The sequence below is a fragment of the Leopardus geoffroyi genome, chromosome B3 (assembly GCF_018350155.1).
Source record: "Leopardus geoffroyi isolate Oge1 chromosome B3, O.geoffroyi_Oge1_pat1.0, whole genome shotgun sequence".
Lineage (NCBI taxonomy): Eukaryota > Metazoa > Chordata > Mammalia > Carnivora > Felidae > Leopardus > Leopardus geoffroyi.
Genome location: NC_059337.1, coordinates 37,694,622 through 38,827,477, shown reverse-complemented (window position 1 = coordinate 38,827,477; position 1,132,856 = coordinate 37,694,622). Strand labels below are relative to the sequence as shown.

General features: G+C 45.5%; 7 protein-coding genes and 10 long non-coding RNA genes across 50 annotated transcripts; 10 read left to right on the top strand and 7 right to left on the bottom strand.

Moving 5' to 3' along the window:
* Nucleotides 1–82,797: 82,797 nt before the first annotated feature.
* LOC123582847 lies at nucleotides 82,798–103,230 on the top strand. 4 transcript variants are annotated; one of them, XR_006704613.1, is made up of 5 exons: nucleotides 82,798–82,974; nucleotides 88,023–88,174; nucleotides 97,551–97,649; nucleotides 98,210–98,565; nucleotides 100,022–103,230. It is a non-coding gene; the product is annotated as an uncharacterized LOC123582847 (long non-coding RNA). The 4 variants fall into 4 exon arrangements; XR_006704614.1 differs by having other exon boundaries at nucleotides 97,551–97,775; XR_006704612.1 differs by having other exon boundaries at nucleotides 97,551–98,565.
* A 13,274-nt stretch (nucleotides 103,231–116,504) lies between these two features.
* Nucleotides 116,505–194,036, top strand: SMAD6 (SMAD family member 6). The gene is made up of 4 exons (XM_045449342.1): nucleotides 116,505–119,119; nucleotides 126,717–126,773; nucleotides 130,448–130,525; nucleotides 192,249–194,036. The coding sequence occupies exons 1-4, from the start codon at nucleotides 118,306–118,308 to the stop codon at nucleotides 192,788–192,790; spliced, it is 1,491 nt and encodes a 496-aa protein (XP_045305298.1). The 5' UTR covers nucleotides 116,505–118,305; the 3' UTR covers nucleotides 192,791–194,036.
* A 16,807-nt stretch (nucleotides 194,037–210,843) lies between these two features.
* On the top strand, nucleotides 210,844–215,042 carry LOC123582844. Its single transcript, XR_006704611.1, has 4 exons — nucleotides 210,844–211,701; nucleotides 212,297–212,393; nucleotides 214,465–214,605; nucleotides 214,856–215,042. It is a non-coding gene; the product is annotated as an uncharacterized LOC123582844 (long non-coding RNA).
* Nucleotides 215,043–226,745: 11,703 nt separating this feature from the next.
* Nucleotides 226,746–234,546, top strand: LOC123582843. 2 transcript variants are annotated; one of them, XR_006704610.1, is made up of 4 exons: nucleotides 226,746–227,362; nucleotides 227,820–228,049; nucleotides 233,485–233,608; nucleotides 234,166–234,546. It is a non-coding gene; the product is annotated as an uncharacterized LOC123582843 (long non-coding RNA). The 2 variants fall into 2 exon arrangements; XR_006704609.1 differs by having other exon boundaries at nucleotides 233,485–234,546.
* A 6,441-nt stretch (nucleotides 234,547–240,987) lies between these two features.
* On the bottom strand, nucleotides 240,988–244,433 carry LOC123582842. The gene is made up of 2 exons (XR_006704608.1): nucleotides 243,264–244,433; nucleotides 240,988–242,172 (listed from the first exon to the last, which is right to left on the bottom strand). It is a non-coding gene; the product is annotated as an uncharacterized LOC123582842 (long non-coding RNA).
* Nucleotides 244,434–255,877: 11,444 nt separating this feature from the next.
* On the top strand, nucleotides 255,878–296,512 carry LOC123582841. The gene is made up of 3 exons (XR_006704607.1): nucleotides 255,878–256,073; nucleotides 296,162–296,266; nucleotides 296,424–296,512. It is a non-coding gene; the product is annotated as an uncharacterized LOC123582841 (long non-coding RNA).
* Nucleotides 296,513–302,458: 5,946 nt separating this feature from the next.
* On the top strand, nucleotides 302,459–351,283 carry LOC123582839. The gene is made up of 3 exons (XR_006704604.1): nucleotides 302,459–302,689; nucleotides 306,124–306,217; nucleotides 348,259–351,283. It is a non-coding gene; the product is annotated as an uncharacterized LOC123582839 (long non-coding RNA).
* Nucleotides 312,190–315,878, bottom strand: LOC123582840. The gene is made up of 2 exons (XR_006704606.1): nucleotides 312,598–315,878; nucleotides 312,190–312,381 (listed from the first exon to the last, which is right to left on the bottom strand). It is a non-coding gene; the product is annotated as an uncharacterized LOC123582840 (long non-coding RNA).
* Nucleotides 351,284–420,580: 69,297 nt separating the features above from the next.
* SMAD3 (SMAD family member 3) lies at nucleotides 420,581–539,292 on the top strand. Of its 5 annotated transcripts, XR_006704602.1 has the most exons (10): nucleotides 420,581–420,788; nucleotides 512,649–512,842; nucleotides 513,019–513,150; nucleotides 514,499–514,573; nucleotides 517,347–517,397; nucleotides 526,876–527,088; nucleotides 529,317–529,454; nucleotides 532,315–532,459; nucleotides 534,899–537,112; nucleotides 537,259–539,292. XR_006704602.1 is itself a non-coding variant. In XM_045449338.1 (9 exons), exons 1-9 carry the CDS (start codon nucleotides 420,583–420,585, stop codon nucleotides 535,020–535,022), a joined length of 1,278 nt encoding a protein of 425 aa, XP_045305294.1. In that variant the 5' UTR covers nucleotides 420,581–420,582; the 3' UTR covers nucleotides 535,023–539,292. The 5 variants fall into 5 exon arrangements, 4 of the variants coding, with proteins under 4 accessions (XP_045305294.1, XP_045305295.1, XP_045305296.1 ...); XM_045449338.1 differs by having other exon boundaries at nucleotides 534,899–539,292; XM_045449339.1 differs by lacking the exon at nucleotides 420,581–420,788 and adding an exon at nucleotides 487,699–487,823 and having other exon boundaries at nucleotides 534,899–539,292.
* On the bottom strand, nucleotides 538,449–544,272 carry LOC123582838. The gene is made up of 2 exons (XR_006704603.1): nucleotides 542,273–544,272; nucleotides 538,449–539,647 (listed from the first exon to the last, which is right to left on the bottom strand). It is a non-coding gene; the product is annotated as an uncharacterized LOC123582838 (long non-coding RNA).
* A 398-nt stretch (nucleotides 544,273–544,670) lies between these two features.
* On the bottom strand, nucleotides 544,671–660,577 carry AAGAB (alpha and gamma adaptin binding protein). 5 transcript variants are annotated; one of them, XM_045449337.1, is made up of 12 exons: nucleotides 660,321–660,577; nucleotides 659,666–659,839; nucleotides 609,539–609,660; nucleotides 579,145–579,335; nucleotides 578,907–579,003; nucleotides 578,269–578,358; nucleotides 575,291–575,374; nucleotides 553,333–553,415; nucleotides 552,369–552,465; nucleotides 547,613–547,717; nucleotides 547,097–547,146; nucleotides 544,671–546,425 (listed from the first exon to the last, which is right to left on the bottom strand). In XM_045449337.1, the coding sequence occupies exons 5-12, from the start codon at nucleotides 578,938–578,940 to the stop codon at nucleotides 546,348–546,350; spliced, it is 621 nt and encodes a 206-aa protein (XP_045305293.1). In that variant the 5' UTR covers nucleotides 578,941–579,003; nucleotides 579,145–579,335; nucleotides 609,539–609,660; nucleotides 659,666–659,839; nucleotides 660,321–660,577; the 3' UTR covers nucleotides 544,671–546,347. The 5 variants fall into 5 exon arrangements, with proteins under 5 accessions (XP_045305293.1, XP_045305290.1, XP_045305291.1 ...); XM_045449334.1 differs by lacking the exons at nucleotides 609,539–609,660; nucleotides 659,666–659,839; nucleotides 660,321–660,577 and adding an exon at nucleotides 600,966–601,113; XM_045449335.1 differs by lacking the exons at nucleotides 609,539–609,660; nucleotides 659,666–659,839; nucleotides 660,321–660,577 and adding an exon at nucleotides 600,549–600,567.
* IQCH (IQ motif containing H) lies at nucleotides 601,196–812,739 on the top strand. 8 transcript variants are annotated; one of them, XM_045449325.1, is made up of 22 exons: nucleotides 601,196–601,357; nucleotides 610,388–610,510; nucleotides 611,660–611,754; nucleotides 622,745–622,862; nucleotides 638,747–638,863; nucleotides 666,768–666,888; nucleotides 674,229–674,357; nucleotides 695,211–695,290; nucleotides 697,351–697,389; nucleotides 710,947–711,498; nucleotides 712,204–712,270; nucleotides 724,331–724,414; nucleotides 728,527–728,702; nucleotides 735,214–735,486; nucleotides 739,677–739,868; nucleotides 756,616–756,736; nucleotides 760,944–761,230; nucleotides 786,050–786,220; nucleotides 795,724–795,846; nucleotides 802,636–802,697; nucleotides 807,693–807,801; nucleotides 812,186–812,739. In XM_045449325.1, the coding sequence occupies exons 1-22, from the start codon at nucleotides 601,307–601,309 to the stop codon at nucleotides 812,300–812,302; spliced, it is 3,207 nt and encodes a 1,068-aa protein (XP_045305281.1). In that variant the 5' UTR covers nucleotides 601,196–601,306; the 3' UTR covers nucleotides 812,303–812,739. The 8 variants fall into 8 exon arrangements, with proteins under 8 accessions (XP_045305281.1, XP_045305283.1, XP_045305282.1 ...); XM_045449327.1 differs by lacking the exon at nucleotides 638,747–638,863; XM_045449326.1 differs by lacking the exon at nucleotides 697,351–697,389.
* Nucleotides 702,553–711,318, bottom strand: LOC123582835. Of its 2 annotated transcripts, XR_006704601.1 has the most exons (3): nucleotides 711,207–711,318; nucleotides 707,838–708,318; nucleotides 702,553–702,722 (listed from the first exon to the last, which is right to left on the bottom strand). It is a non-coding gene; the product is annotated as an uncharacterized LOC123582835 (long non-coding RNA). The 2 variants fall into 2 exon arrangements; XR_006704600.1 differs by lacking the exon at nucleotides 702,553–702,722 and having other exon boundaries at nucleotides 706,106–708,318.
* On the bottom strand, nucleotides 711,340–828,711 carry LOC123582834. 4 transcript variants are annotated; one of them, XR_006704599.1, is made up of 5 exons: nucleotides 828,555–828,696; nucleotides 735,241–735,571; nucleotides 730,360–730,566; nucleotides 729,837–729,923; nucleotides 722,310–724,166 (listed from the first exon to the last, which is right to left on the bottom strand). It is a non-coding gene; the product is annotated as an uncharacterized LOC123582834 (long non-coding RNA). The 4 variants fall into 4 exon arrangements; XR_006704596.1 differs by having other exon boundaries at nucleotides 730,449–730,566; XR_006704595.1 differs by lacking the exon at nucleotides 722,310–724,166 and adding an exon at nucleotides 711,340–711,447 and having other exon boundaries at nucleotides 729,837–730,566.
* A 3,192-nt stretch (nucleotides 828,712–831,903) lies between these two features.
* On the top strand, nucleotides 831,904–836,891 carry CB3H15orf61 (chromosome B3 C15orf61 homolog). The gene is made up of 2 exons (XM_045449324.1): nucleotides 831,904–832,291; nucleotides 836,667–836,891. Exons 1-2 carry the CDS (start codon nucleotides 831,946–831,948, stop codon nucleotides 836,792–836,794), a joined length of 474 nt encoding a protein of 157 aa, XP_045305280.1. The 5' UTR covers nucleotides 831,904–831,945; the 3' UTR covers nucleotides 836,795–836,891.
* Nucleotides 836,892–845,005: 8,114 nt separating this feature from the next.
* On the bottom strand, nucleotides 845,006–850,109 carry LOC123583625 (RNA-binding motif protein, X chromosome-like). Its single transcript, XM_045450793.1, has 3 exons — nucleotides 850,067–850,109; nucleotides 849,170–849,903; nucleotides 845,006–845,766 (listed from the first exon to the last, which is right to left on the bottom strand). Exons 1-2 carry the CDS (start codon nucleotides 850,107–850,109, stop codon nucleotides 849,395–849,397), a joined length of 552 nt encoding a protein of 183 aa, XP_045306749.1. The 3' UTR covers nucleotides 845,006–845,766; nucleotides 849,170–849,394.
* MAP2K5 (mitogen-activated protein kinase kinase 5) lies at nucleotides 849,625–1,126,680 on the top strand. Of its 11 annotated transcripts, XM_045449313.1 has the most exons (22): nucleotides 849,645–850,372; nucleotides 857,488–857,536; nucleotides 872,510–872,577; nucleotides 888,709–888,778; nucleotides 893,758–893,798; nucleotides 894,770–894,837; nucleotides 901,500–901,548; nucleotides 909,311–909,375; nucleotides 940,003–940,042; nucleotides 950,676–950,744; nucleotides 950,860–950,941; nucleotides 970,403–970,464; nucleotides 977,475–977,523; nucleotides 1,007,468–1,007,541; nucleotides 1,008,506–1,008,556; nucleotides 1,018,571–1,018,642; nucleotides 1,040,793–1,040,822; nucleotides 1,061,738–1,061,764; nucleotides 1,062,077–1,062,109; nucleotides 1,086,033–1,086,094; nucleotides 1,089,009–1,089,054; nucleotides 1,126,240–1,126,680. In XM_045449313.1, the coding sequence occupies exons 1-22, from the start codon at nucleotides 850,238–850,240 to the stop codon at nucleotides 1,126,342–1,126,344; spliced, it is 1,347 nt and encodes a 448-aa protein (XP_045305269.1). In that variant the 5' UTR covers nucleotides 849,645–850,237; the 3' UTR covers nucleotides 1,126,345–1,126,680. The 11 variants fall into 11 exon arrangements, with proteins under 11 accessions (XP_045305271.1, XP_045305269.1, XP_045305270.1 ...); XM_045449315.1 differs by lacking the exon at nucleotides 1,040,793–1,040,822 and having other exon boundaries at nucleotides 849,625–850,372; XM_045449314.1 differs by lacking the exon at nucleotides 1,061,738–1,061,764.
* Nucleotides 1,126,681–1,132,856: the final 6,176 nt, after the last annotated feature.

The window sequence follows — 1,132,856 nt, the reverse complement described above, 5'->3', positions numbered from 1 at the left end:
GCCTCTTGTTTTCTTTCTTTTACTTTTTCTTTTTTTTTTTACTTTTGAGAGAGAGAGAGAGAGAGAGAGAGAGAGCACAGGGGGGGGGGGGGCAGAGGGAGAGGGAGAGAGAGAATCCCAAGCAGGTTCCGAGCTGTCAGCGCAGAGCCCAACACGGGGATCAGTCTCACAAACCGTGAGATCGTGACCTGAGCTGAAATCAAGAGTCGGACGCTTAACCAACAGAGTCACCCAGGCGTCCCGACCTGCCTGTTATTTTTCGATCCTGAAGTGTATACAGCTCTACAAACTGGTTCTCAAATCCTTTTTTTGGAACAAGACCAAAGGAGCGCTGCATAAATAATCATGTTGGAGTCTTCAGGATATTTCAATGGTTTGTGGTGTCCAAATATGTGAAATTGGGGCTGTTCCAGTACATCTGGAATGAGTTGACACCTTATCCACAGAGCACAGACCTATGTGTATGGTGTGCATCTGTACACACACACACACACACACACACACACACACACACAAGAATGCTTTTCTTGGTCCAGACACTGGCACGAGCTGTGAACCCATCAATGCTAAACTCAAAGAACCCACTCAGCAGCGACCTTGCAGCCCAGGCCCCTTGCCGGACAGAAGTTGGGGAGGGGATGGCCTTGGATGGCTGGTGGCCAGCGCCCGCGACCAGCACCGATGATGGCGACTGTCCTGGAATCAGCCTGCCCCGGTGGCCAGCGCTTCCCCACTGGAGCTCTTTGGTCCGAGCTCATCTGCTGGCCACTTCCAGGGTCCTGCCTTGCATTTTCTCCTTCATCTCCGCTGGTGAGAAGCACTCCCAGGTCAGCCGCTGAAGACCCCAGCCAAGCAGGTTCCAGTTCATGGAGGGTGGAAAAGGCGAGGACCGGGGTGGGGAGAGGCGAAGGCTCTCGGCGAAAATGGGAGAAAAGCCTCCCTAACTTTTCTTTCTTCTGAACGTTGTCTGGGTCTGTCTTCCAGAGCATCCGTGACAGGTCCCATCTCATGTTTACTTAGGAGGCTATTTGATTAGAGTCTCTCTTCACTGGACTCCAATCTCATCTGTTTTTATTCACGACTGAATGCTGTTTGTTTAAGGAGTAAATGCAAGAAGGTTTCGTTTGGTTTTTGCCTTCCTCCCTGCACAGAGGGTGTGAGAACAAGCTCAAGGGATCACCCCCGGGCTGGGGCTAGGCCCGGGGTGGGGGCTGGTGTCCTCGTCAGACCGACCTCAGGGCTGCATAGAGTGCCTCATTACTGGGAAGAGGTGCCACCTTGGAAGAGGGAGCCTGGGTCCTTCTGCAGAGAGGATTTCAAGGAACCATGCTGATGACTCCCTCCTAAGGGGCCATGAGGCCCAATGATGATCTCAGAAAGTCTCAGAAACGATAGCCAGGGATCCAAAATTTTAATGATAGTGAAAGATTCTAAGTCACATGTGTGTGTGTTTATAGGTGTATATATAGTATAAAAATTGTATGTAAAAAAAAAAATATATGTAAATTTTAAGTTTAAAAAATTACACAGGGGCACCTGAATGGCTCAGTTTAGCGTCCGACTCTTGATCTCGGCTCATGTCATGATCTCACACTTCCTGGGTTCAAGCCCCGCATTGAACTCTGTGCTGAAAGTGTGGAGCCTGCTTGGGAGTCTCTCTCTCTCCCTCTCTCTCTGCCCCTGCTCATGCTCTCTCTTTCTCAAAACAAATAACTTAAAAAAATTACACAGCAAATACATGGATATATTCCATGTATAATAATATACAACGGTATATAAAGCAACGGTAACCATCCCTGAAGTAAATGAAACAAAAAGGGGTAAGTTCCCTTCTCTTTGTCCCCTTCTCCCACCTTCCCTCCCTGAGGTGACCACTTTGGACAACGACCCACATCCCTCCCTGCATTTCCTCTGTGTTTTCATAAAAATTAGGTACATATAGGTAGTTTTGATTTTTTATGTCAGTGGAGGTAGATAGGTAATATTGTTAGGCAACTTGCTTTTTTCTTTTTCTAGCATATGTTGGAGATCAATGCACCCAAAGCCACCTCATTTGTTTTAATGCCTTCACAGCGTTCCATTGTATGGATGTTCCATAACTGATCTAACCAGTCCCCTGTGGTTGGGCGTTTTTTCCCACAGTGCTTTGCTCTCACGCAGAACACTGCAGTGAAGATGCCTGTACGTGTCATTTCATCCCTGTGTGTATACATCTGTTCCGAAAATGGAGTTGCTGAGTCCATTGTGATTTTGATGGATGTTACCAAATCATCCTTCGTTAGAGGTAACCTCATTCTTTTTTTTTTTTTTTTTTAATTTTTTTTTTTTTCAACGTGTATTTATTTTTTTTGGGACAGAGAGAGACAGAGCATGAACGGGGGAGGGGCAGTGAGAGAGGGAGACACAGAATCAGAAACAGGCTCCAGGCTCTGAGCCATCAGCCCAGAGCCCGACGCGGGGCTCGAACTCGCGGACCGCGAGATCGTGACCTGGCTGAAGTCGGACGCTTAACCGACTGCGCCACCCAGGCGCCCCTAACCTCATTCTTTTTAACCAAAGCATATTCGGTGTCAACATTTAACCATTGCAACTGGAGAGAAATAAGAAAGAGGGAGCCAACGAGGCCTGAGGCTGGAGGCTGGGGAAGGGTTTGGCCCCTGTGGGGAGCTCAGAGGCAAGACAGGGGTGTATTTGCTCTCGCTAATCCCTGAAGAAACCATCACTGCTCCAGGGCTTTACGGTTTATAGAGTGTATTTCTGTGTGTGATCAATCTCTCGTAAGCCTATGGAGTGAGGAAGGTCAGTATTACCTATTTTCATACCACTCTGTGGATGAGGAAACTGAGGCTTGAAAGAATCGCATTCAAATGACCAACATGCTCAGGGTCTGAGACTCCAACTGGCAGATATTTTTCCACTGTGTCCAGCTGCTCTCCCCTTTCTCTCTGGGTCACTTTCTGTGTCTCCACTCCTCACCACCCCCTCCACACCAAATCCTCCCCAAATAATCTGCTCTGAGGATGACCCCCCAAGCCAACTCCTCAGGCCCCAGTAAACCCAGGAATATGTCATGAGATTAGAGGTGGTCAGGATTTGCCTGAAATACCCCCGCCCTGAGGCTGTCCCAGTGTGGGAATTTATAGATTCTTATTGCTGGGACAGGCTCAAGGACAGATGGTAGAAACAAGACTCCTTCTACCCAGCCCCTTCACCCCCAGTGCCAGAAATTTTGTTACTTAAGTTTGAAGAATGAATAATTGGGGTGGGGGGGGGGAGGTACATAAATTAACACGTGTGTAGAAAAGCAAAAAACCTAATTTATTTTTTAAATAATTTTTCTAAGTTTATTTCTTAATTTTGAGAGAGACTGAGAGAGCTCAAGCAGAGGAGGGGCAGAGAGAGAGAGAGAGGGAATCCTAAGCAGGCTCTGTAGGGTCAGTGCAGAGCCTGATGTGGGGCTCGAACTCACAAAACTATGAGATCATGACCTGAGCCAAAACCAAGAGTCGGATGCTTAATAGACTGAGCCACAAGGCGCCTCAAGCAAAAGACCTAATTTATTCATTTAAAAAAATCTTTAAATGTTTATTTACTTGTGAGAAAGAGACAGCGTGAGTGGGGGAGGGGCAAAGATACAGGGAGAGACAGAATCCAAAGCAGGTTCCAGTCTCTGAGCTGTCAGCACAGAGCCCAATGTGGGACTTGAACCCACAATCTGTGAGATCATGACCTTAGCCAAAGTCCAACGCTTAACCAACTGAGCCACCCAGGTTCTTCATAAGAGACCTAACTTCTACAGGTACTTTATCAAGCAGACCCCATTTGTTTTTTTGGTGCATACAGCTGACCCATGAACAGCATGAGGGTTAGGGACACTGACCCCCCCTCCCCAACAGTTGAACATCCATGTATAACTTTTGACTCAACCAAAACTTAATAGCCTACTGTTGACTGGAAGCCTTACCAATAACATTAATAGTCAATCAACCCGTATCTTGTATGTTACATGTATTATATATACTCCATTCTTACAATAAAATAAGCTAGAGGGAAAAAAATGTTATTAGGAAAATCATACAGAAGGGAAAATACATTTGAGTGCTATACTGTACTTACTGATACTGCAAATTAATGTCATTTGTTTACAAGATGAATCACCTGTCAGTACCCACATCAACATTGTCTTACATGATACAAAGCACTGTAGATGTTCCACATATTAATAACACTAGGTGTTAAAAGTGAAAAGATAGAGGCTGAGTGGCTTAGTTGGTGAAGCGTCCGACTTTAGCTCAGGTCACAATCTCACCGTTCGTGAGTTCAAACCCCACGTCAGGCTCTGTGCTGACAGCTCAGATCCTGGAGCCTGCTTCAGATTCTGTGTCTCCCTCTCTCTCTGCCTTTCCCCTGCTCATGCTCTGTCTCTTTCTGTCAAAAACAAATAAACATTAAAAATTTTTTTTAATTAAGAAAAAGTGCAAAGATCATGTATGATCTATGTTTGTGTGTGTAAGTTTTAATAAATCTTAACTTCATAACAGATTCATGTGCATTCTATCGTGGACTAGCACCCACATCTGCTTTATGCATTCAGGACATACCTAATTTTTCTTAATTTTTTTGTTATTTCTAGGCTACCCGGTTCATCTGAGTTTTTCTCAAATTGCCACAAACCTCCAAAAACTTGCCAATATATTTAATTGAAAAAAAAGCTGTGTAAAAGTGCACCCACGCAGTTCAAACCCATGTTGTTCAAGGGTCAGCTGCAAATGTGTTTTTAACAAATTTCTTCCCATCCTTTTTCCCTGTTGTATTCTCACTCAGATGTGTTGGCGTCGTGTATCCGGTTTCGAATTCTGTTGTCTTCATCTCACTTAAGATCATAAACATGTCACATATGCTCTGTGGTAGGCAGCTTCCAAGATGGCACCCAGTGATCTTGATGGGGTTCTGGACACGCTAGCCCAAAATATGGCACCTTGGCATATTGAATATTTTAAGCTGAAAGAGTCTGAGGAAATAGGAGAAGCAGGAAGGTCACTCTGACCTTTCCTCTGCCTTTCTCTCCTGAAACAAGTCATAAACCCTCATGAGAGAGGTACTTTTCCTGTCCTGGCAGAAAGGACTACCAACTATCCCTGAAGAGAGACACCAAGAAGAATCTGAACAAACAGGCCTTGCTACGTTTCCCCCAGTTTCCTACACCTACCTCACATTCTCGGACCTGTCGTATTTTCACACGACTGCCCACTCTTCATCAAACTTAGCATAGAAATACTCAGGTCTGTTTTTCCTGGTTTTCATTTTCTTAGGAAGGCTCCTGTGTCACGCAAAACTTATATTAAATAAATTTATATGCTTTTCTTCTGTTAATCTTTGTCGGTTTAATATTCAGACCCAGTCAAGGACCCTGAGGGTCGAGGAAAACTTTTCCCTTCCCTACAGTCCCTATCTCCTGGAATTCACATGCCAGTGTAACCCTCTCTCCTTGAAATTGGACTAGACCTAGAGATTCATTCTTTTTTTTTTTAAGTTTGTTTGTTTGTTTATTTATTTATTTAGAGGCGTGGGAGGGGCGGGGAGAGAGAGAATCCCAAGCAGACTCCACACTGTCAGCACAGAGCCTGAAGCGGGACTTGAACCCATGAACTGTGAGATCGTGACCTGAGCTGAAACCAAGAGTTGGACACTTAACCGGCTGAACCACCCAGGTGCCCTGAGACTCATTTCTAATAAATAGAATACAGCAGAAATGACAGGAGGTCACTTCCAAGATCACGTTACAGAGGACCGTGCCTTCTGGGTCGCTCACTTGCTCTAAGGGAAGCCAGCCGCCATAGTGTGGGCTGTCCTATGGAGGGGCTGATGTCTTAAGAGCCAACAAGGACCTGAGTGCCAACAGCCATGTGAGTGAACTTGGAAGTGGATCCTCTTCTAGTCAAGCTTTGAGATGACTACCTCCTCCTGAGACACCTTGACCCAGAGGCTCCCAGCCAAGCCATGCCTGGATTCTTGAGCCAAAGAAACTCAGAGATAATAAATGTCTGTTAGTTAAGCCACTAAGTTTGAGGGTAATTTGTTACTCAGAAATAGGTAACTAGTACCCATTCTACGGTCTACATTTTCCTATTGCTGGATGTCTGGGCTGTTTAACTTCTCATTAATATAAAATTTATTAATATAAAATTCACTTTAGTGAATATTTTCCCGTCCAACAAGCCTGTTCTGAATGTAAGATTATTTCCAGAGGGTGACTCCATCAGGGAGATGATGAAGGTCCAGATTAAGACACGTAAAATTTTTCATCAACATCCCCAAATTGCTGTCCTCCAAGGAAAGGGGAACCAAGTTGGGTCCTCAGGAGCGTCCACGTCGCCATTTCCACATGGCCCTGGCCAGCACCTTTCTTAGTCTTCCCGTTGATCAATGTTTCCAACAGCAATCAGGTAACGATGGTACCTTCCCTGCCTACCTCTCAGGGTTATTGTCCAACATGCACACGGAACCAAACATGCACATGGAACCATAGGTCTCTCCTGCAGCCCCTCAGGACCCAGAAAATCCATACATTTCGAGAAAAGCTGGCCCCAAATCCTTCCTCCCTTTACTGACCTGGTTATCGAACAAACCACCCTCATTTGCACCCACGGAGTCCAGTAACTACCCCTTGTGGCTCTGCCCGGCTCACTTCTCCTGCCTCTCAAGGCAGACTGGCCCCTCAGCTCTAGCCTCCTCCTCTCTCCAGGCCCCTCTCTTAGGCCATGAACCCCAGCCCGGTTGTTTCCATCCCCCTCTCGTTGTGGCCAAGAAAACAGGAAGCGTCTGAGTCACCCGTTGTCCCCTGGGCTTTGGTTATCTGGGCCCGAGTTCTGGAGTCAGGGAAGGACAAGGAGGGAAGAAGCTGGCTTCACGGAAGCCTGCTGTCTTGTAGAGCCCACGTTTCCAGCACTGCCTTCCAGCTTGGGGGACCCTAAATAGCAAGTGTGCCTGGATCCTCCCCAGTTCTCTCGGGATAAAGAAAGAGCATTACCTCAAGATCTGGAATTTTAGAGTTGGCTCTGCTCCCCACTGGCCCTGGGCCCTTGGGCTTGTCCAGTGGTTCTCAGTCTTGATTATTTATTAAAATCACCTGGAGTGCTTTAAAAACTACCGTCCCCTGGGTTCCACCCCCAGAGATTCGGGTTTAATTTTTAAAAGCTCCCCCGATGATTCCAAAGTGCAGCCAGGCTTAGGGAACCGCTCCCTAAGCCTCAGTTTCTCGCCCATCAGGGCTAATGATGCCGACTTTCCACAGCTGCCGAGGAGCAAGATCTCCCGGGTGCATTCGGGCACATGGAAAATGTAAACACTGGTATGATAAGTCTTCATGTGTCTGCCTGTGGGAGGGCTTAGGCAGAGGTGGGGTACCCCAAGGGTTCCCTTGGCCTTTAGAACCCAGGTCAAGATGACAGCGTCAGGACATTGACAAGTGTGCTAAAGAACATAAGCAACCCTGTCTCCTGTCCCTCTGTGATCGTGCTCCCAAGTGCCAATCACCTGAGCAGAGGAAATTTAAGGGGAAAACAGCAGGTATCACTCCTGGCCCGGGCCCCAATGAGTTCTTGGTCCAGTGGAGGAGAAAAGCAGGAATGCAATGGCCCAAAATACAAGTCAGAGGGATAAAAGGGTTCCAAGAGAGGAGGGTAAAAGCAGAGAATGAGATGCGTTCTCACTGGAGGGAGTAAGGAAGTCTTCCTGTAGGAGATGCCATCTACCCCAGGGGGCTCCAGTAGGGTCTGGGAACTCCAGACTGAGTTCCTGAAAAGCAGGAACAAAGGCAGAAAGGTAGGAGGGAAAGTGCATTCAAGACTTCCCATGGCCGCCTGGGGGTCAGAGTGAGCATGGAGGGGACAGGACAGGCAGGAGGCCAGCTCTTCCCCCTTGGGAACATACAAGTATATACTGTGGGACTCCATGTATGAACAAAACATGCACATTTGTTTTACACTGGGATCTCATCACTCCATATTTCAAGGATTTGTTTTTGATGTCTTTTGTTTCAGCTGGTCTGTGACTATGTTGTCACCTGTGTGCCTGGTTACCTATCTATCTATCTATCTGTTATCTATCTATCTGTTATCTATCTATCTATCGTTTATTTATAAATTTCCTCAAGTTTTTGTGCCTGGTTATCTTTGATTATAGGTTGAACATTTCTTTAGAACATTACCTTTGGAAATTACTTGTTGCCTAAAGTAGTTCCCAGTTCTCTGCCCTAAGTTCTGTTCCTTGACCCCCTCCTGGCTCTCAGGGGCTTTACCCCACTTCCTGGCCGCTTCTTCCAGATCGGCAGACTCCACTGTGGCAAAAATGCCTCCCGATGCTGGACTCACTGACCAGGCGATTTCTTGATACCTTGCTAGCTCTTTGATGCTTTTAAGGTTATTTAAACTTAGGGTCGCCTGGGTGTCTTGATCAGTTGAGTGTCTGACTTCAGCCCAGGTCATGATCTCACGATCTGTGAGTTTGAGCGCTGCATCGGGCTCTCTGCTGTCAGTGCAGAGCCCGCTTCAGATCCTCTGTCTCCCTCTCTCTCTGCCTCTCTCCAGTTCATGCATACGCACGCTCTCTCAAAAATGAAGAAATGTTAAAAAAATAAAAATAAAAAAGATTATTTCAGCACACAGACTGAAACTGCACCTGGCCAGGCTGGGAAATATGAACGAAGGGTTGCCATGCCTGGGAGCCCTTGGTGGGGAAGTGAGGAGACCCAGGCTGGAGCTGGGAGGGATCCCTCTGGAGCCTAGTCCTTCCGTCAGCTTGGTTTTAGTCCCAGCCCTGTCTTGTTCCTCAGTTTCTTCATCTGAACAGTGTTATTCATGCTCGAACCTTCCTCTCCACAGGGAGGCAGGAGGCCACTGGGAGGGCAGGCAGGAAGATAAGTCCAGGAAGCTTCCATCCAAGAAGATAAGTCAGGCTCCAGCCGGTGCAGCCACTGGGAATCTGAGCCCACCTACCTTGGAGGGAATCCCTTGCCTGCTCCCCGCTCCGCCAAGCCCATGCCCAGGCCTTCACTTGCACCGATGATAAAATTGGCAACAGACCCAGTAAGGGGTGTGTGAGACTCCAGACTACACCGAATGCACCAGAATCTGGAGGGGGTGGGGGTTGCAGTTCTGGGAATCTGATCACCAGGGGACCCTGGAGTGTCACTCGAATTTAGAACTGCTGGGTCCAGGCTCAGGACTAAAGTCTGGGTCTACACGGACTGCCCCTGACCCACCCCCTTTCACTGACAGGCTCACGCCTCAGGCCTGGCGTGCTTATATTATAGTGACATTCTCTAGGTCCACCTTCCCACGGTGTCTTTGGGGTTTGTGCAGAATGCCCAGTTAAATTTTAATTCCAGACGAGCAACTTATACTTTTTTTTGGTAAAAGTATGTTCAAAGATGTGCATGGGACATACTTATACTAAACACATTACTTGTCGTTATTCTGAAGTCTAAATGACCCAGGCATCCTATAGGTCACCTGATAACCCTGCCGCCTAGGCCTGAGGCCTGAGGCATCTTCCTAGTTGTTCAGACATACTCATGCCCCCGGTGGATACGCCGATGCTGTAAGCTCTGTGAATTGGGCCTCTCCGCCTCTGCCCAGGAGATTTCCCACCTGGGCCCAGCATCGCTGGCTGAAGTATCCAGGGAAGCCTTGCAAGAGGTGACCGCCTTGAGGATCGAGTGGTCAAATGAAGCCTGGAAGGTGTCCCCATAAAGGGGACCAGGCTGAGAGAGGTTTGCTTCTAGGTTCTGACTCCCTTTAGGCCTCCAAGGAAGGGGGAGAGGGTACGTTCCACCCCTGCTCCCCCGGCACTTCCCTACCCCTCTACCCAGGTGCCCAGGACGGTGGGAGGGCTCAGAATCAGTGGCAGTGAATCTAGATGGAGTTCTGGAAACAGACGTGGCAAGATAAGGATCCCTCCAGATGGCTCTGTCTTTGACTGGATCATCTAATTCGGGGCTTCCTTTGGGCCTGTTTCCTGGGGAGAGGGGCTGATGGCCTACAGAGGGCGCCCGCCCCCACAGGTCCCACAGGTCCCCATCTTCCCCTTGGTGCTGGCGGTGGTGGAGAGTGACGAGAGGAGTTTGGGAGACAGGTCAGACCCATGAGGAGGGAACTCACCCAGGTCAGAGGTTCCTAATCTGTCAGAGCCCCCACTTCCTATATAAAATATTGAGGACACCCTTTTCACCATCCTGCAATGAAATTCACAGATATTATAGCCAATCCAGAGACACAAATGAACAACAAATGTACGGCTTTGATTGTAATAGAAAGGAGAAATAAAAAGAAAGCAATTGAGAATCAAATAAAATGTATTTCGGTCTGTAAATGTTTAAGCATCTCTACACTAGGGAGGACTTCAATGTTTAATTACCTCTGGCTTTTAGCTGTAAACAGAAGCCCTGAATGTGACGGTAAAATGTAGGTACTTACAGGGCAGTTGTTCTGGTGGGTCAAATATCTGCCGTGATTTTCTGAAAAGGGAATATTTCTTTTTTTAAAAAAACGTTTATGTATTTAATTAATTTTTTTATTTGAGAGAGAGAGAGAGCGCGTGAGCGTGCCAGGGAGAGGGGCAGAAGGAAAGAGAGAGGCTCCATGCTCAGTGCTGAGCCCAACTTGGCGCTTGAACCCACGATCCCAGGATCATGACCTGAGCTGAAAACAAGTAGGATGCTCAACCGACTGAGCCACCCTGGTGCCCCTATTTAGTTATTTTTAAGTAATCTCTACACCCAACATAGAGCTCAAACTCACAACCCCGAGATCAAGAATTGCATGTTCTGGGGCGCCTGGGTGGCTCAGTCGGTTGAGTGTCCGACTTCGGCTCAGGTCACGATCTCGCGGTCTGTGAGTTCGAGCCCTGCGTCGGGCTCTGTGCTGACAGCTCGGAGCCTGGAGCCTGCTTCGGATTCTGTGTTTCCCTTTCTCTCTGCCCCTCCCCCACTCGTGCTCTGTCTCTCTCTCAAAAAATAAAACATTAAACAAAAAGAGAGAGATTTAGTATGAGGGCCTGGTTCATGCGCTTGTGGAGACCGTATAGTCCCAGGCCCAGGAAAGCCGGTGGCAGAGCTCCAGTCTGCAGCCAAGGGCCCGAGAAGCAGGAGCGCAGTGGCATCAGCACTGGCCTGAGTCTGAAGGCCCAAGAACCAGGCGTGCTGACGTCCGAGGACAGGAGCAGGTGGATGTCCCAGCTCGAGCAGAGAGCACATTCGCCTTCCCTCTGCCATTTTGTTCTATTCAGACCCTCGGACTGGAGGACGCCCACCCACAGTGGTGAGGGCGATCTTCTTCATTCCGCCTATGGATTCAAATGCCAATCTCTTCTGGAAACACCCTCATAATCACACCCTGAAATACTGTTTCCCCAGCTATCTGGACACCCTTTAGCTCAATCAAGTCCACGCATAAAATTAACTATCTCAGCCCTCCTGGAGGAGACGGGATTTGGGCCATTTTGAAGGACAGATAGGACTTTAAGAATCTGAGATTGGGGGGCACCCGGTTGGCTCAGTCGGTTAAGTGTCTGACTTTGACTCAGGTCATGATCTCATGGGTCATGAGTTTGAGCCCCACCTCGGGCTCTGTACCGACAGTGTGGGGCCTGTTTGAGATTCTCTCTTTCTCTCTCTCTCTCTGCCTTGCCCCTCACTTACACGTCCTCTCTCTCAAAATAAATAAATAAACTTAACAAAAAAAAAAGAATCTGAGATTGGAAGATAAGAAGGGCATTTCAGTTGATCACTCTCAACATCATAGCTGATGATGTGGCCCTTGTGGTGGGAACACATTTCACAGAAGCAGGGAGGCCTGTGGGGAGGAATGGTGAGGCGTGGGGCACCTCTGAGGCTCTGAGGGGCTCTGATGGGAGAGAAGGCTGGATTGAATGGGAACGTAGGCTTTATCTGGAAGGCAAAGGGTAGCTTCAGAACAGGGAGGGTCGGCATTTTCAGAAAGGTCTCTGTGGTACAAACGCACGATGCATGGAGAGTTTGAGGCTTTTGCTGAGGTCTGAGTGAGATCCCGCGGGTCCTGCCCAGAGCAGTGGCCGTGGGGATGCACGTAGGAGGTGGCTGCGTGAGGGGTGAAGGATGGCCCCCAGGCCGGCCCCAGCCCAGAGCTGAGCATGTGAAGGATGGTCACTGGACAGATGTGGGTGGCTGCAGGGGACTCTATAGCTTTCCTCAGTCTGGGGAAGAGGTGAGATCCCCCCTGTCCGGGGTCTGCTGGGGACCCATCAGACGTGATGGGTTGGCCTGAGGGGGAGGGCCAGGAGAACAGGGGCTGGTATATCATGGTAACATTAGCTAATGGAACATTGAACACCTGTACTCCCAACACACGCACACGCGTTTCAGTGCCTTAACCCAATACGGTGTTCACCCTCATAACACCCTAATGCAGGTGTTCCTGGTTGGCAGGTGACTCTTCTTCATGGTGACCAAGGCTCTCTACCTTGTGGCTCTATGAGGGCCTTAGTGTGCCCTGTACTGTAGTCAACATCCCTGAGAGCGTATACAATGGCCCCGGTGCAGAAGAAGATTCTGTCGAGCCAAGAGAGAGCAGTGATTCCGTTAGGGATAGTGAAAGTCGTCCTACACAATAACCCTCCTCTCGTCTCCCTTACACCACCCACGAAGGTTTTCAAAGGCAAGTGCAGATCAATTTGTTTATTTTTCTTTGTATTTTGTATTTTCTTTATTATTTTGATTATATTACAATCTCATAGTCATTTTTATACGATTATTTTTGGGTTGGGGAACAAATCATCTGAGTTTCCATTATTTTTGATGGGGAAATTCACTTTGATACACAGTGCTTTGGATTATAAGCATGTTTCCAGAATGAATTATGCTCGCAAACCAAGGTTTTACTGTATTAGTTTTCTGTTGCTGCGCAACAAACGATCACGCATTTAGCAGCTTAGAGCAACATGCGTTGATTAGCTACAAGTCCAGGTGGGGATGGTTGGGTTCTTTCCTTAGAGGCCTCAAGGCCCAAATTGAGGTGTGGGTGGGCCGGGCTCTTATCTGGAGGCTCCACGGAGGGTGTGCTCACTGAGGTTGTTGGCGGAATTCAGTTCCTTGCAATTGTAGGACTGAGTGCCTGTTTCCTTGCTGGCCGTCGGCTGGGGGTTGCTCTCAGCTCTAGAAACCACTTCCTGGTCCATGCGTGTGGCCCCTCACACGCATGCGATGTGTCGAATCAGAGCTCTCTGATGTCCCCTTCTGCCACCAGCTGAAGAAAACTCGGCTTTTAAAGGGCTCGTGTGAGTAGACTAAGCCCACCCAGATAATCTCCCCTTTGTCTCATGCCACAACCACAGGAGTGAGATTTCACCGGGTTTGTAAGTACCACGCACACTCGAGGGGAGGGGATCCTACAAGGCCAAGGGTCAGTGGGGATCATTCTTAGAATTCTGCCTCCCACAAGGGCTGGGGCTGGGTGACTTTGATCCTAGCTCCCTCCTCTACAAAGTGCAGATCATTTCATCACGTGGGAATTAAAATTATTAATCCATATACATTAGCAAACGTTTGCCAAGCACCTTCTCTGTGCAGGGGGCAGCTCCGGGCACCAGGGCTACAGCTGCAAACGTGATAGGCCAAGGTGAGGTGCGTGGAGGGTCAGCAAGACCACTGCCACTCAGCCTGTGCTTGGGTGGCGGTCCCAGAGTCGCTGGCTGTGGGCTGACATTTCAGGCCTTCGTCTCCCTTGGTCTCCTGGCCTCCCCCATCCCTCTCCCCCTGCAGCCTGGAACTCCTTATGCCCTCCCCAGGCCCAGGAACAGACATGTCCCTGTCGCTGGGAGGACAAACCACCTCCCCTGAGCTCAGGCATGTAGAGCGGTGGCCTCAGCAGCATCTCTGTCCATCAGCTCCACCCAAGTATCCAGAGAATTCGTCCAAATGTCTCCTGGGACATTTGAGGTGACTAAGATAGGGCGCCTGGGTGGCTCAGTCGGTTGAGTGTCTGACTCTTGATTTTGGCTCAGGTCATGATCTCGCGGTTCGTGGGTTCGAGCCCCACATCGGGCTCTGTGCTGACAGTGCAGAGCCTGCTTGGGATTCTCCCTCTCTGTCCCTCCCCCACTCGTATGCTCTCTCTCTCTCTCTCTCTCTCTCTCCCTCTCAAAATAAATAAACATTAAAAAAAATAAAACGATTAAGACAAATACCTAATGACTGCTTCCTCCAGGCTGCCCTCCTGGACTGCCCATAGCAGGGCATGTTCCCTCTTGGGCGACCGTATTCCAGGCTGCTCCTCTCCTGCGGCACTGTGAGCCATTGTCCCACTCCACTGGGGGTCCATATCTTACCTCCATTCCTGGTCTCTGGCTGGAGGGCTGCCAAAGAAAGTTGTCTGAGGAGGCAACTGACTGAAGTCCTGTAAATTCCAGCCTGGGCTCCTGTACCCCCAGCTCTAGAGAAAACAGAGGCCCAAATAGAGGCTCTTGCTTTTGAGTGGCGGCTCTAAAGGCCTAAGCTCTTACCTTCCTCTCCTTACAAGTCCCAGTTAAAGGACTCCTTCCCTCCCCTCAGGTCTCCTTCTTGCCTGAATCTTCATTTCCAATCCTGTCTCACTGCCGGCTGCCACCCAAATTCAAAGACACTCACCATTTCCCCGGTCCTAAAAAGTCCTCCCTCCACCCTGCCTCACAGATGTTTGATGAGTGAATAATTGATGGTGGCTGATGAGCAGAGTGGGAAGAGGGCCGCCTTCAGTCCTGGCTCTTCCTCAGGGATTTGTTGGGGAAGGCTCTGTTCATCATGGTGGGTGCCCCCCGAGTGATCTGGTGCTGTATTGTGGCTCAGACACTCTGGAGTGGAGAGCTGGGTGGGGGGCACCGGGGGTTACTGGCATAGGCATCGGAGAACAGAGAAGGTTCCTGGACAGCAGTCAGGCTGAGGGACGTGGCCTAGGACAAACTTGGCTCTCAGAGGGGAGGGGTCACTTAGGCACAACGGGGTTGTGTTGGGTTGTCCCTGGGGAAGGGGATTTCTTGGTTCTGACCAAGAGGGGCCGTGGCAGAAGAACATTTTTTAGAAGGGCGGAAAACTCCTGCTTATTACCTATTCTTTCCTGTGAGATCATGAGCTATGCTTTGGGAGCCTTAAAACGTAGGAGAACTTGGCAGGGGATTTTACAGGTGGTCTTGGCAGGTGGGGACCACAGCCTGGGAAACACGGCTGGGCTGGTTGTGCACAGATCCGAGCGCTGAATGACATGGCGCATGCCTCCTTTCCCGAGAGCGGGGGCTGCGTCTAGCCCGTAGAGGACACACACGGTCATAGATACATAGAGGTACCTATGTACTGCAGGTGAGTGCTAGTCGTCTTTCTGGAGGCTCTCTGCCGCTTTTCCTTCAGTCCAGGTAGCAGAGAGCTGGGCTCAGTGGAATGGACCATTGAGAAGGTGCGGGTTCCCTGTGATGGCCCAGAGCGAGAGGCTGCTGACCTCAGGGGGGAGGAATGCAGGTGATGATGGACAGAAGGGAGAAGGCTGCATTCTTTCCTAGCAGAGATCTGCCAGGTATGAGCACACGTGTGTGTGTGTGTGTGTGTGTGTGTGTGTGTGTGTGTGTAACAGGAACCCCGGAGAATGCCATTTCAACGGCTGAGCTCCAAGCCAGCTCCCAGGAAAATTTCAAACCAAAAGACACTTTTTGGTCTTGCTTCCTGCTGTGTTCCCAGTGCCCTCAGGAATGGCTGGCTGGCTCTCAGGGGCTGACGCTAGGCGGGCAGGGCTGCTGGTGTGCCCAGCCAGGGCTCCTGTTTGAGGTGTCCCTGCCAGGTGTCCCGTTCTCTGCCCAGAGGCCTCCCGAGGCTCCTACTGCTCTGTGGTTCCGCCATCTTCAATGCCCAGCTCCATCCCGAGGTCTACACTGAGTGTTGGCCGTGTCCCAGCGGTCGGAAGGGTAGACGGGGGGTGGAAGGTGTGCTCTGATTCAAGGGCAGACAGAAACTGGGCCTGTCACCAGGGCTCATGCCCAGGAAGCCAGAGTGCAGTCACAGGCCCCCACCTAGCCACAAGCAGGCTGGCGACGGTGTCCGGCTACAATGCGGGGGTTCTGCTGTTAAAGGAAGAAGGCGGGAGCGGGTATTGGAGAACAGTTAGCGTTTTGTCCCCAGAGCAAGAGATATGGAGAGTGTGGAGGCAGGGAGACCAGGTAAGAGGCTATCGTAGTAATCTGAGTGAGAAGTTATGGTGGCCTGGATTAGCAGGTGGCAGCTGGGGTAAGACACGTGGAAGGATTCGAGAAATAGTTAGGAGGCAGAAGCAACAGCACTTGGTATTAATTAAATATCGAGGGTGAAGGAGTAGCAGGGGTCAGGGACAATTTCTGTATATCTGGCGTGAAACTTGAGCACATGTATTCAGCAAACATTTACGGACTCGATCCCACATGGCAGATACCATGCTCGGAGATGAGTGGCATTATGTCTGTCCTCATGGGGCGTTGGAGGAGAGAGAATAACGCCCTAGAAACAGTGGGGCAAGCTGTCAGATGCTTGGAAACCAGTCAGGATGGACAGGGGGTGAACAGGATTTCAGGGGAAGCAGAATTTACCTGAAGGCGTTAGGGGTATTTGGTGGGACTGAACTCTCCTAGAGAAGAGGCAAGCATTCCAGAGTAAGCAGGAGGACCCAAGATGTGGAAGTAGCCCAGATGATCAGAAAAGAACTTTCTAGTGATGGTAGCAATCACCATGGTGCAGAATGAGCCCTCGCTTTTGGGACCATATGGATGCGAATTCAAATCCTGCCTCTGTGTTCACATGTTGCTGGTGGAATGATAAACTGGATCGATCTCTATTGTAGACTATTTGGCATTGTCTATAGAAACTACGAACACACATATCTCTCAACCTAGCAATCTACCTCTCTCTCTCTCAAAATAAAGAAATAAACTTAAAAAACCATCTGCCAACCCCAAAGTTACTGATTGTGAGGACCTGCTGTAGATCTGGGTCCCAGGTTCTGATCAGACCTGGGTTGGAATCCAGCCCCCCAGGAATTTATCCTACAGATAAAACCCAAGCGTGTGTGAAGCAACACATGTATATAAAGCTATTTATCGTAGCGTTATTTTTTTGTGATTGCAATAAGATTAGAAATAACCCAAATGCCCATCAATATAGGATTGAGTACATAAATTATCTATTTATGCCCTGGAATATTCTGTGAAAAAGAATGAAGTTTACTCTCTATGCACTAATAGGGAAAGTTCTCTAAGGTACATCGCGAGTGATAAAAACCCAAGTCAGTGGGTTGAGCATCTGGCTCTTGATTTTGGCTCAGGTCATGATCTCACGGTTCATGCAATCGAGCCTCACATTGGGCTCCGAGCTGACAGGGCAGAGCCCGCTTGGGATTCTCTCTCTCCCTCCCTCTCTCTGCCCCTCCCCTGTGTGTGTGCTCTCTCTCTCTCAAAATAAATCAACACGTTTAAAAAAGCAAGACACAGATCAGTGTGTATAGTTCACTACCATCTGGGTAAAGAAAAAAGTGGGGAGGGATGTCTGTGTATTTTTTTAATGATTTGCTTGTATATACATGGCATATCTTTGGAAGGGGCACACAAAGTCAGTTGCCTTCAGGACAGAGAACTAAGTGGCTGGGAGGCCCGGTTAGCAGGCAGACTTTTTACTGCACTCTTTTGCATGTTTGGAATTTCAAATTATGTGAATGTGTTATATATATCCCAGCCCTGCCGTTTGATCGCTGTGTGACTTTAGGCAAGTCGCCTGGCTTCTCTGAGCCCTGGTTTTCTCTTCTGTAAAATGTTGATAACACCATCGGCCCTTGTAAGGATCATCAGGGTCGCCTGGCAAAAGGGCAATGCCACACACACCCCTCCCTCCTTCATCCTTTCTTCACCATCCAGTTGCTAAGCCTCGTTGGCTCAACCTACTGCCAGGTATGAGCCACCCCAGGCCTAGCAGTGTTTGGGAATCAGGGTGAGCTATGAATTGGGGATTCCTTTGAATCCCCAATCAACCAAGATGGGGGGCTCAGGAGAAGGAGCAGGTTTGGGGGTGCAAAGCGTGAGTCCAGTTCTGGTCAGGCCGAGGGCAGCGTATTCTGGTAGAGCTCAACATCTGGGCTGGCGATAGGGATTTGCGTGTCTTCAAACCCTTCCACTTAAAAGGAATAATAATTATAAGAACAATAATTGCTAACATGTATCGGGCACGTATGAGCACCAGCTCACTTAAATCTCTTAGTGATGCTTCAAGGTGAATGCTGTTATTATCTCCAAAGTAACGCAGTTATGAAATGGGGGGGCTGGATTCCAAACCAGGTCTGATCAAAACCTGGGACCCAGATCTATAGCAGGTCCTTGAAATCAGTAAGTTTGGGGTTGGCAGATTTTTTTTAAGTTTATTTATTTATTTTGAGAGAGAGAGAGAGAGAGAGAGAGAGAGAGAGTGAGAGCAGGCACACCAGCAGGGGAGGGGCAGAGAGAGAGGGAGAGAGAATCCCCAGCAGGCTCTGCACTGTGTAGAGCCCAACTCGGCATTTGAACTCAAAAACCATGAGATCGTGACCTCAGCCGACGTCAAGAGAGTCGGATGCTTAACCAACTGAACCACGCAGGTGCCTGGGCAGATGTTTTCTATAAAGGGCCCGATAGTAAATATTTTAGGCTTTGCAGGCCACTTGTCATCTGTCATAATTGCTCAATTCTGCCGTTGTATTGTGAATGCAGCCATAGATAATCTGTAAACAGTCGCGTGTGGCTGCGTCCCAATGAAACTTTATTTGGGGACACAGGAATCTGGACGTGATGTAATTTTCATGTGTTGTGACATTTTATTCCTGTTTTGATTTTTCCCCCCAACGATTTAAAAATGTAAAACCATTCTTTTTTTTGAAAATTTTTAAATGTTTATTTATTTTTGAGAGAGAGAGAGAGAGAGCACGCACGAGTTGGGGACAGGCAGAGAGTGAGGGAGAAGCAGAATCGGAAGCAGGTTTCAGAGTCTGAACTGTCAGCACAGAGCCCGATGCGGGTCTCGAACCCACGAACCGTGAGATCATGACCTGAGCCCAAGTCAGACGCTCAACTGACTGAGCCACCCAGGTGCCCCTAAAAATTTAAAACCATTCTTAGCTCATAGGCTGTACAAACACAGGTGTTATGGGCCTGGAACTGTAGTTGACTGACACTCCCCGTCCACAAATTATCTGATAACCAGAAAAGGCACCACTGGCCTTCCTCAGGGTGGGGTTTTGTCCCCCAGAAAGCAGAGGCCACAATGCTAATATCTGCCCTTCACTGTCTGGATGCTTGTCTCTAGAATAGAGGAGGAAGAGGCGGGGCCTGGGCCTTTCCCTGATGAGTCCTGGCCCTCTGAAGACCTGGTTTGTTTTTGAATGAGAAACAGGCCTTCTGAAGGGCCTGACCTTTCCAAGTCAGTCGGTTGAGCGTCCGACTTCAGCTCAGGTCACGATCTCGCGGTCCGTGAGTTCGAGCCCCGCGTCGGGTTCTGGGCTGATGGCTCAGAGCCTGGAGCCTGCTTCTGATTCTGTGTCTCCCTCTCTCTCTGGCCCTCCCCCGTTCATGCTGTGTCTCTCTGTGTCTCAAAAATAAATAAATGTTAAAAAAAAAAATCAAAGGAACTTCCTTCAATGATAGCTACTCTTTTCTCCTCTCTGTTCCCAAATTTTGCCTGGTCCCCTCTTCCCAGCCCTCTTCTTCCTCTTCACTCTTGACCTCTCTTTGTTTCCTTCGCCCTGGCCCCTCCCAACGTGGCCTGAGTACTGCTGCTGAGCCTGTGGCCAGACAGCTCCTTCCTCCTGGGAGTCCCCCTCTCCCACCTGGAGGTACTTTCCTTTCAGATAGATGTCAGCTGTGCGGCTGGGAACATATCATCCTGGGTGACGGTTGGCCATCTGGGAGCCACAGCCCAGGTTCAATGCTCCCAGTGTTCAGAGGGCAACTCCAGACACCCCCGCTTGACGTTTGAGGCCTTTCATGATTTGTCTCAGGCTTTGTTCCCACCCCCGCTGCCCTTACAGCCTGATAGAAGAGGGAATATACTAACCCATTGCTGTGCAATAGAAATACGATGTGAGCCACAAGTGTAATTTTAATTGTTTTAGTAGTCACATTAAAAGAGTAAAAAGAAGGGTGCCTGGGTGGCTCAGTCCGACTTCGGCTCAGGTCACGATCTCACCGTTCGTGGGTTCGAGTCCTGCATCAGGCTCTGTGCTGACAGCTTAGAGCCTGGAGCCTGCTTTGGATTCTGTGTCTCCTCCTCTCTCTGCTCATCCCCTGCTTTCGTTCTGTTGTCTCTCTCTCAAAAATAAGTAAACATTAAAAAAAAAAAGTAAAAAGAAACGGGTGCAATTAATAATATGTTTTATTTAACCCATCACGTCTAAAACGTTATCATTTTGGGGCACCTGGGTGGCTCAGTTGGTTGAGCATCCGAGTTTGGCTCAGGTCATGATCTCGAGGTCTGTGAGTTCGAGCCCCAAGTCGGGCTCTGTGCTGACAGCTCAGAGTCTGGAGCCTGTTTCAGATTCTGTGTCTCCCTCTCTCTCTGCCCTTCCCCGCTCATGCTCTGTCTCTCTCTCTGTCAAAAAATAAACGTCAAAAAAAAAATGTTATCATTTCAACATGTAATCAATATAATAAGTATTGAGATGCTCTATTGTTTTAAATGTTTATTTGAGAGAGAGAGAGAGAGAGAGAGAGAGAGAGAGAGAGAGAGAGAAAGAGAGAGAGAGTATGTGAGCAGGAGAGGGGCAGAGAGCAGGGGAGAGAGAGAATCCCAAGCAGGCTCTGTGCAGAGCCCGGTGCGGGGCTTGAACCCACGAACTGTGAGATCATGACCTGAGCTAAAATCAAGAGTTGGATGCTTAATCGACTGAACTACCCAGGTGCCCCAAGATACTTCATATTCTTTTTTGTCTACCGAATCTTTGAGTGTTCACGTGCACTTTATGCTACCAGCGCCTCCCAGCTCAGACTGGCCACATTTCAGGTTCTCTGTGGCCACATGCGGCAGGTGGTTCCCAGATTGGACAGCTCAGGTCTAACCTAGCCTCACCCCTAAAAACTGCATGAGTAACTACCACGTAAGTACAAGGCCCCGCTGGAGATTACACGTGGAGTTTTCTTTTTGTTTTGACTTCTCAGGAAAAGGTAAGTGGGGCCTTGGCCAAGGACATCACACCTGTTGGAAACTCCATAGGGGACGACGGAGTCTGGCCCAGGAAGCGGGGAATGGGCTGCCCTTTTTGTGTGAGTCAAAAAGGAGACGCTGTGATGCGGGTGCCTGGAGGAAAGCGGGTGGGTGCCCTGGGGGTGTGGGGCGGTTGCCGTGGGTGTCGATCCTCAGGAGGACAGGGCAGTGGGCTCTGGTCCGTGGCAAGCTTTGAACCAAGGTCTGCAACCGCGCGTGGAGTCCCGGCTGGGGGCAGCCACTTCCTGTTACGGGCAGCAGGGAATGTCGCCAGAGGAGGGCTGTGTCTGAGCCCCTCTTCTTTTGGTATCTCGGTCCATCTTTCTCTCTCATGCCCCCTTCCTCTCCCTGCCCTAGAGCTAGTGAGCTGAGCGCCCCCACTGAACAGGCCCCCACTGAACAGACATCTACCGGTTTCTCCCTTGAACGCCCAGGCTCCAGTCGACTCCAGGGGAGCATTCTGGGAGAGGTGGCCAGCAGAGGCCGGATCCTGGCCACCTGGAGGCCTGATCACACCAGCAGGCGGCCCCTCCCCCACCTACGCCCGGCCCAGCTGTCTGTGGCTTCAAACACTAGCCCCTTCCGCTCAGACTCCCTCATAAGTTACGTGTGAGTATCCGAAGGAGACTCGGGGCTGAGGGAGGGGTAGGGCTGTCCGGGCGCAGGGTGGGCGGCCGGGGTCTCTGGCACTGGTCTGGTATAAAGGGACCTTTCATTCATTCCTGACAGGTGTGTGCTAGGCCTAGGCCTGGCCAGGGCCACCCGGAGCTTTCAGCAGGATGTAATCAGGGCTGAGATGAGCCCCTCCCTCCTGAGACCTGGAGTCAGGCTCTGGCAGAAGGTCATTGTTTCATGCCGGAACCCTATGTGGGGAGCGGAAAGCCCACCTGAGCCAACTGACCGAAGAGCCGTGTCACTTGGGTGACCAGCTGGTGCAGCCTGCTCATGGTACAGATGGACAAACTGAGGTCCCAGGTGCAACGAAGGAATGAATACCGATGCACGCCCATGGGGCTTATATCCCTATTTTACAGATGGAAAAATCAAGGTTCGGAAGCTCTATGAGCCTGGAAGAGGCTCATGGCAGGTAAGTGGCAGAGCAGGCGTTCCAACCCCAGCACAGTGACACAACTGTGCCTTTTGTCGGGGATTCTCTTTCCCTTGGCTTCTCTAGCCTTCCTTTGGGGCTTTGCCTGACTGAGTTTTGGGACAGGGAGGGGGATTTCAGGGAGCGAACTGAGCAGTGTAGCAGGTGCGTCTCAGGCCAGCAATTGAGATGAGCAAGAAATAAACATTTATTTTTCTGTTCTCTTTACTGTCCATTTCAAGCCCCCTTTGGGGAGTGGGAGAGCAGAAGGGGGTCGTGGTGCAAACGTAACCTCAGGCAGTGTGGGTTCTTCCCCAAGGGGTGGTTTCAACTTGACCAGCAGGCAGCTTGCTTCTGACTTCAGGGCCACCGTCGGGGGCCTGAGAATCATTCTGTGGTTCTGAGGCCTTGCTGGGACCCAGAAGCCTCGGAGAGGTGCTGACAGAACTTTCTGTCTAGACATGCTCCCCTAGAAATTCCCCTTCTTTAAAAAAATTTTTTTTTTAGTTTATTTTGAGGGAGACAGAGAGAGAGAGCAAGCATGTGCCAGGGGGGCGGGGGATACAGAGAGGGGGGAGAAAGAGAATCCCAAGCAGGCTCCGCTCTATCAGTGCAGAGCCTGACATGGGGCTTGAGCTCATGAACCGAGAGAGCCAAAATCAAGAGTTGGATGCTTAACCAACAGAGCCACCCAGGCGCCCCCAGGAATTCCTCGTCTAAGGGGGGGCTCCCCTTCATGCCAGGGACCTCAGATGTGGCCCAGGGCTTCCCGGGATAGCTCAGATTTCATCAATGGGTTCCATCATCTCTCTTCCCTGCAGCCCAGGGGCTTGGTGGGCAGTGAGGGATGTGGAGACGTTGTCCTCTGCACTCCTGGGGAGTGACCACTAGGGTGTGCTGCTTGGCCGATGGCAGCCAGGTAATGTGTAAAGCCAGGTCCCTTAGGGGGGAGGTGGCCTTCCACTCTCTTTCTCGGGAGCGTGTCACATCATTATTCAACCGTGAGTCCCCGGGGCGGTGGGGGCTATCATGGCCCAGCTGGGTTCTGGTTTCCTGATCAAGCTCAAGGACCAGAGGCGGGCTAGTTTCCCTGAAGGAGAGGGGTGGTCTTGGTTTGCCAAGAATTGGGGAGGGGGTGTCCCCAGGGCGAAAGACTTTCAGTTCTAAAACTAGGCTAGTCCCAGGCAAACCAAGATGAGCCGACACCCTGCCTTTTTCCCTCCCTCTCTTGTTCTCCCTCCTTCAGCCAAGTGTGGCTGGACTGGGGAGGGGTGGACTGGACTGGGCAGGGTCCAGGGACCTTCATTTCTGTATTCTATGCTTGGGACAGGTTTCCAGGCAGATGGGGGGGGGGGAGGGTGGGGCGGGGAATAGGACTCCTTGTTGATTCTGGCCCCAGCCCTCCCCACTGGCCCCAGTCCCAATAAAGGAGTAAGGTTTGTTTCTGGTGCTCTCTGTCCTCCTGTTGAAGGTGGTCCTAGGGACTTATGGATCCATAGGGCCAGGAAGCAGAGCCCCTGGGCCCATCCTGCCTCACTCTGTGACCTTGGGCAGGTCACTCCAATCCCCAGTCTCCCTAACTGTGAAATGGAGGGTTGGATTTAGAAGGTCTGTTGAGCTCCCTGTAGTGTTGTTTTGAGGCCACACAGAGGCGAACCATGACTCTGCTCCCCCTATTTAGCCCTGGAAAAATCTAGCAGGACTTGTGCTGTTAGGCTTTGGGAAGACCAGGCCAAGGACGAAGTCCTGGGGGTCTGGACAAAGGAAGTAAATTAGTCCTGAGCCAAGAGGCCAGTGGTTAGATCTAGGGCCCCCTAGGACTTTGACTCGTCCGGTGAGCCCAGCCCTCCTCCCTGCTGGAAGCAAACTGAGGTCCAGAGAGGGAAACCGAATTGCCCAAAGAAACACAGCAAGCAGGTCACCAAGTAGGCACTAGATGCCCGGTCTCCTGGTTCCTCCCCAGGGCTGCCTTGGCCCCTTCTCAGGACCGCTAATATTAAGAAGCGTGCCCTCCACGGAGCGTCCCCTCCTGCAGGCACACCCATGCCTCAGTCTCCTAAACCTGAGGCACTCAGACCCTCAGCTCTGGCAGGACTCCACGTTCCTGGAACACTTGGCTGGGCTGCCTCCAGGGGGCACTCACACCCCATCTGGGCGGCCCGTCTGGCCGGAGATCCTCCGGACGCGTGCAGGCTCCTCGAGTAGAGATTCTCGGGAGGGTCAGGAGATTCTCTGCAGAAGTAGGGCACCAAACTTTCAGCTCCATGGTATGGCTCCTCTCCTCATTAGGAGGGGCTCCCCCAGAGAGGTGCAATGATGGGCTTCAGGGAATCTGTGGGCAAAATGATGTGAAGGGGACCCATGGGGTCTTTCTAGGGAGGGAATCTGAGGTTTTCATTTCACGAAAGGCTGATATCCCAGCAGCCCAGGACAGGGGTGCTAACCATGGCTGGTCACTTTGGCATCACCCCGGCAGGGCAGGCAGTGTTAACTTCTCTAAGCACCCAGAGAAAAAGCCGACAGAGGCCCCCCCCCAACTCTCCTCTCCAAAAGGGGGACCCTTGCAGAAAACTCCCTACCCATCCTGCCCCAGCTTGAGCCACGCCTGAGGGCAGGAGGAAGCCTCGTGGGTTCACCGTCTGGGCCTTAGTTTCCACCCATGTAAAATGGGGAAATAAATACCTGCTTCGTAGGGTGTTCTCAGAGTCAAAGCTAATTCTCACGGGCTGGGGTCCGTTACCCCTGCAGAGCTGGGTATTGGGGAACTTCTAGACCATTCTTGGCTGATGCTCCTTTTCCAGAGTCCAGGCTGTCTGTCCTGAAGAGCAGAGACATGAGCAGAGCGAATTTTTGCTAGCCAGGCCTTCTTGGTGGCAACAGGAAACACGCGTAGCATGCACCCCTCTTAACAGGCAGATGGTGTCATTAAGCTAGAATGTAAGCTCCCCTAGGTAGCAGTCAGTCTGTTTTGTTCTCTGCTGTGTCCTCTGGGCCTAGAACATTACCCAACACAGAGAGGGGTGCTCAACAAGTATTTGTTGAATAACGGATGGGGCCAGGGGGGAGGGGTAGCCAGACCTAGCCAGAAACAAGGAGGGGGGCGGGGAGGGGCTGTGACATTTTTGTGTCCAAAGGCCCAGGTTTCTGGGTGACCGTGGGCATCCTTCTCCTCTCCGGGCCTGTTTTCCGGTCTATAAAATGAAGGGATTGTCCCAGGGGGTCTCCAGGCTCTATCCAGGCCCTGAGCGTTGGTGGGAAACACAGCCACACTGTCTTGAGAGCATGATTTGATAGAGGGAAGAGGGGAAGGCATGAGAGGTCCAGGTGGTCTGAGGGGACAGGGCAAGTGGGAACACTGTGGTGAGACCCAGACCCCGACCTTGGCAGCTGGGGACTGCGGCAGCTTTCTGCTGCCACCCACAGAAGTGTTCCCTCCCCGGCCCCCAGCCCTTCACCTGCTCAGCAGAGGGCGCTAGCAGGTGCAAGCTCCTGCATTTGCACTTTGCAAATCAAACAAATGCCAACATCTGTCCCGCTGGAAGCCCCAAAGAAAGGAGGTCCTGTCTCTACCTGGGACCCTGCTCCACCCTCGGACCTGGGTTGAAATGGCCTTCACAGCTCCCCGGACCCTGGGGAGACAGCGTTAACGTGATAGAAACTTCCGTTCACTTTGTGCTATTTTTTAAGCCCCGCTGCTCTCCTTTCTCTGTCTTCTTCTGAGTTACTTCTGGGACTGAGCAGACAAACACTTGTATCCTACAATCTGCTATAAAAGCCCATCTGGGAGGGGAGCTTGGGTGGCTCAGTGTGTTAAGCATTCAATTTTGGCTCAGGTCATGATCTCATGGTTCGTGAGTTTGAGCCCTGTGTGGGCTCTGTGCTGACAGTTCAGAGCCTGGAGCCTGCTTCAGATTCTCTTCTCTCTCTCTCTCTCTCTCTCTCAAATATAAATAAACATAAAACATTTTTTTAAAAGCCTATCTGGGAATATAATTAGACCTATTTTGCTGTTTAATTTAAACAATGGATTTCATCAGCAATAGAGCATGTATTTCATAGTACCAGTGACCCATGACTATTAAAATGAGATTGCCATCAGTCCTTCTGAGAAAGTTCTAGCATGTGACCCACTCCCCACCCCAACCAGCACTGTCTCTGCCAACCACTGAAATAGTGGTAAATACAACCCAATTGCATTAAAAATTACTTGTAACAAAAGTAGTAGGTGCTTTGGGGTGAACACGGCAGAATTAGATGAGATTTTTTAAAAAATGAAAACTCTCCCTTCCCCTCCATCTAATATGAACAGTTTAGTGTATCATGCCAGAAGTTTCCATGCACACATGAACTATGCACACATTTATGTAATTTTGTACAAACAAAATCGTAAGTTACGTATTCTTCTACAATGTATATACCGTTCAAGTCTGAACATGCGAATCTCCCCTGTTGTTTGCATGACCTCATTAATGGGCATTTGGGTTGTTTCCAGCTTTCCGTTATTGCAAAAGGCGCTGATATGACACTTTGCACCTAACCTTCGGGCACTTGTATGAATTTATCTGCAAGACAACTTTCTAGAAGAGGAATTACCGAGTCCAAGAATATATCAATTTAAAATCTTCATAGAGGGGCGCCTAGCTGGCTCAGTCAGTGGAGCGTATGACTCTTGATCTCAGGGTTGTGAGTTTGAGGCCCACGCTGAGTGTGGAGATTACATAAAAATAAAATCTTAAAAAAAAATTCATAGCTCTCACCAAACTGCCAAAATCAAAGTTTTGTTTGTTTATATGTTGATAGCGTGCAGTTGTCTAATTCACCACATCATGACCAGGCCATCTTTCCGATCTTTATCTGATGGGTGAAGGTTGTATCTCAGTGTTTTAATTTTCATGTCTTCAACTGAAAGTAACATGGAACACTTCTTATATTTATAATTTTCCTGATATCTGTTGCCCCACTTTTTTTAAAAAATTTTTTTTTTCAACGTTTATTTATTTTTGGGACAGAGAGAGACAGAGCATGAACGGGGGAAGGGCAGAGAGAGAGGGAGACACAGAATCGGAAACAGGCTCCAGGCTCTGAGCCATCAGCCCAGAGCCTGACGCGGGGCTCCAACTCACGGACCGCGAGATCGTGACCTGGCTGAAGTCGGACGCTTAACCGACTGTGCCACCTAGGCGCCCCTGTTGCCCCACTTTTAAGTGGTCTGTTTCTTATTGATTATAAAAGCACATTACAGGGGCGCCTGGGTGGCGCAGTCGGTTAAGCGTCCGGCTTCAGCCAGGTCACGATCTCGCGGTCCGTGAGTTCGAGCCCCGCGTCAGGCTCTGGGCTGATGGCTCAGAGCCTGGAGCCTGTTTCCGATTCTGTGTCTCCCTCTCTCTCTGCCCCTCCCCCGTTCATGCTCTGTCTCTCTCTGTCCCAAAAATAAATAAATGTTGAAAAAAAAATTTAAAAAAAAAAAAATAAAAGCACATTACATATGAAGGACATTGTCAAATTAAGCTTTGGCTTGTCATAATTACTGGCAAATATTTTTTCTGAATTTGTTTGATTGATTTATGTTTCATTCCCAAAATCTATGTAGTAACGGCTCTCAGAATTTTCTTTACAAAGTCCTGGCTTCTTTGCTGAGTTGCATTTTTAATACTACCACCCCTGTGACTGGGATGGTCCTCAATCCACACACTGAGATTGAGGGGAGGAAGCGTTTTGCCATTTGCAGCTGAAAAGCGAGCGGTGCAGAGGGCCTGCAGATATCTGGGGCAGCCAAGAGACCGCATGGTGTGGTGGAGAAAAGTCTAGACCTTAGTGCTCCTCCCGGCTGCCCTGTCCCCCTTTGGTGCTAGTTTTTCCAAATGCAAAGTGACGGGGATAAGAGGATTGAGCGCCAAGCTCACTTCCTGTGTTAGCATTCAATGAGTCTGTTCACACAGGGCGTGCCCTCGCACAGGTTGCTTCCCATCTTGGGCATTATTTCTTGTCCTCCATGAAAGGTAGAAGTAGAACCGGGTGAAGGTCACGTCCTTTCCAGCTCTGATGTGACTCCACAGCTGAGTTTCCCAGCATTCCTGTCTCAGAGGCGCCCAGGGAGCAGTGAAGAATACCAATACCTGGTCTCCCCCCCGCCCCCGCCTTCCAGAACAATTAGATTGGAGCCTCTGGAGGTTGGGTCTCAGTAGGTCTTAATGCTCTCAGCTCACTGATGCTCCCTGTGTCTGGGGTGAGCCTGACCAGCAAGCTCCAGGAGACCCTGATGCCGATGCTGCAGGTTCAGGACTGCACTTACAGGAGGAGGTTGGCAACACCAGCATCCCTGGGCAGCTCCTGAGAAACGTCGTCTCACGTCGACCCCCCAATCTGGCTTCCACCGTGCTTCTGTGCTGCTTGGGTAAACATACTTACCTTCAGATGCAGGGCTTTGGAAATTACACTGTTGTATTTGCTTTCTGACAATCCATCAAGTCGTGCACTGATGATCTTGCCAGGGAGAAAGGGACAGGTTACCCTAGACCCCGGAAAGGATGGGGAGTCCTGATTCAAGTGCACTTTGTGGTACAGGCCAGGCACACAGGGGCGGTGTTTGGGAGTCTGGGGGATGATGACGGTGCGTGCTTTTTTGTTCTATCTCTAACACGGAAGGGAGAAGGGAGTGAAGGGATCCAGCTCAGCTACCAAAGAGTTCCCTGGGCTTATGCATATTTGAAATGGATCTTGGGTGAGCCTCAGTTTCCTCATCTGTACAGTGGGGCTAGTGATGCCTCCTCCTCTAAGCTATTCAGTTTTGGGTTGAAAGCATTCAAGCAAAGCAGCTAACCTAGCACATCGTAGGTGCTCAAATCAGTCCAGTCCAGCCTTCGGTGGGGGCTTACCATGAAACAGGTTATGGCCGGGTCTTGGTGCTGGGGACACGCGTTGTGCCTGGTGAGGTCAGACAGACCTGGCTTCCCCTCGCTAGCGATCATTTCATCCCCGTGCACCTCAGCCGGCTTGTGTGTTCAACGCGGAGAGTCCAACCACTTTGGCAGCGTTATCATAAGGATTAAATGGGGCCACGTGTGTGAAGTGTGGAGGCCAGCGCCAGGCCCAGAGCCAGCAGCTCTGTCTACCCTGGGGGGAGCCCTGGCTTCAGAGAACAGAGTCCCCTTTGACTCTGCTGGCCACCGCGGTCATTCCTGCACAATCACCGAGCGCTGGAGAGCAAATATCCTCGCCCCACCTTTTCCTTGGCTGCAGCCCCTCCGGCCAGCCAGGTTTGGGTTGGCGGGCAGGGCGAGTGGCTCGGCTTTGATGTGAGCCGTGTTGAAGCTGGGAGATGGAGGTGCGGGGCTCCCGGCCTGCCTCGGTAGCTCAGGGCCAGCTCCTGCTCTTAACCCCCAGAGCCTGGCACGGCCCCGCTGCCTTGGGCCGGTGGAGGGAGGTGACTTGGCACCAGAAGTTCCTCATACCATCCCTAAGACATGGGCATGGTTGTTATTCCCATTTTATAGATGAGGAAACTGGGAGGATTGCTCCCCAGCTCTGGGGACCACCAAGGCGCACAGGAAGGCAAAAGTGCCTCCTGATTTACCGTGAGTCTGAAAGTCCGAAGCATTCTCTGGAAGGCACTTTGTCTCCGGAAGCCCGTGATTTAAATGGGCACATCAGACCCCAGAAGGGCTAACACATGCCCGCACAGGTGTCCCCGGCATCTGGCCCCGCACCCATGCCAAGGGAGCAGGGAGGATGAATCAGACATAGCCTCTGCACGGGCATGGGTTCAAATCCCAGCTCTGCCTCTGGCTGGCTACAGGGAGAGTTCCTCTGGACCTCAGTTTCCCCATCTGTCAAACGGGATGTAGGGAAAGTTAAATAAAGTATTGTGTGTGAAAGTGATTTTTAAAATTGTACTTGGCTTATGCAAGTGAGGCATTATTAACACTCCCAGCTAAAATCCAAGTCTCTGTCACTGAAGCATAAAAAGCACAGGAGAGAGTGCGAGAGGGGCTTTGACGACTCACACAGGAGACGGCATGGGATGGGACAGGGAGGATTACTTCTAGTCAGAAGGCTGGTTGGCTTGCCTCTCCTGCTGATTTTTCAGAGGAGGAGAAAGAAGACCAGAGCAGGGTTGTGCCCAAAGAGTGGAGAAGCAGGAATCTCCCTGGCTCTCTGCAGGACTCCTGTACAATCTGGGAAGCTGCTTTAACCTCTCTGAGCCTCAGTTTCTCCTTCTGTCGGTCACACAGAGACGTGCCAGACGTGTTTCTGAGGCACGAGTACATCTCATGGAATGAATGACCCAAGGGTCCATCAAGGGGGCCCCCCAGAACCAGGCTTAGACTGAATCAGACCACCAAAGAAGGGGTCAAGTTGGGGAGCCCCTCCTGGTGGGGTCCTAGGAACTTGTAAGGGAGGAGATGGCCTTGGAGAGGATAATGGCTTTGTCTCCTCTGACTCTGCGGTGCACAAGGTGGTCCTGAGTCCTGAGGAGGTGAGGAGGGAGGTGAGGATGCCAGGGGACCCACCGGCGTTCCAATCGCAGGGTGGGACCTGATTCTAGGACAGAAGTCGGCCTGGGGGGCCAGGCCTGGGGGCCGGAGGGGAGGAGGAAGAGGAGGAGGCAGGAGACTGTTGCCAGCCAGGAAATGTCTGCTGGCTGGCGTCAGGCATTCGTGAGCTCGCATGCTTCCTGTAAGCAGGGCACGCGAGCCCGGTGACCTCACCCCTCAGACATTCCGGGACAGCCCCCCATTCCAAATGGGCCGTCCCGTTGTCCCCTGGGACCACAAAGGGGCGGCAGTGCGGACCTTTCCGCATTTAAACAACACCCATTCATCCAGCACTGTTTACCCAGCACCCACTTTGCGCGGGCACCGTGCCAGGCACCAGCTCGCAGAAGGAAACTTTGGAGCTCGGGGGCTGATGGGTCTACCTTCTTCCAGCCAGTCCTCTGCACCTGGAACTGGCGTGAATCTCCTGTGTGCTCTTGTGGTTGGGACAGTGAGGTCATCACTGTTGGGGAAGATTCCCTAGAACGGGTAAGCCCAGAGAGGCGGGTCTAGGGATGGCCGGCGAACATGGATTTGGCCCCACTCGTGCCAAGTGCTGCGTTGGGGGTCTGCATCTCTTGTCTCGTTTAAGTCCCCAACAACCAATAGGGCGTCATCCTCCTCATTTATAGAGACACAGTCTCAGGTGAGCGAACTTGCTCCGGGTCACACGGTTTGTGCAAGTCTGTGACGGGACACGGACCTGGGTCTTTCCCGACCACGAAGACCTCAGATACTGAAACCAGTACAACCGAGCCCCTGGCCCCCCACCTACTAGCCTCAGTTTTCCCATCTGTCAACTGGGGCTCGTGGTTTCTCATCCATAGGATTGCTGTGAAGGTTGAGTGGGTGTAAAATGGATGAAAAAAAACGCCTGGCCACTGGCTGAGGCAAGAGGCCTCAGGAGACCTCGTTCAGAGGGTTCCACCTCCCAGAATTCCCCAGCCACACGGGACCTGGAGAAGTCCTGAGCCTGTCTCTCCACCTCCGAGTCTAACCAGGTTATTGGCAAGATTTGGCAGAGTATACGCCATCTTGCTAGGCATCTGGGCAGGGCCAAATGAAGAAATGAGGGGAGAGGAAGGTACACCTTAAGAGCAAGACTCAGTACCCTGTCACCCTTCCGCTCCTCCTTCAGGTACTGGACGATGTTGGGGGTGAGGAAGGACCATCCCATGCGAACTAAGGAGACCAAGGCAGACCGCCATAATGACCACCTCTTTGTTCACACTTTGCTTCACGAAGATACTATCTGCCTTAGCTCATTTCATCCCAGACAGTTCTGTGAATTGCTAACATTATCCTTATTTTGCAGATGAGCAGATGAGGAAAATAACCCTTGGACAGATCTACCTGAGGCCCCTGAGCTAATGAGCGTGTGGGATTTAAGTCTTTGGCTCCCCTGGGGAGGCTTCCAGAACCAGGCAGTGGAGGGGGCAGGTTCCCACTAGAGAAAAGGAGAAAAGGCCTCGCTTTTGACAGCTGTGCAGAAGTCTTGCAAAAGCTTGAAGGCGGGTGAAATGGAAGTCATTGCAATAAAACACCCTTCAGAAGTTTCCTCTCTCCTGCGCCCTCCATTATAAGAAAGTTCTGTATCACGTCTACCCTAAAACCCTATGGCTGCAGTTTCCACAGGCTTGCCTGGGCTGACAGGCTGCCTTTCCCATGGGACTACACCAACCTCAGGCTGTCTAGACGGTGCTGGGGACCTGGTAGGGGTTCTGGCTGCCATGGCAACATCTTCAAGCTTCAGTTTTGCCATCTGTTCAGTGGGGATATTGGTAAACGGAGTGACGAGAAGCTTGTATGGGGCACAGCCTGGAACGGTTGGCCCAGCAAGTTTTCAAGCTGACTTCCACTCTTCCCTCCTCCAAACTCTCCCCCTGCCTGCTTGCAGATGGTGCCAGAGAAAGGGGAGGCCATTCAACTCCGTGTGAAGAATTTTGGGCATGGGCTGCAGAGAGCTGAGCTCAAAATCCAACTCTCTCTCGTACCAGCCTTGCTCAAATCTGTCACTTCCCTGACCTGCGGTTTTCTCATTTATAAAACGAATGCCCACCCCCAGAATGGACTGCCTGCATTCAGCTTCAGGCGCTACCTACCCCCCCCCCACCCCCCGAGGGGAGATTCACAGTCAGTATGGAGAGGGTAATGTTCAACCCAGAGGAATGCCTCAACGTTGGTGACATCTCAGGGCAGTGGGGAAAAGGCTTCAGGGTGAAGTTCAGGGGAGGGTTTCCAGCACCTCCTAAAAATCAAATCACCTACATTATTAGTTACTCAGATAAAAACCTGGCTCAGTTACTCCTAAAGGCAAACCAAGTTGATCCAGGAAGGGACATAGCTCCTGGGAGACAGAATACCCAGGATGGAGACAAAGGCCCTGAGTGGGAGTAGGCTGGACCCCGGGCTCCTTCTGTTGGCCTGCTGCAGTTGAATCCAGGCCAACGCAACAGAAACTTTTCGAGCTTTTACTGTGTGCGGGTACCATGCCAGGCGCTTTGTAGGATCAGGTGAATTATGGATCAGACATTAACTCTGCCCTTAAGAAGCTTACAGTTGAGTGAAAAGAATTAATGATAACATGAATAGGATCTCCCTATGCACCCCTGCCTCAAAGGCACTTAGCACAGAACCCGGTACATAATAGGTGCTCAGTATATTCTGACGGAACGTCACCTACGAACTGGACCAGGAGGCAGACCGGGGTGGGTCATTTATAGAGGGCTTTGACGGCTGCTTACGAGCCCTCTGCTCTTCTATTTGTCCGCTGATTCTTCGTCCAGACTGATGAAGACCGTAGTAGGGCAAAACCCCAGCTTCTCCGCACTCCTGCCCCCAGCCCTCATCTGAACTCTGAGGAGTCTCCGGATGTGAGGAGGAAGTGGCCAGGCTGAGGAAGGCAGGCTCATTTCCAGTGCGGGGCCGGACCGCCAGCCCCGGGTCCTGTTTACACCGCAAGGCGGACGGGCCGACAGGACTTGGCGGCAAAAGTGCTTCTGCCTCTGAGAACAGAAGAGGCTGGCAGAGCCCGGCCAGGCCCGGCGCGGGAGGCCTGTGCCAAGGGGAAAGTCAAATGTAAAGAGTGTTTCCTCCCGGCCAGGCAGCCCCAGACTTTTGTCTCCAGTCTGCGGGCAGTTCCTCCAGTGATTCATAATCAGCAGGAACTTATAAATAAACCCCACCTCGGCCTCACACCACAGCCTGGCCTGGGCCTGGGGGGGCCTGGGAAACAGGGAGGCTGAGGAGAGGCCCTGAGAAGGCTTGGGGCACCTGGGGGGGTGGTTGGCTGCTGGGGCAGGGGCCCCTCTGGCTGGGCTCAGGCGTTGTAGCGCCGTTAGCCAGCCGTCCCGTTTTCCACTAGAGGACTTGGAAATTAGGCCACTGGTCTGGGGCAAGGAACTCTGCAAGGCCTGGGTTTTCATCTGCTCCCCTGGAATGTGGTGGATGAAACCAGGTAGAGTTTTGAAACAGCCAGACTTTAGGATGTATTTTGGATATAATTTCGCATTGATGGAAAAAGTTGCAAAAAACATAGAACAGAGAACCCCTGCATAGCGTGTAACCAGATGCATCAATTGTTTACAGTCTGTCCTATGTTCCTCCTTCATCTTCTTTCTCTCCAGAACCACCTAGAAGTAGGCTTCCAGCATCGCCCCTCTATGGCCCCTACGCCTTCAGCGTGCTTTTCTTGAAACAGCCAGTGCTCGAATTCCTGACTGACCACTTAGTAAGTATATTCCAGGGCAAGCTGTTCAAGTCCCACATCCCCCTCTGTGAAGTGGTGCTATGAGGGCCCCTCACTGTGGAGAGCATGAGAAGTAACTGGAAACATCTGCTGAAATAATAATAATAAGCACAGCTCATTATCATGTGCAAAGCAACTTGCACATCTTATGTCATTCGGCCCACACAATATCCCTCCTTTTCTAATGAAGAAACAGCCTCAGAGATGGTGTATAATTTGTCACACAGCCAGCTAGGCTTTTCTGCCACGAACACTGAATCCTGGGCCTATCTATCTATCTATCTATCTATCATCTATCTATATGCGATTTATTGCAACCAAGGCCTGGGTTTCTAGTGCCTCAGTCTCCCTGTTGTGCTGTGGACACAGGGATCTCTGGGATAGGATGTGAGATGCTTCTGCAGCAACCTAGCACTCCCGGCCCCTGGAGACCAGGTAGGAAGGAGCCCTTCCTGTGTCGGGGCCGGAGTGGAAGCTTCCTCTGAATTCTTCTGGCCTCCTTGTGATCGGGGCTCAAAACTCTCTTGCAGATTGTCTCTGGAAACTCTGGGAAATCTGACCAGAAGACCCTGAGCCTTCCGGCCTCTGCAGAGGTCCCGCAGTGATGAGGGCTGGCCACCAGATGGCCCTACACAGGCCACAGAGCTCTTGAGGAAGAGGAGACCTTCCTCTGTCCAGTGTTTTAGAGCGGCCGCTCTCCTCCAGGTATGTTCACACTGCCATCCCGTTAGCCTCTGGTGCAGCCAAGGAAACTGAGGCCACAAGGGGCAGTGACCTGCCTTACTTGGCTCACACGTTGTGCTTCCCAGGGGTCATCACCTTGGTTGAGCAAGGCCCCAGGGACTCTGACAGAGCTGTTGGATTTCTCTGGACCTCAGTTTCCACATGTGCAGAAAAGTAGGAGTCATTTCTGCCTGCCTTTCTTCAAGGGTCCTGGATGTCAGGTCAAACACCGAGCCTCAGTTTCCTTGTCTGTGAAACTGGTATAATGGTAGAGGCTGTTATGGGTCGCGGTGGGTCTGAATAGCTGCCCACATCTGAAGTTCTCTGAGGCTTTAAGGCTGCAGGCCAGAGTCTAGCCACCTACGGGTGAGATCTGCACCGGCCTTCAGCTCGCTCCCAGAGCAACCTCATTTATAAACGGCAGTACAGGACTTTAGAGTGTGAGGGCGCCCTGGGGCTCGTGTTACGGGTACCTTCCATCCCGCAGTTTGAGGAACGTCCAGAGGGGGCCAGTGATTTGCTCAAAGTCTCACAGGCCCTCCTGACCATGCCACAACGCAGATCCACTAACCCTGGGGACAGCTGTTATTAACTCTTCTCTCTGCCTAGAGAGAGACCCAGCAAAGAAGTCCATGTCGGGGAAGGCTGGTACAGCTGGGGCAGGAACGGGCATTTAGGGGGCCACCCGGAGGCCAGGCTGCAAAAGGGCTCAGCTCAGAGCCCTCCCTCACCCCAAAGTCTTCCATGGAAAACCCCCTCGGGGCTCGCCTGTCCAGACCCCGGGGCGTGGGGGTGGGGAGAGTTTTTAAAGTTTAAACACTCTCCAGGAACATGCTACATTTCTGTTCATACAGTGTATCTATGATTTTATTTATGAAATAAGGCTTCTGTTCTCTGTTAATTAGTGGGCTCATGCGGACCCTCTCCTCTAGCTCAGGATGTGGGGCACAGGGGGAAAACCAATAAAAATATAAAAATATGAAATTCCAGATGCACTGGGCGGGACCAGCCTTCCTGCCTGGGGAGAGGGAGGGGCACATTACCCCAAATTAGTAACTGTCCAGAACCCCAGTCCGATAACATGCCTATCTGGGGAAGAACATGCTAGTAACTTGAACTCATTCATACTTAATTGTAACTGACTGATGGAGCGGCTTTTCCTTGAACAAGTTTGGATGGGGGAGGAGAGAGAGAGCAGGACCCTGAGAGCCCAGGAGCGGGACGGGGAGGAGCAGGCCAGAGGGTTGGGGGCCCCAGACATTGCCAGTACTGCCCACATATCAGAAGGAAATGGGAGATCTGTTTTCAGGGGAGGCTTGCCTGGGTTGCAGAGGGCACAGTCAACTCAGGAGTCAGAGTTTGTAACCTGGGGGAGAAAACCTGTGACCTAGAATTTCCCGGTCAGGAGGGATTGGCCAATAGATGCAACCTTATCCATCTCTCTGCAGAACACTCCACCCCCCCACACCCCCCAACTGGCCTGGGAAGCAGGAACTGTCATCTCCACTTCTCTCCCAGTAGGCGGAGGCCCAGAGAAAGAGAGGGATTTGCCCCATAGTGGTGACATCGAGTTAGCGTCAGCACGCCTTAGAAGAAAATCAAGGTGTCCTACTCAGTTGCTTTTTACTCACATTCGGCCTGAATATGGAGTTAGGCCGAACCGATTTCTGGCTCTGTGACCCTGGACAAGTTAATGAACCTCTCCAAGCTCAGTTTTCCACATCCATAAAATGGGAGTGTTATCTCCTATCTCCCGCTGTTGTTGACGGGATTTGATACGGTATGAAAGGGCCTAGCACACAGGAGGCCTGCAATGAACAGTTTTTAGGGCAGCTTAATGCATCAATCAATCAATCAATCAATCAATCAATCAATCTCCTTGAAAATCCTTTGCAAAGGTACCATGAAGACTTAAATTCTTTTGGAGGGTTAGGTAGGGGAGAAAGAGGAAGGCTTTAGGGTTGCCCAGGAGCCAGGAGGGTGAGGGAGGCATTGTGGCAGGCGAAATGTATCCAGTGGAAGGGGTGTTCTGGAGGCCTGGGGGGTCCAGGAGGGTAGTGTCAGGATGGGCATGGCCTTGAACGCCGGGTGGAGAAGTCGGGCGGCTTGCTGTGGTCTGGAGATGTTTGATTTGGGCCAACGGGGTGATTAAAGGGAGGGTGTGCGTGTGTGCGTGAGTGAATTTCCATCCACTCCCAAAGTTGTTTCTCTGTCGGAGAGCCGCCCGGTTATGGCTCCTGGCTGCCCCGTGTGCGGCCTCCCCCAGCCTCCTCCTCCCTGGCTGTCTGGCAGCCAGCTGAATTTTCTGTGGGGAATTTGTGGAATTTGAAAAGGCAGAATGCAAATGCCACTGGTGGGGATTTCCTCGTCAGCCTCCAAGGGGGAAAAGCCCCTGTTGGTGGGGCAGTGGAAGACAAGTGCGCAGCTCTGGGTCCCGGGCCCTGCGTGCCCCACGCGCAGGTGGCCGGGGCAAGTGCCGCAGGCCCCCATCTGTGAAAGGGGGGCCGCGTCACCACCGCTCTCGAGCTGCGGGAGAGCCAGGCTCGGAACGGAGAGCCGGCCTTGCGCCCTAAGAGCCTGTCACACGCCCCGCATGGGAGGTTGCTAAGGATTCCTCGGTGCCCTCGGCTCACCGGGGAGGGAACGAAGTCCAAGGGAAGAGTTCTGTTTGGGGCCACGGGGGCAGACCTGGGCCGGGGCCAGGAGCCCAGCGCGGCTGGGGGTGGGGGGCGGCCCCGAACCCCGCGCCGCCCCGGGCCCCTCGGGGCCGCCCCGTCGCCCCCGGGCCGGCCCGCTGCGGGCGCCAGAGCCGGGAGCCGGGAGCCGCGCCCGGCCGGGGCGCCTCTATCTCCCGCGGCCGCGGCGTCTCCGAGTCTCGGCCGCCCGAGCGCCGGGCGTTATCTGCTCTCGCCCGGCCGGGCCCCTTCCCGCCTTCCCGCCGCGCCGCTCCCGCCTTATCGGCCGCCCCCGCGAGCGAGCAGGGGCCCGCGGGCGCCGGGGATGCGCAGAGCCGGGGGTAGGCTCCCCTCGCCCTCACCCAGCCCCCCCCTCCCCAAGCCGCCCCTGCCCGACGCGCCCCCTCCCCAGGATGCCCCCTCCTTGACAAGTGCCCTCCCCGCTGTGCGCCCTCCCCAAGGTGCTCCTTCTGCGACTCGTCCTCTCGGCCTCTCGGCAGAATGCCCCCTCCCAGACATTCGCTTCCCCGACAGGCCCCCTCCCCGACCAGCCTCCTCCCCAAGATTTCCCCTCCCCGACTTGACTTGCCTCCTCCCCAAGTTGTCCTCTTCCAGACAAGCCCCCTTCCCAACAATCCTACTCGGGCGGCGAGGTACCCCCTCCCAGACATGCCTCTTCCCTGCCTGCTTTGCCCCCTCTCTAACAAGCCTCTCTCCCCAAGGTGCCTCCTCTAGGCCAAGCTGCTGGGAGTCCTTTCCCCAAGGGGCGCTGCATCAGAAAAGGTTTCTGGTTTTTTGTTTTTTGTCAAATGTGGCCTTCCCTTAAAAGTCAAGCCTAACTATGCTTAATCCCATGTTAGTCACGTTTTAAAGGATTTCACAAAAGAGACAAAGTTATGCAGAGCAAAACAGAACACAGAAGCACCCAACTTCTAAACCCACTAGACGTGAGGGCTGTCCTGGGAAAGGGGAGTGCTCATCCACCAGATCTTCCTAAAATGCTTTCGCTCAGGGCTCATTGTGTTAAACGGGGCACCCCTTGGAAGCTTAGTTTGCCCACCGGAATGTTTGATACTGTAGCACATGAAGCTCCCCATGGTGCCGGTGCAGAGAATGTGGGTGCAGACCTTTGTAATAACAATTTGGCAGTAGAGATGGAAAGCCATAAAAGTATTCATACCCTTTGACTCAGTAATCTCTTTCTGGGAACGTATCCCAAGGAAACAGTTCAGCAGCAGCAAAAGAAAAGAAAAAAAAAAAAAAAAAAGCTATGGGTTCATCAATGTGTTATTTGTAAAGCTGGTAAGCATATCTTCCCAAGTGAAAATACAAGTCGCTTGGAACTGGGTTGGAACCCACCAGGGTCACCCACAAACCTTAAGCGAATGTCCTAACCTCACTGCAGTTCCGTTTTTGTGCCCGGAAAGTGGATAATCCCACCACTCAGAGGACTTTTGTAAGAATTCCAGGAGACAACCTGTGAAACATCTAGTTCAGGGTCTGGGTAGAGGAAGAAAAGAAAACATGTTTATTTTCCTCCTTTCTCCATCCTTAACAGAAGTGAAGGTCGGGGATATTTCAAGTCACATTTGTAAATACTGAAGAACAGGCACCTGGTGGTTAAGAGTTTGGGATTTTTGAGTCCCTTGGTGTTGGATTAGATCAGAACCCTAGCTTCCCCACTTATTTCCTAGCTGTGTGACCTTGACAAGAGAATGAAAGATACAACAGAACAGTCCTACCCCATAACTGTTGTGAGAGTTAAAGGACGTAATATATCAACGTGTTTATGTCTGAGCCTGGCATGTAATAAGCACTCAATAACTGATAGCTATTATTATTATTATTATTATTATTATTATTATTAGTCTTTAAAACTGGAAATAACTTCAATACCCTAAATACCACAAGTTAAATAAGCCAGCGAATCATTCAGTGGAATATGATGCAGTTTATTTAAAAAGAGTAAGATAGGGGCGCCTGGGTGGCTCAGTTGGTTAAGCGTCCAACTTTGGCTCAGGTCGTGATCTCACGGTTCGTGAGTTCAAGCCCCACGTCGGGCTCTGTGCTGACAGCTCAGAGCCTGGAGCCTGCTTCCGATTCTGTCTCTCTCTTTCTCTCTCTCTCTCTCTGCCCCTCCCCTGCTCGCACTCTGTCTCTCTGTCCCTCAAAATAAATAAACATTAAAAAAATTAAACAATAATAAAAAGAGTAAAATAATCAGTATAAACTAATGAGGAAGGATGCACAGGAAAATGCAGAAAGAACTTTGCATCCTTATGGATAAATGACCTAAATATGAAAAATCAGAAGTAAAACTATGAGATGAATGTTCTAGGAAAAGTCTTGTATAATCTGGGGGGTAGGGAGAATCTTCTCAAGAAGCCGGGAGCCCATGAGCATGTAGGAAAAGACAGATTAGACCAGATAAGATGTTTAAATGTCTACATGGTAAGAGACTCCACAAACAAGTCTAGAGACAGTAGTAGATGGGGAGAAATATTTGGTGTGTATAAAATAGATAAAGGGTTCGTGTCCTTCATATCCCTTTTGATCCCTCATATGGAATCCCTACAAATTAATTGGAAGGAGTCAAACAATAGAAAAGTGTACAACATCACTTCCCAGAAGAGGAAACGCAAACATGAGAAAGGCAGACAACCCTCCCAGTTGCTGGGGAAATGCAAATAAAAATATAAACTAAATACCACTTTTCACCAAGCACTAACTGTTGAAGTACAAGTGGGCATGCCTTTTGCCCCACCAATCCCACTTTCAGAACATTATCCATATTATCTATCCATAAATAAAATATTTTCACTATAGTGTTCTTTGTGGCGATAGTCTCAGTGTCTGCCTCTAGGGCATCGGTGGATGAATTTGGTTATATCCAAATGGGGGATCACTGTGGACTGGGAACGAGCTCGTTGAAGAAACAAGTGTTGGCGAGGATGTGGAGGAAAAGGCGCTCTCATGCACGGTTGATGGGAATGCAAACTGGTGCAGCCACTGTGGGAGACAGTATGGAGGTTCTTCGAACAATTAAAAATAGAATTACCATATGATCCAGTAATTCCGCTACTGGGTATTTACCCCCAAAACACAAAAACCCTGGGGCACCTCAATTGGTTAAGCATCTCTGTCTCTCTCTTTTTTAAATGTTTATTCATTTTTGAGAGAGAGAAAGAGAGAGAGAGGAGGGGCAGAGAGAGAGAGGGAGACATGGAATCAGAAGCAGGATCCGAGCTCTGAGCTGTCAGTACAGACCCCGATGCAGGGCTCCAACTCATGAGCCGTGAGATCATGAGTTGGAGCCAAAGTTGGACGCTGGGCACCCCAAGCATCTGATTCTTGATATCGGTGTAGGTCATGATCTCACTGTTAGTGGGTTTGAACCCCACATCGGGCTCTGTGCTGACAGTGCAGAGCCTGCTTGGGATTCCCTCTCTCTCCCCCTCTCTCTCTCTCCCTCCCTCTCTCTTTCCCCCGCTCATGCTCTCTCTCTCTCTCTCTCTCACTCAAAATAAATAAATATTTGTAAATATTTTTGTAAAACATATTTTGTAAAAAATAAATAAATATTTGTAAAGTTTTTGTAAAAAAAAGAATACAAAAACTCTAATCCAAAAAGATAAATGCACCCCTATGTTTATGGCAGCATTATTTACAATAGCTAAAATATGGCAACAACCCAAGTGTCCACTGATAGATGAATGGATAAAGAAGATGTGGTATATATATATATATATATATATATATATATATATATATATACATACATACATACAGTGGACTAGTACACAGCCATAAAAAATGTAATCTAGCCATTTGCAACAACATGGATAGATCTAGAGAGTGTAATGCTAAGTGAAATAAGTCAGAGGAAGACAATTACCATGTGATTTCACTCATGTGGAATCTAAGAAACAAAACAAATGAACAAAGGAAAAAAGAGACAAGCCCCAAAACAGACTCTAAACTCTAGAGAACAAACTGATGGTTACCAGAGAGGAGGCAGGTGGAGGGATGGGTGAAAAAGGTGAAGGGGATTAAGAGGACACTTAACATGATGAGCAGTGAGTAATGTAGAGAACTGGTGAATCACAATATTGTACACCTGAAGCTAATAGAACACCATGTGAAATATACTGAAATTTTTAAAAAAGGAATAAGTTTGTTGAATCCATATGCAGTGACTTGTGGGGCTGTCTGTGATACTGTTAGGCAAGAAAGGGCAATTGTGCAGTAGTATGTAAAGTATGATCCCATTTTGTGTTTAAAAAAAAAGTGTGTGTGGGGGGTGCCTGGGTGGCTCAGTCGGTGAAGCGTCCAACTTCAGCTCAGGTCATGATCTCACAGTTCGCGAGTTCGAGCCCCGTGTTGGGCTCTATCTGACAGCTCACAGCTTGAAGCCTGTTTAGGATTCTGTGTCTGCCTCTCTCTCTGCCCCTCCACTGCTTGTGCTCTGTCTCTCTCAAAAATAAATAAACTTAAAAAAAAAAGGGTGTGTGTGTGCATGTGTGAGATAGGAGCAAGCTTCCAAGCCTTGACCAGGGTAAATATTTGGTTATGTTTGAGCCTAAGGAAAAATGTGAAAGAAAGCAGTAAGTGGTTTTGCCCATTTTTCTTTTTTTCCCCAGTTGAGATATAATTGACATATTGTATGTTTCAGGTGTACAACATAGTGAATTGGTGTGTGTGTGTGTGTGTGTATGTATATATACATATACATATATGTATACATACACACACACACGTATATATGATCACCACTATAACTTTAACCACAGTAAGTTAACAGACAGTTGAACAGCTGTCACTTCACATAGTTACAATTTTTTTTTCTTGCCAGAACTTTTAAGATCTACTCTCGTAGCAACTTTGAAGTATACAATACAGTGTTGCTTAGAGTCACCATGCTTAGAGTCACAGCATAGAGTCACCATGCTGTACATTGGATCCCCAGGACTTATCTTATAGCTGGAAGTTTGTGCCTTTTGACCCCCATCACTCTTCTCCCCCACCTGCCTCTGGTAACTACCGGTCTGTTTGCCCATTTTTCTATGGTTTGCCATTTCCATTTCATTTGTAGGAATTCTGCATATGAGGGGTATGAACCCTTCCTCTCCTATATATGAGTCTGAGGAAAGATTCCTGCTAGCCTATTCTGGATTGTTCTGTAAAGATGTGGCATTTCCTTGGTCTCTGTCTGCGACTTTAGGCTTCTGGCAGCAGCATGTGCTATCGTAGTTTGGAAAATTTGCAGTTAAACACATTTGATCACACACAACTAAAGAGGTGGCAAGGCAGCGTGTACCCTGTGGTTCAGTTTTTGTGAAAAGGACCAGCCTGTGTTTGTAACTATGTAGCAGAAGGGCTGGAAAGTGACATGGCTGACTGTGGAAGATCACTTCTGAGCAGTGGGGTGTACAGAAGGGTTTTTTTTAGTTTTGCACATTATGCAATGAGCGTTGTTACTTTTGCAGTAATAAAACAATAGTGTGTTTTCCCCCCTGAAGTATAGAGTGGTATTTGTGTATTGTGATGGCAAGTAGGAAATGTGAACAAGAACCAGAAATTGGGGGGCACCTGGGTGGCTCAGTCGGTGTCTGACTTCGGCTCAGGTCATGATCTCGCGGTCTGAGTTCGAGCCCCGCATTGGGCTCTGTGCTGACAGCTTAGAGGCTGGAGCCTGCTTCGGATTCTGTGTCTCCCTCTCTCTCTATACCTCCCCCACTCATTCTCTCTCTCTCTCTCTCTCTCTCAAAAATAAATAAACATTAAAAAAATTAAAGATGGAGATGGGGCCTTTGGGTGGTGATTAGGCCATGACAGTGGACTGGGATTCCTGTCCTTTTAAGAAGAGCGCAGAACCCTAGCTAACTCTCCACTCTTTGCTGTGTGACCATATGAGAAGTTGGCAGTGTGTAACCCAGAAGAGGGGCCTCAACAGAACCTGACCGTGCTGGCACCCTGATCTTTTTTCCCCCCTTATTTATTTATTTATTTATTTATTTATTTATTTATTTATTTATAATTTATTGTCAAGTTGGCTCACATACAGCATATACAGTGTGCTCTTGGTTTTGGAGGTGGATTCCAGGGATTCATTGCTTACGTACAACACCCAGTGCTCATCCCAACAAGTGCCCTCCTCAATGCCCATCACCCATTTTCCCTTCTCCCCCCATCATCCATCCCTCAGTCTGTTCTCTGTATTTCAGAGTCTCTTAGGTTTGCTTCCCTCCTCTCTGTTTGTAACTGTTTTTTCCCTCTTCCCCTCCCCCATGGTCTTCTGTTACGTTTCTCAAGTTCCACATATGAGTGAAAACATATGATATGTGTCTTTCTCTGCCTGACTTATTTCACGTAGCATCATACCCTCCAGTTCCATCCATGTTGCTGCGAATGGCCAGATTGCATTCTTTCTCATTGCCACGTAGTATTCCGTTGTGTATATAAACCACAATTTCTTTATCCATTCGTCAGTTGATGGACATGTGGGCTCTTTCCATAATTTGGCTATTGTTGAGAGTGCGGCTATAAACATTGGGGTACAAGTGCCCCTATGCATCAGTACTCCTGTATCCCTTGGGTAAATTCCTAGCAGTGCTGTTGCTGGGTCATAGGGTAGATCTATTTTTAATTTTTTGAGGAACCTCCACCCTGTTTTCCAGAGCAACTGCACCAGTTGCTTTCCGACCAACAGACTGGCACCCTAATCTTGAACCCCAGACTCCAGAATTGTGAGGAATAAATCTCTGTTGTTTATAAGACACGTAATCTATGGTATTTTGTTACAGCAGCCCAAATGGACTAAGATATATACCAAGAGTTGCTGGAACATATAGTAAATCAATTTTTACATTTTTGAGGAATTGCCATATTGTTTTCCAAGTGGTGTATCATTTTATAGTTCTGCCAACAAAGTTCCAACTTCTCCACATCCTTGCCAGCACTTGTTATTTGCTGGGGTTATTTTGGTGTGTGTGTGTGTGTGTGTGTGTGTGTGTGTAGGATAGTGACCATCCTAATGAGTGTGAGGTGATACTTGCTTTGCGTTTCTCTGATGATGAATGACGTTGAGCATCTTTTCATGTGCTTGCTGGCCATTTGTATGTCTTTTTTTTTTTTGGAGAAATGTCTATTCAAATGCTTTGCTCATTTTTATTTTTATTTATTTATGTATTTATTTTTAAATGTTTATGTTTATTCATTTTTGAGAGAGACAGAGACAGAGCACAAGCAGGGGAGGGGCAGAGAGAGAGGGAGACACAGAATCCGAAGCAGGCTCCAGGCTCTGAGCTGTCAGCACAGAGCCAGATGCAGGGTTTGAATTCATGAACCATGAGATCATGACCTGAGCCACCCAGGTGCCCCTCCTTTGCCCATTTTTAAATTGGGTTATTTGGGTTGTTTTTTTGTTTGCTTGTTTGTTTTGCTATGGAGTTACAGGAGTTATTTATATATTCTGGATATTAACCCCTTATCACGTATATGATTTGCAAATATTTTCTTGCCTTCAACAGGTGGCCTTTTTGCTGTGTTGATTGTTTCCGCTCTAGTTTGGTGTATTCCCATGTGTCTGTTTTTGTTTCGTGGCCTGTGCTTTTGTGCCCTAAGAAACACTGCCAACTCCAGTGTTATAAAGCTTCTGCCCCATGTTTTCTCCTGGCAATTTTGTAGTTTCAGGTCTTACACTTAGGTCTTTGATCCACTTTGAGTTGATTTAAAAAAAATTTTTTTTAATTAATTTTTGAGGTGGGACACCTGGGTGGCTCAGGTGGTTGGGCGTCCGACTTCGGCTCAGGTCATGATCTCACAGTTTGTGGGTTCGAGCCCCGCTTCGGGCTCTGTGCTGACAGCTCGGAGCCTGGAGCCTGCTTCTGATTCTGTCTCTCTCTCTCTCTCTCTGCCCCTCCCCTGCTCACTCTGTCTCTCTCTGTCTCTCAAAAATAAATAAGTGTAAAAAAGGTAAGTAAAAATTAATTTTTGAGAGAGAGAGAGTGAGCGAGCGAGCATGAGCTGGGGGTGGGAGCAGAGAGAGAGGGAGACACAGAATCCGAAGCAGGCTCCAGGCTCTGAGCTGTCAGCACAGAGCCCAACAGATGCCTCAGACCCATGACTGTGAGATCATGACCTGAGCCGAAGTCGGAAGCTCAACCGACTGAGCCACCCAGGTGCCCTGAGTTGATTTTTATATATAGAGTAAGATAAGGATCTAACTTAGTTGTTTTTTTTTTTTTTTTTTTTTTTTTTTTTTTTTGCACGTGGATGTCCAGCTTTCCCAGGACCATTTGTTGAAGAGATTAGCCTTTCCCCATTATATAGCCTTGGCATTCTTGTTGGACCATATACAGGAGGGTTTGTTTCTGGGCTGTCTATTTGGCTCCATTGGTCTGTATGTCTGTTTTTTATGCCAGTGCCATATTGTTTGAGTATCATAGCTTTGTAATATGTTTAAGATCAGGAAGTGTGAGGCTTCCAATTCTGTTCAACTTTCTCCCCTATATTTTAGTGTGGCTGATGTCTAGCAAGTACATTTTGAACTGTTATCCCTGAGAAGGCTAAGAAGATCCAGAGAATTGGATTCCCACCTGGGGAAGCTACTGTTTGTGCCGGCTGTTAGCGCGTGACTTTGGGTGCCCACCCAGCCCTCCGCCATTCTCTCTCTTGGTCTGCTCAGCCTGCAACCGTCCCACGTTGGCTGGCTGGCGGTGGTGATGTTACTTTCTCTGTTTCTTCTTTCACTTCCTCCTTTTCTTTCCATCTCCCTCCCCGCTCCCCCCTCCCATCCTTCCTTCTCTCTTTCTTCTTCCTTCCTTCTTTCTTTCCCTCTCTCCTCCCTTTCCCCTTCTAGCCTAGCTGCACTGGGTGACCTGCCTGAAGTAACCTAGGAGTGGCGCAAGGCCCAGTCCTCCTGACCTTCGTCCCTCTCCTCAGGGAAGAGAGGAAGGGACATAGGGAAGTGACATGTCTCTAATGCCCACCATTGTCCAGGCTCCAGGCTAAGTACGTTGCTCTAAATTTAGGTTTTCTGCCTCCACTTCCTTATCTGTAGGCCTACAGATGAGGAAACTGATGCTTAGCAGCTAGGTCGAGGGCTGAGATTACACCTGCTGCAAAGTCCTAGGGAAGTGTCTCATGTGGATTCTCTAAATGTCTCTTCCCAGCAGCACTCTGAGGACAGTGATTGTTCCCCCATTTTCCAGATTAAGGAACAGGAGGCTCCGAGCCCTGGGTCACACAGTTAGCTAATAAAGGAGCTGGGGTCCAAACCCAGACCATCAGGCTTGGAGCTTCTGCCCCTAATCGCCACACACTGCCCCCGGCCCTGGTCAGCCCCGTCCCCGACAAACCTCCGGTCAGAAGCCACTCCGGTCTCCCAATGGCCTTTTTATTGTAACTGATCAGGTTACATTTTGATAGTGTTACTTGTCATCCTTTTACAAATGATAGATGGAGGCGATAGCTTCCAAGGTGCAGAGTGTCCCCTGATCTCAGACACACAGGGGCAGGTGTGAGTCCCAGGGGCAGGAAAGCCTTGATGGGTGTCAGATTTGTGGGGAAGGGCACTGTAGGAAGATGGAACAACATCAGCCAACCCTTACCTAACGATTGCTCTGCATCGCGACTCTTCTATTAATTCACTGAATTCACAAATAGACTTTGAGGTGGGTACTATTATTATGTCCACTCACAGACGAGGAAAGAGGCTCAGAGAGCCTCAGGACACACAGCTAGAGTGAGGAGGGGCTGAGCCAGGGCTGAGGTCCCAAGATGGCATGTTGGAGGGAAGCTGTGTGTTTAGGAAAGGCTTTTTTTAATTTTTAAAGCCAAAGCCTGGGTGGGGAGGGGGGGGGGCTCCTCTGTTGAAGGGACAGCTACGTAGAGCGCTTAGGCCTACAGAAGCTAGGTCATTAATCTTCTGTAAGCGCCCCTGTGTAATGGGACCACAATTATCTCTCCCCGCATTTCCCTTTCCAAGCCCGCTCTGCCAACAGGAGAGAGAATTCTCAACTTTGCAGCAAAACTCTGGGGCCCCAGGGGCCCTGTTCCCAAAAGGGCTCCCACTCCAGCAGTGCTGGGGCTAAAGCGGGTCTCTCCTCGGGCCCCCGCCAGCCTTGTGTCCCTGGCTGTCCTGCAGGGCTGTGGGGGCCCGGGGGCTTCTTCCTGCCCCGCTCTGCCTCTGGAGACCCAGGAACAGCCGTGCACCCAGAATGTCCTGGATAAAGACCCTTGAATCCTGGCTCCACCCACCTTCTCTGTGTGACCTTGGGCAAGTGTCTTAACATCCTGGAGCTTTCAGTGGGTTGCTGTGAAACTCAGAGGAGTTTCTGTGTGTGGGAGGCCCAGAATACCGCCTGGCACAGAGCGATAACTACATAAGTGGTGCTTTTATTTTCATGATTCAGCAAGTACTTAGGGAGCCACTGAGGGCCGGGCACTGGGCTGGGAGACTGGGATGGATGGGGCAGAACCCTCCAGGCCCTCACAGGGCTCAGTGTCTGCTAGGGTGACCAGCTGTTCTGATTTGCCTGGGGTGAGGGCTTTCCCAGGACCTGGGCTTATCAGTGCCCAAACTGGGAACATCTGTGGCAAACTGGGACCGGTTGGTCACCGGACAGTCTAGTGGGCGCACAGATCATGACACAGGTCATCCCAGATAGTCCTGGTAAAGAAGTTTGGACACTGGGCAGGGGAGGGCTGAAGCCTGGAGATCAGGGAGGGCTTCCAGAGGGAGGGCGCTTAAACTGAGGCCTGGAGAATGAAGAAGAATGAGCAAACAAGGAAAGGAGGGTGTGTGTGTGTGTGGGTGGGGGGGGGGGCGAAGGGAATGGCCTGTGGGCACAGCTGGGGGTCCTGGTGGGAATGTGGCACATGCAGATGAAGGTGTGCCCAGAAACGCAGGCACACGCACCCAGGAACCCCCCTCCCCCACCCCCGCACCCGGGTGCTGGGGGAAGGGCGCCCAGGGCAGTTTGTAAGCCCGCACATCTTACAATAGTGGCTGCCTCTGGGGACAGTCCTGGGGGAGCAGATGCTGTAGATAAGGATAGAAACCCTATGGAGCTTTTGAACTGAGAGAATATAATACCTACACTAAAGATAAAATAATTTAAACCAACAACCGTGCATACGTGCATGTGGCTGCTCGCCTAAGCCCAGCTCATTCCAGCCAGGGGCCTGGAGGCAGTAGCTGCAAGACCCCCCTGGCAAGGGCCTTCTCAGCCTTGGGGGACCAAGCTGGCCCAGGAAGGGGAAGAGGCCGCAGCCATACTGTCTGCCTCCGGGGCCTCCCCCCAGGCCTGAAGCAGACAGAACTAAACAGGCCGGCTTATCAGCTGTCGCCACTGTGTGTCCGACCCAGCTGAGCTGGGCTCGCTGCTGGGAAAGCAGCCCCCAGCCTTTTGCCAGGGACAGCACTGGCCCAGGGTGGGGAACCAGTGGGGCTGTTGTCCCAGGGGTCAGTCTGGGGAAGGGGTGTCTGGTGAGTGTGTATGAGCCAGGCCTGGAGCCTGGGAGTTGGTCTGCGGCAGATTGGCTCGTGGGGGTTTGAAGAATGGCTCCGGGATATTATTTGAAAATTCTACAAGTGATCCCCAAACGTATCCTCCTTATAAAATAGGTGATCCTTCAGCATGTGAATCAATTCCCTCTCTCTGGAAACAGGCCTGTTGGGTGCTGTACTTGGTGACATACTCGCTCTCGTTCAGTCCTCGCAGCCCACGGGGAGGCAGGCACCGAGCCCGACTGGGGTGAAGGTTGTCCTAGACCCCAGGGCAGGGGGGGCAGCAGAGGTGTCTCTGAGACACCTTCCTCCTTTCTTCCGGGAGCCCCTCAGCTGCTCCTCCCTGAGAGGTGGAAACCGTGATGTCAGAGGGGAGCATGATCAGAAAAGCGTCATCTGGCCTCTCTGGGCCTCAGTGTTCGCATCTCAGCAATGGGTCAGAGATTTCAGCCCTGCTTTCAGGGTGGGCGTGAGGGTGGGCCAGGCACTGTGTGTGCCTGCGTGCTCAGGGATGAAGGGGCGAGGAGTTCCTCCCAGGTCCACCTCTGTTCTCTGTATCCCAGGGGTCCTAGCGGGGGGTGATGGGGGCGTTGCCTCCAACCACTGCCTTTGTCACACAAGGCCTGTCGACCCCCCCGAGTGTGGTCCCCAGACACAACACACCTGGCGTCCCGACTGCCCCCTGGCTTCTTGCTCAGGGAGACCGGACTATGGCCGTCTAGCCTGCCTGGGCCAAACCTGCATCTCTGGGGGTGAGGAACAGAGCTGGGAGGGGGAAGGAAGGAGAGAGGGAGGAGGGCGCTTCAAAGCCCCCGTGGCTGTGGGACAGTTTGGACAGACTGATGGGGGCCGGAGGTAGGAGGTGGAGGATAGAGACAGGGCAGGCTGGGCCCCAATACTGCAGGGGGTCACACACCTGACTCACCACCGCTCCCCCAACCTGCCCCAGCTTGTGGGGACTGGAGGGTGTACCATCTACCGGGACTCAGGCTGGAATCTGGGTGTCCTGCTGGCTCCTTACTCCCCAGGGACTGCCAGTTACCGAGTTCTAGGGCACCGGTTCCTCAGTATCTCCCTAGCCTGGGCCCGCTCACCCCACCCCTGTGGGGCTCAGGCCTCTTTTCCGCCTATCAGGTTCCCCTTGACTCTGGTTCCCCAATAGGCCTCCTGTGCCTCAGCCTTGCCCATGTCCACCATCCCTACATACACAGTCTCTCTCACTTACACACACAGTCTACTTCTCTCCAGAACTCCCCAAGTCCCAGCTCCAAAATGCAAATCTGACCCCTTTACAATCCTGCTTGTAACCCTTTAACAGCTCCCCACTGCCTGGAGAGATGGTCTAAATGTTTTAGCATGGCTTTGAGATGCCCCTGTCCACCCCGCTCCCAGCCCTGCTCTCTGACCTCAGGGTGCCCCTTCAGACCCCTCGCCTTTGCCCCTGCTGTCCCCTCCCCTGGGACCCCTCCTTTCCCCCCTTGTCTCCCTCCCAGGCATTGGTTGCTCCCCTGTGGCTCTGACACATAAGCTTATGTCACCAGGCATCGAGGAGGGCTCTGACCGAAAGGAAAATGTCTGTCTCCACCACGGGGCTGGGTGTTCCTTGAGGGCAGGCCCAGGTCTCTCGCCTTCTATTCCCAGCATCCAGCTCACGCTTGGGCAACAGCCAGGAGCTCAGTAAATGTCTGTGGAATGGGTGGACAAGAGCGAGGATGGACAGACAGAGCCAGGTGCTGAGGACAGGGAAGTTGGGGGCACGGGGGTCCTCTCTTCAGGGAGCTCCCAGTGGTCTGGGTCCGGGAGCATCTGTTCTGGTAGAGAAGGCAGGAATATGTTCCTAGAGAGGCCTCGGCAAACCCCAGCCCAGAGCACCTCTCAGGGCGGGCCCAGCCAGGACCTTCTCTAGCAGGCAGCACTCCTGGCCTCTATCGCCTGTCCCTGGGTGGCATCACCTTCCTGAAGCTGTTCCCAGTTACTCCCACGGGGTGCCCCCCTGGCTTGTCCCTCCCCGGCATTTTGCAGCCTACCGCAGGAGGTCGCTCGCTGTGGCCAGCCCCCCAGGCCTCCCCAAGCCCCTGTCTCAGCCCTGGCTTCCTCTACTCCTCGGCTCACAGCCCGGGCTCTGACCACCAACCCACAGAAAAGGACTAGCTGCTCTCCGGGAGCAGCCTGCTTCTTCCCAGCCTTGGTTGGTCCTATGAGCTCTGCCTGAGGTTTCTCCCCACTCCTCCTCCTCCTTCACCTTCCAAGCCTTGCCCCCATCCAGGCCCCAAATGTAACCTCCTCAGGGCCACTTCCCGGACCCCTTTGCTTGCTGACCACAGCTCTTATCTTCCTCTGTCTGACATTGGAGTTGTTTTTTCTGGTCTCATGTCTCCGTGAGCCTGGAAGAAACTCCTTGACCCCAATCTTGGCACCTGAACTTTCTCTGCTTTTTCTGTAGACTGGGGACATAGCCCCACTCTACCCAGGTGGTATCTCCATCACTGCTGCAGAAGCCTGTCGTCCCCTCCCAGGCTCAGAGTTGGTCAGCGCTGAGTCTGAATGTGACCCACTCCCTCCTGGCTGTGAGGCCTTGGACAACCACCTTGGACTCTCTGAGCGTTGATTCCCCCTTCTGGAGATAATGGCTGAATCCAGCTATGGTAGTTCCTTGGATCTGGCACTTGCTCTGGACAAGTCCCTCTTGAGTGAATAGCCCAAAAGGCCAGAAGGAAGTGTCCACCTGGAGCCTACACACCCCCTTTCTTCTCATCTATGGGGAAGGCTGGGGTGGGGGCCCCCAGTTCCAGGTAGGGACTCTGAGGTATGGAGAAATCTAAGTGTGTGGGGTGCCTGGGTGGCTCAGTTGGTTAAGTGGCTGACTCTTGATTTCGGCTCAGGTCATGATCTCACGGTTCATGAGTTCAAGCCCCGTATCAGGCTCTGTGCTGATAGTGTGGAACCTGCTTGTGATTCTCTCTCTCTCTCTCTCTCTCTCTCTCTCTCTCTCTCTCTCCCTCCCTCTCCCTCTCCCTCTCCCTCTCCCTCTCCCTCTCCCTCTCCCTCTCTCTGCCCCTTCCATGCACTCTCTCAAAATAAATAAGTAAACCTAAAAAAAGAAAATCTGAACGTGAGACTATCCTTCCCAGTGATTCTGAAGGTAGCTTTGCTAATGTGTCAAGCCTGGTGGGTGGGACATTTAACTGATTATTGATTTGACTTATAACTTAAATATTTAGACATAGGGTGAGTGGGCCTGGGGCGCTGCAAGTGTTAGGGGGGCCTGGGCACCTGGAAGACAGTTGCAGGGACCAAAGGAAATGGTTCCTGCCTGCTTCCGGGAACACTGCAAGGACAGGTAAAGCTAGTTACTATCACTGAAGACAGAAAAGACTGAACAGGAGTCGGGGGTGGGGAGCGTGGCTGCCTTTGGATGAGGCACAGGGAGGAGCGGGGCGGCCCCTGCCTTTGGAGCTCTCTGGCTGAACTCCCTACTGTGTTCAGGGGGCGCACCCTGGCTCAGGCTTGCTCCGCGGCTGCTGGTGGCACGGCCCCCTGTCTCCTTTCTCTGTGAGCTCTCAGCTCCGTGGGTCATCAGGGGGGCCTCACTGAGGACGTGACGTCTGCACTGGCCCAGGAGAGACCTGGCCATGTTGCAGTGGGGCCATTCACGGTGAGAGAGAAGAACTTTGTGCCCTGGAGTAAGAATCAAAGCTAGTGAGTACTTCCATTGATTTTAGATCTTTGAAAACTCAGTAGTATTATTTTTTGCCACACAGCAATATACAGCCAAGTCATCGTCACAATGGTAGCATGTAGAGAAGCGAAACAAACAAAAAGCCCGCCACACCCAACACTGGCTGTCCTCCACAGCTACCAAGCCACCATGAACATTTTACTGGGGTTTCCTTACACCCAAAGGACTGAGCCTATACATTTATTCATTCATTCATTCATTCATTCATTCATTCATTCATTCATTCATTTATAGAGTGTGTGTGCGAGCAGCGAAGAGGGAGAGAGAGAGAAAAAACCCAAGCAGGCTCCAAGCTCAGTCTCGAGACCCACGCAGGGCTCGATCCCACGACCCCAGGATCATGACCTGACCCGATATCAAGAGAGGGACGCTCAACCAACTGAGCCACCAAGGCGCCCCATGAACCTCTACTGCTCTGACGAAGCTCTCTGTGCTGGGACGGCAAAGCAGAATTCTAGCAAACTGTATCCCTTGGCCTGTCCTCCCCCTGTCCTCCAGGATACCCTTGACCCCACATCCCGGTCTGCTCCGCCTTCCCTGGCCAGCCTCCCCTTTTGCCTGAATCGCCTGACTTAGTCCAGCACCCAAAACTTTGCTAAGGAAGTGAGTCAAAGGATCAGGCTGGGCGATCATCCGAGCTGACCCTGTTTTTTTGTGGGGGAGTTTTCTTGCCCAAGAATACGTGGCAACTTGGTGACACAGCCGGGTCAAGAGCTCAACTCTTCTGACTCTCATTCTGGTGCCTTTCTCTGTGACCACCATTTGTGACCGTCCCCTGCTTGCCCTCTGTGGGTCTGGCTCTGCCCCATCCATCAAACCTTCTGCCTCCTCTAGGGAGCCTCCCTGATTGCTACCCAGGAAGCCTTCTCCCCCTCCCACAGCTTGCTGATAGGAACTAAGAGAGTGAACATTTTCTGTGTGCTAGGTACAATCCTAAAAACCACAGAATGAGCCCGTTATCCCATTTTACAGAAAAGGAGCCTGAGACTTTGAGACATGAAGTGAATTCCCCAAGGGAACCAAGAGCTGGCAGTGGGAGCCCCAGTCCAGGCCCCTGGCTTTAGAGCCCTTGTCCTTGGCTCCTTTTTTTTTTTTTTTTTTTTAGTTTGTTTATTTATTTATTTATTTATTTATTTATTTATTTATTTATTGTCCTTGGCTGCTTTTTTTTTTTTAGTTTATTTATTTATTTATTTATTTATTTATTTATTTATTTAGAGAGAACGTGTGAGCAGGGGAGGGACAGAGAGAGAGAGAGAGGGAGAGAGAGAATCCCGAGCAGCCTCCACACTCTCAGCACAGAGCCTAGCTTGGGGTTCGAACTCACAAACCATGAGATCGTGACCTGAGCTGAAATCAAGAGTCAAACGCTTGACTGAGCCACCCAGGCGTGCCCCTAGGATGGTAAGTCTTGACTGCAAAGTCCTTCTAGGCAGGTGGGCACAGCAGAAAGGGCACTGGACTTAGGGTCTAAGTCAACTGACTTCAGGTTCCAGCTCTGGGGCCACTGCCCAGCTGTGGCCGTTTGGGGAGCTCCACCCAGCCCTCTGAAAACCGGCATCGCCCTGTCTGTCCTGCCCCCTCCACAGGCCTGTGTGAATACCAGTGGGCGGGGGAAGGTCAGACTGATGGAAGAGTTTGTTCCCCAAATGTGAGATACCCCTGAACTCCCAATGGCACTCCACACACAGCTCTGCACAGAAAAGGGGCTCAATCCATAGAGGTGGGGGAGGGGGTTCTGTTTGCTGAGGGACCTTTTTAAAGACTGAAAAGAAGGGAAAGAGGGCCTGTTCTTCCCCCAGAGTGGGGTGGGGAGAGGGCCTATCCTGCGAGTCAGGAGAACCGGGCCCCCCATCTGGCCCTAAAGAGTACGTGGCCTTGACCTCTCTTTTCTCTGGCTTCCAGGTGAGGAAGGGTCTGGGTTGTGGTTCTGCTCCCACATACTGTGTTCCAGGTTCTGAGCCCAGCCCTTTGAATGGGCCCATCCCTCCCACTTGTAGGAGGCTGGTCTTGAACACTGGGGCTTGGGCTCTGCCCTCTGGAGGGATTTTTCTGTGTGGTTTGGGAAGGACAAAGAACGCCTTTTGTCAATAGGGCAGAAATTATATGGTGGGTATTCCTGGCAGGCACATGGGAGCGTGATTCTAGCCCTAGGTCTGGTGTGGGCACCCCCGAGCCATGGAAATGTGCTTCTAATTACAGTGTGCATGTGGCCGGCTGGACCCAAGCATTTTACAGGGTCGTAGTGAAAAGAACACTAACCAGTTTCTCCCGTGGGGGTTGGTCAGGGCCACACTGGGAGATCAGTCCAGGAGAGGACGGTGAGAGACACAGGTGGTGATGTGATGTGGGGTGATGTGATGTGGAGGACAGGAGGGGAGGGAGTCACCTCGGGGAGAGCCCTGCTGTGGGAGGCAGGTGACTTCTCAGCTGCATGAACTTGGGCAGGTCCCTTAGCCTTGCAGCTTCTCAGCCTCATCTTCAGAACTAAGACGATGGTCTCTTTCTTGCAGGGATATTGTGAAGGCCATAGATGATGTGCATAAAAGTGTTTGGCATAGAGCCTTTACACAGGGGGTGTAAAGAAAGAAAACCTTTGTGCCTTGGGGGTAAGAATCAAAGCTTGGACTTCTGTGAAGTTTATAATTTTGAAAATTTTTTTTCATGCCGTGAAGAAATATATATGATCATTGTCAAATTATTAGTATATAGATGGTCCCTGACTTACCATGGTTGGACTTAGGTTTTTCAACTTTATAATGGCATGAGAGGGGTACACGGTCAGTAGAAACTGTACTTCGAATTATGAATTTGGATCTTTTCCCGGGCTAGCGATGTGTGGTGCGATCCTTTCTGGTGACACCAGGCAGGGGCAGGGGCCCGCAGCTCCCAGGCAGCCGCGCCATCATGAGGGCAAACCACCAGTGCATTTACAACCATCCCATACTCGGACATCCCTTCTAGACCTTTCACTTTCAGGACAGGATTCAACAAGTTACATGAGGTACTCAGCACTTTCTTGTAAAATAGGCTTTGTGTTAGAGGATTCTGCCCAAGTATATAGGCTAATGTAAGTGTTCTGAGCAAGTGTAAGGCAGGCTAGGCTGAGCTCTGATGTCCGGTAGGTTAGGTATATTGAATGCATTTTCAACTTATTATATATATATATATATATATATATATATATATATGTATATATATATGTATATATACATATGCATATATATATACATATATATATAAAAGTACGACTCTTTTTAAAACGTTTTTAAAATGTTTATTTATTTATTTTGGGAGAGAGTGCAAACAGGAGAGGAGCAGAGAGAGGGAGAGAGTGAGAATCCCAAGCATGCTCTGCAACGCCAGCACAGAGCCCCATGTTGGGCTCGAACCCACAAACTGTGAGAACATGACCTGAGCCAAAACCAAGAGTCGGCTGGTTAACCAACTGAGCCACCCAGGTGCTCCTCGACTTGGGATATTTTTTACCTCATGATGAGTTTATCAGGCGTTTATTATATATATATATACATATTGATTTATATATATTGATTTATTGATATATATATTTATTGATTGATTATTATATATTGATTTATATATATTGATTTCTAATTTTATATATATATATATATATATATATATATATATATATATATATAATAAACTCCATCACAAATGAGGAAGATCTGTTAGAGGTAAGGAAAAAAAAGCCATTGGTAATCTCTTCACCAATTATCATGTATTATTTTATTTATTATTAATTATTAAGTGTCAATGGTGGGATTTAGGGCATAGGAGGTGGGCTGATGGCCTAATATTCAGAGTGCCTCAAATTATTCTGCTTAGGCTGAATGCCCAAAGGAGGGCAGCCTTGGGGGGTGACTGACCCTTGGTTTGGTAGGAAAGGAGGCACCTGGGTGGCTCAGTCATTGAGCGTCTGACTTTTTTTTGTGTGTGTCTGATTCTTGATTTCGGCTCAAGTCATGATCTCACAGTTCATGAGATCGAGCCTCATACTGGGCTCTGTACTGACAGTGCAGAGCCTGCTTGGGATTCTCTCCCCCCCTCTCTCTGCCCCTCCTGGGCTCTCTCTCCAAAATAAATAAATAGATTTTGTAAAAACGTTTAAAAAATATAAAGGAAAGTATAAGGATGAAACTACCCAGAGGCGGCTGTGGTTAACTCTAGGGAGCATCCTTCCATCGTGTCTCTGGGTGGACAGATGTGGGCATCCAAATGATGGATGCCATGTGAACAGTGTGTCACTGGCCTAATTCACCCTCGCAAAGCCACCTGTAGAAAGGTCAAGTGGAGACAGCATCGCTGCAGCAGGGGACCATTGCGGGGGTCAACAGCGGGGTGCCACTCTTGTGTTCCTAACGCGTCTCCTCCCCATCCCGCTACCCCGTCTGTTGTGTTCCAGTCAACGTGTGCAGGGAGAGAAGGAGCGGTAGGAAGCCTCGCAGCTGAGACAGGGATGGCAGGTGTCACGTATCCTGGACCCTTCTGGGAGGCAGTGCAACCCAGTGGTGGTTAAGGAGAGTCAATGCTGGTGCCAGGCTGCCCGGGGTCAAGTCCCCACTCTGCCACTTGCTAGCTCCCTCGCTTTGGGTGTGTTATTTGATCTCCCTGTGCCTCGGTTTCCCCATCTGCAAGCCAGGGGATAGTAATAGAACCTCCCTCCCAGACTTGCCTGAAGTTTAAATGAGTTAATTCAAATAAAGCACTGACCGATCCCGGCACGAGGTGAGTCCTTCGTAAATGCTGGTTGTTACTGATGCATCGTTATTATTCAGCGGCCACAATGCTCAGTCTGTGGAGCCAGAGGTCAGCTCCACGGGAGCCAAACCGGCCTGCCCCTCCATCCTTGAAACTTTCCCTCTTTGGATCCGGTTCCCTGGAAGCACCTACCCTTGAGCAAGATCTTGAGAAGCGGTGATCACATTGGGTATTTGGGAATACGGTATCGTCTGTCAAGTCTTGGGCCCATATCAGCCCGCTGTTGTCCTTGGCTACTGCTGGCTTTCCACCCACCCATCCCCCAGGCCAGAAGTAGAGCCCGAGGAACCGTTGTGCTTGTAGTGGTTGTTTTTATAAAAACAGGCCATTGGGGCGCCTGGGTGGCGCAGTCGGTTAAGCGTCCTACTTCAGCCAGGTCACGATCTCGCGGTCCGTGAGTTCGAGCCCCGCGTCAGGCTCTGGGCTGATGGCTCAGAGCCTGGAGCCTGTTTCCGATTCTGTGTCTCCCTCTCTCTCTGCCCCTCCCCCGTTCATGCTCTGTCTCTGTCTGTCCCCCCCCCCCAAAAAAAAAAAAAAAAAACAGGCCGTGTGGAGTCCTCTCAGCTGCCCTGCCATCGTACACGGAGGAAACCCAAGGCCCAGAGAAGTAAATACCATCCCCTCCTGTTAAGTGGCAAGCTGTGCCTCCAAGTGCAGAGCACGAGATCTTTTCCGGACGCTGGGCAGCAATCAGCCCGAGACCGGCGCCCGTGTCTACAGGACAGCCTCACTGCTGCTGGGACTCTCCTGGGTGTCCCTTAGCATAGTTCTGTGCTCACTTCATGCTTGTTCTTCAAGGACCATAGGGACACATCCTCCACCCTCTTGTTATGCAGAGGAGGAAGCTGAGGCCCGGAGAGCTTCCTGGGGTGCTCTGGGCCACACGGGGCACCAGGACGTGGGGCCCGGAGCCCAAGCCTCCTGGTGCCTGGGCCCACGCTGTGCCCACTGCTCTTCCACCAGTCCTCCCAGTCGGTGCCCTTGCTGAGGCCTCCACGAAGCAGCCAGGAGCCAGAGGGGAGTGTGTGGGACCAAAAGAGGGCAAGGGAGGATGGCACGCAGGGCCAGGCCTGAGGCATAGGGCACAGAACAGGATGTGGCTCAGGCCCAGACCGCTTTCCAGGAGGGAGTCCCTCCATCGGTCCGTTCACCTTAGGATGGAGGGGTGGAGGGGTAAAGGCCAGCCTTGTTCCTCCTGTATTTGAGAACTGCTTGTTCTTGTGCAGTTGGGGAAACTGAGGCAGAGAGCTTCAGGGCAAGATAGTGATTCATTTGGGTCCAGAAGAGTCCAAACCAAAGGCTTCTGCTCTCAGCCCTTGACTTCCAAAGCTCTGGTGCAGGTACCCTAAGTCCGTGAGGGCACCCCCAGACCCAAGAGATCTAGAGGCAGGGGAGAAGCCCACTCTGCCTCGCACTTGCAAGATGGCCCAAACAGGTCGTAGCCCTTCTCTGGGCCTCATTTCCTCCTGCACAAGGCATTAAAGGCAGTCACTGGCCTCCCTCATCCCCTGAGGACTGATACAATGGATCTGATGTTTCTTGGAAAATTACAGAGCGAAGGGCATGTGTGAGGTTCATGAAGAGAACTCAGAAACAGTAGAAGGCTAGACTTGGGGGGCATGTTACAGTCACCCCAGGAGAGAGGCTATTAGGGGAGGTATCCAAACTCTGTATGTGTTTAACATGACTCCATTTTTCATATTTGCTTATGATTAGTCTTTTTATGGCTCTCAAAACAGACTATACCTCAAGTGTAAGGAAACAGAAGCAGAAAAAAAAGGAAAGAAGGAAGGAAGGAAGGGAGGAAGGAAGGAAGGAAGGGAGGGAGGAAGGAAGGAAAGAAGGAAGGAAAGATGGAAGGAAGGAAGGGAGGGAGGAAGGAAGGAAGAGAGAAGGAAGGAAGGAGAGAAGGAAGGAAGAAAGGAGGAAGGAAGAAAGGAGGAAGGAAGGAAGGAAGGAAGGAAGGAAGGAAGGAAGGAAGGGAGGGAGGAAGGGAGGGAGGGAGGAAGGAAGGAAAGAAGGAAGGAAAGATGGAAGGAAGGAAGGGAGGGAGGAAGGAAGGAAGAGAGAAGGAAGGAAGAAAGGAGGAAGGAAGAAAGGAGGAAGGAAGAAAGGAGGAAGGAAGGAAGGGACTCCACGGTGTCAACTTCCAGGGAAGCCACTGTTAATATTTTGGCTGAGCTCCTTTTTTTTTTTTTTATGCCTGTGTATTAAAATATCTTTATGTATATGTACATTGAAGACTATAGAATAATATTCTACATATTGTTACATTTTTTCACTTACCAATATTTCAGTAACATTTCACCTTGTCAGCAAATGCCTAGCTACAGCACCCTACAGCTGTGGACATTCGTGGCTGGGTAACTGCGGTTTGGTGAGCCAGCCACTACGGGTCCAAGTGGTTTAAGTGACAGACCCCGTAACATCCTGAGATTGCTCCCTCCAGGCCTCTGCCCTGGGCTGGGGGTGGGGGGTGAGGCTGGGAGTGGAGGAGGTGGAGGAGGCCTTCCAGAGGGGAGGTCTGTCCCCGGGGGGGCTCTGGCAGGGAGGGGACTAGGGCAGTGGCTTGGGAGGGAGAAGGGTCACGTTCCCAGGAGCCAGGCACAGATCTGCCCGCACCCACGCCCGCCTCTGCCTGCTTGTGGGGCCTCCTGTAGAGCTGGGATGGCTTCCCCAAAATAGACTTTACTACTTTTGCTTAGCTAGCAAGTGCGGCCCCTCCAGCCAGCGCCACCCCAGTGTGGGCAGGGCAGCAGCGGGGCACGGAGGCACATGTGTGTGGCCCAGGGCTTGCTTCCTTCCCTGCTCCGCCCTCCAGACCCTGGCTCCCCAGGAGGCGACTCTGTTCCATGGCACTGAGGCCAGAGGCTGTTCTTTTGGACCCGTGGAAGGCTTTGCAAAGGCGAGGGACAGGGGGAGCTCGGACTGGACTCGAAGGTCATCTGATCTTACCTGTCCTATGGCAGGTGGAGACACTGAGGTCCAAGGCCCCCACAGCAAGTGATGGACGTGCCGGGCTGCCTGGCCAGTCTGGGGTTGGTCCATGGCAGCTCATGTGCAGTAAAGCGTTGCTGACGAGATCACGGTCCTTGGAGCCAGTGACTCTGGGATTGAATCCTGGCACCTCCACGCACACTCCTGTTGTCAGATGAATGACAACGGGCAAGTCACTTAACTCCTCTGTGCCCGTTTCCCCTTTCCTAAAGTGGTTCTAAGAATTGTCACGGGGCACCGGGTGGCTCAGTCGGCTAAGCATCCGACGCTCGGTTTCGGTTTGGGTCATGATGTCACAACTCATGGGTTCGAGCCCCGCGTCAGGCTCTGTGCTGACAGTGGGGAGCCTGCTTGGGATTCTCTCTCTCCCCCTCTCTCTGCCCCTCCCTTGCTTGCACCGTCTCTGTTTCTCACAAAACAAATAGAGAAAACTTAAAACAAGAATTGTCGCATACATCACAGGATTGCTGTGAGGCTTAAGTAGGTTAATACAGGCTCGGTGTTTTTGAACAGGGCCCCCACGTGGTAAGTGCTCAGTAACGCTAGCTGTTTTCTGGCTGGCGCTCAGAAAACAGTGTAAGCCGACTTGAGTCCCCCTCGCTGCCCTCACTGGGGTCTTCAGTCCCAAAGTTTTCTGAGCTGGCAGAACACAGACATGAGGCCTCAGCTGAGGGACTCAAGATGGTCCTCTTTGTACCATCAGCAACTCTGGATTCCGGGAGCCTGGAGTCAATGGATCTTTTTCTTTGTTGTGTCATCTGGGATAATCACCCACCCTCTCTTGAAAACCAGGAATTGGACTTCAGGATGGTTCTAGCTCCTTCCAGTACCAAAGAGGAGGATTCTGGGTTGGAGCCCCAAACGGGGCTGCTTGGCAGATGGGGACTTGGTGGGTGCTATGGGCTCAGTTTTGTCCCACCAGAATGTATAGGTTGAAGCCCTAACTCTCAGTACCTCAGGATGTGACTGGATTTGGAGATAAGATCTTTAAAGGGGTCCTTAGGGGGACACCTGGGGGGCTCAGTCGGTTAAGCATCTGACTTCGGCTCAGGTCATGATGTCACGGTTCGTGAGTTCAAGCCCCACATAGGACTCTATGCTGACAGTTCGGAGCCTGGAACCTGCTCTGGATTCTGTCTCTCTCTCTCTCTCTCTCAAGAATAAATAGACCTTTTTTAAAAATAAAGAGGTACTTAGGTTAAAATGAGGGCATTAGGGTGGGCCCTAATCCAATATGACTGGTGTCCTTATGAGGAGAGGAGATCAGGACAGACTCACATGGAGGGAAAACTACGTGAAGACAGAGGAAAGGGCCATCTGCACACCAAGGAGAGAAGCCTCAGAAGCAACCAACCCTACTGGCCCCTTGGTTCTGGACTCCTAGACTCCAGAATTGTGAGAACCTATATTTCTGTTCTTTAAGTCACTTAGTCTGTGGTTCTTTGTTATGGGAGCCTCGTAAACTAACAGGTTAGAGGTTGTCTTGTCCCATAAGGACTGTCTTTGGTTTACCAGGCTGCCAGAACCCGTTGAGGACAAAGAACCGGTGTGGCCTGATGCTTCCAGAGGAGGAAAGAGTCCTTCATCATTGGGCCTGTGGACCCTGAGGTCTCTAGGATGATAAAAATTAGCCCTACAACATACCGGCCCCGGCCATTCCTGTCCCCCTTAGTCATCGATACAGGTTGAGGTAGGGATTCTTCGTCATGTTTTTCAAAGGCAGAAACAAGGCTCAGAAAGTCACCTGGCCAAGGATTCCATCAAGCCTTGGTCTGCCTGGCCCTCACCTGTGCTCTTTCCCTCATACCCTGGTGCCCTCCAAGAAGAAGGCCTCCCAGAGTGCCCCGGTGGGCCTGGGCCCTGTTGCTGTGTAGCAGAGGGAGCCGTGGCACTCCAGCATCCTGGGGCTAAGGGGAATCCGAGGCTCTGGGCAGGAGCGCCCTCCCCCAGCCTTCTTCAGCTCTTTTTCTGTTGTTTCTCTGCTCAGCCGGGCCCTGTTATCTTCCGCTGAGTCTGACGCCTAGTTCTTCCTGTTTAAAATTCAGACTCTAGACTTTTCCTTTGGAGGCAGTTATGTGTTTGTTTTGTGTTTTGGATCCTCCACCCCCAAGGCCCCCACCACAGCCCCTGTCTCTGGCATTTAGGCCCCTCAGGCTCAGCACTAACCCTGTGTTTAGTACCTCAGTGCCCCCGTGAGTGAGGGGCCCGCTGCCCCATGCCCTGCCTGGGGGCACTTTGGTAGCAGGAGAGCAGGGATGAGTCTGTCGCTTCGTCCCTGGTGTAATGTCCAGGCTCTATTAGCCCTGCCATGCTGCCTCCTTGTCACCCCCGGCCCCTCCCCTCCCCCAGCCCAAGCTGAGGGTCTCTAGGCTCCCAGGAGCACTCTGCTTTGAGCCCAGAACACTCCAGGAAGGAGATACAGCCATAGAGCAAGAAAAAATGGTTTGGGATGAGAGTCCTCTGGTGAGCTCTACTCTTGAGAGTGGAGACGGGGCTCTAGAGAACCTAGCTAGGGCTCCCTGCATGGGAGAGCGCTAGACCCGAAGCCAGGAGACCTGGGCTCCCAGCTTGGCTTTCCACCCTGTGCTGTGTGAGCTTGGGCACATCACACCCGTCTCTAGGCCTCCGCTCTGTCACCGGAGGGTGGCTGAGGAGTTGAGCCAGCCGCCTCCTGAGGGCCTTCTAGCCTGAGGAGCTGTCGTTTAAAATGACCTAAAGGTCTTTCACGAGATGCTCTTGGGGACTCCAGGTAGGGTGACTATGGGAAGACACAGGGGACAGAGCAGGCAGGGGCGAGGTGGGGTGTTGCACGTGGCCTCTGAGAGGCAGACCTAGCCTCCCTTCTCTCTGGCCCTCCGTGCTTCCCGCCTCCATAACAAACACCGGGAAGGCCGCAGGCTTGAAGGGAGACTTTGGCAAAGTTCTTAAGCCTTTCTGAGCCTCAGTGTGCTCCGCCATCAGATGGAGGTAACATCCATCCTACAGGGCTGCTGACAGCGCCTCACGACAGGAGGTGCTGAGCGCATGTGGTTCCGGTTGTCATTGTCTCCTGGTGGGAGAACTTCTGTGAGGGCTCCTCACTCGCTAAAGGGCAGGTGTTGGGTCTGGCCCATCTTTGGGCACCGCTGGCCCAGGGAACGTTGATTGAGAAGGGGCGGACGCCTCAGTGGGACACAGTGTCGGGCACCTCTGGACCCCCACCTCATACCCTCACGGCTCACCTTTGTACCCCAGCTCTTGTCAAGGCAGCTAGCTCTGCACGGGTGTAGAGTGATGGCCCCTTGCCTCACCACCCGGCTCATGCTTACTTCCTGCCCCAGGCGATCAGAACCAGTGGGTTATGTCCCCTTCCAACCTGCAGGGGACTGACTCTGAGCCCATTCTATGCAGTTCCTCCGAGGGTCCCAGCAGGATGGACTCCCAGTTGCCCACAGCAGTGACCAGCCCACTCACACCCCTCAGACTGGCTCTCCTTCCTCCCCTATTTCACTCATCCCAGCCCCTCACTTCTGACTTTGGGGGGCATCCGAAGTGGAGGGTCCCCAGGGATTGCGGTCAGTGTGTGAGCTGCATCCTTATGCCTGAACCCCTTCAGGCTGAGCCCATGGAGAGGCTGGGGGCTCAAGACGGAGCCCAACCCTGTGGACAGCTTCTGCCTAGATTCTCCCTGCTCCTCTCTCAGGCCCGGTGAGTTGGGGATGCTTTGCCCTGTCTTGTGGATGGAACACCTGGACAGAAGTGGTAGACCTGGGCACTGAATGGTCACCTGCCGATACCCAGTCCACACGGGTGCCATTTGTCCCACGGGGGCCCCAGGGAAGGGCCAGACCCCAACCAGGCTTCACTCTCCCCCCACTCCCCCGCTCTGGTAGGTTTTAGAATGTCTCTGCTCGTTACTGATATTAGAAAAATAGTCTAACTGTTTTTCCCCATCCCTTGGCTCTTCCCCTTTGAGCCCTCAGGGAAGGCCCCATAGTTCAGGGACAGGGGCCCCAGAGGCCCCCCCACCTCCCCCAACTTCCATCAGGCTCCTCAGGCTTTGCAGACTTGGTGAGGTATGGGGTGGGTGAGAGCTGGAGTTTGGGGCCGGAGAACGAGGTCCTAGCCTGGCTGTGCCAGTGACTTGCTGGGAGCCTTTGGCCCAGAGGGTCCAAGACACCGCTTGTACAATGAGGGTAATCGAGAGGAGGCTCCGCTGAGACGGAGGGCTGGTGTGCTGGGGCCTGTCCCGGCTGGCCTGGTCCCAGTCCCCACCCCAGCCAGCTTGGGCATTAGGACAGGCAGGCACCGTGATCACGGGCAGCCGGCTCCCAGCCTCCTGCCGCCAGCTCCCCAGGCCGCCGTCTGCACGTCCTGCCCTGCCCAGCCCGCCAGGGTGGCTGAGGGCTTGGAGCCGATGGAATCAGCGTGCCCTTCCCTCCTTTGTCTGCTGGTGCTTCCTTCCCTTCTCAGCGTGCTTTCTTTTTTCTGGTTTATCAGGCCCTGGGGAAAGCGAGAGGGCCAGCCAGACTCCCAGCCGAGCACCCCTGGGAGGCCGCCAGCCGGGAGCAGACGTCTGCATCTCTGGGGCCAGAGGCTTAGCATCCCCTCCCTCCACCTGACCCCAGCAGCTCCAGCCTGGCGACAGGGTTCTCTCCCAGCATGGGGGAGGCCACCCAGTGTCCCTGGGACCCAAAGCCTCCTTTCAGAGGCTCAAAGCCTAGGGGACGCTTACGATACACCGAGGCCCTTTTCCTCACTTTGGGAGAAGAGAAACTGAGGCCCAGAAGCGGGAATTGCCTGGAAGGGTTGGACTCTCAGCTTAGGGCTCCTGCCCTAACAGCATGCAGCTGCCAGTTGTCTCCCTCAAGGTGACTGGCAAGTCAAGGGATCTGTGTTCTGAAAGTCCCTCTTATGCACCCTAGCCCCGTCACCCACCAGCCGGGCAAGTTAACCCTGTGCCTCAGTTTCTAAGTCTGAACGATGGGGACATTGGTGCCTGCCTCACAAGCTGGGTGGAAGGCTAGAGGAGATGATGTGCATGGCTGTCCACGCTGGAGAAAGCATTCTCGGGGTGGGGGCAATATTGCCTCCCCCCTCCTCCACGGGAGGCAAAAATTGGTTCTGAGAGGAGGTAGGAGAAAATCTAGAAGGTTTTCAATCATGGATAAACATATGGTGCTTAAACAGGTATACAGTATAGCTGGGGTATTAGAATGTCGTAGTGCAGAGTGATTAAAAAAAAGTGTCTCTAAAGTCTCTTTGGCGGAGGGGATGAGAGAAGGGTTGAAAACCACTGCCGTTGAGTTAGAGCTCAGTTCATCTGTCTGCACAGCCTTGTCTCTGCTCTGGCTGGTCCCACCCAGCACAGCCTTTACAGTAAGATCAGGAACCAGGTTACGCTCATCTTTTCAAAAACTCATTGGGACACCTGATTGGCTCAGTCGGTTAAATGTCCAACTTCAGTTCAGGTCATGATCTCACAGTTTGAGAGTTTGAGCCCCGCGTCGGGCTCTGTGCTGGCGGCTCAGAGCCTGGAGCCTGCTTCAAATTCTATGTCTCCCTCTCTCTCTGCTGCTCCCCCACTCATGCTCTGTCTCTCTCTCCTTCAAAAATAAATAAAAACATTAAAAAAAAATTTAAAAACTCATGAGAATGGGCAGGGGGACATTGAAAAACTCACCCATTTGTTCATTCATCCATTTGACATTTGCCCAAGGTCACAAACCTACTGTGCAAGGTGGGCAAAGACAGCCCTGGTCCCAGCTCTCTAATAAATAGCCAGGACAGATGGTGGAGAAAGGTGATAAGTCTGTACTGGAGATGAGACCAAAGCCTTGTGGGCAGGCTTGGCGTGCTGGCAAGTTTGTCCAGCTCAGAGAAGAGGGGACATTTGGGATGGGCTTTGATGGATGGGTAGGAGTTTCTCAGGTAGAAAAGAGCAGAAGGAAATGCCGGGTAGGGGAAAGAACCTGAGCAAAGATACAAAGGCATGCTTGGGGGTCATGAGTGGGACAGGAGGTGGGGGTGGGCGTGGGGAACCACTGCACCTAGTTAGACTTCAGGGGGCAGCCTTGTTCATAAATCCTCTTTGGTCCTCTTTCTCCCATATTATTTAACATCCTTTTTATATACAGCAAATATGTGTCCTTTGTAGAAAGGTTGGAAAGCCTGGAGGGATGAGCGGAAGCTCCAATCTTTTGGAGGCAAGTTTTGTAGGAGTTTCTGTCTTTTTTTTTTAATTTTATTTTTTTAAGTTTATTTTTATTTATTTTTGAGAGAGAGATAGAGAGCAAGCGGGGGAGGAACAGAGAAAGCGGGAGACAGAATCCCAAGCAGGCTCTGTGCTGACAGCACGGAGCCCAATGTGGGGCTCGAACTCACAAACCATGACATCATGACCTGAGTCGAAGTCAAGAGTGGGACACTTAAGCGACTGAGCCACCCAGTTGCCCCAGGAGTTTCTGTCTTTTTTCTATGTGTCTTTTCACTATCTCTGATGAACCTGCTTTTTAGGGGGAGGGAAGGATACACACACATATCCTCTGCCTCTCTCTGCCCAGCACTGGTGCTTTACATGCATTAATCAATTTCCTGCCGCACCCTGTGGGAAGAGTGGCCTTTCCCTCCTTTCCACAGTGGGGAAACTGGGGCCCAGAGCAACTCGAGGTCACACAGCTGGCGAATGGTAGGACCTGCATCAGAACTTAGGCCTGGCAGTCTTCTGAGCCTCCCATCACCACACCAGGGTCCATAGACGGCCTCGGGGGCTCCAGGAACCGCCGAAGCTGTGCATGGGATCTAGACAGGTGGAGAGTTCTTCTGGGGGCAGGTTCAAGTCTTTATGAGACTCCCAGATGGCTCCCTGTCCCAGACCAGAACCGCTGTGGGTTTCGCCCCCAGAGCTTAGGGCCCTTCTCACGAGAATCAAAGACACACGGGTCCTTTGGGGTTACTGGGTGGGCACCACTGTGGGATGGGAGAGGGAACTCAGAGCAGAGAGAGAACTAGGTCCTGTGGGGTCTCTTTTTTGGCCTTAGTTCCTATGCCTGGCTTGGTCCACCCTCAGAAAGTTCTTCCTCACATCTACCCTAGTGCTCTTCTGCAGAAGCTAAAGCAGACTTAATCCTGCCGTTTGTGCTACCTAAAAGTAGGAATACCTCCAGGGAGTAGAAAAAGCCCCAAGGTCCTGCGTGCTTATACTAGTAAAGATAAATAACCAAATAAAGGTGGGCAATAAATACACACCCACATCTGCAACACCCCCCACCCGACTCCTTTAGACGGCTGAGCCTGGTGACTCACGTCGTCTGTAGCAAAGTTTTCAGGTCCGTCTGCCAACTGCACGTGGGTTCTGCCCAGGCCCCCATCTCCCCATCTGTAACACGAGGAGGGGGGACAGGTTGATCTACTGGCTTTTCCAGTACTCACTCCGTGATTTCAATGAGCGGTCACCAGTCACAGCCTTTGTTCGTGCTGTACTCTCTGCCAGGGATGTCTTACCTCTCTTTTCTGTCTGACCTGCTCCTACCCACTCTTCAAGGCCTGCTTCAAAGGCCACTGTCTCTGGGAAGTCTTCCCTAATTTTGCAAACAGGAAGTGGCTCTTGCTTTATTCTGGATCTCACCTCACAGAGCTTGTAGCTTGACAGGACCTCTGGGAATTATGTCATTGCCAGCCCGGGAACAACCTGAAAGCTGAGGCTGTTTTGTTCAGTCTGATTCCCCAGCACCAGAGCACAATGCCTGACGTGTAGACAATGCTCTATGAGTTTATTGAATGAATGAACCAATGAATGGGTTGAGTGAGTGCGTCAACGAGGGGATGAATCTCTATGCACCTCTTGCCCCAGCCCCTAAGGGTCAGTGGCCTGGAAAACCTCCTTATGGCCTATGTCTCAGCATTTTGGTGTCATTGGCCTACAGTTGGTATTTCATGTGGCTCAGCTGGGAAAGCTGGGTAAAGTGCATGTACCCGTTTATTTGTCTTGGCTGGCCTGCCATGGTGGACAAGGCCGCCTTAGTCTGGAGGGGCTCCCAGGGGCCCTGGGGAAGTGGAGGGGAAAGGCTTGCGATGGTCTAGAGATTCTGTCGGCACCCAGCTGCCCAGGTCACCAGGCCCTTGGGCCAGCCTCCTGGCCATCTGGCACATCTCCAGGGGTCAGGGTGCAGAAATGGTTTGGCTGGTTCTGGAGCCCACCAGGCCTGGTCAACAGCCAGAAATGACTCCTGAGAGCAACTGCTGCAAGTCTGGGCCAGGAATAGTCAGGGAAACTGAGGCCTGAAGGCAAGGAGTTTGCTGCCCCAGAACCCATCATCCATGTGCTATATCATCAATGTGCTAGAATCATAGAAACTGAGTGGGGTGGAAACCAACGGTTACTTGGTCCAATTCTATGAATTCTTTTTCTCTACATTTTTCTTGAAAAATGGGGGATGGTGTCTGAAAGGCCACACCCCATTTGGTAAATGTCACCAGAACTGCCTTTTGTCTTGTGGCTGTTGCATGTCAGACATGAGGCTACGTGCTCCACTTCTAGAATAGTGTCCATTTATAAAGGAGAGAACTGGCTCAGAGAAGTTAAGCAAGCTGCTGAAGGTCACACAGCTGCTAAGTGATACAGGCAAGACTGAGCTCAGGTCTCAGCAGATACTTGGGCTTGCACTCCTGACCCCCTGGTAGTAATGCCCCTTTGTCAGTTGTGGGGGACTGCAGATGGGTTAGATTGCTTGGTTTTTGTTTATATGTATTCTCTCATTTTTCGCCAATGACCATGGAATACTTACTTGTATTATAAAATCAGCTAAATGGAAACAGCCGTTGTATATGAGTCTGTGTGTGTAAGTGTCTGTTTTAGTGATTTTAAACTAGGAAGGGGGGGATCTCTGAAGCTCTAAGTGTCTCTAGGCATCTCTGTACTCCCACCTCTGAGCTGTGTCATTCTTTTTTTTTTTTTTAATTATTTTTTAATGTTTATTTATTTTTGAGAGAACAAGAGAGACAGACAGGCAGAGCGCGAGCAGGGGAGGGGCAGAGAGAGAGGGAGACACAGAATCCCAAGCAGACTCCAGGCTCTGAGCTGTCAGCACAGAGCCGGAGGCGGGGCTTGAACTCACAAACAGTGAGATCATGACCTGAGCCAAAGTTGGATGCTTACCCAACTGAGCCAGCCAGGTGCCCCAGCCATGTCATTCTTTAAACAGCAGCACCCCCCACCACCAAATATTAAAGAGAGGCCCCTCAATCTAACCTCCCCACAACTTAACCAACTGCAAAGTCACTGGTGCCTTTTGAAAACACAGCCCCCACTTAATTTGCAATATTTCCATGCCCAGATGCCAAGGCAACAGGGAGACCACACTGGCCTGGGAATCTGGGAGCCTGAGGTCTGGCCTGGTGCCCTGCTCTCTAGCCCGGTGCACACCCCTGCCCCAAATCTAGGCCTCAGTTTCCCCATCTGCCAATGAAGGTTGCACTGGGTGAGTTCTGAGGAGCCGTCCTGCCCTCATGGCCCTGTTTGTGGAGTATTCTGTCAACTGCAGGGTTATGGTAGAGTGAAGGTGCCTCAGATTATCTCAGGTCTCTATGATAGTCTGAATTGCAAATAACTTTACCCACCAAGCTATCAGCAGGGCAAAGCAGGCCACCCTCTCTGGGTAACAGCCCTCTGGGTAATCCCTCCAATGTGTGTTTGTGAACACAGAGTTCATGGGTTCCTGCTCTGTGTACGCAGAGTATTGAAATGTAAATAGCCCCCTGCAATACAGCCCTAGACTGCCAGCCGGCTTATCGGGCTTGGGTGCTACATGTTGGGGGTTGATGCCTAAGGGGGAGTCTAGCACGAAGTGGCTGTTCAACATCTATATCCTTTCTTGGAGAGTTTGCAACTGATCAGGGAAGATGGGGAGACAGTGCTTATCAGAAAGGAGTAGGCATCTAAGATTTTCAGGATGGGAGATGGGCAGTGCGAGAGGTCTTCTGGAGGCCTCCGGCAGCACCTCCGTGTAAGCCGGTCCAGCTGGCATGAATGGTTCTGGGCCAGCGGGGATGTCCCCATTTTTAAACAGGCTCCCGCTGCAATCATCCTTCTGGTCCAACCTGGAGCCTTGCTACTTACTCTCTGTCCATCCCTGATGGCCCATCTGTCTGTGGCCGTGACTCCCTGGAGCCGGGTCCGTTTGGCCAGACCCCATCCCCGTGGTAGTCCTGACTTCCCCATCCATTACCAGCACCTTCAGAGAAATACCGGGAGCAGGCAGAGCCAGGAGTCTGGGGAGGCTTCCTGGAGCAAGCAAGGTGCCTCTGGGCAGAGTCTGCAGATCACCAGGCAGAAGAAATAGCTGGTGGGAAATTGTGTCTAGAGAATGGCAGGTGATGAGAGTGGAAATCTTGGACTGTGGGAGGCCACGGACGCTGTGCCAGGGAACCTGGGCTTCGGTTCTGAGGCTGATGTGGAACCAGAGAACCAGCATGGAGAGGGGCACTGGGGACGGATCTATGTTTTAGAAGAGCGATTTCTGAGGGGAGGGAGAGCAGCTGAGGAGTCTGAGATATGAGGGACAACGGGGGGAGGGGGGTGGTGTGAGGGGGTCAGGGAGAGTCAGATGTGGGTGAGAGAGAGAGTGGGAGGGGTCAAGGAGGACTCAAGGTTTCTGGCTGGGGAAATGCAAAGGAACCTAAATGTCCTTTGGAGCAGGATGCTTTGAGGGATCCCCAGGAAAGCCAGGTGGGGTGTCCGGTTGGACAAAGGCATCTTGAGTCGGGGGCGGAGCAGGTGTTTGAGAGTCATCTGTGTCCAGGTGGTAGCTGGATCTGTAAGCATGGGTGAGGCTCTCTTGAGAGAGTAGGGAGAGGGGAGGGGAGCCTGAAGCTGGTGTGTCCCAACATTAGGGGTGGGGTGGAGGGACAGGATCCCCTTCAGGAGCCTGAGCAGAAGCAGTTAGAAGGGGAGGGGCAGGGGAGTGGAGGGCACCGGCGCTAGAATGCCACAGACAGGGGCGGTTCTGGAAGAGAATAGCCAGCAGGTCCCCAAAGCACAGAGGGGTCACGTGGATGTGGCTCCATGCAGAAGTCACCAATGCACCTGTCAAAAGCTGTTCAGTGGAGGGATGAGGCAGAAGCCAGATGGTCCGACTGAGGCTAAGCCCCTGCTATGTCTTTCTTGGGCACCCGCCACAGCCTCCTGCCTGTCTCTCTGCTCTGTCCTCACCCCTGGAGTCCGTTCACCACACAGTGGCCAGAGGACTCCTAAAGTCATCCCCAGGTCAAGGTGCTCCCGCGTTCCTAATGCTCTCTGCCTTCCCACCACCATCCTTACCGTGGACCACCTTGACCAGTCTGGAAGCTTTCTGCCTCTGCCTCCTCCCCGTTTGTCTTTTGGAGTTCCTCTCTGAACAAGGGGCCTGCTTCCAGCTTCACCCTGCAGGACTCCCCACCGGCGTCAGCACCTCCACACAGGGGACCCCCAAGGCCCACACCCTTGCTCCCCTTCCCCTGGGTCTACCCAGCAGTCAGATCTCTGCCTTCCTTCTAAAGGAAGCATCGCTGAACCGCCCCCCCCCCGCCCACCACTCCAAAGTAAGGCCTTCTGTTTTGTACACACTGTACCCCTTGTGAAATACTCCTCAGGCTGTAATTAAGTTTTTTTTTTTTTTATTTTTTTTTTTCAACGTTTATTTATTTTTGGGACAGAGAGAGACAGAGCATGAACGGGGGAGGGGCAGAGAGAGAGAGGGAGACACAGAATCGGAAACAGGCTCCAGGCTCTGAGGCATCAGCCCAGAGCCCGACGCGGGGCTCGAACTCCCGGACCGCGAGATCGTGACCTGGCTGAAGTCGGACGCTTAACCAACTGCGCCACCCAGGCGCCCCTGTAATTAAGTTTTTAACTGTGCTGCTTACGCGTCTTTCTCTTTAGAATGTGCGGTGCTGTGAGGGGCAGGGGCCGGTTCTGCTGTGCCCTCCACACATTGCAACAGCGGGCTGGGTGCCTGGCCGGCAGTTCAGTGCCTGGTAGATTTGAATGAGTGAGTATTAATGAATGAAAACACGGATACAAAAGGATTAAAGGAAAACACAAGTACAAAAGGATAAAAGGAAGTAGATTGAACAACTTCAGTTGGAGAAGTTGTAGGAGGGACTGAGATCCTTGGAGGGGCGGCGGGGGGGGGGGGGGGGGAAGGAGGGGGGGGCCTGGGCCAAGCCGGGGCAGTCTCTCGGTCTTTTCCATTTTTAAAGGGCAGTAATGAAGGGCGCCTGGGTGGCGCAGTCGGTTGACCGTCCGAATTCAGCCAGGTCACGATCTCGTGGTCCGTGAGTTCGAGCCCCGCGTCAGGCTCTGGGCTGATGGCTCAGAGCCTGGAGCCTGTTTCCGATTCTGTGTCTCCCTCTCTCTCTCTGCCCCTCCCCCGTTCATTCTCTGTCTCTCTCTGTCCCAAAAATAAATAAACGTTAAAGGGCAGTAATGATCCTAGCTGTTGGGCACACACAGTATGCGGTGGGTAACGAGGCGGGCACTGTCTCCTGGGGATGACAATCCCCCAGGACAGGAGGAGCCCCCCCCCCCCCCCACCGTGGGACTGCTCCCTGGGACCCAGCACCCCCAGCTGAGGAGAGCCTGCGGGCAGTGGGACCTTGGAGCTCTCGCGCCCCAGTTCCCGGGCCCCACGGCCCCCAAGCGTGAGACCCGGGCGGGGGTGGGGGGCGCGGGGAACCCTCGTCCAGCCCTGCCCGGGCAGGGGAGCAGCAGCGCGGCCCCAGCCCCAGCCCCCGGGCAGGAGGGAGCCCCGTACCCCCGCCCGCCGCCCTCCCCGCGCCGCCGGATGTTTGAGGGCGGCTTTTGTCATCCCGCCGGCCGAGGAGGGGCAGCCCGCGGGCCGCCGCCTTATCGCGCCCTGTCTCCGCGCTGTCTCCCGCCGCCCGGCCTCCAGGCTGGTCGGCCTCTCCCCCCTCCTCCCGGCTCCACGCTGGCGGGCTGCTCCCCGCGGGCTCCCCGGGGGCGACGCCGAGGTGGGGGCGGCCCGCCGCGCAGGGCCCCCGGGGCCTGGGAGAGTGTGCGCCAGGGCAGGGGGGAGGCGGGGCTGCCTGCGGTGGCGCCCCGAAGGCCCTCGCCACCCCCCTTGGCAGCCGCTGTGGGAGGAACTGGCCAACTTGGAGCCCGGAGGGCCTTTTTGGGAGACTGCCCCATCCCCATTTTATAGAAGAGACACCGGGGCCCCCGGAAGCACACGACTGGCCAAAGCCACCCCCGCTCCCACCCCACCCAAGATCGTCCTCATCCTGGGTCTAGAAAAGCTTTCCTTTCCCAGTGCCTGGGTGCCAGGGGCGGAGGGGCAGGGCCAGCGGGGCCCCAGAATGTGCCAACTTCCAGCGAGGCCTGTGGGGGCCCAGGCCCTGACACAGCAAAAATGGTGGGGTTCCTTCAGCAGTGGGGATGGAGGCAGACGGCCGAGTCCCCTTTCCTCACAGGGTCTCTCTGTTCTCCCACATGGGCCACCTTTGCCCTGTTTGCTCCCTCTGTTTAGAATGTCCTCAGCTTGAAGGAATCTTCCTGGTCTAAGGTGCCACCCAAATACCAACTTCAGCCCCAGAGTGATGGGGGCGGGGCTAGAACCTCAGGCAGGAGCCAAGGACTGCATGGCACCTGTCTGCCCCCCATCCCCCTGCTGCAGGCAGTCAGAAGTAACCCAGGACATCGCAGGTGAACACACTTGGCATGGAGGGAGGTGGCATAACCCGTTCTCTGAGACTCTAAGGGAGGTAGGTCGGCCCTGCAGGGGATACCTGCCCAGACTTCACGCAGCCACTCAACAGCCCCCTTGTCTGCCGTCATTGACACACATCAGCCCCGGGGGATGCTGAGCTGAGGGGCAGCGAGGAGCTGGGGCAGGGAAGGGGCAGGCATTGTGGAGGCCTGGCGAGAAGCCAGGGAACACTGGGGTAGGGATGTTTGAGCTGGTCTGGGGTAGTTAAAGGGAAGAAGGTTGAGAGGAGGAAGGCAGAGAGCCCAGCTCAGGCAAAGGCCTGGAGGCCCATGTGAGGCATCTGGGGAGAGGGCAGAAAGGTGTAGGGGTGGCCGGAGAGGTGGAGATGAAAAGGTAAACGGGGGCCGGATTAAAAAGGCTCTTACACCGCAAGGTAAGAAGAAAAGAGCAGGTTTCCTATCATATGACCGTTACTTTACCACATTTTTAAATTGATAAATAATTATAATAAGTGTTATACCCATCTTACAGACAAGCCAACCTTGGCTCAGGCAAAGGCAGTGGCCAAGATACTGGCATTCGAACCCAGATCGTGCTGAGCAAAAGCCCAGGCTGCTGCCTCCCTGTCACAGCCTCTAGGGAATGAAATTGTGGAGAGGGCTTTGGTTGCATTTGCTCCACTTTCCTCCCACCCAATTTTGTTTTGTTTTGTTTTGTTTTGAGAGAGAGAGCATGAGCAGGGGAGGGGCAGAGACAGAGAAGCCTGAGCAGGCTCTATGCCCAGCACAGAGCCTGATGCAGGGCTGGATCTCACGATCCCTGAGATCATGACCTGAGCCAAGATCAAGAGTCAGACGCTTAACAGACTGAGCCTCCCAGGCGCCCTGTCCTCCCACCCTATTTTTCGGGATGAAGATACCCAGGGCCCAAGAGGGCCAGGCAGGCGTGGCCCCATTTTCCTTCTTCCCAACTGGACATCCCTGTTATCCTCCTGGTGTTCGCAGGCCAGGAGCTGGTTAACAACAGAGATTTTCATCCCCTTGTTTAGCCTCCTGCCCTCCCACTTACGAGTTCAGGGCAGGGCCTGGGAATCTGTATTTTTGGCAAGCATTTGGTGATTCTGGGTCTGCCCCTTGTCCTCAGGCATTTGGGACCCATAAACTTTTCCTGCAAACCTCTCACTGAGCCTCCTCTCTGCTGGCTTCCCCCTTCCCCTTCAGCTTGCCCCCCAAGGGCACACATTCTCCCCATTCCCCTCCACTCGTGTGCACCCCAGGCCCTTTCTCTTCAGGCTCCCCTCTCTCAGAAAAGTGAAAACACATGGTTTCCTAGGCAACCGCATCCCTCCTTCCAGCTTGCCCTGAGACCTCCCAGCGTCTCTCAACCGTTCAGAAGAATATTTCAAATACCAGCCTCATCAGGCGGGGCCTGACAAAGGCTGAGTTCTCCTCAAAGCCTTCTCTTTGACGGGCAAGAGCTCTGCTCCCCTCTAACCTGGAGGCCTCAGGGGCAAGTTCCGGGCCATCGCCTTGGTTACCACCTAGGCCCACTCTGCTCACCAGCTCTCAGCCAAGAGCTATGTGGCCTTAGAGATCCCTTGAATGGGGAGGCCAGAGTCTAGAGAGGGAAGAGACTTTCCGAGGTCACCCATCAAAACTGATCTCAGTAAGGGACGGGGGGGGGGGGGGGGAGAAGGAGGTAGCACGGGTGAGTACCTGCTACCTGCCAGGCACACTGCTTGATGCTCCAGAGACATTAACATGTTACCCGCCCCCCCAGCCTTGTGAGGTCAAATTCATTCCCATTTTATAGTTGAGAACACTGAGGCTCAGAGACATGAAGTACCTTGCTGTAGGTCCTGCAGCAAGTGAATGACAGAGACAAGTTTCAGGAAGCCTGATCTGTATTCCCAATAAGGCCATGGTCTTTGCACTTAGACTGTGCTGTTCTCAAGGCTGGGCGGTGGTTGGGGGAATTATGGGGCTCTGTGAATTCCTTCCTGATTATTATTTTTACATTTCCTCATTAGAAGATTTGGCTGAAGTTCTTTGGGGGCTGGGCTCCAGATGAGTTCCTCTCTCTCCCTTTCTCTCAGCTCTGACCTTCCCCCCCCCCCACCCCCCGCCGTCAATATTTCTCATCCCAAGATGCCATTAATTGGGTGAGTCAGGATACAGAGGTGCCCATCTGTGCAATTCACACCTTCTCTCTGGGCCTCAGTTTCTCCAGTGGTATTGCCCGGGGGGTTGGAATGGAAGACTTTGAAGATCTGTCCTAGCTCAGATATCCTTGGATTCTCACATCAAGTGTATGTGTGTACGATTGTGTGTGCAGTTGAAGGCAGTTAGGTGTGTGTATGATTGGGCGTGTGATTGTATGTGTGGGCTGGTGAGTATGTGGGTGTAACTGTGTGTGTGGGAGCACATGCGAGTGGACTATGTGTGGGTGGTAGAACGTGTGTGTGTGATTGTATATGTGTATGGAGAAGGGGGACTATGCATGTATCTATGTGTGTTTGGGTGAGTGTGAGTATGTGTACAATTGTGTGTGTGTGTATGTGGGTTGTGTTATGTGAGTCTTGTGCAGTATGGGCAGTCTGTGAGTACGTTAGTGTGAGAGATTATGTGTGTGTGCGTGTGTAGGGGGTGGCGATTTGGAGTGACTGTGTGTATGTGTGTCATTGCGTGTTGGAGGGCCATGAAGCCCCTTCTCAGCCTGGTTGATCGGGACCTGGCATGGGCAGGCCAGGCAGAGGAGGGGACCCCAGCCGCCCATGATGCCAGCAGGGCAGCGAAGCATGTCCCTTTGGTAATCAGCTCCAGACACAGCTGCGTCGCCTCCCTCTGACAGGAGGATGCTGGAAACGCGTTCTGGCCCCAGCCAGGTCTCTTTGGGGGAAAAAATTAAAGGGGGAGGAAAAATTCCCAAAAGGCAGATCGTTATTGAAGCATTTCGTGACACGCACACCAACTAATTGATTTCCTTATTAGTAGCAGATTTTTCTCCCGGCCTTTTCTCCTGCCTGAACTTATAAAAATGAAGGGTGGAGAGCCAGCTCGGTACAGACCCTGGGCCAAGTTTCTCCGGGATCCTCCCATGGCCAGGGAGACAGCAAAGGCACGATGTTTGTTTGCTTTTCCAGGTCTGACTACAGGTAGAGAGGGCCTGGGCACCTGTGGGATCAGGTTTCAAAAGCCTGGGGAAGCCCCCTTGCCGTCCCTCCATTTTTCCTTCCACCCCTTTGGCCTGAAATCCCATTTACTGGGCTTTCTTTGGGTCAAAATGCAAATGCACATGGGCAGGAGCTCTGGGGAACCTTAATCATTTCTAGGTAGTTCATGCTGTGGGACTCTTGGAGCCTCTGTTTTCTCATCTGTGCAATGGGAGGCTCCTGTTGCTGATGTAACAGGATGCTTGTGAAAATTAAGATGAGGCTTGTGACTCCCAAAGCCCTTTGTAAATGTAAGTTGTTCCCGTTATGATGATAGTGAATGGCACAGTTCAAGGCCTGGGCGTTCACAAGGCGGAGGGGGGTGGGTGGGGGGGTGGGTGGTGGATGCGCCTTCCATTTAACAGAGTAGGGATGTGTTGTGCAGTGGCCAAGTTCAGGTGTGGCCTCTCAGGAGATCCTTCACTCTACAGCCAGAAAGCCAAGGCTACCTCTGTGTCTGGGCCTGTGGCAGGAGTGGCTCAAGCTTTATCCAAGGGTTAGTGAAAAGAGAGGGAAAGACACTTCACCCAGATGCTTCAGGCCACCATCGTTAACCCCACTTGTGGGAGGAGGAAACCGAGGCAAAAGGCGATTTACAAACATCCCAAAGAGCATGTAACTATGAGAGGAGAGGCAGGGATTTGAATCCGGGCCTGAGTGGCTCTGAACCTACATGATGCTTTTTATTCATTAAAAAAAATAAAAAATGTGGCCCCTTCCATGGAGGTAGAGATAGAAAAGACACTCTGAGCCTTTCTCCCCAGAAGCTCTCAAGGGACAGACAGATAAGGGAATGGGTATTGGGGATCATGGTGTGACAAGTGCTGTGATGGGAGTAAGCATGGCCACTAGAAAGGGTACCAATACTGAGTGGTAGGATCAGGGAGGGCTTCCGGGAAGGGGTGACACCTGAGTGGGCAGAGGAGCCTGAGCCTGCCTGGCTGGCTGACCTCCAGCTGGCATGCATGGGCCTGTTGGTACCAGTGGTTAAAATATTGACGCACTTAGATATGTGCTGTAAATAACCGATGCCGACGTCCCCTCCCAGCTCTAATGCTCAGGCTCCCTGACCCCTCGCCCAGACCCCTGGACCTCTCCATATCCAGAACCTTTAATGACACATCCAGGTCCCTGCAAAAATAGTGAGGGAACATTCTGACTTATGAAGGTGCAGAAGGGGTCCCAAGGCCAGGATGATCTTGTTATCACCCCCTGACAAGGAGAGCGAGGGACTGTGGCTGGGAGCTGGAATCTGGGCTGGGCAGATAGGCCTGCTGCTTGACGTGTCCCCTTCCATTCCACGTGAACTTCCTAGGAATGACTGGGGGCCTCTGTGCAGTTCCTGTTCCCAGCGGCTCGCCGTCGCCAGGCCCAGGGAGACAAAATGTCCCTGAATGTGGTGGGGCAGGGAACAATATGGGGCGGGTGGAGGAGGGCCACAGGAAGCACAGCGGGGACAGCCTGGGAGCTGGCCGCAGGGCTGGGGGTGACTCAGGAACTTGTGACTTGATAAGGTAAGATGACTCCAAAGGAAAACAGCCAGAGTCCAGGGGGTGGTGAAATGGCTGACAGGACGGGATTTCTGGCACCTGTTCAGACATTAGTTCTGGAGCCCTCACATGTCTCCACGCGGCAAAGGACCTTACACACCGTCCAACCAAACGTGTTCTAGTCATTGACCGTGTCAGGGAGGTAGGTACTACCACCCCAACTTCACAGAAGAAGAAGGGAGGTGAGAGAGCCTGCCCAAGTTCACGCAGGAATGGCCGGGAGCCGAGGCACGCACAGACAGCTTGACTCCAGGGCTTACGTGCCAAACTAGGCTTCAAGACAGCACTACCCCTGGGAACCAGGCATGCCTGTATTTGACTGGGTCTTCACATCCCTGCCCGCAAAGCCAGGACCCCTCAAAAGAGCCCCAATAGGGCCACTTTGCCATTAGAACTCAGAGCTTAAAATCTTTGAAACTGGGACACTGCAAATGAAATGAATAAACGGTAAAAATCGTATTCATTATAGGATCTGTGGGCTTAATACGCCTCATATTGAGTAGGGCAGGATCTCCAAAATAAGAATGCTCAGGGCTGAGAAAAGCCTGACACTGGCCCTGCCAAGCACGGTCGTCCTGCCTGCGTGTGAGCAACACCCGCAGAGGCCCGCTAAGGCTGGGGGTGCCGTCCGCTACGACCCTTGGGGCGGCCATGTCACCTTGCTCCCTCCATCGTCCCTGGTAAATGGGACCATGAAAGCCAGCCCGCTCCAGGGCGATGGGAGGGTTAAATGCAGTCCTGTGTGCGGATCGCCTGGCCCCATGGTCGGGCTCTGCTATTGTTCTTGCCTCCTCAGGCCCTGACCAATTTCAGGAAGTCTTTTTTGGCTGGAAAGTTCTTAGGATGAAAGAACGTTGGAGAGAGAAGGCTGTTAGAGATAAGGCAGAGCCACCTCTCACGTGGGAGGGTGACTTTGGGAACTCTGAAGGCTCAAGCCTGCAGCCCTGTTCCCACCCTCGCTCTGGGCCTAAACTCTGCTCCTCCAGCTTCTCCCGTCCGGCCTCAGGCTCTGAGTAGGTCCTCCTCCTCCCCGCAAGGGTTCTAGAAGCAGAGTCCAGGTCAGACTGATCTCTGGGTTTCTTTCTCTCGTGTTTAAAAACAGCTCTGTTGAGATGCAGTTGACATACAATAAATTGCACGTACTTACAGTGTACAATGTGATAAGCTTTGACATGTGTTTACATTCATGAAACCATCACCGTAATCAAGAAAATGAACATGTCCATCACTGCCAAAAGTTTCCTCATGCCACTTTATAATCCTTCCCTCTCTCCTTCTCTCCCCACCTCCCTCTCAGTCCCCAGGCCACCACTGAGCTGCTTAGGTCGCCATGAGTTAGTTTGCATTTTCAAGAACTCGGTATAAATGGAGTCAGACAGCATATATGTTCTTGGGTATAAGGCTTCTTTCACTCAGGGCAGTTATTTTGAGACTCATCCATACTGTGTATATATCAACCTTTTTTTTTTTTTTAAAGTTTATTTATTTTGAGAGGGAGAGAGAGAGCGAGCGAGAGCAGGGGAAGGGGCAGGGAGAGAGGGAAAGAGAGAGAGAATTCCAAGCAGGTTGTCAGTGCAAAGCCAGACACGGTGCTCAAACTCATAAACTGTGAGATCGTGACCTGGGCTGAAATCCGGAGTCGGGGGTGTTCAACTGACTGAGCCACCCAGGCGCCCCTATACATCAACCTTTTATTCCTTTTTATTGTTGGGTGGCATGCCATTGAATGGATATCCCATAATTTGTTTATCTATTCACCTGTTGAAGGGCATTTTGGGATGTTTCCAGTTTCTTCCTATTGTAAATAAAGCTGCTATGAAAATTCACGTACAGGGGCACCTGGGTGGCTCAGTCGGTTGAATGTCTGACTCTTGCTTTTGGCTCAGGTCATGATCTGACCAGAGTCGTGGGATCCAGCCCAGCCTTGGGCTCCATGCTGAGTATGGAGGCTGCTTGGGATTCTCTCTCCCTCGTTCAAATAAAAATACTACTAATAAAAAAAGACAATTCACATATAAGCTTTGTATGAACATAAGCTTTCATTACTCTTGGGTAAATACCTAGCTAGGCATGGGACGCTGGGTCACACGGTAGATGTATCTTTAACTTTTTAAAGAAACTGCTGAACTGTATTTCAACATGGTTGGATCATTTCATTTCAACCATCAGTAGAAAAAAAAAATCCCAGTTGTTCCATATCAACACTTGACATAATTAGTCTTTTTCATTTGATTAGATTTTCTTAATGTTTATTTAATTTGGTTTTATTTTGGGGGGGGTACAAGTGAGTGAGGGACAGAAAGAGAAAGAGAGGGGAGAGAGAGAGAAGTGGGGCTCACCGGAAGCAGGGCTTGAGCTCACCAGTGTGGGACTCAAAGTCACCAAACATGAGATCATGATCTGAACCGAAGTCAGACGCTTAACGACCGAGCCACCCAGGCGCCCCAGTCTTTTTGATTTTAGACATTCTAACAGGTGTGTAGTAATATCTTATTGCGGTTTCATTTACATTTCTCTAATGACTAATGACATGGAGTGTTTTTTTTCATGTGCTTAGTTGCCATCCGTGTAGTGTATCTTCTTTGGTGAAGTGTCTGTTCAAGTCATTTGCCTGTTATCATTATAATTATTATCATTACTTTAATTTGCCCAGTTTTTTTATTAAAAAATTTTTTTTTAATGTTTATTTATTTTTGGTGGAGAGGGAGGGAGAGAGAAGACAGAGCGCAAGCAGGGGAGGGACAAAGAGAAAGGGAGACACAGAATCTGAAGCAGGCTCCACATTCTGAGCTGTCAGCACAGAGCCCGACAGGGGGCTCGAACCCACAAAATGGGGGATCCTGACCTGAGCCGAAGTCAGACGCTCAACCAACTGAGCCACCCAGGCACCCCTAATTTGCTCGGTTTTAAATGGGTCATTTATTTTCTCATTATTGAGTTTTGAGAGTTCTCTGTATGTCCTAGATACAAATCCTTTATCAGATATCTGATTTGCAAGGATTTTCTTCCAGTCTGTGGCTTATCTGTTTATTCTCTTACCACTGCCTTTCAAAGAGCAGAAGTTCTTATGTTGCTCAAGTCCAATTTGTCATTTTTTTTTCCTTGTATCAATCGTGTTTGGTGCCTATCTAAGAAATCTTTGCCTAACCCAAGGTCACAAAGATTTTCTCCTATGTTTTCTTCTAAGGCTTTATCATTTTAGGTTTTACATTTAAGTCTATGATCCATTTTGAGTTAATTTTTATATTTGGTACAAAGTTTGGATAACAGGTTTTGTTTTGTGTTTTGTTTTGTTTTGTTTGGCACGCAGATATCCAATTGTCCCGGCACCACTTGTTGAAAAGACTCTTGTTCCTCCACTGAATTATCTTGGAACATTTGTCAAAAATCAATCGACTGTTTACATGTGGGCCTATTTCTGGACTCTCTTCTGTTTTGCTATTTGCCCGTCTCGAGGGTGATGCCACACTGCCCTGGTTCCTGTAGCTTTGTGGTAAGTCTTGAAAGCAGGAGGTAATGTTAAGTCCTCCAGCTTTTGCTTATTTGTTTGTGTTCAAAACCGTTTGGGCTGTTTTAGGTCCTTTGGACTTCCCTGTAGGTTTGAGAATCGACTTGTCCATTTCAACCAAAAATCTCCTGCTGGGGTTTCGGCTGGGATTACATTGGATCTATATGTCAGTTGGGACGGAACTGACATCTTAGCAATACTGAGTCTTTTGATACACAAAGATGGTGTATCTTTCCATTTATTTACGTATGCTTTAATTTCCTCTTAGCACTATTTTGTAGTTTTCACTGCACAGCTCTTGCATATTTTCTGTCAGATTTATCTGCATTGAATATTTTTAAAGACGTACATTTTTTTTCTGATTTATTTATGTACATAATCTCTACACCAGCATTCATGACCTCAGAATCAAGAGTCACATGCTCTTCCAACTGAGCCGGCCAGGCGCCCCTGTATTTATTATTTTTAGATGCTATTTTAACTAGTACTTTTTTTGTTTTTGTTTGTTTTTTTTTTTTATTTTTTACTACTAGTACTTTTTTTTGTTTAAATTTGTTTATTTATTGAGAGAGAGAGAGAGAGAATTGAGCGGGGGAGAGGCAGAGAGAGAGAGAGGGAGAGAGAGGATCCCAAGCAGGCTCTGCACGAGCAGCACAGAGCCCGAGGCGGGGCTCGAACTCAAGAAACATGAGATCATGTCCTGAGCTGAAATCAAGAGTCGGACGCTTAACCAACTGAGCCACCCGGGCACCCCTTTTTTTGTTTTAAATGTCAAATTCTGATTACTGACACTTTCACTTTCGGGAGCAGGGACTGGATTTGCCTGGCCACCTGAAAACAAGGGAACAATCAGGCAAGATACAAGAAACAATGTCAAGATGTTGGATATCAGGCAGTGGAGGACAGTACAGCAAACAAATGAGATGAGCTACGAATGCCCCGGATTGCTGCCTGGAGAGCATTTCCAGGCCACAGCAAAGGGACAGTGACCCAGGCAGAGCCCAGCAGTCACCTTGAGTTGAGAAGTTGGATCTGGAAGTCTAAGGAAGCCAAGGTAGCTAGAATTCACAGGGAAGGGACCAGAGAAGAGGGAGCCACACAAGGAAAGTCAGAGTTCCCTCTCGTGTTTAATTGAATATTGATCAGCACATGTGTGTGAGACGACTGCCCAAGGCTGGGAAAGAGCCCCTAAAGACTAGAAAGAAAAGTACCTAGCTCTACAGGGCTCAAAATAGTGCCTGTGCCAAAAACCAGGGTATAAAACATCATAACTCACGGGGCATATGAAAGCTCTCGTCTCAGTAGCAGGGAGACTTATCCTACACCAAATGTGACTCTTGTCCTGCCTAATGAAGCTTAAAATCAAGACCTCAAACAAAGTCTTTCCAAGTAACTTAACCATGTCCCAAAACTCATCTGAAGAATAATTTTAGGAATCCAAAAGGATTTTACCCAACAAGTCACAATGCTTAGCATCCAAGCAAAATGACCAGGCGTGCCAAGAAGGAAAATACAACATACAGTGAGGAGAGAGTCCATGCAGACTGAAGAAAGGGTATTAAGGCACCTATTATATTACATTGTATTCCATAAGTTCAAGTGGCTAAAAGAAACATTGAACATGTTAAGTAGAGACATAAAACATAAAAAAGATCCAAATCAAACTAAAGATGAAAACCCCAGTGTCTGAGGGGGGCGCCTGGGTGGCTCAGTCCGTTGAGCGTCCAACTCTTGTTTTCAGCTCAGGTCATGATGTCACAGTTTGTGAGATCGAGCCCCGAGTCAGGTTCTGCACTGACAGCATGGATCCTGCTTGGGATTCTCTCTCCTAGTCTCTCTCTCTGCTCCTTTCCCCCTGACGTGTGCACATGCAGGTGCTCTGTCTCTTTCTCAAAATAAACCTTAAAAAGTCAACGTCATTCACCTTATTGACACCCTAAAAGTGAAAAACCATATAATTATTTCGGTAAGTGCAAAAAAAGAACATTTGACAAAATCTAACATTCATTCCTAATGAAAATGCTCAATAAATTAGGAAGAGAAAGGAACTTCTCAACCTGATTAAGGACATCTGTAAAAATCCACCGCTGGGGCGCCTGGGTGGCCCCAGCGGTTGAATGTTCGACTCTTTGTTTTAGGCTTGGGTCATGATCTCATGGTTTGTGGGCTTGAGCCCCACATCCGGCTCGGTGCTGACCACACAGAGCCTGCTTGGGATTCTCTGTCTCCCTCTCTCTCTGTCCCTCCCCTGCTTTCTCTCTTTTTCTCTCTTTCTTTTTAAAAAACAATTTTAAAAAAAATTTTTTTTTTCAACGTTTATTTATTTTTGGGACAGAGAGACAGAGCATGAACGGGGGAGGGGCAGAGAGAGAGGGAGACACAGAATCGGAAACAGGCTCCAGGCTCTGAGCCATCAGCCCAGAGCCTGACGCGGGGCTCGAACTCACGGACCGCGAGATCGTGACCTAGCTGAAGTCGGACGCTTAACCGACTGCGCCACCCAGGCGCCCCAAAAAACAATTTTTTTTAATGCTTATTTATTTTTTGAGAGAGAGAGAGACAGAGTGAGAGTGAGGGAGGGGCAGACAGAATCTGAAGCAGGCTCCAGGCTCTGAGCTGTCAGCCCAGAGCCCGACGCGGGGCTCGAACTCACAAACTGTGAGATCAGACCTGAGCTGAAGTCGGACCCCTAACCGACCTAGCCACCCAGGCGCCCTTCTTTTTCTCTCTTTCAAAATAAAAAAACTTAAAAAAAAAATTCCACAGCTAACATCTTAATGGTGAAAGACTGAAGGCTTTCCTCCCAAGATCAGAGACAGGACAAGGCTGTCCACTCTCACCATTGCTAGTCAACATCGTGCTAGAGTTTGTAGCTAGCGCAGTCAGGCAAGAAAAGGAAATAAAAACATCCAGACTGGAAATGAAGAGTCCAGTCGGCCGCGCCTGGACCGCAGGCTTTTCTGGCCCTCTAGGGGGAATGTCAGTTTGTGTGCGCACACACATGCATATCTGTGCGTGCAGTATTGTATTGGTGCGTGTGGCACCTTGTTCCTTGGAAATGTGCCTCGGAACTGGGGAATGGAGAAAGGTACCTCCACGATTTGGCAGACGTGACCCGTGCGACCCCTATGGTTTCTCCTAGGTCTCAGGGTTTCTCTTAAAGTTTCAGGTGGTTTTTTGCACTTTATAATATTTGTGCTATTTTAATAAGGAAGCAGGATTTTAGGTGGCTTATGTCCAACCAGACATTACAGTGGGGGCAAGGAGGGTCACGTTTATCTGAATTCCAGGACCCCGGCCACCTGGATGGTGCAAATACCTTCTTGGGAGGCGCGGGCTTGCAGGGAGAATGAGCCCACAATTCACAGCACGTGCGCGTAGGCTACGAGCAAGCGAGCAAGCAAGACATTGGGCACTGACCTCATTTCTCCAATCCTCACTTTGCCGCCCTTTAAAGGAGGGATAAGAATCTCTTCGTGGCCTCCGGCTCAGGATTGGTGAGGTATTGGTAACAGGTGAAAGTGCTCTGAGGGTCCACTTTCTTCTTGCCCAGAGGCGGACTGCGAGGCCTTGGCCGGCCCCCGTGTGTTCTGTTCCTTGCAGGTAGTGAGGGGCTTCTCTGAGGGAGGCCCGTGCCTCCTACCCGCCCCAGCACTGGAGGCCTCAAGGGCACTGAGGCCCAGGCTGTCCCACCATCAGGTCTTTGGAGATGCTCCAGTGATTCCACAGATATTTAGGGATGGCAGTTTTGAGGAACAATCTGAGAAACATCTGTGCGGTAAGCGGAACCAAGCCGCCCCCCCCCCGCACCCTCCCCCAAACGTCCGCGTCCTAATCCCCAGAACCTGTGAATTGTTAGCTTACATGGAGGTGGGGAATTCAAGCTGCCGATGGAATTAAGGTTACTATCAGCTGATCTTAAGATGGAAAGATTATTTTCAATTAGCTGGATGGGCCCAATGTGATCACAAGAGTCTTTAAACATGGGAGAGGGAGGCAGGAGCAGAGAGGGAGAGAGGTCTGAGGAAGGAAGCAGAGTCAGGGCGGAGCAGTCTAAGGACTTGATCTGCTGTTGTTGGCTTTGAAGATGCTGGAAGAGACCCCGAGCCAGGGAGTGCAGGCGCTAGCTGCTAGAAAAGGCAGGGAAATGAATTCTCCCCTAGGGTGCCCAGAAGGAACACCGCCTTGTTGACACCTTGAGTTTAGGGACCCAGGTCAGACTTCTGACCTCTGGAACTGCAGGTAAGACATCTGTGTTACTAAGTTTGTGGCCATTTGCTACAGCAGCAGCAGGAAAACGAATATATTCCAGAAGCTACTGCCCTGCCAGCTCTCTGCCTGTACTGGAAACGCCAGCAGATTCACGGGCCCGGACTCCATCTGTTGGGCTTCAAGTGCATCGATGCACTTGAGAGTGGCCCTGAGGCCCTGCGGGCCTGTGGGTAATCAGGAAGAGGTGCTGGCCGGCCTGCGAGGAGGCCAGACCTCCAGCCGGGTCCCAGACTCACCCGGAGCCCCAGGAGGGAGCAGGCCTGCCACCTGCGTTGGGAAAAAGGCACTGACTGGACGGCCTGAATCTAAACCCTGGATCTGCCCTTTGTTGGGTGTATGATTGTGGGCAAGATCCTTAGCTTCCCTCTTTCTCTGTTTTCTTACCTGTGAAATGGGGGATAACAGTACATACCTCACAATATTGTTAGATGAAGTGAGTTCATGCAGAAAGTTTGGAACGATGCCTGACGCATAAAGCTCAAAAAAAAAAATGTGTTAATTAGTGTTATTTGTATTATGATGACATGAAAGGGCTGGTGTCTTTAGGTGATGAACGGTCTAGTGGGGAGACCCACGTGTGTCAGGGGGCGGGATGGGGAGCACGAAGCAGGAGGGAGGGATTCTTTCTCTGGGGGTCGGGGGCTCAGGAAAGGATGGATAGAGGTTCCATGACGCTTGAGCTGAGCTTCCCCGTTGCACAGAAACATTTCTGTTCCTTTAGTCATTCAACAAACCTTGATTGAGCCCCTGCTTTGTGCCAGGCACTGCGCTGGGAGCTAGGAATACGGCTGTGAACCAGACAAAGTCCTGCCTGCATGGAGCTTACAATGTGATGGGCGGCTCTGGCGACAGGGACCAACAAAGAAATGCAAAAGATCAGGGGGCCTAAGTGCTCTGATGGAAACCACAGTGGGTAAGAGGGGCGAGGTGTGTGTGTGTGTGTGGGGGGGCACTTTATACTGGATGGTGGAGGGAGCGGTGAGCCATTCTAATGGGGTAAGAGTGAATCCCGGAATTTCACATACCAGCACCGCCACCGCTGGGAGGCCTTGAACAAGTCACTTGTCTCTGTGCCTCAGTTTGCTCATCTGCAGTGTCAGGATCATAATAGTATCTACCTGCCACAACCGTAGGGCTGTGGAGCGGAGTAAATGAATTAATACAGGTGAAGTGCTTAGACAGTGCCTGGCACGTGGGTAAGTGCTCCAAGCGTCTGCTTCTTCCGCTTCCAGTTTTCTGGCAAATGGAACAGCCAGGGTGAAAGTCACGAGGTGGGAAAGGGCTTAGAATGTTGGAGGAGGAACAAGAAGGTCAGGAGCGGACAAGGGGAGTGTGGCGAAGGATGACGTTAGGAAGGCAGGGGTCTGGGTAGCTACCCCTCCATGGCCAGTCATTATCCAGGGTCAGCTTGGCCCTCTTACTGCTCAGGAGCCTGCCATGGCTCCCTACTGCCTAGTCATGGAATTTCCACCTCCCGGTGTGTTTTTCAAGGATCTCCATGTTTCAGCCTCTTCTCTCTCCTCCAGCGTGATTTGCCTGCCTCCCAATCCCCCATCTGCCCTGCTCACTTGGAGCCTCGGATCTTCTTCTGGAAGTGCTTGGTGTCTGCTCACCCAGGCTCTTCCTTTCACCGGGAAGCCTGGAGCCCAGAGAGGGGTGTGACTAATCTAAGGCCACGCAGCAGAGTAGGGGGCCAAGTCTGGAGCCCAGGTTTTCATAACGGAACCACAGTTGATAGTTTCCTGGGTGGGTCATTTTAACAGATGTTGTGTGTATCACAGTGTGATTTGAGTTGAGGAAAGGGCGAGAGGCAGGGAATGAGGAAGGTGGAATCCACTAATGGAAATTCTCCTCAAAAACATTTGTGTCTGGGCGCCTTTCATGCTCAGCGCACTGTTCCTCAGAAACAGAAGCCATTTGTGAGGCTGGGACACAGGGAGTAGACCACATTGTCTGCCTTTGCTTGTGTCTATCCATTCCTTCCCTGGGAGAGCCGGAGATCCCCATCTGCTAATGGGCTGTTGTCCAGGCTCCAGGGTCACGCTTAGGGAGCAATGGCAGAGCCTGTCACAGTGGCCTGAAGAGGAGTGAGATTTAGAAATGGGGGACTTCTGGGCACCTGGGTGGCTCAGTTGGTTAAGCGTCTGACTTCGGCTCGGGTCACGATATCGCAGTCTGCGAGTTCGAGCCCCACGTTGGGCTCTGTGCTGACAGCTCAGAGCCTGGAGCCTGCTTCAGATTCTGTGTCTCCCTCTCTCTCTGCCCCTCCCCTGCTCATGTTCTGTCTCTCTCTGTCTCAAAAATTTAAAAAAAAAAATTTTTTTAAGTACACTATAGAAAGGAGGGACTCTTCAAGGAAAATGCCACTAACCACTTGAAAATCTGTATTAGTTTATTGGGGCTGCCATAACAAAATACCACAGACTGGGGGCTTAAACAGTAGAAATTAATCTTCTCACAGTTTGGGAGGCTGGAAGTCCAAGATCAAGGTGCCACAGGGTAGGGTTTCCTCTGTGGCTCCTCTCCGTGGTTTGTAGATGGCCTCCCTCTTGCCGCCTCTCACATGGTCCTTTCTCGGTGGGCACATATCCCCTATATCTCTTGGTATGTCCAAATTTCCTCTTTTGTAAGGATACCAATCAGATTGGATTAGGGACCACAGTGACCGCCTCTTTTTAACGGAATCACTTATTAAAAGCCCTATCTTCAGGGCACCTGGCTGGCTCAGTCCATAGAGCATGAGACTCTTGATCTCAGTGTCATAAGTTCGAGCCCCATGTTGGGCGTGGAGCCTACTTAAAAAAAAAAAAAAAAAAAAAAAAAGCCCTATTTTCAAATAGACTGACATTCTGAGATACAGGGTGGGGGTTGGGATTCAACATTTAAGTTTTGGGGGGACACAGTTTAGCCCATACCAAAACCAAACGCCAATCAATACTCAACCCTGGGCAGGACTGCAAGGACTGAGGACTCCCAGGAGGGGGGCATCAAGAGTTGGGCATTCTGGGAAAGTTGCCTGGAAGAGAGAAACTTGAAGTTTTGGTCAAAGGGAAGAAGGCATTAACAAGGGCCTGGAAATACATGCATGATGTGTCCCTGGGGTCTCGGGGCTGGTGGTTGTTCCAAAGGGTGAAAGCAAGGGGGAGTTAAGCTGTGAAGGGCCAGGGAGGGCAGGAGAAGGGCTTGGGCTTGATTGTATGGGGCCACTGATGATATTTGGAGCACAAGAAAGATGGTGGCTGTGCTTTAGGCCAGAATCAGGGAAATGACAGATTCATGGTTCTCAAATTTGAGCACGCATCAGAATCACCCGGAGGGCTGGTGAAACCAGATTGCTGGACTCATCCTTCAGGGCTCCTGATTCAGTGGGTCTGGGATGGGGCTTGAGAATTTGCATTTCTGACAAGTTCTCAGGGGATCCCCTAGTGCTGTCTGTGTATCACCTTGTGAGGACCCCTGAGAGCTTTGCTAGAGGACAAGAGTGGCGGTGGGGAGTGGGCAGACAGGGGTATATTTCATCTCCCAAAGCGTCCGAGGCACAAGCAGTGGGAAGTCTCGCCCCCACCGACGACTGCCATGCTTCACCGACAGGGAAACTGAAGCCTCGAAGGTGATGGCTTTAGTAGTGGGTATTTCTAGGCCCTGAGCCTGGAACCTCGGGCGCCTCGAACCTGGCATCTGGCACCTCATGCAGGAGGGCTCGCTGGGGCACCTGCTTCTGGGTATACTGAGCTAGGGGAAAACAGGTCCCAAAGAGCTGGGTTTCTCTGAGTGTGCGACAGACAGCTGGCTAGGGAGCCGGAGCAGAACTAGCAGGAGGCGGAGCTTTCCTGCTGCTCTGGGGGCCAGGCGCGCCGTGGTCCCGCCCCGCCCCCCCAGACTCCGCCCAGTCTGGCCCCGCCCCTTGCAGGCCCCGCCTCCCCGCTGGGTAGTGTCCTCACCGCGGTGCGTTGAATGTGGCCGCCTGCCTGGCTCCGCTGGTCTGGCTGAGTCAGGCTCCGGCTGCCAGCATAGTGACCCCGGGACAGCTGAGAATGGGGACTGGCGACAGACAGGAGAGAGAGGAAGGGGTGTGGCCAGGTTGGGGAAGGAGTGCTGGACCAGGAGCCAACCGACCAGTCCCATGGGGGTCTCATCTTGAAGGACCATATGACCTAAAAGAACTTGTTGAACCTCTCTGCGCTGCATTCACTCGATGAAAACACAGTAGACTCAGCGTGTGCCAGGTGCTGGGATGTGGTGGTGAACAGGACCCACGTGGTTTACAAGCTCTGGTTAAGGGCGTGACCACTGAATCCCAGCTTTCCACCCTACTAACTGGGCGACCTTGGGCAAGATAATCAACTTCTCTGTACTTCATTATCCCCTCATCTGTAATTTGGGAGTAATACCTACCTCCTAGGGCTGTGGGGGTTAAAAAAAATGTGCACTTGTAAAATCCTAGGAGTCGTGTCTATTAAGTACTATTATTAAGTGCATAAGAATCTTCATTATTAGCTAATGCTATCTTCAAGCTCCCTCCTGGAGCTTGTATTAGCTGACTTTAATTTAAAATTTCTGGGGCCCCTGGGTGGCTCAGTTGGTTGAGCGTCTGACTTCAGCTCAGGTAATGATCTCACGGTTCATGAGTTCGAGTCCCACACCGGGCTTGTTGCCGTCAGCCTGTCAGCACAGAGCCCACCTTGGATCCTCTGTCCCCCTCTCTCTCAAAAAAATAAATAAAACATTAACATTTGCTAGGGAGCCTGGGTGGCTCAGTCAGTTAAGCATCTGGCTCTTGATTTTGGCTCAGGTTGCGATTTCACAGTGAGATTGAGCCCTGCATCAGGCTCTGCACTGACAGTGTGGAGCCTGCTTGGAATTTTCTCTCTCTCCTTCTCTCTCTCTGTCTGCCCTCCCCCACTCTCGCTCTCTCAAAGTGAATAAACTTTAAAAATTATTAAAAATAATAAAATTTCTTTATCATTATGAACCTATAAAGAAAGAACATAAACAGTATGTCCCCATCACCCTATTTTAGGAATTAAGCATTATAAATACATTCCTTCTAGTCTAACTTTAGTCACAGCTTCATATCCCTTGCCCCTGAAGCCTCTAGAATCTCCTGCCTCCAACCCATCCTCTACAGGGCTCCTAGTCTTTGAGAGATCCGGATAGGAACCAAATTGGACCCTGCCATGACTCTGCTTGAAAATTTCCACCTATAAGATAGAAAACCCCCCTTGACATCCAGACCCTTCACTTCTCATCCTCACTGACTCTTCCTGTTCGGTCTTTGCCACCCAAGACCAAAGTTCCTCTTTCCCCCCCCTTTTTTTTTTTTTACTGGGGATTTATTTTTGAGAGAAAGAGAGTGCAAGCAGGGTAGGAGCAGAGAGAGGGAAACACAGAATCCGAAGCAGGCTCCAGGCTCCGAGCCGTCAGCTCAGAGCCTGACACAGGACTCGAACTTACAAACTGTGAGATCATGACCTGAGGCGAAGTCAGACGCTTAACCGACTGAGCCACCCAGGCGCCCTTCTCTTACCATTTCTTAAGCATCCCTGTTCATTGTATGTGTTGGCCCCTCTGCCTGAGGGTCCTGTGCATCCCTTCTCTCTCTTTCACTCATTCTAGGAGGAGCATCATCTTTTGATTCCCACCACCCCCCCCCCCCCAGGCTCCTAAGCAGGGTCCCCTTGGTGTGGGTGTGTGTCCGTGTGTCCATCCTCCCCTAGACTGTAAGCTCCTGGCAGCAGGCCCTCTGCTGACTCATTTTCATCTCCTCCTAGTAAAGGAAAGGCACGCACCACACTACATCGTTGGAGTTGACTGTATGGGGCACTGTGTGAGGGTATGGTAGGTGTGGTCACGCAGCGACTCCAACGCCATCATTTTCACGGGGAATTACAGTCCACCAGCAGTGAAACCGCTGAGGAAGCACACAGAGGTCATTAAATGGAGTCCCCGTTTTAAAGGCATTCCAGCACAGTGTGATTTCCCACCGTGCCCCGTCCCCGTCCCCAGCCCGTTGCTACTCCATCCCTGTCTCCTCTCTCTGAGGACACTGGGTTCCTCATGATGAGTGGACATTCCCCAGGGACTAAGATGTAGGACGTGCAGTGACTATGTGGCAGATCCAAGAGGCTTGTGGTTTTGTGGAAACCAAGTGGATGCCAAGCCGGGCCCCAGAAAGCCTAGGTTCTAGAAGCAAAGAAGAGATGCTTCCGGAGCAAGGGCTCCCAGCCTGTGTCCATCCTGTCAGCTATATTTGTGAAGCCGAACCTCTTCACAGAAAGAGGGGAGCCTAAGTCCCCGTTTAAGTACTTTTGAAATAAACCAGTAAGTGCCTCAGACTCCAGGGAGGGAGCTGGGTACCTGGGGGAGGAGAAGAGGGACACTTCTGTGCCTCTATGGCCATTTTGAGTTTTGTACTGTAGTCACATCTGATCTATTTAAAAAAAAAATGAAATCATATGTTGGCTGGTAATCAGAAGAGTCAGGTTCTAGTACTGCAAATACCAATTACTGGTCTGCTCACCTTGGTCTCTCTGAGCCTCACTTTAATAACCACCCAGTTCTCAGCTCAAAGAGTAGGCACAAGGAAGACCTTTGTAAACTCAGTGGGGCTGGGCGCACTTAATTATTATTTACTCTTCATGCAGTTCGTCCCAGCTGACAATAACCGAGCCCTTCTCCTCTATGGCCACAGTATATGGGTCTCTCCATACAAGTGTGGGTGTGTATGTCTGGGCCTGAGCGGGTAGGTCTGGGTGTGTGCACTTCCGGACATGTCAGGGTAGTGTGGGGGATGACTGTGACGTTGGCCATTAGGGGTCCCTGCCCCAAGGATGGCTCCTGATGCAGCAGGACAGGTGACCAAATGAACCACGTCCTCTAACACTTTTCACCTCTGTCAAAGGCCAAATAGAGGGATGCAAAATGTGGGTGCACAGAGGAGGGGACATAAATTCAAACAGGGGGCTTTGCACTGGCTGTTCCTCCTGCTTGGAATGCTCTTCCCCCAGGACCCTCAAGGCCCACCCCCTTGCCTCCTTCAACTCTTTGAGGAGATGTAACCTTCTCAAGGAGGCCCACTTGACCACCCCATTTAAGTAGCAACTCGACCCAGCCCTCCCCGAACTCATCTCCGCTTTACGTTTAGCCAAAGCTCTTACTTCCGATAGCAAAGTTACTTACAATAAAACTAACTTAAAATACTGTATGTTTCACTCGTTTCACTGGTCTTTTTCCGTCCTTAGAATGAAAGCTCCATGACGGAAGGGACAATATCTGTTTTGCTCACTGCTGTGTACCACCCCACCCCACCCCCGCTGGGCCTAGAATAGTACCTGGCATAGAGTAAGACTGTACATATTTGGGAATATGCTGGTGACAGGGAGGTGCTCAGGGGCGGATGGCAGAGAGGCCAGGGCCAGGCCTGGGGAGGTAGCACGAGGTCTGAGACTGCAGCAGGGGAATAAAGGAGCACCTGTGATGTGGGGATCTGATGGGGAGGTGGATGGTGGAGGTGGGAACATTCCAGCGGACACGGGGAGGAACACACGGCCTGGAGCGGGGTGTCTGGGTGGTTCAGTCGGTTAAGCATCTGACTCTTGATTTCGGCTCAGGATATGATCTCGCAGTTTGTGGAATCAAGCCCCGTGTTGGGCTCTGAGCTGATGGCTCAGAACCTGCTTGGAATTCTCTTCCTTTCTCTCTGCCCTTCCCCCAGCTCATGCTCTCTCTCGCAGGCGCGTGCTTTCTGTCTCTCTCTATGTCTTTCGATAAAATAAACATAAACAAACAAAAAAGACATGGGCTGGAGAAAACCTGAGACATTTGGGGGGCCGTTCTCCAAATTCTAGCTCAGTGCCCATCCATTCCCTCTGCTACTATGAGAATCTAAAACTGTTAATATGGGGAAGGAGAGATTCAGGGGCCCTTCTGGTTTGGGGAAGGTGATGGTGGACACATTTGCGAAGACCAAAGGCCACCATCAGGTTCCTTGCCTAGGAGAGAATACCTGGGGTGGGGGGGTTGGGGGCGGGAGTTGAGACGTGTTTACAGGGGAGGAGGCACCAGGAGTCCCTGTGATGTTGGTGGCTGGATTATAGACTCGGTGAGAGCAGAGATGTTTCTATGAACATGAAGAACAGAGCGCAAAGCCCAGGTAGAGGGCGCTCTTGGGACCAGAGGCCAGAGAAGAAATGGACCAGACACTGAGGCCAGGATGGGAAGGGCCTCACAGGGCAGGTCAAGGAGTCAGGAGAGAATCCTGGGGGTCCGGAGAACACAGGAGTCCCTGGAACTGAGAGTAGGAGGTGGCAAACAAAGGAAGGAAGCTATATTTGGGAAGAATCGCTTCTCAGGGGTCTTTACCAGTCTTTCCTGAAGGGGAGGGGGGGGGGCGGGGGGAAGCATGCTCTCTAAGGCTTATAGACAGAGGAGGGGGGCAGAGTAGCCATTTCACTTTCGTGGCCCGTTCATTTACTTTATCACACACTTAATGTTTCTGGACTCTAGGCTGGGGTCTGGGGGATGCCATGAGGAATCAGTACTGAACTTTGACCCCATGCAAGGGAGAGGGTACCCTGGGAGAGATGTGACGGCCCTAGAGAGGCTGTGGTTACGCCCAGCTGGGCAACCAGGGAGGACTGCCTGGATAGGAGGCATCTGAGCTGGGCGCTGAATAATGGTCAGGGGTTTGAAAGTCGGCTGATCCGTAAGAGAGGCCATTTGACTCAGGCACTCCAAAGCCGGGGATTTTGATGTGCGCTATTTCATGTAATTCACCTAGCAACTCTCAGAAGAGGTTGCTCTTGGGACCAAATCCAGAGAGGGTAAGTGCCCGGCCCTAGGTCACCAGCCTGAAAATAGCAGTTGATTGGAACCCAGGGCTGTTGGACTCCCGGCCAAGTGCTCACCCTGCGAGTCCACAGCCGCCCCTGGTTATTTGGAGTTCTTTTCACTGCTGCTTTCCAAGCTGCTACGGAGGAGTTGCTGGCTAATCTCCAACCCCCAGGATCTTGATCTGCCTCTGCCTGACCCCGGAGAGGATCCAGGACACAGGCCGATGAGCCGATCTCGGCTCCTCAGTGGTTGGCCAAGGGCAGGTAGTGGCCAGGACGGAAAAAGTTTGTCAGACTTTGAGTCTGAGGGCTTGTGGCCGGTTCCGGCTGTGCCATTAATGTCCTGGCTGTACAGTCTTCAAAGCACTTGACCTATCTGGGCCCTTCAAGTCTCCTTCACTGTCAAATGCGGGCGCGGTTCACCCCAGTATCCCCCGCCTTCAGGGAGTCAAGAAACTGAGGACAGAGGGGGCACGGCCGTCCCAGAGAAGAATTCACTGTTATTATTTGGAGGGACTGGGGGTTGCCTGCACCGCTAGAGTGATTAAGGGAATGTTACCAGACTGCCTCCTGCAAAACCGACCTTCTCGGAACCCTTACCAGGCTCGGAGCTAAGTGCTTTCCGCACCGTAATTCATTGAGTGGCGCATGGATTGGAAAACACTGGAAGGAGCGCTATCATCAATACGTATGGTCTGTGAAGATGATGATGATAAAGCCGTCTCGCAAAGCATTGTAATTAATGGACTCAGAAGTCTTTGAGAGCAACTGAGAGCTTTGCAGACTGTGTGTCCTAGCCCGTTGGCACAGCCCTGGTCCTTCCCTTCCTTCATCTGAGTGACCGACGTTCTCAGTGTAAAGGCAGCCAGCTCCCCACCCTCGGCCCCCCACCCCTGGATGAGGTATTTCGGCCCCAAGCCAGGCCAGCTCTGAGATTCCTATTCCTGGGCAGTGTGGCTACGGCCCCAGGAGGACAGCCAACAAGGGGCCCAGCAGCTTATCGCTCTGCGGAGACTCTCCAGCGGGCAGACTGTCTCCACTGCTGCTGAGCCAAGCTGATAATGAGGACAGACCCTTGTGTTTACTGTGGCTGGGAGAGTGGGGCCTCCTGGGGGCGGTCCCGGCTCCTCTGGGAACAGACTGTCTGTTTGCTGAGATACCATCGCATTCCTGCAGCCTTGGCCACCCCAGGATGGATGGGGCGGGGGTGGAGGGTGGGGGGAGTTGGGGTGGGGTGTGGAGATGGGAGAGGAGGAGGAAATATGACAGCTGCCGGCCCTGTGTCCCCCTGGGGCCCATGCTGGGGAGGCTGCCTTTGCACTGGATCCTCCGGGGGTCTATGGTTTTCTGGCCTGATCGTTAAGCCCTTCATACAGGTCATTAATAGCCAACACAGGCCCACTTCACTCTATAGTTTACAAAGTATTTTCTCAACAATGATCTATTTTGTTCTTCCAGGGAACCTTCCATGCAGGTAGTCTGGGGCGATGGAATGTCACAGAAGAGAGATGCCCAGCAAGGCCGGACCAGAGGCCCACGGCACGGCCAGACACTGGGGTAGGCGTTGAATGAGCCCCAGCTGACCAGGCAAACCCACGAAAACACTAACACGGAGAGTGCTTTCTGTAGTAGTGACTGTCAAGAGATTTTAGTCCGCTTAATCCTCACGACAGATCGTATGAGGTCGGTGCTGTCATTGTATCCATCTTACAGCTCAGGAAACTGAGGCAGACGCAGGCAGAAACCAGGAGGGCTGAGACTGGAACCCTGGCAGTATTTCTCCAGAATCTCCCATTTAACCACTGAGCTACACACCCAGCCAGCGTAAAGCCAGCTAATGATAGACAGGGTCCCACCTGGCTTACGAAGGCAGTTGGCATTTACAAGTGCACAGGTGGCCTAGCGGAGGCAAGAACGGGCTTCGGAATTAGGCCTGGATTCCACTCCCCGCACTGACACCAATGAACCCTGAGGCTGACCCTCCCCGGAGTCTGCATTTCCTTCACTGGGAAGTGGAAGGAACACCTGCCTTAGCAGTGGGTGTGAGAAATGTTGGGTGAGAAGGTTCTGGCGTATGGCAGATTTTCATTAAACGATTACTTTTATTACTTTGACAGATGAGCTGGGGAGGTGGCCTGCTCAAAACTGAGACTTGAGAAGACTCTCTCTTAAAAGAGAGGCCCAATCTTCCTCGGCTCTGGGGGCGCAGAGGAGGGGTGACAGCTAGCTGAAGGGGTCTGGTGGCTTCAGAGGACACAGCACGAGCAAGTGGTTGGGACTCTGGCTTCAGAGCTCAGCAGACTCGGGTTCAAGTTCCGGTATCCAGCACGTGCTCACCGGGTCTCCTTGGGGAGTCGCTTAACTTCTTGGAGTCTGTGAAATGAGGACTCCGAGAGTACCTTCCTCGTAGGGGTGAGAAGAATGGGTGGAATCATTCAGGGAAAGGAGTGCTGGGCACACCGGCTGACACATAGTAAGTACTCAACAAAATGCTGCCATCAGTGGGAGTGGGGGTGGGAGTGGGGTGGTAGACAGAGGAATGGCCCCAGCAAAGGGGTCCATGTGCTCGAACCTGGAACCTGAGAATATGTTACATTACGTGGAAAGGGGGATTGTGGATGCTGGTAGACTGGAGGTAGACCGCTGACCTTGAGCTGGGGAGATTATCCTGGCTTGTCAATGTGGACCCACTATAGGCACCAGGGTCCTTACGAGTGGAAGCAGGAGGGAGAGAGAGAATTAGTGTCAGAGTGATATGAGGAGAAACTTCCCCGGCCATTCTTGGCGCTGAAGACGGGTGAAGGGGACGTGAGCCAAGGAACACGGGCTGCCTCTAGAAGCTGGAAACGCTCCCTCCAGCCCCTGGAAAGGTGTGTGGCCCTTCCAACGCTCTGATTTTAGCCCAGTGACACCCGTTTTGGACTTCAGACTTCCCAAACCAGAAGGCAATAAAATTTGAGTTGTCCTAAGCCACTAAGTTTGCGATCATTTGTTATAGCAGCAAAAGGAGACTAATACAGGCTGTGAGTTGGTCCTTGGAGACTGGCCGGATGGTAACAGGCAGAGGTGGGCTTCAGACACACAAGAAGAAGAAGCTGTGCCCTACGGCCGTTAGGCGAGAAAGCACAAAGCATTTTTGAGGCCCGGTGGGAAAAGTCTGTTGGCCTCTTTGCAAAAATGGACACAGTTCTCCATCCTTGCCCATATCCTCTTTGCAGTGAGACTAGGCAGCTCTCCTCATCAAGACATGGAGTCTGCTTCTCCCACACCTCGAATCTACACTTGGATCTATGGCTCGCATAGACAAGTTCTGAGCCTGGGCTTCAAGAGGTTTTATGCGCTTCTGCACGCCCTCTTGCGGTTTTTGAAACCCTGCCTCCAGTCTATGACCGAGGTCAGGTGTGCCAGGCAGCTCTAAAATGACTCCCAATGGGGTGCCTGGGTGGCTCGGTCGGTTAAGCGTCCGACTTCGGCTCAGGTCACGATCTCACGCTCCGTGAGTTCGAGCCCCGCGTCGGGCTCTGTGCTGACAGCTCGGAGCCTGGAGCCTGTTTCAGGTTCTGTGTCTCCCTCTCTCTCTGCCCCTCCCCTGTTCATGCTCTGTCTCTCTCTGTCTCAAAAATAAATAAACATTAAAAAAAATGTTTTTTTTTTAAATAAATAAATAAATAAATAAATAAATAAATAAATAAATAAAATGGTTCCCAATAATCCCCACCTCCTGAGATTAATGCTCTGTGTCACCTGCTCCCATTGAGTGTTGGCTGGGCCTGGTGCCTCGCTTCTCACAAATAGAAGGCCGCAAAAGACATGAGTCGGCCCTTCTGAGATCAGCTTACACAAAGAAAGACTGGGTGGGTTCCATCTTGCTTTCCCTTTCTTGTTCTCTTGCTGGCTTGTTTTGAGGGAATCCGGCTTCTGTGCTGCAGGTGTCTATGGAGGACTCCACGTGGCAAGGAAATGATGCCTCTGGCCGAGGGCTAGCAAGGACCCGAGACCTGCCAAAATCCACGTGAGTAAGTTTAAAAGCAGATCCGCCGCTGGAGCCTCGAGGTGACCAAAGCCCTAGTCGATGCCTTGACTCTAGCCCTGTGAGAGTCTTCGAGCCGAAGACACCCCCGCGAGGGGCATTAGGCTTCCTGACCCCCAGAGACCGTGTTTGTGGTTTTTAGCTGTGTAACTTGTTACGCAGCTATGGATAACTAATACACCATCAGATGAGTCTGCTGGATGATGAGTGACACGTGGCCCGGTCACTTCCTTTCACCCAGCCAGACAACCGCTGGATGTGAGAGTGAGGCCATCCCAGACCAACTAGCCCTTAGTCAACCTGTCAGCTGCTTGCAGACGTGGGGTTGGGCCAAGCCAGGATCAGCTGTGCCTGGCCCAGAGCAGCAGAAGTCCTGCCTGAACTTGGACCCAGCCGCAATGATATACATTGTTGTCTTAAGTTACTAAGCCTTGGGATGATTTTGTACCCAGCAGTAGCTGACTGATACAGCCTGTGTAGCCGGGGCTGTGTGCACACAGTAGGAAATGGGGCTGGGAAGCTGTGCAGGGACCTAATGTGGAGGGCTTTGCTGCCAGGTTAAGGCATCTGGAATCTAATTTGCGGGCAGTCGGGGCAGGTTTCGAGCAGGAGAAGAAGGTCATGATCAGAGCTGTGGTTGAAGACATTTCTTGTGGCAGTGGCATGAATTGGAGGCAGCGGGATCATTTAGGGGGCCGCTGTGTCATGAGGCCGATGGGCAGTGACGGAGGCTTGAAATTAGGAAACGGTGAGGAATGGGAGAGAACAGTGGAGGTGGAATCAGTGAAAACCGTTCTGGACTGGGTTGAGGGCCTGGCATTGGGAGAGTGGAAGTCGACACCCAGGTTTTGTTCCTGGGAGCCTGAATGGTCGGTGGTGCTGTTGACAAAGACGGGGAGATCAGCACGGCGGATAGGGAGATGGGAGGGGCGATTTGGGGTGGACTGAGCGTTCAGTGCTAAAGAGGCCTGGGAAGAGGCTTAGGAGACAGTGACTCAAGACTGCAAAGGGAGCTTTATCCCCTGTCTAGCGTACTGTCAGGTCTCAGATTGGGCAACTGAGAGAGCGTGAGCAAAGGCCTATTTACAAGGGTGTGCGAAGAGTTTGCGCATTGCACAGGGGCAGTGAGTTAGCCTGGGCTACCAATGGTGAATTAGCCTAGGGCTACCCATGGGCTACGAACAGCAGCTGTTATCACCCCCTAGGACCGAGAAGTCCTCAAGGACAGGAGCAGGAGCCAGAACCAGGAGGGGATGTGGTGTGGAGAGGGCTGCCTTCCAGGGGCTGTGGCCTTTGGTAGAAGATGCAGATGACCCATGGCAGCCCAGCAAGGAGGACACAGGGGAGTGAGTAGCCTGACCACTCCTTATTCCTGCCTGGGAGCACTTGGTGTCCCTCGTTGGCTGAGTCCACCCTGAAGGCAAGGGCAAGGTGGCCCATTGATGGAGTCCCTGCACAGCAGCCTCAAAGGATGCAGAGGGGCCAGAGTAGAGGAGGGTGAGTAGAAGATACCTGGCCAGATGAAATTTCTGTAGCTTAAGTCAATCGGTGACCCCGGTTCTGGCAAAGGAGATTTGAGGGGATCTCTGCTAGAGAGGGTCTGGGAAAAGGTTCTTGACTGTTAGGAAGGAGACGGCAGGAGAGCTGTTCTTTGTTGTGTCTGATGTGATGGCTGGAACTGCGACAGCCCTTTTGTCACCGTGGGGGAAGCCAGCCAAAGTCAGAACCAACCCACTGAGGACAGAGAAGCGAAGAGATGGAAAGATGGGTCTCTTTGAGGAACTGCTCTGAGACCGTGTTCTGCCTCTGAGGTTCCTTTTTTTTTTTTTTTTTTTTTCCCCATGAGATAATAAAGGTTCTTATTGTTAGAACCATTTTGAGCTGGGTTTCCCATTACGTGCAGCTCTAAGTTTCCTAATGGCCAGAGTTGCCATCCGCCATCTCCAGGCCCGTGTGCGAGCCCTCATGCCTCCCACAGCCTGCAGGCCAAGCTGCCCGCGGGGTTCACTACTGGCTGCAGCAGATTCAGTGCAGAATCGCAAATGCTTTTTCGGTCTGTGACAAAAGAAAGAGTCAGAAGTGGGAGATAGGCTCTTATCTGCAAATACTACCCTGTAGCTACAGATGACTTCTGACCACGGAAGACAGATGTCCACAGAGGCCGGTGATACAGGGCGGTTGGGGGCCACAGGCCTTGCAGGCTGTCATGACCCTGCTGCAAGTCTACGTCTGCTGCCTTCTAACTGTGTGACTTTGGGGAAGTTAGTGAACCTCCCGGAGCCTTGGTTTTCTCCCTGGGGGTGGTGAGGGTTGCATCAGATAGAAGAAGGAAAAAACCAAGAGCTCTCACAGGAATCCCAGACCTGAGAGGCTGCCTTCAAAAGACTTCCTCCCCGCTCTCTCCCTCTTTCTTTCCATTGCTGGGTCGGATGTGAGGGAGGTTGGGAAGGGCCCAAAGGGATATGGGCAAGACAAACCACCCAGACAAAGGGAGGATGTGGGCTCCCAGATAGCAGTGACTTGACTTACTGCCCACAAGGGCCCCCACGTGTCTGATGTACGAATGTACGAACGAGTGAAAGAATAAATGGGAAAAAAAGAATAAGGTTAGAAAGATGGGGAATTTCACCCACGGAAAGAAAGGCGGGTGGAGGGCTTTGTAAAATTCTAACAACCAATACCCAGGACACAGATGGCGGATCGGTCAGGAGAGGCTGGGTAACGCGGTGGTAACAAAAATTCCCGAATCCCAGTGGCTTTATAACAACTATGTTTGCTTCCTGTTGAGGCACTGCATGGTGGGTTATTCGAAGTCACTCAGAGATTTAGCCGAGGGAAGCTCCATGTTGACGTGCTTCTATAATGACAGCAGCAGGGTACAAAGAAGGTGGCAAAAGCTCCACGCCGGAGCTGAGATCACCTGCCCGGCAGTGTTTCACATCACACCTGCTCATACTTCATTGGCCAAAGCCAATCACATGGCCATACTTGAGTCAAGTCGGTGGAGAAGCTCGAGCCTATGTTCCCAGAAAAGAGAACTGGCAGTTTGTCAGCATTCCTAACCCCCACCATCCGTGGTACTGGTCAGAGGGGTGCTTGGGCTGAATGCAGCTCAGACCTGGCTGGTTTGGCCTGTTTGGTACTTTAATTTTTTTTTTATAATACTTTTTTTTTATAATTTAATGAAAAAAAAATGTTTTCATGTTCACTTTTATTTTTGAGAGAGAGACAGAGTGCGAGCAGGGGAGGGGCAGAGACAGAGGGAGACACAGAATCCGAAGCAGGCTCTGGGCTCTGAGCTGTCGGCACAGGGCCCGACGTGGGGCTCGAACCCACGAACCGTGAGATCATGACCTGAGCCGAAGTCGGACGTTTAACTGACTGAGCCACCCAGGTGCCCTTATACTTTAATATTTTTTTATGGGGTTTCCAATATATATGACCTCAAGATATGTCATATACAAATCCGTATAAGCCTGGCTAAATTTGAAAAATCGGACTCTGTGGTAACAGTGAGTCCAGTTGTATTAATTAGGATTAAGTTGGATAGATTATAACAGAAAAACTCAAAATAACAGAAGCTTAAGTAGGATAGCTGTCTCTTATACGAAAGAAGACTGGAGATACTCTGGGCCAGAGAAGGAAAGGTTGAAGGCAAAAAAGGGTGCCTCCCAGTTGAGTTGGCTCTCTTTCTACTGCCTTCCCAGAATTCCTGCACAAAGCTTCTACTCACATCTTATTGGCCAGAAATAGTCATATGACTATACCCAGTGCAAGGGACGCTAGAGATAGTCATGGGACTATGCTAGTTTCTTTCTCCAGGATACAATTTGCCCAGCTGAAACTAAATCCTTATTCTGCTATTCAAGAGGAAGAGGGAGAAATGAGGTTGCCGTAGGTACCTGAGTCTTGCCAGGGGGTTGCGGTCCTGATTGTCTGGAGCGGAATAACAGATGCTTCACTTACACTGGGTCTGAGCTCACCAATTTGCCACAGACTCCACCACTCCCTACTGTCTCCCGACCACTCAGTGTCAGTTACGATTTATCGTCGGGCTTGTGCTGGCTTTGGCTTTCTTTGTGGAATTAATAGGAAAAAGAAATATTTCCCATGTCTCTGTTAAAAATCAGAAGAGTAAAAGACATACCAACAGAGACATGTGTTTCCAGAAAGACAAGCATGGAAGCATATTTCTTTGGGGAAGAGAAAAATATTCCTAGCTGTGTATCATGCAAACAAGGTGTATTGAAAAAAAAAATGCAATTGAACACACTATTATGAAACAGCCGAGTTGCTTTTACTCACCGCTCTGGCCTGGCAGGCATTTTACTGGTTGCACAGCTCCCTGGGAAGACAGTGGGCCTCAGATCTTCCTGGTTCTACACGGCTCACCCCTCTCCTGGGAGGAGAACAGCCCCATTTTGTCCAACCCCTCTCGCCCCTCATTTGGAATGATGTCTCCCTTCTTTGTATTCAGGGCTTATTTTGAGCAAGTTCAAAACCGTCTTGCAAAGTTCAAGATCATTATGGCAGGCAAAAATGCAGTGAAATAGCACACCACTGTCAGTTAATTACTAAAAATCCTTTAATAGCTGACATTATTATAAATTATATACCCATTATGACAGGGACAATTGGGCTCTCTGTTTTTCTTGCCCTGCATTGGAACCCCAAACAATGCTGTCTTGTTGGGGAGAATGACCTGGGTGCACTTGGAGGCAAGTTGGGAGTTTACACGGGCTACCTATGCTGACCACAGCAGCCTGTGGGCCTCTGAGGACACCCTGTCCCTGGGTAGGGGTGAGGCAGCTGCCTGACAAGGCCTCAGAACCAACCCCGTCTCCATTCCTACCTGTCTCCCCCACTGCTGTGGTTACAAGAGTCTCTTCCCATGGCCTTCCCAACTCCCTCTGCCTTGTTCCCTGCTCCTCTCCACGTGTAGGCCTAGCTCAAAGAACCCCTCCTCCAGGCAGCTTCCCCTGATTCCCCTTCCAAAGCTCAAGACACGCGGTTGGGTCTCTTTTGTTTTTGTTTAGAGTCAGGTGCACGTTAAGAGTCAACCTCAGTGATTTTTCACAGATGTGCACACTATGTGGCCCCCCTCCTGAATCAAGATGTAGAACTAACTCAAAAATGTCCATGTTGCATGGATATCCCCTCGGAAGCATGTAAAAAATGCAGCTTCTGACCTAGACCCAAGATGCTGATTCGGTGGCCTGGAAGGGCTGGTTAATTGCACCAGATCTTCAGGTGGAAGGGGACCCACAGCCGACCCTTGGAGAAACCCACTCAGTGCTTGCTGGTGAAGTCCCTATTTCTTAGTTACTTTGCTGTTAGGCGGGAGGTATGCTCTGGGCCCTTCATGTCTGTGTGTCTGCCCAGCAAGGTTCTGGGCCAGGAGTGGCACCCACGGGGTGAATCCAGGCTGGGTGCAGTCTGAAGCTACATGATTTGGGGAGTCTATCCTTTTACTTTGAAGTGTTTATTATTTTTGTGAGAGAGAGAGAGGGAGCATGTGTGCACGTGCTTGCAAGTGGGGGAGGGGCAGAGAGAGGGGGAGACAGATCTGCAATGACAGCAGGGAGCCCGACACGGGGCTTGAACTCATGAACTGTGAAATCATGACCTGAGTCGAAGTCGCATGCTTAGCCAACTGAGTCACCCAGGCGCCCCGGGGAGGCTATCTTTAGGATAAGTGCAGGGCCTTGGAAGGGCCCTCTACAAGGGACGTGTGCCCTACTTTGAATCTGCCTCTGGCAGCCACTAAGGGTTCATGGTCTTAGATGTCAGGGTGAGATGTCATCTACTGGGCAAATCAGAGCATCTCCCCTCACCCCGCTCACTCCTTCCCTCTGCAGGAATATCTGTGCGATGCTCAGACCTGACCCCTGTTAGAATCACCTAGGGGAGCTTGAAACAAACCCAAGCCCTGACCTCACATCAGATATTTTGATTTAATTGCCCTGGGGTGGAAAGCAGGTTCTAATAGTTTTTTAAGCTCCCGGGTGATTCTAATGTGTCGTCAATGCTGAGAACCCCTGAGCAGGAGGCCTGACTTGGAATTTTAAGCTGTTTTTATCTGCTCCAGACTCATACAAAGAGAAGGTCCCCTGCCACCCTCTTCCTTTTGCCTCTCCCTCTGAAGGGGCCAGCCCCCCGGCTGTGGTCAGTGTCCTCGACGCCCACCTCCAGAGGTCTCCCTCTACTGGGGACAATCCACCGATAATACTGGGCGATTATCCAGGGCCAATGTCATCCTTTGGGCTCAGCAGACGCACTGCCCCGGGCCCAAAATAATTTTAGGGAACCTATGAAATTTTTTTAAATTAATTAATTTATTTTGAGAGAGAGAAAGAGAGAGCACAAGCAGGGGAGAGACCAGGAGAGAGAAAGAGACAGAGAGAGAATCCCAAAGCAGCCGGACTTGGGGCTTGATCTCATAAACCGTAAGATCATGACCCAAGAGAAAAAAAATGACTGACAATAAATAGATAACAACGAATCTAGCCCACAGAGCATGGCTAGTACTAGCGGGACTGAGGCCAGAAATGCTTACCACACACAGCCTGCGTAGCCCTGGGGAGGAAACGAGAGCATAAAGGGTGTCCTGGTCGGGGTAGGAAGAGAAGATACACACACAGGAAACCAAGGGCGAGACGAGACGGATGCTCTCTCTGACGGTAGTCAGGTCTTACTTGTATCTCTTCTTATTTTTGTCACTTCCTTCGTCACTGGGTCACGTCCTCTTTGCTTTGGTTATTGAATTGTTTCATGTATCAATTCTTCAACCAACTATTCTTTTGTTGATTTATTCCTTTTTTCAGCCAGGGGTTGCTATCTTTTTTTTTTTTTTTTTAATTTTTTTTTTTCAACGTTTATTTATTTTTGGGACAGAGAGAGACAGAGCATGAACGGGGGAGGGGCAGAGAGAGAGGGAGACACAGAATCGGAAACAGGCTCCAGGCTCCGAGCCATCAGCCCAGAGCCCGACGCGGGGCTCGAACTCACGGACCGCGAGATCGTGACCTGGCTGAAGTCGGACGCTTAACCGACTGCGCCACCCAGGCGCCCCAGGGGTTGCTATCTTAATAATTCAGCTGTTTTTCTAAAAAAAGAATATGTATTGGATTTAATTATTTTTGAGTGGTAATTCTGCCCATGCTGCAAAGATTCAGAAGGTACCAAAGAGGGCAAGCCAAGAGGACTGGAGGCAGGAGAAAGGGAGGCTTCTTTTGGGCTGAACCTTTGGCCTTGTTTAGATTTTGTGCCGTGTGTGAGCATTACCTATTTAATAGAATGACATAATAGAATTTAATAGAATAACATAAGCAAGCAAGCACACAAAGTAACCAGTTATTGGTTGAAAAATAATCTCCCTCTCAGCTGGCTTCCACCCCCAGACAACCTCTCCGACCCCACGGACAACCATCTTGACCAGCTTACCCTGTGTCTTTCCAAAGACGTTTTATGAATATGCGAACATGATAGTTAAAAAAAAAAAAAATTGTGCACATTGTAGCATACTGCCGACATTGTTGTTAGTCATTTAATATCTTTTTTCATTAAAATTTATTTATTTATTTTGAGAGAGAGAGAGAGAGAGAGAGAGTATGTGTGTGTGTGAGCAGGGGAGAGGCAGAGAGAAAGGAGAGAGAGAGAATCGCAAGCAGGCTCTGCACTGTCAGCACAGAGCCCCATGTGGGGCTTGATTTCATGAACCGTGAGATCACGACCTGAGCTGAAATCAAGACTTGGACACCGGGGTGCGTGGGTGGCTCAGTTGGTTAAGCGTCTGACTCTTGGTTTCAGCTCAGGTCATGATCTCATGGTTTCATGAGCTCCAGCCCTGCATCAGACTCTCGCTGGCACCACGGAGCTTCCTTGGGATTCTCTCTCTCTCTCTATCCCTCCCCTACTTGTGCTGTCTCTGTCTCTCTCAAAATATATACATAAACTTAAAAAAAAAAAAAAAAAAGAGTTGGGCACTTAACTGACGGAGTCCCCGGGTGCCCCAGTCATTTAACACCTTGATCTTTTCATACTGAAAGTTGCCTTGCTCTTTTCCTTAAAAAAAAATTTTTTTTAAGTTTATTTAATATTTTTCAGAGAGAGACAGAGTGTGAGCAGGGGAGGAGCAGAGAGAGAGGGAGACACAGAATCGGAAGCAGGCTCCAGGCGCTGAGATGTCAGCACAGAGCCTGACGCGGGGCTCGAACTCTGGAACTGTGAGATCATGACCTGGGCCGAAGTCGGACGCTTAACCGACTGAGCCACGCAGGTGTCCCAAGCCTCTCTCTTTTTCAACCACTGGATGATATTCCATCATTTATTTAATGAGACCCTCTGTTGACAAAGTTAAGATTGTTTACAATCTCTTTATAATAAAGTGACCTTGTAGAGCATAACCCCCCACTCTTTATGCATTATGTAACTACATGTGTACCTCCTTTCACTCGTGTGCAAGCACATCTGAATGATGTTTGTATAAAGCGGAATCATACTGTCAACAGGCGCGGGCACTGCTACAGGGAGGGGAAGAGGGACAGCTTCTATGAGAGAGGCCAATTTGGCTGTATCTATCAAAAATGAAATCTCTAGGGGCGCCTGGGTGGCTCAGTCGGTTGAGCATTCGACTTCGGTTCAGGTCATGATCTCACGGTTCGTGAGTTTGAGCCCTGTGTCGGGCTCTGTGCTGACAGCTGGGAGCCTGGAGGCTGCTTTGGGTTCTGTGTCTCCTTCTCTTTCTGCCCCTCCCCTGCTCATGCTCTGTCTCTCTCTCTGTCAAAAATAAAATAAATATTAAAAAAAAATGAAATCCCTACTCTCCAATTTCTAGCACCTCCTGGTTCTAGGCTAAGGGTAGGGAGATGAACTCAGGCTGAGCTCTTGAGGGGCTCTCAGATGTGGACAAATTATTTCCAGCCCCGGGAAAGGAGGCACATAAGAATGCCAGGACAACGCAAGGAAAATAGCCTTGGGCCTGTCACTGGGGCGAGAGAGAAAGTGTTTGTTCAGAGGAAGAGAAGGAAGGGCATTGCAGGCAGAAAGGTCAGCATGTGTGAAGACTAGATGTCAGAGAGCGGGACACAGGGGAGCTTTGGGGCATCCTGAGGAGCAGGCCTTCTCCTGTTCAGGGTCCACGTGGCGGGAGGGGAGAGGAGGTAAGTAAGACCTGCCCCTGGTGGGGTTGGGAAGCTACTTATGAATGCATGGGCCACGGGGACCCATTGAAGGTTCTCACTGTGGGAACCTCAGGGTCAGAGAGAAATGCTAGAAGGTTCTTTCTGGCCACGGTGGTATAGAGGAATGATTGAATACAGACATTTCTTCGGAAAAACTCCCAGTCCCCGAGGGAGGGTTCCTTGCCCAAGTGCCTTTGGCCTCTAGCAAGTGTCCAGCAGAAACCTGTTGTTGAGACATAAAGGGGCCACATCCCTGGGCATTGTCTCTTCACTCGGGGTCCCCGTGAAGGCTGAAGGAGTGAGCCTCCTCAAGGAGGCCCCCCGGGGTCAGCCTAGGGCGGGGTTCTCATGCTGTTCAAGCTGCCATTCTTTGCAAGTCTCCCTTCTCTGCCAGAAGCTCACAGGAAACTTGCATACTATTTCTTGATACATCTGGGTTAGCTTTATTTACTTACTGTTTAAATTTATTTATTTTAAGAGAGAGAAGGTGCAAATAGGGGAGGAGCAAAGAGAGAGAGAGAGAGAGAGAGAGAGAGAGAGAAAGAATCCCAAGCAGGCTCCGCATGCTCAGTGCAGAGCCCGCGTGGGGCTCGAACCCATGAACCATGAGATCATGACCTGAGCCAAAGTCAGACACTTAACCGACTGAGCCACCCAGGTGCCCCTGGGTTAGCTTTAATATTAAACATGGACTGTATTACGATATATAAAAATAAAGTTCTCCACCATCCTTGAGTCAAGCGAAGTCTCCGGAAAAATTCTTTGAGCCCTCCCCGCCCTATCGCCCCTGCCCAGCCAGAGAAGGACGTGAGTTACGGAGGGGGTACAGGTAACCCAGCCGCACTGCGGCAAATCCACAGTCCTGACCTCCGTGCAACTGCTTCCAGCCCTCTTAACAATCATGAGATTCATTCATTCAATCATTCATTCACTCATTCCGTATTTCTGAAAGCTGGTAACGTACAGGGCGCTGCCCTCTCCTGGGGCATCCACACAGAGCAGAATAAGAATAACAGCTCTAAATGCTTTGCATAATAATCCCAGTCAATAATCACAGTGACCCCAGGGAGGTGGGTACTATTACTACTAAGCCTATTTTCGGGAGGGGGAGCTGACCTTTAGCGAGGATAGGTGAAGTGACCAAGGTGACTCTGTTAGGGGTGGAACCAGAATGAGAACCCAAGCAGTGACCCCAGGGCCTGCCCTCCTACTTCCTGCACTGCATCCTCAGCGCACTTGGGGTGAGAAGTAGCACTGGGAAAAGGGGCAAGGAGCCCTGCATGTCAGAAAAACGTCCACTTGATTCCTGCCCTCCTGCAATTGGCCCTGGGATCTTGGGCGAGTCACCCTCCTTACCTGGTACTACGTAATCTCCCCAGGCACCCCCATCCTGCCCCCTTCGGCTCTGCACTTGTGAAAGACTGTTTAGAGTGGAAAACAGGTGCAGCCCAAGGGATGTGATCGGTAGCCCTGGAAAGGGAAGTTTCTTTTGGTCCCTTCCACAGCCAACCTTCCTTCTCCAGGCCACTTCTCACGGTGAGCTGCTGAGTCCTTCCGTGTGGTGGAACCTAACTCATCCCACTCCCACCTTGGGCAAGTAGGTCCAAGATGAGGAAACTGACATCAGTTTTGACAACCCTGTTTACCCAGGCTTAACCTGGTAAAGACTGACTCCACGCTCATTTCACTAATAATAGCCACTATTTACTGAGCACTTACTAGGCGCCAGACACGGTGCTAAGCATTTTATTTTTATTTTTTATTTATTAAAAAAAATTATTTTTAATGTTTATTTTTGCGAGAGGGAGAGACAACGCAAGCAGGGGAGGGGCAGAGAGAGAGGCAGAATCCGAAGCAGGCTCCAGGCTCCAAGCTGTCAGCACAGAGCCTGATGCGGGGCTCAAACTCACCAACTGCGAGATCCATGACCTGGGCCGAAGTCAGACGCTTGACTGACTGAGCCACCCAGGCGCCCATGTGCTAAGCATTTTAATCTTCAAACGATCTCCCAATATTATTATTAGCAGTTAAGTCTCAGGCTCCCCATCTGGAATCTATAACCTACAAGTAAGATAGCACCTGGTTGTAGGAGCTATCATAGGAGGTAAAGGAAGTTGCCCAAGGCCACATAGCTAAGAGGTGGCTGAACAGCATTTGAACCGAGGTCTGCTGGATTTAACAAAGTAATGGTTAAGAACCACTCTCTGGGGCGCCTGGGTGGCTCGGTCGGTTGAGCGTCCGACTTCGGCTCAGGTCACAATCTCACGGTCCGTGAGTTCGAGCCCCGCGTCGGGCTCTGGGCTGATGGCTCAGAGCCTGGAGCCTGCTTCTGATTCTGTGTCTCCCTCTCTCTCTGTCCCTCCCCCGTTCATGCTCTGTCTCTCTCTGTCTCGAAAATAAATTAAAAAAAAACATTAAAAAAAAAAATTTAAAAAAAAGAACCACTCTCTGTACTGCCCAAGCAGAGGTTGCCTGGAGGGCCAAGAATAAAACCAGCATTCACTTCATAGGGGCTGTGGTAATGGGTCCCATAATTATAGACAGGACCAGGGGGAAAAAAAAATCATTCTTTCTGGGAGAAAGTAGTAAGAAAACAATCAAATAAACAAACCAAAAAGCCTGAAAGTAGGTGAGATTAGCAACTGGTTAAATTAGTGTTCTCAGCACTGCATGTATCCAGGTGGTCCCGGGGCTAATTTTATTTGGTGATGTGCAAAACTATTTTATGTATTTGCTTTAAACTGATAAATATAACTAGCACATTTGTGACTCTGTGGATATTGTTGCTTATGACAAGGCTAAATAAGAGTAAACAGATTTTGTTTTGTTTTAAGTAGGCTCCACACCCAGTGTGGGGCTTGAACTCACAACCTTGAGCTCAAGAGTCACATGCTCCACTGACAGAGCCAGCCCGGTGCCCTAAGTGAATTGATGTTAAAAGTCAAGTAAATAACTGTTAATAACATGTGTACACTGTTCAGATGTTCTCTCACACTCCCAGATATGTGACAGCAAATCATGCTGTTTCTGTCTTCAAATGTGTCCAGGATCCAACCGCCTGTCCCCAAGCTAGGCATGGCCTTGCCTGGGCCTCTGCAACCATCCCCCGCCAGGCCTTCGCTCCCAGCTCTGTCCCCTGGAGTCTATTCTCCACATGGCCGCTAGAGGGAGCCAGTTAAAACAAGGCAGAACTTAATCCCTCCTCTTCTAGAACCTCCAGGGGTGCTCAGCTCACCCAGAGGACAAGCCAAAGACCCCACAACAGCCTGTGTGACCCTTCAATCTGTCCCCCAGCATTTCTCACAGAGCATCACCTCTTTGATGGTCCCAAAACGTGCCAGGCACGTTCCCACCTCTGGAACCTTGTACCTGCTCTTCTCAGTGCCTGGAACATTCTTTCGCCACTATCAGTCGTTCCCCCACCATCAAGACTTTGTTCCAGGTGGCTGGGTGGCTCAGTCTGTTAAGGGTCTGATTTCTGCTCAGGTCATGATCTCACGGCTCGGCTCGTGAGTTAGAGCCCTGCATTGGGCTCTGTGCTGTCAGTGCAGAGCCTGCTTTGGTTCTTCTGTCTCCTCTCTCTGCCCCTCCCCAGCTCGTTCTCTCACTCTCTCTGTCAAAATTGAAATAATATATATATATATTTTTAAAAAGAACATGTTTGTTTGTTTTTTTAAAAGACTTTATTCAAATGACACCTTCCCAGGGAAGCATTTCCTGCCACTTTCTCCGAACCATACCTACCCTCTCCTGGCATTCCTCTCTCCTCTTCGTTGCTCTATTTTTGACCTTGGCACCTTTACCTTCCAATATGCTATATACCTGATTATTTTGTTTCTGGTCTGTCCTCCCACTAGACTCCTTGAACTTAGGAATTTTTGTGTTTTGTTTACTGCGGGATCCCTAGAACTTATAACATGGCTCAGCACCCCATGGGAGCTCAGTAGGTATGTGTTGCATGAATGAACACAAGGTTCCATTGATGCACGTGTGCATGTTTTCAAGAGACAGGGGGTACAAAGCATTCACCAAAACCTCAGAAGTGTTGTCTGCCACCTCTGGGGGCCCTGACTCCCCTATTTAGGGCCAAGTAGATTTACCTTCCAAAAGGCCAGATGATACTACTTAGGCCAGTTAGGCCTACAGTTGTTCTCTATGAGAGTTAATACGTGTGGCCTTGGTTTATCCATCAGGCTCCTGTGAACTGGGTTAGGATGAATCATTCACCTTGCCAATCCATCTGACCACAGCAAGATGTTGCCCAGACTTCTGTGGTGCTTCTGTTTATAAGCAGGGGTCCCTAGAGATTGCCCCTTCCCACCACCAAGAAGGAAGTGCTCCCTTGTATGATTTCTGTTGTTTCATGCCCGTGTCTTCCCAGCTAACGTGGAAACTCCCAAGGGCAAAGGACCATGTTTTCTTATCCAGGACCAGGCGTTGAGAAGTTAAGCCTCAGGGCAAGCAGCCCTGGGTTCAAGTCCCAACTCTGCCATCTGTTGGCAATGTGACCAGAGACAAATTACTTATGCTCTGTTTCCTTCTCTAGAAAACAGGTCTAGTAAGAATGTTAAATTCTTCATTGTGCCGATTGGGGGGGGGGGTGGATTTGATTAGGTAGTTCGTATAAATGTTTGATACAGGATGATGATGAGCACGAAGCTTGGTGAAGTGAGAGATTTGAATTCAACCACCTCGAAGATACTGGGTGCCCATGACACGACAGGCGTTGTGCTAGGGACTGCAGAGAGGAATGGGCAACGTGGTCTCGTGTGATGGCACAGGGTGGTCTCCAATGGCCTGTTTCTGACTCTACTCCCTCAGCACTGCTGTGGGTGGCGGGGTGGGGGGGCGGCTGATAGCTCACCATTTCTCCCCGTGTGGGGCTTACATTCCAGAGGCAGAGGAGAATAGACATGGAATCGTACGGTTATGTATGGGGAGAAGCAGTGCAAAGAGAAAGCACCAGATTCTTAGGGAAAATACTGGAATAATGGGGAGGGAGCAGTTTTGAATCTGAGGGGTTAGGATCACTTCTTTGTGAGTTACTTTGTGAGTAATGTGGCTGCGGGGGTCTGCGGAACATCAGCTGGCATAGCACTTTCCTCTTCTTCTATACCCCCAGGGAACTGGAGCTTGTTTTCTGGAGGGCAGTCCAGGAGGGTACCCTTAGGCTGTGGCTCCTAGGCCCTGCCCTGCTGGGCTCTCACACACCCTCTAGTGGTCGCAGTGCGGGCCAGTGCTGGGCTGGATGGGCCCTGAGAATCCAAGGACAGTGGACCGAACTATCAGTGCCCTTCCCTTCCTGATGCTATCTCCACTCAGAGGCATCTTCCTGTAATGAGGGATGACTCTGGGTCCTCGTGTCATTTAATTTTGGTAACCGCCTGGAGCATGACCCCAATTCCCATTTTACAGATGAGAACCCAGAGGCTTATAAAGCTGAGGGAAGTTTAGGAAGGTCACTACTGAACTTAGGCCTACCAGACTCTGGCTTCCGTGCTCCTCAGATGGCATCCAGCAGGCACCTAATGGCACCTCGCCCCTAATGTTGCATCTCTGCATGAATGAGAACAGAAGCCAAACTATGAGTTACTGCCCAGGGAAGAAGGTAACCCATCTCCAGCCTGCTGCCCCATTCCATACCTTCATCCCTGCACCTACCCCGCTCAGCTGGCTGGGTTCAAATCCCGCCTCTGCAACTAACTGAAAGCTTATGCAGGTTAAAGCCTCTGTGCCACAGTGTCCTTATCTGTAAAATAGTGGTAACAACCATACCTACCCCCAAGTGTTTGGGGCCTCATCCCATAATACTTTGATTCAGCAGGTCCAATGGACCACATTTTGAAAATCACTGCCCTGGAAGGTATGCTCTGGAAACACAGACCCACACACCGTTAGCTTGTGGGGTGAGCATACATACTGGTTTATGCCTATCTGGTTTTAGCATTTTAGCACTCTCAAGACTATCTGGTCAGTGGCGAATTGAATGGCAAGTTCCTGTGCCTCAGTTTCCTCATCTGTAAAGGGGAAATAATAACACTACCTATGAGGGTTGTTGGGAGAATTCAGTGACTGAATCCTTATGATGCCTGGAACGTGGCCTTGCCCGCAGTAAGGAGTCAATAAGCTCCGACTTATTTATTATTATTGCAATCCACAGCCAAACCAGCGAATACCCCGATAAAAGAAAACACTTGACACTGAGTTATTCTTCGTATTTTTCCTCCAGGGGCGAGAAATGACCGAAAGGACCACGAGATGGGCTTCTGGGTGCTGGTTAGTTACATAAGTGTTGCATTCACTTGCGAAAATTCATCTCGCTGTTCACTTGCGATTTGTGCGCTTAAAATGCACACTCTCTAAAGGATCCTCACGGTCCTGTGAGGAGCGCAGGGTAGGCACCGTCACCCTCGTTTTTCAAACAGGACACTGACAGCTATTTTGATTTGGCCAAAGCAGTAGCGGATGGGGGTGAGGAGGCTTCTCGACCCCGTCTTCCCTTCGAAAGAAAAACCACGTCTCCCGGAGAGCGCGGCGCGAACAGTACCTGGCTCCAGGTACAGCTCAGCAAATGGCTCGGAGTCCTTCCTGAATGCACCGCCCTTCCCCCAGCGCTCACACAGACTCCGAGCCCCGCGGGGTACTCGCCCCGCCGCACACTCAAAGGGCCAGCCCCACACGTGGGCACCCCCGGGGGAGAGCCGCGCGCCGGCGCCCCCGCGGCCCCCGCGGGGGAATGGCGCCCAGCCCCGGGCCAATGAGAGTAGCGGAATTTCTTTCATTCAGTGCGGGGCCAGGCTCCTGCCCGGAAAGGGGCGGGGTGCCGCGCCGGGGGCGGGGCCGCCGCGCGCCGCGGAGAGGGCGGTGCCCGCCCCACGGCCCGGCCAATCGGCGCCGCGCCCGGGGGGGGAGGGGGGAACCAGGCCTTTTTTCCCTCCGCGCGGGACCAATCCCGACTTTACAAGCTTGAACTTTTGCCACCCTCGGACGAGCGAGCGCGCCCGAGGAGGTACCCCGCCGCGCCGGCTCCAGGGGCAGGAGCGGCCTTAACCCTTCCCGCGCCGGGCGGCCCGCTGCTGCCGCCGCGGCCCCTAGCCAGTCCCGGACCCAGTGGGCCGGGACCCTGCCCCCAACCAATCCCCATTTCCTTGGTGAAACGTCGCAGGGGAGAGCAAGACCCCTACCCACATCCCTCTCGGTAGTGCAGAGAATCACTTGGGGAAAGGGGAGGAGGAAGCACCCGGCCCCGAGGGGGCCCGGGACTGCTGGCCTCCCGCCTAGCTCCGAGGGAGAGCCGTGGCGACCGTGAGGAGCCGGAGAGGAGACACTCCCCGCCCCTACCCCACCCTCTGCAACTCGCTACCTCGGGCAAGCCTGGAGCCCCCTTGCGCCAAGCGTCCCAGGTCCCTCATTTGGCCCCGCAGAGAGACCCCTCACTGCGGCAGGGGGTGTGGAGACCTTGTGCCATCAAGATCCCGCTACCGTAACAAATCGGCCGCCCCCTGCTCCCAAGAGACTCAGGCCAGGAAGGCACACACGCACACCCATTTTTATTAGCCTTCCCTGGGATGGGGGTTTGGCCCAACTCTAAAGTGCAATGTGTGTTTGTAAGTTTGTGCACAAGCCAGGGAGAGGCAAAGCGCCCCGTTTGCATCCAAGTCTCAGTGTGTCCACCGAGCCTTCGCGCCGCTCGCCCGTGGTTTGTGTAACTCGCGTGTGTGTGCGCGCGCGCGAGGGGGTGTGCTCGCTCGCATCCGTGCCCGCGGCGCGACGCGGGCTTGAAAGCGGGCCGTGGGCGCTGTCAGGCTCGGGGCGGGGGTGCCGGGGCGAGCGTGGGGCGGGAGCCCGAGCTCGGCCCGCCCCGGGAGCCGGCCCTTCGGAGCCTCGGGCCCTGCAATGGGACGTGTTCTCCTTTAAGAGTTAAGAAACTTGAAACCTTGTTTGCGCAACAATCAGCGCCGCGGAGCCGCCAAAGTGTCTAGACTGGCATATGATGGGAGGCAGCCAATGACTCCGCGGCGCTCCTCCGGGGGCCCTCAGTGTGCGTTTGAGGAGAACAAAAAAGAGAGAGAGCCGAGCGGGGGAGCGAGCGAGGGAGCCGAGCCGAGAGAAAGAGCCGCCGGGCGCTGCCTCGCCAGACCTCGCAGGGACCGCGGGGCCACCGGGAGGCACTTTTTGTGGAGGGGGGAGGGGGACGACCTCTGCAGCCGCGGCGCCCCGGGCGTCCGAGCGCAGCGTGGGGCGGGCTGCGACCTCTGCCTCGGTGGATTGCATTTTTAATTAAGGATTCCCAACAGCTCTTTGGGATTTTTACAGTTTCCACTCATGTGTTGACACCCGCGTTCAGGAGAAACTTGCTCCAAGTGCATCTAGCGCCTGGGACCTGAGACGGAGTTGGCTTTTCGTGCATGCAATTCCAGGATTTTGGTTTTGTTTGGGCTTTCTTTTTCTTTCTTTCCTCCCCCCCCCCCCTTCTTTTGCAGGGAGTAAGAAGGAAGCTGAAGGTATCAACAAGCCGGCCTTTCGGATCCTGCAGGAAAAGCCCATGTAGTTAAGCGTTTGGGTTTTTTAAAGGCAGGGCTGCCCGGACACATCTGGGGGGTTCAGCGGGAGCGCTTTGTGCTCATGGACCAGTCGCGCAACTTTTGAAGGCTCGCCCGCCCATGCGGGGTCTTTCTGGCGGAGGGCAGCCTGCAGTCCCCCTCCAGCGCCGGGGCTGGAGTTGCTGAGTAGCCCGGCCGCCGGGGTCCATGTAGCCGCTGGCCCGGCGCGGACTGCGGCTCGGCGCGCGCGTGTTCCCCGCCGTCCCGGCCCGGCGAGCTCCCTCATGTTGCAGCCCTGCGGCGCCCCTTCGACGACAGGCTGTGCGCGACCTGCACGGCGCCCGGCGGCGGAGCTTCATGTGGGGCTGCGGCCCGCGCAGCCGGCGCCTCGCTGACGGAACGGACCCCCGGTAACCGGAGACTGCCTCCCCCCCACCCCCGGCGCCAAAGGATATCGTATGTTCAGGTCCAAACGCTCGGGGCTGGTGCGGCGACTTTGGCGAAGTCGTGTGGTCCCCGACCGGGAGGAAGGAGGCGGCGGCGGCGGCGGCGGCGACGAGGATGGGAGCTTGGGCAGCCGAGCTGAGCCGGCCCCGCGGGCACGAGAAGGCGGAGGCTGCGGCCGCTCCGAAGTCCGCCCGGTAGCCCCGCGGCGGCCCCGGGACGCGGTGGGACAGCGAGGCGCCCAGGGCGCGGGGAGGCGCCGGCGCGCAGGGGGCCCCCCGAGGCCCATGTCGGAGCTGGGGGCCGGCGCTGGGGGCTCCCCGCTGGACGTGGCGGAGCCGGGAGGCCCGGGCTGGCTGCCCGAAAGTGACTGCGAGACTGTGACTTGCTGTCTCTTCTCGGAGCGGGACGCCGCGGGCGCGCCGCGGGACGCCGGCGACCCCCTGGCCGGGGCGGCCCTGGAGGCGGCGGGCGGCGGGCGGAGTCGCGAAGCCCGCTCGCGGCTGCTGCTGCTCGAGCAGGAACTCAAGACGGTCACGTACTCGCTGCTGAAGCGGCTCAAGGAGCGTTCGCTGGACACGCTGCTGGAGGCGGTGGAGTCCCGCGGCGGCGTGCCGGGCGGCTGCGTGCTGGTGCCGCGCGCCGACCTCCGCCTGGGCGGCCAGCCTGCGCCGCCGCAGCTGCTGCTCGGCCGCCTCTTCCGCTGGCCCGACCTGCAGCACGCCGTGGAGCTGAAGCCCCTGTGCGGCTGCCACAGCTTCGCCGCCGCCGCCGACGGCCCCACCGTGTGCTGCAACCCCTACCACTTCAGCCGGCTCTGCGGGCCAGGTGAGCGCGCGCGCCGGCCGGGAGCGTTGGGGGGGGGGGTTCCCCTCCCCGCCCCCTTCCGCGGCCCTTCGGTCCGCGACGCCGCGGGCGGGGGGAGCTGGGGCTGCAACCCCGGGTGCCCCTGGTGCGTGGGAGCCCGCGGTGGAAGCTCCTCACCCTGGCGGGACGGCCGGGAAGTGGGTATCGGGGCACACGTGTCAAATGGCACCTTCTTCTTACGGCTCCGGCAGACTTAAAAGGCTGTGCATTGGAGTTTTCTCAGTGCAGCCTCAGGGACCTAACTTACGCTGTAGCTTCATAGACAGTGAAAGAGAAGGGCAGGCCTGACGGAAGCCCAACACAGAGTCGTTCGCCCCCCTCCCGGTTTATCCCAGTCTATTTATACCTAAAGCGATACTTTCCTATATCCAGGTGGATACAAGTTGTGAAATGGGGTGTAGAGATCATTCACGGCCAGAGTCACCGGTGTTCATAAATTGTCACACTTGTCCCTTTGTATACTCTGGAGCAAAGCTCCTCTCTCAAAGTGGAGACCACCTTCTTGCCTGACTGTTCCCAGCATCCCTTGGGTGTCAAATATCAGGGCCCCCGTCATGGTCATCATTGTCAATTCTATGTCCAGTTTTTCTAGAGGGTCCTGGAGGTGTCTGGAGGAGGAGGCGAGAAGGCCAGATATTTTATTTACCTCTGAGAACTGCCTCACTTCTTTGTTCTCTTCCTGGGATTTCCCACACACACCCACCCCCAGCACTGCTTACCTGAGCAGGCCCTGGGTTCTGGAACAGAGGTGAGGACAGGTGGAGGCTTCTGGCAGGCCAGAAGCTTGCAGTTCCCCTGTTCTGACCTCTGCTCTGCAGGGCTTGCACATTTCTGCCTGTAGCATCTTAGGGGCATATGCATCTTAGGTGGCTTTGGGGGGCCTGTGGGGGTGAGACCTGCTGGAAGAATAAAGGCTCTTGGGCCTGGAAGGGCTCTGAGCTCCTCCAGTCTGTCCCCTCTGGAGAGTCTGCACCCAGCCTGGGGGCACATAGAGGGTCTGATACCTAGTGTGGAAGGGGAGGGTGGGCCCAGGATTTGTCCCAGATGTCTTGTTCGGTGCAGTGTAGTGGCTGGAGGGGAAAGGAATGTGCTTCAGTGGTGGTTCCTGAAGACAGCACTGATGGGGGTTAGGTGGGGAGAGGCAGCATTCATCTGGTCACCCTGGTCCCCACATGGTCACTCCAGGCCTGATTCAAGGGCTTTGGGCAGTCCCTGACCTGTGACCTGTGGTAGGCTCGCTGTGTCCCTTGTTCCTCTTCCAGACAGCTTCTCCTGGAAGTGGCTTCCTCCCCTCTGCCACCCTGTCTCCTCCCTAACTCTGGGGCCCAGGTCCCCATTTGTGGTTACCCTGTCCCTCATCATTTTTATTTAGTGGGAGATAATTGGTGGGGCTCACTGTGTGCTTTTTAGCAGGCTCTGGCAGGTATTTTCTCTCTTACCAGGTCAGTTTGCCAGTGACTATTTGTTGAGCACTTGCTCTGTGCCAGGCACCGTACTGGGTGCTAGAGTGGGGAAAGCGGAAATAGGAGTACGACCCATGCCCTTAAGAAACAATCTGGGCAGGGAGATGGGGCAGAGATGGGGGAAGAAAGGCCAGGTCAGTGGGTCTGAACTATCAGAGCGCTGTGGGGTGTGCAGGTAACAGGATCCCCTCCAGGAGCTCCATGGCTCTGTTTAGAGACCACCTTGGAGGATGGGTTGGGGAGGTGGGCATGGAGCAGGAGGGGAGGGCCAGCTGAGAGTCAAGGTGCCAGGCAAGCTCAGGTGTGTGAGCCGGAAGGGATGGCATGGAAATGTTGGAGCAACAGACAGGCCCCCTCCCCCCACCCTGTTTCTACACCTTGGATTAGAAGTCACCTTAGGGGGTGGTTTGAGCCTCACAGACTGCCAGGTACAGGTTGGGGGGCAGTTTTTCCCCTGCAGTGGAAGTTCTTCACCACAGACCTGGTCCTAGGCTCTCTAGTAAGGATAGTTTGACCTTGGGTGAATAACCTCGCCTCACAGTCTCCTTGTGAGTGGAATGGGGGTGGCTCTAGAACACTCTACATCTCATTCTAGACTGAGCATTGTTGGCACTTGACTCCCTTTCTCCCTTTCTCCTCCCAAAAGGAGGCACTGGTGCAGGGGCTGTGTCTCCTGCCTGTTTGCCAGCCCTCCCCCTCCTTCCCCCATTCAAGCCACCCTGGGGGCAGTTGGGGGGACCCATGGTCTGGGAAGAGTGTTCAGTAGGCGCCAGGTTGACCCTGTTGCCTCATCCCCTGCCTGGTGGCTTGGGCCGCTGGGACCGAGAACTGGGGAGCCCTTTGCTGCCCACCCCACCCCTGCTGCCTGGCCGCCAGCCTGGCTCCTGAAGCTGGGCGGGTGCATAGCTGGAGCTCAGCCGTGCGCATCCTGATAAGGAGACTGCTCCTTCCAGGGCTCTGGGGGAAGAGGGCTGGGGCACTGGGGCAGACAAGACAGACACACTCATGGATAGCAGGCACATAGCTGGAGAGTATACCGGAATACCCAGCAGGCCAACTGAGGGGCACCAGTGCCCACCTGATCCCCACAGGGAGCCCAAGTGACAGGAGGCCCCTTTCTGGGCAGTGCTGACCCCTGCTGCTCAGGGCAAACCCTGCTCCCATCCATCAACTTGCTTTGGGACATTGGGGCCAGTTCCCCTTCCCATGGGTAAAGTGAGGAGGTGGACAGAATCCCTAGGGTCTGATATGGGTGGATTCCAGGTGACACAGGCCTGCCTCCTCTGCCCTGCCCTCTCCCCCATGCTTGTCTCAGAAAGTGGGGGTCTTTCCTCTGTGTCCGGCCCTGCCCTGCACCTTCGACCCCTTGGGAGTCAGACCCCAGCTCTCCTTCCCTCTTGTGTGTCTTTCTGTCCCGGGAAAAGCCAGTTCGCTGAGCTTGGTGCCTATGTGGACGGAAATGTGGAGAAATACTTTAATCACAGTTTAACCTGTGTTTATACAGCTCCTTTCTCCTGAAAGTATCCATTAACTTTGGAATAAATCTCCTGCTCTTTGCTTCACTACTTTTTTTTTTTTTTTCTGTAATTATATTCAGTAAATTACTATTATCCAAATTGCGCCAGGGAAAGAGACAGAGCGAGAGAGAACTTCTAAACGACTGGAGGAGGCCGCCTAGGAAAACACAGGGTTCCCAGGCCAGGACTATAGGAATTAGAATGGGCTAAAAAGTTTTCCTTTTATTTGGCCTGGCATTATCCCTTTGAAATGAGATCAATTTCAAGTTGGGCTTCCAAGCCCCTGCCCCGCCCCTCTGGCGGCCCCTCGGCCCGCCCGCCCTGCTCCTCGGAGCTCCTCCTTGGAGGTGAGGAAGGGGTGATAATGTGCAGTTTGCCTCTTGCTGGCGCCAGCCGGCCGCGCTGTTTATCTGGCTGCCGGGGGAATCTGGGCAATTAGGCTCAGCCGGCCTTAAAGCGCCAGGAGCTCCTTTTCTGAGGCTCCCGTCCGGGGCTTGAGGTTGAGCCTTCAGGTTCTGGGGGTGGAGGGGAGGGCACTTGGGAGGCCCCCTCCCCACCCACAGCCACCCCCTGCGGAAGGTGGCAACCGGGAGGCCCAGGGAGGCAAGTGGATCCTTTCCTAAGGGAGATGATGGGCTCAAAGGGGGTGGGGGGTGGGGGTGGAAGGCATTATCCCAAACTGAAACCTTACCAGGCACTGGGAGAGGCTGGGAGCTCTTCTGGCTTTAGAATTAGGGTCCAGATCCCGAAAGGCTAAGTATCACCCCCCTCCACCCACTAGGGGGCTAACCAGAGGCACGTTTGGGCCGAGCTGAGCTGAGCACTAACCTTCTGGTACACTTGGCCCCTGGCTGACTGCTCTTACTTCTGAAGGAAGTTGGAGGAGATTCCTGAAGTTGATGCCTGAGGCTGGATGTCTGAGGGGGCTGGAGTGTCTGATGTCTGTCTGTCTGTCTGTCTGTCTCTCTCATGTCCATTGCTTTCAGAGGAGCCTGCAGGGCTCTGGGGGGGGGGGGGGCTCTCCCCTTCAGGTTTAGAGCATCTAAGTTTATTACCGAAAAATCAACACAACTTTGGCACTCACTCATCAGGTAGCTTCTCGGAGGGGAGCAGAGAGAGGGCCTGGAGGCAGCCCACACTTTTCTGTCCTTTTGTCTCGGGTACTGAGTAGTCCACCTGAGTTAATGACCTAGGGCTCCACTCTCCCAGATCCGTGGGGCCTGGAAGTGTGGGAGTGAAGCAGAGGGGCCAGTTAAAGGTTACCCAGTACTGTTCATAGCAGCATTATTCCTAAAAGTCAGAAAACAGAAATAGCCCTAATGTCTATCAGCTGATGAATGGGTAACCAAATGTGGTATATCCATCCAATGGAGTATCATTCGGCCATAAAGAAGAATGCAGCTATTGAACGGATGAGCCTTAAAAGCATTATGCTGGGTGAAAGAAGCCCCCCACAAAGAGCCTCCTACTATGTGAGCCTGTGTGAAATGTCCAGAATAGGCAAACCCACGGGGACTGAGAGTAGATTTGTGGTTGCCCACGGGTTGAGGGCATAGGGACCGACTGCTAACGGGACAGGGCTTCTTTGGGGTGATGAAAATGTCCAGTAATTGTATTGTGGTGGTGGTCTCACAACTCTGAATATACTAAAAAGCACTGAATTCAACACTTTCAAAGAATGAATCTTAGGGTAGGTGAGCAGAAGAACTCAGGTGTTCAAAAAAGGTAACCGGGTGTTGGTTCCCACCTGGCCTGGCCCTTTGTTGAGCTGAAGTAAAATAACATCTTGTGCCTTCCTCTGTGGCCTACCTGGCCGGACCTCGGGTGCCCCATCTGTTGAAAGCAGCAGTTGACCTGGGTGACCGCCTGACATTATAAATCCCTGTGTCTCGTGGCGGAGTCTGTGGGCCTTCATACTTTTGAACTTGCCCAGGATGGAATGTAGCGTTCAGCTTCCAGCCTCTAAAGTTGTTAAACAGTTCTGTGCGAACTGTTCTGCTGGAGCACGTGGGGGCCTGGTCAGGTCCCTCCCCAAAGCTTTGCAGTGCTTCCCTCGCTGGTGAGATGGACGTTCCAAGTTTGTAGATTCGCTTTGTGCCTCATTCACATCAGGACACACCCAGCCTGCGTGTGGCCATGGGTGGTGGCTGTCTCAGGCAGCTCCTTCAAGAGGGGACTTCAGTAGCCCTTCTCCCCTGTATTTTCAGCTTTGGGCTCCAGGTAAGCAGCCCCTGGGTGAAATCCTGGGGTTGATTACAGTGGCTTGACTCCAGCCTCCACGGCCCATTGCTGGCAGCTTTCACTTTCGGGGGACAGATCTGGGAGGGCAGCTGTCCGGAGCACCCCCCCACCTCCCCACCATGTGTGGCCTGAGCCTTAGCCGATCAGATTTTTGTAAAAGGAGCCCTGACCCAGGAATTGCAGGCCTTCTGATAAGTTGAGTGGGGTGGTGGGAAGGGCATGAGCCTGGGGATCAGGAGACCTGGCTTCTGGTCTTGACTTTGGCTCTACGACCAGTTCAGTGTGTGGCACTGAGGGAGCCTCTCCCACTGTCCAGGCCTCAGTGGTCACTGTACAGTGGGAGCGCCAGCCTCAACTGTCTTTCTTGGTAAAGCTCTAGCCCTGCTTGCGTACTGCTTCGTGTCCTGAAGCAAGGCTGGTCCTCGCTGAGTCTGGTCTCCAGCCCCTCCAAGGCCTGCGCCAGTGGGTGTGACGTGGGTCCTACTGAAGGCAGATAGTTCCCTTCCTCGAGTCTGGCTTGGCATCTCCTTGGGGTCACCCCTTTGGCCTTCTAGGTCCTCTTTCTCCACACCTTTGTCTACACGGCCCGAACTTTGCCACTATCCTCGTCACCATCATGAGGATAATGACTTTAGGTGTTTACTGAGCCCTCTCTGTGCCCGTGACGTGCTGGACCTCGCTGGGGTGAGGCGGTGTGATACGGGGTGCCTCTTGTTGCTGCCTGTGTCATTGGGATGTAGAGCCAAGTCGGGCCCGGGCCCAAATTCCAGTTCCATCATGATTGGCTGGGGGACACTGGGCAAGTCAGTCTTCACATCTGTAAAATGGGAATAATAATGGCCATCTTATTTACTTTGGAGAAAGGACAAAATAAGAATAGGTACCCATGAGCATGATTAACCGCTCTGTACCTAAGACCCGGAAGAATGAAACACAATAAACGAAATAGAAAATGCCCTGCATAGAGGAAGAAACAGGGTAGGCATTCAGCGCATGTTTGCTTCTGTCCCCAGTGGCTATTCTGTGATTCACTTTTCCTTCTCTCAAACTCCTGTCCACAAAAGATTCCCTGTTTCTAGACCTCAGAGCCCTCACTTTGTTGAAGTAATTTCAGGCTGGAAATGCTGGGGTGGGGAAGAAGTCAAGCTGCATTGGGTGTACAGAGCAAAAAACAAATGCTCCTGCAGCTAATTGTGCCTTATTATCATTGCGAAAAACACTTATTACCCCTTGTGTCATTACTGATACCTGCCTAATAATAGTTATTACCACTTTACTACCACCGAGAGTTTGTTTTAGTTTGCGATTTGATGGTGTTTAGTTTCATTTAGGGAAAATGAAGGGTCATTTCATTCATGCAAATTGTTACTTAGTTTAGCAAATTGTTACTTCCCCTAAAGCAAGAGGCTGAGGAATTCTTCTGAAGACAAAATATATGTTTTCAAGGAGGAGTATTTTGGGCAAATGAAAGGAAACCCAAAGAAAAATACCGTAGACGATAAGGAATCACAGAGGGTCTGAGATGGGAGGCCACGGAGAACTTGTGGGCCACCCCTTCTCTTTACAAAGGGGGAGACTGAGGCTGAGAGCTAGCTGGAAGTGACTGGCTTAAGGTCTCTCATCTAGGTAGCTGGGTTGACTTCCTGGGATCTAGCCAATCTTACCTTCCACCCTGCCCCCAAGAATGTCGGTTGTAATGCAGCTGATCTGGAAGGAGCTTCTGTGTCTCTCATGCTCGGTGCTGATTAGAGTTGCCAAATTTAGCAAATAAAACTAAAGAATGCCTAGTTGAATTTGAGTTTCTGACAGACGGCACGTAATTTTTTAGTGTAAGTATGTCCCAAATCTTGCAAGGGATATACTTATGCTAAAAATTACACCACGTGTGTCCAAACTTCAAATTTAACAGAGCTTCCTGTGTTTTATCAGGGAACCGTAGCTCTGACTTGTTACAGTAACAGTTACTGTTTGTGCATGTATTTTTCCAGAATACCAAGAACTGTTTGACATAGTCTTCTTTTGCCCTCTTGGCACACCTGGAAGGTCTTTGTGATTATTGTCCTTATTTTAGAGCTGAGGAAATAAGCTCAGAGAGGTGAAGCAACTTGCCTGAGGTCACACGGCCAAAGGTGGCAGAGGAGGGATTGAGTCCAGCCAGGTCTGTATGCCACGCCTGTGGCCTCACCTGTGGGGCAGCAGAGGTGGTGGGAAAAGAGGAGAGTTTCCTGGGGGCTGGATTTATTATTTGAGGAAACCGATGATCAAAAGCAGGTCCACCCCCCCCAGGTGTGAACTCCCCCCCACCCCAGCAGTGACATGTTGTCTCCTGTCTTTCAGAATCACCACCGCCCCCCTATTCTCGGCTGTCTCCTCACGACGAGTACAAGCCACTGGGTAAGTGTGTCCTCCTTCCCACCGGCTCCCTTTCAGTCCAGGGCCCAGCCTCAGCGCTCAGGGGTGTGGAGGGGAGGGGGGAAAGCAGGCCTGGTTGCCTTTGAGATGGGGCGAAGTTTTACAAACACACCTCCGGTCGGGCCAAAGCAGACCCAGGCTCTGCAGCCGGCTATTTACGTCTTGAAATTCCTCGGCTCATCATTAACCTCTCTGTGACCTTTAAACATGGGCCTGTGGGAGATGAATGGGTTTTGACTTAAGCACCTCATTGGAGATGGGTTTGGTATTTCCCTCTTTTCCTCTCTCCCTCCCCCAGCCTTTGGTTGTTCTCCTTTGACTTGTGTTAATTAGCACTATGACAGATAGGTAGAGCATATGAAGTCCCCTTTGAGAGGGGTGGTGTTTTTCCCCCCATTTTAAGCCAGGAAGTTCACCTGGGCAGAAACAACCGTCAGACTGTGCAGAAAATCCGTGTATTGGTGCAGAAAGCCCCTGGTGTGGTCCGACCCCGGGGTGTGCTCCGTGGAGGTGGTAATGTCATTGTAGGCAGGTCCCACTCAGAGTCAGAAGTGTTCTCTGGAAACGCTTGGGGCTCGATGAGCAGCTCGTATTCTGGAGTAGCTGCATGTGGTTTTACAAGTAGCGGTGGCTTGTTTTCTGGCCCTGCTGGGTCCCCCAGAGGAGGATACCAGGGATGGGGTGAGTTCGTTTGGCTCTACTAGTACCAAGAGAGAAACTTTGCGACCCAGGCAGTTCCCGTGGGAGTCAAGCTTCCAAAGTCCGATAGCACAGCAGTGATGCTCACACATTCCACCAAGTGACCACAAGAAGTGGGTTTTGTTTTGTTTTTGGTAAAGGCCTCTTCCCAGTAGCCTGTGTCAGCATCATCTGGGAGGTCACTTCTAAGTGTCGCAGACGCTCAGGCATCCAGGCCAGTTTTCTTTCCAGGCCACCCCCACCCCCCCCCTCCCCCCCCCCCCCCCCCCCACCCCCCGCCTTGTGCAGTCAGAAATGCCCACCGGGTCCCTTCAGGAGTTTGACCTCTTCAGCCTAGGAGGACAGAGCCTGTCCCATGACGGTGTGTGAGTCAGTGGTTTAATGATGGCAACTTCCTCATTGTTTTTCCCCACGGATGGTCATCCCGTGCATGGAGGAGCTTTATTTAGTTTTCTGGGGGAACTGAAGAGGTCATCTGGTGGGACCCTGTCACTTCATAGATGAGGAATCTGGCTGAGGGCTGGAGCGGGCCCTGCAGCTAATGAGCAGCAAGGCTGAGGCAGAAACCCCATTCAGCTCGGCGGTTCCCCATCCCTCCCTCACAGGCCTGTCTCAGCATTTCCCAAGTCAACATAATTGCTCTGGTCGCTTAGAAGATCTGTAGATCCATTAGAGGGGGGGAAAACCCTCAAAGGTTCTTAGTAAATGTAGCCCCTCAGTTCGAATGTCGAGGATCATTGCCCCGAGGAATTGCAGGTCAGCCTGTGATAAAGCAGCAAAAATCAGGACACCGCCTGGCCCTGCAGAATGACCATTTGGAAATCAACAGGTGTCCCGGTTATTTTACAAACGGGACAACTGAGGCCCAGAAAAGAGGAAATGACACTTGCTAGTAGTCACATAGCTCAGGAATCTGTAGACTATGGCCTGCCATCTGTTTTTTGTATGTTTCGTGAGCTAAGGATGTTTTGCACTTTTTTCGATGGTTAAAAAAAAAAAATCAAAAGAGTAATATTTCCCGACATGTGAAAATTACATGAAATTCAAAGTTTAGCATCCGTGAAGAAAAATCCCGCTGGAATATCACCGTGTTTGCCTGTTTCCATGTTGTCTGTAGCTGCTTCTATGCTGTAGTGACACAGTTGAGTAGCTGTAACAGAGATCGTGTGGCTCACAAGGCTTGAAAATGCTATTTGCTCTGGGGCCTTTTGCAGACAAAGTTGGTGAGCCCTGATTTTTATGACTGATGGTGGAGGTTGGACTCAAACCTGGGGCTCCAGCTTCAAAGCAGGGTCCCTCTCTGGGGGTCAAGCAGTGATCAAAGTTGGGAGTGTTCTTTTTCTCCATCAGCCACTGCAGGGTATCAGATGTCAGGGCCTCGCTCGAAGCAATAAATGGGAGGGTTTGGAAGGATGCAGGATAGGGACTTACTAGCTGTGAAAGGTGGGAACCGTTCCCATGCCTGGGACCCTCACAGAGCTGCCCACGTTGGCTCTATAGCAGCTCCCGCAAGGAATAGGGTCCAGCCTGCGATGTTGCACTTTGGGAACATTAGATCCGAAAAGCAAAACGCTTTTAAGAAGTTCCCACTTGGGCATTGGGGTTATTATTTTTGTTTCCAAGAGATTTTCCATGTGTCCGTAGTTTCCTCCTAACACATTTTAGCAGCAGATAACTTTTTCGTGTCCTGATAAATAGTCCGGGCTATTTTTTGTATTATTTTCTTTTCCTTGCATTGTTGCTTTTTCATAAACAAAAAGTCAGTTCACTTCTAAGCCTCTGTGATCACATGAGACCAAAAAGCAAAATAAAACCCAGAACACCCAGTCAGCATCTGGCAATTGGGAAACAACAACAAAAAAACCCCAAACCACCCCCCCACTCCCTAGAATTGGTTAATGTTTCATCTTCCCGCTCCCCAAACCATGTGGTAAAAGGGGAAAAAAAAAATCCTACAGGATCGAATGGAATTCTAGCTAGCCAGGGCCTTGGCTAACGGTTTTGGTCCCAGGAATCCCCAGGTTGGTCAGGTGGGACCCACTGAGCCAGACCCGGGTTGAGCTGGGTAAGAAGGTGATGAGCTGTCAACCTCACAGAACGTACCTTTTGACGCCTTCACATGGACAACGCCCCATAGCTGGTCGCAGAGGAAAAAATTTGCCAGTCTGCCTGCCCCCAAAAGGCATCGGCTTGTCAAGGTGGTAGCTTAGTGTCCAAGAGAAAACGTGCCAAAGATTTTCTTTTCCTCGTCTCACCGCACTGCAGACAGGGAAAAACAAATAATGCATGCCATACGAAGTACTTAAAACTACTTTAAAAAAAAAAAAAAAGAATGCCTTAAAAAAACCAGTCCAGGCATTGAAAGTTGCTCCGTGAGCAGGTTTGGATGTTAAAGAGTGGAGGAGGGAAGAGCGAGAAAAAAAGTTAATCTGGGAGCAAATGCTTGAGCCCTTAATTAGAGGGGTGTAAGCGGGACAGAGTGAGGATGGCTGGTAACTTGTTAAAACAGAGCTTCCCGAGCTCCAGCGGGAGGAAGGAAGGAAGCAAGGAAGGAAGGAAGCAAGAAGGAACAACTTTAAGAATTTTAATGGTTGTAATTAAGCACAGCAACTATGAATTGTTTAGGGGCTTAATTTAACCTTACCCACAGAGGCTCCAAGTTGCTACTTGCTCAGTCCCCTGAACTTGGGTTATTTCTGTGGTCAGGGCAGTTGAAACTTTTTCAGGTGTGAGGGCTGCAGCAGTCAGCATTTTCCAGGGAAGTTCCAGGGCCGTCTGGTCTGGTCTCGCGTGATCGCGGGACGAAGTTACAGAGTGGCATCAGGAAGCTGAGAGAGACACGTCGCCCTTTGCAAGCACTTGCGTGTGCACATGCACACGTACACACACAGATGCGTGAGAAGAAAAGAGAGGAGCGCCCCGCAGCCAACTGAGTTGTCTTTTTGTTTCTTCCGTAGATCTATCTGATTCCACATTGTCTTACACTGAAACGGAGGCCACCAACTCCCTCATCACCGCCCCGGGTGAATTCTCAGGTTGGCATTTCTGTCCTTGCACGTCGCTGTTGTGTTGAACTTCACAGAAGGGGGACAGGTTGGGGGTGGGGGCTTGATGGAGGCCTTTTTGATTTCCTTCCTCCTTTTCTTTTCCCCTTTCCTCCCACCTCTTGGATAGGAAGACTGTCCCTGTCTTCATCCTTGGCGTCCTTGGGGTTAACGACAATCTGTACGAATGAGATCTAAAGATGGTCACTTTGAAAGTGCCTGTTGGTCCACGTGTTCACCAGTGGACTCCTCCTTGTCTCATGGAAACAGGGAAAGCCCAGCATGACCCTCTATCCCTCATTTTAGCAGGGGAACCTCTTTTCCCAGCTGCCAAGAGGCCCCAGAGTGGATGTGTTTGTATATATTTATCTTTGTGGGTTTCTCCTCCTGTCCACACCTCTGGGGAAGGACAGACGTGGAGGGTCAGAAGAGTGGAAGTCGAGTGGGTAGAATGAGCTTGGACAGAGGGTCTGGCAAACGAGGAGTTTGCCAAAGGTTGGTAGCTTCCATGTCTCTCCCTGAGCAGTGGATGCTGGGCTAGGAAGCAGAGAGAACCCCAGTTTGGAGTCTCCCAATCCCCTGCAATTAAGAGTTGGCCACAGGGAGCCTCACATTCCTGGGCCTACCTAAACCAACCCTTCCTTAGGAGATCAGAGGTTGGTGGTGCCCGGGGGGCATCGAGGGCCAGGAGGGACTCTGGTGCTGAGGTCTGTGGGACCCTTTGGGAACATGATGGATGGGTGTGCCGTGAAGACAGCTGGGGCTTGTGGCCTGGATCTGTGCTGTGTGGTGTGACAGCCACTCAGGCTGGAGCTACCTCCTAAGTGGGCATGGCTGGGTCTCCACGTGAAGGCCTCTGTCTGTCTGCATCGCAGCTGCCCTTCCCCTGCCCCACGCCCATGTCATGATAGCAATAGCCGCGACCATAGCTGTTTAATGTTTCCTCTGCACGGGCCCCTTTTTCATGCATCAGCTCAGAACAGCAGTAAAGGACTCGCTCAGGGTCACATAGTAGCAGAACCACTCGCCACTGTGCTTATAACCACTGCTCTGTCCCCCCTTTCCTGCAAGGGCTGACTGTATCCCCAATGCCTCCATTCCTTCACATGAAGATCTGTCTGTCATTCTTGCCACCCCCTCCCCATGACTCTAAGGGTGACACGATGCTGGCTGTGCATGGCTGCCTGGCCATTTCCCATGTCTGAGCCCCTCTTCATTCCGTATTCCATCACAACCATGGAGGTCGCAAGAGTATGTCTGTTTCAAAGATAGGAAAACTAGAAGCTGGAGCAAGAAGTGACTTGCCCCGGGGTCACATAGTGGGGCTCAGCTGGTACTGAGGTCCAGGGCTTCGGGGTCCTCCCTGCCTTCTGGTCTCTGGTGGCCCCCTCTAATCGGGGGTTTCCTCTGTGCCTTTTGGCCCCTACTTGGTTGCAGTGTTTTTCCCTGAAAGACCTTACCGGACGAATGTAAGAAAGTTAATATTTCACTGCATTCTTTTTTCTCCTTTGCCTATGTAGAAGGAAGCCACGTATAATTTTGAAGCAAGAGGCTTAACGGTATTTCTGAATGCATGATTCTGTGCCTTTGCCAGCCCTCAGGATGTGTTTAATTTAGGTGATTGCATTGGGGTAGGTTGGATGGATGGGTAATTTTTCGACATCCCCCCAACCCCCATCCCCCCAGTTAATGGTGGAAATTCTCATTTGCGGGGGTGCTGTAGAGTTCTGCAGTACGTTTGCAGATATAGTCTCTCTTTTTTTTTTAAAAAATTTTTTTAATGTTTATTTAGTTTTGAGATAGAGAGAAAAAAATGAATGAGTGGGGGAGGGGCAGAGAGAGAGGGAGACATAGAATCCGAAGCAGGCTCCAGGCTCTGAGCTGTCGGCACAGAGCCCGATGTGGGACTTAAACCCATGAGCCGTGAGATCATGACCTGAGCTGAAGTCGGACGCTTAACCGACTGAGCCACCCAGGCACCCCAATCTGTTTTGATCTCTGTCATCCCGGAGCTGATCTGGTGTGTGGCTCAGGCAGGAGGGAGCAGACCCCAGAGCACTTAGGGAAACCAGGAGAGAGCGCCCTCTGGAGGGACATCTCTGGGAACCCTGGGGTCGATAGGTTTGGCTGCCTCTAGGGCCCAGGGGCCCTGTGTTTGGGATTACTGCCCAGTCATCCCAGAGCGGTGTGTGGTAATGGCCAGTGAGGAGGCCCCTGCTGTTCTTAACTGTGGACGAGGACTACTTGGTTCTCATGAGAAAATCGGGGGGCGGGGGGGAGGCATCCAGTGACTTGGAATTCTGAAGGGCTAGGGGAGCTGGGGAGGAAGTTTGGGATTGGCACTGAGGGGATCAAATGGGATCTGGCGGGCTTTGGTCTGAGATCTGGGTTGTCTCAGCAGGCAAGTGGAACCTTCCGCACGTGGTCACCCAGGCCCCTTCCAGGGACTTAATGCGTCTCCTCCCACACCGCGGGCTCCCTCTTCAGCTTTTCCAGCTTACTCGTGCTCTGGGAATCTGAGGACCAACGGGCAGTACGTTGGCACTGCCCCTGCCTCCTGGGAGCTCACAGGCTTGGGGCTGGAGTAGCTGTCACACTGGAGGACAGGCTCTGGGAGGGAGGCCCCGCAGGGTGAGGAGAAGGCCCAGAGGGGTGACAGGTCTCAGTGGATGAAGGTAGGAGTCGTCCATCTGGCTAGGATGTAATGCAGGGTTGTGCCTGGCAGGGTGGGAAGTGAGGTCAGAAAGATGATGGGCAGAATGTGTTGGGCCAGGCCAGGGTGTTTGTTGGTCAAGGACAGATAATCATGCCGCCGCTGTCGTTGTCAACAGTTGACAGCTCTTGACACTCACTACTGAGCACTTTGCGAAGAGCTGGTCATTCTCCATCTCGTTGACTCCTTACCACGAGCCAGTGAGACAGATGTGATTCCCCCTGCTTTATGGGTGAGGAAACTGAGGCTCATTGCTGGGCAGGCTGCCCAAATTCCTGAATTGTGAGTGGCAGGCTTGGACTGGGACTGCCCAGCCCTCCAGCCCCGAGGGTCCTGCCTGGCATTCCGCAGCTAGCGTTCCCATCCCCTTCCCTGAGACACACCCTGGTGGGGGCTGGGGACAGGGTAAAGCCTTGGGACGGTCCATCCCTGTTTAAGGACTGAGGATGGGGGTGCGGGGCTGGCAAGAGGTGTAGGGCTTTGTGCTTATCCTTGTCACCACTGGGCAAACCCTGCAGACCACCCAGAGGCCACACCGGCCAGCCGCCTCAGCCCCCTCTGCCTCCCGGAGTCCTGAGGGGCAGCTGTTCCTGAGAGCCTGGCCCCTTTCTTGAGCAGGGTCTGCAGCCCTGCTTGTCGGCCTTGTTCAGTGTCAATCCCAGCGCCTAGCTTGGAGCATTCTATTTTGATCCAGCTCCAAGGTCTCAGCTTCACTTTCCTGTTCTGTGGTTGAGGCCACTTTAGGGGGATGGTGGGCATTTTGAGGCGCAGTCATAGCCGGGGCAGGCAAGGGCATGTGGGTGGCCGGGCGGGGGCGCGGGCAGCAGGACAGGAGGCTGTCTTGTGTCAGCTCTCTGCTGAGTGGTTGACAGGACACCCTCATCTGATCTGTTTATCAGCTCCACGTTTAGATGCATGATCCCTGCTACACAGATGAGAAACCTGAAGCTCAGGAGGGACAGTGACTCCACCAAGATTACTCAGTGAGGGGCAGAATGCACAGCTTCCACTAGATCTAAAGACCCTGACACCCAGAGTCTTGACAACCTAGGAATTCCTTTTGGGGTGCCTTCAAAAGCTTGATGCTCTGGATTCCTTCCCTAACTCAGAGCCTGGGACACTGTCCCCTGACTATCTAAAGCTCCCTCAGGCCATCCTTTTCCCCTCCATGACACCTCTACCTTTCTCCCATTCCCTTGATTTCAGTTTAGTTTAGGGAGGAAAACAAGATTAGCTAGTTAAATTCACACTAAAGTGTGAGTGGCTGGTGGGCAACCCTTCTTGGCAACTTGAAAGTAGAATATGCTATAATTCAAAGAATTGTAGGATGAAGGGCCACCTAGGCATGGTCATTCTGAGGAGGGATGAGTGAGGAGGGCAGGATTCTCTTAGCTCTTGGCTGCCCTAGGCTAGAAGAACAGAAAGAGCATAACACAAGGAGCATTATGCCCTGGGTGGGAAAGAGCAGCCAGATCAGGCTCCGTGCTGGGTGCAGAGTGAGCTTTGGGCCAAACCTTTAATGACGGCCTGAAGCGATGTGTTGCTTTAGAAGCCAGGCCTGCCCCATTCCAATGCTGTGGGGCTGGGGGGGTGCAGCCCTGGGCCAGCTTCAGGAACCAGTGACTCCCCTCTGGTAGCCTATTCTAGTGCCTATCAGATAGCTATTCAAGTGCCTTTAGTAAGTACCTATGGTATACAAGGTGTGCTATAAGCTGCCAGTCACAGGGCTGTCCCATTTCCTGACTTTGGATGTGTGTGTGGTCAGTCCTCAGAGCATGCTGTTTCTTTAGAGCTGTGTCGGTGAGGGCGAGCCCCTCACTTTAAACAGGGAAAAGCCCAGGGAAGGAAGGGAGCTACACAGGACCACGTGTTGGGGGGGGGGGGGTGGGAGCTCAGCTGCATGTATCTTTCCTCCATCAACCAGACCGTAAGCTTCTCGAGGGCACAATTCATTCTCTAGGATTCTTGCATTCTGTAGATTGACAGAGTTTGGGAACAGAGGCTCAGAGAGGTTAGGAGAGTGGCTGAGGGCCACACAGCGAGCATAAGCAAGTAGAGCCAGGTTACAACCTAGGGGGGTCCATGCTGCCCAAACACCTGCCTCCTTTCCTCTCAGTGGTCTCTGAAGAGGTACCCTCTGGGGTTGGCGCTGTCTGATGTTCATCATCGGTGGCTCCGGAAGCTGGGAGAGGAGCATGTTGGTGCGGTATTGTTTCCTGCTGCTTCCTGATTCTACGTTCCAAGATGCTCTCCTCAGACACCCCCATCCACCACAGACCCTAGAGCTCCTTGTTCTCCAGGGTCCTCAGTTCAGTTCACTCCATGTGTGGTGAGCTTCTCTAGCAAAGTGGCTGAAGAGCACGGGCTGTGCACCGTTGGACCCTGGGTTCCAGTCCCAGCTGTGCCCTTTCCTAGTTGTGGGGCTTTGGGACAGCCCCTTAGCCACTATGAGATGATGCCTGTGAATCAGCCAAGGCTTGGCACACAGCATATGGTAGGTGTGGCCATTACAGCGTGGCAGGCACTGTGGTTAAGGCTGGGAGCTCAGAAGATAAAAATTACATTATCTCTATCCTCATGGTACTCACAGTCAGGGGAAGATGCAGTAATAATAAGGAGGGGTGTAACAGGCCGTCCAGAGGAAGAAGAGATTAGGGATGGACGCTTGGTGTGGTGAGAAGGCAGCCCAGGAAGACTTCCTGGAAGAGGTGATGTCCAAGTTGGGTTTTATGGGATGAATAGGAGCCTACAAAAGAGACAAGTTTGGGGGGTGGGTAGATGCGTTCCAGGTAGAAGACATAGCAGGTGCCAAGGTCTGGAGGTGAGAAAACAGCGTGATGCTGAAAAAGCAAAGGGATTTAGAGGGGCTAGCAAGCAAAGCACCTGGTGTTGGCAGGAGATGAGGCAGGGGGAAGCCAAGTCCTGTTAAAAACTTTTTACTGTAATACACAGAGTGCACAGGTAAGTGTCCGGCCCAGCCAGTTTGTATAAACTGATCGCATCCGGGTGACAGGCAGAGCCCGGAAAACATTGCAGGCACATGACAGTGTTCGTTGCCTGTAGGTCTAGGTGCTGTGTGCCGAGTGGTTTAGGAGGAAGCGCTGGAGGGAGCGGGGTAAAGTTTTAGCTGCAAAAGGGCTTTCACTTGGCTTTGGAGAGCAGGAAGGAAGTCTTACCTGGAGTTCAAGGCAGACGGTGCCTTGACACATTTAGACTTGAACACAGATTGGTGCCCACGAGTTAAGAGCTGGCTTTTGGGGGTGGTCCACCCTTGCTCTGTCCATCCCCCTGGGTCAGGCTCTGGCCTGGTGGTGGTGGACCTGGATGGCTGCTGGGTTCCTGGGCCAGGACCAGCTTGTCATCTCCAATTCAAGACAGCCCCAGACTCCTTGACTTCTCTCAGGACAGCAGTTGAGGAGAAGGACCAGTTGCCTCTGGTTCCAACATTGGCAGCATTTGGAACTTGCATCAAGCATGTTTGACTGTTTTTTTCAGTTTTGACCAACCAGAGCAGGGGAAAAGCCTTTTTGTCTCCTTAAAAACTCCTGGGATGTCACACAAGGACCCATTCTTCCTAGACTGGTTGTCTGAGGCTGGAATGGAGATAGTGAGGGGTGAAAGGCAGCAGTGACAGAGGTGTTCTGTTCACCAAGAAGACACCAGGGTGTAGACAGCATCCTGGGAGGACCAGGTGTTTGTGGAGGGGTCTGGTCATCCTGGCTTGGCAGGAAGCACTGTAGGATGGAGGGCAGCACACTGGAGTGGCTTCCGGGCTTGGTTTTGGCCTTTACCCTGTGGCATGACTTCAGGCAAGCACCTTACCTCTCCAGTCTCAGTTTGTTCAGCTGTATATTGGGCCATTAGGCCACTGATCTCAGGGGCTCCTCGGTAATGGTGTGTTACAGGCAGAGGGTACCAGATCCTGGCCCTCAAGGGGTTGTGCAGGGAGCTGGGGCTTCTGGCCTGGTAGGATCTTAGCTTCTCATCATTGTCCCAAAGCAGAACTATGCCTGGGACAAGGCCATGCGGAGGGAGGGGATCGGTGTCCTGTATCCCTCACCCCCTGGAGCACTAAAGCTTGGAGTGGGGGTACACTTGACTGATGAAGAATCCAAGGCCCAGAGAGGGCAACTGAGTCACCGGAAATCACACAGCTTTTGTACTCATTGGGGTCCCTGACAAAGGACCCCAGGGCCGGTGTGTTTCCTGATGGTAGGCTTTGGGATGACGTCAGTGTCTTGAACATTTATTAGGAACCTACTGCATGCCAGTGGCAGGTGATATAAAGTGAAGAAAGCCTGGCCCTTCCCCTTTAGGAGCTAATGGTCTAGAAGGAGAGATGGACCGCAAGCAAAGAATGGTGAATGATTGCTTGTGCTAAGTGCTGGGGAAATATGGGCAAGGCTTAGCACCAGCACAGAGACAAGAGCTGGGGACTCTGTTGGGGTGGGAATGGGGTATCAGGGAAAGCTTCAAGGAGAAAGTGATTCTGGGTTGGGTTTTGTAGGATGACTAGGAGTTCACCAAGAAGACAACAGGGTATAGACAGCATGTTGGAAACGAGGGACAGCTTGTGCAGGAGCAGGGAGGTGTGTAATAGCACCATGTGTTCTGAGTTTGTTTGTGGCCAGAAGGTTAATATGTGTGAGATGGGGGAATAGGGAAAGATGAATCCATCGAGATTGTCCTGAATCTGGAGGAACGGATTAGAGCAGAAGGCTTGTGGTCACTGAGGCCAGAGGAACTCTGGAATATACTTGGTCCCGAAGGGGCTCTGGACCTTGTCTGGCATCCAGCACAGGGACTAGCCCATAGCTGGAGGTCGCTGTGGGATGGATGAAGGGATGAATGGACGATTTTTTCTTGCCCAGGACCAAGAGACCCAGAGTGAGAGAGAACACATAAGATCGTAGCACATATTCAAGAATCACAGGTAATCCCGAGGTCTGTGCCAGGCACCTTGTATTCACTCATGGAATCCTCCCGACAGCTCTGTGAGGTAGCTACTTTTATTAGCCAGAAATAACTGAGGCTCAGAGAGGTTAAGAAACCTACCCAAGGTCACCCAGCTAGAAAACTAGAACTGGGATCAGAACCCAGGCAGTCTGGCCCCTGTCGGGTTCCCCAGTCTCTGGCACAGGGCCCTTCCTGCCCCCTGAAAGATACAGGACTGACATGGTTGTTCCTCTGGCGCTTCTGTGGCCCTGGGTACCCCCCAGATTTGACAGGAACAACTGTCACCAGGCCCCAGAGAGGAGCTCTGCTCATCAGATGGTTGCTGGATGAGTAAATGAACGACCACTGGGATGGCAGGTGGGCAGGTTTCCGAGAGGGGGTTGCTGGGCCCAGGCGGCGTCCTGTTCCTGCCCAGGGTGCTTTGGCTCGAGACAGAGGCAGCCACTGCCTACCCCTCACTACACCTCAGGCGGCCGACATCTCCGGGAGAACCAGCAGGTTTTCCGAGGAGACCTGAAATTCCAGAAAATGCAGTTGGTTGCTTCCAGCCTAATCACAACCATCTGTCTGCCGGGCTCGGTGGCTCGCCCTCCTCCTGTCCTCGCTGGCATGCTTTCCCTGGGCGTCTGTAACAATCGGGAGCCGCACTCGAAAGTTTCCTTGTCAGGGTAGAGCGGCTGTTGCCAAGAGCTCCTTCTTTGATGCAGAAAATATATCCTGAAGGTACTTTGTCAGATGTTTTTATATTAAACATTCTCCCTCTGTGCCCCTTGGCCGCCAAGGGAAGCAGAGATACATCACTTTTCCAGTTGCCCTTTGTGGAAAGAATTCCTGGTGTTTATGGGCCCTTTCCCCTCGCCACCCCTGGCAGGGCCGGGCACCCCTCGGCCAGAGAGGGGAAGGCCTTGGGGGGTGTCACCCCTGCACAGCAGGGGTGCCCTGGCCTGAGGGAGGGACACTACCCTTATCCTGTGGTAGAAGCTTCTGGGTTGGGAAAAACAGAGGTCTCATGTCTGGAGCAGACATCAAAGCCACTGCCCCAGACTGCAAGGTGAATCATTGCCAGGACTTTAATTGATCTTTAAAAAGAGAGGTAGGAGCTCAGAGATAGGAGCCTGGAAACCATTTTAATCACTCCGAGTTGTCCAGGGTTGTGCCAGCACGGGACAGAGCTGGGAGAAACTGGGCTGTTAGGCCTTCTGTGCCAGGTGGGGGAGAAGGTGGGGAGGCAGGCTCCGGCACCCAGCCTAGAATGGGGGGTGTGGGCAGCGAGGGGCAGAGTGCACCTTCTGGCTCTGGCCCCCTCCTCTCGGGCTGAATGGGCTGAAATATGGCACCAGAGGCACCTCTGGAGACAGGCTGGCTGCATCTGCCCATCAGGATGTGTGTGCCCCGGGAAGTCCCAGGCTATGTCTCTCCCCACCCCTCTGCCTGTCTCTGCTCCCCTCCCTGGGTCCTCTCATCCTCTGCCTTATATCCGACACTGAGGGGATATGCTCCCCAGGTGCCCTGTGGGCTCCCAGCCTTGCACTCGGCAGCTGTGTGGTCTTCTGCAAACCACACATTCTCTCTGGGCCTCGGGTCCTGCCCTGCTGGGCTGAGGGATGGGGGGAACGGGTCATGGGTCACTCCCACCTGCCGCCACAGCTGCAGGAGAAGAGAGGACACTTTACAAAACAAGGACTCCAGGTTGCTCTCAGGGGGCAGATGCTGGGAATGGGGTTTGGGGGGCAGGGCCTGGGTCTTCCCCACCTAGTGCCCAGCTCAGGGCCCAGAGTGCGGTAGATACTGGCATGGTGTCTGTGATTCACAGAAGGCCCCCCCGCCCCCCCCCCCCCCCCAGAGGGCTTAAAACAGAACAGCTTTCACAGGGATGCCATGCTCTCTCCACACCCCTGGACTCTCTCAGCTCATGTGGTCTGTCTCAGGCTCAAGGAAACCCTGGTTTGGACTGGGGGAGCCCTGCCTCTGGAGCCTCCATTGCTGTTTGACCAGAGAGAGGAACCAAGAATGGCAGAGAGGGCCCATCTCCTCCTACCTGGCTGCCCAGCTGTGTCTTAGCTGTCTTCCCTCTTCCTCACAGGACAAAGGCCAGAGAGAGCCCCAAGGGCTTCCTTGGAGTCTAATAGTAGTGCTGAATCTGGCCTGGGGGCCAGGAGACACCCCGGTCCCAGTTCTGGCTTTGTCCCACCTGTCTTGGTCTCAAACTGCTTCCATTCAGCCTTTCCCTCTGTAAAATGGGCCAGTAGGTCTAACCCATTGGTTCTCAGTTCTCTTTGCACATTAGACTTCCCTCTTCCCTGAAGAGTTTTTAAAAAGCTCAGACCCCATTCCGGAAATGGTTGGGGAGGGACTGGGCATCAGGATTTTTAAAAATTCCCCAGGCGATTCTAATATGCAGCCAGGGCTAAGAACCCAGATCTGGCCATCTCCTCCTCAAGGCGGAGCCTTTTCTGTAGTGGGGGCCCCCAGCCTGTGCTTGATCACTTCTGGGGATTGGGTGCACATGGCATCTCAAAACTGCCTTAAAACAGGTGTCATAACTTCCAGTTTTCAAGGGAGAAAACTGAGTGTGGGAGGTGGTTAAACTTGACTTGCTCAAAGCCACTCAGCTAAAGGTGAGCGTCTGATCAGCAACTCCCTGAGGTTGGTGTAGTTTTCGTTTTCTGCAGCGAGGTGGGTTGTCTGATGGCTCAAGAAAGTCGCTGCCCCCCTTGTGGCCCGGACGCCTCCCTGGATCTAAATAGCCTTACCAAAAAGTGAAATGAGACAGTCAGCTCTGCCCAGGCCTGCTTCTGGACCTTGAGGTATGGTGTGGAGTGAGGCGTATAGATGACAGGATGCTCAGGGACCCAGCAGGGCAGGGGCGGAAAGCCCAGGCTTGGGGGCCAGACAGACCTCCCTCTTGCAGCCTTACTTCACTTCTGACAAGTGGGTTTGGCAACATCTCATGGATGCCCTGGAGATGCCATACGTATGGTGCCTGGTGTGCATTTGATTTTCTGTGAATGTGAGGAAGTGAATTGGTGACCAAGTATTAGCATGCTGGGTGGGATTGCATGAAGGAGAAGGTACCCAAGGCAGGGCCTTCTCAGGAAACTTAGAATCTAATTAGAAAGATTGGGGGGAAAAATCACTTCCTAGAGAAGCAGGGTAAATGCTGTTTCCCAAGGAAAGAGTGTGGGCTGGGAGACAGCAGCTACCCAGGGAGGCTGCAGGGGATGCGGGGAGCAGAGCTGGGGCCAAGGTCAGATGGAGGGTTTCACCAGGCCACAGGGGAAAGGGCACCCCAGGCCCTGGGAGCTGCTGGGCAAAGGCAAGGCGATGTGAAGATGCTTCTCTGAGAATGGGCATAATCCTGGCAGGGCAGAAGGAAGTGAGGTCCATGGGAAGGCCTTGAATGCCACTTCAGGGACGGCCGGACTTTGCTCTGTGGTGGGTGCTCCAGAAATACTTTTGACTGATGGACGGATCAACCGTATCCTTAGAGGATGGGTTTGTATGGCTCAAGAGTGTAGGGTTTTGTTTGTTTAATGTAATCTTTTTATTGCTGTGTACTATGTGTGTAGAAAAAGCACACATATCCCAAGTGAACGGTTTTTCCAAACTGAGCATATTTGTTATTTGTGTTACTGTTGCCCCGATCAAGAAACATAATGTGACCTCAAAAGCTCTCTCTCGCGTGCGTTTCCCACCGCCTCCCGCCCCCCTCTCTGCATGGGTAGCTGAGCTCTGTTCTGACTTGGAAAACCGGAGGCTAGTTTTCCTGTTTCTGAAGCTGGCACGAATGGAAAACCTATACTGTGAGCTCTTCTCTTTTTCTTTTCTTTTCTTTTATTTTTTTTTTAAATGGAGATACAGTTGACATGCAATATTGTATTCGTTTTAGGTGTACAGCATAATGATTTGACGTATGTATAGATTACAAAACTAGTGAGGCCTAAGTTCGGTAAATGTCCGTAACCACATAGTGACGTTTTGTTTTTTCTCGTGATGGTTACTTTTAAGGTCTATTCCCTTAGCAACTCTCAAATGTACAAGATAGCCCTGTTAACAGTAGTCACCCCGTTACACATTACACCCCCAGGAATGTTTATCTTGTGACTGGAATTTTGTTCTCTTTGACCACCAGTCACCCATTTCCTCCACCAGTCCTGTGGGCTCTCTAATGCCGCAGAATGTGCAGGAGGCTCACCTGTCCTGTTGTGAACACCTGTGAGCGCTCACTCACTGCTGGAGAGGATTCCATGGGTACCCACCATGGTTCCCCTAGGCTAACGTACCCATCTGACTACTGATGGCCACTTGGGCACAGCTCCCAGTTGGGGGCTCCTACCCGGGAGGTGACAGTAAGTATTCTTGGATAGGTCTTTCTGTGGACGTAAGGACATCTAGCCGGGAGTTGAGTCGCTGGGCCGCGCATTAAATGTGTGGTCAGCTTTATTCCAGGCCCTGCCAGGCTCTTGTCCTGAGACCACAGTGTTCAGTCAGAAATGCTTCTGGGATGAGCTCTTGGTTCATCCCACCCATTTTGCAGATGAGACCGGAGGAGGGCAGTGCCCGTCCTTGGCCCCACGGCTCCCAAGTGGTCACCCAGCCCGCCTCCCTGCTTCACCCCCGAGGTAGGATTTTAGCCCCATGTCCTTTCTGAAGGCCCTGGGCAGTGCACGCTGGGAAAAACAAAAAGGAGAAAAGAGCGAAAGGAAACCAAACATTGGAAAAGAAGTGTGTTTCCAATAAACTGGGCCTTTCACCGGTAGCCAAACTATTACATTCCTGTACCCTGGGAGCAGCCGACCGGGTTTGCCGCTCTGGGCTGTAAATCTTGCTGGGCGTTGGGCTGGGACTCTCGCGTCGCTCCCGGGGACACACAGACAGGCAGTGTCCTTCGGGGCCTTGGATCCGAGGACGCCGGGGTGACATGTGGTTGTTTGGGCGGGCTGGCTCTGCCCCAGTGGGGCCCCTGACAACAGGGCAGCCTGGCCCTTCTGAGGGAGCAGTGTGTGAGTTACCGTAAGAGATTTTCTCTGCCCGCCCGCCCCCTCCCTTTCTTGGGTGCTTTGATGGGTTTGAGGTGTTTATAGGCTTGATTCATGACCGAGTTACCAGGGTTTTCCACGGAAATAACTTATTAAAGGGGCCGTGCACACAGCGACATTGAAGTCTGGAGAGGGGCGCGCATCAAAGGCGGCCCTGGAGAGCCAGGCAGTTTCACTGGCCGCTGCTCAGACGCGGCCCAGGAGGGGCGGGAGGGGGCGGGCCTGGGCTGCAGGAAAAACACTTGGGCTTAAGAAAACACTCCCCAGACAAACCCAAATTCAGGTCCACGGAAAAAAAAAAAAAAGAAAAAAAAAAAAGGAGAAAGTGAAAGCCTAGTATTCGGGGCCAGCCCTCCGCCGGACCCTCCTGCCCAGATGCGGGGACACATGTGGGTACCCGGCTGACGCATGGTGCCCGGACGTTCTGCTGTCATGCCTGCACCTCCCCTTGGCCCAAAGCTGTTGCTTAGAAGGCAGTGCCTAGGCTGCGGGCTGCCTGCTGCTTTTTGCCAGGGATGGGTGGGGGAGACGTTAGGGGTGGAGGGATTTTTTGGTTCGCCCCTTCCTGAGAGCTCCTTTCCTTTGATTGAATTACATCTGGTTTGTCTTTTGAGGCCGACTAGAAGCCTTCCTTTTCCAGGAAGCCTTCAGGGATTGGGCAGCCCATAGCGGCTTCTCTTTGCTCCCCCAACTTTCAGTGGTTTTCCCTTGCAGTGAGTTGACTTTGCTTTGAGTTTAACCCCTGTCCCCAACCAGACTATGAATGCCTTCTGGGCAGGACCTGGGTCTGCCTCTGTCCCTCAGGGATGTAACCGGGAAACTGGTGGTGCTGCTGCCTGGCATAGCCCACCTCATGCAGGAAGACATGGTTTGGAGTCATTCCCTGACACTCAGTCCTGGCTTTTGCACAAAAATAACAATTGCAGTAGAAGTAGTACTAATAATGGCCAAAATTTGAGGACAAAACATGTGGCAGACACTGCACATGTTTCTTGCTCCTTAACCCCTTTCAGGTAAGGCGGGTTCTATTACTATGTATCCCAGTTTATTTTACTTCACTGGGGAGAAGTAATTAGCCCAGGGGCAACACGAGGATTAGTGGCAGAGGTGGGGTTTGAACCCAGAGCTGCCTGACTCCAGAGCTTGTGTCCTTGGACAAGGCGCTACACCCCTCTGGGCTGCAACCTCATTCTGTCGGTGAGTTCACAGACTGGTCGGAGAAGCAAGACAGGCCCTTATGAGGCTGCATAGGATTTGTTGTTGGCTTTGGTTTATTAAGGTACGCTCTGTATACGGTAAAACTTCATGGAAGTGTACTGTGAATTTTGACAGTTATGTAACTACTGTCACACGGTTAAGATAGAACATTTCCATCACTCCAAAAAGTTCCTTGGTGTCCCCTTGTGGCCAGCCCTTACCCCACCCCCAGCTGCTGGAAACCCCTGATCTGATTTCTCTCTCTGTAGTTTTGCCTTTTCCAGAATATTCTACAAATTCAGTAATACGGCGAGTAGCCTTTTGTACCTTTTCCTTTAACCCAGAAAAATGCTCTGAGATTCATCCACGTTGCCTCATGGATGGATGGACATTTGGGTTATTTCCAGTGTTTTTGTCGATGAACATGTGTGTTCAGGGTTTTGCGTGAACATAAGCTTTCAGTGAACATGGGTAAATACCCAGGAGTAGGATTACTGGGTGTATATTTAAAGGAGTATTTGCTACACTGTTTTCCTAAGTGGTTGTACCTTTTTGCCATCTCACTAGCAGGGTATGAATGTTTCAGTTCCTCTGTGTCCTCAATGGTGCTTTGTATGCTCAGTTGATTTTTGTGTGAGTTATTCTGATAGAAGTGTAAGTGGTAACCTGCTGCCGTATTAATTCACATTTTTTCTAATGACTAATGATGTTGAACATCTTTTCATGTACTTTATTTAAAAAAGTCTTTTTTTTTATAATGTGTGTTTGTTTTTGAGAGAGAGAGGGAGACAGAGCATGAGTGGGGGAGAGGCAGAGAGAGAGGGAGACACAGAATCTGAAGCAGCCTCCAGGCTCTAGACTGTCAGCATAGAGCCTGATGCAGGGCTCAAACTCACGGGCTGTGAGATCATGACCTGAGCCGAAGTTGGACGCCCAACCGACTGAGCCACCCAGGCGCCCCTCATGTATTTATTTTCAATCTTTATATCTTTGGTGAAGTGTCTGTTCAGACGTTTGAACATTTTTTTCTATCGGCTTGATTGCTTTCTTATTGAGTTTTCAGAGTTCTTTATATATTCTGCTATCAGAATATATAAGATAGGTGTTTTGTAAGTATTTTCTCCTAGTCTGTGGCTTGTCTTTCATTTCATAATGGTGGCTTTTGAAGAACAGAAGTTTCTCATTGTTCTGAAGTCCAGTTTATTAATCGTTTCTTTTCATGCTTTTTGTGTTGTATAAAGAACTCTGCCAAACCTGAGGTCACAAAGATTTTCTCCTCTGTTTTCTTCTAGAAGCTTTACGGTTTTAGGTTTTATATTTACGTTTATAATCTATGTCAAGTTAATTTTTATATAAGGTGTGAGATAAGAATCTGTGTTCTTTTGAGGTGTGAGATAAGAATCTGTGTGTGTGTGTGTGTGTGTGTGTGTGTGTGTTTGTGTGTGTAAATCTGTTTGTTCTCTTTGTATTTGTTGAAAAGACTACACTTTCTCTTTTGAGTTATGTTGGCCCCTTTGTCAAAAATCAGTTGATCTTATGTGTGTTCCCTTTCTGGACCCTGTTGTGTTTCATTGTCTATGTGTCTTTCCTTTCACCAAAATCACACTGTCTTGATTACTGTGGCTTCACAGTAAGTTTTGAAATCGGGTAGCATGAGTCCTCTTGACTTCGTTCTTTTTCCGGGTCGTTTTGTCTAGTCTAAGCATTCACATTTTTATATTAATTGTACAATCAGCTGTTGATTTCTACAAAAAGGCCTGCTGGGATTTTGATTGGGATTGCATTGAATCTGTAAATCAGTTTGGGCAGAATCGACATCTTGACAATGTTGAGCCTTCCTATCAATGTATATGGTATACTTCTCCATATATTTAGGTCTTTGATTTCTCTCATCAGAGAATACAGATCTTGCACGTTACTGTTAAATTTTTACCAATGTAGTTCACGTTTCTTGGTACTGTTGTAAATTGTAAAACATTTTCCAGTTACTAATACATAGAAAGACAGTTATTTTTTTATTTTTTATTTTAATGCTTGTTTGTTTCTGAGAGGGAGCGAGAGCGAGCACACGAGGGAAGGGCAGAGAGAGAGGGAGACAGACGATCTGAGGCAGGCTTCGTGCCGACAGCAGAGCGTCCGATATGGGGCTCGAACTCACGAACAAACAAGATCAAGACGTGAGCCGAAGTCAGATGCCTAAACGACTGCGCCACCCAGGCACCCTGACAATTAGTTTTTAAATAGTGATTACGTAAGCATAGGATTTTAATGGCTTGGGTGCTTGGTATTGGGTGTTATGTTTCAGAGGAAGAGTTGCAGAATGGAGATTTTTGTTTTTCTTGTTGGACTCTCAAGAATATCACCTCTGCCCCATGACATTCCCTAAGATGGTCAAGTGTGAATGTCTTCTACTGAGACAGATGTGGCATCTTGGGTGAGTTGCCTCAGCCTTTGGGTGTCAGTTTCCTGCCTGTGAAGCGGAAAGCAGTGGACAGAACTGGATCAGATGACCCTGTGAGGGCTCTTCTAGCCCGGAGTTTGATGTTCACACAGGCCGCAGAGTGGGAGCTTCGGAAGGGCCCTGCGTCCTGGTCTTAAGGAACCCTCTCCTTATTTCACAGAACAGAGAGGGGAGGGCATTTGCCCCGGGTCGCACAGTCGCTGACAGTGAAGAGAAGACAGGTCTCTTGTTCCCCAATCCAGCCCCTCACCCCTGATTCGATGGGGAAAGACAGCCCAGCGGGAGGTGACTCCACAGCTGGGAGGGAGAGACTGGGGAGGCGGCCATCGGTGCTGGCAGCCACGAGGCTGGCTGCCGGGAGCTGTGACCCTCAGAAGTGGCCAGTTCACGTTTGGGCTGTTTTCAAAGTATAAAAGCACCGTGCTTGGAAATGCGGGTTTTGGCTGACCTCACCCCGAGTGTGGAGTTTAAAGGCCTTTGTAACTCTTTGGTTTGGAACCGGGTCTGGGCATGGCTGGGGAAAACACTGGAACCCATTAGTGCGCGTTCCAATTGCTCTGCCTCTGGGAGAGGGAAGCAGCCTCCTCTCTCCTTAGTCACCGCAGACAGCCCAGGAACCTGAAGGGTACGAGCAGGGAGGAGAGGGCAGGGGAGAGGAGGTGAGTCCTCGGCCACAGAGGCCCCAGCCTGGCCCTTGGTTGATGGTGCCAGGAGCAGCCCAGCATTTCATGCCTATTTGCTTTGATTTTCATGGCACCTCTCTGAGTTACCCCATTTCACAGATAAGAAACTGAGGCTCAGAGAGGTTTCACTTCCTTGCCAGAGCCACACAGGGAGCAAGTGAAGGAGATTTGACTGGGACCCGAGTTTTCTCTGAAGTCAGAAGCTGTTGGGACAGGGACAAGCTGCCGATGGGCACAGGGTTTCCATTGGGGTGAGAAAAATGTCCTGGAATTAGATAGTGATGGTGGCCGCACATCGTTGTGTGTGTACTCAGTGTCACTGAACTGTATGTTTAAAAATGGCTAAATGGTTAATGTCCTATCACGTGTGTTTTACCACAATTAAAAAAAAAAAAAAAAGCTGGTGTGCCCTTTCGCCCGTCAGTGCTGCCTCCCTCCACAGCAGGCTCCTTGGCATGGGGGAGTATGGGCCGTGGCACCTGGCCCTCCTGGTCGGTGGAGCTGCCCAGGGTCCAGGCAGAAGGGCGGGCAGGGGCTTTGGCCAATGGATAGCCACAGCCAGGTTGGCTTTTGCACGCCATTCCCCTCTTTAAGGATAGAGAGAAACTTAGACCCTGGCAGCATCCCCAAGAGGATGCTGGGACACTGTCCCAGAGCTCTTGATCCACACAAAAGAGGTGGGACCTCGGGTGACCATGGCCTGCTGGCCACTAAAGCCATGCCATAGTCCAGGGCTGGGCTGGAGCCAGAGTGGCTGCCCTGGTGCCCGCCCGGTTGGCCTCTGGTCTCTGTCCCTTGGTACTGCTGGACGTGAAGACTCTTCCCCCACCAGAGCATTCCCCTTTGGGAGGGAAATCAGGGAAGGAAGTCAAAACCTAATTGCCCGTATTTTTTAGAGATGCATAATGAAGGATGCGGGGGGAAATGAAATGAGGGACTTCAGCCAAAACAAACAAGCAAATAACTAAATAAAAGGGACGTAAATGAAGCAATCTTGATAATTGTTGAATCTGAGTGAGCGTTAGCTCAGGTTGGGTTCTTAGAAGCAGAACCCAAGGTGGGGATGTGGACAGATGCGGCTTACCCGGGGGCACGTTCTCAGGAGAAGGGGGGTGAGGGAGGCGGGATGGGGCAGCGAGGATGTGGTCTCAGCTGGAGTCCAGCCTCAGCCTGACCCTTTGGGGAGCTCTCCCCGGAGCAGGAATTGCAACTCAGAGCTGGTCACACCTCACACCGGGAGGCAAGGGATTAGCCTTTGTTCCCCGTCAGTTAGTCACTGGCTGTCAGCGTATGCATGTGTGTAAACACACACACACACACACACACAGACACACACAGACACACACAGACACACACACACACACAGGTTGGGGGGGGGCTATAAATGCCTGACCAGGACGATTCTCCCAATAAGGGGCATCTGTGAGCCATTAGCAGCCCCGACGTCCCAGTAGCCAGGCATAGAGGGGACTTGGGTGGGGTATGTAACAGCACCCACTACATGGATATATGGGAGTCTCTTGTTACTATTCTTTCTACTTTTGGTGTCTGGTTGAACACTTCCTTAATGAGAAACAAGACATCTCTGCTGAAACAGGGTTCTGAGAAGGAAGGAAGAAAAAGGGAACTCCCGCCCCTTGAGTGCTGGCTTTGTGCCAAAGCACCTCACCGTCCTCTTTCACCTGGGTTCTTTCCCTGACACGAATGGGGTATTTGAGACTCAGAGAAGTTAAGAAACCAGTCCTAGGCCTACAGTTGCCAGATTCAGCCAATACAGGATATCCAGTTATATTTGAATTTCAGATGAACGGCAGCAACGGATTTTATTTTTATTATTTTTTTAATGTTTATTATTTTTGAGAGAGAGAGACAGAGACAGAGAGCAAGCAGGGAAGGGGCAGAGAGAGAGAGGGAGGCACAGAATCTGAAGTAGCCTCCAGGCTCTGAGCCGTCAGCACAGAACCCAGTGTGGGGCTCGAACTCACAGACTGTGAGATCATGACCTGAGCCGTAGTCGGCTGCCCAACCAACTGAGCCACCCAGGTGCCCCAGCAACAACAGATCTTAGGATAAGTATGTCCCCCATAGTTTTTGGGGCAAACGTATACTGAAAAGTTATTTGGTGTGTACTTGAAATTCACATTCTCACTGGGCGTCTTGCCTTTGACCTGAGAGCCCTGTCTAGGCCACGTATCTTATAAGGGGTGGAGCTAAGAGTTACACTCCAGTGGGCTGATGCTAAAGCTTGTGTTTTTCAACCCTGTCGGGTTTAGCACTAACAAAAGGCTTTTGGAGGCAGTATCTTGCCAGGGCCTCATACGGCCTGATAGCAGAGCCCATTGGAATCACGTGGTCAGCTTTGAAAAATTCTGATGCCTGGGCCCGGCTCCAGACCAATGCAGTCAGTCTCTTTTGGACACCTCCACCTCCAGAACTTTTTTAAAGCACCACCGGTGAATGAATCTAGCATGCAGTCAGGGCCAAGAATCACTGGCCAGGGCCCCCAGCTCTCCATGTTCGTGAACGTGGAAAGGAATATACCAGAGACCAAGAGGGTCGCTGGTGCCTGGAAAATACCCCAGAGTCCCTGCGCCGTTTCTTGGGCCCAGGAATGTGTTTGGGAGAGGCAGGGAGCCCGGCCCTGTTTGTTCGTCATCTTCCCTAATTCAGCATCCTCCCACGGCCCGCTGCCACCAGCAGGCGGAAGTGCAGCCTGGCACACAGGCCCTGCCCCAAACTGCCGGCACGCTGGGCTCTCTCATGGCCCCCTAGCTTTGCTGTTCCCTCTACTTGGAATGCCCTGCCGGTCTGTTTTTGTCCACCTGGCCCGCTCCTCCTGTTCCTTTCAAAGGGCCAGCTCACAGGTCACCTCCTCTCTGGAGCCTGCCCTGGCCCCCACAGCAGAGCCGGTCACCCCCATCCTCCAGCAACTCATGGCAAAGACTCCGCGATGGCAGTTCGCTCCTTTGCGGGGATGAGCAAGGCGTCTGCTTGCTTCTCTCACTGCCGGCTTGGTATTGGTCCGTGTCTGATGGTGGCACTTGGCACCGCAAGGCCTTTGGTAAATGGGTATGGAATTAGAGGGGGAAGGAAGGATTTGGTTGAGGGAGTGGGGTCCCGTCTTCCCACGCCATCGTCCCCAGAAAGGTCCCCTCTTTCCTGCTGCTCCTCTTTTTGGCTAACACTTAAGATCATTTGCCTGGAGCCTAGGCCCCGTGCAGCCCAAAGGTAAATAGGTTTATAATGACTTGAGGGAAAAAAAGAAGCAAGTGAGCCAGGAAGTCGGGCATTGCCAGCTGTGGGCCTGGGGAGGTGGAAAAAGGCCCCTGTGGCAAGCCCTGAGCCTTGGAGCTGGGCCTCAGTGGCCTGGGCTGAGCCTCTGCTTCCCAGAAATCCTCTGGATAAACACGGAAGGAAGTGAGGGGTGCAGTCTCCCCCCCCCCCCTTTGAAACGGGCCGTGGCCCAGAAGGAGGCTGAGTGGCTGGGGAAGGGGGGGGCGGCCAGGACCCCACTTCGGAGAGGCCTAGGACGCCTGCTCTTCTGGTGTTAAAAGAATGACTTAAAAAAAACTGTGGTAAAATACACATAACACAAAACTTACCGTTTTAACCATTTTTAGGTAAATAGTTCAGCACCATCAAGTGCATTCACATTGTTGTGCAACCATCACCACCTTCCCTCCGCAGAACTCTCTTCTTCTTGCAAAGGGAGGATGGATGCCTTTTTCAAGCCTCGTATTAGATTCTGTTGAAAATACAACTGAGGGGCTATTTGTACATCACTGGCTGGGGGCATGGATAAATAAAGCAGCCCCCTGCCCTTAGGGAGTTCTCATTTTTGTCCATCAGGTAGGTCCAAGGAGCCGGGAGGGTTAGATAAGAGAGATTGGCGAGGACACAGCTGAACTTGGGCAGCAGGGGGACCTGGCCGGTGTCAGGCTCCAAGCAGGGCACCGGGTGATGGGACACAGGCCACTCATATAAATATATCTGTTTGTGTAATCCCCATGAAAATTGGCAGGTGGTGGTGCACGGAACGAGTATCACGATAAGCCAGGCAGTTCAGAAATAGAAACACACCTGCCCACTACACAGCCACCTTGCTCAGCTTCCTCTCTGGCCTTGAGTGTCTTGTTTTGTATGGGTGTTTTCACACCATTGTGATGCGGTGGCAGAGAAGGTAACATTTTCTTTGCTGTCTTCCTCAAGTAACGTCAGAATCGCTTTTTCATGTTGCACCCCCATGCTTCCAGATGTTTCCCAACAGCCCTGCCTTGCCCAGGGAGCGGTTCTGCCGTTAACCCTGCTAGGGGGTGAGGTGGGTGTGGGGCTTTGGCTGCATGTGGGGCTGGAGGACAGGTAATGTCCCCTGATAAGGGGCTGAAATGTGGAAGGAGCAGGCCCTTCCTTTTGAGCAGGGTCATGGATGGTGGCTGCCGGGCACGTTTATGTGGCATCTTTGAGGCCATGCAGGTGCATCCCCGGGCACCCCTCTTGTGGTCCTGTGTCACCTGTGGGGAGCTAAGACTCTCACTTGGCTACAGATGGAACCCAAGTGTGGGTCACTCAACCTGGCGGCCTTGAGGACCCTAGAGGTGGCCCGTGAATGTCTGGCATTGGGTGTCCATCTTCCTAGGGCCTCAGATTGCCCCTTGCAGGGCCTCCTGCAGAGCGAGCCTCACCCAGACTGTCTGGTGGACCTCACGGAGGCAGGTGGGGCTGTGCAGGGACGCCAGTGTGCGGGGCCTCGAGGGCCCTTGGTGAGGGAGGGGGCCGGGGAAGGCTGCCAGCGGCGGCATTTTGGTTAGCTTAAAACACACCTCGTGGCTTTTGTTTTCCAGAGAAACATATGGCCCATTATGGAAAATTTGGAAAGTGTAGAAAAGTGCAAAGAGATGCAGGGAAGGGACCACAGTCCTACCCTCCAGAGATAACCACTGTTAACATTTGGCTTGTTCTGTTTAAATTGTTTTTTTCTGTTAGAAAATACAATTTTGTATCCTGCCTCTCCCCCTTAGCATTATATAAATATTTTCTCGTGTCATTAACTCTTCGTAAACATTGTTTTTCACGGCTGCGTTTTATTCCAGCCTAGGGATCCACCAGCGCTGACTTAGCAGCTGGTAAGTCGGACACCTGGCCCCCCCAGGTGGGAAGATGAGCCCCAGCTGTGAGGAGGGCCCTGCCTGTGGGGGTGGGTGCTGTGGCTCTTGTTCCTTGCGTTCTCTCCTGCCCCTCCTCCGGGCTGCGTTGCTCCCTGCCCGGGCCTGGCCCCAGGGAGGTGGATGTCCCGCGTGGGTGGCATTAATCACCGTCTCCTTTGAGCTCCAGAAGCCCTGGGCAGGGATGGTGTGGCTCTTCCAGGAAGGCTTCTCCGGTCTCCCCAGCCTGGGGTGGCAAGTTTGCGCTTCTCCCTGAACTCCCAGTAAGCAGGAGCCTTTGCACACACTGCCCCGATTGTGTGGGTTTACAGGGTGAGCGTCGCCCCTGCCATACTCGGCCTCTTCTTGCCTCACAGAGCACTGGCTTTAGAGCAGGCCTTGCCATTCCCTGACTGTGTGACTTTGGGCCAGTTCCATAACCTCTCTGAGTTCTTGCTTGGATTCTTTGTCTGCAAAGCGGGCGTGATATTGCCCTGTTTGCTTGGTTGTTGTGTAAATGAAAAGAGATCATGTATCCCAGGTGCCTGGCACTGTCCGAGGGAACACGGCGGGTGCCTGCTAAGGGGTGAGGGTTATTCTGAGTGTGAACGGCAAGACTGTACTGTCGTGTCGTCTCCCCTATTCACCCGCAGGAATGAGCGGCCCTGTGGGGAATGGCTGACCTGAACTGCATTTGACTTAGCTAGAGTTGAATGAACTATCTTTGCTCCCTTTTCTTCTGCCCACACTTTGGTTGGGGAAACTGAGGCCACCCTGAAGTTCCGCCTACACTCCGTGACTCTTGGCAGATCCCTTGAGGGTGGCTTAGGAAAGGTCTGTGGGGATTCAGGAACACACTGGATACATCAGTTGGTGAGCCAGGGAAATTAGCAGTAACGAGCTCATTTCGATAGCAATGAGCTGAGTCTCCCTCCAGCTGCCAGACATTTATGAGGCTGGCTGGGTGCCGGCGGCCGGAGGCCTCCAGTGGCCCTCATCCCTCTGCCTTCCGGCTGGAAATAATTCGTATTTAAAAAATAACAATAATAAAAAAAAATCTCCATCTTCTCTGGCTTTCTGAGTCCTTCAGGCCCAGGTGGGGAGGTGGTGGATGTCTTTGCTCTGTGAACTCTGTGTGGAGCAGTCGGACAGGAAAGGTCCCCCAGCTTCCCCTCCCTCATCTGCCAAAAGGTCCGGCCGCTGCACCCTTTTGAGCAGACTTGCCCGGGGACTTTGCCTCGCAGGGCCCCTCTGCAGCAGACCCCGCTCTTGGCGAGGGGAGGGTGGTTAGGATTTCAGTAGGATCCTGCAAGAGCTTTGGGTCTTTTTTCCTGCTCAGGGCCTCAGTTTCCCCATTTGTAAAGCGAAGGAAGAGATAGGCAGCACGCCGTTTAAGTTTCAGACCCAGAATTCTATGGAAAATGGGGGTCCTGCGGTTGAGAGTTTCCAGTACTGTCCGGGAACCAGAATTACCTGCGGCATGTGTTAGATGCAGCTTCCCAGGCCTGGTGAGTCAGAATCTCCAGGGTAGGGCCCAGCAGTGTACATTTCTGGGGCAATTTTTAAAACTGATGCTAAATTCAATTAACCTAATGCACAATTCACCATGTTCAAGCGTGCCATTCATTGGTTCTTGGTATATTTTCAGTGTTAGGCAACATCGCCACTGTGGAAGAGAATGTACATTTTGCATAAGTGCCCCAAGAGATGCTGATGCCACCCATCCCTCTGGGGACCTCTGCCAGCGAGTGTCCCTGAGGTGTTGATTTGGACCCTTGGGTACCAGGCAGTGAGGCCGCTCCTTGCTCTAGTTCCCTGCGGAAGGAATCCGGTGTCCGGGATCTCTGAAGTGAGATGAGGGGTATCCTGGAAGAGAAGGCCAGGTTGCGGGAGAGGGAGTCCTGTTTCCCCACAACTTTTGAGGGGAGCAGAGGCTCCTCCCCCATCACTGTCCAGGGCACCCCATACCTTACAAGCCAGTGAGCACTCACTCACTCGGATCTGATGACCCTTTAAACTCCCAGCTTGGGATTCTGAGGGTGGCCTGGGCTGCTTTGGGCTCACAGCCAGGATGTTTGCACAGTGGTGGCCCACGAGGCTCCTTCCACCCTCAGGGACACCCTTCTCCTCTTTCTCAGCCCACCTCTGCAGGTGTCGGCATCCCTTTACCGCCCTGACCACGCACCCCAGCTCCAGGCACTAGGGGCTGAGGCATTGGTCCTTGTGAACCACGCATGCCACATCCTCTGTGAATTCTCCTCCAAGCAGTTTGGGGCATTTGGGAACTTTGCCCCCGAGCAGACAGGCCTTTGAGAGGGCCCCAGAGTCTGGGGCGGGGGGTGGGGGGGTTGGGGCAAGTGACCGTAATACCCACCTTGTCAGTGAAGGGGACAAGTTCTCTCCCTGTGTGCCCTCGGCTTCCTGTCCATAGCCGAAGCGTCTGCCCTGAGGGTGTGTCTGGCAGACTTGGGCAGGCCACGCCCCCTCAGGCAGTGAGACCCTGCACAAGGTCCTCTGCGGCCCTGTTATTTGTGGCCTTGAGGCTCCCTGGGGTGTCCAGCCGAGACAGTAATTGGTATTCCCAAGAATGGGACTCAGCCCATAGCACTCTTGCTCATTGACCCTTCCTCTGGGAAAGGGGTGGCTGGACGGCTCTGTGTCCCCTGCCTGATGCAGCTCCTGGCTCTCAGGGTCACCATTGGTATTTCTGACCCTGTCCACAGTCAGCACCTCCTCCTGAGCCCCCAGCCTTCCTTAAGGAAGCCCCGTGGATCAGTAGACACGGCTTTTGCCTCTGACTGACCGCTGGGCTCTTTGGCCCGAGACCTGGCTTTGCTTCTGGGCTTGGGTGCTTTTACTGAGTTCTTGCCTAAATCGCCTGCTCTGAAATTCTTTTCTTGGGAGCTCTGGCGGGTCTGGCAGTCCCGAGTGGCTGCCCCTCCGTGGTTAGCATGTGGTGGGCCACGCTCCTGTGTGACCTTTCCCTCAGTGCGCCTCAGTTTCTACATAGGACGTAACTGTTCCTTTCTGGCCCTGCCCTGCCATGAGTCACCCCTGCCCTGGATGTGGCAGCTACCCAGGGAAGGCTGAGTGAATGGATGGATGCACTCGCCAGCCAGAGACCCTGCCGTGCCTTATTCCTGTGGGATTCTGAGAGTCCCTTGCAGTTTGCAGTGAGAACGTAGCAGCCGAGAGTTCACTTTCTTAGAAGGGTTGGTGGCTCTGTAGTGGGGCAGTTTTTTCCAAGGTCCCACCCAACGCCCCACTCCCAGCCAAGCCCACAAGGTTGACTTGGGTGGCATTCTCTTGGGGTGGCTGATGGTAGGGCTTGGATGGTGAGCAGAGGCTTCTGGGCTGGCACGGAGTCAGTTTCTGCATCTGACAGTGGGTATCTACCTGCAAGGGCTTTTGTGAGTGTGAAACAAGATGATGTTGCTACCACCTGAGCAGATATTGTCTTCCTAGCCATCCATGTCACCGGTGTCCTTGTTAAGCAGATGAGCGAAGAGGAGGCTCCCAAAGATGTCCAGTGGCTTGGTCATACAGCTGGTTAGTGAAGGGACCAGGCACAAGTTCTGCCCGATGCAAAGCACATCCTCTTTCTTGCCTTTTTTTTTTTTTTTTAAAGTAACACGTACTTAACGCAGAACGTTTAGAAAACAAGAAAAGCACAAAGGAAAAACAAATTACCCTTAACTCTACCACCCTGAAAGGAAATTATTACTATTTTTTAATTAGCTTGGAATATTATTTTTCTTGTGGTTCTCTTTCTTAACAAAAATACGGGGCAGCGGAAATCTGCCATGTACGTATTTATTGCCAAATGAGAGGAAGATAGCTACACAGACTATATCTAGCTGTACATCTAGCAACACTGAGAACATTTCCTTAGTTCAGCAAATATTCTGTGTGATTAAAAAACATTTTTTTTAATGTTTATTTGTTTTTGAGAGACAGAGAGCTAGCAAGCATAAGCCAGGGAAGGGCAGAGAGAGAGGGAGACACAATCCGAAGCAGGCTGCAGGCTCTTAGCTGTCAGCACAGAGCCCGACGCGGGGCTCGAACTCATGAACCGTGAGATAATGACCTGAGCCGAAGTTGGATGCTTAACTAATTAAGCCACCCAGATGCCCCTCCCCCTTAAATAATTTTTTTAATGTTTATTTACTTATTCTGTGTGATTTTTAATGGGTGCTTAATATTCCAGCTCATGGATGTGCTGTATTTTCTCACCAATACCCCGGGCCTAGACATGTAGGTTGTTGCTGCATTGTTTCTTTTTTTTTTCCTTCTAACTATCATAAATACTGCAGCTTGGCGAGCGTCCTTTTGCATATATCTTTATGTGCATCGCTGGTTACTTCCTTAGGATAATTCCTAGAAGTGGGACTACTAGGTCAAAGGCCACGCACATTTAAGGTCAGAGTGCCCTCCGGAAAGGCCGTATCCGTTTTCTCCCCCAGCAGCCGTGGAAGAGAGGGCCCGGATCTTGTAACTCACAACCTTTTGCTATTTCCAAACTGTGAGCCCAGAAAGAGTTGGAAAAAAAAAAAAAAAAAAAAAAAAAAAAACCCACTGTGCTGGGAGCGACTTCCTGCCAGAGGAAGGGAGGCATTTGGTAAATAGTCCACTCCCAGTTTTTGAGTGGATGCTCTGCGGCCTGCCTTCAGGCCAGGCCACTTGGGAACATACAGAAAAGCGGAGACCTGGTCCGGGTCCCATCCACCGGGATGGGAAAGATGACGACCACCTGAAAGGCCACAGGAGTGAACCCCAGGACGGAGGACAAGTTCCTGCTAAGGGCAGGGCCATGGCCGCCTGGGCCACCTCCATCCCCAGCATCTGGTTCAGTGCTCGGAAGGACTAGGCGTGTGGTGAATATTTGTCAAATAACAAAAAGCAGCTTGTTACCAACAGAAGCTGCTGTGAGCTCTTTGAAGTAGCATTTGAGTCTTGTTCACAGCTGGCTGCACCCCGAGCCTAGAACAGTGTCCGTTCTCCATAAATACTGTCTGGGCGAACGAAGGCTTCATGGGACAAACAACTGCAAGGAAAAGATGAAGGGGCGGTCCACATTCCGGAAGAAAATGGAATGAGCCGCTCACACCCCCCTGCCTCCCTTTGTCGGTGCTGGAGAGCACTGGCTGGGAGTCTGGGTGCTGATTTTGTGCCCCTGCTCCTGTGTGACTAGGGGAGTTGCCCCACTGTCTGAGACTTAGTTTTCTTAAGGGATTGGACTTTGTTCTCAGGGCCCCCTCTGGCTCTCAGGCCAAGAATCTGAGTGTCTGTGGACAGGATGGAAGGCCAGACTTTAGCCCCATACATTCAGTAAGATGGGGGCCCCACAGGTGACCCCTGGCCCAAGAGCAGCTGCTGTCCAAGCCTGGTCCTTGCCGCTGCCCCCCATCGCCAGCCCTCAGCAGGGCTCTCTCAGGTGGCTGGTGGCTGTCCCCGAAGGAGGGGATATGGAAATGAGGTGATCCAGCCGTTCCCCAGCCTCGTCCTTCTGTTTTGAATAAGGTTGTAGATTGTTTGTTTGAGAGAGGAGAGGCCCCAGCTAAACATCCTGCTTTTAAAGTCCTGAGCGCCAGCCGCTCCACCCCCCACCCAGGAGGCTCCTCTGGCAGCCCCAGGGCTGGCATCCCTCTGCCTCTCAGCTTGACTCCCCCACTGCTACCCTACCCAACTCCCATCCTGGACCCCACGATAAAACTGCTCTTGGTGGCCCCTTCTGCCTTCTGTTCCCCTCCACTTCATTCCCTACACTTCCCCTCTGCTTAGGCTAAGAGAAGCTCTTCCTACTGGAGGAAGGCTCTTTTACTTGGGCAAAGTGCTTTGCCATCTTGGACTTGTAGCCTCAAGATCTGAGTGTTGAGTCCATTTCATTGGTGAGGACACTAAGTGCCAGAAAAGCGAAATTTCTTGCTCAGAGTCCATGGTGCAGCAGTGGCCAAGCACAGGACAGAGAATCAGCCTGGGGAAAGCTGGGGCTCCAGCCCAGCCTCTGCCTCCAGCTGGCTGGGTGACCTTGGACAAGTCTCATTCCCTCTCTGGGCCTCAGCTTGCTCATCCACAGAGTGAGCGGGTGCGTGGTACATGATCTCTTGAGCTCCTTTCCACCTCTGCTGCTCTGTCTCGATGTGAGGATCATGCGGCATCAGGTGGGAGGCCCCTTGCAGTGTCCCTGGGCCCGGTGGCACCCCACCCCTCCCTTGCGCCCCACTTCCTGCAGCCAGTTTGGAGCCAGAGACAAAGGCCTGCCCTGGGTGGAAGGTGCGGCCAGTGGGGATGTGTGCTGGTGCCTGGCTGGCGGGTCCTGATAAGAGGCCGGGGCTCCCCGTGAATCAGCGGGAGGTGCTGTGAGCGAGCGAGGGGAAGATGGGGTGCCCTGGCGCCTGTCTCACCAGCCTCTGCCCACCTGCTCAGGGACCTCCCCCAGCCCCCTTGCCCAGTGAGAGGTTTCATGGCAAATGCTGGACCCGCAGAGAGAAAGGGACACAGCAGCTGTGCAGCTTTGGTGACGCCTGTGCTATTACGTGTTGGCAAGGCTGGGGGCCTTCTGGCCCCAGCAAACCTGACATTCAAAAGGCCACGTGATCCTGGGGTTCTCTCCTGGCTCATGGGACAATGTGTAGGATGGGACGTGTGTGCTTTCTGGAAGTTAAAGTTCACCCTTCCCGGCGACCTGTTTGTTCCACATCCTCAAGGACCCTGACTTCACCCTATTGTTCGTGCTGCTGACACAGAGGTTCCGAGCTCCTCTCTGAGACTGCGCTGGGATGGGGGGTTCCCGCTGGTGGCAGTGGGGGGCTGGGGGTTGGGATCCGCGCGTGCCTGCTTGTGAAAAGGGATCTGCTCATTCAGGGAAGATGTCGTGTCGGGACACCCACGGGCTGCCCAGGGAGGCTGAGATAGCTACCGCCCGGGCTTTTGTATCTTGAGTTTTGTCAAACTGAGGCCCAGCCATTTCTGGCTGTGGCTGACTTCCTGCCCTTGGTGGTTATGGTGATGAAACTGCTCAGGTGGCCCGTCAAGGATGGGCTTCAGTCTCACAGTAGCCGATGGAGGACGTGCAGGGGGGCCTTGCCTCCAGACGTGAACCATTATGATGACCCCACTGGTGAATCCAGTGTCTCCTCACTGAGGATTCATGAGACAGTTGAGTCAGAGTTAAGTGTAAAGAATTGGATTCCTTGGAGTCGGCGGGGCGATCCCAGAATTTGAAGGCCCTGGCTCTGAAGGGGTTAATCTTGTTTCATAAATAAGGGAAGAGTATAGTCAAGCTACTTTCTGGGAGATGCAAATGCATTTGGACGTTTGGTACGTCAGTTACTGTTTTGACAGTAATAATACGCAAAATTCCTCTGGCCTGATTTTCAGTTTACAGAGAACAATTCAATGACCCAATTGATCTTCTACAAGAGGATCCGGCCAGGAAGACAAAATTCTTAGCTCCACTCAGCAAGTGGGGCGACTGAGGCTTGGCAGAGGGTACATGGTTTGCTGAGGTCGTACAGCCAGCCAGTGGGGTGTGGTTGGGCCTTGGGCCTCTGGTTTCCAAGGCCTGGCCCCTTGCTGCCACACCTGTCCTTCACCAGAGAGCCTCATCAGCCCCCTTGGTTAGCAGGAAGCTCTGACCAGACTCCTTAGCAACCCCGTGGAGAGCCCAGCCTGCCCATCCCAGCTGGTCTTTGAGGGTCCCTGGAGTATTGCCCAGTGGGTGGAGGGACTTCAGGGCCAGGGGGCTGGAGATGCGGTTTACAGAGCCCACTGGGCCACTGGCAACTTCCCCATCTGTCTACTAGCATTGCTTTTTCACCTGAAGATTATTCACAGAAGGTTCTTAATTCCACGTGCCCCTGGTTTTCCCCTTAGTCATATATACTTGTTAAAAAGTTGAAAAGTGAGTGGCGTAAATGTGATAGAGGTTGAACAAAACACCCCACCTTGCAATGGCAGGGCAAGTGCAGGTGACCTGAGGATCATCAGACGGGGGTGGGGTGGGGGTGGTTATCCCTGGTGGTCACTTCTGCTCCAGCCACCATTTCCTCAGAGGGTTGACTGCAGCCATCTGTCACCATTTTCACCCCAGCAGACACGGCCTGAAGTTTTCCCCAAGAGCCTTTTGGATTCCCCCCTCACGTTTGCCCCAGCATTAGGCTGCGTTTGGAGGGCACACACAGCCACCCCCATATCCTAACTTGCTCCACTGCATCCAGACCCCTCCCCAAATCATGAATCCTGCCTGGGCTCCATAAATCACCCTAAGAGCACATTCCTTGGGGGATTTGTAAAATAATCAAAATATTTGGGGAAAAGACCTTAAGATTACTTATGGCTATTAGTGGGATCCATATATGTTGGCACCAAGCATAGCTTAATTGAAAAAATATGTGTGCTCGGTGATTTCTTTCTTTCCTTTGTTTTTTTATTTTTTTATTTTTTTATAAGGAGTAAGCCCAGAGAGAAGGGTGGTTAGGAAAAAAAAACCAGGGAGGAATTGAATATCAAAAGGGTTTGTGTCGAGGAGCTGTTTACAGAATTGTGGAAAATATAATGCTAAATGGAAAGTAAGCCCTGCCTATATAGTCCGGGATTATTAATAGAACTGAATTACCACGCACATAATGAACCTTTTAAGAGACCTGGGACAGCTTTCCCCGTTGCAAAACTAGTTTCCTTCGAATAGCACCATTCACGCCGCTAAGGGCATTGGGTTACAACAATAAATAAAAATGAACAGTGCCCTGAGAAATTGAAGGAATGCACAAACGCTTCAGTGATTTAGGATGAGAAAACACTACTTAAAACATTTAATTGAAACGCGTACTTTCATCTTTAAAACATGAGCGTTTGAACTGCCACCTGAATCTTTCTCTTCGCTTCATTAGATTGCCAGGCTCCTGGGGGGAGGGGGAGGGGTCGAGCTCCTGTCCCTCCCCAGGTTTTTCCCCTTCTGCTCTGCGTCCAAACTCATTTTTTTGCCCGAGATCATCAGGAAAAGGAGGCTGGACAGGGAGTTTCCTTGCAAAGCTGTAGAGAGAGGCCTGTTAGGAGACAGGCTTTTCCAAATGCCATGACTCGGTGTTAGCTTTGGAAGCCTGGGTCAGTCACCACCCCTCCCTGAGACTCAGTTTCTCCTCTATTAAAGGAGGGGCTTGGATTGGAGCCTCTGGATCTTTGTCACAGGACACAAGCCTGGTGCCAAGGTTCCCCATGTGCCAGTGTACCTTCCTGGTTAAAAATGATTGGAGTAGGAGGACCTGGAGGCCTTCCTGGGTCTAGGTAACCGGAGGGCAGGGACACAGCGACCACTGGGCATCTCCTGTGGCTGGGCCGTGTGCTTAGTGCTTGCTACAAGTTGTCTCCTTGAATCCCCTTGGGTCTAGGGACTTCATGATTCTAATCCCAGGAGGTGCCCTGGGCTGATACCTGCCAAAGGAGGTATGCCATGACCCTGGGACGAGTCTGTGTGTATACACAGTGGTTCCAAGTTGCCTGGACAGTGGAGCGGGCAAGCTCCACTGAGATTGGGCTCAGCATCTAAGAGAGAAAGGGAAGATCATGAGTCTGCAGCACATGTTTCAAACTTGGCTAGGTGCTGTCCTTTGAGGTTAATGTGTACAAATGAGAAGCATGCATAAGCTCTCCTTTGAATGCTCACTGCACCCGGGGCTGCGGGTATTTCCTCAAAGATTAACCAGAGGCCCTTACTGAGTGCCTGCCACATCTGGGGCACGCTATGAGCTGCGGTGGGGGACACAGAGAGGCTCTGCTCAACCCTGTCCCTGAGAAGCTTCTTGTAGTCTGTGTTCACAATAAGACAGGAGAGCTGTGTGACCTTGGGCAAATCATCTCTCAGTAAGACTCCTAACATTTATCTAGACACCTGGGAAACCACTTGGTATGAAATACCTATTTTTTTGTGAGTATCTTCATGAACTGTTTATGTCTTATCTCCCAGCTAGAGTGGGGGTTCCTCAGGACAAGGATGAATGTTCCATGTGGCCATTGACTGGTCAGTTGAATGAGCCATTTCACATTCATTTCGTTCTATTTATGGGCACCACTCAGGAGCCCGGCCTGTGCCTGGTCCAGGGGTGCAGAGCAGAGAAGACACAGCCCCTGTTCTCGTGGTCCTTTCTGTCTGTGTAGGAGCTTCGGCTTGGAAACGGCTAGTGCAAGCTACGATTTGGTGCCGAGGCAAGGTTTTCTTAACTTGGCTCTTCCCAGAAGCAGACCCTGAGACAAAAATTCGATTGCACAGTTCATTGGAGCAAGGGGTTGACCCAGGAAACAGCAGTGGGAGAGTGGGGAGGGGCAGGGGACAAGGCCAGTGCATGGAGCATTAGGAAGCCGGGTATGTCTGTGGGCACTCGGAGCTGAGTCCCGTTGGGAACTCGGCAGACAGTATCCAGCTCACCTCAGCGTGTGATCCGCGCCACCCCCCCCCCCCCCCAGCCCCCGAGAGGCGAGAGAGCTGGGGCATGAATCCTCCAGTCCCAAGGCAGTCATTTCTAGCACTTCCCAGCAGTCAGGCAGAGCAGGCCCCCAGGGTCTAGGGAGTGTCTTTGGACAGAAGCAAAGCCATGCACTGACTCGGTGAGGGCTGAGGGGATATGGGCCGAGCCCCAACAGAAGTTCAGCTCATTCAACCAGTGTTTATTGAGCACAGGCTATGTGGTGGCATATGAGATGGGGTCTGTCACTGCCTTTCACGAGAGAACTGAAGTTCTTAGAAACTAAGGTTGAAACCAGGTCTCCCAAGGCCCTGGGCCACACTGCCTTCCTGGCATGACAGCTGTGTGTCAAGGTCAAAGCAGATTGCAAAGCCAGCCTGGGGGCAGGGGAGAAGGGGAAGGTCTACCAGGTGGAGATGGGCCGGCCATATTCTCTGGCTGTGACATTCACCTGTCTAGGCAGGTGGCTGCACCAAGATACTTAGCATGCTCAGGGTCTCCTGCACTAAACTCGAGCTCCTGATTTGTGCACTCTGTATCTTCAGTGCCTAGTCCACGCTGGTCATGGAGCGGGAGAGCAGTGCTGGAGGGGCTTTGGCCGCCAGCCAGCCCAAACCTTTGTTTTGGTGAGAAGAGGAAACGGTCCCAGAGACACCAGTGACTTCCCCCAAGTCACACAGTGACTTATTGACAACAAGAAGTGCAGCCAGGCCCTGGATGGCCAGCTTGCTTTTCTTCCTACTCCTTCCGTAGGAAGCTGCTATGTAAAGTATGTTTTATTATAGTTGATCATAAACAATAAAAATTTCTTACATTTAATGGTGCCTTTTTTTTTTTTTGGTGCCTTTTTTAAAAAGCAGTTTATAACCCAGCTTTTCACTTGCTCCTTAGGAAAACTTGAGGGGCAAACCAGCTGTGCCCATTTTCAAGCTGGAGTCATTGAGGCCCAGGAAGCTTGCCTGGGTCTTGGGACCTCCAGGGCAGTGATCTGTCTGCCATACACGGGACTGGAGTGGGTTAGGTTGGCCAGGGTCGTTGCCAGAAGCCTTTTCTGGGAGGTGCCCTCCCTGCTTTGGGACAGACCACAGACATTGTTACACAGAGGCTTCTGGGGGGAAAGCCCTGGGCCGGTGCTCAGAACACGGGGGATCAAGGCTGCTGCTGGCCCCGGCTTGTGGTGTCACTATCAGGAGTCACATCACCTCTGTGCTTTGAGTTCTTTCCCTAGGATAGATGGCCTCCCACCACTCCCTTTTCCCTGCCGTGGTTCTAGCTTCTTCTCACAAAATGCTCACAGTTAATGGAAACAGATACCTAGTTAAAAATTGCATGCAGAAATCTGTAATAAAGACCTGAACAGATTGCTGTGGGATCCCAGCCGGGATTGCCTAGGCGAGTGTGGGAGGGCTTCATGGAAGAGGTGACGTTTAGCCCTGGGCAGGGGGCAAGTGAGGAGCAGTCCAGGGAAAAGGTACAGGGAGAGGACAGTCGCATTTGCCAAACATGTAGCACATGTGCTGTGCATGACATATGTTGTCTTACAGAATTCCCTACAACAGAAAACCCTGGGAAGTGTGTTCAGTTATTCCCGTCTTGCAGATGAGGTCAGTGGGCCCCAGAGAGGGGAGATAGCTGGTGTCCACAGTCTCACGGACCAGGTTCTAAAGCCCCCTTGTCTCCTTCGTACCTCTCCTCAGCCTACCAGGCCACTGCCACAAAGGCCCCGGGGCCTGATCAGACTTCCTGGCACTTTTAGGATCTGAGATCTACAAGAGGTGCTGGGGCTGCTTGCGGTCCTCTAAGAGGGCATGCCCATGGTGGGAAGGGATGGTCGTAGTGCCCACCTTGGTACCAGCCACCTCGTCCCCCAGCCTGACCTGTGTCATCCCAGCCGTGGGATCTGGACAGAGTTGGGCCTTCTGTGAGCTGAGCGTCTCCAAGGAGCCCCAGGGGCTCCTTCTCGCTCCCAGAACCCTCAGCACCGCCACTTGGGTACCATCCTTCTGCCTTCCCTACTCCTCCTTCCTTGGCTCCCTTGGGAACTGCTGACGTAAGCCAGGGGCAAGCAGGTGTGGCCAGGGTGGCCTGGGCATGCCCATTCCTCTCCCAAATCCCTGGGCAGCCTTTTCTAAGGGTCTTGCTTCATGGGTCTGATAGCTCAGACATCACTCCACTCAAGATTTCATTCCACAGATGGGATACCTGAGGCCCAAAAGGGGACGTGACTTGTCCAGAGTCCCACTGTATTAGGGACTGGGCTGGAACTCCCGGTGCTCCCTGGCTCGGAGCAACCGTGGTGGACCTCCAGCCCCCCGCCGTGGTAGGATGGTTAGTGGGATTCGGTACTTGCCTCCCGCTTTGCACAGCTCAGACACCCCCACCCCAGAGGTCCTCACAGACTCGGGGAGGAAACTTTCAAAAATGCTTTTCTCCTCTTCCTGCAAGGGCTTCATCACTCTTTTGGAGATCTGTGGGGACGGGGTTTTGCTGAGGGAAAGAGCCCCCGCTGGGTGATGCAAGGCTTCATCTCCTTCCCCAGCTTCCTAGCACTGCCTGCCTTCATCAACAGGGGTCCCAAAAGGCAACATGTGGGGTTCCTGGGAGCTCATGCTCTGGGGTCAGATGTCAGCCTTGCCACTCCCCATGGTGGGGGAGGGGTCACACGCTCATTTGTTCTCCTATAAAGTAGGGATAATGGTAGTCTGACCTCAGGGGAACGAGTTAATACACACATGTACAGTAAATGCTGCATAAAATGGGTGGTATTGTTGTCTGGTCCCCAGAGACACCCTCGTCTCTCTCCATCTGGCTCTGTTGTGTCCTCCGGACTCCCTCAGCACTGCCACTCTTACTGAGGGGGCTGGTCTCTTGCTTGTGCAATCCTAAAATGAAAGGCAGGGGTAGAGCTTAAACTCATACTTGCAAGAAGGTCAGAGTTTGCTTAGGCTCCCGGTGACACTACCTGGGAATGGGCAGGCGCTCGCTGCTCTGCACAAAGACTTAGCTGCAGCTTGCAATAGATGGGGGTTCACGCTTACTTCTTCCCTGACCACCTTGCGCACACACACGCACACACACACACACATACACGGACACACACATACAGTGCACCCAGATTCCTCATGTGAAGTATATCCAGCGGAACTTGGTAGGAGCTCAGCAAATGCATGTGCCCACTTTATTTTCTGTCCCTCAGCCATGATGTTACCAGGTGGGTGCCTTCTGTGCCAGGCATTGTAGGGTTATGCAGAGTAAGGGTCTACTAGCTGTTGAGCACAGAGTTGGACATTTTACGTAGGGTGTCTCCCTTAATCCTTACAACCATGGGTTGGGGGGAAGGAGTGGAGTTTATTATAATCCCCATTTTATAGGTGAGTTCACTGAGGTTCAGAGAAAAGGCACACGCCCACTTGAGGTAACAGTGCAAGGGTTAAACAAAGGTCTGTATAAGACAACAGTGCAGAGGACAGGATGGGGCCCTGAAGAGGCAGCAGTGAAGAGTTGGGGTGGTTTGGAGGTACAGAGGTAAGACTTGGGGCTAGGGATGGGCTGCTTGGTTCTTATCCCTAATCCCCCCTCCCCTTTACCACTCAACATGCTGTGTGACCTCAGGCAAGCCCCTTTCCCTTTCTGGGCCTACAAGGATTACATACTCATTAGGTCCGTCTTTGGATTTTCTGAAAATTCCAGCAGCTGATGGATTGTGCACAGGAAAGAACTCTTTATTGGCTCCAGGGCTGTCCTTACTCTTCAAAAGCTCCTTAGGGGTGTGGGGGTCATGGCCCAGCTCTGAGGGTCACTTTCATGTTGAGCAGTCACCACCATCAGGCTGGGGATCCGGCAGAAATTCCTGTTTGCTCACAGGGAGGGGCCAGGCAGGCCCTCATGGATTCCCAGGCTCTGTCAGCGTGAGTGCAGGGCCACGCCTGCCCTGAAACCAACAAACCACGGTCATTCTCCATTGCTAGGCCTCGGTTTCCCCTTTCACACCAGGAGAGGAGAGGTGACAACCTGGATCTGTGGTTTTCAAGCGTGTGAGTGCTGCTACAAAGCGTGAGGGGTGGGGTAGCTGTACTTTTTTTTTTTTTTTTTTTACCTACCTTAGGTCCTGGGCTTAGCAGGGAGGTTCTGTACGGGGGAGAAGGGGTGGGCAGTATTCTGCTGCTAAGTAAGAAAACACATTTGAAGAACTGAGTAGATCATCCATCCCTTCCCGATCCAGCCTCTTTCATGATAAGGATAGTATTTTGCTAAGGTCATCCTTGGATGACGCCCCGGGAAACCCTAGAGCAGGAGGATGGGGTGCTGGGTGGAGGACGTAGGGCAGGAGTCCGAGTGTCACGGGCTGTATCCCCGATTGCGTGCCAGTCTGTGAGATGGCCACGGCAGCCATCTGCCAACCTGCAGAAGTGGCCCTCGGGGCTCCAGGTGGGGGAGCCCACGGCGCATCCCTGGGCTTTACGGCTGCTCCGTGTTTCACCAGCTGCTCACCACTGACCTTCCAGCACCGGCCTGGGCCAGGAGCCACCGTTCCCCCCACCCGCCCTTTTAGGGATGAGGAACTGAGGCCCAGGGGCAGGAGGAGCCCTGCGCCAGGTGAGGGGCTGGGTGGGTGGCAGGGCAATGGCAGCGCAGGAGGGGAAACCCCTCCTCCCTGGGTACGCCGGGCTCGGCCCCCACCTCCGTATGGGGCTTCAAGCCAAGGGAACCCACAGTGGGGTTAAACAGAAAGGCCTCCTGAAGGAAGGAAAAGATTCCCAGAGTTCTGTGCTTCAAGCCATTTTGGTAAAAAAAAAAAACCTAATTAGAGGTGACAATGGTGACTTTGTCTGTGTGCTCACTTTTTCCTCCCTCTTCCCTACACCTCCCCCTCCTCTCTGTCCCTCATTTGTTACATCCATGGGAAAACTAGGTAACGTTATAATTACTGAAAATATTGTGGGTCCGTGGAAGCTAGGGGGAGGGGTGTGCCTGGGAGTGCAGGAGGCCCTTTTTAAAAAAAAAAAAAAAAATTTTTTTTTTTTAGGTTTTATTTTATTTTTTTCCTTTTGTTTGGAAACGGAGCCCTTTGCAGTCATGCTGTCACAGTTAAAATAAGGTTTAAATTACAGGCCAGCCCGTGGCTTTTCCCCTTTCTTTCAGAATTTTTGCCAACTTGCAATTTACTTAATGAAATCCTGCTATTCCGTTTAACGGGGATATTTTTTGCAGATGTTGATTTAACTTAGCTTTGCAAAATATGTGAACTGTACCGTTTCTTTTCCTATTTTTAACGGTTTCAGGATTCTAGTTCAGCAACTCCATGGGCCCTGCCATGCCAACAGCGGTGTTTACTCCCATCCCTTGAAAATATTTGTTTTCCATTGCTCTGTCTGCCCTCCCCTCCGGCCCACATATCCACCAAGGGGAGGGGTCCCATACCATGGCAGAATCTTCCAGTGGAGACTCAATCACGTTTAGGAATGGGTGGAATTGGAGTGATGGAGCTGGAATGAACATCAGAGTATCTCATAGTCCAAACCTCTTGTTGTGAGGAAATGGACACTCAGAGTGGGGAAGTGACTTGCCTAAAGTCACACAGCAGATTAGGAGCAGAGCGGCTTGAGGCATAAGCTGGCTCCTCTGGACAGAGGTGAGAGTGGGGGGCTGGGAGTTCTTGCCTTGTGGTTATTTTGGCTGTTTCTTCTCCCTGGGGAGTGACTTTTCTCCTTCTCCAGGGGGCGCTTTGAGCCTGACCCTCTTGTGTTGGGAGGGAAGTTCTACTTCATGTCTATCGAGGCAGCTATGTGTAGTGGAAAAATCCCCCACCAAGAGTCCTGAGACTCTTGGGGTTTGGGGCAGGGCTTCTGCTGTCAACTAGCTTCTGTGACCTGGAAAAATTGTTTAATCTCTCAGAGCTTCATTTTCCCCATCTGTACAGTGTGGGTGATGTAGTCCTTGTCTCCCAGACTGTTGAGATAATCTAATGGAGGAGGAGCCTGTGAGAAGTTCCCCCATAAAGCACAGCAGGTGTCTAGGGAATGCTTCTAAAAAATCCTCACCAACTGCCAACTTCGATGCTCAGAGAAGGACACGGGAGGAGAGGTGTCTTTGGGTGCCCAGCATCTGTGTCAGACATGGCAGGAAACGCCCCTTCCCCTTCCATTGGGGACCTCCTCCAGCCACCCTTTCCTTAATGAGGAGTCCCCCAGAGGGACAGGGGCCCATGTGGAGTCAGGAGAGACTGGACACATTGTTTCGCATCATGGGGCAGAGGTCCAGAGAAGGCCCAGTGTGAACCCAGGGCATCCCTCCTGATGGCTCCTACCAGTGGGTCTTAGGAGGGGGCTGCCCCTGACACCGGGCTGGGGGCCGGTCCATCTTGAGTCTGACCCCTCTCGGGGCCTCGCCCACAGCCTCCTGGAGGCCTTGCGTGGCCCCTGCTTCTGGAGGTGGGGCTGGCAGGAGAGCAGGGGCCGCAGTTCAGAGCTGGGGGCGCCGGGCTGGGCCTGCCCTGAGCACGCATTCCGCACACACGCCCTGGATGCCGGAATGTCCGCTGAGCTGAAGGAAGTGCTGGCAAGACAACAGAGCCGCAGGGAGCGCAGTGGGCCGGGCACCGGGGACCGGGCCCTCTGGAAACGTGGAGATGGCCTGGCCGGGGCCAGCGGGGGAGGGAGGGACGGCCGCCTCGGCCGCGTGTGACCTCAGGGAGCAGTTTCCCAGTTTCTGGTCAGTCTGACGGAGAGGGCCGGGACCCTCCCTGAAGCAAACTGTGCATTATATAAACTCCATTTATATAAAGTTGTTGTTGTCTTTGTGTCTGCGGGTGGAGGCGGTGGGAAGGAAAGTGTGACTGGAACTCTTGTTGACTGAAGAATTCATCATCCGGATCCTTGTGTGTTCATGACTCTTGGTTCCCTCAAACCCCTTTTTGTTATTAAATATAATGGGGGCGCCCGGGTGGCTCAGTCAGGCGAGCGTCCGACTCTTGCTTTCGGCTCAGGTCATGATCCCAGGGTCGTAGGATCGAGTCCTGCATTGGGCTCCATGCTGAGCATGGAGCCTGCTTGAGGTTCTCTCTCTCTCCCTCTCTGCCCCTCTCCCTGCTCATGTAACTCACTCTCCTCTCTCTCTCTCTCTCAAATAAAATAAGATAAAAAATAAAATGATGTGTTACTGCACGAGTAATAAAGTTATATTCTCTTTCTATAAAATTCAAAATACACTGATAGCAGAAGTCTTCCTTTCTTCCCTGCGCACCCCCCCCCCCCCCCGCCCCGCTTTCCTCCTGGGAGTTAACTGCTCTAAACAACAAAACATGATAGATTTAAAAAAAACAAAAACAAACAAAAAAAAAACCCAATCACTCCAGATAATAATATGGCAAGTCCAAACACTAGTGACAACAAATGTGACAAAAGCTCCCAGCTATATGCTGGGTTTCCAGAAGGGACACACCTCAACAAAACTATAGGGGAAGGTTGCAACTACCAGAATGGAAAAGAAAAGATACACACAAAGAAACACGAAGAAAGCAAGTGTAACAATATTAGTATGAGATGATAGGATTCTAGGCAAGGAGCATTGAAAGGAACAAAAGGCAACATTTTGTAAGGATCCAGGGTTGGCAGACTTTTCTGTAAAGGACCAGATAATAAACATTTTCAGCTTTGCAGGCTACGCAGTGCCCTGCTGCTCCACTCTGCCATCGTGACTTCCACAGACAGCACACAAAGCAACGAGCGTGGCTGTATTCCAGTAGAACTTTTTTTTTAATCAGGACGAGTGGTAGGCCAAATTTAGTTTTTTGCTGGTCCCTGACTTAGATCAAAGCTAAAATGGTCAGTACCCTATATAATAATCAAGAACCTTTATACACCTAACAGCATAGTTTTGAAATATCTAAATCGAAGATAGAAATTAAAAGAGAATATGACAAACCCTCAGAAGAAGAGGACCCTATGAAACAAGTGCTTTCGGAAGTTGACAGATCCAGTGGATAGAGACCCAGAGAATTATGAACAACACTGTACACTTGTTGATATGTACACACACACACACACACATACACACACACGTGTATAGACATACATACGTATACATACATACACACATGTGTATATATACACATATACACACATATGCATACATACATATGTATACGTGTAAGTAAACACATATACACACACATACATACACATATATACATACATATATATACACACATGTACATACATATATACACACATACACATACATACACATGTACATGCATAAATATATAGACACACATGTATATATACATACATACGTATATATGTATATATATACACATATACACACATATATACATATACATATATATGTACATATATACACACATATATATACATACATAAATGTATATAGACACACACACACACAGATGCTTGTCCCATTGTGCTATATTAGGTCTTCACTCACCCCTTAGATTTTTAAAACCAGAGTAGTCTCTAAATAGGCTTGACAAAGACCAGGGAAAAAAGCTCTGTATTTTCAGCGCTGGGAGCTTTGTACAGTCCTAGAATTCCCACTTATGAAGTCTACCTGTCTCCTCTTATTAATCGCACCCAGTTGTAGCCAAGGTTCCTGCTCTTGATGAGCCAGTGGTCTTTTGAGGTGCGGGGTGTGCACCCATGAAACAGTGCGGAACTGTCAGGGCCCTCACCCTCCTTGCCCACCACCTTTCCGTGGCTCCCTCTGTCCACACCACAAGTGCTCAGTTGGATTTTCAAGGTCTTGTGTGGTCTGGCCCTAGCCAACCTCTGTATGCTGGGGTGTTTTTGTTTGTGTGTTTTGTTTTTTCCTCCACACGCCCTTCCGTGTTGTGTGATCTGGCCGCAGGAGACTGTTGCCTTGTCTTCTTCTGCCTGAGTGCCGTGGCCCCAGCCGTACCTCGCCCCTGGAGCAGTGCTTTCTTTCCCCATCCCTTACACCCCCTCCCACTCGGCCGTCATTCTCCCCTAGATGGATTTCGGAGTCCGCCCTTCTTTGCCTCATGCCCCTAATTTATGAATGAGCATTACAGTGCCCTTTGGTAGCCGTGTTCTCTCTTCCCTCGACGCGGAGCTCTGAGGGCAGAGGTGCGTCTGGTCTCCTGACACCCCAGGAGTCAGCGTAGGTTCCAGGCAGTGCCTGTGGGAGGTGTCTGTGGAGAGCTTCTCCGCCTGCCGCACACCACTGGGAGCAGAGCGGTGGGAATGAATATTTATGAATCCCGGCATCCCCTTGGATTGGCTAGGAGGCCTCAGTTTCTTCCTTGTCTGTAAAATGGGGCACTTCCTCACATCACCTCCTAAGGTTGTTACGGGAACTGGGTGTGCCTGGCACATGGGGAGCTTGCAGGACATGTCAGCTGTTAGTGCGGAAGTCTCCATCCAATGACTGTCTGTTGTGGGTGCTCTTGATCCCGTTTCACAGGTGGGGGAACCCGAGGCCTAGAGAGGCTAAGGCCATTCGTTGCACACAGCTAGGCAGTGACAGAGCTGGGATTTTGAACCGACGTCCTTGATTCCAAGTCTCACATGGAGGTGCACACTGACCCGAGGCTATGTCCTCAAACACACCCAGACGCACTGAGTCAGGGCCATCCGCGGTGGCTCCAGAGTGTCGCCTTCCCTGCCGGTCCCCCGGCCTGGCGCTGGGACTGCCACGTCCGTCTAATGCTAGGAAGTCCATTCGGTTTGGTCTCCTTCCTGTCCCTGTCATTCCTCCCTCAAAGAAGCCAGCTCTCTCCCTACCATGCCAGGCTGTTGAGCCCTCCACTCGTGGGATCATAACCTATCAGCCAGAAAGGGGGCCTCTTAAATCTTGTTGAAAACATAGATTCCCTGGGGCTCCACCCAGGACCCATGAATCAGAATCTCCAGGGGCGGGGCCTGGGAATCTGGGCACAAGGGCCCAAAGTAGGAGAAATGCTTTTAACCCTTTTAGTTTTCAGGTTAGGAAGCTGGGCCTCAGAGTGGGGTCTGCGCTGCAGGGAGGTCCAGGGAGCCTGGGCGACTGGGAAGCCGCTTCTCTCTGGACCCTTACCTGGCAGTGACTCCTACCCCTTCCCAGCCCTGTCCCCACACCTCCTCCCCCATCTCCCAGACTCGAATCTCTAGAAACCATGTACAATGGAAGTGGTTGCGAATGGGTGTGCAGAGACCTTTCTGGAAACGCAGGCTCTGCTCACAGACTTCCTGTGTCTTACAATGTTATCTTCAGAATAGGAAACTTTGCCCCATTTTTGCAACGCACATCCTTTGCCTGAGAGTCTGTGGTGGTGCCGGCCAGCCGGGGCGGGTCGCTTCTCAGGCAGAGGCGGGGGTTGCTCTGACAGCAGAGCGAGGAAGGACTCTCTCCCTGTTACCCACAAGAACAAACAAACAGACCCCTTTGCAAAAATAATTCGTGTTGGCCAGACGCGTCAGGATTATTTGTTCCTTGAGCCCCGGTCGTATTGAGGACCAAGTCTTTCCTCGGAGACAGGGAGCCCTCACTGTGAGGCCCGGCCCTGCTGCCTCACTTCTGGCAAGTGATTTCTGTTCTCTGAGCCCCAGTTTCCCCTTCTGTAGAGGGAAGGTGTTGGGCTGAATGGGCTGTAGCAGTGACATTTAGCAGTGCCCCAAGAAGTCTTTGATTTCCCCTAACTTCCTCCAAGTTGCTCTTTGAAATAGCATGATGTTGCTGTTAGCATGTTCCATGGCACTCTAATTTTCAGAGTTTCTACCGATCCAAGAGTGGCATACCCCCCCCCCCCCATAAACTTCCAGACGTTCACAGGACCCATTCAGGTGGTGGGTGGCTTCCCCAGGTGAGAGGATCCATTTGAATGGGGCAGCAGGGACTTGATCCTCAGAACTCACAGTGGGTGGGGCTTTGCACAGGCTTGCAGTTAGTTACAGGCCCAGGCTGGTGCTCTCCTCCTATAGGCCAGCTGCAAAGAATGTTTATGCTGTTTCTTTTACTCCCCTCAGACTGGAAGTTTTAGGGAGGGCTATTTTGGTTTGAGGGAAAAAAAATATGTGTGTAGAGCCCACTAAATAACTTGGAACTGACCAGAAGGAATGATGTTTACAAAAACAAGAGTCTCTCTGATTTCCTTTGACATCTCCGTCATTTGCTCCCCACTTGGACCTCCAGCACTTGCCTCGCCCCAGAAGGACCGGTTCCTCCAGGGAGCCCGTGTTGTTGCGCCCTCGCACACAGTAGGCGTTCAGTGAGCGCCAGGGAGAAACCCAGCCTCCTCAGCAAGGGCGCTTCTCGCATCTCCGTGGTACTTCTGTTGGCTGGACCCCAAAGCCACAATGAGTGGTTCCTGAAAACATCCGACCCACTCTTTCCCCTCAGGGAATTTGCTTTCAGGGTTGCAGGGTGGAGCTCCACATGTTGGGGGGGGGGCCTGGGCAGGGCAGCTCTGGTGGCTGGGTGGGAGCAGTCGGGAGGGGGGGCGCGTTGGGAAGGTAAGAGATGCTCAGGCTGGCAGGAATGACCTGCTGGGATGTGGTTCTTGGTGAGTCTTTGGAAGTAAGTGGGTCCACCTGCTGGTTTGACGGTAAAAGGCCAAGAGGAAGGCAAGGGTTGAACCAAGTCATGCTGAGATTCCAAATGTATGCATGGAGATCCTTCTGAACAAACTGTGGGTCAGTTACAGAGCCCATGGCATCCGTGGCAGAATGTCCTTCTGGTGGCAGGATGCATGCATGTGTAAGCCTCTTGCCTCAGTGTTTTCGTTGGTCTTAACTGATAGCAACTGTTGAAGCCCAGGAGGGAGGTGTGGAGGAGTTGGAACATCAGAGAAAAAGCATCCACCAGTATGCCTGGCTTCCCTGCCCCACGGGACACAGCAGAGAGGCCCCCGCTAGCCTTGGGAGTCCCTCCGAGGCTGATTCCATCACCCGGTGGATGCTGTCAGGGTCTTGGTGATCCAGGAGGTGTCTGAAATGCTTACAAGGCCAGTAGCAGCAGGCCTCACATGGGCAGTGGTCTCAGGGGCTCGGCTGGGCCCCCCCTCCAGAGCTAGGAGACAGAAGGTGGAGAGAGAAGAAAAATCTTCTGGCCTGGAGGCTGGGCCTGACTCCCTGCCCAAGGTCAGTGCCACTCGGAGGGGCTCCACATTCCTCAGGGGTCCTTAGGCTGGCGGGCCACAGGGTAGCGTCAGGACAGAGGCACCCCAGGGAGACTGGCGGCTCTGGGTCTCCCTGGCACGGCTCTAGCCCCCACGTGCCCGGAGACACAGGCGGTTGCTCCTGACTCGGTGGCCTTGGGGACCCGCCCGGCCGGAACCTGCCATTCCCCCGTCAGTGCCGCCTCCCCGACTTGGCAGGGCCGTCGGCTTGAGCTGGAGCAGCCCTCGGTATTTCCAGCTTGGCCCACTGCCCGCCTCTCTGGGGCCTTGCAGTCTGGCCCTCGCGGGCCAGGACCAACACACCCTCTCAGCTTGACGGCTCCCCAACCTCGCCCGGGGCCTCTTCCTGTCACCCCATGCTCCCTGTGCTTATCTGCGGGCCCCTCACCTTGCCTGCTCCCCAGAAAACAGTATTGATGCCCTGGAGTTGAAAATGCAGCTGCCTCCCAGGGAGAGAAAACATGGAGCCTGGCTTATTCGTAAATCACCCAGGAGGCCGTGACCGGCCTCGGTTCACCTACTGCAGTTGACGCCTGAGGGGTTTCTACGTGGGGCGGGGCCGCTCCTCACCTGCTCTCACGTGCAAATGCCCCAGTTGGCTGGGTCCCCTGGCCCAACGCCCTAGGAAGCGCTGCTGCTTTAAGATGGGTACGGAGATAACTGGGTGGCAACTTGGCGTGCCAGAGCCGAGGACTACACTGCCTCCTGGGTGGCTGCTGGAGGACCCTGGGGTCCTGTGGGGGTTCAGCCGTCCAAGTGGCTTCTTTCCAGATACACAGAAAGGGAACAGTGACAACTCAGGGACTCCTCACCAGTGCAGGCAGATTGGGTGGTGGGTGATTGGAAAGGCTGCTGTCTAAGAAACCCGAGTTTTGTGATTTTCAAATACCACGGACTGTGATGCTAACCGGGTAATGTTTCCTATTGGAGGTCATTTGGAGATGTGCTTGAGTGAACAGATAAGAGCGATTTGTAATTGGTATGCTAGTTGTTTATATAGTCCTAGTAGGATAAACAGTTCTCCTGAACCTTATTTATATTTTGCATTTGTTTATCAAAACTCTTTTTTTTTTTTTTAACTTCAACCCAGCTGCTTTCGGAATTATTACAAACTCTGGATTTATGAGTCCTAATTAATGGTACTTTATTGTACGTGCACAATAATTTATCTTGGCAGCATGCATGCTTTATCCAAAAGCCTCAGTGCTTAGGGTAAGGGAAGCCAAAAGTGTCCCTTCCTCCCCAGAGTGTCAACGCTATGTGAAGACTCCGGGGGAAAAAAATCATTTGTCTTATCAGATCAAAAGCAGACAAGTTATGGAGTAGATAAAGCATGAGATTCCAGAGGTCTTTCCTAGGCTGTACCCGCTGGTGTTGTCCCCAGAGCTTGACTGGCCTGTGGACACTCTGGGTAAAGTTGACAGATTGTGGGGTGTGGATGGGGCCAGTGGAGGAAGGAGAAGAGGAGGAAAATGATGCTTGATGACAGTTTCCGGCAACAACAAATATGTGTTTATCCTTTTTTATCATCTGAAGTGTGTTGCCTCTACCATTTTTGTCCTTCACTGGTCTCACCGCCGGCCAGCACTGGCATGAGTCTTTCAGCATTACTTCTAATTAGGAATTAAAGATCCTACTTGGGGGCGCCTGGGTGGCTCAGCCGGTTAAGCGTCTGACTCTTGATTTTGGCTCAGGTCATGATCTCACAGTTCGTGAGTTTGAGCCCTGCATCGGGCTCTGCGCTATCCGTTAAGTAAGGAGCCTGCTTGGGATTCTCTCTCTCCTTTTCTCTCTCCCTCTCTTCTCTCAAAAACAAATAAATAAACATTAAAAAAAAAAAAAAAAAAGATCCTACTTGGTCCAAGGATGCAGCATGGTCTTAGGAGACCTGTTTCCCGGCTGGGGGGCGCCTGGGTGGCGCAGTCGGTTAAGCGTCCGACTTCAGCCAGGTCACGATCTCGCGGTCCGTGGGTTCGAGCCCCGCGTCAGGCTCTGGGCTGATGGCTCAGAGCCTGGAGCCTGTTTCCGATTCTGTGTCTCCCTCTCTCTCTGCCCCTCCCCCGTTCATGCTCTGTCTCTCTCTGTCCCAAAATAAATAAACGTTGATTTCCCGGCTGGATCCCACTATCACAGGGGGCTATACCTTCACGCCAAGGGTGGTCACCTTGTTCTGCTGACCCTCAGATTTCTGGGGGTGTTTGCTCATGCAAAGACCTCCCAAAGACTTGACCCAAAGAGGGGCCCACCCTCTTCGTCCCCATCTCTGCAGGCACCTGAATGACTAATAAACCTGAGCTCTATGTCTCCTGCCTGTCACTTGCCTTAATCCAGTCAGGATAAAGCAAGATGGAATTAGAGGCAGCACCCTGCCCAGCCCAGCCTCAGATGGCCTCTCAGCTCTAAGTCTTGGTGTCTCCCTTTCTGGCTCGTGAGAATTTTCAGGGGAGGGCTCACCAGGTACCCCTTTCTGCACATGCACACACAGATAGTAAGTAGCCTTGAGTGTCGGGGGAACGTCTCCCCATTGCACAGACGAGAAACCGAGGCATGGCATGGTACTATGGTGATGGTGGCACCCAGCTGGGGATGGAGCTGGAAAAGGAGACTTCTGTGTGTTTGGGTTTTCTGCTGTTATTTTTAACTCTGGTTTTAAGCGTCTGTTCTTGCAGCTACGGCCACAAGATAGGGCTGGGATGTTGTGCGACGCGTGATACAACTAAAGGGGCCTGGCCTGCGAGCTCCCCTACCGACGGAGGAGGAAGTGGTTAGGTGGCCAGGAATGCAACCTGCGCCTCCCAGATTAATTAATAATTGAGGGCTGGCCCCCAGCCAGGCGGAGGCCCCCAGCCACTGCAGAGATACAGTGAACAAAGAGTGGTTAACTGCAGTGGGGGAAGGAAAAGTTTGACTTTGCCTGTGGCTAAAAGGGAAATTCACAATGGCCATGATTTATGGGCCGAATTACTTGGGATCCTCCTTAGTGGGCCCAACTTGGGCATGTGCTCCAGGAATGCAGACGCTGGCGGCCTGCAGGGCCATTTGTGCCCCCTGGAAGGGGGGAGGTTGGGGGGGGGTGCAGCGTGGCCGGCGCCAGCCCCGGTGGAGGAGGTACGAGTCACAACCCGTGGGAGATGGCAGGGAGGGCGACCGCCCCGACCGCCCGGTGGAGCTGGGTCTAGGCTAGAAGCCGAGTGCCCACTGGGACACACTCTTTGAGGAGGAATGGAAGGAACAGTGGGTGTGGAGTCTGGCTGCCCTGGGTTCAGATTCACACTAATTGGCTGTGTGACTCCGGGCAGGGGGCTTAAACTTCCCTGAGCCTCCATTTGCTCCTCTGTAAGACTACACCTGGGATTGTTCTCGGGGTTAAATGAGATGCTGCATGTTAGACAGTAGGTGCTTAGTAGCAGCTGGACCCCCCCCCCCCCCCCCTCGAGGTGACTGGAGACGAGGCCTCAGGAACAACCCAGCGATGGCAAAGGGTGCAGGCAGCAACTGTAAGCAGGGTCGTTGCTTAGCAAAGCTCTGCCAGTGTGTGCTAGGCCCACACGTGCCAGGCATGAGTAGACTGCTGCTAGAGTAGACACAATTATTCGGGCTCCTTCCCCAAGAGCCCCCTTCGTGCCTGCCCATGATTCAGGAAAGGCACTCCTTTCTCCCACTATCACTCAGGTCCCTATGGCTGCAAACAGCCCTCCGTAGGGGGAGGCAGTTCTAGAAGGCACTTGGGCACTGCCATCAGTTGGGTCCAGCCCAGATGTCTCCCTGGGCTTCTCGTCTTTTCTAGAAGAAATCAAGGGTTATGCACTGGATCCTGGAAAACAAGCCATGTGCCCCTCTCTTAGCTGAAAAGTTAGCCATGGGAGACCAGGTGGAATCACAGCTGACCATTGTGACCATCACCCTCATGTTATTGACGCATTACCGACTGGAGTCCTGCAGCATGTGCCCGTGTGTATTCAGACACAGGCTGAGGAATTGTGTTAAGAAATACAAAACTGTTACTGAGGTGATGTCTCACCTTCCCAAGGTGCCTGGTGGGAGGCAGTGACAGAAGACAGGGACAGGCCCTGATCCTGTGCCCTTGTTAACCCTTGAGGACCACAGGACAGTCACCCCACCTCTCTGAGCTTCAGAATCTGTAACCTAAAACGGGGTCACATACGAATGAATGGGCTTGGAGAATTGGAAAACCCTCCATGGTTAAAAACAGCATCCCACCATCACCACTGATGGGGGGGACAGAGCCACGTTCTTGGCTTGGGCTGTAGGGGCTGCGGGAACCAAGCCTGGCCTCCTGCTGCTTCGGGAACCAGTGTTGGACTTAGGGTTGAAGCATGGGGCCAGGTCTTGTGGGACTGTGTCCACCTGCTAGCCTGACGGGATGCACAGACTGACTGGCTCCCTCCCCTGCACCTCCTGCCCCAGATCAAACAAGCCAGCCCTTTACAGGCAGCTTGGAGTTTGGGCAGGGACACACCGAGAAGCTTCAACTGCTTTAAGCTGCACACAGTAGCCCAGCCACAAACAGGAGACCTGGTCGCAAGGGTGAGCTTTTGCCAAGCCGGTGGGTCATTTTGCAACGTTTTTGCAGGGAACATTTAAATCTCATGTTACTGCATTCTTTACAGCAAATATTAGTATTTAATTGTGGCTTAATGATCTCTCCAGTCAATATTAGTCTTTTGCCTATTACAAAGCACTCCTGTTTGTTCTAGAAATATACAAGAATGATTCGGGCAACCCTCACTTTAAGAAAACCCAGTAGTTGGATTCTGCATTCACTCAAGAGGCATGGATTATGCACTTTGTGTTACCAAAAGATATTTTAAAGAAAAGGATTTAATGGGAGGATTATTTTTGAGCCAAATGCCCCTGCCCCTGGTGCTTTAATTTTGGGGTGTTTATCCTAAACAAATGAGGCAGGTGTGTTTGACCTGCAAAGGTCAAACTGTCTTGTTGGTAAACATTAACAGGCTGGTGTTAGACGAGGCTTATTTTTGAGAGCTCTGCAAATAAGAAAACCAGCCTCCCACCCTGTTCTTTGGCTCTTCCGTTCAGAGCCATGCCCTCTGTTCCCTTCACCCTGGTAGACTCCGCAAGCCAGAGAAGCTAAATCCACCCCCCGCTGCCAGACAGATGACTGTAGGCTGTAGGCGATTTTTTTTTTTTTTTTTTTTTTTTAGCCGCTAAAACAGCTTGCACCTAGTGAGCTCATCTGGAATTCCATTGGCCAGGCTGCATCATGAGGATCAGCAGGTGGGAGCGACGCCCCTTCCTGCCTGGGGTCCTGGCTTCCGAGCATTGAGCATCAGCATCGGTATTATCACCTGTTAGATGGGAAGGATGCTGCTGCTCACCTTTTTCAAACCCAGGGAGAATCCGTAGATTTCCCAACTGCCCTCTCAGCTCTAGGATGTTAAATCCATTAGGCACCCCATTGTTGAGAGCACCCTGTCAGGTTCACAGTGCCAAGTCCCAGGGGAAGAGGGGTCTCAGGGAAGCCTGCATGCAGGTGCACAGGGCAGAGACACATGCCCTCTTGACAGCATCAGATAGAATGTGGTCACACCCCGGGACTGAGGAAGGCTCTCCGTGGGAGGTGACATCGGGGTCTTGACGGTTGAGCAGGAGGCTGACCAGCGGCAGGGATGGGAGGAGGACACTGTTGTTAGGCCCTTCACTAACTCCCTTCGAGCGAGATACTCTGCAAGGAGAAACCAGCACTCCGGCAGGGCCACTTTGTGGGTGTGTGACTTGTGCCTCACTCAGGACCCTCACTCAGAAGGGGCCTCTGCTCACTTTGATGCTCTGCCTTCACCACTGAAACCCTGAATACTTTTTGAACAAGGAATCCTGCACTTTCATTTGGTGTTGAGTTCCCAAATCGTGTAGCCGGTCCTGGCACTGAGAGATGGAGACACTCGGATGGAGCTGCCTGGATTTGCAATAGTTCACCTTGCCACGGCCTGTGGTGTCGGGAGCCTGCCAGATCAGGCGAGAGTAGGGTGCACAAAGTACACATGGAGTGGGGTGTTCGAGGGACAGGGAGCTAAGAGACCTCCATGGCAGGAGATGGTGAGTCCAGGGATTCAAGGGGGTGAGGCTGTGGGGGCCCCTCCTGATGATCCCTTGGGATGTTTCTGTACCAGGATGGGTTCCTGCCCCTGAGAGCGGAGACAGGCTGATTGAGGGCAGTTTTGAGGTACTTTGCTTTCATGGCTTTACACTGGGTCCAAGTAGAAGTCTTGGGCAGGAGGCTTGCCAGCAAAACTCCAGTTGTATTTGGGAAGTAAAAGAAAAGTAGAGGTACCCCCAGTTGTCCCAGCTCTGGGAGGCTGCAGGGCAGGAATGTGCCTAGAGATGGGCTTCCCCAAAGCACACCGCCATCTGCCACGAGCCAGCATCCCTGCCCCTCTGCCGCATGCCCAGGCTGTCCCCATCCACACCTCCAACTGGCCGATTTTGTTCTCTGTCAAGGGAAGTCAAGGTTGGAGTGAGTCAGCGAATGTTGGCACCTTAAGATGAAAACCCAGGCTCAGCCGACCAAGAACCCTGAAGGCCAGTGAGGGGCCTGGTTGGGTATGAATTTGGGGATTTGGCCGTCAGCAGTGGCCACCTGCAGCAGGCAGGGAGGATTTGGGGACTCCTTCCCTTCTCAAAACTGCCACCTCTTTTCTGGGGACCAAGGTACCCAGCTTTATTATCTTGCATAAATAGTGTTCTTTTAGAATCTTTCCAGGGGCAACATGAAAAGCAAGGCTTTCCCACCCTGGCAGGTCTCTGGGTAAGAAAACAAACAAACGTATTCCGAGTCTGACTTTGTGATAAGACAAAAGGGGACTTGGAATGGGAGCAAAGTTCAGAGGCTTTTGTTGCAGAAACTGGTTCCCTCTCGAAAATGTGGGCTGGTTTTATAAGCCGCTTATCGCTGTCTCTGCCCCGGCGGGACACTTGTCCACAGAATTCTCCCACCCGGACTCGGGCCCTCCCCTGCTCCCTTGGGGTCTTCATCTCTGGCTTAAGCGGTCGGGTTTCCTGTAGGAGGGCCAGGCTGGTCCAGGCGGGTACACCAGTGTTACTGGTGCAGAGCCTGGTCCCCCAGTCTGATGGCAGCCTTGGGGTGCCTCTCAGAGCCTAGAGCTGCCCGCAGAGTGTTTGTAAGAAGAGCACCGAGGCCCAGGGAGAAAAGCCACTGTTCCCTGAGTGCAGGGAGCCCGGAACAGTCTTGTTGGGGCGGCAGGGCCAGATGGATCTGCTGGCAGCGGGGCCCCGGATGTCCTCCTCTGGTGGGTCTCCCTGTCTCCCCTGAGGCCATAGGTCCTGGGGAGACCGGAGGGGACGCCGAGCAGGCGTGGGTATCAGGGCCCAGGTGGGAGCTTGCTTTCTGTCGGGGTTGGGGGGGGGGCACTCGGAGTTCACTTTGCAGGACTTGTTTGGAAACCGCACAAGATGAAAGGAGTGGAAACCTTACCCACCTCAGCCCAGGCCGCCACTTTGTTCCACTGGAGATGTGGGGCCGAGCAGACCAGGGTCAGGGCGCCTTCTGCAGGACCCTGCAGGCCTCTCCCTAGAGAAGGCCGGTTACAGCCCATGGCCACTGACTGTCCTTACACCCCCCATCCCTCCTCAACCCATCCAGGGCGGGCGCTCCGAGAACCACCCCAAAGAGCAGAGGGAGCAGACGAGGCAGCATGAAGGGCCAGCAGAGAGTGTTGTCAGGCCAGCCAGACAGGATTCCCACGCTGCAGTGCTGTGTGGCTCCTCCACCTTGGGGTCTGTTCACCCCCAGGAGGGGATGATTCTACCTCCTGGACTTGGGGGTTTCTAAAGACAGAATGGATGCAGGGCCCAGAGCGCCCGGCTCCTCCCCACACCTCCAGGGTCCCAGTCAGGGTTAGCAGCCCTTTCCCAAGATCACCCACCATTTCTTACTGCAGCATGTAAAAAATGCTCACAGAGGGGTGGGGGCACGCCTGGGTGGCTCAGTAGGTTAGGTGTCCGACTTCAGCCTAGGTCATGATCTCATCGTTCTGGAGTTCGAGCCCCGTGTCGGGCTCTGTGCTGACAGCTCAGAGCCTGAAGCCTGCTTCAGATTCTGTGTCTCCCTCTCTCTCTGCCCCTCCTCCACTCACACTCTGTCTTTCTCTTTCAAAAATAAATAAACATTAAAAAGAGTTAAAAAAAAAAAAAAAAAAAAGAAAGAAGAAATGCTCACCGGCTTTTGGAGGGGTGGTATGGGAGAAACTATCCTTGGAAACCAAGAAAGTGTATGAGTTTGCGGGACTTCATGGGGGGCCATCAGTAGCTGTGATAAGGCACGCTCTCTGAAAACGCCACTGCCCTCCTGGTAATGGTAAGGTGGGCAGCAGGTGGTGGGGAGGTGGCCCCCACATTGCCACATCCAAGGACCCCTTTTACCGTCCAGTCTTTATAAAGCCTTCCTGCGCCAGCTTGGAGTGGACCTGGCTGGGCTGTTGTAGCACAGGGCCTGTGCCATCACCCTGCAGACCTCCTCCCCGTCTCTAAGCCTAGATAGTCGAGAAGCTCAAGTCCCAGCTCTGTCACTTCCTAGCTCAGGGCGGTGGACATGTTAACCTGACCTTTGGACCTCGGTTCCTTCATCTTAAAATGGGAACGACTGAGGATCGACAGTATGTGGAAATAGCGCATTTAAAGTGCTTCATATTCTGCCTGACTCTCGGTCATTAAATGTTGGCTGGTATATTATTGATTATTACTATTATTGGCTGGCTTATTTTATTACTGCTATTACTACTACAACTACCGCCGTTTCCCCTTGATTCTTAACTCCCTTGGCATATCTTATCTTTGTAGATATTATTACCTAATGTGAACACCTTTATGAATTATATAGCCGACTCAATCCGTTAAACAATTTCTATAAATGATATAGAGGGGATAAGACTGTACAGTGGTAATATTAGTAGAAATAATAATAGCTATTTATGGAGTTATTTTGATTTTCTTTTTTTTCTTTATTTTTTTAATGTTTATTTTGAGAGAGAGAGAAACAGAGGGGCGAGTGGGGGAGGGGCAGAGAGCGAGGGAGACACAGAATCTGAAGCAGGCTCCAGGCTCCCAGCTGACAGCACAGGGCCCGACGTGGGGTTGGAACTCACGGACCGTGAGATCGTGACCTGAGCTGCAGTCAGACGCTTAACCGACTGAGCCACCCAGGCGCCCCTGGAGTGCTTATTTTGAACCAGGCATTATTTGATGCTCTTGAAATGAATCCCAACAGCCTGATGAAGTAAGCAATGATTGCATCCCCATTTTACAGCTTAGGAAGCTGAGGTCCAGGGAGGTAAAGTCACTTGCCCAGGATTTCACAGCTGATGAGTGGCAAAAGCTGATAGTCACATGCAGGAAGCTGTGCTCCTGAGCCTGTATTCTTAACGCAGCCCTGTGCAGGAGACCTGATGAGACCTTGCTCTATGGCTAATTTCCACTGTGACCTTGGGCAGTCACTTTACTTGTTTGGGACTCAGTTTTTCCACCTGCAAAATCATGAATTTTGGACTGTGTGTTTCGTGGCCTCCCTCTTTCCCTGCTGTCATTCCCCCCTGGCTCTCCCATCTCATCCCTGTCTTGGGGGTAAAAATCCACAACCCAGCAGAGCAGCTGGCTGGCCCACTGTCTGAAGGTGGCGGTAAGCGCGGTCCTCAGCCCCAGAGACCAGCAGCTGAAAGGCCCCTGAGGTGGACCCTGTGCAGGCGGCAGCGGTGGCCAGACCGCCCGTGATGTAATGACCGATTAGGAACTTCCTCTTGGAAGCCTGGCTTCCTCTAGGAGCCAAAGGTGCTGGAGCTGAGGTGGGGGGTGGGGAGGGGCGAGTGGGAGCGAATAAGAGGAAACTCCTGTCAGCTGGGCCCTGCTTTTGGAAAGAGTTCAGCAGAGAGGCTCGTTCTAAGCTGTTGACCATTAACATGGCCCCGTGCACATTCCTTCTCTGCTTTTACTGCCAGAGCCCAGTGGATAAAGGACGGGTCTCCCCCTCCCTTAACAAAGGAAAAAAAAAAAAAAGAGCCTCTAATTAATGCCGCATCTCTGGATTCGCTGCAAAACCTGAAGCCATTTCTGCAGCTTAAAATGACAAAGGAAGGTTAAGTGGAAACTCCTTTTCCCCCCTTAAGTTTGATAACAAAAACTACTTATCTAATGGGCAAACAAGGCTTTTAAAGGGGTGTTAGGTTAACCAGATGCAGGGCCACGTAATTACTCCCAGGCCTGGGAGCCGTGGATGAAAAAGCTGCCGGTTGGACGGGAACTTGAAGCCACAGGCATGACATGGGACAGAAGAAAGGAGCTTTCCAGGAGGGCAGGAGGCCCCAGAGTGGCCCGTGACAAGGGGATTGGAAAAACCAGCCTCTGGGCTCTTCTCCGGCTCTGCCACCAACTTAGTGGGTGACCCTGGGCGAGTCACTTCACCTCTCTGGGACTCTGAGTCTCCCTTCCCGGCTCTCAGTGGGGTCTGGGTCTGTCTGCCCTTGCTTTGCGCTCATTTGAGGTGTGGCTGGGTCTGTCCTTTCTGTCCAGCCCCGGGAGAGGCAGCGAGGCTGCTGTGGCCCCACGCGGGTGTGAAGCAGTAGCAGCAGCTTTGAACATGGAGGAGAATGGGCGGCCCAGCCAGGCCTCTGGAGACCACGAGGACTCGGGGCCCAGCCTGCACATGCTCTGAGCCTTCCCCGTCTAGCTCTCTTCGAGTCTAAGGGACCAGAGGCTTGAATCTGGGCACATCTCTGGTTCCCTTCACAGGATGGCTAGGTCCAAGGCAGTTTGGCCAAAGGGAAGGGGGGGGATCACGAGGAAAACAAGCTGCACTGCGTGTGCTCAGGCTCTTGGACCGCGCAGCCCACGGGGGAGCACACAGGAACGCTCCTGCCCTGTGTTTTGACAGAATACTGCTGATTCGAAGAAGCTAAAGGCTTTTCTTGGGATTGCAGCTCTCCCCGCCTCCCCCAGGCTGCAGTCGGCGCTCCTGGTGCCCCAGCACCCCCACAAAATTACACGTTGGGCTCGCAGCACACTCACGGGGCACAGAGGCCAAGGAGAAGGAATGCCAACCATTGGAGGGACTGGCTCCTGCGCAGGGGAGAGGGCCTGTGGCTGGCCGGCTCCTCCTGCCCACCACAGGCGGCCACCACCCTCTGGTGGCAGGAATGTAGGCACCGCTGAGGCTGGGCCGCCCCTGCCCGGTCTGGAAACACAGGGGCTGTCCCCTGGGCCACCACAGAGCCCTGCTGAGGCTGCTCCAGGACAGCCACAGAGAGCTGGCTGAGCAGCGCGTTGCCACTCCCTGCCTTTTCTTTCAAGGCGTCATACCTACCACGAAATGCACAACTCTTCAGTGTACAGGCGATGACTTTTGACAGTGAGTACAGCCGAGTTCCCGTTGGACCGATCGAGATATAAAACATTTCCGTCATCCCAGAATGTTCCCCCATGCCCCTTCCCTGTCCTGGAGGTAAATCCCTGTTCTGATTTCTATCACCAGAGGTTAGTTGTCTACTCAAGAATGTTATATAAATAGAAACAAACAGCAGATCTTCTGTGTCTGGCTTCTCTCACTTAGCACAATACGCTTGAGATCCATCTACCGTGTTGTATGTTTCAGTAGTTTGTTCCTTTTGATTGGTGAGTCGTGTTCCATTGTATGGGTGTACCTTATTTTTGTGTATCCCTTATCCTAGTCTGTTTGGGCTGCTGTAACAGAAATCCCACAGCCTGAGTGGCTTGAACCACACACGTGTATTTTTTACGGGTCCTGAGGCCGGGGAGTCCAAGATCAAGGCACTGGTAGTTTTGGAGTCTACTGAGGGCCCAAGTCCTGGTTCACAGATGGACGTATTCTCGCTGTGTCCTCAGAAGGGCAAAAGGGGTGAGGGAGCTCTCCTGGGTCTCTCTTGTGAGGGCACTAATCCCATTTATTCATGAGGGCTCTACCCTCATGACCTAATCACCCCCCAAAGGCCCCGCCTTCAAACACCATCACACTGGGGGTTAGGATTTCAATACATGAATTTGGGGGTTCACAAATATTCAGCCCATGACATCCATTCTCCTGTTGATGGACAACTGAGCTATTCGCCAAGTTTGGATGACTACAAGTAGAATTGCTGTGAACATTCACTAAATTGCAGCAATTTTCATCGAGCTCATCGTTCAGATGGGAAGCCTGAGGCCAGGAGAAGGAAGATGAGCTGCCTGATACAGGCCTGAAGCCTGGACCCTGACACGCTCCCCCCACAGCCTGGGGCCACTCTGCCAGGTCTGCCCCAGACATAGCGCCAGACCCAGACCGTGTCCCTCCTCTCCTCCTCCCCTGAGAGCCCTCCCAGCCGGGACCCAGAGTCTGGCTGGGAACTAGGCCAGGCCCCGAGCAGGGGGTAGCGAGCAGGAGTTTCGGTCAGAGCGCGGTCATCTTTGATGTTGTTCACTCGGGTCTGACTCCCTGGTATTTATTTGCAATTAAGGAGCTGGTTCCTAATTAGGTTGATGGCGGGACCACAGCCTTGGAGCCACGAGGAGAAAAAGATCTTCTGCAAAAGACTGTCCCCTTGCGCCCTGAGTGGCAGCCCTACGGAGGATGAGAAGCGTGGCGGTGGGGTGGGGCCCCATCACTGTGGGAAGGGCAGAGGTTTGGGGGGCCTGGCGTCTTGCTGGCAGAGAACACGTCAGCTCGTGTCGATCCCGCTGCATGAGACCCGAATCCGTGTGTGTGTGTGTGTGTGTGTGTGTGTGTGTGTGTGTGTACAGAGCCATAGCGGCACTCGCCTTTGTTCTAGACATTCAGCCATTCCTTGCTCCATTTGTCATTCCTCTGCATATGAGGCACCTCTCTTTACCCTTGGGTTCTAGGCTGGGAGCTAAACCTTCACACCAGTACAGTGCTCTACACTCTGTGAGGGGCATTGCCGTCTGCTCTCCTATCATAACCTCCTGTGGTGGTGACCCGGGGTCATGACCCCTGGCACCCCTAAGGAGCCCTGGCCTTTGAAGGGTTAGCACCAGTGCTGGGGCCAATAAACAGACAGCGACTTCTTTCTGCACCCACCCAATTGATCTGCTGCTGGAGTTTCCAGAAAAGTCCAAAGATGGACTTATGGGTTATGAAGAAGCCCATTTTACAAGTGGGGAGACTGAGGCTTGGGGACACAGCACCTTGTCCATGGCCACAGTCAGTGGTAAGAGCCTTAGGTCTGTCTCACTTTGAAACCCTTTGGCTCATGGGACAAGCATGAGATTAGAATTCTGGAGTCTCAGGTTTGGGTCCCAGTTCTGCTACCTGCTGCTGTGTGTGTGTGTGTGTGTGTGTGTGTGTGTGTGTGCGCGTGTGTGTGTGTGGATGAGTCACCCTGTACCCCCCGGGGTGCCATCTTTGGGGCACAAGGACATTCAGTTCAATTAGTGGTTCCCAGAAGCCAGTCTTAGGACTACATTTTCATTGGTCCATGATGCAAGAAATAAGAAAATTTCTTACACTCTAATCATATTAACTTTTACATTTCTGATTTAGGTCCTATCTATTTTATCAGTATCAAATTATACTTTCTTTTGTGCTAGTGATAGTAGATGGTCTTGGGGTAAGTTTATTTATTTATTTTGAGAGAGACATAGACAGCACGAGTAGGGGAGGGGCAAAAAAGAGAGGGAGAGAGAGAATCAGTGGGCACCGCAGTGTCAGCACAGAGCCTGATGTGGGGCTCGAACTCACAAAATCGTGAGGTCATGACCTGAGCCGAAACCAAGAGTCGGACACTTAGCTGACTGAGCCACCCAGCCACCCTAGTCTTGAGGTTTTTAATAAGTCTGCACATGACAAAATAAAACAGTAGGAACCCTGTACATTCACAATCCCTCTGTTAAGCAATGTATCGACTTGTGAAAGTCTAGACCAGCCAGGGGCCCTGACCAACAGCACAGACACCTGCTCAGGCATAGGGAGTGGCTGCATTGAAGACTGTAGGTACATGGGAGGGAGAGATCAGAGAGGGCTTCTTGGAGGCAGCAGTCCATCTCCTGGAACTTGGAAAACTTGGCCAGGAGGCCAGGTGTGATAAGTGTTACCCAGCCTGCACAACAAGAGAGACTGCCGGAGGTGAGGCCCGACCCAGGCACTGTCCCTGAGCCAGACGGTTGGGGCAGGCCAGGGCCTAGGGCAGCTCTGTGGGGTTCATCCCCCAAGCACAGGATCCTATCCCCCTGAGGAGTGCTGGAGCAAGGCTGGGTATTGATGAGGTGGGGGTAAATGATGAGGGGCATTTGGCTTGGCTGGGGTGGGAGGAGCTGAGAAAGGGGGCAGGAAATGCTCCCCCCACCCAGTTCCATTATTCTCAATCTCCCCCCTCAACATACACACACACACACACACACACACACACACACACACACACAGACATGTACACACGCACACACACACACACACACACACACACACATTCTGACTGCTCCCTTGCCTGTTACAATGGGGTGGCTACACCCTGGGGCAGAGCCGCCACTTTATGACTGGGTGGCCTCTGAGCCTTATCTGTAAAGGTGGGGGGGAAAGCAGTAACCCTCACTCAGTGAGGTGTTTCATTTGTGGGCCGGGGAGTGACTCACCAGCTAAACACCTCCAAGACTCAGACCATGAGAGCAGCCTGGTTACAAACAGGGAAACTAAGGCTTAGAAAAGGGAAGGGACTTGTTTTGTGCATGGGTTTCAGTGGGGAGTCTGCCCGGAGCGTGGCCCGGCACGGATGCTGGCTCTGGCACTCACTTGTGTGTATTCTTGACCAGTTAACGGCACCTCTCTGGGCCTCAGTTTCCTCGCCTGTGAAATGGGGTGGGACCAGGAGTGAACCGAGGCTGTTGTGAAGAGGGCGCCTAGCTCATGAAAGGCCTTTGGTGATGTGTGTTGCTCGTCCTGTCACCCGACACTCCCCAGGCACAGAGCCTTTGCTCCTCCACCTCTGTGTCCAGTGCACCCCAGGCGCTGTCATTGGTCGTGAGAAGGCCGGTGCTGGGGTTTCGTGGCCAGGCTGGGACAGCACTGCTTTCCTGGCTCTTGGGAACTCCCCAGACCTGTGCCAGATGGATGGGCAGAGAGATGGTCCGTGGCTTGGAGTGTTCCTGACTGTCCACCTGCTGGGACTGGCCTAGTGCCTGCCCTGTGGCACCACAGGCTAGAGCTGTTTCTCTACCTGCTGGCCAAGGGGTAAATCACTTGAGGGCAAGGATCAGGGTCTCTTCTCCCCCCACCCCACCTCCCATCAGCCTGCAAAAACCAGGAAGGGCCTGGATGGAGACTATGAGGCAAATCAATACATTCTCAGGGAGTGGCCTGGGGACCCATGTCTGGGACCTTAACACCAGGCAGAGGGTGAGGGGCACGCCCTTTGGGGCTCTGCCTAGCTCACGGCCTCAGCAGAGTTGGCAGCCTGCAGGAGGCCTCTCGGGTAGACAGCTTCCTGCTAGGTGGCTAGGCGGGCCTCCCAGCGCATAAGAGGTTGTGAGGGGCCCTGTCACCCTGCTGCTCTGGGGCTTCTAGGCGGGGCTGAGCCGAAGGCAGACAGAGCTGACCTCACCCCGGCTCCTGAATGAAGTTGTTAGCAGTGTTTTCTTCCTCGGCTTTGGTTGGACTTTGATCAGTTTCTCGTGGAGGAGCCATGCCATAAAGCACCTTGCTGCGTTCCCGTCACATTCTCAGGAGAACTTTCTCCCCTCTGTGCATAAGCCCCATCCAAGGGGTATGTGGGAACATGTCGCATCACGGGTCAGTCATGGATGCCCACCTGCTACTCAGAGCTCTGAGCTCAAAGGAAAGACCAGATGTCAAAAGACTTCGGAATCTGAGAAGCTGGCCACACACAGCAGCAAAGACAGGGCTGCCCTTCAAGACGGGCCCTGGCCTCTGGGTGGTCTTAGGTCTGGTATCAGGAAATTGCTCATCCAGACATGCAGAAATGCTTCAAGCTGCAGGGGAAAGGGATCCCAGTCACCCAGGCCACCCTTTGCTGTCCATGGGGAAACTGAGGCCCAGAGAGGAGCAGCACACATCTTCAAGAGCTGGCGAACTCTGGAGCCCTTGTGGGGCAATTTTCTTTAATACTTAGAGACCTCAGCTTCTCTTTCTCACAGAAGGGGCTGCAGTTCTGGTGAAAATCTGCACTTCCTGCCAAGAGAGCCACCTCGAGGGGTGGGGGATAGGAGTGACTGGGAGACTAGGCATCATGCTCAAGACCAAGGCTGGGAACATTCTGGGGGTTGGAAGGGATTCTGGGGGCCCACTCCCCTACCCCATCGTGCCTTGCTATGCCTGAGTCCCCTTCAAGCGGGGAAATGTCCCCTGATGACTTAACCCCACTCTTTTCAGGTTGGGGCTTACACTGGCCGGGTTCAGATCCTGGCTGGGCCACTCACTAGCTCTGTGGCCTTTGGGCAGGCAGCTGGTGTCTTGGATCCTCATCCGTAAAATGAGGAGAAGGTGGTTTCCTCACAGAGTGATTAGGACCCAGTGAGGTCAGACAGGGTCAGAAAGGCAGCACCTGGAACATTGTAGGTGCTCCGTGTTCAAGCCCTTCCTTTGGGTGTGGGAGGACTGTCCGTCTCCTGCTAGCTGGAGCTTGGAAAAGTCTACAGGGCAGGGGCCGAGTGTGGTTCATGTTTGTGTAGCCTTAGCACCGAGCACACAGTAGGCGCCTTGCCCTCTGCGTAGGCTCGTAACCTTTGTTTTCCCCCTTTGCGCCTGTAGGGGGCCGTTCTGCTGTGAGTTACGTTTCTTGAGGACAAGTTGGCAGGCGGTCGGTGCCCGCATGTCTGTTGAATGCTGCAACCCCCCCCCCCCCCGACCCCCACGGTCCAGGCAGCAGTGCTGCGTCCCCCTCCCCCCTCCTTAATGCTCCCCCTGCCCTGTGCTTGCCCCGCAGACGCCAGCATGTCTCCGGATGCCACCAAGCCCAGCCACTGGTGTAGCGTGGCCTACTGGGAGCACCGGACGCGTGTGGGCCGCCTCTACGCGGTGTACGACCAGGCCGTGAGCATCTTCTACGACCTACCTCAGGGCAGCGGCTTCTGCCTGGGCCAGCTCAACCTGGAGCAGCGCAGCGAGTCGGTGCGGCGCACGCGCAGCAAGATCGGCTTCGGCATCCTGCTCAGCAAGGAGCCCGACGGCGTGTGGGCCTACAACCGCGGCGAGCACCCCATCTTCGTCAACTCCCCCACGCTCGACGCGCCCGGCGGCCGCGCCCTCGTGGTGCGCAAGGTGCCGCCCGGCTACTCCATCAAGGTGTTCGACTTCGAGCGCTCGGGCCTGCTCCAGCAGGGGCCCGAGCCCGACGCCGCCGACGGCCCCTACGACCCCAACAGCGTCCGCATCAGCTTCGCCAAGGGCTGGGGGCCCTGCTACTCGCGGCAGTTCATCACCTCCTGCCCCTGCTGGCTGGAGGTCCTCCTCAACAACCACAGATAGCGGCGGCCGCCTGCCCCGCCGCCCAGAGACACAACCCGCCCCCCTACAGCCGACCACGGTCGAGACCCCCCCCAATATCATCTACCTAGATTTAATATAAAGTTTTATATATTATATGGAAATATATATTATACTTGTAATTATGGAGTCATTTTTACAATGTAATTATTTATGTATGGTGCAATGTGTGTATATGGACAAAACAAGAAAGACGCACTTTGGCTTATAATTCTTTCAATACAAATATATTTTCTTTCTTTCCTCCTTCCTCCTCTTCTTTATTATTTTATTTTATTTTTTAAGAAAATGATACAGCAGAGCTAGGTGGAGAAGCCTGGGTTTGGCGTATGGTTTTTGAAATATTAATGCCCAGACAAAAAGCTAATACCAGTCACTCGTTGATAATAAAGTATTCACATTATAGTGTTTTTTTTTTTTTGTTTTTTTTTTTTTAATGTTTTCTTTCTAACAGCGAGGGACATGCAGGGCTTCAGTGGGTTTCTGGCCCATCCAGCGCACTGAAACTTGATTTCAGTCTTTTACCAGATAAAGAGTAGAGGAGCTAAATTGACAAGGGAGGAGGGGCATATGTTTACTGTTAAGGCCAGAGAAGGTTCTGGTGTTCCCTCCTGCCCGTGGCTTCGGTGTGTCCACAGGATGGGGGGAAGGGAGGGTACATGGCCGTCCATCCTGGATAAACTCTCCCAGTCTGATGGAGGAGGCTCAGGTCCATGCCTCCCATCTCTGAACTGTGCACAAGCTAGAAGACACTGATTCTCAGCACTGTGGGGAAGTGGCCTGAGGAAGAAAGACAGACAGTGGGCCTCAGGCCCACCTACCACCTTGGGAAACCCACCTGAGCCCCAGGGTGAAGCTCCTTTTAGGACCTCCCACCCCTCACCAAAGAGCTCAGAGCTAGGCCATCTGGGGTTGTATTTATGATTTATGCAAAGGCAGGTTGTTTCTGTCTGCTCTCTAAAAGGGAAAAGTTGAGGTTCGGGAAGGGCAAATGACTAGCTCATGACAGATCAGGGTTAAAAGTCACATTTAATTGTAGGACCAGAGCCATATTAAATCCGTTTTCTCTCTTGAGAAAACTCAAGAAAAGAAGGCTTCCTTGGCCAGATAACTAAGGGGAATGTTACATTGTATATCTTCTTTCTTGGAGATTTACATTAGCATATTAAATGCTCTGAGAAGTCGTGTGTATTATCCATTGCTGCGTAATAAATTATCCTAAAACGTAGCAGCTTGAAACTAACGTTTCTTATCTCTCGCAGTTTCTGTGTTTCAAGAATGCAGGAGCGACTCAGCTGGGTGGTTCTGGTTCAGGGTCTCGTGAGGTTGTAGTCAAGCTGTCGGCCAGGGCTGCAGTCATCTGAGGCTTGTCTGGAGCGGGCCGACCCACTTCCAAGCTCACTCACGTGGCTGTTGGCTGCAGGCCTCGGTTCCTCACCACACAGGCCTCTCCACCGGGCTACTCGTGACGTGGCTTCCCCCATAGCAAAGGATCCAGATGAGGGAGAGAACATGCGAGAAGCTCTCATCCTTGCTCACCTTATCTCAGAAGTGATCTGCAATCACTTCGCCTCGTTCTACGGATCACACGAACCATTCTTGCTAACGACGTGGGAGGGACGGCATGAGAATCTGGATGTCAGGAGGTGGGGATCATGGCCACCATATCCTCTAAGAAATAGACCATTGTGCTTTGTTTCCCAAAGTTATTTACCAATGGACTCTCCCCACCCCTGCTAATCCTGTCCCTGTAGCAGGGCATACTGGCACCATTGTCAGGTGCTGGACACACCAGGGCACCCCACCCTGAAGCCCTGCCCTGAAGATGCCCATCGGGATGCTGGTCTTACTGGGTATTGGTGTGGGGTCAGTGTGGGGGTCACTTTGGGCTCAGGCAGTTAGCAGAGTGCCAGATGGAATAAGGAGCCACTTTTGTGGGCATGTTATGGCTCTGGTCCTCACAGGCAAGCCACAGGCTAGGGGTGGTGGAGGGGACAGGAGCAAAGGGGAGACACCATGGGAGTGGCAGAAACCAAGAGGCATCCGTTGCATGGAACCCCTAGAAGTCAGCAGAAGGGTACCCTTCAGACCCTCGTGCTCTGCAGCCAGGGTGCCTGAGTTCAAATTCTGTGTCTGCCATTACAGGATACACCAGAGACTTCTCAATGTGCCCTGGTATTATTACCATAAGGTGGTATGAGATGGGGATAAAAATTGTTCCTACCTGAGAAGTAGGTTTGGGAGAAATCAGGACATCACACAGTTCCTGGTCCATCATCAGTGCGTAACTGATGACCATCAGCTATTGGTAACACAGGGCCGGGCCTGGGAAGGGAGGCTGAGGCCCTCAGATGTCAGGATGAGGAGCTGGGGTGGCTTTTGCGGGGCGGGGGAAGGAGCTGGTTTCTGAGTGGGCCAGGGAGGTGATCGGTGCAGGCCTTCAGGAAGCTCTTTGTAGGGACTTCCCAGCGGGAGGAATGCGCGGGCTGCAGGCAGGAACGAGAGGGCCGAGCCCTGGCTCCCTAGCTCCTTGTGTTCACCAAAGCCAGTCTCTCAGGAGGGGCTCTTTGCTCTCAGAGGAAGCAGCCAGTCACCCCGCAGTGCCTGGGGGTGGAAGTTATGATCACAGTCCCCCTTCATCAGGGAGCAGGAGGCACAGGGGACCGACACTCCTTTTTCATAGATGAGGAAACTGAGGCCCAGAGCAGGGAAGTGTTTACCTCAGTCCTATATAACCATGGGTGTTTGGATATGACCTGGGTCGCCTACTTCCCCCCACAGGGTGTATTCTGTGCGGACCGGCAAGGGACATCCTTTTGCCATCTTCCAGATTCTCGGGGTCCCCGTGGAGGCAGATGGCATCAATTCTGGAGTTGAGCCTCATAGGCTGTGCTTTCTCCTGGTCCCCCTCCAGCCCAGGTCCTTTCATTCCCTGTTGCCACTCTCGGGCCTGCGCCCACGTCCCCCTGCCGCCCTGTACCATCCAGGCGTTGGTCCTCCTCTCGAGCATTTTCAAGCAGTCACTGTTTGCCAGCCCTTGCTACACGCAAAGAATTGTTTACACACCTCGAGTCCTGGAGAACCCCTGCAGCGATGGTCTCAACTGTTGCCCCTTTTCAGATGGAGAAACCAGGCTTACACCCGTGTGCCCCTTTGTCCGAGGTCCCTGGGGGAAGGAACAAGCCCTCTGTGTTGGATGCCAGCTGGGGGCTCCCCCTGGGTGCCGGTTGTGATTGGCTTTGTGGAGGTGGGCCTGTCCCTCGGGGATAGTCTGCCAGCATGAGGGGCTGAGTCCTGGGGCCCCGGGGCGTCAACCCTACAGCTGTCTTGCTCCCAGGCCTGCCCCCCTCCTGAGGTTCTTGGGTGGCTTCGAGTGTCAGGAAGAGGCCCTGTAGCGGCCGTTCTTCATGGGGGTCTGAGACTCCTGTGCCAGCCCCTCGGTTCACAGGTGGGGAAACCGAGTCCCAGACAGAAGAGACTGAGTGGCCGAGGTCACGAAGTGGCAGCAGGACCTGCCACCCTCCCCCCTCTCCCAGTCACGGTACTCAGGACTCGCAATAACTCTGCGGTTTCCCCCAGACCACCCAGGGATCCAGTGACTCAGGCTCCAAAGGAGACACTTTCTAAACAAGGCCGGGTCTCTGGAGAGTGTGGTGGGAGCCCGGTCCCTGCAGGCCCTGGGAAACAAGGTGGGTGGGGCTCACTGCCTCCCAACCCAAGCTCAGGCCTGGAAGGGGGTGGGGGTGGGGATTTCCTGCAATGACTAGGCTTTTGGAGGAGGGTGGGTCCCTCCACTGCCCCCTCCCCCCATCTCCAGTCCCACCCCTGCCTTAGCCTCTAGGAGTGTCTGGGGGTGTGGCGGTGTGGGGGTGGAGGGGTTGATCTAGGAGTGAGAGAAGCAGAACTGGGAGAGAGTGGGGCCGGGCCTGGAGATCTTGTTACACGCTTCAGGTGACAAAACCCAAGGCCCAGAGAAGGGTGTGAGTCGTCTGAGGTCACACAGCAAATTCAGGGCAGAGCTGACCCTACACCTCCAGTTTCAGGACTCCTGGTCTAACTGCTCCCTCTGAGTTCAGGCAGATTCCGTCAATGCTCTGGAGAGCATTGACACACTTCTGCTCCCCTCTGAGAACTCATGCCCTCTTACCCCTGTCCCGGGAGCTCCTGTTCCCTGCCCCCCACCCCCGTAGTTCAGGAGGCTTAGTGGCTGTAGCTGTCTTGCTATAATCCTGACTCTGCCGCTGACCAGTTATGTGCTCTGAGGCAAGTTACTTAACCTCCCAGTGCCTCAGTTTCCCCATCTGAATACTAATGAGTATTCATCTCCTAGAGCCGTTGGGAGGATATAGGAATGAGTGCATGTTGGGCACTCAGAACTGACGGGTATTAAGCTCTTGGCAGGTATACTCACAAACTATACTCACTAGTATAATTCGCGGGCTGGAAGGTAGTTCAGGTTGGTAAGAAAAGCTTTGGTTGGGGACTGAGCAAGTGTTAAGAACTCAAATCCAGAGTCCTTAACTTGCTGTTGGCGTTGAGCAATCAGTCACCTGACCTGTGTGAACCTCTGTTTCTTCAGTGAGAAAGGAAATCCATGATCCGCTGGGACGTTTGTAGTCGGGGCCACCAGGGTGTCCCCTGGCCAGCTGCTGTGGCCTCTTAACTGGGCGTCCAACCTACTCTCTACCCAGAGTGATGCTGTGAACCCGAATCTGGCAGTGCCCCCCCCCCTCCTCCGCAGGACGGTGACCCCTCTGATGACTCCCTGTACCCTCAGGACAGAGAATTCCCTCTTCGAGTGGCCTGGGAGGCCTTGAGGCAATCTGCCCTCCCCCCACCTCTACCTGGCCAGCCCCTTCAAACAGCACACTCCAGACCTCTCTCTTTCTCCTGGGCCTTCGCCCAAGCTGTCTCCTCCTCCTGACCATGACCCAGTCTGCCCAGTCCAAGCTCTGGCCGCACGGCTGCCCCTTTTCTCTTTCCCAGAGTCTCCTGGAAGCCAGAGATCTCATTTCCCATTTGCCCCCATGGCCCTGAGTCAGCCCAATGCCGGGCACAGAGGACAGATGGACTCCCCGGGTGTTTGTGGAATAAAACGGTCACAGAGGTAATGGATGTGGGCGTGTTTTATAAACTCCAAAGGACCAAGTGGGCATCCAGAGGGGTGTGTGTTTATTATTATCACGTGTCTCCATGACAACTCCAGCTGGCTTCTCCTTACAGGCCCCTGAGAACCCTCACTCCCTCCCTTATCCTGAGGCCCCAGGTTCTGGGGGCTAATGTCCTGCAGCCTTATTCTACCCTCTCAAGGGTGTGGTATAAAATTCCTGGTTTGGGGGGCAACCCTTTGATGGCTTAGAATGTAGACTCAAAGAACATCTAAGCTGGAAAGGCCCTTCGAGTGCATCTAGTTCCATCACTATTACAGAATTGAGACCCAGAGAGGTGCAGGGCGCTAACCAGGGTCACACCGCAAGACCGTGGCCGACGGGGGCCAAAACCCCTGACTTGGAGCTCCTTCCAGAGCTGGCCCCTCTGCGATGCTGCAGTTGAGAGGCAAGAACGGTAGAGGTACAGATCGGGGGTTTTGTTGTTGTTTTTTTTAATTTTTTAATGTTTATTTATTTTTGAGAGAGAGACAGACAGAGTGCAAGCAGGGGAAGGGCAGAGAGAGAAGGAGACACAGAATCCGAAGCAGGCTTCAGGCTCCGAGCTGTCAGCCCAGAGCCCGACGCGGGGCTCGAAACCATGAACCGTGAGATCATGACCTGAGCCAGAGTCAGACGCTTAACAGACCCAGCCACCAGGCGCCCCGGGGTTTTATTTGTTTTTGATTGTGGAAAAATATAGATAGCATAAAACTGACTAGTTTAACCGTTTTTAAGTATACGGTTCAGTGGCATTAGGTACATTTGCATTATTGTACCACTATCCCCACCATCCATTTCTAAAACGTTTTCATCTTCTCCATGCTCTTTTTTTAAGTTATTGTAGTAAAGTAAGCATAACATAAAATTTGCCATTTTAATCATTTTTAAGCGTTCAGCGCTGCGGCATTGAGTGTATTCTCATCGAGGTGTTCCCTATGCTTTTTAATAAAAGGCAAATGAAGACTAAGTTTTAAAATTCTGCACCCTGGGATTTTGAGGCCTTTGCTGGCTTCTGGCAGACAGATTACCCAGAGGAAGCTGTGTATCACCTTGGCCCAGTCCGGGGAGTCTGCCGAAGGAAGGTGCTGGGGAAGGAGCTGTGCAGTCTAGGCTGACCGTCACCAGGGATATTGACTAGAATTGCCTCGCCAGCCTTGCTGTTTCCAGAGCAGCTCATGGTGAAGTTAGTGGAGTGTAGATAAAAGCCTTAGAATTTCTGAATGTGAGACCAGGAGCCCATGGGCTAAGCGGAGGAGATAGATTTCTTTTTTAATTCTTTTTAATGTTTACTTATTTTTGAGAGAGACAGAGCGTGAGCAGAGGAGGGGCAGAGAGAGAGGGAGACACAGAATCCGAAGCAGGCTCCAGTCTCTGAGCTGTCCGCACAGAGCCCGACGAGGGCTCGAACTCACGAACCTGAGCCGAAGTCAGTCGCTTAACGGACTAAGCCACCCAGGTGTCCCAATAGATGTTTTTTTTTTTTAATTTTTTTTTAACGTTTATTTATTTTTGAGACAGAGAGAGACAGAGCATGAACGGGGGAGGGGCAGAGAGAGAGAGAGAGAGAGAGAGAGAGAAAGAGAGAGACAGAATTGGAAGCAGGCTCCAGGCTCTGAGCGGTCAGCACAGAGCCCGACGCGGGGCTCGAACTCACGGACCGCGAGATCATGACCTGAGCTGAAGTCGGACACTTAACCGACTGAGCCACCCAGGTGTCCCAATAGATGGTTTTTAATGTGACCTCCCTGGACTGGAGGAGACCTGGCTAAGTGATACTGTGAGGGGCCCCCTTTCTCTTTGGGCCTCAGTTTCCCTTCAAAAAGCAAAGGTCTAAACTAGATGGCTTGATGGTGCTTCCAGAGAGCTCCTTCTGCTCACCCCCCAAAATCTTATGTCCCAAGAGAGGCAGTTGGGGCGGACTTTCAGACTGGACCCGCTAAAAGGAGCGGGGACGGTCGCTAGTAACAGAACAATTATTTTGTTTGGTAACAGTGACAATAATTTTATTATTTACCGAGAGATATGCTATGTACTATGCACTTTGTATCATCTCATCCAGTCCTTATCCTTATTTTATAGATGAGGCTCAGAGAAGTTAAGTAAGTTGCCCAAGGTCACACAGCTAGTAAGAATCAGAGCTAGGATTCCCACCTTGATCTCTCTGGTTCCGGAGCTGGTGTTCCTACCCCTGGCCCTGCTGGTGGCACAACTTCTGAACTTGACTTCCCACAGATGCAGGCTTTCAAGGCAACTGCTGGGGCTCCAGGCCGAGCTCTGCCTCCAGCTGAGTGACCTCGGGCAAGGCACTCAAAGTCTCTGAGCCTGTTTCTTCATTTCTTAGAATGGACCTAAGAATAGTACCCACCTTACAGGTTAGGGAGATTGAAAAATAAGTTTATATTTGTGAAGCAGTTAGAACAGGGCCTGCTTGTTGTGACATTTAGCATTTGTTGGATGTTTAAAACGTTACGTTTGTCGCCAGCTTTTTGTGTGTGTGTGTGTGTCAGTTTTGTCCGAACCAGCAAATTGGAAATGTTTATTTTTCAGGCTTTCGCTATTTCTCATCATCAAGCAAGGAACAAAATGTAGCTTTAGGATTGCCTAGAAAACACACGTGCGAGCTCAACACTGCGTGTGTGCCCACAGCCCGATATACACTTTCCTTATTGTTTTAGCAAAAACACGTCTATGCATGATCTTCTGTAGAGGAGAGAAAACAAGGCTCTTCCATGGGTCGTTCAGTGTTGGCCAAGTTCCTTACATTGTCTCAAATGGGCAGGATTTGGGTGTTTTCTAAGTACGTGTGTAGGACGTGGACCCTTTGGAAATGGTGACCCCACCTCACTCCTTGTTTCCTTTCCTTCTCTACCCATGGAGCCGGGACCATTCCATTCCCGGCCCTAACAGCAGCTGTTTTGACTCGTTAAGAATCCTCTGCTTTGTGCTGCCCCAAACATAATGTCAGCTTACATCAAAAACCACATCAGATCCCCAGAAAGCCAAGCGACTCCGGGTCTGCCTTGGTGACAGGCCTTGGCTGGCTCCTAGGCTCTCCTCACTCTGGGGCTCTAGGGGGCTGAGGTCTGACCCCTGGGGCCACTTGGCCTCATCTGGGCCCAGAGTCCAGGATCTCTGCCATGTCCCAGCCATGCTAAAAAGTGTCCCTGCCATGGCTTGCAGGGAAGAAGAACCAGCTTGAGCCACACAGGGTTTTAAGTTGAGGACTTGTCAGCTCGCATGTTTGGAATCCCATTCTGTCTGAGCCTGGGCCTGGAGAGTCCCAGGGGTGCTCCGCTAGGGGAGGGCTGTGGCTGGCCTGGCTCCAGTCCGAGCAGGCAGTGTCAGTAGACATCTTCTGACAGTTTCTAGGCCTTGGGGGTGGGCTCCCAAGTGACCAGAAGAAGCCACAGGCCTTTGAAGTAAGGCTGCTCTTGAATTTGCCAAGTTGGGGAAGGAGGAGAGGCTTGGGATCCGAGGCCCACAGAGCCACCGAAGACCGTCTTTAAACATAGACATTTCGCCACCTTCGCCATCAAGCCTTACGCCAGAGGTGCTGCTGTTGAGGATGGAGGGCCAGCTTCGGGGAGATGTGAAAGCCTCTTGACAGAAGTTTGAATCTGCGTCCACCATCCTCCAATCTCTGTGAACTTGGGCGTTTCGCGTGTTTCCTCTGGGCTTTGGTTTTCTTATACGTGAAATGCAGACGGCATCCTCTACCACGTGGGGACCCAAACAGGAAGCGCGTAGTGTTGCGAGACAGGTCTCCATGGGACTCTCCGAGAACCGTGCGCGCAAAGGCACCGACGGCCTTTGTTCTAGATTATCTCCTCAAGGACGTACGTTAGGCAACAGCCTTACACGATGCCCCTTTGTGCAAAGGGCAGGCATGTTGACTGCCCACTGTAATAAAAGTTCAGGGTTCCCGAAGCTCGGGGTTCCTCCCCAGAAAGCACCCCACTGAGCTTGCGGGCGTCACCTTCTCTCTTTGCACAAGGAAACCAAGGCATGATGTGCCATGAGTAATAGCAGCCCGTAGTCTCTGACTCCGGAATCTTGGGTCCTCTGCCGGCATCCAGGAAATGGGGCAAGCCAACACGTTAGGTGGCGCAGAGGGTAAAATCTTAGATCCTCACGGTTCTTGACAGTGATGATGGGGGTGGGGGGTGCTGGAAGAGGAAAGATGGGGACTTCGCAAGACACTTCATGGGATTCTGAGACAAGTCCATGAAAATCGCGAGCAAATACGTTGACCAGACTGTATGGCCAAGTGGGCAATAAATGACCCTCTATTTTACTGCCTTTTGATGAGGAGGAATTGGGGGCGTTTGCAGGCTGAGCACTGGGAAGAGGTGCAGAGAGTGGCCCAGACCGTGCCCTGGATGCGGCCGACTCTTCTCTGGCTGGTGGGACCTCCTTACGAGTCACTGGCCAGTCTCACTTCCCCCCATGGGAACAGCCAGGGTGGTTGGGGGTGGGGGGTGGAGAGGAGCTGCTGTCTTTCAGATGGTGGTTCCGGATGGGCATTTCACACCGGGCGCAGGTGGGGGGACGTCCACGACGGCTGTGAGCAGAAACCACAGGGATTCTTAGAACTTTGGCTGGCTCACTTGGAGACAAGAGGGTGGGCACGTCACGCTGGCTAAGGGAACATGAGATTCGGCCCCTCCCGCGTTCCGTCGTGCCCACTGCAGATCCATTCAGACAACAACAAAAGGTCGTCCTGCTGCCTTAACGGGATTTTGACCTTGGGGAAATGGCCCCAAGACAAACGCCCAGAGGAAACCAAAGGTGAAGAATGGACTTGTATTAGGGCTCCGAGGCTGGGTTTGTCCAGGTGGGGTCCACTGTAGAACCTTGGTGCCAGCTCTGCAGAATGCAAAATGGGCACTGTCCCCCTGCCCAGTGGGCGGAAGTCAAGACGGTTCTCGAAGCTCCAGCCCTGACAGGCTGGTAGATTGAAGACACCCTCCGTGGGGTCACAAACTGTGGGAGCTACTGATGGAGCCCTGTGGGTCACTCCTGTAGATGCCTACGGTGAGGGCATGTTTTCTGCTGCCACTGACCCTGTGCCTGCCCTGTCCAGACTGCCCCCCACTGCTGCCTGGACCGATCATCCTACAACGTGTGGCTAGACTCCTACCCCCCGAGACCTGTACAAGTAAGGGACTCTTTTTTCCTTTCTTTTTTAACTTTTGACCGTTCTAGTATTTATTTTCGAGAGAGACAGAGTGCAAGCCGGGGAGGGTCAGAGAAAGAGGGAGACACAGAATCCGAAGCAGGCTCCAGGCTCCGAGCTGTCAGCACAGAGCCTGATGTGGGGCTCGAACTCACGAACCGTGAGATCACGATCTGAGCCGAAGTCAGACACTGAGCCACCCAGGCGCCCCGCTCTGTGTTTCTACGCCGCACACCAAGCCTGGAACGCTCGCCAAAAGCTGACCAGACTGTCTCAGGATGGGCACGGCTCCTGCCTGCTTGAGGCGGATTCCCCGCCTTGAACCTTTGACCCCGTCTTAGGGCTGTGGGTGGGCATCTCCTTACTGTTGACACTTGTCCAGGTTATGGTGGTGGTGTTCCAGTCTGATTGGTCAGCCAGTTCCAGCCACAACATGGTGGCCCTTGAAACCAATCGTGTCACATTTGCAGCTTTCTGGGCCCTTTACGGGGTGACAACAGTGTGCCTTCTACCCCAGCAGGCACGCCACAAAGTGCCGACAGACATGGTGCTCGATGACCTTTCCTGCTCCCTGCCATTCACAGGGACGGTCTTGGCGAGTCAAAGTTCCTAAGTCAATTTCCCTCACCTTCAAACTCCTGACTCAAGCGGTTTGGTCATTGATGGTGGCCGTCCCCAGAAGGGGACCATCTACTCAGCCGCCTCCTGGGGAATGAGAAGGGTAGGGAGTTACAGAGAGACCTTTTCTGAGAATTTGCCATTCGGCCCACGCCATTCTCGGGCATGCTATTTCTTACGCTCCCCGAGCGGCCACCTTAGTTAGCGCAGCCCGTGTTTGGTCGTCTGGCCAAAAGGGGATCTAAACTGAATTCTGGCTCAATTTTATAAAAATGCCCTGTCACTGTTGCACCGGGTCCTTCTGGGGCAAAGGTCTGGGCACAAATAGGGATGACTGGGAACAGGTGGAGTGAAAACACTGGAGTAGAGCTCACTGGCCGTGGAGGAAGACCAACAAGCCAGCACCTGGGAAGGGAGCACCTTAGACGTCAGGACCTTCCTCACAGGGGACGGAGCCCTGAGCAGGCCTCCCGCCCCCACCCCGGTGCCAGTGCATTCGGTTCACTGACTGCTGTGTTAGCCACACCCGGCCAGGCAGCTCTGACCGTGATCTGATAGACGTTTTCCTTAACCTTCCTCCCAAACCGAGAAGTTATGAGAAAACAGCGTAAGATGGTCCCAACTCCAGCTCCTCCAGGAGTCTGCCCCAGCCCACCCCTGTCACTCCGACATCCCGTGGGGCTGATGAGTGCCACCTGGCACCCGGTGTTGACGGACAGGACACATCACGCTGACTAGCCTTGGGAGGTCGTCTCTCTAAAAGCAAGGTAATTAGTTACGCAGCAGTAAGAAGCGAAGGCACCATAGCTTCTCGCGTTTCACGCTCACAGACATGGTTCGGCATCTGCGGGATGCTGCCTGCCTTGCGGATGAGAAGCAAAAGTGCAGAGAAGTCAAGCCATTGCCTAAGGTCACACAGCCAAGTGGTGGTTGTGACCAGGTCTGCGTGACCCTTATTCCCGTGCTTTCCAAGTTCCACCTCACTAGCTTTCCCTCATCTGAGGTGCCGGGGTTTTTTCCCCGTGCCTCACAGACCCTGGTCTGTAGAATTTCCTACCCCCCCTCGGCTTGTGTCCACGGACACCGTGGTCGGGAGGTTTAGCAAGCTGGGGAAGCATGTGGAGCAGGCAGTGGGCTCCCTACTACGGCCTCCCCATGGGGGGGGGGGCCGGTCTCAGTTTCTTCATCTGTGAAATGGGTCGAAGATCTGCTTCAGCAGACTGGTTGCAAAGAACAAATGAACTCAGGAGCAGGGCTCTGGGAAGTACTGATGTGAATATTGATGTGGTCTGAGACATGGCCCAGGAGGAGGGAATGAAGGGCTTGGTAGAAGGCCTGGGATGGGAAGAAAGCAGAAAGGGCCACTCAGACACAGGACCTGGGCCAGGGTTCCCTTATGAGCTGTTGTTTGTCATCTCTGATGCTACCTACCTTCCTGTGCCTGAAATCCTGGGCATTCCTCCTCTGGGGTAAGCGGTGCCTTTTCTAAACTCTCCCTTTACCACACTCATTCCCTGTACAGCAGTGGTATGGTGCTTACATAGCCCGAGCCCTTCCCACGTGTGGGCAACTTGCATACATTATCTAAGGGAATATTCCCACTGCACGCTCGCTAACCCTCTTTACAGGTCTATCTTCCCCATTGTACAGATCCGGGAAAAATGGGACTCAGAGAAGCTCAGTAATTTGTCTAAGGTCTCACGGAGACTGAGCCAGGGTTTGGACTGAGATCGCTCTTGATTCAGAGTCTGGTTGCCTTTGGGCTCCTTGGTTTTTTTATACTCTTGGCTTTCACCCCCAGAGAAGCCAAGCACTCTGAGACTGGGGCCTGGACGGAGGGGGGCCCAGAATCCTCCCCTGTGGGTGGGATTCCAAAGTGACTCGTGGCCAGGTGCCCACAGGCTGAACTTATCTTCAAGGAGAGGCTGGACGGGGCAGTCCCAGACCACAACAGCTCTGGGCACATCATAATCTTTCATCGCCACAGCTGTCTCATGATGGGTCCCTCCACAGGCTTCTAGAAGCTCCTTCTGTTCCCCTCTAGACAGCAGCCGGACCGATCTTCTTAGCATACAGCCCCGGCCAAGTCATTCCCCTACGTAAAGCTGTCTGTTGACTATCCACAAAAGTCCAGCTCCTTATGGGACATATAAGGCCCTCCTTGGTCTGCAGCCCCCCCATTCTCTCTAGCCTGAACCTGTTCCCTAAATCAGAATGTTCCCTAAATAAGTTGGACCGATTTGTGACTCCAAGCCTTTGCTTATGCTGTTCCCTCTTCCTGGATGCCCTTCACCCACGCCAGCACTTTAATTGTCAAACTCCTTTCTATTCATTTTAAGTAGTAATCCTTAGGAATATTTCGTGTTTTTATAGGAGTTACATGCACGTGGCATATACAAAATGGCATATAGTGAGAATTGTCTCCTCCCACCCAGGCCCCACCCACCCAGAGCCCTTTGGGTTACCTGTCTGTTGGGTGCCTTCTTACTCTTTAATATCTTCACCCCCTCCATGCTTCAGCTCACCTGTCCTTTCCTCTGAGACCCATCTTCTACCAGCTATCCTCTCACCCAGCCCAGGTAAACCGTGACAGCTGAGTCTCACACAGCACCCAGACGTCCCTCCCATTCAAGCCTTTCGCACATTTTATGGCGCTTGTCTATTGACTGGCTGTCTTGGGAGCTGCTTGAGGGTGGCAACTGTGTTGTGTCAGTTTCTGTGTCCCCAGTGGGAGGCAGAGGGCCCTGGTGCATGGGGAGTATAAGCCGAAGGTATTTCACAAGCGTGTGTCTTCAGGGGGTGATGGTACAATGCCTGAGGCTGCTGCCCTTCACAGGGTCCCCCAGAAAGGAAGGTTGGCTCAAAAAAAATGGTGCTGGGGAAACAGGAAATGGTGGGGGGTGGGGGCAGACTTCTTCACCTTGCACTATGGAGCAGAACAAATTCCAGACGGATGAGACCATAAAATGTGAAAACAATGAAACCATGAAACGACTAGAATAAAATGTGCATGATTTTGATCTCTGGACGGGATGGGCCTCTCTAAGCACAGCAGTAAAGAAGAAATTATCATGGAAAAGATGTATATATCCGCCAAACTTGAACTGGGAACTTCTGTACATCCAAACATATCATAAATAGAATGAAAATAAAAATGCATACGTAAAGAGCACTTGCAAATCAAAAAGAAAAAAAACTTAAAAACCTCAATAGAAAAAACAATTAGGCAGTGGACCTGAAAAGAAAACTAACAAGAGGGGAAAGTGTAAGTGACTAAGTTTATGTTTGTTTAAAAGTAAGTTACTAAGGGGGTGCCTGGCTGGCTCATTTGGTAGAGCATCTGACTTTTGATCTCAGGGTTGTGAGTTCAAGCCCCACACTGGGGGTGGAACCTACTTAAAAAAATATTTAAAAGTAGGTAACTAAGGGGGCACCTGGGTGGCTCAGTCGGTTAAGCGTCCAACTCTTGATTTCAGCTCAGGTCATGACCTTGGGGTTCATGAGTTTGAACCCCACTCAGGATTTTCTCTCTCCCTCTCTCTCTGCCCCTCCCCCTCCCTCAAAATAAATAAACTTCTTTTTTTTTTTAGTATGAATATGTGTGACCTCATTAGGAAACAAAAGATTCAGTTGAAATAGGGAGATGGTATTTTTTACTTACCACTTTACCCCAACTATTTATATATAATACATAACGCTCGGTGGGGCTGAGATAAAGTGAGATGGGCAAGACCACTGTTCTTCTGTGCAGATGACACTCTAAACAGGGCGGCGTTCAGGAAATCAGTTTCTCAATATGGATCAAAAGCCTTAAAAATGTTTATGCCCTTTGTTCCAGCAATTCTGCCTCTGGGGATCTTTCCTGAGAAATATTCTTTTTTTTTATGTAACAGCAAGAACTCTAAAACAGTCTAAATATCCGATAACATGGAATTACAGAAATGATGGCACATCTGTGTGACAAAATATTATGGAGCCTTTAAAATCCACGCTTAATGGGGCGCCTGGGTGACTCAGTTAAGCGTCCGACTTTGGCTCTGTCATGATCTCACGGTTCATGGGTTCGAACCCCACGTCGGGCTCTATGCTAACAGCTCAGAGCCTGGAACCTGCTTTGGATTCTGTGTCTCCTACTCTCTCTGCCCCTCCCCCGCTTGCAGTCTCTCTCTCTCTCTCTCTCTCTCTCTCTCTCTCTCAAAAAAAAAAAAAAAAAAAAAAAAACATTAAAAATAAATAAATAAATAAATAATAAAATCCATGCTTAACTGCTAATGGCAATTGCACCCGGGAGGATGGGAGGGGAGGTCAGGGTACAACTGAAGTTTGTTTTCCTTCCACTTTCTATTTTTCTGGACTGTTTACCTTACCATAAGTGTGCGTTATTTTTATAAAGGAAAAGATCATGTTTGAGAATATTAATTTTTTTTTTAAAGTTTATTTGTTTTTGAGAGAGAGAGAGAGAGTGCTTGAGTGTGGAGAAGGGGCAGAGAGAGAAGGAGAGAGAGAATCCCAAGCAGGCTCCGTGCTGTCAGCACAGAGCCCAATACGGGGCTCGAACTCACAAACTGTGAGATCATGACCTGAGCTGAAACCGAGAGTCGGACGCTTCACTGACTGAGCCTCCCAGGCGGCCCTAGAATATGTTTAGTTATTTGGGGAAGTTTTCATGTGATGAGGCCAAATGGAAAAAAAAGCAGGTACTAACCCTACATATAGCTACTATGATTCTTCATTTACTTATATACATGGATAGAGCAGAGAGCACTGAATTCAGTCCCTGGCACGTACAAAGCACTGAATGTCTGCACCCATATTGCTGTTATGATATTGATGCAGATATAGATAAGCTATAACTCTGACCACTTCCGGGTTGTGTCGTTAGGGGTGATTTTCACATCCTGTTTTATACTTGCCCGTAGTTTTCAAATTTTCTACAATGAGTGTGTGTTAGCTTTATTATGTCACATTCAACTTTGTTATAAATCATACAATCACACAAACAGATTCTCCACAGTAAATGTTGAACCAAAAGGGATTCGGGACTGAGTCTAAATTAAACATTTCTAGCTGCCAGTGTTTGGCTTAATTGAAATTGGACTGTGTGAAACGACGGTAAGTGGTCCCTCCCATGTGCGTCGTCTAATGGCGTGCTTCCACACATGACTGCCTCCCTTGGCCCTTGTGCACCCTGCAAGGCACTGAGATTAAGGGAACTCAACAAAATACAATGGGAAAAAAACGTACACACACACACACACACACACACACACTGGCTGGACCTTGAGCAAAGTCACGGTCCTGCAGGATTCCAATCCTTTCTACGCCCCATCCCAGGGCACAGCGTGGCTCCCTAACTGGGCTTCCTGGCCTCCCCGTGGCCCAGGAGGCAGCAGTGGGAGTTGGCAAGGCAGGAGGGGAGGAGAGGAGAATGGCCACTGTGCACAGGGGGTGATGGGGTGCATCTCCCCCTCGTTTGGCTCTCAGAGAAGACCCCACCCTGCCTGATGAGGCCCCTGCCCTTCCAGGTGCCCCACAGACCCGCCTGTGTCCAGCCCAGTAGTGGGTTTGGCAGACAGGTGACCTTTTCTAGAAAGAACAGAAGATCATGCCCTGCGGATGCTTCTAGGGTAACTGCTTTCCATTCTTTCCATCTTTGGATTCGTATGTGATTTGTTTTGGGGTTCTTGGGATACAGAGAATTCTCTGAGCCTCAGCACAGAAACTCCAGTTCACAGACAGACTAAGAAATCCTTGGAGGCCAGAGGAGAATAGCACTACGCTAGACAGATTGGTCGTATCCGCTGGCGGTCAGGCCGTGGAATAGAGTTTAGAAAGAGAATGATAATGATGATAATAAATAATAAAACAACTATCGTTTATTGAGCACTTATTATACATGCCATCTATTATCTCATTACATTATCCCATCATCCTTATGGAGTAGGTAGTGTTCTGCCCATTTTTTAGGTGGTGAGACTAAGGCTCAGGTGAAATAACCTGTCCAGATTCCCGCAAAGCAACTGGCAGAGCTGGGATTCAAATCCAGATGGTTCTCTCTCCCAAACTGATGTCCAGAACGTACCTGGCATATGGCATTCTCAGTGCGAGTTGTTCGAAACAGATGGATTTAATGAGCATCTACTGAGTGCCAAGCCCTGGCTTAAATGCTCTTGCGTGGTATCTCACTCCCTCTCCAGAACAGCCTCTGCGGGGTATGTGTACTTACTGTCATTTTACAAATGGGAAAACTGGGACTCAGAGGTTTGCCCAACATTACTCTGAGCCAAATAAAGGCCTTTTAATGGCAGCTTCATGGGGAGAATGAGTCAGGAGCAACCGGGTCCCAGGATCGGAGCCACCAGAGCAGGGCAAGATGGGGGGATGGGCGGGGCTGCTGGTGGGGCACCGTCTCCACCTACAGGAGGCAGCAGAAGGTCCAGGGGCAACTATGGCTTTGGATGAGCCACTGCCCCCGGTCACGACTGCCTACCGTATAGTGTTGTCGTGAGGGTTAAGTGAGGAAATGCACAGGACATGCTTAGGGTGATTACCAGCTTCACAGGAGACACCTGACAAATGTGAGGTCCCGCTACTCCTACCCACCTTCCCTCCCCTACTGGTCTCTGTCAGTTGGTCGACGCTCCTGACGGGCTGTAAGACAGCCAGCCAAGCCGCTCCCTGGCTATTTGACCTTGTGCGGCTCACGGGCCCTCTCTGGGCCCGGGCTGGGGTCAGGGGGTGCTGACTGGACTCTCTCTGGGAGCCTCACCATATCTGAGTGAGCCCCCCCTCCCACCCCCAGCCTGTACTTGCCTTCATGCTGAGCCTGGCGACAGCCGGCCTTCACACAGAGGCTCTGGGGGCGAAGGCAGCCGCCCACTATCCCAGGGACTGCCCCTGAAGGCTTTTCCAGAGGGACACCCCCCAAACACATTCCAGGTGACATACCATTTTGCTTTCTCCCACAGCCCCTGGCAGGGGCCCGCCCACTCCGGCAGGGGACAGGAAAGTGACTCAGCTCCCCAGCCCCCTCCTCAGACTCACACACTCACAGCCTTGCTTTGGAAAAAGAGTGGTTTTCATTTCTTTCCTTTTTTTTTTTTTTTTTTTTTTTCCTTCAAGCACTCTTACTTGTCTCTTTCTCCCACGGGCCTCCCCGGTCTGGGCCAGGAGTCTGTGGCCAACCCTTCTCCATCCTCTCCTGGTGGAGGGTCCCGCCATCAGGGAGGGCGGTGTGGCCCTACTGTGCGTGGTGGGAAAGAGGGGGACTCTGGAGGCCCCAGCTGGCCTCCTATTATATTGGCTTCTATTAAATTGAAACACATAGCACATCTATTACACAATAAACCACAGCTATTTCATGGATCAAATTAAGTTTTATTTGGGCAAATTACAACCTTTCCTACAGTCGTGCCTTTGTGAGGCCATTCCTTTTTAATAAAAGCAAGCATTTCTGGGGCTGGCCCTGCTGGACCAAAGCTCCGTGGTGGGTTAGGGGCTCAGGCCAGGGCTGGCAAGAGGGTGGGAGTGTGTGTGTGTGTGTGTGTGTGTGTGTGAGACTCTGTGTGTGTGTGTGTGTGTGTGTGTGTGTGTGTAGGAGAGAAAGAGAGGGAGCGAGAGAGAGAGAGAGAGAGAGATGGGAATTCTTGGGTCCCCTCTGGGGAATGGATTTGTCCATCTTTTCCCCTGCCTCCCCATCCTGAAGTTTCCATGGAAGTCTGCAATGAAGTTCTCATTTAACAAGAAAAAGGCGGCAGCAGCAGGGAAGCATTTCCCGGAATCCAGGAGGAAGCATGAGTCACTGGCCTGCTAAGTGAGCCCTGCGTGGCCACTACGGCACCAGCCCAGGAGGCCTGGAGCACAGGGCCAGCCTCCAGGACTGCGCCAGGCTGCCCGCATAGACATGCCCACTGCCCAGGCTGACGCAGGCTCCGGGAATGCAAACAAAGGTGGGTGAAGGGGCCTTCTGAGGGCTGTGGCGCTGGGCCAGACGAGAGGGGGCAGGCTTGGAGGAGAGGCCTGCGGAGGGGCCTCCGGTCTCAGAAGAGCCCCTCGCTGGTGTCCCTGGAGCTCCTACCTCCTGGTGTGACCCGGCCTAGCCCTGCCAGCTCTGGCTTCCAGGCTCCTCCTCATCGGGCAGGGGCAGGCATTCCCCCAGAGCAGTTCCCCCCAGTTCTCGACATCGGCCCCTGGAGCGACAGCATCAGCATCACCTGGGAACCGGTCATAAATGCAGATTCTCAGGTCCCCCCTGAGACCTACTAAATCAGAAGTTCCGGGGGTAGGGTCCAGAGACCCGTGTTTTAACAAACCCCACGGGCGATTCTGACGCACAGTCAAGTTTGTGGGCTACTGTGCTTAATGATCTGTAAGTGACCTTCAGACCCACCTCTGCTGGTTATTCGTTCGAAAAAATTAGAGGCTGCTCAAGTGGTGCTTATTCGGTGCCAGTTACCCGGCTGCCTTCTTTACACTGCCAACACATTCGATTCCCCCCGCCAACTCCGTGAGGGCAGGCTCTGTGATCATGTCTCCATTCTACAGGTGACATAAGTGCTGCTTTGGAGCCAGAAGCCAGCGTTCTGGGATCTAGAGGTGATGGAAGGTGCTGGGCCCAACGTGCACGCTTGGCCCGTGCTGGGTAACTGGTTTATGTGGCTGACCCTTCCCCGGGTAGCTGGGTAGCTTTTCTGGAGTGCGCTTCAGAGGCTGCCCTGCCACCTAGGAAGTGGCATGGGGAGAACTCTCATTCCAGAGCCAGCGATACAGAAGGAACCAGGCAGGTGGAGTGAGAGAAGCAAGAAGCGACAGAAGGAAGCTGGGCTGGAGACATGTGGGGCTTCTAGAATCTTGTTTGTCCAAGGGTGGTCCTTAGACCAGCAGCGGCAACATCCCCCAGGAGGCTGTTAGGCATTCGGAATCTTGAGCCCCACCCCAAACCTACTAAATCCGAAGCTACATTTTTTTTTTTTCTTTTTTTTTTTTTTTAATTTTTTTTTTTTTCAACGTTTATTTATTTTGGGGACAGAGAGAGACAGAGCATGAACGGGGGAGGGGCAGAGAGAGAGGGAGACACAGAATCGGAAACAGGCTCCAGGCTCTGAGCCATCAGCCCAGAGCCCGACGCGGGGCTCGAACTCCCGGACCGCGAGATCGTGACCTGGCTGAAGTCGGCCGCTTAACCGACTGCGCCACCCAGGCGCCCCCCGAAGCTACATTTTAACAAGATCCTTGAGGGGGTTCCTGTGCTTATTCAAGCTTGAGAAGCAGCAGAAGCACGAGGAAAGCCCTGGGTGGGGCACAGGGGCACATCCCCAAGCCCCTTCCTGTCTCACAGGGTTGGCCCAGCTCCCTCGGGGCTCCCAATCCCCCATTAGCACTAACATCCCCTCAGTGAACCCTGGAGCCCGAAGGCCCTGGAGGAAGACTTGAGTCCTTAAACTACACAACTAAACCCAGTGTAGTGCGAGGGACTCGACCTCTGCCTAGCGTCCTCCTCCCAAGGTCAGGGATCTTTACTTCCTCTACCCTCTCTTCCCGGGTTCAAGCCCAGGCTCTGCCATTTACTGGCTATGATTCTTGCTGTGATTCTCGGTACTTCTATCGGTACCGGTAAAATGAGAATGCCGGTATTTCCTAGATCATACATTTTGCGTGTGTGTAGATCAAATCAGCGGATCCACATCAAGTACTTAGAGTAGTGCTTGGCATGTAACTCTATTAGCACTGTTACTTGCTTTCAGACTTCCTTCGTTCCATCCTCTGGGTAGCCCTCGGGCTGGGCGGGGGATGGCGGAAAGGCGGTGCCGACCGGGGAACACTCAGCGCCAAGGCAGGGCTACCGGATTGGATTCCGGAGGTGACAGGGGCTCCTGGGGGGAAAGAAGGAAATGTGTTTGTGGGATACCTGTGATATGCCAGGCTCAGTGCCAAGCACTTCCGTCGTCTCCGCAGTTGGAAAGTACTGTTCCTTTCGAAGCTTACAAAGGATTGAAGCCGGAGAAGGCCAGCCGGTGAAAGGCGGAGCTTGTGCTTGGTGGGCCTGCCTGGCTAGCCTGACCTCAGTCTCACCCCCATTTCACACGACCCCTTGCTTCTACCTCTAGTATAGCCTGGTCTGGCCCCTGGAGGAGATAGAGGGATTCAGAAGGCTAGAGCCGGCAGAGGAATGGGGAGGCTGATGGGCCCTTGGGACATGGTTCATGGCTCTTTCCCTAGGGCCTCAGTTTCCCCAGGGTGGTGCCTCCTCCTTGCAGGGAGCAGGGCAGGTTTGCTGAGTGGACCGGTAGTGGGTTGAGCTGCTCCCGGATCTACTCTGCCAACATAGCCTGTCCCTCTGTCCCACGATGGGAGGGCGGGCCTTTGGCAGATGTGTTAAAATGTCAGCCAACGGGGTGACTTCTGGTTTCAGCTCGGATGCGTGAAGAGCTGGGAACTTGCCACTCCCATCCTCACAACAAGAGAAAGCTGAACAAGCTAAAAGTCAACACCTTTTATTTATTTATTTTTTAAAGTTTATTTTTAAGAGAGAGAGGAAGCGTGAGGGGGGGGGAGGGCAGAGAGAGAGGGAAAGAGAGAGAACCCCAAGCGGGCTCTGCACTGTCAGTGCAGAGCCCGACGCGGGGCTCAAACGCATGGACTGTGAGGTCATGACCTGGACCGAAGTCGGACGCTTGACGCCACCCAGGTGCCCCAAAGTCCACAACTTTTAGGTCCAGCAGAGAAGGAGGGCCAATGGGCAAACTGCCAACCTGAAACCTGGAGAGAAGGGGGAATATGCAGAAACACAACCACGATCAGCTCATCGGGGGCAGAAGCCACCAGAACCAGTAACTCTTAGGATTACTTAAATGGTAATTTCTATACCCTCCCACCGCCCCCCGCCACCCCGCGCCGTGGTAGTCCTAAAAACACATTTTTAAGGTGTGATTGACATACAGTAGGCTGTAGATATTTAGCGTATACGACTTGACGAGTGTGTACGTAAGCGTGCATCTGTGAAACCATCAGCATCGACTACGCCATGAACATCCCCGTTATCTCCAAAGGTTTTCTCCTGTTCTCTTTATTAATGCATTATTATTATTGTGTTGTTGCTATTAGATGGTGATTGTGAGGACCTGATGGAAGCTGGGTGTGGACTGGATTGCAAGTTACAAACTTGCTCCCCTCCTAGGGACGCCCGGACTTTTATGGGCTTCACCCCCAGGAGCCCTACCCAGTTCATACGATGAAGATCAGAGAAAAACCCCTTATGTTTGGAGCAGAAAAAATAAACACTTTGCAATATGCCCAGAGCTTTTTCCGTAACAAAGACCTACCCTTCAGAAGAAACTGCTTTCCCAGAGCCTTGCCTGGCTGGGGGAAGGACAGTTAGACACTTCTGACCCTTTCTAGCCTTCCCATCTCATTTAAGGGGAGCAAAAGAAGGCCGAGATGTGCTTCTGAAGGTCACAGCCCAGGGGGTCAGGCCAACGAAAAAATCGGAGATTTAATGATAAAAGAGTACAGGATGCTTTCCCTCCCCAACATCTTACCACCAGTGCAGCCGGTCTCCCGTATACTAAGGGTGGTTTACAACCCAAAGAGCTACAAGACTCAGACTCTCTTTCAGAAGGAGTTCTTAGGGAAACCCAAAGACAACAGGGCAGGAAGCAAACAAACAAGGAAATTCTAAAAATGAAACATAAGGAGATAAAGGCATGGGGGGAGAAAAGAAAAGAAACAGAATATCCAAGAACCGTGGGACAATGGCAACAGGTGTAACCTGTGTGTGTTGGGAACACCCCGTCACCAAAATCAATGACATCTGCCACTGGTAGGCCTGCCTTCCAAGCAATGTTAAAAGAAGTTGTTTGGAGAGAAGGAAAATATGTGGGTCAGAAACTCGGATCTACATAAAGAAAGGAAGAGTATCAGAGAAGAGATAATGAAGATCAAATAAAATATTTTATTTTTCTTAATCTTAATCTAATGGATAACTGCTAGAAGCAAAAATAATAGCAAAAAAAAAGTATTGGGTGATTATAGGCTTTGAATTAGTGAAATGAATGCTGGCAATGTCACGAGGGATGGGAGGGAGGGACTGGGGGCACGCTGGTATCGGGTGCCATGAAGCGGTATCGTGCTGTTGAAGGTGAACCTTGATTCATTGTAAAGATATATTGCAAGCACTAGGGCAACAACTAAAAAAAAGAAAAAAAAATTTTTAAGAGAGACAGAGCATGAGTGGGGGAGGGACAGAGAGAGAGAGAAGGAGAGAGAGAATCCCAAGCAGGCTCTACACAGTCAGTACAAGGGCCCAACACAGGGCTCGAACCCACGAAACTGTGAAATCATGACCTGAGCTGAAATCAAGAGTCAGACGCTTAACCGACTGAGCCATCCAGGTGCCCCTAAATTTTTTTTAAAGAAATTTAACTGGGGGCGCCTGGGTGGCTCAGTCGGTTGAGCGTCCGACTTCGGTTCAGGTCATGATCTCACAGTCTGTGGGTTCGAGCCCCGCGTCAGGCTCTGTGCTGACAGCTCAGAGCCTGGAGCCTGTTTCAGATTCTGTGTCTCCCTCTTTCTCTGACCCTCCCCTGTTCATGCTCTCTCTCTGTCTCAAAAATAAATAAATGTTAAAAAAAATTAAAAAAAAAAAAGAAATTTAACTGATATATTAAGAGGGGGGAGAAAATGGAAGCACATAAAACCAGGTAAGGCAGAAATAGATGGGAAGATTAAGAAAAGAAACAAGTTCGATAGACAGAAAACAGTTATAAGCATGGTCAATATTAATCCAACTTTATTAGTATCACCCGAAATATGAATGGTGTAAATACACCAGTTAAAAAACAGAGACTTGGGGCGCCTGGGTGGCGCAGTCGGTTAAGCGTCCGACTTCAGCCAGGTCACGATCTCGCGGTCCGTGAGTTCGAGCCCCGCGTCAGGCTCTGGGCTGATGGCTCAGAGCCTGGAGCCTGTTTCTGATTCTGTGTCTCCCTCTCTCTCTGCCCCTCCCCCCGTTCATGCTCTGTCTCTCTCTGTCCCAAAAAAATAAATAAAAAAAAAAGTTGAAAAAAAAAAAAAAAAAAAAAACAGAGACTGTCAGAGGGATAAAAAAAAAAAAAAAAACAACAACAACAAAAAACAAGACTCAACTATCTGTTGTCTACAAGAAGCCTGCTCTAAAAATAAAGACACAGATAAGTGAAAAGGAAGGGAATGGAAAAAGATATACCATGCTAACACTGATCAGAGAAAGCTGGAATAGCTACAGTAATTCACACAAAGCAGGCTTCAAAACAAGAAAAACAATCAGGGATAAAATGGGCATTGCATAATGATAAAGAGACGAATTCTTCAAGGAGATATAATAATCCTTAACGTGTACGCACCTAGGAAGGGAACATCACGAGGACAAACACTGAAAAAGCTGCAAGGAGAAATAGACAAACCACTCTTGTCGTTGGGGACTTCACACCCCTCCATCAGCAATGGTCAGATCCAGCGGGAAGGACATCAGTAAGGACTGATCAGTTGGACTAAACAGCACCATCAATCAACTGGATTTAATGTATAGAATATGTCATCCAACAACGGCAGAATACACATTCTTCTCAAGTTCGCACGGAACGTTCACCAAGATAGATCACGTACTGGGCCACATAACCCACCTTAAACGGAAAAGAACAACATCTGGGTAAAGTCTAAGGGGTGGGCATTTGGTTCTCTTTCCTAAGACACCAAGTTATTGTTTAGGGAACAAGGCCTCTGGGGTCCGACAGGCACGGGGTGTGTTTCTGGCTCCATCATTCACCTTCCTTGTGACCTTGGGCCAGTCGCTTCATCTCTCTGAGCCCCAGGTCCTTCATCTGTAGGGTGGGGATGATAACAATAACTACCTCATGGGTAGGACGTTACAAGGATGAAATAAGACATTCCATGGAAGGTGATTTAAGCCTTCTTCAGCTCAAGGTAAGGCCTCAATAAATATTCCCTGATCCCTCATGGTGTTAGTAAGAAGGAAGGAACATGGTACCAGAGCCCTTGCTGTGCACTGCCCCCTGCTGGTCACCGGGGGACTCAGCCCTCAAACACGGGCTCCCCTCCAGGGCTCACACCTGCTCCCAGGACTTGAGTGTGAGGCAGGTGGAGCTCAGCTGAATTCGAGAGCAGAATGGGAAGGGTTTCCGACATGGAGCCTTTGAGGTAGCCTCCAAAACACGGGTGTCCCGTTCCAAACTGAGAACACGGCCAGAGCAAGCGGAAACAGGGGGTGTTCCAGAACAGGTGAGCAATCTGGTATGCATCATGGACCCCAGAAAGGCTCGTGGCTGAAAAGTTCAGGGTACAGAGGGTCCTTGGCCCAAACTTCTCATTTTGGAGATGAGGAAGCTGAGGCCCAGGGAGGGCTGAAGAGACCCTCCAGTTGTTATGCTGCTAGATGTGTTTTCACCTGGGACCTTAGAGAATGAGAGTTTTGATTAGGGAGAAGGATAGTTTAGTGATGACTGATATTTATGACAGATTAATATGTGTCGGGCACTATAGGAGGTATGGGATTTTACCCTCAAAAGTAACCCTGTAAGGCAGAAACTATTATTCCCATTTTATAGTTGAGGAAACCGAGGCACAGAGAGGGTAAGTAATGACTCCCCAGTGCGTTCGGGATTTTACCAGACAGTGCTGGATGCCTCTTCCACATCCACTCTTGAACTTCTCCCTTGCTGGCACAGCAGCAACGCTGTTCTCTGTCTCCTTTTCCCCCACAACTGGAGCTCCCCGGGGGAGGCTCTTCATGGGTCTCAGCCAAGCATGGCGGTCCTCGCCTCTTTCAAGAAATGGGTGCAAGGGCAGGTATGGGATGCCTGCTGGCCTGTCATAGGTGGAGGGAAGCTAGGGGAATTCTGGAAGGAATTTGATGGGTTGAGAGAGGGAAGGGGGGTGAGTGGGAGCAGCGTGGAGCCCCTCTGGACCCTGTGGCGTCTGCGTGCGATGTTGGAACGAAGGCAGCCACCTTAGTGCGTGAGGGGACAAGTCTCAGGATAGTCTGACACACTGAAGGTGGCAGCGCGGAGGCAGGAATTGATGGGGTCCTTGAAGATGCGGTTGAGCTGCTTGGCTGAACTAAACCCAGATGCCATTCCTCTCATCTCCTTGACACATGAGCTCTTATATCGCTTTTTTGCTAAGCCGGTTGCATCAGAGTGTTCTGCTCTTTGCCACTGAAAGCCTTCTTGTTGGTGTAAGGATGGGCCCCAGATCTTTCCCATGTCATGCCAGGCTCAGACCCCCGCAGCCGTGTTCCTTGTTAATATCCACTGTCCTAGTCAGAGTTGGAAACTTGCTAATCCCAGGACGGGCCATGTTCTCTGGGGCCTCCGGGCCTTTGCACATGCTTTGTCCTCTGCCTGAAATGCCCTCCCAGGTGTTTTACACACCCACCCTCTTCTTTTGTGAGCTGGCTGCTCCATCAACTTCTGTGCAGAGCCTCACAGCATCCATCTGTATGGCCGCCATCGCTGTCGTCACCGGGGTTCTCACTTGCCAGTGTATTTATCTGCCCCCTTTCCCGGACTGAGCTCTGGACTGAGGACAAGACCTAGTCACGTTCATTTCTGTGCCCTTGTCACCCAGCATAGGGCCTGGCCTACAGCACACACTGTCTAAGTGGCTATGGAATGAATAAATGCCTGGGGGCCCTCTGGGTCCCCTGGCACTCAGGGGGCCTGGGGAGGCAGCACCTAGCTCATCGGCAGTAGTAAGAGCAACCATCACAGAGCCACACACTTACGGCCAGACGCTCCCCACACATTATCTCCTGTGCTCTGCACGGTAGCGCTGATTGCCTCCTTTTATAGATGAAGAAACCTGGGTGCAGGGGGCTGAAGTGGCTTGGCCAGAGCTGGGATTTAAATGCAGGTCTAGGGGCGCCCGGGTGGCGCAGTCGGTTAGGCGTCCGACTTCAGCCAGGTCACGATCTCGCGGTCCGTGAGTTCGAGCCCCGCGTCGGGCTCTGGGCTGACGGCTCAGAGCCTGGAGCCTGCTTCCGGTTCTGTGTCTCCCTCTCTCTCTGCCCCTCCCCCGTTCGTGCTCTGTCTCTCTCTGTCTCAAAAATAAGTAAACGTTAAAAAAAAAAAAAATTGAAAAAAGAAAAAAGAAATGCAGGTCTATTGGGACACCTGGGTGGCTCAGTCAGTTAAGCATCTGACTTAGGCTCAGGCCATGAGCTCACGGTTCGTGAGTTCGAGCCCCACATTGGGCTTTCCGCTGTCGGCACGGAGCCCTCTTCGGACCCTCTATCCCTCTCTGTCTCCCTGCCCTCTGCATGCTCTCTCTCAAATTAAACAAGCATTAAAAAAAAAAAACAAATAACAAATGCAGGCCTGTTGGTCTTTTATAAAGGGAAAAAAGGAATGTACTGAATTGTGTATATGCATATGTATATGCTAGGGCGCACATGTGTGTATATTTGCACTATGATGGCAGGAATATTGGCACTTTGCTGATTTTCTCGATATTTCTAGTTTCGTTTCAGAAGTGTAATGGGGAAAAATTAAAAACTATGTAGCCAATGGTTTAGAGAATTAATGTCAGACCGGGCTCTGTGCCCTGAATCTTCACTTAAAGATTCTTTGGTGCAGCAGGGAGGCCACATGATTCTGTACTCCCAGGATGGAATCTGAAGGGCACAATGTCGACATTTCCTGATGCCCTTGTTTTCTAATCTGTGCTTTCCTGAGTTTGGAGACGTTTTCATTTTTATTCTCCTCCCTCCCTCCCTCCCTTCCTCCTTTTTTCTTCCTTCCCTCTTTTCTTCCTCTCTCTCTCTCTCTCTCTCTCACTTTCTTTCTTCTCACCAGACAGTGAGGATAAAGAGCGAGCATTGTTTACATTTTTCCAGCACTATTTAAACTTATTGTACTTAAAAAAAAGATTAAATCATTAGGCTGTTGGGGTGTGGATGGGGAGGTGTGAGAAAACTCAGCTCCAAAAACACCCCCCCCCCCCCCCCCGCCGTCTTTCTTACTTATATAAAACTTTGTTCTGAAGGCTTCTTCGGGGCCAAAGAACAAGCACACAAACAAAATCAGGTCATAACCATCCTGCTCTCTGCCCCTTGCTCAGCTGGACCCTGGGTGGAGCCCCCAGGACAAAGGTCTGGGGAGCACCCAGAAGCAGAGCCAGCACACCCAGGAGGGGGGCCCACGTGCCCCAGCTCAGGCTCCCAAGTGGAGACAAGCAACTGGAGGGAGTGGCCAGACTCCTCCCACCCCAACATAGTGTCCGTGCTCAGAGAGGGGAGCCCCCAGTTTCCTCCTCTTCGAAATGGGGCCACTGGGAGAACCCGCCGGGACACCCGTGGGCCCGGTGGGAGGGAGGACCGGGTTGGGCCAGGCGCTCCGGCAGTGCGGGCTGAACCCGGTCTGTGGAGATGGGGCTGGGGTGTGGAGAAGCTTTTGCAGGTCAAAAAGCATGTGTTTGGAGAAACCCTTGCTCTGTTCTTGGCTTGGGAGCCTCACGCCTTCTGCCTTCTGTGAATCACTTCTTCTTACAGCATTGCTGTTTTCCCCACCTCGTGTTGAAGTCATGTGAACCCCCCGTGCCAGTTTCTGCCTCCTCTTGGGCTGGCCGCCAACAGCCGCCTGCCCGTCCGTGCTGTTTTGAGGCAGTGTAAGGGACAGACACAGAGGCCGAGGGTGCCCCTCCGGGGACAAGGCCCTGCCCTGGACTTGCCAGGTTTCAGGCATCTGGCGTGAGGCGGTGGAAGGAGCTCTTGACTGGTGTCGGGAGCCCCGGATGCTTCACGGACCTGCCACGCAACTGCCTGTGCCAACCCCGGATTCAGCTACCGCCCTGAGAAATGGGACATCTGGCCTGAATGTCACAAAGGGCCTTCTCGGCTTCGGGGTCCTCAGGGAAGGGCTGGAGCTGAGCTCTCTCCTGCCAGGCCCTCCCTCGTGGTCTCCCCCATATCCGGCCCTGCTCCCTGACAGGGTTCGAGGCACCGGCAGCTACTGGTTAACGCAGACCAGATGCAACCCTTTCCCGGGACATGCTCGGCGGCCTTCCTCCGCGGAGGCCTTGGGGATATTTGAAACGCCATGGAGTTTGGCTTTGGAGCCCAGAGTGGAAACCACAGCTCCATTACGCGAGCACATCTGATCTCCCTGGGAGGAGAGAGGCGACTGGCCTCAGAGAAAGAGAGACAAGTTGGAGGCCGCTGGCTCTCTGGGGAACAGTTTTGCTTCCCTGCTTATAGGATGGGGTCTGGGAGCCCCAGGGAGGGCAAGTCCGCCATGCTGATCTTGGAGATGCTGGGTTCCCTAATCTCTGAGGATGGCGGCAAAGGCCAGGGGCCTCTAGAGAGGAACTTGAGTCCCCTACGAGGACCGGACATCCACCCAGGAACCATTCTGCCTCGTGCCACCCCCGCCGTGAGAGCGCATATATTGAAAGCTTTCATGTTTGCCAGACCCCTCGTCAAAGAAGAAAAATTCCATGGAGAGGGAATGGCCGCCTCTCCCTCCTCCTCCCTGGGACGGACCAAGCAACTGGATTTGCACAAACGAGTGGGAAATGATTCCAAAGTCACTGCCTGTTAAGACACCCCAGCTTCGATCACTGCCTAGTTGGCTCACTTTGGGCCAATATCTTACTATCTCCAGCCCCAGACTCCCATTTGCCCTGTGGAAATAATAAGCCTCACCTTGGAGATGGGGGCTATAGGATGTGCATAAAGGAGCCTCACAGAGGCTCAGTGGAGGTGAGTCACTGTTACTCCCAAATGACCTGGATTAATCCTCCTCTCCTGTTTCTAAATATTCCAAGACCATCGTCACTGCCCATCAGCACTGTGGTTGGCAGAAGTAACAGAGACACCCCCAGGGGTGGCTGCGGTCGGAGCCGAGGTGGCCAGTCAGCTGGGCTTCATGAGGGTAGCATCTCCGGGCTGGAGTGCTGGGGCAGGCACTTTGAAACTGCCCACACGCGGCCCCATCGTGACTCTTAAGGGCAGGACCCGGGGCTGAGGCCATCTCCGTCAGCCCTTCCAGCCTGAGGCTCTTTCTCCCCAGGAGTGAAGGTTCAGGCAGGGCAGTGGATCCTCGAGCTTCTGCTCAGTGCCCACTCACCTGGGTGCTCTGGGCTGCTTCCTTGGCCATTTCTGCGGGGCGCAGGACTGAATTGCTTGGTCACTCAGCAAGTGAAACGGGGACAGCAGCCAGCCATGTTAGCTCCCTGGTGTGTGTGTGGGGGGGGACGATGTTATGAGGGTAGGGAGAGTGGTCAGTGGTTTAGTCATATGATCCTTCCTACTGTCGTGGGGAGAGACCTCAGGCTCAGGGCATCAACCAGGGGTGGGGTCTAAGAGTGTGGGTGCAGCAGTTTCCCTGTAAACTTAAGATTTGTGGAAGGAAAGAGATTGCACTTGGTAACAGACCTTGAGATCGGCATAACGAAGCCTTTTCCAGTCTTGCCAAACCCTCCAATGTGTCTCCATCCATGCCCCCCACCCTCCCTCTCATTCATTCATGCATTCGTGCAGCCACTCACTCCATGAATACTCCACGAGCACCCTCTTTGTTTCTGGCGCTGGGGATACCACTCTGAGTATAATGCCTGCCCTCATGGAGCTTTTGGTCTAGGTGGGGAGAAAGACCTTAAACAATGAGTCGTACACATCGGTACAAAATTCACACTTAACAGGTGCCGGGAAGGAAAAGAACGGGGTGTCGGGAGAGCACCTAACAAGGGCCCCCTCCTCCCAAAGGTCAGTCCTTGCTGTGTGTCTGGCAGTGACCTAAGTCCTTGATGTGGACTCGCTGGATCCTTGCCACGTCCCTGTGTGCCACTGTCATCACCATCCGACGGGTGAGGAAACCGGGCGGACCCAAGATCTCAGTCATTTATCCTAATTCTGTGCCGTGGGAGGGCAGCCCTCCCTCTTCCCTTTTTCACAACTGAAGAAACCAAGACTTTAGCTGAAGTCAAATGTTTTTCTCAAGGTCACAGAGCTGGAATGGCTGAGTTCCCTGGCTCATCTCCTCCAACCAACTTGGGACAGAATTTTTCCCCCAGTGGAGATAAATCAGCCACTTACAACTGGAAGCTCAATTGTATTTATGGCCTCACATTTTTTCACCCCTCCCTGTATTCACATGCTTTGCTCAGTAAATCTGCAGTGCTCTCTTACCCAGGGTAGAATGTTCTGCAGGCCCTGGCTCTGGGCTCAGTCCTGTGATTTGCTGTGGCTGATGGGATATTAGCAGACTTGTTGCAAGCCGAGGCTCCACAAAGCACTTGCGCATTTCCCCTCCTACGTTTCTTCTCTGCCACTGTCACGAGAACGTGCCGACTGGCTTGCCGAATGAGTAGGCCTGTGGCCCTGAACCGAGGTACCCCTGGCATCCCAGCCCAGGCCATCGTAGGTTAGACCTCCACGTGAGAGGCCCCAGCCAAGATCGGCTGGACCCCACACACTCGTGAGCTAAACGAATGTTTGCCCCTGGGGTTTGGCTCGTTTGTTACGCAGCATGATGGCAATTGTTGACGGATACTGATGTGTATGAAGTCAATGTGACTGTAGATTGCAGATGATGAGCAAGGCTGGAGGTCGCTACACAGCAGGGGAGGGAGGAAGATTTCTGAGCTGAGAGGTCAGGGAACGAGCCATCGAACAGTGACACGGAGCTGAATCTTGAAGGAGGAAAAAACAGGTGTCCCAGCAGATGACACAGACACAGGCATGGAGGTGCGCCCTTGCACTTGTCCAAGGAACGGCAAGTCACCCAGTAGGGCTGCTACATGGAGGCAATGTGGGAGTGAGACTGGACTCCCTGAAAGGCAGCTGCCACCGATTTCTCCTTGCCTGAGCGTATATGGTGCTCCTCCCAGAAAGAGGAGGGCCTGTGTCCCCTCCCCTTGAATCTCGACTGGCTTTGTGACTTTCTTTGATGAACAGAAATGGCAGAAGTGACTCTGTGCCCGTTCCAGGCCTAGCCTTAAATGGCCTGGGGCCCTCTGTGTTCCCTCTCTCTTTTGGAAGTCAGCCGCCATGGAAAGAAACTCGGGCACACAAGACAGGGATGACCATGCGGAAGGCAAGGTCACATGGAGGAGAGCTGGAAACCCCAGCACAGGTGTGTGGAGGAGGCTTCTTGGACATTCTGGGCCAGCTGAGCCCCTGGCTGGACACAGCCACGCCGATCCCACGTGGAGCCTGGGATCTGCCCAGCTGACCTGCAGAGCTCTGAGCGGGGAGTAACCCAGTGTGATTTCAAGCACTGAATGTGGGGTGTTTTGTTACCCAGCAGAGATCACTGAGACAGGTGGCCTGGCAGATGCTAGTTTCTGGGAGTCTCTGGGACGTCTAACCTCCGCGAGAGCCCTGAGCTCTGTTCGCAGACAACTGGAGCGGGCTTTTCTCCTGTTTCCTTCCTGCTAGGGAGGGTGAGGGGAGTTGTGTGGTTTCCCCACATCCCATTTTGAAGGCGCTCCTATGACAAGCTAAAGGAACTCCTAGATAAGAATGACAAGCTATGAGCTTGGACTCTGGGGTCAGACTCCCGGGATTTAAGTCCCAGCTCTGCCAATTTCTAGCTGTGCGACTGACCTTGGGCAATTTACATAACCGCTCTGTGCCTCAGTTTCTTTATCTGTAAAATGAGGCATTAGATTCCTATGTGGATTAAATAAGGTAATATATCCAAGCTCTTAAAATAGTGCCTGACTCATCATAAGCCCTCGATAAATATCATCTACTGTTTTATTGCTACTATTGAGGTTGCTGCTACTAGTAATAGGAGGAGGAGGTTCCAGGGCTTCTGAGCTGGATATTTCAGTGTTCTTGATCTGAAGGAGCCTACAGTCTCACCGACTCCAAGTAGAGCTGACGCCTCAACAGGTAAGTTACAATACAAAGGGGTGAAAATAAAAACAAGAGAATGATCGAGTCTGGGAGTGGTTTATTGTACCTGGGAATTAAGAAGACTTCCTAAGGGAGGTAACCATCGAGCTGGGTTTTGATGACCGAACCCAGTTTGCTGGCTTTATCAGTTCAGTTTACGCTTGGCTCTGAGTCAAAGCGACCACCACCACCACTGCCAAACAAAAACGGAAACACAAAAATAACAGTAGCTTCAACAAGACAGAAGTTTCTGTCTGACTCCAGTAGAAATCTGGTGGCGGAAGGCCCAGGGCCCCTAGGGTGTCCATTGCTCTCCTCCTGGTGCAAGGTGGCTGCAAGAGCTCTGGCAGTCGGGCTCTTTAAGAACATTCCTAGATTTTGTACACCACATTTACAAGCTGTTGGCAAGGCTTCATCCAACGGCCAACCTAATTGCAAGGGAGACTGAGAACATATTCTTTATTCTGGGTGGCCTGTGGCCAGCTGGCTAAGAACTGGGTACCCCGTTACTGAGGAGGACTTGCGGAGCAGACACTGGAGGTCTAGGTTCCCACTAGAAAGAATGGCACATGCAAAGGCCTGTGTACTTGGAGCACACGGCTGGTTCTGTCTTCACAGGGCCTTCAAGGATCCTCACTCCTTCTCTGCTGAGACGTTCACTGGTTCATCACAGGCCGGCCTGTGGACTTGCACTTAGATCAGTGTCCTGCCAGCCAGGCACACCCACTCCCCGCTCTCCTGTTGCTCTGGAAGCTCCCTCCCACCCAGTGCATCATGGGAGACACCGAGATGCCCTTAAGGAGCTTGCGTTCACTGAGGAGACAGAGCTGCTGAGTGGAGGGGCCGCAGAGAGAAGGGCCAGAGCCCCCATCAGACCTCTGACCTAGGCCTGGACAGCCAGACTAAGTGGCTGAGAGGGCCCCCTGGGCCAGGGGAATGCTGAAAAGAAAGGCCAGGAGGCAGCTCTTAGGGCTCCTAGGTGACCCTTGAGGAGAGCTGTCCTGCTAGTTCTGGAGGTCTGAGGCCTCAAAGGCCACATGCTTGAGGGATGAGAGTCCTTGTCCCTACAGATGACATCACATGTATGCTGGTCGTGGCAGGTTGGGACCAGGGAGCCAGCGCTGTTGGAGAAGAAAGGGAGCCACAGAGGATGGCGTCTTGGAGCAAGCACTAGGAAGCACAGCCCCCACTCAGGGCCAGGAGGCAGGAGAGCGGGAGATTCACACGGCCAAGGTGTCGGCATGGAACTCTAGTTCTGCCTCGGACACGCTGGGTGACGTGAAGCCTCAATTTTCCCATCTGTAAAGTGGGAGTCCACTTAAGGGCATAATGAGGGCTCCAGATGATGGGTGGAAAAGGCCTTGGCAAGAGCTCACGTGCCCTGCAGACACACGTGTTAGTGCAGAGACCTCTGAAGGAAGCCTCCCCCAGGGCAGCCTCTCTTCCACACTTTCACAGGCGCAGGGCTTTCAACAGACAGTACTGCCCGCCTACTGCCTACGAGGCCCGGCCGGCCCGAGCTTCTCAGGGATCCACCCACCCCCACCCTGCACTTGCGCACCCCGTCCTCACCTCCCAGCCTCTCACATCCCCTCGGTCAGCGCTCTGGGTGCAGCCAGCAGCCCGGCCCCGGGGCGGCAGGCCGGGATGCCATGCACCTGGGACGAAAGCAGAGGTGGCCTGGAGAGCCTGCGAGCCCAAGCGCCGGTCCTACTCAGGTAGGACTCGTCGCTCGCACGCCCACAGGGACCAGGCAGGCAGCCAGTGTGGACAGCGGGTCAGAGGGTGGCGGCCTCCGGGCGTGTGGCCTGTGCCAAGCCGGGAAGCATGTGCCCACCCGGTTCAAACGCAGGGTCTTTATACACGGTCCTCAACGCACCGCACTGGAAAGCAGAACCGCAAATCGGAGGCTTCGTGATGGACTTTCCCGAGCGCAGTGTCTGCTGCGTACGCGTTCGCGGGGAGGGAGGGTCTGTTTTTCCCCCGAACCGGCGACATCAGTCGGTCTGGGAGAAGTGGCCACCTGCTTTGCTTCTGGGGGTGGAAGGCGGGTGGGGGCCCAGGGTCTGATTGGGTGGATAGAACGTGGAGCCTACAAGACTTTCTTTCTTTCTTGTTTTCTTTTTCTTTGCCTGGTGTTGCCCCTTTGCTGGCACTGCTCCGCGTCATCATCAGCCACACGTTTCCAGCGGGATTTGCCGCGTTTCTTCGCCCCAGGTGGCGCGCACGTGACCCACGCCGAGCCAATCGGCGTCTTCTGCAGGGGATTTGCAATCAGGACCCAAAGACTTCAGCTGAGGCCACCTGGCTTCACATCTAGAGGCCACGTCGAGCCGGGAGCTGTTGACAGCTGTGCTTTCCGCTACCGACCGGAGGCGTGAGCAGAGCCAGGGGACAGCGGCAAGGTAAGAGAGGGAGGGGGCCCTGCTGGGCACCCACGGGGCTCTCAGCCCCGACGGCACCCTTTCCCGACCCCGACTGGGTCCTGCTCCGGGATTCCAGGAGACACCCCCGGGGCTCCTTTCGGGAACTTCCCTGCGCCCCCGCCCCTCCGTTTTCTTTTTCTTGCCATAGCTAGCTTAGGTGAGTTTCTGTTGCAATCAAAATAATCCTACCCGACATAAAGAAAAGCACAGTGCGATCTCTTTGTATGTGACTCACTGAGCCGGCAGCTTCACTTGCATTATCTCGTTAATTCCTTATGATGACTGGGAGGCAGGTGTTGTTCTTTCCATTTGACAGATGAGAACACTGAGGCCCAGAGAGACTAGGTGACGTGCCTAGAGTCACGCAGCTGACAGGAACTTGAGTCTGGGCTGACTGATTCCAGGGGCCAAGTGGAACTCCTCCTGGGCACTTACGACCCACCCTGCTGTTAGGGGTTGTGTTTGAAAGTCACTGGCCTGGGAGTTGTGCTGGACCTCACACACACAGTCCATGATTCTCGGGGCTTATTTGACTCTGTTCTAGTAACTATATTTGTGCATCTCGAGAAAGAGCCATGCTGGTTAGGCTTTACGTTTTCAGTACTGGGCTGGGGGCTGCCTCCTTGGGGAGTCCAGGTAGAGCCCGGCCCAGCCCTAGACCAGGCTGGCTACTAGAGAAGGCTGATATCACATCCTGCCACAGCTCTGAGGCCTGCCTGTGAGTCATGGACCTGGGCCACCTGGGACAGAAACGGTCCTCCCCCAGACCCCAAACCTAAGCCAGCCCCTCTGGGAAACCTTTCAGGGCTCAGGTGGTGTGACATTTTCTCTGTTCCCCCTCACACTCCGTTTGCCATGGTCCCACCTCAGGACTCAGGAGCCCTTGTTTGGGCTTTCCTGCTGAACCACCATGTAGGACAAAGCCTAGGCTTGGCTCCCCTCCTCCCCAGGGGTGAGTGGTTGCCCTTAGAGGGTCAGATAGAGACGACCTAACCTTGGCTGGGTCCTAGGAAGCGAGGGGTTCCTAGGAGAGGTAGCGGGAGACCTGGCTGTTCGGGAGGCTCTGGGAAGACTCTAGGTATAGGCCTAGCCGTGTGCAGACAGGTAGGCTCTCCAGAGACGGGACCAGCCATCCCTGCTCTTTGAAAATCTTTTAGAAGTTCACTTATTTGAATTCTATGAAAGTACAGATTTCAAAAGAGGTGGAATCATGCTCTATGACATAAATAATTTGTTTTTTACCCCACTGAATAGATTATGGACATTCTTCCAAATGAACAGAGGCCTGAGTTATTCTTGTTAGTAGTTGCCTGACAGTCTATAGACTGAACAGCTCAGGGAAAACTCAGGACTGGTTTCATTGTGAATGTAGATGTAAGAATTCTAAGTAAAATATTAGCAAAAGGCGGGGGGGGGGGGTGCCTGGGTGGCTCAGTTGGCTAAGTGTCCAACTTCTGCTCAGGTCATGATCTCATGGTTTTGAGTTCGAGCCCCATGTCAGGCTCTGTGCTGACGGCTCAGAGCCTGGAGCCCGCTTCGGATTGCGCGTCTCCTTCTCTCTCTGCCCCTCCTCCGCTTATGCCCTGTCCCTCTCTGTCTCTCAAAAATAAGTAAAAATGTTAAAAAAAAATTAAAAAATCCAGAGCAGACAAGGCTCCAGGGTCCACCACAAGTGTTAGACCATGTTGTCCCAGCTAGAGACCCAGAGGCCCAAGGGCAGTGTTGGGGAGAAGCTGGTTCCCAGAGGCCTCTGGGGCAAGTCCACTCCCTGGAGGCTTCCTGCAAGTCTCTGTGACCAGTTCTATATTTATAAGTTGGTGTTCTTTTTCTTACAAACAGTCCTTGAGTTGTACCAGCCTCAGGCCCCACACCCGGACCCTCCCCTGACTCTACTTCAGCATGTCCCCCCTGGATTGTAATCCTTGCGCCACCTTGACTCCCCAGCAGCCCGCCCGGCCGGGCATGCAGAATGGACTGTGAAGTGAAGGAATGAGGAAAGCAGAGGGACGTGACTTGTCCAAGGTTACTCTGCGATCATTGGCAGAGTCCAGACCAGAGCCCGCGTCTCTACCCACATGGTGTGGGGCCCCGCCCACTTCTCCAGGCAACCGCTTGGCCTGGTTTTTGCCCCCATGACATCCAGGAGGTGCTGAGAGCATAGAGGGTTGAGTTGCAACCTTGGGTAACTGGAGGGAGACCCAAATGGGGGAAGATATCCAGGCTGCCCGGTGTGTGGACCTGCCGGCTGTGGAGACATAGAGAGGACAGGCTTGGCACATGTGCCCCTGCCCCTCCACCTGCAGCCTCTTAGGGTCCCTGTCGCTAAGGGGTCTGGGAGCCACATCAGGGCAAGCCCACTGGCTCCAGCCCTCTCCTTGGCTCCTTCAAGAGCATGTTGAGTTTCTGACACCTCTGGGGCAAGCTTGAACAGGCGGTGACAGGGAGAACAGGTGACAAACACGGCCCCGTGCCTCCCTCTCTTGGGCTGTATCGTATTAAATGAAAACAGCAGCTTGGACAACAAGATGGCCCCATTTTTATAAAAATAAACATGTACTCATATGTGTGTATTCTAATTTTCCCATAATGATTATGTATTACTTGTGGAAGGGCAGCACAGAGCAGTGTTTAAGAGCCAGAATGGGTTGGGGGGAGCGCCTGAGTGGCTCAGTCGGTTAAGCATCTGACTCCGGCTCAGGTCACGATCGCATTAGGTTAGTGGGTTCGAGCCTCACATCAGGCTCTGTGCTGACAACTTGGAGGCTGAAGCCTGGTTCCAATTCTGTGTCTCCCTCTCTCTCTGCCCCTCTCCCCCCTCTCTCTCAAAAATAAACATTAAAAAAAGATAAAAAGGGTCAGAATGGGGCTGGTCTTCCTTCATTCTAGCTGTGTGTGTGTGTGTGTGTGTGTGCGCACACGGGGGCAAGTCACGTGACCTCTCTGAGCTTCAGGTTATTCATCTGCAAAATAAAGTGCAGGCTCCTTGTCGGACCCCACCCAGGGATCATATTTAATACCACTAGTTATGGGGCCAATTCACCTGAGAAGCATACAGCACCAGGGTTCCTGCTGAAAATATTGAGCCTGGATCTAGTCATGAGGAAACATCAGACAAATCAAATTGAGAGACACTCTGCAAAGCATCTGGCCTGGACTTTTCCAAAAGGCCAATGGCCTGAAAAGACAAAAGAAAGCGAATAAAGGTCTGGAGAATGATTCCGGATTAAAGGAGATGCCAAGGGTGGTCCTTGATCAGATCCTGGGTAGGACAGGGAAGCTATAAAGGACATTATTGAGACAACTGGGCACATTTGCATACAGACAGGACATTAGATAAGAGTATGAAGGTGTTAAGTTTCCTGAGTGCCATCACTATATAGGGATTGTGGGAAAATGTCCTCATCCTTAAGAAATAGTTGCTGAAATACTTAGGGGAAAATACCATGATGTCTGCAACTACTTCTCCTAAATTAAATAAATATAAATACAATATGTAAAATATAGATAAAGTAAATGCAGCAAAAATTAAGTTCAGTTAAATTAATTAAATGCCCAGCACAGGGCAGATCTTGATAATCTGTAATCTATAATCGATAATCGCAAGCCACTGCTTCATCCAGCCTAGAGCGGCCTCTGCCCTGCCTCCTCCCTAAAAGGCCCCTTTTCTTTCCAATCCCCACCCCCCCACCAGAGGCCCCTTTTCCAGAAGGGAAAGCCACCATGGAGAGGTGGCTTCCCCAGACTCAGGCTCCAAATAGCCTCATTCCACCTCCATCCACAGGTCCTGGGTCCTCATTCATATGCCATGGGTTGTCCTCTCCCTTCTAATTTGCTCACACAGTCCTCTTGGCCTAGAACGCTATCCTTCCTTTTCCTAGCACCTACATCCAAATTACCCTTCAAAGAAAGCCCTCTGAAGTGTTCAGAGACCCACCCCTCTCCCAGCCCAACGAACAAGCATCCTTTCCTGGAGTGAGTCTTTTCCTGTTATTCCGCCCTGCAATGCCCTCGTCACTCTGTTGCCTTCATGAGCCTTGGAAGCTCCAATTTGCACAGCCCGGACTGCAACCCCCATTATCTCTGGGACACACTCAATGCCTGAGCCCTGGCAGATGCTTTACGTATGTTTGTTGACCATAGTTTGGGTTGCCAGTACGAATCTGCTGCTGTTTTGGAGACTAAATACATGCTGGTGTATTCATATAATAGAATACAATGCAGGCGTCAAAAGAATGACATAGATTGGTATGGAGCAATCTGAGCTATAATAAGTGAAAGGAGCAAGGGGCACGGCCGTGAATGTCGTAAGCTACTATTTGTGTAAGAAGAAAAGTATTTAGGGGCGCCTGGGTGGCACAGTCGGTTAAGCGTCCGACTTCAGCCGGGTCACGATCTCGCAGTCCGTGAGTTCGAGCCCCGCGTCGGGCTCTGGGCTGATGGCTCGGAGCCTGGAGCCTGTTTCCGATTCTGTGTCTCCCTCTCTCTCTGCCCCTCCCCCGTTCATGCTCTGTCTCTCTCTGTCCCAAAAATAAATAAACGTTGAAAAAAAAAAAATTAAAAAAAAAAAAAAAAAAAAGAAGAAAAGTATATATGTGGTACTCGCAAAGGCTGTCCCAGGAAGGAGAAGGGGAGCTGGGGAGACAGAGAGGGAGTATGAAGTTTTACACCTGTGCCATGTGTATGTGAACGTTTGAGCATATTTTATGCTTTATTTTTTAAAATTTATTCTTAGAGAGAGAGGGAGAGAATGAGGCGGCGAGGGGAAGAGAAAGGGGGGAGAGAGAGAGAGAGAGAGAGAGAGAGAGAGAGAGAGAATCCCAAGCAGCCTCCACGCTGACAGCGCAGAGCCTGAAGCCGGGCTCGAACCCACAAACTGTGAGACCACAACCTGAGCGGAAACCAAGAGTCAGACGCTCTACCGACTGAGCCGCCCAGGTGCCCCTAAAGAAAAGTTATTTTTGCCACTAGCTAAAATGGTTAAAAGGGTAGGTAAGGAAGACTTTATTCAGGAACATTGGGAGAGGTAGGAGGACTACCACAGTAGGGGAGAGAGGTCGGGCTCCACCCTGAATAGAGCGAAGACAGCTGGGGCTTTATAGACAAGGAGCAGGATGAGGGGGGCAATGGATGGAAAATCACGAAGAGTTGCCATCAAGGGTAGGGGCTTCTAACTAAACCGACTTGACAGGATTCTTGTTGAAGGCAGGAAAGGGGGATCCGATGTCAAGGGTGGGGCATCTTGCTAAACTGATTTAGCAGGATTCTTGCTAAAACTGGGCTGGGCAGGCCAAAGACAAGGCCCAAGGATGAGGCCTGGTCAAAAAGAGGCCTCCAAGGAGCCTGTCTGAAATTTGGTCAAGGAAAGAGTCTCTGTCACGTGTTAGAGGATTTTGAGAAAATTCCCCTTTTTACAGGCAAGGAAATGGAAGCTCGGAGAAGCAGCCATTTGTCCGAGGCCTGCTTTCGTCCACCTCTTCCGAAGGCTCAGCGCCACGGCTCCTGCTGCGTTTCATTGGCCCCCTTGTCCACAGGTCACGGGTAAAAGGCCCCAGGCTCCAGCCCTGACACTGTCACTGACTCACTGCCATGTGACCCCGTTTAAGTCCGGTCCACCTCTGGGCCTCTCAATATGACCCAAGAACTAAGCTACTAGAGTCTTCTGGCTGAGCCATGGAAGCTTGGGGGGGCCGGGGTGGTCCAGGCCTAGGCCGGGCAAGGCAATAATTAGCTGAGCGCTCTTCTGGAATGTTAAGTACCCGGCCCTGGAATGCAGCTCCCGCTGGCTACAAATATCAACCCCTCCCCATGGGACAGGCCCTGCAGGGAAGATAAAAATCAGGGTGTGCAGACACTGGGGACCCTGTCCTAGGAGTCCCTCTGCCGGGAAGCGCACTCCTCTGACCTCTCCCAGGATCTTCCTCTGTCCACAGCTCCCTCCCACTTAGGGCTTTGCCCGGAGTGGTGGGGAGCCCAGTGGTCCTGCCTCCTGGATTTAATGCCCTTGTGTAATCCCCTGGTCGGTGTGGGCTAGACTTAGTGACTGCCTCTCGCAACAGAATACAGCAAAAGCGATGGGTCGTCACTTCTGATATCAGGTTACCAGAAGACCGTGGCTTTCATTCTGGGCACCCTTCTGCTCTCTCTGAATGAAGCCAGCTGCCATGTTGTAAGCTGCCCAGGAGAGAGGCCCAAACGGCAAGGACCTGAGTGGGGCCTCTGGCCAGCCGCCAGAGAGGCCAGCGAGGTTAGTGAGGAACCCAGGTCTGCAGTCCAGCAACCCACGAGGCCCCAAATCCTGCCAACAAGCATGTGAGTGAGCTTGGCCACAGATCCATCCCTGGTCGGGCCCAGACGACTGCGGTGCTGGCCGCCAGCTTGATTGTGGCCTATGAGAGACCGTGTGGCAAAGGGCCAGCTGGGCCATGCCGACTCCTGCCCCATGGACACTGTAAGACAATAAATGTGTGTGGTTTTAAGTGGCTGACTTTTGGGGCAATTTGTTATGCAGCATTGGATAACTAATACAGCACACATCAATCAAGTGCTTGCAGTGTGCCTGGCCCCTTTCCCATCATTCTTTCCCCTGCCACCCCTGGGAGGCCAGCCCACTTCATAGACATGGAAAGTGAGACTCAGGAGGTTCTGTGACTTGCCCAAGGTCTTATGGCTGGAGAGCTATGAAGCCAGAATACAGTCCAAATCCAACTTCTCCAGCCATAACCCCCTTGGAAAATAGGGGCATCGTACCTTCAACTTGACAAGGGGTTTCACCTGTCTCGTTCTCCTTGAGTTTCATACTCAGGTAGGTATTATGACTCTATTTGCCAGGTGAGGAAACTGAGGCCCAGAGAGGAGACTGACTTGTTTCAAGTTATACGGAATATTAGTTGCAAAGGCACAATTAGAACCCAGGGTCTTGAGTTAGGGTTCAGGATTTTTATATATCACACACCAGGCTGCCTTCCTCCCCGCCTCCCCAGCAAGTCCTGCTCAGACAGAATCCTATGGAATGGGAATCGCAAGACAGACTTCAGTGATTCTCAGCCTGGTTTCCTCAGGGCTTGAGGTTAAGTACCCTTTGGGAGAGCAGCTTTGCCATCTAAGTTTGGGGCCTGTGGCCTTGAACCCGGGCCCAGACCCTACAGAAGCCTGAATAGTTTTGGGCTCAAGAGAGAGAGTTCATCCTCAGATCCTAGGGGGACACGGTCTGACTGTTCTCAGACATCCTACCTGGAGAAGCCAGGACAAGACTAGCAAAGGCTCTGCCCCATGTGGTGGGCCAGGACAAATTTGGTGCCCGGCTGTTTCCACCTCTAGTCGGGATCTGGGATGCCAGATTTGGGGGACTTGGGCCCAGGCAGAAAGATGGGCAACATGAACAACATACTAGAGCACTCATCAGGTCCAGATCCACGCTGAGATCCACTGGGAACCTGTGTCCCGCTTCTCAGCCTACAGAGAGCCGTGGTTGGGCAGGACTGCACGGTGTCAATTAGGGTGTCACCGCACGCCAGGACGCTCAAGGGAGACTGCCATGACTCTACTTCCTGTTACTAGAATGCTTTGGACCGAGAGAATCTCCCTACAAAGGAAGCTTCCCTCCCTGCTTCAAGGCCCAGGCCCCACTCCCAGCAGTCGGGCTGGGACATCATGAACTGTCCGAGCCGGGAAGCACCTTAAGAACCATCTGGCTCGCCTCCAGCTCCCAGGACCAAGCTCACCAATAACACCTAAAGACTCAGAGGCCCCGGGAAGGGAACTCCATTTGCCTAAAGTCACAGAGCCTAGTCTTCCGGGGCCAGGATTAGGACCAAGGTTTTCCGACTCTCAGTGCAGTACACAGGGCCCTAGGCTAGTACCTCTCAAATGTATGCTTGTATCAGAATCTTCTGGAGGGCTTATGTAAACACAGATACGTGGGCCCCACCCTCAGAGTTTCTCATTCTGCGGGCCTGGGTGGGGACTGAGATTTTGCACGGCTGACAAGTTCCAAGTGGTGCCGATGGTGCTGGGGGAGGATCACACTTTGAGACCCAGTGCTCTAGACCATCTGTCTCCCGAATGGCTCTCCTGATGGTGCCCCAAAGCTCGGACCAAGGGCAATTTGCAGAGTCCCCAAGTGCCTGTCTAGGCACCCTCTCCTTTGAGGGAATGGGGTGTGGCTGAAAGAACCACAAAGGGCAGTGTCGTGTCTTGTTCATCTTTGCAACAATTTGCCAAGCAGCTTCCATATTTGCTGACCCATGAAACCCACAGATATAAATGACACACCCCAATTTATAAGGAACCATTTTTGAAAAAAAAAAGGAACTTCCTTTTGTGATAACCATACTTAAAGTATTTTACTTTGTTCAGGTCATCGGGTGTTATGTGCAAGAATATTTTAAAGAAAACTACCAATAGGATGTGAATAGGAGCTGAAACGATGATCTTCATTGCCATGTTTTCTGTTTCTATGCTTCACCGGTAGAGGTGGTTCCACCCATCACTGGTGGATCTATCCACACAGACACAGATTTATATGTAGGTACAGATTTGGATACAGACGCAGGTGCGGGTTTAGATGAAGATGCAGAGGTGAGGCCCCTAAGGAGAAAGGACATGCTCCCTCCTGCTCCTCCCCAAAACGTGGGTGTGGTGAGGGGGCCAATTTGGACACAAGATGGCAGACAACAAGGTAGAAGGGGCCTGGGTGCCCGGACGACCTCCTGGAGTAGGACCACTGCTCCAGTCCCGGACAGTCTACTCCTGGGTCATCACAGGAGAGAGAAGTAACCTCCACTCTGACATGGCTCGAGTAGATCACGCACACATGCCCCCCAGCAGGTGACAAGCTCCTTGAGGATAGGGACAAACCTCCGCCTTTCGTACCAGAGCTCCCAGAACATAGCCTAGCAAGTCTCAGTGTTGGTTCTGCCCTTCACTGGCAGGTGTCCTGGGGCAAACGACCTTCCTGGCTGTTTCCTCGTCTATAAAACGGGACTAAGAAACGTTCTCACAAGATTGTCGTCGAGCTTAGTGAGATGCTATGTGTAACGCACTTAGCCCTGTGCTGGCACATAATGGGAGCTAAATCACTGGTGGTTATTATCAGCTATTAGTTTTCAGAAATCTGATCCTGTCCCCTCCCACCCTGTTTTATACCATTGTTCCCCATTTCCCGTGAGATAAAGTCTAAATTCGCTACCATGACTCATAAGACCCTCTATGCACCAATTCTGCCCACCTCCCTGGTCTCATCACTTGTACTTGGGACAATGCAGCCGGACAGAGCTGCTCTGGCCTCCCCTGGTCCTACTCTGGTCCAGGGAGCTGTCCTAAGGTCAGAGTGAAAGGCAAGCAATGTGCTAAGTCCAAATGACACTTGAAAATCTTTTAACCTGCCCAAAGGTACAGAGCCCAGTACCTACCACCTCTCAGTAAATGCAGAACGGTTTCCCTCCAGTGCGGAAACAAGTGGCTGTATCTTCAGCTCAGCATCAGAGTAGCTGCCTCGTGTCTAGGGGCCTCACTGGACCAAAAATACGTGTCTGTAATCACTGAAGTCACATTCAGAACGAAACGTTCATGCGGTGCTTCTTTACTGTACAGGCGGTCCTGTGACGTGCACTGTTCTACCTCTGAGCCTTCGCACATGCTGTTCCTTCCACTCCCAAATTCCTTTCCTGCTTCCTCCTCCACTTGGCCTGGCCAATCCTTATTCCTCTATGAGGTCTCTGTGCAGGTGCCACTTCCCGGAAGAAATATCCCTAACTACCTGCAGCCCCATGCCCCCCCCAAAACTTAGTCCCCTAAAACTCCCCTGCCCCGTGCAGCAGGCCTCCCACTGTATATCAGTGCAGGCCACCCATTGGATTTTACTACCCAGTCCTTCCTTCTTTCTTATTCATAATGCTCAGTCGCCAGCGCCTACCACACACAGAACTAGGTGCCCAGTCAATGCCTACGATGAATGGGCCCTCGAGTGAATGCTGGAAAAGGTCAGGAATGCCTCTGCTTCCATCATCTGGCATCCTGGGGAGGGCAGGAAGGGGACAGGGGCCACTGTGGGGGCCTCTCCTTCCCCATCGTCCTTCCAGACCCTTTCCCTGCCCAACAGGGCGCCACTGGCCTGTCCCACACCCTCTCTGCCGCCTGCCCAGTGACCTAATTATTGTTTTTTCTTCCAGCCCCGCGGAGGGGAAAACAGAAATTCCTGGTGGATGACACAGGCCCGGCGGCCGCCTGAGAGCCGAGCACGGGACCGGCTGGGCCGGCTTCGCCCGCCCTGAACCCGCCGCCCGCCCCGCCATTAGGGCCGCGGGAACCCGTCATCAGGCTAAGTACAGAGCGGGCGGCGGGGCGGGCGGCCGGGAAATTGCCGGTTCCCGCTGACCCGCGGGGCCTGCGGGCGCCCCGAGTCTGGGGGCTCGGGGCGGGCGGGCCGGGGGCTAGGGGAACCTGGGGGGTCACGAGCGGCCCGCGGTCCGTTCTCCTGTCATTACTCCGGGGCAGCCTTGCTGGGCAGGGGGCGGGGGGAAGGGTGGGGGGCGGTGCCAGGCGGGGGCGGGGGTGGGGCTGGAGGAATTCGGAGCGGCTCGGCCCGGGGTGTGGCTTGTGAGGCTCCGGGCCAGAGCCTGGTGGCCACACCTCGGGACAACCCCCTGCGAGGGCTCTGGGGGGCCGCAGGCATCCCTCCCCTTTTCTGGGCCCTGCCCCCACTCTTAGAAGGAGCACTGGGCTTGGAGACAGACCGCCAAGGAGTCAAAGGCCCCAATCCTGATGGACTGCTTATTCTGCCACTCCCCCTCGGGGGGGGGGGGGTCTTTGATGCTGGAGGGAGCCCCAGTTCCCCCATCCATGAAATGGGTTAACAACAGCTATGGAAGAAATGAGATGTGGGCGGGTCAGTCCTCTCCCCCACGCCTTGCAGATAATAGATGCTCCATTTTCTTTCACTTATTAGGGGAAAAGGCACCCAATCATGCATGCCTTCCACGAGCGAATATTGATTGCACAGCTACTACCTGCCCTGCCCCGTGTTAGGCCTTCGGGTTATAGTGATAAGTAAGACAGATAAAATCTCACATTCTTAGGGGAGATAAACAATAAAGAAATAAATAGACACGGCAGACAAGATAGTGCTTCAGAGGGTGATAGGTGTCATGGTGTAAAGGGAAGAGGCATGATGGGAGTTGGAGGGGTTGTTCTATTTTAGGCTCAGTGGTCCTAGAAAGAAAGTCTTCATGGTCAAATGCCCTTTGACCTGAGACCTGAGTGAAGTGTGGCAGTGAGCAAGGCGATTAATTATCTAGGGGAAGCCTCTTTGGATAAAGCACACAGCAGGTGCAAAGGCCCTGGCTCCTCACCCCCACCCCTTGCCAGCAGAAGGTAGTGTCTCAGGCTTCTGGGCTCCTGAAGGACAAGACTGCTCCTTTCCTGCACCAGTCGGCAGCTCTGGAGTCAGACAAACCTGAGTTTAAATTCTGGCCCTGTTACTCACTGGCTGTGTGAGTAACAGTCACCTTGCACGAGTCACTCGATCTTTCCGAGTGCTACATGTCATAAACCCAGAAGGCGTGGCCAAAAGAATGGTCTGTGGGATCCCTGAGAAGACCCCAGGGATGGGTGGATGGGTCTCCTTCTGAATTGGTGTGAAAAGCGGACTTACCCTTGCCCCGTCTTGGTGTCACGGGCAGACAAGTAGCAGAACAGTGAGCAGCTTGGACAGACTCTGGGCGATGGTTCCCAGCTAGCAGTCTGATGTTGGTAACCTGCATCTCAGAGCCCCGCGTAGAGAAAGAGAAGCAGTGGAACACAGCTCCCCATCCACCTGCCTGGACGGCCCAAGCCTCAGCCCAGGCAATCAGTGAGGCTCAGAGAGGAAACTTCCAGCAAGCCCCAGTCAGGGCAAAGCTGTAACACTGGCAAATTTCATATTTCATGTTATCTTATCTCTTCTCTCGGTTCTGTCTCCTTGCCTTCCTGGATAAATTTTCTCCTCCTTGGGAAAGGACAGGGGGTCAGCCACTTTACTCACACCTGAGAGAGGATTTCAGTCCTCAGAGATACTTCTGACACGCTACCTCATTTGACACATGGGGAATCTGAAGCCCAGAGAGGGCAGAACTTGGCCAGAAACACACAGCAGTCCTGGGATATGAGAATTCATGGCAGCGACCTCTGATTGAGGGCTGTTTCTTCACTGTACTTCATGGCCAACTTCCGCCCATCTTATAGAAGGAAGAAACTGAGGCCCAGAGCCATAACATGAATCAGCAAAGGCGTTCCAGGCCAGCAGGTAGCAGTGGGGAATGAAGAATGTCTTCTAGACAAGGGATGTGGGGGAGATAGGGACCTTTCTGGATCCTTCGTATCATTCCCATCCCCACCTGTTTTAAAGATGATCCCTGAACCCCCACAATGAAAAAGGCATTTGAGGAGGTCTGTGGCCATTGGCACCTGCTCCTCACCCAAGGATCCTAAATTCTCCTTATTCTGCACCCAGAAGGTGCCCAGATGCACACTGTTGTTGCCCTTGTCCATCTGGCTCGCGTGAGAACTTGCTTTGACGGTTGGGCCACGGCAGTGTCTGGAGGTCACCATGATCGGACTGGGTTCTGCCTCACCCTGCTCACGGGTTCTTGACCAATGCCCTGTTGGGAGCCTTATCTCAGAACTTGCACATCAGCCTCTGCGTCTGCACCCACAATACCCTCTCGGCCTGCGATTTTTGCCACTAGCTGCTCCACTAGTGGCTTCTCATTCATTCATTCATTCATTCATTCGCTAAGTATTTCCAGAGAGCCTTTTGGGTGCCGGGACTGTTCAGCACATTGAAGGTAGAGCAGAAAACAAGGTGGTGAGGCCTGGCTCTCTCATAGAGCTCACATTCTATGATGGAAGGCAGGCCCCAAAAAGCAAATATACACAAGCTGTTAGGTCAGATGGGAGCTAAGATAGAGTTTAAAAAAGGGGACAGCCTGTGATGGGGGCGCTCTCTTAGGTTGGGTGACTGAGCAGAGACCACAACCAAGGGGGGGATGCGCCATGCGGTCGTCCGGTTCTGAAAGAGGGAGCTGAGGTGGAAAGGCCGCGAAGCAGGGTATGCTTGGCATTTTCAGGAAAGAGCAAGGAATACCATGCGGCTGAGTGATGGGGAGGGAGAGGGAGGCAATGAGACTGGGGAGCAGAGGGGGTGGGCTGTGGCCGCCTTTGTGACTCCACAGTCGCCCCACTTATTCTGTGTCTGCCTCGGGGTGGAGCTGTGCCCTCCCAAGGCAGCCTGGACATCCCCAGCAGCCATTTACAAAGTAGCCCATCAGAGTCACCCTTTTCTCTCCCCTTCTATTTGGTTCCCTCCACCCTGGCACCTCCTTTACCTGTTCTAGAAAGCAGAACTGGAAAGATTGGCAGGAACGCTGACCTCTCCTGAAAAAGAATTTGGAGTCAGAACAACCTCCGGATTCCAGACCAGTCCTCACTACTTAGCAATTGCACGAGCTTGGATCAGCTGCTTAAATTCTCTGAACCTCCATCTCCCCATCTGTAAAATGGGACTCCATATACCTACCGTCTAAATAGCTGTGACAACAAGTATATGCCCACCCTCTGACCTAGCAGGCACACTCCTAGGTACATAGCCAAGGGAAATAAACGCATGTGTCCTAAAGGCACTAGGAGTTCCTAGGGGTTGGTCACAATAGCCCCAAATGGAATCAGCCCCAATGTCCCTCCGTAGAAGAGTGGCCGGAAAAGGTATGGTATCATTGTGCCCTGGCACATCCCACAACAACAATGTAAACCATCGATAGATGCCACAACGTGGATGAATCTGGCATTTCGTTGGGTGAGAGAAGCCAGGCGCAAAGAACGAGTACATGTTACTCCGTTAGTAAGTTCAGGAACAGGCGGAGCCAATCTTCAGTGAGAGAGGCTGGGATGGCAGTTACCCGTGCGGGATGCTGACTGCAAGGGAGCTTCAGGGAAACTTCTAGCATGGTGGAAGTGTTTTGCATCATGATCTGGTTGGTGTCCCACAGGTTTATGCGTATGGAAAAGTTCATTGAACTCGGGTTCCGTGAAGAATTTGAGGTCGGTGTGCGTGGTGCTATATGTATATTCTATTTCAATAAAAAGGTAAAAAGAAAAAAGTCCTATACCGCCTAGAGAGCCGGTGAAGGGCAAGAGAGCGAGAATGTAGTCATGCCTGTCTCAGGATAGGCGCCGGGGAACATTCCCTACTTCCCCAGTGCTTTCTGCAGGACAAGGAATGCCCTCTGGTGCCCAGGTCCCTGCCTCGTCTGTCCTACCAGGGACCAAACGTCCCTTAGGGCCGGATGATGCTGTGGGGTACAGCTGAGAAACAAAATGGGATTGCAATTCTTTTTGCTTTTTGCCTTTTAGTTTGTTTTTTTCTGTTGCTTTGCTTCACGACGAGAAAACGATAGTCTTTATCGTTATGGAATGTGGCAACTAGCTGCAGGTCAGGTCCCCAGGTTTATTGTGTGGTAGAGACTCGGAGTGAGAAATGCTCGGCTTTCCAGGCCTGGAGCCTGTGACACAGCATTGAGAGCTCCCCCCTCCCTTTGAGATGAGCAAGAGTCCCCAGAGCAGGGCACGAGGACACCAGGGCCACCCTGCAAGGTAGTGGCAGGGCCCCAGCCCCCTATATCCCATTCACCCACATCCAAGTGCCCCCAGGATCAACTGGCTGGGGACGGCTACCCCACTCCCACCCTTCCACCCTGCGCCAAGCCCAGAGAGGGCAATTGACTTCTCCAAAGCCACACAGGAAGTCTGCAGCCGAGCCAGGCAAGCAGAGACAAGGACGGGAGGCTGAACGCCTGGGCCACCTGCGCCACCAGCCAAGCTTCCCTCTCATGCTCATGGGGACCGGGCTCCTCCTGAGCAAAAGCTAGGAGCGGCCTCTTGTGTGACCTCCTGCTCTGAAGAGGAAGGACTCTGTATTATTAATGGGGAAGTACTTTTGTTATCAGCTTGGCATGGAGTGGGTACTGTGAACCCCATCTGCCAGGTACTGTGCCGGGTACTGTGAACCCCATCACCTGATCCTCCCCAGGGCAGGGCCTCCATAGGACTGGAGACTCCTTGCTCATGGGCGCCTCGGGTCTCCACTCTCCTGCCCTTCAACATCGAGTCTCACCTCAGGACCCCAATACCCCTAAGGCTGCCTAGGTGCCCCCTTATACACCTCCTACTCCAGGCCAGGCTCCATTGTAGGCCTGGGGTGCAGGCCCACATCAGGTCAGCGTGGGGTGGATCTTCCTGTACCCTCTTTCTGGAAGCTCCTATGGTCACGAGCCATGTCTTTACTCCTGTGCCCCCTACACCCATCATACAGCCTGTCATAGAGTGGACTTTTGTGACATGAAAGAGATGACCCAGGATGTCATTTGAAGGGCTCTAGGAAGAGATTCCAGTGCCCCCCCCCAACCCCATCCCCCCTATATCCCCAGGAGCCACAGTCTGGAATTCCATTGAGAGAGTCACATTCCTTGACATTCTCTTCATGGGAATAAATCAGAGAGGATTAATTTATTCTGTTCTTGGGCCCAGAGGCCTTAGGAACTTTCGAGAGTCAGACTGAAGATATGAGTGGGGAGGGGTCTGCCAGCCTGTTCCTCAGCCTCTGGCAGGAAGGCTGAGACCCCAGAGAGGGGCTGACCTCTGGAGACAGGCTTGGGCTACAGGGGCCCTTGGGGCCGGCGGGAACAGCGGGGCCTGTCTGGGAGGAAGCCTCTGACAGACGCTTTATCAGGCCCTGTCGCCTGCGTTATCTGCGGCTTCTCAGCAAAGAAGGAGCCACAGTCCTCAGCTGTGCTCAGACCACTCCAGGCCTGGAACAAAGCAGCCGAGTCAGCTGGCGGCCCCATGGCTCCACAGGCCTGGCGGCCCCATGGGCTCCACAGGCCTGCGGCCCACGTGGGGCATTCAAGGGGGTGGCTGGCCCAGCCTGGCGACGGCTCGTCTGCTGGGACTCCCCCGCCGAGTGCCTGCCTCACAGGGACCACCTCTCTAGGGCCTTTCTGCAGAATGCGGATGGGGCACGGGGTCACCCCAGCCCCTCCAGGGCCCAGCTGAAATGTCAGCCACAAAGGACGGGACACAGAGGGGCCTGTCTGGGAACAAGGGCCAAGTGTTGGCGTGGGATGATGGCCGGGGCCGGGCTGGTCAAATGTTTACTTGGAATGGTTCAAGTGGGCACCCTCAGGCCATGGGGGCAGCTGGCGCCTGGCATGGGCCCCCTTTACCCACCCGCACGGGGTGCTGTGAGGATTCAGACCATCTCAGATGGGCCCAAATCCAAAAACACCCAGAGGGGCTGCTAGTCTAGACCTTGGCATGGTCACTCTCTCCCAGTCCCTGCCCACTGCTGGGGAGAGAAGAAGCTGGGAGGGTGGGTTCAGCCTGTTGTTCCAGAAGCACCTGCCTCTCTGGCCTCTGGTGACACTGCCATGAACGGTTGGGCAGGTTGTGCACTACAAAAGGACACTTTGCCACTGAAGAAAGCAGACCTGAAATCCTCGCAACTGGCCAAGGGGTTGCATCAGCCCAGAGGGAGCTTTTTTAGTGACTGCTAGGAGGGTCACCTTCTTTTGTGTGCTGGGCATTGGGGATGTTAAGATGATGATATAGTTCTTTTGTAGGAGCTCATTGACTGTTAAGGATGGGTTGCCTGATCTAAAACAGGATGTCCAGTTAAGCTTCAGTTTCAGATAAACAACAAATAAATTGTATTAAGTAAAATTATGTGCCATGCAATATTATAAAGTTTCAGTATGGCGAGGGGTGGATGAGGTCTGGTCAAGTCAGACCTCCCCCCGACACTCCCAGCACATAGGGCCCTAAGGGTCATGGAGGAGACTGTGGGAGACTTGAAGACAGTCCACCACGGCTGGAGAAGAGCCTGAGAAGTAACACGGGGCAGATGGAGTGCCCAGTTGGGGGCTGGTACTTTGAGTGAGATGGGGCCACACTGGAGGGTTTGAGCTGGGGACTCTCACGGTGTGGCAGGCTCCCTCTGGTGGCCGTGTTGAGAATAGGCTGGAGGGGCACCGCGAAAAAGGGGGCTGACCTGTGAGGTTATCACAGCCATCCAGGCCAGGGTACCAGGGCAGTGAGCGTCAAGTTGGAGAGAAATGGCTGATTCTGGACATCTGAACGTTTTGTTATGGAAAACGTCAAAAGTGTACAAAAGTAAAGAGAGTAGTACAAGGAACTCCCATGTCCCCATCACCCTCTTCAAGCATCATTCGCTCATGGCCCATTTTGTTTCATGAAAAACCTTTCAGCCCTCCTGGCAAATGGATTCTTTCCAACCAAATTCCAGATATCATATTATCTCACCCATAAATATGTCAGTGTCACTGAAAGGTATTTTGAAGCTGCAGCCACCAGGAATTTACCCAAAGACTTCAAGCAGCTCTTTTTTTGTTTGTTTTAATGTTTATTTCAGAGAGAGACAGAGCGCAAGTGGGGGAGGGCCAGAGAGAGAGAGAGAGAGAGAGAGACAGAATCTGAAGCAGGCTCCAGGCTCTGAGCTGTCAGCACAGAGCCCAACGCGGGGCTCGAACTCACCAACTGTGAGATCATGACCTGAGCCGAAGTTGGACGCTTAATTCGACTGAGCCACCCAGGCGCCCCAAGCAGCTCTTTTAAGAGAGGAGGGCCCCTGACCCTATTGGACCCATTGCTGTGCGGTCGGTTCCCTGATCTTAGGATGATTTCTCCTAAAGCTTTCTAGCCTTTCCTCCCCTGGGATGAGTCTTCTGAGGGTCTGTGCACTCTCCTAGCAGGATGCTCCTCAGGTTGGGGTCTTGGGACACTGGCCTTGACTTTCCATTAGAAGCTCCTGCTTTCTCCCAGACCTTGCCACAGCCTGAAGCTTCCCCTTTTTTGTTCCCTTGATGACAGGACTGTCCTGTGTCTGGCATAAAGGCTCCCCACGTCCTCAAAGACACTACTCCCTGGGAACTCAGGAAATGCAGGCGCTGTAGGTGAAGGTAAGGGAAACATACTGGAAGTCCTAGAATGAGGTTCAAGGACACGACGCAGACACCAAATCCCTAATAAGTGCAAGGACGCTCTTTGCTTTCCAGAATGCCACCCCCTCCAGGAAGCAGCCTGGCTCTGCCTCCAGTTTCCTGGGAGACTTTGGTTAGGTCCCTTCCCCTCCCTGGCCTGGAGAAAGGAACTAATACATTATGTAGGATGTAGGACCCACTGTACTCCCAAAGTCTCCCTGCAGTGGGAGGCACTGGGGGGGCAAAGCTGGACTTGGGGAGAGGCTGCTGGGAACATGCTAACTACTGACCCAGCTGCAGACACACATTGAACCCTATGAGACAGGCATAGTATCCCCCACTTTATGGAAGAGGAAAGCGAGGTATAGAGAAAACCACTTGACTAGGGTCCCCTAGTTTATAGGAAGCATAACCAGGCCAATGCCAAGCACTGGTGCCCATGGTTTTTGAGCACTGCGCCAACCCGGGGTTGAGGCCCAACTCTGCCAACATAATCCAGACTGTAGTCAGTCTGCTCTCTCAGAGTCCCCCCCAAAGCCTGGAGCTCCTGGCAGCTTTCCCACCATGGGACCCAGAGGCCAGCTCACCTTCCTGTCCAGTTCTCTTTCTCTCACCGAGCCCTCCCAAGGCCTGTGCTTAGGGGGTATCAGACACATCAACAAATTTCTCTCCTTGAATCCTCAGCAACAGCGTGAGGTGCTGTGCCCATTTTGCAGATGTGGAAACTGGCACTCGTGACCTACCCAAGGCCACACAGCCCTGCAGTAGTGCAGACAGAATTGAAATGAGAGTTCTCTGAACCCGAGTGCCCCTTCTTCTACATTGTAAGAGCGGGCTTAGCACAGAGACATGTCTAACGACCCACTGATATTTGGTTGTCCTGGCTTCTTTTTGGCACGTAACTCCTTTGTATTGCTTCATCTATGTGATCACGCTTTCTAATAACCGCGGGAGGGAGGTATGGCCACCGTTTGGCTTTTACAGATGAAGTGTCGTACATGTCTTTGGGAGAATTTCAGAACTTCCAAAATCTTCCCCGAGGCTTGAGTTGCTCTGTTGCTGCCACCCATGGATGCTTATGTTCTTCTAGCGCCCCCTACAGTCTGTCAATGCCATTGAATCGCCCTGCTGGGTCGTTGAGAAAGTTTTTCTTGAAAAGTGTTTTCCCCCTTTGTAACCCCAAACCTCCGTCCATTTCCCCATCTGGGCCTTCCCCTCACAAGTTTGGACCCACCTTGTCTCTCCTTCCTCCACATAGCCATAGTTTAAACACATTTGCTTTTTGTGACTTTATCTTCAAGAAACGAGGACTTTAGAGAGGCTCAGCTAGAACATTACAGAGGTGGTCAAGCTTAAGACCCACAAGAATGAGTCTGGGTTTCCACCACCAGGGAACTCTTTGGAGTGCGATTAGGTTAAAGGTTCTCCAGGGAAGGTTCTATGTCCCCGTCCCCCCACACACTGGGATCAGGACCCTCAGAGCAGCACCTCAGTCAATGGGGAGGGGGAGGCGGCTCTCGGCTCTGCCCAACACTGACCAAATGATATCTGAAGCAAATTCCAGATGTCTTATTGTTTTATTCACAATGTTCAACATTGTCTCTAAAAGATAAGGATTCTTTTTCTTTAAAGCCGAGATACCCTATCACACCTAACATCATCATACTTAATATCCTCAAATATCTAGCCAGCGCGCACGTTGCCCCGATTTTGCCTTAAGAATGTCATAATTTTTAGGGGCGCCTGGGTGGCTCAGTCGGTTGAGCGTCCGACTTCGGCTCAGGTCATGATCTCACGGTCCGTGAGTTCGAGCCCCGCGTCCGGCTCTGTGCTGACAGCTCAGAGCCTGGAGCCTGCTTCGGATTCTGTGTCTCCCTCTCTCTGCCCCTCCCCTGCTCATGCTCTGTCTCTCTCTCTCTCTCTCAAAAATAAACATCAAAAAAAATTTTTTTTAAAAGAATGTCATATATATATGTTAATTATGCTTTTTTCCTTACATTGATGTCTACGTGCATATTGTATATCGTATGTGTGTCTATACATATATATTCACATCCCTCCCTCCTTTTCTCAGATGAATGTTAATACATTAACACACAGGCACACTTTCATCCACCTTGCTTCGTTCACGGTGCATCTTGCCCGCGATCTCGCCCGCAGGTGTCCGTCTGCATCGCCCTTGTGCTTCTTCACAGCCAGACTCCTCCACTGGGCTGATGACCACAGTCCTCCGCCGAGGGACATCTTCCTCGCTTCCTGTCTTTTGCCGTTACGAATAGAACCGCGGTAAACAGCCTTCTGCTTGCGTCTTTCAGGACACCTGCCAGAGTTGATTTACAGCCTTGGGATTCCTGAGTCACAGGCTCAATGCACGCAGTGTCGCTCGCTTTTGCCAAATGCCCCTGCAGAGGGATTACCCCCCACGGCAGGCTCCCACCAGCTGCGTCGGAGAGGCGTGGTTTCCCCGCAGCCTCCCCTGCAGAACGCGCTGCCAAACTTCTGGATTTTTGCCAATCTGATAGGTGGGACGTGGTATCTCGGAGTAGTTTCAATTTGCATTTCTTTTATGTGAGCATGTTAATCATCCTTCATACGGTTCAGGGCCATTTGCGCTCTCTGTTCCCGTGGACTGTTCGCTAGTATTTTTAGCCCGTTTTTCTAAGAGGTCGTCGGTTCTCTCCTTTCTGCTTTCAGAAGTTCTTTATAAATTGGAGACATTAATCCCTTGTCTGTGATAAAGGTTCAGGTATTTCCTCAGTTGGTCATTCGTCTTTTTTGTTCATTCATTCATTCATTCATTCATTTATTCATCTCAAGCCCAGTGGCTCATTCATCTGAATGAGATCCAGCTGGAGATCCAGCTGTGACTAGAGTGTCCCTGAAGGTTGCCCCACCATCACGTGCTGCCCAAGCTAGAACCTGGTTCTGATCTTGGACGCTCTCTACCCCAACCCCTCCCTGTGCTGTCTTTCCTGCCCCCCTGCCCCCTGTTCTGCTGCCCAGTGACCACCCTTCCCCTGTCTTGCCCCTCTCAGGCCATTCACATCTCCCAGTCTGAGCTCAGCAAGGCCCAGGAATGAGCCTGATTATCTTTGTATCTCTCCCTACGAGCCGAGCCCCAGATGGATGAGGAAGTGAAGAGTGAGGGAATGAATGAATGAATGAATCAATGAATCTTGTGAGGATAAAATTGTCTTCGGCCTGGGAAACCAAGTCAGAGAGGGGCTTGGAAAAGCACCTCTAGGATCAAAGTTTCTTTGTCCTTTGCCTTCTCTTCAGATCCAATTCAGGTCAGAAGTGCTAGTCTTTAAAGTGCTCCCAGACAATATATGTTGCCTGTTTCATTTCATGATTTATTTTATTTTACTTTTTAAATGTTTATTTACTTAGAGAGGAAGAGAGAATGCACACGCATGAGTGGGGGAGGGGCAGAGAGAGAGAGAGGGAGGGAGAGAGAGAACCCCACGTAGGCTCCTCACGCTGTTAGCGCAGAGCCCCATGCGGGGCTCGATCTCACCAACCAGGAGACCATGACCTGAGCCGAAATCAACAGTCGGACGCTCACCGTTGAGCCACCCGGGCGTCCCTCGTTTCACAATTTAAAAGAACGTCTGCTTATTGTAGAAAATGTGGAAATTACAGGGAGATACGAAGAAGAAAACAGAAATAACCTGTGACCCAGAGGAAACCACTGTGAACGCTTTGGTGTCTTTCCATTCACCTTTCTTCTTTAATTTACATTTTATTTTTATATATCTATTGTCTACATATCTATATGTGTATTTTTACATACATATACATGTACCCCCCTTAACATTATAGCATACATATTTCCTCACGGCATTGAACCAACCCATCGTCGTAATTTTAAATGATCACACAATATGCCGTGAAATGAATGTATCATGTCCTAGCTTCGCTAAGCCTCTTCCTTTGTGTCCTCATCTGTAAAGCGGAGGAGTGGTGAAGTGCCCCCTGCCTACTTCGTAAGTTCCCTGCGAGGGTTCATTGTCATTCTATGCGCGGCAAGCACTCAGTGAGTGTTAGACATCGTCATTATTGTTATTACCATTTCCTAGTTGTGGACATTTAAAACCTAATCTTATTCTATTGCAAATAACTCTACAGTAAACCTCTCCACCCAGAGCAGTTTTGGGGGGGGGGGAAGGCTCCGAGAGGTTGCTGCACCCCCGCGCTCAAACTGAGCACAAGGGTGACAGAGTGAGCAAATTGTACTGAGGACCCAAAAGTTAGCACAGCAGGTGTTGGCCACCGGAAGCCTGGGGAAAGGGGAGTCCACGCAGGGGGAACAGCACCTGCAAAGGCTCAGAGGCCTGAAAGAGCCTGGGAGTTCCTATGTGCTGGGTGGGGCAGCAATCCTTGTCTCAATTTTACCAACGGGGTAATTGTGGCCCAGGAGAGGAAAGCGACTGGTCTGATGACGGGGTGGGAACCAGCTTTGTACCTCCTGACTCCCAGGCCGGCACTCCATGCATGCCCTGGGCTGACCTGCCCTACCTAAGAACATCTGTTGCTTAAAGGGAGGGGAGGTGAAGACGAGCAGGAGGAGGAAGAATTTGGGGTTTGGGCAGCCAGCACGCCTGGGCATTCCCGCCTAGCTGTCCTGCAAGGCAGCCTAAAGAAGCCCCAGGAAGTTGAGACCAGACCCACCTCTGTTTGCCTCCAAATCTTCTCCTCGAGGCCTCCCAGATGCTGACCCTCAGGCTGGTGACAGGCAGATCTCCTGAGCAACACCCCCCCAACCACACACACACACTCCTTAACCCAGCCCCTTGCAGACACAGACTGGAAAGTTCCAGGCCCATTCAAGTTTCCAGCCAGAGCACAGATTTCAGCAGCAGCCTGCCCTGTGTTTATTTATTAAAAGACGGTGACCACGACACTCAGTGCTTCTGCCAAGAGGGAGGAGCCCAGGAAGGTCCAGAAAGAGTTGGGGGCTTGGGTAACATGAATGTTTGGGGCTTTAAAGGCCAAGCCAGTCTGAGGCACAGATGCTGAGAAGTGAAATTTGAGGACTCTTGCCTGTTACCATTCAAGGTCCAGCATTAAAGCAGATTCTATAGCATCTCAAAGGCTTTCCAAGCATTGAAAAATTAGGAATCCTTGGAAAGGAACACCTCTACCCTTTGTGGTCTGAATTTGAGAGCACTATCTGCACCGGCAGCCTCATTGCTGCACTAGTCCAAACACATGTGTGTAATTCTCTCTCCCACATACTGAGGAGCTCCTGTCCCCTGCTGTTTATAGAAGATAGTCCAAGGAATGGGAGTTGGCAGTCCCACAATGGTGGGAGGTCCACACTCTAGGCCTTGGAAATTTTCTGCCAGGAGGACCTGAAATTTCTCTGAAGGGCCACTGTAAGTTAAACCTTAGATTCACTCAGAACATAGGAGTGTGAAGGGATCCCAGACGTGTCTAGGCCAATTCCTCTCATGGGCAGAATGAGTGTAGGAGGACCTCAGAGATGGGGGTGGGGGTGGGATTTAACCATACCAGCTGGTGGCGGAGCAGCGACTAAAACAGGTCTCCTGATTTCAGGGGGACCATGCTGTCCCCCTCCATCAAAGAGCCGTGGGGAGAAGCAGCTGGCGGTGGGGGGTCCGGGGAGGATCTGAGCGGGCACCAGGAATGCCGATGAGGGACTCACAGTCCCGGCCCTTGAGGGGCTGCTAGAGGCTGAAACACGAGAACAGGGACACATCTGAATTGGGGTGGGTAGAGGCCTGGCAGAGGTGGGTCCCGAGAGCAATGGAGAAGAGGGTGGAGAGACATATGAAGGTTTCCAGCGGGAGCTACAGAAAAAGTTGAAGGGTGAATGGGATCTCATTACCAGGAGAGGTAGAGACGGGGTGGTCCAGAAAAGGGGAGAAGCAAGGCAACATCCTGAGAGGGGGAGGTGGACCTTCCCACTCCTAGGTTGCAGTGGGTCCCCAGGGCTGCAGCCAGGACCCCAGGATCCAGGGCAGACCTCCCACTTCAGGGCCCAAGGATGCCATCTGTCACCCTTAGAGGGGCGTATACATTTATACAGAGATTGGCAGGACATGGGTATTTTAATCTAAAAGAGGGACCGTCTAACGGTGGCCACGCAGGCGTTGAGACAGGTGCTGAGGGAAACCCTTTCCGGATTAGTGGCCGTGAGAATCTATGTGCGCTGGTGGGGGCAGGGGGTGCTTCTCTCTGTCTTAATTCTGTCGGCTTGCAAATTGCAGTTTAAGGGCCATCTGTTCACATCCAGTTGTTGAGGTGGCTACTCTCTCCTCCTTTCACCTTGACTATGTCCCCGCCGCGCTGTCTGAGCCTCGGTTTCCCCACATGTAAAATGAGACAGGAGGACTTGTTGGTCTATAAGGCCCCTTCAGCCTGGGGCTGGTGAAGCCCAGTCTCAGGCTCTTTGCTGGGATGCCAGAGGCGCCCTCTGGTGGCCATCGTTGTCCATGCACGCGGGGAACAGGCTTGGCTCCCTGCCTGGCTCTCTGAAGAGTGCGTTTGTGTGGATGTCTGTGTGAGTGTGCCTGTGTGTTGGGAGTGGATCACAGAGCATGTGTGACAGGCTTGTGATACAGAGAATGCAGATCTTCCCTGACTCTCAGCCCCTGATAAAATCGCAGACAGGGAGGTGGGGCCATTTAAAACAAAGGCAAGGTCGGCCCAAACCTTCCTGGGGCCTGCCTGGGACACCTGGGCCTGCAGAATTTCCTGGGCCACGCTTCTTGCTAATACATGTGGAGAGCACTACTCCTCTGCTCAAAATCTCATCCTGTGGCCCCTCTGTTAAACAGAGTAAATATCAAACTCCTGGCCAGCGCAGGGCATAAGGTCCCTGCTTGGTTGCTCATATGGCCTCAGTTTTTACTCTTTTCTTTCTTTCCTGTCCCACTCCAGGTGACCTATGTCATCCTTTCCCATGTCCTATCCTCTCCTTATGTCGGTTCTTTTCCCCAGAGTGTCCTACCCTCTCCTTTAGTCCCCAGTGCATCTTTCCAAAGTTGCCACATGCTACCTCCTCCAGGAAGAATTCCTGGATTTTTCCACTTGGGTCTGAGCTCTCCTTCCTCTGAACATCCTGGTAGCTTTGTCTACACCTGTCTCCTGGGATGTAGAGAGTTTACCCAGGTAACTCAGGTCAAAGATGTCCAGCTCTCTAGCCCTTCCCTGAGGACTGGCTCCATGTCTTCTTCCAACACTGAGCCCTCCCCACTGGCAGCCAGGCTGTCCTCTGCAGTGCCCCGACTCCCACGAGGAGTCCACCTCTCTTGTGCCCTCGGCCTTAGCCAGTGGGTCTGCTCTTGTGGAAGGAGGTCTGGCGGTAGGAGAGAAAGACGTGAGCCTTAAGTCAGACTCTTGTTGGGTCCTGACCTTCAGAAGGCACATGTCTACCCAGCACACAGGCTCCAGCTGCTGAGCTGTGTATGGGAGGCTGGTTTCTGCATGCCCCATATTGAGGGTTCGACCCCACTGGCCTGGCTCTTTCCTTCAAAGACAGAAGTAATAGGCTATGTGTAGAAGTCTGCTATTGTCAGTTTTTTGTGCTCTGTAACACGAAACTCTCACACAACCCACTTATAGATGTAGAAACAAGGAACCAGAGATGCTAAGTAACTCATTCAAGGTCATACAGCTTTGAGTGGGAATGCTCAAATTCAGACCCTGCTTTCCAAGTGTCTCCAAATCCTGTGCAGTTTCCGGACCATTCTGTGGTCACTGTGCCTTGCACATAGTAGGTACTTGATAAACTTCTGGATAATAAAACATAGCCATAAACTAATACATAACTATCTCTTTCTGCTAGCCTTCCAGTCTGCCTCAGGCTTACACATTCACCTCTGCGTGAGGAAAGAGTCTCAGAACTGGGATTATCTGAGAGAGGACAGGCTTCAGGCGCTGAAGGGGGGAGGTGATGCCTGCATCCCAGGAGGGATGAATGCTCCGAGTCTGGGTGTTAGGGGGTAATGGGTCCCGGGCATGGTGAGGACAGGCAGGCACCTGCTGGGCCACGGTCTCAGTCGGTGTGTGGCTCATGAATGTCTCATAACTTCAGGAGCCACAGCGTGACTGCAGGGTAAAGGACCTGGAATTAATCCAAATTCTCTGAGAAGCGGATGCCAAGGCAGGATTAGATGTGCAAGAGGTTTATTAGAGGACATATCAGTGAGGGGAAGGGCAGGGTGCTGGGGAGGCTGAGAGAGAGAGCTCAATGCTGATCATCCAGGGTGGGGAGATGGGGGGAGGAGGTAGGGAAGGAGCGAGGCAGGCTGAAAGGAAGTGTTTTTGACTGTAGGGCACTTGTAAGAAAGTTGGCAAGGCCAACGGGGAATCCTCCAGCCAGCGTGCCTGGCAGCGGGGCTCTGTCCCTCCCAGGACAGGGTCTCCTTTGTGGCCCTGCCTGCTCAGTCACCGCCTTGTGGGGAGCGCCGCCTCCGCAGACGCACGACTGGGCTGCGAGCCTGCAGTGGAGAGGCGGGCATCACGGGCGAGGGTGATGGGAACCTTCTCTAGTGTTGGTGTGCATGCCGTGTGTGCGGAGGAAGGTTTGTGTGTGTGCGTGCGCACGTGTGCGCGCACGCCTCTTTCCTAGTCGTAATTCTGTTGGCTTCCCGGTTCACATCCAACTGTGGAGGCGGCCACTTCCCCCTCCTCCTTCACCTTGACCGTGTCACCCGCTCTGAGCCTCGGTTTCCGCACGTGTAATGTGAGGCAGGTGGACTTGCTGGTCTTTAAGGCCTAGAGCGCAGCTGCTGAAGCCGTTGGTTAGCTCTGCTCCCCAGTGAGCTGAGAAGTGTGTCCTCACGGTCCCTACAGGCCAGCCAGCCCCCTTTCACCAGCCTGGCCCGGGCAACCGCCACCAGCACCTAAGGCTCCTGGGAGCTAGACTTTGTGCCTCTGGAAACTCAGGAGAAAGGCTGATTGGCCCGGCGTGTGTCACGTGTCCAGCTCTGGTCCAATCAACGAAGACCAGAGGGTGGAGCCACTTGCGGCTGTTCCCTGAGCAGGGCTTTGCGCATGCTCTCTGAAGTAAAGGTGCTGACCTTTGGGCAGGGTTACTCCCTGGTCGAGTGAGGAAGTGCAAGGTGTAGGTGGCACTCTGGCTGGCCGTGTCCTCTCAGCGTGGCACACCCGGTAGCTCCACAACGTCAGGAGCTGGACTATGGTTTTACCCCAGTGCTGGGGCGTGCACACTGCCTGCACCCAAGGAGTGTCTTGGCGGGCGTGCCCTGCTGTTGCCGACCCTGAAAGGCTGACCTCTGCTGGCCAGGACAGGCACTACGCCTACCCGGTGGCCACCACCCCAGGACAGCAATGGAGGGATGTCTTTCCATTAGCCTAGAAGCCTCTGGTAAGTGGCGGTATTGCAGTTACACAGCCCAGGCTCTAGTGCTGGGTTTGGGTGTGGCTCTTACACTAACTCGAGTGAGTTCCTTTCCTCCTTGGGGCTTTTCCCGTATCTGCCAACTGGGTCTCATCACCAGTGAACAGGTGCGGAAGGGGCCGTGTGTGGTGCAGGTTTGGGGCTCAGCTTTTGAGCTGATTTTGAATCCAGCTTTTCGTTCCTTGCTGTATGACCTTGGGCAAGTTATTCAATCTCTTGAAGCCTCAATCTCCCCATCTATAAAATGAGAGGGAAGAAGAATTTCTCTTCTGTTCTCTAAAAGGTGATGTGAGGATTCAATAAGAGAATGCATGGAAAAAAGCGCGGAGCATGACGTCTGACATCACATCATTGTGAGGTGGCCTTGCTATGTGGTATGCTGGGGGCACACTCATTCATCTCCTGTCCTTCACCTCTTCCCCAGCCCCATCTCTCAGAGCACCCTGGCTAATGGGCCAAGGAGTGATCGGTGTCTGGAGCACAGCGGGGACTCAACCGTGTACAAAGAGTGGGAATGCGCTGCAGACCTCCTGCCTGGGTGGTCTCAACCTCATCCAGCTTTTATCGAGTATTCCCCACCTAGCAGGTAAGTCTCTGCTCTGAGGGCATTTCTGTACAGGGCAGGATGCATTCTACTGTGTGAACACTCACTGCAGGCTTGGGAGGAGCCTGTCTTAGATGTCTGGACACCTGGATTTCAATTCAGTCTTTGCTACTCACTCCCTATGTGCCTCTACTCCCCCCCCCTCCAAACTAAAGAAAGACTCCATGAGCTGGGGAGGGAGAAGACTCATAGGGGAGGTGAGAGAAGAGGATGGACCCCCTAGTTGGGTATGAGGATCTAAGTATGGCGAGGCCTTGGGCCCCTGGTGCAGCTAAGGAGGTGGGAGGAGCCTGGACTTCCTTGCACCACAACATTGGAGTGGAAATGGAAGTCGCCCGGTGGGCACATCCAGGCAGATGGGCCTGATGTGGCCTCTCAGAAGTGCCAGGAGCAGCAGAAGGCTCCTGGGTGCCCAAGAGGGATTCCCATAGCCTGCAGCGGGGTGGACTCAGGAGTGTGTTTCTGATGTGCCCAAGAGTGTGGCACAGACAAGGCACAGAGGACAGGAGGACCTAGAGAGGCTGCAAGGGAGCCCAGAAGAAGGCCGTGCATAGTCAGTGGGCACCAGTGTCTGATGTTTAGACATCCTGGGGGAGAAGAGCAAGGCAGATGACCAAGAGCTGGGGCCTCCTGGTGTTCTTCCTCCCCCACCTCAATACTACATAATTCCCATCCCTACCCAAGAACTGAGATGGAGCCTTCACTAAGATTAGGTGTCCTCCATCCAAGTGAAAGGATGGCTCAAAATATAAATACAATTCAGTTAGATAAGGAAAGTTCTATTTCTCGTATGCTTCAGCTCCGAGATTACTACCTGCCACTGAAAGAGAAAGGGGACATTGTACAGGTTCATAGAGGTGAGATGAGGTGGCTTTCAAAGAGAATTAAGCTAACGTTAATCTTTAGATCTACAATACTGGACAACAAAATATCCACACTCTGTTAGGGAAAAAGGTTTATGACCCAAGAGTCTTCATTCTCGTTAAGATACCATTAATTCTGTCAGGGCATTTTAGGGGCACCTAAGGACTGAACAAAATACTCAAGGAGATACTCAAACCGATGGAATGTGGGTTAAAAGAGAGATCTTAAAATAGGGGATGAAAAAGAAAAAAGACAGGGGATGAAAGAGTGTATAGGAAACAGTAGGAAGGAATGGGTATGTTAGTTAAATCAAAACGAATAGGGACGCCTGGGTGGCGCAGTCGGTTAAGCGTCCGACTTCAGCCAGGTCACGATCTCGCGGTCCGTGAGTTCGAGCCCCGCATCAGGCTCTGGGCTGATGGCTCAGAGCCTGGAGCCTGTTTCCGATTCTGTGTCTCCCTCTCTCTCTGCCCCTCCCCGTTCATGCTCTGTCTCTCTCTGTCCCAAAAATAAATAAAAAAAAAAAAAAGTTGAAAAAAAAATTAAAAAAAAAAAAACACGAATAATGATGTTTTAAGTAGGGATTCTCGAAACAAAGGCCATGCGGTAAAGGAAAACCTGTTAAGAGTCAAAAATGAAGTATTGAAGTTTGCACTGTCCAGTATGGTAGTCATGAGTTACATGTGGCTCCTTACATTTAAATTAATTAAAATTATATAAAACCAAATAATCAGTTCCTCAGTTGCACTGGCCATTTTTCAAGCACTCAATGGCCACACATGTCTAGTGGCTACTGAATCAGACAGGGCAGATATAGAACATTTCCACCACTGCAGAAAGTTCTTTGGGATAGTGGTGATCTAAATTATCAGAAAATCCATGGAGGGGAAAGGATATTTTGGAGCACAGAGAAGAAAGGTAGTCTAAAAATCTTCTAAAAGGATACGAGAAGTGAACAGGCAAAACCAACAGCAAACTTGAAAAGCAGGGTGGAATTTCCAAACAGGCATGTAACTTAGTGGTGGTGGTGAAATAAGGAATAAAGAGAAATTTGACCAATCCAGAAAAGGGGAAGAAGAAAGAGGGAGGAAAATATAATCAGTAATAAATGTGAAATTAGGTGGAAGAAATAAAACTAAGTTCATTAGCTATCAGAATAACTATGATCTGGACTTCTATCAGAAGCCAAAGTTGCCATTTCCAGTATATATGTAGAGAAATATCCCCTGGGACAGATTTTGTGCTGGATACATTTTTAATTTTTATTAATTTTTATTTTTTAAAGGTTTTGGTTTTTTTTTTTTTTTTTTTTTTTTTGAGAGAGAGCGAGAGAGTACGGGGCAGGGACAGAAAGAGAGGGAGAGAGAGAATCCCAAGCAGGCACCTGTTGTCAGCATAGAGCCTGACACAGGGCTCAACCCCGTGAACCATGAGATCATGACCTGAGCTGCAATCAAGAGTTGGACGCTTAACTGACTGAGCTGCCCAGGTGCCCCTGGATACATTTTTTAAAATATAGTTTTGAAAACATAGCTTAGATAACATAAAATAAGGGAAATGTCAGTGTTAAGGAGCATTAAGAAATCTTGATTCTGATGGGGGTAAGTACATTTTGGAGCTAGTGTTTGCCTACAGGATATCTACCTATCCCTGGTGACCCAGAGTCTGAGTTTAATAGCTCATGGCACAGAGGATAATTCCTGGGAATTAGGTGAGAATAGGTCAGAAGTCCTCTACATAAAGCTAGGATCCCAGAGGCTATTAAACTAGGGGGGAAGAGTGTCCACAGAGACTTGTCTGCCTCTGTCCTCACTGGAGTTGGAGTGGAAGAAAGAAGGTTCTTTCCTGAGAATCTCTAGGATAAGCCCAGTTTCGAATGGGTGTGGCACCAGAATTTATACTGCCTAGTGCTCCCTGCACTCCCCTTCTCCAAACAAAACAAACAAAACAAAACAAAACAAAACACACACAAAACAAAAACAAAAACAAAACCCCCCAAAACAAAAAAAGCAAATAACAAAACTAAGTAAATATGCAATTTGAAGTATTCCCCAGATGCCTGATGAAGCAATTGCAAATACTCCCTGGAGAAACACAGTTTAAATCTAGGCTTCAAGGACTTCTCACAGATAAACTTCCAAGGAACAGGAGGTCATACTGGAAAAAAAAAATCATTAAACAGAAGAGGAAATAAGCTACATGAAATGAGAGTCAGCAGAAAACAACATTGCTGAATCAGACCGACGGCAACGCTGACTGAAGATATTGAAATTATCTGTTATAGAATATGAAATAATTATGTGTGGCTTGCCTAAAATAAAGAAGTGATTGCATGTATGACAAAAGAATTAGAGAGAGAGAGAGAATCAAAACTGACCAGATGAATCTGAAGAAGAACCACAGAGAATTTCTAGAAGTGACAAATATAATTGAAATTGAAGCCAGTGGATGAAAGATTGGTTCCAGGAAAGATGGAGTGAACACCATCTACTTTGTCTCCTACTGAATGCAGTTATTCTTCCTGGACAGAGTGTGTGGACCATTGGAAAGTAAATTGTAGCCAATAGATTAGAGAGGGAAACAAGAATTTGAAGTACAACCGAATTGCATTGAGTTTCTCATTTTTTCCCTCCAGTATTGGCTGACCCGGACTCAAAGGCAGCCTGAAACCTGGAAGGGTGCACCACGTACAGGCAGAAGGAGCTTCAAGAGAGCAAATAGAGTTTTCTTTCTGGCCTGAAGAGTAGAAAAAGGCCTCCTAAGGATCAGGGAGAAGGAAGCTTTTCTGTTTATTTTTTCTTTTTTCCATCCTCACTCATGCCAGCCCCCGGGCAGTCTTGCAGTGGTGGCAGTGGCAGTGGTGAGGACAGCATCTGTATGTAGGAACCTAAAATCCCTAGGGAAAGACAACCTTCTCTCTGTTAGAAGACCTGTGAACAGAAGAGCTTGAGCAAATTCTTGCTGTTTTTCTCTTTGTGTCCTTCTCCTGCCTAGTGTCAGACAGATGCAGTCATAAGAAGGGCATAGCAGAGCCACGAAATGGCAGATATCTGGCCGGGGGACGGGCCAGGGAGGCCGCAGACAGCCAAAAAGTGTTGGGGTGCATGTGGAGAGGAGAGAGCACCAGAGAGTGATTGTATAACTTTGTATGTCAACTTCTGGGATCACTTCCAAACTGTGCATGCATCAATCTCATCCTAAAGAGAATCTGAGAGGTTTTGAGAACTGAACTAGGGGGCAGACCACCACCCAGTTCTCAGACTGGTGTTGCATATGTAGGACACATTTGAACAGAACTACAAAAGGCTTTGAAAATTGAACTGATCTTAGAACCAGAGCCTATAAATAGTGGGTTGAAGCTTGTGGTTGAACCTCGCCTCAGTCAACTGTCTGCTAATTTGTTTTTAAAATCAACATTCTTCTTAATATTTAAACAAGACCAAGAGTCACATAACATGATGTTCAAAATGTCCAGGATACAATCAAAAATGCCTTGAGATATGAAGAATTGGAAAAATCTCAACTTACAGCAAAAAGACGATCAGTAGTTGTCAACCCCTGAGAAAACATAAATATTGAAATTATCAGAACAAGACTTTAAAGCTACTACTGTAACTATAAGAAGTGTGAACACTTTTGAAATGAATGAAAAAATAGGAAGTTTCAACAACAAAAAAAGAAGATATGAAGAAGAACTGAATGGAAAATATAGAACTGGAAAATATAGTAACCAACATTTAACAATAACTGGATGGACTCAGTAGCAGAATGGAGAGGACAGAGGAAAGAGTCCATGAACCTGAAGATAGATCAATAGAAATTGTTCAGACTTAACAATGGAGAGAAAAAAATTGAAAGAAATTGAACAGAATATCAGGAACCTGTGGAACAATACTAAAATGTCAAACATTCATGTCATCAGAGTCCTTGAAGGAGTGGAGAAAGAGTGCAGTTCAGGAGATAATAATACAAAAATAATGGTTGCAAACTTCCCAAATTTGTAAATTCAAGAAACTCAGCAAACCTCACACAGGATCAACTCAAAAACATCACCTCCCAGGTATGTGATAATCAAATGGTTTTTAAATCAAAGATAAAGAAGAAAATCTGGAAAGTAGTCGGAGAAAAAAGTGCATCATCTATAGGAGAACATATATTTGAATGACTGTTGATATCTCACCAGAAACCATAGAGGCTAAAAGGAAATGAAACATTTTGGAAGTGCTGAAAGAAAAGAACCACCAATGCAGAGTTCTGTATCCAGTGAAATTATCCTTAGGAATAAAGGTGAAATAAAAATATCCTCAGATGAAAAAAACCTAAGAGACTTTGTTGTAAGCACACCTGTTGTAAAATAAATACTAAAAGAAATTCTTCAGATGAAAGAAAGATGATACAATAGGGAAACTTAGGACATCAGGAATGAGGGACAAACACCAGAAATGGTAACTATCTGGGTAAATGACTGTTAGCCTTCTCTTGAGTTCTCTAAAATATGATTGACAGTTGAAAGCAAGAATTAGGACTCTTCTAGGATGACATTTTCAATGTAGGTCTAATATATAAGACAGCTATCATATAAAGAAAGGAAGCTAAGGTGACTTATGGTAAAATTTCTACATTCTATTTAGGATAGTAAAGTATCTGTTTACAGTAGACAGAGAAAAATTAAGTATGTAAGTTGCAATCACAAGAAAATTACCAAGGAGATATAGTAAAACATACAATATGATAAATTAAAATGGAATATTAAAAAATGTTCAGGGGCACCTTGGTCGCTCAGTCAGTTAAGTGTCCGAATTCAGCTCAGGTCATGATCTAACGGTTTGTGAGTTCAAGCTCCATATCAGGTTCTGTGTTGATAGCTCAGAGCCTGGAGCCTTCTTCAGATTCTGCGTCTCCCTCTCTCTCTGCCCCTCCCCCTCTCACACTCCGTCTCTCTCTTGTTCTCAAAAATAAACATTAAAAAAATTGAAAATGTTTAAATGATGCAAAGAAAGAAGAAAAGGGGAAACAGAGGAACAAAAAACAGAGCAAACAGAAAATAAATAATAAAACGACAGCCCTAAATTCAAACATATCAGTAATCACATTAAATCTAAATGGACTAAACATACCAATTAAAAGACAGAAATGGCCAAAATGGATTAATAAAAACAAGGTACAACCATATGCTTCCTATAATTATGTTGATAAAATGATATAGATAGGTTAAAAGACTAAGACATATATCCAAAAAACCATTGAACAGTACTCTTCAAATAGGTGAATTTATGACATATGAATTATATCTCAGTAAGGCAATTCAAAGAAGATTAAGATACATCTTGCAAACACCAATCAAAAGAAAGCTGGAGTAGCTATATTAATATCAGACAAAGTAGACTTCAGAGCAAAGAAAATTACTAGGGATAAAGGGATACATTACATAACAATAAAAGGGCCAGTTCACCAAGAAGACATAATAATCCTAAGTGTGTATGCACCTAATAACAGAACTTCAAAATGCATGAAGCAAAATCTGATTAAACTCAAAGAAATGGAAAACTCCACAATTATAGTTGAGGAGTTCACTATTCCTTGCTCAGTAATTAATAGAACAGGTAAATAGCATATACGAGAGCCGAGCCATAAGCCAAATGGAACTAACTGATGGTTATAGAACATTCAATCAAAAACCAGTAGAAAAGAAATTCTTTCCAAGTGTGCAAAGAACCTACATCGAACCTACAATGAAGACCTCATTTTGAGTCATAAAAAAAGTCTTAGCAATTTAAAAATAATTGAAATCATACAAAGTGTGTTATTTGATCACAATGAGATCAAACTAGAAATTTATAGCACAGCAAAAACTGGAAAATCTCTAAACACTTTAAATTAAAAAAAATACACTTTTAGGTAATTCATGGGTCAAAAAGAAAGTGTTATGGAAATTAGAAAATATTCTGAATTAAAAAAAAAGACCAAAATTGTGAGATGCAGCTTCAACAATGCTTACAAGGAAATTGATAGTGTTAAATGGTTATATTAGAAAAGAGGAAAGATCTCAAATCAACAATCTAAGCTTTCACCTTAAGAAACTAGAAAAAGAAGAGAAATATAAACCAAAAGCAAGCAGAAGGATGGAAATAATAAAGACAAAAGCAAAATTCAATGAAATTAAAATAAGAAAACAATAGAGAAAAATCAGTGAAACAAAAAGCTGTTTCCTTGAAAAAATGAATTGGTAAATTTCTAGGTTGACTAAGAAAAAAAGAAGATACATATTACCAATAACAGGAATGAGAACTGAATTATCGCAACAGCCTTCATACACATTAAAAGACTAATAAGGGAATAATAATATAAACAACTTTACAAAATAAATGGACAATTTAGATAAAATGAACTAAATCCTTGAAGGCCACAAACCACTAAACACTCATCCAAGAAGAAATAAATAACTCAAACAGTCATATATTTATTAAAGAAATTGAATTTATAGTTAAAAGCCATTTGAAAAATAAAACTCCAGACTCAAAAGATTTCACTGGCAAATTCTACCAAATGTCTAAAGAAGAAATGAAACCAATCTTTTGACATATAAATCTCTTCCAGGAAATAGAAGGGAATACTTCCTAGTTCATTGTAATGAGTCTAATTTTATCCTGATGCCCAAACCAGACAGATTTAGGAAAAGATCAGTATCTCTCATGAACATAAATACAAAAGTCCATGACAAAATATTAACAAATTGAATCCAGCAATATATAAAAAGTAACTGGGTCTTAGGAATGCAAGATATTGAAGATAAGTCAATGTCATCCACTCTATTAATAGTCCAAAGAAGAAAGACATATCATATCGATCAGTGCAGAAGAAACATTTGAAACCAACAGAGCCAGCTCCAGAGGCTTTGCTAGGGCAGAGTTGAGTGGAGACCCCCAAGAAAAAGAGGAGGTTGCATCAAGTTCTAATGGTGGTAGAGCTTAGATAAAACCACTCCCCAAAAGTAGGAGTCTCACCCTGAGTGGGGAAGTACTGAAGAATCAGAGTGCTGTTTATTGAGGAATTGAATAAAGGGGCTTCAGAGTATGAGACCAAAGGTGGAAGTCTTATGAAGAGTCATTTTTGTGGGAAAGAGATGTCTTGAAGGGAGAGGAATCTTCCAATGGTTGATGGTGAAGGAAAATAAGGAGCAAGTGGTAGAAATTAGGGTCCAAAGAAACAAAGGAAACCTACCAAAACCACTTCACTTTAATGTACTAACATAAGACAACACTCTGGAACTAAGAAACTTAGAGAGCCTCTCAAGTGTTTACCCTTGTCTACATAGGACCACCTGTAAGTCCTGGTGGAGAAAAACATCATATTAAAAATAGACAGAAAATAGGGGCTCCTGGGTGGCTCAGTTGGTTGAGCATCAGGCTTCAGCTCATGGCTCATGAGTTCAGGCCCTGTGTCGGGCTCTCTGCTGACAGCTCAGAGCCTGGAGCCTGCTTTGGATTCTGTGTCTCTGCCTCTCTCTCTTTCTCTCTCTCAAAAGTAAATAAACATTTAAAAAATTAAAAAAAAAAATAGAAAGTAGAAGCCAACATCTACACAAACCTACTACAGAACAAAAAAATGAGAATCAAAATATTTTCAGCTGATAAAATTCTCTTTCCAAAACCCATGATGGAGAGCAAAACTGTTACAGAACACCCTGACTTGAATTAAATATCCTTAAACAAATATTTGCAGATATGAGGGAAAAAACCCACCTCACATCACAAATTTGAAAGCTCAGAAAGGAAATGGACAAAGCAGAAATGATAGATGCAACATGAGTGTTTACTAAATTCAGGAAAGAAATAGAAAGGAAAATAATCTCAGAACTGACAAAAATTACAAGGTGCCCAAGGGAGAATAGATTTGATTGAATATATAATAGGAGAGGAATGAAAATAGCTAAGAATGCCAACATGAAATAATGAGATTTAATAATACCAAAGAAAAACTGTTGGCTAGAGAAGGCAGGCAGAGAAGTGTCAACATTTATATAATTAGAGTCCCTGAAGAAAGAAAGAAAAAAAGACAAACCGAACAAAAATTTAAAACTATAATACAATAACACTTTCTTTTTTTATTTTAATATATTAAAAAATTTTTTTAATGTTTATTTATTTTTGAGAAAGTCAGAGACACAGAGAGCAAGTAGGGGAGGGGCAGAGAGAGAGGGAGACACAGAATCTGAAACAGACTCCAGGCTCCGAGCTGTCAGCAAAGAGCCCAACGCAGGGCTCAAACCCACTGTGGGGCTCGAACCCATGAACTGTGAGATCATTACCTGCGCTGAAGTCAGACACTTAATTGACTGAGCCACCCAGGTGCTCCTAACAATAACACTTTCTGGAAATGAAATAAGATCTGAGTTCGTGTGTTCAAAGAGCTTACTCTGTACATGGGGAAATAGACCTGAAACAGTCTGCTCCAAGACATTAGACTTAGGCGTAAAGAAACAAATCCTCTGGGCCTTAAATTTACAAAGACCAATTCCTTACAATGGAAAGGAAATCAGTTTGGCATCAGACTTCTTAATAGGAATACATGAAGAAGGACAACAATGGGACGTTTTCAAGAAACCCCAGGAGAAAAAGTATGAACCAAGGATTTTTAGATCCAGATAAACATGAAGACCATAGAATAGTTTTAAACATGCAGACTCAAAATACCACATTCACAAATCATTCCTGAGAAATCGGAACACCACTTTTATTCTTTTTAATAATGAGGAGGCCAGGGTTCCTGGGCCACTCTGTTGCAAGACGTTGAAAAGTTATTTCCTTTCTCTGGACTGGTGATCAGAGGTTTTTGAGATGTGCTGTAGCTTTAGCCATGTTGATTTTACTTGGTGTTCATAGAGGTCCTAGGACCACAGACTTGGTGAAACAGAGTAGAAAGAGCAGGTCCTCTGGTCAGATGGACTTGGGCTGGAACACTTTCTCTGCCCCATCCATCACCCATCCATCAGCCAGCCAGCCACTCACCAAATTTTGGAGAACCCTCAAGGTGCTAGGCACCCTGGTAGGCTCTGTGGATACAGGTGAGCCAAGCAGATCCAGGCAGCTTACATTCTAGGGGGGGGGGTAGACATTTAACTGATAGTCACACAAACGTATACTCACAGATTGTGGTAAGCGATGTTGAAAGTAGGCAGCATTCTCTGAGCGTGGATAGAGGATGGTAATGTGAGAGTCCACGAAGGCTTCACTGAGAAGATGACGCTTGGACTGAGCCTGGAATGATGGAGGGAGTCCTCCCAGGGGAAGGGGGTCGGGTAGGACATTCTGGGCAGAGGGGGCAGCACAGGTCGAGAGTACTGTGGTAAGAGGAAGCTCAAACCTTTGGGGATCAGGTGGCAGAAGCAAGTGGCCAAGTGATGGGAGCGAGCTAGGGGCCAGGTCCCAGCACGAGGATGACGTCTGTCTGTGATAGCTTGGGGAACACAGTGAAACATTTGAAATGGGGAGGCAGGATTGGAATCATGTATTTAAAAGATCGTTCTGACTGCACTGGGGAGAATGACTCTGTGGTGGGAGGAGCAGGGAAGGAGGGATGTGGGCAAGTCACGTCTTCGCTGTGTGGCTCTGGGCACATCACTGAACTTCTCTGAGCCTTAATCTGCTCGCTTGTAAAAGTGGAATAATAATGGTAACCTACAGGACTGCTATGAGAATAAGATGAAATCGAGGGCGCTGAATGTCTGACACAGAAGAAAGAGAAAGTTCAACAACTCTGGCTCCTTGTTACTGTTTAACCTTAGACAAAGATGCAATCTCTAAAAACATTTTATGGTGTCCTCCTTTCCTGTCCTCTCCATCCCTGTCTGGGCCTTCTGTTCCCCCCGCTACTTTAGGAATGTCTAGGGCAAGAATTGAATGTAACTTCAGTTTTAGTAGGCAAATCACGCCCTGGATCAGAAATACATATGGGGAGCGTGAGGACCCTTGACCAGATAGGAGCAGGGTCCTCGGGATCTGTTTTCCCCCTCTCACCCCCTGCCAATGTTCTTGAAGCTCAGCACTGTCCAGATCTCTTAGAACAAGAATACAGTCCTTCCTTGGAGGACGGTCATTTCCAAAGGAAGCACCAAAACTGAGAGGGATCTTCTTTCTCTTGCTGCTTTATCTCTCTGTCTCTGTCTCTGTCTCTGTCTCTACTACTACTTTCTATTTGCTTTATTTATTTTTATTTTTTTATTAACAATTTTTTTAACATTTATTCATTTTTGAGAGAGAGACAGAGTGTGAGTGGGGAGGGGCAGCGAGAGAGGGAGACACAGAATTTGAAGCAGACTCCGGGCTCTGAGCTGTCAGCACAGAGCCCGACGCGAGGCCTGAACTCACGGACCGTGAGATCATGACCTCGAACTTACGGGCTGTGAGATGATGACCTGAGCTGAAGTCCGGGTGCTTAAATGACTGAGCCACCCAGGTGACCCTCTGTTTGCTTTAGAAATGTAAACTAGTTTGCATCTCCAACTCATTGAGCCCCGAGACACTTAGCATCCAGCTTTGCAAAAGCTTTGCAAAAGCTCCCCCATCTGCTCACACTGTGGAGAATGGCATTGGAGCAACCATTCATTGCATACATGTGGCCCTGTGAAGGCTGGCCTCAGAATTTTACATGCTGACCTCTTTTTCTTTTCTTTTCTTTTCTTTTCTTTTCTTTTCTTTTCTTTCTTTCTTTCTTTTTTTTTTTTTTTTTTTTTTTTAGTGAGGGTTAATATACATATGAAGAAGTGTGCCATGCGTTCCAATCTTACATGTACAGCTCAGTGACATTTTTACAAATTTAACTACTACCCTATCCAATACCTAGAACATTTCCAGCACCCTGGGAAGTCTCCTGTGTCCTCTTCCCGGATAGTACCACCCCTGCCCCCAGAGGTCACGATTCTTTTGACTTCTATCACCATTGGTTAGTTTTGCCTGTTCTTAAATATCACAGAAAGGGGATCTAGTCTTTCACTCAGTCTAGTGTCTGCAATATTGAATCATACTGTTGTATGCATCTGTATAGACTGTGTATTCTCATTGCTGTATAGCATCCATAATACGGATATACTACAATTTGTCTAACATCCTGTTGATATTCGGGTTGTTTCCAGTTTGGGGCTGTTGCGAATAGTCCTGCTATGAACACTCCCTAGCACAAGTGTTTAAATTTTTTTTTTTGACATTTGTTTATTTTTGAGAGACAGAGAGAGGCAGAGTATGAGCCGGGGAGGGGCAGAGAGAGAGGGAGGCACAGAATCCAAAGCAGGCTCCAGGCTCTGAGCTGTCAACACAGAGCCCGACGTGGGGCCCGAACTCACAAATTGTGAGATCATGACCTGAGCTGAAGTCGGATGCTTAATCGACTGAGCCACCCAGACACCCCCCTAGCACAAGTGTTTAGGTGTCCACGGGCACTCATTTCTGTTGGGCATATGCCCAGGAGTAGAATTCCTGGGTCACAGAGTACGCATGTATTCAGCTTTCGCGGACACGACTGAACAGTTTTCCTGAGTGGTTGAACCATACTGCATTCCCACCGGGAGCCAAGTGGTACAAATCCACCTCAAGCTAGCTCAGTCAAAAAGCGTACAGGTTCCCACAACCAAACCATGGGTCGAGGGAGGGTGCCACTACTTCAGGGTAGAAGAGACCCTGCCAGGCTCTCTCTCTGTCTCTGGGCCTGTCAACACCTTTCTCTCTGACTCAAGACTGACTTCCTCCATGTGTCAACCTGGCCTTACACTTCACAGCCCCACTGATTGGCCCGAGCTGGATTCTGTATCAACCCCTGGGGGCCTGTAATTGGCAGCCCCCGTTGGAGCCACAGGGGTGGAGGAGGGGAAGAGCAGTTCTCCCTAAAGATAGGCACGGTATCCCCAGACTGCGAGGGAGCCATGTGCTGCAGGGACAGCGGGTCAGGTGCTGGATTCCATTCCCAGCTCTGCAGCATCTCCTCCTAGCCATATGACCCTGGGCAATTGCTGCAGACTGAATGTTAATGTCCCCCCAGGTATGCTGAAGCCTAATCCCCAATGTGATCGTATTTGGAGGTGGGGCTTTGGAGAGGTGATGATGTCATAAGGGCAGAATCTTCATGAATGGGGATAGTGCCTTATAAAAGAGACCCAGAGAACTTCCTCACCCCTTCCACCACGGGAGGACATGGCGAGAACGCCATCTGAACCAGGAAGCAGGCTCTCCCCAGAACCCAAATCAGCCGGTTCTTTGATCTGGGACTTTCCAGCCTCCAGAACTGTGAGAAATAAATTTCTGTTGTTTATAAGCCACTTAGTCTTTGATATTTTGTTGTAGTTGCCCAAATGCCCAAGGCAGCCATTCATTTAGTTTCTAAATGGATTAGGAAACCTGTTTCCTAATGGATAAAAAGGAACAAACACGTTCTTTACACGGTATTAAATAAGGCATAACAGCTGATGCCTCTTACCCATGATAGATGCTTAATAATGTCCCTTCCCTCCCTGTCCTCTCAGAGCAGGGTTGGGATGTGAATCCTCCTGCCTTGTAATTCCTAGAACTGTGTCCTGTATCTAAGGGCTGTTTCTTCTTGCTATTGGCTGAGAGAACACATGTCTGGGGGCAGGAGAGGGGTCATCACTCTGAGCTGTATATGTGCCTCCTGGTGGCTCCATCAAATCAGCCTGCACTGGATTCAGTGGGAAAGGAGAGATTTGGATGCTGGCTCAGTGAGAGTGATGTTCTGGCAGATTCCCCAAACAGCAACTTAAACAAATTAGTTTCATTTCCTTCCTTTAAATCAAAGAAATATGGAGGCAGGCAACCCAGTGCTGGTACAGCCACTCCTTGATGCCGTCAGGGGCCCAGAATCTTTCCCGGTGGGACCATCCCCATCGCAGCGTCCCCAAGTTGAGCTAGTTTGAGAGGGTCTCTCCTCCTTGCAACCAAACATACTCCTTCAGCGGTTTTAAATCAAGGTCACCAAGTGCTTCATATAGAAATTCAGTTTATTTCAATAATGGAATCAAAGCAAGTTTTGGTAAGTTCATTCTGGCGAGGGTGAAGCATCTGACGTTGTTGTAAATATTCTCGCACATTTGTTTACAGAGTTCAGCACTGAAGATAGAGTTACTTGTGCTTGCAAATGTGAGCGTATATTTCAGCAGAACACAGCAGCATGGCAAAAACAATATTCATATCCAATTAGGAAATTCATGGAGCAGAAATGAACTTGGAATCCGTGGTGGTGCGCATATTTGAAAATAGGGATAGAATAGGCTGCCATGGTATATCAATTGAAATAGAAATTTCACTTATTTGTATGAACATGCACACATGAAGGGTAATTACACTACAATATTTTTGTGGCAAAGATGATATTTAATTTAAAACACAGTTCAATATGGCAGCAGGGCCAGGAGTAGGGGTGGAGAGAAGGCATCCACCTCTCATGAAAAATTCAAGGACCAAAAAATACAGTAGTCAAGATAAATAGTATTTTAATATAATATTTTATTTTATTTATTTTTATTCTTAAAAAAATTTTTTTTAGTGTTCTTATTATTTATTTTTGAGACAGAGAGAGAGAGAGCATGAGCAGGGGAGTGGCAGAGAGAAAGAGAGACACAGAATCTGAAGCAGGCTCCAGGCTCTAAGCTGTCAGCACAGACCCCAACGTGGGGCTTGAACTCACGGAGTGTGAGATCATGACCTGAGCTGAAGTTGGACACTCAACCAACTGAGCCACCCAGGTGCTCCTATAATATTTTAAAAATACAAACTAATTCGAAAATCCACATGGGCAAAATATCAAAATTTTGAATAGACAGGATCAGTATTATTGATTTTTCCTTTTGCCTCCGTCTTCCAATATGATTTGGGCACAGCACTGCATAGCAAGATGTATTTTGTTTTTGCTTTTATTTTTGCTGTCTGCCATCAGTCGAATTTTTTAAATGTTTGAGCCTTTGGAGAAATACTTTATAAATCACTTTAAGTGTTTATAACGGAATTGAACATTTTGTAAATGAGTCCTCTCAATTTTGTTCAAAAGAAACTGAAAATCTTTAATCACAGTGTTCCACGAGTGTGCCAAGATAAACTAACTTCTAAAACCTGTATCAGGGCGCCTGGGTGGCTCGGTTGGGTGTCCAACTTCAGCTCGGGTCATGGTCTTGCAGTTCGTGAGTTGGAGCCCTGCGCTGGGCTCTGTGCTAACAAACAGCTCAGAGCCTGGAGTCTGCTTCAGATTCTGTATCTCCCTCTCTCTCTCTCCCCCTCCCCTGCTCATGCTCTGTCTCTCTCTGTCTCTCAAAAATAAATAAATGTTAAACAAAAATTAAAAAATAAAACCCTGTATCAAATTGTAGGTATTATAGACAACGCAGTAAGCAAATTTCAGGGATTTTACACTGGAAAACATTTACATTGTCCCTCAAAAGCAAGGAAGTCGCTGAATAAATTAGCTTAGGGGAGGTCAAATGATGGTCGAGATGTAATGTGGAAATTCTATAGTTTTTTTTTTTTTTTTGACTTGTGGGAGGAATGTTTTGATGGAGTTCCTATGTTTAATTGGGCAGATTTATATTTTAAATTGGATTGAAGAGACAGAAGGCTGATGGTTTACGGCATCTACAATTGGCAAAATATTGAAAAGAATTACAAAGCCAAGTTATGTGGTGAGTTTTATCTTCTCATAATGGCTTGTTAAAGAAAGATATTCTAAATGGAATTTAAAAAGACACTACCCATGAAAATACTTGGGCTGAAATAGTTAACCATTCCTATCTAAAGAAATTAGAACTGAGAATATCTTCCATCTGTTAGGATTTGCTCAGAGCTTCCCAGGTATCTGCAGAGAAATGATACTCATGTTAAAAATATTGTGCTCTACAGAGGAGAGTCAACAAAGGGTATCAACAATTTCCATTTTATTAATAATAACATATAACTTTGAAGATGATTATAGGCAGTTTTTTGCGGGGGGGGGGGAAGAGACCACATTTAAAAAAAAACACACACACACATTCTTTAGAAAAGTACCAGTGACATGATATTAGAAACAGATATGGCTAAGAAATCGATGAATGTATACCAAAATTATTATTATTTTTATGTTACTTTTAAAGCTCAAATAATAAATACTATGTTTTAAGAATGTAATGTATATATTAAAATTTTTAATATGCTATCTTATTTTTTATTTTTTATTTTTATTTATTTATTTTTTTTTTCAACGTTTATTCATTTTTGGGACAGAGAGAGACAGAGCATGAATGGGGGAGGTGCAGAGAGAGAGGGAGACACAGAATCGGAAACAGGCTCCAGGCTCCAAGCCATCAGCCCAGAGCCCGAAGCGGGGCTCGAACTCACGGACCGCGAGATCGTGACCTGGCTGAAGTCGGACGCTTAACCGACTGCGCCACCCAGGCGCCCCGCTTATTTTTTATTTTTTTAGTGTTTATTTATTTTGAGAGAGAGCAAGAGTATGAGCAGGGGAGGGGCAGAGAGAGAGGGGGGGGGAAAGAGAGAATCCCAAGCAGGCTCCACACTGCCAGCACAGAGCCCATGCAGGGCTTGATCTCAAGAACTGTGAGATCATGATCTGAGCCAAAACCGAGATTTGGACACTTAACTGACTGAGCCACCCAGGCGCTCCTTAATGTGTTATTTTCAAATAAACTGTTAATTTTAGAATAGCTTTTTATTTACAGAAAAATTGCAAAGATAGTACAGGGAACTTCCACGTACCTCCCCACCCAGCTTCCCCTCTTACTGACATCTTACCTTAGTATGGTACATTTGTTATTATTAATGAACCAATGCTGGTGCCTCTTATTAACTGAAGTCCCCACTTCGTTCGGTTTTCCTTTGTTTTTACCTACCGCCTTTTTCTTGTCCAGGATCTCATCCAGGATGTCACACTGCATTTGGTTGTCAAGTCTCCTTAGGCTCCTCTTGGGGGTGACCATCTTCAGACTCTTCTTGTTCTGGATGACCTTGACAGTTTTGAGTAGCACTGGTCAGGTACGCCGCTCTCCTGGACTTTGTCTGCTGTTTTCCTCATGCCTAGAGCAGGGGTATGAGTTTTGGGGAGGAAGAACACAGAGATAAAGTGCCCTTCTCCTCATACTTACCAACATAACTTACACTCTTGAGGTTGACCTTGATCGCATAGCGGAGGTAGTGTCTGTCTCCATAATAAGCTATTCTCTCCACGTCCCATACTGTGCTCTTTGGAAGGAAGTCACTGTGCACAACCCACACTTAAGGCTTGGGGTCTTATGTTCTTGTTCCTTGAGTGGGGAGTGTGTGTGTGTGTGTGTGTATTATATTATATATTATATATATAATATTATTTGGGATTGTTTTGCACCAGGGTTTTGTCTTGTCTCTCTTATTTATTTATTCGGTCATAAATTTATAGCACTATGGACTCACGGATATCATGGATATGTATTTTATACTTTGGGTTATAATCCAATACCTTTTAATTTTGTTGCTTAAATTGTCCTGGCTCCGCCTATTTGGAGCTCTTGCAGTTGGCTCCTGTGTCTTTTTGACATAACCCTCACTGTGAGGTGTTTGTGGGAGTATTTGGACTGTGCATTTTAGGCAGTTTGGCAATTATATTTTATATATTGATTTCTTTGTTGTTTTTTTTTAAGTTTTATTTATTTTTGAGAGAGAGAGACAGGACGTAAGCGGGGGAGGGACAGAGAGAAAGGGAGACACGAATCTGAAGCAGCAGGCTCCAGGCTCGGAGCTGTCAGCACAGAGCCCGATGCGGGACTCGAACCCATGAGCTGTGAGATCATGACCTGAGCCGAAGTTGGACACTTAACTGACTGAGCCACCCAGGCATCCCATTTCTTTGTGTTTAAGGAAGGGAAAGTAGGTATAAAAATCTCTAGCCTGAGATTTAGTCCATATCCTTGAAAGATGGCTGGAGACCACTCCCTCAGGCTAGTTCCCTCTCCAAGGCTTTGGGCCCATGGCCTGAAGGGGATGAAGCCTGTCAGCAAGGGATCTGGGGCTAACCTGACAAGAGGCACAGCCCCAGACCTGCGCCACTTTCCCGCCCCCGTCCCCAGGACATGGGGACATTTGGAGGAGAATTTCCAGGAGAGGCAGGCCTAAGCGAAGGAATGGGGCCCCAGGCATGCTCTTCCAGAAACAAGGCAATGTGGATTACCTTTAGGGCTGCACTCAGACCCTAGCTCCCATGGTCACTTGCTTCAGGACCTTGGGCAAGTCACTTAACCTTTCTGAGCTTTGGATTCCTTGGCTCAGAAATGCCTCCCTTGTGGGTCGGCACAGGGTTGAGGGGTATAATGTGTGTGAAGGGTTTAGCATGCTGATGTGGAAGGTAGGCAGCACATAAATGAGAGCTTGCTGTTACTGTGTTTTGTAATCACTAATAAGGTGCCAAGGGGCGCCTCAGTTTTGAAAATAAACAGCGCAGTTATGAAGGCAGATGGATTTGTAAAACCCCCAAGCCCAGCCAAACCAGGATGGGGTCAGGGTGGTGCCCAGAAATGTGATCAAATGGCTCTCTCTGAATACAGATGATGAACCTGCCCTACGTTTGCTGGGGGAGCTCGTCAAAGAGCAGTTGAACAGAGTGATTGCTGACGGACCAGGGCCGTCTTCCCCACCCAGGCCTCCGTGTCTTCAGCAGGGGCCCTAGGCATGCCAGCACCACCCACCCCATCATGGGATCCCAGCCCTCCCCTCTACCCTGGTCCCAGCTGGGAGGGAAGAGGTGACCTCACTGCAAAGAGAGGCTTTGAGGGGACAGTGGCAGATTTCAGCTGCACGCTTGGCTGTGCTGGAAGGCTGTGAGCACGGAGGAGCCTTAGTTCCCAAGTGCCCAGCCCTGCAGGTTCTGTACACCCTCCCCCCGCCACCCATACACATGTGCTTCTGGGCACATGCATTCACACACCCTTATTCTCCCTGTATATGCTTCCACACCCTCACACTCACACATGTGGTAGGCAAAATAAAGGCCCGAACAGATATCCACATCCTAATTGCAGAATCTGTGAATATGTTACCTTACATGGCAAAAGGGACTTTGCAGATGTGATTAAGGATTCTGACATAGGGAGAGTAGCCTGCCTTATCCACGTGGGCCAGTGTAACCATAAGCGTCCTTATAAAGGAAAGAGGGAGGCAGGACAGAGAGATTCAATGTTGGCTTCGGAGATAGGAGATGAGGCCACAAGCTAAGGAGTGCAGGCAGCCTGCGGGAGCTGGAAAAGACAGGGAATCCTCTTTCCTTCTGACGTCCAGAAGGACACAGTCCTATGGACCTGTTTTGGACTTCTGACCTCCAGAATGATAAAATAATAAACTTGTTGTTGGTTTAAGCCATAGTGGCTTAAACTATTAACAGTTTTTTTTTTTTTAATTTTTTTTTTCAACGTTTATTTATTTTTGGGACAGAGAGAGACAGAGCATGAACGGGGGAGGGGCACAGAGAGAGGGAGACACAGAATCGGAAACAGGCTCCAGGCTCCGAGCCATCAGCCCAGAGCCTGACGCGGGGCTCGAACTCACAGACCGCGAGATCGTGACCTGGCTGAAGTCGGACGCTTAACCGACTGCGCCACCCAGGCGCCCCAACAGTTTTTTTTTTTTTAATGTTTCTTTATTTATTTTGAGGGATGGGAGGGGCAGAGAGAGAAGGAGAGAGAGAATCCCAAGCAGGCTCCACACTGCACAGAGCCCAACATGGGACTCGATCTCAGAAAACTGTGAGATCATGACCTGAGCCAAAATCAAGAGTCAGATACTTAACCGACTCAGCCACCCAGGAGCCCCAAACCATTAAAAGTTTTAATATACCTTTGTGTATCCGGCATCGAGATCAAGAGACAGAATGTTGCCAGCCAGCACCCCTAAAACATCAGTCATTCACATGTTACTTTCTTGGTTTTTGCTTCCTTCAGAAACCAGTAGAGGCCACCTTGGATTTTCCTTACACTTATTTATTTAACATTTTTCTTTAAAGATTTATACCTGTACTTAATTGTATCTATTTGGAAAGGCAGTTTCTGTCCCTTTGTTGAAAGTTAAAAACTATTATCATGAGCCATTATTTATGGCAAGTATTCTGCTTGAAGGCAAGTATAAAGATAAGTGTTACTAAATTCCAGCTAGACCCTCCTACCTCCTAGAGGCTGTGCACCTGAGGGTTTTTCTTTATTAAAAAGGGGGATCCGCAGGAGGATTTGGGACTCATTAAGGACTGACTTGCACCTGACCCAGGCTTTCACTTGTATCCAATCGTAAGGATTGAAAGATAAATGAAAAAGAACTTTAGATAATGCTATCTAATAGCAAGTTGGCCTCACTTTGCCCGCCACTGACACCCCACTGATGTCCCAGGCCACCAGCATGTACCCCACACCTCGTGAAAGAACCAAGTGGGGAGGTCACTTGTTTCTGACTCCTCTCGGAATGGCCTGCACCTCGCTAGCTGTGGAAGCCCAGGTGGGTGACAACTTCTTCACCAGCAAAGGACAAAAATACTTGTTATTTGCCGTAGCCATGTTCTATAAAGCACCTGGGAGCACGGAATTAACAAATACTGAGCCATTCTCCTGGGGAAAATACAGGGTTTCCTGCCACCCGGTCAGTTTTCAGGTTGCATTTTCGTCAAGCGATCAATACATAACCTTGTTTTATGTTTCTGTGTAAACACCTTATTTAATAGAAATTATTGATTCACTGACAAAAGGAAACTTATCTAACACACCAGTTTTCTCTGTGAGGCACACCACAGCCTTTTTGCACGTAGGACCACTAGACAGAACTTTAGCATTACCTGTGGGGCCACCTGAAACAGTGAAATCACCAAAGAATAAAAGCACAAAAATGTGAAAAGCAGGGCACTAAGTAGACCACAGGCCAGTTGTTTGCAGCTCGAGCTGAAACAAGAAAGGCAGAGCATCACTTTGTGGGACGTCATCTGGGAATGTGTGAATAGGGCCACTCGAGTGTTTTGCCACTGTGCACATGTTTGCAAACGACCCTGGAAGCGGAAGAAGTATTGAATGGGAGTTAACTACATTTTTTTTTTAATTGTTTTTTCAACGTTTATTTATTTTTGGGACAGAGAGAGACAGAGCATGAACGGGGGAGGGGCAGAGAGAGAGGGAGACACAGAATCGGAAACAGGCTCCAGGCTCTGAGCCATCAGCCCAGAGCCCGACGCGGGGCTCGAACTCACGGACCGCGAGATCGTGACCTGGCTGAAGTCGGACGCTTAACCGACTGCGCCACCCAGGAGCCCCAGGAGTTAACTACATTTTATTGAGTCGGCAAATTCATAAACGTGGCGTCAGTGAACAATTGGGACCGACCTCCTGAAGGGGGGACCGACGCTCTGGGTTGTCGCAGGGGTTCACAAAGTAAGGGAGGGAAGCCCCACTATGAGGCTTGCCCCATAGTAGGTCCTCAGTCCGTGGTGGTCATCATTGCTGCCGTTCGGCTACGTGCTGGCTCTGTGACAGACTCTGGGACAGTGAGGTACTTTCAAAATGGGGTGCTGTGAGGCTGAGTGACAGGGTATATGCGGAGGGGCACAGCACCAAGCTGGCGCTCAGAGCCTTTGTTGAATCTGAGTTGAATTTCCTGTAGCACCTTTAGTTCAGTTCTGAGGAGTCCGCTGATATCCCTACTCCTGTGCCAAGGGTGGTGGAGTATATGCAGGGAAAGTGGGGCAGGCTGGACCCTGAGAGTGAGGACATCTCTCCCCTCACCCTGTGCCAGCCTTGGCACCTACCTCAAAGGATTCTCTGGAGAGGCCGTTTGGGCCCTGGTGCTGGAGGAAAGCTGGGCACAAGCATGGGATTTCATGTTTAGGGTAGGAGGGAGCTCTAGAGGTTTGTGGAGCAGGGCCATGTTCAGGATGGAGTGGGTGTTCAGAAGGCAGCTCTGGCGTTGGGGCGTCTAGCAACAAGGCTGAGGGGAGCCTGCCAGCTGGGTGGCAAAGGCCAAGGGGAGGTAGCTGCCGCCATGTCCCGGGTCTTTTGGAGGCCCCTACTCCTTCCTGCGCGGTGGCTTCGGTTTACCCCAAGATCCCTGACACAGGAGCAGTGAGCGCTATGGGCGCTGCTCCTCCCTCTGGGCCTCCATCTGCCAAAGCTGTCAAGCATGCAGGGCTCCCCAGTGCCCAACAACCATTCCTCCACTAACGAAATTTTTCATCAAGAAAAATGGTCACTTGGGGAGCCTGGGTGGTGCAGTCAGTTAAGCCTCTGACTTCAGCTCTCAGGTCATGATCTCACGATTCGTGAGTTTGAGCCCCACGTCGGGCTCTGTGCTGACAGCTCAGAGCCTGGAGCCTGTTTCTGTGTCTCCCCTCTCTTTCTGCCTCTCCCCTGCTCATGCTCTCTCTGTCTCTCAAAAATAAATAAACATTAAAAAAAAAAGGCTTTCCTCCCACCCCATAACCCAGCCAGTGAGAGACAGTGACAACTCAGCCAATGAAAAGCCACAATACTTCCAACTCCCAGTTTACTCCAAGGGACTTTTTGTTTATAACGGCATTTCCAGTGTCCCCCCGTTCCTCTATAAGAGCACTCCTTCTCTTTGTTTTGTGGACTTGCCTATGATTTTGCTGCAGCCAGCTGGTCCAGATTGCAGTTCTCTGCTGTTCCCAAACAAACCCATCTTTTTCTGGTAAAATAACTGGCAGTTTGATTTTTTAAGGCTAAAGGCCATTATCATGTCTTGCTAGTGGTGGAAAGGACACACACCATATAGACCAGCTCCAAAGGCATCCTCCTTCTCAAACTCCTTAACTTCTGACTCCTCCCCTTTCATAACCTCTGTGTGGGGAAGGGCTTAAGGTGAGAGCCTCAAGCTTATCCAAGCAGCTTTTGATCGCTTTATTTTTTAAAGTTTATTCATTTATTTTGAGAGAGACAAAGACAGCATGAGTAGGGGAGGGGCAGAGACGGAAGAGAGAGAATCCCAAGCGGGTTCCATGCTGCCAGCGCAGAGCCTGGCACGGGGCTCGATTCCATGAACTACGAGGGCATGACCTGAGCCTAAACCAAGAGTCAGACACTGAACGGGCTGAGCCACTCAGGCGCCCTGACCACTTACTTTAAAATCGCGCACAGCGGACCGTTTGTTTCTCACACTCGGTAATGTTATAGTTAACATTTTAGGGGCTAAGCAGAAACTTTCATGAGATAATTCTTTTTTTTTTTTTTTTATAATTTTTTTTTTCAACGTTTATTTATTTTTGGGACAGAGAGAGACAGAGCATGAACGGGGGAGGGGCAGAGAGAGAGGGAGACACAGAATCGGAAACAGGCTCCAGGCTCTGAGCCATCAGCCCAGAGCCTGACGCGGAGCTCAAACTCCCGGACCGCGAGATCGTGACCTGGCTGAAGTCGGACGCTTAACCGACTGCGCCACCCAGGCGCCCCTCATGAGATAATTCTAATGGAGAGGAGAAAGAAGCAGGGATGAGAGAGGAAGGGGAAGTGTGGAAGGTGACCTGTTTCTGGTTTCAGCCCTTCCTGAGGCCAGCTGTATCTCCTTGGGCCCCTCCTAAAGCACATTCATGGCCTTGCAGAAGTTTCCCCTTTTTGATTAAATAAGTTTGGCTGGACTCTGTTACTTGCAGTCAAAACTAGTCCAGAGCCAGGTGAATGAGCTGCAGCCCCTCCCTTCCTAGAGCTCAGCCCAGTGCAGGGACAGGCAGGCAAACAGGCCACGATGGTCCCCTCTGGGAAGTGCCCAGGTGGGAGAGGGACACAGAGCCAAGCTCGGGTGGAGAGAAAGGTGTTTCTCCAAGGAAATGACCTCCGAGGTGAGGCGTGGAGGAGAAGCTGACATCCCCAGCGGGGGATCATCAGACCCCTCAAAGAGAGCCTGGCGTATTTGATCTGTCGGCATCCGTGTTTGTACCTTTATACCTATCACAAACGTTAGCAATCCCTGCTGCTGGCAGAGCTTCACAGCATTTTCCCTCTCGTGGTTGTGGTGGGGACTACTGTATTGCTTCCCTGTTCCCAAGGACAGAGACCAAGTCTCAGATGGCCCTACCTTTTCTGGCCAGCAGACCCAGGAAATACTCAGAACCTAGAGCCCAGGATGCGGTGGTGGTAGAATAGCCCTCGAGGGAAGAGAAGGAGGAAGCCCCTGTGTGCGGCATTGAGGACCAAGGAAACCAGGTTCTGGAGGCAGTGGGAAGGCTTCTTGAGTTGGGGGTGCTGACAGGAGGGTTGGGGGCTGGCAGAAGGGAACCGCCAGCCAGTGCCGGGCATAGGGCAGAGCTGGGACTGTAGGGCATGTGAGGGAGAGGCTTGGGCAGAGCCTCACGGGGCGCTGAGAGCCTCTGATCCACTACATTCCCTGGAGGTACAAGGAAGGCACTGGGTACCCAGGGAGGGGGGCCAGGGGGGTGGGGGCTTTGATAGCCCACTGCATTTACCTAGTGACACACTCCAGGCCCCTGCACCTGACCCGAATTTAAAAATCTTTACATCTTGGGGCGCCTGGGTGAGCGTCTGACTTCAGCTTAGGTCACAATCTCATGGTTTGTGGGTTCAGGCCCCGTGTCAAGGCTCTGTACTGACAGCTCAGAGCCTGGAGCCTGCTTCAGATTCTGTCTCTCTCTCTCTCTCTCTCTCTCTCTCTCTCTCTCTCAAAAAATTAAGTAAACATGAAAAAACATATTCACATCTACATCTTACAGAGAGAGGGGAGACCAGGAGGGAGAAAGTGAGTGCCGGGCACCATACCAGGTGCACAGGCCCATCTCATTTCATTCTTTCAACCATCCTGTGAGGCAAGTGTTCTTATTCTCATTTCTCAGATGAAGGAGTCAAAACTCAGATAGACGACGCCACATGCCCAAGGTCACACAGGTAGCAAGTGGCCACAGAGCCACCATGTTATGATAGAACCACTCCAGCCCAGCCTTCATCTTGCCAGCAGACCTACTGTCTGAAACTCGGCCTGTGCTGCAGCAGGGAGCCGTGTGCCTGCAGGCAGCCCGCGGAGAGGTCGGGGAGCCTGTCAAATACAGCTCAACCTCCTGGCAACAGCCCCATAGTAGGGGTGTCCTCGCTCTCGCCCGCCTTCCTTCCTAGCCCTCTCAGCACTTAGTCACTCTTGGTTTACACATACTTCTGACAAATGGCAGGGAGGGAAGAGCACTGGTCCTTCAGAAGTCATTAGCATCTCTGTGTCTCTTCCCTTATCTGGAAAACTGAGATGAAAAGAAGTGCTTCAGGACTGAGGGTTCCCTTCAGGTCAGAGAATCTTAAAGTCACGGCCTCCTTATAGAATGCTATGACATTCTGGCATGCTTAATTCCACAGTACAAGAGCATGTTTCTGGAAGAAAATATAGCTACGGATCGTGCCTGTAGGGTAGTGTATCTTTTTATAAAAACTGTAGGTAGACCTTAAAATCAAGAAAATGCCTCTGGTTGCATTTCTTTTTTCCTCTGAAAGTTGGGAAAGTCTTACTATTGGATGTTTCAGGCAGGGCGCCCAGGTCTAGCGCGTCCCCATGAGCCAGTTTGAGAAGCCCTGGGCCGGAGATGGGAGACTGGCCCCTGCCTGGCCATCATCTTGCCGTGTGACTTCGGACAGGTCACTCACCTGCTCTGGGCTTCTGTTCTCCCTGGACGCAGAGAAGGCGTGAGGACCAGAGATCATCTGAGGTGCTTTTTAGTGCCAGTCTTCAAGATGGACTTGATTCCTACATGTCAGTGTCATTTTCAGGATCCTCATGGGCCATGCTCAGATGCAAGGTCATCCTCCCCTCTGGTTACCAATCTGTGCCTCTCCTCCCACCCCATGGGAAACCATACATGGGAGCTCTTTGGGCCAAGGAAAGGCTGCTCCTTCCCCTCACCTGCGATCCCATCTCCCCAGCCTAGAGTCTTAAGCCCCTGAACAACTGTCTGGCGGGGATCAGGCTATTAAAGTAATTTACATAGTAATTAACAAGGTTCCATTAGCTGATTCCTGGGGCCAGAACACTCTGCCTCCATTTCCCTTTAGGGGTCCGCATCCCGGGCTGGGACTGGGGTTTGGCTGGTGGAGCAGCGAGGGGAGGAATTTTCCGTGCCCACGTGTTCCAGCTCCACACCCAGGGACGAGAAACAATGCCTGCGTGAGGGCCCCAGCTGGCTGGGTAATGAGGTCTGGGGCAAAGAGGCGCCTGGCGAGCATGCAGGGGCCTGAAGCCCCAAGAAAAAAAGGCAACCATGAGTCTTGCAGCCATGTGTCTGTTCTGTAGCCCAGGGCCTAGTGCCTCCAAGAGTGCCTGTTTCAAAATGACACAAGATTTCTCATGTCCTTCTGGGCCCCCTGACAACAAATTTTATGCTGACCGTAAGGTACAAAGCTACCCTGGTTATCAACGTTGAGCCTCTCAGCATCCCTGTGAGGGAGACATTAACTTCTTCATCATGGGGATGAGGAAATTGAGGCCTAGAGAGGTGAAGTGACTGGCCCAGGGTCACACAGCCTGCAAGTTGCAGAGTGGGACTAGAACCTAGGTCCTCAGACACAACCCAGCTCTTCTTACTTGGCCAGTGGCTTTGAAACAGCTCTGTGGAGTCCCAGGGGGATTCTCGAGTGGTTTGTCTCCAGGATAAGGGGTTGTCAGGAGGACTCTACCCCCACCTGCCCTTCCCTTTTAACCAGAGCAGTTACTGGACTTCTGGGGAGGATTTTGTTTGAACTCCATAGCTAGAAAAGCTTTTAAAACCACTGCACTTCTACAAAACTGTCCCTAGAAGGGACCTGTCACAGGGCCACCTCTTTGCAGGTCTCTAGCTACGAAGGGAAGCCTCTGGATCTATGCAGTGGTGGCAGAATTGATCCTCTGAGGCTCCAGTCTGCGGTGCCAAATCCCTGGCCTTTGGTCTCCCCATCGGGCTCCCTGTAGTGAGGAAATAGGGTCTCAACAAGCTCTGAGTAATTTTCCTACTCTTATTCACTCAGCTAACATTTATAGAGCTGTAAGAGCCAGCACCTGAAGATAAAAAGAAAATGAGCATGAGTCCTGCCCTCAGAGACCTTTGGGAAGACGTAACACAGACTCACAACAGTGGTTCCCCAGAGAGGACACTGGGTACGGTGCTGGAGGGTGTCCCAGACCCCACGGAAGGGCAGGAGGAGCAGGGGACGCCTGATGACCAGAACAGGGCAGATGTTGGAGAAGGCTGCATAGACTTGGAGATGCCCGAACTGCTTTGAAGGAGGGGTTGGCTGGTGCGGAAGGAGGGAATCGCGTTCTGGCTGAAGGGAATGGCAGGTGTGAGGGCTGAAGGCAGGAGAGCAGAGGGCATTGTGTGTGATTTCATCTAGGTGTGGGGTACAAAGTGGGGGCAGGGGGGAGGCGGGGCTGGGGAGGCGAGGGCAGCTAAGATGAGGAGCCCAGGGAGGGGGCCGTGGCCCTCAGGCCCTGCTGCTGCCCCCTCCTCTGCAGTTCTCTCCACAGGACCCCTCCCCTCAGGGCACCCTGAGGGGCTGCTTAGACTGTGGGTAGGGGTCAACAGGGGATTTATGGCCTGGGAGAAGCCCTGCATTGGTGCCCTCACCCCTGTGCTCTCCCTGACCCTGGGCCTTACCTTTCAGGCCTTGCTCCTGGCTGGAGGCTGCTTGCTTCTTCTTCTTCTTTTTTTTTTTTTTAACGTTTATTTATTTTTGGGAGACAGAGAGAGAGAGAGAGAGAGAGTGCGTGCAAGTGGGGGAGGAGCAGAGAGAGAAATGGAGACATAGAATCCACAGCAGGCTCCAGGCTCCAAGGTGGGGGCTCAGCACAGAGCCTGATGCAGGGCTGGAACCCACAAATGGTGAGATCATGACCCAAGCCGAAACCAAGAGTTGGACACTTAACCGACAGAGCCAGAAGGGATGTGGGAGGTGGAAGGACAAGAGAGAACACAGGGTGCTTGATGGGTGGAGTACCCCTGTGGGCAGCTGGGGCCCCTGCCACTAGGAAGCCCCGGGAGGGAGGCTGCTGTGAACATGCCCTTCAGAGTTGTCCTGTTCAAGGAGACAGGAAGGCCTGTCTTCATCTCCCAACTCCCATCAGTCTTTTGTTGACGGCTGCTCCTGGGGACATGAACCCCCCCATTTTTAGCCTGCCCCACCTTCGACACAGCATCGTCCTGCAGCCAGAGAAGGTCTTCAGGCAGAGGATGGTGGCTTGCAGTAAGAAGCCACCGGCATGAAGGCAACGGTGTGTCGCAAACAGTAGCTCCAAAGGGAGGCTGGACACGCACGGGTGGTGTCCTCTTCAGAAATCAAGAGCCAAAGGGACTGAAGCGGCTCCCTGCGTCACACAGCACATTAGCAACAGGCTGAACTGTGAGGCCGGGCCTCATGGCTCGTCACCCAGCACTCCGCCATCACATCCCTCCTGTCCCTCGCCTCCATGTTGTCACATCTCCGAAGCATCCTCACCCCTCCTCCCACACATGGTGTAATAAGAAAACTTGGGTAGCAGATATAAATGTATCTTGAAAACACACACACACACACACACAAAATGGTCCTAATCTATAAGATTTTGAGCCCTTCACTGAAAAGGCCTTGTCATCTCCATCTTTGCAGCCCAGTCCTTGACCCAGTGCCCGGCACTTAGTAGGCCCTCAGTACACAAAGGACGAACTGATGTTTTGGCCATCTGCTCTGTGGCGTGGGGCAATTCCACTGCCTCTTTGGCTCTCGGTTTCCTTGTTTGAAAAGCGGGCATACGGTGCCCACTCTGCTTCCTCGGGTCATTGTGTTGGATGTTCGGCAGGATTCCTGGCACCTAGTAGGTCCTCCACAAATGTTTACACTGATGAAGAACGTTTGGGAAACTGCACGAGTCTCTACCCCACAGGGCAGGGGCAGTCACGGTGGTTAGCCGGCAAGAATGCGTTGGGAGTCAAAGGATCCGCGCAGACCCTTTGGTCTGTGGTCGGTTGCCTCTCACCTCCTCCCTCCTGCACATTCCCCCGTCCCCTGAAGCTCATGACTCAGGTTTTCCGCTTCCTGCCTCCTGCGAGTTCACTGCTCCCTGCCAGCCAAGCTGTTTTGCAGACCCAAGTTGGTAATGACAGATTCCTCTCTCCTGGCCCTCCACTGGCGAAACCGCGGAAAGTATTTGAAACACGCAGCCCGGGAATGTGCAAGCTTCCCTTCCCTGGGCTTGGCAGGGGCCAGCGATTTCTCAGCCAGCACTTTTGACTAAGACTTCTGTGGCTCGGGTTTCCCCTGAGCTTGTCGGCTCAGTTTTTCAGCAGTGTTTATACCTTTCTTTTTTCCTTCAAAAAATTAACCCCTCAAGTTGGTTCTGAATCATACAATCCCTGGAAGCATGGCTTTCTGTCTGTTACAGGTGTTTGGATGCACCTGAGGAGAGCTGGCCTGGGTCTGGGAGGTGGAGGGAGGGGATCTGCCCATCAGAGCTCCTTGGGCCCGGGTGGCCTAAATCAGAGGATTCTCTGCTGAGAGAGAGACTCAGAGGTCTTCCTGATCTTCTGCCTCCAGAAAGATCTGGTTAACTGATTCTAGACCTTGACAACTTTGATTTTACAATATCCTCCCGTGGAGAGGAAGGGAGGGAGAGAGGATGGAAAGACCCTGGACTCTGGACCTAGGTACACGTAGACGTCAGTTGCACATCTGCTCCTGGCAGTAACAATGCCCCCTTCCAGGTTATCATGGAGTTTGAGTGCAGCATGTGAAAGCACCTAGGACAATTTCTGTGCACTGTTAGCACATAATAATTTCCTCTCTTCCCTATTTCTTCTTCTTTTTTTAAAATTTTTAATGTTTATTTTTGAGAGAGAGAGAGAAAGAGCAGAGGAGGGGCAGAGAGAGACAGAGGATCCAAAGCAGGCTCTGTGCTGACAGAAGAGAGCTGGATGCGGGGCTGGAATTCGCAAACCGTGAGATCCTGAGCTAAAGTCGGACGCTTAACCCACTGAGCCACCCAGGCACCCTCGTCTCTATTTCTGATTCACCGATTTTGTATCACATCACAAAGTTGTTTGGTGAATGAATGAATGAAGGCCTTGATACATCTAAACATTTGGTCTTGGTGATCCCTTCTCCTCTCGGGTCAGCGGTTCAAAGCCATGGGATCAGTTATTTCCTGAGCATCCACTGCAAAAAACAGAGCTAGGCCTCAGGGAGACACTCTTGATGCCCGGCCCCAGCCCCTATTGGGAAGGATTTTCTGGTCTAGTGGGGGAGCAGGTGGCACAGGGTAAGTGACAGGACGGATGAAATACTGTCCGCTGGGGGAATGTTCAGAATGATTTTACTCACTTGCTTGTACGCATTCCCTCATTCCCATAATAAGCATTTACGGGCTGGCCACCCCTCAGCCCTGGTGGTTCTGGAGGCTTCTAGAGCAAGCCCTTTCCATGTCACATGGATGCTGCTATTTGCCATGAAGTGATGCTGGAAAGTGCCTGGGAAACGAAAGGGAAGGTGGGCACCCCTTCTCCAAGGTGCCCTCCCTGACCCCCTGAGGCATAGCTAGATTCTCCTTCTCTGAGCCCCCCAGCACGTTTGTCATTACCCGGTACTGCCCCTGCTGTGCTGCCTTGTGGTGGGCTGTTTCCAGGTCTGTCTTTGAGGAAAATGGAGAGCCTGGGTCAGGCTACCTAAAAGCAGAGCCTGAGATGGAGATTTTGATGCATGTAGTTTATCAGGGGCAAGGGGCATGTTCTCGGGAGAAGTGGGTAAGGGAAGCAGGATGGGGCAGCAAGGATGTGGTCTCGGCTGGAGTCTGGCCTCAGCCTGACCCATCCTGGTGGGAGCCGCACCTCAGAGCATGACCCCTGACAAAGGGGTCAGTCAAGGGGGCCAGCCTCTGTACCCCCAGAGTCACCGAGTCTGACATCAGAGGAGCAGGCAGGGATAACCTCCCAGGTGAGGTGGCTCCTCTTTGGCCAAAGACAGTTCTCTGAGGAAGAGGGTGACTGTGAGCGGTGGCTGTCAACACTGCCAGGACGGGTGCCTCAACCGTGTGAATAAGGGAGCTGGGTAGGGCACCCACAACATCACGGTGGGCGGGGGGGGAGGGGCAAGGGAGGATCAGGAAAGAGTGTCAAGATCTCTGCTAGATCTTTTCCCAGACAGCGTACGGGTTCTGTGTATTTGTCCCTCCTCTTTTTTTTCTTTAAAAAAAATTTTTTTTAATGGTTATTCATTTTTGAAAGGCAGAGACAAAGCACAAGCAGGGGTGGGGCAGAGCAGTGGGGGACACAGAATCTGAAGCAGGCCCAAGGCTCTGAGCTGTCAGCACAGAGCCCCATGCGGGGCTCGAACCCACAAACTGTGAGATCGTGACCTGAGCCAAAGTCAGATGCTCAATCGAGTGAGCCATCTGGGTGCCCTTCATCTCTCTTTCTTTTGCTAAACGTCCTCACAGGTGGAACAGAGGAGTTCAGCAGAAGCTGCACACGGGGCAGTGTCCCTGAGGGCCTTGGGGAGGGGCAGCAAGGAGAGGGAGACCCAGCTCTTCACCACTCACTGAGTAGTAGCCTGCCTTCCTTTACGCCCCGAAGGCCTGACCTTCTCTGCCTTAGCCAGGCCGGGGAGCCCTTCTGTCCTCTGAGCACCCTCCACACTTGACCACAGACCAAGCGGGCTGGGAGGACTTGCTTTGCCTCGCTGAGCCCACGGCGAATTCTTATAAACAAGGGCTTCATCTTATTTTGATTTTCCAAGTGCTTCTCAGTGCCTTGCCCTTTAATAGGTGTCCACGAAATGGAGCAAATAAAATAATGGATTCCTTAATTTTTTCTGAGAGGTGGGAGGAAGGACCAATACCCGCTCTGATGTCACCAATTGCCAAGGGTGTACTCGTGTTCCGGTTGGGCCTGGGCAGTCTTCCCATCCCGGCGCCCCAGCCCCAGCCAGCCCTGAACCTCCTGCTTGGCCCTCCGCGCATCCTGTGTGGCAGCCTCGGGCGAGGGTGGGCAGCGGGACACAGCAAGGACAGAGAGCCCCCGCTGGCCTGGTGCACTAGCTCCTCGGCCTTAATTTATATGAAATGTGACTCCATCACTCAAAGCCTGTGCCTGGCCTTGGTCGGTGCAGGTAATGATGATATAGGCTCATTTATGCAAGATTATCCTTTTATCACATTTCCAGACTCATTTATGAGGCTCATGTTTCCCCCCGAGGGCGTCATCAAGCAAGTTAAGTTGTACTATTTCCCTCCCGCGGAGAACTGGCGGGAGCCTCCCCCGTTGACGGATGAGGCCCGCTGCCTTTGCCAAATAGGGTCGGCGTGATGGATCTTTTACTTGTGAATATTATAGCTGGAAATTAGCATGTTTATTGAGGTAGAATGTGTTTGTTTACATTCCACTACCCATGGCATTACCTCTTATGACCTGACTTATTTAGTTGAGGATAAGCACAAATGATCCGCGTTTTGGCACCCACGAAAAATTAATGAACTTCCAGATATAGAATCCAGCCTTAAGTAAACACACCAGTGAGGTGGGTGGGGGCAGAGGGGCCGGGAAGGGCTCTGGGGGGTTGCGTGGTAGGCGAGGTGGACGCCCTGGTACTCTGAGCCCGTCTGGAAGGGGCAGCAGGTTGGGAGGCAGAGGAAGGGCAGAGGGCGGTGGATGAGGTGTCCGTGCAGAGCATGCGGCCAGCACCCAGCCTATCAACTTTCCCTGACTTTCTGACAAGTGGGAGTCGGTAGGGGGGATGGAGAGAGACACGAGGAGCGCCCACGGCTCTCCTCCACATTCTCCTTCCATTCCTCCACTCCGTGTCCTGGTGCAGATCTCCAGGCTCCTCTCATGGAGGAAATCTCATCTGTGAAATGGGGCCAGCCTCACTTGTAACCTGAGAAATAACCAGACTCACGTCGGACGTGTCTCTTCATCACCGGTGGCCGCAGTGTCAGGCGTGGAAAAGGGTGTTCACTGGTGGCCAGACGGTGGACAAATAGGACGCTAGAGATTAGCGTTCGGAGAATTTTGAAAAGGCCCAGGTGGAAAATATTTTGAGTTTTGTGAGCCACACAACCTCTATGCAACTACTCAACTCTGCCACTGTAGTGCAAAAGCAGCTAGAGACAAGATGTAAACATATGAGTGTGTCTGTGGTCCAAGAAGACTTTATTTTTAAAATCAGGTGTGGCTGGATTTGGCCATAGCCTTTCACCTCTATGTGGTGAGGCTGTGGAATGTTTTAGACTCAGACAGCTGGGCTTAAATCCCAGCACGTCCACTCTTTAGCTGTGTGGCCTTAGACAAGTTACTTACCCTCTCTGAACTCCCCTTTTCTCTCTGCAAAATGGAGGATAGTGGCTTGTACTTTTTTGGTATTCCTCTCACCATGCCTACAGGGTTGGGCTCAGAGAAGGAGCTCAGGAAATCTTGTGGATTGGCTTAAAAAATGTCTCTGATGATAATGACAGGTTCTGATGAGTACTACACTTTTTGATTTACAGTGCATCTCTCCCACATTTCGTTTCTACATCCTGTCCCCTACAGAATGGTATGGTATTATTCTGCCCACTTTATTTGGTGTTTTTTTTTTTTTTTTAAACGTTTATGTATTTGCTTTTGAGAGACAGAGAGAGCGTGAGCAGGGGAAGGGTCACAGAGAAGGAGAGAGAATCCCAAACAGGTTCTGCTCTGTCAGCACAGAGCCCAGTGCGGACTTGATCCCATGAACCATGAGATCATGACCTGAGCCGAAATCAAGAGTTGGACACTTAACTGACTGAGCTGCCCAGACGGCCCTATTCTGCCCACTTTATAAATGAGAAAACCAAGGTCCAGAAAGACTTAAAAGACTTTCCACAGGTCACTATCTTAGTGCATCTGGGCTGCTATAGCAAAATAGCCTAGGCTGTGTAGCTTAGAAACAACAGAAATTCATTTCTTACAGTGTTAGAGGCTGGGAAGTTCAAGCTCAAGGCACTGGTAGATGTCTAGTGAGACCTGCTTCTCTGTACACGGCCGTCCTTTCACCGTAACCTCATGGGGCAGGGGCTGCAGGGAGCTCCCTTGGGCCTCTTTGATGAGGGCACTAATCCCATTCATGAGGGCCCCACCCTTATGACCTCTCATCTCCTAAAGTCTCCACCTCCTAATCCCAACCGACTGGGCATTAGGCTTCAACATATGAATTTTGGGGGGCACGTTCAGTCTCTAGCGGTCACACAACCAGTAAGGGACAGAACAGGGATGAAAATCAGTTATTTCAGCAGTGAATCCTCGCATTTTCCAGTACACCAGAGCTGCAAGCTGTCCCAAGCTGTCTACCCCTGCCATGGCAGTGAGCAAATGGGCTGGCCGTATAGGTGCTTGGAAAATAGGTAGATTGGGTACATGATCTCTCTGTGGGAAGAGGTTGCTTCTTACCTCCTCAAGTGTTGAGACTTACAGCCTCGGAATATGGGGATCTCGGCTGTGTAGTGAAGATCCTAAAGTGGGTGAGCAGATTGGGGCTGGAGCCGGGGTGGGGGTGAGGTAACATTGCTGCAGGCTGAGGGATCCCCCTGGTGCAGAAAGAGGACAGAAAGTTGTGACCAGCTCAGAGATCAAGCTTTACTCTTCTGATAGAGCAGGACACCCTGTATCAGTAAGGGATAGCATTCAGCGGCAAGTAATCGAGACCCAAAAAGGCTCAGGCTTAACAGAAACAAAAACAAAACACAAAAGGGCAGGTCAATTTTTCTCTCTCAGGTGCTGTGAAATCCAGGGTGGTCATGGCTGGGGCAACAACTCCAAGATGTCATCAGAGTCTCTGGCGTCTTCTATCTTTCTGCTTGGCCAAGTGGCTCTGCAGGTAGCTTCCACCCTCAAGGTTACCTCTTGGTCATAAGATAGCTACTGGAGCTCCAACCATCAGGATCACATTCCAGGTGGGAGAAAGAAGGAAGGAGGAGAGGGTGGGAGGGGTGCTTGACAGCTGAGTTAGCCCCTTTTAAAGGAGACTTCTTGGGAACCCCACCCTAGAAGGGAACAGCTTTGACTTTCACTTCGTTGACCAGAATTCATGGGGCCGGCCCTATCTATAAGGGAGGTTGGGAACTATGGATGTTGTAGCTGGGCATTGCTGCCCCAGTCAGGGCTGTGCTAGTAAGGAAGAAGGGGAGAATGGATATAGCGTGGGCAAACCTCAGTCTCTGCCTCCTTCCCTTAATTGGCCAGAAAAGTAAACTGAGGCCCTGGAAAGGAAGCAACTTGCCCAATATTGCACAGGTAGGGGCGTACCTGAGACCAGACCGCAAGGTTTCTGACTCCAAGGCAGATGCTTCTCCTGTCCATACTGCTTCACTCCGTAACCACACTCCCAGCCCCAAATAACAGTATTATTATTTATTAGGCATTAACCATGTGCCAGGTACTATGCTAAAATAAAGGCTTTCCAAGATTGTTCCACTGAATCTGGTACCAACCGTCTGAGGCAGGCAGTACTATTATTCTCATTTTATAGGGGAAGAAGCCAAGAGTCAAGTGAGTGAGGTGACTGTTCCAGGTCACAGAACTCCTAAGTACGGAATGGGCTTGAAACCCAGGCTCCTGACCCAGGCTGTGTGCAATCTAGTGCTTGGGGTTAAAATGACCCAGGGACGTCCCCAGTGGGCTTCTGAGCGGAGGCGCGTCTCTCAGTGAACTTGTACCCTCAGGAACGCCTTCAGACCGCCCCCACAGTCAGGCAGCACACGTTCCACAGACCAAGGGGGCTCCCTGCTCCCCACCTACCTGGCCAGCCTCCCTTTCTGCCGCTTCTCATTCCAGCCAATTACTCCTAATGGAGTGATATGAAATGTAACTAACTTGGGGAAATATCTGTATACTTTAATTAAATCAGTTCGCAATTAGCCATCTGAGTAATGAGGCTAAGGTGTTTTATCTCCCTATGAGCCAGCGGGCCAGGGGAGCCAAAGGCAGAGGGATTTTGTGCGTATGGCATGGTCCTAGTGACAGACTCCTCAGGGGTATAGAGGCAGGTGCTGGAAACCCCAGGAGAGGATTTGGCCCAAATTTACTATGATTAAATAAATACAGCACCTCAGAGAGGAGCTACTAGGAGCTGTTTGTAGGACTAAATTTTTAATGGCTGCAGCCTGTTTTCCTTATTAAAGAAATACCAGGGCCTTTAATCCAAACACCTCGTGGCAAAGTGCTAAAAATTGCCCATGTCCACTGTGTGACCCTGAAGTCCCCAGACAGGGCAAATGCCTGACTGCACAGATTGGCCACTGTCCAGCAACAAGCTCTCAAAGGCTCCTTAAAGCTGGCAGGGCAGGGTGAGGCCGGTCAGGGATTTGCACTGGGCGCAAAATAAAGGCCCCAAATACTCAGCGGTCAAATAGTAGTATTTTAACAGAATATATTTTAAAAACCAAACTTAATGCAAAATGTTGATGATAAGCAAAATTTCAAAATTTTAAATTAAAGAGGGTCAGTAACGATGTCATGCCATGCCGAACCATCTGGGAGTCGGAAGTAAAAGGAAAAATCAGTAATATTGATTTTCTTTATTAAAAATTTTGATATTTTGTTCAACATGGTTTTTTTTTTTAATATTAGCTTTGATTTAAAAAATACTGCATTACAGGGGTGCCTGGGTGGCTGTCGGTTGAGCGTCTGACTTTGGCTCAGGTCACGATCTCACAGTTTGTGAGTTCGAGCCTTGCGTTGGGTTCTGTGCTGACAGCTCAGAGCCTGAGCCAGCTTCGGATTCTGTGTCTCCCTCTCTCTCTGCCCCTCCCCTGCTCATGTTCTGTCTCTCTCTCTCAAAAATTAATAAGCATTAAAATTTTTTTAAAATATTGCATTACAATATTATGTATCTTAATTACTACCTTTTTGGCACCCACTTGTATTCCTATGGGCAAGTGCCTCACTTACCTAATCCTTGTCCTGGCCCTGCCAGCTGGGTTGCCTCTAAGAGCTGGTGTCTCTTTTGGTCAAATGGCCATTTGACCCTCTAGGGCCCCTCTAGGACCCAGCTGAGTTCTCAGGGGCTCTGTGTGGTAGAATTTATGGTGGCAGAGACAAGGGTGGCACTTGGAACCTTAGACCGTTAATGCAGAGAGCAGTCTCGTGATTGCTCCAGCAAGGCCCAGAGACTAGAAGCAACTGGCCCAAGGTCACACAGCAAGTTTGTGGCAGAGCTTGAACTGGAGCTGGGTTTTCCTGATTCCCTACAGGGCTGTTACTCGTCAGAGGAGAGCTGGGATTTTCAGATGACTCAGGGCGAAAGCCGTCAGAGAGTTGCCCTCCATGAAGGAAGGCCCTGAGAGAATAGCCCAGGGTCGATGGTGCTGTTGGGTGGGCCTGGCTCCCACACACAACCCCTCTCTCCCTCCCAGTGACTGGTGCAGAGGTGGCCATGTGACCCAGTCCTGGCCACGAGGACACAGCAGAAGTCATTGGCTGGAGCTAATGGGGACAGAATCAGCTGATATCCTTTTAGATCTTTTTGCCCATTCTCTTCCACCTTCACATCTTGACTTGTACTCTGTGCCTGGGAGTGAGCAGCTGCTTCATGGCCTTGAGGACAAAAGCCATAGGCTAAAAAGAGGAGAGGAACCTGGGTCGCAAGGCCCCTTGAACCCTCTGTCCCAGCCCTGGGCTGCCTACTGCATCTCTTACTCAGTAAGTTAAATTAATATTCTCTGCTCAAGCCATGATTAGCTGCATTTTCTACAGCACTCACAGCTTGAATGCTATCTTAGCAGCTCCGTCACCCCTGGTACTAAGAGCAGCTTTTGGTGAAATGTATTTGGTATTCACATGGCTCACTCCCTGCTTCCTGCAGGTCTTTGCTCCCTGTCACCTCCTCCGTGAAGCCTTCCCTGACCACCCTATCTAAATAGCAGCTCCCATCACTCTCCGTGCCTTTTCTCTATGTTACTTTGTAATGGTTCTTGTCCATCTCTACCTGACAATATGTGATGTGATTATTTGTTATTTGCCTCCTCCACGGGAGTTAGTTCCACAGGGGCAAGGCTCTTCTGTTGGCCTTTTATGACTGTATCCACAGTGCCTAGAACAGCAGTTGGCACATAGTAGGTCCTCAATAAATATTGTTGAATGAATGGACATACTCTGGGCCAACTGGGTCCTGAGCCTTTGCTCCTGCCTCGGGCATCTGCCAGCTCTCCAAGACAGCAAGTTAACATGGTCCTTGAAATTAGAATTTCCACTTCCTCTCTGGTTCGGGCCCTCAGTACCCAATTGTGAATTCTTATTATTGACCCCTCTGCTCTCCTGCGATGGATACCACTGGACACCCCAGATCTTAACCAGCTTGCCTATGGGCTCTGCCTCTTCCAGCCTTGTCTCACCAGACGTCTACCCTGCCCATGCCCCATGATGCCCAGTGGCACCCTCTGCCTGCGACATCCTCTCCATCTTTCTTCATCCCCAGCCTCAATGTCATTGTTCTTGTGGGATCCCAGGCGGTGACGACGCTGTGCGAGAACTCCCGACTCTCCTGTTGACAATACATCAAAAGCCATTACCTCCTGGTTCTGATTTCCAAGATGGGAGCCTGCCTCTAAGAAAACAAAATGAATGGGTTTGGTGTGCCAGAATCCATTAACTGGCTACCCGAACTAATCAACAGCAGGAATTCAAGGAAATTGCAAATTGAGAAGCCAGATTATTTGGGTCTCTTCATTGAGATCGGAAGAATAATTGTTTGAGGGTTCCATTTAATAAGCTTTGTTTACTAACCCCAGATCTTGTTTTGATATTTCAGCCTCAGTTATTGGGGGTATGCCCACACTAAAATATATCACTGTGCCATTGTTGCTGGTAGGGACCTCAGAGCTTCTCTACCCACATCCTTTCATTTTATAGTTAGAGAAAATGAGGCACAGAGAGGGAAAGCAACTTCCCCCAAGGTCTCCCAGGGATTGGAGACTCCCAGCTAAGGGACTTCTACTTCTGAGAAAACCGGCAAGAGGTTCCAGTGGCCTCAAAAGGAATCTTTCTCACATGGCCATTAATGCATCCTGAAAGAGTTAAAGAACCAAATCCCCTCACCATTTAAGGAAATACTTGGACAAATGTGACGGGAAGGGGCAGCGTGTCATTGTCTCCTGAATCTTCTTTGGAAGGTAAACATGGCTGCCCCCATAAATACCCGCTTCTGCCAAGGAGCTGTCTTTATCTGGTAGTTACTGAGAATGCCACGGAGCCAAAGTATTACAGAGAATCGCCACACGTCAGGGACAGTCTGGAGAACCTTCCTTGAGGCCTGGAATTGCCCAGTTCTGTAACAGCCAGGGCTGGAAGCAGAAGAGACAAGGAAAATCATGGTTGGGGGATGTCAGGGAGGTTTCCCCTAGGAGAGACTCTGCACCTGAAGAGCAGGGTTTAGGGGACAGACGGTGTTTATTATCAGTGGGAAACCAGTGGGTGATGAGATGTGTTTAGGGAAAGCCCATCCATTGTACACGGTTTGTTGGAGCATCCTCTCCCCACCCCTTCTTAAAGTAGGTTCCACACCCCGTGTGGAGCCCAATGCGAATTTGAACCCAGCAGTGGATGTCTCCTTCCACTACAGGATATGCAAATCACTTATGATTGGAATCCCAGGAGTGGGGCTGCCACTCGTAGGGTTGTGGGTAGGCTCAGAATACTGCAGATATCACAGTTGGGCCCTGGTTCCCTCTACTGGGAAAACCTTTCCAGTCTTCCAAGAAAGCCTCCCGTCCCCTCCAATCATCCATGTATCCATTCTTTTGACCAACAGGACCATCACCTTCTCTTCTGTCAGGTGCCATAAGAGATACTGGGAATGTACGCAACGGGATGTGGTCCCTCCCCTCCAAGAGTCGTTGAGCAGAGACCAGATCTGTCCCTGTTTCTGCGGCTCAAGCATCATCGAATGACTACGTTATCCTGACCAACTCGGTCACTCAGCCCGGCATGCTTAGCGGCTCGGGCACCACGACCCCCTTTTGCCACACGCTTGTGTTCATACCATCTCAGCTGGCACTGATTCTTTTGAGCAGCTGGGCCCCATCTTTAGTTAGGAATCAGTTTTTGGATTGCTGAAACTCCAGGGATTTTAAACAAGAACGTGCTGTTAAGTGCCCCCCATCCTATGCTCAGCCAATTGATTGTTTGAACTTAAATGGGAAACCACGTTTTTCTTTGTCTGTTAAACTTCACCTGCTTGCATCCAGCCGATTATATATTTTTTTCTTTTGTAGCCCATTAAGGACTTTTCCAGCCCCAATTTTGCCACGCAACGGTTTCTGCAATGCCTGGAAACAAGGAACGTGTGCTTCGAGAGTCTCCCTTTAAGGCAGTAACAGGTAGAAATGAACAGAGATAAGGGTAGGCCTTACAACACTTCACCAGTGACTGCCTTCCAATCAGTTTCCCCTACTGTTTGTGTGGGGTTGACTAACCAGCTGTGAATCTACATATCTAAACTCTCATCTTGCCCCCTCCCTCCATTTTGTCTACAAGGCTAACAACAGAGACTTAAGAAATGCTTCCTAGCAATCAAAATGCATTATGTCTAAAAGTGTCCCATCAGAGGGAAACCAGGTGAGTTGAGCATATGCCTTTTCTTGCTGAATTCCCACTAATTCTTAATCGTCATCATTTCTTTCTTCCCTGACTGCTTATAAACCAGGAGAATACGATTAGTCACAAAAGAAAGTTCGAGGAAGGGAGACAACAGGTTTACACAGGTCAGGGATGGCAGGATTCCACTGTAGCAGGAGCCCCAGCTTCCCCCACGGGCAGCAGGAGGAGGTGCAGGAAAGAACTAGCACAGGAAGCTGCATTCGGGAAGGTGGTTCCTTCCCAAGCAATCGGAAGGAGCTGTTCTCACCACAGGACGTTTTCCAGGAGAAAACTCTTTAAAAGCTGAAACTGGAAAACATAGCCAAAACAGAATGACATGGGACATTTCATCTGACCTTAGGAGCTAGGCCCTGGGAGAGAGTGGTCCATCCAGTACTACGAGGGCTGAAGCATGCAGTCCTGTCCTAGAGGCAGGTCATACCCAAGACATATAACCCAATAATGGTTCTTCTGGGAGCTAAGATATGAGAGGGAACATGAAAAGCAGCTGGAACTATGGGGCATCATCAGAGCCCTTATACTTGCAGTCATTGAAAGGTCTGGCTTTTTTAATACAGATGTGCCCCCCTTCAAGTCCTGGTTAATCGCCACCTAGACACCATGCCTCCAAATCTCACAGGAGGACAGCCACCTGAGGTGGTATTTGCCATTAGTGATATAGGTTGGGTTTTCCAAATCATGCCACCTGGTGGTCGTTAGGAGAATCACAGGACCGGTGTTCAGCATATGCTTTGGTAAGGGGGTGCATCACATAAATCACTCAATTTGCAAGAAAGCACGCCAATTTGACTTAGTGTTTGTAAAACCACAGTAGCTATTAACAATTCCAGGTGGTGAGAAAAACACTTTGGTGGGGGGGAGGGACAACAACAAAATAGGCCAGTGGACAGAAATGTAAGAGGAGTATTTGTATGCCGGGGATGGGGGGAGGGGGTTGTCCACACAAGATAGAAGACAAAAGGGAGAAGGACAAGAGGGAAATGAAAATGGACCAACACAATGAGATTGGAGGGATTCCTGATCTGTGGCTTAGACCCTGGCTAATTGTATCACTCATAGGTGTCTTCCTCACTTTACCCCTTAATTTAACTCAACTGACTCGTATTGAACGCAGAAGTAAGTGCTTCGCTAGAGGTGAGCAGTCCCGAGCAATCGGGAGGAACTGTTCTCACTTCTTCATGAAGCTGCCCGGACGGTTTGGCTCCTGAATTCAGTGGCCTGCATGGGGTCTTGAAGAGATGTTTTCCTACCTCATGCATTCTTTTTTTTTTTTTTTTTTTAATGATTAGTTGTGGTAAAATACACATAAGTTTGCTACCTTCACCATTTTTACATGTACAGCTCAGTAGCATGAGGTACATTCCCACTGTGGTGCAAATATACCACCATCCATCCCCAAAACTCTCCTCATTGTCCCAAACTCAAACTCAGTAGCTGTTAAATACCAACACCCCTGTCCTCCCTTCTTCCATCCCATGGAAACTACCAGTGTGATTCCCCTATGAATGTGGCTGTGTCAGGGACCTCACGTAAGTGGAATCATGCAGGGTGTGCCTTTTTGTGACCGACTGACTTCACATAGCATAATGTCTTCAAGGTTCATCCTTATTGTCGCCTGTGTCCTCCCTTTGTAAGACTGAATAATACTCCCTCGTATGTATATATGCCGTTTTGCTTACCCCTTCATCCCCTCGTGGGCCTTTGGGTTGTTTCCACACTGTGTCTGTTGTGAGCGATGCTGCCGTGAACACGGCTGAGCAAACATCTGAGTCCCCGCTTTCGCTTCTTGTAGGGAGGCGCCCAGAAGTGAAAGTGCTGGATCATATGGTAATTCTATCTTTAATTTTTGGGGGGGAACCACCCATACTGTTTCCATAGCAACCTCACGCATTCTTGTGGGGAAATGCCACCCCTACTTAAGCCAGACACAAAGTCCCCCAGGGAGTGAGACCTGGAGCCTTCTGGAGATGGAACACCATCTCCGGGTGGAAAAGAAGGGCTTGTATTTTTCGAGTTTCACCTCTTGCTTCTCTGTCTCCTAACTCCCACCCTGAACATGAATAGCATCCGTATATTGAAGCCAAATTTCAAACCCACCAAGGCTGGGGCAGAGAAGAGCCCGGACTCCCTTGGTGGGATTGGAGGAGGGCAGAGGCCCAGATAGTAAGTTGGGGTGCACAGCCCTCTGTCCACGTAATAAACCTATCGTGTGACCCTGGGGGGATTTGGCAGCTGTATTGAGGACTCATCAGATGCCCAAGGAGAATCAGGTTTACACATTGAAGAAAAGTCCCCTTCAACCACTATCTCCTCCCACCCTCGCAGCCCCTGCTTTGCTTGGAGAGAGGACAGCTCCTCTTGGAGCAAAGAATAGTTTAACCGATTCCTGCCATTACTTGATGCCATCTGCAGGGGGCAGCCTGGCACAGAGGAAAGTGAGGCTTTGGACTCCCAGAGACCTGGGTTTAAATCCTTCCTCCACTGCCTACTGTTCATGTGACTTTGGACATGTTCCTCAATTTCTTTGAGACTCATCTCAGAGTCCTTAAGACCAACGATGATCATGTTGACCTTTCCCCTGCTGTAAAGATGACATGACATGGAAGACGTACAGTTCCAAGCCCAGCACCCAGAACCTAGGGATTCCATGGATATCCCTGCCTTCCTTCCTCTCCTGTCCTTCCTCAGTTGCTCACTTTGATCATGTTCTGCCAGAGTCCTCCTCTCTCCAGGCTTCCGTGGCCAGTCTTCAGAGGCCGTTTCTCACCAACAGTGGCTCCATTTTTTATTATTCTCGGATGGCCTCTTGGTCCCCGATTAGCTCGGACACATCTCTCTGGGACCTCCCCATCCACCGGGTGACAGGGGCGGGGCGTGAAACCACCCCCACTGGAGCTAACCCCAAAGCCAGGCGGTGCTCTCTGCTCTGCTGTCTCCTGCGGCTGCAGATTGTGCGAGGAGAGGGCGGCCGGCCCAGGTGAACACAGCCTGCCCAGGCCCAGTTTCATTTGGCTTTTGTTAGATTGGGTTACAAGCTTAACGTTACTTAACTGAAGAGGACTTTGGGGTGTGTGTGCGTGTGTGTGTGTGTGCGTGTTTGCATGTGTGTGTGTGTGTGTGTGTGTGTTAATAGCAATTTGTGATAGATGCCTTTGGCGCCCACACATTCAATAACACCCACACTCACAAAAAAGAAGGGGGGAGGGGAGCCGTTTTATGGGAGATAACATAACTGCTTGCAATTTGGCTATTCATTGTATCTTTGGCATTTTATGTACTGCATTAGCGGAGGCAATTTCATGCATATGGATATAATGCATTAAGTGGAGGCATTTAAATATAGTGAAACTAATTTTATGATGATTAGTTGAAGGAAAACATTGCATTCGTATCATCTATATAGAAGCCAATTTGCATGAAAATGCCCAAAGTTGCTATGCCAACATTTTCTGTGCTGCTGGTCGGGGTCGTCTCCGAGTCAAGACTTTGTATTAAAAATCGGTCTCCAGTGCCCGTGTCTTTTAATTCATTGCAAGCTGTAGGCCATTTGCTCACAAAGCGCTCGCAGTAAAACAAATGAATAGCTAAAATACTCATTTGCATGATTCCCATTTGAAAACGATTCCCCTGAAATTAAAAAAGCGTGTTACTCGGTTGTGAAGATGGATGGGCCAGTGAGGCGGGCAATTAATATTTTCGGCGTTCTCTTTAAAGCCCTCCCAAGACTGAGAACAGCACATGCCAGACAAATTGGGCCCCACAACAGTTTCAGGGCCTCGGCGGCAGCAGCTTGCTTCCACTGTCTCCCCTTTATTGTCTCACTTACATTATGCAGTAATTAAAACTATTTACCATTCCTACTTATCCGCCATCTGCTACCACGGAAGGTTCCTCTTCTTTAGAAAGCCTTCTTAAAGAACCGCGGAGAGAGGGGAAGGCTTGGCACTGGCTGTGGAAAGTGGTTCCAGCGGTCTTCCCCCCTCCCCCTGCCACGTCCACCTGTCCCTCCGTGAAAGGAAAGACGCAGTGATGGAGGAGGTCATGGGTGTGATACCGGTGCCTGAGCGAGCGGGTTGTGTCAGAAGGGGAGGAGGTGTTAGGGTACAACTTCCTTCATCTTTGGGGGGAGAGTCTTGGTTTAGATCTGGGGTGATCCATAGGTGTAGGGGAAGCCTTGGCCTGCATCGTCAGGGCCTGGCGGCTTTGACCATGCAGTTGGGCTCTGGGGCAAAGCCACCAACTACAGTTGTCCAGGTTGTTCACTGCACAAGTGTGCCCAGCTCAGGGCGCTATAAAAACTGAGGTCTGTCCTGGGATCCTTGCGCCAATCTGAGGTCCTATGGGGCTGTGTCTGCCCTAAGACGGCTCCTTCTTCAAGTTCACACAAAGGCGCTCTGTGACCTAGCTGTGGCCTTGTCTGAGAGAAGCCATTTTGAAAGCAACCAAGTCGCTGCCTCTTTTCTGTGGCAACTGCCACCCTCAGATTGGTTCAACCATGGGGCCTGGCCTTGCACAGGCTTGACGTTTGTTTGCAGAGGCGGAGCTGGGATGTCCAAAGAGCAGCCTCCTCCACAAGCATTTTCATTTCCTCCTGGGCCCAGCTCCCTAAGCAGGGAGAAAGCAAATGCCTCGGGATATGAGGACGGATTCTTACCAGGGCACCAGGCGGCCCAGAGCCTGCTCCGGGAGGACAGGGACTGCATGGGGAGTGCTTTCCTCTCCTTTCCCGAGCGCGCCCCAGTGCTGGGCACACAGCACGTTTTCCAGAGTACTTGTTGAATGAAGTCCAGGGTGAAGCTTTTGGTTCTGACGTCACTACCCTGGGGTGAAGCCTCTTCTGAGACTTCACCCAGCAGACTTAAGACTCACACCTCACCTTCCCATCTCAGTGGTCCTTTTCTGGAACTTAGCCAAAGGGTTCGCATTTGCCTAGAACTGAGCTTCCTGGCTGTGGCTCTTCCGGCCCCCTTCCTCACTAGAAGCATCGAGGCCATGAACTCCACATCTGGCCTAGGCCTGAACACCCCTTCCATCTTCTCATCTCCGGGAACCTCACCTCTGCCTCTCTACGCTCCCAGCCCCAGAGACCGCTGTCTCCGCCTCCGCTAACGTATGTGGCTGGGACACCTCCATCTCCAGGTGGCTCTGGAGCCTCCTGCCACTGGTAGGTCAGAGAGGATGCCTGAACACTCAAAATGAAGTCATAATGCTTTCCTGAAGATGTTGGTTGCAGGTGCACCCAGGAAGGGTGAATTTCAAATGAGGGCTTTGTCCAACAATGGTGTGGATGTTAATGGCCTTGGAGGTAGTGAGTCCCACATCATTGTCCCTAAAGGTGTGATAGCATCTGGGAGTCACACATCAGAATCTCCACCCCTAAACCCAGAGGCCCCTCCCAGGCACTGGGAGCTCTCCTGTTTCTAGGCTAACTAGAAACTCATTCTCCCTAATAGGACACAGAAGGAATGGGACTGGACGGTGCAGGTTATATAATTAAAGCAAATACACACGTGTAGGGGAAAAGGCAAGATTTAACCCAGGGACCATTCTTTCTTAAGGCTCGGCCACAGCCAGGAAGGGAGCAAGGAGTGCCTTCTGGGGCCTCTCAAATGCCGTCACATCATCGGATGCTTATACCACCAGCAGGAACTGCCTGCCCAAACCTTAGCCCCCATCTCCCTGGGCCCCTGCAGACTGGCCAGCGTGCCAGACGCAACCAGTGTGCTGGAAAGGGCCCTGACCTTGGCCATAGCCGTGGGTTGGAATCTCCCTCTGCCATTGATTGTCTGACCCCAGGGCAACCCTCAAAACTCTCTGCTAGTCTCAGTTTTCTCATCCCCTAAATGGGGTTTCGTGCATGGCTGTCTTGAGACACTAGTTAATGCTTGCATCATATTTCAGTGCCCGGTCCGTATCCCCAGAGCAAGACTGTGCTGTCCTGGAGTAGATGCAAGAAGGAAGCATCTCGTACACCGAGTGCGGCAGGTGCAAGTATTTGAGGCTGTCGGTTGCTCTTCCTGACATCTGCAGAGTCCATCGCTGCAATTCAGAGCCAGGTGTTTGAAAAACCAGGCCGGGCCTTGCTGAGGACGGGCCCCATGTTTACGCCCAGAGCACCCACTCCGCGCCAAGCCCTGTGTCACGTGAGTAACCTCCCTCCGATTCTTTTTTTTTCCCCCAGTTTATTTTTGAGAGAGAGAGAGAGAGAATGAGTCAGGGAGGGGCAGAGAGGGAGGGAGACGCAGATCTGAGGCAGGCTCCAGACTCCGAGCTGTCAGCACACAGCCTGACTCAGAGCTCGAGCCCATGAACCGTGAGATCATGACCTGAGCCCAAGTCGGACCTAAGCGGCTGAGCCACCCAGGCGCCCCCCTCCCTCCAATTCTTGTGGTCCTCATTCAACTGATGGAAAAATTAGGTTGAGTCCCAGAGCCCAGTGCACTTCCTAACTTGCTGTGTAACATCGGGCAAGTCACTTGCTCTCTCTGAACCTCCATCTCCTGATTTCCACCTCACATCTGCTGCAGTCCCCCTCCCCACCATGCCTTTCAAATTCTCTGCTGGCTGCTAAGCTGCATCTCCCAGTAAATCATTGTAATTATTATTGTGAAGCTTTGTTGTTAAGACATGAGTGAGAGAGAGAGGCATTCCTAGTCACCAAAGAAGACATTAGTAAAAGTAACCCCCAAAGCGGGAATACGGAAGGGAGGGGGGAGAAAAGGGCAGAAAATGCAAAGTTAACCCCTCCGAAACCACCTTGGAGGGATTGGCTGGATGAAAAGAAGGGGGGAAAGCCTAATACCCACTTAGTAACCACCACTAAAGATCAATACTGGACCAAAATAGAATCCCACGTAGGAAATGATCTTGCTTCACAGCCCTGGGGAAAAAAAAAAAAAAATTTAACATAGAGAAGCCATTTAAAGCAGAAAAAATATTTGTATGTAAAAGGAAATATTTTAGGTAGGAGTTGAATACCAAATGATTTTGGGTCTCTGTGGGGAGTAATGAGGCATAGCAAACACACAATTCTATATGCATGTAATATTATCATCGCACGCCTCGGAAAGCTTTTAAATCACAGAAATGCAGTTAGGGACCATTGTACAAAATAAACATCCCACTTGGTGTCTTGCCTGCCCTAAGTTCCTTGATCTAGAGCAGCACTGCCAGATTTTTACAGCCCCATAAATTAACGTGGTGCTGATTTGATTGAGCTAAATTAATAAGACTTGTGCTTTGTTGCAAAATAACTATTACAGTATGTTGTGGGGACGCACTGCCGATAAGGAAATTGCCGCCTTTAACAATCCCACTGAAGTTTCATGGAGGATTTCAAAACCGATTTTAATTAAAACAAAAGCCGATGTGTGGCAATAATGTGGGTGTTAAGGAGAGAAAATGCAAAATGTCTTTTTAAATCCATTTTAATATGTCTTAAGGACTGGATGATCGATGTGGTGAGAGCCAGCGGCTGACATCGTGCTGGGATGCTGCCTGTGTTCCCTGCTTCGGCGACACTGGCACTTCGGGCCCGCCCTCGGGCCTCTGCGCTGGCTCATGACTTCCGGGGGAGGGGTCATCTCCTGAGTTGGGGCTCCAGCGGACCAGCAGAGAGGGCTGGTCCAGGAGCCTCAAAACTGGAGCCACTAGGGGCCTCGGGGTTGGAGGAGGCAGGAATCAGGGCCCGCAGTGCCTCTGGTGCTGGGCAGGAGTGTGAGTTTGGTTGGTCAGCCGGCCAGAGCCACATTCAGTCTCAACTTCTACTCCTCCGTTCCGTTAGCTGTGAAATGGGAATAATGCTAGAATTCACCTCACAGAGCTGCTGTGAGGCTGGTGCCTGGTGCACCGATGCCTGAAAAGGTAACTTGTTGACCGAGGAAAACCCAGCAACACAAATGCTAGTTTCCTTTTTACTTGTTTTAAATCCGAGATGGTTAGCCCTTACCCGAGGTCCGGCTGTACACAAACGACACACAAAGACCAGGTAGTGATGTTTTGAGGCCCTGTGATGTCCTGGGTGCTGTTCTGAGCAACCTGTTCGCATGTGCTGTCCCCCGTGAGGCTCAGAGGTGAAGGGAGGTGTCTGTATCACGCAGTGTAATCAGTGGTGAAGCTGGGATTTGAACGAGGCCCGAGTCACCCCAGCACCCTGCTCTGAACCACCAGTGGCCTTCAAACTTCTTTGAAAAATAATGCATTTTCCCATATGACCCAGTGTATACAAACACACACCCTTATAACTAAAGTAGAAGTTTCACAAACGTAATGTTTTTACATTACGTATGATGCATATAATGTTTTTATTATTCCATTTCTTTCTTAAAAGAAACCGTTCATGACTCACTTAATGCTTTTGCAACCTGTACTTGAGACTCAGCCTTTGGTTTGGAAAATGCCACATGCACTTGTCACTATGTGGGAGGCTTTCTGTGTGTACTCATTCGACCAGCCCACCTGCCCAGGAGGTGGGTAGTGGTGTGTCCATTCTAGAAACGAGGAGCTGAGGCTCAGGAGGGAGGAGTGGCTTGGCCGCAGCTCTGACCTTGCACCTTGTGATGGTTGTGTCTCGACCATTGCTACACCATATGCTCCTTTGGGGAATTACCACATCTGCCTGGTTCTTTCCCAGTGTCTGTCCAGTGCCTGGCATGGAGCAGCCCCCCACCCCGGGCACTGTTGAGTGAATGAATGAGTGGTGCGGCCAAGCACCAGTTCCCATGCTGGACTTCCATAGTCCACCAGGCTCCATTCCAGAATTCTCTCTGGCTTCTCTCCGTACCCATCCTCCCTCCTTGGGGACAGGCCCTCCTTGTGTCTCCCAAAGGCAGGGCCAGCTTGGTCTGGCAGGCCTCTGCCAGGTCACAGGTTATAGCTGACAGGACTAGAAAGACTTTCAGTGGGAGGGGAAGGGCTCTCTCGGGGACTCCAGTAGGGACACCCTGCAGGTGACCGCCGGGGAAGCCCAGAAGGAGGAAGTTGGAACCATTCAGAGGAGGCAGAGGGGAAAGTTCATGGGAGCCGAGGAACTGAACTGATTCTCATCAGTAGGAGTCTGTGCGGAGGTGGGATCAGGTCCACATCCTGGTAGGGAGGCCGAAGTGTCCTCATTGGTCAATGAGAAGACATTTACAAGGCAGAACCAGCAGCCTTCTCCAGAAGTTTGCCTTAAACACAGACGGAACTTGGTCTGCCTGTCAACTCTGCTGGCCCAGGACTTGAGACCGAGCTGTGGGATCTTAACCATCCCAATGAGGGGGTCCTAAGGATCCTGACAGCGCTTGGGTCTGGTGGGAGGCCCAGCAAGAGGCTGGAGTGGGAGAGGGGCGCGGACGCAAGCTCCTAGACATCCTGAGTACCTAGTGAAGGGCTAGGAGCTGTGGGGAGACCCTGGGAAGGAAGAAGGTGAGAAGAATGGACTGGAAGGGGGCAAGGCCCCTTAGGAGGCTCTCCAGTCTCCAGGCCCAAAGCTCCCTCCCCATAGGGAAATGTCCATCTCCCCTTGCCAGGGACACCAGTCCCGTGGCTATTTCTTCCTTGGGTTTTATACTGAAGTGGCTGCTCTGTTCTGTTGTAGAAGATTCCATGTGCTCCAGGAGCAACAAAGAGGAGACCCTAGCGGATGGATGAGCCAGCACTTTGAAGAGTTGGGTCCCGATGCCAACAATAAGGTAAGGTCACCTCATCCATGCCCTGGCCAAACTATGGCTGCCTCCTTCTGCAGGACACAAGAAAACCTCCTCTCTAAATCATACCTGTACCATTTGGGCTGTGGGGCCCACAGTTGCTCCCTCCCACTCACCACATAGCAGAACAATGAATCTCACCATTTTGGAGCCACCATCCCTGCATCTAAACCCCAGGTTGGCTTCTTCCTAGCTGGGTGATCTTGGGCAAGTTATTTCAGTGCTCTCAGCCTTAGTCCACCCATCTGTAAAATGGGATACGAATTCTACTTATCTTATAGGGCTGTTATGAAGATTAAATGAACCCATTCAGATGAAGTGAGGGCATCTAGTAAGCACCGGCAGGAGGTGGAATTATCATTTTTATTATCTTCTTCCTTGTACATGCACTGAGCAGGGTCTTAGCAAGGTCTGTACTGGGGGTGGGGGTGGGAGCCTGGGATAAAGAGCTACATAAGACAAGGGCCTGCCTTTAAGGAGCTGAGTGCCCAGGGAGACAGATGGGGAAAAGCTGAAGAAATGCTGCTCTGGGACCACAACTTCAGACTCCAAATTTAGTGCTTCCCCTAAGAAGCCACAAAACAAAGATCCTGTTTCCTGCTTGCTGCTGGCACCCATTCCCCTCCCAGAACACCGGAACAGGAGGAACCCCACGCATGTCAACTGGGCTTTTCTCTCTTTATAGCTGGGGAAACTGAGGTCTGGCCAGGAAGGGGCTGGCTCAAGCCTTGCAGGGATGAAGTCAGACCCCACTGGGACCCAGCTCTCTCTGCTCTCAGACTGGGGCTCCCCCTACTTCTCATAGGAAACCCCCAACTACCTGCCCCCTCTTTTTGTTGCAGGAGGGGTTGAGAGGCAGAGAGAATAGAAGCCTTCTGGACGAGGCCCACTCATTCTCCCCAGGAGCTCTTAGACCCGGCATTCACTGGATTTTTCCTTTTTGTTCCCTCATTTCATCTTTTTTTAAAAACAAAGTGTAATTAACATACAGTGTTATGTTCGTTTCAGGTGTACAATATAGTGACTTAACACTTCCATACATCACCCAGCGCTCATCCTGATAAGTGTCCTCTTAATCCCCTTCACCTACTTCACCCACCGCCCCCTCCTCCCCTCTGGTAGCCTTCTGTCTGTTCTCCGTATTTGGGTCTGTTGTATTTTTGGTCTCATGTTTTGTTTGTTTTGTTTCTTAAGTTCTGCATTTGACGGAGATCATCTGCTGTTCATCTTTGTCTGGCTTATTTCACTTAGCATAATACACCCTAGCTCCATCCACGTCGTGGCAAATGGCAACATTTCGTTCTTTTTTGATGGCTGAGTAGTATTCCAGTGTGTATATTCACCACATCTTCTTTATCCATTCATCAGTCAGTGGACACTGGGTTGCTTCCGTATCCTGGCTACTGTGGATAATGCTGCTTCAAAGACGGCGTGCATGTGCCTTTTGAACTTCATTCTACCTTTAACTCATCTTTTCTCTTCCTCTCATTTTAGGGTCTTACCATCTACCTCTTTTTTTCTAATCCCACATTACTATTTGGACTCCCTTTACCAATTCTCCCATTTTTTGCACTTAAATAATTAATTTACTGTCACTTTGACGTTTAGGACTGGAGCCACTCTTCCGGTTGCTCCAAGCGAGTCCCTCTCACTTATACAGCTTTGTGTCTCCCAGATTCTAATATCTTATTATTTAAATCCCATTGGTTTTGTTATTCATAAATTCCCTGTTTTCAACTCTTGAGTTCCTTTTAACATTTGTTTTTAAAAATTTCTATCATCTTATTCTCATTTTAATTTTGACCTTTTATAATTCTCTTATCCTACCTTTATTTAAAAAAAAAAAAACATTTATTCGTTTTTGAGTGACAGAGAGAGAGAGAGAGAGAGTGGGGGAGGGGCAGAGAGAGAGGGGAACAGAGGATCTGAACAGAGGAACAGAGCATCTGTGCTGATAGTGCAGAGCCCGTTGCGGGGCTCGAACTCATGAACTGTGAGATCATGACCTGAGCCGAAGTCAGATGCACAATCGACTGAGCCACCCAGGCGCCCCTCTTATCCTACTTTTTATTATTTCTCCATTCTTTATTTTCTCGTCCTCTTTGTAACCCTTTTTACCTGGGAGTGGCCATTTATGACAGACAGCAAGATGAATGGCTGCAAGGGAATCATAATGAAGAAGGGCCCTGTGCATACCTGGGGATGGGTGGATGCATCAGCTTCCCACTGTTTTTGTGGTTGTCAATCTGACGTGTCCATTTAAGGAAGGGGCATTGTATCCCTCAGTTAACTCAGTGTGGTCACAGGACTGGTTCTTTGGAATCAAGTTGCCTTCTGGCCATTCGTGTCAATTGAGACTTAAGAAGAACCACAGGTCTTAAAACCCATAATCTTCACGGTGTCAAGGCCATGGATTTGGAACAACCGTGCCAACAGCATGTTGCTTGTTGATGGCACCTCCTGATATCAATCAATTTTCCACTCCTTTCCCCCTCCCTGACCCCAGTCCCAGCTGCCATCATCTCTTACCCTGTCCACTTCAACAGCCTTTGGACTGTTCCATCTAAATTTGCACTGTCTCCAACTCCACACAGCAGCCACGACCTTTATCCTGGTGTGACATCTGACTGTGTCATCCTCCTGCTTAAAAGCCTCCAAGGACTGGCAAAACAGTGGGAGGTTAGGAGAATCAGGACCATCCTTCCTGGAGAACACATACCAATTACTCAGGTGCATGAGCAGGGCTCACAGTTAGTGGGCTAGGAACCCCCACCGTCCTCAGCAGGACTTTTTGCCCAACAGCCACCATCCATCACTGCCACTACCCACTGGATTGGGCCATCCTGCTTCCTGCTTTCGTTTCTCAAATTGAGAAAACATGCTAATCTAGCGTTGGGGAGAAAGCATAGAACATCCTCTGTTTCTAGCAATCTGACAGTTTGGGTCATTTAGACTAACCCTCAGGGTAGAAACAACTATAAATGCTGAATACAATGAAAGATATCTTCTTACAAGCATTAAAGAGCTGACAAGAGAGTAGAAAGCTACAAGGCCAAAACCTCATTGACAGCAGGGGCTCTGAGAATGCTGCAGCTACTTGTGCCTTAGGGCATTTGCCCAACCAGCAAACTTGAGCTTCAGTTTTGACATTGCCAAGGGTTCAGAGGAGAGAATATAAAACCCATCAGCAAAGATGGGGAGTCTAATAGGATGTTCTCCCTCAGAAAGGTGGAACTCCAAAGGGAAACCCTCAATGTATGTGTGAACCAAAAGAAAAATTGCCCAATCTCTCCTACAGCCAGGGACTGTGAGAAAAATTGCCTTGGTTCTGAGCAGAATAGAGAGTAAAAAGAGTCACCCATGAAAAATGGATTTGTAGCCCAAATCTATATCACCTGAATAGTCAAAATAACTGTAGCCATGAACCTATGTAGTCTTGGACTGGCAAGACTTTAAGGTACCTGGAAGAAGTAAACACAGATCTTTTCATCCCAGTTTCCAAAGAATTACCAAAGACAATTTCCCAAGGAAAATGAACAACTCAGACAAAAAAATAACCAAGTACCGAAGGAAGCAAGGCACCGGGAATGAGAACCCGAAGAAACAGCAGAAGCAGATCTGCAAGATTTCAGATATTGGAATTATCAGATAGAAAATATAAAACAACTATTTAGAAGGGTAAAAAGATAAGGATGATAATATCTGCAGGGAACAGGAAAATGTTAAAACAAAACAAAACAAAAAAACATATAGAGACTTGACAGATTGTAAAAAGAAGGAAATAACACATTTAGAAATGAAAAACATAATTGAACACTATGAATATGTATAATAGTAGATTAGACATAGCTGAAGAGAGAATCCATGAACTGGATGAATGCTGCAAAGAGAAAAAGGAGATGGAGGCTATCAAAGAGAAGTTAAGAAATATGGGAGATAAAATGATAAGATCTAATATCATCAAATCAGAGTTCCAGAAGGAGAAGCTTAAGAGAATGAGATGGAGGCAATCATTTAGGAAATAATGGCTAAAAATTTCCAGACCTGAAGAAAGATTTTGATCCATCATTTTGAGACACTTAATGAAACCCATAAAGTTTAAATAAATAAAATTCACATGTAGATTCCTCAGAGTGGAGCTTGGGAACACCAAGAACAAAGGAAAGATTTTTAAAGCTTCTGGAGAAGGAGGAAAACAGGTTACAATCTACTCAAAAGAAAAATGTAGATTAGCAGCTGACCTTCAGCAGCAGCTGTGGGAGCCAGAAGATAGTAGAATATTTTAGCATATTGTCGATTAAAAATAACCACCAACTTTGAATTCTGTAGTGAGTAAAAATGTCTTTCACGAATAAAATAAAATTAAGGCTATTCATATAAAAAGTAAGAAGAAAAAAAATTTGCCATTCACAGAGCCTTCACCAAAGGCAATGCCAAAGGTTGTACGAAAGGGAGAAGGAAAGTTATTCCAGAATGAGGAACAAAGTGTATAGACAGATGAAGAGCATAGAAGCTGGAAAGTATATAGGTAGACAAAATAAATACTAACTGCTTTAAGCTGTAACAATAGTGTTATTTGAGATTTTAAAAAAGATAAAATTTAAAATATGAAAACACCAACATCTAGGTCAGGGATTGAATGGATTTTAAAGTATTTTAACATCCTTGTACAGTCCTGGAGGATGCACTGGTTAATGTAGTGCACTGGTAATGTAATGCACTGGTAAATGATAGTTTTTGAGTACAGGTTGTTGTAATTTCCGGGTGAACTTTTAAAAGAATAAAAACAGAGAACACACCCGTTGAACTAATTGGAGGGGCAATTCTGAATGGTCCAAAAATATTCCATTAATACAAAAATACAAGAAAGGAGAGTAAAAGGAACACAGTAAGGTGGAGCAAATAGAAAGCACAAAATAATGTAGGAAAACATCTAAAGTACAAAGATCCATCCAAAAGGATGGAAGAAAACCTCTCATGCAAGTATTGAAAAAAAGCTGATAGAGCTGTATCCATATCAAACAGCATAGTGTCTAAGGCAAAAAAAATCATTAAAGATAAGAAGGCTTTTGTACAACAAAAAGGATAAAATGCAGTTACATGCAAAAACATGGGTGAAACTCACACGTAGTGATGAGTGAAAGAAGCAAGACACCAAAGCATCATTACAGTACGATTCCATTGACATTAAGTTCAAAAAAACAAAAGCAGGAGAAACAACTAAACTGCATTGTTTAGTGACCCCACAATTGGTAGTAAAATTATAAAGAAAGGCAAGAAAATAAAAATCACCAAAGTCAGAATAGTGATTACATCTTGGGAGGAAAGCAGTTGTGATCCCAAGGCGGCGGGGGGGCCACACAGGAGTTCTGGGGTGCCACTGAAGTTCTAAGTCTAGTGGTCAGGGTGGTGACTGCTCAGGGGCTCATTTCATAATTATGCTTTACACTATATATATAAAGTTAATGTATTTTTGCACAATTTATTTAACAACTGGAAAAAAATTGGACACTCTTGAGTTCTAGATCCTTTTCCAACATGTGGTGTCCATAAATTCTTTGATATTCCTCCTTTCAAGAGATGGAACCTAATTCTCCTCCCCTTGAATGTGGACTGGACTTAGTAGCTTGTTTCCTACAAATAGAATAATGTGGAAGTGATGATGGGTGATTTCAGAGACCAGGCCATAAAAGGTGCTGTAAATTCTTCATTGTTTTCTCTTCGACTGCTTGCTCTGGGGGAAGCCATGTTGTGAGAGCATCACGTGATGAGGAACTTAGACTGTTAGCCAACAGCTCAGTCAAAGAGCTTCCTGGGCAGCAGATCCTCCCGCCCTAGTCAATGCTTGGATGACAAGCTGCTCCCACCAACATCCTGACTGTGACCTCACAAGAGACCCTGGGCCACAACCACCCAGATAGGCTGCGCCCAAACTTGTGTCACACAGAGACTATGAGTCAATAAATGTTTGTTTTTTTTTAAGTTGCTGAGTTTGGGGATGATTTGTTACACACAAGAGATAACGAATCACACATCACTAATTTGCTGTTGACCATGGCTGCATTTCCTCTCTGGAAACGTCTTCCTCTGTTTTCTCGACTGTGCAGCAGAGAAGCTGGGCTGCGTTGTGAATGGCAAATATGTATCACCTAGCCAAAGAAATGCCAATCAGTTAAGGATTCTGAGACTGCCCCTAACATCAGGGTGACAGTGCAGCAAGTGACTGGAGGGCAGCTTATTTACCATGCATACCTTCCCCAGACTAAAGGATCACTAAATCCACGGAGGGGGTGGTTATCTCAATTCCACATCCACCCACTCCCCTCTTACCAGGTATAATTGTTTTGGAAGCCCAAGCTCCTTACCACAGCAGTGACAAAAGCATCTGGTCTCCTTGTCCTCCAAGACCGCATGTCTGAAATCGTTCAACTAAGACGTATTGGCCAGAGCTCTGGCGAGGAACCCGGGTTCAAATTCGTCACTGAATATCTGTGTGACCTTCATCCACTTCATTTCTCAAAGCCTCAGCTTCCTCACCTGTAAGATGGAGATTTCTCTAAGGATGGAATGAAAGTCCATGGCAACTGGTCAGTCGGTTCACCAGGAGTCCTTGTCTCCATCCACCATGAACCCATCCTTGAGCTCGGGGCGTTTCGGGGGATATAGTGAAATATGCCGGTGTCTCTTCCCTCCGGGAACTTGCTGCCTATGTGAGGAGACAGTGGCCATGCGCCACTATCAGAGAACCTTTCAAGCTAGTACAAGTACAGCCTCATGGACTGGATGGACAGTATATGCTCTAGTACTTTTCCAAGTGTGGTCCCCGGACCAGCAGCATCCGTCAGCATCACCTGGGAACTCATTAGACACTGAGACCTAGGGGACCACCGAGGAAACCCAGCATACTAAGGGTGGCGCCCAGTGATCTGTGCTGTAACAAGCCCTCTCCACGATTCTGAGCACACTCAAGCCTGAGGACCATTGCTCTATGGGAATTTGGGAGCCAGGGGGACCTGGAGAGGCCTGATGGAGGATCTGGAATTGGAACTATAAAGAAGGACTAGAATATGAATAGGCAAAAGAAAGGGTGAATGTGGTTTCAGGCAAGGGCAACAGCATGAGCAGGGGCAAGGAGACAGGACAGCTTGGCGTGTACTGGGTCCGGTGAGGGAACCAGTTGATGGAACAGAGTGCAAACGCTGGGAACAGTGGGAGCTAGGGTCAGAGAGGTAAGGGCCTCAAGTGCCAAGAAGGAGGTTGGCCTTGACAGAGCAGGCCAAGGGAGCCATTGCAGGTTTTTGAGCAGGAGAGTGGTGACAGCCTGGTACCTCTTCCAGACCCACAGGCTAGAGCCCCTCCCTAGGTCTCACTAGGCTCAGAAGGCAGATGAATACCTACAGGCACCAGCATCCCCTGAAGCCAGGGATAGATAGCCTGCTATGAGGTGAGGAAACTGTAAGGGAGAAGGCAGGCCAGCAGCAGCCCCGCGGCCTCCCTCCCACAGAGGACCTCTGAGCCCCAGCCTCACATGGGCCTTGTGCAGGTATTGAATTATGAATGGAGATTGTCCAGAAATAATTGCAAACATTATTGCCCCCCCCCCACATGTGTGTCCTCTGCAGGGCTGCGGCAATAGATTTTGTTGCTTTAACTCTCCAGGGTAGTTGTAAATTAGAGCTCTCCCTTAACAGTGGGGCAGGGATCCTGAGGAGAGGGAATCCCTTTTGAAAGCCCTAAAAGGGACAGACCCCTCAACCATGTGCATTGGTTACCCTCAACTTTTCCTTTTGTTTGATCTATTCCACCCATCCCTATTAAATAACTAATTATTTAACATCTTTTAAAGCTTTGTTATATATTAGAACAGGCAGGACACAAATGAGTGCTTTTAATAATATAAAAGCCCATTAGCTTCATTTACTGTTAATGTTAAAATAAACATGAGGCAATTTAGATATACTATTCCAATTTCACGGAAACTTTGATGTTTTTCTTCTCTAGTCACATAATTAAGGGAAAAACTACTAATGATATTAAGTTTGTACAGTGTTAATGACAGAAACAGGCACAAGCTGAAATTGCAGCCATTAATATGAAAAAATAAAATATTTAACAGGGGAGATAGATGAGTGCAATTTTAATAAACCAAAATGAAGAAAATTAATTTTAGAAAGTTCCACAGTCTTTCACATGCTACCATTACACAAGCTGTCTAATCTGTTATTTTTGTGGTCTGGATTATTTATCGACGGTCCGGAGGAATGCCCTGGTTTTTGCGTATTGTTTTGTGGATGATGAAGATTTTGCCTTTCTTTGTTTAATTCTTTCCCTTTACTGTACCGCCAGTCCCCAAACGGAAATGGCTTTATTTACAGTGTGTGCTTGGACAGAAGGACTTTACCAACAGCCTGTAGGTGAGACGGAAGGGGTGGTGTAATGTAACCTATGGAGAGATTCTGGTGTGACCACTGACTGCCAAAGCCTGAGTGGTTACAGTGGCTGAAATATTGGGTTTGACTCACGCGTGGTTACAGTGGCTGAGGTTTGACTCACGCGTGACAGCTGGCTCCCGAAGAAGAACCCCCTGTGTCCAGTGGGTTCAGCCATTTCTCTAGCTTTAGCTTTCCTCTCTGGGTCTGGGCCTTGCCACTTATAGTGGGTTGAATAGCATGTCCCCCGAACTCACTGGAAATAGAGTCTTGCTTGGTAGATGTAATTAAGGTAAGGATTGAGATGAGATTGTACTGGGTCAGGGTGGGCTCTAAATCGAATGAAGTGTCCTTATAGAGACAGAAAAGACAGAGACACAGAGAGAAGGCCAGGACGAGTCAGAGGTAGAGGCTGGAATGATGTCGCCGTAAACCAACAAATGACTGGAGTGAGCAGAGCTGGAAGAGATAAGGAAGGACTCTTTCCTATAGCCTTCAGAGGGAGTGTGGCCATGCTGACACCTGGATTTCAGACCTCTGGCCTCTAGAATAAATTTCTGTTGTTTTAAGCCACCAAGCGTGTGGTTATTGGTTACAACAGCCCTGGGATACCAGTGCTGTGCTGGAGAATGACAGCATGGAAATGAGCATCCCTGACCTGTCTCATGAAGGCCATGGAAGGTTCGGGAATGGGGGGAATGGCACAAGCTGCCCAGAAGGGAGTGGAATGTGGAAGCAGGAGCAGAAGGAAGGGAAGTCCAGGCTTCTAGGACACAGCCCCTGTAGCCAATGTAGCATATGTGACAGAGCAGCGCCAACAGGAAGGCAGCAGGATGGACTGGCCCAGAGACACAGGGAGGAGTCCTGGGCCTTGGTGGTGGCTACTAGGCAGGTCATTGAGCCTGTGACCTGAGTCCAGGGAGGAAGGCATGGAGCCTGGTGCTCTACCTATGAGGTGCTGGGTGCTGGGGGAGCCAGTCCAAAGCCCATTTGTCAGAACAGCAGCCTAAGAGCTGATGACCAGCAAGGACAGGTAATGGTGTTCATGGTGTGTAAGGCGGGTAGACATCAGCCTCTCACCTTGCCTTCAGCGGGATCCAATGAGATAACTGTTCTTAATGCCCCATTTCATAGATGAGAAAATGGAGGCCGGGAGAGCTGAAAACTGGCCTGAAATGGCATAATGAGTGAGGAACAGGGCTTCACCCCAGGAGTCCCCTCCCACCCCCACCCCCCACTAGCTGCAAGAGAGGCTTCTATTTGACTTCATTTATGTTTCCAGACGCGCAGCCCTGCACGAGACCTGTGGGGGACAGAGCCGAGTATGACCAGGCGTGGCAGTACTGACGCTGGGTCAGTGGACAGGAAAGCCCACAGGAACGGGTTATGGGTGGGGACATTTACTTCCTCTGATTCCAGGAGAGCTGAAGTGGGGGCAGCTCCATGGTTTTTTACTTCAGTGGCTTAGCATGTCTTCCAGAATTTAGGCGCCCTCCATCTGTACCAGTGATCAGGGGCAAAGCCGCCCTGCTGCACTGGGCCTTGGGCCTGGGTGGCTGCAACCAGACCTTTCTGCGTGGCCCGCCGCTCCGTCAAAGTCGGCCAAGAGGGGGCGCTGGAGGGCAACCGCGCGGCGGAGCAGGGGCTTCCCACTTCCTCCCGGAGGCTTCCAGCTCCTGCCTCTGGCCTTTCCTCCCGGCAGAGGCCAAGCCTCCAGCAGCCAGGCCCAGTGAGCTTGCTGTTTCTCCAACACGCGCAGATACAGCCTCATCGCACACTCCCTCAGAACCTGGACCAGGCCCCCAGCGCGCGTCCTCCGAGCTCGAGCTCGGAGACGTCAGCACCTGCCAGCAGCTTCCGCAGCTTTCGGCCCCCATGTCAGCTCCGCGGCGCTCTCCTCTAGATCAGCGTGAATGATTCTGCTTCCTGCAGTTGCTACCTCCCTTTTTACCTTTCAAGTGACCTAGTTAACATTCTTTAAAAAAAAAAAATCTTTAATGTTTAAAAAAATTTTTTTTTCAACGTTTATTTACTTTTGGGACAGAGAGAGACAGAGCATGAACGGAGGAGGGGCAGAGAGAGAGGGAGACACAGAATCGGAAACAGGCTCCAGGCTCTGAGCCGTCAGCCCAGAGCCTGACGCGGGGCTCGAACTCCCGGACCGCGAGATCGTGACCTGGCTGAAGTCGGACGCTTAACCGACTGCGCCACCCAGGCGCCCCTTTAATGTTTTATTTATTTTTAAGACAGAGACAGAACATGAGTGGGGATGGGGCAGAGAGAGAGGGAGACACAGAACCCAAAGCAGGCTCCAGGCTCTGAGCGGCAGCACAGAGCCCAACGCGGGGCTCCAACTCACAAACTGTGAGGTCATGACCTGAGCCGAAGTCAGAAGCTCAGCCAACTGAGCCCCAGGCGCCCCAAGTTAACATTCTTTATACCTAGTTAACAATTAGTAATGTCTGCTGTTAACATAGCCTGTATGGTGTCCGACTCCTGCCTGGACCCTGCCTGATACCCCTTCTTTCTGCCCTGATATGCCCAGTGTGTTGGTGATGTCGCTCCTCTAGTCACAGGGTGGCTGCAGCAATGCCAGTTGACAAATGTCAATGAGCAGGCCCAGAGGTGGAGAAGTACTTCTCTCTTCTTGTTCCCAACCGAAGCCGTTTTAGGAAAAGAAACATTCCTGCAGCCCCGCCCCCAATTTTCCTTCACATTCCTTTGGCCAGAATTAGGTCACAGGATCCCTTCCCAGAAGCAACACCTGGCAAGGGGAATGGGATGTAGTGATTAGTGTAGACTGAACAGGCCCCATCTCTCTGGGGCTGAGGCTGCCCTCACTCCCAAGGCCAGGCAGAAGTGGACCAGCTGAACAAAAGCCGGGCTCTGCAAGCAAGGTGGGAAGAAGGGGAAAGGTCCTGAACTGAGGTGAGTGCCCCATCATCCATCCGGCCCTCCAGCTGGAGATGCCCGGGCTTTACAGATCCCCGTGTTAGGTGCTGACTCTGGAAAGGCACAGCAGGGCACTGTGGGGCCCCGAGGGGCAAGCAGGAGCTCTGGAGAAGATCAGGGGAGGCCGTTGGGTGTGAACTGAGTGTGAAGGACGAGGTGACTTTACCAGGTAGCAGGTAAGGCTGGACTTCCCGGACAAAAGATGGCCTGAGCAAAGGTGCAGAGAGGTAGGGAAAATATGGCTCAACTAGAGACAAGGTGGTTGAGTGTTATTTGAGCACAGGAGGCACGGGGGAGTGGCAAGTGACATGGCCTTCCAGGCCTGCAGGGATCGAGCAGGGAAGGCCTGGTAGGGTATATGGTAGCCTGGGGTTTGCGGCTACAGTGCCTGCTTCTGGAAGATCGGCCTGCAGGAGATGTCTGCCATGGGGGCAGAGAGCTGCAGCTCCCTTCTCTGGTCCTAATGGGCCGCTGATCCAGAGACGCCCTCCCTTCCTCCTTCCCCGCCTCTCACCACACAGCCATTGCTTTTGTTAATATCACTGAACAGAAACCAAAGGAGTAAAAATTACAGGCCCAGCCCCAAGGAGCTCACAGCTTAGATTTAGTTTTCTCTTTTGGAAATTGAAATATAGTTGATATTTTTATCAACTCACATAAAATGTATCCTTGTAACCACTTTCAAGTGTACGGATCAATGGCATGGTCACATTGTGCAACCATTACCGTCATCTGTCTTAAGAACTTTTTCATCTTCCCCGTTACCACCATCTATTTTCAGAACTTTTGATCTTCCCAAACTGGACCTCTGTCCTCATTAAACACTAGGCCTCCATTCTCCCCTCTCCCAGCCCCTGATAACCAACATTATACCTTCTGTGTCTACGTATTTGATTATTCTAGGTACTTGATAGAAGTGGAATCTTAGAATGTTTGTCCTTTTGTGTCTGGCTTATTCTGCTTAGCATAAATCTTCAGGGTCTACCCGTGTTTAGCATGTGTCACAATGTCATTCCTTTTTAAGGCTGAACAATATTCCATTGTATGGATATACCATATTTTGTTTATCCATCATCCAATGAGGGATATTTGGGTTGTTTCCACCTTATGGCTATTGTGAATGCTGCTACGAACATGGTATTCTCAAATATCCATTTGAGACCCAGCTTTCACTTCTTTTGTGTATATACCAGAGGGGAAATTGTTGGATCAAATGGCAATTCTATGTTTAATTTGTTGGAAGGACTGCCATACTGTTTTCTACAGTGTCTTCACCATTTTATAGCCCCACCAGCCGTGCGCCAGGGTTCCCTGTCTCTCCACCTCCTCATTTGTTTTCTGGGTTTTTGATAATAGCCATCCTGATGGGGTGAGGTGGTACAGTTTAGCTTTTGAGCCAAGGCAAACGCATATGAAAAGTAATCAGTAGAATAATAACACAGTAGAAACATCAACAACCATGAGAAAGTGGGGAGGGGGAACCATGCAGATAGTGGATAAGAGGATTGTGTGAGGTGTGAAGGATGCCTCAGACCCAGGAGGATGTGACATTCCGGGAGAAGGTGACATCTCGAGGCAGGGACCTTGGGGGTGGGGGAGTTGGCTTTGGTTACTGCCTGGGGGGAGGGAGGCTGGGGGCTGGGCGAGCAGGGGCAGGTCTTGGGGGTCGTGGGCCAGTGGGGGAAGGCCATGAATTCATGGGCGGGGCCTGTCCCAGCTGGATAATATTTCCCCAACTTGTACCCTCTCCACATGTCTTGCCATCCTTGGCCCCTCCCCACCCCACCTCTTTCTCTCTCTCTTGCAGTTGTATTTCCAGTGCCTGGTCCAGAGTCTGCACGCACCAGAACCTTAATGAGTGTTTGTCAAAGGAAGGAAGGGGGGTCGATGGAAGGATGGTTGTTAGCCCACAGATAAGGAAAACTGAAAGACAGGCTAGATCTCGACCCATAGAATTGCAGCCGTGGCTGAGTTTTCACGATGCTCACTGCCCCAAACCACCCCACTGCCCCCCGTTGCCACTCCATCCATGGGCCATGCCAGCTCTTCAAAAGAAACTCCCCATGCAGAGACGAAGGACATCATGATTTTCCCCATGCCCAAGCCTTACAGGAAATAATTACAGGAATTAATTAATTAACAGCAGGAAATAATTGAGTAAATTACTTTCGCTTGCATGTATGAAACTGCTTGTTTGGAGGGGGGGGACTGCTTGTATATGAGGGTGTGGGAGAGCTAGAGTGAGGCCCCCAGCAGCCCGTATGGTGGGCACAGAGTCATCTGTCTCCTCCTCTCTGCTGTTCAGGAATCAAGTTCTTATCTGGAGAGAAGAACTTGACTGGTGTCACCAAGGCGTTTAAGCTGTAATGTATAACAAGGTGGCCACTGCATTGCTGACAGTCACTGATCCAGAAGCCAAAGGGAAATGCATTAACCAATTTAACTGTCTGGAAATCTAGCATAATGAACATCCCAAGGTGTCTTATTACTAGCTCACTGTTGCCTGCCTTGTTACCATTTAAATTTTTCTTAAATTTCTTGGGCGGGAAATGTTTCCATAAATGCAGGTCTGGGGAAAAGGACTCAGAGTCTTTCTGGCAGTGGAGGGCTCAAAGCCTCATAGATTTAAGCCATCTGGTGTTTTCCAAGACACCTTCACCTCTGCTACTGAAGTGTTCTTAGTAAACTGTGTCAGGGAGGCAGGGCTAGGATGATTCCAAGATGTGGCAACATGGGTGAAGAAAGAGGCCACGAGGAGTATGGGGGCAGAATTGATGAGTCCAAAGACTGGCCTCTCTTTTCAGGCTGTTGCTGCCTTGCAATGTGATCCAGAGTGAGTCCCTTTACCTCCTTTGGGTCTCGGTTTCTATAGAGGACTCTCTCAGTGCCCCCAAGAGCATCCCCCAAAAGTACCGTGTCCCTGCGTGTCACTGTTCCCCCCACACCAAAAGTTCTCTACCTTGACACTATTGGTATTTGGGGCTAGAAAATCCTTTGTGTGGATGCTGTCCTTGGCCTCCCGATGCCAGCAGCCCTCTCTTACCCCATCCCCCCCAACACCACAGACGTGACAACCAAAAATGTCTCCAGACATGGCCCAATGTTCCTGGGGGCAAAGTCACCACCTAGAGAACATCTGATCTGTGCATAGCTGTGGGCTCTGGGTAGAGCCACTCATTCATTTCTCAGACATTGTGAAGCCCCTCTCTTGTGCCAGGTCTTGGGGATGCGATGCTGCCTCTCTTTGTGGAGTTCACGGAGTCTCAGGGGAGGCAGGCCATCGGAGCATTGATAGTGGGAGAGCACGGGGTGCTCCAGGAACTGAGGACAGTGGCCTGGAGGAGGATGATCCTAGCTGAGCCCTGGAGAGAGATACCTGCATGATGGGCTCCCATGCTAAAGCCTACCATGATGCCCAGCATGAGATCAGCTCCTTTGGTTTGAGGCCCTCGAAGCCCCACTTAGAAGACAAGAGTGTGTTCTGGGAGGTATGGGCAATAGGTGTTTGTCAGCCATTAACATCTTGGCCTGGGTGGAATGACCCCTGCCACTTGCTGGCATCCTTCCAGGCCTAGCTGAATGGCTGCCTGATCCATGAATTTCCCTGGAGGGTTTAGCTAAAAGCAGTCCCTTCCTTCTCACCTCCCTAGAGCCCAGAGGGAATGTGACTTGTAAATTACAAGTAGACAGTGGGAAGTGAGACCTTCAGCATCCCTAGTGCTTGGAAGGGGCAGGGCAGGTAGGGCAGTGTGTTGGGGGCTGAGTTCGAGGCAGCCGGGCAATGGAAGTCTGGCTGTGGGGATCCGGAGCCTGGAGTCTGATGAAGAGGAAAGAGGAGAGAAAGGTATCTAGCCTAAGCCCCATCTTCACGACAGTGTTGTCTTTTGCTGATCCTGAGGGTACTCACAGACTTAGAGGGCACACTTGATGCAATTGTCATTCAAAGTGTGGCCTATGGACCGGAGGCATCAGTGTCATCTGAGAACTGGTTAGAAATGCAGAGTTGTGGCCCCAGTGCTGGACCTATTTAATCAGAATCTGCATGTTAATAAGATCCTAGAGGACTCATGTGTGCCGTTTATGCATCCCGCCCTGTGCTAGACATTGGAGAGGAAACAGAGTGGGCAGGCGCCTCTCCCCATGGTATTTCCTGCTGGCCAGGAGACAAGAGCCCCACAGCCTCCTCCCCTCGGACCCCATTATCTGAAGGGTGAAGTCTAATCTCCTTTGCCTATCGCCGAAAGCTCTTGGCAATCAAAACCACACATCCCTTTCCAGACCCGTCCTCCAGAATTCCCCTCCAGGTACCCTGGGCCCTTGCCAAGCTAAACAACGAGCAGTTTCTTAGCACACGCCCTGCCTTCCAGACTCCACAGCATTGTCCAAGCGGCCCGTGGCTGTAAAGCACTCTCCTGAGTCTAAATCTTGCAGTGCTCACGCAAGGGTCGCCTCCTCCTAGAAGTCCATCTTGTACTGCCAAAGCGAGCTCTATCTCCTGTGACCCCTCCCCACCCACTGCTGGCCCTTCTCTCTCCCCTGCCCTTACCCGTATCTTCAGCCTAGATCCATGACAAGACTGCATCTGCCTGAGGGCAGGAGCCAAGTGCAATCATGCACTCAACGCAGTGCCAGAGGAGAGCTCTGTGAGGGTCTCTTCACTGACTGACTGATTGGCTGACCGTGGACAGAGGCAGGGGGTATCAGACCCAAAGGGAGGCATAGGAAAGCGGAGAATGGAAACGGACACTTGCAGAGCGTTAACTATGTGATAGACACGGCATGGTATCCAGCTCAATCCTCGGAGTAACCTTTCGGGCCTCTGTTGGAGCCTTGTCTGCAGATAAGCGATGTAGGTTCAGAGATGTTAAGTCACTTATTCAACAGCGCAGAGACAGTGAGTTGCTAAGCTGGGATTCAGATATCTGTCCGCTGGCTCCGAAGTCCATGTTTGTTCACAACGCCATGAATCGGTCTCAGAAGACCCACAGTTCTGGTTGTGCTGTAACAACCAATGGGAAGGCAAGATTTAGAGAGCTGAAGATCAGTTTGAGGTCACTTGGTCTAGCTACTCGTTTTTACTGGTGGTAAATTGAGGCCGAAGGAGCAATGACTTGCTCAAGGATGTGGCAGAGCCGGGAACATACCATGGGTGACATCAAGGCCGTGTCCCTTTCCTCTGTGCCAGACTCAGGAGGAGTGAGTGGTCAGGGCTGGGGTGGTCAGGAAGCCATTCTAGAAGGGCAGAGCCATATCTGGGTAGGGAGAGGAAGGAAGTTTTACTGGCCATCCACTGCACATTAGACAGTAAACTTTTGCCATCTCATTTAATGCTTGCAACAGCCCTTTTTCCAAAGGTCATCCCATTTTCCAAAGTAGAAAGAACTGTGCAAGTCTTCGGAATAAGCAAAAAGAGATTAGTGGTAGGCTCGAATAGTATGCCTTTTTGGGCAATCTGTTCGTTTTATATTGTCTGAGCGATTTTACAACTAAGTTCCAGAGAACTGATAATAATGCAAATGATCTTGTCCATAGAGATGCAAATAAATTTTGTCTGTTGGGATGCAAATGACTATGACCCTGAGGATATTGACCATCTTTGCAACTATTTGTAAATCCATTTCAGATTGTCTAATATGTGTGCTCTCTAGATTCTCCTTTGAGCCAGTTTTTAATACCTTACTGGTCCCCTCATTAATTAGTGAGTTAAATAAAATCTTTGTTCATCTTTATATTTGTAATAAAGTACTTCTTTTACATTTTAAAAAGTGTCCTAGGGGCGCCTGGGTGGCTCAGTCAGACGACCGACTTTGGCTCAGGTCATGATCTTGCGGTTAGTGAGTTCGAGCCCTGTGTTGGGCTCTGTGCTGACAGCTCAGAGCCTGGAGCCTGCTTTGGATTCTCTGTCTCCCTCTCTCCCTGCCCCTCCCCTGCTTGCACTCTGTTTCAAAAATGAATAAACGTTAAAAAAAATTTAAACAAGTGTCCTTTAACATAGGATTGCTAAAAACAAGACAACAGGCCCAATATGGAGTCACTTAGGCTAAGCCCCTCATCACCAAACTGAGATTTACTTTAAAGTTTCAGCTCTCCCAGAAATGGAATCTTAAACCAGTCAGGAATTACCTGATGGGCACTAGTGAGGTCATCTGCCTGATAGATAGACCCCTGCCATTTCCTAAAGGAAAGTGACCTTGCCACAACCAATCCATTTTTTGCTAGTATAACTTCCTTGTTCCTACCCCCTTCTGCCTGTAAAAGTCCTTTGTTCTGCCTGGCTCCCCAGAGCTCCTCTCTATCTGCTAGATTGGATGCTGCGTGATTCACGAATCTTTTCATAAAGACCGTAAGATCTTCAAAATTTACTCAGTTGAATTTTGTTTTTTTTTTTTTTAATTTTTTTTAACATTTATTTATTTTTGAGACAGAGAGAGACAGAGGATGAGCAGGGGAGGGTCAGAGAGAGAGGGAGACACAGAATCCGAAACAGGCTCCAGGCTCTGAGCTGTCAGTCCAGAGCCCGACACGGGGCTTGAACTCACGGACCGCGAGATCATGACCTGAGCCGAAGTCGGACGCCCAACCGACTGAGCCACCCAGGTGCCCCGAATTTTGTTTTTTCATATGACAGAACTTAGCACTTAAATACCTTGCCCAGGGTCACAGTGTGTAAGAGCTACCGAACATTATATTCCAAACATCGTGTTCTTTCTGGTACACACCCCCTGCCCAACTAGACACTCCTCCTTCTTCTAGCTCCTGGTTTGTGAGGGGTATAGCCTTGTGGCCACTTTTGCTTCTGGGAGCTTCAGTGTCCTCAGTTATGGGTTGAGGATCTCAAACCTTCCCTGCTTACATCAGTTAGTCAAATCAAGTCACTTATGTGGAAGCCCTTTGGGAAATACGAAAGCCCAGCTATAAGTAAGTGGATTATGATGAAGGCGGTCCGTGGGGCTGTGGACTTGAACTTGGATCTGAGGGAGCCTTCCGGCTCTACCGCTTGGTAGCCCCGTGACCTTTTTCAAATCACAAAGTCCTATCTGGGACCCACAGCCCCTGCAGCTGTCAGATGGGCTTGCCCTGCCTTCCTCACTGAGCTGTCGTAAGGATGGAGGGGAGGTAACAGATGTGTGAGTGTATTAGACTCTTAGGTGCCAGAGAGGGGTTAAGCTTCAGTGGGGTTGTGACAGCTGTTGTTACTGTCCTCACTCCGCTGCTCTAGAGGGCGTGGGGTGGATGAAGTTTGAATGCAGGAGCTCCTGGCCCTACTCCTGGCCTCCTTCTCTGGGGACCAACGGGCGCTGCTGGGAAGGCTAGTTCCTGCCTCTGGCTATCTGCCCTTGCCTTCCTCTGCATCCCTCAGCCCAGCCAGCGGCAGATGTCAAGTCTGCCTTCATCTGGAGGCCCTTTCCCATCGAAAGCTGGGGAGGCATACATTTTCCCAGTCCCTTCAGACACACTGTGGAGCCAGCGCTGGTGTTCCGTGAGAAGGTCATTCACACAACCCTTGTATCAGCTCATAGGCACTTCCCCACTTGTTTATACCCACTTGATCCTGGAGCCCCGTCCCACCTGGATGTTTCTCCAAGATGACTTTTCAGCAGGTGTGAGCAGGTGTGGAGGTCCTGCTTGGTGCGCGTGTGCAAAGCAGAAGGAAGGCTTGGTCCTCTCCCTCCTCCCTCCACTGGGAGAGCACATCACAGAGCCTCAGGGTCAAAGGCAGGCCGAGAATATCAAGTCCAGAGGGCGCTGCTGCTAGATTATCAGAATCACCTGGGGAGGTTTTAAAAATCCGATTTGAGGACCCAGAGCCTCTAAATCAGAATCTGAGAGGGCAAGCCATGGCAAGCTATATTTTTAAAATCTCCCCAGGGACTTCTGGTGCCCAGCAGCCTATTTTGGAAACCCCTCTTCGAAAGCAGTCCTCCTTCTCTGAACAAGGAGGAGGCCATGACACAAAGGTGCTAAGTCAAGGGTCAAGGTCACTAAGGCTGCCCTGCATCCCCTTTTGGATCCATTGTTCCAAAAGGCCAGGTTCTTAAGGGGTTGGCATTTTCCTGGAGTGAAACTGTTTGCAGGAGCTGCTGCAGGGGGTAGAGGAATGGGGAAGGAGCTCTTTGCTTCATTCCAGAACAGATCTGGCTGTGAACAAACGAGAAAGAGCTTTAGCGTAAGCCTGGCTGAATGGATAATTAAACAGATAGCAAAATGGAATGTAGCTTCACACACCTCCTGGGAGCTGGCTGGGGGAGATAATATGCTTTCCTGTTGTCAGAAGGCACAGGAGGAAAAACAACTGGGCCTGGCCGTTGGCCATTTAACAATATTGCTTTTGTAAACAAGTTGAAAAATCCAATAACTGTAAAACTTATGGCATGTCCTTAAAAGCCTGTCGCTGTTTTTGCCATAAATGGATGAGTGTTTCCAATTGAAGGTGTTCTAATTAAACAGTCCACATCCCCGGGGTGGTGAGGTCATCCCTGCGAAGGAGGGTCTGATCCCTTCTGGTGGCCTCAGGACCAGGGGTAGGGGGGCAGCATGGCAATTTTTGGTTTTGTTAGTCATAGTGCTTGCTGTCTTACAGCTGAACAGCTTACTTCCAGCCTGTGGTCTACAGCTAGAGGTACCTCCAAAGAACATTCCAGCATAAACTTGAAGAAGCCAAGGCAGGGAGCGCCCACCAAGGGCACCCTTGGACCGGGAAGGAGGAAAGGCTGGTCAAAGAAACTCTTTGGTGGTGGAAGCAATTCAGTAGTAGAAAGTGGGGTTCTGCTTTGGGAGCTGGCGGTCTTCATGGAAGAATCACAGAAACTCAAGGCTGGTTGGGATTCCAAAAGCCAGTTGATCCACCAGCCAGCTCTCACTTTCAGCCTCCCCTTGCACCGTCTACCTGGAATTGGGCCAGACTTCGGAGGTCAAGGGCACAGTCCTTAACAAGGCTCTCACTCCAGATACCTGCTGCGAGGTCAAGGGTCCCTGGGGTCATCCTCTCTCTGACCAGCTGGCTACAAGTTCAGGAGTTCCTATGACCACCCTCAGGTTGACAGTTTGCTAGAAAGATCCGCACAACTCAGGAAAGCATGATAATTTTGATTATAGTTTTTTTTTAATTGTGATAAAATATGCATAACGTAAAATTGACCATCTTAACCGTTTTTGGGTTACAGTCCAGTAGTGTTACGTACTTTCACACTGTTCTGCAGCCAGTCTCCAGAAATCCCCTGTTGCAAACCTAAACTCAATATCCATTAAACAACTCCCCATTTTTCTCTTCTCCCGGCTCCTGGCAGCCTCCCTCTACTTTCTGTCCCTATGAATTTGACTATACTTAGGTACCTCATATAAGTAGAATTATACAGTATTTGTCTTTTTGATGATTACGGTTTTATTTTAGCAAAAGTTTACAAAGCCAGGTTGGCCCAAGGGAAAGACGCCTAGGGCAAGGTCTGGGAGGGTTCTAAATGCAAAGCTGCTGTCATCCTCAGGGATGTATCACCCTCCACATCAAAGGGTGACAGACTCAAAGCATGTTGCCAACTGGAGCAGGTCACCCAAGCTTGGTGTCCAGAGTTTTTTTTTCTTTTCTTTTTCTTTTTTTTTTTTTTTTAAAGCTTATTTATTTATTTTGAGAGAGAGTGTGCATGAGTGGGGAGACAAAGAGAGAGGGGAGAGAATCCCAAGCAGACTCCGCACCATCAGCACAGAGCCCAATGCACGGCTCAAAGTCACAAACCGTGAGATCCTGACTTGAGCCGAAGTTGGGTGCTCAACTGACTGAGCCACCCAGGCGCCCCCAGAGTTTTTCTTGAGGCTTCATTATGCAGATGTGATTGATTGGATCATTGGTCATGTGAATGAACTCAATCTCGAGCACCCCCTCCAAGGTCAGGCTGATATTACATGACTCAGAGCCCCAATCCTCAATCACATGGTTGGTCTTTCTGATATAGTTAGAAAGATTGTATCATCTTTCCTAATCTGAGTCATCTAGCATAAACTATGGAGAGGCCCACCATGAATGACAGCATTAGCATGAACAATCAGGCAAGCTCTGAGGGGGCCGTCATGAGAAATGAAGAGATACCAAGGGATTAGAAGTTACCTGCTAGGGAAAGGGGACAAAGGCCAGCCAGATTCTTTATTACACACCCTCCCAACTTTGTTGCCCTTAACCCGTCACTCTCATAGCGCTTCCTAGAAGACCAGTGAGCCATCCGCTGGCGGACATCATGGCGACTCGGGGCTGAGCCTGGTCTGGTCAGTTAGCGGTATGTGGCCTTCAGCGAATCACTTAACTTCCCTGCTACGTGTCCGCTCCAGAAGGGCAGGGATGTTGGTCTTGTTCATTGATGAACCCCCAGGGGCTGGAACAGTGCCTAACAGGCACATAATAGATGCTCAAATATTTGTTGAATGGTTGAATGAATCTATTTCAGTCACTTTACGTGTACCATGAGGGTTGCTGTGAGAGTCTGATGTGTGGGAGCCCAGGCAGAGCTCAGGCGCCAGGCAGAGGTGAGGGCCAATGACTCTCTCGTACCATAGCTGTGGTTGTGGCCAGGTTATCCCCTCCCTGGTAACAGGTGCAGCTTTCTCTGAGGAACTTTCTAGAGACTTCATGCTTTGGCTGAAGGGAGCAACTGGGAGAGGAAGGCTGGCCAAGTCCTTTGACTCTCACGGAAGATCTGAGAGTATTTTTCTAACACCTCACCAGGCCAGTTTCCCAAAAAAAACCTGGTTCCCCAGACAGCAAAAGTCAACGTGCTTTTTCTCTCACAGGACGAGAAGCAATAAGAGAACATGTTGCCTCTTGATGTTTTTCCAGGTCTTTACGCATCAGCTCCTATTCAGGCCTCTATTTGGCAGATGAGGACACTGGAGCTCGGGGTCAAGGTCTCACGGTAACAAGTGAGAGGCTGTGACTCCAGGCCCTGCCCCTCTAAGAGACTGGGTCGGCTTGGGGTGGACAGAGTCTCTGTAGTGGGCTGAATAGCGGCCCCCAAAGATGTGTCTATGCCCAGGAACCTGTGAACATGACCTTATTTGAGATGAAGGGTCTTTGCAGGTGTAATTCAAGGTCTTCGCAGGTCTTTACAGGATAAGGTCGTCCTGCATTATTCGCTTGGGCTTGAAACCCAGTCACAAGTGTTCTTATAAGAGACACACACGGGGCGCCTGGGTGGCGCAGTCGGTTAGGCGTCCGACTTCAGCCAGGTCACGATCTCGCGGTCTGTGAGTTCGAGCCCTGCATCGGGCTCTGGGCTGATGGCTCAGAGCCTGGAGCCTGTTTCTGATTCTGTGTCTCCCTCTCTCTCTGACCCTCCCCCGTTCATGCTCTGTCTCTCTCTGTCCCAAAAATAAATAAACGTTGAAAAAAAAAAATTAAAAAAAAAAAAAAAAAGAGACACACAGGGGGAGACACAGGGAGAAGGGGGGAAGGGCATGTGCAGATGGAAGTAGACCTAAGAGGTTGCAGCCACAGGCCAAAGAACGCCTGGAGCCCCGGGAAGGTGGAAGAGCGTGGATGGACTCTCCTCTAGAACTTTCAGAGGGAGTGTGGTTTGGCTTACACCTTGACTTTGGGCTTCTGGCTTCCAGAACCGTGAGAGACGACATTTCTGTTGTTTTAAGCCGCCAAGTTTGTGGTAATTTGTTACAGCCGCCGTAAGAAGCAAATACAGAGACCCTAAACTGTACCCATGGCCTCTCCTCAGGATAGTTCTAAAGAGGGACTAGGAGGGAAACTGAGGCAGGAACCAGGTGGAAGGGACAGCGAGAGACTATGGCAGATGTGGGTGGCAGTTCGGCCCACAGACTTCTCCCTCTTCTTCCTGGTGGGAGAAGGCTCAGGGCCTCTGAGCCTCATCTGTGCAGCCAGTGGGTGAGGAAAGAGACCTCCCTCCTGGGTGGTCTAAGCCAGTCACAGTAAGTCTTGTCTCTTTTGCCAGTGATTGGTTAGAAGGTGAGCATGTGACCCTGTCCTGGCCAATGAGACATGAGAGAAACGGTTGCCACTTCTTTTTTTTTTTTTCAACGTTTATTTATTTTTGGGACAGAGAGAGACAGAGCATGAACGGGGGAGGGGCAGAGAGAGAGGGAGACACAGAATCGGAAACAGGCTCCAGGCTCTGAGCCATCAGCCCAGAGCCTGACGCGGGGCTCGAACTCCCGGACCGCGAGATCGTGACATGGCTGAAGTCGGACACTTAACCGACTGCGCCACCCAGGCGCCCCATGGTTGCCACTTCTAAAAAGGGATGTAGGGGGCCAAACAGGTTGCTCATTCTCTGCTGGACCTGTGAGGGGTAGATGGAGCCCTAGCAGCTGCCTTGTTACCATGAGGACAGTGAGCTGGCTAGCTGAGGACAGCTGAGAGCAAAAGGAGAAGGGAAAGGGCCTGAGGGTGCTGCCTGGCAGCCGCCAAATTCCTTCTGGAACTTCTTGGGTCAGAGATCTCTGCACTTGCAGCCAAAGAAGGTCCATTTAGTGGTTTTTTAAGATGTTTTAAAAATCAGATCTCATAGCGAAAACATTTTACATGTGAACCCAGTACACACAATCATGTAGAGAACTGAAATAATTCACAAAATTGGATGTGTAACACATTCTGAAATTTTCTATTTTGCTTATTGAATTGCTGGTCACAATCCAGTAAGCTGATATTATGACCCCCCCCTATGGTCCTGACACACAACTTGAAAAACACTAGCCTAAATATACAGAAATAGATGTCAGAGAGAGAGAATTAAATGAGGTAAGATCCCACAGACCCTGCCTCAGACCCTGAGATATTACAGACGTCACCGAGGTAGCTCGGGCACAAAAGACAGATGGAGAGGGAGAAGCAGGGAGAGAGATGGATGGGAAGAATGAAACACAGAGCCAGCCACTCACCCACATATGCTGATGTGACCTCCTGGGAAGGCAGAGAAGGAGACAGGTGTCAGCAAATGGAAAACACAGAGGCCCAGGACAGGGAGTCAGAGATGCAGAGACGGGGCATTTAAAACAAGATGCAGGTTGGGGTGCCTGTGTGGCTCAGCTGCTTAAGCATCTACTTTGGCTCAGGTCATGATCTCACGGTTTGTGAGTTCAAGCCCCACATGGGGCTCTGTGCTTACAGTTCAGAGCCTGCAGCCTGCCTTGGATCCTGTGTCTCCCTCTGTCTACCCCTCCCCTGCTCACGCGCTCCCTCTCTCTCTTTCTCAAATAATAAATAAACATTAAAAAAAATTTTTTTTTTTAAACAAAATGCAGGGATGGAAACACAGGCCTGGGAATGAAGCGTCTAAGACTGAGCTGCAAAGAGATGCATCCCAGGCAGAGGACCGGACGTGGGTGTGTACAAGAGCCAGGGTCTTAGAGAACAGAGGCCAGATCCCCGGCTGGGATTGGCCACTGATCAGCTGTGTGGCCTTGGCTGAGTCACATGGCCTCTCTCACCCTCTGCTTCCCTCTCTGGGAAATGGAGTGAATGATCTTTCACACGAGTGCGGGAGGAAGTCACTATGGATGTTCTAGGCCTTTCCGGTCTCTGAGGACCCGTCCTCACGGCCCTCGACCCGATGGAGACCCTTAACTGCCACCCACCCGAGGCGTCCCCAGTGTCCCTCCCCCAGCGGTCCCTTCCCCCACTCCTCTGCCCAAAGGAGGGAAACCCATTTCCCTGGGAACAGCTGTGTTTCCTCAACAAACAAATGTTCCCTTTAAACGGTTCTGAGGAGGAGCGGATGGTAATGAGCGAACATCTGGCCCGGCGGCACACTTTCGTTTTTGGCAGCTCTGGAGCCCGCCAAGTGACTATTCCCTAATGTTCACCGCGTCCCAGCACCTGTTATTCCCAATCAGGCTTGTACCAGTACGCCTCAATTAAGAGCAGATGCGGGGCTGAGCGCGGGGAGAGAGAACCCCCTTCCCCAACGTCCCTCTGCTCTGCTCCGGCTCCGGAGAGGTGGTCTGAAAACAGCAAGGGCACCAGCCTCTGCCTTTGCCCTTCCTCCTCGCCCCTTCCCCGCCCCCTCCCTGCCTCCTTCCCGCTCTGCCTCCCTCCTGCCTGCCTCCTTCCTTTCTTCCTTCCACCCTTCCCTCTTGCCTTCCCTCCCTCTCTCCCCTTCCTTCCTTCCTTCTCTCCCTCTCGCCCCCCTTTGCTTCCTTCTTTCCTTCCCTCCCCCAGCTACCTGTGTTGCCGCCTTTGGGGATGCAGATCTGGGTGACACATTCTTGCCCTCTAGTGACCCACAAGGTCCTAACCGACACGCGTCCTCCTTGCAACACGGGGGTCCGCCAACTTGTCTCTGAAGGGCCAGATGATAGGGAGCGGGCTCTGCAGGCCTCACGGTCTCTGTCACAGCTGCCCAACTCGGTAGCTGTGGCACCAAAGCAGCCACGGACGATACGTGCGTGAATGAGCATAGCTGTGTTCCGATACCATCGTATTTCTGCAAGTGCTTGGCAGGCTGGGTTTCGCCGTCAGGTCGGAATTTGCTGAGCCCTCCTCTGTTCCAACACCCTGAGTTGGGTGGTCACGTGTTGGAATATCTGCTGTAACTGTCCCTCCCACCCAGTGTAGCACTGAGCCCTGCCTGCCTTCCTCCCAGCCACTGAGCGGTGACACCTGACCCATGCTGGGCCACTCGGAGTCCTTCCCCCCGCCTGGGAACTGGGCTGAAGGCTGATCTCCCCGCATGCGTGTGCCATCCTCCTCCCGCCCTCTGGACAGAGAAGCAGAGGGGCAGCGCCCGAGGAGAGAGGCTGCCGGGAAACCCAGCGCCCTCTCAGACTCTGCCCCGTCCCTTCCTAAGCCCTGACTACCTCCTGGCCCTGTGTTCCCCCAAAGCCCCTGGGTCCTTATTAAGCAGTCTGCCTTTCTGTTTATGTTTGTTCGAGTTGGCACCTGCTTCAAGTAACGCATCCCGCACCACTTTCTGCCTCCGCACGCCTTTCGTGAGACTATGGGACGTTCGTGCCCGGGCTCGCCCTGTGGCAGGTGCGGGCACTAGTGGGCTATGTCCTTGCCCTCCAGCAGCTGGTGGGTAACACATGCGTAGTGGAGATGAACATCCCTGTTGCTCAGTCCAGCACAACCTGCCCTGTGCTGATAATGGGTGGGGAGGAGGAAGTGGGGGAATCCGAAGGCTTTGGCAGGGGAGTGGGTCCCCTGCCCAGGAGGGGCCTTGGAGAGTGAGTTGACTTTTCACTGAAAACATTAGGGGAAGCGGCATTCTCCAAGTCAGGTTCACAGAACACCAGTCCCGGTATCCATTCTTCCTTAGCCCTAGACCTCCTATTCCATCCAGGTGACAATGTGCCCCTTAAAATTACTCACTCTTCCGGGCTCCCTTGCGGGAACGGTGGTCATGCGACACACTTCTGACCAGTGGGATGTAAGCGGAAGTCTGCTGGGTGGAGGGGTGCTTCCCAGGTATAAAGGTTCAGACTCACTTTTGCTCTTTGCCTTTCTCCTTCTTCCTGCCTGGAAAGCAGCTGTGGTACCTGAAAGGGCTGTGCCAGTTTGCAACCACGGGGATGAAAGGATGGCAGAGCGGGAAGCTAGAAGGAGCTTGGGATCCCAGTGGCAAGTCAGAGCCACCACATTGGCCCTGGACTGCCTCTTTCTGTACTGGGTCCTGGCCAGTAAGTGGGGGGTGGGGGGTGTTGCGGGGATAGTTCTCCTGCAGCTCAACACATTCTTAACTAATGCAGTGTTTTGTGATAAATGGGGGCTGTGGAAAAATTTTGTTGGGTCATACCAGTTTCCACCATCAGAGAGTCACAAAATAGGTTAGTCAAGTTCTGAGAAATCCTAATGTAAATATAACGGTTGAACTCAATGTTTCCCAAGATCTTTGTCCACCAACAGCCGCCCCTGCCCCCCATCACTTCCAGGACACCCATGGAACTCACTCTGGGAAACAAACTGTAGAGGAAAGAGTCAAGGAAGATTGGGGTCGAATGCTGTGTGGCTTTGCGCCTCATGTTTAACCTCTCTGATCTTGAGATTCCTACTCCATAAAGTGAGAGAGGGTCATGTAGATAAAGGATAATCCAGATAAAGCACCCGGTCCTGTACCTGGTTCCTAGTCTGTCATCAGCACTTCTCATTAACCACGCATCGTGTTTGGAAAGAATATGGCATTGGAGACGGAAGTCCTGGGCTGGAGTAACGGCCCCACCACTTGCTTCTGTGACCCTGGAGAAGGGACTCACTTCCCAGAGGCTGTGTGTTCTGAGCCGAGTGGCAGAGGTGACGATGTCCATGTGGTGGAGAGGCCGTGTGTGAAGGTTCTGGCACAAGGGAGAGCCTCACTCAATGTCGGAGGCGGTGTCTGAGCCCAGCCCTGCCTCCAGCCCCTGCGGGCCAGCTCGGTCACTCCCATACCCCGGAAGGCTACACAGCCAGCATTTAGCTTAGGAGTTCAGGCGTGATTGCTTGTGAGTTTTCATTTTGTGAGCTGTCCGCTCTGCCTCCCAACCTACGTCCCGCCTTCCTCGGGGATGACCACTGGGCCCGTCTGGGGACCTCCCCACCCCACCCCGGGCAGCCCCTCTTCTCCAGCCCACTCTGTCGCCTCACCACCCGTGCCCACCAAGCTAGCGCGGCACCCAGACTCTCCCCGGGTGTTCCCTGGATCACGAGGTCCAGCGAGTGGTGGAGTCCTGGCGTGGCCATGTGGGACCTTGGGGAATCACCTTCCCTCCGTGCCTCAGTTTCCTCCTCTGTGGGAGGAGGGGTTGGCAGTGAATGGTCTTGAAAGCGGAGATGAGGACACAACAAGACTTGCTTCCCAGGGACGTGAGGAAGATTAAGTGAGAAAAATGCAAGCGACAACACGACATTCACCGGTCACCACTGGTCATCTTTTGTCTGCCCCGCTTCCCTCTGAGGCCTTTCGTGTCCTCAGGTACCCTCTCCCGTCAGAGCCGAGAACTTCACTTTGTATGTAACACTCATCGCGTGCCAGGGGCTCCCTCCGTGCCTTTCCTCGGTCTGGTCCCGGTCCCGGTCCCGGTCCCGGTCCCGATGGGACCCGCCACCGCTCAGAACGTGGTTGTGGGGCCACTGCGCCCCAGTAATGCTCTGCTCCAGTCCTGCCCACGGGCTGGGGTGTGGTGGGGAGAGGGCAGGAGGCAGGTGCCATCTTGCTCATCCCAGGCACGAACTGATGTCCAAAGCTTAGAAAGAAATGCGCCCAAAGCTCACCGCCGCTCGGGTCCTTACCTCTTGCTCCTACCGCTTTCCACCCCGCTCAGGGCCTCTTGCTGGGCAGGGCCACTGTAGGAAAGGCCCTTCTCCCAACTGGCTAATTCCACGAGGGAAAGTTGGGAAGGTGTTTGGGGCAGGGAGGGGACTGGTGTCAGAGAGGCTGATGGTCTTGGGCATCTTTCTCCCCAGGAAGAGAAAGCTTAGGCCACAGGAGCAGACCCAGCTCTGAGAGAGCAGACACCCCAAGGCAGGGCCAGCTCCAGTGGGCTCCCCCAGCTCTGTCCCCCTGGCCCCACTTACTCACACTAGGGTAGGGGCTGTGGGGAGAAGAGGCTCTGTGATCCTCTGTGTAGCATGGAGGGGGGACAGGTGGAAGGTGGGGGAGAAAGAATACAGGAAACCAGTGGGGGAAGGATGCTTGTCCAGTGTCCTAGAGCAAGTCTACTGGTTCCCGCCTCCCTACCCCCTTTCCCTTCTGAATGTTGGAGCCAGGGGCTCCCTGAGGAAGCCTCTGTGGTGAGCCACATCCTCACTGCCACCTCCCCTCCAGGGCATCCGCTTTGGCTCCAGACCCCGGGCAGGAGGGGACGCCAGGCTGCCCTGTGTCCGCGTTCATTGCGTGAAGGGGACAGGCAGTGGCACACGGAGAGCTGTCTGGCCAAAGCCTCGTAGCTGCCAGCTACCTTCCCAACTTCAGTGCCCCCAAGAGGTGAGGCAAGGCCCTGGGGTTGCTGCACTGGGTTGGGCTCTCTATGTGGTACCTCTGTCTCCCCATAAAGCTCAGAACTGCCTTTCCCAGAATTCCCTTCCCTGCAGGGTTTAAGCTGGCAAGATTTGCAAAAGGGAGTCCAGAGGCCGGGGTCGGGCCAAACACACAAAGGTGCCCGGTGGGCCCAGCTTGTCATCAGTCCCCTCCTGTCCCAGCTTGGCTTCCTGCCTGTGGACTTTGGTAGGCATCAGCGGCCCCCAGGCCACCACCATGCGCCTCCACAGGCCAGCAGGGCCACTGTGGGACCTGTCTCCACGGCTCCCTTCTCCAATTTCCCCACAGGCTGCGGCCTGCCTACCACGCCACAGCCTGGATTCCGTGCACGCATGGGGAGTGAGCGGCGCCACTGGAACATGGCTCTTCCCTGTGGGAGAGGCCGTGGGGTGTAGTGGCCAGAAAAATCCAGGCCTCAATGCTTGCCACCTGTGAGAGCTCAGAGTCACTGCCCCCCGCCCCACCACGGAGGTTCAGTTTCCCCATCCAGAAAATTTGAATAATGGTACTTCTCCCCAGGGTGGTCGCGAGGGTTTCAGATCATGTCGCAAGCCCCTGGCCGCGGAAGGTTCCCCCAAAGGGTCAATGGTACAATCACCTCTTATTATATGAACATTCATATTACTTCTAGAACATACGTCCCTTTCACAATGAATGTACTTAAGAAAAACATACCAGGAAAGAAAAATGAAACTTTAACACCAAGTGTCTGCCGTGCCCCAGCCCCAGCCTCCTATGAGCCTTGTCCTTCTTTGAGGAACTCACTCGGTTTCTGTGACCGGTCTGAGAGCTCCCCTATACCTGGGTCTAAGAAATGTCACTGTTCTTTACTGTCCGAAATCAAGCTCAGCCTGAATACACATGCCCTTACAGTTGGTCGTAAGGGCCAATTTCGTGTGTTTCTACAGCATCCTATTTTTTCCCACTCCCTTCCCAGATCTTACAGGAAGTCTGACCACATGGCATCCCGGGACATAGGGCAGGGCCTGGCCTGAGTCCTGGCTGTGGCTGTTGACAATGTCACTGCCTCTTCCTCTGCAGACGATTATGTGGGGCCTGGTCTCTTTCCTGTGTCCCCTGCTGTGTGGGGCGGGCCAAGTGCCCATCCATCTAAGATGGGCTTAGCTCCCAACTCAGAATGGGATTTTGCTTTTTGGGATTTGCTAAGAGGGATGCTAAAATGAGTTTGTACCCATTTGCTCCTCAAGTGTCACCTCTAAAGTGGAAGGGGTCGGAAGAAACCACAAAGGCTTCGAATCTTGAAGGCTTTCGGAAATCCATTAAGATGCAAGCCCCCCGGTGGCAAGTGGCCATGTGATTGATCACCCACTTGATAGATGGTTTATCCTTAGTAGTGACCACATGATCTATCAGAGAGAAAGAGGGGTCATTAGTAATTATGCTGGGAAGCGAGTGTAAATCAGGCCTTTCCCAGGCAGCCTTGGGTGTGTGGTTACCCATTTATTGAGAAACGGTATCTATTATTTGTATCTCATTAGCTCCTGTGGACGGCTGGGCAGGTTTCATGGTCTCTAAACTGCAAACGTACAGAAAAAAAGGAAGTGATGTTGAGAGTAGACAGGTGATGTGCCCAAGACCAGGCAGACAGTTAGAAGCAGCCTCTGGGCTTCTATCTGGGTTCTGTCCTCCGCAGCCCTTGTCTCTGGCCCAGCCCTCCATCAGGCTGGCTCATGGGTCCCCTGTCTGTCCAGAGAACCTCCAAGGGATCCAGTCCTCAGAGCTGTTCCCAGCACCAGGCCAGAAAGGGACACATCTAGAACTTTTAAGGCAGAGGCTACAGGCACAGGGATCTTTATGGTGTGGCTGAGGGGAAACCCCGGCCTGAAGTGGGGGACTGGATGAGATGACCTCTGAGGACATCCACCCCTGGGAAGAGAAGCGAACTCCTGGACTCCACCTGGATGCCGAGTGCTGCATTGTGCTGTGAACACCACAAGAGGGCGCCCTTGCACCAAAAAAGACAGCTATCTGCCTTCAAAAGTTCTCCCAAAGCCACGGAGCCAAAAAAAAAAAAAAAAAAAAAAAAAAAAAAAAGCCCTTTTCACTTTTTGTTACTTGTCTGATCAGTCTTCTTTTTCGTTTTTTCGTTTTTTTTCATTTTGAAACAATGTCATACATAAATGAAAGTTGCAAGTGCAATACAGGTCATTTTTGCCCCGAACCATTAGGAGTAAGTTGCTGAAACGACTCCCCAGGTCCACCTAATTCTTTAGTGTGTGTTTCCTACAAACAAGGACGCACTTTTGCGGGAAATATACACTAAAGAATTTGGTGAACTTGGAGTATCATTCCAGCAACTTACTCTCAAGGATGTACTCTAACCAGGCAACAGCAGAGTAATGTCGAAACGTCATTGCCACCTAATGTTTAGCCCCCATTCATGTTGTGTCAGTTTCCCCCAGGATGTTCTTTGTAGCAGAATGTCCAGATCAGAAACATTCCTGCACTTGTCAAGTCCCTTTAGCCTCCTTTGGTCTAGAACAGTTCCTTGGTATTTCTTTGACTTGTATGACCCCCACGCTGTTGGAGGAAGTCCCGTAATTTGGAGTTTTCTGATGTTGTTCATGATTATATTCAGGTCCTACACCGTCAGCGGGGATTCCACAGTGCTATTCTATGATGCTCTCTTCTCGTTACTTCTACCAGGTGGGGCTTCATTTCAGTTTGTCTTATTCCTGGTGATGTTCACTTTGATCACTTGATTTGGGTGCTATCTGCCAGACTTCTTCACTGCAACATTATTATTTTGTCCTCTGGAATTGATGAACATTTTGTGGGAAGTACTTTGATAGTGTGTAACTATCTTGTTCAATTTATTTATTTAGTTACGTGAGTATGGAGTCATGGTTTCTTATTTTATTCAGTAGATTATAATCTGTTACCAACATTATATAATTTGGTGCTCAAATTATCCCAGATTTGCCTAGTGGGAGCCCTTTCAGGGAGACACCTGTGTCCTTTGGATACATCCCCATCATTCTTTGAGCATTTCCTTGCTTTCTGGAACCACAAGATGTCTTGGGCTCATCTTGTACTTCATCTGCCCCAATTTTGGAATTAGTCACCTCTCCAGGGAGCACTGGTTCTCCAAATAGGGAATGGTTTTTAGAAGCCAAGATCTGGGTGCTAGGTGTGCTTGCTGCTGTTGGGATGTTGCTGCTTCCAGGTGCTCACAGTGGTTAGAGCTAGGGAATATGTGTATATTTATACACCTGTTTACATGTTCCTATCAATATATACACGTTCGTATCTATCTATCTGTCTATCATCTATCTATCTATCTATCTATCTATCTATCTATCATCTCTGTTATTTATACACGTGTTTGCATGTTCCTATTAATATATACATGTTCGTATCTATCTCTCTCTCTATCCACCCATCCATCATCTATCTATCCATCTGGAAAACCATGAGTCTTACCTAGACTTTTAGTTCCAGCCTCCACCACTACCATTTGGTTCTCTCTCTTCCGTGTTTGTAACTCACCTTTCTGACAGTGCGGAACCCACTGTCTTTAATAATTATCTCCCATTATCTTTAATAAATTCACATATCTAATCAATCCCCCACAGGTAGCCATGCTCTCACATCTGACAACACTCTCTCAAGATTCCCCCCACCCCCAACCCTGCCTCCGGCTCTGACACCCCTCCATGGGTCACTGCAACCACCTTCCTCCCCAGGGTTGCTGTCTTCCCCTGCTCACCAGGCTGCCCCCTGTGGGCTGCCCTCCTCACACCATACAGGCTCCAACCCCGCTCTCTGGGTGGCCTCCTCTGAGGTTCTGGAGCCTCCAGTTCCTGAACCTTCTAAAAACTCTGCAGTGTAAGCCTGGTTGGCTCTTGGCTTTCCCCACTACCGTGTTGGTATTCCATTGCCTGGGGTTCTGTCTTCCCGTATTTTGTTGCCATTGTTTCTTCTCTTGTTCTCCCAATCTTTATACTTTTTAAAAAGTCACTCTCTCTGGGTTTTTGTGGTGAGGACTGAGGAGGCAGCCAAAGTGGATATGGGTATCTAATCTGCCATCTTGACTCACTCCTCTTGTCTATCTCACATGACAGATGGACTTTTTGGTTATCGTCTATGTCATCCCAGCTCCCCAGCTGGACTGTGAGACTCTAGCTGGACATCTGGGACAAACTCAGCACATCTTTGACAGACAGATATGTCTTCTCTGCAAAGGACATGGCCAAGAGTGGGTCTGTGACACGTTGCCATCCATCATTCCTTCAACACTGCACAAATTAAAGTGGCCCCACCAGGAATTTGACCCTGAGGGCCTACTGACCTCATCCTGTGCCCTGGACATACTTCGATCAGCTCCAGTCTGCTCCTGGGCCCTGCGCAGCCCCTTGCAGGGGCCAGATGGTACCAGAGAATGGGCTGGGCTTTGCAGCAGTCATGAATGTATTAGCACAGTCCAGCTGCTCCCTTGCGTGCCCTTGGGTAGGCTTCCAACCGCTATGTCCCCAATTGTAAGATGGGGATGCTTATGCTCTTCTGTTTTCAGGTGTTTCTCCGCACCTGTGTGGTTGGGGCCATGTGACTAGTTCTGACTGATGACTTATGAGAGAAAGTGACATGTGTATTTTTGAGTTTGATCAGGTACACTGATGCAGGACCCCCCCCCCCCCCCCCGCCAGAGCCTTCTTGGTCAGCAGTGTTTCACGTGGTGCCTGTTCTTTCATCCTGAGTCTTACCCCAGCCATCATGCAAGGTCATAAACGAGAGACAAACACAGGGTAGGCTATGGAAATGTGAGGGTTCTTTGTTACCGCAGCATAACCTAGCTTTCCTGACTGATGCACCCCACAGAGCTGTGAGGATTCAGTGGTAACATATGTGAGTGTGTGCACTAGGCTTTCAGCAGGTACTCCACAAATGTGATCTCTTTAGGGGTTCAAGGAGACCGGAGAGAGGGGGTGTGACTCAGGCAGCCCATTCCATATCAGACACAAGAGTGAAAGATCAGCAAGGGGACTGACCTGGCCACTCTTAGGGGCAAATGAACCCACATTTTTTCAGCTCCCAACTCAGTGCTGGGCTCATTGATGTGCATCGAGCCCCTACTGTGTGACAGGCTGGTGTTCATGATATAGGGAGCCACCGTCTGTTTGGGGTCGCAGACACAAGGGACCATCTCGTGTAATGCGGCAAGTGACAGGAGCACGGAGCAGTGGGGTGCTGGGTCCCCCTGGAGACTTCGTTGAGAGCAGCAGGCCTCCTTTCTGAGAAGTCACATACAAGCATCTGTGCACACACCCACACATTTCTGCATACACTTTCAGGGGGTTCAGGCCCAGGTTAAAATGCCTGAGCCGGGGATGCCCAGAGGCCTGGGTAGCTGACAGGCACCTGGCCACATGTGGCCCTGGGGAATGTGGGAGGAGCCACCAAGGCTGGGTTTCTGTTCCCAGGAGCATATAGTCTAGGCATGGGGAAGAAAACCACCAGCCAGGTAAAAAGCAGTGGCCTCTGGGAACGGGGTCCTGGCTTGGGTTTGGGGGGGATTCAGAGATGATAGCCAAGCCGGGGGGTGGGCAGGGGTATGCACAGGCACAAATCACCTTGAACTTCACAGTCACTCCCTCCTGTCAGTCTGAGAAGCCCCCTGAGCCTCCACATACTCACTATGAGGCTGGGTGGGAGGGCACAGCAGCTGCCACCAACCCCGTCCCACAGGGGGAGAAACTGAGGCTCAGAGAGGGGAGCGATTTCCTCAGTTCAGCTCAATTGCACAAACCTTTCCTGGTGGCTCCTGTGCGTGGCAGGTGCTGGGTGTGGTCTGTCCACCACTGGAGACCAGTCGTGTAAGTGATAAATCAACAACAGGGACAGTTGTGGAGCTGAGGGTGATGGTGTTCTTGCGGGGGAGGGGAATGTTGACACGTTTTGGCCCCATATTCACCAGTTTAGTCCCTCTGGGAGGAAGGGAGTCTATCACAGAGTAGACAGATGGGCAAAGGGAAGTGTTTCTTTCTCTTTTTTTAATGTTTTATTTATCTTTGAGACAGAGACAGATCATGAGCAGGAGAGGGGGAGAGAGAGAGAGAGAGGGAGACACAGAATGCGAAGCAGGCTCCAGGCTCTGAGCTGTCAGCACAGAGCCTGACGTGGGGCTCGAACTCACAAACTGTGAGATCATGACCTGAGTTGAAGTCAGATGCTTAACCAGCTGAGCCCCCCAGGCGCCCCTGGAGGGAAGTGTTTCTGGCAGGAGGACCAGCGGGCCAAGTGTGGGCAACAGAGGGCATGTGAGGGCACAGGGTGCGCTGTGGGGGCTGTGGGGCGGTGGAGGCTGGGCAGGGTCCCCACAGCAGGAGGGCAGTGGCCGGAGAGGCCTGGGTGTGTGACATTCTCCTTTCAGGAACCGTGTGTCTCTCAGCACCTGGCCTGGAGCTCTCTGGCAGGGCGTCCCCACCACCCCCTCACCCGAAGGCCCGGACCAGGTGCCCTCATTTGATCCCATTCTGCATTTCTGTGGGCTGATAAGGCCTTTACCCACCTGCGACGGCATCCTGGCATTGTTGTGAGCAGGAATTAGGCCCAGGCTCCGCCCCTAACTTGCCACGTGACTCTGGGCCTCTGTTTGCTCCTCTCTGAAATGGGGATAACTCAGACACTTGCCTGACTGCCCCACGGGAGCCTTGTGAGGCTCAAATATGGAAGTGGGGATTTAAAGGCCTTTCCCAACCTGCAAAGTCCTAAAGAATGGAAGTTCATTTCAGGGATAATTTCCACCCTTCCCAGAGAGTTAGGCAGGACAGAGAATATTATCCCCATCTTACAGATGAGGACTCTGATGCACAAAGATGTTAAGTGGCTTGTCCGAGGCCCCACAAGGAGTGAGCGACAGAGGCAGGATCACAATGCTGGGACTCCGGTCTAGTCTCCGCTTTGCCAATCGCTTCCGCACAAAATCCCCACGGAAAGAATATCTCTGTGAATTCTACGCAGCTGGAAATACTTCTCCAGCCCTCGGGGTCCACCGTCCTGGCAGCAAATGAGCAGGTCAGGGGATGTCACCCAGAGGTATAACCAGGAGGCTGTGCCTCTACTCATCCTGAAACACTGGAGTTTGGGGACAGAGGTGGAGCCGGAATCTGACAAGATGTGGCCGATGTGGTTAACGTGGCTGCACATTCTAGCAGACTCAGGCCCTACTGATCATGAAAGGGGCCTTGCCCTCAATTCCATGTGCCCAGGAGCTGGTGACTCATGGCGCCCTTGGTCTGTGGTTGTGAAGTATGCCATCCGTCCATATGTGCCTCAAACACAGCCCCTGTGCAGCCACCTGTGACTAAGCCCGCCTCGGTCAACAAGCAAGGCAACATGCTGGGGACAGTTGGTGGGTGAAAGCTGTCGAGGATATTGGGGGGCTGTGTGTTTTTTCTGGCACCAGGCTCAGGGTGACTAAGGGAGGCACACGTAACCATAAAAACAACCCCCCCTCCTTGCACCGTCTTAATAGTCTCCAAAACATTTTCCCACACTGATCTCATTGGGCCCTGCAGCTGTATGTGGTAAGCTAGGGTGGGCAGAGCTATCCATTCTGGGGTGCCAGTGCAGGGACCGCCAAGGGCTGCGCTAGGCCACTCCTCGCCAGTCCCTTGCCTGTGGCAGACATCACTAATCGATCACATCGCTCTCCCTTTCCAGTCCAGAATCTTTCTCCACACAGCCCTTTGGGCAGCAGTTGATTGAGGACTGGCATCCCTGGGGCAGGGGACGGAGGTCGGTTACCTAAGCAGCTGGCTGACGTGGGCCAAGGCTTGTCAGTTTCCCATCTGAGACAGGAAGATGGACCAGAAGTCCTGTGTCTCTGTGGAAAGCTCTGTTGACAAGTCCTGTCTCATGCTTCTCTGCTGCCTTCCACCCCACCGTAGCTCTGTCTTGTGACCACTGAGGGACCCCGTGATGGTCTCCTCTCCGCCTCCAGTGAGTTGCGGGAGCTCATCAGCACGCCCTTCCTGGAGTTCTCTGCTCAAATGCTCCCAAAGGCTCTTTACAGCCTACCCAAGAGAGCCCGGCTGCAGAGTGCCCAGGACCTTCAGCTCATCACCCAGTGCAACTCCCAGACTCCCCTTTACTCAGCCGAAGGGAACGTTTGACCCTGTGTGTGGCCTCCCCTGAGGGAGCAGCTGAGAAAGATTTTGGCACCCTCCCCTCTCGCCGCCCCCGATCCTGGCTGATTAGGTTCATGCTAAATTCTAGGGAGTGGAGCCAGGTGGCTGGGCTTCCCCACGGCTGCCCTCACACTGAAAGGCCTTGAGCTGTTCCACCTGGAACAGAGTAGGGACTGCTGGGATGGCTGGAGGAGGGACGGCTTGTGTTAGAGGGACTGCATGGGCCCATGGGGAAAGAGACTGTGAGTTCAAAGCCTGGCTGGGTCTCTGACTAGCTGGTGACAGCAGGTGAGTGGCTTAGTCTCTCTGGGCCTCAGTTTCCTTGCTTTAAAACGGAGCTAGTAATCACAAAAAGACCAAAACTGTAGGATTCCACTTACCTGAGTGCCTAGGGTGGTCGGACCCAGGGGGACAGAAAGTAGGCGGGGAGGATTGTTTTGGCGGTTTGCTTTGCGAGATGAAAGGGTTCTGGGCACACAACCATGTGACTATACCAACACTGCTGAGCGGTGCACCTAAAAAAATGGCTAGGACGGTGACTTATACTTCATGCGTATTCTACCACAAGGAATTATTTTTTAATCTAAAAAATGGAGCGAGAAAGAGCATTTATATCGTGGGGCGGTTGTAGGACTTAAATGAGATGACCCCCCCCCCCATCACTCTGCATGTGTGCGGTGCGGAAAGGTCACGTGATGAATCCCGTCCCTTCAGGCTCTTTTCCTAAGAAGGGAGGTCGCTGCCTGGAAGGGCTACCACGGGGGGGTGGTGAGTTTCTCAGCAGAAGAGGTGTGCAAGTGGAGGCCAGGTGGCTGAGCGCTGCTGTGGGGGTGGCCTTGGATTCTCTTCCAGCCCTGGATTTCAGGGGGGGGGGGTGGTTCTGAGCTGCACCCATCTAGTCCTGCCCCACCTCCATCCGCTTGTGCCTCTGTCCTGCCCCTGCACCCACCGCCCATCCATACCAGGCCCCCAGCACCTGCCTCCCTGACAACAGCCTGTCCTGCAGGGGTGGAGCCAGCAAAGGCACAAGGGGCCACAGTGGGCTGTTTCCATCTCGACTCAGGCCCCCGCGAGCCTCAAGAGGGGCAGTTGTTGGGGAGAGCGGGGTCAAGGGCAAAGCGTGGGGGGTCAGAGAGAGGCGGACTCAAGCCTGCCCTCCCTTCTCTGCGTGCGGGCTGGATAACAACACCCCTTTCGTGGGGTCCTCGTGGTAGTAAATGACAGAATGCAGGAAAGTGCTTGGAACCCAGTGAACTCTCGACAAACTGTAATTTATATAAATTGTTAGTTTTTGAGTGTTTAGTGGTGTGTGTATAATTTGTTTCTGAGAGAGAAGGATGGGGGCAGGGGGGAGGAGGCGTTCCAGGCCCAACCACAGGAGCTGGATCCTTCCTGGGGTGAGGGACCTTCCACACACCAACCAAGACCCCTGTCAGAACAGGTCAAGAGGCCCAAATACCCCTGGGGAGTCCCCCAAAGACCCCATCCCCTCATCTAGTCCTCCCTCAGTGGACAGAGGCTTGGAGGGGGGGCAGGGACACCCCAGGAGCTAAATCTTCAGCCCAGGGCTCTGTCCTCGGCCCAAGGAGAGCCCCCTCTGAGCCCACTGTCCACACAGGGTTTGGGGGCTCTGGCCCAATGTGGCTTGAAAGCTGTCCATTTCCTCTGTCCCAGGGGAGTTCACTCAACCATTGGAAGTCTCAGTAAAAAAGAAACCCCTGACAGGTGTCAGAAAGCAATTTAGAAGTGACAGCTCCCAGGAACAGTGTTGGAAAACCCATCACAGGACAGCCTGGGTCTCACCTGGCAGGCGAGAGTGGGGAGCACCCGTAGTAATCAGGTCTCTAACTTCCTATGAACCTTCTATGGAAGGAAGCCAGGAGGTCAGGGCCCAGCATGGTCAGGGTTCAAGTGGGACAGAACCTGGACCAGTCCCACTCGTTTCCCGTATTTGCATGATGGCAGCCAGCGATGAATGTATAGTCACAACAAAATCATTATTTTTATTTTTCTTTATTTAAGAAATTGTTAACGTTTATTTATTTTTGAGAGAGAAAGAGAGAGACAGCGTGAGCAGGGGAGGGGCAGAGAGAGAGAGGGAGACACAGAATTTGGAGCAGGCTCCAGCCTCCCAGCTGTCAGCACAGAGCCGGACATGGCACTCGAACTCACAAACCATGAGATCATGACCTGAGCCGAAGTCAGGTGCTCAACCAACTGAGCTATCCAGGTGTCCCCAAATAATAATTCTTAAAAAGAGCTAATATTTCTTGTGCTTGCTCTGGGTTATAACACTGCCCCGGGTGCTTCGACATAGATTGATTCTCTTTTCTCGATCTTCATCACAGCAGTGAAGTAGACACTTTTACTCTCCCCATTTTCCAAGGGAGGAAATGGAGCTCAGAGCAGGGAAACCAAGGCACGAAGATGGCAAGTGAAGGGTTGGGATGGCGGACCCCACCTCTTACCCCCTCTAAAAATCCGCTGGACATGGGATATGAGCCCCTGGCTCAGACACTTCTTGTGGGGGTCAAACCAGCGCGTGCAAAGTCACTCAGGAAACTGTAAATGGAGTTATTACTAAAATAACAAACTCCTTTAGATTTCCTCAGAACCAAACATAACCATCCCTCTTTTTCTTCAAGAGCGATCACTAGGGCCCAGGGGAGGCCAAGGAAGGGTTCAATGACCACTGTCTCAGAGTGGAAGACACAGGCCACGTTGGAACCAGACTGGACTCCCTGAAACCAGTCAGCATTGCTTTGATCTGGGTAGAACTCGTTTGATCCAGTTAGATTTAGTCGGAATCTGTTTGACGAGTCCTGAAGGAGTGTGATCCAATCAGATCATGTTAGAACCAGGTTTTATCCTGACCTGGTTAGAATCAGAATGAGCCAGAACTAGCTTGGACTGGTTAGAAGTGGTCTGAGCCTGTTGTGACTGGTGTGAAACAGCCGAAACCTATCCGGAATGGCGATAAACCCCGGCTCTGGTTTCACAGGAGCAGCTCCGAGAACATCTCGGAGATCGGGGAGCAGTGGCATACAATGAGGAAGTGTGGAGTAGGCCGCTGGGGGTAGCGAGAGCCAGGCCTGGCCCTGCCTGGGGAGGGCCTTGCATGCCACGCTGGAGCCTATGATGTCATAGCCGTACTCACACCACATATAACCCTCCGGAGTGTTGTGTAGGCCACATGGCTGTAAATCAATTAGCCTCTTGCCCAATGATTAATGGGAGGGAAGTTTTCATCACTTGTTCGGGGTAAATGATTGCATATGGAAGCACATCTTTGATTGTATGAGTTCTTGCTGGAGCATGAAGTTTCTTGGAGAGGGTTCCCTGTGCAATGTGGAGCCCCTGCGGCCCTCCCGTGCCCCCACCCCCCTGCAACGTACATCCCGCTCCCTGCATCCCCCTTGCTGTCTCCTCTTTCCCCCTCCCTCCCCAGCTTTGTCTCTCCAGGAGTCTCCGTGGTATCTTCCCAGGCCAAAGGGCTCACCCAGGGCCCAGGAGGAGGTGGTGTTGGCCAAACCCAGGGCCAGTTGTGCCTTGTGGACAAGTGTGACGGCACAGGACAGAGAACGACTTGCCACTGTTTGGGGCCAGAGGTGATCTACACAGTCCAGGCCCATCTACAGACAGGGAGCTGGGAGGAGAGAGGGGCTGGGGTGCCCTGGGGGGTTCCCACAGAAGCAGGTCGACGAAGCCACAGGTGACTCCAGATATGAGTCCAAAGTAGAAACCCAGCTGGTCAGAAATTCTCTGCAGTGGCACCGGGGTGGCTCAGTCGGTTGAGCGTCCGACTTCAGCTCAAGTCATGATCTCACAGTTTGTGAGCTCGAGCCCCGCGTCAGGCTCTGTGCCGACAGCCTGGAGCCTGCTTTGAGTTCTGTGTCTCCCTTTCTCTCTGACCCTCCCCTACTTTCTCTCTCTCTCTCAAACATAAATAAACATTAAAAAAATTAAACAAAAAAGTTCTTGGGAAGATCCTTCAGAATGCACATAGGCCAGACCCTCCTCTTCCCAGAGGCCTTGAGCGGAAGGGGCTGGCTCTGGGCCACACAGCCAGGACAAAAAGAGCCTCCGGCCCCCAGACCAGAGCACTACCTCCCTCAGGGAGTGGGGCCTGTCTTTAGGGCTTTTGCATCCATCCTGCCCACAGCTGGAGCACCAGCCTGAGCCCTCTCGAAGCCCCCCTGAGGGTCTGGGGGCTCTGATCAGCCATGGTATTTAAGAGCATGGGGTCCTGCGGGCCGTGGAGCCAGACAGACTTGCATCTGAGTCTGTGACCCTGCCTTACTAGCTGAGCAACCTTGGCTAAGAGTCTTCACCTCTCTGAGCCTCAGTTTACTCGTCCACAAAATGGGGATAGTACTTGAAGTCAGCTCGTAGGATTGTTGGGAGTTTAAATGAACTGATGTGCAAAGTTCACGCTACGGGGTCTAGCTGTTCACTTACTGGTGAATCAACAATACTGTTAACATTTATAGTAGTGATTATTGTTATCACTGAGCCCTTGCTTTTTGTCATAGAGGCACTAGAAGATGACTGAGGACACTGGTAGAGGACCTGTTCAGCACCGTCTTACTTGATGTGTGGCTTCAGTTTGCCCAGATATAAAGTGGGGTAAGTACCTCTGCTCTGCCTGCACCCCAAGGTGGTTGTAAGAATCCAGAATGTGAAAGTGCTGTGCAAATTGCCAATTCTGGGGAACACGGAGATGACTGCCCACTTCTCTGTCCGGGATGCTGCCGGAAGTGTGGTCAGTGGTCACATGGCCTCCAGCTCTCAGCCCCTGTAGCCGGGCTCAGCTGCAGATAGCCACCTCGCCCGAGGTCGTGCCCTCCCCAGGGCAGCCTGCAGCCAGGGGATGAGACAGCAGGGGGCACAAAGACCCAGCCATTTGGGTCCACAAGGGACGCTGTTGGGCGCTGGTTGAGCCTGTACCATCAGACCTGCATCGAGGTCTGTCTCTGCCCCCTACCTCCTCCCCCCCTCTTTCCTCTCACGCGTGTTGACCCCTCGTAACACCTTGCACCCCAAACTTCACCCCCAACTGCTTTCGGGGAACCCCGCCTGCAAAAACTATGTAAGAAGGTTGTCTTGCTAACACCACTATCCTCATTACACAGAGAAGGCAGCCCCTGCGGCCCAAACCACCCACCCCTGAAAAATAGGCCCTTTAACACCGGCTCAGATTCCCAGAAATCTGGAAATACAGTTCAGCTGGGAGGGAGGCTGTCCAAGTTGAGTTTTGTTAGAGTTGCAGGTGAAGCTACAATGTGGGATAGAAGGTGTGTGGAGCTACATACCTAATACGCACCTCTTTCCAGAAGGCCCTACTCAGGGAGCCTGGGCAGTGAGTGTGCCCCACGGCGATGGCCAATCCTCGGTCCCTGGGCAAACCCCCACCTCTGCTGCTGCCAGTAGAGTCTTCACAGCTCGCGGCGAAGTGGGGAAAGTTGGACAGAGCGCTGGATCTTAGGGGAGAGATTATGCTGGTCATAATTGTCTGCGGTTAGTATGACTACACAATGCTGAGAATAGAGGGTAGCTTGTTATCTCTTTCAATCGCTTCACTTGGCCAAAGTGGCTCCACCCGGAAATCTAGGTCTGAGGGCCACTGACGGGTCCCAAATCACTTGAGCGGGCTTCCTGTCCTGCTGGCCGAGAGGTCTGACCGCAGGCAAGGCTCAGCAGCCTGCTGACCTTGGCCTAGCAGACAAGGTGGGCACGTTGGCCGTGGTTGTGTCCAGGACGGCCAATGGCTTGCCGATCATCCTTCTTGGGGCCTCAGCCCCCTCCGAAAATTGAGCTGCAGGTGGGGTGACCTCAGGTCCCTTCCTGCCTTTAAGGTGCCCACAGTGAGATCCTTAGAGGAGAATTCCAGAAGGAGGGGCCAGTAAGGACTGGCAGGCTGTGGGTGCCTGGCCCTCAGCCCCGTGCTTCAGGTCCCGCCAGAGAAGGAATGAGGGCCAGGTGGGTCAACTGCACCCCCGCGTGAGCGGTGAGCCCCCATCATCACTCCTGGACTAATTGCCACCCCACCCGCCCGCCAGGTGCCCGCCCGTGTGTCCCCAGCTCTGGGGCTGCTATTAACGACATGTTGCAGCAGCTTTACGAAGCGTGGCTCGGAACAATTTTACACCTCATTTGATTTATGTTCCCGGATTCGCTCCTCTCTCAGAGACTCCCTCCCTCTGGAGAGACAGCATGTGCCATCCACTCCGGTTCTCCTGCGTTCCCACAGAGTCAGTCTCTGCGTCAGGAAGGGCCAGCCTCAGACCCTAGGTCCTGAGCAAACAATCCCGTGACCTGGCTCTTCCTCCAGGGCTTTCTTCCAGATGTGTGTCCCTGAGCCGGGACACCTGTGACTGAGGCCTTCGGAGGTGGGCTTAGCCACGACAGAATCCCAGAGCGACGAAAGTCCTTGGGGATTGGTTACCAGCACACCCGCATCTTACAGATGGGGAAACGGAGAGGTGGAAAGAGTCCTCGGTGTCTTCCAGACCCTTCTGAAGGTCACATGGCCAGTCTGTGGCAGACGCCTGCCTCCCCTCTCAGCAGTAAAGAGGGCTGGTCCTCACAGGGAGTCACCAGGTCAGCTGTGAGCCAGCCTTTCCGCCAGTAGGACCTGCTGGACTGGACTCTTTGTCCAGACAGTGTCCTTGACGTAGGCTGAAGAAATGGACGCGCAACGGGGCCCTCATTGCAGAGGGAAGGCAAGGAGGATGGGAGAGGGAGAGTGATTCCCTGCAAAGCACACAGCCAGTAGGATGCAGGCTGGGCTAGAACGCTGGCTTCACGACCCTGGGATCTTATCCCCTTCTCCCTAAGAGGCAAGAACGTTCCTACAACCACGTCTTCTCATTCACTCACTTTTGAACGGATGCCTCTCAGGAACCAGGCTTGGTGTTAAGCTCAGAGGACGCGAGGATGGACCAGACAGAGAAGCACCCGGCTGTCCCAGCCCAGTGTAGTGAGGCCGCGAGGGAACGTGTGGGCCCCAGCAGCAGACCCCTCCCTCTGCTCAGCGAACTCCTGCCATGGGGAATGTTGCTTGCAGGGGAACCCACTGCCCACCACAGAGGCCGGTAACCCGTAATCCCAGCCGCCCTTGAGATATGTGAACAAGGTTTGACCCGTTAGATATACCCGTCCCAGGTTATACTCAAGCTGGTGACATGAAGAGAGAGGGGACAAGGATATTCTCTGTGGCCACAGGGCTGGGGCAGCTGCACTAAGATCGAGTGCCCAGAGGCAGAGGTAACACTGGTGACATGGGTGGTGCGGGCCACAGTGTCCCCGCAGCCAGTTCTGGCTCTTCGTGAGGGTGATAGTTCCCACTAGCATGATACCCCGACCCACCTGGAGGACAGGGGAGGCTCTCCGTATTCATCAGAGATAACTTCTGATTTCAGAAACTTTCAAATCTATACGAAAGCAGAATAGCACCAAGAACCCCCACGTGTCCATTGCCAAGCTACGAGATTCACAAACATTCACCATTCTTTTTTTTTTTTTTTTTAATTTTTTAAAATGTTTATTTTTGTGTGAGAGAGAGAGAGACAGAGTGTGAATGGGGGCAGGGCAGAGAGAGAGGGAGACGCAGAATCCGAAGCAGCCTCCAGGCTCCGAGCTGTCAGCACAGAGCCCAATGCGGGGCTCGAACTCACGAACTGTGAGCTCATGACCTGAGCTGATGTCAGACGCTTAACTGACCGAGCCACCCAGGCGCCTCTAACATCCTGCCATTCTTGTTCATCTTCCCTCCTGTAGAGTTTCCAAACACTTCTTTCCTCAAAACATTTTAATTAAGAGTTCACTTTTCAGCAGAGTTTTAGGTTTACAGAAAATTTAAGCAGGTAGTACCACGGATTCCCCTAAACTCCATCCCATACCCAATTTCTCCTACTATTAACATCTTACGTTAGTATGGTACATTTGTTACAAGTAACAAACCAATGCTGATATGTTGTTATTAAATCGAGTCCATACGTGATCAGACTGCCTTAGTTTTTCATCAGTGACCTTTGCCTGTTCAGGATCCCATGCAGGAGACCACATTATGCTTAGCTGTCAGGTTTTGGGAGCCCTTCTGGGTTGTGATAGTTTCACAGACTTTCCTTGATTCTGATAATCTTAAGAGTTTTGAGGAGTGGCTTATCAGGTATATTGTAGGTTTCCTGCTCTGGGGATTTGTCTACCGTTTTTCTCATGATTAGATTGGGGTTATGTGTTTGGGGAAGGAGGATCACAGAAGTAAAGGGCTATTTTCATCATGCCGTATTAAGGGCATTGTATTGTGATAATGTGATATAATAAGATATATGTATTTGATCTTGTCCCTGGGTCCTGAAACCAAGCTCCTAAACCCACCCCCCCCACCCCCCCCCCCACCCCCACTTTTCTGAGTGATAGGAGCACCTTCTGCTAAATACGGTCTTTCTTGCCAGAAAGACCGAGGCAAGATGGGAAGGTAGCAGCTCTCAGTCCCACCTTACCCCTATCCTCTGGGGCAAGGAGAGGGGCTGGAGATTGACTTAAATAATTGATAGTGCCTACCTGCTAAAGCTTCCATAAAAATCCCTAAACGATGGAGTTCAGAGAGCTTCTAGGTCAGTAAACACATCCATGTCCTGGGATGTCCATATGGCAGAGAGCGATGTACCTTTGCTTCAGGACTCTTCTGGACTTCATCCTCTGGACCTCTTCAACTGGCTGTTCCTCTGTACCCTTTATAATATCTTTTCTGATGCCACCAGTAGATGTGTTTTCCTAAGTGCTCTGAGTTGTTACAGCAAAGTATCAAATCTGAGGAGAAGAGAGTGGGAAACTTCAGTTTGCAGCCCAGTCACAGCGAAGTGTGGGTAACCTGGACACCCGCTCCTTGTGATTGGTGTCTGTGGTGGGGGAAGTTCTGTGGGGCTGAGCCCTTCACCTATGGCATCCGTGTCAACTCTGGGTCATCAGTATCAGAATTGAATTAAACCGAAGGACACTCAGTCGGTGTCTGTAGAAAATTGGCGAGTTGCTTGGTGTGGAAAATCCACATATTTGGTGTCAGAGGTGTTGTGAGTAGAGCAACAGTTTTTCCTCTTCAGACTCCCCATTGTTTTTGATGACCTTGACAGTTTTGAGAAGTACTGGCCAGCTATATTGAAGATGCAGCCCCCCACCCCGTTGGAATTTGTCTACTGTGTATCTCATGATTAGACGGGGGTTATGGGTTTGGGGAAAAACCCCAGAGGTGAAGTGCCACTCCCATTACACTGTATTAAGTGTATGTGCCATCAACATGATTTATTATTGATGTTGGCCTCGATTGCCTGCTGAAGTGGTGATCGTGAGGTTTCTCCACTGTTGGGTTACCCATATCCCCCCTTTCTGTACTGGACTCTTTGGAAGGAAGTCACTATGTGCAGCCCACAATTAGAGAATTAAGGACTTGTGATCCCACTCCTTTAAAGTGGACACCTAGGGGCGCCTGGGTGGCTTAGTCGGTTAAGCATCCGACTTCAGCTCAGGTCATGACCTCGCGGTCTGTAAGTTCAAGCCCTGCGTCGGGCTCTTGTGCTGACCGCTCAGAGCCTGGAGCCTGCTTTGGATTCTGTGTCTCCCCATCTCTCTGCCCCTCTCCGGCTTGCACTCTCTCTCTCTCTGAAAAATAAACATTAAAAAAAATAAAAAATAAAGTGGAGAACTTCCATAATTTGAAGCAACTTCCAGACATCCTATCTTTTTACTCCTAAACACGTCAGTATGTCTCTCTCACATATGGACTTAAAAACCACACATCCAGCTACATTACCACTATGCCACCCAACACCGCCAACAATGATGTCATTTAATATCCAGACCATGCTCAATTTTCCCTGATTGTCCGGAAAAAAAGCATTTCTATGGCTGGTTTATTCAAATCAGAATCCAAACAATATCCACCTGTTAGATTTGGCTAACATGCTCTTAAATGTCTTTGCACTTATAAAAGTTTTCCTTCCTTTTTTTGGTTGTGTGCCTCTTATTTCCTGAGGAATTAGGGTCAGTTCTTTTAGAGAATTTTCTACCTCTGGTCTTGGCTGATGGCTGTCTCATAGTTTTGTTTAATAACTCCTCTGGCCTCTGCATTTCTTGGAAACTGGTGGTTACATCAGAGGCTTAATCAGATTCAGGTTCGTTATTTTGGCATCGTATCAGGACATATGAATGTCCAGATGTCCCTCTTTTCATGGTGCTGAAATTGACCAAGGGTTGACATGTTGTCAACATTTCTGCTCATGAGCTTAGCAAGTGCTGCTCATTGATGCCTAGACTGATAGCCTCTTAATAAATCCCTTTCCTTCTTAAAAAGAGGAGTTGATTTCTGGTGCTTGTAACTAAAAACTCTGCTGAATAAACGGATGTCCATTCTAGTGTGGTTTTTCTTAAGTTTATTTATTTTGAGAGAGAGAGAGTGAGGAAGGGGCAAAGAGAAAAGGAGAGAGAGAATCCCAAGCAGGCTCTGTGCTGTCAGCCCAGAGCCCAGCACAGGGCTTGAATTCACGAACCATGAGATCATGACCTGAGCCGAAACCAAGAGTCAGACACTTAACCAACTGAGCCATCCAGGCGCCCCAATCTTATGTTTTTTTCAACTCAACCTAGCAAATGTCTGATTAAGTGCCCACTCATGACATGGGCATAGCATGGAAGGTCTCTGGAGCCAGAGCTGCCTGAGTTGAGATCCTACTTCTACCACTAACTAGTGTATGCTCTGGGCATCTTTCCTCAATTTCCTCACCTGAACAAATGGGGATGTTGCTAATGATAGCAATGCCTAGCTCGTAAGGTTATCATCAGAAATGAAGTAGTTAATATATGCAAAGCCCTTAGAATACTGCCTAGCACACAGCAAGCATTCAATAATTCTTAACTGATATTACAGTAATACTACGAGTTACTTTATTTTATTTCATTTCAGAGTTCTCTTCCTACCTTTCCCACCCATCTTCTTGGGTAATTTCACCCATCCCTGGGGGTTGGCTATCATTTCCCCTAATACTTCGATGCCAAGAACTACCTTGACTGAAAGATACACCACTGATAGAATATCTTTGTTTTGGTTGGTATGGAGGTAGGGTGGCGGGGGTGGGGGGAGGCAGTTGCCAGTTAAATGTAGACTTTGCCATAAGACCTACCCATTTCAGAATTGTTAAAGTCAGGGGTGGACTTTGCTATAAGACATACCCATTTCACAATTGTTAAAGTCAGGGGTGGGTGGAATTTGTGCTTAAAACTGAGAAAATCTGAAATATTCTGACAACTTCCTCAGCGATACCAACTAAAACAACCCGCTACCCTGAGGTTAGTGGAGTTTGGGTTGTGGCCTTGCCCTCTTCCAGTGCTAGATTTGTATCCATGCCTCCGTGCCCTAGGGAGAAAGACACGAGGAGGAACCTCGGCTCTGTGCTAAGTGCTCTGGGTATTGGGAATTGGACACGACCAGGACAGGGAGATAGATTTCTCCCTGCCACCTTTGGGGGAGCAGCCTGGATAGAAAAATAACTCACTCTTAGGTAAGGGGGTCAGTTGACATGGTCTGTGCCTACGGACCACCAGGACAAGACTGAGAAAGCAACCCGGTGCCTGGGTCCTTGAGTGGCTGTTCCCAGATACAAATCAGAGAGATTTGGGCACTTTCTAGAAAAGATTTCTACAGCATTATAATTGTGGTTAGAGAGTTCATTAGGAATCCCGCCTTGAGGGCATGACATGTGGAAAGAGAGATCCACGGGTGAGAGATGAGCGAACAGTGCTGAGACAACTGGTGGCAACTTTATAGCACCATGGCTTCACTTAGGGATGCCCCTGAAGGACAGTGGTGGAGAGAAGTCCTCCCAGGGCAAAAGCTTTGAGTACACTCCTTCATGGACATGGCTAATGGCTTAGTCAGAGACTTGGAAGAACACAATTGGAAATTGATAACAAGGAGGTCTGAGAAAGAGGTATTTGGGTGGACCTCTCCAAATGGTCTCAGAGGTGAAGGCAATTTGTGCCCTAGGTGAATCCTCATCAAAGAATAACATGGTCAACAAAATGGCCCATTCTGTGTATGTTAGTGGGATCATAAGCCAAGCAGCCATGACAGCATGGACGTTGGTTTTGCATGGGCCCAGCAGCATGGACTTCCACTCACCAAGACCGATCTGGCTACAGTCACTGGTGAATACCCAACCTACTTACCAACAGCAGAAACCAACACAGAGCTCCCAATATGACACCACTCTCCAGAAAGACTAGCTAAATATATTGGTCTCTTAATGAATAGGTTGGTTACATTAGATGCCTATTGTCATAGGTGGGTATTCTGGATCTGGGTTAGTCTTTGCTGTCCACAATGCTTCTGCCCACATCACCATCCATGGACTTACACAATATCTTATTTACTGTCATGGCATTTCACACAGCATTGCTTCTGACCAGGGAACTCATTTCACAGCTAATGGAGTGCATCAGTGGGTTGTGTTCATGGAAGTGTTCCCCATCATTCTAAAGCATCAACCTACTAGAACAAGGAGAATGGCCATTTGGAGATCTGGATTTGGAGCCAGACAAACCTGAGTATGGATTCTGCCACTGGCAAGCACAGTTACGTACATTGGGTAAGCTAGATCTGTTTCCAGACAAGGTGGAATGCACACTAAGAACATGGCAGCTATTACCATCACTTGTAACAAATAATTATAGGTGTGCCCAGAGACTTAGCCTCATGGATGTTCATCATAGTGTTGTTTATAGTAGTAAAAAATTGGATGCTACCTAATAGCCATTAATCGAGGATTGCCTTAAAAATTGTGGTGCATCAGCCGAATAAAATACGACGTACTTGTTACTGTTTTAGAGAAGTATTTAATAAAATGGAGGGATATTCATGATACACCGCTAGGTGAAGAAAGCAAGCTATTTATTAAAAAGCAAGTCATTTATTGTTTTTAAAAACCACTACATGGGAAATTGGGCGATTTTCACATTCTCCTTCCGCTTGTGCATATTTTCCAAATGTGTTTTAATGGCTACATATCACGTGTGTAGTATAAAAAAAGTAAGCTCTCCCCCACGCCCCCAATGATGTTTTTAATGCAGCGAGGCAGGGGGTGGGACTGGGTAGGCTCTATCTAGTCTGTGTGCTATCTATCTGTGTGCTCTATCCCAGGCAGGCTTCTGCACCTGGGAGGATACTGCCACGCCATTTCTGTGACCTCCAGGTCACAGCCGTTCCTTGGCATAACTCCACCTCTACCCCAGAAGCCCCCAGGATGCTGAGCCTGTAATGGCAGGGAGAGAATCCCATAACCCTACCCACTGGTAGAATGGGAGAATGTCACAGGGGCCTCCTCCACAACCGGTACCAGATACACCATTTTCACAGCATCCATCAGGAACGTGGCTGCCTGGGAGAAATGGACGAGGCTCCCACCCACCCCCACCCCCCCCCCCCCCAGGACTATAAGTACTGGCAAAGGTTCACAGAGACACTGGACTCAGTCTGGCGGATTGAAAATATTTTTCAGTGAAGCCCCAGTATTTGACTGGAGAAACAATAATATTCCTTCTCTGGATGTCAAACATCCGGGTAAATAGAAGCCTTTTTTCTCGCCTGCTCTCTTCCCTGAGTGTTACAAAGGATGCTCTGACATGGGTTTTTGGAAGGGACTCACCTCGCCGGGGGAGGGCCAACTGGAGCCACAGGGAGTGCTTATTTTTAAAAAGAGAGGGAAATATGTGGCCCATCACAGGTTTGCTCAAAGGGCCTGGTTTCCTCAGGAGAGAGGGTGTGGGCTGGTAGGACCTGCCTTCACTGGTCTTGGTGGTGGGTGGTGGGCGGGGCGGGGGGAGCCTGGCAGGGAGAATGTATCCCACCCAGAACTGGGGTTGTGGGTGCAGCCAGAGTCAGGGAGCCGTGTAGTGGCAAGAAGAGAGGGGGGTTGAGGGCAGACATTAATTGAAGAACTCCCATTATTTTCACTGAACTGGAACCCGAGGACTATCAGGCCACAGAAAGTCAATCTCACCCAAAGCTGGGCAAATCCAGTGGATTTGACTAACCCTGGAAATTAAGTGAAGGCATCTCTACCAAGTCTTCCCCCAAATGTAACTGGCATTTTGGGGATCCACTGGGGGAATTTATGGGAAAGAAGGCAGAGAAGGAAATAGTCCTAAACCTTTCTCAAGTTGGAAAATGAATCACAAAAAATCTTTCCAGTTACATGGATTCCATTGAGCGCCATCTTAACCCTGTCCCATCAGTGACCCCTAGGCTGGGTTTTCTGTTCCCCTAACTCACTGTCTGTCTCCACATCGCGGGCACCACCTGCTACCTGACACATGGATGCTCTGCTTGGATATCTGGACCCCACTCCTCACCCCCCCCCCCCCAGGACCAGGGTATTTTTTTTTTACCTCCTTCCAATATTTCATCCTGGTCTGGCGCATCTTGATCCAACTGGCAACCCTGTGGGGCAGACCACTGACCTGCCTTTCCCCCTGATGGGACATGGTGGCCCATACCCAGCCCAGTGCCAGGCCTTTGCTCTGTAATGATCATACCTCCACAGTCAGAGCCAGCCCTCACTTGAGTATCTTTCTATCACCGACGCTCAAGATGAAAATTCAGCTGCTTTGACTTGAGGGGATAAACTTGAGTCTCTTCACCGGAAGTTCTTAGAAAGCCTAGGCAGGGTCTCCCGGTTCATACAGGTTGGACTAAGCCCAAGCCCCAGCAACGCATGGAAGTCTGACTCCTCTCCGAAGTCTCCATAAGTGAGCCCTGCTTGCCACCTTCACTTCCTGTCTCTGGTTCAAGCCCCCCCCCCACTCTCTTTGTTGGACTATTGCAATAGCCCCCTTCCCCTTTCCACTCTGGTCTCCAGCCAGTGCACTCAGCGTGCAGTGGTTCTGCTGCTTAAAACTCTTCCAGGACTTGCCACAGCCCTCAGCACAACCCAGGTTCCTCACCCAGTGGCCCTGCCATCCTCCGTCACTTGTAGCCTATCTGCATCCACGATCCTCTGTGTCACAGCTTGCCGCACTGGTTTTCTCTCAGCTTCTTTCTGTGCCCACCACCTTCCCACCTCAGAGCCTACGCCACTACTGTTCCCACTGCCTGGAACATCTCACTTCACCAAGAAGCTGACTCTTTTTTATTCTTTTTTTTATTCTTTATCCATCAAGTCCAAGCTTCAGAGAAGCTTTTCCTGACCATCCAAGCCAAGAAAGCCCATCATGGCATTCTCCTCTTTCCCCTCATGTCACTTACCATACTTTAAAGTGGGCTTCTCACTGGGCATTCACTTATTTGCTATCCGTCTTGACCACCAGACCATGAGCTCCATTAGGGCAAAAACTATGTCTGCCCCATTCATCCCTATGTGGCATCCCCCACAGAAGAGAAGTTCAGAAATATTTCCTAAGTGAGTGAGTAGGTAAAAGAAAGAAAGAGACTGGGATGCAATATTCAAAGGGCATCAGGCGGCAGTGTGATTTAATAACCCAAAGGTATACTCTGGGGTTGGACGGTCCCTGACTGGCACCTGGGCTCAATGTTACCTGTGTGACCTTGGGGGAAATTACTTAACCTCACTGAGCCTTAGTTTCCTTATCTATAAAATAATGATTAGAGGGGTGCCTGGGTGGCTCAGTCAGTTGAGCGTCCGACTTGGGCTCAGGTCATGATCTCACGGTTCGTGGGTTTGAGCCCCGCATTGGGCTCTGTGCCGACAGCTCGGAGCCTGGAACCTGCTTCAGATTCCGTGTCTCCCTCTCTCTCTGTCCCTCCCCTGCTCACGCTCTGTCTCACTCTGTCTCTCAAAAGTAAATACATGTAAAAAAAATTTTTTTAAATAGGGATTAGAATAATTTTCCTTGCTAGGTGGTTTTGAAAATTAAAGATAATATATTTCAAGAATCTGACCCAATGCCTGGCACTAAACGAGTGTCCGAAGTATCCATGTATCCAAAAAACACATATTGAAAGTGTACAGAGAACTTGACCTGTGCTCGGGGCTTGGGGCTCCACAGACCCCATGTTCAAGGACGATACCACTCAGAGGCTCTACAAATTGTAGCTATTCATAGTAATAGTACTATCCTGCTACTACTAGTAATAATAAACAACATGTTAGGAAATTCTCTAGCCAGAGTGAATGAACCAAGCCTGATGGAATCCTGCCCGGGAAAACCAGGAGATGAGAAGGGAACAGGGTGTGAAGGGAAAATACAGGAGCGAGTGTGTGTCGTTTACCATAAATTGTCCTTTGATCTTTCTTGCATGGCTGGCTTAGATTTTCCATTTAATTGAATTCAAGAATTCTTTGACCAAAGTATCCATTCACTGAATGGATCGGTATACGTAGGTTGCTTTCAGGAGGTGAATGTGGCATTGTCTTTGCCCTCAAGAGGCTTACAGGGGAACAAAATAACACACAAAAATCCTATCACAAGCAGACTTCAAAGAGACACAGATGAGGGACACTGGGAATTCCAAGACAAGAGCCGTAGGTTTCATGGCGAGGTAGCATTTGGATGGACAGAAGGACACAGGAGAGAGAGAAAAAGGGAGAGAACATGATGTAGGGAAAGAGGTTCGGGATGTGGAGCCAGATGACCTGCTTCCAAACCCTGGCTTACAATTTGCACCTAGAAAAACCACAGTGTCTCTGAGCCTCAGTTGTCTCACCTGGAAAATGGGGATAATAATACCTCTGCATTATTGTGATTATTTTGTGTGGTCATCTTCACACACACACACACACACACACACACACACACACACACACACGTTTCCCAGGAAATGTTGGAGCCACGGCACTGAGAAACACCTCCATCTGGGGAGGTCACCAGAAGGCTTGTCCCCACTACTGTCCTCCCTGTGCAGAGAAAGACAGATTCCATAGGTCCAGGGGGCATGTGGTTGACGACGGTGCTTCGTGGCAGTGGTGAAGGCAGTGGTGCCACATCCTGCCGGGCTCACTGCTCCACACCCTTCCGCTGAATCCATCTGAGATAGAAATGGCACTTCCCAAAATCCCAAACCACTCCCATTTCCAGTCAGAGGAATTTCAGGAACCCTAGGCTGGGCCGAGCATCTGAGCCAAGGTGGGCCATGAGCCCAGCCTGCCAGAGATGCCAGTGGGTTGAAGTCGGGCATCTCACAGTCTGGCTAACTGTTCACCCGACATGCTTCTCCTTCCTGGGCTCACAGCTAGTCTCCATCCTTGTAGTTGGGGGAGGCCATGCGACATGGTGCTGATCAGTGAGAAGTGACAGACGTGTGTTCCTTCCAGGCCCGACCAGTAAAAGCCTTCCAAGCTCTTTCTATTGGTCAGATGACAGCGGTCCCCCAGCATGATTCCAGAAGCCATTTTAAAGATGGCATGGTTGCCATCAGCCAAAGTCTCTGACTTCATGGAGAGGGATGCCCCCACCTTCACCACACCTGAGCCCCAGGCTAGAACCACCCTACACTGTCAGTCGAGGCATGACATAAACTTCCATTGTGTTCATCCATGATATATTTGGGTCTATTTTTCACAGCAGCCATACCTAACTAATACATCAGAGTCGGGGTATCTTACCTGAGGAGGTCCAAAGCAGGAGGGCCCAAAGAACAGATCTAAATCAGCACCCTTGGAGAATGCAAGATGTTGCAACCAATGTGCCCAGATACCATTGCAAGGTCTGTGGGGTGTCAGTGGAGCTGAGAGTGAGGAGCTGGGCAAAGTAAGGTCAGAAATGGAGGGAGGCGGGTGATGGGGGGGCTGTTCAAAGCAGTGCAGTGGTTCCCAGCTTGTTACCATGAGTTGAGCTGATCTGAAGGCTTCAGCCATTGCCCTTGTAGTTGTACCTGCCTCACGCTGGGCTTTTGCCCTCTGCCCTCGCCCCAGCCCCTGCCTCAGGCCCAAAGCCAAGTAACTGGGACTCCGTATCATTTTCTTGGGCCCTGAGCCCTGAATATCTGCTCTGCAGCCTGATGGCCCAACCTGTTTTACAGATGAGGAAAAGCAGACCCAGAAAAATGAAGGGACTAATTCATAAAGCCCAAATTGATCTTTCCACCTGGTCTTGGCTACGGAGCACAGTTTCCAGCAAAATCCTGCCTTTTGAATGTCCTGGCCAGAGCCTTCCCCAAAGGACTGCTTCTCTGCCCCCTTCCCCTCTTCTGGCAAGCTGGATTTCCAAGCCTGGCCATTGAGAATTAAAAGGAGCTGGTTTCTTCTGGTCCCAAAGCAAAACAAGCTGGTCAGTTTTTTGTCGGTCCCGAGGCAGTTCCTCACTGCCCTGGAGCCAAGCAGACACTGGCCAGTCTGTGCTCAGGGCTGAGGCTGCAGCACCCACCGGGTGGTAATGACTTCTCGGAGGGAGCTGGCCTCAGCTCAGACCGCTTCGGGTGGGGGGAAAGGAAGCTGAAGACAAAACTGTGCTTCTCGTAAAGGTCTCATGCTAAAAATAAAGCCAGAGTTAGCCTAGTGAGTGTCTGTAGGGATGCTTGTCTGAGTAGAGGAGTGTATTACTTAGTCTGGGTTCTCTAAAGGAACAGGATTCATAGGAGGTGTGTGTGTGTGTGTGTGTGTGTGTGTGTGTGTGTGTGTGTCTATATATATGAATTAATAGGAGATCTATATGTGTGTGTACATACACGTGAACGCAGGCAGCAAACTGGAGACCCAGGAGAGCCTATGGTATAGTTTCAGTGTGAGTCCAAAAGTCAAGGAACCAGGAGAGCCAATGATGTAAGCTCCAGTCTGTGTCCAAGTCTGAAGGCAGAAGACCAATCACCAGTTTCACGGCAAGCACACAGAGCAAATTCTCATGTACCCTGCCCTTTTGTTCTACTCAGGCCTTCAGTGGATTGGATGAGATCCAATCACTTTGGAGAGCTGCCAGATGCTTTATTTGGTCTACCGCTTCAAATGTTCATCTCATCTGGAAACACCCACACAGATACACCCAGAATAATGTTTAACCAAATATCAGGCACCCCATGGTCCTGTCAAGTTGACAAAATTAACATCACAAGAAGGGATGGAGCCCTGTAGAAGTTCCTGAGTAGGGCAACCAGACTAAGAAAAGGATGCAAAGCAAGCCTTCTCCTAACAAGATCTGCATCCCTAAAAGATCAAAACTTTCAGCTTTTGATAAACCAGTTAAGACGAGGAAGTTCCTAGGGGCGCCTGGGTGGCGCAGTCGGTTAAGCGTCCGACTTCAGCCAGGTCACGATCTCACCGTCCGTGAGTTGGAGCCCCGCGTCGGGCTCTGGGCTGATGGCTCAGAACCTGAAGCCTGTTTCCGATTCTGTGTCTCCCTCTCTCTCTGCCCCTCCCCCGTTCATGCTCTGTCTCTCTCTGTCCCAAAAATAAATAAACGTTGGAAAAAAAAAAAAATTTAAGACGAGGAAGTTCCTAAAGATTGAAACTAGTCTCAAATCTAATTAAACAAAGACGGTTTATTGGTTTGTGTACCTGAAAGTTTCAGAAGTGTGGGCTTCAGGCAAGGCTTGATTCAGTGGCTCAACTGTATCACCAAAAGTCCAGTTTCTTTCTGGTCTCTCTTTTCTGCCCTCTGTGGAATCATTGGGTTGTCAGAATTAGCAGGAAAAAATTACAGGATGTCTAGTTGAGTTTCAGATTAACAATGAATACTTTCTTTTAGTATGTCTCATCCTAAAGCTAATTCATATTCTCTCTCTCTCTCTCTCTCTCTCTCTCTCTCTCTCTCTCTCTCTCTCTCTCTCGTGTTCTCTCTCTCTCTGTTTGGTAGCTCCTAGATAAGAGAGTACAGTGCTTTTCCAGGGCCCCAAGAAAACACCTCTTTTTGTCTTCTTGGCTTGAAATGCCTATTTCTGAACCAGTTTCTGTGACTGGGGAATAAGATGAACTGATTGGCTTGGGAAGGAAGCTACTGGCCTTTTAAGAAAGGAGAAGAGGGAGAATAGATGCTGGAGGGCACCCAGTAGATGTCTATCTACTACAGTGGACTTTCCAGTGTCAGTCACAGAATCCAAGCTCCTCAAAGTTGGGTGGAACCTAACGATGACTTAGTCCAACCTGCCACGCCATGCCTGAATCCCCCTTACAGTATCCCAGTCTTTATGTTCATATGTTATGTTGATTTCAGTCACTTCTCAATAGAAGTTGAGCCCCTGGCATGCACAGATGACATGTGAGGCATTGAGGATGAATTGGGTGGAGAGGAGAGAGAATCTGTAGCTCATGGCCCAGAAGGGGAGACAGATGCAAAATAATTATAGCAAAATGTGATATAGATATATTTGAATATCACCATGAATAGAATGCTGTGAGTCTAGTGATGGGGAGGGGGAAAAGGGCACTCCAGGCAGGGGGAACAGCCTAAGTGAAGCACAGAGTGGTGAGTTCCCACCTTCAGACAAAGGATTGAAGGAGCGCCTAGATGTGAAGGTGCTTGGTTGAAAGACTGACACACATATGTGCCAGTAGGATTTTATCGACAAGTGGGATATTTGCTTCCCAAGGCACCCCTGGCTGGGACCTTCCTTCCTGGAATGCCATACTGGTTCTACAGCCAACTCTCTCTCCGTACATTTCAACAAATTGGTGCTTCAGTCCCACATAGGAAGCCGTTTTATGGCATTTGCAAACACCATATGTGGGCAAAGGATGCAGGCAAGTTCAAAAAGGAATTTGGTTAGTGAACAGACAAGAGGGAACATGGTCAACCTGGCTAGTAGTCAAAGAAATGCAAATTAACACAACTGAGGCGCACATTTCCACCTATTACATTAACAGCCATAACAAAAAGGATTTAGGTGACTATAGTCAATTTCAGTGAGGTCTGGGGGAGAATAATAGCTCTGATGTTGGTGGGAGCCTGACCAGCTATATGATCTGCAGGTCTGCTGCAAACTGAGAATGTGGGGTCTCTTGTTCAAAAATTATTAAGAATTTCAAGACAGCAGCAGCAGAGCATTAAATCAAATGCTGGGCTCTTCTTTTTAAAAAAAATATTTAAATATTTATTTTTGAAAGAGAGCACAAGAGGGGGAGGGGCAGAGAGGGAGGGAGGCAGAGAATCCGAAACAGGTTCTGCATTGTCAGCACAAAGCCCAATGTGGGGCTCGAACCCACAAACTGTGAGATCGTGACCTGAGCCAAATTCAGAAGCTCAACCGACTGAACCACCCAGGAGCCCTAACCTTGAGCTCTTCTAAGTCCTCCTGGGAGGTTGTATAAATGGATACAGCCCTGTTACAGGAAAGGAGGTGTTCCTTCTCCTACCCAAAGCCAATCCCTTCACCAGTGTTTCGGACCTGATCTCTCCCCCCCACCCCCCGCCCCACCTACTCAGGGATGGTGTTATCAATTGTCACTCCTCTCTTGACATTTACCCACTTGCTCTCAGCCCAAGTTTTCCCATCAGTAGTCAACATACACACAGTTCTTCCTTTCTGGAAAAAAGATACAAAAGCAAAAACCCTCCCTCGAGCTCTCCTCCACTCTCTCCAGCTGTCCTCCCACATCCCTGTCTCAGCCACACTTCTGGAGAGGGGCATAGGGACATGCCATTCCCTTGTCCTTATTTCCCTGTCATTTTTCCTTTCTGCTTGTCGCCATCATTACAGGTCTTGCCCAGGTCACCATTGGCCTAAATCCATTTTCTGGGACTGCCTGGCAGCACTCAACACTGGTGACCACTCTCTCCTTCCTGTAACACTCTTCCTTGGCTTCTGTGACATCGTGTCCTCCTGGTTTTCCTCCCATATCCCTTTCAGTCTTCTTGGCCCACTGTCTTCCTCCATCTGGCCATGAAAACTGGGAATTCCTCACTCACCTGGTCTAGACTCCATCCACCCTCAGTCTTTCTCCTTAGACAAGCTCATCCACGCCTGTGGCTTTGGTCCCTATACATATATTGACACCTCATAAGTTCATGGCTTTAACCCAAACGCTGGTCTGATTTTCCAGACCCACAGTCCAACTACCAACTGATAGCTCCTTTTGCCTGTCTCAAAGACACCTTGAACTCCTTACATGTAGCTCCCCACCCCAGCTCTGGTCCACTTCCAGCTTTCCCTGTGTCTGTGAACGACACCACATTCATCCTGTTTCCTACACCAGAAATCTAGCAGCTGTCCCTCGATTTCCATCTCCTTCCTCTTCTCCCACATGCCTTAACTCAGATCTGCTACCAAGTTTTGTTAATCTTACCTCCTCAGTATTTTCTGCTTGTGTCCACTTCTCTCCATTTCTATTCCTACTCCCTTCATCTAAGCACCTATCATGTTTCATTTTGGCCACTACAACAGCTGCCCGTTGGTACCCCGTGTCCCTTTCCAAACTCCCTCTCCTCACTTACTACAGCCAGTACTGAGTGTTTCAAAGCACATATCCAGCTCAAGAGGGTCCCACTGCTCTCAGAATAAAGACCAACACCCTTCTCGTGACCCACAGGCCCTGCCTGGTTTTGCCCCTGGCTCCCCCCGCTTTTTGAGGTCCAGCTATTGTGGTCTTCTTAACTGTGCCAAAAGACATTTGTACATGCTGTTCCCTCTGTCCAGAATGCTATTCTTTCCTTCCCTTTGGTCTAATTAGCTCCTAGTCATCCCTAAGTCCTTAGCTCAATCACTTTTTCCTTAGGAAATCCTTCCATTAACCACCAGCCAAAGTAGGGTTCCACCATGAAATACTTTTATAGCCCCATGCCTCTCTCCTTAGTAATGCTGAGCATGGTTATAATTTTATCCATCTGTGTGATGACCTGATTGAGTCTGTCTCTCCAGCTAGAAGGTAGGGCCTATGAATGCAGACTGGATATTCTTCCTCACCATTGTAATCTTAATACTTAGTCAATGTCTGGCAAGAAGAAAGTGCTCAATACATATTTGGTGAATGAATGAATGGAAATCCATTTAGCAATTTATTTTGAGAGCTATGGAAATGTTCATATGTTTCGAACCAATAATCCCACTTCTAGGAATTTATCCCAAGGAAGTAATCCAAAAAAAAAAAAAGAAAGAAAAGAAAATGTTTTATACATGAAGATATTAACTACATTTTTTTCTAGTTGAACATTAAAAAACAAAACAAAACAAAAAACTAGAGATGTCCAGCAATAGGGGAAATGTTAAAGACTGGTAGAAGCGCAAAGTAAACAACACGCTCATTTAAAAACCATTGTGAAGACTAACACAATATGGAAAATAGTTTACAATATTACAATGGTTTTTCAAAAGCTGAATGCAAAACTGGAGTTTTACAACTATGTAGGAATGTTTTATGCATGCAGACAAGGACCAGATGGGAACAAGGAAAAATAAATGAGTTGATTTGTCAGAAAAAAGTGGATCATGATTGAATTTTCCATTTCATTTTGATTTCTCTTAGTGTGGTTATATTGGTTTTGCTCAAATTATACTTTAATGTATTCTGTGAGTTTCAGCTAGCAATCATAGGTTGAAGAAAACAGCCATGTTAAGCTAAGGATCCATCACAGCACAAATGCCTAATAAATAATGTTATTTTAGAACGACCTCATTAACCACTTTCGAAATAGATTTCATGATAATTATACTCGATGTGTATAATATTTTATGAACATTCATGTACATGTCTTTTTGTGGATATGTTTTTTTCCTTTGGGTAAATACCTAGGAATGGAATAGCTGGGCTATATGGTGGGTGTATGTTTAATTTTTTCCCACACACTTCACTATGAACCAGTTTTATATATTTTAAAAATGATTTTCTTTTAATTTTTGCAGAGCTTACTTATTTATTCCGAGAGAGAGAGAGCATGAGTGCACACCTGGGGAGGAGCAGAGAGAAGGAGAGAGAAAATCCCAAGCAGGCTCTGCACTGTCAGCACAGAGCCTTTGTGGGGCTCGAACTCATGAACTGTGAGATCACAACCTGAGCCAAAACCGAGGGTTGGATGCTTAACCAACTGAGCCACCCAGGTACCCCAAAATATATTGTAAAATAATGATTGTAGGGGTATCTAGGTGGCTCAGTCGACTGAGCGTCCAACTTTGGCTCAGGTCATGATCTCATGGTTCATGGGTTCGAGCCCTACATAGGGCTCTGTGATGACAGCGTGGAGCCTTCTTCAGGTTCGGTCTCCCTCTCTCTGCCCCTCCCCCGCTCACGCTCTCCCTTTCAAAAATAAAGAAACATTAAAAATTAAAAAAAATGACTGTATATAGTTAAGGCATACACCATGATGTTTATATGTATGTGTGTGTGTGTGTGTGCATATATATATATATATATATATGCACACACACACACACATACTTACACATGTATACATGCACTGATTACTACAGTCAAGATAATTCATATATCATCTCCTTACATAGGTGCCATTTTTATATGTGGTGAGAGACCTAAAATCTACTCTTAGCAATATAGCATTCCAGTATTCAACACAGTACGATTAACTATAGTCACCATGCTACACATTAGATCTCTAGACTTATTCATCCTATGTAACTGCCACCTTGTACCCTATGACCAACATTCCCCCATTTGCCCATGATAGCCACCCTTCTACCCTCCGCTTCTACGTATTTGACCTTTTTAGATTTCACACATAAATGGGAGTGTGCCGTATTTGTTTATCTGTGCCTGGCTTATTTCATTCGGCATAATGTCCTCCAGGTTTATCTACATTGTCACAAATAACAAGATGTCCTTTTTTTTAAAAGGCTGAATAATTTTCCATTGTGTATATATATAATATATATGCACGTATTATATATTCATACATATCCATGTATATGCATATATACATATACATACATATACACACGTATAGATCTCCTCAAATAGTTACATTTATTTATGGTGAGAGAAAAAATAGTATGTATATGCCAAATCTACCTACACACCTCCTAGGATGCCTGCAGCAAAAAAGATGGGCAATAACAAGTGTTGGCGAGAAAGTGGAGAAGGCAGAACTCCCCTGCATCGCTGGTGGGAGTCTACAGTGGTGCAGCTTCTCTGGAAAACAGTCTGGCAGTGTCTCAGGAAGTTAGACACAGCGTTACCATATGACCCAGCAATTGCATTCCCAGGGATACCCCCAAGAGAAATGAAGACATACGTCCACACAACAATTTGTAACTGAATGTTCATAGCAGCATTATTCCCCAACATGTCCACCACCCAAATGTCCATCAGTGATTACAAAGATAAACTAAATGTGGTATATCCACGCAAGACAAGATGACTGGGCGATAAAAAAGGAATGAAGTATGCTCCAACACGGACGAAGCTTGAAAACGTTAAGTGAGAGAATTCAGTCACAAAAGACCACCTATCGTATGACTCCATTTATATCTAGTGTCCAGAGTAAACAAATCTATGGAAACAGACAACATATTAGTGGTTGCTTAGGGCTGGGCACTGAGTGGCGGTGGAAGAGAATGGGGAATGACAGCTAATAGGTATGGGATTTCTTTGGGGGGGAGGCAATGAGAATATTCTACAGCTAGATTGTGGTGATGTTTGCACACTGGTGACTATTCTAAAAACCAATGAGTTGTGTACTTTAAATGGTGAATTATACAACAAATGAATTGTGTCTTAGTAAGAGTGTAAAAAACTCAATTGACTTATATATGTGTGTCTATTTCTGGACTCTTCTGTTCTTTTTTTTTTTTTTTTTTTTTTAACGTTTATTTATTTTGAGACAGAGAGAGACAGAGCACGAACAGGGGAGGGTCAGAGAGAGAGGGAGACACAGAATCTGAAACAGGCTCCAGGCTCTGAGCGGTCAGCACAGAGCCCGACGCGGGGCTTGAACTCACGGACCGCGAGATCATGACCTGAGCCGAAGTCGTTCGCTCAACCGACTGAGCCACCCAGGCGCCCCGTCTTTATTCTGTTCTTGATGCCAATACCAAACTGTTTTGATGACTATGGTTTTATGGATTTGGAAATTGATTAGTATAATTTCAACATCTTTTTTCTTCATTTACAAATTGTTTGGGTTATTGTAGGTCTTTTTAAGAGTGAGCTTGCCATTTTCTATGGGGGAAAAAAAAGCCAGCTATGGTTTGATTGGAATAGCATTGAATCTGTAGGTCAACTTTGGCAGAACTAGCACCTTGATAATATTGCCTCTTCTGATCCACAAGAATCTATATGAAATCATATATAATCTCCATTTATTTAGGTCGCCTTGAATTTCTCTCAGCAACGCCATCTAGTTTTCAGTGTAAGTCTTATACACCTTGTCAGATTGATCCCTAAGTATTTCTTATTTTTGATGACACACAACATTTTAAAAGAATTATATCAGCAGAAATACTGTAAGTTTAGGCTGAAAGAGACAGAGATACTACAAAATGAAAAGAGGAATCCTCCAATTCTCCTGGCAGGAAGCAGGCTGATAAAACTACTCGGCTGCAAATACATGCTTCTTTTCATTAAACTGTATTTTTTAAAAACATTTTAATTCCCAGTCACTCATTGCTAGTATATAAAAATACAACTGATTATCAAAAACATCAATCTTGTGAGAACTGTGTTTCCTAAATTCATTTATTCGTTCTAGCAGCTTTTTTGTAGTTACAATTTTCTACCCAGATGATTGTGTCACCTGCAAATTAAGAGTTTTACTTCTTCCTTTCCAATCCGTGTGCATTTCCTTTCTTTTTCTTGCCTTATCATATTGGCTAGAACCTCTACTACAACGTTGAATAGAAGTAGCGAGCACACACGTCCGTGTCTTATTCTAGGTCTTAGGGAAATACATTCAGTGTTTTAGCATGATAAAGCCATTGGTAACTAGTTTCCAAGATAGTCCCATAGAATCACCTGTTTTTGGGGAAACCAGCTACCATACCAAGCAACCCTACGGAAAGGTCCACGTGCCAAGGAACTGTGTCTTATTGACCATAGGCAATGAGGGATTGAGACTTGAGTCAACAGCCGTATGAAAGATGCCGTATGAGGAGTGACTCCCCCATCTTCATGACTGCGAATTTTCTTGAATGCGGCCCCAGAGAACAAATAGACTGCAGTCTCTTTGAATACCCTGAGCCAGAACCACCTAAATAAGCACCTCCAAACTCCAGACCCTCAGAAGCTACCTGAGATAAGAAGCGGGTTTTGTTTAAGCGGATAAGTTTTGGGGTAACTTGTTACAAAGCAGTAGATGACTAATAATCATTTTGGTGTCTGGAAGTGGGGCATTGCCATAAGGCGAAAACTTAAAATTTGTGTTTTTGAATTTTTTTAATGTTTGTTTCTTTTTGAGAGGGAGACAGAGTGCAAGCGGGGGAGGGGCAGAGAGAGAGGGAGACCCAGAATCCGAAGCGGGCTCCGGGCTCTGAGCTGTCAGCACAGAGTTGGAGGCAGGGCTTGAACTCACAAAATGTGAGATCCTCACCTGAGCGGAAGTCGGACGCTTAACTGAGCCACCCGGGTGCCCCCAAAATTTGTGAGTGCTTTTGGAACTGAGCAATGAGCTGGTGATGGAAGGACTCTGAGAAGACTATTGGTGGGGGCTTAAGGGCAAGTGAGGAACTTGTTCTTGGAAACTGGAGAGGAAAAGAGGGGGCTCTTGATTTGCGGTTGGAGAGAGTTTAACAACACTACACCTGCAGTTATATGCAAATGAGGTGGGTAATTGGGCTGAGGAGATTTCCACCCACACTGCCGCACTGTGGAAGGCACTGCCTGGCTAGTAAAATGTCAGAGGAGAGACAGACGCTGAAGGAAAGATTGTTTAAAAAAAAAAAAAAAAAAGGAGACAGGACTTGATGTTGGTGAAAATTCCCACGTCTCCAGATAGCGAACGATGCTACAGTTAAAAAATGGCTGCTGAGTGAAGAGCAAACACAGGCATCTCTCAGGACATCATGGTCTAAAGATGAAGCTGAAGGAGGGAAGGACGGTGACGTCCTTTGCTAACGCTCCAGAATGATCAAGGGTGGCGCCTGCGAGTGCTATCCTGCCACACTGTACCTCCAAAGATTTTAAGGGTGTGACTGGCTAGAAATGAGTCACCAAGTGGGACAAGATTCTGGAGCCAGACAGTTGGAAATCCTCAGCAGTATGACTGGGATCATAGTACCTGCTTTATGGAGGTGTTGTGAGGGTTCCATGGCTTAGTACCTGGGAGGACCTAGAACAGCACCTGTTACACAGACTGTGGTAAAGGAGTGATAGTCATCATTTTCATCTGGGAAGGTGAAGTAAAAAAGCCTTTTTTTTTTTAAGTTTACTTATTTATTTTGAGAAAGAGAGAGAGGGAGCTGGCAAGGGGCAGAGTAGAGGATCCCGACGCAGGGCTTGAACTCATCAACCACGAAACCAAGAGCGGGACGCTTAACCGCCAGAGCCAGGCAGGTGCCCCGCCTGTATTTCTTACAGTAAAGCTGGATGTGGCCTAAGCTATACTTTGGGCAACAAAAGGAACTGTAGCCTTAACATGTTGTCACAGGCCAGAGAGGCTACCTCAGGCTATCTAGACATGGCAGTAACCCAGGGGCAAACATGAGGCTAGGTCCTCGAGCTGTCCATTTGCAAGTGGCAAGCAGACAAAACTCAGAACTGAAAGGGGGAGAGAGAGGTTGCTGTGCTCTGAGAACACTTAGAATCAGACAATCAGAGGGGCGCCTGGGTGGCTCAGTCGGTTAAGCGTCCGACTTCAGCTCAGGTCATGATCTCGCTGTTCCTGAGTTGGAGCCCTGTGTCAGGCTCTGTGCTGACAGCTCAGAGCCTGGAGCCTGTTTCAGGTTCTGTGGCTCCCTCTCTCTCTCTCTCTCTCTCTGACCCTCCCCTATTCATGCTCTGTCTCTCTCTGTCTCAAAAATAAATAAACGTTAAAAAAAAAAAAAAAGAATCAGACAATCAGAGCTAGAAGGAGTTTTATGAACTCGTCCAAATGTCATGACTTTTGTCAGAGGAAGAAGCTCGGAGGGGAAGGAACACAGCTAAGTAGGGCAGAGCCGGACCCAGCACTAAGGCACCCACAGTTTCCTGGTGCCTGCAGCCCAAAAGTGGGCCTCAGCACCACCTACCTTCTCTGTACCAGACTGGGCAAAGCCTGGCCAAAAACAGCTGTTTACTCACTGTCAGAGAAGGGCTGAAATAATCATAAATGTTAATATCATTTTTTTAATACTTTTAGCTAGCATGTATTAGGTACTTACTATGTGTTAGTCACAATTGTATTAGGATAAACCAGTTTAAGGACGATAAAAGTGACAATGTCATATGGGTCAACCTAATACATTTCTTTAATCATGATAAAACCCAAAGAAGTATATGTTATTATTATCCCCATTTTATAGATGAGGAGACTGAGGCACAGCACAGAGAGATTGGCTTACCCAAGTTTACACAGCTGGTAAATGATGGAGCCAGTTTATAAATTCACAGGGTCTGACTCCAGAGCCCAGGCTTGGGTGAACCCCTTCTCTAGACACTGACAGTCTTGGGGCTCCTGGGTGGCTCAGTCGGTTGGGCATCTGACTTCGGCTCAGGTCATGATCTCACAGTTGGTGAGTTCGAGCCCCGCATTGGGCTCTGTGCTGACAGCTCGGATCCTGGAGCCCGCTTCGGATTCTGTGTCTCCCTCTCTCTCTGCCCCTCCCCTGTTCGCGCTCAGTCTCTCTCTCCCTCTCAATAATGAATAAATATTAAAAAAAAATTTTTTAGACACTGACAGTCTCGGGGGCTGGCTGTGGCACCTGACCCCCAGAGTGGTGGAGCCGGCTTCCCTCGGGGAATTAGATCAGCCTCAACCTCCTGGGGTCTTATCAGAAAGAGTGCATGCTAGACTGGCCCTGTGACCTCATACTGACGGGGCTTCAAGACAATGGGACAACCTGTGAGCACCAGGCATCGCCGTGGAGACAATGCACTTCTCCAAACAACAGCCACCGGAATAATAAACACCGTGGACTTCCACAGCCCCGAAGTCTAAATATTGAAATGGAGCATCCGTGCCTCGCCACGTGCAGTGGTATCTCAGTGGAAGAAGTCAGCCGTTGCTATTGTCTAGATTCCCCAGGGAGAAGATCTGAGACTATTTCTCTAGTTCTGAGAGACTTCCGCGACCTCTCTCAAGCCCCTCATCTGAAAGAGGGCTTGTTTGATGTGAGCCGGACGGAGGGACCCCCAAGATCCCACTGTGATCTTCGGTGGTCTGTAGCAAAACAAGGAGATAAGGACAAGGTGGAGAGTTTTCCCTAAAGCTAAAAGTATTCCATTTAAAGAACCCTGTTTAGGATGCACAGCTTCCTTTTCATGGCTCCTGAGCGCTTGTGTAACTCCATACTCCATGCTCCTCTCTGTACTGACCCGCTTCCTCTGCGAAGGCACGCTGTGCATTTGCCCAAGACCCTAATAGCGGCTTCTCCAGTACCAGCTCTGTTTCATGACTTTTCCGTCTCAGTTTCCACGGCTGGCTTCTTTCATTCTCTCAATATTTCTTTGCTCACATTCTCACGAGAGAATCTGATTGACCTAACAATGCCTCTTTTACACCAGGCTGTATCATATGCTGCCGGCCAGCCGGTCAGCCAGATGGCCACCCCTGGTTCAATCAGCTGGTGGGGCCCCAAACACAGTTGCCCTTTGAGCAGGTGGCAATAGTGGGCCAGTTCCCCCCAGAAGGGACTGACACGGCTGCATGAGAGTCCAATTTGGATTTGGATTGCTCAGCTTAGGAAGGTGTCTGGTCATGGCTTAGGGGGGCCCACCTGAAACACACAAGGGGTGCCAGAGCAGGTCAGGCTCCAGGGAAAGCAGCCAAGGGGTGGACTCACACCAACTGGGCAGGATTCAGCCCAACGGGGTAGTTGCTGAGGCAGAGAGGAAGATACAGATTTAGCCATATTTGGAAGAAAACCAGTGAGGCTTGGTGAAATACTGGAAATAAGGAATGACCTAGAGGGAGGAAGGATAACGGCATCGTTCGCCAAGAAGGAACACAGAACAGGCCTGGGAGATGACGGAGAAATGGCCAGTTCATCTGACATGTTAATGAGACCACAGCAAGTTGGTTGTTCAGGTGTGAAGTTTGGGAAGGAAGTCCGGGTTGGAAGGATAGATGTGAGGGGCATTGGTGGTTGAAGCCAGGGAGTAGATGATTTCACTTGGGAGAAGTAGAGTGCATAATCAACACTTGACAAATGTTTATGGGGTGGGTGAGTGAATGAATGGGCAAATGACCGAATGACCTGGCCAGGACTTGGGATTTGCTGGTGTTTCACTCCTTCCCAAGTGACTCAGCCACGCGTTAAGACCCTGTGCTATGAAAAAACAGGATGGCGGATGGAAGCAACGTGGATTTGGGAGGCAACACTGAGTTCAACTGCAGGGTCTACAAGTTAGCAGACGTGTGCTTTCGGGCTTCACCCTTCACCTCTTGCAGCCTTAACTTCCGCGTCCGAAAATGGGTGTAATGACATTTATCTCATCAGGCTATAGTGAATACTGACCAAGATAACAAAAGTAGAGTCTCAAGCAGAGGAGTTGGTATGTTTCGCAGGCACTCAGAGTCCTGCCTCCTCCTGAAACAAACTTGGAGATACTGGAGAGCATTCTGGGGAAGAGCCCAAGAGAGATTCTGAGGGTGTCATCCCTTTAGCCCACAGCTTCTCAGAAGGACCCACTGACAGTGCAAATAATCTTATCTGGAGCTAATGTCAAGACTGTAACTTCAAGGCCTGGACCAAACAGTTCTCCTGCTCTCTACCCCCACCCCCTGCACAGGCCCTCTGTGACAGTCATGTGGTCTCACTCCCCAGTGGGTGCCTCCCTCTTTCAGGACTCTCACAGGCCCCGAGGATGTGCTCATCCCCTGCCGCATCCCCCAGAGAACCTTTCTCCCACTGCCTGAGGCTCTCTAGCTGCCACGTTCCAACCTGAAGGCCCAGTTTCCAAGTCATGAAACCCTCCCCAGAGCCAAGAGCACCCATTCTGGCACATAGTGCTGCATAGAGAACGCACAGGATGTTACCTTCATTGAACATCAAACATTAAATACTTGAACATTAGTTTACTTCAAGTCACAAGATTTCTTCAAAGAAGGTTCTAGAACCCTATTGAGAGATATAAAGGAAGATGAAAATGGACAGCCCACCCACTCCAGGCTAGAGGATTCGAGATAGTAAAGGCAACACTGCTCCTTGAATTCTGGATAGCTATAATGCACTACTGATTAAGGCTTCTAAGGGATACTTTGTAAGAACTTGATAAATGAATAGTGATGTTCAGTTACCACATTAAATAGTTAAAAAAAAACTACAGCTTCCTGTTCAAGTGTATGATAGTAAATTTAACCTACCAGATTGCATAACGTATTACAAAGTGACAATGATCCAAACCATATGGTAACGATGGGGGAAAAAAAATCAGTGGAAGCAATTAAATGATCCAAAATCAATTCAATATATAGTAAAACTATAAATGATCCAACAATGAGGAAAGGGATTACTATATAATAAATGTTAGGGAGAGAACCATAATTAATACAGAGCAGAGTTACACCTTATACTATTTTCTATCACAAATTACAGATGAGATTTTGTGCATGTCTGAAAAAGCATTAAAAAAAAAAAAAAAAAAAGCAACCAAATCTGTAATCCCATGTCCATCATATTGGAAAAGGAGCCATCACCAGAGACAAAAAAAGATTTTCAAATTAAAGAACAGAGGACTTTTGTTGAATAAGATACAGGAGAATCACAAGAGGAAAAGAACAGCCTGGTAAGAAGAAACCACTGAGACATCAAAAATATATTAATTTTTGCCTTTTCACAAAAAAGCTAAAGTCGGTGCCCAGATTCTGCTCAGAAAGCAGCAAAAGAGATGAACAGACAGTTTATACAGGAAGTACAGATGATAGATCAAAATGTGAAACAGTACGTAACTCCATCAGAAATGAGAAAACTGCAGGCCAACCAGCTCTAAGGTATCAGCACACGCTTCTCAAACTAGTCAAAATAAAAGAGGAAAACATTGTGTTGGTCGAGCTGAGGGAAGCGGCAGAAGAGTAGAGGGAGGTTCAGAGCAGGGACCTGGGAGCCAGACGGCCGGATTAAATGCTGGCTCTCCCACGTGCCCCTTCTGAGACCTACAGCAGGTGACTTCATCTCTCTGTGCCTTAGTTTCCTCGTCTGTCCAATGAGATTTAGCAGACAAGGGAACCAAAGCATATATGTGTATATGTATGTGTATGTATGTATATATATATATGTATATGAGAGAAATATGTATGTATACATACATATATATTGCCCTAGTACACAGTAAGTGCTGTGAAAGTGTTAGCTATCATTACGGGGGCGGGGAAGTGACTGCCCCGTCATTTTTCCTCAGTTGTAGTAGAAAGGGCATGCACTTTGGAGCCAAAAGATCCGTCATTCAACAGGTATTTACCACAGGCCAGATCCGAGGTGCAAATCCCAGTTCTCTTAATTATTAGGGAGGTCATCTTGCGAAAATTGCTTAGCAATACTGCATCTCAGTGTTCTCCATCTGTGAAATGGAACAATAGCACAATCGATGGCTCAGTCTGGTTTGAGGTGTGATGAAATTCCGCACCACAAAGTACCTGGGACGGGGCGTGCGGGCATCCTAAATACACCTTAGATTCCTCCTCTCTGCGCCTAGAACTTCAACCCAGCCCAGTGCTCATCCTGTCTGTATCCCAGGCCGTGACATTTGCTCTCAGCTGCCTGCCAGCTCGATCAGATTAAGATCCTTAGATGGCCTCAAGCCCTGACGCTCAGGATGCCACCTCCCTCCGAGATACGTAAATCAAGATAACATCACCAACCCACAAAATCCAAGTTGGCGTTTTGCTCTGCCACAAAACTCACTCGTATGCTGCAAATGTTATCGCTCCTTTCTGTATTTTCTCTCTCGCCCTTGCTTTCTTGTTTTGGTCTCCCTGTTGCGAGTGGCCTTTTTTGGGTGGCTTCGCCAGCCTGCTGCCATATCGTCCCCATGCCATGGGGGCCATAAGGACTTTAGATCTCTTCCTCTCCACGGGTATTTGCATTTTAGGTTGTGGGGAACAAGAACTCCTGGGGACTGTCCATTTTTTCAGTACTTCTATCCGCTGCCTTGATCATGGGCCGCACCTGGCTGAGTTGACTTCGGGAAGTTAGCTGGGCATGCGCAGAGCGCAGGCTGGCCCGCACACGGTGGCTGTCTTCAGTGCCCAGTGAGCCGCTGTGCCAAGGCGGGAATGTTCTCCCACCCAGCCCTCAGCGCTCCACTGGGGACAGGGCAGGTGACTGAGTATTGGGGGTTTTTGTTTATTTCCTTTTCACTCAGGTCTTTGTTGGAGGACCGTTCTTTCCCCCCTTTGCTTAGTATCCGAAAGGAGCTCAGAATTCAAGCACTGGGTTCAAGTCCTCCCACCCGATTCTAATTTGCTGAATCTCAGTGAGCCCCTGTCATCCATTTTCTGGCTCTCAGTACCCACCCACCCACCCCGGCCCCCATGACAAAGGGATATGGGCACAATCGTGAGGAGAGGAGCGGCTGAGGTCAGAGACTGGAAAAGGGTTTTGGCAAGGCCCGGCCACAGCCCTTCCCCGTCGTCCGCAGGGGAATCTCGCCCCACTGAGCTGGCCCCTGCGGCCTGCAGGGGAAGAGAGAGGAGACCTTCCGCCCAGCTGCTCCGTGCCCTCGGGAGCCCCTCTGCCGCTGGCCTGCGACCGATGACTTCACCGGCTGTGTGGTTGAAACCCGAGCCTCTCGCTAGGGGCTGAGCAGGAAGTTTTTTCCTGCGGTGGGAGCTTTTGTTCTGCAAGCCTTGATCGCTGGGCAGAGGAATTTCCAGCCGGCTGACGTCAGCCCCAACTGTGGCCAAGCCCAGAGACCTGCAGGGGGAGGGGCTGAGGGAGGGCTGCCTGAAGGTCAGAGGTGCAGGGTTTCAGGGGCGACTGGGGGGGGTCTCCTCAGTCCTCCCCTGAGGAGGGGGGAGGGGCGTTCCCGTGCATCCACTGGCGAGGAGAGCCCCGAAGAAGTTCATTCACCCTGAAAGTATAGAGAAAGGTGGGTGGCAAGTGGATTCTAATTCTGATTACCCACTTACTATTGGCTGAATGCCCTGGGCTAGGCGTTTGACCTCACTGGGACTCAATGTCCTCATCTATAAAATGGACATAATAGTGCCTCAGACCTCCCGGTGGGGGGTATCAAATGTAGGGCATTAAAAACTGCCAGATACCTAGCAAATGCTCCCTAAAGATGAGCCATCCTTTTTATTCTTAGCATCTCTCCAGGGAAGAGGCAATGAGATGCCATGTGTCGAGGCATGTCTCAAAAAGTTGAGCTCAAAAACAGAAGCTCCCTTTGCTAAGAGAAGATACTCTTCTGCTGAAGGAATCTGGCTGTCCTTTCCTCCGGAGGCTCACAAGACTCCACAAAGATGATTGTATTGGTTTCCCAGTGGTTTAAACGGCAGAAATGTATTGTCCTGCAGTTCCGGAGGCTGGAAGTCCAAGGTCAAGGTGTCCTTCGGAGGGCCGGGAGGGAAAGGACCGTGCCAGGCCCCGCTCAGAGACGGCCGCCTCCTTCCTGTATCTCTTGACCTGGTCTTCCCTGTGTGTGCATCTCTGTGTCCAGATCTCTTCCGATCAGGACACCAGTCACATAGGATTAGCCGCCTTCCCTGTGACCTCATTTTAGCTTGATCACCTCTGTGAAGACCCTCATCTCCAAATAAGGTCACATGCTGAGGGACCAAGGGTCAGGACTTCAACATACGAATTTGGGGGTTACATATTCAGCCCATAATAAATGGCCTAGAGGAAAAGGCAGTTGCCTAAAGGGCAATGCTTAACTTCAAGGTGGATTCCACATTTTTTAACGCCAGAGTAGAAAAGGTAATTTGGAGCCAAAGGGCCTTCCTAAAGTCTGTTAAGGGGTGCCTGGGTGGCTTGGTCGGCAGAGCTTCTGACTCTTGATTTCAGCTCAGGTCACAGTCTCATGGTCCTCAGATGGAGCCCCCCGTGTCAGGCTCCCAGCTGGGCATAGAACTTGCCGAAGATTCTTTCTCTCCATCTCCCTCTCCCTCTCCCCCTCCCCTTTGTGCGTTCCTTCTCTCTCTCTCTCTCAAAAACAAAACAAACAAACAAAAAAAAGTCTGATAAATCCTCCCTGAAACGTGGCTGTTAATTTTAATAATAGTGTCAAGTCTTAAAAGCATCAGAACCTAGTTGTGGGGCCCAGATAATTAAGTCACTTATTTTCTACCCTAAACCTCCTGTAACCCACTTCTCATTTCATCTGCCGGAGTCAAATGTGAAATCCAAGATCCTCCAGTAAAGCTATGCCATCCTTGATTCCCTGGGCGACAGAGTTGGGTAGGAGGAACACTGGATAGAGTCCACGGACCCAGATTCTCGTTTTTGCCCTTGCTGCATGACCTTGCACATGTGACCTCTGTTCTCCGAGCCTCAGGCTCCTCAACTGTAAAATGTGTGTGCATGTGTGTGCAGATGTGGGGAGGGAGAGCCGGAGGGGTCAGATCCCTGCTTGACTGGAGCGCCATGGGACAAAGCAGGTACATCTTCCTTGAGGGTTAGTTTTACATGAAGGCAAGCAATTTAGAATGTAATTTTTAGAGTCTAGAATACACAAGCACCTCACAGGGTAGCAGGCAAAATTGCATGAATCTTGGGGTGCCTGGGGGGCTCAGTTGGTTAAACATCCAACTTCGGCTCAGGTCATGATCTTGCAGTTTGTTAGTTCGAGCCCCACCTCGGGCTCTGTGCTGACAGCTCAGAGCCTGGAGCCTGTTTCGGATTCTCTGTCTCCTTCTCTGCCCTTCCCCTGCTTGTGCTCTCTCTCTGTCTCTCAAAAATGAATAAACATTAAAAAAAAATTGCATGAATCTTGAAGCTAAAACATGAGTCTTTAGAGAGACACTGGGCTTGTGATAGCTGCTCCGAACTCCGCTTTGACCCCTGACCCCGGGGGTCTGAGGCTCTTCCCCATGTGTGCCAATAGGGATTCTTCACTGGAAAAATTTGAGACGCTTTGGACTGGGTGCTGGCAAAGAGTTCCAGTTCAGAGACCACGGAGCTTTGAATCTGAACTCCCTGCAGCGCCCTGCGAACCCGGGGCATCTTTCCCTGGCGGGCATGCGGCACCACGCTGGGTGACAGGGCTGTGCTGTGTCACAAACCCCCACTAGAGTGTGTGTGCAGCTACCAACTGGAGGAAGCAGTCTCTGGCAGCTTTGTGGGGAAACGTCTCGGGGCTTCCCCCGTCTTCCAGTTCCCCTGATGGTCCAGATGCCAGGGATTTGAAAGTGAGAGTGTGCCTTCCCTCCAGCCCCAGCCCTCTCTCCTCCTTTTCACAGGGAAGCTTCTCAGAGGTGGGGTCTGTCCTCACCTCCCACTCACTTCTCCGCCCAACTGTATTCCAGTTTCTGCCCCGGAGAGGGGGGGGGGGCCACCTAGACTTCTCAGCAGGGCCCGGAGCACACCCTTGTCCCTAAGGGCTGGTGGCCCTCCTCTGTCCTCGTGTCACCCGCCCTCCTGGCAGGACACGCTGGCTTTCCTCCTTTCTCTCCAGCTGCTCCTCCCTCCGCACACCCTCCCCGCGCCAGCTCCCCAGCTCCCGCAGCTCAAGCCCTGTCTGTACAGTGACCGCAAAACCGCCAGTCTCCATCTCAAGTTCGGAGTTCAGCCGGAGCTTCCGGCCCAGCCAGCTGGGCATCCCGTGGACCTTTCAAGTCAGCAGGGCTCCCGTGGGGTCATCACCGTTTCCTGGACCCTGTCCTTCCACCTGTGTGGCAAAGCGCCCAAGCCAGGTTCAGATTAAAGCTCCACAGACCCTGAACCAGAATGCCCTCCCGCCCTCCTTCCTCCTCTCGTTTCACCTGCAGAATACTGCTTAGCTTCTAGCTCGCCTCCCTAACCAGACTGGACTCTCCCTGAGGTGAGGGTTTGCGCCCCGCACCTCCCAGCGTGACCACTGGAGCCTGGCACAGTTGAGCGCACAGTAGGACCTCAACAAATACGTGTGCCTTGATCCTTAAAGGTCAGCTTCTGGGCTTTTCTTCAATACTCTGAGAAGAACCACCAACAGGAGGTAGGAGAGGGGGGATCCAGAGACCTGGGATTTTTGTCCTTGTTTTCTTACTGATGATCTGTGCGCCTCTGGGAGGGCTACAGCCTGCCATGCAGCCTCAGTTTTCAAACAGTAAATGGAGGTCGAGCGAGCAGATTCCTTCCCACGGAGGGGAGGCCCACAGGGGGCACACGTTCCTCACAGGGTAGCGTGGGGCGGGAGGAACATGGTAGGAGCAGGGGCAAACAGTCGTGCTCTGTCTGGGGTTAGGGTTACTCACCTACCCTCACAAGGCAGAAAAAGGTGAGGCCCTTATCTTAGATTTCACAGACAAATACTAAGAAGCAGCCCGGACTGCTTCTGGGACTCAGGCTAGAATGCAGTAAAGAAATCTAGCCACCCCCCACCCCCACCCCCGCCCCGTCCACGCTCTCTGGTGCTCTACGCTTTGGTCGCCTGTCCGAGTGAAGGTCCTGTGTGGTCAGCCCCCTCGATAACCCGTCACCACCTCTGTCCCATCCGCAAGAGCTCGCTTTACCAAACCGGCAAACTGCATTGCGATGGGTGTGTTTCCGTGGGTCCAACTGATCCTAGACGACCAGATAAGCGGGATTTGTAAAATTAAGAGCCGAGGACCCTTGTGAAGACCCCTTTGGGAGACGTGATGTGAGCAGCCTCCTTGAGTCTCCCTCCTAGATGCGTCTTGTGTACCACATCTGGCATCATCCGGTTTGTGCCCATCAGGCAGGACTTAGCAGGGAATGGCTCTGGCTGTAGCACGGCGGTTCCCATGGAGAAGGAAGACCTCTGGCAATGTCTGGAGACCCTCTCAATTGTCGCACCGGGGGTGGGGCTGGGGGCGCCACTGACATCCAGTGAGTAGAGCCCAGGGATGCTGGTAAGCTTTCGATAGTGTGCCAGACAGCCCCCACAGCAAAGAAAGATCTGAATGGTCTATCTTGACGTGTCAAAAGAGCCAAGGTTGAGAAACCTTAACTATAAAGTCAGAGTGCTTGGCTTCCTAGCCCAGCTCTGCCCGGAACAGCCCATCTGCCTCAGTTTTCTCAGCTTGAAAGCGGGCATGGTTTTTTATTTAAAAAAAAATTTTTTTTATTAAAAAATTTTTTTAATCCTTATTTATTTTTGAGAGAGAGAGAGAAGAGAGAGACAGAGCGTGAGCAGGGGAGGGGCAGAGAGAGAGGGAGGGAGAGACAGTATCCGAAGCAGGCTCCAGGCTCTGAGCGGCCAGCACAGAGCCCGACGCGGGGCTCGAACTCACCAAGCACGAGATGGCAACCTGGGCCGAAGTCGGATGCTTGACCGACTGAGCCAGCCGGGTGCCCGGGCGTGGTGTTTTAAAAGAATAAACGGTCTAATTTAAAAGAATAAATGGTCTAATTTGGTCTAATTCCAAAGCACTTGGAACCATGCGTGTTACTCAGTAAATCACTCAAGAGAGTATTCTTACTACCGTTATTGTTTGTGGGATGATACGGGCCTTCACCGTGCTGCTTTTCCAAGCAGCATGGATACCAGTCCTTTCAGAGATATAGTAATAGCATATACATCTTGTATTCACAAGTGGCACCGGGGTCAGGAGGCCCCACGTCGTCACGGGGGCTTGGGCTCTGATGGACGTGCCGTCCTGTGTTCTGTTCGCTGATTCTAAGGTTGCTGAGCTGTGCTCTGAGACGCACACGGGCAAGGAGCGAGGGCCGCCCACCTGAGTGGATTTGGTGGCTCACCTTCTTGGGCTTGCTCTAGCCTCTCCAGGCTCAGATCCTGAAGCTGGTGGCCCCCTTCCTGGCAGATTCCCAGGCCGGCCCCACTCAGCTTTTGCTGGAGGACCAAGTCTGGGCTCTCTGCCCACTCCCCGGCTGGCACTCTGGCCTCAGCTCACCCCAGTATTGATGTGGGCTGCCTCAGGGGCCTCTGTTGGCTTTCTGTTCTGCAAGGGCACAGTAAACACTGGGGAGGGGGACATTTCTATTTTCCTAGTTTTCAGGTAGACCTGACCTATACCTGGACCCCTCAAAGCACCCAACAAAGGTAGCAGTGGTAGAAGTTTGTGAGAATAAAAAGAGAGCTGGCAGAAGCATTTTAAATTTCATGAATTATAAATATATCCAGCTTACCTTTTCCGTATATGAAAAAAAACCTTGCGATCAAGTATATGGGTTGCCAAAATATAATCACCTATAATGTCATACGATCATTTGCAGAAAAGGAAACACAATGCTTTTGTGGGAGAATTAGTGAGCCTTTCCTTTTAAGGAAAAAAAGAGTCTGGTCTTCAAAAGGAAGAGATTAAAATGTGCTATCACTTAGGGAACAATGGGCTTTAAAAAGGATCCCGGAGGAACTCACTCCTGGGATTTGCGGTTGGAGGGGTCAACCGGGCATTCTCCCAATAGGCTGCAGCCCCAGAGCGCTTGGCAGTAAAGTTTAAGGAGCGAGACCCAGTTCCGCTCCAAACCTGTTCTTCCATTCGTTGGACAGACAGGCAGGACGGTGACGGGGCTTGCCATCCCGCTGGTTATAACAGACTGGCCTGTTTCTTGCAAACTGACTGTTCCTCTCTTTAGGAAATTGGGCGTTTGAAGAAGCTTCTCTCACCCCATTTGATTCTGATGACAGGCTAAGTGCCCGTTTTCTCACTAGCAAGCCATTAGCACAACGTTCAAGATGCAGTCATCTGCTACATGATGCATGGATGCTCTGTGTTATCAAAGCAGGTTTCAGGAGAGAGGAGAGAGTGCAGCTTTTCCCATGAGATCATGGCTTCAAAGAGCTCCCGACCTTGGCCTTCGTGGGGCTAGGATGTTAAAACTGGGGCTGGCTCTTTGGCTCTGGGATAACAGTACCCCGGACCTCTTTGTTCACTTCTGGCTTCATTCATTCAGGGACTATTTATTGAGCATCTAATAGATGCCCCCAGGCATGATTCTGGGCACTGGGGTTACAGCAGAGAATGAAACGGAAAAAGTCCTGCCCTTGTGGAGCTAATATTTTAGTGGAGACAGGAGGCCATGTGTGTGGGGAAGAGGTCATGCCATTTTAGGGAGTTCTTGGAAGGCCTCACTGAAATGCTAATGTTTGAACAAAAACCTGGGAGCGGAGAGGGTGCTAGGCAGATGCGGGGGAAAGTGCCCAGGAGGCAGCCAGTGCACGAGAGAGTCGCTCCCGTGCACGCAGCACGAGCTGCCAGGCCTCTAAACCCGACTTCTCTCCCTTCCAATCCAGGGCTCTTTCCACTCTCACGTGTAGTTTCCAAGCATGCTGACCCCTGCCTCTGCCTGAGAGGGCTGGGGAAGGGGCAGACAGGGCTGGCTTATCTTCCATCGGATCGCCGGGCACCTGTTCTATAGCATCATCTGAGAGCATGTCCCGAAAGTGCTCTGGAAACGAGCAAATGTTGCGCATCTGGCAGGTGTTACAGCAGCTTATTAAGAAGCTCCTGATGATTCCTCCTGAACCCAGGTCCCCGGGCCTGACAGGCACCCCCGCCATTTGAACACCAGGTTAAGCCTCGCTGGTAGCCGTTATTCGTGTAGGAAGGAGCCCGTGCCACACAGCTCCTGTTTCCACCTTTCCTACCCCTCACCTGGGGATCTGCTTCTTAACCTACATGTCCAGCCTTGCCTTGGTTCACACACCGGTTGGCCTGTATAAGGAGGCACTTTTGCAGCTGGACATCCGCTCACAGAAAGTGCTATACACCCCTGAGTCACCTTGAGCGCTGGGCCTTGCCCTCCTGTGTGGCCCATGCTGCTGGGTCAACCTTCTCCTTCTGTGAGGGCTGGGGCATGCTGGCCCCAGGGCTGCCCCGGCTGGAGGCCACTGGGTCCTGCCGTGCATAAAGAGCCAGCCGCGACAAATCCAGGAAACAGGCCCATGTAAGGAGTGTGCAGTGCCCAGCCCCGGTCTGGGGAGCTGAAGGCCAATTCTGCCAGTTTCCCAGCAGGCCGGAGGTGGGGTGGGGACGCTTGGCAACTGGTCCGGTGGAGGGAAGCCCCCATCCATCCCGAAGACATTGTCCACCTCTCTTTGTAGCTCAGCTCCTGATAATATCATCACCAGAAGGGTTTTCCTCCCTGGATTTCACAGAGGGTAGCTGGACTTACCGATACAGAGTGGCCAGAGTTTTAAAGGCCTTGAGTGTCCCTAGCCCATCCCTTCAAAGAAAAAGAAAAAGACAGGGTGAAGCAAAATTAGAAGGAAAGAAAGAAAGACTGTAAAAGTTAAACAAAACCACCCACAAATAGCCTGGAAAAAAAAAAAAAAAAAGACTGTACCATATCATGGCAATTGTGGACAGTTTGGCAGCTGAGCCAGGGATGACTCATTCCTAGGCTCTGGTTGCATAATCTTCCCCAGCCCAGGGAGGAGGATGAAACTAGGAAACTAATGCAGTGACATTTAGTAGCAAAAAGGAAGCCCACACAACATTTGTGCAAGGCCATCCGAAAATAGCGGGCTTCTCCATGCTTGGGTTTGGAAACTATGCATTTCACTCGAAATGCCTGAGTCGTGGCACGTTTGTCTTGGACCACCCACACCCCCGATTCAGTTCATTTCGACTCAGCCGATATTTATGGCAGGCCTACTGTGTGCTGAGGTCCACGCTAAGGACTTGGGAGTGGGAGATCCAGGGGTGCAGGAGGCACTACAGGGCAACGTGGAAGGAAGAATGAACGGGTTGTGGAGCCGGAAGGTGATGGCCTCAAACCCCAGCATGGTCCCTTACCAGCTCTGGACCTGGGCTTCCTTGTCTGTGACGCTGGGCGGAGCCATGCCCACCTCTTTAAACCGTGGGAGGGTTGAATGGGAGAAGGTGCTTCCGGCCCCAGCAGGCTGATTTAGCACACAGTAGGTCTTCAGCATACACGGCAGCTGCCCGTGTGCGCTCTGGAAGAATTCCCAGCATGCGTGTATGCACATGTACATCACGGGACCAAAAGTGCCACCGGAGAAGCGTAAAGCCCTAAGGGGACTTGGGCGGGGTGGCCGCGAGGTCCAGTGAGGAGGAAGAGGACTTTGCAATGAGTCTTGACTCCTTTCAGCTGAAGGGAACTGCCAGCCTGAACGGTGGCAGGTATTTCTTCAACGTTCACCGGGTGTCAGGTGTGTGGTCCCCGGCCACGAGAACACAAGCACAAAGGAAAACCGACCCATCATCAATGAGTAACCGTCATAGCAATAAAAATAGAAATAACAATACAGGGGAGCAGTTTGGCATAATGGCCGTGGTGCCGGTTCTGAAAACAGATTCCCTGTGTGCAAATCCCAGCTCTTCGGCTGCCAGGTGTTGCGGCCCGAGCAAGTTATTTGGCCACTCTGTGACTTAGTTTCCTTCTCTCTAAAATAGGGGTGCATACAGCAACTTCCTTACAGGGTGGTTGTAAACATTAACTGCAGCATTTAAAGAAAAAGGTGGGGGGCGCCTGGGTGGCCCAGTGGGTTACGCGTCCCACTCTTGGTTTGGGCTCAGGTCACGATCTCGCGGTTTGTGAGTTCGAGCCCCTCACCGGGCTCTGCTCTAATGGTGTGGACCCTGCTTGATATTCTGTGTCTGTTGCTCTCTCAGAATAAATGAGCGAGCTGAAAAAAATTGACTGCAGCAATGCTTGCAAAGCGCTTAGCACGGTGCTGGGTGCCTTAGAAGAGGTCAGAAAGGGTAAGCTGCCAGGATCTTCATCACCACCGCCATCTTCATCACTGCCCTGACCGTCACACATCACACAAGAGAGGGTGGTGCAGAGTTGTCCCGGAGCGGAGGAGAGCTGGGAGAGTCAGGGAATGCCAGGGAATGGAAGTGAGCTTTGAAGGACACGTAGGAGTTCGCCAGGACTCTGGGAGGAAGAAGCATTGCAGGCAGGGGGATGATATGAGAAAAAAAGCCCGAATGCTCAGGAGATGAATGTTCGGGAAACAGGAAGCGACTCGGGCAGAAAGCCAGGCCGAGAGGGTGAGCTGAACAGGGAGAGAGAGGGCAAGCGGAAAGGGGGTAAAGATCCTTCCTTTCTCGGCATTTTCCAAGGGCTTTCCTGGAGCGTGTCAGGTGGTGGGGAGGTCCTGGGCCAGGGTGGGACGTGAGCACTGGCTCTCTCTTAGAGCCCTTTGCTTGCTCTTGGCTTCTTTCCAGGAGATGTCAGACACAGGCTTACTGAGAAGGCAGCCACGGTTACTGCCACATTTTTATTGAGAATATTCTTATGCTGCTCCGAGCTCTCTGCATAAGGAAACCTCAAGATAAATCCATCTTGTAATTCAGCCAGGAAGAGACATTGATATTCACGATTTCTAACCTTTATTGGGAGTTAACAGTGTGTCAGGCTCTGTTTGAAGTGCTTTGCATGTATTAGCTCATTTAATCCGCACAAAAACCGTAGGTAGAGGGCACCATTATTTGTCCCATGTTGTAAATAGAGGAGCTGAATCGCAAAGAGGGTAACTAATTTGCCAAAGCAACATAACTGATCCATGGCAGGGGCAGAACTCAAACCCTAAAGTTAGGCTTCAGAGCACATGCTTCTTTAATCCTTTGTAACACGTAAAGCTCTTTTCCGTGTTTCTCTTTTTGCCTTGGCTGCCAGGAAGCTCAGCTAAGTTTTCTGATAAGGTATTGTATCTTCCTTTAGCCCACACTTTCTGGCATAATTAATTTTTTTCCTTTAAGGCCCTCTAGGCTCATGTGCCAAGCAACCCATCCAGGTTTTACGCCCACTATACCCCTCTTTGTAAAATGCATTCCCACTGCTCTGGATTCCCCACTTTTTCGCTATGCATTATCATCCCTCCGTGCCTTTGTTCACGCCAGTCCTCCCACCTGGGATGACTTCCTTTCTCTCCTTCTGTCTTTCTTTCTTTTAAGCTAATGACATGTAAATTTTATAATGTAGTGAGCAGAAAAAGTACGTTCTAAAGCTACGTGTATAGAAATAGAATACGCTCCCATCTTTAGTAAATAACAACTGAGACACGTATATAAAAACAACCCCAGAGAGTTGCGCCTTAAAATAACATTATTGGGGCGCCTGGGTGGCACAGTCGGTTAAGCGTCCGACTTCAACCAGGTCACGATCTCGCGGTCCGTGAGTTCAAGCCCCGCGTCGGGCTCTGGGCTGATGGCTCGGAGCCTGGAGCCTGTTTCCGATTCTGTGTCTCCCTCTCTCTCTGCCCTTCCCCCGTTCATGCTCTGTCTCTCTCTGTCCCAAAAATAAATAAACGTTGAAAAAAAAAATGAAAATAAAAAATAACATTATTTACGGCAGAACGGTGAAATCACAGATTATTTGACTTTTCTTTTTTTGAAGATCTCTAGTTCCTGAATGTTCTCAGGAAACACACATCCCTATAGTGAGTGGTTTTTAATAGACTATAAGTTAATTTTTTTCTTTTTCACTACAAATTTGACATTAATCCCTCAATTAATTAGCATTTCAGCCATTTTTCAGCGAACGGTTCTGTGGTATTAAGCGCCTTCATATGGTTGTGCAACCATCTGGGATGACTTTCTAACCTCATTCTCAGCTTAGCCACACACACTATCTTTCCATGACCGGAGCGATTTTCACTTTCCATTTAAAGCTTTCCCCATCCCCCCCCCCCACTCCCCTCGCAGAAATGACAGCTCCTTCCTCTCTACTTCCTCATTACGGGGCCTCTGGCTGTTACTTGTACCGGTCTGTGGTATTGGTCAAGTGAGCAGGCTCTATGCTGTATTGAAATCTGGGGCAAGTCTCTTAACCTATCTGCCTTGGTGTCCTCACCTTTAAAAATAGACACTATTCGTCACAAATGAGGGACTAATTTTGCAAATGAGGAGACCAAAACGTACAGAGTTTGAGAAGTTTGCCCACGATCCCAATGCCAGGAAGAGGTGGAACATGCTTAAAGCAAGCTGTCTGAATTTCTGCCTAGGCACTTGATGTGATAACCCATCTCATCCTTACAACTAGCCCCGGGCGAAAGGTCACTATTATCCCATTTTACAGATGCGGAAACTGAGGCTCAGAGAGGTGAAGTCACTTGCCTTAGTCCCTCGGCAGATCTGGGATTTGTTGACTGTGAAGAACGCCTTCTTTTTCACCATACTATTCAAAAAATGGTCCATTTGTAAAGTATATAACTAAGGACTAAAATGGCAAGTGCAGATTACTTAGGACAGAAAAGGGCAACACTCTGAGAGTTCAAAGAAGGGGCTCAAGACTATGGAGAAGCTTTCACAGAAGAGGTGAGGCTGTGCTGAGTCCTGAAGACTGTTGGTGGAGAGGCTCTCCTGTCTTGGGCCAGAGGTGAGGGAGGGGGAGCCCCGTAACCAGCCATCTCCCAGTTAAGACCAGCAAGGCCAAAATGAAGTCTGGGCCTGGGTCTACTGCCCGGGAGAGGAGGCTGAACAGGCGGAGGGTGGGACGATCCCCAGGGGTCTCCTGTGGGGCCTCCCTCCCAGAGTCAACAAGGCTCCTCTCCTGAAAGCCACAGCGGCCACCCAGAAGGATGCCCCTCTGCTAGTCTTTATGACTCAGATGACTTAGGTCTCCAACAAGGAGAGGTAAGGGAGTATTCCAGAAGCCAAAGGCTAAGAGGTGAGCAAGAGTCTAATGCACAGAGACTGACAGATGGAGACGGAGATGATAAAAAGAGGCAGAGAGTCTAGAACACGGATGGGGAAAGGCACTTTGAAGAAAGGCTTGGTGACCCAGACCCTTTGCAAACAAAGCCTGGTCTTCCCACTTGCCTCTTTCTTTTCTGGTGAGCGCTTACTGGGTCCCACATTATGTTCGTTCTACCACTAGCACTGTTCCAGGACTGGCCTCAATGAATGATTATTATACCTCATTTAGAAATAAGGTACCCATAGTACAGGAAGTACAAATAAGGTCACATAGTTAAGCACTGGCTGAGCTGGGGTTTGAGCTTGGAGCTGGTCGATTCCGCATCTGTTGCTCCAAAGTCCTCTCTGGAGTTTGGGGGGTGGGATGGGGGATAGGGTGTCGTCTTTACTGATTTAATCCTAAAATAGCACTACTTGGGATTTACCCCTTCATTCCCTTTGCACTTTAAGCCATAAACTTTACCAAACCTAGAGATGCAGAGAAGCTAAAAAGAAACCAGAGGAGGGGCGCCTGGGTGGCACAGTCGGTTAAGCGTCCGACTTCAGCCAGGTCACGATCTCGCGGTCCGTGAGTTCGAGCCCCGCGTCGGGCTCTGGGCTGACGGCTCAGAGCCTGGAGCCTATTTCCGATTCTGTGTCTCCCTCTCTCTCTGCCCCTCCCCCGTTCATGCTCTGTCTCTCTCTGTCCCAAAAATAAATAAACGTGGAAAAAAAAATTAAAAAAAAAATAAAAAGAAACCAGAGGAACCCAATGCCGTGTGGTGAGAAGAGGCTCTGGGGACTCCAGATTGAGGGGAAGCTTTTAGAAGTTTCTTGAAGGATGGAACATCTAGGCTGAAACAAAGATTGAGTAAGGGCTGCCCAAGTAAAGAAAATGGAGAGGCATTTAGGCGGAGATGGTCTGGAGGTAGGGCCTTTCCAGGGACATGCTAGTGATTTGTTCTGGGTGGACCCCGGGGAGTAGTAGGAGATGTAGCTGGTGGACGTAGCAGGGACTTAGGTGTCCTTGTAAGAAATTTTGACTTTATTGTGACAAAGCAATAAGCAGCCACTGAAGGATTTCAAACAGGAGGATGATGAGGTCAGATTGAGTGTCTGAGTTGAGCGCTGTTCTCCTGACATTCTGGGTGGCCCATGGAGCCCTGATGCTTGATCCTGAATGTGACCTTAGGCAAGTCACGTCCCCTCTCAGGACTCAGGTTTCCTCATCTATAAAAATGGAAGAGGTTGATCAGATGGCTGCTGGGCTCCTTTCCAGCTTTCACATTCTAAGAGGAAAAAATTGACCCCTCCGGGGGAGACAATGAGGTTCCCACATCTCTTTCTGGCTCACTGGTCCATCTAGATGCTCTACAGACCAAGATGGCAGTTAGATACAGGAGTTTGGAGTTCAGGAGAGAGGTCAGGTTGAGGAGAGAACTTGGGGAACCCTTGGTATAGATGACAGTTGAGGCCATGGGACTGGATGAGATGACTTAGGCAGGGAGTGTTATCACTTCACCCTCCTTCTGAAGTGGGATAATGAGAACCTTCCTTCTAGGATGGCTGTGGGGATAGAATGGGGTGGTGCAGGGGGTGGGGGGAAGGCACTAGATCTGTGGCCACGTCCAGTAGGAGCATGCCAGGCAGGGAAACAGAAAGCTCCCAGGAGCCAGGAGCAAGGGAACCACCAGAATGTAGCCGGAGCAAAGTGGGACAGGCAAGCAGGTCCCGGGTTTGGTCTTGACAGGGCTGGGACGTCCACACCCCCCTCTAGCTGGGTGCTGGCTGCATGGAGTACTCATTGGTAAGACAGCCTGGATTACAGAGCCAAGGTCCAGAGGGCACCTGGGGATCTGATCTCTGCAGAGAGGGTGACCCCACTCTCCGGGGGGCGGGGGTTAGGTTCTACTATTAATAATCTATCTGCACCCCCTCCCAAGGCCTCTGCTGCTGTCCAGTCACCTTTCCTTCCTGACCTCCCCGTACCCATCTGTAATAACCAACTGTCAGGCTAGGCACCTACCACTCACCATCCCATTTCATACCCACAGCAGCCCCTTGAGGAAGGTTCTCTCGTTACCCCACTTCAGAGAACAGGGGTGAAGTGACAACATTCACACCTAGGTCCCATGGCTTTATGTATCATCTATTTCTCCCAAGTTTCTCAAGCAATCAACCCTCCCTTCTGAACCCCAAGTTCATGTATCCAACTGCCTTCTAAGAACTCCCCTGTTGGATGTCCAACAAAATATGCCCAGTAGGTAACTCCCGATCTTCACTGCCCCAACCCGTGTCACCCACCTCTTCTCCATCTCGGCGAATGGCAACTCCGTCCTTGTAGCTGACCAGGTAAAATGTGCAGGTACTACCCGTGGTCCCTCTGTAGCCCTCATACCCCATATCCAATCAACCTTCCTCTACTCGCTGTGGATGTGCTGAAGTCATGAGGTGGGGGCAGTCTTCCAGGAAGACAGGGAAGAGGTGGCTGTGAAGGGCTACTTCTCTTCCTCTCGGGCCACAGAAATCACTGACTCCCCAACGAAGAAGAAGGGCATTGTGGGGCAGGGGTGTCCTCTCCTCCGCCCAGTCCTCTCTCCGGGGGAAATCCATGCAGGGACCTCAGGCAGCAGAACCTGAATGGGGGGACCCTGGAACGAGGGAGAACCAGAGAAATGTAGAATCCTTTTCCGCAGAAGCACGCACTGGGGGACAGGCAGCACTGGGCGAGGGTGCACAATGATTGGCCCTCTGCCGGGCATGCGCACCCCTCACCCGGCGCTGCCCGCACCTGCACCAGCACCCACCTGCGCCAGGCCTTGAGCGCCCTGGGCTTTGCGACCCCGCCTGGCAGGTCATGGAGCCACCCTGCAGATTCCATGACTCGGGGTCCCCCCTCTTGGCTGCAGTGTCAGGCCTGGCTGCACAGATGGCCTTGCTGAATGTGATAAAAGGCCATCTGCTGGCTGGGGACCTTGAGCTCTCTGTCCTCTTGGCAGGAGAGGGTGTCTGTGTCTCCTCAAGACCCAAAAGGGCCGAGTGCCTGCTGTCCTGTCCCCCTGGGGAGGAGTAGTAAATGCATGCAGAGCTGAGGAAAGGCTGCAGCTTAGAAGCTGGAACACCCGGATTCTGGTCTCACTGCTGTCTCTCACTGGCTGGGCGACCTTAGGCCAGTTACTCGCCATCTCAGATTTCCTAACTTGGAAGAGAGAGATGTAGATAAGAGGATCTCTACCATTCCTCCTGGACAGAGACTGTCTTTTATTTATGGTTTCCCATGGTCCCTGAAGTGAGAGGCAGGAGCATACATTCAGTTAGGAGTGACTGTCCTCACTGTAATGTAATGTATTCCTGTTGGTGAGTGTGTGTGTGTGTGTGTGTGTGTGTGTGTGTGTGTGTGTGTGATTTGAACCAGATGTTCTCATTCCATGTGCAAAGTTATAAATGGCCCCCATTGTCCTGCAGCTGGGGACACAGAGCAGAGATTTCGCACAGATGCCAAATGTGTCTTAAGGTTCAGTTAAACCCCAAGCTCCAGGGACCAAATCGCAACCCTCTTGGCCAGAGTAAAGCTCCCTCCAAGTTGTACTGCCCGAAAACTTCCCTGCATCTCTGAGGAAGGATGAGGTCCCAGAAATGCAAACTGCCCCGAGCCCCTCATGAGAACGGATGAGCCTCAATGTCAAAGCCTAGGGGAGTGAGGAGAAGCTCTGTGGGTGTCAGGGTGGACTCCCGTGAGGCCCCATTTCTACAGACAGGGTCTGCTGCTGGTGGGTGGGGTGGAAGGGGACGGGTTTTCAGAGGCTTTGAGGGAGGCCATCAAAAAACAGTGCACCTCACAGCTTCAGGTGCATCTGGCATTTTTACGTGTCAGACATTGTCCAGCGTAAGGGGGTGTTGTTAAGCTCGCTGCTGCGGGCAAAGGGGGTCACAGCTCAGCTGTGACCTCCCGAGAAGTATACAGAAGGCCTCCCTGGTTTGTCTGAAAATGAGGTTCAGAGAAGTTAAATAGCTTGCCCATGGTCACACAGCTGGTCAAGGAGTTGGTTCAGCAGCAATGAGAACCCTCTATGCCTTTCCTACCATACTATGGGCCAGCATCTTGTGAGGGCTCTGACTTGCCGGGGGACTTGGGTGTGTCACCTGACCCCTCCCTGGAGGTGGCTCGGTTTCTTATCTGGACAGGGGCAGGGATGTCCTAAGAACCCAGGCAGAGAAGAATCACAGCAAGTGTAACAGCGCGAGCAGGGCAAAGCGTGGGGAGGGGATGGGTCCTATTGGGTACAGGGACTGTGGGTGGAATGGGGACTTTGCCTTCAGGGACTCTCTGGGAGGCCAGGCTGCCCATCTCACTTCCCTTTCCCCACCCCAGGCCACTGGTCTTTCTGGGGCCCCTTCCCTCAAATCTGCTCACATCAACAGCTGGTTTGCATCAAGAAGTTCCTGACTGCTGTGGGGAGCCTCTTACAGAGACTTACCTTTCCAAATCACATAGGACTTTACAGCTTCCCAAGTATTTTCGATCATTTTAAAAATGTTGATCTCCCCATGTCTCCTTGAGAGCAACAGGAAAGGAATATGATCCGGCTTTTACAGCCGCAGGGATGGGACCCTGCACAGACCACAGCCCAGCCCCCTCACTTTATAGAGGAAGATAATGAGGCCAACAGAGTGGAAGCCACTTGCCCAAGGCCACACAGATAATGAAGAGCGGAGCCAGGACAAGAAGTGAACTCTTTCAGCTAACGGATGGCATTCTTGCTGATACGTGATTTGACCAATGGTGTCGAGACCCTTAGGACCCCCGTCATCCCGGAAGATGCCACTTAAAACTAATCCCCCTACCAATATTTCTCCCAACATCTTTCCTTTCCCTGTGAAACTCAGATAAACAGAAGGAAAGGAAAGAAAGATTGTGCCACGATCTGACCCTACTTTTTCCACTGATGTGCGTGATGGGAGGAGGCAGCGGGAGAGGGAGTGAGGGACGTGACGGCAGGGGCCTTTGTCCCCATGGTGCCCTGTGGCCACGTGGTTGGGGGTGGTTGACCCATGTCCTTCTCCTTTCCATCTCCTTCTCTAGCCCCTGCCTGTGGTCACTGATGGCCACACTCCTCCTCTGTGGCCTCCAAGAAACCTCTTCAGCAAGGATCCATTTAATCACAAAGGGAGGACAGCATGAGCGGATTCAGACATTTTTTAATAACCAGAGCCACAGAGAAAACTAAAACAAATTGAGTTTTATCAGCAGATTCCTCTATTGCCCAGAAATGGTCATTACCCTGCATACACCATGCCTCGAGCTTTCTGCTTAATAGAGTATGGACTGAAACACACATTTCCAAAGTCTGGTCTCTGAAGAATGGAAGGGGGGGGGGGTGGGGAACCCCAAATAAGTCAGAAATACAGGACACCCTGCCGAAGTTTTACTCTCTGATGGATTTTGGAGGGATGCTGGGGGAAAAAAATTAACCAAGTGATAGGCTGAGGTCCAACTTGAAGCAAAAGTTTTGTGGACGCGCTGTATAAATGTTCAGTGTCTAAGGACTTATCATGGGAGACCCAGCAGAATCTTGAATGGCAGCTCAGATGGGTGCTTCTGTGAATCAATGCTGTGTCCCACACCTGCATAGAAGCTGGGTCTTGGTGCCTACCTAGCAAGGAGAGCGTGTCCTTGCCGTCTGATCCAATTGAGAAATTCCCCTTCCACTTTGTAATTTGAAATCTTTAACACGCTCTCTTCTTTTCTCTCTCCCCTGTCCCTCACTGAAAAACTTAGCCATTTGTGTGAATGGACTTCATAACCCAACTCATCATAGCAGTTAATATCCCTACCAGAGATATTAACCGCTGCCCTTTGGAGTAAGTAAGTAAGGCAACCATCTTGAGCTCAGTTTTCTTCCCCAACATGATCCTGAGCATTCGCTGGCTCCCTATTGCCTTTAGGAAAAAGCTTAGACTTCTTTGCATACATCTCAGGTCTCCCAAATAGGGACCGGGGTTGTCTTTCCAGCTTCGTCTCCAACAATGCCACGTCATATACCATCTGCCCCAGCCAAGCTACCTTGGCTTTGGGTTTGCTATGTTCCTACCAATGTATTCAAATTCTTCTCAAAACATATGAGGGCCAGAGGAAAAGATATTCAATCTCAGTGAAATCTTCCCTTTCCCTCCCCCAGCCACAGTGATACTTCTCTGCCCTGCCTGCTAACACTGATGCTCTGAGGCACTTTTTTTGCCCTTATGTGTTACAAGTGTGACCAATTTAATCCATCGTTTGCATTTATCCTTTTTCTTCAACCATAGAATACAAATAATGAATTTTCTGAGTGAAACAATGAATGACCTGACAATTAGCCCTTCAAAAATGCTCCGTGGCAAGGCAGACATAAAGTGATTTGTTGGAGGGGTCTGCAGTTTACTGTTCCAGACTCAGAGAGGCAAACTGGCATAACATGCTCTTCGTGGCCTAAAGGTTGGCTCATTTAACTGACCAGCTTCATTAGGGTTGTTAGCACATCAAAGCAGTGTTTATTGAACCTGGAAAAATGTCACATTGTGCTTAGATTCCTCAAACTTCTCCAGAGCCAGGTGATAACATCTGCTTTCTTTTCAAGAGAAAAAGAGTTTCCTTTCCCTGAACACACAATATCTTTGTTCCTTCTGTTGACTAAGATGTCAAGCTGCCTTGAGTTATTTAAAGAGACAGAAAATGTCTTTGTTCTTCCGTGATAGGTCCCCTGGATTCCTTTCCCTGACAATAAACAGCTTCACCATTATAAGATGTATTTGCTTGCTTTTAAAAGGCACCTCTCTATCCATCTACATTCCATTTTCTGGTTGCTATCTTTACGTGTAATTGCTCTGGCCCCCTTAAAGTCATTTCTGTGGTATCACAATGCTTTGATGTTGATTATGGAAAGACCCCAAGCATTATGTCCCTTTCCCTCAAGGGGTGGGGGGGGGGGTGGGGAACCCACCTCCTCCTTTTTTTAAGGGCTAATAACTCCATTTTGCAAACATGCCATTTAAGCCCCAGCAGTGGGAACCAAAGGATGTGGCCACTTTACTGAAATCGGATAAATGGGGTGGCTGTCCTGGTTACCACAGAGACAAAAGCACACTTTCCAGGATAATGAGGGTCACATCTGGGAGCCTCAGACCTTCACCTCTTCCCCCTTGCTGAGGCCTTTTGCTTTCTGTTCAAACAAGAAGGGAAGATGAATTTCTGCTGCTACCTTCTGACTTTGGGGCGCCTCGGTGGGTAAGCAGAACAGAGGGAGGACTAATCTGAGACATGCCTTGTCTACTGGGTAGGGCACTGGACTGGGCAGGCCTAGGCTTGCACCCTGACTCATGGTCAAAATATCTCCTCTCGGGCCTCAGTTTCCCCAGCTATAAAGTGAGGGAGGTTCATTAATTGTTGTGATTTGGTTTCCCCAGAAGCCGGCCTTTAGTCAAAGATTCAAACGTAAGTAGTTCATTTGGGAGGTGATCCCTAGAAACCCAGGTCAAGGGGTATGGAAGTGAGACAGCGAAGGAAGACAGCACAAGGTATGTTGTGGAGCAGGCCATCACTGTGGATGACTGGGGGCTCAATCCCTTGGGGGGACTGTGGGACCTCAGAGTTCTCCTACCTCAGTGGTGAGGAAGCTGGCGATTTATCTGCCAAGTCCTGATCCCTGACTAACAGAGGGCTGTTTCCAGAAGCATTCGCTCTTGGGCACTTACCTACCATGCCCGTAGGGATGGGAGTGAGCAGCCTTCTGTGTGGGGGTGGGTGCTGAGGAGGTAGGGGGAGGGCATCGACAGAATCTGCTGTAATAACTATCTTTACATCCCCACCAACCCCGAAATGTTGCAAGTAGACACGTGGGCAAGGGAGGTGGATTTAGGGCCTCGGTATGATATGCAGAGCAAAGGACCCCATCTTCTATAACCAATGGTAAGCCTCTGGCTCTTTCCCCAGATTCTAGACCTCTAGACTGTTCCCAGAGGCTGATGCCGGAATCCATCTCTCACTATTCAGAACGGCCGGTTCAACCACTGGCCAGAGGAGAAGGTGACGTTCTTACAGATTCCATCCTACCTTCCTTTCCCGTTGCGACCGGCATACTGACCCACGCTCCCCATCCCAGCTTCCAAAGCTTTTCGTAGTCTAGTTCCAAGACACCTTATTGTCTTTCGTTTTCTGACAGAAATCCTCGCTGTTGTCAGGTTTTCTCCCTCCCCACCTCTGCAAAGGCCATTCCTATCGATAACCCTAGAGTGTCTTTCATCTAACTGATCTGTCAGAACTCAGGGCCCAACCCAAATTTCACCTCATCCAGAAAGTACTTCATGACCACCTAAGGTTAGAAATATCCCTCTCCTCTGAGCATAGACTGCCCGTGACATTCATCTAACCCTATCATGCAAGACTGGCATTTCTCAGAGACATACCCAGCCTCCCTCAAATGGGGGATACTCTTCTTTGTACCACTTGGCTACATATCTTCCAGAGCCTAGCAAGTGTCCTAAATCTAGGAAATGCTGACACAAAGAATGAGCCAATTAATTCCACTTAGCGAGTATCTATTGAGCACCTGAGGATACAGACACTGTGCGAGAAGAACAGGGTGACTCACAGGTAAGTAAGATGCCATTGTGGCTACGCAGGATGTCAGAGTCAAATCTGTCCTGGGTAAAATTTACAAGCCTGGCCCTTGGAGATCACCATTCCAAATCCCTTCCTTCACAGATGGGGGATCACAGAAGAAAAGTGACTTGCCTGAGGTCACATGGCTAATGAGTAGTTTTACATATAGTTATTCACGATAGAAGGTCCTAGACTTTCTTATCATTCATGCAAGTTCAGAGACAATCTTCCCCCCCCCCCCCCCCGTTGGTCTTTTTTTCCACTTGGAAGGAAAATGAGATTGAATAATGGCTTCTCATTCTGAAAAGAAGGGGCAAAGAATAAAAATATCAGTTACATAATAGTCATTTGCCTTAGTCATGCAGCCGGAGAGCCGTTGGAACAGAAAGATGATTAAGTTAAACACTGCATATTTATTCCCCTGCGGTCACCCTAATTGGTTCTGCCACTGTAATTGATTTGACAGGTTATTTTTACTCAGAATGAGCTGGGTTCCTCTGCTGGCTTGTGGATTTGCTATTGTTCCCAAAGTCCAGGGTGGCAATTGTCCAGATGCTCGCATGTGAGCTGGTGTTTCTACTTGAGAATCGGGGGGGTGGAGCACCCCCAGCCTAACCTGGGGGGGAAGTGGGCCTGCGTGTGCAAGTGTGGGTGTGTTCAGGGCGTGGGCAGGGGAGAAAAGGGTAGGGAGCTACAATGTAATGCTTCAAGGAATCAAATTGGGAAGGAGCTGGGGGAAAAAAATGTAACATGACGTGAAACTATGTTAAGGACTTTATCTTGAGGGCAGAGGGAGCCTTGCCGTGGCTCAGAGCAAAGGAATGGGGGAGAACTGTTTGCCTCCGGGGCCTTCTGTAAGTTTTGTCTATTCCAAGAAGCCACCTCTTCCCACTGCTGCAAACTGCTCCCCAGAGTACAGAGTACGGGGAACCTAGAGCCAGCATCGTCTGGTAGCCTGCAGCATTGGCCACCTACACATCCTTCTTCATCTCTGTACGTGGTTCAGTGCCTTTCCCTGTGTGTTGATCAATGCTCAGAAATCCACGGGAAGTCTGCAGAGGTGAGAGGCGGGACCCGTGAGGGAGCTGGCACCTCACGGGCCATGGGGTAGGGCCATGTTAGTGACCGTATGTGACTTCGGACATCAGCTCAGCTTTGAAGCCGGGTCCTAATCATCGGCCCATACGGGGTAGCCATGGTCTGTGCCATCCGCTCACGAGCTTACAACAAGTATAATCACAAGTAATAACTGAGCATGTGCGGCATCCGAGTCCCAGACGAAGTGGTCCCCACGCTCGAGCACGTACCTCCTCACAAGGTGACGGAGAAGGTGTTAGCATTATTCTTAGTCCTTACAGGTAGAGACACTGAGGTTCAGAGAAGTTAAATAAGGCTCCTGTGGGTGCACAGCTCAAAAGCTGTGGAATGCAGGGAGGCTGACCCCAGCCCTTGCCTCTTGATACTGTAATAATACTCCGTTCAATATTCTGTGCCAGAAAAAAAAAATATATATATATATATATATATTCAAATATATATTTATATATATTCAAATATATATATTTTTATAAATTTTATATATTTTATAAATATATATATATATATTTGAAGCTGCTGGTTTTACCATGACGGTGAGGCATATCAATGTGAGAATGTGACTGTATCCAGAGCAGTGTGATGCCGTGGAAAGAACACATGGGTGGGAAACACGGTCTCACCCCTTGCTAGTCTTCTAACTTCCGAGGCGTCCCTCCTCATCTGTAGAATGGGCATAACAACATCCATCTCCCACGGCCGTTCTCGGGAGTGTGAGGTCGCCCACGTAAAGCTCTCACTACAGGGCCTGGTATACAGCAAGCGCCCACGTAAAGCGCTCTTTCCTCCCCTTTTGCTTACCCAGAAAGCCGAGCCACTAGAGCATCCACTCCCCCCACCTCTCCCAGAGTGGGGAATTTCCTGTGTGCATTTAACTTCGAACAAGGGCCCGGGCACTGGACTCCCCACAGCAGGGAGTGAGCGATGGCGGGGGCCTGATCAAGCCCTGCTCCGTAGCACAGCGCTCTGAGCCAGGCCCTCGCGGAGCCCGAGCCGCTGCCCTCCCTCCTGTCTGCCCTTCTGCCCGCCCAGCATCCAGCACGGCCGAGGAAGTGAGGTCACAGCCTCGGACAGCGGCTCGGAAGTCGTCGGGAGAGGCCTGCCAGCCCCTGCCACTCCGGGGCCTGCACAGAACAGTTGTTGCGTGCCTCGGCTGGAATCGCAGGCGGGAATGTTCAGCAGAGGGCAGCGGGGCAGGTGCAAATTGCGGAGGCCGCGGCAACATCTTGCAGGGGAATCTCCCCATCCCCACCCCCCGTCCACCTCCAGCCTCGAGCGAGGGCTTTCCGGGAGCCGGAGGCACCATGTGGGCTTGGAGCAGGGCCAAGATGGCCCGGGAAGCAGCTCCTCCCGTGGTCCAGGGCGGGCCAGGCACTTTTACCCACTTTTAGGCACCATTTTCTGGCTCCAGCTGGATTCAACGTGCACGCAAAAGTCAACTTTACCCCCCCCCCTTTTTTTTCCTTGTCCTTTTTAGACTCCTGTCTTTCTTCCTACCCCTAAATAAAATCTCAGATAGGTCTTATAGCGTTTTGGGGCCCTTTTAGTCTTTTTATTTTTTTAATTTTTTAATGTTTATGTATTTTTGAGAGAGAGACAGAGACAGAGTGTGTGAGCAGAGAAGGGGCAGAGACAGAGGGAGACACAGAATCCGAAGCAGGCTCCAGGCTCCAAGCTGTCAGCACAGAGCCCAACACGGGACTAGAACTCACGAACAGTGAGTTCATGACCTGAGCCAAAGTTGGCTGCTTAACTGACTAAGCCACCCAGGCACCCCTGATCTTTAAGATATGAGTCCCTGTCCGCTTTGAGGTGTCATCTGCAGTGAAATCTGATCAGACAAGACCCAGTCGGGCTGCCCTTGACCCAACCACAGTGTGATGCTCCTTCCCAGAGCAGCCCCTCTCTCCCTGCTCCAGCATGTCTGACCAGCTTCCCACCTTTAGATCATGCAGGCATGTGTCAGACATCAGTCCCTGTGTCTCCAGAACTCTGGGGCCACATAACATCTCTCTGTGTCCCCTCTTGAAGAGACTCTTCCCTTCTCCTACATATCCTGGGAACATAAGACATATTTTCTTTCTTTTTTTTTATTTTAAAGATTTTATTTTTTTTTAAGTAATCTCTACACCTAACATGGGACTCGAACTCACAACCCCAAGATCAAGGGTCGCATGTTCCACTGACCAAGCCAACCAGGCGCCCCTTCATACTCTCGACTCTCTTCAAGGAATTTCTCACAACTGTTCTCTTCCAATTCCACTCCTTGTTACCATGGAGGTGCTGGCAGGATGTTCCATGCTCTCTTAGCTTGTCCCATGCAGATGGCCCAGGCCCTTCTTGCTTTATGATGTGGGCCTTCTTGGCACCTACCGTATTATCTCAGGCCTCTGGGGCATCAGCTGAGATAAAGAGGGTAAGCACGCCATGGTAGCATCTTGTTGGGAGAGTTCCCTAATGTAGTGGTCATGATGGGCACACTGCTGTGTCTTGAGAACAGCAAAGAATGAACTATGCTATCTACAATAATCTTGTAGGCGAATCACATAGGTGAAATAAGCCAGATACAAAACAGAATATACTATAGACCATTCATACAAAAGTCAAAAGCCAAAAAAACTAACCTAGGTGTTAGAGGTCAGGCTAGTGGTACTTTAGAGAGGTGTTGACAGTGAATAGGCATGAAGGAACTTTCTGGAGTCTTGGAAATGTTCCGTATTTGATCTAAGTGGTGGTTACACAGGCATACTCATTTGTGAAATTCATAAAGCTATAGATGGTTAAGATTTATGCACTTAATGGAAAACAGTATGGAGGTTCCTGAAAAAATTACAGGTGGAACTACCCTGTGATCCAGTAATCACACTACTGGGCATTTACCCCCAAAATACAAACACACAAATTCAAAGGGATACATGCACTCCTATGTTTATTGTGGCATTATTTACAATAGCCAAATTATGGCAGCAGCCCAAGTGTCCATCCATAGACGAATGGCTAGAGAAGATGTGGTATGCGCGCGCGCACACACACATACACACACACACACACACAATGGAACATTACTCAGTCATAAAAAGAATAAAGTCTTGCCATTTACAATGACGTGGATGGAGCTAGAGAGTATAATGCAAAGTGTAGTAAGTCCATCAGAGAAAGACAAATACCATATGATTTCACTCATAGGTGGAATTTAAGAAATAAAACCAATGAGCAAATGAAAAACAGAGATGCAAACCAAGAAACAGACTCTTACTTAATGATGGTTGCCAGCCAGGAGGTGGGTGAGGGATGGGTGAAAGGGGGGGTGGAGATTAAAAGGCACACTTATCATGATGAAAAAAAAGATTTGTGCCCTTAATGCCAACGCCACACTAACAACTGACAAAACAGAAAGACGTGTATGGGAATGAAAATGACTAAGTTCAGGGCAAGTACTACATTCAGAAGTGTTTTCTTATGTAGGGAGGGAGAAATCACCTCGAAATCTTCATGGAGAAAGTGGGCTTTTAATTGGACCTTTAAAATACAGATGGGGATAGAGTCATTTCAAGGGTGCAGACTGGACAGTGAGTAAGCACAAGAGGGACTTAGCGAGCAGAGGCAAAGAGGCTGTGGCTGGAGAAGAGGATGTGGGGCAGGGCAGAGGGGACCGGAACGGCTCTTGCATGGTGGAAAAAGGTAGGACTTGGGTCTAACCCCAGCTCCACTACAGACAAGCTCTGTGACTTTGAGGATAGTCACTTCACCTCCGAGTCTCAACTCCTCCTCTTGTAAGATGGGAATTGCTGGGAAATAATGCATCCCAGCTGCCTAGGGTAGTGGTGATCCTGGTTAGTTCTTTTTTTTTTTTTTTTTAATTAATTAATTGTTTTAATTATTAAAAAAATTTTTTTTTCAACGTTTTTATTTATTTTTGGGACAGAGAGAGACAGAGCATGAACGGGGGAGGGGCAGAGAGAGAGGGAGACACAGAATCGGAAACAGGCTCCAGGCTCTGAGCCATCAGCCCAGAGCCCGACGCGGGGCTCGAACTCACGGACCGCGAGATCGTGACCTGGCTGAAGTCGGAGGCTTAACCGACTGCGCCACCCAGGCGCCCCTTTTTTTTAAAAAACATTTTTTGTCAACGTTTTTATTTATTTTTGGGACAGAGAGAGACAGAGCATGAACGGGGGAGGGTTAATTATTTTAATTTGAGAGAGAGAGCAAGAGCATGTGAGTGGGGAGAAGGGCAAAGGGAGGGAGGGAGAGAGAGTCCCAGGCAGGCCCCAAGCTCAGCCCAGAGCCCTACGTGAGGCTCGATCCCACGACTCTGGGATCATGGCCTGAGCCGAAATCAAGAGTCAGATGCTCAACTGACTGAGCCACACCAAGCGCCCGCATGGTTAATTCTTTTCATATCTTGTTTAAGAAATCTTCACCTTTGGGGCGCCTGGGTGGCTCAGTCGGTTAAGTGTCTGACTTCGGCTCAGGTCATAATCTCACAGTTCGTGGGTTTGAGCCCCTTGTCGGGCTCTGTGCTGACAGCTCGGAGCCTGGAGCCTGCTTCGGATTCTGTGTCTCCCTCTCTCTCTGCCCCTCCCCCACTTGCACGCTGTCTCGCTCTGTCTCTCAAAAATAAATAAATGTAATTTTAAAAAAAATTAAAAAAAGAAATCTTCGCCTTTGTCATCAAGATATTCTGCTATGTTTTTCTGTAGAAGCTTCATTATTTTCCACGCACACCTTCATACTCTACACGTGATATATCTCTAAGCATACACAATGTTGTTTTGTATATTTTTAGGTGCTACGCCAATAATATATAATAATAATAATATTACATAAGAGCATATTCTGCTCCCCGCTTGTTGAGCCCAACAGTACCTTCATGAGATGCGTCTTCGTTGATATGGGGAGCTCCCATTCAGTTTCACCGGAGCAAAGTTAATTACACAGTATACGTATAACGCCATCTGTTTGCCCTTTCTCTTGTGGACCGACATCGAGGTCGTTTCCAGTGTTCGCCATCAGTAACAGCGTTTCATAAGTACGCATCCGGGGGCCTCCTCGTGCAAGAGCATCTGTGTGTGCACACCTCACCCACGCGGCTGTGGCGGGAGAGCCGTTGAGGCTCGGTACGCAGAGTAGGAGACTCCGGGCTGCTGAGGAGCAGGACTGGGGAAACAGACGGCTGGGGGAGTGGGGTGGGGCGGGGGTGCGGGCTAGCCTGCCTCTGAGCCCCGACCCGTTTCCGCCCGCGCAAATCTGCTTTCCTGCGTTATGACGTGCGGTTCTGTTGAACTCTTCCCTGGAAAGCTGGAATCTGCTGTTTCATGAAGTTGAAGAACAGGTAACGGAGTCAGGGCATTGCCCGCAAAGGGTTCCAGGTGCCCTCAGGCTGTGTCAACCGGGCGGAGGTGAGGGCTGCCCCCTCCAGCCCAAGCCGGTCTGCCCCTCGGCCCGCTGTGCGTGCTTCCTTCGCTCCCTACGGGCAGGTGCCTTTTTTGTTTCTCCAGCTGGACTCCTCACTCCCGGGCCCTCAGCGTCCAGCTCCCTAAGCACTGGTTGACGGATTGACTGACAACCTATTGACCAACTTGGCACCGGTCTCCGGTTCACAAACCACTTTCACGTGTGTCTTTCTCTCCCAACCTGGCATGGCAGAGCCTTGCAGATTACCCAGGGAGGAATGACCATCCCCACTTTTCAGAGGAGAATACGGAGGCTCGGAAAGCTGAAGGAGGCTCGAGAAGTCCCATGACTGGTAGGTAGCAGATTCGGGACCTGGACACGTGCCTCCGCCACCCGGCGTGGTGCCCACAGGTATGTGTGGCCGGAAAACACAGCCTGAAGCCAAACAATTCATTACTAAATAACCTGTGCGTTGCCCTCCACAGTTTACAAGGTACTTTCTCTTACAGAGTCTCTTCATCTCCTCAACCGTTCTGTGGGGCAGATGCTTTATCATTACCCGCCCCCAACCCACCGTTTTCAAAAAGGGGGAAACTCAGACACAGAGAGTGGGGGTGTCTTACCCAGGGCCGCACAATTGCAGTGTCAGAGCTGACCCGTACCCCACTCTCAGCTTTCCTGTCCATCACCCTCTGCCCCCTCCCTCACCTTTACTCCCTGGGGCAGGGCCCAGAGATGTCTGGGGGCAGATGGGCTCTTCAGGACCCCTTCCAGGGCCACTCCAGCAGCCCGAAGGCCTGGCCCTTCCAGGCAGGCCCAGGAAACAGGGTTGGCTCTGCAGAGCCCTTCCCATGAGGCCTGGGGTTGTTTTTCTTATCTAAATAAACTCTGCACAAACATGGCCACATTACTCATGACTAAGTTATTTGCCATAGCATAGCCCAGAGATGGGGAAATTAGTTCACGCTGGAGCCATGTCTTAACCTGGTAAAGTGGATGGGGAAGTGGAGTGTTAGACCCAGGTCAAAGAAATCCAAAACCTGTTTTTCGCGGCACCCCACTCTTCATCTCAGACCTGGGGAGGGGGAGCACTTTGGAGGACAGGGAGAACCCACCTGTGCCTGGGGAGGAGGGGGAGTGAGCTGCAAGGACCAGGACTCCCTCATCCATGGCCCCCGTCTTTCCCTGCTGGCCCTTCTGAGGAAAGAGGAAGATACGCCCACGGAGGAGGGGAGCCCTGCTTTAGTCTCCAGCCTTTTGTAAAACCAGTGCTGGAATCAACCCCTGATTCTTCTCCCCACATTTATCTGGATTTGTTCAACTTCTGGAGTTGGACCTTTCATAGGAAGGCCCTGGGGTCAGGGGAGGGGTTTAAGGAGCTGTTATGTAAACGAACCTAAGTGGCCGTCGTCACTGGTCACTGTCACTGTCCAGGAGGCACGTAGTCAGGAGGGTGGGGCAGGGGGAAGAGCGTGATGCCAGAGCGGGTTATCTTGGCCCACCACCCTGTAGCTTTGCAAAGGCATTCGCATCTACTCCCTCGGGTGTGTTTATTACCTCGTTTTATAGGTGAGCGCGTGACTCTCAGGGAAGCTCTTTGATGCTCTTGTGAATCATACACCACAGCAAGCAGGGTTTGCATTTAGAAAGGACCCTTGAATGTAGGATCTCAGTGGAAATCCTGGCAGAGCTGCGAAAGGAGCCTTAGTCAATCCTGGCAGAGCTGGGAAAGGAGCCTTAGTCCTTGACTCCCGGATCAGCAGATTCTGGTTTTAGCAGAACGTTTCTAGGATGCCACCTCTAGTCCCTGGACATGATGGTGTTGGTCCCAGGGAACATGGGCACTCCCTATGGCTCCTGCCCAGGGCTTTGGAACCGTAGTGACCCGGCAGTGTGGTCCCAGGGATCCCTCGCTCCTCCCACCAGCGTTAGAGCAGCAGAACGGGGCTTGGAGAGACTGTGGTAATTGCACCGTGTGGGCCTCGCACTGGAGAACTTGTCTGGTCATGTCTGCATTCTCATAGACGCTGTCTCTAGGACGGGGCTGGGCTAAGACCCCCCAGATGCCCTGGAGAGAGCCAGGTTTCTTGTATGAAATTCAAGCCAAAACAGTTCTAACTGTTCAGTCCTAACACAGAAAAAGTGCCACCCGTCCGTGTGTGCTGAACTCAAAATAGATTCCTTCTAGAGATTCTGATTGCAAAATCCTGGATGAATACAAGGAAGCTGAAATTTTCTCTTGGGCCAGGAGTGGGTCAGGAAAGGGGAGCGGGTGGTTTGGCCATTGGCCGAAGTGGCACTGGCTCTGCCTCCTGGGTCACCCAGTCTGCCAAGGGGGCCTCACGCATCGTGGGTCCTCAGCACACATCTTCTAGATCGGATGAGGTGTGACCGCTTCCCAGAAGAGGACTAAATCCCAAGCAGTACTGCGTGGACAGGCTCTGTGCCCAGCGCAGGTGCACACATACAGACACGGGCAACCTCACTGAGCTCCAGGTTGAAGGGACAGCAAGAGAAAAATACATTGTTCCCTTTCGTAATTGGTATCCGTGTTCGGAGTTTCCTCATCTGGCCAGGTGTGGACTGATTCCTGATGCTGACTGGCCCTGGTGGACAAGTTTCCCACAGAAGGATCAGCTCCTACCCCTGGACTAAAAGGCTGGAATGCTGGGCCTGGACCCCCCCAACTTTACAGAAGATGGGATTCCACAGAGAGACTGTAAGATCTCCCGATGCAGCCCCATTAGATGCATTGTCTGGGCAACTCATTCCTACAAAAACACTGGCCTGGCTCTGCTCACAAAATAACAACAATGGCAAAAATACACTTGATGAAGGTGTAACACACAAGGCCACAGAAAGCGGGGCTTGAATTTGAAGGGGAGTGTATGACTGTGTGTGTTTTAGACGGCAAGCTAAGGTAACGTGGCCTCACTTGAAAACATCGAAAGAGATGCGGGAGGAAACAATGAAAATATGAGCCTGTGCTGGCTGGGAGCTCAACCCCACCCAGCTAAGGTTCAAGGGTGGAGAGTGTATCTCTGGTAGTGTGTATGTGTGTTCGTTTTTCATTCATTCATTCATTCACTCACTCACTCATTCAAATATTTGTTGAGAGACTACTTTGTGCCAGGTGCTTTCCCGGATACTCGGTGACACGATCCATTAATTAAATACACGAGTTCCCATTCTGTCTATTCAAGTCAGCGACGACAGAACTCTTACTTCCTGGCTCCCAAATTAAACTGCGTGCCACCCAAGGGCAGGCAGCCAGGCTCTGCTCTTGTGCCATTTCTTCTGCAAAGTGCCCTGAACAAGTGTGCCCACAATGGATGCTCGGGCAGCAGGCCCAGTGTGCTCACGAACGAAAGTGGAATCGTGTGTCTGGACGCCTCCGGTGGGTGCTGGATCTCCTTTCCTTCTGCCACCTCCTCTCCTAGCTTCTCTTCCCGGGGCCTCCTGGGTGGCCTTGGCAGGATCAGGCCCTGAGAATAGGTTGTGATTAGAGCTGACAAGAACGCGAGGTGTTACTCTCCCGCAGTCATTTGCATCCAGTTAGGGGATTCCCGAAGACCAGAGGAATGTGCCTGTTGTGGAATTCGAAGGGCAGAGCTAGAAGAGTCTCAAAGGCAAACCGGCTTCTTCAGCTGGAAGAATGACAGCTCCGAGCAGCTCGTAGGCAGGGCTCAAAGAAGGATCCCAGGGTGGGAAAGAACTCAGGAAATCCATTTGCAATGTCTGCCGTGGGGAATGCAAAGGAGTGTAGGTGGGCATGGTACCTGCGGCCAGTCCAAACCCTTCCCTTCACAGATGAGGACGCTGAAGATGGGGGTGTGACTGGCCTGCAGGTAGGGAGCGGATCCACCCCCAGAACCACACCCCAGGCCAGCCGGCACTCTGGGCTGGCCATTCTGCCAGTCAGCCAAGCTCCCAGAGCTTCAGAGGAAACGCTGCCCCCCACCTCACAGCCATCCCCTTCCTCTGTGAGTGAAGTCAGTCCCCATCCATGGCTCTGTATCATCCTGCACCCTGCCCCTATGTCTCTTTTGGCCTCTGTCATTTCCTGGCAATTATCTGAGGATGTAAAACACAGTGCGGCCAAAGCTGAATCTGTACCAGCAACAGCAGGACTGTGGTTCACGTCGCCTGGATTTTAGCGATCGACACCTCAAACCAACCTTCACGGAACTCCTTGCAGGCATGTCCCGCAGAAGAGGCTTTCTGATGTCCCCTGACCCACTGGCCAAATGAGTGCTGGGCTGAGAGCCTGCAGTGTAACTCAGGATGCCACGTTTTTGTTATGAGACCATAAGCACATCACTTAATGTTTCTAGGCCTCAATTTTCTTTTCTTTTCTTTTTTTTAATTTTTAATGTTTTTATTTATATTTGAGAGAGAGGGGGGGAGCGCTTGAGAGACAGAGCTTGAGCAGGGGAGAGGTAGAGAGAGGAAGACACAGACTCTGAAGCAGGCTCCGGGCTCTGAGCTGTCAGCACAGAGCCTAACGCGGGGCTCGATCTCACAAACTGTGAGATCATGACCTGAGCCGAAGTCAGATGCTTAACTGCCTGAGCCGCCCACGTGCCCCAGGGCCTCAGCTTTCTAATTATCAATTAATTCCTTCACCCCAGGCACAGGTGCTGGGGAAGGAAAAGCAAGACAGGATCCCTTGACCTTAAGGGGTTTAATATCTAGTATAATGGATCGGTTAAATAGATAAATGGACTCCCAGGTTCTAGGTATTAGCATGAAGGTCTGAACAGGGTTGAGGGGGGCTTAGTTCTAGAAGTGAAGCCTTCATGAAGGGCTTGAACCTCATCTCAGATGAGGAGAAGGTGTTCATGCAGCTAGAGAGGTGGGATGTGGAGACGGCAGGAATGGAAAGGGCTCTGAAGGCATGAGCAAAGGCACAGAGGTGTGAAAGAATCGGGAATATCTGTGATTCCTGGAGAGAAGATGTGGTGTGGGGCACAATACCCAGGATAAAGCAGAGATGGGCTGGGTCACATCACTCAGTGCCTGGAACTCCATGTCAAGGACTAGGGACTCTTCTCTAGACAAGTGTTCTCCAACAGGGTAGCCAGCCACTGGCCACATGTGGCTATTGAGCACTTGAAATGGGGCCAGTCCAAATTGGGAGGTTAAGTGTAAAACACACAGCAGATTTCATAGGCTATGCAAAAAAGAACATAAAACAGAGATTTGTTTCTATTGATTACACGTTGAAATGATGATATACTGGATATGTTAGATTAAATAAGTTATCAAACTTGACCTGTTCCGTTTTCCTTTTTTTTTTCTTTAACACGGCCTGGGGAAAGTGTAAAATGACTTGTCACTCTCCTATATTTCAGTAGACAGCACTGCTGTAGACAATAGGAAGTCACTAAAAAGCATCTTTTAGGAGCAGTGAGACATAGATGTGTGAGGTTAGATTTGTGTCCTAGAACGCTCACTCTGGCAGCAAGAGGAGAATGGAGGCAATGAGAAAATTACTGTGATAATCGGTGGTGAGCAGTGACAGGCCCCTGAATTACGATGGAGGCCAGAAGACAGGGAGGTGGATTCTACAGCGTTTGGTGACAGATTGGACGTGGGGGTGAGAGGAGGGAGGTGTCTCTAGGTTGCTGGTGGGATGGCTGTGGACACTGGCGATCGCTCAGGAGGACAGAGGACTGAGAAGGAGGTTTACGGAGGCGCGGATGAGTTCAGAGACTCGAGATGACTGTGGGCCTTTCGTGTCCGGGTGACAGTTTGAGACTGAGTTCCTTAGAGCTGGGAGTTAGTGCGTTCAGGTCAGGTAGGACTCCAGGGTGAATCAGATCACCCAGGGGAAGGATGTAAACGAAAGGAGGCAAGTACCTGGCTCTGGGATACACAAACACCTATGGGAGAGCAGGGGAAGAGGTCTGAAAAATGTATCTTTATACCGCCTGCCAACAGTGACAGCCTGGGATTCTTTACCTTTGCAGGAAGCCCCTGGCTCCGTGCCGAGAGGCGTTTCCTTCAGCAGACCCTTTTTCCTTGGTTGATTTCAGAAGAAACCGACAGCAACAACACAAGTCAGGGCTAAAAAGAAGCGTGGTCCCCTTGAGTGGAGTGATCGCCACTGAGGGACACAGAAAGAAAATGTGTTCAGGAGGGACCTCACTTTGTAAAGCTGATGTGGTCGGGGGCCCTTTGTTAAGGGCATCAAAAGTTCTAGTTCGCCTTCCAGGCACTTACTCTAAGTAAACAGAGACGTACACAAGGCAAGCGCCCCAAAATGTTTAAAGCCGCACTGTCCTTAATACCAAAAAAAAATTGGGGGCAACCTAGATAGCCAATCTTGAGAGACCGGGGTAACAAATTATGACAGATCTGTGCGACAGAATCCTCCCCAGTCACTGGAAGGAATGTAGTCGGAGTATATTTGTTGACATAGAAGGATGTCCACAGTCTATTCAATGAAAAAGCAGGTGACTGTGGCGTGGTTATTTTTAGTTAGTGGTTGTGGTTTGTTTTCACATGGTTAAGGCCAAGGGCCACCTAGCAGGGTGCTTGGATTGTCTAAGTGAGGCCACCTCATCCTGCCTCAGTGTCCTCATCTGGGAAGCGGATGGTAACATCCTGCCAACTCCAGGCAGTTGTAAAAATGAGTTCATGTCACCCACGTGACATGTTTAGAACGGGGCCCAGCACTTGTAAGACCTTAGTAGCCCTTAGTGCTATTTTTTTTTTAATTTTTTTTTTTTAACCTTTATTTATTTTTGAGACAGAGAGAGACAGAGCATGAATGGGGGAGGGGCAGAGAGAGAGGGAGATACAGAATCCGAAGCAGGCTCCAGGCTCTGAGCTGTCAGCACAGAGCCCGACGCGGGGCTTGAACCCACGAACCATGAGATCACGACCTGAGCCGAAGTCGGACGCTTAACCGGCTGAGCCACCCAGGCGCCCCTCACTGCTTTCTTTTTATTGCAGACAGCCTTCATTACTGATGTCATTACAAACTTTGAAAGATTTCCCTGCAATGAAAACATTTTGTTTCTGTAACAAAGCACACAACCAAATTCATCTATCCCTCCTTTCGGTGAGGGTGAATCTCTTGGGAGAGGGACAGCTTTTCCTTGTTTCCTTCAGTTCTATTTCATTCCTTCAAAGTCTGAGTCAACCACAGGATGTTTGTTTTCAGATGCTAGGTTGTATACAAGATGCAGAGTACCCTAGGTGTGTGTGTTGTTTTGAGTGGTAAGGAGTCTGCTCCTCTCACATACCCAGGGCCTGACTACACAGAAGGAGTGACAGGCCCCCTGGAGCATGAGCGGCTGTCTCAGACCTGACAGGGAATCTGAAGCCCCACCTTCGGGTTCCTTTCCACTTTCCAGAACCTACGGTCCTCACGCTGAAGACAGCTGACTCCACTTTCATCCTACACATCGTTTTCTTTCTCTCCTTTAAATCCTTTTAAGGGGCGCCTGGGTGGCTCAGTCTGTTGAGTGTCCGACTTCGGCTCAGGTCATGATCTCCCCGTTCGTGAGTTCAAGCCCCGCATCGGGGTCTGTGCTGACAGCTGAGAGCCTGGAACCTGCTTCAGAGTCTGTGTCTCCCCTCTCTCTCTGCCTCCCCCATTCTCTTTCTCTCTCTCTCCAAAATAAATAAACATGAAAAAATTTATAAATCTTTTTACAAATTGAGGTATAACTGTGATATGGTATATTCTATTCATTTTTAATATAAAAATAGCATGCCAGGGTGCCTGAGTGGCTCAGTTGATTAAGTGTCCGACTTCGGCTCAGGTCATGATCTCACGGTTCATGAGTTCGAGCCCCACGTCAGGCTCTGTGCTGACAGCTTGGAGCCTGGAGCCTGTTTCTTATTTTGTGTCTCCCTCTCTCTGTGCCTCTCTCTCTCTCAAAAACAAATACACATTAAGAAAATAAAACTAAAAATAACATGCCAATATATTAAGAATAATTTTAAAGGGATATGATCTCATTGCCTTTGTAGAACTACATTTTCATTTTGGCATACCACTCTTTGGTGGCTCTCTGTATGTGTGTGTGCTTTTAAAAGTAAATGCAGTTAGGGGTGCCTGGGTGGTTCAGTCGGTTAGGCGTCTGACTTTGGCTCAGGTCATGTTCTCATGGTTCATGGGTTTGTGCCCCTTGTCAGGCTCTGTGCTGACAGCTCAGAGCCTGGAGCCTGCTTCAGATTCTTTGTCTCCCTCTCTCTGGCCCTCCCCTGCTCATGCTCTGTCTCACTCTCACTCAAAAATAAACATTAAAAAGATTTTTAAAAAATAAATAAATGCAATTATAATGAGCCAACAATATTCTAACTAGCATTTTTTAGGTTCACATTATAAACTGAACCCTGGACTGGAGGAGAGCCTGGGCCTGAGCCAAGGCTCTGTTTGTGACTCTTATTATCCCAGAAAATAAGAAAGGGCAAACACAGTGACCTCTACAAACATACAGGCATGTAAGATGCAAACACAAAAACACATGGGCCTTGGGAGAAAACTCACAAAACTTATATCTGTTTCACTTACACGTGTAAGGCTGGACTCTGTGAAATAATGTGATTCAAACAAGACAGATCTCAGAGGCATGGGCATAGACATCACACACACACACACACACACACACACACACGAGAATCTCAACAACACCTGCATATACAGACTGACCAACATATCAGCATATACACAATGGTCAAGCCACCCCCGCCCCACACACATACACCCGTGTGCCTATCGGGATTCTCTCCTAGCCCCCAACTCCTACAAGTTCTGAATGCTGGCAAGGAGCTCATGCAGATCTCAGAATAGCTCTGTGAACCCTGCCGTGGGCTCCTACCACCTGCCCGAAGACCCTTCCTCTCCCCCCCGCCCCTGCAGTCCTGGACCCACACCTCAGTGTGCACACAGCTGCAGGTGGCCATACCTCACCCTAAGTCCAATGTCTTGTCCCCATAGCTCCCCAAGTCAGACCTGGTCCCTCTCAGTACCTTCCTTAGCACCTATGCTCGAGCTCCTTTAGGGATAGTCTCCTCTCCCAGGGATGCTGTGTCCTCAACACCACCAGGAAGCCTGCTAGGGGGCTCCAGGGACAGAAGAACCCATGCTGGGCTGGCAGTCTAGGGTTAGCTGTCTACTTTGGGCGACTGCAGCTGAATTCCCTGGGTTTCTGTGGTCCCTGCTCTAGGAAGTGGCCACAGTGACAACCATCTTGTGGCAACTGTGAGAACTTCAAACAAGACCCTATCCTTGAGGTCCGGGGCCCAGAGCCTGGCAAAGAGCAGACCCACAAATGGTATTAGTCCCCTGACCCTCAGTTCCCTAAGCTGTCAGATGGTGCAAAACTGGAGTCTTTGTGTTTCTACGGGGTTGCCATGAGGTGGGACATTTTGTTTTTTATTTTTGTGTCTGTTTATTTATTTTTGAGAGAGAGACAGAGCACAAGCGGGGGCGGGGGGGGGGGTGCACAGAGAGAAGGAGACACAGAATCCGAAGCAGGCTCTAGGCCCTGGGCTGTAAGCACAGAGCCCGATGCGGGGCTCAAACCCACAAACCGTGAGATCATGACCTGAGCGGAATTTGGACACTTAACCAACTGAGCCACCCAGGTGCCGCAAGGTGGGACATCTTAAGTATTTTTGGCTGGGTTCTCCCAATGTGAGATATGATCACTAGAGGCTGGAAGGTTCCGGAAACCAAAGGCTCTACCTTATGAGCAAACTAGAGAACAATGAATTAGTATATTGACTACCATGGACTGAGCACTGTACTACTTCAGCTCTGGAACAGAGGGTGAGGTTAATCACACTCCTCATTACCCCGCACTTCGTCACTACAAATGCACAAATTCATAGATTTTCCCCTTTAGCCTCATCCCCCGTTCCCATATGTCCACCCTCAAAATGTTTCCCTGTATATGCCTTTTATTGTGGTAAAATGTACCTAACTAAAAATGACCATTTTAGCTATTTTCAAATGCACAGTTTTGTGGCATGAAGCAGATTCACATTATTGCATGACCATCACCACCATCCATCTCCAGAACCCTCTCTCCATCTTCCCCATCTGATACTCTGTACCCATAACACACGAGTCCCCTATTCTTCCTTCTCCCTAGCCCCTGGCAACCACCATCCTTTCTATCTCTATGAATTTGACTATTTCAGGTACCTTGTATAAATGGAATCAGACAGAGTTTGTCCTTTGGTGATTCACTTATTTCACTTAGCACAATGTTTTCAAGATTCATCTACACAGTAGCATCGGACAGGATTTCCTTCCTTGCTCAGGCTGAATGATATTCTATTGCATGTATATGCCACGTTTTGTTTATCCCTTCTTCCATTAGTAGATACTAGAATTGCCTCCACCTTTTGGCTATCACGAATGGCGCTGCTGTAAATGTGGGTGTACAAATACCTGAGTCTCTGATTTTGCTCCCTTTGAGTATAAACCCAGAAGTGAAAGTGATTGATCAAAGGGTATTTCTTTATTTAATTTTTTTTTAAGGAACCACCATACCATTTACCACAGTGGCTGCATCATTCTGCATTCCCATCAGCCATGCACAAGGGCTACAATGTCTCATCTTCTCAGACACTTGTTATTTTGTGTATGTGTGTGTGTGTGTGTGTTTTAAAATAACACCCATACTAATCAGTGTGAAGCGTTTCAATGTATATCGTCTTGTTTAAGACACCTTTCACAATGCACACAGTTGTTCTGTGCATGTGCAATCTTTTACGTAAGTAGCATTACTTACTTACGTAACACATTACTCTGTGTTACTATTTTCACTTGGAACTGTTTTTAAGATTCCTCTGTTTGCTTTGTGTATGCAGAACTTACTGCTTCTAACTTCTGCATAGTAGGCTGTGGTAAGCATCAACCATATCCATGTATATTGGGAACATACTATGTGCTTGTGGCAAGCTCTCCACATGGGTTATTTGATTCCTTCCAGCAGCCCTAAGCGGCGGATGTGATTATTATTTCCATTATATGGAAGAGGAAACTGACATATCGATAGTTAAGGGACTTGCCCACAATCACAGAGCTGGAAGTGGGAGAGCTAGAAGTTTACCCCAGCTCTGTCTGGCGCCATGGGAGAGCTCACAGGTATAAGGTGCCGCCTGCCGCTACAGACAGAGGCGCTCTCTCTCAGGTGAGGGCACTCCGAGGAGAGTTCTAGGCCTGCCTAGATCCTGACTTCTGTCCAGACTGCCAATCACCTCCCTTCACCACATGTCACTTGATGTCTGTGTGAAGTGAAGGCAGAACAATGTCAAAGCTCTTTCCAGATGTACCACTTGTGGATTAAACACCCTTTAGCTAATGGAAAAACAATCAGAATTGAAGTCATGCGTTTGTCTCTTTCCAGGGTTCCACCTGGGAGCCACTCCAAATAGATGAAAACCCTTTGGCAAGTCCATTGCGAGGCCATTCCTGATAGGACTGGCTATTCCCAGGGAAACAGAGTCGCTGCCTCCGGCCCCATCCCACCTCTCTTGAACTTTGCACTTACGGTGATGAAAAATTAACTGGGCTAATGTTTCCCTTCCAAGGACAACCTCTGCAAAAGCTGGCCTGGCTGGGCCCCAGGAGACCAGGCGCCAGAACAGAGCTCCTATCCATCCGGAGCCGCCCACCCATTCACCGCCCAAAGTCGAAGGAGGATGCAGGGTCCTCTTAAGCGGTGGGAAGCATCTATCACTCAGCTCTCCTCACTGCTCGGTCGAAACTGGGCTTAGCCCCTCAGTTCTTCTTGTGGAGAGACTAAGCCCAGAGGAGAGAGGACTAGCCCCAGAAACGGCACTTGCTGGACTCACATGTGGGTCCCAGCACTGTTTTTCTGCACGCACAGCTGTCCCTGTCACACGGATGATGGCATGCGAAGGAAGGGCACGAAAGCATGGGTCAGCCACACTAGCTGCTGACTAGTCATTTCCTCCCCTTCGGGAAAATGGGAGGGCTGAAAGAGGGGTTTTTCCCATGCCGTGATGTTACAGGGCTAGGTACCCCCCAGGCCCTTCCACTTCATTTACTTCTCAGATCTCTGGCTCCTTGCTTCCGTGGTGCCCGTCGCCTCCCTCCACCAGACTGTGGCTTCTGCTTGCGCAGAACAAGAGGCTTGCGTTGCAGGAGAGCTCTTTCTAGACTCGCCGTGTTTGCACAGTAACAGCTGTTTGCTCCATTCTTACAGCTGAGAGATGCTCAGCGAAGTGAAGGGAGGGAGGGAGCCAGGGTAAAAAGTCAGATCAAGTCACAGACGGACCTGGAGGTCCTCTCTCTGCCCCTCCACAGTCCCAGCTGCATGAGTTGATGTTCAGGTTAAGATTAATGTTCTCCGAGGAGACGGTGACTGCAGGGGCCCTTCCTCCCAGGCACACACTTCCTTGCCTTGCTGCGTCTCTAGGCTGAGGATAGGGGCCTGTGGCTTCCTTTTCCGTCTGCCCAGAAATGAAGAGGAGGGCTGTAACACGGAGGAGCTGTTCTCGCTTAACCCGCACACCGCCCTTCATGGCACCAGCAGGGCCCCAAGATGTGGGTTCCATCCCTTCACAGCACTTGACTGCTTGCAAAGCTTTTCATACTAGATTCCCGTGGCTACCGCACGAGGTCCAGAGGAAAGCTGGTCGGAGCCCTGTTGAATACGCGAGCAAACATTCCTTGTCCTGCCACAACGGTGCACTTAGGTAAAGAACTTTTGTTTTGCAAAGAGCTCTATCAGGGATGTCATCTTTGTCTTCCAGGACCCTGCAAGGCAGTTAGCTGAACGCAAAGGCAAGAATGTGGACTTTGGCCTCACAGAGCCTGGGGTTCAAATTCCAGCGGGGCCGCCTGGAATCCTGAGTAAGTATTGTAAACGTCTCTGTGCCGCAGGTGCCGCATCCGGACGAGGGAGGCACGGAACAGCCACCTGGAAGGCCATTACGAGGATTAAATAAGAGGGCACCATTTGCGTTACCTGGCCTGAAGAAAGCCATCGATAAATGCTGACTGCTCTTTCCTTTGCTTTTTTGATGAGGGCTGGGGAAAAGGGAGTGCAACCGGATACTACAGTGGCTGCAGGTTACTCGACGAGGACTAGGGGGAAAGCCCCAACCGGGGTTCAGGGGTTCTCAGCGGCGAGTGGCAGGGGAGTTAGGAGGCGAGTCTGAAGAGCACAGCCCTTTGCGGCAGCAGCTGACAGGCCTGTGGGAGGCCATTCTCTTCAACGGCAGGGACCCCTGCAGCTTCTGGGCCGATTTTGTGGATTGAGCCACACCTCACAGGGCTTTGTAACTCCCCACCCGCTAGCGGATAACGTCTTTCCCACCAGGGGGGTTTCCTGCTGTTAAAAACAAACAAAGACCTTAGACATCGGGCTAGAGGCCTGGCAGGGGAGGGGCAGCAGGATAAACACCCCGAGGGTCGAGGTGACTCCAGAAAGCAGCTGCCGGTGGTGGGGGCGGGTGTGGCGCTTGGAAGCCCCTGAATTCTGCCGGTGGCGAGAAAAGCCCCGGGCTCCCCCCAGTATCCTGGTGTTTCTTTGCTTAACATAAACCTCCCGAGTACTCCCCCTTTTTGCGAGCTCACAGCTTTGGAAACAAAGCTCTGTCCCAGTTAGTTTTGGGGGCGTCGAATTTCGGATTTTTTTTTTTTTTTTTTTTGTATCATCAGATTGCAACCACGCAGTAATGTAATCTCCCCTCCCCCAGGATAAATTCTAAAGCGCCCCCATTCATTCCTTCCTGAACTCAACAGATGTCTTTGAGGCCCATTTTCTGCCCGGGACCTGATTCACAAGGCCCAAGGGACCCCTGGCTCTGGCTGTCGTCCAGGGAGTCTTTGGGATCCCCAAATCTCCACTTCTGAGAGCACACCCCTCCCCCCTCTGCCCCAATCCCAAATCCCTCCTTCGCACGCACACAGGCTCGGGGCTCTCGGCCGGTGTGATCTCACCGATGAGAGAATTTAAAAAAAAAAACAGCTCCCGGGTCGCCGGCGCCGCCAAGGCCCCTTCCCGGGATCAGCGCGCACGCGTCCAAGTGCGCGCCCCGACTTCCTGGGCCTCAACCTTCCGCGCGCCCTTCCTCCGACCGGGATGCCCCCAGGGGTGCCCCGCCAGCCTCCGGCCGGCGCTCACTCGCTGCCAATCTAACCCCCTCCGGCCCGCCACTGCAGCCGCGCTTCCTGAGTGTGGGTGCCGAGAGTGGACGCCACGGCAGGAGCCCAGCCCTCCCCTCTCGCCGCTCCGTTCCCACGACTTCCTCCCGGCGCCCGCCGGACTTGAGGTCGGGGCCGCGCGGGGTCCCGCGCGCACCAGCCAGGGCCGCCGCCGGCCGCGGTCGCCCACGTGGGCGTGCTCTGCGCCGAGCGGGGGAAGGCCGGGCGCCCTCCCGGAGGCTGGGGGTGGGCAAGGCGCCCGGGGGAGGAGGCGGCGGGGCGCGGGGGAGGAGGCGGGGAGCCCCGGCGGCGGCGAGGGGGCGGTGACAGCGCTTGGAAGGGAGGCTGCACGCGGATTTGCATGAAACACAGACTGGGAGCGGGCGGGAGCGGGAGCGGGAGCGGGAGCGCGGCGCACGCCCCGGGCCAGCCCAGCGAGCGAGCGAGCGAGCGAGCCGGGAAGGAGGAGGCGAGCGGGGAGGCGAGGCTGCCGAGGCGGAGGGATCTGCGCATCAAAGCGAGCGAGGCGAGCAAAGTTTGGCTGGGGGTTGGACTTTCCTTCCTGGAGGCGGCACCCAAACAGCTACCCCGTGCGGAAACCCAAACTTTCTTCTGCCACTCCGAGTCTCGCGGCCGCCGCCTCCGCCCCGCGTTCGGGGCCTTCCCGACCCGGCGCCGCAGTCGTCCGCCCGCCCTCCCCGCCGCCCTTCTTCCCGCCGCGGGAGCCGCTCGGGGCGCAGGGCCGCGCGCCGAGCCCCGCTGGCTGCAGCGCCGCGGCCCGGCCCGGAGCGCGGGCAAGTTCGCCGAGAGTTGAGGCGAAGTTTGGGCGGCCGAGCTCCCCTCTGCGCCTCCGGAGTCCCGCCGCGCCCAGCCCCGCCGGGGGCTCCCCTCGCCGCCCGCGCGCCCTCCCCAGCCATGTCGTCCATCCTGCCCTTCACCCCCCCGATCGTGAAGCGCCTGCTGGGCTGGAAGAAGGGCGAGCAGAACGGGCAGGAGGAGAAGTGGTGCGAGAAGGCGGTCAAGAGTTTGGTCAAGAAGCTCAAGAAGACCGGGCAGCTGGACGAACTGGAGAAGGCCATCACCACGCAGAACGTCAACACCAAGTGCATCACCATCCCCAGGTGGGGGGGCCCCAGCGACCCGGGGGGCGCGCCCGCCCAGCCCCCTGACGCGGCAGGGCCGGGTGGGGTTGGAGCGGGAGGGTGTGTGTGTGCGTGTATGTGGGTGTGTGTAAGGCGGGGGGGGGGGGCAGTGGGGATCGCGGTCCGGAAGAGGCTGGAGGGGACCCCAAACAAAACCTTCTCTGGATTTGCAAAAATTCAGAGCGTGGGGCTTCCGCGGGGCACTCTCACTTCCAGTCGCTTTTCACCTCTCGGAAAGGGGGTTGCTGCTGGAATTGGCCGCCCCCCACTCCCGGGAGCTTCGGGCTAGAAGTTGAGGCCCGCTTTGTTCAGCTCCGCGGGCCGGAGCCCCTCCTCCGCCGCCGCCTCCCGCCCCCGCGGCCCGCGCTCGTGGAGGTGGTGGTGTCTCTCCCTTTCTTTTCTTCAGTCCTGTCCCCCCACTTCTTTCCTCCGCAACAGGAATGCAGTCCGTACAGCTGGGGCTGTGGGTGAGGAGCGGGAGCCTAGTGATTGACAGATTCCTTCTTCGTTCTCTCTTTGCCTTCGGGATTAGCATTTTTATCGAGTATTTTTAGACTCGGTTGTGCCAGTCTCCCGCCCCCCTCTGCACACACGCACTTTCGTTGCAGCGCAGGGCTTTCAAATGAGAGACAAGTGGCAGAGGTTAGGGTCGTCTCTCCTCCCCCTCCTCCAAAGGATTATTTGCCCTGCTTTCAGCCCGAGATTGCGGGTTGATGTAGGAGAGAGGGAGCTTCGAGCTGATCAGATAACGAAACGCACCCCAAAGTGGGCCTCCTCAAATGGGCCCTCGCATTCCTGCAGAGCCCTCCTTCCCCAAGCGCTTTGCCATCTGGCCGGACCTCCTTTCTCCTCCGCAGCGCGCTAGCTAGGTCAGGCGAGAGCTCACAGATGGCTGATAGAAGGGGTCAGTGACTTCTCTCCACTCCCCAGGGCCCTCTCTTAGCTTAGCCGCCCCGGGCTGGGAATTCGGGTGTATGGCGGGGTGTGTGTGTGGGGGGGGGGGGGGAAGCGGGGGTCACCTGAGCCTCCTGTCTGTCCCTCTAGGCTCCCTTTAAAGTCTGATTCTGCACCAAGGGAGTGTGTGTTCGTGGGGGCGGGATGTCCTTGGGGGGTCCCAGGCTGCAGAGGAATGAGTAGAGGGTCCCCAGGGCTTGAGCCCCACAGAGATCGTTGTCCTTCCTCCTGGGGCACGAGTGGACTGCATCCTTGGCCACCTGCTTGGGGCAGCTGTACAAGGCCTGCCAGCCGTGTGAGGCAGGCACAAAGCCACATCTGTCCACAGGAGCCCAGAACGGGCCTCCTCTGGAAATAAATACCACATATGGTGGGAGTGCTGGCTTAAAAAGTAATATATATTTTTTTAACTGGGTGGATCCAGTCAATACAGGGGGAGGGAAGGCGGTGTGTTGTCTGGGAAGTGCGTTCTGGGTGTGTGATCGGGAGCCAGAATCCACTTCAGAGGAGGTGGTGTGACGGGATGGGGTCGTGGGCCTTGGGTTTTAGTCCCAGCTCTGGTTCCTAATTCTGCTTTATTCCTTCTGGTGTGTGTGTGGGGGGGGGGGTGAATGAGTGTACTTCTCCTCCCCCCCCCCCCGGGGAGGGGTGAATGCAAAACCTGCCACCTTACCTGTCTGGGTGCATTGAGGACAAGTGCTTTATGCCTTGAAGCAGAAGGAAAAAAAAAAGGCATCAGTTATAAAATGAGCAGCCGCGTGAAGTATTTTACAGTTTACAAAGCACTTTCACATGGTTTTAATGAGATCAAGAAAGAAAGAAACTCCTGGAAAATAGCAAGAGCAGTCAGACTTCAGGTTTACCTCCTTTTTAAAGTTGAGAAAACTTTGGAGGAGGGAGGGGAAGAGATTTGGCCCAGTGGACTTGGGACTCGGATCGAATGTGCTCCTTTTCCCATCAGGAGCTGCTCTGTACTTTGAAGGTTCTGAATACATTCTTTGCTGAATGCCAGAGCACTGTTAGGTTGGGGTGGGGGCGGCTGTGGATCTTTGTTGGTAAAGTTGCTAATGACTGGGGACTGGTTGGAGGAGAGCCCTTGCTTCCCCTGGTTCACCCTCTGGGGAGGCATAGCTATGGCCTGCCTTTTCCTCTTCCAAAGTCCTCCACCGCCTGAGGCGTAGGAAAGCTCTGGATGTTTCTGAGAGTTCAAGCTAACTTGCCCCTGGCCTTCTCCTGACTCTCTTAGGAACCGGGCATCTTCTACCTGCCTTGGCAAGGGCCTATACGAAGGTAGATTTGTTTTTAGTCTCTTCTCAGGGAAACCCAGTTGGTTGGGCGGACCCAGACAAAATGGATTTTCATCCCTGGATTCTGTGCCCACGCCTCTGGGTCACCTTGTCTCCCTTGGCAACAGCTGCCACTGTTTTGGTCGTGGGCAGAAAACTAAAGGCCACGTCTTGGGGGAGGTGGCTAGCTGGCCTCCACGTCAGTGATATCAGCACGTCTGCTCAGCCCCAGAGAGTGTGGTGGTGTTTGTCGAATTGTCCGCGCTCTCTGTGCTACCTTTCATAACTAGGGCTTTGGAAAGTTGGCCAAGGGAAATGTTTAACCTCGTTATCCCATGATGTGTATGTGTGTGTGTGTGTGGGGGGGGGGGGGGTTGGGTGTTGGGCAGTGGGCGCCTAAAGCTACCCTGGGGTTTCAGAAGACCTCAGTCTAAGGAGATTTGACGAGAGTGTTTTGGCTAATGTATAATCACAATCAGCAACAGCAACCTTTGGCAATTACAGCTGTATCCTAGGATCTTCCAGACAGCATGCTTGCTTATGTTATTACGCCAGCTCTAACCTGTCTCAGTGGTCAGGAGAGCTGGAGCGATACAGGCTTACTGATACCAGGCGTGTGAAAGAGACCAGTGCCAAGGAAGTGGTAAGAGCTTGATTTAGATACATCAGCAGAGAGGCTATCAGGATACTCTGAGGTCTGGCAGGATGGGCAGAACTTAGACAAGTTGTATAACAGCATCTTACTTGTCACCTGCTTGAGTCTCTGAGTAAAGCAGTAGGCGTCTCCCTGGCAGATGATAAGAGTGGAGTCCTCGCATTTACCACCGAAAAGTAGGGAAGGTGTGTGCCTGTTATGTCAGTAATAAGGAGCCAGGCACGCTTAAGAATGACTGCTCTCACCGATGGGATCTGTGCCTTGGTCCAGTTGCTGGGAGCTGGACCAAGCTTAAAGTCTGGTTCGTTTGGAAGGGAATTTAGGCTTTCTTAGGTCAAAGCACTTTCTTGTGTCAATGTCCAGAGGAAAATGGGGGAATTGAACCCAACACCAGGTCTGACACATACCCGTCTCCCCTTTCTCTGTGAATCCGTTCTTCTAACATGGCCTCCTCCTGTTAGCCACCTGGACTTTACCAGGCTACTCTCACCCTAGGGAGAGAGGAAAAAGACCGTCATCTTTAAGGTTCCTTTCTCAGACGTCTGGGGACAGACCTTTACCAAGGCTGCAGGAGTGGCTTCTTGGTCTGCTGTCCACCCACCCCTCTCGCTGCTGCTCAGAGCACCATTCTGGTATCGCCTGTTGGAAGCAAGCCCACTTCTGGCTGCCAGGGAGGTGGTCCATCGGCTCTCCTTTCTCTCGCTAACCTTGATTAAGGGAATGACATACAGGGGCCGGGAAGAAGAGGGGCCCACAGACCATGCGTAGCTGACTCTGGGGGCTGGCTCAGAGCTCCGGCTGAACCCAGGAGCCACTTGATGTTGCCTTGACGTTTGGAATCTTGGAACTTGCTGCTTGCACCCAGGAGTTAAATGTTTGGGCCAATTCATGTTACCGACAGCCCCTGGCTCTGAGTTCCTAATCAAATGTTACAGGGTTGGATTTTGTGGATTCATTGATAATGACTGGCCCCCTCCCAGGTCTGTGTCAATATTGCAGGCAATGGGAGAGGATGCAGAGATAAATTTGAGACGGCCCCTGCCTGTAAGCAGCTTCTACTTCAGTAAGGGAGACATTCATAAGGCATTATTTGTAGTCTCTTTTTTATTCCCACCGATCAGAAGAAAAAGTGAGTTCTAGTATGGAGTGATTTCAGGGAGGAGGTGGGGACTATAATATGTCTTTTAAATATTGTTAGAAGTCACTGTCAGAAAACACAATAATGGCAGCCATCTGTTTTCGCCAGAAAGAGCACAAAATTCAAGTCCTGGACCTTGCCATTGTAATATCTGGACGGATTTAGGAGTTCACTTTAATGTCTCAGATCCTTCACATCTACACCTGTAAAATCAGGATGATATAAGGCCTGCAGGGATGTTTTGTAAACCAGAGAGTTTGGCAGATACAAGTATTATGTTTTAGCCTCCTGTGTCTATCGTTCGTTCATTACTAAATTATTCACTCATTTATTAAATACCTTCTACACTGAGCAAGGCAGGGCACCGGTTCTCAAGGAGCTCCCTGTCTAGACTGGAAGATAGACTTGGCCAAAGATACAGGAAATGGACTGCAGCCTGGGGATGTACAAAGCGCCCAGAGACGTGGGGACAGACTGTTAATTCTGTGGGAGGAGGTGGGGGAGAGGAGGGAGGGCTCCCTGTAAGGTGGAAAAGCAAAACGAGGGCAGGAGTTATTATCCAAAGGAAGTTTCTGAACGACAGCGTGATCAGGTACATGGTGATAGCTGCCTGCAAGAATCAGGACATCTTTATCTTCTGCCTTTTATTAAACGGAGTCCTGTTGTAAATATGGTACCTCGTAGCATGCACCGAAGGGCCAGGGACCTTTGTGCAGCATTTATTCCAGTGTTCAGCTTTCTCCCTTTGAAGTAAAACATCATTTAGTATTGCAAACCTGAAATTCAGGTTTCCTCGGTGCGAACAGTGAGTGACTTTAGACATACTAGCTTAGAACATAACAGTGTCAATAAAAATTGGATAACTTGGAGGTGATTGTGGATACTTGGAATTTCAGAATTTTGGTGGGACCTAGCGTTCTCTGTCTCTGGTTAACACTTGGTGAAATAAATCCTATACGCCCGAGTTTCTGCGTGGACGTAAGAGCTTTGAATAAACATATTTTTAAAAGTCTTTGCAAGGACATCAAGTTTCAAATGACAATTTTAATGATGGAAAAAAGTCCGCAAATATAGTAGTCATTTCGTTCTAATGAGAAATGCCAGAAGCTGGTGAAAATGACAGAATGTGGCTCAAGCTTATCACATCAGGAACCCAATTAAAATGAGTTTTTGAAAAATAAATATTGGTTTAGTAATGTAAACTTGTAATTGCTGTATTATTTTAATGGAAATAAAATTAACATGATTTAATGGACTGAGCGACCATTAATTTTCACTTGTTAATTTATTAGGGGATTTTAATGCCATTGAATGCACAATACAGCCATTGTTTTGTGTGAGCTTCTCTATGAAATAAATAGGACCAAGCAGTGCTGGTTTTAAAAGTTGAAATCAGGCTTTATTTCCACTACCTTGTTCTCCCACCTTCTTTATCCACTTCTCCCCCAGCTTCCTATAGGTGCTGTTAAATTGTGTAACGTGGATGCAGCTTTCGCAATCAACAAGGCTCACGATTCGTCCTAATTAACTTTTGTCCTTGTCTCCTTTGGTGAATTGACCTGTTAAAAACATATATCAACTCCGCCCCCTTCCCCAAATCCACATCTGCTCGTGTTAGTTGGCTGGGAAGACGAGTGCCCAGAAAGGTTGCTCCCGAAGGCAGCCTGGGACTGGGGTGGTTTCCCACCTTCTGCAGACAGGAATGGTTGCTGAGATGTTAGATGGTCCTAGCTCCTCCCCAAGGAGGGTGGGGAATCATCTAGTAACCGCTGAGAGGTTCCTGGCCTTGGAGCCTTCAGTCTCTCCACTTTCAGGCACCGTGGTTCCTGGAAACAGTTGGAAATTGCCGTGTTAACGCCACCCTACAGAAATTTGGTTTCTAATTTTACTCTATGCCAAGTTTTAGAGCACAGATCCCCAGAGGGCTTGTCCGGTTCATTTTTGTGCTCTCCTTCCTTGTGCCTACCTGGGGCCAAATCCTGTGCTAGAAGGCCGGGAGGAAATCGTGAATGAGACAGACACCACACCTGCCCTCTTACGTCTTCTAGTCCACTGGCTGCCAACATGGGTTCTCCAGAGTTGTAGTAATGCTGTTAAGTGTTCCCAGGAGTTAAATTTGTAAAATACTGTTTTCTTGACGCCAGAGAGCCAAATCCCTCAAACTTTACAGTTTATTGAGTCTCGACAAGGGCAATTTGCGTGTGTGTGTGTACGTGTGTGTGTGTGTGCGTGCATGCGCGTGTAACATTATTCTTTGTTTTGATTTAATTAACTATTTTAGAAATAACAAATCTGTAGCACAAGTCACACTCTCTGCTGTTGATTATCTGAGGCCTCTGCTGTAAACAGCAGCCTGCCACAATGCATACTACTGCAGAATGTTTTGACAGAGAGACTCAGTTGAAAATGAAAACACCATAGAAGCCTATTAATTAAGAAGTTCAGCTAATTCTGGACTAGGCTAAAGTTTGTTGAGCAGGCTTTTTCTCCCCATGAATGCTGTCAAAGAAAAATTTATTATAAACAAGGTTTTTGGGGTCATTTTGGACGCAGGAGTCAGCAGACCTGGGTAGGTTTCTAGACTTAGCTGTTTCTGATTAGCTGTGTGACCTGAGGCAAATCGCTTAACATCTCTGGGCCTCAGATGTTCTCTGTTGGAAAATAGGGGAGCTAAACCTTACTGGAGGGCCTTTCTAACTCTAAAATGCAAGCATTTTAGAAGCTCCCATTTGCATGCATTCAGTTGAACGATATATCATAGGTCTTTCTTAATTATTAATGTCCTAAGGCCCCATCAATCTAGTGCCAATTAATTTACATAAATGAAGGTAATAAAACTATAATCCAGTCTTTAATTTTAGTTATGTTACCCTTCTCTCCTCCCTGCCTCTCCCTTACCCTGTGAGTCTAAATCAGTGAAATTTAACTACAAAGGAATATAAAAATAGCTGAATTCTACCAGAAAGATGTGAAGGCTGTGTGTCTTGAGATGCCACAAGCAATTTTTCTTCTTTTGTTGCTATTTTTGGCTCTTCTCGGAGCAGGAAGTTTACTTAAACTAATGACCACAGACGCCTAAAAATGGTTAAATGTAAGAGGTAGGCATTATAAAGGATACCTGTGGAAAATGTTTGCTCATATGTCAGAGCTTACCCAGGAAGCTTCCTTTATTTATTTTCAAGCATCTATATAAAGAAAGACCATACTGGATTTCAAAAGCTCGTGCCTTTTGTTTGGCAGCGTGGAGGTTACGAGTTTAACCCCCCAACTAAGAGATGAAAAGGGAGTTTCTCCTGAAACAGTACTTCTTCTGGGTCACGTGGCTCTCCAGGCTTACAGGGGGCAAGTTTCTCCTCTAATGCTTTGCTGGGAGTTTGGGACTGGAGTACCGCTTTAAGAACCACTGTGTAAGGGTTTACCTTTGAAACCTACAGAGTTATAAATCTGGTTGCTTCTGCTGCTAAGTAAGTATTGCATCACCAACTGCTAAGCCAAGTTGTAGCGCTAAGGTGCCACCATTTTTTTTTTTCTTTTTCCTTTAGACTGGACTCTTGAAAATAGTGATGCTTTTTGGGTGTGTGTTTTTTAAAGGTCTGTTTTTACGCTGTCACAGCTCAAAAATGCCAAAAGGCATTTTTTCCTTAAAAAATCACCTCTGGGCTAAGCCCAAATGTGGAGTAATGGATCCAGAAAGGACTTTTTGAGTAGTTGCAAGTGGCTGAAAGCAGGCACGGATGATGGAAATTGGGTTTTTCCTTTCACTTCAAATCTTTCCCGTTGTAAAGTCTCTCTTCCCCTTGCTGGATTCAGACTCAAGGGGAGCCTTATTTCTCTGTGTGCCTGGGAGGGCAGGGTGAGTTAGCCTGCTCTGCTATCCGTTTAAGTTTTGTGTGTAACCATTTATCTCTAACCAAGCAGCTTCTTAAAATATTACCTGAGGAGCAGGGGGGAGGGTGTGGGTGGACAGGAAAAGCATGGTAACGAAGAAAGAGCAAAGGGCACCGGAGTCTGACAAACTTGGATTGGAGTATGCCAGTTGCTAACTCTGCGGCAGCCTTGGGAACATCTGCCTCAGTCTATTGAACCTGTTTCCTTATCCGTAAAATGGGGTTGGGACTGCCATAAATCAACCCAAATGAGATAAGAGAGACCAAGCCCTTGGCCAATATTTGCAGCTCGCAGCACATAGTAGGTGCTCAGCAAACACTCCTTGTTCCCTTTTGAGGGGGCTGTTTGATGGCGTCAATCAGTTCCAGCAGGGGACCTCCCCCCTCCCCTTCTTTGTTGTCATTTAAAAAAATTGTTTGGCTGACTAAAAATAATAGTATTGAAAACATACTTTGATGAATCAGGGCTCCTGGGGCGGGGGATGGGTAAGCTCCTGAAGAAGTGCTGTGACTCATGCACTTGTCACCGATAGCCTGCCCGTAAGTGCGTGGAAGTGCGTGGTGTTTATTGTTGCTGGTGTTTTTCTGAGCCCCGGTTGGGAAGCAGTTCCGGTTGGAAGCACCACCTCACCAGTCAGCGTGGCCGTCAAGTAAGGATGGTCGGCACCAGAAAAACTCGTGGCTCTGAAACAACGGGGGTGTGGGCGGTGGCACCCTGGACTGCCCTTGGATAGGCACAGGAGGACTCGTGCCTGCACGGCTGGGCTTTGACCCTCCTTCTGGGTGTACTTCTTCTCATGGGGCAGAGCCCCAGGGCCAAGGGATGGCCCATCTAGAGCTTGCACCGCCTCCTTCCAGGCTGAGCCATGAGTCCCGACCTTCAGTTCCCTGCCCCAGTGGTCCTGAGACTGCTTTCAGGTTCTGTGTGGGCCTCTTCCAGGTCCATCTGCCCAGGAAAGGGTATACTGCATCTTCCATGGACGTGTGTGCCCCCATGGGCCTGAGGGCTGACAAGGCAGGGCAGGGGGATAGACAGGTTGGATGGAATTCACGCTCGTGGGTGTCTGTATGGGTGTGCATCGAGCCCCTCTGAGTGTGTGATGGCACCGGGTGGGGGGCGGGGGGCTGGCACTTGGGCCCAGTTCTCCCTGAATGTCTGCATCCCAATGTGAAACCAAGAGTCCAGACAGCTCTAAATGCCCACCTGGCCTTCCACCTTGTGTTAAAGTGTTTGTCAAGGTAAGGAGGATAGAATATATTCCATTTATCAGTTGCACTGATTTCCATCTCTTGAACGTGACATACGGCATGTGGGCCTTCACATGTCCTCGGCTTGGGGACCTACCAGGGGTGGAGCTAGCTTGTTTCTAGCCACCCCCTCTCTATTGTCAAGCCACGATGGAGGCCCCGCCTAGGTGCACCGCTGTATGGACAAGACTGTGGAGACTTTCACAGGGATTGATTTCCCTCACCTTGAATCCGGATCGGAACAAATTACAGATCAGGGAGAAGGTGATAACGTGTTGCAGCTGCCCGTCTTAGAAGTGGAGCGAGAGTTTGACACCTGCTAATGCATTTGTTGTTGGGTATGCTTACTGGGCACTGACTTTGTGTGGGGCCTCAGGGGATATAGACATGTAGAGGTCAGGTGCCTCTGAACCGCGCAGAGGCAAAAAAGGGTCACAGCGACCACAGTTGTGGCGGGCTCAGGGGACAGACACTCTAGTAAAGGTCAAACAAGTGTTGATTTGGGAGCCCTGAGGAGGAGCAGCTCTCTTCCTAGGGAAGGCAGCAGGCTTCACAGAGGAGGTGGTGCTCCGGCGGGACCTTATGGATGGACAGAGCAGGGGCGTGGGGTGAAGGCTGCCTGGAGCACCGGCCAGACGGAGCATGCAAGGACCTGGTGTCTGGGGCCGGCAGGACATTCCGGAGTGGCCAGGGCATGGAGGTGTCTGGGTCAGACAGAATATTCCGGGGTGGCCAGGGCATGGAGGAAGGAGTGGCCGGAGAGGAACCAGGGAAGGCTTTGGTAGGCCAGGCGAGGCATTTGGACGTTGCTCTTTGAGCGCCTCAGGGATTTTCAAGTAGGGGCATGGCGTGGCCAAAGCCACTGTGGGGTTCGGGCTCCATTTCCTCCCCCACCCCCATGGCCAGTAACAGCAGGTTTTCTGCCTGAGTTATCCAGGTCAGAGTCATAATCCCTTACACCACCATGTGGACAGCTTTAGGCTATGTCTGGACCAGGGTGAGAATAGTGTTTTGTTCACCGTCAGGAGAGAAGACTAGTTGTACAGCCAGGAGGGCTCTGGGAGCCCAAGTGTTCAGGTAATTAGCTGGTGAGTCATGCCCGCCTCTTGCCATGGATTCCTTGGGAAAGTGAGTGGAGTGATGCCTGGTCTCTGCAAGCGAAGGCCTCGAGACCAGATCTCGGCCTCCCCCTTGGCCTGCCCTGTGCCTGGCGCACGGCCTTAGGTGGAATGTCTCCGGACAGTGTTTTTAATTTCTTCATTGATGATCATCTAGGCCAGCGAGCCTTCCACTCCCCGACCGCACTGCAGTCGGCAAGAATGCCTCAGTTCTGTCCTGCAGACTTACAGAATGTCCTGAGTGTATTAAAAACAGATTCTGTTCCTTAACAAGAGAGCAACATAGCTTATTTAAGTCAGTGTTGTTCATTTCTTTTAGCACCCGGAGCAAGCAGATATCATGGCCATTTAGAGATTGGGTACAACTTCCCTTATCTGGTTAGAGTTGGCTTTTTGTTGCTGCTGTTGTCTGTTTAAGCTTGCAGATTTTCAGAAGATAAAGTTTTGAACTGTGGCTCATGGGCCATTTTTGAGAACACTGCTAGAGACCTGCTTCTGAAGGGACAGTGCACGGCAGCAGAGAGCTCTGGATTTATGTTCAGGAGATCCACGTTCAAATCCCTGCTCCCCACCTGCTGCTTCAGTGACGTGGACAGGTCACCTAGCTTCTTTGATCCTTCTTTCCTCATCTGTAAAATGGGAAAAATAATACCTCCCTTAGTAGGATTATTGAACTTTTTGGTTAGATGAGCTATGCATTTAGGGCTCCTGGGTGGCTCAGTCGGTTAAGCGTCTGACTCTTGATTTTTGGCTCAGGTCATGATCTCGCAGTCATGAGATGGAACCCTGCGTCGGGCTCCACACTGAGTGTGGAGCCTGTTTGGGATTTTCTCTCTCCCTCTCTCTCTCTCTGCCCCTTCCCCTGCTCATGTACTCTCTCTCTCTCTCTCTCTCTCTCAATAAATAAATAAACAAACATTTGGATGAGCTATGCATTCAAAGCACTTTGCAGACTGGAAAATATTACAGTGTCACCTGCTATTTCTTTATGAAGCACAGCTCTGCAGTGTTGCTAAAAACCCTTTCTGACAGAGATGGATTAAGGCTTCTGAGTTTACACCCAGATTTTCACAAAGGCATTAGAGAAAAATTATACACGATGCTCAAAATTCAATAGGAATATGAACTCAGGGCGCGCATGCTCTGGGGCCTGGTACCAGAATCTTAGGCTCGCTGTGCCAGCTTGTCAGCTTTGTTGACCTGTGGCCGGTCACCTGAGCCCTCTCACCTGGGGGTGAGACAGCATGAAGTGAGTGCTGACTGTATACCAGACGCTAGCGTGGGCCACTGATTGACTAGTTGGTTTTGTTACCCATCTGTCCTACTCTAAGAAGGATGAGTTACTCATGTTCACAGAGGAGGAGCCTGAGGCTTTGAGGGGTCAGCGGCTGAACAGGAATCTGAACTCCAGTCTCTGGTTCCTGACCCTGGTTGCCTGCCCCAAGGCTCCCCGGAAGAGGCTATACCATTCTTACCGTTTTCAGCCTCATAAGAAGGTCACTGAAATTGTGTAAGTAATTTGCTCCAGGTCCCATGATGAGAGATGGACTCATCTCTGGACTTGCCTTGGAGTCTCTAGCCCTTCTAGAACCTACGGTGATGCTCGAATTCATTGAACCGACCAGGACACTTCTAAGAGTGAAAAGGAGCAGTGCTATTATTAATTATGGCCAGAAGGTGAGCATAAGCCTGGAACGTCCAGCCAAACCTGGGCAAATAGTAACCCTAAGTCACCCTGCCTCCGTGCCAGTGGTTAAGGATACCTGACTAGGTAACGGGAGGATTAGATCAGCCGGTTCGTATGTTACTGCTAAAGGGTCAGGGACTGAGCTATTTGCTCCTGGTCCAGGTGAAGTGACTCTGCCTGAGATCAGGCAGCAAGTTGGCAACATGATATCCGAAAGCCGGATGAGGCCTCAGAAATAATCTAACACAGTGAAGTTAGCGCTAGAGCTTTCTGAACTGGAGCAGGAGTTAGGGAATGTTTGGCTGTGCGGACGGCTGCTCTCCAGCAACAGGAATAGAGGTTAGAGGTCAGAGCGGGGGTGGCTGCGAGGAGATGGGGAGGCATTCACCCGGCTCTAGAATGTCTGCATCCTCTCCAGGCTGTGTCCCTGCAAAACCCAGGAGATGCTCTCAGGCCCAGCGCAACCCAGACGACATTTAATGGCCAGGAGCAAGAGACTCCTGTGAGCTGACCTTTCCTGCTCCCCTGTTCCGTTTTAGAGTCCCGGAGGATACCACTGGCTGGTTGTTGGTACAAGTTTAGTGGATAAACCCGCTGCTGAAGAATTTTGGAAGGCATTGAGGAAGGAATTAAAAATAACAGCACGCATGCCTTTTCTTTCTCTCTGATTGTGGTCAATGCATGGAATGTGCCAGGGCCTCTGTGGAGCACGTGGCCCCAAATAACCCCTCTGCCAGTGGAATTCTGTAGAGAACACGGAAGGGCTAGGAGCCGTCTCACTGCCGCTTTATGTTCTCAGGATTCGTTCCTGCGATCTTCTCTTGCCCCGAATAACTTGTTGGAAGTCTGGAGAGGGACTTGAGTCTTCTGTGCTCTCCAACCAAGCGGCTGTCGTAGGGGAGGCCCTGTCTGATGAGCTCCAAGGAGAGCAGCTGGAGTGACAAAAGTGGACCGGTCACAGGCTGAGAAAAGGGAAGTGTAAATTCAAGCCAAACTTGGCAGCACTTGCTTTGGAGAACTTGAGCTGATACTATGGAGCTCTGGTCGTCATCCTTTGTGGCTACGCCGTGTCTTATAAATAGAACAAGATGCATTCTCATTCCCCCCCGCCCCCTTTCTCTACCCCACAGACACAAGGAGGCATGTGTGTGGGTGAGTATGGGCAGGGAGTATTAATTATTTATGTTCCAGTTCTTCAGAGAGACATCGTGGGAACTGGGCCCTGGGCTCCATGGAGATGACCAGGCCATGTCACGGGTAAGGCTGGAATCTCTTGCTGAGTTCCAGCAGTCCTGATCATGCAGCCCTCCCCTGCCTGGTAGTGCCCTGAGCCCGCTGGCCTTTCCCTCTGTGGTCCATCCTATATTCTGTATCGGGGCCAGACTCACTGCGTGAGGATACTTTTGGCTGCAGGTAACCTAAAACCCAACTAACACCTTCAACGGTGTGGAGGTTTATTATCTCCTCTACTGTGTTTGGAGGCAGGGAGGCTTCGGGCATCACCAAGGACTTGGGAGCCTTCCATCTTTCTGCTCTGCCAGCTTCAGCCTGAGGGGTTTTGCCTTCAAGCTTGACTCCTCGTTGGTCCAGTGATGGCCACAGCTGCCGCAGGCATTACCCTCTTTATACATCCGGAGGACAGAAAGGGCTGCTTCTCCTTGGTGGGGGCGTGGGGGTGGGGTCTCTTTATCCAGGAAGAGCCTCCTGGAATCTCATTGGCCAATGTTGGGTCGCGTGCAGTCAGGGCAGTGATAATGGATTGCGATAAGCCTCTTGAGGTCAAGGATCCAGGCTATTTGACACATTACTATACTTAGTATCTGCTAGGCACTTGGTAAATTTCAATCAATACTTGATTACTGTTTACCTTCTTGGAGTAGATTCCTGAGCGCTTACCCAATGTCTTGCTAATTCGGGAGTTGTGGTGGTAAACCATTCAGAGACCAGCTGCCCCCACGGAGTTTACAGTCAAGACAAGACCCAGAAACAATTATGTAACTGTGTTTGGAGCCTCTAGTGGGTGGATTGTTGGCAGTTGGCCAACATGGCAGCTTTGGAAGAGGTGTGAAATTGGGGTTCAGGGAGATAAATGGATGGGTGATTCACAGGGGAGACCCTCGAGGCTTTTGAAGTCTATGCCTGAGGATGACATCTTGTGACCCAAGCCAGGTCTCTTTACGCAGTTCAGATTTCTGTCTCCACCCCTCCAGTCTTATTTTCCTGTTGACAAAATGAAGGTAGAAACTTGCCCTTGAGTCTGGAGTGGGGGAAGGGCAGAGAGCTGAGAGCCTCATGCCCCCAGGGGAAATCTTCTACGGGTTCATGTGGTATTCTACCTACAAAACCATGTGCAATTTAATGGCACGCTTAGTGTCGTTGTGAGTCTCACTGGCTTTGAATCTCCTAGAAACTTTCTCTGAAAGCATATAGATGAAGAAATGAGAACTCTATAGATGTTTAGTGGTTAAAAAACAAAGTGCTGGCTGATTTACGTAATTTTTTTGTCATTTTCTGATGGAACTTTCTGCAGAGATAGAATACCCTGGAGTCTTCCTGCCACAGTGAGCTAATAACTGACTTCAGGTCTGCAAATATGCTTTCATTCCAATTCAGAAAAAAACAAAACAAAACAAAACAAAACAAAACAAAAACAAAAAACACAGCCTGTCCCAAGCCTCGTGTTTCATTTTCCTATTGATCTAGATGCTGGGAGAACTTGGGACCCCGGGGGAGCATCTAAAAGCTAATTAAAGATGTTTGCTTGAGGTTTGCCTGTTTTTCTTGCTTGGTTGAGAGAGTTGCAGTTTTTGCTTTTATTGTTAAAAAAAAAAAAAGAGAGAAGCCACCGCCACTGCTGATCCAGGAGGTGGTGGCTGGGGGTGTTGCACCCTTCGGTAAACACGTGACATTTTCCTCCTTCCCTCTTCACTCGGTCCCCCACAGAGGCACCTTTGAGCATAGGCCTGGAACCAAAGCAGCTACTGCAGCTACTTGCCTTGAAAATTCCCGAGTTTCCAGGACTAGTGGCCAGGTGAGCCTGGGTGTGAAACCCAACTAAGCTGTCCCAGCGTGAGGCTTCTGGTTCTGTTTGATCAGCTCTGGTTCTGAAGTTAATGGCCCGAGCTCCCCACTCACAGAGGGAGAGTCAGCATGTGGGGAGGCCGAGGGCCCGCCTGCCATCCCAGGGGTGCCCCCAACCCTTTGTTTAACCACGGCTGTGGACCAGTGGTCTCAGATGTTTACCATCGCCTGTTTATAAGAGGGAAGTGTGGTCATATTTCTATCTCTTTTGTGGGCTGCACGGTTGCCTTACTGGGGCTCATGTGGGAAGTGGTTACCGTTAGGAGGAGGGCAAAATAACAGTACTCACAAAGGGACTTTGATCCAAGAATCCTTTTGAATGTCATCTTTTGGCTACCGTGTTTTTATTTATTTATTTATTTTTTTTTTTGCCTATCGGCCTTCACGTCAGTAATGAGAAAATCCAACCACATAAGTGGGCCTCATGCTCCCCAGTGGGGCTGGATCACAACTGCAGTGCAAACTTCTCCTCTCCCTGGGTTTCACTGTGGGGATGACCCCCAGCTCTGTGTATCTGCCACAGCCGGAGACCCTCCCCTCCAGCTGCTCTCTGGACATCAGTACCTGAACGTCCCAGCAACACCTGGAATTGACCTTGTGCCTTTCCTTTCCGTCCTCCTCCCACAACCTACGTTGGTTTACATCTTCCTTCTTATTGAAGCCACAGGTTCAATGAAGTGTTCAATCCTCGAGTAAACAGTCAATCGCGCACGCGGAGGAAATGCAGTCGCGGTGTCCCGTTTCTTCGGTGAGGCGGTGGGTCCCCGGCCACTGCCTGGCAGAGGTTGGCTTTATGAATTCAGGAAGGTCAGCTTGGCTTCTCTGGGGCCTTTGCAGCTACAACGTGACAAGCTTTGAGAGAATCCCGGGGCTCAAAATCAGCTGTAATATTTCATGACACCTCTCTGTCCTCTCCCCCTTGGCTTCTTGCCTTTCGCTGTTTTCTTGATGCACATGTTTTCCTAGGGGACACATCTAAGTTTTCATCTGATGCTCTACCTTCAGAGGTGGCTCATTCCTTAATGACCTTATTTAATTCAATCATAGGCGTTGTTTAACCACCGCCCCCCCCCCCCCCCCCCGATATTTACTGAGCATCTTTACTTGGTGGTGGACCAGACATCATGGCCCAGGAGTTGTGACTGCATTGTTGGTTTGGACAGCCATACATCCTTCTGCCTTCCTGAAGCTTCCAGGCTTGTGGTGGAATGAGGCCCACCTGATGAGAATCTAGCCCTTGTTCCCCCGCCAGGGGAAATCAATCTGCAGGCAAAGAGGAATTCTTATTTAGCCCGAAGCACACGCTTCCTGCGCTTCTAAGGCACCGGCTGCATTCCAGTCCTGGTGCCATAAAAATACAGGAAGGAAGGGAAACGTGTTCACAGGTTGGTTAGAGATTTTAAACCGACAATCAACTCTCTCTTGTCCACAAGAAACCAGAATCTGCCCCTGGCTTTCGGTCTCTCAGGCCTATAGCTCAACAGAGTGCCCTTTCAAAACTGGGGTAGATTCTCTTTGCTAATGGCTTTTTCCATGAACCTCAGCCAGCAAGTATATTCTTTGAGGATTACAGTTTGACCGGCACACTCAGGAAGCTGTAAAGAGAAGCATCATTTTGTCTTTAAGCTGTTTTAAGGCCACTGAGGCTTGGAACCTTCCAGAGATTAATTGGAGAATGGTGTCTGAAAGCATACGATAAGTTGGCAACGACCATTCCTTTGACGTGCTGTCAGGAGAGGGAACGAGAGGCAGAAGGCCTGAGTCCTAGCCTGGTGAACCAGCTTTGTGACTTTGGGTGAGTCACTTTACTACCCCGGGCCCCTGGTTTCCTCCTTTACAGACCAAAGGCGTTGGCTTACCAGGATTTTAAAGTTTCTTCCACTGTAAAAATTCTAGTTCTTGAGCTTGCATTCAAAGAAATGACTGGCTCTGTTACTCATTCAGATAGTTTCAGGATCACTGTACAATCACTGTGGGGGCTAGGGGTTGGGGCCCCCAGAAAACAGAACGGAAAGAGCTTTGAGGTGCAAGGTGAGCTGTGGTGGCTGGGACTCCTGCTTCATAACGATTCACATCTGGTTGTCAGGCTCGCCATGGAAGGTTCTCAATCTTGGCTCTTTAGAAAAATTCTGGTGTCCAGACCACACCTCAGACCGATGAATTCAGCCTGTCTGCAGGTGGGGCCTGGGAATCTGCATTTTAAAGCTCTCCTGGCAATTGCACTATTTAGCCAGGATGGAGAATGAAGCCCTGGATCTTATGTAAAGCTGTGGTTCAGTGGCAACTGGCATCTGTTCTGGGGTGGGGTGGGGGTGGGGAGTGACAGTGGCTGCTTAAAAATAAATAAAAAGTGCAGGCGCTCAGACAGAAAAGTTCTAGATTCTAAAAGCATGTTGGTTTGGCGACCACAGCTGCCCCCTGCCCTGAGGTTTAGAGCTCCAGTTCTCTCCTATCTCTGGGTCAGTGGTTTCTCCCCATCTCTCAAGCAGTGGAACCATCTGTAGTTGGTTATTTCTGCTCAGGAAACTCCGAGTACCAAGTGGGGGGTGGAGCCAGGGTAGGTGTGGAGCAGGAATGGATTAAACAGGCCATTACCCACACCCACACCTTTTTTTTTTTTTTTTTTTTTTTGAGAAACCGAGTCAGAAGCCTCAGCCAACGCTGGCGTACCTTTATGTCAGATCCTTCCAATGCCTTGGCGGACTGCAGGGGCTATGGAAGCATCTATGCTCTTCCTGTGCTTTGGTGAACGTGGCCCTGCCTGTGGTTGAAAGCGTCTGCTACTTCCTCAGCTGTAGCGTTTAAAACCTCCCCCGTTTGTGCCCAGCTGGTGGTGGTTTCCTGCAGGGAATCCATCCCTACAGCTATGAAATCTGATGGGGCACAGTTGTCCGGGTTATTTATTTATTTATTTTTAATTTTTTTTTTCAACGTTTATTTATTTTTGGGACAGAGAGAGACAGAGCATAAACGGGGGAGGGGCAGAGAGAGAGGGAGACACAGAATCGGAAACAAGCTCCAGGCTCTGAGCCATCAGCCCAGAGCCCGACGCGGGGCTCGAACTCACAGACCGCGAGATCGTGACCTGGCTGAAGTCGGACGCTTAACCGACTGCGCCACCCAGGCGCCCTGAGTCCGGGTTATTTTTTAATGAAAAGGCCAAAATGGGGAAGGACAGCTGATTCGAATCTCTTTCAGGTGGTGGTTAAAGGAAGGCGAGGCTGAATGCTTCAGTTGCTTTAAAATAAGCTGCAGGAGAAAGGAGAACTTGTCAGTTCTGATCAACTCCAAAGAGTTTCACAGACGAAGGGGGGGGGGCGGTGCTGTTCCAGGAGCTTTTACAATGACAAGGTTTGAGATGCAGGTGTAGACACACATGCCAGACGTAGGTTGGTGTTTTTGAGATGAGTCAGGAAGGCATCAGTCAACAAATACTTAGGGAGCTGAGCAAGACATCCAGAGAAATGGGAAATACGGCCCCTGTCTCCAAAGAGCATACACTCTCACTGGGGGCTTGATACATAAGTATGAGGTGTGGTAGTGAAGGCCTTCTCTGCTGTGGGCACATGGTGAGTACCTGGGGGTGCCGAGGGAGAGGCAATGGAGGGTGGGGTGGGACGGATGCATCAAAGAATGTGGGTCTGAGCTAGTGAAAGGGAGATACCCCACTATTGGGCGATGTCCTCCTTCCAACATGGTGTCGATCGTTTGCAGGGGGGGGGCAGCCTTGGTGGGCACCCCATGGCTAGCAGGAATGACTCTATGTTCTTGCCCTCATCGACATTGCTTTCAGGAGTATGTTTTCCCTGAGTTTCCACGTACCCACCTGAATTTTTGGCATCGTTTCAGTTGGAAAGTCTTTTCTGCTGGGCCCAGAAATAACCGTGTAATAGGATTGTTCTTGGTTCTAGCAGCCCCCTGGCACCCTCTCAGTGGTGGCTGCATTTCGGGTGTGGATGGGAATGATTATTTGTGCATCAGGAAACTCAAGTTTGTCCTGTGAGCGAATTGTGTGATTGTCAGTAAATGCAGGACCGGCTTTGTTAAGCCCTGGCCATGGCCAAGGCTGTTATTTCTCTGTGGGTAATTATTCCAGGCTTTCACGGTCACGAGCTGAGTGTAATCGGGGGCAGATAAGAAAGTTATATATAGAGCAAAGTACATATTTCTTAAGGTGGGTGGCGGAGGCATTATATATGTGTGTGTTTGTGTGTGTGTGTGTGTGTGTGTGTGTGTTTAAAAAAAGACCTATAGGGGCACCTGGGTGGCGCAGTCGGTTAAGCGTCCGACTTCAGCCAGGTCACGATCTCGCGGTCCGTGAGTTCGAGCCCCGCGTCAGGCTCTGGGCTGATGGCTCAGAGCCTGGAGCCTGTTTCCGATTCTGTGTCTCCCTCTCTCTCTGCCCCTCCCCCGTTCATGCTCTGTCTCTCTCTGTCCCAAAAATAAATAAACGTTGAAAAAAAAAAATTTAAAAAAAGACCTATATTTTCTGGGCAGCAGAATTTAAGTTTCCAGTAAACATCTCCCTCCCTCGTTACTTCACCTTTTAATTTTGTGTTTATGGTCTCTGTGCTTTGAAATTGTTTGGCCGTGAGGGCAGCCTGAAACAGGCAGAACGGGCCAGGCCCTTTGGAAGCCATGGTTTAGGTCAGAGTTCTTAGAGTCACTCTTACCAGCTGACTGGCAGCTCAGATGTGATTACTCGAGCTCATCTGGAATAAAAATAGAAACCTTGAGCCTGGGAGGGGGTGGGGATATACATTTATGCGTTTATTCCCCCATTACCACCTTTATTGCAGGAAGAATCATCTGTGTGTACTTCTGGGCTGGGGTTCGTTTTTTGTTTTTTGTTTTTTGTTTTTTTTCCCTCTGTTCCCCCATTTGCCCATGGGGATGCCTCTGCTCTGGAAGTGAGAAGCTTGCAGAACCCCAAGCCTGGAACTAACCCTTGGCTGGACCCACACGAGGTTCAGCGGCTGCGGAGTGGAAACCGCCTCTCCCGGGAGATTCGGTGGGGTGCAGCGTTGTTGTCGGCTGAGGAAGCACGGGGAAGAGAGGAAGGGGGGCAGGAGAAGCAGAGGAGAACCCCCCCGCCCCAAAACAGCAGAGCTGTCCACGGCTGTGTGGTAGCAGAAGCGGCTGAGGAGACATGGTGGTGTTTTGCTGCCTTTTCATACCACTTTGCTGCTGGGAAGACCATTTCAGAAGTTCTCCCCCCCACCCCCACCCCCACACCAACGGAGGGAGCAGCTTCTGTGACAGTCTGCACCTGCAAGCAGGTGGCGTGGCCAGGGCTGACCTCAGGCCTTTGTCAGCACCACCTTGCTCTGGATGAAGAGAGCCCAGGGAACCGAGAAGGGAGGGCCCTTCCCTGGGGACCCTCAGCACCTGACCTGCATAGTTCCCAGGAGACCCCAAATAAAGCATTTGACCTAAAGCGAGCAGTGCTGGGTGTGAGTGCACCCAACAATTTTCTTGTGCAAAGTGGGCTTTTTTTTTTTTTTCTTGGCTGTGGGGGAGGTGGCTGCTTTCGCCTGTAGTTTTTTTTTTTTTTTTTAAATGTTTTATTTTTGAGAGACAGAGTGCAAGTGGGGGAGGGGCCAAGAGAGAGGGAGACCCAGAATCTGAAGCAGGCTCCAGGCTCTGAGCTGCCAGCACAGACCCCGATGTGGGGCTCCAACTCGTGAACCTTGAGACCGTGAGCTGAAGTCAGACGCTTAGCTGACCAAGCCACCCAGGCGCCCCCTGGGTTGTAGTTGTGAAGAAGCTAGGCCACTAGAAGATCCCGGAGGGATGAGAGCTGCCCCAACAATCTGACCTTGCCCCCTCCCCTCCTCTCAGCTCTCTTCTGGATGATCATTGCTTGCTGGGTTGTCCCCCCCCCCCCCCCCAATAAATAATCCTTTTGCCATTTTCTTTTCCCTCGGAGGTTCTTGGTGGTTTTGAATAGCAGGAAAACGAGCCAAGTTTTCTTCTGCCTGTGACATTCCTCATTGTCAACCTTATGGTGGGATGACAGCCTACTTCTGTAGCTTGCCGGGCAACTTCCCATTGTTCCTTCTGGAAGCAGCCTGGGGTGGAGACAGGGCAGGTGGCCTTATCCCTATTTTGTAGGTGACCAGGGACAATTTCTTGGTTAGTGGATGAGTGGGGACTGAGGCTATTTCTCTCGTCTTTGCAGAGTAGCCCTTTGCACTCTGTCGCCTCAACGATAAAGGCACATGTATGTGTTCTCAGTAGATCCCGCACAAGATAATGGATTCTTTTCCAGCTGCTGCCCCTAGGAAGGGGAAACCACCACCACGACCTGTCCTATGTACACTATGTTACAGTGTGCAAGGCATGTTCACGCACATGATTTCATTTCACCTCCGTGACAGTCCTAGAAAGTCAATGCTGGTGTAGATGAGCAAATGGAGACCCGGAGGTGCTAAGTGACTTGGCCCGGGGCACCAGCCAGCAAGTGGCCCTGGTGTGGTAAGTGGTTGGCACCGGCTGAATGCCATGGAGGGGGAAGCGAGAGTCGAGTGGGTGGTATGTAACTAGAGATTGGAGGCACTGGGTTTTGCTTTTCATGCCTCAGAAGCCGTGCAGGGTTCTGGTTCCTGAGAGTTATCCTCTCTGAGAGGGCCTGCCCACATATGCCCTGCCCTGCGTGGGAGCCTAGACCCGCGTGTGAGGAAGAGGCACACCCAGGTCAAGTGGAGGGCCCCTGGAGTGGTGACAGGCCGCGTGGACGCAGGTGGAATCGGGGTTCACCCTGCCCAGGGCAGGGCATTCCTGTTCTAGGAGGTGAACTTTGACAAGGCATGTCCATTAATATGGCAGTTTGAATCATGGCGCCTCTCCTGGGGTGGCAGGAAGATCATGGGCTCTGGAGTCTGACAGATGGTTTGAAAATCCCAACTCTTCTACTTCATAGCTGTGGGTTTTTAGGACAGTCACTTCAACACTTCGAACCTCAACTTGGGGATACTCTATATGTCCTTCAGAAGCTTGCATACCTGGGGCATCTGGGTGAGCTCAGTCGGTTAAGCGTCTGACTCTTGATTTCAGGTCATGATCTTCTGGGTCATGAGATGGAGCCCCGCATCGGGCTTTGTGCTGAGAGCATAGGGCCTGTTTAGGATATTCATTCTCTCTCTCTCTCTCTCAATAAACAAATATTTAAAAGAAAAACCCAAAAACTTCATCTCTGCCATACTATGGGTCATATGACAGTTATTCCCCTGGTCAGAAGTGACTTGACAGGTCCTCATTGACAGATGGGGAAACTGAGGCCCTGAATGGTGTGATGACTGGCTCAGGATCAGAGTCCATTAGTGACAAAGCCACAGCTAGGACCAGATTTCGTGATCCCAGACCCGGGCGTTTTGTTTGTTTGCTCCCTTGTGTTTTGCATGAATCTGGGGGGTAGTTTTCCTTAATAGTTTACACCCTGACGAGTAGCCATCTCCCTGAGTAAGTTAGTTGTCTTCTGAGGTACAGTCTGTTAACACCCGTGAAAGAACGTGCGAGGCCTCTGAGGTCACCTTCTTGGGGGAGAGGAGCATGGGTGAGAGATGGGGGCACTTTCTTGTCTGATGTGAGCCATTGTCCACTGAGTCCCAGTTTTCCACGTGTGCAGGATGGGAAGCACGGTTGAGACTCTGAGATGCTCCGCTCAGGGCTTTGGAGTAGACCTAGGTTTCTTTAAAGCCCTCGATGCTCCTCTCTACTGCATTCCCCACCCCAGTTCTTTAGGGCTTTAAATCCTCTTTGGCTTGGGGTTGGAAGTAGCTCATTACACTGGTAAGCCTCTGGTCCATTTTGTGCAGTGTTGTTAGGCTAAAATATTATAAACAGACCAAGAAACTGTGCTTCATCCAAGGCCAAGACCCTCTTTCCCCACTTGAGCGTTTGAGTTTCTGCTGCAGTGTTCAGTCTTGGGCTCAGTGAGGGAGACTGTTCGTTCCGGTGCAGGAATCCAGCATGGTTTATTGTATTGTTGCCATCTGGTTTCATGGGGTCTATTGCTTTTGATTTTCCTTTCCCTCTTGGGAGCAAAAAAACCCCAACGTGGTGTAAAAATAAGATCCCCCATCACCTCCCAAGTACCCCGGGTGCACACACACATTGCTGCCATGCTTCTAGGTAGATGTGGCTGAGCAGAATCCCCTTACTGTTTTGAGCCTCCTCCTTTATTAGTCCTGTTCCCCTGTTGGTCTCAGTAGGGGCCACCGTCTCCTCTGAAGGGATTTCCCAGTGGGTTCCAGGCCAGAGCCTGTCCTGGGATGGGAGCTGCTCCCACGGTGACAAGGACTGAATGTGTTTTGAGGTGTTACCCAGGGACCTGTCTTGCCACAGAGGCTGGTGATCAGTGGCGTGGTGCTACGGTATGTGACCTCTTCAACCAGCGAGTCAATTATTTACCTCCAGATAAACACCAGCACTTTCAGGGAGGAACTGCTGCTTTCATCGTGGCTGTGGCTGTGGTTTCTCCAAATTAAGGTGTTTTTATACATGAAAGTACAGGGATTGGTTTCCTTAGATTTGTTTGTCATGGATGCATAGCTCCCCACTTTTTCCTCCTTAAGACTCACCTGGTTTTTTCTTAAATTATATGCTTGGTACCAGCTTTATATATTAATAGTAAATGACCAACACTCTGCTAATATTTTGGGGGAAAAAACCCTTTCATATTCTTCATTTTTTCATATTTTCTAGAATTGTCCATTTGTAGAAGTGTTTGTAGGTGGCTGTCCTCAGAATGTATCAGTCCGTCAAACCAGGAAAGCAGAATTCCATCCAGTATTTACCACAGGGAATTTAATATGGGGCCTTGGTTACATAGGCCAGAAAGGAGCCGAGAAGCCAAACATGGGAAGGGGAGATGACCCAGAGCCTAGTGGCAGGGAGCCACTGCCACCTGTAGGCTGGAGGGACAAAGGGAGAAGGTAGTGTTCTCAAAGCCCAGGGTCAGGGTCACTGGTGGCTTACCTAGAGCAGATGCAGCCGCCTCTAGAAGTGCCTACCCCAGATGGGGGGAGAGGGGAGAAATGTCCTGGCCTCTCCCCTCCTCCCGTCCTCCAGTCTCCCGAGTTCCTGCTGTTGTCCAGACCCTCACCAGTGCCCCTGATGCGGGGCCTGGAACTTCAGGGGTCAGCCCTGGAGGATACGGAACAGAATACCAGAGGATGAGAAATGGATCAAAGGGCGGACAGGATCCAGACCAGCCCTGGGTACAAGCTGCCTCTTCTAATTTAATACGGTCAGAAGCCTTTTCCCATGTTTTCACATGGTCTTCATGATTATGCATGTTAACTCAAGTGGATGTACCATTGTTAGCCTACCCGTTCCCCGGCTGTTGAGTGAGTGTTTAAAATCATGATAAATCAGCAGTTCTCAAACTGTGGGCCCCAACCAATATCCGCATCACCAGGCAGCTTGCTGGAAATGCAGTCTCGGGCCCCACCCCAGACCTCCTGAATCAGAAACTCTGTGGGTGGGCCCAGAAATCTGTGCTTTAAAAGCCCTCAGGGGGATGCTGATGCCCATTATTAGCTTGAGAACCACTGTCACAGGTGGTACCACACCTCGTTGAAAGTGGGGACAGGATGCTGAGGGTGCTGGTGGTTGGACTTCTTTATCCACAGCAATGTGGTGTAACAGAAAAGGCACAAGACTCCAGAGCTGTGTACTTCTGGGGTCAAGCCTCACCCTTCCCCTTAACCTCCTTGTGGCTCTTTCCTCTTTTGTTCAACAGCTAAAAATATCAAACCATAGTAGTGGTGTGAGAATTAAATGAAATAACGGGCATGATGTTCCCTATAGGTCGGGTCTTCTGGAGCTTTGCAGGAGGAAGTGCGGCGATAGCCTCCAGCTTCTGCACCATAGAAAATTGGCCCTGGTACCAGTACTTGAGGTGTGTGGTCTGAAAGTCCGTGATAAGCCCTTAGGAAGCTGATGAGCAAGCTTTAAGTCTGTAGGCGTCTTAGACTGAGACTTGCATGTTTGGAGTCAAGCTTCCCTCCCCCACCCCATTTTTATGTGTTCTAACCTGACCCTGTGCTTACCACTTCTTGTCACTCTTGTCTAGCCACTGGGTGGATTGGGAAGACCACAGACCAGGACCCCTGGCTTTCTGTGCTGGCTGTGTGTTCCTGGGCAGATCACTTAACCTTTCTTATCTGTAAAACCTCTACCTTGCCTCTCTGGATGACCATGGTGTAGACCAGGTGGGCCAACGGACATGAAGTCTGCCTTGAACCTTAGCGGGCCCTACGCATGGAGAGCCTCCAGGGTCTCCTCCCCTTCTAGTCCTGATGCCGGAAGTGCTAAATCTGAGTTTGTCAGTGAGAGCAGGCATCTGGGCACCCCACTGCCCTGTAGTGACCTGTAGGCAGGCATGAGACCCGGGGTCTTCCTCATATCTTTCTCATGTACTCCTCCCATAACCCTACCAAGTAGGGAGTCTCTTGAGAAGTAACCAAACTCAGATAGCTTAAGCAGAAGGATGTGAGTGGACCCGTGAGGGGTCAGACAGAGGCCCACTCTGCCTCAAAGCCATCCATGGAATTGCTACTGCTAAGAAGGGAAAGAGGAACAGGGTGAGAGCTCCTGCTGATGTATGGTGATCCATTGGGTCCACAAGTACTGTGTGTGGGTGGAATAGACAAGCCAGTTGGAGCTGGTTGGGAGGCTGGTTACCTGGAAGAAGCTAAAGCAGCCAGACCTGTCCAGCTTCCTGCCTCTGGTAGCACCTAAGAGAAGCCTCTTGGACCAGCAGGGGGACCAGCCACGATCCCACACGTGGGTTTTGGTGCCTTCCTCATTTAATGGCGAAGGAAGCTAAGGCTCAGAGGCCTCAAATGATTTACCTGAGGTTTAAAAAGGCAAGAAATTTGAGCCCAGATCATGTGGTTTCCGGTCCAGGGCTCTTTGCGTGACACCAGTGTGCTTCCAAGAGCTGGGCGTGGCCAGCACGTTTCCAAACCCTTTCCTACTCATTATGTGGGAGGGCCTCCAGGTGGGCAGGAGGACAGAGTGGCTGGCTTGGGGGGGGTGGGGGTGGTCCTCGCTAAGAAGGGCCCAGCAAAGTCAGCCTGAGCCCTGGGCAGGTCAGAAGATGTGCCACCCTCCAGGCAACAAATGTTCACCTACGGTGTGGACTGCAAAACTGGAAGTGACCTCGAGATGGGAAGTGAAGCCCCTGGGAGGAGCGCCTAGGTTGCTCCCATTCAGCCTGCATTTGGGGGGTGAGCAGGTGCCATCATCCCACCCGGCGGCTACCCCTCCCCCCTCCCAGGGCAGGACAGAGGGCATTTACCTGGCTGCCCTCTAAGGTAGACTCAGCACAAAACAATCTTATTGTTCAAGCCCTGCTCAAAATTGCTACCCTGCGGAGAAGGCTGCGGCAGGGCAGGGTGGGGCGTGATAACATGGAACTCTGGGCCTGCTGGGGCAGGTCTTAATGACTGTAAATAACTGTGGTGGAGGCCGGACCTGAGCTTTTTAACTCAATAAGTATAAGTTATTTCTAATGTAGCCAGGGACGTTCTGGGAATCATAATTACCTGAGATCTGCTTTACAGGCACTTAGGGAAGGCACATGGGGCCTGTGCTAACGTAGGTAAGGATGTGGCCACATACGCCGAACAGGTGTCTCTAAGAAGCCTTTGCGTTAATTCTTTATTTAAACCCTTGGCAGGCGGCTGCTGACTTGATATACCAGAGCTTGTTGGAATCAGAGTTGTTTTCTTTTTTTCTTTCCTTTCCTGGACTTAAATGCACTTGAGTTTTAAGCCACTTCCGCGAACCTCTGGGTAGCTGGCAGGGCTGCGTTGGGGGCGGGGGGTTGGGGGACGGTGTTTCAAAAACTCTTGTGCATGTCTCTTCGACTCACAGCATACTTCACTCGTGATGCTTCTAGTTGCCGTGTGTGCACGCACACGCAATTTCCCCACACTGAGCAATTCTCAGATTCGTTGGAAACCGGCTGAATGTCTTCCCTGCAGTTTAATTCTATCCAGACACTGTCTACCTGGGGGATAGCATCAGATGCTGCAGGTTAACAGCTCAGTCCCAAAAGAGTGCCCCCACCCCCACCCCGCCATTCAGATGCCCGTCTGAGTCCTGTTATAACCTATGGGCTATTGATCAGAGGTTCAATTAATTTGCCAGAGTGACTCAGAAAACTCAGGAAAACATTTTACTGGTTTATAAAAGGATACAAGTCAGGAACAGCCAGCTGGAAGAGATGCCCAGGGCAAGATATGTGGGAGGGGGCTCTGAGCCTGCGTGTTTTGTCAGTGCTCTCTGAACCCCATCTGTTCGGGATGTTGTGTTGACGTCATTATTAAGGCACGATTGATTAAGTCATTGGCCATCAGTGATTGAACTCCATCTTCAGCCCTTCTCCTGTTCCCAGAGGTGGGGGTGGAGGGGGGGAGCTGTGGCTGAAAGTTCCAACCTTCTAATCACATGGTTGGTTTCCCTGGTACCCAGGTGTCCCTCCTTAGGAACTTAAGTCCCCTCACTTACAGAAACCCAGTTGTGGTTGAAAGGGGCTCATTATGAGTAACAAAAGATACTCCTGTCACCTTCACTGCTCTGGAACTGTTTCAGAAATTATAACAAAAGATGCCCTTATGGCCCTCCTCTAGGAAATGACAAGGATTTCAGGAGCTCTGTGCCAGGAATGGTGGACAAAGACCAAATATATATTATAAATCACAATATCACAAGGAACCTCAGTGGGGTGGTGGCAGGTCCAGAAAGGTTAGCCTGAGCCGAGTGGATGGACAGGTCTTAGGCAAGTCCCCTCTCTTCTTTGAGTCTCAGTTTTTCCAGCAGTAAAAGGCTGATAATGATACCTGTCTCTCAGGGTTGTTAGGAGCTTGAGTTAATGCATGTACAAAGCTTAGCTCAGCATTTGTCACCTTGCTATAGAGCTGGTAAATGGTCTCTTCTTTCCTTCCTTTGGTGTTGACCAGATAAAAACGTGGCTGGTTGCTCACCCAACGTGCTATACCATGTTGACAAAGGAACTGTCACACAGTGTGGCAGCCCCAGTAAGGTGAAAAACTGCCCGTGAAGTTTCTCAGCCCATCAGGTACTGAGGTAGATGAACATTTTAACCCAGACCACTTTTATCTTTCAATATTGAAGCCCGGAACCAACACAGGGCCTCTGGATGTGGGGACTTGAGCTAATTTGGCTTTAGACCAAGCAGCCCGCCAAGAGCTGTGGGAGTGTCTTGAGCCTGTCCTTGACACAGGTGTGGCTGGCATCAGGGCCAGCTTCATGGGCACACTGAGTGTGCAGTCACACACAGTCCCATGCTCAGGAGGGCCCTGTGCTTGGTTCAGTATCTGTTGTCAGCATCTTAAATTCTTGTTTTTCTCTGAGCTAGGGTCTTGTAAGTGAAGTCCAATGAGATGGTGGAGCATGAGCTTGAGAAGAGAGATGCATGCACGTTGTTTCTTTTCTCTTTTTTTCTTTTCAAGATTATTTTTTGAGAGCAAGCACAGGCAGGGGAGGGGCACAGAGAAAGAGAATCCCAAGCAGGCTCTACACTGTCAGTACAGAGCCTGATGTGATGCTTGAACCCACGAACTGTGAGATGACGACCTGAGCCAAAACCGAGTTGGACGCTTAACCAACTGAGCCACCCAGTCGCCCCCATTGGTGCTTTCTGCCCTGACAGGCCCGATGTTTTCCCTTTGAACCAGAACTTGTTTAGTTGCAGAGAGAAGGCCATGCCATCCTAAGAAACATTAACGACCAAGAAATCCTATCTTCCACCTTCTTACTTGTGTTACTTCCCCATACCAGCCAACCACTCACACTGAAAATGATGACCTAGAAAAAGAAAGCTAAGGCCACCAGCCCACAGTGGCCATTCCTTTCAGCCCTTCCTTACTCATCGGTAAGCAGAAGGTTGAGTGTTGGTAGGATGTGTACATATCAAGAAGTGAAGTAAAAACAGTTGAGTTAGTTTTATGCAGTGTCGCCATTGTTCTGGTAAAGTCACAGTGTGTCTGTGTGTCCAAGCCATGAAATACAGATTGTGTAAGTTCAGTGATTTCACATCTTAGTTAAAATGCTCTTTCTTATGTTTGTATTTAAAACTGCATCGCGTAGCATAAACAGGAGTGGTAAAACTCGGGCTAATAACTTGAACTTTAACTTTTTTTTAGAAGGATATTAAATAGCAAATTTGAAAAATGCCCTAACAAGCCAAGAGAGAGGCTCTGGAAGGAAAAGAAAAAGTTTTCCGTTTTGATACCATTATTGGTATCTTTTTCTTGCTTTTTGTCCAAGGGGCTCCACATTTTTATTTTGCCCTGGGCCCCACATATTCTGTAACCCGCTCTGGCTGGCATCCTGGGGCTGGCGGTCTCAAGCTCGTCTTGCACACGCAGGCCCTTTGCTAGATCTTTGCTCTTCTCATACTATTTTCTGGGTCACAGAGCCAAGAAACAACATATAGACAAGTGAGCATTGACACTTGCTCTGAAGATTCTAGGCTGTTCAGGTTTTGCTGGGTCTGTTGATAGGGACCACAGTTGAGGAATTTCAGAGGCTACATGCACAGTCCTGTTGGTGGTACTTTGGGGCCTACTGTGCATTCACTCTTGGGAAATTTTGAGCTGCTAGGTGTTAGAGGCATGAACAAGAAGTGGGCTGAGAGAGGCTTCTGGTAGGATCCAGCTCTGGCTTGGTCTCCTTGGGCAGGTCATGTCTTCCTGGATCTGTTTCTTCACCAGGTGATTCTCCGTTGTATTGTAGTTGTAAGAGTGTGAGCCTCTTGGAGGCTGGATTCTTGGGTCAAATCTTGTCTTCACTTCTTTAGTAGTTATTGGATCTTGGGCAGGCTCTTCAAGCCTTGGTTTCCCCATCTATAAAATGGGCATAATGGTAACCACCTCCTAGGGTATTAGAAGAGTGCAAGGGAGGGAGTTAACATTGTGTCTGGCACATAATGTTGAATAAATGGTTGCAATGGTCATGATGGTGAAGGAGGAAGAAACCATCCCTAGAAGTGCTAGGATCAAAGTAGTAGTTTCTGGGGACCCCAGCATTTGAGGTCTAACTTCAAGATTCTATGAGTACAGATGCTTATGGAAACGTTGCCTCAGACTTCTAAGCAGCTCTTCCAACTGTGTGTTTTAGAAGTTACTGGCATGGGGGGAGAATTAGAGTGTTTGGAGTTTGATCTGGGTCCTCTCCTTTCCCCCTTAATCATGAGACATGTGACAACAGTCCCTTCTCCACCAGGCCTTATTATACTCATCTGTAAAATGGACTGCCTGCCCTACAGCATGAGGCCCAGTGGAGGGCACACAGGTAGAGGGCTTTCACAAGCTTAAATTCAAGATGCTGTGTTAGGGAGAGCTCTATGGGGAATCCTCTGTTGATTTAAATCTTGCGCGCTCTGGCCAGGAGCAACGGAGAAGCCGTTGCTTTGCTTGGGCCTCAGTTCTTCATCTGCGAGATGAGAGGAACAGACTTGGATGTAGCATGAACTGCCCCCACGAGCCGGTTCTAAAAGAAGGAAAAGGGGACAGGGAGGGAAAGAGAGAAAGAAAAGCCGCGGAATTTGGAATTGTCCCCTGACTGAGACCACAATCGCGGGTTTCAGGGACTCAGGAAGGGGCACAACCCAGCCTTGTGGCTGACAGATGTCAGATGTTGGGAAGAGAAAGGCCTGTCTTACTGTAGCGGGGGTTTCTTACCACCCCTTGCCTCCCGAGCCCCGGTAGCTCGTTACTCCCTGGCTAACAGCTTGGCAGCACAGAGGCAAACCACAGAGTACATTTGAGGCCCAGATCTGCTCATTTCGAGGGTGGGGCCGCGTTTTTCTCCTGCCACAGCGAGCTAATTAAAGAAAACAAGCTTTGGGAGCTGGGAGAGAGCTGGCCACAGAGCACTTGGGGAGCGATTGCTTTGGTTGCGGAGGCCTCCGCGGTCCCCGGAAGGCAGGTGAAAGTGGGCATCCGGGTCCCACACACCCCAGTGGGGCTCCGGGGACCCATGGTGCTCAGCGGGGAGACCCGGATGGAGACTAGGGGGCGGGGCCGTGGAGGCTCTCAGCGGGAGGGAGATGATCTCCGTGTGGGAGGGGACCGTGGGGCTCAGCGGGGAGACACGGATGGAGACTGGGGGGGGCGGGGCCGTGGAGGCTCACCCGGTCGGGAGAGAATCTTGGTGTGTGAGGGGACCCGTGTGGAGGTTCGCGCTACCCGTAAAGACGGGTCGGTGGGTCGAAACGCTTCGCAAATGCGGACACGGTAGTCCTGGGTCATGATACGGCACATCTCCGCGGCACCGTGGATTCTCGCGCCGGCCTTCGGGAAAGTGGGCGCGCCTTCCATGTTCCCGGAGAACAGACGGACCCTCACAGGTGGCTCTTGGTGTTCCAGGGCTCGGGGCTGGAACGTGAACTGCGGACCCCGGCCTTTCTGTCTCCGGGGCCGAACGGGCCCCTCACGTGAAGGGGGAAGCAAACATCCGTTGCCGAGCGTTGAGTGTGTCCCCTGAATGAGGTCTTGGGCGTGACGGGAAACCCATTTGAAGGAATCCCGTGGCGGGTGGGGGGGGGGGGAGGGGGGGCGTTTGGAGCAAGGAAGAATTACCCTACCTCCCTGACACTTTGCTAACTTGGTCGACTTCCCGTGGCAAGACTGCTCCAAAGAGGAGGCCCGCTGGTGTTGCTCGCTTCCGGTTGTCCCTGCTTCCTCCTCGCGTGCTCAGAAGGGGTTCCCGCAGGCGGGAGAACCGGGGAAGGATCCAGCGCGTGTGCCGAATGTTGGGATTCACCTACTCCGAGAAGTTGGGACCTGGGGGTGGCCTCGGGGTGGGGGGGTGGGGGGTGCACCCAGGCCGGTGAGTCCCGAGCCAGAGGAGGTGACGCGCTACCGGCGAGGTGTGCTAGAGGAGTTTTTGTTGGGGTGGTGAAGACGAGGATGACGAAGCTAACGCTCGCTGAGTGCTCCCTGTGTTCCCACGACGTCCCGTACATTATCTCATTTAATTATTACTCCCAATTAGAACCAAAGTCGTTGGAGGATTTGGGTAGTTCAGAGGCCTATTCCTCTATGCAATGAAATATTTTTTTCAGCCAAGAAAGGAAGCACGTGCCATGACGCAGGTGATGAAACCTCGAGAACATGACCCGGAGTGGAAGAAGCCAGGCCCGCAAGAAAGGCTGCCTGCCGTAGGGTTCCATTTAGGTGAAATATCCGGAGTCGGCACACCCCGTAGAGCTAGAAGGCTGATGAATGGCTGCCAGAGGTCGAGGAGGGGAAATGGGGAGTGACTGTTTCGTGGGTGCAGGGTTTCCTTTTCGGGGTGATGAAAATGTTCCGGAACTAGATAAACGTCATGGTTGCAGACACTGTGCACGAACTGAATGCCCGCTGAATTGGACGCCTTAAAATGGTGTCTCTTTGTTAGGTGCGTTGAATCACGACCTGCAGTGTTTAAAAGTGTGTTCCTCTCCTGGTGTCCCCTCTCACCAGCTTGGGTTCTCCTGTGCTTGTGTTGGACGAGCGAGAAAGGGAAGGGGTCATTTGTGGACACGGGAGCCGAAGCCCGCTTGGGGCTTTCTGATTCAGGCTCTACCTTTATGAGGAACCAGCGACCCAGAAAGGCCTAATGGCTTGCCCCAGGACACAGAGCAAGGTCCCGGGCTTAGGATTTGGATTCCCAGCCTTCTCACTTTCCATTAGGAAAACTGTAGTGGAAAAGTGGGTTTTTGTGGCCCCTTTACATCACGGGGTACGTTCGGGGCCACTGAGGTTCAGCTGTGTTCCACTTGGTGTTTTGTGCTTTCCTTGGATACTGGGGGAGCCTGTCCTATGCTGGGGGTGGGGGGACAGCACCTGGATTAGTTCAGCTGTCAGGAGGCCCGGGTGCGGTTTTGTGGAAACCGCCAAAGACCTGGGCTGTGTCCCCATGTGTGTGTCTAGAACAATTCCAGTTGTGCTGCTCAATTTTGACATTTAGCAAAAGGAACTAATTACGTGTAAACACATGCATTTGGTGTTCGATGGGAGACTCACCATGTGACACCGCTTCTTCTTTTTGACTGTGAACATCTGACACGACAGGAAATAAGAAACTTTCCAGTACCTAATTTGTGCGCACTCTGCTTTCAAACCCTCTTGGCCCCAGCACAGGGTAAATGAAACTGTAGCTTATGGTAATATTTATGTATGGAAGTCAGTGAGCTGTTGAAATGCTTGGATGTCAGAAAAGGTTTCACATGTAGCAAAGGGTGTCCCCCCCTTCTGGTTATGTAGTGGATCGGCCTGCCTCACCTCTTAGGTTGGGCTCTGGCATGTTGTCCTGGGTGGTGGCCACGTAGTGTTGATGATGATGGCACTGCCATTTAGGAGGCTGAACAGTAGCTGAATTAAACTTCTATTTGATCCTGAGGAGGAAACAAATAAGGTTGCAGAATCTTGGAAATTGAGTTTTCCTCGTGGTAGGATCCATGGACAAGCAATGACAAGAGCTGCATCTTAACGTTGGTGATGTGACCCTAGCAAAGTGGCCTACAGAATGTCCTGGGGGGGCGCCTGGGTGGCTCAGTTGGTTAAGCATCTGACGTCGGCTCAGGTCATGATCTCACGGTTGGTGGGTTTGAGCCCCACGTCGAGCCCTGTGCTGACAGCTCGGAGCCTGGAGCCTGCTTCCGATTCTGTGTCTCCCTCTCTCTCTGCCCCTCCCCTGCTCATGCTTTGTCTCTCTCTCTGTCTCGAAAATAAATAAAAACGTTAAAAAATTTTTTTTAAAAAATGAAAAGAGAAAGAATATCCTGGCCTCTCCCACATCACGGAGTCGGGGTGAGCACCCAAGCGAGGTGATGGACATTAATGTGCTTTGTTAGCGGAGGCTCTTCCTGAGGTGACTGAAGAAACCAAAGGGCGGGAGGGGCCAATAGAACTCCTTGAAGGACTGATGCCCACCGGTCTACGTCTGCAGTCATGGGGTGGCATTTGTCCCCCTTTCCAGGGAGCCTCTGTCATGGGCTGCCAGGCTCGAGTGCACGGGCATTTATTTGTGCCATCAAGTGGGCTTGGGAGGCACCCGCCCTGGGGTGGTGTGGGGAAGCCCGACCCTGTCCTCCAGAAGTTCCCAGTGTAATTGTGTTTTTTCACGGGTCACCTGGAAGGCCACGCGTTGAGAGGGAGCGCAATTGACCTGATGAATCCTGCAGACCCCCAGGCCCACTGTGCCGTTCAGATTGGAGTCCAGGGGCAATGCCGTGAGAGTGAAAGAGAGAGAGAGAGCACCCGCTCAGAGAAAGGAGAAAGCCAGAGGAGTAGGATGAGTCAGACTTACCCACTGTTTTTTTCCCTTTTGAAATGCATTATGCTCACACATACAGCAGTCATGCACTTGCACAGAAACGTGTGAAAACCACTTAGAATGTGTGAAATGTGGCCCTTTTAAAAGGATGCCTCACACCCACATTGTCTTGAGCACAAAGGGATTTGTGAATGTTCAGCTGTTTTCCTGACCTGCAGAGATTTTGTGTTTGCCCAAGGTGCTAGCTGAGGGCCAGCCCAGGCTGACCTGTGCGTGGGATACAGGCTCGTGGGCTGCGGGCCATGGAACCAGGGCTCCGGCGAATTCTGTTAAACAGGTGGAACTCTGAGCTCCTTGGTCCTGGTTGGTCTGTAGCAGGCAGTGGTCTCGGATGGGGCTGGAAAGAACCCACCAACCACATTTCTGCAAGCAGGTTATGAGGTCCCCTTAGCCTGGTACTTAAAGTCCTCCAGAGCCGACCACTCTGGGTTTGCCTTCTCTGTGGGCCTCTATTCCTTCCAGATGAGACTCGTCACAGCGCCTCCTCAGCCTGCTGTATCCACACCCCACCACCTTGCTTTGGCTCGCCTGTATGTTTCTTGGGATGTATTCCTAGACTTCTCTGTACCCTTCTTTATTTAAAAAAAATTTTTTTTCTTAACTTTTATGTTTGAGAGAGCATGAGCAGGGGAGGGACAGGGAAAGAGGGAGATACAGAATCTGAAGCAGGCTCCGGGCTCTGAGCTGTCAGCAGAGAGCTGGACGTGGGGCTTGAACCCACATACCATGGGATCACGACCTGAGCCGAAGTCAGACACTTAACTGACTGAGCCACCCTGGTGCCCCTGTACCTTTCTTTCTTTAAAGCCCAGAATGAGCCCCACCTCTCCTTTTTTTTTTTTTTTTTTTTAATTTTTTTTCAACGTTTATTTATTTTTGGGACAGAGAGAGACAGAGCATGAACGGGGGAGGGGCAGAGAGAGAGGGAGACACAGAATCAGAAACAGGCTCCAGGCTCTGAGCCATCAGCCCAGAGCCCGACGCGGGGCTCGAACTTGCAGACCGCGAGATCGTGACCTGGCTGAAGTCGGACGCTTAACCGACTGCGCCACCCAGGCGCCCCAGAGCCCCACCTCTTCTGTTGGGTCTTCCTCGACTATTTATCCCAGCTCACTGTGACCACCTCCCTTTTCTCTAAATGGTCTACCGAATCACCTCCCAGGTCTGGCACATAGTACATGCTTCATGAATACTTTTGAATGTGTCAATCTGGCCCTCTCCATGATCAGTAACTTGACTGTGTGTCTGTCCTTCATCTACCCAGATGGGAGTGCCAACTTTCCTGTACAGAAGCTGTGTCTTAGGCTCATTTTTTATAACCCCCCTCCCTCTTATAGAAGAGTAGTGGATAATATCCTCCAAGGCCTAGGTACTTGTCCCCGGTCCACATGGCTTCAAACAAGGCGCACCTTGGGACTCACTTTCTGTCCTACAAAATGAGGATAGTAAGATCTATCCAGCCTGTATCAAAGGCTACCACAATGATCAGGAGAGAGTTTTGGAAAACCACAAAGAGATATGCAGATACGAGTTATTCATGGTCTTAGGGGTAGGTTGTCAAGAACTGTGGCCTTGACATCAATGCTGAGTCCAGCAAGGGGCTTCAGGAGTAGCGGGGAGCTGGTGTATGCCACTGACCCAGAGTCCAGGACCCCTGATATGCACTCACCGTCCTTGGGCCTCAGTTGCCTCCACTTGACTACCCTTCCCAGCTCTGACACCGGTGGTCATAGAGCTGTGGGGAAGACGCGGCGGTGGGATGGGCTCCCCTCTCGTGGGTAGCTGGCACTCAGCCAAAACCATCAGGAGAGTTCCCCCCCAACCGCTCACGCTTCTGGGTTGGCTATTGCAGCTTTGATGTCCCCTTGAGTGATTGTGCCGGACCTCTTGTTTTTGTGCCTAGCTTATTGCTAGATCTCCATAAACACTCGCTTGAACTAACGGGAGAGGCTGTTTGCACCATTTAAGGTGGCAGAATTTTTGTCACCCTTTCCAGAGGTGTTGACATTTAAGGGTGGTTGAGGTGATGGTACAGAAGGGGAGGCAGGAAATCTGGAAGAAGGAAAGGGGGCAGGAGCTGAGCAGCGGGTAACAGGCCCCTATTTTCAAAAGTTCCTGCCTCTGCTGGTGGTTGGTGGTGGTGGTGTTCAAAGGCAGGAAAATAGATAAGATCGGATTTCAGGATTTTCACCCTCCCCACCCCATCCCTGCTTTTGCCAGCTGAGAGCTTTTGCAGAGGAGGCAGGGCAGGGCCTGGGTATTTCTCAACTTTCATAAACCCTGTGTGATACAGTGCTTGGTATTGCAGCATGCTCGATGAATGAATGAATGAATGAATGAATGACTCCCAGTTCTCAGGATGGTGTCCACATAAACATGAAGTCATGGGTTAAGAACTACTAACCGATGCGTCTGATTATAGAAGATGGAGCTTCTAGGAAGAAAGGACTGCCCTTTTGAGGCTGCCTCTCTGTCCTGTCCTTCTGCATTTTGTGGTCACCCTTCCATATTCCAGAATTTAAGAGTATCTGTGCCTGGAAAGGAGTGTAGGCCCTCTCTTCCCTCAGTTCCCGGTAGGGACTCAGTGTTGTTCTGCACATACTAAGTGATAAAAAATATAACTGTGGGCATTGCCCTTTTTCCAGTTGATTTACCATTAGCCCCTTCTGTTCTGGCAGGTGCCATAGGCAGATAACGTTGGCAGGAGGCTTGGCACAAATGGCAAAGCTGACACCAGATCACTGTGTCCTGTGCTATCTTTCTTGTTATCTTGTTTCCTCAATGGTCATTGTCACATGAGAAAGTACTTCCTCTGTGGGCTTCCCTTCACAGAAACCTTTGGGCATAGATAAATTCATAAACCGTGTTGCGTGAATGAAACCATTTCTGTTAAGAGCTGGGATCTTGTGGAAAGCCGCCTCTGAGGAGCGCCCGACCCCCTCCCCGTGTGCCTGGAGCCTTTTATCAGTCTCCTGAGGCCTGATTCTTCCTTCTCTTTTAGCCCTGCTGCCTGCTTCTCATTTGAGAGTTGCTGGGGGAGGACAGATGGCATGGCATCCCACGTGCGGTCTTCTTTGAGAGTTTGATTTTTGCGGGATGTCCCAGTGACTGTTTATCCTGATCTGCTTGCTGGTCTCCCCCAGGGGTCTCTCTGGCAAGCTGCCCACAGCCCTTTGCTCAGGACCCCAGAGAGTAAGCCCTGGCCTGGAGTTTTTGTCTCAGCTCTGCTGTTGGACCTTGGGCAAAGCTACTTGGTTTCTTTGCTCCTCAATTTGCTCTTCTGAAAACCAAAGGGTTGGCAGAGGTCCTTTGGAAATTCCTGCCATCCCTGTCCTTCCCCTGATGTCTACACGGAGGGAAGTTCCACCTCTTTCCTGCAGTAGGACCTCAGGCTGGAGGCGCAGGCCGGGCAAGGTCACAGTGTCCCTCCGTGCCACAGGGGAGACCCTGGACCCTGACCTGTAAGCTGTGAGTGCAGGACACTGAGAAGCTTCTGGCATGTAAGGTAAGCAGAACCCCTTCGGGAAGCAAGGGGTATTATTCAGCCTTGTGGAATGCTGAGGCATGGCTGAGCTTGGGCAGGGCTCTTGAGAGGCTTGTGGCTGAATTTCATGGCCGTGAAGAATGGCTACTGTATATACCAGTGATAAATATTAGTCACCCTGGCAGCTGAAGGAGGTTCCTGTGCTGCATTTTTGACACTTCCAGAAAAGGGAAAGCCTTTCTCTCTGATGGGACACAAGAGGGAAAAACAGGAATGTGTCGTCTGGGCTCAGGTGCCAAGAAATTCTCTTCCCCTGATGGCCTGGCTGGAAAGCCCATGGGATTCTCAACCACCAGTGACCGATCTCTGCGTGAAGCTGCATACAGGGCCTGTTCATGCCCATGTCGACATGTCTGCTGGGCCACCTCTCCAGGCCTTGCTTGGGCATGCCCCAAATCTAAGTGTTGATCTGCCCTGCTCATCCCTGCCATCTGCCCAGCGCCCACTTCCTCAGTGAAAGTCCCACCATCCACTGAGGTGCCTGAGCCAGATTTGGGGAGGTCCTCCCTGTCACTGTCTTCCCTCTCTGGCCAGCCATCCTGTCCATCACCAAGCCCTGGTGGTTCTACCTCCAGAATATCTATATCCGTTGGCTCCCCCATCTTGACTGTGGCTGCCTCATCCAAATCAGGGGGTCTCTGGCCTAATTTCCTCCTAACTGGTCTCTCTGCCTGTACTGGCAACCAGAGTGATCTCTATAAAATGTACATCCTATTATCTTGTACATCTGCTAAAAATCATTCAGGGACTTGCTGTTGTCTTGAGGGTAAGGATCTGCATCCCTAATGAGGCTGTGGGTCTGGCCTGACCTGCCTGTCCAGCTTCTACCTCTAGCTGGGCGTTCAGCCCCACTCTGGCCTTTTTACATTTCCTTCCTCAGGGCCTTTGCACATGCTGTTCCTTCTACCTGGAATGCTCTTCTCCACAGTTTTCAGCTGATGTGAGTCAGGTCTCAGCTTAACTATTATCTCCTAAGAGAGCCCTCACTGTCCCCCCCCCCCCCCCCCCCCCCCGCTGCCCCCATTTAAACTATCTCCTGATATACTCTCTTTTAGCACCCTTTTCCTTTCCCTTGTAGATCTTATCCCAACTTATCTGTGTGGTTATCTGTCTACTGTCTGTCTTCTCCTGGAGGGCAGGGACCATCTCTTTTGTTCTCTACCATGCCCAGGGCCCAGGACTGAGGAGTACAGTAAATATTTGTAGGCATGAAGTGTATGTGAAGGATGTGTCAGCTTGTGCTGCCATTGCTCAGGTACCTTGGTTCCCTCGGGGCCTGTCCCATACTCTCCAGGCCCCACTGAATGGCCACTGAGCACCCTTTCTTCCTGGCATCACTCCTCTGGCATCAAAATGCATCAGTCCCACATCTCGGTCTTTTGCAAGGTGACACTTCCTCTGATTACCTAATTCACACTTAGGTGTTAAAGGTGCTAATGACATAGCGTTTATAACCCCAGGGGATGCAAAATGATGGCATCGAAACCTATTCCTTGGTGGTTTAAGACTCTTCAGGAATATTCTGGTGAGCCCAAGCAGAGGCTAGTCTCCTTGGCCAGGTTTGTAAAGGCTTTGTCTGTACAACTTGGCTTCCGTGCCTACTCCTCCAGCCTCCAGTGCCCAGGCCTTAGTCATCTTCCTCCCCCACCCGAGGCCCAGGACAGGACCTGGTATGGGCAGGCCCTCTGTTAATGTTTACTACGTGGATTTGAAAGAAATAGATTTTAGTGACTCATGTGTCAAGGAAGCATTTGATGTAGTCCGACTTGGGCCTTGGATGCCAGAGGAATGACAAATGGTGGGAACCTCAGGCACTGTGGCCATGGTAGTGCTAGGAGAGGGAGCTTTATTTGGGGAGAGGGGCGTGGCCACCCCATCACACCGCTTCAGCAACCTGCCCTCTGCCCGGCGTGAGATTTATCTGCTCTTGCTTTCCAAGGTGCCGCAGAGGAGAGTCTTGTCACTGATGCAGTTTGTGGCCACCTGTGGGTTGAGGCCAATGAAGCAGCAAAGGGCTGAAAATCATCCCTCTTGGAGAGCACTTTCCCGGGTCCCTTCCCACCCCTGTCAAGGTCATGTGGTTTGCGCAGCCCAATCATTGCCTGAGCAGCTGTGTTCAGTGCACTGCCGGGGGGCGGGGGGGAGTGGTGTCTCCTTGGAACCTACGCTCCCACCTCCAACCCACTTCACGTGTCCTGTGCCGTGTACCACCCAGACCCCCCTCAACTCCCCCATGTGGATGTGGCCTGAGAATGCAGGCAGAAAGGATGAGACTTGGGTACAAAGAGGATGGTAATTGTTGAAAGTGAGTGGGTGGCTTAGTTTTTGGAAGGGAGGATTATTGGGGGGCAGGAGGCTTCCAGGACACTGATGTCTGGTATGGAAAGTCACCTCCTCACCTGGATAACTGAGCCTCCCCTCCACCCCCTTGGATCTGCTCTCCCTATGTGCCCAAGGTCATCGTGCTCTGGCACCTCCCTACTTAGAAACCATCCATAGCTGCAGGTGCCTCGGGGACAACTCGGCCTGTCCCCTGAGGTCTGTCCCCTGAGGTCATCTCCCATCTCTCCCTCAGCCTTGCCCCTGGGGGCTTTGTAAAGAGTTTTCCCAGCCTGGCAGCTGAAGATTGTTAGGTTGCATGTTTGATGCAAATGATCAGGATCCATGTGGACCTAATATCATCTGTGGAGTAAATAATTTCAAGTACAATATTGGGGGAGGGTTCTTTGAAAATCATTGGAATTAAAAATGATCACTCTTTGCCCAAAACAGTCAAGAATCCCTCTTCTGACTTGAGTCCTGTCTATACCTTCCTCTCCCTGCCCCAGGCCACTTCTTCCCTCTTTGCTTTGCCTCATGCTGAGCCTGGAAGATTCCCACAGTCGCCCGAGCACACTGAGTTCTCAGCGGGCACCATGGTGTATAAAAATTCTGTGTTTTGGGTCTGTCTTTTCAGTCCTAGACAGTAAGCCTCTTGAGAGCAGGAGCTCTGTGGGGCCGATCTCTGGGTCAAAGGCTGGCAGGGTGCTGGCGCCCCGGTCGCTCACTGCATTGTTGCTCATCTGGACCACAGGGTGGTCTCTGCCTTGTGTGAGCTCTGTTCTCTGGACTGCAGGGGTTCTAAACTGAGCTCTGGGCCCTCATGTATGCCCTGTGGTTTATGACTTAATATACTGAAAATAGACCCTTGAGTTTCATTTTCCTTTGAGAAGAACTAAAACTAGTGGACATGTAGAGATTTCACTGATTGGAGATAAAGGTAAAATTACAAAGATCAAAGCGATATTATTGTAATGAATGTTCCATAAGTCAAGGCACATTTGAAATAGATTTATTTTCCATGGGCTGGTCTGTGTCTCATCCCTGGATTCTCCTTGAAGGCAGAGGGAGTGGTCCTTAGTCACCTTCATGTCCTCTGAGCCTAGCATGGTGCCTGATAGAGCAGTCACTTAAATACTTTTCAAATGAACACAGGGGGTGAATATGCACTTTGGAACTTTTGGTGCTTGGCAACGAGTAAGTTCCCATGGCTTGTTAACTTGCAAGACACCATTTCCATTGTAAATTCTCTGTGTGCGGGAAAGCTTGCCTGGACTGAGACCGGCTTGTAGTGGAGCTTTTGAAAAGCTGAATCATTTTGCTCTCTTTGGGGCTGGGTGACCTTGTGTAAGTCACTGCGGTGCTCTGGGCCTCGTGATTGTCATCTGTAAAATGGGTGCAAGGTTGGAGTGTGGACCACGTGGCTTCTAAGAGTTTCTGTTCTCCTGCTGCTTCTCATTCTCAGATCCTCTTCCTTGACAATTGGATAGGGGCCTTGTCCCCAACATTCGCGCACAGAGCTGGAATTCTCCGTGGCCTCTTTGACTGCTTTCCAGTGGGTGGAATGCCTAGTTTCTCAGTAGCAGAGAGAAATGTTAATTTGGGGTTAGGAAAGCAAGCCAAGAGCCATCGAATAATTAAAACACACACGCACACAAAGAAAGAAAAGCGAGAGAGGGAGAAACACGCTTAATGGACAGGGGATGAGTAAAACCCAATGGCCTGAGAAAGCCCCAGTGCTGAACTTCACATGACCCCGCGTGCTGCCTGCAGTTGCGACACCCGCATGCCCCCTGCGTGCTGCCGGCCCCTCCGTGATGTCAGCGGGCTGTGGCCCCACAGGAAGCCGGGCTGCCATCTGCCTGGTGGAGCATGCAAAGCCAAGCCTGCTCTCGCTCCACGGCCCGGTTCCCTATCCACCCGTGTCTCTGGATAACAAGAAGCCCTAGCTCCCAGCTTAGTCAGAGTGGGAAAACCAACCCAGTGCTTCTCAGCAAACAAAACCCCACCCCACCGGTGATGTCCATGCCAGAAAGAGAGGACCAAGAGGGGTTTGGTGTTTTAGGGGCTCTCTGCCTGAAATCAGCAGATTTCCTCTAGGGATGATGCTACTGTGTGCCCTGGGAACTCGTCTAGGTCAGCAGTTAATGAATGGATTAGTTACCTCGTTCATTGCTTGGGTGTATATCTGTAAGACCCTGGAAGTAGAGGAGTAAAGAAGATACCGTCACTACCCTTGGACTTCTGTTGGGGGATAAGACTCATAAACATGTGGAGGTCTAAGAGCTCAAATCAAGGGGTATGCAAGGATAAATGGAGCACTCGAGTTACCACCTCTGCCGGGGGAGGCAAGGTCAGGAAATGCCCGGCTAGGTTTCCCATGACCCCAGCCTACAGCAGGAAATGTCAGAAGATTTGGACTTACAGGTTGGTGAGTTGTGCAGAACAAAAGTGTATATATATAAACAGAATGAGATGGGGTGTGGTGGGGAGGGGGAGAGGGAGGATGCTATCTCTGGCTGTCTCTTTCCCTGGGTCACAGTGCTGTTCTGAGACTTGGGAGGGAAAAGGGCCGTGTTTGTTATTGTTAGTTCAGCCCTCCTGCCCGTGGTTCATTGAGCATCAGCGTTGTACACACCCTGGTGTGTCTTTGCCCTCTCACTGCTATGGTCCAGAGGGAAACTACACTACAGTCATAGAAGGCTAATTAAGTAATTTTGTAATCGTGAGCTCTACATGATCAGCTGTTTTTAAAAAAATAAGTTTAATTTAGGAACAGTTGTAGAAAAATTGCAAATAACACCGAGTTCCCACGTACCCCTCATCCAGGTATCCTAAATGTTAGGATCTCACATTACCATGGTACCTTTGTCAAAACTAAGAAACCAACATCAGTACGTTACTATGAACACAACTCCAGAGTTTGTTTAATCAAACTTCAAACTTTAAGCAAATGACAGCCTTTTTAGCAAATGGTTCATACTCCATAAAATTCACTTTTAAGATGTATAATTCAGTGGTTTTAGTGTGTTGAGTTGTACAACCGTCACTATGATTTAATTTTAGAATGTATTCATCACCCAGAAAGAAACTTCATACCCATCGTTAGCCACTGCCCATCTACCTCCCCCAGCCCTGGAGACCTACATTCTATCTCTGTGGATTTGTCTCTTTTGGACACTTCTTATAAATGGAGTCCTATGATCTGTGGACTTTTCTTTTGTGACTATAGTTTTTCACTTAAATAATGTTTTCAGGGTTCATTCGTGTTGTAGCATGGATCAGTACTTCATTAATTTTCATGGCCAAATAACATTTCATTGTCTGGATGTACGTTTGTTTATCCATTCACTTTTTTAAAAATGTTTTTATTTATTTTTGACAGAGACAGAGCACAAGTTGGGGAGGGCAGAGAGAGGGGGAGACAGAATCTGAAGCAGGCTCCGGGCTCTGAGCTGTCAGCACAGAGCCCGATGTGGGGCTAGAACCCATGAACCATGAGATCATGACCTGAGCGAAAGTCTGATGCTCAACGTACTGAGCCACCCAGGCGCCCCTCCATTCACTTTTTTTTTTTCTTTGTTTATTTACTTATTTTGAGAGTGAGAGAGAGCAGGGGAGGGGTGGACAGAGGGAGAGAGAATCCCAAGCAGGCTCTGCGCTGTCAGTACAGAACTCAACACGGGGCTTGAACTCATGAACCTGTAAGACCCGAGCTGAAATCAAGAGTTGGACGAATGCTTAACTGACTGAGCCACCCAGGCACCCCTATCCATTCACTTCTTCAATTGATGGACATTGGGGTCCTTTCCACTTTTTGGCTGTTCTGAATAATGCTACTGTGAACATTTGTGTGTAAGTTTTTGAGTGGTCACCTGTTTTCATTAGATGGATAGTAAATACCTAAGCATAGAATTGCTGTATAGCAAGAATTGATAATCTTGTGTTTAACTCTTTGAGGAACTGCCAAATTCTCTTACAAAGTGGCTGCACCATATTACAGTCCCACCAGCAATGTATGAGGGGACTGATTGCTCCAAAACTTGTTATAGTCTGTCTCTTTTATTTTGGCTACCCTTTGGGGTGTGAAATAGTATCTCATTGTGGTCCTGATTTGCATTTCCCTAATGGCTAATGATACTGCGTATCTCTTCATGTTCTTACTGGCCACTGTATCTTTTTGAGAGAAATACCTCTTCCAATCTTTTGCCCATTTTTTAATTGGGTTGTCTTTCTGTTGTTGTTAGTGTCCACCCATATTCTGGGCACAAGTTTCCTTATCAGATAGATGGTTAGCAAATATTTTCTCCCATTCTGTGGGTTGTCTTCTCACTTCCATGATGGCATCTTTTGAAGCACAAAAGTTTTTAATTCTGATGAAGCTCAGTGTATGTTTTTGCGTTTGGTGTCCTTTCTAAGAAGCCATTGTCTAACTCAAGGTCACAAAAATCAGCTCCCTTTCTTTCTTCTAAGATTTTTTTTTTTTTTTTTATCATTTTAGCTTTTATATTTAGGCCTTTAATGCATTTTGATTTAGTTTTTTGCATGTGCTATGAGGTAGGGGTCCAACTTTATTCTTTTGCATATGGATATCCAGTTGCTCAAGCACTATTGGAAAAGACTGGTCTTTCCCCACTGAATTGTCTGGCACCTTTGTTGAGAATCAGCGAGGGTTTATTTCTGGACTCTGAGTGCTAGTCTGTTGATCGTTGATCCATGTGTCTGTCTTTAGGCCAGTCGTGATTACTGAAGTTCTTGTACTATTAGTCAACTGTTTCAATGTATTTTTCACAATCTACCTTGTTCCAAAAAAGAATGGGAAGTAACTCTGAGAAGTACAGTGAATTTAGAGGGATGGAGATAGATCAGGAAATTGGGGGAGAAAGGAGAAAGGGATAGGAAAATAAGATGAGATAAAGGTAATGTTAGGACCCAGTATTGCATACTATAGTCTTGTGAGATGTTAGATGTGGCCTGCAAATTTGGCTCTGAGCTTCCTAGTAGCTAAAAGTAAGACAGAAATGTGACCTCTGCCAAGAGTAACAGAAGTGTCCGTTAAGAATTAAAAAAAAAAAAAAAATTCCAGGGTGAAACCAAGTATTTTCAGCAACTACCACACGAGAGAATTTCTCCTGTATGTCCTAGGAACAAGACCTTCTAAAGGACATAATTATTTCATTTGTGTTCGTTCTGCCCCTTTGGACTGATGGCTCCTTGAAGGTAGGAATTGCATCTTCTTTCCCTCACACCTCCTTGTAGTGCCTAGGACAGGACATGAAGGTGCTTTAAAAAAAGGTCTTGAGTGAATTCTTTCTGAAATTCAGAATGTTTATGACATCCTTTGGTGACATTTCTCCCACCAGGTTGAGATTAGTTGGGACTCATTTGGAGGTAGAGAAGTGGCATTGGCTGGCTCCTGGCTGCATTTTAGAAGTTATTTCTTGCATCCTGCTCCTAGCAGTGGGTAAACTTTGGGTAAGCGAGATGGCAGTGACTTTGCAGAGAATGAAAGTGAGAAGACAACCCACAGAATGGGAGAAAATATTTGCTAACCAGGCAACTGCCAGCTCTGGTTATGCTTGGCACAGGGATGGCCCAACCAGACAGGCTCCCTCCCTGGGGGTGAGGAGTAAGCCACCTTTAACTGACTACATATGTTCTGTTGGATGGCTCTTGTAGGGTTCCTGGGGCGGGAATCCTAACGGGCAGTTTCTCCCCACAAACACCTTTACCGGTGTCAATCCAACTCAATTCTGACACTACGTGCCCAGAGACAGCATCAGATTCCACAGGTGAAGGGCTCAGTCCTACAAGGTTGCCTCCCTCCCCCCAGTTCAGATGCCAGTCACAGGCCCCAGGATGTTGTTACCTGTGCTTCTGACCAAGTGGCTATAGATTGGAGGTCCAAGGACCTCCTCCTTAGATTCTTTAATTTGCTAGAGCGGTTCACAGAACTCAGGGAAACACTTAGATTTACCAGTTTATTAAAGGATATGAATCAACAGCCAGATGAAGAGATACGTAGGGCGAGGTATAGGGAAAGGACACGGAAGCTCCCCCACCCCCTCAGGCACACCATTCTCCCTAGTTGGTGGGGTTCTTTTTTTTTTTTTTTTTTTGGTTTTTATGGAAGCTTCCTTGCACACTCATGATTGACTAAGTCATTGGCCATTGGCTGATCCAACCTCCAGCCCCTCTCCCCTTCAGGGAGCTGGCAGGGGTAAGGAATGAAAGTTCCAATCCTCTAATCATGAGTTTGGTCCCCCAGGCAAAGTGCCCTTGGGTGGGGCCCACAAGTCACCTTTGTTAACTTAACGAAAGATTCCCTCATTGCTCCTATCACAGAAAAATCCAAGGGTTTCAGAAGCTGTGAGGCCAGAACCCTGGACAAAGACCAAATACAGATGAGAAATACATTCATGGTATCGCAGTGGCCCTCTCCATCCCATTCCCACCAAAGGGCTTTACTATTTTTCCCGTAGAATCTGGGTTTTTTTGTTTGCTTTTAATCTGAACGCAGCCTCTAGGGAGGTTATCCTTAGTTCCCAATTTACAGATGGGGAAATGGAGGCTCAGATTGCATAAGGCACCAGCCCTAAGTCCTGCAATGGCATGCAAAGATGTGGCTCCAGCCCAGGGAATCCTGACTTTGACTTTGTTCTCTCTTTGTCCTTTTCTACCTTCTGGCCCCCAGCTTGTATCTAACTTAGGAGGCGGAGAGGCCAGCATTCTTTCTGACAGGTAGATGCAGCTTCCTTTAAAGTTACATTTGCCTCCATGGGGGAGGCTGTCAACCTGCAGCACCCCTCGTCCCCCCGCCCCCACCAGGATCACCTTCTGCACCATTGGCCCTGGGCCAGGAGCAACCTTGTAATGATATAATAATATGGATGTCTGATTACTGCCTATAGCTTGCAAAGAACACTTCACACCTGCCGTCTCATTTGAGTCTGGCCACAGCCTTGAGAAGAAGGCAGGGTGGGTGCTGTTAGCCCTGCTCTGCCCACAGGGGCACTGAATTGCCCAGCGTCCCCAGGTGGCCAGGGTCAGAGGTGGGCTTAGAAGCCAGGTCTCTGACTCCTGTTCTGTTGCTCGGCCCCAGCCCTTGAGCAAATGTGTATCCAGTTGCCCCAATAAGCTTAGAATTCCTAGAACTCTAGCTGCCCTAAGTGTCACCAGGAACACCTTAGCTCTTCATTATCTGCCTGATGAGACAAGAAGGAAGTCTTCTTTTCTCCCCAGAGGTGAAGTCTCACCCATACCTTTCTTTGTATCCCTCTAGCACCCAGCTGTGTTCTCAGAACAGAGCAGGTAGAATAGAGCCAAATGCAAACAGATGTGGCCTTCCTCCAGAATCTGCTGTGATGGAAATGTGATGCTTAACACCACTACCTTTTTCGAGATCATTACCTTGCTGTTTCCATGTACTACTTTGGCATCCAAATCTGCGTGCTCAGAGCTGGGCTAGTTGTCAAAGAATCCAACAAGAAAAAGCCATGGTCCCCTTTGGGGTACTTTGGCCACAGTCTTGACCTTGTCCCTGACCCCAGCTGACAGACATGTCCTCTGAGCCACTACAGCCTCCTCAGTGACGTGGGGGTGGTGATGATGTCTGGTTGGCCTCCCTCTTGGAGTGATAGACTGAAGTAAGATTTAATGGCATGAACTCCTTCATCCGTTCATTCAGCATATTTTATTGGCAGCTCACATTTTGCCAGACTCTGGATCCAGTGGTAAACAGAGGCACCATCTGCCTCTAGACAAGACACTTGTGGTCTGGGGAGTCCAGTGGTCACAAATGTCACATTGCAGACTTTGAATGAGGACAGGGAGCCTGAGAGAGACCGGATTCTGTTTGGGGAGGGAGTGGTGGATCGGGGAGGCAACCCAGAGGAAATGACATTTGAGCCGAAGCCCAAGGGGTGAGTAGGCATCCCCAGGAGAAGAGGTGGCTGGTGAGCAGCCCGGAGAGAGGGAAAAGCAAATGGTGAAGCCCTGATGCAGGAGGAACAGTTAAGAGAGGGAAGTCTACCTGGAGGATTATGGACACTGCTCTCTAGTATCTCCTATTGTTTATTTCAGCAGGTCTTTTTGGAGTAACTGCTAGGTACCAAGAGAGGTGGCTGGTGCTGGGAGCTGGATGGCCAGAGAGGAGGAGGGCTCTAGGTAGCGGCTCCTGAGCAGAATCAGGAGATCCCTGAGCAGCAGCAAATGAGGAAGCCCTTTGATGACAAGGGTATCCATTGGGCATAGAGGAAATGGACACGTGTTCAGTGAGCTGGGCAGATGGCTTCACAGCTCTGGGGAAACGACCCGGCCAGCTTTCTGCTTCATGGTCTTAGAAAAATCTTGTGACTGGAAATAATGGCATTCCCGATTTGGAAGGCAAAGGTCAGGAGGTGAGAAAGCACATAAATACGATGTTTATCTTGAAAAATGTTGTAAGTTGCTTGGAAATCCCCGTGCTTGCTTCTTCCGGGAGGCCTTCCTAGGGCATCCCACCCAGTTCTCCTGGGCCCTCCCACTCCACAGCACCTAAGCATGTACTGTGTGAATGTCTTTCTCCCCTTTAGGAGGAGGGTTGGTGCCTTGAGGTCTGGGGCCATGGCTGCTGTGTCTAGCAGAATAACCAGGAAGAGTAATAATCCGTTTTGAGCGCATACAGTTCATGGCAGTCTCACAGGCTGAACATCGCTGATAAGGATACGGGCTCAGACTTTTGGCCTCAAATCCGGATGCTTTGCCACCATACTGCTGACTCTGGGTTCTGCCCCCTAGGGACAGGGTGGCACAGCTTGGTTCGGTCAGACCTGGAAGGTGGGAGAGTGGCCGTCAGAACCAGGAGAGGCCTCAGACCTCCTAAGTCCAGTTCCTTCATTCTTAGAGGAGGAAGCCATATGCCCAAAGCAGAAATGGTGATGGTGAAGGGGGGCAGTCTTCATATCCAGGCCCCCCAAGTCCCTGCTTGGAGTGGATGTCCTCTTTTGATCATTAGGAAGCCACCAGGTCCCCAAGTGGAGTTTGGGCAGGTGGTGCCAGGCATGAGACTCTGGTGGGTGTGAGGATGTTGCCCTCCCTCCTGGGAACGCCCTGCCCCACAAGCTCATGTGAAAGAGATGTGGTTTCTCAAGCGCTGATTTTCAGATTTTTAGAGAATTCTTGTTACCTTAGAAATGCCTGGGAATAGGATCAAATGGTAATGTTTTAGTGATACTATAGAAAGCAAATGATACTAAGTACAACATGTAAATAATTTATAGTTAGAACTCCTTATTGAGAGGCTGAAATTCATTCTTTGAGCAGGCTTGTGGTGGATGCTGAGCACAGGCCTGGCACAGGGCTGGGTGTCCTCTACACAATAGAGAGAGCCCAGCATGTACTGTCTTCCCGTGTGGGAATTACAGTGGGGGAACCCGGCGAGGAAGGGGTCTAGCCCAGCTGAGAGGGGACAGAGATATGCATGGAGATTTCCACTTTAGAGCATTCCCTGCCAGGATTAGAATAAAGCAAATCGAATGCAATTTCCGCTAATAAGTGTCAGGTTTTTTTCACTTGATTTCCAGTGGTCTTTGATATTGCCAAGAAGGTAACACCCTGTCACTGAGTGAGGGTGGGACTGGGGCCGGCAAACTCAGGTCAAAAGGTAGGTCAATTTTATACCAGGCTAGAATTTGGGGGAAAAAAATCCATTTGTCACCAAAATGGCCCAGAAGAGCTCTGCTTAGAAAATGCAGGTCTCTAGGAGGTTTTCCTCCAACATAGGATGCAAAACCAGGTAAGGCTTTGTGCTCTCTCAACATGATGTGGGGGTGCTGAGTCCTGAATACCTCAGAGGAAAAAAATGCTGGTTTCCCAAGCCATCTTTCAAGACCCACCCCAGATGCTGGCTTGTCAACGGTGCCTTCCTGGGGAGCCCCAGCCAGGTGAGGTCTGCCCTTTTTCTGAGATTCCAAAGCATTTCGTCACTGTGTTCCCTTTGAGCCCAGGGATGTGCGTGTCCTGTTGTGCCTAGAACAGAGCCCTGCACGAAGGGGTCCTTATCAGATGCTGTGTACAGCAACAGGCATTTATGGAGCACCTGTTATGTATGACATAAAGCAGGCAGCTGGGTGGATGGGTATGGGGTTTCGAGGCAGAGGTCTGAGCTGAGATACTCATTTGTGAGCCATCATGTAGATGAGGCCAGGCTGGGGCATGTGCATGAGAAACAGCCACATTGAGGGGATGGGGAGAGAGAAGAACACACGAGATGGTACACGGTGACACCGACGTGAATAGTGAATGTTGCTGAGAATCCAGGATGGTAAGGTGCGAAAAGCTCATGTTTTGGATTTTTAGCCCCGAGGGCGGTGTGCTGGGAACTGCAGCCTGAGGTGGAGTCCTGTAGTGAATGGGAGGTGAGCAGGTAGAAGCAGAAGGCCCGGGTCACCCATGTGAGTGGCTCATCCACAGCGGAAGGGAGCCACAGAGGTGGGGGGCCTGAGTAAGAGATGACCTGGTGACGGGGGGAGCCTTCAATGCTTCGTGGGTCAGCTAGATGGAACTGTGCATGCAGTAGACACATAGAACCTGGCCGAGTTGTATCTGAGACTTGCCAAAGACGTCCATAAAATTCAAGCCAGCATGCACTTGGGGGAATGGGGCAAATGGATTATTTTGTAAGAAGTTTATAGTCCAAAGGTAAAATTGCCCAAGAGAGGTTCTAAAAGTAAAAAGTCAAGGCAAGGTGGTATTATTAAAATGAAATAGCACAGGTCAGAATTTTCTAGTAATTTCAAAGGGCAAGACTTTGGATTTAGTAAGCCTCTTGCATCTCACTAGGATTTTTTTTTTTTTTTAACTTTGCTGCTAAGCAAACTTTTTGCTTAGCATTGTCCAAGAGCCCCTGGAATACACTGGGTGCCTCATGGGGAAAAGAAAAAGTGTGGGGCAGACTTTGCCATGAGCTCCTTTGTGTAGTGGTGAGGAATGGAGGTAGCAAGGATCTTCGACAGCCCAGCCATGGAGGAGTTGGACAGGTTCCATCTCTCCGGATCAGTACCTGAATGATTATGGAAACTCCTCTATGTATCAAACTCACATTGAAGGTGTAAGGCGTGGCCTCTGTCCTGGTGACATTAGTAGCTAAGGGGAGGCCTGGCAGAAATGTTCATGTTTAGGATGCTTTCACATCACAGGGATAAGACTAGTATCTGCCACAGGGGGGTGTAGAGAGGGCAGGAGGGCTGGGAAGGAAGCAGAATGGAGTTGTCCGGGAATCCGGCATGGAGAAGATGGGATTCCAGGGGTACCACTTGGTCTTATCGGAAGGAGTCAGGCTGGGAAAGTTTAAGTGGATCCGTTAGGCTTTGTAGCAGCTTTGGGACTTGAACTCAGACCTCCCTTTAGAAAAAGTGCATTTTGTTCTTGTCAGAGGGCCTTGAACCTCCACCTGATATGTTGGGCCTCCACCTGGCATGTTTTCAGGCAGGACGTGATGGTATCTGTACTGTAATCAATATTGTTGAAGAGCTTTCGTGCCTCAGTCTGTGCAGAGAGGCTGTGCTGTTTCCTGCAGCCCAGCCCCCCCGGGGTCCTGGCCGAGGGGTGGGAGGGCAGCTCGCCGGCCAGCCCCACTGAGTCACTCTCTGGCCTGGAGCCCGGTGGGGATTTCCACGCGGCCCGTGTTGTCTTCTCCTCGTTTCCTGTCGGTCTGTGACGCAGGCTAGCTGCCAGCAAGTGCTGGGGGGCACTCCTGCCCCGGGCTGCTGCCAGCTGCCTTATGACCCTAGTTAGGCTCCGTGGGCAACTGTCTCCCACTGTGAATGTGTCCCTGCCAGGGTGTGCCTGCTGTCTCCATTCTGCTTGGTGGGCAGCTCCCTGGAGGCCCCGGGGAGGCTGGAGCTGGGGGGGAGGGGGGAGGGGTAGCCACCCATTAGGATGGGTGGTTTTGTTGAGGGGTGAAAGCTTGCTTATGGGGCAGTTTGTCCTGGGTGCTTAGGGTTATAAAAACCCAGCTGGGCCTAAAACGGCTCTCTCTTTTATCTGCTGACAACATTTGCAAGTAAAATAGCAGACTTTTAGCCATTTAGTTGATGCACTTAAAGGAATGATTCCAATAGAATATCTGATCTCTTCGGGTCTTTCTAAAATGTCTATGTATCTGTCTGTCAGTTTCTAGTGCCGTCATGTCTTGGTGCGAGGATATTCTGCTTAACCAAAAAATCCTCACCTCTTCATGCATTTTCCTCTGGGACTTACTGTGCAAGGCAGTTTATAAATGTTATCCTCCTAGTACTTATCACCACAATAGAAGGCTATGTTAGGTAATACTGTGGCCCCTGCCCACACGTGGCTGTTTAAATTTCAGTTAAAATTAAAATGGACAATCCAGTTCCTCAGTCACAGCAGCCACACTTCAGATCCTCAGTAACCACGTGGGGTTAGTGGCTACCACATTAGCCAACGTAGAAGAGGTCATTTTCATCATGACAGAAAATTCTAGCACTCGTCTAAGGTCTGAACTTTATAGATGAAGACGTGGAGTCCCACAGAGGTTAAATTGACTTGTCCACTTATAGCCAGTAAATGGAGGAGTTAGGGTTGAAACCCAGATCTGCCTTATTCCAGAGTCCATCTATCCATTCATTCATTCATCTATCTATTAAAGCACATTTGTGATTAATATTTCACTGGATTCATATAGCAGTCTTTTGTCTAATGACCAAATGAGAGCTTTTTCACTTTGCAAATAAACTAAAGGTTATGCTCTTTTTTTTTTTTTCTTTTTTCTTTCTTAGAGAAGAGAAATTGGTCTGTAGGCCTTAGGGGCTCTTCAAGTAGCCTGGAGGGTGCTGTTATGGGTCTGTTCTTCTGCCCTTTTCCCAGACCTCATCCAGTTGGGGGTGGCTGGTTTCTGTTGGTGTCCTCACCGGGGACTGAGAGTGAGTAAGCCAGCACTGCTTGCCTCACAGTAATCCTTTGGCCAATTTCCTGTTGGAGGATTTATGGATGTTGGTGATCTCTTAGGGTGAGGGGGTGCCTTTTGTTAAAGCCAAAAGGGGTCTCAGGAAATCTATACTAATTTTGTAGCCAGAAATACTGAGTTCCAGAGAAGGGAGGGGACTTTTGAGGGTCATGCAGGTAGCTAGGATTCTTGAACTTGTTTTCAAGCAGGATTTAGCTGATAATCTTAAGTAATCACTTCATGGGCAGGGAGAGTTTTTCATGGAGAGAAAAACACTGCAGTGATGTTTATGTGGCCTGAGACCATTCCATAGGGTGGAAAAGCACAGGGCTTTGGGGTTGTATAGACCAGCATTCAAATCCTGACCCCACCATTTGGAGATCATGGTACTCCAGCAAATACTTAAACTTCCTGAGTCTCCATTTCCTCATCTGTAAAATAGGGATGAAATATCTCACTGGATTTTTTTTAAAGATTAAATTGCAACATGTGTAAGAGGTTTACCCTTCCTGGCATCTTGTAAATGCTACTTAAATGGTAGCGATTAGCGTTATGATGGTATCATCATCTCCTCCTAGTATTCTAATCTTCTAGCTTGGTGTCCCACACATAAGGCACTCTGACCTATGGGACGCCAAGAAGTTGGGAAACAGGAGAAACTTATTTTGAAATTATCTTTTGATTATATTTCTCAATGATACGTTCAGTGTTTTTCTGCAGCCCTCAGATGTCTTTTCAGGTGGAGGACCTCAAAATTTAAAGTGATAGCTCCAACTGCTAATCTGGAAAATATAACCTATACATCCCAGGGTATCCAGAAAGTCTAGAAACAGAAGGAAAATGGTGTATTCTGTTTACCAACTCTTTAGAGACCCTGCAGACTAAGACTGACACAAATCCCTGGAAAATAGGTTGATTTTATTTTAAGGCTTTTGTTCCTTTGGAAGAATAAATTGCTGGTGGCTGTCCTGGGGTGTCTCGGCAACCCAGCTGACCATCCACCTCTGCGGCTCACACAGCTTGCTGACCTCCACCGTGAGAATTCCCTTCATAATCTGGGCCCGAGGGGCTGGTGGGATCCTTTTTTTCTTTAGAAGAAGAATCTACTATCTTTGGAGAAATGGACTTGAAAGGAAAGTAGACAAATACTCCCTGGAAATATTATCATAGGCAATTAGAAAAAGAAGAGCATGTTTCTAATTCTCTTTGGGTAATGGGAATATTCATAAATCAGAGTGCCTCATTAGTCGGTATCACAGTTGATCAGGGCTTTACTTGTGACCGTGTTTGAATAGAAATTAAACATGGCAGTAGGTGAAGTTTCAGCTTTTATTAAAAAATTTTTTTAATGTTTATTAAGGTTTGAGAGCAAGAGAGAGATAGAGCATGAGTGGGGGAGGGGCAGAGAGAGGGAGACACAGAATCCAAAGCAGGCTCCAGGCTCCAAGCTGTCAGCAGAGCAATGACGTGGGGTTCGATCTTGCAAACCGCAAGATCATGACCGTAGCCGAAGTCAGATGCCCAACCGACTGAGCCATCCAGGCTCCCTGAAGTTTCAGCTTTTACTTTTAGCTTTCAAAGGTATTTTTCTAGGTTGTGGCCTTAGAGCCCTTTGAAAAACCTCCCAGTGGGGTGCCCAAGTGCAGATGGAAGGAAAGATGTGACATGGGGTCAGCCAGGGGGAGGCTGGTAGCCAGAAGATGGCCCTGATTGTGCTGAATTTACCTGGGAGCTGGGCCTGCCCTTTTCTGATTCAGAAACCTTACTTTGTCAGGCCTGGAGTCAGACCTGCTGGCTCCCACTAACCTGTAAGAAGCTGAAGCACAAATCAAGCCACTAGTTTGTTGAAAAGTATAACCACTGTGGGGTTATAACCAGGGCGTGTTCTCCTTGTGGGCACCCCACCCAGGAAGCCAAGTGGTCAGAGGCGTGGGTGGATCAGGATTGGGATTGGGGGTGGGGAAAGCCCTGGGAAGCAAGTGCCGGGGGCCCTACTGGCCAGGCAATGCCTGTGTGCAGGGCAGGGCCTGTTCCTGCTGGACAGGCTCGTTTGGCCATGCTTGGGGCTGCCCCTGCACCTCCCAGCCTTGTGCTTTCTGACCATCTGCCTTCTTTAGGGATTGAGACCTGCTGAGGTCAGGTACAGAGAGCCTCTCTGGGGGGATGTTGCTCATCTCTGCTTAGATCCATGCTGGTTTCTAGTGGGATTACCCTGCAAGGCATTTGCTTTTCATTTTCCGCAGTCCCAATGAATGCATGAAACCCCTGCCCTCACTGTGACTGCCCAAGCCAGAAATCAGCCCTGTGACCTGGCCTCTTGTAGCCCAGCATAGATTAAGGCCACAGGGACAGGATGATCTGAATTAACCACTTTTTCGTCTTCCTGGGGCCTTTGCACAACAGAGACATCTGTGATGGCATGCGTCCAGAGTGCGTGGTATTTATTTTTGATTTGAAATATGAAAAGCATTTTTTTTTTTTTTTTTTTTTTAAGACAACTGACTCTCTGAGTCATGCCCAGGGGAGCAAACAGCCTGAAATGTGAGCTGGTGCTTGCTGGATAACAGGAGAGGCTGCTGCTGACTTAACTAGCGCTGGGGTTAGGTCACTGCTGGATGAAGTGCACTGACCAAAAGAGCAACATGTGGGCTAGAGCCGCGGGCCGTGGGGTAATTTCTCGCAGCCGCTCGCCTAACCAGGAACCCCACACGCTGGGTTCCCACAGGATGGGCCGGCTGCTTGGAAACCCACACGCGGGCCCATGTTGAGCAATCGCGCTTGAGTAAGAGTTATCTTATTTGGCTCAGTGGGTTATGTGTGGGGGTGTTTGTCGCTGAGCAGCTGTACATTTGACAGGAGCCCCTGGGTCTCCTAGGGGGTTGCTTGGTGGTGGTCTCCTGCGTCCTGTCTTACCAGTAGTATGATTTAAGAATACACATAACTCCCGCGTGTGCAGCCCTTTACAGTTTGCCTTCCCAGCCGCCTTTGTTTCTCAGTGCCATCCTGCCAGGTGGTCCGCACCAATGTTATGATACCCTTTTAAGATCAAGGCATGCGTTGCCGTTCCCGTCCTCTGTGGCTCCATGTGGCAGATCAAGGCCAGAGCCCTGTGCGTAGACCCAAGGCTGTCGGGGCTCCAGGGCCACCCCTTCTCCCAGCCCTCTAATAAAGATGTGGGTTTCCTGGCTTCTCCCTCCACTGCTAACGGAACCCCTGGGGTACCTTATGGGAATATGTATTTTAAACGTGATTTGGGGCGCCTGGGTGGCTCAGTCAGTTAGGCGTGCGACTCTTGGTTTCAGCTCAGGTCCTGACCTCCCGGTTTGTGAGTTTGAGCCCCATGTTGGGCTCCACACTGTGGAGCCTGCTTGGGATTCTCTGTCTCTGTCTCTGTCTCTGTCTCTCTCTCTGTCTCTCTCTGCCTCTGCCTCTCAAAAAAAAAAAAGTACTTCAAGGTGATTCTTAAGGACCTTCATGTTAACGTGGCCCAGTGATTGGCACTGCTTAAACCTCCTAACTCCAACATTAAATCTGTATGACCTCCTAGAATTTTCTTAAATTTTATGTTGTGTGTTTAGGGACAGTCTCCTTGTATGGAATGCCCACTCCCCAAGGACAGGGACCTTCCCTGTCCTGTCTATGGCTGTATCCCCATGTCTTCTGTCCCAGTGCCTGGGACAGAGCCTGGCACACAGTAGGCCCTCAGTAAATACTTGGTGGGTGAATGAGTATCTTCCTCAGCTTCATGGTTTGTATGGGAGAGTGGACAATGGAATCTCACGGGGCTGGTTCAACTCTCCTCCTGGCTAGGGTTGTGCCATTTGTACGGCTTTGCTGAGGGTCCGTTAGCTCATCTGAGGAATGGGGGGCAGTGTGCCTCCTTTCCCGCTTCGTGGTGAGGGGGAGATGAACACTGCCCACACAGGGGTGTGCTCAGGGTGTCCCCGCACAGAGTAGCGGGGGCAGGAGCAGACCGAGGGCTGCAACTCCCCGGTGTCTTGGCAGGAGCAGCAGGGTCATCCCGGTGGTCAGTTTTTCCACTGCCATCAAACAAGATCCATTTAGCTCGCAGACAGACAAGGTGTGGGGCTGGACTCTGTGCCCTGGGCTGAACGCTGGCCACCTCGGGCCTTCAAATCAAGACCAGACACCAGCATAAACCCAGGTGGCTCCAACTTAAAGCTGGGCTCATGAATGCATGAGTAAATATTTACCCTGTCTGAGGTCGAATGTGAACTGTCTACCAGGCGTTTTGTTTTTCTCTTTCTCCTCCCTTTCTGCCTGCTGTCCCCCCATCCCCCGCCCCCTTTTTAAAAAAAAAAGGATGTCGAGAGGTTGAGAGGTTAAGTGACTGGCTTGACACAGCCATCCATCGGAATGTCTTGTCTGAACCCTGCTCCTCATGCAGGTGCGTCCTCCTCCTTGAAGCCTTCCCAGATTCACTGGCCCACGCTGGCCTTTCCCTTTGCCAAGCTCGACCAGCACACAGCATTCTCACTGTGATGGCACAGGTTAGCCAAAAGAAAGGACTGTTCAAGTCAGTACTTGTTTGGTGGGTAGTTGTGTGTAGATCTTGCACAGCCCTCTTGTTTTTCCTGTCCTTTGTACACCCTCTTGGGAGTTCCTCAAGACACACGCTGTCTGTGTGTTCTTTTCCTTTGTGGGTTCGAGTGCATATGCCCATCTCCTCGCCCGCTCATCCAGCAGTACATCCTGACGGTCAGCCTGTCTGGTGTCTGGCTCAGGGCCTTTCCCCACAGGCTAAAGAAGCCTGTGCGTAGTCCCGAGTGGACATGCAGAGCCCAGAGGACCGTGTGGGCTGGAGGTGTCAGGGAGGTGGTTTTAATGGGGTCGGGAGGAGTTGAGTTTCTGCACCTGAGGAATACTCAGTGTTACTAACGAGTTCCTCTGAAAAACAAACAAACAAACAAACAAAACAACTTTATCAGGCCCTTTGCTGTTCACTGGTTCATTATGTCCACAGGTTCCCACCTGTACCCTGGCCAGGAAGTTCCCAGGCAGGTAACAAAACAGAATCACCTTCCCTACCACTCGGCCTTCTTAAAAATGTGACTAATTCTGAGCTAACCGAGCCTCGGCCAGACATGGACATGGTTATACACGGACTCCATTTGGTGGTGTGTCATTTCTGACTTGCTGGGAAATCCTTTGGCGGTGGGGTGGGGATGGGAAGCAGGGAGCCACTGGACTGGAGTTCTTCTGGGATGTGTATGGTTTTGAGGCCTCACACGGACAAGGAGTGTGGATTATGTGCTTGTCTCATGGACAACAGAGAAGAGCCTGGACTTAGGGTTCAGCTCCCAACTGACCCTGACCTTTCAGTGGCCTGGAACAAATCACTCAACCTTTCTGAGCCTCTGTTTCCTTCCCTGTAAAATATGGAGAGTAAAGCTTACTGCATGGGTTCTCAGAAGAATTAAATGAGCCAATATGTTTTTTCATACATGGACGTGGTTCCTGGTGCATAGTGCCCACGTGGTCATTTCTAAAATCTTACAGATCCCCGAGAGTATTTCAGTGTGCACTGTATATTAGGTACTGTGAGAAAACAAAGGAGCTACCAGGGGTCCTTTCTCTAGAGGGAATCAGTCTTTGTGGGGAGAGAAGAACATCTATAGCAATAACTATTGATTATTGTCCTAGATGAGTGCCGTGTTATAGAAATATTAATCATGCTACATAAGCAATTTGAAATCTTCTTATAGCTATGTTAAAATGTAAAAAGAAAAAGGTTAAATTAATTTTCAATTGTATTTTAACACAGTATATGAAAAATCCTTCACTCGGCATGTACTTGATTTAAAATTTGTTAATGAACTACTTTATTATTTATTTTTTTTAGATTAAAAAAAATTTTTTTTAATGTTTGTTTATTTTTGAGAGATACAGAGCATGAGCAGGAGAGGAGCAGAGAGAGAGGGAGACACAGGCTCCAGGCTCTGAGCTGTCAGCACAGAGCCCGACGTGGGGCTTGAACCCACAAGCTGTGAGATCATGACCTGAGCCAAAGTCAGACGCTTAACCCGACTGAGCCACCCTGGTGCCCCCTACCTCATGTTCCTTTTTAAAGCCATACTAAGTCTTTGACATTAATGTGTTCTCCACACTTGAAGCACATCTCATTTTGGACTGTCCATATTTCAAGTGTTCAGTAGCCACATGTGGCTGACAGCTGCCCTAATGGATGGCACAGCTCTAGGGTTTGTTAGGTCAGCTAATGTCACCTGCACTTTGGAGGAAAAAGGTGCACTCACAACGGCTGTGACTTGATTGGTTCCATGGCCAGTGAGGGAGCAGAGTGGGGCTGTAGCTCGGGTCTTCTCTCCACTGAGGACCAGGGGGCCTTGCATTGGCTGAGTGTCTCCTGTGTCCCAGGTCCCGTGCTGGACACGCTACCTTTGTTATGCCATTTAAACCTCACAGCAGCCTTGTGAGGTAGGTATCAGAAACATTTTACAAACAAGGAAACAGGCGCAGACGGGCCAAGCAACTTCCCCAAGGTCGCAGTCAGAGGCGGAGCTGGAATTTGGGCCTGCTGACTTAAGAGCCTTCCACTCACCTAGCCACTTTTCCCTGCACAGAGAACGGAGAACTTGCACACTGCGTAGTATTGGGGATGAGTACTCGAGGGTGCAAGAGGGGCCCTGGCACATGAGTGCCAGGGCACAAGAGGGACCCTGTGGCTGGCCTGTTCCAACAGGGGCTTCGGGATGTCCATTCACAAGGCCTGGGCCTGCTTTGGTTGAGGTGATATGCGTGTGTCAAAGCAGCATTCTGTCTAATACAGGTTCCGTCGGAAAGGCACCCTATGCAGACATTGGGAGGCGGAGCTGGTGATGGGCAGCCATGGCAGAGGCCTGGGAGCCGGGGGCCCTGCTCCCCCTACCAGCTGGGAATGCCACGCATTTCAAGAACCTTGAAGCAGCTGAGAGTTTCTGCCTGGGGAGCTCCCAAGAATTCAGGGAGGCTGGTGTTGAGCAAGTTCTTGAATGCATGTATGACCTCCTGCAGTTACACACTCGCTTATTTAGGAAATATTGACTGAGTACGTGCTTTAAGCAAGAATTATTGGGTGTTATCTTGACCCTGCATATGTTACTCTGTGTATCTTTGAGGATGGTTGTAAGAATGGTGAGGCCTCGCTGCAGCCCTTGGAGGTACTCACGCTACCCCCCACTCCAGTGTAGGAGGCTGAGGCTTGGAGTGAAGGTCTCTATCAAGAGGTTGAATGGCTGCTGAATGGAAGATCTAAGCACTCAGAACTAAGGGGTTTTGATTCACTTGTCCATCTGTCTGTCTGTCTATCTAGCCAGCAGTCTGTCATTGAGCTCTTTCTATTTGCCAGGCATTGAGCTACAGTCTCCAATTTTTGTTTTTTTAATGTACTTGTTTTATTTTCAAGTGCAGTCACAGCGACTGGATGTTGAATAGTGGCTGATGTCTGTTGGGTGCCGGGCACTGGGGATTCCTCCCAAGAGGGGGGAACCAAGGCACAGAGACCTGTTGCTCTCTGAGGTCCCACAACTCTGGCAGAGCTGGGGTTTCAATCCTGGCCTCTGTGGTACCCTGATGTAGTCCCTGTACCTCACTGCTTCTCGATCACTGGGGTCCAGTACTGGTCCTCACCGGTACCTTCTTGTGAAGCCCAGTCTGATCTTCAGTTTTACCAACCATAAGGTGGGGGCAGGGTCAGCCATTCCACCCTCCTCAGAAACCAGCCTTCCCAGGAGATCATGCTTCTTTGGGATGCTACCTAAGACTGATGTATTAGTGTGAGAGAGATAAAGTGTGTGTGTCCCATCAGGGTATCTCTCTGTTCCTCTGACCTGCTGCTTTTCCCTCATTATACAAGGCATGCATAGGGTATGATCTTCCCTAGACTGAGAGCACTTAGGGCCATCATCTTCCATGGAACCAATAGCCTGCAGAGAACCCAGCCCATAGTGGTGGCCACCTGAGAGGTCCTATGCTTTAGAGACATGGGACTTCATCTCATGGAGAATGACTAGCAAACCGTTGACTTCCTAGAGGGAGATACTGAGTCTTAAAGAGGTCAGCCATATGGACCTTGCCATGTAGGTACATGACGGTACATCTCCTTGCTCTGTGAGAATGGCAGGTTCCCATGCCGGGAACCTCAGCCTGACCCTCACCATACTTTATAGCACGTGGACACTCAGAATTTAGCACTTGCTGGGTGAATGACTCTGTCCCTGCCACCTGTGCCGGGGGTGTGGCGTGGCTTTGAGAGGAACAGTCTCACTGTTTGCCCTTGTCTGCGATGGAAAATGGCATGTACACTGCATGGTGTTCGGTCCCCTTAGGAATCCCTTCCTAGGCAGGATGGAGCTAGACCAGGGTGGATGCCTTGTGCCTCCTGTAGGGGACTGCTGATGGAACAGGACCCCCAAGCCCAGCCTTCTGATCCAAGGATCAGGGGTTCTGAGGCTCTGGAATAGGAGGAATTAGAAGGGAAGAGCATTGCATAGGAGCTCTGGGTTCGGTTCCCTGCACCTGCACTTATTAGCTGCTTGACTAGAAGCGTGGCCCCAACCCTCTGAGTTCCCATTTCCATATTGAGGAAGATGTACTTTTGAGTAGGTTTTTGTTGTTGGCTTTGGAGAAGTGGTACACGTGTCGAATGAGGAGCCGTGCTTCACAGTACTGAATTCCGGGGAAGCATGACTTGCATGTAAGATGGCTTATCATCTGCAAGCTGCTGACACCCTCCACTTGTCATCCTAAGGCAGCGCTGTGTACTTTCTCTCCTTCTAATAAACTCAAGTTGAGCAGAAATCTGCTTCCCTGTAACTTCCCCACCCTTTAGGCCAGCCCACCATTAAGTCTTCTATCCTTTCAGACAATCTACCCTGTCTGCTCAGATTTCTCTCCTCCCTACAAAGCATCATCTGCTTCCTCATCTCCTCTGACCCATGTCCTGTGCCTCTTCACCCTCCCGGTCACTCCTTTAGAACACTTGTCCGATTTGTTGATGGCCTATCTGTGTCGCATACAGGACACGATACAGTAGTCTCGCCAAAGTGGCAGAGACCAGGTCTTGCCCGGTGTGGGGTCTGTGCCTCCTCTCTGGGCAGGTTGCTGTGACCATCTGTTTGGAAGGGTGAACTTGACGGCATTTGCCAAGATGCTGGCAGCAATGGGAAGAGCCCTCCCGGACCTGGAATCCGTGTTCTTGCCCAAGGAAAACCATGTTCCCTTCGGCCCATGTGCGTACTTCCTGGCTTACAGCTGTAATCTTCCACACTGTAACATAAGTTTGCCCCAAATGCCACTATTATATTGCCGCTTTTTCAGAAAAGCTTAATTGGAATTTTTAATGTATTTTTGGGGGGTGGGCTGAGTTGCTATTTGCCTCTAAAAACAATGAGAAGGAAAACAGAGTATGATCTTCTTGCCAGAAATTATGGAGCCAAATCTGAAATTAATTTACAGAGTCATTAGTATTTTCCATTTGTAAACCCAAAAATGAATATAAGTGCAGTTCCTTGTAATTAACTACAAATTAGAACAGGGTTGGGAGGACTTTTCAGGGACCGACAGGAACTCTAGCAGAAGCAGATGGGTGTTGGGGGGGCACCCAAGAGTTGCTTTGGTTTTCACTCAAGTCTGTGATTTTGGGAAAGTAAGACAGACTCAAATATTCTCCCAGAAAAACGCACTTTTCCAACAATCTAAAAACTGGCAGTGACTTCATACTGATCTGTTGTAACCTTCTCATTTTCTGAGTAGGGCAGCTGAGAGATTCAGGGAGCATAAGTGACTTGCCCAAAGTCACATAGCACAGAACCTATGCTCTGACACTCCGGTCACCACTGCCCCTGCTTCCCAGGTGCTAATCGGCTTGAGCCTTTCATGTTTCGCATTGAGATGTACTCCTGCCCAGAGTGGTGCTCCCTATTGGACTAGAGGTGATCCAGTCAGAGTCCCCCTCTGCCGTTCACTCAGGGTACAGGTGTAAAATCCTGTGTGTCACACTTTAAGGAGCCTGGTGAATCCCCAGGCTCACCCCAAGCCAAGCCCCAGCACTGCAAACTTAGAATGTGCTGTCGTGTGAGTGAAATCGGCCTGTGGTTAGTTAGCAGGGAATGTGTGTCAGTGTTGAGCTGTTTGCAGCAGGAGCTCTTCCTGGGGCTCCCTAAGCCAGATGAACTGGGTCTTTGAGATGCCATTGAGCCATCAGAGGCCTTTTGAAATGCTGTTCTCACTGACCCACTGGAGGTGAAGCCCTGTGACGTCATCTCCCCCAGTTGTGTGTATGCGTGTGTGCGTGTGTTACACAGAGACTTCAGATTGGCAGAACACTGTGAAAAGCCACTTCTGGGAGTCACTGGCCGCCCTCCATCACTTTTCTTACTAACAGGATGTCTTACTTACTAAAGGCATGATCCCCTTCTTGAAAAGTCTGAAGCCTAGGTATTGGGAAAAATCGTATGCCCATGGGGTTGCTAAGAACCATTATATTAATGGTAAATATTTGCATGTGACTGTGCCAGGCTCTGTTCTAAGAGCACCTAATACAGAGACCATGTGAGACACAGTGGTGCCTCCGTTCTTCTACAGATGAGGAAACTGCGGTCTGTAGAGGTGAAGTTTAATGTGGTTGTGAGGCAGAGGAGGACACTGGCACCCATGCCCTCAGCCCTTCAGACCCTCCCAGTGTCCTGAGGGAGGGTAGGGGGGGAATGCATCCCAGGTGGCCCTGTCTAGGGAAAGCTGCTTGGGGAAACTTAAGGAGGTGCAAGGGACAGAGCTGGCCTGATTTTGGAATGGCAGAGACAAGAGAGGAAGGCCTGTGTTTTGGAAGGCTCCTTGTCTGTTGCAGTGGTTTGCCATCTGGGTTCTGGCCAACCCATGGGATACTGTGAAGGGTGGCAGGTGGGTTAGCGGAGGAGAGAGGGTGGCCCCAGTGAGTCCCTCTTACTTGGAGGTCCCCTCCCTGTGCCAGAAGTTCAGGGAGGCAGCCCTGGGCCAGCTTGCTTCTCTCTCAGCCGTTGCTGCCTTCATAACCTTGGGCCAGTGGCTTCACCCTTTGGAAGCTCAGCTCCCTCCTTTGGGAAAATAAGGGGTCACAACACCCTTCTTGACTGTTAAGATTAGATGAGCTGATACCCAGAACTTCTTGCAAAGCATCTGGTGCCAAGTAGGCCCTCTTTAAAGAAGAGTTTTCTTTTTTTCCTTCCACTCATTTTTTTTTTTTTAAATAACTTTTTCCCCTCATGATAACAAAAATTATAGAAGACAGAGACAAGTTAATATGTTGTTGTCTATACTCTCAGGCCAAGAATTTCCTAAGTGTTTACATACCAAAGGGCTGTGAACTTGGATTTTCTCTGCTGGGTCTGTGCTGGTTCATACACCCTTTCCACGACATCAGGAGCCTGGCCTTGGTCTATTGTTGTTGGGGTTTTGTGCAGGTACTTTCATTGTAGCATACAGATGTGAAACATGCACGTTACAGGTAAATTATAACTTGCCCACTTTCCATCAGATTTAACAAATGTTAATGTTTTTCCAGTATTCACTTCAGATATCTGTAATGTCTTCTTTATTAAGAAAAATTAAAAGACTGCTGAAGGCCTCCTGTTACTCCTGCCTTCTTCCTATTCATCTTCCTCCCTCCTCACAGGTGTTTACTCTCCTGGAATTGGTGTGTGTTTTTCCCAGCTGGGATTTGGTAGCCTATTGTTTATGAAGTCAAATTGCCCCCATTGGAATGTGTCTGAACCACCAAAGCAAATGATCAGCATTCGGGAAGAAGCAGCCTGCACACTCAAGGCCAGGAGAGTGTGACTTCAGAAAAAGAATAAACCCACTTGTTCCCAAATGGAAATTCCAAAATTATAAATCCCTTGCCTTTGACTTAAAACTTGACCCCACCCCACTGCGTAATTGCAAATTTGAGCTTGTGCGGTCCTGAGCTCCCGGGGTCATCTGGGCCTTTTGTGTGAGTAAATACATTCCGGAGTTGGTTATTGTTAGAGCAGGTGTTTTGGCTTTTTTTTGGTAATGCCTCCCCACCCCTCCCCACTGCCTTGATCACAACTGTAACATGTTACTGTTACAGAGAACTTGGAACATACAAAGAAGTAACCCTTAAAATTGTGCACTGCCCTCCTACCCTAACCTCCACCCCAACAGAGGTATCCCCACCCCCTGCCCGCTCTACCCTCCCCACAGTGTGAAGAACTGGAGGTCACTGGGCCTTCCAAGTGGGGCCAGCCCCATGGCTTCTTAGGGTTTCCTAGCAAGCAAGCCTAAACCTGTGTGTGGTCCCCGGAAGAGAGAGGTAGCCATCCAACTAAGGTCAGGTCAGTGACACTGCTAGAACCAGAAGGCCATCTCCTGGTGGCCGAAGGCGTTTTTTCCCACCATGTCTACTCTTCATGGTGCCCGGCCCTGGTCTAGGCACCGTGATAGATGTCCAACGGAGGGGAGTGGAGGGGTCCTGCTTCCTCTTAAGGGAAATTGAGAGGCGTTCTCCTGGGCTTGACCTTTGACCTAGCTTTACTGAAAATGTCTAGGACATTTTTCATTTTATCATTTTAAACTGACTACAAGTCAATTTAATATGTCAGCCATTTGCTGCGTACCCACGGTGAAACTATTCTGGAGTTCTTTGTTTTTTTTAACTGAAATTATTTTCGTTAGCATCAGCTCTTTCTCATGTACATTTACAACAAAACTTCTGTTTTGTTTGCTTTCTTGTTGTCGGTACTGATTTTAACTTCTGCCATTTTGAGCTTTTTAACTTTTTTTTTTTTTTTTTTTTTTTTTTTTTGCCACTGAGCCCAATTCTCCTGGGTAAAACTTTGCATTATTTGAGTTACTGGATTTTTTTTCCATCAGGTTTTAGTCCAGGACTTTCATTGCCTGCTGTTTTAGCTACTTTCACTTTTATGTTGAGCTTTTTTATCTTTGAGATTTAATTTTTACTTGGGTGGATTTTGCAGTTATTCATGGTTGCCAAGAAGATAGGATTCTTGGATCCACTGTTTATCGTCAACAGATGTTTCAGGTGTGTGATGTTAGCCGTTACCAGTTTTGTTTGGGGTTCGGTCTCTCCAGTACCCTTTTTCTTTCCTGTGGGGGACCAGAATGACAGGTTGAAATGTCTTGTTTTTTCAAGAGTCGAGAACAAGCTTGTGAGGTATTCTCCCCTCGGATTTCTCCTTTGGGGGGTGTTTGTGCTTTCTTCTTCGTGATAGAGAAAACGGGAGCTCTTAGACGTCAGGCCTCTCCTAGGAAGGGCTGTGTTGTCTGTCTTCAGCTTCCCCACCTCCTGCCCTGTGACCTTCCAGATTCACACTCCGTGCCCGCACCCTGGGCAAACGTCCGAAGGGGCAGCTCCAGGCTGGTGTGCCGGGAAGCCCAGTGGATGGGGACAAGTGCTCTCTCCTCTGCGGGCTGGTCTCCCTGTTGGTCCACAAGCTTGCTGGCCAGAGAGCTGTTAAAGGCCTTCTGGCTTTATCCCTCTCCGGGTGGGGATGTGCATGCTTGGGGTGTCAGGAAGCCACTGTTCCCATAGGAAACCCCCTGCGTGAGTGAAGCAGAGGCGTTACTCATGGCCCTCTGCTGGGTTCCGGTGTCCGGGACTCTGCTCCCCCACATGACATCAGGGCCGGGCCTGCCTCTGGAGCTGAATGCACAGGGAGGGCCTGCTGGCAAAGGTTGCTGTTCCTTCTTTCCAGTCATGGCTGCGCTGGGTGGCTTCCCTGGGACAATTGCACCCAAGGGAAGCGAACTCCTCTGTGTAAGTAAACATCCACCTCCCCTCAAAGGAAAGGCCCCTGCTCAGCTTCTCCAGGCAGCCAGAATGGTGCTCTGTGGGTCAGGGCGGTTTTTTTGTTGTTGTTGTTGCTGTTGTTCCTCCGTTTGTCCATCCTTTGATTTTTTTTTTTTTTTTTCTGTCTCCTTCAATTAGGCCTGTGACTGTTTTCAGACGGCTATTTGTGTATACAAGTCATGTCAGCCATCATAATTTGTGTTTGTCTAGATCAATAAAAGTGGCCCTGGCCAAAGCCAGCTGAGAATTTATAAATACCCTTCAACTCCTCCCCTCCCTGAGAGATGGCAAGCCTCCATCCCGTTAACCCTCCAAACCATCGCTGTTGGTTGACTTGATCAGGAAAGATGTGAAATATAATGTCTTTTGATGTGTCTTCTCTTTCGCCTTTTTGTGGGGTTTTATTCAATGTTTCAACAACAGTAGCTGATTGCCCACTTCAGAGCAAAAGCCCTTCCCTGTGCCTGTTTACGGAGTTAACTGAGAGATCAAAGTGCCGGGAACCCATTTAGACACAGATTGTGTCTTCTCTTAGCTCTCCTGCTGCCCAATAAAGTGGGCTTGGGCTTATCTGAGATAGCTACCAAAGGAAGCTTACACACAGATTCTTGTGATATGCTCACTTAGGAAGCTTTTCTGTGTGGATGAAACTAGAGTGTATTCTGCAAAATATGTCAGAGAAAGACAAATACATGATTTCACTCGTGTGGAAATTAAGAAACAAAACAGATAAAAATAGGGGAAGGGAAGGAAAAAATAAGATAGGGAGACAAACCGTAAGAGACTCTTAAATACAGAGAATAAAACTGAGGGTTACTGGAGGGGAGGTGGGCAGGGGGATGGGCTAAATGGGTGATGGGCATTAAGGAGGGCACTTTTGGGATGAGCACTGGGTGTTATATGTAAGTGATGAATCACTAAATTCTATTCCTGAAATCATTATTACACTATATGTTAACTAACTTGGTTCTTTTTTTTTTTTTTTTTTTTTTTAATTTAAATCCAGGTTTTCTTCTGTTTGCTCACATGTGGGAGAAAAATAAGCCTCAGATGCCCTCTGATATCTAGTTACATTGGGTTTTTCTATAAAATGTCAAGACAGCAGCACACAGTTTTCTGCCCTGCCTTCCCCTCTGCACAGTCTGTTCTTGCCAGAAGTTTTATGATGGGGAGGGTGCCATTTCTGCTCTCCTCTTCCCTCAGTGAAATCATTCTGTCCCTGGTCTTTAACCCTTAAAAGACTGGGAACGGAAGGTTTTGATGTTAGGGCTAAAATATAAAGCCTCTGCATTGGCCTAGGCTGGAATTCAGGTGTGTTAGGAAGCCTTTAAGAATGCAGCAGCCCCGGGGGGTGCCTGCGTGGCTCAGTTGGTTAAGCACCCAACTTCGGCTCAAGTCATGATCTCATGGTCCGTGAGTTCGAGCCCTGCATCAGGCTCTGCGCTGATAGCTCAGAGCCTGGAGCCTGTTTCCGATTCTGTGTCTCCCTCGTTCTCTGCCCCTCCCCTGCTCATGCTCTGTCTCAAAAATAAATAAACATTAAGAATGCAGCAGCCCCAGCGGGTTCTGGAGTTGGCTGGGTGTTTCAGTTTGCAATGAAAAACAGCTCACGTTGCCTGCTTTTCCTGCCCTTGTGACTTTGTCAAGCATCCCTCCTAAAGCAAGGTACTTCCTGGCTACACTAAAAGGCCCCCAAGATGTTGGGTAATTAGATTCTTTTTAACTCCGACCCAACTTCACTCAGTTAAAGGTTTGGTAAGTCTGTCTGCAGACATCGGTGTAGACTGTGACCCCGGCCCTGACAAGTCAATAGGTTTGATCCAGGATGGTGCAAGGTTCTGGAAGAGACAGTAAATCCAAATAGATGACTTATCTCATCATAAAAGCCACCATCCTCTCTTCTAGTCCCCACTGAAAGCAACGGTGAAGTGGGCAGTGGCCTTAGTTCTCCTTGGACTTCAGGCAAGAGAAATGGTTTCCAGAGGTAGAATTGGTAATCACACTCCTTTCTTCTCCCTAACACTTGCTTGACCTCTTCCCACACCACGTGCACAGTGTAGTCCTGGCCATCCCTCCGCAGCCTCCCCCTGGCACTCAGTGCTGCAGGCTGTCAGGGGCTGGCCACTGATGCAGCCTGGAGATAGCCATCAGGAAGCGTCCCATGAGCCCTGCCGCGTGTTTGAAGGCATTGTTTGTGGAGTAAACTCCACCAGAAGCTTGCAGTCCTCACGGTAGGAAACTGTGTAGAGAGCAAGTGGCCCTCCTTCTGAGATCTCTGGGTACAGAATCCTTGAGGTGAGGCAGACTGGTCTAGAGCCGGTAGAGGCCCAGGGCGACCAGACAGCTTGTTACCCAAGCCTGGTCTCTGGAAGTAAAGGGGAGTGCCCTTACCAATGACACCAGGACAGTAGGTATGAGTGGGGCTGTCCCAAATAAATGGGCATGTGGTTACCCTACCAAGGCCAGTCCCTGTCCTTTCAGGTTCCATTTTGTTTGACAAGGAGTGATGTTTCAGATGCTCATGGGCACAGGCAGAGTGCAGGAAGCGGTGCCCGGTGGGTGAAGACCCAGCAGGGCCGAGCATTCATTTCCAGGCAGAAGGGGCTTTGGGGCATCAGCCAGTGGTCAAGTGTTACCAGATCTTCTGATTTTTTATTTTCCAGAGATGCCCCAGATCTAGATTTACATATGAAACCTCCCAGCTTTTAAAAGATGGCAACTAATTAAAAAATCTTAAAAACACTGTGCAGGCCAAGTACAACATCTGTAGGCTACTGCCTGTTTTCAACCTCCGGCCCAGACCAATTAATTGGTGGCTGTCTTCTGTGTGTTTGAATTCCGGCAACGGGAAGTTTCTTACGGAAGTTGCCCAGATTGACCACAAGCGAGGTGGGGAAGAGGAGAGGGGAGCTTAACTTGGCTTCCCTTGAGCATTCATTTGCACAATAAATATTTATTGAGCACCTGTTAATGTTCAAAGCACTCTCTCTGTTATGCCGTATTTTGTTTAATGTTTTGGGGTGAGCTGTGTCTTACTCACACTCTGTATCACAGGCTGTTGTGATTCCGTCCCCCTCCTCTGAGATTCTGACCAGGATGAATGCAAGCTTAACACAGCAGAAGTCCCCAGGAGAGGATCCTCATCTAAAGAAAAACCTGGGGATGTAGAAGCTGGAGCAGAGAAATCCCAGCCAGGGACACTTTTTCTGTGTAGTCTTTGAAGGTCCTACGAGGACCAGGAGGAAGAAGTCACTGAGGAGCAGACTGCGTTCAGCTTTGTATATAGCCGAACTTTGCATTCTGTGCTTAAGGGGTTAGATGACCTCTCAGCTGGTCTTTCATTACCAGAAAGTCCTGAGGCTATCTACTGTATACCTACTAGACTCCGCGGCCTCATACCCTTTCTAGTCTGTGGCTCTTATGTCTGATGGACCCCTAGCAGGTCCTCACTTATTTGTATTTTCTGGCAGCTGAATTTGTAGCCAGAAGCCCCCCAAAAAGCCGATTGAGCTCTGACTAAAGACTCTGTTCCCCTGGGGGGTGGGGTGGGATGGGGTGACGATAGCAGCTCTTGGAGAGACTGCCCTTGATGCCGTGAAATGTCACTCACATTTCCCGGTCTCCTGCACCATGACTTTCAAATTGGGGATAACATCTACTCCTAGGATAATTTGAGGCAACCGAGACGCAGAGAGCTTAAGTAATCTGCACCAGGCCACACAGCTGGGCAATGCGAGGTCAGGTCCTAGTTGGCTTCCACTGCTCTCTTGCCCACTATGCTAACCTGTTCGGTTTCATTTCCTTTTGTGTGTTCATTCTTCCATGTGTCTTTTATCCCCATCGTTTCAGGACCATCGGCATTCAAATGTTTAATAGCTAGGGTTTGTTTGTTTGTTTGTTTTTTGCCCTGTGTACTTGGCCAGAAGTAGGAATTCATCACCATCTGTGAACGTTTACTGAGCCTCCATGGTTTGTGTGGAATTGCACTAGAAACACTCGACCCCGGGGCTGGGTTGGCAATAAACTAGGTCTTTCTGCAGAACTTTTGAGGACAAATCACCAACGGGTTGGAAAGAATTTCCTTCAGGAATGGTGACACTCTATTTTTCACCTTGTTAATGCTGCCCCCCACCTTTGCTTCCCCCCCCCCCGCCCCCCCAGTGTCAGTCTTAACTGTGTTAAGTGCTTTTTCTGCTCAGTGTCCTAGATAAGAGGTTTCTAAGTGATGTTCCTGATATGCACCCCACCTACCCCCAAATCTCAGGCTTCTTGATGGATAGAGAATTAGACATCTGGTTTGTTTTGCAATAGGAGGCTGGGATAGGGGAGTCCAGAGGCCTGAGTTAATGTAGAGGCTGCTGGCCTCTGAAGACCTTTTGAAAACCACTGTGCTAAACGACAGCAAAGCTGTAGCGACCTCAAATTGTCAAGGAGATTTTGCAAAAGCCCACAAAATAGCCTTGTGATGCTCTTGAAAGGGCCCATGTGGTTCATCAGGTGGGCCCACCATGTTGCTCTGGAACACGGGGACATGTACACATGTGCAGGAACTCAGCGTCCAGCAAACCCAGAAGTTTCCTCCTGAGTTTGAACAACCTACTCATTTTCCCTGGCACGTCCCTTTACTCAATGGATCATTCCCAGTCAGACCGAAACTCCAGGCAGAACAGCCAGATCTCTGTGCTCCAGTCCTCGCTCCCCTGCAGGAAGGGTCGGGGGTGGGGGGGTGGGGGGGAGGTCTCTGCATACGATCTCTTCTCTACTGCCAACTTGAAGTTTATTGACCCACTTTGGGTTGCCTTGCCCTCCAGGGCTTTTCCCTGGTGAACTGTTGTTAGCATCAGTATCAGCCCAGAGTAGTACTTCCCTTCCCCCCCACCCCCCCGCATCAAGTAATGGGATCTGCATACGTTTTCACGTGAATTACTAAGTAGGTAAGGCATTAAGGTAGCAGACCGGCCGTAACTACTTTTTCAGGGAAATCTTTAGCGTGTATGCCTGTCACCCTCTTTTGGAACATAACACGGCCCATTCATGTTTCAATATTGGCTCTTTGCAGAGTTTGTCATGCGCCTAGCAGAGCAAGACATTTTTGACAGTCTGTTGGAACAATGTATGTCTGGGCGCCCTGCTTCTTTGCTGCATTTTAAAATCAGGTTTTCTGATAACTTTCCCATCAGGGTTTCGGGAATTTTTTTTAGATATTTGTATTGAGGTGTAAGGGACGTAAATCCATACTGAAAGTACATACTGAAAGTGTACAATTTGATGTGTTTGACATATGTGTGCACCCATGGAACTATCACCACAATCAAGATAATGAACATGTCTGTCACCCCCAAAGTCTCCTCCTGCCCCTTTGTAATTTCACCAGGCCCCAGGCAATCACTGATCTGCTTTTTGTCACTGTACATTAGTTTTAATTTTCTAAAATCTTACACTAATGGAATCATAGAGGATGTAATCTTTTCTTGGGGGAGGGGTCAGCTTTCTTTCCCATAGCATAATTATTTTCAGATTCTTCTGTGTTCTTGCCTGTTGCAATCATGAATTCCTTTTCACGGCTGGGTGATCCTTCATTGTACAGATGTAAACAGGAGTTTTGATCTTAATGTTTAAATAAGCAAAGAATTTCAGCTAAGGACATCAGAAGTAAGCCATCTACATAAAATGCGTCAATGGGGAACTTGTATGTTTGGGTTTTGTTTTATTTTTGTTTTTAAAGTTTCGTATGTAGGAGTATCTTATTAAGTATGCTTTGGAAGAGCAAATATTTGTATAGAACTCCTTTGGCCCTGAATTTTCACTTCATTAAATCTGTAAGTATTTGCAAGTAGTACTTGCCGAGCACAAAGGACTTCAGGTCACAGCCAGGAGCTGATTTGCTCACGAGGTTCGATCAGCAGATAGTGGCACCACGTCCCACATGCGATAGGGCTGTCGTGTGCGTTGAGACAAAAAACTGTGCCATCCTTGCAAAATTGTTGAAGTCTTGCCTCCCACAGTCTTCTTGGGGCCTGACCTCGTTTTCCAGCTCTTTAGAACTGGATGAGTTCCCTGCCTTCCCTGCTCTTGGTTCTTCTGTGGTCCGGCATTTGTAGTTTCTGCCATCCTGTGATTCCTGCCCAGAGCACTGTGTGATGGGGGTGGTGTGCAGGCAGGAGGTTAGCCTCACGGATTCCCTCAGCCTCACAAAGCCACGCACACGAGGTAGGGGTGGGAGTTCACCATGGCGGTTTTGTTTCCAGCATTTGGGCAGCCCCTAACAGGTGCCCAACACCGTGTTTCTGGGGAATTTGAAGTATGCTTTCTTTTTCATTTCTCTCAGGAGAAGGTCACTAAACAGTCTCTTATTTGTGCAAAAAGCCAGTGAGCCTCTAGCAGTCACAGATTGTCAGAGAAGGGACCTCAGACATACCTCATCCGACCTGTCCATTTTACAGATGAGTGCTGAGGCTCAGAGAGTGGGAATAACTGACACAGAGTCACTAATAGCAGAACTGGGACTTGGGGGACCCAGGCAACTGCCTAAGACCTTAATCTATGAGGGTAGGAACTTCAGGAGCACCTGGAAAAATTTTGGAGGCTTGGGAAAGAAGTTGTTCATCTTTCAGCCTTGGCTGAAAGCTGCTTGTACTATTAAAAAAAACAACAACAAACAAAAAACATAAATTGTCCCCAGATGTTTCTAGAGTATTCTCATGGCTCACAGTCTCCTGAGCTTGTCACCAACTTATCCCAGGAGTAAGTTGAAAATTCAGGGGTGAATGATCTGTCTTGTTGGGCAGTATTTTTGGGCACATGAATGAAAGGTGATAGCATTTAGTGTATGAAAGATTGGCGTTTGTAGCCTCTCGTGTGAGCCCCTTGACAGCCTTCCTAGATAGCACTATTGTCCCAGTGAGGGAATCAGCCCTGGAAGATAGGGCGTCTTACCTAAGGTCACCCAGGTGGCAGAGAGGAGCCAGAGTTGGGATCCATGTCCTGGTTCCCAGTCTCCTCTTGTTTCTACTTGACCCCCTTCAAGGCAAGTGGCTGTGCAGGGCAATAGCATGACACAGTGGGAAGACCCTGGGCTTTCATGTTTGGAGTTGAAGGTTGATTGTGTTCTCTTGCTTGCTGTGTGACCTCGTGGTAGAATCTTAACCTCTCTGAACTTCATTGTCTTTTGAGAAGTAGGATTAGAGGCTATTCATATAAAGTACTTAGCAAAGAACTTGCTTATAGAAGATAACTGGTCAGTGTTGTCTTAATGAAGGTGAGGCAGGTGTGGGAAAAGCAAGATGAAGTGAAGAAAACATGCCTATAAGGCAAAAATGAGGGCAGATTTGTACAAACCATGGGGTGCCCTTGCCCCTCCTCTTGCACCCAGATGCTTAAATGTTTTCTAGTTTGGTCCCTGAGTCCTTGATCCTTTTCACAGTTAAGAAAGCTTTCTTGCACATACTAGGGCCTTGCCCATACTAGGCCCTCAGTTAACATAGACCTGCTGATCAAGCCCTCTCCCTGTGGCTGCTCAGAGCAGCCATGTGTACGTCTACAGTCTGTGCAGACGCTATTAAAACAGGACAGAATCCTGGCATAGGTAGACTTGCAAGGTGCTGTTCGGGCCCAGGGCAGGTGGTCAGTCTGTGGAGGTGGGACCTGGACGTGAGAGATGGTGCTGGGGCTGGTTGTGCCATGGCACCAGGGCTGATGGGAATTAGTGCAGACCTGGGGGTGGGAGGCAGGAAGAGACATTTCTCTCGGTCAGTTAGATGCAGTCTGAAGTCCTGCTCAGCTATTTGCGTGCACGTGCGTGCGTGTGTGTGTGTGTGTGTGTGTGTGTGTAGAACATCCCCATTTAACTAATGGATGCTCTGAGCCCAGCCCATTCCCCCTGCTGGGAGAGCCTGCAGCCACCCAGTCTCAGGTTTGGACTTTTTTAAAGGGTGTGGGGGTAAAGTTGAAAGTTGGGTCGGCATTTGGAGAACCAGCTTAACCCCCTCCTCTTGCCTGATGGAGGGGACAGAGAACCTCGGATACCTCAAGAGGTGGCAGGGGTGATTCAGGACTTTGATCTTGCCTGACGCATGAAGCAGCTCCCTGGTGACAGGCAGGCCGAGGTTTGAGGCACCCTATTGTGGGGCAAGAGAACTCCCAGGAACCTTCCCTCTCGCTCCACTCGGCCCTGTGAGTGGCCCAGCCTCCTGCAGCCCTTCCTGCTGCCCTGTTCCTTCCAAGGAGCCTGTTTGAGAAGTCTGTGATTCACTTCCCGTCTTCAGCCCTTGTTTAATATTCCCTCCATTGTTACCAAACAATCCAGGCCCCGTGGCGTGGTGTTCTGCTGCTCTGGCCAAGGAAGGAGGAGAAAGAGCTGTTTAAACGGCCCAGGGAGATGGGCCCCTGGCTTACTTGAAATACAGGCCTTGATAGCACTGGGGCCCCAACAGCTGGAGGAGTACTGGGTGCAAGAACGCAGTCCTGCACAGCAACGGCTGGCTCTGGCCTTCCTTCTCTTGCTGGGCGCCCCTGCCCTCTGTTGTGGTATTTGCTGCTTTGCTAGCCGACAGCTGTGATTTCCATTTTGGGTCCCAGATAATTTGGGATCATGGATTCACACCAGTGTTGGCTCAGAAGGACCCTTGGGTAGATACTGTGCTCTCCTGAGCCCCAGTTTCTTCATGTGTAGGGGAAAAGCCGGGGGGCGGCTATGAAATGGCTGCCCTTTAGAGCCCTCCCCACCTCCTACCCCTCCTACCCCTCCACACCGCAGTCGTGTGGTTCCTGAGCCTGGATGATAGTACGAGAGGTCATCTGTGTGCCCTCCGGTGTCCGGACGGATTTCCGCCAAAGCCGCCCCAGGTGTGAGCACGTCTGTGGGCCATCACACTCCCTGTGCGACCTCTGACTTCGGAGGTCAGCGGTTCCACGGTCTCCCCCACTGTTCTCATTTGAAGCCACCTTCTCTCTCAGCAAGTTGTTTGATATCCACATAATTCCTTCAGATCACGTCCTAGCTGTGACTGCCGCAGGTTTGCTGGCATTGGGGGGGGGGGGGGGGGCGGTTGTTTGTTTCCCTTCTCACTCACAGAAAGTCAAAGCCTGATGTTTTCTCTCACCCTCTCCGCAGTTGTCCCGTTTCTGGTAGAGAAGAAGGGAATTTTGGTGGCAGTCCTCCATTTGATCACGTATTTGCTCTGCTTCCATCGACAATTCAGCTTTGGTCCGTCCGAGGCCTGCGTGCCTAGTGGCAGTAAAGGAACGTGGCCACCTTTAAGCTACTTTCGGCTGCGAGTGTGCTCCCGTAGGTATGTGGGATGTCAGTGCTTAGAAGGCAGCGAGCCACTGCAGATGGATTGACCCCATCGTTTTATGGCAGCATACTATACTCGGCCCGGGGGTCTGTGTGCCTTCAACTCTGCTGACTCTACAGCTGATACAATTTACATTCAACAGACATTTGTTTAGCAGATTTATTGCAAGGCCTCCTAACTAATGACTGCCCATAGTCTTAGCCACCGATGACTTCGTGTGCCTGTCTGTCTCTCTCTGTCTCTGGTGTGGCAGGGGAAGTGGGAGGAACTTTCTTTCTCCAAAGCATTTTAACTCCCGCACTTCCCCACTGGCGGCTTCAGCGCCGCAGGTGGGCTGTTTTGACCCGCATCTCTCAAGACGAGCTGTTGGCAGGGGGCTGCCTGTGTGGCTCAGTTGATTCTGCTCAGGCCACGATCTCATGGTTTGGGAGTTCAAGCCTTGCCTCGGGCTCTGTGCTGACCATGGGGAGCCTGCCTGGGATTCTCTCTCTCTTCCATTCTCTCTGCCCCTCCCCCCCTCCCTTGTGTGCACACTCTCTCAAAATAACCTTAAAAAAAAAAAAAAAAGAAACAGCTGCTAGTTTACAGAATGTTTCTGATACTAGGTCTCTGGCAGTAATGTGAGGCTGTGGATCCCTCTGCTACGGGGCTTGACGTCTTGATTGGGTTCATAAGTCTGGGGTGCAGCCGAGGTTTTTGTTTCCTACATCTTCTGATGGTTGATGCCCAGAGGAATAATTCCATTATCGTGACCTGCTTGTGAGCAAATGTAACATGTAAGCCAGTGCTCCATCCGGGGTACCGGGAAAGCTAAGTTGGGTCTCCTTGCCCTTGAGGGGCTCCTGTCTTCATTGGGAAGAGAAGCCAGAAACGCATGGAAGTTACTTAACCGCACCAGGCCCTGGGTGCTAAGTGCTGAGGTAGGTGAGTATGGGACAGTAGAGATTGAGACTTTGAGGAAGGAGGACCCATAGAGGGCATTCTGCAGAAGGAGCCACAGAATGGGATAAGTTTTGATCTAGAGGCATAGTGAGGCCTGTCAGAGGGCTGAAGAGAGTCTCTGGACCCACGTGTCTTATTGGCATGCTGCCACTGGCTGCAGATCTCTGGCTCCGGGACACAGAAGCCCCGTGTTCAGATGCTGTGGCTGCAGCATGTTACCTCTGCTGCTTGGGCGGGTTAAGCACTGAATTTCTGGGCCTATAGATCAGGCCTTGACACCTCTGTCTGCTGTCTGCGAACTGGGGGTCTGACGAGGGGGTGAGTGGGTGGGTCCCAGTGCGAATCTTGGCTGGGACTGGGTGGGCTGATCATGGAGAGAGTGGCAAATGCCCAGGACTTCGTCACCTGGAAGTCTTTCTGTGCTCCTGCCTTGCTTGAGATGCAGCTTTCAGCCAAGAGCCATTCAGTGGCAGGCTTTTGCCACTCTGGCATTTTAAGTGCTTGCCTGGCTCTCTAAAGTCCTTCCTTGTTGGCTTGGAATTCTTATCTTCCTGCCCATAGGGGTTCTTTGCTGCCTTAGATGAAATTGCCCCCAATGAACCCGAACCTTTTGTTAAGGTACAATAGGAAGTCTGTCCCCTTAGACAGAAAGGAATGCTAATTGGTTTATTATCTGTCCTCAAGATTGGGATGCCCAGAACATACAGACACCCATTCTTTGTTACAGGTTAGATGCAAAGTGCTTCTGTGAGCTGGTAAAGCTTTGGTCCAGATAGGAGGAGAGAGTTTGTGGAAGGTCAGAGATTGGTGGCCTGCGAATGCTGTATTTTCTATGTACAGAGGTAGCCATTTAACTTCATGGTCCTTAAACTGACTTTTTCTAGACCTGTGATCATTTTCCACCCCTCCCTCACTTCCAGCTCCAAACAGGGCAAGAGTTATAAATGTGGTTAAGACTGAAACACCGGGAAGTTCCTTTTCGAGCCCGTATTGTATGGTATCTTGCTAGGAATTGTAACATTGGAGTTGGAGCCAGCACTGCCTCTCCCATGGAATGTCCCCCGCATTGCCCTGTTTACCCTTCACATGTTCTCCAACATTAGTGACATTGTTTTATCTCCCTGGCCAGTGACTCATAATTAAGGAAGTCAAAACCGTGCAATTAACACAAAACCTCCTTACTTGCCCTCTTCACCTCTGCCCGCCCTCCCCCCCCCCCCCCCCCCCCGCAAATGCCCTAGACACGAACACCAGCCCGATGTTTTCTAGAAGTCTTTGGAAACTTTGATGTGTTTTGATAGAATGAGGCAGCCGGTTATTATCACCATCACCTGGTTCCACTTGTTTAACCCCAAATGTCTGTGAGAATCTTCTCAAAAAAAAAAAAAAAAAGAAAAATGAAAGAAGAAAGACAATCCCACCCCTAAACGTGCAGTCTGCCCACAGGAAGTGATTCACGGGGCTCTATTCATGCAAACCTGATGGGGCAGGAGGTGGGAGGCTGGGAACTGGGTCTGGGAAAAGACGGCCCGGAGAGGATACTCAGACCTTAATGGTTTCTGCTTTGTGGAAGAAAGTGAAAAACAGAATGACTAAGAGTCCTGTAATAAGAATTGTTTGTTTAGTGAAGTGAGCTAATATTGAAGTTCACTGGCAGATAAGACAGGGGAAATAGCAGTTGTCAGGGGAGGTGACTCTCTGGTGCCCTGCCCTTTTTATTTTTTTAAGGAGCAAAGATATTTCTCAGTCTTAAGGCATTTATTAGTGGAAGGTCAAGATCTGTACTTGAGCACCCCCCCTCCTGCCCCCATCCTGCTCCCTCTTACCCGCCTCCCCCACATCGTACCCTTTGCAGAGACAAGGGTCTAAGCCAAGGTAATTATCTAATAGTCTTTTTCTTTTCTTTTTGCCTTTTCCCCCAAAGTTAGATTTTGGAGGCTAGTAAAGATCTTTCTTTCCCTAACTGGTCATTTTTGTTTCCCCACCTGGAACATCACATTGTCCTAGAGACAAGGAATCCTTTCTGTTCTGGTTGTTTCTGTCCTGTAGATAGAGCTTGGCATTTTATCTTTATTTTGTCTTTTCCTGAATTGAAATACAAATCCATCCATTTCCCAAAAGCAATTTGGGAACAGAGCCTACAAGTGTTGGTCATGTGAACAGCCCTGCTGTAGGACAGGGCTGTAGGAGGGCCCAAGGCCCGAAGCACCCAAGAGATTAGGAAGAGGTATCTAAACACACCTGGATTTATGATTCTGTTTCAAGATCCCTGTATTTTATGAGGTGAGCTTTGGGGGTGGGGGTTGTAACAAAAGTTGGGCTGAAATGGGCTTTTTGCCTTAAGCCCATCAGAACATTTCCAAGGGCTGTGAGTGTCCGGAAAGGTCTGTGAGTGATCTCTTTAAAAACAAACAAATGATCTTCAGGCTTAATTCCACTCGGAGTGAATGTTAACTGGCAGGGTGAAATGGTGATCCAGAAAGTTCTGTGAATCCTGGGAACTACTCTTTTCCCTTCTTCCAGTAACCAGAGACCAACCCAGATCTCTAGCCTCTTCCAATTGTGACCTAAAGTCTCTGGGATCCTGCTGATCCCCAAGAAAAAGCACCCCTACCCCGTCAAGCTGGTGCTTGGAGAAAAAAAAAAAGCTTTCGAAAACCAAGGGTGTTAAATAGATTTCCAAAGAAACCTCCTCCTCCCCGAAGACTTAACTACTTTCTTTGTGTGGAGGAAGAGAGGGAACAAGGACAGCTGTCTCATCAGAGCCCACGGAGAATCTGATCATTCTAACAGGGCGCACATTGTGTTTTGAGATCATAGGAGCTGGGTTTGGGGTGTAACAGCCAGATTCAATGCCAGGCACTGCTGCTTGTCTCTCTAGGTAACTTTAGGCACATCCCCCAACATCACACGAACCTTTTACCTGTAAAGTGAGAGGATACCCACCACACTGGAGGGAGAAGTGCCAGGTAGACACCTGCTGTGAGCTGTGAATTGTTTCTGTCCCCCACCCCAACCAATGCCAAAGCATTTCTGTAACCCACAAGTTCTCAAGGGACCCAGAAGAGTGAATTCGCCCCCAGGGGGACATTGAGCAATATGTGGGGACACTTTTGGTTATCACAACTGGGGCTGGGAGCAGCACTTAGTGGGTAGAGACCAGGAATGCTGCTAAACATGCTACAGTACACATAATAGTTCCCACCCCCTCCCCACCCCCAAAGAATCATCTGGCCCCAAACGTCGGGAGAGCTGAGGTTGATAAACAGTAGGGCTCGCCTTCCAGCCGCATGTTGAAAAGGTCTTGGTGTACGTGTGCTTTACAGATGATCATAATTAAGCTGAGCTCTTTCCATAAATCAGCCTTCTGTTTTTCCCAGGAAGCGCACATTCTGTGCCCACCCTTGGCCCCTGGGGAGGAAGGAAGCCCTGAGGTCCTGATGATCTCCATGTGTTTCCCATAGAGTCTGGCCCCTCACAGAGGGCAGGCGAGGTGTTCCTCCTTTGAGAGTCTGCCCAGGGTGCTCTTTGAACCTCTGGGGCCCACACGGAGGGCTCATCTGCAAGGGGTACTCATCACAGACCTGAGCAGACTGCCTTGGAAGACTGGTAGGGAGAGGGGAGCCCTAGATACAGTGCAGAGAAGTGGAGAAAAGTGTAGCCTCTGCTCTGGGGCAAAGCACTGGGGGCTTCAGCCTGGCATTTTATTGGGTGTTCACTGAATTTGGCAGCCCGAGGCATCGGATATTATCCATTTGCAAGTTCAGATGGAAATTGAGTTGTTCTTGGTGGAAGTGGTTCAGTGACTGGTGTCAAGGGTTGTGAAATCCTGGTTTGAACTCCTCGTACACCAGTCTAACCTGGAACATTAAAAAACATGCTTCTACTTTCAGAACCTACCGAGAACGCTTCCGAAACTGGGCGAGAGCATGTGGTCCCTGTGGCAGAGCTCATAACGAAACCTCAGTTATCCAGAACCTACCCTACCACAGCCTTCATCTAGCCGGGGTCCTTCTTTACGGCACCAAGTGACGACAACAGGCTGGTGTTGGGAATGTTTTTTATTTAAACTCCAACCACCAAAGAAAACTCTGCAAGTGTCTGGGAATAGTATATTCCACGTATGGCTCAATTTTTGGTTTGTTTGTCACTTTTTGTGTTAATATAATTTCAAGCCTCAGAAAGTTGTCGTGGTAGGACAGGAAGTACGGTATTCTCCCTTCACCAGAGTCATCAGTTGTGCTGTCCTGCTTTTGGACATTAGTCCTGAAGAGTGAGACCTTCAGGCCGCTTAAGATGCAGTTGCAACAAGGAAAGAGTGACGTTTGATTGTACTCGACTTTCCAGGGTGGGAAAGTGGACGCATACACATTACAGACTTCATCAGTGGGGAGGCTGGCTCCGGTGAAATGAAGGCTGGAAAGCCATCTGCTCACTCTGTGTTCATTTGCTGGGTGACCTGGAGGTGCTTAATCCATCATTGTGTTTCCTCAGCCATGAGAGGAAGGGAATAGACAAGACCCTCTCAAGGCTCCTCAGGTCCCAGCTATGTGTAGTTCTCCACAGTGGGTTTTCAGGCAGACATCGACTTAGCCAGAACTTCAGCTGACCAGGACGCTTTGTTCCCTGAGTGTTAGGGCTCTGTGGTTTGTCACCCGCAGCCAGGAATCTCAGCACAAAGCCCCCGGCAGAAGTTCTGCCCAGAACAAAGGATGCTTTGGTGTTAGCTATGTTTACCAAAGGGAATGGATCCTGGGTGAACCCCCAAATCAGATAACCCTCTCAGCAGGAGTGTTTTCTGGGCTTTCTCACTTGCTACTCTGTCAGATCGTTGTCCTGGGTTGTCCATGGCACGGAAGAAGGAAGGGCATGTTCTGATGGTTGCGTGCTAAGAAGCAGCAGAGAGGTAAGAGCTCTCAGGCCAAGTGGAACCAATGAAAGGGGACTTTTAAAGTCTCCACAATTTTTTTTCTGCCTTCTGAGGTAGATGGTCTGTTTCTTAGGCGGTCTGCTGAGTGAGCATATAACCCAAACTTGAAGTCACTCAAACCTTGCTTTTATTTTGCACCAGAAAAACAAAACAAAAAAAGAAAACCCACATATAACGCAAAGCTCAAGGAGAGTATAGTATAGGGGCCCCTGGGTGGCTCAGTCACTTGAGCATCCGACTCTTGATTTTGGCTCAGGTCACGATCTCACGGTTTGTGAGATGATACCCCAAGTTGGGATTCTCTCTCTCCCTCTCTCTGCCTCTCCCCCTCTTTCTCTCCCTCTTTCTTTCCCTCTCACTCTCTCTCAAAATAAGTAAGTAAACTTTAAAAAAAAAATATTTTATTGCAGGTGAGTAGACACATGGCTTGATTGTTGTCAGAAGAAGGTAGGGGAAGCCTCATCCCACTGGGGCGGGAGGGGAATGCCTCAAATGTTCAGCTGCAGCACCCATGTTCAGGGGAGTAATGGGCTTGGGTGTAGGTTTGTGGTATAACTAGCAACCCCAAGATGGGAAATAACCCCTTTTTCTTACACTAAGACATAGCAAATATTAGGGGAACAATGTAAAAGTACAGAATAAATTGAGTTGAAAGGGATACCAAAGGTTTGGTTTTGGGGGTTACTGTGCTAGTTGAGTGACTTCAAAAAGTTAACATTTGGTTTAGTAATTGGGGTAAGTCCACACGTAATGCAAATGGATTCTAAAAGTCTGTAGGTAGGTGGTTCTCCATAAACAAAACCAGTCCTTCTGAAATGGTCACCTCTTCTCTTGGTGTCATATTCAAGGTCAGGAAATGGTCCTTATGCCCCATTTAGAGTCCAGAAAAGAAGTGTCACACCTTGGGCCTAGGCAAAGTTGGGAAAGCTTGCAAGCACTCTCTCTCTCCATCAGGATGTGAGGATAATGATACCTGCACGTTTATCTCAGTCAGCTAGCGTTGAGTAACAAATGCTCCAAAAGTTCAGGAGCTTAAACCAACCATTGTTTGTGCGGACTCATGCTTCTGTTCCTCGCATGGGCTTGGTGCCTTGTGCAGGTCTGGTTCTGTCTGTCCCCCCCGTGTTAGATCCTGGGCCCAGGTGGAGGGGGAGCTCTGCTTGAGGTGAGGTGTGAGAAGAGACCAGCAGAATCACATGATGGCTTTGATCTCCTTTGCTCCTGTTCTGTGGGCCAAATCTGGTCCATAGCCTGGCCCGAGGTCAAGGGCTGAGGAAATACACTATACCCACAGTTAGGAGGAGCGTCCAGTAAAGGGCAGGGATACAGGCAAGGTGACTAGTTCAATCTGCAGTGGTCATCGAGGGACCAGCACGATGCCTGGCAAGTAGTAGTAGTAATAACTTCGGTCACTATTGTTGTTATTACTACTTAATGGGCAAGTCCAAAAAGAAAAGTTGTCTCTGAAAGAAGCTAGAAAGGTTAGTATTGTGCATGTTAAATAAACTTGGTTTCAACTGGAATAGGATGATGTCAGTGAATTTGCTTTCTGTTCACTTCTTTGGCTCATGCCTGGAAATGTGACACATGTGGTCGTGTTCAGTCAGTATCTGCTGAGTGGTAAGAGGTCAGTTTCCCTGATTGGCATGCAGTGTGGGACAGCAGAAAAGGCACTGTTTACCCTCCCTCTCCTCTGGTTCTCAGCACCGGCCTGGGTTTGAATCCTGGCAGTTATATGACTTGAGGCAAGCCCGGTAAGTTCTCTGAGCTTGGTGAAGGCGGGGTATACTGGCGCGTTGCCATTTTTGCATTCTCACGTAATAGCAGTGTGCCTGGCACATGGTTCATGCTGAATAGATCTTGGTGTGCTTCTGGAACCTGTGTGCTCTGTTCCCAGTCTTCTCCTGGACCCCCGTGTCCAAATCCTCTGATGTTTCATGCTGTCCCTAGATGGCTATGGGTAGCAGATCACTGGCAACAGGGGATGTGAACGGCATGTGGCAGGAGGTGGGCCCGGCCCCACCCTGTCCCCCGGGAATGCTCTGGCCGTCTCTACCTTACCGTCGGCTCTGGGCTCTGGCATGACCACATCCTTGGCTATGGCTCCCACCACCATTTTGGGATATTTCACGGGTCCCACTTGGAGCCAATGGGAGGAAACCTAATTTCCTGCCACAGGAAATAGTTCGGCTGGTGAAGAATATATTTAAGGATTAAAACCTCTGTCAGACGAGCTGGAAAGGGTTGCTGGAGAAAGACGTGGAGGTCTCTCATCAGGAAGCCACTGGGTGTGGGAAGAGATCTCCATCCTAAACGGGGAGGAGGCCCAAAGGCCAGTTCCTGGGACTGTGCTCTTAGCCTCAGCAAGTAAGTGGTTTTGGGCTACAAGGAAGGGCTGGGTCAGGGAACAGAGCGGGTCATAAATAGATCTTCTCCTGCAGCGGAGCATGTTCGTGGTAACATCAGCTCAGAATTAAGACCTATTTATTGGATTTACTTAACATGGGCCCGCTGCCCTGTAAGCTTGGGAGGGTGTGTGCTGGACACATCAGCTAAATTAGATCCAGCAGCTGAAACTCCCAGTTCACTCTTATGACTCTGGTAAACATTGGTGAGGATTTTGAGTGGGACAGAGGGAGAGAGGAGAAATCCTGCCAGGGCTGGCTCTGGGCGGCCCAGACCCCGAACCAAGAGGAGTAGCTACAGATGCCTACGGAGAAGTGAACGAGATGCCCTCCCCGTTGTACGTTTGGGAGTCGTATGGCCCAGAAGCAGGGGCATGGGCCAGATGATTTCTGGAAAATACTGCCAAGCCAGACTGGTGGTCACGTGCTCGTGAGCTGGAGACAGGGACGGTCTCCCTGCCATCAGGGCCCAGCCTGGCATCCAGGATTGCTGGTCTTTCACAGAAGCCCGATGCAGACTGCTGTGTGATCCCAGGAGAGGAACCTTACATCTCAGACACACTGATATACAGTCACTACGAGCCTTGCCTTATAACCTGCACAGCACTGTGCACAGGCTGTGCTGAGAGTCAAAGAGCACAGAAGCCTTGAGGAAATGAGAAGCACCAGGCCAACTGAAGCCTGTCCGGGGACAGCCAGGCTGTGCACCCACTTGGCAGAGCAGGGGAGGGGGCGGTGTTTTTGAGTTTCCTACCGTGTACCTTACTTTTGCCTTACTAGAAACAATAATGACCGTAGATGGCTGCTGGTTACTGTGTTCTGACTCCATGCTGAAGGCTTTCTGCACCAAGTAGCACTTAGTCTTTCCAGCAATTGAATGGAGGGGCTTACATTTCAGATGATAAAAAAAATTAAGACCAAGACCTTAAGCAATTTGGTTAAGTTGATATGGTTATCGAGCACAGTCTTTGAATCCAGGTTTATCCAAGTCCAAAGCCCCAAAGCTCTTGCCTTTTATTATTATTTTTTTTTAATAATGGGTAACCTACAACAAACGGCACGTATCTTAAAGTGTACAGTTTGATAAATGTTGACATCTGTGTATACCTGTGAAACCAGCACTGCTATGGGGATAGTCAACATAGCCTTTAACCCATAATAAGCCCCCACTCCCATCCCTTCACCCCAACCCCAGGCAACCACTGGTCTGCTTTCTGTCACTCTGGAGAAGTTTGCATTTTTCCTTTAAGTTACTCTGTAATTTGACATCAACAGAATCACGTCTGGCTTCTTTCACTGGGCATGAGCGTTTTTAAATTCATCCGCGTTGTTGCGTGTATCAACAGTCCGTTCGTTTTCATGAAGTGGTGGGTGGTGTGGCTTTGTGTGGATACGTCCCAGTTTATCCATTCACCTGTTGATGATAAATGTTGGGTAGTTTTCAGTTTGGGGCTATTGCTGGCGAAGCTGCTGTGGACATTTGTACACAGGTCGTCCAACGGACAGATGTTTTCACTTCTTTTGGGGAAGCCCTTAGTGGAATGGGTGGATGTTTTGGACTTTTTAAGACACTTGCAAACTGTTTTCCAAAGTGGTTACACCATTTTACATGCCCACCCAACAACATCTGAAGTTGTAGTCTCTCCGTGCTTTCACCAGCATGTGGCATGGTCTTTAATTGTAGCCATTCGAACAATTACGAAGTGGTGTTTCACCATGGTTTAAATTTGCCCTTCTCTAATGACGGGTGATGTCGGGTATCGTTTCGTGTGCTCATTGACCATCTTTATACCTTTTTGTGGAGGGTCTGTTCAAATCATTTACCTGTTGTTTTTTGGTTTTTGGTTTTTGTTTTGTTTTTTACAGTTGGGTTGTTTTTCTTTTTCTGAATTTTTTTTTTTAACATTTATTCATTTTTGAGAGAGAGAGAGACATAGCATGAGCAGGGGAGGGGTAGAGAGGGAGACACAGAATCTGAAGCAGGATCCAGGCTCTGAGCTGTCAGCACAGAGCCCGACGCGGGACTGGAACTCACAAACTGTGAGATCATGACCCAAGCTGAAGTCAGATGCTCAACCCATTGAGCCACCCAGGCACCCTTGTTTGTTTTCTCAATATTGAATTTTCAGAGTTCTTTATTCTGGAAACAGGCCCTTTATCAGATGTAGGCTTTGCAAATATTTTCCCCTAACTTAGGGTTTTTTATTCTCCAAACAATGCCATTCAGAGACCAGGAGCTTACGTTATGATGAAGTCCAACTTGTCAACTTTCTTTTTTAGTGGGATGTGCTTCTGATGTGGTATCTAAGCAATGTGTGTCTACCCCAAGGTCACAGAGATTCCTCATGTATTCCTTGTGTATTCTCCTGAAAGTTGTGGTTTCAGGCTTTATCTCAGGACCCATTTCAATTAATTTTTGCACAGGGTGCAAGCTGTAGGTTGAAGTTCATTTGTCTCCCATATGGACATCCCATTGTTCCAGCACCATTTGTCAAACAGACGGTCCTCTGTCCACTAAATGGTCTTTGGACCTTTGTTGAAAATCAGCTGCCCATATATACGTAACCATTTCTGGACTCTGTTAGGCTCCACTGACGTGTTTATCAGTCGTTTGCCATTACCGCACTGACTTGGTTACTGGGCTTCCCTTGATTTTTAAAAACTCATTGATAAATAGTTCGTGTATACAGTTGAAAACTTCAAGAAGTCTTTCCTCAATTTTTAACTCCCATTAATTTTTATTTCCAAAAGTTTTTTTCATAGTTTGTAAATGTTCCTGTTTTAGGATTGTAATATTTTCTCTTCCTGAGAGTAGTTTTTGTTTCATTTTGTTTGAAGGTTTTTCTGCTCCCTGTATTGTCTGAGACTTCCTCCTCACCCCCCCCCCACCCCCTTATTTCTGTCTCTGTGCCTTGTGTTAGAAGTGTTCTCTAAATGGCTGAGGGTTCTGGCTGTGCATTCATATTTAAGAGTGAAGCGGTAGAAAGCAGATTGAATGCTCTGTTATGTGTTGGCAGGTAAGCTCCCCTATATATATGGTGAGCTGGCAGGAACCGGGCTGTTTTGTTGAGCGTTCCCCAAATATCAGTATCGCATGTCTTAAGGGCTGAGCTGTTTAATTTCTCCACAGGTGGGGGTCGGGGGCACGGGCCTGCCCGTCACAGTCCTGGGTGCCGAGTGAGCAAGACATCAGTCACGACATCCTGTTTCCAGCCCTCGTCTGACCTTCACCCCTAGCTGTGCCCTGGTGGCCCCATCCAGAGCCCTGCTCTCTGGTTCATTTTCTGCAGAGAGTAAATCTGTCTCTCGCCGGATTGGGGGGGGGGTCCTGTTTGCAGGGGCTCAGGGTGGAGAGCTGATCTGGCTGCCTTTTCCATAGACTTTAAACCCATCCTCCTGTTGGATCCTCCTCTTGAGAAGTGTATGGTGCCTCCAATTCCTGAGTCTTTCCCAGGTTCTGAGGCACGAATGGAATCACTTTAGTTGGCTTCCTCTGACAGGTGCTTGGTTTTAGCTCACTCCACTCTGACGTCTGTTCCCATATGGCCACGTTTCCATGTCTACACTCTTCTTGTTATCTTGGGCACAACAGAGATAGACGCATCCTTTCAGGTTGTTGTATTTAATGGAAGGACATTTCTTACCCTCTCCCTCCCTCCTCCCCTCCCTCCCCCTGACCATCCATTCCTCACCCCTCCCTTTCTCCTCTCTTCCTTCCCTCTACCAGCCTCTTCTGCCTACCCCCGTAGCCCCTCCCCTTTGCCCTCTTTCCTCTTTCCGCCCCCCCTTCCTTCTTCTTTGCCTGGAGCCTCCTATGCCAGAATTCTTCAGGGAGACAGCCAAGCATTTTATCCTCAAGAGAAAACAGCCCATGAAATGCAGACAGGATCGGATGTGGAATTGGCAAACTGAAGTTTTCGACCTACCGATGCAATAAACCTGTCGTCCTCCTTGATGCTCCTTCCCATCCCTCAACTGCAAAAAAACCTACAGAGACCATATCACAACCCGCCCCACACCCAGACCTTGGCCCTAGTGACCCGTATTGTGTCAGAGTTGCACGTTTACAAGGTGGTCCCATTTCTACCTACTCCACGCCCTTTCACCCCTTGCAGGCACCTGAGCAGGTGTGAGTTCCTGGGTCTACTCCAGTCTCTGTCGAGTGAGGTGTTCTGGTTCTGGAGGTTTCAGATGTTAGGGCTGTGTGTGAGGGTCTTGCCTCATCAGGAGTGCTCAGAGCATCCTGTCCCCTCTACCTCCCCTTCCTAAAGGCTCAAACTGGGGTACAGAGTTGTCAGGAACTTGGCCTTATGCTCACTGTCCCGGGCTGTCAGCTGCATGAAAGCTGAGACCTTTCTCTTGTGTTGTCCTCCATTGCCCCTGCTCTTCCCCTGTATTATTATTTTTAAAACCAGAGGGTCACCCCCTTGGATCAACCAGGTGGGAAGGGGAGGGGCTCCCTCCATAGCCCCGGTCCTCCCTCACTGCCCACCTGAGCCTTTCTCCAGGGCCTCCCCCTGAAGAGGCTGCTACCACGTCCAGCTCCTCTTAGCTGGGGCTTTTGTCAAACACCAAAGAGTGAATGTGGCCACTTTCCTCACCTACGGGCACCTAATTGGCTTTGCTAGAGAATGGGAGCAGCTGAATAACTCGGTCTCCACTCATCACTTCCCACTCTCCCTTTCTCTCCCCCCCCCCCCAGCCCTCGAACTCACCCCATTTATCTAGGGCTGCTGTAATGTGGAATAATAATGTTCACTGACCTCCAGTGGAGACTGAGCTGTGGGTAGTGGGTGGGGGGAATGTTTCATTTTACAGATGAAGTAGCTGAGGGTCCCAGAGACCTCATGACTTGCCCAGTGTTGTCTCCCAGCTGGGAGAGGGGAACCCCATCTTGACCCCAGGCCACATGACTCCATATCCGGTAGTGTTCCTTCTCTACCTCGGGGGCGAGTCCAGGCTGTTCTCTCTTGTTCTGCCTGGTAATTACCGGTTTTTGGCTGGAGGGGTTCCTTGGTCCAGGGCCCCATGGGAGGGAGGTAATTACATCCTTTGAGATGCCCTTCGTCAGCAGCTCCCCGTCAGTCCCTGTGACCAAGGCTTGTGCTGACCTTTGTCCCTTCCCCGTTCCCAGGCCAGTGGCTTAGAGAGTTTGATTGGATTCCTATTTCTTTCTCTTCGGTTGGTGCTTCTGGTTGCATCTGGCTAGGCCTTCCCTCGCGGAGTGCCCGTAAATTGTTTATTCAGGCAGATGGGTGCCCTCGGCCCTGGAGCGGGGGGAGGGAGAGCTTGCAAATGATTCTCTACTGCCCCCCACCCCCAGCTATTAAGAAAAGTCATACCCACTGACCAGTGGGGTCCTAGCATGGGCCTTCTTGTAGGGAGAGTAGTCCTCTGTTGTGTACCTCTTTATTCACATGCACCCATCTCCCCCCACTCACTCTCCACCCCCATGGCCCCTAATCTTGTCCACGCTGCCAGGATTTCATGCACACACACTCAGCTTAAACATCTCAGGGACTTGCTACGGCTTTTAGGAAAAAGGCAGAACCTTTTGTCATTGCTCCCAAGGCCCTGCAGAGTTAGCCTGCCTGCTCCCCTGCCTCATCATATGCCCAGTCCTCTCCCTCTGTCCTCCCCAGTCGCTCTGGCCCTTATCCTTCTCCTGTTCCCTCCCTTTACCATATTTTCCACCCTTTTCAGGGCCTTCGCACATGTTCATCCCCCTACTTGGAATGCCCTCCTCCCATGTCCCTTTGCCCAGTTAGTTCTTCCTTGTCCTTTAGACTTTCAGGCCAACCATCACCTCCTCAGAAATGCCCCCTCCTGCCCTTCAGCAAAGCAAGGTCCCCAGGGTCACATACTCTTGTAGTTCCCTGTGCTTTTCCTTCAGAACACTCACATAGTTTGTCATCGTAGCTGTGTATGATTATTTGATTAATACTGGTCTTGTCCATTGGACTGGAAGCTCCACAGGAGCAGGGAGCACTCTGCGGTCTGTTTCACGGTGACCTCTTATCCCTCACCGCCGTGTCTCTAGCGCCACACAATAGTAGGAGCTCATAAAAATATTTGTTAGATAAAGGATGGTATGAATGGGATTGCCTCGCCTGCCTGCTACCAGAGGTCACCTTCAGGAGCCTTCTACCTCCCCACCTCACCCTTGTCTGACAGCGCATTCCTGGGCTCCCAGCTGTGCTGTCCTGTCACCTTGATCCACCTTTCTCGTCATACAGATCACCTGGAGGTTTTATAAAGAGGAAGATTTGGATTTAGCAGGTTGGGGAAGCCTCTGAGATTCTTCCTTTTTAACAAACTTCTGTGGACCCGTGCTACTTGTCCAGGGGCCACACTTTGGCCTGGCCTGAGAGGTGGGGGCACCAGGTCACAGCTGCTCTGAGGCCACGTCACCACAGAAGACCTTGTTTGAGCTGGGACAGGGTGCTGTTGTTAGTGGTGTTTGGCCCGGCCAGGCTGGGGACAGTTGCAGGACTGGGCCCGGTGTGGGGCTGCAGGCTCCGTTCCTGCTGAGCGTATGCACCACCGCTCAGGCCTGGGCTCTGAACTAGGAGAGCACTGTGGACGGTGACACCCAGGTGACACCTCCCAATGGCCCTCAAACTGAAAACGATTCCTGAGAAGTTGGCAGTTTAGAGTCTTGCAACTTAAAATTCCCTTTAATTTCTCTCTCTCCCTCCTTGCCTCATCACAAATGCCAACTAAAAGGGAGAGGGACTCTTCTTGCTTTCTGACATGTGGGGGATTTGCTGTGTGAGTGTTGGGAGGGGTTAGCCGTGGCCTAACTTGGTCACTTAACAGCATCCCTGTGGCTCATGCACGTGTGGACCTAAAGAGCCCCAGTGATCTTGCTCAGCCCTGGCCCCATCTGCACACCTCGGTCTGGCCCGTGGGCCTTTGCAAGTGCCATTCCCTTCACATGGGGGGTTGAGGGCTGGAGGACTCATCCCGGGGCCTGCTGTAGTCAAGGTGCCCCCTGCCAAGCCAGGGAGGCCTCTGGCCTTCCTTGGTGGACGTCTGTGTTTCCCTCCTGGGATTGCTCCCAGCCCTGACAGAGACTCTCTGATGTCTGGCCCATGAGGCTCAGAGAGATGAGGGCAGAGGAGAGAGCCCTGAGGCTCTGCAGACCAATCTCGATCTTGGGGAGAAGGCACACCAAATCCACTTCACTGTTGGTTTTCACCTTTCCCCATCCCGGCAGGTCCCTGGATGGCCGACTGCAGGTGTCCCATCGGAAGGGGCTCCCCCATGTCATCTACTGCCGCCTGTGGCGATGGCCTGACCTCCACAGCCACCATGAGCTGCGGGCCATGGAGCTATGCGAGTTCGCCTTCAACATGAAGAAGGACGAGGTCTGCGTGAATCCCTACCACTATCAGAGGGTAGAGACCCCAGGTAGGCACCGCCTCACCCTCTCCCTGGGTCTGCAGTGACCTACGTGTCCTCTCCATCCCCTCCCCGCCTCCTCTCCCCTTTCCCTGTCCAGGTGGGAGGTGAGGAGGGTGTGGCACTTGGAGGGCTTTGGTGCCACCCTGGCCTTGACGCCGATCTGCCTCTGCTCTTCTGGACAGTTCTACCTCCTGTGCTGGTGCCACGACACACAGAGATCCCGGCCGAGTTCCCCCCGCTGGACGACTACAGCCATTCCATCCCCGAGAACACTAACTTCCCCGCGGGCATCGAGCCCCAGAGCAATATTCCAGGTAGGCACAGGGGTGCGCAGTGGCACGCAGGGGCACCGGCAGTCCTCACGCCAGTCCCCCTGCAGCTCTCTTGGCTGTCCTGGGCCGCCCTGTCCCCCCTCCGCACACGGCGCTGGCCCGAGGGCCCCTGACTCAGAACCGCACACCCGTTGGGAGAGGACCCGTGGCCTTGGCTCCCCGCTCAGTAATGATGCTTTTCTTGGCACGGAGGAGCGGCGGCGTGACCCTTCCGCCCGGCCTCGGTGCCGTCATTTATTTTGGAAGCGGAAATAGCAATGCTGTGTTTCTCTCACCGCCCTCGCGGCCGGGGCTGGAGTTTGGGCAGGATCCCCGACGGGCTGGGGGCCTGCAGAGCAGTGGGGGAGCCGAGGGCCGGGCAGCCGGTGCGGAGAATGGCCCTTCAGTAAGTAAGCCTGGTGGGGGTTTCAGCCTGGGTGGGGGCTGAGGCCCAAGCGGGAGTTTTGACTGACTGCACGGGGAGAAGCCGGCTCAGCTGTCAGAGTGCAGATGTTTTTAGAAGCCCTTCATTTACATGCAAATAATGTGTGAATCACCAGCACGCAGGGCGTCCAGGAAAACTGCTTGGCTGAGCTTGGGCTGGTCACAGCGGCAGGAATCCTGCCTGCCTTTCAGAGCGCTCTGACTTGGACAAGCCTCTCACCCTGAGTGAGTTCACTGTGCTGAGGTTGACTGTAGGCCTGTGCATGGGGCAGAGCCTACGGAGAGACCCCTTTACAGGCCCAGCCTCTTCCAGGTCCTTCACAGGGGGCGCTGGCCCCTAGGGGTAGGTCACCGTGTTCACTGCGCAAACGTTAGAGAGCTAAGTCACCGTCTGGGGTCATTCAGAGAAACAGATCATGGTTGCTGCTGCCATTGAACTTGAAGCCCACTGGGGAAGCCAAGATGTCCAATAGAGGAGTGACAATGAACAGGGTACCTGTGCAGGAGTAGATTAGCAGAGCCAAAGGGCAGCGTGAGGCAATTGCCCTTCAGAGGACAGAGGTGGGTGAGGCTCAGGCAAGTCCCCAGCCTCCCTGGAGGGGCGGGCTTACACTTGACCTTCTAGGGTGGGTAGAAGTTAGCCTGGCAGCAGCTCTAGGAACAGGTGTTTCGGTCTTAGGCTTCAGGATGGCATGAACAAAGGTGGTCACAATCCAGCTGAGGAGACGGGGGTCGAAGGGCATGAGGCCAGCTGGATTGAGGAGCTGGTGCCCTTGCTCAGAGGCCCGCAGCGCCTCCAGCACCTGCTGCTGGCAGAGTGGTGTGGACGTGTGACGGGTTTGCAGCAGGTGTCTCCGAGCTGAACCGTGCAGGCCCCGTAATGAACCACCTTCCTTCTGATTCCCAGAAACCCCACCCCCTGGCTACCTGAGTGAAGATGGAGAGACCAGTGACCACCAGATGAACCACAGCATGGATGCAGGTCAGAGTCTTGATCCTCGCTGAGTGCCTGCCCTCCCCCTGTCCCTCTGCCCGGCATTTATGAAGCAACAACTAGGTGCCAGATGCCGTCCCAGGCACTGGGGAGAGAGGAGCCTGAGCTGCTCAGTTTGTGAGGACGACGACCAGCAGTCACTGTGCCGTCTCATATATGCCTTGATGGAGGATGCCATGTGGCAGTGGGCACAGGGGAGGGCCACCTACCCCAGCCTGGGGAGGAGGTGTTGGGAGCAGAACGGTACCTCACAGGGTAGGTTTTTCTTGAGTCAAGTCTTGGGGATGGGTAGGTGTTGACCAGGCCGTCAGGCAGAGAGGATATGCTAGGTAGGGTCATGGGCATGGGCCAGATAGCCTGGTGCGTTCTGGTGACAGTGAGAGCTCTGTGTGGCTGGGGAGTGGCGAGAGACAGGAGGAGTGTCCCTCAAGGTTTCACTGTGGCCAAGAGCCACTGCAGGCTTTAAGCAGAATCTCCACCTTGGTGAGAGCTTGGCAGTGGGGTGATGGGTGGGCTTGATCACCTGACACAGCTTAGGAGGAAAGGCTGAATGGAGGCGGGCAGGGTCTCTGCCAGTGGAGGCCCCCGAAACGTCTATTTTTGTGTAGTGACCAAACGTCATCTATGTATTCCCGCCGCGAGGGACCCAGCCCAGTTGTCTCCAGCCACGTCTCCAGATGTTCCCGCGTCATTTGTTACGGGACCAAATTGGCTCCAAACCGGTGGCTCCTTGAATGGAACCCCAGCTGCCACATAGAATGTGCGCGGCGCTGTGCGTGGTTGGGTGAGGAGGAGGAGGGGGCCGAGCAGATGGTCCATCCCAAAGATCGCGGGCATGCCTCGTCCACACGGAGCCCGCCCGCCCTTGCACACGGCCCAAAAGAGAGTGTGCGGGTCCTGAAAGAGGCACACGAGGGAGACTTGCATGTTCGTTGTAAGCGTGGCTGCTTGATACCCGGCGTGGGCGTCGTGGCGCTTTGGGGTGTGGCACACACCCCCGGGAGTGGCTGACGGCGCGCCCTGGGCTGCGGTGTGTCACAGGCCTTCCTGCAGTCCATGCCAAGCGACGGCTGCAAGCCTGCAGCTCTGGGATGTGGCACGGGAAGCAGGCCAGCTAAGCAGCGTCTTTCCAGATGCTGCATTGCTTCTAACTCCTTTTCTCTTCCCTCCCTGCTCTTCTTTCTGTGTGTAGAATGATTAGCACTGTCAAAGCAGGGCCAAAGGACAGGGTCCGAGTACAGAACGAGCAGCCAGCCACCCTTCCACCATCCTCAGCGCGCGCCTCTTCCCCCCTCCCTGCCTTCCTTTCTGTCCCACCCTCTCTGTCATCTCTTCTTTCTTCCTCTCCTCCCGTCAGTGTACCTGCAGGGCCCTGCCGTGGACGTCCGTGATGTGTCAAAAGTAGACGTTGGGCTCTGTGGACCCCCAGTCTCTTGGGGGGGGGGGGTGTCTTCTTCTGCGCCTCGGCTTTTCACTCAAAGTTGTCCATTTGGAAACAAGTCCAGCTGCTTCTCTGCCAGCTGAGATGTGATAGTGTCTCAGTTGGGGTCCGAGGATCCCCTTGTCCGGCCCTGGGTCTCCCCTAACACACATGCGTGCCCTTCCAGACCAGTGAGATGGTCCCACAGCCTTCCTGGGCCTTCTCGATTTGGGCTGCCACAAAACAGGAAACCAGCATTTATTGAGTGCCTGCTGTGTACCAGTCATGGTGCAGCCATTTGTCTATGCACGATCACGCTTCATTTCTACAAATCACACAATAGATGGCATTATCCCCATTTTACACCTGAAGGGAAATAAAAATCAAGGCTCGAGGAGGTTAGACCACTTTGCTGAAATCCCATCGCTGATACGCTGGTGACACGCCTGGACTCTGTGGCCAGGTTGGAAGCTGTCTTCCACGACTCTTCCACATCCCCTGATGTGCTGGGTTCTGGGGGAGGAAGAGAAGCCTGTGGCTCATCCCTCACCCTCAAGGAGGTTACAGCTGAGTTGGGGAGCAGGAACAGACCCTCATAAACAAGGCACATATGCGCCCATCCTGCAGGGCTGTTACTACAGAAATAGCTGCAGCCCTCTTGGGTCCAGGGACAAAGGGATGAGCCAACTTGCTCTGTGGAACGGCACTGTTTGTTTTTTTTTTTTTTCTTTTGAAAGCAGATGCCATGTGGTTTTCTTTTTCTCCTGAGAGGGAGGGCTGGAGAGAAGGTAGCCGGGCAGGAAGAATTGGGTAGGTTTGGACACATCCCCATGAGCAGCCTCATGTATTGCCTCAAACGTCAGTCTAGTTGCAGAGTTGTAGGGTTTCTGAGGCAGCTGGGTGAGTTTCCTGAGACCTGGGGAAAGGGCTAGATTGGTATTTGAAGGGGCCTTCTGGGGAGCTGTGGCCCTACCTGTGTGGGAGGGGAGGCCTTCGTCGCCTGGGCCTTCTCTGTCCGCCTCGTTTTCCTGGGGCCATAGCTTCCAGGGAGCTCTGTGCCCTGTGCTGTGGGTCTGGTCCGGATCCTCACACCATCAAGTTGTGGGAGAGACCTCTGAGGTTAGCCGCTCATCTCTTTGTTCCACAGGTGAAGACTGGGGCCCAGGGAGAGAAAGCAGGGCAGGGACATGGGATCAGACCTCCTCCTGGGCTTTGGAGGCTCAGCCCAGGGTTTTCTGCCTGCTGTGTTGAGCTGCCCCATCTTGATGCATGTGTTCAGTAATTTGGTGCTCTAAGCCAAGAATGTTCTGTTCGTTCTCACGACTCTGTCTCACCTCACAGGTTCTCCAAACCTATCCCCGAATCCGATGTCCCCAGCGCACAACAATTTGGGTAAGTATCTCTTCATCCGTAGGATTGTAACCCCCTCTAGCTGCAGCCCTGGCTGGTGGCTGGTGGGGGGATGAGGCCCTGAAGGTGAGGCTCTCCCCACCCCTCACCATCAGCTCAGCCCAGCCCATCAGGTTTCTGGTTACAGCGATTCTGGGGTCACCCACAGAATGGGGAAACCCGAGAAGAGTGGTGGCAGGAAAAGCAATGTACCGGGTTTGTATGTCCCCTGGGTGGCAGTCAGACGTGAGTGAATGAAAATCCCCCAAACCTTGTGCTCAGGAGATGAGACTCTGTGGTCAGCCAAGCATATGTGTGTGGTTTGACACAAAGCCACGGGCGAGCAGTGCAGACTCCAGCCCTGACTTCTGCCGGTTTGTTGCACGATACACTTCTCTGGATTTTATCTGAGTATTTCATCTAATCATCATGTACTTTTAATTTAAAACAGCAAGATACAAGGGAATTGGGGGGGGGGGAAGCAAAATTGCCCATTATTCCCCACCCACGCACACGGGTGTTCTTTTGTCACAGTCCTCCTGATGTTTGTGGATCAGGCATATATATTTGTGCCTTGCCAATGGAGACTACAGTGTCCATCCGTGTTTCTCATTCTTCTCCTTGTTGTTTTGTAAGTGCATTTCCATATTTAGATGCCTCCTTTATCATCTCGCATTGTCTCACGATGTTTTAGAGCAGCTGGCCCATCATTTCCATGACCATCCCTCAGTTGTTGGATTTCTGGGCGGGTTGTTCTGAGATTCGCTTCTCTACTCCAGGAACGCGCTTGGGCTCCAGCGTGGGGCCCGCTGAAGTGCTGCGAACAATTGAAATATCCATTTCATTTTTATTGAAGGGAATTTTTTATGTGCTGGTCTGGTAGTCTTAGAAAAATGTGAGTTTGATTTTGTTTTGGCCTTTACTGCTGGGGTTCAATTTGTGGCTCAGGAAGAGAAAGCGTTAATATCCAAGCTTGGCGAATCAGAGGGGGTTGGCCTGGCTTTTGTTCCCAGTTGCTTCCAGTCCTTGACTGATAGCATCAGATGAAGAAAATCATTTGGAACGTTGGGAGATGCCTGAAAACCCTTTAATACAGGCTGACAAGTGGGCAGTGTGAGATGTGACTTCGGGAGAATCTGTTTTAACATCTTTGTAAGATAATATCACTGTGAGTCTTGGGCTGTGCAGAGGGAAGGTCAAATTCCTGATGTGAGAGGACCAATTGAGTTATTAAAAACAAACTCTGAAGGCTAGAAGCTGTGTTAACACTTGAAAAATTAAAGGCCAGGACTGTGAACTTGACTCTGGGTTTCCAGCTTTTGAGGCTGGCTGGTTTAGATTTAATTTTTGAGCTGTTTTCCCAACCGTGGCCAAGGCAGCACCATCAGTCGACAGACTCTGGGGCAGGCCTTTGCCTTTGAAGCCACACTGCCTGACTCCATGGTTCAGAACGAAAGTTGGCCCAAGTGGTAGCTTGCTATGAATTCCTTTCTAGATTGTGTGAACCAGGATGACAGGATGGTTTTTGATCTTGGACTTGAGGCAAAGGTGTCCCATTGACCCAATTCTTCCTCCCTGCTGTGTCCCCTTCCTCAGGCCCCTTGTCTGAGGGTTGAGGATTCTTAGGTCATTTCTTCCAAAGGAAGGAACAGCCCTCAAGCCTGGCGGGCAGAGAGTGGGTGCCGGTCTGCTGGGAGCACCTGAGTGGGGCAACAAGTCAGCTGACGAGTCAGGGTTAGGACTCATGCTGAGACACCAGTGTTTCTCCTCTGCTTGCCCAGGCCCCTGGTACCTGCCTCTCACCCCCACCTCCACCCATTCAAAACTGCTGGCTTCATCCTGGCCCCCAAAATCTTACAGGCTCCTGGCATCCTAGCTGGAAGGAGACAGATGATGGTGATGATGATGGCAAACATTTCTTGAGAACTTACTATTTACTGAGTATTGTGTAGAGTGTTTCCTGCCTGTGAACTCAGTCTTCATAACAAGTGTGTAAGGTAGCAGCGTTGGAATTTTTCGCTTTCCCGACTAGGAAGCCAAGAAACAGACTGGTTACCTAACTCATGCCGAGTCTCACAGTTAGTAGACGGAGAGGCTTTGAACTCAGACCTTCGGGCCCCAGAGCATGTGCGCTCATCTGTGGCAGGACCCGCTCCCCTATCACCATGTCCTGCTCAGAAGAATGAAGCTTCGGAAGGGTACTTGTTAACTTGTAGTTGAGGGCACTTGTCAGGTTGAGGACCCCCAAGTAGGAGCCCTGCCTGCCTGTCTCTTTCTTCCTCATTGATTCCCCAGGCACTTCCTACCGGTCATCTGAGTACCAGTCCAGGTGGGGGGATTTGAAGAGGAATCATGGGTCCTGCCATCAAGATGCTTATGGCCTTGTGGGGATAAATAAGGCAGGCATCAGTGTAATTCTAAAACAAGTAGGTGCAGACTGAGGGTTCAAAGGAGGCATTGATGGCATTCCAGTGGGGACATGCCTCCAGGCTTGCCAGCATCCGCTGTGTAATTAATTCATGCAAGCAGCTTTTCTGAGTTCCTAGCAAGTACCGATGCTGGGGGTCTGGAGCTGGGGAGGACACGTGGGCACACACGGTCTGATGGAGTGGCTGGAAGGGTCTACGTCCACCTGAGATGCAGTGTGCCAGGTGCCAAGAGAGCAGGCACAGGAGAGGAACTGTGTATAGGCCAACGAGGAAAGTGCTGGAAGGGGTAGGACTTTAGAGTTGCGGTTGTGTGTGAGTGGGACCTGGAAGGACCGGTGGGATACTGTGAGGATGAGAAGGAGGGAAGGACATTGCAGATAGAGGGAAGGGCATGAAAGGACAGGGAGAGCTCAGAGGATGGCTGGTGTTGTGGTTGGTTGGGATGAGGGGGGCAGATGAGGCTGAGAAGACTCCTGGGGGCACTGAGAAAAGAGCCCTGAATGCCACACTTATTGATTCCCTTCTTGCCTACAGAATGAAGGCTTTGGGGGAAGAGTGGTTGGTTATCTGATGACTGTTTCAAAAAGATTAACCTGGCCACTGTATGGAATTTAAAGTCTAAGGGAAATGGCTGGTGTCCAAAGGAAAAAAAAAAAAACCCAAAACTAAAAACAAAACAAAATAAAAAAGCCACCCCTTAGGAAGCTGTTAAACCAAAGGAGGCTGCCATGAACCCTTGGGAGAAATGGTGGTGGGGCTGGGAGGGGCGTTGAGAGGGAGCCATGGGCCTGAATGAGCAGGTGCTTATCAACTAGCTTTAACTGGCAAGAGACCGGATACCTAGGAGATGGGATGGGCTTGGGCTGGAAGAGGACAGTGAGTTTGCCTATGCTTAACTGTGTCCAGGAGGCAGCTGGGCAGTCAGGAGAGAGGTCGGGGCCAGACGTGCAGATTTGGAAGCCATTAGCCTGTGTGAGAGCCCTTTGCAAAGCAGAGTTGGAGAGGCAGGGTTTGTCATCACAGGAGTTTGGAAAGCCTGCGCTGTAGACCCCTGGGGCCTCCGGGGCGCCCACATGGTAAGGCCTCTGAGCAGTCCTGCAGAAAGGAGGCCTGTTGGGTTGAACATTTTGCCCACGGATCCAACCGCTGTCAGAACTCTGCTCTTCTGACCTGTCGGCCATCTCTGTAGGATGGCCCCCTGGAAACACTGGCAAAGGTTCAGCTGAAGTCCTGGCAGTGGATGCACCAGGAGAGGGAAAGCCAACTCAAGAAGGAAAGAAGGCCAGAGAGGGGTTGAGGGGGACCCCCCCAGGAGGGAGGAGGGAGGGGAAGAGGCTGAGGTTCACGTTGGAGGGCTGGGCCCAGCCAGGAGGCCAGCGGGCAGGCCGTAAGGAGAGGCCTTGAAGTGACACACAGAGTTAAGAGGAGTATGTGGGGGGGGCCGAAGTTGGTCAGAGGTGGGTGCGGGGAAAATAAAAGGCGAGATGACCACAGAGGAGGATGGGGGACATCTCAGGACATCTGATTATTTGCTGCAAAGAAATTACGCAGGAAGAGAGCAGAGGACATCTGGCTCGTTCTTTTTCCCTCCCCACACCCAGGCAAGAGATTGTGCCTCCCTCCGCTGTGAGACCGCTGCTGGCCTTACAGGGAGGGGCCCAGAGGAGTGACTGACTGCTAGCCAGCTCAGCTTCTCGTCAGAGGCAGGCTCTGGGGAGACCCAGCGGCTCTGGCTTGCAGGGAAGGGACGTGAGCAGGTGATGTTCCTGTCACTACACATCATGCTAGATGAGTCACCTGGGATTTCCTAAGCATTTAAGTCCAGGATTGGGCCAAATGGAGGGGAAGGAGGAGGGAAGCATAAAGAGGAAAAAGATAATGAGCTGGACCCTGAGGGTAAGTCGTTCTTGCTTTAAAGTGAACATTTGGGGAGGGGCCTTGACCAAGAGGAAAGAGGTACCAGGCAGTGCCCTGGGGCAGTGGCTGGACTGGAGATTGAGGAGGTGATGGTTTCCAGAGTGCCTCTTGTAGAAGGTGTCTTCCTCTCCTGCTAGGAGCGAGGGGCAGGGTGGTGGGGGCAGTGGGGAGACGCCTCAGCCTCCTGGGGCACCTGGGGAAAATAAACATTGAAAAAGATTTTTTAAAACAAAATTTTTAATGTTTATTTTAGAGAGAGAGCTAGAGCATGAGTGGGGATACAGAGAGAGACAGAATCTGAAGCAGGCTTCAGGCTCTGAGCTGTCGGCACAGAGCCTGACGTGGGGCTTGAACCCACAAACCTCAAGGTCATGACTTGAACTGAAGTTGGATGCTGAACCAACTGAGCCACCCAGGTGTCCCTAAAAAATTTTATTTAAGAAATCACAGCATCCTAATGGCAGGAAGTCAGCTTCCAGCCAGAAGATGTGACCCTTAGACTTTGCCACTGCTCTTGGCTGCAGTGAACTGATCCAAGGCTGAAAGAGCGGTGGCTTCTTTCTGTGCTGTGCATACCTCGTTTTGTCGTTCTCCTCCTTAATGAGCTAGGTTGAAATTGGGGTCCCGGGTGCCAGGACCCAGCCATCTTGGGCCCACAGGAACTAACCCTCAGAAACCCCAACTAATAAGGGCCGACCGTGTACAGAGGGGCAAGTGAAGTCTTCACGGCCACGTAAGCTGGGGCTGAAAGGTTGAGCCTGGGCTGGTGAGGATCAGGCAGCCCAGGCAGAGGGAACAGTGAGGACTGGGGATGGGAGTGTGGCATCTCTGGGATAGGAGCTCAGGCTCCTTCCACAGGTGAGGGCCCAGACGAAGGCAGTGCATTCACGTTTTGACCTTTAGCCTTGTGGCTTCGGCGCCCCGGCCTTTGCCTGCTCCCTGCTTTTCATAGTAGAAAGGTAATTCCTGCCCCCCTCATCTGTCCCCCCTCCTCCTTTTCCTTTACCGGATTTGGATCTCTCGCACATGTTTTTAATAGGCATCCTTTAATCCAAGTCTTGCCTTCTGGGTTTTATTCTGTTTTCTTTTCCTTAAACAAAACAGAAAGCCCATGCCAGCTTGGAATAGGGCTTAAAACCGAAGCCAGTCAGTGCCGTTAGTCTGGCAAGGGGCCAGTCGTGAATTAAGTACCCCATGCCACTCGAGAAGTCTGGCCGATCCCACACTGGTGGGGGCAGGGGGCTGAGAATGCCAGGAGCAGGAGGTTTCCAACACCTCTGCTGCAGGAAGAGTGATCAGCATAGACTCAGTCTGGCTGGGAGCAGGGCTATTTGAAGGGAAGGCCTTGGACATTGTTGTCTGCCACTCCGGGTGTGCTGAGTCTTGGGCCTGGAGAAACGAAACCACTGTCGTGGAGGCAAATCCCTTTATCCCTTGGAGTCATCCTCCCAGAGGAGTCTTTGAGTGGCAATATCTTCGAGTCCTTTTCAAGAAGCAGCCTTATGCAAAATTGCTTCTGCATCTGTTGGAAAACTCTTCAAATTAAGGCTGGCTGGCTTGATGGATGTGGGAGGAGAGGTTGCCACCTGGCAGATTTTTGTTCAAGATTTAGTGCCAGGAGAAGCTTTGATTCCCCTGCAGAACTGGTAAGCATTGTCTGTGCATAACCAGAGCCATACAGCATATTCTCCCTTTTTGCCTTGTCTGCTAGGAAGCTCAGAGCCAAGTTTAGTGCTCTCTGGGTCCCGATTATAATGTTATCTTTTCCAGGGTCCTTTTTATTTCTCTTGTACTTAATCATGGTGTGGCTAAGTCATTTGGTGGGGGGGGGGGGGGGGGGAAAGAGGGCATATGTTTAAAAAGAGTTTGCCACTCAAGGCAGAACCCAGAAGTGGTGACCATACATTTTGGTCTGTAGCTCTTCTTGCAGAAGTGCCTTGAGGAAGCAGCTGAGAGGTGACAGGAGGGACAGAGGTGAAAGGCAGAGCTAGATTTTTGTTGTCTGCAGAGAAGAGTAAATGCCTAGCCGGGGTGCTGCTCCAGGTCAGTCCTGCTCCTGAACATAGGCCAGCTCGGCCGAACAGCACTCTGTAAAATGGCACCCTTCAGACTTTGCCTTGGCCTGACTGCACTGCTCCCCCACTAAACTAGCATCTTCTTAATTATGTGTCAGGCTTCTGAGTCCAGTGTTTTCCACCACACTGTCCAGTGTGTTTCTGCAAGCTACAGGGATGTTTGGATAAGGGCTCAGATCTGCTTGGGGGGCCCTCTTGGGTGAGGACCCCCAACCCCCTCTCTGATTCCGAGATGCCTCAAAGCCCACATTTCTCCACAGTGGTCCTGGCACCACGTTACCCAGTGGGTGGCCTGTGGCTTTTCTTCTTTTGATGGGTAGGCTGTGCCAGTGTTCCTGGGAGCCAAGCTCGCTCTCTTCCGTCTGGACTAAGCCAGAGGGTGCTAGACAAGGCTTTATAATTTGGGGTGAGGTCTCTTCTGTACTTCGCTGGGGAAGCCAGGGCCAGCCCAGACCAGCCACAGCTGCCTCTTTCGGCTGACCCATGCCAGACGCACAGTGACCTAGAGTGTCTGCACCAGACGTCTTCCAGTAAAGCTGAAGGCACTGTCCAGACCGGGGAGGTTGGCACAGCGAGGTCAGCCGAACCTGCCCCCGGGCAGTGGTGGTCAGCAGCCCTTCCTCAGTACCTCTTGGCCTTGTCACAGGACCCAACCCCTTGGAGTGCTTGGATTGCACTTGGATTTCCTAGGCATTTTTTTTTTTTTTTTTTTTTTTTTTAGGTTTCCAAAGCAACATAGCTCACATTTTAGTGACCACATTGTTTAGAATATAGCTTATCTCAGTGGAATGTCGAAGCATCGAGCGCAGCCAGAGCCGGATGTGACCGCTGTGGCTCAACCCATCCTCGGGGGCACAGGCCACAGGCCATGGTCGCTCTTGCTGCAGTCACTCCTCCGTTCCCCGTTAAAAGTAGCTCAGATCCCCTGCCTTCCTTGCTTCCTTCCCTCTATCCTGGGAAGAGAGGAAAGGGGCGAGGACACTTTGCCTTCCCTGCAGTGGAGGTCGGCACAGGAGCAGGGTGTTCTCAGGTTCACGTACACGATCAGTTCGATATTGGCAGCACCATTTATCGAGCGCTTGACGTGGGCCCGGCGCCTCATGTGATTTCTCCCAATCTGTTTGCAGACAGCACCCAGTGGTAAAGAGGTTTCTCCACCTGGTGGCTGCAGGGGGAGATGTGGAGGCTGAAACCTAGAGCTGGACTGGTTCGCTGATAGTCACACGGCTGGTCCACGCCAGAGCAGAGAGTGAGTTCTGGTCTGCCTGGCTTCAAAGCTGGAGCTCCGTGACCTGGTTAAACATCCAAGGGAGTGGTTTTCAACCAGGGACTCCTTTGCCCCTTCAAAGACAGCCGGCAGTGCCTGGGGCCATTTGTTACTGTCACAGCTTGGGAGGGGGAGATGTGTGTGTGCTACCCGCATTAAGTGGATAGACACCGACCAGGGAGGCTACTGAACGTCTTGTGACCTACAACGCCCCCCTCCCTCATCCCAGGCGAAGAATTATTTGGCCCACACTTTCTGGGTGTGTGTTGAATGCAGGGATGTTACGGGTCTGCACCTCCTCCCACGTGTGGTAGGTGTTCCCTTTACCTTCGAAAAGGGGTCACCGGCATTGACCCCACAAGTAGATCTGGGCCCTTTGCCCTGCAGGGGGCTCCCAGGCCCCTCCCAGAACAGCTTCTGAGTTTTGTCTCTTGTTCTTCCCACACTTCTAAAGGTCTGGTGAGCAGAGATCCCAGTGGGTTCTCATTCCAGGAAGCGGCTCGGCAGGCAGTGAGCTGGGGTCCCTGGCCAGTGCTGAGACCTGGCACAGTGAGCCTTTCCTGTCTGTCCCTCACACCAGCTCCCACAGACGCACCCTGAGTAACCACGTGCCCCCAAATATGAGAGCCAGAGCGAGTGATCTGGCTAGAGGTCCAAGGGGAGGAGTGAGAAGGGACAGGAGACTCACCAGTTCTCCGACAAGGGGGTGGATTCAAGTAGGCAGCGAGAGAGCTATGGTACGATGCTCCAGCCCACGCGGGAGCAGCGCGGTGCAGGGGGGTGGCCGGAAGAGGCTGGACAGGAGTGCCGGGGAGTCCTGTTAGGATGTCGTGGCACTGACGCCAGGGAGGAAGGATGGGGGCCTGGCCCAGGGCTAAGCACGGACTTGCTGAGGGACACAGGGGGAGGACAGGGTGCCTGGGCAGGTGTGGACCAGGTGACAGGTGCCACAGGTGCCAGGGTGCCTGCCACAGGTGACAGGAGGGCTAGGGAGTCACAGGAAAGGTGATGCGGGATCATGTGAGGGAGAACCTCTAAAGAGAACCAACTCCTCTCAAGATGGCAGTTTTGCTCTGAGGAGCCCTTGGTTGAGACCACAGACTGACAGCTAGGACAAATTGAGAATTTCTCTTAGGTGAGCCTGGGTCTTAGCCACCCCTCCAGACAGCACCTGGGTATGTGCAGAAGATCGTTTCTGTAATAAGAGACGCAGACCCGGTTCACCATGTAGACAGCACCTGGTGTCTGTGTGGTCACACCTGGCACCCGTGGAACCCCCTTGGCTGCCCCAGCCTTTTCCTTTCATGGGCTTGGATCCTGACTTGCTGCCCCACAGGCTAGGAGTGTCCAAGACTGGGCAGAGCCGAGAGCCCTTCTGGAGGCAGAGATCACTGTGGGTTGTTTCAGAAGAAAGGCTGGGAGGTGGCCGGGTAGGGTGATGTGGCACGCCGGGCCTGCCCGGTGGGCTTTCCCAGGTGTGGGATGATGCCTGGCCCTCTGGGGGTTTGTCCAGCGCCTCCTTGGAGACTGTTCCACCCAAGGCCAGCCAGGCAGGACAGGACCTTTATGAGCTCAAAACTAAATGAAAGTGGCATGTTTTTCCAAACACTGGAGGATTTTTTTTTTTTATCCCACTGGATTCTGCAAGTTTAATATCCTACAAGGCACAAGGGCAGAGGATTGTAACACCCTCTGAGAGGCAGAGAAACCGTCTTACGGAGCACCCAGGGGACCTCATTGAGGAGTGTGCGACCCGGGGGCTCCTGACCCAGTCGCCTGATGTGTCTTCCCAGACCTGCAGCCTGTCACCTACTGCGAGCCAGCCTTCTGGTGCTCCATTTCCTACTACGAGCTGAACCAGCGCGTCGGGGAGACCTTCCACGCCTCCCAGCCCTCCATGACCGTGGACGGCTTCACCGACCCCTCCAACTCGGAGCGCTTCTGCCTGGGACTGCTCTCCAATGTCAACAGGAACGCGGCTGTGGAGCTCACACGGAGGCATATCGGTAAGGATGCCACGTTTCCCCGCGGACCCCTGCCGTGGCCCCAGCAGCCACAGTGCAGAACCCACCAACCGGCACTGTGCCGCACCTCCGGGGAGCCTGGAGAGGATGCGCTCCCCCAGTCCGCCCCCAAACTCTGTATGGCTTTGTTTAGGGGCCAGATGGGAAGAGTTCCCGGTGTTTGGTCATTCGTATTCAGAGACATAGATTATGTCTGAAAATGTGAAAGCCACAGAGGAAAGCATTCACTTAAGGGAGGGGGCAAGAATGGGGAATCTATGAGAAGGGCGCATCTGCAACCCTCTTCATAAACGTACCTCGTGATTGTTGGATAGGTAGATGGGGTCAGTCTTGATGGGAGTGAGCTTTTCTTTGTTCATTTCCCATATGATTATTCTAGGCCACCAGAACAACACTGGTGCTGATATTCTGCCTTCGAACACCCAGAACATAATAAAAGACGGTTTCTAGAGGAAGAAGGCATGTGTATGCCCCTTGGTTTGCTCATAAAATTATCATGCTAAGGATGTTTGTAATTCTGTGATCCCGAGTCACTCAGAAGTCCACGGAGATGGTATAGTAGGGAATTCTCAGTCCAGAGCCCCCAGGGTTGGCAGACAGGCTCCAGGGCTAGGGTAGGGTGGCGGGGGGTCTGGTCCTAAGTGAACCGGAGCACCCTTGATCTTGTCTGTATTATATCTTGGGCTTTCACAGAAGATTTCATTTGAAGAGAGGATTTTATGGTTAAGAAGAGTTTGGAAGCCATGGGTGTGGGCCCATGTGCTCATTTTCCAGGCAATAACCTGATGCCCAAGGAAGAGCAGAGCCTTGCAGAGGCTACACAGTGAGTGTGACACTGCCAGTGACAAACAGTCCCCTGCCACTGAGCCCACATCCTTCCCAGGCAGCCTCCCCATGTGTTTTACTTTTAAAAAGATACTGATCCTGGGAGGCATACATCATTGTTTACTTATTCTCTTTGTACTTTTCTCTATTTAAAAAAAAATAACATCTTATTTTTGAGAGAGAGAGTGTGTGTGAGTGGGGAAGAGGCAGAGGGAGAGGGAGACACAGAATCCGAAGCAGGTTCCAGGCTCTGAGCTGTCAGCCCAGAGCCCGATGCGGGGCTTGAACCCACAAACCGTCAGATTGTGACCTGAGCTGAAGTCGGATGCTTAACTGACTGAGCCACCCGGGCACTCCTACTTTTCTGTATTTTTAAAACTAATATTTCAAAAATTTGCCAAAACAAAACACTTCGTTGTTTTGGTCTGGGTCTCCCCATCTCTGCCTGTGACCTTGACTGACCTAACACCGTGGCCCCTCCTTATGGACTCTGACTCGGCCAGCACCCCGCATATTTGCGACACCAAGTCTTGCAGCACCAAACCAAGAAGAAATGGGGGTGCGGCAGTAGTGGGAGGAGGAGGCGGGGAGAACACCCAGTGGCCCCCTGGTTTCTATCCCACTTGACGTCGTGCCCGTAAACCCTGGCTCCGTTTTCCAGCCCTCTGGGCCTCTTCCCCAGAAGCAGCAACAGAGGCCTTCCCGTGCAGCAGAGGAGAACATCCCTGGCTGAGAGGAGAGCTCATTGTCAGAGCATTTACGTAACTGCTTGCTCGAATTGCAGAGGCAATTTAAAAATAATTCCTGTCCATCTGGAATGGATTTAAGAGATGAAGGAAAAGTGAATGATATAAACCTATGGAATGTTTCAGAAAAATGCACTGGGGAGGGAAAGGTACAGGATGGGGAACGAAGCCATCCCTGTAAAGCAGGGCGCCTGCGAGGTCTGCTGCCTCAGGAGGAGCCCTGCAGGTCTGCTGAGTGAATTTGTGTAGTAGTAGCTGTAGTAACAGCTCGTACTTATCGGGCGCTTAGTGTGGGTGGCACAACAGCCCTGGGAGGTAGGTATTACTGTTACCCCATCTTTCAGACGAAGAAACTGAGGCTCAGAGCGTGAGTAACTGGATGGAGGCCCATGGCTAGTCCGTGGCAGAGGCCGTCGTTGAGACTTACCCCTGCCCTCGCCCCTGGTCATCTCCCTCCTCTAGCTTGAGGAACCCTTGTTTTCCCGGGTGTGGGTTTAGGCTTGGGCTCTGGGTCCTGTTTGTCTGGTGAGGCTGGTGGAGAGGCAGCCCCTCCGAGCATCGGCTCAGCTCTGCCTCCTCTGCTGGCCTCAGCTGGCCCTGGGGCCAGACGCTGGGCTGGCCTGACCCACATCTCTGTAGGGCGAGGCGTGCGGCTGTACTACATCGGAGGGGAGGTCTTCGCCGAGTGCCTCAGTGACAGCGCCATCTTTGTCCAGTCTCCCAACTGTAACCAGCGCTACGGCTGGCACCCAGCCACCGTCTGCAAGATCCCGCCAGGTAAGGGCTCTCACCCCTACCCTGCCCCGATGGCCTCTCTAGCCCCGGTGCATGCCTGGGAGAGGTTTCTGCTTTCTTACCTTGTCTCCTCCTCGCTTTTTGCGTTGCCAGCCCGGAGGTGCCTCGCTGGGGTGTTCTCTGTGGCTTCCGATCTTGCTGTGCTCTCCTTGACCCTCCAAGGAGCAGACGCAGCCTCTGAAGGATCTGCCTCTGATCTGTGGGTATCTGCTTGTTGCCTCGTGCGCACAGATGCTCGGGCATTATGCTTTCTTCTTTCATTGCACAAACTCACACAGCATGTGGGCACGGTGCCAGGTGCTTGGGGGAGACGGAGGGGTGCAGGAGGCCCTGCTGCTGTCCCCACAGACCTTAAAAGACCAGCTGAGTATATAAGACAAAGACACAAATGAGTTTAATACAAGGAAGGGTGCTGAGCACCAAAGGAGCAGCTCAGATAAGGTGCTCCTGGATCCGGGGGGTCGGGGGGGGAGGACTCATTAAAATTTTTTTTTTAATGTTTATTTTTGAGAGAGAGAGAGACAGACAGACAGAATGGGAGCAGGGGAGGGACAGAGAGAGAGGGAGACACAGAATCTGAAGCAGGCTCCAGGCTCTGTCAGCACAGTGCCAGGCACGGACCCACGGACTGTGAGATCATGACCTGAGCCTAAGTCAGACGCTCAACCGACTGACCCACCCAGGCGCCCCATGGCGGAAACTTATTTAACTGCTGAGATGGACTGGGGAGAGCTTCGTGGAGAAGGCATTCAGGCGTTGAAGGCTGAGTAGACAAAGGGGTGGTGGGGACCATGAGGGCATTCCAGGCAGAGGGAACAAAAGCCCAGAGGCAACGGAGAGTAAGGCACATATGGATGGTACCCTGGCTGGAGGAGAGGCCACATAAGAGACAGGAAATGTTTAGAAAGTATGATGGGACCAGACCACAGAAGGTGGTCATGACAAAGTTTTACTTTTATTCTCTGGAACTCTTGAGGGTTTTCTGAGTGGGGCTGAAAACCCCGCTGACGGGGCGGGGGAGGGGGGGTGTTGACGACTCCCACCTATGCTCCAAGAAAGGCGGCACCCCAGGGGATGGCTTGCAAGGGGCCGTGGCTGTGCAGCAACACCCGAGGAAGACCGACCCATCAGGGCTTCTTGAGTTAGGAAACCAAGGCTGAGCGTCCCGGCCTGAGGGCCCTGCTCACAGGCACGCAGTCCCTGGGCTTGCTGCTGGCAGAAGGCAGACTGTGACTGGCTAGTCCTGTGTATGGCACATGTGTGGCATATGTCTTCCTGTCTGCAAGGCAGCAGATGATAGCGGAGCGATGGGTTTTGGGCAATGTCAGCTTAAGAATGCCAGGAGGTCTGGGGCACCAGAGGACTGCGTGGCTCAGTCGGTTAAGTGTCTGACTCTTGATTTTGGCTCAGGCCGTGATCTCACAGTTTCATGGGTTTGAGCCCCATGCCAGGCTCTGTGCTGACAGGGCAGAGCCTGCTTCAGATCCTCTGTCTCCCTCTTTCTTTGCCCCTCCCCCACTTTGCTCAAAACAAACCTAAAAAAAAAAAAAAAGAATGCAGAAGGTCTGAAATAACAGTACTCTACATTTCCAGGGCATTGTGTGGTTGTGTTCCCAGAATACATTTATATCTTTGTTCTTAGTCCTTTCCAGTCATTCTGGCTCCTTAGGAGACAAGTTCAGAGAGGTCAAGCCACCTGACCAAAGGCACAGCTAGTAAGTGGCTGAGCCAGGATGAGGCTAGAACTGTGTGACTCCCGAGCCTCGTGCTCCTCTGCTTCTTGGCTCAGTTGGGAGCCAAAACCCACTTTCTGCCCTGTGTCCCCACACATCTCCTTGGAGAAAAAACGAGAACAGAAAGGTCCGTCATGTTCTTGGCATTGTGGTCATTCCTTTCCCCAACCCTCCTCCCATCTTTTGGTGAGGGCTGAGTTGGCTGTGGTGGGGTTTGTTGGCTCATAGAAGATCAGAGACACGGGCTAACGACAAGAAAGTGACCAGCCCAGAGTCATACAGCAAAATTAGGTGCCCAGTGTTGCCCTGCTAATAAGTGTCACCTTAGCTCACCTTTTGGGCTTTTCTAGCATGTTGCTGTTGTCTTTATTTTTCTGACACATTCCAGGCACTCAGGTGGTAGGACCTCCGGAGATTTATTATAGACTTCATTTGTGCCTATCTCTGGTTTTACTGCCTGGAGGGTTAGACACACATCCTCACTTCGTTGCAGATGTCACTCTGACCCAGCCACGTGCCCAAAGGCCAAAATGCGGCCCGGATCTCTTGTTCCTTCCTGGCCCCAGGTGGACTCACTAGGGAAGCCTGGGTGGAACCTGGGCCCCTCTGTTAGTGGCCTTTCATCTGGCCTACACTCCTGTCACGGCCTCCCCTTCCCCGGGTGCTCAGCCGTGCCCCACGCAGCCATGGATATTCTGGCTTGGGTCCTTTGTGTCTCTGGTCCCTGGCTTCCTGCCTTGGCCCTTTTGCCCAGGACGAGGCCCACCTCTCTAGGCCATCTCTCTTGTTCTTGGTGGCCCGCTTTATGGTCTTCCTCAGTGTTCCGTGGCTCTCGGAGCTGGAGCCTACAGGCCAGGGTTTCACCCACCCCCACGGGTCAGCTGCACCTCCCCACTGAGATGGGGATGGCTTCAAGGCCAAGGACCAAGTCGGCCTATCCCTAGCACGGTGTGGAGTGTGTGGCTGGCGCATGGAATGGCCGCCCTGTCACACTTCGGCCGTGTGAGTTCCACCGTCTGGGTGCCCGGGGGGTGGCTTTAGCCAGGCGTGGGGGCACGGGACACGGATGTGCTCCATCCCCACGAGCGCTGTTTTCCCTCTCTCGGCAGGATGCAACCTGAAGATCTTCAACAACCAGGAGTTTGCCGCCCTCCTGGCTCAGTCTGTCAACCAGGGCTTCGAGGCAGTCTACCAGCTGACCCGGATGTGCACCATCCGCATGAGCTTCGTCAAAGGCTGGGGAGCAGAGTACAGGTCAGGTCGGGGGCACGCGTCATGGGGGAGACTCAGACGGCAGAGCTAGGCCAGCCCTCGCCCCAGAGACCAGAGACCAAGGATGAGGAGGAGCTGGGCACTGTTCGCCCGGTGCTGCGACCACATGTTCCGTTTCCTCCTCACCACAACCCTGGGCGGGGACGCTGGCATCACCCCCGGCACACAGATGAGGGAACGAAGGCCTAGGCAGGGAAAGTGACTTGCCTGAGGTCACGTTGTTAGTGGAAAGGCGGAGCCCAGAGCCTCGTGGCTTCTTCCTCATTGTGTGTTTGGGGCAGACAGTTTTAGGACCACTCTTCCCAGGGAGTTAAGTTGTCCTCCCCTCCTTCCCTCCTCTGGGGTTCTGTCTTTGACTCGAGGGACCCTGAGGATCTAGGGTATTAAAATTTGAGAAGCAGCTAGAAGAGATGTGGGAAGTCAGAAAGGAACATAGTTTCCTTGTTCAGAAAAGAAATGATTTTTTTTTCTTTCAGAATTTTAGATATTGCTTTAAACATGGCACCGGTCAGTTCTACCTGATCTGCTCTATTGAATCTGTCACACCATCCTGGCTTGGGTTTAGAGAATCCTGTCCCTTTTCTTGCTCCACCTAGACGGGAGGTGTGTGCCAGGGCTGTGTGCCTCTCCTGCCCTGCGCCGCCCCTGCCCAGCCCCCGGCTTCCCCGGCAGACGCAGAGGTGCCCACACGTCAGCTGGGGCCAGTGCCTTGCAAGTGACTCCCCCCTTCTCTTCATTTTTCCAGATGTTTGGAATCCATTTTGTTTTGTAGTCATTGTGCACCCTGGCCAAGCCCATTTCAATATTGGCTCTGTGCCACCGTTTATAATGAAATCCAGATGAGCATGACTTATGGAAAGTCAGATCCTCGTTAGAGGATGGCGGTCCGTAAAATCTTCTTCCATTTACCGTATTTTAGCTGCTGTTGCCTGTGTCTGCCCCATAGTGCCAGGAAGCACAGCACCTTGGTCCGTGGGGTCTCTGTGAAACCCAGGATGAGTGACCAATTGAGCAACCCAAGTGGTCGGGCCTCTCAGCAGAACTTACGGCCCAGTTATGACAGCCTAAGGGAACTAGCCAAGGCCCGAAGACCCAGCCCGAAGAGAGATTTAGCCCACCTTTTAGCCCTGGCTGAAACCATTTACAGAACAAGGATGAAGGGTTATAAAAGGAGTATTTTTTTAGTGGGGGAGGGAGATACTTAGATGGCTGCCAGTGGGAGAGAGCCCACGAGAGGTGCTTTCACTCCCTCCTACACCCACACGTGCGTCCAGAGGACCACACTCAGGCACTGTAGGTCAGAGAGGCACCTCAGCATCCACAGGCACATCTCTCCACCTCTACTCGGGTGAAGCGTCGGCCAGGCAAGGAGGGTGGTGGCCTTAGGCTAGCAGCCGTCTGCCTAGCGCGGCACTATGGCTCCCCAGCCCCGAGTGCGGGGAAGAGGCCCCTTGGTGGCGGAGGAAGCCGTTCCCGGGGGACACTGTGTCACCAGGCGAGACGTACTGCCAGCACACCCGGTCCTGTACGGCCCTCCGCATCACTGCCACCTGGCAGCCCTGAGGAGCAGCCTAACAGGCGGGTGCGGCCCCTTCCCAGAACGGTCTTGCCCTCCTCCTGCCTCTCGGGCCAAAGAGTAAGGTTTCATCCATCCTGTAAGATGACCAAAAGCAGGGAAGGCCCAGGGCCCAGGCCTCTCACCTCCAGCTGGCACCCGCACCTCCGGCCTCAGCAAGATAGCCTTTGCTCACTGGAGGCCGTTGGGAGCTCGCCTGCGGGCTGCGTCATCAACCAGCCTGAATTTAGACAAAGTGCTTTGGGGAAACGAAACGTGTGGTGTGCCTTGGTTTTTTCCAGTAATTGTTCCATGGCTCGCTCTGCTCGTAAGATTTTCCAAAATAAGTCCATAGATGGGAATTATATCAGCACATTGGGAACTGATGGCCTGTGGACTCTGTCGGCGCCTTGCGAAAAACACCCCTCGATCAGACAGACACGCGTCATCATGGCCTGCTGGGGCCCAGGGGTTCCCGTTCAGGACAGATGGGACCGAGGGAGACCTTTGCTCAGGCTGGAAGTTCTTCAGCGGGCGGCCGGGGGGCTGACACAGGCAGAGGTGGGCAAGTGCGATACCCTAAAATTTGCCTTACACGTTTAACCCTTGAAGGGCTACCTCCTTTCCCAGCAAGAGAACCTGATTTACTCAAGGCTCTTCCTGGCTGGAGGAGTATGGCTTGGCCGTCTCCAATAACAGTTAGTGGGATCTCCTCTAGGGCAGGATCTAGCAAGGTGCCTTGGATATGTCTCTGGCTTTGGGAGGAAGACTCTCATGAAAGCAGGCAGAGGTGTTTTGACTTGTATGTGTGTCTTTCCGGACAATTTTGACATCTCCCACCCCACCCCTTTGTCTGTGTCTTGCAGGAGACAGACAGTGACCAGCACCCCCTGCTGGATTGAGCTGCACCTGAATGGGCCGTTGCAGTGGCTTGACAAGGTCCTCACCCAGATGGGCTCCCCAAGCATCCGCTGTTCCAGTGTGTCTTAGAGACATTGGGTGTGAAGGGGGAGGGTGGGAAGGGACGGGCTTGGGGGAAGAAGGCCGTGTAGGACGTGGAGAAAATTGGAACTCAACTCACTATTGTCAATGAAGAAGTTTTTCTCCCTCAATCAAGGCGGCACCAGCCTGTTTTCCAAAACACAAAAGCAAACCCAGAGATGGATCTTAGGAACAGCTGTGCCTGCTGAACACATTTGCCCTTTGGCCCCAGTTTGGAGGGCAAGAAATGGCTTCTGCTCTGGTGGCATGAGCAAACAGGTAGTATTTCACCACTTGCCCCCTCCTCCCAGCCTCCTTCTGTTTCAATGACCGCAATCTAGGATGTCACTGTCCAACGGGAAATGGCCCTCGTTTCCGGACTGGAGTGTGAAACTCACCTTGGGTGTTCTAGGTAGAGTAGAGCCTGCAGGGCCACGAGCAAACCTCATGCCTGGCCCTCTGGCACTTTTAACAAAGGCTTCAACTGAGCCTTCCTGAGCTCCAGCACTCCGGCAGACCCTGCACCCCGGGAGCTGGACTGACTTGTGGCGGGGAGGGGGCTCGTCTGTCTCCTCTCCTCTCCGAGCGGATGGATACGTGTGAGCCGGTGTGTTCAGAGCATGCACACAGGCACAGTGGGGAAAGCTGGTGAGACACCTCCTCTCTCAAATTTGTCCTCACTTTGAACGGGTGGGAGATCTGCCGGGGCTTCTGCAACGTATAGAACATCTTCTCACGTTGATCTCAGAGATGTGAATTACACAAAGTGCTCACACAAAGCAGGAGGCAGCGGTCGCATCGCAGTGTTTGAGCATGGGTCTCCAGTCATCTGTAAGAGCTCGCTTGCTATCCTTCTGCATCCGGCTATCTCGGTTTACGTAGTCAGTTGCGCTAATTAAATGAGCTTTATCGTATGCTCGTTTAAATGTTTATTTTATATTAAAAAAAAAAATCCTGGTTGGCACACTGACTGGGAAACCAGCGTGGGGCCCAGCAACCTCTCTCTCAAGGTGAAGCTGTTCCAGGTTTTGTTGAGAAGACACCTGCCAGCAGCACTTTTGGAAACTGAAATTAACAGAAGCAAATTCACCAGAAGGGAAAAATCTCAGGCCAACACAGGCAAATGAAAAGGGCTATTAAAACTGTTTTTTCTTTTTTTTTTTTTTGTTTTACACCTTTGAAAACTGCAGGCTTGGTGCACAGAGGTCTGTCATCCTCCCCCTGGGATGTAAGATTATCTAGCTCACAGTAGAGGATCATCAGTGACGACTATAGCAGCTATATTGTATAATAAGTACTGTTCCCAGTGGCAATTAGTGAGAAAATGGTTATAAATTATTGCAACTGGAAAAAAAAAAAAAAGCTCTCCTTTTTACTGGCCTTTTGCAGAATCCAGCAGACAGAATTGCCACTTGCAATTGGTACTTTATTCCTTGTTGCTGTTTTTGTATGAAATGACTTATCCCGTATTTTTGCATGGATTTCTACCAGGAAAAGTGAAGGGATTTCCTATGGAAGTCCCGTCTTCTTCCAGGTGAAGGGGAGAAAGTGTATACTTCTGGCAGGTAAAAACCTCAAATGTGATGACATTTCTGATGCCTTACGGAGATGTTGGGGGCTTCCTGGTGCCTCCCCGGCAGGATCCTAATGCCTCTGCAGCTCTAGCCTTATGGTTTCCAGGTAGGAGAGCTGCTGTCCAAGCTCCCTGAGGACACAGGAAGAGATGGGAGGAGCACCTTGCCAGACCTACGCTTCGCTTTTCCCGGGGCTTGTTGACACAGAACCCAGAGACCACACAAAAGCCCTGTTGACCTGAGAGGGTCAAATACTGCAGGTTGGAAGTTTGCCTGCTGTGCAATGATCTGTGGACTGCTTCTTCCAGGAAGCTCTGAACCTCCTGGATGTGCATTCACGCTCCGGGTCAGGTCTGAGACTCATGGTGTGGAATATCCCATTTTGGCCTCTGCTGGTGCAATCGTGCCCTTCCTAAGAGCCAGGGCGGCGGTTCCCGAGGGCCTGAGTCTCCACCTGCTCCATGATCCTCTGAGGACTTCCTATGGCACACAGCTGTCCTCCAGTTACTCGGGAACTAGCTTCAGGTACAGCACAACCTCGGCGACCCAGTGGCTATGCATGGATGGGGTCTTACAACCCATGATGTTCAGAGCTGAAGGCTACTTTTAGGAGGCATGAAGTTTTAGTTTTGTGTTTCTCCAAAAGCTCACTCGGCCCCTCTTCTTTATAGACTGCTCCTTGGAGGAGGATGTGAGAGGAAAATGTAGGTAAGTCCCCCTCTGGACGAAATTCAGTCCTACCCAGAGGTGAAGACCCTTCCCGTCACAGAGGCTGCCTAGGTGCTTTGGGCTTGTGTAATATTAGCGTCCTTCCTTTAAGTCACAAAGCTTGTTTTCTGAATTTGAAGAACCCGTTGTCTGAATGGCATTTACACGTTAAAATCTTTTTAAAGGACAGTTGAAGGGGGGCAAGAGAAAACAGGGCAGTCTAGTGGGGGTGGAGGGCAGGTTTAAGCGTAGGTGTCTGGGCTCCCCTCCAAGTTGTCTTCACCTTGTGGCTCGTGCTGCCGCTGACCCGAGCCACCAGCACCGGGGTGGAGATCCTCGGCTGCACCCCAGACCCCCCGAGCCAACGTCTGTTCTCTTCCCTTTCCTCCCCCACCCCCCTTCCTAACTTTATTTAGTAACTTTGGTCCTTCCAGCACAAGCAAACGTAGGTAGCTGCCCCAGCAGGTTCGGGTTACAGGCCTGTGCTGGAACATCATCTCAGTTGGCCACTTTCCTGGCAGGCTGTAGACGATCTGACATTTTGAGACGAGCCTAGAGTCAGGAGCGGGGACTTTGACTCTTAGGAAGCACACACGAGGGCAAGGCTGCTGGCAGACTTTCCCGTCATCCTGATGTTGTCTTTTTTGGTTTTTTTTTTTTGACCGTGGTGATAATTTTTTTTTAATCATTAACGTATTGGAATGAGCTGTAGCACGTTACCTTGTGCTTAGTTTTTTTTCTCCATCTTCCTTTGGCTCCCTAGTGCTTGGACATATTCCAGGGCTAAGTGCTTTTACTCAGAGCGCAGGAAAAGGCTTTCTTTAGGTAGTATGTGCATGCATGTATGTAGTCTGGGCAGAAGGCAGATAGGGTTTCATCCTTAGCCCCAAGCTGCCCTTTCTGAAGCTCCGGGAAGGTCTCCGTAGGGCCAGGTCTCGCCTCAGGCCGCTCTCTGAAGTCCTTAAAAGGAGAGGGAGGAAAAGGAATCAGGGGACTGTTTCCAAGGGGGTTACTGGTACCAAGAGCGGGCATGAGTTGAGTTCTGGACTCTGTGGGATTTTAAGTGGCAGAGTGGGGAGTTTTCCCCCAAATCTGTGTCTGTCCTCGCTTTACTAGAAGAAAGCCTCAACACAGCTGTGGCATACCATTTTTCTTTTTGTGTCATGAATGTTCCCTTCTAGATCATCCTTTTGAGGAGTATCGGCTACTTCTCAAGAGGGTGGGAAAGCAAAAGCAAAAAAAAAAAAAAAAAAAAAAAGACACAAGAGGATATGGTTCCCACATGACAAGGAGGCATCCCTGGTGGAGGGGTGGCAGTCAGTGGGGAAAGGACTTTTCAGAAACACAGCTCTCACGTAAACTTGCCTATTGTGTGAACTGGATTGAGCAATGCTCTCAGTGATTCTGTAACTTTTTGTTATGCTGAAGTATAATGTACACTCTGGCGTTCTGGTGTTTTTATATTTATGTAATAATTTCTTAAAACCATTCAAGACCGAGAACTATTTAATTTTTTGAAGCAAGTTGGAAAGGTCTCTCCTCCCAAGGACTGACTGTGGCTGGGAAGAGTCGGGGGCCCAGCGGCTCAGCCTCCAGAACCGACCGCCCCCCCAACCCCCGGGCAGGCCACAGGCGAGGCAGCGATCCCGATCCCTGGGGTCCCCTCCAGGCCCTTTGGGGTGGTGAGAACTTGACGCAGAGGGTTAGAGCCAGAGCCCCCTCCCTGCTGCTGTGTCGAGGCGGTCCCGGACTCTGGTGGGGTGTATCAGGGTGGGGGGACAGAGCGGGGAGGCTGTGATTACCTTCCCTTCTCAGCCAGCCTGACCTTTTAATACCTTTGTAAAAAGCATGTATGTATTTATAGTGTTTTAGATTTTTCTAACTTTTGTATCTTAAGAGCAGAGCACCTGTTTAAGCATTGTACCCCTCTTGTTAAAGATCTGTGTCCTCTCTTTCCCCTGTAAGTACCCTTCTAATAAACTTTTCATCGAAAAGCTCCCATGCCAGGAGCTCTGTCTCATTCTTGCAGGGTGGGGAAAAGATTTGAAAGCGAGCCCTCCAACGTCAACAATGGCTCCAGCCCCCCCTTCTTTCTGCCAAAGCCTCTCGTGCTCCCTGGTGGCCCTCCTCCACTCACCGAGGGTGACGTACGTGCAGGGCCAGCAGGGGCCTCTCCCTTGCTTCCCACACCTAAGCAACACACAGTCCGATCGCTGCGTTGGTACCTGGCACTCATTTCCTCTGTACTCGGAAGGCCTAGATGCCACCAGATGAATCCTCCCCCAGGCATGGAGGTAGTTTTAGGTTCATAAAGGTTTTCACCCCTTCCAGCTCTGAGGACTCGGTCAGCACCTGCACAAATACATTTTAAATTCAAAACTCCCAAGGACCGGAAAGACTCGGTTGACTCTTAACACGGGCCCGAATGACGTGGATTAAGAAATAGGATTAAAATGAACAGTTTGGGCGGGGAGGCGATGGCATGGGGCTCGAGTAATCCTTTGGCCGCTTCTACAGCATCTTCTAAGGAACTCCCAAACACCTCCCCTACCAGGAGACAGGCCAGTTTCACAGGTGCGGCCCCTCCGGGCCTATGGATTTGCCCCCCCCCCCCACGAACCGCATCAATTCCTACCTTCAGAATTCCTAGTTCTGCCCTCCTGCCCCTGTCTTCCCCGTGGTTTTAGCCTCTCTTTCTCAGCAGATGACCCCAATCCCACCTCTAGCCCAAACTGTTCCTTCAGACCCACAACTTTAAATTCCAGCTGCCTAGCAAGTGGGCTCCGAACAACGGCCCCAACCCAAATCCTCTTCCGGCGCCCTCCGCACACCCCCAGTTTTTAGCAGCAGCCTCTCCCGGGTCCCTCTCCCCCATCCTCCCGAGTCCCGAACGGCTTGATGCAGCTCTCCCCTGTGCTCTCCACCCCCTGCTGACCAAGCCTCCCTTTTGTAAAGGCCCCACTACCCGGACGTCCTGGCTCTCCTCGGCCCTCACACCGTGTCCTCTTTTTCTTGGGCCTGCGCCTACTTCTTCCGGGTTGGTGTTCCCAGACCACTGGATGCACTCTCGACATTCCTTCCTGAGTGACCTCATCTCCCCACATGATTGCAAGCCACATTAACGCTAATGACTCCCAAATCAGTATTTCTAGCCCAGACGTCAATCCCAGGCTTCGGACTTGCGTCCAACGGCCTGCTGGCTACCGGTGCTCGGGGGTGCCGCAAGTACCTCACACTCGCAACTGGAAACATGGAATTATCGCCGCCCTCATTACACGGCCTCCCTCCCCTCTGGCCTCCAGCCCCAGAAGTCACCAGCACCCCGCACGCCCTAGCAGCCCTGTTTGGCCGTGCCCAGTACGTGAGGTCCTTAGCACCCGGACAACCGCACTAGCTTCCCAACGGCTCCTGGCCTCTTGCCTGCTTTCCCGGAAACGCATCTTCCACGAGCGGCCCTGTGACCCACGTGACTTGAGCCCTCCAGTCCACCGCGTAAACTCCAAAGCCTTTATCACGGGCCACCGGACTCTTGTCACTCGACCCCTATCTAGCTGTCCCAGCTCGCTGGTACAGCCGGCAGCCCAGGGACAAACAGGTGGTATTCCTTACACAGCACACTCCTCTCCATGATGACAAGCCCTCTTCCCAAGTCTGTGCTCCCTGCCCCTTTGCCTAACACACCAGCAGGTCACCTGCAGAACTTTCACAAATGCTGAGACTCAGGTCAGACACCTCCTCCAGGAAGCCATTCGCAAATCTATCACCAGGCTTCCCAACTGAGTGGTAATTGTGTTTGTCTTCCCCTCTAGGCTCTGAGTTCCTTGAGGGCAGCATTTACATCTTATTCTTGTATCCCTGGCTTCTTTGGGCCACCGATTTTAGCTGAATAAATCAATTAGTGCCCACAGCTAGCAGATTCTACCTCGGCAATCCTTTCCATCTACTTCCACCGTGCCCTAAGTCCTTACGTATGGTTGAAGGAATGCCACCAAAATGCAGTTCCTAATTGCCTTTTCTCATAGCTCTTCTAACATCCTCCTGACCTGTGCCCCCCTCATCCAGAGATGGAGGGTAGACGGCAGAATTACCACCCTTCTATTTCTCCATCCACAGCAAAAACCACTAAACACCATGCTGGGTCCACTCTCGGCCTCGGAATCCTTCGCAACACAGCCCTCCAGGCAGGTAGCGCGACTCGATTCGTCTTGGCTAAGACTGCTGCCATTTCCCAGGAATGCAGTTGTGGTTACCGGTCTCTTCCGTGCTAAACCCCTTGGGCTCCTTGATTGCCTCCCAAGTAGGCACTGGTCCCACCAAGTAGTATTTCAAGGCTTTCTCCAAATTCACTCCATCCTTGTGCGCCCCGTTCCTCTCACTGGACCGTGTGGGTTTTCCCGATGCAACCCCTTGCTTTCTCTCCCCGTGCCTCTGGTTCATGCTGCAACTCCCGCTAAGAATCTGCCGCCTCCCCTCACGCTTTGGCTCCAGTTCCACCCTAGCCCCTAGCTCCATCTGAGCACCACTTCCTCCGGTCCGTGGGTCTCCCAAGTGTGGGCCTGGCCGGCAGCATCCGTACCGCACGGGACAGCGAAACGCATTCCCCCAGACCCCGCTGGGGACCTGCTGAACCGAAACTCTGGGCCGGCGCCCTGCGGGGGACTCGCTGTGGGCTCACGTCTGAGAAAGACTGCTCTGAGATGTACCGTATGCTCTCCCCAGCCCACTCTGCCCTCGCCTTCCCACAGCAGGGGAGGCTGGTCCCAACACTTCACATGCTGCCCGGCACTCTAGCTTTCCTGGCCTCGATGCGCTTGCCCCCCGGCCCCCACCCCGCCCCCATCACCTGGGCTGGGTGATGAGCTCCCAGAGAGAACCCACACCCTTACCCAAGTCTGCGGCCTCTGCCACCCCTGCAGAGCCCGGTACCGAGAAGGGGCGCCATCAGGGCCGGACCCTGAATCCTGTTTCAGCGCTTACCTGGGTAAAGGAAAAGGGGACAGCTGCTCTTCCTCAACTCTGACTCTGAAGCCTTCTAACTTCACCACTGGCGACATCCTGAGAGTTCCCCAGAGCGGCTGGATTGGCACAGACCGTGTCCTTGGGCTTCGGATGAAGAGAAGGTTCTCTCTCCCAGACTGAACTGTTTCTATAAAGTTCCTACCCCAGGCCTCCCTTAGTCCACATTTTTGTAGCACTAAAGCCACCTGGTTGATCAGAGAAAAGGGAGAGGCAAAGACGAAAAGCTTTATGTGACCTGTCGCCGCCTCCCAGATTTGTGCTTGTGGGGAGAGAGGGTTTGAACCCATCAACAGATAGACACAGATATAAAAGGGTTTTGGAGGAAAATATCTGTTTCCTCCCAGACCTGTGTTCCAAAGATGCAGTAATGGTCACTGGGTCCAGGTTCTGAATCCATACTTTTCCAACAGGAAACAAGGTAGAACCACAAATCATTAAAAGCTGGAACGGGGCTCAGGAGTGTTCCAACAAAAGGCCCACGTTTGTTGCCGTTCCCTCGTGTTAATTCCTCGCTCTGCATGTACATCAGAGAAACACCTCAGAACAGAGCAAGACTCTTCCTATTCTAGAAGAACTTGGCTTTAGTGCTACAAACAAACTCAGAATAAAGACATCTACACTAAGAGCAAGACTCGTGATGTTTATGACGTAGGTGGTGCCAAAGATAAGAAACTGAGCATTTCCACAACCTTTTCTGCAACAGCTTCAATGCCAGAGACGCAAAGATGGATCGCTACCCTAAACCCCGAGTGGAATCTAAATCAAAACGTGAACTTTGCTCTGCACGCTCAGCCTGCTGCTTTTACGAGGCCTACCGATTCTGGGAGAGTTGACCGTCTGGGTGTTTTGTAACCGGTCCTGCAGGAAGGTGGTACACTTGACCAGACTTTTCACTTTCTCTGCCTAGAGTCCTGCGGTAAGATGTGGTCTTTAATGACAGAATGCCATACCTAAATTGCCTGACTGCTTTAAAATCTGGGGTGGGGTGAAGGACGACTTGCACTCGTTACAGAATTCTCTGCAACTCTGTCTCCGTCAATCAGGACGTTCAATGAAGCAGAACCTCTGACCACGCTAGACACATGTTTGCTAAATTTAGCTTTGCATCAGCAGGCGCTCAGAATAGCTCCTGGAGCTCTCATGTTACCCTTAGACAGTGATTCTTTTAAGGCTGCTTCTCCACGGCAGGCCGGAGCAGAGCAAGGGGCACTCCACGTGCTCTCTCGATGGCCATTGTTAAGAAACTGGCCTAAGGTAAGGGAATCCGGTCAGCCACAGCGAAGATGTTCATTCCCACCTCTCCGCCGCGGGAGCAGGAAGTTAGCCATATATCACATTTCACGCGTTACAAGTAGTTTGCAGTTAACGGCCTGACATACTCGATGGTCCTTGAACCACATCCCATATTACTCAGCCGTCCAAGTCTAGCGTCCCTGAATCTCTAGCTTCTCTGAATTAGATGTGGCCAAGTTCTATAAATAGAGAGAAAGCAAACTGGTTCTGTCAATCTTCTCATACTCTGGCAGGATAACATATTTTAAAATTATAAAAATATCTATGTCTTCATCACTCTAAAATTATTACATAACACATGATTTTTGAGGGGAAAAAAAAAAGTTTACTTCTGTCTCTCCCTACCTTCCAACCCTCATGGACCTTCAAATGTTGTGATCATATTCAGCAAACTAGCAAACGTGAATCCAAACCAAAATTAAAGGCCTACTAAGGGCCCAACTCTGTGTTACGCAAATAGAGAATGTTGGAGGTAAAAAAAAACCGAGTCTCTCACTTTAATTCCCGGACAGACAGTCCATAGTAACTGGCGTTGGCACATTCACAGCTCATGTCAGGTTGACTGCAACTTTTACTGCACTATTAGCTTATGATCACTTTTTTTTTTTTTTTTAAATGCTTACTTTTGAGGGAGAGAGAATGTGAGCAGGGGAGAGGCAGAGAGAGGGAGACACAGAATCCAAAGCAGGCTCCAGGCTCTGAACTATCAGCACAGAGCCCAACGCGGGGCTCGAATCCACAAACTGCAAGATCATGACCTGAGCCAAAGTCGGACGTTTAACCAACTAAGCCACCCAGGTGCCCCAGTTCGTGATCACTCTTAGCGTGAGCCTTTAGAAACCACTGGATACTTTTATCCCCGTGTGCCCTGAAAGGGGCCAACAGTCCCAGAAAGCTGAGGTCTTGAAAAGGTGAGTTGATATTATACATACACGAGGTAGATTCCACGTATTATGAGTTTGGCAGACTCTCCAATTATTCACTATTTATGCCCAATCTGAAGTAAGGCTTCCCCCAACATATGGCCTACTAAAAAACAACAAAATCATAATACACATTGGCAGACTTTATAAATAAATGATATTTTAATCACCTGGCTTTGTTTAATCCACAAAATCACATTCACGGCTTTTTCTAGTCTGTCTTCCCTAACCACATGACCTGATGTATTTTCTGGAACCCTTCATGTTTTAAGAAAACCATTCTGCCTTTCATGTTGCAACCCCAGAACCAACTTCCCTTACATTCTTAGTAGCTAATGCAGTCACATCAAAGAAACATTGATGGAATGGTGATCAATCAGAGTCTCAGAGACCTTCAGAATAGTTAAAAAAAAAAAAAAAAAGTCACCAAGCAAGAAAACTGCCAGTGTTGCCCATGATGGCTCTTCCTTGACCGCTCCTGTCGCTGAAACCTTCCCCTCTGGCTGCCCTGGCCCAGAACCTGGGGCATTTCACTCCTTCCGCCATTCGTCCTGCAGTGCTTACAAGGCGGTGCACAGAGGGGTCTGAAACTTGTTTCTGCTCGTGACCTAAGGAGTTCACAGTCCACACGAGGCCAGAAGCAGCTCTCGGCCTCTGCGTCAGCAGCGGCCAGCCACGCGCCGGTCTAGAACCGTGGCGGTCACCGCCGCGGTGAAGGTTAGTAGCATGCATTTACAAAGCGTCTACAAAAACAGAAACAGGAATATCTGCTGTACTTCCCGCTCTTCCTTGGAGAGGTTCCCTTTGGTGAGCAGCTCCCCTAGGGTTGACCCCCTCAGCCCAGGAAGTAACACAAGGTACTCAGATACTCGTTGCCTGACCTTTCGCATCCCTTCCCGTCTTGCCCATCCTCACTGTTACTCTTGTGGCAGCGACCTGTTTGGCTCGCTGAGAAGAAGAGGGGGAACCACCTCATTTTGAGGGTGTAAAGTGTGACGGCACAGCTCTGACATCTCAAGCGCTCTAAGGAAGAAGAGTTTCTTCATGGTTATACTAATGTGAAGGCCTCCGTAGGCATTCACATACTGTTTCGATGGCCCAGATGGGGAATTCCTTAACTTTCTTTCTCAGTCTCACCACCCCCCACCCCGCCCGCCTCCCCCCCACAACAACTTGGAAGATGAGTTTGTTTTGCCTCATCTAGTATAATCTAAGAATTCACCCTGGTTTTTTTCCATTGTTTCTAGCATGAGCTGAGACACTGTATTTCCAATGAAGTGCCCAGAAGCATTTTTCAGCTAGAGACTAACCTGAGGGCCACGGACTCTGGCTCCACCTACACTATGGCACAAATCAAGTCTGTGGCAGCTTCCTCGCCTCCCATCAAAAGCAACAAAGCTTGGAGCAGGAAGCTCCCCGAAAGCAGAAAATCCAGAAGCTTGAGGAAAAGTGGCACCAGCTCCTGACCTGTAGTAATCGAGTGTGGCCACAGAGGACACCACATAAAAGGTGGACTGGGAATGGCGTGGTGGCCTCCTTCTTCAACCGGGGCAAATCACAAAGGCCCCTGAGCCTCGTTTCGCTCCCGTTCCTGGAAAAAGTGTATTTGAAAAAAACTCCCTCCTTGCTGTCATGATACTCCTCACTCCCTTAAGATATACTGAGAGAGGAAACCCCTACTATCCCCTAGTAAGAACTAAAATTAAGGGGACCCTAGAACTAAGTCAGGTGGCCATCACGATGATGGGAAGTTCGGCAGAAGAGAACTGGGTGGAGCAGGGAAGGATCTCAGGCAGTCCAACCCTAGCACAAACAATTTAGTGTTCTTCATCCGATGAAAGGCCTTCAATCTCATCTCTGTCTCCCCCAATTGCCATCCAGAAGGCCTTGGCCACCTGTGGAGAGAAGCGTGCAACACATTTTAGGCAACAGCTACATTTCAGCTTGTTTCATGTGTCAGTCAATATGCTCAACTGATCAAGACCTAAAATGCTATCCTTGCCCTCCAGCCTTCCAGCAACATATATCAAAACCCTTGAATACCCTGACCCAGGACTTCGACTTCTAGAAATGCATACTGAGTCTAAAATCAGAGTTACGTACAAAGGTGATGGATGTGTACGGTTATGCACAGCTTCACTATTTATAGAAGCAAAAAACGCACATGGCCTACACGTCCAAAAGGGAAATGGATAAATTAGGACACATTCATACAGTGAAATACCATAAACCACACACATTTCCTGCCAAGAGCATGTGTTGCATTGGTAATAAAACAAAACAAAACAAAACAAAACAAAACAACTGGGAGTTTTCCAGCCCAACAGTTAAGAAGGCAAACATCCTGAGTCTCAATGAAAGTTCCATGTCACTCAACATACATTTGAAAAATCTCGGTTTGACTACAGCAATTATATTACTACAGTGTAAACATTCAATTCGTTCCAAGTTAATATCCAAAGAAAAGTTCACACTAAGACACTTACAGAAATCAACAAGTGTGACATATAATAACAGTAACAGACCTTTCGTAGACACTCAATAAATACCTGACTGATTGTCTCACCTTTTCTGCATGCAACTTTCTTTGCTCGTGAGGAAGCGTCGCAGCCTTGTCTAGGGGGAAAATATATCTTAAGAAATTCATCTAATAGCACAGGAGAGTCTGGAGTGTATGGATGTTGTAATGCTAGAAGATGGGAGATGGGTTTCAAAGACAAATGCTTATGGTGTAGTCATTAGAGCTGTTAGGGAGTTTAAGTCTTCCCGATTTTCCAGATGGGGATGATGTGAGTCAACTGGCAGGGGTCTTACTGATTCCAGGTTAATGAGACACACTGAAAGAAACTGAGAGAGGCAAGAGAAGAAGGGCAAGTAAGAGGAAAGAGAGTGGGGAAAGAGAAAAATTTTCCCCGGGGAACTTCTACCAACAGAAGATGGCACGGTCCCCCCGGAGCCAAGGTTCTCCAGACAGCTGACACCAGAGCATGGAATCCAATCAGCGGTGACCAAACCAAATCCTACCATGTAAAACAGAGGAGCACCAGGATGGGAATGTGTCCGACGCAATGGATCCAATTACCTTTCATTTCCTTTAACTTGGAAAACAGTCTTTCAAAATTCTCCAAATCTCCTCCGCCAGTAGTAAGACTGGCTAATTCTTGAATATCCAGATCTAACATGGGATCTGAAAAAAGGATTTGTCACATTAGTTGCCACATATCACTTACATATGTGCTAAATACGCATACAAGGCAATCAATCCTAGCTTTGACGGCGTCATCACTGGACGAGTACTCCATGTGCACTGTCTTCACTGCTCACAGTGCTTCTGCCTGCCTGGCTGCTGGCGGGCCTTCGTGAATGAAAAGTAGCGTATTCTAGCCTTACAGCATTACACTGAGGCAAAGAATATGGCTTCGTTTTAGAGATGAGAAAACTAGAGCTCTGAGTGGAAGTGACTGGCGGGCTCCAGGTCACAGCTAGCGTGAGCTCGGATTCTGACTTAGGTGTTTCCAACTCTAAAGGCCACACTCTCCACTGAGGTGCACTGATCAACAGTAAGCGTCTGGAATTTATGCCGTATCTTCCTGTACAACAAATATTTTCGCATCTATTACTGACAACCACCATATAAGGTGGTTAGGACAGACCTCAATGTCTGCAATTTATACGTGGAGAAAGCTGGGTTTAAAAACGAATTCATCTAAAATTACAGTTATTCAGACGTAGAGCCAAATCCTAACTATTACTACAAAGCCTTTATTATTTCTACCGCAACCTATTACCTCTTCATCAAATTTGTTTTTAATCAGAATTCTTCCCCATTCTCCACTCCAAACCGACCACCTCTATGATGTCTTCCCTAGGCATCCCAGATCACAAGCCTCCTTCCCTAGATTTCATTCCATACTTAGTGTTTCTAGAACTGTCTTGGCACTGGCATATGCTACTTCGCATTCTGACACCTCCCCACATTACTGAAATACCACTACAGTACGAGAGAGTTCATCTTTGTGTCTACATCACCAAGTGCTTTAATTTATGTAATTCCTTTTCATTTTTGCAACAGCATTGTTAGGAAGAATTTTCTTTTACGTAAGGGGAAACTAAGGCCCATGGAGGCTAAACAACTTACTCGGGGTCATCTCACCACTAGTGGTAGAGCCATGATTGGAACCCAGTTGTCCAGGACCCCAAGCCCACGACTTTAAGCATTATATCGCAAGGCCTGTCTCCACATTTTTAGGCTGTAAGCTGCTTGAAGACAAGGACAACTTCTAATTCTCTGCATCTACTACAATGCCATACACAGAATTTGGTGTTAAAAATGCATTTTGGTTAATAAATTTGCTTTGGACAAATTTCAATGGACATTTCATGTAGGCAGTTGACATACGGGGCTGGAGATAAAAATTTGTGATTTATCTGTGTATAAATGGTAACTGAACATAGAAGCACTTCATGCTTAAATATAGATTTGGCAGAGGAGGGTAGATGGAGTGCTGAGGGATGGCAATATGTGAAGGCTGGGTAAAGGAGGGTCATCTATCAAAGAAAGAGAAGGAATAACCAGAGAGGTAGGAAGAAAACCAGGACATGTGCTGGGTGAGCCAAAGAAAATGTTTCAAAAAGGAACCGATCCGCAATGTTGAATGCTGTCAAGAGGTTAAGACAAGGACTGGAAAATGTCTACGAAATTTAGTGGCATGGAGGTCACTGGTGAGCTGTTTCAGTGGCAAATGGGAAAAAAGCTGAAGAGTAATAGTGGGTGAGGGACGGAAAGAAGTTCAGTAGAGAGGAGGGAGCTGCGGGGTTGACAGATGTTTTACCTTTGTTGGTTTGGTTTTGCCTTTTTTTCTTTAATTTTGACATAATTTCGGTACTACCAAAAAGTTACGAAAATACTAAGTTCCGCCTTCCTCCCCTGGCATTAACATCTTATGTAACTAAAGGACGATTATGGATGTCAAGAAGTTCAAAATGGTAAAGTGCTATTAACTAAACTACAGACTTCATTCAGACCTCACCAGTTTTCCCACTAATATCCTGTTCCAGGATCTTACACAGAATTCAGCCGTCAGATCTCTTTAGTCTTCTTCAAAGTGTGATAGTTCCTTAGACTTCCGTCATCCTTCATGACTTTGACACTTTTGAAGAGTACTCGTCAGTTATTTTGTATCATGTCCCTCCAACTGGGTTTGTCTGATGGTTTCTTATTAGACTGAGGCTATGCCCCTGTGGCATGAGTGCCTCCTGTCAGGGGATAGGTGATGTCAGTGTGTCTTATTACCACTGATGTTAAAACTGGTGTCCGCCGGGTGTCTCCAGTGTAAAGTTACTATTATCCTCTCTGTACTAAATAAATATCTTGGGAAAGATACTGTGGAACATGCAAGCATTGTGTCTCTTCTCAAAATTTCATCTCCTAAGTTTCATGTGCATCGGTGGATCTAGGCCACAACGACAATTATTACTGTGGTGTGTGGCTAATGATGATTTTTCTTTCCCTCATTCCTTCTACCTTTACCAGAATTCTTCCATAAAGAACAACTTCCCTTTTTTCCCTGGTTGTTTTTTTACTCAGTTATTTCTTATGCTAGTATGGGTTCATAGATATTTTATTTTATTCTGTGGATTATAGACCAATACTAAATTCGTTTTTTAATGTTTATTTATTTATTGAGAGAGAGAGAGAGAGAGAGAGAGGCAGGCAGACACAGAATCGGAAGCAGGCTCCAGGCTCTGAGCTGTTAACACAGAGCCCAACGCGGGACCCGAACCCATGATTCATGAGATCATGACCTGAGCTGAAGTCAGACGCTTAACCGACTGAGCCACCCACAGCCCCTGCTAAATTCATTTTTGCTGGTCAAATTGTTCCAGCATGAGCCACAGGAAGCTCTTTCAAGTTGGTTCCAGTGCCCTTTCAACAGCTCCCCCCCCCCTTTTTTTTTTTTCTTCACGTTCTGGCCCCACAGGATAACTCTAGGCTCATCCTGCATTTTTCCGGTCTCTAGCCTTGGAATCAATCACTTCTCCAAGTGACCCTGGATCCTTTTATTGGAGGATGGTATTTAAAAACCAAGATCTAAATGCTAAGGGTGGTGGGGCGCCTGGGTGGCTCCGTCCGCTAAACGTCCGACTTTGGCTCAGGTCACACCTTGCGTTTTATGAGTTCAAGCCCCATGTCGGGCTCCGTGCTGACAGCTGGGAGCCTGAAGCCTGCTTCGGATTCTGTGTCTCCCTTTCCCTCTGCCCCTCCCCCACTAGCTCTCTATCTCTGTCTCTCAAAAATAAATAAATATTAAAAAAAAAAAAAGAATTTAAATGCTAAAGGTGCCAACTGCTATTGGAGTATGGTGCTTCCAGGCCCTCTCAGTGGAAAGCGGTAGGACGCGTACACACGTCTCTCTCTATTGCTCTAGCGCAGAAGTATGCTGTCACGCTAACACCTTCAGTTCCAGCCCAGTACCAAACGGTGCATCCCGCCTTCTTCTTTCCTTATGTGACTTCTTTCTCGGACAGTGAGAAACCTAGCTCTCATTATCTATGTTTTTTAAATTTTTTCAACCCTGATACATCTAAAATATATATTGTGTCAGGATTTCTAAACCATACTCCTGTGAGAATCAAATGTATTAAGCAGAGTTCACTATTTCTGTTCAGTTCTGTTTTTAGCCTCATGGTATTTAGTCAGATGCTGTTTCCCCATGTTATTCAGGCCAGTTCTTGTCTTCCCTACCTCTTCAGTGTGGTTACGGTTGTTTGTTTTTGTTTTTTTTTCCCCATGACAGAGACTTTAGCACATCTAAAACCAATAGGAATAGGGCACCTGGGTGACTCGGCTGGTTAAGCGTCTGACTTCAGCCGAGGTCATGATCTCACTGTTCCTGAGTTGGAGCCCCGTGTCTGGCTCTGTGCTGACAGCTCAGAGCCTGGAGCCTGCTTCAGATTCTGTGTCTCCCTCTCTCTCTCTCTGCCCCTCCCCCACTCATGCTCTGTCTCTCTCTCAAAAATAAACACATTAAAAAAAATTTTTTTAAACCAATAGGAGGGACCCAACTAGAAGACAAGGTTGAATATATGAAAGAGAAAAGAGATTATATGTAATTTTTCCTTCTTTATATGTTTCTATTACCAAACACTTAAGTTTTCTACTGGACTATCTTCTAATCAGAAAGTGTTTTAAAAGCTGCACATGGGCCCTCCGTGGTGGCATCGCGAGAACGCAGAACTGTCCACAGTTCCACAACAAGAGAACGTTTACAGTTATTATCAACCACATCCCGTGGCTTTTGGACATCTGAGTGGATTCGAGTTTCGGTTCCAGGACCCTCTTGTTAGATGCCCTTGGACAAGCTATTAAACTGCTCTGGGCCTCAGCGTCATCTCCATAAAATAACTTTTCTGCTGAACTTCATTACCCAACACAGGAAAGTAGATATAAAGGAACTTTAAAAGGATGTGAAAGGGCTTATAAAGTTGCATTATTCTTGTTACCATCAATTCTGCCAACTGTTAAATACTATGAAAAAAAACTGGAATATGGAGATATAAAGCTGTTTCACCACCTGGTTCTGTCTGTCTCAGCTAAGATGATCTGGATCAGGATCCTGCTGAGAGAATCAGAGAGAAAATGGTACCCGCAGATTGCTTATATAGCGATTCTCCCTCCCTTGCTGATAGCCATCCACCAGGCTCACGTTCATTGGGGTACACCATCCATTTTCTTCCCTTGTTCATCTTCAAAGTCAATTTCCCCCTCGATGATGTATGTCCCACACCTATTCCAAGTTCCACAGAGCTGTCTCCTGGCAGCCAAAGGAGGAACTTACCCACGATGCTATCTGCCTGGGCATCTGTTGTGTTAGATGCACCGCCCCGATGATCCAAGAGAGATTCAGTCCTAGCTGCTGCTGGCAAACGGGGCTGCTGTTGAGGGAAATACACACAAGCAGTAATTTAATTGCAGGCTATTTCAGAACTAAAGCCAAAAAGGCTCACACTTCCACTCCCCAGTTGGCTCTAGAGAAGCAATAATGGGAGCTAGAGACAAAGAGAGATGGAAGAAGGGTTGATGTCACAGAAAAAAAAAAAAAAAAAAAAAAAATCAGAGGCTAAAAATTCACTAACTCAGGAGTATTTTCCCTCAAGGAAACACCAGAAAGTGTTATGATTCTGCTACTGGCTATTAAAATGTGGTCCTTTGTTTGCTTTAAGAGCCATGTTTTATTCAAAATGCAAAAATCAACGTAAGTATATCTCAAAGAGCTCAAGACTGATGAAAAAGTTGCCTGGAAAGACCACATGGCACTGTGTCATTTGCTCTTGGTTCCAGCAAGCTGACCAAGGCACACTTGGACCAAAGACCTTGAGGACACAGGGTTGAAGTCAGACTAGGAACTTCACTGAGGACAGGGACCCTGCCTCTGGTTTGTACAGGGCCTCGTACATGGGAAGTATTGAGAAAGAACCATCAATTTTATTTCATAAAGATCTGGAGGCAACTTTATGTCTCAAGGAAATCCTAGCACGCTTTTTAAAGTACGCTAGCCCAAAAAACCCCATGGGGGAGCCTAAATTGTGATCATCTTGAAAGGGCTTACTGCTTTAATGCTGGACCAGCCTCCTCTCAACAGGCACCAGGCACAAGAGGACTGTTTTAGATTCTCTTTTTATCCTTGTTTTAACTATTTTCTGCTGCCTCTTAAATGGAAAGGAAAAAATGACAAATGGTGTAAAGAGTCATAATGAATGACAAGGAAAATTAAAACCAAAGGATCCAGGAAAAATCTTTACCTCTGAGTGACGCATCTCTGCTGACCCAATGCTATGGTTTGCTCCAGCCAATGAGCTGAGAAGGCTAAAGCCTTGGTTCCTATCTGAAAAGAAAACAATCCAGTCACGGACATTTGTTATTTACGTTTTAAAGTGTTAAAATGACCATGATAAAGACACAGTGGCTATTTCCTCATTATAAAAGTTCTAACTATAAAAACTGTTACTCTGGGACATTAGGAATTTATAGATCGTTTTTAAAAAAAAATTTTTTTTAACGTTTATTTATTTTTGAGACAGAGAGAGACAGAGCATGAACGGGGGAGGGTCAGAGAGAGGGAGACACAGAATCCGAAACAGGCTCCAGGCTCTGAGCTGTCAGCACAGAGCCCGACGCAGGGCTCGAACCCACGGACCATGAGATCATGACCTGAGCCGAAGTCGGCCGCTTAACCGACTGAGCCACCCAGGCGCCCCAGGAATTTATAGATCTTAATGCATGGACTCGTGCTTGCATTTTCTTCATACTTGTTATTTGAAAATATGAATTTTTTTGGAATAAAAACTTCTTAAGAAAATAGTCACCAACAATCACCATACTCTCTCAATTCTGAATAATTTTTAAAACTCACAGACACAAGTCCAGGCCAAATATAATGGCAGGTCCACCACAACAAACAAGACCACTCAGTGGTTCTTTTGCAAAGGTTAACAGCACTCATGTTTTAATAGTCACTATGAACCAATATGGCAGTGTTTCAAACGGTGTTTCAGATGTTCAGAAACGTTTACAAAAAAGCAACACAGGTGCGTTATCATCAGGTGAAAAGGAGCATACATGCTTTTTAAAATAAAGCTTTCATTTTGTAAGGGATAAGGACTCCCTATACTCTTAATGTTTGTATTTACAATGGAGAACAAATCTGGAGCAGAACATCTAGAAATGACGACAGCCCTAGCGCCGACCACAGCTTCCTCAGAATCACATGGAACACCTATTATAACTAGCCTGGTATTCAAGGACCCTATCTCAGACTCACTGAAGCAGAATCTCTGGGGCAGACACCAAGGAAGCTGAACTTCCATTTCTCGAAGTTTATTTATTTATTTATTTATTTATTTATTTTTAGTGATAGCTACGCCCACCGTGAGTCTCAAACTCATGAGCCCAAGATCAAGAGTCGCACGCTCTTCTAACTGAGCCAGCCAGGTGCCCCGAAAGCTGAACTTCTCACACATACTCCAGGAGAATCTTTGAAGGACAGGGATCAGGGAAGTCGGAAGGACAAAAAGAAAAGAAAATCACTACTTTAGAGTAGAAGGCGACACCCACAATCCAGGAGTCTAAAGGTACAGTTGTCAAAAACCTATCTTCCTTCCCCTTGCCTTTCCTCTATCTGTCCCTTCCCTGGACCCATCCTCAGCTCTTTAAACCACCTAGAGGTTCCGAGGTCCTACCCCCGTCGTGTGAAATCTGTTGCCAGACAGTCACACAGAGGTGCTGACAACAGACAGACACCTGCCGTCTCCGTCCTTCGACACCAGAACGACCGCACATGCTAGGCGGAGGCCCGCAGCTTTTTCCCGCTCGGCCTCTCACCCCATGGGTACCCTGCCCGCTGCAGGACCTGTGTGGGCGCTGGGCAGCACCAGGGGCCTGTTCATTTTCTCACACCGTACCCCAGCGTCCACGTACCCCTGGAGCCCCTTTTACCTCCTCATCCAACTCGGTCACTCTGCCAGGAGCACGCGAGGCCAAGTGCTCGGGTGCGTCTCACGCAAGGACCAAGCGCTAAGGTGTCACCAAGGAAGGCAGCGGAGACCCAGAGGCTGAGAGAAGGAGATCCATGTGGTGTCTCACGCCGATGGCTTCAGAGAGCCTGGGATATTTGGCCCAAGGTGCTATAGATTTTAAAGCAGTTGTACACAGTTCAGTGCTCTGACAGGGATTCTCCATGTCATGGAGCTCTTAGAGTAGACTTGAGGCTCTTTGTACAAAAGGCAGTACCTGAGTAATAGGGTACTGCTGTAAGAGAGTCCTCACCTCTGTTACTGGAAATACAGTGGGCTTGGGGTAATCTTCAAATCCAATTCACAAATCCCTCCCTATTCTAATTCCACGGCTTATGTTTTTCCTCTGTTGGGCATCACCTAAACTTGGCAGGCCAGGCTGCAATCCCTGAAGACTAAGGCAATGTTGTGTCAATTTAGGCATATTGTTTGATCAAAACAGTCTGTTTAAAGTCCCTCGTTCTTTTTTTTTTTTTTAATGTTTTTAATGTTTTTACTTATTTTTGAGAGAGAAAGAGAGAGAGAGAGAGAGAGAGAGAGAGAGAGAGAATGAATATGAATCTGAAGCAGGCTGCAGGCTCCGAGCTGTCAGCAAAGGGCTGGACTCGGGGCTCGAACTCACGAACCGTGAAATCATGACCTAAGCCGGAGTCAGACACTTAACTGACTGAGCCACCCAGGCACCCCAAAGTCCCTCATTCTTTATAGTGGCTGCCTCCAAGGAGGGGGTCTGGGAGGGACAGGAGTTAGAAGAGCCAGACTCAGTGTAGATCACGAAAAAGTCTCAATAGTGGGAGAAAACTGGGCTCCAGGTCAGAAAGCTTGGATTTCATTCCTGGCTCTGCCTCCCAATGTGATCGCGGGCAAATTAATGAATCTTTCTGTGTCTCAATTTTTTATCCGTCAAATAAGAGGAGTGCTATATTCATGGTTGTGAAGGTCCTTTCTGCCCTAGGTGTCTGTGATTTTATGGAGAGGTACTCTTTCGCCTCTCTTACAGTAGCTCTGAATTAGCTGGGCTTTTTAAAAAAATTACTAAATAGAAAAACAAGAACCTTAAGTTTCCTAATCCTTTTAAGGTTCACAGATGCCTACGAGTTTATAATCAGGTTTTGGACTAATTATAATAAGCTGGAAGGACTTTCGCTCAGGATTTTCTTATAAACAACGGAGAAATGTAGTCAACTGACAAGAGAGTTCACGATGTTCCCCTGCTTATATTTTAAGGAGATCAGAAACATAGCAATTGTCATGATTAGAAAAGCAATTCATTCTTGTTTATACAAAGCGGATCGCTTGCACATTAATGTTGCTCAAAAAAACTTGGATGATATTTTATCCACCTACAGCTTTAAAGAAACTCAGTCCTGCCTAGTTCAAAACGTGTTTAGCAAAATTCTGCCCGTGTGCACCCACTGTAAAACCATTCTCATAGGAAAGGATTACATAAATCTTTTCTTGTTTGCCAGATTTTTCTCCCCAGGACTCAGGGCATGGAAATATCATCCCTATTAAGAAGAATTTATTTCTTTAGCAGGTAGTTGTTGAAATTGGCTTTTGCCCCTCTCGTTTTATCGATGCCACAAAACACTACACCAGGAAGGAATAAATTAATCCACTTACTGAACGGATTCTTCTGGAGCTTCAGAGCTAGAGAAAAGGGAAGTTGTTAATAGTGGAAAATAAATTCTTCTGGAAGGCACAGTAAGTATATTAAACTCTGGTCCTAAAAACATCTAATTCCATTTCAGACTACTCAATTGGCACCTGTGGAATACTAGATTTTAAAAAGGATAGTCATGAAAAACTCTAGTGGTGCTGGTCATTAGCACAGAATTCTTACACAAGTGTCAGAAACAGAGCTATGGCCTCTAGAATAAAGATTTCATGTGCCTTGGGGAGGAGCTTCTATTTATTTATTTATTTTTTTAATAAGTTTCCAGAAAATTTCATATAGATGACAGTGTTTGGGTATCTCTTCATAAATCTAAAAGCACAGGACTTTGGGGATGCTTGGGGGGCTCAGTCGGTTGAGCGACCAACTTCGGCTCAGGTCATGATCTCACAGTTTGTGGGTTTGAGACCTGCATCGGGCTCTGTGCCGACAGCTTAGGAGCCTGGAGCCTCCTTTGGATTCTGTGTCTCCCTCTCTCTCTCTGCCCCTCCCCCACTCACGCTCTATCTCTCTCAAAAATAAAATAGAAACATTAAAAAAATAAAGTAAAAGCCCGGGATTTTTAGAGAAACGTAACATGCCCTTCACACAGCAACTGTGACTTCCATTCCCTGAGACACTTACAGAACTGAAAACTTGGGCCCAAAGGGAAATTTTAGCAGAAGGTTAAACATACGAGGGAGGCTGGGATATCCGCTGACGGCCTGATAGGACTCAGGCTGCACTGTGTCAGCCAGAGAGGTTTTTACTTCAAATTTCTACACAACACAGCCACACTATTAAGGATTTCCACGACCACACACCCAAAACGTCTTAGATGACCTGTTATGTATCTTCTGTGTCCATATTCAGCTTTTATTTCTTTAAAGCGGCAATTAGTTGGCACCATCTGTAGAAGTTCAACTTTTCTTTACTTCCCCTTTCTCTCCCCACAAAATATTTTGTTTTCTACCCAGTGATACACGTGACCCCACTTACACCGCAGCTAAGATTTTCGACTTCCATAGAGACGCTGGGCCTATTTTTTCTTATTTTTAAATCACACCATGAAAACTTATTTTAAGCAAGTACTCCATCAAAAATGATTTCACTAGTATTTGGGAAATAAGCCTACACATCTTTTTCACATTCCACTTCTTTAAAAAAAAAGTTGTTGTTTTTTTTTTAATGTTTATTTTTGAGAGAGGAGAGAGACAGAGTGTGAGTGGGAGAGGAGCAGAGAGAGAAGGAGACAGAATCCGAAGCAGGCTCCAGGCTCTGAGCCGTCAGCACACAGCCCGATGCGGGGCTGGAACTCACAAACCGTGAGATCATGACCTGAGCAGAAGTCAGACACTTAACCGACTGAGCCACCCAGGCGCCCCTATCGCATTCCACTTCTGCTTGACATAATGAAATGAATGATTCTGAAATCACAGAAGAATTAGAAAAACTGATTTATTCTCTTTCAATGAACTATTTATTGCTTGAAAAGACAAAACTCTGATGCACCATAGCTGGCAGTACGTGAATCCGTGCTCTCCCACACCTGGGCACCTGCTCCCAAGTCTAGAACTGTTTCTGCCAATACCTGAAGATACAATGAACATAACCAGAAAGTAACCAGACAATGCTTTTTCCCTTTATCCTGAGTATAAACGAAATGTTCACCATAGAAAATTCGGGAAGTAGAGAACAGTATAAAGAAGAAAATGAAACCGTAAGAGATGCCAATCAATGCTTTGGTATATGTCCTCCTGCTCCTTTTCTCTATGCATGCATACACACAATTTCTTAACAAACTGCACTAAACATCAGAATGAGTACTGTCTTTTCCAAAGTTGTAAAGGAAAGCTTTACACTAATTTCTTTTTAATTTTTTAAATCTTTATTTATTTTTGAGAGAGAGAGAGAGAGAGACAGAGTGTGAGCAGGGGAGGAACAGAGAGAAGGAGACACAGAACCCGAAGCAGGCTCCAGGCTCTGAGCCATCAGCAAAGAGCCTGACGCGGGGCTCAAACCCACAAACTGCGAGATCGTGACCTGAGCTGAAGTCAGACGCCCAACCGACTGAGCCACCCAGGCGCCCCTACGCTTATTTCAATCATGACTCCACCATAGTCATATCTCCAGAGCCTGAAGCACACTCTTGAAAATCCTCTGAGGAATGTTTAGAATCAAGTGAAAAGTCATTCAGAACCAAGTGTGGGGAACCATAAGATGTTACCATAAAGAAAAAGAGGACTTTCCTTATGTAGTCCATAACCAGTTCTAGAAAGAATACCCAAGGAAAACTACCAAAAATGTTTTGCATGGTGGCCACAGGCGGGGGCCTGCCTTACCTCCAGGGTGACTAGCCTGAAGGGATCTCCCACCATTCATTTTGCTTATGGACAATTTGGGGGGCGATTTTTTTTTAAACCATAGTCTCATCACTTGACTCATTTACTCCAGCTTCTCTAATTATTCACAATGCCCTCTTCCCCTTGTTCTTACAACAAACCTCTTCCACCAAGTTATGCCTTCAGTACGCACGCGCGCACACACACACACGCACACACACATGGATCTATTTATTTTATTTTTGACCACAGCATTCACAGTTAGACAAGTGTTAAGAGATCATTCAAATCATTCCTTCAAAAGTTCCACAATATTAGGCACGGGATACAAACAGGAGCGACTCACTCTGATTCAAGGAATGTGAGCCCACAGAATGTAATGTTGGTATAATTCTACCCTATCCTAGAGATGAGGAAACTGGGGTCCAGAGACATGATCCCAAGATGGCCAAGGCAGAGACAGACCCTCTAGAACCCTCTTTGTTTATCACTCTCCCTCTCATTAATTTGATGTTGTTTTATTTTCCGATAACATTAAATTTAATGATTAAATTTTTATTCAACCATTTTTTACCCTCTCTTTTAAAAAAATATATATACTAAGGGCATTAGCCATCTACTTTCTCAAGAGAGTAGGCTAGGTATCAGGTAACCAGACAGACCTTGTGTTTTTGGTACTTATTTCTTGCCACTGCTCTGTACCCCAGTTGTAAATGGTTCCTTAAACTGGAATCTGGGATTTCTACTTCAGTGTCTTGTTACCAAGTAAATTCGGGGGGAGCATACATTAATAAATGATTATTTCTTTTTATTTAAACAAAAATTTTTAATATTTATTTTTGACAGAGAGAGAGCGAGCAGGGGAGGGGCAGAGAGAGAATGGAGACACGGAATAGGAAGCAGGCTCCAGGCTCTGAGCTGTCAGCACAGAGCCAGATGCGGGGCTCAAACTCATGAACCACGAGATCATAACCTGAGCCGAAGTCGGACGCTCAACCAACTGAGCCACCCAGGTGCCCCTAATTCTTTCCATTTATAATGGGAACACAGAAAACTATCAAATGAAAGAATTGCTGTTTCCACCATTAAAATTCCGCTTAATCCTTACCCACCTGCATCACTAGAAACTAGATTACAATGAAGACAGTGGAATCTGGGCATTTCCTCTGAGGGAGAGTTTAGAATATATCCTTCAGCTCACTGTTTCTCAACCATTTTCATCATGGCCCCTAAAGGAAAAACTGCTGTTTCCTTGTCTACTCATAACCAACACTTCTGACACCAGATGTGTGGGGTTTTTCCACACCGTACAACTCTCCAATTCTCGTATAATGTCAGTTGGATGTCCTACAATTTACGATTCTGATACTAACTGCCTACAGTTAGCCCAGAGCCCCCAGGCTAAGGGCGCAATCCCACAAGGCTGCCCTCGTTTCCCTGCCAACTTCAGACACCAAATACAAGTCTCAGTGGTCACCTGAACTTCCAACTGGCTATAAATTGAGAGTTCCCACGACCCCTCCCTTGGTTCCATACTCTGCTAGGATGGCTCACAGAACTCAAGTCAGTTAACTTACTAAACTTACCAATTTAACATGAAAGAATGTAACTCGGGAACAGCCAAATGGAAGAGACGCACAGGGCAACGTATCAGAGTGTGCTACCTTCCCAGCACCTCAGTGTGTTCACCAACCTGGAAGGTTGCTTAGGGTTTCTAGGGAGGTTCCCTTACACAGGCACGATTGACTAACTCTTGGACCCTAGGTGCCTAACTCAACCATCAGCCCTAACTCAACCAGTCAGGGGGTGGGCCTAAAGGTTGCAACCCTCTACTCACGTGGCTGGTTCCCCTGACAACCAGCCCCCCCACGTTTAGGGGCTTTCCAAAGTTAACATAACTCAGGTGTGGTTGAAAAGGGGCTTGTTATTGAATAATAAAAGATGCTCCCTTCACCTTTATAGATCTGGAGCTGTTTCAGGATCGGGACACAAACCAATTACTAATTTATAATATTACCTTAGAAGCTCTGTGCCAGGTACTAGGGTTAAATACAACTCGGCCTTTTTAGACTTTTATTCCTAATCATGCATGATACACCCTCCCCACGGAAATGTTATCACAAAATACTGTATGTATGTTTACATAGTATATGTAGATCTGTGCTTCATATATAAAATGAATAATTTTTTTTACCCCCCAGAATCAATTTTCACCCCTTTGGGGGCAATGATGCCCCATTAAGAATGTTTATGAAACAAGACACTGGTAGCACCAAGAATATAAAACCAGGTTATTATAAGTTAACCCAAAAGTTACGTCTTATATTAGGAAGATTTTTAAATCTCTTTCTAGACTAATAATATGCCTACAACTTTAGTACTATAATTTTACCTGTTTGCTTTTACAATATGAAATTAAGTGACAAAAACACTTTAACTGAGCACCTGTGTACATAAGAGTTTTACCTCAAACTGAAGAGAATAATTCCTTGTGACTCTAAATGATTTAAAATAAACTATCTTACACTCACAAGTAATGTGTAAGTATTTATTACATTAACTATCTAGAGCTTTATCTGTACTTAGGATTAAGTGTAGAACAATAGAATAGAACCACCATTTCAGACAGCCTTTTGAAAAGGATTTATTTTAAATCCAACAAGAGAATATCACGATTGCAAATATCTATGCACCCAACACTGGAGCATCTAAATACATAAGGCGAATATCAGCAGACATAAAGGGAGAAACTGACAATAATATAATAATAATGGGGGACTTCAGCACCCCGGTTACATCCAGGCAGAAAATCAATAATGAAACGGTGTCTTTGAATGGCACATTAGACCAAATGGACTTAACAGCTATATAGAGAACACTCCATCCAAAAATGACAGAATACACATTCTTTTCAAGTACACATGGAACATCCTCTAGGATACATCATATGTTAGGTCACAAAACAAGTCTCAATAAACTTAAGATTGAAATCATATGATGTATATTTTCTGAGCACAACAATATGAAACTAGAAATCAATTACAAGAAAAAAACTGGGAAAAAAACACAAACATGTGGCGGATAAAAAAAAAACAAAACAAAAATATGCTACTAAACAGCCAAAGGGTCAGGGAAGAAATCAAAGAGGAAATTAAAAAGTACCTGGAGACAAATGAAAATGAAAACATCATGGTCCAAAATCTTTAAGATACAGCAAAAGCATCCCTCTAAACAAAATTTCCCTTAGAGAAATTTATAGCAATACAGGAAACAAAGAAAAATCTCAAACAATTTAACCTTACACCTAAAGGAACTAGGGAAAAAAAAGAACAAACCAAGCCCAAAATTAGGAGAAGGAAGAAAATAATAAAGATCAGTGCAGAAACAAATGAATTACCAGACCATAAAAACAATAGGAAAAAAGAATCCATGAAACTGAGAGCTGGTTCTTTGAAAAGATAAAAAATATTGATAAGTCAGACTTACCAAGAAAAAAAGAGAGAAGACCTATGTAAAATAAATAAATAAATAAATAAATAAATAAATAAATAAATAAAAATAAATAAATCAGAAATGAAAGGGGAAATAATAACTAACACCACAGAAATACAAATGATTATTAAAAGACTCTACAAAAAATTATATGCTGACAAATTAGACAACCTAGAAAAAATGGATAAATTCCTAGAATCATACAATCTTCCAAAACTTAATCAGAAATAGAAAATTTGAACAAACCAATTACTGGTAATGAAATTGAATCAGTAATCAAAAAAACTCCCAACAAACTAAACTTTATGACCAGATGGATTAACAGGTGAATTCTACCAAACATTTAAAGAAGAGTTAATACCTATTTTCCTCAAACTATTCCACAAAAACAGAAGGGGAAGGAAAGCTTCCAAATGCATTCCACGAGGCTAGCATTACCCTGATACCAAAACCAGACAAAGACACTACAAAACAAGAAAACTACAGGCCACTATCCCTGACGAACATATGTGCAAAAAATCCTCAACAAAATATTAGCAAACTGAATTCAATAATACATTAAAAGAATCATTTATCACGATCAAGTGAGATTTATCCCAGGGATACAAGGATAGTTCAATATTTGCAAATCAATATGATTGATATATACCACGTTAACAAAATGAAAAATAAAAATCGTGTGATCTCAATATACGCAGAAAAAGCACGTGACAAAATTCAACAACCATTCATGATAAAAAACCTCAACAAAGCGGATTTAGAGGCTACATACCTTGACATAATAAAGGCTGTGTGTGAAAAACCCACAGCTTAACATCACACTCAGTGGTGAAAAATAGAGCTTTTCCTCCAAGATCAGGAAAAAGACAAGGATGTCCAAATACACCACTTTTATTCAACACAGTACTAGAAGTCCTAACCACAGCAAACAGACAAAAAAAGAAATAAAGGGCATCCAATCGGCAAGAAAGAGGTTAAACCATCATTATTTGAGGATGATATGATGCTATACATCATATAAAATAGGGATAAAAATCCCTAAAGACTCCACTAAAGAACTATCAGAAATAACAGACGAATCCAGTAAAGTTGCAGGATACAAAATTAATACACGGAAGTTGGTTGCATGACTAGACACTAATAATAAAGTAGCAGAAACAGAAATTAAGAAAACAATTCTATTTACAATTGCACCAAAAATATCAAATGCTTAGGAATAAACTTAACCAAGGAAGTGAGAGGCTTGTACTCTGAAAACTGTAAAACACTGATCAAAGAAACTGACGACAACACAAAGAAATGGAAAGCTACTCCACGCCCATGGATTGGAAGAGTTAGTATTGTTAAAATGTCCACACAAGCCAAAACAACCTACAGATTCAATGTAATCCCTATCAAACTACCATCAACACTTTTCCCAGAACTAAAACCAAATTAATCCTAAAATTTTTATGGAACCGCAAAAGATCCCAAACAGCCAAAGCAATCTTGAGAAAGAACAAGGCTGTAGGTATCACGATCCCAGATTTCAAGATATACTACAAAGCTGCAGCAATCACAACAATATGGTACTGGCACAAAAATAGACACATAGATCAACAGAACAGAGAGCCCAGAAATAAATCCAGGCCAATTAATCTGCCACAAAGGAGGCAAGAATATACAATGGGGAACAGACAATCTCTTCAATAAATGGTGTTGAGAAAACTGGACAGCTACATAAAAAGGAATGAAACTGGACCATTTTTTTTTAACCATACACAAAAATAAGCTCAAAATGGATTAATGATCTACACGTGAGACCTGAAAGCATAAAACTCCTAGAAGAAAACATAGGCAGTTATCTCTTTGACGTTAGCCTTTTTCTAGATAGGTCTCCTCAGGCAAGGGAAACAAAAACAAAAATAAACTATTGGGACTACACCAAGGTAAAAAGCTTTGGCACAGTGAAGGAAACGAACAAAAAACCAAAATGGCAATCTACCAACTGGCAAACGATACTTGCAAATGATGTATCTGGTAAGGACTTAATATCCAAAATATATAAAAAACGTATACAACTCAACACCAAAAACCAAATAATCGGATTAAAAATGGGCACACATTTTTCTAAGCCAACAGACACATGAAAAGATGCTCAATATCACTGTGAACCATCAGAGAAATGCAAATCAAAACCACAATGAGATATCACCTTATACCTGTCAGAACAGCTAGAATCAAAAAGATAAGAAACAACAAGTATTGGCGAGGCAGTGGAGAAAAGGGAACCCTTGCGCACAGCAGCTGGTGGGAGTGTAAATTGGTATAGTCAGGTGGAAAACAGTAGCAGGTTCCTCAAAAAATTAAAAATAGAAATAACATATGATCCAGTAATTCCGTTACTGGGTATTTACCCAAAGAAAACAGAAGCACGAATTCAAAAAGGTACATGCACGCCTGTGCGTCCTGCAGTATTTACAGCAGCCGAGATATGGAAGTAACCCATGTGTCCACGGACAGATGAATGAATAAAGAGGTGATATATGTACACAATGGAATATTTCTCAGCCATAAAAAAGAATGAAATCTTGCCATTTGTGACAACACGAATGAAGCTAGAGGGTATTACGCTAAGTGAAATGAGTCAGGAGGAGAGACACGTATCGTATGATTTCACTTAGATGTGAAATCTGAAGAACAAAACAAACGAGAAGCAGAAATAGACTCCTCAGTACAGAGAACAAACTGATGGTTGTGAGGGTGTGGAGGATGGGCAAAATGGGCGAAAAGTAGTAGGCGGGACAGGTTTCCAGTTCTGGAATGAATAATCATGGGGATATTAGGTACAGCATATAGAGAATACAGTCAGTGATCCTGAAATGGCGTTGCAAGGTGACACATGGTAGCTCCTCTGTGGCGAGCAGGGCATAAAGTACAGACTCATTGAATCACCATGTTGTACACCTAAAACTAATAACACTGTATGTCAGCTGTACTTCAATTAAGCAATATATAGAATAAAACTCTAAAATTAAAAGGTTTTATTTTTATTTACTTTTTAATGTTTGTTTACTTTTGAGAGACACAGAGACCGAGTGTGAGCAGGGGAGGGGCAGAGAGAGACAGAGACACAGAATCCGAAGCAGGCTCCAGGCTCTACGCTGTCAGCCCGGAGCCGGATGTGGGGCTCGACCTCAGGAACGGCGAGATCATGACCTGAGAGCTGAAGCTGGACGCTTAACCCACTGAGCCACCCAGGCGCCTCTAAAAGGATTTATTTTAAACGCAATAAGCAAAAACGTCCAAATCTCAGCTAGGATCACTACTTCCAGTCTGTCTCATTAAAATCTCACTCATGCCAGAATACCTAGGCTGAGGGAATGAACTCATCTGGCTCTGCCAGTAATATCCCATGCAGCCTGGGTAAATTATTTAACCGCTCTGCATTCATTTCTCTAACCAGCCAATAACGTAAGTCAACATGCTGTAATGGAAAAACAAACAACAATCCTGGTCGGAAACCTGCCATCTGGTCTTACCTTAGCTACTGAGTCACTCTGTGAGAATGGGTAAGTCACCTCTCCTCCCTGATGCCTCACTCACCCGCCCCACCCCCCATCTGTAAAAGGAAGACGCACACATGGAAAGTCTCCGTTTTACAGGCCCTCACCTGGCCAATCCACACACACTCTCGTAACAAAGAAAACAATGCCCTTTACTAAATACTACAAAATTCAAGAACATGAGTCAACCCACCCAGTACAAGACTTGATAGAAAAAACACTGCATCAAAAATGCTGGGAAGAAAAACGTGATTGCTCTCCAAGATAACAGTCTTAAAATTTCAGGTAAAGTACTTTTCTCCACTTGAATTAGGAACAACTATCATTCATGAGAATTCATTGCAGCCCCTTTTGGAACCATATCTATTTTCTGCTTGGATCATCTCTTAGTGTAATGTGCTCCATAAACTACCTCCTGCTATGTTCAATAATGCTTTCATTTTATTTGTAATTGGTAAACCATTTTAAGCTTTAGGAAATGTCCCTAAGTTATAGTAGTCTGGGATTTGGGAAATCAAGTCCGTATCTACCCTATATATACTACAGATTCCAATTAAATCCCTTCTCAGCTTTGGTTTTTCCAAACTTACTACTCGAGACAATCTCCATTCTTCCCCTCCCCTTGATTACTTCCATAGCCCTGAGCTACATTTTTTCCAGTGCCGTTGGACCATTCTTCACCTCCTAGAAAGACTAGGAAGAAGAGTGATCAAAATGAAAGCCAGTAACAGGGAGAAGCAGAGACAATACATCATTCAGAGAGAACATTTTCACCACTCCATGACAAAGTAAAGCAAATGTCCTTTCCCCAAACTACCAGCATAAAAAAATATTCTATCTGCTAAGTAATAACACAGTTCTTTGATTTCTCTATGAAATTAATTGCTTCTAGAACTATTTCACAAAGTACTGAAGGACCTGTTATTTGAAGCACTCAGCCAAAAAAGGATGGATGGTCATCTGGCCATAGAAGCCATTCCTGTACTGGATAGAAGAGACTAGCTCAAAAGTTCCTAACAGCTTCGGAGGGGGCATGTGTGCACGAGCAGGGGAGGGGCAGAGAGAGGGGGAAACAGAGGATCCAAAGTGGGCCCTGTGCTGTAAGCACATAGTGGGGCTTGAACTCACGAACCGTGAGATCATGACCTGAGCCAAAGGCAGACGCTTAACCGACTGAGCCACTCAGGTGCCCCTTCTAACAGTTTTCTAATCCAATGTAGCTGAGAGACTCATCATCCTATTAACCAACTGGTAATGCTGGCTTACTAGTTAAAGTAATTGTTACTGGGAACCAGGCAAGGATCTCCAGACGGCGTGTGTAGCATGTGATATGCACTCCCATAACTCCAGTGGGTCTCAGTGGAGAATCAGTGGATTAAATTACTCCTAAAATCTCCCCCAAATATAAAAGCCTAATGATATTTCCACAAAGACAATCTTTATTTGAAGGCAAGTGTCTAAGGACTTCACTACCATCATCGAACAGCTCCCCGCCCCCCCCCCCCCAGCATTCTCCCCTCATTTCTTCACAATTTTAATTAGTGGCCCAATGTCATTGTCTCCAATACTACTGCCTGAATTCCTAGCAAGTTCAGTAGACATACGGATCCTTCCAACAATCTCTGTCTGTCCTCTACCGATGCTGTCCTCTATCCAACTTCAGCCATGTGCTCCCAGTCATGCCTAAGACCTTATCACTACCAATAGCAACAACCCCCCCATAATTTCAATTTCATGCCTCCCAGTCTCTGACCACCACCCACCTTTCCACCCACTCCACCCCAACAGGGCTTCAATCCCACTATTCCTCAACTCCACTGGCACCTCCAAACTATCACCTTTTCACTGACCCTATCCCCACCAATTCTTTCTCCCTTTCTTTTAAATTCCACAACCATCATAGTTACGCTCTTATATACACTAATTCCTTCCATCTCTCTTGTGGTGATACCCTTGCTTGGTAAAAGCACAACTGATTACTCTGTTCATGCACCCATATAGCTTAAGGTAGCTGGGGAACGAACACACACACACACACACACACTCACACACACACACACACACGTTGCCTGACTTCACTTTAAATTTATCATACCACATTTCTAGTGAGCCCCTTCATGCCGGCTGGCAATCTTACTTTATTTACATCACTAGGTTCACATTCTCTTTTCTAGAGGACTTCCGTATTTCCTTCTCCCTCCTCAAACCCTAATGCTACCTTCTTCTGGCCTCTCAGCTGAGAACCTGCCTTGCTACTTCACTGAGAGAATTGAGGCAATCGGAAGAAACTTCCACAGATTTCCACACCATATCTCCCCACCCACCAATATATTCCCTTCCTGCCTCTTTCCACAGATCCATTCTCCTCCTCCTGTCCAAAGACGATCCCTCGGCTTATCCGCTGGAGCTGGTCCCTCACCTACTCTAGGACATCACTCCAACAACCCTCCTTTCTCCCTCCTTTCTCCCTCCTACATCATCAGTTTTCCATTCTTTACTGGCTCTTTCCCTTCAGCCCAGGAACATGCTGCTCTTGCTCTAATCTTAAAAACATAATAAAACCTGGGACGCCTGGGTGGCTCAGTCGGTTAAGCGTCCGATTTCTGCTCGGGCCATAATCACACAGTCGTGGGCTCCAGCCTCCCATCGGGCTCTGTGCTGACAGCTCAGAGCCTGGAGCCTGCTTCGGATTCTGTGTCTCCCTCGCTCTCTGCCCTCTCCCCCCAGTAGTGCTCTGTCTCTCTCAAAAATAAACATTAAAAATTTATTTTAAAAAATTTAAAAAAATAATAAAACTTAGCCACACTCTTCTCAGTAGCTCCCACCTATTTCTTTGCTCCTTTTCTCTGCAAAATTTTCAAGAGAGGTTTATAGTCACTGTCTCCAATTTCTCTCCTTCCAATATCTCTTACACCTACTTTCCCAAAACTATTCTATTCAAGGTCACTAGTGGTCCCCATGTTGCTAAATCCAGAGGTCAATGCTCAGTTCTCACCTTACCTGACCTGTGAGCAGCATTTGGCACAGCTGACCATTTCCCTCCACCTGAAGGGCACTCCACTTTTGCTTCTAGGACTCTACTCTCTTGATTTTCCTACCTCATAGGTCATTCTTTCCAGTCTCCTTTGCCGGTTCCTTCTCTTCTCCTGATGTTGGAATGTCCCTGGGCTAAGTCCTTGGTCCACTTTATTTATGTTTACTCCCTTGGTGAGCTCTTCCAGGCCATGCATCTGCCTCTCTTCTGAAACTCCACACATCTATCCAACTGGCTACTTGACATCTCCACTGGGAAGTCTAGTAGCCATGTCAAAGTTAACATGTCCAAAGCTGAATTACTCATATGTCACCCTGGCCCTCACAGTCGGCCCCACCTGTAGTTTCCTCATTGTAGTTGACGGCAATCTATCCTTCAAATTGCTCGGGCCCAGATCCTGCAGTCCTTGACTGCTCTCTTTCTCTCAAATTGCACCTCAAACCATCAGGAAATCAGGCTAGCTCTACCTGAAGATACATCCAGAATTTGACCTGTTCCTACATCTTCCATCGCTACAGCTCTGATCCGGGCCACCACCGTCTCTTACCTGCAGGACTGCAATGGCCCCCTAAGAGACCTTATTGCTTCCTCCTCACCTCCATCACCTTTTCTCCACACAGCAGCTACAGTGGTCCTTTTAGACCTAAAGCTGGATCACGTCACCCTTCTACTCAATGACCTGCAGCAGCTCCCAGCTGACTTTAAGTAGGCGTGAACGTTTCACTGATGGCCTACAAGGCCTCGAATAACCTGATCCTCCGCCCCCTCTGACCTTCTCCCCTCAGCCACTGTATGTTCCTTGATATTCTTCAAACACATCAGGCGTGCTTTCACCATAGGGCCTCTTGCTGTACCTATTCCCTATGCCTGCGACGTTCTGCTCCCAGATAGCCACCTGGTGCAGCATCTCCTCTCCTTCCTCAAATCTCAAGCGCTCAAGGAGACCAACCTTGACCACCCAATTTAACAGTGCAGTCTATCTGGCAACCTCAATCCCCAGCCCTGCTTCATTATTTTTTCCATATGGCTTATCACCTCCTTAACCTGACGTGCAATTTACTAATTGTGCTGTCTATTGGTTACTGCCCCCCACCTGAATGAAAACTCCACAAGGACACAAATTTGTGTTTTGTTCACTGATGTATTCCAAGCGCACAAAACAATAAGTGGCACACGAGACACACTCAATAAATACCTAAAAAAAAATTTTTTTTTTAGCATTTATTCATTTTTAAGAGACAGAGTGTGAGCAGGGGAAGGGCAGAGAGAGAGAGAGAGGGGGAGACACAGAATCGGAAGCAGGCTCCAGGCTCTGAGCTGTCAGCACAGGGCCCGATGGCGGGGCTCAAACCCACAGACTGCGAGATCATGACCCGAGCTAAAGCCGGACATTTAACCGACTGAGCCACCTAGGTGCACCAATAAATTTTTTTTTTAATGCATGAATGAACTTGAAATTGGATTTAAATTATGGACCAGAGAGACATTTGAGGTTGACAGAAGAAAAACTCAAATGGCTCAGGTACACCTTGGATCTCACTTATGCTCCTAGACAATTAGCTACTTACAAAGGCTATTCTTTCTTTCGGATCTCAAGGAGGCTTATGTAATACAAACACTGGTGACTTTGTCCTAACACTAGCCCCTCCTAGAAACAGGTACCAAGGAAGTATGGAAGGCAGTGCCTACTATTTTTGCCTTTGCCTCTAGGTGACTCTACGCTGGGCAAGCCTGTCTTTTCCCTCTGGCTTTGTATGTCAGAGGACTGACTTGAAAATACGCCACGATTTAGGAATGGGAGAGAGCAAGTCAGTCCGGGCTAATGCTGCTGTCAGAATGCCTAATTTACTCCTGTGGATGGAGCACACTAGACGACTATCCTGGATGTCAGTGGTTGTCAGCCAGGGCCGCATATTTTAATTCCTGAGGCACTTAAAATATATACTGTAGCTGCCCCTCCCTTCTGAGATAAATGGTTTGCCTGAGCCACAGCTTGTAAAAGGGTCTCAGGTGATTCAAATGTGCAGCCAGAGCTGGGAGCCATGCATGGGGATCAACCTCATTTTCCAGATTAAAAATAAAGCCCAGAAAAAAAATGAGATCTAAGGTCACATAACTGAGTGGCAGTGTTAGGACTGGAAACTGCTACTTGATTCTTTAGAGAAACAGCAGTAAAGGACAGATTTCATTACAATATAATAATGCATGAGGCTATGTATTACAGTAGTTAAGTGCTAATATTTTCGTTAAAATCATGGCATCTATGTTCACAAATGAGAAAGTTTCCTTACCAGCAACGATCTTTAGAGGTTTGGATCAGGGTGTGTTTAGCTAGCCTTGGAATGAATTCGGCACACTACCTCTCTTATTATACTCTAAAATCTCGTGTAAACATTTCTTCCATCATTAAAATAACTGGATGAACTCCCAGTAAAAAAAAAAAGAAGATGATGACCACGACAAAGACCTCTAATGTCTTTCTCTGTCAACCAACTTTGCAACTTAAAATTTTTTTGGTTTAAAAAACTTTGAGGAGTGCCTTGGTGGCTCAGTTAAGCATCCGACTTTGGCTCAGGTCATGATCCCGTGGTTCGGGAGTTCAAGCCCCCTTTGGGCGCTCTGCTATCAGCACAGAGCCTGCTTCAGATCCTGTCTCCCTCTCTCTCTCTCTCTCTCTCTCTGCCCCTCCCCTGCTCTCTCTCTTTCTCAAACACAAACAAACAAACGAAAACTTTGAGTGGGAATGGCTGCATAACAACAAGAATATAAGTAATGCCTCTGAACTGTATACATAAAAACGGTTAATGTGGTAAATTTTATGCTTTGTTTATTAACCGTAATTTTTTTTAAGAGAGAAACAGAGGGGCGCCTGGGTGGCGCAGTCGGTTGAGCGTCCGACTTCAGCCGGGTCGCGATCTCGCGGTCCGTGAGTTCGAGCCCCGCGTCGGGCTCTGGGCTGATGGCTCAGAGCCTGGAGCCTGTTTCCGATTCTGTGTCTCCCTCTCTCTCTGCCCCTCCCCCGTTCATGCTGTGTCTCTCTCTGTCCCAAAAATAAATAAACGTTGAAAAAAAAAAAAAAAAAAAAAAGAGAGAAACAGAAGAAGAAAAAGAGAAAGGAGGGGAGTGAAAGAAATCTAGAGGAGGAGGTCCCCAAAAGACCAATTAACCAGTCTGAGCACCTGCTAGCAGACATTCAGGAAAAGCCTGCTGGGAGGAAGGAGCAGCTCCCTGGGCAGGGAGACCGCCAGCAAAGCGAGGCTCTGCAAAGAGCACAGGAAGTAGGTCACTCTGCAAGAGTTAGAGGTCCCACCCCACAACCACACAGAGCTCAGTCTCTAATCTAAGATGTGACCTTCACGCTTCCTAAGACCTGGGTTGCATCCAAATGTCACTGCATTTCCATATCTAGGGCTCCTCCTAGAGAGAAGACAGTTAAGTTTCCTTCATAGCACATAGTTCAGGATCCTCTTAATCTTAGAATTAAGCTGATGGCAATAGTTTGGTTTTTTGTTAATGGCAAATCAGCGTACCAACACTGGGAGAAAAGAAGAATGCAGACACACTCAGAGCAAAGAGCCATGAAATACCAGTGGCATGCCTCTTTGCTCTGCAGTTCTCCAAAGAATATCGTTTAGTGTCTAAAACAACCTGAGCCAAAGTTGGACGCTTAACCAACTGAGCCACCCAGGCACCCCGGGCCTTATTTTGACTGCTACTGAAAAAGAATAAAATCTACGTTGCAATTCAATGCAAGAGACACTTTAGGATCCCCCCTAGGAAGAATAAAGTGAGGAAGAGGAAGGACAGAAGGGAAGGGGAAGGAGTAGCTTACTATACCACAAGGAGTTTCGCTGATGATGACGTGGGTCAGGTCATATCTCAGGCAAGCTAAAGGGCCCCGATCTCACTTAACACTCAAGTGCTGGGGCGCCTGGGTGGCTCAGTCGGTTAAGCATCCGGCTTCGGCTCAGGTCATGATCTCACAGTTTGTGTGTTCGAGCCCTGCGTCGGGCTCCGTGCTGACAGCTTGGAGCCTGGAGCCTGCTTCGGATTCTGTGTCTCCCTCTCTCTCTGCCCCTCCCATGTTCATGCTCTGTCTCTGTCTCTCAATAATAAATAAATGTTAAAAAAAATTTTTTTTTAAAAACAAACACTCAAGTGTCAACCAAAACTTGAGATGAAATATTTTACTTCTATAAAACTGATCTTGGGGCACCTGTGTGGCTCAGTCAGTTGGGCGTCCGACTTTGGCTTGGGTCATGATCTCACAGCTCATGAGTTTGAGCCCCGCGTCGGGTTCTGTGCTGTCAGCAAAGAGCCTGGAGCCTGCTTTCGATTCTGTTTCCCTCTCTCTCTGCCCCTCCCCAACTCATGCGCGCGCGCTCTCTCTCTTTCTCTCTCTCCTTCAAAAATAAATAAACATTAAAAAAAACTTTTTAAAACTGATCTTCCACTTGACTCTTGTATCTCAGGGTAGATGGGGTGAGCTCAGTGTCAATGGGGTTTTTCTCATCGCTTTCTGTAGTGTTTCACCTCCCATAGCATACTTGCTGAGACAGCCAGGTGCTACAAGACAGAAACACACAATCAGCAATTCCTAAAGGACTAAGTTATGGGTTGAACTGTATTCCTCACCAAATTCACATGCTGAAGTTCTAACTCCTAACACCTCCGCATGTGACCCTATTTGCAGTATTAATTAGTTAAGATGAAGTCACACTGAAGTAGGGTGTGCCGTTAACACAATATGACTAACGTCCTTACACAAAAAAGAAATCTGCACACAGACAGGCACACAGGGAGACGGGCACAAGCCCAAAAACCGCGAGACAGGAGAAGCGAAAAGATCCTTCCCTAGCATGGCCCCGCTGACTCCTTGGTTTCACACACCTGGCATCTAAAGCTGTGAGACCATAAACACCTGTCGTCCTAAGCTTCCGGCTTGCCGTACTTTGTTACCGCAGCCTGAGCAAACTAATACAGACAATAAGAGGGTAACGCGCACCAAGCAGCCTACCCCCTTCACACTGCATTTCGGGTCCAGCTTCCCGCCCCACAGCCACTTGAGCCACATCGGTCCAGGCCCCACCTCCTCACTCTGGCTCTGCCTCCACCGGCTTCAACCGCCACACTCCCCTGCACACCGCCATCGCATTACCCTTTGAAAGATGCCAACTTCTCTGTGTCACTCTGGTTACAATACCTCTAGTGACTCACCAATTCCTATAGGAAAAAGTCCAGATTCTCCAGATTCTCCTGACTAGCAGTCAGGTCTCTCTCTCCTAAGCTAGCTCCAACTGCTAAGTGACCCTGGAACATACAACCATTACTCTTGATGCCATGCTTCCTCCCTTTTTGTCACTCTCCCCTTCAATAACCCAAATCTGGACCATCCCAAGAACACCACTGCCAAGACCTGCGTTCACCGTGAAGATCTATATACTCATGCCCACCGCAAAGACCACATCTGTGACCTCCATGTGTTTACTGCTTGTATGAGTCGTTCTGCACTCATCAAAGACTGCCTCGCCTGATTATCCAGCATGTTAAAAGTGCACACTTTGATCCCACAGCCGGACTATGAGCTCCTTAGGGATAGGGTTCATGTTTTCTAATTTTGGGGGTATTTCTCAAAGCCAAAGACAATGCTAGGCATATTTTAAGCAAGCTCTAGGTTCTTAAATCCTCACTGAATTAACTATTAAACATATATCATAAAAAAAAGGTGGGGCGCCTGGGTGCCTCAGTCGGCTGAGCGTCCGACTTCAGCTCAGGTCACGATCGCCCAGTTTGTGAGTTCGAGCCCCGCGTCAGGCTCTGTGCCGACAGCACAGAGCCTCGAGCCTGCTTCGGATTCTGTGTCTCCCCTTCTCTCTGCCCCTCCCCTGCTCATGCTCTGTTTCTCAATAGTAAACAAACGTTAAAAAAAAATTAAAAATAAACATATTATAAATTCTTAGTAATGTTACTTTTGGCTCTTCCTTCAACTGGGGACTTAAAATTGAACAAATCTACAAATTTCATGTAATCCTCATGGTCCCACAGATATCCAAATAATTTAAAACCTACAAGGAACAAGAGGAAAAAAACTCCTTAGGACTTTTAGTACCAAGTTACTTACCACTCTTCATCACTACATTGGACCAGACGTTTGCATTCAAGGCTTGAATGATTCGCTTTACTCCTGTAGATTCTGGGAAGTCATCTAATCAGGAAGGGGAAATAGATACATTTATACAAACATTTATACACACATACATAAATACGTGTGTATGTATGTATATATGTGTGTGTACGTATATACAGGTGTGTGGGTGTGTGTGGGTGTATCCCCCAAGGAAGTGTAACTGTGGATTAATTATATTATCTTGCTTATTTAGTTGGTATTTCACACTGTAAGTTACGTAATAAAGAAAAAATAAATGCAGAGCTCAGAGCTCCTAATAGGAATATCCGTGAAACTAAATCAATGAAATAAATGCACAATAGAAAAGGTTTATATGATAAAGTCATCTCTATCACCTCACAATGGAATCCACTCATATCCTCCTAAAAATGTTAGTTCCTGTTAATTACACAATCCTGGCATACCACTAGAAATACCAATTTTGGTTATTTATAGAGAATGAGTTTCCTGAAGGCAGGAAAGTTCCTCTTGGTAATGCCATAAAATCCTGTAAATGCCCTATCTTCTTCTGGGAACCACAGAATACAATCACTGTTTATAACAGGTTTTGGAGAACAATTTCCTTATCAGAGAGACACAGTTTAAGGGTGAGAAGTAAAATTACTGTAAGTGTAGGAGACAGGCAAGGGTCGTTAAAAATAAAAACCAACAACTCAGTTTTGCCGGTTTAGTATTCGTACTATCTTGCTTCTGGAATTTAACTGATACTACTCAAAATAATAGGGCAATAATCCCGGTTAGCATACTAAGAAGATGACATTCTTGGCTTGCAGATATGTGTACAATGGAAATTGAACATGAAAGACTGTATGGAAAATAATGGCAGAAAAAGTTTTCATGTGGTTGGAAGACAAAGTCTCCTAAGAGCTTACAGGGCACCATCCATGTAGAACCTGTGTCCAGTGGCCTGACCTGGCACAGAATTAGACGTCAGAAGATCTGAATTTGAACTCAGGCTCTGTAACTTGTTAGCTATTTGATCAAGGGCAAATCACATATGCCATTCTCAAAGAAAAATGGGGCTGACACCACTCTGCATAGCCACCCCCCCTCCCCCGACAAAGGCTGGCGGGAACCACCAGCTAATGTGGCGCCTGAAGGACACCAGGCACTCAGTAACTACTGATGGATGCATGAATCATTTAAAAGATACCAACCTACCAACCCAACAAATACGGTGAGGCTTAAACTGAAAACACAAAGATGAATTTTATTGCCATCGTGTCTAAATGAGGAAATAAAAAGGCAGGTTTATCTTCACTATGAATAATTCTGTTCTTAAAAGAAGAATACCTCAGATGACAGAACCAGAAGCCATAAAAAGGGTCTGAAATAAAGAGCTAGAACCAGGAAGATGAAAGTTAATCCAAACAAGCATGAATTCTCATACCTGGGGTTAGAACACACGCATACAAAGCATACAGTTTGTTTTTAAAACTTCTAGGGAGGACTTAATCACTTCGCCTAAAGATGATATGTTAAAAGTTTATTTTAATATTAAGCTAAATTAATGCAAGAGCATTGTTCAGACAAGGAGCAAGGAGATGTGTGGTGGTATAAGGGAGGAGAAATTACAAAATAAAAACAGATTTAAATAAATGACTCAAATGTTGACTCTCAGGAGCAACACTATGATGAGAAAATTCTAGTGCCAGAAATAAGCAATTATGTACATGTTCATATACACAAAACAAGGCACAAGTTTTAGGGGACCTGGAAAGATGTGAGAAGAGAAACTGGTTCATTTTTAGTTATTATTAAAAATGTACAGGGAGAAAAATCAGCCTTTTTATTTCATTTTTGTCCTCTTCTTCTCTGGCATGGTTTTATTTCCAAAGGTAACATTCTGGAAAAATTCTAAATAAGCCAGAATATAAAAAGATATTTCTTAATTCCTTTCAAAAAAATTAGGTAGGTTTCATGTAATGATTACTTCTATCCTACCTATGTGCTTTAATCCATATTGGTTGTGCCTTAAAATATCTTTTGTAACAACTGGCATCTTCTCGATGCTATACCCCAACTGGTCCCCTAACTACAAGCCCAGCACCTTTTCCATTTCTTCCCCATGGAACAAGTGAGAGGTCAGAGTTCATGATGCCAACACAGTCTTCACATTTCTAAACGGAAATGATCTCTCCCATCTCTGAAATACCACAGCACCAATATATATTTTTTTAAATATTTATGATATTCCACTTGGTAATTCAATTGTTCATATACGTTTCTCTCTTGTACTAGATTATGAGGTTTTGGTGGGCCAAAACCTGTCTTATCTTGGTAGGTCCCACAGCAGGGAGCACAAGTATATTTGGAAGCAGAGAAGGTAAGAAGAGGAATGAAGGGGGGGTGGGGGGGGGGGGAAGAGAGATGTGGGAAGAAACAAAAGGTCCAGAGTATAGTGGAAGGCAGTTAAGTGAAAAGCTGCCCCGGGGGGAAAGGAGTGGGGATTCTGGGTCTATTTGTAGTTTCAAATGTCCAAAAGACATAAAAATAGGGCTGACATGCCCTTCCTAAGGTCCCTGGAAATTCAGCCTTAGGATATTAAGAATTCAAAATAAGGAACATTATTTATGAATATAGGTCAAACCCTCCTTTTTTTTTTTTTTTTGGCAGTGGAGAAAGTATAAGAGATTGGGGAAATGACTGAGATTTAAGGTAGAAATCCTCTATCTTCATTCGTAAGAAAAACACAAACAGTATTTCAAAAGTCCTAACGTGCATGGTGAAGACAAATAAATGGATTATTTGATTACCAGTAAGACCACATCAATGGGTTTTGCACAAATCTTTTCAAACAGCTGAGGAAAAAATATTTTTTTAATTTCACTTTGATTCTTCTTCCCCAAATTAAAATGCTCCCTCATCTCCGAATCCAAACGCCATGTTTCTCCTGACACACAAATACTTACCATCCTCCTCCGGCAGCTCTTCCGGACTAAGCTCTACCAATTCAAAGCCATGTTTGATACACCATTCTTGAGCTTTTTGTCGGTTTACACCTAACATGCAAAAGAATCTTCATAAGTAAAAAAATTTTTCAAACAGAATATTGCTGCAATACTCTCCACAAATCTCAGTGCAGCCCTTAATGTCAAGGTTATTCTAAAGGCACCCAAAATAAAGTAATATAAAGAAGATGATTTCTCAGGGTGCCTGGGTAGCTTAGTCGGTTAAGTATCTGACTTCGGCTAAGGTCATGATCTCACGGTTCGTGGGTTCAAAGCTTGACAGCTTGGAGCCTGGGGCCTGCTGCAGATTCTGTGTCTCCCTCTCTCTCTGCCCTTCCCCCACTCGCACTCTGTGTCTCTCTCTCTCTCTGTCTCTTTCAAAAATAAACATTTAAAACAAAAAAGATGGTATCTCAAACCCCAAGTGTCCGTTCATAAAAAATAAAATGTAAGTATTACAAGATTCCAAAGAGAAATAGCTGAAAATAGTTCTATACAGTAATAAAATCACAGGAGATATACTAAGAGAACAAAAGTACTCTGCTTCCCAAGGCACAGCAACTGTATGTACCAACCGTAGCCCCGTTGGCACGCCTTACCATTTTCACACACTCTGTCACAGACCAAGATCATGACCTCAGGTAGCCATGCTTCTGCCAGTGGAAGCCAGGAGGAAACACTATCAAGACCAGATTTCTGGAGGGAGGAAAAACAAACAAACCAACCAACCCAGAAAAAGAGACAGTAAGAGACCTCATGGAAAAGGCGGGGGGTGGGGGGGGTGGGGGAAGCACAAAATAATGTCCTCCTCAAGGTCCCTGGAAAACCAAAGCTTACTTGCGTGCTGTCAAAGTAAACCACCAACGCTTGGACGGACTCCGCCACCTCGGCAGTGACGAGACATTTGTTTGGCACCACGCACAGATTGATGTCTGCCGAATAGTATTTGTTATCAATGGTCCAGGGGTAAAACCTCACGGCATCATCGGCAGTCACTTCCACGAGAAGATCTTCTGCTCCAAGGATATCTGAACAAAAGGACACAATGTTAGCATGGAAAGTGCAAAAACTGATACACACTGGTCAAGTTTCACGGTAAAGTATCAGACTAACAGGGTACTCTGGCTGCTTCTCTTTCGGTAAAGATTTCAAAAAGCCCCCCATTTATCAGGGTATTTCCTTCTCTATCATTTGATTGTAAAAGTAATCGTGGCATAATCGAACTCATCGGCTCTTTTAAGAACACAAGAACGGGGGCGCCTGGGTGGCGCAGTCGGTTAAGCGTCCGACTTCAGCCAGGTCACGATCTCGCGGTCCGTGAGTTCGAGCCCCGCGTCAGGCTCTGGGCTGATGGCTCAGAGCCTGGAGCCTGTTTCCGATTCTGTGTCTCCCTCTCTCTCTGCCCCTCCCCCATTCATGCTCTGTCTCTCTCTGTCCCAAAAATAAATAAACATTGAAAAAAAAAAAAAAAGAACACAAGAATGATTGTGATCAGGTCAGACAGCAGGCAACAAAAGACCTACTTAGCCAAACACCCAGAAAAAAGCAAGCAGAAAAGAAAGAACAGCTTACGTTTATTTTATTGCCTACATACTTCATGTGAGAGGCAAGATTACAAGAATCTTCAGGAATCTGGAACTATTGTGTACTTACCGCAAGCTGAAAGGAAGACAGCAGTAAGGCTAAACCATTAATAAAATAAAAGCTACACATATTCCTTGGGCCAAATGCTTACACATTAATTCAACTAAAGATAGAAAAGAATGGATTCTGATAAATGACCCCAATTCCATTTATATTCAGCCTTGTTCAGATTCTTTGAAAGCCAACTCAAATTTTTGTTCGATAAAGACACTTTTGGCATCATTTAAAGACATAACAGCCAAGCAAATTTATTTAGGATGTAACTAAATCTTTCAGAAACCCATGTGCAGTGCGGCTATAACTAATGAAATTCTTACAGTAAAAGCCAAATCAACGATGAACAAATATAGATGAGGACATGGAACCACTGAGCAGTTTGCTTCCGTAATACCGTAACGTATTCAGAAGTGGAAAACATTAGAAACTGTCCTACCCTAACCTCCCATCTCTCACATCCATACCCACAACCTATGTTTTATGTGGAAAGTAAGTTTAAAGAGGTAAAATAACATGCCACTAAAATTGGGTTCTTATAAGAAGGTATGGCGGGTGTCTGGGTGGCTCAGTCGGTTAAGTGCCTGACTCTTGATTTGAGCTCAGGTCATGATCTCACAGTTCATGAGATCAAGTCCCAGCAGGGCTCCACACTGACAGCACAGAGCCTGCTTGGGATTCTCTTTCTTTCTCTGCCCCTCCCCCCACTCTCCCTCTTGCCCTCCCTCTCTCTCTCTCTCTCTCTCTCACTCTCTCAAAATAAACTTTAAAAAAGAGTGACTTTAGCGGTGCCTGGGTGGCTCAGTCGGTTGGGCATCCAACTTCGACTCAGGTCATGATCTCATGGTTCGTGAGTTCGAGCCCCACGTCGGGCTCTGTGCTGACAGCTCAGAGCCTGGAGCCTGCTTCAGATTCTGTGTCTCCCTCTCTCTCTGCCCCTCGTCCACTCATGCTCTGTCTCTCTTTCAAAAATAAATAAACATTTAAAAAAAGTGACATTTATTTAAAAAAATGACTTTATTATTTATTCTTTTTTTTTTTTAAGGAGAATATATGGCAAAATGGCCACAAACTCCTTTTCAATGCAAAGTAAGATGAATATTATTTTGTAAAATATTCCTCAAACTCACAGTTAGCAGGACATAGAAAACTAGAAGCTAAATTTTCAGTTCCAGAGCTAAGATTATGTATTTGAAACACTGCCATAGTTTTTGCTCAAACAAAAAGATCTGGGGAAATTATGTAGTCCAAAAGACTGCTAGGATTAATGTATAGTAACTTACAAAGCGTGTACGTGCATATACGCATGCTTTTCACTGGTAAACTATCTTCGTGTGGTTATTAGGAGGAAACGGTCTGAAAATAAAACCACTCCTTTTTTAAAAAAAATTAAAATAACTAAATTTAAAATAAATTTAAGACTACATTTGACATATGGCACACACTGTGAAACTAACTTTCTAAAATTTTTCACTGCAACCAGAATTGTTACTTGTAAATTACCATAGGTCTATGCCAATATTTGAAAATCTGAATTTGTCTTGTCTGTTCAAGAAATCGACAGTTCTTGCTGCTTAATTTCTACATAAAGTAATCTTTCATTAATTATCAAGCGATTCCTTAGCAGCCAGCTGCGATGTCCTCCATGGAGCATTATGACAAGTTCAGGTAGGAAATGAGCAGGAAGAACAGATAAAGTGTAAAAATCAAAGATTCTGTTTTCATGTAAGTGTCTCACAGAAAAAGAAAAAAAAAAAGCCCACCAAACCCCCTAGATCAAAGTCTATGTTGCATTCAAAGCTAATCTTCCTAACTCCAAGCAGGTGGTCCAGCAATATGCCGATAAAAGCACATATGGAAGAAGGCAAACCAAACCAAGGGGAGTAGCAAAAATTGTATAAACTGATTTTTTAAGGGTAGGAGGAGCTACCATATGGAATCTGTTTTCTTCATTCATGGGCATTTTTTTTTTAAATAACGAACAAATTAACTTTTTTTTTTTTTAAGTAGGGAATACAGAGAGTAAAATACTGTTTCCACGTGTTATGGGGCAAAGGACAAAGAGTGGGACCAGAACTCCTGCTGTCACCACAAGCGGTTCTTGAGATTTCCTACACCGCTTGTCTTGTTAAAAATTGGAATACAATTTCAGCTATGCGTTTTTGAAATCACAGTCTTCAACTAACCTGGAAAAATCAAATGAATTAAGGGGTCACCTCCTTACTGACTGCAATTTAGGACATTGGGATCCATTAAGCGTGGTTCGTTTTATTAATCAATGCATAGAGCACAAGACAACAGACCCATGTGCTTCTCAGAGCTCTTAAAATTTTAGTTTTGTCTCTTCTCTGATTTCCAAGTGATGACGATATTTACCAAACACACAGAAAGAAGCAATTTCTCTTTTCTCTACACCTGGATGAGAACAGAACCAATAGGCTGGGAAAATGAATTTCACCTGTCAGTGTTTTCCTAGCTGGGTGTGTGTGTTTCCTTATTGTGCTCCCTGGAATAACTTGATGGCTCAATCCACTTATCAGATTCTTTCATTTGTAACATTTTATGTCCAATCAGATACTTTCGGAGAGGCTGAATATGGACTTTATCATCACACCTGTGCCATCTCACAACTAGAGAAAAGTGAACGGTCTCATTCTTTTTGTCATCAATTTCATAATGTACACTTTAATTTTAAAAATGTAAATGTCTACACTAAATATGGCTTTTCTCACTTGTCTTTTCTATTTGGTTTCAAACGTCTAACAAGTTTATTCTTTTCCACATTAAAACAAGAATTGCTCAAACGTTTATGCACATGACTAAGAGTTTCTGGAGATGAGCCAGTACCATTTACTCATTTCACAGATGGGAAAACTGAGGACCAAAAAAAAAAAAAAAGGGAGGGGGGAGGAGGGGGAGGAGGGGGAGGGGGAGGAGGGGGGAGGAGAGGGAGGGGGAGGAGGGGGAGGAGGGGGAGGAGGGGGAGGAGGGGGAGGAGGGAGAGGGGGGAGGGCGAGGGGGAGGGGGAGGGGGAGGAGGGGGAGGGGGAGGAGGGAGAGGGGGGGAGGGGGAGGAGGAGGGGGAGGGGGAGGAGGGGAGGAGGGGGAGGGGGAGGAAGGGGAGGAGGGGAGGAGGGGGGAGGGGGAGGAGGGGGAGGAGGGGAGGGGGAGGAGGGAGAGGGGGGAGGGCGAGGGGGAGGAGGAGGGGGAGGAAGGGGAGGGGGAGGAGGGGGAGGAAGGGGAGGAGGGGAGGAGGGGGAGGGGGAGGAGGGGGAGGGGGAGGAAGGGGAGGGGGAGGAGGAGGAGGAGGAGGAGGAGGAGGAGGAGGAGGAGGAGGAGGAGGAGAAAGAGAAGCCACTTGCCTAAGGGAGAAGAGGCTAAAACGAAACTCAGGTCACCAGCACTTTTCCCTACTACACTGTGATGCAATACTGGTGATACTCAGGATCCGAGCTAGATCACACTCACGTGTCTAATGGTCACAAGCCCAAACTAACCTATGGGCTTACAGTATCTCCCACTTTTTTATGAAAACCAAAAATAATAGCCAGAACAGGGGCGCCTGGGTGGCGCAGTCGGTTAGGCGTCCGACTTCAGCCAGGTCACGATCTCGCGGTCCATGAGTTCGAGCCCCGCGTCGGGCTCTGGGCTGATGGCTCAGAGCCTGGAGCCTGTTTCCGATTCTGTGTCTCCCTCTCTCTCTGCCCCTCCCCTGTTCATGCTCTGTCTCTCTCTGTCCCAAAAATAAATAAATGTTGAAAAAAAAAATTAATAGCCAGAACAAAGGCATCAGAATCAGAATATACGAGCCTGAAGCACAATTAACCCATCCGAAAACTGTCTATGGGTTTTGGGTATTTATATGTTATAAGTGAGTTACAGTGATTGTGTTTTGGTTTTTGTTGCTGTTTGGTTTTTTGCCAGACTTCCTAGAAAAACCCGCAATGTTTTTTTTTCCCCTTCTTTGCCCTTCACTAAAATGAATTTTGATGTAGTCAAAACAATGCACAAATGAAGTCAAGAGCAGTTCTCCCTCCGCCTGGTGGATGCTGGCCTGTCTCCTTCCCGCTGCTGGCAGCCACCTGGTGGAGCTGCAGTACATCATTGTTTAAGAGACAGATACGAGATGATGAATTGCCAGTCTGTTGCCACAAACTTGGTCTCACAGCTTAAAATAGTAACCTGTAGTGTTTTCGGATGAGAAGTTAAACGTCAACCCAGCTCCAGGAGCAAGTATCAACCTTTCCCCCGGCTTTAAGTGCAAGTATAAATCTCTTGCCCTGTGTGAGAAACGGGTACACATAGCCACCAGTTCTCCTGCCACTCCGATTTACTTCTTGCTTCTTTCGTGAACTTCTTTCCCCAACAGTCCCACATGGCAAGTCAGGGACAAGATTCAAGAGAATGGAAGAAAGGCGTATGCCAAGGAAGCACGTCAGCTCCGCAACCCAATGACTGCTTCGTCCTCACACCCGCTCTGTACTTCTGTCTGTCCTAATGTCGCTTCCCTCAGAGAGTGTAAATTTGGTAAGCAGTCAAATCAGAGGAGGCATGCACACAGCTATCCTTAGTTCAGAATCGGTAAGAGGTGATACTCTAGCATGAATTAGGAAGCAAACTGGAGTTCCAAGGTGAATTCTACCAACACCAAAAGTACACATTTGCAATCCCTCCCTCCCTCTCTCTCACCCCCACACATACTAACCCTTACCTTACCCCCTCATCTATCCACTCCAGCCAAAAAAGACAAAACAAGTCCATTCTAACTTAAATGCATTGATACTGCTTTAGATTAACCCTATCTTCTTCAGTAGAATTCAGGACACTTTTGACACCAGTAGAATTAATGTCCCCTTAATGAATCGCGACATTCTTTGTGAAGAGAAGCTGTCCGGTGGTTAAGTTATATTTTCTATGCCCAGAGGGAAATGATAGCTGCCACTCCAAATCAAGATGATCCTTCCAGAAATCAGCCCTCTGCTGAGAATGCAGCTGGTTTTCTACTTTCTCCGAGAACTGAAGCTGCCTTTTCCGCAAGGTATCATAACCTCCCACCCCTGGTATCCACTCCTCCGGGGACCCAAGGTTCCTCTCCCTCCCCTCTGCACTGACAGTACTAACCAGAATAGAAAAGGCCATAAAACAGAAAACATGAATAGACACTTCTCTAAAGAAGACATCCAGAAGGCCAACAGGCACATGAAAAGATGCTCAACGTCGCTCCTTATCAGGGAAATACAAATCAAAACCACACTCAGATATCACCTCACGCCAGTCAGAGAGGCCAAAATGAACAAATCAGGAGCCTATAGATGCTGGAGAGGATGTGGAGAAACAGGAACCCTCTTGCACTGTTGGTGGGAATGCAAATTGGTGCAGCCACTCTGGAAAACAGGGTGGAGGCTCCTCAAAAAATTAAAAATAGACCTATCCTATGACCCAGCAAGAGCACTGCTAGGAATTTACCCAAGGGATACAGGAGTGCTGATGCATAGGGGCACTTGTACCCCAATGTTTATAGCAGCACTCTCAACAATAGCCAAATTGTGGGAAAAGCCTAAATGTCCATCAACTGATGAATGGATAAAGAAATTGTGGTTTATATACACAATGGAATACTACGTGGCAATGAGAAAGAATGAAATATGGCCCTTTGTAGCAACATGGATGGAACTGGAGAGTGTGATGCTAAGTGAAATAAGCCATACAGAGAAAGACAGATACCATATGTTTTCACTCTTATGTGGATCCTGAGAAACTTAACAGAAACCCATGGGGGAGGGGAAGGAAAAAAAAAAAAAAAAGGAGGTTAGGTTAGAGTGGGAGAGAGCAAAAGCATAAGAGACTCTTAAAAACTGAGAACAAACTGAGGGTTGATGGGGGGTGGGAGGGTGGGGAGGGTGGGTGATGGGTAGTGAGGGGGGCACCTTTTGGGATGAGCACTGGGTGTTGTATGGAAACCAATTTGACAATAAATTTCATATATTGAAAAAAAAAAAAAAGAAAAGGCCATAAAATAGAGACAGCACAGACCTGGGGTCAGACAGGCCTACATCTGAATGCTGATCCTCTGTGAGAACAAAAAATTGACCTCTCTGTGTCTCATTTCCTCACCGGCAAAGGGACACACTTCTCAAATGGCTTCTTGCAGATTAAATGCAACGATGCGTGAGAAGGTGCAGGCAGGCACTGGGCACTGAGTTGCCCCCAGTAAGTGTTCATGTCCCTCTTCCCGGGCTCAGGTGTCTGCCCACGTGCTGCACTCTGGACAAGAGGCTGGGCCAGAGATGCACGGGCAGAGGCAGTAAGAAAAAGTGCAACGGGGAAACGACCGCGTCCTTGAGCTGCTCTGGCCCCTCCCTTCCCAAAATACGCCTTCTCAAATGTTTCTTTTCCATTGTTAAGGCACAGACTGAGACAGAAGAGAAAGCAATTAGGAAAATTATAGGAGGCAGCAGAGTCTGAGTCAGTTGAAGGGGAAAGTAGCCATTATGAAAGAAAAGAATCGGGTAAAATGTGCTTTAGGAAAAACTATGAAGGCCAGACTTCTCATTAGCCAGCAAGGAAAGGCAAAGAGAGACCTTTAAAAATCATCAAGGCTCCATATTGTTGCAACTAGTTACAATCTCATAGTGTGATTTCCTGAAAGGTCCTAGAAAGGGGCCTGCTGTCACACGCTTTGTAGCAGTTATGAACAGATTATTCCCCAAGTACAAGGGGCCATCTCCACCGGTGTGATACTTAACGCTTAGAACTGTGCAGGCTTAGGGCTAGGCCTTTGTAAGGACCAGTGTGGGGAAATCCTCGTCTGTGATTCTCTGAGCCATCACCCTGCCGCCTCCCCGTGCGAGCGCAGGCAGTGCTTGGTTCAGTCTAAGGGACAGACGGCCGGTTGGGGCGGTACTAGGTTGCCGAGGGAAGAATAACTGGGTTAGGGCAACGTACCGCTGCTTGAACAAGAGGACAGCAATTCTGGTTTGCTTACAACACTTCATTACCTTTTCCTCACACACTCCTCTCTGGTCACCCTCGAAATTCACATTTCCACATGCTCTGGGGCGACTTTTTAGATCGCCGTGGAAAAGTTTGAAAGTTGAAGCAGAGGAAATCTGACTCAGTCCTCCTCCTCCTCCTCCTCCTCCTCCTCCCCTAGTTTACTTTCTCCCAGTAGCCATCTGGAATTGGTCACCACAGCTTCATCTTAAAATAACTGGGTGGGGGGGAGGTGTGCAGGGAGAAAACATGGTCTGTGCCTGCCCCCAGAAGACCTCATGATGCAGTAAGACACATCTGCACAAAAGAACAGGAAGAAGCTGGCAGCAAGGGGAGACAGAACATGGAAAAGTATTTTATGAAGGCCAAGGAGGAACCCCCAGCTTGTATGTTCTATGGGCTGAACGCAAAGACCACTTTATCAATCCCAGCGGCACAGCCCGTGAACCATTCCCACCCATATGGGGGGAGAGGGACTTCTTTGAATTCCATTAGTATTACTTATTTATTCAAAACCACAGTTCTAGATCTACATTTAAGCCAGGGTTCTCTAAGGGAGGTGATTTTGGCGCTCCTGGGGACACGCCAACACCTGGAGACATTTTTGATTGTACCAGGTTGGGAGATGCTACTGGCATCTAGTGGGCATTGGCCAGGAATATTGTGAAACATCCTACAGTGCATACGAGAGCACGTGTACAACAAAGGATTACCCGGCTGAAAATGTCAACAGTGTGAAGGCTCGGAAACGCTGATCTAAAAGGAACTTGTGGAATGGACCTGGCTGTGTTTATGAAACAAAATGCAAGTTCTGGAATGCAAAGTTGGTTTTATTCTTTCTCCCAGAACGGAAACTCACCATTACAGCCAGGCATCACATGAAATCTATCTCTGATAAAATCGATCTCAAACATCTTAGTTATTTCAACCATAAGAATTTTTTGGTCATTAACCTTAGATGTTTTGAAAATTATTTATGAATGGTGGTTTTCTGGAAAAAAAAGAAGACATAAGCCTAGACAGGCCGATTAGGAGAGTACTTGTCACATTCAAGTAATAATTTTTCATTAACAAATTAGCATCAAGTCAATGTCACAAAAAGATGTCAATGTCTGCTCAGGATGACGACAGTATCTGCAGCAGATGCTGACTTATCTGAAAGAAGGTAAACATGTCTGAGATGAATTTTCCCAAACACAGTAAGTTTAATGAAGAACATCTACTCTGTATCCCCTGCATTCAAATATGAAAATAAGCTTGGTCCACTGGAGAGCATCATAAAGCTAACACATCCAATGTCCCAGGACTTAAAAGGTCCTTCAGGAAGGGTAAGACCATGATTGGGCAACACCTGGTCAAAGGACCACAGAAAAAGAACACTATAGCACTGTGGACTTCATCAAAATTAAAAATTTTTGCATTTCAAAAGATACCATCAAGAAAACCCAAAGACAAGCCACAAAACAGGAGAAAATACATGTGAATGATATGTGTGACCATTTCCAGAATATTTAAAGGACTCTTATGACTCAATAATAAGATGAAAAAAAAACAACTTAAAAATGGGAAGAAGAGGGGCGCCTGGGTGGCGCAGTCGGTTAAGCGTCCGACTTCAGCCAGGTCACGATCTCGCGGTCCGTGAGTTCGAGCCCCGCGTCGGGTTCTGGGCTGATGGCTCAGAGCCTGGAGCCTGCTTCTAATTCTGTGTCTCCCTCTCTCTCTGCCCCTCCCCCGTTCATGCTCTGTCTCTCTCTGTCTCAAAAATGAATAAAACATTAAAAAAAAAAAAAATTAAAAAAAAAAAAAAATGGGAAGAAGAGAGGCACCTGGGTGGCTCAGTCGGTTAAACATCCAACTTTGGCTCAGGTCATGATCTCACGGTTTGTGGTTTCGAGCCCCGCGTCAGGCTCTGGGCTGACAGCTCAGAGTCTGGAGCCTGCTTCAGATTCTCTGTCTCCCTCTCTCTCCGCCCTTCCCCTGCTTGTGCTCTGTCTCTCTGTCTCTCAAAAATAAACAAATGTAAAAGAAAAAAAATGGGAAGAAGAACTCAATGGACCTTTCACCAAAGAAGACATAGGAATGGACTATATGCACCTGGAAAGAATCTCAGCATCATTAGCCATTAGGGAAAGGCAAATCAAAACCACAGTGAAATACCACCTCACACCCACTAGAATGGCTATAATGGAAAATACAGGCAATAACAAGCGTTGCTGAAGAGGAGGAGAAACTGGAATCCACATACATTGCTGATGGGAACACAAAATGGTGCCATCACTCTGGAAAACAGTTTGGCAGTTTCTTCAAATAGCACAGTAGCTTCTTTGAATGTGCATAAGTGCATTACTCATAGTAGCCCCAAAGTGGAAACAACCCAAATGTCCATCAACTGATGAATGGTTAAAGTGTGGTATGCCCATACAATGGAATATGAAGTACATGCTATAGTATAGATGCATCTCGAAAACATTAGGCTGAGTAAAAGAAGGCCAATACAAGAGAGTATATACTATAGGATTCCTTTGAAATAAAATGTCCGCATAAGGCAAATCTATAAAGACAAAGTATATTAGTGGTTGCCTAGAGCTGGGGGCGAGAATGGGGAGTGACTGCAAATAGTCACAAGCTTTCCTTCTAGGGGATAGAAATGTTTTCCACCAAAAGTAAGTGGATCTTGTATTTAAACTATATCCAAATGAAGCTGCTAAAAAACCAAAAAAATCATGGAAGCTGGAAGATAATGTCCTCATTTTACAGATGAGGTAAGTGACTGAGGCACATGATGTTTTAGAGACTTAGAACGATGATGGCACAGGTAGAGAGACTGAATATTTGTAGGAGGAAAGTTAACTTGCTTCAAGTCAAAACAGCCAGGAAAAGGTAGACCTCAGTGCTCAATTCGCAAAAAGTTTTCCCCCACGAAACCCATGAATGACCCCAGGAGAATGCAGACAGAAAGGTAATTTTCTTGGTTTATTACCAGTTGATCACATGTTCCTGCTGTGAGCATACGGATTTTGATCCAAAGACAGTAACATGTTTCCCCATCTCTGTGTAGAACCAGCCTTCAGGTCAGTGTGGAAAATGAAACCCTGAAGAGGGTATTTGCTACTGAACCTACAACATCACACAGGCTCTTTAAGAGTTTGACAACTGTCCTCTTTGTCTTAACCTACGTCAATCCTGCTTTTTGGATAAGTAATTATTAGAGATGTGTCGGTGGTATCTGTGTGCATTGGCTCCAACACAAATACAATGTCACGTCCAGATTATCATTCTCACCAGACACACTCAAAACAATTTTTATACCTTAACCTTTTGAAAAATGGGTCTATATCAGATTTCATTATTATGAAGTGTCACTATTTGTTGAGGAATTATACAGGGCAAGCTTAAACCAAATGACCACTACATAGTTTCTAGATGTTTTTACTTTTGTGCACAAAAACAAGCAGTTGGATGGCCCAGAAATAAGGGTCTGAGTCTAGATACTCTTAGAATCGTCCAGGATGATACAATGCTCTCTGCGTCATAAATGGTTCTGTGCAACATGGGTTAATGCACAATATTTTTCCACTGGTGCTTCTCCTCATACTCTCCACCCTCTTTCCAGGAATGCCATTTATTGGGAAGGCAAACACCTTACAATCATTTCATCATCAACAATAACCTTATACAAAAAGTCAAATTCCCGACTCCACTAGGAAACGAACTGAACACCAATAAAAATGTCTTCATTTAATCATTTAACCTGTCACAGTTCATCTACTAATGCTCCAAACTACCACGAAAGAAAAGTGTACATTTAATTTGAGCCATAAAAGTTCTCATCTTTGTAGAAAAATCTTTCACTGTAATTTTTCCTATCCCTACCTCCACCTTGAATACACACAGTTCTGGCTGCCAAGAAATTCATCATGTTTCATGTATAGAAGAATTAGAACTGAATCTTGGCTCTCCAACATGCAAGGCTGAACTTAGAAGATCACAACTTCTTTGAGCTTGCATTTCCCTCTCTCTCTCTCTCTCTCTCTCTCTCACTCACTCACACACACACACACACACACACACACACACACACACACACGCGTGCGCGCTCATACTAGAAGATAACATGGGCATGTTTTGTAGGTTCCTTTGGGTCTGGAGAAAATATGAACTTGTATTTAATCTTTCTTCCTCCTTAGGTTGATGACTTAACATCCCTCTTTTAATAACAATAAAAATCCTAAGCCCTCTATTAATGTTAATTGAAAATTTAAAAATATATTAAGAATCATAGCTAAAAACACTCCTCTACCCCCATTACCAGTAGAAATCGCTGCTTAGGCTGACCACCTACTGAATCACTCTGATGACAACCTTAGCCCGTTGGTGGAAGATCTTGTTAGTCCAATCTTTCTTCCTTTGAAGAAAATAAAGCCTTGGAAATACACAAAGGCAGAGCTGTCCTACCACAAATAAACAAGCGACATTGCTTAAGCAAAAATTATTATTTATTCCCAGAGTGGAAAAAAAAAAAAAAAAAAAAAAAAAGGTTCCACTCAGAATAACAAAGCAGCTATAGAAAAAAAAATGCAAATTAAAAGACCCAAGCTCTTATCCTCTTCTGTTGCTGGACAATATTAGCTAAGCTGTATAATAAGCCCCTACCTTTGAAATAACGTCTCCTTAGTAAACTACTTTAGGATCCTTTTGTAACTATTGGGGTCTAAGAGACCTAGACACAAACTCCCAGTCTTGAAGGAGAATGTATGTTTCCCGAAGAAGCAATGTCATAAATGATGGCTGGCTTTGCCTGTGTAATTCCCCAAAGCCTAGTTTACCCATCGTATAGTTGAGCTAACTGGTTCTTCAGCTTTAGAAACCTTTAGAAACTTGGGGCTGGAGCATTGTTTCCATGGGTAAGTTTGGAATCTGAATTCCAAACACAAAAAGTTCAAAAGTGGAGTGTCTACTGCAACCTTAAAAATGCAACATGGAGGGGCGCCTGGGTGGCGCAGTCGGTTAAGCGTCTGACTTCAGCCAGGTCACGATCTCGCGGTCCGTGGGTTCGAGCCCCGCGTCAGGCTCTGGGCTGATGGTTCAGAGCCTGGAGCCTGTTTCCGATTCTGTGTCTCCCTCTCTCTCTGCCCCTCCCCCGTTCATGCTCTGTCTCTCTCTGTCCCAAAAATAAATAAAAAAACGTTGAAAAAAAATTAAAAAAAAAAAAAAAATGCAACATGGATGGACCTAGAAGGAAGGCATCATGCTCAGAGAAATAAGTCCGAGGAAGACAAATACCTTACGATTTCACTTCTACGAGGAATCTAAAAAATAAAACCGACAACAAAAACTCATGTATATGAGAACAATTTGGTGGTTGCCAGAGGGGAGGGTGTTGAGGGCATAGTCGAAACAGGGGAAGGAGATGAAGAAGTACACACTTCTGGCTATAAAAGTAAATTACGGAGATAGAAACTACAGCAGAGGGAACATAGTCAGTGATACGGTAATCATTTTTTACGGTGACACATGGTAACTACACTATCGTGGTGAGAATTTCGTAATGTTTATAACTGCCAAATCACTATGTCATACACCTGAAACTAATACATGTCAACTATACTTCAATTTAAAAAAAAAAACAAAAAACAAAAAAAACAAAAAAACCTCAATCCTGGGGAAATTAGGATAGCTGACTGCCCTAAAGGGAGACCCAAATCTTCTCAGCTGGGCAGAAGTCTTCCCATCTATGAGGAAAAAAATGTACTTTGTTTAAAAGCTACCATTTCACCTCCCCCTGGCCCAGGGAGGTTTCTCTAGGAAGGAGCGCCCTCCTTATCTGCAAATCCCTGGAAGACAGCAAGACGTAACAATGGCTGTGCTCATTTTCCATTTCCCCGGGGAGCTGTGGAAACCAGGTGACCAGGACCTGGGGCCTGAGCCTTAGTTAAATCCTGGAAGAATGTACAAAGGTCCTGTGTGGAATTGCTAAATTCAAATTAGTGAGAAGTTTTAGCTCTGTTTCAAGCATTGTTCTCCTACAAAAGCAAATGACCACGGGCTAAATCCTATTATCCCTTCAGCCTTTCAAAGAGAACCCCCATAGCTCAGCTGCTGCCTCTCTGGTGCCTTTGCTGTTTTGAGTTCCCCTATCTTGAGTTAATTGCGAGCAGGCCTGGTTAAGAGGCTGCTCCTAGAGCCAGACTGCCTCTGTTCAAAACCTGGCTCAGCTATTTGGCCTGGAGCAAATTACTTAATTTCTCCGTGTTGCAATTTCTTTGCAAAATGAGAATAATGATGGGAACAATAGCACAAAAATGTTGTAATAGTTAAGCAGATTAGTACGCGGTGAGTGCTCAGAATACAGGTTGTCAAACTTTTTCAATAAAGGACCGGATAGTAAATATTTTAGGCTGGGGGCCATACCGTCTGTGGTGCAACTGTTCAGTTCTGGAAAGTAGTTATAGACAAAATGTAAACAAACGGTCACGGCTGTGTGCCAATAAAACTTTATACAAAAACAGGTCCAGGGACCAAAGACTGGAACCAGCCCAGATGTGCTTCCATAGCTAAACAGTTAAACTGTGGCACATCCTTACCATGGAATGCTGTTCAGCAATAAAAAGGTATGGATTATTGACACATACACTCTAGATGACTCTCTAGGGAATTCTGTTGAGCAGAAAAAAAAATCTCCAAAAGTAATCTACTATAGAGCTCCAATTGTATTTTTGAAATGACAACATTTTAGAAACGGAAGACGGGTTAGTGGTTTTCAGGGGTTAGGGATGAAGACTGGGGGCATAACCTGGGAGAGAGGTGGGTGCGGTTATAAAGGGGCAACACATTGGATCCCTGCGGTGTTGAAACTATTCAGTATCTTGATTGCAGTAGATACACAAACCACAGGTGATAAAGTTGTACAGAATACATACACAAGCACAAACGCATAAAAGTCAAACTGGGGAAATCTGAGTAAGATTGGTGGATTGTATTAATGTCAATAAACTGAATATGATATTATAGCACAAAATACATGGGGCAGTTTTCCAAAACACGCACACACACAAATTAAGAATACAGAAGTAAGAAGCACTGTATAATCTAACATAAAAATAAGTAACATGGTAACACAGAATTTTACATCTAGAGGAATGGTAGAGATGACCTCAATTTCCTATTTTTAATGTTAATCCTACATAGGAGTGACTAATAAATAATATGCCTCTATTTTGAGTTCACTCAACTGAGCAAATAAAAATTCAGACACCGTTCAAACTATCGGGCACACATAATGTTTGGGTTTTTTTTGTTTTGTTCTGTTTTTTATTTTTTGAGAGAGAGAGTGCAAGTGCGGGAGGGGTAGAGAGAGGGGGACAGAGGATCCAATGTGGGCTCTGCCCTGACAGGCTGACAGCAACCAGCCCTTTGTGGGGGCTCATATGACCTGACACTCAACTGATTGAGCCACTCTGGTGCCCCCATAATGCTCTTTTTAAATATAGGTCCTCCAGACGAAGATATTTCTCTCCTCACTCAGAATTAAGACTTCAACCCTCCTAAATGGAAATCCAAAGATATTTTAAAACCTTCTTTTAGGAGTTAATCTTCTCTATCGTTTCCTATACCAATGCCACCACCTTAAATAGTTCTGATTGCTAAGGAATTCCAACACATTTCATTCACATGTTCCATGCATAAAAGTCCGGAATGTGAAAACAAACAAACAAACAAACAAAAAAGTCTGGAATGTGATCGTATGCCCCCACACTTAGTACTTGAGCGCTTTGGGCAAGCCAGCTAGTATTTTTTCTAAGCCACAATTTCTGTATTTATAAAATGGGGATAACCTGAATTCATGACTTCACAGATACAAGAACCAAATTAAAAGGTGTGAAAACACATTTGAGAAGAGTTCTGACGGGCACCTGGGTGGCTCAGTCGGTTGAGGGTCCGACTTCGGCTCAGGTCATGATCTCACAGTTCGTGAGTTCAAGCCCCGCGTCAGGCTCTGTGCTGGCAGCTCAGAGCCTGGAGCCTGCTTCGGATTTTGTGTCTCCCTCTCTCTCTGCCCCTCCCCTGCTCATGCTCTGTCTCTCTCTCTCCTTCAAAAATAAATAAACATTAAAAAAAAATTTTTTTTTAAAGAGAAGAGTTCAAATGCTTATTATGATTGTAAGATCTCCAAATTCCCATTATTTCACTAAAAGTAAGAATTCTGTTCCGAGTGTTCAGATGTAGAACCTGAATGGCTTACAGTTGCTGAGTTGACATTACACACTTAAAAAAAAAAAAAAAAAAAATCAAACAAGTCTCCAGAGACTTTTCTACCTAAAGCTCTTTCTAGGAGTGGAAAAAAGTATTAAGGTTCGTCAAAAAATTAAAAATAGAATTACCATAAAATCCAGTAATTCCACTACTGGATATTTACCCAAAGAAAACAAAACACTAATCCAAAAGGACATATGTACCCCTATGTTTATTGTAGCATTAACAATAGCCAAACCACGGAAGCAGCCTAAGTGCCCTTCAACTGATGAATGGGTAAAGAAGATGTGTGAATATATATACAATGGAATGAAAAAAAAGAATGAAAATAAAAAGAATGAAAAAAAAGAATGAAATAAAAAAAGAATGAAATCTTGCCATTTGCGACAATATGGATGAATCTAGAGGGTATAATGCTAAGTAAAATAAGTCAGAGAAAGGAAGTCCATATGATTTCACTCACAGGTGGAATTTAAGAAAACAAGAACTAAGAAAAAAAAAAAGGCAAACCAAAAAACAGACTCCTATATCAAGAACAGATGCTTCCAGAGGGGAGGCAGATGGGGGGGGGGGGGGGGAGGGATGGGTGAAACAGGTGAAGGGGATTAAGAGTACACTTACCATGATGAGCACAGTGTGATGTACAGAAGTGCTGAATCACTATCTTGTACACCTGGGACTAATATAACACTGTATGTTAACTGTCCTGGAGTTAAAATAAAAACTAAAGTTCCTTCTAAGAAAGTAGAGTAAAATGTTAAAACTTTGGTCTCTACATTTTAATATTTTCACAAGTGGAACACACACTTTCACTGCATCCCTCTTGAGAGCAGGAATAGTACGTTAATTGTCATTTTAGCTACAGTAACTGGTACAAAAGAGACGAGCTGTGCTTCGTATCAGGCTATACTTTTCCAGAATGGAAGTAAAATCTTCATATAAATATATATGAGGTGGAAAGAGGTCTGGCCCTGGAGTACAGACACGGGCTCTCACAGCACATACAGCCTTGCCTTCAAGCATCCTGAGACTTCATTTCCCTTTAAAGGTCTACAATGTGGGGTGCCTGGGTGGCTCAGTTGGTTGAATGTCCAACCTCAGCTCAGGTCATGATCCCGCTGCTTGGGGGTTTGGGGGTTCGAGCCCCCATGTGGGGCTCTGTGCTGACAGCTCAGAGCCTGGAGCCTGCTTTGGGTTCTGTGTCTCCCTCCCTCTCTGCTCCTCCCCTGGTGGTGCTCAGTCTCTCTCTCTCTCTCTCTCTCTCTCAAAAATAAACAAACATTAAAAAAGAATTTTTTTTAAAGTCTACAATGTAAGTCTGTAATGCCCTTTTATCTGATATCAGACACCCACCCAGAATACTGAAAATAAGGCCTTTGAGTGACAAAATGAAAAAAAGTTTTCCACAAAATCCATGCATGCACTTTATCCATAGCAGAGGCCTACTGATTTTTATTTCATGTGCATTTATAACAAACTTGGTTATCTGGTTATGAAATATTTCCCATTGTTGGTTAAAAGCAGTAAAAGAGATCAGATGTTGAAAGAAAGAGAAACTGGAGAAACCCTAAAGGTTCTTCTTCCTGATGTATGAAATGAAACCAAACCTTCCCCAAAAAGATCAGATTCAATCCAAAATCATTCTATGGCCTAATATCATGGAACACTTGACAAACATCATTCATTGTGGTCGTCTCTCTTATACCAAAATTAGCCTCAATTCATGATTAATTTAATTCAATCTTATAATAAAACAGAAGGAATGCTCGGCAAATACTGCAGGCTAGTGGTACCCACCATTTCCCTATCAATAACCTGAGAAGAAATGATAAAGCCCTTTTATAGTTCACTTTTCCTTACAAGTAATGTCTTCACTGGCAGTCTTATTTTTTTCTCTACAGAATATTAACGGAATCACAAAGGCTATCTAATTTTTTTTTTTTTAACGTTTATTTATTTTTGAGACAGAGAGAGACAGAGCATGAACGGGGGAGGGGCAGAGAGAGAGGGAGACACAGAATCGGAAGCAGGCTCCAGGCTCTGAGCCATCAGCCCAGAGCCCGACGCGGGGCTCGAACTCAGGGACCGCGAGATCGTGACCTGGCTGAAGTCTGACGCTTAACCTACTGAGCCACCCAGGCGCCCCAAGGCTATCTAATTTTAATCAACACAAAAGTTGGCTTTGAGTTACCTAAGAGGAATTTTACATATAGAAACAAAGTGGATTATTTTACAGAATTCATTTTACCCCCAAGAATGCTACCATACTTTAAAGTACTATAGAGTTACTATTTGCCAATTATAGGTAATCAACTCCTTCAAGAAGTGACTGTGTCTGCCAATTCTGATCCTTAAAGCACACAGAGTACCACAGTCATCAGAATATTCACCAAATATTTCAGAGACTGGCTTTGAAATGACTTTTATATATATCAGTAATGGAAATCCAAACGCACGTGATTATTTTGTAAAGTTAAATACATCAAGAATTTTAAGAATCTTGAGCAAATTCTATGTTCACTAGAGGCAATATACGATAGAAAGTAATTTATGATGTGATGTTAAATGAAAATATCAGGATAACATTTATATTAAAATATTATATGTAAAATATAAATAATATACATTTTATATATTGAATGTATTAATTTTATGTGCATATACAATCCCAGACTTCAAGCTATACTACAAAGCTGTAATCATCAAGACAGTATGGTACTGGCACAAGAACAGACACTCAGATCAATGGAACAGAATACACAACCCAGAAATGGACCCCCAAACGTATGGCCAACTAATCTTTGACAAAGCAGGAAAGAATATCCAATAGAATAAAGACAGTCTCTTCAGCAAGTGGTGCTGGGAAAATTGGACAGCGACATACAGAAGAATGAACCTGGACCACTTTCTTACACCATACACAAAAATAAACTCAAAATGGATGAAAGACCTCAATATAAGACAGGAAGCCATCAAAATCCTCGAGGAGAAAGCAAGCAAAAACCTCTTTGATCTTGGCCGCAGCAACTTCTTACTCAACACGTCTCCGGAGGCAAGGGAAACAAAAGCAAAAATGAACTACTGGGACCCCATCAAAATAAAAAGCTTCTGCACAGCAAAGGAAGCAATCAGCAAAACTAAAAGGCAGCCAAAGGAATGGGAGAAGATATTTGCAAACAACATACCAGATAAAGGGTTAGTATCCAAAATCTGTAAAGAACTTATCAAACTCAACACCCAAAAAACAAACAATCCAGTGAAGAAATGGGCAAAAGACATGACGAGACACTTCTCCAAAGAAGACATCCAGATGGCCAACCGACACATGAAAAAAGCTCCACATCACTCATCATCAGGGAAATACAAATCAAAACCACAAGGAGATACCACTTTACAACTGTCAGAATGGCTAACATTAACAACTCAGGTAACAACAGATGTTGGCGAGGATGCGGAGAAAGAGGATCTCTTTTGCACTGTTGGTGGGAATGCAAGCTGGTGCAGCCACTCTGGAAGACAGGCTGGAAGTTCCTCAAAAAACTAAAAATAGAACTACCCTAAGACCCAGCAATTGCACTACTAGGCATTTATCCATGGGATACAGGTGTGCTGTTTCAAAGGGACACATGCACCCCCATGTTAGCAGCACTATCAACAATAGCCAAAGTATGGAAAGAGCCCAAATGTCCATCGATGGATGAATGGATAAAGGTTCTTTTATCCAGAAGATGTGGTATTTATATACAATGGAGTATTACTCGGCAATCAAAAGAATGAAATCTTGCCATTTGCAACTACGTGAACGGAACTGGAGGGTATTATGCTAAGTGAAATTAGAGAAAGACAAAAATCATAGGACTTCACTCATATGAGGACTTCAAAAGACAAAACAGATGAACATAAGGGAAGGGAAACAAAAATAACAAAAACAGGGAGGGGGAAGAAACAGAAGAGACTCATAAATATGGAGAACAAACTGAGGGTTGCTGGAGGGGTTGTGGGAGGGGGGATGGGCTAAATGGGTAAGAGGCACTAAGGAATCTACTCCTGAAATCATTGTTGCACTATATGCTAATTTGGATGTAAATTTTTAAAAATTAAAAAAAAAAAAGAAAAATATCAGGATAAAATTTATATTAAAAATATTATATGTAAAATATAAACATAAATTATATACATTTTATATATTGCATATATTAATTATATGTGCATACATTTAATTTTATTTAAATATTTTAACATTTAATTTACATATATTTAAATTTTTATATACAAAATATGAAAATGTAAATTATGTATAAAACATAAAAATTATATATAAAATATCAGGAATTATATCAGGAATTATAAATATCAAGAATAAAATTATATGTGAAATATAATTACCATTTTTCTTTTTAAACGTAAGTATTGGAAAAAAGACTGGAAGGAAATGCACAGAAATGTTAACAGTACTTGTGTCTGGCTGATGAGACCATGGATGACATTCTCTTTTCTCCATATGCTAAATCTTACTTAATGAGCATGCACTAAAGAAAAAGAAGTATGCACTATTTTTTTTTACAATGAACCAATTTTTAAAAAAGAAAAGAAAGGGAATAAATGGAAGGAGCACTGTTAAGGGGTAAGGAAACGGCATAGAGTATAACAATAAGTGTTATAATTAAACTTTTACCCTGGCAAAGAACTTTTTAAGTGGTCACAAACGGCAACTAAGTTATAGAATATTTGTTGTTGGAGGGGCATCCTGCCTAATTCTGTCATTCGACAGGTACAGAAAAAATATATATACAATTGTGTGATGCTTCACAATTGACACAGTGCTTTCAAAATGGCACCTGTCCTTCAAATAATCCTGTGAGATAGGCTCATATGCACCATTTGTAGGCCCAGGAAACTGAGGGTTCCCAAGATAATGTGCTTTGAAAATAATGACTGCCATTATCTAACGTTTACCAAATGCCAACCTCTGGGGTAAGCACAATTCTGCGAAAATCATCACCATTTTACAGATTCGAAAACTGAAGGGTGAAGGTTAAGTGTTAAGGTTAAGCTATCACACAGCTGAGATCCACTCATTTAAAACAGGAGTCTTGGTTACAATCAACTTCACAGAATCATTTACTCAAAATGCTGAGCCTATGACCCAGTCCCATGCTCTTTCTACTACACTGGTCTCGCCTAAGGTTTCTTTTAAGTCGTTCAGTTTGACAGCCACTGTGAAGCTTTGCCTCTGGAAAGAAACTAGGCCAGTAACACCCCAAAGCCAATGCTGGATGACAACCTACAGTAAATAACTAGAGTGGAGGAGACAAGGCGAAGTCACACACAACAAGGAGGAGCCAAAAGGAAACCTACTCTCTACCTCAGGAGCAGGGATAGCAACAGACATCCCAATTCCTGCACCTTACACCCGCGTGAGTGGGTACAATCTCCAGAGCGCCTTGCGGTTCATCTCAAAGGTTCCGCAACAATCCGTGGACTGGGCGGGGCAGGGATGAGTCCCACTTTGCTGAAAAAGCTGGAAGAAATGCAATAGCGCGCCGGGCGGGCAGAAAAGCAATGAGTGTGAGAGCCAAGGGAAGACACCTGCGGGGCCTGGGCACCCGGACCGGGTCTGAGCTGCACCCGTGGAGCCTCTGGCCACCGCCGAGTGGAGGAAAAGCTCAGGGCCCGCGGCGGCGACAAAGGCACAGAGGGAGACCGCGATTCCGAGGCTGCCGCCCGCCGAGGCTCGGAGAACTTGAAGGTCGGCCCGGGAGCCTCGCTACTCACGTTGGACCAGCCGGTCTCCGGTGAAGGTGGAAGAGCAGCTAGTGACAAGCGCACAGGGGACGCCCGCAGCCATAGCTGCACTAGCAAGTCAGTTCCGTCCCGGAGCCGCTTCCGCCTTGGGCTGCACCACGGCTACCGGTGCGCGGGGGAGACACGCAAGGAAGGGCGCGTTCTCGGCAGGAACCCGCTACGCTGACTCCTCCCACACCCCTCTTCCGCTCCCGGCGTAGAACAGGCCGGGCTGCGCTTGGGGTTGCCATGGAGACGAGCACTAGCCGCACCTGGCTTGGGCGCCTGGAGACCGCGCCTTCTCCGGGAGGTACCGCTCCCCGGCCCTAGCCATGGCACAAGAGACTGAAAACTACGACCCCATCGGATCGATCCTAATCCAGGTGGGAAACGGGCCTTTCCTGACCCTGCCCAGCTAAGATACGTACGAGCGAGGCGCAGCAGCGCAGATCCACTCGCGCCCAGCCTTTTGGAGCGCCGCCCCTAGACTGCCTCCAGCATGCGAGAGGCACTGCCCCTTCGAGAACTCCCAAATATGCCAACCCGGACCTCTGCCGAGAGCCTAACACGCCTCCCGTGCCGCACCCTGCAGGTTGCGCTTCAGAAGCTCGACCGTCCGTTCTGCCTCTGGTAAAACTCTCGAGACCGTACACCTCACCCCCAGAACCTTTACTTCCAAAAAGTCAATCTTACACCGAGGCACCATTTTAAAATGTTATATTCTGAAAAATCTGAACCCATGATATGGGGGAGGGGAAATACAAATCAGGCACTTTGGGGAGATGGTAAGAAATTTGGGGAGAAGTTGAAATATGTTACTTTTCTTATGCACCTAAATTTTGTGTATCTAAAAGGATCTTGAAAATAAGTTAGGCCCTGGGGATGTAATGTATAGCATGGTGACTATAGTTAATACTGTACTGTTATATTTGAAAGTTGCTAAGAGAATACATGTTAAAAGTTCTCATTATAAGAAAAAATTGTAACTATGTGTGGTTATGGATGTTAACCTACTCTGACATTTCGCAGTAAATATAAATATCGAATCAGTATGTCGTACGCCTGAAATAAAACGTTATATTTCAATTATATCTCAAATAAATAATTAAATAAAAGCTTGGGAACACAGGAAAATATAGTAAAGATAACTTGGATTGCCCATCAAGTTTAATTAAGTCTTGAATAGAAATGTGACAAATTTTAAAAACTCCAGGAAATAACTTTTTCTAACCTGAGTGGGGGGAAATATCAAGAAAGTCTTAACTTCTCCAGGATAACTCAGTTTGTGACAATTACACTCAGATTTTTCCCAAATGGTAAAAGCATTTTGTTTTTTCACGTTTACATATGGTAGCTTTAAAAACATCTCTACATAAATCATCACTTTTAACTTATATTTAGCTCCATTTGTCTAAGGCTTGAAGTAATTTGCCTAAATTCATTCCATTCTGACTCATACTCAGATCTGCAATGGATTTTCCTGCCAGGATATTGGTCTCTTACCTCCCACCTAGGAGAGAGTTCTTTAAATTCACCTTTTCCAAAACACAAACCCCTAAACTCGCCAACTTCATAGAGATTCCCGTTACGAATAATACCCAAATCTTTTTACCTCACCTTTTATCATCCTCTGTCACTAGCATCCTAGATGACTTTAGCCAAACTACAAAGTCTGAGGGACCAGTCCCCACAAAACTGCTCCCTCTTCTACATGGGCCTAAGTTCAGAAGTCCCCAGAATCAACATCACGTAAGGCCGGCTATCGACAAATTTGGGGGCCCTGACCACCTTCATACTGGCTAATTTGCTAAAGCAACAGAATTCAGGAAAGTGCTATCGTTACCATTACATACCATTATCCTTACCATAATACCATTACAGTATTATAACACCAAAAGGATACAAATTAAAGTCAGCCAAGGAAAGACATACATAGGGCAGAGTCATCCTATCCCCTTGGAGTCATGCACGGCTTTACCTCCTACAAGCTGTGATGTGTGACAGTATATGGGAGTACTGACAACTAGGGAAGCTCACCTAGGACTTTGATGTCCAGAGTTTTTCCTGGGACTCAATTACACACTGCCCGTGTTCTGACCTTTTATCTTCAGCCCGTCCCAGAGGTCACACTAATGCCTTTAGTCTCCGGTTCCTCTAGAGTTTGGAATGGACACTGTGTGACCCAAGGCCCCCATCAAAAATACATTGTTAGGCTGTCTGGTAACCAAAGACGCGAAGCAAAGACACTTATCAAGCAGGACACTTGAGGGGCCTAGAGATCACCTTTCAGTATCCAAGGGCAAAGGCCAGACCTCTTGTTGGGTAAAGCTGATTCTTTACTACACATACCCCTTCTAAATCCAGGGCCCATTTACAGACTCCAACAGGAACGCTCGTGGAGATTCCTACCCTGCAACAGCCAGTTTCGCCTACAGTATACTTCATGTTGACTACAGGGACAGTTCTGTTACTCTTTAGTTTTCTGTATTTCTCCAGACCTGGAACATCTCTAAAAAAGAGACCAGAATCTGGGGAGAATTCTCACACCTAATTTCATACTTTCCCTTGAGATAATTCTCTTTCCCAGGGCTGCCCCCCTTGTGGTTTAGAACAGTGTAGAGTAGGGTATTGCCTGAAAGGCTAGAAGCCTTTTCACTTCAGAGGGGGACCCAGAGGTAGCTATTTCATCAACGTAGGCTATACCATCATAATATTGATATCTTTTATCATTGGATTGTAAAATGGAGCAGGAGAGCTCAGAACAGTCATATCCAGGCTGCTCTTTAGACACAGATAAAATTCTCCCTGGTGATGTGTAGAAAACGTATATAACAAAGAAATGAGGAAGACCTCCCCTACTTTCTCACCACGTCTGAAGTATTTATGGGCATACAGCCCTAGTCTCAGACACGCAGCGTGGATTCCACTTGTGCCTGGGGCTGTGACTTACATCCTTTAAACAGGTTACTATTCAACAGTACCTCTAGTGGAAAGCACTATGTTGGGAGTCAGAACACTGAGGTCTGACCCTGGCAATGACATTCTTCCAGGTGGGTAACTTTAGGCTAATCATTTCACCTCTTTGGGCCTCAGTTTTCTCTTCTGTAGGAGACATAGCTTGAATAAGATCCACTTCTGACTCTAAACTGAACCAGTTTGTCCAAAGCTACATAATTTCTAAAAAAAAAAAAAAAAAAAAAAAAAAGCTACATAATGTCTTTTAATCATAAAGTGGACTTCCTTTATTATCAGCCTAGGCATTCAAATTCTTTCTATAATTATATAAAAATTATATTATATAACTATATATTAATATATTATAAATTTTAAGGTACTTTATATGATATATATACATACACAGTTGCCAGAAAAGCAGAGGTACTTCAAATCTCCACTTGCTTCACCCTAAACAGGTCTGTGTCTCAATCAGAAACATTAAGCAACCCCTTAGGCCAGTGATTCTCAAAGAGCGATCCCAGGACCAGCATCTTCAGCACTAGCTGAGAACTTAGGAGAAACACAAATTCTCAGTCCCCATTCCAGACCCACTAAATCAGGAGTTCTGGGCGTAGAGCAACCCAGCGATCTGTTCTTATAACAGATAACTCTAGGGGCACCTGGGTGGTTCAGTTGGTTAAGTGTCTGACTTCAACTCAGGTCATGAACTCATGGTTCCTGGGTTTGAGCCCCACATCGGGCTCTGTGCTGGCAGCTCAGAGCCTGGAGCCTGCTTAGGATTCTCTGTCTCTTTCTCTCTCTGCCCCTCCCACCCCCCCCCCCCCCGCCTTTCAAAAATAAATAAATGTAAAAAAAAAAAATTTAACATAACTACGGCACACTCAGTTCTGAGAACTTCTACTTTAGATAGTATTCTAAAATGTAAACTGTAATATGATTTCAAAGAAAAATCACAGTAATCAAAGCTACATAGTATTTGTCGGGTATTGTGCATGGTTCTAAATGCTATATGTGTTTTAACTCCTTTAAGACTTAAAACAAAGCTATCCATTAAGGACTGTTATTATTTCACATTGTGGAAAAGAAACTGACCAAAGATGTGTATTGTGGGTAGACCCATATACATAGAAAATGCAAGCAATCTTCTCAAATCCTTTCAATCTGTCAATCCTGGTATAAAATAAAGTCTTCCCGGGGCACCTGGGTGGCTCAGCTGGTTAAGTGTCCAACTCTTGATTTTGGCTCAGGTCATAATCTCAAGGTTCGTGAGTTCGAGCCCTGCTTCAGGCTCTGTGCTGACAGATCAGAGCTCACACTTTGGATTCTGAGTCTTCCTCTCTCTCTCTGTTTCTCCCCCACTCATGCTCACTCACTCTCTCTCTCTCCCTCTCTCAAAAATAAACATTAAAAAAAATTTTTTTAATAAAGTCTTCCCTTGCCCCTTTTTACTCCTCTAGATACTTAAATCCTGCCTTTTCCACTGAATTTTCACCAGTCTTTAACTTTGTATATTTATAAATACACATTTGTATATTTGTAGATACAGTGCATGTACTGGTTAATGGTTAGGCATGAAGGTTCTGGATTCACACTGCCTGGATTTGAGTAGTTCCATCAAATAACCAGCTGTGTTACCATGCACAAGCTACTTAAGCACTTTACACGTCAGTTTCCCTCAAGTATAAAATAAAGATAATAACATGAACTCTGTCTTAGGAGTCTTGTAACAATTAAAATATAAGATAACATATAATGTATAACACTCAATAGATGTGGGTTTATATTAGATAGGGTCTCTTGCTTTTTAATATCACTTAGTTTTCTGTTCATTCTGTGCCTTTTTAAGATTAGCCTGATTTTTACTGGAAGAAAAGGAAAAATTAATTTCAGCCTGTCTTTTTAACCAGGACTACTCCATTCTTAAACTTTTTTTTTTTTAATGTTTATTTATTTTTGAGAGAGAGAGAGAGAGAGAGGGAGACACAGAATCTGAAGCAGGCTCCAGGCTCTGAGCTGTCAGCACAGAGCCCAATGCGGGGCTCGAATGCACCAACTGCAAGATCCTCACCTGAGCCAAAGTTGGATGCTTAACCGACTGAGCCACCCAGGCACCCCTGGGACTTTTCCATTCTTAACTAAAACTTTATGGGTGATGCTATAGGGCAAATAAGTTATGTCTTGTTTCCCTGTTACAGATGGATTTTTGGGATATCCCATTTTACCCAGCACAGGATTGGGTCCATTGATCCTGGATGACTGGATAATGATCTAGTCATTAATTCAGTCTCCAATAATGTATGTTCTTTTCAAAAATGAAGCGAGCTGGACTAACATGTACTATTATCTGGAAAATACAATAGATGATGCAAATTAATAATAAAATATGTTGATAAAATATCTAAAATACTTCAGAAAAAAATCTTTAAATACACATAACCAATGTTCTAGTTATAAGCTCTTTTTGTGTGACTTATGAAAACACAAGCCTCATATGTTTGGATTTCTCAGGATAGTTCTGATCGTGAATATTCTGTCCCGTTGTCAGATCATGTACCAAAACCACAACCCGCATTCTTACTTTTGGTTCAGGACATAGGGTTACCATCTCCACACAGAGCTCTACGAGGCAGCCTGTTGTTACCTGCTTCTTGCACTTTTAAGTCTCTAATTCAGGCTTTTTACAGTGTCAGCTGCATCTTTCCTCAACTGATCAGAACAGTGAGGCTGTAACTGTAGTAATAATCATCATCATTATAATTAAGAGAGTTGCCAACTTTACTGACAGCTTGACACTGTACTGAGAGCTCTAGATTATCTCAAGCCCTAGTGACAACTCTGTTAGGCAGGTATCATGTTTAGCACCAGTTGACAGAAGAAGAAACTAAAGTACGAAGAGCTAAAGTAACTTGCCCAAGGGGATAGATCCCACGCGCGTTGATCCTGAAACAGGTTACGGCAGGTTCGTGAAACAGTCTTGGAGAAGTGGGGTGCTGAGTCCGGGAGGCCTCCTGCATGCTTTCTTTTATTAATAACTCTTACAAGCTTTGTTTTTATACTTTACTAATGATCATCTGATATCTTTTTAAAACATCTTTATAAATGTTTTCTTGACTCGGGGCACCTGGGTGGCTCAGTCAGCTGAGCATCCGACTCTTGATTTTGGCTCCGGTCATGATCTCAGGGTCATGGGATCGAGCCCCACATTGGACTCCATGCGGAACATGGACCCTGCTTGAGGTTTTTCTCTCTCTCCCTTCTGTCCCTCCCCTGCTCATGCTCCCTCTTTCAACAAACAAACAAACAAGCAAACAAACAAAAACACCAACCTTGGAAATACTGGAACTAATTGATATCATCACTGTCTTTCTTATCACCTCCTCCGTCTGGTTTGCCAGGAACAAACAACATAAAATGAAGGGACAAGTGGGCAAGCATGATGAGAATGACTCAGCCAAACCCTATGTTTAGCAGAGATACATAAAATGCAGTTATGGAACTGCTTTTGACAACATGGAATCTGGTTGTGTGGCCAGATTTCTAAATGCTAGAGCGAATCTTCACTGCATTACATCTCTCAAGGGCTTCTTATTAAGCAGCTCTGTCCCCAAACTGTCAAAATAATAATCTTCCTCCTTCTGTGAGTTCGAGCCCTGTGTCAGGCTCTGTGCTGACAGCTCAGAGTCTGGAGCCTGCTTCAGATTCTGGGTCTCCCTCTTTCTGTCCTTCCCCTGCTCACACTCTGTCTTGTTAAAAAATTTTTTAGAAGAAAAAAACTTCCCCCTAGTAGGAAATATACGGAAAGCAATGCATTTGATGACCACAGAAATGATGGGGGACACGTAAAATTTCAATATGATAGATTGGATCCATTTGAAGAAAGAACAGAGATTTAGAACATAATTTTTTTCTTCCTACCCAAGTCTGGTTGACACATTTCCTACAATGTTTGTCTCTATTGCAACTACCATACAAACAGATATGTGGTTATTGAAAGGGGAGAAAAAAAATATCTAGCAAGAAAATTAAAAAAAAAAAAAACTCTTGAGGAAGATGAAGAGAGCAATTCAAATCAAGGAACATTTACTAAATGCCAGTTACGTCAAGGAACTTCACTAGGTTTTACCCTGCAGGAGCGGAGGATTAACATTTGTTCAGGGCCGTCCTATGTGGCTGGCCGTGCACAAAGCACTCTACATGCTTTAACTCATTTTATTCTTGCCACTCTTCCAACAGGTAGCCAATTATCCCCATTTTATAGATGAAAGCATCAAGGCTCTCAAAAACTATGTAACTTTGTCCAGCTCAGGAAAGGAGGAAATAGGATTCTGGTTTATATCTGCCTGCTTCCAAAACCTACATTCATTCAATTTCACACACATTGCCTTAGTTTTATTCAACAGTTCTATGAAGTAGAGTAATTTTTTTTTTCCCCTTGGTAAAGAAACCAGGGGAAATGTGATGGTGTGCATGGACATCACGTGACTGGTGATGGAGCAAGGAATTATGTTCACTTGCCCTTACTGTGTACTAGAGCCGTCACGTGGAAAGAAGTGTAACTGTCCACACAGGGAAGACTTAAACAAACAAACAAACAAACAAAAGAGCCCTTTGGTTCCATGATAAATAACCCAGGGCAGTTTCATTCCCCACCAGCTGTCGAAAGACATTACAGAATGATATGTGAAGCTATAAATAATACTACAAACACTAGAGCTACAAGAAGGAAATTCAGTGCATTCAAAGGATGAACCAAGAAATGCGGGCCTGGACGCGAGGCTCGCCCTTGAGCTGCTTCTTTGTACTTTCCAAATGCCTTTAGACGATCGACGGTAAACCAGCTTGCAGCTTAGCGCCTACGAGCAAACGGTAGGTGTGTTCTGATTTCAATCTGTGAGCCCTCAAGGCTTTCCATGACAATTTGTGCAGAGTACAAATGACCAGATGTGTCTACCAGACTGTGATGCCCATCAGTGAAAAGATGCAAATTCTGATCTTTTGAATCCTTGGCTCCACGCGAATATTCCAAAGTAATCGATACCACAGGCTGGGATCACCCTGTATGTCCAGTTAGACTACCAGAGAAAAGGTAACGGCTGCAAAATGCCTTCAGCAACCCAGTCTGCAGATTGTTATTGGTGTCACTATTGCTGAAACAGGTGTTGGGTTCATAAATTTGCATAACAAAATGCTTTTCTTGTGGCAGCAGCCCACACAATAATTGGTGCCATCTGTATTTATGTATTGAAGTTTGGTTTCTAATACGAATTTGGAGAACCTGGGGATGCCTAATCTCACAGCACCCGTTTTATCGCGAGGGTGGCGGACCTCAGACAGGTGTTCATCGTTTCCAAGGAAAATACAGATTGAAGGAGAATGTTGAAGTGGTAACGTATGCCACTTTTTCTTCACGGATCATTTTCAATTCTGACTACGTAAGACAGAGTCAAGGCCACACGCCGAAAGAGCCGCTTCTGCAGAGCAGTAAACGGGGAAGATCCAGCCAGAACGGAAAACCAATGGGCCCTGTTGACCTATTTACAATTCCCTTTTGAAAAGCTCTGCTTTCACTAGAACCTCTCTTTGCCAGAACTTTTCTGTTTTCTTACCTCTTGGCCGATTAGTAGGAATCCGAGTTTGGTGCAAATTTCATACGAGTCGTGAACTCAACTGTGTTGCCAGGTGAGAAGCAGAAGCCATTCGAGTGGTAGTTTTACCCTTGGATTTGTTTCTAATGGGGGAAGGAAAAATAGAAAATTGTATGGAAGCTTAGTTTTTTTTTCAATCTTTAAGACAATAGTGAAACATTCTAATAAAGAGTATCTCAGAACCATGAAGACAGCTCTTTCCAAGGAACATCATAAAATCTACCTGATTATCCCCAGCAATTCAAGAAAATTGAAAATCTTTAAAAATAAATAATTTTATCTAAAATAAATCTTTAAAATAAATAACTGCAGGGGCGTGTGGGTGGCTCAGTCCGTTAAGCTTCCGCCTTCAGCTCAGGTCATGGTCTCGCGGTTCATGAGTTCGAGCCTGGTGTCGGGCACTGTGCTGACAACTCAGAACCTGGAGCCTGCTTCAGATTCGGTGTCTCCCTCCCCTGCTCTGACCCTCCCCTGCTCATGCTGTGTCTCTCTCTTTCTCAAAAATAAACATTAAAAACTTTTTAATAATAAAATAAATAATTGGGGGTACCTGGGTGGCTCGGTTGGTTAAGTGTCCGACTTTGGCTCAGGTCATGATCTCATGGTTCGTGAGTTCAAGCCCCACATCGGGCTCTCTGCTGTCAGCACGGAGCCTGCTTCAGATCCGCTGTCTCCGTCTGTCTCTGCCCCTCCCCTGCTCGCGCACATGTGTGCTCGCTCGCTCTCAAAAATAAACATTAAAAAAAAATGAATGTTTTAGGTGAACTCTGTATGTATTCTTTCAATAGTTTATATTATTTAAACCTATAGGTCCATGAAGACCTTTATCAGTTAAAGGAGAAATTAACAAATTTCCCGCTTGAGGAAAAGGGAGAGACTCTAGACATTCAGAATCTTGAAACCGCAATCAAAAGGACTGAAATGGGGTTAAAAGTAAGTAGAGCTTTAGATATTAAATAAAGTGCTGGAAGGAGATTCCTCTAGGAGAAAAGAACTGTGGTTCTCACAGGACCCTGTGTAATTCCGTAACAGAGGTGGATTTAGACTGGTCATCAGCTTTCTTATTCTGTTCCTGTCATTAAAATGATGATTAACTGATTGTGAAATGTGCCAGGATGCAAATCAAAGTAGTTAAGGTGTTGGGAATGTAAGATCATGCAGTGACAATCCCTAACACGTGATTCGATAAAAAGAATTAAGAATTTTAAAAATAACTATTAGTCGGCCAACAACATGCCAGACAAAAAAGAATTCATACCAATGCCTGCAGCGAGTTTCTATCAGATTCACTGAGATTCTAAAGAACAAGAGTGTATTTTTCCCTGCTAGCTTAAGTATTTTGAGATTAGTCATTTTTGTGATATTGTAAGCCAGTCGGTACAACTAAAGAGATGTACCACTGTTGGAACAGAAATACAGTACATAGGGACTTCATCATTATATTTATAAAACAAAAATCTCTTAGCACATGCGCCCAAATAAGGACCATCTCCATCTTTGAGACCTCTAACTGTCATTGTCCCTGCTCTGGTCTCAGCCTTTCATTCTAACGAGCTGTCAGCTTCACAGCTCAGCTCCAGAGGCCGTGGGAGATGTGGTGTGTTTTTGTTGCCTCATCAAACTGGCACACCATTGTCCTATATGACCTGATGGTGACAGGGCTGTACCCAGCTGGAGTTTTCGGGTTGGCCATTTTAAATGATCTGTAACCTAAGGGCCAAATTCTTTCTTCGGCTGCTGGCTTGAAGTCCCTATAAGGGAAAGATTACTCCGTGTCTGTCTTGCCTAGTAAGCTTACCTGGCTTAGCGATTTACTGACTATCGTGCATGGTTTAATTTGTGAAGAGCACTACAGGTCACTCAAGCTTTGAGTCTCAATTGTTTATTACGCTTTTTTGGGACAGTTAAAGTCATTTAGCCCTGAGATGCCCAATGATACCTTAGGCATGTAATAAACACATAGCGTGTTGTGTCTTTTGGCTTAATCACACAATTCAGAGTGTTACCCTAATGAAGTAAAGTAAATTAGCTGAGTATCTTAAGTCCAGTCTAATAGCCTAAACTTTCACTTTTCTGTAACAGATTCACATCGAGAAGTATTTAAATGTTGTAAACCATCATGTGTTAACGACTCCTATTAATGATGATAGTTTATATTCTCCTCATGCTTCCAAATGGTAAGTAAAATACCCATGGAGGGGGGGGGGGACAAAATAAGTACAATTTAAAAAAAATCTTTCCCACTCAGGTCAGGTGACCATAAAGACAAAATCTTCTTGGCTTTGTTCATATCCATTCTACTTTCAGTAGTTTCGCAAAAGAAGTTAATGGCAGAATTTGGGCTTGGTTTATTCTGCGTGACTTTTATTACCTTCTAATGCTTAACACCATGACAATTGTTTCAGGGTCCTAGTTTTGGCTGTTTTCTTTAGTAAAAGGTACCCAAAATTCAACTCCTAAAGGAGGTATTTTTTTTTTTAATTTTTTTTTTTTCAACGTTTATTTATTTTTGGGACAGAGAGAGACAGAGCATGAACGGGGGAGGGGCAGAGAGAGAGGGAGACACAGAATCGGAAACAGGCTCCAGGCTCTGAGCCATCAGCCCAGAGCCCGACGCGGGGCTCGAACTCCCAGACCGTGAGATCGTGACCTGGCTGAAGTCGGACGCTCAACCGACTGCGCCACCCAGGCGCCCCTCTAAAGGAGGTATTTTAATGCAAGTCTGTTTTTACGCTATTAAGATCACATTGCACTTTCTTCACAGTTTTTAGCATGTAAGAGGTACTTTATTGTTAAGGTGATTTTGGTATCCAGGGTAAATAAAACAAAAATAATGAAACTTGCTTGAAATATTCATAATGTAATACATCCTAAGAGATGATTTATTAAAATTAGACTTGAGTTAAATTGTCTTGCCTCACTTTGGACCCTCTTACAGGTAGGCTTCCTGAATTTGAGTGTATATAGAGTAAGGTTTTGTGCTAAGCTTAAAAACCTTGTGGCCCTATTTGCATCGTAAACACGTACCAAGCACCGTAGGGTCCAGTTTCAGAAATACGGTAAAACATTGGATCACAAGTAACTTGTTCTATGAGTGTTCCACAAGACAAGCAAACATTTCTAATAAATTTTAACTTGATAAATGAGCGATGGCTTGCAATACGAGTAGTATGTGATGCCGAATGTCACATGATCGCAACTGACCTTATGGTTCTTCTCTCTCTCTCTCTCTCTCTGTGGGACTGTGGGTGATCGTCTCCCATGCTCGGATGCTTGGTCTCACACTGCAGTGTTTGGCAGAAATCAGTGATTTTTCAGAACACTTGAAGGCGCCCACAACACGCACTAGTGTATTTTTTTGTCACTTCAAAGCACCTGTGGACAGTCCTTTGCTTTTCCATACAAGAGTAAGCTTAGAAATGCTTTGCTTCATTCTAGGTCAGGCTGCCTGCAGATATAGACCCTTTCCTCTGCTGCCTTATTGCCAGTTACATTAAATACAGTATCTGACAGGAGTTTATTAATACTATACTGTAGTCAACATCCATGCGAGCATATACAATGGCCCCTTGCAGAAAAAGGTTGGAAAGAAAGGCGGTAAGAAGGAGATGATTACAGTGGAAGTTAAGAAGGAAATCATTGAGAAATACGAATAAGATATGTGAGTGGCCGAAACTGGAAGATTTTATGAGAAGTCTACGTCTTCATCCTGTCTGCAAAGGAAGGGGAGAAAAAGGCCGAGGAACCCCTCACTTCAAATGAGATTAGGGAGATGTGTAAAATGTGGGAAACAGTGCAGTTTTGTGAAAAGCACCACCTGAATAAGGCTATTAATGCGAGCAATGAATCTGTTTAATGACAATGCAATGTCACATTTCCACAAAATCCTCAAAAAGAGGCAAAAGCAAGGGTCATTGGATAGGTTCCTTGTTAATGTTGCACACACACACACGATTCCATTGAGTCAATAGGTAGCAGTGATTCCATTAGTGATAGTGAAAGTTGTCCTACACAATAACCCTCCTCTCTCGTCTCCCTCATACCAGCCACGAAGGTTTCCAAAGGTAAGTACAGGTTAATTTGTTTATTTTTCTTTATATTTTGTGTTTTCTTTATTATTTTGTATTATATTAGGGTACTGTAAACATTTTTATATGAATACTTTTGTGGGTTTTAAAATATTTATTTTAGAAAGAGAGAATGAGGAGAGGGGCAGAGAGAGAAAGAGAGAGAGACAGAATCCAAAGCAGGCTACAGGCTCTAAGCCGTCAGCACAGAGTCCAATGCGGGGCTCAAACCGAGAGATCATGACCTGAACCGAAGTCACATGCTTAACTGACTGAGCCACTCAGGTGCCCCTTTATGAATATTTTTGGGTTGTGGAACGAATCATCCAAGTTTCCATGGTTCTTTATGGGGAAATTCGCTTTGATATATAAGTGCTTTGGATTACAAGCATGTTTCTGGAACACATTATGCTCGCAAACCAAGGTTTTACTGTAGCGCACAAGGAAACATGGCAATCTACAGACATAACCAAGTTCCAGCATTCAGTAGTGGGGAGCAGAGCTTTGGGGTACCACTGTATCAGTCTCCCTTTCCTGCACATGGAATGCCACAGGCATCCATCATTCCTTGTAGAGGCAACTGTCCCTCATCTGTCTAGTTTTTAGTCATTTTATTGCTTTGATTTTTAAATTAGGGAATAAAAAAATGACTTGAAAATAGGTTAATATAAATCTTCTGAAACAAGGAATCTGTAAGGGAGGAACATAATAAAAGGGGTTCTTGGAGAAGAAAATATTGGAGGTCAGTTTCCCAACTTATATTGACGCTTAGTTGGAAATCAAAGGAGCCCTACAAGGCCATGTGGGAGGCCTTTGTAGATGGCAGCCAACAGACAGCAGGCTGCGGCCAATGATTATGCATACAGACATCAAATAAGAAAGCCTCACAATGGAGGGGGTGGGGAGAAAACAGGAAAAGAGGTCTGTCACCAACTCCAATGAAGTTCTCCCATCCTGTATCCAGCTTTCTCTTTGTTCTTCTGTCCTGACAAAGAACAGAGAGTCTGGGCTATATGCAAGTTAAGATGGCTGAAAAGAGCAAACTGTGTAGCAATTATATCCACAGAGAATCAAACAGAAACATTTGGGCAGAGACCTTTCTTCTACAGTTCTTCTCTCTTGCCAAGGAGTGTCCTTGCCCCTTACTAGGGTCTGGAAGAGGGAAGGAAGCCTTCACCCTTAATTGGGGCATGGAGTTGGCTCCCAGAAGTAGTCCTTGGATCCTTTCTCTCCTATTCAATACAATAATATAATCACTGGCCCTCCTGGCAGGAAGATGGGAGCCTGGCAAGTTTGTATGAGCCTCGCAAGCCTGGGGGAGTATATCCATCGTAGCTGTGGCGCTAAAGTAGCATGCAATTTGAAAATGAAATGCAAGGAACCAGGTCAAAAACTGGAGAAAAATCCAAATTGGGTCTTTAAAGTAAGCAGGCCAGGGGCAGGTCCTGGGAGTCCAAGTGTGAGTCACAGGGAGTGGCTCAGGGAGGAAAAGAAGTAGCAACAGCAGACGGAAATGGAAAACAGGAGACCCCGGGGCAGTCAGGAACTGTTGCCTGTGACGGGAATGTTCCCTGGTAGATAGTCACACCAGATTCTGCACTTGCAGGCGTGTCCCCCGAGACCATCGTGAATAGATGTGGCTTCAGAGTTCATATCCTGCTAGGAGTTTTCTATGCAAAGCAGTTTGTAGAACCCAGGATTCCTTCAGGTGCTCATGCCCTGGGGGAGTGACTGGCCAATTCACTGCATTTTTCTTCTGAGATTCCATGACAAAGTTCTTGTAACACCCAAGTAAGAAGGTCTTTTTTCATGATGGATGGCATGACTCACTGAGAGACAGGTTACTTATCTCAACACTGATCAGGAGGTCAGAGAAGAAGACAGTTTATTATAGTTTCGAGCTGGAACAAGCTGAACCTGGCCTTTTATCCCCCATGACCATCAGTTTAAAAATTCGGGCATGCATCCATAATATGTATTTATTTATAAATTGTATACTTATCATATGGCATGAATACACTATAAAATACACCGACAAATATTTAAATGAGACAAACATTAAACAGTTTAAAATATTTTACTTTATTAACAGTACGAAACTTCTTTTGCTAAAAAAGGCTACTAATTAGAATATTCTGGTTGTTTTATCTTGTTAATCACGATGGCTTTATACTGGCTGTAGCTAATAACCCGAAACATATTCTACGCTTAGTGGAGATTCAGCAGAGATGCTGGTTGAATGGAAGTCTGTATTTCAGTTAGTCTTCTGGATAACTTTTAAGTTTTCGGGGGGGATGGATTTGGCTGACTTGTCATAAATTTGATTGGTTTACCATCATTTGCACTCTCTAGCGTGGCTGAAGAAAAGCTCACCCCATGAGTACATGTCGGTTCTGGCATTTTCTTATTTTTCACTGATGCTCCTTATCATTATCTTCAAGATACAGGGTGGTTTTTTTGGCAGGAATCTTTAAGACACTCGTCCATTTTTTCAGGCTTGAGTGAAAACTACATAATAGAACCCATAAACCCACTTCATGAGTAAACTACAGTGTATTCTAACGCTGTGAAAAAATGTGTACCAGTGCAGACCCCACCGTTCGTGCCTTTGTGGTTTGGAGTCCCCGCTCCCAGAAGGCCTCCAGAACCGCAGGTGACATGACCACATGAGGGATCCAGGGACAAGCTGAATATTAAATGGTAGCACACAGTAATTTCTTATTTTCTATATTTCTTATTTGATGTGTAAAAAAAAAAGTTCTTATGTTCTCATCACACAACCAACGGCATTATTTTATGGATTGCCTGGGATGTGGACATCCTGTTTGAGAGGCCACGGGGCTAGAATGATGGTTCTTAAACTTTGGTTTCACTGGCTCCCAGATGGTCCTGGAATTTGCATTTTAACAAACACCCTTGGCATCCCAAATGCAGATTAATTTGTGCTTGGAATCCCAGGACAAGCATAGCTCCCTGGAATCAGTATTCCTTGGCCACTGAGAGGGCCTGCCTCTGTCTGGTCAAGGGCCTAGTCCTGGAAATTCAGCTACCCCATTGCTCTGAAGGGTTGGAGTAAGCCTCTTGCACTAGGAATGAGCCCAGCGTGGCACCTGGGAGTCATGCTGGTAGGACTGTCACTGTCCACTTAAACTGTGAGTCTGGTGCAGTGTCAGAGGCCAGGAGTCCAGACCAGCAACTCCTTCTGAAAGGGGTGCCATTTAATCAGAACTGTGCATCTCTGTTGCTCCTTGGACGGCAAGCACAGTTGCTATGAGTAACTGAGAATCAACATTGTTCCGATATTTGGGGCTTCATTTTAACTATGGAAACCCAGGAAATTGGGAGAGTTTATTCCAAATGACTATTGTCCCGGGATATACCTTAAAAATGACTTAGAACAGACCAGATACAATAGCCATCATCTTCATTTTCACTATCAGTGCGAATTTCATCTTGTGGTCACAATTTTCCTAACACTTGACAGTTTGCAAAGGACTTTGTTTTACCCCATGAGGCAGATGTTTATCCTTTCCTTTTAAAAATGTGCATGCTGAGGATCACAGCCATCCCAGGTCACACTGGTCGTTGATGGTGAGGCCCAGACTTGAGTCTGGTCACATGTGTGCAATGGAGCACTCTCCCACGCCGTGGCTTCCTGGAAACCAAGAAGCCTAATTTTCACAAAAGATGGTTTACATTTTAGCAAGAAGGGAAAATCTGGTCATTGTGTCCAGTAGAAACAAAAACCGGTAGGGACACAGAGTGCTAACAATGGGTGGCCCCCAAATGCAAGATTTTCTTAGCAGTCGTTCAGAAAACAATGATGAGGACATTATCCAAAGTGGCATATTTTCTCCAAAGAGCTAAAAAAAAGCTTCTGTATTGTTTTCCAAATATGTTTCACCACTATCCCCACTTTGGCAGTGATTCTTCTATGTCAAAGTGTGGTTCTTCCTCTCACATGATTGGCTTTCATGGATTTTATTGCTCGTAATATCTGCTCACACTGCTCTTAACGACTTCGCTTTGCTCATTGACACTGGGAGGGTGACTACCATCTGTACCAACACTCTCAGAACCGCACAGAGATCTTCATTTTATAGTCTGTTGTGCCAGTGTTTGAGAAGGGGAGACAAGAACAAAGCAAATAGATGATGGTGAGAAGCAGTGAGAGAGAAAGAAGAGGTTTGTATTACACGGCCAGCGTACATTAGAAGGTACATTTCCCTCGGTAAATGAAGCATCCTGGAGCCCATCCATTCTGGGTTGTTACACGGCAGTACACAAATCCCACTTGTATAGACTATGACTACTACATCCTGGTCATACAGAGGTGAAGCACAGGGAACAAGATGGTAACACTTGGTAATCTACATGAAAGGTATTTGGATGCTAACTGGTCTTTCCATTTCTCTGTGGGTCAAACATTTTTTTAAACAGGGGCAGCTGGGTGGCTCAGCCAGTTGAGCATCCAACTTCAGCTCAGGTCATGATCTCACGGTTCGTGGGTTCGAGCCCCGTATCAGGCTCTGTGCTGGAGACAGCTCAGAGCCTGGAGCCTGCTTCGGATTCTGTGTCTCCCTGTCTCTCTCTGCCCCTCTCCTGCTTGTGCGCTCTGTCTCTCAAAAATAAATTTAAAAACTTAAAAAAAATTTTTAGTAAAAAATAAATTTTTTTAAAAAGCATCAGAAAATGAATAACCAGAAAAACGTTTGCAACAGCCATGACACAAAAATTGCTAACATTCTCTTAAAAAATTTTTAAAAAGTATTCATGCCAATACAAAAAAAAAAAGTTGACAGAGGACAACAAACTACTCACAGAGATAGAAATGCAAATAACCAGTAAACGTGAAAAATGTTCAATCTCACTGGTAAGCCAGAGAAATGCAAATTAAACAATATATTACTGTTTTTTCCTTACAAATTAGCACAACAAATCATTTAAACCATTCTAATAATCAGTGCTGATGAGATAGCAGTAGGACGGGCATACTTTTGTTTTACCACTAAAGGTGTAAGTTGGCACGAAGTTCTAAAAGGCAGCTTCTCAACATGTGCGAGAAGCTTTTTAATTCATTTTTTTAATTTAGTGGTTGTACTTCTAGGAATTTGTCCTGGGAAATGAAAAGAGAGAGACATGTATCTGTGTATGTTTGTTAATTTCAGTGTTCTATTTAATACCAATAAATGTGGAAACAACCTTAAATGTTAATAGTAAAAGCATGATTAAATCTCTAACACATCTGGGGCTCCCGGGTGGCTCAATTTGTTAAGTGACCAACTTTGGCTCTGGTCATGATCTCACAGTTCGTGGGTTCGAGCCCCATATCAGCCTCTGTGCTGGAGACAGCTCAGAGCCTGGAGCCTGCTTTGGATTCTGTGTCTCCCTATCTCTCGCTGCCCCTCCCCTGCTCCCACTCTGTGTCTGTCTCTCAAAAATAAATGGACATTAAGTTTTTTTTTTAAAAATCGATAACACATCTATGTGTGTATTACATAGCTATTAAAACTGATATTATCCAAGAAATTTAATGACATGGAAAAATTCTCACAGTATATGTTGAGGGGGAAGAAAGCAGGATGCAAAATTATATCTCAATTCAAATTCACTTCTAAATACATAATAAAGAGAGGTAAAAAGATTGATAAGAAATACACAAATAGAGGGACACCTGGGTGGCTCAGTCAGTTAAGCGTCAGACTCTTGGTTTTGATTCGGGTCCTGATCTCACGATTTTTGGATTTGAGCCCCACGTTGGTCTCTGCGCGGACAGTGTGGAGCCTGCTTGGGATTCTCTCTCTCTCCCTCTCTCTGCACCTTCCCTACTCACTGGTTCTCTCTCTCTCAAAATAAACATTTAAAAATAGTTTTTTAAGGAAATCCATGAAGAGAGTTTCACTTCTAAGAAGATGGTGTAGACATACTTCTCCCTATTCCTTCTGATAAATACAGCTAAAAATCCTGGACGTTATTATAAAAGAAGTTTAGGAGGACTTAGAAAGAAGTCAGACCAGTTAGGGGGCCCTGGGACCCAAGGAAGGACATATGGTGAGGCCCCTGGATTTTCTTTCTGCTTTATGTATCCTATCATCCAACCTGTATCATTTTCCTTCTCTCCGAAGAGCTTCTGGTGACATTTCTTGCAAGACTCTGGTGACGAATTCCCTTAGTGTTCATCTATCTGAGGAGATCTTTATTTCCCCTTTGTTTTTGAAGGATAATTTTACTTAGATACAGAATTCCAGGTTGGTGTGTTTTATTCTTTCCACACTTCAAATATTTCACCCTGCTTTCTTGCTTGCATGGCTTATGAAGGGACGTCTGATACAATTTATACCTCTCTTCTATAGGTAAAGCTGGGATTTCTTTTGTCTTCTTTCGAGATTTTCTGTTTGCTCTTAGTTTTTCATAGTTTGAATAGGATATGCCTAGGTATAGTTTTTCAGGATTTATCCTAGCTTGGTATTCTCTGAACTCTCTGGATCTGTGGTTTAGTGTCTGTCATTAATTTTGGAAAATTCTCAGCCATCATTACTCAAATATGTCTTCCGCTCCTTTCTTCTTTCTTTTTCTGATATTCTCATTATATATATATATGTGTATGACACCTTTTATAATTGTGTCACAGTTCCTGGACATTCTGTTCTGTTTTGTTCAGTCCTTTTTTTCTTTGCATTTCAGTCTGGGTAACTTCTATTGACATTTTTTCAAGCTCATGGATTCTTTCTTTGGTTGTGTCCTATTAATAAACCCATCAAAAGTATTCTCCATTTCTTATGGTGTTTTGATTTCTAGCATTTTCTTTATATTCTTTGAGTTTCAAGGTTTCTGCTTACATTAAATATCTGTTCTTGCATGCTGTCTTTTTCTTCTATTAGAGCCCTTAGCTTATTAATCACAGTGATTTTAAATTCCTGGTCTGATACTTCCAAAATCTCTGTTATATCTGATTCTGATGTTGGCTTTGTCTCTTCAAACCTTTTTTTTTTCCCTTGCCTTTTAGCATGCCTTGTCATTTTTTTTTTCTTTTTTTTTTTTTTTTTGAAAGCTGGACATGATGTATGGGTAACAGGAAGTGAGGTAAATGAGTCTTTATCTGGCTACAAATTGTGCTGTATACTGTTTGCTGTAACTGTAGGCGTCTGAGGCTTCCATTTCTTCAACCGTCTTTGTTTTTGTCTCCCCTGGGGTCTTTGATTTTTCCTAGAAACTTCTTCCTAAATAGGCCTGAGCCCGAAGTCCTCTCATCTGTAATCCTCTGTAGATGTAAGTGTGTTGAGGGGAAGCATTCAATACTCCTTGATCAGGCCTCCGTCTTTCAGTGGGTCTGTGCCTCTGAACTGTCACCTTCACTAGTTTTTCTTGGAATTTCCTCCTCTTAGGTGAGACAGGAAGACTGGAAGGGCCTGGAGTTAGCTACTTGCCCTTCCTTAGGTCAGATAATAATTTTCCTTGAGAGCTGGCCTTCATTACAGAGAACAGAACAAATAACAGAACTCTCTGGGAGTAGTTGGAAGTGGTTTCTTTTCCCTTCCCCCTGCCAGAAGCAGGAGGTGATTTTTCTGTGTCTTCTGGTGGGAATATGGTGAGGCCCCTGAAGGTAAAGTCATGAAAGTTTTACCCTGCCCCCAAGCTTTGGCCCCACTGAGGCGTTTTGTTTTTGTTTTTGTTTTTAAAAATTTTTTTTAACGTTTATTTTTGAGACTGACAGACAGAGTGTGAGAGGGGGAGGGGCAGAGAGAGAGGGAGACACAGAATCCGAAGCAGGCTCCAGGCTCTGAGCTGCCAGCACAGAGCCCGATGCGGGGCTCGAACTCATGGGCCTGGCCCGTGAGATCGTGACCCGAGGTGAAGACGGACGACCAACCGACTGAGCCACCCAGGCGCTTGGGCCCTACTGAGTTTTTACAGCTCAAGTTAATACACATTGAGCCTCTCGCCATCTGTTAAATGGAATTTAACTCTTCTTGCCAATACCAGCTCTAGCAGCAGGCTTCCATTCTGGAGCTTTAGCAGGGTCTGTCTCAGTCTCTCTCCAGTTTTCAGGGCAGTAGTTTTCCCTGTGATCTGGATTCTCTGATAGATCAAAGAAGAATTGCTTTTCAGTGTGTTGAGGTTCTTCTTATCACTCCCATCCTCACAATAACTTCCAAGCTCTTTACATGTTGGAACAAAACCAAACGTCCATAAATTGCTTTCTAATGAAAATTTTACAAAAGTGGGCATCACAGTAGAGTCAAGAGATTGGGTCATTATGGTTGAGTTTAATTGATCCTAATTATGCTGACCAATTTAAAAAAGTGGAATCTACTTTCAAATGAAAAGTTTTAGTTTGTTATAGAGAGTGTGCTCATGAGAGACGAGGGTGGGGGGGAGAGAGAGAGAGTGTGCGACACAGCAAGAGAGGGAGAATCTTAAGCAGGCTCCATGCCCGGCAGAGTTCAAACTCATGAAATGTGATATCATGATGAGCCGAAATCAAGGGTCTGGCGCTCAGCCAACTGAGTAACCCAGGTGCCCCTCAAATGAAAAGTTTTAAGACATACATTACACACACAGTCATTCTTATAACTTTGTTTTTACATTGCCCACCCCCACCCCCGCCATGGAACTGCCCACTGCTTAATAAGAAAGACCTTCAACCACCTTTGATCCTTAAGTCTTTACAGTTATATAAAATAGCAGACATTTAAAGAATGTAAGTGCCAACTGCTTACGGACAAGCATTTTGAATGTATTTAACATTGGCTATTCTGTGATTTGGTTTTACAAAACAATATAACATGCTATATTTTCTCTACCAAGAAATATTTTATAGTATAGTAATTCTGTCCATTGTGGGTCATATAAACTCAGCCAGAGATAGAGCTTTTTATTCATGCTATAGTGGTCATTATCAGACTCAGAAGTTCATATGCTTAAAAAACAAGTACAGTTTCGTAGTAGTAAAAATGCTAAAGTTGGTCTAGTTTATTGTAATTACCAATAGAATATTTCCTATAAAATCTAATTGAACTAGGAAGCATTGTTTCAAAATTATAATTTGTGAAGCTGTTGAGATTTGATTTAAAATTTTCTTTTTCTTTTTTAAACTTAGGTTGCTTCCAGCTGTAATTGATCAGAAATCATTTATTTTCCCTCTGGAATCTCAGGGTAAACTTTGGCAACCCCAAAGACAGCACAGTACATTTCCACAAGCCTTTCCAAGAAAAAAGGTAGGCAGAGAGATACCCATAAAGACAAAAAGGGGATTAGTGGGTGTGGAGGCTAGGGGGAGGGAAGAATGGGGAGAGACATCTAATGGATATTAAGTATCTTTTGGGGATGATGAAAATGTTCTGGAATTCAATAGTGGAGATGGTTGCACAACACTGTGAATCTACTGAACACTGCTGAATTATACACTTTTTTTTTTTAGCATTTTAGTTTTTAATTTGTTTAATGTTTTATTATTTATTTTTGAGAGAGAGAGAGAGAGAGAGAGAGAGAGAGAGAGAGTGCAGAGGGGAAGAGGGGCAGGGAGAGAGGGAGACACAGAATCTGAAGCAGGCTCCAGGCTCTGAGTGATCAGCATAGAGCCCGACGTGGGGCTTGAACTCACAAACCGTGAGATCATGACCTGAGCCAAAGTTGGACGCTTAACCAACTGAGCCACCGAGGTGCCTTGAATTATACACTTTAAAGGATAAATTGAAGGTATATGAATTATAGCTCAATAAAGTTGTTAGAAAAAAAAACTTTTTAAGAGCAAAGGTAGGAAATTTGCTTTGTGTTCTAAATGAGAAAACATGCCTATTGTTTCAATTATGTTCGTGGTAGGGTCAGTTCCTACCACAAGACAGCTTTCTTCAGAAAGCAAATATATCACAACAGAATGCCTTCCAATGCCTTCCAAAAAATGCCTGCCAATTTTTTAATTGGCAATAATCACACCTCAGATAAACCAATGGCTACGATACTGCCACTGTGCAAAGCCAGAATTTTGGAACAGAGCCCTAGAAGGAAAGTTTCCAAGTGGCAAGGAATTGAGTTCAAGAGGTTACTGATTTTGCCTGTTGAGTGTTCTTGCTCTTTAATTCCTGTTCCCTCCCCAACCCCCCACAAGTGATAATAGCTCACCTCCTGTCAGTGCTTTTGGAACACTAACTTGTTTAACCTTCAGAACGATTCTAGAAAGACGTGCTATTATTGTCTTCATTTTATTGATGAAAAAACCAAGATTCAGAAATGTTAAAGAAATTGCCCAAGAGAACACAGCTAGTAAGTGTCAGGGCCAGGATGATGAACCCAGAAATGTAGGCATAACCACTGTGGTACCCCTTTGTAGGCAATAACTTTGTTGAGGTATAATTAATATACCATAAAATTCACCCTTTTAAAGTGTTCAGTCAGTGGTTTTTAGTATCTTCCCCAAGCTGTGAAGCCATCATGCAGTACCCTTTTTATAATGGCATTATCCGTATTTTTCCTTTACCACACTTGGCAAAATTTCTAACTAGATTTTTTTTTAAGTGTCAGCTTCTCTCACTAGAATGGAAGTTGAATGAGGGCAGAAGCCATGTCAGTTTGTTCATTGCTGTATATTGCCAGGGGATTCTCCATAAATGCTTGTGGAACGAAGAAAGGACATCATAGGGACCCCTAAGGGGGTGCCCACCCCCATGTAAAACCAGTCCAGGCTCCACTACACTCGCAAAACAGCCAACTCTGACCGCGGTCGTGGCACTTCTTACACGGAGTTCATTTGGCCACTGTCTGTGTGCCAAGAATTGGCAGAGGCACACTATGATCAATGATGCCAGGTCCCTGCTCTCAGAGCTTACATTCTAGTCAGGAGAGACAGACCATCGGTAAGAAAATACCAGATCATAATAAAGGCTGTTCCGAAAAGAAAACGGAGTGCTATGATAAAGGGAGCTTAAACTTCTCACCTCCCTTACTAGTAAGTCTCTGCTTCAGCTCAATTTTCTCCCTCTCCCCCAAGAATCTCAGGAGGGTCACTGGTGGCCCACAAGTAGAAGATTGGGGCTCTTTGGAAACAAAATATCTGAAACTAGGACTCTCTCGAATGTTGAGCTGCTATTATGATTCCGGAAAAAAATAAAACCACAGCCAGAACGTATTTTCCCAGAATAGTTTTGAATCCTGGAGAATGATCATAAAGATAGGGAATCTTATGTGCAGTGTGTAAGCCCAGAGTTCTCTTAAAGACTGTGAGCACGGGTGAACTTCATTTACAAGGGGCATGGATGGTTTCCTACCCTGACTTTACCTCCAGGGCCTAGATCCCTATTGTTGTTTTATTTCTAATATCAGTGACATCTGCTTAAAAATGCATAACCGCTGACATACAAGATAGCCCTAATTTTGCATTGTAAACTCAATGACAAACAGTGCTGTTTTGCCAGCTGTTCCCGCAAGCCTACTACACCAACTTAAAAGCTTGTATTATTAAGTAGCAGGGAAATCCAACTGGGATATTACCACCTTTAATTGCCCACTGCCAACCTGTTCGACTAGGTAAACCCCGGTTGCTTCTTTAAGCTTCCTTTCTCCAAAGTAGATAACGATCTTTGGAGTTCCATTTAGCACCAAAAACTTGCATGACAAACAATTAGGAGTCGCTCAATTATAATTACACTCATAATTAAGAATTGTTTACGAGGACAGCTACATGCCAAAGAATGAAACTGGACCATTTTCTCACACCATACACAAAAATAAACTCAAAATGAATTAATGACCTAAATGGGAGACCTGAAACCATGAAATTCCTAAAAGAAAACAGACAGTAATCTCTTCTACATCAGACTTAGCAACATTTTTCTAGATAGGTCTCCTCAGGCAAGGGAAACAAAAGCAAAGATAAGCTATGTGGACTACACCAAAATGAAAAGCTTTCACACAGCAAAGGAAACCATCAGCAAAAAAGAAAAACAAAACAAAAAAAAAAAAACCCAAAACACAAAAGAAACAAGGCAACTTACTGAATGGGAGCAGATGTTCTCAAATGATATTTTCAATAAGAGGTTATACAACTAATAAATATATAAAGAACTATAAATATAAGCACTAAAAAAACCCAATCTGATTAAAAAATGGGCAGGGCATCCGGAATAGACATTTTTGCAGAGAAGGCATAGAGATGACCAACAAACACATGAAAAAATGGTCAACATCACTGATCACCAGGGAAATGCAAATCAAAACCGCAATGAGCTATCACTTTCCACCTGTCAAAACGGCTAGACTCGAAAAGGTAAGAAACAGCACGTGTTGGAGAGCATGTGGAGAAAAGGGAACCCACGTGCACGGTTGGTAGGAATGTAAACTGGTGCAACCACTGTGAAAAGCAGTACGGAGCTTCCTCAAAAAATTAAAAAATGGAACTACCACATGATCCAGCAACTCCACTATTGGATATTTGCCTAAGAAAATGAAAACATTCATTCAAAAAGATGCAGGCACCCCTATGTTTATTGCAGCATTATGTACAATAGCCGGGATATGGAAGCAACACAAGGGTCCATCGATAGATGGATGAATAAAGAAGATGTGGTACATATACTCAATGGAATATTACTCAGCCATCAAAACGAACGAGACCTTGCCATTTGTGACAACATGGATGGACCTCGAGGGTATTCTGCTAAGTGAATTAAGTCAGACACAGATATTAAGGCAGATACTATAGGATTTCACTTACATATGGAATCTTAAAAAAACAAAAACGAAACAAACAAACAAAAAAAACAATTGAAGCAACAAATACCAGACTCTTAAATACAGGGAACACACCGGTGGTTACCAGAGGAGAGGTGGATGGGGGATGAGCAAAATGGATAAAGGGGATTAAGAGGTACAAACTTGCAGTTATAAAGTAAATAAGTCACAGAGATGAAAAGCACAGGGAATATGGTCAGTAATATTGTGAGGGAAAAAAAAAAAACAATTGCTTATTGATCTTCTTTTACTTTCGAAAAAGCCGTATTGTGATGACTTTTCTTCACAGTGTATCTTTGCTCCTCATCAACACCAGCTCAGCCCCTCTTTGGGGCACCTCAGGCTACAGGGTTTGAAATAAAAACAACAAAGGAGAAGATGGAGGGAAGAAGAGAAGGAGAAAAAGTTTAGGGGCCAAGAGAGCATTTGATTTTCTTGTAGTATCTGGTGAGCAAACTCCTACACTGTTCAGATCAAAGGACCCCCTTACAAGCACGATACAGGCTGTGGAGCAGGGAAAATAAACGCATCCCATCGCTTGAAAATGATTCCCTCTCTTAATTCCATACAATGGATGCTTTATCAGTCGAACAAACATAAAAAATACACTGTGATCCACTATGATGCAGCAGTGTGCAGGATCAGGGTCTAAGATGGGAAGGATCCAACTTTGTGGATGTGGATCGAATTGAGAAAGTGATTTTCAAACTTTGCTCTGAAACTGAAGTTTTGAAGATTTTGGACATCATGAAGAATAACATGGTGAGAGATGAAAGAAGGAAAACGAGCAAGTAGGCATGGCTTCCCAGACTGTCGCTCAGAGTTCTGCCTCACTTGGCGTTGGGCGGAAAGTTTTGCAGATGAGATGGTAATTGCATTTCACAGACCAGAGCGCACAGAAGACAAGGCCCCCAGTGAGCCAACCACGGTGACCTCCGTCTTCTCACAAGAAGCTAGGCTCCATGAAAGCAGTGGCTTTTAAAAAATGTCTGCTCCTTTTCCCCGGGTTTTTTTGTTTGTTTTTTTTTTTTTAATTTTTTTTTCAACGTTTATTTATTTTTGGGACAGAGAGAGACAGAGCATGAACAGGGGAGGGGCAGAGAGAGAGGGAGACACAGAATCGGAAACAGGCTCCAGGCTCTGAGCCATCAGCCCAGAGCCCGACGCGGGGCTCGAACTCACGGACCGCGAGATCGTGACCTGGCTGAAGTCGGAGCTTAACCGACTGCGCCACCCGGGCGCCCCTCCCCGGGTTTTTAAAAAAACCCTTTTATTATGGAAATATCCAAAGAGAAAACAGTCCAGGAATGACCATTTCTCCTTCACCTAGATTTAACAACCATTAAACTTTGCCATTTTTGTGTCATCACTTTTTATTGAAGTGTTTTAAAATACAGACCTAAGGACATTTCATCCCTTCATGCTTTAACATGCATCTTTAAAAATGAGCATATTCCTATGGCTGAGTCGGTTAAGCGTCCGACTCCCGCTCAGGTCATGATCTCATGGCTCATGGGTTCGAGCCCAGCATCGGGCTCTGTGCTGACAGCTCAGAGCCTAGAGCCTACTTTAGATTCTTTGTCTCCCTCTCCCTCTGTCCCTCCCCTGCTCACACTCTGTCTCGGTCTCTCAAAAATAAATAAAAAATGTTTAAAAAAATTTTTATAAGTGAGCATATTCCTACATACCCACAGCACCATTATCACACCTAAAAAATGAACAATAATTCGTGAATATAATAAATACTCAGGTCATACTCAGATTCCCCCAATTAATCCTCAGATGGCTTTTACCAATCCTCTGTCCAAACCTGGATCTGCCAAGATACATCCTTTGCATTTGATCATTTCTCAAAGCTCTATTAATCCAAAGCAGAGAGACTCTGTTTCGTTCATTGCTGTAATCTGTGCCCAGACAGTGCCAAGCCCAGAGTAGGCTCTCACTAGATGACAACAACATCGTGGTTAGAAGTATGGCTTCACATCCTGGGTCCACCACTTCCTACCTGTTCCTTGGCAAGTCACTTAACCTCTCTGTGCCTCAGTTCCTCATCTGCAAAATGGACGTAAGAATAGCCCCTACCTCATAGAGCTGCTGTAAGGATAAAGGAGCTAATATTTGTAAATGTTTATAACAGCACACCATACGTGGGTGACTGTTATACAAGTGTTAATTCTTATTATTTGCTGATGAATACTGCTCAATCTCAATTATGTGCCTAATATGTGCCAGATACTATTTAGGCATCAGCCAAACATCTCTGCTCTCATGGAGCTTACATTCTAGTTGGGGTGGGGCAGTCATTAGGAAAACAAAAAATGATGCACAAAGTAATTATATAGTATGTTAGTTGGTGAGAGAAAAGCTGGGGAAGGAGCCTAGGGGCGTTGGATGGTCTCACTTGAGCAGGAATCTGATGGATGAGAGGGAACGAGTCTTTGGCTATTTGGAGGCAGAGCATTCCAGGCCAAGGAAGTGGAGCGTGCAAAGACCCTGAATTAGGAGTGTGAACAGCAAGGAAGCTACAGGGGAATGTGCAGGGGGAGAGGAGTAGGAAAAGTGGTAGGGGGCCGGATCTCAAGGACCGTTGTGAGGACTTTGGATATCACTGTGATGGGAAGCCACTAGGGTCTTGTCCTTCAAGGATGTCTAAGAACAAGGGCAGAAGCAGGGGGACCACTTAGGAGCCGGTGTGGGCCATGACGATGAACTTGTAGCTCATCCTCACAACATTCTGAGGGAAGGAATTATTATTATGCCCATTTTGCAGAAATGGGACTGGAAGATGGGAGATGATTCTAATCTAAACCTAAGCAACAGCAGAACTGGGATTCAAATGCAGGTCTGTTTGACCTCAAAGTTCTGGCCATTTCTCACCATTGTGAGAAAATACAAAAACTTGGGCTACCTGGGTGGCTCAGTCGGTTGAGCATTCAACTTTGGCTCAGGGATAGGTCACGGTTTGTGAGTTTGAGCCCCACATCAGGTTTGCTGCTGTCAGCGCAGAGCCTGCTTTGGATTCTCTGTCCCCCTCTCTCTGCCCCTCCCCTGCTCGCACTCTCTCAAAAATAAACAAACATTAAAAAAAAAATACAAAACTTGAGTTCCCTTCCTGTGTTTGCCACAGGGAAATTTACAACTGAAAACAAACAAACAAACAAAAAAACCCACAGCAACATAAAGCCCTGATTTGGTTCACAAATGGCCCTAACTATAGCCAGAATTATTCTCAGGTATGTCCCTCCAAACTTTCCCAGAGAAACTTCTCAATCAACACACCTGCTCAAGGTGAACTTTTTTACTTTCCGATTTGTTGCAGTACAACTAATGTAGCAATTATGAAGCCGTGCTAGAATTATTCATAATACATTATGATACTCTATCATGTGTGATTCCATTTTGCTATAACTGGTTACTATTCACTTGGCTTACCTATACACTTTCAAGAGGTTCACAAGCTATAGCTTATGGAACAGATGACTAAGTGTGAGCTTTGGGGCTATTTCTATAAAAACTAGGCATCAAAAATAGGCCATTAGGACTATACCTCCTAATAATATTGTTTCTATAGAAGATTCACTTAGCTACATACTTACGACTCATGACACCTTTCCCAGAAACAGAAGTAACTTACTACCTACAAGTGCAAGGACTACCCAAATTTCATTAGATGGTATTCGACGGTTCAGTAACATTTTGAAGGTAGCATCCCAAATTTCTCATGCCTTGCTCTGTACCTTCCCAGGAAATACTAGCTTCTGGACACGCAGGAGAGCCGTCGTTCTCTGGCTTCCCTACTCAGGAGGGTAGTTAGTAGCAGAGGGAGGTCGGTCATAGAATTAGTGATTGGCCCGTGTGCCATAAAAATTGGACAGAATGTCACCTTTTGCCCACACCACGGCCGTCCACTGATGATTGTGTCATGGTGGCATATTGTAACGATAGCATAAACATAGTGAAACTAAAAAAAAAAAAAAAAAGGGGGCGCCTGGGTGGCGCAGTCGGTTAGGCGTCCGACTTCAGCCAGGTCACGATCTCGCGGTCCGTGAGTTCGAGCCCCGCGTCGGGCTCTGGGCTGATGGCTCAGAGCCTGGAGCCTGTTTCCGATTCTGTGTCTCCCTCTCTCTCTGCCCCTCCCCCGTTCATGCTCTGTCTCTCTCTGTCCCAAAAATAAATAAACGTTGAAAAAAAAAATTAAAAAAAAAAAAAGTCTTTCATCCCCGGTGTGCTATTTCCTCAACTATTTTACTTTAATGGTACTATGTGTGATGTAGAAGATATGTGTGTGTCTGTGCCGTAAGGGGTTCAAAGTTTGTAGATGGGCATCCTATGGCATTGGCAATGCCATAACACAGGTTTAGGAAAAATGCTCCTGTAGGGCTAGCAGGGTATGCCAACTCCCTGGGCTTTGTTATGACAAGTACATCAGCTCTAAAATCTGTTTCAAGCACAACAGCTTCTGACCACCATGTCTTTGTCTGCCAGCTCCCGTAGTATGTTCTCCCGACAATTCTTCAACACTCTAAGAACCTTTACCAACCTCTCAGTATTTCACTCTTTTATCACTTTTGCCTTATGGTCCTTTTCCTCCTTAGCTAAGTTAGGTTGCATGCTTCTGGCAGAAACCGTTGCTTCCCTAGCCGATACCCAACCCCCTTTCTGCATTACTGACAGCCGTGATTTGGCTCAGGACGACATCACGCGCGAGGATGATCCCTCATTTCTGAGCCCTCCTTGCCGTTAAGCACGACCATGTGTCGCAGTTCTGTCCAGTGAGTACTGAGTGGCTGATTTTTAGCTAGAGGTATGGCTGCTCAATAAAGACTACATTTCCCAGCCTCCCTTGCAGCCAGACACAGGACCAAGTACTGGCCAATGAAGTGTAAGGGGAGGTATCGTGGGCTGTTGTCTGGAAACTTCCTTAAAAGATGGCTGGTTTGCATCCTTTGACCCTTTTCCTGCCTTCATTTATCCTGCTGCCTGGAAGGAAGCTATGATGGCTAGGACTCCAGTAGCAAATGTAGACCCACAGGAGGAAGCCTATACACTAAGGATGACAGGGAGCAACTTCATGAACTTCCAAACCAAGCCTGAAGAGCCCAGCCCCGGACTTCCTATACACAAGAGGAATCCATTCTGTCTTATTTAAGTAATACTCTTCCAGTTTTCAGTCAGAGACAAATGTAGTCCTGGCCTTCCCATTACCAAATTAATTAATTTTTCTATGTGTGGATTTATATTTTATGTCTTCTCCTTTGTCATCATGGAAGTGTCTCTCTTATTAAGGCCTTCGATTTTGCATTTATCCCTTCTCATTAGCCATCAATTTCTCACTCCTCAACCACCCCCAGATCTTTGTATGACTAGCTCAGTTTTTTCATTCAGGTCTCAATACAACTGTCATCTCATCAGAGAGGCTGTCCTTGACCACCATATCTAAGGGAGCCTCCCATTATTCTCTATCCCACTTATGGCCATCTGAAATTAATTATACATCTGTTTACATGGTTGTTATAATTCCTTACATCCCTTCAAGAATATCAGATCATGTGTGCAGGGACTTTTTCTTGTTCACCCACACCTAGCAGGTTTTTTTTTTGTTTTTTTTTTTTTGTTTTTTTTTTTTACCTTTTATCTATTTTAAATGTTTATTTTTTAAAAAAAATTTTTTCAACGTTTATTTATTTTTGGGACAGAGAGAGACAGAGCATGAACGGGGGAGGGGCAGAGAGAGAGGGAGACACAGAATCGGAAACAGGCTCCAGGCTCTGAGCCATCAGCCCAGAGCCCGACGCGGGGCTCGAACTCACGGACCGCGAGATCGTGACCTGGCTGAAGTCGGACGCCTAACCGACTGCGCCACCCAGGCGCCCCTTAAATGTTTATTTATTTTGAGGCAGGGGGAGGGACAGAGAGAGAGGGAAAGAGAGAATCCCAAGCAGGCTCCGCACTGTCAGTGCAGAGCCTAATGTGGGGCTCAGTCTCATGAGCCGTGAGATCATGACCTGAGCTGAAACCAAGAGGCAGATGCGTAACCAACTGAGCCACCCAGGCACCCCCACCTAGTAGGCTCTTCATAAATGCTGAAATGAATGAATGAATACATTTTGTTGTGAGTAGAGAAAGAGAGACAGAGGTTAGGGGAGGTCTCCCAGAGGACATTGTGCCTGATCTGAGCTCAAGTTTGGAAGTAAGAGTATGTCCAGAAGACACCAGAGAGAGAAGAGGACATTTGCCGAAGAGGGAACAGCATGCTCACTCACAGAGGTGGAGAGGACATGTTGTATGTGGCCACAGGCTGGCTGCTCTATGAGCAATCACGATAGAATGTAGCAGAGGGGGCTGGACGGTAGGAAGGGGCCAGATTATGCCACCCTAAGGGAAACTTTTGGGGGATGTTAAAGAGGTAAGAGACGTATTTTAATTAGTGATCAGAGACTCCGTCCTTCCAGAGTTTATGCAGAGGATGGACTGGCAGTAAGGAGACCACCACACTGGCCATTGCAGAGGTGTATTTAACAATCAAGGAGGGCCCGGACCAAAGCAAGGCCCATGAGGATTAGAGTGAGAGTAAAGGATTTGGTAGATAGGAAGTTGCATCAGGAGTGTATCAACTAACATTTCTTTACAACGTGGCAGCATGTCACGATGGAAAGAGGTGTTAAAGTCAGAGACGTAAATCAAATCCTACCTCCTCACTAGTGGGCCCTTGAGAAGTCACTTAACCAATTATTGTCATTGGTAAAGGAGTGATAATATCACATACTCCCTCTTGTCCTTTTTTAAAATAATTTAAAGCTTATTTATTTTTGAGAGAAAGAGAGACAGAGTGTGAGAGGCAGAGGGACAGAGAGAGAGGGAGACACAGAATTCAAAGCAGGCTCCAGGCTCTGAGCTGTCAGCACAGGGCCGGACACGGAACTCAAACTCACAAACCGTGAAATCATGACTCGTGCTCAAGTCGGATGCTTAACCGACTGAGCCACCCGGCCATCCGTCTCTTGTCCTTTTAAAGACTAAAGTGAGTCAGTTGGATTAGGACAATACCCACCTGTTATGGTGCCCGGCACAAAATGGGAGCTGAGTAAATGCTTGCTCTCTCCCCCAACCTTTCTCATAGTCTACAACTCAACTCCTACAGGAATCAGAAAACAGGAGGGGCCCATCTGACTAGGAGTAGTTAAGTCTTAAGGTTTTGTGAACCTGAGGCAGTTAGGCAGCAGCTGGGAAATTTAGAAGCAGCTTGGAGTTAAGTGATGCTGTGATTGTTGGTCCCTCCAGCCCCGGCAGAGAGGTAGAGGGGCTGTCGTACATCAGAGAGTGATAGAGTTGAAACAATAGTAAATTCGTGAATAGTTTGATTTTAATTACCCTTTAATTTTAAATAGGCCTTTTTACTAAAGAAATTATTTTTTGAATAGACACAAAAATACAGAATGAAATCCATGTAACCCACAAGCAGCTTTAACATTTGCCATAACGTTACCATTCTTATTTCATCTATTCCCTCCACATTTTGTGAAGTCTTATATTATTTATTGAGAGAGATGGGCGGGGAGAGAGAGAGAGAGAGCACACACAAGAGCTGAGGAGCAGCAGATAAAGAGGGAGACAGAGAATCCCAAGCAGGTTCCACATTGTCTGCACAGAACCCGACGTGGGGCTTGAACCCACAAACTGTGAGATCATGACCTGAGCCAAGATCTAGAGTCGGACACTTAACTGACTGAGCCACCCATGGCCCCCGGTGAAGTCTTCTAAAGCAAATCCCAGCCATCATATTATCTTACCCTTAAGCACATCAGATAAGGACTTAAAAAAAAAAAAAAAAAAAAAACAAACCATAACTGGGGCACCTGGGTGGCTCAGTTAAGCGTCTGACTTCGGCTCAGGTCATGATCTTATAGCTCGTGAGTTCCAGCTCCGTGTCGGTCTCTGTGCTGACAGCTCAGAGCCTGGAGCCTGGTTCAGATTCTGTGTCTCCCTCTCTTCTGCCCCTTCCCCACTCACACTCTGTCTCTCTCCTTCAAAAATAAATAACATTAAAAAAATTTTAAAAACCCAGAAAAACCATAACTATTATCACATCTAACAAATTTAACAATGCATTAATACCATATAATTTCCAGTCATTGTTCTGTTTTCCCCAATTATCTTGAAATTTTTAAAAATTGTTTTAATGTTTATTTTTGATAGAGACACAATGACAACGAGACAGAGCATGAGCGGGGGAGGGGCAGAGACACAGACTCTGAAGCAGGCTCCAGGCTCTGAGCTGTCAGCACAGACCTGAGCTGAAGTCGGATACTTAACCGACTGAGCTAACCAGCGCCCCAGGTCTTTTCTTCCTTTTTCTTTTTTTTTTTTAAGTTTATTTATTTATTTGAGAGTGACAGAGACAGTGTGAGTGGGGGAGGGAGAGGGCGAAGGAGAAGGAGAGAAAGACAGAGAGAGAGAGAGAGAGAGAGAGAGAGAGAGAGAGAGAATCCCAAGCAAACTGTACTGCCAGCACAGAGCCTGACTTGGGGCTTCAACTCACCAAACTGTGAGATCATGACCTGAGCCAAAGCCAAGAGTCACTTGCCTTCCCAACTGAGCCACCCAGGTGCCCCTACCTCAGCTCAGGTCCTGAGCTCAGGGTTATGAGTAGAAGTCCTATGTTGGGCTTCATGCTGAGCATGAAGTCTACTTTTAAAAAATTATATAAAGTAATATATAATATATATGTACATAAAGAACTCATGGGTTTTTATATATTTATAATATATAATTATATACACACACACACACATATATGTGTATGTATATAAGGAACTCATGGGTTTTTATATATTTGAAGTGTTTTGATCCATAGCAGTCATTTTTTGGCCAGTAGGCTCCCGAGTAGTGCTTTATCATTTCAAGATACTTAACGTACATTAATCATTTCAACCTCACAAACAACCCTCTGAGGGTAGGTATTATTACCCAGTTTTACAAATGAGAAATCTAGAGCACGTGGCTTGAACCACGATTTGATGTCTATTGTTCTTTCCATTAAATATAATAATGGTTGAAAGAATCCGAGTATTAAAGGCGACTGGATTCTTTTTTCTTTTTTCTGGTTTTGAGATTAAACAGCAGAAGTCTTTAACCAGTGGGAATATAATATTAGGCGATATCCACTTTAGAAGGCATTACTTGCAGCAAACACTGTTGAGAATAATGTTATGCTGATAATACTGTAACTTAGTAAATAGCCTGTCTCAACTTTGTTTGTGAAGCATTTCAATTTTGATTACTCTGTGCGGGATCTACCGCTCGGATGTATGTCATTTTATGGTCTGCCCATGTCTGGGGAGCTGGTATTACACGCTGCCTAGTGTTTTTAATTCAGAACTTCTTCGAAAAGAAACCTTAGCCTCTTATGTTTAAACCCTAGTTTTAATAGCATAAGCTATTTCCTTCTTATATAGCTTTGTGGGCATAGTAATAAAATAAATACCACAAAATCACTGATGAGATGAAAATTGAGCTCCCTGCTTCTGTGCAGCCATGTAGGTAAAACAGTAATTGGCTCTGATAATAACTTTTGTTCTTACAAACCAAAGTCTAAATGAGAGTCACATTTGATATATCTGCTTGTAATTACTAGCAAAAGGAGAGAATTCTACGTTGAGATTGTTTAGTGACTCAAGATAGATTAAATAAATTGCTGCCTTTTCTTGATCAATTTAAGACAAATTTCTGAAATTATTTTTGATATTTTATCTTACTGTCAGGAAAAAGGATCTTCCCGAGTTTGCTCTTCAGCATAGTGGAAGGATGAATTTTTTCTTTTTTAAATTGACAACTGTTTTTCTTAACAAAAAGTCTTATTAGTAGATCTGATAATGCGGCTAATGCTTATAAGTATTTTCCTATATATCTCGGTAGGTGGTTTGTGAGACAAATTTAGGTGATGAATGTATTTGTAGTGATTTACAGTGAAAGCATTTGGTATGTTAATGTTATTTAAATGCAGGCTCTTTTAATATGTTTTTAAAAGGGAAATTTAATCATGTGTTATAATATATTATTTTGGCATACCCATGCTTTGGTGCCAACAGAGTAAATTTTAGAATATTAATAATTTTAAAGGACCTCTCCCATAGCTTTAGAAAACAACTGATAAATAATTGATATTACAACCTGTCATTTCTTTTGGATTTCTATTTACATTTGGATTTCTTTCCATAAGGAGCTATGTCTAATGCCACAGAAACATACATATGGGCAGAAAACCACCAGATTCTAATGCCACTTTTAACGATGGCTCTGTATTTGGTCATTTCCTCCCTACACCAGTACGACAGCCACACAAAGTTGATGGAGCATAAGAAAACTAAGAAAATGCTAAGGTCCACCGAGCCAATGATCCCAGAATTAAAAAGTTCTAACAAAGCTTAGACATGATAGATGAAGCTATTACCGTCAATTGTATCCAGGGTTCACATTTTAAAAACACCCTAATTACAGAAACTACATCCAGTCAATATAATACATATTAGCAATTTCCCAATCCTTGCTGGATGGGAAATTATTCTGAAAGTTTAATTAAGAAGGAAAAAATTATGTTCAGGTATTAATTTCAATAAAAGAGGCATTCAGCTTCCATGCAAAAGCCCCGGAGTAGTGCTGGGAGTGTGGGTTACCCACAGAAGGAAAGCCATTTATAATTAGGCACAACATTGTTTTCGCAACCACATGTACTTCAAGGAGAAGGAAACAGAAATGCCTTACATGCAACCTGTATCCCTGCATGAGTTAAATGAAGTGGACAGCTGAGCACAGTTATTTAAAGATTTGGTTTAAAAACTGCTATTTAAACAAATAAAAGGAAGGTTTGGAGCCTGTGCTAAGAAATAACTTATCAGGACAGCACGCATTCCATAGATATTTCTGTAATGTTCCCCTTCACCTTGACCTCAGGCACAGCCCACTTATGAATGTTGATGACCAAACAGCCGGGTCATGAACTAATCTTCCTGGTTTCTACAACCATTTTAACAATTGCATCAGATCACCCCCAGAACTAAGACACTCAATGGAAAGGAAAAAAATTTTTAATTGCTCACAACACTTCCTTTTGAAAAAGTCACAAGGGACCCATCCTTTAGGATTCCATTTACATGAAATGCCCAGAATGTCTAAGAGACAGAAAGTAGACTAGTAGTTGCCAGGGGCTGGAAGGAGGTGGAGGGAATGGGGAGTGACTGTTAATGGGTAGGAGGTTTCTTTTGGGGTGATGAAAATGTTCTGAAATTAGGGGTGATGGCTGCACAGCTTTGTGACTATGCTGAAAAATCACTGAAGAGTATATATACTTTTAAAGGTGTGAATTTTATAGTATGTGAATTACATATCACAATAAAATGTCACAAGACTTCAGAAACTGTCAGTAATGTCATATTCCTTAAGTGTCAACTTACCTTTTAGCATCAAATCATAGAAAGCCAAAGCTGGGGAGGATGGGGGGGGGAGGCAGGAGGGGTAGGGGTGGAGGTTGGAGGGTGGGGGTGAGGTGAATAGTTCTCCAAGAGACCTTCAAGTCTAACTGCTGCGTTCTGCAAATAAAGAAACCGATTTTCAAAGAAGGAAAGTAACTTACCCAAGGTTACATGCAGGCAGTCAGGGGCGGAAGGGAGCAAGATTGGAACTGAGGTCTCTGCACACCTACCCCATGCCCCTTTCCACCACCACGGTGCTGTCTTCTCTGGTGGTTTATAGTTAGGCATCGCAGCCGTAGCTAATTTGAATTATTTAAAATGAGGAACACGTGGTTCAAACAAGATGCTTTTTTTTTCCTAATGAAAGCACACGTGTATCCCATAGATAGCAAAACCTCTGTGGAATCACTAAATTTGTTGCGGTAAATTCACCAAGTCCCCACTGAGATTTACCTGTAAATGTCCCTTGAGGAAAGTGGCCACATTAACAGACCAAGGGAGCCCTCTACCTGTGTATTTGTAGTATAGATTTCATTGGCAAAAATCCTTGACCTGGAAGGCTAAAAATAAATCGAGACCAGGTATCCCGGTCTTTTGTCCACCTTGGTTGGCTTCTAACATTATTTTTGAGGAAATGAATAGCGTCCAAGGCTGTGTCTGTATGAGCGATAGGATACGTGGAGGAAAATCTTCAGAAAGTTCCTTTTCTGTAAATAAAAGAGACCAATTTGCAGCCTAAATAAGAAACCCAAATATATATGTATATATATATATATATTTTTTTTTTGCAATAAGAATTACATTAAAATAATTATTTTCAAAGAACTTCATACTCCTTTGAGGATATAAAATGTTAGTAAGCATTTTTGTTCATTCAGCATGAAAGTTTCATTGTTTCTTTGTTCCAGCGAAAGATAGGGTTGAATGTAAAAATCATGCACGATCCTGAAAACATCCACCACAGAAGTGCTATAAATTCAACCTATGGAATCAGTTTGCCATACATTAATCAGAGAAAAGCATGTGTAAGTAACGAGTTGTTTTCATGAGCTCTTAATTTCTTCAAGAATCAAAAGTCATATATTTTGTAAGATACAATGTCGATTTTAAGTAAAGATTTTGATCCTTTTGTCCTTAGAATTTGGGGGAGATGAGGTGGAGTGGCTTTCATTTGGTTTATAATTACAAATGATGAAAAATGTGTAAACCTACTTTTAGAGGCTCTCTTTGTAGCCCATTCGATTTTGTCTATTTTACCTGCCGTTCCTAAATAATCTGGGATCGTAATTTTAACAAGGATGAGATAATTTAACAACAACGAAAATGAATAGAGGAATTTTAAATATTTTATTTCTTTGCTAGCAGGCTCACCGCTAGAAAAAGCAAAAGGAAACAGCAGCGTATCATTGGCTTCCATGGCATATGATCATATAGTACACAAAATTTAAGAATATTATTCTAAATCTGAAGCAAGCATGAATTAATTCTTTATGTCAGCAAAAGGAAGAGAGGGAAGAATAATCAAATGCAGATTGGCATTAAATGATCCCAGAGTCTGTGCCTCTATTTGGCTGCTAGGTGTCCCAAAGCCAGGACTGTACTTTCTGTGTTGTGGGGTTTTCTTAGGAGATTTCAAAGAAATGCTTCATTTTCATTGAGAAATCATTTGATTTGAGATTATTTCTAAACCTGAAAAACAGTTACTGAGATGACATCTATAAATTTTTAAATACACTTTTAACCTCGAAAGCTCTTAAATGCATGCTTTGGTGAAATCAAGACTAAAACCAAGATTAATTTTAGAATTCAATTGCAAAACCATTTCTAACCAGAAGAGTCTCTTAGATTAATCTTCTGAATTTCCTACGCAGACATTTTCATCTGCCTGCTTCATTCATGTAACCCTGAACTGTATTTTTAGTTTCTTTATATGTGCCTTATGTTATTTTATCAGCTTTGGCTTGAGAGCACTTTATCATAGAAATACTTCTATAGCCTAAGAAATAACCGGAAAGTTTGATATTTTTATTCCTGCTGAAACTTTATTTAAAATGTCACTGTGAATAATGTGAAAAGGTTTTTATCTGCCTCCCATGAGCCCAAAGCCCTTGAAATAAAAATATTATTTCTCTGGCTGCACAGACAGAGGCAGATTTCTCTTTTGTTGCTGTTGGTTTTCCCCTTCCATCTAGAATTAATATTGGCTTCGCTGGTGGAGTGCTGAGGCTTTGTAGCCCAAGGCAACCACCGTGTTTCAAGCAAACTTTTTCTGACACCAAAGTTTAAAAAGGCATACCTCTAGATTTACAGAGGATTATGCTTTACTTTCATGAATGTGAGTGAAGATTCAGAAATAAATAGGAATTCAGAACTCTACGCAAAATTGGGGGCAGAACCTTAGTCATTTGTTATATTCTTTTTTCTAATTCCCAATAGGATGAGTGCTTTGGGGATTGTGCCCAAGTACTTTGAACACACAGGGTTTGGGAAAGTACTTTGCCTCACACGACACATAGGTAATATACACTCATTTATTATACTGATGATCCTTTTTTCCCATTAAACTTAACTCCAAGAAATCTACGCCAGCGTGCTCTAAAATGTATGTACATTATATACATCTTGCTCACGCTATCGGCATTTGAATCAAAAGAGTTAATCCTATCAGTTTACGTTGATGTATGTATACACAGTGGTACCAACTGAAAAATGGTATTTTCAGTTTGGATTTATAAAACAGAAACACTGTGCCAAAAGTCCTGTTAAAGAAATATTCGGGTATTGGTTTTAAATAGTCATGTAGAGCATTTGGGAACAAATACAGTTGTGATTTACCACTTATAAAAATGTGTTTGAAAGCACTTACCCAAACTGAAGCAATGTGTCTAGTGTTGTGATGTATAGTTAATTAGAAAAGCAGCATCAAGGCTAATCCTTTTTTAGAACTACTCTAAACACAAAGGGGATTATGATTTGGCTGCCGAGGGCCATGTGTTCCCTTACTTCCTATGAAACTTGAGCAGCTTGTCAAAAGCTTGTAAATAATCTTAGACATTTTGGACAGAGCAAATTTGAATATGCAGCTGATTTACATGATTAGTTCCTAGAAGGTGATATTTTCTCCATTTTATGAAGAGGTATATCCTTCCTGATCATAAGGGGCTGATGCAAAGATTTTAGTGCATTGAAAACACATATACCCCAGACAGACAGACAGACAGGCACACGCGTGTGCGCACACACACACACACACACACACACACACTTCCTTCAGATTTTTATATCCTGTAACTCTCTGTAAAATCAATTTACAAAAAAGTACTGAAAGTGAAACTCACTAATGATTTTTTCCATATCTTAAATCTGCCAAATTAAGTAACGACAACAACCCTCTAACACGTTTTAGAGCGAAGCCTCACAGGTATGGGGAGACAAGAAGAAATCTCTGATCTTCATAATTCCTCACTGACATCTAGTCCCACTTAGACTTTCTAAGGCAACACATTCAAAGGCCTACAGAAAATTTGACTTTGATTTATTTGTTTTAAATAAAAGGGGTTTCTTACAAGGCTTGAAACATGTCTCTGTTAGCATGAATTTTAAAAGAACGATTATGAATGCATAACAAAATAGCCAAACAAAACATTGCTTTGTACTGCTGCACAAATAACTCTGATGATAACTGTTATGACCTAGAAAAGAAGCATAAAAACATTTTTCTTGGTGGCAACATATAAGTTGCTGTAGAATTATACCAGTTCTGGTCCCACTTTCCAAATAAATAAATATATAATGCAATGTAAACTTAGAATCTTTTATTTATTCATGAGGTTGAATTTAATACTATTATGATTTCCCGATTTTATGAGTCATCCGTTATGCAGCGTTGTTCACTAACTTAGTTGGGTAGCAACCACACTTCACAAATCATAGTTTCATTCTTTACTGTTTTACTTGGGGTGTACATAGTAATCTCTCTCGTGAAAGTACATTCATTTCGGAAATGATAAAGTAATGGAAAGCGAGGCAATTGTGTTAATGTCAAATGATTAGAAGCACCAGAAGTAGGGGGGAGGGGTGCTCGGGGAGGTGGGGGGAAGAAGGCCGATTTCAAAACATGATTGTGTTTTAAGCCCATGCATATGGCCACAATTACAGTCACAACGTAATTTGGCAACGGTAGCAGAATTAGATTTAAACAAATTGATGTTACACTGCAGTAATTCAGAATGAGCTTGTTGCATTTATAAACCATAACAAGAAGCAGAGTGAATTAATAAACCCTTCTTGTCACTAAAAATAAAAAAGGGAATAATTGCTGAGATGGAGTTAACAGATGACTATAGTCAGCATCCTTTCAGCCTAGATACGGGAAAGTGAAGGTCACCCCCATCTCAGATGACAAAGAGGGGACATTTTGTTGGTAAACAAATTAATCTTTTGAAAGGTCGCCATTTGTTTTAAGTTTTTATCCAGTTCTTGTCATCTGGAATCAGAGATTGACTGTCATTTCACTAGGCAGGGGTGCAGTTGAAGCAGACAAAGCTGCTTCCGTACATATCAGCATTCCTTGACAAAACTCGGTGCCTGATTGTGATGCTATGGGCTGCTGGTTTACAGCTGTCTCCGGACAAGAATGGAGGCCCACCGCTGAATTCCAATAAGATGGGCCTGCATATTCAGCCTGCTGTAAGCTGGCCCTCTGCCCACAAGTAAAATGTATTGTAGTTCAAGCCAGCAATTATCTCTTTTACTTCCTTCTGTGCTGCTTCTGTTCCTTTTTTCCAAAAACAGATGTGGGTATTCACTCAAGTTCTGCATCTATTTCTTCCTCACACCTGCCGGGTCAGAATTCTGACAGAGGTAGAGTTTGAGGGAGCCAGCCGACAACAATCAGACGTAATTTCCTTGAGAGAGGCTTAAAAAGAAAATGTTGATTTTTCAGGAAATGTGGAGTCAGCATCTTGGTCCCCCTCCCTTTTCCCAGGAGCATTTGGTAAATTAAATTAGTGGAACAAAAGGAAATAGCTTTAAAGACATTCAGAAATGCCATATCCCATTTATGACACACAGTCATTACCCAAGGACTGTGATGGCATGCACAGCATCCCCACCTCTGTCGTTAGAGAGCGCTTTCTCATCAGGTTGCTTAGAGTTCTCAAGAAAACAACGACTCCTCATGTTCCTTCCTCCTGATTCCTAAAATATATCCCACCAATATGGCGGTGGCAGTGGTGGGTGGAAGGGGTGGTGTATCGCCTTTGTATGTGGCTGCCGTCTAGAATTTTAGTTCTGCCTGGGTTTGGAGTACTGGAAAAGCTGAAGGAAGTGATGACAGAGTTATCATCGGCTGCTTTCTGGCTCTCACAAAAGCCCACGACGGCTCTGGGGTGGGAAGAAGCCATCAGAGGCTATGCTTGCATCGGATATCATTCATCAAAAATCCAGCGGTAGTGAGTTCTCCAACTTTTTGAGGGTTTCTTGCGTGTTTCCTGAGTTTCTGTGCTGAGATCCTGCATGCATTTCCAGACCAACCCTACGCTGAACTCCAAGCACCTGCTAGCTCTGAGTGTAGTGAGTCTGGGTCCGACTGCCTGGTGTGAATCTTGCTAGATGGGGAATCTCTCGGAAACAGCCTGCGTTGTTTCATAAGTAAAATGTCCATAATAAGAGTATCCCATAGGATTGCATTGAGATTTAAATGAGAGAATTCAAAGCACTTAGCAAAGGTCCTGGTACAAATAAGTGCTCTGAAAATGTTAGGACTAGAGACAATTGTGATATTGTATTATGCCATGTTTTATACTGACGTTTAAAACTTACATTCACGTAGGGGTTGAGGGAGAGAAACAAAATGTTACTGACATAGCTTCCAAAGATTCTGTTTAATATTTCCTAGGATGATGCCTTTTCCCCCACACTGATACCAGGGCAGGGACCTTGTGGTCTGATCCATTTGCCTGTTTTTCAGATCTTCCACTGCCCCGACCCGTGCTTTGCTCGTATTAGGTGCTCAGGAGAGAACTGGTCTGTCTCCTCCTTCATCTAGTCTCTGCTTGAAACTAAGTGACTGATGCCAAGTCTAGAAGTGAAGAAGCGATTTTGCTGGCCCTGGTTACCCTGGTTGCACGGGACACCTTCCCACTGGGCTGTCCGATAAGAGTTTTCCTAGTGAAATACCCTTGCTCCTGGATTCCTGCAACAGCCTCGCCACCAAGTAGCTGTTTCCAGGAGCAAGTTACTCTACCTTGCTCGTTCTCATTTTCCTGGGTTATAAAATGGGGAGCTTGGGTTGGAGGCCGTCTGGTGTGGTGGGAAGGGTTTGGAATCCAGTGGATCGGTTTGGGTCCTATCTGCCATTTTCTAGTTATGCAACCCAGGTGAGCAAATGCACATCTCGGGTTGTCAGTTTCTTCCGCAGAGTCAGGATAATGGTGCCCATTAGGCAAGGGTGTTCTGGGAATTATAGATAATATAACATTGCTGGCACATAAGAGGTGCCTAATAAGGGTCCTGCCTATGTAGAAAATGAACTAACCTTAGAAATCTCATACTTTCTTCCCCTTCTTCATACCTATGCTTCCACAAAAGGATCTGATTTGGCTCCTCTCACACTTCAGTATAAATGAGTAAAAAGGTTTAATGCTCTCATTTTCAAACTGTTACAGAGAACCCCAGTGAGTTTCGGGGAAGCTGCAAGCATTCAATTCACACATAATTTTTTTGATAAATATTTGAACGATTTTAAAGTACAGTAAAGAACAACACAGACATACTTAAGTTAGGTACCAAATTTTAGCACATACTAAGATACCAGCAATGGGTTAGTTTGCACTGGCGGATTAACTCTGAGCGCACGGGCGTGCACGCACATGCACATTTGAATTTCTTATAAAGATGTCTTTCACTAGCTAGGGCGAATCTTTGTACTGGTCACGTTTTGAAATTTAGGTCTGCTCATATCCACTCCTATAATAATCATACAGATAAATAAGTGAAGGCCAAATACAGGTCAAGGTCTTAAAGCGGTGCCTAGCCCCTACTAGCGTTCGACTGGTATTGGTATCACGACACACGCGAGCTATCACGCCTTAAAAGCCAGGCAAGTTCTCTGGAGCTCACATTTGGCAGCACAAGAGCCAATGGTACATGGTAAAATTACAATAATACACATTGCAATGTGATTATATAGCATTATAGATCATCTCATTGCTCATTTTAAGTTTGGGTCGGTTCTCACCTGGTTGGAAATGTGCTGCACACGTTCCATCTGGCAGTGCAGGGTCGGCCTGTTGCTTCACTTACAGCTGTAGATAAAAGGTCAGCAGTAAAGCATCATCTTAAAATTCGCCTCAACCCACAAAACAAAAGTAGATTGTTTTGAAACTGAGTGAATATCCAAAACAAGAGGGTGCAGAGATATCCGAAAAGAAATTAAAAAAAATTTTTTTAAGCTTATTTATTTATTTTGAGAGACAGAGAGAGAGAGAGAGAGAGTGGAGTGGGGGTAGAGAGAGAGGGAGAGACAGAATCCCAAACAGGCTCCACACTATCAGCACAGAACCCAATTCAGGGCTCAAACTCACAAAACTGTGAGGATCTTGACCTGAGCTGAAACCAAGAGATAGAGGCTTAACTGACTGAGCCACCCAGGCACCCCTAAAAAGAAATTTAAATGGGATGTGATGGAACATCTTAAAATGTTACATGACATGTTTGAAAAGTACTTCCATTATTATTATTATTATTATTATTATTATTCAATAATAAAAGCACTTATGAACTGTGCCAGACACAATGCTAAGTGCTTTATGAACACTATCATATTTAACCCTTATACCTATAAAATAGATGCCATTTTTATAACCTTTTTACACATGAGATGGAGACTAAGATTAAGCTACTCACCTAAGGTTATGAAATCAGTAGGGGAGTTAGGATTCAACTTACTGATGAAATCTACTGGACATACTCCCTAAATTAAGTACTCACCAACTGATCCTTAATTACCAAGGAATTTGAACATGTGTTAGATACTGTTGAGATTCTGTTTTGAAACCAAAAATTCCTACCGTTCTTTAAAGCTTCTGGACCATTTTGGTTGAGGGAGATCCTGAGGTTATAAATACCATAACAAATTGTTAGCTATATGAAATTCCTTATCTATTTGCATCAGAATTTTCTCTGTCTTGTCCATGCAAGAAAAAAAATACAGAAATAAATTGTATGCTGAGATGGATGTAAGGTGGTAGTTATTATCTGTAACTCTTGATTTCATAATTTGCCTTCATCGAGACAACCTCATTGTTTCCAGTGTTGATTTACATATAAATAGATATATACATATACATGTTTATATATAATTCAACATATAGAATTATACTAAACTCTTGTAAAACTTGCGTTTACTTACCTATCAGAATTCTATTTAAAGTTGCATTTGAAAAATAGGTTCTACTCCTGAAAATAAATTTGAAAATCTTTGGCATGGACGATTACCTCTCCCATGGGTTTTTGTTTTTAACAAGAGTAAATCCTCTATTTAATTGAACCAAAGGAGTGAGACTCTATTAAGGGATTTCAAGCACGAGTGGACAGGGAGAAGGGGGATTTGGGGATGCAGGAAGAGAGCTTCTCACTGCCCTGGAATCATCCCAGGTCAGCAGCCACCTGCTAACCAGCTAGCCTTGCTCCCTGACGTGACCCACTGCCTTTGCACTTTGTGACTTGGGCTTTGGACTTGAGTTTTGGTAACTAGGAGGCTGCGTTTCTAACCTCATAATTCCACTTTGAAGAGCCAAACATTATGTAGATGGTAGACCCTGAGTCAGCTCTAGGATAGGTTTAAGGTACCAGGGGTCCATGGATAGAACTGTAGTTCGGTACATTTGGTTTCCAGTGTATATTATTTTATGCATTTGAAAAACATTATTCTGTACCTGGGTGGCTCAGTCGGTTAAGTGTCTGACTTCGGCTCAGGTCATGATCTTGCGGTTGGTGGGTTTGGGTCCCACATCACGCTCTGTGCTGACAGCTCAGAGCCTGGAGCCTGCCTTGAGTTCTGTGTCTCCCTCTCTCTCTGCCCCTCCCCTGCTTGTGCTCTTTCTCTCTGTATCTCAAAAATAAATATTTAAAAAAATTTTAAACATTATTCTGCATAGGGGTCTATAGGACCAAAGGGGTCCGTGATCCCCCCAAATTAGAACTCCCTATGATAGATTTCCTTTTCTTTTATACAAACATCCCGTATGGGGCAAATTATGTATCAGAACGAAGAAGTATCCTAAAAACTCTGTGTTCTTTATGGATAAAAGACCTACTTCTTTAGTTAATGGTATAGGAAACCTACCAAAAAGTGGATAGGTCTGCAGATTTTCATAAGAATTGCATCTTCATGAGCGAAAATATAAAACTTCCTTCTCTCATCTAACTACTGTGGCTTTTCCATTGCAAGCAGGAAAATGGAACCGCTACACAAGAGGTAATACTTGCATTATTATAGTGAGCATTCTGCTTAGGATGAAGCAGAAGAAAAATACTATAGCAAGTAGCACAGTAGCATTAGCCACAAGAGAAATGGGCCTAATAGAATTGTTTTTATCATGGCCCAGGTTAATTATCCACTGAGAGATACTTGGAATGAATAAATACAATTGCTGTGTTCTCCAATATTCTAACCCATTGTACCTTAAACTGTACTTGAATTCAAGTATACATTCTTAGCCTTTTAAAACCTCATTGGTAGAACAGAAGTAAGTACCCATAGAGGAGAGTAACTCACCCTATACTTTCTTTAGAAGCATCACCTCTGAAGCAGAATGTGTAATGGAAGCCCAGAAGATATTTATTTGGAGGAAATCCTTCTCATTAGCTGTAAAGGTGGGACAATATGCCACCAAAATACCCAATTTGTATAGTCTTTTGATTTCCATCTCTATTTGCAATGATAGCCTGAATAAATCTGTTTATGGTTGGCAACTGTGAGGTCTGGAAGCAGCCATGAGCTCTTCAGTGGAAAGAACCAGAGACCAAGAGGAGACTCAGAAGACATGGGTGCTAACTGGTCCCATGCCGCTGCTATAAGCTCCATGCTATCAAGGGAACAACACTTAGTCTCTAAGGACTGAGATTCCCCATCTGTATCCTGAGAAGACAAATTGGCTGTTCTGAGTTGTTTCTGGGACCACGGTGCTGATTCTGTGTCTCCCAGATCAATGAATGCTACACGGGTGCCTTGGAGAACTGCCAGTCTCTCAGGGGAGACAACGTAGTGATGGGTGTAACGGCTGGGGGGAGGCCTGCGTCAAAACAGGCCTTGGAGGAGCTGGTGGGCATGGCTGAGAGAAGAGGGCCATGCATTTGCAGCGCTGGAAGCCACACAAGCAAAGGCAGAGGTGGAGAAGAATGGGTAACAGAGGGTAGCCTGGAGCTTCGCCTAACCATCTCGAATTTTTATAAAGGGAAAACCAAAAGATGTGGTTGGACAGGTACGGCCAATTGATGGTTGGCCTTGAAAGGGCTACTGAAATCTAATTGTGTGATCTCAGCCTCGATCATAAAAAGAAGGGCTGAAGGCAGTTTCTGAAATTAGATCACTTCTCCAGATTCTTTAACTGAATGGCAGCTTTAGAATTCTCCTGAACAATCTCTCTCCCTTGATGTCCTCATTGGTTATTAAACTTTATTTCCTCTCCTTTTGGCTGTAAAGATTTCTTGAATAGCATTATCTAGCATTGTCTCTTGAACTTGTTCAGTGTTCATGAAATGGCCTATTTAGATTTCCACAGACAGCCTTCCCCCTGACCATTTACATACAACTCTATCCCTGTCATACGAGTGGCCACTCAGAGCTGCCAATCTAGCTGGATGGCTGGGCTTTCTGTCCAGATGCCGACTACTTCCCCACTACTTCCTAGGACTCTATTGGAAACCCATCCCTAATTCCCACGTCTCACATCTTCCTCCCCAGTGTTAGTCCAAAGCAGGATCTGGGGCCAGATTTCTGGAGGCAAGAGAGCCAGTTGGAGCACAGGGGGTCACTGACTTCTCATATACCCTGTCTGCCCGCCCCTCCACTCCACCCTGTACCCCTTTGGATGCACCCCCTCCCTTCCTCACTGCCAATTACCAGCCTCAGCACAGGACAGTGTGAGGCCTCCCCAATCTCACCCACTTACCAACTCTCTGGTCCCAGCTGCTCGTGCAATGAAATGTCCCAGGGGACTATCTTCATCTGAGTGTTTTCTAAAACACAGGTGTGTTTCCAAACTTATCAAAAGGAGTGTTCATGGGGTAGGCTTTCTTCTTCCTTTTTCTCTCTTTTCCAAGAAGTAAAAACCTTAAGAAAATGTCTAAAGTGTTCTTACTTACAACAGGAGTCACAAAAGTAAGTCTGCTGGGACAGCGCTGGTGAAAACAGACTGGGTGTAGAGCTGTCTTCATTATTGGAGTGCTGAGCTGCAGAGACCGGCCCTCGCTGGAGGAGGCAGCCACCTCAGCCCTAGCCCTGTGGCTGGGTTTTCGAGAGAAGCTGGAAACGCATGTTTGCGTCTTCGGCGAAATCTCTGGATTTGTAAATTCTTGCCCAGATAACTTAAAAAATCCTGTGTAGTTCAAAGAAACTAGTCTCGAGGCTGGCTATACCTGTATGGCAGGTCAGCAATTCGCAGCTTCAAGAGCCCTGGAAGACTGTTAATTCGGGGCAACCCAGGGTGTGACCCGACCCTCAGCTTGACAGGATTAGAGATTCCATTTTGTCAGAGTTGGACCAGTCTCTTGAGTACAGCTGAACTCATCAGAGATCGACGTATAAACTGGAGTGCCACCTGATTTATTCTAAGGAGAGCTATAATGGTTGGACGAGCCTGGATGTTCAGGTCAACCTGATCTGGTGAGCACATTGTATCCTTCTTAGAAAGCTATACGGAAGGCGCAGTGAGAAGGCTGCTTAGCGGACAGGGGAACTGACTGAGGGTAATTAGTTGGACGATCTTCATGGTGAGCAGCATCACACATTTATAGTCTGATGCATCCATCTGTGAAGCTGCTCCTGCCAAAGGAATATGAATCAATCCCTGTGGAGAGTGCTTTATGGACGCTAAGAAATTCTGACTCTCTGATTCAACTTTTTATAATAAATAGCTACTATCTGCTTGGGCTGGACGAATTACACTGCATTGTGCTCAGCTTCTGATATCCATGCCCACATGGATCCCAGTGGAGGGAGTGCTATTTCTCCCATCTTACTGATAAAGAAGCTGAGGCTTAGAGAAATTAAGTTACTTGCTCCAGTCATGCAATTAGTAAGTGGTACGGCCCGGATTCAAACCCAGGCCTATCTGATATTAGAGCCTCTGTTCTTAACCACTGCCTTCCTTTTTACTAATTTCCTACTGTAACAGGCCAATCGCCTTCAGGTGATATCTCGCTTCTCTGATAACACTAGTTACGCTACATTCCTGTCGGGGGCTTGGGTCTTTTAAAGCAGTTTATGCCTGGACCTGACCGCATCGATCATGTACTCATGTTTTTTAGCTTAACACTCAGAGCTGGGGAGAGAAGTGGGGGGAACACATCTCCCTGTCACTGCTCTTTCTTTCTATCTAAGTAACTGTAGTACCCACAGCAGGAGAGAAACCCTGGCTGGAAGAAACAGTATGCATCAAGAGGAGAAAGAGAAAGCCGAGAAGAGAGGTGGGAAGGAACCGGTCTGTAATACAAAGTATCCTCAGGGATTTCCCAGTGGGATACCCTGCTTCCCTATCTCCCCATGGTTCTCAAGCCACCGGGGCCACTTGGAGCAAGGGAATTCCCCTTTCCCCGTGCCTGGCTGGTGAGGGGCCCAGATATAGCTGGTGGTTAGGTTCATTTGCACTAATATCTCCCATGAGCTTGCCTGGGGACCTCACCCCACTTTGTTTAATATGTTCCTAAGAAAATTCTCTTCTGAGTCTCAAAATGCCGTTTTCCATTTCTAACTGCAAAGCGGTTGATCCTCGTAGGAAGTTACCAGGAAGCGTAGTAAAGTGAAAACAGGCAGGGACCCAAGAGAGGGAGCTGACCACAGAGAAAATACCATCCCAACATCTTCTTCTCAACCCATTTAAAGGTATACTAGATACCCAATACTGGATTCATGTAATATAACCATAATTTAGGGGGAAAGAGGATTGACTCTTTCAGCCAAGAATTTTCAAAACTGTAACCCTCTTAGCTGTGCAGTTATCATTTAATCTAAAACATTGAAATCCCAGGGGAAGATATCACCATTTCCCCACACACTCGTGTTTATCATTCCATTTGCCCATGGTTTCAAGTGTGGAACGTAAACTTCCATAGAAGGAAAGATAATTCTCCCACCAACTCCATTTTCTAATCTCGAACACTCGCAGGACACCTAGCTGTGCTTTTGCTATAGGCTGCATGTGAAGCTGAAATGCATTACCTGCCCAGGACACTACATTTTAAGTAAGAGCCAGCATTTCTGAGTGCTTCTCCATGCTGGGCATGGTGGTAAGTACAACAGACACAAGTTGTCTCATGTAATCTTCACAGTCACCCTACAAGTTGAGTACTATTTTACCACTTGCATTTTATATTTGGGGAAAGTGAGGCAAAAGTGGCTAAACAACTTGCCCAAAGTCACACAGCTACAAGTCAAAGGGCCATAATTCGAACTCGCCAGCCTGATTTCCAGGTTGGCATTCTTAATTCTTATTCTATGCTCCCTGCAGGTGGCTTTGAAGATGATGACTTTGACCTGCACCTAGCCAAAAATGGCTCCCTTGATGACCAAGGAATTTGCCGGAGAAATTTCTCCACCTTGGTATGGGAATAGAAGTAAAAGATCAAATTACTCAGTTAAGAGGCTATATTAACCCAAGGATCAGAAAAGGGGAGCTGGTTCTTTCCTACCCGCCCCCCCGCCAGGTTTATTGAGATATAATTGAGAAATAATATTGTGTAAGTCTAGGGTGTCCAATGTCATGATTTTGTACATATATACTATACTGTGAAACGATTACCACCTCTATCACCTCACATAATTACCTTCGTGTGAGTGTATGTGTTGTGAGAACAGTTAAGGTCTACCCTCTAGAGCTGATGCTTTTAAAGATGGACACTTACTTCAGTTAGACTGTAAACTCCTTTGAGAACAGGGAACCTATTCCAACATCAAACATGGTGGCAGATCTGGTAAGAATCCAGTACGAATTTGCTGTTGGTTGGTGTGTATGTGGTCAATGACTTTGAATAACAACTTGGTAAGGACCTCTGTAATTGAGTTAGGCTGTGTCAAGTTAATACCTCATTTGGCTACATTTGTAACACTCTCCTCTTTTCCGCCATAAAAATATCTCCCCAGATCTCTTCAGGTAGAATTTTATTTTCCCTTCCCTAGATCATCATAGAGTGCTTTTAAAACTTTACACATTATGTCTCGAATTTACTGAGCCACATCAAAGAGCAACTGAATAAATAAAAATATATCATATTCCTGAAAAGGAAAAATGATTATAATAAAAACTTCCAATTGTTTCCAAATTAATATTTATATCTAATGTAATTTCAATCCAAAAACTTATGGGTTTTATTTGGTTTGTGTGGAATATTAATTCTTTTCAACTTGCCAGTGTTCATCATCTTGAAAAATAAATGGGCAAAAGCTTCAGGACTTTTTTTCTCCTAAAGAAGATTAATGAAGGTAAATTTTTCATACAACTTGTTAAAACATATGATAACATTAACATAATTATAATAGCATCCTACAGATAGAAAAATTAACAGATCAATGGAATAAAAAAATGAGCACGGATATTGACCTTACTGTAAAAAAATAAGTTTGAATGTAGGAAAGGTGTAAGTTGGTGGGGAAGGGAGGGACAGTTAGATGTGTGGGGCCAAGTCACTGGACTAATGTGTTGGAAAGAGAGCATTCAGTTAACTCCTAACTTTACATCCTAAACCAAAGAAAACTCCTGATGGGTTAAAGTAAAATGTTTAAAAAAAAAATAAGAAAACTATGAAAAGAGAACTATTTTTCAAGTTAGCCAAAGGAAGATTTTTTAAAACACCATAACGTCACATAATATTAACAATCCCCTTTATACGAAAAGTCCACATTCATATTGGACCCCAATCCTGAATCAGTCACTAACTTCTATGTGATTTGGGGGCAAACGACTTACATTCCTTGGGCCTTAGTTTGTTCAGTTGTAAATTTAGGGCGTTGATCACACCATCCCTAAGATTTCTTCTAGTTCCGGCAGCCCAGGATTCTGATTCTGAGCAAAATCGATTCCCTTTGGTTCCCTTCCTTTCCCTTTTCTGACCAACACGACCTATGAAACAGAAAAGCAGACCAGGTGAAATTGGTTTCTCTTCTGACCGTGGAAACAAAGTTCACAGGAGGTGTTGATGTTTTTCTTTTTGCAATTATGCATTTCACCAAGCATCTGTGGAGTACCTGTTATGTGCCTGATGCTGTCACCACCTGACTTTTATGTGTCACCACCTAACTTATATGTGTCACCACCTATAATACTCAGGGCATGTTGGAGAGATCACTATTCCCATTTCACAGATAAGAACTTCAGGGCATAGAGGTTAAGGTATATGACCAAGCCATGTAATTAATATGTGGCTCACTCAGAATTTGGGCTTGTATTTTCTTCTGACATTGTGATTCAGAGTCTAGGAAAATTATCCCAAGAGAAATTGCAGGCAAAGGACAAAGTCTTACACACACACATACATTACTAATAATATTCCTTACAAATCAGTTTCTCTACTAATTAACTAATGAATAAAGTTGTATTTTTTAAACAAGCTTAATTTATATCTAGGGTTAATTCTGTCACTGACTTAAGCAAAAATATCTGAACTGGAAGCGTTCCTAGCCTGCTTTCAGGTTTGCTTAGGCATCTCTTCCGCAGAGTTTACTGATACAGCATAGAAATTATGGCAAAGCCCAGTGGAGTCATTGAACTGAAAGTCTCAATACTGCTCAGGAAGGGATGCCAAATTAAATAAAAAGAGCCCCAGCAGTTCTGCAGCTGTGTGCCAAACCAACTGCTGGTATAAGGTAAATGAGGACCAAACTTCCTCTCACTTGTGACCCTTGCTGGTATTTAAACACCAATGCCCAGAGACCAGCACACTGTTCTATAATAAGGGAATACATCGCAATAGCAAACATCATTATAATAAATAATAAACCCATTCACAAAGTCTTTCTTAGGTCTTAACTCAAAGGACCGCCATTTAAACTCGCTTCCTCTCATGGGCCCCAAGTAAAGGTTGAGGCGATCTATTCTATCTAAGTATCAATTTGTGATCTGCAGCCCTAGGTTATAGAAAGATTGCATAGAACACAGAGGTCCTCCAGCTGCTTTCTTTTCATATCTAGTGACAACGTTGGAGCGGTAGTGTGGTATAGTATTCACCAATATGCCAAAATCACAAAGGTAAGCAACTCAAGCCATTCTTTCTTCTTGTATGAGATGTAACAGACATGTAGATGAAATCCCAGTACTTTATCGTTCTCTTGTAATCATTTTCCAGAATTTTTTTTTTTTTTGAGAGAGGGAGAGAGAGAATCTCATGCAGGCTCCATGCTCAGCACAGAGCCCGACATGGGGCTTGAGCCCACGACCCTGGGATCATGACCTGAGTTGAAATCAAGAGTCAGAGGCTCAACCGACTGAGCCACCTAGGCACCCTGCTTTTCCAGAATTTTTAAATTTCTACCAGAATGCTACAAAGAAATGCTGTTACATATATAGAGAAAAAAGAACCACAGGAAGTAATTAGACTTCTATTTGTTAGTCTGAATCCACCAGAAAATCCCTGAGCCCAGTGTGTTTCAGGCTCCTTTGAAGAAACGTTTTACAAAAAACCAAGCTCTCCCTTATCTTTAAATTTTGAGGTATGGCCTGATACTAACAAATCACAGCAATGACCGTTGTTAGCTATGCATTTATTCCTTGTCCAGAATGCTGGTTCCTTGGAATGACAATAGGTGTTCCATGAAAGAAAGAGTTTTGTGGTCCCATAAAAATGAGAAATGTGAGGTTGAAGAGAGTCAGACTGACCTTCACACACTTAGGCCACCTGGAGTCACTGACTCACTGGTGCCCGTCATGAATCTCTAGGAGGAGGGTAGCCGGTGCAGTTAGTGTTGCCCAAACTTCCTCAGACCCTTCTCGGCAGAACAGCTCCTAGAACTATATTCAGAAGAATGCACCTCGGGAAGTTTTGCTTAAGTGCTGGATTTGAAGTATTTTCGATGGAAAAAATTTTAGACGATACTACATATTTTCCTTTCTTAGTCTCATTTTATTGGAATCTAGTAGTTTCTTGGAGGCTTTGGGACATCATAACAAACTCCACCCATTTTTGTTTTTTTTATGTGATGTGCTATACGGGGCCTGTGAGGTGTACAGATGCTCACACCTCAGACTTCAGTGTGTTCAACGTGATATTTCCTCTGGAGTCTCCTCCATGGTCCTCTCCGCTCACCTCACCCTTCAAGTCTGTTCCCAACCCCATGGTCACTGCTGCTACTAACTACCCTTGCCCCGTCCTAAGACCCCTTCCAGTTCTGAGAACTTCAACCCTCCATATGCCTTTTCCTTCCTCCTTCCCTTCCTTCTTTTCTTCCTTCCTCCCTTCCTTCCTCTCTTCTTTCCTCCCTTTCTCCCTTCCCTCCTTCACTTCTTCCCTCCCTTCCTCTACCTCCTTCCCTTTCTCTTTTACCTTCAATATTGGCAATTTCTGCTTTCTCTTTTTCTCTATCACTCTTGCTGGGATTTTCCAATTTTATTAATCTTTTCTAAGAATCACTTTCTCTATTTTTCTCTATTATTTGTTTTCTATTTCATTGATTTCTCCTCTTACCTTTTTTATTCTCTTACATATTGAGTGTTTTACTCTTTTTTTTTTATATTAAGACTCTTTAAGGTAGAATCTTAGATGATTGATTTTTGACCTTTCTTCTTTTCTAATGTAAGCATTTAGGATGATAAATTTTCCTCTCAACAGTGTTCTAGCTGCATCCCACAAATTTTAATATGTTGCATTTTTATTACCATTCAGTTCAAAATTCCCCTAGTGATTATTTCTTTGGCTCATGTAGAGCCACCCTTACGGAGAAGGGTTTGACTTAGTTCTCTCATTCTTATTGAATTCTGATTTAATTCCATCAGGGTCAGAGAATATACTCTGTAAGATTTAAACCTTTTGAAGTTGTTTGAGACTTATTTTATGGTCCAGGATATAATTCATTTTGGTGAGTGTTCCATGTACATTTGAAAAGAATGTGTATCCTACAGTGGTTGGTTGTAATGCTCTATAAATATCGATTAGTTCAAGGGGGCTGATCTTGATCTAATACTCAGATCTTCTATATCCTTACTGATTTTTAAAAATCTCTTTGTTCTACAAATTACCGAGGGGGAATTTTTAAATCTTCAACTCTGATTGAAGGTTTATCTACTACTTCCTTTAGTTCTGATGATTTTTGTTTTATTATTTTGTGTTAATGTTATTAGAGACATACATGTTTATGATTTTTATGTTTTCTTGGCTAATTGACCCTACTTCTCTTCCTCTTGGATAATAGTCCTTGTCTTAAAGTCTACTTTGTCTGGGGCACCTGGGTGGCTCAATCAGTTAAGTGTCTGACCAGCTCAGGTCATGATCTCATGGTTCGTGGGTCTGAGCCCCACATCAGGCACTGTGCTGACAGCTCAGAGCCTGGAGCCTGCTTTGGATTCTGTGTCTCCCTCTCTCTGCCCCTGGCCCCCCTTCTCAAAAATAAACATTTTTTTTCAAAAGTCTACTTTATCTGATATTAATATAGCCACTCCCTCTTTCTTTAGCTTACTGTTTACATGGCATATCAACCTTTTGTTGATGTTGTCACTTCAACCTGTGTCTTTAAAATTCACTTCTTATTGATAGCATATCGTTTTATCTTGGGTTAAAATTCAGTCTGATAATCTCTGCTTTTTAATTAGAGTGTTTAGTCTGTTTTCATTTAATGCAATTATTGACATGGTTTGATGTAGAAAAACTATTTTTCTACTTGTTTTTTATTTTCACTATCTCTTTTTTGTTCCTTTGTTGTCTGCCTGACTTAGGATTATATAATTTAAATTTTTTTAATATTCTGTTTTATTGACTTTTGAACCATACCTCTTTGTGTTATTTTTAGTGGTTGCTCTAGGAATTACAATATGCATCCTTAACTTATTATAGTTTCCTCAGAGTTAATATTGCACCAGTTCACATACAATGTAAGGAACTTACAACCATAGAATTTCATTTACCCACCTCCTTGTGTTATTGTTGTCATGTGATTTACATATATTGTAAACTGCACAGTATGTTATAATTTTTTGCCTTAAATAGCCAATTGCCTTTCAGAGAAACTAAGAGAAGAAAAACACATAGTATTTTATATTTACCATAGACATCTAAGTTTCCATCTTGTGTCATTTTCTGTCAGCCTAAAAAATCTTCCCGTAAGCATTTCTTGCCTGCTGAAGGCAATGTAACACATACCTGCTGGTGACGCATTGTTTTCTTTTGCCAAAAAAGTATTTATATTGCCTTTATGTCAAATTTTGGGTTGCCAGAGTTTTTCTGTGGATTTTTTTTCAATGCTTTAAAGTTTCATCATTTCTAATAAGTCAGCCATCATTTGGATCGTTGATTCCCTCTATATAATGGGTCTTCTTTTTTTTTTTTCCCGGATGCTTTCAAGTTTTTCTCTTTGTCTTTAGCTTCCAGGGGGGTTGACTGTGTTTATCCTGCTTGAGCTCCTAGGATCTGTAAGTTTATGTTGTCCAGAAAACTGGGAGACATTTTGGCCACTATTTCTTTAAGTATTTTCCTCTACATTTCTCTCTCTCCTCTCTTTCTAGGACTTCGATCGAATACAAATTTTACAACATGATATTGCCCACAGGTTTCTGAAGATCTGTTCTTTTTAAAATAATTTTTTCTTTCTGTTCTTCAGGTTAGATAGTATCTATTGATTTTTCTTCAAGCTGACTACCATATCCAATAAACTTTTCATTTCAGGTATTACACTCTTTAGTCCTAGAATTTCCATTTGTTTCTTTTTCTATAGTTTTCATTTCTCTACCAAGATTTTCCATCTGTTAATTAATTACGATCATATTTCCCTGAAGGTCCTTAAAGTATGTACAATAATAGCTTTAGTGTTTTTATTTGCTAATTCTACCCTCTGAATTATCTTGACAGCTGTTTCTTTTTTAGAACTATTAAAGTATGACCAATATACAAAAGCTGTACATATTTAATGTATGCAACTTGATGAGTTTGGAGATTGCACATACACCTGTGAAACCATCACCACAATCTATATCATAAAGCATCACCTCCAAGATCTGTTTGTATTGACAATTGTTTCTCCTATATGAGCATTTTCCCATTTCTTTGTAAGCATAGTAACTTTTTATTATTGTGAACATTATAAATGATGTGTTATGGAGACTCTGAATTCTGGTACCTTGCTCTCTGATGTGTTGATGCTTATTTAATACTGTAATAATCCATTTATGTAAATTCAAAAACAGAATAAGCATAGCTGGGAGTGGAATTCAGAATAGTGGTTACCTTCGGGTTGTGGTAGTGACTGACAAGGAGCATGAGAGAGGTCTTGGGGGTGCTTGCAATGTTCTACTTCTTATTCTGGATGCTGGTTTCCCACGGTGTCTGCTTTGTTAAAATGTACCAACTGATGACCTTATGATTTGTGCCTTTTCAAAAATGAATGTTAGGGGGTGCCTGTGTGGCTTAGTCAGTTCAGCATCCCACTCTCGATTTCAGCTCAGGTTATGTTCTCATGGTCGTGAGATCAAGCCCCTCATCTGGTTCCATGGCCTCCACGCTGGGCATACAGCCTGCTTAAGATTCTCTCTGCCCCTTCCCACTTTTGTGTGCCACACATGCTTATACATGTGCACACACTCTCTCTAAAAAAAATGAATGTTACATTCCAATAGAATGTTCAACAATTCCTGAGATGAGAAAAAGTTATGGTATGCATCTCTACATAATAAGTCCTCACAATGGCCTAATGGAAGATCAGCGATGCTGAATTTTATGCAAAATTGGATTATATAAATTTGCAATTCCATGATATAAAATGATAATATTGCATTATTGCTTTATACACAAAGTTTGAGATAATTTCAATCCCCCCAAATTAAAAAAAAAAAAAAGAAACAAACTTTCATTTTTTCCAAAGCTGGTGCAGGCTGATTGAATTTGAGATATATTTATGCTGAAGTCTCCACAGAGAGACACCATCTGAATAAATAAAAAACACCCTATACCATTACGATGTAAACTCAGCAAATGTAACAAATAACAGTGATTAAACACAGCAATAATTTTTTCTCACTGCACACAATTAATGGCTATATGGCAGCTCTGCACTTTCTTGTGATCTAAGATGGCTAAGGTGGCTGCTGGGCTCCTGCCATCATGTCTCTATCCCAACCAGAAGAATCAATGCAATTCCTGTAGCACTGGCCAGAATTTTGTCCCAAAGACAAATCAAGCTGCAAGGGAGGCTGAGAAATGTAATTTCTGCCTGTGTCACACGTTGAAGGCCAAGCAACAGTCTTTGCCATTCCAGCCATTCGCTGTCTGGCTGTTTCAAATCATGTGAGTTGAGATTTGACATGCTTCCAGGAAAAATTCCCTTACATAAAATTCAGCCGCCCTGTAGCTAATAATATCCCTCTTTTCCAGAAGGTAAAATGGAGACTCAAAGAAGTTAAATGACTTACCCCAGCACACTGCTGATTAAATGACAGAGGTAGGACTGAAATCCAGTGCTCCAAGCCCATGGTTTTTGCTTTTCTGCTATAGATACCTTTCCAGGGAGTTCTTCTAGCTCCAAGAATGCTGGAGAGTTTTTCTGACAGAAAGTGAGGCCCGGACTGTCCCTATGTTAAATGATGCTGAGAAAGGAATGAAAAACAGAGTGATAGGGCTTTACCATGAGGACAGGAGAAGAGCTACTGACCTGAGCTGTGTTTGGCTTGAAAGGTTCGAGAACTCAGAAAGCAAGAAAATAGAGTAAAAAAGCCCTGGGCCATGAAGCAGTGATGTGCCCTTTTCGCTCTGCCTCTATTGGGCAGATGAGATGTGTGTCCTAGCCACTTTCCCTTCCTGATCTTTAGTGTGCCGTCCATAATATGGGGAAGAGGGCTGAGGCAGGACTGCAGAATATGGTCATGCAGGGTTGTATAATGCGGCTGTGTAGGTTTAAATTCGCCCAGCAGAAGATTCTGGAGCAGAGTAGAGAGGTACAACACAGCTCCAATTCTACCCCCTTCCTGCCCCTCAGAAACGAAACACCACTGGTAAATTATCAAAATACTGAGATTCTCAGAAACAGTACAAAATCTGGAGGGAAGACAAGCAAGCAAGCATCCTTACCTTTTTTTCTCTTTTGACAAGGGGATGTGGAAGAAAGAGGTGAAATTGGAGAGCAAACAATGTCTGATTCTTCCAGAGAGAAGTGAAGTCTTCAGGCTTCTACTGAAATGATCCAAAACCCCTGGGGCTAGAGGGAGGGAGGGAGGGATTCATCCTCAACTAAGTAGAGCAAACCCTGATATAGGATGTTCATCCAAACCTCAGGAGAGGGGAGAGAGCCTACATATTTTAACAGAGACTGTATATATCCTAAAATGGAGGCTTCCCTGACCCAGGCCCTCAGCTAACAGAAAGGTACAGGAGACCCAGAGTACCTGCTTCTCACGTGGGAAAGAAAACACACTGGTAGCAGACTCCGGGGGAGGAGATGCTACATCAGAGCAAGCAGACTGTCTGGGCAGAGCTGCCCAAGAATATACAAGGGGGAAAGAAACGATACAGCCACTATGCTGATTTATTACATAAATGCCAGTATTTCACCCACAGCTAACAAAAAGAGAGGAAGAGGAAGGGGGGAGGGAGAACTATGGGCTGCAAAAGACAAAGCCTAACCTAGAAAAAAATATAACTCAAGGAACAGAAGGAATTTTCTCACAGTTTCTTCATATGATAGCACAGCTTGCTAGGAACATAAATTAAGTAAAACTAGAACTCAACCATGAGATGATAAAACAGCAGAATGAGATAAAAAGGGAGGTTGCAGACATAAGGAAACAAATTGAATACCAAAATACTTTATGGAGCTAATAAATAAACTATAAATAGGAAGAACAGAACACACACTGCTGAACACTGAAATATGGGCGCGGAGAAAAGACTGTAAGCACAGCAAACGCAACGGAAAAAGACAAAGGAAATTAATTAGAAGCTAATAGATACGCACAGTAGTTCGTTACAGGCTAAGCTGCTGTAACAAAGAAATCCGAAAATATAATGCCATAAATAGATCAATTTATTTCTTGTTCACAAAACAGTCCACACACGAAAAGTCTAAGGCTCACAGGATGACTCTGCTTCCTTCTCTCTGGAGGCTGTATCATCTCGTTCCTGTGGTTACAGACACTCTCGTTCCAATGGTTGAAGCTGGCTCCTCTCTACACTTTCAGCCCATAGGAACGATAGACATAGTCCAGGATAGGCATTCTAAGGAGATGGCCCAGAGGTTACACTTACCACCGCTGCCTACGTCGTACTGGTCTGATTTTGGTCACATGTCCACACTTAGCCACACTGGAAAATGTAGTCTGCGACTGGATAGCCATATGCTCAGCTAAAATCAGGGTGTTCTATTCTAAAATGAACCAGGAGAGAAATGAATCGTTAGGAACCACAACATGAAAGGTAAAGATGAGCCAACACTTAATGACACTTGGTATCTCTAAGAGAGAACCCAGCAAAAGAGAAGACATAGCCAATGATATGATGGAAGAAAATTTTCCAGGGATGAAGAAAGAACAAAATCTACAGGTGGAAAGAAAGCACTGAATCCCAGGAAAATTTGATTTCGAGTGTTACGGAATAAAGGTTTTCTAGTTAAGCGCCTGAACTTCAAAAACACAGAATGTTTCAGACACGCAGGCAGAAAGAAAAATCACTGACAAGGGGTGAAGGATGAATCAAGCCGGCATCAGATTTCACAATATTCATAGTAGAAGACAATGTGTCAGTGTCTGCAAAATTTTGAGAGAAAAAAAAAAAAAAAAAAGGATGACCCCAGATGTAATTCAAGTATAACTACCCATGAACACTTGTTAGAAAGAACTGCTTGATAACCAAAGGCAGGCGATTAAACAACCAATCAAAGTAAGTAACTCAAGCATAGAGAAGCCATAACAAAAGGACTGTTGGTGGCGCTGGATCCATTTATGTGTAGAATGGATGCTAAACAATCCCAGCAATTGTGGTGTCAAAACAGAATGTGGATATTATAAATCTGGGCAATGTAAAAATAATAATAAAACATTGGAAGGTGAGGGAGAGGGGATGCCAGTAGCAAGATAGTTTTAATGCTCTCATCTTTTGAAGATGGGATATGTTATTCAAATTTCAAACACGACTTTAGGGGCGCTGGGGTGGCTCAGTCGGTTAGGTATCCGACTCTTGATTTCGGCTCAGGTCATGATCTCATGGTTCATGAGATCAAGCCCCGAGTCAGGCTCTGCACTGACCGCACAGACTGCTTGGGATTGTCTCTCTCCCTCTCTTTCTGCCCCTCCATCTCTTTTTCTCCCTCTCAAAATAAATAAACATTTTTTAAAAACATGATTTTTAAAAATCTAAAGGTTTTTCATAATCACCTTTATTTAACTACAGGGTGGGTATCTACAAGTTACTGCCTGAGAGCTGACCACCTATTTTTGTACATAAAGTTTCATTAGAACACAGCCCAACCCATTTGTTTACATATTGTCTATGCTACTCATCGTTTATGCTACCTCTGTGCAGAGGAATCTTTTTCAACTCATAGGACTCTTGTGGTAAAGAAATATTGATTTGAGGTTTAATAATTTGTTGGGTTTAATTCAGCCTTCCCCCTCCTATTAAATTCATGTCAAAAATTAAGTTTAATAATGTAATATAAATCCTATTTTTGTAAGATGATATATTAATCATTCCAAAGATGTCAGGGATAATGGATCACCTAACGACATTTGGCATGGTTTCTTAAACTTTCATCTTTGTGTTTTTCTACATTAATTGGAATCTTTATAATGAGCATATATCATTTTTACCAGAATAATAAAATAGAATGGTTTTTCTATTTGAAAACACTAGAAGCAAATATACCAAGATATTAACAATGATTAATTCTGGCTGGCAGGAATATGATTGCTATTTTCTTTTTTAAGCTTTTCCATATCTTTTAAATTTTGAAAAAGCTATTATAGCAGGTTTAGGCATAAAACGACAGAGTTTGGGAAATAGCAATGAAGTACCAGATATAGGGAACATTGTTCTATATATAGGATAGTCCATACCATTTCCAGCCTAAAATGTAAAGCATGATATAAAGGAGAAGCCAGAAGCAGAGGAAATTTGACTTCTGTTAGGCAATCAGCACATTCATGAAGCTGGTTTCTTTAATTTGCATTAATCTCAACCCACCATTGCATGCTTGTCCCCCACCCTACCCACACCATACTCCAGCCACACTGAGCTCCTCGCCTTCCGTGAAATCTTCATATGTCTGGATGCGATTCTACTTTGTCGCCATTCTTTCCCCCTGTAATTGCAGCCTCTTCTCCACGTGATATAATTCAATGCTTCTCTTAAGACACAATTTAAATATCACAACCTTGACTGCACATCAGAATCACCTGGGGGGCTTGATAAAAAATACCAAGGCCAAGGCTCCAGTCCAGCTACTTGGATTTATTTGCCCAGAGTTGGGGCCCAGGCAGCAGGATTTCTTTCTTTCTTTTAATTAAAAAAAATTTTTAATGTTTATTTGTTTTTGAGAGAGAGAGGGAGAGGAGGGAGGGGCAGAAAGCGAAGGGGATAGAGGATCTGAAGCAGGCTCCGCACTGACAGCAGAAAGCCTGATATGGGGCTCGAATCCACAAATGAGAGATCATGACCTGAACCGAAACCAAGAGTCAGACACTTAACCAGCTGAGCCATCCAGGAGCCCCTAGGAAGCAGTATTTCTGAAAAGCTCCCTGAGTGATTCTAATATACAGCTCGGGTTGGTGTTCCAAAGCCTTCTGCAATGCCAGCAGGCAGAGTTAATTACTCCCTCTTCTGCACTCCCATTGCCCTTAGCTTTTCCATTCCTGGTGAAACTTAATGCTGATTGTATTAAAATTAGTGTTAGGTAGTAAGTGCTCAGTAAATGCTGAAGGTCATTACATGCCTTCTGCCTCCAAGCAAGCTAATGCAAAGTGGTTATCCTTACCATGGGAATGTGGCCATAGAGTGGGCTTATGTTCCGCACCCAGCGACACTGTTCCTGGGATTTATTTCTGTAATCTTGAAAGGATGTCAACCTCCAGTATAACCTTCTTCTCCATGCCCCTACATACACACACACACACACACACACACACACACACACACGCGCACGCGTGCGTGCGCGCACACACACACACATACACACACGACCCTTGGGTCTGGCTTTTACATCATTGAGATCTATGCAATTGAAACCATTAAAGAAAGCATTATGAATGTGCTGACTGCCTGGCAGAATCTGAATATCATCTGCCTTCCACCCTTTGTGTTTTTATGTCGGATCCTGTGACTTTGGCTTTCAAGAGCAGGTTGTCAGGTGTACTTTGTCAAAGGCTTTCAGAAAATCCAGATAAATGATGCTCTATGCTCTGAAACTGCCAAACCTGTATTTTACATCTTCACAATGCTTGACAATTTTATTTAAGTGGAATCTTTCTTTCTTCCTCCAATTTACCTTTGCCTCCATGACCCTGATATCAATCAGACAAGTGGAGACCCTTCCATCCCTGCTACTGAAAATCAGCTATACACAGGCCTTGTCTGGGGTACCGTACTTTGGGTGATTAGCTCAGCCTCCCTGATTAGGAAATCCTGGAGGCTACTCATGTCTGGAGATGTGGTGGGTCAAGGAGAGCTGAGGATGAGAACGAGAACAAGGTGGATGGGCAAGATGGAAGTTCCAGAATAATACCACGTGCACATGAGACCTCGCTGTCATTGAGGCAACGCCCATGGCACTCTCCTTTCCTCCTCCAACTCACCTGGAAGGAAGATTGCACTGACAGCCTACTCTTTTCCTGTTAAAAAAAAAAACAAACAACCCTACTTATAGAGGTGCCTGGGTGGCTCAGTCAGGTAAGCCTCAGACTCTTGATTTTGGCTCAGGTCATGATATTACAGTTCGGGAGTTCAAGCCCCACATCAGGCTTTCAAGCCTACTTGCAATGCTCTCTCTTCTTCTCTCTCTGCCCCTCCCCCACTTTCCCTCTCTAAACAAACAAATAAATAAATAAATAAACACTAAAAAAATTTTAAACCCTAATCATAGTCATTTTATTTTATTTTATTTTTAATTTTTTTTTCAACGTTTATTCATTTTTGGGACAGAGAGAGACAGAGCATGAACGGGGGAGGGGCAGAGAGAGAGGGAGACACAGAATCGGAAACAGGCTCCAGGCTCTGAGCCATCAGCCCAGAGCCCGACGCGGGGCTCGAACTCACGGACCGCGAGATCGTGACCTGGCTGAAGTCAGACGCCTAACCGACTGCGCCACCCAGGCGCCCCAATCATAGTCATTTTAAACTCTGCTTACCAAACGTTTGGTGTTCACAGTCTGGCAGCTGCTTACAGTTTCCCTTAAGCCCCGCATCCTGGCAGTGGGAGCCTAACACCTTTGTTCACACAGACATTTTCAGCCAATAGATATTTATTTTGGAAAGTGATTTTCTCCCCCCAACCTCCAATCTTCATGAAATTTCCCTTTTGTTTTCCTTGACCTTGATGAGCCAAACAAGGTATGGTACAACTGAGTCCAATGGCAAATTTCACTAATGTAAAATCAGATGAATCTTAAACTTGAATAATCTGTGTATTTCTAGTATACTGTGTAACCTTAAACAAATCTACAACCTTTCTTAGTTCTTTATGAGTCAAATAGCAAATTGTTACCTAGTTCCTTTAGAAGTTATGCAAATTAATTAATGTTTGGAAAATTTAAATCAGTCTATAAATACCAAACAGTTGCATCTTCCCTGCTGAGAGCACCCAGGTAATTCATAACGTCTTATAATAAAGGTAAAAATAGTATACTTGAGCTATACCATTAAATGTGATTTATATGAATACATATAGTCTTTAAAAGCTAGAAACCATTTAATAGAAAGATTCATATTTCATGACTATAATAAAAGCACTTAATGACTTTAGAAAAGGTAATCATCTACTGTAACTGATCTAGACATCAAGTCTTTAACTCTCTCTGAAATGTTCAAGAATCCACTCAAAGTTCATTTTTAACCTGTTAATGTTGACTGATACATTTATCTTTAAATTCTCCCAGTTTGCTCATTTTTTTTTGTTTTTTTTTTTGTTTGTTTTTTTACTCTCAAAACTCTAATATGTATTTCCTGAGGATTTTGCCTGTACAAAACTTTGCTGTATTCAAAACCTCTTCTGTCAAGATTTAGTACTTTTATATCGTAGTCATTAAAACTGAACAAAATCTTAATAGTTCCTTTATTAACCACTCTAGTGACTTTGCATAGTGGAAATCACAACATGTTAATTGGATTTAATTAACTATTTTAAATTACACAAACTCCTGACAGTAGACAGTAGCACAGGGTACTCGTGGGCAATAAAATTGGAGCTGCTATTGCTACTTTATTAAAACTTAATGAAACTATTCATAATCTTATTTATTGTTTACAAGAAGAAGACTGTGTTCATTTTGAAAGCAAAAATGCCTGCTGAAAACAAATTTTTTGATCATCTAGGTGAAGGTTCAGAAGTTAATAAAAGGGTCTACCACATCCAACCTCACCGTTCTCCCAGCTTCTCATCACAGAAATCCCTATTTCACCCCCATACCAGTCTTACAAACGGAAGCCAGGAAAGGTTAGTGATTCAATGACCATTTTATGTGCTTAGGAATGTATGGGAAAGAGCATTGAGGTGGGATGGGGGGACCTGAGTTTGAATTTGGGCTCAGCCATTATTTCTTCTAGGTGTCCTTAGACAAGTCAGGTCCTTACTCTGGCCTGAGTTTCCTCCTCCATAAATCAGAAGATTGGGCTAAACAATAACTAGAGTCCCTTTCACCTCAAAAACCCATCATTCTATGAATTTCATATTGATTCAGATGTTGGTGTTACTGTGTGTTAAAAGTATTATTGTGTTTATACGGTATTATTAGAATTTTTCAGTCTTCTGAGCAGATAGTTTCTGATGCTATTCTGGTAGCATTTAAAAATTTTTATTTCAATATACTATTATGCAAAAATATGAAGCCAGAATTAATGTAATTGGCATTTCAGCCATGCATGTCTTAGTCTAAATTCTAGTGTTCGTGAATCCAGTGGATTTCTGGTTTTTAGAATTTTTTTTTTTTTTTTGAGAGATAGAGAGCACACATACGCACATGGAGTTGGAGAGGGGCAGAGGGAGAGGGAGAGAGAGAATCTTAATCAGGCTCCACGCCCAGCACAGAGCCCTACATGGACCAGATTTCTAGTTTTTAAACAAAAGGTCACATCATCTTCATCTCAGTATCCCCAGTGTCTAGAACCATTGCTAGCATTTTCGAGACCCTACCTGTTGGTTGAATGAATGAGTAAATGAAAGAGTAAGTGAATGAATGAGGACTGAGTGTTGTAAATATCATCCTCTCTACTTCTCTCTGCTACTTAATTTTATTAGCTGAAGTATTAAAAATGCCTAAGTGGATCCCCTTTTGTATCTCAAATAAAACCAAGTGATATGGTCTTTAATTATTCCTGTATCACTTTCTATCTGTTGTCTGGAATATTTTGGACTAAAGTTGGTTCCCGAGAGTTCTCTTGGTCCTTGGAGTTTTGAAGTTCTCTGTCTTGTCTGCTCGTCTACTGACCTGTTGGTGGAGGAACAGCAGAACTCAAGAGAACCCAGCATCATTATAAGTCCATTAATGTGTGAAGCTCACAACTATAACTGTTACTTTTCTAGTTATAAACCATTATTGTTCAACAATCTTTATGATACATGATTTTACTTAGTTTACATATTTACTACCTATGAATACAGAATAACTCCAGCAGAGTTCTTGCTTTAGTACCATATTATGTTCTTCCTTGATCAAATTAGGATGACTGAAATAGTGAATGAGTGAATCAATAAATCAATAAACCAATGAATCAATGTCCACTTTAGCAATAGACATAATGAAAAATTGCTGCAAGAAAAAAGTGAATCTAGAACCATGGCAACTTGGTCCAGAAAAAAAAACACATTTTCATCCCTCCGTTATCTACCAGAGAACATCTGGCTTTCCATAATATTTGTAATTAATCAACCAATTAATCAACATATATTTATTGAGTGCTTACCATATGTATGGTACTGTGCAAGGTAACGTAAGTGTCAGGAAAGCACAAGCCATGAAAATGTAGACACAGTGTCTAGTTTTGTACATATTCCCAATGTCCTTACCTGCCATTTAAGCTTCACCTCAGATCCGCACATGTCCAGCACGAGGTGAAAGATTAACAACATCCAGAAGAGAGAGTTGTCTTGGAAAACACAGGATGGACTTCCCAACTTCTTCTTGAACTCTCTTGCTATATCCAAAAAAGAAATAAAGTTGTTTGTTTGTTTGTTTGTTTGTTTGTTTTTATGGTTAAGAATTAAGTCTTGGGGCGCCTGGGTGGCTCAGTTGGTTAAGAGTCCAATTTCAGCTCAAGAGATCAAGAGTCCAACTTGATCTCTTGGTTTATGAGTTCGAGCCCCGCGTCGGGCTCTGTGCTGACAGCTCAGAGCAGAGCCTGGAGCCTGCTTTGGATTCTGTGTCTCCCTCTCCCTGCCCCTCCCCCACTTGCTCTGTCTCTTTCTCTCTCTCAAAAATAAATAAACATTAAAAAATTTTAAAAAAGAAGACTATGGGGCGCCTGGGTGGCTCAGTCGGTTGAGCGTCCGACTTCAGCTCAGGTCACGATCTCACGGTCCGTGAGTTCGAGCCCCGCGTCGGGCTCTGGGCTGATGGCTCAGAGCCTGGAGCCTGCTTCCGATTCTGTGTCTCCCTCTCTCTCTGCCCCTCCCCCATTCATGCTCTGTCTCTCTCTGTCTCAAAAATAAATAAACATTAAAAAAAATTTAAAAAAAAAATAAAAAATAAAAAATAAAAAAGAAGACTATAAGACTCACAGTACACAAACCAAACTTTCAGGCTGTGTGTGACCTCAAGCAAGTTGCTCTCTGGTCTTAGAATCAACTCCAAATTCTACAAATAGGGCAGGCCTGACCTAGACTTTCTCTATGCTCCCATCACATGGGCCTTCCTTCTGGTCCTCATCAGGCCAAGCACATTTTCACACGGGCCTTCTCAAGTGCCTGTATCTCTGCCTCAAAAAGTCACTTCCTTAAGCATCCGCCTTTTCCTTCATAGATGACCACGATTTGTAATTATGTATTTATTTGTGAATTTATTTAATGTCTTTATCCCTCCTAGAAGCTCCATAAGTTCTCTCTGGCTCACCACTGCATCCGCAGCCCCGACACCTAATAGGCACTTAACAAATATTGGTTCAATGAATGAACTTCTAATCTCTAATCTATTCAATAAGAAAGTAAGAGTGTTATGAAAGTTTAATGAGGCAATGGTGTTAAGGGACAATTTCCCAAAATAGGTAAAATCATGGATCTCATACAAATTTAAAATGAACACATGTCAAAGATTTTATTTATTTAACTCTTTGATTAAAAGAGAGATCTGTAGGATATCACACTGATTTAAAGAGAATCCAAAGAACACACATTTGTAGATCAGAAATATTAAAATAAATTTGCAAATAGATGCAAAATTGACTTTTCTATGGGAAGGAAGAGTGTCTCTTCACCAGAGACAATTTATTTTCAAGTTTATAGATAAGAATTATTTGCATTTGCATTAGTATTAGCTTTGTTTTGTTTTGTTTTGTTTTGTTTTGTTTTGTTTTGTTTTTACAAATTAACCTTAATCTCTACTGAGTTATGAAATAGCTCAGTCAAAGATTAGGTCCAGATAACCCCTAGAGGCTACAGCATTCCATTCGAAAGATATCCAGTAATCTCTTTTGCTTATTTCAAAACTTAAACAAAAATATTCCTATAGTCTTCCACCATTTTTTTTTAAAGTTTATTTTGAGAGAGAGAGAGAGAGAGAGAGAGAACAAGAGTGGCAGAGGGCAAAGAGAAAGGGAGAGAGAGAATCCCAAGCAGGCTCTACGCTTTCAGGGTAGGGACTGAAGCAGGGCTCAATCTCACAAACCATAAGACCACGACCTGAACTGAAGTCAAGAGTCTGATGCTTAATCAACTAGGCCACCCAGGCACCCCAGTCTTCTACCATTTTGATCAAAATGATCTCAACAAGGGGAGCCTGGGTGGCTCAGTCAGTTAAGCGTCCAACTTCAGCTCAGGTCATGATCTCGCAGTTTGTGAGTTCAAGCCCCACATCGGGCTCTGTGCAGACAGCTCAGAGCCTGGAGCCTGCTTCGGATTCTGTGTCTCCTCCTCTCTCTGCCCCTCCCCTGCTCATGCTCTGGCTTTCTCTGTCTGTCAATAATAAATGTTAAAAAAAAATTTTTTTTAATGATTTCAACAAAAAATTCAAAAAATAAGTCTGGTCTCATTAGGTTTGTCCTGATTATTTATACATGTGCAACAAGAATATTAATTCTCCATCTAGGCCATCTTAGGTTTGCTCTGCTTAAAGTTTTCATAAGGAATCTCAGATTAAACTTTTTAAATACTCTATTATGTGCTATCTTAAGGCTAGGAAATCAAGCCCAAGAAACTCTGCCTGCCACATCTCAGCTACAGGATTTGTAAATGTGGGTAAATTCCTCTCTTCTAGAGGTGCTCCAATATCCTAAAGTTCTTGGGCCTGCCAGGACATGACCTTCTACCACCTGTAAGGATGGAAAACCTATAAGCCATGTACCAGGCCAGTCTTTTTGGAAGGCTTTGGAAGCACTGGCTCCATACTGTCAACTTCAGTTCTTTAAAAGTTACTTGTCATTCATGATTAATAAGTATCATTCTTAAATATGCAATTTCAGGCAAAGTCTTGGTTGCATAAGTGATTTTTCCAATTATATCTTAGTAAAAGGAGAACAGATTTTTACTGAAATTATGCAAATAACTATCTTGCCATGAAAAGTAAGGAGACTCAATGAGAGTTTCTGAATTTGAGAGATGAGGGGGAGCACATTTAAAGTATTAGAGGTTTGATTTCCCTATTTTCTAGAAATTTTAAGAATATTCAGTTTACATATGCACATAATTCCTTCTGTAAGTCGATCTGAACAGAGCTCCTTTAATTTGCGACATTACAGTCTAATTTATTAATACCATCTGGAGACAGGAAAAATTTCTACATTCACAATGAGAGACAAAGACTTTCCTGAATTACGTAAACACAGACATACAGATACAGACAGGACTTACAGCTTCAATGCTATAATTTCAGCTACAGATGAAAAATAAACACAGAAACACACTTGCTGGTCCAGACACCAAACAGTTATTCTCCTTCTCTGTAGGCATGACATTCCTAGTTGGTCTGAGCTCAAAACACACAAGTGGACAAACAGAAGACTAACAAACTGTATTCTCTATTGTCTCTCACTCAATGGGGAATTAGATCTCCATAAGACATTAATCCATTTATGGAGATCACCAAATTCTCAGTCTCTAGAGCTACCAATAAGGAATTACTTAGCCATAAATGAACCTAAGAGATAAACAAAACAAAAAATTTTTGTAGGGAGTAATACTAAAATTAGAAAAGCACTCAGTAAGGTTCTATTGCCACTTTGAATTCACCCACAGGTGCTAAGAAAATACATGCCTGGCGTTGGTTCCTGTGAGGTGCACCATGTCTGGCAATTTCAGGTGAATCTTTTGCTCATCCTGCTGAAGTCTCCAAAATTATTAGTGATATATATATATATATATATATATATATATATATATATATATATTTTTTTTTTTTTAATGTTTATTTATTTTTTGAGAAAGAGAGAGACAGAGTATGAGCAGGGGAGAGGCAGAGAGAGAGGGAGACACAGAATCCAAAGCAGGCTCCAGGCTCTGAGCTGTCAGCACAGAGCCCGATGTGGGGCTCTAACCCACAAGCCATGAGATCATGACCTGAGCCGAAGTCAGATGCTTAACTGACTGAGCCACCCAGGCGCCCCAAAGGATATATATTTTAAAGTAAAACCATGACTCTTATACAACTATAAAATGAAAACATCCAGGGTTTTATTCACCTCATCGATTAAATGAGAACATCAGTAAGATGTTACAACTGGTTCAAAGGAGAATCCAAACAACAGATATCTTTACAAATCAAGCATACTGAAATAAATTTGCAAATAGACACACAACTGACTTTGGGGGGGGGGGTTATTTGCATGTGTATAAACAAGAAATATATGCATTGCTTTCAGTTTTCCATAAATTACCCTTAATCTCTAGAAAATAGACAATTGAAAACAAATGTGATTATAGGGCCAGATAATCTCCAGAGGCTCCAGCATTAGGATAAAAAAATACCCAGTCTCTTTTGCTTATTCCAAAGTCTTAACTTCTTCCTTCCAATGCTAAATGTACACACATGTGTTTATCTAAGATTAAGTGAATCGCTCCAACCAGTACTAAAGCAAAGGTTATAATCACATTCGCTGGGTTTCCCTCTGAGTTTGGTAATGAAAATATATTGAATTAGAAGGAGCTCTGTTTTTCACATCTGCAAGTCAGGCATAGTTCTTGGAAACGGGATTTGATATTTAAAGGCGGAAAATATTCGTTGAGGACACAGAATTAGTCTTAACATTTTAAAGTGGTTAAATCCAGTGCTATAAAAATTAAAACCTGAAGTCCTAATTTCAAAAGGGGCTTAAAGAGTTGTACTCTGGATTAGCACTTCTTAAATTTTTAAAGTACAAAAGATTGACCTGGCATGCTTACTGAAAATGTGGATTACTGGGCCCCAATTCTACTGGATCTCAAACTTCAGGACACATTATGTCCTAGAGTCTTCAATAATACAGATTCCCAGGCCCTGGCTTCGGAGGTTTAGGCAGACCCAGGAGAGGGCCCAGGAATATTCATTTTTAATACAAAACTCTCCCCCAAAATGACTCTGCAGTAAGCAAACTAAAGAGTTCTCTTTGGATTCATTGGTTTATGAGGGAAATCTTCTGCTCCACAACCCCTCGGTGATCATTCCTCTGATTCCTGTAACACTAGACTTAATAACAACATAGCATGGTCATCGAGGGACTAAGGCAAATGGAAACAATACTTGTTCTCCTTGGGGTCTGTGCCAACTTCCCAACTTAGTCCAGCTTGGTACACAGCTTGAGGACGAGGATTTCCTTGAGACCTACGGTTCCTTTACTTTCCTTCCTGTTACACGAAAGCAACAAGAAACTGAAGCCCTGTCACAAGTTTATTTCACATACTCCCTGGGTTTCTGGGTTTTTGGCTTCAATACAACAGATCCATCTTAATGAAAGTATTGTCCCTGCTAGAAGGCTTTGCTCAATTATTCATTGATTCATTCATTTGTTTATTTAGTTAACAGTCTCCTGTCCTTAAAAAGCCCTGGGACCAGCCATGCTGACATAGTAGGAGTTCTAAGTATTGTAAATTAGTTGCATTAATACTAACCATGCTGCTCAGTTACACTAAATTAATCTATTTGGGTGATCACATCTTCTGGTGACATGAGTAATGTCTAAAAATAACTTTTCTTTTATAAAATCTGACTCATTGTCACAACAGCGGAATAGTTTTAAGCACATAGATTTTTTTCTTTCAGTAAAAAACATCTCTACGGTTATGATGACCGTGTACTTGATTTTTCCGAATTTTAAAAAAAGAGTAACAAGATTATCAATAATTGAAAAATGTTACATATAAAGAAGTTTTAGTGTGCCCTGAAATGATATTTCTACCTTAAAATGAAATTATCATAATACAAGTTTATTTCATCTTGGCATTATTGGAGATGCCATTTTTTTCCTTGGGTTAGAATTAATGGCTTAAATGAATGTGTACCGTAGCTGTTTTTCCATGCAGAGGATGAAGGCACTAGATGTACTCTCACAAATAAGAAGATGAATAGAGTAAGTTACACTTGTGAAATTGATGGAGCTCAGACGTTGTGGAAACACTTGGCATTAAAACCATATTCCTCTAACCTTCCTTTCCAGGAATTTTAAGTATGATAGAACGAGGACTGATTCCACCAACAGCAAGGATTACCTTTCAGAATCCACCCATTGCACCTAGAGCAGCTCTTCTGCATAATTTTGATGAAGCACATAAGATTCCGCCTGTTGGTAAGACAATCTTGCCTGTATGCTTAGTTGCGGGTACACAGGAATTACCCCCCACCAAAATCTAGTCTTCCAATATCCAACTTTTATCTTCAATAATAAGACATGAAAGTTGTAACAGTTGTGAGTCTCACTTGGCTGAATAAAGTAACTTCAGTCTCTTTGTCACATACCTACGCAGGGCCTATTGCCTGTGTGTTAGAAGGTTGGTTTTTTCCAGAGGCCTGCAGCTTGGTTGGGAAAACAAGACAGAACAAAGATAAAAAAAATACAAAGAAGCATAGCATAAAAACCCAGTGGATGTTAAAGTCTAGTGCTACAGGTGGGCAGAGGAATGACAGAGGCAGGGTGAGATAACAGACTTCAAAGAAGAGCCTGGATGAAATAGGGTGTTCGAGAAAAGTGCCCATCTGGGAGTCTACTAACTAGTTGCAGAACCTCAGACAAGACAATTACTTTCTCCAGGCCCCAGCTTTCCCAGTTTGGAAATGAAGAGGTTTGGGCTAAACTAATTCATCTGTTCAACAAATGTTTGTCAAGTGCTTGCTTTATCAAAAGTAGCATTTAAGTGCTGGCGACCCAACAGAGAATAAGTCAGACAACCTTTCTGTCCCCATGGTGCTTACATTCCAATGAGAAATACAGATAATAAGCAGGTGAGTAAATGAGAATTTAAGCTAGTGATAAGCAAGAAATAAAATAACATGAATGAGAGTGGAAAGGAGGTGGTTATTTTGCTTGAGAGGGGAGGGTCAGGAAATGCCTCTCAGAAGATGTACAAGGCTTGAGTTGAGGTACAAATGATCAGAAGAAGCCACTAATGTAAAGATCTAGGGGAAAGTATTTCAGATATAGGCCGGCACAGATACAAGGGCCTAAGGACTAAGGAGGGAATAAGTAAGGCTAGTGTGGCTAGAGAGCCAAAAGCCAGAGAGAGAGAGAGAGAGGGAGGAGGTGAGACTGGAGAAGTAGAGAGGGATGACATGCTGCAGGCTGGAACAGAGACTATGAGTTGTCCTCAATATTCATTCTTCTCTACTTCCACAATAATGGAGTCATGGGGGGCACATGTCAGGTTAGCTAAAGACTACATTTCCCAGGCTTCCTTTCGGCTAGGTGTGCCATGTGACCAGGCTCTGGACAAAGAAGATGGAAGCAGAAGTGGGAAGGGAAATTTCTGGCCATTAGGAATACTACTACTATAACATTCTCGTACATGTCTTTTAATGTACATATATATGCATTTCTGTTGGATACATATCAAAAAGTAGAATTGCTGAGTCCCTTCTGGGAAGGGAAACTTCTGGGCTTCTGCCTTTCCTTTCCCTTCTCTGGCTAGGTGGGAGGCAGATGTGATGGGCAAGCACATAAGAGCCAGAGATAGAACTCTGTGTGGCACCTCTGAGTTTGGCAGAGCTGCCCTGCCAACCTGGGACTGTCTTCCTTTGAACTTTTGTGTCTTCCTTTCAAACTCTTTATTTGTTTAAACCATGTAATGTATTTTAAGATCTTTCTTTGTAAACATCTTTGACGATAGCAGAACCAGCACAGCTGCCTTTCAAACCATGATGAAGAGTTGGATTTAATCATAACTCCAATGAGAACCCAATGAAAGGTTTAAACAAGAGGATGAAGTGATCTGATTTATACTTTAATAAGACCATTCTGACTGCTTTACAGATGATGAATCATAGGGGAGCAAGAAGACTAGTTAAAGGCTATTTTGGTAAATGAGGTGAGAAATGATGGTGGATTTGAGGAAGTATCAGAGGATTTGAAGAGAAGTGAACAAATCCAGGTAGAAATTTGGAGGTGAGCCATGAGGGCTGGATGATGGATAGGAAGGAAAGAGAGGCATTGAGGATAAATATGTATAAATGTATGAATGAATTATGTATGAGTGTGCCCAATTTTGTATTCATTCTACTGTTGATGGGAATTTCAGTGGTTTATAGTATAGGGCCATTAGGAATAATACTACTAGGAACATTCTTGTACATGTCTTTTAATGTACATATATATGCATTTCTGTTGGATACATATCAAAAAGTAGAATTGCTTCACAGGGTATACATATGCTCAGCTTTAGTAGATATTGCCAAATGATTTTCCAACATGATTATGCTGATTTATTTTCCTACTAGCAGTACATGAGAATTCCAGATAATATATATCTTTATCAACATTTGATTTCAGTTTTGTTTCTTTTTAGAATTTTAGCCATCCTGATGAGTTTGTTGTGGCATCTCTTTGTGGGTTTAATCTTCATTTCCCTGATGACCAATAAAGTTGAGCAGAGTTTTTCTGGTATATGTATTGGTCATTTGAGTATCTTCTTTTAAAAAGTGATTCAAGATTTTAACCTATATTTTTTTAAAAAATGGGTTGTCTTGGGGAGCCTGGGTGGCTCAGTTGGTTGAGCATCAACTTTGGCACAGGTCATGATCTCATTGTTCATGGGTTCAACCCCTGCAGCGGGCTCTGTGCTGATAGCTCAGAGCCTGGAGCCTGCTTTGAATTCTATGTCTCCCTCTCTCTCTGCCCCTCCCCTGCTCACACTCTGTCTTTCTCTCTGTCTTGAAGATAAACATTTAAAACATTTTTTTTAATGGGTTGTCTTTCTACTCCTACACTTACACCTACTCCCCTCCTGCCCACATCCCTTCAATAATCCCTGCTGACAACGTCTGTTCTCAATTTCTATAATTTGATCATTTCAAGTATGTTAGATAAATGGAATCATGCCTTGTGTACCCTTTTGGGATTGGCTTTTGTCACTCAGCATAGTTCTTGGGAGATTCATCCAGAGTGTTGCTTATATCAATAGTTTGTTCCTTGTTATTGCTGACTAGTACTCCATAACATGAATGTACCACAGCTGTTAAACCACTCACCTATTGAAGGATATGTGGGTTGTTTCCAGTTTGGGGCTACTATGAACATTTGGGGCTACTATGAACAGCTGCTAGAAATATTTGTGTACAAGTTTTTTTTTATGAATATATGTTTTCATTTCCTTGGGATAAAGGCCCAGGAGTATAATTGCTGGATCTTATGGTGATTGTTTGTTTATTTCCTCTACATACATTTAGAACGACATCAAATAGTGTTAGAATTTTTGTTTCAACCATCAAATATAATTTAGAAAATTCAAGAGGAAAAGGAAAATCTGCTGTTTTACCTATATTTTTGCTTATCATGTTCCTTCTTCCTTCCTGATGTCAAGATTCTTTCTTTTATCAATTCCTTTCTATTTAGATAATTTTCTTTAGCTATTCTTTTAGAGTTGGTATACTAGTGAAAAATTATCTTCATTTTTCTTCATCTTAGAATGTCTTGATTTGCCCCTTTATTTTTAAAGGATTCTTTCACTAAATATAGGATTCTGGGTTGACAATGTGATTTTTCTTTCAGTACTTAAAACACAAGTCGTGCCACTTCTTTTGGGGCTCCATGGTTTCTGATGAGAAATCCACTGTCATTTGAATTGTTTTCCCCCTGGAAAAATCTTGTTTTTCTCTTGCTGACTTCAAGAATTTTTTCTGGTTCCAGGTTTAAAAAAAAATTTTTTTTAACATTTATTCATTTTTGAGAGACAGAGAGAGAGCGTGAGCAGAGTGGGGGCAGAGAGAGAGGGAGACACAGAATCCAAAGCAGGCTCCAGGCTCTGAGCTGTCATCACAGAGCCCAATGAGGGGATGGAACTCATGAGAACATGACCTGAGCTGAAGTCGGAAGCCTAACCGACTAGGCCACCCAGGTGTCCCCAAACTGGGTAATTTCTATTTTCTACCTAGTACATCATTGATTCCTGTCTCCCCCTTCATTCTGTTGTTGAGCCATCCACTGAATTTTGTACTTAGATGATTTTGTACTTGTATTTTTCAGTTCCAAAATTTTAATTTGGTTTCTCATTATATGTTCTATCTTTGTATGTGTGGAAACTTTCTGTTTCTTGGCTGAGATTTTATATTTTTTAATTTGTTTCAGATGATTTTTTAATTGTTTGTGGAAGCATTTTTATGATGTCTTCTTTAAAGATTCTGTCCAATAATTCTAAGATCTCTGTCATCTTGGTGTTGGAATCTATTCATTGTCTTTTTAATTTAGTTTGAGGTCTTCCTGGTTCTTGGTATGGTGAATGACTTTCAATAGGAACTTTGACATTTTGGGTATTATGCCATGAGACTCTAGTTCTTATTTAAATGTTTTAGCTGGTTCCTCTGATACCTATTTATTCCCTATGCATTTGAGGAGTAAGCCAAATTGGCGGTGAACACCTTGGTTATGTATTATTTGATTTCATTTGCTAATATTTTTACCATTTTGTTCCTCTGTGAGGCTGGCCTGAATTTTCCTTTCCTTTAATGTTTTCCTTTTTCTTTAGTATCAAAGTTAGTCTTGCCTCAATAAGTGACTGCTATCTTTTTATATTATCTGGAAGAGTTTGGATAAAATTGGTATTATTTCTTTCCTAAATGTTTGGAAGAATTTGTCAGTGCAACTATTTGAATCTGTGGTTTTCTTTGGGGGGTGTATTTATATTTTTAGGTTTAATTTCTTTAACAGGACTATTTTGATTATCTCTTTTGTCTGGGTTGGTTTAGTAAATTAACTTTGTCCAAGAAATTTGTCCATTTCATCTAAAATCTCAAATTTACTGGAATGAAATTATTTACAATATCCTCTAATTCTTTTTGTAGTATCTGTAGGATCTGTGGTGATGTGTTTTCATTCCTGATGGTTACTTCTGCCTTTCTCTTTTTTGTTGATCAACCTCTCCAGTTTATCAATTTTATAGTAATTTTTAAAGAATCAAATTATGACGCTATTGATCCTTTCTGCTATATTTTCTATTTAATTGTCATCTGCTCTTATTTTTATTATTTCTTCCTTCTATTTACTTTTTTGGGGTTTAATTTTCCCTTTTAAAAAAAACTTATTGGTAATATACTTAGGTCACTAATTTTCAACTGTTATTTGTTTCTGATATAAAAATTGAAGGTTATGAATTTCACACAAAGCACTATCGTAGCCAGAAAAAGCCTGTTTGCTATATCATATTTTCATTATCATTTAATTTAAAATATTTCTAATTTCTTCTTTGACCCATGGAATATATAGAAGTGTATAGATTTCACTACTTTCTAGTTATATTTTTTATTACTGATTTCCAGCCTAATCCCACTGTTTAGAGAACACACACTGCATGCTTTCAATTATTTGAAATCTGAGTTATTTTATGACCCTGCCATGTGATCAACTTAGGTGAACGTGCATTTTTTTATTTGTTAGGTAGGGTATTCTGAATATATTCAATTAGGTCCATTTAATTATGTTACTCAAATTTATGTCTCTGTTAACTTTTTGCCCATTTATTCTATCAGTTGCTAAGAGAGTTTTGCTAAAGTCTCAATCTATGGTTGTATAATTATTAATTTCTTTTCCCTTTTTTTAGTTCCATCAGTTTTTTTGTTCCTATTACACATACTTATAATTTACTCCTTTACAGAGGGAATGTATTTTCTCACCAAAAGAATTAAGTGCACAATGATTTTAAGCAGGAGTGCACAGTTTCTCTAGAAAGGACCAGATAGGAAATATATTATAAGCATTGCATACCACACACAGTTTCTGTAATGTATTCTTCTTTTTTTGTTTTGTTTTGTTCTGTTTTGTTTGCAACCCTTAAAAAATATAAAAACCATTCTTAGCTTAAGGACCGTACAAAATCAGACCACAGGATAGATTATACCTCTGGACCATAGTTTGAAAACCCCTGACTTTAAGTATTAAAGTTCATTGTGTTCCAGTAATTATACCAAGAGCCAAATGAAACAAAAATCAATGCATATATTTGTATGCCTACTATATGCCCAGATTCCAAAATTTTATTCTTTGCCTTTTTAATATTAAGAAATATCTCTGAGTTCTTTTTTCCCACTCTGAGATCTTTTAATGTAAAACAATTTTTCTGGAATCACATCCTCTGGAACATATTCGTTCTATCATCACAACCACTTTCCTCATCTTTGTCAAAAATTAACCTTAACTAAGTGCTTCTGGCTGCATTACTAGAGTCTTTTGAATGGTGGCAGTGTCAACATTCTCACAATCACTTATTTCTTCTACCATTCTACTTACAATTGATTTCCATTTCATTTTCAGCACTATCCACTTTTGTCCCTTTGCTACACTTTCAACCGTTAGCCAGTTCTTTTTTTAAAAAGTGTTTTATTTGTTTATTTTGAGAGAGAGAGAGAGAATGGGGGAGGGGCAAAGAGAGAGGGAGAGAGAGAATCCCAAGTAGGATTCACACTGTCAGCTTGGAGCCTGATGCAGGGCTTGATCTCACAAACTATGAGATCATGACCTGAGCCAAAATCCAGAGTCAGACACTTAACTGACTGAGCCATCCAGGCGCCCCACCAATTCTGTCTTTTAATTATCCATTTTTGTAAAAACCCATGTGGCTTTATCACTGAGACAAGAAGGCAATACTACCATATTCTTTGCAGTCTGTATGTGAATTCAAAAATAGATATACAGTGACCAATCACTGACAGACATTGATAGATGTGACAGTATTTGTTTCTAATCATGATATGCATCTGTCATTTATATAGTGATTTTTGGAACAAAGATCTAGAGTAAAGTTTGTGCTTTATGTAATTACTCACAGTTAATATACCGTAGTAACTGGATTTGGACCATGTTTTCAGGAGACTGGTATTTAATTAAACTGTGGTAATAAATTTGGGCATACTGAAACAGTGCAAAGTAAGTACTGCCTGTATATTAAATGTGAATGGTCTAAATACACCAATTAAAAGACACAGATTGTCAGATTGGATAAATAAGCAAGATTCAACTATATGTGGTATACAAAAAACTAATTTTAAATTTAATGACATAAAAAGGATAAAATAGAAGGAGGAAGAGAAATGAAAACTCTTCCTTATAAAAGAATCCCTAATAACATATAAGTAGTTGTTCCTCCATAGAGGAGGTGTAGCTTAATTCTCCCTCCCTTGAATGTGGACTGGATTTACTGACTCATACCCAAATAACAGAGTATAGAAAGGGGAAAAATAGAAAATTTACAGTTGAGAAACCTGGAAAGCCCTACCTTAACCAAATGCCCAAGGTTAATATCACCAATAATAAGTTATGTTGATAGTTTATGTCCTCTGATATGATGGGATGAGGAGAGAACGTCATATCTGTAGTGTTCTACCTAAAAACCCATAACCCCGGTCTAATCATGAAAAAAAACATCATATAAAGCCAAACTGAGGAAATTCTACAAAATACCTGACTAGTACTCCTCAAAATTATTATTGTCATGAAAAATAAAGAAAAAATGAAAAACTATCTCAGACTAGAGGAGACTAAGGAGATTTGTTGACTAAATACACCATGATACCCTGATCAGATCTTGGAACACTAAAAGGACACTGTAAAAAATAGTGAATCTGAATGAAGACTGGCATTTAGTTAATAGTAATGTACCAATGATGGTTTCTTAGTTTTGACAACTGTGCCATGGTAATAAAAGACGTTAACATTAGGCGAAATTGAATGAGGGTATACAGCAACTTTTCTGTAAATCTAAAATTATTCCAAATTTAAAGTTAGTTTTTTTAAAAAAGTCAAAAATAAATGATGGGAAAAGGCATCAATTAAATGTAAATTTAAAATTAATAAAAAGGAGATCGATGGGAAAGCTATACCATGCAAAAAATAATCCAAAAAATCTAAATTGCCTCTATTAATATCAGACAAATGACACAGTAGCAAGAATAAAGAGGGATATCAATGATAAAAAGTCCAATTCAGCAAAAAGACAAAAGAATCCTGTGTATGTACCTAATAATAGAGATTCAAAATACTTGAGGCAAAAATCAATAACAATATAGATAACTTGAACAACATTAACAACCTATTTTAACACATTTAAGGAATTAAAACAAACAGTTGAATGCTCACTCATTTCAAATGCACATTCAGGGGCGCCTGGGTGGCTCAGTCGGCTAAGCGTCCGACTTCGGCTCAGGTCACGATCTCGCAGTCCGTGAATTCGAGCCCTGCGTCGGGATCTGTGCTGACAGCTTGGAGCCTGGAGCCTGTTTCGGATTCTGTGTCTCCCTCTGTCTGACCCTCCCCCGTTCATGCTCTGTCTCTCTCTGTCTCAAAAATAAGTAAACGTTAAAAAAAAAAAATTCAAATGCACATTCAACAAAATAGATTATTCTGAACCATAAAAAAAATCTTATGAAACTTAAAGGAACTGAAATTTTACAAAATATATCTCTGACTATAGCATATTTAAACCAGACATGAATTAGAGAAAAATATCTAGAAAATTTCCCAAATATTTACAAATTAAAGAACATACTTTTAAGTAACTCATTAGCCAAAGAGTAAATCACGAGGACATTTAAAAATATTTTGAATTGATGCAGAAAAAGCATTTGACAAAATACAGCATCTTTTCTTGATAAAAACCCTTAAGAAAGTAGGGATAGAAGGATCATACTTCAAGATCATAAAGGCCATATATGAAAGACTCACCACTACTATTATCCTCAGTGGGGAAAAACAGAGAGCTTCCCGCTAAGGCCAAGAACACAACAAGGGTGTCCACTCTCACCACTGTTATTCAACTGGTGTTGGAAGTCCTAGCCTCAGCAATCAGACAACACAAAGAAACAAAAGGCATCCAAATCAGCAAGGAGGAAATCAAACTTTCAGTATTCACAGACAACATGATACTCTATGTGGAAAACCCAAAAGACTCCACCAAAAAACTGCCAGAACTGATACATGAATTTGGCAGAGTCGCAGGATATAAAATGAATGTACAGAAATCAGTTGCATTTCTATATACCAATAATGAAGCAGCAGAAAGAGAAATCAAGGAATTGATTCCATTTACAATTGCACCAAAACCCATAAAATACGTAGGAGTAAACCTCAACAAAGAAGTGAAAAATCTATACACTAAAAACCATAGAAAGCTTATGAAACAAATTGAAGAAGACACAAAAAAATGGAAAAACATTCCATGCTCATGGATTGGAAGAATACTGTTAAATGTCAACACTACCCAAAGCAACCTACATATTCAATGCAATCCCTATTAAAATAACACGAGCATTCTTCACAGAGCTAGAACAAACAATCCTAAAATTTGTATGGAACCAGAAAAGACCCTGAATAGCCAAAGCAATTCTGAAAAAGAAAACCAAGTCTGGAGGCATCACAGTTCCAGACTTCAAGCTATATTACAAAGCTGTTATCATCAAGACAGTATGGAACTGGCACAAAAACAGACACATAGGTCAATGGAACAGAATAGAGAACCCAGAAATGGACCCACAAATGCATGCCCAACTAATCTTTGACAAAGCAGGAAAGAATATCCAATGGAAAAAAGACAGTCTCTTCAACAAATGGTGTTGAGAAATTGGACAGCAACATGCAGAAGAAACAGCCTGGACCACTTTCTTACACCATATACAAAAACAAACTCAGAATGGATAAAACCTAAATGTAAGACAGCAAACCATCAAAATCCTACAGGAGAAAACAGGCAACAACCTCTTTGACCGTGGCTGCAGCAACTTGTTACTTGGCACGTCTCCATAGGCGAGGGAAACAAAAGCAAAAATGAACTATTGGGACCTCATCAAGATAAAAAGCTTCTGCACAGCAAAGGAAACAATCAGCAAAACTAAAAGGCAACCAACAGAATGGGAGAAGATATTTGCAAATGACATATCAGATAAAGGGTTAGTATCCAAAATCTATAAAGAACTTATCAAACTCAATACCCAAAAAACAAATAATACGACAAAAGACATGAATAGACACTTTTCCAAAGAAGACATCCAGATGGCTAACAGACACATGAAAAGATGCTCAACATCACTCATCATCAGGCAAGTACAAATCAAAACCACAGAGAGATATACCTCACATCTGGCAAGATGTGGCTAAAATTAACAAGTCAGGCAACAACAGATGTTGGTGAAGATGCAGAGAAAGAGGAACCCTTTGGCACTGCTGGTGGGAATCCAAACTGGTGAAGCCACTCTGGAAAACTGTAGGGAGGTTCCTCAAAAAATTAAAAATAGAACTACCCTAAGACCCAGCAATTGCACTACTAGGTATTTATCCAAAGGATACAGGAGTGCTAGTCTGAAGGGGCACATGCACCCCAATGTTTATAGCTGCACTATCAACAATAGCCAAATTATGGAAAGAGCCCAAATGTCCATCAACTGCTGAATGGATAAAGATGTGGTCTACACACACACACACACACACACACACACACACAATGGAATATTACTTGGCGATCAAAAAGAATGAAATCTTGCCATTTGCAACAATGTGGATGGAACTAGAGTGTATTATACTAAGAGAAATAAGTCAGTCAGAGAAAGACAAATATCATATGACTTCACTCATATGGAATTTAAGAAACAAAACAGATGAACATAAGGGAAGTGAAGCAAAAATAATATAAAAACAGAGAGAGAGACAAACCATAAGAGACTCTTAAATACAGAGAATAAACTGAGGGTTGTTGGCAGGGTGGTGAGTGGGGGGATGGGCTAAATGGGTAAGGGACATTAAGCAGGACACTTGCTGGGATGAGCACTGGGTGTTATATGTAAGTGACGAATCACTAAATTTTATTCCTGAAATCATTATTAAAAATAATAATAATAATAATAATAATAATAAAGTATTAAAATATTTTTAGTTGAATGAAAATAATAAAACATATCAAAATTTATAGAATGCAACTAAAATACTATTTATAGAGAAAATTATAGCATTAGATGCTTATACTAGAAAGGAAGATAGATCTCAAACTAATTATCTAAGTTCCTACTTCAAGAATCTAGGAAAAGAAAAGCAGATTATACCCAAAGCAAGCAGAAAGAAGTAAATAATAGAAATGAAAGTAAAGGAGCGGCTAGGTGGCTCAGTCAGTTAAGTGTCTGACTTTGGCTCAGGTCCTGCTCTTGCAGTTCATGAGCTCGAGCCCTGCCTTGGGCTCTGTGCTGACAGCTCAGAGCCTAGACCCTCCTTCAGATTCTGTGTCTCCCACTCTCTCTGCCCCTCCCCTGCTTGTCCTCTGTCTGTCTCTCTCTCTCAAAATAAATAAAAACATTAAATTTGTTTTTCAAATTTAAAAAATAAAAAAGAAATGAAGGTAAAAAGCAATGAAATTGAGAATAGATAAAAATAGAGAAAATTACTGAAACCAAATCTGTTTCTTGGAAAATATCAACAAACTTGGTAAACCTCTAGCCTAACAAAGGACTACCAAAGATAAAAAGAGAGAAGGAACAAATTACCACTATCATGAATGAAAGAGGAGTCATCATTACAAATCCTATAGATATTTAAAGGTTGATATGGGAACATTATAAATACCTTTATGCCCATAAATTGTACACCTTAGACTAATGGAAAAATTCTTTAAAAGACACATGCTACTGAAGCTCATCAAGAAGAAATAGATAACCTGATTAGTCCTATATCTATTAAGGAAATTTAATTTGCACTTAAAAACTTTCTTAGAAAGAAAACACAAGTTCCAGATGGCATCCCTGGTGAATTCTACCAAACAATCAAGAAAGAAATATTACCAATTCTACTACAAATTCTTCTAGAAAATAGAATACAACACTCCTCAGACCATTTTATGAAGCCAGCATCACCCTGATATCACAACTAGACAGACATTAGAGGACAAGAAAACCACAGCCTATTCTTCTTCATGAAAATAGATATAAAAATGTCCCACAAATATGAGCAAATTGGAATCCCACAATATTAAAGAAATAATACATCATGACCATGTAGGGTTTATCCTAAGAATGCAAGACTGTTGCAACATTTAAAAATCAATCAATGTAAATCATCGTATCAACAAACTGAAGAAGAAAAACCATATGACCGTCTCCATCTCAACAAATAAAAATAAAATAAAATTCAACATGCATTAAATAATAATAATTTTAAAAAACCTAAGGGAAATATAATATAAATGAACTTTCTCAGCCTAATATAGGACATCTACAGCTAAAATCATACTTAATAGTGAAAGATCAACTGCTTTCTATGTAAGATCAGAAACAAGGCAAAGATGTCTACTTTCACCACATCTATTTAACATTGTATGGAAGGTCCTTGCCAATACAATGAGGTAAGAAAAAGAATAAAGGTATGCAGATAGAAAATAAAATTTAAACTGTCTCTATTTGTAAACAGCATGATAACTACAAAGAACATTTGAAAGAATCTACAAAAAAGCACTAAGAGAATGAATAAGAGAGTTTAGCATGGTTTCAGGATATCAGATTAATATACAAAAATTAATTGAATTTCTATATACCAGAAATCAACAATTGGAAATTGAATTTTAAAAAACAATGCCAGGGTCCCTGGCATGTTCAGTCAATAGAGCACGTGACTCTTGATCTTGGGGTCAAAGGTAAGCCATGTTCATGGATTAGAAGACTCTATATTGTATGTTAATCATCCAAAGTTGTCTATTAATTCAATGCAATCCATATTAAGATCAATCGAATATATGGGTAGAAACTGACAAGCCAATTCTAAAATTTATATGGAAAAGCAAAGATGCAAAATAATTTTGAAAAAGAAAAGTAACGTTGGAGAACTTAGGTTATTTGAGTTAGTATAAAGTTCTAGTTATCAAGACAGTGTGGTATTAGCAAAAGGATGAATATTGAGATCAATAGAATAAAACAGAGAGTTCAGGAGTAAACCTACACAAACATGGTCAATTTATTCTAAGCAAGGACATGAAGGCAATTCAATGGAGAAAGGATAATCTTTTCAGCAAATGGTGCTGAAACAGTTGAAGATAGTTATTTAGAGAACCTTGACCCATACCTTGCACCATGTATAAAAATTTACTTGGAATAGATCATAGAACTAAATGTAAAGCCTAAAACTAAAAAAAGCTTTTAGAAGAAAACAAAGGGGGAAATTTTTTGTTTCCTCAGATTAGGCAAAGATTTCTTAAATACCACAAATCCATAAAAGTAAAAAATTAACATATTGGACTTCATCAAAATTTAAAATTTCCTCTCTTTGAAAGACAATATTAAGAAAATGAAAAGAAAAGCTACAGATGAGGAGTTAATATTTCAAAACACATATTTGACAAAGAATTTTTGTCCAGAATATACAAAGAACTCTTATTGAAACTCAATAAGAAAATAAATAACCCAATCACCTATTGGACAAAAGACTAGAACAGAAATTTTACCAAAGAAGATATACAGATGGTAGATTGGTAAATGAAAGCATGCTTAACATCATTAGATACTAGGGAAATACAAATTAAAACAAGTCTTAATATATTTAAGATAATTAAAATCATACCAAGCTTCTTTTCTAACCACAATGGTATGAAACTAGAAATCAATTACAAGAGACAAACTGGAAAATTCACAAATATGTGCAATTTAAACAACCAATGGGTCGAAGGAGAAATCAAAAGGGAAATTAAAAAATACCTTGAGACAAAAATTGAAACATAACATGACGAAACATACAGGATGCAACAAAAGCAGTTCTAAGTTCATAGCAATAAACATATATACTAAGAAAACAGAAAGATCTCAAATAAACAACCTAAATTTATACCTCAAAGAACTAGAAAAAGAAGAACAAACTAAGTCCAAAGTTATAAGGAAGGAAATAACAAAGATCAGAGTGGAAATAAATAAAATAGAGACAAGAACGACAAGAAAAAATATCAATGAAACCAAGAGCTAGTGTTTTGAAAAGATAAACCAAATTGACAAACCTCTAGCTAGACAAACTAAGAAAGAAAAAGAGAGAAGACTCAAATAAAATCAAAATGAAAGGGGAGACATTACAAATGATGACACAGAAATACCAAGGATCATAAGAAATTATATGAACAGTTATACATGAAAAATTAGATAACCTAGATGAAATGGATGAATTCCTAGAAACATAAACTTACCAAGTTTGAATCATGAAGAAATAGAAAATCTGAAGAGAACAATTACTAGTAAGGAGAATGAATCAGTAATCAAAACTTCCCAGTGAAGCGAAGTCCAGGATCAGATGACTTCACTGGTGAATTCTGCCAAGCATTTAAAGAAAATTTATACCAACCCTTCTCAAATTCTTCCAAAAAATAGAAGAGGAGAACTTCCAAACTCATTTTATGAAGCCAGCATTACCTTCATACCAAAGCAGACAAGAAAAGAAAATTACAGGCCAATATTCCTGATAAACATAGATACAAAAAATTCTCAGTAAAATATTAGCCAATTGAATTTAACAATGCATATATAGGCCTATACACCATCATCAAGTATGATTTCTTCCTGGATGCAAGGATGGTTCAACATATACAAATCAACACATGCAATATACTACATTAACAAAATGAAGGATGAAAATCATATGATCATCTCAATGGATACAGAAAAGCATTTGACAATATTCAACATCCTTGCATAATAAAAACTCTCAACAAATTGGATATAAAAGAAATTTCAACATCATAAAAGCCATATATGATACCCCACAGCTAACATTGTACTCAATGAACAAAAGCTAAAAGTTTTTTTTCCCTAAGATCAGGAACATGACTATGATGCCCACTCTTGCAACTTTTATTCAACATAGTTCTGGAAGTCCTAGCCAAGGCAACTAGGCAAGAAAAAGAAATGAAAGATATTTAAATCAGAAAGGAAGAAGTAAAATTGTCTCTGAAAATGACATATTCTATATATAAAATTCTAAATACACCACCAAAAAAATGGTTAGAAGTAATAAATGAATTCAGTAAAGCTGTAGGATGCAAAATCAATATACAAAAATCAGTTGCATTTCTATACACTAACAATAAACTATCAGAAAGAGAAATTAAGAAAATAATCCCATTTACAATAGCATCAAAAAAGAATAAAATACTTAGGAAGGAATAAATTTAACCAAGCATGTGAAAGATCTGAAAACTATAAAACATTGATGAAGGAAATTGAAGAAGACACAAGTAAATGGAAATATATTCCAAATTCATGAATTGGAAAAACTATCTTGTTAAAATGGCCATACCACCCAAAGCAATCTATAAGACTTGCCATTCCAATGGCATTTTTTTTTACAGGGATAGAAGAAATAATTCCTAATACTCAGAAACTCTGAATAGAGAAAGCAATCTTGAAAAAGAAAAAAGCTGAAGGTATCATACTTCCCGACTCCAAACTATATTACAAATCTTTAGTTATCAAAACAGTATGGTATTGACATTAAAAACAGACACATAAATCAATAGAACAAAGAGCCCAGGAATAAAACCATGTTTTTATGGTCAATTAAGTTTTGACAAAGGATCCAAGAACATACAATGGCAAAAAGTATAACCTCATCAACAAATGGTGTTGGGAAAACTGTACCTCCACATTGAAAAGAATGAAACCAGACCACAATCTTATACACAAAAATTAACTCAAAATGGATTAAAGACTTCAACATAAGACCTGAAGCCATAAAACTCCTAAGAAAGCACAGGGGTAAGCTCAATGATATTTTGGATTTAAAACCAAAAGCAAGGATAACAAAAGCCAAAATAAATAAATGAGTCGACATCAAAGTAAAAAGCTTCTGCACAGAAAAAGAAACCACCAACAAAATGGAAAGGCAACTTTTGAAATGGGATAAAATACTTGCAACCCGCAAATCCAATAAAAGGTTAATATACAAAATATATTAAGAAGCACATACAATTCAATAGCAAAAAAAACAAATAACACAATTAAAAAATAGGGAAAGGACCCGAACAGACATTTTTCCAAAGAAGACAAAGGGCCAACAGGGATGTGAAAAGGTGCTCAACATTACTAATCCTTAGGGAAATGCAAATCACAACCACAAGGAGATATCCCTCACACCTGTCACAATGGTTGGCATCAAAAAGACAAGAGAACAAATGTTTGCAGGTGGTGGAGAAAAGGGAATCATTGCATACTGCTGGGGAAAATGTAAACTAGTAAAGCCACTAGGGGAAATAATATACAAGTTTCGCTAGAAATTAAAAGTAGAACTACCATCTGATCAGCAATCCCACTTCTGGGTATACAGCCAAAGGAAACAAAAATCATTATCTCAAGAGGTATGTATTCCCGTTTTCACTGCAGTATTCATAATAGCCAAGATATGGACACTGTTTAAGTGTCTGTGGACGGATGAATGGCAAAAGGAAATGTGACATATATTTGTGTGTGTGTGTGAGTGTGAATGTAATGTAATATAATATAATATAATATAATATAATATAATATAATATAATATAATATAATATATAAATAATATTATATAAATAATATAACATAATATAATGTTATTCAGCCTTAAAAAAGAAGGAAATCCTGCCATTTGTGACAACATGGAGGGGACAACATGAATCTGGAGGGTATTATGCTGAGTGAAATAAGCCAGGCACAGAAAGACAAATGCTGCATGGTATCACTTATATGTGGAATTTTTTTAAATGTCAAATATATAGAAACAGAGAATATAAAAGTGAGTGCCAGGGATTGAGAAGTGGGTACAGGTTGGTAAAGGGTACAAACTTTCCACTATAAAATGAATAATGTCTGAAGATCTGATGTAAAACATGGTGACTATAGTTGATAATGATATAGTGTATAATTGACATTTGCTAAGAGAGAACTTAAATGTTCCCATTAATTTTTAAAAAATAAATAAATATGTGAGGGGTGCCTGGGTGGCTCAGTTGGTTTAGCGTCCGACTTCGGCTCAGGTCATGATCTCACAGTCTGTGAGTTCGAGCCCTGTGTCGGGCTCTGTGCTGACAGCTCAGAGCCTGGAGCCTGTTTCAGATTCTGTGTCTCCCTCTTCCTTTCTCCTCCCCCAATCATGCTCTGTCTCTCTTCTCAAAAATAAATGTTTAAAAAATTTTTTTAAATAAATAAATAAATAATAAATAAATAAATAAGTGAGATGATGTACGTGTTAACTAGATGGGAAGGAATTCTTCCACAGTGTGTGTGTGTGTGTGTGTGTGTTCTCAAACTCCCACAATGTACACTTTAAATATCTTATAATTTTGTATGTCAACTATACCTCAATAAATCTGAAATTAAAAAAGAGAAGGCACAAAGAAATAATATTAAGATGAAAAAAGATACATAGAATTTTTTTAAAATTGTCGTATGATAACTTTATGCCATGTATTTTTTAATGAAATGAGAATTTTCCTTGAGAAATCAAAATTGTCAAAATTAACTAAAAAAAAAGCAGGAAACTCAAAGAAAATGATGCCATTAGATCATTTGAACTGGTAATCAAAAATAGATTTCTGTATTAAACAACACATGTGGGTGTGTGCACACATGTATGCACACAGAAATATACCAGAAGGAAAAAGTCCTCAGGCCCTTTTATAGGCAAGTTCTACTAACTTTAAAGGATCACTAATCATCATCTTAAACCATTTCATAGAAAAAGAAAAGAAGAAAAGCTTGCCAACTGATTTTATGAAGCTACTATAGCTATGCTACCAAAACTGGATGAGGACAGTGCAATAAAAAAAATACATGGGTTGGGGCACCTGGGTGTGTCAGTCAGTTGAGTGTCCGACTTTGGCTCAGGTCATGATCTCACAGTTAGTGAGTTCAAGCCCTGCATCAGGCTCTGCACTGACAGCTCAGAGCCTGGAGCCTGTTTCGGATTCTGTGTCCTTCTCTCTCTGCCCCTCCCCCTACTCGTGCTCTGTCTCTCTCTTTCTCTCTCTCTCTCAAAAATAAACATTAAAAAAAAATTAAAAAGAATACATAGGTCGATCTCGGGAACACAGAGGCAAACATTCCAAATAAAAGTTAGCAGTATGCTTTTTTACCTTCATCGTGATAAGGAAGGATGTGAGGAAGACTCACATTAGAAAAACCAAACAACACAATTCACCACATTAACAGATTAGAAAAGAAAAATCCTACGATCATCTCCATATATGGGAAAATTAAAAAATCATGTAATGCAATTCAACGTTCATAAATAGGTGAAAATCTTGGAGCAGAGTGGAAGTAGAAGAGGATTTTCTGACCCTGATTATTGCCTTGTTCAACCAAAACCCCAGGGCCAACAATATTCTCAGTAGTCCAGCTTTAGGAGGATTCTATCTTTCCATTAAAAGCAGAGACAGTTCAAGAATGACCACTACTGCCACCATCATTGAACATTGTCCTTGAGGCCCTACCACAGGCCATAAGACAAAGAAAGGGAGGAGTACTAGCCAGGAATGTATGGGACTGCAATATCAGAAATCCTCACTTAACAGTGGCTTAAACAATGAGGAGTTCCTCGGTCTCACACGTAAGAAATCAGGAAGCAGGCAGCATAGGGCTGGTGGCACTCATCAAAAGAATCGCAACAGCTCTCTTTCTGCTTTACCTTCTTTAGCATGTTTGATTTCATCCTCATGCTTGCCACCTCACGGCTCTTCCACGGCTCTTGCAGATCTGGGCCTTGATGTACACATTCAAGGCAGGAAGAGGGGAAAACAATCAATCTCTTCCCAGAAGCCCTGATAGATTTTCCCCTTACATCTCACTGGTCACGTGGCTACTGTTAGCTATAAGAAAGGCTGGGAAAGTGAGGGTCCAGAGATAGGGTTAGGTTTCGGCTTAGGGCTAGGATTTGGGACATATTTACACTAAAGTCTTCATATAGTAAGTTATGCTTAGTCCAATCCATCCATGAAAATTCTGTTCTTTGTTATTAAATATAATATTAAATTATAATATAAATTTTAAATAATATATTATTAATTGTTATTAATTATTAATATATTAATAATATAAATATTAAATATATTTACTATTTGGGGCATATTTATACTAAAACATTATTTGTTGTTTACCTAAAATTAAAATTTAACTGTATGTCCTCTAAAATTTTTTTTTTGCTAAATCTGGCAACCCTAGGAGCTGGACAGGTTGAAAAAAAAAAATGAAGTTCTAAAATTAGCAAGAAAGAAAGGGGGATGGCTATTGGGCAGGTACATATCAGTAACCACCATAAAAGCATACAGGTTTGTCCAGAAAGACAAGATTTTTCCCCCCTGACATTAACTCCAGCAAAGTTTATCATACAGATAAACATTTTCCAGAAGGGAAATCAGGTAACAAAATATAGGCAGTACCTTATGATACAATTCCATTGAAAATGCAGACACATTCGTCAAATATATGTGTCCCATAAAATCTAAGGCCACATAGAGTTATAATTTAGTGGCAGAATTTCTGCAAGTAACTAAGAAAAATGTTTAAAAACTTTTTAGATATACCATTAACTGTGGATTATCCATATGAAATTACAAATCTTTTATATCTTTATTCTACCAAATTTCATTAAAATTTTACTAAAATGCTCTAAAAATCATGCCTACTTAAAAACTTGTCAAGCTGCTGTTTTGTCTGAACATGGGAATTTAACCAAAGATCCCACTTGTCTGCAGGAGCCTGATAGTTTAACAAAAAGTATACTGAGCCTGCAGACAATAGGAATAGTAGCCTTTACGGGTGAATCTGTGGACTTAAAGCAGCCTAAGTACAGGGTGTGGACTGGTCTTCAGAAGTGGGAGGGCAGGAGAGTACAGAGGTCAAGGCAAAACGTACAGGCTTAGAATGGAGTCTTCACTGCCCAAGCTTAGGGAGGGTGCTGGTCAGTTTTACAGTCAGGGAGTCTTGCTGGCAGCCAGGAAGTCTGAAAAGCAGGTCAAACCAAGTTGCCTTTGGTGGAGGCGAATTTTAGTGACAAGACTCTGGAATTCGTGCTACTTTTTAAGAGATGGCTGAAGAAATTGCTTGCAGCCAACTTGAGACAACGTGAGAGAGTTGGGAGCCCATGGTGGGATTCCAAATTGTATACTGAGGTGCTGTTTTCGATCAGTATCTGTCCTTTCTATATGGTTATTACAAAATGGACAGAGAAGGGGTACGCTAAGACGGTTGGGAAAAAACCTCACTCTTTTGACTCAATTAACTGTTTAATTATTTTTGTTTTCTTTCTTGGGAGACAGTAGGGTAAGGATTTTTCTCCCCTGAGAATTTCTCCCCTGACTTGAATCCCCTCAAGTCAGACGTGAGCTATTTATAAAGGGCAGTTGGATTTGCTGCCAGGCAACAGGAGAGATGTGGTTTCTCTCCCGAGCACTGTCTGTCTAGCAGGTAGACCTACCCACCTATGGACCAGATGTGTGCTCTAAAAGTTGTTTCTTATAGATTTCATTAATATTGTTATTATAAATATTATTTCAAAAGTAATATTTACTGTGTTCTTTCACTTGTATTGTTTCCCCCAAGCCATTTAAATTCTTCAGAATTGTCTTTTTTACTGACTACACAGAATAGTCCAGCATAGGTAGTTATATTGTAACCTATTAAATGAACTTGGGAATATGGCTATTTAAAAAGATCTTATAGTGAAACATTTTTATATGACAAATATTACTCTCTAATTTGCCTGCTATTTTAAAATTTGCCTTTTCATCTGGGCAGTTTGCATAAAACGAGCTGATCTTATATTCTGATGGAACAGTTGCCCTCCCATGCTTTTTGCTTTCCTTTTGAAGTCTGTGATCACAAATGTTTGATTGAATTGATACAGGCAGGGCTGAGAGTGAACAGTCAAAGGGTGTCAGAGCCATTTGACTTTCAAGTGGCAAACCAAATAACATCCACCCAATGACTCAGCCTTTTTCTGGAAGAGGTAACATTGCATCGCCTCTGTCCACAGCCCCTTTCGGAACACCTCAGAAACCACAGCTGATTCCAGTGGAAGTGAAGAAGGTCTCTGCCAAGAAACAAACATCAAAGGTATTCATGCTTCTAACAAAAGAAAACTGTTGTTATTTACAATGTTCTCAGTGAGGTTTTTGGTAGTGCACACATCTGATAGAATTGTACCACTGACATAGAAATAAATACTTCAGCTGTTGAGATGCATTTGATTTTTAGAGGGGGATTGCTGTATAAGTAAACTCTAGCATTACATTATCAGTGGGGTCTTAAAAAATTTAAGCATGTCACATTATTATTTTTTTTTTAATTTTTTTTTCAACGTTTATTTATTTTTTTTGGGACAGAGAGAGACAGAGCATGAACGGGGGAGGGTCAGAGAGAGAGGGAGACACAGAATCGGAAACAGGCTCCAGGCTCTAAGCCATCAGCCCAGAGCCTGACGCGGGGCTCGAACTCACGGACCGTGAGATCGTGACCTGGCTGAAGTCGGACGCTTAACCGACTGCGCCACCCAGGCGCCCCAAGCATGTCACATTATTGTCACATTAACTAAATGACTGGGCCAACCTATATCGCTAGCTGGTCCAGGAGTCTGGAATACAATAGCTATTGCTTTGTATCCAAATTCACATTGCATAGGGTATGTTATTATGAGGTTTTACTCGACTTCATTTGTCTTTAAGCACAGGATAAAAAGCAAACTCTCCAGTTTTGTCCAGATATCCTAAAGAGGAAAGAGAAGAAATTCTGTATTCTCTGACATTAGGAGCTCACAGTACAACATAATTAATCCTCATGGAGATTCTCTGGGTTTAAAGGTGCTGGACTTTTGAAGCTTGCTTTCTTATGTTTATGAGCCACAGAGTTGTGATAATTGAAACTTTTCACCAGAAAAAGGAGACAGCTGGCAGTGTCTTTTTCTGGGCTTACCCTATGTGGTCATATTTACAGCTGCTCCCATTAGAAAAAAAAAAAAAAAAGAAGAAGAAGAAGAAGGAAGAAAGAGAGAAGGAAGAGTGGCAGAGAAGAAATGAATCCTACTGTGTCTACATAGACTGTTACCTGCTCTTCCCAGACCTTCATCTTAACGCCCAAATCTTCCTCAAGATGTTTTCCCTGGATTTGCAGCACTGGTGGGCTGTGCCCCCTTAAGAGATTTCCAAGCTGTTTATGTACCAGCATGTCATGTGACACCCCAGTTGCCATGGCAAATATTTGTGTTTCATGAAAAATGTGGGTAAAAAAAAAAAAAATCAATGTAAATGGCCAAATCCCTAGACAGACAGGCCTTCGGGCTAATGTTTGGCCTGCACCATGATTGTTTCAAATTCAGCTGTTTAACAGGCTGTGCACAGGCCACGGGCTAATGTGCATAATGGGAACAGGCGGGGGCACCTGTTTTGATTCTCACCATGTTTGAGCTCTCAAGTCCCACAGTGTTATAGACAACAGATCTACAGGTAATACAAACATGACCAGGTCTCGTGCGGTAATCGATCTATCTCCAAAAAAAAAAAAAAATTTTTTTTTTAATAATGACGTTTTCCCAGTGCTAATTAGCCCTGCCTTTTAATTTCCTCTCTGTTGACTTCACAAAGCTTTCTCCCTAGTGCTGGAGCAGTAACATTTAAAGACTCTTTCCTGTGGTCCCGAATTGGTACATTTCTGAGTTGACTCTTCAATGGTAAATGTAATTATTCATACACTCTGTGAAAAGCGTCCTGGCATGGAAAAGGCTAACAGAAACACTGATAGAGCCAGAATGGACCTTGAATCAGCATCCCCACCGGGCAGTGCGGTGCCCCACGGAGAAGCCTTTTCTTGTAAATACTTCTTTAAGTGTTCCCCAGAAGCAGGACTTGGCATCTGACTCTAGCTGTTTTTGTAAATATTTACTTTGTCAAACTCTTTCTTCAAGTCAAACAGGGCTCTTGGCAAGCAGAGCAGCATTGTCTGGGGTGGGAAAGGTCTTTCTAATTATTAGCTCCTGCCTGCATGGAGAGAGGGAACAGGCTGGCCCAGCGGGGGGAACTGGGGGGGAGGGGGTTGGGGGGAGGCTCTGTGCTTCTATTTGTTTTGTAAAATTGCCCATGAGAGTCATTTTGATTTAAACTGTGTCTCATTCTTCATTGTAGGGGAAAGGCAAAAGGTCAAGAGGACATCATGATAGGAAGGTCTGTAATTTGTGTGACTAGTTGAAATTTGGGGTTTGTCACCTGATGTCCCTGCCTTTTGCTGCAGGGCAAAAGTATGGGAGGCAGGTTTGACAGCTGGAGACTGCAACAGAAGTTCTTTGGCTCTTCTTTTATAAAAGACATTAGATCATGTTTTCAGAAAAGGAAAAAAAAAAAAGGTTCATTTAATGTGAAAAATCACTCCCTTTCAGTTTGGACTGAATTACTTCTCAGGTTTCAATCCAGAAAAGTGATTTAGCATACTCAAAATCTGGCTGAATCACAATGGTCTTCAACTTCAATCTGAGATTCTCATCTTTTAAAAGTACACTAAAAAGAAATACAAAATGAAAAAAATTCACTTGCCCCCCCCCCCAGCATGCACTTGCGTGTGTGCATGGGTGAGTACGTGTGCATTCATACACACGTGCACATGCACACACAGACTGCCTATGAACATAATTGCTAAGGGTATGGGATTTAGAATTAAGCTGCCTAAAACTAATAAGGTAACAAAGAAGTTGGAGGAATGAAATTGTTCCCACAAAGACAAGTACGTGCCAGCAAGGAACATTCCACCAGAGCCTGTATGAGTAATAAAAGTTCTGAACTAGAAGCAGGAAAGAGCTGGATTCTCCTCCTAATATAGGAATTTTGAGCAAGTCACTGAAATTTTCAGTGCCTCACCTCTTCCTCTGACAAGGGGGGATAATAGCTCCTTTCTCATAGGTTTCTTATGAAGGTTGGTACTGTTAATATGTGCAGAAATGCTTTAGAACTGTAAAGCACTTGTTATCAGAATTCACTGGTCTATTTTTTTTTTAAGTTTATTTATTTGTTTCAAGAAATTGAGCACGAGTGGAGAACGGGCAGAAAGAGAGGGAGAGAGAGAATCCCAAGCAGGCCCTACCCTGTTGGCATAGAGCCAGATGTGGGGCTGGATTTCACAAACCATGAGATCATGACCTCAGCCAAAATCAAGAGTTGGACAATTAACTGACTGAGCCACCCAAGCACCCCCACTGGTCTATTTTTAAGGACATCTTCTAGGCCTCCCTTCCTCTGGGGATCTTATCAAAAAAGAATTTCAGAGGGAGCTTAGCCGCCCCTTTTCAAGGAAAAAGAGCCCACCTTTTGGATCTCCTTGTACTTCTGCAGAGCTGTGACTAGTCAGAGCTGTATTTCCAGCAGTGATTGCAGACAGTCCTTCCGAACCTAGACAAATTGCTCTAGGATAAACTAATCAATGCAATCAGAGCCTTCCTCCAGCTTCCCTTGACTTCTTGCTATGAGGAAATTGCAAGCTTGACTCTACACTTTAAAAATATTGGGCGCCTGGGTGGCTCAGTCGGTTGGGCGTCCGACTTCGGCTCAGGTCACGATCTTGCGGTCCGTGAGTTCGAGCCCCGTGTTGGGCTCTGGGCTGATGGCTCAGAGCCTGGAGCCTGCTTCCGATTCTGTGTCTCCCTCACTCTCTGCCCCTCCCCCATTCATGCTCTGTCTCTCTCTGTCCCAAAAATAAATAAACGTTAAAAAAATTAAAAAAAAAAATAAAAATAGGATGTGCCTTAAGAACCCTAAGGCATTCTGTATCTGGAATATGCATAACAGCTAAAGTTGATTGTTCACCGTCTACACCCACCCAATATGCTGTAGTGTCGTTGTCCCCAGGCCCACCCAATTGGTTTTTACCAACTGTGTGGAGGATCCAGAGGACACAGTGAGGTTCCGGAGTCTGTACCCTCCCACACACAAGGTTATGATCTTCCACATGGGCTAGTTTTCCAAATGTTACTACTACCATGACTATAACTACTACGGCTACTAACTACCACTACTGCAACCACTACCACCACCACTACTAGTATGACTAGCAGCATACATGTGTCATGTGCCGCCTCTGTGGGGGGCACTGTTCCTATGCTTGACGTGGATTAGCTCACTTCATTTCACAACAACTCTATGCAGCACGGACTATTATTCTCATTTTACTGGAAGGACCCGAACACAGAGAAGTTAAGGTCATCCAACTAGTAAGTGACAGAGCCAGGACGCAGAACTGGACTCTGTGAATGCCAGAGCCTCAAAGCATTAGACATTTTTAAAACTTTCAATCATTTTTTATGGAAATCTTTCTAAGCGATACTATATCTCCCCCTTGCTAATATAATCTAACATGTTCTCTACCTGGTGTCTTGTATGCAGAGAACCCATTTCTGGTGTATTTTTTTGTTTGTTTCCTTCACCCTCAGGATGGTGCCTGTCATGTCTGCTTTCATTGGCTGTGACCTTAAGAGCCTTTTCTGTCTCCTAGAACATTAACCAAATAACTAACACTCAAGAAGTAGAAGGGTAAATTTGAGTCAGTCAGGCTCTGCACAAGGATCCAAGGAAGAAGATAATAAACAGTGGAAGAGTTTGTAGTTATTTCAAGAAATCTGAGGTCTTTATTTTCAGGGATCTAGTTAAACGCTTAAAAAGTTGCTAAAATTGCCTCTCTCAGCAAAACATCAATTTATTATCTCAAGGCAGGCATGCTAACAGCTATGTTAAGATCCAATTAATTTCAACTAATATTTTGATAATAAAAAATCTACTTTGTGGGTAAAAGAAGCAAACGAATGTATTTATTGGACACAAGGGTCCAGATTAAATTCATGAGTGTGTTTGCTTCCGGAAATGGGGAACGGAGAGGAATGAGCTAAAAAGGAATACAGAGAGGATTTCAACTGTACTTTATGTGTTGATTTTTTAAATTTCCATATGTATACAAATATATAAACAATGTAAGCAGATCTGAATTTTATAATAATAATTATAAATATTTAAAATATACTTTTTTAAAATATACAATGTTTATATATATTCTTGTCTTCTTTGTTTCATATATATATACATACATATATATATCATATATATTATATGTACTCTGTATTATCTAATGTTATCTAAATCATCCTCATGGAGATTCCCCCAGTTTAAACTACTAGACTTTTGTAGCTTGCTTTCTTGTTTATGAGCCATGGATAGATAGATAACAGTATATGTTATACACAAAGCAAAGAAGACAAAAGATTAACAACTGCCCGTAGTAGTTTATTATTTTATTCTCTGTACTTTTCTGTATTTTCAAAACTTTTTCCAAATTAAAGAAGAAAAAAGAAAAGGAAATCCTATTTCATAAGTCATACCTCTGCTGTAAAATCACCTTTGATATAGGAAGAATAGGTTTGGGGGATAACCTTTTAATGTCAATTTTGGGGTCCTGTTGTTATATTATTACTCTCTTTAGTATCTCTCCAACATATGCCCTTGATCCTTATGTTAAAAAATTGTGATTATTTTACAGGTGAGTCAGCTGAACTATTTTAATCAGGCAACATGTGTTACAGTGACACCACCCCATCTAGTCTCACTTCCCCCATCTGTATAAGGAAGGGATTAGACCAGATCCATTTTCTACAGAACTTCCATAGCCCCATAACACTCAATCCAAGACCCCCAGGAAAAGGAGAGAGGCCGAAGTGCCCAATAGGTGGGGCTCCAGGCCTCGCACACCACAGCAGCTGTGTTAAGTGTGTACCTGTTTAGCATCAGATTATACGGTTTCTGAACAAAGTGTTTCAAGTTTGAAAATATATACTCTGAAAACCGGGCGGGGGGGGGTACGTATCTAGGAGCAGCTTTAGGTTTAATGTGCCCTATCTACTAAAAGAAATAAGCCTACTTCTTTTTTTATTTTTATTGAAGTGTAATTAACATACAGTGTTAAGTTAGTTTCAGGCATACAAAATAGTGATTCAACCATTGTATCCATTACCCAGTGCTCATCACATGGGTACTTTTAATCCCCTTCATCTATTTCACCCATCCCCCCACAAACCTCCCCTCTAATAACCATCAGTTCTCTATATTTAAGAGTCTGGTGGGGTTTTTTGTCTCTTTTCTTCGTTGGTTCATTTGTTTCTTAAATTGCATATATGAGTGCAATTATATGGTATTTGTCTTTCTCTGTTTGACATTACACCGTCTAGATCTGTACACATCATTGCAAATGGCAAGATTCTTTCTTATGGTTAAGTAATATTCCATTGTGTGTGAATATGAATATTCCATTGTGTGTATGAATATTCCATTCATTTCTTTGGGTGAATATACAGTATCATATGGTAATTCTATTTTTAATATTTTTGAGGAAATTCCATACCGTTTTCCACAGTGGCTCTACCAATTTGCATTCCCACCAACAGTGCAAGAGGGTTCCTTTTTCTCCACATCCTTGCCAACATTGTTTTTTTTTTTTTTAATCTTAGTGTTTTTTTTTTTTAATCTTAGTCATTCTGACAGGTGTGAGGTGATACCTCATTGTGGTTTTGATTTGCATTTCCCTGATAATTAGTGATGCTGAGCATCTTTTCATATGTCTGCTGGCTATCTGGATGTCTTCTAGAAGAAAACATAGGTAGTAATTTATTTGACACTGGCTGTGGAAACATTTTTCTAGATATAGGTCTCCTCTGGCAAGGGGAACAAAAACAAAATTAAACTATTGTGACTACAACAAAATAAAAAGCTTCTGCACGGCAAAGGAAACCATCAACAAAACAAAAAAGGCAACCTATTGAATGGGATAAAATATTTGCAAATGATATATCCAATAAGGGGTTAATATGCAAAATATATAAAGAACTTATACAACTCAACACCCCAAAAAACACAAATAATCCAATTAAAAACTGGCAGAGGACATGAATAGACATTTTTCCAAATACGCCTACTTCTTTTTTTTTTTTTTTTAATTTTTTTTTTTTTCAACGTTTATTTATTTTTGGGACAGAGAGAGACAGAGCATGAACGGGGGAGGGGCAGAGAGAGAGGGAGACACAGAACCGGAAACAGGCTCCAGGCTCTGAGCCATCAGCCCAGAGCCCGACGCGGGGCTCGAACTCACGGACCGCAAGATCGTGACCTGGCTGAAGTCGGACGCCCAACTGACTGCGCCACCCAGGCGCCCCATTATTTAAATTTTTTAATGTTTTTTAATTTAGTTTTTGAGAGAGAGAGAGACAGAACATGAGCAGGGGAGGGGCAGGAGAGAGAGAAACACACACACACAGAATCTGAAGCAGGATCCAGGCTCTGAGCTGTCAGCACAGAAGCCGACACAGGGCCTGAACTTACCGACTGTGAGATCATGTCCTGAGCGGAAGTTGGATGCTTAACTGACTGAGCCACCCAGGCTCCCCCAAATAAGCCTACTTCTTGAAGAGTGCAGCGTGCCTCCCTGGTGGGTTTTGTGCCCAGCACAAACCTGTCTCCTTTCTTGTCTTGCCCTAAAGGGTTAAAGAGAGGGCAGGTCATACTTTGGCAAGAATTAGAGAGCCCTGTAGCCTGGAGATACAAGATGAGATTCAGAAGGAAGTCTAGAACTGTTCTTTCCTCTTTTAGATTCACTTTCCCTCCTGAAACCTCATTTAATTTGCATTCTTAAAGGAAGGAAAGGAAGAAGATTACAAAACAGAAACAAAAACTGTGGCCTCTTTTAAAACAATTTCCATTTTGTCTGATTCATTAGGAACTGCCACCCTCACTTAATGCATTTTTGGCATGAAACTTTCAAAGTGAATTAAAATTATACAGCTTTATGTGCAAAACAATTTTTTTCTTGCAAGAAGTAAATGACAAATTGTCTTTACCTCTCTTCATGACATCACCTAAATGTACATTGCTATTGCATGTGACTAGCAATTTTACTTATATAAACCAGAAAAAAAATGTTAGGTTATCAGTAAGCCACAAAATAATCTTAATTTTTTTACTTTATCTTTTTCATTCATGAGAGTGTGATCTGATCATTCACGGAAAATTTGGGAAGTTCAGAAAGGAGGGAAAAAATGCCAAAGTATCCAAAAAAAAAAATTTCCTGTAATACCATAACCCTTTGGCATTATTTAAATTTTTGGCTTGGCCCACTATTGGTATCATACAGTATATTCAACTGTGATCTATCTCTTTTCTCCCAACAATTTATCATAAGCTTTTATACATATGACTTAAAAGTCTTTATAAAATATTTTTAATGGCTACATAATATTCTGTCTTAAAGATATACCATAATTTTCTTAGCTATTATCCTATTGTTAGATATTAAATTATAAATGTCATTATTTATATTATTATAATGATTATAATTATATTATAATCATAATTATTTTATATTCCATTTATATATTATTATATAAAATATATTATTTTATATATGTATTTTATATTATAATAATAATTAATATAATAATTATATTATAATAATTATTTTAATTATAATAATTATTTTAGTTATTAATAAGCAGTTAAATAATTTCTTGTTATAAATCAAACTGCCATGAACATTTTTCATATTTCTACATAAATCTTTGTACTATTTAAGCTACTTTTTTTTAGAGAAAGAGCAAGTGAGAGCATGTGAGTGGGAAGGGTAGAGGGAGAGGGAGAGACAGAATCTTAAGCAGGCTCCACGCATAGCATAGAGCCCAACATGGGGCTCAATCTCATGGCCCTGACATCATGACCTGAGCCAAAATCAAGAGTTGAACACTTAACCAGCTAAGCCACCCAGGCAACCCATAAGCTACTTGACCGTTTCTTGGTCAAGGGTATGGACATTTTCAGATCCAAGTGGTCTGCTGGTGTTTCAAAACTCAAGCTGTGAGTTTGCAAATAACTTGTATGATCACAGAACAGTTTTGTGCTGTAAATCCAGCCCAAGTGGCTATGAATTTAAATTGTACTATTCACTCCTTCCTTCTTTCCTTCCTTCCTTCCTTCCTTCCTTCCTTCCTTCCACTAATCTTTGTTCACCTTTTACCATGTGCCAGGAAGTGTACTAGCCACTGGGGATACAGCAGTGAACAAAACAAACCAAGTCTTTGCCCTCTTGGGACTTATATTCTGGTGAGGAAGGCAGATATTTAATATAATGTCGGGCAGTGATGAGTGCTATGAATGAAAATAAAGTGGAATACATATGTAGGTTTAGCAAATGTGAAAAGGTGGGGTGTTATAAGAATTTTGCAAGTATCTTTTAGCCATCTGGGATCACCAGACTTGCTATGTACACATTTTTCTCAAGAAAACTATAATGTCAAGCTTTACTTTGGTGATAACACAGGTCCTTTGGGAGGCTCACTCTTATTCCTTTACCCATAGAGAAGATGACGATGGTTCTTTTCTCAGGAATATAGGAACCCAGGCTTCTTTCCATTCCCCTTCTGCCAGGTTCCCTGTACATATCCCTGGCAGGTTCCAACCATCAGTCATAATTGTCCTCAGTGGTCTTTATCTATGTCACATGCTCTCAGAAAATATTAGAAAGGTAGCAGAAAAAATGAAATCAATGCAGCAGTAAAATGAGATGGGTCTCTAGAAAAGGAAAGTTCACATTTGACATATACACCGTCTATTTTAAAAAAGTCTTCCTGATTTTGTTCTGTTTGATCTTCAACCAGAATTTGATCCATTGAGTGTTTTTGTTCCACAGGAACCTTTTTTTCTCTTCAGAAAGTGTTTCAGAGTTCAGGAAGACTCATTTGAATAAATATATCTTTCAAAGCGATTGCAGAAATTAGCCCAAGAAAATTGCCACTCATCCGAGCGGCCTTTACACACAATTCTCTCCCTTTGTATGTCTCTGCTCAGTGAATTCTCTGTTTTTGCCTTTTATCCTCTTTATAAAGCTTAGGGACTCTGACTCTCATTTTTAATTGACAGTTATAGCTTAAATGCAGTTTCTAGGTCTTACGAACTGAGAACTGTTTTGGGGGATTTGCAGACCCTGAAATACTGGAATATCACTCTTTGGGGTTCTCTCCCCATGACCACCTATACGTATAGTTGGTGTAAACAGCTCTTCCTCTACTGGTTTGTAAATTTCTAGAAAGAGCTTCCTATTTAAAAAATAGAGGGGAAAAAATCCCCAGGTCTTTCTTATAGTACATGAAATGACTCAATTGAAGATATATCTTCAATTTGCTGGCTCTGCTAACTCCAGGAGTTTATTAAACAACACATACCAATTAATAGGTCAGAGAGACCTAGGGTGTCAAAATCACTTTAAGTCAGAGACACTTAGGGTATCAAAATCAGAAGCACCTTGAATGATCCCCTAATGGAAACAGCCCACAGGAGAGGTGACTTCCCAAGGCCATGTAGTAACATGGTAACAGCCTAGATCCTATGTCTTCTCACTTCAAATCCCTCACTTTTCTTCCATGCCATGGTTCATTAGCATGTTCATAGGGGTTAGTTGAACAGGCCACTTTCCAAATAAGAAAGAAATAGCAGGTCCAGACCAGGTCAGCTCTGATGAAGGAGGTAGTAAAAGGAAGGTTGAACAAGGAGAGCACAGCTTGGTAAGGGGTCCTACAGGATGTTCTGGACAGTTAGGGCTTTGGGCATGGATGGCATGGGGGAAGGGAAAGGTGACTAGTGATGTGATCTTGGGCAAATCACCTAACTTCTCTGAGCCTGTTTCCTCATCCACACTAATAACCTAAACATGACTGGAGGTAAGACACTGTGAAAGGCTCTTTACACATATTATCATCTTCACAGCAACTCTGCAGGGATCTCTCATTTTTAGAGATGAGAAACATTTAAATTCAGAGAGGATGTTGTCTTAGCTTGGACCACCGTAACAAAATGACATAAGCTGGGGGGCTTACACAACAAATATTTATTTCTCTACGTTCTGGAGGCTGGAAGTGCAAGATTAGGGTGCCAGTGTGGTTAGGTTGTGTTGAGGGCCCTCTTCCTGCTCTGCAAACAGCCACCTTCTTCCTATATTTTCACATGGCAGAGAAATCAACTCTCTTGTCTCTCTTCTTATAAGGGCGTTAATCTCATCATGAAGCCTCCACCTTCATGACCTAATTATTTCTTAGAGGCCCCGCCTCCAAACACCATCACACCAAGAACTGGGCTTCAACATACAAATATTATGGAGACACAAACATTCAATCCATAGCAGATGGTAACTTGCCCAGGAATGTGTAGCAGACAGCGGCAGAGCTTGGACTCAAACCTAGGTGAGTCAGACTGTAGGGCCAAGGCTCGTTTCTCCGAGCCCATAATAGCCTATTGAGTAAAACAAACAAACAAACAAACAGAAAAGGCAAGGCCTTCATGCTCTAAAATTCAGGACCGTAATTATGCTGAATCCCTAAATCCTGATTAGGTCAGCTACTCTCTCTGAATATTATTTATATCTTTCAAATAGTGCTGACAATCTGAGGTACTGATATCTGTTTTGTACAAAGCTTAACACATTTCAGACTGTTAACAATTATTAAAGAACAGGCCAGACCAATGGCCTCCCTGGTTTTCAGGAAAGAATGAAAGTTCCATCTCTGAGAGTCACTTCACTCGTACTCTGAATGTAAGCACTCACATAGAGCCCTAATGGCAGGAAGAATTTATTCTTTTTCACACAACAGCGCTGCCAAAGCTAATTAATCATGGATATGTTTGAGTTTCGGAGAAACTGAACATCAGTTTATGGATTCAAAAGCAATTTTAGTCTGTCCTTCTAGGCAAATCCTTCCCTAAAGATGATATCCATGTTGGATTATCCCATATACTTGACCATTTACCACCAGGAGATCTTGGTTATATCTAATTTAGGGATCCTCAGATATGGTTTAATCCTGCATCCACATGCTATCCACATGTGTGAAAAGAACATTTTTCATAAAGACATTCATCTTAGAAGTACATGCCTTTTTCTCCTAGAGTTTTTCATCATGGCAGTTATTTCTAAAATTTAGGAGGTAATACTGGGCCTATCTTTTTTGCTTCCCACTTATAGCTTACCTGCATATGTAATCATCGTCTTGCCTTCCTGGGTTTTGTTTGTTTGTTTTAAATTCAGAGTTCTTCCTAAATTACTGCTCCAGAAACTCTCAAAATTACCTAATTAGTAGTAACACTTTGCAGATGATGAAGAGCATTTCCCAGCTAGTCGATTCAGTTAGTTACATCAGGATGCTAAGCAATGCCACAGGTTTGGGCCCTGGTGAAGGTGTGGCCAGGAGCTCAGGAAGGACCAGGAGAGCATGCGGGTGGCATGACAGAGAGCCATCTCCACTAGAAGGAAAACAATATTGCTATTCAGCAACATCATGTTGGGAGTACAGCATATCTTAAAAACAAAAAAAACAAAAAAAAACAAGGGAGAAAGGGAGGGAGAGTGGGAGAAGGAAAGAAAAGAAGGAAGGAATAGAAAGAAGGAAGGTAGGCGGAGAGAAAGAAGGTCGGCGACAGATAATTGCAGACAAGTTCATGGAGATAAATAGTAAAGGAAAAATAGCAGAAGAAACCGGAATCTGAAGGCTGGCGTGACCTTTAATCAGGGCTCTTATTCCTAGCAGGCTGTGAAGCAGCTTTGTCTTTACCTGCTCAATGGATCCCACAATGCTGATGCACTGCTTTAATTTGGGAAGCCTTCCTCTTGAGAGACATGTCTTTTCCAGCTCTAAGTGTGAAGTGCTCCCAAGTGTGGCATTCTCTGTGACAGATGTACTACAGTTATGCTTTAGCTGACTCCAAACCCATAGCTTCCCCGTGCCTGAGTGGTCTATTTGATGTCCAAGAGTGTGTTTCCTTGGAGAACAGGTCTTTCCTGGAATATCATCCAAGAAGGTAGGGAGGTATAATCCCTTTGTTCTCAAACAGCCACTGTTCAATTCTGTAACCCCATTCCCAAACCAGGGCTATTCTTTCAAAAGGTCTGAAACTCATTTGCTGACGTACATACACGCCCCACACCTACACCATTTGAAGGCACTGCCTGAGAGAGACTGGAGTCCTCTTCTTTAAGAATCTTCTCCCAAGGTTGCTCCATTTTCATCGATGGTCCCAATTCCACATGAGTCTCTGTAAAGACAAGGAATTTCGAAAAGGGTTTAATATTTCCCAGGAAACCAGGTTCTTGAGCAATTGTCCCGTCCATAGCTGCATTTCCTCTAGAAGCCTCAGGGTCTCGTTAACAGGATCAAAAGTATGACTGGCAGGACCAGCCAGCTGCAGACACGTCCATCTGTGATGACTGTCCGTGTCTGTTTGTCACTGATGAAGCATGGCCATTCTTCTCTTGACTCTAACCTTCCCACCATTAGAACCCATTCTTGAAGGAAGGCAGAAACGTACCCACAGGCCATTTCTGTTGGAACCTGTGCCACTTGCCATGACTTCTCCTGCCAGCGCTGATGTCTGCTACACAAGGCATTACTTCTCCAACTCTCTCTTGCCCATCCAAGAATTCGTTTCTATCCACCAAACAGTTTACATTCTCTCTTGATGCCTTGAGAAGATCAGAAAGGGTTAGGGTCTTGGCTAGAAGACTTTTTCCATCATTCCTATGCCTGTCACAACTCTTAAGTTAAAAGTGTGCAAAAAGTTCACTGCCATTTAAAGTCTGCCTCTAGGGGCGCCTGGGTGGCTCAGTCGGTTAAGCGTCCGACTCTTGCTTTTGGCTCAGGTCTCGGCTCAGGTCGTGATCTCGTGGTTTCATGAGTTTGAGCCCCGTGTAGGGCTCTCGGCTGACATCGCAGAGCCTGCTAGGGATTCTGTCTTCCACTTTCTCTACCCCTCCCCCACTAGTGCTGTCTCTGTCTCTCTCAAAATAAATAAATAAACTTAAAAAAAAAATTTAAAGTCTGCCTCTAAAGTTCAAGGAAATCCCTCCTCTTGGACTTAACACTTGCTTTTCAGCATTTTTACCTGAGGTGACAGTCTAATTATTCCACTGCCTGAGAAAAGAAAAAGAATTTGAAGCGTTTCTTTTCTTTATTTAAAAAAAAAATTGTGCTTGTTTATTGTGCTATTACTATAAATGATCTCTTGGCTTCTTTTAGATAGCTTTCTGCCTTGACTTTGTTAATTGATACCAATTAACATTTGTTTAGTAGAGACAAAGCATGAACAATCTAACAGTTATACTCAACCCAGTGCTGTGACATAATGGTTATTGATTAATTACTCGGGTCTTTTTTTTTTTTTTTTCTTTGAGTTCTCTAAAAACTCTTCAAAATGCAGAGAACAATATAATCCTACAATTTGGTAAAGATTGGTAAATGGTGACATATTGAAGACAATCTGTTCCTTAAATCCCTAAGCAAGAAGCAATCAGCACAGTAAGTTGATACCTGGCTTACAGAGGAGAAGGCAGAGCCTGAAATATCTATGCCCACCCTTCCCCCTCCCAGACCATTAGGAACATTTAGACCATAGGGCAGAGTGTCTGTTTTTCTAATGCAACAGGTTTCAATGATGAAATATAGTGATTTCACACTGGACACAGACACAACCAAAATTTCCTTTTCTTTATTTTTTTGAGGGATACGTGTGACATATATCACTGTTGTCACCCAAACCTCTTCGGATTTTATTTTTAATCACATCTATTCAGTTTTTTCATGCAGAAAAGTATAAGGAAAAAAACTGTCCATGACCCCATTCTTAGAGAACCCTCTTGACATTCAGAAGTAAATGTAGTATGTTTACATGACTTAAAATTTCAATCAGTACAGATGGGAGCAAAATGAAAAACCAAAGTCTTCCTTAGTTTTGTTATGAGATTTCAGATTCTCTCTACCTGGGGACAACTCCAGGTGTGTCCCTAAGAAGATATGAGATTTAAGTAGAAAAGAACAAATGTCAAGAGAAACCTAGAGAGTGGCAAGGGTGAACACACACAGCATAACACTCCTTGTAAATAAAAACAAAACCCTCCTGGATCCTAACAGAAGGTGGCAAAAGAACTGTAAATGTTGGAAAGTGACGACCTGTTAGAAAGTCAGAAGAGGCAGGACAGCTTGATGCACACATTTGAAGTTATAGTCAAGACTGCAAAGAAAGATTCCACCCTGCTTTTCAGGACTGGTGGATAACAGACGAACAAGAAAGCAGGAATATGATTCCACTCATGAATGTGTACAAAGTGTAAATTGCAGAGACTATGGGTTGGCTGACCATATCAAAGTACACTAAATGCGTAACTTTTATATGATCGGTTTCCTTAAACAATTTTGTAACACTTGTATAAAAAACTTAATAGCTTTAAAAAAAAGTTAATGTTTATTTTTTTGAGAGACAGAGAGAGAGAGAGAGAATGAGTAGGGGAGGGGCAGAGAGAGAGGAAGACACAGAATCTGAAGCAGGCTCGAGGCTCTGAGCTGTCAGCACAGAGCCCGACGCGGGGCTCAAACTCACAAACCGCAAGATCATGACCTGAGCCAAAGTCAGATGCTTAACTGACTGAGCCACCCAGGTGTCCCCAAAAATTTAATAGCTTTGAGTAACCTCTAAGATATTCTTCTGTTGATGAGTTTCATGAAAAATCCTGGCCAGACTTTCCTATTATGACATGTTTGTAAGCAAAAACTAGGATCCATCTCTTCCTAGCATTGAGTAATGAATGATGATGTGACAGTGTGTGTCTTGACAACTCATTTGAAAAGGTCACAATTATATTTCATCTCTGGTGACACTTTCCTTCTACAGGCCATGAAAGTCACGATACCTTCTAGAGCTGTGCAATCACCATGGGACTATGACTTCTCTATTTCTAATGGTGTCATAGACACGACAGCCCCGGACTTCTCAGCATTCAAGGAACATTTTAATTTATCCTGGGGAAGTATTTTTTCTCTCTTGGAACACATCAAGAAGTTTCTCAGGGACTATGCAATACCAGAAGTTAAAATAAAAGGAAACAATTTGGTAGCCTTCCTTCCAGAGTTTGAGCTGAAGAATAAACTTACCAGATATGACTTTCTCTCACTGGTAGAGAACCCAGTTCACATCCAAATGATGTTAAATCTTCCGGGCCAAAGGTACAAGGGCCAAGATGGAAAGTCAGAGGCTGCCATCAAGATCCAAGCCACATGGAAATGCTTCAAAGCGAGACAAATTTTCTTCATTTATCGCCAGCAGAAGTGGGCTTCAGGTGTGATTGCCATCGCGTGGCTCTTACATTGCCATAAGACCCGAGTGAAGAAGATCCTGCAGGAATCACGTGAAAGACACCTGGAGAATTTCCGTATTCGAGCCAAGGTACACAAGGCTGCCAGCTGTTAAGGCAGACCTCTTTTTCTAAACATTTCTTGCTTGAGCGATTGCAGTAAGTTGTCTCTTCATCTTCCCTTTCTGTCTCCAACTACCCTCCCCCTCAGCCTCTCTCTCTCGCCTTCCGCTCCTCCCCGTGTATGATGCACAAACCCTACGTGTGTTTGTACATCATATTTTAGCCCTAACCAGGAATCTGGCTTTTGCACCTGTAAAATCTATTGCAATTTTTTCTATAGAAAAAAAGTCCCTTCACTTTGACTATGGTAGTTCTGTCAGAAAATCAATGTTTTAACTGCACTACCTTTTCTCCCTATATATACCTTCTGGCACTTTAATTTGCTAGGAAAAAAAAAATCCTCTCTTGTCTACATTGCTGTCACCACTTTGTCAGAAAGTATTTAAGTTTGCAGACAGCCTTTTAATTAGTGCTCACAATTTCATTTATGTTTGCTTTCTCTTTTTTTCATTCATATTCTGTTAATTAAGTGAGCTGCCTCTAATCTTCCCCTGCCAGTAGCATCATGTAGCCACCTAATTAAATTAATTGGGGAAGATGTTTTAAGTATGTAATTAAATCAATTAATATAATTTATGCCTGGCTTAACTGTACAGTGGAAAAACAGCTGAAGTTTGACTAGATGAATCCACTACAGCTTCCTGTCACTGATCAATGCTCTTCTTGATTTTTAGCATCTGGCAGCCAACTGGAATCGCATCAGGACCTCCAGGAGGACTATTATCCATATCCCATCATTAGGTATAACACTTTTGCCTGCAAATCTATCAGCAACCTCTATTACCCACCACATTATGGCTCCTTGATTGAGTTCAAGGAAGGCCCCTTGTTTTATTCAAATTGGTCTCGGCAGGAAAATGTTCTCGACATGATGAGAGTAATAACACAGGGCCCTCGCTCGAAACGGCGTTTAATTTGGGGATTAAGCAAATAAAGTCATTATGTGGGGGCTGCTATTCAGTGGAGAGGTGATTTGCTGTAATTCGCTTTCATCTGTATGAAATGAACTAAAAAGTTGTATTTTTTCCCCCTGAAATAACAGATAATGTTTTCGATCTTCTTTAATGATAGAAGAACACAGGCTTGCGTGTGTTGCTGCTGTTACGCCAATAAGCCAGGATATTGCTTGTACACTGTTTTTAATCAAATGTGCAGTCAAAATGATAAGCTACATTCTCTGAAATTATTTAGTTCTAATTACGAGCAGATGGGATGCTTTATTTGCACCTAGGGCGCCTGAGCAAAAGGAAATGCTGTGTGAACAAGAATAATTAAGAAGTTGAATAGTGTTTTTTGCGCTTAAATAATCTGCAGTTTCATGTTAATTAGCACTAATGTAATTATTTAATTACATTTATGAATTGGGGAACTTAAAAGCTGTTGTCTGCAACACAGTGGTAAGATAGGTATGCCAAAATGACATTGGGCATCTCAGAAATCTGCACGGGAAGTTCCTTTAAAACATGAGCTGCTGTCAAAAGGTGTGGGGTGGTCTGCCTCCTTATTTTTGTTTTGTTTTGCTTTTTAACCTACCTGGTGTGTTAAAAATTTCCTGGGTGAGGCCAAATGTCCTAAGCGGACTTGGGAGTTTTGACAAACAGCAAAACTCATCACATCTGCATCTTATATACTACTGGCTCTTTGTTAAGGCCTTTTAAGTAGAGCGATGCATTAAGTAATCTATTGTAGTAGAATTCTGGGTTGTAATTTATTTGTGCTCCTGTGTGAGTATATGTGTTTGTGTACCTATGTACAGTATAGAGCATTTAACACATTTTAACAGTAATACAAAAAGGAAAAAAAAATTTTTAATTATTATATAAATATAATTATCTTTTAACTTAGTGAAATATTAGTAGTAATAAAGTAACGCAAACTTTCCTAGAATCTAGAGTACTTACATCTAAGTACTCCCAGAAAAGTTAAGAAGGTACTTTAGTTGCACAGTCTTCTAGTTTGGGTCTTTTTATGGCTCGCAGAAGAAATTAGTTCCTCCTCAGGATGTAAGTGAGGTAAAACAGATCTGAATTTCATTCCAACTTGGGCTTTTGTTTTGGTGGGACTAGTTTTGCACACAAAATTAGTTCACACTCAGAAATTGCACTTGTAACTGATTACAACCAGAGAGGCTAATTGCAGACACAATTAACAGACTTGAGTCCTTGGAATAAGGTGCAAGAGCCTTTCGCTTCTGCAATTGTGGACCTGACCTGATATTACGTGGGAAATTTTGTTGTGTTTTCTGTTTTATTCAAAACCAGAAATAAGGGCACGTGGATGGCTCAGTTGGTTGAGCATCTGATTCCTGCTTTCTGTTCAGGTCATGATCTCATGGTTTGTGGGACCAAGCCCCACATGGGGCTCTGTGCTGACGGCACACAGCCTGCTTAGGATTCTCTGTCTCCTTCTCTCTGTGTCCTCCCCAGCTCGCACACATGTGCTCTCCCTCTCTCTCTCTCTCAAAATAAATAAATACACTTTAAAAAATCCCGAGAAATAGAACAAGCCCCCTACTTTGCAATGTTGACAGCATGAAGGTATTACAGTCACGATTTCCACAAACTCCTTCCCTCCACCTCTGACCCTTCAAAACCCCGATGCAATCAGCCCTGCAGAGAAGTCTGATAGAAAAGAGCCTCATCCAAAGAGGTAAAATTTTGAAAATAATGAGCAATAATCTAAACTGGGTAATAAAAAATAATTTTAAATGAAAACATTTTAAATATTTTTTTTTCAACGTTTATTTATTTTTGGGACAGAGAGAGACAGAGCATGAACGGGGGAGGAGCAGAGAGAGAGGGAGACACAGAATTAGAAACAGGCTCCAGGCTCTGAGCCATCAGCCCAGAGCCTGACGCGGGGCTCGAACTCACGGACCGCGAGATCGTGACCTGGCTGAAGTCGGACGCTTAACCGACTGCGCCACCCAGGCGCCCCAAATGAAAACATTTTAAAACTCCAAAAGGGTTTGCTGCATATAGATTAGGTAGAAAATGACCTAGTCAAAAACTTGAATTGCATTATTTTAGATATGATATTAAAACTAGCTTTCAGGGTGCCTGAAACTACAGCGACTTCAGCTCAGGTCATGATCTCCCAATTTGTGGGTTCGAGCCCCGTGTCAGGCTCTGTGCTGACAGCTCAGAGCCTGGAGCTGCTTCAGATTCTGTGTCTCCCTCTCTCTCTGCCCCTCCCCTGCTCACGCTCTGTCTCTTTCTCTCTTAAAAATAAATAAATGTAAAAAAAAATAAAATAAAAAACTAGTTTTCTTCTAGAAGACATATTCTCAGTTTAAATGAACACATAATAAATCTGAAAGTCTTTCCTATTATAGTAATTTTTGTTTGTTAACAACAGAACCCATTTTTTAAAACTTTTTTTTGAATGTTTTTATTTATTTTTGAGAGAGAGAGAGAGACGGAGACAGAGCATGGAAGGGGTGGGAGGGGACAGAGAGAGAGGGAGACACAGAATCTGAAGCAGACTCCATGAGCTGTCAGCACAGAGCCCAATATGGGGCTTGAACTCATGAGCTGCGAGATCATGACCTGAGCTGAAGCACCAAACAGAATAACCCATTTTAAAGTTTATTTATTGGGGCTCCTTGGTGGCTGAAGTCAATTAAGCATCCAGCTTTCAGCTCAGGGCATGATCTTGCAGTTGGTGAGTTCAAGCCCTGCATCAGACTCTGTGCTGGCAGCTCAGAGCCTGGAGCCTGCTTCAGATTCTGTGTCTCCCTCTCTCTCTGCCCCTCCCCATACGTGCTTTCTCTCTCTCTGTCTCTCAAAAATAAATAAAATGTCAAAAAATAGAATAATGTTTATTTATTTATTTTTGAAAGACAGAGTGCAAGCAGGGGAGGGGCAGAGAGAGAGGGAGAGAGAAACCCAAGCAGGCTCCATGCTGTCAGCATAGAGCCCAGTGTGGGGCCCGAGTCCACGAACCATGAGACCATGACCTGAGCCGAAATCAAGAGTCCGATGCTTAACCGGCTGAGCCATCCAGGCGCCCCAATAACCCATTTTTTAAAAAAATGCTAATCATGCATCTTCTGAGAGATAAGAACAATCACGTATATTTTTTTCAACTAAGCGTTTAAAAAGCCCAATCACACACTTTCACATGAGAAGAATACTTGGGCTCTGATCAAATAGTATTTGTTTCTACATTTAATGCTTTAGGTTTTATAAAATGACCTGTGGCTATTAAATTAAGTTTAAATAACGTTAACCTGTCACTTTGAACTTATTCCACAGATGTAATTCTCAAACCTTTCTTTAGAAGGTTTAGAATGATTATGGTGTACCTTTTTGTGAACCCCACTTTCCCTGTGAATACTTGAAGATTTTAGCTAGTTGCAACAGGGCCACTTTGTCTCCTGCTCCAAGGACTTACCTATACAGTTCATGAAAACAAAAGTAAATAAAAGTGAAGACCATTTTTCTCTAAACACATGCCCCTCTACCAAATCTATTCAATGTAGTAATTTTGTTTTCAGAGGTGGGAGGGAATCACTAGTCAAAATCAGTTGGTAGGCATATAAGATTCAGGTAGGCATTTAATACAAGTTACAGCCTTGTCCCCTTTTGCTCTTTCCATAGGAAATTTGCAATCAATTCTGGTGTAGTGTTAGCCCTAGAAATAATTACACCGTGTTGCTAGCCACTTGGGGTTGCACTAACTTGTTTGAACCCTCAAAATTAAATATTAGTAGCTGATAACTGTACAGTACATTGCAGTTATATATTTGGTTGTTTAGGCAGTTTTGCACCCACAAGAATAATTGCATTCTCAAAACCAATGATCACATGAAGGCCGGCCTTTCAGTAATGTTTTTGACCACAAAATATTTATCAAGTATTTTCAAGTCTGTGGCTTGATAATATGAACATTAAGATAATTACATATTGCAGAGTAACCCCTTTGAAAGGAGGAGCTAAGAAATTTGATTGAGGGGTGCTTAGCAGTCTCAGTTGGAAGAATATGCAACTCTTGATCTCGGACTCATGAGTTCGAGGCCCACGTTGGGTGTAGAGATTACTTAAAAATAAAATCTTTAAAAATAAGTAAATAAATAGGGGCACCTGGGTGGCTCAGTCGGTTAAGCATCCGACTCTTGATTTCGGCTCAGATCATGATCTTGTGGTGGTGACATGAAGCCCTGAGTTGGGCATGGAGCCTGCTCAAGATTCTGTCTCTCCCTGCCACTCTGTCCCTCTCCCTCTCGCATTCACTCTCTCTTTCTCTCTCTCAAATAAATAAATAAATAATCTTAAATAAATACATAAATAATAAAACTTAACTGACTGTTCTATACTTTGAGTAGTATTCCTATATGTAACAAAAAGTTTTAGCTATTTTTAACAGACAGGAGAGGTGGGATGCTGTTGGTTAACTGTCTGAAGAAACTGATCAGCCTTGTAATTTCCTAAGATGATAAAAAAAAAAACACAACACCTCAGTCTTTCCATAGTATATAGGCTAATCTCTTAATTGGATATTAGATATTTTTATCATTTTTATTAATGAAATACAATGAAATACAATAATATAACAAAATAATCTACTATGGTTTATAGCAGGAATAGAATACCAGGGTCTATTTTAAGCAAAATCTATCTGTCAAATGAGAAAGAACTGCAACAAAGAATCCTAATTCCTCTAGAAAAATCAGAGGTCTAAATAAAACCTACAAACTAATTCTGCTTCCAGTTTCTTTGGCTGAGGTACTTCCTCCACTTTTAATTTAACCCCTGTGCTCCTTTATTACAGTGTATCATTTGGTGCTACACTTAAACTCAGTGGCATTTTAAAATCTATTGACATTAAATGAGATGTGCCACGTATGCAGCTCTGATGCCGTGAGCAGGTATGAGGCACCTCCAGCCAAGTAAACCCCCCCGTGGTGATTTTCCTCTCTCACTTCTCTCCCTCCTTTAAAAGAAAAATAGGGAATTATTGAGGTGGGATTTTTCTCTTTTCTCTATGTAATCTTTTATTTCATCGCCAAGTGATTTAATGGCTAAAAGGAACCTATATAGTTCAGCTTCGTTTTTTCTTCTCTGTGAATCACTTCAGCAATGTATCCTTGGAGCACACACAATTCGTGGTCTCCGAGATACTCCCCTTCCATAAAGTTGTGGATTCTGTTTTTGTGAGTCTCATGAAAAAACAACATCTTTCTGCTGATCTGCACTGTCATGGAAGCCTAAAAGATAGAACTTACTTTTGTGTACAACTGACCCTACCCCAAATTGTCATGAGACAGTAGATCCCTAACTCCACTCCCTTCTATCGAAAGATAAGAACTAGGGGTCGCTTCCTTTTGTGAACAGGGGCAGGGTAGAGGACCACAGCTAAGAGCATTATAGCTGAAATCACATTTTTACTATGCCTCCAAGCACACTGGCGTCCTTCTAGTTTCTTGAGGTTTTGTTCTTTTGAGTGGACGCCTCAAAGACATGATAGGCTCTGCTCCTTTCACCTCAGGGCTAGGAAATTAGGACTTTCAATCAAATCTTCATGGTCTTCAATGTATGTTTTGGCAGGTAGTTATGGGAACCACAGTTCGGCTATGGTATTGCTACAGTAGGTGTTTGACACAGATGTACTGCCGAGATCTCCCAGATAGCAGTTCCCCAAAATACATACAGCGTTTGAGATCAGGAACAAAGTACACTTCGACTTTCAAAATTCCTTTACAGCCTGAATTAAAATGAAAACAAATTGTATTCATCCAACTAATCCAAATCAACACTCATTCATTGGTTGGACCAGAGTTGGCCCCATGACCCTGTAATATTAAATCACACAGTTGGCCTTGAGCTATCTGATGTTGTACCATGAAGTACAGAAACAGCATTGAACTGAGTGTCAGTAACACTGGCTCATGAGCTTTTCGTGCAATGGAGTACTATTAGGATATGCTCTGAAAAGAGTCTCGTATATACTAAGATAAAACTATACTCTTTGCCATTGCCTTCATTCTCATGAAAAAAATATTAAAATGTTTGCTCAGCAGCCCTCAAACTTACACTCGTAACAACTATTGAGAGCCCTAAAAAGCACTGGTTACGTAGGTTATATGCATCAATACCACACTAGAAACCAAGACTGAGAATATTTAAAAATATTTAATTTACTTTCAAGTAACAATAAGAAATCCATCACCAATGTAACCTAAATAACATAATTTTGTTAAACAAAGCCTTTATTTTCCCAAACAAAAAAACTCAATGAGAAGAGTTGCACTAGTTAACAAGTTTGCAAATCTCTTAATAGAACATAGTTGGATTCTCATATCTATTTCTGTATTCATCTGTTGCAATATGTTGTTTTGACTGAAGCATATGAAGAAAATCTGGCCCTACGCAGATAAGTATTTGGAAAAGGGAAGACTATTTTATATGTTTTATAGCCTTTTCAGATAATTGTGTATATTCTGCTTTGATTTTATACCAAAACTCAACAGTGAATGGTAATTTTTATGTGAGTTACAATGTGGAATTTGAAATTGTATCAATACTTTTTTTGTATTTTGTGAAAGGACAAGACTGAACAAGGTAACCATCATCTCAGTATTATTTGGAAAATAGTTTTGACCTTCCAGAACCACTGAAAGGGTCTCAAGACCTTCCATGGTCTCTAGACCAGGCTTTGGACATCACTGGCTTTAGCTGCATGCAATGCTGGCCCTCCACTGATAAAGCCGTTGATAAAAAGTTCAAACAAGAGAAAGTCTTCACTCTTTTAAACAGGAGACTTTCAGGGGCGCCTGGGTGGCGCAGTCGGTTAAGCGTCCGACTTCAGCCAGGTCACGATCTCGCGGTCCGGGAGTTCAAGCCCCATGTCAGGCTCTGGGCTGATGGCTCAGAGCCTGGAGCCTGTTTCCGATTCTGTGTCTCCCTGTCTCTCTGCCCCTCCCCCGTTCATGCTCTGTCTCTCTCTGTCCCAAAAAAAATAAATAAACGTTGAAAAAAAAAAAATTAAACAGGAGACTTTCAGAACCACACAGAATCCATCTGGCCAGGTTAGTTTGAGAATGTTTTCGACACTCAACAAATATTTAAGCACCTCCTATGTTTTCTATGTCACCATCACAAAATTACCTAATCCCCATTAGCGGTCCCCCCAAGACAATGCTCAGTTTTATTTTCATCAATCTGGCACTGGATATACTACATACATACATAAATAACCAGCTAGGCTCTCACTGCACGTTAATCTCTTATCTCAGTAGCTTGCGCTCTCACACTTGCACAAGTAATTAAAACCTGGGTATAACCATAATGTCTAGATCACATTTCTCTGGATGACTGCAGTATGCTAATGGGTAATTGATTGTGACATATGTCACATGTTCCCTGAAATTTTTACAGTTAGACTACCAAAGCTGGATGTTAACTTTTCTTTATGAACTGGAGTGATTCAGGTTTACCTCTATAACAATGTCACTTTTGCTCAGCTCGCATCCAAGTATGCTTTCTTGAACGGAAGAGAAAGGGATGGAGTTATCGCTATTGCTGTTGTCACCTGATGTATGTCTGTAGGAGTGTGTGATGCATGTGAACATCACACAGCACATGTTTCAAAATGGGGAAAAGGTTGAGAACTTCTGCTCCAGTCCATCAAATTGAGGCACGGCTGACTACCATCTCAGGCCAGGGTGATTAGATAAATGACGACTTGGTAACTAGAAGTCCATTGCTAACCCCTTCTCTGCCTCGGGGACCCTGGAAGGAATATGACTTGGAGACAAAAGGAACTAGGAGTCAACCACAGGGTGATAAGCAGGCTGTTCAAGAGTATGTGCTCTAATACAACAGTAGAGGCCTGTCACAGAGGCACACACCGGTCCCAAGGAGGCACAGTCACTGAGCACAGCCTCACTCATGGGTTTCCGTGGTTTCTGTGGAAGAAAGGCCAACTCCAGAAGAGCCAGTTCCCTGGGTGCAAAGAGGCCATTAGCATCATCTGATAGGAGTTTGTGCAGGAGTGGGGATAGGGAAGGGAGAGGAGACGAACGAAGGGGTGAAGGTGGAGGGCTGATGGCCAGGAACCACTGATGAGCGTCCTTGGCTCAATAGACCAAAAGTAGTCGGGTAACTTCAAAGAGGTGTCTCTCAGGTATCCTCCTCTGGAGTGAAGCAGAGGCATAACATTTTGAGAAATGACGGAACACTCTGTCAAAGAGGATGGCCATAAGGAAGGAGGCTGGGCCCCTCTCTAAAGTGATAAGGAAGAGAGAGTTCCACGTTATGCCAGTGCTGTTGCCTCCTGCGCTGATGAGGACCCAGAAAAGGCTAGAGGTCCCACTCACCATTCTCTTATCTCCCCCAAATTCTCCAGATCAGAGAACCCATTTTATAAAAGTAGAAAGGGAGGCAACGTATTCGTTTCCTGTCACTCTCTAATAAGTTCCCACGAGCTTAGTGGCTTAAACAATAAAAAAGTATTCCCTTAAAGTAATAATTCTTTGTTCAGAAGTCCGAGAGGGGATAAATCAAGGTGTTGGTAGGATGTGTTCCATTCTAGAGGCTCTATGGGAGAATCTGTTTCCTTCCCCTTTCCAGCTTCTAGAAGCTACCCACAAAGGAGTGAATGAAGAGAGCCGTTGGCCTCCTTCTTCCGTCTTTAACACCAGCAACAAGCATCTCTCTGTGCCTTTCTTCTATGGTCACACCTTCTCTGACTCTCCTCTCCTGTTTCCCTCTTCTACTTTTAAGAATTTTTGTGATTACATTGGATCTAACCAAATAATCCAGGACAATCCCCTTATTTCAAGGTCAGCTGATTAGCAAGCTTAATTCCATTTGCAGCTTGATTTCCCCTTTGCCATGTAGCCTAACGTATTCACAGGTTCCAGGGATGAGGACACGGACATCTCTGGAGGGCCATTTTCTGCCTGCAGCAACAATTAGAAATAAAAGTGAGAGAAGAGGCAAAGACTTTATCCCTTCTGGAGATCTCTGCTCACACCTGATGAGTGTTGCCTTCTTTCTTCTTTTATGCAACCACATTTCTGCAAGACCTAAATATGTCCTGTCCAAACTGTATAGTAATGTGCAGGTTTATATGATCTTGGACAAGAGACAAGACACTTAAACTGAATTTCCTTATCTGTAACATGACAGGGTTGAAGTAGATGGTGTCTCAAGGCTCCCCCAGTGACCTTTGAAGTACCATGTCTCCGTAGATTATATTCCCAAGTGTCATGTTTCATCACCTCCAAGTAGGTCTGCTGAGCTCCCCAACGCCACAGCATCCTTGCTGATAGCCACTGGTTAAGTCACTATTGTATTTAATATATGCACTATCAGCATCAATGAGGGTTTTTCACCCAGGTGTCAACACATGTACTCTGTGGGTGTACAAGACATAAGGATAGGGGTGCCTGGGTGGCTCAATCAGTTGAGCATCTGACTTTGGCTTAGGCCATGATTTGGCAGTTCATAAGTTTGAGCCCCATGTTGGGCTCTGTGCTGACATCTCAGAGCCTGGATCCTGCTTCAGATTCTGTGCTGTGCTCGCTCCTCTCCCGCTCTCTCTCTCTCTCTCTCTCTCAAAAATAAATAAACACAAATTTTTTTTTAAAAACGGGGTGCCTGGGTGGCTCAGTTGGTTGAGCGTCCGACTTCGGTTCAGGTCATGATCTCGCAGTTTGTGAGTTCGAGCCCCACGTCGGGCTCTGTGCTGACAGCTCAGAGCCTGGGGCCTGCTTCAGATTCTGTGTGTCTCTCTCTGCCCCTCCCCCACTCACACTCTGTCTCTTTCTCTCCTTCAAAAATAAATAAACATTAAAAAAAATTTTTTTTAGTTTTTTTAAAGACATAATTATAAATCTGACTTAAAAAAAATTGACTCCCAACTTCTGCTCTGGGGATGGCAACAGTCATTACATTGTATCTTGTCCATGTAGAATGGTCTCTTGCTTGTCACAGGATTTGTTGTTGCCGTTGTTATAGCCTTTGGAAGTATGTCTATCCCCCATAACATCAAAATACCTTATGTTTACACAGCATTTACAAAATGTCTTCATATCTGTTACTTCATATGATCCTCTATAACAACGTTCTGAGATTGCTTTCAGTTCTTTGAAACAGGTGTATTGGTAACCGGTTCTATCATAATTTTTCATAGACATTTTATTACGCATTCTGATCAATGGTAACAGAGGTACCAAGTCATTTGTTGGAAAACTGACCTCCAGCTCTTGGTTGCAACACAGACTTACTCACTCACATGCTGCACGCGCGGCAACAAAGTGATCAGACATCCTTTATATTTTAAATTGGACATCATCTTAATGAGACATCTCACACTGCCTTTTATCTTTACTTCTGAAAGGAAATGCATTCATGGAATGCTCTCAGGCACTTTTCTTACTCATACTTTATCCTTTAGGCATTTTTCCTGCCTTCTTATAGTTTTGATATAGGAGTTACTCACAATACATCTTCCTAAACAGTTATCTGAATATCAACAGAATTATACAATATTGAAAATCCTACAATAAGTTAAAACGATCACACATCAAGACAGCATTGTTTGCAGCAGTCTGTATTAACTTTCATATGTGGAATGAAGTTCCCGAAACTACTTCAGAAATAAATAATTTTTCAAAAATAAGTCACCTAATTTGTCCTTCTGCCTTAAGTTCATCTGCATAAAGCAAACGGGAGACTTTAAGATGAATTGTACACTCATTTAATTTCCAGACATTGTCTAGTGTTTAAACACTGACATCAAAGCAAAGAGCCAATTATCAGAGTGCATTTGATCTGAAGCCCTGTTGCCTGAATTGCTATAGTTTTCCTTATGCCGAAAAGGAAATCTGTGTCACATCTCAAAGATGCAATATTTAAAATCACTTTATCTATAGCAGCTTCACTTGAAACATGTGTTTGGGCTCACTAACCACAAGGAGGCATTGAAGCATCTCTTCAAAATGTGAAAAGCAATTTTACTTAAAAAAAAAAAAAAAGTTGCACCTACAGTTGTTGAATTTCATATAAGCAATTATACCTGCCTGTGAGTACGCACGCCTTTTAAGTTCATGTTTTGAGCCACTTATTTTCTTAACCCCTGAAATGCCAGCAGAAAGTGTTGCCGCCACTGCATCTTTTGTGAAAGATTTTTGGACAACAGTAATCCATACGCAATTTTCTCCTGCTCTGTTTCCCGTGAACATGAAGGCCAGCCACAGGACTTTTATTAGTACTGACAAAGTAACTGCATTAACCTTTATTGCCCTTTAAAAGGTTCAAATTTCTTTTGACCCGGTGAGCAGAAGCATATTTCTTAAGTATTCAGAATTACTTAAACACATATTCCTGACAGCAAGGGGTGTCTCTGAAGTCTGTGTGTCAGTTTAGAATGATTCTGGGGACACATCTTCAAAATGCTCCACAGAAAGCACAAGTTAAACGAGCCAACATAGTTTTGTTTTTGTTTTTGTTTTAAACCCTGAGCAATAATTTTCTTCAACGTTGTTTTGAACCTTCACGTTAAATGTCAGAAATTTTCCTCATGTTTTTCTGATCTTGATTCCCGGTGATTTTGCTGGTGTTGAAAAATATGAACTCTTCTCTTGCAGAATATGCTGCTTAGCACATCTTCCAGAATAATGCTTAATCCCCTGAGAAGCAAGGATCTCAGTGTCAGGAGTTAGATTGTGTCTGCAGGATGCTGCAGAGAAAATTCTTTCCTGGAAATGTGGACTGTGACACTTGGAAATCCTAGTGTGCCATTTTGCCATACTGACTTGCTCTTTCTGCGTTCGACACCCTGTTTGTCTTTTAGGATATTCTCAGCCTGTGCGACAAAATATTGCCGACCTCAACACAAAGCAGAACATGCAGCTGGGGAGGCTGTGTGACATCTTAGGTACAGTAAATACTTTCACGCAAATGACTCTTTGGAATGTTTATCAGAGGATGTTGATAAAAGTGTTTATTTTTTTGCTTTCTTTTCCCCCCCTACAAGGAAAAAGTGTGGATTTCTAATCTACTTTGCAGGGCAATTACATGTTTTGTTTTAAAGAACAGATTTATAGTGGAGTCAACTTGAGTTAAAAAATGACATTTCTAATTAATTTAGTTGGGTAGCTTTTCTAAATTCTAAGGATTTCTCCCCTATAGCCTCAAATCTTCTTCATTTACTGAATCTGGCAGTAAATGAAGCCAACATTTTACATTTGTGTCAATACTGTCTATTCTATTATCTGGGGAATAAGTGGAAAGTGGTATCAGAAATGAAAAGCATTGTTTTCATTATAAGACTAAGAGGGATGAGAAGAGAGACTTTTAAAAGAAGCTTTTATTTAAATATATATCATCTTGTTATTAGAAGAAAGGAGATGCTCGTGGAGGGAATTTTTAGAAATATAAACCTCGAGTTGTAGATACATTTTTGTAAAAGTCAAGTTCTGATACTGGCTTGATCAGTTCTAAATCAGACACCAACCTGGGCCAGGAGAGAAGAATACAAGAATGCCATGACTTTGGTCAGTGCTATTCAAGGCTAGGGTTTAAGTGAGGCTTAAAGAATAAAGGTTGCCAAGGCTAAGCACTAATACTGAATGGGTTTAGGAGGTACTGGCCAAAAATTCAGGGTAAACAAAAACTAGGTTTTTATTAGTTACTAAATAAGAACTTCTGTGTTTTTGTGAAAATATAACTGCTTCGGCCCTTATTTAAGCAGAACAAGGAAGAATTTTAAATTATCAATGACCAACTTAGCTGGCTCCCTGGAATGACATACTTTACATGATTCATATATATTTCAGCATCATTATTATTTTATAAATGCCATTTGGTAACAAAAATACATCAGTACTAGAAATTTACAGTGTCCTAAAATAATAATAGTGTAATTGCTTTAATCTATTATGTAGGCACTAATATTGTTTTTCAGTATTACAAAAAAAATTTTTTTTAATGACTTGAGATTGATTTGTTAGTGCTGAGCTATTTCAACTAAAAACCTGACTGGGTGGAAACCACTGAACTGCAGCAGAGGGCAGACTTTGCTCTAATATATTTGCATTAATTTTTTCTCTAGCTTTTTATATACCCTTCTATATATAGCACAAACCATCACCAAAGAATTTCTTTACAAAAGAGTCTCATTATTTGAAAGACTTGAAAGTATTAGGTTTCTATTTTAAATAACTCAATAATTCAGTCTATGCCTACCTGTGATGGAAAATTTTGCTAATATGATCATTTCTGAGATACTATGAACCAAATGCCTTTTTTTGGTACACTCTCGTCATGATATAGCGATTCGATCCTAAACCCTCTTCAAGAGGAGTAATGGAAGTTTAGAAACAGTTGTTAGAGGGTAGAAAAAGCACTTGCTTGTGAAATTTAAAGAAAAAATGAAGAAACTAGGAAGATTAGTAATTTTATGTAAGAATAAATGATTATCATTTTTTAAATTATTATTCCATTAATTCCTAGCAAAGTGTGTTGTGTTTTTGCTTCTTCAGGGGAAACAAAGAGATCTGATCAGGTTGGTAAGACCTGTCATTCAGATATTGGTTGTGAAGTCAGGGTATCAGGTGGAGACCCCAATGGCTAGTATTTTCAATTCCTAGAGGAGTTAAGCAAGAGAGTGGCTTTTATTGACTATTGACTAGCAACCAAAGCAATCTTTGTCTTCATATTAATTGCTTTCCAAAATTACCTGTCAATTAATTTTGAGCATTTGCAGATTCACAAACCATACTAATATCATATATTAACGTTAGTGATACGTATTCTTTTGCCAGAAATACATAGGAAAGGTGAGATTAGCAATATGATTGGTTGTCATTTGTAATCTAGAAATTTCTTCCCAAGAAAAATTTAGTTTTTTCAGCTACGGAATCTTTATTTTCATTGTTTGTTTTTGTCTTTCTTAAAAAATACTTTAAAAAAATACTAGTTTGGTTTTTAAAACCAAATAAAGAACACACCCAAAAGCCACAATGAGGTTAATTTAGATTGGTTTTGTACAGATCTTCACAGGGCAATTGGCTTTTTTTTTTTTTTTTTTTTTTTTTGCATTTTAGCATTTCTCTAAAGAAAAGATAAAACCACCACCAAAAAAAACAGATACAATGATTCCTTCAGAAGAAGAGCTGTGCCATACCATTAGTTTAATAAGACACCAGTCCCTTCTTGAAAACACAAGATTGGGATATATGATTTGATCATTCAGCAACTGAATACAAGTTATTTACTATTCCCTCAATTGATTTATTTTGGAGTTTATGTGGCAGTTGGGTTTCAAAATGAAATAGGGACCCCACTTAAATATTTACATTTATGGCGTGCCTGCTCTGGGCTCAGCACCGGGCCAGGTCAGGGGACACTCCTCCACAGGGAAGATTTCTCCCACAGGCCGTTGTGTAAGATTTTCTACTTCCCAAATCTCTCCAGTCTTCCAAATCCCTTTGGTCAAGCCACAAGTATGTCTTGAGTGGCTTCTGTGTACTCCACTCGGTACCGAGGCTTGGGGGAATATAGGAAAGGGCATACATCTTGCCTTTAAAGAGTTTGGAGAGACAAGATCAATAGATTTGAAACAATAGGATGAAACCACAGAGGATACTACATCATGTTAAATCTCGAAGCATGGATTAAAGGAGCACAAGTGTGGAAGGCGGGGTGCAGAATGACTGCTGGCTTGCCCTAGTCAGAGTGGTCCGAGCGGCAGATTCGCACATGGCTACTGTTTGTTGAGTACCTACCATGTGCCGAATATGGCACCAGGTGCTTTATATATATTCTTTCATTTAATACTCTTCAAAACTCTATGCCCAGGTGATTCTATTCTCCATTTTAGAGATGAAGAAACCAATGCTTAGGAAGGATAAATGGTGTGCCCGGCATTCCTAGGCATCTGAGCTAGAATTTAATCACTCTGTGTTCTATATACTCTGCCAGACTTAACAGAGGAGTCTTAAAATCCCCTCAGAGCCCTACCTGACCAAAGAAACATTTTACAGTAGTCCCTCCCTTGAACTTCCCTTAGCACCTGGTCTGGGAGTTTCCCTGTGCCCACTGCTCTCCACCCCATGTTTGATGGCTGTTTGTGCACATGAAATGATTGCTCCTCACGGGCAGCCTCTCAGTGGCTTATTTCCCTCCATGTCCAGCCAAGTGCTCTGCCTCTACTGATCAGCCAGTTATTTTATGAAGGAATGAAGGACTCCATTGGCTGCTGATTTCCTGTCCCTGCTCCTTAAAATCTTAAACCCCTGCAGCCTGGAGTGGGTAATCTCATCTAACTATCCCATTTGGGTGGGATATTTAATTAGGATTTCTTTCTATGTACATAATAAGCACATCTTAAGAAGAAAAACAGTTAAATTAAGACAGTGTTTTCTTTAAACCAAGAATCACTAGATGTCCTATTTAAGTAATATACTCCTCTTTGGGAATGGAGCAGGGAAAAGGTTGGTTTCCTGAAATAATCATTGCCATGGTCATAATCAAACCATTTATTTGGACAGGACGTTCCCTGAATTGGCCCTGCCAAGTCCAGGCAGAATAAGAAATTGCAACTTCATCAGCTTTCTAAAGTTAATAGCTCTGTTTTATAATTTACTGAAGTTAATGGGATAAATTTTTAAAGCGGTATGCAATTCCCATTGATGTTAATGGTAGTTCTGGGGCTAAATCCCTATGTATTATTTGAAAGTGCACTTCATGGTATCTCACAGCCCTCCTTCTGAAGGAATCGTGTCTATTTTTTTTTTTTTTTTTTTTTTTGGTGGAGGTGTTATTTATCTGTTCTTTAGAGAAATGCTAAAAGGCAAAAAAAAAAAAAAAAAAAAAAAAAAAAGCCAGTTAAATTGCAAAGATCCGTACAAAGCCAATCTAAATTAACTTCAATGTGGCTTTTGGATATGCTCTTTATTTTAAACTGTGCAACATCAATCCGATGCCGGAGTTCAGAATGTCATTTACCTTTACACCAGTAATTAACATTGTGCCTGTTGTTTCTAGATGCCAATGTGAGCGTCATCTACATCTGCTCCCATCAGATGAATGACGAGTTACTGCTATATTACAATAAAATCCTGAGTCTACAGGCAGCTGTCAAATCGGGGAACCTTGAGGACAGAAGTGACCTGCAGGACAGGTTCAAAATTATCACCCCTGAAGCTATAAACATCTTCCCTGTGAGTTTGTCTTCTAATTACTACGGCTTCAGGGATGCAGTAAAATTAAATTGGAAATTTTATAACTTGCAACGCTCTGGTACACATCAGTGAAATATTATTGCAAGTTTAACAGCTTTACTGATTAGACTACTAGTTGGACTGTAGGAAATAAATATCCCAGTTTAACTTTCAGACTTAGTTGAGCTACCCCTGCCCAGTTTCTCTACAGCTGAAACCTAATTGCAGTTATACCATCAAGTGGGTGAATTTATAACACCTACAGTTCCTTTGTCTTAATTTTGTGTGCAGGACACCAAGGCAGAGACAGGCTGGGCCCACCCAAGGTCACCAAGCTAGTTAGGGACAGAAGCTCGACCAGGGCCCCTGTTCTCTGATTTCCACACTGTTATTCCTTGTTACTCCATGGGCCCATCTCCTGGAGGGAATTTGGCCTGATTTACCATATCACAGGGCTCAGAATGAACAAGGTTCAGATTTTGTAACTTGTACTGATTTTTAATGAATGGAATGAATTCTAGATGGAGCTCCATCCCTACCCAAGAGTTTTTGGGAAATTCATGGAGCCACAAGGGCAGTGTTCTAGAATAAGGCAGTCCAAGAGATGGCTTGAAATGAATTTCTCCACGTTTTAACAAGAATTTAAACTATGTTAAACAACCAATGTTTTAAACACCTAATGGACTACACAATCCTGAGGAGGACTTTTTTTTTTTTTTTTTTTTTTTTTGTATAATTAAGGGTCTGAATTTGCAGGTAAAGATATAGCTGTCTCCACTCACAAGTGGGATGCGCCAAAGTCAATGCTCTATTTATCAGCAAAGAAACTGATGGCATGCTTTACTATTTATGTGTTGTTACTACCCATTAACCCTTCAGATGCACCATGATTTGACCCCCTCCCTGCCCAAAAAAGGCCTGCTATGGCTGAGGAGTGTTGCCATAATATTTCATCAGGATTTACTCTCTTCGACCAAGACGAACACTTAATTTTTTCATAACTGGATACCTCAGTGTTCCCCCAAAAGCTCTTTGCCTAGCTCTGATTCATTGGCACCGCTTGGCTGTGGAAGAGGACAGCAAGGCAGGGGCAGGGTGAAGAGAAAAGACAGGGGACGAATCATTGCCACTTACCTATGCTATTAGGAACCCAATATCCTCCATCAGTGCAAGGATTGTTTGGTGCTTGCTAGCTAACCCCTGGCCTCAATGGCAGGGTCACTGTGGACATTAGAAAGCAGGGAAGACAAAACCATTGTTAGTGTGTAGTTCATTTCCTGATTTTATCCAGCCAGAAACTGGAGCTAATGCCTGGTAGCTGCTGATAAGGAGTTTCTGTACATCTGAAATGTCCATGTACATCGAAGGGGCATGGACTAGGAAAGGAGCACTAGTTTGGGAGAAGGAAAGTGAGTGCACAACTAATATTTATCAAATGCTTGCACACATTTTCTCATTTGGTCCTCAGAACAATGCAACATGACAGAAATGACCAATCTCTTTCTATGGCTGGGGAAACCAAGTCTCCTGTTCTGGTCCAAAGTTACTGGTGGGCTCAAAGTGTGAGCCAAAATGTGTCTGAGCCCAGAACAGTATCAGGAACTAGAATGATTGCTTTGCTCCTGGATGACCCTGTGGCTTGGGCAGCTCCCTTTACCTTTCTGGTCCTCTGAGCTTCGTCCATACAATCAGGTGATGGCTAGGGCATTTCAAAGCCCTTCCCAGCTCTGCAATCCTGTTGTTAACCTGAGACATATGCACTGCAGACCACTCTTCAGCTTCTAAGCAAGAGATAGGCAGTTGGCACTAACCGATGCGCTGAGTCACATTCGTAGTGTGGGTTTGCATCTTTGTGGGTTTGCATCTAGAAAGAAGTAGGGAATATTTTAAGTACTTAATACTTCTCATAGTTTACATTTAAATTATTTGAGTAATTAATCACTGGTAGGCAATCAACTTTTTAAAATACAAAAAATTAAGCTCTCACTTTCAAATCAGTTCTTGCTCATGTTTAGTTATGGCTTTATTTCCTTTTAATGGGTTTGAGAGATTGGATCAGTGCTGATTTTCATCCAAATGGATGGCTTTGAGGAGATTTTTTAAAAGCGTGCCAAAAATCTGTTTGTACATCTCTCCAAGTTACTATACGATGCTTTAAGCTGTAATGGCAAAAAAAGTGCTGTTGTAAAGTCATCATGTCTATTTTTGAACATTTTAATATTTATGAAGACATCCCAAACAACTACTTTTTGTCTCAGGTCAAAAAAAAAAAAAAAAATTAGTGGTGATCAGTTAAATGTGGCTATAACACTATGGAATTAGGAACATTTTATTTAAAAAAAATTTTTTTTTTAATGTTTATTTATTTTTGAGACAGAGAGAGACAGAGCATGAATAGGGGAGGGGCAGAGAGAGAGGGAGACATAGAATCTGAAACAGGCTCCAGGCTCTGAGCTGTCAGCACAGAGCCTGACGCGGGGCTCGAACCCATGAACTGTGAGATCATGACCCGAGCCGAAGTCGGATGCTTAACTGACCAAGCCACCCAGGCACCCCTGGAATTAGGAACATTTTAGATCTTTGTCATCTGTGTTCACCTCCTGCCTGGATCTGATGATACTGATTTATTCTGAATGGTCGTCCAAGACCCGCGGTCAGTAATGTGTCCTGTGCCATCACTTGCTCATATTTAAATCTTTATTAAACACCTATCAAACACAATACTATGGTACCATCTTGCCTGAAGAATAAGGCAGGCCCACAGATGACTGACTATAACAGAGTCAGGCCGAGTACTTGCCAAGAGAGATCAGCAAACCTAGAGGAGACAGAGATCCAGCTTGGCTGGAAGTGACCCGGTGCTCTAACGTTAGATTCTATGGCTCCATCTCCACCCCTCATCACACCTCATAAGTTCACCAGACCTTCACTACTCAGTCTATAGAATGGGAGAAGCTATGGCAGCTGGTAGCACAAAATTGTGCTAATACCCAGGTTTCAATCTTGCCTCTGCCCTTTACTAGCCGTGTGGCTTTGGGCAGATTACCCGAGCTTCGGTTTCCTCATCTCCAAAAGAGGGGCTGTTAATTGGTACAGTGTTCTATGGATCAAACAAGAGAATAATCTCAAAAGGCTTTGACCATGTGACCTTTACATCGTGAGCACTGCCACCTTGAAACACTCTTCTAGGTGCCCTATAAAGCCCACCATGTACATTACGATTCGTGTCCCTGGTTCCCCCAGATCTTTAATTTTTTTTACATTTCCTCATCTGAATCATTTGTAGGGAAAGGAGAGGGGTGAAATAAACAAGGAGGAAAGAGGGTGATCAACCAGATGGGAAACACAAACTCAAGAGGTGGTACCAGCCATTGCCCAGTGGAACACTAGGTTTCCTAGAATTGCATTCTTTGAAATAGGTGTTGACAATAGATTTAGGGGTGCCTGGGTGGCTCAGTCGTTTAAGAGTCAGACTCTTGATTTCAGCTCAGGTCACAATCTAGCAGTTTGTGAGTTGGAGCCCTGAGTAGGGCTCTGTTCTGACAGCTCAGAGCCTACTTGGGATTCTCTCTCACCCCCACCCCCCACCTTCCCTTCCCCCACTCACTTACACACATGCATACTCTCTCTCTCTCAAAATAAATAAACTTAAAAAAAAAGAAAATGGATTTAAATTATGGCAGAAAAAGCATATTGCACAGATCTAAGAGAATAGAACACTTGCTCTGGAAGAAGGGCCTAATAGTATAAATCATATAAGCCCTCTTCTCAGAGGAGCTCTGGTTTTGTTTTTTTTTTTTTTCCTAATTGGGGGCAAAATATACATAACATAAATTTTACCATTTTTAATGGTAAAATGTTTATTTATTTTTGAGAGTGAGAGCACAAGTTGGGGAGGGGCAGAAAGAGACAGGGGAACAGAGGATCTGAAGTGGGCTCCATGCTCATAGCAGAGAGTCCAATGCAGGGCTTGAACTTGCAAACCATGAGATCATGACCTGAACCAAAGTTGGACACTTAACCGACTGAGCCACCCAGGCGCCCCTAAAATTCACCATTTTAATCATGTTAGGTGTGCAGTTCAGTGGCTTCAAGTACATTCCCATTGTTGTGCAACAATTGCATTATCCATTTGCAAAACTTTACCAACTTCTCAAGCAGAAATTCTGTACCCACTAAATAGTAAGCCCAGAAGAGCTCCGGTTTTAAAGGGAAAGTTAGGGGCATCTGGGTGGCTCTGTCGGTTAAACATCTGACTCTTGATTTCGGCTCAGGTCATGATCTCACAGTCATGGGATCGAGCTGCACATCGGACTCTGCACTGAACATGGAGTCAGCTTAGGATTCTCTCTTCCTCTCTCTCTTCCTCTCCCTCTCTCTCTCTCTCTCTCTCTCTCAAAATAAATAAATAGGTGCATCTGGGTGGCTCGGTTGGGCGTCTGACTTCAGCTCAGGTTATGATCTCGTGGTTGGTAGGTTCAGGCCCCACATCGGGCTCTGTGCACAGGGTGCAGAACCTGGAGCCTGCTTCAGATTCTGTCTCCCTCTCTTTCTGCCCTCCCCTGTTCACTGTATCTCTGTCTCTCTCTCTCTCAAAAATAAATAAACATTAAAAAATTTTTTTTAATAAACATTAAGAAAAATAATAAAGGAAAAGTTATTTGAGAGCTGGAAAGACTCTAGAGACTTCTAGTCAATGCATCATTTGAATACGGGGACTGAGGTTCAGAAAGGTTGAGTTTTCTAAATCACCTTGCAAGTTATAAATTCAGGCAGGACTGAAACCCAGGGGATCTCCCCACTCTCTCTCCCATAGTTATCAGTTACACTTTCTAAATAGTTTGCGAACCAGTGCCGCTAACATTCCCAGAGACATTTGCATTTGCTTAGCATTTCTCCATGTGTTGAGTAGATAATGTGGATGACAACTGGAGAAGTAGGTGGGAGTCTACAAAATCCCTTAACTCCCTTAAGACACTGGCACCTTGTATTATATAATTTGCATGGCATTTTAATGACTTTATTTTAATTACTACCATTTAATAATAACAATTACTACCATTTACTGAATATCAACTCAATGCCAGGTATTATAACAAGTGCTTTACATTCATGATCTCATTTTAACCTTAGAAAAAACCAGCAAATGGGTATTTTCATTTCCACTGAACAGATGGAGAAACTTAGGCAGTGGGAGTATTAGTCAAGTGCCTGAGTTCAGGTAGCTTGCAAGTGATAGAGCTAGATTCACAGCCAGAACTCCTAAGCCCCCAGCACTTTCTCACGTGCCATGATGCCCTCCTCTGTAGAGGAAGTGAACACAATCTGGGATTCTCATATTCCATTCTTGGCTAATGTCTTTCCCGTGCCCATCCTCACCTGATAAAATCCTACTCATCCCTGAAAATTCACCTCAGTCCTAACCTCTTGCATAATAATAATACTAGCTAACATTCACTAAGTGCTTATTATGTCCAAGGCACTATTATATGTGCTTTACATGCATTATTTCATTGAATCCTCACAGCATCCCTAGGAGATGGGTACTATTATTATACTCATTTTACAGATGAGGAAACTGAGGTCCAAGGAGAATGAGTAATCTGCCTTCTCAGCTGTCCCCATCAGCACATGGCCTCTGCTCCCTCCTCCATGCCTCACAGCCTTCTGTAACCCTTTATGGTCCTCCTCTGCCTCATATTAGCTATCCATTGGCTGTGCTCATTTCTGTCCCCAATCCTTGAATGCTTTGGTACGTGCTGACCATCTGGCTCTGTCCTCGACCCCTTTTAGACATGCCAAAATTATTTACTTAATTAAATGAGCAGTCACAGGTATTGCTGAGCTGGGTCTAAATAGTCAAAATTAAAATAAAAAGAGTTTTCCATTGGAAGATAAAATTTAAGTCTTGCTGAAATTTTCACATATCTTCCGTCCATGAATCCTCTCCAGAGTGTTGGCTAAGAAACACGATAAACATTATAAAAGTACCTATTTCCTAAAACGGACTTGGTGGCAGAACTTTGGAAAGAGACTATCAAGTGCCCTTTTCCTTCCGAGTCCTTTAAAGAGTTGCCAGATTAGAAGTCCTGTATAGTGAAGCATACATACTGTAAAGCTTTTCTCTTCACTTTTTGTATTGATTTTCCAGACGCTTTAGTGTTAAACCATGCCAGAAGTGTTGCAGAGATGAATCACTATTATCCAAAGGCCGCCAGCCTCTTTTCCTTCTGACAGAAGGATAATTCCACGTGGATCAAATAAATACAGATGTGTAGTAATTAGTTCTATTCCCAGTGAGCCTATTTCCAACACACTAAAGATGTGAGCGATTATGGAGCCTCACCCCAACAGCTTTTATCAATTTAAACTGCTAAACAACAGGATAGGTCATAACCCAGCCTGCTATTAATAATGCATTTATTGTGTGCAACATTATAAATGAAGCATATGGACTAGAAAAAGAACACCTTTCAACAAGAATGATATGGTCTCCCCTTCCCCTCCCCAGAAGCATCATATGTGCCTGGCCACTTACCTGATGTACAGTCCCAAGGCGATCAAAAGAATAAAAAATCTCATCCAAGGAAAAGAGGCCTACATTGTCGGCGGGTTCCTCCACAGAGATGATTTGGCCGTGGCGGATATGTTAGGCATCCCCATCCTGGGTCCAGAGCCTGAACTGGCTCATCTCTACAGCAGCAAGTCTGGAAGTAAACTGGTCTTTGACAGCATCAATGTGCCAGTCCCTCCTGCAGTGTATGGCATCTATCGTCACCAGCAGGTATGTGGGTGGACGAGTGAGGCTCTGTTCAAATATTCCATACCTTCCTGACCTTGTGGGAGCTTCAGGTCTTCTGGAGCCAGCCCTAGACAATGAAGAATATGTGGAATGCTTAAGTTATTTGATGGGATCTGCTTTAGGCCTTCCTGTTTCAAAATATCTTCCTATTGGCCTTGCGGAAATTGCTGGGATTGTCAAGATATTTACTCATTTGGATGAAGCCATCGAAGGCCCTGTTGATGTACGAATCTGCTACCAGTATTTACCGCCCTAACATGGATTAGTTAGCTCATCATCACGTTAGCTAGCCAGTCATTGAGCAGGATCCTTAAGAATGTGAGAGTCAGTTTTGGTGAAAAAGGGCAGGTTTGGAAAACCCCAGCGAGTGAGCCCTTCTACTGAGTCAGGCTGTAGAGGGCCTACAACAGAGGGCTACAGACATCCTTGGCTCTGTAAAACAATCCTGTAGCTCCACAGGAAGGGGCCATCAAGGGAGTAGGAGAAAAATCCCAGGAAAAGGACAGGAAATGGGTCCGAGAAAAAACTATCTGCTTCTGCGTTTTTGCTTTGGGCCAGGTCTCTGTCTAGGCACTCCTCCAGCAGACCTCCTAACTATTTGGAGAACTCTAATATTAGTCACCAGAAATGATCTTTAAGTTAGCTCTGGTAGGTGTTCTCTCCCATTTAACTGATTTTTTTTTTTCACAATAAGGAAAATAAAAAGACAAATGGCTGTTAACATTTCCCAACCTCTGTTTCAGTACGTCTTTTGACCATTACTCCCAGCTGGTCACAACTATCCCAGGCACCCACTTCTTGGGAAACTAAATAACTATGCGCAATGAAGCAGTTTGTGAGGAACAGTATTTAGGGATCCTCCTTCCCTCAGTCACTTGATCATCACGTTCTGTATGTCATCGCTGCTGAGCCCCAAAGTCAAGCCTTTCAACAAATCATACTTCTCAGAGATTAGTTTGAAGGTATTGTTAGCTTATTAAATTGCCCTAAAAGGTTTCAGTCTTGCTGGAGTGTTCTTGGGCAATACATGGGCTCAGGAAGGAAGTTGCTCTTAAACACAGCCAAATCTGGAAAAAGTACAGGCAGTTTTAATAAGAGTGAGAGAGAGACTCCCTTGAATTGGTGTGTCCCTTTCACTGTCATTAGTCTCCACTGGAATTTGAAGGTAACAAAGTGGATTGCTTGACTCTGCTTCCCAGTAGAATACTCTGCTCAGAGACTGGATACAAGTGAAATGCACCTTAAGACTATATAATTTTGCACGTGTACATTACATTAAACAGTCTTCAAAGCTTTAAAATGTATGTGCAGTACTTGTATTAAGTCTTGCGTTCATCTCCACTGACGAGAACTCAGGCAATCTTGGCTAGGAAATATTTTAGAACTTTATATGTTAATTGTGGAATGCAGTAAAACTTCCCTCTCATGCCGTTATTCAGAAGCAGGATTAAACACCTCGTCGTAGACAAACTGGATTTCAGGGATGCGTCACGTAACCTATGGCATGTGCAAATTGTTTCACAATAAACCAAGTTATCACTGACTTCTACTCCACTTGTTTGAAAACGTATGTCTGAGATCATCAGGAATTAAAGTGCTCCACTGAGATTTTTCCAGATAGTGGCTGCCCTACCTAATCTATCTGTGTCAGCGATTTGAATTTGCAGATGGTGATGAATCAGTAACACTGACTTTTTACCGATGTACACCATAAACTTAAAGCCAGTGAAAGAAAGCTGTGATTATTTTAATTTAGGTGAATAAATATTCCCGACTATCAGCTGGATTTTAGCAATACACATTTTTCCACTTCTGCTCTACACCAGTATAAAATGAATGGCAATTAAGAAATATATTACCTCTTTTGAAGAGATAGGCTCAAATAGAAAATTGATAAATGTTTGGAAATAGCATAAAGTCATCTGGTTTATGATGAAGTAATTTATCTGTTTATTTTTTAAATCTACCACGAGCGCAGTGAGCATTTCCTGTTTTGATCCATAAAGTAACCATGCAAGTTCTCTTTCTGACACGTGCTCCATATAAAATATTGACAGCTTTGGTTAAATAATCAAAAATGGCAATGCTATTTTAAAGCACTGTTCAATTTTCACTTAAAGATAGCACATAATTCTTTCGAGTGGTGCAGTCTTTACAATACTATTGATCCTTTTCATTACTGTAGGGGATCCATCAACAGACACCCATTTATAGGATTCTCAGAAGCAACAAATAATAGGATTTGGAAGAAACAGATAATAATTCTGTTAGTAGTTGAAACCTCCAAATATACAATATATCCAAGCATACAATGGAAAAGGCTATACAGGCTAGCACACTAAAAAACCGTGAACACCTTTCCTTACTAGCAAAAGAATTTCATCAGATATTAACAACCAAAGACCATTTATACTTCTGTCAAGTGTGATCATGATGCAGCAAAGTATGATTAAATATAGAATCTATCTTCTCAACACAACATTAGAGAAAGAAAGGATGTCACTCTGGAAGGCACATTACAAAACCTTCTAGGCTATGCTCATAGCCATATGGTATGCAGACAAGAGTACTTGTCATTTAAACACCAAATTATCTACAGACACTACTTGATAATTAGGGAGCTAAGACAATTCCATTTCCACCCTAATCGAATACCCCATGGTTGCATGGGGCTTCCGGGGATCCCAAGTACGCCCATTTTGAGATCACTTCCATACTGCTGTGTAGTGTAACATCCCCAGGAAGACTTGCTGAAAAGACGCAACACAGAGAACAGATTGTGTCTTTAATCAAAATAATTTTAATCTTCTTGCTCCAGACTTTAGCAGAAATATGATCTTGAGCCCTTTCACACCCTTTGGTTAAAAAAACCAAAATTCAAAAATCCATTTGGTAAGCCAATCTCATCCAAAGAGAAGACAATAAGAGTGTCACAGAGACCTCTCTATGGACAGAAGACCATAGTCAAGAGAGAGAATGCTTAGAACTGTTTTTGTTTCTTTCTGAGAAATACAGACCAGAACATCTGATGGGAAGACCAGACAAAAAGTCATTTTGTGATCTAATGGGTTATTTTTCTCCAAGGCTCTACTTCCTCAGTATTACTTATAATCAGGCAATCTGGGCTATAGACTTTTGTCTGACTCAAATTTATTCCAAATGGCTTATTGACTGCAAGGAAAATTGCTTCTCTTGCTTCTCTTCTGACTTCTTTCTCCGCCTCACCCCCCTCCTCCACCTCTCTGCAGGCTGAAGTAGGCAGCATGGCAGAGAGGGAATGAGCTTAGGTGCTGGGGTCAGAGCATCCCAGGTGGAGTCCCTGCTCTGCCACTTAACACCACGTGATCATGGGCAAGTTATTTAAATTAACTGAATCTCAGTTATTCATATATAAAATGGAACTAATAATGGTGCCTGCTTCATTTTTGAGTATTACGTGAGAAAAATCATGTAAAGAACCTAGCCAAAGGCCTGGCTCCTACAAAGAGTTCAGTAATGCTAAATATTACTGTCATTGTGATATTAAAGCTTGAACTCCTACCCCTTCCCCTTCCATGGGACTGAGCCCTGTTCTCAAGAGAATACTGTCTCGAATAGAACGTTAGTTGTTTTATGAATGTTTTATCTCCTTGACCTGTCTTGTTCACATAATACACATGACATACTTGGTCAGTTGACTATCCAAACAAATGTATTTCGTGTATGTTAATGAGGGAAAAATTAAATGTTTATAGGTTACAACATTTAAAAACTCAGCAAAGCTCCAAACAGTTAAAGTTTTCAAGACTATAACTCTTTATGGTCTTGAAACTATAAAAAAAATCATTTGAAGAATCAGTAAGTAAACACATCATGCTCTAAAAAAGAAACAAAACAATACCAAGATTCAATTACAGATATTCAGAGATTCTTTCTTTTGCCTTCAAAAGACAGCAAAATGATAATTTCAGAATTTCTCGTAACTACAACTATACTTTTAAACATGCCTTTCGTCCCTCCTGGCTAGTGGTTTCTTCACCTCATAGATACATCACTTAAAACTTCTAATCTGTCTTAATAATTAGAAGATAACCAAACGAACAGGTCATTTGAAGATACAACTAAGTTAATGCAATATGAAGGCATCTAGGAAGCTAGCGATATTAAATGTTGCTGTGTCTTGGGCCCCACAGATGATAGAACAGCTGAGTCAGCTGGTCATAGATCACCTGGAAATCCAACGCTGGCTCTTTAAAATGGACTATGAGTTTGGAGGAAATGGGACTGCGTTTTGTGACATTCCTTCCCACCTAAAGCACTACAAGTGGTTCCTAAAGGAGAGCAGCAGATATGGCCACGAAGACTGGAGCAAGAAATGGGCACAAGTGAGTGTTCAATGGTGACATAAACCCACAGTGTCTGTGAACCGTTAGGAGATGAAGCAAAGGCTCAGCTGGGAGATGAAAGCACTTTCTTCTAGACTCAGCTGGGTCACCAATCAGCAGTGAGACCTCAGGCGCGTCCTTCTGACTTTCTTGGGCCTTCGTCCTTATGCACACAGTGACTGGGATGGATCAAGTTATTTTAATATTTTTTCTGACTTTTAAAAAAATCTTTAAAAATTTAAGTAGAGTTAACACACAATGTCACATTAGCTTCAGTTGTGCAACACGGTGACTCAACAACTCTATATGTCACGTGGTGCTCACCACAGGTGGAGCTGCCATCTGTCACCACACAATGCTATGACAATACCATTGGCCGTATTCCCTATGCTGTCACTTTCATCCCAATGACTTATTCATTACATATAACTGGAAGGCTATATGATTAGGTTATTTTAAACATTCCTTCTTTGGGCCCTAAGAGTCTTCAGTCATGTCTTCAAGTTGATTATGATAATCAGGGAGTAGTTTTTTTTTTTTTTACCATATTTAAATAACATGACAAATCCCATCATTTGGTCTAAGTGGGTCTTGATCATATGCTTCTAACAACCGTTGTTGTTAAGCTGGCTGTATTTTACTATGAGAGAGAAATTCTATTAGTGAACGGTTGTCACCTGGAAGCTAACATAGAAAAGCATTCTGTCAGCAGTTATATGGTTTAGAAGCCAATTCAAGGAAATTTATGTAACTGCTGGTCCCTATGAGATGTCGAGAAAATACTACATCCCAGCCAGAAAACCTCCCAGCCAAAACTAAATACTAGGTAAGAAGCCTTAGCGTATGAGTGGATGTGTAGAGATTTTTCCATGTATACTGGTGGAAGGATGAATTGTACAACTTCTTAGTCTGTTCCAAACTTACTTAATAATTAAAGTCATTTTAATGGCTCAATATACAAATTCAACCCACCATTCTTTTTTTTTTTTAATGTTTATTTATTTTTGAGAGAGACAGAGCACAAGTGGGGGAGAGGGTAAGAATCCAAAGCAGGGTCCAGGCTCCGAGCTGTCAGCACAGAGGCCAATGCGGGCCTCAGACTCACTAACCAAGAGATCATGACCTGCGCCGAAGTTTGACACTCAACTGACTGAGCCACCAAGGCACCCCTTCAATCCATCATTCTAAAAGCTGCCTCACCTTGCATCCAGGGGCCTAGTCTTGCCTGGTTTCTCTCTCTATATATATATATTTTAAGATTTATTTATTTTTGAGAGAGAGTGCAAGTGGGAAAGGGGCAGAGAGGCAGGGAGGGGACTGAAAATCCGAAGCAGGCTCTGTGCTGACAGCAGCAAGCCTGATGCAGGGCCCAAACTCATAACCCTTGAGATCATGACCTGAGCCAAAGTCGGGTGCTCATCTGACTGAGCCACCCAGGTGCCCTTTGCCTGGCTTCTCTTAATTTCAAATCTCTGTTTTCACTGACCTACTGACAAAAGCATAATGAATGAGGAAAATTCGGGTACAAATTCCCTTAACTGGTTCCTTCCCTGCTGAAGTACATAGCAGTGGGCTGGGCAGTGAGTTGCATCTGCTTTGAGCATCCCACTCCAGCAGTTTATGAATCAAGACACACAAGTGATGAAAAGGGAGGGGCACACAAGAGAGAACCACATTATTCTTGCAGAAGTGAAATGACGAATAAATCCAGAGAACAGTCAGAAGAGAGAGTTCCCTTTGACAAATGTTCCTGTTCTCCCCATGATCTATTCTGGGCTTTTCTTCTCCCTCCATCAGTGAATGGACTAAATGCAGTACCTGTCAGGGCCAGCTTTTTACATATTATTTAAAGGATACTAAAGTGAATTACTCTTCTAGAAAAAAAAATAAAACAAGGAAAATGTATTTAATTTTGAGGCCCATAGAGATTTCTCTTGTGTTCTTTTTAAACTGGATTTTATTTCATATTGTATAGAATATTCTTTTTAAAGGCAAAGCTGCTGAGATTAAACCATGAAAATATGACTTTTTTATTAAAAAAATCAAAAATGTTAGTGTGCAAAGTATTTGCTGGTCTCGATATTTCAAACTAATAATTTTTAAAGAATTCCCTAATACTCGACTATGATAAATTTAAAATGTTTGACTTTAATTTTGAAAAAATAGTTAGAATAACGACATGTGGCCAAATTGCACTTAAAAGTCCGACTACACATTATTTAATTCCAATGATTTTAAACTACACCATTTAAAATTGTCACCAAATACATTCAGCGTTAGTGTTAATATTATTAAATGTGAAACTCTTGAATAATTAATTATCTAAATCATTTTTTTAACTTAACAAGGAAAAAATAAGTATTCAGCAGAAATCTTTTTGTATGGTGAGGAACTGTGCTTAGCCAGGATGTAGTTAGAAGGCAAAACTAAAAATAAAAAATAAAGCAGTTCGGGAAAACTTTGTGTGTGTGTGTGTGTGTGTGTGTGTGTGTGTGTGTGTGTGTAGGAGACTATGGACCTCCTTTTGCCTTCAAAGTGAAATTGTATTCAGAGTGGAAGTGAATTGCAATCTTCACTGAGGGCGCTATTGAGAATTTAGGATTAGAATTATCCTTTGTTCCAGAAGACCATGGTAATGGTGCACACTTAGACATCAAAGCATTACTTTATGAGCACAGACATGTTTTAATGTCCTATTACAGTTTGTAGACCTGTTTCTTTTGATAATGAAGATGTTGTGTCATCAAGCCTAGCCTGGCACATACAAAACATATGCTGGCAGGTTATTAAAAATTTCAGCTTCTTGATGAAAGACTATCCTGCAGGCTAAGAGTCCAGAGAAAGACTCCATTCTGGGAGAATTATTAGAAATGAGAATATGACTGTAAGCACTAAATTATGTTAATACTTACAAATACCATCATTTGCATAGCAGCTTATGACACGATACTGTGATTTTTCTCATTGGTATGTTGTAGGCAACAGATTAAAAACAGTGCTGTTTATGGGAGTGTGAACTGATTTGAGATTCTCTTGCATCTTATACAGATATTGGTTTTAGATGTAGGCATGATTCAGTGTGGACTCAAGGAGCTAATACAAAATTCGTCTTTTTTTTTCTACTTATCTAATTTAGAACCAGAGTTATTTGGTTGCAATTGAGGCTTGAAACAAAGACATGGAGTCAACAAATGCTGGAAAAAACTGTAGTCACATTACCAAAAAATAAGTGTAGACACGTAGGTGATTTGAGGGAAAGCATAACGTTACATGGTGGCCACGGTGGAAACAGAACACAAGTCTCATTTTTTTTCATGGTGGTTTGGTATCAACATCACTTTCTTCATCCTATTGGTTAACAAAACCTCCTTCCCCCAACAGGTCCCGGTAAACTCACTCACTCAATGTTTGTCAAGGTTTAATGAATCCACATACTTGCACACACTCCAAACACCCCACTCCCCAGTTGGGGGTATCTCTTTTCACTTAGTGGGAATAAAGGCGTACACAAAGAAAGGCACACTTGTAGGGGAAAAAAACCTTCCTGGCCACTCTCACCTAAGACAGGGTAGGGAGACCCAGGTAGACATCTGCTGTGGTACTGGTCCTTCTCGTGGCTTTGTCTTTCTTTCCTTTTTCAAGGGTAAATCTTCCCTCCCTCATTCCTGGGCTTGGTGGCAAGTGATACTACTGGGGAGGCTGCTTTGCAAGAAAAGATCTTTATAGGACAGTTTCTCCGTGGAAAGAAATAAGCCAGTTTACTTTTGGATTTCTCTGTGCAGCCCTTCTTTGGACCTCTGTTTCCCTGGAAGGACAGTACAGGGTGCTGAGGACTTTTACCACTTACAAGAGGAAGGGGGGAAAGGAAATTGAACTGGTTTTTGAATGCTACTGCAGAATATTGCCCCTTTAGCCCTATGCCAGAGCAGTTTTGTGTTCACTTGTACTTTTGTGGACTTTGTTAGATATCTGAAATTAATTTGGGGATCACCAAGGAAAACAATCTATATTTTAAAATATTAAAACTACGAATTCAAGGCATCCACATCTAGAAAAAGTAGAATAAACCACAGTAGTTATTTTGCGTCCTTGTAGAACTAAGCAAACAAAATGACAGAGGAGAACCATCACCTACCTAGTCAGTGCCTTCGAACTCTGTGTCTCGGGGCGCCTGGGTGGCTCAGTTGGTTAAGTGTTCGACTTGGGCTCAGGTTATGACCTCCCGGTTCGTGGGTTTGAGCCCCATGTCTGGCTCTGTGCTGACAGCTCAGAGCTTGTAGCTTGCTTCGGATTCTGTGTCTCCCTCTCTCTCTACCTCTCCCCCACTTGTGCTCTGTCTCTGTCTCTCAAAAATAAATTTAAAACACGTTAAAAAAAAAAAAAAAAGAACTCTGTGTCTCTATGGTGAAGACATCCATCCACTAAGACCCTGTTGTGGCTGGGTCTTAGGAGCCGCTGTAGGATGGCTGAGCTTAGTGCTTATGTGGAATTTAGTAGGTATACTAGGTGATCCCAAAGAACCATTACCCTGCAACCACACAATTTTTTTAGAAAAGCTAAAAGATCAAAGAAATATTTAACCAAATAAGTACATAATCACTTTTCCCAGTTGTTTTCATTTTTGTGTATTAATTTTCAAGTGTGCTACATTTATTTCTTATAGCTACAATAAGAGCATATATGCTATTGAAACAACAGATCCTAAACATCCTCCACGTTTACAGGTAGCAGTCACAATTGATGGCTGTATAATATTCCCTCATATTCATTTACTCTAATGTATTAAACCATTCAACTAAGTTGGAAATTTAGGCTATTTCCAACTTTTTTTTTTTTTATAGTAGTGGGAGGAGGGGAGGAAGAATGAGGAGGAAGTAAAGATTTGTTTTTATTTTTGGTTTTTATATACATTTCTTTTTACTTCTGCTGAATTACTTCCATTTCCTTCAGAGAAAGACTCGGGAGTAGAATACTTCATGGCTCTTGTTACACACTGCCACTTACTCTCTAAGAAGGTCGTGCCAATTTCCAAGGCTACTAGCAGAGAATAAGTATACTAGTTGTGCCACAACCTTACCAGCACTGGATTATTATGAACTGTTTGCATTTCTTAGATGTCAAATGCATCTTCTAATTGCTCTTACTTGGTTACTAGCAAGGGATACTTTTTTCACATCCTTATTTATTATTTGCCCTTTTTTTAATATATGTTTTTTAAAGTTTATTTACTTGTTTTGAGAGAGAGACAGAGACAGAGAGACAGAGAAAGAGAGACAGAGACAGGGACAGAGATTGAGAGCAGGGGAGGGGCAAAGAGAGAGGTAGACAGAGAATCCCAAGCAGGCTCCACACTGTCAGCGCAGAGCCTGATGCAGGGCTTGAACTCACGAACCGTGAGATCATGACCTGAGCCGAAATCAGGAGTCGGGCCCTTAAATGACTAAGCCACCCTGGAGCCCCTATTATTTGTCTTTTATATCAAAAACACAACATCTTGATATTAAGAGAAAAATCCAGGTTTTCTAGGTAAAGAAAAAATCTAGGGTAATCATTTTCCCTAATCATTAAACTACATATGATTATTTATTTTTTATTTGTTTATTTTTTTATTGTTTATTTTTATATATTAAAACCTTGACCTCCTAGATTATGTATTTAGTATCTGCCAGAATATTGGTCTACACATGAGATTAGGCATTTTCTTAGATTCTATAAATTTACACTGTTAAGGTCTTGATGTTTCCCTGTATTTCTCAATAATAACAATAACAATAGTAATTATTATTAGCATTGTAGAATAGCTGGGGGTGCCAGGCCTCTCAGCACTTTACGTGAATTGCTTCATTCAATCTCATAAAAACCCTGAGATTTCTACTCATTTACTTCCACACCACTTTGATAATTATTTATATTCTGTTTACAGATGGAGAAACTGATGCTTAGGTAGTTAAGTAACTTGCCCAAGCTCACGTAGCTAATAAATGATGGTGCCTAGCTTGGAACCCACATCCACTCCTCTGGCGCAGTGTTCTTGCCACACCAAGCTGAGACCTTTTAGAAAAGACTCCTTGTTTGAAAATCCTGGAGCAGTGGTTACCTCCACCCCCCCCCCCCCAATCCCTGCTGTTGTGACCCACTGCCCGATGGGCAGTTTTTCTGCTTTCTACAGAGGCATGGGAAACACCAATATCCCTGGAACACAGTAGCCATTGTACTGGAATTTCTTTCCTTTCCTGGCTGACAAGGAAGCTGCTGTCATTTTCCCTGAAAGGCAGCAGGCAGGGAGTTCAGAGGGCACATACCTGAGAGCTGCAGAAGAGCCCAAGCCCTCCTGGGCATTCCCCGGGGTTTATTTTTTTATTTTTATTTTTTTTAATTTTTTTTTTCAACGTTTATTTATTTTTGGGACAGAGAGAGACAGAGCATGAACGGTGGAGGGGCAGAGAGAGAGGGAGCCACAGAATCGGAAACAGGCTCCAGGCTCCGAGCCATCAGCCCAGAGCCTGACGCGGGGCTCGAACTCACGGACCGCGAGATCGTGACCTGGCTGAAGTCGGACGCTTAACTGACTGCGCCACCCAGGCGCCCCATTGTCCCCGGGGTTTAAAGCTTTTGTAACTCAACTGCCTCACACACCTGCAGATGTTCTTGGGTGATGAGAGTGAGTTTTAGATATGCCCTTTGATTGTTCCTGGGGGTGGCTTTCAATGCCTTCCTCAACTTAATACATGAACATGATCATTTTAGTAAGCGTATAAATTCTCACAAAGCTTAGGGCAGCCAAACTTCAAGATCAAATGTAGCATTAAAAACATAGTGGGCAGGGGCGCCTGGGTGGCGCAGTCGGTTAAGCGTCCGACTTCAGCCAGGTCGCGATCTCGCGGTCTGTGAGTTCGAGCCCCGCGTCAGGCTCTGGGCTGATGGCTCAGAGCCTGGAGTCTGTTTCCGATTCCGTGTCTCCCTCTCTCTCTGCCCCTCCCCTGTTCATGCTCTGTCTCTCTCTGTCCCAAAAATAAATAAACGTTGAAAAAAAAATTAAAAAAAAAAAAAAAAAACATAGTGGGCATTTAAAACCTTGTTTTTTAGATAAGCAACCACATATTTTGTTTGTTTTTTCGTTTTTGTTTTTTGTTTTGTTTTTTAGTCTCCTGTTCCAGCTTGACCTGGTAAATTCCCTCTTAAGCTGAATGAGTGTTGGAATAGGCTAGTCTGAATAATTGAACATTCAGGATAAGCAGGAGGTGGTCTAGCTCCACGGGGGTTCTGTAGCCCAGGCACATCAAGGTCACTAGGGGGGAACCATGGGAAATCACTCTGCTCTCCAAGTCTCTACCTCTTCATCTGTAAAGAGGGATAATATTAGTACCTGCCTTGTGGGGGAGGGAGGGGGTGACAATTAAATAAGATACCCCTGTGAATTGGCTAGCAATGTACTCAGCACACAATAAGCCTTCAAGAAATGCTACCTGTTATTATTAATATCACCATAAAACTGTATTACAATTAAATTGCAGGTAACGTTGAACAAGAATGCACAATAAAATCTTCCTCTGGTGATTCAAAGTTCTTTTTGCATCTTGTAGCCTTCCAGAACATTGTTCTATGCATCAGTTATCGTTATATAGGATTGTGGCTGTCGAAGATACGCGATATTGACCCAATTGCGCCCACTCAGTGATTTACCGAATAATGCCTTTAAAAGAATAAACCTTGACAGCAGCCTGGTTTCCCATCACTTCAAAATAAAAGATAATTCCAGTTATTTTAATCTTCCACATGTCGAAGAGAGAGGCAGTGACCTGATAAAGTGGAGCTTATTCTGACCACGAGATTGAGACCCAGTTGCTTCATTTTCTGGTTCCAGTTGGTGTCTTTTCTAATTAGTGTAGCAGCACGTCACCACAATTGTTGGAAAGCTTTAATCATTTACATATTTTTCCTTATCTCTGAGAATGACTTAGAATGTTTTCTTCCAGTTCAATGGTTATTTTCACAAAGCTGCCAGGGTTGAGTTTGAGGTGCTTGCCTGTGCCTGAGGAAGATGACAGGAGAAGGAAAATTGCCTCCCCAAGTAAATGAAAGCCGGGTCCCCCTTCCGAGGACCTATAATAACCAGCTACACAAGCTGTTGGTTTGTGTGTCCTATTGATTTAATATGCTTCTAATCAGTACATAAAGCTATGGGCCTGCAGTGTTAATTTTTCATATGCTTACAAAGTACCCTTTGATTTTCTGTCACACGTTAATTACAGCGTTTTGCCATTAAATAGGAAGCTTTGTGTAAACTAATTACTAGGTAATCATTGTCTACTGCAAGCGTGCTGTTTGTACCTTTTATTTTATTCTAAAAATGCACAGATCTCACAGTCTGGAAACACTCTACCTTCCAGCCATTAGCTCTCACTAATTCATAGCATTATTGTGGTGAGAGCGTAGGAGTTGTAATTGTTGTGGTATCAGAGCTGTTAATTACCGGAGTAAACAGTTGAAATGGTGCCAAGGTCTATTGTACAAGGCAGAGAAAAGGAGGTTTAAATGTTACTCCCACCATCTGGGGACTAGGGGAGAGGCAAATGCTTGAGAACAGCAGTGAGGCGCTATCGCCGCCTCAGCTCCAGGGTTGGCGGCCATATGGATCCGGAATATTTTGAATCAATTGAATTTAACTGCCAGTTTTTCGCAATAACAGCGTGGAAGGAAGGAATAAAGCAAAAGATGAGAGAAACGAGAATTGGTTAGTGTTTTCACATCCAGGAAGTCCCCCTTGGAGTTCTTTTGGAAATATCTGCTTTGCTGAAAACCACAGAGCAGGCACGGGTATTTGGAACAGATTCAGAATGAGTTTTACTCTCTGTCTACAACTGCGCCATTTGCTTCTGGTCGTCTGTCCTCAGTGCCCCTGGGTGAGAGAGGGATGCCCTTGAGAAGACTCGGACTCTCCTGTCACTGTACCAAATCCAACAAAAATCCTCACTTTTGGAATTCACTGATTTATTACCCTGGTATTTTCACCAGCATGGTCTGCAGAAAGAAAACAATACTAAATTGCACAAAGCTTTCCTATCGGCCTCAAGTATATACATCTGTACTTGTGGAAATACCAAAGAAGGCAGGGCTCTCTGCTCTGATTAAGAGAAGTAAATGCTTGCCCACTCCTTTTGCATAAAATTAAAGTAAAAACTCTCTTGATGGTCTCTCATTTCATTCCACAAATTCACTCCTCTCCTCTATACTTGAATGAAAAAAATCAAAGTCCAAAAGGCACACGTGCTTTCTTCTGTTTTCAGTTGCCAGTTAAAGAGCTTTTCTCTCAACCGACGATAGTTCTCCAACTGGTAAGAAAGAGACCTATTACCAGTAATAATAATTATGGCTACTTCCACCTTACAGTTGATTTTTAAACGGCCTGGTTTCTGCCTTAAAAGACTGCATAATCTTTAAAACTGTCATCTGTGTTTATTTGATGTCATTCATAGTTCATACAATTCCCTTCAAACCCATTTTCCAACATTAAAAATATTTTTAAAAAATCTGCCACTTGCAGCTGTAACTACTTTTCAATATTATTCCTAAACCATGAACACATTCTTCTTTTTTTAAACCACCCTGGATTATTTATTTTTAATTGTTCCTCTAGCAGATGTTGAAGGAATTCGGGGTGTAGTGTAAACAACTCCTTTGAAGACAGAGATCACAGACTGCCACGTGCACCAGGAACCAACCAAGGGCAGCGTTTGTGGGGCTTTCGTGACAGCAGTTTTGGCCCTGGGGGGACACGTTTCCTGCTTTTGTGTATGTGCGGGAGTTCAATTAAGAATTTCAAGAAACGCTTAATCTTTATGTATTGAAACCCCCAGCATGCAGCGCGACAGGGTGTGCCCAGAAAGAAAACCACGGCCCCCTGTGAGGAGGGGGAAAAGAAACAGCAATTTCAGTGCTGCAAAGTTGAAAGGGAACGAACCTCTCTAGTGTCTCTGGTCGGGGGCGAAGCAGTTGTGCTGAGCTTTGGAATGGAGGCACAGCATATGTGCCTCAGTTGGACAAAACGCTTCTCAAGTCAAATCAACTGCTAGGCCTGCATGTTGGTACAAGGTGGAGGCCTAGATAATGAGGGACAGACTCCTCGAGAAGCAGCGAGTGGATAATGCTACATAAGTATGGAATTATATACCGTATTTTCACCATTCTGTTTAATGAGAGCCGCCACCGCAGCGAATCACTTGCCACACAGCCGAAATGGGCCATTAGCTATCAAGGGAAAATTGTCTTTGCCGCTTTCAGCAGATGGAGCAAATATTTTACAAAGCAATTTTACATACCAAAAACATTTGTGTGCCTTGGTAATGTTGGCTGTTTTACATTATGTTACCTTCTACAGCAGCATAATTTTCCATCTCATCGAAGACAAAGTTGGCATTTTTGATTTTTAAATTCTCAATTAACAATTAAACATGGAGTATTAAAGCAGTCCTTAAACTTTAAGTAGGTGTGGGAAGTAGTTTATGACTTGCCGGAGACGTTTTCATTTTTTCTTCATCTTCTCAGCATATTTTTGCACGCTAAAGAGGGACTGCTCCTAATGATCTTAATGGAGAGAAATGAGTGAAAACTTCACTACCGACTGCAGAATGAGAGTAACCAACGCACAGATGATCAGAACGTTTGCTGGCTTAAAGCTTCCAGCACGGATTGTGGGTACGTGGTTTGGCCCGCCCACGTGTGTCTGCTTAAAATGTTTAAACTTCAATTAACAGAAAATCTGACTCAAAATGGCTTGATTATCTCAGCCAACTGAAAATCCAAGGATTAGTCTGACTTTGGACAAGGCTTAATCCAGCAGCGCAACACCGCTAAGGACGCCATTACCCCCCACCCCTCCTCCTGGCACATAATGTCTGTTCCACCCTAAGGCTGGCTGTCCACAGCACTCCAAGATGGCTGCCAGGGGCTCCTGGAGCTTCTCCTTGGTCAAGACAATAGGAGGAAAGAAAACTGGAGTTGAGGGTGAGTCACTGTCAATCGCGGCAGTTCCTAAGAGGAGGTTTGGGACATCGTGACCCTGAACAGGGGGACAAAGATGCTGGGCAGCCAACAACAGATGTCCACTCGACCACTCTTTCATAAATCTGATGGCACAGACTCAGCATCACATGTGGATGATCTCATCTGACCCAGATTGACCATTTATACCCACTGATGGCAGTTTCAGAAACAGATCCCATCGAACTACGTCATACTGGTAGCAACTGGATTTGAATCCCAGTGTGCCACTTCATGGCTGTGTGACAGGAACTGGGAATGATAATATCTACTCAGAGAGTGGCTTTGAGATAATAAATATAAAAAAAATCTCTGGCACAGGCTTGCCACATGGTAAGCGTTCAATAAGTGAGAGCAATTATTTTACCTAAACGGTGACTACAGTGATAAAATGCATCCTGAGCCCAGCAAAGCAACCTTTCTAAATTCACCCTCAAATTTGGAATCCCTCCCTTCTCTCCATCTCTGTGCCACTAGCCAATTCAAATCCTGAGCATCTTTCACAGTGCCCCACACTTTACCCCTGAAAGAGGCAGGAGGGCTGGTGAAGGGGACTCACCCAAGAGTCAGAGGCAGCCAGAGAGTGCCTACATGAGCACAGGACTCCCATCCCCTCTTCTGCGAATGAAGCATTTAACTCATTTAACCACGAGGATGGTCCATATGGTCCCTCTCAACACTGACAATCCTGCTTAGTTTTTTAGGTCATTGCTCTGCCCTTTTGACCTTATACCACCCTCCATTCCACATCAGAAATCTTTATGAGGAAGAACAATCTAGCTAGGTCCCTTGGTTTCTCCTTTGAACACCACAAATAATGTGAGACGTGAGAGATTGGAGGTGATTAGCCAAGAAGTTATTTTACCTAATTTACCACTGCAGGTCTAGCAAAGAAGCTTCTAAAATAAAATGAGTTTTGGTGGGATTGATATTTAGTACATTCTAATTTGTATTCCTTCTTTCTCCTTTCCCACCCTCACCAATAAACACACACACACACACACACACACACACACACACACACACACACACACAATTTACCTGGGAAAGTTAACTCTCTAGAGTTTGAAGTAGCTTTAGTCATTGAGGGCAGTATTAAATTGGATATGCCAGCAGCTTCCCCTGAGAGATCATGAATTTCCTTCAGTCAAATATCTCTTCCTTCAAATGTACACTGTCTTGATAGAAATAGAGAGTGAGCTGAGAGGCAATGCCTATGCTTGATAGACAAGATTCTCTAGGATGCACTGGTCTGGCAGATTGAGGCCCTGTGCCCTAGGCTACTCAGGTATCCTGGAACCTTCCAAGGTCCTGACGATTATCAATGCACACTGAGGGTAAATGTGGGTGCTGGAGAAAGAGTGACAAGTCTGTGCAATGGCAAAGATGGGGCCGAAGTTTCTCCTGGATGGGAATTGCTCTAGAGCTTTATCAGCTCCACAAAGGCCAACAGCTAATGTGTGTTGGCAGACCCAGTGCAACCACGATGGAAGGAAAATCTGGAATTCTGACTTTTTTTTTCAAAGAGTAAAGTGAATTTTTCTAACATCTGCTTATCACCCACAAGCTACGTACTTTCCTTTCCACACCCCCAGAGTCGTTAGCTGTAAATGATCTACTCCATGTGGGTCATGGGATCTCTGAAATAGACTGGGGTAGTCTACTACCTTGATATGACTTACTGAGGTGAAACCTTCTAAGTACTCATTTCACAAGCTTGTAGGATTTTGTAGGATAGAGAAGACACCCACCCCCAGTTGCTGGCCTATAACAGACATTTTGCATATGTGTACACACACACACACACACACAATTTGGGAGGATGAGAAGGGGGCAAAGAAAGCAAACTAGCATTCATTTCCACAACCTCCATTGTTTTCTGTCTGTAGTCACATGTTAAAAATCACCCAGTAACAGGGGTGCTTTTATATGGAACGTCAGTTTGCTGGCTTTTCTCGAATCTAGGAGCTACAGGTCTTGGTGGTTTTGTATGATTTGGTTCAGGTTGGTAGGGGTGAGGGGGACACTTCTCTTTTTGTTAGTACTAAGGCCATTCTTAGTATAATCCTCATATTTCCCATCAGAGGCTTTCAAGATAAATGAATGGAATAGTTAATACCCTCACCCCATTATTCCAACCCATACCGTTTTCTTAGAGAGCTAATCATGGCCCCCGGCTGCCTCCATGTGCCTCACTGTCCCCTAGTGAACATCACCCCACCAGTGCCTTCAGCTGTGTACTTCTCTTGACGGGACCCGATTCATCCTCCAGATTCCTGCAGCAGACTTTCCTCTAGGAAATTTACCCCCTTGCTGTGGCTTTGTGCACAGCAGAAATGCTGCCGCGCGGGCAGAATGGCTGGCTGTGTGAGCAGAGGCAGTGGCGGCAGCTTGGCACGGTGTCCAGATGCCTCACACAGGCCACAGCCTTACAAGTTAATTACTGGCCCTCACATAGCATGTTGCATCTGAGGTGGCGCTTCGTAAATGTCACCTCATTTGTCTTCCCAATGCCCCTCAGAGGCAGGGAATCCCATAAAATCCACCCAGGAAGAATTGGTGGTTCTTAAGTGGTCATCCCCCCAGGTGGTTCCTGGGCAGCAAGGAGGGAGCCTGTGGAGAGGTTCCACATTTTCCCCTATTCTGTAACTTCAGCTGTTCGGGGCTGGGTCCGTGTTTACCACTGCCATGATTCATTCCACATTTAGGGTTCCCTGTGCAGAGCACCGGGGCAAATGAGCTCGAAGCCACTGGCCACACTGTGAGGGAGCCCCCATGGAGCTGGAGAGTACAGAGAAAGGATACCCAACTAGTGATAGAGAAGGCTTCCGGGAAGAGGTGTGACCAGAACTAACTCAGGACGAGGAGTCGGCCAGGGGAAGAAGTGAGGGAAGGCAGGCTGAGGAAAGAGGCTGAGCCAGGGGAGTGTGGGGCGAGGCTGGGAGCTGGAGAAGGGAGACCTGAGGCTACATGAGGAATCACAGGCTCAGTCACAGAGGCCCCTCTTCATGCATTGTCTGGGGAGTTTCAACTTGATCCTCAAGTTGATGGAGATCTAGTTTCAAGATTTAGGTAGCAAGGCTTCCACCTGTTCCTTCACCGCCTCCTCTCCATCTCCACCTCTCCCCTAAAACACACAAACTCTTTCCCCCCAGTTCAGCTACCTACCAGGAAGGCCTGACACTTTGTCATTTTTCCCCCAATTACTTTTATTGTGGTAAATGCATATAACATAAAATGTACTGTCTAAACCGTTCTTTTAATTAAAAACAAAATTTTTTCATGTTTATTTTATATTTTGAGAGAGAGACAAACAGAGTGCAAGTGGAGGAGGGGCAGAGAGAGGGAGACACAGAATCCAAAGCAGGCTCCAGGCTTGGAGCTGTCAGCACAGAGCCCAGCACAGGGCTCAGACTCAGGAACCGTGAGATCATGATGACCTGAGCCAAAGTTGGATGCTTAACTGACTGAGCGACCCAGGAGCCCCTGTCTTAACCATTTTTAAGTGAACAGTCTAGTGGTGGTAAACATGTCCACAACACTGAGCAGCCATCACCACCATCCATCTCCCTAACTCCTTTCATCACGTAAAACCGGATCTCTGTAGCCACACAACACCAGCTCCCCATTCCCCCGACCCCTAGTCCCGGATGGGCACCATTATACTGTCTGTCCCCATCATTTTGATAACTCCTCATACCTGTAGTTTATTGATATATGCATGAGTGAATGAATAGATGAATTATTTCTCTTTAGACTGACTTGATGTGAATGGCCACACAGCAGATCACTGGGTAGATGGTTTAATGCTTTTCAGAAGCAGGGCAGGAAAAGCCCTTTAATCATGGCAGCATAGAAAGAAGTCTCTACTGTCCTGGGGGACAGCCTGGCCTGCAAAACTTCCCTTCTTGACCCCGAGCAGGGTGGGAATCGACAGCCCTGCTTCAGTGTCCCAGCTTTGGGGCACCTCATGAATCACAGACAATTGGTCTTCTTCGATACAGTAGAATGCTTTTAACTAAACAAATATAAAACAAAAAATAAAGGTGGGTTTGGAGGATGGTGTTCCAAGGAGCAAGGCAGAAGGCCAAGTTATTGGAACTGCACGATGTGTATGCTTGTTTATGATTTAGATGCAGGGCTTTGGAGACCCGAGGCGATGTCCAGGAAAGAGCAGAAGAAATGTGTACACTGTGCAGGATGTGGGAGGCAACAATTTGTCAACGATTTCCCTGCTTCCACCTCCCAGGCAAAGGCTCCGCGTCTCAGCCAGCTTCCCCAACCCTTCTGAACAGACCTCCAGCTGCTGCACAGTGATTCATCCTGAACAAGTACAGGCCAGGCACTCTCCCTTTCTCAAGGCATTTTTGTTTTGTGTGTCCAGCACTTACTAAACTAACTAATGGAACTCTCCCACCAGGATTTCCTGGATATTTCAGAAATTATTCAGATTATTTGTACCCGTCTAGAGTATATTCTTAGATATTTATCTTCTATTATAGATTTTTAGAGGGCACTGGACCCAGAATGAAACAGATATCCCAAGGAGCTGGTGGGGGTGAAAGGGGGTGGTGGGCAGGACAATCACTTTTTAATGTCAGGGAAATTGGAAATAAATGAGTATACAGGTTATTTCTAAGATTCCTCTCGACGCCGCTCACCAAAACAGCAGGTTCTTTTCTTATTCTTTCAAACTACTGAGCACTCATACATATATCTAGAAGGTCCCCAGCAACCCAAAGCAAGTCCAAGTTTTTGTCAGTGTCCCATATTTTGAATATGAATAATGCCCATCAAATGGCTTTATATCTAGTGCCCTGCTCAACTTCTGCCAGAAATAAAGTCTGAAGAGGTGGGGCTCTATTTGAAAATTGTTAGTTAGTCCCAGACTATCCAGAAAAAAAAAATGGTCCTGGCAACCTGAGGCTCTTTATATCAAAAAGGCAGGCATCTTATTCTTTAAGGAATTTCCACCTGTTTTCATTTTGACAGGAGGCTCTGTGGTTCGGGCTGTTTGATGATGGTAGGGGGCCCATCTCGTGTCTAGTCAGATGAGGCTTTCACCTTGTGGGGAATCCCAGCACCCCTCCCCACCTCACTCTTACAACCTGCTCCCATCTAAAATCCCACCTCTACAGTATCAGCCCTAAGTTTAAGGCTTTGCTCCCACGGCTGTGGGATGTGGAAGCCTCCCAACAAGGGGGAAAGAGCACAGCTTAAAGAGATAGAGATGCCAAAGAAAGACCCTGCCAACTCCATAATTTCTCCCAGGGCCAGTCCTATTAGGGTAATAGAACAACAAACATTCAGGTCTGAAGGATCCTAGGGACTAGGTCATTAACCACCCCCCCATTTACATAAAGGGAAACTGAGGCCCATAGTGAAGTGGCACATTGGCCAAGGACACTCAGCTAGCTGGGCAGCCTACAGTGCGTCTGCGGCCGGATTTCCTGATGTCTGGACACAAGGCCGCCCTTTGGACACAACAGGCAGAATTAGCAGCAATATTTAGGGGCCAAATCACTTTGAAATGCGAAAACGGAAATGGCTAGAAAAATAGAGAAAAATTTCAAAATGGCTTTCTGACTCTGGGTAAACAGTAACCACATTTTTTTGCCTGTTGGAGGCCTGGTTTTTAATCACTCCACAAGCAGTTTTCATTTCTGTAGTAAAATTGCTTGTGGTTCTATTTAATTTGTTTCTGCAGGAGCCAGCTTTGGTGAAGATCTCCGAGGAGCTGGCGGGCATTTTAGCACAGCACGCACAGCCAGTCAATGAGAAACGGTTCCCGACGTGGAGGAAATTCCTCCAAACATTTCTCAGTCAAGGTAAATAAGACTGTAAAGTTTCTATTGAGGACTGGTCTACACAACCTTGAATTCTAGTTTTGGGTCAACCTCGCACCAATTTAAATACCTCGCATCTCTTGTACTGGTTTAGGTTAAGTGCTCCTACAAGCAGACTTTTTTTTTTTTTTTCTTATAAACTTTGCCTAAATATTTATTGTGCACTCGGCCTCTTACATAAATAGGAGCTGAGCACACCAAGTGTGGCAGGCGTAGCTCAAGATTCGGCCCTGTTTTTGCACCTCAGACTTCCCCTGACAGGTGGGCTTTGGAGGTGGATGACCTGGTTATGGATCTCATCCATGACCTTGAGCAAGGTTCTAAAACCCCCGGAGGCTCAGTTTTCTCCCCTACCTACCTCATGGGGTTGCTTGGAGGGTTCAATGGAATACAGATGTGAACATCTTTACCGTGCAGCCTGACTCAAGATGGGACTTTAGTGTTAGTTTCCCCTTCCTTTTTGTGGGAGGGAAGAAATGGTCCCCCCCTGCAGTTCTGAAGGCACTATTTCCAAATAAGTATCCTCCAGTGTCCTTTCCTCCTCCTCCTGATTCATCCTTATTCTCTAAGGACACCAGGAAGTCTGTGGATAGGGAGATGAATGGACTGAATGATGCCTGTCAGCACTTGCAGAGGTCCCTATGGGAGTGGCCACACGCCCATGTAATGCCCCCTACTCTTAACAGATTACAGTGTAAGGCAGGCATTCTTACCTGTTTACCCACATGAATGATGCAAGAAGGCTAGGATAACAGACCACAGAAGATATATTTAACACTCTAATCTCTACTGTCAGGTGATAATAAAACTTTTTATATTAACATTAATATATAATAATATAATAATGTGAGGTCGGATAGCAGCAGCACCAGCACAATGATATTGTCATTGTCACATATGATATTGTCATACTGTCACCAGCACGGTGATATTGCACAGCAGAAATAAGATAACGAGGGCCAGAGAGTGCTTATTATGTGCCAGATGCTATTCTAGTCATATGCATATTAGATCCCCCTAACAATCCTACGAGGTGGGTACATTATCACCCTTGTTTTCTAGAAGGGGAAACTGAGGTACAAAAGATTAATAAGTAACTTGCTCCAAATCACTCTGTGAATACATGGCAGAGCCAGTAAGCGGCTACCACTGTGTTGTTCCAGGTGTCTTGGCGGGATCCAGCGGGTACATTTATCAAGGAACACATTCTAGCTCAGTGAATGAGAGAGCACCAGAAAAGATAGACGTGTGGCCTGTTGGAATACATTGGGCAGGCAGTGTGGACTGGGAGGGAGTAGTGAGCACTCTGTTCATGAATTATTTAAGCAAGGGGTCGGATGGTCAGCCGTCTGACAAGCATGCTGAAAAGGGGGTTCTTCACGGGTGCGGGGAGAGGGGAGATGACACACGCTCTCCAGTGTCCTCTCAGATCTAAATTTCTGTGATTCTACCAATTTCCACATGCACCCACCAACAGAAGAGTAAAAAGGAAAGAGTTAACCCCATATGCATAAATGGGAAAGAACAAGGTCCCTACAACAAAAATAGACAAGAATAAGGGGTTCTTTTTAAGTTAGGAGGGGAGGACCATGAGGATCTCCAGGTCCATCCAGGATAGGACTTAGGAAGTTTCCAAATCTTCCAAGGTCAGCCTGCAAACCCTCCTCTGATCTATCTCTTTTCATGGGAGCTTTGTAGCTTAGAAAGGGTTTTCCCAGCCACTGCCTCATCTGAGCTGTATAACCACAAGCTCAGGCTGTCCTCAACTTCCTATTCATCTCCATCCTTTCTTCCAGCAACGTTGTAAACACAGTGCCCATTTATGGGAAGCAGAACAAACTTTATTAAGCTAATTTTATAGATGAGAAACAGCCTCGAAGCTAGGAAGTCACACAGCAAATATGTGGTGAGTGGGAAACACAGGTAGAGCCTACAATTTTAGCACGTCTCAAAAATCCAGTTCTAGTATGCCATGTGTTTCCAAATCTCTAACTGGCTCTGAACCCAGTGCATACAGCAGGCCTGCATAAATGTTTACTGACCAAAGTGGGCCGTCCCCCGCCCCCCCCCCCCCCCCCCCAGGCTTCTTGATTCTAAGGCCACATCTCTTACCACCTTCCATTATTGCCTGTTTCATTTCATTTCTGCTCTCTCAAGTGTGCTTCTGGTCACAAAATGTGCCACAGATTCAACGCCTACATTGTCACAGGATTATCATCAAAGGCAATATATTTTTAAAAAAGAGGAATTAATTGCTTTGAAAGGAAAACAGTTAACAGTGAAAAGACTCTGGTCATAATGCTGAGAAGAAGGTACAAATGAGCTTCTTTGGAGTAAAAAAACTAAAGTAATCTTGTAAGTATAAAGGATAATGTGTTTCCACTGAAGCACTTGCTTTCAAAATATAGGCGACAGATAAAGCCACAAAGTTAACTCAATCAGAGAGACTCAGTCAGTGTTTTTGTTTGTTTTGGTGGATTTTGTTGTTCTTTTGTTGCACTTATCTTGCTAATTCCCCCAACAACTCGTATTTAGGTACAGCACACACTAGTAGGTCCCATTTAGAGAAAAGCACATCTCATACTAACTAAATAGATAAATGTTTTCCTTCCAAAACTCAGCTTTCTTTAGGGCCAGCTCCAAACAAACTTACAGACATTTAAGGAAAGTGCCTTTTATATAAAGTAACAGATGTCTGCATTTGAGAAATGCTAAAATCTCGGGATTTAACCACATATGCTGTTCAAAGCCTGCGGGCAGAGGTCACCTCCTAGCAAACTTGTGAAATACGCACCAAGTTTATCTTAATACTGTTGGGATCCAGAGGCTGCCCTGTCTAGAGAACGCTTAGTTGTTTTTACTTTTAAATTATGCTATCTTAAAAAAGGGGGGAGGGGGTGCCTGGGTGGCTCAGTTGGTTAAGCGTCTGACTTCCTTCAGCTCAGGTCATGATCTCACAGCTAGTGGGTTTGAGCCCCGCATTGGGTTCTGTGCTGACAGCTCAGAACCTGGAGCCTGCTTCAGATTCTGTGTCTCCCTCTCTCTATGTCCCTTCCCCACTCACACTCTCTCACTCTCTTTCTCTCTCTCAAAAATAAACATTTAAAAAGTTTTAAATTATGCTATCTTATTCTTTATAAATAATACTAATTTTTTTCTATGAAAGATATATTTATGTATGTATGTATGTATGTATGTAAGACTTATGTTAGGCCTAAAAACTAAATATCAGGGCCATGTAAGTTTTGTGGATGCCGCTAAACTAACTCACAAACTTAGCCAGGGCTCATATTGTTGCTGTGGCTGAGCATCAGGTTTCTCTCTGTGGTTTCTGTTATTCAGAGCAAAAGGTAAAGTATGATAAATTATAAAGCTGTCATTATTAGTAAGGATCCTTCCTCAAGAAAGGCAGCATCTCCTGACTCTATCTTTAAAAAAAAAAAAATACTTGGGGCACCTGGGTGGCTCAGTCGATTAAGCGTCCAACTTCGGCTCAGGTCATGATCTCATGGTTCATGAGTTCAAGCCCTGCATCGGGCTCTGTGCTGACGGCTTGCTTCGGATTCTGTGTCTCCATCTCTCTCTGCCTGTCCCCTGCTCATGCTCTGTCTCTTTCTCATTCTCTCAAAAATAATGTTGTTTTAAAAAAATGCTTTATAATTGGCTTTGCATAGGAATCCTTTGACGTAATAGTCAGTGTTCTCTCATTCCTGATAAAAATCCTAATGCATCAAAACTTCAAAAAGCAGCGACGTTGAAACAGAGAAAGCACTTGTCATCAAGGTATAAACTGCAGAGTATGGGCAGTTAATTCCCCCTGAGGTATTTGCCTATAGTTGTTAGGTTACCAATAGGCAAAGCCTTGATGATCTTATGGTGTCTTTATGGTGAATGAAAACTAACATTCATTGAGTCCTAGTATATGCCAAGGACTGGGCTAAATACTATAGATACAGTATCTCTAAGATTCACAACAATCTGGTGAGGTAGGTTATATTAAGCCCATTTTGTAGATGAGGAAAAGGAAGTTCAGAGAATTGAAACTTCTTGCCCAAAGTTCACAAGACATGGCAGATGCCGGATCTGAGCCCCAGTCCATCTGCCAAAGCCTGGGCTTTTTCCTCCTGTGCTAAGTGGACACAATCCACACGAGTACGTCTTTTCACCTACTCCATGTTTTTCCCACCAGGAGGCGTGGTGGAAGCGTATCCACCTGCAGAAAGTGTCACCAACCTGACAGTCGACATGCTGATAGAGCCCAATGGAGAAATCAGAGTGTTGTCAACGGGGGACCAGATTCATGCAGAAGGCCCTTTCATCAATTCTGGTACCACCATGCCTCAGACCTCGGTGGATCCCCAAGTTCTCAGTTCTTTGTGCCTCAAAATTGGAAATGCTTGTAAAATGAGAGATGTGGTTGGTTACTTTTCTATAGACCTGGTGACATTTATCGATGCAAGCACCATGGAACAGCAGGTAAGTTGATGCCACGTGAAACACTAAAATACGTAAACACTCCATACCATCTGTGCCTAAGCAACAGCAACAGGGAATATCGGGGAGTTTCTCAGATTCAGTGCCCCTTGCGTGAGCTGACCCTGTAAATTCAGCATTTATGGGGCCTGTGCCTAAAGTCTTCTTGTTCAGGTACAGCTGGAGTTTCAATGACTGCATCTCATCCCCCCAGCTCTGTCGATGGGGCCTCAATTCTGCCCAATAGTGTCTTATCATGAGTCTATCTTATGCCATCCAGGGATTGAACTTGTCTAAGACTTGTGCTTAAATAGAATGTCAATACCTAGAAAGGAGTTCAGAGTCCTTGTTTCCATTCCTCTCCTTATCAGTAGTTCACCAGCAACTCAGGTTGTCAATTTTTTCTTCTAAAAAAATGTACTGGGCCATATGTCATCAATATACAAAGGTCTTAATGATAACATGATGAACATCACATGCCCCCACTCAGCTTAAGAAATAAAGTGGTACCAGTCCCATCTCCAGTCCTGGCATTCCTTGCCAACCCTCCTGACATGGCCCCTTGTCCTCCCAGAGGCTTACATTTGGGGCTCTGAGGCCTTTCTGTATCTTAACGCTCTGACAGCACATGGAGGAACCCATAAATTACTGTTTCATTTTGCATGTTTTTAAGCTTTCTATAGACTATGACACACTGTATAGTGTTATTATTATTCTATGACATGGTTTTATACATTCAATGTTTCATCTGTAACATTCTTCATATGCACGGGTGTGGCTCTGATGTAGAACAGTCTAATAACTTTAGCCTTTTTTGCTTTCTTCTCACCCTCCCCCAATTACAATGTTTATTTCCACTACTACTTCACAAGACTCATTTTTAAAAATGTTTAGTTCCTCCTCTGTGAGTGCTGGGTGACCAGACCTCTGTCTGCAGGGTGACATGGCCTCTGCCCTCCCTCTCTTGATATCCTCTGGCCATTCAACATTGTAAACGTGCTTTAGTTGTTTTATAGGCATTATTCTCGGTTTTATGATTCTCCGTTTCAGTCAGATGATGGTTTCAAAGTGAAAGTTTATGTTTTGGGCAGCTTTCAGCTTGCTCAATAATCATTTTCCATTTGCCTTCCTGGGCCCTCCATCGGTTTCGCTTTCCTTTCTCAGGCTCGCACATTGAGAGAGAAAAGGACAAACTGAAGGGCATCTATGAACCTACCTGGGGCGGATGGAGGACAGAAGCAATGCCCTCTGGTGAAAGAGCGGGATGGCAGGGAAGCAGGGGACACTTCCCTCCCCAAATATTTGTCATGAGAAAGAAGGACTAAATCTGTGATCCCTCGGGCGGTAGGAGGATGGAACTATGGGGACTGTTGACTTGTGATTTCTACTTATTCAAGTTTGGTATGGGGAAAATTGCATGACAGTGAAAGGGATCTTCAAACACAGAGCTGGTCCTGTCCCTGGGCTTACTATCCTTCTAGGCTTTGGGGATTACGGTCCCACCCTTCACTTGGCTGGTCCCATGTGTCCTGCCAGCCTTTTGTCACCTAACTCCCTCTTTTTTCTCTCTTCTAACCACACTGGCCTCTCTCAGTCCCCCTTATTCATCATACTACCTCCTGCCACAGGGCCTTTACATGTGCTGCCCCTCTGCCTGAAATGCTCTTGCCTCTTCTTTTTCACCTTGTTAATCCCCCCTCCCATCCGTAATATTTCAGCTGAAGCCACACTTTCTTAGGGAAGCCTTCCCTGACCTCCCTGACAAAGTCAAATTCCCCTGTTTTGAGTTCTCACATCACCAAGTACCTCTCCTTCCCATCACGTTGCCTTAGTGACAGTTTTAAACTTATTTATATGATTATCTGATTACAGCTGTCTCCCTCTGTAGACTGTAAGCTCCTTGAGGAGAGATATATGATGTCTGTTTTTGCTCCCCACTCAATTCTCAGCACTGTTTCTGCCCTGGCCCAAAGGAAGTGTTGAGTCAGTATGTGTTGAAAGAATGAACGAACAACAGAGGAATTCCAGCAGGACACTAGATGTGCGGCCAAGGTTTTTAGAGAGTGAATTCAGGCATCAGTTGATGGACAAGTAAATATTAACCGATGATTCTGTGATTTGATCACATTATGACCCCTCATTGTCTCTTCCTGTTAATACTTGAGTATATGGTCATTTGTGTTATGATTTTCAATAGAACAGCATTGGAGGAAGTGCTCAGTGAGTACACCAAAGGCTGTTTCTACATTGGCAAGGGAAGTATATTAGCTCTGCGCAAACATGTGTATGTGGGTCAGTATGTAATATAATAGAATAATATAATATATACCATATATAATGAAATATAAGTATACATATATGATAAAAGTATAAATAATATAAACACAGAAATAAATATAATTTTATAAATAAATTTATAAAACTTTTATACATAATATATATAAATAAAAATATTTTGGGGCAAAATCACTGACATACTCTCTAGTCGTTTTGCAAGTAACATCACTCCAGAAAGCATCTTAATTTCTCTCCTGTGGGTATGCTGTGTGGTACCAATGAAGAGGCTGACATATTATCAATGCCTCATTTTTGCCAGTCTAACAGGGGGAAGAATGTTACCTCGTCCCTCAGCATTTCTTTGATTTTTAGTGATGATGCACATTTTTTCATGTTTGTTGGCTCTTTATATATTTTGTCTTATTTGTCTTATCATATCTTTTACCCACTTAAATTGGACTATAATATGATCATTGATTTGTAGAAGCTCTTTGTACATAAGCAATTCTTACCTCTTGGTTGTTATAGGTTATAAATATGTTCTCATATTTATTGTCATTTGTGGCTTTCCCTTCTTTTTTTCCAGCCTTGTTTTCCACCATAAAATCATTATTTTTTCCTTTGTCATTGATTAGTGATATTTTATAGAAACGTGTTCCAAGAGTTCAGCAATATTTTATACATCATCAAATTTCCACCCACGAAACTCAAAAACCATTGCTAACTTTCTCCTGAGCCCACAATCATGGCGAGAGTGGTAATTTTCTATTTCTATCATGCTTTCTATATTTATTAGTTGGCAATCTACTACAGTAGTTTTTCCTTCTGCATCTTTCATTCATATATATATATATATATACACATACATACATACTAGTTGGAATTTGTGAGTTTCTGTTTTCTTCAGTCAATTGCATTTTGATGTTTTGCTCATTTTGATGCTCAAATTGTCCCAGATTTCACTCCTGGCAGAACTTCAGAGTGGCTCTTGTGTCCTTTTGACATGTGCCCATCATTCTTTGAGCACTGTCTAACTTTCTAGCACAAAGGGATATTCTAGGTTCCTCTTACATTTCCCTGTTCCAGACCTAGGATCAACCCAAGATCCTTGGGTCCTTTTAGTGGAAGACAGTATTAAGATCTGGGCTCTTCGTGGGGCGCCTGGGTGGCGCAGTCGGTTAAGCGTCCGACTTCAGCCAGGTCACGATCTCGCGGTCCGTGAGTTCGAGCCCCGCGTCAGGCTCTGGGCTGATGGCTCAGAGCCTGGAGCCTGTTTCGATTCTGTGTCTCCCTCTCTCTCTGCCCCTCCCCCGTTCATGCTCTGTCTCTCTCTGTCCCAAAAATAAATAAACGTTGAAAAAAAAAATATTATAAAAAGATCTGGGCTCTTCGTGCTTTCATTGCTACTGCAGTGTCCCATGCTTCTGGTCTCTCTCAGTGGACAGAGCTTGGAAGTATATGTATTATATATGTAACACACACACACACACACACACACACACACACACACACACACACGAATGCATCTATAACTATTCCTATATCTATCATTGTATATATTTTATTTAAAAAATATTAATGTTCATTTATTTTAATGTTCACTTATTTTTGAGAGAGAGAGAGAGACAGAGTTTGAGCAGGGGAGGGGCAAAGAGAGAGGGAGACACAGAATCCGAAGCAGGCTCCAGGCTCTGAGCTGTCAGCACAGAGCCTGATATGGGGCTCAAACCCACAAACTGTGAGATCATGATCTGAGCCAAAGTCAGACACTTAACCAACTGAGCCACCCAGGTGCCCCATCAGTGTATATATTTTAAAACCATGTGTTCCTGCTAATCTAACACTTTAGGATTCTTTCTAGACTTCCCCTTTTCCATACTTAAATATAAATACCTTCTCCAACAGTGAGAAACCAGAGTCTCTTTATCCTCAATATATGTACTTATTTGCTCAATCAATTTATTTGTTCAGTGTACCAGCCTCCCAACCAACTCTGCTGTCTTCTTCACCTACCACATCTGTGCCCATTCCTGCCCCTCCTGTACTTGGACACCGAATGTTGTCATTTGTGTTTTATTTGTAATGTTCTTTGTCATCCTCAAGTTTCAAATAGTTGAATATAGCTCTTTTTTTTTTTAATTAGTATTTTTCTTTGAGCTTATAGCGTTCTTTCTCTTATCCTCGGTTTTCTCAGCTATGAAGTAAGTTAGCTTATCTGACTTCTGAGAAACCTTCCCATGCAAAAATCATGTATTTCAATATTTTCATAGTACTTATTTTTATATTCAAAATTAATATTAAGAAGAGTAATCTACTTTTTAGAAATATCACAAGGAGATAATCATAAAGGTTTATGTATGCATATGTCAATCAGAACATTATTAAGGATAGTAAAAATTTTCAAATAACCTAAATTCCAATAATAGAGAATTTGTTAGGCAAATTATGACAGAGCAATAGAATTGAATGCTATGAAAATAGTAAAATGAAACTTCATAGAATAGTTGGAAGGGTAAAATGCAGATTACAAAACAACATATGTAACATGCTAACCATTTTATAAAAAGAAAAAAAAACATATATATGCAGAGCAAAAAGAACCTAAAAAAATACACTAAGAAGTTTCAAGTCATCATTTCTGGATTGGAGGATTGAGAGTGTGGCAGGCAGAGTAACGGCCCCCAAATGTGTCCTAAGCCTTGAAGTCTGTGAGTGTTCCCATATGCAGCAACACAGCTATTGGATTAATTTAAGGATCTTCAGAAGGCAAGATAAGCCTGGATTATGCAGGTAGCCCATATAATCACAAGGGTTCTGCTGGCTTTGAAAACAGGAAGCGACAGTGAGCCAGGGAATGCAGACAGCCTCTAGAAGACAGAAAAAGCAAGGAAACAGATGCTCCCCCAGTACCCCCGGGAGGAATAAAGTGCTGCTGACACTGATTTTAGCCCAGTGAGACTTGTGACTTCCGACGCATTAAGTACTAACTTTATAGCAACTCGTTACAGCAGCCATAGAAAACTAATACAGAGTGATTTCTGTTTTGTTCTTTGTGCTTTCTGCATTTGCATTTTCAAAAGTAGGCATTATTTGGGGTGCCTGGGTGGCTCAGTCTATTAAGAGTCCGACTCTTAATTTCAGCTCAGGTCATGGTCTCACAGTTCTTGAGATCAAGCCCCATGTCAGGCTCTGTGCTGGCAATGTGGAGCCTGCTTGGGATTTCTCTCTCTCTCTCTCTCTCTCTCTCTCTCTTTTAAAAAGTAAAAATATTATATGTGTAATCAGAAGAAATATATGAATAATGATAACTACAAATCTGTATAGGATGTAATAGCTTACACTTTCACATACATGACCTTATATATACACATGTCCTGCAATAGATGAGGCAGGCAGAAAACTGGGATGGCAGCATCTATCTCAGATTCTTGCTCTCTGGTTCCATCTGGGCCCCCATAACTCACCATGGTAAAAGCAAAGGGGACTGGAAGCCAAAAAAAGAGAGATAAGATGACAATGGTGCACCAAGGATGGCCCCACAACTGTAAATCAACTCCAAATAAGAGTGTGGAAGATCCTGTTTAGCCTTAAGGAGATGAGGGTGAGGTTCTAAGCTAGCTGTATGGAAGAAAAGTTTTGGAATACAGGGTTTAAATATTGGGAACATCAGCCAGAACACAGGGTCACTGGAAATAAAAGGAAAAGGTCAGTAAATGAATCACAGGGATGTAAAGTACAGATTAGGGAACGCGTCAGTAATGTTATAATAACTTTGTCTGGTGACAGATGGTAACTAGGCTTATCACAGTGAGCACTGAGTCATGTGTATAAAAGTCAAATCACTATCTTGTACACCTGAAACTAATATAGTATTGTATACCAACTACACTTCAATTTAAAAAAAAAAAACAGTAAAAAAGGCCAGTCCCTGGGAAATGGAGGTGGTAGGAGCGTAGTATAAAACCACTCCCGCCAGTAGATTCATGTCCAAGATTCCAGTACCCTAGGAATGAGGCAATCCCAGGCTTTCAGAGACTCCACGCAGAATACACAGAGCTACAAGGTAGCCACGCTGGAGGTCTGGCCTTCCCACTGAGAGGAAAGGCCCTGTCCCATATCACCATGGAGGGATCCAAGCCTTATACAAAGAGCAGCAACTATTCCCCCGACGGGTCCTGGAGCCAAGACTCCTTTGATGGGTGGTATCCACTGGGTTCCAGGAGGGGCATGAAACACCTACCAAAGGCCTCAGATTAAAGAGAGACTGATGTGTTCATTAAATAGGTACTTTCCAACAGCTTACTCTGGTCCCATGCTAGCAGCTGATAGAACAGAGATGAGATATAAACAAGACCTGTTCCCTGTCATGAGGAAGCTCATTTCACATCCATCTGATACACATGCACCACAATCGTTTTTTATTCTTACTCGTTCCTAGGCATAAATATTGCCCTCATGAGATTTGTAAATCCTCTAGAAAATGCACTGGACATTGCATTTTTTACCTCTTTGTGATGTCTAACACAATGATAGTCACATGATAGCCAGTTGGTTGATGGACTCTTTGAACTTCTAGAATATCCAGATCTGCTGAGCTTACTTACTCACTTCTGGGAAATTCTAAAATAAAGAACTAGTATTTGTTGAGCATCTATTATGTATAAGCCATTTTGGTCGGTGCCAGAGAGGCCACAAAAACACAAAGGAAGTGGAGGCTTGCCCTTAAGGAGTTCACAATCTAGTTGGGGAGACAGACTAGAAAAATGAGTCACAAGTAAAAACATAAGTGACAACCACATAGAACAATAAAAGAGACATCAAAAAGGTAATGTCACTCTAACTGCCTTCTGTTTGGACCAATCAAGAAAGGTTTGTACCAAGTAGGTGGGATTTGAGCTGAAAGACAATTAGGATTGGAAGGAAGATAAGAAAGAGTGTATTCCAAGTGGGAAAGGTGCGTGAAGGTTGGTGGTAGAAAAGCACAAGACACATATGAAATGAGGACCTAAGTTTTACAAACATTGTATCTGACTTGCCTCCTATAAATACGCACTTATATATCCCTCTCCAGTTCCTTTTCTTTATATAAAGTCGCTAAACAGATTGGCAAAGATGCTTTCTGTTGAAATTTCCAGATTAAAAACTTGTTTGTTTTCAGGTAATTGTGAATGTTTGAAGTAATCATTTCTATTATGATCATTGAATGTTATTACTTTAAAAAAGGGGGGGGGGGAGGATATGCAATGTCTAAGAAAAGAGTTTAGATGAAAATGGCCTCAAGCAACTAGCCAAGTCCCTTCCTAAATACAAAAAGTAGCTACAGAAGGAAGTAGGACAAATTGTGAGGAAAGACAAAAACAGAGACCCCGACGTACATCAGAGACTATCCCACACATTCTGAAAACTGTCCCAAAGAGTGTCTAATACAAATATATCAGCCTAGGATAGAAAAAAGATAGCTGGGAATATTTTCATCATGATGGGTAATAAGTTCTGGCCGCAATCTGTCCATTAACCAGTTGTGATACTTTAGACAACTCACAGGACCTCTCTGAGCCTCATTTTTTCCTTGACAAATGGTGACTTCCTGCCCTCCTTCCCACAGGAGGTTCTGAGAGGCTGAGCCTATATAAGGTGCTGTTCTTATTAAATCAAATGGCATAATCACATGTAAAACTGTCACCCGAGCCCTCAGCAGGTTCTCAAACTGTGAGTGGAATCTGAATTGAATTAGCATTATTTTTAAAAGTCAGTGAGCATTATATCATCTCAAAGTGATATAGAAGCATCAAAAATGAATACACTTATTTCAGAGTAGAAAAGCCAAGGTCTACAGAAATATCATAATTCCTTCTTATTTACTGCTGTATACCCAGCACCTAGCACCATGTCTAGCATATAATAGATCCACAATAAATATTTATTAAATGAATGAATGGTTACTTCTCTCTGAGTCCCCCTCTAGTACTCTCATTTGCAAGTTCTCCCTATCTCTGTTTTCAAGATATACAAGGTATTCACCAAGGAACCTCAACAAGATTTACTTTTTCTCTTTAGTGAAGGTATTTTATTTATATATAAGAAGGTTAACAGTTTATTTCTAAATTAAAATTTAATAGGCCTTTGGTACAAACAGCAGTGCCTATTATTCAGTGTTTTTAAATGCTATAATGGGCACATTGTTGATCACAAGTTAATACCTAGTGAAGGGAAAATAGATCCCAAAGGATTTTGAATCGTTAAAGTAAAAGACCTGTCCCTTTAAAAGGTCTGCATCTTCATGTCAATGAAAGAGACCTGTAATATGCAAGTAATAATAATGATGATGGTGATGATGATGACTTGTACAATAAGCACAAGGGCAATGATGACAATAAGTTTTACAATGAAAATTACAATTCTGTTTCTTAACACTGATAGTGCAGGTAGACTGGTGGCCAATTTTGCTATACATAACATTACCATATGTGATTGTCCTTAAACGTTGGGTTAACCCCTTTACGTTGTAAACTTTAACCTTCAGAAAGGATGAACCCAAGTCTAAACATCAGCTCTTGGGTAGAACTTTGGTTGGTCTACATATAATAGACCCAGTTCCTCTGTTTATATCCAGTTGTCCCACCCAGGACTTTGGACATCCACTCTCATCATGGAAGATCCTTGCTTCCTTTCAAATGAAACCCAGAAACTTCTCTCTGGGCTTTGAGGTCTTTAACTTTAACCACCAGAAACATTGCCAGGGCAGGGCAAATCTGGGCACTCACACCACATCCTGCATTTCTGAGGAGGTAACACATATCTGCAGGACTCAGGATGGCAGCAGGTAGGGGCAAAGGAAAAGGCTCCCTACCAATGCTAAGAAAGACTAGAAGACTTTTCTACATACATGTGTTTAACAGCTTGTCCACCAGCATCACAAAACCAAAGCTGAGTGGCCCTTTCCTACTTCCAGTTGCCACCTGTGGTCAAGTATTTTTATTTGATAAAATTTTCCCTTTTGAAGTTGTCCTTAACACTCATTTTAACCTAATGAGGGGTTGCACAAACTACATACCATCCGTACAGTAATGTTGGCTTGACAAAGTACAAGGTAATTTGCTCTAGGCCTTACCTATTTCTTAAAACACCCCTGAATCATCCCCCTCCCACCCTGTGGCACAAATTACTTTTCTCACTGATCATGTCCAAAGTACTCTCCAAGAGAAGAAAGCTGACCTGCATGGTGGCACCCATGTTCAATAAATGCATTCTCCTCCTGCCTCCCACATGCCCCTCTCATTCTTACCACTTGCCTTTCCTTTCTTTTATGTCAGTATACAACTGTCCTTCTTTCAAAATGTTTCAAAATCCAACTTCTCAAGGAAAGCCACCTTAACTAATCCCCCTTCAACTGTCACTTCATTCTCTAGTCTTCTGGAGCACAAGTATAGTACTGATGGCCAGAGTAATTATTAATAATATTAACTATTTATTGAATTTTTGTCACATGCCACACACTTGTTATGTATTTTTACATGTAGTATTCCTAATCCTCACACCCTGAGAAGTGGGTGTTATTATCACCCCTAATTTACAAATGAAGAAACTGAGGCTAGAGTGACATGTTCAAGGTCACATGGCTACAAAGTGACAAATCCAAGATTCAAACCATGACTTAGCTGGCTGACAAGCCTGTGCTCTCTCTCTCAGCAGATGCTCACTGTGGTACTGCACTGAATTGATGGTGACTTTCTATGTAAGACTCTCCCCCTCCTCAACCACCATCACCAAAGAAAATGTATGTTTCTCTTGTATATCCTCAATATGCTTGTTGAATTGAGTTGAGCAGCTTAAAGCCAGAAAACACATCTCCTATTTTTTTAAATATATTCCATCCTTGTGCTCTGCACATAAGGTAATCATTAAATGTTAATGACTAAGCGAAATGGAATAAAATCAGTGTTGTGGTAGCCATTTTTAAGCTTTAGAGTTTAAATGAGCAAGCCCATACACAGCACCACAGCTGGGAGCGCCATATTGCCATTAAGCCAGAAGGTGGATTAACGGGATGGGAACATTTGAAAACAGACACCACGAGAATGGTTAAGTCAGTTTCCCAAACCACTTTCTACAAGTAGCTACTGCTTTTCCCCCCATAATAATTTCACAATGATTAGCCTGCTAGGTGAGAAGTCCCAGGCAAAAACCTGAATGTCAGAAGAGTTTAGAATGACCACTAAGTATTGGGCCAAAGTTGAAGGTGATATGGACAACAGGTAGAGTCATTCCAATCCAGCTGGTCAAAACGTAAAAGAACTGCCATCTATTATGAGCTTCAACTTTCAGGGTAAATGCCTTTGTTCTTTCCATCAGATTGATGAAATGCAATCTCACATTCCAACACATATGGATATCAAAATGTGTATTTGGTGAGGAGTAGTGTCTCATGCTACCAATTTCTGCTTCCTTTTGCTTTCTTTGCTCATAGCACAAAATTTCCTACTTTTTGCCAAAACCTTACTATGTAGCTTTTTAACTTAATTAAATATATAGGCAATTACTGACACCATCTGTCTTCATAGAAAAAGAACAAGAAGTGACACAAAAGACTGGGATTTTGAAGGGAATATTTAGCAAACAAAATCTTCTAGCCCCACTATAGTGATATTTATTTTTAGAAGCCCTTATGTTATTTTAAATCATTTATGTTTCTTAGAAATAATGAATTTGAGCTATACTTACAATGTGGTGGCTTTGGTGTGATTTTTTTAAAAGGAAAATATCAAGTAATCCATTGCTTTTTCAGTAAAACAAAAACTTAAACACGCCGTTGAACATCTGTTACCAGTACAGTCTAACACAGCACTTAAAATCCTTTAAAATCCCTGAAAACCTTTATAAAGTTACATGAATCTTTTGCATAAATAGAACTGTTTTAACAATATGTATATTCCTTTAAACATATATTTTGCTTTCTTAAACATAAGATTCATTGTGTTGCCTATCGTTCCAAGCTCTTATGAATCAATAAATGAAATGGCTTCGCTTCTTGGTGAAGTGCGTCTCCCCCTATCAGGTCACATTACTAGCCCACACGAGAGTACCTACTTATTTGTGTCTGGTTTTTTAACCTTTTTTTGATGTCGCTCCACAAATGTCTTAATATGTAAATGATACCAAACCAACCCACTGAAACTCGATCAGCCTAAGTTAGGAACCCATACAAAATGCAAGTCCAAATAAAATACCAAGATTCAGCCCCCATAGGGAGAGCATAGGCAGGGAATACAAAGGAATTCTAGAGAAGCGCCACATATGGCTACAAGAAGAATATGGAAATGGCAGTTACCACCAAGGAGGACAACTGTGTTCTCCTACAGCAATTCCCTGACCTAGAAGAGCAGGCTTTTGAGCCCCATTGGGCAGCAACTGAGTGTCCTACATAAAAACAGAGGGGTGCAGGATGACAGGACATCAATACAAAGAAGGTACTTTTCAAACGAATACCTTTAAAACTTCTATTCATGGTAAAGACTCATGAGATACCAAAGTATATGCAATCTCAGATTTGAGGGGGAAAACACCCATGTATATATTTTGTATTTTTTTTACTCACTTGTTGACAGAGGAAATATGAAGAGAACTAATTCCACAATTATTTTCTACAAATTGCTTGAAGACTGTATAAAATGCTTCTATTAGTAGGGGCAAAACTAAGAATTCACACTTATCTGCCATGACTTAGGAACCTTCTGGTGCAGGCTGCTAAGCATAAGCTGTATATTAGGAAACCATGCATTGAATTTTAGAAGAAGAGATGGTGAGAAGGAGGGAGGAAAGGAGAGAAATACCTCCCTTAATGCTGTTTCTTTCATTTGCTAGAAATTGAATCTAGGGATGAATGGTGTCAGAGGGGGTCAGTTAAAGAAGCCTCTGGGGTGAAGCTCAGTGGAACAGAGGCCTAATGTAGCAGCAGAGCCCTGACCGGTAAGCTAGGACTGAGGAACACTTAGGTGAAACCACAGGGTGATTTTCAGTCAGCAGCTACTCAACTGGAATTTTTCCCAAGGCCCTAAAGCTCCACCCATACATTTCTGGAAAGTGCCACAGGACTTTCATTGATCATGAGCAGGAATCTTGGTGTTCTGCCTACATGGGAAGACAATATCTCTTTGTCTTTATAAGGCTCCTTTATTATAGGGTCTCAAAGTGCTTTACAGACAAATAACGGGGGCCATGAGGTAGAAAGGTGTTAAGTGGCTTGCCCAAAGTCCCACAGTACATCACAGGCCTTCCTCCGGACTCAGAACCACCTAGTAAGTGGGTGTGACTGCTGGCATCACGGTGCCCTCTCACATCCAAACATTTGTTTCCCTCCTAGGCGGAGAGAATTTCCAAGATCAAGGACAGGAGAGAAAGCCTGGACTTCAAAGTATAGCAAAGCTAGACTGTAATCGCACCTCCGCAGCTTAGCTGTGGAACTTGGCACGTTTCTGGGTCCTGGGAGCCTTCACTTCCACTTATAAAAAAAAAAAAAGTGAAACAGAGAAAAAGCATGAGCAGGGGAGGGGAGGGGCAGAGAGAGAGGGAGACAGAGAATCTTACCACATAGCCCAACACGGGGATCCAACTCAGGAACCGTGAGATCACAGCCTGAGCCGACACCAAGAATTGGGTGCTTAACCGACTGAGCCACCCAGGTGCCCCTGACTTCCATTTTTATAAATTGGGAATGTTAGCATTTGCCTCACAAAGTTGTTGTGAGGATGACACAGGAAATACCAAAGTGCATTTTGCATGACAGACCTTAAACATACATTAATTTCCCTTCTTTTTCACTTCCCCAAGTCTGCCTCCTAAAGTCTGTCCTCCACTCGGTCAAATGGCAGCTTTCTAAACATTGCTGCCATCAAAAAAAGGTGGCATATTAGCTTGATGCACTGCTGAACCGTTCACACCAGAGTCTATAGACAACAAAGGCAAAATCACGGAATTCAGAATCAGCTCACAAGATGGTCAAATCCAAAAGGTTCCATTATGACAAACATGGTACCTAGCACTCAGCCCTCTACTGTCACCAAATGAGTCAGAATGTTTTGGATTATTAGATTAACTTGATGGGGATGAGGAAGTACCCCTGTGGAGCCCCAAGCCTCCAAAGGCAGGCTGAGGTGCTGGGAGGGCCCTGAAATGAGGGACAGAAGGGAAGAAGGGAAGCGGACACGTGTAGGACACAGCTTTCCTGTGTTATGTGCCCACTTGCTTAAATTAGACCTGCCTCTCTTCTAGATTTAACCATGACCAGCCCCACTTCATCCACGAGCTGATACAAAATGAAGGCCTGTGGTGGGATGTAGACAGAGGTGCACTGCATTTTTAAAAAGTGACATTGTGACCCCAGAGCTAATTGAATCTTTTTGACATATGCTAATATATCATCCCTTCTAGTCCATGACTGCGTATTAAGCCAAGGTATCAACCCTTGCCAGGTACTCTTTTGCTTTAGTGTATGTGGCAGATATTTTTCACTCACATATGGAAAACTTGTTAAGGTACAGACTTGAGGAATACGTAGGGTAAATTCAGAGGGCAGTTTGGAAGGTGGCTTATCACAGGCTTCCTCATCCAGTCATTATTTACACGCTCAACTAGACTCAAACAAGTAGCCATGCGAATTGTGTAGGTGTCCTTCCAAAAATCGGTCTCCCGGAGAACAGGTTCTGTGTGTGCATTAGCTTTATTGAGATATCACAATTCACCCTTTTTAAATTTTTTTTTTCAACTTTTTTTTAATTTATTTTTGGGACAGAGAGAGACAGAGCATGAATGGGGGAGGGGCAGAGAGAGAAGGAGACACAGAATCGGAAACAGGCTCCAGGCTCTGAGCCATCAGCCCAGAGCCCGACGCGGGGCTCGAACTCACGGACCGCGAGATCGTGACCTGGCTGAAGTCGGACGCTTAACCGACTGCGCCACCCAGGTGCCCCAAATTCACCCTTTTTAAAGTGTACAGTGCAATGGTTTTTAAGTATATTCACAGAGTTATACAACCATCACCATAATCTAATTTTAGACCATTTCCCTTACCCTAAGAAGACATCCTGAACCCATTAAAAACCATTTCCCATGCCCTCTTTTCCCCAGCCACTGGAAACCATTTTCTGCCTCTATGGATTTCCCTGTTCTGGACATTTCATATAATTGGATCATACAATAGGTAGTCCTTTGTCATAAAGGACTTCTTTCACTTGACATAATGTTTTCAAGGTTCATCCATGTCATAGCAGATATCAGGGCTTCATTCCTTTTAATGGCTAAATAATATCCCACTGTATGGACATACCACATTTTGTTTATCTGTTCACCAGCTGATGGACATTTGGGTTGCTTCCACTTTTTGACTAGTATGAATAATGTTGCTGTGAACATTCATGTGCAAGTTTTTGTGTGAATACTGTTTTCATTTTTCCTGGTTATATACCCAGGAGTAGAATGGATGCATCACTTGGTAACTGTAAGTTTACCTTTTTGAGAAACTGACAAACTGTTTTTTAACATGGCTGCACCATTTTACAATCTTGCTAGCAATGAATTTCTAGCAAGGGCTAGCAAGGGCTTCCAATATCTCCATATCTTTGCCAACCCTTGTTACTGTCTCTTTTGTTTCAGCCATCCTTGTAGGTTTGAAGTGTTTTCTCTATTGTCTGTGTTTTATAGGGAAGATTTTTTCCCTTGTGTTATTTTTCTTTGTGTTATTGATTCTTGAGTAATCCAACAAAGATTTATTGTGCATACCTACATCAAGAGTGCTGTGCTAGTATCACGCAGGACGCAGATATGGATAAGACAAGTCCCTGCTCTTGGTCTCAGTCACCTCTCTAGGAATTTCCCAAATGTAAACAAACTTGCCTTGGACTGGAAATCAAGAGCTCTGAGCTCTGATCTGAACTCTGCTCCTGACCAGGCCTCTTTCCCTCTTGCAGCCTGAAGCCTAGAGTTGGAGGGGGACTGGACTAGACCAACTCCATAGTTTGGACTGCCTGTGTTTCTTGCCTACATATTTTGCAACTGAGGTTGTTCTTTATTAAAAAAAAAATCTAATTTACTGCAGATGTCAAGGAAAGTGGGAAGGAAAGGCAAATCTCTGCTGCCAACTCACTGCACTGATGGGACCAGTGCCATGTACTCATCCAGATCTCACTGTACACAAGTCTTCGGTGTCCACGAAGACTGGGCACAGGGATCCTCCCCAGTGACAGCCACAGAACAGGAGCTTTCTGCTTTGAAAATTCACACAAAAGCCTTTTGGAGATTATTTGTAGTAACTTTAAAGGAATACTTCTCAACTAAGCAAATCATTCACCAGCCCTGACATTTATAGCGTGAAAATTACAGAAGGAGAATAACTATCTACAGTATGAGATTATTATATTGAATGGCCATGGAAGAAGCATATACAATTACTAGTCCTAGAAACCCATAATAGGTTATAAAAATTGGGTTTTTGTGTTTATTTTAGTCTAGTGCCTAATGTCAAAATAAGAAAATGGCCTTCTAAAAATTCATGATACAAAAAGGAAATACTTAAAAAGAAAAAAGAAATGAGTACGTAATTCTGTACCTTAATACAAATAATATTAGTTAGGCCATCAGTCTTGAAAGTAATAGAGGGAGGATCATAAATGTATACAAGTAATGGAAGCAACTTGGAAAAGGAGGCAGAAAAGGCAAGAGTATATTAAAATTTTTGTAATATTTTTAACAAAAGTGAAAAACATCAATAGAGCTGCTGATGATGTTAGGTTTAAATTTCAATATTTTCCATTTTGGATCCCCAAATTAATTATGAACATAGTTCCTGCACACCCTGAAAGAACTTCTGAAGTCACAGAGAAGCCTCTAGCACTACAAAGCAACTGGACTATTAATGTTGGTGACTAGGTGTCACAGAAAGAGCTGGACCAGGACTCAGGAAATGTGAGCTTTGATCCCAGCTCTTCCCCTAACCAAGGGACCTGAGTGAGTCTGTTCACCTCCCAGAGTCTCATCCATAAAATGGGGACAGGGGAATGATGGAAGACATATTAGGTCTGCAAGACAGAATTGTTTAAAACCTCTCTGGGCCCTGAGTATTTTGGTTTCAGAGAGCCCATCACCCTACATCATATTAAATGTATTTAAATGTACTTTCATAGAATAGGATTTAGATATAACTGTATGAGTTGTGTTGCATTTAACTAGCACGTCAAATTTGGTCAGTATTTTAAAAACTTTGATTACTTTGTACTTTTTGTTTTATATTTGGAATCCAGTAACATTTTCCCTCCCAGAATCCAAATATTTTGAAGGCCTTTGAAAATCATGGAGGCCCTAGGCATGGTGGACTACTGGGCCCCGGGTGCTAAGTGGCAGGGCCCAGATTTTCTGCTGTCTCTGACCCCACAGACTCCACAGGCCCAACATGAGGCAGTACTGAAAATGGATGCTGTAGTTGCTCAGAGACAGCCTTGTGAAGCTGTAATATAAATCGAAGGATAAATAGAATTAATAGGGACAGAGAGGGAGGCTTCCGAGAAATACTAAGAGTCTCATTTGTTGATCAGGGCGCAGGGCAACTGTCCCATAGACGGGCAACAGTAGTTCTCCTTAGCCTTTCCAAGAGACTGGGCCATCCCAGAAGCTGCCACTAGGTGGCAACATGCCAAGACACTGCAGTCCCCTCTGCCTTTCTATTGATTTTTTAAAATGTAATGCAAACAATTCTTACCAAATATCATAATCATATTAATATTTTGCTAACTGAAAATTCTTACAGTGCCTTGTAAAAACTTCTTTAAAATTAAGTATCATGTATTTTGTTTACCACCATGGGGAGCTCAGCACTTCTGCTGATAATCAACATGGGAAAAGATATCACATAGTAGCCACCTAAGACAGTACTCTGTTTGATACCCAGGATTCTAGAGCCTGGGTCTTGTTTTGTTTTTTAGCTTAGTTATTTATTTGAGAGATACAGAGAGTGGGAGAAGAGCAGAGAGAAAGAGACAGAAAGAGAATCCCAAGCAGGCTCCACACTGCCAGCATGGAGCCCCCACACCATGAGATCGTGACTCGAGCCAAAACTAAGAGTCGGATTCCCAACCGATTGAGCACCCAGGCACCCCTGGAGCCTGTTTTAACAGCATCTGAGAAGAGGTAAAAGTGGTCCTCATCTCTGAGAAGCAGGGAAAAATACTTCAGTCAAGAGCCAAGCAAGTGAGTTCTTATGCCTACCCCTGACTCTGCTCCTGCCAGGGCTACAGAGAAGAAGTCAGGGTCCAAACAGATTTGTGTCTGCCAAACTCCACAAAAATAGTCTCATACAGTTTCCTTGTAGTCACTGAATCCTCACCATACCCCTCAGAGATAGAGGCCATTACAGACAGGTCTGTGTTAACATACAAGGAAGCTGAGGCCCAGAAAGAAGAAAGTTAAGATCACACAGATAGCAAAGGGCAAGAAAAGACTCCCAGTGAGTTCCTGTAACTCTGGTCCCGTGCTCCTGCCATTCCAGCGAAGCTACGTGCCTCCCTCCATGCATAGGCCCCTCCAGTCTCCACTACCCTGAAGCTGCACTCACTTCTTTCCCTACCAAACTGCCTCTATCCGTCTCAACCTTATTTCATCTTGGCCTAAATATGGTGAAAAGCATGGCCCCTAGGGAAGGCTTCATGTCCTGTTGGTCATATAGACCAAGGTTTGTACGTCTTGCATCTCCCCAGACAAGGAGGGCCTTGAGCCCAAGGCCCAAAAGTGACAACAGAGAAAAAGGTGCCTCCCTAGCAGGGGCCAATTCTGCTCTATCCCTATACCCAGCCAAACGTATCCTCCTGCTGAGAAGGGAGAAAAGGTATCTGAGATCTCACTCCATCCTCCAGAACATCATTTAACAAAAACATCTCAAACTCATCACGGCCAAATCTAAAATTGTGATTTTACCCTTTAAACTATTCCTCTAGCAGTCTGCCCCCCTCAGCACATGGTAATTCCATCCTTCCATTTTTTCAGGGCAAAAGTCTTGAAGATATCCTTGACTCCTCTTTCTTGCACACCCTGCATCCAGCCCATCAATAAAGTCCTTTAGGATGCAGTTTTAAAAGGTATCTATAATATGACCACTTCTCCCACCCTCTGTTGTTACCATGCCGACCCAGCTACCACCATCTCTCACCCATTTTATTGCAATAGCCTCCTAACCAGCCTCTGTTTCCATCCTTGACCCCTCATGGTCCCTTCTCCCCACTACAACCAGAGTAACCCTTTAAAGTTATAAGTTAGATCATGTCACTCCAGTTGAGTTTGGTCTCCAAAGTTGTAAGTAGGAAATAAGGCCTTGGCATATTACTTTGTACAGTAAGGACAGAGGGAACCTTGGCCTACCCATGCCTGTGTTGCCCAGCAAGCAGAGGGGCTGGGCTGGTGGCCTGGCCTCTACAGCTTAGCTATAGCTGTGGGGACCTATGGGTTTGACAGAGGGTTTGTTCTCACTCAGTGGTGGATTTCCTGTCACAATGAGACTATGAAGAAAGACACGAAAATGGACAGGGAGGTGGTGACTGCATCCCTCAACCAAAGCAGGCTGCTGAGGAGGGTAAGCTGGGGTCACACTCTGCTTTAAAGGCCTGTTACCATCCCTGTGGTAGGTGAATTCTCAGTGCTTCATCTCCCACTTGCATTAGCTGGAGAATCTGCCTACAGAGTGAGCAATCGTCACAATTCTGTCAGCCTCATAGATGCATCTGTGAGGGAAGGTCCTTCAGGACTATCCTCCCCAGTGATTAGTTGGGGAAAGTGTGGCCCAGAGAGGCCACTTGCCAAAGATCAGGGATATTTGTCAGATGCTGGTACCAAAGCAAGTCATGTAGCCTGTCTGGATATCAGGTTCTTCTCCTTACAATAAAAGAAGAAGATGATAAAGAAAAGGAACAGAAAACCTACACAGGAATGTGCAAAACATCTGTGAATCCCCTCAAGCTCTGAAATTCTATGATTCTTCCACAAGTGTTGTTTGATCTATAAATCAGTCTGTTGGTCCCATAAGACTGGATGCCCATAAGAGAAGGTTGGCAAGACCAACCTCTTTGCTATAAAACTTTATTTACAAGTGGAGACAGTCACATAATGTGGGCCTGGGTACATGTGCCCGTATCTGTAGGCTCTGCCTCCCATCCACTATGCCTGTCACGGGAAAGAGCCAACATGGTGGGGGTGAGTGCAGCCTTCACCTGCCTGGAACACCCAAGAAAAAAAGGGTTCAATACTGGGCCCCTCTCCCACACCTTCCACATTGGAACATGTTATGACCTTTTCATCCCAAGGCTTGTGGCCCAAATAGGATGCAGAACCTGGGAATAGGATAATTCTGGGCGAGCTTGCCTCTACCTGACCCTGCCTTCTGCTTGTCACATGCTTGTTTAAAGGTCGATGAGGTTCTTACAGTTTCTGGATTGCCTCCTGCCCCGTGTTCTCCCCACTTTTCCCCAGGTCTCCTGATGGAGCTACAGCAAGGATTGCATCCAGTGCAATGCTGGTCAGAGCGGCAGAGAGCTGGGGCCTCTGCAGTACTCCCCCACCATACCCCTGCTGGCCCTGTCTCTTGCTGAAGTTGCAATGGGCTTTTTTTGCAATCAATATGATAGAGAATATACCCACATGTGTAATTTTTCATTTTCTAGTAGCCTTGTTTAAAAATGTAACAAACAAAAATAGGGAGCATCTGGGTGGCTCAGTTAGTTAAGCATCCGACTTCGGCTCAGGTCATGATCTCACAGTTCATGGGTTCAAGGCCTGCGTTGGGCTCTGTACTGACAGCTCAGAGCCTGGAGCCTACTTCAGATTCTGTGTTTCCCTCAGTTTCTGCCCCTCCCCTGCTTGTGTTCTATCTCTTTGTCTCTCTCAAAAATAAACATTTAAAAAAATTTATAAAAATGTAACAAAAAATAGATGAATGTGGTCTTTTAAAATTTTTTTAATGTTTATTTATTTTTGAGAGAGAGAGAGAAAGACAGAGCATAAGTGGGGGCGAGGGGCTGAGAAAGAGGGAGACACAGAATCAAAAGAAGGCTCCAGGCTTTGAACTGTCAGCACAGAGCCTGATGCAAGGCTCAAACTCACGAACCATGAGATCATGATCTGAGCCGAAGTCAGACACTTAACCAACTGAGCCACCCAGGCGCCCCCTTTTTTTTTTGAACGTGGTCTTAATAACGTATTTTACTTCACCCACCATAACCAAAATATTATAATTTCAATGTATAATCAGTATAAAATATTATCAATGAGATATTTCACAGTATTTTTTTACCTCCTTGTCAGTCTTCAAAGTCTGGTATGTATTTTACATTTATAACACATCTCAATTTGAAGCAGCCACATTTTAAGTGCTCAATAACCACAAGTAGTACAATCTAGAATATACATGAAAGTCTATATATAATGTCGCTTACTGCTAATATGCTGCTAATATTAACCACTCACTGTCAACATTTTGTTATATCCTCATCTAGTTTTTTCTATGTATAATATTATTTTTGCAAAGCTGAAGTCATATATCCTTCTCTTCCTCCTCTTGCATATATGACAGAGAATCCCAAGCATATACCTTCCTACACCATCAAAAGTTGTTCACAATCATCATCTTTAGTGATAATATCATAGAGTATCCCATCATTTGGATATGTTATAATCTTTTTAACCAATACCCAAATGTTGGACAGCTGCAATCTTTCAATCTTACAAGTAATGCTGACATGAGTATTTTCGTGTTAAGGATTCTTTGTAAGGTCTTGATGCAAATGTCTCTAGGATTCTAGTCGTTTTTAACAAAATGATTTTTACATCAGCAGTAAGGCAAACAATTGTCAACTAGTGATTTATGACTGGGAGCCAAGACACCTTGTTCTCTCATCCACACCTTTGATATCTGGCTCTGTAACCTAGGGCAAACGACTTCATTCCAAGGTATAAAGTAAACTGACTGTATTAGATGATTTTTAAGAGTCTTTCCAACACTAGCCTTCAGTGATATTTTTCCCTTACCCTCATATCTAATCAATTAACCTGTCAAGCTAGTCATTACAAGTCCCACATGTCACATCAAAGCCACTCCCTAACATTTAAAAATCCATCCACTTCTCTCCATCCCCACTCACAGTGCCTTTGTACAGGCCGCCATCATTGCTCCTCTAAATTGTGATGGGAGTATCCAGGGCAGAGAGAGATTAGGTTCTAAAGTTAACAATGAAATCCAAAATCAAGAATGGGATTAAAGCAGGTATGTGTGAACGCAAGAGGGTGACATAGAGGAGATGCGCAATGAATGTTTCCTATGTTGGAATCTGACACCAGCTTCAAGAGGCCCACCTAGATCCTGATCCCTAAAAGCTGGAGTGGAGTTCACAGTAAGGCATCAGAGGTGCTGAGGTGTCTGCTGCAAAGCCCACCCCGCCCCATCCACAGGACAGGACGAGGTGGGAAGACAAAGGCTCAGCAGCCTCCCCTAAAGGGCTGACAGTCTAGAGGGGGAGACGGGACCCCTATACGCAAAACAAGCATGCCTCAGGCAGTGTCTTCAATGGAAAAACCAGATGGAGAACAGAACAATTATCTGAGCAATTCCGGCAAGCCTGCTGTTGAGGAAAAAGCTTAACGAAATTTGTTCTACTATTTCTTTTGTGAACCAAGGGTTTAGGGCAGTCTGGGGAAGCAAAACTACTTCAGCTCTAGAAAGAACACAATCCTAGCCTGTGCTCTATGATCTTAAGCAAACCACGAAGCCACTTTTTGATCTCAGTATCCTCATTGGTCAAATGGAGACAGAGTGATACCAATCTTGCCCAAATCTAACCACCTACTGGACTGAGTTGTTGTGAGGTTGACCACAAGGATTATGAGTGGGAAAAACAGTTGTTAAAAGGGGCAATCTAACAGCTACACAGGCGACTGAAAATGTGTCTCCTAAGATCCTACTCCTCAAGGAATTGCTTAGTGATCAAAAATAACATTTGTATTGAACTTTCATCATTTGTAAGGCAATTTTAGGTGCATTTATTTTGTTTTCAAAGCCCTGTGTGATAGGTGTTATCATGTGCTCCTTTCACACTCAAGAATACCGACATTGAGGGAGCTTAAATGACTTAGTCAAATTTACACTATTTGCAAGGGCCAGATTTAGGCTAACTCCTTGGTTCTATACTGTGCTGCCTTCCCATTAAAATCCTTATCACTAGGAGTGCGCTTGTCATGATGAGCACTGGGTGATGTATGGAATTGCTGAATCACTATATTGCACACTTGAAACTAATACGACATTGTGTGTGAACTATACTGGAATTAAAACTTTAAAAATCACCAAAACATTAATATTATTAACATAAATATTAATAATGTTTGTTATATACATTTCCCTTTAATCAAGGACACGAAAACATCAAAAGAGAATCTCTGGGGAAAAAGTGCCTGACATCCAGGAACAGCAAATCCACTTTCTCGTATTAAGAAAAAGTAGCTGTCCCCATCTGATTTGCATCTTATGCCATACAGCAGGAAATATTTAAGTTGACAAATAGGATATTTACAACTGCAACAGATACTTGGCAGTTAGTTTTTAACAATTGTTGCAAATGTGATTTATTTGCTATTATAAAAGGGCATTACTGTGCAAATATGACTCCTGAAATTAGCTTCAGTTTAGCAAGGGGCCTTGACAGCTTGACCTCTTAATATCCTTATAATGATGCCATTTACATTCAATGCTTACTCAAGTCACTCGCTGCTACATTTGTTTGAGAAGAGTCCACTCTAGGGCAGATGTATTATGTATTTTAACACGTAGAGTTAGTATGTGGGGGCACATGGAGGCCTTCTAAGAGGAAAAACTGTTTAATCAAGTCTTCATGAAAATGTGTTCGTTTCCAACTTCCTACAGTGAAAATGCGTTAATGCTAATTACAGTGTACTACAGAAATACAATACTTCATGTTTTCTCCACAAGACATTTTCATGGCATGGATTATAGTAAACAAGGGCATGTTTTCATCCTCTGCAACTTTAGCTTTTAATGTGACTGGGAACTGGTACAGGTTAAGGAATGGCTGGGCCAAGAGTAGTGCCGTTTCTGCCAGCAGGGAATGGGAAAAGGGTAGACTTGGAGCCAGGAAGAACTGGATTCAAATCCCAGCTCGGCCATTTCCTGGCTATGTGGACTCTCTCTGAACCTCTGTTTCTTCATCTATAACATGGGACTGTTATATTTTAGGTTCTTATAAAGATCTGAGATGTTTGTGAAGCACCTGGCACTTTGTAGGTACTTGAGACCTGGGAGCCAGTCATATTTGGGTTGTTTGTCCAAGCTCAAATGTCACCTTCTCCAGGATGCAGCCCTGACTTCACTAGACAAACCCAGTAGTACTTTGTTCCATCCTTTTATTATATCACATATTACATTGTGTTGTAAATGACTGAATTCATATGTATCTTTCTCCTCCTTGATGGAAGGACCTTTGCGTCTTAGCTTTGCCTCTTCAGTAACTAGCACAATAGCCTTGAACTTGCCTTCACTAGCCTTGAGCATTGAACAGCTCCCGGATTCAGTGTGAGCGTGGGCATGACAAAAGCAATTAAGGATGATGGTTCACCCCAGGAGAGGGGAGAGGTAGCACATGATTCACTTCTGCCATTGCTGGTTTATAGTAAATGCCCAGTAAATATCCATCAAAGGCATTAATGGACTGACTTAGCTATCGAGTGGCTTACAATAACTTATTGCTCACATATGTCTATTTTTCAAAGCATTTTAATTTTTATTGCATCATCATATTCTTCTAATAGCCCTGCTGTTCAGCTAGGGTGGGCGTTCTTATAGTTCTCATTTCCCGATTGAGGATACTGTGGGCTTTGTGGGGTGGTGAAATGATTTTCCCACACTCGTGGTAAATGGCAGTCATGCTGAGACATACAGGCCAACCATGAGTTTCCCTCAAGTTTCATAGTGAGGTTTCCTGGCACTGCTTTTTCTGGAATCAGGGCAATTTGCCCTTTTCTCCTATTCACTCCCTTGTTCCCCCTCTATCTGCTCCTCTTCAGGCCCCGACCTCTGAAGCTTCTGTCCAGTCTCATTTTTCTCAGCAGAAAACATTGCACAACTGGGGAACTCGTACAGGGTGTGGACTGGCTGGGCCAAGACCAGTGTCATCTTCCTCCTCCTGGATATGGCAAACCACAGGCAGGAGAGTCAAAGTCCCCATGAGCCTTTTGGAACCCAGTATCTCCAGCAGATTATCTGGGTCAGGTGTTTCCGTTTTTGTAACTTTTCACAAGAACCTTCAATCTTTTGGTTAGAATCAGATCAAAGGCTCCCATCCTTCAGCTGAATGAAGAAGAAACAGAAGCAAAAGCATCTACTCCATTCAGTCACATGTACGATGGTTTGGGTGGGTCCCACATGGTTTGGGCTGGTTAGGGTTGGTTGGGGCTTTCTCTCCCGGTCACTGATCTCACCTTCACTTCTGTGGCTCCTGTTTTAATCAGGTGTGGGCAACAGGCCTCAGCCTCTCATACAGTGACCAGCTGGCCCTGACTCAGCTCACCTTATACCTGACCAACGGCCATCTGGATTGCAGTTTGAGCACCCTTAAAGTGCCCAACTTTGTTCCCAAGAAAGAGAAGAAAATGAGCTGCCTTAATGCCCTCTCAGTGTCGGTAAGCAACAGATGCTTCCTGATTCCCCATGGTGTTCAACAACACTCAACCGCGGCTTCCTGAGCTCTGGCTATGTGCCCAGCTCTTTGAGTATAGAGAGAAGAAAGAACCTCAGGCAAGTCACTTAGCCTCTCCAAAATGGGTTTCTAGGATACTAACGTATTGGCCAGAGGAAAGGGGAGAGGGTGTTCCAGAAAGGGAAAGCACCATATTGGAGGGGTGAATGAGCATGGGGTTTTCCAAGGGTAGGTCTGTTGGGGCATTTCCCCTCCATCTCTTCTCACCTTGCTTCCCTGGACAAGTTCTTCAATTACCAGCAACTTCTGACAAAACCCACTTATTTTTCTAGCTCTAATCTCATTTCTGAGCTCCAGACTCCTAGATCCACCATTCTACGAAACTTCTCTAGAATCCTCAGAGTCAAGCTGTCTCAAACTTCATTCATTGTCTCTCCTCCCCCTATATTTCCTCATGGAGGGTCCTGCCAGAGGCTGACGGGACGCCTCCACCTCCATATCCAGTCAACACCAGCTCATGTTGATGAGCGTCAACTCTGACCCCTCCTCTCCCTCCACAGAGATACACCCTAGTTTTGCTCCACACTAAGATTCTCTGCCTCCTGCCTCTCCCCTCAGCCTAACCATACATACAGTCAAGGTGGTCAAGGTGAAAAGCAAATCTGAGCATGTTGCTCCCCGACTTATGATTTTGAAAGGACTCCTGTCATCTTCAGGAAAATTCCAACTTCCCAGCAGGACCTCCATGACCCGCTTCTTTCCATGGCCCCTACCTCCCATCTCATCACTAATCCCAATGCTAGTGTGGCTGGGGCCAGCAGCCTTAGGGCTGGTTGAGGTTTACCAACCTTAGAACCCAGGGAAACAAAGCACAAATCTCCATGGAGGCAATGGGCTAGGTTGGTTTGGGGGAAGGAGAACAGAGGTCAAGTGGACCAGCTGGTGCTTAGTGTACATGGAATATGAGAGCAAACAGGGGCTCTGGCTACAGCTGCTCTGACTGCTACCAAAGGGTTTCTGCTGCCTCTCCCACAACCGTGGGCTTCATACCCTTTCTGCAAATGAAAATCTACTTGAGATGCTAATATATCAAACATAAAAAAGGAATTCCAGTGGTTAGTAGAACCCATACTTGTGCCCTAGAGATGCTTTTTTGAGAGCAGTATCTCCTGATTCTCTGCTGAGCCTCTTCAGATCCAGGAGATACCTCTGGATTTAAAGAACCCTTGTTTGACTCTCCCCAGGGCCGCTAGAGTCACCTTCCTTGGCAGAAACTCAGCATACATTTCAAAGGGTAGCCTGGAAAGGGTATCAGATATCTTGGGGGCTCAGGCAGCAGCCTCCTTCCCAATCCACTTGTCCGGTGAGGTATGCTTGATCACAGGAAACCCTTAGATCTCCTTGCTTATTAAGAAAGAAGCAGAGGGGCACCTGGGTGGCTCAGTAGGTTGAGCATCCGACTTCAGCTCAGGTCATGATCTCATGGTTCATGGGTTCGAGCCTTGCGTCAGGCTCTGTGCTGACATCTCAGAGCCTAGAATCTGCTTTGGATTCTGTTCTCCTTCTCTCTCTCTGCCCCTCCCCCATTCACACCCTGTCTCTCTCTGTCTCAAAAATAAATAAACATTAAAAAGAAGAAGAAGCAGCAAAGTTGGGCTGGGCAGGAGAAATGGGTCCCTTTTAAATAGGTCCCAGAACCTTGATGAGAATCTACTAGGTCCAACTCCACCTGTGGCCCCTAGCCTCGCCTAAAGGACCCACAGGACCCTAAGTGCAATGCTGGACAGAGGGACAGCAGTAAAATTTGAGTTTTCTGACCTAGCAAACCTAACTCCATGCCATTTCTAAAAGGAAGCTGGAAGCTGAGTTAGTATTCAACACAAGACTTTGAAAGACAATTTGCTGCATTTAAGTATGTTGCTTCAGAAGGCTGTAAGCACAAGTTGTACTTTGAATTAGAAGCACTCTCCCATTTTCCCCATCTTGCCTATAGGTTTCAATCCTAGCTACAGGCAACATACAAGAATTCTCCTGTGATCAAGAGTCTTAAACACTTCTAGGAATTGCCTGCACTTGAGAGGGAAGCTTATGATCTTCAATAATTCAAATGTCTCTACAATCACTAAATAAAAGCTATGCAGGTTTTCTGATGTAGGGATAAATTGAAAGTGCTTTTGGTTTTAGAAAGATAAATGGATGTTCTCGCCCTGGTGCCACCATGCATGTGTGCATGCATGTGCTACTGTGCATGTACACACATGTGATAGGCCATTTTTATTTATTTTTTAATTTTTTATTTATTTATTTTTTTAAATGTTTATTTATTTTGGAGAGAGACAGAATGTGAGTGGGTTGGGGCAGAGAGAGAGGGACGCACAGAATCCAAAGCAGGCTCCAGGCTCCCAGCTGTCAGCACAGAGCCCGATGCGGGGCTCAAACTCTCGAGGTGTGAGATCATGACCCGAGCCAAAGTTGGACTCTCAACCGACTGAGCCACCCACGCGCCCCGATAGGCCATTTTTAAAAGCATCATCCAAACTTGCACACACAATGCAATTTACAATCAAACTGAAGCTTCCTGAACAAGTGTGAACAGGCTGTGATGCCATCAGATTTATGATCAGTCAGCTGACAGCCCCCTTTGAAGACTGAAATAAAAGGAAAGAAACTGATATAGCCACAATGATAAAGAAGGCACATTTAGGACTAATGCCTACAAAATGCTGCTGGTTTGGACCTATTCCTTTAAATAATATGCTATGCAGGTGGGGAGGGGAGAAGGAAGAAAAGACCGTTCTGGGCTCAACAAAGAGCTGTTGCCCCCAAATCAGGAACAGGTGGTAAAGAACTGTCATCCAGACCCAGACAGGACAGGTGTATGGGCTTCTGATCCAGGGTCCTCCACAATTAACTGCTTGAAGGCAGAAACCAGGTCGAATGAGTCCCAGACATGCATGTTTTAGAAAAGAAAAGGAGTCACCCAACGACATTTGAACTTTTAATTAACATTCTGTCAGAATGAGCATAAAGCATTACTACCCTTTGCAATCATTCTTACTCCTCCTCTCTCGTGGACCCTCTGCACCACAGGTGGTGAGTGGCCAAAAGGGACCATGTTCACAAACATCTTAAAACAACCCAAGTCATTTATAAGCATTTTAACAGCACATGATCGGTAATGAATGATTAAGTAAAACCTTTTGTGTTAAATTATGATGTTAATAATGATTCTGTCTCCTGTAATTTATTATGAATTCTCAAATGCTTTGGGTTTGATTTTGATAGAATGCCACAACAACGGAGTTTATGTGATGACTTTATTTTTAGAACTCCTTCTTTGAAGGCACACATTTCCCCACTACTGCTGCTACTGTAATTATGTACAAAACCAATCACTCATTAGAGTTAGGATACATTATCTTCTAGACAGATGAGGCTAAATAAGCAACACATTAATAATTCAGAGAGCAGTTCATTATGCATGTGGATGCCTGCTTCGTAACTGAAATAAGAACCTCATCAGCCTCTGCCAACCCTTAAACAATAGTTCTGTGTTATTGCAACCACATTCAAGTTTACGCTTGTTAAACTGCTACTTGGATTATTTTATCAAACATTCATTTATTTGTGGTCCCTTACTGCCGAGAACAGATTTTGGAAGCTCCTTTTTTAAGTTAATGATTTGAGCAATGGGTGTTATTAATTCTCAGAATATTATAAACATGATTAATTTTCAGGCAGAGATTTATTACATAAGGATTTCAACTATGTCAACTGAAATGCATCACTGTCAAAACAAGTATCATGGAGAAAATAGAATATGCTCCACACTTCAAGTGCTGGTGCTCAGAACTCAATCAATTTAAATTGTGGCTGAAGCAAAATTATATTCTCCAGTGAAAAGGAGTATTTCAGGCTTCCTTTATTTGGCTTGAAGCATTCTTGTTAGATTGTGATTTAGAAAGGTAGTTTAATAAGACTAGACTTCTACCGATAATATTTTGTCTTCTATTTTTTTCCCCGTTTTCCTAGAAAATGCTAGAAATTTCCACACATTCCAAATGTAGCCAATGGGAATTTGGAGTGAAGGGCACTTGTCTGAAGTTATGGATCATGAATTCTGATCTCTCTCTCTCTGCTTCGGTTTCATCATTTATAAAATAAAGGAGGGCTAAGTGACCCCCAAGGTCTCTTGAGGGATTTGATTTTATGGGGCCTGTAAGATGGGCTTCTGTACCAAGCCTGGCCCAGGAAGCCTCATGTACAATGGGGTGCGGAGGGGGACACGAGAAGGACCTATCCCTCCATACTGCGGCCTTCCATTTAAAGATCTTTACCCTGCAAAACTGTTTAGAAAGAAGTAATATTATTGTGACAGGTCACATCCTAAGTTCTCATCAGCCATCACCTTAGCTACCAGTTAATACTTTCAGCAGGAATCAACTAGAAGTAAATCCAGCAGATATATACTCAACACCAACATTGTGTTGGGCACTCTCCTAAGCACAGAGGATGTAAAGGGAAGTAGCAAAGAGCTCCGAGTTTATTCAAAGACACAGGCCAACAAATAACGATAACGCATAGAATAACATGATAATAACATCCAAAATGTATTAGCCTTTACTCCGCACCAGGTACTTTAAGTGCTTTACATGAATCTTTATACAACCCAATTTATTAGGCAGATGCTATGATTATGCTCATTTTTAGATAAGAAGACTGGGGTTAAGAAATGTTAAGCAACTTGTGGAAGGTCACTCAGCAAGCAAGTGTGGAAGCCAGAATTTAAGCCCAGGCCTGTCAGACTTGAAAGCCTGTGTGTCTGCCCACCGTTCTGTCCAACCTGACTTGCACTGGCTGAGAGTCAGTGATCTGGCCCCCGAGTACAGCTTAAGCTCGTGTCTAAAGAAGTTTCTGGTTGAGGCCATAGAGAAAGCTCTTCTTCCAAAGGAGGCCTCATCTCCCTCTGTGATGAGGTTGTTTCCAGGCATACTGCCATTATCCACTGGCTTCTAATCTGCTCTGAGCTAGGCCAAGACTCAGCACTATGGCCAGATGGTCATAGAGGAGTCTTCTCATGCTGTAAAATCCATTTAGGTTGTAATTTCCTTGGCAAACCTAAAGAGATTTTATAGCATCAGAAGAGTTGATTACACAAGTCAACCTTTAAAAAAAATGTTTTCTGTTTGCATAATGCTTTGTACTTTAAATGAGCTTATTTGATTCCCATGAAGACCCCAAAGAATAGATAAGACGAGGATTATCATACCATTTTACAGATTAGGAAACCGAGGCTATGCAAAGTTAAGTGAGCTGCCCAAAGTCATAAAGTTAATTAAGTAGCAGAGCTCAGGTTTTCTGATTCAAGACCCTTTCTGATGAAAAGGTTTCTTGGTTGGTTGGTTTTTAATTTCAATAACTTACCTTATTTGTGAAATTATTTAGTTTAACAAATGATAATAAGAGCTAACCTAACATTTTTTGACCACTTACTCCATGGCAGACACTCTTCCAAGGTCTTTAGATACTCACCTAATCCTCATAATAACACTGTCAGCTGTGCTATCTGGCTGAATAAAAGACAACCCTAGATTATCGACAGTATTTTCCTCTGGAAACTATGGAGTTAGTTAAGTCTGAAAAGAGTATTGGCATTATTATAACACATTTTTAAGCACTTAATATAAGCCAGGAATTTCAGCCAGCATCAGGGATACAAAGACATTTGCCAGAGGCCCTGTCCTTGAGAAGTTGAAAAGAAATAGAAAGTAGATTGGGGCACCTGGGTGGCTCAGTTAAGCATCTGACCAGCTCAGGTCATGATCTCATAGTTCGTGGGTTCGAGCCCCTGCTTCAGATTCTGTCTTTCTCTCAATCTCTCTGTCTCTGTCTGTCTGTCTGTCTGTCTGTCTCTCTCTTTCTCTGTCCCTCCCCCTGCTTGTGCTCTCTCTCAAAAAATAAATAAATAAACATTAAAAAAAGAAATAGAAAGTACATAGCACATGCACAAGGAAAAAAAACAAGGCCTCGTGTAGGTGCCATTTGAGTGACGGCCCCTCAACCTGTTGCTGCAGTTCTTAGGAGAAAAGACTGTGGACTGGCAGGGACAGGCCTAGTTCTTCCACTACTAAGAAGGAACTTGGCCTAGCCTTACAGACTAGGGCAGTCACTACATGGCAAGGGGAAGGAGACCTGCCCAGCAGAAGGGACCAAGGCTGAAGAGAGTCCATGGTCTATCAGGAGATAGCAATGAACCAGGTGGGCTGGGGCAGAGAATTCGGGAAGGAGAAAGTGGGAGAAGTGGTTGGAGCAACCCCCTGAGCCAGTGTGGGAGAACACCAGCCCAGGCATCTAGATTTCGTCTTACAGGCATGGAGGAGACACTGAAGAGTTCTGAGCACTGACCAACCTCGGTCTGAGAAACAATAATCTTGTGGTAACGCTCGGAACCCCAGGCACCGGTGGGGGTAGGAACAGCCTGGGAAATTACATTTAGTGTAGGTCCATAATGCTCTGGGACCTGTAGACACTTTCAGAGAAAGAGCAATAACAATAGTAGCTACTGTTTATCAGGTGCCAGGTGCTGGGCTAGGTGCTTATTTAATCACTAGAAGTCAGACAAGTTGAATGACACATTCAAGGTCGGCCAGGTTTTCGACCTCAGTCTTTCTGACTCCATATAACTTTTCCACCACAGAATTCTGCGTGCATTCCCACCTCCCGAGTAGGAAGGAGAAGCAGCTGTCCAGGCCATGAAGCTCTGGCGTAGTCTGGTGATGGAGACAGAAAAGACACAGCCTGGAGACACATACCAAATGTCCTGGCTTTTCTTTCAGATTCTTAATGAATCAGAACCCCAGGTCTGGGAGGAGGGGACTTGCAGTCTGTCTCTGTAGAGACAAAGAAACCTCAGGATAGCCTGTCCTTACTTGTCGCCCAGTAACACTGGACAGTGAGCTCCTCCACCTTGCTTTGGAGCCAAGATACATGGTGTTGAGCTCGAGCCCACTACCTCTCTCCCTCACCGACTGGGGCCTAGTCTTGGGTTTGCTAGTCTATATGCTATGGCAGCATAAGACAAATTTAGAAGACAAAAATAACCTTGGAATTATCTTGTGAATTCATGGTAATTACCATGCAATTACATGCTCAGTAACCACAATGGAATTCCAGAGTATTTACAGTTCACTTCCATATACAAAAACTCAGGCTTCTGGGCCTTTGTTGTGAAGGCAGGAACATGGCACAACCTGCCATGATAGGGTGAGCAGGCCTGGTGGTCATGCTCCTCCAGACCAAATGGCTGAGCCAGAACTTCTCTCAGCCAGTTCTTATTACCCCACCAATAATCCCACCACTGGGATAGCCCACTGGGGCTACACTGTCCTCCAAAAGATGTCTACTGGGGGCAAGGCCGGGAGTGACTGCCCTGAGTTATTCTCTGGGGATCTTTTGTCATTCTCTAGGGTCTGCTTCTGCCCCAAAGCACTCACTGACTGGATGCCTCCTGAATTACATTGGAAGAGTCTCTTAAGTCAGAGGAAGTGCTATAGACTTACTCTATTCCATGCATCCATTCTTTCTTCCTTTCAAGAAACGCTGAAATGCCTATTCTGTGCTAGCATCACATCCAGCCTGGAGATTCAGACACCAAGCAGTGCTCTGCCTTCAGAGAACTCCCAGTCATGACAGGGAGGCAGCCAGGGGAACAATTCATGATAGGTCAGAGTGATAACAAAGCACAGCTGTGAGGCATGTGAGGGTCCAACAGATTTTCTTCTGCAAAATTAAAATTCTCGGTGGCTGCATATGGGGCAATACTAAGGGAGATGTACAACTCAAGATGCATCAGCCTGTGAGAGACTAACATTTTTATAGATGTGGACTCTGCCTACATGTGGGAAGACCAAGCTTAATAGTACTGAAAATGTGACCATCAGATATGGTACTTTCTGTAAATGTTGAAAGAAATGACAATATATGTGGGGAAATATGTCACAAAAGATGAATATGAAATCTGAGAGAGAGAGAGAGAGGGAGAGAGGGAATGCATGTGTTATACAGGCAGGGAAAACCCATTCGTCCTCCTCTGGGCACTCAGTCAGCCCCCGGCTCCCCTGCATTCTCTCAGAGACAGAGAGAGCAAGTCTTAATGTTTCACAACAGTGTCAGGCCACTATGATCCTTGCAGCCAGCTGGGGACCAGCAGTACCTCTTTTTCCTTCTCTTGTTCCAAGTCACTGCACAAGGGCAAGCACCTGGTTGCCCAGAACCCAAAGGTCCCCAAAGTTAAAAATCTGTGCCAGGCACCTTCATTTATTATGCCCAAAGGTTGGCCGTGGCCCTACACGCTGCTCTCCAAACTTCCAGTTATCCCAGGACAAACATAACTGATTTTCAAAGGCGAATATCACATCTCACAAAGGACATGCTACAAAATTGCCAAGATAAAATACTTTCTTGTGTACATACTAAATTTTAAAAGTTTTTAGGAAATATTATAATTTAAATACTTCAGGCCTAGCGTAATCAGTCTCTTTGGGATAGTTCCCACTGACAGGCAAGCAAAATAAGGAATAGCAGTTTCTCAAACAAAGAAAGCAGTTAGAATCAAAATTCTACCATTGGTCCTCTCAAGAAGGTGGACTACCCTTAGTGACTTGTTTCCAAAGAGTGTAGTACAGAAACAGGTAAAAGTAACTTTATAGTAAGAAACCTGGCAAAAACTACCTCAGCGAGATCAAAATTGGCGTCATCCATCACAAGTTGTGTTGATACAACTTGATGTACGAGGTGATGAAAGTACCTGGGTGGTCCTCTTCTCAAAAACACATTTCCCCAGTGTAGTCAGGAGGAAAACATGGGACAATCCCAACAGAGGACATTCTACAAAATACCTGATCCGTACTCCTCAAAACTGTCTAGACCATCAAAAACAAGGAAAGTCTGAGAAACCATCACAGCCCAAAAGAACCTAAGGAGACAACTAAATAACAATGTGTTATCCTGGATGGGACTGTGTAACATAAAAAGGGATTTAGCAAAAACTAATGAAATCCAAATAAAGTACAGGCTTAACAGCAAGGAGGCAATTTGTGTTCTTATGTGACAAACATACCACAAGGTTACAGGATATGAGATAGGAACTCTCTGTGTTATCTTCACAACTTTTCTGTTAATCTACAACTATTCTAAAGTTAAAGTTTATTTAAATATTTTGTGAAGAGGGGCACCTGGGAGGTTCAGTCAGTTAAGTGTCTGACTTCTACTCAGGTCATGATCTCGCTGTTTGTGAGTTCAAGCCCTGTGTAGGGCTCTGTGCTGACAGCTCGGGGCCTGAAGCCTGCTTCGGATTCTGTGTCTCCTTCTCTCTCTGCCCCTCCCCTGCTAGCTCTCTCTTTCTCTCAAAAATAAATAAACATTAAAGAAACTTTTTTAAACAAGTATTTTGTGAAGGGTCTTACATGCAACTGTGGTCTTTTCCAGTCACCAGCAGCCAGTCGCTATGCAGTGATGACGACCCAGCTGAAGCACAACAATCTCTCGCTGGTTTTCCCGTATGTTTTTCTCCAAATGTGTAAGGCCCATGGCATCGGCTATGACATTGAGGTATGAAGGCCAAAAGTTGGCCAAGGTGGACCAAACATAAGCCTATGGGTGATCTAGGCAGCTAATGATTCAGTGTCCCTGCACACAGATATTCTCTAAACATGAGTTTGACGTGTATTTCTAGGAAGGCTGAGGGCTGCTTGGGGAAGGGTGAACGAGCAGCTCCACTGGCATGGGGGGCACTTGGTTCTCAGAAATTTAGCTCTGTCCCAAGCCTGCACACCCACCTTGGTAAAGCAAAAGCCTTGTAGCTCACCAGACTTGGGAGGCATTTGGGGGACCATCTCTTGATCCTGAGGCATGTCCTGAGCTCCCTGACCCCACTCGAAGCTGCTTATCAATGAATATCCTCTGTCTTAGCCTGCTTGAGCTGCCATAACAGAACACCACCGATGGGGTGGCTTAACCAACAGAAATTTATTGCTCACCATTCTGGAGGCTGGGAAGTCCAAGGAGAAGGTGCCAGCTGATTCAGTTCCTGGTGAGAGCAGTCCTTCTGGTTTGCAGACAGCCATTTTCTCGCTGTGCTCCAACATGGTAGAGGGGGAGAGAGAGATCTCTGGTGTCTCTGTAACCTCTCTTACAAGGACACTAGTTCTATCAGATCGGGGCCCCACCCATATGACCTCATTTAAACTTAATCACCTCCTTAAAGACCCTATTTCCAATAGAGCTTCAGGGCTTGCTTCAACATATGACTTTGAGGGGACACACAGTTCAGTCCCTGCCATCCTTCTACTTCCATATAGTAGTTTTTTTTTAGAAGGAGTTCTGATAAAAAAAAAGTTTTTCCCAGTTTTTGTCCGTTGTTCAGATTTTCAAATCTCTGATACCGATGGCTTATTCTAAGACCTGAGTGACCCATGCGCTCTTACCTGTGGAAGACCCATCCCACATGACATCACACATATTAAAATACAGTCACCTCCTATATTAAAAGTAACCTATAGATAATGACACAACTGAGTGACAACCAAATGACCAAATGTTTTGATTTGCAGACATTCAGTTCTACATTTATTAATTTTCATTTCTCATACTTGAGAACAAATAGAATTGTTTAGGGGCCAATTCTTTTTGCAGACTCTCGAAAAGCATATAGACCTTAGACATGAGGTCAACAGCGAATAGAATGACCCAACTGCCACTTGGCAATCCCCACCACACTGCAGGGCACCATCAGAGAGTGTAAGGCTCTTCAGTTAGATTGATTTATGCCATTTGTAAACACATATAATGGAGCTCATATTCCTTTAAAAATTACATTAAAACTGGTCATATATAAGAAAGAATGAAAAAGCCAGATTGAACTGATTTATCTGAAATTAACTGTTGCATTTGCTCTATACAATCTTTTTGGAATTAAACAGTTTTTAGCGCCAAACTGATAAGACCAAAACACTTCCATGTACCAGAAGGTGGCTAAATCTAACTTTAGCTTTCTCTGAATATATTATTTTATTTTATTTTATTTTATTTTATTTTATTTTATTTTATTTTATTCTAAAATATCAAAGCAGAACGAGCTCTGTGAATATACATATTTGGCAGGGAAAGTCGCCTGCCCAAAAGATAATATGCTTCATAACTTTCATTTCCCTGAAATTACTATTAGAGATTTATTTCTTTGGCTAAAGGCTTTCTACTTGATTGGAGTTCCAGTACTTCTGGGAAAAGTAAAGCACCAAATTTTTTACGTTATTTACACCTTTGTGACCCTGAGTCGATCAGATTCATTTCTAAGAACAAATTTTAGTACGAAAAACAAATTGCTATGGCCCCAGGGGAACAGAGGATGGTGTAGAGAGAGAAGTTCCACTGAAGGTGAGAAGAATAACAGAAAGGGGCAGAGGGGCACCCAGGACATAACTGGCTCTGTCTCCAGGTCACCTGAGCTACACACCCTATAAAGGACGAGAGATGAAATGGGGGAGAGAGAGAAATATGGATTGGGGGCAATGGAGTGACAGAACAATGTGAAGAAGAAAAGAGAGGATAGAATCCCAAGACAGAAAGAATACACCAAAAAGGGGAAGTGGGGATAAAGAGGAAAAAAAGAACAAATGGTAACAAGAACGTACAAGAAGAGAAAGAGAGGTTAAAAAAACCCCAAAAACCAGGGGTGCCTGGGTGGCTCAGTCAGTTGGGCATCCCACTTCCGCCCAGGTCATGATCCCGCGCTTCGTGGGTTCGAGCCCCGCGTCAGGCTCTGTGCTGACAGCTCGGATCCTGGAGCCTGCTTCGGATTCTGTGTCTCCCTCTCTCTCTGCCCCCCAACTCTGTCTGTCTCCCAAAATAAATAAACATTAAAAAAATTTTTATTAAAAAAAAAAAATGAAGTCTTAAAACTCTGAGGTGAGAAAAAGGAGTCATTGGAAATTCTCCAACAATATCCTTGCTCCAGTTTTTCTGAGATGGGGCCTCTTTCACACCCTAGGGTCCATCCCTTGTCTGAACTGCCTTCTTGTTCTCTTAACTGCATTTTCCTGAAAAGACGGGTGATGAACCAGCATTTGCAGAGCCCCTACTATGTGCTGGCCACTGAGCTAAGCATTAGCTTAGCTCTTCATTGTCCCTTTGACCTTCACGTCTCTTCTGTATGAAGCTATTCTTTCTCCTATATTACACCGGGGGATTTCGTTTCAGCATTTCCCAACATTACACAGCTATGCACTTTGTGGAACCAACATTTGAATCCATAATTGTCCATAAAGGCAACTATGATTCTTTCCCTTACACCAAACGTGTCCCGTATGTATCTTTTCCCCCTTAGGACTATTTATATTTCTAAAATATTGTTACCAACCCAGTTCAAGAATGCTGGGAACTATTTCAAATAAAATAGTCCATCTAGATACCCCTGATGTATTCTTCAGCTGAAGGAGCACAAACTTCTCTATAGCCCCCATGACTCTCTCTCTACCTTACAAAAGAGAAAAAAAGCTATGTTTAATACTTAACTTCTCTAAACTGTTATTGCCTCCTTAGGTTGTGCTGAGTATAAAAAGATGAGTGTAGCCTCTGCAACTCCCTCCCACTCTTGATCAAATGTAATGTGGGTGCTCTTTCCAAAAAAAGAAGCAACATTAATAATACATCATTGTCAATGTTACCAAAAGAATCCTCAAAAGTCCTTATTCTCAACATTTATGTCTTTCTTCCCATTATGATCACAGAATTTCCAATGTTTTTCATCCAAGCTCTTAAGAGGATAAAAGGGAAATGAGATCACCTCACGAATTTATTTTTCCTTGCTGAATATTGGAAGGAAGCATTACCAAGTTTGTAAGCAACTTGGTGGGTCTCGTTCTTGGTATTTCTGTAATGCTACAGAATACCCCCACTGATTTCCTAATGAAATGAAGTTGTAATGAAAGCCATATGGAGAAAAGCGTCATGTTTACTGCCTGCGACAGTGTGGGGCAGGGCTGGTCTCACACATACATAGGCAGTGTGCCACGGGCCTAAATGGCTCCATAACCACCAGCAATCATTTTCTCAGGCCAGGGTATTGCCATGGTGGCAATCATTAGGGCTGTTCACAAATGTTCTGATTCTCCTCCTTGCAGGCACATAACAGAATTATTCTTCCTCAGTCTTTTCCCTGAAGTCAAGTATGGCCATGTAACTTATTTGGGCCTGTGAAATATGAGCAGAAGGGTATTTCATGCAGAAGCCTTCAAGAGCCACTTCATGAGTCTCCATGTTCTTTTTCCTGCTTTGGAAATCATGGAAGCACACTGAGACAGAGCCTCCGTTGCCTGGGTCCCTGAGTGTCCCAACAGTGACCAGAGACCCATGCCAGCCCATGTGGGAAATGGAGTATAAGCCAGAACCACACATTTGTTGTTATAAACAACTAAGAATTTGGTTGTTTTTTAAAAAATTATTGCAGCATAACCTAGGCTACCTGATTGATTCAGAAATCAGTGTCAAGAAAAGGATGCTCTCCAGGGGCGCCTGGGTGGCTCACTCGGTTAAGTTTCGGACTCTTGATTTCGGCTCAGGTCATGACCTCACAGCTCGTAAGTTTGAGCCCCATGTCGGGCTCTGTGCTGACAGCTCAGAGACTGGGGCCTGCCCCAGATTCTGTGTCTCCCTCTTGCTCTCTCTGCCCCTCCCCTGCTCATGCTCTGTCTCTCTCTCCTTCAAAAATAAACAAACATTTTGTTAAAAAATTCTTTAAAGAAAAGGATTCTCCCCAAACTAAAAACTAGTATCATTTCAATATGTAATCAGTATAAAAGTTATTAATGACATATTTTACATTTTTCTTTACTCAGTCTTTGAAAGCTATAGCACATCTCAATTTGGACTACTCATATTTCAAGTTCTCAGTAGTAGCCCCATGTGGCTAGTGGCTACCATATTGGACAGCACAGAAAGGGAAGCAGGACACCTGACAGATCAACCAGTCAGTGGTTCTCAACCCAGACTGCCCATGAGAATGACTTGAGTGAGGAGCTTCAAAAAGTACAGATGGCCAAGCAGGGCTGGGATTAGGATGAGGCAAGTGACACCTGTACCCAGAGCACAAAATTTAAGGGAGTACAAAAAATACTCATTAAGAAAGATAAAACTATTTTAATGTATTATCTTAAAGATCAAAATTAATGCAAAAAATCCATGGTCAATAAAATTTCATAATCTTAAATTAAAACATACCGAGTTTTTCCTTTGCCTCAGGCTCCAGTATGGCTCAGCATGACACTGTATGTAGGGCCCACTCCAGACCCATTAAATCAGTATTTCTGGAGGTAGGGCCCAGATGATTCTAATGTGCAGCCAGCATTGAGAGTCACCGTTACAATCCAATGTGTGTCCTGATGCCCATATTTCCTAATAAAATGAGGAGTCAAGAGGCAGACTTAATTCTGGCATGTGATTTTTTTTTTTTTAACCAAATCTCATGAACAATTTCTGTGTTTGGACTCCCAGTGATGAGGAGTTCACGATTCCACGGGGTGGCCATTTCCACTATTGGACAACTCCAATGTTAGCTTTTTATTTATTTGGAAAAAGCTGTTTAAAGATAGTTTTCAAAAAAGGATAAAATCATGCCTCTCATACAGATGCAAAAATAAAAACATGATAAATATTTTAGTTAACAAAGAAAAATTAGATGCTATAATCAGTAGAAAAAAGAATCCAAAAGACCCAGACATCTTTATAGGTCAGGAATATTGAAATGGACATGCAAATGGAGAAAACTAGCTTTTCCACAAGGGGAGCAGGTGAGGAAAACTGACCCAACTTCTACCAGACTGGAGAGAATCTGTCTCAGTCACCTACAACTTATAGAGTCGTAAGTATCTCCCACTGAATCAAGGCAATAGGGTGTGCCATAGACAACACATAGTTTCTATTGATGTACAAATTATTTTCCACACAACAAATTGCTTCCCTATATATTTTTATCCATTGCTCTCAGAAGGGTGGTTTTCAAATCCTGATTTGCAGGAGAATCACCCAGGAAGTGAGCTAAAAAGCAAATTCCCTCCCAAAGATCTTGAATTTGGATGATGCCTTTTTAACAAGCACACTAGATGAGTCTGATAAAGGTGTTCTGAGGATCATATTTCAAAAAACACTAGCCTAGACAAGAGATAATAAGTGTTGGCATGGTTGTGGAAAAAAGGGAACCCTTATGCATGTTGGTGGGAATATAAATTGGCTCAGTCCCTGTGGAAAACGGTATAAAGATTCCTCAAAAAAAATTGAAAATACAACTACCATATGATCCAGCAATTCCACTTCTGGGCATATATCTGAAGGAAACCAAATCACTATCTCAAAGAGATATGTGTACCTCCATGTTCACATTATTCCCATAGCCAAGGAATAAAAAAAACCTAAGTGTCTACTGGTGGATGAATGGATAAAGAAAATGTTTGAGAGAGATATATATATATACATATGTACATATACATATGGATATATATATACATATATACATATACATATCACACATATTTTCTTTATATATATACATATATACATATATATCTGTATTTATATATATCTATATATATACACACACATCTGTCTCTCTATATATATATCCATGAGGATATAGATAGATATCTATATCTATATCTATATCTATATCTATATCTATCTATGAGGATGCCCTCAAGGTCCATCCATGTTGTAGCAAATTTGCTACAACATGGATGGACCTTCAGGGCATTATGGTAAGTGAGATAAGCCAGACAAAGACAAATACTGTATGATATCACTTATATATGGAATCTAAAAAAGCTGAGGTCAGAAACAGAGTAGAATAGTGGTTATCGGGCTGGGAAGTAGCGGTATTGCACAGATATTGTTAAAGGGTACAAACTTACAACAAGTAGATAAATAGGTTCTGGTAATCTAATGCACAGCATAGTGATTATAATGAATGATACCGTTTTATATAGTTCAAAACTGCTAAGAGACTAGGTCTTAAATGTCCTCACCACAAAAACAAATGATAATTATAGGATGTGACAGAAGTGTTAGCTAAGGCTAAAGTGGTAATCATATCACAATATATAAATGTATCATATCAAGGCATGGTATACCTTAAACAGTGTTCTATGTAAATTATGTCTAAATTAACAACAACCCTGCCCTAGACCATATATACTCCATATTCAGGAGACAGCTTTTCCAAATGTGCTTCTCACAACGTTTGATGGTAGCTCCGGATTTCAATTCCAATCAGTCTTAGTGGTCTTAGTGTAGTAGGTTTCTTTGTTGCTAAAATAAAATGCTATTTCTTTTTTCCCAATTCAAATTTTATAGGACAGACAAGGAACTGTTTTTATATTATATGAACACCTGAAGAGAGACAAGTTGGGAATGTTGTGAGTACAAAGTGTGTCTACGAGATGTAATAAGCTAAGAAAATAGACTGTGACAACCAATAAGAATGATACTTCTCGGGGCGCCTGGGTGGCGCAGTCGGTTGAGCGTCCGACTTCAGCCAGGTCACGATCTCGCGGTCCGTGAGTTCGAGCCCCGCGTCGGGCTCTGGGCTGATGGCTCAGAGCCTGGAGCCTGTTTCCGATTCTGTGTCTCCCTCTCTCTCTGCCCCTCCCCCGTTCATGCTCTGTCTCTCTCTGTCCCAAAAATAAATAAACGTTGAAAAAAAAAAAATAAATTAAAAAAAAAAAAAAAAAAAGAATGATACTTCTCATGCATTTTAATCAGCATGCTGATTTACTGGAAGTCTATCTTGTTTGATTTAGATCTTCAACTATTTCATATAATGACTCTAGATATGTCAGTGGGGGTTCATAACAATAACTGATTAATTATCCAAAATTGATGGGAAAGAGGCTAGTTCCAACAACATATTACGTTCAAACACATACACATCTAAGGCACAGTGAATCTGATGAGGAACCAGTTCAGACATCCGTATTGTAGGAGGGCAGTTGTCATTCTGGCTTGCTTAGAGAAGTGTTCTGGTGACTTGGCAAGATGCTCCCCAGAAAGGCAGGATCCATAGCCCCTCCTCAGCTCCTGTTTCAGCTCTGCTACAATCTTCTCAAGATGCATGTTATGAAGAATCTTGATAGCACCACTCAGGAGGCTGCTCTGTTTCCTATTTCCTGCAAATTTCTCTCCAGCATACTTTGGAGAGCTAACAAATTTGTCTTCTGATCTAGGATTCATGCTTTAGAGACACAATCTTATCATATCTTGTGTGTGTGTGTGTATATATATATATATATATATATATATACACACACACACACACACACACACAATCTTTTCATATCTTGGAATATGGCCATTTGATACCTCTAAGTTATCCTAACTTAATTGGGAAACTGTTTCTTCCCTGTATTTCTCTTCCTTGTGACTTCTACCTTGGTGTAGACATTGTGGCCTCAAATTGAAACACATGTACACACTAAGATCTGGTCTCATGAAAAACCAAATAATAGACAATTCTTCTACTAAGCATCAATGTCCTGAGCAGCCTCAGTTCCCCCTAGGTGCTTAGTCCCCTGGAAACTGGTCCCAAGAGCTGCACACTGAAACAGGCAAAGATGTGCACAGGACAGCTCTCAACTCCCCTTTCCAAAGTATGGTCCTTTGTTTTACCACAGCAATGTCAGTTACAACAGGCCATCAACAGTGCAATGACACTCAATGTCACTGATCCCTTTGAACTCATGCAAATGTTTTGATTTCCTCCCCTTTGGAGCCAGAATGTGGCTAACAATTTAATCTAGTGTTTACAGTCTTAAATGCCTCTCTTCACTTGGGTGGAGAGCTTGCCGGCTTAGTCGTCCCCTCCAGTACCCACCTTTCCCCAAGGTCCCATAAACATGTAAAATTCACTGGGTCATGTTAGAAGAGTCCCTTCACCATTTATTTTAGCCTCTCTTCCCCACTCTTTTGTTATACTTTCAGGAGAGCAACAGGAATGAGACATAACACCCCAACAAGTATTCATTCACCTTATCTGCCTGGATGTTCGTGTCCAGGAGGAGAATAGAGCCAGGGACACCTCTATACATGTGCAGGGAAGGAGCTGCCCTCTGCTTTCCAGGTGCCTAGAGATCATACCAAGGAGCAACCAGCTCACAGCATTAGGAAAGGTCACCTACAGAGTGAAAGGGCATCCAGAGGGCTGGTTGGCGAGGAGCACAACCATAGGAGCTCAAAGAGGATGCTGCTCTTCTTACAGACCCAGGCCAGCAAGGGGACGGCATAAAGAAGGCCTGTTGGCAGGTGGTAGAGCCCAGCAGAGGCTGACAGGCAGGAGCAGGACTTGCGTCCTACAATTGACATGATGAAACAGGGATAGTGTTAATAGGGCAGAGGCAGAGTTTCTGCAGTATGGACCACAGGAAGACTTATCCACATGGGTACTTCGGCACAGAGGAACCAAGCAAGAGGACAGCATCAGGGAATCGAGGAGACAGAAAAGACTAATGTGAAAAAGGAAACCCCCAATCATCAAACTGATCAAGCAGCAGGGCTGGTTTGATGCTGAAGCCCACAGAATGAATAACGTAGACTGGTGACCAAGAGGAGCTCACCCAGCTATGCCTATACCTGCTCCTGAGATTTCAGGCAGGGATGCCTTGATGGGCGGGCTAGCTTTGGTGGTGGAAATAGTCCTACTGGTGTAGATGGTATTACTACTCACATATCCTACAGAAAGGGCACTGATGATTGACATGGGCCTCCTGAAGACTCTAGAGCCTTGTCCACTGCTTCCTATCTTATCTTTCTCATCCCTTCCTGTAGCCATAGAACCAGAGAATGTTGGAGCAAAGAAGGACCCTGGGAATTAACTGACTCTCATAGTGTACAAAGGAAATGGGGGCGTTGAGTAGGGATGTGGTTTGCCAGCATCACACAGTAGTTGTGTCTCATGACTCTGAATCTAGTGTGCTTTTCCCACATAGTACGGCTGCCTTGTATAGAGAACCCTATTATGGAAAAGAGATTCTCAGCCTACTGTGAACTGCATCACTACCTGTGCAATTTTGCACCAAGCTTGTTAATTTAGTTTTTGAGTATTAGGTAGGATTCAAGATTATCCCTGAAATTCTCACTTGCATGCAGCTGCGCTTTCTTGAATGTGCCATAAAAGGACGGAATTATAGTTAGTACAGCAGAAATTGCACTGACATGTAGTCATGGAGGTTGAGAAAGATGATTTAATAAACAATGGCCAGGAGACATTGTTTTTGAGAATTCATATGGAAAAAGGAAAGATGAGCAAACACATCTTTGTGTTGTTTTTGTTGATTTTCTCTGAAGCTTTAAGGAGAGGCTTTTCATGAGATGCCTGGGCTTTGTTTGGCTTTGTTGCCATCAGTTCACATCAGGAGAAGAACATTAGTCAGCCACCTGTTTAGGAAAGAGGAGGGCTCCCAGGGGGATGACCTTACAGGCCAGAATTTGGTGGTTTGGCTTTGCCAGGATAACTTCACGTTGACTCCATTTATACTAGTATATTTCTGGGAATAGCAGAATTCAAGAAGAACTTTCAAGGAAGGAAAATGAAGGAAATTCTAGAAATGAATTAATAGAGGTTAATTCCTAGGGACCATGGACCCCAGAAGCCTAAGAAGGGATGATGAGAGGGGCATGAATCCATATATGTGGACCCACTTCATACACACACACACACACTATAATATTTTAAAGTATGGGTCTCAATCTTTAGTATACATAAGAATCATCTGGGGTTCTCAGTGAAACTATACATTCCTGGGTTCCAAACCCAAAATTTCTGATTTTGTTGATCTAAAGTGGGCCCAGGAATCTGCTTCAAGAAGCAGCCAGGGTCTAATACCTACTGACTCTGTGGCAATGAAATACAAATCACTTTTATTTATTTATTTTTAAATGTTTATTTATTTATTTTTGAGAGAGAGAGAGCAAGCAGGGAGGGGAAGGAGGAGAGAGAGAGACAGGGAATCTGAAGCAGGCTCTGCACTTCAGCACAGAGCCCGAATGGGGCTTGAACTCACAAACCATGAGATCATAACCTGAGCTGAAGTTGGAAGCTTGACTGACTGAGCCACCCAGGTGCCCCAAGTACAAATCACTTTTAAAAATTATTGACTCTGGGGCCCCTGGCTGGCTCAGTCAGTAGAGCAGTGACTCTTGATCTCAGGCAGGGTCATGAGTTCGAGCCCCACATTGGGTATGAAGCCTACTTAAAATAAAATTTTTAAAAAATTGCTTTAATAAACAGAAATAAAAATTACTGACTCTGACATTGCCTTTGACTATTATAAAAGAAGAGATAGATACTAAAGTTCAGTAACTATGAGGGGTAAGGGTCCTTGGCTTTGGGGACTGTAACTCCAAAAGTTTGGAAGCATTAATCCAGTCAAAGTCCTTCATTTCAGAAACAAAGAAGTAACTTCCTCCCAAAGTCACATAGCCAGTGGCAGGACAAATGGTCTGCTGTCCTGGGGCCTGGGAAGCTTTCTGCTCCCAGCCTGACCCATGGGAAAGCCCAATCAGGCTGGAAGGCAGCCATTCCAAAAGTGTTTAAGCCTTGCACTCTAGGATGACTTACTTTACAGGTAACAATTGGGAAGGAAGTGACCTAAAGTCCTTTGCAGTTGCCTGAAGTATCTTTGGTATCCTACCCTCAGGACCGAACAATTCTTAAAAATCAATCCATTCATTTAATCCGTTTTTCTCCTTTGATACAGAAAGTTCACAAAGTAACTAGAAGAAATAAACTGAAGTTTCGTTTCTAAGTTAAAACTTACAACAGTCTAGTTGTTTGAGAATGTTCACTGACCACAGGATGGTATGCAACTTGTCTCTGAAATCTTCTTCAAGTGTGTGTTCGGTTTTATAAAGATGCCTGTTCAGGAATGGGGCACATTCTCCTAGGAACATGGATGGAGCACACTCATACATAGCACTAATTGCTTGCATACATAAAATAGAAAATAACTCCCAGACAAAAGTCTCTAGAATACTGAGGTGCAAACAGCTCTGTAGACAAAGACATTGTTAGGTATGAATTATACTTAGCAACAATTCTTTTAAACTGATTTCAACAATTTTTTAAATGAGCTAATACTACTTTCCTAGCTCAGTGGTAGCCTTTCGCTAGAAATGACTGAAGCTATTCTTATATTCTGCTAAGTTGATTAATAAAAAAATATTTATTGCACAAATCCTCTTTGTTGACAAGTTAAAATGGAGCCTCATCTTTCATATCTCCCTGAAGATTGCCACCTTGTGAGATTGAAAATACTCATTAAATTCCATCACCAGACAGGCACAAATGAGAGGGTGATTGTTTTTAAGCTTGTGAGGGGAATCGTTGGTAAACTCATTTGTTTGGATATCATTAACAGAACAATCGGTGAGGATCTCCAGGGGGTCCTCATGACCTTTGCTCGAAATCTCTTCATCATCCATCAAGAAATATCAGCACCTAATATGCAAGGCGAGACCAATTTTAAGGTGAGGTGTTAATTAACTAACGATTCTGGTTAATTTCTATACAAGGACTGAAAATACCTCATGCTGTATTGTAAACAAGTGCTAAACCATTTTTTTTTTTATTGTGAAGCAGTACATATCTTATAATGTACAGGGTCAATATTATAAGGTTCCCACCGAACCTGTTAGTTAAATTTAATAGTTTGAAATTTTTTCTTTGAAATATAGTAGACTTGTTCTAAGTTGCTGCCATTACCAAACCCAGTTTACATGACAACAGGACTTTGTGATATGGGAGGTGAAACTCAAGTGTCACAATGGAACCAAAACGGAGACTGTCACAACCAAAAATCCTGAATGGAATCTACTTACATTTCAGAAAATGCAATGTCTGGCCAAGGATTCCTGGGGAATCCACATATGTAGACCAGAGAAGTGCTGAGACCTCAGGAAGGATAAAGTGTTGTAGAGAGAAACAAAAAAAAAGCCCGTGGCATACACATGGGTCATTTACTCCACTGTTTCTCCAAAGTGGAGCAGATATTTCATCACTAACCTTTTTGAAGCTTCCAAATGGCCTTTAAAGATGTTGGTCCAGAAAGCTACTTGCATGTAACTGCTTAGAAGTCTCCAAACTGGAGAAACAGGTACAAGAGCAAGAAAACGGAGCAAGATCCACACAAGAGTTTCTGGAACGCTGGCAGAGCAGAGATAAACACTTCGTATTGATCACCAAGATCTGCATCTGATTCCCCGCGTGGGCCTTCATCATGATTGAACAAACAGGTCAAGTAACTCAGAGGACTCAATCAGAAACCACATGTGATCCTTCTCTTAAATGGAAAGCCCAACAAAAGCTTGTTGTAAAAATGTAAATTTTGAATGTTTTTTTCCTTGCATTAGAGCCTGTTCTAACAGTAATAATGATGATAATTCCTCTTCAATATGATTTTATGAGTCGGAAGAATGACCATTGCTTTTCCCACAACATGACTGAGAAGACTCAGTGAAAATTAGGCCCAGGGTTGCATCAACTTTCACTGGTCCAAAAGGACCTAGCTCTTCATTTATATTCTAAGTTACTGTCAACTAGTATCATTTCATCAGTTACTGCCATGTGCAAAATCCTGAGCAATTTAGTCTGCGTGAGCATGGTCAGTTTAGTCTGTCCAAAAATAACAATCAGTGCTACAGACTGAATTATGTCCTCCCAAAATTCAGATGTTGAAACCTTAACCCCCAATGCGATGGTATATGGAGAAGGGGCCTTTGAGGGGTATTATGTTTAAATGGGGTTCTCTGGATGTGAGTAGTGCCCTTATGAAAGACAAGAGAGTCTGTTTGCTCTCTTGCTTTGTCTCTGCTCCCCAACCACCCTAAGAGAATACAGCAAGAAGGGATGGTTGCCTGCAAGCCAGGAAGAGAGTTCTTACCAGGAATTAAATTCGCTGGCATCTTGACCTTGTACTTCCCAGACTCCAGAACCATAAGAAAGAAGTTTTTGTGGTTTAAGCCCCCAAGTCTCTGGTTATTTTGTTATAGCAGCCTGGGCAGACTAAGACCACACAGACTTGGTAAACCCTGAGCTTGACAAAATGAAGGCTATTTCTCTGTTGTTTACCTGACTTTCAAAATCATCAAAAGTCAGATATTCTCAAGTAGCTTTTAAATATCTCATGGTTTCTAGCCTTCTCAGGTGAGTCAGTGTTATCTTGATTTTTTTTTTTTTACTCTCACCAAAAGGCCCAAAAGCAATAAATCTGAATAAAATAGAAATAATAACAAAAACCTGAAAGTGGAATAGATTCATTTTTGGTAATATTTTCTACCACCCTAGCGACATTCTAATAAGTATTTTCAGTTTATAAACAAGGATTTACAAAGACTGAATAAAAATGGAAGGTGGTGCAGATAAAGCATTTAACAAAATATAATACCATTTCCTCATAAAAACACTCAACCTAGGAGTAAAAGGAAACTTCCTCAACCTGTTAAGGGTATTAGGAAAAACCCACAGCTAACATCATAGTTAATGGTATAAGACTGAAAGTTTTCCGCCTAAGATCAGGAGCAAGATAAAGATGTCTGCTCTCACCACTTCTATTCATCACCATATTACCCTATTCTAGAAAGGGCAATTCAGCAAGAAAAAGAAATAAAAGGCATCCAGATTTTAAAGAAAGAAGTAAAATTATCTCTATTCTTCAATAACATGATCTTGTATGTAGGAAATCCTGAAGAACCCAGAAACAACCTGTTAGAGCTAATACACTTAAATTCAAGAAGGACCCAAGATCAGTAGTATACAGACATCAATTACATTTCTATATACTAGAAATCAAAAATACAAAAATATCTTTTAATTTTTTTAAGTTTATTTATTTATCTTCAGAGACAGAGAGAAAGAGAGCGAGCAGGGGAGGGGCAGAGAGAGAGGGAGAGAGAGAATCCCAAGCAGGCTCCGTGCTGTCAGTACAGAGCCCAATGTGGGGCTTGAACTCTTGAACCATGAGATCATGACCCAAGCTGAAACCAAGAGTCAGACACTTAACCAACCGAACCACCCAAGTGCCCCCAAAATTATTTTTTTAATTCCATTTACAATAGCATCAAAAAGAATAAAATACTTACGAATAAATTTAACAGAAGAAGTACAAGATCTGTCCATCATAAAACAAAGAAGACCTAAATAAATAGAAAGATACTCCATGTGTTCATGGAGTAGAAAACTTAATACTGTTAAGATGACAGTACTCCCCAGATTGATCTACAGATTCAGTGGAAGTCCTACCAACTTCCTAGCTGGCTTTATTGCAGAAATTTATAAAATAATCCTAAATTTCCTGTGAAAATGCAAAGGATACAGAATAGTCAAAACAATCTTGAAAGAGAAGAACAAAGAAGAAAGTTGCTTCTCAACTTTAAAACTTAACTACAAAGCTACAGTATTCAAGACAGTGTGGTACTGGCATAAGAATAGACATAGATCAATGGAATAAACTTGAGAGTCTAAACTAAACCTGAACATCTATAGTCAATCGATTTTAACAAGAATGACAAAATAATTCTTTTTAACAAATGGTACTGGAGAATACAGATACCCACATACAAATGAAGTTGTACCTCTATTACAAAGCATACATAAAAACTAAATAAAAATGGATCAAAGACCTAAATGTAAAAGCTACAACGATAAACCTCTTAAAATAAAACACAGGTATAAATCTTCATGACCTTTTGGCTAGCAATGCCTTCTTAGATATGATACCTAAAGTGCAAGCAACCAAGTAAAAATAGGTATTAGATAAAATGGAGTATTATTCAGCCATAACAAGGAAATGCAGTTCCAATCCATGCTACAACATGAATGAACCTTGAAAAGATTATGTTAAGTGAAGAAAGCCAGACACAAAGGCCACACATTATAGGATTCCATTTATGTGAAATGTCCAGAGTGGGCCAATCCATAGAGACAGAAAGTAGATTCATGGTTGTCAGGAGCTAGGGATGGGGGAAAATGAGGAATGGCTGCTAATGGGCACAGAGTTTCTATTCAGGGTGATGAAAATGTTTTGGAATTACATAGTAATGATGGTTTCTTCTGAGTATACTAAAAATCACTGAGTTGAGCTCTTTATAAGGGTGAATTTTATGGTATGTGAATACTACCTCAATGAAAAAATGGGGGAAACAGGTGGGGGGCATTTTTCTGCCCAATGGAAAAAAACAAACAAAACAATGGAAATAAACACTATCAGCCTACTAGCCCTCACTTTAGGATGACTAGACCAGTGCTTCTCAAATTATCTGTACTGAAGTTTTGTTTTTTCCAACTTACCATGGATCAGTACTTCTGTAAAATACAACAAAAATGAATTACTAGAAAAATGAAATAAAAAAATTAAAGATGTATAACATAGAAGTCCCTTTTTTCCCCCATTAGATTTAGCAGCCATAAAAATTTCTATGATGGTTTCCAAGTTCTTACTCTCATATTTTTTACTTATTTCAAGACTGATGACACAATTTGCAGATAGGTGCTCATTGACAGGAACGTTTTGAGTTTAACCAGTCTAAATTATACTCAAGTCCAAAAAGGAACAAATAATTGGATGGGAGAAAGAGTTGTAAGGGGTCTTTAAGTAATGAGTATTTGGGGCGCCTGGGTGGCTCGGTCGGTTGAGCATCCGACTTTGGCTCAAGTCATGATCTCACGGTCTGTGAGTTCGAGCCCTGTGTCAGGCTCTGTGCTGACAGCTCGGAGCCTGGAGCCCGCTTCGGGTTCTGTGTCTCCCTCTCTCTCTGCCCCTCCCCTGTTCCTGCTCTGTCTCTCTCTGTCTCAAAAATAAATAAATGTTAAAAAAAAAAATAAGTAATGAATATTATTTTTATTGCTCATTTACAGACCGCCATTGATGACATTGAAGCCATTCTAGGAGTAACAGAGGAAAACAAAATGAGATTTGAAGAAGAACTCAAACAGTCCATAGATGCTAAAAACCCCTCTAAACCTGATAAATGAATGATCCTGGAATATATTGCTGATTTTAGATTTTAATCCAGAATTGAAAAAAGGCAACATTCTTTTTGCTGTGACGAATAAAAGTGGGGAGCGGAGTTAGTTTGCTTTGTTTGCTAGGAGGTGTAGTAGAACAGATTATAATGTAATGCTCCTTTAAAAAAATTATTTACTAAGTGATCTTAGTTTACTTACTAAACTAAAACCTATTTGTGCTTTACTTGAGAGTGTTGAACAATCTCTTCTTCTGTCTGAATTCAGTAAGGAATATTCTAACAAGAAAGTTACAAGTCTTCCTGACAACACTTCGGGATCTACCTCTTTATAAACTTCAGGATTATGGAGCTTTTGTTTATCCTTTATAGAGTTTTGCCCTCCTATTTCTAACAGCATTTTGTCTTCTACATTTAAAAAATTAAATAAAGGCTTAATCATTGCTATTTGGCAAAACACAAAGGTCTTTTTTTTCCCAAGAAAATTACATTTACATGGATTTTTTAAGCGACCCTTTATCATTCACTGTATTTTTTTTTGTACCTAGCCACTATTGTTTGTTGTTGCCATTTTTCAAAAAGTAAGGCAAGCCAACATCTAGTTAACCAAAGCATCAGAATTTATCTAGGTGGCAGTATCTGCTCTTAGTTTAATATATACTGTAATTCGAGCCCTCTAGCTTGAATGAACATTTGTAATCTCTAATTCTCCATTTAATACAGCAGTAGGATTTTTACAATAGTAATCCGACAGAACCTTTTGAAGTGCAAATTTTTAAAATATGCAGCGTTGACACTCTCTGCATTTGCTTCACAATCATTCAAATATTTCAGTTATCAGCCAGGTTTACCGAAGGGTGAAATATGCAAGTCACAACACAAAATCAGACTTGTTTTAAAGAATAACCTTTACATCTTCAAAAATATTCTAATGTATTGGGGAAACAAGGAGGTTTTTTTTATGTATGGAGTTTCAGTAATGTTTAACTGTGCCTTAGCCACAAGCTAAGAGCTCCTGCGGTAAAGTCAACATTTTTGTGTGTGTCAGCTTTTGTTTTTGCTATAGTTGGAAATACACGAATTAGCCAGGCTTCCTGCCTGTGCTAGGTACAACGATGACCTCTTTTTCTTGCCAGATCATTCTAATCCATATGAGGGGCCCATTGTCCAGACACTTGACGGATAGGAAGTACTACATGCCCATTAGTGTCTCGCCTCCATTGAAGCCAGAGCAACATAAGGTCCAAGAGACTCATTAGTTCACTGGCACAATCGTGTCCTGAGAGTAAATGAAACCCTCTGTCTCCTTATGGCTCTCATCTGCTCTGGACTTTAAAAGAAAACTGTCTCTGTTTTGTTCAGCACAGCAGTGGATCTTTCACATGGTGAGAACCCCTCTTAACAGTACAAAACTGTTTAATCTATCAGGGAAGTTTTGTATGTGAATTTTGATTAGCACTCTCAAGCCTCAAGCTGCTGGCAATAGTAAAATGAGTAAATGAGTTCACTCTCCTGTACCTTTTTTTTTTTTTTTTTTGTACCCACCGTGATTGGTTTTCCCAAACAATGCACTTTCCCTCCTTGCATCTCTCATTAGCATACACCACAGAATGCCTATTTCCAAATTCAGGCCTCATATTCAGATTCAGGTCTTACTAGAAAATTACTGGGAGTAAGGTTCTCTACCTAAAAACCTACAGCTTCAAAACGAAAGGAGAAAATTTGGTATGATGAAACAATCACTTCAGGTAATTAAGTGGAAGAAACCAGAGGACCAGATGAAATTAGTGAAATGTTTTAATTACAGAACATTTGGAAAGAAGCATAGTCCGTTATCTTTGAGCACATATATGTAGCAAAGATACTGTGCTACTAGTAAACTAAGGTAAGCTTGGAAAAAAATCACATGTACGTGTACATTGTTTCAAGCATCCTGAACATAAATTGAGATGAGTTACTGAGCTTTTACTATTCTACCTGAGGAAACGAAATATTTGTCAATAAGAGGATGTCCCTTTACTTATTACCCATTTTCTATTGATTTTAAAGAAACCAAATAGATAATATTTAATGATAAACTGCTGTCTACTTACCTACCTTCCATAACCTACTTACATTTACCTTTAATGAACACTTGTGGGCTAAGTGTGTAATGTACTAGAAACGCCACATACATTATTTTATTGCATCCTTCCAACAACCCCAAGTGGGTACAGGCTACTACTGCCCTCACTTGACAAATGAGGAAACAGATTTAGTGAGCGTATCTCAGTGCATTTCTCAAGACTAAATGAAATTGAGGATTTGCTCTTTTACCACAAATTCTGGCGTGTTGCGTAAAGTAGAAAGTTCAGATTCACTTGTCCCAGATCACACAAGGGACTTACACTTTTTTATAACAAATCCTAGTGTTGCTTAAAGGACAGTTCAACTTACACTTCCAGCTAAAAAATCAACTTGCACAATTCACAGCATCATGAGGCATCAGAATTGCGTAATCAAAGAAGTCAAGAGAAGAGAATGTGGTGTCAATGGATCTGTGAGACTGGTGGAGGACTGATGATGGAAAGGTGCAGAAGGGTTTGGAAGTTGTGAAGTCGTGTTTGTTTGAAAATGCGTATGAGGTCCAGAAACTAGGGAAGGGTTAAGAAAGGACTCCCAACAAGACAGTAACCTGGGAGGAGGTTAGGAGCATTATTTCAGCTATATCATCCTAAGAATTGCAAGGATCCTATTGTTTGGGTATAAAAATATGATTTTATCATAAGTAATATATTAGTAACATCTGATAGCTTTAACAATTAATAATCATTTGTACGCACCTGGCACCTTTCTTCCAAGAGCTCAAAGCACTTTACATTTGTTATCTCATTAGTTCCCAACACTGTCCCTTTGGGGAAGGTAATAAGTATTTTAACATTTAAATGTTTATCTTTCAGAATTTTTCAGGCATACATTAATGGTATTTCCAAAAATGTAAATGTTCATTAGTTTTATTTTACTGTTCCTCTGGCTTCAAGGTGCATAACAAATTTGTTCAACTCTTTAAATGTACTAATAGTAGTATCTCATCTGGAAAACTATAAGTCGCCAGTGGAAGTTGGGGGTTGGAGAGCGAAGTATATGCTGCTTTTCTCACTGGAAAAAGTTTGGTCCACTTCATTGCAAATGCAGATGAAATGTGCCGTGGATCTCCCAAATCTTTTTTGTATCCCATTCTTCCCAAAAGGTGTGCCTCAGCAGGGTAAGGACTCTATCTATAAGCCTGAGCTAGACTAAGCTGCTAGGTAGATCTTTGTTTTACTGATGATTGTATCCAAGTGGAACAGAAACTGGATACATTCTGTCAGGAGTTACATCCCCAAGAGTCACAGAAGAGTGAGGGTCAGAAACTTGTCTCTCCAGCCCTCACCTTCTCTGGGCTGATCACACCCTCCTCAATTTTCTAACCAGAAAAATGGCAGATAGTAATACCTGCTCCTCAGGGAAGCAGTAGAGATTAATTGGCCAATGCTGGGAGAGTGTTTCCAAGATGAAGCATTCTACATAAATGTTTAAGTATTATTATTGCACTGCTACTTTCAATGGAAGTTCTAACTTTGAAATGTGATTATACACTTTCCCAAAAAAACCCTTCATAACCACATATATAGGTTTATTTTTCACTCTAACAGTCTAACTCATGGTTGTGAAACTTTATTGCACTTGATGGAGGACCCTGGCTTTTATTAGTTTTATACTGCTGGTTGCTGGGGTATTTATGTAAATGAGGGAAAGATACCAAGACAGTAAATAATAAGCATGTCCCTGCTGTTTAAAAATCTGTTGGTAGAAACAACTTTTGTTTGGTTATAAGAAGACCCTAAACATAGCACAGAAAATAGATAGCTTCGGCATCTATGTATAAAATAGCATTTTCGGTTTAGGTATTTTTTTGACACTGGTTTTCTTCCCAAACATTTCTTTGCCACTCTGTAAACATTTTGTTTTACCTCTATAGTTGCTACCACATATGTCATATGCATGTGTGCGGGAAAGAGAGAACAATGAGTAAAACTACATTTTGAGAATCTTTTTATTTAACAAAATGTTATAAAGTAGACCAAATAGCTAATTATAGCTCCCAGAAATAAAGGCCACACCCAAATTTATTGCAGTCACCTCATATCCAGGAATGTTGTGAGGAAATCATGGTCCCATAAACTTGACAACAAAACAGTAGAACTTCCATTGGTTGGAAAATGACTTCAAACTCAAATTCTCCTTCATTTAAAGATTCATTCTGCTTGGCTTCCCAGCAGAGAATACAAAATAACTTATTTTGCAGTCACTGAAATGTTTTAAATGATCTAACAACACACAACTTCCAGGTTCCCTTCACAATGCCTTTCTACTCATCTTCTTTTTTATCTTTTATTTTTAATTTTTTTAATGTTTATTTTTGAGAGAGAAAAACAGAGCGTGAGTGGGGTAGGGGCAGAGAGAGAGAGGGAGACACAGAATCCAAAGCAGCTTCTGGGCTCTGAGCTGTCAGCACACAGCCAGATGTGGGGCTCGAACTCATGAACCGCGAGATCATGACCTGAGCCGGAGTCAGACACATAACCAACTGAGCCATCCAGGTGCCCCGATTTTTATGTTGAGTATCTATAGCCATGTTTCTAAGCCAAAAAATTAAATTCATTTGCAATAGTGAAAAATTAGAAAGGTCTAAACATTCAACAATAAGGTATTATCTTAAAATTATGTAATAGCTATATAAGGGACCTCTGTACAGCCATTTAAAAAATCATAGGTTACTATAAGTACTGTATGACCTAGCCATTCCACTCCTAGGCACTTATTTATTCAAGAGGAAAAGTGTATGTTCATACGAAGACTTGTACATGAATCTTCATAGCAATTTTATTTCTAATAGCCCAAAAAACTGGAAACCACCTAAATGTCCATCAACATGTAGATGCATAAATTATGGAACATCCTTACAGCAGAATACTCAGCAATGAAAAGGAACAAGTTATTGATAAAATCAAAGACATGAACGAATCTTAATATAATTGTGCTGAATGGAAAAAATCCAGACAAAAAAGAGTACATACCATTTACATAATATTCTAAATAATACAAACTATAGTGATAAAAAACAAATCAATTGTTGCCTGGAAGTGGGAAGCTGGGGGGCAGGTGGTGGGGAGGAATAGAAAGATTGCGAAGGAACAGAAGGAATTCTGTTAGTAGTTTCACTAACAGAAACATAGTTTCACTATGTTGATTGTGAAAACTGTCTCTTGGATGTATACATATGTCAAACTTATTAAACGGCACACCTTAAATATATGTGCACTGCTTGAATGTCAATTATACCTCAAAAAGCAGTTTTTTAAAAAAATCATGGATTAGGAGAACATAAGAAAATGCAATAATCTTTATTCTTTTTTTGAGAGAGAGAGCAAGAGAGCGCATGGGCGAGCGAGCGAGGGAGGGGCAGAAGGAGAGGGAGAAAGAGAACCTCAAGCAGGCTCCACAACCCAGCACAGAGCCCAACACAAGGCCCGATTTCACCACCATAAGATCACGACCCAAGCCAAAATGAAGAGTCAGATGCCCCGCCAAATGAGCCAACCAAATGACAATTATTAAGAAGCATATTTTTAAACAGCATCAAGGCTAGGACTCCAGTTATAACTTTTTAAAAATGTGTACATGTGCATACACATGCACACTCATGACTCTAAGGAAGTCCCCCACCCCCCGCCCAATGTTAACAGTGGTTACTTCTTTTTTTTTTTCAAATTTTTAAATTGTGGTTTGTTAACATATAGTGTAATATTGGCCTCAGAAGTAGAATTTACTGATTCATCACTTATATACAGCACCCAGTGCTCATCACAAGTGTCCTCCTTAGTACCCATCACCCACTTAGCCCATCCCCCACCCACCTCCCTCCATCAACCCTCAGTTTGCTCTCTATAGTTAAGAGCCTCTTACGGTTTGCCTCCCTGTCTCCTTTTTTTTATTCCCAAATGTTCACCCGTCTTGTTTCCTGAATTACACATATGAGTGAAATCACATGGTATTTGTCTTTCTCTGATTTATTTCACTTAGCATAATACACTCTAGCTACATTCATGTTGTCGCAAATGGCAAGATTTCATTCTTTTGATGGCTGAGTAATATTCCATTGTATACATACACTGTTTCTTCTTTATCCATTCACCAATCAGTGGACATTTGGGCTCTTTCCATAGTTTGGCTATTGTTGATAATGCTGTTATAAACATCAAGGTGCATGTACCCCTTCAAATCTGTATTTTTTTATTAAATTTTTTTTCAAATGTTTTGAGAGAGAGAGAGAGAGAATATGAGTGGGGGAGGCGTAGAGAGAGGGAGACACAGAATCCGAATCAGACTCCAGGCTCTGAGCTATCAGCACAGACTCTGATGTGGGGCTCAAACTTGGGAACGGCAATATCATGACTTGAGCCAAAGCCGGATGCTCAACCAACTGAGCTACCCAGGCACTCCCAAATCTGTATTTTTGTATCCTTTGGGTAAATACCTAGTAATGCAATTCCTGGATCGTAGGGTAGTTCTATTTTTAACTTTTTGAGGAACCTCCATACTGTTCTCCAGAGTGGCTGCACCAGTTTGAATTCCCACCAACAGTGTAAGAAGGTTCCTCTTTCTCCGCACCATTGCCAACATCTGTTGTTTCCTGTATTGTTAATTTTAGCCATTCTGACAGGTGTGGGGTGGTTTCTCATCGTGAACAGCAGTTACTTCTTAATGGTAGAGTTTTCTTCTTTCTATTTTACAATGAACCTGTTTTCAATTAATGCAGCAAATGAAACAGAAATCTAATTTTGGGGAGGCTGGTAAAGAAAAATATATGAAAGTCTTCACTAGAAGTTCTATTATCAAAAGTGATAATGAGGGAGGGGTGCCTAGGTGGTTCAGTCAGTTGAGCCTCTGACTCTTGATTTTAGCTCAGGTTATGATCCCAGTGTTAAGAGATAGAGCCTCACATTGGGCTCCGAGCTGAGCATGGAGCCTGCTTAGGATTGTCTCTCCCTCCCTCTTCCCTGCTCGCTTGCTCTCTCTTGAATTAAAAGAAAAAAAAAAGTGATAATGAACTTAGGGACATGGAGTGGAAATGTCACAACCACCCTGCTGTTCCAAGCTCCCAAAGCTGTCATCAGGTTCCCTAGCATCAAAGATTGAAAGTTTTATCCTAAGCTTAATACTCTTAGTCTGAATATTCTAGAATTCACACCAGACCATGACTTAAGTGCTGTATCTGCTCGTGCAAGCAGAGATGCATGTAGGGCAAATGCTTCTGTTCACTGGCAAATATGTAGAGGGACACATAATGATTAGGTGACATTTTTAGTTTTTTCTAAATGGGCATAGAATATACACAAGCACACACACGTGTGTGCACACAACATTTGCTTTAGATTTAAAGGTCTTGATGGGTTTTAGTTCCAGCTCTTTCCTTTATGGACAAGTAACTTCTCTCCAGTCCTCAGTTTTCTGGTACATAAAATAAGAAAATGGAACTGATATTTAAGCTTCCTGCCAGCTCTAATGATTTATGATTCTACCCCAACCATCATCAAAGTACCAAAAAGGTTAAAACCATATATGCCACACAAGGAAGTGACTTCTTTTAGCTTTATTCTTCCACTCATTGTAAATCATGGATGATAATATTTTGTAACTTTGTATAGCCTCTTAAGTTCCCTTATCTACTATCCAAAATGGCTGTGATTTTAAAAAGTTACAAAATGTTTTATAATTTTAAGATAATTCCTTGAGGTGCATGGGGCACCTGGGTGGCTCAGTTGGTTAAGTGTCCGACTTCGGCTCAGGTCATGATCTTGCGATTCATGAGTTCAAGCCCTGCATTGGGCTCTATGCTGACAGCTCAGAGCATGGATGGAGCCTGCTTAAGATTCTGTGTGTCCCTGTCTCTCTCTCTGTCCCTCCCCTGCTCATGCTCTGTCTCTGTCAAAAATAAACATTACCAAAAAAATTAAAAAAGATAATTCTTTGAGATGCAGTTTTCTCTCAGAAGAACTTGTTTTGACTAAAGATAGTAGCAAGCCAAATATAACCTTTAGACTGGGATCATGTCTTTCATTCTTTGGGCTTTTACTTTTCTCGTACTCTCTTGGGTTTTGGTAATCACCTAAAGTAATGGAAACATTTTATTTTGAAAGCATCATACCTGAACTGCTGAAATGTGTACCTTTGGTACTAGAAGACTGGGGTGAAAATAGATGGGATAGAAATGAGAATCTAAGTTTCAGGTGTGCATTTTTGTTTCTGTAAACCCAAAGCTCTCCTTTCTACATCTGGAGAGCAGCCTGCAGTACGGTCTCTGAGATTTTCTTTAATTTGTATCTGAGCTCAGAAAGAGGTGGATGATACATTTTGCAACACTTCATTTTTCTGTATAGCAGGTGCAGTCCCTGGTGAGCTGCAGAAATGAGACATAAACCCCTGAAACTAATTTTACCTGGCACCTTTAATCCCATATTTTACTGACCTAAAATACACTGTTTCCTAGGCCATGTCTGTAAGTGGTCCGGCCAGCCTTCCCAGGAAGTGTTCTGCCATCCATGTAGGAGGGCTAGAAAAAGGATCGGGAATTACAGTGATTCCCCATCCCTTTATGGAGCCTGCATTGATTGTTACGGCTAAAACACTTCTTTAAAGTTCATTGCCAGAGCAGAAATCTCTCGGCTTCCTTTATTCTCTCTACTAACTTAGATTCTTGGTACTAAAACCATGAATACAAAAACATATAGATGACATAAGGTTTTAAAACTACTTACAAACATTTTTAAGATTACTTTGTCTTTTGGGGCACCTGGGTGGCTCAGTTAAACATCTGACTCTTGACTTTGGGTCAGGTAACAATCGCATGGTTCTTGACTTTGAGCCCTGCATCCAGCTCTGTGTCTGCTTGGGATTCTCTCTCTCTCTCTCTCTCTCTCTCTCTCTCTCTCTCTCTCTCAATCTGTCCCTCCCCTGTGCTCTCTCTCTCTGTCTCTAAATAAATAAATAAATAAATATTTTTAAAGATTACGTTGTCTTTCAGTACACCTGTAGAGTTTAAAAATTTTTCTAATTACAGAAACATGCCCATGATTAAAAAACAAACATGATAACATAGCTTCTTAAAAAATAAATAATAGAAAAAACAAAAACTTTTGAAAAACAGGAACATTCAGGGAAGAAATTTAAAAATCAATAATCAGAAGAAGGTGGGGGCGGCTATCTGGCTCAGTTGTTGGAGCATGCAACTCTCCATCTCGGGGTTGTGAGTTTGAGCCCCATGTTGGGTGTAAAGATTACTTAAAAATAAAATCTTAAGGGCGCCTGGGTGACTCAGTTGGTTAGGCATTCGACTCTTGACTTCCGCTTGGGACATCATCTTGCAGTTAGTGAGTTCTAGCCCCACTGGCAGTGCAGAGCCTGCCTGGGATTCTGTTTCCCTCTCTCTCTCTGTCTCTCCCCTGCTTGCTCTCTATCTTTCAAAATAAATAAAAATAAACTTTAAAAATAAAATAAAATAAAAAATAAAATCTTTAAAAAGAATCAACAATTATTTCACCACCCAGAGAGAATTACCGTCAAAGCTGGGGGGTTTATCTGCTATTATTCCTACCTAGGGTCTCTGGATTTGCCATTCCTTCTTCCTGGCACACTCTTCTCCCAGAAGTCTGCCGGGCTCACTTACTCACGACATTCAGTCTCTGCTCAACTGTCACTAGACCAGAGGGGTCCTCCCTCCTGTAGCACCCATCCTTACTCTCTATCCCCCTACTTTGCTTTTTCTTCAAAGCATTTAACGATATGTGGTATTACAAAATAGACTTTTTTATTTTTTACTATATGTCTAAGAGTGTAACTCCTAGAACAGTATACCTATCATAAGTAAGAGTTGCTTGATTAATACATATATCGCATTTGTTTTCTTATCATATATATATTGAGTTCCTATTATATAGAGTCTTTTAACTTTGTATAATTTTTTAATGGGATCATATCAGATATACTGTTTTGAAGACTGTGCTTTTCACTTAGCGATAAATTATGCAGACACATCAGAAATTCTTATTCAATGCAATGTTAATAATGGCACAGAGGATGTTAATAATCCCCTATTGTTAGAGTGTGCATGGGCACTCTAATGCATTCTTCAAAATACATGTTAAGGTCAACGAGGTAAGATCATTATTAATAATATTAACAATGCCTTATATTCACAGGTACTTTATAGTGTACAAACTATTTTCATATCTCATTTGAGCCTTACAATAAATGCAAAGTAAACAGAGCAAAAACTCAAAAAAGGTTAAATAATTTCCCTAAAATAATAAAACCAGTAATAGGGAGTGCAGACTCAAGCCTAGGTCTATCTGCTTCTGCAGTCTAGGCTCCTCACTGGATCTCATCATCCGTGGTTGACCCTGTCATTTTACAGATGAGCAATCCATGCTTAGAGACGGGAGCAGTGATATGCCCAGAATCACATAGCTTCTTCAAAAGAATACAGATAGAGTAGAATCCAGGACTCCTGACTCCCCATCCAAAGCTGTCTCAACTACACTATCTCTCAACTACATGCTGGCTCAATAAATTAGAAAAAAAAAAATCCTAAATTGCTCCATAGTTAAATCAGCGAACAATACATGCTGTTATACTTCTCTGAAGATTACACAGTATATTTGCTTGGTGCTGAGAAGTGCCAACCTGATGACACTTGCAATCCTGAGCTTATTTGATGTGGTTGGGAAGCAAATGAGATTCCAGTGCCCCTGTTGCGCATAGGTGCTCAATGAGCATTTCCTGCATGGTGGGGAAGTGCCCTATATTTACAGTATTTGATCCAGTTTAACAGCAAGATCTAATGTTAACATTAGCCTTGTAAAAGTTTTCACCCTAGTTCACACAAAAACAAGATTCTGAGATTATGACTAGCAATTCTTCATGAGTTGATTTATCTGAATAAAACCTATAAGGTTTTGAACCATTAGGCATTCGATTAAAAAAAAATCTTAGCATACAGAAGAATAAACTGAAAAATGGAACAGATTTGTTTCTTGTAATAATTATGAGCAATATCTCAAACTCAGCATCCTTAGACCATTGAGCTGTGTAGGATGAATGTGCTAATTAATCAATTACTACCCAACAATGTACCCTGTTTATTTACTGAAATGCACCAGAAACGTGTGCAGAACTGGTAATTATTAATCATCTTCAGTAACAAATATGACTCAAGTTCACCTTCATATAATTAATAGAGCATGTAGTTAGCTTTAACATCTTGCTTTATTAGAAACAGCAACAAGGAATTAAAACAAAAAAAAAACAAAAAAAAACCAAAAAAACAAAAAAACTGAACCACACGTTGTGGTTCACTGAAATGGTGGCTTGGACTAAATGTGCCTATTATCCATAGCAGTGTTATTATTCAGACCCATCCAAATTATGGCCAGATGCAAAGTTTTTAAAGCTAAACTTTTTAATTTGAATAAAACATTAAGACTTACCAAGAAGTTATAAAAACAGTCCAAAAAAATTCCATATATGCTTTACTCAGGGTCCCTGAGGAAAACCCACTTTTTAGAGCTTGATAACTAGCTTAGAGTTGGGATCTTTGTGTATGGTACCCAAACTTCTTAGCAAATTTAAAATTCTCAAGATATTTTAAAATATCTCAATTTTAAAGATTTTTTAAACTGTATTTTGAATACACACAGTAATAGTTGTTTTATATAAATTTTGCAAATGATCTAGTTTTAAAAGTCATTTTTTTTTTTTTAATCATGTAGGCTCCCAAATTTCCTTTGAAACAGATAGACTTCTAGGCTAGCAGGGCCATATTTTAGAACTACAATGCTATTTCTTAATTATGCAACATTTAAGGGATGTTCACTTGTGTCAGCAACATTTATAGCTGAGTCTGGCAACATGTAACTCTTTTTAACTATGTTCAAGACATGAGGTTTTGAGTATTGCCAATGAAGTTTCAAAACCCAGCTCTATTACCTATCAGCTCGGTGAGTGTAATTAACTATTTCAACTTCTCTAACTTCTGACATTCAGAATGAGACAATAGGTGCAAACTACATAGCAAGAAGAAACACTCATGAACTGGTAGATACTATTATGCTCCTATTATTACCCTCTGTGGCCACTTTTTCAGAGTTTTCTTGGATTGGGGCACCTGGGTGGCTCAGTCGGTTAAGCTTCAGACTTGATTTCGGCTCAGGTCCTAATCTCACAGTTCGTGGGTTTGAGCCCCGCATCAGACCCTGTGCAGACAGTGCGGACCCTGCTTTGAATTCTCTCCCTCCCTCTCTCTCTGCCCCTCCCTTGCTCATACTCTTTCTCTCTCTCAAAATAAATAAACTTAAGATTTTAATTATAAAAAAAGAAAGTTTTATTGGACTAACATTTAATGTAATTGTATGGAAAATTAAAAACTTATCCCATCTGAAATACCAGCAGAACATCACTTCGAAATCTAAACTGACAAATCATAAATCAGTGGGTGGACTACTGTATTTCTATTATCAAATGATTCAAGGCCCCTTTAAATGGAAAGCCCCCTTAGGGCATCTCAGTATTTGTTTATAGATCATTAACTACTTGACAGTGAGACTGGGGAGGGGGCATAAAGACTTACAGCTAAAGTGCTAAAAGCCACTGTGGATTGAAGATCAGCAATAAAGCCACAACATCTTTGGAATTCAGTATGAAAATGCAATTTGTGCTACAAAAATGTCATATGCTTTCATGCCTGTATCTGTTAGTAAAACAAAGCTCACTTTACAAAGCTGGGAACATAACTATGACCCATATGACAAGGTAAATTTATTTGGCCATGTTTTCAAATGCTTCCCCAAACACTGACTACATAGGATTTGTAATATTGGAAACATGCCCATAAAATGGATTGTGTTATCTATTAGCATAAATCGCTATCTGGTTTCGAAAAGTCACCAATATGTCTCCTTGCCACCGGATTCTAGCATCCACAGCAGGAGAAGGAAATAGAAATGTTTTTCTAATGAAAAGCTCACAGAGTGTTGGAAGGTCAGAATTTTGATACTTGATTCTGATGTATGATCTTGGGTCAGTTTCTTACCTACTCTATAGCTTAATTTCTCTACCAAAATTAAAACTTTAATTAAGTCCAAACCACTGACCCTACATATTATAATTATTTTCTCCATACACTAATTATATTCACTTTACTCACTTTTTTTTTTTTTTTTTTTTTTGGTCATTTTCTCAAGAAGTAGAGTACCAACCATAGGCCAAGTTACTGTCCTAGGTGCTAGAATCAAAAAGGTTAACAAAATAGGCATTAAGTCCCTGGTTTTAGGAAGTTTCCAGTGGGGGTAGAGCTTGAAAGTACTTTAGACAAAACGTGCAGTTTAGATGACATCTTTGTACCCTCTGTGTTCACAGTCACATGTTTTACCAGAGTAATGCTTCCTGCCACTCTTTATAACAGCAGTCCTAGCTGCCAGCCAACTCCTTGGAGGCTTTCAGAACATCAATCAGTTCCACAGGACTCAAGATCTAGGTAAGAATACACAGTTTTTTCCTTTCCGAATGACTTCTGCTATAACTCAGTACTTCCACGAGGATAATTTTGCATAAAGCCAATGTATACCGTCCTTGCCAGGGCAGACACAAGGATACAAGAATGAAAAAAAAAAAAAATACAGGAATGGAGCAAAAAGCAAAGTTTGCCATTAATGGGGGTGGGAAGAATTAATGAGTATTCATCCAGCTGTAGGGGTAACTCAAGCCACCTCCCCTGGTGCTGAGTTTGGCTTAGAGGGCACTGAGCCATTAAGCAGATTTTGGGTTCCTAGGAGAGCAGGGTCAGTGGCTCTTTGGGGGTATCTGTTTCTAAGTTCCAAAGCATGCTAGAATATGAATCAGGGCAGCAGCATCTCCATAGTCCTTCTTTCCTTGAACCAAAAGTCCTCAAGCCTCAAACTGGAGTTTATAAATGAACTCCTAAATGTGAACATTTATATCTCTTTTTCATAATTCCTTTATCTTTTACCAACTGGCTGACATATATCCCCAGTGTCTTGCCTATAATTCTCTCTGCCCTAAGAATAGCAGTGAATTAAAATCTGCATGCCTACCCTACTTCTTTTTAAATCACAACATTAGAAAAATATAAGTAAATCATAATCTCACAGCAAGGTTGTAAAAACAACATAAGAATAAATATTCTATATATGTATGAGGTCACATATATATATGAGGTCTATATATGTTTGGGTCATGTCCACTATGTATGCTCTCTATGTGTATTTCTTAATAAGCACTACCAATAGAATGTGTTAATATGTAATACCACCTGTAGAATTCATGATCTTTTTCAAGCTTTTTATCGAGGTATAATACACATACAGAAAAACGCACATACTATACATGTTCAGTTAGAAGAATTTTCACAAACTGACTACACTCATTTAACTAGAATCCAGATCAATCACATGTTCATCAATCATAACAAATGTAGCACTCTAGTGGGGATGTTGATAATAGGGGGAGGCCCTGCATTTGGGGGGCAGAGGATACAGGAGAAATGTCTGTACTTTCCTCTTAATTGTTCTGTGCACCTAAAATTACTCTAAAACATGTCTTAAAAGAATAAATATAGAGATAAATAAAAGAACAGAGTAACCCCAACACCCAAGAAGTCCCCTCATACACCTTCTACTCACTGCCCACCCCCCTAGACCTTCACCCCTGCTAAGAGTGAACACTATCCTGCCTTCTAACAGCAAAGATGAATTCTGCCCAGTTTTTATACCTCATATAAATGAAAGCATATTATAAGTACTTTAGTGTCTGGCTTCTTTCACTCTTCCTTATGTTCATGAGATTCACACATGCTATGTGTGAATGGATTGTCATCGCTATATAGTATTCCATCAAGTGAACACGCCACAATTTGTTTATCTACTCTACTATTTACCGTCATTTGAGTAATTTTCAGGTTGAATATTGCACACATGAACAGTACTGCTATGAATATTCTACTACCTGTCTTTTGGAGAACATGTGCACGTAATTTGTTATGGACTGAATGTTTGCATCTCCTTGAAATTCATATGTTGAAGCCCTAATACCTAATGTGACACTGTCTGGAGATAGGGTCCCTCAGGAAGTGATGAAAGTTAAATGAGGTCTTAAGTGTAGGACCCTCGTCTGATAGGGCTGGTGCTCTTATCAGAAGAGAAAGAGGCAGACAGCAGAACTAGTTCTCTATGCCATGGGGGGATATAGTAAGAAGGAGCTATAAGCCAGGAAGGGAACTCTCTCCAAGAAGAACCCAATCAGCCAGCACGCTGATCATGGATTTCCCAGTCTCTGGAACTGTGAAAAACAAATTTCTGTTGTTTAGGCACCCAGTCTGTGGTATTTTGTCATGTATATGACAAATATATACACAAAATATATCCAAGACAGCCTGGCTGGGTCATAACATTGCAGACAATATTACATATGCAGCTGTAATACATACTGCCAAAAAATTTGTCAGATTGGTTGCCAACCGTGTATAAACGCTCTAATTGCTGCATAGCCTCATCAACATTTAGTACTTTCCTACTTACCTACTTCAGCTACTTTGGTAGGTGGGTAATGGTATTGCAATGTGGTTTTAATTTTCATTTTTTGGATGATTACTGAAATTAAGCACTTTTCCCATCTGGATATTCTCCTTTGTGAAGAATACATTCAAATATTTTGTTCACTTTTCTATTGGATTGTCTTTTTTTAGTGATTTGTTCTAGATACCAAATGCTTTGTCTGATAGATGTATTGCAAATACTTCTCCCACTCTATGGATTACTTTTTGACTCTCTTAGTAATATTGTGCCTTTCAATGAACAGAATTCTTAATTTTAATATATTACAATTTATCAATTTTGAAGAACCAATTTTTAACATGTTCTGAACAACGGTAGCATCCTAGGTGCCTTTAAAGCAAAAACAAGAAGGCTAAATCCCTTCTTTCTAGAAGTAACATCATATCCATGCACATGCTAAATTCTGTGCACAGCATCAATCTTCATAGGTATTTTTAAGGGGTTCCTTCTCAGGGGTTTGCAATTTCTCCATGTTTTGTGTAAAGCAAAATATTTGTGTGTTTACTGCATTAATTCTTAATTATTGGACAAAATGTTTTTTAAGCATTGACTTACGTTTTTGAGTGCCAACTTCCAAGCCCCTTTGTTTCATGGTCATGAAGAACTGGAACTAAGGGCACCTGGCTGGCTCAGTTGGTGGAGTGACTCTTGATCTCAGGATCGTGAGCTTGAGCCCCACGTTGGCTACGAAGATTACTTAAAATAATAAAACCTTTAAAAAAAATTTGGAACTGGTCTGAGTTGTGGATTTCTTGAGAAATTATCTATTTCAATTATGGAACCAGTACCGTGTAATCTTAAAAGTCAGAAGAGATAGCTAGAAGTCATGTCTCCCAGCTCTGTATCTTTAGGTTAAGATAATATTCCATTCAAACACCCTTGAATACCTTAGTGTGATACACCATCTATCTGGTTTCTTTGGAGTAATTTCCTACCGTAGAGTAGAAGAGAGAGAGATAGTCACGGAACCTTGAATTAAGGAAACCCTCATCACTGATGAGGTTTTTCCAAGAGGGCGCCTTCCAGCAGAAATATTTCAGTACCCTAGCCCTTTTCTCAAGCCCTAATGGGAGGATACAGCGAACCTAATCTAAATATGTGGTTCTCTTTATCAGTGTTTTTTACTTTATATATGCCACGAAACCTAGAATTTCTCAGACATACTTCAGGTTCCACAAATGTTTGATTCAAATTTCATTTTTTAAATAGATTTTTATACTGCCAAGAGATACAATGCCCAAATCTAACATATTGCAAACCACCCACACATTAATTAATTTGAGGTTAAGTCATCTTAGTGTAGATCTCAAAATTAATTTCCTCCTGCCATCTTTGTAACTGAAGCATGTGTCCAAGATTTCAAGGTAAGTCATTTTAAAACCACTCTAATTTCTATTTACTTTTCTGGAGGGATCAGAATACTCTTAATAGTGTACAACCAAAACAAAAGAATAAGAAATAAACTGTCCTGAAGCTGCCTGTCGTTGTCCTAACTGCTACTGTTGTCCACAACCCCCAACTTCAAAAATTTTTGAGCATAAAACAGCAGAGTCATGGCTTCAGTGGCAGACTAAAAAACTAGGGACTAGTTTCCCTTGGTTTTTGCCATCCACAGACTCCCTTGGTTCCTTCCCATTTTCTGAGCTTGGTTCTTCACACTTCCTATTTATTACTTTAGCTACCCAATTTCCTTCCTATAAATTCCTTGTCTGCTAAAAACAAAACAAACAAACAAACAAAAAACCCCAAGACAACAAACCAGTCTCATTTTTAAAAATTTACCTATACAGTTAATGTTAAAAATTTGAACTTCTAAATGTTTAATAATAAAACACAAGTTTTCATCTACTTTCTACGTTGGGGTTCTGTGACAGATTTTGTTTGAAAAAGACTCCAATGCTTTTTAAAATTTAATTTGAAAATCACAATACTGAATATCATCTCCCTGACTTGTCTTAGCCTCCCTTAGCCATTTCTGTTGCAAATCTAACCACATCATGCCTCCACCTAAAATCTTTTTTAAAAAATTTTTAATGTTTATTTTTTAATATTTATTTCTGAGACAGAGAGAGACAGAGCGTGAGTGGGGGAGGGGCAGAGAGAGAGGGGGACACAGAATCAGGCTCCAGGCTATGAGCTGTCAGCACAGAGCCTGATGCGGGGCTCGAACTCACAAACTGTGAGATCATGACCTGAGCTGAAGTCGGTCCCTCAACCCACTGAGCCACCCAGGTGCCCCATTGTTTATTTATTTTTTAAAGAGAGAGAGAGAGAAAGCATGAGTGGTGGAGGGGCAGAGAGAAAGGGAGACACGTAATCCAAAGCATCCACCTAATATCTTTTTAAAAAACTTTTATCTAATAGGGAATCCTATAAGGTAAAGTTCAAATTATTTGCAGGACTACAAGGCCCCTCAAAATTTGGCACATGGTAGCAGGTGCTCAATGTTTGCTGAACAAATCAATAAAAACTGGAAAATGTTGGGGTGCCTGGGTGGCTCAGTTGGTTGAGCATCCAACTTCTGCTCAGGTCATGATCTCACAGTTTGTGTGTTGGAGCCCGGCATCAGGCTCTGTGCTGTTGGATTGGAGTCTGGAGCTTGTTTTGGATTCTGTGTCTCCCTCTCTGTCTGCCCCTCCCCCTGCTCCCACTCTGTCTCTGTCTCTGTCTCTGTCAAAAATAAATAAAACATTAAAAAAAACTATTAAAAAACTGGAAAATGTAAAAACTAGCCACACTATCGTACATCCCAATAGTTGTCATATAGTGCTTATACATGATTCTTTTTTACATACAATGCTTTCCAGACACATCATCTTCTTTACGTATGGTTTCTCCAAAAAAGATGAGTTTAGGACAAACTGGAAGAAATGTTTCTTTAGAAGCACGTGTTCATGGAGCGCCTGGGTGGCTCAGCCGGTTAAGCATACCACTCTTGGTTTCAGCTCAGGTCATGATCTCCTGGTCTCTGGGGTTCAGGCCCTCCCTTTGGGCTCCCACTGGCAGCATGGAGCCCGCTCGAGATTCTCTCTCTCCCTCTCTCTGCCTCTCCCTCACACACGCTGTCTCTGTCTCTGCCAAAATAAATGAACTTAAAAAAAATTTTTTTTAAAAGCAGGTGTTTATAATACCTCAAGTGGCTGGGGAGTTTGAGAAAAGGTTTTCCTAAAGTAATAGATTGATAATGGGTGGCTGAGAATTATAAAGGTTTATAACTAAAAGGCTGGTTTGGCAGTCACCAAGCTTTAGTTGGGAAGGAGTGGGGGGGGGGGGGCATCTGGACAATGCACAGAGAGATGTGGGACGTTTTTAAAAATAAACTTTTTATTTTGAAATATGTGAAATAACAGTGAACATGACATTGAAGACCTAAACATAAAAGTGCTTCCCGACTTCACCAGCCAGTGCAAATCTGGGGGCTTTTGGCCTTTAACTCGAGGTCACCTTCTCAAACATCTCGACAACGCCATCTAAGAATCTCACTTGAGCCCAAAGCTTGGAAGAGAGATCTGGGTGTCAGTTCTGCCACTCACTAGGGTGGTTATTTGTTTTAAGCCTTAGATTTCCTCACACCCCTACCGATAAGCCCCCCAAGTCCCCTTCGCCCCCCTCCCCCCGGGGCCCCAGGGTTGTTAACTACATTAGGTCACACGTGACGACTTAATTACCTCCTCTGCGCCGCTGACCCTTACTCCCAGCGCCGGTCACTGGGCCCGCCCCTCAAGCACCCTCCGCTCCTTCCGCGGGAGGCCGCAAGACCTTCGTGCGCACGCGCCACCGCGCCCCGGGGGGGCTCTCGTGCACTCGCGCGGCGCCCACTGGGCGTCCCCGCCGCTCGCCCCGGGGCGCGGGCGCGCGCCCGCTCTGACGGCTCCGCCCCCAGCGGCGCGCGCCCCACGGCGGCAGAGGGGCGGGGGCGGGGGCGGGGACGCGGGCGAGTCCGGCCATGGAACCCCTGCGGAGGGCCCACGAGGCTGCGCTCCGGCTGCTGCTGTGCCGGCCCTGGGCCTCGGGCGCCGCCTCCCGCCCGAAGCCCCGCGCCTCCGAGGTGCTGACGCGGCACCTGCTACAGCGGCGCCTGCCGCACTGGACCTCCTTCTGCGTGCCCTACAGCGCTGTCCGGAACGACCAGTTCGGCCTCTCGCACTTCAACTGGCCGGTGCAGGGCGCCAACTATCACGTCCTGCGTACCGGCTGCTTCCCTTTCATCAAGTACCACTGCTCCAAGGCCCCCTGGCAGGACCTGGCCGGGCAGGACCGGTTCTTCACGGCGCTCAAGGTCGTCAACCTGGGTGAGTGGCCCGGGTCGGTGAAACGCGCCCCGCTGACAATGGGATCACTGTTTGCAAAGCACGCTGACAAACGTCGCTCAGAGGTCGAGACCCCGGCCCAAGGTCAGGCCACGTCAGCGCCGGGGAACCCTGCCTCGGCCCAGCGCAGGCTCTCCCGGGAGCACGCTCTCGGCACGTTGGGTTCGCCCCGCGCTGTTGGGTTTCCCGGACCCTGCCTCCGCGTCCCACCCACTCAGCAGCCTTCTAGGACTGGCCTTGACCCTGGTCTTTTGTATTCCTACCTCCCCGCCCCCATCCCCCAGCCCCCGGCCCCTACTCCCCAGTAGGTGCTTGTCGGGGCTCAGTAGTTGATATTGAACCTTTCCCCGGAAAGCGGGGCTTTAGCCTAGGCCTGTGTCTAGGGATCACACTGCGTCACTGATGGGGAGGAGGCGTTCATTCTGTCCACACCTGCTGCAGCTCTTGACTGGGAGAATACTTATATTGGGCAGTCAGAAAGAGGGTGTAAGGAAACGTCCACATTGGACAGTGGCTCTGAAATTGAGAAATGCCTTATTGCATGGCAGGATTCGTTCATGACCATCATTCTCTTGAGTGCATCCATTATTATAAAAACTGCAACTACTTTCTAAGTTTGATTTTCTCTATGTGAAATCCTACCAAGTGCGTTCTACTGAAAGCACTAACGGGTTTCACCAGTCATATCAGCTTCCCCAGGTGCTAGGCCTAAAAGATATTTAAAAGACTGTACGTCTTTAATATTTCTGTATTTTCATGGGAATATTCTAATTCTGAAAGTATTTACTCTTGCTGGATGTTTATTTTCTTTTGGCTACTGACAGAAGAGGCATGAACATTGACATGGGTATATCTTTTCTAGGTCAGTGAAAAATAGAGAGGTCTCAAGATGTTTTGTACCTATTAATAGATAATATCATATTCATCCAGATTTTAGTAATTCAAAATCTGGACCTGGTAGCTGAACCATGTTACCCAACCAGTTTTTTAAAACCAGAATTAAAGCTGAACCCCTGTGTATCTAAACTGGTATTATATAATCTAATAGCTCATTAAATTTAAACATGGTATTTATGTACTTTTGCTTATAACAACACATACGTCTCTCGTGGGATTTTTGAGCCATTGGTCTACTGGGACTGTCCTGGGTTCACTCCACCAAGGAGAAGATTATTTAGCAATGTGTATACCTTTAAAAGTTTGTTTGTTTGGCTGATGGACTATATAGAGCATGCCCACTAATTTTGAGGTTGATTCAAAGTTGAAGGGTAAGCACACTTAGAAGATTCAATTCAAAATTATTTGGAAAAATTGGAGTGATGACTAGATTCAAGATGAGGTTTATTTTAGCATTTTCAGAATCAGAAGCCATCATTCTTCCCAGCTGGTAAGAGTTACAGGTTAGGAAAAGTATAATTGGAGGATTATAGGTAAACTATGAGCCAAATGCCTTTGAAAGAAAGTTTTCATTTTAAATTTAACACCTTACGAACACCTTAACGGTTTGGAGCTTTCTTTTGCATATAGATACAAAGAAATCCAAAGAAAATTAGGATACACAGAACATTCTCACACAGAGAAGTGAAACCTTTTGAGGAAAGAAACAACCGTTGTAGTTTTTCTTTTTCTTTTTTTATGTGGAAGAGAAGGTTGAAGAGTGATGTAATGGTCTTCTGGAAATTCTAAAAATCCTGCCTACGTGGGAATAAGAGTTTTAAGTTAAACAAAAAGGAAAACTTTCTGCTCATGCATGCTTTAATTCAAATTGGCTTTTACTGATACAGGGAATTTTTTCCTGCACTTTTTAAAGAATAGTGTATTCACCAATTTGGCAATGTTTATTTTGTATTTTTGTCTTACGGTAGAGAATTAGATAATAGATTCTTCCCTGTTCTGTGATGTACAAATTGCCCCTGTGGATCATCAAGTACATGTTCTATTAATAAAAATACTTAGGATTTTATTTCTCTTATTCCCTTCTAAATTAATAATTATCAGAGTAATTCATTTTTCCATTTTGTAAATAATAAAGATTTCTCTTTTACCATTTGTTCTCTTTCTCCTCTGTCTTCCCTTCAGTGGAAGCTGACATTTTACTGATGGTTTATCAGTCTGGGTATCCTGCTGGGAAGTAGATTGAGATTTAAGAAAAGCAACTTACCATTGGAATGAATGGGTAATCAGAGACTTGCTAAGAAGTTCTAATTTTTTTTAAGTGCTTAATTTGACAGTGGTTTACCTACTGTTCAGCTGACTCAAAATGAATTATTATGCAAAGAACTGACTTTCATGTTCATTTTGATGTTATGTTTCAGTCTGGGAAAAATTTAATTTCTCACATAATTTTATAGACTTTATAGCATATGTGCCATAAAATTATTTTTTTTTATGTTTTAATTATGTCAGTGGCAAATCTTCTCATTTGGTGTATTAGCCTGACTGCATTAAATAGACTGCAGGAAAAAAGAAATAGAGAATTTTTGACTCCTGTATCACAACTCTATCCCCTATCAAACAAAATTATTGATAGTGTTTCCTAGCTGTTTCTTAGTGAGAGGTAATATAGTTATTATTAAACTGGTAATCTTTGATCAGATCTCCATTTTAGCTGAAAAAATATGGACCATTGATTTGTGTGGTTTTTAAAACGTGCCAATATTTTAACTGGAAACTGATAAGTACGATCAAACAAGATTTCAGTTTCACCAGCCACCCCTTAAATTTATGTCCTTAGCGTTGGTTTAAAAGGCATATCTTATATATAATTTACTGTCAGTATATTTTAAAAATTAATACTTATTCCTAGAACCTGTTTTTTTTTTCTTTCTTACCCCATTGATTTTCAGCTTTAAAGTTGTGATGCCATATTTAATTTTTTAATTCAACTTATCTTTCTATTCTTCACTCATTTCTGCCTGTATGCTTCCCTAACCACACTCCACTTGCCTTTTTTTTTTTCTGATAAAATTATTTATAAATAGCTTTATGATGCTAGTTTTTGTGGCTTTTTTGTGACATTCCCTTGAAGCATTTAGAGATTCTTTTGGGTATTACCAAGGCAAAGAAAGCAGTCAAAGATTTCATGGGCATTCCAGGAAACCCTGTGATAGTGACAAACTATGACCCAGTATATTCCTAAAAATAGAGAGGTGCCAGACTGAATGGGCATTTTTTTTTTCCTGTTCTCATTGCCAGATAGTGACGCTTCTCCTGATTAGTCTCTGGCATCACAGTGGTTGGAATGCAGCTTCAGGGAATAAGCACAAAGTAGTCCAGTGCACTCACTCAAAAAGAGCATAACGGCGGATATATTCTTGCAGAAAAATAAGAAAAAATTTAGCAATATGATTAGTCCTGAGCATGTGGTTTCCCTATTAGCTGGAAAGAGGGATTTTCCAAATGGACAGCTTGTCTTTTAAATTGTCTTTTTATGTCCAACTCCTACACAGTAACAATAAAATTAACACTGTGTCGAGCATACAATATTTGCTATTGATTCATATGCCTGTTGGTTTTATACATGTTTTTAATATGTCAGTAGTCATTGAATTTAAATAAGTGCCTTAAAAAAGATAGAAACTGTGAAAGTTTGTTTTGTGTCCACTATAGTTTCATTTGCATGAGTGCTTAATCCATTATCTCTGGTTAGTAGTAGGCTTAGTTCCATGAATCACAAATGGCAGCTAGTCTCAAATATAACAGCAAGATCTTATCAAATGGAAATACGCCAAAGAAGAAACATGTTGTTGGAATCTACTGAATACCTATTCCAAATAGGTTGAAACAAGGGTGTTTTCAAATCAGCTGTAAAAATACTAATGGGAGTATTTCTCATGGCTGTTATACTAAAATCTTCCTTAGAGTTACGTTTTGCCTTAGGTTTTGAAGACAGCTCTTTGACCCAGTTTCTTTTAAGTTGTACAAAAAATTACTTTAACCATCAGTGTTGCTGTTTAACTTAACGCACAGTAAAGTTGACCTAGTAATTTAAGCTCAAGGCCAATAATCAGGAGCATCTACAACGAAATGAATGAATATTCTGTTTATTTGCAAAAAGAATATAAAATTACTTCATAATTACTTGGAAGTAATGAATTAGTGCTTATAAAGTGCTTTGAGTTAAAGTTTAAACCAGCCTTATCTATAGTTTTAAAGATCTCTAGGCTCACATAGTTCCACAGACAGATGAAACTGAGCTCTTAGATAATGAGTCCATCTTCACTCATGTCTATATTTTTATAACTTTATAATTTGTTGACATTGCTGAAGAGTGCTTTGTGATTTGCACCATGACAAATATATTGATGCGTGATTAATAAGTATTGATGTTCATAAAAACATATCATTTGTTTTCTAGGTATTCCAACGTTATTGTATGGACTTGGCTCCTGGTTATTTGCTAGAGTCACAGAGACTGTGCATACCAGTTATGGACCAATAACAGTTTATTTTCTAAATAAAGAAGATGAAGGTGCCATGTACTGAAGGGTGAGCCTTGGAGAACATAAATATCGGTGGATTTTCTCTTGTGTGTATGTACAATATTTATTTTTAACCCTTTAAAATAAAACTTTTGCAAACACCTTTTTCTTTCTGTGGTGTCTGATTCTTTAAGATGAATCATTGCCCTCAAGAGGCAAAGCTTTTCATACATGGTTATATATTACATACTCAGTTTAGCCAATGGGAACTACAAATGCATGAGGCATACGCCATTTTTTTCCCTAGAATTAGGTTAAATTACAGATAAAAAATGATTACAACCTATATATATTCTATAGTTAGGTATTAACAATTTAAATCAACTCTTTGAAGAGAAAATAGAGACACCCATACAAAGAAGGACAGGGGAAAACCTTTTATATGACACTGGAAAAAGAAGTAGGGGATTTTAGGATAAAGGTGGAGATAATACCATTGGCAAATCCAAAACTGATGAATTCTAATGGCAATCTGAAATCTAAACTCTTCGGCTGGCAGGATTTTAAATAGGAATGTTTTAAAGCCCTTGTGCCATTTACCTGGATGAGAGGTTCAGGTGTAATGTTGAAATTTCTTATCGTCTAAACCTCCAATACCATACTACTTTGAAAAAAAAAATAATGACTCCGGTTAATGTAAACGTAGCAACATGAATGAAATTAAGACTTATTAAAAGTTAAAATAGCACGCTGATAAAGCTGTAAGAACAATTAAGATCTACACAGACCCAGAAGAATAAATTTGGTGACTGTTTACAAAAGCAATTAGCTGAAATGGTACATATATATCCATACACTTATTGGTGATGGGAAATGGGCTGAAATTTTAAAGACCTGATGGCAGTTTTGTGTTAAGATTTTATTAAGTTAATTGCGTTTTTGAAAGCAAAGTCATTTAAAAAAATTTATCCTTGGGGGTAGTTACAAAATACCCAGACGAATGGTAAATTTCAGAAATTTGGAGTAATTTAGGGAGAACTAAGTAGAACTATTTAATTTCTAAACCAATGGGTGTTTAAGATTTATGATCTCTCCCATAATTACAAACATACATTATATATCATTTTATGTTAATGTGTTGCTGATACTCTGCAAGTGTACACATTTTTGTAGCAAAATATTCTATACGATACAATCTAACCAACAACTGGGTGCTTGCTTCTGGCAAATCAGTAGAGAAAGTGACTGGAAGTGACTTGTGAAAATACCAGAATGAAGTAGTATAAACTGACTTCGTTCAAGGTGGTCATTTTAAATGAGCTACAGAGAGCGAGCTGTTCTTCAAATATATGTAGCATTCACTTGTCTAAAAGCAATTCTAAATAACACTTTAATCAAAGAAGTACTTATGCCCATATATTTAGTCCAGAAGAATATACTTGACACTAGTTAAATGAATGGCTTACACGAAGAAGATAGTGTTACATTAGACTTCATTAATAATAAAACTGACTATTAGCATTTTGCAAGGAAGGCTAGAACTGATTTCCCCTGTAATGGGCAAAGTTAAATAACTATAGCTCATAAGTTTTAAGTCAAATACTGCTCATTCACTGCTGCTGGTCTTGTCAATACTTGCTGTAAAGGTTTGGTCCCAGCACAAGGCTGATAAAATGGTTTTTAATTACCAGACTATAAATACAGCTTTTCAGTAGAGTTGCACTTCTTTTCACACTGGCCTGTTTGATTTCTGATAATTTGTACTGCTGACTCTGCTTACCTGTTTTTCAATAGCTACAGTCAGTGTGACTTCTTGTCCATATGGTGATAGGTTAGTCTCCTTGGAGAAGATCTTTGACAAACTACCCTATTGATCTCTGTAATTCTCTGCTGCTTGCAGCATTAAATAGAGCCTTGATTTCTTGTCTCATGTGCTCACTGTGTAACAATTAAGCAAATGTAATATTTTCTTGTATTACATGAAAATCAATAGACCTCTTGCTCTCATGGAGTTGATCATAGTGAAGGATGAACTCAACGATGGCTAAGGGCATGGTTCAAATATTAAAATATCATTCACTGGATTTATTAAGTCTTATAGTGAACCTTTTAGTCTAAAAATGCTCCCCATTGAACAGTAATGGTTTTTCCTTTAAAGTGGAAAATACATGGAAACACTGTGGCCTAAAAGGGATAAAGTATAAATGCTGGAAGTCAAGAAATTGATTCTATTTTTAGTATCAGTGCTGTATTACTTTTTGACCTCAAGCTAATAACTCTACTCCTTTGTGTCTTAAGTTTTTTCCACCTGTAATCTGAGAAGACCAAAACAAGAAGGCTTTCTACTTTAAAATATCATAAATAAGCTCGTAAGCAAATGCCGGTTTTATTTCAGTAAAGGCTGTTTTTGTAATCCTCATTCTTCTGTTCCGTATCTATTTGTATGTATGTAAAAGACTTCATTAATCAAAGGATTTAAAAATAAGGTGAGAGGAAGAAAGGGGACACATTGAAGGCATTTTATGGGTGTGCACATGCTGATTACACCGGAGGTTGCAAGCAGGGTTCTGAGCTGACCCTGCTGCCCTTCGGGATGTTAGGAATATTCTTAGTTGATGAAACAACCAAAAACAGCTTTTCTGCCAATACTTAACTTCCTTGATGGGATTTTGTCTCAAAAATCAAGCAAAACTAATTTTTAACGAAGATGTGTTTTTGGTATAAAATTTCGTAAATCTTCTATTGTTATTTCTATGCAAATCAATTAGCAAGTATTGGAAGAAATTTCCAGTCAGAATGTTTAGTTCCTGCATAAGCTGTGAACTACTGTAAAGATGCAGTAAGAATTGGGGGCATGAAAGAGGTTGCTAATATAAAAATCCCTAGTTTTTCAGCACTAATGTCTTAACATAGCCAAGTGTACAGTTATTTCTTTTATCACACAAATTTGGTCACTAATATTTTGCTAATTGTTGACTTCAGTAAAAAATCAAAACAATTTTAATTATTAAAGGCCATATATATTTCTTTTAAAATGTACATTTTGTTTTTTATCATATTTATAGTCACTCAAAACTATAATCAAGAACATGTATAATGCTTCATGAAAATATCTCAATTCTGTTAAATGAGGAATGATGTTTAAATGAGTGGGGTGACCTACAGACAAGGATCTTGGTTTCATTTCATTTAAAAGCTAATGCAGATAACAGAAACCTTATCTAAAGCGGGTAGATCGGGTATCTCCTTTTTTTCAGCACTTACATTCAGACAGTAATGATGTTTGAGGGCATCTTAACCTAAACAAGTACTTAGCATTACATCTCACCTGGGTCAACAGTCTAGGGTATCAAAGTTAAACTGTGTTACTGTAAATTAATGGAAAATGTAACTGCACTTTGCCGAAAGATCAATGTCCAATAAAGGCTGCACAATCAAATCTTGTTGCAATGATTGAGGTCTTTAATTGCCTTTCAAAGATAAGGTGGTAATCAACACAGCTTTAACTGATTTTTTTACTAGTTCAATTACATGCTAATGACTAGTGCCAAGTCAGAATCTTTAACTACTTATACTTATTAAATCTTACGTTAGTAATGAAAAATTACTTTCGCTACACAATCGATAGAACACAAATCTTAATTACTATATTTCACTTTTGTACTATTCTATGTACTTGACAAATGTTTCACAAGAGCTTTCCCAACAATAAGAAGTATTATTAGTAGTGACCATGGTCCACAGAGTATTTTTTCAATATAAATTGGAGAAGAGATGCTGAGAAAATTTTTTTCTTTAAACGAAAATGTGGCTAAAATAGTTTCCGCTGACACAAGTTTGGCCCTTCAGCTACTTTTGAGAACTCTGCTCTGCTAATTGAGAATACATTTAATTCAGCTGGGATAACATAAATGTAGATTGTTTTTAGTGTGTTTCTAAAAGTTCAGTTAGTTTTCTAGTAAAGAAATTGATTTCATGTAGAGCCTGCTGTAAAATTCTCCTATTTGGGGAAAGGATAAGTTAGTAAAGGGAAATGAGAAACGAAACAAAAAAAGATAAATTGGATTTCATCAAGATGAAAAATTCTTGTGCTTCAAAGGATACTATCGAAGTGAAAACACAGCTGATGGTATGGGAGAAAATATTTGCAAGTCACATATCTGATAGGGGACCTGTAGCTAGGATATATAAAGAACTCTTATAACTCAGCAACCCAATTGAAAAATGGATTTGAACCGACATTTCTGCAAATAAGTTCTACAACTTTTGGCTACTAAGCACATGACAAGATATTCAACATTAACTGTTAGGGCAATGCAAATCAAAACCATAATGAGAGGGGCACCTGGGTGGCTCATTCAGTTGAACACCTGGCTCTTGATTTCAGCTCAGGTCATGATCTCACAGTTTGTGGCTTTGAGCCCCATGTTGGGCTCTGCCCTATCAGCGCAAAGCCTGCTTGGGATTCTCTCTTTCTCTCTCTCTGCCCCTCAAAGACAGATGATAACAAGTGTTGGCAAGGATGTGGAGAAACTGGAACCTTCATGCATTACTAGTGGGAATGTAAAATGATACAGCCACTTTGGAAAAGTTTGGCAGTTCCTCAAAATATTAAGCATGAAGTTACCATATGACCCAGCAATTCTTTGCGAGGTATATACTCTAGACAACTGAAAACAAATGTTCACACAAAAACCTGTACACAAATGTTCATAGCAGCATTGTTCATTCTAGCCAAAAAGTAGAAACTACACAAATAGCCACCAACTGAAGAATGAATACATAAAATGTGTCATATTCACATTATTATGGGAATAACTGGAATATTACTCAGTCAAAAAAGAGAATGATACACTGATAAACACCACAGCATTGATGGAGCTTGAAAACATTGTGCTAAGTGAAAGAAGCCAGCCGTAAAGACCACCTATTACATGATGCCATTAATATGAAATGTCCAGAACAAGCAAATCTACCGAGACAAAGAGGATTAGTGATTACCTAGGGATGGGGAGGTTGGGAGGAAATGGGCAGCGACTGTTAATGGGTATGGGGTTTCTTTTTGGGGTAATGAAACTGTTCTAAAATTGACTGTGGTAATGGTTGCATGAGCCCATGACTATACTCAAACCATGGAAACGTACACTTTAAATGGAAGACCGTGTGGCATGTGAATGATCTCTCAATAAAACTGTTAAAAATGTAGTAAAGCGGGGAGGGGAAATGGGCAGTTAGTATTTAATGGCAATATGGTTTCCATTTTGCAAGATGAAAAGAGGTCTAGAGATAGTACTGATGTTTGCACGATAATGTGAATGGTCATGTGACTAGATACTGCTGAACTGTATACTTCAACATGGTTAACATGGTAAACTTGGTGTTCTGTGGATTTTACCACAAATAAAAGTAATTTTTAAAATTTAGTAAAGGACTTAATATTACTATAATGGAATGCAACTGCATGATTTCTGTAGAAAATAACAGAGTTTAGAAACATGTTAGAGATTAAAAGAGGTAAAACATGTTAACATCATTTTATACTTTGCAGTCTTGGCATTTAAAAATTTTAATTATGAAACCTACTTTTAATTAAGTAGATGAAATCTCATTTGGGATCATTTTTTGGTAGCATTAAGGATATACTTTTATATCCTTATTATATACTTTTATCCTGAAAGTAACACAATGTTGTATGTTATTCTTCAGTATAAAAATACATACACACATGCATAAAGAAATGTGTTGTTTTAAAAAGATAAGACTGAAGATAAGACCAAAGAAAAGCACGTAAAATGTTAGTAAAATGAAAATATCCTCTTTTAGATCCTAGTTGCTGGGTAAAGAATATTAGCTACTACTAGTATGAGGTGTTATATAGTATTGCTTATAGCTATTTTAGTTGCACTTATATCATTTTAAATACAGTTTATGAACATTGTACTACTCCATTATATTATTAATTTATCTTCAGTGATATTTATAGTATCAATTTAAAAGCAGTAAAACTTCATGAAAAGTAGCTTAAACACAAGGATTTTGATAAACAAAAGCTTCCAGTTTTTAAAAGCAAATCATGGAAGCTGTATTTCTTAAAGAAGATGTAAAGTTTTTGTATTGTTGTTGATGATAGAATTATGAACCTTATAAACTCAGTATTTTTTAGTTAACCTAAATACATAAATCTATTTGAATTCATCTTATGAAAAGAGATATGTCATTAGATATATGATCATTATATGCTTTAGTGATTCATGGACCTTGTTACATACATGCTTTGTAATGTATGAATTATTTAGTAAGAAAAATCACAATAATTTTGTTGTTACTCAAAAATTTATGGGTTGGCAGAAACAATTATGCAGCCCCTGAAGCTGGTATGTTAAGGTAACATCATTAACACTATGTAGTATGATTTTTTTAGTAGTTGCTTGACATAACCTTTACTGCTGCTGCTAGAATAGATCAGTAATTTTATAACAATCTGTCTGTAAACAGAACATTGAATTTATTAACCACAAGGTGATTCATTTTACTCTATTTTCATATAAGTGCATAATTTAAAATCAGACCTAAAAAGTGGTCTACCCAAACTCTAAAGGAAGAATATAAAAACATACAAAATGAAAATTAATACTCTCATAGGTTAAAATTTTTAACTCCATTTAATAAAAGTGGATATTTTCATTTCAAAAAATGTATATGTTTAAGAATTGAATGAAAGTCCATGAAGATAGGAGATTATCCTGTAACCTTTATTTCTTTCTCTCTTTTAACATTCATCCATATTAAGTAGGCTCCACACCCAATGTGGGGCTTGAACTCACAGCTCTGAGATCAAGAGTCACAGACTCTACCGACTGGACCAGCCAGCACCCACCCCTCTTATAGCCTTTTTTTTTTTTAATTTTTTTTTCAACGTTTATTTTATTTTTGGGACAGAGAGAGACAGAGCATGAACGGGGGAGGGGCAGAGAGAGAGGGAGACACAGAATCGGAAACAGGCTCCAGGCTCTGAGCCATCAGCCCAGAGCCCGACGCGGGGCTCGAACTCATGGACCGCGAGATCGTGACCTGGCTGAAGTCGGACGCTTAACCGACTGCGCCACCCAGGAGCCCCGCCTTTTTTATTATGTATGATATTAACGCCCCTGCTGTGAGATGAAACCAAAATTTTAGTTTTTTATGCTTTCAAATTTCCAACATTAAAAGATGAAGGAACCAAGAATTTTAAAGTTTGGATAAAAATCTAAACAGTGTCACGTAATTTTACATTACATTTAAAAATCAAAATTCGGGGCTCCTGGGTGGCTCAGTCAGTTGAGTGGCCGACTTCGGCTCAGGTCATGATCTCATGGTTCGTGGGTTTGAGCCCTGCGTCGGGCTCTGTGCTGACTGCTTGGAGCCTGGAACCTGCTTCGAGTTCTGTGTCTCCCTCTCTCTGTTCCTCCCCCACTCATGCTCTATGTCTCTCTCTCTCAAAAATGAATAAACATTAAAAAAAAATAATAAATAAATAAATAAATAAATAAATAAATAAATAAATAAATAAGGCTCTTTGTGGAATGAATGTGTGATGATTCAAAATTAAAAAGAAAACTTGTCTTCATCTTTAAGAGTTTTCAGAAAAGGATACTTTAACTGGAGATCCTATGGATTATTTGCAAGAACAGCAACAAGTTTTGAAATACTTCACATGTCATGAATTAACTTACACTCTTATGGATTCTGAAAAAATAAAAGACTGGAATCTTGTTGCATTATCCTTTTGAGGCATTTCATACTGTTTTCTCATACAGAAATGTTCCTATTTTATTTTATTTTATTATTTAATTTTTTAAAATGTTTCTTTTATTCTTTTTTTTAAATGTTTATTTACTCTTGAGACAATGCGAGAGACAGAGTGCAAGCAGCAGAGGGACAGACAGAGGGAGGCACAGAATCTGAAGTGGGCTACAGGCTCTGAGCCATCAGCCCAGAGCCCAATGCGGGGCTCAAACTCACGAACCGAACTGTGAGATCATGACCTGAGCCAAAGTCAGACGCTTAACCGGATGAGCCACTCAGGCGCCCCTCTTTTATACTTTGAGAGAGAGAGAGCACAAACGGGGGAGGATCAGAGAGAAGACAGGGAGACACAGAATCCAATCCAAAGCAGGCTCCAGTCTCTGAGCTGTCAGCACAGAGCCCGATGCAGGGTTCAAACTCACAGAATGTGGGATCATGAACTGAGCCATTTTTTTATTACGGTAGCCTTTTTTATTACGTAAAAAAGCCATCCAGCCGCCTCAAGAAATGTTGCTATTTTAAAGTCAAACAGAATGACATGTAGAAGTAAATGAAGTAAAAACATTAAGCAGAAAGTACTAGGATCAGTTAGACTTACCCACTTTAAACAGAACTAGAAATAATATGTTAGTAACTAGAAGACAAGAATGTTTTAATTGAGTTGGCCAAACATGGAATAGGTTCCCTCTTGAGGCAGTGAGTCTGTTGTTGGATATGTTCAGAGAGGCTGCATGACCATTCCTTAGGTAGACATGGAGAGAATTCTTGAATTGCGCAGAGGACTACATTGGTGATTTTGTCAGTTTCCTTTAACCCTGAAATTTTATTATCATTCTTGCATGCATGCCTATCGCTGATTCCAAATCATGCTATTTAGTTTGTTTTTTATTGCTGTTCTACTATATGTGTAATACAAAGAAACTTGTTTTAAAGATAAAATATATGGTTTAAGTTCTTGTACCAATACCAGTTAAATGACCGAGAAAAATTAGAGCTTTCTAAATCTTAGTGTCTTCATGTACAGAAGGAGGAGTTTAACTAATACTTACATAGTATTTATTTGTGCCAAGTCCTAGACTAAGCACTCTATACATACTAACTCACTTAATCCTCTCTTAACGGCCCAGTGAGTTTGGCACTGTTTTTATGCCTATTTTTTAGCTGTAGAAATCACGAAGTCTTACCCAAGGTCACACATAGTGAGTGTTCCTCCAGTCCTTGCAATCTGTCTATGGAGTCCATGGTCGTAACCTAAAATGCATAGACAATTTTGTCACATTATGGATGTGGAAGTATTTGCAAGCTATAAAGTGCCACAAAAATGTGAGATATATTTTGTTAATACAAACAAAATAATACAGATATGTTTAAACAATGAAAAGAAGGAAGTAATAAAGCTTAAGTGATTTGTAGGGACAGCAGCCTACTTTATCTAAAAGAAAATATATTGCGCAGAAATTCAATCTAATGACATTAAAAAAATTTTTTTTAATGTTTATTTATTTTTGAGAGAGAGAGAGAGAGCACACAAGCAGGGGGAGGGCAAAGAAGGAGACAGAATCTGAAGCAAGCTCCAGGGTCTGAGCTGTCAGCACAGCTCCCCATGCGGGGCTCAGACTCACAAACTGCGAGATCATGACCTGAGACAAAGTCAGATGCTTAACTGACTGAGCCATTCAGGCACCCCAACATTTAAAAATTTTTTAAATATTTATTTATTTTGAGAGAGAGAGAGCACGCGCACAGGCACGCACACAAGTGGGGGAAGGGCAGAGGGAAGGAGGGACAGAATCCCAAGCAGGCTCCACACTGTCAGCTCAGAGCCTCACAAACTGTGAGATCATTAAATTAATGAATTCATTTTAGAGCATCTAAAATCCATAGCATCTGGCACATACTAGGTGCTCCGTGACTGTTAAACTGTTGTTTCTGCTTCTGTGCGAGTGCTGGACTTGTCTCACTGTTCTTTTTTTCCTTCCTGCCAAAACAGGAGAGAATAAACTTCCCTGTCATGCTTTTAGGGGTTTATCTGTGCTCATTTTTGTTCATGCCTCTTCATGTTCTTTTCTTTTACAAACTAAAGGATATTAGGCAACACGAAGAAAATATTTATGGTTTAGTTGTTGTTGCTATTGTAAATTATATAATTATATCCTCTTGCAAGTAATATTCCCAAGACACGATTGCTGGTGTGTTTAGATTTACAGAAAAATTGCAAAGGTAGTACAGAGTTCCTTATAAACCCTCATCCCGATTTCTCTGATATTAGCACCTCATGTAACTTAGTTGCCAAAAGATATCAACACTGGTTCATTATTGCCAACTGAACTGCAGATTCTGTGCAGATTTCACCAGCTTTTCATTACTGTTCTTTTCCTGTTGCAGGATTCCATTGAGGGTCTCAGACTGCATTCGGTCATCATGTCTTCTTAGTCTTCTCAGGTCTGTGAACAGTTTGTTTTTTATGACCTTGACAGTTTTAAGGAGTACTTGTCAGGTATTATGTAGAATGTCCCTCAATTTCGGTTTGTCTGATGTTTTTCTTATGATTAGATTGGGGTCATGAGTTTGGGGGAGAAGACCACAGAGGTCAAGCACCCTTCTTACTGCATCATATTAGACAGCACATGATCCCAACATGACTTATTACTGGGGATGTTAACCTTGACCGCTTGGTTAGGATGGTGTCTACTAGGTTTCTCCACTGTAAAGTTACTGTTTTCATCCTCTATTTTCATCATGTTCTTTTAAATCAAAATTAATCAACAAATATTTGAGCTTTATACAGAAGGGCCCACAGTAGGCCCTGAAGGAGGTAAGTGGAATTCTCGAACACAAGAGGCAATCAATATTTGCTATAAAATCTGTAGTTCTTTGGGAGTCTATAATGATTGTTGTCGCGGTCTTGATGGTGGAAAAGCAAAGGAGCAAGTGAGGCTCAAGACAGGCAGGAGGTGCACAGGGCAGTTGCATTCTTATTCTTCAGTCCACTTTGCCTTCAGAATCCATTCATTCACTCAACAGCTATTATTCAAGTGCCTGCTATGTGCCAGGTACTATTTTAGGTACTAGGGGCATGGCAGTGAATAAAAAAAACACATATAGTTCCCTCCCCTCATTAAGTTATAGTTTACTGGGGAGACAGGCAAATGAGTAAAACCTGTGACATGTTAGATACGTGCTAGGAGGAAAATAAACTGGCTTGTATCTATGAATGGAGTGTTTTGGGGGATGGTTTGTAATTGCCATAGTGTGTGCTAAAGGAAGGCTGCAATTAGAAGGTAACGTTTAAGTCAAGACCGGCAGAATGTGCTTTTCCAGGCACGGTGTCCATAGGCACTTACCGCGGTCCAGCATTAGGGGCGCCTGTGTGGCTCAGTTGGTTAAGCATCCGACTCTTGGTTTCTGCTCAGGTCGTGATCTCATGATCTCACTGTTGGGTTCATGAGCTCAAGCTTCGCATCAGGCTCTCTGCTGTCAGCACAGAGCCCACTTCAGATCCTCTGCCTTGCTCTCTCTCTGCCTTTCCCTTGCTTGTGCTCTTTCGCTGTCTCTCTCAAAATAAATAAACTTAAAAGAAAAAAAAAAAAAAAAAAAAGAACGGTCCAGCAATAGAATTCTAAAACTAGGATTACTGTATGACCCAGCAATTCCACTTTGGGGTATATCTCCATCCAGAAGAATTGAAAGTACAAATTGGGTTGGTTTTCCCCATAGTACTATGAATTAAAAAGCTGTTTTAACAAATAATAGGTTCATAGAAAATCTCCAGTTTTGTGGTCTATATTCTCAAATAATAGGAAATGAACTTTCAATAAAAAAGTACATGGGTACCTTGGGCAAACTGTTTCTTTCTCACAGGAGTGCGGTACGGGTGGAAAAGGGCAATTTCAGAATATCTGGAGCATCTGATTAAATGAATTTCTACCTAAGCTATTAATTTACAGTAACTAAAAAAGAGACAATTTATCTCCTATGTGGACTTTTGAATTAAATATAAAAGAAACTCAGGCAGAGAAATATATGCACAAAAATTTTTGGTGTTCTACTTAAACTAACCAACATTTAAATTATTTTTTCTCTTGCATGAATAAATTCTGAGTGTGAGGGAGGGAAATGATCACTCCTCTCCCACCGAATTTATATAAAATTCAGCACTCAAAAGTAAAGCGACATGAGCACGTTCATTAGCAGGAGATTATGGCCCAACCTACACAATGCGATTTGTAAACAAACTTTTCTATAGAAACCATAGATCAACACAATTATGCATTTTAAAATCTGAGGTTAACAAGGCATTTAAAACAACCGAGGGTTATTGCTACTGCCTGTGATATCACCGATTGTGTAAACATTGCTATCTGGTTGAAATTTTACGGACTAGACCAGATATTTTCTGCAATGATTTAATAAGAGAACAAGATGCCAGTATTCCAGCTGTCCCCTGGCAGTTAAACTCTTCCCTGAATTTTTTTTTCTTTTACTGTTGCTTTTAAATGGGCGGGGGGGGGGGGGCTGTTTGCTATTTCAGGGCAATCGTGGGGTAAAAGAACAACAAAAAAAATCATACACTGCTCAAGTGGGGGGAAGACTATGATAATTCTGTATCTGTGAAGTGGAAGAAGGGGAAAAAAGTGTTGAGTTCTTGCCTTACTCTTGATTTGGTGCACAAACCCCGTCAAGGTAAAGGGCTTGACAAAGTAGGTATAAAGGCGAGGTGGAGTTTCGTCTTTCTGGGGCTTCCGCAAACAGTACGCAATTTTAAGACGACAGTTGGGCTGGAGTCCGCCAAAAGCCCAGTTTAGTTTCCTCCTTCGTTTGCTAGATGGTTTCACCCGGCTGCCTTTAACGAGGGTCGCGAGTGGAAAAGAAAGGAGCGTCACTCGGTCGCCGCGGGCGACCACGGGCCGACGGAGACCTCCCGACAGGCCAGCCTAGCCCGGCCCTCGTGCTCGTCCCCGCCCCTCGCGCTAGCTCCTCGGGTCCCGCCCGCCGGGGCGCGCTGGAGGGGCTGGCCGGGAGCTGCCCTCATCCAACATGGCGCCGCGGGAGGCGGGTCCCTCTCTCCGGCTCCCGGGGTTCCGGTGCCGTGCGTTTTGGTTCCGGAGTAACAGTGCCCTCGCCGCGCCTTCCTTCTCCTTTTGCCGCTGCCGCTGCCGCCGCAGCCGGAACGTTCGGCCCGGGGCGGCTGGGGCCGGGCCCGCGCGTGCCGCGCCCTCTGACTCGGGGTGGGGAACAGGATTCGCTTCCCGACGGAGGGCCCTCCTCGACTCTCGCTTGGTTTGGCGGCCCCGGGTCTCCTTCCAAACAGCCCCCGACTGAGTCCCCTCCAGTCGGGGACCCTCCCCTCTCCACTAAGGAAGAGTGGACACCTGCCGCTCTGTCTCCCTAAAACGGGGTCATCTCCTCACACCCACACAGACGGCAGGGGGCTTCACGATCCGGTTCGCCCTCTTTCCCAACTCCAGAACCCTCTGACCCCCGTTAGTTTATATTGGCCCCTGCCTCGTGCCCCGTCCACGCTCACAGAGAGGCAGCCCCAACCCCATACAGGCTGGGCCTGGCTTGCTGCCTGCGGGTCCCTTACAGACCATCCCTCTTCTTCACTCCTCCGACCCCCTGTCCTGTTCCCCTCCGTCCCCTTGTCACCCTTTGGAGCCCTCGCCTAACCAGGATCCAGTGGGTACCTCCTGCCCCAGGATGTGAGCCCCTGTAACCTGTAATGCTGTGGCTGGCCTTTGGCCCCTTCCATGCCATGGAGAACCAGGTGCTGGTGATTCGTATCAAGATTCCAAATAGTGGCGCGGTGGACTGGACAGTGCACTCCGGGCCGCAGTTACTCTTCAGGGATGTGCTGGTGAGTGGTAATCTCAGTGTCCAAAACCCATTGAGGAGGGCGCAGGGATTTGTGGGGAGTCAGCACCTTGACCGCTGAATCTCAGCCTGGTTGCCCAAGCTAGTGGCCGTGGCCATTGCTGGCCTCCTGTGGGGGCAGTTTTATTGCTTCCACGACAGACATTGATTAATTGCATGGACTGAAATCTGGCAAATGTGCAGGACCCTGGGGAACTAGAGATGAATCAGATTGAACCCCTGCCCTCAAGGAGCTCGCAGCTGGACTGGGACATACACACAGAAGCATCAACTGGATGCAAAAAGCTGAGTCTAGAAGTTTTTTTTCCCCCAAGTGTTTCTCGGAATGTCCCTGGCCAGATTCCAGCCATGTCTTTCTACAGAGTTCCCTGAACTTGGTGACCAATAGGGAAAGAGAAACTAGGCAACTGGAACTTACCATGTTTCAACAAACCCAAGGTGCCATTGGTTTTAAGATACTATTTTGTGTACCACTCAGAAAGAAAAAAAAAAAAAAAAAAAAAAAACACTGCCTGTTAAACTGTGACATGCTGTGCATTATACAAAAGCAGCCCAATTTCAGAGATGTTAAAAGTGGAGGAAAAGGTGCATCTGAGAATCAATGCTGTGTTATTACTCTCAGGATATATTTCAAATAACGTCATGGAACGTGAGAGCAGAGTGTAACCTCAGCAGTGGTCTGTTGAGACCTCTTATCTTTTTTGAGATAGTTACTGAGGAGTAGTGAGGTGAAACTATTTTTCCAAAGTAGTGTTGCTCATGAGTGGGGGAGTCAGTACCAGAACTCAGATTTCCTTACTTAGTAATTTTTTTCCATGTGCTGCACTGCCATTTCTCATCTTTTAGCAGACATTTGAGATAGAGTGTATTGTGTCCATTTTATATATTGAATAATTGAGGTATCAGGGGCAGAACTGACATACCCAGAAGCATGTTGCAGGTACTAAATCTATAGTGGAAGTTACCTGCAGAATAAGATGGGGCTGGGTAAAGGTTCTTGGGAGGAGGGAGATCTGTGATGTGATTTTTTTTTTTTTTTTTTTTTTTTTTTTTTGGTTGTCATAGGTGCCACCGTCAAAATTTGATTCCTGTACCTATATTTTGAATTCTGGATGTTGCTGACCATCCAGACCATTACAGATTTTCAGGTGTCTGGGCTACGAGTCTAGAGGCTGGAGTGAGCCAGCGGCTTCCAGTCTTGTCCACCAAATGTTACCCTTCTCTTTGCGTCTGGAGTTCGCGCACTCATGTGCATATAGTTTTCTTCTTGTGACAAAGCCCAGACTTCTTAGCATGGTCCTCTAGGCCCGTCTGGATTGGCTTCTGCCTGTCTGGCACCACACCACACCACACCTCACCTCTCACCACACCCCACGAGCATCCTGTGCTCCAGGTTACATAGAATTAACTTTAGTTCTCCTAGGCTGTCTCCACTCTGTGCTTTTCTTCAGCTAGCCAACTCCTACGTGTCCTTTCAGAGCCCAGCTTCCCTTTTCCTCTACCGTAGTCTTGGTTATGTGCCCCTCCTCTGTGTTCCCACAGCATCGTTCGGGCAAAGCTCACAGGTTTTGTCACAGTTTTATCTCTCTCTTCCAGTAAATGGTGCATTTCCGGAGGAGATGGACATTCATTTCCCCCCTTTCTCGTGCTCCGTAGGACCCTGAAATATTTGTTCAGATATTTCAAAGGGAGCGTTAAAAAAGATGCATGCGATTATGGTTTTGTGGACAGCCTGCTAGGTTTTGAATCAAAACGTGGGTTTAATGGGGCGACTGGGTGGCTCAGTCAGTTGAGTGTCCAACTCTTCATTTCAGCTCAGGTCATAATCCCAGGGTCGTGAGATCGAGCCCTGCATTAGGCTCTGTGCTGAGCATGAAACCTGCTGCAGATTCTCTCTCCCCCTCTGCCCTGTGCACGCTCTCTCTCTCTCAAAAAAAAGTGAGTTTAATTGCAAGCAGTCTCACTAACTAGACAAGTCTCTCTACCTCTTTTAGCCTCAGTTTCCTTACTTGTAAAATGGCGACAATACCTGCCTTCAAGGCTTGTGAAGATTAAATTTTTTTTTTAACGTTTATTTATTTTTGAGACAGAGAGAGACAGAGCATGAACGGGGGAGGGTCAGAGAGAGAGGGAGACACAGAATCCGAAACAGGCTCCAGGCTCTGAGCCATCAGCCCAGAGCCCGACACAGGGCTCGAACTCACGGACCGTGAGATCATGACCTTAGCTGAAGTTGGACGCCTAACCGACTGAGCCACCCAGGCGCCCCAAGGCTTGTGAAGATTAAGTGAGATCGTGTCTGTGATGAGAAAGGTGTGAGCTTTCTTTCACTTTGGTCATTTTAAATAACAGAAGATATTTAGAACACAGTGCTACAGTGTCTACAAACACAAACTCTGGGCCAGATTGCCTGGGTTTAAATTGCAAGCCTTACCAGACTTACTTGGGCAAGTGTCTTTTGTGTCTCAGTTCTTTACCTGTAAAAAAAAAAAAAAAAAGAGGGGTAGAGGATGAAAATAATGCCCACTTCATAGAGTATGAGGACTACTGGAATTGATACATATAAAGCACTTAGAACAATCTGGAATGAGGTAAATGCTCTGTAAGCTCCCTTACAACATAAGGGACAGGGCCTGGTTCTTTTGCTTCTTAAGCATCTCTCTATTGTACCTTGGCTCCAGGCTGATTGGCTTTACTTTTTTTTTTTTTAACGTTTATTTATTTTTGAGAGAAAGAGACAGAGCATGAACCGGAAAGGGGCAGAGAGAGAGGGAGACACAGAATCTGAAGCAGGAGACACAGAATCTGAGCTGTCAGCACAGAGCCCAACGTGGGGCTCGAACCCACAAACTGCGAGATCATGATCTCAGCTGAAGTTGGATGCTTAACTGACTGAGCCACCCAGGCTGACTGGCTTTAAAGTCAACTTTGGACAATCAGTCCTACCATCTAGAGTGCCTTGTGTCCTCACATGTGCCTATGTGCAGGTAAGCCCAGGTGGAGCATGTTTAGAGCCCTGATGAAGGGCTCTTGACAATGGGTGCTGTGCTATCTCCTGTGTTCCTATAGCAGGCTCTACGAACTGTACATACAGATCCTGGTGGACACCTGTGACTTCTTCACCAGGGTCACCTCATCTTTTCATCAAAAAGTTGTCAAAAAACTGGACACCTGGGTGACTCGGTTGGTTAAGCGTCCAACTTCGGCTCAGGTCATGATCTTACAGTTTGTGAGTTCAAGCTCCATATCAGGCTCTCTGCGATTAGCGCAGAGCCCACTTTGGACCCTCTGTCTCCCTTTCTCTGCACCCTCCCTCCAAATAAACATTAAAAAAAAAAAAAAAGAAATTGTCAAAAACCGACAGCTATATCAGCATCTTTGGCTTGGAACCTTAAAATTTAAAGCCAAATGAAATCTGGAAGCATCCCCCTCATCTCATGTAACTCTCTTCTCCCCAGTTTTCAAATTCGGAAGCGTGAACCCCAGAGGGGGAAAATGCTAAAGCCACACAGCTCGTTTTTGGTAGGACCAGACACAGAAGCCAGAAGCAGTTTGTGGTCACTGAGTCATCTGTATCTGAGAGTGTTTTGTACCTGAGGTTGTAGTCGAGGGCTCTCATCACTGCTCTGTCAAATAGCTGGGAGACCTTGGACAAGGCACTTAGCCTCTCTGGGCCTGTGTCTGGGTCTGAATAATTTGGGACTGGCTGCAGGGTAAAGTAGGCCTAGCTGGTCTTCAAGGGCAGAGACATTTGATTATCTGTTTTTCAGCTTTCTGTGTTCTTTTCCTTGTAGACACAATCTCCGGTTTGGGGAAAATTGTGCAGGAGATCGCAATTAGTGGTACAAGAGAATGTTCCCCCTATTCCTCTTGGTATTTGAATCCTGTCTCCCAAGTCCCAGCTCAGATTTCCTCTTATCTGTGAAGTTTTTATCTAGACTGAGCCTGTGATTTTTTTTCTGCCTCCTGAGTTAGCAAATACTGTATTTATGTCTTTTGTCTGGCTGTTATCAGCCTATAAGTGCACTGTATTGTTATTCTTTTAGGTTTGTCTTTATCTGAGTGACCAGACTATAATCTTCCTAAATCTTACTCTTTTGTAGCCTACAGCTTTGTGATCTTTATGCTCCTGGCATGTGTAGATGCTTAATTATACTTTTGGTCCATCATATATTTGATTGATATATTAAAAGCATGGAGAAGAAAATGACCAAGAAATGATCACCATTAAAATATTTAAATTTAGGGGCGCCTGGGTGGCTCAGTCGGTTGGGCGACCGACTTCGGCTCAGGTCATGATCTCACGGTCCGTGAGTTCGAGCCCCGCATCGGGATCTGTGCTGACAGCTTGGAACCTGGAGCCTGCTTCTGATTCTGTGTCTCCCTCGCTCTCTGACCTTCCCCTATTCATGCTCTGTCTCTCAAATGGATAAACGTTAAAAAAAATTAAAAAAAAAGATTTAAATTTAAATTTTCTTTTGAAAGCTTCTTTAGGTAAATGTTATGTTGTGAATAAGACAGGGCTTTTTCTTTTTTCCTGGAAATAAGTCACTTAAAATATAACTGTAAAATATACATAAAATTATTAAATATGTCCTGGTTAGAAATGACCAGTAGATATTAACTAATTTTGAAACTTTTCAACTCTTCAGCATTATGATAAGCCCCACCTTATTTGCTTTAACAGAACGATATGGTTGGTTGTGTTCACATGATCCCTCAAGCAAGTTTGCTTTTTTTTTTTTTTTTTTTTTACTCTTTTTCCCCACATGAGGTGTAAAGCCTATGTGACTCCTTGTTTATGGTGATGGGCAAAAGGGGCCACTGCTGCCCCCCAAGGTTTTCAGCTAGTTATTAGAAATTTGCTGTTTGATGGGATCTGCTATTCATAAGTAGGAAGGATCCTAAATTAGTTTGCTAATGCTGTAGAGTTCATGGCACAAGATCTAGGTGATCAGAGTTCCCTGAAAGTAACGTCGACGTGGAGGGTTGGGGGTGGCGTCCCCCAGCTTGTTTTTAACCACACCACTAGTTAGAAAAGGTCCTCAATAGATGCTCTGGAAGGATGATGGGAGTGAACAAATGACTATCCACCAATCCTCAGGTGCTGAAATTTTGGGTTTCATTGTTAGGTAAGCTCTATAACTTTCCAGTCATCAGTGACTTGTTTTATTAATTTAACAGACACTATTGTGACACCTACCATGTGCTAGACACTCTTAAAATCACTTTATAAACGTGAACTCATTTCGTCCTACGAGGTAGGTACAGTTATGATCTCATGGCCCAGATAGACTCAGTCACCGAGCTGCTGAACAGCGGAGTCAGGGTCCAGCCCTAGCAGTTTGGCTCCAGCCCACACAGTCAGGCTTTACACTAGCTGTCTGTAGAATTTATTCCATACTCACTCTACAGTTTCCATTTACCTGTCAATAAATACTTTTACCTACAAGTGTGTAGAATTTTTTTAACACTCGATTTTTTTTTTTTTTTTTTTTTTACAAATACTTCCTCAGAGTTGATGTTTCATGTGCTAAGACTAGAGTCAGAAGGAAAAAAATAACCTCCTTTGGGTCTAATGAGCGAGGGTTGCCTAAGATAGTTCTCTTTGATCAATTTTGTATGCACAGATTTATTTTTGAGGGAAAAAAAGGCACTCTGGAGGCGAGGCTATTATGCAAATTTCCACTGCAGCAAAAGCTTCTAAAGAACTGCCTTCAGAAGGAAGTTGCAGCCGCCACTCTGCTAAGTGCCCTGCTTGGAAGGGCTGTGGGCTCCCTGCTGAGAACTACCGTAAGCGCTTTGTCACCCGGCTGCCTGGTGCCAGTTCTGGCAGAGCCCAGGAGGGACGTTGTGGCAGAGTCCCGGAGAGCAGTGAGGTTTGCAGACCGTTTAGATGGGGCTGGACATCATGGAGGGTCATCTTTCCCAGTGCTGGCTATTTCTTGAGGATGTCCCATGCCTCTTGAGCTAAGCTGTCTCCATAGACTGATTTTTAAGATTTCAACTTTACAGGTTCATTTAAATATTGGTATCAGAATATATAAACTTAAAAAAAATTTTTTTTGTAGCCTAGATTAACTCTGTTCCAGTGTCCTTCAATATACGTTTTCCAGTTGCTTAGGAGTAGAGGTTGATAAAAATTGTTTGTATCAAATGTAGCATTATAGGTTATGGCATTATTGGAATAATATGTCACAGAAACTTGTTTTTTGAACTCTTTGCACTATGAATACAAGGCACGATGTTGCTAGTTACATATCAGAAGCTGCATTTGAGTGTCCACAATGTGCTAGGTTAATTTATGTATATTATTTAACTTAATTTTTGCATTATCTCTCTAAGTATTACTAGACTCCTATTGGAGGATAATCAGATTGAGGCTCAGAGAGGTTAAGTAATTTATTTCCAGTCACAGAGCTAGTAAGTGCAGACCTGGGATTCAAACCCAGGCTAGTCTGACTCCTAAACCCCTTACTCTTTCTACTGGCAGTGCACTCCACAGCCTCCTGTAGAAGAAACTGTTCATTTGTTTAATACACAAGGGTGTATTTTTTTATTAAAATTTTTTTAATGTTTGTTTTTGAGAGAGAGAGAGACAGAGCATGAGTGGGGGAGGGGCAGAGAGAGATAGAGAGAGAGAGAGAGGGAGGGAGGGAGGCACAAAATCCAAAGCAGGCTCCAGGCTCTGAGCCGTCAGCACAGAGTACAACGCGCAGCTTGAACCCATGAACCCATGAACCGTGAGATCATGACCTGAGCCAAAGTCAAACACTTAACCGACTGAGCTACCCAGGTGCCCCCACAAGAGTGTATTTGTATATACTGTTGAATCAAGAGAGAAAGATTGTTACAAATACATAGTAGAGGAAATTTTGTAAAGAATCTCCCCCCACCCCCCCACCCCCTGCCCCAAAATAGAGATTTAAGCTCTGGCCTCATATTGCTGGGCTAAGTGTGATTATGAGCTAATGTTTTTATAGTTTATGCCAACATTTCAAAAATCTTCTTCAGGTTCTCATATTTCCTCTAGGATTTGCCACATGTTAGCAATAAAGAAGATGGCTAATTGTGTTTCTTTATTCTTTCTTTGTTTAGGATGTGATAGGCCAGGTTCTGCCTGAAGCAACAACCACAGCATTTGAATGTAAGTCTGGCTTGTATACTTTCTTGACTATTTCTTTCTGCAGTAATTTTTCAAAGGGTTTATGGGTTGTATTACTTTAGAAACTGACAAAAACAGATTATTTATGATCATCATATGGTACATTTAAATATTTATAAATTAATGCAAGTTTAATGATGATACTGAACTGAGTAATATTTTCTTATTTAATCATATCTTGGGTGGGCATATTTCTATAATATAGCTTTAATTACCAACATGACCTTTATCTGCTCTTGCTCCTCACTGTAATAATATTGTGGGACGAAATGAAACGTGTAAACTACCTGTAGGCCAGTGATTACTGATTAAGAGATTGTAATCCATTACTGCTTTAACACAGCAACAGAGTAGAGCTTTTAAGTGAGCGTTGCCTGGAATAATTCTGTTTTAGTGGGGCTTGGTGTGGCTGCTACATGATGACAGTAACACTTCAGTCTTGAGTCCTTCTTCCTCACTGTCCCCTCCCCCACCAAAACCAATTGGCCTGGGGATTGGGAGGGGGCAGGATGGACTAGAAAACGAGTTTCCACATGAGCCAAGTCATTGCAAAGGACGTCAGGGTCCAGTAGTGTTAAGGTGAGAGTTTAGTCCATAGAACAAGGGCTCTGATGTTGAGAAGGATGAAGGAAGGATTTTTTCCCATCTGTTTTTAGAAGGTGAAGGCCACTTTTCCATTAGAAGATGTACGGTTTCTTCACAGGATAGTTTACTTGTTGTTCTTGGTTTTTACGCAGATGGTTAATGACAGTGAATACAATGTCTTTTATTTATGCTCTCTTTGGAGGACAATTTGGTGGTACTTAACAAAATATAAAATGTGCAAAATCTTTGATTGAGCAGGTTTTCTTTTAGGAGGCTTTTCAACAGAAATACCTGCACATGTGTTGAATGCCCTTCAAACAAAATATTCATTGTGGAATTAAAAAAAATTTTTTAATGTTTATTTATTATTTTTGAGAGAGAGAGAGAGAGACAGCATGAGCAGGGGAGGGGCAGAGAAAGAGAGAGAGAGGGAAACGCAGAATCCAAAGCAGGCTCCAGGCTCTGAGCTGTCAGCAGAGAGCCCGACATGGGGCTCAAACTCTGAACTTTGAGATCATGACCTGAACCAAAGTCAGATGCTTAACCAGCTGAGCCACCCAGGAGTCCCATGGAATTATTTTTAATAGCAAAAAATTAGAGGAAAGCTAAATTCCTAGAATAATGGATTAATAAAGTATCCATTATCTGAAGCAGCAGCCAATTGAGAAGCAGCTAAAAAGAATGATTTTATGCGTCGACATGGAAAGATTTCCATGATACATTGTTGAATAAGTAAATAATATGTATGGTGTGATCCCATTTTATAAAATAGCTAATCCCTGTACCTCCCAGCTTTGTGTATATCTTGAGAGACAAGGATCTGCAGAATGCCCACCATAGTGTTTCCAGTGGTGTCCCCTTTGGGAAGTGGACTTGAGGGTTAGAGTGGGGAACGGTTGGCTAGATGAGCACACTTTTTACTTTTCTATACTTCTCTATTGTTTGAATATTTTTCAACATTCATTACGTGTATTTAAAAGTCAGTTGCGGGGCGCCTGGGTGGCGCAGTCGGTTAAGCGTCCGACTTCAGCCAGGTCACGATCTCGCGGTCCGTGAGTTCGAGCCCCGCATCAGGCTCTGGGCTGATGGCTCAGAGCCTGGAGCCTGTTTCCGATTCTGTGTCTCCCTCTCTCTCTGCCCTTCCCCCGTTCATGCTCTGTCTCTCTCTGTCCCAAAAATAAATAAACGTTGAAAAAAAAAATTAAAAAAAAAAAATAAAAGTCACTTGTGTAAAACTCTTAAAATAATTAGTACTTTATTAACCACACTGGACTGTGTATCCTATTGAAAAATGGTACGCGTATCTGAAATACTAGTGTTGCAAGCTCTTCAGAGCTTTTTTGGTAAGTCCTTGGTGGTACCCCGGATTTCATGGGCAGGCTGATAGTTAACATCTGTTACTGTTGCCAGATGCTGTGCTAAGAACATTCCATGGTTATGTCATTTAATTTAACCTTCACAAATCTCCATGAAGTACTTGGAAGGACTGTTACTTAGCTCCATTTTAGTTGAGGAAAGGATATCTGCTCTGAGCAGCTTGCTCAAAGTCTCATAGCTAGTGAGTGGTAAAGTGGACTTTCTCGTGTAGACTCCAGAACATGTATATATTCTCAACCACTGTTGACACATGTTTTGGGAGTTGTCAAAATTCTTGAAATTACTTATTCTGATTGTTTAAGTGTAACAGAAAATAAGTTTATTTTGTACTTCCTATCTTTTTTTTTTTTTTTTTTTTTTTTTGAGAGAGCATGCAGGGGAGGGGCAGAGGGAGAGGGAGACAGAGAGAGTATCTGTAGTAGGCTCCATGATGTGGGGCTTGATCTCATAACCATGAGATCATGAACTGAGCCAAAATCAAGAGTCTGTTGCTTAACTGACTGAGCCACCCAGGAGCCCCTGTCCTTCCTACTTCTTGCTTTCTGGGTCCCACAGAGTGTCTTGACCCCACTGGCTTCCAGAGTGAGGGTTCATAGTAATAACATCGATCATTTTAGCTATCATTTGTTGATGACTTGCTCTCTTTCTAGCAATGGACTAGATGATTTGCCTAAATTGTTGCTAATCCTGACAAAAGCTCTGTGAGGTAGGAAAACTATACCTTTGGGAACCTGAGGCCCAGAGACATGAAATGGTTGTCAAGGGTCATCAGCTAGGAAGTGGAGCCAAGTTTAAACACAGTTGTTTTTGACTGTGAAACATGCACTTGGTATAACCAAGTGTGTCAGAAGCCTATGAAGTGTGTTAAGTATGGTTGACGTGGCTGATGGGTTTATGGTTTATGGGTATGATGGAACAACTCTTGGATAAGTAAAACTTTAGCCAAAGAAATACTTATGGCAATATATTTAATACTGAAAAATACACCTAACACAACAGAAAAAAAAGTGTGAATTTCTAGGTTTAAGTTCTAGGAGATCTCACTCCTTTACTGAAATAAGAGTGGCAACTCTATACCCATCTGTGTCTGGACAAGTTTTAGGCAAAAACAAAAAACAAAACCCCAAAACACACACAGACAAAATAGTAACAGTCCTTTGTTTCTTGAGCTTAGAGTACCGCATACTTTCCCTTATAGACTTAGAATCCCAGCCTGGCTTTTTTTATGATTGCTCTAGGATGACCTTTTTTTCTGAACCAAAAATCTGAACTAATAAATGGAATCTATGTAGAAGAAGCATTTGGAAAGATGTAGCTTGTAAGCTAATTTGCTGACATTTTTGAGCATTTCTGTGGTCTGGAGCTATGATGGAACAACTTCCAAATAAAGAAAACTTTGATCAAAGATATATTTATGGTACTGTATTTAATATTGAAAAGAATACCTAGCACTAATTGATTTCTTATGCAAAAGAGATGGTAGGGGTGCTGCCTGGTTGGCTCAGTTGATTAAGTGTCCGACTTCGACTCAGGTCATGATCTTGCAGTTTGTGAGTTTGAGCCCCATGTCGGGCTCTGTGCTGACAGCTTGGAGCCTGGAGCCTGCTTCTATTCTGTGTGTGTGTTTCTCTCTCTGCCCTTCCCTTGATCATGTGTGTCTGTCTATCTCTCTCTCTCTCTCAAAAATAAATAATAAACATTTTAAAAAAATGAATAAATGTTAATTTTTTTTTATAAAAAAAGAGATGGTATTGTCTTTAGCAATGTGAATTAAGCAACAAAGGAAAGGACACTGTCCCGTTTACTTGTTCCACACAGATATAGAGGAAAAGAGTTGATAAGTGGAAAAGAGGGGAAAGGTCAGGTAATCTGAGATTCTTCAGTCTGAGAAGTGCCATCCATTGGGTAAGATCTCTGATCCCACCAGATGGAGCTAATCTCCCTCCACACCTTTGCTAGAGCAGGTAACCCATGGGGCCTGCCTTCTGATGAGTTGTGTGCATGTTTCCCTTCTCACTAGATTTTGAAGGACTTGATGACAGGTACTGCGTTTTATTTCACTCTTATTCTCAGTACTTAACTTAGACCCTTGCTGAATAAAATGAAATGTTGTGTGCCCATATTCAGATGAGAATCTTACAATTACTGGGACCTAAAGCCAAGTAAGTAATTTGCTATTTGCATTATTTGTGTTATTACCCAGGCATGGGATATAAACTGGTTGGTGGTGGACCAGTCATACTCCACACTTGACTGGGCCTTCTGTCCTGAGGGGGCAGAGGGTCTACAATGACGATATTCTTTCTGGTTTGTGTTCTGGGAGTAGTGTTTCTGAGGGGAGTTAGGCTGGATAAGGGGAGGGAGGCCCATTTGTGCTGATCACCTCTTGGACCGATGGCCCTAAGTCTTTTTCATTTTACCCCTTTTAGGTCCTTTTCCCCTTATAACTAGAGCACAAAGAAAAATACTTTCCAATATATAGTGCTTGATTTCTTTTTTTTTTTTTTAGCATTTATTTATTTTTGAGAGACAGAGAGAGACAGAGCATGAGCGGGGGAGGGGCAGAGAGAGAAGGAGACACAGAATCCAAAGCAGGCTCCCGGCTCCAGGCTCCGAGCTGTCAGCACAGAGCCTGACGCGGGACTCAAACTCACAAACTGCGAGATCATGACCTGAGCCGAAGTCAGATGCTTAACTGATTAGCCACCCAGGTGCCCCTTGATTTCTTTTTTTTTTTTTAATTTTTTTTTAATGTTTTTATTTATTTTTGAGACAGAGAGAGGCAGAGCATGAGCAGGGGAGGGGCAGAGAGAGAGGGAGACACAGAATCTGAAGCAGGCTCCAGGCTCCATGCTGTCAGCACAGAGCCCGACACGGGGCTCGAACTCACGGACTGTGAGATCATGACCTGAGCCGAAGCCAGACGCTTAACCGACTGAGCCACCCAGGCGCCCCCCTTGATTTCTTTTTTAATTAAGAAGGTATAGATGATCTTAAAAAAAGAATTCAAACAGCATACAAATGAAACGAAAACTAAAAGTCCCCATTTCTGTAGTTTACTATTTAACAGTGTGTTCTGTATCTTTACAGAAGTTTTCTCTGTACATAATGCATACTATACTGCGACTAGTTCCCCCACCCCCACTTACCTTATATATACGCGTGCATATATATATATATATATATGCACATATATATATGTATATATATATATGTGCATATATATATATATATGCACATATATATATATGTATATATATATATGTTTTTATGCATGGTATATATAACCTCTTCCAACATAACTGTGCACAAATCGACTTCATTCCTTTGGATGACTACATTATACTTCATTTTATGGCCATGGCTTAATTTATTTAACCTATTGACGGACCAATCTTAAGTTGTTAGTGGTTTTTTAGTATTGGAAAAAATGCTGCAGTCAACAGCATTGTCTTATATCTTTCCACATGGTGGAAATATATTTGTAGGATAAATTCCCAGGAGTTGGAACTACTGAGACAAAGAGTACCCCTATTTTACATTTTAATAGCTATTACCATGTTGCTCTCTAAAGGGTAGAACCAATTTACACTCCCACCAACAATGTTTGAGAATGCCCATTTCTCTCTACCCTCACCAACTCTGAGTAATTTTTTATTAGCAAACTTCCTAGTCAGTGTCAGTTTGAAAGGTGGAAGAGATTATTATGCTATTGTTTTATTTTTGTTTCTTCAATTATAAATGAGCTTGAGTGTCTTCATTTGTATTTTGATCATTTTGTTTAATTTCTGTGAACTGTTTGTCACCTTTGCCCATTTTCCTTTTAGGTTGTACGTTTCTAATTGACATAAGGATTTTCCAATATTAAGAAAATTGGGGCTTTGTCTCATCTGTTTAGTTATTTTTGTTTAGTTTACTGCTTTCCTTTCAGCTTGCTTTGGTCTTTTTTTTTCCCTCTGCTTTTTTTTTTTTCCCATAGAGAGGGTTGAAATTTTTACATGGTCAGATTTATCATATTGTCCTTTGTGACTTCTGGATTTATGCCATTCTCAGAAAGGTCTTCCACATTCCAGGTATTGAAAAAACATTCATCCGTATTCTTTTGTTCTACTTTAACAGGGTTAAGCACACACACGCATTAGGTATGTGCGTACATACATATGTTCGTATGTGTATTAGCATTTTTTTTTTGGAAAAGAGTGTGCACTTTTATTACAAATATCAGAAGATTTGAAAATTTTGTACCATCTCCAGTCTATTTTGGTGAGAGGAGGAATCAGGTGGGGAATCCAACTTTATTTTTCAAGCACATAGACAGTTGACCCCATACAAGTTATTGAATAATTTGTCTTTTCCCAGATGTGAGAACACTTCTGAGATAAAGCTGAATTCCATTACCATAAAAAATCTTGGCTGTTCGCATGTGCGGGCCCTACATATGCTGTAGGAGCCTGACATTCATACAGGCCCGGAGACCCCTGCTGATTTTCACAGTTTCATTAACAGATTAATGAGTACACCAGCACACGAGGTGATAAAAATCAGCTGTGCCCACTGATGAGTTTCCTGTGCATATCTGTTTCGTGTTCCTCCCCCTGGCTCTTCTCTAGACAAGTGGCTGCTTCAGAGTGACTGGTGAATTCTTACTGGTGACTTGAAAGAATCGTCTTAAGTCTGTGTAGAAAAATGCTGACTTCTCCCAGTGAATACCATGTGGCCCGCTTTTCCGTGGCACCCTGACTTCACACATTTGGTCTGTAGCCTTCATAAGTATCTTCGCGCTTGTCAAACTGTGCCTCTGAGTTTTGGTTCGTAAAATATGGTTGTAGGATAAAGCTTTATTTTACTTATGTCTTTCTCCGACCGTGATCATGTTATGCTCACTTCTCGTTTCAGTTGTTTCATGAATTTCTGGAAGATTATTTTGGGTGGAAATTTTAAAGCCGGTTCATCATTTTAAATTTGGCATAATATGACCACTTAAAGGAAAATTGCAATGATATAAGTTGTGATAGACAACCGTAGCTGATGACTGGAGAAACACACCTGTAGGAGATACCCTTCATGTCCAAATAGCAAAGACTGCCTCATTTAGAATGATTGGATGAGAAAAGTCTAAATTATAAAATGTTTGGAAATAATAAATTATTTAGAAAAAATGAAGTTTCTTTTTTTTTTTTTATTTTTCAAAATTTTATTTTTTGAGAGGAGAGAGACAGAGTATGAGCAGGGAAGGGGCAGAGCTAGAGGGGGACACGGAATTTGAAGCAGGCTCCAGGCTCTGAGCTGTCAGCACAGAGCCCGACACGGGGCTCGAACTCACTAACTGCGAGATCATGACCTGAGCTGAAGTTGGACGCTTAACTGACTGAGCCACCCAGGCACCCATGAAATTTCATTTTCTTAAACTGTAGTATGTGTAGGAGATAAATGGTTGCTTATAGGCAGAACCAGGTAGGTTAATGAAAAATTGTAATTCACAATTATACAGTCTAAAGATTATTTAACAGGTGAGAGTTTATTTTACATCCTAGAATTTGAGACTATTTGAAGAAAGCTTTTATGTATTGAAATTTTGGTTTGCAATGTCATCCATGTGCAAAGTCCAGATCCTTTTTAGTCTTATGAGAGTAATTGCTTATTTGTAATCTTGCTATGTTGCATGAAAATTAAGAAGTTTAATTCCTTTACCCAACTGTCAGGCTAGTTATTCCTGGAGGGCAGCAGACAATGCTGCTCATTCTTGAGTCTCTAGAACCCTGTCCTAGTACCCAGCACATGGTAGACACTCATACGTGTTTCTGGAATGCATGGATGGTTGAAGGAATGAAGTAATAAGGACAAACCTTTTGTATCTCATCCATCACAAAATCATGTTAGCTCTGGCTTTAAAATATATCCAGCGCATGATGACTGCTCAGAATCTCAGCCTGGTTCGGGCCACCATCTTCCCTCACCTACGATGACAGGACTGGGATGATGGTATCCTACCTGGTCTTCCTGTATCTGCTTTTGCCTCCACACAGCGTCTTCTGCACATAGCAGCCAAAGTGATCCTTCAGAAGTGGGATCACAATACTCAGCACCGTCCAGTGATTTCCATCTTACTCAGGAGTAAAAGCCAAGTCCTTAAAATCCCCTACAAGGCCCTGAATTTTCTCATCTGCCCCCAACCCTGCAACAGCATTGATTCCCTGAACTCATCTGTTTCTCTAGCGCCCGCCTGCTGTGCTAGCCACTCTGCCTTTGTTTCAGTCTCCTGAATATGCCAGGTATTCTTCTACCTCAAGGCCTTTGCATTAATTGTTCCCTCTGCCTGGAACACCCTTTCCCCAGATATCTGTGCAACCCATGCCCTCATCCCGTTCAGTCTATCTCAATAAGAATGTGAGCTACTAGAGGGCAAGGTTTTTTTCTGTTTCCACTGTTACCATCCCCAGTGCCCAGAACATTGCCTGCTACATAGGGACACTTACATATTTGTTGGAGAGAGGAAGGGTGCAAAGGAGCAAAGAAGGAATCAGGACGGCGGTGGCATGGAGCTGAAGTAAAACTCATGGCTGTGAGCGGTGCCTGGGTGGGTCAGTGGGTTAAGTGTCTGGCTCTTGATTTCAGCTCAGGTCATGATCTCAGGGTTGTGAGATCGAGCTCCACACCCAGTGCAGAGCCTACATAAGATTGTTTCTCTCCGGGTGCCTGAAGGACTCAGTTGGTTAAGCATCTGACTTCAGCTCAGGTCGTGATCTTGTGGTTCGTGGGTTCGAGGCCCACATCAGATTCTGTGCTGATAGCTCAGAGCCTGGAGCCTGCTTCAGATTCTGTGTCTCCCTCCCTCTCTGCCCCTCTCCCACTTGCACTTTGTCTCTCTCTCTCTCAGAAATAAACATAAAAAAAAATTTTAAAAAAAAAGATGGTCTCTCTCTTTCTCGTGCGTGTGTGTGTGTGTGTGTGTGTCTCAAAAAAAAAAAAAAAAAAAAAAAAATCATGGCTGTAAAGATTTGGCCATAAAAGCCAGACTGCTAGTCCTGTCCAGATCTTAGATGCTACACCCGAGAAGGGCTCTAAACTTGACAACCTTTCTGATAATTTCTCGTCGATACGTGTTTCTAACTTCTACAGTTATGTCTGCATGTCTTTCCTCTTGCCTTGGAAAAATGCCTTTGCTGTAGTTCTAATTGACTCTCACCTGGCACCGAAGGAATGTGACAAATGACATCTTATATATTGCCTTAACTTTCTGTGCTCTTTGTAGAAGCTAGATTGTTTCTCTCAAAAGCCCGCTCGAGCCCCGTCCCTGCAGTGGGTGCTGTTTCGCTGACAGCTCCCTGGCGTCTGCTAGTTGACTGCTGTTTACCTTGATAGGCACTGTGCTTGCCATCCTGACCGCCCCTTACCTGCGGCTGCCTCTCCTCCATTGGGCCTTTATGTTCCTCCTCTTGGTTTCTCTTTCGGATTGCATGTTGCTTCAAATAAAATTGCTAACAACATATGGCCTGTTATGATTCTCTTTTCCCAAACTCTGCCATTTTGTGTATTTGTGACACACTGCAGATTTTGTGAAGATTGCTTCATAATATTTGTTTTCCATCTGCTGCACTCTATTTGGTATCTTGCTAGGATTTTTTCCTCCATTTTAAGTGACATTAACAAAATCCAGCCAGTACATAGACTTTCTGGTTCTACTTTTGCTTCCCTAATGTGCTGGAAAATCATATTACTATGCTCCAGGCAAGTAGAGAAGTCTGGAATTCTCATTGTGAACCAGTGTATCAGATCTATCGCATGCAACGCCCCCCCCTCCCCCCTTGGTCATATCTAGTAATGCTTTTTTGGTCAGATGGTAAAGAACCTCTGTGGATAAGACAAAAAGTTCAGATTATTTTTTCTACTTCTCATCACTTAGTACTACTACTTCCTCGTGTTCTTCAACAACGTTATTTATAACCTTGAAACTCTTTGTGCCATGTTAGTAAATTGTTATGATTGACACTTCTGTTTAGTGTTCTTTCTATAGCTAATCCAGTTTGATAGGCAAATAGCCAGAGTGTCTGCTGGAATGGCTATGTGTGTCCAACTTTTAACAGGGAAGTGTTTTAAGTTACTGTTATACCATATTGCTTGGTATGCCTTTCTACTTTCTTACCCTCCAATGACTTCTAATACCTGTCAATTTACTGTCTTTTATTTAATTTTTTTTTCCAGCTTTATTGAGATATAATTGATGTATAGCATTGTGTAAGTTTAAGATGTACACCCTGCTGATTTGATGCAGTTATATGTTACAAACTGATTACCAGCACCGTAGCAATAGCTAACACCTCTAGCCTGTCCTATAATGACTGTTTCTTTTTTGTGGTGAGAACATTTAAGATTTACTGTCAGCAACATGCAAGTGTATGATACAGGGTCATTAGCTGTAATCCCCATGCTCTACATTAGATCCCCAGACCTTGTTATACTCATAACTGTAAGTTTATACTCTGGCAGAAGCTCCCCATTTGCCCCCAACCCCAGCCCTTGGTAATCGGTAATCACACACTCTGTTTTTTAGGTTTGGCTTTTCAAATTTTCACATATAAGTGATATATAGTATTTGTCTTTTTCTGACTTAGCATAGTGCCCTCCTTGGGATTCATCCAAGTTGTTGCAAACGGCTTTTTCGTGGATGAATAATATTCCAATGTATATATACACCATATCTTTATCTGTTCGTCTGTTGGTGGACATTTAAGTAGTTTCCATATCTTCACTATTGTGAATAATGCTGAAGTGAACATGGAGGTTCATATATCTCTTTGAGAGAGTGATTTAGTTTCCTTTGGATAGATGTCCAGAAGTAGAATTGCTAGATCACATGGTAGTTCTGTTTTTAACTTTTTGAGGAAACTCCATACTGTTGTCTGTGGTGGCTGCACCAGTTTATATTCCCACCAACAGAGCACAAGGGTTCCCTTTTTCTTTTTTTTTAAAAAAAATTTTTTTTTATGTTTATTTATTTTTGAGAGTGAGAGTGACAGCATGAGTGGGGAAGAGGCAGAGAGAGAGTGAGACACAGAATCCGAAGCAGGCTCCAGGCTCTGAGCTGTCAGCATAGAGCCTGACGCAGGGCTCAAACCCACAAACCACGAGATCATGACCTGAGCTGAAGTCGGCCACTCGACCAACTGAGCCATCCAGGCACTCCAAAGGTTCCCTTTTTCTACACATCCTTGTTGTCTCTTGTCTTTTTTTTTTTTTTTTTTTTTTTTTTTTTAAGTAGGCTCCACACCCAGCATGGAGCCCGACGTGGGGCTTGAACTCACTACCCTGAGATCAAAACCTCAGGTGATGGTCTTGCAGTTTGTGGGTTTGAGCCCCACATCGGTCTCTGTGCTGTCAGTGTGGAGCCTGTTTGGGATTCTTTCTCTCTCTCTCTCTCTCTCTCTCTCCTTCTCTCCCTCCCTCCCTCCCCACCCCCACCCCCCCTCCCCCCCCAAAAAAAGACCTACGCTGAGATCAAGAGTTGGACACTTAACCGACTGAGCCACTTGGGTGCTCCTTGTTGTCTCTTGTCTTTTTTGATGCAGCCATTGTGATGGATGTGAGGTGATAGCACATTGTGGTTCTGATGTGTACTTCCCTGATGATGAGTGATAGAACATCTTTTCATGTGTCTGTTGGCCATTTGTGTGTCTTTGGAATGTATTGTCTTTACAGAGAAGTGTATTCTCACTTTAACCGTCAGGGCAAATGGTATGACTGCCATCATGGGGGTAGGTAGCTTGGGTTTTGCCTTTTGGCCAGAATCCTCAGTCTTCTCATAGGTGTGAGGACTTTCCAACTCAGTCTCCTCTCTGACAAGAATGGGGTCTCCATGAAAACTGATCACAAATAGTACAGAGTCTGTCAGTCCCCCGAAGAGCAGTTTATAAAGAAAACCGATACTTCGTAAAACAGAGGTTCTTATTAATCCATAAGAACCATTAATTACTATGTCATCTAAGTCTCATTTTATCCCCAGGCTTATCACTTCTCGGCCTTTTGGCTAAGATCAAGTGAAGTCTCATTTTATCCCCAGGCTTTATTAGAATGCTTCTTTCAACGTAGCCAAAATCTTTTCCTTGGAGTCAGACCCCTTGTGGGACATCTCCAACACTTAGCACTAGGCTGGCTATTCCGGCCTTTTGGCCTCTGCTTTCTGTCCACTTAAAGCCAGGTGTCCTTATAGTATTTCATGGAACTGCTAGCCAAGAAATTATTCTGGTAGCTGACTTCCCTCACAGATTTGTTTTGTTTTCCCCTGAAATAATCCCTTAGAGATTTCATGGAATTCCAAAATCTTCTGTTTTAAGTAGCCTCAAGGGTTCAAGTTCTGGCTTTGAGGACATAGACAATCTTTTATTGTTGGGTTCCTGATTGAGAGAGACTGTGATTTAAATGATTTTTCTGGAATCTGTGCCCTTGCTTCACAAATTATAAAAAGAGTTTTCACCTGTTTTATTAAACGCCAAACACTTCCTCATCCTGTGTGAACAATACCTTGTAGAGGTCTTGTGTATATTGAAATTTGAATGTAAACAGTTCCTTTGTAACCACGTCTCTGTAGCTAGCTGTGGTGTAGACGTGAGAGTTACAAAAAGTGACTTTGTTCAGGCTGGAAATTTTTACCAAGTTCAGGACTTTATCAAGAACAAATCATTGTAGCCCACATCTAAACAGAGAATTTGACTTGGTTTTAAAACAGAAATGTAAAGTGTTTTCATGTGTGGTAGTATATAACATTATGTTCCTTTATACTGTATCTGTTTTTCCCCCCTTTGTTTCCTGTATTTGTAAGAAGAATCTTTTACTTAACCTTGAAAATACTAGTTTCTAGAATTTATGTAGACACTCCTCCTGTTTCCAAAACTAGAATGGCATTTCTTTCCCAGTTTGGCTTTTAGTGTCTGCAAAAGGAAGGAAGGAAGGAAGGAAAGGAGGGAGGGAAAGAGGCAGAGTGGAAGAAGGGGGAAAAGAAAGGAGGAATTAGGTTCCTCTATGGTCCCTTGCACCTGTAACATTGTTAGGCCTGTGCCTTCTTTGTTACTGAAAGTGACCGCCGTGTGTCTTTTATACTAAAACAGGCAGTCTTTAACAAAGTACAGTAGTGACTCTGGACAGCTCCTATTTATGTAGATATTTAAACAGTGTGACTTGATGATACTGGTTTACATTGAATTGGGGAACTCTTTGGGAATGAACTACAATCCGGGATCCAGGAACAAACACTTTGGAGAGAAACCCCAGTGAGAGCAGTTGGCTTGGTCACCGAGCAGGGCTGGCTGAACTGCTGGTTTCTATCGCGCTGCCAGACAGATTGCTATTGGATGCTGAGGAGAAAAAGGAAGTAGCATTTTGCTCTGAAACAGGCTAATTAGGAGAGAATACAAGCTCCCTCCTAGGGTTTCCATGACCTGGCCGCTGAGCAGAGGAGCATCTTCAGAACTGCAGCTGGATGGGAGGGAGGGCCCACTGAGGTGTGGTGGGCGAAGTTCCACATGCTGGACTGAACCGCCCTGTCTTTTCAGTAAGAGTCCCCAGAGCATGTCACGTAAGCTTATTCTCTTCGGGACCTGAGATTTGTCAGTTTCTGCAGGCCTGGGATCAGGTTCTCTGCATCTGATCAAATCAGCAATTAGATACTCAAGAGTGACCAAAAAAAAAATTAACAATGCTGATTGTTTAACAAGCACATCGGAGCTCAAGCATCCAAATTGAGAGAGAGCCTGCCCTTCTCAGTTGTCCCTAGGGAGGCTGTGCACATCTTCCAGCAATGTCACTATTGCTCAAGATGTTTTTGGCATTTTTCTTTCAACCATACATTTAGAATCGATCGCATAGGCTGTTCTATCGACAGATCTTTATCTTCAGAAGGATGAAGTGGCTAACTAAATATTTTAAAATACGCAAAAGTTGTTCTGAATCCTGCCTGGTAGATAGTGTAGGCAAGTGATCAGGTAGGCAGTTCCAGTTTGGGTTAAAAATGAGATCTGATGTTTCCACGTGGTCTAACTTTGGGTTCTTAAGGCAGTTTTTGAAGAGGTATTTCAAAACTATTTTGAACAGGAGAAGCATCATTGAAATGTTTCTGGGTATGGCTGCTTTGATGATACGTTTATTCAAATGTATACATTCTGATTATGTATTTTGTAAAGTCTAAGTATCCTCTAGTTTTAGGACTATCAAATTTTTTCAAAATAGCATGAATGGCCACTTGAAGCTTACTTGCTATGGTCAGGGTACCCAGTACAAATGAAACTCTTCAGAAAGAGCAAGTGAGCCACCAGATAGAATGGGATGTGGGGATAACTGCGTGAGAGTTGCCTTGCAAGGTATAACCTTCTGCTGAACTTCCCACTCGAAGTTCTTCTGTGAAAAGGGAAGAGCAATAATCAAGTCATACTGTCCACATCGTGGGATGGAGGTATGGCATGGGAGGCACAAATCATCGTGCACTGTGTGTAGTAGTATTCAGTACATGTGAGCCATTTGCATCGTGCTGCTGTGACAGTGATTGCTTGCCTGGGAGAGAGGAGGACTGGACAGGTGAGGGATAGGGTGATGTGTGGGAAAAGAAAAGTACTGAGAGTAGAAAAGACCTATAGCCTCCCTTCAGTTTTTAAAGTTCTCCACACCAACCCTGTTTCGTCATACTCCAGTGACACTTTACCCTGGATACATGTCATGATTGACAAGCAGAATTTTTCTGATTTTCAGCTGCCCCTGAAAGTTTTAGTTCTTTATCGGGGCCCTGTTCATATTCTGTACACACACACACACACACACACACACACACACACACACACACACCCCAACTGAAAAACAAACCAATAACCTCAACATCCTCAAAAATACAGTGTTGAAGCTTTGGCTGTCATGTTGTGAAAAGCAGTTGTATTATGTTCCTGGCCAACATGGTTTTTGTACATTTAAAAACTGCAGGTCTTATCTTACCCAATGTTTCCTCTTCAACAGATGAGGACGAGGACGGTGATCGAATTACAGTGAGAAGTGATGAAGAAATGGAGGCAATGCTGTCATATGTAAGTATACTACAAATGAGGACTGTTTTTTAAAACGTTAATGTAGTTGAGGTTGCTGCTTCTTGGCATGGGGAAGATCTGAAAGTAAATCACAGTTACCATAACATTTTTATGTATGATATACAGGGTTTTCAAGGATTTCCTTACATGAAAGTTAAGGATGTTCTTTTCAAAAGACACTTACTGATCATATCATGAACATTAAGAATAATGCATCTTAATGACTTTTGCATTAGGTATGGTGCAGACTAAATGGACTATCAATTTCCTGTATTTTTTATGCAGTACTTAAAGTAACGGCTCATTAAAAATGAACCCCTGGGCTCTAAAAAATTTTTCAAAATCTACTTTCAACTGGAGATCTCTTTCACCCTTCCAAACAGACTATGGTTATAATGTAGCTGCAGGCTTGGTATGGATACACGGTTTAAAAATGTATTCTCAGTTATTTTATGCACTAAAATAACTCTTCCTCCCTCCCTCTTTCTTCCACCCCAGAATGAATAGGGTTACTTACTGACTCAAAGTGATTTGAATATATACTGAATGACTTTTATGTTTCAAATTTCAGTGAACATTTGCGTTAGTGTTTGTCTCAGGACTGAAGTAGATAAACAAGAGAAAAGGGTATATTTCTAAAACTTTAATACTCAGCTTGACAAACACTGCTATGATGAAGGGGCATTGCTTTTCTGAGCCCTGATTTATGCTGTCTTCTGATTTTGTTTTATTTCCTCTTACTCATTTTTTTCTATTTTATCTGAATTTGTAATCTGTTTACAAAACCTTCTCTAGTGGCCTGGTGGAAAGAGCGCTGGACCCGAAGTCAGGAGACCACTGCTCTTCTCTGGCTTGCTGGCCTTAGGCAAATCACTTAACCTTTCTGTGCTATAGTTGCCTCATCTGTCAATTGTGGATAATAATACTTGTCCTTTCTACTGCACAGGGTCATTGTAATGATCAAATGGGATAATAGATGTGAAAGCCCTTTGGAAAGTTAAAAGTTCTATACAAATGCAAAGTAGTATTCTGGTGGAAATGATGGAGTCAGGGCCCTTGCTGGTCAGTGAGACTCTAATCTTAGCCAGCAGTGAGGCTGTAGGTTTTTGATGGACCTCAACTTCAACCAGGATATTGTTTCATTGTGATGAAAACTGTAAAATATCTGTATGGGTTTCCGCCAATAGTTTTAATTTAGGGTAGGAGGAAAGAGAACAAGAAGGATGGCATGATTAACAGAGCGTTGCATTCAGACCAGCACAGAGTAGGAAAAGTCAATTTCCCATTGACTTCCCATTAACTTATTTGAGAGTCTTTGTGCACTGAGAATTTAGAGCAGGGCTCATCAGTACCTTGAAGGGCAGAGTAGGGTTGTCTGCTGAAATGTCTAGCACTGGTATTGATAGATTGGCTAACTCTCCTGAGAATGTGACATGCTTATATTTAGAAAACACACACGTACAGATGGGTTCTAGTTTTTTCACATACATCCATTGCAGAGAGTACATTACTGACATCAGTGTACTTTTATTATGTCTCTGACATAACCACACGCAAAGGTGTGCTTTCAAAAGCGTTCTTTTGGGAAGATCTGACAAATTGTGCTTTGTGAGAAATGTTACTGCATGTGACCACAGTGATGATAATCATTTCTGTTTCTAAGTGCCTACTATATATATACTAGATGCCTAACGTATTTTATTTTCTTTGGTTTTAATAATGACTCTGTGAGGTAGATACTATAATCCCTACGTTTTAGCTGAGGAAGCCATGGTTAAGAAGTATGCCCAAGGTCTTAGAGCTAGCATGAATGTGAATGTGGAGTTTAAGTCCAGCCTCTCCTTATGCGAAAGCTCATACTATGGAAGGTGTTTCATGCTGTTTCTGTCCCATCCACCTCCTTGCACATTAGTGTGGGAATCTTTCTGTCATCCTCGTTACTAAATTCTGAATGATTTGTGTGTAGGGCGTACCTTAGTTGAGCTATCTGTAGTATATATTCCTTTTGATTTATGCTTATTTTTTCAAATGCAGTATTTATTTTTGTGTTGTAGGAAAATATTAGAGTTATGTAACTGTCCTTAAACTTAAAAGTTTCTGAGATTTCTTTAGAGCCACTTTTTAGTCTGAAAGAAATCATCCAGCTCATTGACCTCCAAATCTGTGGATTTTGTGAATGAATCAATTTTTATTTTCGCATTGGAGGGCAGACACTGGCATTGTAACCTTTTGTTTTGCCAAATAAACACATTAACAAAATAAACTAATAAAAATTGCCTACTGTTAACCATCATTTTACTAACAAATTGAGTCATTTAAAGGTTAGAAATGGTGGGCAATGAATAATCTCAAAAGTTAAGGTGACCATTAAAGTGAGTCAATTTAGGGGCACCTGGCTGGCTCAGTTGGGGGGGTGTGCTTGTGGGTTCAAGCCCTACGTTGGGTGTAGAGATTACTTAAAAATAAAATAAGATACAATAAAATACAATAAGATAAAATAAAATAAAAATAAAATAAAATAAAATATAAAGTGAGTAAATTTAGTTTTAGGTAAAACGCATTACATTTTTTTTTCTTCTTATTTTTTTAAATTGAAGTATAGTCAGCACACAATGTTATATTAGTTTCAGGTGTACAACATAGTGAATTGATATTCTTCTTTATTATTTTTCTTAATTTTTTAATGCTTATTTATATTTCAGGGATAGAACATGAGCAGGGAAGGGTTAGAGTGAGGGGGAGCCACAGAATCTGAAGCAGGGTCCAGGCTCTGAGCTCTCAGCACAGAGCCCGACGCAGGGCTCAAACTTTCTAGCCATGAGATCCTGACCTGAGACGCTTAACTGACTGAGCCACCCAGGCGCCTCAATATTCTTTTTTTAAATAAATGCTTATTCAGTTTTGAGGGAGACAGAGAGTGGGGGAGGGGCAAAGGAAGAGGGGGACAGAGGACCCAAAGTGGGATCCGCACTGACAGCAGCACGCCCCTCGCGGGCCTCGAACTCATGAACTGTGTGATCATGACCTGAGCTGAAGTCGGATGCTCAGCTGACTGAGCCACTCAGGTGCCCCAATAGTCTTTACTTTTAGTGGATGGCGAAGACGTTTTTATGAATTGGCAGTGGCCCGTGCATTGTGGTCTGGCTGATCAGGTCCAGGTTTTCTCGTTAATTCACTGAAATTTATAGCCGGCAATCTGAAGTCCTCAAAGAATTTTAACTTATGTTCTTGTCTTCTGATTCTAAATGTTTGAGCAAAATCTTTTTAAATGAAAATGAAAATATCCCCAAGAGAGATAATAAGCTTTAAGTCATTTAAAGCCTAAATGGATTTCCTTTTCCTCTTATCTGTTGAGATAGCCCTACCATCCTGTACGCTTTATGTGTTCTGTTTATGTAGAGTTGGGCCCTGAATAAACATTTAAAAAGTAAAGAGTAGGGGAGCCTCTTCCTCAAAAAGCACACAAAACATTGGTTGGCTGCCATTTTGATCTGTCTTGGTTCTTATGATTGAAATTCCTTTGGGTTCCAGTTTGTCCTAAGGAGAACCATTTGGGCCTAATGTCACAATAGATTTTGGTTGAGGGGCGCCTGGATGGCTCAGTCGGTTGGGCGTCGGGCTTCGGCTCAGGTCGTGATCTCACAGTGTAGGTTTAAGCCTCGCATCCGGCTCTGCGTTAGAGAGTGGAGCCTGCTTCGTGTTCTGTGTCTCCCTCTCCCTCTCTGCCCCTCCCCCGCTCATGCTCTGGCTCTCTCTCTCTCTCTCTCTCTCTCTCTCTCTCTCAAAGCTATATAAACATTTAAAAAATTAAAAAAAAAAAAAGATTTTGGTTGATAGTCCTCAGTCGCTGATCTGTAAGGAAAAACTTGCATGGTCTCTACTCTTTCGGTTCATTTTGGCCCTGAAAAAATTTTTGAATCCAGGATCTGGGTGGTGGCATAGGGGAGATACTGAGAGATGAGCACATATTTACTGTAAAGCGCAGCTTAGTTTTTTTTGTCAAATTTAATAAATTTTCAGTCCCCTTAGTATTTCTTTAAAATCCATAGAGGGAAAACAAAAGTAGAGACACGTTTACCAGAAATCCCTTAATCATTCTTTTTCACTGATTACAAAGGGTAAATGAATAAACAGCTTGGATCTCTGAGTAGAATTAAAAAGAAAATTTGCAATGTCTGGGTTGGAACTTGCAAAATTACTTTCTTCTCCCTTGAATGCAGGCATTTTCTGGCTTTGGGCCAACAGAAGCATAAGTTTTTATCAGTAATTTAAATAGATTTTCGTATTAGACCTGAAAATGTTGCCTTTTTAATTGAAAACTTATCAATTATTTAAATTGCTAGCAGCCTTAGGCTGTTAATTTTATGTGTGCCATAATAATGGCATACAGTGGTTTTTGATACATGTGACACAGAGTATCGCATCTTGGTAAGGATTTGTCATGACAATAAGTTGTCGTGTGCTGTTAAATAATAACCAACATATTAAACCCAAGTCTGTTGTCACACATTAGTACCGTTTTATGTAAGTTATTTAGAAGTTGTATTCTTTTCTTCATTAGATATATTTTTAGGAGATAATGAGAAGAAAACAAAGCTATAATAAATTGTCTTTTAAGAAAATGTAAAGTAATTTGGTCTCCAAGGAGATATTTAATGTATTGAGAGAATCCAGCAGCCAAGTGTTATTACAGCACCATTGTGATCGCTCTCTGCGTTTTGTTATGAGTTTGTGTTAATCAACAATCTGTTTTTATAGCGTAGTTTCTTGTAAGTTATGTTGTTAGAATATTCCACTTCTGGGATCATGGCTTTTCCTCTGACACTATTGTATCTTTTTAATTCCTCCATAAAGTATTTTTTTAATTAGAATCTGAAATGCTTTATTAGGAAAAAAAGTACACCCAACCTACATATTCTGAAAACTAAATACCTGATCATTGCCAATTATTTAAAGGACCTTGTTAAATATTCCCTTACTATGGTTTACTGTTGGTGTTGTTGTTGTTGATGTTCTTGTTTCCCCCCTCTCATTTTCTGGGAAGATTAAAGACGGAATGTTGCTTCTCTCCTTCCGTCTTTTTGTATTCGTTGTCTGGCAGAGCTGGCTTCATTTCCTTTCAGCATCAAACAACAGTGCTGGGCCTTGTGTATTGATTCATGTGAAGCTTTATCTATCACTGAGACCTGGTTATAGGAGGGGGTTATTTTAAAGTTAACCTCTGCTTTCGGGTGACCTTTCATTAAGAAACCCAGCAGTACATCTTGCGTTTGTAAATGGATTCATACTTGTTTCTGCTAAATCCCGTGTCTGGCACAAGGTTTATTACACCCGGTTCTCTCGATACCGAGAGGCTGGTATGAGTGGAGCACAGTATTAACAAGAGTAATTTTCTTCATTTTGCCCATTCTGTCTCTTTATACCATTTTTCCACGTTGCCAGAAGAGTATGGGACAAGTTTAACTGTAATGCCTCCCATTATGCAGAGACCTTGTGTTTTAGTGGAGTGTAAGTATTCCCTTTGGTATACTTGACCATGGTGTACCTTTTTAGACGTTGGATACCATGAGGGAAAATACTCCTTGACCTCTGTAGCACCTTGTAAATTGGGATATGATTAGCTTTATCCAAGTATATATAATTTGGAGATTGCCTCTAAAATCGTGCAGTTACCCAAGTAGAGTTGGAAGGAAGGGAGCCTTAGAAGTCTTGTCCAACTGCTTCATTTTGTAGATAAGGAAAATGAGGCCCACAGAGGTCAGATTCAGTTGGAGGTCAAGTTGCCAGTGAATGGGAAGACTCTCAGTGTCTTTACTCCTGGTGGTTTGAAATGATGTTTTTGTTTTGGCGTCTATTGAGGTCCTGCTGAGGAAGCTTTGCAAATACTTCTTTTTTCCTGATATCAAAAAAGAATGCTGTTTACTGGAATGTTAGTGTGCCTGAGTTTGAATAGGAATGTAGAAAATACTTTGTGGGCTTTTGAAATTTTAAAGATTTCGTCCTTATCTATAGGCTGAGTTTTACCACAAAATTTGTTGCCCACTTAGGAGTTGAACATTTAACAGCATCAGGGCCTTTGCTGTTGGGAAGTTTTCTTCAAAGACCAAGAGGTTGGAAGCTCATTTTCCACCTGGTGCATTTCAATATGCTCCATGTTAAGTAGGCTCTGCTTTGAACTTACTTTGTACCAGCAAAATCAGCTCAGTCTTCAGTGAGTGGCTGGCTCCCTACAAGTGTGGCTCACTCACACAACGGTCGTGCAACGTGTTCTCCTGGGAGGGTGGGGAAGTGGTACAAACAGTGAGCGAGCTGAACCAAAGGAAATAAATACATAGTTTTGGAAATTACTTTTTTTCTTAACTTAAAAAATGACATTCTCTAAGCTGTATAATATCTTGTTTTCTCATCCTAGTCAAAGAATAAAACTTTTGTTCAGGGGCAGATTATTTTAACTCCCTTCTCTGTGTTGCTTGGGACATGTGGATGCCTGTGAAATAGTGACAAACATGCGGTAGCTGCTTATTTAGCTCCGTTAGCCCCTGTTGTGAAGTATCTTGGGGCATCTTTGCTTGTGAGGAACAGAAGCATACTGGAGTTTTCATCAGAACAAGGGGCTGATGTGGCTCTGGAAGCAAAGGAAATCTCCAGCCAGCACAAGCAGGCCTCAGCGGGGGTGCCACCAGGGCACTCTGGGGTGCTTTGGACCACCAGTGTTTTGTCATTAGCATGGCTTTAGTTCATCTCCGTGGAGGGCTCAGCGTAGGCTATGGGCTGTCTGGTTCCTCTGGGGTCCCGTGTCCAGGCAGTTGGCACGAGGCAGTAGAGCCATGCGGTACCTCAGTTAGCCCCTTGGGGGGGCTCTGGCTTGGAGCTTGTCTTCAAAGGAGATGTGGGCTGCAGGGGAATGATGGACCTCTAGCAGTCGGACTGCCTTGGGGCATACCCAGTTGACTAGGCCCTTGTTGGCAGCTCTTAAGGAACCTCTGTTCTCTTAGGGCCATTCTTACGGGAAACAAGAGGGATATTTTCTACATATATCTGAAACATCAATGTAAATATGCTACAACACAGTAGGGTTAGAGGGATTCAGTAAATTATCAATCTAGGCAATGTGTCCAAAAAGGTATAAATTTAAGTCATAGAAAATTTCAAAACAAGTTGCTTCTTTCTAGGTTTCTCTGTTACTGTTACTTATTATATGTTCTTTACTCATTCCCACCTGCCTTTTTATTTATTTATTTTTTTTGAAAGAGAGAGAGTGAGCGCACACACGAGTGCACAAGTGGGGGAAGTGTAGAAGGAGAGGGAGGACCCCCCGATGCGGGGCTCAATCTCATGACTGTGAGATCACGACCTGAGCTGAAATCAAGAGTCGGGTGCTTAACAGACTTAGACAGTCAGGCACCCCTATTGATTCATTTTTTAATAGAAGTTGAGGGGCACCTGGGTGGCTCAGTAGGTTAAGTGTCCAACTCTTAGTTTTGGCTCAGGTCATGATCTCGTGGTTCGTGAGGTTGGGTCCCATGCCGGGCTCTGTGCTGACAGTGCGGAGCCTGGTTGGGATTCTCTCTCTCCCCTCTCTCTGCCCCTCCTCATCTCGTGTGCTGTCTGTCTGTCTGTCTCTCTCTCTCTTTTAAAATAAATGAACTTTAAAAAAGTAATAGAGGGGCGCCTGGGTGGCGCAGTCGGTTAAGCGTCCGACTTCAGCCAGGTCACGATCTCGCGGTCCGTGAGTTCGAGCCCCGCGTCGGGCTCTGGGCTGATGGCTCGGAGCCTGGAGCCTGTTTCCGATTCTGTGTCTCCCTCTCTCTCTGCCCCTCCCCCGTTCATGCTCTGTCTCTCTCTGTCTCAAAAATAAATAAACGTTGAAAAAAAAAAAAAAGTAATAGAGGTTGAGCAGTAGGCTGGATCTTTATCAAGCATTCTTGGAAATGGATGGCTAAATAAAGTGTGAGAGAATGTCACATTTGGCCTGCTCCCTGCATGGCCTGATGATCCTGTTTTAATTTTTTTTTTTTATGTTTATTCATTTTTGAAAGAGAGAGAGACAGAGCATGAGCAGGAGTGGGGCAGAGAGAAAGGGGGACACAGAATCTGAAACAGGTTCCAGGCTCTGAGCTGTCAGCACAGAGCCCGACACGGGGCTTGAATTCACAAACCATGAGATCATGACCTGAGCTGAAGTCGGATGCTCAACCGACTGAGCCACCCAGGCGCCCCTGATGATCCTGTTTTAAGTGGCAGATTCCCTTATCTGTGGGGGATAAGATCCAGGATCCCCTCCCCCCAACCCCGTGCAGTCCTGTGACTGTGGATAGTACCAAGCCCTATATATACCATGTCTTTTCTATACATACATATCTGTCGTAAAGTTTCATTTAAAATTAGGCATAGCAGGTGATTCACAACAATAATAATAAAATAGAACAGTTACAACAATATACTACAGTGAAAGTTATGTGAATGTGGTCTCTCTCTCTCTCTCAAAATACCTGATTGTACTATACTCACGCTTCCTGTGATGCCAAGAGTTGATAAAATGCTTACATGATGGGATGAAGTGAGGTGAATGACGTAGGCGTTGTGACTTAGTGTTAGGTTACTATTGACCTTCTGACAGTATGTCAGAAAGAGGATCATTTGTTTCCGGACTGCCTTTGACCACAGGTAACTGAAACCACGGAAAGTGAAACCACAGATAAGGGGGGACTACGGTATTTAAACTTCTTCTTTAGAAGTGCAGCAGAATTGCTGCAGCCTAGAAATCAGATGAAAGGTTAGTGTAGACACTGCCCCATGCTAACCATGTGGATGACTCTGAAAGCTCCATCCAGGAGGTTCCTACAAGTTTTGGACCCATTGCTGAATACAAATTTAAACTCCTTCTGCCAACACACATTACCTTAAACTTAGCCAAGTTGAAGTTCATCTGCCATCGTCTATCCAAACCTCTGTTAAGACCATCTGGGGCTCCCTAATGTCCTTTACGGTTTTACTATTCAAAACAAACAGTGTTATCATTAAGTGTGGCCAGCTTACTGTCTTTTTCACTTCCAAATCATTAATAAATGCATCCATCCAATAACATTAGCCTATAAATAGGCCCCAGAGTTGTTCCCTGTTGACCTTTCCACTGTAAGACTTTTCATTGTGATTTTCTTTCTCATCATCTAATCTGTCCGCGACCATGTGGGGACCCTTGGTCTAGAGTCCAAGGAAGAGCGTGTGTACGTTGTAGTACCTCAAGGCAGGGGCAGTGAGCTATTGAGAAGTGGGGGGATCTGAAGCCAGATCCGTAAATGCAGTTATTAATTTGGTATTCAACATAGATTAGTTTTATATGTTATTTTTGACTGCTGGAGCAATTGTGTGCTTCCTAAGAGGTCAGCGTCCATAGAAGGAAAGCCTCTCAATGTAAAGTATAAGAAATAACCAAAAGAAAGTGTAACTGAGGATGCACTAAGTAGTGTTCTAATTGAATTTGTATCCATTTAACAGAGTTCAGGTTGTTGGGCTCTTCACTGGGAAAACTAATAAATTAACTATGGACTGCAAATAGTTGGTTAGTTTATTGATTATTGCTGTAATTACTGACTGAGCTACCTATAATGGGGTATGCTTGCAGTATTGACTGAACAGGAATGTGAAAATTTTATCATTAGTAGGAAAAAACCAGCATACTTATTCCTCATAGGTTGAAACACTGTACTGTTAGAAGGTATGTTAAGGAGAGGTTTAGGAAACTGTTCTGTTACGTGTATAGAAGAATAATGTATAAACCTGATTTGATGCGATTTGATATCTAAGATGTGCCACCGAGTAAGTTAGGAGGTATGAGCAGTGAAACTAGCTGCCACGTCTCTATCAGCTCCTGTCTGCCTCCTTCCCGTAAACATTTGTGGAGCACTCTTATGTGTGAGGCACGGTGCTGGGCACTGTGCAGTGTCACTTCTTAGGTTTTTAGGGACACAGGCCTATTTGAAAATGTGAGGGAAGTTGTTTATTCTCTTCCCAGAAAATTGACACAATGCAATGTTTCACATATAATTTCAGGAATTTGAAGGCTCTCCTAAGGCCCATATAGACTCCAGTTTAATACCTCTGCAAGATACAAGAGGTATTACAAGACACTAAAATACACAAGACAGGGCCCCTGCCCGTGATTAACTTCCAGAAGAAAAATAGACATGATTCTTTATAATACCCTTTTAATTATTTTATTATTTATAGTACTGTAGTAATGGAGGGAAAGGAAGGGGCACTGACTCAGCCTTGATAAGCAGTTAGTTAAATCTGCCTCTGTACTTGGTCTAACAGTGATCTTGTTTAGGGGTTTCTATGTTACCCTATTGTTATGAACGCTTCTCTTCTATGTACTGTTGCCTGGAGGTGGGAGATTCATAGCCCTGTGCCCTATTTCAAGATTCTTTTCAAGTACTTTATAGAACGTTTCCCGTATACTGCTTCCTTTGATTTGATCTTAATACCTTTACGAGGTGAGCAAGGCAGGTATCGTCCCTATTTTTATAGCTGAGGCTACTGACGCACATAGTGGGTGCCTTTCTTAAGGTCACACAACCAGTAAACGTAGAGCTAGGACCTGAGCTCACTCACTGATTTGCTCACTTATTTGTACAGCCAGTTTTATACTATAAATACTTATGGGATAGCAGCTATGTGGCCAAGTGCTATGCTAGGTGGTGCAGGTACAGTGAACATATAGTTCATTCCTTCAAGGAGCCCATGGTCCATTCAGGGAGATTAACAAAAAAGCCAACAGTGTTCAATGTGGGAGGATATGAAAACTCATAATTGCCAGGGAGAGTGATAAGTGCTCTAATATGCTTAAGTGTTAGGTGCTCTGTGAGCACAAGAAGGAGCACCTGGTGTAGCTTTGGGGACAGATAAAGCTTCCTGAAGAAGGTGGTGTCTGGATGGAGTAAGCTGGGACAAAGGGACTGGGAAGAGAGAACAGTATGTCAAAGGCTCAGGTGTAAGGGCAGCTGGTGCATTCAGGAGGAGCTACCTGGGATTCAATGTAGAACAGACAGGGAGGCAGGAAGGGTATGACATGAGATTGGGAAAGAAGGTGGGCTAGACTGTGGAGGGCCCAGCCTTGGGGAATTGAGAAGCTAGGAAGATGTAGAGTTAATAAAACTGGTGTTGATTAAGTATGGGGAAGAAGGAAAGAGAGGTGGTCTGGTTTACCTGCAGCCATCTGGCTTGGGAAACTAGGTCATTGTGGTGTCATTGACCAAGACAGGGAGCCCAGGTGGTGGAAGATGGGTCTAGGGCACGAGGGAGGGTGTGAAAGGTAGAGACCTGTTGAATTTGAGAGGCCTCTGGATAACCAGTTTGGTATGTTCCGAATCTTAGGAGAGAGATTTGGGCTGGAAATAAAGATTTGTGATTCATCAGCTCCTAATTAGTCTCAATGACTCCTCTGGTAATTGAAACCTTTGAAGTGGCTGAAGTTAACTCAAGGAGAGTATAAAATAAGAAGGGAAGGTTGATGAAAAACCGTGGGGAGCTCCAGCATTTAAAGGAGGGGAGGAGAAAGAACCACTTACAGGAGACTGAGTTGAGTGGGCAGAGAGGGAGGAGGAAAACCAGAGGGGGTGCTGAGGAGGGAGGGAGAGGTCACCCGTCAGCGCGGTGCCATGTGTCCCCTGTGTGTGAAAAGATCGGTGATGTGGCTGAACCCAAACAGGGTGTAACTAAAGAAGCCACTCTCCCCACCAGCTCAGCAGTCTGCCCAATAGCCCAATTTCTTTAAATGTTTTGAGGTATGAGAAATAAGAGGTAACTTACCTTTGGACTCTTAAATAGTAAACGTACATTTTATGTTCTGAGTACACAAAAGAAGTATTTTTGTTGCCTTTGTTCACTGATAAACCTTTTGTTTCATCCATGAACGATACTCGCAGAACAGGATAGGGTTGTGAGAAATTACGTGAATAAACAGAAATAGCTAGTATTGAGCCTAGTACACAGTAGGTGGTCTATAAGTTGTTGTGTATGTGTGCGTATCTCTCTATGTCTCTGTCTCTCTTTTAATAGAGAACTTGGGCCTTGTAAAATTAAACGGTGCTGTTTGGGAACTCAAGTTTTTTATATGACAGATTTCCATGAAGACGAAAAATGTTGTAATTATTGACTGAATTGTGCTGTTGGAATTAGAATTAGGTTCATAACAAATAGCAACACTGTTTGATAAACTTGCAAACAAAACAAGCCAAGAATTGTACTTGCTATCCCCTCGTTGAATCTGGCCCTCTGTTTCAAATTAATTAGATTTTTGGATAACTGTGCTAAACTTTGTCACATCCTTATTAAAATTGTTTAAGGATTTTGAGGAACATCTCAGAGGGACGCAAACTAATCTGAGTCTGGTACTGGAGATTCCATTAGCAATCACAAAACTGATTAATCTTTTACTCCGTTAGCTTATTGATTATTGCTGCAATTACTGCGCGTAGCGGATTCTGCCAGGAACACCAGCAGAAAACACGTTTTATGACTGCTGCTGAAGTACTCAGTCTGAGCACGGTATTTTGTACTTTTTACACATAACTATTTTTGTATTTTTAACTGGGAACACTTCTATTCAGAAAGTGCTGTTGTTTCAATGGTAAGAGGTTTACTTTTTAATTTCTCAAACACCAAGAATACATTACAGTTGGCAAAGTGCCTTCAGAAATTTCTCTTGCTGCTGTTTCATTGGAACTTCATGGCCACCCTGTATAATGGACCAGCTATCTTTACTCTCATTTGGAGGAAACAAGGGTTAGGTAGCAGAATCAGAATTAGACCCTATTTCAGTCAGTAAATATTTATTGAACACCTGCTATATGCAGCTCTGTGTTAGGGATAATAAGAGCCAGGATAGGATTATAAAGATTATGTTTAGGAAGTTATTTGGATAGCTTCAGATTATGCCCCCATTAATGTTAAAATGGTCACTGTTACTTTGCTGTCCAAGCCATGTTAAGTATCTTGGCATAGGGGCACTTGGGTGGCTCAGTTGGTTAAGCTTCTGACTTCAGTTCAGGTCATGATCTCACAGCTTGTGAGTTGGAGCCCCCGTGTCGGGCTCTGTGCTGACAGCTCAGAGCCAGGAGCCTGCTTCGGATTCTGTGTCTCCCTCTCTCTCACTGCCCCTCCTCCGCGTGCACTGTCTCTCTCTCAAAAATAAATAAACATTAAAAAAAATTTTTTTAAGTAAATTGGCATGTAAGATTTAGCTTTTTATTTGTTTGGGTTTTTTTCTTCAGTTTGGTTTGGACTGTTAGAAGTCATTGCTTATTTTATCACTATTGAGAACAAAATTGAAAGGGCTCTCTTTAAAAGGAGAATATCTAAAAACACTGAGAGATTGCCTGGATCTGGAAACCCCTTGCTCCCCAGCTTCAGTGCTAGCCCGTCTGCCCTTCAAGTGAGTCTCCTGGCACTCCTCTGGCTGTGTAGCACCTTCGTAATCCGAGGGACGGCGACTATTTCCTCGCCCAGCTTATGTGCTGGGGAATGGACACTCCCCACATTGGGGCCCTGTGAGTCCCCCAAGTGCCTTGCTCGTCTCACTGGGCAGCCTAGGCGCACACACGGCCTGTCAGGACTGCTCTGGGCCGGGAGGTACGCGTGGCCCCGTGCCATATCTTCGTCCCTTCGAGAACGCTCGGTATGCGGCAGCCTGAGCCCTTAGGCCTGGTGCCTCTTTGCCAGCCCCACCCTGGCCCTCACAGGGCCTGCTCCTCAGAGTTGCTTGTCTGGAGTGGGCCCAAGCCATGGGTTTAATTACCACCCTTCACGGTGTGCTTCTGATGCTGAATTACTTTGCTGTATGGATCACAAGATTCTCTGTTAATACAAACAGAGATCAAACCCAGTATTTCAGCAGGAAAAAAAATGTCCCTTGGATTTGGAAGAACTGTGGAAAACAAAAAGCAAATGCTAACTACTTGCTTTACAGATACTGGCAAGTGGCACACTTAATATCATTACTGTGACTGTGTTAAAGGTAGCATAAAGAGATGGTTATACGTGGCCGAAAAATTTGTGCAATGGTTATAAACGTATGTATAGTTTGCCAGTTGATTTGGCACAGGTCTGAAATGAAAGAGAAACCAAATTTATTTATTTATTTTAGGAGGCAAATAAATAAAGTTGGAAAACAGGTCAATTTCATGCATGCAAGGTTTTATAGTAGGAAAAAATGCGTTGCACCTGTTCTGACCCTTTACATTTGAGGTTATTTGTTTTCAAACTTGACCCCAAGCACCAGTTTCAGACAACTCTATAATTAATTTGTTAGACAAAGCATAAAGATATTTTATTCGTTTTGATTTCTAGGACTGTAGTGAAGTAGTAACTGAAATTACTAACCTATTGTACATAGCAGTTAATTAAAGAAAAGCATTAACTATAGGAGAACACCGCCACTGCTGTTGTCTTGTATCAGTATAAAAAGGCAGTAATTTTTTTGACAGCCACTGATTGGAAAGTTGCTTGCAGCCTTCCAGAACCAAGGGGGTACATGCTGTGGATCAATAACCGGCAAATTTCCCATTAAAAAGAATACCTGAGCAATGTTCCAAATAGCCACTGGCATCTTAATTTTCCATGGAAACCTCAAATACTTGTGTGCCGAGGACAAGTCATTTTTGGACAATTTTTCCAGACTACTTGTTAACAGTTATTGCTGTCCCAAAAGGTTGACAGCCTACATGATTGATATTTCATTTACTTGTCATCACTGTTTGAGTAATGGCGAGCGGTTTATTTCTGTGGTTTTAAGGAATATAGTCTCCTGAATGACATTCGCCTTGGTATGTATTCCAGAGCGTGTGTCACACATGTTTATGGCGTGTGTATCTAGGCTTCTACGTCCACAGAAGGAGAGGATCAGTTTCCTTTACAGTTTGAAAGCCCTTGGAGAGGAGGATACACTTGTATCAGCCCACAGCTATCAAAAATTCACTTCACTTTGTTTGTTTTCAGGACAAAGAGCCTTAGATGATTAACTTGTGATTCCCAAGATGATGTAGAATCACATAATTCCCTTTATTTTGTAAAAAAAACAAAAACAGAAACAAAACCCTTGATTTTGTAATGATTTTAACGTACGTAAAAGCACTAGGAAGATGTGTGTCTGTGTCTTCTAAAGAAGACTTTTTTGGAATGTCAGCAAGTAATGATTATCAAGGAAGAATTTCTCCCAAATGTGGCAGTTACATAACGTGTATGTGGTTTTAATATAGAAACGGCAAGAATGAAAGGAGAGTTCTGCTCTGTGTGTGACAACCCACAAAACACAAAATCAGTTGTTTTCATCGTTGACATTTTCTACTTTGTTATTTGTCACGTGGTAAAAGAAGTGAGGGCACAGAAGCCGTCTCCAAGTTCGGTGGACATACGCTCACCAATTAGCAAATTAAGGAAAATGGGAATCAGACCATAATATAACCTGGTGAATGAATTTGTGTTTATGAAGGAGTGTGAAAGCTTTTTCACTTGGAACTTTATGTTTCGTGCCCAGAATTTTAAAGTGAAATTTGATCTGTGCTAAAGTGTTTAAAAGACTGAAGCATGAAAGGTATGTTTGCTTAAAACTGAGCTACCTTTCTGTCATATTAATCCTGTCATCTTTGGATAGGTCATACCTTGTTTGCTTTTTCCACAGTCTATGATTTAGATTCCCGTCGTGTGTACATTTTTAACACAAATATGTATAATCTTTGATCTGCCGGGCACACAGGTCCAGGCTAGGTGGGAAGTGTCTTCATTTTGCTTTGCAAAAACCCAGAGAAAAGAACAAGAAGCAATTTGAGAAGTTTCCACTGAAAAGCTTTTTGTGTCATTTTTAATACATGTCATTTTCAAAATATTTCTTGAAATCAAGTAGTAAATCAACATTTTTACTTTTAAAAACAAATGACAGAGTGGAAGATAGCATCATACTGGACTTTCAATGATGAATATAGTCATTTTTATGTGCAAATAGGACAAAGTATTCTCAAGGCTGATATGTATATACCAGCAATTTACAAAAGTACTATGAATTAAACAACCCATAAGTGTCTGTTCCAGTATTCATACATTACTGAGTAATCTCTTTCTATAATCTCTTTGCAGTATTATTCCACAGTAATGGAACAGCAAGTAAATGGACAGTTAATAGAGCCTCTGCAGATATTTCCAAGAGGTAATGTTGAACAAATTCTAATCAACAATGATTATTTCAGTAAACTGTTTCATCAACAGTTATGTTTTCCAAAGGTTTAAATGCACATAACATGATGTTTAGCTCTTAATTTGAAAAAACAAAAGAAGTATTCATTATCGTGGGGATTGCAGGCTATATTATAGTTATGGCAGATAAAATATCTAATTTACTAGAGTAAATTAAACTAACTAGATTGTTTTTTGTTTTTGAAGTACATACTTACATTCGCTTAAAGAACTCTTTGGGGGTCCACATGGTTTCTAAACCAAGGCAAATGAATGACTTTAATTTCGGATATTTATAAATTGTGGCTCGTGATGGTAGCCAAAGCTGCTGTTGAGGAGAAAGCTTTCATCTAGTGCAGAAGTGAAGATGTACTGTGGGGTTTTAGGAGAGAAATTTTGATAATGTTTAGTCCTTGGTTTTTTGGGGTGACATTTTCCAAATAATGGAAAATCATCATAAATAGGAATTTAATTGTCAAGTCTCCAAAAAATATTAGCTGATGAGAGTAAATTTTGGTGAATCACCAAGTCAATTAATATTCCTTTTTTTCTTTTAGATTGGCAGTACTAGCCGCCTATCTGATATGATTGATCAACTGTATATTAATGTTTCCTCAAAATTCGAAAAATAGTAGGGGCGCCTCAGTGGCTCAGCCGGTTGAGCATCCAACTTTGGCTCGGGTCTCACGGTTCATGAGTTTGAGCCCCACATTGATTGGGCTCAGGGCTGACGGTGGGGAGCCTGCTTGGGATTCTCTTTCTTTCCCTCTCTGCCCCTCCCCCACTTGCACACATGCACGCTCGTGTGCATGCACTCTCTCAAAATAAATAAATAAACTTAAAAATTTTTGAATAATAGTAAAGAAGAACAGTTTAATTATGTAAACCATTAAGTCTTTCACGCATGATACCTTGCCCCACTTGGAATTCATATTTTTTTAACTGATGGAGCAGATAAGGAAATGGTCCAACTTTTTTAGAAATAACTTAATGCTAAGTGAAATAAGCCATACAGAGAAAGACAGATACCATATGTTTTCACTCTTATGTGGATCCTGAGAAACTTAACAGAAACCCATGGGGGAAGGGAAGGAAAAAAAAAAAAAAGAGGTTAGAGAGGGAGAGAGGCAAAGCATAAGAGACTCTTAAAAACTGAGAACTGAGGGTTGATGGGGGGTGGGAGGGAGGGGAGGGTAGGTGATGGGTATTGAAGAGGGCATCTTTTGGGATGAGCACTGGGTGTTGTATGGAAACCAATTTGACAATAAATTTCATATATTAAAAAAATTTTTTTTAATTAAAAATTTAAAAAAAAGAAATAATCTTATCTTTGTCAACTGATACTGTACATATAATCATGGTATGGGTTTTTCAATTAACCATTCTAGACTTTCATTACCTGTAACTCTCTGAAGTTGAATGGTTCAGTTAACCAGTAGACTCTAATTTACACTGATCAAGTCTCCAAAGGCAGCTGATGTGGCCAGCCCACAAGAAGGTCTGGGTTCAAGGGTAATGCTTTTCTAGTGTTAAGGTGGGCAGTGGGATTGGGAGTACTTAGCACATTATTAACGATAATGCATTAAAGAGCTAAGTAAGTTGGGGCGCCTGGGTGGCGTAGTCGGTTGGGCGTCCGACTTCAGCCAGGTCACGATCTCGCGGTCCGTGAGTTCGAGCCCCGCGTCGGGCTCTGGGCTGATGGCTCAGAGCCTGGAGCCTGTTTCTGATTCTGTGTCTCCCTCTCTCTCTGCCCCTCCCCCGTTCATGCTCTGTCTCTCTCTGTCCCAAAAATAAATAAACGTTAAAAAAAAAAAATTAAAAAAAAAAAAAAAAAAGAGCTAAGTAAGTAAACAAAATGGGGCCATTGATAGTGTCTGTGAAACAAAAATTAAGATTAATCCAATTCTGTTGTACCTGAAGACTAAAAATGAATTAAAAAAAGAAAAGAAAAAGGAATGTTGCCATTTCTGTGCATTAGGCCAGTGACAAGGATGCAGATTGCTTCTTGTTATTTTCAACGATGGGAGAATTGGGCAAGTTTCACAATTGTTTCTCCACAAGAATACTTTACCAGCTGAAAATTTCCATTAATTGTTTCCCTACTTGACATAATAACTCTTTTGTTATAGCAAACTCTAGTACAGTAACGTGGAAAATCATAGTTCCAATGCTCTGGGTCTTTGTTGTTTTTTCCCCCCTCCAATAAAAGATTTACTCTTATTCATCCAAAATCTTTCAAAGTTTTTTTTTTTCTTTTCTTTCATGAGCAGTCCTTTTCAGTCTTCTTGTCTGTACCATTGTGCCATCTCTCATGGCAGTGACAGCCTTTTTTTAGACATCTGCTCTGTTCAGGCAGTAATATTCCTTTAAGTGTTATCATTTTTCATTTTTCTGACATTTCTGTCTATTAGGTATTACTGATTCCATTGTATGGATGAGAATATGTAGGTTCAGAGAGATTAAATAATTTCAGACTCCACAACAGCTTTAAGTGGTTAGTATACCTTTTGAGTAAGAATTTTGTTTAAATTATAATTTGCTTAAAGTGGAAGGGCATATAAATGAAAATAATCATGGAGTGTGCTTGGAGGCAGTCTGCAGGGGGTTGGTAAGAGTGTAGAGAATAGTACATTGTAGGGAGAAGATACTTAAAAGAAGACAGTATACGAGATATGATTGTCGCATGTAGTCCTAGAACAGACCTATTAGGCTCTAATAAATTATTAAATAAAGTTCTTCCAGGCCATATTAAATTTTTTTTTTAGTTTATTTATTTTTGAGAGAGCAACAGAGAGTGAGCAGGGGAGGGGCAGAGAGAGCGGGAGAGAGAGAATGTCAAGCAGGCTCCGCAGTGTCAGCATGGCGCCCGATGTGGGGCTTGAACTCACAAACCATGAGATCGTGACCTGAGCCGAAACCGGGAGTCAGACACTTAACTGACACCCTGGTGCCCCCATATTTAAATTTTTTTTAAATATGAGATTCAGTCTTCTTATCTCTATGGTTTCTTGGATGTTATTGTACGACTCTGTTTATTGTATTCTTGCTTTTTGCTTACCTATATTTTATTTTTATTTTTTTTAAGCTTATGTATTTATTTTGAGAGAGACAGAGACACTGTGAGTGGGGGTGGGGCAGAAAGGAGAGAGAGAATCCTGAGCAAGCTCCATGCTGCCAGCACAGAGTCCAGTGCGGGGCTCGAACTCACAAAACCACAGGATCATGACCTGATCTGAACCAAGAGTCAGATGCTTAACTGACCGAGCCACCCAGGCACTCTACTCTGACTTACCTATATTTTATATAGGTAAATGTGATTACACAAACTTAGACAATTAAGATATAGACATACTGGGCAGATTGACTGGGTTAATACTTAGTTGGTTAGAGGCCTCCCAGACCTTAGTTTCTTCAGTCAAGCCCCATGCTACAAAGAATCTCTAGACTGAACAAGTGAGAAAGATAGGAGAAAATGATTTTGTTCTAACCTCCAGTGTTCTCATTCCAAGTAAGACATTTGCCTTGGATGGTAACTCCCAGCTCATTGCTATACTCCCTGTAGTTAAAAGATATGTTAAATATTGATAACTGTGAAAACTTTCTAGCTTTATGCAACTTCTGACTCCATAACTTTAGGAAATACGAGGTTACTGGGTTTTTTTGAATATTGTTTAGATTTCCAGTCATGAAGATTTGAGAAGCCAGTTGAGTACTGAGGCACATGTTTAGGTAATACGTAAGATTGACACCTGTCTCTGATTCCTTAGCCACTTTCTTATTAAATGAAATTTATGAATGTACTGGGTTCTTAAGTGGAAATACTCTGAAGTGTTGTCTTAGGAAGTATTGTTCCCTCAAGGATCAGGCATCAAATGTATGTGACTTTTGTTTTGTTCAAAAAGTTAATTTCCATTTTATGGAGAAAAGATTTGGAGTCCTAATTTTAATGTATTTTAGAAAAATAAAAATTCTTTATTAAGGCTTAGATATATTGGAGAGTAACATAATAAATTTGAATGTACTAAAAATATACACAATTAAAACAATTGATACGCTTTGTAATTATTACCCACATCTTCTTATTAAACAGTTTTATTTCTTGTTGTCAGAAACAGAGGAGAAATACATGTACATCTGAGGGAGGAGGAAAAAAAATCAAATTCATCCTTCCCAAACAATCAATCAAAATTGACAGTCCCTCAACATACAACATGTAGGGCACCCATAGCTTTCAGATGGAAGCAGCCTATAAAATGGGCAGGATGCTTTTGTATTTCTAACATTTGATGAAGAAGCATTTGCTGAATTGGAAGAGTACTAACCTGTACATCCTGGTGGTGTCGGGAAATTAATATTTTTCCTGGCACTGCTCTATCATTAGACTTAAATATTAGAAGATGTCAAGATTTGCAAAAAATGCAGTAAAATTAGTGATATCCTTGTATTTTAACAAATTTGACTAATTATTGCTGTGCAAACTGGTATTCAAACTTGAATATTCCATTTTAGAGTCTCTGAACATCTTTCTGGCATTAAAAGACCCTTCTCCAACCTCCCACCATCCCCCCTCAAAGAAAAAACCCTAGCTATTTTCAAAGTAGTTTAAGTGATAGCAGATATACAATGTAATGGAGTTGAGGAAAGATTGCAGAAATTTGAATTATGAAAGGAATCTAATCATTTTAGCTCAGTTAACTTGATTTTTATATGTTTTAAGCAGAAATTGGAATTTATATGAGGTGGTGTCAGAAAGCTCTTTGCATTTATAAATGCTCACTCCTGCAAGTTAAAAACCTTGGTTCATAATTCCCACTTTGGGTCTTGGGAGCCACTTTTCAATCATTTCTCTCTGCTAATTTTGGTGTCACCCTCATTTCTTTTTAAACGATTCATTTTGAGCAAATTTGTAAATGGCCCTGATGTGTTCTACAATTTAGTCAATTACTGTTTCAGCCTGCAAGCCTCCTGGGGAACGGAACATACATGGCCTGAAGGTACGAATTTCAATAATTGTTTCAGTAAAGTTAGATGGATTTGTAATGCTGTGTTCCACTTATTGAAATGTCAAATAAAACTGCACTTTCTCAAGCTCTGACAAGCGATCCTTTTTTTTTTTTTTTTTTTTTTTCCAAAGGGGATGTGGAGGGGGATTCATCTGTAGTATTTGCTCAATATGTGTACATATTTGGATAGAAGGCTTTTGGGGGGCCACATTTTTTTTTTATTATTTTGAATCATTTTGTGGATCCGTTTCTTCAGGATGATTCTGAGCACTGTTGTCCACAAAGATTTATTTGCGTGAAAATACAGACTTCATTTCAGTGATTAATTAAGCACCTAAGCATATTGCACACAGAATACCCTCCTCTTCTTTTGACATATTTATGCTAGAAACATATATTTATTTGATGTCTTTTCATTGTTCTTTGTCTTTTGAATTCTGGATTTCTGCTTACAGCTTCACATTTGAAAGAAAAGCTGGCTATTGTATTAGATTCAAGCATTTTATAATTGATTATTTGGACCTCGTTTTTCAGTGAATAGGAAACATTCTGCAGTGTTCTGTTTGGTTTTAGAGCTGGAAGGGTATGAAAACGTGAGGTTCACTACTAACCTCGGGATGTATTCTTCATGTTCTTTTTTGAACATATTGTTTTGTATATGAAACAAAACAAAACAGTGAATTGAATTCAGTTCTGGAGAGTGAATTGCAATTTTCCCATTTATCTCTCCTTTTTTTCAACACCATTTAGGTATTTGAATGACAACAGGAAAAGTATATTATGTAACATACGGGTTGTACCGTTCTGTAACCTATATACCGAGTAGACTCCAACCGTGGGTCTGTCTAGCAACAAGCTAATTAACCTTCATAGTGAAATGAGAAATTTGTGGCAAATTATAGGTTAATTGGAACTGTGTCCTCGGAACACAAGACTGATCGAGATTCTTTCTTTCCTTGTAGGTGAATACCCGGGCTGGACCCTCTCAACACGGCAGCCCAGCTGTCCCGGATTCACTTCCAAGCAATAGGTGAGAGCAAGCAAGTGAAGTGTGCCCATGAGCATGCTTATCTACAGAGCTGGGGGTGGGGATGAGGCTTGTGGGATGACACCTCTCTTCTATAAGACCATACGAATGTGTACGTGGCTAAAAAGAAATTTGACCAGTTGGGTAACCATAGCTACGTGTTGACTGCAGAGAAAGGACCTCACCGAGGAAGATGGAATGAGGCATTTTAAACTCATAATTTTGGTCTGTGGAATGGTGTGCCTTCAGTCTTCAAATTTCACAGAGAATTCAGTGCCTTTGACTTCAGTGCCTTCCGTGCCTTGACGATCTGGTTGGGTAAATTGTGTAACGCCTACCATTTTTTTCTTGATTGTCTGTCTTTTGGCAGCATTGTTGTCCACTGACCTCTTCACCAGAAAGAGGCAGGGAGAGAGTGAAGTGGTGGAACTTAAACTGACCAGCCATGTTGCTCTTCTTGTATCTTTGGTCATACAGAATATTGAAGCTATTGCAGAAGGAAGATAATTTTGACTCATTCATGCTAACAGCACCCTACACTGCTGTGGGGATACCAAAGACTTGAGTGCCTTTTCAGAGCGTTGCTTCTGATCATCACGGTCCTCAAGTGGAAGGAGCAACCTGCTCAAGCTGATAGAGTTCTAGGTCATTTTGGTTATATATTCAGTTATTCAGCGAGTGCACCTCACATTACTGTACTTGAGGATGATACTGTGGAGGCGATTTCTCTGGGTGTACCTGTTCACGCTGGTGACTGGAAAGCCGGCATTGAGCCAGAAGACCCTTCCACTCTGTCCCAGGCTTTTCTAAGTGTAGAGCTGTCACCAGTATCGCACAGCTGTTTATTGGCTGAGGTATAGTTTAGGTTTCTCCTCTTCCTTCTGTCTGCCTCCTTAACCCAGAGTCCTGGTTCTTTTGCCAGAGGGCTTTAACTGTAGGTAATTTAAAGTCTCTCCTTCTGACTCTCTTTTTACCCTCCTGTCTCCTCCTCAGAAGTCGCTTCCTTGATTGCTTTATTATGGTTACCAGCTTTCCTGCTGTGAGCACACTACTTTTAAAGTGTGTTTTCTTCTTAAACAATTCATTCTGTCTTAAAATGCACTCAACCACGTTATCCACTAGCGGATCCTCTGTCTTGTGGTCACAAGGGGTAGGTCTTTAGTTCTCATTCTAGGGCTTGGCCCTGCCAGGCGATACCTGCAGCTTAGTGGAAGCCCGGGGCTGAGGGTCACTTGTTATGCTCAGGTCAAAGAAGGCTGAGCATTTAATTTTGCCACTATTTCCAGAAAAGTTGTTGTTCAGACAGACCCACCATGAGCCTTGAGGAAAAACAAGGACTTTCTCTGGTGTTTTGGGTTCCATTTCATCATGGTATAAAAAGCAAGACAGAGTTGAAAAAAAAATGGGAAGGCAGAGAAGGGGCAGGATAACTTTTCAAGTTCTCTGAGATTTGGCTCTAACAATAGGAGTAAATTAGCTTGGTTTTTAAAGAACTACAGTGTATATTCACAGAGTATCATAAAATTTTCACGTTGGACAGAATTTTGGAGACTATCTGATTTAGTAGTTCTCAGCCTTTTGTTGTAGTATCTTTCCTTAGGGATGTGACAGCCTCCTACCTAGTGATGGTGGTCTCCTCCGGCAGTGACTTCTGTCATGGGAGGAATGCAGTTTGAAAGAGACCTGCTATAGATTTTAATATGCCACCCTGCATTGGCCATGTTCTCTGTCCCACGTTGACAACTAATCAAAAGTATTTATTGAGTGTCACCTGTTGAGTAGGTATTGTCCTATGCACGAGAAATACAATGTAGTCCTTACCCTCTAGAGCTTGCTATCTAATGGACATACAGGGGGAAAAGAAACCCAAACAAATACAGATAATCACACTTTATAATTAGTGTTATGAAGGAAGCAAGCAGGTTTTGGAGAGAGAGCACTGGGCAGGAATATGTTTAGATTTAGACAGCATGTTCAGGGAAGACTCTCCGGAGGAGAGTAACATTCTGAGAGGCCTGGAGGATGGGAAGGGCCTAGCCACATCAAGAGCCAGCAAAGGGCATTTCACAGGGAGGGGAGAGCGTCTGTGGAAGGCCTGTTCGGTGTGTTCATAAGTAGGCCAGTCTGGCTGGAGCCCAGGGAGGGATACTGATTGGGCGAGTGTGGAGAGAGGGGAAAAGAACATTGGAGTGATCAGAGAGAAGGGGACAGGATGGGCCACGTCGGCAGGGCCCTCTGTTTTAGTTTTCGTTTTTGTATTGTCATTGGTGAGCATCAGATGTCCGGCTCTGTTTGTAAAAGACCCTCTGCCTGTGCTGTGTGAGTCAGAGGAGCACCAATCTAATCCAGCTCTGTTTCGATGCTTGATTCCCCAGCCCTTGCCAAATGGTCATCCAGGCACTTCCTGAATATCCCTCACAGCGTGAATGCATTTTATTGGCCATGGCAGCCCCTTCCATTTTCACATAGCTCTGTCTTAGAACATTCTTTGTCATGAGCCGAGATGGGTCTCCCTTTAGCACCCACTTGTAAAGATTTCGTTTGGCCCTCAGAGCAGGGCTGTTTCCTCTTCTAGGTAGCTCTTCCCATCGTCTTCCCTCCAAACATACTACTTGTAGGTTTCCTGTCTCAGCAAATTCTCCCACACCCACCCAGTGGCTAACTTGCCAGTCATCTTTCACTGCCTCCTGGGCCTCCCTCAGAGCCACATGTAGTCAGTCCCTACACCTGTAGGTCTGCCTTCTGTCATGCTGGAGTCTGTCCACTGGCCAATACCCCCGTTGCTGCCAAGGCAGTTTGGGCTCTGTAGATCACGGCCACAGCCACAGTCTTGCCATGTGCAGTCCCTCCTCCACGCTGCAGCCACAGTGATCTTGCCAACATGCATTCTGAGCCCATCATTCCCCCTTTAGGGCCGACTGCTGCTCCTTAAAACTTTCAGGACAGTGTGTAACCTTGGCTACAGGTGAGCATTGGGCTCTCACATTTAAGTCCCCTGCCCACTTGACCCCTTCCTGCTTGACATTCCAGCTTTGCTGAGGAATGCATGGAGCCCTCAGTGGATCATGTTTTCTCTCACTCCTGGCCCTTCTTGCTTTCCTCCTCTTTTCCTCCCCTTCTTCACCTTCAGTCTGGCCAACTTGGCCGATTTGAAGAACAGAGCTTTACCTTCTTCTGGAAACCATCCCTGGTGATTGCCCACATCGTAGTCAACACCAGGTACCCACTCTGTAATTTCCCCAATCCCCTGGTGCTTGCTTTTACTGTGGCAGTTAGCACATTGTCTTATGGTCACTTCTGTCCCCCAGTAAATTCTGTACTCTTGGAGGGCAGTGACTACAGCATATTCATTATTGAATTCCCAATTCCCAGTGTGATGTTTGGCACATAGGAGATGGTCAACAATGCTTGAATGAATGAGTGGATGAACAGATTTATATTCCCTCTAAGTCTTGTCTCTGAATTGAATTCTCCCAACTCATTCAGCCTCTCTGTTACCTTATTTCTAGTCTCCTCACCCATTTCTTCTTCTTTAGATATCTCAGTGTCCCTCTTAAAGTGTCATACCAAGGTTGCAATAACATCACATTTAAATTTTAAGATGTTTTGAAAAGTGATTTTTGGATAATCTAAGTCACCGTGACTATACAGATAAACAAAATACTGAGTAAACTGAGGCACAAAGAAATTTCCAGAATTTTTTTTTTTTTTTTTATTGAGACCAAGTTTGTAGTCAGACATTGGCATAATGGATGAAATCAGCATTCTCCTCCATTACTTTCAAAGCATGAAGTGGTCTTTGCCTTAGGTGGGTGACTGTTAAAATGACCTTACTAATCCACATGGTGTTCCTTGGCCATAATTACTGAATGCAGGTTCCACTGCCAAGTCAAGGCCTTTCCTAAATATCTTGGCTCCCTCCTTCTATAAAATTGGGATGCTTAAACTTTCATCTATCTACCTCCAGTGTTAGGAAGACTGATGAAGCTGTATTAAGGAATCACGTTTTGTTTCTTGGATGAAAGGTGCTTTGTAAATGCATTGAATCAAAATGTTATTATTTCTTTTTTTTTTTTTTTTTTTAATTTTTTTTTCAACGTTTATTTATTTTTGGGACAGAGAGAGACAGAGCATGAACGGGGGAGGGGCAGAGAGAGAGGGAGACACAGAATCGGAAACAGGCTCCAGGCTCTGAGCCATCAGCCCAGAGCCCGACGCGGGGCTCGAACTCACGGACCGCGAGATCGTGACCTGGCTGAAGTCGGACGCTTAACCGACTGCGCCACCCAGGCGCCCCAAAATGTTATTATTTCAAGTTGTGTGACATGATGGAGTATCTGTGGAGAAACATTGCCTAGACATTGTTTTGTTATTTCTGTTTTTACAATAATTGTAACTGTTAAATTGGGAGTCATCTGTGGGAATACAAGGGGTCTAAGTGTTCCCCAGGGGAAAAAAATATGTGTGTGTGTGTGTGTGTGAGAGAGAGAGAGAGAGAGAGAGAGAGACAGAATGAGCAAGGCCTGAACCTTTGTTTCCTTTATAAATTATTCCCACAGGGCTATAGTTATTGTGAGGATTAAATCAGGATAATGACTAATGGCATTTAGCACCATGCCTGGCACATGGTAATCATGCAGTAAATGAGAGCTGCTATTATTATTTTCTTAACTGGATTGATTTTGGTAGTTTATTGTTTGATACATATTTCTGCCTTAGTCTCATTTTACAAAGTTCTTTTTTTTTTTATTTTATTAAAATTTTTTTAACGTGTATTTTATTTCTGAGAGAGAGAGAACACGAGCAAGAGAGGGGGAGAGAGTGAGGGAGAGAGAGGGAATCCCAAGCAGACTCCAGGCTGTCAGCGCAGAGCCTGGCATGGGGCTCAGTCTCACGAAGTGTGAGATCATGACCTGAACCGCAACCAAGAGTCAGACGCTCAACTGACTGAGCCACCCAGGCGCCCTATCATTCTACAAAATTCTTAACTGCCACTTCAGGATAGAATTCTTAGACTTGGGAGGACATTATTAAAGTTTAGAATCCTTGGTTGAAGGCATGTTTTGTAAAATCTGGAGAAAGTAGGGACTGTTGCTCCATAGTCTGCATTTGACCATAGCAGAAGTTTAAGAAGTATTTAGAAAGAAGAGTAGTCATAACTTGAAATAGCAAGTGTGGTCAGACATGAAGCCTGAGATCTTTATCAAGTATAACTTACTCAAGGTACCAAATGCATGTGTGTGTATGTGTGTCTGTGACTGCCGTATAATAAATCACAACCAGAACCAAGGCCACCATTTATCAAATTCTTAGCACGTGCCACGTCCCTGGCTGGGTTCAAGGATGGGAAGGGAGTGGAAAAGAGGTGATCTAGATGTGGTCCATGTTCTCAGGGATCTCCCAGTCTTGGAGAGTGTGTGGTGGAAAGAAAGGCATCTATACAGGTAACTAGCACGAGGGAAGAGAGTTAATTTGGTAGATGGATAGAGGGTTAGAATAGATAAAGAATAGAGTTACAAGGGGCCCCTGGGTGGCTCAATCAGTTGGGCGTCTGACTTCGGCTCAAGTCATGATCTCACAGCTTATGGGTTCTTTTGAGCCCTGCGTCGGGCTCTGTGCTGACAGCTCGGAGCCTGGAGCCTGCTTTGGATTCTGTGTCTCCTTCTCTCTCTGCCCCTCCCCCGCTCATGCTCTGTCTCTGTCTCTGTCTCTCTCTCTCAAAAATAAATAAACGTTAAAAAAAATTAAAAAAAAAAAAGAATAGAGTTAACAAGCTTTACATTTCCAATTAGAACATTGATGACATGAGATGTTATTTTGTACACCACTCTAACTGGGTGGGGATCTGTGGGCATAAATCATAATAAAGCTAGAAGGACTTCAGAGTGTTCCCTAGCCACTTTCCCTAAACTCATTCCTATAAGTGTTTACAAGTCATGTGTGTCCAGAGAAGAACATTTTCATGTTTCTTAAATAACTCTGAAAGCAGAGTCTCCCACTTATAGAACAGAAAAGCAAAGAGAAAGCAGTTGAAATTTACTTAATATCTACAATGTGTGTGGGCTTTTTGTAATATTTAATTTTCTTGATTACTCTATAAAGCTGATATTTCCCCCATTTGACAGAAAGAGGAAATTGAGGTTCAGAGAGGATAAGTAACTGACTTGTGCCAGATGACACAACCAGTGAGCCCCAGAATTTGTTTGTTGCACATTGGCTTCCCAGCAAGCTGAATTGTACCTCTTAATGGTAGTAGAAGATCCGTACTTAAGCTATCTATTTTATCTTTTGAAGTTCTGTTTTCTTGTGCATCGTTAAGTTCTTTGTATTTAGCAGATGACAGAGCCCACATAAAATAGCCACTGAAAGGCTACCCAAAGGCAGCAGGACTAAATAGCCAGGAAAGGTCACTGAAGTAATCCGTAAGGTAATCTAGCTTCATTGGGATTGGAGGCTTCCGTCTTGCTTTAGGGGTTCAGGATTTTTATTAATACCTTTGCCATATGGCCAGTTACTTTTGTTAAGTGTTTGATGTAGGAAGAAGGATGCAAAGTGTGGAGTCCCTGTGTTCACCTAAAACAAAGACGTATTGTAGTCTGGAATTCTGAACAGTGTTCAGAGGTGTCAGTGATCTTGCCATTAAAAATTATGTCTTCCCTTTTCAGCTTAAAGAAGTCTTCTGCTGAACTGAAAAAAATATTAGCCAATGGCCAGGTAGGTGTCATTACATATTAAGATTTTCACGTAGCAGTAACTTATTACTGTCCAGTTTTTGTATCCATACACTTAATAAACAGATAAAGAGCCTGTGAATGTCTTCTTGTCATAAATGAATTACAGTGGCTTAATTTGATTGGCAGAGCAATTTGCAGCACGTTTTTCAAACTGTGCTAATGGGTTTCACTCCCAGCAGATTGAAGTACCAGGCACCCACCCTGCTGCCATCTCAGTCTAAAAAAAGTTAATCAGTTCTGAACAAGTGTGTCAACCCATGGGTTGTTGAAATGGCCCAGCGTCCGGAGGTGGCTGCCACTTTCATTATCTTTGAGGAGAAGAGGAAAAACTGTTACTTTCTTACCTTGGCTCCTTCTTTTGTCCTGAAAGGAACGCTGGCTTTTTAGGGAAACACCATAACAGCAGACCTTTGGCGTTTAAAATCCTGGGCCTGAGAAGCCCTTGGTTTGGTTGGCCTAGTGGACTGGCCATCTAAAGCTGCGTGACCTAACCCAGCCAGTGAGGGACAAACAGGCCTGCGGGCCAGTCATTTCTCACTAATTTTGATTCCAGTAAATGGACACATCTGAAATAGTATAGTGCTTTTAAACATACACTGGCAAATTAAGCTACCTACAGGGTCCTCGATTCTTCAATAGCAACATAAATGCGTTTTAATGTTTGTTATAGAAGAAGCCCTTTGATAGCCTTGGAGGCAGGCGCCTGTCCATTGCGATCAAGCCTGCCTATTAGGCTCTATTGACTGAGACATCTGTGTCACTGCAAATAAAAGACTCTTATTGATTTTCTTAACTGCTGTTCACTTCCCGTCCATGTTTCGAAGGCTGAAATCTTAATTATCTCAGATGCTTATTCAGTGCCTTCACACGCTGACCTCTCCAAGCCTCATTGGCATTTCATGAATCAAGTACTTGTAGTGGAGCACGTCAAGAAGACAAAGCTGGGTCCTTGTGCTTGTCCTTTAATATCACCTGTAACTTTGTGGCCTAATAGATGGATGCTCATGCCTTAAAACAGTGACGGTATGATAGTGCTTCTGGAAGCCCTACTTATGTAGCACACAGTCCCTTGAATACAGTTAGAAAAAATAAGTTGGTCCGGTTCTGACATCTCGTCGTCATCCAGAGTGTGGGAATTCTAGCCCTTCGATATTCTGTGTACAGCCAAGGAGAATCTGGTGTTGTCTCTGTAATCATGATGGTTTCAAAATTTTATATAGTGTTTATCTAGTACCTAAAAGTACTTTAAGCAGCCAGAGGTTTGTTTGGATTGAGATCTGCAAATGTGTCCCCCTAGTGCCCTGGATGTGTTCGGACCCAGTATGAAACAAAACCTGACTAAAAGCAGAAATAGCGAGCTTGGGATTTTTCCGTGTCTCTTAACACGCTTGCAAGTCTAGTTACTAATTGTAACTTAAGTGTGAGTCACATGCGTTCTTCAGCTGGAAAATATACTTCAAAATTGACATAAATTAAGAAGCTTTAACTACATTTGTTCAACTCAGGCAATGGAAAATAACCTGTCATAGATTCCTCTTTCAAAGATGAAAAACAGTTTATTTCCACTGCAAAAAATAAGCATTCTGAAATGTTCCTAATGTTTTGACAACAAACCTAGTACCATAAATATCTTAGTGGTTTCAGTTATGAGGTTCTCTGTGGTGGAAGACTGTCATGAGAATGATTTTTGACACTTAAAGACTGTTTATTGCCTTCCCTTGGGAATGTGTTAACCCCGCGTTAAACAGTTTGGCGTTTTCTTTCTTTTAAGGAACAGCCTTTATTTGCTTTCAGTCACAACGAACAAAACAGAAAAACCCACGTTTGGAAGTCCTCATAATACCTCCTCCTTGTGCTAATTTCTCAGTTCCTTGGTGCTATAGGGTAACTAAAGACTGAGCGAGATTGCATCGCAGGGAAGTAATGTGCCCAGTTGTGGCATCAATAAATTTCTGGGCTGAGCACTGACACCACTTGATATGGAAGATGTAAGTCACATTTAACGATACTTTAACACTTGAGCATAGTTTTTTATTTTAGTGGTTTATGCTCTCAAGCATTAATAATGATTTGCCTTTCCACTAGCCTCCACTTAGGTTTAATAAGGAATTCATATTAATCATTAAAAGAAAGGGACATGATTCTTCAAGATAATCAAATATTGACAGGTTAGAAATAGCTTTCTGCCTGGGTTCATTGATATAGGTTATGTGATATAAATATTTATTTCTTTTCTGTCACTCAGAGTAAATGCCACCAATTGATTCAGCATTGATATAGTGTCAACAGTTCATAAGAAACATTTGACTGGCTTGTGTTTTCCGATTAGTCTCTGCTCTATAAAGTGGGATTTACTAAATCTCTCCAATTGTCTGCTCATACAGTGTGACTGCTTTCTGAAACCATTATTGCTTCGATTTGTGAAGCAAAGGTCTAGTGATGGGTCTAGTTTCTGTCAGACCTTTACATATAAAATAAGGATTAATTGAGCATTTTTATTTTAATGATTTATAAGCGATAGGTGCTGATTCTTCTTAACACAGGCAGACAATAAACAAAGAATATTTTCTTTGCTGATCCATAATTGAATTCCATTTCATTTTCCCCATTAATTTCATTAATATTGTATTAAATCAAGCACTTTTTTTAAGAGTTTAACATTTAGTCTTTGGAATGGAGACATCGTTTTTCTTATATCGTTTAATGACCGAGGATTCCTTTTTTTGCCAGCTTAAAAAAAGCCAGATTGTAAGATTTTTTTTGGCATGTTTCATTGAGAGCTATAGATCAGTATCATTGCTGTGATTTCGTGATGTGTTTTTCCCACTTCCTTTTCAGTGCAGTATCATCTCTTTAACATTGGCCCTTGATGTGAAACTGATTAGAAATGGCCCAGTGGGTCAATTTAAAGGATTAAAAAAGTGTATAGTTACTCCAACGATGAACAACTTTGACCTTTGCATCTCTAAAGTTGTTTCTCTTCTTTTTGTGTTTTAGCTTTTATAGGAGAAGGTGACAATATTTTCCTATTCCTGATAAATTAAGTATAGTTGTACTGAGAAGCCACAGATCTTAGAACTAATTCTGATCCTGCTGCATGTTTGGCTATTTTGAGAACTTCAGATGCCTTTAAGCATACTTATTGTGTTTAGAAAATAAAAAGGAGGGGAGCACTAGGTGGCTCAGTCAGTTAAGTGTCTGACTTCGGCTCAGGTCATGATCTCACGGTTTGTGGGTTTGAGTCCCGTGTTGGGCTCTGTGCTGACAGGTCACAGCCTGGAGCCTGCCTCAGATTCTGTATCTCCCTCTGTCTCTGCCCCAACCCCACTCATGCTCTGTCTCTGTCTCTCTCTCTAAAAAATGAATAAACATTAAAAAAATATTTAGGGGTGCCTGGGTGGCTCAGTAGGTTAAGCATCTGACTTCAGCTCAGGTCATGATCTTGTGGTTCGTGAGTTCAAGCCCTGTGTTGGGCTTTGTGCTGACAGCTTGGAGCCTGGAGCCTGCTTTGGATTCTGTGTCTCCCTCTCTCTCTGCTCCTCCCCCGCTCATGCTCTGTCTCCCTCTCAAAAATAAATAAACATTAAAAAAAAATTTTTTTTAAAAAGGAAGAAAAATAGGAATTCGACTATAAAATAAGCTTTAAAAGCTGTATAATCACCACTATATAAAACTCTTTAGATTCTTATGGTTCATCTTAGATCCTATGACAAGACCAAAACATAAATGAGACTGTATGGAAGTCCACACAGCATGACCCTCTCCTCTATCTGCACAGACACAAAAGTGCATACGTCATGACACCATCCTCTGCCCACACAGGAACAACCTTGCCGCCCTGCAGGTTGTCCTGTCTGGTTCACGTTTCGTTCCAGCCCCTGACTCTCCTTCAGCAGGAGCAGAACCCGATGCCTGTCATTGTTCCCAGGTCATTTGCCCTCTTTCAGTTGACATGTAATTTTAACTCCAATGGCTTTTTCTTCTCTAGTCTCACATACAGTATTCTGCCTTTTATTTGCTTTTTTTAGTCAAAGCAAGAAAACTGAGTTATATTTTAAAACAATTTAGTATCTCTATTGAATAAAAACTTTATTTCACTTCTTTTCTATATAGCTATGTGATCTTTAAAACATTTCTTTTCTTAAAAACAAATACCATAGCTAATGAAATTGCTTTTAACTTGTGGGTGCCCTTCTGTTGATAGTTTTCCTTCCTGTGGAACAGTGACCACTGATGGGAGAGGACGTCCCTCCATACTTAGCCAGGACATCAGCTGCTGACATATGGCATTGAGCAGAAAATACTGAAGGACCAAGTTCTAGCCTTGACTAGTTGCTATTGACTAGTTTTATGACCTAAGTGAATTGGGCTATGTGCTTGAAATGCTGCAAAATTCTGTGATTTTTTTTGATACTTGATCCCAACTGTAATATTTCAATATTGTACACTCTAGGCATATAAATCCCACTTTTGTATCAAAATGAACACTGTTCCTGTGCTTCAATTTGAAAAGTTCAATTAATATTCTTATCTAAGGAAAAAAGGCAAAAATGTTATTAGCTGTTAGTTGATCCTGTTCATGATTTTTTTCATAGGTAAGATCAATTAAAGTAACCTGTTTTTTTTAAGTTTATTTTATTTTGAGAGACAGAGAGAGAGAGAAAATTCCAAACAGGCTCAATGCAGGGCTCGAACTCACAAACCATAAGATCATGACCTGCGCCCAAATCAAGAGTTGGATACTTAGGGGCGCCTGGGTGGCGCAGTCGGTTAAGTGTCCGACTTCAGCCAGGTCACAATCTCGCGGTCCGTGAGTTCGAGCCCCGCGTCGGGCTCTGGGCTGATGGCTCAGAGCCTGGAGCCTGTTTCCGATTCTGTGTCTCCCTCTCTCTCTGCCCCTCCCCCGTTCATGCTCTGTCTCTCTCTGTCCCAAAAAAAATAAATAAAATGTTGAAAAAAAAAATTAAAAAAAAAAAAAAAAGAGTTGGATACTTAACCGACTGAGCCACCCATGTGCCCCGAAGTAATCCATTTTAATCAGAGATTTGAGATTTTCAAAAGGTTGTTTGTAATCAGTTAATGAGCTTGTCTCTAACAGTTTTCTGTTAAAACATTTTTTTACATGAATAATATTTGCATACTATATAACAGTTAGAAAATCCAAATAAGCCAAAAGAAAAAGAATCTGATATTTTTTAAATATAAAAACCTATCAGTCAGCTCTTAGGCCAGGCAAAGGTCTATAAAACTTTAAAACATTGTAGAAACACTTTACCTTTTTATGGATACTGTCTTTTTAAGTGAGATGGTTTTAGAACTTTTGCTTCAAAACCACTTTTATCTTTATGAGGCTCTTACAATCTTATTGTCTGAGGGATTCCAAATTTCTATCCTTGAATTTGCTCACACGCTGCTTAGCACACGCACACACACGTGCACACACACCCACACCCACAGTACACAGCGTCTCTCAGCCTAACCCCTGGTGGATGCCTACCACTCCTGGTCAGGTCAGAATGCTGGGTATGGGGGGCAGGCAGCTGCTCCACTTCTCTTTTCAGGGTCCTGAGTTTGAGAGGTAAAATAACCCTACGATGTCAGGACTATAATGATTCAAGCAGCTCAGAGACTTGCCATACCTACCCATTTGCCTTCTCTTCAATAGAATGCCACAAAATCCAGCCCCCTGCAAAGTCCTAGGTCCATCCCAGAGTGTCATTGGAATGTGTAATGACAATATGTCTCGGCTTGTATATTTTTCTGAGAGGAAACTACTGGTCCTTTTATCTGGAAGGTCCTGACGGAGTGGTGGAGGGGATGTAGTCTTAAGAGTGTGGCTCCTGCGGAGCCTGGATCCTATGTAGTCCATGAAATTTGCTTCCTTGGAAATTTACTTTGAGCCCTGATGAGGGTGCAGCTTGTTAGGCAAGTTAATGGTACAAATGAAGTGGTTAAGAGTGCTGTTTAGACTACCTTGAGAAGTGTTTTGGAAGGAATTAGCCTGTTTGTACTCGCCAGTAGGTCCCGCAGTTTCCACGTATATCCTTCGTCGCCATTGATCAAAGCCCACCTGGTCCTAGCTGTGCTACTGAACATCTCAAATTCCTTTATGTGCCGCTCTCCTTCATGCTGTTTTACAATTTCTCTTTTGGTCTGGCAGAAGGAAGTTTTCTTTTCTTCTCTTCTCTTCATGCTCCATCTTTTATGCAGGTTAAAACATGGTTTCTTTTTTTCTGTATTAGTAATACAAGAAAGGTAATGAAAAGCAAAATTTCCCTCAAATAGGAAAATAGTTGCCACTTTTTCTGACTTGTCTATCATTTTGTCTCTGACCATAAATATAGTAATTAGCTGATTGCAAATTGCACCAATCAGGTTGTACTACAATTAAATTGGGTGTTGAATTGGCCTTTACACATTACTCTGTCAATATTCTTTTAGGGATTGGCAGAACGGCTTGGAAAGGAAGCTGTTTCTGTTACCTGCACTATACTGCTAATTATCACAGCTCTCTGAAGCTTCAACTTCAGAAATGTATAGAAGAAAAATATTTCCCTTGATAAATGGAGCCTTGCTTTATTCAATTGGCAGAAGTTTAGAGCAAAATATTTAAAGGTTTACTATAATGGTCTGAAAGCAAACTATTTTTTTTTTCCAGGTGATATTGAATTAAAAACTCCATCTGCCCATGCAAGGCAGTGCAATTCCCAGGAAATTGATTTTTTTTTCAGGGCTTACTATGGCTTTTCCCAAGCTTTAGCTATATGGAAAATAACACTTTTATTGAATCCATTTAGTGAATAAAGTTGGCAGTTAATTTTTAAGCAACTGGACCACTGTGTAGAAAATTACCGAATGCATCAAATATAATCTGACTAGTCTCAAAGTCATTTGATAAAGAATTTAGGGAGTTCTTTACAACTCCAAAACATTATTTTGTGGGCACTAGAATAATTGACTACTATTCATGATACAAACGAGAGTAGTCTTTGTGGTGTAGTAGTTTTATGGAACCTGAGAAAATGTGCATGCTATTTAACATATTAAATGATGAAAATGACTTGAGTTTATAAGAATCACATTATTATATGTTTTCCCTTTATGGATTTCAGTATTTGTCTATGTATGCATTTTTAAGTGCACTGATTTGGCACTTTTCCATCGGCATAATATGATTTCTACCCAGTTACCGCTGTATACTAATTTATTGTTTCCAAAGGAAAGCTGTATCTACTCCAGGAAAATCATTAGCATTATTCAGTTAGTTTGTTTAATGTTAACTGTGGGGTCACCTGAGGAGTTTTCAGGGGCTGATTTATTTACAGATTGTGCATTAGATTACTGGGTATGTGTCTGTGTGTGTGTGCTGTCTTCCCAAGTTTGATTTTGGTTATGTGCACTGCTGTTTGGCATTGGTTATGTGTAGTGCTAGAGACTGTGTTCTTATCCGTATCTCTGACCTGACCCTTTTGAGCTATGTTATATCATTCCATTTTGACACCTTTTATCAAACTTTAATGAAATGACCCAGGCAAACAAATTGTCATTAAACTTTCCATCACTTTGTCCCTTGGTATCGTCTTTTATAAATTGGACAGCAAATGTTGTATTGATCTTCTCGTTCTTGCAGCTGAACTTGAAATGACCCAGACTGCTTGTTGTTTATGGCCCAGAGTTGCTTTTCCTTGACATTTCCATCCGCAGCATGACACCCTTTTTGTTTTTCTTTCTTTCTCATGGAGATGAATGAACAAGACATACGGTATCGAGACACTCTTGGTCATGGCAACGGAGGCACAGTCTACAAGTGAGTAGTTGATTTTGTTTAAACTTTCTATCCACTTTTGCCAAATGTGAGTATCCAAGTTCTCTGTGGCAAAGATTTTTAAATGACCACTGGCACTTAGATTTTATTTCTACTTTTGACTCCAAAATTCTGCAAGGCATCTATTTTCTGAGGAATTGCTTGCAAAAGTGCATTTATATTGCCTTTTTAATATTTCTGAGTCTGCATCTCTCCTGGGTGAACGTTAATAGTCCACCATTAACAGGTGTACCTTTAACTGGCCTGAAGTTTAATGCATTTTTTTTCCTTTGCTCTTTAACACCATTTTTTTCTAAACTTGCTAGCACCCTGTACTAGTCCCCTGCCTTTTTACAGCTGTGCCCAGTGGAAGACAAACCTTATAAATACCATTGCTTTGCCCTGTGTCGACGCTGTAAGTTATTAAAAAGCCTTTTTCCTGTTGTATTTCCTTCTCTCCCTAGTCCCCCGAGAGAATTTCTACACATTGATGAATATGTTAAGTTATAAAATTCTCCCAAATTCCAGTAGCAGTGATCTTACCCTAAAGGAGTGTTCATTTTCATATTAAAAAATGCTAACCATAAAAAATAGTTCTCTCGACAGGGAAGTCTTTCTCATGCAGTAGTGCAAAGTTTAAACTACATAATGTAATATCTAGTACTTAATAGTCTGCAATGGTGTATGAAAAATATTCCACTAGGAATTAAAAAATCCATACTCTGTATGAAAGCCCTGAGGGAGTAATAAAGCTTTCCTCCAGAGAGCTGTTTTCCATATATACACTAACTCTGTATCACATTATGATTGTGTTTTTACCTTAGATGTTTTAATGTTGATATTAATATATATTTTCAAAGTTGTGAAATAATTTATAATTGGTTACTAATGTTCTTGGAATTTTAAGTGTTTGCTAACCACGTGACTATAGATAAAAAGTTCCCTATTGCCTTATGATCATGAAGGGTCACATCTTAAAATCCCAGAACATCCTCCACACAGAGATGCAGCCTTGGCGTAGAATTAGGTGTCTCAGGGTTAGAAGCTTCTTCAAAGTCGTCTGACCTATTCACTCACTCAGGGCTTCAGTCTTCTCTCTACAGGTAGAGCCAGGATTGGAGTCCACTCTCTTGAATCTAGTCCTTTAAGAACTTATGTTCATGTATTTGGATTCTTTTTTCCTACAGATGACTGGGTACTGTGGATAGTTGGTCTGAAAGTAAAGTGCTTCCACTGTAATAATTCAGAGAATTAAATAATAGTGCAGCCCTAACATGATCCTGAGGCCATGCCCTTCAAATGTTTGATGGCTACCTACTGTGTCTGAAGAGTTTGAGGTACTCTTGTCCTTCCCTGGATCGTACTGACATCCCTTTCCAAGTAGCCCCCAGTGCTGCATAAACAGCATCTCTTCATCTTACTCGTAACCTGACTGGAGTTTTTACCTTGTTCTGAACGTTCTTGGGTTCAGGTACCCTTAGAAAGGACAGAGGGAGGAACCTGCATGCCCTGATTTGCTTCTCTTAAGTTCACTGTAGAGAACACTTTTCAAAGCCTCAACCTTTCTTTTTATTAATGCTTTTATGCTGATAGCCAGATAAAATAAAACAGGAAAGAAACAGGAAAGATTTCTAGCAACTCTTCAACTCTTTGGGTTCCTTTTAATGGCTTCAAATGGAATCTCAAAACATTTCTTTAGACTCCTAACCTATTTATTTGCTCTGTTTAACCACATGTTGAACGCTCAGGCATGGTTGTGGTTTTAAATTGAAGCCCTATTGTGAATTTAGTGTTCTGGTTTATTCTAGAAGGGGGGAAACGTAAGACTACCAAACTCCAGCAGATGATTTTTATTAGAAATAATATCCCAGATGTTAACATTTTAATCTTTTATTTTACAACACAGGTTACCAACAGAAAGGGGAGAGGGAGGCGGGGGAATGGAAATAACCTGCCTATCTACCAAGGAAAAATGACAGTATAGAATCATGTTAATGTTTTATTGTTTTTTAAATTATGGTGAGAAGCATAAAATTTAGTGTCTTAACCATTTTTAAGTCTACAGTAGTTCAGTGGCATTAGGCACATTCATACTGTTGTGCAACCATCAACACCATCCATCCCAGAACTGTTTTCAGCTTGTAAACCTGAAACCTGTACCCCTTACACAGTAACTCCTTGTTTGCTTTGTTAATGTTTGTAGCCAAGAAGCATGGCCACAAGATCTCCTTTTATTAGGAGAACTGATAAAAGAACACATTATCTTTTTTTTTTTTTTTTTTTTTTAATGTTTATTTTTGAGAGAGAGAGAGAAACTGAGACAGAGACAGAGCATGAGTAGGGGAGGGGCAGAGAGAGAGGGAAACAGAATCAAGAGCAGGTTCCAGACTCTGGGCTGATCGCACAGAGCTTGATGTGGGGCCCAAACCCATGAATCATGAGATCATGACCTGAGCTGAAGTCGGACGCTTAACTGACTGAGCCACCCAGGCGCCCCAACATCACGTTATCTTACACCTCCTTAGCACAAGTTCTATACCTGCTGGAATGCTATGTTAATATTAGCAACTTACCCTGAGTTTACTTATCTACTGTGGCTAGTGCTTAATATGTGTGTGTTGTAATATATTTTTTTAAATGTTTATTTTTGAGAGAGAGAGTTGGGGAGGAGCAGAAAGAGAGGGGAGACAGAAGATCTGAAGCAGGCACTGCGCTGACAGCAGAGAACCTGAGGTGGGGCTCAAACTCATGAGCTGTGAGATCATGACCTGAGCAGAAGTCGACGTTTAACTGACTGAGCCACCCAGGGGCCCCAGATTTAAGATGTTTTTTTGTTTTGTTTTAATGTTTTATTTTATTTTTGAGAGAGAGAGCGATAGAGCGTGAGTGGGAGAGAGGCAGAGAAAGGGGGAGACACAGAATCGGAAGCAGGCTCCAAGTTGTCAGCACAGAGCCTAACGCGGGGCTCAAACCCACGAACCACGAGATCATGACTTGAGCCAAAGTCAGACGCTTAACCAACTGAGCAACCCCTGGATTTAATATATTTTTGACAGTGGTTGTTTATGGAGGGTGAGTGGCAGTAACATGATGATTTTAGTGCTTTATTTTACACACTATATTTCTATACAAAGAAGACATCCCATTTATCTTATTGCTTAGGTGATCCTTAAGAGAAGAGAAGGTAAAGATACCAAATTGCTTAACCACTTGTTATTGATCATTGGTCTTCATTTCTGCCTGGGCTTCCGTTGTATTGTTCTTATATCCCTGGCTTTTAGTTCGGCACAAAGAAATGGTATAATTGTCAAGAAATGAGAATCCACTTTACTAAAGTCTCCATAAAACTGTTTGATGTGTTATGATTGACTTTCTCCTACACTAAGTTTACCTTAATGGTGTTGACTATAAAAATTGTGATTTTTCAAACAAAATGATTATATTACAGGCTATGCTACATAAACTAGATGAAGAAAATATTGGAAAATCCACTCATTGGTAACAAAACTGGCTAATGGGCCTATTTAATTTTTTTTCTTATAAAGTACAATAAAGCTAATAAATGCGAAGCAAAAGTTTAATATTTCTTTCTTATTTGCTCCACTGATGGGATGTTGTGAATTTCAAAGGATAGGATATTGTGTGTAACTGCAATATATATTGTTTAATAGTTGATCACATTTTTGCCTTTTAAGTTTGGATGTCCCCCCCAGTACTACAGTGTGAAATTCTGGGCCCAGACATTTAAACCAAGTGGTATTGTGGGTGCTGTGCATAGTCCTCTGCTGAGTTATTCTCTATGTTATGATAATGACTTAGGTAATTTTAAGTTGGTATTTCTTGGATTACTGATTTGGGTGAAATGGATTATAAAGGAAATATCTTAGGCTAAAGTTTTATTTATGCCTGGGAAGAAGAATAATTTAGGAAAAGAAAATGAATGTACTTTCATTATTGCTCCATTTCCCAAAATGTTACATGTTGCTCCAACCCCCCCCGCCCCCCATTCAAGAAAGACACATATCCTCTTCCCCTCTATGAGATTCACAGTGAATTTTAAAAACTTTGAGAAAGTAGAGAACAGGATGTGTTGTGGGTAAGTGTACCCTGAATCTGCCCCTAAGTAGCTGTGTGACTGGCGGAGAGTTACATAACGTCTTCTGCCTCATTTTCCCCATGTGTTAAAGGGGGTAATGACCTCTAATAAGGTTGTTGTGAGGTTAAATGAGATGTTCCATAGAAAAGGAACTTACCACTATGACGGAGTAAATGTTAGCTAACTGGCAATGGTAGTACCAAATAATGGAAAAATTGTTGACCCCTGTGCTTCCTATGCTTACTTGACTGCAGGGCTCTTATTTTGAGGAACATCTATAGACATCTCCCAGATGTTGAATTGTGTTAGAGTTGCGTTTAATTAATTTTGAGAAATTCTGCGTTATATTATGATACATGGTATGCTTCTGAGTTTCCTGCTATTCTCTAGTTGTCTCATGAATATGATTTATTATACCTTACATTACAATGATTTTTTAGAAGTTTCAAAGTATTTTCTCTTTTATCATAGTTTTTTGTTTTCAGCCTGCTCTAGGACAGCCGGTAAATGTTCATAAGCCCATTTGACCACGGGAAAAAGCTAGGACCCCCAGGCCTGTGGCCATTCAGTGGCAAAGCCAGAATTCTGTCTCTCTCCTCTTTGCTCTGTGTTTTTCCCCCAGGCAGTGTTGTTTCTCAAGGTCAAGCAGAGTCCATTGTGTTTCCTTGTATTTCCTAGTGTACTGTGCACAGTCCTAGGGATAGGATAGATGCTTTATACATGTTGGCTGAAATGAGAATGAGGCAAGTGGGGTTTTTTTCCCAAGCAGGTTTTAGTAAGACCCTTTAATTGGATTCTCCCCATAGCTAGCTAGTTTTAGAGCCTGCATACTTGTTTTACAACACTCACCTAGAAGAATAGGAATTTCTAAACTAAGGGCATAGATTTGAATGATAAATTAACCCAACATACTAGTTACTGCCCTCTTTTTTTGCATAGTATGTCACATTGCAATGAAAGTAATTAACAGGCCCACTTACTTTGGAAACATTCTATGATAATGAAGGCCAGTCACTCAGGTTCTTTGCTCCCCCAGGGCATTGTTTGATGGAGTCACTTAAGCTTTGGGTCCAGAAATAAAGTAATATTTAACTCTCAGGACTTAAGTCATGCTAATAAGTCAGTTAGCTAACAAGCACTTAAGAATCATCTTTTATTTTATTTTTTCCTTTCCAAAAAGATTATCAGCTTTTTGGTCACATATGTAGGTGTTTGAAAAGAGTAATGAAACGTCCGCCTCCAGTTGCTTCCTATAGTTACATTAAGGGTCGAACCTGAATTTTGGATAGGATTTTCTCAGTGATATAATGGGTAGCATATGTACTGCCTACATGGTATTTTAAGATTGGATATATACCATTATTTAAGAATTGATTTGACTATATCTAGAGACAACATGGAGAGGGAAGGGATAATAATTCTCAAAGGTGTTGGTCCGTCCTTCTCTCTTTTGTCTTATCCATTTATGAGATATTTGTTAGGCAATAGGGTAAGGATGGTCCTTGGAGATAGTAACTGAGATCACATGAACTAGCTATTAAGTTGTATTCTGCCCTTTACGTGGCTGTAGAGGCCATGTAAAACATTACGTTTATGTTTTTGGAGCTGGAATTAGATCAACTCATTACAGTAACATGATGTATTTAATGAAAATTAGAAGCTCTGGTGGTCAGTTATATAAAATGAGAAAACACATGAATTGCTGTCTAGTTAAATGCTGTTTAGTAAACCAAACTTGTCAAAATATGGGATTCCTGAGGGGAAAGTATAATAAAAAGGAGTCGTTGAAGAAAATGTTGGGAACCACATAGTACTCAGAAAGCTCTCACTTCTCTTTCACTGGCCACCCTGAACGTGCCAAACCACATCAGCAGTAGTTCTGACCCCAGCTTCTCTACCGACTGCACCAGTGACCCCACTCCTTTATATTTTTTTCCCTGAGGTGCATCTTGTAAATTAAGAGTAATTTTTAAGTGGTTTTGATATCGACCCAAGAGCTAGGGTGATTGTTTGATTTATTTTAACTTTAAATTTCTAATCAAATGAAGAGCCTTTTCCTTGCAGCCAAGATCATATTTTAAACAAGCAAACAAGATATCATCTTAATACAAAATTAAATACTTGTATATGGCTGGGTTGTGTTAAAGTATCATGTGACAAACAAGGATATTAATATTTCCAGAAAATCAATGACTGTTTGTCAAGTAAAATTAATTATGTATGTTTCCCTCTCTCCCTCTCTCAGCATTCACTGTTATAGGTTTGTTTCATACAATAATGTGTATTGTATTGATTGGACTCTAAAGAATGAACCTGAGCTTGTGATTCTCTACACCTTTCCCACCTTTGCTTCCCCCACTCCATGTTCACACGTGCTCATATCCATTATGGCAATGATGGATTATTGGCATCTAACCAACATGACAGGATGTTACAGGTCGCTGAGCAGAGATTTTCAGACTCTGTTTCCACCCGAATTAACTATTATTGAAATAGTTTATTGAGATTGAAGTATTGATCATTTCTGCTAACCTTGGCTTAAGGGAAGGAAAAGGAGGCAGAGGTGTTCTTAAAAGACACTAAATTTAATTTTAAAAAATCTCATCTATTTAGCCTTTTCTTCTTCCTGTTTTATAGCCCCTATTGTTTTATTGCTTGGAAGAGGGTATCTTGGCTTTATTTTTATGACAGTATAATTATACTTCAGAAATGCACTTGATTACTATGGGTAACAAAATTGTTCTAGTATATTGGTTTGGCCAATATTGCTATACAAACAACTTTTCAGTCAATTGAGTCTGGTAAAAATCAATACATTATGGTAATATTTCAAGTAAGAATTTGCTGAATCTAAGTATTTCAACACCATCTCCTTTCAGGGAAAAAATAATTTTAAAGTGGCAGGACTTCTTTCTACTATTTTATTTTAGTAAAAATGCTTACTTTATAAAGAAATTTAAAGTCCCCAAGCAGAAGTGATTGTGAAGAGATATACATTAGCTCACATGGGTTTTTATAGGGTGCGGGAGATCTAGTTTTCCTTTGGAATCTATCCTCTAGCTGCATTAGGAGGGGACAACATCTGGGTTTGACTTCATCTTGGAGCATGCCACTTTGGGACTCATGTGTCTAGTTCTGGGTACTGAGTTTTTACAGAGATATGGACAGTCCAGAGACCACCCAGAGAACCATGGGGAGAATCATAAGGGGGCCCAGGAATTGGGCCTCTCCAATCCTCCTTTACACACGCGCTGAACAGTCTCATTGTAAGTCCCTGCTGTGTGGATGGCACCCTGCTGGTTGTTGGGGATGGCCTGGCTCTCATTCGACCTTGTCCAGATAGATGAAGTAAGAGAAGACTTCCCAGTCTAGGGTGCATGTCTGTATGTGTAATACCCAGGCCCCGGGTTGGGGCTGAGGAAGGGATGATGAGTTTTGGCTCTTTCCTCGGGAAGAATCAGTAAAGGCCTCATGGAAGAACTGGTATTTGAGTTGAGAAGTGGTTGAAGGAATTGGCCAGCGTTTGTCTGAAGATTGAGGGTCTCCATGACCTCTGACTTCTTAAAAAGTCATTTCTGCCGACAGAAGAACAGGTTTGTTCTGTGTGTTTCTGAAGGCTAGCCTCAGATTGCTCCTCTGGAGTGTCTCTTGACCAGCCTGCTTTCGGTTAGAGTGAGTGATGCACTCTTCCTACCGTTCTTCCCACTGGACGGTCCTCCCCGGAGGAGAGCTGTGTCCGTGAATCTGGGTGGGCATCCTCAGGGCCAGGCACTGCACCTCACCTACCGTAGGAACTGGGGCAGTGATTCAGGAATTAACCTGCAGAGGCAGATTCTTCACAGTCTGAGGAGGAACACACAGTGTGGTCTGTGGCTGGGTGGCTCTTGGACTGTGAACCCTCTTACCTTAAGCAGAACAGCATGGCTGGTGTTCAGAACCACTGAGAAAAGAATTCCCACTTAGACCTGGACATGAGTTGACTACAGAGGTCACTCCTGGGGCTGATGTTGCAGAATTAATTAGCATTCAGCTACTATAAAAATATTATGCCATATCTTGCTTGGTTTTGTTCTTTAAATTTTTATCTTATTGTTTATTCATTTATTCATTGACTAAATACAGTTGACCCTTGAACAACACAGGTTTGACTTGCACGGATCCACCTATATGTGGATTTTTTTCAGTAAACAGTACAGCACTGTAAATGTGTTTTCTCTTACGATTTTCTTAATAACATTTCTTTTACAGTATATATAACATGCGACGTACAAAGTATATGTTAATCGACTTTATGTTATCTGTGAGGCTTCCAGTGAGCAGTAGGCTATCAGTAGTTAAGTTTTTAGGGAGTCAAAAGTTACATGCCAATTTTCAACTACACAGGGGGCACAGGGGGCAGTGCCCCCAACCCCCATCTTGTTCTGGGGTCTACTGTCCTTACTGTCATTCTATGCCAAGGAGTGTTCTGTGTATTTGTGGTCCAGTAGTGAATAAGACAGGTCCCCTGTGCTCCTGGAGTTCACACTAGTGGGGCGAACAGACAATAATCAAGGAAATGAATACTGAAGTAAGATGATATCAGACCTTGCAAGTGCTGTAAAGAATGTAAAATAGTTGCTCAGCAAGGCTTCTCTGAAGAGGTGATGTTTGAGCTCAGACCTAAAGGACAGCAAGGAGCCAGTCATGGGAAAACCTGGGAGAAGAACCTCCCAGGTAGAAGGAGCCACTCTGGCAAAAGCCTGAAGATAGGCATGAATATATTGTGTCCAGGCCAGTGTGGCTATAGCAGAGTGAGCCCAGGGGAGAACAGAGAGACAGGCAGAGGCCTCATCATGCTGGATCTGTCAGGCCTTGCTGAATCCTTTCTCAGAAGGTTACCCCCTTTTCACCAGTGAGAAAGATACAGCTTGGAAGAATTAAGGGGCATGCCCAAGATTCAAATCAAGATTAGAACTCAGTATCAAAGCATTGAGTCATACACGTTTCATATGTACAATTTTTAGAAGTTGTACAGAATTCAGGTGTTCTGACACTTAGATTAGTACTTGGGACCACTACTCAAGCTAGGGGTTTTCTATTTGACATTCCCTCTCTTGAGTTTCCTCCTCTTTAACCCAAATTAATTCTGGATATAAGATATAAATATATAATTCTGAAAGTCAGTGATGTACCATCTCTAGTTAATTTTAGAGGCTTTTTAATAGACATGAAAACAACCATTTCTTGGCAGAGTTATTGCAATATATCTTGTTACTCTATCTTTTGGGTCTCTTTCCTTATCAAAAACTTAAAATTTAATAATCAAATCCCTAGATTAATTGTATGGTTATGCTAGTGGAGGTGGTGCATTTCTTGATTTATAAGACACATTAAATTTTTTTCTTTCTTTCTTTCTTTTTTTTTTTTAGGTATTTTATAGTCTCCAGTGTGTTAGAAAAATGTAGTCTCTTGGTTGGCATATAGCACAAGCAAATATTTGTGTACCGTAGCATCTAGGGTATTTACTTAAATTGCTTTTTTGAAAATAATTCACTGGGAAGTCCAAAAGGCATTTAGTGTGTATAACTTTCTGCCAGTTTTTTTTTTTTCCATTGCTCTATCATTGGTTACTTAGATATAAGAGTCTCTGTTTCTGTTAAATTGCCACCTTACTGGAGTGAAATATGTTTCGGTTCTGATCTGTGTGCTACCACTAAATCAGAGGAGCAGATGACGGAATTAGATGGGAACTAGCAATAGATAGTTAGGTTGTGGGAATTAAGCCTAAAATTTCTTAAAACATTGATTTGCGTTTTAAGTGTTATCCCCTTGACCCTAAAATTTTCATACTTTTCCTTGTCAGTATTACAAACGAAAGAAAGAAAAAGAATGTTCAATATTACTGCTAAAAGTAGAGTTCATGGTTTTTGTTTGGTGAGTTCAAATAATGAAGTGAAAAATGTTCAGACAAAATTAGAACTTGCTTTAGGGCACAATCAATATAACATTTTAACAAGCTTAGTGTGTTTAGAAAATACATATTGTATAAGATTCTCAAACATTCTGATTCTATTATGACTGCTAACTATAGCAGCAAATGTAACAATATACTTAGTCAATAAACATAAAACTCTGATTAAACCATAATTAAATTTTTAGAAAAGTTATCTAAAAACTATGAATAAAATATATTTTTACATTGGCTCAGCAACAAAATGTATGGCCAGTGAAACTTTAGAGTGGCAGAGAAAAGCGTATATGGGATTAAATTACAGAATGGATTTTTACCACAAACACGTGTACTAAGTTTCGGTACACCATTTATTTCTTTTCACTTTTAACTTTTTTTGAAGGTAATTCCTAGTGAGCGTGGCAGGGTACAAGAGCTGTAGTAACTGACTGTCAGGGCAAATGAGAAGTTTCCCTGCATCCCTGGGAGCCCAAGTGGACGGTTTCAGGGCCCTGCCTCCCTCCATTCTACCCAAAGCACAGGCGGTGCTCAAATCCTGGTGGTCGCATTTCTGTTTGTCCCCAGCAGCAATGAAATATAGCTGGGTACGGTGGGTATCACTGTCCTTGTTTGACCCTGTGAAGAGACTGAAACACCAAAATTAACGGATTTCCCTGAGGATTCAAAGCAAGACAAGGATAGAACCACCACTGAAACTCATACTTTCTTATTTATCCCTTTGTAGTGCCCTTCCTGGTGAATAGTTACTTTTGGTTCTGTGAGGAACTAAGTATGTGCAACTGTAAGAATTTCTGCTGGCCTGTTCAACCAAATATCCTACAGTTGTACTTTTTAATTTAATTTTTATTTTTTTGTATCAGGCACATGTACCTGTTCAGATGACCCATATGAACAAACCCTGTCTTCTTTCTTCCCTCCTTCCCTAGAACTCGTTATCTTGGAAGTAACGGTGATTAACCAAATGCTAAAAATGTTAATGCTTTCCAGCATACGATTCTCCTAAATTAGATCTTTGGGTTTTTCCCTTGTCCATGACTTTATGAGTGCATTTATGTGTGTATTAAAATCATTTTTGGGGAGTGCTTGGGTGTTCAGTCAGTGAAGCATCTGACTCTTGATCTTGACTCCGGTCAATATCTCCCTGTTCATGAGTTCAAGCCTACCCTATCAGCACAGAGCCTACATTGGATTCTCTCCCTCCCTCTCTCTCTGCCCTCCCCCACTTGAGCGCGCACACTCTCTCTGTCTCTCTCACTCCTTTTCTCAACAATAAATAAATGAACGTTAAAAAAAAAAAAGAAGTGGGGTGCCTGAGTTAAATGTCCAACTCCTAATTTCACCTCAGGTTGTGATCTCATGGTTGTGAGATCAAACCCCACCGTGGACTTTGCGTTGACAACGTTGAGCCCACTTGGGGCTTTCTCTCTCCCTCTCTCTCTCTGCCCCTCCCCTTCACACACACACACACACACACACACACACACACCCTCTCTCGGTTGCTCAAAATAAATAAATACACGTTAAAAAATGTTTAAATAAATCATTTTGGGGGATCTTGTTGCTGTTTTTGGCTGCTGGTCTTTTTAAAGAAGTTTGTTTTTCTCCTCCCACATGGACTCCTTTCTCTCTCCCTCCCCCCCCCCCGCTTTTTAAAAAAATTTTTTTTAACATTTATTTATTTTTGAGAGACAGAGACAGAGTGCAAGTGGCGGAGGGGCAGAGAGAGAGGGAGACACAGAATCTGAAGCAGGCTCCAGGCTCTGAGCTGTCAGCACAGAGCCCGATGTGGAGCTCGAACCCACGAACGGTGAGATTGTGACCTGAGCCGAAGTTGGACACAAAGTCAGATGCTCAAGCAACTGAGCGCCCCATCCCTTTCTCCTCCCCTTAATCTTTAAAAGTATATGTGACATCTTTAAACCTTAGTCTTCTGAATGGATTTGAGAATAGCACTTTCTCTTGACTAATCTCAAGGGACTTTATAAACATAATGTCTCTTCATGTTTGAAGAGCACGATCTAATACATTTTATATAGTTTTGGAAGCCACTAGCTCAGAAAGAGTGTGGTCGGATTGAATTTGGAGTCCAAATGCTTTTTCTTCTTTTGTCCAAAATGTAGCTCCTCAACACAGGCACAGTGCTACGTGCAGGCAAACCACTCAGATTCCTTCTTGTTATAGATTTAAAGATGACTGTCCCCAGATGGTGGAAGGTTGATGGTGGTTTGAGTGTTGCTCAATTTTTATGTGAAAGGAAAAGTCCTTTCTGGCTTGTTTTGACCTAGTCATGATACACCCATTTCAGGAAGTCTGCTATGCACAAAAGTGCACAAAATGAAGATAAAGTGCCTCTCTCCAGCCTGACAAAAGCCATTCCTTTGCAGAATGGTAGCTGCAGTGAAAGTAAATAAATGAATGGACAGCAATCACAGCCTAGTTGATGAAACTGTTCAATTAAAGCACAGGCATTTACATGGTGTAATTTCCCTAAATTGCCAATGAGCCCCTTTAGACACAACCAGTGTTCAAATTGATTTCAGCATTGATTTTGGCTGAAGCTGATAAATTTCTGCTTGTTAGTTAAAGTAATTTTGCAGAAGACTTTGTACTGCGGTATTGAAGTGTTCATTTAGCTGATGGTTAAAAGAGGAGTTATTTACAGAGGCCTCTACTGTTGTTCTGAGATGGGACAATTCCCCAATCATCTTTTACTTTTAATTTTTTAGGCTTCAGTATACCAATCAATAGGTGATTGAAACTGATTAAAACTTATCCAACCAGCTGCCTATGGCAGTTTAATTAGAAGCTGGATGATTCTTAAATTAAAGTTGTCTTGTTTTCATTGCATAGCCATCTTCCAGAAGAGTAAGAGACTAACAGGGCTGAAAACTTCAAGTCTCGCTTTGTTGAGGTATCTCACAAATGTTCAGTCACATGGTAGCTATTCCTAAGGCAACTCAAAAATGTATTCAGAGGCTTTGGCCGTTATAGAGATTACAGGTAATAATGTACGTACTTGTTAGTCAAGGAATTTTGTTTTTCAGGCCAAGGGATAACCTGTAACGTAATGAGGAATGTGAAAGAACAGCTATTGGTGATGTAGATCTTATTTCATAAGCAAGATGGACACTTGAGCTGAGTTTTTAAATTCTGCCATGCAGGAGAAAACCAGCAATCATGATACACTATGCATCTCTGTGCTGAAAACCATCACCTTTGAATTTATATTTTTATTTTGTTTCGAGGTCTTGATTAAAAATCAATCTCCAGTGAATAAAAACGAAATGTTGTTATATAAGTACATGTTGACTTTTCAACAATATTGTGGACAGGGTTATAGAAGAGAAATTTTTGCTTCAGAAAGATTCCCCATTCTCATTTTCTCTAGTGTGGGACAATTTCTTGAGTTTTTAATGGAAATGGGTTCATATTTCTGTCATAGGGGACATATTACATCTGGTACTACAAGGAAGAAAGGAATAAATGGCTCACTTTTCAGAGGTGCATTTACTCTTTGACCCACTAGGGTACTATTTAGTGTTCTAGGAGAGGTAATTTAGTAAATAGTACCCCAGTGGCCTGAAAAAGTTAATGCAACTCTGAAAAGTGAGTCATTCAATCGATTTTCCCTATTGCTTTTTAAACATCGACACGGACCATATCCAGAGAACCTTGAAGACAACTTGAGTTAGAGGATCTAGAAGCAACCAGTTTACGTTCACACAGGCTCATTGAGGCACACGCTAGATTTGGCTTCAAAGGACTGGAATCCACATCCCACAACAGTGCTTATCAGATCAGAATCTTGAAGCAGTTCTTGATCTCATCAAACTTTGGTTTTCTTACCTATAAAGTAAGAATAATAAGAAGAAATTTTTGTGCAAATCAAATAGCTTCTCTCTATAAAAAATATAAGCTATAAAAGCATAATAGAATATTAGTTACTAGTTTATGGAGGTTTTCTGAAATAGCCATTTTTGTGTCTGATTTTAGAAAGTGTTTTATTGTTAGCTTTCCACAAAGAAACTGTAAGCAGATACCTCATTGTAATCAAATCATTTCAGGAGAGAAATTTCCCAGGTCGTTAATCCTCAGTGTGTTCCTGTTTTTCCCCACACGAATTGCCTAAATCGTGTATTTCTCTCATTCTCACCATTCAGCTTTATATGTCATGCCTCTCTGTTTTGTCCATCACATTCTTTCCAAACCTTTGATCAAGAGATCACTGTAATTGTAGCTTCCTTGATCTCCAAGGTATTTAGGCCATATATTAAAAGACATTACTCTAGTTGATGTGGGGAGTGTTAAAGGCTTGAACCAGGCCACATCAACTTACGGAAGAAATATGGAGGCAGTGGTGACAACACTAACTGAGGCAGGTGTGGGAGCAAAAAGGGTGTGTAACCAGAGTAATTAGAATAAGAAATGACAGAATGTAGGGTCACAGTAGCTTTTCTCTGACTGGAACTCTTTCTAACCCTGCCAAATTCCATGTATCATAGGTTAGCAACCAGTACCCTATGGATGATCAGCATCTTGAAAGAGTTGTTAATATCTGTAACCTAATAACATGTTTGATTCGATTCTTAAACAATCGCTGGCGGGGGTGAGGAGGGGAGGCTCTATTGCTTAACCATAAATTATTTTACAATCAGTAGTCAAGCATTTGTAATAGGTTTTTAGGCAGAACGAAGGTTGGCATAGACTGCTATTTGAACTCGGACAGTTTACATAAAAAAGCTTCTTTTTACAACTGCTATTTACTTTGGATTTCCTATTTTAACAGCTAAAGCCTGGCTAATGTGTTTATCTATTACGGAAGGCAACAACTGTCAGTGTTGATTTCCCTGAAACTATTTGATTTTTTTTCCTGTGGATGGCTATTTTAGTATGTGACATATTGGTAAAATCCACACCCAAAGAAGTGTACCACGAGAACAAATTTCTCAAAAGATCAAGGAATAAAACAAAATTTTCATGAACTGAATCACAGCTAATTTACATGTGGTTACTGAAAATGTGTCACTGAATTAAAAGATGATATCCAGGGGTATTAAAAGTTAATCTCACAAGATAACAGAAGATTTTTGTTTGTGTATTTGTGTATATACTCACACACATTTATGCACTTGACCTTTATAAAGGCAAAGAACTGCTTTTCACTTGTTTGCTGTTGGCTTCAGAATCATTCAGCCTTACAGTCTTTTGGCATAATTTAATAGAATCAAGGCTCAGGTCCTTATTTTATTTAATTAAAAAAATTTTTTTTTATTGAGAGTGGGAGAGAGAGACAGAGTGCCAGTGGGGAGAGAGGCAGAAAGAGAGAGAGAATCCCAAGCAGGCTCCATGCTCAGCACAAGCCCGACGTGGTACTTGGCTTGTTCCCACAACCGTGGGATCATGACCTGAGCTGACGTCAAGAGCCGGATGCTTAACCAACTGCGCCACCCAGGCGTCCCAGGCTTCTTATTTTTAAAGAGGAGACTCAAAGGACATCTCCTCAGGCCAAGTGTCTCCTTGTGGTGTTGTTAACCCTTTAATTTCCATCATGTCCTGTCTTGTCTTTTGTGCCAAGGCTATAAAATCTTTAGGTGGAAAAACTTCTGAGTTGGAAAAAGACTTCTATTTGTTATTCTAAATCTACATAAAATCAGAGTTACTTTTTTTTTTTTTTTTTTTGGTGAATAAATAAAATATATAACGAGCAAGGAAACAGCATCTATAAGTATGGAAACTGATGATCTTATATCGGATAAGGTATATGATGTATGGTATTGGCCTTAATGGATACTAATTTTTTAAGTAAAGAAATAGATTTAATAATTAAATCTGAGGGGCACCTGGGTGGCTGTCAGTTAAGCATCTGACTCTTGATTTCTGCTCAGGTCATGATTTCCCGGTTTGTGAGTTCGAGGCCCGCATTGGGCTCCACACTGACAGTGCGAAACCTGGTTGGGATTCTGTCTCTGTCCCCTTCTCTCTCTCTCTCTCTCTCTCTTTCTCTCAAAATAAATAAAAAAATAATTAAATCTGAGTATGGTCAACTCTAACTTTCTATGCTAATGAGAATTAAGAGTTGTATAGATAATTAAAATGGATAACTAATAAAAAAAATCTCATTTTAGATAGTGATTTGTCTCCTCCCAGTCATACTTTTTGTCCTAATGAATTAGATCTCAGAGAGGTTTCTCTTTCACCTTGCCTCCTTTATTCTGCCCTACTTCTGATGCACATGTTGGACATATCTCTGTGGCATTTAAAGAACAGAGGAACAAGGAATCCAGCATATCCCAGAAGCTTTGAAATCGTTGCCTGAAAAACAGCGTGATTTTGTCATATAGAAAAGCCATTACTATGGCCGAAGCAAGCGAGTAACAGCAAATGCATTTGTAACTTTTATTTATTTAAAATAGTCTGTGCTCCGTTTCTTTTTTGCCTTGTATGTATCCTGTGAGAGATCCAGGGAGCAGCATAGATAAACATCATGTTCTTTCTTGCTTACCTAAAATAAGACCATCCCTTTCTGATTACTGGTTACTTCTTAAGCCAAATCCTAACTATGGTTTTCATCATTTTAGTGACTGGATTCCTTTCTTAGGTTTCCCATTCATTTGGAGAATTTTCCAACAATGATAGCCCTCTATAAATAATTCACAGAGTAATTGTGTTCCTCTTTTCACTAACCTCTGCAGTATGTTATGTGAGAAGTAGAACTTACGTCAGTGGTGTTTACTCCACATGGTGTATGAAAGACGGTCTCTCTCTCTGCACAGGACAGGGACCGTGGAGCCCTGGTTTTGCCACTGTGATTAAAAGTTATCACACATGCAGTTACTCTTGAGATCCTTGTTCCAAGGGGCAAAAACAGGGAAAGGTGTTTGTTTCCCTATTCATTTTAATGACCATTTTGCTAACAAATTGGCATTTCTAACATATCAGTTTTACTGAACCTTGAAATATTTACAGTCATATTGTAGGCCGGCCCCTCTGTTCTGAAATTATATCCTACCTCATGATCGGTAGAGAAGCACAGATACTCCCTGTTATAAATTTTTTTCTGCTCACAATTGAAAATAATTTGATTAGAGCGTGTATAGAAGTTAATGTGCAGAATAGTGCTGTAGAAATTAGTTGCCTACTTTAATTGTATGAGATTGTACAAGCTTTATGAGAAAATATATGATCAGCTCTAGGTTATTTATTTTATGAACAGGAGTCAGCTGGGACGATTGATATTTTTTTGGTTCTCCTAGAACTTGAAATTCTAAGCGTAAATAATTTCAGTAAACATTGTGAAATACAGATGCAGTTGATCTTAGGCATGACATAAATTTGTGTGGGAGTCCAGATGTTGGAAAATGAACACAGGTTGTTTCTCCCTTATGTCCTGTGTGAATGTAGGACTTCTTAACAGTTTGTTTTGAAATTTTTCTTTTCCTTACACACTTTTAAAGATTCTTAGAGAAATTCAGTTTATTCCCCAGACTGATGTGTCTTTTAACAAATTCTCATTAGGATTTATATGAAAGTGAGCCCACCTTTTTTAGCCTTGTATATATTGTATTAGACCCTTCTTTAAAATTTCAAAAACCCATAACAGAATTAATTGCATTTGTCCCCAAGTATGGCTTTGAAATCAGTCACGTGATTTTTTTTGAGTCCCTACTCTGGGCAAGTTCCTGCACTTGGCAGTGTGGGGAGTAACCCCAACCTTCAGGGCCTCAGGGACACCATTCCCGGGTTCTGTTGCTGGCTGACTGTGTGCACTGTTTCATCTCCTTTACTGGTTTCTTCTCATCTCTCCGACTTCTGAATTTGGAGTGCCTCGGGTTCAGTCCTGAGACCTCGTCTCTAATTAATTTATTTCCTAAGAGAGCTCTTGTGGTTCCATGGCTTTGCGTATCATGCATATGTTGATGAAACCCAAAAGCACATCTCCTACATAGTCCTTTGCCCTAAACTTCAAACTCCTATCTCTTTACCAGTTGGACGTCTTTTACGCATGTCAGAATTATCCAAAATTGAACTCTTGATTTCCCCTGAAAGCTCCTCCTTCTGCAGTTGTTCCAGTCTCAGTGAATGGAAACTCTCTTCTACAAGTTGCTCATGATAGAAACTTTGCAGGCACTCTTGATCCTTATTTTTCTCTCAGACCGTCCACCAAATTTACTCACAAATCCTGTTGGCTCTTCCTCAAAACTCCTTTAAGATACCAGCCACCTCTCACCACTCTTTTCCTACCAGCGAAGTCTAAGCCACTATTATCTCTTGCTAGGATTATTTCAGCAACCTCCCGTCAAGTCTCCCAGTCCCTATCCTTGGTTTCCCTGCAATGTGTTCTCTCCATCTAGCAGCCAAAACAATCTAAAATATAAGCTCTCTCCCCTCCTGCCATGGCCTCTCAGAATAATAGTTGGAGTTCTCACCATGGCCTAAATGGTACTACACAGTCTGTCTTCCCATTACCCTTCTGACCTTGTCTTGCACAGCTAGCTCTGTTATTTATTCCACCTCTACCTCAGGGCCTTTGAACTTGCATCTCCTCTGCCTTGAGTCCTCTTCTTTCAGATGTCTAACTTTGGTGTGGTCCCTTACTGCTCAAGTGTAACCTGATGAGAGACATTCCCTGATGTCCTTCCTACCCCTAAAAAAAAAAAAAAAAATGCTCCTAATCTTGGCCACTTGTCACTTGGTCCTTACTTTTATTCTTTTTAATTGTACTTCCCCTACCTGACATAATTGTGTAGTTATTTGACTATGGTCAGTCTTTCCTCTAGAACGTAAACTCTTAGAGCTGGGACTGTGGTTTGTCCTCTGTCCCATCCACAATGCCCATTCATTGTGCTTGGCAATTGGGAGACATACATTTAAGTATTTGTTAACATATAAACTAAGTTTCTAGGAGGAAAGGGTGCCATATACTGTGGTAGCAGTTGGAGATACAGAAATGAATAAAATGGACCTTGACACTGCCCATGAAACTTAAAGTAGGAGAAGACATAGGCCCTATATTAAGAATTTACTATTGTATTTAATTAGTAATTGGAGTTTACAACATAGTTAAATAAAGCATACACTGGTGAAGTGAAACAATGACTTTGAAGAGAAACAATAATTCATAAAAGCAACATGTGAAGTATTGTAAGGCATTAGAGTAGTTGATGCCAATGGATAAATTCAACCATGTAGAGGTGCATGGGTGGCCCAGTTGGTTAAGTGTCCAACTCTTGCTATCGGCTCAGGTTGTGATCCTGCTGTCATGGGATTCAGCTCCGCGTCAGGCTTCGTGCTGAGTGCGGATCTTGCTTGGGATTCTCTCCCCCCACTCCCCCCGCATTCTCTTTTCCCCTCCCCTGCACACTTGTGTGTGTGCATGCTCCTCTGGCTCGCTCTCAAAATAAATAAATACAAAAAATCCAACCACACAAACCACAAGGTAGAGAATCTGGTAGGTGGAATTTTAATGTATTCTTTTCTTGAATCCCACCTTCTACATTCACACATATCCTGAACTAACCTTATTGTAAACTATTCTCTATGTGTATGCTGTCTGTACTGGAAATAGCCCAAGGGCTGACTTGAGATAGACCCAAATTTGAATCCTGTATTTGCCACTCATGAACTCTTAATTAACTTGGATGAGTTTCTTTTCTTTTTTTTTGTTTTTAATTTTTTAACCTTTATTTATTTTTGAGACAGAGACAGAGCATGAATGGGGGAGGGGCAGAGAGAGAGGGAGACACACAATCGGAAGCAGGCTCCAGGCTCTGAGCCATCAGCCCAGAGCCCGATGCGGGGCTCGAACTCACAGACCGCGAGATCGTGGCCTGAGCTGAAGTCGGACGCTTAACCGACTGAGCCAGCCAGGCGCCCCTGGATGAGTTTCTTAATACCTTAATATTCCAGAGTCTGTTTTTATTATTATCTTTAGTGGCTTATGATACGTCATAGGGGAATTTGAAGATGTCTGTAGACTCTTAGGAATTGTCAATACCCCCCGTTTTCCCCCCTTCTGCCTTCTCCTGACTACCCCTTTATTTATTAACTCCTAAATATTTGAGTAGCTACTGTATGCTACATATTATGCTAGGGATTGTTGAATGAAGTAAATGTGGTTTCTGCCTTCATGAAGCTAAAAAGTACAGGATTATATAGTCTAAAGCTGACTAGGTAAAGTTCCTCTGTTTTTGTTAATAAATACACCATAACTCTGTCACCTTAACTTAAAATTTTAGGTTTATTTTGCTCATTCCCACATTTTATGAATACTCTCTGACCGAAGTCTTTTGTATCTTTTTTCTCCCTTTCCACATCCACAATTACTACCCGAGTTCATACAACCACTACTTGCATAGACTACTGTAGCAGCTTTCTAAATGCTCCTTGCCCTTTCTGGTTTCTCCTCCTTTTTAACAGTATTGTGGTAATCTGCAGCCACAGTAAAGTTTAAAAAAATTTTTTTAAGTTTATTTATTTATTTTTGAGAATGACAGAGACAGTGTTAGTGGAGGAGAAGCAGATAGAGAGGGAGAGAGAGAATTCCGAGCAGGCTCCGCATCAGCCTGACATGGGGCTCAAACCCACGAAACCATGAGGTGACTTGAGCCAAAACCAAGAGTCGGACACTTAACCAGCTGAGCCACCCACGCCCCCCCCAGAGTAAGGATTTTATGGGGCTCCTGGGTGGCTCGGTCAGTTAAGCGTCCAATTTCAGCTCAGGTCATGATCTTGCCATTTGTGGGTTCGAGCCCTGCATCAGGCTCTGTGCTGACAGCTCAGAGCCTGGAGCCTGCTTAGGATTCTGTGTCTCCCCCTCTCTCTGCCCCTCCCCTGCTCATGCTCTGTCTCTCTCTGTCTCTCAATAATAAATAAACATTAAAAAAAATTTTTTTAAGTTAAGGTCTGATCATATCACTCATCTATCCAAAAACCTTCAGTGGCTTTGTATTGGTCAGCAAATTGGGTACAGCAAAAGTTAAACAACAGTACCAAAAGCTGAAAGACAGTGGTATCCTTAAAAGACTATGAGAAAATATTTGTCTCAGTTAAAGTGTCATTTAAGAGTGAGGGTAAAATAAATACACTTTCAGAAATTAATAAAAAGAATGTGTGTGCGCGCGCGTGCGCACGTGTGTAGGCAGAGAGAGAAAGATAAATAGGGGGAGGAGGACGGGTTAGTTTATTACTGGGAAGTACTTTAGCTAGAACGAAACTGAATCCAAAAAGGAGTAAAATGAAAGAAGGAATGGTGACTATTTAGATAAACCTAACTATATAAATTTTTTTTTCAATGTTTATTTTTCAGAGAGAGAGAGAGAAAGAGAGAGCACAAGCAGAGGAGGGGCAGAGAGAGAGAGAGGGAAACACAGAATCCGAAGCAGGCTCCAGGCTCTGAGCTGTCCGCACGGAGCCCGACACCAGGTTCGAACCCATGAACAGCGAGATCATGACCTGAGCCAAACTTGGATGCTTAACCAACTGAGGGACATCAAAATGAAGTCAAACAAAAAGACTGGACAAAATAATATAAAGTGAGAAGGGCTAATTGGAATTAAAATATTCTAAGATTTTTATATTGTTTGAGAGAAGGATAAAGATAGCAATTAACTTACTATTTTGTTAAATCAGAGGTGATTATTAAAAATTGTATAAGTAATAAATAAAAGGCAAAGAATGGATGTAGAATTCCAAAACAAATAGAAGGAAGAAAAGGGTAATAATCCAGTAAAGTAGAGAGAGAGAAGTGTAAAGTAAATGAATTGGTGGTAGGAATAGATCCAAATGTATTAGTAATTACAGCAAATATAAACAGACAATAAATATCAGCAATTACAATAAATATATTGCCAATTAATAGATTGGTTAGATTGAACTTTTAGAAATAAAGCCATGTGCTATTTTAGACTATTTTAGGATACATTCCTAAAACAAAGACAGAGAAAGGTTGAGGGGCTCCTGGGTGGCTCAGTCAGTTGAGCATCCGACTCTTGATTTTGGCTGAGGTCATGATCCCAGAGTCATGGGATCGAGCTCCACGTCAGGCTCCACACTGAGCATGGAACCTCCTTAAGCTTCTGTCTCAGCCCCTCTTCCATTCTCATCTGGGTTCTCTCTCTAAAAACAAACAAACGAATAAATAAATTTAAAAGCAGAGAAAGGTTGAAAGGGAAAGATGGGGAGAAGGTACCAGGAAAAACTAATCAAAAGAAAGCTGTGGTTACATTAATATAATAGAAAAAAAGTCCTTAAGGCAAAAAGTATTATTAGAGATAGAAAAAACTACTATATAATGATAGAAGAAGAGGACTGTGATTACATAACAGCCCAGAACTTACATGTAACTAATAACATAATCTTAAGATACGTAAAGCAGAAATATTCAGAAGTACAAGGAAAATTTGGTAAATTCAGTCATAGTGGGATAATGCCTCTCAGTATTCAGTAGATTAATCAGACCAAAATTAGTAAGGATATAAAAGATTTTAACATCACATTTAACAGGTTAGTTACATGGTCATATATAGAACTCTTCATCATTTGGGGTGCCTGGGTGGCTCAGTTGGTTAAACGTCTGACTCTTGATTCAGCTCGGGTCATGATCTCGCAGTTTGTGGCTTTGAGCCCCACGTTGAGCTCTGCACTGGCAGCGTGGACCCTACTTTTTTCTCTCTCTCCTTCTCTCGCTACCCCTCCCCTGCTCTTGCATGCATGCCTTCTCTCAACATAAATAAATAAACATTAAAAAAAAAAACCCTTCATCAATCAAATGAGAATATAAATTATTTTCAGGTACAGAAAATTTAATTTTTAAAAACCATACTAGGGCACAAGGCAAGTCTCACTGAAGTTTGTAACATATACATCACTTTTTCTGACGATGGTAGTTAATTTAGAAATCATTAATAAGGGGTGCCTGGCTGGCTTAGTCAGTAGAACACGTGACTCTTGATCTTGGGGTCATGAGTTCAAGCCCCACGTTGGGTGTACAGCTCACTTTAAATTTTAAAAAGTTGAAAAAAAAAAGAAATTATTAATAAGTTAACCTTCTCCTACATTCGGAAATTAAAATGCACACATCTGAATAACTTATAAGTCATATATTATAATGGAATAAAAACACAACTGATCAAAACCATATATGAATGCTCATGTGATACAGTCATACCTAAAGGGTAGTTTTTTGTGTAAACATTAGAGAAGAATAACTGGATATTAATAGGCTTAACATCTAACTCAAGAAAAAAATTAAAAAAAATTTTTTTTTAACATTTATTCATTTTTGAGAGAGAGAGAGACAGAGCATGAATGTGGGAAGGTCAGAGAGAGAGGGAGACACAGAATCTGAAACAGGCTCCAGGCTTTGAGCTGTTAGCACAGAGCCTGATGGCGGGGCTTGAACTCACGGACCACGAGATCATGACCTGAGCCTAAGTCGGACGCCCAGCCGACTGAGCCACCCAGGCGCCCCCTCAAGAAAAAAAATTTTTGATGGCAGGGGTTAATTCCAAAGAAAGTGGAAGGAAGGAAACTTAGAAAAAAAAATCAAAATTCAAGAAACAACTCAAAACCAACAGCTGGTTCCTTGGAAAGATTGAGCACGTGTTACAGAAAGAAGGCACAAATAACAAAATTTGGGTGAAAAAAGGAGACATAATTCTAGACAGAGCAGAGATTTTTAAGAGGATACAATGAAAATTTTATGATAAAATTAAAAACAGAAATTGAACAGTTTCCTAGAAAAACTTTAAACTGCCTTAAGAAAAATAAAAAACAAAAATAGATCTGTAGCAATTAAGGAAATGTATTCATTTATTCATTCAACAAATATTCATAAAATGCGCCCAGCACAGTTTTAGGCACTGGAGATACAGCAGGGAACAACAAAACAGAAGTACCTGTTTTCATGGAGCTTGCTTTCTAGCGGTGGCAGACAGATAATAAATTAATAAACGATGTTAGGTGTTGATACATTTCTATGAAGAATAAAGAAGGAGAATGAGCTTTTTAATCTCAGATAGTCAAAAAAGTAACTTTGGACCTGAAGTAAGTGATGGAGCAAGCCAAGTGGAAATTGGAGGAAGAGTGTCCCAGGCCTGAGGAGTAGGTACGAATGGCCTGAAGCAGGAGGATGTTTGGAGGAGCAGAGTGAGTAGTAGATAAGGGAGATTGGCAGCAGCAGAGCTCAATGAGTAACCAAGGAGTCCTTATCAGACTTTTGATTCAACAGTTGGAAATCTACCCTTAAAGTGGGGATGATGATAATAACTTCTCCTCCTGTTATATGTCGAACTATATCTCAGTAAAGCTGGGGAAAAATAATTCCTACTCCTAAGACTATGGAATCAATTAATTAAATGCATGTAGAATTCTATCCAAGTGACAGATTTTCTTTTCACCCATAAGTAGTATTCATTTTTTCAAACATTTATTAGGTACGGAGCACCTCCCATGGGCCAGGACTCATGCAAAGTATAAAGAATGCAAAGATGATTAGGACATGGTAGTGTTCCCTGCCCAGTATGGGAGATAGATAGAAACAATTTTCTGCAGTGTACTAGGTGTTATAACAGATACTAAAGACTGAAGACTAGGAGAGGCCTCAAATTTTTATTTTATCTTCTATGAGGGTGTATATTAAAAGAAGGTATGTGAATTTTTAAGGTAGCTTATATTAACAGTAATTAACAAAAGCTTTCCTGTTAACAGAAGAATGAAAATTAGGCTTCTCATTTAGCAACAATGATTGGCAGGTGGTGTTTCTGCTGAGATGAACACCGAATGTGGTACTGTCTGTAGTGAAAATAGGCTTTGGTAACAGGCAAGAGATAAACATGGTAAGAAATCTAGACCTTGAATCATGGTATAGTCCTAGCATTTTAGATGATTGATTCTTTGTCTTCAGCAAGTTGGTTCAACGTGAAATAATACAACTTGCTTTTCTTAACTAAAAATGATACACTGCAGCCTTTTTCTAGTCTTCTTTCCTAAAGCTTTATTAGCCTTCTTTTGTAGAGCACACAGCCTGACTCTTAAAGCACAGAGAGAACTCTTACCCTTTCGGTTTTAGCAGGTTTTATTCTTAAAACACCTAGCTGCTCTGAAAACTTCCCAGGATCCTGACATTTAATGCATGCTTACTATGTGCCAGGCCTTGTCCTCAGTGCTTTACCTGCATTTATCTCCTGGAATCCTCACAGCTCTGTAGGTGGGGAACGATTTCCGCTTCCCAGACTTGAGACACAGTGAGGTTTTCTAACAATTTAAGTTCACATTAAGAAGTGGCCGAGCTGGAACATGCAAAAGAATGAAACTAGACCCTACTCTTTCACCATGTACAAAAAACCCTGCAAAATGGATTAAAAACCTAAAATCCTTGAAGAGCACAGGCAGTAATTTCTCTGACATCGGCCATAGCAACATTTTTCTGGATATGTCTCCTGAAGCAAGGGAAACAAAAGCAAAAATAAACTATTGGGACTACATCAAAATAAAAAGTTTCTGCACAGCAAAGGAAACAATCAACAAAACTAAAAAGCAACCTACAGAATGAGAGAAGATATTTGTAAATGACATCTGACAAAGGGTTAGTATCCAAAATATATAAAGAACTTATACAAATCAACACCCCCCAAAACAAATAATCCAATTTAAAGATGGGCAGAAGACATGAACAGACATTTCTCCAAAGAAGACATCCAGATAGCCAGCAGACACATGAAAAGATGCTCAACAAAACAAAACAAAACTCAACATCACTCTCCATCAGGGAAACGCAAATCAGAATCACAGTGAGCTATCACTTCATGCCTGTCACAATGGCCTAAATTAACAACACCAGAAACAACACATTTTGGTAAGAATTTGGAGTGAAAGAAACCCTCTTATACTGTCAGTAGGAACACAAACTGGTGCAGCCACAGTGGGAGACAGTACAGAGGTTCCTTGAAAAATTAAAAATAGAACTACCCTACAATCCAGCAGTTGCACACTTAGGTATCTACCCAAAGAATGCAAAAATCCTAATCCAAAGGGATACATACACCCTGGTGTTTATAGCAGTCTTATTTACAATAGCCAAATTATGGAAACAGACCAAGTGTCATCGACTACTGAATGCATAAAGAAGATATAGTATGTCTCTGTATATATACACACACAGAGACACACACACACACTGTAGAATATTATTCAGCCATAAAGAATGAAATCTTGCCATTTGCAACAACGTGGATGGAGCTAGAGAGTATAATGCTAAGTGAAATAAGTCAGAGAAAGATAAATAGCTTATGATTTCACTCATATGCGGGATTTAAAACAAAGAAGCAAAGGGAAGAAAGATAGAGGCAAACAAAGAAACAGACTCTTAACTATAGAGAACAAACTGAAGGTTACCAGAGGGGAAGTGGGTACGGGGATTAAGGAGTGCACCCGTGACGAGCACCAGGTGTTGTATGGAAGTGTGGAATCACTATATTGTACACCTGAAACTAATATTACATTGTATCTTAACTAACTAGAATTTAAATAAAAACTAAAACAAAAACAAAAACAAAAGAAGTGGCAGAGCTGGGATCAAAACCTGGACAGTGACTAAGAGCCTACACCCTTCGCTCTTCTCCCTCTCATGGTAGGTTGACAGTGCTTGCAGAATGCTTCTTTGTCTGGAGACATTCAGATGTGGTGGTCCTCAGCCTGACTGAAATTGAATTATGAGCTTCCCTGCCCTAGAATGCCGTTAAGAAAACTTAAACATCACCACATATTTCTTTTAGGTCCTAAAATGTGTGTATTCTGCCACAGTTCCAATCTTGGCCTTGCCGTTGATTGTTAAGTTGGGACAAGTTTTTTCACCCTGGCTTTTGGGTGTAGCCAATGTAAAAGGAAAGGATTAGATTAGACAATTCTTTATATTACCTACTATCTCAATAAATTATCTGATTCTGTACCAAAATTAAAAGTTGATGCCAACTTTTTGTCTAGTCATCTAAAACCTATTGTTCCAAATGAAAAAAGAAAGTAAGAAAATACAGATAGTAAGTGTTGCCCTCTGTTACCCATCTCCTTGTTATTTTAAATACTCAAAAAATTTATGCCAGGCTACTAGTTTGTGCTTTGCAAAAGTGTATATGTTGTTGTATACTCAATTTTAAGGGCTGGGAGTATTCCCAGAAGGTCTGTGCTGGTCACAAACAAACCGGAACACTCAAGGACTCAGCACTCAAAATATAACATAAAAATGCTTCCTTCATGCACTCATTGGAACAGGTAATTACTGTAGCAACAATAAACTAATTTGAAGTGTTAGCTGTTAATTAAAACAATGCAGAGGTGTATAGTTGTCTTTTGGTGTAACCAGAGCCTCCATTCAAACTTCATTAATCACTTTATAGTTAATGTGTTGGGGAAGGTCAAGACAATTGAGATGCAGTATCTGTTGAAAGTAAACAAATTCCTTTTCTCCAGGTAGAATGCCATTTGCAAAGTTAAGGGACACGTTCAACTCATGACTGGCCTTGCCTTTGTCATCCATTTCTCCCTGATGATTAAATGTTAAACTGGTACTGTCATTGCACTGTAAACCAAACCTCCCAGCATCTTTATTGCTCGAAATTGAACCCAAACTTCCACGGATGAATTAGCGTGCGTCATAATTAAATCATCAAGCCTCCCCCTTTTAATTCACTTGGAAATAGGAGACCTTTCTTTTGGAAAAGACATCGGCCTTCTTGACAAGCTAATTAAGTTGCCAAACTGTCCAGTACGGTGTATACATTAGACTATCTTCTAGTCATCTCCTTATCACTGCTGTTGGTCTCAAACGTCCAAGTGTTGTCCAAAGTAGCACCGCGGTTCTTTTTGCAACTTTTGAATCCTTGTGTGTGCATTCAACTGTTCTTTCTTCATATTTTAGTCCTTCGTTAGGAATTCTAATATGCAGCATTTTTTAAGTTTATTTATTTATTTTTTAACATGAAATTTTAATATGAAATTGTCAAATTGGTTTCCATACAACACCCAGTGCTCATCCCAAAAGCTGCCCTCCTCAATACCCATCACCCACCCTCCCCTCCCTCCCACCCCCCATCAACCCTCAGTTTGTTTTCAGTTTTTCAGAGTCTCTTATGCTTTGGCTCTCTCCCTCTCCAACCTCTTTTTTTTTTTTTTCTTAAAGTGGAAATTAGAAGAATTTCTAGTATACAAGGGGAAAATAATATATTGTTATCTTACATATTATATTACCTACATTCGCACAGAATAAGGTTATTAACTTCCTTCAAATCACCGTTTAGATTAGCATAATCTAACAACTTCTCTGTCAGGCAGTGACAACACCACAATGTTAGTTTTTTTTTTGTTGTTTTTTTTGTTTTTTTTTTTAAATTTTTTTTAATGTTTTATTTATTTTTGAGATGGGGAGAGACAGAGCATGAACGGGGGAGGGGCAGAGAGAGAGGGAGACACAGAATCGGAAACAGGCTCCAGGCTCTGAGCCATCAGCCCAGAGCCCGACGCGGGGCTCGAACTCCCGGACCGCGAGATCGTGACCTGGCTGAAGTCGGACGCTTAACCGACTGCGCCACCCAGGCGCCCCAATGTTAGTTTTTATATACCAGTCTATCGTATGAGTTCAGATCTATCATGAGTCGAATCATGACCTGAAATGTAGCTTCACATTCTAAAAGTCTTATGTTAACATAGATAATAAATTAAATGGTAATTTGTTCTAAAACCAGTATATTATAGGGGTTCCTCTTATAAAATGTATACCACTTAATGCAAAGTATAAAATTTTTTAAATTTCAGTTTTATAAATGCAAGCGTATTTATGTATACTAGAGAGGTTGATATTTAGAGAAAGTCTTTAGACACCTTACAGGTTAAAGAACTCTTAAGTAAGGTGAATAGTTGCCGCTTAATTTTTATAATCTTGCCTTTCTTTAAGTGAGATACACTTGGGTTTCTTTACAATTAATTGTTAAAGGCTAAGTTTACTTTCCTTAGTCCACTCAAATAGGAAAAGCAGAACAAATTTCTTGTAACACTAATATATAGGTATATACATATATAGATATGTGTATATCTACATATATATACACACATATATAGATATACACATATCTATATATGTATGTTTTTTCTAGTATTACCCGAATTTGTAACATTTTATGTGTGAAAATTTACAAAGACTTGATGGTTCTTAATAATGAAACCATTTTTATAAATCAGTCACTTAAAAAACACTTGTCAGTGATTGCAAAAGGCCAGTAAATTTACTAAAATTCTAAAATTTGAATTACATACTTCAAATAAGTGAATTTTACATATATAATTGCACCTCACTAAATCTGTTAAAAAATTTGTCAGAGCAGCCACACAGATATTTCTGCTGAAACAACAGAAACTGATATTTTCATTTTGATAATAGTAGAATATATGTTTTGTTTAAGAAATGAGCAATTGCCAAGTAAACTATTGGGAGCCTGGTAAATATATTTTGCAACTTGGCAGGTAAAGTCAGGGAATTCCTAGGAAGCTAACTTCCACTGCCCCACATCTTCCCTGCCCAAACACCTTAACACAGCTGGGTGAGAAGAATAACAATCTGATTTTGGCCAATTTGCAAAATCCTCTACAGTGCAAGATTTTAACTCTTGCAAACCGATTGTTTATTTATACTTTTACGGACTTGCAAGGACAGTGCTTGTTTATACTGTGTGGTTTGTTTAGACACTTTTATATAAGACGGATTGTCCCTGGATAATGGTCAGAATGCACCTTCCTTGCCGAACGTGTGTGAAAGGCCACATGTCACTTAAACACAAAAAGTCTTGAGAAGTAATGGGGTTTTGTTTCTGCAAACCCGATTCTTTTATTCCTTTTCATAAATGAGTGTGTTTCTTTTCCTTGATTTAAATTGTCATTTCACTGTATCTGATCATTGGAGCTTGTCTCTTTTCTAAAGCTTTTTTAATATTGAGAGGTGCTAAAATTAGGAAAAGATGAACCAATACTTGAGCCTGATAAGTCTGTGGTTTCTTATATAAATTTATATCTTAAGCCATAGCTAATCCCATGTGTTTTGAGATGATTTTGATGAAATGTAGGGATATAGTTTACCTGTGTATATAGTTGAAGTACACAAAAGGAAAACCTCCCACTTTACAAATGGCTCCGCACAGTGTTTAGCCGAAGACTTGGAAGATTCCCACGCACACAGTGATGGTCAGTTGTGAGGATCTGGAGGCAGAAGCCTTGGGTTTGAGGTGTCGTTCTGCCACTTACCGACTCTGTGCCCTTGGGAAAACTGCTTAGCTTCTCTGCCCTTCTGAGATCTCAGTCTCTAAAAGGAAGATAATAATACCCACATTACCTCAGAGGGTTATTTTCAGGTAATGTATAGTGAATCGTTGTATAAACCATTAAGCTCGATAGAAACATCTATTGCTCATGTTATGAGTGTTCTTTGAAAGTATCACATATCCCATTGCTGGCAGATATGTTCTAATTTATATTTACGTCCTTAACCATTCTGTAGGTTGTTTAGAATCCCAAGTGATTTTGTCATGTTTTTTTCTTCCCATAGAGCATATCATGTCCCAAGTGGGAAAATATTAGCTGTAAAGGTAAGTGCTGGATGTGTTTTATGAAATTCATGAAGTTCTTAATGCTCACTACTTTGTCCTTCTCCGGTTAGCTTTGAGTCACAGTTATTGTGAAAGAGGAGATGAAAGACTTGGATGGTAGGTTATGGAAGCTTTGGTCCTGTTGTGATAATCAGCTCCTTCTCTCAGGATACCTTCACCAGCTCAAGCACTGTTTTCCTGTCTGTTGAGTTATTTGTTCCTTTAGATGTCAGAACCCCTAGATGGTTGTCAATAATATATTTAAAGACAGTCAACTTTAGGTTATTCAGTCCAAGAGAAGGGAGCACCCCTATAAATCATCTAAAAAACTCAACTGTTTGGCCTTGCAAGGGCATTATAATTTCTCATAATTTCATACATTTTGAATTACACTTAACCTTGGCTAATATTAAAATTCTCATGCATGATTATTTAGTTTGGTATGGCAAGGGGCTAATAGCTATTTCTGAAAAGGATTAAGAGCAATTTTAAAGAAAGGACACATTTAAAACAGAGCTGTTAGAGACTTTGAATAAATGCAAACAGCAGGTGTTTACAAATATGCTGTCTACCAGACCTGACCACAAAACTGAGCTTTAGAGCAAGGACTATATTGTTGTCACTGTATATTCCTAGATTCTATAAAGTTTATAAAACATACTAGATGTTGAAGCTGAGTTGATTGAATGAATCATTTAAGAGTAGGTATGATTGAGGTTCCTGGGTGGCTCAGCTAAGCATTAGACTCTTGATCTCAGCTCAGGTCTTGATCTCAGGGTTGTGAGTTCAAGCCCCATGTTGGACTCCACACTGGGCATGAAGCCTAGTAAAAAAAAAAAAGTAGATATTATTGCTGTGTTGAAACTTCATCTGAGTTGAATGAATGAATGATTTAAGAGTAGATATAGTTATTCTATTTAAACTTTTAGTTTAGCCCTGAGCTTCTTGGCTGCCAATGCAAAATCCAAGTAACTTATTTAATAGTCATACTCTGAAAGAAAGAAATGTGCTATTTCTTCAAAACAGGCAGAGTTTCTTTTATTAAATCTTAGCAGTATGTTATTTAGTTTCTACATATTTAGAGATTTTCTAGGTATCTTTCCATTATTGGTTTCTAATTTAAGTCTGTTGTGGTCAGAGAACATACTGTCTATAATTGGAATTATTTTAAGTTTACTGAGATTTGTATTATGGCCCAGAATATGAATTATCTTGGTTAAGTGTTTCCTGTGCACTTGAAAAAAATGTATAGTCTGTTTTATAGGGTGTTGTGTAAATGTCAATTAGATCAAATTGGCTGACAGTGTTCAAAATTTCTGTATGCTTTACTGCTTTTTATCTATTTGTTCTGTCAACTGTTGAAAGATGGGTGTGGAAATTCCCAGCAATAATTGTGGATTTCTCTGTTTTTTTCCTTGCAGTTCTTTCATCTTTTACTTCATGTTTTTTGCAAATCTGTTAGGCATATTTAGGAGTGTTATGTCTTGTTGATGAATTGGCCCCTTTATTATTTCATTACAAAGTGACCCTTCTTTGGCCATGATAATATTCTTTGCTCTGAAATCTACATTGTCTGATATTAACATAGATAGCTACTGCAGCTTTATCTTGACTAGTGTTAGCATGCTATAGCCTTTTATTTTTAACCTGTTATGTCATTTTATTTGAGATAAATTTCTTATAGCCAGCGTATAGTTGGGTCTTGTATTTTAGTCCATTCTCATAATTTCTGCTTTTTAATTGCACCTGCCAGACTGGCTCGTGAGGCTGGTCATCTTGGTATACTTTGTTCTTTCCTACCCTAATATCATTTAAAACATTGTTTTTGGAAACTTTTTTTAAAAATTACTTAAACTTACAGAAAAGTTATAAGATGCTTCCTCCAGATTCCTCAGTTGTCAACAGTTAACTACGTTTGGTTTAAAAAATATATATACACACACACACCTTGGTTTGAGAGCATAATTCATTCTGGAAACATGCTTGTAATCTAAAGCATTTGTATATCAAAGTGAATTTCCCCATAAGAAATAATGTAAACTCAGATGATTTGTTCCACAACCCAAAAATATTCACATAAGAATGATTACAAGTGGCGCCTGGGTGCCTCACAGTTGAAGCACCCGACTTTGGCTCAGGTCGTGATCTCACAGTTTGTGAGTTCGAGCCCATGTCAGGCTCTGTGCTGACAGCTCAGAGCCTGAAGCCCATTTTGAATTCTGTGTCTCCCTCTCTCTCTGCCCCACCCCCACTCACACTCTGTCTCTGTCTCAAAACTAAAAAAACGTAAAAAAAAATTATATAAAAAAAGAATGATTATAATACTGTAATGTAATACAAAATAATAAAGAAAATATAAAATATAAAGAAAAATAAACAAAAAAACCTTTGTGGCTGGTATGAGGGAGACAAGAGAGAGGAGGATTATTGTGTAGGACGACTTTCACTATTACTAATGGAATCACTGCTATCTGTTGGCTCAATGGAATCTTTTTCTGCACGGGAGCCATTGTATATATACACTCACACAGATGTTGACTATGGTACAGTGTTAATAAACTCTTGTCATATACTGTATTTAATGTAACTGGCAATAAGGCAGCAGAGGAAGGGGTCTATATCTGCAGTCAGCCTGACCTAGAATGAAGCAAAGCATTCCTAAGCTTACTCTTGTATGGAAAAGCAAAGGATTGTCTATAAGTGATCTGAAGTGACAAAAAAATACACAAGTGCCAGTTGTGGGCACCTTCCAGTGTTCTGAAAAATCACTGACTTCTTACAAACTGTGTGGCCTGAAACCAACCATCCAAGCATGGGAGATGGTCACCTGCAATCCTACCACGAGAGAGAGCGAGAGAGAGAGAGGGAGAGAAAACCTTTGGCTCAGTTGTGATCATGTGACATTCGGCATCACGTACTACTCATATCGCAAGCCATTGCTCATTTATCAAGTTAAAATTTATTAGAAGTGTTTGCTCGTGTTGCAGAACATTCACAGAACAAGTTACTTACAAACCAAGGTTTTATTGTGTTTAGGATTTGTTGGGATTCTTGGCTCTGTGGATTTTTAGCCTTCATCAAATTTGGGAAATATTTAGCAATTATACCTCCTCCCCCAACTTTGGGAACTTAAATTCCATCTGTGTTAGGTTACTTGATGTTGTCCCATACTAAAATGATCCTCTGTTATTTGTTTTAGTCTTTTTTTTCTCTCTAATGTTTCATTTTTGGATAGTTTCTGTTTCAGATACTCAAGTTTTTATCTACACTGTCTAATCTACTATTACTCTTGTCCAGTGTATTGTTCATCTCAGGCATTGTACTTTTGATCCCTAGAAGTTTATGTGGGTCTTTTTTACATCTTCTGTGTCTTAACATGCTCAGTATTCCTTCTACCTTCTTGTATGTATGTAATGTAGTTATGGAATATGTGGAATATAATTTTATTAATGGTTTTGTCTATTAATTCCAGGGTATGTGTCATTTGGGGTCAGTTTTGACTGATTACTTTTTCTCCTCATTTTGGGTTGTATTTTCTTATTTTTAAAACCTCTTTTTTTTTTTTCTTTTTGAGAGAGAGAGAAGGAGGGTGCAAGTGAGAGAGAGAAGAGAATCCCACAAGTGACAGAGAAGTGGGGCTCATGCTCACCCAACCTGAGCTCTCCCGATGCGGGACTCATGCTCACCCAAAGTGGGGCTCAGTCTCACTCGAAGTGGGACTCGTGCTCACCCGATGCAGGGCTTGTGCTCACCTGATATGGGGCTTGTGCTCACCCAAAGCAGGGCACAATCTCACAGGATGTGCAATTCGAACTCACCAACTGTAAGATCATCACCTGAGCCGAAGTCAGATGCTTAACAACTGAGCCACCCAGGCACCCTAAAACATCTTATCATTTTTGATTGGATGCCAGTTGTGTCTCATACTAGATACTAGATATTTTTGTATTGCTATAAATACTTTTCAGCTTATTCTGAGATGCTATTTAGTGACTGTGAAAGTTTGATCCTTTCAAGACTTACTCTTAAGCTTTATTAGATGGGACCAGCCCAGTGGTTAGTTGGGAACTTATTTAACCCCACACAATTAAGGTGACAGTCTTCTGAATACTCCACTAATGCCCTGACCATTACGGGATTTTCCACACTGCTTGGTGGGAGTGCAAACTCTTTCTGCCTAGTGTGAGGTCTGGAGACTGTTTCTCTGGTCTTTCTGGCAGTTCTTTCCCTGGCCTCAGTGTTAGTTCCCCGACTTCCAGAGGCTGATTGATCATTAATCAACTGCAGACTCCAGGGGGTCCCTTAGCACATCCCTGGAGCCCTCTCCCTTTGGTGTTCTGTCAGGGAACTCTAGCTGCTGTGGCTTCCTCACACCCCAGTTCCATGTCCTCAACTTAGGGAGATGGCTGAGCTTTGCCTGGATTTCCCTCCCAGCACAGGGGCCTGGACACTCTCTAGTCAGTAAGCTGGACAATCATAGGGCTCCTCTATTTGCTTTCTGTCTCTCAAAGATCACTGTCCTGTTGTAGCTGTTGTCAATGTTTGGAAGTCTGTTAATTTTTCTGGGTTTGGTTTGGTTTTGGATCTCTTCCTTCCTCGTCACCTCTCCAGTACAGATGCTTGTTTTGTCTCTTGTCAGACACTGACCAATGTTTAAACTGTTCTCACAGAAATAGAGGCTACCATTTATTGATCATTTATACTGTGCTGAGCACTCTACATGTTTTTCTCATGTAATAATTAATTAATTAATTAATTAATAGCTTGTCCATGGGCACCGGGGTGGCTCAGTTGGTTGAGCGTCCAGCTCATGATCTCATGGTTCATGGGTTCAAGCCCCGTGTCGGGATTCTCTCTCTGCCCCTCCCCCATTCATGAGCACATGTTCGTTCTCTCTCTCTCCGTCTGTCTGTCTCAAAATAATAAACTTTAAAAATAAGTAGCTTGCCTAAGGTCCCATAACTAATAAGTAATAGAACCAGGATTTGAAGTCAGGCAAGTCTTCCCCAGGTTCATGCTTCCTTCCAACCTGTGTACTGTATTGCTGTTCACTACCCTCAGATTTGGCTTCCTAAAGCATAGTTCTGGTCTCATGTCTTTCCCTCTCAGAAGGCTTGAAAGGCTCTATATAACTCCCAAATAAACTGAGAACTCTATGGGGTGAAACTCAAGATCTTGCACAATATGTCATCAGCCTACTTTTATAGCATATCTTATGTGTCTGAATGCTGTGTTTCTTTTAAGTTGAACTCCTTGCTTTATCTGAACCCAGGTACTTTCACACTTCAGCACTTTGATTCACGTATTTTTCTCTAATTAGAATGCCTTCACCCATGTCTCTACCTATCAAAATTCTTAACACCCTTCAAGGGTCAGCTCCAAAGCCCGGTCCTCTATTGAACTTACTTAGATAAATCCTGTCACGTATGGTCTATCTCTCACCCACTCACTTTGTCCTTTGAAACTCTCTAGAATTCTCTGTATGTGTCTCTGTGGATGTTATCACATACTGCCTTGTATTTGGCTGTTAATATACATGTGCCTTCCCTCTGTTACATTGAAAGAAATCTCTTTGTAAGTAAAGAAAAGATCTTATTTATCTTCTTGTCTTACTCATTGAATCATGCTGAACTTTGCATTTGGGCCTAGATAGAACACTCCATGTAATGACGAGGTATTCAACACATAATTTGTTAAATGACTGAATAGATAAATTTGGTTCTTTCATTCGTTCTTTAGTTCACTCATTCATCTTTTGAAGTAGCATCTTGAAAGCAGGTTCAGCTCACATACAAAATATCCCATAGTGTTCTTTGTATGGACCATTGCTCTCACCCAGAGTAGTTCTTAGCTTTTTTTTTTTTTTTTATATATATATTAAAGGGTGAAATGAAAGGTTAAGAGTTAGAAGTGCATTTGATCTTTTCCTGACCCTCTCCTGACTTTTGTGTGACTTCAAGCATGTCACTTAAACCTCTCTGTGACCTCAGCTGCAAGATGGGGCTGCCTTGTGTCACAGAGGGATTGCGAAGAGCAGCAAATCACAGTTCTTGTCTAAACAGAATCACCTGCAGGGTTCTGATGCCTGCATAGAATGATGTGGGAAATTTAATATCCCAAGCCAAGTGGTCAGTTGGACCAGCACTTTGAATGTCTGTGGGTACAGTCAGATGAAAGTCCTTGAAAATCTGTTACTTTTCTCTTCCTACTCAAAATATTTGTATTTTTTATACTTTTAAATCTTCTTATGTTTTAGACCAACAAAAGAATATCATAGTGTTTCCCCTTTCAGACTTTAAAGGTGGGAAATCATTACTTCAGATATTTTATTTTATTTTATTATTATTTGTGTGTGTGTGTGTGTGTGTGTGTGTGTGTGTGTGTGTGGTGCAAAAAGGTGGTTTTATTGAAGCACGGGGACAAGTACCCGTGGGCAGGAAGAGCTGCCATTAATTCAGATATTTTAAAAAGCAAGTTGAACTTTGGGAGGAATAGAAATACCTTGGATTTTTATTTTACACCACTGAATTCAGAGAATTTCTACCTTAAAGAGACCATTTTGAAAAATGCTAATTGTATTTTAAAGATAACTGTTTGATAATGACTATAACTCATGAAATGTGTTTCTAACTAGCTTTATTTTAGGGGGAGGGGTGTAGATACGTGAGACAGTTGCAAACAAGTAGAGCAGAAAACAAATAAAAACACTGTTAGCCATCTTGCATACGGAACCTTTTTATATCATTAATGTTTCTGTACAATCCTTCAAAGAGTACAGCTTAATGTATTTCCTAATATTTTTTATATTCCGATTGGGAAAAAGTCATCTAACAGGAAATTTCTTAGCTTGTATATAGCATGTGCTGATTATCATTCTTTGACTGCTTTGGGTTTCTGCTGCTTTTAAACTAGCATTTAAATGGACCATTTGATTAATCATTTGTATACTGACTGTAATCCTCCCAAATTTCCTTTCTGAGTTGTACATACTGTAAAAGACAATTATGTCGCCACAGATTAAATAAGCGAATTAAAACAGAATAGAGGCTTAATTTGACCTGTGATTTTGCTCTCCTTCCCTTTAGTGGAGCGTGTGCCACTCCAGCAAATAAATGAAGTCATCCATGACAGCTTGTGATGAATTGCCGTATTTATACTGTATATTTTAATAGCCTCACACTAATTTAAATTGAGCACAGAGTAAATTATAATTCAGTCACTTGACTGCTTAGATTTAACTTGACAACTCATCCTTATTTGTCCTGGAGGTGTAGTGGAGAGCAGCGGAAATGTGCGCAGGTATTTCAGTCTCTCGTTAACCCTTTCTCCATGAAGTGCTTCATGTGCACATCCTCCCCAGTTGGAGAAATTTAGCTCTTCCTAAGGAGAAAAAATAAAAATAATGAAGACTCGGGGAGTCCACACTTCCCTTGCACTTCAAAAAGAAAATTAGTATTTGCCATGCTTTTTTCCATGGCTTTCAAATAAGGAATTGGACTTATTTTTAGCAGTTTAAAAGCTCACTCACAGGAATGCCCAAGGGAAGGAGAATTAACCTTATACCTAGAGTAACAAGTCTCCCAGAAAATAGAAGAGCGTTGCAGTAGAGTTATTTTGAGGTGAATTTTGCTTTCCCTCTTAAGTTCCAGAAATTACTTTATTCACTTTTGCACCGTTACGGAATCGCCACTCTTCCAGACCATAACAAATACCGTGAATGATCAAGACCCATTAGAATGCAATGGATTGGCCCTACAAATACAGTGTTACTTGCTACATTTTAGGTCAGTGTGGCACTTTTATTTATTTTGTTGTTTGTGTCTTTGGTTTTAAATTCATTTGTAGAAACCAAGCAATCCACTTCTTTCCTGTCTAGAAACAGCTTCTTATTTAGAGGATTATGGTCATAAGGAGCACTTTAATTAAATCCCACATCACTTAATGGGCACTGCTGTGAGTAAGACCTGTGGTGGGTGCTGGGGGTGGGGAGTGGGGGCGGACCAGAGAAAGACGCCCATGATTCAGTCCTTGCCCTTGCAGGGCTTACAACCACTCTGCTCTCTAGGCTTATGGTTTTAGGGGGTGAGGCATGAGTGCCAAGGCGGAATGTGATAAGGAGAAACATCAAGGGCCAGAGCTAGAATTAAATTCTGATAGAGGGCTTTGGGGATGGCTTCATAGAGGTGGTGGCAGCATTCAGGCTCATCTAAAAGGTAGAAAAGGTTTTACAGTGGGGCGCCTGGGTGGCTCAGTTGGTTAAGTGTCCAACTCTCGAGTTTGGCTCAGATCATGATCTCATGGTTCATGTGATCGAGTCCCACATAGGGCTCTGCACTGAGTGTGGAGCCTGCTTAAGATTCTCTCTCTCCTTCTCCCTCTGCCCATATGCACTCTCAAAAGAAAGAAAGAAAGAAAGAAAGAAAGAAAGAAAGAAAGAAAGAAAGAAAGAAAGAAAGAAAGAAAGAGAAAGAAAGAAAGTTACTAACTGTGGAGTAGAGCGAGGAAGCACAACTCAAGTGGAGGCATCATTAAGACTGGAAGTGAGGAAGGCACAGGACATGTGTGTGGACCCGAGTACAAAGCACCTAGTTTCTACATTTGTGGTGTGGTGGTGGGCATAGCTGCCTTCCAAATCATCTGGTTTCACATGAGGATTGGGTTTGTGGTAGGGAGTAGTGGGAAAAGGAGTTAGAATCACCAGATTGTGGAAGAATTCTTTGAATGTCATGCTAGAGTTATGCTAACGTTATGCTAGGACATGGGAACCTAATTAAGGTTCTTGATCAAGGGAATGATATGTTTATAGCCAGTAGTTTGGGGTTAACGGTAAGGTGTTGGCTGGTTGTGGTGAATCATTTCTGGGTTGGGGGCCTGGAGATGTGGTATATCTTAGTGGTCATACTGAATACTGAATAAATGGCATTTTTGAAACCTTAGATAAGTGGTTCTCAACCTTACTGCGGAGTAGAAATCAGCTGGAGAGTTTTTAAAAAATATTAAGATGTGGGCCCAACCCAAGATTGATTCCATTATTCTAGGGTAAGTTCTGTGCATGAGGACTTCTTTAGAGTACCGTGATGTATTTATATAAATACCTTTATATAAAAGTAATGATAACCTGAGGCCAGGGTTGAGAACCACTGCTCTAAGGTAAATAATACGTTCATTCCTTTTAGCAGTTTTTGAGGGTGAAAGATGCCCTGTACTTGACATGGTGGTGTGAAAAGTTCTGATATTTTATGGCTTGGAATTGAAACAACACTCGATGAATTAATTTTGTCACTAAGTTTTATATAGGAACAAAAATGTAAGTGAATATTGTTGGCAAATGACTATTGATCGAGAGAAACGTTTAAATGTTTCTTGGCAGTTTTGTATTACACTTACAATCAGGTTTAGTGAGAGCTTTTATAAATAACCCTAAAGCAAACTCTTGATAGAAACTGGCCATGCCTTTTTTCCCCCTTCCCTTTCCCCTTCCTCAAATGGATGTCAGTAGTATAAAATGTGTGTTTTAGAATTATCTTTTTCTTTCCCTGCTCTGTCAGCAGTTTGCAATTCATAATTTATGGTTTTTTTCCCCAGTATGAGTGTATATATTCTGCAGTTGTAACACAAAATGTAGTTCAGTATTGGATGGTATATAACTGCACTATCATGGTAATTGTGAATGTTAAGTTTTTGTCTAGAAATGTCTAGAGTCAGAAACTCTGCCACAAATCTTAAAAATTGCCTTTCACCTATTTGATTCTCAGCACTGTCTTTTTTAAGTAAAAACAATTTCCCTTGAATTGGCGTCACTGAACTGTTGAGTAAAATTTGAACAGTTGATGGTCTCCTTTCTTAAGAAATAAGTGTTTGAAATAAACTAGAATTTATTCTAGGTAAGTTTGTAAATTGTTTTTCATTTCTGTGTCATGAATCTGACTCAGTGGTTGATGTGTTAAGGAAAACCATAAACCACCACAGGACGTTCTAAAAAGTACACAGTCCTCAGAGTCGGGGAGGGACCTTGACATTGCCAGGCTCTGTGGCTTCTCAGAACCTTGGTTTCCTCCTTTAAAAGAAGAGAATTAGATGAAATCATTTCTGCGGTTCCTTCAAGCTCCAGCATTTTTTTCAGTATTAACAAAGAAACGTGACTGAAGAATACAAAAAGATGATGTATTTTAAAAACTCCTTATTTCTCTCTAAAAAGCCTACTTTAAATGTCATTTTTACTCATCATCCTCTCTGCTCATCGCCTTGTGTCTGAATTACAAGACAATTTTTTAAAATGGTTTCAGGGTCATTCCTTTCTTCCTCTTCTGGAAATAGCCAATGTGGCCAAAATAGGGTGTATAAATTAAGGGTGTTATAACTTAACTGACTTTTAAAGCCATTAATACTGACCTTTGAGACCCGGCTTTCTCCTTGGTCCCATCAATCACTTCTATACCACCTCCCCCAATACAAAAGGTTAGGCAGATGTGGATACAGTTTATATTCCTGAGGGTTATAGTGGTGGAGAGGAGAAAGGGGCAATGAATAGAGGAAACACCATATTTTTTCTTTTTATATTTCATAGTGAGTATAGCTATATTTAATTTAAAGATGAATATATGTGTGAATGTTGATTCCTTTCTGTATTTAGGTCATACTGTTAGATATTACACTGGAACTTCAGAAGCAAATTATGTCTGAATTGGAAATTCTTTATAAGGTAATTTTTCCTTGGCCATTTTTTTCTTAAAAAGCAGCTTATGGTATTGACTTGCAGGGTTTTGGTTGTTATGTTTTGTTTTTTTTTAACTATTTTTGTCTTATTTTTATTACAGTGTGATTCGTCATATATCATAGGGTTTTATGGTGCATTTTTCGTAGAAAACAGGATTTCAATATGTACAGAATTCATGGATGGTGAGTTTTCCCTATTATAATACTTTTAAAATGACTTGGGAGGCAGAGTGCTTTAAAACCTGGTTCTGATATAGACGTCAAGTAGAATTAAAAATAATTACAATATACCAATAATGACCTTCTTTATACTCTAAAACATCTAGTTTTAGAGGTTCCTGGTGTTAAATATTTACAGCTGAGCTATAGTTTCAAGAATGTAATTTCATTTACTTTTATTGAAAATTTAAATAGAACAGATTAAATGCTGGCCTAATCGGTGGTTTGATATTTGATTCTTCCATACAATCTGTCTTTACTTGCAAAACAGATGTTCTGTCTTTTAATGTTTCAATAGCCAAAACAGATTTTCTTTTAAAGAAATCTATTAACCCAATGTCCTGTGTCTTTTACAAAGAAATCGGTTCTTAATTGCAAGATAAGAAATTGTTTTTCAACACAGCTGTTTAGCCAAGATGTGTTTAGTTTTCTTTGGACTCTAGCCCTTTCCTTTCATCTGTATTTTTCATTCATTTCTATTTTGGTAACTCTTTCTTGGTCTGAATATTATGGCAAAATGTAGATTTCTTGATACCCTGTTCCTGAAATAATGTCATCATTGTTATTTACCCATTTTAAATCAAAGCAGTCTTTAGATTTTATATATTCAGTTTTTCAGTTTTTAGCCCATTAAAACACAACATTTTTTTAAAGTTTATTTATTTATTTTGAGAGAGTGAGTGTGCGTGCACATGTGAACAGGGGAGGAGGAGAGAGAGAATCCCAGGCTGGCTCTGCACTGTCAGCATGGAGCCCACCGCGGGGCTCGAAGTCACAACTCTGAGATTGTGACCTAAGCCGAAATCAAGAGTCAGATACTTAACTGACTGAGCTACTAAGGTGTCCTTCAGCATTTTTTCTTATACTTAGTTTATTTGGTGGATTCTTAGTGTGTAACTAAAGTAACTAGTTCATGCCTTGCAAGACATTTTCAGAAGTTATCTTTGGTAGGTTGATACTATAATAAGGTAGATAATGTGTTCTAAATTCTGTTTCATATTAAAATATGCATTTATTGAGATAGCATATTTAATCACCATAAAATTCACCATTTTGATGTATACAATTCATTGGTTTTGAGTATTTTCACAAGGTTGTGCAGGCTCATCATCACTAATTCCAAAACATTTTTATTACCCCAGAAACAAACTCCTTAGCCATTAGCAGCCACTTGCTATTCCTCTAGTCCATGGCAACTGCTAATCTACTTTCTGTCTCCAGATTTTGTACTCTTCACGTATATGGAATCATGCAGGATGTGGCCTTTGTGTTTGGCTTTTTATTTTATGAAAAAAATTTTTTAAATTTTGTTTATTATTTTTGAGAGAGAGAGCATAAGCAGGGAATGGGCAGAGAGAGAGGGAGACAGAGAATCTGAAACAGGCTCTGCATTGTCAGCACAGAGCCTGACACGGGGCTCAAACCCATAAACTGTGAGATCATGACCTGAGCTAAAGTCGGACACTCAACCAACTGAGCCACCCAGGCACCCTGTGGCTTCTTCTACTTAGCGTAACGTTATCAAGGGTTCCATGTTGTAGCATGTATCGGTACTTTATTCCTTTTTATGGCTGAATAATAAACTACTCATTTAGCAGTTGGTGAGCATTTGGGATGTTTCCACTTTTGTGCTGTTATGAATAATGCTGCTCTGTATGTTTGTATGCAGGTTTTTCGTGTGGATAGAAGTTTTCAGTTCTCTTGAGTATATATCTAGGAGTTCAATTGCTCGGTTGTATGATAACTGTATTTGTAATTTTTTTGAGGAACTGTCAAACCATTCCATCCTATTTCACACCCGTTTGCATTCACAGCTGCAATGGATGTGGGTTTCAATTTCTCCACATCTTTGCCAACACTTGTTACTGTGTGTCTTTTTTAGTATAGCCTGTGAGAAATAATATCTTTTTAGTTTTGATTTAGATTTCCTAATGACTAATGACATTGACAATACTTCCATGTACTTGTTGGCCATTTGTATATCTTCCTTTAGAAATGTGTATTCAAATCTTTTGTCTATTTTTACATGGGTTATTTGTGTTTTTATTGTTGAGTTGTAAGAATTTTGTATGTATTCTGGATAGTAGTATCTTACCAGATGTATGATTTGCAAATATTTTCTTCCACTCTGAGTTGTCTTTTCATTTACTTGATAGTGTCCTGTGAAGCATAAAAGTTTTAAAATTTTATGAAGTTCAGTTCATATTTTTTTTCTTTGGTGGCTTGTACTTTAGATGTCATATGTAAGAAAGTATTGTATAATCCAAAGTCATGAAAGTTTATACCTGTTTTCTTCTAAGAGTTCTATAATTTTCATTCTTAAAGTTTTTTAAATCTATTTTGAGTTAATTTTTGTATGTAGTATAGAGTCCAAATCCATTCTTTTTCATGTGAATATCCAGTTGTCCTAGCACCATTTGTTAAAAAGATTATTCTTTCCCATTGAATTTTCTTGGCACTTGTCAAAAATTTATTGACCATTAAATGTATTTCTAGACTCTCAGTTCTATTCCATTGATCTATTTGCCCATCCTTGTGGCAGTACTAGACTGTCCTTGCTTACTTTTTTTTAAAAAAATGTTTATTTATTTTTGAGAGATAGAGAGCACAAGCAGAGGAGGAGCATAGAGAGAGAGAGGAGACACAGAATACAAAGCAGGCTCCGGGCTCTGAGCTGTCAGCACAGGGCCTGATGTAGAGCAGAGCTCAAACTCAACGAACCATGAGATCATGACATGAGCTAAAGTTGGACACTTAACCGACCAAGCCACCCAGGCACCCTGTACTTTTACTTTGTTATTCTGTGTTACTTTAGCTTTGTAGTAAGTTTTGAAATTAAGAAGTGTGAGTACTCCAACTTTATTCTTTTTCAAGATTGTTTTAGCCATTCTGGGTCCCTTGCATTTTCATATGAGTTTTACAGTCAGCCTCCCAAATTTGCACACACACAAAAAGGCCAACTAAGATATTGATACAGATTGCAATGAATCTGTACGTCAGTCTGGGGAGTACTGCCACTTTAACAATATGAAGTCTTATACTTCATGAACACAGAGTATCTCTCCATTTATTTAGATCCTCTTTAATTTTTTCAGTGATACTTTGTAGTTTTTGGTATTCAAGTTTTGCAGTTCTTTTGTTAAATTTATTCATAAATATTTTTTGATGCTATTATAAATTGAGCTTTTATTTCAATTTTGGATTATTCATTGCTAGTGTATATAAATATAAATGATTTTTGTATATTGATCTCTATCCTGCTACCTTGTAGGATAAATTTATTAAATTTGTTTCTCAATCCTAATAGGTTTTTGTAGCTTCCTTAAGATTGTCTGTATAAAACATGTCATCTGCAAATAGACGTAGTTTTACTTCTTTCTTACCAACCTGGGTACTTTTAATTTCTTTTCCTTGCTTAATTACCCTGGCTAGAACCTTCAGTAGAATGTCAAATAGAAGTGGTGTGAACAGACATCTTCTTTTTCTCCTGATCTTAGATGGAAAGCTTTTAGTCTTTCACTATTAAGTGTGATATTAGTTTTGGGTTTTTAGTAGATGTCCTTTATCAGGTTGTCAAAGTCCCCTTGTCTTCCAAGTTTGTTGAGTATTTTTGGTTTTTCTGTGTTTGTTGAAATGATAATGATTTTTAAATCCATTTTTCTATAATTCCATAATTGAATCCATTATTCCATAATAGTATTATATTAATTGACTTTTGCATGTTGAACCAATTTTGTATTCCTGAGATAATTCCAATTGGTCATGATGTATAATGCTTTTTATAAATTGCTGGATTCAGTTTGCTAGTATCTCGTTGAGGATTTTTGGATTTATATTCTTGAAGAATATTGGTCTATAGTTTTCTTTTCTTGTAATGTCATTGTCTGGTTGTGGTATCAGGATAATTCTGGCCTCAAAGGAGTTGGAAAGCATTTTTTCCTCCTCTAGTTTTTGGAATAGTTTATGATGGATTAATGTTAATTTTTCTTTAAACATTAGGTAGAATTCACCAGTGAAGCCATCTGGTCCTGGGGTTTTCTTTGTGAGTAGTTTTTATGGTCAAGTGGCATCTGTTGCCTATTATCAGGAGAAATCCAAGCACTTCTGCCCACTGCATCTTAGTATGGAGTTGCCAAGGAAAACACAGTGCAATGAAATGCTGGATTTAACAGTGCCTTACATAAAATTAAAAAGAGAGAGAGAGACAGACAGACAGACAGCAAGATCAGTTTGGGAGTATCAGTTCCCTGCGGCCAACACTAAGTCCTTCCTGGCAGCCTATACAGGGCCCTTGGCCCACACACACCCCTCATGCTGCAGCAAAAGGATCCTCCACCCCACCCTACTCCTGTGGTGTCAGAAGGACCGAAGGCTGGGGACATGTCTGAAGGTCATTGACACACATGCTTAAGCAGGGCAAAGGAGTACACACTGAATTTGAAACAGGGAAAAACAGTCCAAAACAAAGAGGTAAGCCCAGCACAGGCTACGTGGGCTCTTTATCTGCTGGTAAGCAAGTGTTCCAGACCCATGGCCCATTCTTATGTGGCCACATCGGGTCCAAAGAACAGTGCACATAAGACCGTCTTTCCCAACAGTGTTTTTTAATTGTAGTATATTACACAGATAACATATAATTTACCGTACTACCCATTTTTAAGTGTGTAGTTCGTAACTGGTAAGTACATTCACATTGCTCTGCAACCAGTGCCACCATTAATCTCCAGAACTCTTTGCATCTTGCAAAACTGAGACTCTGTACCCATTAAACAGTAACCCATTGCCTCCTAACCCCAGCCCCTGACTACTAACATTCTGGGTTTTTGTCTGCATGAATTGGACTACTCTGGGTACCTCATTTCAGTGCAATCATATAGTATTTGTCTTTTTTTGGGACTGGCTTATTTTACTTTGCATAATGTCCTCAAGGTTCATCCATGCTGTGGTGTGTGTCAGAATTTTTTTCCTTTTTAAGACTGAATAATATTTGTGAGTTTTTTGATTACCAATCTCTTTAATAATTATATGTAGTTATAGGTTTATTCAGATACGTATTTCTTCTTCAATTTTGATAGTTTGTAGCTTTCTAGAAATTTATCCATTTCATTTAGATTACCTAATTTGTTGATACACAGTTGTTCCTAATATTCCTTTATAATCATTTTTATTTCTGTAAAATTGGTGTTAATTTTCCTTCTTCTTTCATTGCAAATTTTAGTAATTTGAGTCTTTTTCTTTTTCTTCCTTTCTTTCTTCCTTTCTTTCTTCCTTCCTTCCTTTCTTTCTTTTTCTTTCTTTCTTCCTTTCTTTCTCTCTCTCTTTTTTTTTTTTTTTTTTTTATCAGTGTAGCTAAAAGTTGGTCAGTTTCTTTGCCTTTTCCAAAGAACCAACTTTGGTTACTTTGATTTTCTCTGCTGTTTTTCTCTGCCTTAATATTTGTTTCTTCTACTAGCTTTGGGTTTAGTTTGCTCTTCTTTTTCTAGTTTTTTAAGGTGCGAAGTTAGGATACTAATTTGAGATATTTCCTACTTAATGTAGCCATTTGCAGCTATACATTTCCCTCTAAGTACTGCTTTAGCTACATCCTAGAAGTTTTGGTATGTTGTGTTTTCATTTTCATTTAGTTTATTTTCTAATTCCCCCCAAAGGAGAAATCACTTGCGATTTCTTTTTTGACCCATTTTCCATTAGGAGTGTGTCATTTTCCACATTGAGTGTTCTTCTGTTGTTGATTTCTAATATTCTTTTGAGGTCAGAGAACATACTTTGTATGACTTCAGTTCTTTTAGATTTATTGAGGTTTGTTTTAATGCCTAACCTTCTGTTCTGGAGAATGTTTCATGTATACATGAGAAGAATGTATTCTGCTCTTGATGGGTTAGATTTTCCTTAGATGTCTGTTAGGTCTAGTTGATTTACAGTGTTGTTTAAGTATTTTATTTCCTTGTTGATCTTCAGTTTAGTTCTATTTATTATTGAAAGGGGGATATTGAAGGGGCACCTGGGTGGCCCAGTCAGTTGAGCGGCCAACTTTGGCTCAGGTCATGATCTTGCAGTTCAAGGATTCGAGCCCCATGTCAGGCTCTGTGCTGACGGCTCAGAGCCTGGAGCCTGCTTCGGATTCTGTGTGTCCCTCTCTCTCTGCCCCCCACCCTGCTCGCACTCTCTCTTTCTTTCTCAAAAGTAAATAAACATTAAAAAAAAAAAAAAAAGAAAGTGGGATATTGAAGTCTCCACCTAATATTTTTTGCTTGTGTATTTCTCCTTCAATTCTGTTAATTTATGCTTCATATATTTTGGCATTGTTGTTAGGTGCATATATGTTTATCGTTGTTATGATCGACTCTTCAGTCATTATAAAATGTGTCTCTAGTTACTATATTTGTCTAAAGTCTATTTTGTCTAATCTTAGTGTAGTCATCCCAGCCCCCCCATTGATTCTTATTTGCTTGTTCTATCTTTTGCCACTGTTTTGCCTTCAACCTATTTGGGTCTTTGAATCCAAAGTGCATCTCTTATAGACATCATAGAGTTGGGTCATTTTTAAATCCATTCTGCCAATCTGTCAGTGTTTAATTCATTTACATTTAATGTAATTACCAGCAATATCTGCCATTTTACTACTTGTTTTCTTTAGTTGTATTCTTTTATGTTCCATTTATTCATTACTGCTTTCTTTTATGTTAAATAGGTATTTTTAATGTATTGTTTATATTCTTGTGATTTCTTTTACTATATTTTTTGAGTTATAGTTTTGATTTTCCTAGAGATTACAGTTAACATCTTAACTTCTGACAACTTAGTTCATATTAATATCAACTTTTTTCAAGTCTATGAAATTGTTGCTCCTAATAGCTCCATTCCATCCCCCTCCTTTGTGCTGTTACTGTCATAGAAGTTACATCTTTATAAGTTGTGTACTTATTAATGCAGATTTTTACTTACTGCTTTGTGCAGTTCTGTTTTTTTATTTTATTTTTTGTTTTTTAAAATTTATATCCAAATTAGTTAGCATATAGTGAAACAATGATTTCAGGAGTAGATTCCTTAATGCCTCTTACCCATTTAGCCCATCCCCCTTCCCACAACCCCTCCAGTAACCCTCAGTTTGTTCTCCATATTTATGAGTCTCTTCTGTTTTGTCCCCCTCCCTGTTTTTATATTATTTTTGTTTCCCTTCCCTTATGTTCCTCTGTTTTGTCTCTTAAAGTACTCATATGAGTGAAGTCATATGATTTTTGTCTTTCTCTGACTAATTTCACTTAGCTTAATTTCACTAATTTCACTTAATACCCTCCAGTTCCATCCACGTAGTTGCAAATGGCAAGATTTCATTCTTTTTGATTGCTGAGTAATACTCCGTTGTATGTATATACCACATTTTCTTTATCCATTCATCCATCAATGGACATTTGGGCTCTTTCCATACTTTGGCTATTGTTGATAGTGCTGCTATAAACATGGGGGTGCATGTGTCCCTTTGAAACAGCACACCTGTATCCCGGGGATAAATGCCTAGTAGTGCAATTGCTGGGTCGTAGGGTAGTTCTGTTTAGTTTTTTGAGGAACCTCCATACTGTTTTCCAGAGTGGCTGCACCAGGTTGCATTCCCACCAACAATGCAAAAGAGATCCTCTTTCTCTGCATCCTCGCCAACATCTGTTGTTGCCTGAGTTGTTCATGTTAGCCATTCTGACAGGTGTGAGGTGGTATCTCCTTGTGGTTTTTTTTTTTTAATTTTTTTTTAATGTTTATTTACTTTTGACAGAGAGAGAGAGAGACAGACTCAGCATGAGTGGGGGAGGGGCAGAGGGAGAGGGAGACACAATCTGAAACAGGCTCCAGGCTCTGAGCTGTCAGCACAGAGCCCGATGCGGGGCTTGAACTCACTGACAGTGAGATCATGACCTGAGCCAAAGTCGGACACTCAACTGACTGAGCCACCCAGGCACCCCTCCTTGTGGTTTTGATTTGTATTTCCCTGATGATGAGTGATGTTGAGTATTTTTTCATGTGTCAGTTGGCCATCTGGATGTCTTCTTTGGAGAAGTGTCTATTCATGTCTTTTGCCCATTTCTTCACTGGGTTATTTGTTTTTTGGGTGTTGAGTTTGATAAGTTCTCTACAGATTTTGTATACTAACCCTTTATCTGATATGTCCTTTGCAAATATCTTTTCCCATTTTGTCAGTTGCCTTTTAGTTTTGCTGATTGTTTCCTTCGCTGTGCAGAAGCTTTTTATTTTGATGAGGTCCCATTAGTTCATTTTTGCTTTTGTTTCCCTTGCCTCCAGAGACATGTTGACTAAGAAGTTGCTGCGGGCAAGATCAAAGAGGTTTTTGCCTGCTTTCTCCTCGAGGATTTTGATGGCTCCCTGTCTTACCTTTAGGTCTTTCATCCATTTTGAGTTTATTTTTGTGTATGGTGTAAGAAAGTGGTCCAGGTTCATTCTTCTGCATGTCGCTGTCCAGTTTTCCCAGCACCACTTGCTGAAGAGACTGTCTTTATTCCATTGGATATTCTTTCCTGCTTTGTCAAAGATTAGTTGGCCATACGTTTGTGGGTCAATTTCTGGGTTCTCTATTCTGTTCCATTGATCTGAACATCTGTTCTTGTGCCAAGTTCTGTTTCTTTTTAAATTTATTTCCTTTTGTGGTTTTTTTGTTTGTTTGTTTGTTTTTGTTTTGAGAGAGAGAAAGAGGAAGGGAGGGAGTGAGGGGCAGAGAAAGGGGGAGAGAGAGAATGAATCCCAAGCAGGCTCTGTGCTGACAGCATGGAACCTGACACGGGACTTGACCCCAAAAACTGTGCAATCGTGTCCTGAGCTGAAATCAAGAGTCGGACACTCAACCAACTGAGACACTCAGGCGCCCCTACAGTTCTCTTTCAGTCAGACAGGAGAAAAAGACTTACAAACAAAAATACATTTATCCTGCCTTTTATATTTACCTATATAGTAACCATTACCAGTACCGTTTATTTCTGTGTGTGGATTTGAGTTACTATCTAGTAACTTTCCTCTGAAATTCCTTCAGTTGGAAGGGACTCCCTTTTATTTCTTGTAGGGTAGGTCAGCTAGTGATGAATTCCCTCAGTTTTTGTTGATTTCAGAGTGTCTTATCCTTCACTTTTGTAGTATAGTTTTGCTGGATATAAAGTTTTTGGTCAACAGTCTTTTTCTTTCAGCTATTTGAATATGCCATCCATTGCCTTTGATCTGCATGGTTCTGTTAATATTTTTGAGAATTTCTTGTATTGCTTCTCTTTTGGCTTTCAAGATTTTCTTTTGTTTTTGTCTCTGGACAGTTTCATAATGTATCTAGGTGTTAGTCTCTTCATTTATCTTGGAGTTTATTGCATGTCTTCGATGTGCAAATTAATGGTTTCATCCAATTTGGGAAATTTTTGGCTGTTACTTCTTCAAATATTCTTTCTCCATCTTTCCTTCTCTTTTAGGTCTCCTATAATGCATATGTTGATATGCTTGATGATGTCTTACAGGTCTCTGATAATGTGTTCATTTTTCTATTCTTTTTTCCTTCTGTTCCTCAGACTGGATAATCTCAGTTGACGTATCTTTATATTCCCTGATTCTGTTTTCAGACTATGTAGATATACCCTGGTGAATAATGTCTTATTTATTTTTAACTCCAGAATTTATTTATTTTTACGTATGTATGTACGTATGTGTATATATATATGTGTGTGTGTATATATATATATATATATATATACACACATAACTATGTGTGTATGTATGTATGTGTGTGTAGTTGTATACTTTCTATCTCTTTATTAATATCCTTTATTAGGGGAGACATTATCTTCATACTTTAGTTCCTTACATGATTTCCCAGAGTGTTTCTTAAATAACTCATTAAAGATTTTTTTCTAGTAAGTCCAACATCTGAGCTTTTGTACGGATAGTTTCTATTGATTGCTTTTAGTCTTGTGTATGGGTCATACTTTTTTGGTTTTGTTATTGAAAACTGGACATTCAGTTTTATTTTTTAAATAATGATTCTTTTTTATTTTTATTTATTTTTTAATTTTTATTTAATTTTGAGAGAGAGAGAGAGAGAGAGAGGCTGAGCACAAGTGGGATAGGGACAGAGAGACAGGGAGACAGAATCCAAGGTAGGCCCCAGGCCCTAAGCTATCAGCACAAAGCCTGATGCAGGGCTCAAACTCGCAGACTGCGAGGTCATGACTGAGTCACCCAGCTGTCCTGAAAACTGGACATTTTAAAGTAAATACTGTGTTAACATTGGAAATCAGATTCTCTCTCATCCCCAGAGTTTGTTGCTGCTGTTCAGTGACTTTTCTGAAGTATTCTGTCATGTTTATATCTTTGGTGTATGGCCACTGAAGCCTCTTTTCAGTGAGCTTCCAAGTCAGCTAATGATTGGACAGAGATTTCCTTAAATGCTTAGAGCTATTAAGTCTCCTTGTCTTTGTTGAGGGGGGTTCCATGTGTGTTTGGGGCACATCTTCAACACTCGCCCATGCAGTTGGTAACTTTGTCTTAGTTTTTGCTTCCTGCTTGTGCAGAGGTTCCTGGTCAGCCCCAGTACCTGCTTACAGCCTCCTCAGAGCCTTTCTAAGCATGTACACAGCCGTATGCATGCACATATCCTAGATTCCCAAGAATATGATAGAATTTTTCAAAGTTTCTATGGACATTGCATTTCCTAGATTTCCTCTTTAAGATTTTTGTTTAGCTAGTTCACCCCAGCTGTTATCCAACATCTCAGTCGCAAAGTTAATCAGTTCTTTCTAATTGTTTTAACAAATGCCCCAAAGGAAAAGACTTTTTGTACTAGGCAACCTATAAGTCAGGTTGAATAAAGGCAACATGTCCAGGAAGGTCTTCCAGGGAACCACCAGACAGGTCAAAAATAAAACTTTTCTGAGAAAGTGTATTTGAGGGAGCACCAACTCAGTTCTACCTGTACAGTGCCCCCCGGCTGCTGTGTTCCCTGGGATTGCAGGCTGCTGCTTTTCAAGGCTTCAGTGAAGCTGGAGAGGAGGCACTGGGAACAGGGCAAGTTAAAATGCCCCAAATCTTCAATAAATGATTTTTGGGTTGCTGCAGTCCTTTTACTCATTCCCAGAGTTCTGCAAAGATTGGTCTGACAATTTTTGCCTATTTCTTTATTGCTTATGTGGAGAAGAGAATTTTCAATGGTTCTTACTCTGTCATTTTTGCTAATGTCACCTTTTAATTACATTTTTAATGCTTTTTTAAAAGTTTCATTTTATTTTAATTCCAGTGTAGTTAACATACATGTTATATTGGTTTCAGGTGTACAATATAGTGATTCACCAATTCCATACATTACCTAGTGCTCTTCACAACAAGAGTACTCCTTAATGCCCATCACCTACTTCACCCATCCCCCAATCACCTCCTCTCTAGTAACCATCAGTTTGTTCTCTACAGCTAAGATTGTTTCTTGGCATATTTGTCTCTCTCTTTTTCCCCTTGCTCATTTGTTTTGTTTCTTAAATTGTACCTACGAGTGAAATCATTTGGTATTTGTCTTTCTCTGACTGACTTATTTCACTTAGCATTATACTCTCTAGCTCCATCCATGTCATTGTGAATGTCAAGATTTCACTCTTTTTTATGGATGAATAATATTCCTGTGTGTGTGTGTGTCCACACACATATATATATATATATATACACACACATCTGGGCTCTTTCCATAATTTGGCTATTGTTGATAATGTTGCTATAAACATAGGGGTGCATATATCTTTTCACATTAGCATTTTTGTATTGTTTGGGTAGATACCCAGTAGTGGAATTACTGGATCATATGGTAATTCTGTTTTTAATTTTTTTTTTTTTTTTTGAGGAAACTCCATTGTTTTCTACAGTGGCTCTACCTATTTGCATTCTCACCAACAGTGCAAGAGGGTTCCTTTTTCTCTACATCCTCACCAACACTTGGTGTTTCTTGTGCTGTTGATTTTAGCTGTTCTGACAGGTGTGAAGTGTTTTCTCATTGTAGTTTTGGTTTGCATTTCCCTGATTGTGAGTGATGTTGAGCATCTTTTCATGTGTCTGTTAGCCATCTGGATGTCTTCTTTGCAGAAATGTCTGTTCACGTCTTCTGCCCATTCTTAATTGGCTTCTTTGTTATTTAGGTGTTGATTTGTATAAGTTTTTTATATATTTTGGATACTGACCCTTTTTTGGATATGTCATTTGCAAATATTTGCAAATATCTTCTGTAGGTTGCCTTCTAGTTTTGTTGATTATTTCCTTCGCTATGCAGAAACTTTTTATTTTGATGTAGTCCCAATAGTTTATTTTTGCTTTTATTTCCCTTACGTCAGGGGACATAAGTAGAAAAATGTTGCCATGGTCAGTGTCAGAGACCCTACTTCTTGTGTTCTGGGACTTTTATGGTTTCAGGTCTCACGTTTAGGTGTTTAATTCATTTTGAATTTATTTTTGTATCGGGTATAAGGAAGTAGTCCAGTTTCTTTTGCATGTTGCTGTCCAGTTTTGTTGAAGAGACTGTCTTTTTCCCATTAATATTCTTTCCTGCTTTGTCAAAGATTAGTGACCATATAATTGTGGGTTTAGTCTGGGTTTTCTATTCTGTTCTATCTTGATACCAGTACCATACTGCTTTGGTTACTACAGCTTTGCAGTACAGCTGGAAGTCTGGAACTGTGATACCTCCAGCTTTTTTTTTTTTTTTTTTTTTTTTTTTTTTTTTTTTTTGTCAAAATTGCTTTGGCTATTTGGGTTTTTTTTTGTGGTTGCATATACATTTTAGGATTTTTTTTTTGCTCTAGTTTTGTGAAAAACTTTGTTGGTATTTTGATAAGGATTGCATTAAATCTGTAGATTGCTTTGTTAATTACTTTTATAATATTTGTTCTTCCAGTCCATGAGCATGGAATGTCTTACACACAGAACATTCTCCAGAATAGATCACGTTATTAGGCCACAAAACAAGTCTTAACAAATTAAAAAAGATCTTGCATGTTTTCTGACTACAATGCTATGAAACTAGAAATCAACCACAAGAAAAAATCTGGAAAGACTGCAAATACATGGAGGTTAAATAACATGCTACTAAACAATGAATTGATCAACTGAGAAGTCAAAGAAGAAATCTAAAAGTACATGGAAACAAATGAAAATGAAAACACAGTGGTTCAAATGGGATGCAGCAAAAGTGTTTCTAAGAGGGAAGTTTATAGCAATACAGGCCCACCTCAAGAAGTAAAAAGAAATCTCAAACAACCTAACCTTACACCTAAAGGAGTTAGAAAAAAGAACAACAAACAAACCCCAAAACTAGCAGAAGGAAAGAAATAATAAAATTAAAACAGAAATAAATGATATAGAAACTAAAAAAGCAAAAACAATAGGACACATAAATGAAACCAGGAGCTAGTTCTTTGAAAATATAAACAAAATTCATGAACCTCTAGCCAGTCTCATCAAAAAAAACAAAGAGACAGGACACAAATAAATACAATTACAAATGAAAGAGGAGAAATAACAACCAACACTACAGAAATACAGTTGTAAGAGAATACTCTGAAAAGCCTAGAGGAAATGGATAAATTTTTAGAAACATATAATCTACCAAAGCTGCACAGGAAGAAAAAAAAATTGAGTAGACCAGTTACAAGCAGGGAGATTAAATCAGTAATCAAAAAACTCCCAATGAACAAAAGTCCAGGACCAGACAGTTTCTCAAGCGAATCCTCCCAAACATTTAAAGAAGAGTTGATACCTACCCTTCTCAAACTATTCCAAAAATATAGAAGAGAACAGGAAAATTCAGTCTATGAGGCCAGTGTTACCCTGATACCAAAACCAGATAACGACAACACAAAAAACAGAACTACAGGCAAATATCTCTGATGAACATAGATGCTAAAATCCTTGAGAAAATACTGGCAAACTGAATCCAACAATACATTTTAAAAATCGTTTGCCACAGTCAAGTGGGATTTATCCCCAGTATGTAAGGGTGAATTCAGTATTTGCAAATCAAAGTGATACATCACATCAATAAGAGAAAGGATGAAGACCCTATGATGATTTCAATAGATACAGAAAAAGCATTTGACAAAGTACAACATCCATTCATGGTAAAAACTCTCAACAGAGTAGGTTTAGAGAGAACACACCTTCAACATAATAAAGCCTATATATGAAAAACCTAAAGCAAACATTATACTAAATGGTGAAGAATTGAATGCTTTTCCCCTAGAGTCTGGAAGACAGGGATGCCCACTCTGACCACTTTTATTCAACATAGCACTGGAAGTCGTAGCCATAGCAATCAGACAAGAAAAAGAAATAAAAGACATCCAAATCAGCAAGGAAGAAGCAAAACTTTCACTATTTGCAGATGACATGATACTATACATGGAAAACCACCAAAAAACTACTAGAACTGATAAATGAATTCAGTAAAGTCACAGGATACAAAATCAGTGTGCATTTCTATATGCAGCAAAAGAGAAATTAAGAAAACAATCTCATTTACAGTTGCACCAAAAATAGTAAGATACCTAGGAAGAAACCTAACCAAAGAGGTAAAAGGCCTCTATTGTGAAAACTGTAAAACACTGATGAAAAAATTGAAGATACACATTTTTAATATATTAAGTCCTTATCTTAAAACATTCACTTTGCAGCCTATATTTAAATCTCTTTTTTGAGGCAACTCCTTTCTAGACTTGAGCTGCCTAAAGCCGCTCTCTTACTGCTGCTTGACGGCTTCCCTTACTCCACGCTAATCAGTCCCAGAACACTAAAATTTTCCACTTTTTACATTTAGCTCTCCATTTCTTATCTTTCTGTTATTTCCCACATCAACTCTCCTAAAATTTTATTACCCTCTTCCAGATCTGACCTCCTTTCTCCTTCAAAGATAATGAAGACTTTCAGGTATGAGCTCTCACAATTCCTTGCTCTTCCATTATCCATCTGTAGCTTAGCACAAGTAAGCCAACATGATCCTCCTTGCACATGAAGGGGTGCATAAGGTCAGTCCCTCCACATGTGCATACACTTAGTGAAGTTCTCTCCATCCCTCAACCTCTTTCTTTTGTATCTTCATTCTCTATAATACAGCAAAATGTACCCAAAAAATATCTGGACCAGAAGCTGTGTACCACACTCTATCATTTCTTCTATTCCCTTCCCTTGCAATTAAGCTTCTTGACAATTTTCTCCCAACCCTAGTACTATTCCTTTAGTGTAGATTCTCACTCTCTATTTTAATCTCATATTAGTCATCTATATCCACATATTTATTGAACACTTTCCTTCAGACACTGTTCTCAACCTGGAGACACAAACAGTAAATAGGACTTAATTCCTGTCATTATGGAACTTAAATTCTAGAAGGGGAGCCTGAGAAGAGACACATAGTACATTCTCAGAGAGAGTTAAGTCTCATTGGAACATAAAGCAGGATAGATGATGACTAATAGGAGAGGAGGTGCTAGATAGGATGGTCAGGAATGGCTTTTTTATGGGAGTGACATTTTAGCAGATTTTAATGTCAATGAGCCATTCACGGAAGGTCATGGGGAACATCTTTGAGGAAGACAGAGTATCTGTTATAAATACTCCAAGGTAGGAGCAAGCTTGGTATAATGAAGGCCCCACAGGAAGGCCAAAATGACTAGTGAGTATTGATGGGAGGACCTGGGACCAGAGAAGGGGCCAAAGAAGTAAGTAGAAGCTACATTGTGTAGGCGTTATAGAGCATGTAAGGAATTTGTGTTTTCGTCTGAATTAAGATGCCACTGGAAGTGTTCAAGTAGGGGACTGATGTGATATGCCTTCTCATTAAGTAAAACTAAATCTATTCAGAAATGCTCAAATATAACTTCTCAGAATATATGGCCATGTTTTTGGATTACTGTCATTGGAACAAATTTTTTTCCTCAAAAACCCATGTTGCAGAGAAAGAAAAGGAGTATCAAATACTCCTTTGAGTCCTTAAAACAAAGGGCTCTTTATTTTTACAAGTAGCAGAGTCTAGGAGAGCTTCTTCTGAAATTTTTGCTTATGGCTCCAGATTTTAATTTTATTAGTATTAATAATAATCATGGTCATTTTAAGAAAATTTTGGGATTAATATGACAGTATTGTTGCTTCTCATTCATTAACTACATATTTGCGTTTTATCCTACATTCAGGGCACTACTTTATGTTTAGTCATGTGTTAGGTTAAACACAGACCTCACAGCCATGAGTCCTTTTTGCTTAGTTGCATGAAAATGATGGCCCTAATTCATCAAGAGAAACATACAGTTTGGTAGTTGAGATGGGTTCTTTTGCTAATTTGTTAGCACTCTTCCTCCTGGTTCCTATGGTGGATTGTAGCATGAAATGAAATGACTGGCTAGGGGTGATCTGAGGCCAGAGAATACAGAGAAGTGACAGGTCACAGAAAGCAAACCAGTGACGTCACCTTGGAATCATGAATAAAAGGTTTAAACCAACTGTGTAACATAGAAATGAGTTTCTAAATGCCTTGAATACCAGTGTCTCAACTAAGATTAAACTGTCTGAGTGTGTCATGGTAATATCACATTACATTAAACTGTAAAAAGTTCACATGTGATTCTCAAGCTCAATGATGTTACAGGGAAACCTTTTAAATGTTTGCAGTTCTGGGAGTTCAAAGGCCAAGACCTTTCCTGAGCTCTCCCATCAACTGACTCACGGCCATGACTAGAAAACTTACTTTCTGGGAGTCACTTTTTCCCATTTGTCGAATAAAGTCATTGGACTGTTCTTTAATGTCCCTCTAGCACTAATGTTGGGTGATATATGATGAGTCTAAGAATTGCCTTTTTGGGATAGGCCTGAAGGATAGAGATGATAGTAAAACTCAGCGAAAATTAAACTGTAAACTCTGTCATTTTTAGGCTAAGACTTATTTAGTTGCACAAAGAGAACTACTAAAGCTTAATAGGAACTCTTGATTCTGAGTGGATCTGCCAGATCCTTTTTTTTTTTTTTTTTTTTTTTTTTTTTTTGCCTCTGACAGTTATCTCTAATGATTATGTCAAGGACAGGATGAATCTGTGATGACACAAAGCCAGTATGTAAAGATTTACTCATGTGGATGGCTAAGAAGAGTGGGATATAACTGAGATTAAATGGATATTTACAAAAACCAGTGAAATACCTCAAAATGAGATTCTTTTTTGGCTTGTTCTGCCAATAAGTGTAGTAATGTAATCTTTGGCTTTTTGGTTTAGACTGTTGTCTGTTATCTGTTTAGCCAATTAAATCCTGATTTACATCTTATGTATATATATATTTTTAAAAAAAGCATCTCCTGTTAGGACTTCTTACTAGTCTATGTGAATGAATTTGCACCTCCTAGTTTTGAGCCAGTCAAGCTGTTCACTTCACAGGGGATTGGTCTAGTAAACTTCATTTGTCAGTCTTCCAAATACCAGCATGTAAAGCTCCTTGCAACTGCCAATTCATCTGAAAGATCAATGAGAACATGAAATGTTTTCTTAACATATTTTCACTTTTATTGCATCTATCATAAAAATGCTATTTAAGTAAATAAAGATGGTTCAGTTCATTGCAGAAGTGTCTTTTTTTTTTTTTTTCATTATCTTCCAGGGAACACTCATAGCCAAAGCATAAAGTTTAGTCACACTGTGGTTTTCCAGCTTCTTGTAAGAATCTGGAAACTACAAGCCAGTTACCTAAGGAAGTGATCATTTTTCTACTGTAAACAGAATAAATACAAAGTCAGTAGCTTTATATATATGCAATATATATATATATACATATTGTTTTCATAGGAATTTCATAGGAAAAAATTTGTTTTCATAGGAAAAAAATTTTTTTTTCTGATGTTCAGCTTTAGGAAAATTTGACATATAAAAATATTTATATCTGTGAAATAACTGCATTTCAAAACAATAACATGCTCCATTTTAGTATCATATGAGGCATACTTAGAAATCATCCAGTCGTGAAGTAGGTAAATATGAATTTTTAGCCTTTGATTGAAATGGAAATTATTTTTCAAATATCCTGGATAATTCCTTTATAGAACTGAAAGACTAAACCTCAACTTGACTCAAAGAAAGGTTATTACCTGTTGTTAAATAGGTCTCATACAATCATAATGTTAACATGAGCGAGGTAGTGGTTCTTTGCTTTTCTTTCTGAAAATCTGTGAGATTGAAAATTTAACAATTGTACCCAAATTTATACTTGCAAATGAATATTGGTTCCTTTAAAATACTTGCCGAGGATAAGAGACTCTTAAAAACTGAGAACAAACTGAGGGCTGATGGGAGGGTGGGTGATGGGTATTGAAGAGGGCATCTTTTGGGATGAGCACTGGGTGTTGTATGGAAAACAATTTGACAATAAATTTCATATATTAAAAAATAATAAATAAATAAATAAATAAATAAATAAATAAATAAATAAAATACTTGCCGAGGAAAGTTGTGCGGTTATTTCAGTGATGTTATTGTTGGCTGCGGTCCCTTCTTTTGAAACTGCTTTCAGAGCAGTTCTACCTATCTAGTGAGGTTCACAGTGATTTTAATTTATCCGCATGTTCATCTGATAGATATTTATCAAGTAGCTGCTATCTTCTAGTTGTACTAATTTCTAGGTTGATGAAAATTTAAAACAAGCAAACAATGTGGCCCTTCATTTCCTATGTGCACAGTCTAATGGTTTTGGTTTTTGGAACTGCCAGAAGCTGGATTTGGTAAAGATGAAGGATGATAGTGAATACCATTTCAGTGACAAATATGATACAAGGAGATTGGTTTTTCTTTTTTTTTACTTCATAAAATGGTTTTCAAAGTGGTATCAAAGAGAATTTAAAAAGCAAACAAAACCCATTTTGAACTAAGTATCTTTGGAATAGATTGATTGCTTGTCTTGGTACTTAATTTGAAGGGTAGTATTCATTAGACAGTTATTACTACTTTATTAGTTTTTATGTGTATTTTGGTCCTTATATTCACCACCTTTTGTTTGGTTAATGTGAAAATTCTAAGATGATCCTGGTTTACATTTGAGAGTAAGGTAGATACCTGAATGTGGTTGAGCTGTTGACCTTTAGTTCTGAGTATGTATTTAAGTTTATGTAAAGTGCAGAGTCTTGTGCTGCCCTTGACTAGTTTCTTTCAGTTTTCACGTGTAGGTGATTGTACTTAGAAATAAAATGGAGATACCTAATTATGCTTCATCTGGAAGTATGCTATTATGTTATAAATAAAATTGGACTAAAAACCAATTCTACCATAGACATCCAGTGCGTAATGTAAGAAGAAAAAAAATATTCTCCCAATGAATGCACAAAGGAGGGGCCCAATGCAATGTTCTGGTAGTTTTATTTATAATAATGAAACATATCTGTCTCTACAGGAGGATCTTTGGATGTATATAGAAAAATTCCAGAGCATGTCCTTGGAAGAATTGCAATAGCAGTGAGTATATATGGCTTCCGCCTTATGAAATTTGGATGATTTAATTTTTCTAGTCAAACCTGTTCTCCTTATATACTCAGAATATTGTGTTCTTTTTCTTCAATCCCTGTTGACTTGCAGGGCCTTCTTAACTCTTCTTTTCTTATCATTTTTGTGTTTTCTTCTTTTATAGACCAAACCACAATAACAACATAGTCACAGGACATCCTTCAGGCTTATGGGTGTTGTGACCTACTCTACTTTCTTGTGTTTTCAGAGATGTTAGTACACTTGTTAGCCAGTAAAATTTCCAGGTTCTTTAATAAGAAAGTTGTTTAGGGGACATTTTGTAGTTACAGGCATATAATTAGAAAATACTTTCAGAGTCAAAATTATTAAAATAAAACTACTTATAAGAAAAACACAACTTTATTCTTAAAGATTTTTGCAGACTTTTTGTGTTTTTGGTTTTTAATTTTTTTTTACCAAGTATATCTAGGAATTTATTCCCTTTGTGATTAAAAGCAGGTTTTCTGTTTTCTGAATACACAAATAAATTGACACAATATGTCAACTCAACTAACATTACTATATAAACTCCAGATTTCAAATTTGGAATAATGTAGGCTACACAGTGTCTAAGAGAAGTCATGAGGTGGTGGAATAGTAAACAGTTGCTAATCTAAAGGCACTCTGATAACTTAAGCAGTTTAATGCAGAACAAAGCGATTATACCATGTACCATTTAATTAAATGGCTGATTTTCACATTCATTATACATCAGACTGACAACTCAGATCCTTTAATCCAACACGGACACTTATTTAGTCTTAGTTCATTGTAATTCACAGCTTTCCTTTCTTCTTTCTAATTATTAGTATGAACTGCCCAGGGTGATGAAAACTTTCTTTTCTGATGCTATTGCTGAGTAGCTTCTAATCTACATGTTTAGGTAGATTAGTTTAGTATGAAATTTGAGTACTTAAATCACTATTTTAGATGAAAATAAAAATGTTTCATTTCCTCTTTTAATCTCAGAAGGGAATGAATGCTTTGTGGCTTTTGGCAGTTCTTGGCTCTAAAGTTTAATAACACGTATAATAAAGGGCAAAAAAAGGCAAAGATACCAAATGAAAAAGAAAAAAGTATATGAGTTCTGTATACTCACTTATGTGTTGAACTTGGCTAAAATAGGAATCTGCTTTCTTCTGTTAGAGAAGCATGTTCTTCCTGGACTTCATAAATCTTACCTCCCTCTTGTGTAGGGCATCCACACAAGGCCATTGTTCTTTTCATTTCTACTGGCATGAGAAGCCCGTGAAGTGAATGGAGTCAGCAAAAATAATAATAATAATAATTCGGTTTCAAATACCAGGTTTACCTATTGGGTAATTGAAAATACGGCAAAAATTATTTTAGTGAAAGGCACTCAAAATAAGCACTAGCCCAAAGCATTGTTTACATTTGCCCTTACATTTTTTAAAATTAGGGTTTTTTTCCCCTAATATGTGTCCAATTTCTTTAGCTTTTATGGCTCATCAGGTCATAGTAATGAAAACTGCCTGTGGCCAGAATAAAAGAAATGCTTTTGATAATTTTGCTCTTCATCTACTACTTTCTATAAACTCTGCTGGGGCCTAAACTTGTATAATGCCTCCAAAGTGTATTTTTTTTGTTTCATGTAATTTGAGTAGGCTACAAACAACTAATCCTGTGTTGCAGCTGACAAACACAAGTGGAAGCATTCTCCCAGTTAAAATAAGACTAGCAAATTGATGGTTTCCAGGTCATGGTTTGTAAAAGTAAATAAATACTCTCATAGCCTGACTGGGTTCCTGGTATCCTTAGTTGTTTCTCCTCTAGTATTGTGAAGACAGATCATCATCTTCTGTTCCCTTGGGTTCTCTCAGTGAGGCCAAGGAAGCACATGTGTGCTCTTGCCAAGTCAGAAGCAACAGAATCAGATGAGAGAAGAGGGAAATGGGTGCATGTTGAATACCTCCTGTGCCATTTGTTGATACATATTTTATGTATAAATTTTATGTCATTTAATCTTTATAGCAAACTCTGTAACGTGTAGGTTATTGAACGTATTTTATACATGGCAAGATGAGATTTAGAGAAGTTAAAGTTACCTACAACTAATCAGTAATAATTTGAACCCAGGGCTGTTTCACTCCAGACCCCATGCTTTTTCACGCTGCTTTCCTAAGAGAAGGAGAAAAAAGGGGAGGAAGGACTGAAAGGGAGAACAAGGGTACAAAGAAAAAAAGGAAAAAAGGAGAAGTACATAAGAAAGTAATGGAGTGACACATACAATTGCTTCAGATTCTTTTCATGTCTTAGAACCACATGTAGGCACCTCTCCCACCCCCAATTAACTTTATTTTCCAGGTTCTAATAATCTGGCATGCTGTGGAGGTCCAAAGATCCAAGGTTCATTATAGGATGGCCCCCTGTCAGCCTTGATGATATGTTGTTCAAATTTTCTCTTGTAGGATATATGGCAAGAGGATATAAAAAAAAAATTAATATAAACTGGCTGATTTCAGCTTCTAGCTTGCTCAGTGATTTTTATCTGTTTTCCATTTGAATGTGGTCTCCGAGAAAGAGGAATGCCTTCTTGCCATTCCCTGCCATCTTGCACGTTTTATTTTTCTTCTCATTTCTGAAGCAGTGACACTGTGTACTGTATTTTGAGTGCTAATGTTGATGGAAGTTGTCCCTGAAAGGATGTGCACTTGACATGTCAAGGAGTGAGTGATTGACAGCAGATATAAGTACTTTTAGTGTCAAGGCTTTGTCAAGTCATTGTTGTGAAACCCAGCCTACTGAATACCAATAATACCCTCTAGATTTTCAATGGACAGATTTCTAGCTCTCCATATACTGCTTTTCATATACTTCTAAAGGAAAACGTGTATTTTGACAAAGTTGGAAGAGTGACATATTCTTTTGAATCACTAACAAGATTTATAATTTTAGCAAGTGCCATACAATCAGTATCTGTTTTACTTTTTTCCTGCCTGATCTGAATATATAATGGTTTGCCTTCCCCTTGTGTGTTTTCTGGTTATTCATTTTTTTGTGGACTGATTTTTAGTGGTGAACCATCTTTGATGGGAAGGTTTTATAATATGCAACTAACCTTATAAGTTGAAAGGTTTAACCCTATTTCCCAACTCAGAGGTGATTATTTCCATGCCAAATAAGATAGCCTTATCCTACTACTCAAAGAGAAAATTGTTTTCATTATTGATGTTATTTTAATAAACATTTAAGGAAATATTTTTGTCTTATTTCCTCCTCCTATTGGTTACCATTTTCCTATTTTGGTAGTTTCTTTTTCTTTCTTTTCTTTCTTTTTTTTACTATCTTACTGTCCAGAACATATGTGTTTTATTGTAATGCCACTGTTTCCAAATCCTGGAAGAAATGATTTCTGTTCTCTTAAAACAGACAAACTTAGCATGGAAATAATCATACCTTGCTAGCAAATCTTTCAGGAGTACATCCCTCTCTAAGAAAACAATGAAAATATGTTAATTTCTGCTCAGCATTAATTGATGTCGATTTTATCTTCTTCTAGATCTTTAGTATTTACAAATTGGGTTTCTTCCTGTGCATTTCTGTTTTTAGAATTGCTCATAGTCTTTCTTGATCAACTAAACTCCTTGTGTATTTAGCTCTAGGCTTCTTTTCATCATTTTCAAAAATACATAAATCAGTTACTCCTCATAATGGTAGATTTCCTTGTTCTTATACTCCTGACTCACCTAAAATGTTCTAATATGATGAGTACTTTTAAATTCTTGAGTAAATTTTGAGTCATAGTGGTTCATGCATTGTATCTGATATGTAATTATGAATAGTCAACCTTGAAATTGTTAAATTCATGCTCATTTGCATGCAGGGTCAGTGGGTGTGAATAAAAACATGTGCTTCCCCTTTTATAACAATTTCTATATAAAGATTTTTACAAAAGATTAGTGATTAAACTTCCCACATAGAAGGTAGCACTTTTAACCCACATACTTAGGGTCTTAGAAACATTTTTTTTTTTCAGAATCTTATTTGACTATTCTTAACACAGGCTGTTCAATCAAAAATCCAATTTAATGTGAATGTTTTTATTTTCTCACTTTATTTTCTTGCCCTGCCCTTTCAGTGTTTTCTATATGAGTCTACACTTGCACCTGCCAGACTGGCTTGTGAGGCTGATCATCTTGATATACTTTGTTCTTTCCTACCCTAATATCATTTAAAACATTTTTTTAGAAACTTTTTTTTAGACTATTTTAAACTTACAGAAAAGTTGTAAGATGCTTCCTCCAGATTTCCCAGTGGTCAACAGTTAACTACGTTTGGTTTTAAAAATACACACAACCACACACACATACACACACACACACACACACCCCTTGGTTTGAGAGCGTAATTCATTCTGGAAACATGCTTGTAATCCAAAGCACCTGTATATCAAAGTGAATTTCCCCATAAGAAATAATGTAAACTCAGATGATTTGCTCTACAACCCCAAAATACTCATATAAGAATGATTATAAGGGGCACCTGGGTGCCTCACAGTTGGTTAAGTGTCCAGCTCAGAGCCTGGAGCCCACTTTAGATTCTGTGTCTCCCTCTCTCTCTGCCCCACCCCCACTCACTCTCTGTCTCTCTCTCTCTGTCAAAACTAAATAAGCATTAAAAAATTATATTAAAAAGAGAATGATTATAATACTATAATGTAATACAAAATGTTAAAGAAAATACAAAATATAAAGAAAAATAAACAAATTAACCTGCACGTACCTTTGAAAACCTTCGTGGCTGGTATGAGGAAGACAAGAGAGAGGAGGGTTATTGTGCAGGACAACTTTCACTATCACTAATGGAATCACTGCTATCTATTGGCTGAATGGAATCTTTTTCTGCATGGGGGCCATTGTATATGCTCTCACAGACGTTGACTACAGTACAATGTTAAAAAACTCTTGTCAGATACTGTATTTAGTGTAACTGGCAATAAAACAGTAGAGGAAAGGGTCTATGTCTGCAGGCAGCCTGACCTAGAATGAAGCAAAGCATCCCTAAACTTACTCTTGTATGGAAAAGCAAAGGACTGTCCATAGGTGCTTTGAAATGACCAAAAATACACAAGTGCCAGTTGTGGGCACCTTCCAATGTTCTGAAAAATCACTGACTTCTGCCAAACACTGTGGCCTGAGACCGAGCATCTGAGCATGGGAGACGATCACCCACGATCCTGCAGTGGGAGAGAGTGAGAGCCTTTGGCTCAGTCGTGATCATGTGATGTTCGGTGTCAGATACTACTCGTATTGCAAGACATGACTCATTTATCGAGTTAAAATTTATTAGAAATGTTTGCTTGTCTTGTGGAACATTCATAGGACAAGTTACTCACAATCTAAGGTTTTACTATATATATACATATATATATGTGTGTGTATGTGTGTATATATACATATACATATACATATACATATACATATACATATACATATACATATACATATACATATACATATATATATGTGTGTATGTATGTATTTTTTTCCCTGTAACATTTGAGAGTAAGTTGCAGACGTCATGACCCTTTACCTGTAAATACTTAAGGTGTATATTTCTTGAGAATAAGGGTATTCTCTCACATCCTTGCTGTATACTGATCAAAATCAGGAAATTAGCAATGGTACAATACTGTTATATAATCAACAGTCCTGACTTAGATTTTGACAGTTGTCCAATAATACCCTTTATAGACCAAAAGAAAAAAATTTCTTGTCCAGCATCCAGTCTAGGATTATATACTGCATTTAGTTGTCATGTCTCTGGTCTCTGTTAACTTGGAGTAGTCTCAGTGTTTCTTTGTCTTTCCTGAGCTTGATTTTTTGGAAGAGTACATGGCCCCAACACTTTGGTTGTATATTTTTATCCTGGCCTGAACACTTTCTTCTCTTTTCATCACATCAGTTGAATCTGTTTCTTAGGGCCCAGAACTTTAGTAAAGCCTTCCTGAATACTGACAGGAAAAGCAATCCTGATTACTGACAGAGATTGCTTTCATTAGCCAACTTTTTAAAAATATCTTTCCTGGGGCGCCTGGGTGGCGCAGTCGGTTAAGCGTCCGACTTCAGCCAGGTCCCGATCTCGCGGTCCGTGAGTTCGAGCCCCGCGTCAGGCTCTGGGCTGATGGCTCAGAGCCTGGAGCCTGTTTCTGATTCTGTGTCTCCCTCTCTCTCTGCCCCTCCCCCGTTCATGCTCTGTCTCTCTCTGTCCCAAAAAAAATAAATAAACGTTGAAAAAAAATAATAATAAATAAATAAAAAATAAATAAATAAATAAATAAATAAATAAATAAATAAAAATATCTTTCCTTGGTCTTAAATGTCATGACTTTTTTTTTTTTTTTAGTTAATTTATTTTGAGAGACAGAGCAGAGGAGAAGCAGAGAGAGAGAGAGAGAGAGAGAGAGGTAGAGAGAGAATCCCAGCAGGCTCCATGCTGTTAGCACGAAGCCTGATGTGGGGCTTGAACCCATGAACCATGAGATCGTGACCTGAGCCGAAACCAAGAGTTGGACGCTTAACCAACTGAGCCACCCAGGTACCCCTTAAATGTCATGACTTTTTAAAAAATCTGTGTATAAAAGTATGGAAAAAAAAAATGAAAATCTTTGTCCCTTTTTCCTGTCCTTTTTTTCCCCCATCCATTCCACCACTGAGAACTTTGTAGATGTACTTCTAGGTCATTTTCCATGCACATACACTTATTTTTTTCATTAATCATGCCTTATCTTCAGAACATTGAAAGCCCATTAGAGAAGAAACCTGTAGCTTATACATTTGGCATCCTCCAAGAACCTGGCACAGAAATGGGAGATGTTCAATAAATGTTTATTGGTTTTTAGAGTTTTAAAGGAAGAGTTATGGTTGATATGATTATATGTTTAAATATGGAAAGTTCCTGATAAAAATCATCATTGTACTGTTTCTCTTTCTTAAATTTAGGTTGTTAAAGGCCTTACCTATTTGTGGAGTTTAAAGATTTTACATAGAGGTATGTACTGAGCTTACGAGCTTTAACTTAATTTGACATTGAGTGCGGACCACTCCAGGATACCTTAATTTTAAAATACATGACCTGCTATTTAAGCTACCTGATATATTTGGTAATCAAAAGATGGCTGCTTTCTAAATGTTTTTCTTGTCTTCTCCTTCAACTACTCTGATTTAGATTATAAACTTGGTATTTTTGTAGATGTTTACCAAACACGTAAAGGTATTTCATAACATAGTATTTGAAAATGACAGGATCTTATTTTTAATCTTAACTCTAGTTAATGCAAAACCTTCACTTTCTATACAATTGCATCCCTTCCCCTTATTAACATTTTAGATATCATCATACACAGTTCCTTAAGAGATGGCTTCACATACCTTGAAAGGGAAACCTTAAACAAGGAGTTGGTGAATGCATCAGAAATTAGTCTCTGGGTCTAGTGACAGAACACTTGAGAAGAATGATCAATTAAATGAATGCTGCAAAAACAAGTTCCCGTTGTGTTTTCCAACATTTCCAAAATGTCTGAATTCATTTGGAGCAAATTATTAAGTGAGAAACAGACTATAGCAAAGCCACTTCCGGGCCTCATGTTACTAACAGTCCTGTTTAGTTTTACACATCTGCTCAGCCTTGCTTTATGCACATTTGGGGAATGCACCAGCATACACATTACATGTGGTTAAAGGGACTTTTTTTTAAAAAAGGTATAAGCTTTGAGAGTGAGTAAACAACTGATGCCTTCAATTGTGCTATCACATCTGTCACTAAGGGTTGTTTTTTGTTGTGGCAGTTTTACTATCCTAGTGATTTCAGATTTCTTCCTAAATCCCTCGTCCCCTCTTGAAGAGGGTGTGTAAATTTTGACAAGCAAAACTTGCAGTTCTTGAAGGTGTTTATGCAGATTAAATGGAATCATGATCCAAATTTTCCCTTAAAGCCAGTCCAGTCTATCTCTAGGGTGTAGTTGGTACAAAATGTAGATAGATGTAGGGAGAGTGAGCTGAGTTTTGTTAGTGTTACTTTTCCTGGGAAGAAATCATCATGTGAACACATCTGGTGGGTGAGAAAAAAGAAATGGAGCATTTTCAGCTCCAAGGTTAAGAGAGAATGGTATTTAAGATCACATGACCTGTATTGCTTCTGTTCCCTATACTCATTAACCCATAAAGTGGTTATGGCCATTTTAATAGAAGTTAACACAGTGGTCAGTTCTTGTCATTGTATTGATCTTTATGGACATCTGCTATCCATTTGACAAAGGAAGTAAAGGAAGTCATCAATTCTCCATAGCAAAACCTTCATTAAAAGGACCTTGCCATGGAAATGCAAATGTTACTATTAAAGTGATCCTTAGGATCATCCTACACTGTGGGCATACAGCATACTTCTGGCTTATAGTGAATTCTCCCTAGTCATAACTTTCTCTAGAAGGGTTCATAGTGGCACTAAGAACTATATATAGTGGATAGGGAAATACTGTTTGGTTATTCTGCAGTCATCGTTGGTTTTTCTTCTTTGCAATGATTGGTTTTAATTTCACCCTTTGTTTTGGAAAAATAATTGAATTTTTCTTTGAAAGATGATGCCTGGCATCTAAAAGTGAAGTCTAAGGTGTCTGTCAGATTCCCAGAACAACCATCTGTAATCACTTTGGCAAGTGTGGTTGACCACAGCCTCTCAGAGGCCGGTTGGTTCTTCCCAGCTCCGGATGCAGCTTGAGCAAAGAAAAGGTTCTTTGATCATTTAATGCAAAACCTTCACTTTCTATACAATTGCATCCCTTCCTCTTATTCGTGTTTCAGATATCATCAAACCCTGTTCCTTAAGAGATTGCTTCACATACCTAGGTGATCTTGGTGGTTTTCCTGATGGAGGATATAAAGATTTCAAAAAGGAATCCTGAACTTTTCTTTTCAGTCTTTGCTGGCTAGCTCCCTTCCTACGGTGTAACCCACTGTAAAATGCTACTAGTTAAGGGAAGACAATACTGTGAGGGGCTGAGTGGGGGCACTGGTAATAGGCCAAGAAACCCTCCCAAGGGATTTCAGTCGTAAATAAACAACAGGGAGTGAATGTGCATCTGCATCTGTCTAGATGGAAGGACTAATGAATTACAGTGCAGATGAACAGTTATTCCCCAGTAATTATGGGTACTCAGCTAAAGAAATAAGATGCGGTGGTAATATACCTCATTAAATATCTCTATACACTTTGCTTTTGAGTTTCCTAGTTATTCGTGAAAACTTTTACCTTCTGGATTAAAAGCATGTGTTTTTATTGAAGAGTGGACGAAGCCAGGTGTCCCTGAAGACTTTTGTGAAGCATTGTAATGAGAAATTTACTCTAGATTGAGTCGTTAACTTAATATTTTAGAGGTTTTGTCCATATTTAATAACTTGGATTCCATAAAAATAAGATTAAAGATGCCTTTTTATTTACCAGAAAGCTATTTAATTTTCTCCCTGATTAAAAAATTATAGCTTTTAGATCAGTTCAATCAGGCAATTAAAGATCAGAGCTTCTAAGTTCAACTAAGGCAATTAAATAGGTAATATACTTGTTTATACACTTTTGCTGTATAAGCTCATTGCTGTACCTTCTTAAAAGCCCATATATTCATTTTTGCTTTCTCTGAATGAATGATGATGGGAATTCTAGCTGAATATGTGTCACATTGTCAAATCAAAGGCGGTGGTCCTTCTGCGGAGGGTGAGGGGTGGGTACAGGGACTTTGAGAACAGAATGAAAACAGGAGGGTACCGAGAAACACTCATGAGCCGTCTGAGTTTCTTTCTTCTTTGTCTTGATCTAAATACCTGTGTTCACTTCCCATCGTCATTTTCTTCCCCACAAATGCTGCCCCTAGAGCCAGGGTCTTGTACTCATGAAACAGACTTTAAAAGATTAAGAAATAGAGATTTATTCAGTTACCTAATGAGAAAAGAGGCAAAAAACGATATCTCACATTTAAATAGCTTCCTTGGAATACTGTGGTCCTGGAGTTTTAGCTTAAAAAAATATAGATATAGATATAGATATACATATACATATACATATACATATACATATACATATACATATACATATACATATATACACACACACAGACACACACACACATACACATACATATATATGTGTATACATACACACACACACACATATATATGTGTATACATACACACACACACACACATACATATATATGTGTATACACACACACACACACACACACACACACACACATGTATAGTATCTTTTGGAATGAGTAAAACCCGGTTAATGACATCCAGACAAGCTGGTGCACATTAAGGGTCTTCTCTGCAGTGCATAGGCAGTGAGGACTGTAGAAGGGAAGGACACCTGAGCAGCGGCAGTGACAGACCACCCACCCCATGAGGCTTGTTAGTCTGGTACAGGTTAGTTTCTTTGTGTGTATTATGTCAACTGGAAATTTTCTTTAGGAATTGAAGTATAACAGTTACTGTTCATAATGGATTATCAAGTATTATATTCAATAAAGTTTTATTTATTTTGTTCTTTTAAAGATTTGGTTGAGATATATGTGAAAGTACTTCATAAACTATCAAAGCCTGATAATGAGTGCAAGTTTTTATTATATAATAACTATGAATTAATCACTTTAAGTTAGTAAGCATGTACCACTTCCAGATCGAGCCAGGAATAGAGTTTATTATTCTTTGTATTACCAGGTCAAACATTATGAAAATCTTTTCTCTAAGATAGACACGTGATATCACATGAGGACATAATTATTAAAAATGTTTGAAAGTTCCACCAAGATTAACTACTGTGGAAAATTGTTTTTATTAAATAGCACATGTGTGAGTCCCATAAACATAACGTGTACTGACTGGGTAAAAACAAAGAAAATGAACAGTGAGAAAGTCTGGTAGACCAGATTTGACATTACAGCAAACATTGCAGCTTAACTTCAAAACATACATCGCCACTAATGAGGTGAGAGCCCTGCATGTTAATAAAGCTGCAGCTCCAGTCATAGCCATCATTACCCACATCAAACATAAATACAAGATTAACACCTATGCCATTTCTTTGGAAGATGTGAGAATGCCCTGGCAGTAACTGCTCTCTCTTTCCCTGAGGATAAAAAATAGAAACGGAAGGGTAATGAGAATAGAGCTTAGATTAAGAAAATAAAATTGGCAATCAGGCTGGGGCAATCTTATACAGATGGGGAAGTTTATAGAAAGAAAAAAAACCTAGGTTGTTGATGTCCCAAGACATTTTTTGTATATATGAACTATTTTCTCTAGTAGGAGAGCTTTTTAATATTTTTTATATTACTTATATATTTTTTTAATTTTTTAATGTTATTCTGAAGGCAAATGCTATGTGAATAGATTTTTATTTGGAGAAACTAAGTCTTGTGTCTCCAGTGTGCATGTTAGAAATGTTCTCTTCTACCCCTGTCTTTACTTTTGATAAATCTGGCCTCACACAGATCTTCCAATTGGTGCTACCTCAGATGCCAAAGTCATGTTGTTAGTTCGTTCATCTAGCAACTATTTATTTAATACCTACTATGCTCCAGGCACTGCTCTAAGTACTTGGAATACATCAATATAAAAAATGAAAGATTTCTATACTTGTGGAACACATTCTAGCAGGGATGGGGCAGGCTTGGGAAAGAATCCATGAAAAAATACAGTGTTAGAAGGTGGTTACTAACATGGAGAAAAGAAAAAGGAGATCAGGCTTGGGGCAGGCAAAGGGTAGGTTGCAGTGTTGACCAGGTAGGCCTCATAGAGAAGATGAGACTGCAGCAGAGGCTTGAAGGAGGAGAGGAGCTAGTCAAGTAGGTTGATGGAGGAAGTTAGAGCAGAAGACACCAGGTGGGATGTGTCTGGAGTGTTCACAGAACAGCGAGGAAGCCATTGTGTCTGTGGCCAAGGGCAGAAGCAGCCGTTAGGAACAGTTGCATAATCCAGGTGAGTCAGGGGCTTAGACCAGGGAGACAGTTGTGAAGATGGGTAGAAGTGGTCAGATTCTGGATAATATTCTAAGGGATATATTCTAACAGAATTTCCCAACAGATTGCTTGTCGGTGTTAAGAGAAAGAAAGGAGTCAAGAAAGGTTGCTTGAAGTTTCAGTGGTTGTTCAGAGTGCTAAAAAATGTTTCCTGCTACTTTTTTCTAAAAGGGAGCCCTTCATTAAAATTAAAGAAAAAACTGATAATATAAGTGCTGACAAGAATACAGCAGCAGCTGAAACTCTCCTGCGTTGCCAGTGGAACTATGAAATGGGAAGCAGCTTGGCGCTCTCCTGCAACATGAGCCAGCAGCCCCACTCCTGGTGGCTTTTATTCATGACCCCCCAAACTGGAAACAGCTCAGATGACTTCTAGACAGTGAATGAACAAGCAAGCTGTAGTTAATCCGGACAGTGGGATACCAGTCAGTAATTATAGGGAACAAACTACTGATATATGCAGCAACATGGATGGGTATCACATACTTTCTGCTGAGTGAAAGAAGCCAGGCTCAATCGGCTACCTGTTGTGTAGTCCACTTATATGACATTTTGGAAAAGGCAAAACTATGTGGATAGAAAATGCATAGGTGGTTGCCAAGGGGTAGCGCATGAGTTGACTATAAAGCTATGAGGGAATTTGGGGGAGCGTTAGAAATGTTCTATATCTTGATTTCGCTGGTGGTTACACAACTGTAGCATTTGTTAGAACACATAGACCTATATGCCCAGAAAGAGTGAATTTTACCATAGTATCTCAGGCTGTAAAGAAAAAAAAAGAGAGAAAGAAGGAAGTCTCTTCTTAGCAGTGTGGTAGAAGCTGTACTTGAGAGAGAAGTTTCCCCTATCAAAAAGACAAACCTTTCTTTCAAAGGGTCTTGGGGATTCTGTCATTATTACCATACCTCATCATTCTTGAACAATCCTACCTAGGTTTGGTCTAGCAAATCAGTAAGTTGGACAAAAAAAAAAAATCCCTCATGATTTAAAGGACATTTGCAATGTCAGAAAGAGAGAGAGAAATGTAAAAGTTCCTGCTGTCATTGGCCAGCAATTGAGAGCATCCGGAAATTGGACAAAATTTCCTTTCGTTAGTTAAGCCATTTTGTTCCCTTGGATATTAGTAAAGAACTACAGGGTGCAGCACTGACTTGGCCTGACTTGGACAATTTAAAAAGCTTAATTTCTAGGGGTGCCTGGGTGGCTCAGTCGGTTGAGCGTTCGACTTCGGCACAGGTCATGATCTCACAGTTGGTGGGTTCGAGCCCCGTGTCGGGCTCTGTGCTGGCAGCTCAGAGCCTGGAGCCTGCTTCGGATTCTGTGTCTCCCTCTCTCTCTGCCCCTACCCCACCGTGCTGTTTCTCTCTGTCTCAAAAATAAATAAACATAAAAAAATGTAAAAAGCTTAATATCTAGGAAGGAGTAAAAAGCTTTGTTTGAATTCTCAATTCGGTCACACTGATTGACTGCCTCATTGTGTGACCCTATAAAGGCAGGTCTCTCCTCTCTGTGCCTCAGTTTCCTCATATATACGTTGAAGGGATGGCTAGGTGATCACTCAAGTTCCTTCAAGCACTAGGATCTTGGATTCTGCAATCCAGGAAAGACGGAAGTATGACATGCTAGCAAGGTAAGGGAACGAGGCAAATCAGAGAGGTGTATGGGACAAGAAAGAAAAAGATTGGTAATTCCCCAAGAGTAGAATATGCTATGAAAATAACAATAGTAGTAGTGATAGTATATAATAATGAATATTTATTAAGCATTACTCTGTACCAGATACTGCCTAAAGTGCTTGATATGTATAAACTATTGTGTTCCTTCAAAGTGGGGAATTCTAGGAAATATGAAATATTTTAGAAACGAAGATAAGAGACTGAAATGCAAACAAATAATTGAAAATTAACACATGTGGCGTAGCTAAGACAATGGTTGCTTTCTAAACCAGACTTGTGTAGTAAAATCAAAAGACAGCTTTAAGGGGAAAGGGTTTTTAAACTATAAAGTATATGGAAATAAAGTATTTTCATTAACAAAGAATTATAAAAAGAACATGTTGATACACAACTTGTATGGAAAGCAAGGGCATTTTTTTAAATCTTTTTATTTTGAAATAATTGTAGATCCATAGGAACTTGCCAAAAAAGGTACAAGAAGGTCTCGTGCAAGGGCATTCTTTTTTAAGGAAGGAACGTGGAAGAGAACTGCAGGCTGATAATCCAGGAGTGTAGGCAGGTAAATGCTGTATATATTTGTGAATGCCTATTAAATGAGATCAGTATAAATTTTAAGATTTAGGGGCGCCTGGGTGGCGCAGTCGGTTAAGCGTCCGACTTCAGCCAGGTCACGATCTCGCGGTCCGTGAGTTCGAGCCCCGCGTCAGGCTCTGGGCTGCTGGCTCAGAGCCTGGAGCCTGTTTCCGATTCTGTGTCTCCCTCTCTCTCTGCCCCTCCCCCGTTCATGCTCTGTCTCTCTCTGTCCCAAAAATAAATAAACGTTGAAAAAAAAATTTTTTTTTCATTTTTTTTAAGATTTAAAGTGCTACAGTAGTATTTGTATTATGTTCCAAAATTGTTTTATTATGTTTATTAAACAAGAGAAGAGGAATGGATGATAGAAGTAAGACCTTTGAATACCTCAGGAAATAAATTTTGTTGTCAAAGTGGCAGTGTTAAAACAATACCTTAGTGTCTATCAAAAGTTGGGATTTTGGCAAAAACTAATTAGGGAATGATCATTTGCTGGAAAAAGTGATTAGGGAAAGGACTGTTGGAAAGCATTGCCTTCAATAGAAAATGAACCTGGTTAATTTTAAGTAACTTATGAAAAATGTGCACAGAATTTTCATAACAACCTCTTTAGTAGAGATGTAACTCATTGTGTACTTACCCATAGGTTATAGTGAGTTTTTAATCTAAGCCATATTTTTGCCATCTGGAGGAGCAGCCACAGTTTTTGTTTTTGTTTTTGTTTTTGTTTTTTAAGAGTTGGTTAGTGTTTGGGCAACCCAAGTCATTTAGAAAGGAATCGTCCTTCCATTGGTTTTATGTTGCAACATGAGAGAATGAGAGAACTGAGGTGTGGCGGCTCTTGCCCTGAGCTCTGTGACTGTTTCAGTCAAATGTGTCTGGAAGGGGCATTTCTGTTAAGCAAGTGCTAGTGATAGAAGCACAGTTGCCGTGGCTCCTGTTTTTCAGTCCTGTGAATACTGTCCTTTAAATGTAAATATTAATCACATGCCAGTGCTGTAGTAGATCATAACTCACAAACATTTGTGTTTTTGAAAAAAAAAATAGACTTAGCCCATTAACTGAGGTAAACAAACTAGTTTAATGACTGTGGGTTGTTGGTTTTTCTCCAGCTCTTACTATCCACACGAATGAACGCTTCTAGAAATTCAGCCTCCTTCCCCACGTTGGTCATTCATTCTCCTTGCCTCCAGTAATCGCTGGAGATTTCTGTATTTGTGGTAATGATCTTCAAAAGACAAGAAACCCCATATGGCATTACTTAAAAGTGTTCTTATAAAAGAGTATGTGTCTAGAATATATAAAGAACTCTGAAAACTCAACAGTAAAAAGACATGAAGAGACATTCCACTGCAGAGGATATACAAATGGCAGATAAGCACATGAAAGGATGTTCAGCATCATTAGCCAAATTAAAACCGCAACAAAATATTACTACATACCTACCAAAATGTAGAAAATTTAAAATGCTGACAGGAATATAAAGTGATATAGCCCAGTGGAAAACAGTTTGGCATGTCTTAAAAATTTAAGCATGCAACTACATACAACCCAGCATTTGTACTCCTGAGTCCTTTTGGGACTCTTTGTCCCAAAGAAATGAAGACTTGGGTTCACACAAAAACCTGTACACAAATGTTGATAGCAGCTTTGTTCATAGTAGCCCAAAACTGGAAACAACCCATGTGTCCTCTAGTGAGTGAATAATGAAACAACCTGTGGTACATTTATACTGTATAATATTACTCAGCAATGAGGACTGAGCTGTTGGTATATATAACCTGGATGACTTTCCATAGAATTATGCTGAGTGAAAAAAAGCCAGGCACAAAATATTACATACTATATGATTCTATTTTCATATTTTTTAAATGACAAAATTATAGAAATGGAGAGTAGATTAGTGGTTTCCAGGAGCTAACGAGAGGGTTTGGGAGCCAGAGGGAAGTGGGTGTGGCTGTAAAAGGGTATGGTGTTGGGCACGTTGTCTATCTTGACTCTATCAGTGTCAATACCCTGTTTATGATATTGTAGTGTAGTTTTACAAGATGTTACCACGGACAGAGGGAATACAGGATGTCTCTATTATGTCTTGAACTGCATGTGAGTTTATAATTTTCTCAAAATAAAAAGCTTAATTTTAAAAAAAATTGTAGTTGTCTTTCGGGTAGTCTACTTAATCTGAGAGGGCTTAGTTTTTCTTTCTCCTCTACATCTGTGATAGGATTTATCATAGCATAGTCATTCCTTTTAGGACATATCAAAAAAGATGAAGAACCCAGGGAAATCATGCACGCCACCTTGCCCTCCCGTTCTGAAATGAGTATCTTTGGAAGCCTTAGAAGAGAGAGAAGAGATATGTGGCACACAGGGAAGGAATACAAGTGGGAGAGGGTCATTATGCCCTGTCACCTCCCCTAAAATCCTTCTCCCTTGCTGGAGGGTTGGGGTTTAAAGTAGATTATGTGATCATTGTGTGTTTTGACTCACAGGTTTTTATAGTACCCTAATGTGAGCCCCTGGGTTTTACAGTGAGCCCTGTCCAACCACCCAGCAGGATACTCTGTATGTGGTTTTGATGAATGTTTGATTCACCAAGCCCCTCAGCTCTGATCATCACTTTGTCTCATAGGCAGACCATGAAGTTTAGGAGCTTATCAGAGGGAGAAGGAGAACACCTGTGTCATGGTCCTTTCTTTGGTTAGAGGTTGGAGGCCACAGTTAATTTATGATACTGATTGTGTGCCAGTGCATGTTTATTAGATGAATGAATTGAATCATATCTTTCTGGGAATAATGTTTTTCTCCTAGAATTTTTTCTAAGAGAAAAAATTATACTACAGTTTTATGGGATTTCATTGAAAGTTATCCTTTGTTGCCCTTTCTATTATTAAAGTAAGAGATTTGTCCTAAGATAGAACATTCTGCCAGAATGTTTAGCAGTTAGAAGACCTCTTCACGTCTGTTCTTTGCTCCAAGACATAGTTTGAAGTGATCAGCACCATGGAAATCAAATCCATTATTTTGCTGTTGGAGTATTAAGTTTCCTGTAGACTGCATGCAACAGTAATTGTTATCATTCATTGAATGCCTTCCATACACTACTGTGTTAGATCTTTTGTGTATGTTATTTCATTCAGGCTTCATGATAACCTTGCAAGAAAAGTATCATTGTATCCCCATTTGTAGATGAGGAAACTGAGGCTCCATAAGGCTAAATAATTTAGCCATAAAAAGGGCAATCAGTAGTTGGTGGTCTAATGGAAGAGCTCTAGTTTTAGGGTCAGACCCGGGTTTAAATTCTGCTTCTGCCTCTTCATTCAACTTTGCTACGTGACCTTGGGTCAGTTCCTCAAAGAGGTCATAGCCTTATGTCTGGGACATAACAGCTATTGTATGGTTCAAGTAACTGCTTCACGAGGAAAACAGCAAGAGGTTATGTGAGAGAATAGTTAGAAACTTCCCCAAACTTTCCTCCTAATCTGCTTTTCTGTAAGAAGTGGAAAAGACTGAAATAAAACCTCTGAAGATCAGTCAGCTCTTCAGTGCCAAAGCTGGAATAATAGGCCAACCTATACATTCAAATGAGGTTGATCTTGTAAATATAGTGCAGTTTGTTAAGGCTTAAGACTTAGGATTGGAGACTCTAATTGTGTGGCCTTGGGCAAGTAATTTCATTAATTTGAGCCTCAATTTACTCATCTGTATATTGGGGCTAATGATATTTATCTCATCAGTTATAATGAGAACTAAAAGAGTTAATAATGCATATGATGATAATGCATTTAACTCCGTGCTGGGCATACAGCAAGTGCCAAAGAAGTATTAGCTGTTGGAATTTTTATTTCTTTTGAATAGTTTACCAAAGTTGATCTTATAGACATGCTGCTCCAAATCTGCAATGAAAATGCATCTTACCTTTTATTTATGCATTTAATGTAATTTTCCTTTTTCACTGAGAAGCCTTCATAGTTAGTAGGAGTCTTAACAATTTGTGGTGTCTTAGACTTGGACAAGTAGGTTCTTCCAGGGCTGGGGCAGAATATATGTCCCTTCCGGCTCCCAGGAACTTGTTCCTCCACACCTGGTGTTTCCCACACACTGACCTGAATATGTACATATTGCCAGGTAGGAATCTAAAATATATGTTGGGGGGCACCTGGGTGGCTCAGTCAGTTAAGCATCCAACTTCGGCTCAGGTCACGATCTCAAGGTTCATGGGTTCAAGCCCTGCTTCAGGCTCTGTGCTAACAGCTCAGAGCCTGGCGCCTGCATCACATGCTATGTCTCCCTCTCTCTTCTGCCCCTCCCCGACTCATGCTCAGCCCCTCTCTCTCTCCCTCTCTCTCTGTGTCTCTCAAAAATAAATAAACATTAAAAAAAAATCCACTTTGCTGGAAGGGAGCCTCCTTTACTTACTGTGGAAAGATTGAGGGAAGGCAGAAGCCATTTTGCCGTTGGTATCAGCCTTGTATCAGCTGTTTGTCTTTTGCCTTTCTCATAAGCGAAGGAGAAAACCAGGTTTGTTGCCTCCTTTCTGAACTGAATCATGAGACTCTGGATGATAACTGTCGTTTCGCGCAGCTAATTATGCTGCTTAATTTTATTTAAGGCTTTACAAGAATATTTGGATGACCTACCCTTTATTACATGATGGAGTGATTAGAATAACTTTTATATTGCATTGTGGTTTTCTCTTATGTGTGTCCCTGTTGTGCACAGATGAATTTGTAATGCAGACTGTCAGCATAGTCTATATCTAATTGTACCTGCTGTTCTCATTCATTAGAATGTAGTCCCCAAGAAATAACGAGGTAAATATATTAGTTGTTGTCTTTTCATGAGACAATGAAACATAATGTAAGAGCGTTTTGCCGCAGTACCCTGCCACAGTGCTAGGAGAGGTTACCAGGAGGGGAGACCTGCTAATGTGTCCTCTGGCTCCTGGTAAACTGAGAGCGGCTTCCTGGCATGCAGGCAAAACCGTGTAATTGCTTTATAGAGGGAAAAGTTGCAGGGAAGTTTATTTCTGCTTTCATTGTCATCCCACCACAGAGCCACATGCCACATTTTAAAACTGAGCTCATGTTCCTTTAAGAATTGTCCCGTGCCTGGGGCGCCTGGGTGGCGCAGTCGGTTAAGCGTCCGACTTCAGCCAGGTCACGATCTCGCGGTCCGGGAGTTCGAGCCCCGCGTCGGGCTCTGGGCTGATGGCTCAGAGCCTGGAGCCTGTTTCCGATTCTGTGTCTCCCTCTCTCTCTGCCCCTCCCCTGTTCATGCTCTGTCTCTCTCTGTCCCAAAAATAAATAAACGTTGAAAAAAAAAGAATAATTCTTTAAAAAAAAAAAAAAAAAAAAAAAAAAAAAAAAAAAAAAAAAAAAAAAAAAAAGTTGGGATTTTGGCAAAAACTAATTAGGGAATGATCATTTGCTGGAAAAAGTGATTAGGGAAAGGACTGTTGGAAAGCATTGCCTTCAATAGAAAATGAACCTGGTTAATTTTAAGTAACTTATGAAAAATGTGCACAGAATTTTCATAACAACCTCTTTAGTAGAGATGTAACTCATTGTGTACTTACCCATAGGTTATAGTGAGTTTTTAATCTAAGCCATATTTTTGCCATCTGGAGGAGCAGCCACAGTTTTTGTTTTTGTTTTTGTTTTTGTTTTTTAAGAGTTGGTTAGTGTTTGGGCAACCCAAGTCATTTAGAAAGGAATCGTCCTTCCATTGGTTTTATGTTGCAACATGAGAGAATGAGAGAACTGAGGTGTGGCGGCTCTTGCCCTGAGCTCTGTGACTGTTTCAGTCAAATGTGTCTGGAAGGGGCATTTCTGTTAAGCAAGTGCTAGTGATAGAAGCACAGTTGCCGTGGCTCCTGTTTTTCAGTCCTGTGAATACTGTCCTTTAAATGTAAATATTAATCACATGCCAGTGCTGTAGTAGATCATAACTCACAAACATTTGTGTTTTTGAAAAAAAAAATAGACTTAGCCCATTAACTGAGGTAAACAAACTAGTTTAATGACTGTGGGTTGTTGGTTTTTCTCCAGCTCTTACTATCCACACGAATGAACGCTTCTAGAAATTCAGCCTCCTTCCCCACGTTGGTCATTCATTCTCCTTGCCTCCAGTAATCGCTGGAGATTTCTGTATTTGTGGTAATGATCTTCAAAAGACAAGAAACCCCATATGGCATTACTTAAAAGTGTTCTTATAAAAGAGTATGTGTCTAGAATATATAAAGAACTCTGAAAACTCAACAGTAAAAAGACATGAAGAGACATTCCACTGCAGAGGATATACAAATGGCAGATAAGCACATGAAAGGATGTTCAGCATCATTAGCCAAATTAAAACCGCAACAAAATATTACTACATACCTACCAAAATGTAGAAAATTTAAAATGCTGACAGGAATATAAAGTGATATAGCCCAGTGGAAAACAGTTTGGCATGTCTTAAAAATTTAAGCATGCAACTACATACAACCCAGCATTTGTACTCCTGAGTCCTTTTGGGACTCTTTGTCCCAAAGAAATGAAGACTTGGGTTCACACAAAAACCTGTACACAAATGTTGATAGCAGCTTTGTTCATAGTAGCCCAAAACTGGAAACAACCCATGTGTCCTCTAGTGAGTGAATAATGAAACAACCTGTGGTACATTTATACTGTATAATATTACTCAGCAATGAGGACTGAGCTGTTGGTATATATAACCTGGATGACTTTCCATAGAATTATGCTGAGTGAAAAAAAGCCAGGCACAAAATATTACATACTATATGATTCTATTTTCATATTTTTTAAATGACAAAATTATAGAAATGGAGAGTAGATTAGTGGTTTCCAGGAGCTAACGAGAGGGTTTGGGAGCCAGAGGGAAGTGGGTGTGGCTGTAAAAGGGTATGGTGTTGGGCACGTTGTCTATCTTGACTCTATCAGTGTCAATACCCTGTTTATGATATTGTAGTGTAGTTTTACAAGATGTTACCACGGACAGAGGGAATACAGGATGTCTCTATTATGTCTTGAACTGCATGTGAGTTTATAATTTTCTCAAAATAAAAAGCTTAATTTTAAAAAAAATTGTAGTTGTCTTTCGGGTAGTCTACTTAATCTGAGAGGGCTTAGTTTTTCTTTCTCCTCTACATCTGTGATAGGATTTATCATAGCATAGTCATTCCTTTTAGGACATATCAAAAAAGATGAAGAACCCAGGGAAATCATGCACGCCACCTTGCCCTCCCGTTCTGAAATGAGTATCTTTGGAAGCCTTAGAAGAGAGAGAAGAGATATGTGGCACACAGGGAAGGAATACAAGTGGGAGAGGGTCATTATGCCCTGTCACCTCCCCTAAAATCCTTCTCCCTTGCTGGAGGGTTGGGGTTTAAAGTAGATTATGTGATCATTGTGTGTTTTGACTCACAGGTTTTTATAGTACCCTAATGTGAGCCCCTGGGTTTTACAGTGAGCCCTGTCCAACCACCCAGCAGGATACTCTGTATGTGGTTTTGATGAATGTTTGATTCACCAAGCCCCTCAGCTCTGATCATCACTTTGTCTCATAGGCAGACCATGAAGTTTAGGAGCTTATCAGAGGGAGAAGGAGAACACCTGTGTCATGGTCCTTTCTTTGGTTAGAGGTTGGAGGCCACAGTTAATTTATGATACTGATTGTGTGCCAGTGCATGTTTATTAGATGAATGAATTGAATCATATCTTTCTGGGAATAATGTTTTTCTCCTAGAATTTTTTCTAAGAGAAAAAATTATACTACAGTTTTATGGGATTTCATTGAAAGTTATCCTTTGTTGCCCTTTCTATTATTAAAGTAAGAGATTTGTCCTAAGATAGAACATTCTGCCAGAATGTTTAGCAGTTAGAAGACCTCTTCACGTCTGTTCTTTGCTCCAAGACATAGTTTGAAGTGATCAGCACCATGGAAATCAAATCCATTATTTTGCTGTTGGAGTATTAAGTTTCCTGTAGACTGCATGCAACAGTAATTGTTATCATTCATTGAATGCCTTCCATACACTACTGTGTTAGATCTTTTGTGTATGTTATTTCATTCAGGCTTCATGATAACCTTGCAAGAAAAGTATCATTGTATCCCCATTTGTAGATGAGGAAACTGAGGCTCCATAAGGCTAAATAATTTAGCCATAAAAAGGGCAATCAGTAGTTGGTGGTCTAATGGAAGAGCTCTAGTTTTAGGGTCAGACCCGGGTTTAAATTCTGCTTCTGCCTCTTCATTCAACTTTGCTACGTGACCTTGGGTCAGTTCCTCAAAGAGGTCATAGCCTTATGTCTGGGACATAACAGCTATTGTATGGTTCAAGTAACTGCTTCACGAGGAAAACAGCAAGAGGTTATGTGAGAGAATAGTTAGAAACTTCCCCAAACTTTCCTCCTAATCTGCTTTTCTGTAAGAAGTGGAAAAGACTGAAATAAAACCTCTGAAGATCAGTCAGCTCTTCAGTGCCAAAGCTGGAATAATAGGCCAACCTATACATTCAAATGAGGTTGATCTTGTAAATATAGTGCAGTTTGTTAAGGCTTAAGACTTAGGATTGGAGACTCTAATTGTGTGGCCTTGGGCAAGTAATTTCATTAATTTGAGCCTCAATTTACTCATCTGTATATTGGGGCTAATGATATTTATCTCATCAGTTATAATGAGAACTAAAAGAGTTAATAATGCATATGATGATAATGCATTTAACTCCGTGCTGGGCATACAGCAAGTGCCAAAGAAGTATTAGCTGTTGGAATTTTTATTTCTTTTGAATAGTTTACCAAAGTTGATCTTATAGACATGCTGCTCCAAATCTGCAATGAAAATGCATCTTACCTTTTATTTATGCATTTAATGTAATTTTCCTTTTTCACTGAGAAGCCTTCATAGTTAGTAGGAGTCTTAACAATTTGTGGTGTCTTAGACTTGGACAAGTAGGTTCTTCCAGGGCTGGGGCAGAATATATGTCCCTTCCGGCTCCCAGGAACTTGTTCCTCCACACCTGGTGTTTCCCACACACTGACCTGAATATGTACATATTGCCAGGTAGGAATCTAAAATATATGTTGGGGGGCACCTGGGTGGCTCAGTCAGTTAAGCATCCAACTTCGGCTCAGGTCACGATCTCAAGGTTCATGGGTTCAAGCCCTGCTTCAGGCTCTGTGCTAACAGCTCAGAGCCTGGCGCCTGCATCACATGCTATGTCTCCCTCTCTCTTCTGCCCCTCCCCGACTCATGCTCAGCCCCTCTCTCTCTCCCTCTCTCTCTGTGTCTCTCAAAAATAAATAAACATTAAAAAAAAATCCACTTTGCTGGAAGGGAGCCTCCTTTACTTACTGTGGAAAGATTGAGGGAAGGCAGAAGCCATTTTGCCGTTGGTATCAGCCTTGTATCAGCTGTTTGTCTTTTGCCTTTCTCATAAGCGAAGGAGAAAACCAGGTTTGTTGCCTCCTTTCTGAACTGAATCATGAGACTCTGGATGATAACTGTCGTTTCGCGCAGCTAATTATGCTGCTTAATTTTATTTAAGGCTTTACAAGAATATTTGGATGACCTACCCTTTATTACATGATGGAGTGATTAGAATAACTTTTATATTGCATTGTGGTTTTCTCTTATGTGTGTCCCTGTTGTGCACAGATGAATTTGTAATGCAGACTGTCAGCATAGTCTATATCTAATTGTACCTGCTGTTCTCATTCATTAGAATGTAGTCCCCAAGAAATAACGAGGTAAATATATTAGTTGTTGTCTTTTCATGAGACAATGAAACATAATGTAAGAGCGTTTTGCCGCAGTACCCTGCCACAGTGCTAGGAGAGGTTACCAGGAGGGGAGACCTGCTAATGTGTCCTCTGGCTCCTGGTAAACTGAGAGCGGCTTCCTGGCATGCAGGCAAAACCGTGTAATTGCTTTATAGAGGGAAAAGTTGCAGGGAAGTTTATTTCTGCTTTCATTGTCATCCCACCACAGAGCCACATGCCACATTTTAAAACTGAGCTCATGTTCCTTTAAGAATTGTCCCGTGCCTGGGGCGCCTGGGTGGCGCAGTCGGTTAAGCGTCCGACTTCAGCCAGGTCACGATCTCGCGGTCCGGGAGTTCGAGCCCCGCGTCGGGCTCTGGGCTGATGGCTCAGAGCCTGGAGCCTGTTTCCGATTCTGTGTCTCCCTCTCTCTCTGCCCCTCCCCCGTTCATGCTCTGTGTCTCTCTGTCCCAAAAATAAATAAACGTTGAAAAAAAAAAAATTTAAAGAATTGTCCCGTGCCTATTTCTAGAAGCGTCCAGTGAGGCTTACCCGGGAAAGCACGGAGCAAATTAAATATTTTAAGCATCAAACAAAATGGAGTCCAAAAGGGAACAGAAGTAGAATACCATCAGGCCTTGATATGAATAGATCACAGCAAAAAGGGAATCCTCAATTTGCGTGACTTTCCTTTTCTGACAAGAGAAAACATGTGGTAGCATCGACAAAGCCAAGATTTTCTTTGGAGCTAATCTTACCAAGATATCGACGTGTAGATCCCTGTACAAAGCTCCTTGGGTAACTCCAACTGTAGTTTAGTGAAAGCGCTCTTATTTATCTATTTTGAACAGCCCCTTCGTCACCCAGCCATATCCTGACGGAGGGTAGCCTCCCCCCTCTGACCCCTGATTGTGTTGGGAGCGGGGGCTGGGCTGTGGGCGGTGGGGGCTTTTGTGAAGAGCCGCAGAAAGCCCATGCTCCTGTGGGCTCTGAGCTTTATTAGCAAGCTTCAGCTTGACGCTGTTTGTGTGGATTGTTTAATGGCTAATTGATGCAGCATGAGTCAAGATACAGTTTCTTGCATGAGGCGGTTATGGGTGGCAACATGGGTTGTCTCAACATGATACCAATTTCCACAGTCAGTTTGGTCAATTCAGTGAAAAAAAAAATGAGCCAGTCCAGCCTGAAAATCAAAGCAGTTTCTGGAGGTTATTGAGGCAACTATGGTTGGTTGACCAAATTTTTCATGTTTGAACCAGTTGTTTTCACATTTTGTATACATAGCCTTAGTCATTTGGGGGGAATAGTCTTAAACACGCAGAAGTGACACCTAAAAATGAGTGTCTTTAAATATTGATAGCCACAATCAGGCCTTCTAGTGCATATCAGTTTTGCCATTTTGTATTTAGCATATGGTTGGTTTAACTCACTATGTGTTTCATATCTAGTTATAAGTAGAGTAGGAAAGTGACCCCGGTGACCACAAAGCACCCGAGACACTATGGAGAATAAGTCAAATTGTGTTTTGAGGCTGATTTTTTAAAGTTTTATTGGTAGGTAGCCTGTATATCATAAAATGCACCCATTTTAAGTGTATGATTCAGGGATTTTTAAGAAGTTACAGAATTGTGCAGCTATTCCCATAATCCATTTTAGAACATTTCCATCGCCCCCAAAAAAGTCCTCATGCCCATTTGCAGTCCCTGCTCCCATCCCCAGGGAGCTACTAATCTATTTTCTCACTTTATTGATTTGCCTTTTCTGGACATTTTATATAAATAGAATCATACAGTATAAAATATTTTCTTTCTTTCCTTCCTTTCCTTCCTTTCATTCATTCATTCATTCTTTTTTTTTTTTTTTTTTAAGTAAACTCTATCCCCAACATGGGGCCTGAAGTCACAACCCTGAGATCAAGAGTGCATGCTCTACTGAATGAGCCAGCCAGACACCTCAATAAAAAATGTTTTCTATCTCAGGGCGCCTGGGTGGCTCAGTCAGTTAGGCGTCTGACTCTTGGTTTCAGCTCAGGTCCTGATCTCACACTTTCGTGAGTTTGAGCCCCACATCAGGTTCTGGGCTGATAGTGAGGAGCCTACTTGGGATTCTCTGTCTCCCTTTCTCTCTGCCCTTCCCCTACTCACACTCTCTGTCTCTCTCAAAATAAATAATAAATAAACTTAAAAAAAAAAAAAAAAGAACTCCCAATTAGAAAAGAATCTTTTCTATTTCACTTCTTTCCGTTAATATAATGTTTTTGAGGGGCGTCTGGGTGTCTCAGTCGGTTAAGCATCCAACTTCAGCTCAGGTCACGATCTCTCAGTCCGTGAGTTTGAGCCCCGCTTCGGGCTCTGGGCTGATGGCTCGGAGCCTGGAGCCTGCTTCCGATTCTGTGTCTCCCTCTCTCTCTGCCCCTCCCCGTTCATGCTCTGTCTCTCTCTGTCTCAAAAATAAATAAACGTTAAAAAAATTTTTTTTAAATAAATAATGTTTTTGAGGTTCACCATGTTGTACAGTGTGTCGCCCGTTCCTTTGTACTAATCCATTTTCTGGATAGATCACATTTTATTCATCCATTTGCTAATAGATATTTGGTTTTGTGTCTAAGTTTGGGGCTGTTATGATAATGTTTCTATTCATAAAGCTTCTATTCATATTCCATTCATAGTCTATTTGATTCTATTTTCATATCTCTTGAGTAGATATGGGGGGGTGGTTAGTATTTTTCTTTAAATATTTGTAATCACAGTGAATCAGGTTATCTGGTGCATACCAGTTTTGAGAAGATGTAACCATTTTACTCTTGATCAGTATAGTTAACTGATGTCTCATATTTTGTTAAATATGGAGTAGGAAAGTGACCACAAGGGTTATATGGTAAGTTTGTGTTTAATTTTTAAACACTTTAAGGCTGATTTTTATTCAATTATAGGCTCCTGTAGAAAACTGTCTACTGCTATCTTCTGCATAACATGAGACCCTGTTTGTAAATTCTTTTATTCTTCTCACTCCTTGATATCTTTCTAGTAATCTGCTAAGCACTTCAAATTATGAAATAGAACTGCATCATACCTGGCTATTATTTATGTGGGATGTCCCTGCTGCAGCTCAGATATTCAGTACATCATCAATAACTAGCCCAGCTTACTGTGAAATCTCACTGAAGGAGTGGGCATATATTGTGACAGGAGACACGTGTTGTGATTGTTAACTCTTCTGTGATCTCCCCTGAACAGCACTGGCCATCCTGGTGGAGCCTGTCTTCAGGTAGAGCTCGTATAATGAGAGTGAACTTTATTTAGCACTGCATCTGGTTCAGTGTATTAGATAATCCACTTCCTGACTTTCTAGGGTGAGAGTCATTGTCATTACCAACTCTACAAAGTGGTATACAAAGTGCGTTCAAGTTTACAAAATGTTTCTCCCATTCTTTTCATTTATTTGGCAATTTTTTGAGCTCCAGCTCTGCGACGGGCACTGCTAAGCCCACGGTCTCACTCAGTTTTCATAACAACCTTGTCAGTGTAGGCAGATCATATATCACCCATGATCTTGTATATCATACGCACGTGAGCGAATGTATGTGCATGTGCACACACACACTTTCTATGTCATCTTCTCTGAGAGGGTCGGACCAATAGAAATCTATTCTGATTCCCATAAAAGTCTATCTGCATAAAATGACTAAATTTTTTTCTAAAATGAAAGAAGATAAGAAATAACCTGATTTTTAAAATGAGTCACTTTGCGTTGTACCTTTTTTTTTTAAGTTGATTTATTTTTAGAGAGGGAGAGAGCGAGCAAGTAGGGGAGGGGCAGAAAGAGAAGGAGAGAGAGAATCCCAAGCAGTCTCCTTGCTGACAGCATGGAACCCGACATGGGGATTGAATCCACAAACTGCGAGATCATGACCTGAGCTGAAACCAAGAGTTGGAAACTCAACTGACTGAGCTACCCAGGTGCCCCTGCATTGTACCTTTATCTCAATTTCTCCAACACAATCTTGAACTCTTGGCCAAGATTAAATCAGACTACTGCAAGTTAGGGAACATACTTTATATCTAAAGCAAAGAGAATTAGAGTTAATTTGGTTTTTCACCAAAGCCTTTTGTTTTACAATAGATGAAGCTTATTTCTCTCTTTTTTTTTTTAATGTTTATTTATTTATTTGAGAGAGAGAGAGAGAGTGTGGAAGCAGGGGAGGGGCAGAGAGAGAGGGAGAGAAGAATCCCAGATGCTCTATTGGAGAATCTGACAGCACAGAGCCTGACATGGGGCTCAAACCCATGAACCCTGAGATCATGACCTGAGACGAAATTAAGAGTTGGACACTTAACCCACTGAGCCACACAGGCACCCTGAAGCTTATTTCTTTTTAGTGGTATGAAAAGGACCTGTAATTTTACACACTTCATTTGTATTTTCTTTGAGAAAATGTCTCAGTTAAAATCAATGCTCTGCTATTCATTTAAGCTCCCTTGCCTTCAATAAAACTAATTGATAAACCCTAATAATTAATGGCCTGATTAAACCAAAATGACTTACATCTGCCCTGATGATTGCCATTTATAATCACTCACTTTAATGACTCGTCTTTTCTGTGCTTTGCTTACAGAAGAAAGGCTATGGTGTTTTTAAGTGAGCTGAATAAAAAAACTGTATGCTTTCAATTGCTGTTTGTTTCTTATAACTTGAGACTACATTAAAATATGCATAGAGGGGTGCTTGTATGACTTAGTCAGTTAAGCGTCTGACTTCAGCTCGGGTCATGATCTCACGGTTCATGAGTTCAAGCCTGTGCTGGGCTCTGTGCTGATGGCTAGCTAGAACCTGGAGACTGCTTTGGATTCTGTGTCTCCCTCTCTCTGCCCCTACCCTGCTCATGCTCTGTTTCTCTCTTTCAAAAATAAACACTACAAAATGTTTAATAAGCATAGATATAACTACTTACTTACAAGAAGCTCTCTGCCTGATCTGTCATGTTTATGGCTTGGAATAAGGTTGAAAACATCACTTCAGTATTCCAGGAGCTGTTTTTGAGAGTTGCTGAATTCATATGTTTTAAGTGTTAAGTTGGAAGTAATATGTTCAGTGGCTGTATACTAGGATTGTTGATACCTCAGATACAAGGTGGACTATCTTATTCGGCTGAAGTGAAACTTAAATTGAAGGAGCGATCCTCATTCCAACATTTAAAAGAGATTACATTTGTTTCAAATTCTGCCACGTGAATTAAGATTTAGCCTAACTGAATAAAGCCCTAATATTATACCCTCCTTATTTCAAAAACAGCTTTGAGGGGCAGCCAGCTGGGTCGTCAGAAGAGCATGTGACTCTTGATCTTGGGTGGCTCAGTCAGTTGAGTGTCCAACCCTCGATTTTTGGCTCAGATCATGATCCCATGGTTATGGGATCAAGCCCTCTGTTGGGCTGTGTGCTGAGCATGGAGCTTGCTTAACATTTTCTCTTCCACTGCCCTCTCCCCCACTCACACACTCTCTCTGTCTCAAACAAACAAACAAAAAAAAATTAAGACAACTTACAACATCAGGTCAAAACAATGAACAAAAGATGAAAAGACAAGAATTTTTAAATAAAGAGATATTCCCACTTCTGCCCAGGAAGGAATCACTGCTATGGGACTTAACCGTCCACCAAAAACAACTAGGAAACTGGACAAAATTTATTAAACATCTGTTTTCAGACATTAGATAACAAGCACTGCAGGACTGTGATCCCTGAGAAGAGGTGAACAGATGAAGTGAGCTCTATAATCCCCCAAGCTTTCTGCTTGAGGCAGTTTCTGGAGTGGAGCTTAGGGAGAGGGCACCTAGACAGAACCCAAAGGTCTGAAGAGCTGAAGAGGCCGAGTTTGGAGGTCAAGAAAGCAAAATGGCTAGAATTGACAGGGCAGAGCCCTACAGAGGCAGGAATTATGCAGAAAAAGAACTCAAGAAATTGTATTAGGGTGTCCTCAAGTTGTTAGCCAAATATTCTGTGCATTTGTAGGGTGAAGTGTTACAAAGCTAAACAAAGTACTGTCTTGGAAAGAATATTTCTGGGGAACTATAAGCTAAACAATTCCCAAAGCTTATAAAAGGTTCAGAATTTTTAAAATCTGAATCAGCTAGAGTGGGGAGACATTGTTGAATACATTTGAGCATTCAAGAGAGACTTTTGAAAAGGGTCATGCTTTCATAGTGGGGCTAAACTAACCCTACAGTAGGGGTTACTCTAGGCCCTCCATGAATAAAGAGTCTAAAATAAGCTTCAACATGATCTGGCTATCTGCAAATAAGGTAACTACCTGCTATTATCAAGTCCAACACTCTTTAAAGGACTACAACAAAATTCAGATCTTAATAACATAAGATTCGCAACATCTGGCATCTGAATAAGAATTAGTAGGTAAACAAAGAATTTTTCTGATAATGGATGAAAGATCATAACCAGGAGGGAAAAAAATTAATGTAAACAGCACCCCTCACCCCCACACTCTTAGATAATGGACTGAGCAAACAAGGACTTTAGAACATTTACTATAAATGTTATAAGTATTTTCAAGGATCTCAAGGGAAACATGAGCATTATGAGGAGAGAAATGGAAGTCATAAAGAATCAAATGGAGCATCTAGAGATGAAAAATATCTAAAATAGAAATTTCACTTGATGGACTTAACAGTGGATTAGACACACAGAAAAAAGCGATCAGTGATCTTGATGTTAGAAATACAGAAATTATCCAAAATTACTAAAGACAAAAAAAAACAAAAGAGCAAAAGAGACCAAAAAAACAAAACAAAACAAAACAAAAAAAACAAAATCAGCACAGGCTCAGTGACCTTTGTGACAGTATCAGGAAATCTAGGATATAGGTGTAACGGAATCTCAAGTCTCAGAAGGAAAGGAGAGAAAAAAAAGGAACAACAAATAATTTGAAAAAATAGACTCCAGATTTTGTAAATTTGATGAAACCCATAAACCCATAGATCTAAGAAGTTCAACAAACCGTAACCAGGATAAACACAAAACCATACCAAAATGCAACAAAATAAAAAATTTAAAAACCAGTGATTTAAAAAATCTTTAAAATAATTCAGAGAAAACAAGTAGAACAAAAATAAAATAAAATAAGAATGACAGCAGACTTCTTGTCTGAAGCTATGCAAACCAGAAGATAATGGAAGGACACCCTGAAAATGTTGAGGGATGGGAACCCTATCAATCCAGAGTTCTGTTTACTAAATATACTTTCAAAATTAACAAATAAGACTTCTCTAGGCAAACAAAGAAGAGAAAATTTTTTATTTATTGCCAGTAGACCAACATTATAAAAAAATGTTGAAGTTATTGAGGCAGAACAAAAATGGTATCAAATACATGATTAGGCCTACATAAAGTAATAAATAGCATTAGAAATGGTAAACATGTAGATATTATAAAAGACTTTTTTATCAATTTTAAATGTCTTTAAAAGATTAAAGCAAAAATAAAGAGTATATTGTGGAGCTTATAACATATGTAGAAAAAAGATATGTAACAGTACACAAAGGATAGAAGGAAAAAATGAAAGTGTATTGTAAGTTCTTACATTATAAATGGAATATCCAAATATTACTTGAAAGTATACTGTGAGAAGTTAAACATTCTGCAAATTCTAGAGCAGCTGTAAAAAAAAAAAAAAGCTTCAAACAGGGGCTGGCAAACTTTAGCCTGCAGGCTATTTGGCTCACTGCCTGTTTTTATAAACAAAATTTTATTGCAACACAGCCATGCCCATTAGTTTATGTTTTGCCTATGATTGCTTTTACACTACAGCAAAATTGAGTAGTTATAACAAAAACCATATGGCCTTCAAAGCCTGAAATATGTTTTTTTATAGAAAAGGTTGCCAGCCTCTGGCTTATAAGCCCATGGTAGAGATCAGTGGATTCATTTTACACACACACACACACACACACACACACACACACACACACACAAATAATCCAAAAAAAAGCAAGGAGACAAGAAAAAAAGAAACTAAGAACAGATGGGACAAATAGTGAGATGGTAAGGTTGAACTCAACCATATCAATAATTACATTAAATGTAAATGGTCTAAATTTTCCAATTAAAAGCACAAATTGTCACATAGTTAAAAAAGCAAGACCCAACTGTGTACTGTCTGCAGCATATCAACTTTGAATGCTAATGACAGATATACCACCTAAACAGTAACCAACATATTATGGGATTTAGAATGTATGTAGAAAAGGCAAAACTGTAACAACAGTAACCAGTCAATGGTTGCCAGGGGTCAGAGAGGAGTTGACTATAAAGGGGCTCAGGGAACTTTTTGGGGTGACATAAATGTTTCATATCTTGATCGTGGTGTGGATACATGGATGTTTACATTTGTCACACTCAGAGTTCAAAATGATTGCAATAAAATTGTTTTTTTAATGAATAAAATCGATTTTTAAAAGTAGAGAAGAAATTTCTCTTCAGATATTCTTAACTGTATAGCAGATAAGTTGGAAGCAATATAGCAGGTTATGTTAGTCTTTTCTAAATGCTGGTCTGAAGACCAGGCTGTGTTAGATTGATTTCTGATTCAGTAGATCTGAGGTGAAACTCAAAAAAGTTGGTTTTGGAATTTTGTGGTTTGTTTGTGGGTTTGTTTGTTTGTTTGTTTGTTTTTTCAGTTTTGGGGGGAGTTTTATGCACAGCCAAGCTTGGGAGCTCTTTAGTTATATAATTCTCATTGTTTTTATTATAGGAAGCACACCAGTTGTTCAGGAGAATCCCATTTAGATTATACATAAGCAGTGTGGTTATCCTGAAATTTCATGTGCTCTATTTTGGTAAAAGAATATACCAACAGGTCTTCAGTCTGCACTGGCCTGAAGGGCAGAGATAGGGTCTGACTCATTTTCTCTCCACATCATTTACCATATCAGGCACTTGTTAAGGTGTCAGTCAGTACTTGTTGAATAAGTGTTTTTGAACAACTGTGGATTCTTTCCAGAATGAAAAAATGTCATTTAAAAATGTATTCAGTAGTAGTGAAATGTATATGCCATTAGGTGGGAAAAGATTAGCTCCTTCTCAGGCCAAGTTCTCTGGATGGGCACGTTTGTCCATCTGTTTAGTAGCGATATCATTCATTCACCATTTGTTCAACAACTCTCATTTCTTGTCAGTACCAGACACCATCCTAGGTATAGTAGTGATCAAACATCTACTCTCTGTGTTTGTGTAGGTTCCCTTCGAGATGGAGGGACTGAGAAACAGATTTACATATATGTCTGGGGTGGGAAGGGATTGCTGTTCATACTGGGTGACTGGGGAAGGCTTCCTTACATGTGAGTTAAAAACCTAAAGGAAATGAAGGAGCAAGCTATGCGCATGTATATGTATGGGATCAGAGTATTCCAAGGAGATAGAGCCCCAAAGCAGGAACAGGTCTAGCAAGGAGGCCAGTGAAAGGAAGCAGCTTGGGCAGAGAGAGGAATAGGAAGGGTGTGAGCACAGGGTTAGCGGGGACCAGCTCAGAGACAGCCTCGGAGACTATCATGAGGATTGTAGTTCCGTGTTTTGTGTTGAGGTAGGAAGCCCTTTTAGGTTTTAGGCAGAGAAGTGACATAGGGTGATTTAGTTTTAAAAGTATCATTAAAAATTGTTTTTTAATTAAAAAAATAATAAAGGGATCACTTTAGTTGCTGTGTTTAACACAGACTGTAATAGGCAAGCACAAATACAGAGAGACCAGTAGCCTTGTTGAAGAATGTGTGTGCATGATCTGACCAGAATGCATCTTCATAAACATTAAATTGGTCTTATATAGTTCTACTTACTACACTTTGGGAATTACCTTCTTTCAGCTAGCATTTACTCAAATACAGGTAAAACTTGCTGCAGTAACAACAAGCTATTTCCTAAACATGTCAAAATACCCCACTTGTTGTTGTATAACAGTTCGGTTGATTACCAATGGATAATAGTACCTTGTATTTATGGAATATTTGACAGTTTAAAAGCAGTTTTACATTCCTTTGGGTGGGGGGAGCAGTTTATTATCTCATCCAGTCCCCACAGTTCTTTAAGATTGGCAGAGTGGCTATTACTATTTCCCTGTAGTGGTAGAAATTAAAACGTCACCTGCCTGGTGAAATTCACATGCCAAGTTTGTGGCAGGGCCAGAAAGACCAAAACACAGATCCTCTGCCTCCTAGCCTACAGCCATTGGTTTTGTTTAAAGGAGTCTGTTATGTTCAAGTGATGTCTCCAGATATTAGTGCGAGGGGAGTACTTAGCAAATTTAGTATATTGTTTAACAAGCCATTAACCAGTGATCAAGACACTGTTGTCTGAAGGGATGCACACAAGGATGTGTGAAGCATTTTCCTACCCTGTGAACTTATTACTTGGGGTGGTGACACCTCCACCAGTAAATATGGTAAATAACTACTATTCAAACAGTGTCACATGCTTAGTTCCAAACAAATGGCACAGACAGTAAATGCGTTAGCAGTTCAGAGGAAGCCATGACTTTGTTGACCTGAGTAGTTAAGGCAACAGGGAGAGAGGGTTCTTGAGTTGAAATATGGGCAAGATTCAGTCAGGACATATCGAGGAAGGATTTCTCAACTTGGGAGCGGAAGGGAGAGGGGAACACGCAGCATGAACAAAGGCTTGGTGATGGAGGGTTTTGTTTCTATTGAGACAATGATTAAACTGGTCAGGTGGAGTACAAAGCTTGACATGAGGATGACTGGTGTTTACTGCTTTCACATATAAAGTGTTCCTGAGAACTAGGCTGAGAGGTGAATGTGCAAAAGTCATAGAGCAGGCTGGCATGTAAGTTTAAAATGATGTCCTTAGCTGAAAAATGCAATGAAGTTCTTATTTACACCTGCCTTTTAGAGTATAATCTAGCAGTTCTCTTGTTTTATTGTTTCTCTCTCTATTGATCCACTTAAGTCAAAAGTGTATCTGATTAAAGCTAAAGATCTGTTAATTTTGGCATACCTCATGATTTCCAGGCAGCTCCATCTTCCAGGAGCTCAAAATATTTGTTCATTAACTGTCTCCATCTGATGTGGCAGCTTAAGAGGGGTTTAAAGATGTCAATATATAAAAGAGTAGGTTGTCCAAAAGAAAAATATTCTAAGTTGAGTGCCTGTAATGAGAATTGGATTTGGAAAATAAGACCCGCATATGTGGAGTCTAACATTTCTTTCAGTTCACCAAACATTTATTGAATGTCTAATGGTGCTGTAATGTGTATGTATTGTGCTAACTAGGAGTTCACATTCAGGTTGGCGGGGGAGGTCAGGGAATATTTTACTTCCTCACCAAGAAGAGAAATGAGGTAGTAAAAGTGGATATTTAATACGATGGTGTATAAGATTTATGTTCAAATTGAGGAAGGTTGGAGGCAGAAAGACTAGTTGGAAAAAGAACCTATACCAGCCGTAGGCATGCTAACTTGTTTTCATAGAGAGAGTGCCCCTAAAGATAGTACATAGTATGTCTTGTATGAAGGTCATGCGACAGAGACATGTTCTATAGCTAACCCTGATCACTGAAAAAGAATCATCAGCATAAAATAATGCTTTGTGCTTATGGTTTCTATTTGTTTATTCTCTCATCCATTCAACAAGTATTTATTAAGCACTTGCTATATGCCTGAAACTCTTCTAGGGGCTGGGAATACAGTAGTCGGTAAAAGAAACAAAGTCCCTGCCTTCATGCCATTTACATTCTAGTGTCAGCCAGGTGATACCAAATGAGCACATGTATGAGAAAGTGCCTGGCACGTTGCCTGTCACATAGGAAGTAGAGTTCAGTAATTGTTTACTGAGTTTGAACTTGAAGTTTGGATTAAGTACCTACTGTTGGCAGGATACTTTGTTAGGGTACTCTTTTGCAAAGTGAAGGCTTGGGGTGAGAATACTCACATGTCTTTTAAAAATGTTACGTAAAAAATTGAGTCTCTTGTTCAGTTTTGGGGTAATGCAGGTTGTATGCTGTATTAAATATAACAAGTTGTCTGTTCCAGACCACTTTCGCAGTTGAAGATGAAATGTTGAAGCAGGTGCTATTCTGTACCGTCAACAGTGGTGTGCTCTTATCCTGCTTGGATGGTTTTTGTGGGTTCCCGGAATTCCTGAAATGGCTCATTGTTGTCACTGACAATGCTTCACAGAAACCCTTTGTGTTATTATTTAGCAACTGACTGCCTTGGCAAAAGCTATGTCAATTCTTTTGTTAACTATAACAGCAGTCAAAAGTGATGTAAGGGGAGAGAAGGAGAAATGAAACCATGATCAGTAAGTGCATATATGCACACACATCTACCCTCGCCTTTAGACCAATTTCTGAGTGTTATCTGAAGTAGCATTTGTCACATAAAACCAGGAGATAGCAATAGTGCATTCATTTTGTCATTGTTTCATATAGATATGTCCTGTTACTAGCAACATATGAATGATTTTTTTTCTCATTGGCTTCCCATTGGCCTTACTGCTTCTTAGATGGGAGGAGTAGTTTCACATCAACAGCAAAGCCAAACCTTTTTGTGCAAATTCTTTGCAAGATTACATTTTCTTATCTACCTACTTTTCCTGAAAGCCTGGGGATAGGATGATGGATGTATTTACTGTTGTTGGAAGCCAAGGTTTTATTTGACTTTCACTTGAAATAAACCCTTGCTTCCATAGAAACCAGAAATGGTTGGAAGTGAAGGAGTTAGGACCTTACATTTTGCCTCCAGATAAAATGCTTTGCATTAAATTTGTGATTAGAATTCCGGGTTGAACAGATGATGTCATTTCTGCAATATGGTATGGTGTGCATGTGTGCTTTTTTTAAACGTGCACTGTAGATACAGACTTAGTTATATGGACTTTTTTGTCCCCTTCTAGATGTGAAGCCCTCCAATATGCTAGTAAACACAAGAGGACAGGTCAAGCTGTGTGATTTTGGAGTTAGCACTCAGGTAGGTCTCTTTTTCCTCCCAATCTGCTCTCCTGTCTGCAACATTCACTTTTTATTTTCAGTCCACTCTTCGGATTGAAAAATCACCTCACTGCCAGACAAACAGAACTCTGCATCTTCTCCTCGGCTGGGAGCGTGTTATTCATTTTTAATCTCCGAGCGAGTTTCCTTCATCAGAATATGATTGTTCATTGTTTAATGACAGTAAAAACTGCTGATATTGTAATTACTACTTACGAATAGCAAACTTCATTGAGATGCAGCTTTGATATGAAAGCGTTTTGACCAGACAAAAGGGAGGGCAGAGTGGGAGCTGTGCCTGGGGAGCCCAACTGGCCCACAATAAAAATTAATATTGGGAGGAACAATGGTGGAGGGCCATTACAATGTGCAGCACAAATTTTAATTAATTTCCATTTTGGGCCTCCCCTGAGAACCCCGGTGATAGTGACCCACGAGCGTGCTGTGATGTTGATTTGAATTGCAGCCACCTTTACTCCCAGCCAAACACGAAGACCAAAGCGAAGGTCATCGTTGTATTATGAGTTGTCAAAGTCTGTTATCCCTCCAGCGTATTTAGTGCCCGTTTCATTCTAGCAATGCATGGGCGCCATTCACATCTTGAGCCATCTGACTGAAAAATGAGTGTGTTCAAATTCTACTTCAAATTGACTTTTTATATCAGGCGGGTTTGGGGTACTAAAGCGATAAGCATCCTGCTTAAGTGAATTGTTTAAGGTTATCTGCTATAAACTGTAATGCTGTGCTTGTTTAAATTGGAAATCACATTCAAAAGAAAAGAGAGATTTAATCATTTTTAATGCCTTTGTAGATAAATTTGTTCCCTTTTACATAATTTTTAGTTGATTTATAGAAATGATGATTGTAGGTTAAATGAGGAATAATTGCCCATTTTATTTCCACATTATCTTTATATTGTTCTAACAGACTGTTTTGTCTCATAGCTGGTGAATTCTATAGCCAAGACGTATGTTGGAACAAATGCTTATATGGCGGTAAGTAAACTTATGCAAAAATAACATTTAAAACCAACATCTTTATCTTTATGTACTTGGTAATGTAGAATTCTTGAATTAATTCCACAGCTTTATCCTAACAGATCATAAATTACAAAGTCAATCCAGTCATGATCTGATTTTTAAGTCTTTCTAAAAGGCATTAGATTTTATCCAGGAGCTACCAACTTATCTGCTTAGTTGACTTAACTAGTTGGTTCGAGGGTGAAATTGCTGAGTTTTGAAGTTTAATCCTAGAGAAAAATTGCACCTTACAGCACATTGGCCGCTTTGCCACATTGCTTATTTAATTAACCCTCAAGTATCCCAAAATGTCAGTCAATAAGATTGGCTGTTTTTTCCAGAAATACTAACATGCTTTGTCACTGGATCAGAATTAAATTATTGATGTGATCAGCTCTTACTTATGGATCTCTGAATGTAAAGGTTTAGCAGGAAATTCTTTTTCGAACTTATACACCTATATTCTGTTTACTTGTTGGGTTCATTCCTGTCATAAGATAATTTATTAACTCTTCTGAAATAAATTTACCAAGTATAAAAATTAGAAGCATAGAGCTGTTTCAAAGACCCAAGCTGGACTTGACTTAGACCTTTTCCTTTTTCCTACCTTTTAACTAAGGGAAGTTTGGGGGGCACAAATGCTGTAATTAGTTTCCACAATCATTTCAAGAGTGGGTGATTGGGAGAGACAAGCAGGAAGGTTATCTAGTATCATTTTGGAGCCAAGTTTTGTTTTAACACCTTAAGGTCATTTTTTTTTTAATGAGGATTCTAGATTTATTTAGTCTGTTTTACTTCCCATAGTCTTTTTTTTTTTTTTTAATGTTTATTTTTGAGAGAGAGAGAGAGACAGAATGCAAGTGGGGGAGGAACAGAGAGAGAGAGAAAGACACAGAATCTGAAGCAGGCTCCAGGCTCTAAGCTGTCAGTGCAGAGCCCGAGACAGGGCTCGAATCCACGAGCCTTGAGATGATGACCTGAGCTGAAGTCGGACGCTTAACCGACTGAGCCACCCAGGTGCCCCAACCCCATGGTCTTTATATGATGTTAAACACATTAGTTGGATGGAAACCTGGATCTTACTCTCAGTTCATATATTATCTTGATAATAAAAAGATGTTACTCTGAATCCCCTTCTCAGAACAGTACAAACCATTTTTTTATATTGAAATACCAGAATAGTTAATGTTTGTTCTGCCTGGTTTTTAAAGAAAATTCATTCTTTCTCATTTTTCTAAGTAATGTGAAAAAAAAAAAATTAACCCCTGAAGTCATCATATCTGTTTTCATAAAACATAATCACCCTCTTGGCTCTACCAGGTTAGCTGAGATTGGTGAGCCACCTTTACAGTTAATAAATCCTGGGGCACCTGGGTGGCTCAGTCAGTTAAGCGTCTGACTCTTGATTTCAGCTCAGGTCCTGATCATGCGGTTCGTGGATTCAAGTCCCACATCAGACTCTGTTGACAGTGCAGAGCCTGCTTGGGATTTCTCTCCCCACCCCTTCTCTCTCTGCCCCTCCCCTGCTCGTGCTCGCTCTCTCCCTCTCAAAATAAATAAACTTTAAAAAAAAAAAACCCAAACCATTAATAAGTCCCTACCAGATCCCATAGTTTCAGTCTTTGAAAGAATATGGAATGCTGTGGTTAAAAAAAAAAAAAAAAAAAATGAATGGGGCACCTGGGTGGCTCCGTTGGTTGAGCATCCAACTTTGGCTCAGGTCATGGTCTCCCAGTTTGTGGTTCAAGCCCCATGTCAGGCTTTGCACTGACATTGCAGAGCCCACTTCAGAGTCTCTGTCTCCCTTTCTCTCTGCTCTTCCCCTACTCAGTTCTCTCTCTGTCTCTCAAGAATAAATGTTAAAAAAAAATTTTTTTAAGGAATAAAATTATAAATGAAACAACTTTTTGGGGCACCTGGGTGGCTTAGTCGGTTGAGTGTCTGACTTGGTTTCAGCTCAGGTCATGATCCCATGGTGGTGGGATCGAGCCTTTTGTCAGGCTCCACACTGAGCATGGAGCCTGCTTAAGATTCTCTTTTCTCGGGGTGCCTGGGTGGCTCAGTCGGTTGAGCATCCGACTTCGGCTCAGGTCATGATCTCGTGCTTCATGAGTTCAAGCCCCACATCGGGCCCTGGTGCTGACAGCTCAGAGCCTGGAGCCTGCTTTAGATTCTATGTCCCCCTTTCTCACCGCCCCACCCCTCCTTGTGCTCTGTCTCTCTCTGTCTTTCAAAAATGAATAAACATAAAAAAAAAATTTTTTTAATGGTTCTCTCTTCTCTGTCTCTCTCTGCTTTTCTCCCTTGCTCACGCTCACTCCCTCTTTCTAAAATAAAGAAAAGAAACAACTTCTCATCTACGCACCATGTTTTCTACCTGTCATGTTTTTAGTAGCTTTAAATTGCTCTAATAATTAAATTGCGTTATGTTTGAATGTACAAATCTAGATTACAGTCGTCTTTCCCAGGTGTACATTAAAGAAATTACCTTTTTTCCTCTTGCTTTATGGATGAGTGTGATGCATCCATCTATTAATTGAATATGTGAGGATTAAAATTATGAAATGTTAGCTAAGGTTGGCAGAGCTAAAATTGCTTTGCTTCTTGGGTGAGTGAATTCTAGTCATCAGCTTTATGGTTCAAGTTGTAAAAAGCATAAGATACCTATAAAGCAAAGAGTGATAGCCTGATAACTCAGGAGGCTCTCGTTGACCACTTACTTACCTAATTGGTGTGAGATTAGAGGTTGGGAGTGGGGAAAGATTGAAATAACATTTGTTATTCTGTTCTGGGTATTAATCCCTGCCTGATACACCATGATACTGTACTATAAAACTATTATTGGGGGAACCTGGGTGAGTGTGCACAACTTCCCTGTATATATTTTTTCAACTTGTGAATCCATAAGTATTTCAAACTAAAACAAATTGGCTAAGAAACAAAAGTTGTATTGGGACATGGCCACGACCTTTTGCTTGGGGTTGTCTGTGGCTGCTTCAGCACTGCAGTGGCAGAGTGGAGTCCCTGTGACAGTACAGCAGAGACCATATGGCCCACAGAGGGAGAAATATTTACTCTCTGGTCACATACAGGAAAAATTTGCCAGCCTCTGGTCTATGCCAGCGAAAGCTGTATCTGAAACTGAGTACCTTGAGTTAATCAACCAGTATTTACTGAGCACTTTCATGCCATCAGCCAGGTTGTGGTGGAACCACTCAAATCCACCTACGATGTGGGCAAGAATAGAAGTGTGGCATTATATGTGGCCACATTATGTGTGATGTAATAAAGACTTACGTTGTATCAAATATACATTTAGAGAGTAAGAAGTCATACAGTGTACAAATTTGATGTAAAGCAGTATGTGAAAGGGTACTTACAGAAGAGATCACGGTGGAGGGTTGAGCTGAGACATTAGAAATAGAAGGTAAGGGGACATAGTTGGGGACAGGAAGTGCGGTAGAGGACAAATGATAAGTTGTGAGAATATACAGTTAGAGATGAGCTAGTATGATAGATACCCTTACATCCATTTTTCTTTATATTCATACAGTGGTAATGACAAATAATAAGAGCTAGTATTTAGCTGCATGTGCCAGTCACTCTTTTAAACTCTTACGTATATTAGTGCTTTGGATCCTTACAACAACCCTGTCAGGTAAATACTATCATTCTCATTGTACAGGTGAAAAACAGGGATAGAGAAGTTGAGTAACTTACTCAAGTTCATACATTTAATGAGTGGCAGAACCAGGGTTCAAGCCTAAGTACTCACAGGGACTGTACTTTTAACTGCTGTGCCCCTCACTCTGTCCAGATTATGTTGGTCTCTCCCGATCCAGACTGCGATCTCCAGAGGGGCAGTGTTTATTCTGCTCATTCTCTGTATCCAGGCCTTCACACCCTGCGAAACGAATGAGTTCATTCATGAAAGCTGCCTTCCAAAGACGACTTTTCGCTGATTACAAACAGAGTGTTTAACTTCTTAGGTTAAGTGTCCTACGTGCATTTTAAGGCATAGAAGGCCCCCAGATTACTCAAATACAGTCAGCGAGGCTGCTCAGATATTGAAAAGAAAGTAACTCAAAGAACTAGCCCTGCATGTGCAATCTCAGTTCGTTCTTCTATAATCTAAAGTGTATGGTGTAAGAAAATGATAACTAGGAAAAAGGGCAGCTTTCTTAAGGTCCTAAGTCATTAAAAAATAATACTGCTAACAATTTACAGGCATGTTCAGAGGTGGAACTTGTAGAAGTCACATTCACCATGTGACAGGTATCGAATCCAGTACATTGCATGGATTCATTTAATCTTCACACAACCCCATGAAGCATACATATTATCATTGTCTTCATTTTACAGATAAGGTAACCAAAGGTGGAAAAACTTTAGCCCAGGAGCTCAGAGTTAGCCAAGTAGTGAGAGTCAAGATTTAATTAGAACACCAGCTTCTAGTTTCTAGTGACAGCAGGTTAGGTTATTCGCACCAACTCTTCTGTTGAAAAATGCTAGGTAAAATACTTTAAAAACCATCGCAAATGCTTTGAAGAGCTAAAAAGACAATGGGAATCTCCTAGAACAATTTTTAGGTGGACTCCTGCAACAGAGAGGAAAGCGGAATATTTGGCACACCAAAGCTCATTCTTCCTGACGAAGTAGGTATAGCCATCTGCCTATACCACCGCTATCAATGATGTGGGCGTCCTCCTAACGCAGAAGGTCTCCGTGGCGATCTTCTCCATATCATCTTGGAAGCCTGAAGGGCTCACTCTCAGTGTAAGAGCAAACCAGAGCCAGAGCTGCTCCTCCTCCGCCAGTCCAGGGAACAAAAGAGAAGCCTTCTCAGAGCCAAGCAGAAAAGCGGGGGGAAAAGGAGAAGGGGGAGAGTTATGGCCATAGACTAACTGACACAGATTTGCAGGCTGACTGTTTGTATTCATGACTTGAGTTGGAAAAGGAGCTTCATGCTAAGAACCTGGTTTAAGGTGGGCACATCTTCCTTAAGCCTCAGAGAATGTCTCAAATTTTTTCAAGAGCAAAAACTAGCAAGTAGTGAACAAAAAACCAGGTACACAAGGAAACAAGGCAATATGAAAAAGAACCAGCAGGAGCAACAGATACAGACTTCAAATTACAAGTTTTAAAAGTGACACGGTAGATTGGATAAAATCTCAAAACTTCTAGATTAAAACTTAAAAACTCACTACTTGCTAGTATATTGGATATAGCAGAAGAGAGAATTTATGAACTGGAAGATAGGATTGAGTTAGAACCGTCCCACTCCAGACTCTTGGGTAACCAATAGGCTGTACTATTCACAGGGATCTTGCCAGCTTAAAAAACAATCCCCCCGGGGCACCTGGGTGTCTCAGTCGGTTAAGCATCTGACTTTGGCTCAGGTCACAATCTTGCGGTTTACGAGTTTGAGCCACGCATCAGGCTCTGTGCTGACAGCTCAGTGTCTGGAGCCTGATTCAGATTCTGTATCTCTCTCTCTCTCTGTCCCTCCCCTGTTCATGTGCTCGCTCACTCTCTCTCTCTCTCTCTCTCTCTCTCTCTCTCTCTCTCTCTGTCTCTCTCTCTCAAAATTAAATAAACGTTAAAAAAAAATATTTAAAAAATGCCTATTGTTTGTGATATGTATTTCGATTGCTTACTAACCTAAAGTATTTGTGCATACTTTTGTTAATTTACTGAGTGGTGTAATCCTGAGCAGAAATTCTTTATCAGAAGAGATTAGGAATGTACCTTGATATCTTGTTGATTTTGACAAGTAAGTCCTGGGGTATTGTGTAGAGATAGTTCTAGAGTGAGTCACCTAAATATGGGTCCTGGGTAAATAACAAGTCACAGAGGGTGGCTGGAAGGAGTGGAGAGTACAGCTTGGAGCCACTGCCCTTTCAGATCCTGTATAAAGTCTGCTTTTTATATCATCACCACTGTTCTCGTTAAGAATAGACCAGGACTTTTCCTCCTACACTTAAACCTCAGTACAGACGTGCCTCAGACAGGGAGTCATGTTTTTCCTATTATTTAGCTCTCCACACTGGTAACAGCTGCCATGTCAGAAAGTAACCCAGCTTTCGATTTTTAACTGCAAAATGTCCATCACAGATCTTCTGTCAGTAGTGTGGTACCTGGTGGTTGGTTTTGTTTTGTTTTAGAGGGGAGAGAACAGGGCAGACCACCTTGGCTTCAAGTATAAGAACAGATTTGAATCGTGCAGCCTCAGGCCATCAAGTCCTGGCTCCATAAATTCAAAATGTATTGGGGCTTATCTTGTGCTGTGTCAGTTTCAGGGGCCTGGGCGCATTTCCCAGTCCGTATCTACTGTACCAGCTCTTCAGGTAGACCCGTAGAGCTGGCTCCCGACTCTCACTAAGCATTCATGCTTGAGCACAGCACCACAACAGTGATCTTGTTTTGTTAGCTTATTGCGAGAACTCCTTAAGGAGCTCTCCTATTTGCCACCTGATATCTGTGACAATTATCACTTCCTCTCTTTTTCTTTTTTAATTTAATTTTTTTGTATGCTTTATTTTCAGCTTCCTGTTTGCATTTGTTTTGAAAGTGCAATGGGCAGGGGCACCTGGGTGGCTCAGTCGGTTAAGCATCTGGCTCTTGGTTTCTGCTCAGGTCACGATCTCACGGTTTGTGAGTTTCTGTGTCTGGCTCTCTGCTGGCAGTGTGGAGCCTGCTTGGGATTCTGTCTTCCTCTCCGCCCTCCCCCACATGCTCTCTATCTCTCTCTCAAATAAATAAAAATAAGCTTAAAAAAAAAAAAGTTAAGTGGGCAAATGTTATGAATGTATTTAATCTTATCGTTGGTCCTGTCAAAATATTTTGTATGTGGGCGCGACTTTTGTTTGCTTATTCTGTACGCTGAATGAAGTGCTATATTTTGATAACTGTCAGCTAGTGGGATGAAGAAAAGGAGAAAGGAGAGAAGACACAGACAGGAAGGCAACATTTGGTTATTTCTTTAAGAGTTCTAGGGGCGGCTGAGTGGCTCAGTCAGTTGAGCGTCCAACTTTGACTCGGGTCATGATCTCACGGCTCCTGAGTTCAAGCCCCACGTCAAACTCTGTGCTGACAACTCAGAGCCTGAAGCCTGCTTCAGCTTCTGTGTGTGTCTCTCTCTGCTCCTCCCTCTCTCTCTCTCTCTCTCTCTCTCTCTCTCTGTCTCAAAAATAAACATTAAAAAGGTTGTTTTTTTTTTTTTTTTTTTTTTTTTATAAAATAACATAAAGAGTTCTAGAGGATTTTAGGATTTTCATGTTTGCTGGATGTTTCTTCATGGGCATGAATAGCAGTAATATTGGGGAAGTTATATTAGTAGAACACTTCAGGGGACTTAATAATTGGCACATGCTTAAAACCAAATGTGCACCAAACATGTATTACATTCCTTCAAGGCAGCATACCTTGACCGCGCACTGGCTACATGCCAGCCATGGTACTAGGTATGAGATGAATAAGACACTCTCTTGGCCTCTTGGGAGAAACAGGCTAGTAATCGGATGATTATAACACCGTGCAATCAATTAATATTAAAAATACAAACAACATTTTCATGAAGGACAGAGGCAAGAATTTGTAATTCTTCCTGAGAAGTACGGGAATGTGTCACCAAAGAAAGGTGGCCCATGACAGGGGTCTATAAAAGAAATGTTCATGAAGCAGAGAAGAGGAAGATAGGTCATTGCCTCTGCAGGGAACATGGAAATGTTTAGTGACTGAAGCTAAGTATACACCAAAGAATCATCCAGAGAAATTATTTTTTAGAAGGTAGATCCCCTGAACCACTTCCAGATTCTGATTCAGGAGGTTCATCTACAATATGCACCTCAGGCAGTCACTTCTCTGATGGCTAGTCTGAAGACCAAATGTTGAGAAATACTGATCAGATCAAGATTAGTGTGTGGCTTTTCTGACTCCTGGTTCTGGGGGCAGTGTGACACAGTAGAAAGAACCCTGATTTTGCAGTCAGGCATACCAGGGTTTGAATCCTGGCTGTGTTCCTAAACAATATACCTGATGTTGATCCACAGCTCTAGACTTCAGCAAGCCACTTAATTTTACTAAGCCTCAGTTTTTACATCTTTGAAATGAGGGCAGTAATAACCTTTGCAAGATTGTTAAAAAACGTAGAGAATGCAAAGTAGCCCAGTGTCTGCAATATACTAGCTGGTCATCAAATGATAGCTATTACTGTCCGCAACTAAACTATTACTGAGTGCAACTAAACGTCTCTGTACCTCCTTCTCCTCATCTGTTAAAAGAGGATGATAATGGTACCAATCTAATATGGGTCCTTATGAGTCCGAAATGAGACCTGCATTAGCACACAATGCCAGGCATATGGAAATTCTTCAATAAATGCATGTGGTAGTGTTGATGATGATGATGATAGTGATGGTAATTCCTGTAACTAACTGGCTGCTTTCATCCTAGTACCTATTGAACTAGCTGGAACTGGATAATGGGTTCATTCATGTCTGAACAAGGAACTCCAGAAATGATGGTGTGGGGGATTTGAATGTGAAAGTTAAAGTACTGGGGGATTGGGATGACCGCGTGCGTCTATTATCAGCTGGGAGAAATGGTCACATGACACGTGGCCCTTGGGAAGAATGGTTCTTGGTAGCAAAGGGGTTTTACAGATTAAAGAAATAAATAAAAGAAGGGAAATAAGACAATCCACCTGCTACCTCAGGATAGGGCTTTATGTAATTTTATGGCAAGTGGTCCCAGGAGAAGGCAGTTAAGTATATTGAGGTAGCCTGATGGGTATGAGTAGAAAGTAGGTCGCGAAGTTCTGGGTCCCAGCTAAGCCAACTCCTTGAGATGTAGGACTGTGCCAACTCACCTGAAAGCACCTTACTCACATCTTTTACCCCCCTGGTATATCCCCTGCTGATGGCTGGTGGGTGCTCACCTCCTCCATCTGCAGTGGACCAGGCTGAGTGTGGCCCCGGGTACTCTTCAGGGCTCCCGTGAAAGCTCCTGAAGGCTGATGCCATTGGTGACCATCAAGACCCCCGCGGATGGTACAAACAACACACTAGTGCCCTGAGGGCCGGGAGGTGTGGGTTATGATCCTAGCCCTGCCACGACCAGCTCTGTGACCTTGACTGACCATTCTACCTCCATGAGACTTCTGTTTGTGTGTTCCTGTGTTCATTCAAAAGTTTTCTGTGAAGTACCTTACTGAATGCTAGATCCTAGAAGGATAGAAGACAGGCAGCACCCACTTCACTATGAAACTACTCCTTTTGAAATATAGAGAGTACATGTAGTGGCTTTCTGGACCAGGTATTTGCTACACGTCTTAAATGGAGGACGAGTTGTCCCAAATGGACCTTTCAAACTGTTCCTTGGTTCATATCAAAAGAAACCCAGATAATTGGAATGAAATTGCTGAACAGTAGGTGAATCTGGGTAAAAGGAAATATGGATTTTTTTATTAGTCGTAGTTTTTCAACTTTCTTGTAAGTTTGAAATTATTTCCAAGTAAGAAGTTAAAAAAATAAAAATAAAAATATCCCTAGTGATACAGACCCATCTCTCAAAGTGCAAATAAGTGTTAACATTATATAATATTATGTAGTTTTTCAGTTCACAGCTGAGACCACTGAATTTGGAGGGAGAGGACCCTGGGTTCAGATCTCAGCTCATTTACTAGCTGAGGACTTTGCCTAAATGATTTCACCAATATGAGCCTTAATTTTCTTCATCTCTAAAATAGAGGTAATAAAGTTTTCTTCACAGGGACTTTGTGAGGATTCAGTGAGATTCTGTATTACCTATGTAATTTCTATATGTTACCTATCTAGTATGCATATACATATATACACACATGAGATTGTTTTGCTCTTCATAAAGTGTCATGAAATGTTGATGGCACCCTGCCTTAGCCAAACCCATATTAGTGTTTCAAACCTGGACTAGCTTCCATCAACTCACAAGCTCCCTTCTGTTATCTTACAGCCTGAAAGAATTTCCGGGGAGCAGTATGGAATCCATTCTGATGTCTGGAGTTTAGGAATCTCTTTCATGGAGGTATGTTGTTTGCAAATAGATGCTTCTGTGTGTAACTGTCCTAATATTTTCTATCAAGAAGAATGAAGATTTTGAAAAAACTAAAAATAAACTTCTGTGTACACAGAAATGTGTACGATTTCTATTAGTTATGTGTATGTACACATAGATTTTAACTCTAAAGTCCTCATTTTGATATCCTTGAATGGCTTGTGAATGGATTATTCGGAGGTGCTGTTTCTCACACATCACCTGCACAAAACTTACCTGGAGAGCTTCTTAAAAATACAGGTTCCCAGACTCCCATCTAAGACTAAATCCAAATCTTTAAGAATCTGCATTGTTAACATGTTCCCTGGTGATCCTTATGCACACTAGAGCCTGCATTATAATAAAAGATTCCAGAGTTCTGGGTAATGGTGCCCTTGTTGGAATGCATATGTAACTTCCAACGGTGATTACTTTAAGGAGTGCAGTCCTACTCATTTGGATGTATAAATTCTATATGTTTGTTTAGAAAGAAAAAAATCACATCGCCTCAAAATAGTCATTTCACATGTTGGGGGACGGGGCATGATACGATCTGGGGGAGGAGAGGGGTATGTATTTAGCACAATTTTAATGTCTTTTTATAGCTGTATTTAGAATGGACTTTATCTTAGTGTGCTACATGTAACCCCACAAGAACTCTGCGCTAAGGTTTCTTATAATGACAATTGATTTATAAGGAAATATGTACAATTTCTATTAGAAAGACATCTGGCTCGATGTGAATTGCACTAGGATAGAATCTGGATCCTCTCCAGTACTTCAAGAATTGTTTCTCACCTACATTGATTCAGAGGAAGGAGGATTTTTTTAAAAAAGTAAAAAGGACTGTCCTTAAATAAGATCATGGATAGAGTTGCAGTCACATTTTTATCACCTTTTTTGGGGTCAAATACATACTTTTTTTCTATGATTTTTGTAATACATGAATGTAGTTGAATTTATAAGGAAGTAGCTTTAGACTCAATTCACCTGCACTATAGAAAGAAAGGAAAAATAATCGGTGTTCGTTAAACTATATTCTTCTGCTTCTTCACAAAAGAGAATCTAAGAGGAAATACAGTATGTATGCATCAGCTGAGCAGTTAGCAATAATGGCGGACAGAAGCCCAGAACCGAGTTTCCCAGCAGAAGCCTGAAGGGCTTGTTCAGTTAACCTGTTTTGAGAGAAACTTGTACTTTTGATTTGTGGAGCTCAGGCCTTACTGGTAATATAAATTCCCTTTGCATGTTTAATTTTTTTTTAATGTTTATTTTTGAGAGAGAGAGAATGTGTCGGGGGGAGGGGCAGAGAGAGGGGGAGACAGAGAATCTGAAGCAGGCTCCAGGCTCTGAGCTGTCAGCACAGAGCCCAGCGCAGGGCTGCAACTCACGGACCGTGAGACTGAGCTGAAGTTGGACACTTAACCAACTGAGCTACTCAGGCGCCCCATCCCTTTGCATGTTTAAACCATTGCCATCAAATGCATTTAACAAACAACCAGATAGAGTGTAGAACACTGGAGAAGTACGTGGTGTGCAGATAAGAACCTAGATTGGGAATGAAAGAGAGAGCAGTTTCACCTTTGCTGCTGGTTTCTAGGTGTCCTGTGCAAGCCGCTATCCCTCCCCAGGCTTCTGTCTCTTCATCTGTAAAATAATGCTCTCGCAGCCCCTTTCCAGACTAACATTCTATGACTCTAAGTGGTCTGTTGTCTTTCTTTAACTTTCTGCATCAACTCTAGAGCTGAGTGACTTGGATGGTGATACACCCGAGCATGATATAACGTGCAGAGACACATAGTACCATGAGAGAACATAGCTAATAGATTTAAGATTTAGAACACGTATATGCACTGTTCTTCCCTTCCACATTCATTTTTTCATTTATATATTGAGCTCTTGCTATGCCTGTTAGATAGGCAATGGGGATATGGTAATGAAAGGACACTCTAGTCTTGACTCTCATGGAGTAGGGCATGAGGAGGACAGAAAACAGGATAATGAACTATATAAATTGTCAGGTGGTGGCAAGTCCTATGGAGAAAAATAAAGTGGAGCAATCCTTTCTGATAAAGTACCTTTGAGCAGAGACTTGGATGATGTAAATGGAGGGAGCCACCAGGCAACAGCAAATACAGGGGCACTAAGCTGGAGTGTGTTTGGCATGTTCAAGGGAAGCAGAGGGACCAAGGTGACTGTAGTGGAGTTATCAAGGGGGAAAATGGGAAAAAATACATTCAGAGAGGTAGCCAAGGGTTAGATCATATACTGCCTTGTAGGCCATGGTAAGAACTTTAGATTTTCCTCCGAGGGTAAATGACTGAATTATATTTTCAAAAGATTATTGGGTGTTCTGTGGAGCACGGACCGTAGAGGGACACGCATGGAAACACGGAGATAAGATAGGTAGGTAGGCAGATAGATTGATAGATAGATGCCCAATACATAGGACTATTTATGTTGCATATTGAAACATATCTCTGCCAATATTCTGCTAGGTGCTAGGGATGCAAAGATTTAAAAAGAGGGTCTTTATAGTATAAGGAGGGAATTTGCCATTGTTGTATTTGGTGTTTTGTCAATCATGTTCATTTATCCTGGAGGTAGACTGTTGAATGGTCTCCAGATGACTGAAGGAAACAGACTCATTGAATTTATAAGTTTGAGGAGGATTAAGGTATAGGGATTGTGTAACAAATTGTCACATTGAGTGTGGGACACCTGAATGCCAGAAGGAATATGTTGGCTCAAAGTGGGGAGGAACGGAGGACAGGAAGGGTTAGGCGTCCTAATGCTCCCAGTGTTTTCAAATGGTTGGTGAAGAGCCAGCTGTTAAATCAGAAGGTAATGTTGGTACAGGATGTCAAGTGCAGTGGGATTATAATCATCGAGAGAGGTTGTTGAACACCTCTTTGTGTTTGATGCTTAACCAAATGCTTTCAGAGGGAACTATGTAATTGTAGCCCTTCTAGGAGCTCACAACCTCCCAGACAAGCAAGTGACAGCATGTGACTGACCACAAGTGATAGACCAGTAAGTCACTAGAGAGTAGAGTAAGGCCCCTGGCGTGTGTCTTATACCAAATTCATCTGGGGTACAAGGTAACACAAAGTAAGTGACAGGGAAGGGGAGTCGGAGGTTTTGAGCCCGTAGATGAGAAATTGTGAATTATTCAGTGATGAAGAGAACCCCAAGCTTCTTTTTTTCCTTAAGGGCAGATGTGATGAGAATATTACCTGAAAAGATGTGGAGGTTAGTCCACAAGAAGCACTTGAAGTAAAGCACGAAGTAAAGATTCTTTATTTTCACCCACGATCTGCTTGGGATAAATGTGGCAAATCCTGCTTAAAGTCATAGAGAGAAGTGTGAATCTCCATGCATTTTAAAATTCTGAATAACAAATTAGAGTCACCATTTTCAAAGAATTGCTTCTCTTCTGTTTATCCTCACTTTTAAAAACAAGACTTCCTTTCTAGGGGTGTGCTGTGAAGAGTAAAAACTTCCATTCATTCAATACTATCTAAGCACTTATCATGTGCCAGGCCATAGAGACTGGGTCACACAAAACTTCTGATAGAGAAGACCAACCACTAAAGCCCGAAACAAAACAAACAGTGTGCTAGCACCTTCAGTAAAGGTGCTTCCAAGATACTCTGAGCCCCAAGCCTGGGGGAGAGACGGGGTTTCTCCAAAGGAGTTACAGTTGAGCTGGATTGGTCTTTTTTTTTTTTCTTTAATGTTTATTTATTTTTGAGAGAGAGAGAAAGAGAGAGAGAGAGAGAGAACACAAATGAACGGGGGAGGGGCAGAGAGAGAGGGAGACACAGAATCCAGAGCAGGCTCCAGGCTCTTAGCTGTCAGCACAGAGCCTGACGCAGGGCTCGAACTCACAAACCGTGAGATAATGACCTGGGCCAAAGTCAGATGCTTAATAAGATGCTTAACCAACGGAATTGGTCTCGAAGAGAGTTTACCCCTGGGAGAAAGAAGGAAAAGAGGGAAGAGCCCCTCCCCATTGCCCCGCACATCCTAAGGTGGATCTCTGTGAACCCCTCAGGAGAGGTCTAGTGTCAGAACATGCAAGGTCTCATCTAAGCTGTTCTACTACCTATTTGTGTGGACACCTTCCTCAAAGTGTTTTGAGTCATTTTATTCCCCTAGAGTACTGGTGGTAAAGAAACATGGGATCAAAATACAGGAAACTGAGCAAGGGAATTGTTCTGAAATCACACAAGAATCAAATAGAGACTACGTGGAAACTAGAGTTTTCTATCCCTTCTACCTCTACTAGTACACCCCTCCCCCAGACTCCATAAAGTCCCAACCCCTCCCTGAGGTTTGGTGAGGCAGGAATCAGAAGGCGCCTTCATCGTTTTAAACTCCTAAAATAGCGAGGCTCACCTTTGCTTGCCGTCTCCATGCTGCCCTTCCCTTGTTAATGTGCTGTCATACTCCCCATGGGGGTCATAACAAGGCCTCTCGCACACTTGTTCATAAAAGATGATGCTACATGCCACTAAAATGTGCCATTAAAAAAGTCACAGACAGGTACATTTGTGCCTTAAGCAAAGAATCTTTAATATCAGACTATCTTTTATCCAGGGACAGAACTGCCCCATCTCCTCTCAGTTCAGTATCCCTGTGGGATAAAATGGGTCTCTTCCAGGATTCTGTCAGCTGTATGTAGTATTTGGAGTTGGCAGAAGCAACATAAACATGGAGATTACCCTTAAGAGGGGAAAAAAGGAGATTATTCAGCTTCACTAGAGCTTGGCAGTGTCACTAGATGAGAAGAATTTGGCCCCTTTCTCTGTGTTTTGCTTATGGTTTTCAACTCAGATCTCTGAATGTGTTGTAGTTCTCCTCATGTGGATTAGTTATGAAGCCAAATAAAGGTCACTGCCATATGAGGGGTTTGTATGGGCTGACTTTGTCGTGGGAGAAAGAATCCATGTAGAATTGTACTTCTTCCTTGTACCTTCATGACAGAAATCAGTGTAAAAATGCAAAAGAAAAAAAAAAAAAGAAAAAAAGAAGTAAGAATAAAAGAAGTAAGAGTAAAAAAAGAAGTATAAAGAAAAAGAAAAAGAACAAAAAAAAAGAATTTTATGCCACCAACAAAGGCATAAAATTCCTGAGCTAGAACAAACTAGGAGGATTACTCCTGCTCCCCAGCATATTTGTTTGACTCTTCTAGAAAGCTCACCCTGATCCAGTCAACTAGGTGGTGATTTTTAGGACTCTTCACCCTAGTAGTTGCCATTCAAGCCTCAGAGCTAAACTTTAAAATGACAATTGGTTCATAATAAGAGCCAATTTTTTAATATATATTTTTATTTATTTTTGAGAGAGAGAGAGAGACAGAGCACGAGCGGGGGAGGGGCAGAGAGAGAGGAAGACACAGAATCTGAAGCAGGCTCCAGGCTCTGAGCTGTCAGCACAGAGCCCAACATGAGGCTCGAACTCATGAACCATGAGATCATGACCTGAGCCGAAGTTGGTCGCTCAACCGACTCAGCCACCCAGGTGCCCTGGGGCACAATGTCTTAATTCCACAAGCAGCTCAGTACCTATCTCTCTTCCCACAGACTGGCTCAAGAAGAGAAGCCCCTCTATTTTTTTTCGCTAATTACTCATTCCACTCATATTCTTGTGTCATTTAAATCACAACATGTTTGCAAAAGCTGTATTTTTAAGTTGGCCCTTCTTGGGTCAAAATATAAGTCAACACACACCTTCTTCCAGCCTTGATTTTGCAGTACCCAGAATAACGCATACACATTTTAAAAGCACCGGGCCAGTCCTATACTGCCCTTATTCTCACTGAGTATGCTCTACAAGTACACGTTCTGGTTTGTGATTCTAGCCGGCGGGTTATTATAAACCTTATTAAGGTTGGTGGTGAATAATCTTCTGACAGGCTTTTCTGCAGGAGTCAGACTGAAAGCCCATCTTTAACACATGCATTTTGCTCTTTTCACTTGGGTCCTCGCTTTTTTCTGCCTTTGTTTGCCTCTTCTCTCCACGAGTCTCTTGAGTCTGAGGCATAGAACAATCTGGCTCGATGTGCGTGGTTAATTGGAGTGTCATCTAGTCCTCTGAGACCCCTCTTCAGCGTGATCCCTGTTTTATTGAAGTGGTTTGAATGATGTGTTAAGTGATGGAAGCAAGGTCCATGGCTTAGAGAAACGTTTCCAGAAAGGCGAAGAACATATTCAGGGAGCCACACAAGGTCATTGTCATGACGGTAACGCCATCTTCTGAAGATTTTTATGAGTTCTGTTGTTTTGGCCAAGAGAGTTTTTCTGGTGAGTTTTAGAATCACCTTTCCAGGTTAAAAGCAAATCCGTGGAACACTCTGCCCTTCACTCTATGTGGCGTATCATTTTCCTTCATCTCCCCAAGATACGGGTCAGATACCCATCCTTCGTGACACCTGCTCTGATCTGTCCGACTAAAAGTAGCATCTTCTTCTGACTTTCATCTTCATCTCCCTCGTGTTATCTGCCTTTTCCACTTTGTACCATAATAATTTCTAGGCATGTCAGACTTCCTTATGATAGGAGTCAAATCTGATACTCTCAACACCACCTACACTCCCTAGCGCAATTCCACTGCCCCTCAGTGGGTGCTCAGGAAATCTTTTGGCTCAGTTTTTTCATACTTTTGTCACAGCTCTGAAGCAGAAGTTGGAGGGAGCCTTTAACATAAGCACACATAAATGTTGGCTGAAGAGATCACAAATGTTTTGCACGTGGAGAACGGTTTTCTTTTTGCTGGAGTATAGACCTAGATCAGATTTCACCTCTAGCAGTCTAAACCGTAGATCCTTGGATAAGTCATTTAATCTCTGGGCCTCAGCTTCTTCATCTTTAGATGGAAGCTTTACTTCAGAGCTCCTGGACAAAGGTCACAATGAGAACATTAAGCCATTATCTCCTCTTTTTAAAAGGAATGACTTCTTGAAATGTTTATATTTCTGTTCAAAAAAGCTACTGATTTGATTAAAGCATGGAACACTTGCCGTAGCTTCCCCTTACACCTCAAACTCCACTAAAAATAACCATAAAGGAATTTTTTTAAAAAGCGTACTACATGAAGACAAAAAGGGAAGGAGACTATAGCAACCAACTTCAGGATGTGGAAAGCAGATGAACAGTGGCAAACAACCTGCAGAGCCGAGAATGCTGAAATCCTTAGCTAGCTGTAAAGAAAGTGACAGGGGCGCCTGGGTGGCTCAGTCAGTTGAGCGTCCAGCTTCGGCTCAGGTCATGATCTCACAGTTTGTGGGTTTGAGCCCTGCATCGGCCTCTGTGCTGACAGTTCGGAACCTGAAGCCCGCTTTGGATCCTGTGTCTACTTCTCTGTCTCTCTGCCCCTCACCCGTTTGTGCATGCTCTCTCTCTCTCTCTCTCTCTCTCTCTCTCTCTCTCCCTCCCCAAAATAAATAACATTGAAAAATTTTTTTAAAAAAAGAAAGTGATAAAGACTCTGATTCCTGTGGAACACCCCAAAGGCCCAAGAATTGGTGGTACCAGTTACCTGGAACTAGGCATGAAAGTGGGACCAGAGAGAAGAGGATGATTTTAAAGTCTGTTTGAGAAGCACTTAAGCCATTTGACCCACAGATTCTTCCCCTAACTCAGCATGTGTGGACAGTCACCACTCCCCACCCTCAACACAAGACTGGGTAGAAGTCTTTTTTGGAAAGAGTAAAATAAGTGACACCTAGCACTGTAGAAGAGTGCATCCCAGTACTGAAGTACAGCGGCATTAAGTGAATGGTAAATGTTGAGACCTCCCAGCCTGTTCCTAGGACACCAGCAGCCAAAGTGTCTTCCTCTTTCAGGCAGAAGAGACTTTCTCAAAGGAAATCAGACCAAGAAATCTTAAAGATCCAGACATTGGGGGTTCATGTTATGTCACTTTACATCATTCTGCAAGCTCCACCAATGAGCACAGTGTTTCCAGCCAGATTTTCAGTGCCTTACTCTTGGCAAGACATGTGAGGAAGGCCTTTAAGGCAGAGACCTAAAATAACTGGAAAACAACTTAGAGGGCCTTGGAAACTGTGAGGTGAAGAAAAATTCAGATGAACTCCTCTAGTATTGTCAGAGGGAAAAGAGAAAATGTTACATTCAGGAAACAAGAGCAGGCTGCTGTAACAAAGGAACTTTCTGAGAACAATGACAACAAACAGATATTGAAAATTAGAGAACTAGGTCAGGAAGTCTAACGTAAAAAACAAGTTTCAGGAAGAAAGAATAGAGGAAATAGAGGAGAAGAAAGCACCAAAGCACATGTTTTCATTTTAATTTTATAGCATGAGAGAAATATTTACATGTTGTTTGAGATTGCCTTCCTTTTTATTATACCTATAGCAAAAAACAAAAACAAAAAACAAAACCTAACTTTTTTTCTAAAGGACATCTATCAATGCTTTTGCCTAGAGGAAGGGACTTTTTACTGAGGAATGGTAACATTTTTGAATTTTCTGTAGACATCTATGATAGAATTTTTCCCAAGGAAATTTTAGCATAAAAAGTAAATATAGTTGGATGGAACCACCTTGTCTTATGGAAATGTTAAAACCTGTGAACACATCTCATTAAAAAATCTTTTGCCTTTATATGTATATTTTTAATGGGTGCTAGATAAGACTCATAAGATACCAAGAAAACGAAGTGTAATCAGCATTTACAAGCAAGCACATAAAGCTGTGTGAAATGAAAATAAAAATATTGAAAAAAGCATGGATCACCCAGCCCAGTACCCTTGACAGAGCCTCTGGAGAAATTTGATGAAAAGTGGGCAATTTTCTTTCTGTGATAAGATTTTCAGATTCAAGGGCTGTCATCCTAATTCTTGAAGTCTTAAAATGTTCCGACTTTGGATTAACCAGATATGTTGGCACCACCCCTTAACAATCAGTGTGATTTTGGCCAAGTCGTGTGCCACTCCCAAGTGTCACTCTCTTATCTGTAAAGTGAAGATAACTCTAAAATTCATTCATTCCTCAAATATTTACTGAGCATCTTTTATGTTCCAAACACTTTACTAAGTGCTGAGGATACACTAAATAGGCATGTTCCCTTTGCTTGTTGAACCTCCAACACAATGAGGGAGGCAGACGATAAACAATCATAGTAAACACATTTTTTGAAAGCAGGTGCTCTGAATTTTCTAGACTCCCTTATAAACACTTTCATTTAATAATAACAACCCCATAAAGTTACTGTGAGAGTAGGCTTCTGTTTGAAATAGCAATCTCATCTATATATTGGGTGTTTTTGCCAAGTGACAAGAATTATGGAGCATTATCTAGACTTGGTTCTTGCCCCTAAATATACAGAAGAACCTATCCCTACCCCCCAACTCCCACCCCTACATAAAAACACCCAGAGACACAGCTGTCTCTAGTGGTCTACAGCTGCGGCTTTGTTTGCTTTTCTAGCCCTTGGTGATTATGAACTTGGTCTGAGAGGTGACGGATAGCGCTCGGTACCCTATGAGCAGCTGCTGTCAGCTCCTTGAGACCATAAAACTTGGCATTCAGTGTGCTCCATTTAAGTACGGATATTTTCTCCTCACCGTTTTTATAATTATCATCAAGAACATGAGTGAAAGTTGAATCTTATTGTATGTTTGGTCTGCTGCTCCATCTAGTGAAACATCTTACCTGTTGATCAGAAGCTTCTGCTGAAAATCGTCAGAAGCCAAAGGGATCAAAGTGAAGGGTCCAAACACCAAGGAAATTTCAGTGTATGATTGGAAGGTTGTATAGGAAAGTGGGCAGGAGTGCGGTGGGGAGTCCTTGTCATGGGGCTCCTTCCCTTCCATTCAAGAATGTTGAGAAAAAGAGCATGTAACGGTTTCTCTCACTCATTCCCCTGTTCTTACTCTACGTTCTGTAATTCTCTTTTAACTTTGTTTTAATTATTTTTTCCCTTGTCATTTTTTAATCTAAAACTTTGTGTAACCCATTGCAAAAAGGAGCTGTTAAAATGACCTTTGGGAGATGATGGATTGACTAGTTCAGTCCTTTGCAAGGTTTGTGAAGGGATCCAGCTGTCTCAGATTACCATGCCTAAATGTGCATTTTCCAAGGTTGTCAGTGATCGTAGTGAATGTGCAACTGGCAGACAAAGTGAGTGTCTCCCACTGAAAGAGGCATTGTTGGGCTTGCTTTGTGCTCAGAGCCATCTGAACAACCATGAGATTGACAAAACAAGATGGAACAGGTGCTGGCAGTCGCAGCTAAGCATTTTATTATTTTGATGGATTTCAGACCGATTTTAAAGGTTTTCCAATAGCACATGTCCAAATTGTGGGCGTTTGTATGCACAAAACCGCCCACAATTTGGACTTTTAAGAAAACATTAAATCCACAAAGTCTTCATGTGAAGAATAAAAAAAGAAAGGGAAGACAAAGCAAGCATTTGACAACCCATATTCAGATGTTTGAAGGATTGTCATAGAGAAGAGATACTGCCACTCAATGACTGGCAGGCCAAACTTGCTGAAGTTAACATAACAAACAAACAAAACTGGAAAAAAAAAAATCCCATCGTTTTCTATTCAATATAAAGAAGAAAGTTCTAATGGATAGATATCCCTACATCCTTCCTACTCCACAGTGGAATCCCCTTTAGGGATAAAAATGCCGGCATTTCCATAGTGACTGAATGACCACATGTCTCAGGTTGTTTTTGTTTGTTTGTTTGTTGAGAAGAAATGCTTTGTGGAAGAAGCTGGGATAAGATTAGATAAGATGCAATCATTCATTAGTCACTCTGAAATTTTTTAGTGAGTGTCTAACGTGTGGCAGGCACTGTGGTAGTCGTTGGGAACATTGCTACGAATGAAACTGACAAAATCCCTGCTTTCATGGAACCTACGTTTTAAAGAAGACGCGTGACAATAGCAAGTCATTAGACAGAAACAAACAGCATTCTGTGATACGAGTAACTGAGTGGTGTGGGGTTACTTTTGACTTGAGAGCTAAAAGATAAGGGGCCAACCTTCTAGTGACATCTGTCAACTCTAAATTCTTTGAGTGATATTTTGGGGGAACCACTGCCACTCCCTTGAGATGTCCAGTGGTCAGAACCACTGATCCTAGAATTCTGTCAATACTCAAATCCAGTGACCTGGAATTAGCTTTAAAAATCCTCTTGAGGGGCTCCTGGGTGGCTCAGTCAGTTAAACGCCCGACTTCAGCTCATGTCACGATCTCGCAGTCCGTGAGTTCAAGCCCCGCGTCGGGCTCGGGGCTGATGGCTCAGAGCCTGGAGCCTGCCTCCAATTCTGTGTCTCCCTCTCTCTCTGCCCATGCCCCGTTCATGCTCTGTCTCTCTCTGTCTCAAAAATAAATAAACTTAAAAAAAAAAAAAAAAAGCTGCTGAGGATTCAACTCAGTTAAAAAAAAAATCCTCTTGAAGGGGCACCTGAGTGGCTCAGTGGGTTAAGCATATGACTCTTGATTTTAGCTCAGGTCATGATTTCATGGTTTTGTGAGTTCAAGGCCCCACGTCGGGCTCTGTGCACTGATTGAATGGAGTCTGCTTGGGATTCTCCCTCTCTCCCTGCCCCTGCTTGCGCTCTCTGTCTCTCTCAATATAAATAAATAAACTTCAAAAAAATATCCTCTTGAAGATCCTGCAGACCATATCACATACTTTGGTTCTGAATTGGCTAATAGTAACTTTAACATTTTTTATAGCATTTATTTAGACAATTCTTTTACATACCTTACCTTACACTTAGAGATGAGAATTTTTTTTAACTAGAAGAGTGTCTATAGAACTTGTTAAATCAGATCCCTCCTCTGACCAGTGAGGAACCCTGGGGCCCAGAGGAAGGAGGGAGCATGCCCTCAGTGACAGCACACAGTCAGCCTTATGCAGAAGAGGACTGGAATTGAGGACTTCTGATGCCAAGTCTAGCACTCTGTCCTCTTTTTTTTCTGCTGTTGACATCTTGCTCAGTGTCATTCTTGCAAGAAGGGTGATGACATAACCACCCTGTACATGTACCTAACACTTAACAAAGCCACTTGATATTCATCACCGCATTTAAGCTCCTCCATAGTGTGATGGGAAATGACTGAAAAAAAATCAGTAATTTGAGGCACCCAAGATTGTTCCACCGTATAAGCATCAAAGCTCCCGTTTTGCAAGTAAGGAAACTGAGATCCAGAGAAATTAGACTTTTTTAGAAAGGTTAAGTGACTGGACCAGGCAGCAGCAGTCAGGGGTCCCGACTCTGCTTCTTTCATTATACTGTAGAGATTAAGTAGATGAAGTAGTCTGGGAAAAGAAGAGATAAAGAAATGGTACATGTAAATGAGCAGGAAATTAGATAAAGGAAAAGGCTGGTTTATTGGGATTCTGCTCGTCAGTCAAGACTGCTTGACACAGGCCTACTACCTACATTGTCCCCGTAGCTGGTTCAGTGTTACCATATTTTAAGGTGTACATTCACCATTCTTTTTCAGAAACCACAGCCTAGTTTATATTTTTAAAGAAATACAGGGGCGCCTGGGTGGCGCAGTCGGTTAAGCGTCCGACTTCAGCCAGGTCACGATCTTGCGGTCCGTGAGTTCGAGCCCCGCATCAGGCTCTGGGCTGATGGCTCAGAGCCTGGAGCCTGTTTCCGATTCTGTGTCTCCCTCTCTCTCTCTGCCCCTCCCCCGTTCATGCTCTGTCTCTCTCTGTCCCAAAAATAAATAAACGTTGAAAAAAAAATTAAAAAAAAGAAATACAAAAATTAACCTCATCTCCAATATGTCTGCTCTAATGGGAAGCAGACAGATGAGAATTCCATCTAATCAGTAAATATTTATGTCACGCTGTTCTGTGTTGGCAGTAAAGGACCCAAACTTTGCCCTCAGGAGCTCCTTGACCAGTAGGTAGAAAGACAAATAGAAGTGCGATGGAAGTGCATGGGACTGGGAAGACAAGAGGGAAGGCTGCCGTCAATGTCAAGGAAAGCATCTCATTTATCTCTTACTCTTCATAAAGTACCCTGAATTAGTGGCCTAACATAACAACCATTTATTTACTCAGGATTCTGTGGGTCAGGAATCTTAGGGCTCTGCCATTCCACGTGGTACCCTCAGGGGCCTCTGGTAAGGATGCAGCCAGATGGTGGTTAAGAATGGAAGATCCAAGATGACTGCACCTGCCTGCGTGGCACCTCAGTGGAAGTGGCCACTCCATCTCTCTCTCTCAGGAGCAGCATATAAACACTAGGACATACTACGTGATTATGACTCCCTTGACTTTGAAACATCTAGAAACAGAAGTGTAGAGTTGGTTGAACTTTGTAGACTGTACCCCAGCACTGACGTTTTCTCCGGTAGTCACAGCTGTAAGACTCCAGTGAGCAGTTTAGAAATGGAGGACCCTACCCCCACCCCCTCCAAACCCAGAGCTAGTTCTCTAGGGGCTATTATGATTGAAGTTGTGTACTATTAGAGGACAACAGGTCAGCATTTTACAACCGTGTTGAAAGGGTGTCATTTCTTAATTCTCACTGTGAAGATTAAAATGGTTATTGAATTAAGTATATGAGATGGATTAGGGGGCAGTTAACTCTAATCTTTTTCCCTTCTTTCAACCCTTAAGTCTTTAATAAGAAATAATCCATTTAAATTAATCATAATGCTTAAATACGTGATAGTGATTATTCTAAGCAGTGATGTGTAAGAGGGCCTTGTCAGTTAAGACTATCAGCCCATAATACTAAAGAGCTTGTATACTATGTTCATTAAAGAATTGTAGCGTAGAAACAACTAATCCAAGCACTTCCAGGTCAGCTAGGCTCTAGAAGACATCACCATCAGGGGTTTATCATAATCAACAAACGCTTATTGTCAACCTACTGCAAAATACCACTCTGGCATCATGGAGAACATATAAACGTACACGACTTCGAGTTTGCCCTTAAACAAAACTTAAAACTTTCCAGGCATTAGAAACACAGGAAGATGTAGAGCAGTAGGAAATGTCACCAGGTAGAGGATGTGCTCAGCTGCCCAGTAAATGGTATGGACAGGGAGTGATGGGAATTTTGTCTTCAAAGTTGTCTTCTGGGAGTAACTCCTTGCAGGAGCGGAGGAATAATTTGAACCAAGCCCAGAAAGGATGAGTAACTTAGAATTCCATCTGTTCATCTGTTGTTGCACCATCTCAGAATCCAGGCAGGACAACTACCCCCAGTATTGCATTTTGAGTTGGAGTTGTGCAAACATTTGAAAAGCATTCATTTTTTTTTTCTATTAGAAAAATAAATTGTTTGCTTTCATCCACCATGACTGAGCTTTATCTCTTCTTAATTCAGAGTTTCTCACTGAATTTCCTTTCAGTGCACAGAACACCAACAAAAGAGACCTTTGCAAGTTGTTTCTCAGTGACTTTTAGAGATTTAGTTATGTATCCAGATATTTTCATTAGCATCGCTCTGAGTAAAGGTACTGATGGAAATCAACTTGCGACAGTGTCTTTCAAAGCTACAAAAGTGGGTCTCCTTAAAGAGAGGAGGGGTCGTTTTCCTTTTTTTTTAATCGGCCACCTCATATTTACTATGGCCTGGTGAAATTATATATTGCATTTAAACCATAGTATTCACACAAAAAATAATTCCATCGGAGTTTTTGGTGTAAAGTAGTATAGACAGATAGATTGATACACACACACACACACACCCCAAAGGAAAATGAGGCAAGTGAGCTAGCATTATGGGAGAGGAAGGAGAATTTATGTGTTGGGACAGCAGGGTGAGAAAGACCGAACAACATTTAAAGATTCAAAACAATAGCGTTTAGCATGAAATCTACTTTTTATCATCCTTACCCGGCCATCAGAATGAAGAAAGACAGTGTCCAGCTGTAGCAGTAGTTTGGTAGCAGGAGAATTAGAGGTAAAGGTACTAGTGCCCGAGGGGTGGGTCATGAATTAATAATTGCTATGTGGCGGATGAGCCCGTCAGAAGAGCTGAAAATGAGGAAGTTGCCTTGCAGAGCGCTATCAATCACTCAGTGACCATAACTTCCAGTAATTAGTGTATTTTATGGGCCTTTGCTTCAGTGGCTCGAAAGCACATATGCTCCAGTCACAGCTAAACTTTGCCGGAGTAATATTCCAGGATGATTTATCCTCCTGCTGCACTGGGATATACCCCTATATTAGGTGAAGATTGTGAACTAAGCTGCAATAAAGTGTAAGTTTAGGTACAGTTTGCCCAGGTTGAGACCTCAATGTATCATGCTTTTCAGCATTCATGGTTAGGCTACAGCAAGCAATCATTTTTAACCGTGAAACAAATAAAGCAATTAATGGAACAGCATTAGGATATTGTACTTGTGAATTACTGTTGCCCTCTCCCCATTTAAGTGTCCACTGTAATAAGCCCATTTCTAATTAAAAAAAAAAAAAAAAAAAAGCCCACACTCTATTGGAAACATTTATTTGTAATGCTGTCTTTTCTCCATTATTATTAGTAATCTGTGGGATAGAAGGCAGGACCTTCTGAATGATGGAGAAGTGCTTGATTTATTTCTTTGTGTTACCACGTTTGGCCTCCTTAAGTTAAAATAAATTTACTTTTTATCCGTGGACTCTAGTGAGGATGAGTAGTTCTTTTTTAAATACTGGCACATGTTAAGAAGCACTCCTGATGGGAACCTCACATTTAGGTTCTCTCTACACAAAGAAAACATGTTATTTGCGAGCTCTCAGGAGCACTTGGCACTTCTGTACAGCCGTAATGAGTTATTTGTCGTGCTTCACCCACCGCACTAGAAGTCTCTGAGGCCTTTGCAGACAGGGTCCTTTGCCATTGCCAAAAACATCTGTAGAGCCCACAGTTCTTAGTGATTTAACAAGCTTTGCCACCAACCTGCGGTATGACCTTGGGCAAATTAATTAAGCTTCTGGTGCCTCCATTGGGCCATAATTCTGTTTGTGTTAAGGAAATCCTTAGAGTTTATAGGAAAGTGTTATGTGAAAAGTATAAATTGAATAGGGAAAAGATACACACGGTCCCACTATATTCATTTCAAAGTGCCATGTTTCTACACCACTTTTAATGATGGTGTCCTTGAATTTCCTTAAAATAGACCCCCGTGATAAGCGTGTATTTCCCCCAAGCAGGGGTGGGAAGGTACACACCATTTGGTGCTTTCGTTACATTTGTTATCCCATCTTTAATTTGCAGTGTATTATAATATCACACAAGTTAAAACACTAATAGAAAAACAAACTAATTGTCTTTAATTAAAGTGAATTAGGTTTTGATTTTAATATATTTGATGTAGTGAGAACTGATAACGTGGAAGGTCCCTAAGGTTATTAGGGCATATTTCTGTTGGGCCTGATGGTGTTAGTAATAACCCTCTTCCTCATAGTTGGAGACATGAACAAATATGTCACTTCATCAGTCTCTGTTACTCGCACTTATGCCCCTCCGCAGGGGTCGCAGATTCCACAAGTTATCAGCTAATGGCGTTATACATTAAAAATTGAAGCTTTCCTCACTCTGAGGCCTTTCAAGGCTTTGTTCTTAAGCCCTAGACACTTTGGAGTGCAGCTGCAAACTATAGGCAGAAGATTAAATTAATTTGTAACTCTTTTTTTTTTTTTTTTTTTTTTTTTTGGTCCTGCATTACTAAATCTTCCACATTTAATTGAAACCCTACTTCAAGACGCTTTGTGTTTCTGTGTTCTTTGTTGTCAGTTTAACCTCCAAAGCACTTTAACACTGGTAAATTGCTGTTATATCCTTTGGATTGTTTCTAAACCATTCAGTAAGAGGATAGTGAAATTGATACATGGGAAGAAAAGTAAAATCTTAGGGTAGATTTTGAGGTATTTAATATTTATTATGGTTCTTTCCCAGCATAGTTTCAGATGATTTAAACTCTCTCTCTAGGACTGTGTAAATTGGTCTTGGGATGAAATCTCACCTAGGGAATTTTATGTAATCCAGTAGTTAAGTCTGATTTTTTTAAAGTTTTCCTGTGTCTGAATGTTCCACAGTAGCTGCTGCATTTCTATAAAATGAAGGTTTAACTGCAGTGCACAATCTAAATGCAAGATCCTTAGATGGAAATTTAATTGTGTAAAATGTGCACAAGGTAATTAAGAACAAATTTTAGAACATTTCAGTCTATAAAGTCCTCCTTCAGCTAGATCACTGGCTATATTGAAAATGCTTATTTTCAATTTGCAGTTATGCCAAGAAACATAGGATACGTCTAAATTAAGAATTAAAAAAAATTCCAGGGCTCTTCGGTATAAGTGTAAATTTAAAACCCATCCCACATTGTTGATATTCTAGGTAAGAAACTTGATTCACCAAAAACATTTTTGAGTTTCTGTCCTGCTCTTGCATTCTTGCCACAATATATTTTTGCTCTCTATCGTTTATGACTCCGTGGCCATAATTATTCTTGTTATCAACAGAAGCCATTTTTGTTGCTTTGTAAATAAGTATCTTCTACCTTTTTTTAAAATACAGATGTTTCTGTCATGCAATTGCTCTGCAATTTGGCAGTCGTTATGATCACACCTACATATTTGTTGTTTAAATTATAAGATCCAACATATTAAAATGCTGCTAACTCGAGTGAGTATTCCATAGATTTTGATTGGACATATCAAAGATCAATAAGATGACACTAAGGAGTTTTTAGTTTTACGGCGAAGTGTTAGTGGTTTGCTGATATTTAAATGTATTCCCAATGGTAGGTGTTTTCAGAGCATTCTTTTTCTACCTTTTATATAGTGCATTTCCCACAACGAACAGAGTATTTAGCAGTTTGCTAAATCTTAAGTATTTGGAATTAAAATGCACTTTTTTAATTTAACATTAGATAGAATCCTGTCCCTCCCCCATCTCTACCTCCACCCTCCAAAAATAAATAAAGCTTTTCCAAATCTTTTACAATACAAGGCGCTCCCCTCCTGGGAATGAAAAGGATGTGAGAGTCATTTGATGAATTGCTGGCGCTTAAGTGCATCCACATTTTTCAATATGCTTTTTTTTTTAAACTGGACTTAAGCTGCCTATATTTAAATGCTGCTTTTGTAAAGATGATGAAGAGAGCAAAGATTTCTATTGGCTTAGTCCTAATCTGTTTGCTTTGTTGTGATTCTTTTTTTTTTTTTTCCTTTCCTTTAACTGTTAACCTATTTATAAATCTAAATCTACATACAAAGGTCATTGGTTGGCTGAACTTAAACCATTTTACTCAGTAAATTTAATTAAGAAAATACAGTGCAACTCATAAGCAAATGAGTTTTTTCCTAGTTTTAAACCAAACCACCCTCTTGAGTGCTGATTGCCTTGCCCGACCCCTGGTGATACAGAAACAGGCAAAATTAAAAAGGACATTAAAGCTTCATTAAATCTGAAACACATTTAGTACAGTGACATATCTGCAGGCCATTTCGGAGAAGATTACATACTCTCTTTTGTAAGTTTCCTAATTTATAATACCTTGACAATAAAAACTGGGGAAATGCAAGTAGATTAATAGACCGGTAGGGGTAAAAGATACAGAATGGCCCCAGGTCCGTCTGTCTCTGAAACATTCACTCATAGCATATGTGTTCCCTCTTCCCCATAAGGCTTCAGTGTTTATTTTGACTTTTGACAGCCTCATGAAGAACCTGTTCTTCATGCAGCCATATCTGCTAACAGCCCTTTTCCTTTTTTACCTTCTCCTAATTGAACTTGATAAAAGGGTTCTAGGGCCTGGCTATATATTTCCTTCTATTTTGCCACAAGACAAATAGTGTGGAGCAAAAGCACTGCAGTTGCATTAAACCTAGAAGGACAGGGACATACATGGAGGGCAGCTGCCTCTCCCGGGGCCTTAAAATGACTGCTTTTGGCACCAGCCTAATAGTGCCACTGCCAGTTTTCACTGGTGCAGAATTGGAATCCTGGGCCCGCTGCTGGAGCAGCCCAGGAGTGACAGTAGGCAAGAGAGGACACGATCGTTCTGCTCTGGTCAAGGGCAAGGAATCATTCTCAGTCTTCTGGCTCCAAAGAGGTCAGAGCTGCAAGATATCTTAGATGCAGTTCTCCCAGGAATGTAGTTGACAGGACTGAGATTTTGTAGGATGTCAGGAAAGTATACACAAGGCAAAGCCAGTCCCAAGAATGATGAGTTCCCCAGTTCAAGCACTGCTACCTGTTTCCAAGCAGACTGGTACCCAGGGGCTCCCAGCTGACCAGCGTGCACTGAATTTTCTCTCTGTTCTCTTGCATGGTGGTATCTTATAGGGTAAATGAATGATATCAGCCATCCTCATTACATTGTACCAGTCATGACAGAGGCCACCAAGTAGATGAGTGCACGGTCCCAAGTTGATTCATATTTTTCATTTTATGCCACTTTTTTAAAGCGTTTCATTTCTCATTGCTTATTAGTTCTTTCAACCACAAGAGGCACTGTCCAGTGTTGGTACCAGCCAGCTAATGTAGATTTTCACAACGTGTGTAGTGGGCAAGTTCTTCTGCCAGTAAGCCATGTGGACAGAGTTCTTCCATAGTCCTCAGTGACATGTTGGACGTATACCCGAGTGAGTGGCACGGTGCCTGTAGAAAGACTTGAGATAAAATATTCTAAATGTTGTCTACTACTTATTGTTAGCTTTTTTAGATGAGAGCTCCTCCTCTTAGTAGTTTTCTAATTCCAAATGGAAGGACATGCAAACCTTGTAATCCACAGATGAGTGCGATGATAGATGACAGCTTTTTTTGAGCGGTCACTGCCTGTCAGGTCAATACAGAATGGTACAAACGCCTGGCCTACCATCTCTGCTGCAGTGGACCATAGTGACTCCTCCAAGATCATTGTGCACACTCTCCTTGGCCAGGCACATGCATGGCCTGTATTGGGTAAGATTGGTGTAGGGGGGAGTGGAAAACGGAGTCTCTTCCCTTCCCCGTTAACAACAGTATATAGTGGGGCCCGTGGGTGCCTCGGTTGGTTAAGCGTCTGACCCTTGACTTCAGCTCAGGTCATAATCTCACGGTTTGTGAATTTAAGCCCCGCATTGGGCTCTGTGCTGGCGGCATGGAGCCTGCTTGGGATTCCGCCTCCCCCTCTCTTTCTGCACCTCCCCTGCTTCTCTCTCTCTCTCTCAAAATAAATTAAAAAATAAACTTAAAAAAAAGTTTTTTTTTTATGTTTATTTATATTTTTGAGAGAAAGACAGATCACAAGTGGGGGGAGGGGCAGAGAGAGAGGGAGACAAGAATCCCAAGCAGGTTCCAGGTTCTGAGCTGTCACAGAGACCAGCATGGGGCTCAGACTCACAAACTGCGAGATCAGGACCTGAGCTGAGTCAGACGCTTAACCAACTGAGCCATCCAGATGCCTCCCCAAAAACACCAGTGTATAGACAACAAACATAATCACACAAAACTGTGAAAGGGAGTTTCAGATCCACACTCTCTTTCCATCATACCATCTTGTGTTGTTTTTGCTGTCCATAATTTATACTAATCCCTTGATTAATGATATTACTAAGTGAATAATGGTAGTATAACTTTATATCTTGAAAATCTGTGAGCTCTAAGAAATGAGTATAAGGTCATGAAACTTTCTAGGCATTGCAAAACACACGCACATACACATATAAAAATATACATCCAAATGAGTGTTGGCCTTTTCAAAGTAGTCACCTTTTGAATCATATGGTTTATTCCTGTTACATTGCTCTTGCTCAGACTGGTTTTAGATCTTTGAAAATTAACTTCAGCATTTTCATGTCTATCCTCAGTAAGGGTATCTTGTTTATTTATTTTTATTTCTTTTTCAGAAGTGGCTTTGGGGTTTGGTAATACCCACAAGCCATTCAGACTTTAGTCAACAAATAATTTACATTTTCAAAAAGCACAGGGAGCAGAATTTTTAAGTCCAAGATAAAATGCAGTTCTAGCAAAATGAAGTAGATGTTCTTTTGTTACTTGAAATGATTCTAAACACAATTCCAAAAGAGTTCAAAAATGTTTCCGGGTGTCTGTGTTTTTTAAATAAATACACAACTTCTTAAGATGTAGAAAAGCAATATAAAATGCCAGAAAGAACCTGGATTAAGTTGCAAGCCTAGGGTCAGGCCCTAGCTTCTCATTAACTGTGTGGAAACTTTTTCAGTGGGGCTCTTGGGTTCTAATCTGTGAAATGGATTGATGCTGTCATGAGTTCATTCCAGGTTCACAGTTCCCTGATACAGCGATTCCACTCCGAAAGTAGTTACAAATATATAGAGAAGATTTCAGGCCTGAGAATGGGCCACATTATGAAGTTGCAAAGTTTTGCTACTATTTTCTTTAAATATGTTATGGTGTATTTGGTAAATTTGATCTTATTACTTTATATCAACCCTGTTCCTGGTGGAATCATTTGGTTTTTACAGGTGAGAATTCCAAGACCAAAATTAAGTGACTGGCCTAGAAACACATGGCAATTTACAAATCAAGCAAAATTGGAAGCTCTCTAAAGATTCGTGTCCCCAATTTCAGACTTTGACCTATAGTGTTGAATTCCCAGCCTTGAATCAGCCCTTTCCTACTAATGGTAGCTCTTTATTCCTAACAGTAGATAGAAAGTGAATGAAAAAAACTAATAAATTGATGAAAATAATGGCAAAAATTTCCATTTCATGTGGCCCATTCCCCATATCCTATAACACTGCGTGTGTACTTGTGACTAAAAACTCTACACAACTAAGGGCTGGGAAACAAGAAGGTGTCTCCATCTTACAAGAGGAGAAACCAACAGTCTCCTCTAGTTTACATCTCTGTCTCAATGAATATTGTCGCACACATGTGAATGTGAATCATGCCCATAGAGCTGAGAACATTCCTAAGAGAAACCACATAATGGTAATGTTTAGTTGTTAAAATTGGAATATTTTATCAGGGATGCAACATTGCCCATTGAAAACGTCCATTCTAAATACAACTCTTAAGGTAATTACAGCAATAGTTTAGTTCCTGCATCCAAGGTTGTGAGCTTTTTATATTTGCTGGGTACAGTTCTGAAATTTAGTGCTTGTCTGTCTTAAGGAGATCTGCCCTGCATGCAAATCTATAACTAGACAAATATTATTTCCTTTCCCAGCTTGCTCTTGGGAGGTTTCCATATCCCCAGGTAAGATTGTTCATTACTGCCGTTTGCCACTGTGACATTCATTCCTATGTATGAAGGTGCAGGGAGCAATTGTGAACATTTGAGCCACATACAAATAAATCTGTCCTGTTAAATTGAAAAGTGATATCTTAAAGGAGTCATTTAGAAGTCTCTATTGATTTTTGATTTTTTTTAAACACCAGATTTTTTTCTCCTCGTTGTTAAAGGTTGAAAGGCATCATCGCGCTCTTCCTTTGTGTGACATTGGCGGTGTTTTTCCTTATCCTAGCCCAGTGCCATGTGCTCATACTGAGGTTAGAGGAGAGGCACAGCCTTTTCTTGATATACTGTTTGAGCCTTTAGATCCAATTAAAATTATTTCAATTAAAAGGTTGAGATGAAGGGTGAAATATGTGATCTGGATCATTATTTTTGCCAAGCAAATAGGCCCCCAGCTTTATGTGGGTGTGATTCTGAACATACTGATTTTTAAAAAATTTGCCTCTTGCTGTCCACACTTGTAAGAAAGCAAACTGTCCGTTATGTTACCGTTACTGATGATCATCTTTATAATTTCTTTAAGATTCTTATTTGGAAGGGTGCTAGCACTTAAACTATAAAGGTGTTTTGTGGTTTGAAAATGATTCCCCCGTGTATGTGGGGGGAAATAAGTGAAATGTCTAGAGGGATGAAAAATGAATGGTTTGACTGTTTTCCTCTGGTTGGTGCTCACTGTTTTTCTGGCATCTTGGTCTGTACAGGCCAAAGCGCCTGGAGGCATGTCTGATTTAAAGGTGGTGTTGGTCTCTGCTCTTTAAGCATCTATTAACTTGCTATTATTATGCAAATAAGTGTTGTATTACACATACTAATTTATGCATGGTTAGATTATGCAGATGCATCACAAACATGGTTATTGAATAATAGGATGGGGCTCATTCACTCTACCATCTTTATAAGCTGTTTTAAGCGAATTCTCCTGGTACCCATGTGGACATTTAAAGACCCTTCACTTGCTGAAATGTCTCTTTTGTATCCTCTTTCTTTTACTGTTAAAGCCCTCAGATAAGTGGGGGAGACATCGCCTAAGTTATTAGGTTCAAGAGTGTTACACTCACTTTTCAAATCTGCAGCCTTCTTTGTTTAAACATAATCTTTTCCTTAAAGAGGAAATCTAAAATGTAATCGCTTGGCATGCATGCTAGCATTTAGTCAGATTTTAGTGGATATAGGCTTGCTGCTTAGCTCTAGGTAGCCCATCAAATTAAAATCACATTTTCAGGATTTATAGCTCATTAGAATATTTATCTTGGTAAGCCTCTTATCCTGTCGGTAATTTTTAAACAATTCACTGTTTGGCCAATTTATACAATCCCCTAAAATTCTGTAAATGAAGAGACCCTGTTACAGTATATCTCTCAGAGAAGTCTTAGTAGAAAAACCTGTGAGCCATCTCGTAAAAGTGCCAGAGATTGAGAACGTAGCTATGTTCTTGAGATTCTTAATGTGTCGAGTAATTAACCAGTGAGATTTGGTAAGTGATGAGTGTAAGAAACAGATTGCTATTGCGTTTAACGAATGAAGCATTTGAATGCTCTGGTCAGATTTGGGAAGAGGCTGTACACCTTTGCAATTCTGTTTTTTTGAAATGTTTAAGTATATGTGTGTGTACTTGATCAGTCAAGTGGAAGCTGGAAAATTCTAATGTGCTGGGCTCCCTTGTTAGCAATAACCTTTATGCCAGAGTCAGAGAGAAAACCGTATTCCGTGAATCATGATCGAATATTGTCACCGAATTGGGACTTTCATTTGAAATAATAGAAGCAGCTTTGATGCCATCAGGCCTGTTTCCCACGTCTTTCATCAGAAGTTGGTGTGCTTCATTGCTAAAATCAGCAATGACGTCAGGTGGAGTTGGCATCTATTTCACAGGCTTGGCCCTGGAGACTTCAGACTGGGAAAGGGTGCTGTAGCCACACGATACCTGCCCTTCCCTTTGCCCTCAAAGCACGTGGATAACAATGTTTATTTTCATAGTATTCTGACACTGGATTATGAATAACACCTTCTCTTTGGCCCATAGTATCTCATTTGAACCCCCAGCCACTCCGTGAGATGGTGTCCCCTTAAATTGGGCAAACAGAATGGTTGATATGTGCACTGTTGAATTGCAGCAGGGTTGCAGTAGGCAGGAGTGAATCACAGACATCGGGATTGGGAGGGATCTCAGACATCATCGAATCAAACCTCTGTACCGTATCTCTGGAAAGCAGACATCCACACTCTGCTTGAACACCTCGGGGGATAAGAAACTCATTACTTTATAAACAGCCATCCAGTCAAAGCAGTCTTCTGTTTACCAAGCCGAGGACTAACTGCTTCATCCTAATAGTTGCCCACTGATCTGGTCCTTGAACACATGAAAGCCTTTCATATATTCTCATGATCACATAGTTTGGCATCCCTTCTGTCAGGGCCAGAGACGGTACCAGGACATCACTACTCTGAACTCAAAGTCGGATCAGGGCATCAAATCCGAGCTCGTCACTAGTGGCAAGTTGGGAAGATGGGCCTGTTGGAGAGACCTCTGGACCAGGAGCCAAAAGATGAGAATTAGAACCCAGCTCCACCACAAACTGTAGTCACCACAGGCCTTAATTCTTGCTTTGTGACTCCTTGGAGTTTCATTTTCCTAACTCTAGGATGAGGATCCTGATACTTGTCTTTTCTATCTGATGAGAGCAAGTATGCAGATGTAATGGGCTTATGGATAAGGAAACCACTCGCAGAAGTACAGAGGGCCATCCCACTGGCCCTGATGTTGGGCTGTAGCACACAATGGAATTTCTAATAGTCAACCAAAGGTCGCGAAAGGATGTGCTCGGCAACTGCCAGCCACAGCTGGAGCAGAGCGTAAAATGAGTAGAGAGGAAAGCGGAGAGGAGAGTCCAGCTTTGAGACTTCTACCAACCTGGCCTCAGTGCTGCTTGCTGACAGTGTCGTTAGCATTGCCTCTTCCTGCCGGTGACACCGTGTGTGTTTCCAGTGGGGATGCAGATGAGGGAAGGGTGTCAGGAAGACGTTAGGGAGACTCTCTGGCCTGGGACCAATGTAAAAATTAAAGGACTGGATTTTTGTTGAGATAATTATTCTATATAGACTTCATTGTTTTGTGCTTGAGTTTTTATCTGTTATTTGGAAGCACTCTCTAGTTTCGTTTCCTTTAGGCCTTTAAGTTGGAGAGCCTCATTGGCATGCAGTTTAGGACTCTACAGAAAAAAAGTTTAGGAGCCACTCTAAATGCTCAGGCGTGTTAATGTTACTACACCTTATAATAGGAGAACAACGATGTCGTGGATTCACGTAACTCTTTTCTGCCATCGAGCTCCAGGTCACTTCCTGTTATCTGACTCGGGCTGTCCATCCCACCTACAGGGGCTGTTCTTCCCAACCTCCAGGGGAGCAGACTGAGGCTTGGCGAGGTGAGGCACCTTGCCTCAGGGATGAATGGGTATAGTCAGATAGATGTAGGACTTACAGACAACTAAACCAAATGAGTGGGCTCTGTGTACTCCGAATTTTGTTGGCTGTTTATACTACTCTTCTTCCCACTGAGCCCCTCCAAGTCCTTTTCCTGATTTGCCTTCTCCACCGTAGGAGGCCTTGTGTGTAGGTGAGAAATGCTGCACGTCGGGGGCCATGCCATGGTAGATGATGACAAGACCATTCCCTAGAGGCCTTTCGCTTTTCTTACCATGTGATTAGCAGAGTCACAGCAGGATCCAGAGGGCTCCAGAGCTCTCCCTGACCCCAGTGCCATTAAATTCTGGGTGCCTGTGAAGCAACGGGATCATGAAAAATTGTGTTTTTAAATATCTCACAAACGTAGTATATCCATTTCTTGAACGCTTTAGCATTAATAGTAGTCTGGAAAGATGTGCAGGTCTGGACAAGGACTGGAGCTGTGTAGAGCTAATCGTGTAGATCCAAATTCAGTTGACTTAAAAAACATCATGGTGGGCAATGGTTTGTTTAATGACACCATAATTGAGGAGAACTGAAAAAGATTGCCTGCTAAAAATTGTCACCCTTCATTCAAACTTTACAGTAGTGCCCTGCATTGATACGATAGTAAATCCATTAAGGAGACTTCTCAGGAGGGTGTTCTAGCTCTGACATTTTGGAGATTTGGTAAGCAGGATGCCACAGGAAATTGAAGAAAATACAGATACAAATGTATTTAAAGTACTTTTGTATGTATAAAAATGTTGTTGTTCTTTTGGCTACAATTCCTGATCTTGGTTAATAAATTACATCAAAATGACCTGAAGTTAAAAAAAGGAAAAAAATCTGAGCAAATAGTGCCCCTGGTATTGTAAAGCTTTGAATGTTTTCACACCCCATTAATTTATTACTTCTCTTTCTTCATCTTTAAATTTCATTTTTTTTTCAAAAATTCCGACTCCCCGCTGCTGCAGTGATTTTCATCTTGTTGTTAATTTTCCCTGCTCCATATGGAGCTCCAGACATTTCACCTGGAGGCTGTACTAGATTTTGTTGTAGTGATCGTACTTCCGGAGGCCAAAACTGTCATTTAGGGTTCCTGGTGCATCTGTCTGCGCCAGGCTTTTCACTGGCATGGGAGAGTGTGAATAACAAATTGGATGCACCTGAGATTCAGATGATTAGTGTGTTTTGTGAATCTCCACGACTTGTAAGCAGATAGCTCTGGGGGGGGTGGGAGGGCTAAACAGCGACTGTGGGTGAATCTGTACTCACACCTTACATTTGGGGCTTTGCAAGGGAAGTGCAAACATCCCAGGCAGTCTGAGTGCAGAGAGAGTAACAAATATTTCATCCTGCCTTGTCATTGATTAGAAAAGAGCCTTTAATTTCATTTCACCCCATGTTGTGATTAATTTGCATTCTTTGTCAGAAGTTAATGGAGTTTTTTATGGTTCACTCTGAAATCCTTGAAGACATCAGACTTGATCTGATGTTTATACAACCGCCAGCGGAATTTTTTCGTTTGATTGATGGCAAGCTTGATGTTATTCCAAACGGCTTTTTAAGCTGTTTTTAAGAATTATTTGAATAAAATGCAAGCAAGATATTGTTGTAACGATCAAGATTATCTGTTAAAAATCTGTTTCAAATAAAGAAGATGATAAGTAGTAAAAAGGATCAAAAACATAAGAGATAAAGTGAATAGCGACATTATTTGTTAAAAATACATAAGAATGGCATTCAGATAAATTATTGCAATATATAGAGATCATTTTTCTTGAAAAAAAAATATACCATCATCTGGCCAGATAGAATAATTAAGGCAAAGGTAGAAGGAAAATCTAGATCTTTGGGATTAAAAACCTTTACTACCAATTGGCTAATTCTCATTTATTCTGCCAGCTTTTACCACCAATGTACGAAATAGAGATCTACTGTTCTTAACTCAAGGAGACAGGGTCTGTCAGGCCTGTTAGCTGAACAAAATGATGACATATTACTTGTCTCAATAAAGAGACATTCTTAAATCCCAGTACAAGTTAAACATAAGTGGATGATAGAGGATTTTAAGTGAAAGACATGCATTCTTAATAGTATAACGACTGGCTTTTTTCATAGGATAGTACAGAAATGAAATGCCCTGTTTTTAAAAGCAGTATATACCCTGGTTGTTTGTGTGGGTGAAAGGAATGTGTGTGTTTTTATCCCATATACACTACATATCAAAGTATGAGGGGAGCTGTAGGTGGCGTTTGCTCAGAACCCCCTGCTACTAACCAAGGAAATATGTTGTGCAAATGCTTTTTGATTACTAATACCATTTGTTTGATTTGGGGGCTTTGCCTTGCTTCAGCAGATTCTTGCTTTGCTGTGATTGCTGCTAGTGAAACTTGCTCATAGGTCAAAAGCTACTTATCTGAGCACTTTCATTTAAAACAGATTAATTTATTTGCTGTATCTGAAAGTTTGCTAAATAATTGGGTGGTTTTAATTGAAGTTACTGCTTTCTGATCCTTGTATTAACATGATCTAAGGTCCTTTTTATTATATGCAATCCATATTATTGACCAAATTTGCCCTGTTTTCATTTAAATGTAAGCAGCTTGTCAAGGAGAAAATATTTTGTGTAACTTGGCTTGGAAACCTGCTATTTTAATGTGTTTTTTTTTTTTTTTCAATTGACAGACTGTCTTTTAAACATTCATTTATTCTGCAGTAATAAATTGTGCTCTGGATAGAGCATTTGTCTCATAATGGAGTAGAAAGCGTATGTTCTTAAAACTATTTTAAAATATTAAACACTTTTCAAAAGATAATGCTGGAATTCTGAGTTTTATACCTAATTTTATTCATGTTTTAAAAGCCTTTTACTGTGCTATTACTAATCCTAATTTTGATAATTGAATGTTGTTTTATATTCAATGTTAAATTCAGACCATCGATTTTATTATTTATGTACTAATGTACTGATCATGACTAGAACAATGTAGAATTGCAAAATAATACCTAGAAAGTTGACCTTCTTTGAAAAAAAGGGATTTGGAGTTTATCCCTTGTTACATGAACTTTTTGAAGTTTAGAACATCAAGGGTTCTATAAAATCATAAATATCCATTTTTTTGTGTGAGGTCTGTAGTCAAAGAACAAAAAAACAAACAATGGGTAATTACCCCAGACTTCAAGTACTCACCTTTAGTTGGCAAGAGTCCAAAAGCAATGTGCGTGCATTTTTTTGCTAAACAGGTTTCTAGCCTACATGTTTTAATTCATTATTTTCATTCTTGTTATTTAGGATATAGACATTTAAAATAGAGCGTTACTTAAAGCCATACAAAGTCTGATTTTGTGTTCCACAAAAGGCAGAGGTGAAATCTAAGTGATAGGAAGATGCTCCCTTACATACATATGCTGCTTCCCAGGAATTTTGAAAGTGGCCGTGCCGGATTCTTCTCCCAGTATCTATCTCATGTTTATCAAGAGATCTCCCAATGTTCTTGGCTTAGCCTATTGCAAAGATAGGAAGTAGGTTCCTAGTGTGTCTTTAAAATAGAGCAGAAATGGAATAAAGAGAATCCCCAAAGAGTGGGTAGCCTAGAAACATGACATTTTTCCCTAAAGATAAATTACTTGTTAGTACCTCGATTGAAGTATATGCAGTTAGCCAGCTAGGCTGGTGAACCCTGGCTTTTTTGAAACACTAACCCCATGTTGGTTTGATTTTTATAGCACCTTCTAAACTACTCTATGACATAGATCTCAATTCAATTCAACATGTATTTGTCACCAAGCACCTACTCTGCCCTGGCACTGTGCTACGCGCCGGAAGTCCAGCAAGAAAACAGATGTGGTCCCTGCTCTCAAAGAGTCTAGTCTAGTGGAGAGAAAAATATAAAACAAACAAATGACAGTTGATGCAAAAGGAACCAGACAGGAGGTGGTGTGCTCTGCCCTCCAGAAGAAGAGGTCAGCTCAGTTCAGAAAGCTGTGAAGGCTTCACGGAGAAGGTGATGCCTGAGCTGAGGCTGTGAGGCTAAAAAGAAGGGAAAGAACTTTCCAGGCATTCTCATCAGCAGAAGATTCATCCGGTAAAAGATAAAGGTCTAAAGCAGCATGTTGTATGCAGTATCCTTCTAGTACTTTAATTCACTAGGGTACTACTACTACTGTTACTCTCATTTCCCTACCTGTTTAGGAATTTCCCTGGGTAATTTTCAAAGCAGCACTGGGAGGGCAGTAAGAGATGGGAGGGCAGAGTGGGGGAGGAGAGAGGGGGTGTGTCAGGACAGAGATGGCAAGTGCAGCAGAAACCAGGTAATGAAACTGGGATTGAGAATTTCATGAATCCCTCTGAGATGACTGGGAGCCAGCCTGAGGTTGGAAATCTTTACGTTTTAAGATCTCTGCCCCTGAGGTCAGCTGGCACATGCCTCTGAGGGCCTTGGCACATCATAGGACATTTTCTAGAGAGGGGGGGGGTGGTTGTCATGATCAGATAAGCCAATGCCTAAGAGGACACTTTGAAAAATATAAGAAGGTAAACAAGAGCTAGGTAATATTAGTATTATTTATATTTCTGGGAAGTACTTTAGGGATTTACCTATGTAACTCTGAAAATATATGACCGTGTCTCACATCTCACACCAGGTAGGACTAAAATGAATTACTTTTCTGATCCCACAAGAGCCTTCCTTTACAGTCTTTCTTTTTTGAGTTATAATTTATCATTCACGATCACAATCATAATATATAGAACTATATACAGAACCCAGTGATTGTTATGTCAGTAACTAGGGACTCTGATTCTTCTATGATTTTTAAATAATCAGCTTAGCCCAGAAATAGAATTGAAGTTTGAAGTAAGGAACCGAACGCCCAGTCTGGCTTTCAGGTGGCAACTTTGCCGTCTCCCCTCCCTTTGGGCTCTGTGGTCTGAGAGCCCTTCCACTTTTCCCCCTTTGGTTTCTCTGAGTGCTGTCTGCTACTTCGTGGGATCATAGAATTTCAGAAGGTGACGAGATCTTACAGTGACCTGTTCCAACTCTTTCACTTTATAAAGGAGGAAATGAGATTCCGATAGCCATTCAGTGACTCACTCAGGATGAGCAGGTGTTTGACAACCTACCGGGTCAGACTGGTTCCCACTCTAGAGGGATGGTGCAGGGAGAAAGACACCCAGAGGCTTTGAGCCCAAATGGCCATTTTTATGGCACACGACCATGCACTCAAGTGCTGCATTTAACTGGTGTGTCTGCACAGATAGAAATTACTGTCCCAGGATGCTACATGTCTACCAGGTAATTGCTGATGGGTACAGATCCCTCAGGGGAAAGTGGTCCTCAATAGCAGTAATACCAACAGCAACAAAGACATCAACTTTTATCATATACCAGTGTTTTACTTATACTATTCAGTATAGAAAACTTGGGTAGATTTGAGGCTCAGGATTCATTGGCATCCAACTTAAAAAGGAGGCGGACGTGGCCAGGTTTTGTTTGAGCACAGATTACTTTTCAGACGTTTTAACAGTTCTGGATTAATGCCTGGGGGGCTTGGGAATTCTTCCTCAACTAAAATGTTAATGATGCTAAGAACCCGACCCTCTTTAGTGCCAATAAAGTGGACAAGCTAAGTTCATTGAAAAATCAATGCATTGCCTAAAAGGAGCAAAGAGCTGATTCGATTTAGGATTGGAGATTGCCCAGGACACCCCAGGTGGAAAGAGGGTCCCAAGGGCTGCTAGGAGCTAGGAAAGGAGGCAGTTGTCTGTTTATGTCTACAGCCAGGGTGTCAGCTCCAAGGACTTGTGAGAAACTGAGGCAACCAATTAGAACCAAGCGTGGACTCTGTTATGCCATACCCTGTCAAAGTCTACAGATAATGACCGCCATGCAGAGAGGGAAAGAAAAGCTGGAGAACACGCTAGTCTTAGGAGGAAAGGAGGTCAGAGGAGGAAACAAAGACCAAAATGGCTAATGAAAGCTTGTCTTGTTTTCTGTTCAGAAACAGGTTGCAAAGAGCACCATTCAGGGCATGGGGAGACCTTGACTATAGTCCTAGTTCTAGTTGGGCAAAATACAGTAAACAAAAGAAACTTTTCCAGTGAAAGGCCTTCCTCCACCCCTTTGCCTCCATAGCCAGGCAGCTGCAAACGCTCGATGACTCGGGGCAGAGAGGACCAGGAGGCAGCAAGTGAGACACCCATCAAGTGACAAGTTAAATCATTGTCAGAATGAGGTTTCTGGGAGGCATCTGGGTGAGTCAGTTGGTTAAGCATCTGATGCTTGATTTTGGCTCAGGTCATGATCTCACGGTTTGTGGGATCGAGCACCACATCAGACTCTGCACTGACAACGCAGAGCCTGCTTGGGATTCTCTTTCTCTGTCTCTCTCTGCTCCTCCCCTGCTTACTCTCTCTCTCTCTACCTCTCAAAAAAGAATATGGTTTCTGTCCCCCTTCCCCTCATTCTACACATACAGAGCTAACCTGAGTTCTGTTCCTGGCTTTTCTTGCTAGTTGTTTGACCTTAGTTCTTTTCAGACCTCAGTTACTTCATCTGGAAAATGATAGAGGTGTCCTAGGTCAGTGATTTGCAGAATTACACGGAAAGACAGGGCATAAAATAGATGGGAATTTACTCCCAGACACCTACGTACATGCATGCACACACAAATACCAGGCAGTTCTGTTTTTGTCTGTTAATTTTTGTTAATGTGTCTAAGTAATACCTTACATGAACCTTGAGTTGTTTGGTAACCAGTGTCTGAAAAATGCTGAGCTAGATACTTCTGTGGTCTCCTTTCATCTTGTATGAGCAATTTTCCCCTCTTGTCCACACCTTCAGCTACCTTTCTCATCACCATCTCCCAAGTACACTCTTGGACTTTATTGAACTGGATTTCACCCAAATCAAACTATGAGAGGTGTGAACCACATCTCTGAAACAGGAATCAAACTTTTTGTTTAGTTCATTCTAAATTTTTTTTTGTTTAAGTGTATTGATTTATTTTGAGACAGACAGAAACAGCCCAAGTGGAGGAGGGGCAGAGAGAGAGGTAGACAGAGAATTCCAAGCAGGCTCCGCACCATCAGCACAGAGGCAGACATGGGGCTCAAACTCACGAAACTGTGAGATCATGACCTGAGCCGAAATCAAAAGTCAGACACTTCACCGACTGAGCCACCCAGGTGCCCCGTTTAGTTCATTCTAGATCCATGACTTCTTTTCTTTAAATCCTGTTTTGAATCTCATTTACAGCCAAACCAGTAAGACACATGTTAATTAGTATGATTATGTGTGACTATATTTCAAGATTCTTTCCTTTCTAATGCCAAATAATGCAGGGGGCACCTGAGTGGCTCAGTCAGTTGAGTGTCCGACTTTGGCTCGGGTCATGATCTAATGCGAAATAAAGCATGTATTAGCTACAGTTGCAGTTTATCTCAAAATCTCAGCAGGCCAAACAATGTTGTCAAATGGCATCATGGTAAAAAAAAAAAAAAAAAAAGGCAGCAATATATAGAGTCTTAGCCCACAAAGAAAGCATTCTGTGAAATGCCTGAAAACATCCCTTTTTTGGGGACACTGTCTTAGAAATCTGCAGCACCTTGAATCTAGCAAATTGTATTTTATCCAAAAATTAAGTGGCATTTTAAGGAGAATGCAAACCCTGTGATTTAAGTCTTAGCTCTGTCACTAACTTTCAGGGACCTTAAAGAAGTCACTCATTTTTGTGGACCAGCACTCGCAGCTTATCCATCTACTGGATCCTAGACTTCAGTACAGTGCCTGGCGTAGAGTAAGTTCTTGATAAAGATACATGAACTGGGGTGCCTGGGTGTCTCGGTCGGTGAAGTGTTCAGCTCTTGATTTCAACTCAGGTCATGATCTCACGGTTTGCTGTCAGTACAGAGCCTACTTGGGATCCTCTCTCTCCCTTTCTCTCTCTCTGCCACTATCCCACTCATGCTCCCTCTCTCTGTCTTTCTAAAAATAAGTAAAAAAAGGATGTGAATCAATGAATTAGTGATGTAGCCTGACTTCACTTTTTTTTTACATGTGGACCTAACGGATTTTAGAATCAGAAAGAACTAAGAATCAATACACATTTTTAAGCTTTCAGTTCGTAATTTTGTCCCCTTTTCTTCTGTGTCCATATTTCCCCTCTGTCCTGCCAGCATTAATACCTGAAGGATCGAAGCTTCCAAAGAGATGTGATAGTTGTCTTAAGATACTTGAGGGTTCTCATGTAAGAAAAGACGTGGCTTTGCACTGTCAGGAAAGTAGAGCTGGAACAAGAGAGAGAACAGACAGTCAGAAGACATAAAGTCCCCACCACTGTATGCATCCAGACAGAAGCCCTGTGAGCCAGGAGTGTAATGAAGGAGGGATTCAGGGATCACACAGAGGTGGGTCAGATTAAAAAACCTTTAAGATTCTTTCAGACCCCGAGAGTCTGTGATTCTACTTGAGTGTTGGACAGGCCTCTCCTCAACCAAACAAATACAAGGCTAATGTATTTCCTGTCTGATGCAGGGGAGAGGCAACAGGTAGAAACTTCCATCAGACTTGTCTAGATTCTGTAATTGCTTTAATCGTGTACTCATTTTGACTCTCGAATACCTTGTCAGTATGAAACCCAAATGGAAGCGTACAGGAAAGAAGTAATTCTTTTTCAGCCCAAGATTTATACACGTCTGTTCCTCTCCACTGAGCCAACTGTGTGATATGGCTATCTATCAAAAGCTGAAGGCACTTGTAGCTGCCAGGAGTTTCTCCTCCTGAATATCGTATAATGTCCGGGACAAGGCAACTGAGCCAGTCTTTCCGAGGTACGTGTTCAGGTGTGGGTGTCACACTTTACGAGGAACACACACACATGGCACCACATTCCGAGAAACGTGGTCACAGTGGTGGAGAGTGTGAAACCATGTTCACCTCCGCCAGGCAGCTTTATGGTGCAGGTAACAGAACACCCAACTCAGGTTGCCTCAAGCACAAGGGGACTTAATTGAAATCCATAGCCAAAAAGCCAAGTATTCCTGGGTTTTTTGGTAGAACTGGATTCAACAGGTCACTTTTGGCTCTGTTTCTGGTAGGCTTCTTCCTTCACAGACCAAGAGTGGCTTTTGGGGTTCCCGGGCCACCTGCCTCCCAGTTAGAAAGGAATAACAAGCCTCTCTTCCCCACAGGCAGCAAGAGGCCATAGGCTTCAGTTTGATTGGATCAGTTAACTTCCCCAAGCCCAGGGGACTTAGCTGTTGCGGACTAGTTTAAGCCTGAACCACATGTCCTGCCCATAAAGCTGGCGATGAAGTAGGTGAGGATGTGAAGTATGAAGTACATGGGCTATTTAAGGCTAGGGGAATGTTATCAGAGTGTCATTACTAATAGAAGGGGGAAGAACAGAGGGCAATCAATCACAGCAGATGATCTCAAGGAGAAAACAGGATGCTCACTCGGGAAAGAAAACTTCGTGCAGAAACAGCCATCTTCAAATATGTGAGTTGCTGCCACTAAATCACTACAGCTCCAGACCATGGGTATATCTCCTAGGGAGACATATTTGAACTCGTAATAAGAAAGAACTTTCTGACAATTTAAGCCACCCAGGATGGAATCATTGGAATCCCATTCCTGGAAGTCTTCTTCCAGAGTCAGAAGCAAGGAGTCAGACCAGGTGACCTCTAACATCGTTCTGGATTCTTTTGCTTGTGGAGGATTGAAGTTAATAGAAATGCAGACTAAATGATAGCTCCAGAAAAACCCTTTGAGACATTTTGACACTTTAAAAATCTTTTGTTACAGCACATTTATTTGACCATAAACAATGGAATGGTCAATAGGCCTTTCTCAAAAAGGCCACATCCCCTCCCACTCCCTGCCCCCCACATACATAACTGATTCTCTAAACTAGATTCTAGAATAAGACCACCTTTTTGGGAGGAAGAAAGAAAAGTTTGGTACAGCCAGTGTATTTTCTTTGAAAGGAAAAATCTTCTCTGTGAGGAAAGTGCTCAATGGACATCTTGGCAAGGCTAAGGGAGAAGATTCATTTTATAACTCACGTGTTTCATTTTAAAATGTGTCTGTGAGCCCCTGCTTTTCTTACAGAATTCAGGCCTGAATATTAACATTTACATGTGCCCAGAGGATGATTTACTAGGGTTCCTATACCCCTATGTGAAGTAGGACATGAGCTATGTCAGTTTTTTTTTTTTTGGTTTTTTTTTTTTGGTTTTTTTTTTTTTTGAGCTATGTCAGTTTTAAATACACAAGGGATAAATGAGTGTAGACTGGCAGTCAGGTCCTTTCTTTCCTGCTCACTGACTGGCAGACCCAGCAAATGAATAATGTTACACTCTACCTTGACGCTCCAGCTGCTGTGTTTTGTGTGAAAATGCATCGTCCTTGATACTCGGGAAGCAGTGAGAGCCAAGTGATCTAATTTATGGCCGTGATGATTTTCTGTCTGGTCCCATCTGAGCTGAGCCCTCCTCTAGGCATCTTACAGCCTTTCTGTCCCACCCAGCTATTTGTGAAATTCAGGGGTATCTAGTCTGAGCTTTTCAAAACTGGTCCCTCCTAAAGGCAGCAGAGAGAAAGTGCCAGGGAGTGGATTTTAGAAGCTGGGAATCCTACTGACTTTGTCGTGTCCCACCGAGTAGCTCCTTGTTAAATCATCTGACAGCTTATTTTTGTTTTAAGTCATTAATTGTCGTTTAAATAAGACCCATGACTTATTTTTTGTTTTTGTTTTGTTCTATGTAAGATACGCTAATAGATTTCCAGGCATGATAAGAACTTGAACAAGGACAGAGGCTGATAAACAAGAGAGATATGGCACAAGTGAATTATACTTGTTAATTTTGTATTATTAGTAATAATATATATTACTCATTTATTTTGTCTCGTGCATTCATTCAGTATCTAAAAATATCAGTTTGTCAGAATTCCCATTTATGGTTCACTAGAGTACATTTTATTCTTCTTTTTTAATGCTTTTTAAAGTTTATTTATTTATTTTGAGAAAGAATGAGAGACACAACCAGAAGAGGAAGGGCAGAGAAAGAGAGAGGGTGGGACAGAGGATCCAAGGCAGGCTCTGTGCTGACAACAGAGAGCCCCATGTGGGGCTTGAACTCATGAACCATGAGATCATGACCTGAGCCAAAGTTGGATGCTTAACCGACTGAGCCACCCAGATGCCCCTGTTCTCTCTCTCTCTCTTTTTTTTTTTTTCAGAAACAAAACAAAACAAAACAAAACAAAAAAAACAAAACCCAGTCCTTTGTTTAGGAAATCTTACCTTTTTTTTATGAAACATTTGTTTAATGTTTATTTTTGAGAGAGACAGAGACAGAACATGAGTGGAGGAAGGGCAGAGAGAGAGAGGGAGACACAGAATCTGAAGCAGGCTCTAGGCTCTGAGCTGTCAGCACAGAGCTGGATATGGGGCTCGAACTCACGAACTGTGAGATCATGATCTGAGCCGAAGTCAGACACTTAACCGACTGAACCACCCAGGCACCCCTAGGAAGTCTTATTTTAAGTTAGTGGTACTAAGCAATATGTGTTTAGCTTGTGGTCATGTGGAAATGATTTTTCTGTTCTCTTGTTGAAGCCTTTTTGAGATTTGGGCACTTTGTTTTTGCAAAGTTGTAGCAGATTGGAGGTGGTGTGTACCTAAGTTTTAGCACCCCACACGGTGCCAGATAAAATAAGATCGACTGCCAGTACCAGCTCTCCCATGGGTAGGAAAAAATACGGCACCTGAATGGGAAGCTCTGCCTGGGAGGACTCTTTGGATTATCCTCTGGCTCATCCCCTCACTTTGTAATCAAGAGCCCTGAACCCAGTGAAGGGAGGGAGCTTCTGAGACCATGGGGGTCTGACTGGAATTCCAGGGGGCTTTTTGACTCCAGTGCATATGCATTTTCTCCACACCAAGCAGCTGCCTGAGTCAGCACTGTGGTCTAGCCCGGGCTGTATCTTGGGCACTATGCCCCTCAAAGCCTCAGTTTCCCTAACAGCAAAATGAGTAGATTGAAGTAGATCATCTCTGCAGCTACTTTCATTAAAGAAAAAAGTTTTAGGTCATTATTCTTCATTTACAATATAAAAGTCCCAGTTTACCATAATCCTGGTTTATGTTAGGCAGGGTTAAGCTTAATGCATCCGATTTGAAAAGAGAGTCTGCAAAATAACTATCGTTCCTAAAATGTGTGTGAAATAAGAATAGAGTTGAACAGGGGCACTTGGGTGGCTCAGTCGCTTAAGCGTCCGACTTCAACTCAGGTCATGATCTCGCAGTCCATGAGTTCGAGCCCCGCATCGGGCTCTGGGCTGATGGCTCAGAGCCTGGAGCCTGCTTCCAATTCTGTGTCTCCCTCTCTCTCTGCCCCCCCCCTCCCCCGTTCATGCTCTGTCTCTCTCTGTCTCAAAAATAAATAAACGTTAAAAAAAAATTTAAAAAAAAAAGAATAGAGTTGAACATTGCAGGCTCAAGTGTAGTGCCAGGAACACCACACACACACACACACACACACACACACACACACACACACACACTCACTCCTGGTATTCTTTAAAAATGCTCACCGTATCATTTAATTTCATATTTCCTTCTTCTACTTAAGAGAAAATAACACAAGCTAGGAAAGCAGTAAATATGTAAAGAGAAAATTTGTCAACTGATATTGGAAGATCTGACCTCGGTCACACATAAATCTCTGCGACAAGGGCTGCAGGGCAAGCCATCATTCCAGAGAGTAAAAGAGAAAATGAAAGCTATTGCTGGTGTCTTCTCGAAGTTACATAGGTGGATCATTTTAGTTTCCTGACTGTGCTTCTGCACATAATGCAAAAGGGCTGGTGGCCAAGCCTGCTTTCCCGCTGTGTGTACACAGCACCTCTGCAGAGGTGGGCGTGTAATGCGGGGTCCCCAGAGTTGCTGTTTATCACCAGAGCCGTTGACTAGATAGTTGAGGCCCCACAAGTAAACTTTTGCATCAGGAGCTTCCTTTCCGGGATCATTTTCCAAAGCCATTAGTCATGCTATGGGAGCTCTTCTAATTGCCAGCTATACAGTCCTTGCAAGGAAATATGTGATAAATGTTACTGCAGTAACACCCCACAACTGATACTTAGGCCCGCCCGTTATGAAGTCTTTCCTCCCCATTTAAACACACAAGGATCTGCCTTACATCAGACTGAGGTGTCCCCTGTTAGTGTGCCTTAAAGCCTTATAGCTAAGGGCTGGCAAAAGGGGGGAAAAAAAGGCTATGCCCAGAAGAGAAAAGAGGTTCAACTAATTAGTCTATCAAAATGCTACTAGTTCTGGAGACTGATTAGCAAAGTGTAACGGCTGGAGCAATTATTGTTCTGTTCATTGTCCCAAAGTACTAGTTAGATGTAGACTACTCAACACCAGCAAAATGTGCAAACGGGAATCTGGACTTGGACGAGTTAGTTATAAACAGCATTTCCTGTGTTGTGAGGTACAGGCAGTTCATCAGCCCTAACAATATTATTGTGTTCCTCTGAACTCTGCTCTCACAGCTCAGCATTTGGAAGGCAGACCTAGAATAAAGAGAGGCATTCACAAAGCTAACATTTTATATCAAGCACCCTTAGTACCACTTTTAATGTGCTATAAAACTAGGGGCTTCACTTTTTCATGAACTGTGTGTAAAAGCAGAGGCAGTGACTGGAGGTTGACTTTGTTTCAGTCTGTTTTATGGTTGCTGTGCCCGTACGGTAATGTGATCTTGAAAAAGGTAAACAACAAAGAGTTTAGCAGTGAAAAATAAGCCTAATATAAATACAGTCAGGTACATGGCAATTCAGAATTTGAAAAATATGACCGTGGCATTAAATTTTCTGGTGGAATTAAACAGAGGAACAGAATATAACCTTTAAGGCAATATATCTGAGACCAAGAAAGGAAAGAATATATCTAACTCTGTGGTCTGTGTGGCATTCATATAAAGAAAAGCACAGTAGCTTTATTTAATTGAGAAAATGAATCAATTACAATGATGTTGTGTCCTCAAGTTCTCGTGAAATAGAAGATATAAGTCACCGCATTGTGTAACAGTGTTAAAAAGTAATTGAGTATCTTAAGCATTTTGAATCAATTTCAGGTACTGGCACTGCTACCTTAATACAAAATTTATGAAGATGATTTCATATAATATGTAGCTATCAAAGCTGTGTAATAAAACCTGGTAACAACATCTCTCTTTAAAAACCTGGGCAAAATGGTATAGTTAGAAGATCATAAAAAAGACTCTGATACTGCTGTTTCCCTCTTCCTCGTTGTAAGGCATAGTAAAATTTTGTCTTCAACCATGGTTTCTTTAACCCACAGAATAGGGCAAGGTGGAGACCTCTTAAGAGTTTAGTTCATGAGGAAAAATGTTCTCCCCTGAACTCATTTCACACAACTTATGTATTGCTGGGAACAGTGTTGCACAGTTTATTCCTGAATTTATTTTGAAACATCTCACTTAGAATGTTTGCCACATGTTTTCCTCAGAGAATGTTGTAATCCCCCCTGACTGTTGGAAATTTGTGAAAAACACTCTCTTTGCCAAAAATGGATTTCTAATTTGCTCATTACAAGTAGCCCTCCTGTTGAAGTAGATATATCTTACTAAGAATGGAGGGTGGGGGGAGAAGATCCATGTGTACTTGAAAAATAAATAAATAAAAGCCAATCTCCTGTTGGGAAGTTACCTGGGCCTTTCATGAGTTTTGAAAAGGGGTATGGCTTCTGACTAAAATCCTTAGCCTCTCCAGGGTGGTAGTTAACCCTCTCTCTTCCTTTTTTTTTTTTTTTTTTTTTTAACTTTTTTAACATTTATCCATTTTTGATAGAGAAAGAGTGAATGGGAGAGGGGCAGAGAGAGAGGGAGACACAGAATCCGAAGCAGGCTCCAGGCTCTGAGCTGTCAACGCAGAGCCCGACATGGGGCTCGAACTCACAAACTGCGAGATCATGACCTGAGCCAAAGTCGGACGCTCAACCAACTGAGCCACCCAGGCACCCCGTTTTTAAAAAAAAAATTATGTTTATTTATTTTTGAGAGAGACAGAGAGAGAGAGAGAGAGAGCGGGAGAGGAGCAGAGAGAGAGCACAACACAGAATCTGAAGCAGGCTCCAGGCTCTGAGCTGTCAGCGCAGAGCCCGATGTGAGGCTCGAACTCATGAACCATGAGATCATTATCTGAGCAGAAGTCAGAGCCTTAACCGACTGAGCCACCCAGGTGTCCCTCTCTTCCTTTTTAAAGTAAATCTTTCCCGTCAGAGCATTATGCAGAAATACTCAGTGACTAGAGGAAGGAGCAGTAATTCGGCATACCATTAAGTGGGAACTACCCAAGGAGACTACGAGCCAGTCAGCCTGGGACAGAGCTTTCAGGGAGTGGTGACTGAGTAGAGCAGGGATGAGTGGGTGCCATGTTTAGTTGGGATAATACACAGGAAAGTGCTTTTTAAAACACTCAAGCACTGGTGAAGGAAGGGTCTGCTGAGAAGCCTCGTGGATACAAAAGAAATGCAAAAACATAGTTTCTGCCTTTGAGAAGCATGCATTCTAGTTGAAAGGAACCCACCTGCCCAAATTGATTATTTACCCACTTTACCATGCCAAGAATATTTCTACAAATATATCTACAAGTATATCTACACAAATCCAGTTGTTTTGAAATCGTGCTGTGACCATAGGTAGATATGGGGGAAGAAAAGAGCACGGGAGAACCCACAGTACCACAGCCTGTCCCCGTGGCCTTCACCCTGTCCCTGCCCGGTCCACTGGAAGGCCCAGTTTTCCCAGAGGATAGAAATGACCCAGGGGAGGCCCAGAGGATAGAAATGACCATCCTTGCCGACCTCAGGGTGCTTATGCAGATCAAATATACATGGAAGAACTTCTTAAAACACCATTAACAGGTTCTTTTACTTAAAAAATACACCTGGCTCTTAAACAACCATGGATTTGAGCTGCATGAGTCCACTTATATGCAGGTTTTTTTTTTTAATAAATACAGCGCAGAACTGTAAATGTATTTTCTCTTTCTTATGATTTATTTTTTAAACTAGGCTCCACGCCCTGCATGGAGCCAAGTGCAGGACTTGAACTCACAAACCTGAGATCAAGATTGGAGCTGAAGCTGAGTCGGACACCCAGCTGACTGAGCCACCCAGGCACCCCTTCCTTACGATTTTCTTAATAATTTTCTTAACTCTCTTTTCTCTAGGTTACGTTCTTATAAGAATATAGCATATAATACATCTACCATGCAAAATATGTGTTAATCGACTCTTTATTATTACTTGTTATTGGTAACACTTTTGGTCGACAGTAGGCTGATTGTATCTGGGGAGTCAAAAGTTATATATGGATTTTCAACTGCACAGGGGTCAGCATCCCTAACCTCTGTGTTGTTCAGTGATCAAATGTCCTTTTACAATTATCCCTGTATCTTACTAGCTGGTTGGAGCTCAGTTATCTCAGCAAACAACTGACCCATCAACATCATACTTGGTTCCTGAAATTTTCCTTCTTAGGAAACTTAGTGCCTGGGACTTTATTTGCATTGAGTTAGTAATAACTGCAGTCATTTGTGTGGGGGTGGGGGATTGAAGTGTTTAGTATTTCAGTTAGTAACTGGATGTGTTATTAATTTGGTGTCACATTTTAGTCATTTTCTAAGAGACGCGGCTTATCGGTGTTAGATGTGTGAACAGCCTGCCTTCAGAATGTTGGTTAGGAGGAGACATTTACTTGCCTCTGCTTTTTGTTCCCTGGAAAACAGTGTAAAACTTGCATGAATTTGATTTTCCCAGAGAGCACTGCTTCCCAGGAAACAGGCTGAAGGAACTTTGGAAAAGGTGGTGTCTTCACCCCACTCCTGAGTTAAAGACAAATACTTCAACCACATAATTAAAGTTTTCTTCAAAAAATAGGGGATTGTGAACAGACACTGGCAGGAATCCAAAATTCTAATTTCTGACTATGATTTAATTTCAATTTTAAATAAATCGGTTTTTAATTTAAAAAGAGTGAGCTTCATAACATTAGCAATGATTGCAACATTAAGCCCAGTGTTCACAATCTAGCAATATAAAACATTATTTATATCTGAATCGTAAACAGCCTTTTGAAATGGATTATGGTTTTTCTCCCTATTCTAATACAACCTGGAGGGTACTAAAAAGTGTTGTGTGAAATTAACATTCTGCTGACTTTCGCCTATAAATGAGAAGCGAGCTATTAACATTTGTGTATTTTCATTATGTAAATTGTGTTAACACATGCCCACAAATTGCCACCAGCAATGCAATAATTTTCTCTCAGTGATCATAATGTGTCCAAGTGAGTCATTTTGATTATGACATGCTAATTACATATTGCCTTTTTTCAGATTCAGAAAAACCAGGGATCTTTAATGGTAAGCTTTATGAGTTCAGAAAAAAATTCACTTTTCTTTTTCCTGATGGCTGCTTCCTTTGCATGCTTGAATGCCTTGTTTTAAACTTAGCAAATTGCATTTTGAAGAAAATGCAAACCTTTAACTGCCTGTATTAGATTAGGTACCATTAGAAATAATAGAACATCCTGAGCATCAATGTTTTTATAAGAGTTTGCTGTTGTTGATTAATCTTGCTATATTTTATTGCATTAATGATTTTTTTCTTTCCACTCCACTGTAAAGACATTGCACAGAGGCTAATACTTTTTCCTCTCTTCTTTCCCGTTGCAGCCTCTCCAGCTTCTGCAGTGCATTGTTGATGAGGTGAGGCATCGTCTTATGTGCTTTCACTCCTAAAGTCATTCCTAATGGTGTGGAAAGCTTATATTTTGTTTCCTAATGAAGCACAGTGCCCAACATCCTCGGAGCAAGTTGTGTTGTATGGCTCTGAGCTGTGTTACGTGGACCGGCCTTGTCCGGAGTCCCACTCTCCTGATTCTGGCCCAGAATCCCTGCCCAAACAGATTGTCCCATGGGCTGGTCCTCAGGGGTATCAGAAGCCCTAAAGACAAAACAGGGTGATATCAATTCATCCTCTTCTCCCTGGCCAGATGGGGATAGAGCCGGAAATTAAAGTGGTATCATTTTTTTTTCCATAGCAGATATTTAAAGTCATTCCAGTAGGCAAGGGTCAGAGTCGAACAGCAAACATAAGCTGGATAAAATTTGTCTCCCTTGCTTTATTTACCCAAAGCATAGCGGGGTGATAAAAATGTTCCAAAGCTCTGGGTCAACAGTTCAGCCTTAATTTCCTAAATAGGCATTTTCCCCAGAATACATTCCTAACTTCTGCTTTTAACTAGAACCCGCACATTTTAAGTCCTTCTACCTCTGATAATCCTTATCCATCGAGTTCCATTGTCCCTTTGCCTTCATGGAGTTAATCTACCGGCATTTCTTTCTCAGTCTACTTTTTCTACTCCTTCTTCTGAATTTAAAGTCTGTTTTTCTGTAAATTAGCAGAGCACAAGGCTTGTAGTACACAATGCTCCCAATTAAGAAAACACTAATGTTTTTTAAAAACTGACTTTCTGGGCTTGGGCTTGCCTACAGGCAATGTTTATTTTTTAAACTTTAATTTTACAATATTTAAAACACTTGTAATGAAGGCGATAAATGATTCAGATAGGAAAGTTTGAAAGAAAAAAAACAAATCGTAATTCATAATTATTCCTCTCAATTAAACATCTGTATAACCAGTTATGAGATTTAGGGGAAAAAATAAAGATCCTCCTAGGAAAAAAACAAACGCACACACATATCACAATAATAGTAAGAATGGGGCTCTAACATCCTTAATGGTTGCATCCGTCAGTCCATATATCCCCTGCAAGCCATAAACCATGTTAGTGCAAAAATGAAGGCATCGTCCTGAAACAAATGGAGGTCCCATTATCTCAAATATCAGACAGGCCCCCTGGATCTAATAGCTCATCAATATCTTCTGTCATCTTAGATTCCAAAAGCGTCCTATCCCCATCAGAATCCTCCCAATTAAACTGATTTTCCTGAGGTTCCCCCTCCAGGGTTGCTCAGGGACATTCCCAGGGAAACTTGGCTACCCAGTCAGATGCACAGACTGCTGGGCTCTCTGGACTCCACTGATCTTGCCTGGCCGGGCTCCTGAGCATTAGAACATTCAGGTACAGATACCCCTCACCAGCAATACATGCATTGCTGGTGAGCTAATTTGAGGTTTTTCTGAATCAAACAGATACTTTCATTCCGTATTTAAAGTAGTAATGATCGCTGTTAAATGTAAAATATTTCCACTTGCTTGATTTGGGCAAATCCTGAGACTTTTGAAATTATCCTAAAGAGATGTTCTAAGGCAGGATGGTATGTGGGAAGGATAGTAGCATGTGACTTAAATGGTATGTTTTTCTTTATAGCATTTCTTCCTCAGTTGAGAGAAAAATATAATGTAAACACCTGTTCCCATTTATGCAAAAGACATATTAAAAATATCTTCTTCAAGGAAACTTGCGAAATTTACATTGAATTTACTAGAACAAACATAAATTGATCTTGGAACTGAGCTGATGTTCCATGATGAGTATTAGGAAAGAATTGGCCAACTGACCTGCCTTATGCAAAGTGCATCCTAGCTTCTAAGAAAGAAAGGATGGTGGGACTGGGGGGGAGGTGTTAATTACTGTGCTTGTCCCATGTTTGTCACATTTCCCATTGCAGTGATACAGTGTTTCTCAAAGGGTAGTCTCAGGACTAACTGCATCAGAATTACCTGAGGCTTTGGTTAAAAATGCAGATTCTTGGACTCAGGTCACTGGATTAGACTTTCTAGGGGTGGAGCCCAGGAATCTACATTTGACCAGCTTCCCAGGTCATTAAGGTTTGAGAACCTCTTCCATAATGTCTTACAGGACTAAATCTGCCCTTTTAGATCCCAGAGGGCTATTAACTATCTATCTTCATTTGTACCTGACTTTTAGGCCTTCTATTCCTGCGTGAAAATAACCAGCTAGGATCTGAGCCGTTTTACTCCTTGTGTGTGGGATATGCCCCGTTGTGAGGTGTGTGTCCAATGACAGTGTGTACTGTTGCTGTTAGAGAAAAGTCGGGTCAGAGTTAGGGGCACCACCCCTAAGGGAGCCTAGTTAGGACAAGATGGATGGATGTATTCAGAGTCGTATACAAAAGAGCTAAGTAAAGCCCAGTGTACCATACTTCATTATTGTGTGGATATAGCTTGCCCTCCCAGCATAACCTGGTAAACAGTGAAGAAGTAATAAGACAAGACCAGGTGGGCAGAAGCCAGCCCTAGAACGGCCAGCAATGAATGTCAGAGCCAGTCCGGGAGTCAGGAAGTAGAATCGTGGAACAAGGCCACAGCTAGCTACCAGATGTCCAAATGGAAGACACCAAAAGTTAAACAGGAGTAAGAATCCTGAATGTGAAATCTGGACTGCGGATCAGGACCTGGAAGGGTAGATAGTCAAGGCAACGAGAGAATCCAGCTCCAGTCAGAAATCAGGGCAATCCAGTTTAATTTTGGTGGGTAGAGTTTACGTGGCTTGGAACTGGCTAACTCAGGATATGCCTGATATCCTCATGATAGTGTCGATGACTCAGACTTGCTTCTCTCAAAAGAACTTCTTCCTTTAAAATTCTTATGTAATTGGGCCCTCTCCAGTTCCTGAATACCTGTGGTGTGAAGTGCTTGATTAATTGTTAAGTGATAAGTGTCTCTGCGTATGCCACGGTGCCCTAGCCATCCGATATCTTTGGGGAATAAGATGGCCCCTATTGTCCAGATAACTGAGATTTACCACTTGAAGCTCTGACATCAATGAGAAATTTTCATTTTTAGAAAGAAGTGTTTCTAAAATGTATTTGCTCTTGGCAGCCTGTTGACAGTGTGTAATGAATATCATTTAACCTTTTCTTGATGACTCAGGTCCTTGTTTTGAACATGATACTGAGCTAAACTTTGATGTATTGATGCCCTCTGGGGTTATAAAATTGTGTGGGGCTTACCTTATTCTTCCACTGAATTTTACCAACCCTTTTGCCTGTGTTTGGCCTTGGCACTCAATAAAATGTCTGGGCCTCTTGAGGTGTGTAGAGCCGTTTATTCCCAGGCTAAATAGCCCTACATGGCTGTGCCGCTGTGCTTGGTACTCTCCTGTGCTCTGTCTCGTGATCATCCCTGCTTTCTTTGGTCACTCTTCATTCTCGACAGTGACCACCTGCTGCCCCCGTGATCTGACCATCTGTCTTCAGTCTTTGCACTCCTGATAGTGACCCTAGTAAAACTAGCAGGTGCCAAATGAAGTCAGAAACCCAAGTGGTATGTGTAAGGTCAGAGCTCACCTGAGTAGGAAGATAGAGGCTTGTGCCTCTCTTTAATGAAGTAAAATGGGTGGGCTCGCGTGCATTCATTCAGCAAATAGTTATCAAAAGTTCCTGCTGTTTGATAGCCCAAGTTGAGCAGACCATGGTGGGGACAGCCTCCAAGCCTAGAGAGCACAGGGCTTCCAGGCCAGCTGTAGACTAGCTGTGTAAGTCACGGTAGAAAGGCAGAAGCACAGTCCCGCGTCCAGAGCCAATACGATGTGCTGGGACTCAGGAAGCTACTTATCCATCCAACACTCTCCCTGGTGCCTAGGGTTCTAGCTTGGCTGGCAGCAAAGGACTGGCCACAATGGTGATGCGGCAGGTATGAATACAGCAATGATTTCTGAGTCACCAAATCCCAGGCTGGCTGGAGCCCACTAGTGGAGGCCATCAGTGGATTGAGGTTCTGGGAACTGCAAAGATGGAGGCAAGGACGTCACCCTTGAGCCTGCCCCTAAGTAATTCACACATGAAAAAGATATGGACACAGAAATGAATAGTATGGCTCAGTGTAGGGTGCGTCTGTAGAACCCAGAGACAGGAGAGTTTGTCCTGGGGGTGATAAGGAGAAGCCCTCCCCAGGGAAGGTGGCATTTAAGCTAGGTCTTAAAAAGAATGAGTAGGAGCTTCCCAGGTCAAGAAAAGAGAAAAGTAAATGTTAGACAGAAATCCTTTTCGTGAATCATTTTTAAGTTCACATATGTGTTTCAGAATGTTCAGGTTGTCTAAAATATGACAACCAGAAAAATGGATTATTACTTTCAGTGTATATATGTTTCAAACATATTACAACTAAAAATAAATTCCTACCTAACATCTGTAGGTACTCAGGAAGACAATTAGCAAATCCCTAATTTAGACTTCTGTTTATTTACTTTACTAGTAAAAAAGTGAATTCTTTTAAGTCATCTTTATACCCAGTCAGAAATATCTTCTACCTTAAAATGTTGATTTTTTTAGAACTGCAAGGCCAACAGACACACGAAAAGATGCTCAACATCACTAATCGTCAGGGAAATACAAACCAAAACCACAATGAGTTTTCACCTCACACCTGTCAGAATGGCTGGAATCAAAAAGACTAGAAATAACAAGTGTTGGCGAGGATGTGGAGAAAAAGGAACCCTCGTGCACTGTTGGTGGGAATGTAACTTGGTGCAGCCACTGTCGAAAACAGTATGGAGGTTCCTCAGAAATTTAAAAATAGAAATACAATACGATCCACTAGTTCCACTACTGGGTATTTATCCAAAGAAAACAGAAACACTAATTTGAAAAGATATGTGTGCCTCTGTGTTCATTGCAGCATTATTTATTATAGCAAAGATATGGAAGAACCCAAGTGTCCACTGATAGATAAATAGGTAAAGATGTGTACACACACACACACACACATACACACACACACAGTGGAATATTACTCAGCCATAAAAAAGAATGAGATCTTGCCATTTGTGACAACATGGATGGACCTAGAGCGTGTCATGCTAAGTGAAATAAGTCAGGCAAAGAAAGACAAATACTATATGGTTTCACTTATATATGGAATCTAAAAAAAACAAAAACAAAGAAAAGCAGAGACAGACTCATCGATACAGAGAACAAACTGGTTGCCAGAGGTTGAGGGGGGAGCAGGCAAAATGGGTGAAGAGCAGTGGGAGGTACAGGCCTCCAGATATGGAATGAATAAGTGTCAGAAATGGAAGCTGTGGCATAGGGAACATATTCCCTATGAATATATATCTCTGTGACTGTGATCGCATTGTATTGGTGGCAGATGGTAGCCACACTTGTGGTGAACACAGCATAACAGAGAGAGTTGTCAGATCACCGTGTTGTACACCTGAAACTAGCATAACATTGTGTGTGTCAACTATATTCAAATAAAAAAAAATTAAGAACTACAAGATTTGTGAAATTCCGCAATTTGTATTCTGAAATAGAAGCACAGACTTTCAGTGTTCATTACTGGGCTATAATTGGACCAGGTATGAAGACAAACAATAGGCTTGATTGTTGAAGGTGCTAGCTGAATAATTCTGAGATACACCAATTGTTCTTCCCTAATGTGAATAGAAAGGAAAAAGGATTTGGTCTTAGGAATGACATGCCATAGCACTCTACGTAGAACATCTGGGTGGGTCTGCAGTGTTTGGAGGGAAATTTTTAGCTATCAATGCCTGTACTAGAAAGGAAGAAAGATCTCAAATCAGTAACTTAACCTTGTACTGTAAGAAACTAGAAAAAGAAGAGCAAACTACACACAAAGCAAGCAAGAGGAAGGAAATAAAATTAGAGTGAAAGGGGCGCCTGGGTGGCGCAGTCGGTTAAGCGTCCGACTTCAGCCAGGTCACGATCTCGCGGTCCGTGAGTTCGAGCCCCGCGTCGGGCTCTGGGCTGATGGCTCAGAGCCTGGAGCCTGTTTCCGATTCTGTGTCTCCCTCTCTCTCTGCCCCTCCCCTGTTCATGCTCTGTCTCTCTCTGTCCCAAAAATAAATAAACGTTGAAAAAAAAAATTTTTTTTAAATAAAAAAAAAAATTAGAGTGAAAATAAACAAAATAGATAATAAAAAATAGAGAAAATCAATGAAACCAGAAGTTGCTTCTTTGCAAAGATAAATTGACAAACTTTTAGCTAGACTGACCAAAGAGAGAGACAGAGAGAGAGAGAGAAAGAAAGACTCAAATGTCTAAATCGAGAATGTAAGGAGGCTCCTTACTACCAACCTTACAGAATTAAAAAGGTCTGTAAGAAAATGAAAAGGGGGCACCTGGGTAGCTCAGTCAGTTGAATGTCTGACTCTTAATTTCAGCTCAGGTCATAATCCCAGGGCCATGAGATCAAGCCCTGCATTGAACTCTACGCTGAGTGTGGAGCCTGCTTAAGATTCTTTGTCTCTGCCCCTTCTCCCCATTTGTTCGTGTTCTCCCCCCCTCCTTCCCTTCCTCTCTCTTCTCTCTCTCTCTCTTTCTCTCTTTCTCTATCTCAAATAAAAAAATAAGGGGCGCCTGGGTGGCGCAGTCGGTTAAGCGTCCGACTTCAGCCAGGTCACGATCTCGCGGTCGGTGAGTTCGAGCCCCGCGTCGGGCTCTGGGCTGATGGCTCAGATCCTGGAGCCTGTTTCCGATTCTGTGTCTCCCTCTCTCTCTGCCCCTCCCCCGTTCATGCTCTGTCTCTCTCTGTCCCAAAAATAAATAAACGTTGAAAAAAAAAAATTTTAAAAAAAAAATAAATAAATAAAATGACACGAACAATCATATGCCAGCAAATTGGATAACCTAAATGAAATGGACAAATTCCTAGAAAAACACAAACTGCCAATACTGACTCAAGAAATACAGAATCTGAATAGAATTATAACAGTAAATAAGATTTTTTTAAAACTTTCCACAAAGGAAGGCCCAGGACCATATGGTTTCATGAGTTTGTCATGAATTGTAACAAATGTTTAAAGAAGATTTAACACCAGTCCTTCTCAAACTCTCCAAAAAATAGAAGAGAACACTCCCTATCTTCTTCCATGATACCAGTAGTATCCTGATACCAAAGCCAAACAGACTTCACAAGAAAACTTATCAATGTAAATGCAAAAATGCTCAAGAAAATACCAGTAAACTGAATCCAGCAGCATATAAAAGAAATTATACATCATAACCAAGTGAGATTTATCCTCAAAATACAAGATTGGCCCAATGAAAATCAGTCAATATAATATACTAGATTAGTAGAATAAAGAACGAAAATCCCATGATCATCTCAGCAGATACAAAAAAGCATCTAACAAAAATCCACCACCCTTTCTTGATAAAACACACACACACACACACACACACACACACACACACAACGAAGTTGAAAGAGAAGGGGACTTCAACAGCCTGATAAAGAACATCTAATGCCCCACAGCTAACATCTTATTTCATGATAAAAGACTGAAAGCTTCCCACCCTAAGAACAGGAAAAGACCAGGATGTTCACTCTCACCACTTCTGTTCAACTTTGTTCTAGAGATTCTACCCAGGAAAATTAGTCAAGAAAAAGAAAAGGTGGGGCACCTGGGTGGCTCGGTCGGTTAAGCGTCCGACTTCAGCTCAGGTCATGATCTCGCGGTCCGTGAGTTCGAGCCCCGCGTCGGGCTCTGTGCTGACCGCTCAGAGCCTGGATCCTGTTTCGGATTCTGTGTCTCCCTCTCTCTCTGACCCTCTCCCATTCATGTTCTGTCTCTCTCTGTCTCAAAAATAAATAAACGTTAAAAAAAATTTTTTTTAAAGAAAAAGAAAAGGCATCCAGGTTGAAGAGGAAGATGTAAAACTATATTTAATAGATGACATGATATTTTGTATAGAAAACACTAGAAAATACACACAAAAAGACAGTTGATAAATGAGTTCAGCAGGGTTGTAGGATACAAGAACACACAAAAATCAATTGTATTTCTATACACATGTAATCCAAAATGAACTATCCAAAAATGAAATGAAAACAATTCAAGTTACTCTCTCAAAAATAGATAAACATTAAAAAAAAATAATAAATTTAAAAAAGGGGGCGCCTGGGTGGCTCAGTTGGTTGGACATCCAACTTGGGCTTGGGTCATGATCTCGCGGTTTGTGGGTTTGAGCCCCACGTCAGGCTCTGTGCTGACAGCTCGGAGTCTGGAGCCTGCTTCGGATTCTGGGTCTCCCTCTCTCTCTGCCCCTTCTCTGCTCATGCTCTCAAAAATAGGTAAACATTATCATCAAAAGAATCAAAAATAATAAAAGACTTGGAAAACCACAAAACATTATTGAAAGAAATTTAAGACCTAAATAAATGGGAAGACACCCATGTGCAGGGAATGGAAGACTTAATATTGTTAACATGGCAGTACTCCCCAAATTGATCTACAGATTCAGTGCAGTCTCTGTCACAATCCCAGTGGGCTCTTGCAGAAATGGATGAGCTGATCCCAAAATGCATAGGGAAATGCAAGGAACTCGGAATAGCCAAAACAATCTTGAAAAAAAAAAAGAGAGAAAGTTGGAGGATTCATACTTCCTGATTTCATAACTCCAAAATTACTGTACTCAAGATGGTATGGTGTTGGCATAAGGGCAGGCATATGGAATAGAATGGAGAATCCAGAGATAAACCCACATATCCATGCTCAGTTGTTTTCCAGCGAAGACGCCAAGACCATTCAGTGGTGAAAGAATCGTTTTTTTGACAAACGATGCTGGGACAGTTGGATGTCCACATGCAAAAGCATGAATTTGGACCCCTACTGATATCATATACAAAAATTAATTCAAAAGAGGTGAAAGACCCAAATGTAAGCACTAAAACCATGAAACTCCTAAAAGGGAACATGGATGTGACACCCAAGAGCATAAGTGAGGGAAGAAACATGGTTCTTCATCAAAATGTAGAATGTTTATGTGTCAAAAGGTGGCATCGAAAGTGGAATCACTGCAATCACACCAGGGTTCCAGGCCAACCACAGGTCTTTTGTGCCTCAGGGCCAGAAGTGGGGGAGGTGATGGCTTTCCATATAAGGTCTTGTGGCCGGGAAAGGGGGTTTGACAGGAAGGCCACAGTGGGGACGAGGGAAGGAAGATGGAAAGGAAGTGGCCAGCTGAGTGATAAACAAAAACTGAAGGAAATGGGTGGGGTGGGGGGTGTTGCTGTAGGGCCTGGCCTGGGGTCCTTGACGATGAATAAAGTAAAGCTTAGGATGGGAACAGACTCTCTTGGCATCACCACCACCACCACCATCATCATCATCATCATCATAGCTAATAACCCATCATTACAAGCCTCCCTTTATAAGAAGTCTGTACCTTCATTGAGTCCTTATGACTCTAACCATAAATTTTAATGAAGACATACGAAAACCTCCACTATTAGCTGCCTGATGGGCATATGCACATCATTACAGTGGCATTAAAAAGAGCCCTTATGAATGGGGACAGTCGTCCACCTCACCAAACACCTGAACTCACAAGAACTCTTCACATGGACGCAGCTCCTCTGACATTTTCTAGAAATGCCAGCAAACATGTCCCATGCTGGAAGAAAGCAGTGTTTGATGGCGGTGCCCGCCTGGCAGAAGAGGGTGGAGGTTAATCACGCGGCTAGACGCTTTGACATGAACCAGGAGAACCAAGAGGTAGCTAACATCTCTGTTCTAGCAGAGGGTGACGTGTGAAGACGGGGATGAGAAGATTGAGGACCGGGAAAGGGGGAGGAAAAGAGGGAAGAGTCTACTTTGAAAGCACATTATTAAAAAGCTTCTAAGTTTTTCTCTCTGCCTTGTTTCTCCTACTGCTCGACCTCCACAGTGTATCTGTAGTTTTAAAAATACAGGTCTCAACCTCTCAAACCTTCCGGGGATCACCCTATCCATGAGATAGTGTCTCAGCTTCTTAGCAAGGCATTTGAGTCTCTCATCCGTATTTATTTCAGCCTCACTTTGGGTCAGTCAGTGGTCTTCAGACTTGCTGCACGCTTTCACACCTGTGCTGGTGCCCCTCCCCCTGCTTGGAATGACCTCTTCAGCCTCTTCACCTTGCCCATGCCTAAGCATGCTCTAAAGCCCAGCTCACATGTCGTCTCCTCTTTGAAGCTGTCCCTGTTACCTTCCTACCTCTTCATCCTGCCACACTCCTGCCCAATGCTAGGTGGAATTCAGCATAGCATTGGTTACAAAAGCTTTGTTACAGTTTTTATCATACGGAATCAAATTTAGTTCCTGAGTTTGTCTTCTACTAGATCATGAAGTCATCCAGCCCAGGAATTTATCCCAACACCTGGTAGAGAGAATAGCCCAAGCAGGAGCTCAGTAAACGCTCCTTGGAGTAAATTTAAAAACTATATATATATATATTTTTTTAATTTACTATTTTATATTTAAATATATATATATATATATATATATATATATATATATATATATATTTTTTTTTTTTTTTCCTGGCAGAGTTTTCCTACACAAAACTACTGAGGTCCATCCTATCCAGCAGAGTAGGGCCTCTGATCTATAACACAGCAGCTAAGTACAGAGGCCATCATAGAGAAACTCATTTCTTATTTTTTTCTTTGAAAATCTTTTTATTGAAATAATAAATTACTTAACAAAATACACCCTTTTAAAGTATACAGCTCAGTCCCAGAACATTTCCGTCACTCCACAAAAAACCTAGTACCTGTTAGCAGTCACTCATAATTCCTCTGTCCCCTCCAATCTGTGGCAACCACTAATTAATCTATTTTCTGTCCCTGTGGATTTCCCTATTGTGGACATTTCGTGTAGATTGGGCCGTATAATATCTGGTTTTTGTATGTTTGGTTTCTTTCATTTAACATGATGTTTTCAAGGTACTTCCATGCTGTGGCATTTATCAGTAATTCATTCCTATTTATGGCTGAATAATATCCTGTTGTATGGGTATACCACATACCGTTTATTTATCAATTGAACATTTGGGCTGTTTCTGCTGTTTGGCTATTATGAGTAACGATGTTATGAACATCTGTGTGCAAGTTTTTATGTGGACATATGTTTTCAACTCTCTTAGATATATACCTAGAAGTGGAATTGCTGGATCATATGAAAATTCTATTTAACTTTTTGATGAGCTTCCAAACTGTATTTCACAACAGCTGCCCTATGTTATGTTCCCAGCAGCAATTTATGAGGGCTCAAACTTCTCTACATTCTTGCCAGCACTTGCTGTTTTCTGTTTTTTGTTTTTGCTTTTGTTTTTGTTTTTAATTATAGTCTTCCTGGTAGATGTGAAGTAGCCTCTCTTATGGTTCTGATTTGTGTTTCCCTTGTAATTGATGATGCTGGGACTATTTTCATATGTTTATTGGCCATTTGAATAACTTCTTTGGAAAAAGGTCTGTTCAATTCCATTGTCCGTTTTTAAATTGGGTTATTTGTCTTATTATTGAGTTGTAACCGTTCTTTATATATTCTAGATATGAGAGTCTAAATGTTTTCTCCCATTTTGTGGATTTTCTTTTCACTTTCTTGGTGTTCTGTGACACACAGAAGTTTTAAATTTATTTTTTTGGAACTTGAAACCATTCTGGTTTGATCAGAGGGTGGGCAGGCTTAAATCTCCACCCTATCTGTACCCACCCTTGGCACCCACATAAAAGTTCTTGGAGTTCCATTAATTATAGTATGAAAACCATTGATTGTATCCCGAACAGTCATTCTGTAAACCTGTATTAATCCCAGAGCTAGGTATTGGGGTTAGGGATGCAGTTGCTACCATTAAAATTTTTCTACTCTAGTCAGGGAAGCAGACCAGTAACAGTCATATCTAAATAGATCGCTTTAAACTGCCGGTAGTGTAAGTCATGGGAGACTTGATGGCCTGAGCTCTCAGGAGCACACTGGCTCTTTTTTTAACCACACATAAATGGGTATTAACGACAAGGTTTTTAATGATGTTTGCAGCTATAGAACTTCTATACTAAAAAGTGTGGACAAGGTGCTGGGAAACACAGACAAGAGGGCTGATGATAGGATGATAACGTACCAGAGGTCTCTACAGAGAATGGGACCCCAAAGAGCAAGGGGGAGTTAGGCTCAGAGATACCTGAAGCCCCCACCAGGAGTTCATCATGGCTGCAGTGCTTGGCAGAGTTTTAACAGATGAGACAAGGGCCACATTTCAAAGGATCTTTACACTGTGCCTAAAGGCATTTTCGGGGGGCGGGGCATACCGAAAGCTTTAAACTGGATCGGTGGAACCAAATTTGTGTTTCAGAAAAATCACTGACAGGGTTGTGGAAGGTGGTTTGGGAAAGGCCCTTAGGAAGCTGTAGTTCTGATCAGAGATTATGAGGGCTTTCATTAGCCTTAGCATGTTTGAAGAGTATTTAGGAGATAGAATAAACAGACTTTGGCAAGTAATTGGATGTAGGGGAGAGTGGAGAGGTGGGGTCAGGGATGAAGCATGCAGCTTGGGCAGCTAGGCCCTCACGGGCATGAGTCCCACAGAGAGAAAGACATGTTCACGGGAAGAAGACGATTAGCATTCTGTTCATAAGATGGCACCACGTGCCTCATTCAAGATGCTATTAATTCCTGTTCTAGACCCAATTATAAGTAGTTTTATCAACTAGACTCTAAGTACCTAGGCTTTTCATTTCTAGCTTTATACTGCTGCACCTAAAGTGCAGGGGTCACTTATGAATATTCGTTGAATGAAATGTATACATAATTATAAGAACTTACTACCTGTCTTTTCAAGGCTTCAGAAGAACCAGTCCAAAAACTAAGAGAGTATATGATGAGAAGGCACTTAACTAATATATGTGGTCCTTTATCGAAATTCTAAAGTCTAGCCTTAACCTCTATGGTTTACAGAATGTTTCCCCAGGGAAACATGTTGCTTTCCCATAACACTCCATTTTACAGATGAGGAAACTGAGTGACAGTCAAAGGATATGGCTCTTTCCACTTACTACACTATAACTGACCTTGCCAGAAGGAAAAAGTGGCAGCTGAACATTCTGACATCACAAAGAGAGATTATTTTAAAAGCTATAGAAAAAACAACTTAGAAACATTGCAGACATGCCCCAAGGGCATAGATCTATTGCAACACAGTTCGGTTTCGCTGTCTATGAGAATGACTCCAGGTCTTTAAGAAAGAATTGAATTCTATTCTGCATATCTGTTTAAATCGGCAGGAAGGAGCTTGACTCCTTTTAGAAAGATTTATATATACCAAAGGTTTAACTCCTAAACCCTCTGGTTGTCTTAAAAAGATTCATTCATGGAGAATCACTCATTCCCAGACAGGTTACTGAGGGCTGGTTAACTGAGGAGCTGCTGGGCTATGAACACAGCAGGTGCTCTCTGGGGGCAGAGGGTTGGGGTGAAAATGGTTGCCTAAGAAAATCTCCCTGGAATTCAAAAAGTGGTATTAACCAACCCCAGAGGAAATAATATGCATTCACTTTTTTTGCCTAGGGGACTTTGCCATCATTCTGGCTTCTGAAGTTAGTAAAAAGTAAAAGGAATCCTCATCCCCTCAGCTCCCAGCCTCCAAAGGCTGGCCTATTCCTTTTACAATATGTAACTGCATGTGGTTTACAGTGAGACAAGAATTGCTGGCCTGAGCTTTCTGACGTCCTATGCAGGCCCTGAGCTTCTTCCCACATAGCTAACACTCTGACCACTCCAGTAAATGGGTGTTGATATGCAATCCCATGATGTTTATAACTTGTATGAATTAGTGACTGAGGCATTAGAAACTTGGTAAGTTAATACGAGGGGATATACAATAGTCTTGTCCTCCAGCGATATTGCTAACTAGACCTGTATCCCATACAGTTGGGAATATATAATTGGGACCCTGAAAACTGATACTCCTCTTTTATGTAAGGCAGCCTTTAGAAATCTAATACCTCCTTTGAAAAGTCCAGTATGCTTAAATTAATGCAGTTTGGCTGGTTTGAAGATTGAAAATAGGTTAACATTAAGGCCATGATTCCTTTAGTAATTACTTTTTCTATTGGTAATAACTGTTTCTTTAGAAATGACATTAACATTCTACCAAAACACAGCAGTAATCCAAAAGTTAATGTTCTGTTCATTTATAATTATATTTAATTCATATTTATGAGTTGTCGGGAGGGAGGAGAAAGAAAGAAGTGAGTTTAAAAAATGTAACAGAAGAAACAAGTTAAAAGCAAAATTTTTCCTGATAGTCTGAAGGATGTACAAAGTCACCTAAATGGAAAAAAATAATTTCCAAAGACACAGTTATATAAATTCAGATTTTATTAGCTACTGCTGAAAAAAATCTGTATTTTTATTATTTCCTAGTGGCACTGAGTGAATTCAGTGGATAGACTTTCACCATTTCTTCTTTTTCACTAACTGAAATATTAGCATAAATGTCCCTATGATTTAGATTTCAGTAAGTCAATTAGATTTGGGTTTTGTTTGTTTGTTTTTAACCAGGAAAAATTCTGCATCTTTAGGCAGTCATTGAACAAGTAGCCTTGTGTTGTTTTCTTTGAATTGTCCATGAAGCCTGATGTATTATTAATGAATTAATTTCTTGGTGGTGGAGGCGTATGAATAGCGTTCTGTGAATGGGCAGTTGCCTGGTGGGGCCAGTTTTGGCTGCTGTCATTTAACATGTGTTGCTCTATTGTGAAGTCTTATCCAGCCGTAGGACAATGCTCATTTAATCCACCATGATGGGACCTACACACCCTGAGCCCAAGTTGGATGCCAGGGTCAGTTACCCAGCAGCTCAGGCTGGGGCACTGCTCCGCCTCACTGCCGAGTTGATGTAATCATTTTGCCTGCCGTTCATTTTCCCTAAACCAGGGAAAACGCGTATGTGAACAGTGCAAATGTTCTCAAAAGAGATTCCAAACCGATCGGCTGGGGTGTTGCCTCCATTCCAGAATGGAGGCAGCATTCCAGGGAGTATAAGTTCCTTCCTTCCTCCTGGAAATGGAAGCGTCTGGGCCCCCAAGATCCCTGATGTTCTGAGGTCCAGAGTAGCAGATGGCATTATGATTTTCCAAATCCTGATGAACATTCTAACTGAACTTGTTCATTTCACAGTATGTAGTTCTATTTTTTTTTTCACTTCCTCCCCCTTCTTCCCTCCCTGTCTCCCTCCCTCCCTGTCTTTGTTCCTCTCATATTGACTAATTTTAAACCGACGTGCTATCTTCTTTACCCAGCTTTAAATTCCCTTCTCCCCGAGTTTATTGTTTGGAACCAGGTACAGCACAATTTCGCATATAGTTTTCAGCCTTTGAGTCACAGCTCACACAGCCTTTGAATTTGTTTATCAAAATGTGTGAGCAGCTACCACCAGAACTCCTCCTCCACGGAGCCCCTGGAAGTTCGGCTTCCCCCTTATCCGTAGCTTGCAGCACAGGTGGCAAATGGCGGTGATTATTCTAACAGTCGAGTGAACATCAGGAGGACATACAGTGTGACGATGTGGTCTTTGGATTTCAGTGAGTTCTCGGAGTCTGACTTGATGGTGTTATGGCTTGTTGATTTTTCAGGACACGGACCTGCCAGGTTCTTGCCCTTGAACGGTGTGTGGATGTAGTTCAGGTGTCTCCGTGCCAACCCCTTACCTATGAAAAGAGGAATAATTCCTTTCATTTCAGAATCTGTTAAGCGTTATTATTCTCCCATAGATTTTCCTCTTTTGCTTTTGTTTAATATAGTTGATGATCTACCTGTAATCTAAGATTTCTTTTAATCGGCACTTCTGTACATAGAACCTGGTGAAGTGTGTATATTAACATTATAATTTAAGTCCGGGATCAAACATGTGTAGCTGGACTTTTCCTGAGGAAAAAAAATTGACCTTACCAGCATATGAAATTCAAACACTATATAGGGACAAGGTAAAACCACAGGTAGGAATTGCTGAATAATTACCTTTAGACCAGCCTGAGCAGGAAGCTTCCCACGAGGGTGAGCTCATTTAATGGTTCCTAAAACTCAATCTTGTGGATGTCAATGGTCATGCTTGATTATTTGCAGTAGTGTTTTATGGAAAAGCAAAAGAAATGCATTGGGAGGCTACAGACAGAGAGGACAATAACGGGTTTTACTTTTGTAAATGAAATCCCTTTGGTATGAGACAAGCATGTTTTTTGCTGTTCTGCCTACGCCATGGAAAAGGGAGGTATATGTGGATGTTAGTGTGCAAGTATGTGTGTAAGTGTGTGGGTGTGCTATTCATACAGACACCTGTAAATATTACTGTGCACTATAGCCTATGACCAACAAGTGACCTAAAATAAAAAGAGAAAAAACAGTGTTTATTAGCTTTGGAGAGAAAGCAACTGTAAATATGGTTTAAAAGATTAATCCATTTTCCAGTTCTCTACTATTTTCAAGGAATTTTATAAAATATCAAGATCTCTGCCATAGGTTTAGAAAATCTCTAGGTAAATATAAATCTTTTACATGACAAAAATTGTAGAGTAAATGATGGGTTACTTTTGATATTAATGACGACGTGTTTTCCTCTTCTCTTTTTACCTTGATAACTTCTGGAACATGTTTACGAGAAAAAAAATAGGGAAAATCTTTATGATCTCAAAGTTCAGTTACCTGCAGACAGATTCCTTTAGCCCTATTCATTTCTATTTTGTGGTTTTTATAAGCCATCAGGTTGTGATGTTTCCTTGGCTAACAGCTGGGTCTCCCTTGCTTTAAGGGCTTATAGGTCAGGTGGACGTTTCAGTAGCAGAAATTCAGGCCTTTTGCCCCTGGTGCCAGGTCCTTCTGAGACAAGTTAAATGAGCTGCTACTGTCAGCCCAGACCCAGTGGATAGAACTTCACACCAAAATGCCCACACGTGTAATTTGTCACATCTGGCAACCCAGAGCATGGGGTGACCCGGTGTGGAAATTGAATCATCTTTCACTTTCTCTGCTCAAGGCTTGATGTGGAGTGGGGAGTAAAAGGAGGGCTTTCTGGTCTCCAGCTGAGGAGGGTCACAGACACTCTTTTCTGATGATGTCCATCTGCAAGCCTTCCTAAATTCAAAGCCCCATTCCCGGCCGCTGTCCCTCATAACACCCCAAAGATTAGGTTGGTTGTGTCTGCATTGTGAAATCAAAAATACACATAATGGCAAAATACCGATTGTTTCCTCACAGAGTGGCCATGTTTTTAAGTAAACTGAGTGCTGTTTATAAGCATTGACTGACTTTGTAAACTCTAATGTGTAATTACGGTTCACTCATATCTTAAACTGGGCTGCCTCATTCTCTGACTGACCAGGAGCACCTATCCATCTATTTCCCACCTTTCTCTCTCTGACAAGATGTGACTGTCTTCTCCCCGCCTATCCCCACCCCTGCCACAGTCTGTTGTAGCAGCAACTTACAGATGCAAACACTGAGGACCTTCAAAATACTAAAACTGAGCTAATTTCCCAAAATCTACCATTGGATTACACTTTGGACACATAGATTTTTTGGTTTGTAGATAACCTTCTGTGGAGATCTTTAAAGGTGAGGGTGCTTTTTTTGTGTCTTTTTTTTTTTTTTCTCTTGTTTTCAAACAAACCAGGTTTCCTCTTCAGTCCAGAGGAGATTTATCCTATGGATCCTGCAGGTGTCTCGTGAAAATGCTATTTTAAGGCAGTAAACAGCGGAGACTCAAAAACCAATTTGGGGTCTAACAAGGCAAAATTCTGTTCTGCCTGACGTGAAGCCACTGGAATTACAAACAGCCTTTGACCCCAACACTGTGGACAAAAGTGGAGCAGTCTAAGAGAGCCGTGGCAATTAGTGTGAGTCCCAGTGTGTAGGAACAGAAATCGTTGGGCCAAGCCAAAGGAACATCAGGCTTGAATTAGAAAATTTATTTTTTAAGTATTAGTGCATAACTCACTACTGATCAGACTCCACGTGCTGTTAACTACCTACTGGCCTGATGACTTGAGGTCTAGAAATGGGCTCTTAAAAATGTTGGAAGGCTTGCCATATTCTGTTTAACTTGCCAGGCTGGTTTAATCTAACCACATCCCAACTGATCATAGAATTCACCAGTTGGCCAACACCTTGATATTTTGAGAAGTTGCCCTTCTGTCTTCCTTCTCTTACTGCCAGTAAGTATAAAATCTTGGTTTGAAGGAATGTCTGTTTTGCACAAAGAGAAGGGAACAGGACACAGATTAAAATGAATGCCAAGCCCTTACTTGGCCATTTCCTCCATCCTGCAGGGCTGTTTATTAGGGGTGCACACCTTATCCCCCTGAATAATATACCAGTTCTTTAAGGTTATGGATTAAATATCAGACATCCCACAATGCCAGGCTCAGAGCCTTTCACATGGTAGGTGGTCAAGAAAACTATTGACTGAATGAACCAATAAATAAGTAATGAATGACTATCATTTTTTTTTTTTCAGAGAGAGAGTGCGTGCATGTCAAGTTGGGGAGGGGCAGAGGGAGAAAGAGAGAGAGAGAGACTGGGTGAATCTTAAGCACACTCCACATTCAGCGCAGAGCCCAACATGGGGCTCGATCGCAGGACCATGAGATCATGACCTGAGCCGAAATCAAGAGTCAGACACTTAACCAACTAAGCCACCCAGGCGCCTCAGACTATCATTTTTATACAGTATTTCATGTCTGTGCCTTATCAGTGTCTGAATTAACTACCATATCCTTGTCAGGTTTCATTGCCGTATTAATTATGAGTTAAAGGGAAAAATTAAATCCTCAGGTTATTTTTTTAAGCCAAGTTCCCTTAACTGCTTTCCATTTGAATAGTTAGGCCAGCCTTTCCCCTTACATAAAGCTAAGCTCTGCCAAGAATCCAGACCTCATCAGAGTTTTTTAAAAATAGGTCCCGGGGCGCCTGGGTGGCGCAGTCGGTTAAGCGTCCGACTTCAGCCAGGTCACGATCTCGCGGTCCGTGAGTTCGAGCCCCGCGTCGGGCTCTGGGCTGATGGCTCAGAGCCTGGAGCCTGTTTCGGATTCTGTGTCTCCCTCTCTCTCTGCCCCTCCCCCGTTCATGCTCTGTCTCTCTCTGTCCCAAAAATAAATAAACGTTGAAAAAAAAAAAAATAGGTCCCTACCTTTTTCTTTCTAAACTTTCTGTTTCAACATCATTTTAGATTCATATGCAGCTGTAAGAAATAACATGGAGAGGGCCTGTTCACCCTTCACCCGGTTTCCCCCAGTGGTAGCAGCTCATAAACACAGTACAATGCCACAACCGGGATATTGACATGGATAGAATCCACTCAGTTTATTCAGATTCTACCAGTTTTCTACGTACTCAAGCGTATGTATGTGCACACATGTCGTCATGGATCTTTTCAAAGCCAAGAAACATCATAGTTAAAAAAAAAAATAAAAACTCTACATTTAAAATGATGATCTCTCTTTTAAGTAAGTGATTCCAAAAGCCTCATCTGTGTTTTCTTTGTGTCAAGTACCCAACCTATCCGCCCGCTCTCAAGTCATAAAGTGTGCTTATTGACATACTTAGTCTGCAAGTGAACTAGCAGCAGCAGTGACTGGAATGAGACCTCCTTCTGCCTCCCTCCTCCCCCACTCTTTGACTGTGCAGGTACACACACACACACACACACACACACACACACACACCAACTCAGATTTTCTGCTGCTTGCCTTTTTTTATGCCTGAGTACCTTGCTGACAAGTGCTAATAACAAAATACCCAGAGAGAGTCCAGTTGAAGTTAGCATACATTAAACATTCTGAACTTGTCCTTTTGCTCATAGATTGTGCATAATTAATAATTAAACAGTTTCAGTTGTAATGGGTTGACCTTCCTGAACTGTTCATTATTCACAAGGCAAAGGCATCACTCAAACTTTTTTCCCGTTGTCCTTCGCTGTTCTCTAGCCGGCCACGTGCTTGTGTTCCAGTTGTTTAGCAAAGGGGGCTGACCAGGTAGTTACAGAAACCTCTGAGACTTGGAGACTGTCCTCCTTGATGACCAGAATTGCTTACTGAAATGGTTTATGGCAGCTGTTTTTATATAACAGTTGCCGGCTCGATAACAAGATCCAGCCTGTGTCCCTTTAGCAGGACTCTAAAGTTGATTTGGGACTAGAATCTCAGGTTAAGGCTTCTGGTTAAGGTTGTGTCCACTGCTTCATTCCATACCTCTGCACTTAGAAGTTCAACAGAAGAGCTAACCCCCCAAAAAAGCCCTTAAGGTGAAGTATGGCACCCAGGGTCTTAAAAAAGAGTGACTTTTATTAACAATTTAGAGTCAGTTTCAGCCAGTCCTGAGAGTTATTAGTGTAACTGCTTCTCCAATTCGCACTTATATTTTCGAAATGTATTTGTTCATCTTCCCTAAACCCATATTTGGCAGAGGACATTTTTGATAAGTAGCAGCAAGTACTTCACTAGATCCTGAACCCCCTGGCACGGTTCTCAGTCTCCCTCTAACCTGGCGGTGACTGGATGCTCTCCCTCCCTGGGAGCTGCAGGGAAACTGGGACAGCTCCACTCTGAGCTGAGTCTCCCTCCCTCCTTCGCGCACATTTGAATTAGATAATGAAATAGGCAGGTTCTTTAGAGGTGTTTTACATGCTGATCTAAAGAAACTTCTGATTTTACTTGCTTAAATATGAGAAAAGTATACTTGAAAATCCTCCAGTGTGGTAAACACTATCATTTGCTTTCCTTCGGAGTGTTAACAGCCTGTGTGCTTTTGTGGAGTGGTGGGGCTCTCAGAGGACTCCTTTGCTCCCCCTCCACCCCCATGTTGGTCGTGGCATTCTGACTGCCCCGCTCCCCGCCTGCCATTCAGTCTTCTGTATCTCAGAAAATTCTCCTTTGAGGTATGCAAGAGACATGGATTTTTTTTTTTTCCAACGTTTATTTATTTTTGGGACAGAGAGAGACAGAGCATGAACAGGGGAGGGGCAGAGAGAGAGGGAGACACAGAATCGGAAACAGGCTCCAGGCTCTGAGCCATCAGCCCAGAGCCCGACGCGGGGCTCGAACTCACGGACCGCGAGATCGTGACCTGGCTGAAGTCGGACGCTTAACCGACTGCGCCACCCAGGCGCCCCGAGACATGGATTTTTAAAAGGAAAAGAAATACCTGGCATTATGCATGTGAGATTAGAATTCCTCCCCCCCCCCCCACCACCAACCGCCCCCCTGCATCTCTGATGACTGATTCTTTCCAGGCACCCCTGAGAGGAGAATCCACTCTCTCTGGTTCTGTAAAGTCGACTTGGGCTGGCATTTTCACAAGTGAAATAAATTATTCATGGGTACCACCCAGTGTTCCTTAGTTTTATGTTATGAGGAACTTAACAGGCTACAATATCAGGTCTTAAATAAAATTAACTACCCATGCAAAGATGTCACATTTCCTCGTCTTGTTTCTCATCCATGTTAAAATGACATCTTCATCAAGTTGCCTAGTCTATAATTCATTAATTTACTCTTGGTATCATACTTTGAAATGAGGTCCACAATGACATCATTTTATACCAGGATCTTCCTAGAAAACCGGCCCAGAATTTTAACCATCTTGGTAAATATTCAGCCACATTAAGGCAGTGGGCTTTTCTCTTCCTAAACATTGCATTTTAAATCAGCTACTACTCAGACACTTCCAGTACCACAGCCTTCAAAAGAATCTCCGAAATGATGACTGAGGGGACTAACTACCTGATCAGAGCCCATAGTTTTTGTACCTCAGACTTTGAACCATTTTTTTACTAATAGTTTTTGAGACAGTGAAATGTCATTTCTTGAACTGGGCCTCGTAGGGTCTTGCAGGCATGGTGATATATATGGCTTTCCTAAAACAGGCCAGGCTGAAATTGATATCATGTTTTATTTTTGCTCTTCAAACCGATGGGACTTCTGTGACCATTTTATAGTACCTTTATCGAAGACTTGTCATGTTATTGCGTGCCTTGTTTCTTTTGAGCGGACTGTTTCATCAGCCCCCCGTTTTTCATGTCGTCTCTGTGTAATGCCTGCATGTAATCCTTTGAACTTGGCAAGATTTTATTTCACTCCCGTTTTCCTTTGTTTTCCTTTCTTCTTGGAAACCTTTCTCTACTGATGAGAATTTTAAGTTTATGATCACTAACCTTCCCCTGCTCTGGATGAACAGAGTAAATTCAAAGAGAACAGATATGCAAAATCTAAGAATCATTTTGTTCACATTCCTTTTCTTTTAACCTCTTTGGGTTTTTGGGATTTGTTGTTTTTTGGTTTTTGGTTTTTTTTGTTTTTGTTTTTTGTTTTGTTTTGTTTTGTTTTGTTTTTTTGGCTGCTCTGACCCCCTCAGTTCCTTTTGATTTAATTGTATTTTCCAGCAGTTTCCAATTGTTTGAATTGGAAACAAAGCCTTAATAAGAGTTCTAGTTAATTTTCTGTCTTGTAATTACCGATCTCATTTTTCTGATAATTGGCCACAGCAATTATATGTATATTTACTAATCACATAGGAGGCTGTGCAATTGTATCTATCTGCCACCATTGATAATGACACGCATATTGCAGAGGTGCTTTTATCATCTTCTTTTTTCCACTACATCAAAGCTATTTCCTCTCGTTCTCAATAATGAATACATGCATGCATTTGACACAGTTGTGTGCTAGAGAAATTGTTTGGCTCCCACCAAATGCTGCATGCTCTGAGTTTCTTGCCTGCAGCGCTGGAAGGTTGTATGTAATGATATATTGCTCATCCAAATGGCCAAAGCACTCCAAAGCACAGTGAGATTAAAATAAGTCATTCCTTTGTTAATTTAAATAGGTGCATGTATCATACTTTGCAGGGCACTTTGTGTAGGGATGTCAGAGAGGAAAAAAGCCGCCGAAAGGTATTTTTAATAGCAAATGAGAATAGATGGGAATGGAGTCATTTGCAGCTGCCTACTTTATGTGGCTCTCTTGTTCCAACTGTAGGTCTAATGAGATGACTGTTAAAGTACTCTGCAGTGTAATTTCATTACATCCTGAGCCGTTACACTATAAACACAGTGGCGCTCTCTGTCATTCTTGGAAAAACTCCTAAATTCTTAAAGCCTTCCTTTGCAAATGGTAATGGGGTCTGCTCCCTGTGTTACCCGGTGGTTGTCATTTGTTGCTGTGTTGTTTCCTGCTCATTTGAGTGACTCCCACCTCCACCCCAGTTCTGTTTGGTGGTCAAGGTGGGAGGTTTTCATTGTGTCCTTAATTCACTGGTTTTCTCCTATGACGAGTTTGCCTGGACTGGCAAATAGGCTAAAATTCCTTTTCAAGAAACAGCTTCTCCCATAAAAGCCTTTCTATTCAAGTAAAAAACAGAAACAAAAACAAAAGCAAACCGACCCACATGATTCGGCAGGCAGTTAAGATCGGTTGAATATACAAATAAATGTAAATAAAAGGGAAAGTGTAAATAAATAGCAAATCCAGTAAAAGAAACAGAGGTCAGCACAAGAATAATTTCACAGCTCTTTGTTAATTACAAGACCATTTGTGTGTTACTTAAATAATCATTAATTTCTCATTTACACTTTCGTACCTTCTTTCCTACCCTGTGGCTATCATTGTCCTTTTTTCACCTCCCCTCCCTCTTTGCTCTCATGTTTCTCACTATTGTAAAATGTGTGTGGCTTTAAATTTGGCGTTTTTACATAAACATGTGGGAGAGGGTGTCGACAGTCTTTTTAATTGGACGAGGCCTTATTTTCCTTTCCACATGTTGGTGAATCCCTGTTATATATTCTGCTGTTCCTTGGGGGGAGGTGGGGGTGGATATAAAGGAAGAAGAGGAATTGTTGTGACTTTCGGTGACTTGTTTCTCCTCCATCCCAGGATTCGCCCGTCCTTCCGGTTGGAGAGTTCTCCGAGCCATTTGTACATTTCATCACTCAGTGGTGAGCCCGTTTGCAAACATGCCATGCCCTCAATGTAAATGATACATGCCATTAACTCTGCGGCTCCGTGAGACCTTATGGCTCTCCCTGCTTCCTTTTGGAGACGGGAGGGACTTCGGGGCCTTGGGCAGATGGGGCAGCAAAGCTGAAGAAATTGTTTAAATTATGTAAACGTTATTTACACAAAGGGTCGTAAATGTACTTTAGAGGCTTTTTCCTGTCTTAATAAACTGCTGAGAATCAGGCTACTTCTTGGAGCACAGATACTGTTGCTACCCAATTTTTTTTTTTTTTTTTTAAGAAACACACAATTTTATAGCCCCTATTGAACAGACATATGAAGCTTATTTTTATTAATGTAACCTCAAGTTACCCATAAAACTGTCTGTCACTTAGTGGAAGCAGCATAGTTTATTAATTCATCGGATTGTCAGTAAATAACTTTTATCCTTGGATATATTTTAGACAGTACTGGTGTCCCATTTCAGTGAATTTTGATGTTTGAAAGACTATGAAAACGTGGTTCCATTAGGCCCACTTGAACAGTTGGAGAACTGGGAGGAACCGCAGGATTTTGGTCAAAGGGGCCCTCAGAGCCTCTGGGCAGCCCCTCGACATTTGACACTTGAGGAAGGGTTCCTTTTGCACCCTCTGCCTTTTTCCCCTCAGTAGAACGAGGTCCCCTCCACCTGCCTCTTCCCCAGTCAGTGGCCCAGGCCCCGTCACTCCACTGCCCTCCTTCTGTCTTCTCCCTCACCTCTGCATGGAGAGAGACAGAGAGAGAGAAGGAAACTGGGAGCATAGCAGTGACCACCCCAAAGCAGGAGACAGAACGAACTAGAAACTGTTCTGGACATTCTGGAACTTTCTCATAACTGCCTCTACATTTCTTCCTCTCATTCACTGAATTCCATTCCATCACCCCTTCAGAGTCCTGTTCAGTGGTGGAAAATGAACCTTTCATTCCTGCAGTGCCACGAAATGGTGCAGTCAGGAGTCCTTGCTAAACCGAAATGGTTGTACACTGTCCCCTTCCCCTCCCCACCCCCATGATCCATCTGATGATTACACTAAAGTGAAACCAAGAAATATTCCTTAATATAAATGTCAAGCTTTATCACCTTTTTGACTAAGTGTAATATGTTACCTCTTAATAAAAATGTCTCATACAGTTTATATTCCATAGACAAATATGTGAGGAAGAGATTCCCCCCCCGACTTTAAAAATTTTATTAACACTGTTTCTCTTTATTTAAAATACTAATATAATATTCTGTAGCTTTTAAAAACTGTTTTTACCCTGCAGTCATTTTATTTCCAAAGCATGCCATGTTGGAAAAAGCACATATATTGGCTGAACACTGGACTCCTGGGCTCATTGATAATATAGAGCCATTATCCAGAAATATGGATTAATCTCTCTTAATTTCCTTTACATGGAATTCCTAGAAACACTCAGAAGCACATCATGGGAAGGCCCCATTTTGAAATGCAGAAATTGAAACATAAACTGTGCCATTCCTAAACTGCCCGGGGTGCTGGTTTGGGCATCACCTGCCCCGGAGATGTGGGGTTTGTGATCAGACGGCTGTGCATCTCGCTGTGTGGCCTGAGACCCACTTGGGGGTGTAGCTGGTTCTGGGCAGATGGGGAAAAGCAGATAAGACTTTACCTTCCTTCTGCCCAAAAAATTAATCAGCTGCTGTGTAGAAGTTTTATGGAGACAGGGGGAGGGATAACCTGTGTTGAAATTTCCACAGATGTCAAGCTGAAACAGAAATGATAGTGGATAATAGCCTTGTTTTCCCAAGAGATACAGCTACTTTGGAATGTCAGATTAGGACTGTTACCAACTCCACCGGCGAGACAGCTTGAATTACTTGCTAATGGATGCAGTATTTGAGAGGTGCATATGGTTATTTATAGGGAAGGCAAATGTCCTCGATGTCATTAATGGTTCATAACTACGGTTCTTATTTACCAAATGATCATTAAGTCTTTCTACTTAAAAAAAAAAAATAGTCAGCAAATGCAGGGATTATATGATGGGTTTTCTTCTAGCTTGTTAGAGGTCGCCTTATGTAAAGAGAAGCATCTGTGTGATTTTGAAGTAATAGAAGAAGCAGTCATCTTTTCATGACTTCCTGCCACAGACACTCTAAATTTAGTACAGATACGGCCACCAAATAGGTAGTTACCCATAGTCACGTCAGTGCCCCGTATGAGTGCTTCATCATGTAGCTGCGTACATGATACAGCTACTGATTATACGTACTACATGTGAGACAAGAAATATTTTGTATGAGGAATGGGATTCTTTAAGCAGCTTAAACAAACTTAACTTCCCCCACAGCTATTTAATGAATATCAACTTGCATTATGTAGCCAGAATAAAAGAAAGTGGAGATAATGTAACAGCCCATTTGTAATTTTATAGCATTATCTAGATTCCTGACGTCTTTATATATTATTTGTCATTCAGAGAAATAATGAAAGGAATAAGATGTTTTTTCATTTGACCTGATAGTCATGTTTCTTTTCTTATTACTTTATCCCAGTTACCAAAAAAGAATTACATTGTTCCCTAGATTTAAGTTGGAAATACATCGAAAACTGAGCCAGGAAGAAATATTGCCAGGGTTTTTTTTCACATTTTTAAATTCATTCTTCATCTGTATTGCAAGAATAACTCTCTCTCAAAAATCTTGGTGTTTCTGATTCATGAGAGTCTCCCAAAATCTGATAATTAAAGGCCAAAATAAAAGATAGGAATCTATGCTAATACTTTGGCCAGGAATTGAACTCGTAAATTTGAAAACATTCAGATTCCAGGAGATAGAGTCAACAGTGGGAAATACAGCACAAATTTGTAAGCGATACAGATAACAATGAGGTTTTTCCCCCCCTTTTGCAGCATGCGAAAACAACCAAAAGAAAGACCAGCACCTGAGGACTTGATGGTAAGTACATATTTTTAGTTACATTAGAATTCTCTACTTATATGGCTGTGCTTAATATTCTGTTAAAAGAACCAGAATGGAATTTAAAACATCCACAGGCTCTGGAGAGGCCACATTACTTACTCCATTTGGGTAGGTGTTTGTGAAGCTCATAGCCTCATATAGTCATTTTCTACTTTTTAAAAACCTACCACTTTTTCGACACATAAGGCTGAACTGTCTTCCTTCGCCTCACACTCAAGGATCACAAGTTAATCTGGGTTACTTCCTTGTCCTCATTTGCTGTTACAGCCTCTCAGAATCTAGAGGATTGGTAACAGAAAAGAGAGTCAGCATATTAAGTTTTTAGCGCAGTCCTACAGGAAATTCTCATCGTGGCATGGAGTCCTCTTGGATTCATGTAGGATGAAATTAGATTGGCTGCAAAAGATCAAGTTAATGTGAATCTTTGGTCTTTACTCAGAAAGAGACAACTCTAAGGCTGCGGGTGCTGTGTTCTCAGCTCCAAGGCCGCTTTCTTTGATTGCAAATGACAGTTTTTAGTCGAGCAGGGAGAGGAACAGAGACGCTCCCTAGCAATTCCCAAATGGTCATTTATTTAGTGCAGATTGTTGATTTGACAGTGCACAAGCTGTTAGAATAACGCTAGCATCGAGCATTAGTAAGTAATAATTATAGTCTGCTCTTTCTTACGTTTTGCTTAAACCATTCCCTATCTTTACATTATTGCACTCAGCAAATTCCGGCCAATGTTCTGTCACCACTTTAACAATAAGCATTTTACAGATACCAGTTCAGAGGTTTTCATCCATTGTATGCCATCCTAATAAACACCCCAAGTGCCCAGACTTCTTCTATATAATACAGATTTCATCCTGGAATATACAATAAGAGCATGTTTCCCTTTTGCATCATGAGTGCTTTCGAGGAAGGTAGTTTTCTCCTTCGTGTTACCCCTGAAGCAAATCTTCTATCTCAGGGTAGTTTCAAGTTAAAGTTCACCCCTAAAACCTCTGCAATTTATAACTGTGCAGGTTTCATGTCTAGAATAAACTGGTCTTTTGGTGGTGGCGTCTCTTTGATGGTCGGGAAATTCTTGCAGTTAGTCACATTTGAGAAAACTTGGAACAGGTTCTGGAGATGGAGACCCATTTACCTTGTACATTATTATGCTATGGCTGGATAGCTCAGCTATTAAAACAAAGGAATAGGGTTTCATAAAACAGATATCTGTTTGTAAATGCATGTTTCAGTGCTGCAATGAGCTGGCCACTTATAAATAAAACACTGCAGATCGTACGAACGCCCATAAATGCATATGGATGTATGTCTTGGTAAGGAATACAACTCCAGGGCGACAAGTCATAAAGACAAGGCTAAAGGCTGAGTACTTTCAGTGCCTTAGAAGCAAGTGTATGTAAAGGTGTGTGTGCGTGTGTGTGTGTGTGTAGAGAGAGACAAGGAATACATATTCCGGTAGCTCTCTCTACAACTGTGCATGCTGGTGTGTGCTGTCCCATGGTTTTAATTAATAAATGACAATAAATCCATGAAATACGGGGTGCCTGGGTAGCTCCATCGGTTAAACATCTGACGTCAGCTCGGTTCATGATCTTACGTTCTGTGGGTTCAAGTCCCACAACGGGCTCTGTGCTGACAGCTCGGAGCCTGGAGCCTGCTTCAGATTCTGTGTCTCCCTCTCTCTGCCCCTCCCCTGCTCATGCTCTGTCTCCCTCTCTCTCTGCCCCTACCCTGCTCATGCTCGTTCTCTCTCTCTCAAAAATAAATAAACATTAAAAAAAATAGACTTAGATTAGTTTAAAATATACATTAAATAAATAAAATCCATAAAATACAATGAAAAATGTAGTCAGAGGAAGCATCATCCTATACTTAATGTAACATTTTTAGGTCTGTCCTCAGTTTGAATTAAGTGGACGTATTCCCTTAGGTGCCGCACTGGTGAGGCCCCCTGGCTTAGAAAGGGTTCAGTGAGGAGGCAGGAAACTTGCAATGTGTGTGTGGCTCCTGTGGTCAAGAGGGCTGGGCCCTGCTTGCCTCTGACCGGAATATTGAGCCAAATAGGGAATGGGAGAGAAAGTGGCTTGTTACCTGGCTTGAGGAATCACTAGAATAAAGTAACTGCCGTAAAAGAACAGCAGAGTCCTGTGAGGATCCATTTGGGGAAGTGGGGAAAAGCTACATGGAGAAGGCAGCCTTTGAAAAGGGCCGTTAGGGGCACCTGGGTGGCTCGTTTGGTTGGGCGACTGACTTCGGCTCAGGTCATGATCTCGCAGTTTGTGAGTTCGAGCCCCGCGTCGGGCTCTGTGCTGACAGCTCAGAGCCTGGAACCTACTTCAGATTCTGTTCTCCCCTTCTCTCTACCCCTCCACTGCTCACGCTCTGTGTCTCTCTGTCTCTCAATAATAATAAAGGTTAAAAAAAAATTTTTTTTTTTTTTAAAGAAAAGGGCCTTTGGAGGATGAACTGAACTTTAGTAGAGCGTTTTTAAGGGGACATTCCAGGCAAAGGAAACAGGCTCCGCAAAGCATGAGTGTGTAGACGGCCAGACTTTTTCAGAGCATTGTGAAACCTCTGGTGCCTTTTGGAATAAATCATTTTGACATTGGCCTTGGGGAGTCCCAAAGCCTCAAAGGTGGAATTCACATAGGCAACATGTTCACCCACTGGGTGATCTGTTAAGAAATTCCCCCTCTTGTAGAAGATACTCTAGTCCAAGTCTGAAAACTTTGACTTCACATAGAAGCCACACACCCACCCACCCACCAACCCATACCTTTCTTTGTGAGTGGACTTCTATTCAAGAATAGGGAAATCCTTCATCCTTTAGTCTTTTAAGACCTATTGCATAAATCAGGAGTCAGGGTTATACCCAAAAAAGGAAAACCAGCCATGGAGGCAGCCAAGAAAGTCCAACATGCTGACCCCCACCCCCAACACACTCTTTCTGCTCCTGAGAAAATGATGCCCTTATTAAAGAACCCACTTTTAAATCACCCGGGTATAAGTTGCAAGAAAGACCTATGTCAGCGCTATGCCAGTTCTGTGACGTAGGACCTGCAAACTTAGAAGATAAGTTTCCAAGCTGTAGAAACTATGGAGATGGCAGACGGAATGTTCGCCAGGCTTCAGACAACCAGGCAGGGATGTTGCAGCTTATGTGGAGTGAGGGACAGCTGTTGCCCACTGGGACGGGTTGGCAAGAACGCAGCAAGAAGGGAGAAGACCATAACGCAAGGGTGATGGAGACGTTTTCCCCAAATGTCAATGATCAAGTTGAAGAACACAAAATAAAAACCAGACCTCTAGGTTCAGAAACAGAGAGACAGCTTGAGGTGGGAGCATGTTGAGATGGAGAGGTTCAGGTCTGGTTTGCTCTTCAAATTGTGGGTTTAAGTATTTGTGACTAAAAGGGATCTCGTGAGAGGCATTATTGAATAGAGCCTTGCTCAGGTAAGCCACGAGAATTCCTTCTGCTGAGTTAGTCTTCCTTTGGGGTTCTTTGGTAGGTAAGGTCAGGCTGTGATTTAGCAGGAAAGCCTCCACACTTCCCTTCCCTTCCCTTGTCAGCAGCTCCCCATTCCCTCCCTGCTTTCGTGTCTTCATCTGCAAAACAGAGGGGATGGACAAGATCACCAGTCCTTGACCTAGGGTCTGTGACTTCAGGAAGTTTGTTAGAGCCCCTGAAATTACATCCAATATCATGTATGCATGTGGGGATTTGCATTCTTTCCTGAAAAGCAGAATTCATGGCTGTCATCAGTTTTTCAAACGGGACCGTGACCCTGAATGATTGTTAAGCTCCCTCGCTGCCTTTCATTCTGTTAGTTAGCGCTGTGCCGCCAGGACCAGAGAAGCAGCTCAGGAGGGAGGCATCCACTCGGAGGGTGCTGGCCTGGCATAGGGGAGAGAAAGGAAAAGCCCTCCCTGTGGGACTCAGCAGGGCTTCCCACCAGCTGTCAGGTGGCCCTTTAACCTCCACAGCCTATCCTGAATGTGGGCCTTGACTCAGGGAGGGAGGGTAGGGGCCGTGGGCACCTCTGCAGTTACAATTTGGGTTCGGAGTGCTGTAGATCCTTCTATGCATTTAGAGTATTTCCAGAAGCTTTCCATGTCTAAGCTCTATTTAATGGAATCTATGCATAGTAAGTAATCAGGTCAGAAGAAGCAGCATCCCGGTTTGAGATCAATCGCTGGCTAATACTTTATCTAGGCCACTTTATTATCTCATGCTGATCCGATTCCCATTCTCCTCCTTCTTTGTAGCATGCACTTCGGCTGTGGTAAAAGTACGGATCACATACATATTAAAAACATATACCCATTCTATCTGTATGTAAATGTGTGAGGCACAGCTGGATATTGCAGAGGAGTTTGATTTACTAATAGTTATTATCTGTTCTAGCTGTTCAGTGGCAGAGAGAATTTCAGAGAAACAAGCTGGCGCAGAAATTGTCTTTATGCTATTACTATACTGCTCTAGTAATTGTTTAAAAACATGGGTTTTCTCCTTAGGTTCCAATAATGTCTGTTATTTTGTGCATTTCCTGGTACATTCCAGAGCAGGGCTTCCTCCTTTAGCATTTCCTCAGGTTTGGGTTTTTTTTTGGTTTTCGATTCAGAAACACAGAATACAGTTTGCAATTGAAATTTGACATTTTGCTTAGAAAGCAAGTAAATCGTGGGACTGGAAATATAAAAAGCAGGTGTGGGATCTTGAGGGAGGGATGTCAGTTACAATCAAAATAGTGCTTTTAGATTTTTTTTTTTCCCCTGCTTCATCTAAATCCCAGCAGCTGCAAACTTGAAGGCATCTCATTTCTCAGAAAAGGCTTTATGTATAAGAGGTGGTATTGTTTGGGGGCTAATAAACACCAAACTGCTCCAGAAAAATCTGTTTAAACATTTAATTACTTGCAAAGAGATGTTAACTTGTTTAACTCCTCTAAATTAAATTGTCACTGGTAGCTTCTCTGCTTATCCAAACCTGATTGTAATTACATTTTCAGATAGTTTGGTTGCTTGGTCTCTCAGTTAATCAATGGGTGTGATAAACTGGACATCTGCACAATCCCTTTCAGAAACTGGAGAAAGCACCATGTCAGATTTTCATCTGTCCAGCACTTCAATTCCAGTGTAACTTTTGGATTTACACCAGATGGCTTTGTTCACCATTGTTAGCCCCAAACCTTTTGGCCACCGCAATAGTCAGAATGCACTGGACAGTCAAGAAGATGATTTTGTTCAGGCTGTTGCAATATGGAGAATGTTTACTAATGGGGACCGTCTCAGAGGAAAGGGAGGGGGCCAAGGTTACGGACGCAGGTAAACAGGAAGTCATCAGCCAGTCTTACGGAAGTCAGGAGGAAGGATGGAAAAGGGTCTGTGAAAGCAGGGTGGTCCTTTGTAGCTAACAAAAGAGCGGGGGAGACTTCTCATCTGTATTTCTTTCTGGGAGCACAGGGCTCAGATAAAGTTCAACATTACCACCACATTCCACTGAGCTCCAAGATGAGCTTCGGTTTATTTTGATCTAGAGTTTACGTGTCTCCTAAGTACAGATAGGAGGAAAGGCACATTTCATCAGCCTCCTTGCATATAGTGATCATGGACCACTCTGCTTGCAATCTAAATTTTGCAAGATGCTAATGATGATTTCACAAGCAATTCTAAACTTGGGTAACATTTACTACATCTAGTATCTTACTACATCTACTACATCACCTGTGTCTTAAAGTTCATATTTTAAAACAGACCCTTAGGGCCAGACTTGTGTGTGTCTGGCCGCCCATTCTTGCAGACATCATTTTCGGTTATTCATCTGGAGGTACAAATCAGCTCATTAGCTAAGGCCCCCAGAATTTGTAGGGAGAAACCCTGGCTGGGATTGTAACTTCAGCTAAGTATTTCCTTCAAGCGCAAATAGCATCACAGAAGCCTGGGGGGCTCCACACAAGGTCCAGTTGACCACCATGTAATGACTTTTTTTTTTTTTTTCAAGTTCTGAAGGCCATTAAAATCATCTGTTTGTGTCTGCTTATAAATAGGAATCCACTAGTAAGAAGTTGATTTTAGCTTTTTAATTGCACATAATTACAACGGCAGAATCACTGTCTGGATGCTTGAGATCGCACTAAATCAGACAGCTTTAATTTGAATTTTTGATGACACGTTAGCACTTCAGCAAGAACAGAGAGATTATAACCCCAGAAAACAAGCTTTGTTTTTCCACAGACGTGACTGCTTAATCTTTTCACGAGACTTTAGCAGATAAATGTGTGTGTGTGTGTGTGTGTGTGTGTGTGTATTTATATACATGCATGTAGCAAGAGAGATACAGATAGATAAAATCTGTCACTCCTTGATCATGGGGGATCTAACAATTTTAATTTCCCAGTTAAGGATAACTTTTTTCCTCCATCAGTCAGGTCAGATCTCTTAATATGGTGATGATTTGCCTGTTTAAGATTGCGGTTTTTTGAACTCCTGCCTGCAAGGCTTCTTTCTTGTTCTACTGGGCCAACTGTCATCTTCCCGGCATCACGTTCCATGGCACAATGAGGCTGTGGGGCCTTGACCGCAAAAAGAGTTTGGTTATCCTGGATGCCGGAAAGTCGATCTCCTGGGCTGCCCTTCAGCGCTCTGCCACATTCACAGCGAGCTAAGCCGGGTCTTGGGAGTATGTTGTCACTAGGTCCTCATGTGACACCACTCAGCCTGTTGGCAGCTTCTTTGATTAGGGTGGCGGCCTCGGTTTGGAATGCCCTCCTCTCCCCTGTCCCCGAAGGTCTCCATCCTCCTCCCCGTCCCAGTGAGTGGAGCACTCCCTGCTCTGAAGCACTCCAGAATTTATTGTCTCTCGCTTGGAACAGCACTTAATTACACAAATTACATATTCATCTTACATTCACAAGTTGGTCCATGTAGTACAGTGGTTCCTAAAGCTGGCAACTCTTCAGAATCATCCAAGTGGGTTAAAAATCAGAGGGAAAAAAACAATGCCTGGATCCCAGCCCAGATCAAAGAATCTCTGGCATTTGGGCCACGGAGCAGGTACTGTTTTATTTTTTAAAGCTCTCCAGGTGATTACAAGGAGCAGCCAGAGGTGAAACTCACTAGTTTGATGTCTTTTTTCTGTCTTTTTTCTCCAACTAGATTGTAAGTGCCTTGAAGGAGGGTCATGCTCTCATAATTCAGTGCCTAGCACGGATCTATGCTACTGCCATTCGGGTGAGGTCTTTAATCTACTCGCAGGAAGAGAAATCACCATCACTTACTCTTTGCACGTGCCAGCCTCTCTCGTCCAGTGTAATAAAACACTGTACTAGACATCGAATAGATAGACACACAAGATCGGTCCGTTGATCTCCAAGAGCTCACACAATAAAGCTGCGGAGACTGACCCAAGAACAAGCAATCTCTGGACATTGTAACATACAATATGAGTCAGGGTGACCACACTAGGATGCATGGTCTGATCAGAGGTCTTTGTTTGACTTGCTCAGAGGTCATCTGGGTAAAATAACGTGGTGTCAAAATAAAGGAGTTTTTAAGATGTCACAGTGTTTGCAGGGATGCTATTCGAAGCATTTACCAACCAGTTCAGCCTGGGTGTGACCAATCAGGACAGGCACCAGGGTCCGGCCAGCCCACCTTGAAGTATGGGAGGAATACCACAGTGTTAAGTAGTTGTTGCTCAGCACCTGTGATCGTCGGCGTGCATTCCGACCGCTTGAGAATTCGCTCCCGACAGTTAATTCCAAATCAAGAGGTCGTCAGAGAGCCAAGACCCTAGAGGAGGCCACCTGGCCAGCACCATCTTTGCTTGGTTAGATTGATGGCAGGGGGACTTCAAGGTCTTTATCTATCAGCATAGCAGATGCATGCCACCCCAGCCCCTAGCTCTCGGGAATAATGGACCAAGTTGAAAAAGACCGGAGACATTTAGCCATTTGGAGGGGGAAGGGGGGAATATAAAAGGATCTGAAGCCTAGCTCTGTGATTTGGGAATTGCTGTTGAAGGCAGCAAACTTGTTTTCCTGTGAGTACACTCCAATAAATAGATGCGATTCTTATCAATAATTAATGAGTCTAACCAGGAATTTCAAGGGCTGGAAAAATATTAGAATCCTCGTATTTACAGTTGAAACCAGCTGGATTTGTTTAATGGGTTGTTTGCTTTTTAATTTGTAGCAGTTTTGAGAGAGACCTTTGGGGATCCGGAGTCTTGTGGTTTCAGTGGGGCCTTTGTAGATACACGGTTATTTGGGGGACCAAATCTGCCTGCAGATAATTTGAGGTTCGCTTGGCCATTTAGAGACTGCCTAAAGGCAGTGGAGACATTTGGGCCTTCTGTCCTCTATTTAATTTTCAAGATTAGAATTAAACATTAGGTCTTGGTCTACCGAGAGACATTTGCCGGAGCATGGACTAGTTTCTTTCCAGTATCCTGGTTTACCGTTTCTCTGTTCTCTTAATATAAATGGTCACTGATTCTGAAGTAGGAGGCTAGGTAGCATTCGTTTATTTGTGCAAAGGTTCCCTTGACACAAATAAAAATGGAATTTTCAGATGTAACCCGATTAACTCTTAATTGTATGCCAACAGCTTACGTGTGTCTCACCTCCCTCGGAAAGCTTCAGAATGGCCTGCGTCTGTTTTTAAACTTGGGGGGGGGGGAGGGGCGTTCAATTAATAGCAGGACTTTCTAATTGTGGGATTGGTGTGGCGTTGACAAAAATTTGTATAAATAGGGTACATTTTTCCACTTAAGAGGGCTGTGCTGAAACATTTTTAATTGGATTTTCATGGTGATTGACAGCATTTGATTATGACAGTAACTTTATTTGGCTGGACTGCTCTAGCCTCTTGTTCAGATTTTTCCATCAAAGCTCTTTTTTATCCTCTGAATCCCCAGTGGAGCAGCAGTCATTGTGGAAGAGCCTTTTAGCACCTTTGTTGTCACCATCCCTGGTGATGATTGGGCCCAGCTGGTAGTAGATAAGAAAATGTCCCTTTCACAAAGAGGCTGTGTCTCCCGCCTCTGTGGCTTCAATAATTTTAAGAGCCCCCAAAACCTGTTGAGGATTAGAAGTAGCTTTAGATGTGAAATGAGTGTTAAGTATTAGTAATCGGGAGATTAGGGCCCCAGGGACACTAGGAGACAAACAGCCGCAATTAAGGCAAATCTGCCGATGTAAACAAAATTTAGCAGAAACAGATGCCCTAACCATTTTGGGGGATTGATTTGAGGGCACCAAGGAATCGATTTTTGTCTTGTTTACACTTTCAAACCCCTGTGATATACTGAAAGGCGAAATATTTCATACAGCCTGATTTTAGTTAATTTTTTTTTCAGTGCCTCACAGTAGGCGCCTGTCTTCTCGCAGTGACCAGGCCTGAGTTTATTCAGCATTCACAGGGAGCAGCTAATTGTCTATGAAGGGCCCCCGTGTTTAAATGGGCTTGACAGGAATTTAAATTTTGTTTCAATCAACCCCTGTGCTCACAGCCTGCTCCAGTTTCTAATTTTTAAATTAAACATGATTTTTTTTTTTAAGCCACAGCCTTGCCTCTGGAATACTCCGGCTCTAACTCTCGGAAGGCACGTCGGCAACCCTGGAATGCTGGTGTGTGCAGGGCCTGAGGCACCAGCTCCCGGGCTGGAAAGTTCTTTCCCCGAGGCAGGCATTTCCTCCGCTTGTCAGGGAGGTCAGCTGAGCCGGGGCTGGGCACGCCGTCCTTCCCGCCTTCGGAAATAGCCCAGCTCTCCTGTGCAGGCAGCAATGCCGCGTCATCTGGAAAGTGGGTTAAGTACCAAAGAAAGGCATAAGGGTAGATTTAGAGGGCTGGCTGAATTATAACCCGCCGCACGTCTGGTACAGATACTCTACTCTCGTGAGATAGGAGGGGACACGCTTTGGGCATCACAAGTGTTCTCTCACCATTTTTATTCGTCGAGTGTCCGCTCTGCAGTGCAGCCTGGAAATGCCAGGAAAGCTGTATGTCAGCCCTGAATCCTGACCTCAGCCAGCTTACGGTCTAGCAAGGAACAGGAGGATAGAAACAACCAAGCACTGGACAGAATGGGAGACCCGCCAGAGGCCCTGCCTCACCTACCCCTGCCCACCTTCAGTGCCGCTTCACCCCTCCGGTGCTCCCCCACATGTACGCTGTGCCCGCGTGGTGCCCTGACGCCCTCACGGTGCCTGCACACATGAGGCATTCTCACATGGTTGTGTCTTTGCTTTGTACTATTTTCTCACGTCCACATGGTGAAATCCTGCCGTTTCAGTAACTTTAAGAGCCCCCAGCGCTTGTCGAGGATTAGAAGTAGACTTAGATAGAAAATGAGTGTTCACTCGCACAGCCTCTGAGAAGCTTCCCAGGCCTGCTTCGGGAGGGCATGACTTCCTGTTGTATGGCACCCTCCCTCCCGGCAAGTGCCTCTGCTAGCACACTTCTCACACTTTGTGGCGGTAACTTGTTCACATAACTGGTAACCATCCGTAAACAAGACCACGAGTCTCTGGAGGACACCATGTCTTACCTACCTGTGTATCCTCAGCCTCCTGCCCGGTCCCTAGCCCCAAGTAGAATGCGCACCAAATAGTTATCGAACTGGAATGATATGAATTTAACAGGTAAAAACGTCTTCTGCAGAAGGCGTGATTTCTTCCAGCCAGGGTTTTCCAGGATGGCTTTGTGAATGGGTGACAAGTAAGCCAGGCCTTGCAGAACATTTATTTATGTGAGTGTATTACCTCCTGCATGGGACACAGCTTGGGTCATAAGGGAAAGTAGCCAAAACCCATACTACAACTTATTTTCTCTGAACTTACTTGAAAGCAGTGGGAGTGAGGATTGCGTGCGTCTCGGAGCTGCAGATAATGCAGAAAGGCTTCCACCCCTTAACATTTAAAAAAAAAATTTCTTGTAGAGAGCGAAATTCATCTAAACATAACATTTTTTGAACACCTGAGTTTACAGAGTTCTTTCATATAAATTACTCATTTGACCTTCACACAAACACTACAAGGGTCATTCTTATTCCCATTTTACTGATGTATTAAACTGGGGCTTTAGAAAGGTTAACTGGCTTGCCTGAAGCCATGCAGTTAGGATGGACATTGGACCATTTGCCCTTAAACAAAGCTATATCTACTGGTTCTAGAGTGGGCGGGGATTATGGTTGTGAGAATTTCAGCTAAGTCCAACGATTCCTCGCAATCAAAAATAAAACTAAACACAAATAGCCTGCAAAGAAACATGTAGGATTTCAGCAGTTTGCTTGTGAAGCCAAAGCTGTTCCTCTGCTCACCTCACTCCGTATGGTCCCCTCCACCTTGGCCTCGTCCCGCAGCTGCAGGGCCATGGTTGAGGCGGGGAACTGGTGGCCACACACAGCAGCAGGCGCCTGGCCAAAGATTGAACCTCAGCGCGAAGAGGCCAAATGGGAGGAGAGAAGATGATCACCAGCAGTTTGCACTTGGTCTGTTAGTTGGCTGAAGGGAAGCTGTAAGATTTTGTGAGTTATTATTGGTTTTTGGTTTTATCAACCTGCAGCAGAAACTGAGGGCCTCAAACCTTTTCTCCTTTTCAGTTCTACTGTCATGGTTGTAGAAGTACGCAACTTCCAAGAGATACTGTTCCTTGAGTTTGTGGGAAATTTCTTTTAAGTCAGCAAATTCAGTGAGCACATTCTACGTGCATAGTGAATTGCCAGGTGCCATTTCTAGTGCTATTCACATATGGACCGTGGACTGGTAGCAGCATCGGAACTGTTTCTTGACCATAAGATAAGGAGCTTGTGCCAGAACATAAATCAAGCATGACTCAAAGCCTCTGTTTAATTTAGCCGACATTTGTTTGCAGCAAAACTTTGTCAGTGAAGGAAGCTGCAGGCTGATTGGCATGGCATAGTTCTTATCTTGTCATAGACCAGTAGCAAGCAATTCCCAAACCAACCACTTGAATTGCAGAGCTGCAGGGAATACAGAGGAGCTTACAGTGCTGTGTGAAAGTGAGGCACTGATCTAACCATTGCAGGGATGCGGCAAAAGTAGCTGTTTAGTAATCTCTGTTTACAGGACACCAAGTAGCTGTTTAGTAATCTCTGTTTACAGGTGGTCAAAAATAACTAAATGAAATGAAAATAAAAAAGAACTAAATGAAAGACAACGTACAGAATGGGGAAAATATTGGTAAACCATCTATCTGATAAGGGGTTAATATCCAACATATATAAAGAACTCCTTCAATTTAGTAGCAAAAAACAAAACAAATAGTCCAATTAAAATGGACAAAGGACGTGAATAGACATTTTTTTTTTCAGAGGAGATATACTAATGGCCAACAGGTATGTGAAAAGATGCTCAGCATCACTCATCATCAGGGAAATGCAAATCAAAACCACAATGAGATACCACCTCACGCCTGTCAGAATGGCTTTCACCAAAATGACAAGAGATAACAAGTATTGGCAAGGATGTGGAGAAAAGGGAGCCCTCATGCTGTTGGTGGGAATGTAAATGGGTGTAGCCACTATGGAAAATAGTCTGCAGATTCTTCTTGCTACTGTATGGTATATTTGAAAGTTGCTAAGGGGGGTAAATTCTAAGAGTTCTCATCACAAGGGAAAAACCATTTTCTTCTTTTTATTTATATAAGATGATGGATGTGAACTTACTGTGGTAATCATTTCACAATATATATGTCAAATCAGTATGCAGTACACCTGAAACTTATAACTGCTGTGTGTCTGTTATATCTCAATAAAACTGGTTGGGGAGTGGGTAGGGCTAAATGAAATAGAAGCCAAACTGGTGAGTGCCTTGAGAGACATGTGAACAAAGTAGTTAGGTCACACAGAACAGGGAGCCAGAGATCAGGGTCCATCAGGAAGGCAGAAGGGAGAGTGAGGCTGGGAAGATGGCCCATGAGAGTCTGTCCAACACAGGCATTCAAGGAAGCAGCAGGAGCACAGGCATGGAGCCATGACCTTGCTTGGTTTTGTTTTTTTTTTTTAATATTTATTTTCGAGAGAAAGAGCACATCCAGGGGAGGGGCAGAGGGAGACACACACACACAGAATCTGAAGCAGGCTCCAGGCTCTGAGCTGTCAGCACAGAGCCTGACACAGGGCTCGAACTCATGAACCATGAGATCATGACCTGAACCGAAGTTGGACGCTTAACCTACTGGGCCACCCAGGTGCCCCTGACCTTGCTTGTTTCTATAAGCATTATGGTAGAATTGGAAAGCTGGAAAGATTTGTGGCCAGACAACTGGCAGGACGTACTCTGTCCTCTGTATGTGAAGTCTGAAGAGGCCAAAGATGGGCCCTAGATCTTGAAATGAGTCTGTCATGGACATGAGACAAGAAACAGCATGGTAAACTGGAAAGAGCATTGATCAGATCAGGGGGCGCCTGGATGGCTCAGTCAGTTAAGCGTCTGACTTAGCTCAGGTCATGATCTCACAGCTCGTGAGTTCAAGCCCCACGTTGGGCTTTGTGCTGACTGCTCAGGGACTGGAGTCTACTTCAGATCCTTGGCCACCTGGGTGGCTCAGTCCATTAAGCGTTGGACTTCGGCTCAGGCCATGATCTCATGGTTCACGGGTTCGAGCCCCATGTCGGGCTCTGTGCTAACAGCTCAGAGCCTGGAGCCTGCTTCAGATTCTGTGTCTTCTCCCTCCCTCTCTCTCTCTGCCCCTGCCCCGTTCGTGCTTTGTATCTCAAAAATAAATAAACGTTAAAAAAAAAAAAAAGATCAGAAGGGTATCAGAAGATATGACTTCAAGTTCAGGTTCTGCCTCTACGTAACTAGGGAGTCAACAGTAATGTAGCTTATCTGAGCCTCAGCTTCTTCATCTGTAAAACGAGGGTGGTGATACCAATCTCAAAGTGTTGTTTTTATTTAAATAAGAATTTGTGAAAGTGTGCGTGTAAACTGTAAAGTGCTAGACACCTGTGGAACACTAAATCATTCAGCCTCTTTGGTTCATGATTTTCTCGTGTGTCTGATGTCCCTAGGCCTAAGCTACTAAGCTTCTTGGAAGTCAAATGTTTTCAGTGGAGCTGAATGTGATTTAGAACAAAGTAAACGTATTTTGGATGTTCGCAGCAAGTGTCCCGTGAATTGGACATTTTTTTTGCAGGGGTGGATGGACCCCTGTGCATTTTCCTTCCCAGCCCTTGGAAAGCTTAACTTTTTGTCCTCTATCATTGGTAAAATGTAATGAGCATCTTGTTGGAGGGAATTACTGTGAAACAATCAAGTATGTGTTGTCTGTGTCTCTGAGGTGCTGTGATGAGTTCAAAAAGAATATACGAGGGGCGCCTGGGTGGCTCAGTCAGTTAAGCATCCGACTTTGGCTCAGGTCATGATTTCATGGTCAATGGGCTCGAGCCCTGCGTCGGGCTCTGTGCTGACAGCTCAGAGCCTAGGGCCTGCTTCAAATTCTATGTCTCCCTCTCAGTGCCCCTTCCTGGCTCATGCTCGCTCTCGTGCCCTCTCTCTCAAAAAAAAAAAAGTATATATATATATATATATATATATATATATATATATATATATATGTATATGTATATATATAAAATATATGTATAAAATATATATAAATATATTTATATAAATATATATATTTTAAAAAGTATATATATATATATATATATATATGAAGCATTTGTGTCCTCGAGCAGCAGACTAGACATGCCCACAGGAGACATTCAAAGAAGGCAGGATGGGCTGTGTGCCACTGACTCACGTGGTGTGAGAGCTCAGGGAGGATGGCTGAGGGGCTCCGTGGTCAGGGAGGCAGCTCGACTCCAGCTGGACCTGTAGGGTTGTTGGAATTTGTCTCAGTATAAGAATTAGAAAGTGGTGGTTCAGCCAAGAGCCAGCTCCTCCCAATCCTCCACCCCTCGTTCGCTGGCTGCCAGACTTCATACGTGGCCCTCTCTGAGCCTCGCATTCCTCGCCTGCAGAAGTGGAGTCCCACAAAGCAGGAGATTTAAGTGAGGGAAAAGTAAGTTATACATGGGACACCTGGGTGGCTCGGTTGAGCGTCCGACTTCGACTCAGGTCATGGTCTTGCAGTTTGTGAGTTCGAGCCCCACATCGGCCTCGCTGCTTTCGGTGCAGAGCCCTCTTCGGATCCTCTGTCCCCCTCTCCCGGCCCCTCCCCTGCTTGTGCTTGCTCTCTCTCTCTCTCAAAAATAAATAAACATTTAAAAAGTAATAAAACCATCTTTCTAAAAACCAAAAAAGTAAGTTACATGCTTAGCACGGCGTCTGGCATAAAATTAGTGCTCAACGAATGGTAGCCATTATTTTCATCACTGCTGCTAATAACAAGAGGGAAAGTGTTTCAGGAAGAAGGAATAGCACAAGCTGAGACCAGAGGAAGCACGGGACAGTGAGGAACCCTTTGCTTTCTGGCCAAGGCAAAGAAGACCTCTGGGACAGGAGGGAGTGGAGTTAGCTGGGCAGGGTGGGGAGGGTCTGATCTAGAAGGGCTTTGCACACCGAGTAGCTGCAGGAAGCTTTTGTTGGTTCCCGAGCAGGGCAGAGGCTAGCTGAGGCTCTACACACCTGAGCAGGCAGATGGGCCACCCAGTGCTGATCTCTGCCGCTCCACATGGACCAGACTTGGGCTGGACCTGACTTGTGAATAGGGATTCCTAACTCTCTGGTTCTCTCTCAGATTCCAAGAAGGTCTCCAGCCAGAAGAACAGAAAACTGACTTCAGAGCCTGTAGCTTCTTGGCAATGTGTCATTTGTCTCTCTTTCTGCATCTTCTTTTCAGTGTCCTTTCTGTCACCATCAGGGAAAATCATTAGTATGCTAATCTGGCTAGCCGTCATTTTAACACTGACCTTTGCTAACCTGCCTTTGCAATTTCGGGAACTATGTTTGACTTCTCTAAAAGTAACCTTAAATCGTAGTCTTGTAAGAATTCCAGAGCTGTATCCTTCACTCCTTCTTCTAATGAGGTTATGACCAAATGCTCATTATAATTGCTTTAGACTCCTTTTAATTTTCAAGCTTATTAATCATAAGAAGAGTTATTTAAAATTGCATAAATTAATCTTAGATTAAAAGCCCATCAAAGCCTCGAAACAATTAAGAATAAGTAGGATTTCCCTGGGGCAGCAAGTTTTATTTTAATATTGTAGTCAGGTGGATATCAGAACCTTGAAGTATGGTAGTGATTAATGTATGCAAAATTTAAATGAGATTTTTTAAATGGCAAATCTAAATCACATATTGACCTAACTGTAGGCTTTAACTGCATTGTCTGTCATATATTTAAACTGTTTACTAATCAACATTTTAATTACAGTGTGAGCTGGCAGACCCTAGGACAAATAAAATCTCGCATTTTAAAATCTTGCCACAAAGTCTGTTATCCGAAAGTCACAAGACTGTTACTGGGAAGAATGGAGGAGTGAGAAACCAGAGAGCAAACTTTCTGGGGCAATGGGGAGACTTGCCACAGACAGTCCTAGGGCGTGGGGCTGCCCGGATACTTTCCGGGCCCCAACTCTCACCTCGCGGCTCTGCTGGTCTGAGGAGGCTGCCTCTCCACAGATCTGCAGCTGGGTTTCCTTTGAAGTTGATTCATGTTTAATTAGGGAAATACTTCCCTTCGTGTGTTTGAGCCCCAGTTGCCAAGCATTATTTACTTGAACCCTGTGTAGCCCTAGGGTCCCTATGCACACCCCCTTTTATGGTATGGAGAGAAGATACTTCCTGACATTTGATTGGGCCTTGGCCAGAGTCAGTAGCCTCTTTGCCTTGCCTTCTCTCCCCCCCCCCCCCCCCCGCAACATCCTCGATCCCTGCTGGGTTAGGCAAACTGTCCCCACTCAGGAAGGTGGCTGTGGGCTGCATCAGTCTCTATTTTACAAATATTCTCTGTCTCTACTAAAAGTAAACAGGAAGAGGGCCACCTTGAACAAATCATCACACACCCTCAAAACGCCAGTCCCCGCTTCGCGGAAAGGGGGTAATAGTGACTAACTTACCGTTTCGGTTTTTGTGAAAATCCAGACAAAATGAAGCATTTAGAGCAGATAGCATAGTAAAGAGGCTCCCCAAAGTGTTTGGTTCTACCCTCATCATTTATTTTCTAAAACTAGTTAATGCTTAAAAGTTTAAATTACGCTTAAAATTTCCAGTAGCACAGGAGAATATATAGTAAGAAGTCTGTCCTCTTCCAGCCCCTAGCAGGGTCCCCAGCCTCGCTCTCCAGGGTTAAACAGTGTTAATAGTAGTTTCTCTTGTTACTGTTCCACACCTTGCATTTTCACTTAATATATCTATCTTTAGAATCTTTCCATATCATATAAAAGTCTACCTCGTTCTTTTTTTTTTAATGTTTATTTACTTTTGGGAGACAGAGCGCAAGCGGGGGAGGGGCAGAGAAAGGGAGACACAAAATCCGAAGCAGGCTCCAGACTCTGAGCTGTCAGCACAGAGCCCTATGCGGGGCTTGAACTCGCAAACCGCAAGATCATGACCTGAGCTGAGGTCGGAAGCTCAACCGATTGAGACAACCAGAGGCCCCTTACCTCGTTCTTTTTAATGGCTGCGTGGTATTCCATAATATGGATGTACCATATTTCTTTAACCAGGACCCTGTCATAGAACATTTTGACCATTTCCGGATCTTTGCTATTAGGATGGTGACCGTCTCATACACATCTTTGTATAGGGGGTATGGGAATGCCAGTTCCCCTCACCTGTGCTGATGCTGAAATTATCAGACTTTAATCATTGCCAATCTGATCAGTGGTAAACAGTTGTTTTACTTTGCATTCTTTTATTAAGTATGAAATTGAACACTTTTTTCCCTTGCATTTATTGGCCATTTGTGATATTTTTCACATACTTCACCCCATTTTCCTGTTGGATAGGTTGTCTCTTCATCATGTTTTTGAGCCTTGATTGCCCCATCTGAAAAGCAAGGAAGATAGACATACTGTCTCTGGGCCCCTTTCTGCCTCCCTAGTGTGGGATCCAGGATCCAGGCTGTCCTTTGGGCAGCTTTTATGCTAACAAAGGTGCCCATCTGATCATGACCTTGCCGAGCCAGCACTGAGGGGTGAACTTCAAGAGGGTCGTTTCCTTCTTTTGTTTAGTTGTGTGTCTTCCTCTCTTAAAAAAGCAGACTTGGAAATTACAAGGCAGAGCTAGGATTGAACTTCCTTTAAAGCTGCCTGTAGACATCAGGAATATTTATTTTCTCTATTTGTTTTAAGCCTGGGAAGACTGTGTGGTTTTCTCAACACTGTCCTGATGGAGCCCTGACCAGCAAGCGTGCAATGCCCCTAGCCCTAATGTGCCATTAATGATAGGTTAATGTACAGTATAATGTTTTTGGGACTACGGGTTCATTACACTTCTGAGTGTGAGGTCTTTCCACAGAGCGCCCAAGGTCCCATTGCATTATATCATGCAATAAAAATACCCTTTTCATATCACACACTAATAAACTGTATTTGAAATGCTGTCTGAGGGCACTGCCGTCTTGTCTATAGGCTGTGCACGAGTGCAACAGTTGGGATGCCTTTTTTCTATTTTGTATTTTAGTTACACGGAATTCTGAACCCAGGGAAGTCTGCTCATTCTTGGTTTAAACGAGGAAGTGAGTCAGGACTTTAGGCCTGAGGCTCAGGGAAGGGGCTGCCCAGTGAGTGGTGAGGGTCCTTAATACATTCTTCCTTACTGGAGAATTAGCAAGGTCCCCAGTTCTCTCTTGCCCATCCACCCACAAGGTGTGCAGCTGTCAGGAGAGCTGGTCTAGTGTCTTCCACACTTAGCGCTGAGCATACGTTAGGTGTTATTAAACTTTCCTTAGGAAAGAAGTGTGATAAGTACTGACAAGTTGAGGTCATAGATCACTGTGACCACACACCCTTTTCCATGATGGCCTCTGTGCTAGGAAGGTCACACACAGCCTTCCTCTGAGGTCGCTGCTCTTCTCCTTATTTTATAGAAGACAAGGTTCACACAACTGGGGGGAGTGGGGGGAGCTGCACTGTGGAGCATGAGACTTGCAGTCTCCTAAGAGCCACAGGTAAATGACCTGTGGGCACAGACACCAGCACTGTCACCACCTGAGACCTCAGAGTTTGCATTTGGGCCGGGCGAGCACCGTCTTTTCAAACACACATAATCCCAGAGGTCTAGGCATCCATACCTTCCTGTGAGTTGGTTTAATCAGGTGGTTTTCTTCTCAGCAGTTAGCTGGCAGCAGAGGCACTTTTGAACTTGGGACCCTGGAAAAGGAGATTCTTCCACATCGGAAAGGGAAAGGACATCAGAATTTAGGGATGAGGCCAAGACTGGGATCAGAGGGCTCGAAATCACCTATTGCATACTTTTATCCAGGGCAGACCATGGGGTGTGCACTTTTGTTGCAGGCTGCGGGTTCTACCAGCGGTCAGGTGTGGGGTGACATGGGAGGTCTGAGCACCTGGGTTCCAGCCATCCCTGAGACTTCAGCCACCAGAAGTCCTTACTGCCTCAGAGCTCCATTGTCCTTGCTTATAAACAGGCTGACATCTACTTCTCCAGCGAGAAATGGTATGAAATAACATGCAGGAAAGCACCTAATTAGGGCCTGGTACAGGGTAGCTCTCACAATGGTCCCGATTACATTGCTTCTATTCCCATATTCTAACAAAAGGGACAGGCTTTGGAGCTGACGTCCGGTTTACATCTCCACTAAGTCAGTCAAATCACTTAACTCTGAAACTTTTGAATCCACAAATTGGAGGTAAAAACAGTAATGCCATCCAGCTCCCTCCTGGGGGTGGTTGTGACACTGGAATTCAGATAATGAGCTTGAAAGCACTTTGTGGAATGAAAAAAAACCCTACTCAAATGCTGGTATCTGTAAATATATGTATTTCTCTGTCTAAATCAACATATTCAGACTGGGTTATCTTTGAATAAATATCCTTATAGCAGAACTAGTAAGGGCAGCTATTAAAAGGCCTCACTGCTCTCTCCCCCTCAGCACGAGGGAGCATGTCACCACAGAAACGTAGACTTACAAAAGCACAAAGCACAAGAAAGGGCAATTATTCTGTTCCACGTCTTCATGACAATGGAGCAGCAGGACGGGCAGTGTCTGTGCTCCCCTGAGTTAGTGAGAGGAGAAACCAGCATGGGCTCAAGGTAGACAATACTGCTTAGGAACAGTGGTTGGAAGATCAAGGGACCATGTTGAATGGGTTGAGTTGTTCCGGAAAGTCAAGAAGATGATGGAGAGAAAAAAATCTGACGTTGCTGAGACCATTCTGCAAAAGGCTGAACCTTTTGGCTGTAGGCAAAGTCCCCTTAATTGTTAGGAGAAGAGTATTTAAGTTTCAAAGATAATTAGTTTTTCTTTTTAAGGGCTGTAGAGTTGGACTGAACCTTTTGTTTTCAGATGTGGGGACTTCGGAACACTTACATCAACCTCTCAGGGGTTAAATCTGTCTTTAGGGCTACCAAGACTTGAAAAATGTTACTGTGTATCATGAAAACCAGAAGTGACAAGTTCATTTAAAAAGCCTGGTTTGTCATTGTTTATCTAATTTTCAGAGTTGACACAGAAAATTAAACCAGCTGACACTCACTCTCTGACCATCTCCCTGGCTCATTTCCCTGGTCCTTTCCTACCTGACCTTTCCAAGTACAAAATGCTCCACACCCCCCAAATATAAAACTTCCCACTGAGTTTCCAAGTTGTCCTGCAGTCATTCCAAGATTCTGTCATAGGATGTCATCCCTAATGTTATTAAAAAAACAGGATGAGGTTATAAATCTGCTCTCGTGAAGTATTTCCTTTTTCCCCTCCGCTATGACCATAAATCTTAGAAGTAATCAAACTCTCTGCAAAGGAAGCTGAGATAAACTTGGGCCCTGAGTGGCCCCATATGCCTTTACTGAATTCAGATGATCTGACAGCTTACCTGCCCCATGACATCACAGGTTGCTGCAGAAAGGTGCTGGGCAGAGGGAGTGCTTTCCCCGTGTTCAATACTGACGTTCTAAAGCTCAGAAGTCAGCACCACATCAATTGGTGAATGAGCTGCTCAGTATAAGGAAACTATCCAGACAACCAAAGCTTTTTCTTTATAAAATCAAAGCTTTAAAAAAAGATTATGCATAAGAGGTCTTCCTAAATGTATTCTACACTTCCTTATCCTCTTAAGCAGATTATGCACATCAGAATTTCTCTTTTTAAAAGAATTTCTGTAGGTCGTTGTTGTGACCATCGTCTATTCACTGTGTGCTGCTGTGTCAGTGTCTCCTAACACGTGTAGGGCCATTTGTCCGCGCCCTGAGCGACCTCAAGCTGGTTTTCTGTTTTTGTTGTGTAGTGTTGCTAATTGATGTCACTTCTTACTCCTGTCCTTGTTCTTCCCTCCAGCAGCCCTCCCCTCTTTCTCTGCCATTTGGCTATTTCTTTTGTGCTTCAGATTGGGAAACCAGATACTAAGCTTGTTAGCATTAAGTCCAAAGTATAAAAAAATTGGCTTGACTAAAGGTTTGAGTGACCAGCTAAATGTGATCAAGTTGTAGTTGAACTTCCCAATTCTTTGTTTTAGATAAGGGTGTCCAATAACCATGACCTGTCGATATGTAAAGTGCTTTTAGGTTTGAAAACAGGCTGTTTCAGTAAGTAGGAAGTCGACCGCTCGATAATGTTGCATATAAATGTCCATGATTGAAACAATATGACCACCTCACTCTTGAATCAATAATTAGGGTAGACTTCAAACTGTTGAAGTTTTGTTATTTTCTGAAGGGACCAAATAAGCCATGGTGTTGCCCAAGGAAGGGCTGTGTTCTTAAAACCATATTTAATGTCAGGTGCCTAGAAGCCTTTCAGTATATCTATATGGAATTTGATTGAATGAAAGTCTCCTCGTAAACTGGAACTGGAGCGTAAGTGCCAGGAGAAGCAAGCTGGTAACTAAATAACTTTGTCCTTCTTAACAGTGAAAATAGACCTGGTTTCATAAGGCTCTGCAGTGAAGGCCGCCAGCTTATTTGTAAACAGATGAAGTGCGCTCCCTTAGTCGTTCATTGTGAGCATGACCAACGACACTGCCTCAGAAAACACAGGCCACACCGTTCACCACCACAGAAAACGCATTTCAGGCTTCCGTACATTTAATTTTCTTCAACATTACCTTGCAAACCACAGTAAATCAATAACAGAATAGTTAAGTACCACAGGTTCTTTGTGTTTTGTTTTAGAAAATATTGCTCAAGGCTAAAAGTGGGTTCTATTGATGATTTTTATTTGCTGCTGGGACACAGAATGATCAAAATTTTCAAATGGCTTGCTTCTTTTTTTTTGTGGCTTTCCTTTAAAAACGAAAAAGAGGCGGGAAAAAAAGAGGTGCAGTTTCAAATGGAAAACATCGGTTGCTGATAGCAGAAACTATAGAGTAACTGGTCATTTTCAATCCTGTATTTTATAGGCTAGGCCTGATAGCTTTGGCCTTTGTCGTGCTCTTATTTCAAATTTTCCAAAAGGGTTGCCCCAGCCAGTCCCCTGGGCTCCCCCACACTCACCCCACTAGTAACCCATTCCATTGAATTGAGCGAGGCTCAGTTAACTCGAGGGCATCGCAGCTGAAAACACTAAAAATGATGGCGCTTCAGTTAAAGTTATATACCCAGATTTTTGACAACCAGTGTCTTTAGCACTTTTCTTGCCGCTATGTTTTTTGTTGATTTGGTAGCATCAGAAATTTTCCACTTTAGGCCCAGGCTTCATGTAAATGGTTGTTTATCCTTATTAAGAAGTTAGAAAAGCTGTAAGTAAGATGGATTTCAGGAAATAGCAGCCCTGACTTCATTGGATGCTCCTTGAAATAAGATGAGACAATGGATAGGAAGTTCTTTTTTTTTTTAAGTTTATTTATTTTGATGGGGGAGGGACAGAGAGAGAGAGAGAGAGAGAGAGAGAGAGAGACTCCTAATCAGGCTCCACACTGTCAGCATGGAGCCCAACTCTGGGATCAGTCTCACAAACCGTGAAATCATGACCTGAGCCGAAACTAAGAGTTGGACGCTTAACTGACTGAGCCGCCCAGGCACCCCAGGAATTTCTTTTAAAAGTTAAAAGTGTGATACCAGGTCTCAGAACCCATGACCCTCCTGGGAGGGTGATGCTTTGCCAGGGTTCTTTGGCACCTCCCAGTCACTACCATTATCACTCTTCCCACCTCCTCCCCCCCATATATCCACCCATATCCCCGCCCCCTCTGTCTGCTACTGGGTCATCTTCAGTCTGCATTTTCAAATATGTTGGCCTCATATCCTTCGTATATAATGTCCTTATTTTTTTTTCTGGATTTGTGGTCATGTATCCTCTTTTCATTCCTGATGATGTTTGTTTGTGCCTTTATCAATTTCATCAGAGGTTAGTCTGCTGTACTAATTTCTTAATATGTTATATTTTAATGTTTATTTATTTAATTTTGAGGGTGGGAGAGAGGGAGGGAGAGATGGAATCCTAAGCAGGTTCCTCACGGTCAGCACAGAGCCCAACGTGGGGCTTGAACTCACAAACCATGAGATCATGACCTGAGCTGAAATCAAGAGTCGGATGCTTAACTGAGCCACCCAGGCCCCCTGTTTTACTAGTTTTTTAAAGGACCAGTACTTTACTGAATTAATCATCTCTTTGATAGCTTTCTATTTAATCCCTTTGTGTTCTTATTGTTTGCTGTCTTATGTTTTCTTTGGATTTACTTTTTGTTCTGTTTATAATTTTATATTCTTTTGACACTTAGTTCAAACAAAGTTTCCAATCTTTTCCCCCCAATCCACCCATATAATGCTGTCAATTGCCTTCTAATAATTATTTTAGCTGTATCCCACAAAAATTTATGTGTAGTGTTTCTACTGTCACTCAGTTCTAAGTAATTTCTAATTTCAATTAGGAAAATTTTGACCCATGAATTATTTAGAAGTATTTTTTTTTATTTGCAAATACTCAGGTGTTTTGCTCTCTTTTGATTGTTACCTACTTTTCATGCACCACCGGTCAGCGTACATAGTTGGTGTAATATCAGACCTGTATTTGTTGAGACTCCTTTATTACATGGTTGGTTTTTCTCCCTATGTTCCCTCTTTGCTTGAAAGCAATGTGTATCCTCTCATTCTTGAATGCAATGTCCTCTTTACATCCTGTAGATCAAATGTGTGAATTGTGTGACTCAAATACCTTGTGGCCTAATTTTCTACCTGTTTTCTCTCTCAGTTACTAGGAGAGCTTTGCTAAAATCTTCCTCTGTTCTTGGGCTTTGTCAGTTTCTCCCTGCAGTTCTATCAGTGTTTGCTTTAAGGCAGTGACGGTAGGGTACCTATGCCAAAATACCATATCATCATTTCAGAGTGTTTCTTTTTACCTTTATGTGAAAGGTCTCAAATATATTTTGCTTTAAGTTTTCTTTTTTTCTGCTATTTATAAACCTATGCTTTCTTCTTTTAGTTTGTGTTTGTCTGCTGTGTGTTTTTGTCTGCCTTTGTTCTCATTTCTGTGCTCTGGTGTTGTAAATGAATCTCTGCATTTTGTTGTTGGTGTGTTTAATATCCTACTTTCTTAATTAATCGTTTATATGTATTGCTTATTGGAATGCTTGAATTTTTTTCCAATATCCTATTTTGTACTTTCTACGGTACTTTTTTTGACTTATTTTTCCCCACTCTGTTGGGGGTTTTGTTTCTTTTCCTCTTACTCTTTCCATTTGTTTAGAAATTACATTCCATTTCTAGCCTCTCATTGATTATCCCTAAATTTTTATCTAATTTAGCAAAGCCTAAGGTTAGTTACTAAATATACACTCCCAAACAAGGGTATTCAGCTTTAGGCTCAATGCCTTACCTTTACAGTAGGTAGAATTAGTTTCAGTTGCATATGATTAAAAAAACAAAACAAAAAAAAAAACAAAACAGCAGCTTAAAGAAGACCACGGGATATTCTCCCTCATGTAAAAGAAGGCAGGAAGGGGGCGCCTGGGTGGCTCAGTCAGTTGGGCGTCCGACTTCAGCTCAGGTCACGATCTCGCGGTATGTGAGTTCGAGCCCCGCGTCGGGCTCTGTGCTGACTGCTCAGAGCCTGGAGCCTGTTTCGGATTCTGTGTCTCCCTCTCTCTCTGACCCTCCCCCATTCATGCTCTGTCTCTCTCTGTCTCAAAAATAAATAAATGTTAAAAAAAAAATTTTTTTTTTAAAAATAAAAATAATTCAAAATAAATAAATAAATAAAAAAGAAGGCAGGAAGCAGGGTGCCCAGACTGGTGTGCCAGCTCTTTCCATTTTACTAGCCAAGGGGAATTTGAGCTCCAGCCAGCAGGAGTGAGAAGGGGTGGTAGAAAAGCTTGCCCCTTCTTTTCAGGACAGTCCTAGGAATTGGCACACAGCATACGTGCTCACAGGGCATTGGCCAAAAGTAGCTGCAAAGGAGGCAGGGTGTGCAGTTGATTTGCCGGGTATCAGTGTTCCTCATTAAAATCAGGGTTTGTATCGTGAAGGAGGAAGAGAGAAGGGCTATTGAGAGATAGCCAGCACTCTCTGCCAAAGCCCTTCTCCCCCCAGACATAAGGACCTTACAGGTGTCTCATCAGTTCCTTCTTACATGTCATCACAGTCCAGGATTTCATTGTCATCTTGTTTTCAGATCCTTAAGACCAGCCATCACTATCATTGTCATTTTTTTTTTTTTTCAACGTTTATTTATTTTTGGGACAGAGAGAGACAGAGCATGAACGGGGGAAGGGCAGAGAGAGAGGGAGACACAGAATCGGAAACAGGCTCCAGGCTCTGAGCCATCAGCCCAGAGCCTGACGCGGGGCTCGAACTCACGGACTGCGAGATCGTGACCTGGCTGAAGTCGGACGCTTAACCGACTGCGCCACCCAGGCGCCCCTATCATTGTCATTTTATATATAATCAGTGCTTATTTAGATTTATCCCTGTGTTCACCAGTTCTTTGTTCCTTGTTCCTATTGCATTGTGCTCCCTCCATTAGGAGCTCTGTCCAAGAGTGTCTGTGAGAGGTAAAACTGTTGAGTTTTTGTTTAGGATTGCCTTCACTTTGCCCTAATTCTTGATTGTTAGTTTAATCGGATTTGACCATTTTTCCCATGACCTTAAAGATCCTCTGTTGTCCCCTGGCTTCTACTCTTGCTGGCAGAATCTGCTGACTGCCTAATTGCCACCTTTTGTAGGCAATACGTCTCTATCCCTGGTTGCTTTTAACATCTCTGTTCTTGGTATTCCGCAGTTTCCCTACAATTTGTCTAGGTGTAGATTTCCTTATATTTATCCTACTTGGAGATCATTGTGATTTTTTTTTTAATCTGAGAATTCCTGTCTTTCATTGGTTCCCAAAATTTTTCAGCTGTCTCTGGATATTGCTCCAACCCCACATGTCCAGTCTTGTCTTGTCTTGGTCTGTTTTCTGGGCCTCTCTCTTTCACGTTAAAAAGTAGCCTATATATATATATATATATATATATATATATATATATATATATATAAAAGTGTGTGTGTAGCCTATAAATATATATATATATAAATAGCCTATATATATATATAGAGAGAGAGAGAGAGAGAGAGAGAGAGAGAGAGAGGCATACACACACACACACACACACACACACACACACACACACTGTGCTGTCTGTAATTTTCTCAGACCATCCTTCTAGCTTACTAAGTCTCTCTTCAGCTGTATCCAGTCTGCTGTCTGGCTCATCTATACACAGTTTCTTTTTTTTTTTCCAGTGACTATATGTTTTATTTCTATAAGTTACATTTAATTCTTTTTCAAATTTCTGTTCTCTTTCTCATAATATCTTGTTCTTTTCTTAGTACTTCAATTTCTTTTTGTATGTCTTTAGTCTTTCCAAATGTATGCTTTTCATTACATTTCCCAATTATTTTTCTATTACCTCAGTTCTGAGAACTCTCATCTTCCCGTGTGTGTCTTGTCTTCTCATTTTGGTCCACGGCGAATTAGTGCCTTACATGCTTTGGAATTTTTACTGTAAGGTCATACTGAGTGGAGTTTGTTACTGTGGATATTCTTGAATTTCAGAATGATTGCCCAAGAATGGTTTTTTCATATGCTTCTGACAGACATTCCAGAGTATCACTAGATCAAGATCAACATTCTGTTAGTTTATCAACCTGGGGTTCTCAGACTACAGAGGTAGTATATTGGGTCCCAACTACACAAGGCTCCACCCCATTTTTATATTTCTTGGGTGACTCTACTCAGAGCCACCTTATGGTCCCCTATGCTGATGTGTAGACTTTTTATAGCTCACCCCTTCTGTAGTCTCAGCTTTGTTCAGGGTCTCTGGGCCAGCCCTCTGGGGGACCTTGTCTCCTGTTTCTGCTTAGTTTTTCACACTTGCCAGGACAACATTCCTGGAACCAGTAGCCCCCGTAAAGCCACGAGACTTCCACTCACTTAAAATTCTGGTTTTCAGTTCCCTCTTCATTGTTAGCATTTGTGGATTCCCTTTCTTTCTTATGAGTTAAGCTATGCCTTTTAAAACTGTTCCATTTTATCTGGCAGGGTGAGGGCCACGTAAAAGGAAGGCTTTAAGGCTGTCTTTGTCTCTCATCGTCTCTTCATTGACTGTTAGAATCACTCCAAACATACTGAGCTCCCCCTGTGTACCAGAAATTGTGCTGGTTCTCATTGCCTACCTCCTGCCTTTTGTACACTCACAAGGTCACATCACACATACACACATGAGCACATGCACACACCCATCAAAGGTCCCCAAACAAACATCAAATCTCAAGAGGTAAGAAAAAAAAGGGGTGGGAGAAAATCCAACCTTCTGAGCATTGAGGCTTTCAACCTCCACCACCACACAGCTGTCATCCCAAAAGACAAACCTTAAACATCAAGAAATCGGTAAATGGTCCCATATTCACTGCTTGGACCTGTTACGCATTCAGCCTCTCAGGCAAGAGTCCTCAGCATTATTGGAGCAAGACCCCCATTCTCCCTCTGGTACCCTCTGATCCTGACTCCTCTGGGCATCTGCCCACCCTGAAACTGCCTGGGGAGCCAGCATCCTATCCCCAGCCCTATCTGAGTTCCCTACCAGACAGCCACCACAGCCCCCCTTAAATGGGCCAGAGGCACCATTCTGCCACTCACATGGGCCAGCTTCCTCTGACACAGACTCAGGGGTGCTGGCATCCTGCATGTTTACCCACCTCACCATGGCCCTCTGAAGTCACCCTGTGCCCTGTCCCTGTACCACACCATACAGGCCCTAGAATGACTCATGGAGACCTCTGGAAACATCTTGTTCTCTCGATGGGCCATTTTCTGACCAATTACTCTGTGTAGGAGCACATAGATCTGCTCAGATGAAAGGTGGAGAGCTCCTTGACCCCCTTAGCTGTTTGTGTATAGTGTAGGATGGCTAGAGGTAAGCAATTTGCTGCTAATAATTGAATATTTGGGGAGGAACATCTATTTCTGTAGCAGTTGTGAAGAATAAACTCAGGAAGGTTGATTGAAATGGCATGTCACAGCTGCAAACTGTTTCTTAGGTTTTAAACGAAAATGAAGGGCTGGAAGGGTCCCCTCTCACCCCCACCCAGGGAGAAGCTTTAGAAATTAGAGGCTGAGAAAGCACATTCTAGAAAGTCAAGCTAGGTAAACAGGCGGATTCCACACTAGCTGTACAGAAACCAGGCTCACACCCTCATCTTGCGGCTGTACCCCCAAAGTGTTCTATGCAGACGAGTAATAACCACCCCTCACACTGCCTGCCTGTGTCTGTGGGCTGGCGATCTTGTTTGGTCCTTATTTTAACCCACCCCAAGAGGAAGAGAGTGCAGTGGTATTGGGCGGGAGTGAGGAGGTCAGCAAACATGGTCCTTATCTTCAAAACCAGCTGGGAAACAGGACTCAGGAAATGGTGGAAAGCAAGTATCAGCTTTACTTCTATGAAGACCTGGATTAAAGGATGTGCTTATTACCTTGTGGCCCCAGTGGCCTTGCTGGGAATTTACTGAGTCCCAGGGGTGAGCAACCTCAGGCCTCTCCAATAAGAGGTCAGACCAGAACACACCCTTCCGGTGGGCAGGAGACCCCTGAGCTCATCACGCTCAGTCCTTCCTCCCAGTGTCGCCATTCCTTCTCCGTGGGGGCAAGGCTCAGGAAAGTAGTAACAACAGAAGTCCTTCTGGTGGAATGATGAAGCCTGGGGAATGGAGTCCCCCCCCCCCATTTTAGTCTCTCCTCTACAGTCAGGCGATCGTGGCCCTTCCCAAGCCATCACTCTGGGACAACAAGAGAAGGTTTGCTAACTCCTTGTACAGGGCTCCTTGCGCTACCCCACACAGGGACAGAGAGGATTTCTGTTGAGGTACCTCAGCTCTTCCCTGCTGAGTCCCTCATGGGTCTCCCCTCCAGCCACCTCTCTGCCCAGCTCCCCCTGGTGACCAGCCTGGCATGCCCGGCCTGAAAGGCGGAGTTGACCCCAGGGGTGATTATGACTTATTATGTCATGTAATTAATAGTATAAAGGCTGCCCGCTGCCCTGCCACTTGTCAGCAGGTGCACAGACATCAGACATCTGTGCATCCTTTTATAAGTCATTCCGCTCTCTAAGCTGAACTTCTCTCCTCAGTAAGTAGGGATTCGATGTGTAGTTTTGAACCTTTAGCAGTGGAGTGCTTTTTATGATGTAAAATTAATGCAGGATCTCGATATAGAAAAGAGGGTGGTTTTTCCAGCATGAATGTATTAGTATTCATTGTTGACACTTCTTTATAAAGTCATTTATGAGACCTCTCTTGAAGAACACAAAAATCTGAGAGCTGGGCTCGTAGGTGACAGTTAGGATTTTATTGCCATCAGCTTTCAGTTTCTCTCTACTCTTGTCTCAGTAGCACGGAATCACGGAAACCCTGATTTCCCCGGCTGCCTGCTCAACTTAGGCGTCAGTTAAACCCATAGAGAAGCTTTAAAAAAGGAGTAGCAGAAAACTTTTATTTCGAACCTTAGTCATTGCGAGTAACCGGCAACTGTTCATATGAGTTGCTTTTCACAATCTGTAGGTCAGACAAGAGGTACTCAGAACTTACTGGAACCGACACCATCAGAAACTCAGAGCAGCCTTGACCCTCTCCCCCTTGCTGGGCCTCGCGGGGCAGCCTCTGGGCAGACATACTTCATGGGCTCAGTGCACCTGGCTCCCGTGTGGCACTCACACAACCCAATGGGTCATTACAGTGTGAGTGGACATCACAGCCCTGAGTGTGTTCCAAGGCCAGTGCACCAGAACAGCCCCTCCTAGTTGTCAACCCACAGATAAGAAGTTAAGTAATATGCACCGATCTAACAAGCAGACTGACTTTCCTCCAAGAGCTGCAAAAAAAATAAGCTAACAGCACAGTCCATGGTGATGGATTGCCAGTATTCAGTGTGACACGTTGACTTAAGCATCTGACTGCGTATGTTATTTTGTAATTACGAACATAGTGAAAATATTTCTTAACAACTTGAATGAAACATGTAGAAGCCCCAATACACCTCACATCCTGCGGCCCCACTGGTCTCTGAGGTCCCATCTACCACTCCTCCACTATTGCTGAGAAGAGACTAAAGCATTAGCCCTGCCGTTAGGGCTGGAACCGTGAAGGCACGTGCAGAGAGCCTTCAGGCAAGGCTTGCGGGCCCAGCAAAGAAAGGTGGAGTGCTGGGCAGTGTGTTGACGTTGGGGCCCCTGAAGCCTCTCGGGTCACCCCTTACAGGCCCCACCTAATCCCAAGACTGCCCCTGCCAGCCCACCCAAGCAGCCTTTACTTGGTTTAGACTTGGCTGAAGTGTAACTGGGCTGGGCCTGCTTGTTTCAGCAGGCTCATGGGTCCCTGGAATTCTCTTCCATGCAGCTTCCTTGGTGGGAGAGGAGTGCCTGGTGGTCGGGGGCTCACCCTGTGGGAGGGGAGTCCTGTGGTCCAGAGAGGCCCCCCCTAGAGTCTAGAGCAGCCTCGGCTTGTGGAGCCTTCTTGCTAGGCCTTCCCACCCCAGCCTGTGATACTTCTCAGCCTGGCGTCAGGTTCCTGGGGAGATGCCATAACTTACCAGTCAATCCAACTCCCTTTTCTTGGCGGCTGCTGTGCGATTAGTATTGCCTTGCTTTTGAGTGGTTTCTATCCTAACAGTCTATCCTAGACTATCCTAACAGTCTAGTGTTAGGATAAAGTGGGTTCAAATGATGGTAACACATAGCAGAGCAAGCGTGTTCTCTAGAGAGGTCAGGAGGAAGGTGTTTGCACAGTTCTGTCTGGGAGAGGTGGCATTTTTTGAGAGGAGACAGAAAGGCCCCATAGAGTGAGATCTCCAATTTGGAGTCCAGCCTGCTGTCGGACATCCTGTTTTTGATTGTTCTCTCTGTGTTTACCTCTAGGGTCTGGTCTCTGTAGCCCTGGAAAGTTTCCAGGCACTGGACCTTAGTTTTCCTGCTTCTCTGGAGCCTAGACCCAAGGAGAAGGAATGGAGAAGCAGGGAAGCTGGGGTTATCAAATAGACCATCCAGCTTCTGCTGAGGGCAGGCTGGCCTATAGGGTGGATGCCACTATCTTCCAGCTCTGGCACTGATAACAAAGGACAACACAATGGCTGAGGGCATGGGCTCTGGAGACAACACTGTATTGAAGCTGTATGGCCTTGGGCAGGTTCCTCAATCTCTCTGTGCTTTAGTTTCCTCATCTATAAAGTGGAGATACTATTAATGCTTACAGTTGCTGATTATTAAGTAAACTATTTTAATAGAAGTGCCTAACACATTGGACTTTGAACAGGGGAGGGACACATATGCCTTTTTGGCACCCTAACTGCAGTTACCAGTTAAAAATCACTTATTGAGGGGCGTCTGGGTGGTTCAGTCAGCTGAGTGTCTGATTCTTTTTTTTTTTTTTAATGTTTATTTATTTTTGAGAGAGAGAGAGCGTGAGCAGGGGAGGGGCAGGCAGAGAGGGAGACACAGAATCTGAAGCAGGCTCCGGACTTCAAGCTGTCAGCACAGAGCCCAATGCAGGGCTCGAACTCACAAACTGCGAGATCATGACCTGAGCTAAAGTCGGACATTTAGCTGACTAAGCCACCCAGGCGCCCTTGATTTCAGTTCAGGTCATGATCTCAGGGTTGTGGGATCGACCCCCATTGGGCTCCTGCTTAAGATTCTCTCTCCCTCTGCCCCTCTCCCCCTTTCCTCTCTCTGTAAAATAAAAATAAATAAAAAATAAATCACCTGTCGAGCACCTATGAAGTACAAGATACTCTTTTTAAAAAGTAGAAATTTAGAACTCACTGTGCCTGACCTCAAGGAGCACAGAAGTTGATGTCCTCTATGACAGAAGAGAGTCTTAGATGCAGATCCCAAGTCTGCTACTTTCTAGTTCTATCACCTTGACCCATGTCACATTTCTTGGCACCTCAGTTTCTTTTGTCTGTAAATGAGGGTGTTGGGAGGGTTCAAGGCAATGTGCAGATGTAAGGCAGCCAGAAGGCGCATAGCAAGTGCTTGACGAGTAGATGCACACATACACAATACACAGTGACTTTGTCGTGCCACAGGCCTGCTACTAATTGAGGGCCTACTATGTGCCCGCATTGCAGCCACACCTGCATATTATTAAAGGATTCAAATGCACGATGCTCTTTAGGAAATTACACAAGAGAACAAAGTGTGAAGACTCAAATGGGTAAATTCTCATTTGGGCAGAAAGTCAAAACCCAGCTAAGGGCAGAGCATGAGAAGTCCAGACACCTGAGCCTCAGGCAGGATTTACCCCCACTGCAGGCTCAGGGCCTCCATTTCCTGCCCACACAGTGGGCACACTAACCACCCCCTGGCTCCCTGCCACCCACCGTCTCCCTTCCCCCTTGGCAGAGGGCAGAGTGCTGCCCATGTGGGAGGGTCTCTGGAGCACCCCGCTGTCAGGAAGGCATCTCATCACAATGAAACCGATGGGAAAAAAGCAGGGACATTATTACAGAGGCAGAGAGTTACACTCTGGCAAAACACCGGTCACTCTGCTGAGTTGAAGGAACAGGAACAACTACAGTTCCTCTTCCTGAGCTGTTAGTTTCCACCTGCTCCCCGAGCTGCACCAGCACGATCCCTTCTCAGCCCCACGCAGCCGCGTCTGCACCAGGCAACACCAGCCGTCTTTGGCTGCCATTGGCTCATCCCTCTCACTCCCCCCCCCCCGCCACGTCCCACTTTTGGGGTCATCCTACCTCTTGCAGTCCCATCCTTTTGCCTTCATTGTGCCTCCATTTTCTGTGGCGAAGTTTGTGGACCATAATACTTCAACGCTCACCAGTGTAATTGTTGCAATTGGCCCTGAGAGAATCCAGGAAATGAGAGTGGCTCCCACCGCTGGTGACAAGGCCAGCAAGACCAGCCGCAGTCCCTGCCTGGCACGTGCCCTGTCAGCCTCTGCAGAGTGGCTGCTAACACAGAGTGGCTGGAGGACAGAGGTCCGGGTGCCTGGGCCGGCCACCTTGGCGGGGACGGGGCAGGATGCCCCCAACAAGCTGCGTGCAGGTCGCTTTGCTGACCTCGGACAGGTCCCCGAGTGTCTGTTGCTTCATCTGGAAGGTGGGTGCACATAGCTGTGTGCACCTCCAGAGTGAGCATGATTTTTGTAGGAAAATCAGGACCAAAGCCCTTGGTGAGTGCCCGGCACAGAGCACTTATCCACGGTGCTGGACTCAGTGTTATTTAGGGTGTAGCTTCCATCCAGCTCCAGCGTCTGGCCTTGCCTGGACTCCTAGAGCATCTGGCTATGCCAGCATCTGCCCAGGCCTGTCTGGAGCCACCTGGGAACCAGACACTTCAGTGGCTGAGTGATTCTCATGCTTTTCCCAGAACTGTCCATCGAATTTTGTTTGCTCGTTAAACTCATGAGGAGTTCCTGCATCACACATGTCATGGGGCTGGAGGAGGGTCGCTGTATTATAAAGAGGAAGTAGCCGGGTCACAGGGGACATAGTCCAGCCCTGAGACACACCAGCACAGAAACCAGAAGACTGGAGTTCAGCGCCAGCACTTAACCAGCCACTTCCCTCCCTGGGCCTCAGTTTCCTCTTCTGTAAAATGGGATGATGGCATTCCCTGCTTCCCCACACAGGCTGATGGGGATAGGGGGAGTCAAGTGAGAGTGACCTGCCACCCTGGCAGAGCAAGCACTCTCCCAGTGCGTCCAAGGGGCAGTGCTGATAGAGGTCAGGACCTGGGGCAGTTCAGGCTAGCAGCCTGAGGCCCACCTTTGTCTAGGAGGGACTGAATTATGACAGAGTTGAGGTGAGGGGGATCGCGATCTGGGTGTTGATTCTCCCACTTCTGTACACCCCAGGTCAGCCTAGGAGAACCCCAGATGATGGGCCTGGGTTACAGAGACTTGTGGTCCAGCCCCAGCTCCGGGAGCCCAGGCATGTCGGCCACGAGCCAGCGGCCTCCATTGCCTCACCTGTACAGTGGAGATCATAGCGCCCACCTATGACTCGGTGCCTCTCGCGCGAACCGTGAGGTGCTCACGGGCCCTGCGAGCAGAGCTGCCTCCAGGCCCCCGGGAACGCGGCCCCCCGGTCCACTGCTGCTCTCTGTGCTCTCATTTCCCGCACACCGGCTCTCTTGTACGTTCACTCCTATGGTGGCCCACACTGCCAACAGCTCCTGAGTTCACACATCGCAGGCCCGGATGCCTGGACAGGCCGGGGTCTCCCCTTCCGTGTCTGTCTGTCTCTGTCCTCTCTGCCTCCCTCTGTGATTCCTCCACTCATCTCCCCCCCGCCCCGTCCCAGCCAGTCAGCGGCAGCTGGGGACAAGACCACTTGTCCAGGTCACTCCCTTCAGGCTGGGGTAAAGCATCAGGGATCCGTGGGACGCGAGAGTCACCTCCCAGCCGAGGAGGGCGGGAAAGGGGCAAAGTCTCTGCCAGAGCCACCGCCTCCCCCTTGCGCCTCCCAGGGCACTTGGGCAAATGCTTCCCTGCAGAGCGGCCATCAGCCTGCCCGCAACTGAAGGAATGCCTCCACTCTCCCCTCCTGCAGTTCCGCTCTGCTTGTTCCCGAACAGATGATAACAGAGATGGAGCATATGGGCCCCAAAGTCACCGGGCATTCTGGGAAAGTGACACTGTGCTACCCCGGGCTTGGGGGGAGGGGGCCCATCGGCTCCTGAGCACAGCTTCTCCCTTTGTTCTTCACAAGGGCGCAAGGTCGTCTCTCCTGAGCCTCCAGAAAAGGAAATGTGGACACTCGGACTTCAGGAAGAATTCCGTCTATTTAGGCAGCGATTTAGGAAGGCGGGTGTGGGGTAGGCATATATGCAGGGGGGAGAACTCCGAATGGGGGCCAAGATAGAGGCCCTCCTGGGCCTCTCCTGCCTCAGCCCCCAACCCGGGTCTGCGCTGCCTGCGGGACACCAACCCAAGCTGGCCTCCCACTCTTTTTACCCAGCAGCAGCCCACAAGGGGCACCTGCTCCCTCGCCCGCCCCATAGGTGTGTTGGGAGCCCCATGGAATGTCTCAAGCAGATCACAGGAGGCGCCTGACTGGGCTCCAGGCCGCGCTCCGTGATGGCCTGGGTGAGTCCCTGCCCTGGGGTGGGGGTCCTTGGCACCCTCTAAGCTGAGTGTCTTCCCTCCCTGCACCCCCGCCGGTGTTCTGTATGTCTCTGAGCCAGACCATGAAGGATGCTCCTGGGGACGGTTTTCCTTGCCTGAATTGGGAAAGCCAGCAAAGGGGATGTGACATCAGTCCAGGGTAAGGAAGCCTCGATGATCTTCCTTCCTGTCCCCAGAGACATCTCAGTTCTGACCAGGCAGCCCCATTCCCTCCCCTGGCCTGGTCTTGGGTCACTCCTGCAGACACTGGGGTCTGGACACCCAGGGCATCGCGCCCTGGGCCCACATCCCTCCTGGCCCCATGATGAGCTCATTTTAAGGCAGCTTGGAGCTTCAAACATGTGGCCAGCGGCTGGCTACCCCCAGGGCTGCAGGTCAGGACTGGGGTATATTGGGAAAGCAGTGCTGGGAGCCCAGCTCACACCAGTGGGGAGGTGAGGGGGGCCCAAGAAGGACTCAGAAAGCTGGAGAGTGCAGGGGAGCTGGATCTGGAAGACTGCAGGGGAGGGAGAGGAGGAGGTGGGGGGCAGGGAAGGAAGCAAGGAGCCTCCCCCACCTCTGCCCACCCACTGTGGCTCCTTGGGTCTCTGGCTATGTTTTTGGTAGAGGAGGAAGCTGCCTATGTGTGTTCTTTAGCAAAGAAGCCAGTTGGTAAGGAGGAGGGAAGAGCATGCCTTTCAGTTTTCCTTTCACCTTTGGCCTGTGATCAAGGTGACTCTTTGACTGCCACTACTATTTTCTGACCTTCCCTGGGAACTCCTAGGAGGCCGTAAGATTGTGAGTGTGAATCTTGATTCCTCAGGACCGCACGGGAAGGGACTGGCTAAATATAACCTGGCCTGCCTATGGGCTAAGTAGGTTAGAGCCCGAGACAGGCCATGCAGAGACAGTACCGGCCCCTCCAAAGTCGAGCCCCCAACTTGTCACCAGGAAGCAGAGTGATCTGCACCCACCAGCATATTGCCCCTTGCCCAGGTACATTGGCCTTCCCTCCACTCGCGCACTGGGACTTGTTCAGAGAGCCTTAGACAAGGAACACTAGAAGGGATTGGCGTAGCTTCAGACGAGAGGATCCTCTGATCTGTGGGCAGCAGCTGGACTGGGACACTGGAAACCTGGGAGCCAGGCGTTGGCCGGCCAGCTGTTGGAGTGGTGTGGGTGATGTGGGGCCAAGCAGTGTGGACATGGGACAGGCCCTCACCCGAGGGCAGCTTTCAGGAGAAAGTAGGGGAGCACCAGGCAGAATCTGAGCCGCGCAGTGAGCGAGTGCTGCAGACAGACATGTCACCTCCCCACCACTGGCCTCAGTCAGCGAGCTGAGAAATGGGTTCGTAGCTGTCCTCCTTATCTCACAGGGCTAGTGCGGAGAAGAAAAGGGTCTGGGCTGAGAACAGGCCTTGCTGAGTGTAATGAAGCACAGAGTCTGGGGAATGCGTGTCACAACCTCTCCTCCCCTCCACAGGGCCACCCGTTCATCATGCAGTTCAATGACGGAAATGCCACCGTGGTGTCCATGTGGGTGTGCAGGGCACTGGAAGAGAGGCGGAATCAACAGGGGCCCCCATGACGCCACAGAGGGGCGCTGAAAGCCCAGGACTGGTCACCAAGGGGACAGCCTACCTGTTGTGCCCCGTTTGCTGTCTGCACCGGAAGAGCTTTGCTGGGCCCGGCTTCCCTGCTCTCACCTTCAACTCCGCCGGCAGATGGGCTAGCATAGGGAGCCCTCAAGAGTGGCCAGCCCTTGCCCTTCCTGGTCTGGAGGCACTGACTGGGGGTGGGCAGAGGGGTGGGGGCATCAAGAATGGAGGCCCCTGTGCCCCTGCCCCTCTTTTTCCTAACCTTTTTCTTTGTAAAGGGTCAGGCCCTGTCAGCATCACTGATGGGAATAAAGATATTACTGCTTTGTGGTTGCCTCCCCACATGCGGGTGGTACTGTGGGGGGTGGGGGAGGGTCCTCCACTCAGCTGCCCTTCCCCAGACACCTGCAGGCACCCCAAGTGCTTCCAGATGTTCTATGAAGAGGCCCACAGCCCAGCCCATTTGACAGACAAAAGACTGAGGCATGGGGGTCCCCAGACCAAGTCCCGTGGAAGGAGTAGCTGAGCCAGCAATAGATCCAGACCCCCAGGACCCCCGTTGTGTGCTCCTTGCCAGGCTGGCTTTTGTCCTACTCTCTATCCCACCGGCTTCAACACCGTGATCTGTCCTGGGGCAGTGGGTGAGGAGGGAGCAGGAGACCAGGAGTCGGAAAAAGGCCCTGAGTGGCTCCAAGAGGCCCTTCTCCCATCTCCCACTCCCACGCCCCACCTCCGGCTCCACCAGCAAGCTGCCCATCACTGCCTCTGACCCCACACCCTGCGAACCTCACTCATCTCGGGCCATTCACAGCCATCCTCTCCGGGAATCTTCCTGCCCAGGTAAGTGTGGTTACCCCCATTTTACAGGCAAGGAACTGAGGCTCAGAGAGGCTTGGGTTTCCACTTGCAGGTCGAAGTGGCATCTCCCACACGCAAAAGCAGATTCCTGACGCCACACACACATTCAGAGCCACCTCCACCACTTTCCCGTCCCAGTAAATGGCATCTCCGTACTCCCAGCACCCAAGCTAACATGCTGGCACTTGGCCTTGACTCCTTTCTCCTTCACACCCCACATCTAGCCCACCTGGAAGACTGTTGTCTTTACCTTCAAAATGTATCAATTCCACCACTCCTGTCCTTACCCCAGGCCCCACACCTGGACCCCTGCAACAGCCTCCTACCATGCTCCCCACTCCCACCTGCCCCTGCAGTCTGTTCGCCACACGGCCACTGGAGGGAGTCAGTGAAAACAAGGGGGATCGCAGCCCTCTCCTGCTCCAAACCTCCAGCAGAGCTCAGCTTGCCCACAGGACAAGCCAAAGACCCAGCAATGGCCTGTGTGACCCCACAGTCTGCCCCTATTAATTTCTTTTTTTTTTTTAATGTTTTACTTATTTTTGAGAGAGAGCGCACGCACAAGCAGGGGAGGGGCAGAGAGAGAGGGAGACAGAATCCAAAGACAAGCTCCGGGCTCTGAGGTGTCAGCACAGAGCCCGACACTGGGCTCGAACTCACAAACCATGAGATAATGACACGAGCCCACTCGGATGCTTAACCGACTGAGCCACCCAGGTGCCCCTGCCCCCGTTATTTCTGACCTCAACTCGGTCACCCCAGCGTACTCCAGCCAGCTGGTGTCCTCACTGATCCTTGGACATTCAGGCACACTCCCCACTCAGGGCTGCGGCAGAGACATCTAGCAGACCCTGGGAGGTTCACGCTCCCTCCACAGTGAAGGGTTGTTGCTGGGAAGTCCCTGCCCAGCCCAGGAGGACGTCACCCAGTACCCCTTGCATTTAAGAGAGCCACGTGACCAGCGCTTGTCAATAGAATGAGAGAACAGACTGTATGTTGCCTCAGAGCCAAGAAGTTTAAGGTAGGTGCCGAGGTGCCTTCTCCACTACACTTTCTCTCTCCTGCTCAGTCGGAAATGGCTGTGGTGGGAGGGGCTGAGCCACACGTGGAAGGAGCCAGAATCCTTGTATCACCACGTGCAGGAGCGCAGCTCATGCTGCATTGAGCCAGAACACAATTATTTTGTTGATAAGGTACAGGCAACTGGTATGCCAGGGAACACAGGCCTTTGTACTTGGCGTGAGAACAACTCTCACCCACATATCCACGTGGCTCACCTCTACACCCATCAGGGCTATGTTCACATGGCATCTCAGTGAGTTGCCTGACCACCCTATTGAAAATTGCTGCCCTCCAGGGTGCTTGGGAGGCTCAGTCCGTTAAGCGTCCAACTCTTGGTTTTGGCCCAGGTCATCATCTTACGGTTCATGAGATTGAGCCCCACAGCAGGCTTCATGCTGACAGTGCGGAGCCTGCTTAGGATTCTCTGTCTTCCTCTCTCTCTGCCCTTCCCCACTGCGCGCTCTCTCTCAAAATAAATAAACTTAAATATATCATTGCAGCCCTCCGAACCTCTTTGGGACTCCTGTTCCCTTTCCCTACACATCTTCCTCCACTGCATTTGTGACTGTGTGATAAACCACTGCTTTTACAATTTATCTCCTAGCTTCCTGCCCCCTATGTACACTCCACAAGGGCGGAGATTCAGATCTGTTCCCTTCACACGGTATCCCCAGTGCCAAGAACAGAGCCCAGCCTGGCAGGTGCCCAGTGAATGTTTGTTGGCCGAATGGCTGAAGTGGCTGGCCTGTGATTTCCAGCCCATGCTCAGTCTGTCGCCTGTGAAGGAGCCACCCTACATGAGGCATCATTTTGTTTTCTCCTGCAGGATCAGAGTCGTACTTTTAGTAACGCTTTTCAAGGTGGTGACGGCCTCCAGCTGCCCCTCAGCCTCAAACTGATCGCCCATCTTCTTACTGAGCACCTGCTGTTGCCTGGGGCTAGGAAGGTCACAGAATTGGATGAGGCCCAGGCCATCAAGGCTGCTGCTCCCTGAGTCAGTGCTCAGGGCAGGGAGGGCTGCATGGAATGGAAGGAGGGGCATTCAGGCCCCAGGTCCTTTCCAAGGAAGAGGTGCTCAGGGAGTGGGGAAAGCTCGGGGGTTCCCCAGAGGGGTCTAACCACCCCAGAATGTGAACCAGCCACCACCCAGGCTTAACGCTCATCCTTGCTTTGAGAAGATGCACCGAGCAAGCCTGTTATGCCTAAATCGGAAGCCAGGGGAGGTAGAGAAAATGAGCAGGCCTTCCATGCCAGCCCCATGCTGAGGGCTTACTGCGACGGTCATCTTCATGACAGTCCTGTGAGGTAGGTGGTAACATTAATCTGCCCATTTTACAGATGGGGAAACAAGTACAGAGGGGCCAAGAGACATGGCCTGAGGTCTCCCAGCAAGTCAGTAGCAAAGCATGGTTTGGAACTCAGAACCCCACCCTTAGCCCCAACTCTGGAAGTCAGCTTCCCACGCACACATGTGCTCCATCCTCCATCTAGCACAGAGACTGCACACACACACACACACACACACACACACACACACACTGGTGCACAGAGTACCTGGGGGAATGGGGCCCAGGGATCTGCTCTGTGACCAGCCCCCAGGTCGCACAGGCAGAGCGCCCCCCAATGGCGCTGGGAGACACTGCTCCGGAGGGCATACTGAAGCTCTGGCTCCTCGGACAGAGTACGTCTCCATCTGAGTGTCCGTTTCCTCCTCAGTAGATGCAGGTGTTGATTTCACTGAATCCTGGAGCTTCTCCCAGCCCTGATATTCTGGAGCCTGGGTTACCCCCACAAGCATCCCAAGCAAGTAACAAACTCTGTCCCAGAATTACGTGCACTCACATGCACACACACAGGTTTTGTTCACAACCAAGATTTGGACCCCCTGGAGCCTTCTCACTCCTGGACCCCATGATGAAAGCCTTTGCCTTGGGGCAGCCCCCAAGGTCTCAGTTTCCTTCTGTTCAAAGCCTTGGGAAGATGGGGAACTGGGCAGTTACTGGGGGGTTTTCCTGCAACGTTCCCCCTGGCTGGAGGGGGATCTTTGCAGATCCCCTCTTCCCTCTGCCCAGAATGTCACCCCAACCATCTCCCCCACCCTCCTCCACGTGGCCAACTCCCATGCCTCCCATCAGGCCTCTCAAATGGCACCTTTTCTTGGAAGCTTCTTTATTTAAAGCCTTCTCTGGGTACAGACTGTGAGCCCCTCCAGGGCAGGGATGAGTCTGACTCCTCTCTCCCCTGGGCTTGGCCAGGGCTGGCAGGGGGAAGGTGCTCCAAGGTGTGGGAGGGAAGGCTGGAAGAATGGAAGGAGGGGGTATTCAGGTCCCAGGCCCTTGGGGCAGCCCCCTCTCCTCAGGACTTGTCACTGTCCTGTTCTGGCCTCTTGCTCCAACCCTCAGTAAAGTCCATCTGCCTTCTAACCAGAGCCTCCTGGAGACCAGAACCCCATTAGATGCAGCCTCCATCCTCTCAGATCCTCAGGGGAGCCTGAAGGGGAGTGTTTCTAGGACAGAAGCATCTTTGCAGGGTCCCCAGGTCACCCTGGGAAACAGGTGCTGCCGCCCTGGCTTGGAGGTAAGGAGGCCCTTTGGCACTCAGCCCACTGTCCCTTCCTGGTTCTGTCCTTCAGTTTTCCCAACTGTGAAATAAAGGTTACAAAATCCCAGAACTTTAGAGATCCTCCAAAAAAGCAATGGGGACAGAGGGAGGAACGTGGGATCCTTGCTTCCCAGATGTGCTTAGACAATGCCTTGTGGCCCAGAGCAGTATGACCCAGAGCCTCCAGCCAGGAACCCACCTCAGTCAGGGATGGGCAGGCAAGTGCAAGGTGGGCTGAATAACCTGGCTAAGGATGGCTGCAGGGGCCCTGTCTGGAGGCCAAGGACCTAGGGCCTTGTGTTCCAGCTGAACATGCCCGCACCTTTTCAGGAGGCATATGCTTCCAGGTCTGTGTACCCTCGACTGAAGGCCGGAGAATGACCTCAAAGTGACATCCCAGGAGTGATGGGTAGGCAGGCTGGCAGCTCTCCCGGACCCTGTCCATCACACAGGTTGGTCAGAAGGGGATAAGCAGACACACCTGGGTGGTGGCTCAGCGGGTTAAGCATTCGACTCTTGATTTCCGCTCAGGTCACGATCTCACGGTTCATTAGATCAAGCCCTACATCGGGTCTGTGCTGATTGCACGGAACCTGCTTGGGATTCTCTCTCTCCCTCTCTCTGCCCATTCTCTCTCTCTCCCTCTCTCTCTCTCTCTCTCAAAATAAACATGAAAAACTTTTTAATAAAATAAAATTAATAGAATAAAATAACAAAAGAAGGGGATGGACAGCTGCCTCCACATTGGCTGGGGGAGACCAGAGAGAGCCATGATGCCACCTCAGAGAGGTCTGTCCCACTGACTGCTCAGATTCCCCATTAGAGCTTCATCCTTTAGCTAAGTCTGGGCCCTATCAAGGTGGGAGCCTCTGTTCTCGGTGCAGAGGGAGGATGGGAGAGAGAACAGGGGACAGGAATCCTGTGGGCGTGGGGCGGGGGAGGGAGGAGGGTGAGGGCAGTGCCGGGCAAGCTGGGAAGAGGCTGTGCAGCAGTGGGAGCCGGAGGACAAGGCGGGAGCCAGCGCTGACAGCTCTCCACAGCCCAGGCGGCCAGCGGTTCCTGACACTGCACTGGGGCGGGTGGACTCCCAGGACTGTACCTGGACCATGTCCTAACTTCTGTACTGAGGGTCAGGGTGTTTTCACTACGAGCAGGTGGGAAGCAGCTGGCCTCGGCGCTGAGGTGCGTGTGGCCAAGGCCAGCAGGTGTGGGGATGTGGGGAGGGGCTGGCAGGGGAGCCCAAGGTGGTCACAAGCAGGGCCTGGTCCCCGAGCCGGGTCCTCCGTGGGCATGAGCTGCCAGCATGGAGCGGGAGGAGCAGACGGGAAGTGGGAGGAAGTCAGCCAGCCTTCAGTGGTGAGGCTGGGCCGGCAGACATTGTGTCCCTGATCCACCAGGGGTGCTCATGAACTGGGGAGCAGGTGGGTGTGGTGGGGCAGGGCTGGCTGGGCGAGGCCCCTCAGGGGGAGGCCAGGCGGAGTCCTGGAGGCAGCCTGGGTTGAAGCAAGCCACCGAGATGCCTTTTAACGTGGGGCAGGGGTAGGGGTGGCAGAGCCCAGGCCTCGTAATGACAAATTTTCTGCTGAACAACTACAAATATTTGCTGTGACTTTGGACAGAGTCTGAAAAAGACTTTGTTTCCTCCCTTGGCGGTATCATTTGTCTTGTTTTGAAGCCAGAAATTGCAGGCGCGAACTTATAGACTAAAGTTTGTCTTAATTGCTGTGGTGTCACCACCTCTCTGGCAGATAACAGCACAATGAACGAGTCGATGGGGCTGAGCCCTCCAGGTCCTTCTTCTAAAGTGAGACAAATTTCCCTCCTTTGAGCCCAACAGTCCATCGGCAGCCCTGTCATTTATTTATCTCCCTAACAGTTTGCATTAACTTGCAAGGGATAAAAAGTCTCTCCTGCCCACAGACTTAGTTAAAGGCATCCAGTCGGGGGAAGTCTGGCTGCTCCGAAGGTTCTTCCCAAGGAC

Coding starts and splice junctions, on each gene's coding strand:
- IQCH (XM_045449325.1), top strand. CDS start 601,307: ATGGCACAAGAGACTGAAAACTACGACCCCATCGGATCGATCCTAATC. Junction 786,221..795,723: donor TTAATGCCCTCTCAGTGTCG/GTAAGCAACAGA, acceptor GGTCTTTTCCAG/TCACCAGCAGCCAGTCGCTA. Junction 802,698..807,692: donor AGAGACAAGTTGGGAATGTT/GTGAGTACAAAG, acceptor TATCATTAACAG/AACAATCGGTGAGGATCTCC.
- AAGAB (XM_045449333.1), bottom strand. CDS start 601,038: ATGGCTGCGGGCGTCCCCTGTGCGCTTGTCACTAGCTGCTCTTCCACC. Junction 575,375..578,268: donor AGAGCTGCCGGAGGAGGATG/GTAAGTATTTGT, acceptor CTTCCTGATTAG/ATGACTTCCCAGAATCTACA. Junction 553,416..575,290: donor CAATGTAGTGATGAAGAGTG/GTAAGTAACTTG, acceptor TTTTCTTTTCAG/ATAGGAACCAAGGCTTTAGC.
- SMAD3 (XM_045449338.1), top strand. CDS start 420,583: ATGTCGTCCATCCTGCCCTTCACCCCCCCGATCGTGAAGCGCCTGCTG. Junction 527,089..529,316: donor GCTCACACGGAGGCATATCG/GTAAGGATGCCA, acceptor ACATCTCTGTAG/GGCGAGGCGTGCGGCTGTAC. Junction 532,460..534,898: donor GGCTGGGGAGCAGAGTACAG/GTCAGGTCGGGG, acceptor TGTGTCTTGCAG/GAGACAGACAGTGACCAGCA.
- CB3H15orf61 (XM_045449324.1), top strand. CDS start 831,946: ATGGAACCCCTGCGGAGGGCCCACGAGGCTGCGCTCCGGCTGCTGCTG. Junction 832,292..836,666: donor GCTCAAGGTCGTCAACCTGG/GTGAGTGGCCCG, acceptor TTTGTTTTCTAG/GTATTCCAACGTTATTGTAT.
- LOC123583625 (XM_045450793.1), bottom strand. CDS start 850,109: ATGGTCTGTAAGGGACCCGCAGGCAGCAAGCCAGGCCCAGCCT. Junction 849,904..850,066: donor CAGCAAGCCAGGCCCAGCCT/GTATGGGGTTGG, acceptor ACCCCGTTTTAG/GGAGACAGAGCGGCAGGTGT.
- MAP2K5 (XM_045449313.1), top strand. CDS start 850,238: ATGCTGTGGCTGGCCTTTGGCCCCTTCCATGCCATGGAGAACCAGGTG. Junction 893,799..894,769: donor GGAACATACATGGCCTGAAG/GTACGAATTTCA, acceptor CTTTCCTTGTAG/GTGAATACCCGGGCTGGACC. Junction 940,043..950,675: donor GGAAAATATTAGCTGTAAAG/GTAAGTGCTGGA, acceptor TTCTGTATTTAG/GTCATACTGTTAGATATTAC.
- SMAD6 (XM_045449342.1), top strand. CDS start 118,306: ATGTTCAGGTCCAAACGCTCGGGGCTGGTGCGGCGACTTTGGCGAAGT. Junction 119,120..126,716: donor CAGCCGGCTCTGCGGGCCAG/GTGAGCGCGCGC, acceptor CCTGTCTTTCAG/AATCACCACCGCCCCCCTAT. Junction 126,774..130,447: donor CGACGAGTACAAGCCACTGG/GTAAGTGTGTCC, acceptor TTTCTTCCGTAG/ATCTATCTGATTCCACATTG.